The sequence below is a fragment of the Elephas maximus genome, chromosome 20 (genome assembly GCF_024166365.1).
Source record: "Elephas maximus indicus isolate mEleMax1 chromosome 20, mEleMax1 primary haplotype, whole genome shotgun sequence".
Classification (NCBI taxonomy): domain Eukaryota; kingdom Metazoa; phylum Chordata; class Mammalia; order Proboscidea; family Elephantidae; genus Elephas; species Elephas maximus.
In genome coordinates, this window is record NC_064838.1 from 14,713,287 (window position 1) to 15,837,741 (window position 1,124,455).

The window sequence follows — 1,124,455 nt, forward strand, 5'->3', positions numbered from 1 at the left end:
TTTACAATCTCTGTATCTCTACTAAGTTTTTTTTTTTTAATTTTTATTGTGCTTTAAGTGAAAGTTTAAAAATCAAGTCAGTCTCTCCTACAAAAAATCATATACGCCTTGCTATATATACTCCTAATTGCTCTCCCCCTAATGGGACAGCCTGCTCCTTCCCTCCACTCTCTCTTTTCGTGTTCATTCCTCCAGCTTCTAACACCCTCTGGCCTCTCATCTCCCCTCCAGATAGGCGATGCCAACATAGTCTCAAGTGTCTACTTGATCCAGGAAGCTCATTCTTCACCAGTATCTTTTTCTATCCCATTGCCCAGTACAATCCCTGTCTGAAGAGTTGGCTTTGGGAATGGTTCCTGTCCTGGGCTAACAGAAGGTCTGGGGGCCATGATCATTGGGGTCCTTCTAGTCTCAGTCAGTCCATCAAGCCTGGCCTTTTTACGAGAATTTGGGGTCTGCATCCCACTGCTCTTCTGCTCTCTCAGGGGTTCTCTGTTGTGTTCTCTGTCAGGGCAGTCATCGGTTATAGCTGGGCACCATCTAGTTCTTCTGGTCTCAGGCTGAGGTAGCCTCTGGTTTATGTGGCCCTTTCTGTCTCTTGAGCTCATAATTACCTTGTGTCCTTGGTGTTCTTCATTCTCCTTTGATCCAGGTGGGTTGAGACCAATTGAGGCATCTTAGATGGCCGCTTGCTAGCGTTTAAGACCCCAGACACCACTCTCCAAAATGGGATGCAGAATGTTTTCTTAATAGATTTTATTATGCCAGTTGACTTAGATGTCCCCTGAAACCATGGTCCCCAAACCTCTGCCCCTGCTGCACTGGCCTTCAAAGTGTTCAGTTTATTCAGGAAACTTCTTTGCTTTTGGTTTAGTCCAGTTGTGCTGACCTCTCCTGTATTGTGTGTTGTCTTTCCCCTTCACCTAAAGTAGTTCTTGTCTACTATCTAATTAGTGAAAACCCATCTCACTCCCTGTCTCTCTCTCTGCTCTTGTAACCATCAAAGAATGTTCTCTTCTCTGTTTAAATGGTTTCTAGAGCTCTTATAATAGTGGTCTTATACAATATTTGTCCTTTTGCAACTAATTTCACTCAGCATAGTGCCTTCCAGATTCCTCCATGTTATGAAATGTTTCACAGATTCATCACTTTTCTTTATTGGTGCATAGTAGTCCATTGTGTGAATATACCATAATTTATCCATTCATCTGTTGATGGGCACCTTGGTTGCTTTCAACTTTTTGCTATTGTAAACAGTGCTGCAGTGAACATGGGTGTGCATGTATCTGTTCACGTAAAGGCTCTTATCTCTCTAGGATATATTCCAAGGAGTGGGATTGCTGGATCGTATGGTAGTTCTATTTCTAAGTCTTTTTTTTTTTTTTAATTGCTCTTTAAGTGAAAGTTTACTGTTCTAGTCAGTTCCTCATACAAAAATGTGTATACACATTGTTCTGTGACCCTAGTTATTCTCCCTATAATGTGACAGCACACTCCTTCTCTCCACCTGGTATTTCCCGTGTCCATTCAACCAGTCCCCGTCCCCCTCTGCCTTGTCTACTGAGTCTTTTGACAGCTTGTGAAAAAAGGTGCATTAGTGTCCCATTCTAATGGTGCACTTGCTCATTTTTCTTCTTGTAGTTGTCATTTTTTACTTAATATATTTTAAAGTTATGTTACTACCCGGACCCAAAAGGTCATTTTTTACTTTATATATTTTAAAGTTATGTTATTAGGTTCATGCAAATTTAAAATTTTATACCATCTTAGTGAATTAAACAATTATGTTTAGTATTAAATGCTACCATATTTGTAATTTAAAAAATTTAAAAGTCTATTTTGTCTGATATTAATACTGCCATTACCATTTTATTTTAGTGTTTACCTGATATATACTTAATCTTTTAATCTTTCTGAGTCCTTAAATTTAGGTAATGCTCTTGTACACAGTATATAGCTGCTGGGTTTTTAAAAACGAATCTGGCAATCTTGTACAGCTTGACTACTGAACACTTTAATCCATTTACATTCCTATAATTTCTAACATATTTGCATTTATTGCTGTCATCTTATTTGTGTGCTATATATCCTGCTTCTTTTTTTTCCCTGCTATCTTCCCTTATTTTGAGTTAGTAAACGATTTTCCTTTTCCTTTCATCTTCCCCTTTATTTGCTTTGATGTTATATGCTGTATGTCTATTATTTTAGTAATTACCCAAGCTATGGTACCATGCCTGCCTATCTCGATGAAGTCTGAAACTAATCAATACTACCATATTGCAGAATAATACAGGCCCCTACAGCGGTTTTACTATGATCATCTCCCTCCCAATGTAAATATTACAATTATTACAATGAAACCTGTGAAAGCCGGAACTCAACAGGTCTGCCTTGTTTTTCTGGGTCTCACAAGTTTTCTGGCTTTGACAGGGTGCAGCCTTACCACTTTTCTGTCGTTTGTTTTAATGGAAAATATTTGAGTTTCTCTGCTCTGACAGGTTTCCACCTTCCACAGGCTACAGCTTTCCCAGCTTTACTATTATCCAGGGCTTTAGTTTCAGTCTCCCCAAATTAAACAATATTATTATATTTTATACTGTTAATGATTTTTTTTTTTTACTTACCCTTATATTTTGTAATATCTTTTCTCACATTTCTTCTTGCAACTCAGACTTTCCGTGTAATACAATTTTTTTTCTGCTTGGCCTAGATCCTTTAGAGTTTTTTTAGTGAGGGTCAGACTCTTCAATAAAACATTTGTTTACATTTTAGTTGTATAACACTTACTGTTATGATAGAATTCATGAGCTAATGTTTCTTTTTGTTAGGGATTAAATTTGAAACAAATTTCACGGAATTTCTACTTTAAGTTTCTGGATATTATAAATTAAAGGGAAGCACCATTGTTACTGTCAGAAAACTGTGTAATGGCACCAACACAGAGATAAGGCGATCCCAGGATTGATAATAAGTCTTAAACTTATATTAAACATTTTAATTAAATAAAACTGCCTTCTGGTTGATGGACTTGTAATCAGAAAATAAGAATTTGAACATAAAATTAACTCTCACAAATAAAATATCATTTTAGTTTTTTTTACATATTGGGGCACTACAAAATATTTTATTAGAGAAGATTTCTCTAACTAAACCAAACCAAAGAGTGATGGATTTTGTCCTTAGATATGTGATTCTGTATGTGTTTTTTTATTATTTGATGTAGACCCTTATGATATACCGTAGTTGTGGGTTTTTAAATCGATTATATATATTCTCTGCTTTACCTAAGCTAATAGGTACAAAGCATTTGAAAAAAAAGACAAAAACTTTTATAAGAATTTAGTTCATCCAGAATTTTATCTCATGAATCTATGGCTGGTTTTTCTCTCACTACAAGTGAGGGTTAACTACAATTTACTTTAGCTGCATGTTTTTCCTAAAATTCTTTAAATAATTTTAATATATCTCTAACATATAATCTTGCTTTCTGGTAAGATAGCCTGCCCTAGAAAAAATGAATTGTTATCAGTCTAAGTAATGACAGCATCATTAACCTGTTTTTTCCTAAACTTTCTTATTTCCTGGTAAACTAGTTCAAGAAAACATAGTATTTCTGTAGTATAACTGTCTCATTTACACAAAATGTTGGCATGATGATTTATTTTGCTAATATAGTTAGAATTTCTTTTCTCTTCGTCTATAATTTGCTTCCATTCTCTCCTTCATCTCTTGATGTATTTTTATAATTAAATATCTAATTTTGGTTAATAAATGAGATAAGGGTCAACTACTAAGCAAATATAATAATTGTGTCCCTTTATTTTTCCAGCTGGAAACCCTGGTGGTGTAGTGGTTAAGAGCTACGGCTGCTAACCAAAAAGGTCAGCAGTTCGAATCCACCAGGTGCTCCCTGGAAATTCTATGGGGCAATTCTACTCCGTCCTATAGGGTCACTATGAGTTAGAATCGACTCGATGGCTCTGGGCTTGGTGTTTTTTTTTTCAGCTGCTGTCAAGTCCATTCTGACTCTGCGATCCCATGTGTGTCAGAGTGGAGCTGTGCCCCTTAGGGTTTTCAGTGGCTGATTTTTTGGAGGTAGATCACTGGGCCTATATTCCGAGGTGCTTCTGGGTGTATTTGAAATGCTCTTCTTTTGGTGAGGTGCTTAACTGTTTGTGCCACGTGGAGATTCCACTGACATTTCTACATCTTAATAATTTTATGTTTTGATGGTTTAAGTAAAACCCTAATTTTTAAGAAGTATTTTCCTCTGAAAGGATTAATTTCATATAGATTTTAGCTTAAAAAGAGCAACAATGATATCACCATCATCGTCAATACAATATCACATAAACAGCAATCATAGCTACCATTCCTTACTTTGTACTCTTCTCTACAGGTTAACTTAAATTATCTCATTTAGTCTTCAGAACAACACTGGGAGGTAGATAGAACAGGTACTCTCTTTCCCAATTTAGAGAGGAGAAAAATAAGCTATCTGGATTTTAAGTGACTTACCCAAGCCAGGCTTGATTCCAGAGCTTCTGTCTCTGCCCAGTGTTCTTTCTGCTTGTGACACCCAAATGCTTCACCTCCAAGAAACAGTGATTTCTGTGTAGACCAGGGATTTCACCTTAAAACAATTCTTGAACTCAAAATAGAGTAGGCACATGATTTTATTAACCTCTTGTTGTTCTTTGGACATTAGTCATAGTTTGTTTGACCTGCACCTGTGTTGTCCCATATGGTAGCCATTAGTTTTATGTGGCTGTTGAGCACTTGAAACGTAGCTAGTCTGCATCGAAGTGTTCTGTAAGTATAAAATGTATGCTGCATTTTGAAGACTTAATATGAAAAAGGAAGATGTAAAATATCTCAATAATTTTTAATATTGATTACATGTTAAAAATATTTTGTAATGTGTTAAGCCTTTTATTAAAATGAATTTTTCTTGCTTTTAAAATTCCTTTAATGTGGTTACTAGAAAATTTAAAATAATATCCAGGCTTATATTATGTTTTTATTGTACAGAGCTGCTCTAGGATTTTCTTTTTTTTTGGCGTAGTTCTCTGTTGTTACTCGTAGTTACCATGTTTTCCCTTTTTAAAATGACTAAAACTTTAATGCCAGTACTTAAACCTCATTTTAACATAGTCGTCTGTTTAGTTGCTTCTTTAACCTGGGCCACTGTTACACTAGTTAAAAATTTATTAAATCTTCCTAAAAAAAAAAAAATACTTGAAATGACATTAAAATCAGAATTTCAGATGTGTTTTAAAATTCTGATGTCTTCTAAAAGAACAGAATAGAGAGTATGTTAGATCACAAATTAATTTTACCCTTTAAGGGAAGAACTTAATGGTAAAGTACAATTTATTTATTGGCAAAGTTCTGCTTGAGTTTCCTTATCTGTCAAATGAGACTAATAGTAATATTTATTTAATCGTGTCTATCAAAGATTGAATGAGTTAGTACACACAAAACACTTAGAATAGTGCCTGCTGTAGAATAAACCAAAAACCAAACCTGTTGTTGAGTTGATTCCGACTCATAGTGACCCTATAGGACAGAGTAGAACTGCCCTGTAGGGTTTCCAAGGAGCACCTGATGGATTCGAACTGTTGACCTTTTTGATTAATAGCCAAACTCTTAACCACTGTGCCATCAGCACTCCTGCCATAGAGTAAACAATATATACCCATTGCCATCAAGTCAATTCCGACTCATAGAGACCCTATAGGACAGAATAGAACTGTCCCATAGGGTTTCCAAAGAAGTTGGTGTATTTGAACTGCCGACCTTTGGTTAGCAACCACGCTCTCAACCACTGTGCCACCAGGGTTCCAAACAATATATATTAGCTTTTATTTTACAATAAATTTTGATTGAAAAAACCTCGTAGATCAGTATATTCCCAAATGATCTATGTCACCTAGGAATTCATAGCTAATATGGAAATGATTATTAATAAAAGAAAGTTGTAGAAAAATATCTAAATATCCCTTCATTTTTGCAGCTGTGTCCTTTATAGTTCTATTGTTCTTGGAATTACAGAATTGAGTGCTTAAAGGTAAATTATAGGTTATCATCCAGTCGAACTCTCTTACTTAGTCACCCAAAGAAATTAAGGAACATGTCCTATACTCAAATAGTTATTTAAGAGATAGGTAAGTAATAGTGGCATTTTATTGAGCAGTTACCTTAGGTCAGGGCTGTGTAAAAGCTTTGACAACAGCATCTCATTTAATCCTCACAACAACTGACTGAAGTACATACCGTTGCTGCTCTCATTGCATGGGTGAGAAAATGAAATGTGGGGGAAATTGAGTTAGCTTTCCAAGGTCACACATCAGGTAGACTGAGAGCCAGTGTGCAAGCTCAAGTTTGATACTGTTGCTAATAGCCTTGACGCTCTGCTGTGCTCCTTTCTTGATTAGTTTTTCTTTTCTTTTTCTTTTATAAAGCAAAGTGATAAAATAGGGGATTAAATAATCTCTATATCTCTTTTTGGTCAGTCTTGGATAAAGGTGAATGAAAGGTGTTTTGTCAGATCTAGACTCACGGTGGTAAATGCTGTATTGTTTCCTGGAGGCTTGCTGTTGTTGTCAGCTGCCATCGAGTAGATTTTTCGACTCATTGTTTAATCGTTGCACTACCAGGGCTCCTCTTCCTGGAGTCTAGGAGTCTGAATTCAGGGTGTCAGCGGGGTCATGTTCCCTCTGAAGGCTCTTAGGGATCCTTCCTTGCCTCTTCCAGCTTTTGGTAGCCCCAAGCATTCCTTGTCTTGTGGCAGTGTAACTCCAGTCTCTGCCTCCATCATCATATGGTGTTCTTCACCCCGTGTCTCTTCTCTTTTTGTTATAAGGACATCAGTCAGGTTTGATTTGGGCCCACTCTACGCCTGTATGACCTCATGTTAACTCAGCTAATACCATCTTCAAAGACTGTATTCCCAAACCAGGTGACATTCACAGGTACCTGGGGCTAAGATGTCAAAATATCTTTTGGGGGACACAATTCAGTTTATAACAAATGCCAAATTTCATCACTAGGAGCACTGGGCAGAGACCCCAGGGAGGTGCTTGATATGTTCAGTTTCAGTGAAAATAAACATACAGGATGTGGAATTAACTGGGTTAGGATGGACAACAACTACAGACACACTTCCTTGAGGGACAAGTAGATTGTTTTAAGGAACAAACATAGGACGTGAAAAGACTGTGAAAACGACCTTGTCTTTTTCCATCTAGAGACAACAGAGCTTAACTTTAATTTCCAGCAGAATCATCAAATTATCCAAGAAATTTCAGGTTCTTTAGTTTGACAGACCCAGTTGATGTTGTTAGGTTGTTTTTAGGTGCTGTCAAGTCAGTTCCAATTCATAGTGACCCTATGTACTACAGAATGAAACACCGTTGGGTTCTGCGCCATACTCACAATCATTGTTATGCTCCAGCCCGTTGTTGCAGCCACTGTGTCAATCCATCTCATGGAGGGTCTTCCTCAATCATACCCAGCATGATGTCCATCTCCAGGGACAGATCCTTCCTGATAACATGTCTGAAGTATGTAAGACATAGTCTTGCCATCCTTGCTTCTAAGGACCACTCCGGCTGTACTTCTTCTAATAGAGATTTGTTCATTCTTTTGGCAGTCCACGGTATATTCAATATTCTTTGTGAACACCACAATTCAAAGGTGTCAATTTTTCTTCAGTCTTCCTTTTTTATTCATTGTCCAGCTTTTGCATGCATATGATGCAACTGAGAATACCATGGCTTGGGTCAGGCGCACCTTAGTCTTCAAGGTGACATCTTTGCTTTTCAGTACTTGAAAGACGTCTTTTGCAGCAGATTAGCCCAACGCAATACGTCTTTTGATTTCTTGACTGCTGCTTCCATGGTGTAGATTGTGGATCCAAGTAAAAAGAAATCCTTGACAACTTCAGTCTTTTATTATGATGTTGCTTATCGGTCCAGTTGTGAGGATTTTTGTTTTCTTTATGTTGAGGTGTAATCCATACTGAAGGCTGTGGTCTTTGATCTTTATTGGTAAGCGCTTAAAGTCCTCTTCACTTTCAGCAACCAAGGTTGTGTCATCTGCATAACGCAGGTTGTTAATCAGCCTTCCTCCAATCCTGATGCCCCGTTCTTCTTCATGTAGTTCAGCTTATTAGATTATTTGCTCAGCATACAGGTTGAATAAGTATGGTGAAAGGACACAACCCTAATGCACACCTTTCCTGACTTTAAACCACGCAGAATTCCCTTGTTCTGTTCGAACTGCTTCTTGATCTATGTATAGGTTCCTCATGAGCACAATTAAGTGTTTGGGAATTCCCATTCTTTGCACTGTTACTCATAATTTGTTATGATCCACAGGGTTGAATGCCTTTGCATAGTCAATAAAACACAGATAAACATCTTTCTGGTATTCTCTGCTTCCAGCCAGGATCCATCTGACATCAGCAGTGATATCCCTGCTTCCACATCTTCTGAATCTGGCCTGAATTTCTGTCAGTTCCCTGTCGATATACTGCTGCAGCCACTTTTGAATAGCCTTCAGCAAAATTTTTCTTAATGATATTGTTTGATAATTTCCGCATTCAGTTGGATCACCATTCTCGGGAATAGGCATAAATATGGATCTCTTCCAGTCAGTTGGCCAGGTAGCTGTCTTCCGAATTTCTTGGCATAGACAAGCAAGCACTTACACTGTTACATCTGCTTGTTGAAACATCTCAACTGATATTCCATCAATTCCTGGAGCCTTGTTTTTTGCCAGTGCCTTCAATGCAGCTTGGACTCCTTCCATCAGTACCATCAATTCCTGATCATATGCTACCTCTTGAAATGGTTGAATGTCTACCAATTCTTTTTGGTATACTTACTCTGTGTATTCCTTCCATCTTCTTTTGATGCTTCCTGCATTATTTAATATTTTCCTCATGGAATCCTTCGCTATTGTAATTTGAGGCTTGAATTTTTTCTTCAGTTCTTTCAGGTTGAGAAATGCCAAGTGTGTTCTTCTCTTTTGGTTTTCTACCTCTAGCTCTTTGCATATGTCATTATAATACTTTACTTTGTCTTCTCGAGTTGCCATTTAAAATCTTCAGTTCGTTTACTTCATCATTTCTTTCTTTTCCTTTAGCTAGTCAGCATTCAAGGGCAAGTTTCAGAGTCTCTTCTGACATCCATTTTGGTCTTTTCTTTCTTTCCTGTCTTTCTGATGACCTCTTGCTCTCTTCATGAATGATGTCATTGATGTCATTCCACAACTCATCTGGTCTTTGGTTATCAGTGTTCAATGCATCGAATCTATTCTTGAGATGATCTCAAATTCAGTTAGAATATACTCGAAGTCATACTTTGGCTCTAGTTGACTTGTTCTAATTTTCTTCAGTTTCAGCTTGAACTTGCGAATGAGTAATTGATGGTCTATTCTGTGGTTGGCTCCTGGCCTTGTTCTGACTGATGATATTGAGCTTTTCCATCGTTTCTGTCTACAGATGTAGTCGATTTGATACCTGTGTATTCCATCTGGTGAGGTGCACGTGTATAGTCACTGTTTATGTTGGTAAAAAAAGGTATTTGCAATGAAGAAGTCATTGGTCTTGCAAAATTGTATCATGTGACCTCCAGCATTGTTTCTGTCACCAAGGCCTTAGATTCCAACTACCGATCCTTCTTCATTGTTTCCAGATTTCACTTTCCAATCACGAATAATCATCAATGCATCCTGATTGCGTGTTCGATCAATATCAGACTGCAGAAGCTGGTAAAAACTTCAATTTCTTCATTTGTGGCCGTAGTGGTTGGTGTGTAAATTTGAATAATAGTCGTATTAACTGGTCTTCCTTGTAGGTGTATAGATATTATTCTATCTCTGACAGGATTGTACTTCAGGATACATCTTGAAATGTTCTTTTTGATGATGAATGCAACACCATTCCTGTTCAAGTTGTCATTCCCGGCATAGTAGGCCATATGACTATCCCATTCAAAAATGGCCAATACCAGTCCATTTCAGCTTACTAATACCTAGGATATTGATGTTTATGCATTCCATTTCATTTTTGATGATTTCCAATTTTCCTAGATTCATACTTACTGCATTCCACATTCCAATTATTAATGGATGTTTGCAGCTGTTTCTTCTCATTTTGAGTCATGCCACATCAGCAAATGAAGGTCCCAAAAGCTTGACTCTATCAATGTCATTAAGGTTGACTCTACTTTGAGGGGACAGCTCTTCCCCAGTAGTCTTTTGAGTACCTTCCAACCTGGGGGGCTCATTTTCTAGCACTATATCAGACAGTGTTCTGCTGCTATTCCTAAGGTTTTCACTGGCTAATTCTTTTCAGAAGTAGACTGCCAGGTCCTTCTTCCTAGTCTCTTAGTATGGGAGCTCAGTTGAAACATGCCCGCCATGGGTGACCCTGTTGGTATGTGAATACCGGTGCCATAGCTTCGAGCATCACAGCAACACACAAGCCCCCACAGCATGACAAACTGACAGACATGGGGTGGGAGGGACAGACCCAGTAATAATGAATTAAAATAACTTTAAGATTGGCAAAAGAAAGTGAAATGAATTACTAATTAAATGAAAAAAAAAAGCAAACAAAATTCTCCCATTATTATTAAACTGTTTCAAATTTATCTAAAGTAATATGAGATCTGTTGGGCTTAATGATTTGAATAGACAAATTTGATTTGTAGATGACATGATGGATACCTTGCACCTTCTAGCTGGGGGAGAAAAGCACAAATGTATAAATCACTCAACCCTAAATTGAGGGAGCAGGAGATAGAGTGGAAGATGAGCAAAATTTATTTAGATAAAAATATTATTTCTATTTTACTGGATCTATTTTTTTTAATGAGTATATATTAGATATAAATTAGACAGTTCTAGAAAATTCACATGAAGAGAGGCTACTCCTCATAAAAGTGGGTGTATGTTTCCTATTGCTGCTGTAACAAATTACCACAAGTGTTGTGGCTTAAACAACACCGGTTTATTGCCTTACAGTCTGTAGATCAGAAATCTCAGGGTGTCAATAGGGCTGTGTTGTCTCTTCCACTTCTAGAGCCACCTTGCTTTCATTGGCTTGTGGCCTCATCCCTCTGTCTTCAAAGTCAGCAGCACAGCATCTTCAAACCCATCTCTCTGGCTTTCACATCCTCTCTGTCTCTCTTCTCCTCCATTTTCCACTTATAAGAACCCCAGTGTTATGAGTCTTCATCACAGAAACACAATCTGTTGTCTCTGTCTTCCCTGTGTTCAACTTTTCCCATCTCTCTCTTTCCACCTTCTCTGTCAGCAAGTCTTGGTAGCCACAGGTCCCACTTTAGATTAGTGCTATTCTCGTTTAAATAACTGACCTTTTTACTGTACTCCATTATCACCCAAGAGGCTGTATCCACCAGGAATCAGATCTATCAGAGACGAAGTTTGTGTGGTCATGTGTTCTCTTGGGACTTTTGAACAATCCATAATCTTGCAAGGATGCAGTCAGACTCTTTTTCTTCATGACAGTTGTGTGTCACCGCTAGTGTTGGTCATTCCGTCCTCTCTGTACAATTCCTACTTTTCATAGGGCTATCTGGTTTAACCTTCATTCTCCATTTTGCCATGTGAACAGATGCACACAATCCTGAGTGTATACAGATGCTCACAATACCTAGGTGTGTACAGTTGTGCATACCATCCGAATGTGTGTGCAGACACACGTATACAATTATATGTAATGTATGCGCTTATCTATTTGGTAAGAGCACACCCTCTTAAGAGAAGAATAGTATCCAGTTCTTGTACTACACATTCTGAAAGCTTTGAAGATGAATTATATGGAACAAATGGTGGAATTATGTAGATGGTTTCCTTAAAAGACATCCGTACACAGAGAACTGTTCTCTTTGCATGAGTGCTAAGTGTTGTTCTCTGAACCCAGACAGTTCTCACTGACAGGAGGTAAAACTTCTCACAGGAACGTAGGAGCGTTTGAACACCGGTGAGTCAGCTCCTGAAGGCACTGCAGTCTTATATAGAAGAGATCACTACTGTTGAATTGATGGTTGCTACTAGACGTTATTTACCACATATTTTGTCACTTAATATAAACCATTTTGTGAAATAAATAAGCCTATCAGCGTTGTATTCAGATGCAATAAATAGCATTTTTTCCTGTTGAAGCTTGGTAAATAATTTAATAAATCTCCTACCTGAATCCCACGGATTTCCAAATAAATCAGTAGATTTTTCAAGTTAGCTGTTTAGTGCTCATAATGAATCCCTAATGTCTAACAGCATCTACTGTTTACATTGGCCGGGGGTCTCTAAAACATTACGAGATGAAATGATTTTTCTGTTCCTTGGTGCATGACTGTTGTAGAATTAAAGTGTTTCATGAATTTCATATTTGAGCAAATGACTTCCATTCTTTAGTCTCTTGTGGGAAAGGAGAACTAGGTGGAGCTGCAGTTAACGGTATGCTGTCTTGTCTAGATTGAATTTGTTACGAATTGCATGGTTCTCAGTTGTACTCTCATGTGTCCTTAAAATAAACCACGAATTCTCTGGGACACATATTTTGTTCTTTGCTGAACACTGAGAGTGTATAAATGATGATTTAAGGGCCATGAAACTGAAATTGGTAGATGGCTACAAACAGTATGTTAATTTTCTTTAGAAACATAAAAGAAAGCTTGTTTTGAATGTCCTTAAAAGTTTAATAAGAGTTCCTTTAAGTCACTATAAAAAAGGAACTCCACATAAAAAATAAATATGTATCCATTAGCCTTTGCTAAAATGTACCCAGATTTCCAATTATAAAATTCTTGTAAAGCCAATGATTTGCTTCTTTTAGAATGACTTAAAACAAGTGGTAAGAATTATGTTGTTATTTAAATAGGGAACATTCCTGTATATAGAATGGATTTCTGTCTAAACTTGGGAGAATGCAGAGTGGAACATGATTCTGTTTGAACATGTTGGAGAATTCATGACAAGGAATGAAAACGGCATAGGAGAAGGAGTTACTGGCCGGGGTTGGGGACCAATTTCTCACTAACCTCTTTTATGAACTTAGAGAACTAAGCCTATTCAGCAGATCTCTATTGAGATCCTGCCAGGGCTGCACTTTATTCTATGCACTGGGAATGCAGCACAACATGTTAGACGATGTCCCTGCCTCAGTAGCCCTTACGTTCTAGTGGGAGAGACAGACAAAACTCCTAAACAAATTGATACTACCAGGTGGTTAATTATAGTGCTAGGAGGAAAAATAAAGCAAGGTCAGGGCAGACGATGATGAGCTTTACTTTTCCTCATGAGGAGTTTTACAAGGCACAGAGTAATCACAAATACTTGAAAAAACAGCAAATATTTGAAGGCGTTGGGCATAAGGTTAGAAATACTATTACATTTGGGGGTTAAATTAGCTCATAGCAGTACAGACTGTATAGCCTAGTACAGTTGTTAGACGTGAGGAACAGGTGTGACAGTAATCCTCCTATTGGCCAAAACGAAGAGGAATATTCAAGTGTTTCTTGAGACTGGCTATGTCCAAAACATGAATACCAACCAGGTGTTCATGAAAAGGATGTTTTGCGGAAATAGAGACCCCCCCCCCCGCCAAAAAAAATGCCTCCATTGAGTAGATACTGCGCAATACAGTGGAGGAACTTTTCGTTAACCTTCCTGAAGGTAAGCCAGCAGGTCACGATTGAAGACCAACCAGAGAAATTAAAGAGCAAATCATCTCTGCATGCCTGTTCATTTTTAATTGGTCTTACTTTTTTGTGTGTGTTGGGGGAAGGTGTCCCATGTCTCCTTGAGAATTTGATGAAAGCCATGGACTCCATCCCAGAAAAAAAGTGCATATACATCCACCCATCATTTGGCACACAATATCAGGGGTATCAAGGGAGTTCTGAAGACCAACCAAAAATCCCAAGAGGTTCATTTTACCCTTATTATAGTATCATAAAATATGGAGAAGTGTCATGTTTTCACATTATCTTCCATAAATATTCATGCAACTATCTTTTTTATTGGGCAGCAAAGAGTTCATGGCTGTAGGCTTTGATTTAAAAACAACAACACTCGTATGCAAATATTATTTGGTCAGTTCTAACAGAACCATATGCATTTAAAAATTAAGATCATCTAAGAAAAATGAAAGAACCAACCAAGACACTGGCATCTCTGACAGCATGTTGATAGGTCAGACAATCCAACTTTCACATCATATCTAAATCCATTGCCATTTAGGCTTACAATTTCTAGATGTCTATTTTTTCTTTCTTTTCCATTTTTGTAACTTTAAGCAATATAGAAAGGATTTTTGTTTAGAAAGGATTTCTGTGACAGTGTATACCTGCTTCTCAGTATGATTTCATGTTCTAGAAAATTGAATTAACCAGCTAACTAATACAATAGAATCGAATGCAGCTTAACAAAATCTTTCTAGGAAAGCCATAATTGAAACTCAAATCACTGGGCGATCTATCAAGAACAGCAAAGAAAATAATACCAATACAGGTGAATAAAAAGTGCTAATTGCCAGGCATCAGTTTTTAGCAGTTTAATTTGGCACCATTAAGAGGATTTCAAATTATTTCACCTAGGGAGACTCATTCTACCAAGCCCACAACATTTACCCGTCCAACCTGCCTAAAGAAAATTAAATGAATGGGAACAAAAGAACTAATTGTGATATGATATAACTTTACTCATTATTTTTTAGCAGCTCCTTTTCCATTCTCTACTTGCTTTTCTCTTCCCCGCCCCCGCCCCATGTTGGTATTCAAAACCTTTATTGGAAGCCCAGAAATCAGAGGTTGGGGTGGGGAGAGGGGGTCATTAGTTGCCCTGAGGGAGAAGTAAGGTCTCTGTGTGAGGCTTACAAGTCTTTGGTACTTGAGTGTTGGTTCTGAGGTCATGAATTGTATACACCTGCTTTTATTATAGAGCCACACAGTGGTGGTATCCGGCAGGAGAGAAAAATACTCTTTTAGACAATAATTTCCTTTAGTGTGAATTTCTCTTCAGGAACACTTGCATAAACACTTGTTTTATATGAGAGGGTCTTGTGATGTACAGTAGGTGTGTTTCTTGAAAGTTCAACACCCATGAGACATTTCTAACTTGAGTCTTATTTTCCCCAGAGAATTTGATTAAGTTGTCAGAAAACTCTTTATTTGTGACTTGCTGATACGCTAATAATTGCTTAAGAGAATAATAAACCATAATTAAATGGTATGTCCTTTGGCTACTGCTTCAGGAATATTCTCTAGGATTGCCCATGTGTGAAGCAGTTTACAAGGGACCAATGCCCAAGATTCAAGATACCTTTCCTTATGGCTTTTGACTGGGGCATATATTTGAAACATTGTTAGTGTTCCTTTCCTTTGGTATATAAATATACTGTGACTCAATCTTCCCAATCATTAGTTTTCTTACTGTAAAATGGGGATGAAAATAGTGCCTATGGCATAAACAGAAACACTGGTGCCATACTGGTTAAGACCTATGGCTGCTAATCAAAAGGTTGGCAGTTCGAATCTACCAGGTGCTCCTTGGAAACTCTATGGGGTAGCTCTGCTCTGTCCTGTAGGGTTGCTATGAGTCAGAGGTGACTCGATGGCAACAGGTTTTTTGTTTTTTTTTTAATGGCATAAACTTGTTGTAAGGATTAAATGAATTGATTCCTGTAGAACATGTGGGAAAGTGCTGCACATAGGCAGCTCTCAAAAGTGCTGGCAATCAGGATATGATTGCTGTGATAGCGGATCTTTCTTGACTGGCAAATTCATAGGTCCGTAGTTCTCTCTTTGTATCTCAGCTGCTCTGAAGGATGGTATCCTATCTCTTTGATGGACCCCAATTTTGCACACATAACTTATTTTAACTTAGTAGGTTTTTTTTTTTTTTTTTTTAATGGTTCATCTGTGATTACAGTTGCAGATTTGATGGATTGGTTCCTATAATGCAGATGGGCATCCTGCCTTAAATGCCCCCAGCATCTCTTTATTATTCTGCCTCAACACTTCTTCCAAAGCCATGGGCAGCTCTTATATGCAGGGAAGGTAGCACCCATGGCTGCTCTCAACGATTGGAGGATGAGAGTCTACGGATAAATGGCCCAGCTTCTCTGGAACTTGAAGGGCCCATTCTGCTAAAACACATTCTACATGGTTCTCAGGTATTCCCAGTGGGAATGAGCCTGGTTACTTATAACCATCACCAGTTCAACAATGCATCCTTGATTGGATTTTTCTCCTTCCTTCCTTTCTGCTTCCTAGAATCATATTTCAAATAAATTGCCTGCTCCCAAGTCTTCGTTTTAAACCCTGTTTTTGAGAAATCCAACTTGAATTGCAGAACATAGCCTATACTTTCATTTAGACCATCCGAACCATACTTTCCAACTTTGGTAAAAATTCATCCATATATTTTTTATATGATACACAGATAAGGAGACAAACTGATAGAAATCTAATTTTATTTATATAAAGCATCTGTGATTGTCCATAAACCAAATGTCTTTGCTGAAAATTTTTTTATGGACCTCTATATATCAAATGGAAACCCTGGTGGCATAGTGGTTAAGTGCTACGGCTACTTACAAAAGGGTCGACAGTTTGAATCCACCAGGCACTCCTTGGAAACTCTATGGGACAGTTCTCTTTTGATATATCAAATAAATTATCAATAAATAAACACTTCAGTATTCTAAAGGTGCTTACTATTTAATCTTTCCATCAATGAAAAAAAAGGCCTGGACAGGTCAAATCACAGTTGGCTAAGGTTCCTCTGGTAAGCCAGTTTGTGTTGTCCCGTTAGCATTCTACAGTACCACATGTCTGTCTGTCTGTCTTGGGCTGCTGTGAGTGCTTTACTCAACCTTTTCTTGTAGGGGCATGCATGAGATTAATGGTTTTTTCCAGAGAGAAAATTAATTAAGATAAGAACTCATGCAGCCTGATTCTGTCATTATGGAAGCTTGGCATGCAACAGTAATCCCTGAAGGGAGAAATCTTAACCAATATGGCTTTTTATCATGCAAACTAATAGTTTGTATATTGGGTTCAGCTGGAAGACATGTTGGCTTGTTCCACACAGTGATGATGATGATGTTTTTAATTTGAATTACCTGCCACTTAAAGGGTGTTTTGAACAAAAATTTGTGTTTCAAGCTTCTGAAACACTGGAAACTCTAACAGCCCTGGGTCTCTATTCCTACACTGCATGCATGGACTGGGGCTTAGTAACACCTGTCTGTTAGTCAGGCATGTTCTTTCTAGGTTGCCACAGTCCCCTCACTGGTGTCACTTCCTGGTCCTTGTTTTTGTTTTCCTTGTCCTCTGTCTGCTTCACTCATTTATACTACCAGTCTAGTTTCTGCAGGGATTTGAATTTTGATATCATAGAGGATGCAAATTAGCATAACTTCCCTCTTATGAGATCCCTTTTAAGCCCAAAATAAATCTAGGGTACAATGGTACAATTTTAAGTCAGCTAATTCTAGAACTTACTGGGGCCTTCAAGATCTGGTCCAAAGTCCCTAAATTTACTGATACGGATACTAAGGAACAGAAAGATTAATTTTGCATTAGTTCACATAGCTAATGATACAGCTGTATCAGCACTTAAATGGTCTAAATGAGACCTTGAAGATGCTTCACTTTTTTCCTTGGAGTAGAAAGACCATAGCCTATATGTCTTTCTCTGAGATTTTGGTTATTTAAACAAAATATCCTTTGTAAGCCAAAGTATATTGTAAAATGCAAATTTATAAAATTCAGATGTCTTTTAAATAGTCAAAAAATAAAACCAGTATGCTTTTGGAGCAGTGTGGGAAGAAGTTATGAGTCCATGGACAAGATGATAGAGCAACACAAGGTGAGAACACACACAGAGTAAAAAGAGAATATGGCAGCAAAAGTCGAAGGCTGAAAAAAGGTTCAATCAATGTATTATTCCTTTCTAAATATGGCTTCTTTGAGCATTACTAACCCTAGTCCTATGTTTTAGTCTTCACGTTTGGAAGTTCCTTCCACTGGAAGGTCTAGGCTTTATATAAAAAGATAATATATATTTTAATCTGTTTTAGGACCTTGTTGAAGGTCACCTTGAGAATGATCTTCGAACTTTACCAGGACCTGTTCATTATGTACAGAGTCCTCATTAGTCCTCAAACAAAAATTCTTAAAATTCATAGGATTCTGAGTTGGTGTTTGGATGGAGTGAAGGGATTCTTTTCTCCCTCAAAAGCAATTCATTAAATAAATTCCAAGGGATGGCCTACAGGGCCATTAAAAATTTCAGGATGTGACATGTGCTTGTTTGCTGAATTGGCAAGGCAGGAGGTGAGTGGAGAGGAAGCTGGTGCCACTCACAAGCAATAAAACTATATTAACTAAGTGCTGTTCTCTAAGAATGCCAAGTTTGCAGGACACCAGGTAAATCAGATCTCTTCTTTATATATTTCTTTTCTGTGGACTAATACAACTGCTCTTCTACCCTCCAAAGTAAACCCTAGGTCATGTGCAATACATATTAGTTCACATCTACTTTTAAATAGATGCTTCTCACTATGCATTTTTGTTAATAGTCTCACAACTGGTCTCTCTGCTTCCACCCTTGCCCCTTACAGTCTGTACTCAACCCAGCAGGCACCGTGTCCTGCTAAATCAGAAGTCATGTTATGTTGCTCCTCTGTTGTAACCCTCCAGTAGCTTTCAGCCCACTCATAGCAAAGGCCTAAGTCATTGCAATGCTCTACAACAGCGGCTCTCAAAGTGTGGCCCCTGGACCAGCAGTATCATCATCACTTGAGGCTTGTTAGAACTGCATATCCTTGGGTCCCATCCCAGACCTGCTATATTAGAAACTCTGGGGGTGGGGCCCAGCAATCTATGCTTTAACAAGTTCAGGTAATTCTGATGCCAAGCTAAAGTTTAAGCACCGTAGTGCTACAAGACCCATGGTGTCTGGAACCCTTTCTCTTTTTACTTCATCTACTACTACCCCTCTCCTCCCTCTACCCAAGCCACTCTGACCTCCTTGCTGCTGCACGAATGTGCTAAGTACGTTCTTTCTTCAGGACCTTTGCACTTGCTGTTCCCTCTCTTCCCAGATATCCATATATGTGGCTCCCTCACCAACTTCAGGTCTTTTCTCAGATGTCATCTTCAAAGTTGTGGCTTCCTTGCCCACTGTCTTAGTTATCTAGTGCTGGTATAACACGAGTGGATGGCTTTAACCAACAAATTTATTCTCTCACAGTCTAGGAGGTTAGAAGTCTGAATTCAGGGTGCCAGCTCCAGGGGAAGGTTTTCTCTCTGTCATCTCTGAAGTAAGGTCCTTGTCACCAATCTTCCCCTGGTCTAGGAGCTTCTTAGCACAAGGTCCCTGGGTCCATAGGATGCACTCCACTCCTGGCTCTTCTTGCTTGGTGGTAATGAGGTCCCTTCCCTCTTTGCTCCATTCTCTCTTTTATATCTCAAAAGAGATTGATTCAAGATACAACCTAATCCTGTAGATTGAATCCTGGCTCATGTACATAACTACCTCTGACCCTGCCTCATTAACATCATCCAATTACCCATTGCCCATTGAGTCAATTCTGACTTATAGTGATCCTATAGGACAGAGTAGAACTGCCCCATGGGGTTTCCAAGGAGTGGCTGGTGGATTTGAACTGCCAACCTTTTGGTTAGCAGCCATAGCTCTTAATCACTGTACCACCAGGGTTCCATCATTAACATCATAGAGGTTAGGATTTACAATACATAGGATAATCACACCAGATTACAAAATGGAGGACAACCGCGCAGTGTTGGGAATCATGGCCTAGCCAAGTTGACACACATTTTTGGCGGACACAATTCAATCAATAACACCCAGTCTATTTTAAATTACACTGTCTCTTGCCACTCTCTGTTCCACTTCTGTGCTTTGTTTCTCTCCTTGCCACTGATCACCTCCTAACACAGCCTTCCTGTGTTTTGCTTGTCTATTTGGTTTACTGCCTGGCTCCCTCCACTCACTGGAATTTAAGTTCCAAAAGGGCAATGAATCTTGTCTGTTGTGTTTCTGTCCCCACAGTATCCACAACTCACTCTGTCTTTTTCATCCCCTGGAGGCTAGATATGAAGACAGTAGCAAGAAAGTGCCACCTGAGATAAGTTAAATTCATTGTGAAACTAATGGTAAGCATTTGGGGGGACAGGACTTCCCATTAAGGGGAGAGACCCGAGGGAAACTGGAGCTGGGGATCTTGTTGGGTTAATAACTGAACAGGCAACCAGGAACCAGGTGTGAGAAGCATAGTTGGTGAAAGCAAGACACAGAGTGAAGGGCTCACATATTGAAGTCTTTTGTCCCTGGGTCATGAAATTTCTGTTCATTAATTCATCCAACACATATTTGAATGGCTAAGTGTCAAGCTCTGGGCTACAAGTTTAAGATACAAGACTAGACCTCTGAACTTAGGGAACTTGCACTGTAGTGAGGGGTCAACTATAAGTGATTGAATAGTTGCATCACAGCCACCCTTTTCATGAGTCAAGGCTTGCTTGGACTGTCCTCGTCTCCACCCCAGAGAAAATCAATTTTCTTTCTCCAGTTGCAAGCACAAAATAACATAGGCGTTCAGTGGCCACGTGGGCTTTCACTACAATCCCACCTAGACTGGCATTTCAAAGGTAAGGCTGCTATTGATCAGGCCTTATTACTAAAGCCAGTGTTTAATCATCACCCTGAGTAATGGAATTAAATAAAAGAGCTGTTTAGTGAAGTAGTTTAGAATGCGAGGCTTTAACCTCACACCCAGGTACGCATTTGAGTCAGCCATTTATGAGCTATGTAACCTTGGAAGAAGTGCCTAGCCTGTTCGAGGCTCTGTTTTCTCATCTATAAAATGGCTCTAATGATAATGTCTTTGAGTATTGTGAGAGTAACACAGATAGAGAATATAAGCATTTAGCACAGTGGTTAGTACATAGTAAGCATTCAATAAGCTTATTACAGGAAAACACAAATCCAGCTGTGGCATATTCAAGAGTTTGGTAGGTCTTTGCTCCTCTTTAGTGGCATCATGGGATAAAAGAGATGGAGCCATGAAATCCACGTGAGCCAGAGATCTGAAAATATGAAACAGCTACACAAATCAAAAGGCAGACGACTGTGTCAGGAACGGCACGGCAAATTAAAAGTTCTCTTGTATTTATTTTTTAGGAAGTTGTCTAAATGTTATCAGTCGTGAGTCTAGGCTGGTAAATTTAAGGCAAGTTTCGTAAGGCACTACAGGGAAGTGAACCACTATATCCAAGCACGAGGCTTCATCCTGGTATTGTTAAAATTAGGCAGAATGGCTTCGGAGGCCTTTCTGTTTAGCAGCTCGCATAACCATGTAGCTTATAAAAGACAGCAGTGAATTGAAACTGAACAGCAGACTGCACTCTCACCATCTGTCTGAAAAGAAGTATGATATAGGGGTGGCTGTCATTCAAGCTGTTGGAGAAGGAAAGCCATTTATAAACTTTTCCGACCTTAAAGTGGGCACTGTACAGAGTTGGAACCAAACAATTATTTATGGATCCTAAGGCGAATCCACCAGGCGCTCCTTGGAAACTCTATCGGGCAGTTGTACTCTGTCCTATAGGATTGCTATGAGTCAGAATCGACTCGACGGCAGTGGGTTTGGGTTTTTTGGTAAGGTTATCTCCAAGCCTTGCATTTCAATCAGAAATTTTCGCTATCAAGTTTAACCCACTCACTGGTAATTCAAATTACTTGATGAGACTGGATTAATTAAAATACTGGATGATAAGAAATATCCTCCCATCCTCCCCTGTCCCATTTATCCTTTGGATTTCCCCCAATGGATCATCAGAATTGGGGTTGCATGTTGGGGGCTACTCAGATGGTCACTAAATAAGAGCTATGATGTTTGCTTTGCTCACGTGGTGGCCTTTTTAAAACTGTATGTAGCCACCATCAGATTTCAAAGCCGCAAGTATAATTGCACATGTTAAAAATATCTGAGCCCAGACAGACAGACAGGGTATCCTTTTTTAGAATAAGTACGTCATTTGTGTTTTAGACACTGAGGCAGGAAACGAAGCGTCCATGTACCCTCCATCCCTCTTTGCTAGATTCTCAGGCATGCTGTCAAGACTTCAGTTTGCTGGCCCACTTCTGACTAAACAGAAAGATCTTTTCTCACAGGTAAAGTATTTGATATACATTCTTCTATTCTGATACTGTGAGCGATGGCCTTTTTAGGTCAGATATATAGGTCTGCATTATGGATGGGACACAGAGCCTGCTTTTTATAATCTGCTGATGTGTCCTTGCTTACCCTAGAGCAGAAAAGACGTTCAGCCCAAACAGGCAACTCTGCTAAATGACCTTTGCACAGGATAACTCTCGTTATAACTTCACAACGTGACTACAACATGGGACTATAGGGTAGTTCCTTGAGCAGTGGGGTTTTTTTTTTTTTAATAAAGCAATATGGAAGAACTCTTCTGCTTTGTTGCCAGGACTAGGGAGACTGTCTTAGGAAGAGACATGATTTGACTTAGAATATTTCCACATTCATGTAACAGGGTGCTGTATTTTAATAGAGTTTCCATATATTATGCAAACGAAATGTTTTATAGACTTGTCACAGATGGTGATTGAAAGTAAGTATTGGACTATTGCTCCATAGCACCCTCTTCTTAAAAATGAGGAGCTTGATTTGCCTACTCCGATCCCTAAGTTGAGGAGCGTATGCCATAGATTTAACAAAAAAAACTTTCAAAGAGTTACACAAGCTTAGAAAACAGTGTTCTTAAAAGAGTGAGTAGGAGAAAATATCTTGCTATGGTGAGCCATTATTGGTTCCTGAAAGAAAGAATTTCAAACTTCTGATTACTTTTTTTTTTTTTTTTTTACTATGTATTAGGCCTGGTGCTAGGAGGAAATGGAAGGAGGGAAGAACTTTCGGGGCTGTTTATTTCCTGTACAGTTGAGTACTCATCATCAGCAAAAGTGTAGGCCAGATTTTTCCCTCTCAGTCTCCTCTTCTAGGTCCTCTCAGACCAGTTTGGAACACTACCACCCTGCAGGCTGCATGCTTCCTGGAATCCACTTTCTGTTCCAGATGCCAGTCATATCTCCCTTTGCCCACAGCTCATGGCCATTTGACCTTTATTTCCAGAAAGCAGAACCCTTTGCCTATTTTTATTTATTCTGTTCCTAAATCTAGTCACCATTAGCATCTCCACATTAGCTTATTTATCGAATGAGACATACCTTTGTTTTAGTGAGTGCAATTTGGCTGAAAAAAATCCAGTTAAGCTAGTTGAAGTAGAAGTAGGGGTTGCTGATAGGACACAGAAATCTCATGGAAGTTAGGAACAGAAATGCTGTAAAGCCAAAGCCTCATGGGAGATGAAACTGCACACTGGGTCTGGATTTAAACAGCTCTGGTTTTTGGTGGCTCCATTATAAATAAATAATTATATGTGCCCTTAATTTTTGACCCAGCCACCAACCCATCTAGTCTTTCACAACCCAAATCCAAATTCCTTGGAAGCAAATCTGTTGTTCTGACTCACCTTTTTCTGTTATTCATGGCCAGACTATGGGTGATCCTCCTTGGGGTCAGGTGTCACTTCTGGTCCAATCAGATGCAGGTGTACTGGGAGTCTGGGGGGAAGAGTATGGAGGAGGAGTCACACACAGTTGGAGGGTCAGAGGTGTTGGGCAAGGTCATTTGAGAAAGGGTATGGGCATATTCTCTAAGACCAGGTAGTCACATGTTTACTTAGGGGCTTTTATGGAATAGGCATAACAAAGGTAGAGTTTTCAGAAGGGGCTAAAAGAGTGGGCAGGTGATTTTCACTGATATTCAGATCAAACTGGATAAGCATCTTCTATATTGCCTTGGGTCTATTCCTGACTGGAGTTGGAAATTAGAAAAACCATTACACATGTTCAGTGTGTGTGTGTGCCTGTGTGTGTGCGTGTGTGCACACATGCTGTGCGGTGGGAACAGGAGTGGAAGCAGCATAAACTGTTAGCACTAGAAGAGACCTTAGAGATCCTGTGGCCCAACCCACACATTTCACAGATAAAGAAATCCAGACTTATAAAGCTTACGTGGCTACTTAAGGGCACACAGCTGTTAAGTGGTGGGACAGAGACTCAGATCTCTTGAGTCCTAATACAGTGCACTTTATATCCCAGCTGTATTATATTTTTGTCTCCAGAAAGTCTTGATTAATTGAAATAAACCCAAATATATATCATACTTTGTTTTTGAGTGGCTGTCTTGTCACCCTTCAAGTCCCAGCTCAAAGGTCATCGTTGCAAAGGGCCTCCCTGGCCACTGCCTTGTCCCTCAGGTTTCCTATTACTTCATTATATCCATAGCTTCATATCACTTATCCCAGTTGTTAATCACCTTGTTTATTTGTGTACTCGTTTTTCTCCTCCACAAACATAAAAGATTCCATGAAGGGCAAGATTATTTCTCCTTTTCATGTCTGCATTTCTACCTTATATAATCATGTCCTGCACATAGTAGGCACAGAAGTAATTATTCATGTCGGTGTGCATGGAATAAATAAATTTATAGACATGAACATACAAATATATAAATAAATAAAATTTAATAAATACTAAACTAATAACTGTTTTGGGAAAGCACATAGACTCTTCTTGGGCCACCCACTCATTAAAAAAAAACACTCATTACTTCCTAATAATTGAGGTTATGCCAAGTTTAAAATCCCCAAGGTATTACATTTCTCCAAAGACCCCTACATGTTTTTGTATACCATGTTGCAATTTCAGGCTAAAACAAAACCTGGAATTCCTAGCCAAGGGAACCGGCAACATCTGATTCAGATGTGACTTTACCTGTGTGGGTGTATTCGACATAAACTGTGAGTGTGTTCATGACGGAGACTAACTTGGCTTCGAGATGCTGCACCCCAAATATCCTCTTGGAGAATGTTCCTGTGACTCTGATGGCAAGAACTGTTCATTCTTATTTCTGGCTCTTGGCAGCCTACAGATGCTTCCTGTTAGTGCTCCTGGCAGGTTACTGATGGAGCCTATTGTTTATTGCCCTATCTATCAAGTCCTATTTATTTTTAAAATAAACTTTAAGTATACTGTAAACTCCCTTCACAAACAGATTTTTCCTCCTCTTTTGCACTTGACAAGCCTCTAAAAGGAATAGTAACTCTGTCTCATAAATATTTGAACCTGAACCTCTTAGGAAAGAATTATACTTAAGGTACTCAAAAACAGGAATGGTCTCTGTCTAAAACCTCCTTTCCAACTACTCATCTGTCTCTCTGTTTCTCTTTCTCTCAATTCCATTCTCTATCCCTTCTTTTTTTATTGCGTTATCTCATTTCTACTTCTGTACTATCCCCACAGCCCACCCCAGGTACTATTCTCCAACCAAAACTTCCATCTATATCTTTCTTAAATACCGCTCATATAATGTTAATGTCTTTATCAAAAGATTAAAGGGCCTACTATTTCCCAGCTCATCAAAACTAAGCATTTTATAGCTTTCTTGATCCACCATTTGTAAACCTACTATTCCATTCGACAGTAAGATCTACTAAGTATTTAAGGACATTGGCGTGGCTCAACACAAAAGACCTTGGAATTTAGAGTCATACTGATTTGAGTTCAATCCAAACACTACTATGTATTTATTAATTTACAGCCTTAAGGAAGTCTCCTAACTTCTCTCAGTTTTTCCTCATTGAAAAAGTGAAGATTAATAATACCTATTTTGGTAGACATTCGTGGTAGTCTCTAAATATTTCCAGTTCTCCTCCTTCTGAGCACGTGGTAGTATTACATTCCACCAGTGCTTTTCAGTTTAGTCATGGTTATGAGACCTATCCTCACCAAAAAATGTGAATGGCAGTGATGTGTTTCACTTGTGGACAGAAGCTTTTAGAGCAGTGTGTGATTCTTAGGTTTCTGATTTAAGCATTTGGGTGAATAGAGGTACCATTTATTTTGATGGTTAAGATTCATTTACCAAGCTGATGAGGTACAGTGGCAACATGGGTACATCCAATTGGCTTATAAGTGGTTTTGCAGTGATTTGGGAAAATGCCCTTCCCCATATGAGGCAAGTTTGGAAGGATGTGTTGAGAAGGAGCCTTCATCATCCTGAGACGTTGGTTGTCTACAATAAACAGAGCTCCCTACCAATCCACCTTGGACACGTAGCATGAGATATTCATGTTTTTTGTTTCTGAAGCAAAACTTAGCCTATCCTAACTAATACATCTAATTTGCAAAGTTGCGTGAAGGATGAGTAACAATATACATAAAGTCCCAAATAGAATGGAGCCAACAAATGGAAGCTATCATCAGGATCATTATTACCATCATTGTCATCATCATCATTGTTTTGTTAGATTTATGTGTTCCTTCTTCACATTTTGTTCATGCTTCTATTATCCTACTGTACTTCAAATATGTATGTCCATTTCCGGCCCTTCACAAAATTATAAGATCTTCGAGAAAGAATTCTTAATTAGATATGGTCTCTGCTGCAACTACTTAGGAGACCTGGTGGCACAGTGGTTAAGCATTCAGCTGCTAACCAAAAGGTCTGCAGTCGGAATCCACCAGCTGCTCCTTGGAAACCCCATCAGGCAGTTCTACAGGGTCTCTCTGAGTCAGAACCAACTTGATGGCAGCGGGTTTGGTTTTTGTTTTTTTCGCAACTACTCAACTCTGTCATTGCAGCATAGAAGCAGTCATAGACACTTCATAAACAAATGGGCATAGCTGTGCACTGGTAAAATTTAGCACAGACAGGAGGCAGACCATAGTTTGTCAACCCCTGATTTAGACTCTCTTTTCCCCTCTTTCCTCCCTCATTCCATCTCTCAACCCTGGTTTGTCTCTTGCTTTTGTGAGTGTGGCAGCATTTTCTGTTGCTGCAGGCAGATTTTTTCCTTATGGCGGGTATAAATGACCACTAGTAGCCCTAAGTCTATGTTACAAAGGAAGTGAGCCCCTTCCTTTCTAGTGTTCTTCCTTGGGTCATCTGCCTGCACTTGAACCAGCCTGTGGTGACAGCATAGGAATACCTGACTGGTCAGGCCTGAGGCTTTTGTCTACTCCTGTGACCAGCCCTGAGGCACTATGATTGATGAGTTCTTCAGAACTACCAGGGGTGGGAGGGGAGTTATTGCTCAGCAGAAACAGTGGTGCTCAGTAGGTACAAGAGAATGCTCATTACAAGCCCCCTTTCTCCTGCATATAGAGAAGTAGGGAAGAACCTAGTTCAGAGGACCATCCCTAACAAATCTTCATTGAGTAGTAGACTTGATACTTTATAGCCAATCTCCCATGGGAATTCCTTAAGGAGCTCCTGTGGGGTCTGAAAACCAAACATTGGCTGGACTTTTTGATGGCTTGGATACGAGGAGCAGGAAAGAGAGCAACCAAGGACGGCTCTTAGGTTTCTAGTTTAAGCACTTGGGTGAGTAGAAAACCGAAACCAAACCCACCGACATCATGTCGATCCCAACTCATGGGGACTCCATGTGTTATAGAGTAGACCTGCCGCATAGGGTTTTCTTGGCTGTAGTCTTGATGGAAGCAGATAGCTAGGCCTTTCTTGTATGGCACCGCTGGGTGGGTTCAAACCACCAACCTTTAGGTTAGTAGTCAAGTGCAAACTGTTTGTGCCACCTAGGTACCATTTATTTCATGGTTAAAATTCATTTTCCAAACTGATGAGGGGAAGCAGCAATGTGGATAATCCCCAATTGGCTTCTTTGTATTTTTCCAGTGATCTGGGAAAATGCACAAAACTTTATAAAAGGCAATCAACAAAGCAATAAGATGGTATATGAGTCAGGATTCTCTGGAAACTGTCCCAATTCCTCTCTGCAATATGGGGAACACCTGCAAATTCCTAATAAGAACTACTATAACAAGTAGGCAAAGAAACCTTACTCCTAGCCACATAAATTCTGCCTAAAGGGCATTACTGACTGTCATGGTTATGTGCTGGGCACTCAGAATCTGAGTCAGTTTATAGATCAGTACTTCCTCCCTCTATTTTTACTTAGCTCAGAAAATTTGATGAAATTATACAAATCCTTGAAATCTAATATTTTTATGTGATAAGATTGTGTAAGAGAAGGGGGTGGAAGAGAAGTTTGAAAAATGCGGGGACAGATGGCAAGTGGGCTCAGGCACATAGCGTTCCTATATATAGGGGAGGGGACAATCTGGTTAATCAAGGGGAGGGGGAGCATCTTTAAATTTAGATTCAAGTATTTTATATATTCAGCAACATCATTTTCTGAGGCAGCCTAGCTGGGTAGAATTCTTAAATATATTTATATATATATATTTTTTTTGTTTGGTGTTGGGTTGTGTGATATATATTTTCAACAGTTTTACATATTTTTTCATGGTGTCTACATTTAAAAAACACACGGCATCTATAGGCTTTGGGTATGTCTTTTGAGAGAGGGCTGGGAATGTCTATTTCTAGAGACAGTTCCTTCCAAAGAAATTTAATGACATTTCACCAACTAGGGTCATCCCAGCTAATTTAGCAGCATTGGGAAATTAAAGTGAAAATTCACAATGAAGATGATTTTCTAGCTCAGTAGGAGGAGCACTGGGGCTGGAAATGAGGACACATGAGATCAAGGCCCTACTCTAGGTAACAGAGGGCCGGGAGACTGCGTTACCTTGCACGAGTTACTTCAGCTTTTGGGTCTTAGTCTTCTTATTTCTGAAATGAGAATTTGGATTAAATTATCTCTAGGATATTTTTTAATTTATGTTTTCGTTATTGTAGGTGTTCTGTAAATGTTCTACTAATTAGGCTTTTGGTTGCAAGTAACCATCTCAAACTGCTTTAAACTACGGAGGAGTAGGTCTAGTGTTGGGTGGACTTTAGGGTTGGTTTGATTCAGCAAAGGACATTTTTTTCCCCCTGCTTGTTCATTCTGGTTTCTATGGTATCAGCTTTATCCTAAATTTGGTACCTCTTCATGGTCTCCAAACGCCAGTTACTGACTCCAAGTCAGTAACATGCTTCAAGTCTGGATGAAAAGAGAAAATCACCTCTAGAAGTTGTCTTACAGGAGTGAGGACGTGTCTTTGCAAGAGACTCCTGCAAACCTGTCCTCACCTATCAATGGCTCAAGTTGCCCTTTGTGCTGATCTCTGATCAAGGCCGGGGAATGGGGCTACCTTGACCCACTGGAACGATTTCTAGAACCAACAATCAGCTTAGCAGGAGAATTATGATCACATGAGTGAAAATCAAGAGAGAATGGGAGGCACCCATAATGTCCATGAGACATTGCTTGGAACTCCTAAGGCTTATGTAATCTATGCAGTTAAATAAGAACTACAGAAGGAAATTGAAAAGAGGTTTCATATGGTAGCTATTATCATGCCAAGCACATAGTAAGCATTCAATAAATGTGCCTGAATTGGGCTAACCTTAAATCCGTTAAAATACAGAGAACAAACTTCTTATTTGGCAACTAATTAGCAAGAATTCTCAGGTATTTCTAGGGTTGCCATAGTGACCAGAGGCCTACTGCTGGAAAATTTTTGTTTTAGTGCAATGGTTTGCAAACTCGGCTGCAAATTGGAACCACCTAGCGAGCTTTGAAAAATACTGTAGCCTGAAGTATACCTCCAGAGATTTTGATTTGATTGATTTGGGGTGTGGCCTGGGCGTTTAGAGTTTTAAAAGCTCCCCAGGTTATTGTAGTTCACAGCCAAGATGGATGAGCTCTGGTTTAGGGAATCTCGAGTGTGGGCATGTTCATTTGTGTCCTCCTGCTCCTTTGATACTGTCCAGGGTTTCCCTGAACTCCCTTTATAATTCCCTTTCCCCACTCTAAACTAGTAACTGCTACATTTTCCTCCCTAAGCTGGGACTCCCAGAGATGCCACATGGTCTCCATAACCGTCTGAAAAAAAAAGTGGGCTGTGAAGGTGGAAACCAGTAGTGGGGAAGGCCTACTATCAATATGGTGTGTTAGGAGAAGGGGACAAAAGGGTGGATGAGTGAAAACAAGAAGCGATGCAAAAAGCCTTTCCCTCTGGCACAGGAACACAGTTGAAGATGCACATTTAGGCATTCTTATGTTCAGATTCCCACACAAACACCCATACACATGCAGACACATCATCTGAAATTGGTCCCAGCCTCCTCCCTGCCAGCCCACTGCCAACCGCTTAGAATCTTGCTGCGAATTCATAAAACACCTAAAACATGAATAAGTGAGAAGTGGCTATGTTTATTCATTCACTCACACATTCACGTATCTATCCTCTCTATAAATATTGATTGAGCACCTACTATGTGCCCGGTACATTGGCAGATGGTGAGTGAACAGCAATGAATAACCCAGGCATCCATCCTGCCCCCGTGGTACTTATAGCTAGTACAAAGGTCCTAGATCTGGAAAGTATTTGGAGGATATGAGGCAGGACAAGGATTATCTTGTTCACCAGTTCTTGAGTTCTGCGTCCTGTATTTTGTTTATAGACTAGATCCTGGCGGAATGAATGAATACGTGAACGAATTAACGAGAGAAGACCAGAGTGACTAGAGCATGGTAGGGTAGGGAGGAGTGACATGACATCAGGTTGGAGAATGTGGTTCATGATGGGCTTATGGTATGTGGTTTTAAAAAAATTCAGACAGTCTGCTCTGTGCACTGGGAAACCATTGTAGGTTTTCAAGCAGGGGATAATATGGTCTTTCTAAGAATAGATGGATTAAGAAAGAGCTAGTTGGACAAAGAATAGGATAGAAGAAAGTTCCAGATAGAGGGAACGGAACGTGCAAAAGCTTTGAGTCAAAAAGGCATAATGTGCTTGAAAAAGTTAAAGGCACTATGTTTTGCCTGAGAATGTGGAGATTAAAGACAGCCTGGTGGTGGTGGTGGTTCTTAGCTACCATTGAGTTGGCCCTTGACTCATGATGACCCCATGCACAATGGAATGAAACAGTGTCCGATCCTGCACCATACCCATGATCAGCTGTGAACTGGACCATTGTGATCCGCAGGATTTTCACTGAATGACTTTCAGAAGTAGATCACCAAGCCTTTCTCTCTAGTTTGTATTAGCCTGGAACCTCTGCTGAAACCTGTTCAGCATCACAGCAACACACATGCGTCTACTGACAGACGGGTGGTGGCTGCACATGAGGTGCAGTGATCGGGAATCGAACCCAGGTCACCTATGTGGAAGGCAAGAATTCTACTACTAACCACCATTTCCCCTATATAGTCTAGTGGTGGTGGTTGTTGTTAGGTGTCGTTGAGTCAGTTCTGGCTCATAGCAACCCTACGTACAATAGAATGAAACACTGCCTGGGCCTGTGCCATCCTCACAATTGTTGCTTTGTTTGGGCCTGTTGTTGCAGCCACTGTGTCAATCTACCTCATTGAGTGTCTTCCTCTTTTTCTACCTTACCAAGGATAAAGTCCTTCTCCAGGGACTGGTCCTTCCTGATAACATGTCCAAAGTACATGAGACAAAGTCTCGCCATCTTCGCTTCTAAGGAGCTTCTGGCTGTACTTCCAAGACAGACTCGTTTGTTCTTCTGGCAGTCCATGTTATAGTCAATGTTCTTCACCAACGCCATAACTCAAATGCATCAATTCTCCTTCAGTCTTCCTTATTCATTGTCCAGCTTTCACATGTGTACGAGGTGATTAAAAATACCATGGCTTGGGTCAGGTGCACCTTAGTCCTCAAAGTGACATCTTTGGTTTTGAACATTTTCAAGAGGTCTTTTGCAGCATATTGGGCCAATGCAATATGTCATTTGGTTTCTTGACTGCTACTTCCATGGGCATTGATTGTGGCTCCAAGTAGACTGAAATTCTTGACATCAATCTTTTTTGTCCATTTATCACGATGTTGCTTATTGGTCCAGTTGTGAGAATTTTTGTTTTCTTATGTTGAGGTGTAACCATACTGAAGACTGTAGTCTTTGATCTTCATCAGGAAGTACTTCAAGTCCTCTTCATTTTCAGCAAGCAAGGTTATGTCATCTGCATATGGCAGGCTGTTAATGAGTCTTCCACCAATCCTGATGCCACGTTCTTCTTTATATAGTCCAGCTTCTTAGATTATTTGTTCAGCATACAGATTTTGGTGAAGGGATACAACTCTGATGTACACCTTTCCTGATTTTAAACCACACAGTATCCCCTTGTTCTGTCTGAATGACTGACTACCTCTTAGTCTATGTACAGGTTCTGTATAAGCACAATTATGTTCTAGAATTCCCATTCTTTGCAATGTTATCCATAATTTGTTATGATCCACAGGGTTGGATGCCTTTGCATAGTCAATAAAACACAGGTTAACATCTTTCTGGTATTCTCTGCTTTCGGCCAAGATCCAGGTGACATCAGCAATGATATCCCTCGTTCCATGTCCTCTTCTGAATCTGGCTTGAATTTTTGGCAATTCCCTGCCAATATGCTACTGCAACCACTTTTGAATGATCTTCAGCAAAATTTTACTTGCGTGTGATGTTAACGATATTGTTTGATAATTCCTGCATTCTACTGGATCCACTCTTCTCTGGAATGGGCACAAATATGGATCTCTTCCAATCTGTAGGCCAAGTAGCTGAGTTCCAAATTTCTTGGTGTAGATGAGTGAGCACCTCCAGTGCAGCATCTATTCGTTGAAACATTTCAATTGGTACTCTGCCAATTCCTGGAGCCTTGTTTTTCACCAAGGCCTTCAGTGCAGCTTGAACTTCTTCCTTCAATACTGTTGGTTCTTGTTCACGTGCTGCCTCCGGAAATGGTTGAATATCTAGCAATTCTTTTTGATACATTGACTCTGTGTATTCCTTTCATCTTTTTTTGATGCTTCCTGGGTCGTTCAATATAGTCTAGTGGAGAGACTAGTAAATAGACAAATATGGCACAACACAGAAGATGCTATAGCAAATAGGGTTGGCGCTGAATCATATGGTAATACAGAAGTGTCTAACCCAGACTTGGGAGGCCAAGAAAAATGGCATGGAGAATGACACTCAAGAGTCAAATGTAGAGGTGAGTTGACTTAGGGGAAGGAGAGTGAAGAGTGGAAGTGGAAGGGGAAGCAGAGTTGTTTCAAGTAGAAACAGTTGAATCTACAAAAGCATAGGCGGGTGAGAAAGCATCTTTAGAGTGAAATCTTAATTACAGTTTAGAAAAAAAAAAGTTTAGAAAGCAAATTTAATTTAAAAAGTTCATTGATATATTCTTATGTCCGGAGCAGCTTGATCTTCTCCCACATGGAAGGCAAGAATAATTCTTTGAATTAGGTATCCGTGAGGAAACATAGGATCTACCAGTAAGTGGTGGAGCTGAAATTAGGACCCAGGCAGTTGGACCCAGAGTCATTCTCTTAACTCTTTTATTATTCTGCTTTGCTGATCAAAGAGATATGGTTTTAAAATATGTATAGTCCTATTTTTCTGTATTTTTCCACTATTTCTGGAAACTGTTTCTTTCACAAAATTAAAATTCAAACTAGATAAAAGAGAATAGATAACCAGTCATGTTAGTAGTAAGACAGAGCTATAAAAGAAATTTACCTGAAGACAGATTGGATACAAACCTAGACAGCCAAGAAAAGCTAATAGGATTTAAGCCCACAGCAGGCATTGAGGGTTTGTTTTTCTATTGTAGTTAATTACTGGTATCATGTAGGGTCCTATAAAAAATAAAAATATGCGTTTTGTTAATTCTCTTTCGTATCAAAAAATTTAGTGCCACGAAGTAGGGCTAACTACAATTTTACAACCAACAATCTGAACTGGAATATTTAGGTAAATGGAAGTACTGTATATTTGTTAAGGAGAGTAAGGGCACTATTATAGGAGTAGTTACTGACATGGGTGAACATAATATTTTGAGAAAAGAAAATAAATAAAGCATATTGAAGTACAATTTTATAAAAAACAATAGAACTAGGTAACTTTAGTGGGATAGATTATATATGACTTAAATTTTTCTATTTATTAGTGTTTTATGTTATAAAAATGTGAATATATTACACTGTAATTTGGAAAAACTATAAAAATACGGAAGTACTTTAATTCTAAGAATACTTGTGAGAACATTACTAGTTTTAGTCAGGACTGTGGTTATGTCCTCAAAATTCACTCTCCATTTCTCATTACTGTCCTAATTTTCCTTTACATGCTATACCTCTCTCAGCCCATGGATCTCTTTTAGGGAAAGCCTATTTCTCTCTCAATTTAGGGATGGCATATGTGGAGCTGCTGTAAGACTAACAATGTAATCTTTTCCCCAGTCAAGGCAACTGACTCAAGGAGGGGGAAGTGACCCAAGTCAAGCTAATGAGACATGAGAAGTGGTTTACTGGGGGATCTAGGGACTTTCTTGCTCATCTGAGAGAGCTTCTCAAAGTTACCCTTTCTGTTTTCATTACACAAGTGAAGAAGAACATACTTCAGGCAACTTTAGGCAGCCATGTTTTACCCATGATGGGTGTTATGGATTGAACTGTGTCCCCTAAAAATGTGTGTCAACTTGGTTAGGCCATGATTCGCAGTATTGTGTAGTTGTCTGCCATTTTGAGATCTCATGTGATTATCATATGTGTTGTAATCCTAACTTCTATGATGTTAATGAGGCAGGATTAGAGGTAGTTATGTTAATGAGACAGGACTCAATCTACAGAGTTAGGTTGTATCCTGACTCAATCTCTTTTGAGGTATAAAAGAGAGAAACAAGCAAAGGAGAGGGACCTCATACCACCAAGACTGAAGAGCCAGAAGCAGAGTGAGTCCTTTGGACCTGGGGTCCCTGCGCTGAGAAACTCCCAGACCAGGGGAAAATTCTTGACAAGGACCTTCTCCCAGAGCTGACAGAGAGAGAAAGCCTTCCCCTAGATCTGGTGCCCTGAATTTGGACTTTTAGTCTCCTAGACTGTGAGAGAATAAATTTCTGTTTGTTAAAGCCATTTACTTGTGGTATTTCTGTTATAGCAGCAGTAGATAACTAGGACAGAATTTGGTACCAGGAGAGTGAGGTGCTGCTGTAACAGATACCTAAATTGTGGAAGTGGTTTTGAAACTGTGAGTGAGTAGAGGCTGGAAGAGTTTCAAGTGACTGATTGTAAAAGCCTAGATTGCCTTGAAGAGACTGTTAGTGGAATTGTGGACATCAAAGACAATTCTGGTAAAGACTCAGAAGGAAGTGAGGAGAGGTGTAACACTGGAGATAGTGCAGATGGCAAATAGCAGCAGAAGAGCAAGGGCAGCAGCAGAACCAGGAGACTGGCATGAGATGGCATGGGAGCCAAACCATGAAGCAAGAGAGCTGAGTGCCTTTTGGCCATGGTTTACTGACTGAGTTGGGTGCTTTGCAGCACTCATTGGTAGAAATAAAGAGCTTTGGAACACTTGCCAGAGCAGGGAAGATGCTGGGCCAGCCCAAGAAGTGCAAGGGGATGAGAGGCCAAGGAACTAGGAAGCAGAAGCTGAAGAGACAAGGAACACAGGAAGCAGAGCTGCCTCAAGGCCACAGTCTCTGGGGCTTAAAGGGTGGAGCCATGGGCTCTGGAGTTTCAAAGGGCAGGGTCACAGTCTCCTAAGTGTCAAAGATACACATCTTCACCAACTTGATTCCAGAGTATGGGGCTGTCTTTCACAAGTGCCAGCAAGTTGGGGCTAGATCTGCTGCCCAAAGCTAAGGGGGTGGGGCTATCCAAGGGACAGAAGAATGAGGCCTTCTAGGGCCGACAGGGTAGGGTCACCACTCAGACGGACTAGGAGAATGGGGCTGCCCAAATGCGAGGGAGCAAAGTTGGCATTTCAGTGGGCCTGGAAGGCGGAGCTGAAGCCCAGGGCTAGAGGCCTTCACCCAGAATCATAAAAGTATGGCAAAACCCAGAGTCTGGAGGGCAGGGCCATTGCCTAAGTGGCCTCAGATAGCAGAGGATTATTTCCAAGCCTTGAGAATGGGGAGTCCAAATTAGAATGAATTGATGCCTTGGAAGGGGGAGAGAGAGAGAGTTGGAACTGAGCCAGGTCCTTGAGGGCTTGGTGGAGTTGCTGAATCAAACTTACTTGTGGATGGTCAAGCTGTAAGAATCCATAAAAAAACAAAACAAAACCCAAAACCCAAACCCATTGCCGCCAAGTCGATTCTGACTCATAGCGACCCTATGGACAGAGTAGAATTGCCCCACAGAGTTCTAAAGAGTACCTGGTGGATTCAAACTGCCAGCTTTTTGATTAGCAGCTGTAGCACGTAACCACTATGTAACCAGGGTTTCCATAAGAACCCATACATCTCCTTTGTTATTTACTCCAATTTGAAGTTTTTGTTTTGTTTTGTTTCCGTATTATAGGTAACTAAACACATCCTACTTCCTTTTTCTGTTATCCTTGTCTTGGAGAGTTAATATTAGGTAATTTAAGATCTCTTTTCTAGCTTGCTGAAAGCTATTTGATATTATAGGTTTAGTTTTTCTTGGCTTTCCTTGGTATATTTTAGAGCTATGCTGCCCAATACAGTAGTCACTAGCCACATGTAGCTATCTAAATTTAAATTAGTTAAAATTAAATGAAGTTAAAAATTCAGTTCCTCAGTTGCCCTAAACCCAAAAACCCAGTGCTGTTGAGTCGATTCCGACTCATAGCAACCCTATAAGACAGAGTAGAACTGCCCCATAGAGTTTCCAGGGAGCACCTGGCAGATTTGAACTGCCGACCCTTTGGTTAGCAGCTGTAGCACTTAACCACTAGGCCACCAGGGTTTCCTCATTGCCCTAGCATGTTATAAATGCTTAATAGCCACATATACTACATAGTGGCTACCATATTTGACAGGGCAGATATAGAACATTTCCAGCAACACAGAAAGTTCCACTAGGTAGTGCTCAGAAAGAGAGAGACAGAGACAGAGAGAGAGGAGAAAGAGCGCATTAGATGGGAAAAATCTGTATTCTAATGTCATCCATGCCAGTTATCACTATGTCTTTCTTGGGTCTACTTTCCTTTAAAGTAGGAAGGCTGAGATAGGAGGTCTTAGGGGCCTACTGTAGGTTCAGGATAATGAAATTTGAGGTGCTTTCTTTTATTTTTAACATTTGTAGACTTTTTTAATGTCTACCATCAGATCACATTTGGATATCAAATGCTGAGAAGTAGGGCTGAAAATTTAGGACAGTTTCTTTTTTTTCTTCTAGTAAAAAAATCCAACACAAATTTAGTGGCAGGTAGGCATGGGTTTAAAGGTGGCATAGTGGTTAAGTGCTGTGGCTGCTAACCAAAGGGTCGGCAGTTCGAATCCGCCAGGCGCTCCTTGGAAACTCTGTGGGGCAGTTCTACTCTGTCCTGTAGGGTTGCTATGAGTTGGAATCAACTCGACAGCACTGGGTTTGGTTTGGTTGGTTTTATGGGCCACTTTACTTTTACTTAGTGTCATAGCCATAGAGTAACAAAGGACAGGGCAGTCACTCTGAGTATGCGTTATCACTTTATGCATGCTACTGGTTACACAAAAAAAATAGTGAAGACTGTGGGGCAGAGGGAGCACAAATCCACTTATTTCTAGAAAAAACAGTTCATTTTGCATACCATCTTCATGGGGAATTAGTATTTTATTTTTTGATTCACTCATTAATAATGTCTTCATTCAAATTTTGAGTATCCGCTATATGGCAGGTAGTATGTTACATTCTGAAGATAGAGCAGTGAACAAGATGCTTGTTGCTTCATGCTATCGTGATGATTCTAGTAAGCAGATAAAGCAGACATCAAACAATTTCAGAAATAGTTATGTGCCATGGCAATTAATCCTGTAAAGGTGATATCCCGAGAACTAGAAGAACATAGACCACAATGGTCTGATCTGGCCAGAGCATTAGAGAAGGCTTCTGAGGGAAATTTTCCTGTCCCATTCAAGGACCGAAGAGAAGAGGAAGGAACTAAGAGGTAGGAAGCAAGAGTGAGAGAAAGGCTTGTAAGAGACACGGCTAGAGAAGTAGACAGGAGCCAGGTCATGCAGAGCCTTGTCAGCCATGGTCATTAACTTGGACTTTAAGCTCAATGGGAAACCAATGAAAGGTTTTGAATGACATGAGCAACATTATATCTCAAAGACATTCCTGTTGCTTCTTAGTGAGGAATAGATGGATGGGTTCTAACTGCTGACTTTGTCAGCAGGCCGGTGTTTAACCGTTAAGTGACCAGGGCTCCTTCTGTAAAGATTACAGTTAAGAAAATCCTATGGAACAGTTCTATTTTGTAACACATGGGGTCACCATGAATCAGAGTCAACTCAATGGCAATGGCTTTGGTTTTGTTTTTCAGTAACTGATTGGAGGTGGGAGTTCATGGAGAGGGAGATAGTTTTCTTTTTTTGACTCAAACCATTCAGTGCGTGAAGGGCCATTTCTTAGACCAGAGTGGGTGTGGTGGATGGTGATTATGCATTCAGCTTGGATCTGAGAGTCTTCAAAAACCAAAGAAATCATGCTACTCTTTTTATTATTACCAGTCATTTTCATGAATTTTATGGGCTTATAATATATGTTCATATTCTTGAAATAAAGAAACCACTTAGTACATTTGTTTCTTTGATTAGAGAGAAGGATGTGAAGCTGTTGTGATTTCAACGTTCTCTTCCTCCTAAAAGAAGAATAAAGAAATGAGAAGTGGGAGAACAAAAGAAATAACTTTGTTCTTTCTTTTTCTTCTGTCTGGAAGACAGACAAGCAGTGAGGAATTATAGTTGCTAGAGTAATTGTAGATATAGCCTGCTGGATGTGAAAAATGAGACTTCTTTGTGAAGGTTATCTTTTCTTCTAGCCTATGAAAAATATTGTCTTTCCCTTCTCTGAACATTCTACTGAGAACATTGTTTTCGGTATACAGATCAAAATTATAGTATTATCACCAGTTTCATTGACTACGACTTCGCCTCTCCCAATTCTGCCCATTCCCTGCTTACCACCAGCGGTTTTTATTCTTTCTTGAGCAGTTGTTTTTTTTTTTGTTGTTGTTACCTTGTATATGCTGCAAATTTTAAGGAAGTAATTGTTCCTTTCTTCACATCTACTGCTAGGAAGCTTAGAGTCAAATCATGCATTCTGTGTCTCACTTGAGAGTGTGTATTTCTGTATTAACCTCATGTCTGGGTCATTTGACTTTACTAAGCCCTTTGTTTCATCTTTATCACTTAAAATTTATTGTTTATTGCTAATTTTACTAGCCTAGAATTTGGTTGCTTACAGTTTAGGTCCTGGAATCAAAGATGAATCTGAATCGTAATTCTTCAGCCTTACTTAAAGGAGTGACATTAGTTTAATCACTAATTTCTCTGAACTTTGCTCTTTTTACTCATAAAACAGAGATAAGTATAATATGGTCCTACCAGCTTTTTTTTTTTTTTTGTATAAAATGAAACACTGCATGTAAACGTACTGTCCAGTGCTTGACATATAATAAATCGATTAAAAAAGGTATTAATATAATATCATTACCATCATTATCCATTCCTGTTCTCTTGTTGTTGTTATAGTTGTACTTCATTTGTTTTCTCTTAATCATCTTTTCTGTCTCTTTTAGCTTAAATATCTTTTGAAACAAGACAGAGTACAAAATAGAAAAGTAAATAAGTCAATTATACACACTTTATTTAGGTCCCAAAGGTAAGAGCAACTAATGAGAAAGCTTAGAAATGTTGTTATGTGTCTGGTGGGGAACACTGTACTAGGGCTCCATAATCGATGGGGAAATTTCAGATGAGTTCTAGAAAAAAAATGATATAATACAAATTATTTATGCATTTTGGCTATAGGAGAAAGATAGTGTGACATTACCACTTAGTAAAGAGAAAAGGTCTTTTGTCTTCACATTATCAGATATTTAAAATAAGACATTGCCAGCCAACTGTTGAGTGGCCCCAGTAACTACAGAAAAGAGAAATCAAGCCTAAATACTGTAGAAGGCATATGGGTTGGAGTGCAGATGACAATGATCTGTTCATATATGCCTCCATTTTCATTAGCCAATTGAAATGGAACAAGAAAAATATCAGGGTTGTGAAATCATAATCAAAACGTGTTATTTTGAGAAATACTTAGAACTGATTGAAATGATTTACATCTAAGCCACTTTAATTTGCATTGGACTGAAACTTGGCATGTTTCTCAGTCCAGATGTAATTTATTTAAATTCCTTCAGTTGTTTTCCAATTTAGAAATTAGTATAGACATAAAATCATGCATGTCTCAATTTTTTTTTTTCACACATTTGTGAATTAAAATTATCCAAATTATTAAGTGGCTTGTTATTAAAGTAAGGACAGACTTCATTTATCATACCAAGAAATGAAAAGTGTGGTAATCAGGGGAATGAAGACTTTTCTGTCCTCAAGTAAGTACAAGGTGTAGGGTCGCTATGCATCCAGATTGACTCAATGGCAGTGGATCTTTTGGTTATAATTTTGGCCAAGACGCAGGGATCAGCTGCTTCAATGATTTCCTAAGTAACTTCATTACACTAAGTGTATGTGAGGTTATTTATTTATTTATTTTATAGACTTTTATAACCATTTGGAGAGACAGAGGGAGGAATCCTATACTACCATGGAATGCAGTTTTCCACTAAGAAATCCCCATCAGACATTTCTGTTCTCCTCAGTCTTCCCTTCCTGTATCTCTAACGGGTTTCTATCTCTGCCTCTGCCATCACTATTCTTCTCCTCTCTAGAATTAGGTTTCCATCTTACTAAGTTACATCCTCTATTCCCTACCCTGCCTCTTTTATTATGCAGCACAGCTTGTTAAATATTCTTGGTTATTTAAGCATTCTGAGTGCCTTACCTCACCCCAGTTATCTTCATAAAGCCTTTCTTCTGAATTAACATCGGTTTCTCCATGGGAGGAATTCTCCTGATGAGTAGAATTTTTTTTTTTTTACATACACAATATGCATATACATGTATACCGTGTCTGTGATGTATATCTTTAGTAGTTTGGCTCAGATCATGGTTTGAATACCCAAATGCTTAGGGTATCTTGAATTCTTGGAACTGGATGAGCTAAATTAATGGTGTGATAGTCTGTCGCCTTTAAAACACTATTCAGGCATAACCAAATGGCTGAACAGAGTTGACCAGGGGTCATATAAACAATCAGCTTGTGACTCATGGCTTACATGACCCCTAAGGGGTTCCAACTCCAAAAATCAATGCTTTGGACTCATCACTACCCTGGTCGAAAATCTCCAATGGATTTCTATTTCAGGGGACTCTGAGTAGGCAGGAACTTTGTCTGATGAGTTCTAGAAACAGAGAAAGATCTGAAGGGTGTCACACTGACAATTAAATGTTCCAGCCTCCAATGGTGCCATCAGTCCTACTGACACCTCATTGGCTATAACTTTATGGCCCATCCAGCCATAAAAGGGTCAAAAAGTGTAATTCTACCACGCCCAGAAGAAGGAAAGATGGGGCATCTTCGAAAGATGTTGATATTAGTTTTGCATTGAGTTGGGGAAAAGGACAAAATGTCCATTAAAAACCAATATCTGTTGATATTTATACTGTTAGGACAAATAATCATTAGCTGAAATGCAATGGACTACAAGGTGTCTGGGAGAAAAATAAATGAAGCTATGCTGATACTCTTGTCGTGATATGTACATGTATAGAAAGGAACTGAACCCTGACAGACCAAGTGTTTTCTTTTGGTCTATACTCTTCTATTTTTTTTTTTTTTAATTCCCAGCAATACTGAGTACTTTGAACATAATACACTGGTAGGTACTTGTAGTTTACGAAATTGAAGTGAAGCACAGTTAAATAACTGTGTTGACCTTAATTTAATCCCTAGGGGGAAAAAAAAAAGGTAATAGTTACAGTTTTTCAAAATGGTGGCCTTTATTAGCAAATCTGAATTTCCTTTTAATTTTTATTGATCAGCATAGTAAAAACAAGAATGAAAGCAGTCACTGGCAAGATTATCTTATTCACTTATAAATTTCAAATGCCTGGCATATGCTTCATATGTGTCTGTTGAATGAATAATAATTTTTTGAGTCTTCCTTAATGTTAAAGACAAAAGAAAATTTAGTGGTTAACTCTTTTGTTGGTTTTTCCATTAAGCATTTTATCCAAGTGTTTTAGAGATGGACTCTTGAGCCAGACTGTTCGGTTTGAAACCTGCTTAGTTTCAAATACATTTGAAATACACTTAATAGCTGTATTACCTTGAGCAGGTTCCTTAACCTCCTTGTACCCTCTTAGTTTCCCATCTGTGAAATGAGAATAATAATACCTACCTTATGAAGTGGAAACCCTGCTGGCGTAGTGGTTAAGAGCTACAGCTGCTAACCAAAAGGTCGGCAGTTCGAATCCACCAGGTGCTCCTTGGAAAGTCTATGGGGCAGTTCTACTCTGTCCTCTAGGGTTGCTATGAGTCGTAATCAACTCAACAGCAGGTGGGTTTCGGTCTCTGGGTTACCTTATGAAGTGAGTAAAAAGGATCAAGTTATATTTTACTAGCAGCATAGTTAGAAAAGTGCTGGTATGTGGGTGAAGTTTCAATAGATATTAGCTGCTGTTGCTGCTCTTGTTAAAGGCCCTAGGTGGCGCAAACTACTAACCTAAACGTTGGCATTTCAAATCCACCATTGGTACTGCGGATGAAAAGGCCTGGCGATCTGCCTAGACCCTGAGGAGATGGTGGTATACACATCAGACAAAGTTCCTGCCTACACAGAGTATATTACACTACACAAATTACACTCAAGAAAAGCCTATGGAGCAGTTGTACTCTGTAACACATAGGGTCACCATGAGTCGGAATTGACTTGATGGCAACCAACAACAACAACTATTCTTATTACTTTTGTCTCGACACTGCAATAGTCAATGTAAACTTTCTGTGTATACTCACTGACAACAATAGTAAACCACAGAAGTGAAGCATGAAATATTAACTAGAACTTTGACATTCTTTACTTATTTTTAACTGTGAGATTAGCATTGCTATTATCTTGAAATTTGTTTAGTGGTAAGGTTTCATGAACAGTTGTTAATGTTACAAAGATGTATTCTGTGTGTATTCTGCAATGTGCAAGACCAGGGGCAAACATCGGTGAGTCTGAAGGGCCCTTCACTCTCTTCCTGTGCATAACATGAGAAAACAGAATGGCTTCCAACAATGCTTGCAGAGTTGAACCTTCTTTATAATTCCTGCAAAAGGCAAGAGAGTATTCTGAGGAAATTCAAAACATGTTCGAGGAAGGAAAATTATGAGAAACACCTTGATGTTGAAAATTGAGAGTCACAGCATAAAAGAGTAGATAGAATGATCTGTGGGCATGGAGATCACACTGATCTTGTTCTTTGCTTTGCCCCCAGCACATAAAACATAGTGGGTGCTTTATGATTTGTGGAATAACAATGTGTATATCAGAGAATTATTGCTAGTGCAATCTATAAATGAAAACTAGATCACCTTACATGCATCACTGATACTTAGGGAAAATCACAGTGTATTTCTAAAGCAAAAGGTTCAAACCATAGTACTAGAAACTAGACATTGGATAACTGAGTGTCTCTCACCATCTCCAGCAGGTTATTTGAGGGAAAGGAAATTAGGTGGAAAAAAAAAAAAAAAGTGCCTTGAATATATTTCTTCATCAAAACCAGTCTTCGGTGTTGAAAATTAGATACTTCTCTTTATTAAACACGTTAAAAAAAAAAAAAAAACTCAGAAGGTTTTTATTGGGTTTATGCATATAAACATTTACATTGCATTTCAAATATATCGTATTACCAGACATAACTGCCAAAACAACTAAAAGCCTTAAATTTGTATAAATCTAACGCCATTATTGGTTAACTTACTGGTTAAAAGGAGATTAAGAGGTAAGAAATGCTCATATTTCACTTTTCCGTTTCCTGTTAGAAGTCTAATACCCATTAACACTGTTGATAATTTGCAGAATGCTTTTTTCTTTTGTTTCTCCTTCCCTCGTTCCTCTTTTGGCAAATGAATGGTATCAGTAAAAGCTCTAAGGTAGCATGTCAGACAATATAGTGTTAAAGCGCCACTTGAGTTGTGGAAGAGTTAGTGGCCAGGTCTTACAATGCACTGTAGCTATAATAGAGGGTAATGTCACTTTAAGACATGTGATACTTTCCAGAGGAGGGATGTATTGAAACAGACTACTGCTACTTACAGCACCGTATAGCAGCCTTGCTTCTACATTTGGCTGCCTTCCTTTGCCCCGAATGCACTGGAGTGGGGACAGGTCCGTCACTGACTATAAACTGAATCTCGTCAGGAAACTACACATCATCTCACCATCACTTCAAAGGTCTCGCCAGGCAGAGGTGACGCCAGGAGATGATTTAAAGGTGAAAATGACAAGGTTTCCACCTCTCAAAGCTTGGCTTCTTTTCTGACAATACAGTCTGAATGAACCCTGATGCCTTCTTTACTGTGGAAATAGGACTGGAAGAGAGAAAAAAAAAAAATTTTTTTTTAAGCCCTGATAAAGAAGATTATTGGGAAGCTGTTTTTCAAAAATCTCGTATTGTGGTACAGATGGATTTTAAAAAGTGTTAGATCTTTCCAATGAACACTAATAGAGTTCTCTGCTCTTGGCTGGATTCTTCAGGTAAGAAACCTCTTTGGGATTTAAGATTCAGAAAGCAGATTTGAAACCTATTCAGTCATACCTAAAGAACTATGTAAGGCTGGCTGCTTTATTTGGGGGAAACACCTATTAACACAGAGACAGCCTCTTGGTAAGGAGAGTAAGCAGTGAGAGAGACATTCAGGGACCTTGGAAGTAATGCTGAGAATTAAAAAAAGTTAAATGAAAAAAAGGAAGGGAAGGAAGATATTGCAAACGTAAAGTCACAGTAATCATTTGGAGTGCTAAGATCTATGTGGGTGAAGAAATAAGCAAGAGAAAGCAGTCATTGAAAAACTGTGAAGTTTTGATTGTGCTAGGATTTTTTTCAAGTTTCCTTTTTAGTGCATGTTAACTGAAATTCAGGAGCAGTCAATGCATGCCACAGTCACCTTTGTTTTTTGTCTTCCTATAATTTGCAGGGTATTCTAAAAAATGGCCCCAAAATGCACTTCATTGTAGGATTCACAGGAGGGGTGTTGCTGTTATCTCCACTGAAGAGAACACATGCAAGTTATACTGATAGTTCTCAAAACAGTGGGCAGAGTATGTGGTATACAGAAGTAAACAGTGGGCAGAGTATGTGGTATACAGAAGTAAGCAGCGGGCAGTGAAACTAAGTACAAAGTGAATGGCCCGTCTGAATCACAGACTGGGGCATGAATGGCACCATGGTGTTGAAAATAATGTTTTCCTACTTTGCCCATAATTATAGCTGTCACCATTTGTCTATTAAAGTCCTAAAAACCCTTCTCAAAGACTGCATCTCTCTCCTAAAACCCATAAATTATCCTGTTATGTGCACAAATATATATATAAAAGATATATATATATATAATGCATATTCTTGCTTTCAGAACATCATGTCAGTGAAAGAGCAACAATTTCCATGAATAAAGGAGCCATACTGGGAGGTCACTAACAGATTTGAAATGTACAGTTGAAATTCTTGAAGGGTCGGAATCAACAGTGGAAAAGAAGAGACAGAAACAATCTTGGTTCCAAAGCCCTCTTTCCCTAAGAAAAAAGCCTATAGTTAACTGGGTTCTTGCATAGAAAACGCTTCCGTATCACCGGATGAATAAGGAAGCTGCCTCCAGTTTGATTCATCTGGCCATCTGAGATGCAGCCTAAGGTGCTGTTGGAGAAATCGGACAATACGTAGCGCAGTTGAGCCTTGTAGCTCCTAAAGCCCTTGTAGGTGTAGATAAGACTGTCAAAGTTTCGGTGCCTGAGAAAAGGTATCTGCTTATCCAAAAATCCATGTACCACCCTGTATATGCATATTCATCAACAGTCTACAACAAATGGCACAATGGAATCTTAGGAAGAAAAGCAATCTTGTCAATTATGGCTTGCTCTGTAGTAGAAGCACAGATCTTGCCACTCAAACTGATTCTGGCTGAAGACAATTCCTTCTGATCTTAAGTCCGGCCAGAAAGACTGGCTCTATCAGGGGATTACACCATGCCTCTGAGAAATGATTACTTAGTTTAGAAGACAGCATTGTGATTAAAAATTCATGACTGTCGAATTTAAAAAAGAAAGAACCCACTCTTTCCTCCCAGGCTTATGTCAGACTTGCAATGAAGTTAGAATAAGAACAGGAGAAGGCAGCTTTTCAATGCCTGGGATCCCTATAGTTCAAAGATCACTGTGTAAAGAGGGATTTTTAGTCAGCATTTGAGACTATCAGGTAATATTTCAAACTACCTGATAGTCAAAAACTTTATTTTTGTATTTTGGCAATCCTTAGAGTTTTGTTTTGCAGAATTTCTAAAATTAATTTATGATCTTCTAGAGAGTGTGCCCCTCAATCCCACTTCACGGCATGACCTCTGCTGGACTATTAATTCTAGCCAGCAAAGTAGCAAAGGAACATGATGTCTGAGACCTCCCTTCCTTCTTCAGCAGGACTGGCTGAGCTGGGGGCTAGAAGCCGGGCCTGATCCTTCCTGTCTAATGTTCTCTTTAGAGAATGGCAATGGTCTCTGCGATGTCCTGGGTCCTGTATTTGTGGATAAGTGCTTGTGCAATGCTGCTCTGCCAGGGATCCCTGCAACACACTTTCCAGCAGCACCACCTGCACAGACCAGGTAAGTCAGGAGCTGGCTCTACTGCAGCCTCCTCCAGTCTCACCTTTGTCTCTAACAGATGGTTGAATGCAGGTGATAAAAAGAGCTTATAATGTGGGCAGCTTGCCTTTGAATTCCAAGACATATTGTTGGCTGGATGCTTTGGGGGCAGTGGGGATGCCAGAATGCTTCGGATGTATCTCTATTAACTTCTAGGAAGAGGTGGTTTTTCACTAAGAGTCTCCCCAGCTCCCAGAAACACACCTTGAGAAGTAGAACTCATTTGTTTTTGGATGCTTTGGCCAGTAGCAAAATATTCTGCAAAGATGGGTTAACTTTCAAGACTCCAGAATATTTGGGGGGTGAGGTGGGGGAGGACAGAATATGATCTTTGCAGTTGACAAAAAAAGTTTGTGTATATCCCCGGGGTGCCTCTGTGCCTAGTATAGATGCTGCAGACCTGTTTGGATGTGGTCATGGATTCTGTGGGGGTGAGAGGCGCAAAACTTTGGAAAAAAGTTGTCAATGGAAAAAAATTAAAAAGTAACTTACTATTTCTTGTCTGGTTTAATTTGCTTCATTTCCTTCCTCACTTCACGTTTTGTTCTTCCAGTATGCTTGGTGGCGTTTATTTATTTATTTCTCTTGACAGTTTCGGTGACAAGTTCGCTTTAGCTTGATTTTCTCCCCTTTTTTTTTTTTTTTGTATTAAATTTTGAGTCCCGCACGCATCTTGCTTTCTTGACCTTGCCGTCAAAGCGTATGGCCTCACTCTTCAGTCTGGATTTTTCTCTCCTCGCCAGCTTGTTCATTACTGTCCCCCAGCACGATGGTCCCTACCTTCCCTTCTCGGAAAGATTTCCTTCCATTTTCTGGTTAGCTTCCGCCTTTGCATCTTTTTTACTCCACCCCCATCTTCGTCCGTTCCTGCCGTCCCCAACACACACGCCCCCACCCCCCGACCCCCGGCCACCAAGTCAGGACTCTTGGGGACCGGTTGCGCCCACGCTCCAGATCCTACTTCTCAGGTACTCCTAGCCCTCCATGTCCCTCTCCAAAGCCCCTCCTGGCTGCCTCCCAGCCGCGGGCCTTCCTGCGCTGCGCAGTCCAGCGTCTGCGCCTTGGCCTTTCCCGGCTCGGCAGCCAGCCGGGGCACCCGCCGCTGCGAGCTCTTCCGCACAGCCCTCCAGAAACCCCTCCCGGGCTCTGCTTCCAGGCTGGGGGCCGGGCCGGAAGAGCGCGGGCGCAGCCGGGGTCCTCCGCGCCGCGCCGCGCCCGCTGCAGGGAGCGCGCCCGCCTGCTGGTCGCTGACTCGGCCGTCCCGGCTGGGGGCTGGGGGGCTGGGGGGCGGCCTGAGCTGGGGCTGCGGCTGGCGACTGCCTCCCGGCCCTGTCGCCCTCCTTGCCCACGCCTTGGATCGGGGAGGGCTGGCGAGGGGGCGCTGGTGCCCCTGCAGGTGGGCACGGGAACCGTTCAGCTGCTGCTGCTGAGCGCTTGTGTGTGTGCACCGAGCGTCCTCTGCCTGGAGTGAGAACCGCCAGATTCGGCGGCTTCAGTGCCCAGGGGGAGGAAAAACAAACGTTAATCTTGAGATTCCAACGTTACCTCCAATCAGTTAATCACCTCTCGGTTCTGGTAAAAACGTCTTTGGCTTGTTACATAAAAAAATAGCCATAAGAATAACGCAGGAAATTTGCATTCATCGTGATACTCAACAATAAGAATTCGTAATAAAAACTACTCTTAATTTTGAGTGTTTCAGACACTGCTTTCAGGGTTCATTCACGTTGTCTGACTTAATCCTTGTAACAGGTGGGTGTGATTTCCCCCTTTTTGCCCAGAAAACTGAAGCTCGGAGGGGTTGGATGACTAGTCTGAGACCACGCCGGCCCCGTCTGATTTCATAGCCAGAACTCATGCCCACAGGAGGCTGTAATGCACAGAATAATCATGCCAGCTAGCCTGTGTGAGGAGGTGTGAGCCCTACACAAAGATTGTGAAAATCTTTCAAGTTATGTCAATATATGGGCGGATTGGAACGGCAAATCCATTTTGAGAGGTGGACGGGGCAGACAGGTGAATGGTGGTGTGCAGTGAAGGAGGAACCAAAGAGGCCGGGACTGGGGTCAGAAGACCTGAGTCTGGCCACCCTCTGTGTCACCTAACGTTAGTGACATGACCTTGAGCAAGTCACTTCACTTCTCTTAATCCTATTCCCCATCTGGGGATATTGCGGTCCTGCAAATAAAATAACATTGATGGAAGTGCCTTGTAAACTGTAAATTTCTTCATAAATATCAGCAGTTACCGACATCCCCACCTAATAGACCACACACTTGTGTATTGTGGAGGTTGAGTGCGTAAATTTTTGCTGTTCACAGAGCTAATAAGCCGCATACCCAGCATAAAAACTGTTTTATGTTGCTGTTGTTTTTGTAAACTATGTTGTACATGACTAGAATATACCATCAAATGGTATATGTGTCTTATTTTACCCCCTCCGCATATAAGCAAGAAATAGAGCGCCACTTGCAATGAGGTTTAACATCTATGGTCTCTATTAACCTGTTGCTGTTGAGTCCATTCCGAATTATGGTGATCCTTTATAGTTAGTTAATATATGCTTTTTGGTGAGGGGTTCTGGCTACATTACATGTAATGAGTAAAATCGTGCCTATATATCAAGATAAGACTTATTATTAAAACATAACTTTCAACTGAGAAATAGGTCAATAGAGTGTGACTGAAATTAAACTCAATGTTTGTTTTCTCCATTGCCTACCTTTAGAAATTGCTTATTATCACCATAGCGTGGTCCATCTGTACCTCAAGGAACTGCAGCACAGAAACCAGTTTTAACCCCAAGTGCTTATACATTTGAGACCCATTTCTGCTTCATTGATGACATGAAGAAGCTATACATACCCCTGTCTAGATGCAGAAAGATTAAAATGATATTAAACTGAATGTCCAATGGTTCTTTGTAATGCATGTATTCAACTTTCTGGCTTTTTCAACTACAGTGGCAGAGATTAAAGTGATAGATCTTGGTCACAGCAATAATCTAGATTGCTGCAGTCAGACTCCTTAACACAATCTTCTGTTTTGATTTTAAGGTTAAATATATGCCTTTTGGGATGAGAGTTTGGATGTTTTCCTTTGTGGGTCTTAAATCTTCAGGGACACTAATGAAATGTGTATGAAAAAGAGAGAAATCAGGGCCAGTTATCTGTGACAATCCACCCCTAAATGAGCAAATAAATAAATAAATAGCTGGATAAATGAGCAAAAAGGAAAAAAACCCATAATCTCATTTTCTCAAATTGGTTAAAACAAGTGACATGATGAGAAAAAATGAGACACAGGCAGACCCTGGGTTTTGCCATATTTGCCTAAGCTTGAAAAATCGCCTCTTTCAGAAAGCAGGAGCAGGCGAACACCGCGTGCATACCAAGTATCCGGGAAATGTGAAAAATGACAAATCTTTCACTCAGAGCCCTGAATGGCGGGAGAGTGAAGGCTTTACAGCTGCCTCCTCCCCTGCTTAGGAACGCTTGCCCACCCCCTTGCCGGCCCCTGCATGAGGAAGATTGATGGGGCTTGGGTCCTGAGCAGCCAATTTCAGTCTCTCAAGAAATAATCCACTCCACTGACAGATGAGTAGAATTTGACGCAATGTTCCCCTCGTTCAGGCTGTGCCGCACCTGGATGGCACCGCCAGCCAGAGGCCTTCAGGGGAAATGGTTAGAGATTTGGGCCAATTTCCACTGTCAGAACACGAAACCAGGAGCAGGTTTTTGTGGGGCTGTGAATTTGTGATCTGTCTTCTCAATACAGTGGGTGTGTACACAAACAGAATGAGAATATGCTAACAAGAAAACGGACTGATTTTAATGTATTCGCCTGCAGTCCCTAAGTACTTCCTATTTTTCATATTTATAGTATTAGGAACGCGCCATTTATTTTCAGTTACCCACTAGTTAAGGGAGATTAAAGCAGTCAATCAAAAGAAAGTGGGTTTTAAAATCACAAAACTAAAATCTGCTATAGATTAACAGATTTGTAATTTCAGTAATTTAATATTTGGCTAAGTCACATTTTTATTTGGGGAATGGTGTAGAAATTATCCTAACAACTTGAGGAATACTTGTGCCTCCTTTTTTTTTTTTGATAGTAAAGCTAGGGCAAAGGCACGTAATTTAAAAGAGACAAGAAAATGAAAAAGCCAAGATGATGTTCCATTGTTTCAGATAATTAAAATAGACAGGTTCAATATTTTATAGTCGCCAGTTTTTGTGTAACAGGTAAGAAAGGATGAATGGTTTGGTAAATGTAACTTTCTAATTTAGGATTAGTCTCAAGCCCCCTCCCCCATCATGGATATATGAATTATGATAGCAATTCCAATGCTTGCTTAATTTTGAGTGTCTGTGGGGGGAGGTGGTGGTGTCCTTGAAAACTTAATAAAATATGAATCATTGCAAAATACTTTAGAGAGTGAAGATCCTTGGAATTCTTTAGTGATTTAAAATTATGTAGATAAATGACATGAGACAAGAAGTTATAAGTACCTAATGAATCATTTATTTTTGAGTCACTGCTGTTTTATTGACAGGAGTATATGGAAATGATATATAAAAAGATTACTCTGAAGAGAGTTGTCTATGTAATTTATACTTGGCCTGATTTAAAGCTCTATTAAGCAAACTATGCATGTTAGCAGTATTCATTTATGACTTACTTATATTACACACAGAATGTCACCATTCATTTTAAAGGATGATATTTTTTGTTAAAATATTAAAAAGCTTTCTTGTGTGCCTTACACTTATTTTTATTTTACTGTTCAGTAGTACTTTATTGAAAGGTTCTTGAGGAATATACATTAGAACACCGTGGTACATTCCAATAAAGAGCTCTTTATGTAATATAAAAGGAATAGTGAGAAAAATAGTGATTGCATACTGGCTTTTTAAGAATGCACACCAGTGCTAGGCTACTAAGTGTAGTGAATTGGGCTCAGGATTAGAGCAGACAGGTTGTTATTTGCGTGTAAACTGGTGCTAGTGATAATCCATTGATCGTCTGATTGATGATATTGACCTAGTTTCCGAGCCAGAATGCAGCTATGGGCATTTGCTAAGACTCTAAAATTTCAAAGCCAAGTAGAGATGCAACCAAATATTTCCTGTTGATCTCATGAGCCTGTAAGAGAATTACTATAATGCTATATAGGCTGTTACTAATGTTAGCTCAAGCATATCGCTTAAATTAATAGTTAAGAACTGGAAAATAGATGTTATACCTCACTGCTAATGAAAATATTTAGAAGTAGCACAAATGAACATTAGCCTTCCATTGCTGCTTTCTTAAATCTCATTAACAATGACAATTTAAGCTCTTTCTTTTTTTAAACTCTTTCAATTTTGAACTCTAAAAAATCTCCAAGTGGGAGTATATAAATCGGAACACCATTTTTTGAAAGCAATGTCTCCCAAAATGTAAAATGTTCAAATCTTTGATACAATAATTCCATTTCTGGATGTTTATCCAAGGGAATGGTCAAGTGCAAAAAGATGTATACTAAAGTACAGTCATTGTAACACTGTTTAAATGGCAAAAAATTAGAGAGGATGTACATTTCCATCAAGAGGGGATTGGTAAAATAAATCATTGTATACCCTCACAGTGGGATTCTATGTACAAGCAATCCTGGGGTTACAAAAAAGATTGGTTCCTAACTGTGTCTTTAAGTCTTTCAGTTGAATTTGTAGGTAAGTCGGAACAGGAACTGACAAGAATTTGTAGGTAAGTCAGAACAGGAACTGACAAGTTCCCAGAAGTTATGCATAAGAATCACCTGAGGAGCTTGTTAAAATGTAAACTCTGATTCAGTATATCTGGGGTGGAAATGCAAATTCTCAGCAGGGAACTTGTTAGATGTGCAAATTCTCAGCAAGGTTGAAACCCCAGGACGAACCAGTTTGAAGTCCTGCTTTTCAATGACTTAAAAACTGCACGTGCCCTGAGTGTAGGTGATTTTGACAAAGAATTTGTGGCAAGTAGGGGTTGGTTCAGTTGTTTCAAAGTGAAGGCAAATTTTCATAACATTAAAGGGCAAGTACAAATTGTCCGTAACCCAGGGAACTGCCTGTATCTGTTGCAAAGAGTAAGATATGCTTGTATGTACTGGTGTGGAAAAACACCCATGGTAAATTGCTGAGCGAAGAAAATAAGTAATGGAATACTCTGCTTCAAAATAATTTTAGAGAAAAAAAAATGTGATTTTCACATGCATGAAAAATGCCAGAAAGAATATAATCACCTTCTTTACAGTGGTAGTTACATCTGGTGAGAGGATTGGGATGACTTTTGTATTTTACTTCCTATAATTCTGTATTTGGATCTATGTTTAGTATGAGCATATATTGCTTTTTAATAAAAAGGTTAAAACCTTAGCCATAGTTTTAACAGTAAAATTAGAACGATATCCAATTATGTTTCCAGTTTAAGGAGAAGGAGAGGAGTATAGGTGATATCATGGGGCCCATTTTCTTCCAAGGGCCTTAATCCAGTAACTGTCTAGTTCAGCATTTCCCAAATCCCAGTTAACAAAACACTGGCCCCTAAGATGCTCCTTGGAGAACAGTGTTGGGGAAGCTCTGCCATGCATGTAAGTGCACGAGAGGTCTGGAAAAGCCTGCAGGCAAGAAATCTGATTTTGTTTAACTGAAATTTTCCAAATGTTTTTTATTTGGGCAACATTTACAGTACCTATAAAAAATAAAATAATAAAATTTTTTTTTTAATTAATATCACTCAAGTTGAGAAGTGTGAGCCAAGTGGGATCGTGTGCTGTTCATTTTTTACCTCTAGTATGGTACTTGACACATAGTAGGTGCTGGCCAGTGGTTAACCACGTGGCTGCTAACCCAGAGGTCAGCAGTTCAAACCCACTAGACGCTCCAAGGGAGAAAGCATTCTGCGCCTGTAAAGATTGCAACTTTGGAAATCCTATGGGGCAGTTCTACTCTGTCCCATAGGGTCACTGTGAGTCAGAATTGACTCACTGACAATGGGTTTATTTATTTTAAGTTTTATTGTGCTTTAGGTGAAAGTTTATAGTGCAAATTAATTTTTCATTCAATAATTTATACACAAATTGTTTTGCGATATCAGTTGCAATCCTCGCAATGTGACAGCACTCTCCCCCTTTCCGTCCTGGGTTCCCCATGCCCATTCATCCTGTTTCCTGTCCTTTACTGCCTTCTTCTCTTGCTTTTGGGCAGGAGTTGTCCATTTGGTCTCGTATATTTGAACTAAGAAGCACATTCCTTACATAGTGTTATTCTTTGTTTTATAGGCCTGTCTAATCTCTGTATGGAGCCCTGATGGCATAGTGGTTAAGAGAAAGGTGTGCTATGGTTGCTAACCAAAAGGTCAGCAGTTCGAATCCACCAGCTGCTCCTTGGAAACCCTATGAAGCAGTTCTACTCTGTCCTATAGGGTTGCTATGAGTTGTTATGGACTCTACAACAATTTTTTTTTTTTTTTTCCTTAATCTTTGTATGAAAAGTTGGGCTTCAGGCGTGGCTTCAGTTTTGAGTTAGCAGGGTGTCCAGGGGCTGTAGTCTTGGGGGGTCGCTCCAGCCTCTGTCAAACCAATAAGTCTGCCCTTTTTTTTAAGATTTCAATTTTGTTCTACATTTTTCTTCCGCTCTGTCTGGGACTCTCTGTTGTGATCCCTGTCCGAGCTGTCAGTGGTGATAGCAGGACACCATCCAGTTCTTTTGGGCTCAGGGTGGTAGAGGCTGTGGTTCATGTGGTCCTTTAGTCCTCTGGGCTGGTATTTTCCTTGTGACTTTGGTTTTCTAGGAATGTGTTTAGGTGCCCAAAAAATACTTGTTAAATTACTAAGGAAAGAAGGAATGAATGTTTTGGTGGAATCTTCAAGCCGCCCTTATTTGGTATTATTTGTGTCTGAATGCTGTGTGTGCATATATGGATGTGTGTGTGTGTGTGCATAATCTGGGGATATCTAAAATGAAGAGGGATATAGACATTCAGTTGTCAGTATGACATATATATGTGTGTATCTGTGTAATATTTTTGCTTAGATATTTGACTCTATTCTGACAGCTATTCTGTTAATCAAAATAATCCAGAGGATGTAGTTACAAATGTAGGCGAAGATTAAATCCCTGAGGTTTTCAGTCACAGTATGAACTTTTTCTTATAGGCCTAGAAAATATTACAGGCCCAGTCTTGAGAGGCTGAAAGAAAAGGAAAGCTTCACTTTAGCAAAGAGGGGAAGGCCTTTCACTTTCCACATTTTAAAGAGAAAAATTCTACTTCATCTTTCTAGTAGAGAGAAAATAACACCAGTCAAGACTTTTTTTTTTTTTTTCCTTTCATTGGAGGAAAGAGATGAATTATTTTGCTAACAATTTGTATAAACTAACTTAATTCTGCAAAGATAATGTCCTCAAAGCACTTAGGGAACCCTATTGGCCCACTTATTTCTTCCTCCTTCCCTGACTTTATGTAATAAAGGTTCAGAGAAAGAAAAGAGAAATGATATTATCATAGTGATTGTCTCTCAGAAGATGGATAGAAATGCTGAGCAGCCTGCTAACTCATTAAGGAGAACTTTTCTCCATCCGAGGAAGGAGTCTAGTCAAACCTCACCCTGACTCTGGGAGGTAGGAAGATCTCCTGCCTCAGAACCCCAAATTCTCAGCCGTGGCCATTGTCCTAACTGATAGAGTTACCTCCATCTACCTTTACTGCTTCTTTACTAGATCTTCTCTTCTAGGCATGCTTCTATTTGACCCAACAATAAATCCAAGCTGACTGAGTCTGTATACCTGCAAAGAATTTACTTGATTTCCCAGTCACGTGCATGGAGAATGGACTGATCGGGTCATATGCTTTGAAGTAAATATAGGATGTTCCCAGGTTTCCATGAACTATCACACAATCTGGGGGTGGGGAGGGTGGGCTGGGTAGGCACTTCAGAGCTCTTGAAATTAATAGCATATTCTGGATTAAAGTCAGCAGGCCAGCAGGTCATACTTCCTACTCAATAATCAAAAGGTTGGCGGTTCAAACCCACTCAGCGGCTTTAAGGGAGAAAGACCTGGTGATCTGCTCCCATAAGGATTACAGCCTAGAAAACCCTATGGGGAAGTTCTGCTCTGTCACAGGGAGTCACTATGAGTCAAAATCAACTTGATAGCACCTAACGACAACAATAAAATTCCATATATATATGGTGGTACAAGTGGTATGTGCTGGACTGCTAACCTAAAGGTTAGTGGTTTGAACCTATCTAGCAGCACTGCAGAAGAAAGGCCTGGTGATTGCTTTCATAAAGACTACAGCCAAGAAAGCCCTATGGAACAGTTCTACTTTGTAACAAATGAAGTTGCCATGAGTCAGAATCAACTCAACGGCAACGGGTTTTTTTTTAATTCAATATATGTATTTGTTGATCAACTGGACTTCAGTCAAGAAAGAACTTTATACCCTTTAAAAAATGCAAATACCAGTGGAAAAGCACTACTTTAAACCTTTTTTAGTAGAAATAAAGAAAGAGCACCTGGGCAGGAGTCAGAAGGGCTCACGTAAGTTCTCAAATTACAAGGCTTCAGATGAGAGGATTGGAAGGAATCAAGAAATTTTATATTGAGCATAGTAGCCCCAAGGAGGTGATCCATGTGTTCCGTGAACAGTAAAGTTATTTTCTACCAAATAATGAGGATTTAAAGCTCCCAAGGAGCTTATTCATCAGTTTTATCCATTTGATAGAGCAAGATTCAATGTATAAAATTACCTTTACATATTTAAAAACTCTTCCACTAAAACTTTGAAGATCTGTAGATTATGTCTTAGGTGGACAGAGCAAATGCCTTCACGGACCAGGCAGGTAGCAAAAATGGTTGCGCCAACCTGGGGCTGGACATTAGGGGATGCTGAAGATGGCGGCAAAGAGCGTACGCATTGTCTAGAGGGCGCGGTATATCCTGGGCTCAGTGTGGCCAGATCATGTGATACTCCGAGGCAGCCTAGAAAGCTAGAATTTTATGTGTCATTTTGTTGTGTTTTAAATGTCAGGTGGATCAAACAAAACTTGACTAAGGACTGTATCCTGCCTCTAGGCTGTCAACGGGTAACCTCAGACAAGATTATCTTCTAGCCCCAAAAGTACACGATTCCTTATGTATTTATCAAATTCCTTTATGAGGGCAGTGGGAACAGAAGGGGAAGCTCTGTGCACATCTGTTCTGGCCTGCTTTAAAATTATGCCCACAGTTAGTCCTATCCTGAATTACACCCAGCTTGCTAGAATGCTGGGTCTCTGAGCCTCCTTTATGCACTAAGGGCATCACTGGGGCTCTGGTAAGCTGGGAGCTTTTATAAAACGCAGTCAATGGCCTCATCAGAGGTCTTGTTTGAATCTTAGCTAAAAATCAATTATTTTTCCTTTAGATTAAGGTTTGGGAGAAATGGTAATCTCTAAATGTAATAAAACGGAGGGGAACATCAGGCTGCATAGTGATGCCTATTTAAAACCTTAATTTAATACTTTATTAAAATTCTCAAAATGTAGTCTGCAGCCCACTAAAAATTGGTCTCGAAACTCAAGAAATTATTGTTGTTGTTTTTCTTTTGGGTGAATGATTTAAGATGTGCATTCATTTTGTATATGAATAAAAGTTACTTATCAATAAACCAACTGAGTTATCATTCTACTGAAAACAGCATGTAACTAGGGTTAACTGAGCTTCCTTAATTGCAGTATTCAACTAAGAAATCTGGCTGCCAGCTCTTCAAAACGTTATAAAGTGCCTGCGTGCAAATAATTAGAATTTGCGCAATTTGGGGAAGGATAATTTGTTATTGTGTATCACGAGTGTTGTCTTGAGTTGTTAGTGATTTTCGATTGCTGTGGTCCTTGCTTTTTAATTATAAATTAGTGTTGGTTTAGTCTCTTCATTATCAATTAAATTTGCTGTGGGCTTTTTGGTTTAACCCTGTAGTGTGTAATGATGCGTATTGGCTTATTTTGAATTAGCTGAAGACTAATGATATTCCTGTATTGTGATTCAGAAATAATTCATCTATGTCCTTCTTGCTAAAAAACATATAAATTTCTTAAAATTTGCTTACATGCTAATACTTATATAGTGACATTGCGAACCTGTGCAACATATTCACAAGGTAAGTAATATTTTTGGTTTATTTTGATGTCTATAATTTTTTTTTTATAAGGTATCTTCTCATAAGAACATGTTAATAGGCTAATCTTATTTTATCAAAATAATTAGTGATTCATAAATGTTTCTTTCCAAGTATTTATTTCCTAAGTATTTTTCCACTGGGAAGTGGAAACAGGTAGGATTTGAGTATTTCATCTCCTCAGTGTGCTATGGACAAGAAAGTTTGCATGGCATTGTTTTAGGAAGAGATTATAACTAGAGACCAGCCCTTAACAGAGCTCAGAATTCAAAAGTATGTGACATAGCAAAATAAATAAATAACCTTTCTTCTCTGAAGTCAAATTACAAGATATAAGACATGGGAACATAATATTTGGAAGCTTCTCAGGTGAAGCCTTATTCAGTTGAATTGTCTTTGTAGCTTCTTACATCTCTTTATCTGATAAAAATGCAAGAAGCCATGTGCTGGACATGTACTTGAGAAACTAGGTCACTGGGTGAACATTTATAGGGCATTATTTTTGACAGCTGCTCCCAGGATTGTTTAGAAGAAAGAGCGAATTTGTGGCTTGCATGCTGTCAACCTCCAACCCGCTATCTAGCTATCTATTATCACAGGCCTAGCTAATCAGTCGCAGTGATTGTTCCCATGGAGCCTAGATGTGATTTCAGAGTCTTTCTTCACCAGGCACTGCCTATCCACTGATAGACACACTAACTAACGTGCAAATTGAGAGTCTTTGTCCATCCCTGATGTGGCTTAATTGGCTGACCATTCTCCTGAGTTTCTCTCCTATCCAAAAAAATGCATGCCACAAAACTCTTTCCACTAAAAAAGAAGAAAAGGAATCAAATTTTAATTTACTGAAATTTAACTTAGCTACATGTGTCTAGTGGCTTCCATTTTAGGCAGCACAGCTTTGGACAATTCTGTCTACTTCTGAGAGTTGCAAAACTTTATTAGTGTTGTTGTTGTTGCTGTTAGGTGCCATTGAGTCAGTTCCAACTCATAGCGACCCTATGCACGACAGAACGAAACACTGCCTGGTTCTGTGCCGTCCTTACAATTGTTGCTTTGCTTGAGCCCATTGTTGCAGCCACTGTGTCAATCCATCTAGTTGAGAATCTTCCTCTTTTTCGCTGACCCTCTATTTTACCAAGGCATGATGTCCTTCTCCGGGGACTGATCCCTCCTGATAACATGTCCAAAGTACATGAGACATAGTTTTGCCATCCTTGGATCTAAGAAGCATTCTGGCTGCATTTCTTCCAAGACAGACTTGTTTGTTCTTTTGGGAGTTAATGGTATATTCAGTATTCTTCACCAACACTACAATTCAAGGGCGTCAATTCTTCTTTGATCTTCCTTATTCTTTGTCCAGCTTTCGCATGCATATGAGACAATTGAAAATACCGTGGCTTGGGTCAGGCACATCTCAGTCCTCAAGGTGACATCTTTGCTTTTCAACACTTTAAAGAGGTATTTTGCAGCCGATTTGCCCAGTGTAATGCGTCTTCTGATTTCTTGACTGCTGCTTCCATGGGTGTTGATTGTGGATCCAAGTAGAATGAAATCCTTGACCCTCAATCTTTTCTCTGTTTATCATGGTGTTGCTTATTGGTCCAGTTGGGAGGATTTTTGTTTTCTTTATGTAGAGATGTAATCCATACTGAAGGCTGTGGTCTTTGATCTTTCTTAGTGTTACCTCTAAAAATTTTTTTATCTCCCTCCTCATCCCTCTCTAACTCCAAGATTTAAGGCAGCTTGTAATGCATGCTCAAACAGAACATGGTACTATGTGATCATAAAACCAGTTGCCATCAGTGTTGATTCCATTGCATGGTGACCCTGTGTATGTCACAGTAGAGCTGTGCTCCATAGGGTTTTAATGGCTGAATTTTTGGAAGTAGATTGCTAGACCTCTCTCCCAAGGTACCTCTGGGTAGACTCGAACCTCCAGCCTTTCATTAGCAGCCGAACTACTTGACTGTTTGCACCTCCCAGGGACATGTGATTTTAAAGCATGAAGCAATTCATTCACCAGAGAAGATTTGTGAAGGCCTCATGAAGGGGGTGACGTTGGTGTTGGGCTTTGAAGATTGAGTAGGAAGTCAGCTAGTAGGGAAGGCTGAAGGTTGGCCTATTCAACCGAAGGGAACACAACAAGTAAAGACTTAGTGGTAGGTAAAATTTTTACAGGAGAGGAAAGGAGACCTGGTGGCACAGTGGCTAAGCACTCTGCTGCTAACTAAAAGGTAGGTGATTTGAACTCACCACCTGCTCCATGGGAGAAAGATGTGGCAGTCTGCTTTCTTAAAGATTACAGCCTTGGAAACCCTATGGGGGCAGTTCTACTCTGTCCCGTAGGGTCACAATGAGTCGGGATCGACTTGACAGTGGTGAGTTCTTTTTTAAGGGAGACAGGAGGGTGGGGGGTGTGGGCCTGGATGCTGGAGACCCTGAGCTGGTTAGGGAAATTATTGTATTCATTCCAATTAAAGCAAAAGCATGCTATTTTTATTCTTTATTACTGTTTTATAATCAAAAGCCTACCTTAAAATGTATACTGATGATCATAGATGGAGAGATAGGTAAGATGGAAGGAAAGGGCCTCAGTATCCACAATTACAGTCTCTGTAAAAGCATGTCTCTTAATTAACAAAGATGCAGTAAGCACGCTCAGGTCAGACTCTGAGCCCCGTGAGGCCTTTCACACCTTTTTGAATTATTGTTATCTTTGTGCAATAAGTGACAAATATGCCACTACTGCTGATTAAAAATCTGATCGCTATGTTAAAGGAAACTGCATATCTCTAAATCAAAACCTGAGGATAATAATTTTTATTTTTAACATTCAATAGATTTAATACTTAATACTCAATGAAGTTTACTGGCAATTTACTAGGTACAGAGACAGCAGTGACACTTTATTATAATCACTTTTTTTTCACTGTTTTCCCCACCAGATTGTAAACTCTATGAGGTTAGGGAACGTAGCGATCTAGAAATGCCTGGCATGTGTCTGGTACAAGGTAAAGGCCAAATAAATAACTGCTGAGTGAATGAATGAATGACCCTAGATATTTGCTGTTTCATTTAATCATCACGATTAAATGAAGTAGAACATCTTTGTGAGGTAAAACACCTTTCCACTTAATCCATGAAGGAAACGTTGAAGAATTGTTTGGTTTGTTCATGGTCATTTGTTCAAGGTCATAACGAGGGAGGGCAAGTTAAGATCTCTGCTGGCTGCTGAAGCGGCTCCATTTACCGAGTACCTGCTATGTGCCACTCCGAATATGGAATCTTTCTCATGAGACGTCATTTGATTTGTACCACAACCCTATGTAGTTGGTACTGTTATCTTCATTGTATAAAACACTACAAAATGGGGATGATAATTATGAAGCTGAGAGGAAAGCTTAGGTTGTGTACCGACTCTCAATCAGGTGTTCTTTCCATCACAACCTAGTACTCCTTTTAGAAATATCAACAAGCTAGCCTTGGTGAAATTAAAGTGCAAAAACAAACCTATGTTTAGGGGCACTGGTCTGCATTAGGAAGTAACTGTGTTTTTGTCATTTAGCTTGGTTAAGAGCTCCACTGCTAACCAAGAGGTCAACAGTTTGAATCTACCAGCCACTTCTTAGAAACCCTGTGGGGCAGTTCCGCTCTGACCTATAAGTTCACTGTGAGTTGGAATCAACCCGATGGCAACGGGTTTGGTTTTTTGTTTAGTTATGTCATGCAATAGGCATCTTTGGATAGTGCAATCATTAAGAGCTTGACTACTAACTGAAAAGTTGGTGGTTCAAATCACCCAGAGTCATCTCAGAATAAAGACCTGGTGATCTACTTCCAAAAGGTTACAGCCTTCAGAGCCCTATGGAGCAGTTCTACCCTGCACGCATGTTGTTACCATGAGTTCGAATTGACTCGACATTGCAAGAGGACAAATATTGAATGAGACCACTATTATAAGAACTCAAGAAATAGTTTAAACACAGAAGAAAATATTCTTTGATGGTTATGAGGGTGGGGAGGGAAGGAGAGGGGTATTCACTAATTAGACAGTAGACAAGAATTATTTCAGGTGAAGGGAAGGACAACACACAATACAGGGGAAGTCAGCACAACTGGACTAAACCAAAAGCTAAGAAGTTTCCTGAATATAGCGAAGCACTTCGAGGGATAGAGTAGCAGGGAGGGGGGACCTAGGGACTGTGGTTTCAGGGGACATCTAGGTCAATTGGCATAACAAAGCATATTAAAATGTTCTGCATCCCACTTTGATGAGTGGCATCTGGGGTCTTAAAAGCTAGCAAGCAGCCATCTAAGTTGCATCAATTGGTCTCAACCCACCTGGAGCAAAGGAGAATGAAGAACACCAAAGACACAAGGAAAATATGAGCCCAAGAGACAGAAAGGGCCACATAAGCCAGAGACTCCATCAGCCTGAGACTGGAATAACTAGATGGTCCCCAGCTATCACCAATGACTGCCCAGACAGGGAATACAACAGAGAATCCCTGATGGAGCAGGGGTAAAGTGGGATGCAGACCTCAGATTCTAGTAAAAGGACCAGACTTAATGGTCTCACTGAAACTGGAGGGACCCCAGAGGTCATGGCCTCTGGACTCTCTGTTAGCCCAAAACTAAAACCCTTCCCAAAACCAACTCTTCAGACAAAGATTAGACTGGACTATAGGACATAAAATGATACCAGGGAGGAGTGTGCTTTGCTCAGGTAGACACATGAGACTATGTGGGCAGCTCCTGTCTGGAGGTGAGATGAGAGGGCAGAGGGGGACAGGGCCTGTTTGAATGGACACGGGAAATACAGGGTGGAGAGAGGGAGTGTGCTGTCACATTGTAGGGAGAGCAACTAGGGTCATATTACAATGTGTGTATAAGTTTTTTATGAGAAACTGACTTAAACTGTAAACATTCACTTAAAGCACACACACACAAAAAACAGACAGCAACTGGGAAAAAAAAAAAAAAAAAACCTTATGCAGTGAAGTCCCTGGGTGGTGGAAGCGGCTAATACCCTCAGCTGCTAACCTAGAAGTTGGTGGTTCAAGCCCACTCAGAGCTGGTGCAGAAGAAAAGGCTGGCGATCTGCTGCAGAGAAGTCAGCTGTTGAAACCCTCACGGAGCGCAGATCTACCGTGGCGCGTGGGGTTGCCGTGAATCGGAGCCCACTCAGCAGCAGCTAATTCTGTGCACAATTTTGAGTATTCCGGCTGAGTAATGCTTCATTTTTCATTTTGCTATGCAAAGAGACCTGGCTGAGAACATGCTTTCTTTCCCGATTGAATTAACAGTGTCTGGTTTTCGAGTGTTTTTTATAAGGCTGTGGTCTTCTGATAAGTTTTTTTCTAGGCTTTGGAGACCCTTTTTGTGCCCCAGGTCTGGAAGCAGCAGCATAGGGTAAATCTACATGTATTAGATTCTGTCTTAGAGAAGATTTTCTGTTTTATTTAAAGCGAAGTTATAAATCATTCATACTGGAAAAGAATTCTCTCCACCTGCAATTTAACTGTTTGATATGATTTTTTGGCATTTATCATGTTGAGACTTTATAAATTATCTAAGATATTGTAAAGTGGGCTGGCCTTTCTGTAAGTGGGTTGTTCATTTGCCTCAATGTCCTTTTGTTAAAATATGAAACTTGCTGTCTTTCAAATAAAACTTTCTAGTCCCATACCCTAAGAATATGTTAGGTAGAAATTGCTTATATAATCAGACCTGAAATCTCCCTTTCAAATTCCTCCTATCGTTAAAATAAATCCCTTCCCCATTCCAAAAATAGCCCCATGGGCAGCGATGGCAAATTTCTGACACACAGTCCATACTTCCTATGGTCATACCGTTACAGACATTGCTAATCAATTATATATATAAAAAAAATCAATTATAGCACTCCATATTTTAACCCAGATTCACCCTCTGAATCGTTTTAAGCACAGCACCTCCATCGTTCAGTTATTGGATAAGACTGATTTAACAAAAGCAACCACAATGACGGCCAGAATAGTCATCATCTAGGATCGCTATGAGCCGGAATCTACTCGACAGCAATGGGTTTGAGTTTTTTTTTGGTTTAGCACCCATGACGTGCTACATACTGTGCCGCGTGCTGTACTGGGACTTCCTGTTTAGTTCTGAGATAAAATATACTGGCCCTTCCTGGTCCAGGCTGTTCTTTTATGGAATTCAACTCCCCATTCAAGGTAGGTCATATTATTCATTTAAAAATGATGATTAAACAAATTATTCCTTACAAAGTACTTAGAATGATCCCTGGAACAGGGCATGTACCCTTTAAGTGTAATATCTACATACATTTTTGGGAATTGGGGGAGATTTGATTTGCTTGCAGGTCTTGTACCTGACCTCTGTCTTTACCACTGGTGGCCTGTGGCCTGAGGAGCCCGTAGGGATAGTGGCAGCTCTGTGTACTAGACAAACCAATTCATATCTCAGCTCTATCAGTTATTAAACATATTAGCTGTAAGTGTGGGCAAGTCAGTGTATCTACAAAGTCTCCACCTTGCAGGCTTGAGTAAGGAATAGAGATAATGCCTGCTCTATGTGTGCCATGGTATAGAGCATGTGGTTATCTTGTTATATTGTTATGTAGATATTTGAATGTCAGAGCAAAGATGGGATAGATGGACTGCTAACACGCACACCCATAGTATTTTATTGTATAAAATTATGCACATAGAAATTTTACAACTCAGACTTATTTGCTCACTTTATGATCACATCCAAGTCTTTCAATAATAAAATTCATGTACTTGGTATTGGCAAAAGATAGGAATTTTATGGTTAATCTCTACTCTGGAATATGTAATGGTTAGCCCTGAATTCTAAGTCAATATGAATAGGTCAATATTTATAGTATCTGTCCTTCCAACAGCATGTTGTATATGTAATTACTGATGAAGATGCCCTAATCAAGAAGTTTAGTGGTATCTGTATGACTCCAGAATAATAGGGAAGTTTGATTAATTAATTTAAATGTCTGGCCAATCACTCATTAAGGAGAAATAGTCCAAAAGTCAGCATTGGTGCTTTGTGACTCTGAGACTGGATTATAATGCTATTAAAAGAGACATGAAAACCATTTGCTGTTGAGTTCTGATTCATGGCCACCTTGTGTGTGTCAGAGTAGAGCTGTGCTCCAGTAGGGTTTTCAATGGCTCATTTTTCAGGAGATCTCCAGACCTTTCTCCCGAGATGCCTCTGGGTGGACTTGAACCTCCAATCTATTGAGCATATTAACTGCACCACCCAGGGACCCCAAAAGAGACATTACTCAACTGAAATCCTAGACCATTTATCCATACTGTCTCAGGTTTTTTGTTTGTTTTTTTATTAATTGAATTGTTTTATAGTAACCATCACCTGTTTATCACAGGACCCAAACACTAAAGAAAAAAACCCAGGTACAGACTGATTTAGAAAAAAAAAAAAAAGCACAATGGTATTTCCCAGAGGACCATTGTATATTTCAGCTACCTGTACCACATATTTTCTACTCTGAATACAAAATACTATCTTTGTATATTAATTATTGCCTAAGTAGCCTGGTGTCTAATATTTTAAGCCTTAGGAAAAAAATGGAAAAAGGAGGCACCAATGGTCAGTTTTTTATGTTTTGAGATTCTAGGGAATTTGAGCTTAGCATTAAAGAATAGCCTATGTAGTTAGAACCATGGATTAAAGATATTGTAAGAGGATGATAAAATTGCAATTAGTGTTTCAGAGTCTCCTAAGAACTGTACCCAACAGGCAGTAGCTCTCTACTGAAGAGGTCAAAAGCCTTATAGCCTTGATGAGTTCTTTCATAAAACTTTATTACCTCCTTTTTTTCTCCAACTGTCCTCATTTACATACTTTAAAAATGCTGTTAAGTATTTCTGGCAAGCAGAGCATTGAACTAACTTTACAGTAGCGTAAAGGATTTATTAATTATAATCTTTTCATAAGTCTATTTATATTCAATGGTGACATTAATAGGCTGCCAAAACAAACTAGAGTTAATTGTATTTAATTAAATCATTGAAAACAAGTAAGAGTAGTTTATTATTATTGTAAAAAGAAAGCGCTATTGATGTACTTGTTTGTGTGAATAAGATCTGGTGTAAGGTTCTTTCCACTGAGTGTGGTATTATTCATCATCAGAAAGCAATATAAAAATGCTAATTCAGGAAAGTTGTCATCATAAGAGAACATTTGGAGCTGGAAACTTCACACAGTATTTGTAATCTTATATCCAGCGTTCGGTAAATATAGCCGGGTTCCTGCCAAGGCAGACATCTTTGTCTTTCTCTCTATGCACCCTGAGGAACCTTGAGACCATCCATCCATCCCTCCTTCATCCTTGGAGGGGCTGTTTGATGGGGGAAAGAGTTTAAGATCTGGGTCAAGTAAGGCTTCCCTGAAAAAATAACGTTTCAAATAAGACCTCAAGACGTAGAAATGGACTATGCCAAGAGTTAGGGATGGAGCTGGGCTGCAAGAATTGTAGGCAGAGAGAACAGCATTGTGAAGGTCAGAAGGCAGAAAGAAATACACATTGGAAACCTCTGAAGAAGATCAGGGAAAGGACCCTTTTTTGTCATGGGCTGATGCATGTAAATGCTTTGAAGACAGCTGGAGGCAAAGACATAAGAATGGAAACTGACTTCGCAAGAAAAAAAATGAATTTAGCCCTTTAATCCCCACCTCAGGATTGTGTCGATGATTTATACATGCATTAAATTAGTACTTTTATTAAATACTCACTAAGTACCTGGAGCCCTGTTGGAGCAGTGGTTAAGAGCTATGGCTGCTAACCAAAAGGTCGGCAGTTCGAATCCACCAGCCACTCCTGTGGGGCAGTTCTACTCTCCTACAGGATCACTATGAGTCAAAATTGACTTGATAGCAATGGGTTTGGTTTGGTTTTGGTTTTATGTACCTGTAACTGCCCTAGGATTCTATATTATTTCATTAATCCTTACACTTACCACACAGTGAGGCACGTATTTTATTTTTTTTCTACCAATGAGGAAAATAAGACATAGAGAGGTTAAATAACTTGCCCAAGGTGCATATTTAGTGAGTGATAAAGGCAGGATTGGAACTGGAGTAATCTGGCTCCAGGTTCCTGGGCAACGTAAATGATTTATGCTTGACTGCTACTCCAAAGGTTGGCGGTTTGAGCCTACCCAGATGCACCTTGGAAGAAAGGCCTGGAGATCTACTATCTTAAAGATTATAGCCAAGAAAACCCTATGGAGCAGTTGTACTCTGTAGCACATGGGGTCACCATGAATCAGAATTAACTCGACAGCACTGGGTTTAGTTTTTAATCTGGTTCCAGGCCCATGCTCTTAATGGCTACAATAGGGAAACTCCCTGCCTCCACCAGTACCATTAGTTTAGTTGTGGTGGGCAATACAGTTCAGGTACAGGTATTCCTCACTTTTTGAAAGTTCACTTCATGCCACTTCACTTTCACGAAAGTACCTGTTTTCATTAACCGAAAGAGATCCAAAGAGAATTTTCACTTTTATGAGAAAAGGTGAAAAGTGGAAATAGCGTTCAGGGTTTGTTTTGCAGCCAGCTGTTAAAGACGCAGTTCGCACCCTGAGCAGCGAGAGTGGTGTCGCCAAGCTCCTTCCCCGGTGACTACACCCAGTATCTCAGCATCAGGCTGCCACGGCTTTGATCTGTGTCTGTGAGCATCAGTGCTTTATCTCGATTTATTTTGCACATCCGTTAATAAGATGTGCCCAAAGGTATCAGAAAAGCCTAAGAGAGCTTGTAAGGGTTTTATGTGTTATTTGGTATGATTTGGTAGGTTATTTTTTGGGCCTAGGAAGACTCAAACAATTTTCCTGTGTAAATTAATGGTAATTGCTTCTTTGCTTTACGTCATTTCAGGCTTAGGAGAGGTTTCATAGGAATGTTCTACTTTTGGATTGTGGGGGAGCCTTATTAAGGTAGATATAAATGTGTGTTAGGATAGGCTACCCGATGCTGCGGTAACAACTCACTCCCCAAATCTCAGTGGTTTAAGACAATGAAGGTTTATCTCATGAACGTGCTGCTGCTCCCCGAGGTTGCCTGGGGCCTCTTCTCTATGCTGTCTTCGACCCAGAACCCAGAGCACATCCAGAAACAGCACTGTGTATCATGGCAGGGAAGAGAGCGTTTTGGAGGTTCTCACATCAGCAAATAGATACTTTTGCTTCAAAGTGACACAAGGTCACTTCTGCTCACAACTCATTGGTCATACTTGGTCCTGTGGCTTAACCCAATGGCAAAGGCCATGATATGCAGGCCTCCTATGTGACCAGAAAGCAGATAGCAGGAAATATTTAGTGAACAGTGTGAATACCTGCCATTAAATGCCTCGTTGTTGTTGCCAGGTGTCGTTGAGTTGATTCGACTCATAGAGACCCCATGTGACAGATTAGAACTGCCCTATAGAGTTTTCTTGGCTGCAATCTTTATGAAAACAGATCCTTATCAGGTCTTTCTCCTGTAGAACCAGTGAGTGAGTTCAAACCTCCAACCTTTCAGTGAGCAACCGAACACTTAACTGTGCCACTATGCCTCCACGGCTAGGAAAGGATATTCCCTTTGTTATGGTACTCTTCCATTCTTAGGCATCCAAGTTGAAATGTTTTAGCTTGTTTCGGCATTTGGACAATACCCCAGGAGCTTCAGTTAGTCTGTAAAGAAGGTGGGTGGGGGGGGGGGGAGTAATCTAGTTAATAAATTAAAAACAAACAATGTGACACCAACATCTGGTTTGATTTTTTTTTTTTAACCCAGCTGTTGTTTGAATAATGGATATCACATGGTCCAACCCCTCATTTGGTTGAATGTGAAGGAAACCTTCGAGCCTATGGGAGTTCCTGTCCCTTTCTCCACTGAGCCTTTTTCAGCTAGCAAAGACCTAATGCTCTAGCTTGCTCACTCTCTTCCCTCCCTTCACCTCTCATTTGAGTAAATCTAATCTGTGAACTGATTCACAGTTTTAAGAAGAATTGCCACCTGTGAGTAAAAGGTCAAAGCATCCAATACTACACCATCTAGGATGCTGCTGTTTGCTTTAGATGAAACTTTTATAGGGCATGTTCAATCAGTTGGTGATATTTTTATATTATCTTAGGTATTTTTCTATTCTTATTTTCATTTCCAGAACTGTATCTTTTTCTGGTTGGCAGGCAGAGAAATCAGTTATGGATCCAATGTACCCATTTGTCAGGGATTAATGCATGTAAATGCTTTGATGACAGCAGGAGACAAAGGCTTATAAGAGTGGATGTTGACTTTGGAAGGAAAAAAATTAATGAAGCTAGGAAAACAGTGATAGCAGAGAACATTGCAATTTTAGGTGCTAAATGACTTTATTTTCAAACCCTAGGTGTAGGGTAATATTATTCTTCTCCCCCTTCCTTTAATTAAGCTCTTTCAATGCGTAGTGACCTCAGCTGAAGAAAAGTTGTCTTAGGGAGAGTTAGATTTCCTGTGAGCTGTTACTTAATGAATAGGGTTTTTCCTTATTAGATTAAAAAAAAAATCTGTGTTGATGGGCAGAGCAGAAAAGCTGTAATTCACTATTGTGAGGCTAAAGGAAGAGACGGAAAAAATAGAGACAAGCTTGTATATGTCACGACACTTCTATCTAGCTTCTATCTGACACTTTTATCTGTCACGAATGTCATTAGCAAGTACTGCTTTCTCATGGATGGTTCAGGAAGACAGTGCTCATGTATCTGGTTTTTTTTGGCGGGGGGAAGTTGGCATTAATTTCTGACCTCCCACCACTTAGGAGTGGAATAAGACTGAGGCAATTATTTTGTCAAGACTTTAAAGGACTCTCTGGAGCCCTGGTGGCACAGTAGGTAACATCTCAACTGCTAACCAAAACGTTGGCAGTTAGAATCTACCAGCTGCTCCTTGGAAACCCTGTGGGGCAGTTCTACTCTGTCCTATAGGGTCACGATGAGTTGGAATCGTCTCGACAGCAATGGGTTTGGTTTCGTTTGGTTTAAAGGACTCTCTAGATTGGGATTAAAATTTTCTCCCATTGTGTCATTCTCCCTCCCCATCTCCTTGCTACACACACGCACACACACACGCATGTGTATACATACGCACATATACACTCTCTCTACTGAAATCTTCTAAATCATTTAAGTAAGGGATTGGAAATTACCTTAGCAATTATCTAGGCCAAGCTTTCATTACACACGTCCTTTGCCTCAAAATATCCCCTGTCGGAGGGATTAATGATTAACTATTTGAATTCTTTGGCTGTGTTGTTTTGGGGCATGATAAAATTGGGGAGGATTCCTTTCTCTGGATAAGACAAAAGTCTTTTAATTGTAAAATTGACTGTCTGATCTGCTTCTTGCCCAAAACCTCTTCTACCCATAGTTTTCTTCATCTCAGTCAATGGTAACTCCATCCTACCCATTCCTTGCATCAAAAACCTTTGGATCACTACTAACCAGTCTGACTGGGATCATAGTAGAGGGTCCTGGACAAAGCAGGAGAAAAATGTAGAACAAAATTCAGATTCATAAAAAAGACTGGACTTATTGATCTGATAGAGACTGGTGGAACCCCAGAGACTATGACCCTTAGACACCCTTCAAACTTGAAGCTGAAACCACTTCCAGAGATCATCTTCAAGCCAAACAGTGGACAGGCCCACAAAGTGAACGACAACATCCGTGAGGAATGTGCTCCCCAGAACAATCAACCACAGAAGACCAAAAGGGCAGTATTGGCCCAAAAGCAGGGTTCAAAAGGCAGGAAAGGGCAGGAAAGCTGGGCAAACGGAAAGAGGGATCCCAGGGAGGAAGTGGGGAGAGTGTTGACACATTGAGGGGATTGCAAACAATGTCACGAAACAAGCTATGTATAAATAGTTGAATGGGAAAATAATTTGCTCTGTAAACTATCACCTAAACCACAATAAAATGTTCAAAAAAATAAAATAACACCTTGGAATTGCCCTTAACTCTCCCTTTTCTCTCAGAATCCACATTCAGTCTGTCAGCAAAGCTATTTCTCCTTGACTTCAGAATATATACAGGCTCCAACCATTTATCACTACAACCACTGCTGCTAACCTGGGCCGTGCTACTCATTTACTCTGAAGTGGGTTATTGAGGAAGCCCATGGTCCGGCTTTCGCCTTTGCTGCCTATAGTTTCTCTCCACATAGCAGGCAGCGGTAGGTTAAAAGTGAGTCAGATCTTGTCATTCATCTGCTGAAAATCCTCAGTAGCTTCATGTTTCTCTCAGGGTATGAGTCAAAGTCCTTATACTGAGCCCCATGCGATGTGTCCCTCAACTGTTGCCCCATTATCTCTGTGACAGTCCCTACTGCTCTCAGCCTCTCACTCGCCTCTGTCTACACTGGCCTCCTTGCTGTCCATTCAAAGACAGACCTCTGTTTATTTGCTCTTTCTCTGGCTGGAACGCTCTTGCCCAGATATCTACATGATACTCATCTTCTTCCCCTTCAAGCCTCTACTGAAGTATCATCTCTTCTGTGGTGTCTCTCCGACCACGTTATTTATTCACTTTTAATTTCCCCCTGCCCAGCACTCCAGATCTTCCTTACTCAGCTGTACTTTTTACCGTAGCATTTGTTGTCCTTTAATGTACTATATCATTTACTTATTTATTATATTTAAGGATCCCTGGTGGTGCAGTGGTAAAAGCACTTGGCTGCTAACCGAAAAGTTAGTGGTTCAAACCGAACATCCACTCTGGGGAGAAAGATGTGGCGGTCTGCTTCCATAAAGATTACAGCCTTGGGAACCCTACTGGGCAGTTCTATTCTGCCGTGTAGGGTCACTGTGAGTCGGAATACACTTGACAGCATTTTTTTTTAAATGTACTATATCATTTACATATTATTGTCTGCCTCTCCCCATTAGAATGTATGTTCCACAAGGGCAGACATTTTCATCAGTTTTGGTCTCTGATGTATCACAGGGCATAGAGTAAGGTCTCAATAAGTATCTGTTGACTAAATGAATGAATAAGAGAAATATTAGGTCTCCATGAGATAGAGACCATTTCCTCATCTGCCTATCAAAAATAATAAAATAAGTATTCATATATTGACCCCCTGGCATTCAGCTCTCTGCTAAAAATGGAATTCCTTCCTAGCTTCAGTTGTCCTGGCCCCCTGAACTGGCATGACTTTGTTGGCCATTGGAGTGAACACAGCAGCCCACAGCCAAACCCTCGTGAGCATGACATAACTGGCCTAGTAAGTGTGGGAGGGAGAGGGATTCTGGGCCCATGGTGACATCAAGTCACATTTCCAACCTGAGGGCCCATCTTTTCCCAATTCTCCAAATGGAAAAATCCAATGGCAAATTAGGGTCATTTTTAATGACAGAGGGATTTTATTAAAATTTGTTTTTTAAATATTACGCCTTTTTAAGAACTATTTTATAATGAAAATTCCTATGGTATTGACAATTCTTCAAAAACATCATTTTTTAAATTGTGTTTTAGGGGAAAGTTTATAGCACAAATTAGTTTCTCATTCAAAAATTTACACACAAATTGTTTTGTGACATTAGTTGCAATCCCCACACTGTATCAGCACTCACCCCCTTTCCCTTTATATCCCAGGTTCCCCGTGTCCATTTGTCTAGTTTTCCTGTCCCTCCCTGCCTTATCGTCTTTGCTTTTGGGTAGGTGTTGCCCATTTGGTATCGTATACGTGATTGAACCAAGAAGCACATTCCTCACATGTGTTATTGTTTGTTTTATAGGCCTGTCTGATCTTTGGCTGAAAGGTGGACTTTGAGACTGGTTTCAGTTCTGAGTAAGCAGGGGGTCCGGGGGCCATAGTCTGGGGGGTTCCTCCAGTCTGTCAGACCAGTAAGTCTGATTTGTTTTTGTGAATTTGAATTTTATTCCATATTTTTCTCCTCTGTCCAGGACCCTCTACTGTGATCCCTGTCAGAGCAGTAGGTGGTGGTAGCTGGCACCATCTAGTTCTTCTGGGATCAGGCTGTGCTGCATTCAGTCCCTTAGTTCTTTGGGTCAATGTTTTCCTTGTGTCTTTGTTTTTTTTCATTTTCATTTGCTCCTGATGGAATGGGACCAATAGACGTATCTTAGATGGCTGCTTGCAAGTTTTTAAGACCCCAGACACTACTGGCCAAAGTAGAACGTAGAGAATTTTCTTTATGAACTGTTATGCCAGCTGACCTAGATGTCCCCCCAAAGCATGGTCCCCAGCCTTCCTTTCCAATTTGAATGCCCTTTAATTCTCGTGTTATTGCTCTAGCTAGGACTTCCAGCACATTGTTAAATAGAAGTAGCGATAAAGGATATCCTTGTCTTGTTCCTGTTCTCAGTGGGAATGCTTTCAGCCTCTTTCCATTGAGAATGATATTGGCTCTTGGTTTTGAATAAAAAAAAAAAATTTCTCTTCTTTCCTATTCCTTGAGAATTTTTTTTTTTTATCAGGAATGGGTCTTGGACTTTATCAAATGCCTTCTCTGCACTGATTAAGATGATTCTGTGATTCTTTTGTTCTGTTTATGTGGTAGATTACTTTGACTGATTTTCTATGCTGAACCATTGTTTCATACCTGGTATGAATCCACATGGTCGTACTGTATTATTTTTTTGATATGATACTGAATATTATTTGCTAGAGCTTTGTTGAGAATTCTTACATCTATATTCATGAGAGATATTGGTCTGTGATTTTCTTTTTTTTGTGATGTCTTTGCCGGGTTTTGGTATCAGAGTTATGCTGGCTTCACAGAATTAATTCAGAAGTATTTCTTCCTTTTCTATGCTCTGAAATAGTTTGAATAGTACTGTGTAAGCTCTTCTCCAAGTGTTTGGTAGAATTCTCCAGTGAAGCCATCTGGGCCAGGACTTTTTTTGCTGGAAATTTTTTTTTTTTTTTTTTATTACCTTTTCAGTCTCTTCTCTTGTTATGGAACTGTTCAGATTTTCTACCTCAGGGGGAGGTAGAAAGAAAAAGAAAAAAGGGGAAAAAGATGGTGCCACAGGAGCCAACGGGTAGGGGTAGGGCATACGGGGGGCAGCATCAGACTAGTGGTTCTCTATCCTAGCAGCACAGTGTGACCTGTTGGGAAGGAGTATAGGTAGTGTCCAGGGCAGAAGGGCGAGGGATGGGAAAGCGTGTTTCTCTATTTACTGGGTGGTCTGTCTCCTACTGGGAGACGAGTGAAACTGCCTTCTCATATTCCCTGTTTGGTGTCCTTGCTCAGTGTGTTCCAAGACGATGACGCAGTTCTTTGTTAGTAGGCAAGGGACCTCCACTCCGTATCTCTCCTCACTCTCTGTTTTCCTTTAGTTTCTTCTGCCATTTGGTGCTTGATTATTTCTCTACCCCTTCATTTGATGCCTAGGTCTCCGGGATCGATATCTGAATCCGTTTCACTTAGTTTTTCGGGTCTTTGCTGCAGAAGGTCAGGATGATGGGTCTGTCTCGGGTGCCTTGTTGGCTGTGCCTCGCAGAGGGATTTCAGAGAATTAAATGTCCTTTTCTTGTGATGTAATACTAATAGTTAAAACTTATATAGCCCTTTTATGTACTGGGTTCTACTGCAAACAATGTATATACTCATTTAATCCTGACAATAACCTGATAAAATGAAGCAGGAACTTTTAATATCCCCATTTTTCAGATGAGGAAATGAAATCTCAGAGAGATTAAGAAATTTGCCCAAGGCCACACAGCTGGTAAATTACAGACCTAGGATTCAGCCTTGGGCAGTATGATTCTATAGTCTATGCTCTTAATCACTATCCTATCCTCTCACTTGTGTGTACCTTGTTTCTGGGAAGGGATACACAACAATTTTGGGGTGTCGGTGTCATGTAAGATAAACGATATTCTTAGACTCCATGGAGGGCATTTTCCTGAGTGTTTTCTATATGACATGGGGGAATTTATTACTTACTGAAGTTGCCCGTTTTAATACTGGGCAGTTGAAATTATTATAATTTTCCCACCGATACTGAGCAGAGTCCTGAGGAAATTTGGGCTAGGGAAGAACATCTGGATTATCCATTGTTGGGGGGGGTAGTTACAGAGCAATTTCAATGTGTCTTCTATAGAAGAGCTATTGAGATATATAAAGACGGAATGTTTTTCCTAGGTCAACCCTTTTACAGGCTAGTTATCCTTTGGAATGGTTTGACTGTGGACTAGGATAGGACTGTGGACCACCAATTTTTATTTAAACAGCCCAAGATCATAATACCTTTTTTGGCAGCTGTATCACCCTGACAACTCAAATTGAGTTTATTGTCAATGAAAACCCCCAGGTCTCTTTCACACATGCCATAGTGAAGTCACGAATCTCATGTCTCTATTTTCACAGCTGGCTATTTGGACCCAAGTGTGGACTTTGAATTCATCCCTGTTACTTTTTATCTCATTCAATTTCAACCTTTATTTCACCCTACTGGAAACTTTAAGATTCCAATTCTCTCACCTACTATATTATTTTTTTTTAATTTTTGTTTATTTTGTTGTTATTGAGAATATACATGCAAAACATACACCTATTCAGTAGTTTCTACATGTACCATTTAGTGACATTGATTACATTCTTCAAGTTGTGCAACCATTCTCACCTTCCTTTTCCTGAGCTTTCCTCCCCCATTAACGTAAATTCACTGCCTCCTAGGTTCCTGTCTAATCTTTCAAGCTGCTGTTGTCAGCTTGATCCTCAAGGCAGACATTTTTTACTAGTTAAGGTAAACTACTGTTTGGTTTTAAGAAGACTTTAGGGGATATTTTTGGTTTAAGGTTTAAAGATTTTCTCAGGGCAATAGTTTCTGGGGTTCATGCAACTTTCATGGTTCCAGGAAGTCTGAAGTCCCTGAAAATTTGAAAATCAGGTCTGCATTTTTCCCCTTTTGATCAGGATTCTTATAGAGTATCTTTGATCAAAATGTTCAGTAATGGTACCCAGGCACCATCTGGTTCTGCTGGTCTCATGGCAAAAGAGGCAGTTGTTCACGGAGTCAATTACCAACACATTCCATATCCTCCTTCCATTTGTGGTGCTCCATTATCCCTGTTGTTCTAGGTGAGTAAAGCCAAATTGTGTCTTGGATGGCCCCTTGCAAGCTTCTAAGATCCCAGGCACTATGCAATGAACTAGAAGGTAGAAAAGAAGCACTAAACATGTTATTAGGCCATTTAATTGGGATGTCCCATGAAACCATGACCCTAAATCTCCAAACTAAAAAACCAAATCACGTGAGGTTTTTGGTTATACATAAGCAGCCTCAGAAACTACTCTTTTTTTTTTTTGTCTTTGTTGTAAATACATCTATCACACAGCTTTGGCCAATTCAACTTTTTACAGGTGAACAGCTTATTAACAGCAATTACAGTAATTGGCTGTGCAACTTACCTTTAATCAATGCGATATTTCCATCACTGTTAAACACTCCCCCCTTTTCCTTCCTCCCACAACTGGTAACCACTAATAAACTTTGTTCTCTATACATTTTCCTTTTCTTGTCTTTTTATACAAGTGAGGTCATACAATATTTGTCCTTTTGTGATCAACTTATTTCACTCAGCATAGTGTCCTCCAGCTCCATCCATATTGTAGCATGGATCAAGACTTCATTTCTCATACTGGCTGAGGAGTATTCCATTGTATTATGTACTGCATTTTGTTTATCCATTCATCCATGGGTCGTTTGGTTGTTTCCATCTGTTGTCTGTTGTGAATAGTGCTACAGTGAACATTGGTGTACAAGTCTCTGAGTCTCTGCTTTTAAGTCTTTTGGGTATATACCTAGTCATAGATTTGCTGGGTCATATGATAGTTTTGTTTTAGTTTTTTGAGGCATCACCACACTGTTTTCCACAGTGGCTGTACCATTTTCCATTCCTACCAGCAATGGGTAAGGGTTCCAGTTTCCCCACATCCTCACCAATATTTGTTATTTCCAGTTTTTGGTTTTTTTATCTTAGCTTTTGGTTTTTTTATTCTAGTGGGAATGAAATGATACCTCATTGTGGTTTTGATTTGCATGCCTCTGGATGGGATGGGATGGCTAATGACCCTGAGCACCTTTTCATGTGTTTGATGGCCATTCCAATATGTTCATTTTCTGATTGTCTTTTTGTTGTTGTCAAAGTTTTATACATATTTTAGTTATTAGATTCTTATTGGTTATACGATTTCCAAAGATAGCCTCCCAGTCGGTAGACTGTCTTTTTACTTTTTTGGTAAAGCCTTTTGATGAACAAATGTTTTTATTTTTTATGAGGTCCCATTTTGTCTTTTGCCATTTTGTGCTTTTGTTATTATGTTAGATAATTCGTTGTTAAAAGCTAGGCCTGACAGCAGTGCTCCTGCTTTTTCTTCTTAGGATTTTATGGTTTTAGTTTGCATATTTAGGTCCTTAATTCATTTTGAATTTGTCTTTGTGTGTAGTGTGAGGCATGAATCCGCTCTCATTTTTCTGCATGTGGGAATCCTATTTTTCCAGCACCATTGAAGACAGTCTTCTTTATTGTCAAAAATTAGTTTACCATATATGTGTGGGTTTATTTCCAGACTCTCAATTCTATTCCATTGGTCTACGTGTCTATTGTTATACCAACACCAGGCTATTTTGATTACTGTAGCTGTGTAGTATGTTGTTAAATCAGAAAGTGTGAGACCTCCTACTTTGTTCTTCTCTGTTAACATTGCTTTAGCTATCTGGGATCTCTTTCCATTCCATATAATATTGAGGATTGGTTTTTCTCTTTCTGTAAAGAAGGCTGTTGGAATTTTGATCGAGATTGCATTGAATCTATAGATCACGTTGAGTAATACTGACATCTTAACAATATTAAGTCTTCCAACCCCTGAACATGAAATATCTTTTGATTTATTTAAGTCTTCTTTCATCTCTTTCTGAAGTGTTTTATAGTTTTCATTGTATAAGTCCTTCGTGTCCCTGGTTAGATTTATTCCTAGTATTTTATTCTCTTAGATGCTATTGTAAATGGAATTGTTTTGCTAATTTCTCTTTCAGATTTCCTGTTGCTGGTGTATAGAAACACAACTGATTTTGTCGATGTTGACTTTGTATCGTGCAACTTTGCTAAATTCTTCTATTAATTCTGCTAGTTTTCTTGTAGACTGTTTGGAATTTTCTCTATATAGGATCATATCATCCACAAACAGAGATCATTTTACTTCTTATTTTCTGATCTGGATAGATTTTATTTTATTTTTTCTTATCTTATTGCCCTGGCCCAGGCTTCTGATACAGTATTGAATAGAAGTGGTAAGAATGGGCACCCTTTGTCTTGTTCCCAATTTCAGTGGGAAAGCTCTCAGTCTTCTCCATTAAGTATAATGTTGGCTGTTTGCTTTTCATATATGCCCTGAATCATACTGAGAAATTTTCCTTCTATTCCAATCTTCTTTAAGGTTTTCATCAAGAAAGGGTGTTGGATTTTATCAAATGCCTTTTTGCATTTTTGCATGTGGTTATGCTCCGTTGTTCTATTGAAGTGGTATATGACCTCAATTGATTTTCTAATGTTGAACCATCCCTGCATTCCTGGAATAAGTCCCACGTGGTCATGGCGTATTACTCTTTTAATATGCTGTTGAATTCTCTTCTTTCTTATTTTGTTGAGGATTTTGCATCTGTATTCATAAGAGATATAGGCCTGTAGTTTTCTTTTCTTGTGGTGTCTTTGTCTGGTTTGGGTATCAGGGTTATGTTTGTTCATGGAATGAATTAGGAGTATTCCCTCCTTCTTCATCTTTTGGAAGAGTTTAAATAGTATTGGTGTCAATTCTTCTCTAAATATTTGATAGAATTCTCCAGTGAAGCTGTCTGATCCAAGACTTTTTTGTTGGGAGATTTTTGATCACTGAGTCGGTCCCTTCACTTGTTATGGGTCTGTTGAGGCTTTCTATTTCCTCTTCAGTCAGTTTGGGTAGGTTGTGTGCTTCTAAGATTTTGTCCATGTCATCTAGGTTATCCAGTTTATTGCTGTATAGTTGTTCATGATATTATGTCATAATTCTATTCATTTCTATCAGGTTAGTTGTAATGTTCCCTCTTTCATTTTTTATTTTGGTTATTTGAATCTTTATCATCTAGCTAAAAAGGTTTGTCAATTTTATTGATCTTTTCAAAGAACCACTTCTGGTTTTATTGATTCTCTCTATAGTTTTTCTGTTTTCAGTTTTATGTATTTACAGTCCGCTCTTTGTTCTTTCCTTTCTTCTGGTAGGTTTAGGCTTAGTTTGCCCTTCTCTTTCTAGTTCCTGGAGCTGTCAAAGTAGGCTGTTGATTTGAGGAATTTCTTCTTCCTGGAGGCATTAATTGGTATAAGTTTCCCTCTGAGTACTGCCTTTGCTGCACCCCATAAGTTTTCATATGTTGTACTTTCATTTTCATTTGACTCTAGGGAATTTGTGATTTCTTTCTTCACCCATTGGTAGTTTAATAGTGTGTTGTTTAATTTCTATGTATTTGTGTATTTTTCCAGTTTTTGTCTGTTATCGATTTCAAGCTTCACTACATTGTGATCAGAGAAAATACGTATGATTTCAATCTTTTTAAATTTATCCGGACTTACTTTGTGACCTAACATGTGGTCTATCCTGGAGAATGATCTGTGTACACTGGAGTAGAATGTATATTGTGCTGTTGTTGGGTGGAGTGTTCTATATATGTCTGTTAAGTCTAGTTGGTTAACAGAGTCATTCAAGTCCTCTATTTCCATGTTGATCTTCTTTCTAGATGTTCTGTCCAATATTGAAAGTGGTGTATTGAAGTCTCCAACTATGATTGTAGTGCTATGTGTTCCTTCCTTCAATTCTATCAGTGTTTGCTTTATATATTTAGGTGCCCTGATGTTGGATGCATATATATTTACGATTGTTAAATCTTCTTGATTAATTGACCCTTTCATCACTGTATAATGTCTATCTTTTCTCTTCCAACAGATTTTGTCTTAAAGTTTATTTTATCTGACATTAAGATTGCCACCCCAACTCTCTTTTGGTTATTATTTGCATGGAATTTTTTTCTATCCTTCACTTTCAATTTATTTGTGTACTTGGATTTTCAAGTGTATCTCTTGTAAACTGCATATGACTGGGTCATGTTTTTTTAATCCACTCTGCCACGCTCTGCCTTTTGATCAGAGCATTTAGTCCATTTACATTCACTGTCATTGCTGATAAGAAGTGACTTACTTCTGCATTTTTGTTATTTTATGTGTGTGTGTCTTAAGCCTTTTTTGTGTTTGTCCTTTATTGTTGCTTGCTTTTGTGTTTTGTTGGTTTATTGTTGTTAGCCTTTTTTATTCCCTTCTCCTTTCCTTTTGTGTATTTTTTTATATTTTTTCTTAGTAGTTACCATGAGTATTACAATTAAGAGCTTATATTTATAACATTCTAGGGTAAGTTGGTACCAATTAACTTCAGTAACATTCAAGAAATTCTATATCTATACCATTCCTCTTCCCCCTTTTGTTTTTATCACTAATTTCATCTTTACATCTCATGTGCACTGTAGCATAATTTTATCTTTGCTTTTTATATATTTATTTATTTGTTATTTAAAAACATGAAGGACAAAACATTTAGATTATCAAGCATGAATACTTTATTACTAGCCCTTATAATTGTCCATGCATATCCCTTTATTAGGGATCATTCTTTTTTTTTTTTAATTGTGCTTTAGATGAAGGTTTACAGAGCAAATTACTTCCTCATTAAACAGTTAATACATGTTTTGTGACATTGGTGGGATCATTCTTTTTATGTATAGCTTTGAATTATGTTGAATTACCTTCTAGTGTCTTTTCCCTTCCACCTACAGAACTCCCATTTGTATTTGTTTTTTGGAGGTTCAGTCTGGTGAATATGTACCCTCTCAACTTTCATTTCTCTGGGAATGTTTTAATTTCACTCTCACTCTTGAAGGATAGTTTCACTGGGGATGGTATTCTCGGTAGACAGTTTTTTCTTTCAGCACCATAAACATATCATTCCATTGCCTTCTGGCCTCCAGTGTTTCTGAGGAGAAATTGGCACTTAATCTTATTGAAGATCCTTTGTATATGACTACTTCTCTCTCACTTTACTTTCGAGAGCCTAACTATGATGCATGTTGATGTAGATCTCTTTGGGTTTATCCTGCTTGGAGTTAGTTATTTGAGCTATTTGGATTTTGTAGATTCATGTCCTTCATTAGATTGGGGAAACTTTCTGTCAGTATTTCTTCAAATATCTTTCTGTCTTTTTCTCTTTCTCATCTCCTTCTGGAATTTCTATGTTGTGTATATTAGGTCTCTTGTTGTTGTCCCATAATTCCATTAAACCGTGCTTAACCTTCTTGAGCCTTTGTTCTTATTGCTGTTCAGGGTCTGTAACTTTAACTGTCTTATTCTCTAATTCTCTGGTTCTTTCTTCTGCCTGGTTACATCTGTTGATAAGTCCTTCCATTTCAGTTTTTGTCCCTTTCCATTGCAGTATCTCATATTTTAGATCCTCATTTTATTATTGCATTGTTTTCCTTATTTCTTTTAGCTCTTTGCCTGTGTTCCTTAGTTATGTTTAATATTGTATTATATTCTTCCAGTGTTTTCATTATTTGGTCATCCCGAGATGCTTTCACTCCCCATGTGACATGTTAATTTGGATGGGCCTTTGTTTCTCTGGTCTTTGTGTGTCTTGTGATTTTTTGGGGTCGTTGGAATTTTCGGGGAGTAAAACTTTACTTTTATTTTCCCCAGTATTTTATGTTTTTGCCCACACTACTTTCTGCAAAAAACTCTTAGACAGGCAGAGACTTCAGCCTTGCATACCATTTCCACTCCTTCTCTGTGATAGCTCCTTCTCCTTCTCGGGTTTAATAGGATTAGAAAGTTCCAGGTCAGTTTTCAACTTTCAGTCTCTCCCAAACACACCAGAGAACACACTGTGGTCATTCTCTCCACCAGTGGGCACTGCCACTCAGGTGAGATATCATTTACTAATCAATTTGTGCACCATAGAATATAACCCTCTCTCTCTGGTTATTATACTCTTCCTTTCTCTGGTTCAGCAACCACATTTTTAGTTGGAAAACCTGCACCCAGAAATCCCCCTTCAGAGTCGGGTGTTGGCCTTTCATTTTGCCCAAGGCTTCCTTTCCTGCTGTGTGAGTGCTGCATATATCTGAGCTGACATTCAGGGGAACCACAAGCAGACTTTTCTCCATTTTAGGAGGAGGAGAGGCTGGCACTCCCCAGAAGGACTTCCAAGAGATATGTCTTGTTGGTTTCAGAGCCCCAGTGGTCCTGTGGTGGTTGGGGGAGCAGTCTCCACTTAGTTGACCCACCTCCTGACTATGCTTTAGGGAACCTTCTGTAGGAGTTCTTCTCAGTCCAGCAGTCCACTGTTACTGGTTGGAAAAGGGGTTGTCACACTCTCCCAAGCAGGGAGGTCTGCCTTGTTGCTGTCAGAGTCCCCTCTGTAATATGTTGGCTGTGGGTGTAAGCCTCCACTCAAGATGGAACACAGCAGCCTCAGTCAGCAGTCCTCAGTGCTGACTGGAAGGGGGAGCAGACGGGTATAAACTGATGTCCAGGGAGGTCTGTCCTGTTGGATTCAGAGGCCTGAAGTATGGAGTGTACAGGGAGGCAGGTAGACTGCTGTCTATGGGAACAGACTCCATTATGGGGCCTTTCTGTAGCTGTTTGTGACAGACTGGCAACCAACAAGTACCAGCTGGAGGGGGTGTTACGTTCTGGTCAGATAACCATGGAGGCCTGCCTTGTTGCTATCCCTCGGGTAGGTAGTTGACTGTGAGTGCAGCCTCCACTCAAGGCCCTTGCTTCCTAGCACACAGCAGCCTCAGACAGCAGTCCTCAGCTCCAACCAGAAGTAGGGACAGGGTAACCCCAATTGACCCTGCCTAGGTTTGTTCTAGTGGTTTCAGAGGCCATACCTGTGGGATGTGTGGGGAGGAAGGTAGAGTACTGACTATGGGAGCAGACTCCACTGCATGGGCCTTCTGTAGCAATTCACAGCAGACCTGCAGCTGGCAGTGTCTGGGTTGGAGAGGTGCTGGCACACTCCAAATGGACCCCAAGGGAGGTCTGTCTTGTTGATTTTAGAGCATAAGCTGGGGGTCTTGTCTCTCTGTACAGACAGGGGCTGTGGTGGTTAGGAAACCAGACTCCGTTTCTGGGGCTGCTTCCCTGTTCACAGCAGCTGGCTGCCTGTGTGGCTGTGGGGAGGGGCAGGAACAATGAGAGTAGTGATTTTCCTAATGTATGTGACTTGTTGATTCCTTGATTCTTGCCTCTCTATAGCTCCCTGCTTCTTTCCTCTGTGTCCCGATTCAGACTCGCTCAAAGCCCAAAGCCGAGCACTGTTCTGTTGTTGTATTTCTTGTTGTATTTGTGGGGAAGGGCCAGAAGAATGGTCTGTTTATGCCACCATAGAATTCTCTCATCTATCTACTGTACTGATTAGTTTCCAGCTTAATGTTTTTGAAAGAATAAAGAAATCTACAAATTAAAGATTAATAACTTAATTCCATGTCATGGACTGAGTACTACTATCCTTCAGTGATGGTGATAGCATGCTAACATTTCATTATTTTGTGAATTTAAGGACATTTTAAAGCTTCTCCTTACATATGTGACCCAGGAGATGAAAATCCCAGGAGAAAGATTATATGGAAAATAGACAACCTCTGGTAGTTTATTCTAGAGCAGTATAGTCCAATAGGAATATAATGTGAGCCACATATGTAATTTGAAATGTTCTATTAGCCACATTTTAAAAAGCTAAAGAGTCAAATTAATTTTACCAATATTTTTTAACTCAATATTTCTAAAATATTATTGTGTAAGTTTCCTGTGGCTGTTGTAACACATTATCACAAACTGCTTAGCTTAATGCAACAGAAATGTATTCTCTCACAGTTCTGGATGGTAGACGTTGGAGATCAAAGCTGTACTCCCTCTGGAAGCTCTCAGGGAAAATCCTTTCTTTACCTCTTCCAGCTACTGGTGGTTGCTGGCATTCCTTGACTTGTGGTCGTATCATTCTAGTCTCTGCCTTCCTTTTTACATTGCCGCCTCTTCTGTCTGTCTGATCTCCCTCTGCCTCTTTTTGATAAGGACACTTGTCATTGGATTTAGGGACCATCTGTATAATTTAGGATAAGCTCCTTCTCTCAAAATTCTTAATCATATTTTTTACCATATAAGATGATATTTACATCTTTTGGGATAAAGAAATGGATGTACCTTTTTGGGGGCCACATTCAGCCCACTGCAATTACCATGTCGACATGTAATCAATATAAAGAAATATTAATGACATAATTTGCGTTCCTTTCTTTTCTGTACTAAGTCTTTGAAATCTGGTGTATGTTTTATACTTATAAAAAAAAAAAGCACATCTCAATTGGGACGCTGAATTTTTGTCAGAAATGCTTGATCTGTACTTAGATTTTATAAAATTTACAATGAAAAAATAGATTGACATACTCATGTGGTTGCAAACATATTTAAAATTTTCCAATAATGAAATCAAACATTAGGTTTAAAATTTAAATTAACTAAAATTAAATAAAGTTAACAATTCAGTTCCTTGGTCTGAGTAACCTTATTTCAAGTGCTCAATAGTCATGTGCCATTCTAAAAAACCAAACCAATCCCGTTGCCATCAAGTCAATTCTGACCTATAGCGACCCTGTAGGACAGAGTAGAACTGACCCACAGGGTTTCCAAGGAGAGCTGGTGGATTCGAACTGCCGACCTTTTGGTTAGCAGCCGAGCTCTTAACCGCTGTGCCACCAGGGCTCCCCATGTGTGCTTAGTGACTACCATATTGTACCACACATCCTAGATTATTCAATTATAAAATATTAATTATAATATATAATAGCGGGTGTACGCTGTTATGTAATGATGAATCAACTTTAAGTAGCTTTAAATTTGGTTAACTCAACAAATCTACTCAACAAATAGCAGTAGTCAAGAAATCAAATGGTATATTACATTGGGCAAGTCTGCTACAAAAGACCTCTTTAAAGTGTTAAAAAGCAAAGATGTCACTTTGATGACTAAGATGAATCTGACCCAAACTGGGACTTTTTCAATTGCCTCATAGGCATGGAAATGTTGAATAATGAAAAAGGAAGACAAAAGAATAATTGATGCATTTGAACTATGGTGTTAGCAAAAAATATATTGAATATACTGTGGACTGCCAAAAGAAGAAACAAATCAGTATTAGACCACAACCAGAATGTTCCTTAGAAGTGAGAATGGTGAGATTTCAACTTGCTTACTTTGGACACATCATCAGAAAAGACTAAATTGCTAGAAAAGGACATTATATTTGGTAGAGGGTCAGTGAAAAAGAGAGAAACCTTCAATGAGGTGGATTGACACTGTACCTGAAACAATGGATTCAAATGTAACAATGATGATGAAGATGACATAGGACCGGGCAACATTTCATTGTGTTATACATAAGTCACCATGAGTCAGAGATAATTCAACAGCAACTAACAACAACAGCTAACAACAACAACCTGTGTGCCACGTCCTGCAAACATGGTAATGAACAGATAAATAAGGTTCCTCCCTCATGGAGCTTTCTGTCTGAGCTCACTTGGGTTTTCGTACTTTACCGATGCTTCAGTTTTTAGATGTTGGTATGGCACAGTAGATGAGGAAACCAATGGGCACATGAATCTGAAAATATTTGGCTAACAAGTGAGTTTGTCCTAAAGAGACCCTGTGCCCAGAACCTCAGTTGAACCTCGATTTCAGCTTTCTGTCAAGCATGATGTGAATGCCCTTCTAAGTTCTTCCAGTTAATGTCTGTTCAGAATGTTAACTTTGTTTTGTGAGATAAAGAAATAAGAGAATGTACTTAAAATATCAAGAAAATGAATATAACCGGGAATAAAATGGATAGCATTATTAATAATGGCAAACGGTAATGTCATATCAATAAAACAAGTTATAAAGATAAAACAAGTTCATGCTTTAAAAAAAAAAAATTTGATCAGCACACATTTAATGGAGTTTTAAGCCATCTATCTTTTATATAGTGCATTTTGCCTGAGAGGTTTCCCAAATAAGATGCTAATTGTTTGCTCCTAACAGCAATCCTAGGCTGAAATGTACCCTTCTTAAGATGAGAAAGGATGTCTCCATTTTAGTGGTTTTCAAAAGACTGGAAGTCAGCTCATACATTATATTACAAGAGCTTAGATTCAATTCCAGAAAGAATTGTACTACCAACAAAATAAATACTGTGGCTTTTGAGATGGCCAATCTTCTAAAATCTGTGGTAATGATCTTGCTGAGAAGTATTAATTCTGAACTGTGGAATTGTTTCCTATCTCAACTCAGAAGTTTCTCCCCAGAATCAGTTCCCAGAAAAATGCTCCCCTCCCCAAAAATCTTCATGTATGAGTAGAAGCCTGCAAGTCTCAATTGGGAATATTTTAATGCAATCATTATTGGAAAATGATAAATATTCAGTATGGATTAGAGCCTGGAATTATCTATATTGAGAGACTGATATTGAAGTAATTGTCTTGTGGGGTATTTGGTGACCAATTTTATGTCTCACCTGGATTCTTATTTCACTCCACAAACATGTATGTGGAGATGTGCTAAACATTGGTTAAGTGCCAAAAGAGAAGATAAATAAAAATAGACTTTATTGCCGAAATGGAGTCCCTGGTTGGTGCAGTTAATGAGTTTGGGTGCTAATAGAAATGTTGGAGGTTAGAGTCCACCCAGAGGTGCTTCAGAAGAAAAGCCTGGCTATCTCCTTCTGAAAAATCAGCCACTGAAAACCCTATGGAGTGCAGTCTACTCTGACACACAGGGGGTTGCCATGAGTCAGTGTTGACTCAGTGGCGGCTGGTTTATGACCAAAGCCCTTAGAACACGGTGGGTGATGCTTAAGGGATGAACAGTAATATCAGGCAAGGAGATGTGAGTGCTAAATGTAGATGTGAGGAAAAAGAAAGAGCAATGGTTCTAGCCTAGAAGAAGTGGGGAAAATTTCATTTGTCAAGGAAGTGGCAGAGGTGTGGGCCTCCCAAAAGATGAAAATCTTGGTTTTTATTTGTTGAGCTATTCCTATGTGCCAGGCTTGCCCTAAGTCTCAAAGCCTAGTGTACAGTGGGCAATAATTAAAAAGGATAGTGAATGAATGAAACAAGCCATTTTAAAATAAGTTCTCTTTTTAAAAAACTTTAGGCTTCAGAGAGTGAACATCCCTTCCAAATAATGCAGAACTATATTATTTTTGTCAGAAGGTTAGTTTCAATGACTTGGATCATCTATTATAATTTTTATGTCCTATATTTTCAGTTGTAATCTAAATACTGCTTGAATCGTATCCCAGGGTGATAAACCAAGCCAGAACCGAAGGGACAGGGTTTTCATCCTTAATCTCTAAATTGTTTCTATTCGAATCTTCTTATAGACACGACTTCTTTAAACGGCATGATTTTTTATTTATTTACTTATTGAACATTCTTAAAAATGGAGTCCTTACGTTTTTCTTTTCTCTGAGATTTCATTGTGGATTTCATCTTAAGCCTCGTGCAGGTACTTCCCTGTCTTTCAGACGTGTTTTTGGATTTGGACAGCCTCATCTTTGCAGAACAAAGAAGAGTTTATCTGGTAACTTTAAATCTCCATGTTAGGATGAGGTTCGTTAGTTGAAGGTTTCAGAATACTTTCTTACTTTTCCATGCTCTGGAGGTAGACAGACATTCTCTCAAGATGAGCAAGTATACTAAAATACAGAGAGAAGATGTGAAAAAGGTGTGCTAAAATTATTAATGACTATTGAATTTACTCTTGTTTTGCTCTCTTACTCTTTATGTCTTCCCTCCCTTATGTCTCACCCCATATGAGTTTTGGGCCTCTAGCTCCCACATAAAAGCCCATCATATCCCACTAACATCCCCCCCCAAAAAATCTCATGGCAAAACATTTTAGACGGTGTCTTAGTCATCTAGCGCTGCTGTAACAGGAATACCACAAGTGGATGGCTTTAACAAACAGAAGTTTGTTCTCTCACAGTTTAGTAGGCTAGAAGCCCAATTTCAGGGCGTCAGCTCCAGGGGAAGGCTTTCTCTGTCAGCTATGGAGGAAGGTCCTTATCGTCAGTCTTCCCCTTGACTAGGAGCTTCTCTGCACAGGAACCCTGGGTCCAAAGAACACACCCTGCTCCTGGAACTGCTTTGTTGGAAGTATGAGGCTCCCTACTCTCTGCTTGCTTACCTTTCCTTTTGTCTCTTGTAGGATAAAAGACAGTGCAGACCACACCCCAGGGAAACCCCCTTCACACTGGATCAGGGATGTGACCTGAACAAGGGTATTATATCCCATCCTAATCCTCTTTACCCACAGGTAGAAATTATGATTTATAACACATAGGAAAATCACAAAATGGAGGCCAACCACAAAATACAGGGAATCATGGCCTAACCAAGTTGACACATATTTTGGGGGTACACAGTTCAATCCATGAGAGAAGGTAACATAGGCCTTTGCTGGCAGCCACTTGTAGAGGTAGCACAAAGGGAATTTCACCTTACAACACAGAGCAGATTTTACTAGAATCCTGCTTTCCATAACTCTGCCCCAGTTCTCGTAGCAGCTGCCTGTATCATCCTCCATATTCTTCCAAATCCCAAACCACTCCTTTCCTAGTCCCATGACTGGGGGTTCCTCCCCATGTCCCCCTCCTCTCTCTGGTTATACTTGTCCTCTTCCGCACTCCTTGGTCTGTTTCCTTCAGGGACACCCCAAGCCATTTCTTAGGTATGGAAACATTTCCTATTGAGGCTAATGTTCATTACCATCCTGCTCAGTAAAGCAAAAGGATTTTCCTAAGACCCACATACCCAAGAAGTTGGGAGAATGTGAATACTTGTAAATTAATAATTTGCTCTTGTTGCCCTTTCTTCTCCTCCTCCTCTTCAGCCTTGGGAAACCCTGGTGGTGTACTGGTTAAGTGCAACGCCTGCTAACCAAAAGGTGGGCAGTTCAAATCCACCAGGTGTTCCTTGGAAACTCTGTGGGGCAGTTCTACTTTGTCCTGTAGGGTCGCTATGAGGAGTTGGAGTCAACTTGATGGCAATGGGATTTTTTTTTTGATTCTTCACCTTTGGTCCTTTGCCTCCTCCTCCAGTTTTTCATACCTTTCCTTTCCCTGCCTGTGTGTAATATCCTTCTAGTTCTCCCAAAACCAAGTCAGAGGAAAGGATATATATATATATAAAAGCAATGAAAAATATATATACTTAACTGTCATTTAGGAAGGTAATGTCTAGTTGTGTAACACTTTTACAATAATGAAAAAGTGGTTAAATTGACTTCAATTTTCAACAAAAACAGATAACATCTCTTGTAATTTTCCACATTTTTCCATTGACCTAGTTGCTGTTGCTTTGTATGAAAGCATGACCCCATACATTTTTCTGCATCTGAGCTTTCGTACTTACTTCCTCTTCTGCCAACTTGCTCAGCTGTTGCAATCTTCACCTTCCCTCTGTTCTCACAGTTGGGGACTATGCTTGTACTTTCAACACCTGGCATATCTGCAACAATCTATCACAAAGTCATTTATCTTTCTTTTAGGAGCATTGGATTGCTATGGTTTTATTCTTTACTTTTTTGCATGTGTTTTTATAAGGGCATTCACAGAGCAAGCATTTAGCATCTAACATTAATATTTGTTTTGTATTCTATGCTAGGCATTTCTCTTTTAAACAAGAACATTCTCCGTTCAATTCCAATACCTCCTCTGATTGCGTAGTAGTTTTATATGCATATAAGCCAATGTGATAGGACAAATATTAGTTATTACTTGCTGAATTAAATCTATGATGCATACTTCCTTACTAAGGTAATGGATAGAAGGGTCCCCCACAGCAGGAGGTCTTTCAGAGGCAAGCTGTGCAGGGAGCTACCAGAAGGGGAAGAAGGCATGAGAAACCCCAGGGAAGAGGAGGGGGAGGGGGCGTACATGTGTCTTTATGAGGTCCTCTTGCAGCAAAGTGGGGAGTCTGTGGGTGAGATAACTCTGAAGAATAGCAGCATTCTGGGATCCTTATAACTCTAGGATTTTATCTTATCTGTAGGGTCCCTATGAGTCAGAATTGACTCGACAGTAACAGCTTTGGTTTGGGTAGGGGCAGTAGACCTTGAGTGTGGTTTCGTGGGATATATATGACAGGCAGACTCTGAGTGACTAAAAATTTGCTTATATGGACTATTTTTAAAACAATTGGATAAGTACAAATTTATATTTGGCATCGGTGGGCTTTTATGGACTAAGGACCCAGCTTGCTATGAAGTAACAACTTGGGGCCAATACACAGAGACCATTTCTGGCTCATTTATATAAAAGGCTAGTGGTGGAGTTATTTTTTAACTCTTTTCTCCTACTTGTCTATCTTCTCTGCCCCAAATCCTGGCCCCATTCTCCTTAGTAATGGTAAAGCATAAAGGCTCTTCTGTGGGTCTCTGAACGGATATTGACTTCTAGGGCAATTCTGCTCATTGTTTTGTTAATATGGTTCCCAGGAGCCCAGAAAACTATTAATTAAATCATTTCATCATATAAGGATAACCTAGCCCTGCCTGTGGCCATTCAGAGATTAGTGGGCTTTTGAATGCTTTTCTGTCACACTGACATTCATTTATTTATTCTTGCTTCCATTTGCACATGATTCATTTTAACATCGCTAAGTGCCAAGTCCAAGGCCAGGACAATGATATAGAACTAAGGGACATTCCTGCCCTCTGAAGTCTGCCGTCCAGTGAAGGAGACAGACGTGTGATAGTTGGTGGCGGCATAATGATTGCAACAATTGCATAGAACTGTGAGGAGGCAGCCATTAATTTTTCCCTGTAAGAGGTCAGGGAAGAATTAACAAAAATGATGGTAGCCGTGCTAGGTCTTCAAGGATGGGTACTTTTTATCCAGGCAGGGAAGGGTGGGAGAAGGGCACTCCAGACAGAGGGACGAACAGGTGGAAGGCACTGAGGCATGAAGGAGCACAGAACCTGAGGAGTGTAGAATTGCTGGTGGTGATGTGTAGAGGGGCTCGTGTCCAGAGGTGGCGCCAGAGGGTAGGGCCTGGATTGGCAGGGCCTTGGATATCATGCTCTTTAATCTAGTAAGCTTGCGATGGGTAACCCACAAGCCCTGAGTCCCATATCACTCTCCCTGAGCCCACAGTCTAGTTTTAGGTTGAAACATTAGAAACCTATTCTGTCATTGCTGTTTTTCAGAAATGTGTACGTATTAACATTTTATATCTAAAATGCAGTTTCAATTTTCCCAATGACATTCAATAAACTCGGTAATCCATTTTGGAAGAATATAGGATTGATGCATGGGATTTGGTAAAACTATTTTCAGTTTTATTGGGAAAAAAAAAATTGAACCTGTGAATATTTTCATCTTTTCCTGCAGTATGTGCAAGGGGTCCCTTATATGGTTTTTGTCAGTTAAGAGTCACAGTGAGATGTGTGTTTGAGAAAGATCACTCCAGAGGCAATGTGGAAAAGAAAGGTCTCTGGCAAGATATACTTTACTGCTCTGGAGGTTCAATTTAAGCAAATCCTTTTTAAGCATCTTACGGCCGGACAGGATAGCAGAGGAGGAAAACGTATTCTCACTGTGTGCCATTCCATGCGAGTGGGTATGCGACCAGGACAAGATTGTGCTCTCTCCGTTTTTTCTGAGACAGAGAAATGAGGAAGAGAAAGACAAAGAAAACCACAAAGCACCTTTCCGTATAATTGCCTAAAAGCCTGATGTTATTTAAATTATATTATACATGACTCTCAATTGCTCGTACCATTAAGAGACCACAGAAGAAGCCTTAGGAAATTCCAGAGCAGTGCTGGATTTTGTCTCCAGTATCTTTTTTTTTTTTTTATCTTTAGCTTATTGTCCTCTGGTTTTGCCTTTTAGGATACTTTATCATGATTTTAATGACCGTCTTACTGAAGAACAATAGGTCACTGAGTCTGAGACATCTTCCTTAGGCTTTTTTTAATGAGTCACTTTGGGAAGGTGATGGGAGAAAAGGGAGTTAGAAAATTGAGACAAATCAGCAAAAGCTTTTGGAATTCAAAGTTTTGTGTCAGAGGGATCTTTAGTCGATGTTGTTGGGAAGGTCTAATTTCCGTGTAGCCAACTCATAATTCTCTATTGCGGTTAATGTTTTGCTTTGTCTGTCTTCTTTTCTGGACTGTAGATAGACTGTCAGGCTAGGAATGACACCTCTCTTTGCTCACAGCTGAATCCACAGCACGTGGCACGGGGCAGGGACCCTCCAGGGGCTCAGTAGATATCAATTCAGGAGTGAATGTTGTTGGGATAGTTGCATTATTGACCTAACCATTGAGTGGTCTAGAACAGTGATAGGCTGTGGGAAGACAAGATAGAATCGGGGCGGGGAGGGGGCAAGGCGAGAGGTGGAGGTCGGTCAACTTTTCTGAGCTACAAGTAGTTTAAACTAGAGGTCATCTTTTAAAAAAAATTTTAAAAATGACACAAATCAATGTTTTAAGAGAAAAATTACATTAAAAGTAGAAAAGCAACCAAAACAACACAAACCCTGGTTCCTTAGAGACATTTGACCAAGATGCTTTGGATAAAGCTCACTTTCTGGTAGGAATAACTCAAATATGGAGAAGTTCAGAAAATGAACCAGGGTTGAAAAGGTTTCGAACTTAATGCTTCACTTACTATACCGTTCAGTCATGGAAAAACATTAGTCGAGTGTTTACTATGTTAGACATTGTGCTAGGTGCTGGGTCTACAAGGTGAAACAGATGCAGAGCTAACAGTCCAAAATGGGCAAAAATCATGTTTCCCAGTATTCTTCCCGCTGCTGTCCAGTGGTTTTCCAACTTCTTACAAGAGTAGAACTCTTTGATTCAAAACGAACCTTACCTAGAAGCTCAGTGTACAAAAGATAAATTTTGGGTTAATCTGGTAAATGGTGGCATGGAATCCCAAGAGGGTATGGCTTGCTGAGACACACAGGATTGCTTGCCTCCTAACCTAACCTAGGTCTTGATTTTTCAGGTAGTACAGTTTGAAAGTCATTGACCCAGTCTGGAGGTTGCTAACATGTCTTACAGAAAGTTTTTGCTGGATACCATCTGTGTTGTGCTGGTATTGTTCAGAAATTTTGAATTGTTTGCCCATATTTGAAAAAAAGAAGCCAAAGTTACAACCTATCTGTGAAAAAATGGCAAATCTGGTCATTTTTTATTTTCCCACAATAGGCCTCAATTCACCATTGACCCCACTACTACTAGTTTTATGACATCTCTTCTCCTACCCTCATATACATCACCTGTCTCGTGCCTGTAGGGTATTGCCTTAACTTGGTATCTGGGAAGCTAAACCACATGCAATATCCCAACTATTTGAAATCATAATAACCTTTACGTTTTTCTGGTGTTTACATCTCTGTGAGTTACGTGTAAGAGATATTGTCTTCAATTTTGATCAATGAGAGCATTGGATTTTATTTATTTCTGTTTAAATAAATAAACTTATGATGGCTGTGGGTAGCCTAGGTATGTGCATATACGTATTTAATCCCCATAACAGCTCTCTTAGGAAGGCACTGTTTTTGCTGTTGTTTCCTAGATGAGAGACGCAGAAACTGGTAATTCTGGTTTATTTCCCAAAGCTTCAAGCGTACATTTATTTGCATTTCAATCACCGTTTATTTTTGGGCTGTTTCTATGTAAGCAAGGATGGAGAGATTACATCTCACATACTTTGTACATGTGATCAGGAGGCACCAGTCCCTGGAGAAGGACATTTTGCTTGGAAAAGTAGAGGGTTAGTGAAAAAGAGGAAGACCCTCAATGAGACGGATTGACACAGCGGCTGGAACGATGGGCTCAAGCACAGCAACGATTGGGAGGATGGCGCAGGACTGGTCGGAGTTTTGTTCTGTTCTACACAGGGTCGCTATGAGTCAGAACCAACGCGATGGCACCTAACAGCAACAACATATGTAAACAGGAGGATAGTATGGTGTTTTTTGTGTGTGAAAAGCTAGCAGGTTCTGCCTTTTGCCTCACCTTTGCTACATGACTCTGGCACTACTTGCTTGAAAGGGAAGCTGGTCATGGTAAAGAGAGCGAAGGAACTGTTCAAATTATCTTCTCACTAATTTCTCATTCTTTTCTGTTTCAAATCCGGCTAGGTCCCCTGAGCCACTTTGGGGAGGGAGGAGAATTATTTTTAAGGATTGATCAAAAGATTAATTTGCTAAAAGAATTTCCTTCAGACGTAAAGAACTATCCAAACAGAGTAAGCAATACTGTTCAGTTTCCAAGAAATTATCACAACTTTTTATTTTTGGTAAAATATTTGCATACTTATTTTAATATGTTTTTTAAAGAAAGATGATGAAAAGATTATCCAGGCTGAAATACATAAGCATTCGATGTGTTTTAAAAACCAAACTCATTCCCTTAATATGTATGGGAATTCTTCTGTTGATTTTGCCTTTGCTTCTGAAGAAAAAGCTGAACCTACAACATGAAAAATAAAAATGTAGGTTCATTATTCATAGAATTTTCTATGAGTCCTTTTTCTCTGGCATCTAAAAGTGAAGCTGGAGTTTTGACTTTTTTTTTCTCCCCCCTCTTAGAATCCTAAAAGAGGTTGGGCAGGCTTTCAGGATGTAAATGTCTTTTTCTCTCTTAGATTTCTTTCTTCCTGGGTTTCTCTACAGGCTCTTGGATGCTGCTTGCCAGAGTCAAAAATGGCTTCCATTGTTGCCAGTGGCATTGATTTTGAAGTAGGCTGTTTATGAGGGATACCTATGGGGATTCTTAAAGAAAAACTCACCCCAGTTTTCCAGCCTAGAACCGCACCCCCAACCCCTATACCAACCACTCTTCCCGCAGAAACTTAACCAGTTGCCGTCCAGTCGACTCTGACTCATGGCACCCATGTAAGTCAGAGTGGAACCACACTCCATCAAGGTTTCAATCCTGATTTTTTAGATGTAGGCCGCTAGGCCTTTCTTCTAAGGTGTCTCTGGGTAGGCTTGCACCTCCAACCTTTCTGTCAGCAGCCGAGCACTTTAACCGTTTGTACCACCCAGGGACTCCTCTTTAAGCCTTATTAAAAAGAAAAAGAAAAAAAAAAGGTTGGAAAATCCATAGCTCTCAGTTTTAGGATTCTGCTCTTTGAAGACCCAAATTTGGTACCAAATATGACAAGCATGTCATGCCCTTCAGTTTGAAAGGGAATTCCTTTGTATCTGCTTGTTCGTTCCATTCATTCATTCAAATTATTTCTTTAGCTTGAAAAATTATGTACTTCTTTCTTATAGCACTTATTGCAGTTATAATTTTACCTTTATTTATTTTTACATTCACTCTTGCTTCAATTACTATCTCCCTCTCACCCCCTGGACTACAAATTCAATGGTGGCATGGACTTTCGCCCTGTTTTTGCTCATCATTGAAACCTGAGTATCTTGCAAGGTGCTTGTTAAAAATCTGTTGAATGAATACATGAATGCACACCTTCTGTGTCCCCCATTTTGTGGGCCTCCATTTTTTTAAGAATAAAATCTGAACTTCCTACTATGGCCCAGGAGGTCCTGGATAATCCAGCCTCTTGTCACCTCCTTAACCTCATCTCCCACCACTCTTTCCTTGCACACTTCACTCTAGCCTTGACCTGGTTTCTCTTGTGTTTTAAAGAGACATATGCATTCTCTTTAGGGAAATTTCATTGTTTCACATTGATACATTGGGTCCTATAGTCAAAGAGGAGGTAAATGGGGAGAGCCAGTAGAAGTGGGTAAAAAACAAATGTGGTATTGAAGGAAGAACCTGGATTTTTGGACTTGCACCAGGGTTCAAATTATGGACAAGTCCTTTACTAGGTGTTTGACCTGGGCAAGTTATTGAGACATTATAGGTCTCACTTCTCCAATCTGCAAAATTATAATAATGATAATACTGTTGTTGTATGAATGTTGTAAGGATTATACATAAAGTGACAAAATGACTGGCATATAGGAGCTACTTGGGATAGTAATTATCATCATCATATTTATCATAATTGCATCAATCAGCTATATCGCTGTGTAACAAATATCCACACAATCTCAAGGTGTGAAAAATTAGCATATTTTAAGCCCTCTGTGTGTTGACTGGGGCAACTGATTCCAGCTGGCTGACAAGTGCAGCTGTGAATCGGCTGATGACTGGGAGGCTCGCTGTGAGTATGCTCCATGGGTATCGTTATATGGCCCATGTTGAAGAGCAGCAGCTGCCTGGAGGAAGTTTTTCCCATAGAAGAAACCAACCCACTGCCATCAAGTTGATTCCGACTCATAGCGACCCTATAGGACAGAGTAGAACAACCCCAAAGAGTTTCCAAGGAGCGCCTGGTGGATTCGAACTGCTGACCTCTTGGTTAGCAACTGTAGCACTTAACCACTACACCACCAGCGTTTCCTCTCATAGAAGAAGAGAGGAGCAAAAGGGCAAAACGTAATACAAGAGACCTTCCAAGTCCTAGGCTTAGAACTGCCTCAATGTCTTTTATGCCCACAGTCCATTAACTCAAGAAAGTTATATGTATGAGCAAGAGGTGGAAAATTACACTCTGCCTGTTGTGGGAAAAACTGCAGTTATGTGGCAAAGGGTAAAAACACAGGAGGGGCAAAGAATTGGGGCTGATAATTTAATTTACCACAGTAATTATTCTAGAAAGTTATGTACATAGCCAGAGAGTCTTCATCCTTCTCCAGCATCTAACACAAATTACATTGTTGTTGTTTTTAACTACTGTGCAGTTAGCCCCTGACTCATGGCGACGCCATGCACAACAGAATGGACATATTGCCTGGTCCTGTGTCATCCCCAGAATAGGTTGGGGACCAGGCTATTGATCCATAGAGTTTTCACCTCCAGGCTTTTCGTCCTAGTCCGTCTTACCCTGGAAGTACTGCTAGAACCTGTTCAGCATCTTAGCAACATGTAAGCTTCCACTGACTGAGGGGTCGTGGCTGCTTATGAGGCTCACTGGCCAGGGATTAAATGGACTTGGGAAAATCCTTCTCCCTCTCCATGCTTCAGTTTTTAGATCAGTAAAATGATGAGGTTCTACTACTAGTCAGACAGCTAATGGGATTGGTTGTGAGGCTTGAGTGCCAGCACAGATGAACTGGCAGTAGTTACCTTGCACATTTTAAGGACGAAGACAACTAGCTCAACCAAGACTTTGAAAAACAGCATGCTATGCTTGATTAGTTATGTCTAGCGTGGGCACTGGGGAGGGGAGTGGTGACGGAGATGATGAGTATTCATTATTCTGCTGTAGATGATCTCTTAAGGCTCTTCCATCCCTCTAATCATTCAATTCATTATTTTCCCAAGTTTTATTAAATTTTGAAAATGAAGTGCCAAAATTAACAAAGGGGAACATTCTTAGGTTGAGAACACCTTGTGTCTAAAGAAGATTTCATTTGTAAATGACCATGAGCTGTAAATAACCTGAAGTAACATTCTAGTGATATTGTCATAAATTAATTACTAAAGTTTTGGGAATTAGCACAGTGACATGTTTTAATTAACTTGACCCATTGGCAGCATCTTTCCCCTAATAGGTTTAAAGCTCCTTTTAGATTTACAGTAATTCCATCATTTTTCTCTTATCTCCATTATTTATGTAAGCCATATTCCCATTGAGGATACTCACTTTTGCAACCGCAGGGTTGGATGGAGTACAGTTTCCTTGGCAGTGGTTTTCAGGATTTGAAACAAGTCCATATCTTTATTTAGTTTCTATACTAGATGAAAAATTGGAAGACAGATACAGATAAAAATCTTCATTGGTGATATTGTGGTCTATAATGATAAGCTTATATTTAGGTGACTGTGATTGCTGGAGTATAAAATATTCCATCCTCAAAACAAAGACCTAACTGACTAGACTCTTGAGATTATTGTTGCTTCGTGAATCCCAGAATTTACTTAAACTCAGCTTTATTTTTAAAATGCTTCTATTATTAAAATAATCTCCCATAACTGTGTTCCTGGGTCTGTGATGATATACTTTCAGCTTTGTTAGTAATTGTTTGTAAACATTCATTCTAGAATTAATTGGCAAAATCATCCAAGATAGGGTCTGTTGTCTTACTAATGAGATCGATGATGAATATGTTGGTCTTTAATGATAATAAGTATTGAGTGCTTCCTATCATTGAGAATCATGATAAGTCTATTCCATGGATTATCTCATTTAATACACGCAACACTCTGTGTGGTAGGCACACACGTTGTTGTGAGCTGCCGTTGAACTCGCCCTTAACTCATAGCAACTCCATACACGATGGAATAAAATGCTGCCCAATCCCGCACCATTCCCATGATAGGTTGTGGATCAGGTTGTTGTGATCCACAGGATTTTCACTGGCTGGTTTTTGGAAGTAGAGCACAAGGCCTTTCTTCCTAGCCTGTCTTAGTCCGGAAGCTCAGATGAAACCTGTTCAGCATCATAGCAACACGCAAGCCTCTACTGACAGATGGTTGGTGGCTACTCATCAGGTACACTGGCCGAGAATCAAGCCCAAGTCTCCCACATGGAAGGCAAGAATTCTACCAGTGAACCACCACTGCCTCCACTGGCACATGTAGACATAGACACTTCATTCACAGGTGACTTACCTGGTTAGACAGCCCACAGGTGGCAGGCTGGGACTTGAATGCAGCTGGTCTGATTGCAGACTCTGCAGAGCTGTACTACACATGATGCTGTACTACATCTACAATAAGGTAAAACGTGATGATATTAATTTTTCCTTGCTAAGTAGTACTAAACCCATTTCCCATTGCCATCGAGTCGAGTCTTACATACCACATATTCACTTTTCTAAATAAAAATACAGTTAAACAGGCACCACCTGTGTGCAGAAGTTCTTGTAAATGCTACGTAAGGCCTGTATTTCATAAAGATTTGGAAAATGCTTTTGCGTAATTAGTCATTCTAGTACTGTATGTACAAAAAAACTATTTTCGTATTCAAAAGAGTTGACGTTTGTCTCCTCAATTTTCCCCATCCTCATGAAGGTAGGAAACCCTGGTGGCGTAGTGGTTAAGAACTACAGCTGCTAACCGAAAGGTCAGAAGTTCAAATCCACCAGGTGCTCCTTGGAAACTCTATAGGGCAATTCTACTCTGTCCTTTAGGGTTGTTATGAGTCAAAATCAACTCGCCGGCAATGTGTTTATGAAGGTAACCAAGCTATGGGGTCTGCGCCCATTAGCTTTATAAAGGATTTTCTTAGTTGTCTAGTGCTGTCATAACAACATAAACAACAACAAAAAAACCCACAAATGGGTAGGTGGCTTTAGAGATATAGAATTTATTTCCTTACTATTTGGGAGTTTAGGAGTCTGAATTCAAGGCCTCATCAGGGCTAGTCTCTCTCTTTGTCTCTGTGGGCTCCAGAGGAAGGTCCTTTTCTCTTGCTCCTTTGGTAGTCCTGGGCATTTCTTGGCATTCCTTGGCTGCTTATAGATGTGTCTTCACGTGGCGTGTGTCTTCTCCTGTGTCTGTTCTGCTCTTTTTATAGGATATTAGTCAGAAAGGATTAGGTTTAGGACCCACCCTACTCTGGAAAGAGGTACTTAAGTGGCACAAATGGTTTGTGCTTGGCTGATAACCTAAAGGTTGGCAGTTTGAACCCACTCAGAATTACTGTGGAAAAAAAGGCCTGGCTATGTGCTTCCCTCAAGATTACAACTAAGAAAGCCCTATGGAGCAGTTCTACTTTATAACACATGTTGTTGCCGTGAGTCGGAATTAACTCCACTGCAACTAACAACGACAGTTACTCTGGTAGAACTTCATTAGCATAATAAAAGGAAACCCTTATTTCCATACAGGGTTATATTCACAGGTACAGGGTTAGGACTTCAACATAACTTTTTGGTGGACACAATTCAAACTGTAACAAGGTCTTAAACTGAAAGTTTTTCTCTCCTTCAGACAAATCTAGGATGTGATATGGGGCACTATGACATCTTTCAGAATAGGAAGCTCTTGTCCAGATTGAAAATGGCTCTCTTCAGAGGGTGACATAGACCAGTACCTGTGGACCCAGGTATGAACCAATCTTCCAGTTGGAAGACAAAACAAAAAAAATGCCAAAGTATGAGAAAAACATATAAATTCAAGAGGATGCTCATCACATAGGGACTGAAGAGTAGCCTACTGAATTTTCATGGAAGGCCACAGAGGAAAAGTGTATTTTATATTGGTAGTAGCTACTTTTAATTAGGACTGAAAGGCCACATCTCTAGACTGCAGAGCCAGACTAATGGATTCTATTCTTGCCTTTGGAGTGTCATGTATTTTCACTGGACTCAAATGTAATAGGAAAAATACCCTTTTCTAATAGCAAAGAAGTGGGTTGCTTAAGCAATTTGGTTATAAGGAACAGAGAGTCACTGAAGTTATTTTAGGTGACAGAGGGTGCAGAAGTGTAGGAAAGAGTTACCTATATGCAACCAAGAAACAAGGCAACCAGACTTTAGGAAGACACCAACTATAAGGTGAATCTAGATATGTGGCAGCCCTAGAGACCTCACAGACCTAAGCGTCTGACTCCATCACTCTGTCACAAGCGAGGAGAGCTCACTCATTTCAAGGACCTTCCAAACTAGGTGAAGGGGTGAAGCTGGCCAGATGTCTATGAGGAACGATGCTCAGAACTGTGGTCGCCATCTTCCGACCAGGAGGAGGATGCCAAGACAATGGCAGAGAAACCCACCCAGAACCCAAATATAATGGAATCACCAAGTTAACAAATCCTAGAGTTAGCCTGCTTCCTTTCTTCTTATTTTACGAAATAAAAGCGCTATTATATGAGTACTCTTACTGGCAGATGGAAGCATTCTGATATTCTCTCTGAAAATCATTACTACTCAATTATATGATACCAAAAAGCAAACCCACTGCTGTCAAGTTGATTCCGACTTAGGGCAACCCCATGTGTTACAGAGTAGAACTGTGCTCCAGAGAGTTTTCTTGGTTGTAATTTTAACAAAAGCAGATCACCAGGCCTTTTTTCCACAGTGCCACTGGGTGGGTTCAAACTACCAACCTTTTGGTTAGTAGCCAAACAAAACCGTTTGTGCCACCCAGGGACCTAAATAATATGATAGCTATTGTTATAAGGATATATTAGGCAAGACAAATACACGTGGGATTCGGAGACCCCAAAGGGTTTAACCCAAAAGGGTTTAAGGGAAAGCTGCCATGTATAGTTGGGCAGACTTTTCACTGCATATTTCTAGTGGGGACCACTCACATAGTCTATAATGTATAAGCGTATACAATGGCCCTGGCTTATTTCCTCAGTTTCTTTTTATAAGACCATTAGTGTTCTTAGGAATGTATGTTCTACATTTGAAATTCTGTTTTTGCAGCCTATAGACTATTCAAAGAAAATAACCCCCCACTGTTTGCATATTGGAAACCCTGGTGGTGGAGTGGTTAAGAGCTATGGCTGCTAACCAGAGGTCAGCAGTTCGAATCCACGAGGCACTCCTTGGAAACTCTACGGGGGCGATTCTGCTCTGTCCCGTAGGGTTGCTATGAGTTGGAATCGACTCGATGGCACCAGGTTTGACTTTCGGTTTTGGTGTTTGCACCTGGGGTGGGGCGAGTTAGGGGCATCCGTTGAAGGACTTTTCGCCTTGGAGAGAGGCTCTTGCTCAGCCATCAGCAAGATGTATATACATGGCAGACAGGATGATTTCAATAACTCTCATTCTATGAGGACTGTGGGCTGTGCATGAGGAATTACAGTGGTGCCATATCAATCAAATGTGTGTTTTTTTGAATTCCTAAAAGAGGATAAGAGCCTGTTTGTTGTCCTACACGGAAAAAATATGGAAATGTGATTTGTGTTGGTGAGCACACGTGGATTCTGCATCTTGGTAATGGAATCTGAACAGAGATTTCGTATCTATTACAATGCCTGGAAAATGACAGCCTTGTTTACTTGGAACAAAGGGAATATTCTGGGTTGGGGCTGGCAGTGGCGCATAAGCAAAGGGATTGTAAAGATGTTACTTGCTAAGACTACAGAGAAAGAGAAGTTTCCCCTGTCCTCTCATGGCTCGTGGCACAGAGATAGACTGTTGTCATGACAGAAGATCTGTCCCTCCTGTGTCTGCAGGTGAAGGAGAGGGAGAGGGAAAGGGCTTTCTTTTGTCCCTGTGTAAGCTCCTCGAGGTAGCATTCCTGATCATCTATTTTCCTGCTCAGTAGAGAAGAGGGAAGAGGAACATTCATATGCCCTTCATAGATAGTTATTGCCTGGGAGTGGTTTGGCTAAGAGCATGGATTCTGGAGCCAGACTTCCTGGTTCAAATCCTGGCACCAGCAATTACCAGCTGTGTGACTTTAGGCCAGTCACATAACCTCTTCAGGCCTTAGTTTTCCTGCCTGTAAAAATGAAATGTCTTGGTTTTGGTTTTCTTAGAAATAGACTCTGAGACAAGAATTCAACTGAGGTACTTTATTTGGAAGGTGATCCTAGGAAACATAGGTTGAAAAGTAGAGAAATGAAACAGGGAAGGGGAGAAAGGTTATCAAACCAGTTACCACTGTGGGCAGTGGGAAATCTAGGAGAAGAGTATAGAATGGCCCTCAAATTTGTCCCAGTCAAGGGATAAAGACTCTGAGGAATTTATCACTAGCCTCTTGCAAACTGCTATGAGCCAGAGTATGCTTCCACGGCCCTCAGTGTGTACAAGTGAATGCTGAGTGGAATCAGACTGGGTACCAAGAGCAACTGCTATAGCAGATAGCAATACCTCATTTGGTTATTGGGAAGCTTATACATACAAATGCAGCCCTGGTAGTGCTGTGGTTAAGAGCTCAGCTGCTAACCAAAAGGTCAGCAGTTCGAATCCACCAGCCCCTCCTTGGAAACTCAACGGGGCAGGTCTACTTTGTCCTCCAGGGTCGCTATGAGTCAGAATCGACTCCATGGCAAAGGGTTTAGTTTGGTATATATACAAATGCTTAGAAGAGTGCTTGCTGGCTGCTATTACAGGTATCCCCCGCTTCCTGAAAGTTCACTATATGCCACTTCGCTTTTATAAAAGACGTATATTAAGAAGAAAAAAGGCAAAAAGCGGAAATAGCAATTAGTGTCTATTTTACAGCCAGCCGTTAAAGAAGCAGCACACACCCCCAGCAGCGAGAGTGGCATCGCCAAACTCTTTCCCTGGGAACCACGCTCAGCATCTCAGCTTTTACTGTATGATAGTGTTATTTTAGGTTTTAGGTGTCATTTGGTGTATGATTTGGTAGGTTATTTTTTGGGTCTGGGAACGCTCGAAAATATTTTCTCATATAAATTAATGGTAATTGCTTCTTCCCTCCGTCCCATTTCAGCTTACGAAAGGCTTCCTAGGAACGCTCTACTTTCAGATAGCTGGGGAAACCTGTACTGTTTTTGTCGTCAGCAGAGCCCGTGGTCAAGGGCCTGAGTTCTGCAACTGGGCTGGATTCAGTTTCTGGCTGTGACACTCCCTGCCGAAGTGGCCTCGGGCAAGCTTCCTGGCCTCTTAAGCAGGGGTCAACAGTGACAACTTTCTCTGTAAAAGGCCACACAGTAAATTTTTTCATCTTTGCAGGCCATACAGTCTCTGTCAACTTGTCACATTGTAGAGTGAAAGCAGCCAATATGCAAGTGATGGGCATGGCTGTTTCCAGTAAAACTTTGTTTCCTAAAACAAGTGTTAGGCTGGACTTGGCCCTGAGCAATGGGTTGGCCCCCTGAGTCAGAGTGTCTGTTTCCTCAGCTGTATAATACGGGGTAAAGACAGTGTGTACTTCACAGGAGAAGTAAAGCACACACATTGTAAGTGGCATCTGGGTCAGCCTACCTGGTTTTCTAATCTCAGCTTACACGCTTTCTACTTGGTTAGCTTCATGGAAAAACATTTGATTTTTGTTAACAGTCAGTTTTCTCATCTGTAAAACGGGAATAATTAGAATACCTGTCTCATAGGGCTGTTGTGGAAATTGGGTGAGTTCATACTTAACGGAGTGTTTGGCACATATTAGTGCTCTGTAGAAGTTTTCCATTATCGTCTTTTTTGATTTCTAGTACTACTTCTACTAGTTCATTGAAAGAATACACTGGAATTCACTTGGAAAAACAATGGGATAGTTCTTGAGATCCTTGCTAAAATTCAGATTTGGCACAGATGTTTGCAAGTTTAAATCTGAAAAACTTGCTACAACTGCATGGTTTTAGATTTGTGGTTCTTAACCAGAGGCAGTTTTGCCCCCATGCCCACCCTGGGGACATCTGGCAGTGTCTGGGGACATTTTTGACAGTGGCAACTGGTGGTGGGGGTGAGATGCCACTAGCATCTAGTCGGTAGTGGCCAGAGATGCTGGAAAACATCCTACGGTGCCCAGGACAGGCTTCATAACACAGAATTATCTGGCCCAAAATGCCACCAGTGCTGAGCTTGAAAATCCCTGATTTAGATTGTCTATGTCACTTCTGAACTCTTACCCTCTAACATTTGGCACTGTGTGTGTCACAATACTTTTGATAATTCCTAAGTTGTCACCATGATTTCTGTGCTTCACAGGCTTTGAAAAGATGCGTGGAAACATTTTGTCAAGATAAGTAGATTTAGGTGTGGCGTGTTATTTTACTGAATGACACTATCATTTAAAAAAAAAAAAAGTACACTGGGTGCCTAGTTGACAAAGCCACATAATTTATTTTCTTTTGAAACAATTTTAAATGTTGAAGAATCTTTTTAACAATACGAGTGATGTTATTTACAGTCCATATCTTTCACTCAGCCCAGGACAATTTGAGATGCTAGAGGACAGCCTTTAAAATCTATCATCTTTTGTTGTGATTTAAGGAAGCCTTTTCTCCATAAATTACCAAGGTGTCTAGCCATGAGAAGTATGCAGGGCTATCATTTATACCTGTGTAACTCTCAATATTAGGACAGCACGGTTTTTGAAATGGAACATCCCAATTCAAAATGCTTTCTATACTAAATTTCACCACGCTGGAGTGATTGTTAATAGCTCTTCACTGTCGAGAAATTACCACAACCTCCTCTTTCTCTTATTTTTAAATATTGAGATTGTCTCTCAATTTGACAGATGAATTTGCTCGAGGGTTTTTATAAAGAATGGCTCTAAGCAAGCATCTCCATCAACACACCCCTTCTCAATGGCAGCCTCATTTCTTTTGGTGTTTACCTTTCACCTGGATATCCCCAGATTTGCATGGCTGCTCTGAACATCCAATGGCATTACAGTATTCGTACACCATCTCCTAGTCCACAGTGAACCTTTGGATTAATTAGAATAGGGCACCATTTCCTCTGAGAAGATACATCCCCATAGACCAGAACACAGAGTCTTGACTTGGACTCCTGGAGAGTGCACAACTTACACAACTACCAAGGCATTCCTGAAAGTTTACCCTAGCTAGACTTGTCCCCTGGCTTTCTTATGAGAGCCTTGACTGTAACATAGAAGGCTTTCCGCAGCTGTAGCTTCAACATTCTCTGCAGTTCTTTTTCTCATATCAGGACCTGGCCCTGATTTTCATCCTGGTCTGCCCTTTGCCTGCAGAAGATGAGAGTTTCTTAAAATGCTGTCAGAGTGGCTTCTGGTTTTCTCATTGTGCCCTGAGTTGGTGTTCAGTAGTTTGAGCCTGTCATTTTCTTTCAGCTCATTGATGGTACTTCACATCCTATCCAATTCCACAGCCCTTCAAGTGGCCCTTGCCGCTGTACCTCTCAAGTGCCAGGGAGGTTTTGTAAGCTACTGTGTCCTTATCCAGCTGTGCCCCATCTCAATTCAGTCTCAGGTGAGGGATTTAATTTTTTTTTCCCTGGTTTGTTTTATTAAAATAATTTTTGTGTGTGTGTGTTTTATATGGAAGTCCACAGCACAAACTACTTTTTCACTCAAAAAATTTAAATGTATATTGTTTTGTGACATTAGTTCCAATCCCTGCAATGTGTCGTCACTCCTTCCTTTTCCCTTTCTACCCTGGGCTCCCCGTGTCCATTAATCCAGTTTTCCTGTCCCTTGCTGCTTTCTAGCCTTTGCTTTTGGGCAGGAGTTGTCCATTTGGTCTCGTATACTTGATTGAACTAAGAAGCACATTCCTCACATATGTTATTTGTTTTATAGGCCTGTCTAATCTTTGGCTGAAAGATGGACTTCAGGAGTGGCTTCAGTTCTGAGTTAGCAGGGTGTCTGGGGGCCATAGTCTTGGGAGTTCCTCCAGTCACCGTCAGACCAGTAAGTCTGGTTGTTTTTTTGTGAATGTGAATTTTGTTCTATGTTTTCCTCTGGCTCTGTTTGGGACTCTGTATTGTGACTCCTGTCAGAGAAGTCAGTGGTGGTAGCTGGGCACCATCTAGCTCTTCTGGGCTCAGGGTGGTAGAGGCTGTGGTTCATGTGGTCTGTTAGTCCTTTGGACTAATATTTTCCTTGTGTCTTTGATCTTCTTCATTCTCCTTTGCTCCTCAGGTGAGGGATTTAGCAATCATGATTCATAGCATATTATTGCCAGCAATGGTGTTTTTGTTGCCCTAATGGCCCTGCCATATGTGGCTGTGTTGTCTACATGCAAAAAGGACTTTGAAGATTTGATTAAGTTAAGGATTTTGAGATGGGGATATTAGAGATTATGCTGGATTATCTGGGGGGGCCCAGTGTAACCATGAGGATCTTTTTAAGTGAAAGAAGGCTGGAGAGTCAGAGTCAGAAAAGGAGACGTGATGACTGGTGAAACTGGAGGTTGGAGTGATACAGTTGTTGGCTTTGAAGATGGAAGGGGGCCATGAGCCATGGAACGCAGCCTCTAGAAGCTGAAAGAGTTAAGGAATGGATTTTCCTCTGGAGCCTCCAGAAGGAATGCAGTTCAGCAGACATCTTGATCTTAGCCCCATAAAAAAAAAAAGGCCCATTTAAGGAGCCTTGGCGGTGCAGTAGTTAAGTGCTCAGCTGCTAACTGAAAGGTCAGTAGTGCGAACCTACTAGCTGCTCCTGGAAAGAAAGACGTGGGAGTGTATTTCCGTAAAGACCACAGCCTTGGGAACCCTGGTGACACTTCTGCTCCATCCTGTAGGGTCACTTGTGAGTCTGAATCCACTTGATGGCATTTTTTTTTCTGAGACCTCTTTGGGACTTCTGACCTCCAGAACGATGAGATAATATATTTTGTTGTTTTAACCCACTAAGATTGTGATAATTTCTTACAGCAGCGATGGGAAACTAATGCAAAGTGTGTAAGAAATTTATAATCGTTTTGGGGGCTAAAGTTGAGGCAGTGATGTCTCTATTGCTGTTAAAATACAGTATAGCTATTAAACACCTAGTTAGAGAGTTTAAACCCTACAGTTCTATCGCTCATTCACTATGCGACCTTTGGAAAGTTACATAACAACTTTAAGCCTTGGTCTCCTCATATGTAAAATGGGAGTAATAATAGTATGTATTATCTTATATTGTTGCTGTGAACATTGAACAAGGTAACCTCTGTAATGAATTTGAAAGAGTTCCTGGAACATAATAAGAGCTCAAAAATATCAACTGTTATTGTTATGGCATAACAATAATATCTTTTGCTTGTATTAGTTCTCACAATTTGCAGAGTATTCTCACATATATTAGTTTAAACTTAATTAGATCCTGTGAGATTGTTTTCCCCTCTCCTCCTCTATTCACTGTTTTCTAGACAGACACATAGAAACTTAAAGAGGATGATGGATGTTCACAAGGTCTCTGAGCTATTAATAGTAACAGCTGAGATTGACCTCCTAATCCCTTGTTCTTTTTCCCTCCTAAATTAATCTTAGAAATGAAAAATAAGTGCTAAATTCCAAGGTAAAGAACATAATGTTCCTAAACAATCGTACATGTAAAATCATACACACTTAATAAGGCCACCCGATACAACTGGTTGCTGTTAGTTGAACAGGTTTGTCATGATATCTAAGTTTTCACGCTTTTAGAAAGTATGTGTTTGATTATTTTAAGTGAATAGAAAAAGCTCGTTTAATATTCTCTACGACTGCTCTATCTTTGGGTTCTGTTTTTAGCTATTTAGAGAAATGAGTTCCAGTGCCTAGAATGTTGTAAATTGAGAAATTTCAGGTTCAGAAGCCACCCAGTGATTGCTGAAGATGGGACCAAATTGTGGAGATGTTTGCTTGTATAAAATCCCACATGCTAAATAAGTAATAAGTAATTATTTCTACCACTTTCACAATGTGAATGATGCCAGAGTATCTCCTTCCCTACAACCTTCAGTTTCCTATAGAAGCTGAGAAAAAGTACTGGAGAAAATTCATGTCCATGGCCTGAAAGAAGATTACCATGTGATAAGAGGAATGAATGTTGAACTAAACCAAACCAAAACCAAACCTGTTGCCGTCGAATCGATTCCGACTCATAATGACCCTACAGGACAGAGAAGAACTGCCTCATAGAGTTTCCAAGGAGTGGCTGGTGGATTCAAACTGCCAACCTTTTGGTTAGCAGCTGAGCTCTTAAACACTGGGCCGCCAGACCATTTATAATGATAACAGTGACAATACCCAAACCAAACCCAGTGCCATCAAGTCGATTCCAACTCATAGTGACCCTATAGGACAGAGTAGAACTGCCCCACAGAGTTTCCAAGGAGCATCTGGTGGATTTGAACTGCCGACCCGTTGGTTAACAGCTGTAGCACTTAACCACTACACCACCAGAGTTTCCATACTGACAATAGCTAATGTTTATTGAGTGCTTAGAAAGGGCCAAGCATTGCTCAAATTGATTTATATCCATATGATTACTTTTATATCCCACAACAACCCTGTAAAGTGGGCACTACTGTTTGTCTGATTTTACAGAAGAGAAACCTGAGGCTAAATGACTTGCTTAAGGTCACACAGAGTTAGTAGGTGGCAGAAGTGGGATTTGAAGTCAGGCAGCTTGGCCCTAGAGCCTACATTCCTAAAACCCACTAATAAGTTACCTTGGAAGCTGGAGAGGAAGGAAATCTCTGAAAGTGCGGAACACAGGATGAGTTTTGAGAGGGAGAAGAGGGAATGGTATGTAGAGAGTGCAGACTCAGGTAAGGTGCCACAGCAGGGTCCCTGACTCATGCAGTAAGCAAGGGAGCACTCGATATATGTCTGTGTAATGGAAGAGGGGGTCTGGGATGTAGGGAACCAAATTAAGAGAAGAGGCCCTGTGGATAATCTTTATCTATTCCACAATTTAGCCAAGGGGCTACCGGGTCTAAATGGATTAAGGATTCAGAGGATATAAGGTCTTTGTAAAAGCGTGCTTGTTTGATTTACTGACTCAGTTGGGAATTATTAGCCTGATTGCTATGGTAGAGGGATCATAATTGTTTTCACTTAGAAGAGCACCTGAACCTAAATTGCTGGTGCAAATAAGTCTGTTTCCAGGAGGCAGTGGGGGCTCCAAAGGCTTGTTCCTGGTTTTCTCACTTGGATGGTATACATCAGGTAGCAGAATTTGAGATGTGAATTTATTAAGCCTCAGACCGGGGCTAGATGAACCAGCTATGCACATCTCATTCATGAGGCCACAGGGAGAGGACTTGCTTCTGAATGCAAAGGGTAGCTTGTGCCTCGAATAATCGGGGCTTGCCTGGGCAAAACTAGGAAGGAGCTGAGCTGTCCCTTGACCTACGTAGCCCACTGCCTGAAAGTCCACCATTGCAACTTTATATTTTTTAGATCACTCTTCCGGAATCTCCTCCTTTCTGAGGTGTCAGCTTCCCCAAATTGCCATTGCCATAGTAGCTACTTCTACTTATGCTTTCCTTGGTCTTCCTCTGCAGCACCCCACACGTACAGCAGCCAAAATTACCTCGTTCTCCTTTCATCGTGGCTGTTAGAGCAGCTGGTACCAAGTGGGCAAACCCTGAGTGTACAAATGATTAACCTTGAAGTTGTTACCCCTATGATGGGTATTTTCATTTTAGAAGACGTCATCTGGGGTCCATGCATCTTACCTTGAAGGAATGAAGTGAGAATGGTGGCATTTCTGTCAGAACAGCAGGCAGGTGGGTGGAATATTCTGGATGAGCACATGTGATTGTAGGCCCTCACTGGAAATCTGTGCATTGTGTTTTTATAGTGAACCTTTTTTTGCTCATGAATAGCATTGCTGCTGCCCCTGCAAATGTGGAGAAACTGGCTTGGACATGCGTACTTGGTCAGTTCTCACAGCCGCAGGTCTTTGTCTTGGATGTCAGGTGCATAAGCCTTAGAGGAAAGATAAAAAGAGTTGGAGGGGCGGGTTTGAGAGAGGCTGTATAATTTTATGGAGCAATATTTCTTCTTTAAATGGGCTCATGGATAATTCAATTAGCTGGCTTTTGATTGCTCTTAGTGGGTAGGCTCTATATAATGAAAATGTAGATTCTTCAAGTGCCACTGTCACAAGGCAGCTTGTCAGAATGGATGATTCAACTGGACTCTGTAGTACAGTGTGACATAAGTTGTACTGAGTATGTATTCCTTTTTAGCATTCTCTCTCTTTCTCTTCTTCTCTCACTTGCTCCCTCTTGGCTCTATTTGGAGACGAACCTAACAGTGGTAGAAAATAAATATCTGCTTAAACCCTGTGGACGGCAGCAAGTGAGACACGGTGAAGCTCTTCCCAGTGGAAAGCTCGGCGATATGGCATGCGTGACCTGTGTCTGCCTCTTCAGTGCTGTGTCTGGATTCAGGTAGCAGAATTTGAGATGTAAATTTACTAAGTCTCAGACTGAGCACCAGGTTTTGCATCTTGATTATGAAAATGACGTAAATATAATTTTTTTCTTAAAAAAAATGGTGGTTGATAAATTCCCTGTTCATATGAACCTCCCGTAGCAAGAAGTCTACATTTAATTCAGACTGTGTGCCTCAAGGAGAATGGGAAAAGCAGAAGCCCTGAGAAAGAAGACTGAATAGGTTGAAAGTGATGAGATGGTTTCTCCATGAGAACAGGCCGAAAGGCAGAGTGGGTATCACTGTAAGAATGCAGGATCTGAGTAGGAGTGGTATATTCATCCGTAAAACCAGAAAGGGTCTGGGCATGATGAATCTTGATTACATCCCTGGCAACTGGGTTTTGCTTGAAGCTTGAAAGAGGTGATTTAACACAAGAATAATGGATGCATTTTGCACAGGTCATAAGCACTATTGATCAAGTGCAGTGGCTTGAAAGAGAAGGAGATTCTGAAGAAGGGCAGATAAATAAGTGAAGAGTGAAAGTGTAGTTGACGATTAAAGGGGCATTAAGAACATTCAGGAAATATTTCTGTTTTTGAAGATGAGGTCATCTTTCTCCACAAAACACCCTTCAGGGAAGGAAGGGACGTTGAACTTCTGGTACAGCAGAGTTTCACTCTTTTTCTCTTTCCTGGGTATATTACATTTATCTCTCATCAAACAGGGATTTTCCTCTCTACTGGCAAATGTAGAAGTGATACCTCAAGTGATATAGTCTCTGTTTCCAAAGTCATCATAGGGGTCCCAGTGCATCAAGCAAATATCTCCCAGGCATAAGTGACATTTTATTTTAGAAGCTGTCCATTCATCTTTTGCTACTACAGTTGTGGAAACCCTGTTGGCAGAGTGGTTAAGAGCTATGGCTGCTAACCAAGAGATCAGAAGTTCAAATCCACTAGGCGCTCCTTGGAAACCCTACGGGGCAGTTCTACTCTGTCCTATAGGATCACTATGAGTCAGAATCGACTCGACAGCAATGAGTTTTCAGCTACAGTTGTAACATTCAAAACCTCTTAATTGACTACCACTTATTTTTTTTTTCTTTAGTAACCTTGTATAGACTAAACAAACAAACAAACAAAAAAAACTTGTGTAGACTAGGTGGTCTCAAATCAAGGTACTTGAAGGGGACCAGGAAGCTAGTATGGTCCATTGAGGTGATAAAGAGTGTGCAATAGGGAATGGTAAGGACTGTAACAAACTGGAGCTCACATACCTCTGTAAATGGAGGCTGCTGCTCTCAGTTTCAGCCAGTAGTTGCCATGCGGGGCTGCAGCCTCAAGTTGTAATTCTGCACAGTTGTTTCCGAGAGATGCCAGAAATCTGGTCAAAACAAAATCTTCTGATGTTTAAAATAATATACAGCCTCTGAAAGAGCAGTTTGTGACTGATGGAGAATAATCTGTTCTGGGGGAGGTTAATACCAAACAAGTAAAGAGGAAAACAAAGCATCAACAAAACAGAAAACAAGTTCTTGACTAAATCAATCCAACTACAATCAACAGGGAATTAATAACTTTATATATTGTGGACCCTAGGGTTTGTCCACCAGAAAATCAAAAGTATAAGGTGAGGTTTTCTACCATTTGCTCGCTGCACGTTGTGAAAATTCGTTGCCATCGAGTCAATTACGATTCGTAGTGATCCTGTAGTACAGAGTAGAATTGCCCAATAGGGTTTCCAAGGAGCAGCTGGTGGATTTGAACTGCTGACCTTTTGGTTAGCAGCTGAGCTCTTAACCACTACACCACCAGGGCTTATAGAGCCCAATATTTCAGTTTGGAGTAGTTAGGATAGGATACACAGAAAAGAAAACGTTTGAACTGTGATTTGAAATATGGATGTGACCTGGCTATGAGCAAATAGGTAATGAAGAAGCAATCCTAATGGGCTGAATGGAGGGAAGAAAAGCCCTGTGGTAGAAAAAGGTACCGGTTCTTTTTCTGGACTGATGGTGACACCACCTTGATTGGAATTAAAAAACAAAACAAATAAAAACATAGGCACCTTCAAGTGGCTTTTGACTCATGGCTACCCCATGTGTGTCGGAGTACAGCTGTGCTTCACAGAGTTTCTATGACTGATTTTTTGGAAGTAGATCACCAGGCCTTTCTTCCAAGGCTTTTCTTACAGGGTGCATCTGGGGGGACTCTACCCTCCAGCCTTTTGGTTAGCAGCCGAGGTTATCAGCCATTTGCACTGCTCAGGGACTCCTGATTCACATTAGGACTTTATGAAAGCAGTTAGTTGAAGGCACTTTGTCATGGATTGAATTGTGTCCCCCAAAAATATGTGTATCAATTTGGCTAAACCAGGATTCCCAGTACTGGGTGATTGTCCACCATTTTGTCATCTGATGTGATTTTCCTATGTGTGGTAAAGTCGGAATCGACTTGACGGCAATGGGTTTGGTTTTTGGTTGGTTTGGTAAATCCTATCTCTATGTTAATGAGGTGGGATATGTGGCAGTTATGTTAATGAGGCAGGACTCAATCTACAGGATTCGGTTGTGTTTTAAGTCAAACTCTTTTGAGATACAAAAGACAGAAGTGAGCACAGAGACATGGGGACCTCATACCACCAACATAGAAGCACTGTAGCGTAGTGCATCCTTTGGACCCAGTGTCCCTGCTCTGAGAGGCTCTTCAGCTAGGGGAAGATTGATGACAAGGACCTTCCTTCAGAGACGACAGACAGAAAGAAGGCCCTCCCCGGGAACTGGCACCCTGAATTCGGACTTCTAGCTTATTGTGCTGTGAGAGACTAAACCCCTGTTTGTTAAAGCCATCTACTTGTGGTATTTCTGTTATAGCAGCACTAGATAACTAAGAAACTAGTTGCTGAGAGTCTTAAACAGCTAAGAAGTATAAGCCTTCTCATCTAACAGGTGGTTGCCAACTCAGATGTCCACAGGGGCCAGACAAGTAACCTAAAAAAGAAGCGTGATTTTAGATAGAGAGCCTCCATAGCCAGATAAAAAGCAGGTTCTGCTCCAGTGGATAGTTGTCATGTAAAATGCAGTGCCTATGAGAAGCTTGAAATTTGCATTTTTATTTGAAAGCTATGGTTTTTTAAATCTTGGCAGCAAATTCACATTTAAAAAACAAAAAAGTGTGAATCAAAGCTTCTTTGGAAGCCCATATGTAAAATAAACTCAGAGCTGCTCTGGTTGAACTAGGATGGGGGGAGAGGAGGTAAGGGGAGTCAGGTCCTAGTCATTCAGTTTACATTCTTCCCTTCTTGTGCTGATATAGGGTCTCTCATCTTGGAGCATATTTTAAATATTATTGTTCTTGGTAACAGGAAACCACTGAACATACAATAAATTTGTCATGCCCTGTACTTACAAATATGTAAAAAAAAAACTGCATGCAGGTGGATAAGAATTATAAAATGAAAAGAGTTTTTGAGGGTAAAAAGGTGTTTTTTTTCAAATGTTGCCTTTCATGGTTATGCTATTATAATATTTTAAATTCAGTAAATGTTAATTAAAAAATCTATAGTAGAGTTTAGACCTTTTTTTTCCTTCAAGTTAGGGGATTTCAACCTGAGAGAATTCAGGGAGCATATGAACTTGAATGAAAACATATTTACATCTTTATTTTCATTGCCCTCCATCTTAAATGTAGCATTTCTTCCTATAACGAAATTATGATCAAACCACCAAAGTATTAGCAGTACCCATGGCTTTGTCACCAGAAGAAATCACAGATGTATTCGTATTGTTGAAATGCAGAGATCTTGAAATATCAGTTAGACTTATTACTACTGTTAGCCCGTTGCTGTCAAGTCAATTCCAAGTCATGGCGACCCTCTAGGACAGAGTAGAACTGCCCCATAGAGTTTCCAAGGAGCACCTGGTGGATTCGAACTGCTGACCTTTTGGTTAGCAGCTGTAGCACTTAACCACCATGCCACCAGGGTTTCCGCTTATTACTACAGGTACTTTGAAACCACAGTAGTTTAGTGGACCCACGGGTGAATCATGCTGTTTAATGCATTAAAAAAGAAGCACATATACCATTATGTCACACATTGAAAAAAAAAAAATTAAAAGCAGCATTTCACTATAATTAGTTTCTTTTTAACCCTACATTTTACTGTTAAGATATAAAGCAGCACTATGAGAAGGAGTCCACTGGCTCCACCAGACTTCCAAAGGGTTTTCTGGCATGCGGAAATTTAAGACGCCCTCCTCTGAACAAGTGTAGCAATCAGTAAAAAGGTTACCTATTCCAGGTTCTTTTCCTGGAATGATGGTGATACCACCTTGATTGGAATTAAAAAAAAACAACAACAAAAAAAAAAACACAGTCACCTTCAAGTGGATTTTGACTCGTCGCGACCTCATGTGTGTCAGGGTCCAACTGTGCTGGAGATACTGGAATTGCTTTCCTTTCTGCAAGCTTCCCTGTCTGTGGTAAGAACTTACTGCCTTTCTGATCTGAGTTTCCTATTGCTTATGTGAACCCAGGAGGAGCCGGGATCATTTATTGCTCTGAAACAAAACAAAGATGCATTTTAAAAATTGAGAATTAAAAAAAAATAAATTAAATTTCCGTACGTGAAAACAGAATAGGCAAGAACTGGGAGAATGTTGCAGAGTGGTTGAGTCTCTAGCAAGCCTGGGTGGTACAGATAGTTAACATGCTTGCTGCTAAATGAAAGGTTGAAGGTTCACGTTCACCCAGAGCTGCCTTGGAAGAAAGGCCTGGTGATCTTCCAAAAACCAGACACTGAAAACCCTGTGGAGCACAGTTCTACTGTGACACACACGGGGTCGCCATGAGTCGGAATCAAACTGACAGCAACTAGTTGAGTTTTTGGTTCTGTAAAGATGGTCCAGTTGGATTATGTAAAAACCATTTGAGAGCATATCTTCTCCCAAAGTAGTAGGGCCTGAATATTCTAGATAGATACTGGTGGAAAAAAAAGAAAAAACTCTCTTAGCTTTTTTAGAAAAAATATGTTCTGATTCATTTTTTTACCTGAGGGGTGACTAAAGGACAAAGTTTCCATCTCCCAGGAAAATGTACCGACTGTGACCAAATTAGCTCTGAATTTGCTATTATTTAAATGCAGTTTCTCGTATTTATTAAAATGAAGTGACTGTCATATTAGAATTGAAAACGAGCAGTTACACATGCAAATTATTTCTAAAGTTCAACTGCTGCTAAATGAGACGTGGTGCTCCTAAACTTAGAAATGCTTACCATAAATTATGACCTCATTAACATTTGCATGGTAATCCAGACTTCCTACAGCTTATTCTGCTAATTAACACATGACAAATGAGCCCAAATTAATATTTTATTGTAACATAACTTGTCCAAGAAGGCTTCTTAACTCCTAGGAAAACGTTTTCTGTTTTTCTGCTGTTTTCCGCTTGAGAAATATCCTGTTGTAGTTTATGCCATTATATAATTTTAATGATAAAATTGTTTCATGTTGTAAATTTAATAAGATAGACAAAGGTGCAACCTCAGGCAGTCTCTCTTTTCTTCATTTAAACTATTTTTTTTTTCCTGGCTCTTTCTGGGAAATATCTGCATTTTTGAGGAAAAACAAAGTAATTGTCCCGATATATACATATGACCTAATTATTGCTTGTCACGGTGGGTGTACAGTGTACACCAACATTTTTGTCTCCCATAGCTTTGGTTCATGAGGAGATCAAGACCCATTGAGGAAAGCAAAAATGTGGAAGACGATGGATTTTGTACGTTGCAAATGTTTTCCTCTTGATCATATGTTTGCTTAATTTGTGTTATCTTTTACTCAAATTATAATCGTCCTCAAATTAATCAGGGAGACCAAAATGCTCTCTCTCTACTAGGGATAGAAGCTCTTTGGATTTTGGAATTGCAGATAAAGGTTGTGGGGACTTCCATGATTAGCCCCGCTTTGAGAAAAATGAATGTTAGAATTACTTGCCTAGGGCCACACCTACTAAGAGATGTGGCTGGGATTAAAATCCATGCAGTCAGATTACAAAGCACATACTCTTAATTTTTATCCGGTACAGTCTCACCAAGGAGCTGTAATGGCACAATGGTTAAAGCACTTAGCAGCTAACCAAAAGGTTGGAGTTTGAACCCACCAGCGGCTCCACAGGAGAAAAGACCTGGCGATCTGCTTCTGTAAAGATTATAGCTTATGAAACTCTATGGGGCGATTCTCCTGTGTCCTGTAGGCTTGCTATGAGTCAGAATTGACTCAACAGCACACAACAACAATGACATGTTCTCACTTCTTTGTATGTCATTAATTGCTTCCCTTATTCATCATATGTTATTGGGCATTTTAATCTGTGTCATGCAATGCTAGACAATCTAGGCACCGTTCCTTCTTTCATAGAGTTTGTAGTCCAGCCTCATGGGGGATACAAACTAGTTACAAGAGAGCACAATGTATTGGGCATTTTGGAGACACATTACAAGGGTACGTAATGAGAGATTGGGAAAGCACTTGCCCTCTGTGTTGCAAGAAACCATGGAAGTTACTGAGCAAACTTTGGTGCCTGGTACTTGAATTGTATTTATGGTCTACCAAATCTATTACTGGCAGCCCCCTTCTACTTAGAACTCATAAGGCAGCCTGATAAAGTGCTGGAGAGTGGGAATTGTGAGCGGAGAAATATATGGGTGTTTCATTTAAATTATTAAGACTAGATAAATACATATAGAGATGTACATATAGATATGCATATCTCATAAAAAACGCATTGCCATTGAGTCAATTCCGACTCATAGCAACCCTACAGGTGAGAGTAGAACTGCCCTCAAGGTTTTCAAAGAGTGGCTGGTGAATTTGAACTGCTGACCTTTTGGTTACCAGTTGTAGCTCTTCACCACTGTGCCAACAGGACTCCAAATATGAGTATAGATATATGCATATAGATATGCATATCATATAGGAAAGAATGTTTTGCTGCTATTCATAAGGTTTTCACTGGCCAATTTTTTCAGACGTAGACTATCAGGTCCTTCTTCCTAGTCTGTCTTAGTCTGGAAGCTTTACTGACCACCAAGGGTGACCCTGCTAGTATTTGAAATTCCTATGGCAGAGCTTCCAGTATCACAGCAACATGCAAGCCACTGCAGTACAACAAACTGACAGACACGTGGTGGTATGAAAAAACAAAACCAACTCCTGTCGAGACAACTGTGGCTTACGACAACCTCTGTGTGTCAGGGAAGAACTCTGTTACACAGGGTTTTCAATGGCTGTGATCTTTAAGAGGTAGATTGTCAAGCATTTCTCCGAAGGCACCTTTGGATGTATTTGAACTGCCAGCCATTCAGTTAATAGCCAAGCGCTTTACCATTTGTCCCACCCAACTGGTTGCTCCACAGTCAATTCCAGCTCATGATGACCCAATGTATTGCAGAGTAGAACTGCACTCCATAGGGTTTTTGAGGCTGTGACCTTTTGAAAACAGATTGCCAGGTTTTTCTTCCAAGGTACCTCTGCGTGGGCTTGAACTACCAATCTTTTGGTTAGTAGTTGAGCACTTAACTATTTGTGCCACTCAGGGATCCCCATATTATGTATATTATTGTTGTTAAGTGCTGTACGGATGATTCCAACTCATAGAGACCCTATACGACAGAGTGGAACTGCCTATTAGGGTTTCCAAGGCTATAAATCTTTACAGAAGCAACTGTCACATCTTTCTCCCAAAGAGTGGCTGCTGAGTTCAAATTGCCGACCTTTTGATTAGAAGCTAAGTGCTTAACCACTGCACCACCAAGGCTCCTTGTGCCAATATAGGTGTACATATGTCTGTATATGTCTATGTCTGTATTTCTATCTATGCTTCTATTTCTGTCTGCCCATCCATCCTTCTGCCCATCCATTCATTTTTCTATCCTTCTAATCTTTATTTGTAATAGTCCAAAGCTGAAAACAACTCAAATGTCTACCACAGGTGAATAGATAAATAAACTGATATATCTACCTATACAATATGAAACTAACAACAACAAAAAAAACCCACTGCTGTCGAGTTGAATCCAACTCCTAGGGAACCTGTAGGACAGAGTAGAATTGCCCCATAGGGTTTCCAAGGCTATAAATCTTTACAGACTGCCACATCTTTCTCCCATGGAGTGCCTGGTGGATTAGAACTGCTGACCTTTAGGTTAGCAGCCGAGCATTTAACCACTGTGCCACCAGGGAATAAACTATGGGTACATGCAACAACATGAATGAATCTGAAAATAATTATGCCAAACAAAAGTGAGTACATACTGTGCGATTCCATTTATATAAGATTACAGAAAATAGAAGCTAATCTACTGTAGTGATTGAAAGCACAGCCATGATAACCTGATGGGGAACATGGAGGGTGAGACTACAAAGGAGCATGAGGAAACCATATTGATTGTGGTGATGGTTCATAGGTGTATGTGTTAAAAATTTATTAAATAGTCCATTTTAAATATGTACAGTTTATTATACATCAGTAAAACTGCACGTTTGTGCATGTGTCTGTGTTAGTGTGTGTGTAAGTATGTGTGTGTGTGTGTACTTCCTTTTCCGCCAACAAAGAGCCTTAGCTCCATGAGATTAGGGACTTTTTTCTTTGGTCCACTGCTGTATTCCCAGATCCTAGAATATAGTAGGTGCTCATTAAATATTTAAGAACTGAATAGACACAGTATGGGTATAGAGTTCTTTGTAGATATAAAGTAATTATTCTGTTACTTCTTTTGAATGTATGTCTGTCTAAAAATTATCACCATCTTTTTCTGTCAGCACAGTAGGAATAGTGTATGAGCCAGATGGTTCTGGAAAATGTCAGAAATAAAGCCAAGTTGCAGACAGCTGAGCAGCACCCCTGGTCACGAAGAATAACCACTAGAAGGAGGGTCCAACTGTAGCTTGAAAGACAATAAATTAGCCAAATGTTTCATGATGGGAGATTAATCCTGATTTTAAGGAGATAAGACCTCCAGGTGATTCTAGGAATTATGGTAAGATTATGAGAAGGCATCTAGAAGTAATAGTAAACAGATACAGGATAACCTGTGACCAAGGTTTGATGGATTTAGGGCAGAGAGGAGGAGAAGCAAAATAAAAGAGAAGGAACTGAAGGAGGGGAAATCTGAGGTTTTTATTGGGATACTTCCCATGGCTCTGAATCTTAGGCTGGAATAGTGATGGGACCCCTCGAGGTACAGAGGTTGAAGGGGAAATAAATGAAAATAGTCACTGCTTCAGAATCTTCAACATGGTATCAGGCAAGATGGCTGACTCCACATGGAATAACTGGGAAATAATACTTCCTAGCTGGATTTGATTTGAGGCCAATTGCATGAAGCTTTATAGTAGAACCTAAATGTCTCCAGAATACTGGCCAGGATTCAAATTTGAGGTTCAACAGTGAGATAGATTATTTTTCCTCAAATTAATCCCAAATCTGCTTCCCTGTGACATCCACATTTTGTACCTTGTTTTGTACTTTGTAGCCATTCTAAACATGGGTAGCATAAGGGTTTGCCTGTTGAATCACCCAAGTCCATTTTTCTGATCTTTCTAATTTTCTCCAGGTTAAAAATCCCCATCCCTGCAAGCATTCTTTGTAACATATGTTGGTATTATCTCACCAGCTGTCTTGTTACTCACTCCCTCATCATCCTGAACTTCCTCCTTTGTCATAATGAATTAACTTTCATTTAAAGTTCCATGTCTTTCCCCCTTTAAGATCTCCATGAAGGTAAGGGGTATAGTTATTGTGTTCATATTTATTGACAGCATTTAGCAAATGTCTTGTATTTGGTAAGATGCTCAGTAAATACTCACCAAAAGAATGAATTAACAAGTTGGGCACTGTCTTCTGGACTCAAAATTGGACCCAGTTCTTCAGATATGAACTCTCTTTTGCAGAACACTGGTATTCTTCCTTTGGAAAGCTGTACTTCTGTCAGTGCTCCCTCAGTGTTTGCTAACTTTTTAGATCGCAATCTTGATTTTATCCCCAACTTACCATTTACCGTTTATGGCCAAATTACATCTTGGATTTATGACCAACTTAAGTTTTTAAACAGTTTTTAAGTGGATTGCTCCCATTTTTCTCACCTCATCCTTGTACTGCTGACTTGGGATACTAGAGTACCTGGCTTTAGAGCTATTGCTGTTGTTGGGTGCTGTCTAGTTGATTTTGACTCATAGCAACCCCATGCGACAGCAGAGGACTGCCCCGTAGGGTTTTCTAGGCTGTAATCTTTATGGGAGCAGATGGCCAGTTCTTTCCCCCACAGAACTGCTGGGTTTATTTGAACCACAAACCTTACAGTTAGCAGCCGAGTACTTAACTGGTGTTCCACCTGGGCTCATTTATAGCTTATTAGAAGCATTTAATTTTAGAAATTAGCATAGTGCCTGGCACATGGTAGGAATTTGTGAGGGAATGGTTTTTCAAAATTTTTTTTTATGGTGTTGTTACTGTGAGCTTAGGATTTCCATCAATGTCAATTATAAATTACTGATCATTAAAGCCACCTATTGGAGCTCTGGTGGCACAGTGGTTAAGAGCTTGGCTGCTAACCAAAAGGCCAGCTGTTCAAATCCACCAGCTGCTCCTTGGAAACCCTATGGGACAGCTCTACTCTGTTCCATAGGGTCGCTATGTGTAGGAATCGTCTTGATGGCAACAGGGTAGGGGGGAAAGTTTAGGGCCGCCTGTTAACTTATCAACTTGTCTCTCTTCCTTTTTTCTTTCCTTCCTCCCTCCCTCCTTCTTTCCCTTTTTTTCCTTCCTTTCTTTTTCTCTTCAATAAGCATTTATTGATTGCCTTCTTTCTACTAGATAAAGTGACACAAAGGTGAGTGATACCCTGTACCTGCTGTCGAGGGTCTGGCAGAAAGTGAGATGCATAAGTGATTATAATATGAGTGGGAACAATAATTCTTCCAACAAAGAGATTAGGAAATACTTAAACACAACCGTGAAGACAGACATGGTTACTCCTTTATGACCTTCATCATACTTCTTATTGCTTCCTTTGATGTTTGCCACCCTTGGAATTCCCCAGGTGACAACCACGTCTTCAATAACTGGAGAAGACAAGTCATTGCAGATCACCTGACCCTGGGCACTGATGACTAGAGATGAGGGACCAATCCCCACTAGTCAAAAACTTTTGACTTAAAACAGTTCCAAGTAAACTGTGAAGTAACTGAACCAAACCAAATCCATTACCTTCGAGTCGATTCCAACTCCTGGTGACCAGATGAATTAAATAACTAGATGCAATAAGTGCTGCACATTGAGTAAGAAATATTACAAGGTGCAAGATTTCGAAGTTGTGGAAAATGTTATCAAGATACCATTTGGTCCATCAAGGACTTTCATGCACTCCTCATGGGTTTACTGTTATTATAGACCATTTCTTCCAGAAGCAGACACCTATTTCTAGCTCCGCCAGATTCCTTTTGTTTATATTAGCTGGCTATTTCTGTTCTTCTGAGGCTCGAGACATCATAGCATGACAATGCTGATGGTTCTAAGCTTTTAAATCTTTAATCACTCTAATTCCTGTACTTGGGGTCATGTTACCTAAGTAGGCGCCACTCTTCTCAGGAATAAAGCTGCTAAAATAAAAATGTATCTGTGTCTTTTCTTCCCTTGTGGTTTACATAAAACAAACCCCTAATAACATGGAACTGGAAACCACAAACTTCTTATTTCCTCCAAAATTGTACTTTATCTGGTCAAAAAAGACCTCACATGTTATAGTTTTAGTAGTATGGCTTGCTATCTCTCTTTTTCCACCTTTTTTTCTTAGCAAATAGAAAAGTTCTTAGCTCTTCTTGTTTGGTCTATTCTTTTTGTATCAAACAATGATAAAGACAACCATAATAATAATAGGAGCTAACATGTTGGAACATTTGCCATGAGAGAGGCCCTGGGCTAAGTAACTTACTACATACATTATCTGATTTAATTTCCCACATTGTTGCACGTACGAGTCTACTACAGAGGTTGTGAGTTGTGCGTGTTCCTGCCTCTACCCTTGGAGATTCTAAGTCAGTGGGTCTAGGGTGAGAAGAAGGACTCTACGTTTTTTAGATGGTTTTAAGAAAGAGAGTAACTTGAACTGTGCAGTTTTTAGCACACATGCTGGATCCTTCTGATGCAGGTGGTGCTAGGACTGCATTTGGGGAACATTGGTATGTGCATATCATTGTGGACAAATCACCGGAATGGAGAAGAAGGGGCCTACCTCTTCCTGTAACTATGTCTCACCAGAGGGAGGAGAAGGTGATAGGGGACAACCAGGAAAGTTTATTGAAGAAGATATGGTGTAGTTACCATCCTAGCTCTGCCACTTGCTAGTTGTGTGACCTCGAGAAACTCACTTAGCCCCTCTGTGCCTCAGTTTCCTCATCTACAAAATGGGGATAGCAATACTGTTTAGATCATGTATCTGCTGGAAAAATTCAATGACTTGATACCTGCACATTGCTTAGAATACTGCCTGGCACATTGTTAAGCACTATTTACTTGCCCTCACTATATTTTTGTTTTTGTAGGGTATAATCCTTGAGGCTGAAAGGCTGAGGATGAGTTAGCCAGGTGAACTACCAGATGTGATAATTGCAGGTAGCATTCCCAGCAGAGCAGACATCATGAGCAAAACCCAGCGATGAGAAATAGCCTCATGTTGCTTGAGTATAAAGTATGAAATGTGAGGCTAGAGAGGTAGGCACGGGTCAGGTCGTAAAGGTCCTTGGGTTTATATTGTGAAGTATAAAGTGATGGAGAACCCTTCATGCGAGTGTCAGAGGGCGTGCTTTAGACGTCACTGTGGACGTGTGTGGAGCATGGATTTGAAGGAAATAAGACCAGAGGCAGGGTGACTAGTTAAGAGAACCTGTGGGGATCCAGGTGACAGATGGTGAGGAGATGGAACCAAGGACACTAGTGAAAGTAGGGTGAGAAGGATAATTTAAGAAATGTTTAGGAGATAAATAGACAGGTTTTGATTTTATGGGGAGAGGTTAGGAAGGAGAGGGGGACAAAGAGCCAGGTTTCTGTTTTGGGGACTGGGTGAATGGTGATGCTGCTAACCAAGAAAAAGCATCAGGGAGTGGTTACAGATTTCGTGAGCTCAGTTGTGGACACGTGGAGCCTTTGTGCTGCCCACGGGATGTCCATATAGAAATGCGTTCAGGCATCTACAGACAGTGTTGGTCTAAAGTGTGAGTGATAGGTTTGGCCTATTGTTTGGAACACATGCCCTTGTGTGTATGAAAGCTATGGTAAACTGAAAAGAGCTCTAGGAATACAAAGCATTCAGAGCAGTTTTTCTCACAGTTTTAGCATTAATTAGTTTATGTTAGACTACAAAGAACTCCAATGAAATTCTTGAACAAAGGAAGAATATACTCTTCCCTCAGCTCATTAGAAGGATTTCTGAAGAGAAAATACTGAGTGCAATGACATGCATTTAAATTCTCAGCTTCCAAATGAAATTTTCAGACAGGCTCTCGTGTTCTTGGGTTAATTAGAAAATAAGTAGATAAACCAGCAGAAGAGACTTCCTTTGGGCAGACTTTTCCATTTGTTGTAGGATTCTTGGAGGATTACATAGCCCTATGACTATATTATAAGAAGGCAACGTTTTTATAGATTTACAGAATATTAGAGTTAAAAGCAACCTGATATGATAATTTTATTGTATGTGAGAAAAAAAAAGGTCCCCTGAGGCTTAGTGATTTTCTCCATATATCATAGCAGATGCTTGGTAGACCAGGCGCTAGAAGCAAGGTCCACTGGATTGATACAATATATTTCTCCTGTGCGCTGCATGGCCTCTCATTTTTCAATATTAAAATATATCTTCCCACCTCTTAATTATTTTCTTTCTTTTTACTGCCTACTGTACAGCTAAAGATACCATAAAATCTGGATAAATCTAGCCAGGTGGAGGTGTTGGTTTAGAAAGTGCTCCTCAGCAAAAATCACATACGAGTTTCAAACTGTCCGCGTAAGATTTGGTTAGAATTTTCTTTTTATTTATTTATTTATTTATATTTATTTATTTGTACTTCAGATGAAGGTTTACAGAACAAACTAGTTTCTCATCACATAGTTAGTACACACATAGTTTTGTGCCTTTGGTTAACAACCCGACGACATGTCAGCACTCTCCCTTCTCAACCCTGGGTTCCCCATTACCAGCTTTCCTGTTCCCTCCTGCCTTCCAGTCCCTGCCCCATGGCTGGTGCACCCCTTTAGTTGTATTTTGTTCCATGGACCTGTTCAGTCTTTGGCTGAAGGGTGAGCCTCAGGAGTGATGTCATCACTGAGCTGAAAGGGTGTCCGGGGGCCATACTCTCAGGGTTTCTGTGTCAGGACAGCAAGTTGATCTTTCTTTTTGAATCAGAATTTTGTTCTACATTTTTCTCCAGCTCTACTGTGATCCCTGTCAGAACAGTCAGTGGTGGTAGCCGGGCACTATCTAGTTTTACCGGACTCAGTCTGGTGGAGGCCGTGGTAGATGTGGTCCATTAGTCCTTTGGACAAATCTTTCCCTTGTAACTTTAGTTTTCTTCATTCTTCCTTGCTCCCGAAGCGGTGAGACCAGGGGAGTACCCTAGATGTCTGCTTACAGGCTTTTAAGACTCCAAACACTACTCACCAAAGCAGAATGTAGAACATATTCTTTATAAACTATGTTAGGCCAATTGAGCCAGATATTCCCTGAAATCATGGTCCCCATAGCCCTCAGCCCAGCAATTCGGCCCCTCAGGGAGTTTCGGTGTGTCTTTGGAGCTATCATGACTTTTCCTTGTACAGGTTGTCCTGGCTTCCCCAGTATTGTGTACTGTCTTACCCTTCACCAAATTTTCCATGTATCTCTTGTCTATTAAGTGTTTTTCCATCCCTGCCCCTCCCCTCCCTCATAACCGTCAAAGATTGTTTCTTTTTGTGTGTAAGATTTGGTTAGAAAGAAACCAAAGTAAGATTTGGTTAGAATTTTCTGCTGGATTAAAATATTTCCATGTTTAAAAAACAAATGTCCACATCCACATGCACAATAATTTTTTTCTCCCAATTGTATGTTAGCTTTAGTATTGGTCATAGTAGCGGCAGTAGTAGTACCTGTGGCATTGGTGATAATAGCTGTAGTAGAATGGTGATGGTAGAAGTGATGATGATGATGATTATGCACATTTATTAAGTGCTTTTTATGTGTCAAACACTATATACAATAGAGAGACTGCATAGAAGCAATTGAAAACTTTGATGCTCAAGTTTATCTTCCTGAGATTACGTCCCAGTGCAACACTCTCTTACTAGCTACATGATTTGGGGGAAAATATTTAAATTTTTGCATTATCAATTTCCTCATTAGTAAAATTAAGGAAAATAAAAGTGCCTACAGTAAAAGGTCATGGCGAGACTAAAATGAGATATAAATCTAGGTTGTTCTGACTCCTGAGCTTGTCTCATAACCCCAAGTACATTGTCCTCGGGTACATTGCTTCAATTTTGAATGTAATGTAAACATCTCATTCAGACATCTTCTTATTTGCCATCCCAGGACAGTTTTCAACACATAGAATGTTCCTTTTGTGAACATTTTGAATTTTTACAGCGAGATAGGTCTGTTTTAAACATGAGTGTCTTAGATCATGGATGATTGGTCTTTCCCAGGGAAATGACAGCTGACAAATAATGCACACTTGGTGTGAAACACTGAGGACTTGAGAAAACAATCACAGAAGGTAGATCCAGGGTCAATAAATACTAGTATTGAAATGTTATTTAAAACTGTTTCTCTGCTTTGTTTTGTATACAGTGTTATACTGAGACAGGCCACAGCTGGATCCTGCTTTATATGGGTTGCATAGTTATTACCTTTCCTTCTGTATGGACATAGGTAATTGGCACCAAGAGTGAAATTAGGTGCTTTTCGATTTTCCTTTGAAGTCTGGGACCTCTGTGACTTTAACAATTGCTCATAGTCTAGTAGTTTGTGATAAGAATAGTGAAAGCCTAACTTGGCCATTACATTCAGCTCCACAAAGAAGAGACTGCTTCAGTAGAATTATAATGAATTGCTTTCATTTTATACCATTTTAAGTCCCAAAGACTTTAGCAAGGGGGTTGTTAAAAGTAAATGGTGTTTTGTTACCCATTGTCAGGAAGAAGCAATTAAGATGTCATCTGAGTAAGTTAACCTTCTAACCCTTAGACATCTTCCAAGCCTATCAAGTGGATAGAACAGTAGAACCAATGGAACACTACTGCTGATGGACAAAGAACCGTTATCTTGCATAGAAAAGAATCCCTTCCAATCATCTAAGAAAAATCTCCGTCAGCAGAATTAAGTGAGCATCACAGGAATGTTGCAATTTTTGTTGTCATTCTACTGCTATTTAAGCATTCTTAGTGAAAGATAATCAAAAAGGTGCTTTGACTCCTAGTCTAGTCTTTAGGGATAAGAGTTTGATTAAAAAAAAAAAAAAAAAGGAACAAGGCTCTAGAGTTGCCCACAGAAAAGCCTATAGGCCATAAGTGGTCTTTCCGTTATTCCTACTTCCTAATTAATTAATTCTTCATTTTTGTTCTGGAACCAACTTGTCTAAGTCTTAAATATAGGGGGCACATCAACACAGTGATTATAAACTTGAACTTTGCTTCCTTGAACTTGAACTAGACCTGGGCTCAAGTCCTGAGTGTGACATTGTCTAGCTTTGTGACATCAAATAAACGATTCATCTCTCGAAGTCTTGTTTCCACATCTGTAAACTGGAACCATTGATGGCACCTTAACTATTTTGGTTGTTGTGAGGACGGAAAGATAGAATTCAAGTTAAGAAAATAAGACAGTATTAAAGCATACTCTATGATGCTCATTATTTCATTTGTATATTGTGTTACAATAAGTTATGCCTGCCTATTCTGCTAAAGTCAGTGCCTTGAAGGTAGGAACTAAGTGTATTCAGGATGTGTCCTCAGTGACTGGTACAGTTTCAGCTCTCTTGGAGGCATCTGATGAATGTAGGATTGAATTGAATGGGACCCTGTAAGCTACCAAGGCCTGGGTTATCATTCCTGATTATGTTGGTGTTTGACATTGAGGAAGTCACTGCCCCTCTTGTTTTATCCATTTTTCCACATATAAGGAGGAGGGATTACTTCTGGTCCTTCCTGCCCTTCAGGGATACATAAGAATGCATTTAACATTTAATGGAAAATTGTACCTTAATTTGTGAAGGATTAATATTTAATATTAATGAAGTTCCTAGCCTTCCATTTCACTCTTTTTTTTTGTAGTTGTCAAAGTGCTCACCAGCATAAAGGAACCCAAATGAAAGAGTATGAAGGCCATCTGTTATGCCACACACATACCAAATGAGAGAGTGCCTCTTCAGCCAGAAATGAAGATTCAAAACATTGTGGGCAGTATGAAAACTAACGGAGGCACTCAGCTGCACCAAGCCCCCAACCCTAACCTGCTTATTTCTAAGGGGTTAAATCTTTTAGATGGTAATCACTTTTTCCTTACCTGAATTTTATTTGCTGCTTTTAAATAGATTTTATGTGAAAATCATTTAAAATAAAACTATATATCGAAAACTGGAGAAGACTCTCCCCAAATGATCATTACGTGTGAGAAGTAAGATTAAAGATAATGTCTTGTCCTTTCTTATTCTAAACTTCATTTAATTTATGCTCTTTTGGAGGCATGGAGCAGTTTCACTCAGATATATACAAGGACATGGGTGTTTATGGCCAAAGAGGCAAATGAGGCTCTCATGAGTATCTGTGAACAGAAATCTCTATACCTCTCAGGCTCGTGGAACACATTGATAAATGGAAAGAATCTCTGTGGGCCTCAGCAGTGAAAGTGCACTTTGTGCTCTGCAATTACAGGCTTCAACTTTTTTCTTGGTGTTGGATTCTGTTTGGGTGGGTTCTTGCTTCTGGTCCATTATCAACTAGACTTTACTCTGCCTTTGTTCAGTGTTTTACTCTCCTCAGCTTCCATCCCCTCACGGCCTCTGCTTCTTCGTAATCTCAGCTCGCTCACTGTTATATCTTCTTCATGTTCCTCTCAGCCTCAGAGATACTTTATGAGCCTCTCTTTCCATACAAAGTTTCAGATTTAGCACCCGCTGTAAAGTATCTCCTCTCCATATTTATGTAAATTTCAGAGTGTGAGAGCCTTAGTGGCCCAGCTCCTCTCTGTTTAGGTAGCACGTTCATGCCAACCCACCATACTAGCTACTGGCTAACCACCCAGGCCTGGTGGTGGACAAACACGTGGCTTGGTGAGTGGAATCACGTGATACACTATATGGATGCCTTGGGTTACCCCTTAGCAGGAACTATGAGTGGAGAAGTTTCACTAATTGGAGTCTGCAGGTATGGAAGGCACATGTCTAGTAGAGTTTATTATATTATTTACTGTTTTTTTCTTTTTATTGTGGTGAAAATATATATAACAAAACATATATCAATTCAACATAGTTGTATTATTTTAATATATTTTATATATATATTTAGAATCATAAATAGATTATTAGAAGGATTTTTTTCCACCTCCCAGTGTAGAGAGGAAAACACCTCTGTTTTTTAACTTTGCTGCATCAATAAACCTTTTCTGCCACCGTAACATACTACCATACCTTGGCTTATACTGTGTCTTCTGCTTGGACCACCTGTCTGTAAAAACTTCTCTGCCAAGGTCGCTTCATACTTCAAGTTCCACTTCTAATCCTTAGTCCGTTCCCTTCAAAAAATCATTCCCTATGCTTTAGTGGGAACTGGCTGCCTCCTCCCCTATCCCCTTACAGTTCTTTGTCCTTTACACGGTGTTCTCCGCCATAGTGTGTTAGAGTGGCTGCTGTATGTACGCGCCTCCCCACCATTCTGCAACGTGTATTAAAATTAAACACTTTGACTTAGAGGACACTGAGCCTCTGTTAAGGGTGATGGGAAAATTTGGAAAGGTTAGCAGTGATGGTTGAACAATGTGGATATAATTAACGTCACTGAATTATACATGCAAAGATGTTGAAAAGGCAAATGTTTGCAATATATATATATAGCAGTATATATATATACTGCAATAAAAAAAAATGAAGCATGTTGGGGCGACACAAGGGAATAATGAAATGGAGCTTACGTTAGGAACATCAGGATTTTACCCCTACTGTGTATCAGGAGCTTTCTCATGTAATCCTTTTTATACCTCCTCTGAGATAGGCATTGTTATCTTTATCTTACAGATGGAGTATAATAAGTAAAAACTTAATAACATGTGAAGAGATTTAGTGGTGAAAGGAATCTAGAAATCCTCAATTACAGACACTTAACTGCTTTCTCTTCTACAGGACTTATCAGGGCCTTAATTATGAAATGTTCATTAGTAACCTCCAAGAAGGACTCCTAATATACAGCATTTTCTAATTTATTTGATGATGGTTGCTTTTTTTTTTTGAGGAGTAATTTGTGAGTGTAATACACAGAGGATCACATTTTGAACAATGCCAGTATAAATGACAGTGCCTAAAATAAATTGGGAATTTTAGCAGTTCTCCTTGAGATTAAGTATTATTGTGATATTAAAGGTAACAGAGTTTGTCCATAAATTGTCAAATACAGCTCTTGATGGTTATCATGACTCCTATCCCTCATAAGAGTCTGAGGATCGAGATATTACTTTCTCCAGGGCTTAAAAGTAAATTTAATTTTTTAATTTTTGTCAACTCCATAGAATGTATCTACACATTCCAGGAATTTAGATTTCTGTTAAATATTTACCGAGCCACTCGGAGACTAGGGAAAGGGTTTATTACAACTTTGAGTATTCTGTAGTTGAGTTGGTTTTCAATAAACTCCCCAAAAGTGAGAACTTTGATATTCTTCTGAAGCGTTCTTATGGAGGCTATACCAAAAAACAAAAAAAAAACCAAACCCATCGCCATCAAGTCGATTGCAACTCATAACGACCCTATAGGACAGAATAGAACTGCCCCATAGAGCTTCCAAGGAACACCTGGTGGATTTGAACTGCTGACCTTTTGGCTGGCAGCCGTAGCTCTTAACCACTACACCACCAGGGTTTCCATGGAGACTATGCTTTCCCCCAAATCTCTTTCCACACTCAGTGCAGCGTAACTGCAGTATAATACCCAGCCATCCCTGGATAGGTGTGTCCAACATAGAACACTTTAGCCACAGGTTTTGAGCTTTACTGGAGAAGCTGAGCAATAATTCTGGGCTTTGATAAAACCAGCACCTGCTACTTGATGAAAAACACAACTCACCCTCCTGCCCTCGAGGAATTGTTTCTGTTCACAGGAGGGACAGCCCATTTGTAAATACTAAAATGGCCAGCCATTAACCAAGACATCTGGAAGTGTGGAATAACTTGACATTCTCATTTGATTAGTGGTCCAGAGTGAAAGCTTCTGAAGTCCCAAAATGTTCTAGGGTCGTAGACACTTCCAGAATGTACTGCAGGTTATTAAGGGCATTGACTATTGACTTTCTCCAGGAGAGGGGCCTGCCCAGTGTTGGGTGTCAGTAACTGTCAAGGCTCTGGGGTATATTTGGAACTTCTTGAAGATGCAAGTTATTTTCTGGGTGGTCTGTCCCAACTTGCGGAGTTTCCCATCTTTCTCTCTTTGCCCCCTCATTTCAGCTATGTGGACTGTTTTATATATTTCTCTGTTCCCTGATCATTGGAAGCATCTTTGACAAAGGCCAGCACTTTTGTTTTTCATTTTCACTTAAGATGTCATGAGATCAGTTACGTGAATAAAAAAGCATTCTGACCATAACTTCCCCTTCTGGCTTCCAAAATACACCATTGAATTGTTTTATTTTTAAGATATTTTCTGTAATGAGGGGAAGGAAAGATGACATACCATCTTATTTATTCTTACTGTTGCCTCAAGAGTGGTGGCAGCTTGTTTCAAATAAGAATGATTTTGAAGTTGTCAAACTTAGGGCTGCATAGCCTATTGTGATATAAATCTATTTTCCCAGAGAGTGCCTGGTAGAGAGGAATTCTTTGATGCTATCAGATAACAAAAAGCTTTAGGTAATGTTCTCTTAAATGATTTACAAAAGGAATCCTTCCCCTTGATCAGAACCATTGAGGTTAACGTGGAATGTTAGAGTGCTGTTCTCGTTCCAAGAGCATCCTTTTATCAAAATGAAAAGGGTCTTCAACAAGACACCCCACAAATCCCATGACAATAATTACATTCTTGGAACTAGAAATCTTGCATGTTTGCAGACATTTTAGAGTTTGGCATTTGTGGCTTTTCGCAGACTATGAAATATTTATGCATTGTTCAAATAACCCTGCTTAGTTACCATTGGATACCTACTGTTGTACAGGAATTGCATTTAGAAAGGAGTTGAATCTGATTTGCAAAATCCATAAAGCTCTCATGCCCAGAGACTTCAGTAAATCCTTTTGAGACGGTAGTTGAAAATGCTGGGAAATAATGGTTATTTGGCTTCAAGGGTTTTTTTGTTTTGTTTTGTTTTTACTGTTGGTAGCGTTCGTGCTGAAAGAAAAGAATTATTCTCAATATTTTGTATCTCATTTAGAAGGTATGAAATTACCAGTAAAATATGACTACTTATGTTAAACATTTTTAAAAAGAATAATTAACGTTAATACAAATAATCTATTTTATTAACAGAAAAAAAAAATAGATTGTTTATAGCTGTATCACCTGGAGAAAACATTTAGAAAATATCCTTTCAGACTTTTCTCCTCATTTACTTATCTCCCTCCTTTCCTTCCTCTTTCTCTTCCTTCCTTCTGTCCATTCATCTATCCATTTATCCACCCATCCATCCATCCATCAATTTAAAATGTAGAGTTATAGTAAACAAGATTTTTATAACTTGCTTTTGTAATAAAGCATCATACTTTGGATAGCTTCCATGCTGGTAAATATACAGCTACTTCATGGGCATTTTATTCCATTGTATAAATAGCCCATCAGTTGTATAACTGATCCCTTACTATTAGACACTCATATTGTTTCTCTTTTTTCTCTCTTTGAAACGTTTATGTAGTAAGCAGCTTTCAATCATTCATTCAATACATATTTATTGAGCTGATATTATGTCTCAGGCTCTGTGGCTACCACAATGGTAGGTATAGCTGCTGTTCCTGTCTTCATGTGTTTATGTGATAAATGTAAATAAAACAAGAACATTTAAATTTAGTTTGGAGTAACAACACTTATTTTAGCAGAGAAAACTTTTATCATCATTTAGAAGGTTAATATTTCTGGTTCTTATTTCCCAAGGCTGTTAAAAGATTTTGTATAAACAACACAGTAACGCAGACTTAGAAATAATGACATGTACTTAAACAGAGCAGAGCCCTGATGGTGCAGTGGTTAAAGCACTCGGCTACTAACTAAAGGGTTGGTGGTTCGAAACCACCAGTGGCTCCATGGGAAAAAGATGTGGCAGTTTGCTTCTGTAAAGATTTGTAGCCTTGGGAACCCAAGGGGGCAGTTCTGCTCTGTCCTGTAGAGTTGCTGTGAATCAGAATGGACTCAATGGCAGGGGGTTTGGGTTTTGGTTACTCACAAATCATCCACAGCTTATATTAATTCAGCTGAAAAGTAATATAGCAGTTGTATTATCTGCCTCTGCAGCCAGAGTGAACTGGTAATACAGATAAATACACAGAATTCACCTTTCCGTATATTTTGGTTTTATTGATCATTAGTGGTTTTGACACGTATGGAGACTTCCTCTCATAACAACCAGGTAGGTGAAGACAGTGTGATATCATGTACAAAACACTGGCTCAGAGCCAGGACTCCTCAAAATAAACTGAGTTCCGTTACTTATTAGCTATTTGACCTTTGAAGGTCATCAAGTTTTCCCGGGCTTCAGTTTCCTGCACTGTAAAATAAGAATATACTACTAAATAATTTCTCTATTTCTGTCAGTCTAGCAACCCTGAGCTCATGAGGTTTTTATTGTTTCTACTGGTGCTCTACTGTGAATGTTGATTCCCATTGATAGGGGCCACAAAACAATACATGCAGTGAGGGCTTTGAGCAGGTGAGTGATTTGATAAAATTTCAAAAGATCATTCTATGTGTGTTTGAATAGACTATAGAAGGTCAAAAGTGCAAGTGTAAAGGCCAAGCTTTTACAGTTGACGAGATGAGAGATTACGGTAGTATCATTGCAGGTGATGATTAATTGTCACATTCTGGCTCCATTTTGAAGGTAGAGCTGATCAGACATGCTGGGGACTTGGCTGTAGAGTGAGAGGGAAAGAGACATTTAGGATAACTCTTAAATTTTTTTGAGGGGAGTAGGGCGACTGAATAGTTGGTGATTTCTATTCACTGAGAAAATACTGAGGGAACAAAGATCTTCATGGTTGGGGTAGGGGTGGTAGTCAACATTTTAGTTTTGAACATACCTATTTGACACACGGAACACTGGTGGCACAGTGGCTAAGAACTTGGCTGCTAACCAAAAACTCAGTAATTGGAATCTACCAGCTGCTTCTTAGAAACCCTATGGGGCAGTTCTACTCTGTCGTATAGGGTGGCTGTAAGTCAGAACTGACTCGATGATAATGAGTGTTTTTGTTGTTGTTATTAGATATGCAGCTGGAAATATTTGAGCATACAGCTGGAAATATCAGCCAGAAACTCAAGAGAGAGGTCTGGGCTGGCAGTTTTAATTTGAGAATTACCAGCATCGGCTAAGTGATCTTGATCAAGGTGATTAATCTTGCTATGATTCAATGTACTCATCTGTAAGATGGAGATAATGGTTTTTTGTGAGGATTAAGTGAGATAAATATGGATTTTATAAAATTCTTAGCATTCTGCCTGGTGCATAATAAACATTGCCTTTATCTCCTAATTATGATGATGGATGGATGGGTAGATGGGTGGAAGGATGGATGCATGGATGCATGGATGGGTGGATTGGTGATGAAGGAATTAACCCACACGAGTACTTTAAAAAGCCAATTCAGAGGCTTGGCCTGTCTTCAAAAAGATGGAGGAAAAAAATGTGTGCATCTGGCTTTGGTGTAGGGCATGAGGAAAAAAGACAGATCCTAAATTTTATTTATATTAGAGGTTGGATAAATGTGGATTCTTAATTACAGTTCCCAGGCGAACCAAGTCATGGATGTAAGAGTCCATATTATCATGGTTGACTGTGCCAACTCCAATCTCTGTGGTTGAAATGTGGTCTTGACTCTCCTTGCTTAGATGGAAATGTTAACTAGCAATGGCTTGTGTAGTCCTTGAGGTGCTCAGAAAGAACCCTGTTAATAATTCAGCCAACTGTATTTACATGGTCTCTTGATGTCTGGGTTAGGTCTTGTTAGAAATAAAGGATAAAGAGAGAAATAGAAACAATCCTGGCTTGAATTACAATTTCTAGTTAAGAAACGTGTTCATGACTCATAGAAGCTGTTATATGTGTGATCACTGAAAATGAAATTGCCTGCTGACCCCCTAAGGGCCCTTTTTATACACTAAGTGAATATTTCACTCTAATGACTGAGACTTTGAGTTGAAGTTAGCCTTCTGAGCTCCTTCTGTTCTATAGTAATTCCCTCATTCATTCAATCAACAAAGCTATGAAGAGCAACTGATATGAGCCAGACATCCTAGTAGCTGAGGATTTCAGTATTTTTGGAGTTGTGATGCCTGAGTTTTGATTGGTTGATAACCCAAGAATATTGACACCAATACATTAAACAAATCCCTGCATGACATATATATATATATATATTTTAATTCAGCTTCTTCTTTTGAGATACTTATAGATTCATATGCATTTGTAAGAAATAATAGATCCTGTGTACGCTTCACCCAGTTTTACCCAATGGAAGTATTTGAGAAACAACTATAGTATCATATCACAACCAGGATATTGACATTTCATTTTTACTTTGAGATTTGGTATCTTGGGAATTACAAATGTAAGATTTGAAACCACAACTCTAAAGATGTCTTTAAAAAAAAAAACCTGTTGCCATCAAGTCAATTCTGACTCGTAGTGATCCTGTAGGACAGAGTAGAACTGCCCCAAAAGGTTTCCAAGGAGTGGCTGGTGGTTTCAAACTGCTGACATTTTGGTTAGCATCCGTAGCTCTTAACCACTGCACCACAAGGACTCCAAAGACGTTTAAGCCAATGCTATTTTTTTTTTTTCTATTTTGAACTCCATGTTGTTCCCCTCCAGCTGTGACCCTCTGGGTTTGTGTAGGTCATCCGCATGTAGTTTAGTAGTGCTGTGTACTTCTCCTTTGTAACAGTCAGCTCGCTAGTAATTCCTTGTTCATTCTCGGCTCCCCTTTGTGACGATAATCTCTAGAATAGTACTTGCACTGCCCCAATATGCCCAAATAAGGTCAGCTGACTCCTTGTGCATACAGGATAAGACAGGATAAATCATAGTGGCGAGTCAGAAGCTCTTTTATCCAGGGATCAAAATTTACACACATAACTTAGATGGCTTTATTGTTTCCAGGTGAAAAAGGCTGACTGGAAAAAGCTTAATTTTAGATATTTCTTTCCCTGCTAGTTTTAAACAGCCTCTTCAGATTAGCTCACTCTTTTGAATAAAAACTCAGTCCAATTAATGGTTGAAACTCACTTCCATGTAAGTTTATTTCCTGTAAGTTTATTAAATTATTCATGTAAATTTGCCCAACCCCTTCTCAAAATTCAAGATGGCCTTGGGTGTAGAAAAAAAGCTTTTGTGCACTCATGGTGATGGAGGAGGGAAGGTGGAGTGAGTGTGGGTCTCAGGATTGTCACCTCAGTTCTTGTTGGCTTCCACTGAGATAATACCTGTTCAGTTTCGTCACTGAATATCTTTCTGTATATGTCCCTCAAGTTCAGAGATGGTAAACTTGTGCACACAATGGGGCCTTAGTGGCTCTCCTTTCTACTTCTCCTTTCTCACCCCATAACTTGGTCTTGTTTGGTTGCTGCTGGCTCAACAGACCCTCTCGCTTCTCAACTATGATAATATTGAGCTGATGTCCATCACCCTTGTTTCAGCTATAATGGAGACATTGAAAATTACCCTAGCAGATCCATGGCAGGTGTCATGCTTGGCAGAGGATCAAAGAAAAAGAGGAAGATCTTTGAGAAGATGCATTGACACAGCGGCTGTAACAGTGGACTCAAACATAGCAATGATTGTGTGAATGGTGCAGAACTGGGCACTGTTTTGTTCTCTTGTACATAGGGTCACTGTGAGTCAGAAGTGACTCAGTGGCAGCTAACAACAATTTGTGATTCTTTAGGGCTACCAGGAACTTCTGGATCTTTCATGTATAATGAGAGGTCCATGAAGAACCATGGTAGGGGCTTGAGTAAGTGGATCGGCTTGATGGAGTCACTTTCTGCCTAACTATACCATGTGGTCGTTTATATTCTGCTGCAGCTGTCAGAAGGGTACACGCTGCTAGTAGCATTCACCCAGAGTTATGGGTAAAAAGCTTTTTATGGTGTCCTATCTCAGCATATCTTGTGTTTTTATTACTCGTTTTAAGGTTTAGTCCCAAAGAAGGATAGGGGTTGATGAGAAATAAGAACTCCAGTTTCTGACCTCACTGGAAGCATTCTGCATTCCTCCTTTAAAAGGGAACTTAGATTATGTTCTATCCTGAGTTTTCTCTACCCCTGGCCTATAGAAAGGCTCCATGAACACAGTCAACAGGCATGTCTGTTGCCATGAAAAGGGAGCTTGGGGAATTCATAATTGTTTTTCTCTTTTGACAAAACCTTCCTGTCAGAACTATTATCTTGTTATGGACTCAAAATAAATCTAATTTGACAGGCAACATGGAGCAATGATTGTGTTATTCTAGATGATGTCTGTCCTTTCTCTGAGCCACTGAGACCCATTAGAGCAGGGGTATTGTGATTTAAGATAAATGAAAAAATATATCAGTTTAGTATTTTAAAAAATATTATACCTATCAAAACTCAATTCCATCCAGTAATGATTTCCATCTCTGATGGGTTTGTGGGTGTTTAAGTCATTCATCTCCTCTGAGCCAATACATCTTTCTCTGGCATCTGAAGTAATTTACTGATTTATTGAGATTATTATTTTTCTTACGCCCTCCATTAGAATATAAGGTCCACAAGGGCAAGGATCTTACTCTGTTTTGTTCAGTAATATATCTTTACTGCCTGGAACATAGTAAGGACTTTATGAATGAATGAGTGGTTAAATGAATAAATAATGAATGAATGAACGAAAGAAACAGACACACCCTTACCTATTTCCCAACAAATATTAAGAAAACAGGCAGGTCTTATGTACAGGTAGAGAAAGTGGTTGTCTTACTAATATTTGTTGAAGAATGCTTAGAAAATCCCAGGTACTGAGGTTAAGGATCAGACATTTGCCAGTTCTCATAGGAGAAAGATTAAACCTTCTAACCCTGGTTCTGCCAGTTACAAATTGTGCAATATTGGACAAGTTGTTTTATTCCTGTGAGCCTTGACATTCTCATCTGTAAAATGGGGATATGGTGACCTATTTTGCAGGGTTCTTGAATGCCTGGTCCATCACAGGTACTCAGTGAATGTTAGTTTCTTTCTCTCTTTCACTTCTCCAGGCAATAACCTATAGAGTGATGTGAAAAATCGGAGTAGAAGAAAAGAGATAAATTAAGTAACTGAACCATAGTTGAAAGTTGCATTAGCTCCCGCTAGTGATATTTCTCGGGTTAACGTGGAGTAGTCTTGTAGAATAACTGTTGGTAGTCCCAGAGAGTTACTCCTACAGCAGACTGTACAAGGGGCCCTGGTGACACAGTGGTTAAGAGCTATGGCTGCTAACCAAATGTTGGCAGTTCAAATCCACCACCTTCTCCTTGGAAACTCTATAGGGCAGTTCTGCTTTGTCCTATAGGGTTACTAGGAGTCTAATTGACTTGACAGCAATGGGGTTTTTTTGGTAGAGTGTTCAGGGCCACCCATCACAAGAAATGGGCTGTGACACTTTCAGAGCCCCTTCAGTGGCTTGGCCTCAGGCAAGCAGCATTCTGGTTCCTCAGCATCAAGGTGGAGAGATCTGATTGGCTGTTTTCCTGAGTTTGTTCATAGCTCCCTGGACACTCCTGTTCTACCCCCCGCCCCCCATTTGATAGACTTTTCAGGTTCTAAACTCTGCTGCTTATGAATTCTGTTAGTTCTGACATCCCATGAGAGGGAATTTCTCAGTCTTGATCAGTTTAAATGGACATATGCCTGAGTTTTTTAGTGATTTGGCCTTAAAAAAAAATATTTTTATGAATTCAAAGAATACCAGCAGAGATTTTTTTTTTTTTTGCTGTGAGATACCTTTGTCTGGTACTGTTCAAGCCTATGGGCACTCAGACTTGAAAAGCCTTGTATATTAACCAGAATTCATTGGTTTCTCATATTGTGGGTTTAATGTCTTATTAATATTGGGGCCATTATTCCCTAGAGGCATGTCTTTAATCTGTAGCTATTTCAGGCAAAAACTCCTATGATAGCTACCCAGGAGTATTAATGACTATTTAACAACCCAAGATTTGGGTAATCAGCTGATGATGATGATGGTGAGGATAATAGTAACAGCAGCAATAGTAACAGGTAACAGTAATGAGTACTTACTATGCCTTGGAAGCTATGTTAAGCACTTCCATGTATTAATTCATTGAACCCTGGCCCAGATGGCTATGAGTTAGGTACTGTTAGTGTCCCCATTCTACAGATGAGGAAACTGGGCTCAGAAAAGCTAAATGACTTGCCAAAGTAGTAGAAACGACTACAGAGAATTTCCTGCCTCTCACTGAACTAAAATGCTTTGGCTACATTATTTTATTTTGTTCTTCCAAAAACTTTGTAAAATAGGAGCATGAGCTTTCTCGCTGAGAAGATTAAGGCTCAGAGAGGTTAGGTGACTTCCTAAAATCACACAGCTCGTAAAAGGCAGAGCTGGGATTTGGAACAGCAAAGCCTGTAGTGTTAAATGCTAAACTAAGGTTAAACTAAGTCTTATTATAAATGGCTTGATCTCTAATTAAAAAGACCTTGTCATTAACATTGAGTGTCAGCGTTCTCTCTCTTTCACATGCTCACGGGCACACACGCACATGTACACACGGTATGCCTTCAGAAGAGTGGAACTGCAAAGCACTTTTTATAGAAGTGAGAGTTTGAGAAAGTTATTCTCAGAGATAATGGTGGAGAGAAATCAGATGTTTGGAATGTTTTTTAAAACATCTAATTACCATCCAGCAGGTGTATACCCCCAGGCATACTCAGCAGGTAAAATGGTGTCTGGGGAACTGACTGAATACTTCTCTCACTAATTGTTCCTTTCTGTCTATACAGTGCTTCTTTGAGCTGAGGGATTTCATAACAGATGCTCTGGGATCACTCTTATTAAAGCCAAAGAGTTGTGTCTTTTGTCGCCATAGATGCATTTTCTGTCCTTGTGTTCACCATGAGCACATTGTAAGAGAACCCATCACCTGACACACGAACAGTATAGATCGCAGTGGGAAGTGCAACCTGGGGTGGCGAGTCTCGTGTTTATAATTATAAAATCTCAGCTTCATTAACGCAGGTTTTTAAACGTGATGCGTCTTTCCCATAATAAACCTTATTTGAAATGAACACCTTTCAGCCTCAAGGCTGAAACAATTATGTTCAGGTTGAAAAGCAATTAGTGTCTACTTCTGTTTGAGTAAACAAAATACATTACTGGCTTTCCATCCCCATCTGTGTTTGGTTCTGTGTTCAGTGCGTGGCACACCAGTGCTAAGCATTTCTCATTTGTACTAAAATCAGAGTCGGATGAGATGTCACTTTATATAGTTTGGAGTTGTGTTCTGTTGTCTCAAAGCAGTTATTGAGATCCATCTTTTTGTGGCCCCTGGTGGATAGAATCTCATTCGTTCAGTAATGCACCAAGGACTGAGAAGGCAAGCATGGCGCCTGCCTGTATGTAGCTAACAGCCCAGCAGGGGGACAGGAACAGGACAGAATATTTTATAGGCCTATTTTTTTTTTTTTTTTTTTATTCACCGCAGAGCTCAGGGCCTAGAACTGTGTCTAGCACTTATTTAGTTCCAAAGAAATATTTGTTGAATGAACATTTACAGTAAAATATAGTAAAGGCTGTGATAGAGGGTTGCCACAGGGCTGTGGAAAATACAGACACAGGCCCTCCCTATGGGAGTTTGGATCAGTTCCTCTCATAGAAGGGAATGGAAAGCTGAAGCTCTCTCTGCCATTCTCAACAGCTTCAGCAAAAGAAAATCCCACAGCATAGCGGACCAGAGCATGACCTTCATTGTCAGATAAATATGGGTCCAATCCTGCTTCCCTACTTGCAAGCTATGAAGGAGTGGGCAGGTTATCCTTCTTCCCAAGCCTCAGGTTTCTCATACGTAAATTGGAAGATTGCTTTTGTGATGCTCTCACCGACCGGCACATGGTAGGCCGTCAATACTTGTAAGTGCCGTTTACTGCGAAGGACTGATGGGGTGCTCACCGCACAGAATTATGTTATTCCTTTCAAATGATACGTTACAGTGGATCCAATGCATTAACAGAATCATGATAGACGTCAATAACTGAATTCATCAAATATAAGAAAGGAAAACCTCAACCTCTCAACGCAGATATTCTAAAGTGTACCTTAAATTTTAAAGTAACTTTAAACAAGGAGCCCTGGTGGTGCCGTGGTTAAGCACTCAGCTGCTAATTGAAAGGTCGGCGGTTCGAACCAACCGGCTGCTCTGGAGTAGAAATGTGGCAGCCTGCTTCCCTAAAGATTTGCAGCCTTGGAAGCTCTATGGGGCAGTCCTACTGTGCCCTATAGGGTGGCTATGAGTCGGGATTGACTGAATGGCTACAGGCTGTGTTTGAAACATTTCTGTTATGTGGATCTAAATGCCTAGTGCGCTCTGCGAAGAGCAGACTCCTCTGTTATGCTGTCCAGCTTTCTCACTTCTGATTTGGGGGAAGCCAGTGGACCTCCCTGAGCATCAGCTTCCACAGCTATAAAGTGGAAATAATTAAATAAATAGGAGCACTAACTTCTGTATCTCTGAGAGTTTTTAAAGGTCTGTGTCAGACTAGGGCTACCTTCATTGGTTCATCAGTTCACCAAATATTGGCTAGCCTCTGTTACATGCAATGCGCTGTGCTGGTCATATGATGAGGTATTTGCCTGTAAGGAGCCCATGGTGGGGTGGTGGGGGAGACAGATATGTGTGCAGATCATGACAAGGGAGAGTGGTCTGTGCTAGAGGAGAGGAGGTTGCAACAGAGGAGACAAACAGTTCAAGAGAATCCTTCCCTGATTCCAGCATTGCTACACCAGATAGGTCCAGAGAATCGTCAGTTACTGCAGCAAAGTAGCCACACCAGGAGCGTTTTCCTCAGATATTAGGTGAACCAGTTCACACGCTGGTCGTCAAGGAGGAGTGGGATGGAGGTAGCTGGGGAGGAATTGCAGAAGCAGGAGTGGGATGGAGGTAGCTGCGGAGGAATTGCAGAAGCTGGACGTGGTCATATGAATTACTTTCAATTATATATATGTGTATATATATATATATATATATATATATATATATATATATATATAATGGCTCAGAAAAAAAGAAGGATTAAAGTCAAGAGGATCTCCTGTGATACGAGCATACTGCATTTTGCTTATGAGAAGGATAAGAATTTGGCTGCTAATTTTCCTCTACAGCAAAACTTGGATGAAGATTGAAAGGAATTTTTTTTTTTTTCTTCACGCCAGTGTATTACACTAACTTTGTCCACTGGATTTTCTGGGTTGATTTGGGCTCATATCCACGATACTTGGTATAAGGTGGTACGTTGTTGGGGATGGGGAGGGAGGGATATAGGAGATAAACCCATTGAAAACCCATTCCCATTGAGTTGATTTCAACTCATAGCAACCCTACAGGATAGAGTAGAACTGCCCCATAGAGTTTCCAGGGAGCACCTGGTGGATTTGAACTGCCAACCTTTTGGTTAGCAGCTGTAGCACTTAACCACTACGCCACCAGGGTTTCCAGTAGGAGATAGGGCAGGGTTAAATACAGTGCATGCCTGCTTAATTGGAGTTCTGGTGATGCAGTGGTTAAGAGCTCGGCTGCTAACCAAACGGTTGGCAGTTAGAATCCCCCAGCCGCTCCTTGGAAACCCTATGGGGCAGTTCTACTCTGACCTATAGGGTCGCTGTGAGTCGGAATCAACTTGACAGCAATGAGTTTGGTTTTGGTTTTGTCTGCTTAAATTAGCAGATGCCACAAATCCACAGTGTGTAAAATATCATACAGCCAAAAATCGGCTTTTGCAAGTATTTATTTCTTCTATAAAACAGTAGGTGACTTTTCCTAGATTTCAGTTTTTAGTGTAATAGATCCAGAAATTTGGTATAATGCCCTGCTTTGTATTTCTTTGACTTAACGTTGGTTTCAAAAAGAACCTTTGCTGCCTAGAATCTACAATCTCTATTTCATGGCAACACTGGTAATGGCCTTGTGAAATTGAGAAAAAATTGGAGCAACTGTACACAGAAATGTCACATTACTGATGGTTATTGCTGCTGCTTCAAATAAGTATAAAATTAATGTGTAAGGAAGCCCATTCTTTCATGTTAAATACTCGGGGCGGGGGGGGAGGTGGGGAAGGGAAGGAGAGGAATCTTTTCTGAAATGAAAGTAATTACTGCTACTTCAAATTTCTTGATCATTGAGTGTAATTCCCTTCTAACATAATTTGGAAGCTGCACAAGTGTAAATAGGCAGGATTATTTCCTTTTACATTTTTTGTTTGAGGAAAAAATTGGTAGACATCCAATTGCTGTTTACTTCATTGTTATATTGCAGTAAAAATTTTAAAACAACCAAAAAAAAAAAAAGGCGGGGGGGCCCTGGCTTAGCATGGGGAGCATCCAGTCCACAGGTGGATTCTTTGCTCCCTTAATCCCAGTCCCAGGTTTAGCATTTGATACTGCTTGTCCATAGTCTGTTGTCTGTGTTTAGACTGCACTCAGCTCAGTTCAATTCAAAGCACTCCTTCATCATTCGTCATCCATTAATCCAGCTATCCATCCACCCAACAGCCAAGCCATTAATCAGTAAAGGACATTTCCTGATATCCCTTTCAATCAATCCGTAAAGGGATATCCCTTTCAATCAGTCAACAAATGGCTGTTTGCTGAGCATGTATTGTGTTTCAGGTACTCTGCCCTGAAGTCAGGAATGAATGAGATTCTATCCCTGTCTTCTATCCTTCTCCTTAAGAAGGTCTAGGAAAGGAAGAATACAGACCACTGTAATCCAAGTCAGAATATGATAAAACCATAAGCAGAAACAAAAGGCTGGGAAACCACGTACGCACGTGTTTCTACATCCAGCCAGCACCGTGCCTGGAGTTACCTGCCCAACTACTGTACGTATAGGAGGTTCACATCCCTGTTTCTGTGTATGGGAAAGAGGAGAGGGCAAGCCTTAGAAGTCAGTCAGATCTCGAAGGGCCGTGCATGCCAAGTCGAATAGGTATTCAATATGAAAGCCTTCCAAAGTTTTGAAGCAGAGGGAGAAGGGGACCACAGTCAGAACTAGAAGGCAGTCTGCCCAGGTGTTGTGAGAAGACTGAGGCCGAGAAATGTAACTGAGAAGTGGCAGATCTGCAAAGTTCTTAGTGGATGGTTTCTCTCTGGGAGATTTGAGGTGTTTCAAGTGGAACCACAACAGACAAGTCAGAGAACCACCTCTAAAGACTCTGGCAAATTTTCCCTATGTCTAAGCAGAACTTTCTGTAACTTTGGACAGCTTCTGAACCTTAGATGGCCCGTGACTCCCTAAACACCTTTCTGGAGACCCAAATTAACGTGGATCTCAAAGTGGATGACTTTGAGGGAGAAAAACTTGCATGAAGAGTGCAAGCAAGTGAGCCTAGGTTCCTTAGAACATGGTGGAGGTTAGAGTGCGAGGGGGCAGGAAGAGGGCTCAGACAAATTTTAAAAAAGGTATCTTGTCAAAGACAAATAATGTATCACATTTTTTCCCCCATTTTACAAGAATAAAGATACAGGTATTATAGCAGCTAGTAGTTTTTTGGAAGCCCTGGTTACGCAGTGGTTAAGAGGTCAGGCTGAGCTCATAGTGCTAGACCCTATAGGACAGAGTAGAACTGCCCTGTAGGGTTCCCAAGGCTATACATCTTTATGGAAGCAGACTGCTACTCTTTCTCCTGCAGAGCGGCTGGTGGGTTCAAACTGCTGACCTTTTGGTTAGCAGCCAAGTACTCTAACCACTGCACCACCAAAGGCTATAAACTCTCCCATAATGAAAATTCTAGAACCATTTTGTAATTCCCTAAATAACTGTGAGCTTAGGATTTAAAAGGCTGCTGTTTTACTACCATTTAATTATCTGCCTCTTAAGTAACTGGAATATTACAATTGTGCAACATCCAGTAGCTCTCAGTCCAACTGTTCAATTACATGTATAGCAGGATTTTACACTACTCTAATTAATTGGGGAACTGAGTAGAGGCATTGATGTCAGTGCACAGAAAACTGGCTCTCATCATTTTTCCCCATACTGAATTGCCTCATATATGCATAAAACTCGGGGCTGAGTCTTGGACCCATGCTCATCTAAAAGATAAGTCAACTCACTGTTATGTAGTATGACCATCTGTCATGGATTGGATTATGTCTCCCCAAAAATGTGTGTATCAATTTGGCTGGGCCATGATTCCCAGTATTGTATGGTTTTCCTCCATTTTGTGATTGTAACTTTATGTTAAAGAGGATTAGGGTGGGATTTTAATACCCTTACTAAGGTCACATCCCTAATCCAAAGTATCCCTGGAGTATGGCCTGCACCACCTTTTATCTTATAAGAGATAACAGGAAAGGGAAGCAAGCAACAAGTCGGGGACCTCACACCACCAAGAAAGCAGCACCGGGAACAGAGCATATACTTTGGACCTGAGGTTCCTGTGCTGAGATGCTCCCAGACCAAGGGGAGACTGACTTGAGAAGGACCTTCCTCCAGAGTCGACAGGGAGAGAAAGCCTTCCTCTGGGGCTGTGTCCATAAAGAACATACACCTTCCATCATACCATATTCTGGTACTGTGGAGCCAGGGGTGAGGAAAGCGGGCCCTGGGCTGGGGGCCTCCATGGGTTGCTTTTACTTCAGGCCCTGCCAGTGTGAGGGGTAGGCCTGTTTATCACTGTTAGCACTCACCCTTTAGGTGGAGGTGCATGGGAATAAGCTGCAGGAAGGGCTGGCTTACATTGTTGGAGGAGTAGGTGTTGTGGGGTAAGTTAAAGATTTCCTTATTCTCAAATAAGCTGTTAACTACATGCCATATAGCGATTCCAGCATTCATGATTCATTCCTTGAATTTAGACATTGAATTTTTGTTGAGATGTGAACAATTCTTGGGGATGGCTAATACAGCTGTATTTTTCACCAGCAGCAATTAACATCTTTCTGTGTATATATATATATTTTATGTATTTTTCCCAGTAGCCAGTCACCTAGCAAGGCTCAGAGGAAAATCACTCAGGATTAGTAAAATTAATTGGTAAATTACTAAGTATCTGGAAGAGTATAGGAATTCCCTGAATCAGCTAAGCTGTGAATTTCAGCACTCAAATAATGATAATGACACCAATAGCTAGCATTCATTGAGTTTTTGCTACATGCCAGGCTCTGTTCTAAGCACCTTACATGGGTGATATTATTCAGTCATCATAGAACCTGTGAGTATGTCTTTATATTAACCCTGTTTTACTGATGGGAAAACTGAAGAGAGTATAAGTGATTTTCCCAAAGCTCTAGAGTTAATAAATGGCAAGGTGAAGATTGGAACCCAGACCTTCTGATTGTTATTCCCATTGATTTGGGGTTTTCTCTTTCTAAATTATGCACACCTTTTGTCAGCTTAATCTGATAATTTATCATTTGTGTGTCTCTAGTGCCCTATAGGAATTTGGAAGCTAACATTTAAACCATGCTGGGTGTGATAATTAATCTTTATTACCCATGTTATTATAATGGTCATTTTCTGAACTCAGTAACCACTATTCCACCAGTCTCTTATTCTTGTCATTAAGGGCTTGGGGGATTGCCAACATTCAGTCTAATACAAGTCTACTGTGTGTTATTTACCTGATCACTAAAGTGATAAACTTGAACCTAACAATTCCAATAAAAACTCTAAAAATTCTCATATGATTTAATAAATCATTATTATTTTTAAAAATGCATGATAAAATACAGAATTTTGAATGAGAAAAAGGATAGGTAAAAATTGTAAGGTACATTACCAAAAAAAATCATTATGGTTATATTTTGCATATGAAAAATACCAGTTTCCTGGAATATAAACAATTACTTTGCAATTAAACTAATGACCTCTGAATTTTATGTATTTTTTAAAATTGCATTTAAATGGATTTTCTTTTCTTTCAGAGGTGAAAGTTAAGAACTATAATTCTAAACCAGAAGTTAGCAAACTATGGCCCACAGGCCAAATCTGACCTGCAGGCTGTTTCTGTGAATAAAGTTTTATTGGAACACAGCCACACTCATTCATTTACATATTGTCTCTGGCTGCTTTTGAGCTACAGCAGCGGAGTAAGTAGTTGTGATAGATGCCATAAAAAAAAAAAAATTTTTTTTTAGAGCACTCAAAACCTCAAATATTCAGTATCTATTCCTTTATAGAAAAAATTTATTTACCCCTGCTCTAAATAATTTGTCTAAGCTGAAATGTTGGCCGAAACATATTCCAATAATACTCCGGAGTCCCCTAATTTTTATTCCAAAAGAATAAAAACACACTTGTGGCAAAATAATTTTTGAACTCCAAAATGTCCGCCTAGTTTCAGAAACATGTTTTATTTTATTGCTACCCAGATTTATTTGAAAAAAAGGCAAGGTTACCTCAATACTATGGTTGCTTTTTAAGTAAAAATATGTTTACCAAAATTTATTTAATAAAGAGAAAGAAATGGAAGGCTACCAAAAACATGGAAGGTTTTGTGATAAAATCCAGACTTAAATATTTACTTTTTGCTCTGAAACAAAATTCGAATAAGAAATGATAAATTTCAAAGTTCAGGTGAGGAGTATATTTTTCTATAAGTAAACTTAACATTAAAAAAACAAACGAAAGAACCTTGCTTGCACGTTTTATCCACTGACAAAGGTCCCTTTACAGAGGCTCATCTCTATACATAAAAGGGTGAAGTGATGTTTTCCTGCCTTGATTGTATCATTCAGTAGCTTCTTTGCAGGAGGCAGACTCTCCTGAGCGTTTCAGCCTTCTGTGTAAACCAGGCTTAATCTACCTGATGCTGTCGGATTAATCCTCTTAGGCCTAGTGGACAGGATGCCAGAAACAGGTATGGCATGGGAGACAAAGTGTATTAGGGAATGCGGTTGTCACAGTAAATTTACTGGGCTTAACTCACGTGCAGATTCTGTATCTGCTATTTTATCCCCAGGTATAACTTATTTTTAAGGAAGAAAAGAAAAAAGCCAAAAGGGAAGCTTTTGTGTCTAACTTTCACACATAAAAATTGATGTTGTTGTTGTTGTTGCTAGTTGCCATCAAGTCACCTCCGACCCATGGCGGCCTTTAATATAACAGAATGAAATGTTATCTGGTCCTGCGGCATCTTCACAATCTTTGATATGTTTGCACTCGTTGTTGCACTGTTATGTCAACCAATCTCATTGGGGGTTTCCCTTGTTTTTATTAGCCTTCTGCTTTACCAAACAGGAGTTCTTTTCTAGCAATTAGTCTTTCCTGATGACATGTCCAAAGTAAGCCAGCCAAAATCTCACCATCCTCACTTCTAAGGAGCACTCTGGTTCTAGCTCTTTTAAGACTGATTTTTTTGTTCTTTTGGCAGTCCGCGGTATATTCAATATTCTTTGCCAGCACCACAGTTCAAACTCATCAATTCTTCTTCTATCTTCCTTTTCTCTATCCAACATAAACAATTACATGGTGATAAAAACAAAAGCAGATTTCAACAAATGTTGTTGGGACAATTGGACATTCATATACAAAACCAAACAAACTAAAAAAAAGAAAAGAAAAGAAAAAACCTCTACCTATGCCTCATACCATTTACGAAATAACTTGAAATATATAGGAGACTAAACCTAAAACTTCTAGAAAAGAGCTGTCTAAATGGAACATTGAGCAATAATGAAAATGTTCTATAGCTGCTCTGTCCAGTATGGTAGCCACTAGTGGCTGAACACTTGAAATGGGGTTAGTGTGGCTAAGGAACTGAGGTTTTAAATTTATTTAATTTTAATTAATTCAGATTTAAGTAGTTACATGTAGCTGGTAGCTACTGTATTGGATAGCTCGACTCTAGAAGAAATTATAGGAGAAAATATTCATGAATTTGGAATAGGCAAAGATTTCTTGATTGAGTTAAAGGCATCAACAATAAGAGAGAGAGAAAAAAAAAAAGGCAGACTTCATCCAAACTATGAACTGTTTTTTGAAAGACACTGGTAAAAAAATGAAAAGAAATCACTGACTGGGAGAAAATATTTATAAAACACATGCATAATAAAGGGCACGTATCCAGAATATATAAAACCACTCAAACAATAGTAAGAAACCCAAATAGACAAAGGATTTGAACAGATGCTTTAGGAAAAAAAACGATACAAATGGTAAATAAGCACAAAAGATTTTAAACAACATTAGTCATTAGGGAAAAGCAAATTAAAACCACAATGATTTAACATTACATACCTAAAAAGGTGGCTAAAAGAAAAAAATACCTGAATAATACCAAATGCTGGCTTGGGTGTGGAGCAGCTGGAGCTCTTATTTCCTGCTGGTGGGAATGCAAAATGGTGCAGTCTTTTTGGAAAACAGTTTGACAGTTTTGTATAAACTGTATTTACCATATGACCGAGGTTATATTGGAGCCAGAAACCCTGGTGGCGTAGTGGTTAAGTGCTACGGCTGCTAACCAAGAGGTCAGCAGTTCGAATCTGCCAGGCGCTCCTCGGAAACTCTATGGGGCAGTTCTACTCTGTCCTATAGGGTCGCTATGAGTCGGAATCGACTTGACGGCACTGGTATGTTGGAGCCAATTGTGTGCATCTATTCCCAGCTCCACATTCAGTAGTCCACTCTGGAAGCTTTGAAACAGCTAGGGTGGAAGTACTTACACCACAAAACTGGCAAATTAGAGCTTTTTTTTTTTTGAGGGGAGGAGGAGAGAGAGGAAGAGAGCCAACCGGTAACTATTTACAAGTACAGCACTGAATATAGCCCAGCAATCTTCATCTCAGAGAAATGAAAATGCATGTCCAACCGAAGACCTGTACATTAGTGGTTATAGTAACGTTGTTCATACTTGGCCCGATGTGGAAACAAACAAAATGCCCATCAACTGGTGAATGGGTAAACAAATTGTGGTACATCCATAAGTGGAATATTTTTTGTTGTTGTTATGTGCCATCGAGTCGATTCTGACTCATAACGACCCTGTAGGACAGAGTAGAACTGCCCCATAGAGTTTACAAGGCTGTAATCTTTACAGAAGCAAATCGGCACATCTTTCTCCTGAGAAGCAGCTGGTGGGTTCGAACTGCCAGCCTTTCAGATAGGGGCTGAGCATTTAACCACTGCACAACCAGGGCTCCTCAAGTGGAGTACTACTCAGCAATAAAAAGGAGAGAACTAGTGATATATACAATGGGCATGGATGCATATCAAATCCATTATGCTAAGGAAAGAAGGCAGGCACAAAAAGTGACATACTGTATGATGCCATTTATATAACAGTCTGGAAAAGGCCACATTACAGAGACACAAATAAAATCCATGGTTGGAGAGGCTGGGGTGGGAGCAAGGGATTGACTACCAAAGGATACAAGGGAAATTTTGGGGATAATAGGAAGTACTATATATACCTTGGTCAAAATTTATAGATGTACAACTAAAACAAGTGAATTTAACTATATCTAAATTATACCTCACTAAATTTTTTTAAACCTAATTTTAAGGAGCCCTGGTGGCCTGATGGTTAAGCACTTGGCTGCTAACCGTAAAGGTCAGTGGTGTGTACCCACCAGTTGCTCTGCAGAAGAAAAGACCTGGAGATCTGCTCCTGTAAAGATTACAGCCTAGAAAACCCTGTGGGGCAGTTCTACTCTGTCACATGGGGTCACTGGGATTCGGAATCGACTTGCAAGCACACAGCAGCAACAACACCACCTAACTTTAAAAAAAAGAATACAGAGTTGTACTTTTTTGACTTATTTGCAGAAAAGCAGTTTGCAAAAAATAAAAATCGAAAATTTGATGAGGGAAGTCAATCTCCTCTCCCGCTTCCCTCTTCCCAAATATGACTTAAGCTAAATATTTCCGTTGGGAGCTGGGTCAACAATATTTTCTCCCAGTAGACTCCATGTTACCACAATCTTTTGAGCATAAAAGTTATCCCTGGATTTCTAGGCAGGCTATTAACCTATCAAATAGGTTTCCAGAGATAGACTCTATCTTACCTACGACTAAAGAGCTCAGAATTCTTCCTGTTGGTTAAGTTCCTAGGAGTGGCTGGATTTTTGTGAGTTATGATACCCTGGCAATAGCACTGATTAACAAAGTCTAGGTTTAAATTCAAATTCGAAGAGCAAAAGACTTTCAGCACCTAATTTGTGTCCGTTCCAATTTGCTACTTGTTTTTACTGATTTTAGAGGGGCTTTTTTTTTTTTTTTTTTAATGGTTCTGCCCTAGTTTTCAGGGTACTAATTCTGTTAAATACTTATTAAGAACAAATTTACCTATTCATGCTGAACTCCATTGATCCGAGGCTAAAGTATACAGATGAGGATATGCAGAGATTGGCAGGCTGGTTGGGTATGTTTCTAATCATATTATTTTCCAGTATATCTGGCCAAAGTTTTCAAGGATTTGCATTAGTAAAACTAAAATCACCTTTAGTAAATAAATGCTGTATAACTTTATGGGTGAGTGCATTATAATTTCTGTCCCCTTTTAAAGTGTTTATTTTATGTCATAAAATGTACCAACTTGTTCAGACAAGGCTGTGGGGGTTCCTTTTGAATGCAGTAAACCAGTTGAAAAGAGTTGTATTGGGTAAAGTTTTCTAATACATCTGTAGGTAACAACACCAAAAAGAAAAACAGGAAAAAATGTTCAAATTAAGCAACTTTTCTTTCTAGAATGTGCAATGTAATAAAGCCAAGAGAAGGTATGGGAAAGAAGTCTTACTGGAAGCTTTTGGTAAGGTAAGGAGTTAAGCATTATGATACGCTCTAGGCACTGGCTGCCATACCTAATGTACTGGGATTGGGATACCACAGCATCAGTCGGTGAGGTAGCTGGGATTAAGGGTCCTAGAAATGCTTGCCAAACTAGACAGGGAGTGAGAAGAAGAAATTAATCTAGACAGCATAAAATTTCACAAGCACTTCAGTCATTTTTGACACCTTGAGAGTAGTGTCATTGCTGATTAGACAAAGATAGAAAAATGCTCCTAAATGAAATGACAAAAATTAAATAGGATATGAACTTTTAAAATTTTTTGAGTAGCTTTATTGGTCTTTTATTATTATAAAATCAAACATAAGTATTATAAAACATATTATAAAAGTGTATATCATTATTATATACTAATGTGTAAAAAGAGAAAATAACAGTCTTTGAGCAGTCCCAATTTTATGCTGTAGAGGTACCATATGTATATGTGCATTTAAAGTAAGACATATTTTTTTAATAATTTTTATTGTATTTTAAGTGAAAGTTTACAAATCAAGTCAGTTTTTCACTTTTAAACTTATATATACTCCCAATTACTCTTCCCCTAATGAGACAGCCCTCTCCCTCCTCCCAGTCTCTCTTTTTGTGACCATTTTGCCAGCTTCTAACCCCCTCTACCCTCCCATCTCCCCTCCAGACAGGAGATGCCAACATAGTCTCAAGTGTCCACCTAATGCAAGTAGCCCATTCCTCATCAGCATCTCTCTCCAACCCATTGTCCAGTCCAATCCATGTCTGACCAGTTGGCTTTGGGAATGGTTCCTGTCCTGGGCCTACAGAAGGTTTGGGGACCATGACCGCCGGGGTCCTTCTAGTCTCAGTCAGACCATTAAGTCTGGTCTTTTTATGAGAATTTGGGGTCTGCATCCCACTGTTCTCCTGGTCTCTCAGGGGTTCTCTGTTGTGTTCTCTGTCAGGGCAGTCATTGGTTGTGGCTGGGCACCATCTAGTTCTTCTGGGAAAGTGAGACATATTTTAAAAATAAAAGCTGTATCATATTATACATCCACTTCTACAACTTTTTTCAATTGATAATTTATCATTAACTTCTTACATGAAAATACCTATAGATCATCCTTAAGGCTGCATATAATTAGACTATGAAGATGTAATGCACTTTGCTGAGTACCTGTTAATGAATGTTTAGGTTTTTTCCCTATTATATTACTTATCTTTGTACCAAAATATTTGATTGCTTATGTGGCTGTCTATTTGGATACATTACTAGAAGTATATTTTTTGGTTACAAAAATAAGAATGCTATTTTGGGAAGGAAATTGGGTGATATCAAATGAGAGTTTGGAAAGAAGAATAAAAGGGAAGAAAATCAGATTGCATGCCAAGGATGAATTAATAAGACTACAGCTGGATTAATGATTTGTACATGATATTCAGAGCTTTGCGTTTTCAGCTTCAGCAAATACATTCGCTGTGTGCCATTTAAATGGCCAGATATAAATCTTCTGTGTGCCGTCACTGTGCCATGCCACATGCTTTTATGTGTTATCTCTGGTTGACTTGATTTAAATTTTATCTGGTTGATTTAACTTATTTTTATCTAGTTTAACTGTATCTAGTTGACTTGATTTTGTAATCGCTTATGTCATTTTCAAAGAGACCTGGTAGCACAGTAGTTAAGCACTTTGGGGCTAACTGAAAGGTCAGCAGTTTGAACCCACCAGCTGCTCTGCGAGAGAAGAAGATGGCAGTCTGCTTCTGTAAAAATTTACAGCCTTAGGAGCCCTGTAGGGCAGTTCTCTCCTGTCCCGTAGGGTCTCTATGAGTCAGAATCGACTTGACAGCAATAGGTTTGGGTTTTGGGTATGCCATTTTCAGGTACTTTTTTCCATATGAACAAAAAGAAGTCTTTTCAGGTTATCTTTGATGTTACTGTCAAGTCAGTTTGACTCATAGCGACCCTACGGGACAGAGTAAAACTGCCCCACAGGGTTTCCAAGGAGCGACTGGTGGATTTGCACTGCCAACCTTTTAGTTAGCAGCTGTTGCTCTTAACCACTGCACCATCAGGAGCTCTGTCCTATAGGGTCACTAGGAGTCAGAATGGACTCGAAGGCAACGGGTATAGTTTTTTTGGTTGACTGGTGTTTGTTGCTTGGAATAAAAAGAATAATTTCAGAGAGTGATAAATGCTATGAACAAAGTTAAATGGACAAATGCAATAGAGAATTACTGAAGAGGGAGGATGGCTGGGATGGTGAGTGAGTGCTTCATGGGAGAGGTAACATTCAAGGAAAAACTGAACCATCAAGAAGAGCCAGCCACAAGATATACCGAGGAAATTGTTTTTCACCAAAGGAAACTCATATTACAAAGAACTAAGGCAGGGTTATTAAAAAAACAAAAATTATTCTGGTATATATGGAGCGTAGTGAGCAAAAGGGAAGGGTAGCAGAGAAGAGGGCTGAGAAGAATATAGGGGCCAGATCATGGAGTGCCTTGAAAGTCAGGGTAAGAAGTTTGAATATTAGAAAAACAAAGCACTCCAAGTTCAGCAGGAATCCATTGGGGATTTTTGAACTGGGAGCATCCTAATCTGATATGTGGCTGTGTGGCTGATTAAAAACATCTGTTTGTAAATGGACCATGGGGGGCAAGGGTGAAAGGAGGGAAACAGAGTGGGAAGATGTTGAGGTCATGCAGGTGAGAGGTAATACTGGAGATGGGGAGAAGTGATGGACTAGAGATATATTCTAGACATAGAACCAACAGGACTTGCTGATGAATTGAATGCGGGGTATGATATGAAGAGGATTGTGGGCATCTTCCAGTTAAAAGAGGAGATCGTCATGCAGAGAAGTATTTTTACCGCTCACAGTGCTGGGAAGATGGCAGAAGTTGTCATCAGAATCTACCAGGGGCAGGGTCCCTTACAAACCATCTCTGCTTTGGCTGGGATTGTGAAGGTCTGCACCCTGGGAGTAAGTGGAACCCAAAAGTAAACTAGCCATTATAGGGACTGTTTCACAGTATGAGTTATTCGAGTGACCTTCAGAATCTCAGTCCCTAACACTGGAGTTGATGGGATCTTGGCATGATTGTGGCCCAGATGCCTGGCAAAAGCAAAATGCTTATTTTAAGATATTTACTTGTATTAAAGATTATTGAAGATATAAGAAGTTATTTCCAGTGCTGAAATTATTTTTATAAACAACATTTTAGATAAAGTAGCCAGAACACAATCAAAGATAACCAGACACATAAAAAGACATGATAATACTGCTGCTTTCTGGACCCTATTTCGGATAGGAAAACTCTATTATCAGACTTCTCAACAGAAGTAATAGAAGCCAGAAAAACAATTAAATAATATTTTCAGTGGGCCAAAAGAAACACAGCAGCCAATCAAGAATTCTTCTAAAAGGAAGAAAAAATAAATATATTTATAGGCAAGTCAGTGATTTTGTCACTAACATACTCAAACTAAAACACTAAATGAAGTTCTACAGGACAAAAATGTTCCCAGAGAGAAGGTTAGAAAATTAAGAAGGAATAAAGAAAAAGTAAAATGGCTAACAGATTACAAATATAAACTGTATATACAGAATTAAAATGCATGATAATAGTGTATAGGTCATGGGGGAGTCAATCGTGTTAAGGTGTTCTAAGATTCTTGAATTGTTGGGGGAAAAAACCCTGTGCCATTGTTGGGGAATTGTTGGGGAAGAGGATAAAGATAAAAATTCTAATTAACATTAGTTTATGACAGGTTAAGAAAACATGTTTTAATCTCAAAGGTAACCACTAGAAGAGCTGTAAAAAACGTATTTTTAAAAAAAGAATAGCAAAAGTAAACAATCTAAGAGAGAGAGAAGGAAGGAAAACAGGACAGAGCAAATTTAGACCACATAATAAGATCGTAGATCATTTAAACACAAATATGTCAGGAATTGCATTAAATGCTTCAATTACAAGCCAATTATTTTTCAGATGCTTATTTCAATAACAGAATAAGGAAAGATATTCCATAAAAACACCAAATAAAACTAGCATAGCCGTTTTAATATCAGGAAAAAATATATACAACAATAACAAAAAGTATTAACAGAAATAAAAGGGGAAATACCATAATAATGAAACAATACATCAGAGAGATATAAAATTTTTTTTTTTTTTTAGGAACATGACCTCAAAATACATAAAGAAAACTGGTACAATTACCCGAAGAAATAATCGAATCGATGATCATGATAAATAGAAACTAAACCTGCTGCCATTGAATTGATTCTGACTCATAGCAACCCTGTGGGAAAGAGCAGAACTGCCCCATTGGGCTTCCAAGGCTCTGATCTTTAAGAAAGCAGGCTGTCACATAGTTTGTCTGTGCAGCAACTGGTGGGTTAGAACCACCAGTCTTTCAATTAGCAGCTGAGCGCTTAGCCACTGCCCCCTATAATAGATGACTAAAAACTTGTCCTAAGTATCTTTTACTCTTTATTGATCCCTATCCTTTCGTTTGACTTTCATGCTGTTGTTCTGGTGGATAAACAGTATCCTTCATCCTGTGGAGTGCCCACATTCTGTATTTGGCTAATTGCTTCCTTATACTCTTGTTTCTCGACGGCAACGGGTTTTTTTACTCTTGTTTCCAGAGTTTAATAACCTGGAAATGAATAATAGAAAGATAACCTGAAATTCCCAAATGTTTGGAAATTAAGCAATACATTTCTAAGTAACCTATGGATCATAGAAAAAGGTTACAATGGAAATTAGAAAAAATTTGACTTGGATGATAATGAAACTAACCTCAGAGTTGTAGATGCAGGAATAGTCATGCTTAGAGGAAAACAGTAGCATTGAATACATACGTAAGAAGAGAAGACTGGTTGAAAATTAATCTCAAAAAGTTAAAAAAAAAAAAGACCAGAATTAAATCCAGAGAAAGTAGAAGGAAAGAAATAAAGGAAAGAGCAGGCATAAGTGAAATAGAAAACAAATACATCAATAAAAATATGAGTGCAGCCAAAAGTTAGTTCTTTGAAAAGAGTAATAAAATTGATAAACCTCTGGTGAGGTTAATTTTAAAAGTAGACCAAGTAATTAATATCAGATATGAAAAAGGGCACTTCATTATAGACTCTACAGATATAGAAAAAATTATAAGACTACAATATGAACTTTACCAATAAACTTGACAATGTAGGTAAAATGGAAAATTTTACTACAGTTGCTTAAAACTGATAGAAAATGTTCATACAAATATGAATGATCCTATAGCCATTAAGGAAACCCTGATGGCATAGTGGTTAAAAGCTATGACTGCTAACCAAACAGTTGGCAGTTCGAATCCACCAGGTGCACCTTGGAAACTCTATGGGGCAGTTCTACTCTGTCCTATAGAGTCGCTCTGAGTCGAAATCGACTCGATGGCAACTTTTTTTTTTCTTTTAATGGCCATTAAAGAAATTGAATCTGCAATAAAAGTAAACCTTTGCAAAAGGAAACTTAAAGCCTGGATTATTCCATCAAATAATTCAACCAAACATATGGGGCAGAAATAACAACATTATATAAATTCTTTCACAAAATTTAAAAGGTTGGAATAGTGCCCTGCTCATTTTGTGAGGTCTGCATAACCTAGTTAAGGTCAGTATAAAACTCAACTAAATTTCTATATACCAGAAACAAACAGGTAGAAAATGAATTTTTAAAATACTATTTCTAATAGCATCAAAATAATAAAATACTAAGACTAAATCTACAAAACATAAGCAACATTCCTGTGAATAAAATACTAAGACATTCAGAGAAATTGAGAGATCTAAATAGAAAGATATATTCATAGATTGAAAGATTCAATATCATAAAAACATTAATTATCCTCAAATTAATTTTTTATTCAATGTAGGTGACCAAATCCCAACAGATTATTATTATTATTTTGGAAATTGACAAGCCAATTCTAAAGTACATATGAAAATGCAAAAGGACTACTAATAGTCAAGACATTCTTGAAGATCAACAATATGGAGATATTTTTTTCTACCAGAAAAAAATAAAATTAAAAATATCCAAGATGTATTTTAAAACTGCAGTAATTAAGTATGATACTGGCACAAGGATGGGCAAACAGACCTATAGGACAGAATGGAGTCCAGCAACAGACATAAAAGGCAGCATTGCAGAGCAATAGCCAAATGGTGGTCTTTTTATAAATGGTGCTGGAAAGATTGGAGGTCCGTATGGAAGAATGGAACTTTACACCTATTTCACACCGTACACAAAAATCAAATCCAGGCGAATTACACACCTAAATGCAAAAGACAATACAGTAAATATTTTGAATAAAATATAGGAGAATATCTTCATAAGCTTGGGTAAATCAAAACCAAACCAAACCCACTACCATCGAGTTTAATTCCAACTCATGGTGACCCTGTGGGACAGAGTAGAGCTGCCCCATAGTGTTTCCAAGGCTGTAATCTTTACAGAAGCCAACTGCCACGTTTCCCCCAAGGAGCAGCTGGTGGGTTTGAACTGCTGACTTTTTGGTTAGCAGTTGAGCACTTTAACCGCTGCACCACCAAAGCTCCTTAGAAGCTTAGGTAGAGGATGTTTTTTTTAACATTACTCAACACTATCCACAAATGTATAGATTGACAAATTTGGGTACATTAAAGTAAGAACTTCTGTTCGTTAAAAGACATCATAAGGAGAATCAAAAGGTTCCCAAAATGTGGGAGAAGGTTATGAAACACAGATAATCAACAAAGCACTTGTATAAAGAGCCTATAAAAATGCCTACAAAAAAATAAGAAGAAAGAAAATCAATAGACAAATGATTTGTAGATCCATCGCATTAATAACCCCAATAGTTCGTGTCCCTCTTTTTTCTATACCTTTGGTGGCTTTGCATCATGCCATCAAAACGTAGAGTCTAGTTCTCCAACCCTTAGATCGCTGGTGCTCTTGTGTCTTGTTTTGGACTGCAGAATGCAGAAGTGACAGTGTGCCAGTTTGGAATGTAGCCCTTTAGTATCCTTGTATACTTCTAGGTCTCTTGAACCTTGGTCAGATAGCCTATTGAAGAATGAGAGATATGTGACCTAGTCACTCTCACGGACATGAGTGAGATCCTAGACCGTCCATTCCTGAACAACCTGCATGCTGACCACAGACACATGAGCAAGCCAAGATACAATCAGCTGAGTCTAACCCAGAGCAGGAAAACTATCCAGCAAACTCAAAGACCTGTGAGCTACATAAAAGCTTAATGTTTTAAGTCACTAAGTTGTGGGGTAGTTTGTCACTGTGAAATGGAAAACTAAAACAAATAGGTAAGAGGCTTAGACAGGTACTGCACAAAAGAGCATATGTGAATGGCTAATAAGCCTGTAAGAAGATGCTCAGCCTCATTAATACAAATACAAAACCATAGTGAGTCCCCCAACAGAATAAAAAAAAAAAAAATTAGTATTAAAGACTGATGGTGCTAAGTGTTGATAAGCATATGGAAAAAGTAAGATTTTCATACAGTGCTTGTGGAAGTGTATATTGATACAAAACACTTGAAAAATAAGCAGAAAGTACAAATACCATAAAAAGACAAAACCAGTTTCCTTCAAGTCGATTCTGATACTAGGCGATCCTATCTGTGTTAGAGTAGAGCCATGCTCCATAGAATTTTAAATGGCTGGTTTTTTGGAAGTAGATTGCCAGGCCTTTCTTTCGAGGTGCCTCTGGGTGAACTCAAACAGCCAGCCTTTCAGTGAGCACCCAAGTGCATTAACTGTTTGCATTACCCAGGGACTTCACAAATACCTTATAGTTTACTAATTTCATTTTTAAGTATATAACTAAAAGAAATGTGTGTATATGTGTACTAGGAAAATATACAAGGATGTTTATAACAGTATTATATATAATAGCCCTAAACTGAAAACAACCCAAATGGATAAATAAGTAGTGATGTAGTCATACAATGGAATACTATACAGTAATGAAAAAGGGGAAACTGACAGTTTAAAGTAATAGCATGGTGAACCCCACATGCTGAATACAGAGCAAAAGAAACCAGACATAAGGAATATATACTGTATGATTCTAATTACATAACGCTCAGAAGCAGGTAAAAACTAAACTATAATGTAATTCATAGTCTATAGAAGATAAAAGTAAAAGAAAAGCAAAGCCGTTATAACTATAAAAGCCAGAACGATGGTTACTTACATTTAGCAGAAAGGAGGGGCTTGTAATGGAAATGGGCAGCCAGGAGCCCCTGAAATGCTGACCAAGTTTTATTCCTTGACCTGAGTGGTAGTTACATAGTACATAATGTTTTATTAATTAGTACAGTTACATTTTGTGCGCTTGGAACGTGTGTTATATTTCATAATAAAAGTGCTAAAGGAAAGAGACAGAGAGGCACCAAAGGGAGTTCAAAAGTGGTGGTTATGTATTGCTGAAAACCCACCCAGCCTCTTACTGCCCCCCGCCCCAGTGTTACCACTGTCACTTCATCTGTGAAACAAAAATAGTTGACCAGATGTCTCTGAGTCTTCCATTAACGTTCTGGGACATTGAGTGTCAAAGTAGGATGCTAGACAGCAGTTTTGACACAAAGACCAAATAATGAGACTGAGAATTACTGGAAAAAGACATCTGATTGACCCGGTTGAGGTTTTGTGTGATTTGAGTAGCAACCCACATTACCCGAGGTTCCCCATAGAGTGCGGCACTTGATGCCCCCCGGGCGGCTTCAGTCATGCTGAAGGTGTGTGTCCCTGTCTGTCAGCTTCACGGACTTGTCAGCAGAAAACACGGCAGGATGCAGGTCAGGAGGTGCCTATACCTTATCAGTTTATTCCCGTGTGCTGCTCCCATATCTCATATTTTTGTGACAAGAAGATTGTTTATTTATCTATTTATTCGAAGCCTACTCGGTATATCTAGAGATGATTTAGAACTGCTTGTAAAACTTCTCCTACTGTCTCCATAAAACCTGTTTGGTAAAAACAAAATTTTGTAATGAACCACGCTCCAGTAAAGATACGTACAGCTACCCTCTAATAAAAAGATGTCAGCCTGAGGAATCCTTAAAGTCTAGCATGGAATTTATAGCACACACATGTATCTAGCTTGCTTTCTTTTTTTTTTTATTGTTACTTTAGATGAAGGTTTACGGAACAAACTGGCTTCTCATTAAACAGTACGTATACTAGTTTTTTTTTTTTTTATATTGTTTTATGACATTGGTTCACAACCCCACAACATGTCAACACCTTCCCTTCTCAACCTTGGGTTCCCTATTACCAGCTTTCTTGACCTCTCCTGACTTCTAGTCCTTGCCCCTAGGCTGGTGTGCCCCTTTAGTCTCATTTTGTTTTATGGGCCTGTGTAGTCTTTGCCTGAAGGGTGAACCTCAGGAGTGACTTCATTACTGAGCTAAAAGGGTGTCCGGGGACCGTATTCTCGAGGTTTCTCCGGTCTCTGCCAGACCAGTAAGTCTGGTCTTTTTTTTTTTTTTTTTGGTGAGTTAGAATTTTGCTTTACATTTTTCTCCAGCTCTGTCCAGGACCCTTTTTTTGAGATCCACGTCAGAGCAGCCAGTCCAGTGGTGGTAGCCGGGCACCATCTAGTTGTACTGGACCCAGTCTGGTGGAAGCTGTGGTAGTTGTGGTCCATTAGTCTTTTGGACTAATCTTTCCATTGTGTCTTTAGTTTTCTTCATTCTTTCTTGCTCCCAAAGGGGTGAGACCAGTGGAGTATCCTAGATGGCTGCTCACAGGCTTTTAAGACCCCAGATGTTACTCACCAAAGTAGACTGTAGAACATTTTCTTTATAAACTATGTTATGCCAATTGAGCTAGATGTTCCCTGAGACCACGGTCCCCATAGCCCTCAGCCCAGCAATTCGGTCTCTCAGGGTGTTTGGATGTGTCTTTGGAGCTTCCACGACGTTGCCTTGTACAAGTTGTGCTGGCTTCCCCAGTATTGTGTACTGTCTTACCCTTCACCAAGTTTTTAGCTTTCTTATACACGTGAAGCATAAGTACCCCAATCGGCCACGCTACTTCTAATGCGTATGTATTGATCTTTGAATGTTGAGAGAGCTAGTTCGTTAGTAGCTCATTGATTGAAATTTGCTACTTCTCTGTTTTTCTATTGAAGACATTAACATTAATAATCTAATTATTCTCAACCATAGTTATAAAAATGAAGGTTGTCTGCCCAGTGGCATTGCCTGTAGAACTTTTTAAAAAGTAATTTTTCTCCAAGCCCTACTTTAATGAAATCAAAATTTTTCCCAGATGAGGCCCTGGAATCTGAAATTTTGACAAGTCCCTCTGCCGTCTTGTTTAATTGCTGGGTTTGAAAACATGGCAACGTTTTCAAAGTGACAGATTCATGTCACTTAATATCATCTGAAATTACTTTGTTGATTTATTTATTTTTGTCTGCTTTCCCATCAACTCCCCTGAGAATGTAAGTGCCACAAAAGCAAGGACCTTCGGGCCTAATTCATGACTGTGTCCCCAACATCTAGAACAGAGGTCAGCAACTATGGGCCAAATCCAGCCTATTGAGCTTTATAAATAAAGTTTTATTGAAACACAGGATTGTTCATTCATTTATGTATTGTCTATGGCTGCTTTGGTGTCACAACGGCAGAGTTGAGTAGTTGTGATAGAGACTGTGTGGCCTACTAAGTCTAAAATTTTACAGTCTGTCTGTTTACAGAAATAGTTTGTGGATTCCTGACCTAGAAGAATGGCTGGCAGGTAGTGGGTGCTTGGTAGTTGAATATGGAATGAACGAAATAACCATTTATTAGTGCCTTTTTTAGGCAACTCTCCTTTGGGCAAATAAGTTTCTTTTTGCTTATGTTACCCTTAATTAATTGTTTTATTACATTGTGGTCTCTCCTTGGAAATCTGCTCTCCTCGTTGGGTTATTAAGTGCCCTTCATTTTCCCTTGGAGCCAATCTGGGGTTTTGGTCATGCTCAAGTACAATGAGATATGGAAATAAATGTATCAATTTACACACAGCTTCTCAGGAGCACATTAATTACACACTGTGAGATTTGTTTGAGCTCTCTTTCATTTTCAGAAGAGTGGCAATAATATATCAGATTACAAGTTAAATGGAAAGTCAAGTTAATAAGGATGGAATTTGGTATATTAGTAGTGGGTAGGATTTGTAATAATCCCCAGCTGGATTCATTGATAGGTAATCAGCTCCCAGGGATGAAGTACCCTATGTTTTAATAGATAGTAGAAGGCACAGTGGACTGGGTTAGTCTGTAGTCCCATTACAGATCCCATTAACTATGGTCCTTTTTCATGTGACTGCTCTCCGTTTCTTCCTTGGAAGTAGGAAAAGCTAGCTTAGTTGATATTTATAGTCTTTTATAATTCTATCGTTTTATAAATAGGAAACTTGATAACAAATAGTCAGCAAACATAGTAAAATCATGGCTTAATGTGAAGACTAGATTTTTGAAGTGACCTCGTAATTTCAGAGTCAAAATTACCTTTTTTTTTTCCTCCTGAAACGGCTCATATAGTTTTATATGCATAGTTTCTTACAATCCTATATGGTACATTTTAGGTGAAATTTAGTCTAAAGTTTGATAGTCATTGGCCTAAGTTAAAAGAAGGGGAAAAAGGGGAAGGTTCTTACACAGATCTCTGCTAGGAGTTCTCAGTGCCTTCTTCCTTTAAGAGAATTATGAAACCCTTAACAGTGGGTGGTGGAGAATGCCCAAGTAGCTGTGCTGGCCTGCAAGGTTTCTCCAGCCAGTGGTCATGTTAAGCCTCCACAGCCTTAAACTTTGTCGAGATCTGGGTACCTTTGTGGGGATCACAGAGATACAGCTTCGTTTGACACAATGAGACACCTGTTTGTCTTCATGTCTCTGCACAGCAGATGTTTATTGTGTGTCTGCTCTTTTATGAAAACTCATGAAGGAGACTTGTTTTTCTCTGAGTCTTTGGGGATCATTACTCTAGAACCCATGCGTAGGGATTTTCTCAGGGGACTTAGTTCTGCTAAGAGAGTAAAGAACACTATCTGAAGTAGTGAAAGGCTGAATACACTTTCCCCAGGTACCTACCACCTTCAGGAATGTGACAAAGCCTGCCTCCAGTTTTTATGGACAAATACCCGACAGGTTAATTAAAGACCATTTAAGGACTTTAGGTCCAGTTGTATTTTGGGCCAAATCGCAAATTCAAATCCTGCAAGGATCAATAGTTTCTTCCAGTAGCTTTTCACTTTGCGTCAGCTGATGCCCATTACTGAGTCAGCATTCTGGGGATGAAAAAGCCAGGATGGAAGTTTCTCTAAATATTAGCAAAGGAAAAATATATTTTAGTTCTCTTGCTAATGATGTTTCATTGCAGGCTGAAAATGCTTTTTATAATGTGTTTCATCCTAGTTATTCTGAGGACACAATTTGATTTAGAATTTTTAAATGTTTTATGTCTATAAATGTTAAACCTCCCCAGTGCTGGGGCCTGATTCTGAGTGAGTCCCAGACATTATGGCTTCATAATTATTAAACGATAGAGAGTTAATAAGATGATTCCCCCCTAGTTTTGAAAACCCTGGCAGAAGTCATTATTCTGTTGGCAGATTTCTCACATATGCAGGCTTATTTTCGGCGTTCCAAGAAACCGGAAGTTCACTGACAAGGTTTTTGAAGAACGCTCTCGAACTGAATGTGCGGCTGTAATTGAATCAGAACAGTATGTGTTGGGAGTGCGAATGAACCAGCTGGGATACTAAGCTCTCCACGGTGACCCTAATTCAGTAATCATGACTTTTGCTACTCTTCCAAAATGAAGCCGTGCTCATGGTTGAATACAAGAATACTAACACAAATGGGCATAGTTCACTATTTTGTTCCGTATTATACCTTTAATACTGCATACACTGTAATTTCTAACAAATGACGATGAATTGAAAAGTTTGAGTGTGATGATTAGCTATGAGTCCTATACCTTTGCAGGGAGACATCTTTGGAATCACAGAGGGAAGGTTAATTGCAGGACCTTAGTACTTTATAACTAGGGCCTTAGTACTGTTAATAACACCAACAAATAGTTACAGAGCACTTAATATTTGCCAAGCACTCTGCTAAGCCCTCAGATATACTGTCCCTTAATCAAACCCATTGCCATCGAGTCGAATCAAGCTCATAGCAACCCTACAGGACAAGGTAGAACTGTCTCATAGGGTTGCCAAGGCTGTAAATCTTTACTGAAGCAGACTGCCACATCTTTCTCCCTTGGAGGGGTGGGTAGGTTCCAACTGCTGACCTTTCGGTTAGCAGCCAACTGCTTAACCACTGCACTACCAGGGCTCCTTTCCCATTTGGTAGGTACTCTTTTTGTCTCCATTTTACAGAAAAGGAAACTGAGGTCAGCTAATAAGCCATGGATCTGGGATTCAAATCTTATCCTGTCTCACTCCAGAGTCAAGTTTTAATGATACTACTACTCTGCCTAGCTCGCTGAGAACAGGTGTTGACATTATTAGTTCTGACTCTTTCTACATAATCGAACTTTCCTGATGATTTTGAAGATTTCCCATTCAAGTGTATAGCCAGTCCTCCCATCTCCCCCATGGCAGTGACACCAATGCTGGGAGGAGTGATCCCTGTAATATATAGATTTCATAATGTTTATAAGCACACTGAGCTGGAGGGGGGCCTGTCTTCTGTGTAATGCAAGTTATTAAACATTAAATAATCACGTATGTCCTAGGAGAAGTGCAGATTGGAAAAGAATCATAAATGAGATGAAGATAATAGAATGAAGAGATTATATAGAGCTAACCATAATGTGCAGTTTCAGGAATCCACAAGATAGGAACACGTACTGCTGTACGAGGAGAGAAAATGAGTTCAACGTGAATTTAGGACCATGCTCGAATGAAAACCAATGTCAGGATAAACCTAGTCATTTGCCACTGGCATGGTTTATGCATTTTTCGTAAAAATGCCAAGCCTGGAAAAAAGCAAGCTGCTATAATTCCATGAGCAGCGCTTGAAATAAATGGGAAATGTATTTACTTTTATGGTAAGACTTCCATTGCTCTTACCATTCTTGCTTCATGATGATACGTACATATAGACCACATTTTTATGACTCATTAGGAGTGGGGGCTGACCCACTTGAAATAGTAATAAAAAAAAAGGTGTAAGATTCAGAACTTTCTCTTTCAAAAATATTTCTGTAGATTCCTTCTTTCCTCTCTCCCTTTCTTCCTTCCTTTCTTCCTTCCTTCTGTTTTATCAGAGATGTGGTAAAAACAGGTGAAATTGCCCACTACAGGTTAGTAAGTAAGCACAAGCAAGCCGGTACATACCTTGCTTATTGGGTAATCCATCCCTAATTGGACTATGTCAGGTGTGACTGACTGGAGCTCATTTAATACTGAAATTCTTGCAGTCTTTGCTGATTTGCTCACCTCTGTTAACCTTCACGTGTAAAGACTTTAGTTTTATTTTTTTTTAAGTAAGTTAGTGTTGCCATCAGCTTAATGAATTCAAGTTGTAATTGTGCTGGCTGAAAGCCTAACCGTTGTACTGAAAATAAGCTGCTTCCTTTTTTTTTTTCTTTTTCTTTCTGTACTCACTGCTTTTAAGAGAAGATGCAGCCTCTGGCCACCCTATACATTGCGAAGAACTTCCTCTGTAAGATTTGCTCTAGAATGTCTAATGTGGGGGATGTCTTCACAGGGTCTCCTTAGAGATAACCCTATGTAGTTTGTTGAAATGCTTAGTAGATTGTCATATCTCTGTATATGTACATTTTTGAGGGAAGCTTGCTCATAGCATCATTAATTCTGCAAATGGAACCCAAACCCAAAACCAAACCCATTGCCGTCAAGTCAATTTGCCTATGACCCCCTAAATAAAAGCATAGGTTTCTTCCACAAAGGAGTACATAGCAGTGGGGGGGAAATAATGACACTAGGTAATGTTTTCCACATTTAAGACACCATGCTATGGAATTTGCAAATATTATTTAATACACTAGTCACTACTGTAATGGACATGGAGCCCTTGGGTGATGCAAATGGCTAACACATTTGGCTGCTGTCTTAGTCATCTAGTGCTCCTGTAACAGAAATATCACAAGTGGATGGCTTTAACAAACAGCAGTTTATTCTCTCAGTTTAGGAGGCTAGAAGCTTGAATTCAGGGTGCCAGCTCCAGGGGAAGACTTTCTCTCACTGTCAGTTCTGAGTGAAGATCCTTGTCATCAATCTTCCCTGGCCTAGGAGCTTCTCAGAGCAGGGACCCCTCCGTCCCTGGCATTTCTTTCTTGGCGGTATGAGGTCCCACTCCTCTTTGCTCAATTCTCTCTTTTATATCTTAAAAGAAATTGACTCAAGATACAACCTAATCCTGTAGATTAAATCCTGCCTCATTAACATAACTCTCTAATCCTGCCTCATTAACATCATAGAGGTTAGGATTTACAACACAAAGGATAATCACATCAGATCACAAAATGGTGTACAATCACACAATACTGGGAATCATGGCCTAGCCAAGTTGACACATATTTTGGGGGGACACAATTCAACCCATAACAGCTGCTAACCAAAAGGTTGGAGGTTTGAGTCCACACAGAGGCACTTCAAAGACAAGAAAAAAAGGTCTGGTGATCTACTTCTGCAATATCAGCCCTTGAAAAACCATTATGAAACACAGTTCTTCTCCAAGACACATGGGGTTGCCATGAGGCAGAATCAACTCGGTAGCAATTGGTTTCATATAATGCGTTACAGAGAAGAACACCAGCACTCGGAGAACTTTTGTGAGTGATGCAGCAAGGATTTGAACCCTGGACTGAGTCCAGAACATAGACTTCCAGCCCTTTAACTGAACAGAGGTTTGCTCTGTCACTACCCAGCTATGACATGTTCTTCAGCAGAACTTTAGGCATCTCTGATCATCTGTAAATATGGGTAAGGGGATAAGGCTAAGGGGTGAATGTCAGAGTTGGGGGTCTCCTTAGATGAGATCTATTTTTTCTTTTAGAGCTAGAGTAGAAATGAACCAAGTCTTCCATTACAGGCACTGACTAAATCTCTTGTGATTATGAACATGCTCGAATGATGCATATGTTTGGAGTAGGGTGAAAGTAAGGGGGAAGTGGGTTTCCCATTAGGCTTAGAGAAGTAGGATGGTGTAGTGAGCACAGAATCTGGAATATGTTTGGATTTGAACCTGACACTGCCTCTCACAAGCTATTTTATCTTGGGGCAAATCTCACAACTTCTCTGTCTTAGTTGCCTCATCTATACATTTGGGCTGATAACAATGGTACCTGTGTCACTGGGGTATTGTGAGAATTAGAAGAGCTAATATATGTAAAGGACTTAGGGCAGAGCTGGATACAAAACAAGAGCCACACGTGCTGTTACTGTTATTTTTGCTATTATGATTACTGTTTGTTGTTGTTTAGAAAATTAGCATCTAAAATTTCTTTAAAAATAGATCTCATCACCCAACCTGTTTATTTGGTTTGTGGCTGCACACTAAAGGGTATTCTAAATGTACTTGAAAGAAATGATCCCTGCCTGAAGACGTGTAAGATCTGAGATGTGGAAGCTCTTTGTCTTTTTACAGCTCATGTGCAGAATCCTAACTCAGGGCCAGTCACCAACACAGGCCCTCATTAAATCCTTGTGAAAAGAATGACTGTGGCTCATGAGCCAAGGTAGATGTCTCTGGTGTTCTGAGTCACACCCTGCAGCTTCTGATTTTAGTCACAGTTGTGATGGGCAGTGCCTTTGGGGCTCAGACTCACCTCACACTGGCAGCACCCACCTCAAGTGTACACAGTGGCCTTTCTACTTTCTCCTTCAGGACCTTGGCCATACCCAGGGGGTCCACTCAGCCTGAGTGTAAGTGTAGCCCCAGAACAAGCCTAAGCTGTGAGGGCAGGGGCTGGTAGATAAACACACTGCAGCTTCCCAGCCTCCAGGTGGAAGATTCTGGGAGGTGCTTGATGTGCCTCTCAGGCACCCCTGTGGATTTGCAATAACTCTTGCTGCCTACATCAGAGACCCTTCTTCTGCGTATCACTTTCCCTGCTCCCTCTTGCCTGCTTCCTAGAATTACCTCCTGAATAAACTTGTTGTTAATTGCCTTTGAGTGGATCCTGACCCCTAGTGATCCCATGTGTGCAGAATAGAACCACGTCATAGGGTTTTCAAGGCTCTGACCTTATAGAAGCAGATTGCCAGGCCTTACTTCTGAGGGACTTCTGAGCAGGTTTGAACTGCCAACTTTTTAGTTAGTAGTCCAGCACTTAACCATCTGCAACGCCCAGGACCTAGAAAAAGTCTTTATCTCAGACCTTGATTTCTAGGCACACAAACTAAGGTATACACTGCTCTAGAACCCTAATGACTAAACCCGTGTCTGTGCAAACATGCTATCAACTCCATTTGTCCTAGTCACCGCTGACTCCTCAGTGCCTGGTACAGCACCTGACAATGCTGTAAGCACTCAGTAAGTTTAGTTGAATGATTGAATCAATGAATAAATAGACAAATATGCTCCTTAGAACTTGGCAATGAGCACATCAGTTGAGAACTGTTGTTGTATACCGTCAAGTCAATTCCGACTCATAGCGACCCTATAGAACAGTGTAGAATTGCCCCATAGGGTTTCCAAAGAACACCTGGTGGATTTGAACTGCCCACTTTTTGGTTAACAGCCAAGCTCTTAACCACTTTGCCACCAGGGCTCCAGTTGAGAACTACTCAATTTTATTTACTAAGTGCTGCGTCAGAAACATGGTAATAGGGTGTCAAATATCATCCTTCAAGGGCTCTTTCATCTTGCCTGGTAACTTCATTCTTTAGTCCAGGTAAGTATTCAATTTTCTCCTGCAATCCTAAAGAACAAAAAGAAAGAAAAAGCTTGGTGAAACTGATGATTCTCAGTCTTTTCAATTAGTATCTCCAAGGATATTAATGTTTTACATGTCAGCAAGTCTCTATGGGCCCTACCCCAGGCTGGGATAATGGAGAAGGATATACTGTTTGGTGCACACCTTTGAAAAGGGAGCTTGTAGACCAGATTGCCAGGCAGGAATACATCCTGGGCAATATTTGGGCACTACAAGGAAAGCTATCATCGGAGGCGACTGTATTGTCATGATATGCGTGGGCTCATTTGACCACACACCACGCTTGCTAACATAATAAAATGACAGGCCTCCCCACCTGACTTCAGAGTGTGGAATGCTCTTTCTATGTGGGGATATGTTCCTGCTTCATCACACAGGAGCAGTTGGCACGAACCCTTGAATGCACTAGGTTCACAGTTCCAACCTTTCTAATGGGAGACCTTTTGCATTTTAGAGCATTGAACCTGCTGAATCTAATGAACTCTGTGTTGTCAGATACTGATTTAGAATAATTGATATTACTACATAGCCTGGAAATGTAAAATGGGTTCAACAGGACGCCACACTAAGAGCAATTAATACCAACTGCAAACTCATGAACAAGCTTTATTAACTGACTTTGACTCAATCAGACCCCAAACGAAAGTCACCCATCAAAATTCTAGAGTCCCTGAGTAAAGTCTGTGACTGACTTGATATATAAAGAGGCGGGAGAGGTCCTTAGAAATAAATTTTATAAGGGGAATGAGCCTTACTTAAAAAAAATAATAATAAAATATTAAGGCCATTGACAAAGTCAGAGAAACAGAAATGGATGAAGGGCAGAGCTTTTGAATTAAGCTATCTAAAAGGAAATGGAATGGGAGTTAAAGACCTAAGCTTGCTGCCACAATGGCTTTTGCCTAACGCCTTGCTAGCTTTAAAGCTGCCTTTGGTTGTGATGTGTCAAAACACGAGCATTCAGAGAAAAGAAAAATGTCTGGACTGAAGAAGCGATGGAAACATTAAGTATCTTGAAGAATGGGTTGGGATTGATTAGGCTAATGGGTTTGGGTGGAACATAGCCTTTCTGATGCTGCCTCTGCTGCTGCTAACAGTGCTGGAGGTGGTGATGATGGTGGTGGTGGGGGTGACGCTGCTGGTCGTGATGATGGTGGTGGTGGGGGTGACGCTGCTGGTCGTGATGATGGTGGTGGTGGGGGTGACGCTGCTGGTCGTGATGACGGTGGTGGTGGGGGTGACGCTGGTGGTCGTGATGACGGTGGTGGTGGGGGTGACGCTGCTGGTCGTGATGATGGTGGTGGTGGGGGTGACGCTGCTGGTCGTGATGACGGTGGTGGTGGGGGTGACGCTGCTGGTCGTGATGACGGTGGTGGTGGGGGTGACGCTGCTGGTCGTGATGACGGTGGTGGTGGGGGTGACGCTGCTGGTCGTGATGACGGTGGTGGTGGGGGTGACGCTGGTGGTCGTGATGACGGTGGTGGTGGGGGTGACGCTGCTGGTCGTGATGACGGTGGTGGTGGGGGTGACGCTGGTGGTCGTGATGATGGTGGTGGTGGGGGTGACGCTGGTGGTCGTGATGATGGTGGTGGGGGTGACGCTGCTGGTCGTGATGGTGGTGGTGGTGGGGTTGACGCTGCTGGTCGTGATGGTGGTGGTGGTGGGGGTGACGCTGCTGGTCGTGATGACGGTGGTGGTGGGGGTGACGCTGGTGGTCGTGATGACGGTGGTGGTGGGGGTGACGCTGCTGGTCGTGATGACGGTGGTGGTGGGGGTGACGCTGGTGGTCGTGATGACGGTGGTGGTGGGGGTGACGCTGCTGGTCGTGATAATGGTGGTGGTGGAGGTACTGATTGTCATCGTGGCACTGCTACTGATAATGGTAGTGATGGTGGTAATAATAGTGGCCAGTGACTGTTATGTAGGCCCTCTGCTTCATTAATCCTCAAAACTACCCACTGATGTAGGTATCATTCTTATTATAATTTTCATTCAGGTTTTAAACCTGAAGAGACCAGCTTGAAGAGGTCACACAGTTAGTAATCAGTGGAGCCAACCTTCCGACTCAGGCAGGCCGACTCCAGAGGCTACACGCTTGATTCCACACAGCCTTTATAGTAACTTAACATCGTAGGTTACAATTTAAGCTCATCAGGATGAAGGACCATCCGAATTCAGTTCTAAGCAAGAGCCTACATCCCACTGCTAAGGGCTTAAGAGTGTAATGAATGGGAATTGTGCACGGATCCTGAGGTAAATGGTTAAGAGGCAGGACTCCAACCGCAACTTTATTAGCAAGGCAGCAATTTCATTAAGTAGACGAGCAGCTCGCAGAGGGACACTGAATGAGATGATGTTGTGTTTCAAAGGTCAAAAACTGGCTTCCCGTAGATCTAACTAAGAGCAGAGTAATTTGAATTAGTGGCTCTATTTGTAGTCAGAATAGCACTTCTGCCCCCCCCCCACATAAATGTCACCCCTGATTGTCCACCAGAGTCTCCTGACTCCTTCTCCCTGCTCATCTCCCCTCCTGTTGCCTTGTGGAAAGGCTCTGTGGAGAGGAAATCATTGGCACTTAGAGCAGTGCCTTGGGATCCATCGAGCCAGCAGCGGTGAAGGCCTTCTCTCTCACTAGGGTTCCAGTTTTCCCCACATTACTCAGGCTCAGTGAGTTAACTTCAAACTGAGTGCTTCCAGAAAAAAAGAAAGCCTTGTACTCAAGGTGGAGTTTTAGAAAAAGGTAGGCCGCCTCGATTAAGTGATAATGTGCAGCTTCTGTCCTTTGTCATTTAAACCTGCACTTTGAGATTAGAATAAATCATGCTCATCAAAACACTGAAAGGGGTAAACCTTTTCCTCATCTTTTAGTACCCAGCGTCCTCTCAGGAGGCCACCCTCGTAAAAAACCATCCCAACTTCTACAAAATTACTGCCCAAAATAGTAAGCCAGGCTAACATTTAGTAGGGATTAGCAATGTGCCAGGGAGGGACTGAGCCCTTCCCTTGTATTGTCCCATTTAATCCTCACTACAAATTTAAGGGTAGGTGGGGACATTGTTATCATTTGTCCAGTGTGGATGAGTTAGCCAGGGCTCAGAGAGGTTAAGCAACTTGCCTGAAATCCCACAGCTGGTAAGTGGTGAAGCGAGAATTTGAACCTGAGCAGTTTAACTCTAGAGTCCGGGCCCTTGCCTGCCTTGCTCAGTTGTCTGCTCCAACTTGTGGTTAGAATTAAAACAAAAGCTGCTACATCTAATCCTGGCATTTAAGAGGAGCCATATGGTAAGATAAGGAGTCCTAGTGGCACAGTAGTTAAGCACTAGCTGCTAACTGAAAGGTTGGTGCTTTGAACCCACCAGCTGCTGTGCAGGAGAAAAATGTGGCAATCTGCTTCTGTAAAGAACACAGCAAGCCACAAGAATTGGACTCTTTTTGCCTGGAACAACAGAGCAAGGAGAGTCAGGAATAGGAGGAGGATATAGACATGTGGCTGATTGTCTCTATGAACCACTCCCTCCTTTGCAATGAGACCAGAAGAACTGGATGGTGCCCAGCTGCCATTACTGAACATTTTGATCAAAGAGTCCATAAAAGAATCCTGATCAAAAGAGGGAAAATGCAGAAGAGAATTTCAAATTCTCATGGAGCCATGAAGGCTAGAGGAACCCCTGAAACTATTACTCTGAGATAATCTTTAAACCTTAAACCAAAAATATCCCCTTGAAGTCTTCTTAAAACCAAACAATAGTTTGGTTCAATTGGTAAAAAAATGTCTGTCTCGAACATTATATTCCTTTAAGAGCTAACTGTATAGGATCAAGCTGACAACAGCAACTCAAAAGATTAGATAGGACCTTAGGGGGCAGTGAGTTTATGTTAATGCAGGAGGAACAACTCAGAAAAGGAGCGTGAGAATGTTTACATAACTCGAATAAGTACTCACTGTCACTAAATGGTACATGTAGAAACTGTTGAATTGGTATATGTTTTCTTGTGTATATTATCAACAACAAAAGTAAATAAACAAAATTATATATTTTTTAAAAAGATAACAGCCTTAGATACCCTATGGGGCAGCTCTACTGTGTCCTGTAGGATCACCATGAGTAGGAATTGACTTGATGGCAATTGGTGGGTGTCTTAGTTATCTAATGCTGCTATAACAGAAATACTGCCAGTGGATGGCTATAACAAAGAGAAATTTATTATTAAATTTAGAGTCTAGGGGTCTAGAAGTCTAAATTCAGGGTGCCAGCTTCAGGTGAAGGTTTTCTCTCTCCATCAGCTCTGGAGGAAGGTCCTTGTTATCAATCTTCCTCTGGACTAGGGGCTTCTCTGCGCAGGGGCCCCAGGTCCAAGGGACGTGCTATTCTCCTGGTTCTTGTTTCTTGCTGGTATGAGGTATCCATGTCTCTCTGCTTGCTCTTCTCTTTTACATCTCAAAAAAGACCAACTTAGAATACAATCTAATCTTGTAGACCGAGTCCTGCCTTATTGACATAACTGCCTCTAACCCTGCCTCATTAACATCATAGAGGTAGGATTTAGAACACAGGAAAATCATATCAGATGTCAAAATGGTGGACAGTCATACATACTGGCAATCATGGACTAGCCAAGTTGACATACATTTTGCGAGGGGACACAATTCATCCCATTACGGTGGGTTTATATGGTTTGATGGAGTCCCCGAATGATGCCAATGGTTAAGGTGCTCAGCTGTTAACCAAGAAGTTGGAGGTTCAGATCCACCCAGACACCTTGGAAGAAAGGCCTGGTGATCTACTTCTGTAAAAACCAGCCATGGAAAACCTTACGGAGCATAGTTCTAGTCTGACACACGTGGAGAATTGACTCAATGGCAACTGGTGTGTGGTATAATGGTCAGAAGCATATGCGTTGGTCACACATCAGTTGGATGAACTTAGGTAAGGTACCTGACCTCTCCAAACCCTATTTTCCTCATCTGTTAAATGGGGATCATGATGTCTGCCTCACAGGTTTCTTGTGTGGATTAAGAGTGATAGCTTTTCTCAGATATCTTTCCTAGATGTCCCTTTTCATTTTATTTTGTGACCGATGCCTTAGGTCTTCGGTACTTAGGCAAGAGGCTGGCTCCTTAACCTGTTGATTAAATCTTCTCCAAAGCACTGGTAATTATAAATGTGTAATATATTTTCTCTCTTGGAAGATTTTGAATTTTAAAAGGACTCCTGGTGTCGAAATAATAGTCTTTTTACACATGTGTAATACAGTGCTTGCCAAACTGGGCTCCACAGGGAATTGTTAGTTACCATGTGGTATGAAAGTAAGAAGTTTCTTCTTGAAATAAGTTTGGGAAATACAGCATACTGTTGGAAACACCTATACAAAATAATTCATTAATGGCTCTCATAATTCCTACAATAAAAGAAGTCTGTAAATGTATATGACTATGGAACGATTGTTTTATTTGAGTAACATTTTATAAAACATGTTTCAGTCTGGGAAATACTGGGCACGGAGCCTTAAAGACTCTTCCTTCCCTCCTTCCTTCCTTCCCTCCTTCCTTCCTTCCCTCCTTTCCTCTCTTCCCTCCTTTCCTCATTCCCTCCTTCCCTCCCTCCATCCATCCATCCCTCCTTCCCTCCGTCCCTCCCTCCCTCCATTGCTTTCTTTTCCACAACAGTTGTGCCAGGTAGCCAGGGTAGTCAGTGCCCTAGGATGTCAAGCCCACTGTTGTTAGGTGCTGCCAAGTCAGTTCTGACTCATAGCAACCCCTTGTACAACAGCACAAAACACTGCTTGGTCCTGTGCCATCCTCACAATCATTGTTTCATTTGAATCCATTGTTGCAGGGCCACTGAGCCTCAGTGAAGTTAAAGAATTGGCCTAGAGCAATGCAGCTATTCATTTAGGAAACTGAAACAGAAAACAAAACTACCCAAATCTTTACACTGAATCTTATTTCTTAATATAACCTGCTAACCTTTTAAATTATTTGATTCCAGGAATTTCTGACATTTGGGGGCAGTGGAGCCTTTGGGTAGTCCTTTTGTACAAGTGGCCCTTTCTCCAAGGCAGAGCTCAAACCCTTTTGTTTATTTCTGTTGCTACCACACTCACCCAAGCCCCCTAGACCGCCATGGCAGCCTGCTAACTGGTCTCCCTTTTTCTCTTCTTGTTCCATTGAATACCTTTTCTCCACCCAGCAGCCAAAGCCCTTTCCACAGCAGAGCATGGTCCTCTCTTTCTGACAACCCTCTAAAAGTTTCTTTTATCTTAGAATAAATCCCAAAGTTTGTCTCAGCCTACAAGATCCTTCTTATATGCTCCTGTCCACTCATCCAACCTATTCTCACCCTTGCTTCCCTGTCCTGCTACAGTCTAGCCACAGTCATCCCATTTCCTTTTCTCAGGCACATCAAACTCTTTTCTACCTCAAGGGCTTTGCATCCTTTGATCCCTTACCAGTTCACTGCAGGCATGGCTTCTTCCCATCCTTGATGTCTCAGCTCCAATATTACCTCCATAACAAAGGCTCTTTCTCCTCTCCAGCTAAAGCCACCTCCCCAGGCCCTTTCTAGCCTATTGCACTCTTTCTTTCATAACATGGTTGGTTAGTTTATTATTTAGTCATCATTTGGCTTTCTTGTTTCCTGCCTTCCCCAAATAAAAGGATAACTTCATGAAGGCAGGGACCTTTCGTGACTTGTTTACTATTTTGTCCTTGGTACCCACATAAAGCACAACGTGGGGTGGGCCCTTAATAGATATTTTAGGAATATTTAGAGGTAAATACATACCGGAATGAATGAATTGGTGAATGGTGGTCTCTCAGAGTGATCCCTTACACCGTGAGTGGTCACTCACAGACCTGTCTTTGACACCGTCACTAAGCAGTGGTTCTTCTTCTTGCTCATGAGTGACGCCATTTTAGCTGCTCTGGGGAGATCACATGTTCCTCACCCTCTGGGTGATGTGTAATGCTGGCTATCCATAATCACCCCTGGACTCGTACCCTCCCTCCAAAACAAGGAGAGACTGGTCCGAGGTCGCTGTTGGAGCTGTTTAAGCCAGGCAATTAGTTGATTTCTGTTCTCCCCGGAGGAAGAGAGCAGGTTAATTACCTTCAAGTCTCACCCGACCTGCATCCCTGTTTTTTTTGACTTCCCACTGCCATGCTGCTGCCCTTCTTCAATCCACTGTTGTCCTTATTAGTGCTGCTGTGAGGTAGACTAAGCAAAGGTTTTAGCTGTCGCTGTGATTTATTAAGTCCACAAAGAGCAAGCGGAGGCCTGGGTACTGAACAGTACCGAGCAGGCCGAGCTGGATGGTTTGTGAGCCCTGCTGCACGGCGCTGGGCTGCATAAAGACCGTCAGCATTCGCAGTGCAAGCCTTGGAATCACTGTAGCTTTGTGGTCAGAGTCCAGTTTTTAGAGCCAATTTTGGATTGAATTGTGTTCAAAAAAGAAATGTTGAAGTCCTTAACCCCCAGTACCTGTGAACATGACTTTGTTGGAAGTAGAGTTTTTGAAGATGTCCTCAGTTAACATGATGCCCAAAAAAGAAAACTAGAGCCCCAAAAGAACCAAACACATTGCTGTTGAGTTGATTCCAACTCATAGCAACCCTATAGGACAGAGTAGAAATGCCGCATGGGGTTTCCAAGGAGCGACTGGTGGATTCGAATTCCTGACCTTTTGGTTAGCAGTGGAGCTCTTAACTACTGTGCCACTAGGGCTCCCACACTAGCATGGGGAGGTTCTAATCCAATCTGAGCAGCTTTCTTACAAAGGAAGAGAAGAGGCACAGCCACATGCATACAGAGGAAAGATGGCTACATGAAAAAGAAAGCAGAGATTGGAGTGATGGACCTATGTGCCAGGGAACATCCAGGATTTCCAGGAATCACCAGAACCTGAAAGAGACAAGGAAGAATCGTTCTCTAGAGCCTTCAGAGAGAGCATAGTCCCACCAACACCTAGATATCGGAAGTCTAGCCTGCAGAACTGTGAGAGAATACACTTCCATTGTTTTTAGCCACCCAGTCTGTGGTACTATGTTAAGGAAGCCTTGGGAAACTAATACAGAGCCCAGATGTGGCTCACATACAGATGTGAATCCTAGATCTGCCATTTACCAGACATGTAACTGGGGCATCTTACTTGGTTTTGTGCCACAGTTTTTTTAGCTGTAAAATAAGAATTATTATAGAACCTCTCCATTCGTTGGAAACCCTGGTGGCATACTGATTAAGAGCTACAGCTGCTAACCAAAAGGTTGGAATCCAGCAGGAGCTCCTTGGAAATCCTATGGGGCAGTTCTACTCTGTCCTATAGGGTCACTATGAGCCAGAATCAACTCGATGGCAACATGTTTGCTTTTTGGTTTTTTTCTCCATTCATTGAGAAGCAACATACGTGAAACTTTAAACCCAATATCTGACATCTACAAACCACTCAAAATATGACGTGGGAAATGGTAAACACCAGCATATCTTTGAATTATATCTGTTTCAGCTACCTATTCACAGAAGCCACTTTGTCCCCAGTATCAACGAAAGCAAGATTTCGAAGTAAGCAACAAATTTCCCCTCATTTAACAAAAGATTACTGGGAATTAGGCACCATACCAACGAGCAGAGGTCAAAGAAGTAGAGGACACAGTCCTTGTCCTCAGAGAGCTTAGAATCTAGCTGAGAGAGATGACATTCATGTGAGAAAAAGACAGTTCTAAGTAAAAATACAGTGAATTATAGGGGAGAGAAAGTATCAAAAGATGGAGACATTTCTGTGGTCATAGTGGTCAGGATAGGCCTCCTAGAGCTTTTAGTGGTTGAACTGGAGCTTGGAACAGGGTGAGATTTAGTTTAAATGACAAGTGTGATGACAGTAGATAGAAGGGCCACCCCTGATTGATGGATTGAATGAGTAGAGTGAAAACCAAAAAGAAAACTCAATGTCATCAAGTCGATTTCAACTCATGGTGACCCCTTGTGTTGCAAAGTAGAGCTGCTCCATAGGGTTTTCTTGGTGATAATCTCTACAGGAACAGATCACCAGGCCTTTCTTCCACAGTGTCACCGACCTTTAGGTTAATACTTGAGCACAAACTGTTTGCACCACCCAGTGACCTGAGTGGAGTAAAGAGAGCTAAAATGGTTGACCCAGTAAAACTGATGTTCGACTTGAGTCATACAACCAAGGCCTCCAATATTTACTTACTGAATGCATCTCACGTAGCAGCAACCCCATGAACATTTTCATCCATGATCTCAGCTAATCTTCATAGCAACCTAAAGAGGCTGGTACTCTTGGTGCTCCCATTTACCAGTGGGAATAGTGAGACTTTAGAGATTATATTCCTATAAAGAAAAGCCTTCTGGAATGGCATGTGTCCAAGGGAAGAGTGAGCATACAAAGTGGGCACTGGGGGCAAAAGGCAGTTCAGAAATTTCAACAGCAAATGGATCCAGTGGTCTAAAGGGAACAAGGGTACAGTGAGTTCATAAAGGAAAAAAACCAAGCCAGTTGCCATTGAGTTAATTCTAACTGATGGCAACCCCTCGTGTGTCAGAGTAGAACTGTACTCCATAGGGTTTTTAATGGCTGATTTTTTGGATGTAGATCACCAAGTCTTTCTTCCGAGGTGCCCCTGGATGGACTCGAACCTCCAATGTTTCAGCGAGCAGCCAAGCACATTAACCCTTTATTCTACCTAGGGACTCCCTATAAAGGAAGGAGAGGATTAAATCAGCAGACCAACACTCCAGTTGCACTGAGATTCCTAGTGGTATGAATTGCTGAAAGGACCACTCATGCATTTGAAGACGTTGTTTCTTTGTTAACTGTAATTTAAAGATCTGCACCGCTCCTTTGTTAGCCACTGTCACTTAGACATACAGGATTTTAATTTTGTTTGTTGTTTTCATGAGGTTGAGGAACAGCTGGTTCTTGCTGTCAGTCAGTGTCAGTGGCCTACTAGAATCTTACGAGAATACATTTCCTTATAGTTAGAGTATTTAAATCGGGTTTAGCTTGGGGAAAAAGAAAAAAAAAATGACACCCAGAAAGTTAGACCTTCCTCAGTGCTTCTAAAATATCTGCTAGTTGAAGTAAAAAAGTAACTACAGGGTCAATGCTGTGTATCTGGAAAATTTTTAGGTGTCAGGGAAGATATAAAAGAAGATATAAGAGGTAAGGTTTCAAACCTTCTAGGAGCTTACCATCTTGTTGGGAGGATAAAGGCATGAATCTTGACTCTTCTTCCTCTGATATTCAAACAATATATAAGTTTCAGTTGGGATCAGTTTTGGCTTCATATAATAGAATCCCCAAATAATAGGGTCCTAAATTTTTAAATAAGATTTTTTTTTTTTTTAAATAGGATAGATGTTTATGTTTCTTTTAGGTAACATGAAGCTTGGTGGTCATCAGTTCAAGGACCCATCAGAGCTCCTTCTAGATTTCTGCTTCACTATCCTTAGCCCATGGTATCCATTTTCTGAGTTGCTTCACTCTTCAAAATTCTCCTTGACCTTTAAGCCATTTTGTCGGTTTTCTAGACAGGAAGAACAAGTCAAGGGATAAAGCAAAAAGAGCACATTTCAGCCAAGTAACACCATTTGAAAACTTTGCTGAAGACCTTACCAAATGTTTCAGATTACATCTCACCGGCCAAGTGTATCTGTGAGGGAGCCGGGCAAAGCAGCGTTTTGGCCGGGCATATTGCCACCTGTTCGTGACGAGGAGAGGGCCAACGGGAAGTGGGTAGTGACTGAGAATGTCTGCCATAACACATCTCCAAGGTAAAGGGCTCTGGTCCGAGGAACCCTATAACTTCTTCTCTGACTTTGTCCCAATACTCAGTGATGTGCATGGCTGAGGTCCTGCGTTTGAATTCTAGCAATTCCTGCTGATTTCCAGGCAGCCTGGAGGAAAAAGCATAGGCTCTAGAGTCTACCAGACCCGGATTGAGATTTTCAGCCTGGCTACTTATGGTCGTATTAACTTACGGAAGTTGCTTAGCCACTTTAAGCCTTTGTTTTCTTATTTGTAAACCACTATCTTTTAGAGTAGCTTTGAGGATCAAATAAAGGGATATAAAGAACGTACCATCATGCTTGGAACATAGTAGATACTTAAGAAATGTCAGTCATATTAGTTGTATGCTCAGAGTTGGAAGCTGCCTCCTTAAGGACCAGACGAAATGGGTTTGCTGAAGAGCAGTGTATTTAAACGGGTCTTAGCAAATCACACTAGCTATTGCCTCATCCCTTTCAATCTATCAAGGGAGTTGCTCCCTTTTGCATTTTATCAACCCTAGGTATGATGATAAATGTATGCTTCGTGTATATTTGGGATGTGTGTTTATCTCATGTGCACATAAATATATTTGCTTTCATTAAAACCTGGGAAGTTTTGCTGAAGTCAATAATGAACCTAAATTTACTCACATATTCTTTAAGTAATTTTCATCCAGCAGAGAAAAAGACTGGACTGTAAAAAGATGCACTTGGACATATTCCTTTGATTTTTGGCTCATGTGTCTTTTCAAGAATGAGAGAATATATAGCTGATGCGGCACATGAGAGAGCTTTATTTCCTGCTCACTCACACTGGGAGAGGGCAAGAGTCAGAGTTCCCTGAGGTTATCCTGCAGTAAATAAACCCAGTACAGGAAACCCTACTTAGGAGGGGAAAAGGTTCTAAACAAAGGATTCCCACTAGGGGTCTATTAAATATTGGCACCCTGTGCACGCATTTGCAATGTGCTCTGATATAACTCCAAATAGTCAGGAAGCAGCTCTCCTGCAAAGCAAGGCACACCCCCAAAAGGACAGAGCCTTTTCTGGAGACCAGCAGAATTCTGTTTTCTTTAAATTCGTGGGGGCAGAAATGATGATCGCTGTGGGACTGCGTGGCATTACTGCTGACAGGTTGCGTGCCACTTTTCTGTAGTGACTATTCTTTACCTGGAACGGCTTCTTCTTGGCAACCCCTTCACAGAGCACAGTCATCACTTCTCTCTTTTTAAAATGAACCAAGTGGGAAGGAAGTAGAATATATATGTTTCAAGTCCTACATGGAGAAAGGGAGAGAGCAGCAGACACCAGGGTAGAAGCTGAGGAGTCTCTCTCTCTCTCTCTTAATTTACCCCTTTCTTGGATGGATTCGGGCCAAAAAGAAACTATTAAAAATTACCTTGTACATAAGATTTTCTCTTTCATCAGTGAACATCCTGATGAGAGATGGTTTGAATCAATTAATTTGTATCTCAGTTGATACTTGCTAAGTCTTGGCCCAGTGGTTTGCTGAAATTTCAAAAGATACTTCAGTTTCCTTTTTATCTGTCATTGAGGACCACCATCAGCCACTCAGGCCCAGAGTACTTGGCTGAGGAGGGAAGAAATCTCAGAACAGTGTGTTTTCAAGGATGGAAGTTTTCAAAAGAGAAGCATGAGAGTACTAGAATGATTTTCCATAATGTCAGAGGACTATTGTTCTCTAGACTTTTTTCTTAGGGTCTAGTACTTTGTAGGAAAACCTTTCAATTCACACGGGATAAGTTAAGAGACGTGTCTAAACAGAAAAATGGAACAAAACAAACAAAAAACCTCAAGCATTTGGTTACTTCAAATTATTTTATATGAATGTTCTGGTTTTTTTCTTCCCAAATCTTCTATTTTTCATTGTTGTTTCAATTTTATGTTTAAATGAAGGGCAGGCCTTGACAAATTGTTTAAGACAAGAAATTATTGACCTTCCGTAAATACTCTGGTTTTCTTAAATAATTTGTCCCATAAGATTATATTCAGCCAAAGAGAGTTTGATTTTAAGGCGAGAAAGAGTTTTACACATTGCAGTGTGCCTGCAAGTAGTGTAATACTGTATGAAAGAAATATCTAGAACGTTGATGTGTTCCTAGAGGATTAAAAAAAAAAAAGAAAAGAGAAACCAAGACCAGTAAGTGTATGAATGCAGAAATTTTCCTACTTTAACATCTGGCCTCTAGGTTTAGGTGAAGTAGACAAGGATAAAGGAAAAGGATGTCTACCACACAAGTTATTACTCCTGATACAAGTGCCCTGGGAGCTGTAGTTGGGCTGGTCAGCTGTGGTCAGAAAATGTGGGCATAAACAGCGAATCATGGGAGGAATGTAAAGAAAGTCCCAAAAAGGTCATCTTCACATCTGGCTGACCCTTAAAACTTGGTATTTTCACATAAAGACTGTTGAGAGAAAATAGGAGCTGTGCAATTTTGTAAGAAATGACAATGTTGTCGTGCCAGTAACGGGGTACTAAAGACGTGCAAACCCATTTCATGCCATCCACAGCTACCTTATTGAAGGTATCTTTGTAGTCAAATATCCTAACTGCTAACACACATGAATAGTCTTACCTCCCAATGTAGAGTTTAAAAAAAAGAAAAAGTGGATTTAATGAGCAGGTATTCACCTCCCAAAAATTGGGACAAAGAACTTGAAAATGCCTAATGGAATATGCTTGCAAGTGTGCAGCGTAAAAATTAACCCAATAGCTCGCCTCCTATCTAGGAATCATGAAAAGAGTAGAGACATTTGCTGTCCACCAAGTATCCATGTGTTCCCGCATATTTTCCAGGCTCCTTGCAGCTGAGCAGAACAATATGACTAGTAGCAGTCAGTGGACTAAGAGCCAAATTAAAATGTTATTTGCGGGATGAGGCATTTAAGAGCCAGTACAAAAATCCCCAGGTTTTACTTACCCTGCCATGGGCATCATTGAAGCCACAAGTGGAGTCAGAAGGTAGAAAAAGCAAGGAGCACTGTGTAGAATACAGTGTCCAGGAGAGTTGCCCCTTTTGCGTCAGATTTTGTAGCTTGTGTTAAGTCAGAGACTCTAGGAGTAGTTTGTTATCACAGTCCAACTTCTTCTATGCTGATTAGTAAACATGGAATGTTTGTTCCCAAGTTTGATTTTCCTCAGCCATTTAGTTTAGCAAAAAGGGAGAGGTAGAGGATTCCCTGAGTGGTGCAAATGGTTAACGTGTTTGGCTGCTAACCAAAAGGTCGGAGGTCCTAGTCTACCCAGAGGTGCCTCAGAAAACAGTCCTGGTGATCTCCTTCTGAAAAATCAGCTGTTAAAAACGCTGTGGAGCACAGCTCTACTCGGACACACATAGAGTTGCCGTAAGTTGGAATCAGCTCAACCATAACTGGCACTGGTAGAGCGATTAAGCTTGTAGGCTTTGTAGTTCAACAGCTAGATTAGAATCTTGGCTGCCCCACCCTTGAGCTGTGCGGCCATGGGAAAATTACCTACTATCTCTGTGCCTTGGTTTTTTCATGTATAAGATAGAAGTTCCTTACACTTTGCAGTTTATATGAAATAACTAACGTAAAGCAGATAAAGTACTGAGCACATAGTGTATATCCGGTGATGTTGGTAGTTGCCCTGATTCTTACTTATTTTTACTGATAGTTGGTTTCCATAATAGTGTGGTTGTGTTTAGCAGGGAACTGAATCACTGCAAGTCTCTTCAAAGTACGGTTAGGGAATATCTGACATTTCTGAAAGTTGCTGGGACTGGTAGAACAGAGGCTCTAAGTGCTGTTGTTAAAGCAAAAACGTGAATGAACCAGGAAGTGACGGTTCCTCTACTTAGTGAATGACTTGAGTGTGACCATGTAGAAACAGCCAAATTGTTTTTGTCCTACATTTTATATTTGCTCTGATGTACCGTTAGGATTTGTCCTATATTTTATATATATCGTATATTTTATATATTTATATACTTAGAATTTGTCCCATATTCTACATTTGCTCTTATGTACCTTTAGAATTCTGGGAACTACCAGCATATTTTAATTGTTAAGAGGTTTACAATCTATTGGGAAATGAATTTCTACTGCATTGTTCCATCCATCATTGTATATAACATTTATTTATGCTAACACATGCAAACATTGACATACCGAATACCAGGTCAATTAACCGTAGAAATTAACTGTGTATTTAAATAGCAGTAAGAGCAGAAATACGCTCCGTTGGGAGTTAGAATTGGGAATAGGTTCTGTAAAGTGAACACTGTTTCCATAATATGTAGGAATGAATAATTCTTGTGAAACGTCAAAGTAATAATGTATTGTAAACATTGCTTTCCTTTGTAAAATTTGCCAGGAATTCAGTGGGAGACAAGTAACATTATGGGGAAATATTGATTCACTCTGGGTACAGTGAGTCTTGTTACAATAAAGACAGAATCTGTGGCCATTTCTCTTCTCATTTTCTTTTTTTTAAACTAAGTATATGGAATTGCTTATTGTAATTGGGACATTTAGATTATTTCCTATTACAGGACCAAGTAGAAGGTTTCTTAGGCCTCAACAGTTCTCATGATCTGGACACCCTAAGGTCATGAAAAGGTTGAGCTCGTATAATAAACATATCGTCCCAATGTGTACCCTAAAACAACGGCAGAAAGCCTCCAGTTTTTGTGTGATGATTAAGCCTGTGGTCTGGGAGAGTATAGAGATCCCATCCAATCAATAGCAAGCCTCACCTTACTTATCTGAACTCATTTCCTGCTCTGTCTCACCTCGTGTCAACATGAGGTGAAGAGTACAGGCCCTTCCTCATTTGCTGGCTCCATTGCTTGCTAACTGTATGTGACTTTGGATCAAGCACCTCAATGAGCCTCAGTTTTCTTATCCGGAAATGGAGATAGTAATAGTACTTAACTGATGGAGTTGTCAGGATTAAATGGAATAAAAAAAAAAAAAAAATTTTTTTTTTTTTTTTTTGGTATGTAAAATGCTAGATAAGACCTCAAGAGATATTGTCACTCAAGTCAGTTTTCTTGTGGTTTTCTGGGCTCAGTTTCACTCTTGCATCTCAAACTGCAGTGATAGTACATGAACAAAAGCAGTCTCATGTTCTAGCCTGTCATACTTCCTATCTATTCACAGGTTATGTGGGAGGGCAATTTAGTGACATTGACCCCATTGATTAAGGAACCTGATGCAATTGTTAAGCACTTGGCTGCTAACAGAGAGGTTGGCAATTCCAACCCACTCAGTTGCTCCATAGGAGAAAAGACCTGGCAATCTGCTCTCATAAAGATTACAGCCTAGGAAGCCCTATGGGGCAGTTCTACTCTGTCATCTGCAGTCATTGTGAGTTGGGATTGACTCAACACCACCTAACAAACAACAACAGCATCACACTGATTAATTCGAGCATTTGACGTTGATCACCAGAGTTGACCGAGAAGATGTAACTAGTGCCCTTCTTCACTCGGTACATGTAAAGGTGATCTCCTCCTGAAGCTCTGAAGGAAGACTGGCCTTTTTCAGAGATAGCCGAGCATGACTCTCTCTTAGTAGAACATCAAAACAAACCTCCTCTTGCAGAAAGCCCTTCCACATTAAACTGAGGCATTTTCCAGTTGAGACTTAGACCCTCTCCTCCTCAGTTATCTTGAATATATTCACTACTTTTGTATTTTACATTCCTTCAGACAGGGGGGCGTAGTATATCACCAATATCTCACTCTCCTCGTGAGCATTTTTTGAGTGCCTGATATATGCCAGGTTCTGTGTTGAATACTTGCCTAACACTTACTAGAGGTGCTACCTTGGTCAAGTTCCTGAACCTTTTGTACCATCATCTGGAAAATGGAGATAATGGTATCTACCTCATGGAGTCAGCTATGGGTTTCAATACATTAAAACACATAAATACTTAGAATAATGTGGAACACATTTCCAGTGCTCAGTGGGTGGTAGCCAATATTACCGTTACCTCTACTTTATGGAAGAGGATATGATCTCAGAATAGTTAAGCATTTTGGCTAGAGTTTTGGAGCTCACTCTTGTCCACCTTCAAAATATCAGCGGTTAGCCCCCTTATTGCCCTGCTACCTAACATCCACCATGTACAGCTATGAATCCAGTGCCGTGTGGTCCTTAATAACCACTTCCTGTCTGTTGAAGTGACCCCGCTGAATTTACAAAGAAACATACCAAACCTCTTTTGGAGATAGTCGTGGCACAAATTTTCTAGAGTAAGTTCAAATCTCTGCCTGGATGTGGGTTATGAGACCGCGGATTTAAGCTTATCATCACGTACTCATGGTTGTCCTCCCTCCCTGCTCTGATAGACTTAGCTCCTTGGCGTCCTGGGATAACTACAAATGGAGCCACAGTTCACAGCTGGCAGGAACTTGTCAGAGTCTACTTTTGTCCTGCAGCCAAATAGTTACATGAACAATAGGCAACATGGCACATAGTACCTGTTTCCAAGATGGACATTTTTGAATGAGACTTAAATAGTTCACAAGACACTTCTTCTAACCCAGTTGTACATAACCTACTTCCATTTTAAGCCTTTGCTCAACCCAATTCTGTAACCACCCACGGGAGGGACGGAGGTAGGTGAGTCCTTTATGAAGAAAGAGAACTCAGGTGATCAGCAGCGGACGGGTTTCTTCTGTTTTTGTGTGACTGGCGTCTATTCCTTTTTCTCCTGGTTACTCCTCTGCCCTCTCAATCTACCTGGTTCAGGGGTGGGGCCAACTACAGTGATAGGTACATGATCCAAACCTGACCCAAACAGACTAAATGCTGAGATTTGAACCACAGCTATTGGGAAAAACAAGCTCTTGGTCTTGTGGACTTGACAGTGAAAAGATATATGCTTTAGCTACTAGGAGCCACCACTTAAGAAGGCCTCTCTGAGAGTGAAGCCAACACAACAGAGAACAAAGCCAAGATAGGGAAACAGACAGGGTCCTGATGCCGTTTGACCAGCTGGATACCACCTGGCCTGAAGCTTTCCACTCGGCCATTCATAAATGTCTTTTTGTTTATTGCTGAAGGCAGTTTTAGTCAACTTTCAATTACCTGCCACTACCAGGGACTTCTTTGGCAAATTTTATCTCCATTCTGAGATATTTGCCCTCACATATTACTTTTACCTTCTTGGGAGTACTTGGCATTGTGTGAGGCCTCATCGCTGGTCTTTGAAAAACCTGGGGTTACTGAGCTCCTTGACTCTTGGTTTCTGCCTCTCCACTCCTAAGTCAGCGGAATTACCTGGAACCCGCATGTCAAGTTGAGAAAAGGTAACAAGCCTTCCAAGACCAGGAGAATAGAGATCATGCCCAGGGTAATTCTGTTTCATAAGTGAGGTTGCTATTAGCTGCTGTTCAGTCTGCTCTGACTCGTGGTGACTCCATGTACAATAGAGTGAAATGTTGCCCGGTCCTGCGCCATCTTCACGATGGTTAGTATACCAGTATGCGCGAGTTCGTTCTTGTAGCCACTGTACATTTTGAGTGCCTTCCAACCTAGGGGGCTCATCTAGAACTGTACCAGATGCTATTCTGTTGTGATCCATATGGTTTTTCATTGGCTAACTTTTGCAAGTATATTTCCAGGCCTTTCTTCCTACTCTGTCTTAGTCTGGAAGCTCTGTTGAAGCCTGTCCACCATGGGTGACATTGCTGGTGGTATTCGTAGTAGCACTAAGGCCAGTATTACAAACTGATAGACAAGTGGTGGCCCTATGTGAGCGAATACTAATAATTAATAGAAATTTCTTTATATCGCATTCAAGCCTCTGAAAATCTCAGTACAGAGATACTAATATGGATCTGTATGGGGAAAAGTAAGACTTGGAGAAGTTAAAGAACTTGCCTGATATCACACAGTAGTTAGCATATCTTGGATTCAGAAGCATGGAGAATTATTTGCAGGTGATGGGAAAGCAAACTGAGAACCTGTTACCTTCTTCTTGCAGGATCACTTCTAACCCAGACACCTTATCCTTGAGTTCTCGTTCAATCCTGTTTCCATGGTGTTCTCTGCATTTACATTCCTTACTAACCAAACTCCAACGATCTTGCATTGCTGGGAGTGGGAAGTCTTTCTCCAGACCTCAGCTGCAGCTGCTACCCACCCAGCCATCTGTGGCAACAGATTTGTGTGTTATCAATTAAAGTCTAAAGGAAGTTGGCGAAACCTCCTCCTCCAACAGGATGGGCTAAAGAAGTTTCTGTTGAAACAGAAAGGGGTTGTGTCTGTGATGGTGGGCCAGTTAATAACATCTAAAAAAAAACATCTAAGAGTACTTTAATTGCCCCCCATGCCATGAATTGCATATCACTGATTTTCTTTAAGACTTCCCTCTCCAAGGGGACTGGCTCCCATGAAGCAGACCACTGTGTAGTTAAATAGAGTTGACCTTTTGGAGAGAAAAACAATATCCATAATTTGGAGAATCTGCCCCAGTAACTTTTACTTTGGGGCTCACTTTGGAAACCACTATATTTTTTTTAATCTAAATCTTTGTATATAGTGCCTTGTTTGCAGTCACAAAGACTCCCTGGTTTGAACTACCCTGAAAAACTGTCCTTTTCTCTGAGATGCCACACTCAGGGACCCACATTTATCAAATACACCAAATAGTCTGTAACTTGAAGGTAGACCATCTCAAGCATGTGCCCCTACTTTGAGAAAGTCCGTTTTGCTGTTTTTACAAAACTAGATGATGTGTGTATGTATTGAGTGTTTACTGTATGCCATTCCCTGAGGAAGGCCATAGGGACATAAAGAATAAGCGTGTGTGGCGTCTGCTGTCATGGAGCTTTTTGTCTAATAGCTAAAGCTCGGTAGTTAGTAGAGAGTTAGGCCAGTCTGCCTACACAAATTAGGCTCTGCATTGGCTTATGGAGAAATGTGTTCCCGAAGCATAAGAAATTAAGTCTCATTATAGGTACGCCTCTGCATTCACAAAACATTGCGTTATCTACGCATCAGCCAACGCTCTATTTGATAACAATATACAAAGAATGACTACCTCTCCCTCTCTCTTCTCCAAGGCTTATCAATCTTAGCATTATTAACTTTTGGACCAGATATTTCTATGTTGTAGGGGCTGTCCTTTGCATAAGTTATTTGGCAGAATCTCTGTTTTCTACCTACTAGATACCATTAGCAACCTCCCCTTTCCCTAAATTCTGACAACCAAGCAAATCTTCAGACATTGTCAAATGTCCCCTGGGGACAAAAATCACCTACATTTGAGATCCATTGTGGAGCCCTCGAGGCGCAGTGGTTAAGCATTTGGCTGCTAACCAAAAGGTCGGTAGTTCCAATCTACCAACCATCTTTGGAAACCCTATGGGACAGTTCTACTCTGTCATATTAGGGTGGCTATGAGTTGGAATCAACTTGACTGCAACAGGTTTTTGGTGCTAACCAAGACGAAGAGTAGGTATCTAACAGGGAAATTAGGGAGGAATTGCCTGATGTAGATTCACTTAAAAAAAAAAAAAAAAAAACTGCTTCCTAGTATTCTCCAGAACAGAATACATTTTATTCTCTGATGGCCCAAATTAATGGAGAAAGACAAGTCACTCCTGAGACATAGGAATGGACTGAATGACCTCTTGAGATCTCTGCTCACCCTAGAGTTTCAGGACACTTTCACCCACAACCCGGCCTAATTCTGCTCTGTCCCTGTACCTGCGGGCCTGTGCTAATGACTGTGCTGGCAGGCAGCCTCATCATCCAGCGTGCCCTTTATGTCTGTAGGAAGCCTGGAGGAGTCTTCTTTTTTTGGGGGGGAAGAATCTTGGCAGAAACATTCTTTTTGAAAGAAGGAAAAAAAAAAAATCAAATTTAGGGACTGTGGAAAAACAACTTTCTGTACTCTTAGGTACCAAATTCAACCATTTGTTAGAACCAAAACATCTGCTAAAGTGTGAAAATTTCTTGGAAGGCATTTTCTAAATTTTGTTATTGTTGTTTAATCAATTAATTTCCATGAGTCTACTCATTTCCTGTCTGTCCAGGCCAGGCTGGCCCACTTAGGTGGGAACTATGTTTTATTCTTAAAGTCACAGCATGTTTCTCATGTTGGGGAAGGCAGCTATGATGCAATGGAAGGAACTCAGGAGCTGAAAGTTTTAAGGTCTGCTTTTGAATCTTATAACTGTTACTTCCTGACTTTGAAATCTCAGGAAAAATCCTTAAATACCCAAACTTATCTGGCCCCTAAAAATGTGGATGAGAAAAATCTCCAGTAGACTGCTTTGAGGATAAAATAAGATGGTAGATTTCAAAATTACTATACAAATTATTTGTTGATATGATTGGACATTGTGATCATGTAGCAAGTGTTTATTTCATTGGTATCTACCTATCTAGGGTTCTTTATTTCAAATTAAGCAAAACCAACAAAGAGTCCCCTATGAACACATTTTGGCCACACTTTTTGTGTTAATCTCCCTCTTCATGTGTTGTTGTTGTTGTTGTTAGGTGCCATCGAGTCCACTCCAACTCATAGCGACCCTATGCATCATACAACGAAAGACTGCCAGTCCTGCACCACCCTCACGGTCATTGCTGTGTTTGAGCTCGTTGTTGTAACCACTGTGTCACTGTCCCTTCACGTATGATCCCTAAATTGTCCTCTAATTTTTCTTCTCAATAAAGATTTCATCCTAAAGATTTCTTACCCCAGTTTCTCTGTAGTGAGCTCATGGTCTCTGGAGTTGGGTTTAGGGTCAAATCCCTGCTCCTCCACGTTCACACTCTTTGCCCTTGAGGACATTTTTATACAGCTATTGTTGATGATAGCTGCTGTGGAGTTAGCCCTGACTCAAGGTGACCCAAAGCACGATGGAACGAAATGCCATCTGGTCCTTTTCCATCCCCATGATCAATTGCCTGTTGGACTGTTGTGCTCCATAGGGTGTTTTCATGGGCTGGTTTTCAGAAGTAGATCACCGGCCCCACTAGTCCATCTTAATCTGGAAGCTCCACTGAAACCTGTTCAGCATCATGGCAACACGCAAGCCTCCACTGACAGACAGGTGGTTATTGTACACAAGGTGCATTGGCTGCACGTAGAACCTGGGTCTGCTGCATGGAAGGTGAGAATTTTACCCCTGAACCACCATTGGCCTCCATAAAGCCATAGGAACCTCCATTTTCTCATTAGAAAAATGGGGATACTAATAAATCATAGAGGGTCGACATGAGGACAATATAAAATAATGGTGTTAAGTGAAATTGAGATGCCTAGACCCTATACTGTGCTCAAAAAGTGTTAAATATTACTGATAAACTTGAATTAATTAAAAACCTTTGAGAAAACTGATATAAAAAGGCTGCATCTTCCACATATTATAATGTCAGTTTTGGAAATACCTGTTTGGTTTACACAACTCCGGGGGGCATCACGTACTTTATGTCCTGTGTGCTGGAGCCTCTGCGAGTTCACATTCACAGCCCTGGCTTTTACTGCCTTGCAGTGGGATGTTGAAGATTTGCTGCTGGTAGACCTACTGTTGACACACTGGTAGAGGTTTACTCAAAGCTAGAATAATGATAGCTGAGAAAAGCATAAAATAAAATAAAAAGGTGAATTCGAGCAGTGCTTCCTAAACTTTAATGTGCACATGAATCCCCTGGAGATCTTGTCAAAATGCAGATTCTAGTTCAGTAGGTGTGGGATGGAACTTGAGATTCTGTATTTCTATCAAGTTCCCAGTGAAGCTGATGCTGCTAGTGGACCATGCTTTGTGTAGCCAGGCTCTAGTCTAGGAAGGTTGCCTTCATCACATCCTTATTTTGATGCAGTTCTTCTCCTCAGAAGCTTTATGGCCCCACCAGTTAACCCTTTCAAGGTCCAATTATTTTCTTTGAATTTTTTTTTTTTTTCTTTTTGGTACCATGTATTTTCATTAATGGAAGCATGCTGAGTCATGAAATGTGTTAAATTTTTGGCTGGTAATATGGATTTTGAGAAATATTGTCTGGTACTACATGGTTATGACAGAACTTTTAAGGTTCTTGAACTCGTGATTAGAGATTGCTCATTTGTACCACTGGACCTTGCTTGCTGATGTTTTTCGTGGCACCTTCCATTAGGTGATGTGGGGAACCTCTGGTTGTCCAAATATGACACCAAAAATGAAACGAAAGCCACCAGGCCACCCTAAGTATCACACAGGAAACCATAAATATGCTTCCAAGGCTTATCTAGGGGTACAAAAACCAAAAGAGACAAAATTTTTACCCAATCACGCTTCCTGGTTGTACTACCTTACTTGCAGTCCTCATACCCCAGCTATTTTGCTTCAACTAATGTTTCTTTCCCTGTTATGCAAGTCCCTGCTGGAGAGAAGCAAATACTTTCAGTGGTAAAAGTATACTATCAAAGAACCTGAGAGCTGGAAAAAGTGGGTGTCACACTGTATATACTGCGGACTATGACAGTCGCTGTCAAATTGATTCTGACTTACAGCACCCCCACATGTGTCACGGTAAGAACTCTGTTCCATTGGGTTTTCAATGGCTGTTTTTATTTCATAGGCCTTTCTCCTGAGGTGCCTCTGGGTGGACTTGAACCTCCAGACTTTCAGTTAGCAGCCAAGTGCACTAATCACTGTACAGTCAGGGACTCCTCCTACTACAGCTCATACCAAAACATCACTTCCAGTCTCTCAGAATTCACGAGGTTGCATGGAACATGAGTCCTAGGAGATGCTCAACACCCAAAGGACTCTGAAGTAAAAGAAATTTATCAAGCACTACAAGCTATAGGTTTCCATCTTGGAACCCTACATGATGCATAAATATATTAAAAGCTCTGAGAAGCCTTTCACCTTTCATGTGGTTTAAACTAGAATTTCCCTCACATATTTTTTTTATTTGACAAGTCTCTTTAGAATTGATTGGTCCCTCAGAATCTCAGTGAGCAGGGAACCTAGGCTTCTGTGACTTTTTTTTTAATTCTCCCACGTGATTCCCATAGTAGCCAAAGTTGAGGACCACTGGGGTAGGGGTAGGAAATTCTGTTACAGAATGCACTTGGGGGTCACCCTGTAGTTGGAATAGCTCATCTGATAGCATAGTCTTGGTAAGATACTGAAGGTGAGAATTCCCGAAGTCTTTAGGCCTACATCTTATACAGTAGATGTCTTGTTTCAACGGTCATAAATGACTTGAAACAAGGTGGGAATTTGGGGATACTGAGGCTGACAGCTCAAGTGGAGAAAGAGTGTAAGGATGTTTAAACATCCCTGAGAACACTCCATGCTAATGAACCAGTGACTCTATCCGTGTCTAGTATAGGCTCTGACCAGAGGCAATCTCCTTGTGATGCTTAAAATATTTGAAAGGAAAACAATTTTCATAGCTATACTGGGCACAGGCTCCACTCCTGTCTTTTTCAACCACTTAAAGCTAGACTTTGAGCAAAGACATTTAACCTTGCTAAGTGTCACGTCCCTTGTTTAGAAAAAGGGGACTCACATCTGCCCTGCCTACTTCTCAGACCTGTTGTGAAGATTAAATGCTACCCTGTGTAGAGGAAACACTTAGTAAACTAATGTGCTTAACGTGTGTGAATTATCATTTTTTTTTTTTTTATTGTTATTGTGGAGCCCTCATGGCACAGTGGTTAAGCATTCAGTTGCTAACCAAAAAGTTGGCAGTTCAAATCTACCAGGCACTCCTTGGAAACCCTATGGGGCAGTTCTACCCTGTTCTATAGGGTTGCTATGAGTCTGAATCAACTTGACAGCAACAGGCTTGGTGTTTTTTGGTTTATTCTTACTATTGTGAAAGAAAAATGTTGTCTCTCCATCTGAGAATTAAGCCAAACTATTTGGTATCTTTGATTACATGCTGCAGAAATTTGTTGCCAAAAAGCAGGACTCTGTAATCCTTGGGTGGTTAATTCGCTCGGCTACTAAGTGAAAGGTTGGAGGGCTGGAGGTTCCAGTCTACCTAGAGGCACCTCAGAAGAAAGGCCTGGCAATATACTTCTGAAAATTCTGCTCTTGAAAATCCTGTGGAGTACAGTTCTACCCTAACCCACGTGGAGTCACCATGAGTCAGGGTAAACTCAACAGCAATTGGTAATGCTCACCTGGTGCTTCTGCCATGTTTACGTGTTTGACCTTTGCCCACCGCCTGGGTACTAACTGGCTCTGTGTAGGAGAGGTAGAAGAAACTGTTTCCTCGTGTGTTTAATTAATACCATAGATCATTTTGCTTATCATTTGCTTTTCTGATAGATTTCTTGTTTCTGATTAAAGAGTCACATCTGAAAATGGCTCCATATCGTGCCACAAATTTACGCTACCACTGATGAAAAGATGACCGTTTTATGACCATTTAAAGGACCAGAGAAGGGTATACCTTGCTAGAAGCCTTCTGTATTTTACACTCCTCTCCCATATCATTTCCTTTGGGCAGATTCTACCTCCTGGGTCCCTGATGAGTGAGTAATAAACTTGGACGTGTGCTCAGATCAGTTTGTCTCAGAAATGTTCCTTTTACATTCCTATTCGTCTGCATTGCCCTGTCTTCCTAAATTTCAGTAATAGGAACAGAATTACTTCCCATCCAGGCAGACCCTGGATTTCTTACCTGTGAAATGATGGGTGCTTGAGAAAGTCAGTTCTGGGAATGTCACAAAGATGTCAGAAAAGCATTTGGCCTGTGTCCCTGTAGTTTCTTTGCTCTGTCTCCGCCACAGCCCCTGCTGCGTTCAGGTTTCTTCCCAACCTCCCAACCCTGACAGCTCTCTATGGCAGCCTCCTGACTCATCTTCTTCAAGTTGCTGGGTGTTCTCTAAGCAGCTCCCCATCAACCCTCTCTGGGGAGTTAGCACTAGAGGCCTTCCCTCTGAAGCACAGGGCATCCCTTTATACAAGGGGCCTTTATGGAGATTAAACTCATTCAAGTCCAAGATTTTGTGTAAAAAGTTCAGTCCCCAACAAAATCTGTGTCACTCTGAATTGGAGTACAGAATATCCCCAAATGAAAAATATTCTTCAAAATAAATTATGAGCCCATTACTTGGGATTTGTACACCAAAGAGGACTTTTAAAAATTAATAATATTAATTATTTTGTCTATTTGAGGTACAGCTGCTGCTGATTGTAGGTCTACGAGAGAAAAAATAGCCAGCTGCCCTCCAGTCGATTCTGACTCATGGTGACCCCGTATGTGTCAGAACAGAACAGTGCTCCATAGGGTTTTCAAGGCCTTATTTTTTGGAAATAGATCTCCAGTCATTTCTTCTGAGGCACCTCTGGGTAGACTTGAACCACCAACCTTTTGGTTAGTATCCAAGCTTGTTAACTGTTTGTACTACCCAGGGATCCCCTATGTCCACTACTAATAGAACATCCAGTTGGTGTAAGCCTGGAAGCAAGGTAAGCACTTTACATGCATTATTTCATTTCATCCACTTTGCAGACATTTGTGGTAGATGTTTTTAACCCTTTTCTGGTTAAAGAAACTGAGGATTGGAAATTTCATAGTCGACATTCAGAGTGCTCAGTTAGCGCCAGCTATCACTTCAAGCACGTTACGTGCATTAACTTAATGAATACTCTTGACATCCCTGCGAGAGGCACTATTTTTATTCTATTGAGTAGATGAAGACATTAAGGCATGGGGTTTTAAGAAACATACCTCAAATTTCTTGATTTAGGTAGCAAAGTCAAAATTGGACCCAGCTTGGTTATTTTTAGAGGCCCTAGGTGATAACAGTTAATGTGCTCAGCTGCTAACCAAAAGGTTGGAAGTTCAAATCTACCCAGAGGTGCTTTGGAAGAAACAGCTGGTGACCTACTTTCGAAAAATCATCCACTGAAAACCCTGTGAAGCACAGTTCTACCCTGATACACATGGGGTCACCACGAGGCAGAGTCAAGTCGATGGGGACTAGTTTTGTGTATTTTTTAAGCTGTGCGTAATCCCACTTCTCCACTGAGAGCAAACAAGAAGGTGGAGACATGGTGGGTTGGAGCTGGGGACTAGGTGGTTTGGAAGACTTTTCATCCTTTACCCAGAGATCCAACTCCACCTGCAAAACTGTGATTCGTTTCATTTGAGATGCTGCATGGAAATGAAGCCAAGTCTCTAGTGCTGAGAGGCAAATACTGTAATCATCGGCATGACTTGATTCTTTATTCCAGTAATATGAAAATTGTCAATTATGGATGAATTATGGATGCTACAGATACCTGTAATTTGCTGCTGCAGGTTTGTAAACACACGCAGCTGCCTTTAATTTTATTTCACCAGTCATGTAATTCATTAACACGACACACCTGCAGTTCCCTAAGATACAGACACTAATGAAGCTGGTTTTCGTTCCCCGCTATTAATGTTTCTTATGCCTTTCTGTTTAATTGCCACACTCAGAGGCTGAGAAATTGATTCAAAATAGATGCACCCCAAGAAGGAAGGAGCCCAGTGATTACCCTTTAAGAACATATGAAAATTCCCACTTCTGCCATTGACTTCAATCACTGCTTTATCAGTCAAAGCCCAGGGCAGTTTGGAAAAGGAGCAAATTGTAGAATTGATTTTTTGCAACTGTTATGGCAGCAAGGGCAAATCATTAAAAAATGGATTCTGGAGGTAGCCGGTGGAGACCCCTTCTGTCAGAGCCTTGGCTGGTGCTGGCGGTTCTTGCTGTTCTACCATGTGCCTGGGCAAAGGCTGGCCAAGCCCTCCCCGGGAAACGAGGTAGTGCAGCGCTAGACGGGGAAGTACTTGTTTCAGTGCTCCTTTTTCTTCTTCCTTTACCACCTGTTGACACGGATGGGTTGGGTTGCTGTTGAGTGTCTCCTCTTCTTATCATCATGTCTGCAGAAATATAAAGTGATGTGGATGCTTTGGGTTTTTTTTTTTTTTTTGCAAAAAAATGTATGATCTTCTTGCTGGTATTTTTAATAGGATCTTCACTAAAACAAGAATAATAATACATAGAAATAATGTTTACTTTTTTGAGCATTGATCAGTTGTCAACCAGTCTATTAAACATTTTACATTAATCACTTCATTGAGTCTGCAGCACAACCCAAGATTAGTTTCATTCTCCTCAATTTATGCAGTGGAAAATTGAAGCTAAGAAGCTAAGGTCTTGGATCGTTTAGTAAAATGGGCCTCTGTGATTTAATCTATGACAGCCTTCCTTCGAAGCCTGTCTTCTATATCACTATGCCACCCACATTTATACCTTGTATAGGTGATTTTTTTTTTGTAGGTGTCCTTTTTATCCCCTCTGCAGCTCTCCCCTTAACACCCTCCCTTGCATAGTTATGCCCGTTACAGAAGCTGCAGAATGTTATGAAGCTTTGCCGATTCCTTTCCTTACCCACTTCTGTATTTAGGCCATTGTTATTTAATGTAGAAAGATTTTCAGTGTGGGAACTGAAACTATATTGACAAACTTAATGTCCCTAAGTGGTTTTAGGCAAGATAATAAGGTAAGGCGGAAACCCTGGTGGCATAGTGGTTAAGTGCTACAGCTGCTAACCAAAGGGTAGGCAGTTTGAATCCTCCAGACGCTCCTTGGAAACTCTATGGGGCAGTTCTACTCTATCCTATAGGGTCGCTATGAGTCAGAATCGACTCGACAGCACTGGGTTTTTTTTTTGTTTGTTTGTTTTTTTAAATAAGCTAAGGTAAGCAGTTTCTTTCTTTTTTTGTTTGTCATTTGTACACCAGAACATTTATCAAGCTCAGAGGTAGAACCTGTTTCCCTTTTCCAGATCAAAACTTATATATCCTGTTTTATTGCTACAAGGGTTTATATGCTGCTGGATTCTAACTAGTAATTGTTTATCTGAGAAGCTAATCCATGTAAGTGAATTACCAATAGTTACCCTTTATTGGAGCCTTACTGTAAGATAGGCTCTGTGCTAAATGCTTTACAAATACTATCTTGTAAAGCTCTCTATGATTGTATTATTATCTTCATTTATAAAATAGGGAGCTGAGACCCAGAAAGATTAAGTAATTTGCCCAAGGTACAGATTATAGGCAGTAGAAGCAGGGTTTGAAATCCATTTCTGCATGATTCCAGACCCTGAGTTCCCATGTGCTTGAACTGTGATTATCTATACCGGGATAACCTAGGGTGCCTGTTGAGAATGCTGATTTATGGAATAGGGTTCAGGAATATGCATTTTTTAAACAGTTTTTCCAACCTTCCCAGGCATCCATGCAGTTTTTGCTTAAATTAAAAAGCTCATGACTTTTCGGGAAGTCCCTCAAGAATAAGTGCAATGGTTGTGGTTTGTTGCTGTCAAGTCAGCTGTAGCTCATGGTGACCCCATGTGTGCAGAATAGAACTGCTTCATAGGATTTTCAAGGCTGTGACATTCCAGAAACATATCACCAGTTTTTCTTCCAAGGTGCCTCTAGGTGAGCTTCAAGCTCTTAACCATTTGCAGTACCCAGGGACCAACTACAGTGGTGGTGTGTTTAAACTCTTGTGCAAGTCAGTGAGGGAGACAGCTGTAGAACGCCCAGAGTAAATGATGGCTGAATACACTACCTCTATGAATATCTGACCCTGATCCCATCAGTTCAATTCAGTCCTGTGATATCAGACTTGACACTTTAAGTTCTAAGTGAGAAAACCGGTTCAAATTGGCTGAAGCATAAAAGATATTTATTCGCTTTTGTCAAATACAGCTGGATCCAGATGACCAAACACAATTATGAACACCACTTTCTTCCTTTTCTGGCTCACTTCTTGTCTTAGGCTGGGTTCTCTAGAGAAACAAAAACAGTGAAGGGTGTATATGTATGTATACATAGAGAGACAGAGAGAGAGATTTGTATCAGAGAAATGGCTCATGCAGCTGTAGAGCCTGCCCCTAGTGTGTGGGTCAGACATCAGGCTGGAGGCTTCTCTTGACTCAAGTAGCTGCAGGGGCCAACAAATTCAAGATTGGCAGGTCGCGCAGCAGGCTGCTGGTTCACGAGGTGTGGAGGCTGACAAATCCAAGATCAGCAGGTAAGGTGGAAGGCTGCTGGCTCAACTCCAAGAACCTGAATTCAGATTATGACAAGCTGAATGATGCAGAATCCAGAGCAGAGCAAAAGCCAATGAGCTTTGCCAGAAAGTCCACATATATTGGATGTAGGCTATATTCCCAAGGAAACTCCATTTCAACTGATTGGCTGCTCATAGCAGATCTCATCACGGAGGAGATTACATTATATCAGATCTCATCATGGAAGTGATTACATCATTATATAACTGCAAAACTACACCATAACTGCCAAAGCACTGAGAATCATAGCCCAACCAAGTTGACACACAACCTTAACCATCACACCTCTCTTCTTCATTGGCTTTATTTTCAAGTGGCCACTTCCAAAGTGGTGGTAAAATGGCCCCAGCAGCGCTAGGCTATATTCTTCCAGATTAGAATGTCCAATGGAAAGAGTAGATCTTTCAACATAATTCCTTGAAAAGTCCTAAGGAGTTGGATTCCAGGTATTAGCATCATTCATATTTGCAGAGAGGAGTTTACGGGAAGGTTAAAATTCAGGTGCCAGTCTAATGAATCTGTGATGTTCTCATGGTGAGATGGCTAGGAGACAGCCACCCCAACCCTGACATTGTTCCTGAGGGAGGGAAGCCTGTTTCGACTTCCCTGAGTTAGTCATCAGAACCACCTATGATGCAAACACTCGTCTTTTGTAATTGCCACTACTCACATGTTGCATAAAATGCTGCATGGAAACTACATTCAATTTTTGTAATAATGGTGTTTGCACAAACTCAGGTACATGTGTCGTATTATCCCCTTAAATTACTTTAATTCTTTTTTATAGCTCCTGCCCTTTGGAGTTTATGAAAATTCCCTGCCAGGCATTTTATTAATTAGAGTAATTAATGCTATTTTTATTCTAATAGAAACCATGGTGGTGTAGTGGTTAAAAGCTACGGCTGCTAACCAAAAAGGCAGCAGTTGGAATCTACCAGGTGATTCTTGGAAACTCTATGGGGCGGTTCTACTCTGTCCTATAGGATTGCTATGAGTCGGAATCAACTCAATGCAAACAGGTTTATTCTAATAAAGGCCTCTAATTTTTAGCGGTTTAATATAATATAAATTTATTTCTCAGTCATATCATGTTCTGATTATGTATTTTGCAGGTGACTTTCAATGTGATGATTCAGGGATCCTGGATTCTTCCATGCTTTTGTGCCACCATTTTCTAAGACCTCAGAGTCTCCTATTACATCCTCTGCATTCACCCAGCTAGTGAGCAAAGAGAAAGAGGTTGGCACCTCACCTGAGGGGGGTTAGAGGAAGTTGTTTACATCACTTATGCCACATTCCATCAGCTAGACCTAGTTGCAAGGCCCTAATTTAAAACTCCAAGGAATGCTGACCATACTGGACCCATTGCTGTCGAGTCAATTCTGACTCATAGTGACCCTATAGGACAGAGTAGAACTGTCCCTAGGGTTTCCAGGGAGTGCCTGGTAGATTCCAACTGCCGACCTTTTGCTTAGCAGCTGTAGCACTTAACCACTATGCCACCAGGGTTTCCATTAAGAAATGCTAGTAAAGGAAATTTCCATGTGCCCAGAAAGAAGAAATGGGGTTAATGTATACTTAGCCACTTCCTGCTGTAATCATTACTGGGGCTTCCTTTTGCTTCCAGATATATTGAATCTAGGGAACTTAGGTGCAAACTGAGTATTCTTTAGCCTATTATGGTTGTAGCTAGTAATCCTCTTGTCCAAACTGATGCTGTTTCCTTGGGGTTCGTAGTTCTCTTCTCTCATTGCCATTTGGGCATCCTTGCTGAAGCTGTAAACCATGATGCCCTGGGTCTGCCCTTCTCAAGGGAGCCCTGTAGCCTTCTACCCAGAGTTCTTGCTCTACTCTAGGCGTTGCCAGGGAGCAAGTATGGATTGCCCAGTCTGGGCATGACAAGCAGGAGCAGATTACCAATAAGCGAGGTAAGCACAAGCTTATTTGTGCTTACCTACTAACCTGTATGAACATTTTTTCACCACATCAAAGATTCTGCTTCTGGGTCTAGCTGGCATCTATCTCTTTTCCAACGCCACAGCACCTTCCTACAGAATCTCCTTTTTCTTCTCTCTCCTGGGGGTATTTCCCTCTCTCTCTCCTTGAAATTTTGTTATTCTCACACAGCCACCCCCACCCCAGCCAACACATACCCTTCCAGTATTATCTCTCCAATTCACTTGTGATAGCTACTTCGACTTCTACTTTCTGTTCCACCAGAAGCCCTGATGCAACAAAGTATAGACAGGCTTGGCTATGTTTGTAGAAGATACAGGGAAATACCAGGAGAAAAATATCAACTATCATTTCAATTATGCCATAAATATAAGTTGAAGTGTTTTGATTACTTATATTGCATTTAATCATCAAAACAACCCTGTGAAGTAGGTAATATTTTCCCCCATTTCTTGAAGAAGTTACATTACTGGTCCCTGGACACACACCTCACTAAGCACAGTCCATGACAAGCAGCAGCGGATTACCCATAAGCAAGGTAAGCACAAGCTTATTTGTGCTTACCTATTAATCTGTAGTGAACATTTTTTCACCACATCAAAGATTCTGCTTCTAGGTCTCGCTGGCATCTACCTCTTTGCCAACCCCACAGCACCTTCCTACCCATCAAAGCCTTTTTTCAAATTTACAGTCCCTGACACAGGCAAAGGAAACCCTGGTGGTGTAGTGGTTAAGTGCTATGGCTGCTAACCAAAGGGTTGACGGTTCAAATCCACCAGGCGCTCCTTGGAAACTCTATGGGGCAGTTCTACTCTGTCCTATAGGGTCGCTATGAGTCGGAATCGACTTGACAGCACTGGGTTTGGTTTTGGGTTTTGACACAGGCAAATGACTCAGTAAGCAAGGTAAGCGTGGGTTTACTTGTGCTTGCTTACTAATCGGTAGTGACCAATTTCGTACGGATTTCCCTTTGATGTGGCGTGGTGAAACCCATGGGAAATTGTTTACTACAGATTAGTGAATAAGCACAAGTAAGCCTGTGCTTACCTCGCTTATTGGATAATCAGCCCCTGATCGATGTATCAAACCACCAAACCAGACCTATTGCTGTGGAGCCAATTCTGACTCATAACAACCCTACAGGACAGACTAGAACTGCACTGTGGGGTTTCCAAGGAGCGGCTGGTGGATTTGAACTGCCAGCCTTTTGGTTAGTAGCCGAGCTCTTAATCACTGTGCCACCAGGGCTCCAATCTATGTACAACAGACTCTAAACCCCATTTTATTAAGCACTGGCACTGTTAAGTCCCTGTGTGGTGAGGAAGTTATAACTACAATGAGACCTCAGTAGAAGACTTGCAAATCCCCTGAACTATGCAAGGGTTAGCAGACAGTGATAGCAATTTTCTCAGATATTGTATAAGCAATTTGTACCCTCTGTCTTGCTTATTTTTCTCCAGCGTTAATATTATTCCTATTTTACAAATGAGAGTGGAGGCTGAGTAAGTTTATCGCTTGCTCAGTTATTTAAGGGCAGAGCCAAGATTCAAGCTCTAATCCTTGTGACCCCACAGTCCATGTTCTATTCTACTTTCAGTGAACATCACTGAAGGCCTATCACAGTGTGGGCCAGGGGTTATTTATCCTTCCACATAGTCGATGGGAGGAATAGCCACGCCTTTTTCAGTCTTGGGCCACAAGTTAGAAATTAACAAATCATTTCATTAATAATGGGTAAATGGGAAGGACTGGGTATGCACATGGCACATGAGGACTGCGTACGATCTAAACCTGAAAGAAACGCTTACGGGAAACCTTATTCATAGCTCTCTTCCTTTATTTGCTGAACTCTATCTTATCCTATTTCCGTGAAGTAATTTTGGGGTATTAAATGTGAACAGCTTAAAGTCATATAATTAATTGCATTCAACCTTAGTTACAACTACCAATTGATCCAAGCCTGACAGCTTAGTACCTGGCAGCAGACAGGAACGCAACAGTAATGGCAGGCAGGTGGTTGGCATGATGAGGTTATTACTTTTTTTTTCCCCCTTTCAAGTACCAGGTGGTCCAAACCCCAGGGTCAGTCAGGCTGTACTTGGCCCAAGGACACCACTCCTGGTGCTGGAGTTCTTTTGAAGAAATGAAGCACTGAGACAGAATAAAAATAGGCTTGTAAATAGCAGGCAAATCAAAAGCTCTGAACTCGATTTATGAATCAAGGAAGATCTGGGGTACCGGGACTTAACTCCAGTCTGGGGGACACAGAACCTGTTACACCAGCGCTCGTTGTTTCTCTGAGCTTTTGATTTCCGGAATCACCCCTACCAAGCATGTGTCTCTGGGAAGCATAGAGAGACAAAGATCTGAAGGTAGGAACGAAACCTGAAGTTACAGGCAATGTTGCTTAATGGTTATAAACATCAGATTTGGAATCAGGTAGTTTGGTTGGTTGGCTGGTTGCTCGCTTGCTTTTTGCCTGGATTTGCTTCTTAATACTGAGACTTTAGGAGAATTGCATGAGTTTTCTAGGCTTCAGTTTCTTCATCTGCCAAATGGAGATGGATGAGAGGACTGTTATGCCAGCTGAGTGAGAAAATGCATAAACATTACTTAGCACAATGTCCTTTGTGCCATACATTGATCCATTAATGTCAGTTTTTACCTGTATTATACCCAAAAGAGGAAACAGTTCAGTGGCCTACACTCTGAGCCGGGATGATTGACAGTGAATTGTAACTTTGAAATGACGAGCATTACGGCCATCTTCATTTTTATAATAATAAATAATAGCCACAATTCATTGAGTATGTAACATGTGCCAGGGCAGATGCCAAGTACTTACCAGCTTTATGTCATCCTTACCCCTTAGGTAGATATTAATTTTCCCATTGTATAGATGAAAAACTGAGGCAGGTTACCTTAAGGTTTATTTAAACCTATTTTTAGCTAGTAAATGCAGAAGGTGAGTTAGGGCTCAGATAATTCTGATTCCAACATCATTAATCACTGTGCTTTCCTGCCTTTGTAAACCCTGGGAAAAATGTTCTCAGATTATTTTTGTTAATATTAGAAATCTTTGCTGTGGGAGAGCCAGGTCATCCTAGTCTAGCCTTTGTATTTTCATTCAGATTGACCTCAGAAGCAATCATACGATGTGGAAAACATGCATCTGGAGCATATTCACAAAGGACCTGGAATAGTTGTTATTAATTATATATTTTTGGAAACCCTGGTGGCATAGTGGTTAAGTGCTACGGCTGCTAACTAAAGGGTCAGCAGTTTGAATCCGCCAGGCGCTCTTTGGAAACTCTGTGGGACAGTTCTACTCTGTCTTATAGGGTCGCTATGAGTTGGAATTGACTCAACAGCACTGGGTTGGGTGGGATATATATATATATATATATATATATATATATTTGCTACATTGTTTGCTGTCTTTGTGTTTTAAAACATGCTCCTGAGCATTCTTTAGAAATCCATACTGAGGCAGTGGTAGGAAACTTCATAGGTACGTGATCTCAAATCAGAAGGTAGAACGTTGCCAAGAGATATTACAAATAACGTCGATGAAGATGGTCTCATCTCTGTAAGACCATCTGAAATAAGCTTTTTTCTTTACTAGAAACTAATGTCTCCCAACTGCTCTAGAGAGGAGTGGGAAAAACCGTGTTTGGAAAGCCCACAAACAAGCAAGAAGAAATACAGTTTGTTTGTTTTTAAAATAGTTCCGCGTCGTTTTGAAGCTGTCCTCTGATCAATAGGAATGACTAAGAAACCCTCTGGTCTCATCTCCCAGGTTTTATGTTTCCCGTTTATTTAACCAAGATAATAAAAAGCCGTATGTGGTCTCTCTAGTCGTTCTGAGATAGGGCTGGCATCTTTAGTTTATCCCCAAATAGCTCTGACTGCAAATTTCATTTTGGAGCTGTCTTTACTGTCATCAACGGCTAGGTGGCTGGCCAGACATCACCTGTGGCTTCTTTATTAACGAAAATCAGGCTCCTTGGTTTGAAGGTCTTGGGTTATGATCAGGGAAAACTGTATCTTGTTTGTTGGTCCACAGGGAGCCACCGTGAGGCCTAAGCAGCTTTCACGTTTTGAGCCTCTTTGCTGTCGATCCCATCCTCTCCACCGTGAATGTAACAGGTTTCAGAGATCAAGACTTTCTGTTATAGAATCAGCTGAAATTAAAATCTGTCGCAAGGCTTTACCCAGCCCTTGTAAAATCCGCCCCGAAGAGCGGCTGAATCTGAGGCCTGTTGATATTGAGGGCCCTGTCCAATGGCTTTGCTGTATCACCTTCTCTTTGGTCCTGAGGGACTGATGCGGGGAAACGAGTTGCCACTGAGTCAGCCATGGCGCCCCCATGTGTGTCAGAGTAGAACTGTGCTCCATAGGGCTTTCAGTGGCTCATTTTTCAGAAGCAGATGGCCAGACCTTTCTTCTGAGGTGCCTCTGGATGGATTTGAACAGCCAACCTTTTGGTTAGCATTGTCTGCCCCACCCAGGTGCAGTAGGAGCAGGCCTCAGATTTCAGCAAATCTTTTGCACTGGCATTCGTACTGCTGAGGTTTCTTGGAGATATTGCCGATTCAGAAGTGCCTGTTCACGGCCAGCTGCTCACCGTCTGTGGAGGTCTCCACATCTCAGTCATGACTCTGTAGTCATTGAACCTGTGAAGCAGACAGTAGAGTGGAATGGCTTCTTACATACGGGTTGAGTGCAAATTCAACTTGTAATGTGTAAATTGTACAAACTGTTCACAAAGGTGAGGTAAATTTCTCTGTTGCATCTTGGTGGCATGGGCATTAGGTACACTGTGGCCATATTTATATGGTTGAAGATGGGTATGAGGTCTCAGCGATCAAAAAGTTCTATCTAGCCGAGTTTTCAGGGTTGGAGCATTTTGCACTTTCTTCAGTTGAACAGAAGGTGAAGTCATTGACTTGTATAAAGTGGCCATGCTGTGTGAAAATACCCTGTTAAACCTTCGCATCACAGTCTGAGATGAGATGGCCTCAGTTTGAGAGAACTCCAAGAATTTGCAACCAGTATACGTTATTCTTTGTTTTTCCTTCTTAATTCACACATTCTTTCTTCCTCTCTTTTACAAAGTAAATTTTTTTTATTTCAGGTAATTTAAATAAATGTATGCTGTATCTCATATTTGTGATTCGTATTATATATTGCATATATAAAGGTAAGGAGAGAATCCTGTGGTTTGAGTGGGGAAAATCTGCTTTGTACTTCCAAGTGCTAGGTGAGATACTGGCCTAAGGAAGAAGTCCCAAACACCGGGGAGAGGCATGGCTCTAGTTCAGTCCTCTATTCATGCGACATACAATCACTGAGTGCCTCTCAGGCTCTAAGCACTGTGCAGTTTGCAGGGAGCAGAGATGAGAAGGGTATGAACTCTGGTGTCAAAGAGCTTGCTTGTCTGGTGTGCAGGAGGAAAGTGTTGGTCAACAACAGGAATGTCCTGTAGCTGGAAGGAACCTGGGAGTGGACTGGATGGAGGATGAAAGTAGGCAGCCTGGGGGTGGAGGTAGGAGCCCCATCCTGGGACCAAGGGAGCGGATTCAAGTTTCCTCAGCCTCTAAATACCAATGAGATCCAAATCAAAGTGCCTCGCTTTGCTCATCTTGAAAACGAGACACCTGGGCCATGAACTTCTAGCATTTCCCAAATAGTGTTCTTAGTTCTTCCTGGTGTTAATAGGAGACCTTCAAAGGCAAAACAACCTAAAAGTTCTGTGGTCAAATGATAAAAGGGAATATTAGCTATGCATTCCCTTTTTGAGTAGGCACAGTGCATATGTGCATGTTAGAAATGAAAAGCTCTGCCAATCCTGCAAGGTTGCTGGTGTGATTCTTATTTTACAGGTTGGGAAACTGGGACTTTATCTGCCTTAGTTACTTTTAGTCAGTCCTTTTGGTTTGAAGACATGATCATTTTTCCTTGGATTGACCAGCATGCCCTAGTGTCTTCTGGTTTCTTTCTTGAGATCCATGGTTTTTAATAATCTAGATCAGGGGTCAGCAAACTGTGGCATAATAGGCCAAATCTGGCCTGCCACCTGTTATTGTAAGTAAAGTTTTTTGAACATAGCCACACTCATATTATTTTGAAGAATTGTCTGTGAGCAGCTGCTTTGGCACCACAAGAGCAGAGATGAGTAGTTGCAAAAGAGGTTGTATGGCCCACAGAGCAGACAGTATTTGCTATTTGTTCCTTTACAGAAAATGTTTGCCAGCTGCTAGTCTAGAGGCATCAGACTTCTCATGTCATTTTTGATGTGAGGACCATTAACTTCAGTTTCCTGACTTTGGCTTCAGCTCTTCTCTGTGCGTTTGTCAGTGGGTTAGACCGCTGTATTCATTAAATTTAGGACTCTGTTATTTCCCACTTGAACCAGTAGAAATCAAGTTTATTCTCTCCTTCCCCAATGGCTCAATAGTGTGGACTCTATCAGTATTCTGACTATTAAATTACCTCAATTAAGTATTTCTAGTTGTTCTCTGAAAGTCCCATTAACTCTGTGACTACCACTCTGACATAATGAAATGATGGATAAACTCTAAGTGGGATATTTTGAGCCCAGGCAAGAATCAAAAAAGGAAATATAATAATACTCTTGCCTCTGTGATTATGTTATCTGAAAAACCTAAAGTGCTTTATAGTGAGCTCTGTGTCCAGAATCAGAATGAGGAACGACAAAATTTTTGGATAAATTGGTTTGTGAAATATTTATGTGCACTTTAGTGGTACAGACGGGAGGTAATCTGTTTTGTATTGAATCAGCTTGGGACAGAAGAAAAAAAGCACAATGTTAATGAGATTTTTTAAAGGCACTTTTAAATTCATGTTGGCAAAAGACAAATAGTCAAGACTTAATTTCTATACACTTAATGGCTGGAGAACAAATAAAGCTTTATTAACTTAAATAAAAGTAGCATTTCTTTCAAGGGCATAGCAATTTATTTTTCTTTCTGCGCCGTCTTCTGAAGGACTGCTTTTGTCTATGTATTGATCAGCCTTTTTCAGTGTGTTTAGTTAAAATTTAACTACATAACTGTTGATTTTGAGGGGGAAAAAAAAAACACAAGATGACTGCAGATTGATAGGCTGACAAGCCTTTTCATACCAGTTATGCTGTGGTCTTGCCACAACTTACCCATGTTGGGACCATGCTAAAGTGAAAACGTTGAACAAAATCAGTTGGATTGGAAATAATATAAACAATTGTCCCACTACCTCTGGTTACATCACCATGGCGGACATCACTAGCTGATCACTGCACCTTCTTTTTCCACTGAGCCAACCTCAGTCCTTCCTAATTCAGTGTTCAGTGTACATAAACTAGTGAATGTTAGCTAATAGCTGCTATCAAGTCTCTTCCTACTAACGGTGACCTTACGTGTAACAGAACTAAATGTCCAATTCTGTATCATCCTCACATTCATCAGCATGTTTAAGTTCATCATTTTGGCTCCATCTCACCTAGGGTCTCCCACACGCTCACTAGCCCTGACATGGATTGAATTATGTCCCCCCAAAAATGTGCATATCAATTTCCCTGTGCCTGAGAAGCTCCTCGACCATGGGAAGATTGAGGACAAGGACCTTCTTCCAGAGCCTACAGAGAAAGATAGCCTTCCACTGGAGCCGATGCCCTGAATTTGGACTTCTAACCTACTTTACTGTGAGGAAATAAACTTCTCTTTGTTAAAGCCACCCACTTGTGGTATGTCTGCTATAGCAGCACTAGATGACTAAGACAGGCCCTCTATTGCACCAAACGTGATGTTCTCTTCCAGTGTTTGATCTCTCCTGATGACGTGTCCAAAGCAACCACATCAGACAATGTTCTGTTGTGATCAGTAATGTTTTCACTGGCTGATTTTCAGAAGTAGATCACCAGGCCTTTCGTCCTAGTCTGCCTGTCTTGAGGCTCTGCTGAAACCTGTCCACCACGAGGGACTCTGCTAATATTGGAAATACTGCTGGCATAGCTCACAACATCATTGCAGCATGCAAGCTATCACATCACAACAAAATGACAGGAGGCGGAATACCAATTAATAAACACCGCCGTCGAGTCGATTGTGGCTCATAAGGACCCTGCGTAGGAGCTGCTATATGAAATGATACTATTTGTTAATAAACCACCAGAAGATTCCTGGCTTCTGTAATGGTGTGTAGTATCATAATACTGTTTTCCTAGGTATATGCTGTGCTTTCATCTTCTGCCAAAAAACCTACCTTTTAAAGACTGCACATATTAGGGTATGGATAGAGCCAAGAAGAATGAAGAATTACCCTTTTGTAATTTGGGGAACAAAAAAATTGCAATGAAAAATTTAACCTTGCCTTGCCCTTAAAAAAAAAAAAAAAAAAAAAAACCCTTGCTAATATGGCAAATAGAGCAATTTTAGATTGTTATAATGAATTTTCCATTGATCATTGTTGAAGCATGATCCTACATCTAGCTCTGATTAAATGCCATATGCTCTGCTTGAAACATAAACAAAATAGCTCTTTTTGACACCTCATGTATTATATATTGAATCGAGAGCCATGTCTAAGGTTCAAAAGATTGTGCGAATGAAGAAATTGGCCCTAAGTATATCTTAGTTTAATTGTTTTTCTTTTTATATAAATCATACCTTGAAATAATAAATACTTATGTACTTCTTGAAAAAAAATTTTTTAACCTGGAATCTTTATAGATCTTTCTTTCCTTTGTTCCCAGTTTTCAGTATTTGGGGAAGAAAATCCCTTAATACCATGTAACCGAAGATCGCAAGCAGTTGTTGACATATCTGAAGGTGCCCCTAAAGCTTCCAGAATTCACTAACTGATATGACCCAGAGGTGAAAGGCATAGCCTCCATGTTTAAGGAATCAATGAAGTTTGTCATTTCAGTGCAAAGCTTGGACTGAGCTGTAACAGCGGCATTGAGAATACTACGTGCTTTTCTTCACTTTTGCGTGCTTTTCTTTACCCATGACCTAAATTGGGGAGCACATTTGTGAGCTGAAGAGAAGGCTGTCTTCATTTGAAATGGGCCTCACCCTTGGCTATTTTGGGGCATGCTTGTGAATTTTTTTGATCCCCACCTTGATCAGCCTGGGAGAATTCTGTGAACAATGAATGTAAAATACTGGCAATAATAAGTGCTCAATAAATAATAGCTGTTGCTCTTGTTATTTCCATCTTTTTGTATCTTTTAAATATATTTTCTGCAACAAATATTAAACTAATATTTTAATTCAGCTCAGTTAAGTTTTAATGGCTTCCTTTGACCACCGGATCTACTACTTGCAGGCTCTAAGAACCTTAAGAAAGCTACTTAACTCAGTTTCTTCATCTGTAAGATGGGGGTGAGAGTACTGTCTCCTCTTAGGTTTGTTGGGAGAATTAATTGAAACAGTCCAGGTAAAGCCCTCAACATTAAGTAAGTGCTCAGTAAATATTGATTGTATTTACTGTTATCGTCACATTTTTGGCACAAGAAAATGAAGGCTGTTAGTAGTATTCCAGCGGCCTGTAAATTTCCATTCTAACCACACCCTTTCTCAGGGCCAGCCCTCATTCTCTCCCTCCTAGTTCCTGCTTTCATCCTTGTCTCCTTACGATGGCTTCCCAGATTACTCCACTGCAAAATGACCATCCCAAACAAACTCTTTTATAAATTAATTCATTTTTCCCTACCCTTTTAATTTTTCCCCCTAATTGTTCCATAAATCTTCTACTAGCTTTGTCTATTCCAAGACACCAAAAACTCCTTTAAAATAGGGAAAAGACTAATACTTTGGTTCCGTTTTCTCCTACAGTGCCTAGAATAGGCATACCCTCCAAGAAAATGTATTTTGTTTAATTAATAACCTCTGGGTTCTTTCTATTAACATATTGCTGTGAAATCAAAACCACGGCATCAGAGGAACAGAGCAATGGTTCTCGATATCTATATGCTTAAGAATCTCCTGTTGTGCTAGACAAACATGCATATTCTCATCATTGTTTTGATTAACTGAGCCTTATGGCAGCTGGCGAGAGATCCGGCGTGTTCATGTTTAAAAATCACCCAGAACTGTGCTGGCTAATATGGTAGCCACTAGCCATGCCTGGCTAGTTAAATTAATACTAAAGTTAATTTACATGAAATAAAATTAAAACTTCAGTTCCTCAGTCACACTAGTCACTTTTTAAGTGCTCAGAAGCCATAGACACTCCAACAGAGCAAAGGGACACTGCGTGGTTTAAAGTCAGGAGAAGCATACGTCAGGGTTGTATCTTTTCACTGTACTTAGTCTGTGTTCTGAGCAAAAACCGGAGAGCCTGGACTATATGAAGAAGAATGTGGCATCAGGATTGGAGGAAGACTCATTAACAACCTGTGATGTGCAGATGACACAACCTTGCTTGCTGAAAGTGAAGAGGACTTGAAGCACTTACTGATGAAGATTAAAGACCACAGCCTTCAGTATGGATTACACCTCCAACATAAAGAAAACAAAAATCCTCACAAGTGGACCAGTAAGCAACATCATGATAAATGGAGAAAAGATTGAAGTTGTCAAGGATTTCATTTTACTTGGATCCACAATCAACACTCCTGGAAGCAGCAGCCAAAAAATCAAAAGATGCATTGTATTGGGCAAATCTGCTGCAAAAAAATTCTTTAAAGTGTTGAAAAGCAAAGATGTCTCCTTGAAGACTAAGGTGTGGCTGACCTAAGCCATAGTGTTTTCAATCACCTGTGTGTGCAAAAGCTGGACGATGAATGAAGACCGAAGAAGAATTGACACCTTTGAATTGAGGTGTTGGAGAAGCATATTGAATATACCACGGACTGCCAAAAGAACACACACATCTGTCTTGGAAGAAGTACAGCCAGAATGCTTCTTAGAAGCAAGGATGGCGAGACTACGTCTCACATACTTTGGACCTGTTTTCAGGAGAGATCAGTCCCTGAAGAAGGACATCATGCTTGCTAAAGTAGAGGGTTAGTGACAAAGAAGACGACCCTCAAGGAGATGGATTGACACAGTGGAAGCCACAATGTGTGTAAGCAAAGCAGCGATTGTGAGGATGGCAGAGGACTCGGCAGTGTTTCCTCCTGTTGTAGATAGGGTCGTTATGAGTCGGAATCATCTGTACCGCACCTAACAACAGCAGCAGCTACATGTGGCTAGTGGCTATCATATAAACATGTCCATCGTGGCAGGAAGTTTGTTAGAGAGCACTTCCCTATGTGGATTTTGGGGACCAGGGTCCTTCAGCCACACATTAAGAAACTTAGGAATAGAGGCAGAGCTATGCCAACTCTTGCACTTCGCAATTCCAACTTGAAGAACTATGATTACTTATGTCTTAATAATACTGGTAAAGAGCCCTGATGGTGCACCAGTTAAGCACTCACCTGCTAATGGAAAGATTGGCTGTTCAAATCCACCCCGTGGCTCCACAGGAGAAAGACTTGGCATTCTGCTCCCATAAAGATTACAGCCTAGAAAACCCTATGGGGCAGTTCTATTCTGTTATTAGGGGTTGCTGTGAGTTGAAAATGGACTCATCAGCACCTAACAACGACAATAATACTGGTAAGCCCAGCAACTACAACAGCAGAAGGAGTGACTGCAGCTACCATTGGGCACATTCTTAGTGCCCTGTATTATCATATTCACCACACACATTATTTCCTTTAAATCTCACACTGTTTTTATAAGTTATTATCATTATTCCCACTTCACAGAGACCCGAAGGCTAAGTAACTTGTTGGAATTCATTCAACTAGTAAGTGGTGAGCCAGCTTGCAGCCCTGGTCTGATTCCAAGGCCAGTGCTTTTTCTCTCCCCTTCTTCAAGCTGACTCTGCCTATGTAGAGGCACTAAACTTGTTTTAATATCTGACAAAGTTGATGCTGTGCTTTAAAATATGAATCATTCTAGAGAAGTGTGCTAAAGTCTGAGTCAGCCCTATGGTTCTCATTTATTTCATTGTCTTCCCCAAACCTGGTTCAATTATCCCTTCTCCGTGTTCCCATGGTCTTCTCTACTTACTTATCTCTATCATTGCATAGTTCACTCTGGACTGAAATTACCTGCTGACTTGGCTGTATCCTCAGATAAAAGATACCCTTCCCGAGGGTAAGAGCTGGGTCTTGATCCTCAGGGTATTATTCCAAGTACCTGGTGTATATCGTGTGTGCTGAATACATTTCTACGGGTGAATGAATTAAAGAGACTGCATTTCAGCTAATGAACTGGAAGATCTACCGGAGGATGGAGATGACCATGTAAGTGGTGTCACAATCCATCAGGGAGTTTGCTAAAGACACTTTCCTGGAACAAGTCAGGCAAAAAGAGACTGAATCCCGTCTAGACCGCCGCAGCTCAAATTCTTAGGTCTGGAAGCTGTGTAATCCCTTTCTAACTATCTTACTGTATCTCCCAATCTTCCCATTTATGCCAAAAATTCCCTTTCTGCCAACCATTGGCAAAATGCTTTAGCTAGGATTGCTGGGTGTTTTTATTTTTTAACAGATATGTTGATCTCAGGAATGATGCATTTCAGCTTTAGCATCATTAAATAGTATCCCATTGCCATTCTGCAACTCACTGCTGAGTCAGCACCTCCATTACAGTCTCTGTTCTCTGGGGTTTCTAATTTGATCGTAAAAATTCATCCTGGGTAGAAACTTGTCACAGAAGGTCTTGCTTCAGAATGGTGTTTTTTCAGACAGAATCTCAGTGTAACATTGTTTAATGTATGTGAACTATTGTGGACTTCGCAAACATTCCTGGGGAATTCTGAGAAGGGCCTTTAAGGTATCGTAACTTACTTATTACCTGGAAATGTTGACACTTCATCTCAGAGGTGTCATCAGGCAAGTTTTGAATAGATCCTTTCCCCACCTTGGGTAATTGCCCTGGGTATATCACGCAGAATATTCCTAGGTTTTGTGAACTCAACAAGTTCGCACTTTTGCAGAATCTCTTTTTCGTTACATTCTCCATCCCCTTTTCACCTGCATTTGCTCTTACCCAGCTTTCTTCTCTCGTTCTCATAGAGCATCTTCATTCTCTTCGGAACACACCTGTGTGCCTGGGTGTGTGTGTAAGAGATGGCTACATGGGAAACAATACATTTGTCTAGTAATTATGGTCAGCTTTCAATTTTTTACATTATTACCCACTTTGTGGATTGTTCATGATATATCTTTTCCAATTATACCTTTCTCATCTACCTGAAATATAACCAAATTGAGTCCTTTTCCTCACACTTATCTACATTATAAACCCAGTGCCGTCGAGTCAATTTCGACTCATAGCAACCCTGTAGAACAGAGTAGAGCTGCCTCATAGAGTTTCCAAGGAGTGCCTGGTGTATTCAAACTGCCGACCCCTTGGTTAGCATCTGTAGCACTTAACCACTGCACCAGCAGGGTTTCCATCTACATTATAAACATTATAGATGCTCTTATATGCTCCTTTTCCCCACTCTTACATACTCCTTTGTATATTCCCTCTTGTATATCATTTCAGAAATGTATCTTTTCCCCCAAAGCCCCATAAAGTATGTTTAGAGCCAATTATTTAAATGCTGCTTTGTGTATGCTACTACTTTGTAGTTTCTGGGTCTCCTTTCCTTCACATTGTGAATAAACAAAGATTGTTCATACATGAACTCTTTGCACAGTTGTTCATAATGTATAGTGAGGAGAAAAAAAATCAGGCTAAGGTGCAACAGCCCAAAAGAGAATTGGAAAATAGATGAGAGCCTAGTAGGCTATGCCATTTTGTGTATGGAGAATTATTGACGGTTGGAGTTTTGAATCTCACCTTCTACCTGATGAATGACTACCTGTGCCAACACTCCTGACAATGAAAACTATCAGAAAATTTACAGCTGTCTCTATGGCATGAAGTGGAGACCCCAGAGCCCTTTCTGGCTTAATCAGCAGGAACGAGACTCCTCCACACACAGGTTCTCTTTCTTCCCAAGTCTGTCTGAAGCCCTACATTTAGAACAGCACTTATTAGGGTAATGCTGGGATCATCACCTGTCTCAGAAGGAATAATTGTCTAACCGGGCCATCCACCTTATAAATAGTAAGTGCCTGGATGTAGCTAAAGCAATAAGCTTCAATGGTTTTATTCATTCAAGAGCATCTGCTTAGTGCCAGGTACCTTGCTGTGTTCTGTGGATAGAAAACGTGAAGATATGGCCTCTTTTTATAAATCACACCCAGTCTGTTGTGCAAAACACATTACTGACCAGCTTCCTATAGTAAAATTCAGTACTGGAGTAAAGGCTTATTTATTCAGCCAATATTCATTAAGTGCTTTCTATGTGCGAAGCACTGTTCTAGGCTGTGAGGGGACACCAGTGAACAAGGCTCAGTTGTTTGTCTCCTAGGAAAGTAGTTAAGCTTGATAGGCAAGGAGCTTTATTTTCTTCACTGCTGTATCCCCAGCTAAGTCCCTGGGTGGTACAAATGGTTGCACACTGGACCACTAGCCGAAAGATTGGCAGTTCAAACCCACTAAGAGGTACCTCGGAAGACAAGCCTGGCAATCTGCTTGGGAAAGGTCACAGCTTTGAAAACCCTATGAATCAGTTTTGCACAGCACATGTGGGGTCACCATGAATCAGATTCAAATCAACAGTGACAAACAACAACATATCCCCAACATCTAGTACAGTGCCTGGGACATAATAGGTACTCAGTAAATATTTGGAAATTTGAATTAAAATAATTATGAATGGAACAAGTGCTATAAAAGGGGGTAAAAAAAAATTTTTTTTCTTTGAAGTGCTTAGGAGGACCAAGGAGGGGGCAGTCATTCCATCTGCAGGGGAAGATGTTCAACCTGACCTTGATGCTTATAGAAGATGGAAAAGTAGTAGGGAAGGAAGCAGCAATGTCAGATGAAGGGAAAAAGTATTTACAAAGGTATGCAGGGATGGCAAAGCATAGCACATCCTGGACACTGAACTGCAGAGTGGCCAGAGCTCAGAGACTGATTGGGAAGGTCCTATTTGCCCGGGGCAAGGTTCTGCTAGCCTAGGAATATAAACAAAAACAAAAACCCATTGCTTTTGATTCTGACTCATAGCAACTCTACAGGACAGAGTAGAACTGCTCCATAGGGTTTGCTGGTAGATTTGAACTGCCGACCTTTTGATTCATAGTCTTAGCTCACCATAGCTCTTAATCACCAAGCCACTAGGGCTCCCCTGTGGACACTGGGGACACCTAAGGATTTGTGAGCAGAGCAGGTTTTGAGCCCCACTGCATTTCAGAACACCTCCTTGCTGAGCTACTTTCCCCATAATAGTTGGTGGTGTTTTTTAATTCCATTTAGTATTTTCAACTTCCCCTTCCCTGCCATGGCAGCCAAGCAGACCTGTCATCCTTTTGAGGCTTTTCTGACTGATCTCTTACAGTGAGTAGTCTAAAGTCCTGTGTTCCCTTTATTTAGACAGGAACTAAACAACCTGCCATCTTGAGACCCCTGGCAAGGTGAGCCACCTTTCTGGAGAAGCCAAGGGGGTGTATCACATAGCAGATGAGAGGCCAGCAGCACACTGAGAACCATAAAGAAAGCCGGCAGAGCAGACTTCCCACATTAAAAATTAACAGTGTGCAATATGCGGCAAAGCCTGCTACCACGCTCCTCCCCTACAAAGGGAGAGACGCCCCTCCTCGGATGATGGGAAGGGAACAGCTTTGCACAGAGGTGCCAACGTAATCATCAGAGGGAAGTTCTGAGAATCAAAGGGAGAGCAGAACTCTCAGGAAGAGGCTGAAGGTTTAATTGCCCATTTGTACGGACTGACATCCCCTTATAGGCTTGTCTAAGGGCCAGGGGAAGTACATCCGCCACGGAGCCTTACGCAGAGTAGACATGCAGTAAATATCTTCTGAATGATAAATAAGATCAAGGATGTAAACTGGCCAACTCTGGCAGATGCCTCAGCGGTAAGGATGTTCTTAATATCGCTTGCAGAGGCTTTATAGGGTAAAAAGGCTTTCACAAACAGCATCTTTTGGTCTTCAGCGCTACCCGGCACAAGACAGGAATTTCCACCATTTTTCAGAGGAGCCCTTGGGAAGTTAAGTGACCTGCCCAAGGTCACATAACAATTAGTGCTGTGCTTGAGATGCAAATCTAGATTTTCTTTACACCCTGAAAGCATAACTCTCATTCAGTAATACTCCATTTCTCAAAGTGTATTATTAAGTGACTGCTTAAAAAATCACCTAATGGGAGTTAAAAATGCAGACATGGGCACCTCATGCAGTCAACCTCTCTGGAAATAGGGTTTTGGGACTCCTCATTTGAATTAAGAGCACTAGGGAATTCTAACATTCAGAAATTCAATGTTCATTGCAGTGTTCACAATAGCCAAAATATGGAAAGAACCAAAATATACATCAACTGATAAACATATAAACAAAATGTGGTATATATGTACAATGGAGTAGTACTCGGCCGTGAAGAGAAATGAGGTTCTGACGCATGCCGTAACATGCATGAACCTTGAAAACATCATGCTGAGTGAAATAAGTCAGTAGAAAAAGAACAAATACTGTATGATCTCACTTTTGTGAAGTGAGATCCGGTAACCACTCAGTGAGGGGGGTGGGGCAGATTGGGGAAGTTTTTGCTTAGTGGCCGCTGAGTTTACGTGGTGGCGGAAATATTTGGAAAATGACAGTGATAATGGTTGCCCAACGTGAAGAATGCAATCAGTGTCACTGAATTATACCTGTAGAAATTGTTGGTAAAAGTTTGTTGTATATATTTTCACCACAAAAAAAAAAAAAAAGTTTGAGAACCAACCACTGCACTGACAGGAAGCCGCCAGAAATTCAGAAGAGAACGTGGAATACGCAATGACACTACTGGTGTCCAGTGGATCCTGGCTGAAAGCAGAGAATACCAGGAAGATGTTTACCTGTATTTTATTGACTATGCAAAAGCATTTAACTTTGTGGGTCATAACAAGTTATGGATAACATTGCAAAGAAAGGGAGTTCCAGAACACTTAATTGTGCTCATATGCAACCTGTACGTAGACCAAGAGGTGGTCCTTCAAACAGAACGAGGGGATACTGCCGTGGTTAAAAATCTGAAACAGTGTGTGCCAGGGTTGTAGTCTTTCACCATACTTAGAACATGGCATCAGGATTGGAGGAAGACTCATCAACAACCTGTGATATGCAGATCACACAACCTTGCCTGCTGAAAACAAAGAGGTCTTGAAGCACTTACTGATGAAGATCAAAGACTACAGCCTTCAGTATGGATTACACCTCAACATAAAAAAAACAAAAATCTTTACAACTTGACCAATAAACAACATTATGATTAATGGAGAAAAGATTGAAGTTGTCAAGAATTTCATTTTACTTGGATTCACAATCAACGCCTGTGGAAGCAGTCAAGTAATCAAAGACCTATTGCACTGGGCAAAGCTGCCATCTCTAAAAGCAAATAGTTTAAAACTATACAACTTTACATTTCTGGAAAGAGTCATTATTTAGATGTTGATTGATTGCAAGCAATATCTGAGTAATCTCTCTTCCAGTCTAGGAAAGTTAAAATTCAGAAGATACTGGCTTTTCTTCAGAAAATCCAGGACATAGATTATAATTGAGGTCAATAAATTCTGGTATCATTGGTTTAGCAAAACATTATTCCAGAAGATTTCTGAAGCTCTCCTCCTGCCATGATTTTTCAAATATTTTTACAAACCCTCAGTTCAAGAAGTCAAAATTTGTTTTTGACCTGAGCAATTCAAATATGTATATTTTCCTTTCTGTCTAAAAAGGAACTTATTGCGTCTAATAAATAGACAATTGTTTTTTGATTTCTCATTCATAGCCAAGAGTTCCTCTCAGACCAAACCCCCTGTTCTGGAAGCGGGATACAATCTCTACCTTGTCTGAATTTGCAGAGCAAGCCATCTTTCTTTCATTTATGACACATCACTTATCTGTAGTGTTATTGGAATGCATTTCTTTTCCTCTGTAAATAGATTTGCACTTCTTTAAAAGATGAGTATATGTTGTTGTTAAGTGCCATTGAGTCAGTTCCAATTCGTAGTGACCCTGTGTACAACAGAATGAAAACCTGCCCAGTCCTGCACCATCCTCATAATCATTATCCATGAGCCCATTGTTGCAGCCACCGTATCAATCCACCTCATTGAGAGCCTTCCTCTTTCTCACTGACCCTCTGCATTACCAAGCATGATGTCCTCATCCAGGGCTGGGCTCTCCTGATAACATGTCCAAAGTATGTGAGACGAAGTCTCACTATCCTTGCTTCTAGGGAGCATTCTGGCTGTACTTCATCAAAGACAGATTCGTTAGTTCTTCTGGCAGTCCATGATATATTCAATATTTTTTCCCAACACCATAATTTAAAGGCATCAGTTTTTCTATAGCCCTCCTTGTTCATCATCCATCTTTCTCATGCATGAGACAATTGAAAACATCATGCCTTGGGTCAGGCGCAAATTAGTCCTCAAAGTGTCATCTTTGCTTTTCAACACTTAAAAGATGTCTTTTGCAGCAGATTTGCCCAATGCAATATGTCGTTTGATTTCTTGACTGTTGCTTCCATGGACATTGATTGTGGATTCAAGCATATTTATAGAATTTTATATTCAGCACGGAGTCTTAGCAAAATAAATGTATGCGATTAACCTCGAAGACAACCTCCAAGTTACCCATGTTTCCACGTATGTGTGCACTTTCCACAATGAATCAGGGATGGCCTTGTGTGACTAATACAATATTTCAAATGTGACGATGTGTGACTTCCAACACTAGGTTACAAAAGACACTGGAGCTTCTTCCCTATTCTCTTGGATCATTCACGCTAAGGGAAGCAGCTGTCATGTCTGAGGATACTCAGACAACCCTGTGAGGAGGCCCACGTGGAAAGGAGCAGAGGCTCTGAATAACAGCCACCACCAATCCACCAACCTTGTGATAGAGTTCCCTTAGAAGTGGATACGCTAGGCCCAGTCAACATCTATCTGCAACCCGAGAGAACCCAACCTGGAGTTTTCCAGTCAAGCTGCTGTAATTTTCTTTCCCACAGAAAACGTGCAATAATAGCTGCTTGATATCTGGTCCTGAGCATTTGCTTAATAGACAGGATTTTATGGTGAATAAATGATAATTGTTGTTTTAAGCCAAAAAGTTTTGAGGTAATTTGTTACTCAGCAGTAATAGCAGAAACAGAATTTTGTGGTCAAAGGCAAAAGTATGAAAAATGAAATGTTCAAATTATTTGATGCATGTCAGAGTCCATGATTAACATGAGCCTATTTTTTTTTTTTTTATTGTTACTCTGCTGGTCGTATGAAGATTTTTAAGAAAAGTTAGCTTTTAACTTGGTTTTAGAAGAGTAGATTGTGGTGGTAAAATAGAGAAAAGTAACATATTTGTGGCAAATATACAAAAGGTTGAAGTCTGGCTGCTTTCAGGGTTGGCTAGCAGGAATGGTGTTCTGGAAATGACAAAGTTGTTAGTTATAGAAAGGTAGAGAGACTTAGAAGTTAAGAAAGACATTTCAGGGAGCAATCCCAGAATGCTAGAATAAAAAAAATAAGGACTTCCAAAAATCTGCATCTCCATAATACCAACACTGGGACGAAGACTTGAAGGGCCATTAATGACTTTTTTTTTTTAATGTTTTAGGTGAAAGTTTACAGTGCAAATTAGTTTCTCATTCAAAAATTTATACACAAATTGTTTTGTGACATTGGTTGCAATGCCCACAATGTATCAGCACTCTCCACCTTTCCCTTTACACCCCGAGTTTCCCTGTCTGTTCTTCCAGGATCCCTGTCCCCTCCTTCCCTCTCGTCTTTGCTTTTGGGCCAGTGTTGCCCATTCAGTCTCTTACAGTTGATTGAACTAAGAAGCACATTCCTCAGGTGTGTTTTGTAATCCTTGGCAGAGAGGTGGACTTAAGGAGTGGCTTCAGTTCTGCGTTAGAAGGATGTCCGGGGGCCGTAATCCCAAGCATTCCTCTAGTCTCTGTCAGACTGGTAAGTCTGGTCTTTGTTTTTTTGAATTTAATTTTGTTGTACATTTTTCTCCCACTCTGTCTAGAACCCTCTATTCTGATCCCTGTCAGAGGAACCAGTAGCTGGGCACCATTTAATCCTGGGTACAGGTTGGTGGAGGTTGTAGTTTATGTCGTCAGTTAGTCCTTTGGACTAATATTTTCCTGTGTCTTTGGTTTTCTTCATCCTTCTTTGCTCAGAACATGATGGGACTGTATAGGTGCATTTTGGAGGGCCACTTGCAAGCTTTTAAGACCCTAGACAACACTCACCAAAATAGGATGTAGTACATTTTGTTTATGAACTGTGTTATGCCAGTTGACCTAGGTGTCCCCGGAGACCATGGTCACTAACCATGGTCAGTAACTCAGTAACTCGGTCCGTCAGGGTATATGGATGTGTCTAGAAAGCTTTTTGACTTTGCCTTGATCAGGTTGTGCTGACTTCCCCTATATTGTGTGTTGTCTTTCCCTTCACCAAATTTAACACTTGTCAACTATCTAGTTAGCGATTTCTACAACCAAACCCTCCCCTCCCTTGTAACCATCGTAGATTGTTTTTTTTCCGTGTGCAAACCTTTTCTTGGGTTTTTATAGTAGTGGTCTCATACAATATGTGTCCTTTTGTGATTGACTTATTTCACTCAGCATAATACCCTCCAGATTCATCCATATTGTGAGATGTTTCACAGATTCATCATTGTTCTTACCATTGCATAGTATTTCATTGTGTATATGGAACCATAATTTGCTTATCCATTCATCTGTTGAGGGGCACTTAGGTTGTTTCCATCTTTTTGCTATTATAAATAATGCTGCAATGAATGTGGGTGTACATATGTCTATTCATGTGACCGCTATTATTTCTCTAGAATATATTCCTAGGAATGGGATTGCTGGATCGTATATTATTGCTATTTCTAGCTTTTTAAGGAGGCACCATATCATTTTCCATAATGATTGTACCATTTTACATTTCTACCAGCAGTGCATAAGAGCTCCAAGTTCCAATCTCCCTGCAACCCCTCCAACATTTCTTCTTCTTTTTTTTTAATTAGTTCTAGTGATGTCAGGGTGAGATGGTATCTCATTGTAGTATCAATTTGCATCTCTCTAATGGCTAATGATTGTGAGCATTTCCTCATGTGTCTGTTAGCTTCCCAAATGTCTTCTTAGGTGAAGTGTCTGTTCATATCCTTTGCCCATTTTTTAAGTGAATTACTTGCCTTTTTGTTGTTGAGGTGTTGAAGTAGTCTATAGATTTTAGAGATTAGACCCTTGTTGGATATGTTGTAGCCAAAAAATTTTTCCCTGTCTGTAGGTTCTCTTTTTATTCATTTGGTGAAGTCTTTTGATGAGCATAAGTGTTTAATTTTTAGGAGCTCCCAGTTACCTAGTTTATCTTCTGGTGTTTGTGCACTGTTAGTTTTGGTTTGTATTCTATTTATGCCATTAATAGAGCTCCTAATGTTGTCCCCAGTTTTTCTTCCATGATTTTTATCATTTTAGTTTTTATATTTAAGTTTGATTCATTTTGAGTTAGTTTTTTGTATGGTGTGAAGTATGGCTCCTATTTCACTTTTTAACAGATGGACACCCAGTTTTGCCAGCATCATTAGTGAAAAAGACTGCCTTTTTTCCATTTAATAAACTTCTGTATTTTCTCAAAGGTCAGGGGAGCATAGGTACATAGATTTACATTTTGGTTCTTGATTCTTTTCCATTGGTCTATGTGACTGCTGTGGTACCAGTACAAGGCTGTTTTGACTACTACCGTGGCTGTATGTTAGGTTCTGAGATTAGGCAGTGTGAGGCCTCCTACTTTGTTCTGTTTTTCGATAATGCTTTGCTTATCTGGGGCCTCTTTTCTTTCTGCATAAAGTTGGTGATCAGTTTTTCCATCTCATTAAAGAAGGCTGTTGGCATTTGAATTGTGATTGCATTATATCTGTAGATCACCTTGGGCAGGATTGATATTTTCACAATATTGAGTCTTCCTATCCATGCGCATGGTATATTTTTCCATTTATGAAAGTCTTTTTTTGGTTTCTTGCAGTAGTGTTTTGTAGTTTTCTTTGTAAAGGCTTTTACATCCCTGGTTAGACTTATTCCTAAGTATTTTATCTTTTTAGCAGGTATTACAAATGGTGTTATTTTCCTGTTTTTTTTTCAAAGTTCTCTTTGTTGGTGTATAGGAATCCAACTGATTTTTGTATGTTGATCTTGTATCCTACTATTCTACTGAATCTTTCTATTAGTTCCAGTAGTTTCCTTGGAGAACCTTTGGGGTTTTCTATGTATAGGATCATATCATCTGCAAATATGGATAGTTTTACCTCTTCTTTTCTAATTTGGAAGCTCTTTATGCCTTTCACTTGCCTTATTGTTCTGGCTAGTACTTCCAGCACAAATATGTTAAATAGGAGTAGCAGTAAAGGGCATCCTTGTCTTGTTCTTGTTCTCAGGAGGAATGTTTTCAGCCTATCTGCTTTAAGAGTGATGTTGGCTGTTGGTTTTTTATTTAAAAAAAAAAAAAAAAAACCCATTGTCATGGAGTCAATTCCAACTCATAGTGGCCCTATAGGAGGGAGTAGAGCTGCCGGTATGGTTTCCAAGGAGTGGCCGGTGGATTCAAACTGCCTACCTTTAGGTTAGTGGCTGAACTCTTAACCACTGCACCACCAGGGCTCTGTTGGTTTGTATAGGTGCCCTTAATAATGTCGAGGAACTTCCCTTCTATTCCTAATTTACTGAGCATTTTTATTAGGAATATGTGGTGGACTTTTTTATCAAATGCCTTTTCTACATCTATTGAAATGATCATGTGATTCCTTCCATTCGTTCTATTTATGTAGTGGGTTACATTGATTGATTTTCTAATGATGAAACAGGTATGGTATGACTCCCACTTGGTTGTGCTGTATTTTTTTTTTTTTTGGATAGGATACTGAATTCTTTTGGCTAGAATTTTGTTAAGAATTTTTGTATCTATGTTCATGCGAGATATTGGCCTGTAATTTTCTTTTTTTATGGTGTCTTTGCCTGGCTTTGGTATCAGAGAGTTACGCTAGCTTCATAAAATGAATTCCTTTTCTATATTCTGAAGTAATTTGAGTAGTACTAGTGTAAGGTCTTTGAATGTCTGATAGAATTCTCCAGTGAAGCCCTCTGGGCCAGGGCTTTTTTTGTTGGGAGTTTTTGTAGTATCTTTTCAGTCTCTTCTCTTGTTATGGGTCCATTCAGATTTCCTCAGTTTGTGTTAGTCTAGGTAGGTAAAATGTGTTTTTAGGAAGTTGTCCATTTCTTCTAGGTTCTAGAATTTGTTGGAGTACAGTTTTTCATAGTATTACGATCCTTATTATTTCAGTTGGAAATGTTGTAATGTCCCCCATCTCATTTCTTATTTGGGTTATTTGCTTCCTCTTCTGTTTTTCTTTTTTCCGTTTGGCCATTGGTTTATTGATTTTGTTGATGTTTTCCAAGAACCAACTTTTGGTCTTGTTAATTCTTTTACTGTTTTTCTGTACTCTATTTCATTTATTTTTGCTTAGTCTTTATTATTACCTTTCTTGTGGTGGCTGTGTCCTTCTTTTGCTGATCTCTCTTTTTGTTCGAATGGTAGGGCTAAAGTTTTGATTTTGGCCGATTTTTCTTTTTTGATGTGTATGTTCCTGCTATAAATTGACCTCTGAGCACTGCCTATGCTGTGTCACAAAGGTTTTGGTATGATGTGTTTTCATTCTCATTTGATTCTAGGAATTTTTTTACTCCCTCTTTGATTTATTCTATTACCCAATTGTTTGTAAGAAAAGTGTTATTTGGAGTCCGTGTATATGATTTTTTCTTTCCTTGCTCTTTGATTTCTATTTTTATGGCATTTTGATCAGAGAGACTGCTTTGTATTATTTTGGTGTTTCAGACTTTATTGAGGGTTGCTTTGTGGCCTCAAATGTGGTTTATTCTGGAGAATGTCCTATATGCATTGGAAAAGATGTCTACTTTGCTGCTTTTGGGTGGAGTGTTCTATGTATATCTATGAAATCAAGTTGATTGGTTTGGCCCTTAGTTCTTTTGTATCTCTGTTGAGTTTCTTTCTAGATGCGCTGTCCATTACCAAGAGCGGTGTGTTGAAGTTTCCTTCTATTATTGTGGAGATGTCAGTTCCTCTTTTCAGAGCTGTTAGAGTTCGTTTTATGTAATTTTGGAGCCCTGTCATTGGGTGCTTAGATATTTATTAAGATTATGTCTTCTTGGTGGATTGTCTCTTTAAGCATTAAATAATGTCCTTGTCTTTTATGATTGGTTTTGTCTTAAAGTCTGCTTTATCTGAGATTGGTATTGCTACTCCTGACCTTTTTTTGTTATTGTTTGCTTGATATTTTTCTTTTTTCCTTTCTTTGATTTTTAATGTATTTATGTCTTTGTGTCTAAAGTGTGTCTCTTGTAGACAGCATATTAATGGGTCGTGTTTTCTTATCCATTCTGCCGCTCTTTATTTATAGGTGCATTTAAGCCATTTACTTTCAGTGTGATTATTAATAGGTATGAGTTTATTGCTGTCATATTGTTCTGCCCTTTCTTTTTCTTTTTGTGGTGCCGCCTTTTTCTTTGTTCCTGCACTGAGTTCCTTTTGTTGGTGGTTTTTCTCTTCTTTTTTTCACTATTATAAATTGTGTGGTACCTGAGTCTATGTTTTTCTTTTTCTTTATTCTGATGAGTGAGTTTGTTAACTTTCTTTGTGGTTACACTGAAATTTACTCTTATCTTCCTGAGTTTGAACCAGTGTTTTATTACATGATATCGCATTTACCTCCTCTCCTTTTGAAACTTCTATGTCTATACCATTTATTCCTCCTTTTATTGTTTTGGCATTGTCATCATTTACAGATAGACATCTGTTTCCCTGTTTTAAGTCTTTTAGCTTTGTCTTATTACCGAGAGTACTTTACCTAGGTTGGTATCTGCCCAGTGCTGTCCTGTGTCCTAGACTTCAGTTGTTGTCTGATGTTGCTGTTTTGTCTAACTAAAGGACTCCGTTTAATATTACTTGTAAGTTTGGTTTGGTTTTTACAAATTTCTGCTTATCTGGGAATGTCCTAATTTCACCTTAATATTTGAGAGTTTTGAAGGATATGTTATTCTTGGTTGGCAATTTTTTTTTTCCTTCAAGGTTTTATATATGTCATCACATTACCTTCTTGCCTGCATAGTTTCTACTGAGCAATCAGAGCTTAATCTTACTGTTTCCCTCTTGTGACTTTTCATTTTCCTCAGGATGCTCTCAGAATCCTTTCTTTATCTTTGGTTTTGGCAAGTGTGGTTATGTCTTGGTGACTTTCTTTTGGGTCTGTCCTATATGGGGTTCAATGTACTTCTTGGATGGTCTTGTTTTTCATCTTTCAGGTTATTTTGGAAGTTTTGTTTCTGAAAATCTTCAACAATCTTCTCTGTTTTCCATTTCCTCTCCCTGCTTTGGAACTCCAATGACATGCAAATTTTTATTCTTTATTGTGTCCAACATAATTCTTGGGTTTTCTTCATTTTTCTTTACTCTTTTCTGATTTTTTCCTTGAACAAAGTGGTGTCAATGGATCTGTCTTCTGTCTTGCTGATTCTGTCTTCCGTTGTTTTACATTTGTTCCTAAGACCTTCTATCTAGTAGTCCTCTTCTGAAATTTCGTTGTTTATATTTCAGATTTCTTGTTGCCGTTCTGTGTGATTTGTAATTGTTTATTTATTTTGACATTTTCTTGTATTTTTCTGAATCCTTCTGTTGTTTTGTCTTTTTTTTTTTTTTTCGCTCAGTTTTCACTGATTTTGTCTGGGTTTTTCATGATTTGGGCTATTTTTTACTTGGTTTTATCTGTGTTTTCCTTGATCTCTTTCCTAATCTCTTGGAGAGCCCTAAATATTAGTCTTTTGAATTCCATATCAGGTAGTTTCACTGTCTTTTCTTCTACCAGAAGGTTATCTGATTCTTTATTTTGATCACTTTCTGGAGCCATCTTGTCCTGCTTTTTAAAAATCTTTTGATATTATCAGCTGTCTCCGAGATACTAAGGTGTTATTTTCTTTATTTACCTGTTTGTCTATTCAATTGTTTCATCCTGCTTTTTTGTTAAGTTTTGATATGTCAGGGTGGTTGGGGCAAGCGTGCTTTGTCTGCGGGCATGGTAGCTATCAACACCTTATCTGGGCTGGCAGAGCACCAGCAGGAAGGGCAAGCCTGCATGCTGTATGGTGGTTTGGCGAGATATCTGAGGGCAAACTGGGTGGGTGCTGTCTGCCTCCTGGTGTTGGTCCAGCAGTCCAGTGATGTAGGAATGTTCCTATCTCCTCACCAGGTTGGCGGGGTGTTGGGTGGGGAGTGGTATGGGCTCTCTACCCACTGTTCAGCTGGTTGAGTGGCGGGATGGCACGGGCAGCGTGGCCCCAGTGCTATGGCAGGCCTGAGTGCTGGGAACACTCTATAGCCACAGAGGCATGGTGGGGCAAGCAGGAAGGGATGTGGCATATAGGATAAGTGAAGGGGCAGAAGAAAAGGGAAGAGAAAGAATAGAAAAAGAAGAAAAAAGCAGTGTGGTGGAGGCCAGGCAGTGGTGGTGGGGCAGACCTGGGTGCTGGTGAGAAGGGAGGGGAGGTGACGTACTTGGCTAGCTGTGAGGGAGGAAAAGAAGTTAGAAAAAGAAAAGAAAATTAAAATAAACAAAAGAAACTGGTAATGCCATGGGGCTGACAAGTGGGGGCAGGGCTGACCTGAGCTGAAAGGGAGGGGAGATGACATACTGGGCTTTGTGGGAGGGAGAAGGAAAAGAAAGAAGAGACAGAAAAAAAAAGTAAAAACATTGGCAGTGCAGTGGGAACTGGCAGGTGGGGGCAGGTCAGTGGCTCTCTAGCCGCAGTGATGTGGCATGACCTGGTAGCAAGTGGCGGAGGTGACATACAGGGCTAGGTGGGAAGGAGAAAGAAAAGGACAAAAAGGGGAAAAAATGGCACCGAAGAAAGAAAAGGATGAAAAGGGAAAAAATGGTACAACAGAACCTGGCAAATGGACGTTCAGCAGACTCAGGGCAAGGGCAGGAGGGTGGCACTCTAGCCGAGGCAGGAATGGGTAGAAGTGGCGTACAGGGCTAGTAGGGAGGGAGAAAGAACAGGAAGAAAGGAGAAAAATAGAAAAAAAAAATAAAATATAAAAATGGCATAGCAGGAGCCAGTGGGTGGGGGTGGGGAAGGCCTGGGACTGTGGTGGGCTGGTGGTTCTCTATCCATGTGAGGAATGGCCCAGCAGGAAGGGGTTGAGGTGGCGTATGGGTCTAGGTGAGAGGGATAAAAAAAAAAGGAAAGGGGAAAAAAAGAAAAAAAATATAAAATAAAAAATGGCGTGGCAGGATCCAATGCGTGGGGATGGGGTGGACCTGGGAAAGCAGTGGTCCAGTGGCTCTCTAGCCATGGCACTGTGGCATGGTCTGGCAGGAAGAGGAGGGGGTGGCTTATGAGGATAGTTGAAAGGGAGAAAGAAAATGAAGAAAGGGGAAAAAATAGTGTGGTAGGAGGCAGTGAGGGCAGAGCAGTCCTAGGGTGGCAGTGGGCCAGTGGCCTTTACCTGAGTGATGTGGCATGGCCTGTCAGGAATAGGCAGAGGGGGCACATGGGTCTAGGTTGAGGGGGAGAAAAAAGAAAGAAAGGGAAAAAAATGGCACCGTGGGAGCTGGCGGGGTGGCAGAGTAGATCTGGGGTGGCAGCAAGCCAATGGCTCTCTAGCCAAGTGGAGTACCATGGCCTATCAGAAAGGGTTGGAGGTGGTGTATGGGGACAGAAAGGTTGGGGTGGAAACTGTGTTTGTTTGGTTACTGGGTGCTCTCTGTCCTGTTGGGAGCTCTGTGAAGTTGCCTTCCCATGCTCCGTGTGTGTTGCTGGCTGTGCTCCAAGATGTCAATACTGTGTTGTGTTAGTTGGCAGGGGACCTCCACTCTGTGTCTCTCCTCATTCTCTGTTTTCCTTCAGTTTCTTCTACCATTTGGTAGAAGATGCTTATGTAGTACATTCGTTTGATGCTTAGGGTTCCAGGATTGACGTCTGTATCTGTTTCACTTAGTTTTTTGGGTCTGGGCTGTAGATGGTCACCGTGGTGCTTATATCTGTGGTACCATGTTGGCTTTTCACCCCTTCTCCCTCTTTAATGACTTTGAATATAGAATAAACTGTCTATGAACCAAGAATGTGGGCAGCCTCTGTAAGCTGGAGAAATCTATTAAGTAAAAATGGGCAAAAGACTTCAATAGACATTTCTCCACAGAAGATATACAAACGGCCAATATACACGTGAAAACACGTGCAACATCATTAGTCATTAGGAGTATACACATCAAAACCATAAGATACAATGTCACACCTTCTAAGATGTCTAAAATTAAAAAATAGACAAATGTTGGCCAGAACGTAGAGAAACTGGAAACCTCACACACTCATACACTGCTGGTTAGATTTTAAATTGTGCAGACATTTTGCGAAGCTGTCAGGAAACCCCAGAGAACTGAAAACATATATCCACACAAAATCTTGTACGTGAATATTCATAGCAGCATTATTGATAAGAGCCAAAAAGTGGAAATAACCCAGATGTTCATCAGCTGATGAATGGACAAATAAAATGTGCTATATGCACGCAAGGGAATTATTATTCAGCAACAAAAAGAAATAATGTACTGATACATGCTACCACATAGATAAACCTTGGAAACATGTGAAGTGAAAGGAGCCAGTCAAAAAGGCCACATATTATATGACTCCATTTACTGGTATCCCTGACTTATGATGTATTTAAGTTAGGACGAGTCACACAACCATCTTTTTTTTTTTAATCTTATGGTTAGTAATGTGTGTACTACATACAGTGTTGGAGCACATAATTTGCTGATGGTATCATTTTCATGCCTACCCCCCGGCCCCAAAGATAAATAAAGATCAGATTTATAAAGATACTGATAATAAAAGGCAATAATAATGAAAACTAAAAAAAAAAAAGGCATTTCTTTTTGGATAATGAAATGTTCTGAAATTACATAGTAGCTTAGTTGCACAACTCTGTGAAACCACCGAAAACCACTGAATTGTATAATTTAAAGGGTGATTTTTTAGTGTTTTAATTTTATGTCAATAAAGCTGTTACAAAGCAAAAAGAAAGACCTTTCAAACTCTTAAGTAATATGTCATTAAAAACCACCATAGTAAAGTATGGACTGGGGTGGGACATATCAACAAGTAGCAGTCTGAATTGAGGAACCAGAACCAAGCTAAGAAACCATTGCCCTGATGTGTACTTTGAGAAAGATGGCTTTAGTTAAAAAGCTCAGCAGTGATATCTAATTAGCCTATCCATGGAGCAACACAGCATCATGGTAGAGCACTGATGTGAGCCAAGAATAAGGCAAACCCAGATAGAATTCTAGCTCAAGCTCTGACAGCAAGGGTATTTGGCTGTTTGACAAATTGTTTCATAGCTCTGGAGTAAAATGTGGAGGTTGACCTGGACCGGTAGTGGAAAAAGTCTGCTTCAGGCTATCATCTGCAGGGGTTGTAGGATATGGGACATGGAGGCGAAGTATGAGAGGCTGAGGGAGCAGAAGGAGCCCAGCCACAGCAAATTTGATTTTATCTGTTTTACATATGGTACAATGTTTTGCTTAGCTAAAAAGAAAGTTTCAATTGCCTGGACTTGATGATTTCTAAAGTGTCTTTCAGCAGTGTCACACTGAAGACTCAATATAACTCATTGCCATCAAGTTGATTCTGGCTCATGGAGACCCTATGAGTGTCAGAGTAGAACTTCCCTCTATAGGGTTTTCAATGGCTGTAATATTATGGAAGTAGATTGCCCGTCCTTTCTTCCATGGTGCTGCAGGGTAGATTTGAATCTGTATCCTTTCAGGTGGCAGCCGAGCACAAACCATTTGTGTCACCTAAGGACCCAAAGTCTATATATAGAATCCTTCTACTTAAATTCAGTCCTCTTATGTCTTTATATATTTTCTTTGAAATCCCTGCATTCCTGTCTCTCCAACAATAGTTGTCTTGTCCGTACAAGGTAAAATGTAAATGATCTGAATTACTACAAATTTGACTGTCTAGGATTCCAATTAGTGTACATGTTGCCATATCGCTAACATTTCACTTGATTTAATGTCAGTGTTGTGAATCACATAAGTCATTCAAAAGCCAGTTTGGAAATACTTTGAGTGACAGCTCACTCCCAGAAATATATGTGTTTTTTGACAAGTTGGAGCTGTAGTTCATTCGATAAAAATGATGAAACATATATTCATTCCTACGGGGCACTTCGGTGACCTCTTAACATTTCTGTGGCAGTTGATTTTTTTAACCTCCGTGTACAATTGAATAAGGGTTTGTATCTTAAGCACATTCACCAAGATTAATAACAATGTTCTGTATTTTATTTATCTTGAAGAGTAGAAATTGGCACCTGTAGTTATAGAATGTGGCCTAATCTCTCTTAGGTAATACTTTTGCATGCTGAGCTCAGGGACCATAGCTCTTGAGTAAACCCAACTCACAGCGACGCTACAGAACAGAGTAGAACTACCCCATACGGTTTCCAAAGAGCAGCCGGTGGATTCGAACTGCTGACATTTTGGTTAGCAGCCATAGCCCTTAACCACTGCGCCATCAGGGCTCCAGCTCTTGAGTAAAACCCCATTTTCCCTTAACAACCCTTAAGTATTTCCTTAAAACTAATGAAATACACTCTTGCAAAAGAATGTAGTTGTCTTACATCATCAAACCAAAGTAATTAAAGAGAGCCAGGAAAATATTATATTGTGAGGTGTTTTCTTTTTTCTTTAGCTGAGTTTTAAATATATGAAGGTCCACATATTTATGCAAAGAATATGTTCTTGAAGACCTCAAACAATAAGGAACCTGTAGGATTCAAGACACATTTTTCTATAAGAGCACATTTAAAGAAGGGGGAAAGTAAATCTACAAATGTTTGTCATAATGTTTTTTGTTTTCTTGATATTAACTGACATTTTTTGAGATCCTTCTCCTAAATTAGCAGTGTATTGGGTCATAGCGATTGATTGTTTTTCTCCATCATGTTTTAGCACTGTTCTCTTAATTTCCAAAGTCACTGATTTTATAGGAAGCTTTTCTTAAACAGCATTGGAGCCATCACTTAAAAAATGTTTAGATAACAAGGTATAGGATATTTAATTTTTTTTAAATCATAACTTCAGCTTGTGAGAAAATACATGTTTTTGGGTATAAATCTATCACTCAAAATATTTGAAAAGTGGTTTATGAATGTTGTAAAAACAGTACAGTGGCCACCAAAATCCCTTGCAGAAATTCCATCCAAAGAGAACAAAAATATAGACCAGCAGCTTATGAGAAACGTACAATCCAGGGCCCCACTCCAGGCTTGCAGAATCAAAATCAGCATCCTAACAGGCATGTGATTTGTGAGCACATTCCATCTTGAGAAGCACTGGTTTGCATGGAACTGAAAATGTTGGCTTGTATTTTGGTTTTTAAGTCTAATGGTTGCCCGTGGCAAGAGAGTAGACAATCCAAACATGAATGCAGGCTACAGATCATTTGGTCCCCCTTTCAATTCTTGGCAAATATTTTAAATTGGAGGGTTTATATTATTTCAAGCACTATCCATGATAGGAACGTTATTACCATTTTGATATCATGTTCATTAGCATTTACATAAAGTACACTTGCATTTAAAGCTACACACACACACACACACACACACACTCACCAATAATCCATTCCAAAAATATACCACTAAACCCTGAGCAATGTGTTTGTACATTTAAACAACACTCCTTCTGGGACACCCAGGCCACATAAAATAGCAAAGAGTTCATTACAACAATGTCACCAGCCTAGCTATAATTAAGGCTGCATCAGCAATTTTAGGGGTTTATAACCCTGCTGTGAAGTTGTCCTCTAGGGTGAAACTCAGCACAAAAGCTCAACCTGGGAGTAGATTGTTTGCCAGATCTGAAAGGAGTGTGGGGGGAAATTGATTTGGTTGTTTGTGATTCATGAGTCTGCTCGTCAGATTCTCGGTGGCATTTGAATTCAGATGTTTTATGGACTGGCGATCATCAAAAACTGGTATTTTCGCTGATGTCTTCATACATCTTACTCCAACTGTACACATTACACTAACTCAGACAGTTCCTCATGTATAGTATATGGAGGGGACAGATAATGCATAGGGATGCAATTAAAAGGGAAAAAGAGTAATTCTAATTAGCCAGAAAGGGTGACATATTTCATAGAAGTAGGATACAGCAAAGTCCTTCGTTGCCTGTGTATTTCTGCCAACTAGACACTGAGGAACTCATCTGTGAACTGCCCTGGGATATTTAATTGGTAAATCAACGCTAATGCTTGGAAAAAAAGTTTAGATCCAGCTCCTTCAGAACGCTGCTATTCACATCTGACTTCCCTTAGATGTGGCTACAGCGCAAGTGGCTCATGGGAAAACCTCACTAACTAAAGAAATCCTGGGATTCTGTCCTCTTCCAGCTCCTTTGCTCTCAATTTGCTCTTTTGAAGAGAGAAACTTGCCATCCTGAGACTCCTAGACGTAGTAATCAAGAATGTAATAGGAGCGAACTCCTCTTAGAGCCAGTTTGTGATTAGATACATTGTCATCTTGGGTACAGGTTTAAATGTGGCTTTAGGCAGTTAACTAGAATGTTGGTCCCAATCCAAATAATTAGAAAATGCTGATTTTCAACAAGAGATTTAACATCAGTGATGTGTGTAACAGTTATAAGCTGGCATCCTTGAGTAAGACAAGATTGGGTTCAAATGCTGTTCCCACTTCTTTTACTGTCTTTCTGGGCATTGGGCAAATGGCTTAACACCTTTGGGCTTCAGTTTCTCATTCTATAATATGGCGGTGATAATAGTACTTACTTCAGGGGATTGTTATAAAATTTTAAAAGATACCTCTGCAAAGCACAGTGTCTGGTACGTGATAGCTATTATTGTGTTACGTTGTGCAATGACCTAACCATAACGGCTTTTCAATCTGTCATTCATTCATTCATACAACACATATGTATCAGTTGCTTCTTCTGTGCTTGATACTCTGCTTACATGATGGGCATAATGGTGGACAAGGTAGGCCTAGTCCTTTTCTCTTTTAGCTAATATTCCAGTGGAAGGAGCAGACAAGAAGTCATCAGACAAATAATACAGGAATTATAATAGGTGGTAGGAAGGAAAGCAAGCAAGAGGTTTAGATGGAAATTAATAAGGCGGGGGGCACGAGGATTACTTCAAAGACAGTGTTCAGGGGTGGCTTCCAGGAGGAAGTATCTATAAAAGCTGATACCTAAGGCACAAGGAGCGGCTGGAACACCAGTTAAGGAAAAGCATTCCAGGCAAAAGGATCAGCAGGTACCTGTATCTTGAGGTAGAAAGAGCTTGGTATGCACAAGAAGGCCAATTGGCTAGACTCTAGGGAAGGTAACCTGGAGTAATGAGATTATCATGGAGAAGAGGGTAGCATAGCACAGGACTTCGTTATCCACGTTAAGGACTTTAGATCCCATTTAGAGTGTAGTGAAAGGCCCTAGAAGAGATGATGTGATAAGATTTACAGTTTAAGAAGGTGCTTCAGGTTGCTGTATGGACAATGGATTGAAAAGCGTGAACAGCACCCCCTTAAGCTTCCCTACCTGAAGGATGAAAGCCCCAGATTTCCATGTCTGGGCTATTTTGTAGCAGATGCACTCTGCCAATGAACTCTGAGGGCTTAAGCATTATCCTTAGCAGCATATCGGGAGTTAGTTGAGGGAGGAGAGAGGGGGTTCATCAGAGGCACTTATTTGGTGGGTAAGTGCAACTTTTTATAGCTGAACCACTCAAGATCGCACTTACTGATGTTTTGAAACTCACCTCATCATTTGTAATTTCATTAAGTCATAACTTACTGGCTTCCTGAAAACTATATTTTATAACTCCCTACCTTCCCTGCACAAACACACCATTTTTGGTATTTTCAGAATTTCAGGTTCAAGGTCAGGCTCCAGATCAGCATAGATCTCTGATTTTCTCCTCTCTACAGAGAAAATGTCTTTAGTCCTGTTACAGCGCATTGTTACTAACTGATCTTCCGAGCTGAGTTTGGAGTGCATGAGTATCACAGAGGGGAAGTGGAAATCTCATAGATTTTTCGGTTTGCACCACATTGTTCTTGCTTTTTTTTTTTTTTTTTGATCATCTTCCCTTTTCGCTCAGTTCACTTTGGCCTGTATTTTTAGAGAAACTGAACAGTAAAAACTGAACTGAGGGTTTTCTTTCTTTTGCACTCTGTGAATTGCTGAATTATTAAATAATAATGTAATAACAAGCACTTATCTAGTGCTTTATTCAAGAACTTCTTATTTCAACCTGCCCCTGGAGAACACTGAAAATGTTTTCTCTGTAAAGTTTCCAAAGTACCGTCAGTGAGTCTGCCTCTTGATGTTCCCTCACAGTGCTAGAATGTTCCATTTATTGGTTATCAAATGAGTTGAATGATACTCATCCATGAAGTTGGAACTAGCGTCTCTTGAATTGGGTTTGAAGTCATGTAAAGTGACTTTACTTGAATGTATTCTCTTGAAGTTTGGGAGGACCATCTCCCCACCTGTCTTTCATCTCCTTGACTCAGTTTATTCATTGGTGTGTTTGTGTGAATGCACATAAATCATTGCATGGTTAAACACTCTAAGTAAGCCAACCAGCATGCACCAGACTTTTACATTTGCATATGACATGCACCTGCCTATAACTGACGATATGTGTATAATAGTTTAATTATAACTGGGTGTATTGCAAGCTGAAATGGCAGAGAAGCTGGTATGACTTGTAGCGAATAGGAGACAAAGCGTGCTGAACAAGGACAGAGTCACACTTGTAGGCATGTCTATTTGGCTAGCTCATATTGTTCCAACATTTTAAATTTAGATGACCTAGCACACAAACCGGGATTTTCAGTTTATCTCAAAAAATCAGTAGGTTGACAAAAATAAGCCCTGATTTCTTTATAGCAGAAATCAGCAGGAGCCGAGTATGGCTACCATTACAAGAGGAGACACACACTCTCTAGGTCACCACAGTCCCTGCCACTACTTACATTACTTGCCTGGTCCTTGTACTGCAGCCTTTTTGGTAGGCAGCCCTCTAGAATGGCTCCTAACGATTCCTACCTCCTGGTTTTCATCCTTGTGTAATCCCCTCCTCTTTCGTGTGTGCTGAGCCCAGTCATTTTTCTTCTTAAAAAAATAGAATGCTTCCAAAGTGATGGCATGTCACTTCAGAGTTAGATTATAAAACTTCCATCTTCCTGGCATTCTCTGTCTTCCCTTCTAACTAAAGGGTGACGAATGAGGTGTTAAGAAGCCATGGTGGCACAACAGTTAAGCACATGGCTGCTAACCAAAAGGTTGGCGGTTCGAACCCATCCATCAGCTTCATGGGAGAGAGACCTGGTGATCTTCTCTCACCTTATAACACCTAACAGCAGCAACAACAATGATGTGTTAACTGTTGTGAGAGGCTGTTATACAGAAATGTTGCTTATATGGAAATTACTACTTTTTTAGTATTGTTTGAGTTTTTCTTAAGTCCTTTCAGATGTGCTTCTTTGGAAATATTCTGGTTAACAAAATATGTATCATATGTAAAAAGGTTGTAAACTATTGACCAAGATAATTCCCAGAGTACCAGACTCCTAAAGGAGACTACTGGGAATGCTGGAGACCTTTGGGACATATCTAAGATGGGTCTTCTCTTAGTAGGAGAAAAGTGGAGGTAGTAACTCTTTCATCTGTAAAAATAGGGAGGAATCTTCTATGGAAGAAGTAGAGCAGGCTGACTCATGGCCTTCAAAGATCAAGATGTGATTCTTTACTGATAAGCTGTCTAACCCTTAGCAACTACTCAATATCGCTTTCTCAGTTGGAAAATAGTGTACTATTCATTTCTTTATTCAGCAGGCTTTGTAAAAGTACCCGTATTGTACCAGTTACTGTGCCTAGTGAGGAGATACAAATGAATAAGATATAGAGTGTTACACATGGCGTCTTTACCTTCTTAGATTAAGTTTTAAAACTGCTACATATAATACTGTCTTTGTTATCTAGCACTACCATAACAGAAATACTGCTAGCTAGCGGGTAGCTGTAACAAACAGACATTTATTTTCTCACAGTTTAGGACGCTAGAAGTCTGAATTCGAGGGGCCAGCTCTAGGGGAAGGCTCTCTGTCTCTGCATTCTGGGGGAAGGTTCTTGTCTCTTTTGAACTTCCATTTCTTGGCTCCTTGGTGATCTTCCTGTGACATGGCATCTGTCTTCCCCCATCTCTGCTTGCTTTTCTGTGCCTAATTTACTCTTTTTATATCTCAAAGGTGATTGGCTTAAAACACACTCTACACTGACATGGTCTCTTAACATAACAAAGGAAACCCATTCCCAAATGGGATTATAACCGCAGGTATAGGGGTTAGGATTTACAACACACATTTTGGGGAGATGTAATTCAATCTGTAACAAATACAAAAAAAAAAAAAGCCCAAACAAAACTTGTTACCATTGAGTCAATTCTGACTCGTGGCAGCCCCATGTGTTACAGAGTAAAATTGCTCCATAGGGTTTTCTTGGCTGCAGCCTTTATGGAAGAAGATTGCCAGACCTTTCTTCTCCAGCACCACTGAGTGGGTTCAGACTACCAGCCTTTAGGTTAGTGGCTGAGCACAAACTGTTTGCACCACCTAGGAACCTACACATACAATACAGTAGTATTTTTTTTTTCAAAGCTACTTTGACGAGTTAGTGTATTCAAATATCAGAAATGGGAATTCAGAATTATTAGTGCCAGATTCTTGCTTCTACTTATACTTTTGTTGCAAATTAATTTCTCAATATCTTGAATTTTTCAGACTAACTTAACATCCAGCGTCCCTTTAAAGTGCTTGGTATTATTCACATACCAAACCAAACCCACCGCCGTCGAGTCAATTCCAACTCATAGAAACCCTATAGGACAGAGTAGAACTGCCCCGTAGAGTTTCCAAGGAGCGCCTGGCAGATTTGAACTGCCGACCACTTGGTTAGTAGTCGTAGCACTTAACCACGATGCCACCGGGGTTTCCTATTCACATACACGTATTTTAAAATGAAAGCTTTAATGTTATGTCTTGTAGCTCCCAAACCATTTATTTATATAAACTTTGCATTCCTATAAACTTACTGGAAAACATATTGTTGCTTTGTACACTGTAAACATTCATTAGTGATTTTGGCCTTTTCAGCATCTTATTTAGTAATATGTAATGTCATGTTTAAGGAGCCCTGGTGACACAGTGGTTAAGCACTCAGCTGCTAACCAAAAGGTTGGTGGTTTGAACAAACAGCTGCTCCACGGAAGAATGATATGGCAGTCTGCTTCCTTAAAGACTTCAGCCTTGGAAACTCCACGGGGCAGTTCTACTCTGTCCTATAGCATCACTATGAGTCGGAGTCAACTCGGCAGCAGTGGGTTTGGGTTTGGTTAATGTCATGTTTTATGGATGTTGTTCAAATTTTGTGCATCTGGTGATGATAAATATGGGTTGGTTTTAATTGAAAATAAAAAGAAATATAATTTGTGTCTAGGTTCAGGAGGCTCATAGGTAAAATGTTGCAGTAGTAAATCATCAGAATCATGGTTCTCTGTTATCAGTTGGTTCAGCATCCCTCCCCAATAATTATCACATCGTAAAATCCTTGCAGTGTTCAATATATTTGACCTGAGAGTGTGTGTGTAGTTTTTTCATCAATTGCTACCATCACCTGTACCATTGCTTCAGGGGGAAAGGTGGTTTGGGAGGGCTTTAACTCTTCAAAAACATCCCATTGACTACTACACTTGCCCAAGCTCACCTTTTAAAGTTTTCCCAGGACCACTTCTTGTCCATCCAGTACGTGAAGTAGCTCAAAGGTTAGTGATTCTTAATTGGACTTCATTAAGTGATAATATAAGATCTCGAGCTCCTCATTATGCCCCAGGATTGGACGACAATGTCATAACACCAGGAAATAATGAACAAGAAGGCATGTATTATCATGCATTGGAACACTCCATCCACTTATTATGTTTCAGAGGTTTTGTCTCTAGTGAGGTATAAAGTGAGGTGCATATTAATAGCTTCGTCAAGTTTCCATTTTGAGAATGTACCACATTTTTGAGATAATGAAGATTTTTTTATTTGAACTATTATGATTTGGAGGACTCTATAGGATCCTGTTTATCCCTTATTAGTATTCATTAGCAGCCCTCAACCACCAGAGACGAGGTCATTTGATCATTCTACGGCTTGTGCAATCCACTTGAAGTACAGCTTTTTGGCCATGCATCACTTTGAACTTAGGGGCCGTCCATTCTTTCATTTCCTGGGTGGTGATTTTTAACCCACTTTGGTAATAATAAGGAATTAAGATAGCGTAGTTGCTGCTAAGCACATTCTATGTAGATTGGAGTCAGTTCTGTAATTCCCATTTTGCTCCGAGAATGGGAATCCATGCGTGCAAAACACTAGTGTCTGTAGTTAACATGTCAGGGAAAACGAATGCCCAAATGTGTGGTGTAATGCCATGTGCTTCAGAGATAACCACACTGAGGGGTAATGAGCTAACCTTGGTCTTCTGTAATGCAAAGCAAATATACTAAAAAAGACATTACCTTTCATCCCAACTTAATGTAATTGCCCCTAATCTGTAACCCTGAACAATAAACTCGAACATCTTATCCAAACAGTACCATTAAGCTGCTTTCCTCCAGGATGTCAACAGGACGTTTACATTCCACTGCCTCAGGGAGGAGCTGGACAGCAACAAAGTGCCCTGTACACTGTGTTCTCCCTAAACTTTCTCTGAATTTCTGTGAATAAGAATCAAATGACTGGGTTGACACTAGCAGTTATAACAACTCAGATGATTGACAGAGGAGTGATATGACAGGATGAAATAGATTACCTCCGCAAGTTACATGACAGCAAATCGCATATCATCCTAAGTCCTACACAAAGGCAAATCTCTGGTTTGATGGGCGAGAGGATTTAAAAATTATTAGAGTCTGTATTTTGGAAACTCTGGAATGTATACCAACATGTTGTTCACATTTGACATAAGCTCAGTGTGTGTGTGGTGTGTGAGTGTGTGTGTGTGTGTGTGTGTGTGAAGAGAATCAGAATGAAAGTTGATTTAATCCTTCGTAAGGATAAAAATTAATTTTCTTTTTCCTCAAGAAAATAACCAAAATGCTATGTACGTATTTATTAGGATGTCTTTTCTTCTATAACTGAGACAGACCTATTGATTAGTTCCAAAATAGAGTGGGAACATGGAAGCTCTCATTTGTTAACAAAGCAGGTGTTGAATAAATACTAGGTTTGAGTAAATGAGTAAAGATGGACTACTCACGAAGGTTTAATTGCTCTAGAAAAAGAAAGATAAAAGGCCTGGAGCGTGTTGATTGTTGTGTGTATGCCAGTACCACTTGCCGTCGAGTCAATTCCAACCCATGGGTATCAGAGTGGAACTATGCTCCATAGATTTTTCAATGGCTGGTTTTTCAGAAGTAGATCATTAGGGCTTTCTTTCTAGGCTCCTCTGTGTGTATTTGAAACTCCAACCTTGCAGTTAACAACCAAGGAGTTTAACCCTTTGTACCACTCAGATTCCTATTATATGTACAGGCTTCATATTTCTCAAAGTGTGGCCTGTGGGCAGCCACCTGTTAACATTGTTGTCTCCTGAATCCAATCAAGTATGATGAAGCAGATTATCAGAGGCATAGGCCTGGAAAGTGTGTTCTACACAAACACCTCAGGAGATCATTCTGCGTCCTGAACTTGGAAAACCATCGGTATAGATTCTACTTCCCATTTGAAGTGCTGTTTCCCCCCCATGCAATTCAAATCAATAAGCCTTTAACCCTGCTATGTGACAGGGGCTCTGCTCAGACAGCTGTCTCCTGGTCCCTTTTCTCATAAAGCTCCCAAGCTGGCAGGGAAGGCAGACATCTGAACAGGCAACCAAAGTGGAGGTGTGTAGCTAGACGAACTCTCCAGTGTGGGGAACAACAAGAAAGGCATCTCTGAAGAAGTGACATTTGAAGGGACTCTTAAAGAATAAATAGGAGCCAGCTAAGGGAAGGCGAAGGAGGGAAAGAGAAAGAGGAATATTTCCAATAGAGAAAATCACATTTGTGGAGCCAGAGTCAATGAAGTAGGACAGATTTGAAAAGAAAGCCTCAAAGCCTTGAAAAAAGAATAAAGGGGAGCGTGTGGTGTGGAAGGGCCCAGAGAGGGTGGAAACTAGAGGATGTCATAAACCTGTGTATGTTGTATGCATAGACTTCCTGTTTCTCAAAGTGTGGCCTGTGGATGGCCATTTTACTTGTTAAGAATGTTGTTGACTCCTGAACCCTCTAGTATTTTTCTATCGCTTATATCATTTTCATGGTTTTGCCCCACCTTTCTTTTTTAAGTACCCCTTACACTTTTACTTCCCTAATAAAAAAAAAAAAAAAATTAGGTTGCTTTAAATCTACTCCTTTCTTAAATGAGTTTATTTTAAAAGAAATCTTCACATCACTACAGTAAATGCAATACAGGGTCATCTGACATAAATAGAAAAAAAGTCACTTAAAATAAGAAGTAAACTGAAACAATTGGGCCCGCTCTTTGTCAGAAAGGAAGGTTAGCAAGGAGGTTTGTGAGGAGGTAAAGCTATATGCTAGCACCAGTGTGAGACTTTCTCTTTGGAAAGAAAGCTGGAAACATACAACTTTCTTTCCTGCAACTCATGTTATTTATTGCTTTAGCCAGATACCAACCCTTTCATGTACTGTCTAATATCAGCTGAAGGGTCTCCTGTAATACGTCTCCCACTCTTTGGAAATAATTATTGTAAATTATAAAGATTCTGAATTTTGTCCCAAGGACACTTGGAAACCATTGGTGAATCTCTGAAGACCTCATCCTGTGCTTGCCTAACTCTTCCAGAAGTAGCCAGCCACAAAGGCCTGAAGCCAAAACAGCAAGTTGAAATGCCTTTGAGTTTTTGCTCTGTTGTAAACCTTCAGGTGTGACTTTGTGCTCTACAGAGTAACACAGATGCTGTGTTAAATCATTTATAACAATAATAAGCCACTGAGTAGAATCTATGTTTTTCAAAGATGTGAGAGCAGGAACTAGGCTTTCTTTGTCTTTTTTCACTGTTGTACCTCTCTTGTCTAGCACACCCAAACCATACCTATTGCCAACTCACAGTGACCCTACAGCATACAGTCATATGTATAGTAGATGTACAATTAAAAAAAAAAAAAATACAGTTGCCGTCAAGTCTACTCCAACTCATGGTGGCCGCACGCGTGCCAGAGAACTGTGTTCCATAGAGGCTTTAATGGCTGATTTTTTTTTTTTCAGAACTAGATTGCCAGTCCTTTCTTCCAAGATGCATCTGGGTAGACTTGAACCTCCAGTATTACCATTAGTAGCCAAGTGCGTTGACCATTGGCACCAACCAGGGACTCCAAGTATATATTAAATATGTGTTAATGACTGGACAACTTTGTTGTATTTATACTGTGACGTTTAGTGGCCTCTAATACACAGAGCCCTGGTGGCACAGTGGTTAAGTGCTGCAGCTGTTAACCCAAAGATTAGCAGTCCAAATCTACCAGATGCTCCTTAGAAACCCTATGGGGCAGTTCTACCGTCCTGTGGAATTGCTATGAGCCAATGGCAATGAGTCTGGTTTTTTGGGTTTGATTTAACACATACGTAAGGATCCCTGGTGGCCCAAGGGTTAAGCACGCAGTTGCTAAATGAGAATCTAGCTGTTCAAACCCACCCAGTGGCTCTGAGAGAAAAAGACCTGGCAATCTACTTCAGTAAAGATAACAGCCTAGAAAACCCTATGGGATAGTTCTACTCTGTCTAATAGAGTCACTAGGAGTACGAGTTGACTCAGCGGCACCTAACAACAACAGTAACAACACATGCATTTTCAAGTTTGAAGGGCATGGATTTAAACTCGTTTAATTCTATCTCATAACTAAAGGAAAATATGCTTTTGAATTGTCAATAGATTGACCTTTCAATATTTAAAATATGCTCCTAAGAAGTCTCCAGAGGCATCAGTTACTAAGGAATCAGGGCTCTGGCTTCTCATAACTCAGTTTAACCAAAGCAACTCGGCTTTTCTGTTTTACATTTCAGACTCTGAATCAGACTTTCATCACTGAGGGGAATTCTTGTTCCATCTCCGCCTGACCTGGAGACCATTGTTGACTCTTCTGTGTGCTTCTCTACCTCTCTGCTTATCTTTCTTCTTCATCCAGGCACCTAACATGCCCAGGCTACTGGGATTTATTTCCTTCCTTGGTCCCTTCCTTCCTCCCTCCCTCCATCCATGTATTCATTCATTTGTTCATTCATTCACCTATTCATCAAATATGAGTTGAATTGCAGTGTAGGCCGGACCGTTTACTAAGAACTCAGGATATGTTGAATCGCTTCAGGCTGCTAAGGAAGCTCAGACTTTTGGGAATGGCGTGTTAATTTCTCACCTTGCTAGAAGCTGGCTTCTTCAACACATACCGTGCACTTGGCCCACAGAATATGCTCCCAAAAATCGTCTGCCCTTCTTCCCTCTGTGGGTAATTAGCAGATTCCTGAAAACGTGTGAAGCATGTGAAGAAGATGAGTCAGGCCAATTTCCTATTCCTAGATATACATCCTGTCTTTAAGTCTGTATTTTCTCTATTTCAGGACAAACTTTCTTGGAACTTAGGAGGCCTGTCTTTGCAATGATAATACCTTGAGTCCCAGTCTAAGTTCATTTTGCCTGTTAGTATATGGTATGGATAACAAAACATGAGCATTGCCTCTTGAATAACTTCACATGTAGTTTGACATAATTTTCTGTGTATAAGCAACCTCTTAAGGTAACTTTTTAATAATTTATTTATTGACATATACCACACACAAGAAAAAACACAAATTGTAAATGTATAGATTAATGAATTATCACAAAGTGAACACAAACAGGTCAAGACATAAAATATCACTAGAGACTTGAAAGGTTTCTCATACCTTTTCTAAATGCTGCACTCCTGCCCAGAGGTATTATCCTGACGTTTGGTCCTATACATTGTTTTTCTTTATTTTTGAACCTTACATGATGAACTCATACACCGTGGCTTCTTTTGTTCAACACTTATGTTTATGAAATCAATTATGTTGGGTGACATTGCAGTTTATCATTCCATGGTATGAATGCACATAGTTTTCAAAAATCATCTCTATTATTGGTTTTTAGTTTGGGGCTATCACAGGTAATGCTGCCATAGACTTTCTTGTACGAGTTTTGTGTCCATGGGCATGAATACCTAGGAGTGGAATTTTGGGGAGCCCTGGTGGTGCAGTGGTTAAGTGCCTGGCTGCTAATCGAAAAGTTCATTGGTTCGAACCCACCCGCGAGTTGATGGGAGAAAAATGTGGCAGTCTACTTCCATGAAGATTACAGCCTTAGAAACTCAATGAGGCAGTTCTCCTCTGTCCTGTAGGGTCAGTATGAGTGGGAATCAGCTCCGTGGCAATGGGTTTTTATATGCAATGAGCTTGTCTAGCTTTAATAGCAAATGTTGTGCAGTTTACTGCCATGGCTATGGAAGTGTGTAATAATTCTTTTAGCTCCGCATTCTTGCCAGCACTTGGTTCTGTCATTCTTAATTTTAGCCATTTAAGTGGGTATTATGATGGCATTGTGGCTTTAATTTGCATTTTGTTAATTACTAATTAATTTGAACACTTGCTTACATAGTTTTTGATCATTGGGATATTCTGTTTTGTGAGGCTTCTATTTAAATTTCCTGCCAATTTTCCACCGGAGTATCCAGCTTTGTCTTATTGATTTGTTGGGGTTCTTAAATATTCTGGTATAAAACTTTTCTGTTATTTTTGTTGCATATTATATTCTGTGGGCTGCCTTTTCATTATTTTAAAGGGTATTCATTTGCTTTTAAAATGGGCAGAAGTTCTTAACTTTAATGTAGTCAAATTTCTTGGTACTTTTTGTGTCCTCTTTAGGAAATCCTGCCTGCTCCAAGTTCAGGACTATATTCCCCTATATTGTCTTCTAGAAGCTTTCTTGTTTTACTTTTTACATTTAGGTTATGTAGTCATCGTATGTTATGGAATAAGTTAATGGTGTTTTGACCATTCTTGGTTCTTATGCCTTTTAAGATAAACCATTTACTACTTCCTTAGTGTGCCATGTTTGTAAATATGTAAAGGCTTATTTTTTTCCTATGCTTGACTTATGCTTTGTTAAATATTAAGAAGCCTTAAAAAAAAAAAATTTTTTTTTTTTTTTTTTTAGAGGATGGTGGTGAGGATTTTCCAACACTGACTTCCATTCTGCCTAGCTTCCTTGGACATTGGTGTGAATAAGTTAACAGGGCTGACTTCCCACATCACTTGCTAGGTTAATTATTTTAAATGGTTATCTGGCTTTAATAAAGAATTTTCAGGCGGATTGCTTTCTTTTTAGACCTATTCTGTCTCTTTTAAAAGTTCTTCCCTGTTTTTAAGCAATCTCTCTCAACGTCTTTTCTCACACGAGCCATTCGAACTTGTATCTCATGTCTGTGTTATGTTTGCAGAAGCAACCCTGGCTCTTGCAATGCAGCCCTTGTGGTTCCATTAGGTAGGTAAGAGAAGGGATGGTAGATTTCTTTTTTTTTTTTTTTAATCTGAATTCCATGCTCTTTTGCACTGAGGACAGGGTCATGATGGGTAGAGAAAGATGACTTTTTGACGCTGATCAACATTTTATGTAATGCTACTTTGGGCTAATTTTTATTACTCAGGGTGAATTTTGGTAAGGTATGCTGTTTGTTGTCTGCTATTTCCTAGGTCCTTAATGGATGTGGTGTGCCATGGGATGGGAGTGGGAGTTGTGACCACGCTCAAGTCTTTCTGGGTCCAGGCCTCTGGACATCAGTTTTAGAAGGTCAGACACTCAAATTGAATGCCCTCTAGTGATTATGTTCTCAGGGACTGATTTATACAAAATACAATTCTGGGAAAGTAGTTTAAACTGTCTGCTTTTAGAAGTTCTATAAAGGTAGGGGCTATGTGTTGTTCATCATTGTATCACAATGCTTAGGCACATGGGAAGCGCTCGGTAAATGTTGGCTCAATGACTGAAAGAATGATTGATATCTCTCCCATTCTCAGCCCTTTTCACACAGCATGTCCACCCCCATACCACTGCTGCGTAGCACACAAAGTCTAGCCCCAGAGAGCAACTTTTGTTTTAAATGTTGTTCCAAATTGATCATTAATAACATTCAACCCTGCCCTTATATTATTCTGTCTCACAAATTCTTGACTCTGTACTCCCAGTTTAAATGGCAGCTCTGGGTTTGGCAACCCACTTTGGCTACCCTTTTTTTACATATCAAACGCCCGCTCAAGGCTTAGCAAGAACTTCCCACTACCAGCACTGGCCCTTTGGAAGTTCACAGTCTGGGCCAACAACTGGTTCTCTTTTAAGGAAAGGGAAGCAAGTATAAAAGAAGTCATTATGAGGCAAGCTCTAGATTCTAATAAAAATTACCTGAATCAAGGCTCCTCTACTTAATGGCTAGGTGACCTTTGCTCAATTTATTTAATCTCTCTGTGCCTTGGTCTCTTCACCTCTAAACTGCTGTGAATATACAAGGAGATAATGCAGGATAAGAGCCTAGCACTGTGCCTGGCACAAAGGGAGCTACCCTTAATGTTGCTGTTGTCACTGCTGTAATTCTAGCATCACCGTCGGCACTAATATTAGTCATCTGCGTGGGGGAGTTTCTCCTGGTGTGTCAGTGAGCTCTGAAGACCTAGTTACAGAGGAAAAGGTTACTTGGCGGGAATGAATTAGCAAAGGAGGCTGGCGAACTTCATAGATATTTATATCAGCCTAGAATGGCTGAATGGATTGTGTTTCCCCACTTAAGGGAGTTTCTATCAGAAGTACCTGTTAGTCATGTGGAATCAGCCAGCTCTCTCCCTGGACTGATGTCAGAAAAGACATACTAACAATTCTAACATTTTGTCATCCTCCTGCACGCCCCACCTTCAGTACTCATTGTCAGTCACAAAAAACTTCCTTTACGGCTCTATTACCCCGTAGTGAAAGGAGTGCATAATTAGATCACAGTTTATCTTGCGTTCATCCTGGCAGCCTTTCCAATACTAGGAAGATTGGCAGAACTTCTGGATAAGCTCTAGAAGATACCAGCCTGTCACTGGGAAAACATTTGCAAATCTTTCCTGAAGATGGTTACACTCATCCATTTGAACTTGATTTCCATGAATGTTGTTTTCTCAAGACAAAATCTTGAGGTGGTGTTATAGATTGAATTGTGTCCCTCAAAAAGATGTGCTAAAGTCCTACCCCTGGCACTTGTGAATGTGATCTTGTTTGGAATTAGGGTCTTTGAGGATGCTATCAGTTAAACTAACATAAACTCATACAAGAGTAGGGTGGATCCTAATCCCCTCATAATCAGTTGCCTTGCAGTGGGTTCTGACTCATGGTAACCGCATGTGTGTCAGAGTAGAACTGTGTACCATAGGGTTTTCAGTGGCAGATTTTTCGGAAGTAGATCACCAGGCCTTCTTTTCTGAGATGCCTCTGGGTAGACTGAAATTTCCAACTTTTTGGTTAGCAGCCAAGCACATTAACTGTTTGTATCATCCAACAACTCCATCATAGTGGTGTCCTTAGAAAAGAAGAAATGAGACAGACATAGAGGGAAGGTAGCCATGTGAGATGGGGTTATGGTGCAGCTACAAGCCAAGGAATCCCCGGGGCTACCAGAAGCCAAGAAAGACAAGAAAGGATTTTCCCTTAGATCCCTTCGAAAGATCGTGGCTCTGCCAACACCCTGAATGCAGACTACTAGTCTCTAGAACTGTGAGACAATAAATTTGTTGCTTAAAGCCACATACTTTGTGGTACCTTGTTACTATAGCCCTACTGCACCTAATACAGTTGAGATAAGCACCCTCTTAGGATCTGCCCTGTGAACAAGGTCTGCAGGAAATCCCCTTGTGAATGGTCCTCAAATCACACCTAGAGAAGGGAAAAACAAAAGCTGTTTCATGATGAGGTCTTGTTTTTCTTCTGTTTTCCCATGTTTAAGTTCATTGACAAACACATTATAGTATTTTTTATCTGTATGGCGTACCTTCTTTCTTAATACACCTCCTATGGAATCCTCAACATCAAGGCAAAGAACTGAGGGCATAATCTAAGCATGTATCATTAATTTAGTATTTAAAGAATTTCCCACAGGCCATGTAGGCCTATCATCATGGAAGCATTTGTTAAGCCTGTTGAAGCAGTGGAAAACCATGACTGCACTCAGAATAAAGTTAATCAGTAATTGAAGCTGAAACTTTGTTTATTAAAAAAGTTAAGCTAAAAGTTGTATCTGGATCCTGGCTGAAAACAGAGAATAGGAGAAGGGTGTTTACCTGTGTTTTATTGACTATGAGAAGGCATTCGACTGTGTGGATCATAACAAATTATGGATAACACTGGGAAGAATGGGAATTCCATTCTTAATTGTGCTCATAAGGAACCTTTACATAGATTAAGAGGCAGCTGTTTGGACAGAACAAGGGGATATTGATTGCTTTAAAGTCAGGAAACGTGTGCGTCAGGGTTCTGTTCTTTCACCATACCTATTCAATCTGTATGCTGAGCAAATAATACAAGAGGCTGGACTATATGAAGAAGAACAGGGCATCAGGATTGGAGGAAGACTCATTAACAAACTGTGTTATGCAGATGACACAACCTTGCTTGCTGAACGTGAAGAGGACTTGAAGCACTTACTAATGAAGATCAAAGACCACAGCCTTCAGTATGGTTTGCACCTCAACGTAAAGAAAACAAAAACCCTCACAACTGGACCAATGAGCAGCATCATGATAAACGGAGAAAAGATTGAAGTTGTCAAGGATTTCATTTTACTTGGATCCACAATGAACAGCCATGGAAGCAGCAGTCAAGAAATCAAAAGACACATTGCATTGGGTAAATCTGCTGCAAAGGACCTCTTTAAAGTGTTGAAGAGCAAAGATGTCACCTTGAAGGCTAAGATGCACCTGACCCAAGCCATGGTATTTTCAAGCGCATCATATACATGTGAAAGCTGGACAATGAATAAGGAAGACCAAAGAAGAATTCACGCCTTTGAATTGTGGTGTTGGCGAAGAATATTGAATATACCATGGACTGCCAAAGGAATGAACAAATCTATCTTAGAAGTGCAGCCAGAATGCTCCTTAGAGGCAAGGATGGCGAGACTGTGTCTTACATACGTTGGACATGTTGTCAGGAGGAATCAGTCCCTGGAGAAGGACATCATGCTTGGCAGAGTATAGGGTCAGCAGAAAAGAGGAAGGCTGTCAACAAGGTGGATTGACACAGTGGCTGCAACAATGAGCTAAGCATAACCATTGTAAGGATGGCTCAGGACCAGGCAGTGTTTCATTCTGTTGTGCACAGGGCCGCTATGAGGCAGAACCGACTCGACAGCACCTAACAACAACAACAAAAGCTGTATCTAATTATTTTGGCTTTTTTTTTTTTTTCTCTCTTTGTTGGTTTGATTTAGTATGATAATCTATAGAACTGATGGAGTGAAATATTTTTTAAAAAATACTTATGGGTAACAGGCACCAGAAGAAAACAAATAATAAAAATTAGAGCTGAACTAAATGAAATAGAAAACAGAAAAACAATTGAAAGAATTGACAAGACCAAAAGCTGGTTTTTTTGAAAAAAATCAACAAAATTGATAAACCACTAGCCAAACTGACAAAAGAAAAACAGGAAAGGAAGCAAATAACCTGAATAAGAAATGAGATGGTTGATATTACAATAGACCTAACTGAAATTAAAAGAATCATATCAGATTACTATGAAAAACTATACTCAAACAAATTTGAAATCCTAGAAGAAATGGATGAATTCCTAGGAACACACTACCTACCTAAACTAACACAAACAGAGGTAGAACAACTAGACCCATAACAAGAGAAGAGATTGAAAAGGTAATCAAAAAACTCCCAATAAAAAAAAAAAAAAAAAAAGCCCTGGACAGCTTCACTGCAGAGTTCTACCAAACTTTCAGAGAAGAGTTAACACCACTACTACTAAAGGTATTTCAGAGCATAGAAAAGGACGGAATACTACCAAACTCATTCTATGAAGCCACCATATCCCTGATACCAAAACCAGGTAAAGGCACCACAAGAAAAGAAAATTATAGACCTATATCCCTCATGAATGTAGATGCAAAAATCCTCAACAAAATTCTAGCTAATAGAATTCAAAAACATATCAAAAAATAATTCACCATGACCAAGTGGGATTCATATCAGGTATGCAGGGATGGTTCAACATTAGAAAAACAATTAATGTAGTCCACCACATAAATAAAACAAAAGACAAGAACCACATGATTTTATCAATTGATGCAGAAAAGGCATTTGACGAAATTCAACACTCATTCATGATAAAAACTCTCAGCCAAATAGGAATAGAAGGAAAATTTCTCAGCATAATAAAGGGCATTTATACAAAGCCAACAGCCAACATCACCCTAAATGGAGAGAGCCTAAAAGCATTCTCATTGAGATCGGGAACCAGACAAGGATGCCCTTTATCACCACTCTTATTCAACATTGTGCTGGAAGTCCTAGCCAGAGCAATTAGGCTAGATAAAGAAATAAAGGGCATCCAGATTGGCAAGGAAAAAGTCAAAGTATCTCTATTTGCAGATGACATGATCTTATACACAGAAAACCCTAAGGAATCCTCCAGAAAACTACTGAAACTAGTAGAAGAGTTCAGCAGAGTATTGGGATACAAGACAAACATACAAAAATCAGTTGGATTCCTCTACACCAACAAAAAGAACATTGAAGAGGAAATCACCAAATCAATACCATTTACAATAGCCTCCAAGAAGATAAAATACTTGGGAATAAATCTTACCAGAGATATAAAAGACTTATACAAAGAAAACTACAAAACACTTCTGCAAGAAACCAAAAGAGACCTACATAAGTGGAAAAACATACCTTGCTCATGGATAGGAAGACTTAACATTATAAGGATGTCTATTCTACCAAAAGCAATCTAAATTTAATGGAATTCCAATCCAAATCCCAACGACATTCTTTAACGAGATGGAGAGACAAATCGCCAACTTCATATGGAAGTGAAAGGGGCCCTGGATAAGTAAAGCATTACTGAAAAAGAAGAACAAAGAGGGAGGGCTTACTCCACCTGATTTTAGAACCTATTATACCACCACAGTAGTCAAAACAGCATGGTACTGGTACAATAACAGATACATGGACCAATGAAACAGAATTGAGAATCCAGACATAAATCCATCCACATATGAGCAGTTGATATTTGACAAGGGCCACAAAACAGTGAAATGGGGAAAAGACAGTCTTTTTAACAAATGGTGCTGGCATAACTGGATATCCATCTCAAAAAAAATGAAACAAGACCCATACCTCACTCCATGCACAAAAACGAGCTCAAAATGGATCAAAGACCTAAATATAAAATCTAAAATGATAAAGATCATGGAAGAAAAAATAGGGATAACGTTGGGAGCCCTAATAATGGCATAAACTGTATAAAAAACATTATAAAGAATGTAGGAAAAAAACTAGATAACTGGGAGATCCTAAAAATCAAACACCTATGCTCATCCAAAGACTTCACCAAAAGAGTAAAAAGACTACCTACAGACTGGGAAAAAGTTTTTAGGTATGACATTTCTGATCAACACCTGATCTCTAAAATCTATATGATACTGCAAAAACTCAACTGCGAAAAGACAAATAACCCAATTAAAAAATGGGCAAAAGATATGAATAGACATTTCACTAAAGAAGACATTCAGGTAGCTAACAGATATATGAGGAAATGCTCATGATCATTAGCCATTAGAGAAATACAGATCAAAACTACCATGAGATTTCATCTCACTCCAACAAGGCTGGCATTAATCCAAAAAACACAAAACAATAAATGTTGGAGAGGCTGTAGAGAGATTGGAACACTTACACACTGCTGGTGGGAATGTCAAATGGTACAACCACTTTGGAAATTGATTTGGCGCTTCCTTAAAAAGCTAGAGATAGAACTACTATACGATCCAGCAATCCCCACTCCTTGGAACATATCCTAGAGAAATAAGAGCCTTTACACGAACAGGTATGTGCACACCCATGTTTATTGCAGCACCATTTACAATAGCAAAAAGATGGAAGGAACCAAGGTGCCCATCAATGGATGAATGGATAAATAAATTATGGTATTCCATTCACACAATGGAATACTACACATCAATAAAGAACAGTGAGGAATCGGTGAAACATTTCATAACATGGAGGAACCTGGAAGGCATTATGCTGAGTGAAATTAATCAGTTGCAAAAGGACAAATATTGTATAAGACCACTATTATAAGAACTTGAGAAATAGTTTAAACTGAGAAGAAAACATTCTTTTGTGGTTATGAGATGGGGGAGGGAGGGAGGGAGAGGCTTATCCACTAATTAGATAGTAGATAAGAACTACTTTAGGTGAAGGGAAAGACAGCACACAATACAGGGGAGGTCAGCACAATTGGACGAAACCAAAGGCAAAGAAGTTTCCTGAATAAACTGAATGCTTCGAAGGCCAGCGTAGTAGGGGCAGGGGTCTGGGGACCATGGTTTTAGGGGACATCTAAGTCAATTGGCATAATAAAATCTATTAACATTCTGCATCCCACTTTGAAGGGTGGCATCTGGTGTCTGAAACGCTAGCACGCAGCCATCTAAGATGCATCAGTTGGTCTCAACCCACCTGGATCAAAGGAGAATGAAGAGCACCAAGGACACAAGGTGATTACCAGCCGAAGAGACAGAAAGGGCCAGATGAACCAGCGACTACATCATCCTGAGACCAGAAGAACTAGATGGTGCCTGGGTACAACCAATGACTGCCCTGACAGGGAAGACAACAGAGAACCCCTAAGGGAGCAGGAGAGCAGTGGGATGCAGACCCCAAATTCTCATAAGACCAGACTTAATGGTCTGAGACTGGAAGGACCCTGGTGGTCATGGCCCCCAGACCTTCTGTTGGCCCAGGATAGGAACCATTCCCGAAGCCAACTCTTCAGACATGGATTGGACTGGACAGTGGATTGGAGAGGGATGCTGGTGAGGAGTGAGCTTCTTGGATCAGGTGGACACTTGAGACTATGTTGGCATCTCCTGCCTGGAGGGGAGATGAGAGGGTGGAGGGAGATAGAAGCTGGTGAAATGGACATGAAAAGAGAGAGTGGAGGGAGAGAGCGGGCTATCTCATTAAAAAAAAAAAAAAAATAGGGGGAGAGTAATTGGGAGTGTGTAGCAAGGTGTATATGGGTTTTTGTGTGAGAGACTGACGATTTGTAAACTTTCATTTAAAGCACAATAAAAACTATATAAAAAAAAAATTCTTATGGGTAGGTCAAGTTCCATTCTAGAAAGTTAGAGTTTGCTCACCCACTCACCTTCATTCTGCAGTGGCCACAGAACTTTTTACTACAGCAAAGACAGTGTCACCAAGGAAGGAGAGAGAGAACTTTTTGCAGTAGAGCTACTAGTTGGCTTACGGTTACAATGCTTTTGTTAGTTGCCATCAAGTCGATTCTGACTCATGATGACACCAGGTGTCCAGAGTAGATCCGCTTCATAGAATTTTCAAAGCTGTGACCTTTGCAGAAGCAGATCACCCAGCCTGTCTTCTGAGGTGCTTCTGGGTGGGTTTTGAACCACCAACTTTCTGCTAGTAGTTGAGCGCTTAACCCTTTGCAGCACTCAGGGACTCCTCAGGGTCACAATGTGACAGGAAAACTTTATTTCATGTAGGTTTGTTGCAAATACTCCGGAGTCCTCTTATGGATTGAGTTGTGTCCCCCCAAAAATATGTGTTGGAATCCTAACCCCTGCACCTGTGATATAATCCTATTTTCAAATAGAGCTTTCTTTGTTGTCTTAATGAGGCCCTATCAGTGTAGAGTGTGTCTTAAACCTAATCATTTCTAAGTTATAAAAGAGCAGATTAGACATAGAAGTAAGCACACATGAAGGAAGATAGATGCCATGTGAATATCACCAAGGAACCCAGGAATGCTGGAAGAGAAGACTGTCTTCCCCCAGAGCCGACAGAGAGCCTTCCCCTAGAGCTGATGCCCTGAATTCAGACTTCTAGCCTTCTAAACTGTGAGAAAATAAATCTGTTCTTTGAAGTCACTTGCTTGTAATATTTCTGCTACAGCAGCACTAGCAAACTAAGACAAGTCCATAAGCCACATGATAACGGGCATCTGATTTTCACTGTGGACAGTTTAGGAGGCCCAGTTGATGTAGTCATTAACCAGGGCATGATTTATCAGGGTTTTAGTAACCTCCCAGTATCACAATTACTTCTGTGTGGATAAATTTCTCACTTCCCTCCTTTCAAACTCTTCCTTGGTGAATTCCCATTGTAGTATCTTCTCTCCTAACCTTGGTTCCTCTGCTTTTGCTTCAGGTCCTCTTTTCATTTCCAAGATGCTGTCTAAAATGTATTATTAGCTTCGTTAGGTGCCATCGAGTCAGTTCCTAAGTATTAAGCTTTAGTTCCTAAGAATTTCTTGTCTTCTGAGCAATGAGAGTTCTGTTCACGGTAGCCTAGCAGCTATTTATTGAGTGGCTAGTGTGTATGATAGTCACAGGGGCGTACACGGGAATACGCAACACAATTTCTGCTGTCATGATGTTCACCACAATTAAAAGTAAACAAAAGTGGTTAAATTATGAATGCTTCAGTAGGGAAGTAAAAGAGGCTCTGAGAGCCTATAGCAAGGGGATTTCTGTAGTCTAATGAAGCACGAGACGTAGTCCTGGAGGACTTAATGGGTAATCTGAGACCTGAAGCTTGAGTAGAAGTTAACTTGGGGTGGGGAGATATGCGGTGTAATTCAGCAGAGGGAACAGAGTACGGAAATGTGCCCAAAAGGGTCTAGGATTTCTGAAAAGCATAGTACAAAATGAAGAGCGTCTTGGGTGAATTCCGGTGAATGGCCAGGGGCAGATCATGGAGGGCTTCTAAAGATGCTGAGCTTTATCCTAAGGGGGATGAGAAGCAACTGGAGTGTTTTTAAACATGTGGAATTAGTTACGGTACGTGCCTCTCTTCCTCCTAAATAAAAACTGAACTCTAGTCTTTGTCAGGATAACAGAAGATTTGGAAAAGTCTTAACTCTACACACCCTACCATTAACTGTGGTGTTTGGGAGATAAGATCTGGCAGGAAAGAAAGATTTTATTTTTATTTTATGTACTTTATATCATTCAAGCACACATTACTTCTGTAATGAAAAGGTTTTTTTTTTTTTTAATGTCAAGTTAAAGAGGTAATAATACAGCATTGTGCACTAGCTTCAAGATTGTTACCAAAAACTTTAAGAATAGGGCCAATAGTTAAATAGAACTCACAGAAAGAAAACTTGTCCAAAACAGTTACAGTTGAAAACAAGAAAACAAAAACCCAGGCTATGTCTTCCGATGAGATGTCTTCCCTTTTCATGTGTTGATATTCAATTGTTTTTTATGTGGTCAAGGACAAGGATTTCAGCAGAGTTTTATTTGTTGAGTCTGCTGTATCCTAGAGAGTATGGCTTTCATTATCATTTTGAAGACAACATATTTCCCCAGGCAAAAACACCTCTGAAATGATTATATGAGTCAATAGGAAAATATGATTTTATTTACAGAAATTCTGATTTTCTCAAGTTTCTCAATACGTAGGCCTTAAAGCTGGGTTGCAAAAATTCAGCAGGTCTACTCCCTATCTATCATATATGATGGCTGTGTTGGTCAGTTTTCTGCTGCTCTAATCCCACAGAACAAGCAACCTCTGAATCTCAGTTTCTTGCAACTACAAGCATTTATTTTTAGGCTCATGGGTTTGCAGTTCAGCTGAGGTTCTGCAAATCTTCAGTTTGGCTTGTATTTCAGACTTCATGTCAAGTTTACATCTATTTCATGTGTCTTCATTTTGAGTCTCAGGCTGAAAAAGTAATGGCTATTTTAGGTCTGCTCTTCCCATGGTGAAGAATAGAAGTTCAAGAGAGCTGATGGAATCTCTTCGTGCCTCTTAAAACCACGGCTTGGACATGAGCAGCAAAAGACTAAATAGATAACTGGGACCTCATAAAAACTGAATACTTTTGTTCATCAAAGGACTGTATCAAAAAAGTGGAAAGACAATTTACAGATTGGGAGAAAATTTTTGTCATTGAGTCAATTCCAACTTATAACCGAACCCACCGAGTACCGTCGAGTCGATTCCAACTCATAGCGACCCTATAGGACAGAGAAGAACTGCCCCATAGAGTTTCCAAGGAGCGCCTGGTGGATTCGAACTGCCGACCCTTTGGTTAGCAGGCATAGCACTTAACCACTATGCCACCAGGGTTTCCTCCGACTCAATATATCTGTTAAGGGTATATATAAAACTTCTACAGCTTAACAACAAAAAGACAAAGCAACCCAATTAAAAAATGGGCAAAGGGCTTGAACAGACATTTCACCAAAGAGGACATTCAGATGGCCAACAAACACATGACAAAATGCTCAATGTCATTGACCACTCCGTAAAACCAAAACCCATTGCCATCAAATCAATTCCAACTCATAGCAACCCTTTAGGACAGAGTAGAACTGCTTCATAGAGTTTCCAAAGAGCAGCTGGTGGATTTGAACTGCCACCCTTTTGGTTAGCAGCCCAGCTCTTTAACCACTGTGCCACCAGGGCTCCTAGAACTACTATAACTAACCAAATGACCTAGCAATTCCACTTCTGTGTATATATGTATATATGCATACATGTGTATATGCATATATGCATATATGTATATATGTATATATGTTTTTTTTATATATGTATAAATGCAAAAGACTTGAAAAGTAGCAACGCACACAGAAATCTGTACATCAGTGTTTATTGCAGTACTATTCACAACAGGCAAAAGGTGGAAACAACCTAAATGTCTATCAGAGGATGAAAGGATAAACACATTATGGCACATATATACTCCGTAAAGAGAAATGAAGTCCTAATACATGGTACAACATGGATGAGCCATGGAAACATTGTGCTGAGTGAAATAAGTCAATCACAAAAGGACAAATATTATGCGATCTCACTTATATGAAAAAAACAAGAATAGGCAAATATATAGAGATCAAAGTTTATTAGCCATTACCAGCAGCAGTAGGGCAGGGAGGGGGAGAAGGGAGTCATTGTTTAGGAAACAGTGAGTTTTTGTTTACGGCCATGGAAAATTTGGCAACGGTGGTGGGTGATGGTTACAAAACATGATTAATTGACACCACTAAATTGTACACCTGAAAAATGGTGGTTGGCAAGTGTTGCATTACATGTATTTTCTTTTTTTTATTGTGTTTTAAGTGAAAGTTTATAAATCGTCAGTCTCTTACACAAAAACTTATCTACACCTTGCTACATACTCCCAGTTGCTCTCCCCCTAATGAGACAGCCCACTCCCTCCCTCCAGTCTCTCTTTTCGTGTCCATTTCACCAGCTTCTAACCCCCTCCACCCTCTCATCTCCCCTCCAGGCAGGAGATGCCAACATAGTCTCAAGCGTCCACCTGATCCAAGAAGCTCACTCCTCACCAGCATCCCTCTCCAACCCGCTGTCCAGTCCAATCCATGTCTGAAGAGTTGGCTTCGGGAATGGTTCCTATCCTGGGCCAACAGGAGGTCTGGGGGCCATGACCACCAGGGTCCTCCCAGTCTCAGTCAGACCATTAAGTCTGGTCTTATGAGAATTTGGGGTCTGCATCCCACTGCTCTCCTGCTCCCTCAGGGGTTCTCTGTTGTCTTCCCTGTCAGGGCAGTCGTCGGTTGTACCCAGGCACCATCTAGCTCTTCTGGTCTCAGGCTGATGTAATCTCTGGTTTATGTGGCCCTATCTGTCTCTTGGGCTCATAATTACCTTGTGTCCTTGGTGTTCTTCATTCTCCTTTGATCCAGGTGGGTTGAGACCAATTGATGCATCTTAGATGGCTGCTTGCTAGCCTTTAAGACCCCAGACACCACTCTCCAAATTGGGATGCAGAATGTTTTAGTAGATTATGCCAATTGACTTAGATGTCCCCTGAAACCATGGTCCCCAAACCCCCACCCCTGCTACACTAGACTTCAAAGCATTCAGTTTATTCAGGAAACTTCTTTGCTTTTGGTTTCGTCCAGTTGTGCTGACCTCACCTGTATTGTGTGTTTTCTTTGCCTTCACCTAAAGTAGTTCTTATCTACCATCTAATTAGTGAATACCCCTCTCCCATCCCCCTCCCTCCCCGCTCTGGTAACCATCAAAGAATATTTTCTTCTCTATTTAAACTATTTCTTGAGTTCTTATAATAGTGGTTTTATACTATATTTGACCTTTTACAACTGACTAATTTCACTCAGTATAATGCCTTCCAGATTCCTCCATGTTATGAAATGTTTCACAGATTCATCACTATTCTTTATCAATGCGTAGTATTCTACTGTGTGAATACACCATAATTTATTTATCCATTCATCCGTTGATGGGCACCTTGGTTGCTTCCAAATTTTTGCTATTGTAAACAGTGCTGCAGTGAACATGGGTGTGCGTATATCTGTTCGTGCAAAGGCTCCTATTTCTCTAGGATATATTCCAAGGAGTGGGATTGCTGGATTGTATGGGAGTTCTATTTCTAGCTTTTTAAGGAAGTGCCAAATCGATTTCCAAAGTGGTTCTACCATTTACATTCCCACCAGCAGTGTATAAGTGTTCCAATCTCTCCACAGCCTCTCCAACATTTATTGTTTTGTGTTTTTTGGATTAATGCCAGCCTTGTTGGAGTGAGATGAAATCTCATGGTAGTTTTGATCTGCATTTCTCTAATGGCTAATGATCATGAGCATTTCCTCATATATCTGTTAGCTACCTGAATGTCTTCTTTAGTGAAATGTCTATTCATATCTTTTGCCCATTTTTTAATTGGGTTATTTGTCTTTTTGTAGTTGAATTTTTGCAGTATCATGTAGATTTTAGAATAGATATTTTTATAATGTTAAGTCTTCCTATCCATGAGCAAGGTATGTTTTTCCACTTATGTAATCTCTTCTGGTTTCTTGAGGAAGTATTTCGTAGTTTTCTTTGTATAAGTCTTTTACATCTCTGGTAAGATTTATTCCTAAGTATTTTATCTTCTTGGGGGCTATTGTAAATGGTGTTATGTGGTGATTTCCTCTTTGATGTTCTTTTTGAGGGTGTAGAGGAATCCAACTGATTTTTGTATGTTTATCTTGTATCCTGATACTCTGCTGAACTCTTCTATTAGTTTCAGTAGTTTTCTTGAATGGATGTTGAACTTTGTCAAATGCCTTTTCTGCATCATTTGATAAAATCACGTGGTTCTTGTCTTTTGTTTTATTTATGTGGTGGATTACATTAATTGTTTTTCTAATGTTGAACCATCTCTGCATACCTGGTATGAATCCCTGGTATGAATTATTTTTTGGATATGTCGTTGAATTCTATTGGCTAGAATTTTGTTGAGGATTTTTGCATCTACATTCACGAGGGATATAGGTCTATAATTTTCTTTTTTTTGTGGTGTCTTTACTTGGTTTTGGTATCAGGGATATGGTGGCTTCATAGAATGAGTTTGGTAGTATTCCGTCCTTTTCTATGCTCTGAAATACCTTTAGTAGTAGTGGTGTTAACTCTTCTCTGAAAGTTTGGTAGAACTCTGCAGTGAAGACGTCCGGACCAGGGCTTTTTTTTGTTGAGAGTCTTTTGATTACCTTTTCAATCTCTTCTTTTGTTATGGGTCTATTTAGTTGTTCTACCTCTGTTTGTGTTAGTTTAGGTAGATAGTGTGTTTCTAGGAATTAATCCTTTTCTTCTAGGTTTTCAAATTTTTTAGAGTGCAATTTTTCATAGTAATCTAATTCTTTTAATTTCAGTTGGGTCTGTTGTAATATCGCCCATCTCATTTCTTATTCAGGTTATTTGCTTACTCTCCTGTTTTTCTTTTGTCAGTTTGGCCAATGGTTTATCAATTTTGTTAATTTTTTCAAAGAACCAGATCTGGTCTTGTTAATTCTTTCAATTGTTTTTCTGTTTTCTATTTCATTTAGTTCAGCTCTAATTTTTATTATATGTTTTCTTCTGGTGCCTGTGGGTTTCTTTTGTTGCTCTCTATTTGTTCAAGTTGTAGGGATAGTTCTTTTATTTTGGGCGTTCTTTTTGTATGTGTGCTCAGAGGTCAATTTATTGATAATTTATTGATATAAATTGACCTCTGAGCACTTCTTTTGCTGTGTCCCAAAGGTTCTGATAGGAAGTGTTTTCATTCTTCTTGGATTCTATGAATGTCTTTATTCCATCCTCAATGTCTTCTATAATCCAGTCTTTTTTGAGCAGGGTATTGTTCAGGTTCCAAGTGTTTGATTTCTTTCCCTGCTTTTCCTGTTATTGATTTCCACTTTTATGGCCTTATGGTCAAACAAGATGCTTTGTAATATTTCAGTGTTTTTGATTCTGCTAAGGCTTGCTTTCTGACCTTGTATGTAGTCTATTCTAGAGAATGTTCCATGTGCACTAGAAAAAAAAGTATACTTGGTTGCTGTTGGGTGGAGTGTTCTGTATATGTCTATAAGGTCAACTTGGTTGATTATGGCATTTAGATCTTCCGTGTCTTTATTGAGCTTCTTTCTGGATGTCCTGTCCTTCACCAAAAGTGATGTGTTGAAGTCTCCTACTATTATTGTGGAGCTGCCTATCTCACTTTTCAATGCTGATAGTTTTTTTTTTTTTTTGGTATCTTGCTTCCCTGTCATTGGGTGCATAAATACTTAATATGGTTATATCTTCTTGGTATATTGTCCCTTTAATCACTATATAGTGTCCTTCTTTACCCTTTACGATGGATTTAACTTTAAAGTCTATTTTGTCAGAAATTAATTTTGCCACTCCTGCTCTTTTTTGATTGTTGTTTGCTTGATATAGTTTTTTCCATCCTTCGAGTTTTAGTTTGTTTGCGTCTCTACGTCTAAGGTGTATCTCTTGTAGGAAGCATATAGATGGATTGTGTTTTTTTAATCCATTCTGCCACTCTCTCTCTGTCTCTATGTTGGTGCATTTAGTCCATTTTATATTCAGCGTAATTATGGATAGGTATGAATTTAGTGCTATCATTTTGATGTCTTTTTTTGTTTGTTGTTGACAGTTTCTTTTTCCCATTTAATTTTATGTGCTGAGTTCGTTTTTATATATTGTTCTTTCCTCATATCCGTTGTTGTTGATTTTGTTTCTGCTGAGCCTCTATTTTTTTCTCGTGTTTTATTTTGATGTGGAGGATAGTTTATCTCCTTTGTGGTTACCTTATTTTTCACGGCTTTTTTTCTAAATCTAAACCTAACTTTTATTTCTTTGTATCACTGTATCTTCCTCTCCATATGGAAGATCTATGACTACATTTCTTATTCCCTCTTTATTGTTTTAATGTTGTCTTCTTTTATATAATAACATCGCTGTTACCCTGTTTTGGGCTTTTTTTTTTTTCTTGCTTTGTTTTTTTGGATTTCCCTGTCTGGGTTGACTTCTGGTTGCTCTGCCCAGTGTTCTAGTCTTGGGTTGATACCTGATATTATGGATTTTCTAAACAAAGAACTCCCTTTAGTATTTCTTGTAACTTTGATTTGGTTTTTACGAATCCCTAAACTTCTGTTTATCTGGAAATGTCCTAACTTCACCTTCATATTTAAGAGACAGTTTTGATGGATATATGATCCTTGGCAGGCAATTTTTTTCCTTCAATTTTTTAAATAAGTCATCCGATTGCCTTCCTGCCTGCATGGTTTCTGCCGAGTAGTCTGAGCTTACTCTTATTGGCTCTCCTTTGTAGGTGACTTTTTGTTTATCCCTAGCTGCTCCTAAAATTCTCTCTTTATCTTTGGTTTTGGCAAGCTTGATTATAATATGTCTTGGTGACTTTCTTTTAACATCTACCTTATGTGGAGTTCAATGAGCATCTTGGATAGATATCCTCTCATCTTTCACTATATAAGGGAAGTTTTCTGCCAACAAATCTTCAACAATTCTCTCTGTATTTCCTGTGTTCCCTCCCTGTTCTGGTACTCCAATCACTTGTAGATTATTTCTCTTGATAGAGTCCCACATGATTCTTAAGGTTTCTTTATTTTTTAAAATTCTTTTATCTGATTTTTCTTCAAATATATTAGTGCCAAGTGATTTACCTTCAAGTTCAGAAATTCTGCCTTCCACTTGCTCAGTTGTGCTCCTCTGACTTTCTATTGAGTTGTCTACTTCTATAATTTTATTGTTAATTTTCTGAATTTCTGATTGCTGTCTATCTATGGATTTTTCCAGCTTATTAAATTTTTCATTATGTTCTGGAATAATCTTTTTAATTTCTTCAATTGCTTTATCTGTGTGTTCCTTGGCTTGTTCTGCTTATTGCCTCATTTCTTTCCTGATGTCTTGAAGGGTTCTGTATATGAATCTTTTGTATTCTGCCTCTGGTAATTCCAGGAATGCACTTTCTTCTAGAAGATCCCTTGATTCTTTTTTTTTTTGAGAGCTTGTTGAGGTGATCATGGTCTGTTTTTTTATGTGACTTGATAATGACTGTTGTCTCTGAGCCATCTATAAGTTATTGTATTAGTTTATTTTATGTCTGCTTACTGTGTCATAGCTTCTTGCTTTGTTATGCCCAGATGGGTTGCTTGAGTGAGCTAGCTTGATTATTTTCACCTTTGGAGCTCTGACGTCCTGTCCCCAGATTGCTAGAGCTGTTAGCAGGTATATCAGTCTAGGAGTCCATTCATTTTCTTGTATGAATTCAGCTCAGGTGTCCAGGTAGCTGATCATCAAGTCTGTGGTACAGGCTCTGTCCTACAGTCTTAGAGGGGCAGGAGTGATTGGTGTAGGTACCGGTATCTGGTTGCAGCAGAGGGTCATGCTCTGAAGAAGGCAGGGGGCTGAGAATTGTCCCCCACATGTCTCTGAGGAAAGCGTGTCCCTGATCCCTAGAGCATAAATGTGGGGTGGGTTCTGCAGATGGACCATGGGCACCCAATGTTTTTGTTTGTAAGGACCGGGAGGTACCAGTTATCCTTGGACCCCTGTCGTGGGTGGCTGGGTGACCTGAGTGGAGCTACCAGTCCTTAGGCCCCTGATGTGGGTAGGTGAGGACCCTGCTTAATAGGCAAAGCAATGTCAAACATCAAAGACCTACCTCTCTGCTGCACAGCTGAAATGGTTGGAGTCTGCCAACAAGGGCCTATTCTGAAATAGGCCCACACAGGTCCATGTAGAGGGGAAAAGTACTCAAAGTCCACATACCGTTTATGTCTGTACAGGAGCCACTTCTGTCATGAGCTCGCCTGGTTAGTGGAGCTGGCAAATTATCTTTTCCCCCAACTGCAAATTTTTTCCTTCTCCAAAGCTGGGAGGATGGCTCTAGGCACTCAGCAGGGCTTATCTCAGGCCCAGAGAAGTCAGCCACTGAAGCTGGATTGTGGGCAGGGGGACGCAGTAAAATATACACAAGTAATTAGCTTTTGCCAAGAGTGCCGTTCTTCTCTGGTTCTGCGGGTTTGAGTAGGCTGCGTGCCTGGCTGCTTCTCCCTGTGGAAACTGCGGCCAAACGCTAGTATCAGCCAGCCACCGCCGCTCTGGGAATGGTGTCTGAGGGCTTCCCATGATTCAGGTCTGGTAACTCTTCTCTGCTTCTGAACTGTCTCTTCCTCCCCCTGCCCCTCAGTTCATTTTCTAAGCTTGCCTTTCATGCTCAGGGCTCCTACCTTGTCATAAATATACTCGTTTCACCTGTTTTTTTGGGTCTTTGTTGTAAAGAGGGTTGCTGCAATCCTCTGTCTATTCTGCCATCTTGACTCTGCTTCCCATTATATATATTTTTACAATTAAGAAAAGGAAACAAACAAACAAAAAAGCATGGCTTTGAACTAGAACACAGTCACTTCTGCCTTTATTCCATTAGTCAAAGGAAGTAAGATAGCCAAGCTCAAAGTCAGTGGGGCAGAGATGCATTCTCTGCTTCCACTAAGATAAGGTACTGCCAAGTTACACAGCAAAGGACGTACAGAATCATATCACAGGGAGAAAATGAGGCATTGGGAACACAAGTCCAGCCTACTTCGGTGGCTACAGTATCACTAAATGGAAATTGCTTTCTCCACTTAGATTTTCTCAATGTGCAAGACTGGAACTCTATAGCCCCCATGAGAAAATTAAAAGGATTTGACTAATCAGAGGATTCTCTTTAAAAATTTACAGATATGGTAATGATAAACCTGGTGATAGTTGATTAAACAGCAAAGGTTATGCTACATTTACCAAGGATATATTGCACTCAAAGAATTTAACAAAGTCAAATGATCAAGCAATATGATATTTTTGCCATATAATAACCGCTTAAGAAGGAATGGACTTTCTAAGATAAAGAGTATTCCTATGTAGTAAATTGATTAGAAACGTGAAATGAGAAAGTGATATTACACCAGGAGCCTGTTTCAAGTAATAAACTTGTCATTTTTAGTTAATATGGGCCTTTTTCACCCAGACTGAGGTCGAATTAGGATCTAGATAGAGTAATAAATAAATTCACAAGTATTATTTTTGAATGGGCAAATGTGGTTACATGGTAGTAATACTCAATTTTACTCTCCAAGTTCTCTTTAAGAGGATAATAAAGACCAAAAAACCATTCCTGTTGCCGTTGAGTCTATTACAACTCATAGTGACCCTACAGGACAGAGTAGAACTGTCCCATAGAGTTTCCAAGGAGCACCTGGTGGCTTTGAACTGCCAAGCTTTTGGTTAACAGCCATAGCTTTTAACCACTACACCACCACAGTCTCTAAAAGGATAATACTGCTTTTAAAAATGGTAATGGAGTGGTCAGAATTAAGAGTCATCTATGGGTTAACTTTGCTAAAAGAAGAAAAAAAGAAATTATGTTTTACTGGGTGCCTGCCGTGTGCCCTGTGTACTTAGGCACTCTTTTTATTGTATTTTGAAGATGTATTCTTACCTGCAGTAACACAGAGATATGTCAGAGAAATTTCAACTGTAATTTAGAATTCAGTGTGAAAATTGGAAACAGGATGGCAAAGTGGGTAAGTGCCAGAACTGGGAAAGTGTAGTCAAGTTTCATGAAGTTCTGTGCCTCAGTTATTTCACATGCAAAGTAGGGTCGATGGTAGTACCTGTGTTTTGGGATTGTTAGGGGGATTAACAGTGACTTGCACATAGTATTTCTTCATAAATAAGTACTTGTTAAATAACAGGGCTTCCAGGTAGAGGATGCAGATTGGTGCCGAGTGGAAGGCCCAGTACTGCCATTTACTAATTATAGTGGAGGAAATTGAGTCCCCCCAAAAGATACGTTGAAGTCCTAACCTCTGATACCTGTGAATCTGACCTTATTTGGAAATAGTGTGGGTCCTAAATCCAGCGATTTGTGTCCTCATAAGGAGAGGGAGATTTGGAGACACACAGACACACACAGAGGGAGGAAGGCCATGTGAAGATGGAGGCAGAGATTGGAGTGATGGAGCCACAAGCCAAGGAATGCCAGAGATTGTTGCTAGCATCCACTGTAAGCTAGGAAGAGGCAGGGAAAGTTCTTTCCCTAAAGCCTTCAGAGAGAGCATGACCCTGTTGACACCTTGACTTCGGATGTTTAGCCTCCAGAACTGTGAGACACCCAGTCTATGGTAGTTCATTACAGTAGCTGTCTTAGCTGGTGCTGCTTTAACATACATACAAGTAGGTGTGTAAAGAATAGAAATTTATTGTCTTACAGTTCTGGAGGCTAAAAGTCCAAATCAGGGTCTCAGCTGTGTTGGTTCCTTCTTTGTAGGTAGTCCCAAGCATTCCCTGGTTCTTTGGCCCTCCTCACATGGCAACTGCCTTTTCCCCTATATGTGTGTCTCTATGTCTGTGCTGCTCTTTGTATGACTCAGAAGTGTTTAAGTTTAGGACCCACTCTACACTTGGATGATCAATTGATTCTTTTATTACATTGGATTGCTGTGTACAAGGTGATTATATCACATTAGTTTCCATTATGGAAAGTGATTATGTTACATTAGATGTAACATCATTACATTGCATTATATTACATCCACAAGTATGGGGTCAGGATTCTAAAATACGTTTTGAGGGAACCAAATTTAATCCATAACTACAGTCCTAGGAAACCAACAAACTAGCTGTGCAACTTGGGGCAAAGCACTTCAATGTACGAAGCCGTAGTTTCTTCACTTTCAAAATGGAAATGATACCAGTCATTGTCTCATAGGTTGGTGTGAGGTTTCAGACTGCTCCTATATGTAGCATGCATAGCACAGAGACTTGCATATAGGAAGTTTTCATTCCAGGTGAGGCTTTATCATCATCGTTATCAGGATGAACTAATAGTAATTGTGTTCTCCCAGATGTCTATATAATAATTTTTAAACACAGGCATTTAATTTCTTATGATCCTGTTTAAAGTGTCTATGTCCCCCATATGCTAATCTGTGCCTGGATCCTCATGTGCTTCTCCAGATTTTTCTTGGGTGGCAAGGGAGGGTGAACGTGTGCTTGAAAGTGATGAGGCTGCAGCCTGAAATAGCCCACAGCAATTGGAAATGTTCTTTCAAGCCTCATACTAATTTTGTGTTTACCCTGTAATACATTTGCATTTGCTTAAACATAAGAACTGGTGCTCTAAATTACTATCTAAATTGCTTAATTTTCTTCTAAGTCCTCAAGGGATATGCATGCTGTAGGAAGACACACTACAAGACTTCTTGTTCCTTTATGCTACCCCTACCCTCAATGCACTGCTACAAACTCCCTGGGCCATCAGCATCCTACTTTCATTAATTAGAGTTCGAGGACTTCTTACACAGTGATGCTTATGACCACGTGTTAGCTGGAATTCCAGACTGTGGCTTTTGCATTTCTAAGCATCAGTGGTTCTCAACTAGAGGACGACTTGCCCACAGAGGACATTTGGCAATGTCCAGAGGTATTTCTGGTTGTCACAACTTGTATGTTTTTGTGTGGGGTCCCATTGACATCTAGTGGGTAGAAGCCTGGAATGCTGCTCAACATCCTACAATGCACAGGACAGAATCCTTGACAAAAATTATCTGACCCAAAATGTCAATAGTGCCAAGTTTGAGAAGCCCTGCTCTAAGCCATGCCCCTAAAAAAACCAAACCCACTGTCATTGAGTCAGTTCTGACTCATGGCAACCCCATAGGCTTTCCAAGGCTGTAAACCTCTAGGGAGGCAGACTGCCACGTCTTCCTCTTGCAGAACCACTGGTGGTTTTGAACCACTGACCTTCTGGTTAGCAGTCAATTGCTTTAACCACTGTGCCACCAGGGCTCCCAAAAGCCCCAGGATGATCAAAGTGTGTACCAGATCCTAGGAATTTCTGCTTTTCATTTGGGCTATTACCATACAATGTCTGATATTACTTTCTCTGTCTCTCCGTGCAGATCTATATCCCTTTAACTCCTGGCATAAGTCCTAGAAAATAGAAGGTGCTCAATAAATGCATGAATGGAATCTACTGCTGTGAAAATGTTCTGGACTCATGTCCTGCTGTCACTCAAAGCCTTAAAAATGTTTCTTTTGGCTCAAATAGCATCGGAAAGGCATAGGATTTCAAAGACATCCGGGCCCTTAGGAGGTGGATCACAAATCAGGTTGCTGAGGTTTAGGGGAAGGAGACCCCTGCCCAAGATCAGGTATGTAATAAGTGGAAGCTGGTAAAGGAGCAGGGGCTGCCTGGTTCTGCATTCCATGTTCCTTCCTGTATAAAAATAGACACTACAGCATGGTTCTGCCCTTCCCACCTGTGTGTGAACAGATCCCACCAGGCCCTGGCATCCTTCTTTTCCATGTAACTTGTAACTTTCCCCTAAGCCCTCAAGCATGGTGAGATGGTAATAATATTCTCATTCTGATGGGCAACTCGTGTTTAGTTCACTCCTCTGTGCCACACCTCTCTTGACCTATTCCCTAATGATCTCAGACTCCAAGGATGCTCTTGTCAGACCCTGACTCCTCGAAGGGATCTGGCACACTGCAATTAAAGCTCTGATCATGGTATATCATCATAGCTTTTTGGCATGTCTCCCCTTTGCTCTGTACGTTGAATTCCTTAAGGGATTGTGTCTTATTCATCTGTATTTTTCCAAGTGCCTGGAACATGGTGATGCTCAATGCCTGTCTGAATGGATGAAGAAATCTACGGTCATTCACCCTCTACATCAGTCCATTTGGATGATACCGGTACAGGGTCTGTATGTGTTCCTACGTGCCTGCTTTCCAGTGTACAGTCAGCATTCTTTTTAGCTGAGAAAAGAGAAATTAGTTTTAAGAAAATGCACCCATTGCCGTTGAGTCAATTCTGACTCATAGCAACCCTATAGGACAGAATAGAACTGCCCCATAGGGTCTCCAAGGCAGGAAATCTTTACAGGAGCAAACTGCCACATCATTCTCCCATGGAGCAGCTAGTGGGTTCGAACCACAGACCTTTCAGTTATCAGCCAAGCGCTTTAACCACTGTACCACCAGGGATCCTTTAAAAAAATTAATAAATAAAGGGATGTTTATTGCCTCAAATACCTTCAAAGTCCCAGAATGCAATTGCATATGGGGAGCAAAAATGGTATGGTCATAGCGCTTCCTCTCATTCTGTCTCCTTCTCCTGCTTTTTTGTGTTGTATGTATGATTGGGACCAAGTGCTCAAACTACTCCTGACAAGGGTTCGTGTCTCTGTCTATCCCTCAGACTGACGGTCAACATGGCAGTCAAGATGGCCACCATCAGCCCCTGCTGAGTAACTGTTCCCTATAGCTTCTTCAGAACAGTCTTGGAAGAACTTAAATTGGTCCAGTTTGGGTCACTTGCCAACAACTGAATCAATATGGCCAAAAAGATGGGATCATTTGGTCAGAGCCAGTCACAGGACTGTCCTCTGGCTGGGGGTAGGGGAGGTAACCCCAGCCAAGTATATGGAATGAATTTTAGAGAGAAAAGAGGTATTTTGTTACTTAAAGAAGGTGTGGGAAGAACTGCTAAACCAAAAAGCATAGTGTGTATGTCCAATATATCAGAGGTCCTATTGCAACTTCAGCATGTCATGTCCCCTTCCCTCTGCAAGGCTAGAATAGTGCTTTATACCCAAACAGTAATTGGTGAATACATACAGTCACCAACTGCAGAAAACATGCAGTGATTTATTGTGTTAGGTATTGCCAGCAGAATGGTTTACGTAGAATAATTTGCCAGCACAGTGCATGAAAAATTTCCCAGCCCGTAAACAGAACATTTGTGTTCTGCTAAAATACGTTTTGCCAAGGCATAATGTATTGCTTCTCTTATTGAAGTGGTGAGATATAAAAGAAGTAAGGGGGTCTGGAATAGAGTACATGCCTTCATCAGGTCAGATGTATCTTTTGGAATTACCTGATTTTTACCTGGTAGGTAGGGTTTATGACAGCTCAGTCAGTAAGACAAGTTCCTCTGGGGTTTGGGAAACACAATGAGCGTTCCACCAGGTGATGATCAAAGCTCAGAGCCACCGTGTCTTCATTCTCCAGATTAGTGGCAGCATCTAATTATAAAGAAGGAAATGTCAATTTTTTGTTTAAATGCCGGCAGGACAGGTGCATTAAATCTACCTTTAGTCAACAGGGACTTATAGGGTCACTACGAGTTGGAATAAACTCAACAGCAATGGGTATTGTTTTGGTTTTTTGGTATTCAAAATTATCTGCTACGGAAATGCACAATCAAATAGAGCACGAATCTATCTTCATCAAAACAGCGAGCCGGATCCCTTGTTAAGAAACTTAACAAATTTTATACCTTGAGACTCTGGAGGTAAACTTGGTTCCCACTTTGGGAAAAAAAATAATAGCTTTGGAAAGCTCAGATCTGTAAGTTATATAGTGTTACTTTTCATTCCGGAATTAATTGTTCCTGAATGTAGATGGATTGAATGTTTCTGAGACTTGAATTTTATGGAATTAAATGGAATGGAATGTACGACTGGAAGCTTTATGGGTACAGGGACTTTTATTTGTTTTGTTCACTGCAGCATCTTCAGGATGTAAAATTTGCTACATAAAAAAAAAATACATAAGTACTTATTAAATGAATAAATAAGCTGTTATATTAGTTTTTAAAAATGAAAATCTTCACATTTCCCAGTCATTCATATTTGCATTATTTGTGGATTCCATATTAGCAAACTCGCCTACACCCTGAAGTTTCTATGTAACCTTAAAATCAATAGTTGCAACTTTTTCAGGGTCGTCTGTGGACATGAGCGGAAGGACAAAGTGTTTGAGTCGCCTGATGATCGTGTTCCCAGCTGAGGCTGAAAAAGGCAACACTCTGCCTCTTTGCCTCAGCTCTCCTTCTGTAAACAAGGGTCTTCTCATGCTCTATTTAGGGGCACGTTTTTCACATTTGTGCCTTTTGTTAGTGATTTCACTGTTTAAAATGGTTCCTGAGTGCAGTGCTGAAGCTCTGTCTGGCGTTCCTAAGTGCAAGCAGGTTGCGATGTGCCTTATGGAGAAAATACATCTGCTGGGCAAGCTCTGTGTAGGAATGCGTTATCATGCTGTTGGCCGTGAGCTCGATGTTAGCCAATGAACGATAAATATTAAATAAGGTGTCTTTAAACAGAAACACACACGAAATGAGGCTGTGTATTGATTGGTTGTCAAAAATGGTGTGACTAGAGGCTTACAGTAGCCTAACCCCGTAATTTCGCTAGGAGCAATGGCTCAGGCTTTGCTAATTCAGTATTCACAGCAACTTTGTAGGACATTAGTATCACAAATAGTAAGAATCCACCATAAAATATACTTACTAAAATTATAGAACCACTAGTTGCACATGTTCATTTATTCCCTTGATCCATGCATATTTAACAAGCAACTACTTCACTGGAGCCTGATACTCAGTTCTAGAGACTACGTAACACAGACAACATAATTTCTGGCTGAATTAATCACAACCCCACTAGTAGCAACTGATCAAAACCCAATTCAAATGATCTTCAGCAAAGAAAGGGAGCATAGTGGTTATGTTTCGAAAAGTCCAAGGGGCAGATACGATGTCAAATGTAGCTGTATCTAGAGGTCCAAATGATATGTACTGGATTCTGCCCCTCTCTTCCATTTTTCATCTCTGTTTTCCTCTTGGTTGGCTTGATTCTACACAGGATGTCTTCATCTGCTGGCAAAGATCAGAAGCTCCAGGCTTACATTAGCTTTACAGCTAGTAATCCCAGAAAAATAAGCTCAACTCTCTTTCTCCAATGTCCATATGAATTTCCTAAAAGGACTCTGATGGCCCACTTGGGGGATGTCAAGGAGTAGGTAGGGAAGGAATACCCTGATCAGCCTGAATCATCTGCCCATTACTGGAGCAGGCAAGGCATACCTAATATTGGCAGCCCGTGGGACTCTCATGGAGTGGAAAAGAGGCAGATCACCAAAGGAAGGACAGAACAACAACCAGTGATGTCCAGATGTGCTCTACATTCCTTCTAACAAGCTTTCTATACAGAGTGCTAATCAATTTCAGTGGTGAGCTTTTTCCAACTCCCTTATGAGCCCACTGAAATTCTCAAGGATGAAGTGGTTTGCTCAAGGTCATCCAGTGAGTTAATGACTAATCTATGCGATAACCAGGATGTACAGTTTCCTAGTTCGGAGCCTGTTCCAACTGTACCATTTGGCCTCCCAGATGCCCTATAAACCCACTCCCTTTTTTTCTTTTCACTTCAAGCATAACTATTCTCATTTAGTAAATCATATCCTGTTACAGATTTATAAAGTAGATTGGTTGGCCAATTGCAGTTCCACATACAGTATAAAACTGACCTTGTATGTTATGTGTTAGATTTCCATAACCTGGGTAAGCCCAAGAAAATGAACCATGACTTAATAACACAGCAGAGCAAGGATTATGTGAAGGAGGATTTCCTTTAACTTACTCTGTAAGGTACGGGTGATTTTTAGAGATAACACTCTTCCTGAGATGATTTAAATTGGTTCAGTAACAGAAGTTTCTGCTTTATGAACTGAAACTCTTAGTCGATAAACCCAATGGAAATCATTGCAAGGAACGAGGTTCCGGCTGTGTTCATTTCACAGTCCCTCTTAATGGTCTCTCTTGTCCAACTAGTACACACTGGCAATATTCTAGACCTTGCTTTTAGAGCTTTAATGAAGAGGTAAATGATTGTGAGGGGTCATGGGGAATGAAGAAGAACATAGGGCAAGGAGTCCCTCAGGACTCTATGACCCCAGCAAGGTACACCGCTTCTGAGTCTCACTTTGCACGTCTGTAAAATGTGGATACCGAGAACCCGGATGTTGGGCACGTTCCACCAGTGTTTGGTAGCTATGTTACTGCAGTGAGCGAGGCTGGACTTAGCCTGGTCACACACTAGTACCAGTACCAGTTGCTGTTGAATGGACTCCGACTCATGTAACCCCATGGGTGTCAGAGTAGAACTGTGCTGCATACGGTTTTCAATGGCTGATTTTTCGGAAGTAGGTTGCCAGGTCTTTTTTCCAAGGCACCTCTGGATAGACTTGAACCTCCAACCTTTTGATTAGCAGCTGAGTGTGTTAACCATTTATACCACCCAGGGACTCCTATAGATTTATAAAAAAAAAAAAAAAAAACCTGAAACCAAATCTGTTGACATCAAGTTGATTCCAACTCATAGCAACCCTATAGGACAAGAGTAGAACTGCCCTATAGTGTTTCCAAGAAGCACCTGGTGGATTCAAATTGCTGACCTTTTTGGTTAGCAGTCATAGCTGTCAACCACTAGGCCACCATACGGTCACTGTGAGTCGGAGTGGACTCAATGGCAACGGGTTTTTTGGAAACCCCGGTGGTGTAGTGGTTAAGAGCTATGGCTGCTAAACAAAACGTCTTCAGTTTGAATCCACCAGGCGCTCCTTGGAAACTCTATAGGGCAGTTCTACTCTGTCCTATAGGGAGGGTGGCTATGAGTCAGAACTGACTTGACAACAATGGGTAATAGATTTATAGAGACTGGAAGATGGCCCTTTGTTCAAACTACTGCACTTTGAGATCTCAGGTTTATTTGTAAATGATGTGTTTCCACAGGAACCCATTATAAGTGAAGTATAAATGACTCCAAGCTGTGTCCCTAGAAGACCAAAATTACCCTTCACCTAAAAATGCATGACGGAAAAAGAGCAATTAGTCACACAATTGGTCCTTCACACACCAAAAGAAAATAGATAGTAAAATATTAACATGAAAAAAGGAAAGAATTAATTGCACAGATTTTCTTCTCAGTTAAACTGAGCCTTCAGGAGACGTGCAGAAACATTCTGGGGTTACAGCACATTGGATCCGTTGCAGTAAAAGGAGAATGTAGTCACCGTGACGAGTGAAATGATTCAGGACATGGCCTAACATTGCTGCATCATCTCACACGGCACGAGGAGACTGGGGTGATTTTAAGTCTTTTCTTTCTTTTTGTGTGTGTGTGTGCTTTATTCTAAATCCAGAGATTTACACATAAGCAGCCATCAGTCTTTGGCAAGTATAAAGAAATTTGGGGTAGGTTTTAAACTACGTCTAGCAATATGATAGTATGAAAGAAACACACTATTATGGGGGTTAGATAATGAGTGATTTGAATTTCCTTCTATGTCAGTTTCACTTTTCTACAAAGAGCATATGAAGCTTTGTCAGAAAAAAAAAAAAAAAACAACAATGTGTAGAATAGCAGCAACATACAGGTAATAACAGACAACATGTTGACAGCCTCAAAAAGAGAGGTTGTTTTTCCTCTTTCACATGTCTCTAATTTGTCATGAAATACTATAAAGATATTATCAACTATGCATTGATATTGAGTTACTAATGTTTTGTAAAAAATATAAAAATTTCCAAATGATGTAATTCAGGGCCCTTTCAGTTGCAAATGATATAAAACTGGCTTAAGCAAAAAGAGGACTTGTACATATAAAAAAAAAAAAAGGAACACACACACCTCAAAGGTATGATGGCTTCAGCATAGTTGGACCCAAGTGTTCAATGTCATCATGAATACACTCCATCTGTGAGCTTTGCTGTCCTCTGGGTTGGTCTTTCTACATAGAGACAAAGAGCTACCCTCAGCTTCTGTTTTTATTTTATCATCTTAATTACCTTCAGCCCCAAGACAACATTTTTTCAAGTGGTTCCGACTGAAGTCCTGGTATTATATCTTATTGGATCAACTTGGGCCATGTGACTCTACCTCAACCAGCTACTGTAGCTAGGAGAATGGAGTATGCTGATTGGCCAGGTCTAGGGCACATGATCTCTACAGAAGCCGGGTGGGTCCGTCATACTTATTCTACACTGACAGAGAGTACGGATGAGTAGACTCCCCAAAATAATAGAGGTGCTTTTACAAGATGGTGGGGTAGTTCAATATCAAGAAAACCAGAAATTAGCTATGAAGAAAACCAAAGGTTTGAGGTTAGGCTTAAAACCAAGTTGCCTGGCAAGGAATATCCTGAGTGTTAACAAAATATGATTGATGGTTTTTAGACAAAAGGTATTTTTCAGCCCAAAATTAGTAAAAAAAAGATGATACTGCCCTCTATTGACTCATCTTGAATGAACTCTGTGAACAAGACCCATACACTCATTGCTGTCTGAAATTTTCCTATTTTTTTGTGTTCCCTCCATTAATGCTTGTTATATGTTTTCCAAGTTAAATGATGTTGAAACGTCACCGTTAATTAAAATCAGTAGTTTCTGTAGGCCATCAGAAAAACTCATCAAAGTGAAAAATACCATGTTTTGAGGGGTTTTGGGTGCAGTAGAAGGCCATATAACCACTTGGATTGACTTTTTTTAATTCCCTTAGTGAAGTGAAGGACTTACCAGAATAGACTGTAATCGTGAGCACGCCACGTCATGTCTCCAGACCTGTTTCCTCATCTTTAAAATTAGACAGGATAGTCTCTAAGTTCATCCATGCTCTAAATTCTAGTATTTTGTGAATTACTTGACCAATTATTTAACACAGTCGTTCTCAAACAGCGATCCCTGAAACAACAGCATCAGCATTACCTGGGAAATTTGTCTGAAATGCAAATTCTGTGACTCTACCCCAGATCTAAACCAGAAACTTTAGGGCTGGATCTGAGCAATCTGTGTTTAATCAAGCTCTCCAGGTTATTCCAAAGTGTATTAAGGTTTAAGAACTGCCAAGTGAGTTCCAACAAGCATTTTGTCAACAATTTTATAGCAATAAAAACTCCAGTAATAATTGTATTCCGATAGTAGTAGTAATTGTTTTTTCCATTTGCCGTTGAGTTGATGCTGGTTCACGGCAGCCCCATGTGCGCAGAGTAGAACTGCTCCAAAAGGTTTTTATGGTTGTGACCTTTTGGAAGCAAATTACCAGGCCTTTCTTCCAAGGTGCCTCTGGGTGGATTTGAACTGCCAACCTTCCAGTTAGTAGAGTGCTTCACTGTTTGCACCATATATGCCAGGTGCTATGCTTTGCATATCTCATTTAATGATCACAAGTCTGGATCACAGTGACCTAACTCTAGTTAGATACTCTTGTTATTGCCTTTGACGGAAGAGGAGATTGAGGACAAAAGTGAAGTGCTCCGAAACCAACTCTTGAGACAAAGATTAGACTGGACTATAAAACATTAAATAATACTCGTGAAGAGTGTGCTTCTTAGTTCAAGTAGATACTCGAGACTAAATGGGCGGCTCCTGTCTGGAGGCAGGATGAGAAGGCAGAAAGGGACAGGAACTGGTTGGATGGACACAGGACACCTGGGGTGGAAAGGGGGAGTGAGCTGTCACATTACAGGGATTACAACGTAACAATATGTGTATAAATTTTTACATGAGAAATTAATGTGAGCTGTAAACTTTCACCTAAAACACACACACACACACACAAAAAGTGAAGTGCTCATTCACGGTCACATAGCTGGCAAATCACAACATTCCCTCTTATTGCCTGCCCCATTCTGTAACTTCAGCACTTGGAAAGGCATCCCTCCCAAGTAGCAATGGAGTAACAATAGACACAGAGACTTCTAGGACTAAGAAGGGCCTTCACTGTTTTACTTTCTATCCACTTGAGGCATATGCTGTCCATTTTTATTTTAGTTGTATGGAAAAAGAAGACAGGGTATGCAATATGCCAGTCACTGTTGCGTAGAGCATGTAGAGGCTTGGGAGCTAGCCCTCCTGTCGGCGGCCCATGCACCAGTAAACGTCTGGTCATTTTATTTGACTCACGCGCAGCAACAGCACAGTGTATCATGCATTTTTAACACTAGAGCTCAGCATGTTGACTGCCTCGATGAGTTAGCCAGGTTCCCATTCCTTCCAGCGTGGTGGTTATAGCAAGCCAAACCGGGGCAGTTTATCATAGCATAGCTTTCCTCATGGCCCTGACAAACGCTAGGGGTGCACAGTACCAGAGAATCCTTTCTGTTTAGGAAGGAGGGCCCTGATTGGTTTGAAGAAAGACTCAGTTCCTTTCTACACCACTGTCTTTTGTGGTCAGCCTTATGTCACCAACTGTTGAGAAGCTTCTCAAACAACCTGGATTCTTCCATAAAGGGAATGGCAAGGCTTCATTCTCATTCTGAGGAGAAATTAACAGAAGTTGCCACTGAACTATATTTTAATCCCTGTCTTTTCAGTGTCCAGGAAGCTCTGTTTGGTTGCATGCTCACACCTGTAGCCCATGCTACCCTTCTGCCCAGAATTTCCTCCAAATCGTAAGCCTGTGTTGTAGGCATAGTTCTAAGATGGCCCCCCAAGATTCCTGCTTCCTGATGTGCCTGCCCTGACTAATCCCCTCCCCTTGAGTGTAGGTGGGCCTTACCTAATTAGGTGAGCCCTTTTAAAAGAGAATCTAATAGTCAGAGACAGAAGAAGTTTAAGAAATTCAAAGCTGCAGAGACCCTCTCTAGCTGGCCTTGAGGAACAGCGGTGATTTTGAGGGAAGGACCATGTGGGAACACCCTGAGAGCAGCCTCTCAGGACCTGAGAGGAGATGCCCCAATAGAATACGAGCAAGAAACCGGGAACCTCAGTCACGCAGCTGCAAAGGAACTGAGTTCTGCCAGAACCTGCGGGAGCTCGGAAGCAGATCTTCCTTAGTTGAACCTCCAGATGAGGATGCAGTCGCTGACACCTTGCTTTCAGCCTTGTGAGACCCTGAGCAGAAGACCCAGCTGAAATGCACCAGAGTTCTAACACACAGAAACCTTGAGACAATAAATTCATGTTGTTATAAGCCTCTAAATGTGTGGTCATTTGTTACAGAGCCATGGAAAACTAATATAGCCTGAAACGTGCCTAACCCTCCACCCGGAATACTGCATTACCTAGAGGTAATTTCCAAGACTGTTGTACAAAAATGAAATAATCTGGCTTCGTAACAAATGGAAAGCAGCACAGAAATGTCGCGATTCTCATAGGCAATTAAGTTAGGAGTGTGGCATATCATATTATCATTGTCCCTTCTTGCTTCTTAACCAGTTAATTTGCCACGGCCCACACGCCGTATTTGTTATACGCCTGTTCTCTGGAGTTTGTCTGTGTTTTTTTTCTGGTTGCCAACGTGTTTAGATGGTGTTTCAAAATTGCAGGAGTATGTTTTGGTTTTTCAAGTTGTTGAAACACTGTCATTCTATCATCAAGTACTACATCGTCTCTAAGGTATTTTTTTCTTTTTACCATTCATGTTTGCTGTTTTAGGGAACTTAATTTTGTTTTGTTTTTTGTTTTACAATACCAAACCCATTGCTGTCGAGTTGATTCCGACTCATTGTGACCCTATAAGGCAGAATAGAAGTACCCACAGGGTTCCCAAGGATGTAATCTTTACAGAAGCAGACTGCCACATTTCTCTCCTGCGGAGCTGCTGGTGGGTTCAAACTGCTGACTTTTCGGTTAGCAGCCAAGTGCTTAACCACCGCCATACAGACCCAGCTATAATTAGAGGTATAAAAGCCAATACAATTTATGTATAATTTATTTTCTCAGAGATTGCAATTCAAAAATACATAGTCCAGTCAACAGACACGAGACCTATGAAATTTGATCCTGTTAAACTCATCAAAGTCACTTAAAAATTTTTTTTTCTTAAGCATAGTTAAACATGATTTGAAAACATTAAAGTCCACTACAAATCTCTTTTTTGTTTTTGCTGCCCTGAATTTGTAATGATTTTATGTTTGAGAGAAAAAGAACAGGAGAGAATAATTGAAACTGTCTCCTATTACCACCAAGTCCTATGTGTTGAAGCTTTTATGTTATTAACACCTTCCATCTGTTTTACCTCAGAACTGCAATTCAGTTATCAGAACCCGACGAAATTGAAATCTCGCTTAGAAGGTTCCATCACACATATCTCGGCCCAAGTCAAGAAAACCACGCTGTCACAAGGCCTGCTTCTTAGAGTCTTTTCTCTAAAATGAAAATTGGCCAGTTAGATGCCTTTGGGGACCATCTGGAGGAACGAGGTATTACCAGTGTGATCAATGGCATGAATACGTATTAATCTCACACTGCTGTGATCTGGTGCTTTGCTAGCTGCTTATCCACTAGGTGAAGTCTGGCTGGTGTAAGCTTGAAACTTCAACCAGGGGATCATGCCCTCTGGGATCACCCAACTAAAAGAGGTTCAATCATCTTGAAGTTCCACCGTGTCACCTTTATTTACCTTTTGGCCTGTCGTAATGAAGGCAGTCAGTTTGTTTGTTAATTTACTGAAATTGTGATAAATGCACATATAACATAACATTTTCCATTTCAGCATCTTTCATATGTGCAATCCAATGACATCATGTTCATCACGTTGTGCAACCATCACCATTACCCATTTCCCTATTTTTCCATCACCCTTAACAGAAAGTCAGTGTCCCCTAAGCAATGAGTTCCCCCTTTTCCTTCTCTCCCATCTGCCCTTATTAACCACTGATCAACTTTGGTCTGTATACACTCGACCATTCTAGATATTTCATACAACTGGGATCATACAACATTTGTTGTTTTGTGGCTGACTTACTTCACTCAGCATGATGTTCTCAAGATTTGTCCGTGTTGTAGCATGTATCAGTACTTCATCCCCTCTTATGGCTGAATAATATTCCCTTGTATGTATGTACCACATTTTGTTTGTCCAATGCGCACTCTCCCAACTTCTCAAGGCTGAGCAGCACTGTAAATACCCAGCAATCCTTATCCTTGTTCGTGTACCCATTCTTTCCCAGTTCCATTCAAGTAGACACCCTGCTGTAGCAAGTTGCCATGGTTGTAACATTTACTCTGTTCCAGGCACTATAAGGTAGTATGTTCATTACCTATTACTGCATAACAAATTACAGTAAAATTTAACAGCTTTAAACAACAGCCAGTGTGTATTATCTCACACAGTTTCTGTCAGTCAGAAATTTGGAAGTGGCTTAGCTGGGTGCTCCAGCTCACTGTCTCTTGTGAGAGTATCTTTTTACATTTTTAGTTGATCAGTCTTGCTACTAAGTAGCAAATGGATGGTCAGTGTTTGTTACTGTTACCTTCTATTCCTCTGTCATGGTCTTATTGGTTTATACATCTTTTACTCTTCTTTTTCTCATACCAAACCAGAGAACCAAACTGTTGCCATTGAGTTGATTCCACTCATAGCAACCCTACAGGGTAGAGTAGAACTGCCTCATAGAGTTTCCAAGGAGTGCCTAGTGGATTTGAACTGCCAGCCTTTTTGTGAGCAGCCGTAGTTCTCAACTACTATGCCATCGGGGTTTCCTCATACAGTACTACATTATTAAAACCACAAATGGCTCACAGACTCACAAAATACAAATATTTATCCATTTACCAAGGTCTTGCATTTTCTCAGCCTTTACCCCTTTTCAGAATTGTGCTTTACCTGGCAGTCCTTTTCTCGGTCATTCATATGGCGATATGCCAGTCACCTTTTTTAAAAGCTATGTTAAAATGAGGCCAGCCAAGGTAAGAAGTCGAGGTAGTGGTGAGGGAAAAGGACATCAGAGAAAGGGAATTCTATGAAGTTATTCATCTTTACCCAATTAAGTATTTTTGCTTTGTTCTACGTAACACACTCAGCCCTGTGGATGAGAGGTGGGATTGCAACACCCTACCAGCCACAGGAGCCGCTGTCATCTTTAGAAGCTCTCAGGATATTCCACATTCTCCCTCATTAACCCTTCCCAGTGCTCAGCAATCTTAACTTGCAAATGGAGGTATTTTTAAAAACTATTCTAGAGAGAGCTAGAATATAACACAAACCTAGTGAGTTTATCAGTTCCCCTGCACTTAAATAAAGATCAGTATCTGATTCTGTTGGGTGATATGATCAGTTATGGTACTTTGGTTGCCAGTAAAAAAGAAATCAACTCCAGCTAATATAAGGAGAAAATGATTTTATTGGATGACTACCAGGAGACTTGGGGAACATGAATGGAATGTTGGACAAACAACTTTCAGGAAAAAAAACAGAAGTCAGCATCAGTCCATGATTTCAGACGTGATGTCTAGTTCCGTCTCTTCAGGGCATCACTTCTGGAATGAATAGGCTCTACTATGTTTTTGTTATTATTTTTTGTCCTTTTTGCATCATTCTTCTTAATATTAAAAATCTCAAGGGAGAGCTCACTGATCTAGGTTGTCACTATGTAGTGAAGAGAATATTCCAGAAAGAGATCAGGGTTGTTGTTGTTGTTAGGTGCCATCGAGTCAGTTCCGACTCATAGTGACCCTATGCACAACAGAACGAAACACTGCCCGGTCCTGCGCCATCCTTACAATCGTTGTTACGCTTTAGCTCATTGTTGCAGCCACTGTGTCAGTCCACGTCGTTGAGGGTCTTCCTCTTTTCCACTGACCCTGTACTCTGACAAGCATGATGTCCTTCTCCAGGGACTGATCCCTCCTGGCAACATGTCCAAAGTATGTAAGACGAAGTCTCGCCATCCTTGCTTCTGAGGAGCATTCTGGTTGTACTTCTTCTATGACAGATTTGTTTGTTCTTTTGGCAGTCCATGGTATATTCAATATTCTTTGCCAACACCACAATTCAAAGGCATCAACTCTTCTTCGGTCTTCCTTATTCATTGTTCAGCTTTCACATGCATATGATGTGATTGAAAATACCATGGCTTGGGACAGGTGCACCTTAGTCTTCAGGGTGACATCTTTGCTCTTCAACACTTTGAAGAGTTCCTTTGCAGCAGATTTGCCCAGTGCAATACGCCTTTTGATTTCTTGACTGCTGCTTCCATGGCTGTTGATTGTGGATCCAAGTAAAATGAAATCCTTGACAACTTCAATCTTTTCTCCATTTATCATGATGTTGCTCATTGGTCCAGTTGTGAGGATTTTTGTTTTCTTTACATTGAGGTGTAATCCAAACACTGAAGGCTGTGGTCTTTGATCTTCATTAGTAAGTGCTTCAAGTCCTCTTCACTTTCAGCAAGCAAGGTTGTGATATCTGCATAATGCAGGTTGTTAATGAGTCTTCCTCCAGTCTTGATGCCCTGTTCTTCATATAGTCCAGCCTCTGGCATTATTTGTTCAGCATACAGATTAAACAGGTATGGTGAAAGAATGCAACTCTGATGCACACCCTTCCTGAATTTAAATCAATCAGTATCGTCTTGTTCTGTCAGAACAACTGCTTCTTGATCTATGTAAATGTTCCTCATGAGCACAATTAAGTGTTCTGGAATTCCCATTCTTTGCAGTGTTATCCGTAGTTTGTTATGATCCACACAGTTAAATGCCTTTGCATAATGAATAAAACACAGGTAAACATCCTTCTGGTATTCTCTGCTTTCAGCCAGGATCCATCTGACATCAGCATTGATATCCCTGGCTCTACGTCCTCTTCTGAAACCAGCCTGAATTTCTGGCAGTTCCCTGTCGATATACTGCTGCAGCTGTTTTTGAATGAGCTTCAGCAAAATTTTCCTTGAGTGTGATATTAATGATACTGTTCTATAATTTCCACATTTGGTTGGATCACCTTTCTTGGGAATAGGCATAAATATGGATCTTTTCCAGTCAGTTGGCCAGGAAGCTGTCTTCCATATTTCTTGGCATAGACGAGTGAGCACCTCCAGTGCTGCATCTGTTTGTTGAAACATCTCAATTGATATTCCATCAGTTCCTGGAGCCTTATTTTTCACCAATGCCTTCAGAGCAGCTTGGACTTCTTCCTTCAGTACCATTGGTTCCTGATCATATGCCACCTCTTGAAATGGTTGAACATTGCCTAATTCTTTTTCGTATAATGACTCTGTGTATTCCTTCCATCTTCTTTTGATGCTTCCTGCGTCATTTAATATTTTCCCCATGGAATCCTTCACTATTGCAACTCGAAGCTTGAATTTTTTCTTCAGTTCTTTCAGCTTGAGAATGTGGAGCGTGTTCTTCCCTTTTGGTTTTCCGTCTGCAGCTCTTTGCACATGTCATTATAATACTTTATTTTGTCTTCTCTAGAGGCCCTTTGAAATTTTCCGTTCAGTTCTTTTACTTCATGAATTCTTCCTTTGGCTTTAGCTGCTCGACGCTCAAGAGCAAGTTTCAGAGCCTCCTCTGACATCCACCTTGGTCTTTTCTTTCTTTCCTGTCTTTTCAGTGACCTCTTGCTTTCTTCATGGATGATGTCCTTGATGTCATTTCACAACTCGTCTGGTCTTTGCTCACTAGTGTTCAATGCGTCAAATCTATTCTTGAGATGGTCTCTAAATTCAGGTGGGATATACTCAAGGTCATATTTTGGCTCTTGTGGACTTGCTCTGATTTTCTTCAGTTTCAGCTTGAACTTACATATGAGCAATTGATGGTCTGTTCCACAGTCGGCCCCTGGCCTTGTTCTGACTGATGATATTGAGCTTTTCCATCGTCTTTTTCCACAGATGTAGTCAATTTGATTTCTGTGTGTTTCATATGGCAAGGTCCATGTGTATAGTCGCCATTTATGTTGGTGAAAGAAGGTGTTTGCAATAAAGAAGTCATTGGTCTTGCAAAATTCTATCATTCGATCTCTGGCATTGTTTCTATCACCAAGGCCATATTTTCCAACTACTGATCCTTCTTCTTTATTTCCAACTTTCTCATTCCAATCACCAGTAATTATCAAAGCATCTTGATTGCATGTTTGATCAATTTCAGACTGCAGCAGCTGATAAAAATCTTCTATTTCTTCATCTTTGGCACTAGTGGTTGGTGCGTAAATTTGAAAAATAGTCGTATTAACTGGTCTTCCTTGCAGGTATATGGATATTATCCTATCACTGACAGCAATACTGTACTTCAGGATAGATCTTGAAATGTTCATTTTGACAATGAATGCAACACCATTCCTCTTCAAGTTGTCATTCCCAGCAGAGTACAGTATATGATTGTCCAATTCAAAATGGCCAATACCAGTCCATTTCAGCTCACTAATGCCTAAGATATCAATGTTTATGCATTCCATTTCATTTTTGATGATTTCCAATTTCCCTAGATTCATACTTTGTACATTCCAGGTTCTGATTATTAACGGATGTTTGCAGCTGTTTCTTCTCATTTTGATTCGTGCCACATCAGCAAATGAAGGTCCCGAAAGCTTTACTCCATCCATGTCATTAAGGTCAACTCTACTCTGAGGAGACAGCTCTTCCCCAGTCATATTTTGAGTGCCTTCCAACCTGTGGGGCTCACCTTCCAGCACTTTATCAGACAGTGTTCCGCTGCAATTCATAAGATTTTCACTGGCTAATTCTTTTCAGAAGTAGACTGCCGGGTCCTTCTTCCTAGTCTGTCTTAGTCTGGAAGCTCAGCTGAAACCTGTCCTCCATGGGTGACCCTGCTGGTACTGAATACCGGTGGCATAGCTTCCAGCATCACAGTAACACACAAGCCCCCACAGTACGACAAACTGACAGACATGTAGCGGGGAGATCAGGGTGCTTTTACTAAAACAGACATCTTCCCTTTTTTCCGCTACTTTTACTTCCATGCTCCCTACAGGGCAGGAGTGAGGGAATTGGGTGTATGAAAGATATTAAATCCTAGAGTAATATCATCAAGCCTGTAGAGTCTATCAATCCCAAACACAGCCAGGAAGATACCTAATTTACATGTTCAGGGTACTTTGATCAGTAAATTACAAGAAGCCACATGTCACATCTTTCTGCATAATCACCTCCAATTTAGGAATTACATCCCCAGTGAATGTTTGAGATCACAGGATGTACCCAACTCAATTTTTTTTTTTTTTTTTTTTTACAACTGAAGGCAGCCAGGAACATTCTGCTTGAATTCAGTAGAGCCTTGAGCAAATTCTTCCAGTATTGAATCACTTCAGCCTTGACATTAATAAAAAAATTATTTGATTTTTTTCCTGTCTTAAGCTCAGATAGGTATTGTTACACACACACAAAAAGACTATACAAAGAAGAGTTAACTTCAAAGTAGGTAACATTGTTCTCAGTATCAGCTGTGTCTATATGCCACTTGGGTTCCATTGAAGCTGTTTCTCAATTGATTTTGACTATCCCAGTCAAACACATTATCACTGGTTTTTGAATAGCATGTCAGACAGAATAGATCAGCCAGGCTATTGGTCTTTTCCTTGGCAAAAACTGACAACTCGGTGCTTAAGAGTATCTGAACATTTTTGTCTGTCCTTCTTATTCTTTCCAGGTATTCGTAGAACATTTTCTTAAATGCCAATCGTTACTGGAATGATATAGCTTTCTTATTAAACTAATCAGGATTTGAGTTTTGCATATAGAAGCTGACATGCTTGGTCACTTTCCTGGCCACGTGACATAAATAGCTTTTTGCATGGTCTTCCAAAATTCTCCCATCTAATTTCTTAGATCCTGGTGTGACAAACGAGAATCTGACCTTCTAACCAGATGACTTCCACTGGGTAGAGGAGCATATAGTGGTTCAGAGCACAGACTCTGGGTTCAGAGAGACCAGAGTTCAAATACTTATGCCATTCATTTTTAGCTGTGTGGCCTTGGACAAGTTACTTAATTTTTCTGGGTCTCTGTTTCCTGGCCTTCAAATAAATAATAATAACAACAGGTTTAAGTAATATTTCTGGTTGCTATGGAATTGATTCCTACTTACGGCAGCCCCATGTGTATCAAAGTAGAACTGAGCTGCATAGGGTTTTCAATGGCTGATTTTTCAGAGGTGGATAACCAGGCTTTTCTTCCAAGGTGCCTGTGGGTGGGCTTGAACCTCCAACCTTTTAACCTTTTGGTTACGGTCCCAGTGTGTTAACCATTTGCACCACCCAGGAACTTCTTAAATAATACAATATGTGTTAAGTCCTTGGTACTACGTCTTGGTATAGCAAGAGCTCAAAAACTGTTACGTTATTAGCAATAGGAGCTGCAGTTCACCCTTACGACAGGCTTCACAGGATGTCTCCCACTTCCTTTCACATAAACTGTCTTTGGTTATTTACTGCCTTCATAGAGAATGCCTTGCCTCCGTCTTTTAAATAATAGAAGCCAAATGTTTTCCTTTGAAGAAGGGAAGAAAAGAGAAACCCCATGGAGCAAGAGGGAGCCTTCTCTACAGCCTTAGTCCAAGTGTCTTAATAAAGAAGAAAGTTAACAGTTTTACTTAGAGGCTGTATATGTTGTTGCCAATCTGTGAAATTAAGGGCATTCGGATTTCTGCATTATTTGATCATATCAGTATAAAGCTCTATAAATCTAGTTTAAATTCGGCAAAAGCATCATTAGCCCAGTATGCCCAAGAGGTTTCATGGTGAATTATTGTGGTTATAACTACAGTCAAAACCTGAGGTAAGGCATAGGCCAAAGGGAATAACAACAACAACAACAAAAGCAATAATAATAAATAGAGTGTATTTGATATGTCCCTAGTACTTTCGATGCATTATCTCATTTAGTCTTTGCACTAAGCAACATGGTTCCCGAGAAGCACAAAATTCTGACAAGAGTACACAGGTTTCTGGTCAGATATACTAGATGGGATCCTAAAAAACAGGAAATGTTCTGGAAAAAGGACGTTAGGCAAAAACTAAGGAAAGAGTGGACTTTAGTTAATAATAATGTCTCAGTATTGGCTCACTAATTGTAACAAATGTGCCACACCAATGTAAGACGTTAATAATAGAGGAAAGTTGGTGTGGAGCACCCACAGAGTTTCTGTACTATCGTCACAATTTTCTGTAAATCTATTACTGTTCCAAAAATAAAATTTATTTTTAAAAAATGGACAGTTGACTGAAGCAAGGGAGAAAGAAGAAAACCAAAGACACAAGGGAAAGATTAGTCCTAAGGACTAATGGACCACAAGTTCCACAGCCTCCACCAGACTGAGTCCAGCACAACTAGATGGTGCCCGGCTACCGCCACTGACTGCTCTATCAGGGATCACAATAGAGGGTCTCAGACTTAGCCGGGGAAAAATGTAAAACAAAATTCTAACTCCCTCCAAAAAATAAAAGACCAGACTTACTGATCTGACAGAGACTGGAGAAACCCCAAGAGTATGACCACCAGATACCCTTTTAACTCTACCAAAGTCACTTCTGAAGTTTACCCTTCAGCCAAAGATTAGACAGACCCATAAAACAAAATGAGACTAAATGGGCACACCAACCTAGGGCCAAGGACGAGAAGGCAGGAGGGGACAGGAAAGCTGGTAATGGGGAACCCAAGGTCGAAAAAGGGAAAGTGTTGACATGTCGTGGGGTTGGCAACCCATGGCACAAAACAATATGTGTATTAATTGTTGAAGGAGAAACTAATTTGCTCTGTAAACCTTCACCTAAACTACAATTAAAAAAAACTAAAGCCAATCTCCAAAAAAAAAAAAAGAGTTGATTTGATAATTAAGATAATGCATATTTCAAACACTTTACATGTATCGATTTATTTAATTCTTACAACTATCTGAGATAAGTGCATTTATTATCCTATTTAGCCTTCATAATAGCTCTTTGCATTGCCTAATACATGTTAGCATTGCCTAATACATGTTAGCATTTATCATTATTATTCTTGTTTTTCTTAAGGATATTTAGATTTGAAGAAAATGAATGACCTTAGGGAGTAGGTGAGTACCTAGAATTATATGCTAAATGATACATATTTGGGTGCCTTTCTGGAAAGAGTGTCCCAGGCATTCATTGTATCTTCAGATCTTTACAGGAGTTGGATCTTTACACAATATGTTCTCTAGAGGTTTAATTGACATCTCATATGATTTAATGTTTCAATTGTCCAGCATTAATTCAACGTAAAAATTCCAGCCTTTCCGGTCAGAATTGTAGAAACTCATTGAAGGGTCACAAGGTTTCCATTTCTGTGTATTTAAATAGGCATCGATTTCAGATTATCTTCTCAATACTGAATGATACCTTAAACAAAGAAGTGTAAGATATAAAGGATGTTCTAAGATCACTGCTTATATCATGATTGTATGTAATGACGTGCTTTGTAGAATCAGACCTAACTTCTTTTTTTTTTTTTGCTTTATTTATTTGTTGTTCTTGAGGACATACACCAATTCAACAACTTCTGTCTGTACAATTCAGTGATATTGATTGCATTCTTCAGGTTGTGAGACATTCTCATCCTCCTTTCCCAGTTGTTCCCTCCTCCCCCCCCCCGTTAACATAAACTCACTGCTCCCTAGGTTTCCTGTCTAACCGTTTCAGTTGCTGTTGTCAGTTTGATCCCGTATAGATACTTTTTAAAAAGAGCACGATGCGCAAGGCAGAAATTCTTTACGGGTTAAGCTTAAACTATTGTTTACATTAAAGAAGATTTTAGGGAATAGTTTTGGTTTAAAGATTATTTCAGGGCAATAGTTTTGGGGCTAACCCAGCCTCATTGACAAATGTAACTTCTTAATAAATATATAGGTTAATTAATTACAGGTTTTAAAAGGGAACATTATATTACTCTTGATAATCCAGACTTCGAACTTTTTGTGAATTAATCCCACACGTGAGTAGGGAATGATATCACCTGACCCTTGGGGTGAGATGTTGGTCCTACAGTTTGCCACGGTTCTCATCACTCCTGCTGTCTTATATCTATATATCTTGTATCTTCATGTCTTTATGTTTCATGCCTATACCTATATATATCAAGTTCATAATAGTAACAGCTACTTTCAAGTATTAGAAGGTCATGTAGATACAAGAGGAATAGAACATTCTCTAGATTGTCAGAGAGCAAAATGTATAGGAAAGTTGGACATTTACACGGAGTTAGATTTCTGCTTCATTAACCTAAGGAACAAATTGACTTGTAAGGTGACAGCTCACCTTCTATAGCTGATACAGAGCAGTGTTGGGACTTTGGTTACACTGAATAAAAACAGATACAAGAAACCAAACCCATTGCCAGCGAGTTGATTCCGACAGATAGCTACCCTGTAAGACAGAGTAGAGCTGCCCCATAGGGTTTCCAAGGCTGTAATCTTTACGGAAGCAGACTGCCACATCTTCTTCCCGCGGCGCAGCTGGTGGGTTTATACTGCTGACCTTTCAGTTAGCAGCCGAGCACTTAAGTACCGTGCCACCAGGGCTCTTTGCCTTCAGTAAATGGTGCCCAAATTTCCCTCATGCTCTGAGAGTCTACAGTTTTGTATCTCTGTTAACTTTAGCTTCTTACTGCCCATGACCATTGCAAATATTTCAGCTTCTCAGCTCTGAATATGAAATCCTTTTGAGTGTCCTTGATATTGCTGGAGGAGACCTAAATAGTACCACTGAATTTGTAAGCGTTCTTTTTTTATTTTTGAAATTATTTTAAACCAAGATGTTCTCTAAAAGGATTTAGAACTTACCATTAGAAATCCTCTTCATTGCTTTTTTAGCCCTTCAGGATTTTGTAGGGCTTACTAAGGAGGTTTCTTTTTATCACTAGGGAAATATGGCTGCAGCTATTATAACTTAAAAAAATAAACCTTAGGCACAGCCTGACAGTGAGAAATGCACTTATCCTCCTCTGCAGAACAGGTTTCCTTACAACCAAAAGAGAGATTTTTTAAGTATTTTAATTAGACAAAAACATTGTAAAATAAAACCCAGAAGAGTTAAATCCACCTGTGTGTGTAGGTCGGTAACACGGCATCATTAGGTATCGAAATAGAGTTTAGGAAGCGCGCTGTGTAAGACGTAGTGATGCTGCAGCACTCTGTTGTCGTTCGTTGCCATGGAGTCAGCTCTGACTCACACTGACGCCAGGTACAGCAGAACAAAACGCTGCCTCGTCCTTTGTTGTCTTCTTAATCGTTGATATGCTCAGGTCCCTTATCCTGGCCAATGCGTATTTTGAGTGCCTTCCAACCTGCAGTGCCCATCATCCAGCACTGTATCGGGCAGTAGTCTGTCATAATCCACATGTTCTCACTGGCTGATTTTCGGAAGTAGGTCACCAGGCCTTTCTTCCTAGTCTGTCTGCGTCTGGAAGCTTTGCCAAAACCATGGGTGACTCTGCTCGTATTTAAAATACTGGTGGCATAGCTTCCAGCATCATAGCAACACGGAAGCCACCACAGTATGACGAGCTGATAGATAGGTGGTGGTGTAGCCCTCTACCACCTTACTTTTCAGCATTGCTAACAGCAATAGTGTATAAACACAGATGTCTTTATAACCTTATACACTCGGCTGCTAACTGGAAATTCAGCAATATGAACCTGGCAGCCACTCTATGGGAGAAAGATATGGCAATCAGCTTCTGTGAAGATTGTGGCCTAGGAAGCCCTATGGGACAGTTCTCTGTCCTATAGGGTCACTACGAGTCAAAATCGACTTGATGGCATACAACAGTGATTCTAGCCCTTCCTCTATATCCAGGTTCATTTGACCAGTTTCCTTGTTGGCTTTCAGCCAGAGGTCACTCTCACCTACTAGAGGCAGCCCTCAGTTCTTCGCCACGTGGCTCCCTCTTCTCGCAGCATGGCTGTTTACTTTCTTCCAGAGAGCATGTCTCTGCTGCTTCACCTTTTAAATGGTGTACCTGATTAGGTCAGGCCTACCCAGGTTAACCCTCCATTGGATTAACTCAAAGTCAGCTGATTAGTAACCTAATCATGGAAATGATATTCTGTCACATTTCCTGATCCACACTCAGGGGAGGGAGATTTTACAAGGCTTATACTCCAGAGTGCAGGAAGCTTAGGGACTGTCTTAGAATTCTACCTATCACAGGTGGGCACTGTGATTGGCACAGCATTGGCTGAGTGTAAGGAGATTATAGTCTGGTAACAGAAAAAAAAGAACTTGTATATACTGGGGGAAGAAAAAAAGTATAGCAGTCATCAATGCATAGGAAGGTTTTGTCCTCTTTGATCATTTGAAGATTTAATATGTTAAATCAGTTAATAAGGTTTACATGCCCCCACTTAATTGTACCAGTCACAATACAAACTGTAGCAGAACATGAATTAGACCTTTGAAATAAAAATTCTTAATTTAAACGCCATTTAGCTTATAAAGAATGTCATTTAGCTTTTAAATTCCATTAGTTCATTAACTCATAAATAAGACACAAATATTATATGATCACTAGTGTGGGTGCCCTCGAAGAGCTTATTATTTCTTGACAATGATAGATATATAAATATTGTCTGTAATATAAGCCTAAATGAAGTCAGTGCTAAAGCAACCTAAGACCTTGTGGATCTCAGATGAGGAAACAATTAATTTAGACTGAGTTAACCCTCCCAGAGCAGGGGGCATTTGTGCTGAGGCTAGGAGTAGAGCAGGGTATCAAATTTAATGCTCACTACAGTTTGAATATGTGGAGAAAATATAAGTTCTTTAATTCATCTATAATCTTCTTTCCAAGCCTTTTACCCACTCATTAGTAGAGGGTCAAAATAACTACTGGCAAATATCCAATCAGGTTTACACTTGTATCTAATCTGTTAGTTCCGGACCTCTTTCAGGAGAGTAGTCTCCTACACAAAAACGATGAGAATCTTTAGAAAATAAAGCGTTAAGCCTCTCAGATTTCTACCACCACCTCTGAGATACTCTTCAAGATGGTGTATGTGTGAAGCAGTGTGGCTCTCCCTGCCTCTTCCTGGGAAGACGGGTTGTGGCCCTGGGATGATGGTGCTCTCTGGCTCCCTGTTCACTGAGCAATGTCCCTCCTTCACCTCCTGCTTGCTTGCACTGCTGCCTTTGGGGGCCTGTGACTGATAGTATTCTTGGCTAGGTCTCTCCGGCTTCACTCGTGTTGCTCCCTGGCTGACTCAGTCTTACGGCATCTCCACTGACACCACAGACCTCAGAGAACTGTCTGTGGCTTCCATCAAGGCTCAGCTTACATGGTGTACTTCATAGCCCTAGTGACAGAGCTGCCTTACCCCTGCTACACCACTCCTGCTGGAACCTCCACAGTCAGATTCTTAGCAGCTTCTAGTCCTGTCTGCATCACACAAGAACCAAGTGTGGCTCAGGAATGCTAAACCTCTGGACTTCCCTCCACCTGGCCTTGTACTGCACTATAGCCACAAACAATGTTCTGCTGCTATTCATAAAGTTTTCACTGGCTAATGCTTTTCAGAAGTAGACTGCCAAGTCCTTCTTCCTGGCCTGTCTTAGTCTGGAAACTCAGCTGAAACCTGTCCACCATGGGTGACCCTGCTGGTATCTGAATACCAGTGGCATGGCTTCTAGCATCACAACAAGCAAGCCCCCACAGTATGACAAACTGACAGACACGTGGGGGTGCTCATGAGGAATCTGTACGTAGATGAAGAGGCAGTTGTTCGGACAGAATAAAGGGATACTGCATGGTTTCAGGAAAGCTATGTTTCAGGGTTGTATCCTTTCACCATACCTATTCAATCTGTTTGCTGAGCAGGTCTATATGAAGAAGAACAGGGCAGCAGGATAGAAGGAAGACTCATTAACAACTTGTGTTATGCAGGTGACACAACCCTGCTTGCTGAAACTAAAGAGAACTTGAAGCACTTACTGATGAAAATCAAACACCGCAGCCTTCAGTATGGATTGCACCTCGACATAAAACAAAAATCTTCGCAACTGGACCAATAAACAACATCATGATAAATGGAGAAAAGATTGAAGTTGTGAAAGATCTCATTTTACTTGGATCCACAATCACCACCCACGGAAGCAGCAGTCAAGAAATCAAAAAGACACATTGATTGCATTGGGCAAATCTACTGCAAAAGACCTCTTTAAAGTGTTGAAAAGCAAAGATGTCACCTTGAAGGCTAAGGTGTGCCTGACTCAAGCCGTGGTATTTTCAGTTGCATCAAATTCATGCAAAAAATGGGCAATGAATAAGGAAGACCGAAGAAGAACTAATGCCTTTGAATCATGGTGTTGGCAAGGAATATTAAATGTACCATTTTTATGGACTGCCAAAAGAACGAATAAATCTGTCTTGGAAGAGGTACAACCAGCACGCTCCTTAGAAGCAAGGATGGCGAGACTGCATCTTACATACTTTGGACATGTTGTCAGGAGAGATCAGTCTCTGGAGAAGGATGTCATGCTTGGTAAAGTACAGAGTCAGCAGAAAAGAGGAAGACCCTTAACCGGATGGATTGATACAGTGGCTGCAACAGTGGGCTCAAGCATAACATTGATTGTGAGCAAAACACAGAACCCAGCAGTGTTTAGTTCCATGCATTGTACGTAGGGTCACTATGAGTCGGAACCGACTTGACAGCACCTAACAACAACAGCATGGCCACAAACTAGGCTGGTGGGAAATGGCCCCAAAGACCATCTTGTTCCAGTAACATCAGGGACATGAGGGTGTTGGGGGCGGGGGGCACTTGGCCCAGGTGTAAGTCCGAAGGGGCACCAGACAAGGCAGGGTCTGACATTCTGAGGAGCCACAAATATGAAAGGAGCCTGACTGAGGCAGCTGGACAAGAGGGGGAAGGCATCTCTGCCGATGCATCGTAGCTATCAATGCCTGTTTATCTGGAAATTGTCGGGGACAGGGGACCCAACTTAGAGATTGCCCCATCTTCACTTTGTCTCTGAGTAGCAAGTGCCCTTTTGTCAGCAGTATTACCCTTATTTATCTAACGAAACTCCCACTCATTGGGCTTTGGCCTAGAGTGAAGAAAATGGGGACCCAAATTTTGCTTCCCGTCCCTTCTCTCTTCTTGCCAGCATCCCCCAGGGCTTAAAAACAAAAAAGTGAATTTGCTCCTATTTCTCTTTGTCTGGCTTTATATAACAAAGAGACTAGATTGCCTTTTGATATGTTAAATGAGAAATAATTTGGAGAGTATTTTCTCAAGAAAATAGCCTGGCTTATAACAATAAAACAATAACAATAAAAAACATTGTTCCCCTTTCAGAAGCTAAAAATTACCTTTCTCCCTGTATTGCTCCTATTCCTACATTTCAAATCCCCCTCCGTTTCTACCCCCAAAACAGAGGGAAGCAGTAGAAAAACTAGGGTAGAAAGTCAAAAAGTGTCAAAGAGGATAAACACATTAATGTTTTTGAAAATTATTTCCAAGAGCATTAAGTAGCATTTCAACTAGCAGGTTATAGACATCTAGGTGGAGAGGATGTCATTGTTGTCATCTGCCATCGTGTCAATTCCAGCTCCTGGTGACCCTACAGGACAGAGTAGAACTGCCGGCATAGGGTTTCCTAGGCTGTAATCTGTACAGGAGCTGATCTCCAAGTCTTTTCTCCAGCAGAGCTGCTTGTGGGTTTGAATCACTGACCTTTGAGTTAGCAGCAGAGTAATTAACCATTGAGCCACCAGGGCCCCTTGTAGAGAGGGGATGGAATGAGCAAATGTATTGTGAGGAGAACCTCAATATATATGATAGACATAAATATGATTTACCCCTTTGGATGTTCCATAAAAAAATCACAATATCTTGCAATATAATTTGAGCATCAAGACGTCGATACTTATTTGTGTAGTAGAATGAAAATCCGCGGTGTAGTATCTGTTGAACAATGAAAGATGATAGGGAATGACACCTGGAAGGTGCTTGGGGCCAAATGTGGGGGTTCGTTCCCTCGAGATGAATAACTGCTGGTTTTAAGCAGGCCAAAAGTCCTCCAACTTTTTCATTTAACTCTCATGATTCCGTTGACAGTGAATAGAATGGAAAGGAAAGCCTGGCTTGTTTAAGTTTGTGGTTCTTATTTGTGAGTTAAAAGTTAACACCTGCAGTGCCATGTGTTTTTAGAAGAACTGCAGGGTGCTTACAAATAAAGACTGATGTAGTTTATCTTCCCTTTTAGAGCAAACTTTATCTGATGTCATTGAGAAAAAGTCAGCCTTTAGATAATTGTTCTTTTCACAAGATAAATTTCATGCCACAAAGGAAAGCTCTGTATCGTCCTTACCGTTGCCTCTTCTGATGTGTCTTTATTTGCAGAGTTTAAAGTAAGGCAATTAGAGTCAGTCTCTTACCTGATGGTCTCTTTCCTGGACATCTCCTTAGTTCTGTGAAGGCTGGGGCCATTTTTCTATTTCCATCCCTTCCTACCTCCACAGTTCCTACCCTAGCTTTTTTGCACCTGGAGGGTATTCAATATCGATCTGATCAACTGATTTGGCTGAACTAACTGCCCAGAGTTGCTGTATGTGGGACCTTTGTTCCCTCTAAGTGTGGCTGATTAAGCTGTCATTCTAATGGAGGGGTCCTGGTTCTGAAGCACACCTTAATCATTTTATATGGGGGTCTGCATTTTTTTTTTAAAAAATGGATGTCCGTTGAACATCCTTATTATAGTATTTTATAAATTGTTTGAGGCTTGATTTCCCTTTGGGAAGAAACCAAGGTTTTCAGAACCATGTTTGGTGACTGAGAGAAGTCCTCAGAATGGGTGATGCTATTTCATGTCAAAACAATCAGTATGATTTCCTTGAGGGCCTATTAAGTGGTTGGTTTGACGTTTGGCAAGGCTTACGGGTGATATAGCTTACTGAGGCTCTCAACATTTCCACATACACCCAAAAGGAAACCTCACCCAAAAAGCAGGCTGAAGTAGTTGCCATAATCATTATTATTGTTATTTACATCTCTTAACTCATTTACCCCCATGTGTCTGTCAGTTTGTCGTACTGTGGGGTCTTGTGTGCTGCTGTGATGCTGGAAGCTATGCCACCAGTATTCAGATATCAGCAGGGTCACCCAGGGAGGACAGGTTTCAGCTGAGCTTCCAGACTAAGACAGATTAGGAAGAAGGACCGGCAGTCTACTTCTGAAAAGCATTAGCCAGTGAAAACCTCATGAATAGCAGCAGAACATTGTCTGAAGAATGGGAATTCCAGGAACACTTAATTGTGCTCATGAGGAACCTTTACATAGATCAAGAGGCAGTTGTTCTGACAGAACAAGGAGATACTGATTGGTTTAAACTCAGGAAAGGTTTGCGTCAGGGTTGTATTCTTTCACCATACCTATTTAATCTGTATGCTGAACAAACAATATGAGACCCTGGACTATATGAAGAAGAACGGGGCATCAGGATTGGAGGAAGGCTCATTAACAACATGCATTATGCAGATGACACAACCTTGCTTGCTGAAAGTGAAGAGGACTTGAAGCACTTACTAACGAAGATCAAAGACCACAACAGCCTTTACTACGGATTACACCTCAATATAAAGAAAACAAAAATCCTCACAACTGGACCAATGAGCAACATCATGATAAACGGAGAAAAGACTGAAGTTGTCAAGGATTTCATTTTACTTGGATCCACAATCAACAGCAGCAGTCGAGAAATCAAAAGACACATTACATTAGGCAAATCTGCTGCAAAGGACCTCTTCAAAGTGTTGAACAGCAAAGATGTCACCCTGAAGACTAAGATGCGCCTGACCCAAGCCATGGTATTTCCAATCGCATCATATGCATGTGAAAGCTGAACAATGAATAGGGAAGACCAAAGAAGAGTTGACACCTTTGAATTGTGGTGTTGGCGAAGAATATTGAATATGCCATGGACTGCCAAAAGAACGAACAAATCTGTCTTAGAAGAAGTACAACCAGAACGCTCCTTGGAAGCAAGGATGGCGAAACTGCGTCTTACATACTTTGGACATGTTGTCAGGAGGGATCAGTCCCTGGAGAAGGACATCATGCTTGTCAGAGTACAGGGTCTGCGGAAAAGAGGAAGACCCTCAACGAGGTGGATTGACACACTGGCTGCAAAAATGAGCTCAAGCATAACAACGATTGTAAGGATGGCGCAGGACCGGGCAGTGTTTCGTTCTGTTGTGTATAGGGTTGCTATGAATTGGAACCGACTCGACAGCTCCTAACAACAACAACAACTCATTTAAAGAAAATGCATTTATGTGTTTGATTGTATTCAATAATTTTTCTCTGCTTAATCAGTCTTTTCAAAATATATCATAATACATGTTTTTAATTTAAAAAAACATTCTTTCAGTAAATGAGAATTTACTATGTCCCAGACACTATGCTAAGTACTTAATATATATTATTTTATTCAATATGTCATCATTCAATATTTATAACCAAGGTAGCTGAGATATAGAAAGAAAGCAAACTTCATGGGGTTGGGAGGAAACAAACAAAGCACCTTAAAACATCTCTAATTTTTTTAAGGAGTGTAGGTTCATGTATGTATGTATGTACGTATGTCTGTAGGTTGCTGTTGTTCGGTGCTTCCAAGTTGGTTTTGACTTATAGCAACCGTATAGGACAGAGCAGGACTGCCTCATAGGGTTCCCGAGGAACAGCTGGTAGATTTGAACTGCCAGCCTTTGGTTAGCAGCCAAGTGCTTAACCGCTGTGCTACCAGGGCTTCAAATAGCTCAGCATCGGAAGTGGGATACCTTTCATGTGCGTCTCCTATCATCATCATGCCCTTGTAATCAGAAACTAAGCCTGCACAGAGTTTTACCTAGAGAACAATGATGCCATGCGATTTGAGGGGAGACCCTCCAGGTTTCCTAAGCGCTCTCCCAAACATGTAGCCATCCATGGGGTTTTCCCCCATGCCTATTGATGGAATGAAGATGTTAGGATGACTATTACTGTCTTATTATCAAGAATGGTTATTTATCAGGGGTTATGACCAAAGCTGATCAAAGCAAAGATAATTCATGACACAGCAGAGGTTTTTAGCAGTCTTGAGCCAGAAATCTGTGACTGATCAAAGCTCCCTGGACTTCACCCTGTTTTAAAATTGAATGCAAGGCCATACAGCCACGCTTATGGTAATACCTCGACATAAACTATGTTAATTTGACTAAACCTTAATCCATTGTTTTCTTTGTCTGGAGTGCAGGTAATGAGAATAAAATCTGTTAGCACTGATTTTATAGTCATTAGCCATGTAAGCCTTGGCAAACCGCTAGTATTTTAGAATATTTTATGTCTCTCTTCCTGACCAAAGTGTTCTGGGTTGTTGCTCACATTCGACATAAAATCTAAACTATTTTAGAAAGGTGCAAACGCATGTCCAAATTACATTCAGTAAGTAAAGGCGGATGTAGGTAAATTGAAAACTTGCTTCTTGGAAAGAACTAAGACTAAGGCCAGCACTGACACGTTGTTCAGGTGGTTGTCTTCTGTCCTGATACTCAGACCCCCAGCTGCTTTCGCTCTATGTCCAAATATAACAGATTACACAGATCTATCCAGCCTGTAGCACCCAAGCTCTGACAGAGAAAATCACATAAAACTAAATAAACGTTGTTGTTGTTGGCTGCTGTTGAGTGGATTCTGACTCGTGGTGACCGCGTGTGTGCAGAGTAGAACTGTGCTCTGTAGGGTTCTTAAGGCTGTGACCTTTCTGATGTAGATCCCCAGGCCTGTCTTCCGAGGCACTGCTGGGTGGGTTCAAACCATCAACCTTTTGGTTGAGTGCTTAATCATTTGTAGCACCCGGGGATGCTTAAATAAATATTAACCCTTTTTTTAAAAAAAAATTTTTAATCTAAACTGAAGGGCAGCAAATTTAATTTTAGTTTCTGAGGCAAAGCTTTTGGCATTCTAGAAATTTAGGTATTAGAGGAATATTAAATTTAGATGTGTGTTTGTTTCCTGTGATTTTTCTGGCATTTGGCTTCCAGTACCAGGAATAGTACATAGGGCAGTAAACAGCTTTGAATGGACAGATTGGAGACTAGAGTTATTCTCCTGGCCGAAGCTCACAGCTCTCATTCTCAGTGACTCCCTTCATCACTCTGGGCTTTAGTTTCTTCATCTTTGAAATGAAGAATTTAGCCCAAATGATTGCTGAAAGACTGTTAACTCTTATAATAAAAGAGTCAGTGCCATGGATTGAATTGTGTCCCCCAAAAATATGTGTCATCTTGACTAGGCCATGATTTTGTAGTTGTCCTCAATTTTGCGATCTGATGTAATCATCTTCCATTTTGTGATGTGTTGTAAATCCTAATCTCTATATGTGAATGAGGCAGGTTCAGTATGGGGTGTATCTTGAGTTACAGCCTTACAAGAGGGTGTGACTCAAACCACACTCTTATTTAAGTCACACCCCCACTCAAGTCACATTTTTGCATGAGTCACACCTTTTATCTTACAAGAGATAAAAGGAGAGAGAAATGAGCAGAGAGGAGAGGGACTTCACTACCACCAAGAAAGAAGAGCCAGGAGTGCCACTCATCCTTTAGACCCAGGATCCCTGCACTGGAACCTCCTAGACCTGGGGAAGGATTGGTGCCAAGACACATGAGCTCTCCAAGGAACACTGGGCCCACAGATGTTGAAAGGAGACAAGGACATTCCGCCAGAGCTGACAGAGAGAGAAAGCCTTCCCCTAGAGCTGGCACCCTGAATTCGGACTTCTAGCCTCCTAAACTGTGAGAAAATAAATTTCTATTTGTTAAAGACCTCTATTTGTGGCATTTCTGTTATAGCAGCACTAGATAACTAAGATGGTCAATACAGAACCCAGGGATTCTAGGCTGTGGCAGGGAAGATGATAGAAGTTAGTGAGTGCTAAGTGGGCAGCTGACTGTGCTGCTTGGGACTTCATAGTTCAGAGACCTTTTGGTTGTGGCAGTTCATTAGTCCTTTGGGTAGAAATTTGTTTGCATGGGTTTAAACCTAGCGTGACCTCATGTGCTAGAGGAGACCTGATTGGGAAGTTTTCAACAACTATAATGCCAAATCAGGATCCTGTGTCCGTATATTCACAGCAACTTATACATGTTCAATTATTTAAAATAAACAAAAGGAATCCATTGAAAACGACAATCAAAATGATTACCCTGTAGTTCCTGCCTGTGGAGGCAATATGGTGCCACAGAAGGAGAGCCAGCTGGTGACCTTGGAGAGGTCACAGTTGCATCTCCTCTGGCAAAGTCTGCACTCTTTACCTCAGAGTACAGATACTGATAGGAAATACATATTTCCTCACCATTTACTAGGCGTCACATCCTGTACTAGACATCTCATATGCAGGGTAGGTAGCATAGTGGTAAGAGAATGAGAAGTTCCTGGGTAGTGCAAACGGTTAACATGCTCAGCTGCTCACCAAAGGTTGGAGATTCGAGTCCACCCAGAGTTTTGGCGATTTACTGAAAAATCAGCCTTCGAGAACTCTATGGAGCAGTTTTACTGTGACACAGATGGGGTCGCCATGAGTTGGAATTGGCTCAGTGGCAACTGGTTGGTTTCTTTTTTTAAGAGAGTAGGACTTGGGGTGAGACTCCCTGAGTTCAAGTCCTCCCTTTCCTACTTACTAACTCTGAGGCCTCAGGCAATTCATTTAATTTCTCGAAGTCTGACTTTCCACATCTTAAGTTCCTCTTTGCCTTTCGTTCTTCCTTGGTAGCTTGTGGAATCTTGAGAACGTTTCCCAATGTCCCTGAGCCTTGGATGGCCCATCTGTGAGTAGGAAGCAATCATAGCTACATCTCAGGTTTGCTGTGAGCAAAAAGAAAGTGACATTGATACGGAAATCCTTTGAAAATCATGCACCAATGTGGACAGGTAAAATACTGTTGCTTATAAATTTATGGCCTGTAGTAGGGACATCCCTGAAAAAGTCAAGTTTTCACAAAGGAGTTTATAGAAAAATGTTCATTCAGCATGCAGTCATTATCAGAATTGAAATTCAGGTCCCATTTTCAGAGTTCAATTTACTTATGTTCACAGAGAGACAGATAGGTGGCAAAATATGATTTTTCTCAGTCTCAGGAGAATCCACCTTTTCCCACTGTCCCTTAGAGCTTTTGATCTGACGATTAAAAACAAGGGTCAGGTTATAGCTCAGAATGAAATGATTTTGTGCCATGTACAAATGCCCTTAGCTTAGAGGCAGGCTGATTTGCTGAGAAGTGTCTGACACGCTTTGCTGCCCATCAAACAAAGGGAGAGGGGCAACCACATCACCATGACCACAGGCTTTTTTTTTTTGTCTCTCTGCTTCATGTTCAAATGAATGACTCATGCTTTCTAGGAACATCATTGTATATGCTCATAGGAATTATAGTTTCAGAATGTTTGTTTACCTGCCCTTCTCCACCTCCCCCTCCACACTATTTACTCCTATTCTATCAGGCCTTTCTGTGAAGCTGTAATACAGGAGACACAAAGGCTTCACAGATACAGAGCTCAAAACATAGTATCCTTGACCTCAAGGAGCTTATCACCAAAGTGGAGAGAGGAAGCCTAATTATTTCTTCCCCTGTCCCTTGCCCTCTTCTTCTTTATATTAACTTCCATTTGTGTAGCACATTTTACGAGGTACTTTCACGTGTATTAAGTAACTTAAGACTCTCTACTTCCTTGAGATGTAGGCAGAACATGAATTACTCTCTTTCTTTTGATGTCTGAGAAACAAAAGCTCAGGAGTGATTTGGCTAAAGAAACAGAACCGATCATTCTTTGAGCTTGGTCAACTCCCATCCCAGTGCCCCTCCTGATACTGGCACTTCCACTCTGCATGCCCCCTGCCCACACACATACCTGGGAAAACAGTTCTTAGAAAAAGCAGAGACCTGCCCAATGAGTGCCACCAGGAAGCAGAATAGAAGTTCAGAGGAGAAAAGGGTGTCCAGTCTTGTTGTAGCTGTGGCAGAGCACATAAAGAGACTGTTTGGGGGCTGCCATCACCTGGGTGGTACAAACAGGTGATGTGCTTGGCTGCTAACCTAAAGGTTGATGGTTCCGATTCACCCAGAGTTGCCTTGGAAGAAAGACTTGGTGATCTGCTTCTGAGACATCGGCCATTGAAGATCCCGTGGAGCACAGTTCTACACTCACAGACATGAGTCAGAGTCAGCTCGATGGCAGCTGCTTTCGGAGTCCATGAGTGGTGCAAACAGTTCACTTTCTCAGCTGCTAGCCGAAAGATTGGAGGTTCAAATCTACCCGAAGCACCTCAGAAGAAAGACCTGGAAATCTAAAGTCCAAAAAATCAGCCATTAAAAACCGTATGCAGCACAGTTCTGCTCTGACACACACGGAGTCATCATGAGTCAGAATTGACGCCATGGCAACTTTTTTTTTTTTCCTGGTTGTTTAGAGAACATGGACTACACTGGGGGAGCCGAGTACCCCCATATGGAACAGCTGCCCACGTGGAGCTGCTAGAAGTCTGAGAGGAGTCCAGCGGTCATTGTTACTGGTGCAATTAGCCTTTGAGTACTTCAAGGTGCTTCTGAATGAGAGGCAAACATTTCCATTAGATCTAACTCATATGTAAATATTTACATATAAAAATATACGTATATTTTAATTTATTTGAGCTTGTTTAGGTTTAATCTACCAGGAGTTGAACTAAAAATAAATCATAGATCATTAGATAATCTCACAGTACGTCCATTAATTTTCCGGCCTGCTAAAATGCAATGAAATTGCGGTGTGAGCTGTGTTAAGAACATTACATGAAAAATGAGAAGAGGGAATAAAGACAGATTAGAACATAATTACAAGGGCTGGCATTCAGCCAGGCCCTTTTAAGCCTCACCAAGTTGGAGACAGCCTATCTCCAGGTAAGCCTGGAGGATGAGTACTTGAAACTCAAAATGCCACCTCCTATACAGCAAGAGCCACGTGGAAATATTGGTGAAATATTGAATCATAAAAGACCACCAAATGCAAGGAGAAAGAGTAAGCAGAAGGCTGAAATGGAAGGTGGGAATATATAATGCTGATGACTTCTGTGTAACAGAAAAGAGTAGCTTTTTTCCTTCTTTTTTTCCAACTTTGGTCAAAGAGATTAACTTTCTTTCTGCAGGTCTGGCTGAAATCCTTGGTGAATTCCCAAACAGGGTGTGAATTTATCACTCAATATTGGGAGCATCTGGGGTTTCTCATTTTATTAAAATGATTTTTTTTTTTTCTTTCCACCACAGATGCTCCACGGAGCAAGGTCTGTATATTATAAGTGAAAAGCGATTCCCCAGAAGGAACTCTTTTATCACTGACTGTAACTTGGAGTTGAGCACGTACTTTATTTTGGAGGCTGCCTGGTGGAGAAAACAGCAAAGGGTTGAACTTGGAGACAGGTTGACAAGTGTATAACCATCCAGCTCGCAGCTGGCCTCCAGGATGGAAAGATAGAACGTGGCCAAGTTTAGCAGATGCACTTGAGTTTTGCTCACCTGCAAAAATGGGGATTAAAAAAAAGTAGTTACTTCATGGGGTTATTGTGGAGATACAGTGAAATAGTGTGTCCAAAGCCTTGTCAAATCACCTGATATACACTAAGCACTTCATAAATATTAACTAGAATTGTGTCAGACCTGATAATCAGACTCAAAAATATTTCTGTAGAAAAGAAACACATGGTTAGTGTATGTTTTCTGTTCCATATAGCAGCACTATGTGGCGCTATACTTTGTTTCATTTGCCTTTTGCTCAGCTGCTTAGTAATTAATTTACCTGTCCATCTCACCTACGATACCATGGATGTCCCAAGGACTAGGTTTATTCCCGTGTGTCTCCGTAGTCCTAGTGCCTAGCCCAGAGTAAACTAGCATTTACTAGTTCTCAGTATACACAATTTCAATGGACTTGAAAGCAGCCATCGGTAGCTTCTTAATAAAATCTGCTTTGGGGCATACACCAAAACTGGAATAACACCTTCTGATCTGAAGTTGAACTTGCAAATGGGATAGACTAGGATGAAACCCTTCCTCCACCCACAGAAAGAAGTCTTAAGGTTATGTGAAGGTTGAAGAAAGGATAAGAACTGGGAGAGAGAGGAAGAAAAAGGGACTCAGTAGGGATTAAGGTGAAAAGATTGCCCCAGAAGAATTCACTTTGCCCAAGATGGTTTCCCCAGTTTTTTCTCCTCCTTGAACCCCCATTGCTGCCCACCAGCTGCCCCCTCCAAATATAGCACCTGCCTCAATTTTTGAAAAACAGGTGGCTTGATATTCATCCAACTCAAGAAATCTTGGTTACTGACTTTAGATTTTCAAACCAAATAAGCACAATAGTCATAGCGACATTTCATGTTAGAGTTGATTTGGAAGTGATACGGAACATTTCCTCACTGGTTTTCTTCTCTGGCAGCCATGCAGATAACTAAGGCTTTTTATTCTTTTTTCTTGTTTTTTTCAATGTTCAAAAACATCAGATTTACCTCTGTGAAATAAACATATCTAAACAATCCTTATATGCTAGCTGGAAAAAAGGCAATCCTTGCTAGGATATTTTACCCCAAAAGAAAAAAAAAAACTTGCTCTACAGTTTAAAATATTATCCCTTAACCTTGGGAGATATTTAAGGGATATTTTCAAGATGGAAGAAATACACAGTCACTATACCGAAAACATTTGGCCGATACTCAGCCATATCAGGAGATAGCATATGATCGAGAACCAATGGTACTGAAGGAAGGGGTCCAAGCTGCACTGAAGGCATTGGCAAAAAACAAGGCTCCAGGAATTGACAGAATACCAATTAAGTTGTTTCAACAAATGGATGCAGCACTGGAGGTGCTCAGTTGTCTATGCCAAGAAATTTGGAGGATAGGTACTTGGCCAACCAACTGGAAGAGATCCATATTTATGCCCTTTCCAAAGAAAGGTGATCCGACAGAATGCGGAAATTATCAGACAATATCATTAATATCACACACATTGCTGATAGTCATTCAAAAACAATTGTAGCAGTACATCAGTAGGGAACTGCCAGAAATTCAAGATAGATTCATAAGAAGACATGGAATTCGAGAATATCATTGCCGATGTCCGATGGATCTTGGCTGAAGGCAGAGAATTCCAAAAAGATGTTCACCTGTGTTTTATTGACTATGCAAAGGCATTCTACTGTGTAGACCATAACAAATTATGGATAACATTGCAAAGAATGGAAATTCCAGAACACTTAATTGTGCTCATGAGGAATCCATACATAGACCAAGAGGCAGTCATTTAAACAGAACAAGGGGATACTGCATGGTTCAAAATCATAAAAACCATTCATCAAGGTTGAATCCTTTTACCATACTTATTCAGTGTGTATGCTGAGAAAATAATCTGAAAAACTAGACAACACAAAGAAGAATGTGGCATCAGGATTGGAGGAAGACTCATTAACAACCTGTAAAATACAGATGACATGACCTTGCTTGCTGAAAGTAAAAAGAACTTGAAGCATTTCCTGATGAAGAATAAAGACTGCAGCCTTCAGTATGGATGACACTCGACATAAACAAAACAAAAATCCTTACAACTGGACCAATAAGCAACATAATGATAAATGGAGAAAAGATTGACGTTGTCAAGGATTTTATTTTACCTGGATCCACAGTCAACGCCCATGGAAGCAGCAGTCAAGAAATCAATTGACATATGCTGTTGTTGCTGTTAGGTGCTGTTGAGTCCGTTCCGACTTATAGCAGCCGTATGTACCACAGAACGAAAAACTGCCCTGTCCTGCGCCGTGCTCATATCATTGTTATACTGGAGACCATTGTTGTAGCCACTGTGTCTATTCATCTCATTGAGGGTATTCCTCTTTTCCGCTGACCCTGTACTTTACCATGCATGATGTCCTTCTCCAGGGACTGATCCCTTCTGACACCATGTCCAAAGTATGTAAGGTGCAGTTTCACCATCCTTGCTCCTAAGGAGCATTCTGGTTGTACTTCTTCCAAGACAGATTTGTTCTTTGTTTTGGGAGTCCATGGTATATTCAATATTCTTCACCAACACCACAATTCGAAGGCATCAGTTCTTCTTCGGTCTTCCTTATTCATTGTCCAGCTTTCGCGTGCATGTGATGCCATTGAAAATACCATGGTTTGGGTCAGGTGCACCTTAGTCTTCAAGTGACATCTTTGCTTTTCAACACTTTAAAGAGGTCCTTTGCAGCAGATTTGCCCAGTGCAATGCATCTTTTGATTTCTTGACTGCTACTGCCACGCGTGCTGATTGTGGATCCAAGTAAAATGAAATCCTTGACAACTTCAGTCTTTTCTCCGTTTATCATGATGTTGCTTATTAGTCCAGTTGTGAAGATTTTTGTTTTCTTTATGCTGAGGTGTAATCCATACTGAAGGCTGTGGTCTTTGATCTTCATCAGTAAGTGCTTCAAGCCTTCTTCAGTTTCAGCAAGCAAGGTTGTGTCATCTGCATAATGCAAGTTGCTAATGAGTCTTCCTCCATTCCTGATGCCCCGTTTTTCTTCATCTAGTCCAGGTTCTTGGATTATTTGCTCAGCATACAGATTGAATAGGTATGGTGAAAGGATACAACCCTGATGCACACCTTTCCTGACTTTAAACCATGCAGCATCCCCTTGTTCTGTCTGAATGACTGCCTCTTGATGTGTGTACAGGTTCCTCATGAGCACAACTAAGTGTTCTGGAATTCCCATTCTTCACAATGTTTTCTATAATTTGTTATGATCCATACAGTTGAATGCCTTTGCATAGTCAATAAAACACAGGTAAACATCCTTCTAGTATTCTCAGCTTTCAGCCAGGACCCTCTGACCTCAGCAATGATACCCCTGGTTTCATGTTCTCTTCTGAATCCATCCTGAATTTCTGGCAGTTTCTTGTCGATACACTGCCGTAGCCGCTTTTGAATGATCTTCAGCAAAATTTTGCTTGCATGTGATATTAATGATATTGTTTGATAATTCCCTCATTTGGGTGGATCACCTTTCTTGGAAATAGGCATGAATATGGATCCCTTCTAGTCAGTTGGCCAGGTAGCTGTCTTCCAAATTTCTTGGCATAGACTAGTGAGCTCTTTCAGAACTGCATCCATTTGTTGAAACATCTCAATTGATATTCTGTCAATTTCTGGAGCCCTGTTTTTTGCCAATGCCTTCAGTGCAGCTTGGACTTCTTCCTTTAGCACCATTGGTTCTTGATCATATGCTACCTCTTGAAATGGTTGAACATCGACCATTTCTTTTCGGTATAATGACTCTGTATTCCTTCCATCTTCTTTTGATTCTTCCTGCATCCAGTGTGTTGCATTGGGCAAATCTGCTGCAAAAGACCTCTTTGAAGGGTTGAAAAGCAAAGATGTCACTTAGAGGATTAAGGTGCACCTGACCCAAGCCATGATATTTTCAGTCACCTCTTATGCATGCAAAAGCTGACAATGAATAAGGAAGACCAAAGAAGAATTGATGCCTTTGAGTTACTGTGTTGGTAAAGAACATTGAATATACCGGGGACTGACAGAAGAATGAACGAATCTGTTTTGGAAGATGTACAGCCACAGTGGTCCTTGGAAGTGAGAATGGCGAGCCTTCATTTCACGTACTTTGGACATGTTATCAGGAGACCCAGTACTTGGAGAAGGACATCGTATTTGGTAAGGTAGAGGGTCAGTGAAAAAGAGGAAGACCCTTAACGAGATGGATTGACACTGTGGCTGCAACGGTGTACTCAAACATAGCAACGACTGTGATGATAACGTAGGACTGACTTGACGGCACCTAACAACAACAACAACAACCATTCTCATTGCTTTGTGGATAAGATGGGATAAAACATCCTACATTAGTTAGAGAACTAGCACCAAAGACCTTTGTAGCATTTTTTTTGCAAATGATGCAGAATACTTTTCTAATGTAGAAACATAGCCTGGGACTACAGCATAGTCATACTAGTCGGTTGAGTTTTGTTCACATTGTTTATCATTTCTTTTTCGGTGGATGGGGAGCAAAGGAATTTGATTCATAAAGCTGCAGTCTCTGTGCCGTGAGCAGCTTCTGACGCGTGTTCACTAGAGCACAGCATAGTGGCTAATTCTTTGAAATCAGACAGTTTCAGATTCTGACTGTTCCACTTACATGTGCGTGATTCAACCCCCGTAAGCCTCAGCTGTTCCTCTGTGAAGGAGAGATACTGACAATGCCTATCACAAATAGCTGTTTTTGACAACTAAATATGATAATGTATGTAAAGCCCTTGAAACAGCAGATGATACATGGTGAGGGCTTAATAAATAACTTTAAGTATTATTCATTCACTATTTTTTTATTTACTGAGTGCCATCTATAACCATAAAAATCCTACCATATTTAGTCTGCTTTTCTCAGAGGCAGTCTGTTTTATTTGTTTACATTTTTGATTACTAAAAAATATATGTGTATCATGTATTTATACAGAAGCAGACAACATGAAAAGTGCCATCCTTTCCCCCAAGTCACTTAGACATACCAATTTTCTTGATCATCTAGTGCTGTTGGAACAGAAATACCACAAGTGGGTGGCTTTGACAAAGAGAAATTTTTTTCTCTGCAGTATAGTTGGCTGAAAGTCCAAATTCAGGGTGTCAGATCCAGGGCAAGCCTAACTCTCTGTCGGCCTTCTTATCTGTGTTCCCCCTGACTAGGAGCTTCTTCGCACAGAGACCTTGAGTCCAAAGGACTCTTTCTGCTCCTGGCACTGCTTTCTTGGTATTATGAGGCCCCCTGTCTCTCTGCTTGCTTCTTTCATATCTCAAGAGATTGCCTCAAGACACAATCCAATCTTGTAGACTGAGTCCTGCCTCACTAACACAACTGCCGCCCATCCTCCCTCATTAACATAGAAGCAGGATTTACAACATAGAGGAAAATCACACAGTACTGGGAATCATGGCCCAGCCAAAATGATACACACATTTTTGGGGGGACGTAATTCAATTCAAGACACCAATATATATTTTTGTGTGTAACATCTATTACACATATATTTTTTCTGATATTATGGACATTTTCAAATATTCAGAAAAGTTGAAAGAAATTTCCCAGTGAATACCTATTGCCAATGCATAGCCTGTACAATTAACATTTTGTTATATTTTCTTTATTATATATCAGTCTACCCAGCTATCAATCCATCTTATTTTTCTCAACAGCTTTATCAAGGTAGTATAATTTATATACCATAAAAGGCACCTGTTTTAAATGTACAATTAATGATTTTCAGTAAATTTATAGGGTGTGTAACTGTCACCAGACTCCAATTTTAGAGCAGTTTCATCATCCCAAAAAGATCCCTCCTGCCTGTTTTCAGTAACCCCCGATTCCCACTCCCAGCTCGAGGCAACCACTAATCTACTTTCTGTCTCTATAACATACATTTTAACCAGCATAATAAGATTCATGGGCTTTGCTTGTACTAGGACTTCTGGGATTACAAAGATCTTGAAGAAAGTGCCCCAGATCAGAAGGACCTTACACTTTTTCCTGGAGCAGAGGCTATATAGTACAGAAAGATCTCCCCATAATTAATTTTATCTTCAAAAGTAAAAGTGATTCCAAGGAATCGCTCTTAACTCCTTATGTGTAGAGTAACAAGTCATTCCCATTTTACTGATGAGAAAAATTAAGGTAAGGAGGAGGAGATAGAAGAGACTGAAAGTGGCTGAAAGCAATGATAGTGGTGAAATTCAAGGCCGTTCATCTCTTTGCTTGCTGCGCCAAGGCTGGCTTTGCTGACTATCACTCTACGTCACTGGAACATCACTGAATGGGGGAATAGACACAGCTTATCCTGCAACTGATATTTCTGTGGGTGGTCGGCCTGGGTGGCAATGGCCTGAGCAGATTCCCCACTATGGCACTGTAGAGCGAATCAAAGAAGTCGCAAGTGTTTGGAAGCTGCCTTTGGAACTGGCCTCCTACAGAAAGTAGCCAGATACTGACTTTGTGGGAGATGAGGGAAGTCGACGACGTTCACGGGGGGAAGTTGTTTCCATGGCAGGTTTCCAAGCAAACAAGACTTAGGTTTCATTCACATTAAATCCCTGAAGATACTTGAGGAATAAGTATATGTGGGAGAAACAGAACAGTAATGCCACCTTCACCTGTCAAACATCTTTTGGAGATAAAATTGTGAGCGCTAACCCAAAGGAGAGCATTTAGGTCTCACCAACATTGGGTGCAATTCAAATATAAAAAAATCACCAGTCCTGCCAACACCCTGTGCAACCACAGTTCCCATCTTTCTGTTTCCGAAAAGATTGGCTCCTAACTCATTCACGAGCGGCACCACTCTACCTTCCCTTTTTTAGGAGTTTCACCAAACACTGATTGGCCTCCCAAGGTGGAGTCAACTCAGCCCGTTTTCCATCAACTGGTTCGTTTCTCGCACATTTTGTTACCAGCTTTGGGAAGCAAAATAAAGCGGTGTAATTGGTGTCAGCAGTAAATACCCTTAGATTTCCTCTGACTACTCAGTCCCTGAAAATCACACTGTTAAAGTGGCAAAGCAGGTCACTTTTAATTCAAGCAGTGGCGTTTGAGTGCCTATTTAAGTCAAAAAAAAAAAAAAAAAGTCAGGCTGCTGTAAATCCTTGGCAGAGTCCATGGTCTGTAAACACCCTTTGAATAAAGGAATGAGGACCACAGGGGAACACTGTTGTCTTGAATAAACTTTTCAATCATTCCTGCCTCCCTGCCCACCTCGTGTATGCACACATGCACACACACATATTTACACACTTGCTCTAGAGTTTTGAAGGTGGTGTTTCAGAGGCCAATATGCATTTTCGTATCAGTTCAAGGTAAAGGGATTTCTTTCTCTTCTGTAACTTATTTTATGGCCTGAAATATACTCCTTAGAAGCGAGGATAGCAAGACTTCGTCTCATGTATTTTGGACACGTTATTAGGAGGGACCAGTCCCTGGAGAAGCACATCATGCTTGGTAAAGTAGAGAGTCAGTGAAAAAGAGGAAGACTCTCAGTGGGATGGATTGACACAGTGGCTGCAACAGTGGGCTCAAGCCATAGCAGCGATTGAGAGGCTGGTGCAGGACCAGGCAGCATTTCGTTCTGTTGCATATAAGGACGCTGTGAGTCGGAACTGACTCAGTGGTACCTAACAACAACAAATACGGCAACTTTGCAGAGAGACCATGCGTTTAACTAGTTAGTTAGTAAACTTACTTTATCCAAATCTAGTGAATTATTTTGAGTTAGTCACCTCCACCTCCTACATCCCAGCACATTACTCATGGATATCATCTTATAGAGGACATGCCCTTATTAACCGGGATTCTTTGGGAATAATAACTGTGTCTCTATTATATTGATAGCAGTATCGTTATCAGTAATATATTGATATTGGTGACAGCTCTAACAGTTGCCAGTTATGAACTCCTGGGTATGTTGTTTAATATTTTTTAAGGGAATACAGTATTCATGGGTGATATTGTTAATTTTATAAGCCAATCTATTACTTGGCTGAGGGGTGATTTGTAGAAATAGCTTCAGTCCCAAGTTCAATGAGTATCTTAGGGCTATAGTTCTAGGGGTTCCTCTAGTCTCTATCAGTCAAGTAGGCCTGGCCTTTTAGGAATTAGAGTTTTGTTCTGTGGTTTTCTCTCATTCTGTCTGGGACCTATTGTGTCCCTGGTCAGAACACTCAGTTGTGGTAGAGGGGCACCATCTAGTTCTTCTGGTTTCAGGTTTGAAGAAGTTGTGGCTCATGCGGTATATTAGTCCTGTGGACTAGTTCGAGCCTTTGATTTCCCTCGTTCTCCTTTGCTCCATACTAGTAGGGACCAATAGTTGTATCTTAGATGGCCATTCACAAGCTTTTAAGACTCTAGATGCTACTCGCCAAACTAGCATGTAGAACACTGTCTTTGTGAACTATGTCACACCAATGGACTAAGTTGTCCCCTGAGGCTATGGTCCCAAGCCTTTTGACCTAGTAAACCAATCCCACGAGTTGTTTGGGTATGTCTAGGAAGCCTCCGTAACTGCGCCACTATGTGGTTTGTTATCTATGTGGGTGTATATGTATTTTTTTATATAGCACGCAGATGTGTGTGTGTGTGTGTGTATATGCTCACAGATGCACTTACACATGCGTGTCCATTTACTTGCATATGCAACTGCCCGACCTGTGCCATCCTCACAAGCACTCTTACGTTTGAGCCCATTGTCGTAGCCACTGTGTCAGTCCATCTCGTTGAAGGTCTTCCTCTTTTTTGTTGACCGTCCACTCTACCCAGCATGATGTCCTTCTCCAGGGACTAGTCCCTCCTGGTAACAAGCCCAAAGTACGTGAGATGAAGTCTCACCATCCTCACTTGCAAGGAGCGTTCCGGCTGTATTTCTTCCGAGACAGACTTGTTCATTCCTCTGGCCGCCCAGGGTGTATTCGGTATTCACTGCCAACACCCAGATCAAAGGCACCAATGCTTCTTTTATCTTCCTTATTCATCGTCCAGTTTCACATGCATATGAGTCAACTGAAAATATCAAGGCTGTCGTCAGGCACACTGCAGTACTCGAAGTGACATTTTTGCTTTTTTAACGCAGATTTGCCCAAGCAATGTTGCTTTTGCATATATTCCCTTAATTATGTTGAGGTATTTCCCTTCTATTCCTATTTTCCTGAGAGTTTTTTTCAGATTTTTTTTTTCAGAAGGGTGTTGGATTTTATCTAATGCCTTTTCTTTGTTGATTAAGATGATCATGTGATTCTTTTCCTTTGTTTTATTTATGTGGTGAATTACTTTGATTTCTACTGTCGAATCATCCTTGCATCCCTAGTATAAATCCCACCTGGTCATGATGTATCATTTTTTTTTTAACATGTTGAATTCTGTTGGCTACAATTTTTTTGAGAATTTTCATGCCTATATTCAATGAGGAATATTGGTCTGTAGTTTCCTTTTTTAGTGATGTCTTTGCCGGCCTTTGGTATCAGGGTTATGCTGACTTCATAAGATGAATTAGGGAGTATGTTCTGATATAGTTTGAGGAGAATTGCCATCAATTCTTCTCTGAATGTTTGGTAGAATTCTCCAGTAAAACCATCTGGGCCAGGGCTTTTTGTTTTGCTATTGTTGGGAGTTTCTTCATGACATCTTCAATATCTCCTTTTATTATAAGTCTTCAAATTTTCTGCCTCTGTTTCTGTTAGTTTAGGTAGGTAATGTGTTTCTAGATATTTGTCCATTTCTTCTAGGTTTTCAAATTTGTTGGTGTATATTTTTTCATAGTATTCTATTATGATCCTTTTTATCTCACTTGGTTCTGTTGTAATGTCACCCATCTCATTTCTTATTTTGGTTTTTTCCATCTCATTTTTTTCCTTTGTCAATTTGACTACTTGATTGTCAATTTCATTAATCCTTTCAAAGAACCAACTTCTAGTCTTGTTGATTCTTCCTGTTGTTTTTCTGTGTTCTATTTCATTTATTTCTTCTCTGATTTTTATTATTTCCTGTCTATGGTGACTGTGGACTTCTTTTGCTGCTCCTTTTCTATTTGTTTGAGTTTTAGGGTTAAGCTGTTGATTTTGGACCTTTCTTGTTTTTTGATGTATGCATTTATTGCTATTAATTCTTCTCTAAGCGCTGCTTTTGCTGTATCCCAAGGGTTTTGGTATGTTATTTTTTCACTCTCGTTTGATGCTAAGATTTTTTGTTGTTGTTGTTGTTCTCAGCATTTTGACTGGGAGGGACAGGGCTTTTTTTTTTTTTTTTTTAATTGTGCTTTAAGTGAAAGTTTACAAATCAAGTCAGTCTCTTATACAAAAATTTATATACACCTTGCTATATACTCCTAGTTGCTCTCCCCCTAATGAGACAGCACTCTCCTTCTCTCCACCCTGTATTTCTGTGTCCGTTCAGCCAGCTTCTGTCCCCTTCTGCCTTCTCATCTCCCCTTCAGACAGGAGCTGCCCACATAGTCGTATGTGTCTACTTGATCCAAGAAGCTCACTCTTCACCAGTATCATTTTCTATCTTATATTCCAGTCCAATCCCTGTCTGAAGAGTTGGTTTTGGGAATGGTTCTTGTTTTGGGCTAACAGAAGGTCTGGGGACCATGACCCCCAGAGTCCTTCTAGTCTCAGTCAGACCATTAAGTCTGGTCTTTTTACCAGAATTTGAGGTCTGTTTCCCACTGCTCTCCTGTTCCTTCAGGGATTCTCTGTTGTGTTCCCTGTCAGAGCAGTCATCAGTTGTAGCCAGACACCATCTAGTTCTTCTGCTCTCAGGCTGATGTAGTCTTTGGTTTATGTGGCCTTTTCTGTCTCTTAGACTCATAATTGCTTTGTGTCTTTGGAGTTTGAGTCTAAGAATTTTTAATGTCTTTAACTTTTGTTTATTACTTTTTTATTGTACTTTAGATTAAACTAGTTTACAGAACTAGTTTTTCATTAAAGTTAGTACATGTCTTGTTTTATAACAATCCCATGACATGTCAACACTCTCCTTTCTTGACCTTGGGTTCCCTATTACCAACTTTCCTGTCTCCTACTGCCTTCTAGTTCTTACCCATGGGATGTTGTACCTCTTTAGCCTCATTTTGTTATATGGGCTGTCTAATCTTTGGCTGAAGGGTGAACCTCAGGAGTGACTTCATTACTGAGCTAAAAGAGTATCCAGGGTCCATACTTTCGGGGTTTCTCTAGTCTCTGTCAGGCCAGTAAGTCTGGTGTTTTTTTTGTGTGTGTGTGAGTTAGAATTTTATTCTATATTTTTTCCAGCTCTGTCTGGGACCCTCTATTGTGATCCCTGTCAGAATAGTTAATGGTGGTAGTTGGGCACCCTCTAGTTGTACTGGACTAAGTCTGGTGAATGCCGTGGTAAATGTGGTGAGTTAGTCCATTCAACTAATCTTTCCCTTGTATCCTTAGTATTCTTCATTATTCTTTGCTCTCGAAGGAGTGAGACGAGTGGGGTATTCAAGATGGCCCCTTACAGGCTTTTAAGACCCCAGAGTGCTACTCACCAAAGCAGAATGTAGAAGATTGTCTTTATGAACTATTTTCTGCCAGTTGAGCTAGATGGTCTGAGAACATGGTCTCCCCAGCCCTCAGACCAGCAATTTGGTCCCTCAGGGAGTTTGGATGTGTCTGTGGAGCTTTCACGACCTTGCATTGTAGAGCTGTGCATGCTTCCTCAGTATTGTATACTGTCTTACCCTTCACCGAAGTTACCACTTATCGATTGGTCTGTTTAGTGTTTTTCTCTTCCCATCCCTCGTGTCCCTCGTAACCATGAAATACTGTTTCTTTCTGTGTGTAAACATATTTTCATGAGATTTTACAGTAGTGGTCTCACACAAGATTAGTCCTTTTGTGACTGACTTATTTCACGCAGCATAATGCCCTCCAGATTCATCAATGTTACGAGATGCTTCCCAGATTCATACTCGTTCTTTATCATTGAGTAATACTCCATTGTGTATATGTACCATGGTTTGTTTATCCATTCATCTGTTGATGGACATCTAGGTTGTTTCCATCTTTTCGCTATTGTGAACAATGCTGCAGTGAATATGGGTGTACATATGTCTGTTTGTGTGACAACTCTTATTTCTCTAGGATATATTCCTAGGAGCGGGATTGCTGGATCATATGGTATTTCTATTTCTAGCTGTTTAAGGAAGCACCATATTATTTTCCAAAATGGTTTTATCAGTTTGCATTCCTACCAGCCGTACATAAGAGTTCCTATCTCCCCACAGTTCTCCAACGTTTGTTATTTCCTGTTTTTTTTGTTCTTACCAGTAATGCCAGGGTGAGACAGTATCTCATTGTGGTTTCGATTAGCATTTCTCTACTGGCTAGTGATGGCAAGCATTTCCTCATGTGTCTGTTGGCTGCTTGAATGTCTTCTTTGCTGAAGTGTCTGTTCATTTCCTTTACCCATTTTTTAATTGGATTATTTGTCTTTTTATTGTAGAGGTGTTGGATTTTCTTGTAGATTTTAGAGAGTAGACCTTTGTCTGATTTGAAATAGCCAAAATTTTTTTCCCAGTCTGTAGGTTGCCATTTTATTCTTTTGGTGAAGTCTTTAGATGAGCATAACTGTTTAATTTTTGGAAGATCCCAGTTACGTAGCTTACCTTCTGGCATTTGTGTATTTTTAGTTGTGGTTCATATACTGTTAATGCCTTGTGGTAGGGCGTCTATCATTGATCCTATTTTTTCTTTTGTGAGTTTTTTAATATTTGGCTTTATATTTAGGTCTTTGATCCATTTTGAATTAGTTTTTGCGTACGGTGTGAGGTATGAGTCCTCTTTCATTTTTTTGCAGGTGGACATCCAGTTTTGCCAGCACCAGATGTTAAAAAGACTCTCTTTTCCCCATTTGATGGTCTTTGGGCCCTTGTCAAATGTCAGGTGATTGCAGGGGGATGGATTTACATCTGGGTTCTCAATTCTGTTCCACTGTTCAATGTGTCTGTCTTTGTACCAGTACCAGGCTCTTTTGACTACCATAGCTGTATAGTAGGTGCTGAGGTCAGGTAGTGTGAATCCTCCTACTTTATACTTCTTCAATGTGCTTTACTTAGGTGAAACTTCTTACCTTTCCATATAAAGTTAGTGATTAGTTTTTCCATTTCTTTAAAGAATGTTGTTGGTATTTGGATTAGGATTGCATTGTATTTGTAAATACTTTGGGTAGAATTGTCATTTTCACAATGTTCTGTCTACCCATCCATGAGCATGGTATGTTTTTCCATTTATGTTGATCTCTTTTGGTTTCTTGCAATAGCATTTTGTAGTTTCCTTTGTATATGTCTTTTATATCCCTGGTTAGATTTATTCCTAAGTATTTAATTTTTTTAGGGGCTATCATAAATGGTATTGTTTTCTTGATTTCTTTTTCATTGTTCTCTTTATTGGTGTTTCAGAATTCAACTGAGTTTTGTATGTTTATATTGTATTCTGCTACTCTGCTGAATCTATTTGTTTCAGTAGTTGTCTCGTGGAGTCTTTTGGGTTTTCTGTGTATAGTATCGTATCCTCCTCAAATGGGGCAATTTAACTTCTTCATTACCAATTTGATTTCCCTTTATTTCTTTTTTCTTGCTCTATTGCTTTAGCTAGTACTTCCAGCACAATGTTACATAAGAGCAATGATAAAGGGTATCTTTATCTTGTTCCCATTCTCAAGGAGAATGTTTTCAGCCTCTCTCCATCAAGAATGATGATGGCCCTTCGTTTTGCATAGATACCCTTTATTATGTTGAGAAATTTCCCTTTTATACCTATTTTGTTGAGAGTTTTTATCATGAATGTGTGTCGGACTTTGTCAAATGCCTTTACTGCATTGATTGAGATGATCCTGTGATTCTTTTCTTTCCTTTTATTTATGTGGTGGATTATGTTGATTGTCTTTCTAATGTTGAACCATCCTTGCATACCTGGTATGAATCCTACTTGGTCGTGATGTGTTATTTTTTTTGATATGATGCTGAATTCTGTTGGCTAGAATTCTGTTGAGAATTTGTGCGTCTATATTCATGTGTGTGATTTCTTTGCTTGGTTTTGGTATCAGGGTTATGGTGGCTTCATAGAATGAAATAGGAAGTATTGCTTTCTTTTCTATGTTCTGAAATAGTTTGAGTAGTACTAGTATAAGCTCTTCTCTGAATGTTTGGAAGAATTCTCCAATGAAGCTATCTGGGCCAGGGCTTTTTTTTTTTTTTACCTTTTCAATCTCTTACTATGGGTCTGTTCACATTTTCAACATCATTTTGTGTTAGTTTGGGTAGGTAGTGTGTTTCTACAAATTTGTCAATTTCCTTTAGGTTTTCAAATTTGTTAGAGTATAGTTTTTCATAATACTGTTATATTCCTTTTTATTCTCAATTGGATCTGTTGTAATGTCCTCCATTTCATTTCTTATTTAGGTTATTTGCATCCTCTCCTGTTTTTCTTTTGTCGTTTTGGCCAGTGGTTTGTCAATTTTGTTGATCCTTTCAAAGAACCAACTTTTGGTTTTGTTGATTCTTTCTATTGTTTTTCTATTCTCTATTTCATTTATTTCTGCTCTGATCTTTATTATTTCCTTTCTTCTGGTGGCTGTGGGCTTCTTTTGCTGTTCTCTTTCTGTTTGTTCGAGTTGTGTAGCTACTGTTTTGATTTTGTCCATTTTTCCTTTTTTGATGTGTGCATCTCTTGCTGTAAATTGACCTCTGAGGACTGCCTTTGCTGTGTCCCAAAGGTTTTGGTATGATGTGTTTTCATTCTTGTCTGATTCTAGAAGTTATTTGATTCCATCTTTAATTTCTTCTATTACCCAGTGGTTTTTAAGCAGGTTGTTACTCAGTTTCCATGTAATTGATTTTTTTTCCTTCTTGTTGTTAATTTCTACCTTGATGGCATTGTGGTCAGAGAAGATACTTTGTATTATCTCAATGTTTTGGATTTTGTTGATGCTCTGTGGCCTAAAATGTAGTCTATTCTGGAGTAGGTTCCATGTGCTTTGGAAAAGAATGTACACTTTGCAACTGTTGGGTGGAGTGTTCTATATATGTCTATGAGGTCAAGTTGCCTGAGTGTGCCCCTTAGCTCTTCTGTATCTTTGTTGAGTTTCTTTCTGGATGTTCCGTCCTTTACTGAGATTGGTGTGTTGAAGTCACCTACCGGTACTGTGGAACTATCAATTTCTCTCTTCAGTCCTATTAGGGTCTGTTTTATGTATTTTAGAGTCCTGTCATTGGGTGCATAGATGTATATTATGGTTATATCTTCATGATGGATCAGCCCTTTAATTATTATATAGTGCCCTTCTTTGTCTTTTATGGTAAATTTTGTTTTAAAGCCTATTTTAAGACACTTATCTGAGATTAGCATTCCCACTCTCGCTCTTTTTTGGTAGCTGTTTGCCTGATATATTTTTTTCTATGCTTTAATTTTTAATAAATTTACATCTTTGTTTCTAAGGTGTGTCTCTTGTGGACAGCATATTGATGGGTTCTGTTTTTTTAATCCATTCTGTCACCCTCTGTCTCTGTATGGGTGCATTTAGGCCATTTTCATTCAGTTTAATTATTGATAAGTGGGAGTTTATTGCTGTCATTTTGTAGTGCTTTTTTTGTGGTACTGATGTTTTCTTTGTTACTTTTACGCTCCTATGCTGAATTCCTTTTGTCTGTAGATTTCTTTTTTATTTATTTTGTTTTTGTGGATTTTGTTTTTACTGAGACTTTATGTTTTTCTTCTTTATTTTGATGAGTGGGTTTGTTAACTTTCTTTGTGTTTACCTTGAAATTTACCCTTATCTTCCTAGGTTTGAACCAGTCTATTATTACTTGGTATCACCTCTCCATTAGAAAGTTCTATATGTACACCGTTTATTCCCTCTTTTATTGTCCTGATGTTGTTGTCATTTACAGATTAACCCTTCTGGTTCCCTGTTGCAATTCTTTTGGTTTTGGATAGTCCTTGAGCATTCATTTCATAGGTTGGTATCTTGCTGGTACGATCTTGCATCCTAGATTCAGGCTGTGGTGTGATGTTCATTCTCAAACTGAAGGACTCCCTTTAATAATTCTTGTACATTTGCTTTGTTTTTTACATATTCCCTTAATTTCTTTTTATCTGGAAATGTCCTAATTTTACCATCATATTCGAACAAGAGTTTCACAGGATATATTATTCTTGGTTGGGGATTTTTTTTCTTTCAGGGTTTTATATATGCCATCCCATTGTCTTCTTGCCTGCATGGTTTCTGCCAAATAATCAGAGCTTAGTCTTATTGTTTCCCTTCTGTATGTGACTTTTCGTGTTTCTCGAGCTGTTCTCAGAATTCTTTGTTGGCGGTTTTAATGAGTGTGATTATGATATGGCTTGGTGATTTTCTTTTGGGGCCTGTCATTCATGGGCTTTGTTGAGCTTCTTGGATGGTCAGCTTTTCATCTTTCATGACATTAGGGAAGTTTTCTGTCAGCAGTTCTTCAGTAATCCTCTCTGTGTTTTCCATTTTCTTCCCCTGTTCTGGAGCTTCGACCACTTTCAAGTTTTTGGTTTTGATTGTATTGCACATAATTCTCAGGGTTTCTTCATTTTCATTCTTTTTTTTAAATTATTTTTCCTCAAACAGAGTTGTATCCAAGTGTTTTTCTTCAATGTCACTGATCCTGTCTTCCATTGTATCAAACCTCCTCTTCAGCCCTTTTATGACACTTTTTCTGAAATCTTGTTTATCTTTTGGATTTCTAATTGTTTTTGTGTGATTTTTGGTTGCGAGCTTATTTCGGCATTTTGTTCCTGTATTATTTTCCTGGATTCTTCCTTTTTTTTTGTCTGTATATTCCATCAGTTTGCCTTATCCATGAATTTGTCTATTTTTTCCTCATTTTTGTCTGCTTTTTGCGTCAACTCTTGGATTGCTCTGAATATTAGAGATTTGGATTCCCTATCAGGTGGTTCTAGTGCCTTTTCTTCTACTGGAAAGTCATTTGGTGTTTTATTTTGGACACCTACCGGAACCTTCCTGTCCTGTATTTTTTTTTTATGTGTTTCGATATTGCGTACTGTCTTGGGGACATCCACTGGTTATTTTCTTCATTTCCTCACTGTAGATTTGTTTGTTTCATCCTGCTTTTTTGTATTATTTGGTAATGTATGAGCAGGAGGGCTGTGCATTCTTTGTCGCTCGCTCATCTGTAGGCATGATACTTTTCCCCTCCTTTTCCAATGGGCAAGGCCAGTCACTCAGCTATGGTGCACCAGGGAAGGCCCAGCTGAAGGGGAATAGCTGGGATGGGTTGTTGGTGGCACATACTAGGGCTGACAGAGTAAGCTAGGAATCAGTACAGGCAGGTTCTGGTAGGCTACGTGGGGTGTGATATTCAGCACATGGTGCAGGTAGGCAGGAAAGAGGGGAGAGGTTGTGATATGTGGAGCTAAGATGGGTATGGGAAAGAGGAGAGAGAAATAGGAGCCAAAAACAAACAAAGTGCTAAGGGAGCTTGCCATTGGAGTGGAGAGATGAGAAACTGAGAAATGAAGAGAAACAAAAAGGAAAAAAAAAAAAGAAAAAGGGAAAAAGAAATATATATAAATAAATAAAATATAGAAAGAAAAAAAAGGCCCCAGGTTTCCCATGGGTGCAGCTGCGAAGACCAGGGAAGTTGCTCCCAGGCTGCTCAGTACAGCCTGGCTAGAAGTGTAGAGATTTTCACACAGCACCAGGTATTCATGAGACAGGAAAAGAAGGTAAGTATAGAGAGACAAACTGAGAAATGAAGAAAGACAAAAAGGGAATAAGAAAAAAATGCCTCCAGGGGTCCCACTGGCACTGCTGTAAGGACCAGGGAAGTGGTTCCCAAATGTCACAGTACAGCTTGGGTAGAAGGGGCTCCTAAGCCATGAAAAGAAAAATAAACAAACAAAAAAGCTTTGGGGATCCCACCAGTGTGGTGGTATGGGCCAGGGAAGCAGTTCCCTAGTCAAGTAGATCTTCACAGCCTTTCAAGAAGCACAGATGGCACATGGAGCCAAGTGTTCAAGAGAAAGGAGGGGGAGGTGGTGAGAGGCAAGGAAGAAACCAAAAGAAGTGGAAAAAAGCAACACCAGCACCAAATAAATGGCACACAGGGAGCGGGCCAGTTTGGGCGGGGCGAATTCAAGCAGCATGGGGCCAAAGCTGGTGCCTCCCAGCCAAGAGACTGCAGCTGGTGGGATGCAGATGAGGCCGACCAGGGTGGAGGGAGAAGGGTGGGGGGTAGGAATGCATGTATTGCTGATTACCTGGTGCTCTGTGTCCTGCTGGGAGCTCCACGGAGCTCCTTTCCTGTACTCCCTGTCCGCCAGTCTCCAGTAAAAGTGGAGCAAATCCAAAGAGCACAGACCCTGCACTTCCTGGCCAGCTGAGCTACTGCAGCTAGCTAGGAAGCTGCGGAAGTAGAGCAGGGCACAGAAGAATGGGAGGGTGGGAAAGCGTGTATCGCTGGTTACCAGGTGTTCTGTCTCCTGCTGGAAGATCCGTGAAGCTGCTTTCCTGTACTCCCTGTCCATTGATCTCCGACAGGAGTCCATGGTGGTGGTTTGGTGCTGCATTAGATGATAGGGGACCTCAGTACGTATCTCTCATCACTCTCTGTTCCCTTTCAGTTTCTTATTCCATTTGGTGCTTGGCTGAGTTTTTTATCTCTTCATTTGATATTTAGGGTTCCAGGATTGACGTTTTTCTCTGTTTTACTTAGTTTTTTGGGTCCTTGCTATGGAGAGATGGTTTGGTGCTTTCGCCTTTCGTGCCATATTGGCTCCCTAATTTCTTTTATTAGCCCATAGTTTTTAAGTAAGGTCTTATTCAGTTTCCACGTATTTAATTTTTTTCTTTGTTCTTACTGTTATTTCTAGCTTTATAGAGCTATGATCAGAGAAGATCCTTTTTTATTATTTTGGTGTTTTTTAATCTGTTGAGGCTTGCTTTGTGTCCTAAAATATAGTCTGTTCTGGAAAATGTGCTGCTATTGGGTGGTGTGTTCCATATATGTCTATGAGGTTGAGTTGGTTGATTATTTAGATCTTCTAGAAACCCTGGTGTCTTAGTGGTTAAGTGCTACAGCTGCTAACCAAAGGGTCGGCAGTTCGATCTGCCAGGTGCTTCTTGGAAATTATATGGGGCAGTTCTACTTTGTCCTAAAGGGTCACTATGAGTCGGAATCGACTCGACGGCACTGGGTTGGGTATATCTTTGTTAAGTTTCAGTTTGTTCTGTCCATCATCAAAAGTGGTATGTTTAAACCTTCTATTATTATTGTAGAATTGTCTATTTTTCTTATCAGTTTTGCTAGGGTTTGTTTTATGTATTTTTGTGCTCTGTCATTGAGTGTGTAAATATTTATTATGGTTATGTCCTTGTAATGGATTGACCCTTTAATCATTACATAATGCCCTTCTTTGTCTCTTATAATGGATTTTTACTTAAAATGTATTTTATCAGAAATAATTATTGCCACTTATGTGCTCTTTTGGTTACTGTTTGCTTGATATATTTTTTTTCTATACTTTGATTTTTATCCTACTTATGTTGTCATGGTTTGAATTGTGTCCCCAAAAATATGTGTATCAATTTGGCTTGGTTATGATTCCCAGTATTGTATGATTGTCCACCATTTTGTCATCTGATGTGATTTCCTTATGTGTTGTAAATCCTGTGTCTATGATGTTAATGAGATGGAATTAGCGGCAGTTATATTGATGAGATCTGCAAGATTAGATTGTGTTTGAAGCCAGTCTGTTTTGAGATATAGAAGAGAGAAGTGAGCAGAAAAACATGGGGACCTCATACCACCAAGAAGCAAAAGTCAGGAGAATAGCACCTCCTTTGGACCTGGAGTCCTTGCACTGAGAAGCTCCTAGTCCAGGGGGAGGTTGATGATAGGGATCTTCCCCCAGAGCTGACACAGAGAGAAAGGCTTCCTCCAGAGCTGACGCCCTGAATTTGGACTTGTAGCCTGCTACACTGTGGGAGAATAAATTTCTCTTTGTTAAAGCCATCTACTTCTGGTATTTCTTTTGTAGCAGCACTAGATAACTAAGACATATGTCTTTGTGTCTAAGGTGTGTCTCTTGCTGCCAACATATAGAAGGGTCTTTTTTTTTTTTTTAATCCATTCTGCCACTCCCTGTCTCTTGACTGGTGCATTTAAACCAAGTGTATTCAGTGTGATTATCAACAGGTATGAATTTACTGCTGCCATTTTGTTATGCTTTTCTGTGTGGTGTTAACTGTTCCTTTGTTCTGCTTAATTTTCTGTGTTGAGTTCTTTTTGTTTATGGATTTTCTTTTCATGTCTTTCATTGTTATTGATTTTGTGTTTACTAAGTCTTTTATGGGAACCCTGGTGGTGTAGTGGTTAAGTGCTACGGCTGCTAACCAAGAGGTCGGCAGTTCGAATCCACCAGGCGCTCCTTGGAAACTCTATGGTGCAGTTCTGCTCTGTCCTGTAGGGTCACTATGAGTTGGAATCGACTTGACAGCAGTGGAAGTCTTTTATTTTGATGAATAGATTTATTAATACTCTTTGTTGTTACTCTGAAATTTGATTTTATCTTCTTAAGTTTAAAACAGTATGTTTTATTTTGATACAGCCTTGACTTCTCCAGATGGAAGTTCAATAGCTACACCATTTTTCCCCCTTTTTGTTTTGAAGTTGTGGTTGTTTACAGATTGACATCTCTGGTTCCCTCTTTTAAATTTTGCAGCTTTATTTTAGTTTTGAGAGTTCTTTATCTGAGTTGGTATCTGGGTGATGGTATTATGTGTCTTAATCTCATGTTGTCTGATGTTGGTTCTCTGTCTGAAGGGCTCCCTTTAATATTTCTTGTAATGATGGTCTGGTTTTTACAAATTCCCTTAATTTCTCTTTATCTGGGAATGTCCTAGCTTTGCCATCATGTCTGAAGGACAATTTTGCTGGATGTATGATTCTTGGTTGGCAACTCTTTTCTTTCAGGGTTTTATGTGTGTCATACCGCTGCCTTCTTGCCTGCATGGTTTCTGCTGAGAAACCAGCATTTAGTCTTATCAGTGCCCCTTTCTAGATGATACCTCCTTTTTCATGACCTACTCTCAGAATTCTTTCTTTGTCTTTGGTTTTGGAAAGTTTGATTATATGTCTTGGTGACTTTCTTTTGGGGTCTATCCTATATGGGATTTATTCACATTCTTGAATGGAAACCTTGTCTTTCATGATATTAGGAAAGTTTTCTGCCAATATATCTTCAAAAATTATCTCTGTACTTTTTTTTTCCTCCTCCTGTTTTGGAATTCCTATTTTGCATAAATTATGCTTCTTGAGAGTGTCCCACATAAATCTTAGGCTTTCTTCATTTTTTGTCATTCTTTTTTCTGATTGTTCCTTAAACAAATTACTATCTTAAGGGATTCGTCCTCTATTTTGCTGATTCTTTTCTTCCATTGATGCAGTTCTACTTTTATGTCCTTCTATTGAGTTATCTATTTCTGATATTTTATTGTTAATCTTCAGGATTTCTAATTGGTGTTTTTATATGGTTTCTAATTTTCTGTTTTGTCATTTTGTTCCTTTATGGTTTACCTGAATTCTTCTAGAGTTTTGTCTGTATTTTCCTTAAGCTCTTTGAGGATCCTATGTATTTTTTTTTTTTTCTTTTGAATTCCTTATCAGGTAGTTCTATTACCATTTCTTCCTCAAGAAGGTTTTCTGCCCCTTTATTTTGGTCTCTTGTTTCATCCATCATATCCTGTTTCTTCATGATTTGTTATTGTCTGCTCTCTCTGGGGCATTAATGTGTTAATTTATTTATATACTTCTTTGTTGATCATAGGTATGTTTTGTGCTGATTTTTTATTTGTTGTATTGTATCTGGAGCTTTGTTTGTTCTCTTTCTCTTTAGAATGTCATTCTTTCTTTGCATGATTTTAATTGTTGTTTCATGGTGCTGGTCTATATGTGACTTTGGTGATATTGGTTGACTGGATGTGACTTCCTCTCATTAGCAGGTATGGTAGGTCACACCAACATGCAAGTCCTCCGTGGTAGGCTCATATGTCTTCCGTTATAGGAGTAAGTGACAATGGGAGAGTGGATTCTTTCCTTGATGTTGAGTGACAATTGTGTGGTGGTCAGGGTTCCTCCATAGCTCTTGCAGGACCATGTTGTCCTTCCAGGTTGATGCTAGCAGTTAGTGCATTCTCTGGAGGTCAGGGCAGGATGTCTTCATATTCATGGTAAAGGAGTGCTACCCAAATGGATGGGGTAGGCCCCCTGTGTGTGCATGAATTGATGTCTCAGTAGGTAATGGTGGATCAAGGGGTTTCGGTGCATGTGAAGTTGGCCTGCAGGAACTGTTGGGGTATGGGATGTATGACTGTCTAAGTTATCTAATGCTGCTATAACAGAAACACCACAAGTGAATAGCTTTAACAAAGAAATTTATTTCTTCACAGTTAAGTAGGCTAAAAGTCCAAATTCAGGGCATCAGCTCCAGGGGAAGGCTTTCTGTGTCAGCTCTGGGGGAAAATTCCTGTCATCAGCCTTCCCCTGGACTAGGAGCTTCTCTGCGCAGAAACCCCGGGTCTAAAGGATGTGCTCTGCTCCTGTGCTTCCTTCTTGGTGGTATGAGGTCCCCAACTCTGCTTGCTTCCCTTTCCTTTTATCTCTTATAAGATAAAAGGTGGTGCAGGCCATACTCCAGGGAAACTCCCTTTACAGTGGATCAGTGATGCAACCTTAGTAAAGGTGTTACAACCCCACCCTAATCCTCTTTAACATAAAATTACAATCACAAGATAGAGGACAACTACACAATATTGTGAACCATGGTCCAGCCAAAATGATACACACATTTTTGGGGGGACATAATTTAGTCCACGACAGTGACATTGCAACTGGGCGGACATTGGATGACGGCACTAAGATCTCCTGCTCGTTGTTTGGCAGAGGTGCAAGTAGCACCTGTCAGGATATGACTGGTGTTGCTGATGAAGTGATGTGTCTGTACGACCTGTCACTAGGGTGTTGGTGCAGGGAGGATTCTCACTGGCCGCTGGGTTGGGCCTTGTGTGTGCCCATTGCCAGTGGCCAGGTGGTTGGGGTGAGAGTGCACGGGTCTCTGGGTGGGTGACACGAAAACTCACACCACTAGTCACCGGGAAGGCAGGATGGCGGAGGTGGGGGAGAGGGATTTCACACTTTTGGCCTCCAGTCTGGTGGCAGGAGCATACATTGGTGATTGCTGGGAGGGCAGGGTGGTTTGGGGGTGGGCAGAGAGGGCACAGGGCTCCTGCACCTCAGGGAGGTGTGATGGGCATTATTGGGCTTATGCACATGAACGTGGACCTCCTATGTCTCAGGGAGGTGCAGTGGACATGACCAGGCTTTTGCATGTATGTGCAGGGCTTCTGCACTTCAGGGAGGGGTCTTGGGCATGGCCAGCCTTGTGCATGTGTGCACAGGGCTCCTGACCCTCAGGCAGTGAATGGTGGGCTTAGCCAGGCTTGCATGCATCTGCTAGGACCTCCTGCATCTCAGGGAGGGGGTGGTGGGTTGTTGGGCTTGCTTGCTTTGTCTCCATCCACCTGTGCCTCAGGGCACTTGCTAATGTAAATAGCAGGCAGGGTGGTTGCACTGGGCCTGCTCTGGGGGATGGCGGGCTCAGTTGTCAATTCTGTGAGTTAACTTTTTGCTGGGTAGTTCCTTTATAAATGGCTGGGTGCCTCCACCAACACAAGCATTCCCTGCCTTCATTCCTAGCTTTGTCCCTTATTGCACTCACCAGAGGGGCTGGAGCTCTCACTTGCCCCTACAAACGTGCACTCCCTGTGTACACTTTCTCTAAGGATCCGATGGCTCGGTCTGTCTCATTTGCTCTAGAGACACTTCCCCATGGTGCCCTGGTTTCGAAGCTATACCATTCCTGTGCTCCCCACCCCCCGCCCCGCCCCGCCAAGGGTGCCACGTCTTGCCCAATTTGTTGTTTCTTTCCAGGATTCTTTGTACAGAATCTCTGCCACTAGCTGTGCTTTCTTTGCAGTTGCTTTCCTGGGTTCCTCACTCCGGGTTGTTGTTCAATGCCATCCTGAAATGGCCATGCTGCTCTGTGCCAGCAGGCAGGGCACAGTTGATCCAAGAATCTCTGCTTTCCCACTGGCCTCATTCTGCCTCTTTTTCCAGTAGGGGCTCAATCTGTTTCTTGAGCTCTCAGATGGATGTTCTGGGATCTGAGGTCATTTTTTGTGTCTCTTTTACTTAGTTTCTTGAGTTTTTGTTGTCAGGGGGTCATTATGGTATATGTATTTAAGGCGCCATATTGACAAGAGCTCATTAATATTTTTGAGTACCAATTTCCTCATCTGTAAATCAAAGGTAATTATTCTAACAAATAGGAGATATTGAGAGAATTAAATATTGCAGTATAGATTAATACTTAGCTAAAATAAATCACAACCAAGAAGAGTAGAGAGTTTTTGCTTATGCCTACCTAATAAATACCTATTTCCCTTTTTCTTAAAAAAACTCTGTGCCGTCAAGTCGATTCCGACTCATAGTGACCCTATACGACAAAGTAGAACTGCCCCATAGAGTTTCCAAGGAGCACCTGGCGGATTCGAACTGCTGACCCTTTGGTTAGCAGCCATAGCACGTAACCACTACGCCACCAGGGTTTCCCCTTTTTCTTAGGGGAGTCACTGTAATCTAACTGAGGCTGATCCTGCCCCATGCTCTCTGAATCAAGCATAGTTGGCCAACCAAAGCTTTCTGTGACCCATGGCAGCCCAGTGAGACTCATACATGGGACCTTGCTACAAATATCGGCAAAGAGAAACTGTCTTTCAGCTGGACTTGAAATTAAACCTATCGCTGTCAAGTCAATTCCAACTCATCCCAGCCCGCTAGAAGGGTATAAATCTGGAGTTCCCAAGAACCACTACATACATGGAACCTTCTCGAGAGTGAAGATAAAGCAGAAAAAAGTAGAACTGAGAAGTTGGAGAGGGAAAGATGGAGCCTTTGTCATGTGGATTGAGTATCTCATAGCCATCTCTGGAATGAGAACCATTCCAGGGCGGTGCTGTTAATCCTTCTGATTTGTTTGGTCTGGTTTGAGTTGGATTTCTGGTGTCTGCAACTGGTAGCCTTGAATAATGTCCTGCTGTGATTATTAATAGTAAAACCACCACAATGTCACCCTCTTCTGCCAGTCTACAGGGTTGATACTCAATAAAAGCCTGAACTCTTAAAGTTGGCTATTTAAGCAGAGTAGAACCAAGGGAAAAGGTGGATTCTGGAGGCACTTAGATTTTCACACCTCCAATTCTTCAGGGCATACTGGGTAACATTCTAAGATTTGTGTAAAAAGAGACAAAGATTCTTTTGTTTGTATGTAGCCTGATTTCAATTATTCATGCTTTTAAAAATGAATTTTCATTAAATCATCCCATTCAAAATGAAATTGTAAATTCTTATCATTAATTAGGAAATGAAATTCTTATATAGACCAAAATACTGGGCTAAGTCCAGTTAAACTCACTCCCTTTCATTATTTGATAATGTATTGAGTGATAGAGTTACACTAACAAGATATGCTACAAGGAGGTATTAGTGGACCCAACCTACTCAGGAGACTGATGCTAGCTAACCAAATACCCAATACACGATGGTAAAAATGATAGGGTGGGATTTTTGAAAGCATCTCTGTTGCACGAAATGTTTCAATTAAATTCATTTATTCAGAGAGTGAGTTAATGCTATACATGAAATAAAGCACATCTTAACATGGATTTTAATTGTCCCCTAAACTAAGTGTCCATTAGACTGTGCTTGTCTGGTCACTTAAGCATGGCTTCACAGAAGGACCTCCTCACCAATGCTAGTGCCTTGGACCTCCCAGCTGCTATGTTGGAAAAAGGACCTTTCTCATTAGACCGTGGTCAAGGAATCTTTTATGAATGATTACTGACAGCACATCAATAGGAGTTCATAGAACACATGCTGGAATTAATGTGGGCTCAATAGGGGTCTCAGAGATGAGTTAGCTGCTCTAATCAACATATGATTCCTGTGTTCACTAAACGATAAACCACTGAATAATATCTCAAATATCTCCTAACATTACAAGACATGATATATAACATAGACTATTGTTGAATCCTCAAATAGGTAATATGCTTCCAATTGGTTTGTGGTAAATGCTGCCCACGCATCAGAGTGCAATTAGATTATTAGGTTCGTATGTATAAATTCAAGTTTCCTGAGTGGTGTAAACAGTTAGGCGCTCGACTACTAGTCAAAATGGTTGGCAGTTCGAACCTACCCAGAGGATCCTTGGGAAACAGGCCTGGCAATCTGCTTCTGAAAGGTCACAACCTTGAAAACCCTATAGAGCAGTTCTACTCTGCACACATGGGGTCACCATGAGTCAAAACCGACTTGATGGCAACTAACGGCACCGACAACAACAAATGCAAAAATTTGTGTTCATGAATATAACCATGATACTCAGGAATATGACATATCTTAAAGGCAGATTATCTCCTAATAACTATATAATTGGGTTTTATATTTTTCTCACCCACAGACTTTTTACTTTAAAATTTTCCTTTGTTTTGTTAAATTATAATTATACTCCTTATTCATTGTTAAAAATAAAAATATATCCAAGGATGTTGTATTAGTTAGGGTTCAATTAGTAAAGAGAAACCACCCAGTAACTGGAACAGGGAAAGAATAACAAAGAATTATGAGCAGAAGACTGGAATATCAAGGAATGGACTATTAGGAATCAAAGAGACCCCTAAGTAATATAGGAAAAGTGGATATAAGGAGCAACCACCACTGCTCGGGCTGAGATAGTGTACCCAAGGAAAAAACTTTTTTCTCATTGGATCTCACATTGTTGTTGCTGTTAGTTGGCATGTGAATGCCTGTTCCTGTAGAATGAACACTTAGAATTGCTGGTTAACAGAGGCTTACAGTTAATTGAAGGCGAGGAGCTTTCTGCTTTTGATGAATACATGTTGTTATTGTTAGTTACTGTCAACTTGATTCCGACTCATGGCTACCCCACGTGTGCAGATTAGAACTGTCCCATAGGTTTTCCAAGACTGTGGCTTTTTGGAAGCAGATCACCAAGCCTGTCTTCCAAGGTCCCTCTGGGTGGGTTTGACCAGTTAATCTTTCAGGTCAAGCTCGTAACTGTTTGTGCCACCCAATGACCTTTGTTGAATCTTATGGACTTTCTTAATTTTAAAAGCTAATTTTTCTTATTGGCTACATGCACCAGATAGAAAAAAAAAATCAGCGTTTTCTCTGAAGAGGGATTGGCAATGTGATGCCTCATGTCAGGTCAGGCAGCAGGAGTCTACCTCCAGTTAGCACATTTTCTTCAGATGAATTGTGCAGGAATGGGGCTTTAATTTTGCATGCATAATAAATTATGTGATCTGTTAATTCAGCTAATTTATGAAAAATTCATTTTCTGACTATGACAACTTGGTAGGGGGTTAAATGAGACTGTTTAATCAGAATCTGGCAGAAAGTGACTAAATACCAAAGGGAGGGGTGAAATTGTTTGTTAATCCTTTCTGTTGCCAAATTGATGGCTGATGATTAAATATTTTGTAATATCTGAACAGAAACATGGGCATTTTAGGCAATTGTAACATTACACCCATTTTCATTTTTGTCTAACTCTTTTCTCTCCATGGGCCCGCTGAATGCATGACTAATTTTATAAAACAAAAAAAATATGCTGAAGGAAATGGTAATTTATGAGTGAATACTCAAATCCATAGTTTTAGGGTAAATCCCTTAGATATTTAACTTTGACACATGGCAATTAATGACCTGTGGGTTCTTTTGGGGTGAAGGCTTTAAAATGTGTTCCACCTTTTTTTAATGGAATTTTTTAGTCTAATTTACAGGAAAATTTTCCCATGTGCAAATGTTTTTGCCAAATACTGCCTTTTGCATATTAAATTTTTATTAGAGAGTGATTTTGTGAGGCACAGATTTGAATCATGGTAAGGATGTGAATTTATACTTATCTGGACCCAAATTAATTTTTATGGCTACTTTAATCAAATAGGAAGTAAGGGATTTTCTTATTTTTCCATTACTTCCTTTTTTCTCACTTGCCACTTGTTTAGAATTTAGTATTAATCAAGATGTAAGGAAGGAAGTAAGGACCAAAAATTAGCACAGCACTGATTTGGGTTGGTATTAGCAAGTTTCTCAGTAAGTTGTTAGAACGCAGGGGTCCTGAACCTAAATTCAGACACATAATCACAATTAAGGGATTGGAATTTCTATTTCTTATTAGTTGTGCTGAATTTTCAATTTATGATAAAACAGCATTCTTTCTTCCCTAATGCTTGATAGGAAAAAAAAAAAAAAACATTGCTGGTGAGTCTATTCCGACTCATGGCAACCCTATGTGTTACAGAGTAGACCTGCTCTGTAGCATTTTCTTGGTGTAATCCTTACAGAAGCAGGTTGCCAGGCCTTTCTTCCATGGCACTGCTAGGTGGGTACAAACCACCAATCTTTTGGTTAGTAGTCAAGTGCAAACTGTTTGCTCCAACCAGCAACCTAAACCTCTTGCCATCAAGTTAATCTAACTCACGGTGACACCATGTGTTACAGAGTAGAACTGTGCTCTATAAGGTTTTCTTGGCTGTAATCTTTAATACTTGGTAAGAGGATTTTTTTTTCCAGTTTTCCACCCATTACCAATGAGAATGTTTTTGTTGTTGTATGCCATTGAGTCAAATCAGATTCAGAGCAAAACTTTAGGACAGAGTAGAACTGCTCTGTAGGGTTTTCAAGGCTGTGATGTTTATGCAAGCAGACTACCACTTCTTTCTCCCATGGGACAGCTGGTGGATTCAAACTGCCAGCCTTTTTGTTAACAGCCAGGTGCTTAACCACTGTACCACCATGGCTCTTTTACCAGTGTTAGCTATTCCCCAGCCCTAAGCAGGAACAGTCACCAATATGATGATACTACGAACATTTGAAGATGGGTCCATGCCTCTTGGACAGCTCTCAAATCACACACAGAAGAGTTCAAGAAGTGCTTAGTGTAACTTCTAATCTCTCCAAGGCTTAGTTGCCAAAACAATTAGCAGGTGTAGTCAGGGGGAAGGAAGCAGTCCATCTGCTTCTTTTGTGCCATTTAGAGCTAACAGCCAACTGATCGACTGAATCCCTCAGACAATTAGTCAGAACCATTTGCAGCCCCCATGTCCCCATGACAATCTCATCAACACATTTAGAGATGAGGAGACAGATGGTTTCTTTGCAAATGAACTTGTCGTTTAAATATATAATAGCACCTTATGAATAAATAGTGCTTTACCATCAAAAGGCTTTCTTATGCATTCTGAAATCTGATGGTCACAGCAGCTCTGTTGTAAAATGGGTGGTTGTACAATGAGGCAGCAGAGTATTACAGGGGTGACGTGATTGCCCAAGTCTGTATACGAGCCAGGATTAGAACCTAAGATCTCTTGATTGCCAGTCCAGTGCTCTCTCTACTATGGTTTTAGAGGGAATAGGACGCTCTTGGATAATTTATGCCAAAGAATCCAGGAATGCTTATATCTTCTCCCCAGCTACCCCACCTCATTTTATAATGTCTCCTTAGGAGATGAATGTACAGGGAAGTTGCTTAAGAAACCCAATAGCACTTTATGTGCAGCATGAGCAAAACAGCAAGTCGGGACTCTTATAAATTAAGGGCAAAGGGGATTGTCTGGCCAAGGTCAGCTACAATAGCGCACAGGGCAGGAAAGAGAAGAGAATGCCAGAACATACTTGATTCAGAAGATAGCAGACCCCTTCCTTTGAATCACCCCAGCTCCACAGAGAGACGAAGCACCCCACTCACGTTTCTGTCACGTTTATATAACCTTTTACTACACAGCAATTCTGTCCACTAGTAAATGGGGACCATGTCATGACATAGGCATAGTAGTCTTGGAATATTAGCCAAAAAGTATATCTCACTTTTCTTTGGAAAAGAACATGGTAGACAAAAAAAGTAAGGAGTGTGAAATTTTTGTTATGTTATCTGAAGTAAGGAAGAAGTTGGGGTTGCAAAATAATACAAGTTTTCATAAATTTCGCAAGTAAATAATTATTTCATATAAAAAGTTTTGCTACTTGATCCTATTGGAAATAGTTCAAAATGTGAAACCTGTGTTTATTGTAGATTTAAAGAGAATAAAAATAATGCAATAGTTTGCTTGGTGATCTCCTGTGTTATTTTTTGGATACCCTGAGATTATACTTTCTGGGCATGTTTTTGGACTAACAATACTATTTCCATGGAAATTCTTTTTTTTTTTTTTTTTTAATTGTACTTTAGATGAAGGTTTGCAGAACAAACTAGCTTCTCATTAAACAGTTAGTATACATATTATTTTACAACATTGGTTAACAACCCCAGGACATGTCAACACTCTCCCTTGCCAACCTTGGGTTCCCTATTACCAGCTTTCCTGTCCCCTCCTGCCTTCTGATCCTTGTTTTGTTTTATGGGCCTGTTTAATCTTTGGCTGAAGGGTGAACCTCAGGAGTGACTTCATCATTGAGCTAAAAGGGCATCCGGGGCCATGCTCTTGGGGTTTCTCCAGTCTCTGTCAGGCCAGTAAGCCTGGTCTCTTTTGTGTGTATGTATATGAGTTAAAATTTTGTCCTCAGCTCTGTCCGGGACCCTCTGTTGTGATCCCTGTCGAGAGCAGTCAGTGGAATTTCATTTTTTTAAAGCTCTGTGGATTGATTAGGTAATGGGAGAACTGATGTTGAGAAGTGCAACTTTTCACACCCTTCAAGGAATTTTTTTTTAGCTTATTCATGAGTTATCACAAAATAAATAGCACTGTAGAGTGAAACACAGAGCAAAAAACCTAAACCCCGAATAACCTTGCTTTTCTAAGGAGAATGTGTTGAGTCCCTCCCCATGGTCCCTTGGGTGGGATGTTGTCGCATCTTAATTTCCTCTGAGCTGATGATTATACTTCCTTGCGACTCCTTTTAGGGGAACGATCCAACTTTTCGTCTTTTGGGAGAAGCAAACAGACCCGTGAATGTGTGAGCGGGCAGGTGAAAGGGTATGGCAGACACATTGGCGTCACATTTAATTTGATGCTTGATTCACAGGTTTTATTTTTCATCCCCAGCAGAACCAAAGACTTAAAAAGTTCATTTAATGTTGGAAGGAAAGCCAAAAGCAGGGCCAACAGGAAGCATGGATGTGAGAAAGACAAGAAGAAATCTATAATTGGAAGATCCTGCGGCTTTGCAAATTATTTGAATAGTGCCATGTAGAAATTAGGATTCAGAGATTTTCTCTTTTGTCATATTTACGTTGTTGGTCTTTTATCCTACTAGCCCTGGCCTTTACTCTGCACACATGGGGTCACCATGAGCTGGAATCAACTTGATGGCAACTAACAACAGCAGCAGCACGATTTGATGAATAGATAAGAGAGCTTTCTAATAAACCCCTCCATTCTTGCATTAGAACTTCTAAAGTACGTTGAATGCTTTACAAAGTTTACCATTTATTCTTTTTCATCTCTTCTTTTTTTGGATGATTACTTTAAATAGTAAGTCCTTCTTTTTTTAAACTTTAAAAAAGTAATAGGAAAAGCAACCATCTTAAATGCCTACAAGTTCTAAATTAACAAGGTTTTATTCTACATTTAGTAGAGTCCATCTACTAAATGAATTTTTGCTCTTCGTAATTAGGTGATATTTAATTATAGTTAGAATTGCTGATATCACTTTGTTTAATTACACACTAGAAAGTGTTTTGAGAGTTGAAGCAATTTGCCTAACATCACAAATTCTGTTATGGAACCAAAAATGGAACCGAAGATGTCGTTTTATTTTTTCATACCTAAGTGTTATTGGTGAGAATTAAGTGCAGGCGTGTATATCATTACACCAACTGTAATTTCCGTGTAGACTACAGTAAATCTCTCTTGCTGTTACGTGTTTTAGATAACACTTAGCATATGGCAACTCTGAAGTAACCATGTGAGATGCCTGTGCGTGTACGTGCGAAGAAGTGTGATGAAATAAAATACGTTTTCTGTCTCCTAGGAAGCACTTGGAGCCCTGGTGGCAAACTGGTTAAGAATTCAGCTGCTAGCCAAAAGGTTGGCAGTTCAAACCCACCGGATGCTCCTTAGAAACCGTATGGGGCGGTTCTACTCTGTCCTATAGGGTCATTATGAGTCAGAATCAATGTGACAGCAGCCGGTCTTTGGTTTTAGAGTTAATATTCATTCTCTGACACAGTGAGGGGGAGAAAGGTCAGCTTACCCCTGCTGGATTGTGTGATTTTGTGATCGTTTCCATTGCCCATTGCTCTCAGGTCGATTCCGACTTATAGCAACCCTATAGACAGAGTAGAACTGCCCCGGAGGGTTTCCAAGGAGTGGTTGGTGGATTGAAACTGCCGACCTTTTGGATAGCAGCTGAATTCTTAACCCCACTTTGCCATTAAATTTTGTCTGAAAAGTAGCTATGGGGGTGGTGATTGGTGCTCAATCGGAGCACAGGCATCAGTGAGCTTCAAGTTTTACATTGAAAATTTACATAAAATAGAAGGCTTTGAAAGTGCTTACCTAAAAGACTAACATCAGCATGATTTTTTTTTTAACTTTCAATTTTTAAACCATTATAGATCCACAGGAAGTTACAAAGACATGTACAGGGAGATTCTATATACCCTTCTCTCAGCTTCCTCCAATGTTAACATCGTGCATAACTGTAATGCTGCTGTTATTGTTGTTAACTGCTGTCAAGTAGGCCCCCAACTCATGGTGACCCCGTACACAATGGAATGAAACACTGTCTGGTCCTTTGCCATTCCTATGATTGGCTGTTAATTGGATCATTGTGATCCATAGGGTTTTTTCATTGACTGATTTTTGGAAATAGATTGCCAGACCTTTCTTCCTAGTCCATCTTAGTCTGGAAGCTCCACTGAAAACTGTTCAGCATCATAGCAACACGCAGTCCACCACTGACAAAAGGGGGGGGGGTGGCTGCGCATGAGGCACATTGGCCAGGAATCGAACTTTGGTTTCCTGCATGGAAGGCGTGAACTCTACCTCGGAACCACCGATGCCACATGCAACTATAGTACAACGTGAAAACCAGGAAATTGGCACTGGGAAAACCCAAGGTTTCTTTAGATTTCGGTAGTAATATGTGTACTCATTTGTGTGTGTATGCAGACATGCAATCTTATCACATGTGTAACTTCATGTAAGCCCCCACCACAATGAAGGTACTAACTGTAGGTTCACTGCACGGCTCCCTTATGCTACCCTTTTATACTCATACCCACCTCTCCCCCATCCCTAACCCTGATGACCATTAATCTGTTCTCCAGCTATGTAATTATATTATTTCATGAACGTTACATAAGTGAAATCCTATAGTATATAACCCTTTGAGGCTAACGTTTTAAATTCCTTGAGGCTCGTCCAGGTTGTTGCAGGTATCAATAGTTCATTTCTGTTTATTGCTGAGTAATATTCCACAGCTTGGTTAACCATTCACCTTTTGAGGGACAGTGGATAATTGCCAGTTACTGGCTATTTTTAATAAAGATGCTGTGAACGTCCTGAGGAAAACGTTTTTTATTTCTCTGGGAAAAATACCCAAGTGTGCAATTTCTGGATTAGATGGTATGTCCACTTTTAGTTTTAAAAGGAACTGCCAAACTATTTTGCAGAGTGGCAGCACCGTTTTATATTCCCATCTGCAATGCTTGAGTCATCCAGTTTCTTCACAGCGTTCAGTGCTATTAAAAAAAAAACCCAGTGCCATCGAGTCGATTCCAACTCATAGTGACCCTATAGGACAGAGTAGAACTGCACCATATTACTGACTTCTATTTTAGCCATTCCACTAGGTATGGAGTGATATCTCATTGAGGTTTTAATTTTCATTTCCCGATGGCTAATGATGGGGAACATCTTTTCATGTGCTTATTTGCCATCGGTATGTTTTCTTAGGTGAAATGTCTGTTTATGTCTTCTGCCAATTTTCCCATTGGGCTATTCATATTTTACTGTTGAGTGTTGAAAGATCTTTACATATTGTAGGTACAAGTCCACTGTTGCATGTGACTTGTAAACATTTTCTCCCAGTCCGTAGCTTGCCTTTTTATCCTCTTTGCGGGGTCTTCAGCAGAGCAGAGTCTTTTAATTTTGATGAGGTCCAATTTATCAATTTTTCTTGTCATGGATTATTCTTTTGGAGTAAAGTCTAAGAATTCTTTGCTTGGTCCTAGATCCAGAAGATTTTCTCCTCCCCCCACCCCCGGAAGTTTTATGTTTTACGTTTAAATCAATGATTTGTCTGGAGTACTATGTGTTTAAAGTATGAGGTTCAAGTTGAGGCTCGTTTCCTTTGCCAGCAGATGTGCAGTTGCTCCAGTGCTGTTTGTTGAAAAGGTTATCCTCCCTTCACTGAAATACAGCACGATTTTTTAAAGAGATACAGCCCGTGATTAGATTATGTGTCCGATGTACTAATAATTAGAAATGCTGAAGCACCGACTGTGTGCCAGGCATTTTTCTCAGCACTTTACCTGCATTACTAACCATTCCTTTTTCACAGAAAAGAACACACAGGGGCAGTATCATTATTCTTGTTTTACAGACATTGAACCTAAGGTTTCTAGAAACTAAGTGACTTACTCAAGATCACAAAGATAGAGTTAGAATCCCTGTCTGTCTGACTTGAAAGGCCATGCTGTGCTTAATTCCAAACATGTTTTCTCACCAAAAGAAGCTGAGAATCAGATCTGTTCACCTCTCAAGTCATTATTGTTTGTACAGTCAGGAATGATGACCTCTTTAGCAGACCCTTAAAAATACATTTCTCTGTCTGAAGAATTCAGCTGGCAGTTTGGAGAGTGGTCTTGAAATTCAGCCTGGCATTTGCCACATTGTCCCTGACCACTTCAGGAAGTGGAATGGTCGCCTTCAAGCAGAATCATTTTTTAGCAATTGTCTTGCCATGCCCATAGAGCCAGAGCCACACACCCATTCTTGTTTTTATTCAGTGTTCAGTATTTAAAAGCACTCCTTGCAGAGCCATGATGATTTTTAACAGAGGTTGTGTAGGTAAGGATGACTTTCCTTGTTTATCGAGTCTCTAATTCCTTTTAAAAACCTTGATAGGCTATTTTCCTGGACATTAACCTGTAGTAATGATGTCTTTGTGATTTACATGTTAAACCCTCAATTTGCATATATTTCTAATGCTGCTTCTCATTTCACAGAGGCTCACTTAGGTGTTGGATATGAAAGCCGAGCGAACAAGAGGGTCATCTCATACCATATGTTGCTTGGAGGGAGAGTGGTGGTGGCAGGAGCGGTTTAGCACAGCTCTACTTTCCTTCATAAACATTTGATACTTGGTCACCTTTTGCAAATGGAAAAATCTCGTGCATAGAGCAAAAACCTGAAGATGAATTGCTTTGTTTCCTCTACTGATTGCTTGCTGAATGACCTTGAGCAGCCTGCAATTCTACACGTGCCCATCTCCAGAGAACAGATCACAATGGAAATAAAGGCTTTGTTCTCAAGGGTTAGCTTGTATCATTGTCTTGTTTTGTGAAATGTATGAGCCAATCTTTTGGAAGCAAGAGTAAGTATGGCGGTCTTTTACAAGAGCCATAAGAAAGAGCCTACCTCAGGCAGCAGGCAAGAAATGAGCCTGGGTGTAACTTAACGTGATGCAGAATGTTCTCCAGTGAGGAAAGCTCCACAGAATAGTCCCCAGAAATGGAAGCTCCTGTTTCGGTTCCTGCTTTGTCTCCAGAGTCAATAACCATGTCTGGCATATAGTCAAGGCTCCATAAATACCCATGGAAGGAAGAGTGAAAGTGAGGAAGGAGAGAGCGGGGCAGGAGGTAGGCTCGGTGGTCAGCAGCATTAGTAATGGTAATGTAATAGCTCGCGTGTATTGGTGCTTATTATGTGCTGGGCACTCTGCTGTTCATTGTAAGTAATTTTATTTCATTCTTACATCCATGAGGTAAGACGTATTATAATGTGGCACTTAATTGTCAGAGTAACTTAGGCACTAAGAAACTCGGTAAATCGTCAGAGTCAGTGTTTGAACCTAAGCAGCCAAATTCCGTATTCTGATCTCATAGTTACAATTCGATTCCCAATTTACATATGGCTTACCCATTTTCAAAATATTTTAATCCTGGCATCACAGCCACATTTTGAGCCAGTCTGAGCACACACGGAGGCATGGTACCCGCCTCAATGTTAAGCCACAGTAATAATACTCCTGATACAAGAAATAGTGGTTTATCATTTGGAAAGCATTTTCGCTGTAACATCTCATTCACTGTAACATGTAATATTTGTAACAGGCCAGAGAGGTCTGAAGTTCTTTCCACATTTTATAGAGAGGACATTAAGACCCAGAGAGGTAAAGCAGATTGACCAAAGTTACTGAAGACTCTTTATTCTTGGTTTGATTCTGTTTCCCTGGGGTGGTCAGGGCCACTTGGGAGCTTGGTTTGGGCACAGTGAAGGCCACAGGTGCCAGGTGTACGGGCACTGCATGAGAATGGAGTATGAGGAACCAAGGCATGCTTGGCTGATTTCACAGCTTACAAGCTTAAGTCAAACCAAAAAACCAAACCCGTTGCCATCGAGTCGATTCCAACTCATAACGACCCTATAGGTCAGAGTAGTACTGCCGCGTAGAGATTCCAAGGAGCGCCTGGCAGACTTGAACTACTGACCTTTTGGTTAGCAGCCATAGCACTTAACCACTACGCCACCAGGGTTTCCGCAAGCTCATGCAGAGGTGTGGAAATGAGCCATAATGGAAGAGTAGAGAGATGTGGGTGGGAGAATGTAAAAAATAACTTGCCTTTGAGTGAGTTCCAACTCACTGTGACCCTATATGTGTCAGAGAACTGTGCTCCATAGTTTGCAATGGTTGAATTTTTGGAAGTAGATGCCCAGGCCTTTCTTCCAAGGTACCCCTGGATGAATTCAAACCACTAACCTTCTGGTTAGCGGCCATATACTTAACCGTTTGCACCACGCATAAAACTGGGATGTTTTCTTTTTTTGGTTGACTTTCCCCAGTCAACACTTAGAAATTGAATTTCAGATTTCTAGTTAAGATTAGGAAAATAATATTTACTGTTTTTACTCACTTCCCTGCTACTCCAATAGTTATTTCTTAGAGTGTTGTAACTTGCACAAAGTTGGGTAAAGGATTCCTTGTTGCCTGTAAGTCTTTTTATTTTTTGTAGGCCAGAGTTTTGTGACTGGGAATGAATGATTTGTTATTGATGTTGTTGTTGTTAAACTTTGCCTTGAAGAAAAAGTGTTATTTTCTGTCCAATATAAATTAATTGTTGAGCACTTAATAGGTTTCAGAGTCCCTGGGTGACACAAACAGTTTGTGGTTGGGGGTTCAAACCCACCCGGGAGTGCTATGGGTGAAAGGCTTGGTGAACCGCTCCCCTAAAGATTACAGACACAAAAAAAAAACCAACAGAGCAGTTCTACTCGGTAACACATGGTGTCTCCATGAGTCAGAATCAATGGCAAACAAGTTTGTTTGTTTTTGTCCTACTATATTTCAGGCACATGGGCTTTAAGTATAGGTAAATGTATACTTCCACATTGAAGATTATACTGTGCACAGTGGTTTTCAAACTGCATTTTGGGGAACCTTGGGGTTCCATGGAGATTACTGTAACTGGGATGGGGGATAGTATAATGCCTCTGCCCCAATGTAAACTTCCCATTCAACGTAGCTGCTTTGCTTATCTGTTTTATATTTTGAGTGAGATTCCATTTGGAAAATAACTTTCATTACACTCCCACAAACAAATTATGACTACTTGTATAAGAAACAAACTCTAGTGACATGAGAATAAACGGTGTATTAGTACATAAACCCAGTTCTTGGGGATCACCAAGACGAGATGGATTTCTTTAACTGGAAGAATCCAAGAGTGCTTTGCACCGGAAGAGGCAGTTGACCTAGATTTTGAAAGATGAGTATGATTAGAAAGACCAAAAACTGTGTTGAGTATTATCCTGAAGAAAGTCCACCTGTCGCCTGGAACATTCCCTTAGATATTAACTCTCCTTCTTTAATATGCATCCTTTGGAGGAAATTTTATTCATTCATTCATTCATTTATTCATTGCTAGGAATATTTTTAATTCTTTTTCCTTAAAAAAAAGATATTTACGGGTATTATTTTTTCTTGTCCCCCAGTGTCACCAGAGCTAACAACTGTCCTACTTCCAGCCCTGGTGAGATCCAGCAGACCTCCTCCAAAGGGACAACATTAGCAACCTTGTAGGTTTCACAGCGATTTTTGTCTGAAGCCCCTCATGCTGCGGGTAGAAGGAGGGACCTGAGGGTGGCAGGCCATTGGGAATCCATGTGTACAGGAGTCCTGTGTTCTCTTGTACAGGCGACCATGTTTCTCTGCCCTCCCCCAGTCATTTTGTTTGCACTGTCTGGATTCTTCCCATTCCTGCGAGTTCCTTCTAGTCACTATCTGAATGCAGTCTGTATTAGAAAAGGGAATATCATGTATACGATTTTTGTTCAGATGGTGACATCATTTGTGTCTCTACCACAGAGTGTAAAAGGGAGAGGGAGAGGCTCAGATGGTGAAGTCAAGCTCTGGTGGGCATATCAGGCTCTGAGTTCTCCCTCGGTCTTCTGCGCTGAGTCTGGATCAGCTAAGCCTGATCACCCCTTCTCTTTATTTGTGTGAAAATGGACTAAAAATTCTGTTCTTGTTAATAATTCAGTATAACTCTGTAAAGGAGAAGTAAAATCCCAGGCAATTGTTTATATTCCTTATAAACAGGAGATCATTTGACTATAAACCACTATTGGCTAAATGGCAGAATTAGAATGACCCCATCTGGGGTGTTTTGTTGCAAAACTATGGGGAAAATTTTTTTTTTTTTTACGCTTTAAGATACTCTAAGGCCTGGGCTTTGAGAATAGGGTGAATGTGAGTGCTTATAATATAACTGACTTTTAATGCATGCTCACTAAAAAGAAAAGCTAAATAATTGTTAATCTCTGAAATAGTCATCGTATTAATCCCTAATAACCATTATGCAGTGGCAGTATTGCATAAAAATTGATTTGTAAAGTCCTGAGAGTGGGGCTACTTATTTTATAAATCTAGGAAATTCCCAGTTTGGTTAATAGAAAACCTTCCCAAGAGCCTCTAGTGGAAATACTTGATAAAGCTACGTAACTGCAGATCATTAGGGGAGAGAAGGCTATAGTTTGCCTTAGGCTTGACGTTTCTAGAAATAAAATTAAGCTATTGAGAAAAGATTAAGGATGAGATAAATCATTCGGAAAGAAAAAAGTTCATAAAATGACTGAAAACAGACGTCAAAGTAAATGTCTTCTTAGAGTCGGCATGCCTCGTCAAAAGATAACCCCCACGCCAGCCACCTGCATTCAGAAAACTGTCTGCCTTGTCAGCCCTGTGTTCTTGACCTAGGAGGAACTCAGGTCATAGAATTTTCTATTGATTATCAGTGCTCGTTGGGACATTATCTTAACAACTTTGTAATGTAAAAAAGGTAATAAATAATATAAAATATATCAATATAATTATATGGCTGTGTAAAAATATAAAAAATCTTAGAGGCTACCTTAAAAACCTCTTGGTAGAATTTTATTTACCTGGGAACAATAGTGTTTGGGTATCATTTGTAAGAGCAGATTTAGGAAACATTATTTTTATTTGGTTAAAATACAAGAAGTCTGCATCCCACTTTCTCTAACCTACAAAGACCTGCATTCAAAAGACTGAACAAAGAACTCAAAGGGAAATGGACATTTCTGTAGCCTGCGATGGGTTACAAAGTACTTTTGTATGTGGTACATCAATTCATGGAGACAACAACCCTGAGCGGTACAAATTTTTATTATCCCATTTCATTTCTATAGCATGTTAGTGACTTCAAAGTATTTTTATATGCAGTGCATCAGTTAATCTTGGCAACAACTCTAGGGAATAGAAATTGTCATCATTGTTATCCCTTTTACTAGGGAGGAAAACCAGTACACAGGGTAAAACTGACATAGCATAGCATAATATAATATAATATAACTTAACATATGACTATATTATCTGTCCAATATCCCACAGCCAGTAAAGAACACATCCGGGACTCACACCCAGGTCTTCCCACTCTCAATTCTGTGCATTTTCCACTTCACTATACAGCCTTTCCTCCAGAATTATTTAAAGTGTGAGTTTAAAAGAATGGGATTATCATCTCAAAACCCATTGTTAGGAAACTGGACTCTCCTGTATTATTCTAGACTCTTTTGTTTGCAAGTGACAGAAACCCAATTCAAATTCAAATTGGCTTCAGCACTAAAGGAAATGTATTGGCTCAAGTGACAGAATAATCCAGGGAGTAAAAGGAGATCCAAAATCTTGGATGATGTCATCAAAACTTGATCTCTCCTAGTCTCTTGCCTGCGGCTTCCATGGGTGTTGATTGTGAATCCAAGTAAAATGAGATCCTTGACAATGTCAATCTTTTCTCTGTTTATCACGATGTTGCTGATTGGTCCAGTTGTGAGGATTTTTGTTTTCTTTATGTTGAGGTATAATCCATACTGAAGGCTGGTGTCTTTGATCTTCATCAGTAAGTGCTTCAAGTTCTCTTCACTTTCGGCAAGCAGCAGTCAAGAAATCAAAAGATGCATTGCATTCGGCAAATTGGCTGCATGAGATCTCTTTAAAGTATTAAAAAGCAATGATGTCACCTTGAGGACTAAGGTGTGCCTGACCAAGCCACGGCGATTTCAGTTGCCTCATATGCATTCAAAAGCTGGATGGTAAATAAGGAAGACTGAAGAATAGATGCCTTTGAATTGTGGTGTTGGCGAAGAATATTGAATATACCTGGACTGCCAATAGAACAAACAAATCTGTCCTGCATGAAGTACAGCTAGAATGCTCCTTTGAAGCAAGGATGGTGAGACTACATCTCACATCTCACATCCTTTGGACATGTTATCAGGGGGGTTCAGTCCCTGGAGAGGGACATCATGCTGGGTAAAGTAGAAGGTCAGTGAAAAAGAGAAAGACCCTTAATGAGCTGGGTTGACACAGTGGCTGCAACAATGGGCTCAAGCATAGCAACAATTGTGAGGATGGCACAGGACTGGGCAACGTTTAGTTCTCTTGTGCATAGGGGTCGCTGTGAGTCGGAACCAGCTCAATGGTACATAACAAAAACAGCCTCTTGACTGCCTTCATTTCGTGCGTTTCACTACTGGACAGAAACTTCCTATCAAGTCAAGAGAGCTTTGAAAAGTCCCAGGATTAGATGCCACTTGCTCAGCAACTCAACTAGGGAGACAGTACCTTTTCCAGGTGTTTCAGTAACAGCCCTGAAAATGAATTTCACTTTCCTGGCTTGGGTCATGTGACCATCCCAGTTGTCAGGATTTGAAATATGCTGTTTGTCTGTTGTACCAAATGGGCTGAGTATAGAAGAAGGGTGTCTCCCAAGAGGAAATCGGGGTTCTGTTGCTAGAAGAGGAGGGATGGGTGCTCCAAAGACAAAACAACAGGGCTGCCTTCCACCACCCATCTGCCAAGTCTGCATTTGAAAGGCAGAGGGTAGGAGAAATGCAGGGCTATGAGCAAGTAGGGCCTGGACAAAAAAAGAAAACTGAAAAGGGAAAATGAGAATGCCTCACTGAGGTCAGTTTCACCCCTCAGACATAAAGGTGCAGAATTGAATAAGGCTGCCAAAGGCGGAGCACACACACCGTTGCCCTAACCTGAAGCCTCCATGTGTTGGATATTTTGTGAGTAGCCTCCAGAGCCCCCATACAGATGGTCTACTTTTCACTGTGGACCACTTTAGTGTGATGCATGTGTTTCAATCACATATCCTCCAAAGGCCACAAAATACCTAGAATAACACCAACCAAAGAAAAATGGCGCTCTAAACATTTGTTGTTCTTTTTGCTTTCTCCATCTCCCAAATGTATATCGAGATTATTTTATTGATGTTAAAACTTACAGTGAATCCATTCTGAGAGAAAAATATTTCCAATAGACTAACCCATACCCTCTCAGCACTTAAAACCATATCCCTGGCTCATTGTCCATGGCAATGACTCTAAACCAAACTTCTCCACCAACTCAGTTTGCTTATCTGTCCAATGGGCATAATAATACTACCCCCTACACATGTTTGTTATCACAGTGCCTGACAGAGGGTAAGCATCTGTTGGATATAATTGCTATTTGGGCATTTTGGCTTTATTTGGAAATGTTCTCAGACCAAATCAGGTATTCTTGGCTTATAGTATTCCATGAAGGTATACTACCAATCTCAATATTAGGGGATTAGGAGGTAAACACTACTTCTAGCTCAGTCTGGGGAGTTCCTGGGGATGCAAATGGTTAACATGCTTGGTGGCTAATAGAAAGGTTGGAGGTTCAATTCCACTCAGAGGCACCTCATGATGAAAGACCTGATGATCTACTTCCAAAAAATCACCCATTAAAAACTTGATGGAGAATAGTTCTCTGACATACATGAGGTTGCCATGGGTCAGAATTGACTTGATGGTAACTGGTAGCTCGACCTGGCCTCTTGTACCTCCTCTTCTCCATATTTTGTCCCCCACCTTGTCATTCCAGGCTTGATAGGAAAAATTTCACTATACTTCCTATTCTCAAGAGACTAGCTCTTTCCTCCAAAATATTGATGTGCTTAATTACAAGTTATCTTACATATTTTATAATTTCCACTTTTTTTCAGGCGACCAGCCCCTAAGGCAAAATAAAAATTGCTTGAGTGACGATACAGACAGGGATTCAGAGGAAAAATTAAAAAAAAAAGAAATTTTCTAGCCAAATTGGGCAAGCCTAAGTGATCATTAATCATTTTTTCTAGCAATTTCCTTCTCTGGAGTCTGACCCTGCAGGACAAGGATCTATTTTCAAGCCATTTACTATTCATAAAGGGCATAATTACATAAAAATCAGAAAAGGAACCCTATTTCTCTTATTATGGTAATATAATGGTAATTTTTGAAAGAACTACAATATGTATGATAGAAATGGCATTTGCTTTCTTTCAACTTCTCATTGCTTTTAGTTTAATACCATACCATTCCCAAGTCTCCGATTTATCAGCAAAGCAGTGATAAGTGGCAGCTTGTAGATTTTCATTAAGCAAAAAAAGAAATCAGTAGTTTTTAACATACCACTGTGGCTAATCAACTTCTCATTAATAACATTCATAACTCTCATGAAAAATTCAGTTGGTAGACCCTCCGGAGTTTGAGTGGTGGCACTGGATAAACACTGAGCTACCCAGAAGCCTGTTTGCAACCTCACAGTCTCCAAGCTCCAGTGCTCACGCCAGTCCTTGTCCCCATCTTGACATTCCCTATTTTTAGCATTTTTTTTTTTTTTGAATGCTTGCTCTGGGGAGAAAAACTATACCCATTGCATTTTCATTTCACTCATGCATACTCTCAGTGAATATTCCCTGAATATCCTAGGCTGGGTAACATCCTAGGTGCTAGAAGAATTCTCCCCTTCCACGCAGGGATCCCAGAATCTATTCTGGCCAGTGGAGCTCCTACAAAGCCAACACCTATCTGTCAGTGATGGATCGCATGTTCCTATGATGCTGAACAGGTTTCAGTAGAGCTTCCAGACAAGAAAGAACTAGGAAGAAAGGCCTGGTGATCTACATTAGAGAGTCAGCCAGTAAAAACCCTCTGCATCACAATGGTCCGATCTGCAGCTGATCATGGGAATGGTGCAGGACTGGGCAGTGTTCCGTTCTGTTTAGTGGGGTCACCATGAGACAGGGGCGTACTTGATGGCAGCTAACAACAACAATCACATTGATGTAACAATAAAGTAAACAAAAGCTTTCATTCTAGTAGGGAGAGAGACAGTTAACGGAAAATGAAAAACAGTCTCTTCGAGGCAATCTAGCTTTTTACTATTAGAACTTTAAAGCTCTTCCAGCCTCTCTACTCGTTACCCAATTCCAAAATTACTTGCACATTTCAGGTATTTGTTAGAGCAGCATCCCATTCCTGGTACCATATTCTGTCTTAGTCATCTAGTGCTGCTATAACAGAAATACCATAAGGCTTTAACCAATGGAAATTTATTTTCTCGCAGTTTAGGAGGCTAGAAGTCCAAATTCAGGCTGTTGATTCTAGGGGAAGGCTTTCTTTCTCTGTTGGCTCTGGGAGAAAGTCTCTCTCTCTTTTTAGCTTTCATTCCTCAGTTCCTTGGTGATCTCCATGTGGCTTGGTATCTATCTCCCCCCATCTCTGCTTCCTTGCTTTTTTCTACTCTTTTATATCTCAAAAGAGATAGACTTAAGCCAGACCCTACACTAATACCATCTTATTAACATTACAAAGAAAACTCATTCTCAAATTATGAACAGGTATAAACTCCTTGCTGTCAAGTTGAATATGACTCATAGCGACCCTATAGGACAGAATAGAACTGTCCCATAAGATTTCCAAGGAGCGGCTGGTGGATTCAAATTGCTGACCTTTTGATTACCAGCCAGGCTTAACCCCTGCACCACCAGGGCTTCAAGTACAGGTATAGGGGTTAGGATTTACAACATGTATTTTTAGGGGACACAATTCAATCCATAACACTAACCTTATGATGTTAAAATCTCTATAGCTGTCCTATAAAATGGAGGTAATAAGGACACTTATCTCATGGTTCTGGCATGATGATTAAATGAATTAATACATGCAAGAAATCTAGACCCATGGCCAGACGTAAAGGTTCACCTGTGAAGCTGTTATGTACCAGGTTGGTGTACTCGTCACATGGAACAGGTCTTTTACAGTTCTGTCTCCGTGCCCTTGTGTACATTAATCCACCTTCCCAAATGGCTATCCAGTTTTCATGATTACTTCTATCCACCTATAAAGGCCTAGGTCAAATCTCACCCCTAGTGAGACCATCACTGACTGCTCTGGGTGGGCATTGTTTCTCACTCCTCTCTACTTTAGCCCTGATTTTGTGCACTACCTGTTTTACACTCATCTACTGCTTTGTTTTGATGCATAACCATTCCCTGCTGATGTTTTACCACCCCAACCAGATTAGAGAATCATAATTCTCCTATGGAAACGCATGGCAGGAGATGATTTTGCCATGTCCCATTCCGACCTCCTGGCAGATATTTGGCACGAATGATATATAGTGCATTGCTGATTTTATGAACTCTCTCGGGGTGAATTTTATCATGCCACTTTTCTTGGCCAACTATATACTAATTAGAAAATCAAGTTTCTGTCTAATTAGTGGAACATTGTAATAGGTAGCTGGTTATACATTAACAAGGTTTTTTCATCCATTCCTAGTACAGGTTGATATGGATTAAATGTTACTACTATGTGACACTAGTTACAAATTGAAGGTCATTACCATGTGGCAACCATGTAATGATTTAATTCTTTATTACTTTATGGAAGCTGCAAAACTAATTGGCAATCTGTAAAAATAGCTAGGGATTCAGTTTCTCTGGGTTTTGAAAGTTATACCAGAAACTGTATATATATGTAGATAGATGGATAGATACATATATACATGAGAAAGGAGTATGGTTTATACTGGGCCTTGGTCTTCAACACAGATAAAAGACAAAATATGCTAATTCAAAGTATATTAAGTTATATGGTGGAGAAGATGAAAATAATTACTGGGAAGGTGTGAAAATCACATTATATCAAGACTTAACCATCTACAATGATTGTTAGTGGAAGCAGAATGTTCAAAGTATTCTCTAAGGAAAATGCCCACCTAAAATTCAGTCAAATCTCTGAATATTTTTAAACCTGAAAGAAAGACACTTGTGCCATCATTTGCATAAGTCTCTGAATTAAAACACTTTTCATATGCCATCATGCTGGGGAGTGGGGCTGTAATGGCTGAGACTACTTTCTAAATAACACTGCTGGAATCTATCCATATGTGAACCGGAGAAATCTGTGATAGTTACTACCTTTGTGTCGGAAAGCTAATGATATATAGGAATATTACAGATAACCCTAGGTTTTAGCAGGAGGTCTACCATAATTAAGACCCAGTTTTCTGAAAGTGACCTTCTAGTATGTTTATGTCTGACTTGTGCTACCTAGGGCCATGGAGTCATGCAGGCAGGATGAAGTAATGAGATCGTCTGATTGATCAAAGAATGCCAAATTAGTCCTGTTGGCAGCATGCCAAACCCACAAAGCCAGCCTAAACAGTGCAATAAATAAAAAAGGTAATTTGATACTCTGGCTGAAGCTAGCACCAGTAAGTGGCAGCCACATGACCCTTTTGAAAAGGCAGGGAGGAAATGAATGTTGTAACGAATTACTTGCCACTCAACAGAAATTTGGTTTTACAACAGGAAATAGGAACCTTCCGAAGAATGGCCATTTTGTCAAAAAGGCAACAATATATCAAATAAGTGCTAGTGGAACAGCTGAGGGGTATTCATTCACCTTTAGGCCACCTACAGCCCAACTATTGGATTAAAGTGGGATGATCCAATCTAGGAAATGCACCTGGGAAGGGAGGGATAAAGGGGACTCTTTCAGTTCTCAAAATGACCTTCTGTTAAATATTATCCTTTTTCTTGTATTAGGTTTGGCTGACAAATCTATACTTTGTAAATCCAGTTTGTGTCCAATTTAGAAAAACGTAATCCATTTACATTTATTGGTTTGTTTCTGTTCAAAAGTCATCATTAAATCTGGGTAATGAAAAACATTCACAACTCTTCAGTGTGCGAATGAAGTATTGTGAACTGGAGACCTTACTTAAGGTCTTGACATACAATCAACAATTACCACTGTTCTTCCTAAAGTGTGATACTTACAGGAAGGGACCCATGTATTCCATCTAATTTCTACTTTTTGGGCTGACTATCATCCGTATGTTCACTCAGAGGATGTAAGGGTCACTGGCCGCAGCAGAGGGAATCACTAATAATAAACAAAGCTCGTGTTATAGAACCTTCTAGCTTTTTGTGTTTGTTTGTTTGCTTATTTTGTGAGGAATAATGGTTTATTTGCTAAAGGGACTCTGAGCTTCTTGGGATTTACTTTTTACTGAAAATATTGACTCAAGTGTCGGCAGAAGGGATAGCTGGAGATAGGCTGATAAAAGAAGTGAAAAACTAGTCCATTCTCCCTGACAGGCACTTAAATCTGTTTTCAGTTTTAGCAAACATACACTTTCGACTGACAGCAGAGCTCAGTTAATTGACAGGAACTAGTTAAGTGATTAACTTACTAATGAATTATTTTATTAATAATTGCTCCCTTTCAGAATGTTAGAGAGCCCTGGTGACACAGTGGTTAAGCACTCAGCTGCTAACCAAAAGGTCGATGGCTCAAACACCCGAGCTGTTCCACAGGAGAAAGATGTGGCAGTCTGCTTCTGTAAAGATTACAGCCTTGGAAACCCATGGGGCAGTTCGACTTTGTCCTATAGTGTTGCTGTAAGCCGAAATCAACTCGATGGCAACTGGTTTTTCCAGAATGTTAGCTCTAACTGCATAATACATACTGTTGATCAAAGCCAGGACATTGTATTAAAACATTTTTTAAATATTAGATTTGAACATCAGGCTATGTACGTAATAGAATAAAGTATTTCTAGTCTCACCCTCATCTTGGGTGATGTCTGGCAGGAGAGCAGAAAAAATTCCCTTAATACATAGTTGCTGAAGAGTTCCCACATTTTCTAAATATACTTCCTTACCTCAAAAAGTCTTTAGCCATGGGGGAAATTCTGTTTCCTCAATGCCAAGAATTCTCTCAACCAAAACTCCCTTAGTGCTGAGATAAATCATAATGGTTCAGAACAAATATACTAGCTGTGAGACCAAGACTGCCAAGACTGTGATTAAGCTACCTAAGATCTTTCTGGCTCAGTTACCACATCTGTAAAATGGGGATAACAATAATACCTATCTGGTTCCATTACATTTTAAAGTCAGTATTTTGAACAGTGCCTGACTTGCAGTATTATTTGTGTGTGCTGCTTTGTGCTCTCTTTGAGAGAAGAATTTCTCTGTAAAAGTTTAAGAAGCCCTAGGTGGTAAACATGTCATTGAAGGGTCCCAGTTTGTAAAAATGCTTTAAAATTTTTCATGTATATAGTTATGGCCTTGGCATTGTGGAGAACGTTATTGGGAGACTGAGGGACAGAAGGACAGCAGATTTGACCCTAGGGTTATAAGACTGGCAGGTTAGTTATACAGTAAAATCCGTGAAAGTTGGAACTTGTCTAAGGCAGGGACCTGTCAGAGAAGGAAAACTCAAACATTTTCTACTAAAACGAGTGATAGGAGAGTGGCGAGACTGAATCCTGCCAAAGGGAGAACATTTCTGAGACCTGGAAAAACAGGGAAGCCCCATCAAATTCCAGCTCCCACTGGGTTCACTGTAATATAATGAAGCTAGGTAATCTGGGAGCAGAGGCAGATCAGAGAAGATTCGCTATGTGTTTATAAGTTTCCCGAGAGACTCCATCCACTTCTGCCCATCTCTGCTGCCGCCACCATCTCTCCCCCAAACCTTTGTATTATCTGCAGTAGCCACATCTCCTACATCCATTTGTGCCCCATCCAATCTGTTCCCCACACTGCCGACAACATGATTTCTTGTTGTTGTGTACCACCTTATGGCACCCTCCTGCTTAGCCTCACTCAGTGGTTGGACTTGGGATAAAGAGGAAATACTGAGCTCCTGCCCTTCTCTCTAGCTTCATCTCACATCCCCTCTCACTCGTAGCACTGTGACCGGGCCGTCCTTTTCATGCTTCTGGAGTACATGAAGTTCTTTCCAGTCTCAGGGCACCTGCACCTGTTTCTTCTTTACCTGAGACACCTTTCCTTCGGACTTCCTGTCTCCTGTTCTTGCTTATCCTTCAGATCTTACCTAAACATTGCTCTCTTAGACAGCACTTATTTGAAGCTCGACCACCTCACCCCAGAATTTAAGTTAGTCTCTCCCCATCACTAATCTGATTTCTGACATTGTGCCAATTTTCTGACATAACGGCACTGTTTTTTTTTTTTTTTTATCTCATTTCTGACCTTTCCTTCCTATAAGTTACTACAGTTTGTCATGTTATGTTTTTCTGTGTGTTTAATGTCTCTCTGCCCAACAGACAGTTATATATACAAGGGCAGGGACCGTGTCTTTTTTTTTGTTTTTAACACTAGCCCAATTCTTAGCATAATGCCTAAGTCATGGTTGGTGTTCAGTGGATAAATGATTCTAAATACATGAACAAATGAGCATTTACTATTTTTTTTTTTAAACACCAGGCTAAGTTTGTAACACACAGGATTTTATTTAATGTTCACAATGACCCCTTGAGTTAATTACCATAAGAATCACCATTTTACAAATGACAACCTGTCATCATAACTGTGGCTAAACTTCCACTAGAGTATAAGATGGACTTAGCGACTTGCTTCCAAAAACTCGAGTATGGCAAGGAAAAAAAAAAAAATGTAACTCTACAGTGAGGAAACGAAGAAGATACCACCTTAACCAAGTGAACAAGCTTTATATAACCAGTGATAAGCCGTGTTGATATAATAGGACGCAATAGGAAAGGCTGTGCTATTTGTTCCCCAAACTCATAACGCCAGTCTAATCACGAGAAACATCAGACAAACCCAATTTGAGGGACATTCTACAAAATACCTGGCTAGGACTCCTCACTGGCTAATGCTTTTCAGAAGTAGACTGCCGGGTCCTTCTTCCTAGTCTGTCTTAGTGCAGAAGGTCAGCTGAAACCTGTCCTCCATGTGTGACCCTGCTGGTATCTGAATACCGGTGGCATAGCTTCCAGCATCATAGCAACACACAAGCCCCCACAGTACAACAAACTGACACACATGAGGTGGATTGACACAGTGGCTGCAGCAATGAGCTCAAGCATAACAACGATTGTAAGGATGGTGCAGTGTTTCGTTCTGTTGTGCATAGGGTCGCTATGAGTCGGAACCGACTCGACGGCACTTAACAACAATGTCAACAGGAGTCCTCAAAACTGTCAAGATCATGAAAAACAAGGAAAGGCTGGAACTGTCAAAGATTGGAGGAGACTAAAGGGCCATAGCATTAAATGCAACATGGGATCCAGGAACAGAAAAGAACAGATCCCATCCAAATAAAGTCTCTAGTTAATAAAAAACCAACCAGTTACCTTCAAGTTACCTCAGACTCATGGTGACATCGTGTGTATCAGAGTAGAACTATGCCGTTTAGGGTTTTCAGTGGCTGATTTTTCAGAAGTAAATTGCCAGGCCTTTCTTCCAAGGTGCCCCTGGGTGAACTCGGCCCCCCAACCTTTCAGTTAGCAGCTGTGCCCATTAACCATTTGCACCACCCAGGGACTAGTTTAGTTAATAGGAAGTGCAGCCAGAATGACCTTTAGAAGCGAGGAAGGTGAGAGACTTCATCTCCCTTACTTTGGACAAGTTTATTAGGAAGGACCAGTCCCTGGAGAAGAACATCATGTTTGGTAGAGAGTCAGCGAAAAAGATGAAGAGTCTCAGCGAGATGGAATGACCCAGTTGATGCAACTGTGGGCTCAAACCTCCCGACTACTGTGAGGACAACATAGGACTAGGCAATGTTTCATTCCGTCATACCGGGGGTGCTGTGAGTTGGCACCAAATCCCCTGGGAAAAAAACGAACAAACCAAACCGGCTGCTGTCAAGTGGACTCCAACTCATAGCGACCCTATAAATCACCTGGGGGCCTTGATAAGATGCCTGCTCCTGCGGAGTCCTACTCACTGGGTGTGGGATGGGGCTTGAGATGCTATAGTTCTCCCAGGTGCTGCTGACACTGCGGGTTTCTGGATTGCATTTTCAGCAGGAAGGTGCTGGGATATCACTGATGATTAATAACTAAAGCCAAAGTATACCATTGAAGGTTTAACTGCACATTCCAGAGTTCCATTTTTCTTTTCCTTTATCTCTGTAATTCAAAAACTTGAAGATTTGTGGAACTTCCCGCATTAGAATACAAAATGAAGAAGAAGAAGAATTGAGTTTCTTTTCAGATGTCTCTTCAAAATGCGTTGAAAGAGTAAATTCTGTTATCCACCTGACAAGATCTGACTTCTATAGGGGGGTTTATTACTTTACGTAGAATAATTTGTGACCTGGGTTGACCGAATCTGAGAAACACTCTCTCTGCTTAATCTCCAAAGGAATGAGGACTTTGTTGACTTGATGAAAGAAAAAAAAAAAACCCGAAGTTTAGGGGCTATCTCTCCATTTGTCAGTTAATTCTCTCATGACTTGTATTCTGGCTTTTTCCTGCCATACTGACCTCCTAAGAAGGGCTTGGGTAAAGTAGAGGGTCAGCAAAAAGAGGAAGACCCTCAATGAGATGGATTGGCACAAACAGAGCAATTGTGAAGATGGCACAGAACCAGGCAGTGTTTCATTCTGTTGTACAGAACTATGAGCTGAACCTGACTTGACAGCACCTGACGACAACAATAAAAACAAGGGGGTACCTAAACCCCAGGTCCTGGGTGCCAGGTTTTTCTACTACACCAAAGGAATTTAGCCACCACAGTTGGGAGTATGATCAGGCCAGATGTTCTCGCTTAAAGGAAGATGTTAGGTGTCATGTGTTGTATACATTTTAAATCTTCAAACCCTGAGAAGTTTGCATAACTTCTACAGACTTACTGAAAATTTTATGTTGCTTATTTAAATAACAGCTTGTTTTGTTCAGGAAGACATCACCTGCTAGAGCACAGAAGGTCCTGGTAGAGATGGCAACAATAACATGTTCTTAGAGTGTTGCTTTGGGGGAAAGAATGTTGATTTAGTCCAGGGATTCTAATATCCTTTACAGAGAGTTTTGATCCCTGAAAATTGGGGAAAGTATATTTAAATAGTTTACCAGCTCTTTCAACATAAGCCTGATCATATACTGAGAAATTTCATTGTGATTTGCTAATATTTTATCATGCAAAGTGGTGTTTAATCTCTTGGATGCTACCATCCTTACACTCTGTCATATTTTTTCACAGAACATATATAAAAATTATCTTATTCAAAGTTGAGTATAATCCTGCTTGGTGAGTAGAACAGATGCTTTTTTTTTTTTTTGGAAAAAAAAATCATTTTATATGGGAGCCTTGATGCTCAGAGGATTGGATTATAGTCACAAGGTTGCTGGAGTTTGTTATGGCAGGGACCTAGGAGATCAGTAGTTGCATGACCTCGCTTTAAAAGATGAAAGGACTGTGAGGCTGAGAGAGGCTGAGGTGCTTGCTTGAAGTGTTACAGCCAGTTTGCAGTGGAGCCAGGACCCAAAGGCAACTGTCCTGCCTCTCGGCCAGTGCTCTGTGACCTGTGCTCTTTCTCAGGCCAGGCACAGCTCTGAACACCCAACCTCTACCACCCTCGATTCAGGGTTTTTGATTGTACTGTAGCCGTGGGTTTCACAGAGTGAGGTGCACAAGATGATTTTAGGAAAATCATCAGAGGACAGACATTATTTTTTAAATTATGCATTTATTTTAATGTGTATGAATACCAGTGTATCTTTTACTTCTGTCAAGTGAGAATGATTTTCCAAATAACAGAGCTATATAAGATTTTTCTTTTAGAAATACAATTATTTGGGCCCCCAAAAAAAGTTGATTTAAAAAAAATGAAGACAACAATAGCCCAGGTCATATGTGGACATGGCAAAACTTGTGAAGATGGTGCACAGATTTATTGCTGTTTGGAAATAGCCAAGGTACATCCCTGACATCTTTTACCCTTGCGTTGCCCGGGTTTGTGTCTCCAAGATTCATCTGGCTGTGGTTTTCATAGGTCACTCCAGCCAAAGATAGCGAAGCCATGATGTGAAAGCTACACCAGCTAACTTAATAAAAGTCAATATAAAAAAATAACAGATAGGTATTTTTATTGACTATTGGGATATAATACGTTTTGAAGAGCTTACTAGTATAATGCTTTGTCCTTTTGAAATAAATTTTAGAATTCCTATTATGGTGGCGGTGAATTGACATTACCTATTTTTTTTATTTTATTTTTTTAGCTTAACGCAATTCATGAAAGTGTTTATAGAAATGGCGTGTCACAAAGAAAGACTTCTGTAAAAATCTGCTTAAATTGTTTAAAACCTGTATTTAGTGATAAACAATCAAGTATATGTTGTTATTTCAAGATCTTTATCATGTGACCAGTTTAGTGTCAAATCTGAGAGGACAGAGATGGCTATATTCCTAGTGAAATATGTACACAAATAAGACATGGTAAGATATATTGATAATCACCGTGATCTGCTGGGTAACATATGTCTACCCATATGTTGTTGTTGTTGTTGTTAGATTCCATCAAGTTGGTTCCGGCTCATAATGACCGTTTGTGCAACAGAAGAAAACACGGCCTGGTCCTGCACCGTCCTCACAGTTGTTACTTTTCAGCCCATTGTTGCAGCCATTGTGTCAATCTGTCTTGTTGAGGGTGTTTCTTTTTTTTTGCTCACGAAAACGGTGAAGCTGCCCCTCTTCAATTTGTCATTCCCAGCCTAGCAGACCTTATAACTGTCCAATTCAAAATAGCCAATACCAATCCATCTTAGCTTCTAATGCCTAGGATATAAATCTTCAAGCATTCTGTTTCATTTTTGACAATTTCCAATTTTTCTAGATCTTTTTTTTTTATACTTCTTAACATGCCACATTCCAAACATTAATATATGTTTGAAGCTGTTTCTTCTAATTTCGAGTCGAGCCACATCAGCAAATTAAGGTCCCAAAAGCTTTACTCCATCCACATTGTTAAGGCCAGCTCTACTTTGAAGAGGCAGCACTCCCCTGGTTGTATTTTGAATGCATACCAACCCGAGGATTTCATCTTCCCACACCGTATCAGACAATGTTCTGCTGCTAAGTATAAGGTACTGGCCAATTTTTTCAGAAGTAGACTACCAGGTCTTTTTCCTAGCCTGGAAGCTCTGCTGAAACCTGTCCACCATGGGTGACCCCGCTGGCATTAGAAATACAGGTGGCATAGCTTCCAGCATCACGGTGACACGAAAGCCACCACAGTGGACGTACTGACAGAGGAGTGGTGGTGTCTACTCATATCAAATTGGTAAATCTATATGAAAATGTACACAAAAAAAGGGGCCATTTAAGATGATAATTCAAGTTAGAAGTTCATACACTACTCAGCTGGCAATGTGAGATACGTGTTCAATTTAGTATAATTTCCTTAATCCCAATTTTTTTTCACCCCATCATGATTCTATTTAACTTGGAAGTTCTTTTTAAAAGGGTTTCGTCAGAAACCCTTTTCTGAGGCTCTGGGCACTTAGATCTCAATTTTCAGTTAATTTCCCTCAGATATTATTAGCATGTTTTGATTTCATTTTCTTTGTCTTGATCATTTCTTGCTAGAAAGTCTAACCACAGCATCTTGCTGTGTATTCTGAAGGGGCCTTGGGCCTGCTGCTTTCAACATCAACCTAATTTGAGAAGTCCTTTCATGTTAAAATGATTCCCCATCATCGAGGGCAACTCATTCGTTAATTAAAAATGATTTATCACGTTGGCTCAGCATCCTACAAAGACCGGCCTTTTGACTCCAGCAAGATTTGGCAGATTTTGGTCACACTCGATACTCCCAGAGGGATTTTCAATGAATGGTGAAGCCTCACAAATACGTTTTGATCTGTCCAGCTCAAGAGAGGAAATTATGGGGGGCACAGATACGATGTGGAAACTGAGCTGACTAGCCTCATCTCCAGCCTTGAGAATGTTCACAAGAGCCAGAAATACAGGGCTTTATAGTGGGATAAAGTCCCCTAGTGGTACAAGTGGTTTGCTATTGGCTGCTAACCTAAAGGTTGGTGGTCTGAACCCACCCTCTGGCTCCATGGAATAAAGAGCTGGTGGGCTGCTTCTCTATAAATTACGGCCAAGAAGACTCTACGGGGAGGTTCTACTCTGTAACACGGGAGTCTCCATGAATCAGAATCAACTCTACGGAACTGGTTTTTTGGTTTGTCTTTTGCAGTGGGTTGGAGGGAGCTGGTGTCTGTGAGGCTTGTCACAGAACTAGCCCCAGACGCTCATGTTCCTTCATCCACATGGTCTGTGAACGCCGCTGAGTCAGCGTCCATCTACATGGGCTGTGAACACTTCAAAGGCCAGCCTGTGGGGCTCTGACAGTGCTAATTAAAGTGCAGGCCTGAGTAATGTCAGGCTGTTTCTCTGGGAGACTTCACAGCTCTAGCGTGCCGTGCTAAAGGGTTTATATCTGAAAGCAAAAGTTCTGAATATTAAGAAGAAAAAAAATTATACAGTCAGTGTAATGCTAACGTCTTGAGTTTCTAAATTGAACAGCGCAGTTAGATTGGGCTCTACAGACACAGTCAGCAAGTTCTCGTTCTTCCTGCGCGGGCTTGGCTGCAGCACCTCAGGACAGGAAACGCTTCCCTCTGAGGGAAAAGAGAGCACAGAGGTAACGTTAAAGGAAAGGAGTTAATATGGGGCTAAATTGAGACAGAAGTGGCATGTCATCTTTTTCACATAGTACAATTTAATTTACAGCCAGGGTGGTCATTTAAACTTCTACACACAGTAATAAAAGGTGTCCCTGCTGTTGGTGGATAGTGCAGTTTGATCTTCGGCTTAAAAGAATGAGATGGAGCTATAAAAATCTTTAATTGAAGAGTTCTTGAAACCACAGACGTTATCTCTGTACCAGATGTGTTGTGAAGACGAAGGTTTTATAAGAAATGTACCGTCTTTACCCAAAATCATAGGCATGAACAGGCTGACCCCAGTCCCTCTCTGATACTCCTTCAGTATCATCACTGATGATACGGACACTTGGTTCTGTTTTTGTGGTTTACAAAGAGCTTACACAAACACAAACTTGATGAATCTTTCTACCTCTCTGGGGGCACACACAGTATTGTTATTCTTTCTTTACAGAGACTTGTTTCAGATTTGAAATTCTGAATTTCTAGGACACAGGGCTGCAGATTACGTGATGTGAATTGGGAACCTGGGGCCTTCCTGCTCTCCTCGCAACTGGGGTCAGTGGGGACGGCAGAGGAAGGCCCCGTCCCGGATGCTGGGGGACATGGCAGAGTAGCCAAAGGGATGCCAAGGACTCTGCCACTCTCGACCAGGAGTTTGTCTGTCTTCTGTATCCCTCCTCTCTAGGGGACGCTGTTCAGCTCCTGGGGATAATTGTGTGGTTTTAATTGGCTTGTTACCATAACGTGAAGCTGTGTGTCCTGACTGACTAGTCCTTAATGAGGCACATCCGCTCTTGGGCTCAGTCAAGCAAAAGAGGTTCCTGTGGATGAAAATACTCCGGTTTCCCCTGTGAACATTGCCAAAGGTGCACAGAGCTCTGGGTGCCAGTAAAGCCCAATGTCCCTGTGATAGACCTCCCGCATGAACACGATCTTCCTCACAGGGGAAACATTAGCAAGAGAAAGCTGAGTTTCTCATCACAATAATTCAGGTTTGTTCCCACCCACGTGTATGAACTGGTCCATCGGAACATAGAGATAATAAGACCTGCTGAACTCTACATGCATTATTTCGTTCAAACAAAACAGTTCCATGTTGGGGCTATGGTGGGTGTAATATCGTCATTTCAGATGAGCAAACCGAGCCCCTAAAGGTCGAGTAACTGAAAAGAGTTACATAGAAATCAGGCATGAAGCCAGAATTTGAAGTTCAGCTGTGGGTTGCTAATACCTGGGTATGTAGTGGTCACAAGAATTATCTCATCTTAAAGGGAGGAAATAAGGCGGTTGTGGTTCGGTGGTAGAATCCTCCCACCAGTTCATTTCCCAGCCAGTGCAGCTCAAGCGCAGCCACTGCCCATCTGTCATCGGAGGCTTGTGTGTTGCCATGATGCGGAATAGTTTTCAGTGAAGCTTCCAGACTAAGACTAGGAACAAGGGCCTGGTGATCTACATCTGAAAATCAACCAATGAAAACCCTATGGATCCCAATGGTCTGGTCTGTTACCGATCGTGGGGATGGCACAGGAACAGGTAGTGTTTCATTCTGTTGTGCATAGGGCCACCCTGAGTTGGGGTGACTCAATGGCAGCTAAGAACAACAACAAAAGAAGGGAAGACTTTGCAGCTTTGTCTTAAATGAATTTGTGGGAACTTTCCTCCATAAAAGACTGATTGGTTAGGTTAAGATTTCTCTGTTGACTCCTGGAAATTCTGCCCTTCCCTGTACTGACTGAAAGATTTAATTTTTAATATTTAAGGTGCGGGGCGGGGAGCAGGGGAAGATCGATGCCTAGTATTGCTCTTTATGTATTGTAACTGTTCGTTCTACCTTTTCCCCTTAGTACATTTTCTGTGATTCATCTTATTTCTTCAAATAAGTGGTCTGCAATGGAAAGACTACCAGCACGTGAGACATCACTGCTAGACAGTTGTCAGATAATATTAAGACTGCTCAATGCCACTATAAACATGAACTGGCAAAGATAACTTAGTTTTGGAGTTTTTCATAGTTATGAACTCATCATGAGAGCTGTATTCCCTTGCCATTGGCAGTCCGGTGAATGCATTTTACTTGTTCTTTGTGCTGAAAATTTCTTACTCTGTTTAAGAGGTGTTAAGAGGTGAAGCATATTTTCAGACTCAGTCCGTTGTGCTCTTTTACAAACCAGCTCCAAAAATAAAGTTCTAAGGTGTGTGACTGCCGTTATGAGCTCTCTTCATTCTGAGAAGATGCCCAAGTTTTGGCCTCTAAAGATGATATTCTGAAAAAGAAATGACAGGTCAGGATGTAAGAAAAAAGAGCGGAGAGGCCACCATTTCAGTTTAAACGAAGAGGGACATATTTGGAGGTGTTGCCTAAATTTGGCATTTTGAGGTTTAATGGATCCAAACTGGAAGCCAAAATACCTGGGCCTAGGAGTCAATCACTACGGGGTTGAAAAGTGGAGGGGTGGGTGGGCGGTTCAATTGTCAGCTAAATATTACAGTCCTTGAGATATTTTCTTTCCGTGCCGTCTGACCTCAGACACTCTCTTTGATGGGTATTATCGTCATTTTTTTCCCCTACTGGGAGAAAATATGGTAAAGGAAATAAAAGGTGAAAGGGATAGAGAGGAAAAGAATGCCTGAATAGTGGGTAGAGACCAGACGCCCTGATACCTGGAGAGGAGGGTCAGACAGGGCCCTTTGGTTTTCTTCCAGAAACCTAAAAATATCCATGTCTTGGCTGATTGACATTTCTGCTTGGCTTTTCTTATGCACGTGCTGTAAGGGCTGCCAACGGTGCTGAACTCACACGCTTCCCGTACTTTCTTGCTGTTACAAAGAAACCAGTCAGCTGGGTAATCACGATAATTAAAAAAGATGTAAATCTTCAGAGTGGCTGACACTAACTCATTACACTGAGCTGTCTTGCCTGACTGAACTACCATTAATTCCAATACCTCATTACATCTGGCATGGAAGAATTTTTAGCTAATGTGGAGATTTCTTTCTTCCTCTGTATTTTTTCTTTCCTTAAGCTTTGCTTCCCTTCTTTCATTGCTTTCTTCCTCCCCTCCCTTTCCTCCTCCACCTCTTCCTTCCTTCCTCCCTCCTTCCCTCCCTCCCTCCCTCCCTCTGCATCTCCAGCAGGCTTTAGTTGATGCTGATGTTGCCTTTCCATGGACCACCCTTTGATAGCACTCTCCAGGCCAGTCTGTCCCAGATTTTAATGTGTATGTGAATCACCTGGGGAATCTTGGTAAAAAAAATGCAGGTTCTGAGTCAATAGTTCTAGGTCGGGGCTAGGTCGGGGGATTCTGCATTTCCATAAAGATTCCAGGTGATGCTGATGCTGCTTGTCCTGGGACCACACTTTGAGAAGGTTGGAGACAATGATCCAGGCAGTCATATTTAACACCCTTAGAGAAAATTAGTTGGAACACAGCCAAAGGCCATCTTGTAACCTGTTGCTTGGATTTGCCTTTAGTGAAATCATTCCCATGAAAATCCTGGGAAGTTTGTACTCCTTTCCCCACTGCTGAAAGACAGACTTCAGGAACCCAAATCTAAATGTATATTCCTTTTCATTGAGCAGCAGAGTTGGGGTGGCTAAGACTTCTAGAGTCTGGCAGATAGAGACCAATAGCTATTAGTGGTTGGCTGGAGTGCAGGGGGAGGGAGAAAGGAAATTATTTTGGGGGAAGTAATGAATTTATGTTTATGGTGATGGAAAAATTGGCACTGATAGAGGGCAATGATTGCATAACTTGATGAGTATGACTGCTGTCACTAAACATCAGAAAAAGGGCAAAAAGGACTTATTGCCTGTGTGTTAAATGTTGGTATCAAGCTAAAATAAGTTGTTGTAAGTGTAAGTTGCTGTCTTAGTCATCTAGTGCAGCTATAACAGAAATACCACAAGTGGATGGCTTTAACAAAAAGAAATTTATTTTCTCATAGTCTAGTAGGCTGGAAGTCCAAATTCAGGGCATCAACTCCAGGGGAAGGCTTTCTGTCTCTGTCGGCTCTGGACGAAGGTCCTTCTCGTCAATCTTCCCCTGGACTAGCAGCTTCTCTGTGCAGGAGCCCCGGGTCCAAAGGATGCGCTCTGCTCTTGGTGTTTCTTTTTTGGTGGCATGAGGTCCCCAACTCTCTGCTTGCTTCCCTTTCCTTTTATCTCTTGTAAGATACAGGGTGGGAAAGGCCACACCCCAGGGAAATTCCCTTTACATTGGATCAGGGATGTGACCTGAGCCAAGGGTATTACAATCCCACCCTAATCCTCTTTAACCACAGGCAGAGATTATAATTTATAATACATAGGAAGATCATAAAATGGAGGACAGCCATACAATACTGGGAATCATGGTCTAACCAAGCTGACACATATTTTTGGGGGCTACAATCCAATCCATGACAGTTGTTAAATGTAATATTTGTGGTAACTACTAAGAAAACATTTTTTAAATGTACACAGAGGGGTAGAGTCAGGCAGAAGTGGATTCGAATCTCTCCTCCATAATTTTCTTAGGCAAGTTGCCGCACCTCTTTCAACCCCTGTTTAAAATGAGAATGAAAGAAGTAATTACCTAGTAGGGCTATAGAGGGCCTCAGGGATGGGCTGAGCGAGTGTCAGAACATGGTGAGAGGTTTAGAATTGTTAGCTGTTGCTAATATTTTTGAGTAATTCTAGTCACATTTGGCATGTTTGTGTTCAATAAGAAGTTGGCCCTTCCCTTGGGCAAAGGATGGAGAAGCAGGTTGTGTTTGAGAGATACATGATGCATTCAGCTTGGAACAAGTTACAGTTGATGTGGCTGTAATACATCCATAAAGTATTGCTTAGTTTCCCACTTTCCTATATGGAGCTGGAAGGTTGGGATACAAATACAACTAGAGATAAGGATTTGGGCGTTGCGGATGTGAATGACATCAACAAAAGGGAGAGCACATGGTAAAAGAAAAGTAGAGAATGGGGGTCAGATCCTAGGAGACAAACATTTACGGACAAGTGAGGAGTAAGAAAGCCCAAGAAACTGAACTCAAAAGATTATTGGGAAATGACAGACCCATGTCCCTAAAACCAAGACAGAGACCTTTGCAGAAAAAGCATTCTCCTTCCATCCCTCTTGAACTAGGTCATCCCCAAGACACGGCTGCTAGAAAGGAAGCTATCAACTCTTAAACCAACACAACCAGGGCAGCAGTCGTTACTCAGTGAAGAGCTGATAGTGAGTCTTGAAGAGAATGTGGTGGGTGGCAGCCTGAGCCTTTCATTTTGCATTGTCACCGGGGGAGTATTCTTTCCATGACTAAGAGAAAGGTTTCTTTTCATTTGAGAAGAAACATATTTTGCCTTGACTCTGCAGGGATAGTACAAACCATGAGGAAGGGATTCATCGTTTTCAACTGTTACCATCTCACATTCCTGACAAACGTTATTCTACACCCAGACATTCAAACCAACTTCAGAGCCGTTGAGCGGATACACGTTCTTAGGTTGTGGCTAATTGGCATGGTCGTCTTGATTTTTCCTAAGAGAAATAAAATTAAGATCTGCTGGGAAAAGAAAGAAAATGAAAGCAACCAAATAAAGAGTCTGGTGGACGTGAGATGTGAATTTTCGAAAACCCCTTTTCCTCCGTTAATTCTTTTTGTTTGTTTGTTTCTTTGTCCATTAGGTGGGATTAGTTCTTTGTAATTTGGATTTGTACTGATGAATTAAATTCTTGGCAACCAAAAAAAAGAGAAGAAGAGGAAGATAAAAGAGAAAGTGTTCCAAAACATCTCACAGTCTCGCATTCTCTATACTTGGAGTTAGATTAGAAAACACTTACTGTTATCTTATGGAACCAAAAGCCAGACAATTCTCAATGCATTCACAAGTCTCTCTGTGTCTTTATGCATTATCGATTTACCTGTCAGTGCAATCATTTGCAATTTGCTTACTGTGAGTGTAAAGAATTTATAAAGAAGACCAAGTTATCTGTGGGCCAAGTAGCAAAATATAACCTGGGGGAAGCCAAAAGGTTGTCCCATCCAAAAGTATCCCTTCCTTTGGCCTGATTTTCCATCATTATTGCTGGAGAGAAGGCCAAAGGCAACTTTACTTCCTGGGGTGGTGGCAGAGTAACCTACAACCAGCTATGGGATTATTATGGATTAAACAGTAGAGGAAAGTCAACCTTCAAATGAATACTTATTAGGAAAGCAGGTAGGGACCATTTGGCATATGTGACCTCTTTAGAAAGTTAGCTAAAAGTGATAAAAAAAAAAGATAACAATTTACTGTTTCTATTGAAGACTTTTTAAAAGCGTTGATTTTCAATCTGTATTAATTGAGAGTCTTTTTTGGAAATGATAGAAACCCGAATAATGCGATGGTTTCAATAACTGAGATTGGTAAGGGTGTAGCTGCTTTGGGGAATAGCAGGATACGGGGAATCAAACTGTCATTCCCTCTCTCTCTCTCTCTCCCCACGTCCCTTCATCCCTTGATACTACTTTCTTCCATATTGGTTTCAATTTCAGGAAAGATTTCTCCATTAGGGGGCAAGAATGGCCACTAGCCACTTAGCTACTCCAGCTCTGTTTTCTACCAGACCATAAAATTCTAATGCAACATAGTACTCCTGCTTCTAAAGTGTCCCTACACCAGTTTGGATAGAGATTCACAGACCTAGCTTTGTCACACTGTTATCCGTGAGCCAATCACGTGGCTAAGGCAATGGAATGGTCTGCCTCTAATTGGCCTGGCCTATACCTCGTCAACCTCACCCAAACCACGTAACACAATATGACAAATTCAATTTCCCATGTACAATTGCGGTATTGTTCCCAGAAGAAGAAAGAACAAATACTGAGTAGGAAAAAACAATTGATTTCCATGATACGAAAGGGAAAACAATTGCTTTCCAAAATATAAAAGGGAATAAAGGTGGTCGAATCCTTCAAGGAGCGCAGGTAAAAGAGAGCCCAAGGATTTGTAACTAAGTCCTGGTGAGCAGTATTCCCCAACATCTGTCAGAAACAAGGTGGTGTTGGCAGATGCTTTCGTTTCCAAAGAGTTAATAGTTCAGAATATTGGGGGTGGGGGAAGAGGGAGCCACTTGGGTAACAGCTACCTGTATTTTCTCTGTCACTTTCCATATTAGATTTTACTCTCACGTTCACTAAATATGTGTGTGTGTGTGTATTTTTAATGTATACAGTAAGTTTATTCACCTCAGAAATGGGAGGGCTTACTAAAATGACTGAAATGTGGTTAAGTGATTCTCAAGTATACAGCAATTTACACTGTGTAACTGTAAATAGATTCTCAGGGGAAGCCCTCTTTCCCCAAGCCTATTGATTTATGGAGATGTACGTGGAGATCCGTGCTCTGAGCAGAGTGAAATATGACTTTGTGTTGCGGTTGCTTCTGTGAAAGATAAAAATCACTTTACATAAAAAGAGCCTTATTCTCATCAGGTAAAAAGCTGCTCTTTTGTAATAAAACACAATGCTCTGGAAAGTCATGTTAGTTCCTGTCTGCTGCTGGAGTGCCACTTAGGGAGGCTGGCTGGCAGGGGGCTTAAAAACATCACTTGGCAACGGTCTGCCCTCGGGTTGTTCTGCTCTGCCATTTCTTACCTGGGAGTCCTGATTAGCTTGCTAACCCTCAGTGTCTTTATCACTTCAATAACTATGATTTTGTTGTTGTTGTTGGGTGCTATTGAGTTAGTTTCAACTCACAGTAACCCCATGTGACGAAGTGCAACGGCCCCATAGAGTTGTCTTTGCTGTAATCTTTACGGAAGCAGATCGCCGGGTCTTTCTCCCGCGGAGTTGCCAGGTGGGTTTGAATTGCCAACCATTTGGTTAGCAACTGAGTGCCTAACATTTGTGCCACCAGAGCTCCTTGAGTTATGTATGAGGACAAAATAAGATAAAATCCATCAGATACGTAACATGGTGCCTGGTATAATATCAAGGCAGAAAAAAATTGGGGATGTGTGCGTATGTGGCTATCCGGTACCTTGGAATGCAGTAAACAGAATGCAATAATTTAATTTAAAATGCAGGTTAGGCAGAATAGTGTTTTTATCCTATTTTTAAGAATGGGCTGACTAAAAACAAACAAATATTAGGTGTTAGATTAAGAGAGAAACCCTGGTGGCGTAGTGGATAAGTGCTATGGCTGCTAATCAAAGGGTCAGCAGTTCAAATCCGCCAGGCGCTTCTTGGAAACTCTATGGGGCAGCTCTACTGTGTCCTGTAGGGTTGCTATGAGTCGGAACTGACTCAACAGCACTGGGTTGGTTGGTTGGTTCAGATAACAAGCAGTTCTTGTGACTCTCTGGCAGTTCATCTCTCTGGGCTCCGGTTACTCATCTTGAAATAAGAGATTCCAGTAAGATCTTTAGCATCCTCTTAGACTTTAAAACTCTAGGATTCTCAGTAAAACATTTCAGTAGCTTCAGTTTTCATATACTCTAAGAATGTGCTGTGTTTTCTAGCCAGAGCTAACCTTTAAATCAGGCCAAGCAATGGTTTGATAGTGGCTGAAACTGGTAAAATATTAAAATTGCATTTCTTTTAATACCTTTGTCATCTTAATAGTTGGACATGTATTGGACTGAGAGCTAGGAGCTTTGGATTGAAGTCTCATTCATCCTCTTACTCCATAAGGATAAACTGAAGTCCCGGGCCCCATGCTAGGCACCAAAAAACCTGTTGCTATCGAGTTGATCCCAATTGGTGGAGACCCCATGTGTTGCACACCAGAACTGCCCCATAGGGTTTTCTGGGCTGTAATGTTTACGGAGGCAGATGGTCAGGCTTTCTTCCAAGACAACCCTGGGTGAGTTCAAACTGCCAACCTTTAGTTTAGCAGCCAATCGCAAATCACTTGTACCACCCAGACTTCTTCCTCCTAGGCACGGAGGGGGGGTATTTAATTGGGGAAGTCAGGGGAAGAAAAAAATAACAATATGTAGCAAACAAATAAATAATTACAAATTGTGCTTTATGCTATAAACGAAAGAAAAAAAGCAAAGGAAACAAATATTTCTGATGGAGGCAGCCTCATTTACATATAAGAGGCTTCTTAAGGAGGTGATGCTTAAGCTAAGATAGAGAGTAAAAAGCATTCAATCATGCAAAGAAGAGAAAGAAAAGCATTTCCAACAAAGAGGAAAGGCCTGGGGTGAGTAAGATCTGGGTATAGTTGAGGAACTGAGAGACCTGAGAGACATGCATGGTTGGACCCTCGTGAGTGAATGTGATACAAGATGTAGTTGGAGAATGGAAGGGACCAGAATATATAAAAATATATATGACCTTCTAACCTTCTAAAGTGTTGTGTTTAATCCTGGTGGTGCCGTGGTTAAAGCGATCGACTATTAACCAAAAGGTCGGCAGTTTGAAACCACCAGCGGCTCCATGGGAGAAAGATGTGGCAGTCTGCTTCCGTGGAGACTTACAGCCTTGGAAACCCAATGGGGTTGCTGTGAGTCAGGCAGGATCGACTCCACAGCAGTGGGTTTAGTTTTAAAGTGTTGTCAAGAGCTTGTATTATATTCTTGTGCATCAAGACACAATTGCAAGGGACTAGAGTGAAACAATTATCATTTAAACCCGCTCTTGCTATTATATAGAGAACAGATAGGAGGGTGCAAGAATGGAAGCAGTGAGACCAGTTAGAATACTGTTAGAGAAATCCAGCAAAGAGGCAATGGTGGGCAAACTGGGTGGTAACGGTATCATGTGCGGGAAGAAGTATTTCAGCCTTACCGCTGGCTTTGCAACTCGGTTAAAATCCCTTCCCTCTCCAGGACTCAGCTTTATTATTTGTAACATAAGCAGGTAGAACATGGTCTCTAAGGGCTCTCTTATGTCAGAATTTCATTCTATTTGATAAATATCCCTAAGCCAGAATAACCCTTCCAGCAGAATCGTATGGCTTTGGTAGGATGCAGTGGTTTGCTCTGACCAGCTTCTCAGCTAGTCCTCTCAGGTAGAGTCTATGTGGAAAGTGTAGGAAGCCAAAGAAATAACAAATTAGCACAAGTCTTAGGAGAACAGTGGGACCTGACTGGCCTTGAAATGGTGTTATCTTCTCCATTTCACACTCGGAGAGGCTTGAAAACAATCCATTCAGTTAAGCACATAAGTGAATTTCTGATTCCAAATTCGGACTACAAATCCCTAAAGTCTCAATTTTGCACGTTAAGTTTCACTCTCGTGGTGTTTAGGGTTACGGTTTCCATGAAGAAGTGCAGAAGAGTAGAAGTGCTATGTTGAAAGTTTTATTAAATGAGGGACTAGACAGAGAGAAGTCTCCAAACCTCCTCTAACATCTTTCTTTCTCGTGTTCAGATAAAAATGGTAAATTAACAGAAGAGCTAAACAGTGTGGGATGCCAGTACGTTCAACAAAAAGCCCAAATTCACTTCTGCCTGCGGATGGATGCAAGCTTCACAACGTGGTTTGCAAAAATCATTCTGCAGCTAATATTCTCAAGGACGAGACTCAGTCTGGTTTGGCTACTTCAGGAGTCTGGTTGGATCGCTGTGGGAAGCAGTATTTTCTACTGGGAGGAATTCAGGGCCTATGTCATTACAGAGTCCATAAATCATATCAAAACTAGTGTGGTGTTGGTGTTTGCATTCTTTCACATGAGAATGTGTGTGTTTGTCGGAGGAGGGGAGGAGAATGGAATTTATGTGTACAGGTCACTAGCCTTAGTCACAGGTTCAGCTATGTGCGTCGGCTTGAATTTAATGAGATTGGGACCGCTTGTGCATTCTCTTGCTTCTCTCTCTTTCTCTCATTAGGTTGTTTCCTCTGGAAATAAGTCTGTTAACAAAGGGCCTTGTTTGTGTTATTTTTTTGTTGCAAAACTCGTCGTCCACCTGCAATTTGTAGAACCACAGTGGGGGAGGGGGTGGGTTTATAAAGTTAGTGTTTCTTGAGAAAAACAGACTAGATAAGACTGTTGTTGAATGTTTTACTAGATTTTATTTTAAAAAATCAATTTCAGGTCTTCAGGATGGAGTTAATTAGGTAATATGTAGTTACTGAGCCTGTATCATATGGAAGGAATTGTGGCCAGCACCGGGTTGATAGTGGTGAACAGGAAGAAAAGAGCCCTGCCTTCACAGGGCTTACAACCAGAAGAGAAGGTAGGCACAAGAAGCGAAGAATTAAAACGTGTTAAGTAATGTTAGGGAGAAATATGGAGAGCAATTCTGGTGGTTAGTGCAAGAAGTCAGATTTGAAGTCAACTGCTTGTCTTAGTTACCTAGTTCTGCTGTAACAGAAATATCACGGTGGGTGGCTGTAAAAAATAGAAATTTATTTTCTCATGGTTCTGAAGGCTGAAAGTCCAAATCAGGGTCTTGATCATGTTGATTCCTTCCTTGTGGGCAGCGTTAGGTGTCCTTGTTTTCCTTGGCTTGTAGATGATCCTCACATGCTATATATCTTCCTGTGTGTGTGTGTGTGTGTGTGTGTGTGCGCGTGCCTTGATGTCTAATCTACTCTTCTTATAACTCAAAAGTGATTAGATTTGGAGCCCATCCTACTTAGGTATGATCTAATTAACATAACAAGAAGAACCTGTTTCCAAACAGGATTATATCCACAGGTATATTTTGTTGTTAGGTGCCGTTGAATCCTTTCTGACTCATAGTGACCCTGTGTGTGTACAACAGAACAAAACACTGCCTGGTTCTGGGCCATCCACACAATTGCTGTTACGCTTGAGCGCATCGTTGTAGTCACTGTGTCAGTCCATCTCGTTGAGGGTTTTCCTCTCTTTCGCTGACCCTCGACTGAATATGATGCCCTTCTCCGGGGTCTGATCCCTCTAGATAACATATCCAAAGTACATGAGCTGAAGTCTTGCCATTCTTGCTTCTAAGGAGCTTTCTGGCTATACTTCTTTCAAGACACAGATATAAGAGTTAGCATTCCAACACTTATTCGGGGGTGGGGGGGGTGGAGACACAACTGAATCCATAACACTGCTGAAGGATGAATAGTTGCTATCCAGGACGTAGGGGGAAAGAGAGCATTCTAGGCAGAGAGACTTCCCAAAGGCTCAGGAATAGAGACAAAACCAGTGTGGCTGGAAAGGAGGAAGGGTGGAGAGCTTCAAGCAACATTAGAAGCTTCCTTAGGGTTCAGATCATCCAAAGACTTGTAAAGTTACAAGTCTTCTTCCCCAAAATAACAAAAAAAAAAACACTGCTGGGAAGACAAACACTAAACAAGTAAGCAAGAGAATTTCAGATATAGAATATGGAACTGGGCAATGGAATAGAGAAAGCTTAGAGGAGACAACTGCTAGGATAGACAGGAACGTCGTCTATGAGGAGATGACATCTGAGCCGAGATTGGCTGCTAACCCAAAGGTTAGAAGTTGGAGTCCACCGAGAGCCACCTCAGAAGAAAGGCCTGGCAATCTACTTCCAAAAAATCAGCCATGAAAACCCTATGGAGCACAGTTCTACTCACACACACAGAGTCACCATGAGTCAGAATCGACTCAATGACAACTGGTAATTAGTAATCTAATTAAAAAAAAAAAAAACACACAATGAAAAACCCAAAAGTCAATAGATACAGCTAAAATAAAAAGACGGGGGAAATAGCGTAAAGCGGGGTTTCTCAGTATTGACACTGTTGGCATTTGGGGCTGGAGACTTCTTTGTTGCAGGGGGCTGTGCTGTGCATTGTAGAAGGCACTAGAGGCAAGTAACACACACTCCTCGGTTGTGACAATCTAAGATCTCTCCAGACATGGCCAAATGGCCCAAGGGGGACAAAAGCACACCTAGTTAAGACGAGTGGTATAAAGGTGTTAATGCCATTTCACTTTCTGAAATGTTGCAGAAGTTGGTGTACCACCCAGAGGGTTTTCAGTGGATTGGTGTGTGAAGTTTTCCTGAGACGTAGGATAAATGTGTCCTCTGAATTGAAATCCTGTATATCATACATGCATTCTTAGTAGCAGAAAACAAAGATGCTTAATTTTTTTATCATTTCTTTTTTATGGTAGTGTTCAGACATCCATCAATGTAAAGGAAACCACTTTCCAAGTTTTCCTTTATAAATATGTAATATAATTGTAGAGTAAACCTCCTTCATCATCCTGATGGGGGATCAGAGTAATACTCATTTTGTATATTGAGTTTTATCAGAGTTTTACTCTATTTTTTAAATAGTTTGTGGAGGGAGGGAGGGAGGAGGAAAAAGGTTTGAACTGTCGATATGTTGAAATGTGTGAAATAACACACTTCCACTTTATCATTAAGCCTAGCCACAAAGCTTTGCTATACAGTTCTAATAATTTTTTTAAATGGCTTTGTTGTTTTTTTCCGATTTTAAATATTACAGAAAATATAGGAAAGTATACAAAAGGAAATTAAAATCATCCATAATTCCACAACCTAGAGATAACTGTGCATATTACGGTTTTATAGACCCATTTATTCCTTTGTCAAATTTTATGTCAGACGCTGTGTTAAGTCTGTGAATACTTGACGAACAAGATACATATGGTCCTTCTTTTGTTGGGGAATCCCTGAGTGGGGAAAACAGGTATCGTTTTTTGGCTGCCAACCAAAAGGTTGCAGATTCCAGTCCACCCAGAGGGCCGTGGAAGCAAAACCTGGTGACCTACTTGTAAAAAATCAGCCCGCGAGAACCCTACTCTGGCACGCATGGGGTCGCCATGAGTTGGAATCAACTCCACGGCAACGGTTGGTTGTTTTTTCTTTTGGTAAGGCCTACTTGTGTGTATTTATTATGTATATCTTACCTCTACTCATACCAGATGTACCTGGACACTCGGGTGGTTAAGTAAGGCTTTGATCAAGAATTATTTCACTATGAGTAACAAACTTTAAAAGCATTAGTTTAAACACAGTAAGCGTTTTGTTTTGTTTGTGTGATAAGATACTTGGAAGAGGACAGTCAGGGCTGACATGGTGAATTCACACTTCCCTCAAGAGCCCAGGCTCTTTCTCACTTTCCATTGTGCCATTTTTAAGCATGGAATCTTTGACCCAGTGCTTGCAAAGTAGCCACTCTTTCTTCAGGTATTCATCTAGACTCCAGACTGGAAGACGGTGAAGGACAAAGAGCAAAAGGCAGGTGCCACCTGAAGCTGATGCTTAAAAGAACTTTCCCAGTGACCTTCACTTACATCTCATCAGCTGGAACTGTGTCACATGGACCCAAACATGAAAAAGGTGAAGAGAATAGTACAAAATGGCGTAAAGTTAAAAGTCATAGACATCTTCCCAAGGTAGATACACCACTTCCCCTGTTCTGTCAAGGTAACCAATACTAACTGCTTAGTATTGGGTTTTCAGGCTCTTGTCTATGTACTTACAAAGACAGACAACACACAAAAGCATTTAGGTTGTTTTTTTCTTCCCTTTAAAAGGGGATGTAGATATTTTCCTCCAATTTTTTTTTTCTTCTTAACAATCTGTCATTGACACCCTTCCATACCATGAGCAAACTACCATGAGTTGAAATCAACTTGAAGGCAACAAACAACAACAGCATGAGCACTTCACAGTTATTAAACTGTCCCCTCAATAGATACATAGACTCTCTCCAAATAGTTGTTATTATAAAAAAGCCCCAGTGTACATCTATATAATGTATCCTTGCACAAATGGGTGACTTTTCTATAGGTAAGCTTTCTAGAAATAGAACTGCTGGGTCAATGTATAAAACAATTTTAAATGTTTTAATAAACCAAAAAACCAAACCCATTGTTGTAGAGTTGATTCCCACTCATAGCGACCCTATAGGACAGAGTAGAACTACCCCGTAGGGTTTCTGAGGAGTGGTTGGTGGATTCAAACTGCTGCACTTTTGGTTAGCAGCCGTAGCTCTTAACCATTATGCCACCAGGGCCCCAGATGTTTTAGTAGGGTACTGTCAAATTGCCTTCCAATAGGTCACCATCGTTTATACTTCCACCAACAGCCCCTTTTCCCTACCCTCTCACCAACAATGGAGAGTATCAACTTTTAATGTTTCCTAATGTCAGGCCATAAAACATATCTCTGGGTGGATTTATTTTTAAATGTTTCATTATAAGGAATTTCACATATACTGAAAATTATAAGGAATAGTATAATGAATTCTCATTACCTATCACTCTGGTTCAACTATTACCAATATATTGTCACACTTGTTTTATATGCATGGGGTTTTAATCCTTTTTGTATCTTTGCTGCCCTTCCATTTTTATTATTGTTCAATTTTTTACTTCTCATTCTAGTTCGAATTTTGATTTCTTCAAAAGTGCTACATATTTGGACTTTATTATATACATGAATCAAGTTTTCCAGCTAGAGCAGACAGACATGATAAATATAAAGCCGTGGCACCGTTTCACAGACTAGAACTAGACTGGCTGCAAAATACTGAACCGAAAAACTTTTCTTAACATTTAGATTCCACAGGGCCCCTTGCTGAGAAATCCTGATTCACTGGGTTTGTTGTTGTTAGTTGTCATTGAGTCAGCCCTCAACTCATGGCAACCCCGTGCACAGCTACATCGGACCATTGTGATCCATAGGGTTTTCACTGGCTGGTTTTTCAGAAGTAGATCTCCAGGCCTTCCTTCCTAATACATCTTAGTCTAAAACCTCCACTGAAACATGTTTAGCTTCACAGCAACACACAAGCCTCCACTGGCACATGGGCAATGACTACACTGAGATGCGCTGGCCGGAGAATTGAACCTGGATCTCCCACACGGAAGCGATAATTCTACCACTAAACCACTGCTGCTCCTCGTTGGGTTTAGGCACCTCTTTTGTCAATTCTGAATCACAGTGAAGTCAGTGAGCCACTACTTTATAGGCCATGGAACTTGCATAGATGCTCTTTCTTGGATTAACCTGGTGCCCCCCAAACCATCTAAATCCTCCATCTTATTAAGAGACGTACATTTGCACTAACTTTTTACATGACTATGGTCTATGCTGTAGGCTATATGGAGATGAATCAGGCATGGATCCTACTTTTCTAAGAAAAAAAAAAAAAACCCCATTGGTGTTGAGTCGACTTATAGCATAGAGTAGAACTACCCCATAGAGTTTCCAAAGAGCTCCTGGTGGATTTGAGCCCATAGCTCTTAACCACTATACCACCAGGGTTCCCCCTCCTTCTCTAAAAAAAAAACTAGACCTTATAATTTGAAGAAAGTAATAGAATCATACATAATCATCATCTATAGGAAGTCAGAGAAGAAGAAAATGTTCCTTCTCCTCGGTATTCTCCTTCCTGGAAGTTACATTCAAAACATTTACTCAGAAGAAATTTCGCTATCAAATAGCAATCTCATAAAAGCATGGAAATACCGAGCTGATGGTTTTCTATTTAACATTAAGGCATAATATGGGCACTTTGCACATGGGTTCTATTCCGGGTTATTAGCTAGGCTTGTAAGGATAACAGAACATGTTGTTCATTACACAGTATATAGAATAGCAGGGAAATGAATGCCACCTAGAGAACTATCACTTTTCTTGTTCCTTGACTTTGGGGGAATTTCAATTTGTAGCCTTAATGGTGTACAACTGTAGATTTTTGCATTTTTAAGTAATGTGCCAATTTCAGTCTTGCACAGCACTCTTGCTTTCCCAAATTCTTCATTCCATATAGCTTTCTACACAGGATATAAAAAATCGTGATAATTACCGTTTATTAAATATGTCATTTAAGTCTCCAAACAACTCTGGAAGGTAGACACTGCTGTTAAACCGTTAACTGTCAGGGAGATTGGGAGGCAGAGGAGTTAAGCTAATTTCCAAAAGATTAAAAGATCATAAGAGCCAGGACCTTATCATGCTGGATAGTGCTGTTGGTTGTCATTAAGATTCTAAAAGAACCACTTGAGAAAACAGAATAATGGAGAGGAAAAAGAACTATAATCAAGCATAAAAGGACTTTTGAGAGGGGGAACTGAGATGTCTTTCAGCAGTGACCTCCATAACACTGGTGTTGGTCTGGAACAGTAATTGTCCTTTACCCTTTGCAGTGCTCAGTACTCCACTCACCACAACTCATTCCTTCAATATCATTGATCCTTTTAGCAACCCTGGCTGGCAGTCACTCTTTGTAAGTTACAAAGTTAGTGGCATTCCTCCTGCCCTGCTTTGTGGTTCATTGTTAGGCAGCCTTAAGGCTCTATGTCTTGATAAATGCAGACCGATTAGGGAATCCCTTAGTGGTAAGGAGCTATCTGTAGGCAGGAGATCATAATGGTTGAATGGAAACTTGAGTATAAACTAGCAGCAGCACGCCATTACACAGTAACTGTACCTCCACTTTTAAGGAAATTGGGTCAATGCCTTGACCATGGATTAATTGGGCCCTTGATTTGGGTTTTTTTCCCCTGCTATACAGCAGGCTGGTTAGAAAGATTTTGATGGGAAAGTGAACCCAAGTTAATCACACTTATGCATCTAAAATCCAGCTCATGCAACCCAAAGGATTAGAGAGAATTACAGAGATGGAGATGCATTTTGCTTAAGTCATGTCAGAAATCGGAATGAAATGACAATGATATAAATTTATTCACTCTTTGGATGGTGTTCAGTTTCTTCAAGAAGAATCCTGGCCCTTATCAGCTTTGTGTCTTTGGGAATTTAGCTTAACTCGTCTGTCACCCAATCTCCCTAATAGTGAATGGTTATAACAGTGTCTACCTTCCAAAGTTGTTTGAAGATATAAATGACATAATATTTAATAGGAGACCCTGGTGATGTAGTCATTAAGACCTATGGCTGCTAACCAAAAGGTTGGCAGTTTGAATCCACCAGGCACTCTTTAGAAACCCTGTGGGGCTGTTCTACTCTGTCTTATAGGGCAGCTATCAGTCGGAGTCAACTCGATGGCAATGGGTTTGGGTTTTTTTTTTTTTTTTTGGTTAATATTTAATAAATGGTAATTGTCATAATGATGTCGGTCTATATGATGATGGTATGCAAGTTACTGGATAGGAAATCCATAATCTCTAATAAATTACCTTATAAGGAATTATATTTTAAAGTTTATATACATTGTCCCCTTTTATTCTTTAAAATAGTCCTATAATATCCCAAAAACCCAATGCCGTCGAGTCGATTCTGACTCACAGTGACCCTATAGTACAGAGTAGAACTGCCCCCATAGAGTTTCCAAGGAGCGCTTGGCAGATTTGAACTGCCGACCCTTTGGTTAGCAGCCGTAGCACTTAACCACTGCACCACCAGGGTTTCCAGTCCTATATGATAGGCATGGTAAATATTTTTAGTTGGGGTTTTACAGAGGAGTACATCGAAGCTCACAGAAGTTAAAGGGGAGAATGGATATAAACTGGCCACCTTGTACATTATAGGGGCCCTGGTGGTGCAGTGGTTAAGCATTCAGCTGCTAACCAAAAGGTCAGCAGTTTGAATCCACCAGCCACTCCTTGGAAACCCTATGTGGCAGTTCTAGTCTATCTTATAGGGTTGTTGTGAGTAGGAATTGACTCAATGGCAATGGGTTTGGGTTTTATATGTTATAAAACAACTTAAATTGCACAACTAAAAAGATTTTTCGAGGCTGTTTTTATTGTTGTGTGCTATCAAGTAGATTCTGACTCATAGCAACCCTATAGAACAGAGCAGAACAGCCCCTAGGGTTTCCCAGGCTATAATCTTTACAGGAGCAGATCTCCAGTTCTTTTTGCCTTGGAGTGGCTGGTGGGTTCGAACCGTGGACCTTTTGGTTGGCAGCTGAGCACTTAGCCGTTTGTGTCACCAGGGCTCCTTGTTTTGAGACTAGAACCTTCATTTTCTGATTGTGTGTGTTTGTTTTTCCCAGTACACCCTGTTGCCCTTCAGATTATCTTTATATGATATTAATTCTTTTTTTTTTTATTTTTAGTGTCTTTTGAAATCAAGAATGCTAAAACATGCAATGATATGAAGCTCTACCCACCCAGTGCCGTCAAGCTCTAGAATCAGTTATCTAAGATATTTTGATTTTGCTTGACACCAATGTCCGCATTAACTGTTCTAATGAAGCATATAGCTACCTTTGTGAAAGGAAGATCGGGGGAATACCATTAGGATATTTAATCCTATTTATGTGTAGCACAGTAGTCATTTAAGTGAATTGTGGCCAATGTAGAGTTCACAATCAGATTATTCAGTGACTCAGTGATGTGGTCCATTGTGGCAAGAAGTCATTCTCGAACACTTGCTTTCATACAGAAGCTGTCATCTGTTTTAAATTTTCAGTAAGGGCACAGGGACCTTTTATTTGATGTGACAGCTCTGTTGGAGTAGATAAGTTTGTATCATTTCTTCCACGGAAAGAAACACCTTATTGTTTGGGTATTATTTGTGCTACTTGAAAGAGTAAGTGCATTCGTGGTGGCACTATTCTACTACTTTGATTTCTGTTAGAATAAATTATCGATATTATTTCCGAGTCACGGAAGTCAGTGCTTCATTCTCTTTTCATTTTCATCCCTGATGATGATAATTACTGGACAGTAGGTATTGAATACTTGGTTACCGTGGATCAGAAACTGTCCTGAGTGCTTTGAGTATATTTTTACATAACCCTTCTAACTACCTTGTGGGATAACTATAGTTATTATCCCCATTTTACAGATGAGGAAACTGAGACTCATGGTTGGTTCAGTGACTTGTTGAATGTTCCACAGCAGGGACTGCACTCTAGCTCTCCAGCCCAGCACCCCTTCTCTTAGAGACTGGGTTATGCTGCCTCTCCCAACCTGATATAAAGCAAAGGAGTGGGAGTCTCCTTGTACAGAAATCCCTAGGACCCTGGTGTCCTGTGTGGCCTTGTGACCACACGTCTAATATCATTCGGTGTCCTTGTTATCAAAGCACTCAACCACTGCTTTGTGCACCACGATAATGAAAGCTGTTTCCAGGGCCTTTTCACTGTGGGAAGAGAGGCACTGTTTTAATCCTGAACATAGCTTTATGACAGAATGGCAGGTGATATTCACCTTTCCTCCTTAGCTTCCCTGATTGCTTTTGCCCACCCTCCATCTTCTTGCCACTTTTGGACGCTTACTATTTGCTAGTTAGGAGCTCTGGTGGTGCAGCAGTTAAAGCACTCGGCTGCTAACCAGAAGATCTTTGGTTGGATCCCACCGGCCGCTCCGCGGGAGGAAGATGTGGCAGTCTGCTTCTGGAAAGATTTACAGCCTTGGAAACCCTAGGGGGCAGTTCTGCTCTGTCCTATATGGTCTGAGTCAGAATCGGCTCCATGGCCAGGGGCGGGAGTGGTGGTTTGGGTATGTGCTAGGTGCTTTGTAAGCATGTTATGTATATTATTCTGTTCAGTCTTCACCTATGAATTAGGAATGACAGTCATTCCATTTTACAAATAAGAAAACTGAGGCTTAGAAAGTTTATAAGTGGTCCAAAGTCTAACAGATTATCAGAAACATAGCTGAGATTTCAACCTAGAGAGTCTTGACTCTTATTCTTTCTTGAGTTTACCCTCAAGGGATTCACATTTGCCCATTTAAAGTCTACATGCGGGTGTCATTGTCACAGGGATGGGCACTATATTTTATAAAGCTAGAGGTTCTCCTGTGTCCTGATAAATTATGGGGACGGGTTACCCAATAGCAAGGTATGCACAGGCGTACTTGTGCTTACTTGCTAATCTGTAGTGCACAGTTTCACATGGGTTTCACCACATGTGAAATTGTTTAAGAGCTCAGCTGCTGACCAAAAGGAAACCCTATGGGGCAGTTCTAATCTCTCTTATAGGGTCACTATGATTCGGAATCAACTCAACAGCAATGGGTTTGGTTCACATCCCCCACCCCTAGTATTTTTTGTTTTTTTTTTGACTGAGAGGTCTGAAGTATATTAATTCCATTTCGTTGATTCTAGGTCCACTGTGGTTGAACTGTTGGTCAGCTGATTCGTGGAAAGGTCCTTCAACTTGAGCTTCCACTTAGATGAACTGGGTTTACTTTCTGGCCCCGGCACTTACTGGGACTTTGGAAATATTTCTTAAATCCCTGTGAACCTCAGTTTAATTCATAATACCTCAGGAATACAAAGGAATTGTATGTACATTAATTTGGGGTTCAATTTAGAAGAGAACTACCTTTCTTGAAGCTGTGATTTCACTATATTGTAGAGTTCTCAGAAAAATGAATGAGTGTAATGCGTTTTATGATTGTAGAGGACGAATACTTAATCCAGATGTGTAAACGCCGCACACAAGGAGGAAAGCTTGAGAAGGCTCTGCTGTCCCTGGTCACCACTGGACATTTGATAAGTGCCTTACAATGCAATGAGCAGAGAGCCCAGACATCTGCCTATGATTTTCTTGTTCTTTACTTTAGTCTAACACACTGATTCTCAAGCTTTAATGTGCATAATAATTACTGTTTGGGGTATTGTACATCAAGCCAGGTATGCCCTACTTTGTGGGCAAGTCAAAGGATTTCCCAGGGTAATGTATGCATAATGTTCACATTATCTGTAAATTTATGTATCTCTTTGTAAGATAAAAGCCCACGGGCTTTACTATGCCCCATGTGTGCATCTTGGCCTGGGAACTTGCTGTTAAAACTCCTAAATGCCTCTGAGCCTCAGTTTCCTTCTCAGTAAAATAGAGTGGTAAACTCTAACTATTTTAGTGAAGACCTAATTAGATTCAAGACTATATGTACATAAATGCTTCTAGCAGGGGCAGATTATCCAGTAGGCAAAGTAAGCGTGGTGCTTACCTTGCTTACCATATCATCGATAGTGAACAGTTTCACATGGGGTTCACCGCATCTTTGTATATGTATGTTTACATCTTTGATGTGGTGAACCCCATGTGAAATTGTTCTCTACAGATTAGCAAGTTATCACAAGTAACCCCCTGCTTACCTTGCTTACTGGGTCATAGCCCCTGTCAAGGATTCTAAATTTGAAAAGAGGCTTTGATTCTGTAGAAAGGTGCTGTGCGGTTGGGAGAGAGACCGATGCCAGCCATACCTAGAACCAGAATCTTTGGTGTGACGAGAAAATGTGAAATTGTTCACTACAGATGATCTGGTAAGCAAGGTAAGCAACAAATTAAATAAATTGCCTATTTGATAATTCTAGCATAATGCCTGGCACACTGTCAGCACTTAGCAAATGTTACTCCCTTCTGCATTGCTTCCCTCTCCACAGCCCATCCCATCCATAACGCAGGAATGGGTAATCATTCATGGGGTTAAGAGCGTTCAGGTATTTTCTCTCTCCTCAGCTTCCTTTCATGAACTGCGTTGCTATTTAAGTTGAAAAATACTCATTGATTGAATCCTCCTGGATAAATGGATGTGCAGTTTTGCCCATCTGGACAAGTTAGGTATCCAAGTAAAAGGAAACATCGACTTTAACCAGAAGCCAAGACCTAAGATTTTCTTCCAGGGAGAATGCCTGCTACTCTGTGTGATATTACCCCAACTGACCAGGCTGGCATTAAGACTTCTTACATCGAATCTGTATATATGCCCCCACTTCGGCCAAGAACTTTGGGAAGAGGGGAGAATTAGATGAGGTCTGAGTCTTTCTCTTCCTGGATTTTTCACCCCCACCATACTTAATTGTTAGTAGGTTACTACTAAAACCTCAACACTTCTGAAGGTTGTTGGGTTATTTTTAATTATTTTCAGGGCTTTGAGAATTAAAAATAAATGGTCTACCACTACACAGTCCTCAGAATGGCTAAAGTTAAAAAGACTGATAATATTAAGTGTTGATAAGAACGTGGAACAACTGAAACACCAATACTTTGCTGATGAGAATGTCAAATGGTACAACCACTTTGGGCAACTGGCAATTTCTGACTAACTTAAATATACGCCTAACCCTATAACCCAGGGTTAAAGTGATCGACTGCTAACTGGAAGGCCAGCAGTTTGAACCCTACCAGCTGCCCCTTGGAAACCCAGTGGGGCAGTTCTACTCTGTCCTACAGGGTAGCTGTGAGTCAGAATTGACTCGACGGCAGTCGGTTTGGTTTTTTGGTTTCCTATGACCCAGAAATCATACTACTAGGTATATACCCACAAGAAACAAATGCATGTATCTTCAAAAAGACTGTGCAAGGATGTTTTTAGCAGCTTTATTCGTAATAGTCCAAACTGGAAACTAGCCAAATTGCCATCAACAGAAGAATGAATAAATTGTGATATGTTTATTCAACAGAAAACTACATAGCAAGAAAGCAAATTACAAATACAGTCGCCACTGTGGATGAATCAGAAAAATATTATGTTTAATGAAAAAAAAAACAAGGCACAAAAGAATACATGCTGTGTAATTCCATTTATGTGAAGAACACAAACAGGCAAAACCAATCTATGGTGGTTGAAGTCAGAATAGCATTTACTTCTGGAAGTAGTGTACGACTGGGAAGGAGCGTAAAGGAATATTCTAAGGGACGAAAATGTTCTGAATATTGATCTGGTTGTTGTTTACATGGTGTTAGCAAGTTGTACCCCTATAAAAAGTTGAACTGGCAAAAGTTGCGTGATAGGCATATTTACAACACCAACAACAAAAAAGTAGCTGCTGAGGCTTTTTATGTATAACCACACATCTCATGGGATGCTCCTGGTGCGTCTTTCTGAATGGCGCGAGGTCCCCTCTTCTCCACTCACCTCTCTCTTATATCACAAAAGAGATTGACTCAAGATACAACCTAATCCTGTAGATTGAGACCTGCCTCATTAACATAACTGCCACTAATCCCACCTACTTAACATCATAGAGGTAGGATTTACAATGTATAGGATAATCACATCAGATCACATAATGGTAGACAACACACAGTACTGGGAATCATGTCCTAGCCAAGTTGACGCACATTTTGGGGGGATACAATTCAATCCATAACAGGTGGTATTAAGGGTTTACTGTTAATTTTGTTAGGTGTGATAATAATACCGTGACTTAGGGTGAAATGGTAGGGTGTCTGGAATTTGCATTAAAAATTTCAGCCAACAAAGGGAGAAAGAGATGAAACAAGAATACCTGAATGTTGAATCTTCAGAATGCAGCACATGTTTATACATTTAGTGATTGTGATAAGTATCACAAAACTGATAGACCAGCATCAGGATACGTGAGGAGAGCATTAATGAGTACAGTTCTGGAAACAGAGCTTGAGGAGAGGGCAGGCGGAGTGAACCAGTCGCTCATCACTGGGTTCTGGACTGGGAGAAGGATGTGAGAATTTCCAGTCACTGAAGTTGCTTCTCTGAGTTTGAAAGAAATCAGATAAGCAGGACATTTGAAGTCAACAGGAGGACTAGCAGAAGTTGCAGACCATCACCACTCAAAGAGGAAAAAAAAAAATCCAGGTGCCATCAAGTTGACTCTGACTCTGGGCGACCCCCGGTGTGTCAGGGTACAACTATGCTCCACAGGATTTTCATTAGCTGATTTTCCAGAAGTAGATCTCCAGGCCTTTCTTGCTAGGTGCCTCTGGGTGGACTCAAACCTTCAACCTTTTGGTTAACAGCCAAGTGTTAATACAAAGAGGAAATGGAGATCCTAGAGTATGCTAGGAAGGATTAATGAGGGAAAACTAGGAGAAAATAGTAGAAAGCCCAAGGATGATTAAAAAAAAAAAAAAATTGCTGTCGAGTAAATTCTGACTCGTATTGACTCTGCAGGACAGAATAGAACTGCCCCATAGGGTTGAACTGCCAACCTTTTAGTTAGCAGCTGAGCTCTTAACCACTACGCCACCAGGGTTTCCCCAAGGATGACAAAAAAAAAAAAAAAAAAATGCAAAAAGCAATTTTTGAATTTTTCAGCAAATATTTTCTGAACACCTACTGCTTAGGCACTGGAACTGGGCTGTTGAGAAGTCACTGCTGTTAGCTTCCTGGGGCTGTCCTGTTGGGTTATTAGGGACGAGCACAAGGTTGCAATAATTTGGTACAATCAAGAGCTTGAGTATTAACCCCTATTAAAGGCAAGAGAGAAAGAAGAGCTGGGGAGGAGAATTTGAGAGCAAAGCTCTCTACTCCTTGTGCCAGGATAACAAGATGAGACCCCCTCAGTGGGAGACCCAGGCCCCGGCATCAGGCTTCTGAAGGGCCGTTCTCTGCACTCTACAATTCAGATAGGCTCATGGCATTTCATGAGGGGAACCACAGCAGTGAAGGGCCCTGCCATTGACAAGAGTGCAAAGGGAAAATGCCAGAGAAGAGCCATTTCTTGGACCTAGAATTAAAAGCGACCTGATTTCATATTTCCTTGGGCTCTGCATGCCCACGCAGAGACCCTATTTGCCAAGCCTTGACCCACAGTTAATTTACTTTTTTTTTTTTTCCTACTTCTGATTGAATTATCACCTTCCAGAAAAGCTGAGTGTGTAATGGAAAAGCTGGCATAAGACACAGTGGAGTGGGGCCGCCCAAATGAGGCCCCTATTATCGCCCTATTACGCGAGGAGCAGGCTTCTCTGCGGCCTTCATTCATCACCTGCTCACTACAGCGCTTTGTTCTCCCGCGGCAGCTGTTCACCCCTGACCTCCTGACCTTTGCTGCCCCCACCCTGCTCCGTGAGCAAACAGATGAGTTCCATTTGGAGTTTCCTGTGTGTGAAAATCACAGTCCGGGCAAGGAGATTTTTCCCTTCCCCTTCATGACACAGGGAACGTTAAGCACTACTTGCTCTCTGTCCCTCCAAGTCCAGAACAGGTGACCCAGCTGACTGGGCACCCTGTGGGAGTCGTCTCTCCACACTCCTCAGACCCAAGGAGCCCAACTTGGCCTCATCCTTCCCACTGATAGCTTCAAAATTACCTCCTGGTGTTTTCCGTATACATTTTTAAAGTTTTGAAAATACATCCCAGCAAATTATTTTCACAGTGGATATTTCTCCACCCACATTGCACACAATGTAAACTTTCAATTAAAACCCTCCGCCGTGCCCTGAAGCAAGGCCCATTTGTGAAATCTAATTATATCTGGTTATTTGACTGGAATGAAGGATATTTTTAGATGTTTTGCCACGCATGTTTCTTGGGTCCATCTAGAGGTATTTTGTTGGGGGTGAGGATTGTTTTAAAAATTTTTTCTTTTAATGTATTTATTTTTCTGAGGCCTTTTGTTTTTTATTTTAAAGGCCGATTCTCACGGTTCGCTGGCCATGATTCAATGCAAATCCCCTTTGTTGTTGTGTGTTGTTGCATTGATTCCAATTCATAGCAACCCTGTAGGACAGAGTTGAACTGCCACATAGGATTTCCAAGGCCGTAATCTTTACAGAAGCGGATCGCCAAATCTTTTCTCCCACAGAGCTGCTGGATGGGTTGAAACCACCAAACTTTCAGTTATCAGCCAAATACTTAACCATTGTTTCAGCCAAAAAACCCATTGCTGTCATGTTGGTTCCACCTCATAGGACCCTATTGGACAGAGTAGAACTGCCCCATAGGGTTTGCAAGGAAACAGACTACCATGTCTTTCTCCCTTGGAGTGGCTGGTGGGTTGGAACCACCCTCCTTTTGGTTAGCATCCAAGCACTTAACCAGTTCGACACCAGGACTCCTCATTTCCCTTTAGTGAAGCCCTTTTCTTGGGTTCTGAAGGCTTCTTTGCTTTCTGTTTGCATGACTTTGCTCTCTAGTCAAGGCTGATCGCCTCTCTCGTTGCACAACTGAGACTTTATGGCTGTTTCTAATCTAGAATTAGCAGAGATGGAAAAACATGCTCTTGGAGGTAATAAATGTCCTATTTGCCGCTGCTTAGTCGTCACAGTGCAAAACAGAGCGTGGTTCTAGGTCCGGGTGCGATCCCTGCCACTGTACAGGCACAAAAAGAACAGTCATGTTTTTAAGCAGCTTTGCTACAATAGAGCTAGCCTTGGGCTGGCATTTGTGTCAAATCCAAAGGAGCCAGTAGAAGCAGAAAAGAGGCAAATAAAATGCAAATTGACTCCAGGAAACATACATTTGGTTGGCCCAGCTTGCCGGAGAATTCCATGGAAGATTGCACACCGTTTATGCTGCCCGAGTGTAGCTGTTTGTCAAGCGAGACGAGAATTCTTTTTATTTGTATTCTTACCTAGCCCATGTTTTTAATGATGTCTGGTCTCCTTTTCTCATCCAGACTTTTTTTTTTTTTTCCTATCTGCTTTCAATGCTAACATCTTCCCATCCTGTTTTCAAATTAAATATTGTACTTAAAATATTAATACCCCTTGCTCTTTGATTCTTTGTTTATTCATCTTATGCAAAACACAGCAGTGAGGCTCCATCTGTATTAAATGCTACTGTACGGCTAGATTCAATGACTTATTAATGACTGTTGCATGATATGGGAGAGCTAGGGCTTAATATAATCGTGCAATTCTTATTCTGTCATGCTCTGCTAGTACTACCCAAACCCAGTAGGGGAGAAAAATGAAATGTATCTATCTTTTCAAAGAAAAAAATGACTCGCCTTGTGAAGGCTATGGTAGAAAGAACTGAATATTGAAATGAGGCCAGTTTACTTCAGCTTTTAAGGAAGTTGGTTCATGTCTTGAAGTATTTTGAGTGCATAATATTTTGGTACTGTTCAACGAAGTATAAACCACATACCATACAGTGCAGCGCAGTGAATTACCACAAAGTATGTAACCGCCCCCATAGTCAAGAAACTGGGTATTTCTAAGGTGACTGCTGCCCATATTCTATTGGGTTGTTTCTGCTTTTATATTGATTTGCAGGAATTGTTTATATACATTGTTTATACATCCTGGACGTGAATCTTTTGCCCATTAGATGTGTGACATAAAGCCTATTACATAGGCTGCATTTTCACTGGGGTCTTTTGATGAGTGGAAGTTCTTGATTTTAACCTAGTTCAATTTATCAATTTTTTCCTTTATGATTAGTATTTTTTGTGTCCTATTTAAAAAGCATCTCTCAATCCCAAGGTCATGAAGATCGTCTCCATCATTACCTCCTAGAAGCTTTACTGCTTGTCTTTCACAATTAGACCTACATTCACCCAGAAATTGTTTTTTGTGTTCACCTGTGATAGGAGTCACTTCTTGTTTTTCTGTATGGATAGCAAATAGATCTTGCACTTGGTGAAGAGAGCATATTTTTGGTGTACATATTTTTAAAAAAAACTTTAAAGTTAGAATTAATTTAAGAAGTCCGTTTAAATAAAGGAAGGATTAGCTCTTTGAATTAACTCATTTCCTAGTTGCACAAGACTAATACCAGGCAGATTCACTCTTCACCCTGACACCCATGTCTTTTGTCATTGACTACTTAGTGAGCACCCTCTCCATGTCAAGTATTTTTTTGGTGCTAGCAAACAGCAAAAATATGTACTAGTAATGTCAGATACTGATAAATGTGATAAAGAAAAATAAAGCAGAATAAGGAGATGGGAGTAATGGAGGTGAAACCTTCTGGCTCTATTTACAGCTTCGAAGTACTTTTATTGGTTAAAAATATAATTTGTTGTTAATCACAAAATCCTCCAGAGTTCGGTTATGAGTCCCACGTTACAGACGTGGAAAGTGACTTTTCAAGACCATCCTTGAGTATTACAAGATTAGGCCATCAAGGTGGTTGTACCTTATGATGAGAGCATCAGGAAGCCAGTCTTCTTTGTTATTACCTGACATTACGTATGTCCTCCTTTTTACAACCACCTCATGTTGATATTCATCTTTGCTCTGAGAATTTGTATGACAGCGCTTATATCTTCTCACTGTTAAAATCCCAAATTCTTATAGCATGCCTGGAATATAACTGTTCCCTCAAAGTAAATTGGATTTATTTACTCATTCAAAAATGTCTATTGAATGCTGACTCTGTGTCAGGTGCTATCCTAGGCAATAACGGTAAAGGAGTGACCTGGTACGTGCAGTCTTTGCCATTAAGGAATCTTGATGCTAGTGGAGAAAATGGAAAAAAAACAAGTAGATATAAAAACAATGGAGATTACAGTAGTTTAGCTTAAATAGTAAAGAATGCCTGCCTTGAGCATTGTGCTCTTTTAAGAACTGTGTATAGGATTAAATTGAAAACAGCAACTCAAAAGGTAACATGGGAAACTGTGGGGCGGTGAGCTTATGTTAATGGAGGAAACAGTTCAAAAGAGGAGGCTGAGAATGGTTGCACAACTTGAAGAATGTAATCAGTGTCGCTAAATTGTACATGTAGAAATTGTTGGATCGGTGTATATTCTGTTGTGTATATTCTCATTAAGCACAACAAAAAAACAACAATAAAAAAGATTATGTTAATGAGGGGTGTTTGAAGAAAGTATAAGAAGGCAACTTACAGAGAATAAACTTAGCAGGTTAGGACGTTATTTGAGATAAAGTTTTCAGGCAGACCAGTGTGTGGAGGTGGCATCTGAAAGGAGACTTAATGTAGATAGCTTTTGATAGTGAGATATGGAAGCTGTGCCAAGGTTGGAGGGAAGAACATTTCAGTGATATTGAAAAGCCTGAATTCAGAAAAGCTTGTTAAGTTGGGGGGAGGTAAAAAGGACCCGTTGCCTGGAGAATAAGAGAAAGGATGGTATAAGGTAAGTCATGGTAAGATGTTGGCTTTTTATTCTGAGAGCAACAGGAAACCGCTGGAATGTTTTTATGAGGAGACTAGTCTGGTATGGGCTAGTTTATATTTTATAAAGACCTCTCTGGATGCTGTGCAGAAGAGTTGAAGCAGGGAGACCATTTAGAAGGCTACTACAATAGGTTACAGATGATTATGGCTAGGATTTGGGTGGTAGCAATGAAAATAGCCATCAGTGGCTAGATTTAACAGGGCCCCTGGTGGTGCCATGGTTAAAGTGCTCAGCTGCTAACTAAAAGGTTGTCAGTTCAAACCCACCAGCCGTTCCACAGGATAAAGATGTGACAGTCTGCTTCCGTAAAGATTTACAGCCTTGGAAACCCTATGGGGCTGTTCTGCTCTGTCTATGGGGTCGCTATGAGTTAGAATCAACTCAGAGGCAGTGGGTTTGGTTTTTCTTGTTTGCTTGGCTGGATGTAAGATATGTTTCAGAAATTGAACCTTCAAATTTTACAGATGAATTAGATGACTAGAATGTGGAGGATAAGGGAAAAAGAAATTACACATGTCTCCTCGATTCTTGACTTGAGGACTTGGTGGGTGATCGTACCATTAATGAAGACTGAACAGATTTGTAGCACAAACTAATGCATCCTGTGTTGCCCAGGAGGAATGAGGGATATCATAGTTGATGTCAGGTGGACCCTGGCTGAAAGCAGAGAATACCAGAAAGATGTTTACCTACCTGTGTTTTATTGGCTATGCAAAGGAATTCAGCTGTGTGGATCATAACAAATTATGTATAACATTGAGAACAGGAATTCCAGAACACTTACATTGTGCTCATGAGGAACTTGTACATAGATCAAGAGGCAGTCATTTGAACAGAACGACGAGATACTGCATGGTTTAAAGTCAGGAAAGGTGTACATCAGGGATGTATCCTTTCACCGTACTTATTCAATCTGTATACTGAGCTAATAATCCAAGAACCTGGACTAGGTGAAGAACAAAGCATCAGGATTGGAAGGAGACTCATTAACAACCATCATTATGCAGATGACACAAACTTGCTTGCTGAAACTGAAGACTTGAAGCACTTACTGAAAAAGATCAAAGACCACAGCCTTCAGTATAGATCACACCTCAACATCAAGAAAACAAAAATCCTCACAACTGGACCAATAAGCAAAACAAAACCCAGTGCCATTAAGCAACATCATGATAAATGGAGAAATGATTGACGTCAAGGATTTCATTCTACTTGGATACATAATCAACACCCATGGAAGAAGTAGTCAAGAAATAAAAAGACACATTGCATTGGGCAAATCTGCTGCAAAAAACCTCTTTAAAGTGTTAAAAAGCAAAGATGTCACCTTGAAGACTAAGGTGAGCCTGAGTCAATCCATGGTGTTTTCAGACATCTCATACATGTGAAAGCTGGACAGTGAATAAGATGAAAGAAGAATTGATGCCTCTGAATCATGGTGTTGGCAAAGAATATTGTATATACCATGGACTACCAAAAGAAGGAACAAATCTGTCTTGGAAGAAATACAGCCAGAATGCTCCTTAGAAGCAAGGATGGTGAGACTTTGTCTCATGTACTTTGGACGTATTATCAGGAGGTATCAGTCCCTGGAGAAAGACATCATGCTTGGTTAAGCAGAAGGTCAGCAAAAAAGAGGAAGACCCTTGACAAGAAGGATTGACACAGTGTTTGCAATGATGGGCTCAAGCATAACAATGATTGTGAGTATGGCACAGGGCCGGGCAGTGTTTTGTTCTGTTGTACATAGGGTCAATATGAGTCAGAACCAACTCAACGATACCTAACAACAGCAACAACAGGTCGAGTTTGAGATGATTATTGATTATCTAAGTGAAATGAATAAATGAGTGGACTGATAGACTTGTTCATGATAAATAAGCAAATAGGTAGTAGGATAAGGACACCAAGGTATTTTGACTCTACATTTAGGATTTTTATTTATTATACCGATATAATCCAATATTCTCTTGAATTCCAGTTTCACAGTACAATGGAAAAACAAAGTAAAGATCCTATGGTCAAATAAACTTTGGCATATTTTATATACTGAATCCCTTAATGATTTTTTTAATATATATTAAGTATCTCTGAGAAAGCCTGTAAGGAGGGGGGAAAAAAAGCTACTTCTTTAGCTTTGTTTAATCCAACTTTTCTCAAAATTATTTTTCCATAAAGTTGTTCTTAGAAGGAGACCTGCTAACATCCCAAAACACTAGTATTAGTATTCTGTGGAAAAAAATCCTTGCGAAAAGACATTTTTTCAACTGGCTGCCTTATTAACACGCAAAAGAAAAATGCATTGTACAATGGAGTCTCTATCCATTGCCTTTCCACAACCCTCAACAAACATGCAACCTTGGAAACATTATTCTTGTTCAAACTGGTCTATTTCTACAATCTTATCCAAGTGGTAAAATGTCTTTTACCTGCCCTTTCTCAAGGCCGGTTCCCCAGTGCCATGATAATTAAAAATTAAGAAGTTACAGAGTCGTAATTAAATTGTCCCCTTTGAACCTTTGTTGACTGAAGCTGCCTATTAACCACGTTTCACTCAGACCAGGAGAAGCCAGAAATATTCTGAACACCAACTGCTGCAAGATACTATAACGAGCTTTGACAGCTTCCTAATTACCTGACTACCCAGTAGTTAAAAACTCTTTAATACTGTACCAATTCTCTTCTTTGAACATAAGTCAAAAGATATATCTAATTTGCTATTTAATTGATATCCATATTGCTGCTTTAAAAAGAATGCACACTCCCCCGATATGTTTAACTATTCATTTGTAACCTTTGATCTCCTTGTGAAAAATAATTTAAAAAAGAAATTACACAATAAATCTGAAAACTGCAACTCGAAACTAGTTTTTTTTTTTAGACAAACTGTTTTCTCCTCAAGATCTAACTTACTTTCCATTTAATAGCTATGTCTGATTGCATGTTTTATTTCACCCACTCTAAGCTTTATTTTTCACATCTGTAGAATGGGGGAATAACCGTCCTTATATCTTAGGGTCATGGAAAATATTAAATTACAAAATGTCTAGAAAAGGATTAGAACAAGATCTGGTCTATAGAAATGTTAACCTTTATCTACCTCAATTGTGAAATTTTCGGGGTTGACAGCAGTATGGGCTTTGTTGAATAGCTCACATTGAGGTTTCCCTTATTATATCAGTAGAATAAGAGATATTTAGAACGAGCGTTATAGACCATAAGATGTTGTCTAGCCTTAGACACAACTGGCCTTGTAAATATGGGCAGTTAGTGGTTCTGGAAGAGGCTTTTAGGAATACTGTTATAGCTGTTACTTATAGAATAATTTTTACGTGTCTGGTGTTTTGCTAAACTCTTTGCATGCATGATCTCAGTTAATCTTTACAACTGCCCTATTAGCTGAGGAGTATTGTCAATCCCATTTTACAACAAGAAATTATTAGGCCCAGAGAGTCCAAGCAGCTTGCCCAAGATCAAAGAGCTGGGAAGTGGTGAAGGCAGAGTCTGAGCTAAGTGGGCCTGCCTCCAGAACCCATGCTCATAGCACTCCCACCAAGACTCTTGTGCAAATGAGTCTTTGTGTACAGGAGTGAGCAGAAGCAGAGAGGGACCTACACACTGAGCTAGTGCAACCTTGACATAACATGTCTATTTCCCCACAAAAAGGAGAATCTGCATCATGTGTGAATCATGTTTAAAGTATTATAGACCAAAATGATGAAGTCCCTAAAACCACAATTCTCACTAGGTTGAACACTTCCTTCCAAATAGACATGTTTATTTGTGTTTGGGTCAGCTGCCACATAAGGAATAATGAAAATATATCACCCTGTCTTGAAAAAGCTGATTGTTTAGTGGGGAGAAAATACACTGCCAGGCATATAATATTTTCTCCATAAATATTTGCTAGGTGGCTACAAGAATGAAATAATTATAGGTCAACACAGAAAAGAATATAATCACGGGGTCATATATGAAGTAGCAAAAATCCTTCTTGAGAGAGGTGAAGAAGGAAGAATTCAGACATCTGTGGAAACTGCTTTAGCAGGGATTAGAATAGGTCAGTTAATTGGACCGTTTTGCTAAATTTATAAACAAGAGAAGGAATGTGGCATGTCTGAGGGAACTCGGGGTTGTCAGCCTGCCAGGAGTGAGATTCACCGAGAAATGAGAGAAAAAAGTGAGCTTCCCAGGAGGGGGAGTTTATACTTGATGGAAAAGAAGCCCTAGATATTCATAAACCAGTGAGTTGTATGATACACTTGTCTTGTAAATTTGTAAGGATTCTAACAATGACTTAAAAATTTCAGGGAAGTTTACCCTCAAAATCACCAGACTCTTATTTCTGTGGTCTTGCAAATGTGATTTCAATTTTCATCCATGTCAGTAGTCCCTCAGCACCATTTTCTCTCCCAGCCAAAATCAACTTAAAGCTCGGTTGTGGCTTTTTTTTTTCCCCCACACGACAATTGTATCTATTGTTTGTATACTGAAAATATTTGATTAAGCATATTTAGATCACATTTGGTTGACCTGTGTGTACATACTTAGTAATTACAGGCAGTTCCTCAGTCTTGCCTCCCTACAAATTTTAGGATGAGCCAGACTTCTGTCCACGTATCCACAGCATCTTCTCTGTGGTTTTCCTTCTTGGTCTCTTTTTGCTCCTTTACCGTGTTTAGAACTCCTGATGTTCTAATGTACATGTTGTTTAGGTTATATGTGTTTTCATAATCTCTTGCCTCTCTTCTTTCCCAATCTTGTGAGAATTACTAGGAAAAAAATTATCGCTTATTTTCACCCACATGTTAGATTAGAAGACATTTCATGGATACTTCCCTTCCACTGTCTCATGAATTCCACAAGCTACATATTCAATCCTATACCCCCTTCAAATTGTTAGTATAAAAGAATGACTTTTTTGTTTTTAAATACCTTAGGTTTGTACTATCAGTTGCAACCTGATAGTTGAAAAAAAGTTTATTGTGCAATTAACTTCTCTGTAGACAACCAAATCCTGTTGTCTCATGGTGACCTCATGTGTGTCAGAGTAGAACTGTGCTCCATAGGGTTTTCAATGGCTGAATTTTTGTAAGAAGATCCCTGAGCCTTTCTTCCAAAGTGCCTCTGAGTGGACTCAAACCTTCAACCTTTTGGTTGGCAGCTGAGCGTATCAACCATTTGCACCACCCAGGGACACCTGTCTGTAGACCAATGGGTGCTTAGCACTTTGTAGTTGATGAGGTGCTTTAATTATGTAATGAAAGTTATAAATTCTTTCACTGGGAAAAAAATAATCCTATGCTGACAAAATGTATCAACAATACCTGGGTCTTCATGTATCTTCTGAGATGCATATAAGGAGCCCAGATCAAGAACCCCTGTTGTAAACCAACCCCCTGAGTTGACTTGCACACTAAGTGGAATAATAATGGTTAAATAAGAGTGCGTACTCAGGATCATATAAACAAGGTCTCAAGTCCCATCCTTACCGCCTTCTAACTGTGTGATAATAGGCAAATTATCTACGCACTCTTAGTTCTGTCGTTATATTTGCTCTACATCTTTGGGCATCCATATGGTTTAACTGAGCTGTTGCATTTAACAGGACTGGCATACATGCTTGATAAATGTTAGCTATTATTCTCTTCATAGCATTTGTGTTTATTTAGTATCTCAGGCTTTTCAGTGGAAGTAGGGCAAAGAAGCTGGTCTTCGGAGACATTTGGGGGAATCTGAAGGGCAATTTCCAGGTCGAGAGCTGTGGTGGGAAAAGCCCTTTCCATTTCATTCTGAGATCCACTGAGGGACTGCTTCCTGCAGACTCTTATGAACGAGGTCAGGGAGAAAAGGGAACCTTGTCAAAAAAACACTAAGAAGCAGAACTTGATCAAAGCCCAGAAAATCTCTCTGCAAAGCTATCGATTAAGAGTTAGGATTTTTTGTTCATCTGCAGTGAGATGCACTCAGAGGAACATTACCAAAACACTCTCTCAGCAGTTAAGAAAGCTGTCTCTGATTTGATTCTTTCTTGGGCCTTCCCTTGTAAGTAACTTTCTTTCCTAGTTTAGAATACCCCTAGTTGTCAAATTATGCAACAAAAACAAAAACTTAAATTTTAATATTCCATGCACAGTTCTCCAAATGGTCAAGGATTTAATAGACAGTATAATTGAGAGCAACATTGTATAAAGGAAAGGAAACACAGGCAATCTACAAAATTTTAAAAATTTCTTATAGCCACTTTTAAAAAGAGTAAAAAGAAACAAGTGAAATTAATTTAATGATTTATTTAAACCGTTAATCCAAAATATCATTTCAACATGTAATCAATATAAAAATTATTAATGAGATCTTTGTGTTCTTATACACCACGTCTTTGAAATCTAGTATGTATGTTACACTTAAAATACATTAATATTCAGATGCTAAATTTTTAATGGTGAAAGTGAAATGCAGTTCTTTCAAAACAATAAAGTTGTGTTTAACCTAAACCTAACCCACTGCCATCAAGGAGATTCTGACTCACAGCAACCCTGTAGGACAGAGTAGAACTGCCCCATAGAATTTCTAAGGAGCACCTGATGGATTCGAACCGCCAACCTTTTGGTTAGCTGCCATAGCACTTAGCCACTATGCCACTAGTGTTTCCAAAACTGTGTTTACAGGAAAAAATATTTTATACGGCTTCCATTTTTAAATTTACATGTACATTGTGTAAAATTAAAATTTTCGTTCCAGAGTTACACAAGCCACATTTCAAGCACACACTAGCCCATGTGGCTGGTGGCTACTGTATTAGTGCAGGTTCAAAGGAATGAAATCTAGAGTCAGAAGCTGTATGTTTGAATCTTGCCTCTCCCATTTACTCACTGTGTGTCTTTGGGCAATGCCCTAGTCAGCTCAGCCTAGTTTTGTCATCCTCATCCAGTCCCCAAGCCCATGAATTTGCTAGGAGGGCTGAATGAGACAAAGTAAGTGGAAGTGTTCTCGATGAATGAACTGTAAACACAATGTAATCCTTTTAATAATATGGAGAAAGTTAGTTATTTAGGGGTTTTAAACCAGATTCCACGACATTTGTGGAGACAGAAGGAAATCATGTCCTCTAACATCACCAGTGATGATCATAAATTCTAAAGTTAAGATTCAATGGGTTGGTAGCTTTTTTAAGCCAACTCTTTTTCATATTTCCTGTTAGGAAAATCAATGCTTTCATTTTGATCCATAAGCTCTCAAGGTGTATTTTCTAACTAAAAAAAAAAAAAGAAATTTTTGTTTTGAATAGTTTTAATTGGCAACATGGTCACAGCAGGTTGTGTGTTTTGAAAAAAAATTCATATCAAATTGTTAAGACTGTTTACCCCCATATACAAGAATGGAAAGAAGAGACTTTCCTGTTTTATTTCATAGATTTCTCTAGTGCTTCAAGTTTCAACAAAGAACATGTATTATTTTTTGTAACAAAAATCAGTACAGATAGAAAGAAATCTTCTTATACTAGGTAAAGCGCTCTGACTACAAGTCTAGATAGGAGATCAACTTAATTCCCTTTGGAGAATCAGCGCCATGGTTGCTCATGAGAGCTGTGAATATGGATAAATCCATAGACCATTGCTTTTCCTCATCATGGGCCCCATCTCTGTAGAGTTGCCTGTGTGAGCGTCGTCTCCACCACAAACCAGTATCTACAACCTGGATCACCTGCACTTGGGACTGTTTCTTTGGGTTCCTATTTGACGTACTTGTTCATTGTTCCTGTCCACAATACTTTAAAACATATGACATGTCTTTCCTCATGGATATCTTCTTGAATCCAGTTTTAACCTCTAAATAACTACTGTCTGAATTGCTCCACAGAATGAATTTCTTTCACACGTGCCTTGAAAGCTCCATTGAGATCACATAATCTCAAGTATACCCTCGGAATTTGGTGAAATCCATCGAGGTGTTTTCATGCTAAGCAGCCAGAGAAAGATAGAATCAATTGTATGCATTTAGATTATCTCTGAAAAGAGTACTAAATATCAAGTGATATGAAGAGTTCAAAAAGAGCATCCACTCAAAATATCTCCTCTGCTGGCTTTCAGCCAGCTGGCTTGTAGGACTCTCTTGAGCTGATGTGCTTAGGGGGATACACTTCCTGTTTCAATACACAAATTGTCTACCCATTGTCTATAGATTGTAAATTGTGCCCTTGTATAAATATGCCTATTAATTACTGAATGCTTACCATGTGCAGACACTGTGCTGAGGATACAATGGTGAACAAGTGCACACCTGATCACTACCCTGAGGGAGCTTGTTATGGTCGGAGAGACCTGTTCATTAAAATAATCATGTAACCAAATAGAAAAATCTAAACATGGCAGTACATAAAGGGGAGAAAAATAGCTTTGGAGGGCTGAAGCAGGAAATGACCTAATTGTGGAGATCAGGGAAGGTTTCTGTGATCGAACGGAGATCCAAAGCATGAAAAAGCGTTAGGTTAGCTAGATCACGGGAGAGATATAGAGGATGGAGCTTCCAGTAAGAAGCTCTGAGGTAGAAGGTGGCATAGCACATTTAAGGAAATCAAAGAAAGCCCATGTACCTGGAGCTCAGAGAATAGGCAGGAACATCATGTGGGAGAGGTAGGCAGGCGCAGACCCTACATGACCTGGTAGTCATACAGTGGCCTTTAAGTAAAACCAAAATGAATACACATCCAAAAGGGGCCTCTTTATTAACTAAGGTTGTTGGGATTATTTAGACCATTTAGACCATGTCTTCAATCATATAAGCAAGCCAAGAATTAACATGGAAGACCTTAGGTCTTCAGAACAAAAAACGCCAACTTTGGATTTTTATGCTGAGCCCCTGGGAATATTTACAGTAAGTCAGATCTTAGGACCTTCCTGCTCACCCTCCATTCCTAGAGTTTCTGATTCCATACGTCTATGGCGAGGCATGGCCATCTTTATATTTTAAACATACTACTTGTGATTCTGAGGGGCATTAAAGTTTGGGAATCATTGCACTAGGAATTCAATTTTTGGTATTTCTCTTTTATTTATGGATGTTATCAACCTCAATGAGGCACTCTGGTGGCACAGTGGGTAAGTACTCAAGTACTAACTGAAAGTACGAGCTCACCAGCCACTCTGTGGGAGAAAGATGTAGTAATCTGCTTCTGTTAAGATGTACAGCCTTGGAAACCCAATGGGGCAGTTCTTCTCTGTCCTATAGGTTCGCTATGAGTTAGAATTGGCTCAAAGGCAATGGGTTGAGTTTGGGTTGGTATCAACCTCAATAGAAGATATAATATCACTAGTCACTTTTGGAAATTATCTAATGGGGAGTAAAGTTTATAGCAAAGACTTCCTCTCTTGATATCACTGGGCTCTGCGATATTCTATGTTTTGAAGTTTATGGAATCTTCTCTATTGAGAAAACATTCATATGTCATATTCCTTCTTTTACTTTCCTCTTTGGAAAATTTTGATTCTGTATAAGTTGCCAATTTTATTTATTCTGAAGCTATATTAAATCAATCATTACAATAAACTCAGTATGTCTAGCATTTTGAGCTAGTGCAATTTTTTTCATCTTGTTTCTCATCCAATAAGAACTTAGTACTATTCAAATACCTCCTTACAATCAATAGTATTTGTACTTTCTAAACATTTCAAAATTAGACACAAGCATTTTCTCATAAATTAAAATTAGTTCATTGGACCTGGAGATTTTTTTCCCCTGCTCTTATCCATTAGTCTTTTTCCATCTGTTAGGCTCACTGAAGTATCTGCTCTTCCTGGGAGTTCCCCTGCAGAGCATGTGGCCACAGTCCCTGGTGAACAGAGAGTGATCTGCCTACCACCACCATCTTGGCAGCAGCCACAAGTAGACACTAAATCCAGCTAAGCCACTTGAATTCTTTCTTGTAGGAATTTAAAATGGGGATCCAACATATCTGATTAGTTGGTGTGGGAGGTCATGTAGGATTGGGGCTGAAGGGGCAGCAATTCCCCATGGGCAAGGGGAGGTGTATGCTGAAAGTCAAGGGAATGGGAGGACATGGGCAGGCAGGGAAGGGAAGGCACAGAAGGGAATTGTAGTCGTGGTGGGAAACCTTGTAGGTGAGGAAGTGGAGTGGATAGGAAGAGGGACAGAAAAAGAGAGAAATAGAAAAGGGGGAGACTGAATAGAAAAGGTGGAGACTGAGATGAAATGGGGCAAAAGAGACAGTGGGGCAGAGAGAGAAGACAAGGTGAGAGAAACAGTGGTAGAAAGAAAGGAGGATGAAGAGATAGGGAGACACACAGAAAGTTGGAGATAGTGAGCAGTTGCTTTGACTCAGGAGAGTTTTAGCCCCTCGTGAAGCCCACCCAACTTTCCTTCCTGCCCCGGATTCTCTGTTGAACTCATAGTTTCTGTCTTAGTTATCTAGGTGCTGCTTTAACAGAAATACCACCAGTGGATGGCTTTAACAAAGACAAATTTATTCTCTCATAGTCTAGGAGGCTAAAAGTCTAAATTTAGGGTGCTAGCTCCAAGGGAAGGCTTTCTCTCTCTGTTGGTTCTGGGGGAAGGTCTTTGTGTCATCAATCTTCCCCTGGTCTAGGAGCTTCTCAGCACAAAGACCCTTTAGTGCAAAGGACATGGTCCACTCCTGGCTCTTTTTGCTTGGTGGTAATGCGGTCCCTCTCTTCTCTGCTTGATTCTCTTTTTTATATCTCAGAAGAGATTGATTCAAGATACAACCTAATCCTGTAGATTGTGTCCTGCCTTTTTAGCATAATGGCCTCTAATCCTGCCTCATTAATATCATAGAAAACCAAAAACAGAAGTTAGGATTTACAGCACATAGGAAAATTACATCAGATCACAAAATGGCGGACAACCACACAATACTGGGAATCATGGCCTAGCCAAGTTGACACACGTTTTGGGAGGACACAAGTGAATTCACAACAGTTTCCTTCCAAATATTATTTATCTAGTTTTTTCAATAATGCTGGTTCCTTAAAATCCTGAGCTAAATCTGTAGCATCTTTTTTCAACTTTTTATTATGAAATTATTTTAGACATACATAACAGTTGAAAAATAGTAGACAGTTACTATGTGCTTTTCCCCCACCTTCCTCCAATGATAGCATCTTATATAACCATAATATGGTGACCAAAGCAAGGACATTAACGATGGTACAATACCATTAAGTAAACTACAGATCTTACCATATTTTTACTCAGACAACGCATGCCTTCTGCGTTTGTTTCCCTCCTCCCATGAGATATTTTCATAAGCATTCTATAGGAATTTTTTACAGCAGCTTGTGGAAGAGGATTGGCATGGTGGAGCTTGTGAGGGTGTCATACGTGGGGAGGGCACGCTGGTAAACAAACGTAGAGGGTGCACATTATTTGGTGAAAGTACAGTACTCTGGTTTCACCAGTTTTTACATGTACACATTTTGTATGTTTGTGCTTGTTGTTGTTGTTGTTAGATGCCGTCAAGTCGATTCCAACTCATAGCGACCCTATAGGACAGAGTAGAACTGCCCCATAGGGTTTCCAAGGAGCGCCTGGTAGATTCAAACTACTGACCTTTTGGTTAGCAGCCGAGCTCTTAACCACTGTGCCACCAGAGCTCTGTTTGTGCTCTGTAGTGTGTAGATTTACCACTAAAGCTGTTGTGTTTTTTTAGAGGTAATACATTCACATGGTTAAAAAATCAAAACAATATTAAAAGATATTCAATGAAACATTTAAATCCTACTCCCACCCCCATCCATCCTATTCCCTGCCACATAAATAGTGACCTTTACTATTTTCTCTTGTTTCTTTACGTTAATTCTTCTTGAAAACACAAGCAAAACTAACGTGCACTTTTATTTTCTTCCTTTCTTATGTTAAAATTGGCGCTCACTATATCAACTATTCTGCACCTTGCCATTTTCACTGGGTGGCACAAGCAGGTTGCTAAAGGTTGGCAGTTCAAATCTACCCAATGGCTTTGCAGAGGAAAGGTCTGGCAAACTGCTTCCATGAAGATTATACCCCCCCCCAAAAAAAACCCTATGGAGCAGTTGTATTCTATAACATGCGGGGTTACCATGAGGTGGGAGCCAGCTCAATGATGTCAGCTGACAACAACACACATTGGAGATCGTTTCATCCTTACACAAGGCCTTCCTCCTTTTTATAGGTGCACAGCATTCTATTATATAAACCCTGCACTTTAATGTACTTGAGCCATCTTTGAGTGACTTTCTGTGTCAAACAACCAAGATACAATATATCTTACAAAACAAGAGTTTCCACAAAGCTCCAAAGGAGAGACCCAAATGTGAACAGCAAACTTGGGGAAGTCTACCAGATGGTCAGGAGCAAAGTGGCCACCTGGCTGGAATCAGGAAGAGGAAAGCAGCATTAAAGGCAGAGAGTTCACCTCTCTTCTGAAAAGATGGATTTTCTTTTTGATCAAAGAGAGTATCCCCTAAACTATTTAAGACAATGGGGTCATAACTGAGTTAAAAACTGTCACTGGGGACTCGGCCAATACTCCGAAAGCTGTCAGAAGTCTGTCAGATGACTGACAGTTGGTGCTTATATGGGAAAGCAAGAAAGAAAGTGAAAATCATTTCCCTGTCTAGGCCAAGTTGAAAGGGGGATTATGTTTCAGAAGACAACATTAATTAAATCCACATGTTTTAGAGACAGACCTTTTTTGGTAACTTTATTCAGCTTTATATTCTTAGTTCATTTGTATTTTTAGATCATCGGTAAATTTATTCAGCTTTGTATTAGCTCATTTTATCCTAGTTCGTTTTTGGTTAATCACTCATTTTTATTTTATGTTATTTTATCTTTCGAGATAATCAGGAAGTATTCAGTTTATTTGCTATTTCTCTTTGAGCATGTATATGTTGTTGTTAGTTGCTATCCAGTCAGTTTCGATTCATGGCAACCACATGTGTGTCAGAGTAGAGCCGTGCTTTATAAGGTTTTTACTGGCTGACTTTTTGAGAAGTAGATCACCAACCTTTCTTCAAGCCTCCAACCTTTCGATGAGCAGCTGAGCACATTACCTGTTTGTAGCATCTAGGGACTCCTACAGGGATAGAGAGATACAGTGAGCCCACTGTATCTGCGGTTCTGCATCTTTGGATTCAACCAACTGCAGATAGAAAATATTCAGGGGAAAAAAAGGCAGAACTTGAATTTGCCGTGGCGCTCCGTGCACTACCCTGAATCCTCCCAAATGAAGTGATGTGTAGGCATCCCCTGCTGTAGCCTCCCTCCGTTTCACAGCTCCTCAATCTCTCTCCAGCACTGGTTGTTGGAGCATCATTTTCCTCGCTTCATTTCTTTGCTACTTGTGTTGTGTGCACCCTTTGTTTCTGTGAAAAAATGACTCCTAAAAAACAATTGAGTGGTCAAAGCAGTCCCTCAAAGGCTAAATGTGAGGGGGCTGAGGAGAGCAAGAAGAAGGAGTTTCAGGCTGGTAAGGGACAGCTGACTAGCTCTGGCAAGAGCAGCCTCAAGGGCTTCAAGATCTCAGACAAATGCCATCAGCTGACGCCTGGCAGCATCAGCGTTCCCAGAAGAGCTCAAGAAACTCAGAGAAGAGAAAGGCTGCTTTTCAGAGCAAGTCTTCAATTGTGATGATGCAGCTATTTACATATCATTTACATTGCCTTAAGTATTAGAAGTAATCTAGAGATGATTTCGAGTATACGGGAGGATACACGTAGGCTATATGCAAACATTATGCCGTTGGATGTGGGGGATTTGAGCCTCTGCATATTTTGGTGCCTGCCAGGGGTCCTGGAACCAATCCCCTTTGGATACTAAGCCATGACTGTAGTTTTTTCTAGGCTAACCCAATGTTATCTTACTATTTTAGAGACCCCAAGAATTGGCTAGAAAGGCAGTTCCATTCAGTGAATACTTATTGAGCATCTATATGTGTCAGGAGCCATGTTTAAGACAATACTTCCTACTCAAAGAATCCCCTGGACTCTGTCATAAAACTTACCTTGCTCCATTCATATAAGGCTTCTCCAAGTACCCATAAAAAAAACCCATTGCCGTTCGAGTCAATTCTGACTCATAGCGACCCTATAACAGGAGAAAAATAGAGTTCATATGCTGGTGGGTGACAATGGCAAGTAGCTTTCTCAGCCACTTATATATCACCATTTTTTCTTTTCCTCTTAGCTTTTATTTAACTGTGTTTTCTTATTCATTTGTTTACCTATCCTTTACTCTCACACACAAAAACGAAAACTCCAAGAGATCAGAGTCCTTGTCTGCCTTGTCCTCAGCATCTAGGACAATGTCTGGTGCATAGTGGGTGCTCAGTAAGTACTTTTGAATGAATGGGGCAGAGGAGAGACAGTTTAGCCTACAGATAATACCACCCAACCGGAAGTCAGGGAGACCTGAGTTCTCATCCCCACTTTGCTTAGTTCATGAACCAGCAGGGAAAATTGCCTTCTCTTAGCCTTGGTTTCTGCATTTGTAAAATGGGGTGAATGATTCAGGCCCAAACACATGGGTTCTGGGGTGAGAGTACCTAAGTTCTAGCCCAGCTCTCCACCAACATCTGTCAGTTTGTCATGCTCTGCTGGCTTGTGTGTTGGTATGAGGAAGCTAAGCCACTGGTATTTCAAATAGCAGCGAGCCTGCCCGTGGTAGACAGGCTTCAGCAGCACTTCCAGACTAAGACAGACTAGGAAGGAAGGCCTAGAGAACTACTTCCAAAAATTAGCCAGTGAAAACCCTATGGCTCACAACAGATTATTGTCCAATATGGTGCTGGAAGATGAGCCTCCTAGGTGGAAAGGTACTACACAACAGCTGCACAAGTAGACCCAAACATACGGATGATTATGACGATGGCGCAGGACATTCCGTTGCGCATAAGGTCACCAGGCATTGAAGCCGACCCGATGGCAACTAACGGCATCTCATCTCTACGACTTAGCAGCTACGTGTGACCTTGGGTAAGCTACTTCAGCCTCTGTATTTCAGTTTTCTTGTTTTTAAAATGAGGGAAATACTGGTAGTCTACCTCACAGGATTGTTGTGGGGACTTCATATTCTTTTCAAAGTACATAACATGGTCCTTGTACATAGTAAATGCACGATAAGTATTAGCCACTTCTGTCCCCATCCTTAAGGAGCCCTGGTGGCACAATGGTTAAGCACTCGGCTCTCAGCCGGAAGGTTGGTAGTTTGTACCCACCAGGCACTCTGCAGGAGAAAGATGTGGTAAGCTGCATGCATAAAGATTCAATCTCTGAAAACCCTATGGGACATTTCTACTCTGTCTTACAGGATTGCTATGAGTCAAAATGGACTCGATGGCAATGGGTTTTTTGGTATTACCATCATTTCTGTGAGACTCAAATGAAACATAGTTGATATATATTTTATTCTACACAGTAGTTTGCTACATAAAAAGTTGCACAGATACATATTTTCATATCGTTGTGTTTCCCCTCTCAAGGACACGCATTTATCTTCTAGCCGGAGCCTTCAAGAACGACAGTGCTTTTAACCAGATTCATAGATATCATTAAGAACCTCCCAGATGCTCGCATACTCACAGAGAGAGAATTTGGAGAAGTGAGCTTTGGATTGACTCTAATACAATGCTTTAAAATTAGCCATTCACTCTGTCTAAACAGGATACCAAGAAAATGCCTTTTGGCTCAACTCATTTTCTTATGGGAATTCTTCAGAAGGATTGAAAATATAGCACCATGAGGTAGTTCTTATAGCAAGCCACTTTTTGCTGATATGTGTTTGGAAAGCCGCTAGGAAACCACAGTCCTTTCTCCTTATCAAGATAAATTAAAGAAAAAGAAATAAAAGATTTTCATGTTCTTGTGTTATGCTGGAAAAACACTCGCTAGAATTTCAAATATTGGGGCTGTACCTACAATATAGTGCTTGCTTAACAAAGACAGATGATACATTAGTAGAAAATGGAAGTGTAGGGTAATAGTTTTACCCACAAACAGTAAGGCAGAGCTATTTCAAAATGACAGAACTCTGAAATTGGATATTTAAATATGGCAAAAGGAAGGTGTCTAAAAGCATGTGGGAGCATTCGAACCGTATTTTCATTCTGTCACATAATAAAGGAGAAGATGTTCAATAGCTGTGTGATTTAAGTGATATATGACTGTTGTGAGCACATGCAGAGGAGAAAGTTGCTTTTGGAATAAACTATCCAAAATTCAAAAACTGCAGGCTTTGATTCGTAAAAGCCCAAGTCAATATACGCAAATATCTAACCACAGTGAGAAACCTTTTTAAGTTTTCTTTATATTTGAACTAAACAGAAAGTTCTTTCTGGTTATCATTTTATCTTTCTGTTAGGGCTAATTCTTTGAGCATGAAGCTCTTTTCTTAATCACATGAATGAGGGGTGGAATTTGGACCTACAGCGTGTCCTGCGTTCTCTGCAGACACTGGGGAGTCCGGAAAGTTTGAGGATAATTGCTTGTAGTCCCAGAATTTGTACTAATAACAGAGTGATAGACATTCCTGCAGTGCCCAAGAAGTGAAGGAAATTGTTTTACATTGCTTCAGATTATTCTTTTCAAACAGCCACTGAAATATAATATATTCTTAACTACTTAAAGAAGTTCAAGGAAGACTTGCCAAGGTCAGAGTTTTAAAATGAAGGAGCAAGTACTTAAAATTCCTGTTGATGCTAACGAATTGTTTGATTAGTTGGTAAGAAGTAAAACGGAAGTTGCTCAAAAAATGTTTGCCAAGGAAGATTTATTTAGTTGCTTGATAGGGTGCCTTCATCTGTTTTGGCTGGCCAGACAAAAACACCTGCATAGACCACCGGGTATCTAATTCCTGTCAGGGTTGCTTCATTTAATGTCTCCTTGTACAAGCTGAGGTTCAAATAAAATACAGAAGATGTAGGGAGAAGAGAAGTTCCTTGAAGGAATAATTTTCTAGAAGAAAGCTGTAGGCACTTTATGTCCCTGAGAATTGTAGGAACATACTGATAAATTTTGTAGATAGGATAAATAATTGCAATGGTTCTCAGTGGGGAGGGAGGTATGAAAGAATGTATCTTAGACCTCTAGAGTGTTTATGAGCACCATCAGGAGAAAAACGTGTGCAATGTTAGGGATACGTATACAGGCAGCAGCGGACTAGTTAAGAACATAGACTCAGGAGCCCAAAAGGCTGATTCACATCCCGGTTCCACCACTTATTACCTGTGTGAATTGGGACACGTTAGGTAATGTCTCCATACTTGTTTCCCCAAGCAAAGTGGGAATAATTATGGTACAAGGCACTTACGTGTATTAAAGAAATATACACAGCAACTAGAATTGTACGTTGTGTGGTGAAACATAGATTTGAAATGTTTGAGAACAATGAATTAGGGTAAGGTATTAATTAAAGACCTTTGATGACTGGATTAGGGAGGGGAGAGGAGAGGATAATGTGTCATTTCATGTAAGGGCTGGATGCCTGAAATAGTTCTTGCAGAAAAAAATACGATCTAGAGAATTCAGATTCCAAAAGAGGAGCTAACTGCTGAAGAAGACTAGAGTTAGTTAAATGGTACCTGATAATTGTGTAGTGAGAGACTTTTATGACTTGTACCTAGGTGGTTGTATTTCTTTAAAGTTGTACTCACATTGTACCTCCTTTATATATATATATATACCATAAAAAAAAAATTGTTGAGTCAATTCCGACTCATAGCGACCCTATAGGACAGAGTAGAACTGCCCCACAGAGTTTCCAAGGAGTGCCTGGTGGTTTTGAACAGCCAACCTTTTGCTTAGCAGCCGTAGCACTTAATCACTGCGACACCAGGGTTTCCTATATATGTATATAATATGTATATACACGCACACACACACAATACATAAGTACAAATATACACATACATGTATTTGTATATACACACATATATACACAGATACATATATGTATGTATATACACACGTATGCATTTATGTATTATATATATGTTTGTATATGTACATATTTTTTTCTTTTTTAGTGTGTTTTTTTTTTTTTTTTAAGTGGGCTTAGTGCCTGAAGGGAAATAACCAGACTTTCTTTGGGCTTGACCTTGCAAAACTCTTAATTTTGAAACATCCCAGGCCTGCAAACAACCTCGGTGAGTATGCCCGAGTTTAGTTTTTAAAGATGCAGAAAGACTCTTCTCGAACTGAAACATCCGGGGTGTGTGTGTGTGTGTGTGTGTGCGTGTGTGTGAAGTTTGTATACTGTCAAAAATGCTGAACAGTTTAAATCTGGCATCATATAAACTCATCGAGTCCCCACCCTGGATGGATGCAGACCCCAGAGGAGCTACAGTTGGTTACTCTGGAGCCATGTTATGTGAGAACTTGTCCCAACAAGTTCACGTGACAAGAGTCCTTTGTCTCCAGGGTCTTCAGAGGCGCTGCAGTCTCCTGCGGACTAGGCTGCCCGAGGCAACAGCTACACCACATGGGCTGCACGCGTTGGTGCTGAGTCTTCACCACAAGGGGGCAGAGTTCTCTCACTGGTGTCCGTATTCCAGCACCAGCCCGGTCCCATGCTACCCCTCGGAGGCCACCTCCCTACGTTTCTTGTATATTTAACCACTTTCTGCTAAATATCTGCGAGGCTTTTTCTTTAAACTTCTGGTGATGTTTTCCATGGCATCATTATGTAGTGGTTAAGAACGCGATTTTTGGAGTCAGCAAGGAACAAAGTACCAGCTTTGCTATATGACTTTGGGAAAGTCGTTTAATCTCTATGATCTTACGTTTCTTCAGCTGTAAAATGCTAATAATAGTTGTGTACAAAGGAAAGCCAATCACTCAGAATATTTATTTGCACCTCATTATTCGAAGTTGGGAGTTACTTGGGGTAGGATGAATAAGAAACAACACAGCCTTGGAATTCACAACGAGAAAGAAGATGGGCCCTTTGGACATCCTCCCTAGTCTCCCACTGCCCGTCTAGGGTGGTCTTGCTGAGAAGGCAACCTCCACGTGTGCAGAGACAGGCTAGTCCCAAGTTCTACAACTCCAGCAATGTGATATTGGGGTCAGCAGCATCTACTACGTTCAGTCCCAAGTTCTACAACTCCAGCAATGTGATATTGGGGTCAGCAGCATCTACTACGTTCAGCAGTAACATTCAACTACACGTGTGAATAATAATATGGCATATTTTTACTTTCTCAGGTAGAACTGTGCTCAGAAGGGTTTTCAATAGCTGATTTTTTTTGGAAGTAAATCACCACCCCTTTCTTCTGAGCCGAATCTGGGTGGACTCAAACCTCCAACCTTTCAGTTACCAGTCAAGCGTGTAACTATCTGCAGCATTCTGGGACTCGTCAAATTTCCTGGATGCGTAGCTTTGTCCGGTTTCCATTTGTGGCGTTTATTGGCAATTCGCCGCACCACTTCTCCTTGTAAAAGTTTGCATATTTTATCTTTATTATGTGACTGTTACTTGTCTTTAGCTGAGGAGAACAAAGCAGTTGAAAGAACTGGAGATTTAAATTATATCCCAGACTCCTTTCTGATATGGCATATAGGTTTCATCTGGGTAGCTTTAGCATTCAAAAGAAAGTGGCTTCCCAGGACTTGAAAGACATTAACGAGAGGGTGACCTCCGTGAGAGAAGGTGAGCCTGAGGTCAGGGTTGACAGTATGTAAAGATGCATAAGAAATGGCTAATAATTACACAGGGGACTCATAATTGCCCTTGTCACTTCATTGGTTTCTGATATGACTACCTTGGCCTTATTAAATGGTCCCCAAATAATTATCTATTTTAAAGGAAAAGTGCTCATTTTTACTATTTTACTATTGCCATATTGAATTAAAATGTTTAATCATTTCCCACAGTACCAAGAATAGCAATACATTTGGCCATCTGAGTAGAAATTTCACATCCAAATTTCAAGATGACCTTCAAAATAATGGAATGTTTAGATATTAAAAACCTAGAATTTACAAACCAATAACATTGCATGAATTCAGGGGCCCCAGGAAGACTTCATACCTAAGGTCATCATTTCCTATACACACTTGATGCCCAAAATTACCCTTTATCTGATGCACACTGCCTTTATTAACATAATGCTATCCACGGGTGGTCATGCTCTAAGTTACTGTTCTGTTTGATTAAAAAAAAAAAAGAAAAATAGGTGCTGATATTCGTTTTGTAACAAAGTAGAAATACTTTCCCTCTTAAGTCGTTTCCCTTTTACCACCACCGCCCCCCCACCAGTGCCCCACCTTTCCCAGTGAATTTGCTATCTCCTGCACAGGACTATTACCCAGAATGCATATTGTAGTAAATGATGCCTTTATAAGAATCTTAAAAAAAGAGATTCTCAGTTTGTTCACATAAAATCCCATGATACACTGTGTATTCAACAATGATGGGGTTATTTCCCCCAGCCCCCCATTGGCATGGAAACTTGTCATTCCCACCAAATGATTCCATCGGAGGACAGTACTGATTTATTTGAGCTTATGCTTGTCAATAACAGAGGGAAAAAAGTACTGTTAGAAAAAGTACTAAGTATCCTACTCTATCTCTGTCTTACATATGCACATACCTAGTGAATGGTTAGAAAGCACTGATTTGCACTAAAGTAAAATACAAATTCTTTTACCCCAGCCTCCGTGGCTTCAGTGACCTTCCTCCTGCCTATTGCTCCATTCTTTACCACCTCGCTTCCTCAGTGTGTTACTGCTGTAGCTATCCCTACCTGGCCTAAAAATGCCAAGCCTGTTCCTGCCTCAGAACCTTTAACCTTGACTTTATCTCTTCCTGGAATGCTCTCAGCATGGACCTTTACATGACTGATTTGAGCCCATTTCTATCGTATAACAAAATCATGTTGTTAACCATTTGGCACAAATGGGGAAAGAAAATCAGAATATTTACAATGGGAGCCCCAAGGACAAATTTACCAGAATACCAGAAAAATTTCTAGGCACAAGAAATGGCCATTGCGAACTGAATATATTTCCTCCTGAGATTCATGTTGTTCAGATTTATTTTGTTAACAGTAGTAGAAATCACCACCTAAACCTGCTTGAGCAAAAACACAAAATAAATAATTGTTGTTGGGTGCGGTCAAGTTGATTCCGACTGGCCTAGAAAATTGAACCAGTCAGAAGGATGACTTTAAAGGAGGTTTGGTCTAATGCTCAAATCACGTCACCAGGGCCCATTTTTTCCCTTGATTTCCGCACTCCACTTCCTTGGTGTTAACATGGCAGCTTGGTGTAGGACCGGCGGCTCCAGGCATTAGGCATTCTCTTTCATGTGAGCGGAAGGAGGAAGATTGCTTCCTCAGTATTCAAGGCTGCTGCCAGCCCATATGGCACTTTTGTAAAAATTAGAAAAGGTACTCCTTTCTCCAGGAAACTTTCAAAATTAGTGTATGATTTATTTAAGAATAGTCATTGAGACACACATAAAAACACTCTGAAAAATTACATAAATCATACAAAACAATATAGTACCCTAATAATCACAATAATTAAGAATTCAAAGACACAATCACGTTAATTGTTGTGAAACAATTACATGTCTTGCTTTCAGGGAAACAAAATAATTTTTGAGAGATTGAAAGCTTTTTACCTATGCCAAAAATCAAACTACAGACTTGATCATCTTTCTAGTGTCAAAGAGTAAGAATGTGTACTCTATTAAAAGAGATTTATTGAAGATTCGAGACAGTTCAAACTAGGGAGATGCTAAGTCCACCGCTTTGAAACCAAATGCTCCCTGGTGGTGGAGTTAGAGAGGCACATTTTTCTGGTAAAATCAGGAATTTAAGGTATAATTTTCTGATTGGAAGTAACAGAATTAGGGTAGTAGGAGGTGGGACAACTTGAAGGGGGCTCGTGCTATGATTGGTCTAAAGTGTATCTGTGGGCTACCTGGGTTGGATAGTCTTCTGAATTACAGAAGTATGTGACTATGTGGGTAAAGGGTGGTTACAGGGTGGTCACAAGGAAATCATAAGACAGTCTTTCTGAGACTATTCTGTTAAGATAGTATCTTTAGCAAACATTCCTTGAGAATTGCTTGAACAGGAGAGTGCTGACGAGGGGCTCATGTCAAGATCCTCCCTCAGGGAAATTGTTCTCATTTCCATAGTGACAGGATTAAGTCTGCACAAAGGTTAAATGGTTCCTGGGAAAGCAAGCAGAGGCATAAGGTGGAGTCGGGGCTCAGACCCAGGCCAGTCACTTTGATAGAGTCCAGCTCCTCAATTTTGGGGCTCTCATTAAAAAAAAAAAAACACACTAGTCACATTGGGGACCTCAAATACTTTTCATTTTCATTTTGAAAAGCCAAGTTCTTGCCTAGTGGACAGTATCAAAGAAGTGAAATATATTCTAGAAGTTTTAAAATAAAAGTACGTGGAATTTTATCTGGCGAATTATTACCACAAATATTTCAGTACTTCAACAAGAGATATTCTAAACGTTGGAATACAATGTTGAAGTCCTAGTTCCTCATACGTTGGTGTCCCTTCATACCACATTTCCTATTATGTTCATCAGTCAATTTCCAGTTCATATTTTGCATTGTAGCAGTAGTTCCTATTCATTGCTATTTTGCAAATTATATTGAATCTAAACAGTATCATAAATTATTATAAACCTGTATTTTAAAGGTGATGTATATTAATGTAAAATATAGTGAAAGAAAAAGTGTATTTTAAAATTTAGTCCTGGATCATAGAAAGTGTGATCATTCATATTTGAGATGAGTCTCTAATATTTCCTGTTAATGTTAAGAGATTTTGAAATATACATAGCTTTAATAGTGTATTGTTTAAACATCGTCACTTCATTTATTCAAAAAATGTTTTATTCCTTTAGTGTTTTTTAAGTGTTAGTGTGTGCTGAATTTTGGCTGCACCATCATGTTGCTTTGGAAAGCCTGGTGGTGTAGTGGTTGAGAGCTACAGCTGCTAACCAAAAGGTCAGCAGTTCGAATCCATCAGGTGCTCCTTGGAAACTCTATGGGGCAGTTCTACTCTGTCCTAAGGGGTTGCTATGAGTCGCAATCGACTCAACAGCAGTGGGTTTGTTTATTTTGGTATCATGTTGTTTATAGCATTAATTTTGCTAAAACATCATACCAAATAGCTAAACCAATACATTTGAAAATGGACAGTTTTGAAGGCATCCCATTATCTTTCATTTCAGAGTGTATCTACATTTTAAGCTCCTCACTGAGAATCACAGGGAGCTTTTTGGTGATGCTAGATTGGCGCAGTCTCTTGACTGTCAAACTCGTCTGTCCTTCCTAAGTCATGATGATCTACGTATACTCTGTTAGAGCAACAGTCTTTACTTTTCTCTGTTAGAATGTTCTCCTAATATGCTGATTTTCTTAGAACAAGACATCTTAGCAGAAGACAGCACCATCTGCCCAGAAATTGTTCAAATAAATATATAGATTATCTGTGCTGGAGTTAATAAAGTTATGATAAAAATAAAACTTGTCTAAATAGTGATGTAGCGATATGAATGATACGTCTTCAGATATAATGCTCTGAGACCATGCACAACTTCTACCACTGTATACAGCTTCCCTGCAAAGAGCGTAAGCCCTCATCTCACTCTCTCTGGCCCTGATTAGCTGGACTTAGGTCATTTGCCTAAATCAGTAACTGCGATGGGGGCAGGCACTGTTCTAATGGAGCTTGCCTTTACTCTTAGAGTTAAAGTAATTTTCATAGGAGCCCATGGAGTAGGGCTGAAGGGATGGTTCACCCCCACAGGAAAAGGGTGTGAATATTAGCCTGCAGAAATAACAAATGTGCCTTAGGTGTGTGATAACAGAGAAGTAGAACTGTAGGGAGGAATCCATTTTTCAACATTAAGCAAAACCACCATTTCTACTCCATTTATTCTGCCTGAAGGTAAAGATCTGAGTACCATCGTATAGGATTAAAATAACTGCAGCCCTTCTTGTTTATTTGCCTAGGCTTTGAGGTTTTGTTTAGTTTGGTTTTTGCTTGTTGTTTTTCCTAAAGTAGCCTATGAAGGATCTTTAGGAAGAAACGATCCTGTATATTGAACACCTGGTTCAATTAGATAGGAGTAGTTGTCATGAGTAGGCAAGGGCACAGTTCTTTGTCAAATTCAAATAGGAACACCTGTTCTGCCCATCGACAAGACAATCATGTGTTCACAGCTGAGCTTTGTTTGGATATTTATTTATAAAAGGAATTAATATCTGCCCTTTAACAGTGTAGTTACAGTAAAATCCTGTTACCGATGCATAATTATAACGTCGCCAGGTGGAAAACCCAGGCTCTGCTTGGTGTGACTTGTTACAGCCAGTAAACAAGAGGCCAAGGTGGGAGATCAAAAAGATGCCTTTATTTCGTTGTGCAAGGACAGGAGCAATGGAGGCTCTTGCCTCCAAGTCTGCTCGCCAGCTGCTTGGGGAGGTGGACTTTTACAAAGAGCAGACAAAGAAATGTAAATTTATCACGAATATTCGGATCGGCCTTCACGCAGGTGCTCAGGGCTTGGGGATGACTATGCATTTTCTCTAGACAAGTGTTCAGTGCTCTGGGATGGCGGAAGAGGTCCATTTTCCTTCATTAGCATGTTAAGTCTCCACCCAGAGGAGGGTGTTTATATGCATTTTTCACTAAAGGAGCTGATAGGTCCCTTGAAGTGTTAAGATGGCATAGAAAATGTGCTAAAACCAGTTAAGGCCTGTACTGTGGTCCCTTCTGTGATTGCCTTGTCAAGGACAACTTCAGAAGATTGTGCGGCCTATTCTGCTCAGTGTAGGAAGATAAGCTAGAGCAGGGGTCTCTAGAAGGGTTGGGCTCTGAGGCCTCCTGCCTCACTTCCTGGTCCCTAACCCTTCAAATCCCTTGCTATTGATGTCTCACAAATTGTTGTCTACAGGTAATGCTTCCTACTGCAATACCTCCCACCACAAATAATCCTCCTACAAAATCACGCCGTACTGGGTACAGTAAAAATGGTTAGCAAGTGTTTTTTTGGAGGGTATTGCATTACTCCTGACTACACCTGTATGCCTGCTCCCCAACACACAGACACAATCACACACAGAGAGACACTGTCACGCACACACAAACAGTCCCACAGGCACAGTCACACAGACACAGTCACACACTAACAGCCATGTATGAGCACACACAGTCATACACAGATATCATCACACATGCAGACACATATTCACTCACACGGACATAATCACACAGACCCACATGGTCACACACAATCACATATACAGTCACACACACAGTGTCACACAGACACATAGTGTCACACACATGCCCAATCATACACACACATTCACACACACACAGTCACCCTCCCTGATGGCTACTAGTCAGAGAATGAGTCGCCTTTTCACTGATATTAGTACTTCATCCATGAGTGCCTTCAGCAAGTGCTTTTACGTTTGAAGTCTGAAAATTTCTTTTTACGTATGTGACTTACGATGAGAGATCAGTCAGCCCTCATCTTAATGAACACAGAGAACAGGAGAAGCTTCAGCAAAGACCACAAATAGTATGTAAAGGTATACTCAGGTCCATAATTTGAAAGAGGTGGCTAAGACTTGGCTTCCTCTGGTTGTTCTTGGGTCTCAGGATATTTACACAGGTATATATATATCTATCTATCCATGTTGTTGTTAGCCGTTGTCCGGACATTTCCTACTCACGTTGACCCCACATGTGCAGAGTGGAACTCCTCCATAGGGTTTTCAAGGCTGTGAGCTTTCAGAAGCAGATCACTAGGCCTGCCTTCCAAGGCTCCTCTGGATGGGTTCAATGACCAGTCTTTCATCTAGTAGTCAGCTGCTTGTTTGTGCTAACTGGGGATCCTATCTGCCTTTAGATATAGATATAGTGTTAGATATCAGCATTGAATAAGAGAAAAAAAAAATACAGTGGATTAAGAATGTCATCAGTTAGGCCTTTTAGAAATTTTCTCTTTTGTTAAAGAGGACTTCAATAAATAAGAAACCACGAAATATTCTTCCCCACAAATCATAGGGGGAGAAAAAAAGAATTTACAACCATTTTTATAAGAAAGGTTAGTTCCACTCTTCTGGAGAAGAGAATGCCAGCCCACCCTTTCTCAGCTTCACCGAGCAACTGGAATTTCTGATTTCTGATTGGAAAGTGATGGGGTAGGAGAGCTGTCGAATCAGAAAATTGACTTAGCTCCACGGAGAACTGTCAGAGGCAGGTTTCAATGGCCACCATGTTGGTGAATGCATGTTTGATTCGGTCATTGTGTCCTCACAGGTCGGGCTGAGAGGGGCAGAGGTAAGCTGTTCTAGTCCCATTGAACTGTGCATGGAAATGCCGTGGGCTTTGCTCAGATGGGGGACTTGGCTGTCCCTGGTAGCCCTTAGCACCTGGGTTAAACATGAATTCCCATACCTTCAAACCCTGGTGATTACTCCTGAAGACACATTACTCAGTACACAGGTGGGCACAGCTCTAAAAATCAAAACCTGCACGAAACTGCCTTAAACAGTCCTGCGTACAAACTTCCAGCCCTCCTAGAATCCGACAAATCAGCTCATTTTAATGAACCACAGCAAACAGCTCATGTTGAAACAGCTGTGAGCACAACATGCAAATCGTGTTTACTGGTAGCTTATGCTCCAGAGAAAAAATCTTTAGACGACTGCTTTATTATTTACAGTAGTTTTGAAATTTAATTTTTGTCAACACTGACAGATGCCATCCACGTTAATACTTGGACGCTGATATACAGAAAAGGCTAAACATATGCCGAGATCTCGTGTGCTTGTGAGTTGATAACGTGGTTGACAAACGGGTTTAAGGATACCAGCCATTTCTGAGCAGTTGATGAAACTCACCTGAGGTCTGTGGTACCAGTGAGTAGGAAGGTGAGAGGAATATGAATAATGGAAGAAGAAAGCAAGGGCTCTGAAGTTCAGTGCATATAATGAAAGCATGACAGAGGATGATTAATTATATTTCAGAGCCAGATAATTCCCAGTGAATATGTGTGCATGATAAAAAGTTTCTAACCTTTCCAGTTGTAATTAAATGAGAGATTCACTCATCTAAGCTGAGTAAAGACTATTTTGCCCCATAACGGTAGTAATACAGGGATTGAGATGGTTTTTTTTTTTTTTAAATACACATTTTACTGCATGGCTGTAAAGTAGGCAAAACTAAACAATACAGGGGGTGAGGGGCTAGAGCATTACCGCACTCCAGAGCTTCCTCCCTAAGAAATGATCAAAATGGTTAAATAAAATTACGATGGCTTGGAAATTCCACCCGCCCTAAACTATCTCAGGATCTACCCTCCAGTGAAAAGGAAACAGAACTAATTCTTTGGCAACAGTGTTTCATGTTGCTTTAGATTTAAATCTTCCACTGAATAAAGTGTGTTTTATAATGTGGTTTGATATCTAGCAGTAGGGGTTTTTCATAACTTCCTGCCTTGTAGATTGCTAGCTTGCCATGGTCTAGACTTTTTCTCTCTCCTTTTTCTTGGCATTTCCTTTCAGACAAGGAAAATCACTGGATCTGAAAAACGTATTAAAAACTTTATCATTTTTATGAGGTGGTTTGAGTGCGTACTAAATTCACTAAACTCTCAAGTTTTTCAATAAATGTTTATGGACCACTTTGTACATGCCTGATGCTATACTAGCTGCTGGGGGGACTCAGTCATAAAACCGTGCCTGACACGCAGTAGTTCTCAATAATACAATGAATGAACGATGAGTGAAGTAGACCTACCTGTAAGTCTTTGAATTCAGTGGCTTCGGTCAACCGTTGGTCTGCTTTTCTAAAATGTGGAGAAAAACTAGACAGCATAGTTAATGAATGAATATTTCCAAAGTGTTTTGACTGATGTAAAAGTAGTCTTATAACTCCTTTGTTTCCTCCTATTTTTTTTTTCTATTGCAATATGGCAGTGTCATGAAAGTCATCAGAGCCAAATTAGAATTTGAAATAGAAGGTTCCAGGTAAGTCAAAAAATACACATTAATTGAAAAAGCAATAATTTGCTGATGAGTTGTGGAAGGGGAGAAGATTGATATAATGAAGATTGATAGAAGGTTGGCTATTAGGGAAGGTGATTCCCATTCTCCATTAAAATATTATTGTTAATCTGTAGCAGCTGTTATATGTGGGTAGGTCCCATCCCTCTTGCTAAATCTCCAGGGGTCTTATAGAGGAACCTTTCCTGGGGTGAAATGCCGTAAATTGGTGAGTTAGTGAGGTCATGCTGCATCAACAAACAACCCGTGTATCTCAGTCACTCACCACAACCAAGGTTTCTTTCTCTCTTAGGCTACATGTCAGCTCTAGCTTTGCTTTATGTTGCCCTCCCTCCCAGGACCCAGGCTAATAGAGCAACCTCTGTCCAGAGCTCTGTGCTGGCAATAAAGCTCCTGTCCAGAAGTGGGGCATGACACTTCTGCCCACATTTCATTGGTCAAAGCAAGCCACGTGGCTCCTCAGTTCCCCAGGGAGAAGGTGTGTTTTTCCCTTCCACTGGAATGGACGCTACTAATTCAAGGTACCACAGTTGCTTGTTTCTCACCAACATTTAGGGAATGTCTTTATGAGGGGTTGGGAGAGGCAGGGTAGTAGTGACTAAGTCATTTGGAAACCCCATGAGGACTGGAGTGGGCTTTGTTTCAGTATCAGGTACCCTGTAGCTAGCATAGAACCTGGACCATGGCAGGTGCTCAGTAAATATTTGCTGATTACAGAGTCAGCTACACACTTTGCAGGACCAGGTGCAAAATCAAAACGCAGGGCCTCTGTTTCAGAAAATATGACAGAGGTACAGTTAGAGACACTAGAACCTAAAAAATGTTCCTTTCTTCCATGGCCTCTCTCTCGATTTGTCATGCTGTTTTTTATTTGCTGTTTGATGTTACACTCACTCAGACATGGGGATACTCACACAGGCCCCTGGGAACCCACCCCCAACTGTGTGCACATGCACATGGCCCTAAGTTGGTGGGTTCTCCCTCCTAACCATGAACCTGGCTCCCCAACCCACAGCAGGTGGGTGACCCCCAAGTGGTCGCAGTGTACTGGTACCTAAATCTGGAATAGACAAGAAATTTTCCCCTGCCAAGTTGCCTGCCAAGCACACCATGGCACTGCCAGCCCAGAACAGGGATGGCCATGACTGTGCCCCACCCCAAGACACACATCTGATCCTGACCACTGCAGACTCCAGGGGACAGCAGTGATCACTAGGTGAGGTCCAGGAGGAAGAGACCGGGTGGTTTCAGAGGGTAGAAGATGGCTACTGTCACTGGGCAGGCAGAAATGGGGACACCAGTAGGGCCCAGGGAGCCGTAGATCAGGGAGCAAGCTGGTGGCTGAGAGCCTGTTTGTTGCATGAGGCAACAGGCAGGAGATGGAATCACATATGAGCTGAGGCTCTGAGTCCCAGCACAGGCTCTATTATCCCGTCAAACTTCACTTGCAAAACACAAATTCAGAGGTAAAGCGATTACCAATGTTAAGATGTTGACTACAGAGCATTAAACCCTGAGCCTGGGGCCCTGTGAGACTGCCAGTGGTCACCGGTGGCTGCCCGCGTTGAGTGTAAAGATGAATGAAATTTGTTCTGTTAGTTTTTATGTTAAATGTTGCCAAATTGTTATCCAGATAGAAATTAACACAAAACACACACACAGATTTAGCACCTTCTGTGAAGAGACCCCCAATACTGAGGCAGATGACACCCCTATAGTGGCGGTGCGCCTCTGCTTGAGGAATGGGGTGTCCCATGCTGCTCTCTCCCAGTCTGTCAAGTAAAGCCCCTGTTCTGTGGAGAGGATTGGAACATCCACCGTAGGTAGAAATCGGAAGGCTCAGGGTTTAAAGGAGGGTAATGTGTTGTGTTGTAGGGACCTTTGTTCATAGACTCACAGACCACTTGAGGTGTAAGGGATCTTCAAAGTCACCTAATTCAAGTCTCCTGTTAATGCTGAGGAACTAGCGCCCATAAAAATAGGATTCTTGCCTTCCGGGCAGGAGACCCGGGCTCAACTCTTGACCCGTGCACCACATGTGCGGCCACCACCTGTCTATCGGTGGAGGCTTGCATGTTGCTATGATGCTGGACAGGCTCCAGTGGAGCTTCCAGACTAACATGGACTAGGAAGAAAGGCCTGGCTACCTACTTCCAAAAATCAGCCAGTGAAAACCCTGTGGATCACAATGGTGCAATCTGCAGCTGCCCATGAGGATGGCGCAGGTCAGGCGGCATTTTCCCTTGACCATTGGGTCTCCATGAGTTGGGGGCTGACTCACGGGCAGCTAACAACACTTCTGAAACAAGTGACCTGACTGAGGTCACACTATGTGTATGGGTGTAGACTCAACTAGGATCCAGCTACCTCACCATCCACTTGTTGCTACATGTTACAATTTTTTCCTTCTTGTGTGCGTAATTTGCTTTGTTTCCCCCCGTTTGAAGTTATAGGAGAGGATCAATATCTTTCTTAAACCATTTGAGAAATTTAGTGTGTGTATAGTTTTTTCACATCTGAAGAATGTATCTTTTCTTGTGGTTGCTTAAAATATTTTAACGTAATCAAGTCTAAGTAGGCTTGTTTACCCTGAGAATTCATTGAACTTGAATTGTTTGACTATGTCCTCTTCAGTATAGGTGTACCTTGTAATGTACCTGCTAATAGAAGGAATGGATCCCAGTATTTAAATTCACAGCTAGAAACAGAATTCCTAACACCAACAAATACTCATGTCTCAAAGGAATCACTGTAATACAGATATCCCAGAAAAATTAGCATTTTATTCAGAGACTTTTCTTTCTCTCCCTTTTCCCTTACCCCTTAAACATTCTCAGCAAATATGTCCTTTTCACAGTGTACTTGAGCTATCTTGGGTCCGTTTTGGCATATTGAAACTAAAATTTGATCTGCTTTAAGGACACGTAAGAGCTAGTTATGAAAAGATTTAATCCCACAAAGAGATTTAATCCTTTAGCATTAGCTCTACACTAGTAGAATCCACTTCAGTGTGTCTGGTTTTTTGAAGCTAAAAGTTGAACTCATTCATTGCTGGTGAAGAATCGCAAGCCCCAGTAACATCAGTGAGATAACTATAAAACTCTAGAGCGATGATTCTCCCCGAGGGCTATTTTGCCCGTTCCCCACACCCCACATACACACAGGGTACATTTGGCAATGTCTGGAAACATTTTTGGTTGTCACGACTGGGAGGGGTACTATTGGCATGTAGGGAGTTGAGGTCAGGGATGCTGCCCAATATCCTACATCACACAAGACAGTTCCCTCAACAAATAATTATCTGGACCAAAATGTTAATACTGCTGAGGTTGAGAAACTCTGTCCTAGAGGCTCCATCGAAGGCGTTAAGTAGATGGAGTGGCTTATAAAAAAAGTGCTCAAGGTTTGTTCCATGTTGTCACGTAGACATGAGTGGCTGGTGTCTGCTATTGTTAGCACCAAGGACTACGTTAAATTCATTCTGGGCTTTGTCCCTCAAGTAAAATCACTTTTTTGTATCCACATTAATTAATTCATCATCCTGGAAATACTATAAGAAATGCTTTCTTTTTTTTTGTAGTTCAAAGGAGATGTTTCCATGTTAGAAGGATTAAATCCTTCATTTTAGTTTAGTATTCCAAAGATGGAAGGAACTAAGCCAGAGTTTAGATCTAATTTATCCTGCTGAGCTATTTAAAGTCTTCATTATCATAAAAATAATTGGTTATTTTCACAGTAACATTAGAATGGTTGTTATCTTTGATAAAGCAAGTGATGAGAATACTACTAAAACAGTGTGTCTTCTAAAATGACAGTTTTACTTGAATACTTATATCCAGGTCGAATGTATGTGTGTGTAAAAGAGAAAAATTTTTCAATGCTTATAATGCCAGCATAAGTTTTGCCATTAGGAGGTAAAGAGTAATCCTCAACTAAGCCCCTTCTCTTGCCCCGATAGATTCCAAGTCAGTTGAGAGATAACATGTCATACAATTGAAGATTAAAATATATTTTAGCTTTCTTACTCGTAAAGCCAATTTGAGAATAAGACTTAGGTATGTAGCCAGGACCTGGTTTCTTTATATCTTTCTAAATTGAATGTGGCCACTGTGCAGGTCCTGGAGCTTTCCATTCATCTCCCTTCTCTTGTTCTGTTCTGGGAGCAGGGGATGTCCACTGGAGATTGCATTTCCCAGGCCCTCAGTCAGATAGGTTCTCAGTGGATCTCAGCCAAAGAGATGCACTGGTAGGAAGATCAAGGGTATTGGGGAGGGAAAGCCCAGACCAAAAAGCCAGAGTATTTATCCCTCTCTGCCCTTGCGATATCTCCTTCATGGTTCCAGATCCTGCCAGAGAGGCCTACCATGTTCCACCTTCCACTGAAGACTCCCAGCTTGGGCCCCAATAAAGCCACCTCTTCCCTCCTTTAAAGTGGCAGCTCCCTGATATGGCTAATTCTTATCTCCATTTTGGCTTCGCAGCTCTCCTTTCAACTCTGTAACCTGTTTTCTGATGAGAGCTCCATTCTAAAGACTGTTTTATATTTACTAGAGCTGGAGGCCACTCCACAGCGGGAGGGACTTGAAGCAAAGGTGTGCCTCCTGAGGACAGGCTTCTTCTCTGGGAAGGTCAGATGGACCTGAGCTGCTCCTGCTCGTTTCCTTCCCCCAGGTTCTCCGCTCAGATGAGGCACCCTCTGCCCATAGGACAAAGAGAGAAGGACCTAGGGAGGAGCTGAAGAAAGGCTACCCCTTCTTCTACACTGGGAGCAATAGAGACTGTGTTTATGAGAATGGGCTTCAGAGCCAGAATGTCTGAGTTCATATCTCTGATCTACCTATTGCTAGCTATGTTATGTGGGCAAATCAGCTAACCCCTCTTTACTTAAGCCTCCGTATTAAGTTTGATTCAAAGGGGTGTGTGCGTGTCTTGAATGGTCTGTCAGGTGCAGCAGGAGGAAGTGAGGCTCACGCAGGAAGGCCAGAGAACAAATAGAATCTAGTACTCACAGGCCCCAGAGAGGAACTACGGCACGCCTGACGCAGGGCACACAGAGGACAGCACCAGCCACTCCATGGGAGGAAAATGTGGCGATCTGCTTCCGTAAAGATTACAGCCTTGGAAACCCTGTGGGGTAGTTCTGCTGTGTCCTGTACGGTCACTATGAGTTGGAATCCACTTGACAGCAGTGGGTTTTTTTCGGGGTGAGAGACAGCACGGAAACCCTGGTGGCGTAGTGGTTAAGTGCTACAGCTGCTAACCAAAAGCTTAGCAGTTCGACTCCCCCAGGCGCTCCTTGGAAAATCTATGGGGAAGTTCTACCCTGTCCTATAGGGTTGCTATGAATCGGAGTCCAGTCGACAGCAGTGGTTTTGGCTTTTGGTAGAGACAGCACAACTTGTGGAATCGTAGGGAATCACAGCAAGAGAGTGTGAGGAAGGTTAAGAGGTTAAGAGGCACATGATTTGGGTTTGCATGGGGTTATGTGGCCTTTGCACTGATTATTCAACCTCTTTCTCATTTGGAAACTGAGGATAATAATAGTATCTACTTCTTAGGGCTGTTTTGATGGTTTAATTAAACAGCGTATGTAAAGATTTTAGAGAAGTGCCTAGCATCCAGTAAGATCTCAGTGTATATTTGTGTCTACTATTATGATGGTGATTATGATGGTGACCGTCATTATTAATCATGCACCTATTATGTTCCAAATACTAGGCTGGGCCACCGATGGAATTCCCATCTAGAAGCTGCAGTGGCAGTGAGCTTTGAGATGGACCAGTCAAGGTTTTGAGATCCAGACTGGTGTTAGTCCTAACAGCATACATTGAGTTCTTCATCACTTTATTCTGCTCTCATAACTCTGTGAGGATCCCAGAGGCTCGTCTGACCCCCTTTTTTTTTGAGTGAGGAAGATGAGACCAGAGAGAAGTTAAATAGCCTACCCAAGGGCACAGATGTAAGCACCTTTTTTTGGTCTTATCTTAGCAGTTTAAGGAAGTTATTTGAAACAGAATAAGTTAGAATGTCTAAGAGCCCAAGTAAATGACAAGTAAAAATAAATATGAATAAAGGGATTAGTGAACTTCACAGTGTTCCCAAATGTTGTTTTCTTGAAGCTACTTATTTTGTTATTTTCATGTTACAAACAAGGAATTGAAATTTCTAGGCTTACGGAGCCCTGGTGGCATAATGGTTAAGGGCTCAGCTCCTAACCAAAAGTTGACACTTCGAATCCACCAGCTGCTTTTTAGAAACCCTATGGGCAGTTCCACTCCGTCCTATAGGGTCACTATGAGTCAGAATGGATTCCATGGCAACAGGTTTTGGATTTTTTTAAATGAATGCTGGGTTTCCTTTTTGCTGAATAAAGGTGGTGCCTGGGTCATCTAGTGCTGCTATAATTGAGCAGCCACAGTTGGATGGTTTCGGCAAACAGAAGTTTATTCTCTCATAATACGGGAGACTAGAAGCCTGAAACCAGGGTGTTAGGTCCAGCGCAAGGCTTTTGGCCTCTTTCGGCCCTGGGAGAAGGTCCTTGTCATCAATCTTCCCCTCGTCTAGGAGCTTCTCAGTGCAGAGACCTCAAATCCAAAGGTCACGCTCTGCTCCAGGTGCTTCTTTTTTTAGTGTTAATGAGGTCCCTCACTTCTCTGTTGATTCTCTTTTATATCTCAAAAGACATTGACTCAAGATACAATCTAATCTTGCAGATTGTGCCTTGCCTCATTGACATAACTGCCTCTAATATTGCCTCGTTAACATCATAGAGGTTAGGATTTACAACACAGAGGAAAATCACATAGGATCACAAAATGGAGGACAGCCACACAATACTGGGAATCAGGGCCTTGCCAAGTTGACACACATTTTTGGGGGGAAACAATTCAACCCATAACAGTGGCATAAATCGTTAAGTGCTCGACTACTAGCCCAAAAGCTGGCGGTTCAAACCCACCCAGAGATGCCTCTGAAGACAAACTGCCAATCTGCTTCTGAAAGGTCACAGCTTGAAAACCCTATGGAGCGGTTCTATTCTGCACGCATGGGGTCTCCATGAGTCAGAGTCGACTCGACGGTAACTAACAACGTTATTGAGCAAAACCAGCTTGTGAAGTATCCCTTGTATCACATGTTTGAAACTTGAAAGTATCTGCAGTTGTTTTAAGTGAGCTTTGGTTCTTGCAGCCCTTGGCTTGGGGGTTATATGGGATTTGCATAAATCAGCAGGCTTTATCTGTGGAAATTAAACCTGGGAAGGGAGGAATTGTAACAAAATGAACAGGATAATAACCACTGGCAAATCGTTGGGTTCACTAACAATATCTATGCCACATAGACATCTCCCACTCAAGCTATCTGCATATTCACATCAGTCTTGGGCATGTTCACTTGAAACGTGGCATTCAACACAGCCTCTCTGCAATGCTGCAATCCTTGCCCAGTCCACACTGCCCTTTACCTCAGTGCCCCTTCTACATGGCCAGTGCACTATCAAAATGTGCTGTTGGAAAAGAACATAAACTTTTAGAAGTATAAAATAGTGATAATGACAGAAGAAAATGAAACAAGAATTTAAAGAGCTTTTATTATTGGATGTTGTTGTTAGGTGCCGTCAAGTGAGTTCTGACTCATAGCGACCCTGTGTACAACAGAACAAGACCCTGCCCGGTCCTACACCATCCTCACAAGAACTGTTATGCTTGAGCCCATTGTTGCAGCCACTGTATCAATCCATCTCGTTGAGGGTCTTCCTTTTTCTCACTGACCCTCTACTGTACCAAGCATGATGTCCTTCTCCAGGGACTGGTCCCTCCTGATAATGTGCCCAAAGTATGTGAGACGAAATCTTGCCATCCTTGCTTCTAAGGAGCATTCTGGCTGTACTTCTTCTAAGACAGATCTGTTTGTTTTTCAGTATTCTTTACCAATACCATAATTCAAAGACATTAGTTTTTCTTCGATCTTCCTTATTCATTTCCAGGTTTCACATGTGTATGAGGCGATTGAAAATACCATGGCTTGGGTCAGGTGCAACTTAGTCCTTAAAGTGACAGCTTTGCTTTTTAACACTTTAAAGAGGTCCTTTGCAGCAGATATGCCCAATGCAATGCATTGTTTGATATCTTGACTGCTGCTTCCTTAGGTGTTGATTGTGGATCCACGTAAAATGAAATCCTTGACAGCTTCAATCATTTCTCCACTTATCATAATGTTGCTTATTGGTCCAGTTGTGAGGATTTTTGCTTTCTTTATGTTGAGGTGTAATCCAGACCGAATACTGTGGTCTTTGATATCCCTCAGTAAGTGGTTCAAGTCCTCTTCACTTTCAGCAGGCAAGGTTGTGTCATCTGCATATCGCAGGCTATTAATAAGACTTCCTCCAATCCTGATGCCCATTCTTCTTCATATAATCCTTTTCTCGTATTATTTGTTCAGCATACAGATTGAATAAGTATAGTGAAAGGATACAACCCTGTTGCACACCTTTCTTGACTTTAAACCATGCAGTATTCCCATGTTCTGTTTGAATGACTGACCCTTGGTCTTTGTACAGGTTCCTCATGAGCACAATTAAGTATTCTGGAATTCCCATTCCTTGTAATGTTATCCATAATTTGTTATGATCCACGCAGTTGAATTCCTTTGTATTATCAATAAAACACAGGTAAACACCTTTCTGGTCTTCTCTGCTTTCAGCCAGAATCCAACTGACATCAGCAATGATACCCCTTGTCCTGCATCCTCTTCTGAATCCGGCTTGACCTTCTGGCAGTTCCCTGTCAATGTATTGCTGCAACCTTTTTTGAATGATCTTCAGCAAAATTTTACTTGCATGTGATATTAATGATTTGGTTAGCAGCCGTAGCTCTTAACCACTATGCAACCAGGGTTTCTGATATTAATAATATTGTTTGATGATTCCCATATCCTACTGGATCACCTTTCTTTTGAATGATGTCTTAGTCATCTAGTGCTGCTATAACAGAAATACCACAAGTGGATGGCTTTAACAAAGAGAAATTTATTTCCTCACAGTGAAGTAGGCTAAAAGTCCAAATTCAAGGCATCATCTCCAGGGGAATGCTTTTTCTCTCTGTTGGCTATGGAAGAAGGTCCTTGTCCTCAATATTCCTCTGGACTAGGAGCTTCTGTACACAGGAACCCTGGGTCCAAAGGATGTGTTTTGCTCTGGGGCTGCTTTCTTGGTGGTATGAGGCCCCCTCTCTCTGCTTGCTTCTCTCTTTTATATCCCCCCAAAAATTGGCTGAAGACACAATCCAATCTTGTAGACTGAGTCCTGCCTCATTAGCATAATTACTGCCTATCCCCCCTCATTCACATCATAGAAGCAGGATTTACAACACACAGGAAAATCACATCAGATGACAACATAGTGGACAGTCACACGATACTGGCATTCATGGCCTAGCCAAACTGATGCACATATTTTGGGGGGACACAATTCAATCCACGACAAATGGGTATAAATATGGAACTCTTCCAGTCAGTTGGCCAGGTAGCTGTCTTCCACATTTCTTGGCATAGACGACTGAGTACTTCCATCGCTGCATCCAGTTGTTGAAACATCTCAATTGGTATTTCGTCAATTTCTGGAGCGCTGTTTTTTTGCCAGTGCCTTCAGTTCAGCTTAGACCTCTTCCTTAAGTACCATCAGTTCTTGATTGCATGCTACCTCCGAAAGGGTTGCACATCAACCAATTCTTTTGGGTGTAGTGACTGTGTATTCTTTCCATCTTCTTTTGATGCTTTCTGCGTCATTTATTATTTTCCCTATAGAATCCTTCAATATTGCAGCTCAAGGCTTGAAGTTTTTCTTCCGTTCTTTCAGATTGACTGGATAAGCATGGTATATCAGACATTTTATGAACTCTCAGAAATAGGTATTATCATCTCCATTGTACAGTTGAAGAAACAGGGGCTGAGTGATGTTATGTGATGAAGAGAAAACTCCAGCAGAGCTTGGGCATCTTACTTCAAACAAAGGGCCCCGAGTTCTAGAGTGTAGACTATGTTAACAAAATTGCTACCTCTCCTGGGGGCATTTGGATACTAACAGGGAGACTATTTCAGGAATTTTAGGCCATCAGCCTACCAGCTGGAGTACTAGCAAGAAATAAATTTTCAAAAGACTGAAACTAAAGTGGACTTATAGTAGAGGAGAGGCAGTACAAGTTGTATACACACTTTGGTGTTAGATAAACCTGGATTCGTGTTCTGGCTTCAGGCAGCATGAAACTGAGCAAAATATATGAAACTATGAGCAAACTCTTTAAGCTTTAGTTCAGTTCTCCTAACTCTAAAACAGAGTTAAGTAATACTAACTCCATATGGTTTGTTGAGAAGATTAGGTGAGTGAATTCATATAAATGCTTGGCACAGTGCCTGGCAAAAAATAAGTACTCAACAAAGGATATTATCTGGAGTATTATCACTGCCTTGTGCACAGGCCAATATCATTCATTATTAACTGCAATGCATGAAAACCTCCAGCCTCTCATAACTATAGGACTTTTCAGTTGAAATCTTTTCAATTAGATCATATCATTTAAACCAAGACACAGAGCTGCCTTCCTCCTTGTCAGTCTCCATCAGGAGAAATAAACGGACTCAGATCATCCACAAATTAGACACCCTCCAAATCCTTGAGAGTTAGTACCTTATAACATGGAAACCCTGGTGGCGTATAACATGAGCAAAATCTTAAATGGAGGCGTCTGGGTGTTGAGGCAGGTACTTGATTACAGGGGTGTTTACTTTTTTAATATGGTACCTTCGAGGGCATATCCACTGCTGATCTTGGTTAATGCTGGCCTATGAATCTGCTGGAGTCCCTGGATGGCACAAGCGGTTAAACGTTTGACTGCTAACCAAAAAGTTGGCAGTTGAAGTCCACCCAGAACTGATTTACTTTTTGAAAAATCAGCCATCGAAAATCCTATGGAGCACAGTTCTGTTCTCACACACAAGGGGTCACCATGTGTTAGACTCGAGGGCAACTGGTTTTTTTTTTTTTGTTTTTAAATACACCTGTTGGTATCAAAAGATGTTAGTTTTTGGCACTGTATAGGATTTCATTTCCCCCATGTAGCTCAAGTGGAAATCTAGCTCTACCTTGTATGTTTTCTACATGACTGGTTTTCAGGAATCTGCTGGGATTTTGTGCTGCTCTCAAAACTACATTCCCCAGTGCCAGGCCTGGGCTGCGTGGAGTGCTGAAATTACCAATTTTATAAAATTGCTTTAGATGTTGGGTAAGATGCTGTTTTTATTGAACACGGCAATTGTTGCCCCAGTTTCAGGAAGACAGCCTCTTCCTCTTGATGATCCTATTTAGTTTCAGATTTGTGTTTGGGGAAAGTAGTTATTACACAGTTTTGAAGCCCCTTGAGCTGGAATTGCTGGGGAAAGTGTCTGCTGGGCTCAGGAACCAGTCTAAGCATTTCCACCATTGTCTGAGAGGCACGAACAAACCTGTGCGGGTGTCCCGGGCACATTTTAACCTCAGTGGATTATAATAAATTGTTCACGGCATTTACCAGGGACGTGCCTAAGCCAGCAGGCTAACGTGAAGGGTAGATATATCACCTTGTCTTTATTGTACAGTTGATTTTGGGATTCACTCTGTCTGAGCATCAACTTAGAGATAACAGTGGTTTCTATATCTTGATTTCTTCATTCATTTCAGAGAATAAGCTCTTTATGTATAATAAATGTCTACATAGCCTTGCAGCTCTAAAAAGCAGAAACAAATGAAATTAAACCGAAAATTAAAGCTTAATGGTAGGAAGCAATGACAGGAAAGCTAAGAAGAGAGTTTAGTGGTAAATCAAGAGAGGCGATAGAATATGATGAAATAAAAGTAAAGTTGTTATTTTTGTTAATTGCCAGCAAGTCGATGACTCATAGTGACCCATGTACAACAGAACAAAATGTTGCCCAGTCCTGCTCCAGCTTTACAGTCATTAATATGCTCAAGTCTGTTGTGGTGGCCACTGTGTGTTTTGGAGTGCATTCTACATAGGGGGCTCAGCTTTCAGCACTATATCAGCAGTATTCTGCTGGGAGCCATACTCTTTTCATTGGCTCATTTTCAGAAGTAGATCACCTGGCCTTTTTTCCTACTCTGCCTTAGTCTGGAAGTTCACTGAAACCTGTCCACCATGGGTGCCCCTGCCAGAATTTGAAATACCAGTAACATAACTTCCAGCATCATAGCAACACACAAGCCAACCACAGTACAACAAACCGACAGAAGGATTGTGGAAATCTACAAAATAAATAGACAAAGTAGGAAGGAAAAACCAAAATGGCAGGTTGATTTGAAGCCACGTATAAAATGGAATAAAAATATAACCTAGTGATGTTCCTAAGCCGTGTGCTTCTATCCGTGCTCTTGGTCATGTCTCTCAAGCTTCCTTGGAAGACTAGAACTTTGTCTTGCTGTGACCACTCTTAATGGCTCATGTGTCATTTTTGATGCCCCAGCTTCAATATCTACCTCATGGATAGTCTGTGTCAGCATAGCTATTCAAGACATGTTATGCTGCAGATAAATCTGCACTAGGCAGAGATGCTTAATGACTCCTTGGAGACTGGCAGTAAAGATCAGAGGCCCCAGATCCTGACTACCAGAGCCTTGTTTCTTTACTCAAACAAATCTCCCGTGTATTTGCCATTTTGTTTTAATATGCTCCATCTCACATGTAGACTACTGGCTTTGTACAAGGTCCAGGCACACGTCTCCAATACTAGCTGCTAGTGAACCCTACGCTTTGGAAGACTTTTGCATGTGTAAAGTAGAAATGAGAAAACCACAGACAGTCTGTGGCTGTGTGTGAGTAACCACTGAACTATGACGTTTATGGTGAGATTCTGTGCAGAGAGATGGAGAAATGGCAAGTTTCTCACACTTCATTCACTTAGAATTACTGTACATACGACTTAATCTGCCTGGTTCTGTGTTGAATTTTGTGTTAGCCTTGGCTTTTGAAGTTAAAAGTGACAGAACCCCAATTCAAGATGATTTAAGCAAAATAAAACAAAGAAAGAATATATTTAAGTAACCGAAATATCCACGAGCATCTGACTACAGGTATAGCTGGGTGCAAGGGCTCAAAGGGTGTCAACATGTTCATTCACTCCATCTCTCAGAGCTGCTCACAGCTGAGAGCTGGTGTAATTCTTCATCCCTGCAGAATGGGCAAATGAGAAAGGCAGCTCAGGTTACATCCTCCTTAGAGTTGTCTGCCAATGTCCCGGTAACACATCTCAGTTTAGACTTGGGTTTAGTTTGGGTCACATGCCAGTCCCTGAAGCAATCACTCTGGCTGGTGATAGAGTCCTCTGAGTGGCCAGGCTGGTTCAGGTGCCCATTCCTGGCACTGGAGAGTGGAGCCAGCCTCACCAAACCACGTAAAATTCATCCCCTTACTGGGTTTCAGTAATAGGAAGCAAGGAAGGGGCTCTGGAGGGATAAATACATCACGTCCACTCTAATTTTTGTTTTTCTTTACCTTAACTAAATCCCACTTTGCTTTTAAATGAAGATAATCATAATGGCCATGTATTGAGTTTTTACAGTGTTTTGTGTGTATTATCACATTTAATCGTCAAAATAACCCTATTAATCAAGATGTGTTATTATGATTCCCAATATATAAAGGAAGAAATTAAGGCTTGGAGGAATGAAGATTTTCAGGGCTGTACAGGCCATTCCAGATGCTAGAACTGGGCTTGGAATCAGGTATAGATAGCTCCATTGACACAGTGGCTGCACCAATGGGCTCAAACATACCCACTATTGTGAAGATGGTCCAGGATCAGGCAATATTTCGTTCTGGTATTCACGGGGTTGCTAGGAGTGGGATCCGACTCAACAGGACCTAAGGTCAGCAACAAGCCTCCTAACCATGCTTTGTTTGTTTTGCATAACTTTGGAAATTTTTAGCTCTAAGATATTTAACTGAAAGACTTCCTTAGTGGGCCTAGTGTAAGTGGCCCTGATATTCTCTACTTTCAATAGTACAATCTTTTTATTGTCCTCACTAGATTTATATCCCTTAAAGGCAGGGCATTTCATGTATGTTTTTCTCACACCTTAAAAATAGTTCCAAACACATAGTACCAAAAAACCAACCAAACCCAGTGCCGTCAAGTCAATTCCTACTCATAGCGACCCTACAGGACAGAGTAGAACTGCCCCACAGAGTTTTCAAGGAGCGCCTGGCAGATTCGAACTGCCGACCCTTTGGTTAGCAGCCGTAGCGCTTAACCACTACACCACCAGGGTTTCCATACATGTAGTAGGTAATCAAAAAGTACTTGTTGAATAAATGAAGAATGAATGAAATAAGGCTAGTGAGATAATAGACTTTTTTTTTTTTTTTGAATGCGGTAAGTTGGTCACCAGGAATCTACTCAACTCCATTACGGAGAAACATGTTCATTGCAATAAACTGAAATCAAACTCACTTATCTTATATGAGACCATTAATGTTATGATGTTATGATTGATGTAATTGGTTTCATTGAATTGTATGTGAAAAGTGTCAAATTGGCAAATGTTGTGTTCTCTATATTTTTAGAAAGATAAAAAAAATTGTACGAGTAGGGCCATTTGTACTTAACCACTATGCCACCAGGGTTTCCAAAGTCACTTCAGCATTGTAGAAATCTGAATATGCTGCCGGTGCTCCTCCAGCTTCAGCCTGCATGGCATGTGAATCACCTGGAGCTTGTTAAAATGTAGATTCTAACACAGCAGTTCTGGGGTGGGGCCTGAGACTCTGCATTTCTGTCAACCTCCAGGTGATGCCGATGCTAATGGATCATGCGCCAGACTTTGAGTAGCAAAGAACTACTTTTTGTTGTGGTAGGAAACAGCCCTGAAATCCCAGTGTTTGAACACTCATGCTGTGTGTCTCATTCACGCTATATATCCAGTACCAGTCAATGAGGAACTCAGCTCTGCAGAGTCACTCAGGGACCCATATTGATGGAGGATCAACCATCTGGTTAGTATTCCATCTGAGGGTTGGAAAATTACCGTATTTTTTTGCAATTAACTTGCCCACACGTATAATGAATATAACACTCCTAGGAAATTAAAGCGCCAGGGGGTTGCATGGTCAGCAAAAAACATATATCACACACGCTATTTGTGTAAAAATACAGTGAGCCCCAGCAATTAAATAGTTTGATGACAAAGTACCACATGCCACTTTGATGACATTTCCTTGTCCAGAACCAGTCACATGAGCATGCCTAATTTCATTGGGGGCAGAGGGCTATATCCTCTGTGTATTCGGAAGTCGACAGAGCCATATATTAGTGAACCTGGGTAACTCACCATATGGAGGGACCATGCATGGGGTTTGCTCATTGGAACACATGGGTTATTCAGGAGTTTCACAAGAAACACATTTGCATTAAGGCTTTAGTTCCATGCCCTGCTACGAGAGTTTGGAGTGATTTTTCTTTTTCCTCACAGAATAAGCTAATACTTCTTAACAGATTTATAGAGTTTCAAAGTTGAATTGTTGAAGTTATTTCTAATCCTTTCACTTAACAAGTGAGGAGTCAGAAGCATAAAAGGCTAATAGGATTGCTTTTCAGGAATGGGAATATCAAGTCTAGAATTCAGTTATTTTGGCTTGTACTCTGGCAATTTTTTCCTAGCACCACCACTCAGTTGCTCATTTCCAGCTCTGTCGGATAAATGGCCATCAGGTGGTCCATACAGAGACCAAATTTTCTATTCTGATGGTTAGTACATATGCTCTAATGAAGAATTTTGTGCCTCTTTTAGTTTTAAAACAGTTGAGTTAAAATGGAATTTAGATGCTGAATAACTGAAATTTCCAGACATTTTATTTATTTATGGATACAGTGAGAATTTTTTTTTTAATTGGAGGATATCCTATGAAATTTAGGGCACATGGTTTCACACACACCCGTAAAATGGCATCACAGATAATCATATTCCATACCTGCCAGGTTATTGAGTCCACCGGCTGCAAGAATTTTTCCATTGATTCTAAAAATTACAACAAATAATAGATGGTAGCAATAGCTGTAATGAACACCAAGTTGTTTTTGAATTATTTTCCTCAAACAGAAATGCCCTTAGAAAGGAAGAAAGTCACATGATATTGCCCGTCAAAGTTTACTTATGGGAAGCATTTCTTAGTTGCTGTGTCAAGTTGTGTTGTGTGTAAGCCACCTTACTTGCAATTCCGGAACCTTAGCCCACTGCTTTCAACATGGGTTCTCCACTTCTCTTGCTTCTTAATATACTGAGCTGCAAAAGCAGTAGATCCTTAAGGTATGGGGATCTTGGAGCCAGGCAGACCTGGGCTTGAATTCCAGCCCCACCCCTTGCCAGCTGTGTGGCCTTAGGTAGAATACTTAATGTCTTTGATCACCAGCATTCTATTCTTAGAATGAATAAGTGTCTACTCTGCAGGGTTGTCGTGAGGATTCGAAGCGATATATGTAAAGCACCTAGCAGAGGGCCCAAGTCATTGCCCACGTTCCTTAAATTCTGACTATGACTATTATAATGCCATGTGAACTCTGTATCAAGCAAGTCTTCACTCTGATATCTTGCCCTACAAGGACAGTGCCTTTGGTCTCTCATTTTCTTCATTTCAGAACCCTCCCAACTAACCTGCCTGTCACTATTCAGCTTTCAGGCTAATTCTGCCATGCAGAAACATGACTTAGGAGTTGTTATATTGTCTTATTTTTAAAGAAAATTCAGAAATCTGAATATTTATGTGATATTTCCTACTTTTTGACAGCCACCAGATATAACAAATCTGTGAGCAAAACAAAACAGATTTTTTGGTTCATGGACCACTAATCTGTGACCTCCTATTAAGCTTAGTTCAATATTCCTCGAAGTATGGGTCTCAAACCATCTGCTTGACAATCACCTGAAATGTAGGGGGTGGGGAGGGGGAGAGGAAAGGAAAGTTCTAGCATTATTCCAGTGTGCCAAATCAGAATACACGGGGCTGAGCAGGATATACGTCTTGAACAAGCTTTCCAGGTAAATTGATGTCCCTTAAACTTTGATATCTCATAGCAGCCCAATCAGGCCTTCAGACCAGTTTGTTGGGGTTTAAACCTCTGCTGAGAAGTTGCATTTCCACCTCAGATGTACTGAATCAGAGTCTACGGTTTAACAGGATCCCCAGGTGATTCTTATGTATAATAAATGTTGAGAACCACTGCTCTGCTAGTGATTCTCAGAATCACCTGAGAACTTGTTAGAAATGCAAATTCTCAGCAGGAGTTCCAACCAGAAGGAACTGGTTCAAAACGCTGAACCCAGTGTGACAGAACAGAATATTGGGTCGCTATTTTTTTTTTTTTTTAATGAGTTGGAATCGATTTGACAACACACAACAACAAAATTTGACAAAGGAGACTTGGTGGTGCAACAGTTAAGTGCTGTGCTGCTAACTGAAAGGTTGGTGGTTCGAACACCACCCAGCAGCTCTGCAGGAGAAAGATGTGGGGATCTGCTTCCATAAAGATCGCAGCCAAGAAAATCCCATGGGACAGTTTTACTCTGGCCACATGGCGTTGCTAAGAGTCGAAGAACTCAACAGTACCCAACAAGGACTCAGTTTGACAAGGGGTCCGTTGGTAGCACAGACAGTTAAGCACTCGACTATCAGCTGTAGGCTGGCAGTTCAAACTCACACAAAAGTGCCTCGGGAGACATTCTTGGGGATCTTTTGAAAGGTCACAGCCTCGAAAATCCTGTGGAACATTCTCCTCTGACGCATGGGGATGCCATGAGTCGGGATCAACTTGACAGCAACTAACAACAACAACAAAGTTTGAGACGAGTGCCTAGGTGGTGCACACAATTAATGCACTCGACTGCTAACCCAGGGGTGCCTCAGAAGAAGGATCTGACAATCTACTTCTGAAAAAACAGCCACCGAAAACCCAGCTGTGTGCTGACACACACGGGGTTGCCATGAGTCAGAATCTACTTCACACAAGTGGTTTAAAGTTGGACAGTTTAGACCAGTTGAAAGTAATCATGCCTTTTTGAGAGTAAACACAAAATAGCATTTGGAAGACACAGGGTCAGGCACATTGAGGCTTTCCAAAGGGAATCGTCACTATGTGGAGTGAGGTACACATCCTCCTGAACTCTACATTCTTTTCTGTTTGCCTGTCTTCTCTCTTCCTTCTGAAAAAGAACAGTCTGGCATGTCTGAGACACTGAGTCCCCAGCCAGTTTCATTAATTCACTGAAGACCACATGGTTGAGTTTTCTAATCACTTAGTGGGCTTCTGTCAAATTAGATTAGCTGGTGTTCAGGTGCTAAGCTTAAGGTTCTTTAGCTTGGAGTTCATTTAATGATGTATTTGTTTTTGCTGTATAAGCTTATGTGGAAAACTCTTCTCCCTGGTGACCTCTGGGCTGCCTGTTATGGATCTTTAGTGCCTGTCGTTAACAACACTTGGATAAGGCCATGCTTTAATTTTTAGTTATATAATGGAACTCATCCATCAAACTTTACAGAGACTTTTTTGACGTGGTCAGTGCTTATCAGTGTTCAAAAAATAAATTCCTGTTCCAAACCTGTGTTTAATTCCAGAGCAACTGCCTGTGGCTGTGTTCTGTAGACAATATTGAATATGTTGCATTGCCTTGCAGGTGGTTTGTTTTATTAGTGATTTCTGGCTCTAAACCAAATACCTGTTCTGTCAGATTGTTTCTCTTCTAGATTTCAGTTAGCATTAATAGTTTTGTTAAAAGTAAATTTTCAATAAATGCTATCTAATAAAAACACTATGTATAGCTACCAACTTTTGAGTATTTATTATGTACAGGATTCTATGGCCAGCTCTCTATAATGATTATTTTATCATGAGGCTTCTCAGCTCATCCTCCCCAGAAACCTGTGAAATAATCATCGTCTTTTTATAGATGGCAAAGTAAGGCTAGAAGGGTTGTAAATAATTGAGCAAGGATTCAAAACTTAGCTTTCTGATTCAAAAACCTATGGTCTTAGCCAATCCACAAGGCTGTTTATACAAACTACCGTGAATAAAGGTTCAAATAGTTTCCAATTCTGCCTAATGTCTGTTAACTGTATTAGACAGCTACTGCTACCATATTGTCCCATAACAAATTACCCCAAAGCCCACTGGCTTAAAACAATCATTTATTGTTTACTCATGGGTTGGTGATTTGTCTAGGGTTTGGCTGACCTCAGCTAAGCTTCTCTGGGCTTGGCCCCAGGTTGTCGGTTGGATACAAGATGGCGCAATGTGTCACATTCTGAGGCTCAGGCAGAAAGGCTGTAGCTCCCTAGGCACGTACATCTCATGGTGAACAGCAAGAACACAAGAGAAACAGCTCCTCTTGAATTGGCCTAGAACGGGGATACTGTCAGCTCCACCCACATTCCACTGGCCAAAGTAAACCACAAAGCCAAGACCAACATCTATAGAGAAACCCTTTTTTTGTCACTGTTACAGAAATGTGATTGAATTCTGATAAGCACAGTATTGAAAAGTTCTGTCTTGTTCTACAAACAATACAGGATTTGGTTTTATGACTTTTATTTAAATTGCTCTACCATTATTTTATAGCATAAAACAGAATACTTGGTCATAAAGATCTAGAGAACTGAGTTATTAGTGAAAGGGCTCAATATACACCATGGTTACCATTTGAAGACGATAGTAACAATATGGAGGGGAATGGCCAACCAAATTTGATAGAAACGTGAATTTCAGGTTCACTTACTCTTTGAAGCCATTGTGTATACTACGAGAGAAACAGAGAAAATTTGTGTATTGAAAGGCATTTTCTAAAAAATTGTTTGGATGCTTCATTTGGTAGAGCTATGACTTTACCCAAATAGAACATTTTTCACAACATGCACAACTTTGCTTAAATGTTGCCAGTGTCTTAGAATATGGAGTCACTGCTCCTGTTCTTAATGTAGATATTTGAAGGGGGAAAAAAAATACTTCAAAAAGAATATTGCAGTCTTTTTTTTTTTTCTCTGTAAACTTTTGACTGTGCTTCTCTGTAATTGGCAGCGTTTGGTACACCAGCACTCCAAAAAAAATTTTTTTTCAAATTAAAAAACAGGCTGGTTTCTATTCTATAAATACTCCCACCATGGCTGATTTCAGTTTACCAATGGCTTAACAACTGGCTTGCAAAATTCAGCTGTGAGCTAGCTTCTACAACCCTCTCCTAACATAAATAATAACTATTTGTTCCACTGAGGAGTTCTGTATTGCTTTTATTTTCTTCTCATTTGTTTCTCATATGCCCTAAGTTTGTTCTCATATAACATCAAAAGAGTGAATCAAGCTTAAGTGATTTCAGATATTTTGAACACCAATAAGAAAATATGGTGCTTGAAGCCTTGAAATCAAGCCGCTGTGTTGATGTGCGTGTAAATTGCATATTCTACAATAGACCTTAACATAGAATTGTAAGATATCATGACTTATCATCTTTAGTATTTTCCTCTTGGTTATAGGGAAAAGAACTAAAATCTTCTTTGAACTTTATAGCCAAGGTATCAGTGGACCCAATGTGGGACATCTTTTCTACCTGCCCATACTGTCTGAGATGAGCTATGTGGAATCTCGATAACTAGCCCTGCTAATCAATAATGGGAATGTGGTCAACATGGAAATGTGGTCAATATGATGTATGTCGACCTGTGCCTTCTTGCTTTTTTCATGTGAATGGAACTGGTTTTGAATGGAGAGTTTAAAGGGAGATTGTAGTCTCATCTTTGCCAGGTATTAAAGAATGAGAGTAGGTAGTTTACCCTTAAACAGCCTCTCTGTACTGCTCTCATTCCAACCCCCAAACCCAGAATTGAGCATCCTGTGTGTCTCCTCTCTTGTTTTCCTTCCATGAACATCTCCTTGCACAGAAAGAGGAAAGCTTAGTCATTTATAACTTAGACACACTGGAGTCTCAGGCACTTCTAATGGTAACTGTATATCAATTATTTGTTATGGCTTTCGTTTCTCTTGTCTGATCCTATTTAGAACTGATGAGAGCTCCCACAGAGGTCTTTAATCAGCGCCCAAAAGCTGTAAACTTGTTTATTGCTATGTCACTACAGCAAGATGGAGCTAGTTAAATTTAGCTGAAACATTAAATACCATTCACATATTTCTAATTCATTAATTTATTCTCATTCATTAATTTAGTTAACACTCATTGAGAGTGTGCTATATGCCCTGTCTTAGATGTTGTGAACCATGCAAAAGTAAATTAGATCTTTTTTAAAAGTTACGATCCAATGGAAAAGACATGAATCACGCCTATACCCACATTTTCATTATATCAGGAAGTGATGGGCACATTGAGATCAATGCAATGGAACCAGATCAAAGGAAATAGAACCTTTTTCAGTGAGGGAGGGGCAACTGAGAATCAGAGAGAACTTCTGGAAGAGCTAGCATTGAATAATGGGTAAGATGTTGATATAATGGGTAAGATGTTGCTATATATAGAAGTTGGGAAAGAATGAGATAGGCTTCTAGAGCAGAAGTCACAGGAGTGAAGGTCCAGAGACACGGACCAGAGCGTTTACACCAAGAAATCCTGGTTCTTCAGCTTGGCTGGAGCTCCCAGGTAAAGAGGAACCATTGAAGGAAAGGGAAGCCTCAATGAAAGGGCCTTGAGTACCAATACAGTTTGGAATGAACAGCAGTTGAGTGAGGACACATTTAGCAAGGGATCTTACTAAAGAAATTACATTCCAGGTGGTTCCCGCCTTTCCCTAGGACCGGTCTCACTTGTCGACCAGCTAAGGATGATTGGGGTGTTTCCACCCTTCTGACCAATTCTTCTGAAAGACAGATGGCCTCCATAAGAAATGACCACTGACACTGGCAAAAATAACATAAAAAAGATAAACCCACAAAATAAGTCCAGCCCCTGCCTTCCTTCCAAGGCCTTCATGATGAGTTAGCAGAATTTGAGATCCAAGCCTGTTTGGAAGTGAACATAAGAAGGTGCTAGAATATTCCAGGTTTACCACCTTGGGGCAGAACTACAAAGTGGTTGCTCTGTTGGTTTTTGTTTCCTTTCTCTTGCCCAATCCTGCTTAGAAATTTGACGTATCTTGAATCAGCGCCAAAAGGCTGTGAACTTCTTTACAGTCAGTCCTCCCTGTTCTCAGATTCCATCAACCTCAGATAGAAAACATCTGGAAAAAAAGAAAGTTCCAAAAGCCAAGCTTGAATTTGCTGCACTCCACTGAATCCACCAAATGACCGATGTGTGGGCGTCCCGTGCGTAGCTCCCGCATCGCACAGCTCCTCAGGCTCTCTCCAGCACTCCTTGTTTGAGCATTGTTCACCTCCCGTCTCATTCTCTAAACAATAAAGTCCTGGGTAACAACTACTTACATAGCATTTACATTGTATTAGGCATTATACATCATCTAGAGATGATTTAAAGTACGTGGGAGGATGTGTGTAGGTTGTATGCAAATACTACGCCACTTGACCGTCCGCAGACTTGAGCATCTGTGGATTTTGGTATCTACATAGGGCCCTGGAACCAATCCCTTGCAGAGACCAAGGGACTACTGTATTCCCATGTCACTGCAGCAAGATCGAGCTGGTTAAATTTAGCTAAAACATTAAGTGCCATTCAAATATTTTTTTCTCTTTTCTTAACTATACAAATCTCATAGAAAAGACGATTTTCATGTCTTAATTGTGATACTGAAAGTCTTTTTCCCAGCATGCTTGAGATAGCAAAGTAATTTTCAAACCGAACGTGATTGTCTCAGTCAAGATTCAAATATTTAATCTAAAGTGAAAATTCCCAGAGTGCTTCTCTCATCATTTCTCAGTTCTGTAGAGAATAAAAGCTTCAACTTTATATGATCTGGTATTATTTCCATTATTGGTATTACGCTGTAGGCAAATATCCTTCAAGAGGCAAAGCCTGCTTCCCTCGTGCTTAGCAGGCTAGGTATCACAGAGGTCCAGTCTGGCCTTTATGATGTGAGCTGCCGCTGCCTTGTAATCTGCGGAGAATTTAATAACAATAATTTCACTTTATACTCTGCAGCCTCTAAGATTTAATAGTAGATTCTTCACACACTCAAAATATCTTCTTTCCTTTCATAGCTTTTTTTCTTTTTCTTATTCAAGGATCAAATTTCCTAGCAGTTAGCTGTTTTAACAAAGTGCCTTCAGGTGACCTGTGTAGGTGTGAGTGAGAACCTATAGATTGATTTCCTAGGGAACAGGATGAAAGACTCTTACTCAGCAAGCAACTGGAGTCATTTGGAGTTCTCTCATTACCCATTAAGAAGAACATCTCACAGGGCAACTGTCTAAATGGATGGCATTTTAATGTATCCCAAATAAATAAATGTTTTATCTCAAGGAGATTTTTCAGAGTATAGTCTTCAGACGACCTACATGTAAACGTCCTGGTGAGATTAAAAATGCAGATTCCATGGGGCATTCCCCAACTACTCAGTCAGAATTTGGGGGTACAGAGAAGCAGTAATTTACATTAAAAAAAAATGTGATTATTAGGCACACCAAAGGTTGAGACCCACTGGTCTGAGAAAGAAAGTAATTTAGTAAGCACCCATCATGTGCCAGAAACTGTACTTGGCAGTTTTGCTATTTTATTTTATTCTCATAAATTCTATATACAATAGTTCTTCTTTGTTGTTGTTGTTGTGGGCTGTCGAGTCGATTCTGACTCTTAGCACCCCTATAGAACAGAGTAAAACTGCTCCATAAGGTTTCTTAGGCTGAAATATTTAGGAGCAGATCGACAGGTCTTTTCGCCCTTGGAGGCACTTGTGGGTTTAAATTGCCAACCTTTTGGTTAGCAGCCGAGTGCTTAACCACTGCACCACCAGGGCTCCTTTATGTAATAATAGCCTCCCAGTATTTGTAGATAAGGATAACGAGGCCGAAACTGACTTGAGTTCATGGTTCTCAAGCTGTGTGTTGAGGTACCCTTGAGCACTACAGCAAACTCACAAGATCCCAAACGACATTTCAGATTTTCTGAGGTGACCCAGTGATACTCCATATCTGCTGAACACTGAGCCAACTACTAGCTCAAGATAGTTCAATTTCAACTGCTGACCTTTTGATTAGCAGCCGTAGTTCTTAACCACTATGCCACCAGGGCTTCCAAATTTCAACTTAGAAAGTGCTAAATATCCCTGGATCACATCGTATCTTCGTGAAGCTGGGTTTTGGTGGTGGTTGTGAAAAAAACAAATACCACATGAAAATCAGTGTGGAACTCAAGGGTGTTGGTACCAATTGGATTCCAACATTTAAGAAATTATGCAGTGCCCAATAGGCACACATACCTGAGTAATAGCAGTTATTTAAGAATATATTAATTATTAAATACTATAAATATGAATTTATCTTTCAAATTATGCGTATTATATTTTCAAGTGGCTACTACTAAGTTGTCAGGGCATAAGTGTTTATTAGGATATAAGGACTTAATAAATAGAAATGTTAGGTATACTTTGGGCTAAACAGGTACCATAAAAATTTCAGGGCACCTTGCAAACTGACAGAGTTAGGAAACCTCTACCTGATTCTACCTGATTCTAAATGCTGTGCTTATCCAGCAGTGCTTCCTAGATCATAATCTCAAGGAATTCCTGAGTGCAGATGTGTGTATAGATGTGACAAAGTTTTCAGGGTTGAGTCACCATTATAAGAGCTAATTAGCCCCATCCTACCTGTCATGGATTGAATTGTTTCCCCCCAAAATATTTGTCAACTTGGCTAGATCATGATTCCTGCTATTGTATGATTGTCTACCATTTTGTCATCTGATGTGATTTCCCTATGTGTTGTAAATCCTATCACTATGATGTAATGAAATGGATTAGTGACAGTTATATTGCTGAGATCTACAAGATTAGATAGTGTCTTAAGCCAATCTCTGTTGAGATATAAAAGAAAGCAGCAAGCAGGGAGACATGGGGACCTCGTACCACCAAGAAAGGAGCACCAGGAGCAGAGAGTGTCCTTTGGACCTGAGGCTCCTGCATGGAGAAGTTCCTAGTTCAGGGGAAGATTGACGAGAAGGACCTTCCTCAAGAGTCCACAGAGACAGAAAGCCTTCCCCTGGAGCTAATGTCTGAATTTGGACTTCAAGCCTACTAGACTGTGAGAAAATTAATTCCTCTTTGTTAAAGCCATCCACTTGTGGTATTTCTGTTATAGCAACACTGGGTAACTAAGACACTACCACAAATGATCAGATTGAAATATGTATCAAGTAACCTTCTAGCCATGACTTTGCTCCTCACTAGCTATCTGACTTGGACTAGGTCACTTTGTGTGTGTGTGTGTGTTTCTGGGTTTTAATTGAGCCTAGCCTAGCTAAGAGTGGAGATAAGGAAAAGGGGTTGGTAATAAATATTTATAGAGCCTTTAGCTGTAAGACACTGTGCTAAGTGCTTTGTGTCATTATTTTCTTTAATCCTTAAATATCCCTGAGGTAGGTTCTTTTATTATTCCTATTTCATAGTGTATGAACTGAGACACAGAGAGATGAAGGTAACACAGGCTGTCCAGCACCAGAGTTTATGCTCGTAATCACACTTTACGAGAGTGATAAATAAATCTAAGTTTCTTTGTAACCCTTAAAATAAAAGCTAAAATTGAACGCCAGGTTCATATTTAGGTCTCAGGAGATTGGTATCATATGGGGTCTATTAAAATGTCAGCCTTCGGGAACAGTTTCACCCAGGGCCTGAAAGAGAACATCATTTTGGACCAGGCCAACTGTGGACCTCTCTGCCAGGTCTTTCTCCCGCAGAGTCGCTGGGTAGGTTCTAACTGCCAATCTTTTGGTTAGCAGCCAAGCACTTGACCGTTACACCACCAGGGCTCCTGGTTCCTGCTAAATCCCCACAGATGTGTGTATCAAAGCAAGAGGCTGCAATGGAATGGAACAAGGTGTGGCAGCCAAGGCCAGATAGAATCTCCATCTAGTCCAGGCAAAGATGTCTAGAGGAAGAATCCCAAATCAAGGATCTGTATTTCCCGTGTGCCTGTAACTCTCATCATTGCAGCCCTTCCTGATACCCTGGGACAGAGTTTCCAAAGAAAACCTATAGATTTCAAAATAGAACTGCTCTTTTGGACAGGAAAATCCTCTGACTCGAAAATAGAAAAGGGATTAACAGCACTCAGAGTGTAAGAATTCAGAGAAGAATGTGAGAAATCAGCAATACATTGATATGAACAGTAGAGTGACATTTCAGCTTGACAAGGAGACCCAGGAGATCACGTTCAAGCATTTTTTAAGACAGAGATGCCATTTCATTCAAGTCTTTGCGATTGCCTGAAAAGTAATCTTATAGCTAGAAATTCAAACCAAACCGTAACAAAAATTGTTGTTGTGCTTACAAGATGATAACGTTGGAATGAATTCTGAAAGAAGAGTCTAGAAAACCAGAGGTATCCCACTGGAAAAACTCATCCCACTTTTTTGGAGGAGGGTAGGAAAGGGTGGGTCAAAAGATGTACTGAGAATACTTGGTAGTAAAATATACATTCTCTTTCTTAGGGACAAAGATGGGCAATGTTGCCCAGAGAGAAGGAGCTTGTTAAGTTACTTGCCTGGTTCTACCAAACCAAACCAAAACAAAACAAGCCCGTTGCCTTCAAGTCATTTCTGACTCATAGCAACCCTGTACGACAGAGTAGAGCTGCCCCGTACGGTTTCCAATGAGTGCCTGGTGGACTCGAACTGCCAGCCTTTTGGTTACAGCCATACCTCAGCCAACCAAAGATCTGCTTAGAATTCTCCTAGAAGGAATGGCTGCCTGTTTAGCTGCTATATTTCACACAGAATTTCCTTGGAATCTCACTAACTACGTATAGATCAGACTTGTCTAATTGAGAAGTTAAAATACTTAGAAGTACTAGAGAAATGGGTAGCCCACCCAGATGGAATTCAGCTTTGTTGTGTCAGTGATCAGCAAAGGATGCTTTTTACCTGGTGGTTTCTTCTCTGGGTCCCAGAATCTTGACTGCCATAGTCATAAAAGAACCTCGACGGTACTTGGAGAGCTTCTTTAACTCATGATTTTATGAAGACAGCAGAAGAGTTTGAGAATAATGACTAACATCTATTGAGCCCCTATTGTCTGTCCATTGCTGTACACAGCACTTTATATATGCTATCTCATTTTAACCTCAAAGCCTTCAGCAGCTTCGAGGGGCAAAGTAACTTGTACAAGTTTACAGATTAGTAAGGGATAGAGACAGTATTTAAATTGTCTCACTAGAATGTTTCGTAGTCTTAAATACGTAGATATACCAGTGATTCCCTATGTCTTCCTCTGACATGAGACACAGGAAAAAAATATATATAGCATATTGAGATAAACATGTAACCGGTAAAGGCTGGAGGGCTGATGGAGTCAGTAATACAGCATAGTATCTGAGTCAGGCAAATTCCTAAATTATGAGTTCGGGTTTCCTGCCTCCCCCAGAAAAAAAAAAAAAGAACTGGAAACATTTTATTTTATTTACCCATGTATAAAAATACTAAAACTATAGAAAACATGTAACAAATTCTAGTAAAAATCTCCAAAGCTTCTTCAAGAGAAAACTGGTCCTGTCCCTTAACTAAGGAAGTCTCTTTGCAGTGATTGAGTCTGTGTTCTCCAGCAGGTTTGGGGGTTGTGCTCTTGTCCCATGTCACCTGCGTTGTAACACCCAATTCTTAAGTCACAACCTTTTATGATATATCACGTTCGTCTGGAATATTTTATCCTTTTGCGGAAAGTACAGACCTTCGTTGTCAAGTTGTAATGAATGACTTTGCTTCTTTTTAAAATACTCTCCAAATACTAGATCTCAGCTCTGTGTGAGTCCTCTCTCCTGCTCTCTCACTTTTCAACCTGCCGAGTCTGAGTGCTCTCCAGACCTTGAGGCTAGGATAAGAATTTGGATTCTGTTCTTGTTTGCAGGAAACTTCACTTCCTGCTTCAAGTCCAGGCTGGAAGTGGTTCCCCCAGGATCCAGCACTATAGCATTTCGTGTGTGAAACAACTCTTCTAGGGAAAGCATTGGCAATTTTATTTTTTAATGGGTTAGATAGTAACTGTTTTAGGTTTTGCAGGCTTTACGGTCTCTGTTGCCACTACTCTGTCATTGTAGTGTGAAAAAGGACACAGGCAATATGTAAATATATGACTGTGATGGTGTTCTAATAAAACTTTATTTACAATGACAGATGTTAGGCCACGTTTGGCCCCTGGGGATAGATTTGGCCCACAGGGCTGCATTCTCTGATCTCTGCACTAAAATCAGTAGCTTTGGCATTGCTTTTCTTTGGAAAGGTGGGGGTGAGAGCCTTCCTTTTTATATCACACGTTTTAGCAACATTCAGTCAGGTTCTGCCTTTCAAAAGGGTACATTCTGTAGTCTTGACTTTCATGCAACTTGTTCACGGACAAAGTTTCTAAAGAGCTATTCTCCTGTAGGGATTCTTTATCTCTCTTTATTTTGAATGGCTGGCTGGCTGCCAGCTTTTCAGGTCGGGGGGCATGATGTGGCATTATGGAAAGGGCACCAAAGTCAGGTTCTAGTCTTGGTGCTGCCACTTACTAACTCCATGATCTTGTTCCCTCAGAGAGTTCATCTCCCGAGGTTACTGGGAAGGTAGAAGTACTAAGAGCAGGTGTTTTTGACTCCAGCCTCTACTTATTGCTAGCTGAGTCCTCCAGAGCAAGTTAGTTAACATCTTTACACTTCAGTGTCATGACCATAAAAGGGAATTATACCTTGTGATAATTAAATGAGATCATGTATGTAGGGTGCCCACTGCAGAGCTTTGTTCGTAGTCTTTACTAACTAGTATTATTTTTATTTATCATTTGCAATGATGACAGAGTGTTTCTTCGTTCCAAGACAAAGTACAGATTTGGACACAACGTAGTATCTGAATTTCTCCTTGTCTAAGGTTTTTTCTTGCTAGTGTACTTGCTTTTCTTGTCTTCTGTCATCAAATATACTTGACTAGTTGAATAACACAGCTTCATTCAGCTTACATGTGTTCTTTCTTGAGCTAGAAATTTGGGGGATGAAGCAGCATTTGCAAGCTTACTGAGACCTATCTTCCTAATTTTATTCCTGTGAGCACATCTGAGAGGTTAGAAGGAGGGATATTTAGGCTGTAAGACTCACGTCAGGTTTTTTTTGTCCTGAGCTGTTACCTATTTTTACACAAACAACGTGTGTCTTCTACATTTGTTGCCAAACAGGCCCTTCTCCTGCAAGATACTTTCATAAGCACCACTATGCCATTTTTTTTTTACTTGTTGCTGTAAATATATATACATATACACACACACACATATATATGTGTGTGTGTGTGTATATATATATATATTAGCAAGGTGCTGATAGCATTGGCTCCTGAAACACCAATGAATTGTAGAGGACTTGCATCTTAGCACGGTTCTGAAATGTTTCAACCCAAGCTTCCTTATGACCCTTGTTCTCTTTCCTTTCTCTTCTCCCTTAAAAACCTCTGAAAGCAATTTTTAAAACTCAACATGAAATGTAAGAATGAATTACTGCAATCCCTCAACAGTCACAGGGATCACGTTCCATCATGAAAACTAGCGTGGTTAGAAAAACTGCAGTAGAGAAAAGATCAAGGACTCATATAAAATAGAGGGTTGGGGAAAAAGCAATAGAAATGGCTTTTAATAATTTTAAAACAGGATTAATAAAAGTCCTAGAGGGCTTTTGCTTCTAAACCAAACTGGCTTTTTCATGTAAACCCTTCTTAGGTGGTAATACCGATCTGCTGCTTTTCTTTGGGGGCTGATTCTTTTTTTTTTTCCTTTCTGGAAGCTTCTCCAGAATCACTTTCTATGCATTCAGGAAATTTTGCTAGTTTTCCAAGGACGTTATAAAATCTGAGGTAAATTCTCCCACGGGCTTTCTCTATAATCCTCAGAGCTTTTAAATCAGCCTTTACTCTCTTAAAATTTAAAGACTTTTGTGTCTGCTGTTTTGTTTCCACAAGCAAAATGCTGTATAAGTGCCTAAACTTTTCCCCAAATACTGGAGTAGTTACATGCTCATTTTTTCTGGACATAATACTCTCTTATGAAAAGGTGTTACAGAAATCAGTAGCCTGTCTCTGCTCTGCCTCTGGAGCCGTAGTCCACACCTGTGGACAAGAGGAAGTGTGAAGAGGGACAGTTGTTTGGTCTTGCAGCCTGTGGGCTTTATTTGGACACACAGTGTCTTTAAAACATAAGCTGGCGTTTTAAAAAAATAAAAAATTTCACACAAGAGTCTAGATCTGAGTTGGGAAACTATGAATGTTCAGATAGTAAATATCTTTGGCTTTCAGAGCCTTAGGTGTCTGTGAAAACTACTTAATTCTGTTGTAAGGCAAAAAAAAAAAAAAAAAGCCATAGGCAATAAATATGTAAATACATGGGTGTGACTGTGTATCAATAAAATTTTATTTGCAAAAGTAGGTGGTGAATTAGATTTGGCCCTTAGGTCTTAGTTTGCAGAGCCCTGATCTAAATTATTGCCTTTCTTAGGGAGATTAAAAAAAGAGAGAGAGAGCAGAAGATTGGCACCTCTGGGTCCATATTTCCCAATTAGAATAATAGCCCTGTCCCAAATAACGACTGTTCTTTTAGACACAGCATGGGACCCACCAGCCACTCTGTGGGTGAAAAAACCTAGCAATCTGCTCCATAAAGCTTTATGGCCTACAAAACCCTGTGGGATAGTTCTGCTCTGCCCTGTAGGGTTGCTATTAGTTGGAATCAACTAGATGACAATGGCAGCAGCAGCGTTAGCGGTATAGTTCGCCACAGTCTTCACCACTCTTCGTGAAGCTTCCAACTCAGTCAGCTTGATTCACTAGTGATACTTACCTAGCCTCTGTAGGCATTAGAGCCTATGACTCTGTTTTACAGAATGTGAACTGAACCATCATTTGAAAAATATGAGTGTACAATTAGCCAAGATAATATCTTAAAACTCAAGTGAGCCAAAGTATGCAGGTCTAGTCTGCAGTTGAAATGGAGTTTATATGTATTCAGTCAGTGATTAAAATGGCTTTGTTGGGTCAAACATTATTACTTTAGAAGCTGTGGCTATAATCCTGGGCCTGGAAGAACTGTGAGTTTAATGTTCTACCCAAATTTAAAAAACAAAATGTTGAGTATTGTATTACATACAATGAGATATAATGAGAGCTAGATGCTGATCTCAGTTTCTTAGTGCTACTATAACAGAAATACCACAAGTGGGTGACTTTGTTATTGTTAGGTGCTATCGAGTCAGCTCTGAATCATAGCGACCGTGCGTATAACAGAAAGAAACATTCCTTGGTCCTGTGCCATCCTCACAATAGTAGGTATGTTTGAGCCCATTGTTGCAACCACTGTGTCAATCCATCTCATTGAGGACCTCTTCTTTTTTGCTGACCCTGTACTTTACCAAGCATGATATCCTTCTCCAGGAATTGGTCCCTCCTGGTAACATGCCCTTGGAGCTCTGCAGGTGCAGTGGTTAAGAGCTCAGCTGCTAACCAAAAGGTTGGCAGTTCAAATCCACCAACTACCCCTTGGAAACCTTATGGGGCAGTTGTACTCTGTCCTGTAGGGTCACTATAAGTTGGAATTGACTGGAAGTTTTTCTGGTTTTGATAGCATGTCCAAAGTAAGCGAGACAAAGTCTCACCATCCTTGCTTCTAAGGTGCCTGTAATGAACAGAAATTTATTTTCTCACAGTTCAGAAGGCTAGCAATCCGAATTGAGGGCATTGCTCTAGGAAGAGACTCTCTCTGTGTCCACTCTGGGGGAATATTCTTGTGTCAGCTTCACTAGCTGGCCATCTTTGGAGCTCCTGGGCTTGTAGATTGATCTGCCTCCATCTTCAGGTAGTGAAGGTCTTCCCTGAGTCTCCCTCCTTCTGTGCCCAATCTGCCCCTTTATACCTCAGAAACCCTGCATCGATATAACCTTAATAACATAACATAAAAACCCTATTCCCAAATCGAATTGCATCTACAGGTGTAGGGGTTAGGATTTACAACACATATTTTGGGGGAACACAATCCAATCCATAATGATGCTGTCCTCAATTAAATAGTTTACACCCATGTTAGGGATCAAATGGCAGGGCAGTTTCTCAAATTCTGGTCCTTGGGCTCTTTGTATCATAATTGTGGAATGGGGGAAGTATTTCCTTAAGAAAACCGTAGCTTCTTAGGTCCACCGCGGGTTTCCTGAATCAGACTCCCAGGAGTACATTTTTAAAAGGTCCCAAGGTGTTTCCTGTGCACACTAGAATTGGCTAACTGCTCCTGTAAAATAAGTGCAAGTATTTTACTTTTTTATTTCCTGTTTGTTTATCGGGTGTAATTTAAATTCCTCTTTAACAGAAAAGCAGCGAGAAGCATCTTCAGGATGGACTCAGTTACACGTAAGGACGTTTATTCCAGAGGTAATTAAGCATTGATGAAAAGGTTGTTTATCTATGGCAGAAAGGGCTCTGTGCTGGGTCTTCTAATAATTAACCATGACCTTAGACCAGCCACTTAACAACTCTGCTCTCACTATTCTAGCCTAGAAATGAAAAAAAAAGGCATTGGTAAATGACCACGGAGGCCCCTTGTAGCTGCAACACTGGCTTTAAAATTCCATGAAAGAACTCCCATGCTAGAACATATGGTACCTGTCATATTTTGCTAGTGAGTTGGAAGGAAATTGTGTGCTTTTAATAGGTGACTCACCTTTATTCCAATAGAGCAGAGGTTCTCACCCTTGGCTGCACGTTGACATCATACAGGGAGATTTTTTAAAATCCTGATGTCTAGGCCACACTCCAGACCAACTAAATCAGGGACCTGGCATCAGTATTTATTGATACAGCTCTCTGGTATAGGTGAATAAATAGGAACAGGCAAGGGAACATGGCTGCTGTAGTGAGGAGGCAAAAGAGAACAGGTGGGGAAGTCTACGACAGGTGTCTATTTGGTGGTGGCCTGGGGTGTTTTTGTCAGCAGGGTTGGAAGCTAGGAAGAAGGGTTGGAAGCATAGTGGGGGAAAGCAAGAACAAGCGGACCCCATTGGTACCTCTGTGTCTGTCTTTTGCCACCTCTAACCAAGTGACCCACAGAGGATACATAAGGGGCTGCTTCCCAGCTGCCTTCAGAATCTCGCACAAGCTTCTCTTATAGCCGACTCTAACTCAGACTCAAAAGGGGAAGGAGATTCTGGAAAACATAGTTCCAGGTTAAGCAAATTGACCCAGGAGTAGACCACCACACTTGGAAAATGCTTCTTTGTCCTCCTGAAATGGTGGCTTTTCACAAATGAGGTTACTCCCTTGTCCATCCTTGACTTGTGCCCAGTGGAGAAATAAGCACACTCCTCCACTGGAACGAAGTCATTTTATCCCAGGCTTTGATTTTTCCCTCACTTGTCTCCTACCTACTTCTGGCATGCAACTCATCAAAACCTTGACAGACTTTGTTCGTCTTCGGGCTGTAGCTCTTCTTTCTTAAGTCGTCTATGTTCGCTGGGAGTGACATGGTGAAGAAGGACTTGCTTGTGATGTCTCTTTGTTTCTTAAGTAAAGACAGATATATCCTGTTAGCCATGTACAGGTAATCCTCACCTTAAATTTTATGCTCCGTTACACGAGCATCTAATGTGACTGTTGCAACGTGAGCACTCTAGTAATCGTTCTTATTTGGTGGCTTGAAAAGTTGGTGATGCTTTAACGGAACTGGTGCTTCAGCTCTAGGTTTAGGGATAAGTACCTCGTTCTGTATTCATAGCCGCTATTTACTGCGTAATCTGGCTTTTCATGCAACAATGGCTTCAGGGAAGTGGAGAGCAATAGGAGGAAAACTCTAAATATTCAGGAAAGGAGGGGCAAGAGAAAAATCAAGGCTGAGACAGGGAGCAGGGAAGGAAGACGAGTGGGGAAGGAAGAAGATGAAGCACCTTCATCAACACAGCAAGGTCGCACATTTCAGGCACAGAATACTCTACCACGTATGATAAACTTCACAAGTGAAATTCATAAGGCTTGCTTTATTCCAAATATGGACAAAAAATGAAAGCCCTATTACAACCCACCAAAAACCAAACCCACTGCAGTCGAGTCGATTCCGACTCATAGTGACCCTATAGGACAGAGTAGAACTGCCCCATAGAGTGTCCAAGCAGCGCCTGGCGGATTCGAACTGCCCACCTCTTGGTTAGCAGCCATAGCACTTAACCACTACGCCACCAGGGTTTCTGCCCTAGTACAAATCTAGCGTTAATAAGCCCTGGCCTAAGCACTGTGAAATGGAGTTTCTGGACAAAAAAGCTGCAACTAATTCACGTGACTTTGTGCAAAATGTTTCTGGTCCCTGGGCCTCAGCTTCATCACCATTAAATGTGGTACTTGGGCTGTCTCAGAGTTGGCACATTAGTACCTTGTGGGCAGCTGGACCTCAGGTTTTGGCCACAGGGTTTTTCTTTTTTTTTTTTTTTTTAACTAAACTGAAGGCTTTATTTGGGTCTCATTGCTTTTTCCACTACGTCCTTTTTCTGTTCCAAGATCAAAACTAAGATACCATATTGCACTTAGCACAGGGTGATTATTTTAATTGAATTAATGGCCCGTATTTTTAAAATTGAAGCACAGTGAATTCTCTTTAGTCGAGGCATTTTTCGTTCTACAAAGTCACAGTGGTTACTAATTAGTGAATATTTGTGAAGGAAATGCAGGGTTAGGTTCCTGGGAACCTCTGGTAACAACGTTTTCATGTACCAATCAGTACATAACCTGTTTGATGTGTGCTTCTGTTGGTCGTTGTTGCTTACCATAGTCAACTCTGACCTGTGGTGACATCATATGTAACAGAATTAAATGTTCCCTGGTCGTGCTGTCTTCACGATTGTTGGTATGTTTGAGCCCATCGTTGTTGCTATTATCTTAACCTGTGTCATTGAGGGTTTCCCTCGTTTTTGCTGACCTTCTGCTTTTCCAAAAGTGATGTCCTGCTCTAGAGATTGGTTTTTCCTGATGATGTATCCAAAGTAAGCGAACCAAAGTCTTGAGGCCTGTACTTCTATGGAGCATTCTGATTGTATTTCTTCTAAGACTAATTTGAATATTCTTCTGGCAGTCTGTGGTAAGGTCAATATTCTGCACCAGCACCACAATTTGAATACATCCATTTTTCTCTCTTCTTTTTTCATTGCCCGGCTTTTGCATGCATATGAGGTGTGATAGTTAATGTTATGTGTTAACTTGGCTAGGCTGTGGTTCTCAGGGGTTTTGCAGACATTGGACTGATTGCTCTTCCATAATGTAATGTAATATAATCATCTCTCCATGATGAGTTCTTATATAATGTAGTCACCTCAATGATGAGAACTACTATGAGCAGCAAATCAGTTGAGAAGTGAGTTTTCTGGGCAGTATGGCCCACCTTCAGTATATAAATGGATTTTCCAGCAAGGTTTGCTCTTGCTTGCTCTGGATCCTTCATCTGACTCATCATCTGACGTCTGGTTCTTGGGACGTGAGCCAGCAGCCTGCCACCTGACCTGCCAATTTTGGCTTCATCATCCCACAACCATGTGAATCAGAAGACTGTAGCCTGATGCCTGACCCACAGATTTTGGGACTTGCTAGCCTCCATAGCTGTGTGAGCCATTTCCTTGAATTACATCTCTCTATATATATTTTTTTTTTTTTTATATATATTTATACAGCCCTGGTGGTGCAGTGGTTAAGAGATTGGCTGGTAACCAAGTGGTGGACAGTTCGAATCCACTATCCGCTCCTTGTAAAACCTATGGGGCAGCTCTACTCTGTCCTGTAGGGTTGCTATGAGTCAGAATTGACTTCACAGCAACAGGTTTGTTTATATGCATACATAAGATATCTGGCACCGAGAGTGGTTCTAGAGATACAAAATCGTAAAGATCAGTTTTCTGAATTGATTCTCAAGTCTGGCCAGCCTTAAAGGCACAGATGACTCTGCTTCCAGTAGTAAAGAGGGCACTGTTAATCCATGGTATGAGGTAGCAATAGAATTACAGAAAATATCACCACCAATGGATCAAATGTTTGTGAGAGACAAGGCTCTGGCTGATTCCATATTTAATACTTCTCTACAATTTTGTCAGAATGAGAAGTATAAGGAAGCTGGTTGATTGTGGTGAAAGAAAGAGATGAACTCAGGGCTTCAGAGTCACATCTCAAGCACGGCATAAAAAACCTGAAAGTTGCCACTCGTGCCCTAAAAGAAAGCCTTATTTCTTGTAGTAACACAGCTGACACTGTTGAAAACCAAACTCAGAGTCTTATCGTAAGAGTGGCTGAATTACACCACCAGCTGAACTCTCAACTAAATATGGTGTCGGAAGTTAAAAAGAGAGTGTTTATTGGGAAGAAATGGGATCCTGAAACTTGAGATAGAGATGTGGGTAGGTAATCAGAAAGCTGGGGACACTGAGCCCTTAAATTCAATTGAATCACTCCTGCCAACAGAACCAGCCCACTTACTCCCATCTAAAATGATTACCCCATCTTTGTCTGCTTAACCACTCTCCCCAGTAAAACCATTCTTCCTTCCAACTCCATCTGATGAGATTAACCAAGCTGTGCCTGAAGAGTCTCTGTCTGGGATATCACCAAGTGCTTTGCTTGGGGCATCACCTGAGGCACATGCCTTACAAGACATTGCCAAATTATTCAGGACCCTCCACCACCTATTTTTGCTTCTAGACCTATAACCAGACTTAAGTCCCAGTGAGCCCTAAAATGTGAAGTACAAAGTGTGGCTCATGAGGAGGTACACTACACTCCAAAAGAACTGCTTGATTTTTCTGATATACACAAACAGAAACCTATGGAATATGTATGGGGATGACTATTAAGGGTGTGAGATAATAGTGAAAGGAGCATAAAGTTAGATCAGTCTGAGTTTATTGATATGGGCCCCCTAAGCACAGATTCATCATTCAGTGTTTCAGCTCAAGAGATTGGAAAAAGGCCTAATAGTTTACTTGGTTGGTTTGCTAAAGCATGGATTATGCAGTGGCTCACACTAAATAAAGTTGAAGTACCAGACTTGCCTTGGTATAGTGTAGAAGAAAGTAACCAAAAGCTTAGGGAAATTGGCATGTTAGAGTGGATTTATCAGGTTGGAACCACAGACCCACCCATGGAGTACCCAGAGGACATACCTTTCGCCACAATGGTAAGGAAGAAATTTTGTGAAAGGAGCCCCGGCATCCTTGAAGACTGCTGTGATTGCTATTTTATGTCAGTCAGATTTGACAGTGGGAAGTGCCCTGACAAAATTAAGACACTAACTGCAATGGGGCTGATTGGACCCCAAGGGGATAGGGGCCAAGTGGTGGCACTTAACTGACAAAGACAAAATGAGTGTGGTTACCATAATGGACAGCAAAGTCAAAGCAGTAATCAGAATAGTCTGACTCCTGTGGACTTATGGCATCGGCTACTTAGTCATGGTGTCCCTAGGCCTGAAATAGATGGGAAATCTGCTAAATATTTACTCGATCTGTAGAAGCATAAGAATTCTAGGTCAAGTGAACAGCAGTCTAACTTGAATCATCAGAGTAGAGAGTCAAGGCCCCTCAATCCATTCCCAGATTTAAGCCAGTTGCAGACCTACAACCCCTTGAATGAAGGGGCGGCTGAGTCTCCTTGAGGAAGGAACCTACTGCACTGCCAAATATTCATATTCTTAACCTTTCTCCCAGCCTTTCCCAAAGGAATCTATGGCCTTTTCCGAGAGTGACTGTTCCCTGGGGTAAAGGAAATAATCAAACTTTTCAGGGACTACCGGACACTGGCTCTGAACTGACAGTAATTCCAGGATACCCTAAACGCCACTGTGACCCACCAATCATAAAAAAAAACCCGTTGCCGTCAAGTCCATTCTGACTCATACTGACCCTATATGACAGAATAAAACTGCCCCATAAAGTTTCCAAGAAGTGCCTGGTGGATTTGAACTGCCAACCTTTTGGTTAGCAGCTGTAGCACTTAACCACTACACCACCAGAGTTTCCACCAATCATAGTAGGGTTGTATAAAGTCAAGTTGTTAATGGAGTCTTAGCTCGGGTCTGTCTTGCAATGGGTCCAATGGGTCCTGAACCCATCCTGTAGTGATTTCCCCAGTACCAGAATGTGTAATTGAAATAGATATACTCAGCAACTGGTTGAGCCCCACACTGGATTCTTGACAAATGTAGTAAGGGCTATTATGATAGGAGAAGCCAAGTGGGAGCCATTAGAACTGCCACTACCTAGGAAAACAGTAAACCAAAAGCAATACTGATTTCCTGGACGGATTGCAGAGATTACTACCACCAACAAGGACTTGAAAGATGCAGGGGTGGTGATATCTAGTGCATCTCCATTCAGCTTGCCTATTTGGCCTGTGAATCTTGGAGAATAACAGTGGATTATCATAAAACTAACCAGGTGGTAACTACAATTGTACCTGCTGTGCCAGATGTGGCTTCATTGCTTGAGGAAATTAATACATCTCCCGGTACCTGGCATGCAGCTATTGATCTGGGCAATGTCTTTATCTTGATTCAGGTTTTGAAGGACCATTGGAAGCAGTTTGCCTTCAACTGGCAAGGCCAGCAATATACCTTCACTGTCCTACCTCTGAAGTGTATCAACTCTCTAGCCCTATGTCATAATTTATTTCTCAGTGACCTTGATCATCTTTCCCTTCCACAGGACATTATACTTGTCAATTACATTCATGGCATTATGCTGACAGGACCTAGTAAGGAAGAAGTATAAATGACCCTAGACTTATTGGTAATACATTTGCATGATAGAGGGTGGGAAATCAATGTGACAAAAATATAGGTGCCTTCCACCTCAGTGGAATTTCTAGGGATCCAGTGGTATAGGACATGTTGAGATATTCCTTCTAAAGTGAAAGAGAAGTTATTCCATCTGACCCTTCCTACAACTGAAAAGGAAGCACGATGCCTAGTGAGCCTCTTTGGATTTTGGAGGCAAGACATCCCTCATTGCGTATGCTACGGCAGCCTTTTTATCAAGTGACTTGAAAAGCTGCTAGTTTTGGGTGGGTCCCAGAACAAGCGAAGGCTCTGCAACAGGTTCAGGCTGCCGTACAAGCCACTCCTCCACTTGGGGCAAATGATCTGGCTCATCCTGTGCTTCTAGAAGTATCAGTGGCAGATAGAGATGCTGCTTGGACTCTGGCCCCCATTAGTAAATTACAGTGCAGACCCTTAGAATTTTGGAGCAAAGCCCTGCCATGCTCTGCAGATAACTACTCTCCTTTCATGAAATGCCTTTTGGCTTGTTCCTGGGCCTTAGTAGAGACTGAACACTTAACCATAGGCCATCAAGTCACTATGCAGCCTGAGCTGCTCCTCATGAACTGGATGTTGTCTGACTAACCGAGTGATAAACTCAGATGTGCACAGCAGTACTCCATCATTAAATGAAAGTGGTAGATACAAGATTGGGCTCGCGCAGGACCTGAAGGCACAAGTAAGTTAAATGAGGAAGTGGCCCAAATGTCCATGGTCTCCACTCCTGTCACGTTACCTTCCCTCTCCCAGTCTCCACCTATAGTCTCATGGGAAGTTGCTTATGATCAGCTAGCTGACTGAGGAAGAGAAAACTCGTACCTAGTTTACAGATGGTTCTGTGTGATATGCAGGCCCCACTCAAAAGTGGACAGTGACAGCAATATAGCCACTTTCTGTATTGTGTATGTGTGTGCGTGTGTATTTGTGTATGTGTATACACCATATACCATTGTATATGTGTGTGTGTATACACCCTTGCCATTGAGTCAATTCTGACTCATAGCGACCCTATAGGACAGAGAAGAACTGCCCCACAGGGTTTCCAAGGAGCAGCTGGTAGATTTGAACTGCCAGCCTTTTGGTTAGCAGCCAAGCTCTTAACCACTGCACCACCAGAGATCCATGTATGTGTGTGTGTGTATATATATGTGTATATATATATATATTTATGTATGTGTATATGTATATGGAAACCCTGGTGGTGTAGTGGTTAAGTGCTACGGCTGCTAACCAAGAGGTTGGCAGTTCGAATCCGCCAGGCGCTCCTTGGAAACTCTATGGGGCAGTTCTACTCTGTCTTATGAGGTCGCTATGAGTCGGAATTGACTCGATGGCAGTGGGTTTGGTTTTTTGTTGTTGTTGTTGTGTATATATATATACACATCTGTATATATATGTATATACCAAATATTTTTGTTTTCTTCCCTCTCTGGCACTGGGCTGGGCTGGGCTTATCCCATTACTTATAAAATATAAGATGTAAATGGGGCTAGTGTGTTTTTTGTTGTATGCTTGTTAGTTGTATCATGTTAGATGCACATGTGACTTTATGATTGTCTTTAGAGATTATGTATGGTTTAGTGAGATGGGTACAGGTGCCAACTTGACAAAGCGTGGACTGTGATGGTTAATGTTATGTATCAACTTGGCTAGGCTGTGATTCTCAGTGGTTTGGCAGATGGTGGACTGATTGCTCTTTCATAATGTAATATAATGTAATCACTTCCAAGATATAAGATCTGATATAGTCACCTCCGTGATGAGACATTGACTCCCTATTGATTCCCAGACAATGAGGTCAAGTGGCAAGTGCCATTACCATCACTTGGTAATTCCTCTTATGGTAGAGTCAAGGGGCTATGGAACATTTCTTATATTCATATCTCCGTGAAAAGGAGAAGTCAGAAGATAGTCAAAAGAACAAATGTTTAAGAAAATATTTTTTAAAATTTTAAAGATGCATGTTTAAATACTAACCCACTTCATTTATTTACATGATCTTCTTGCTCTTATGGGTATTCTGGTTTGAAATCTCTGGGCAAGAGCGTCTTTCCCAGCTTTGACACTGACAATTCCACCATTCTCTTCATTGGCATTTGGGAAATGTTATTTGGCAGCCAATCAAGGTTCTGGGAGAAATGTAAAGTTCATGCAGACTAAGCCTATGTTGCTTTCTTTATAAACCCTCTCCAACTGAGCTTGGAAGTTGTGAGCCATAGGACCTCAGTCAACATAGTTCTATTTTCATGTTTCTTTTTCTTTTTTTTTTAGTTTCCTTGGAGTCCTGGTTGCACAGTGGCTAAGAGCTACAGCTGCTAACCAAAAGGTCAGCAGTTCAAATGCACCAACCACTCCTTGGAAACCTTATGGGGAAGTTCTATTCTTATAGGGCCACTGTGCATTGAATCAACTCTATGGAAACAGGTACAGGTTCAGTTTCCTTAGATCAGGTCTTAGAAAGGCAGATTGCAGTGTGGTGAAGAATATGGGCTCTGGATTCCAACTGCCTGGTTTAAAATTCCGGCCCCACCACTTGTGAGGGATATGACTTTTATCAAGTCACTTGAGCTTCTTTTGTGTCAGTTTCCTTTTCATAAAATTGGACTAGTAGGACGCAGTCCATAGAATGGACGTGATAGATACACGAGCTCATATGTAGAGGGCATAGGAAAATACCTGCCATGCAGTGAGTGCTTAGTGCATTGTTGCTGTTGTTAGGTGCCATCGAGTCAGTTCCAACTCATAGCAACACTATGCACAACAGAGCGAAACACTGCCAGTCCTGTGCTACCTTAAAATCGTTGTTATGGTTGAGCCCATTGTTGTAGCCACTGGGTCAGTCCACCTCATTGAGGATCTTCCTCTTTTCCACCGACCCTGTACTCTGCCAAGCATGATGTCCTTCTCCAGAGACTGATCCCCGCGACAACATGTCCAAAGTATGTAAGACACAGTCTTGCCATCCTTGCTTCTAAGGAGCATTCTGGTTGTACTTCTTCCAAGACAGATTTGTTTGTTCTTCTGGCAGTCCATGGTATATTCAGTATTCTTCACCAACACCACAATTCAAAAGTGTCAGTTCTTCTTCACTCTTCCTTAAATGAATAAGGAATACTGCATAGTAATGATTTTTATGACCACCACCACCATCATCTCAGGATGATAAATCCCTATAGTAACCTCATAAAACCCCTGATCCCAGAACATTTCATACTTGTAAAAATTGGCACACGGTAAAGGGTATTACCACGCACCCATTGCCATTGAGTCGAATCCGACTCATGGCAACCCTATAGGACAGAGTAGAACTGCCCCATAGGATTTCCCAGGTTGTAATCCTTGTGGAAGCAGACTGCTACACCTTTCTCTCACAGGGCAGCTGGTGGGTTCGAACTGCCAGCCTTTCAGTTAGCAGCCGAGTGCTTAACCACTGAGCCACTCGGGCTCCTAGAAGAGTTAGGGGAGAGTATTTTGTGAAAGTGAGCGGTTCGAATCCACCAGCTGCTCCTTGGAAACCCTGTGGTGCTACTGTGATGTATAGTGTTACTATGAGTCAGAATTGACTCAACAGCAATGGGCTTTTTGGTTTTATATAACCCCAGGGGAAAATTAAGTCCAAGTAAGAAAAAAATTACAGGGAAACAAATGCTGGTGCACATAATGAAGTCTTTCTCATGTTCAGAGCTAGAAAGCAACAGAACAGGCTGCTCATGAGGTGATGAGCAGGTTGCCACTCGAGGAATTCAGGAAGAGGCTACATGATTGCCCACCAGGGATATCGTAGGGCTGTGCTGTCCAAATTGGTGGCCTTAAGCCACATGTGGCTATTTATTTAAAATTAAATTAAATATTCAGGACTTCAGTCACAGTAGCCACATTTCAAGTGCTCAGAAGCCACACGTGGCTAGTGACTACTGTCTTGTATGCTGCAGATACAGAAAATTCCCATCATCATAGATAGCTCTGTTGAAGAGCACTGATGTAGAGGGATGTCCTCCACTGGATTTCTGAATCTGCTTACTTGGAAAGGGCATATCCGGGTAGCATGGAGCCAGAATGAAAAAGGAACTGAGATACTGCATGGCATATGGCTTGGCCACTGACTCTTGGATTTCAGACTCATGCGTGGCCCCAGGCAAATCACTGCTTCTGCCTTAGTTTCTCCATCTGCATAATTAAAACTTGTTCCAAGGGGAGATTAGCAGTGTAAATGCAGAAGGCTCAGGTTTAGCACCTGGCACCCAAAGAGACCTACAGATGCTTAGGCCCTTCCTTCTAGCTGAAGGGAAGGGAGCAGAAACAGAGCCTGCATTCCCGAGTGAGGCAAAGCAGCCGCTTTGTGTCAACCTCCCACGGAGCAGGGTCTTTCCAAAGTCCACAGCTGCCATCAGTGACCACTTCACCGTGTGTCAGGCACCAAGCTAATCTCCGTGCGAACATGATCTCATTTAATTCCCACCATCTCTTGTGAGGCGGGTACTCATATTGGCCTCATAACGAGGAAATGAAAGTTTCAAGAGATTATGTAATTTCCCAAGGTTGTAAAGGGGTGCAAACAGAATTCACACCCAGATTCTTTTGACTCAAGATGATTTCTATTTTGTTTTTTTGGGGTGCTATTGAGTCAATTTCAACTCATAGCAACTCCCTGTGACAGAGTAAAACTGCCCCATAGGGTTTTCTTGGCTGCGATCCTTACAGAAGCAGGTTGCCAGGCCTTTGTCCCACAGAGCGGCAGGTTGGGTTTGAACTGCCAAACTTCAGTTCTCAGCAGAGCACTTAACCACTGCACCACCACGGCTCCTTATTTCTGTTTATAGCAGTTACTTTACATGAAATGCTTATTTATGGAAGATCTGCATAAACACATAAATGCACCATCTCATTTAATCATAGCTTTTATACATGAAAATTTAAATACCTAATAATGTACACTTAGGAACTAGCACAGCTGGTATCTGGACCTAAGTGTCTGTAGCACCCAGGTGCTTTGTTACTATGTTCCCAGCCTAGCGTCTTTGTTTACGAGCCAGGTGGGCAGGATTTTTGTGAGCCAGGTGAGCAGAATATTTAAGGGAGATTTTGCTGTGGACTTTGTCATACAGAGGTAAAGATGCCAGGTGTATGTCTTCTCTTCCCAATATCTCCCCTGCTCTTGGTGGACAAGAATTATATCTATAATATATATATTTTTTTCTGTATCTTCCAGAACTGAACAGGGCACACAAGGATTCAATAAGTATTTGCCTAACTGAATGAAGGCAAGTCTTCTAAAAGGACAGGTTGGTCAAAAAATGTTTCCTATTCAGCAGCTTGCTTCAGTGGGACCTTGTCTGTCTTCCTGAAGCAAAGCCGGTGCTCATTAAATATAGATAGGTAGATAATTGTTATCACTTCAATTATTGATAAATGCCTATTGCAGAGGCGAAAGGTCTGTCTGTAAAGGTAAGTGGGCTGTATGGAAGGTGAAAAGCACTTGGCTAATGTAGAACCTGTTAGCAATATTTTTTTAATTTTATTCAATTCCTAAAGAAGCTAAGACAACCTTTGTTTACTTTTAGGAAATTGCCATTCCTTCTATTGTGAGGAGAAGTCTCCCTCTAATAGGCAATGTGCTGACTGTCTGCTAAGCCAGCCTTGTAGAAAACTCCAACCAGCTAAACAACCAATTGGTTTTAAAAAATGTTACTGAGACTAACTAAACACAGGGGGAGAAAATGGCGGAGGAGAAAATGGCTCTTGGCAACTGTACTCTTTCTAGTCCTTCTGATTCTCGTTTTGTTCGGTGTGCAAAAGTCAGCCTGGGGGTGGAACGACCTGGCGTTTTTATGTCCCTTTTTTTTTTTTTTGGAGAGTTGTAAATGTGCCTTGAGCGTGTGGATTCACAATTTTCTTTTTTTTTTTGGGTTCCCAAGGAATTATGAGGAAAATGCTGCACTTTGTTTTAGATTTTGGATCGTGAAAGGAGAGGATAGAAATTTTTTTTTGAAGGTTGATAAAATGATATCAGATTATGGAACGTTTCAAATTCACACAAAAGTGCTTAGATATAATTTCCATGTTGGCTTATGTGCTTTGTTGCTCTTTTTACAAAGGTATATTTGTTAAGCAGATTATCTTGTCAACAGGTTGTTCCGGTGATATTTTCAGGGAGCCTGCATACCACAAAGCTGTTTAATCTTAGCGTGGTAATAAAGCTAAAAGTCAAAGATATTTGTATCCAACTACTTCTAGAGTTACCATTAGCAATGCATATATTTTCAGACTTTTTTTTTTGGTTTTATATGAACTCTCTGTATACAGTATTTTGAGTTATTTTTATCCAAAGTAAAATGAAATTGTTGTAGTTGCAGGACTTAATTTTCTTTACTTGCAGAGCCCAGACATCTTTCCATGTCCTCTTCCTGAGCTACTAATACTGTTCATAATCATGATACCAATTCAGCCCCTGGCATATGAGGGTGCACCGTATGCCAGGCTCCGTACTGAGTGGTTGACATCAGTTATCTCACTAACATTTCAAAATAAATCTCCAGCATTATCCCAGTTTTAACATCATTTCCATTTTATAGGCAGGGATACTGAAGTTCAGAGAGGTCAAACAGTTGGCCCAAGGTTGCACAGCTAGTAATTAGTGAACTCTTTTCAAACACTATAGTATGACTTTACTTTGTAAGATGGTTGAATATTATTCCATTATGTGGCTGTCTCATCATCCCCCCATATCTAACTTGGACTGATCCAACCCCACTGACCCTGTCCTCACCATCCCACTCCCCAAATCTCTAGTTTACACTCCCTCCCCATCACTACAGCAGCCACCCTCAGCTGGAGTTATTTCTGGTGAATGAATGCCGCTTGTCTTTTAATTCAGCGTTTAGAATTACAGACTCTGTAATTTTCTATGTCTGTTCTTATGTACAGACATAGAAAACCCACGGCTATGTCATGAAGAAAACAACAATTCTGTTGCAATTGTTATTTTAAACTGTGAGCACCCATTGAATGGTCTGAACTATCTTTTGCTTCTGGACCTCAGTCTACCTTAATCCTACCTAAGGCAGAAGTTGCTTCAATATATGGAATTAATAGGGTATCCTTCTCTGTCCAGGCTGCGGTTTATTCGCCATTAAAATATAACTGGGACTCTCCACTTTAACAAAAAGTCTTTTTCACCCACAAATCTGGTTAATATCATAAACTTTGTGTCAAATGCTCCACTGTCTACTCGGATCACATACTGTATTAATTTTGGGACCTTCTCCACAAAGATACTTCCTTTTGTACGCTCCCACGTGTTGAAAGTATGTGAAATTCTTCCCATATATTCTGTAGCAGAAGGAAAATATTCTTAAAAATTAATTTTGTCAGAAATTATAGAACAAATTCCAGTACCTCATGGGTTGCCACTGTGGTAGGCAAAATAACAGCCCCCCAAAGATGTCAATATCCTATTCCCTGGAACCTGTGAATATATCACCTTACAAGTCAAAGGGCAATTAAGGTTGCAGATAGAGTTACGGTTGGGATCAGCTGACCTTAAAATGGGGAGATTATCCTGGATTATTTTGTGTGGGCCCAATGTAATCACAAGCATTCTTAGAAGTGGAAAAGGGAGTCAGAAGAGAAGGTCAGAGTGACACAATGTGAGAAAGACTTAGTCTGCTGTTGCTGCCTTTGGAGACGGAGGAAGGAAGCCAGGAGTCAAGGAATATGGGCTGTCTCTTGAAGCTGGGAAAGGCAAGGATACGGATTGCCCTCCATTGCCTCAGGGAAGGAATATAGCCCTGCTGATGCCTTAATTTTGGCCATGTGAGACCCATGTCAGACTGCTGAACTCTGCAACTGTAGATAATGAATTCGTGTTGCTTTAAGCCACCAAGTTTGAATTCATTTTTTACAGCAGCAATAGGAAACCAATACAGCTACCTAAAACCCCTGCATACATTACCAAATCATGGCCGGGGCTAAACTTCAGTTCAGTGTCAAAGCAGAGGGCTTTTCCCATCAAAGGAAGCATCTTTCTATAAAATACATTAGGAGTACCTTGATATGCAGACATACGAACAAAATATGGATAAATTGAACAAGAAAATTCAAGTCTTTGCCCATTATAAGATTTTAAGTCGGGCCCATGTGTTCACCATTTGGGATGGTAGTTGGGTATGTTTTTTAGATCCCACTTTATATTTATCAGGATTCCATCCATGTCGCCCTGTTATGTGCAGATAAGATTGTAATATTGGTACAGATTTTCCCTCTTGAACCGTAAGAGTAAATAGACAGCCAACTTTAACCGCTCTTCTATTCTATGCCTCCTAATGCTAAATGTCATGGTAATTTGGCAGAAAGTGTTTGACAAATCCCCCTAGAGGCCCGTAACATCCTGAGAATCCTTTAAGTAACAGCAGCCCTTTTGAGAAACCACTTGAACAAGGTCAAGCCTTTTATGGTTAACAACATAGATGGGAGGACACAGGTGTTCATCTTCTCTACGAGCATGTCTGTCTCATTACAGCCATAATATGTGACATGATGTACATCATGGTGTCCATGCACTATTGTTGGCAGAATTAACTCAAGTGTTCCTGCTAGAGAAAAATGATAATTCCACTTGTCACCAACCAACATTGACTGACAAAGGTGCTGTGAATGAAGGGAAAGGGGCAGAATTTACCTTCTTAACTTACTCAATGGGGGATGTCATTTAGTGCAGATTTTTAAATTCACAAATGCTCAATCAGCAAGTTGAGAGTCTCAAATTGGTATCACTAATACTGTTGTAGTTAGTCATTTGAAATACTATCTGTATATATGAGTATGACATATGCTGCTATTTAAATTCATAGTTTGGCCTCCTATGAAGACACAACAAAGCTAAAATCACTGATTCATGTGGAAATGCTCACACATTTTATGCTGAAATAGAAATCACTGTGCTATATATTAACACGTCAACAACATCTTGCAACCACAAAAAAAGCTCTATGATACGCTCATGAAAACTGAAATTTATTAACGTCGGCTATTATTCATTGAGTATTAGAAAGGGCTGGTAAGAGGCTTTTAAATCTATAAGTTTAATGTTTGTAAGAAATAATTTTGTGTTTCTAGCCTTTTCTATTACGCTAATGGATAAAAATGTGATACAGTTTTTCCCTGAAGAAGTAATAAGACAAAATGGAGTTTTGCTGAAAATTCATATTAATAATTGCAATCATCTGAGGATGACCTCAAAATAGTCATCAAGTATTTAAATGATTACTAGATAGGCAGGCCCTCAGCGCCCATTGCCTGCCTCTACTAAGGGCTGAGCAGGAAGAAACAGGGTTAAGCTCTAGCAAGACAGACTTGAGTAAGGTATAAAGAAAGCAAAAGAGGGAACCAACATTTCATAAGCATTTGCATGTAATCTATTATGTTAGGTGATTTTATACATTATTTCATTTATTTGTGGCACAAAAATCTGTGAGCTATGTCTTCTTATTCCCATATTGCAGTAAAACTGAGTTTCAGAAAGGGTAAGAAATTTAATCAAGTTCACAGAGCTAGTGAGTTGCAGAGTTGTCTAACTCCAAAGTCTGTGACCTTTTTATGATACTGTCACGCATCTACTAACCAGTCCATCCAGTCCCCAACTTAGCACTGAATGGTTATAAATATCAGAAAGGCTATCTAGTGAGGGGACAAGATATCTTTTTCATCAGTCTTAAAACAGAGAATCAAGCTGTAACGTTGAATTGGGTTTTGTTGGACAAGGAGATTGTGGATTTAATACAATGCAGCACATATACCTTGGGCACCTTCTCAGTGTGCTAGGCTCTGAGGAGGCCACCTAGATGATGGGAATGTGGTTTCTAGGGTTCACAGGCCTCCACTAACTCCAAGGTGGATTGGATGCAAGCCATAATGGGAATCTACAACAAATGCCGTGAGCTAGAAGAGCAATAGCCATCATCAATTCTGCTGCTAGACACCCGGAAAGTGTTAACCAAGAAGATGGCATTTTCCCTGGGCTGTAAGCAATGAGAATTCTCACAGATAAGAGAGGGAGAAATAGCATCTTAGGCTCAGGGAGTGTTGTTAGTGGTCATCAGGTTGGACCTCAACTCACAGCAACCCCATGCCCTGAAGAATGAAAGGTTGCTTGGCCCTGCACCACCCCATGACCAGTTGCAGTGTGGGCCGTTGTGCTCTGTATGGTTTTCATTGGCTGATTTTTGGAAGAAGACCATCAGGCTTTTTTTCCTAGCCTGTCTTAGTCTGGAAGCTCTGGACTAGCATAAACAAAAACCACAAAGAGCTTGATTTGCTTACAAAATAGAGCAGTAGGCCAGGGTGGCAGGAGCTTAGTTTAGTTACAGAAAGGGCTAGAAGTGCAGCTCCATCATTTCTGTAGAAAATGTAAAGCCATGAAAGATTTCTAAGGAGGGGCGACATGTAATAGGGTTTCAGCAAACTTAAGGCTGAGGATTTTGATACAAGAAGACAGGGCCAAAAATCTGAGTGGTGGGTGATCCAGGAAAGAGATCATACAAGTCGGAAATAGAATCTAAAAACACAAGTAATTCTGAGCATATTTTACTTTTAAATCAGATGTAGGGTTTGTGTCTTAGTAAGCAGTGAGGAATAGAAAGAGAATGTAATCAGTTTTACAGAAACTTAATCCCAAATTTGTTTTTTTTCTCCATGTTAATAATGTAAGCTGGCCCTACAGCACTGTGTTTGTTCTGCGGTTCAGTGGTTCAAGCTTTAAAAGAGGAAGAACAAAGCTTTTCATTATTTTGAACAGTCTTGCTAATTCCCTGATGGAGAATTCCTCACGGTACTTGTTTCCACTCTTTGATGATTTCCACTCCATCCCTGGCTCACATTTTCACAAAACCTGACAATTAGAGTACAGGCCAGGCACATACCAGGACCAGTTGCTGTCAAGTCAGTGCCGATTTATGGTGACCCCATGTGTGTTAGGGTCAAACTGTGCTCCATAGGGTTTTTGATGGCTGATTTCCAAAAGTAGACTGCTAGACCTTCATTCTGACGTACTTCTGGGTGAACTCAGACTTCCAGCCTTTTGATTAGCAGCTGAATGCATTAATCATTTACACTACCCCAGGACTCTGGGGGAAACATAGTAGGTGCTTAACATTTGTTAATTGGGGAACAGTGAGAAGGAAGGAAGAGTTGAGCTGCGCCTTGGTAAATGAGTAAGATTTGCACACAGGTAATGAGTAAGATTTGCACACGTGGGAATGATAAGGGAATGACTTCAAGGTTGGGAACATGAGCTGTAAAGGGCCCCAGGCTGGGAACTTGTGTAACAGCAGAGGCGGCAGCTGCTAGCTCCTCAGTATGTCCTCTGTGCTCAGTGCTTTACGTGAGGGGTTTCATTTAGTGTCGGGAGAAAGTCTTAGGTGGAAAGTATCCTTGTCTGCATTTTATAGATGAGAAAACCAATCCTCGGAGCACCTGACTGACATGTCTAAAGTCTCGGAGCGGGTAGATAGAAAAATGGGAATTCAGACTCATGTCTTCTGGAGGCCAAAGCCCATGTTCTTTTTTTTAGCTGATTTGAATTTATTTGTTGTATTGAGCTTTAGGTGAAAGTTTACAGTGCAAGTTAGTTTCTCGTTCAAAAATTTATACACAAATTATTTTGTGACATTGGTTGTAATCCCTGCAATGTGTCAGCACTCTCCCCTTTTTCCTTTCCGCTCTGCGTTCCCCATGCCTATTCGTCTAGTTTTTCTGTCCCTTTCTGCCTTTTCGTCTTCGCTTTTGGGCAGGTGTTGCTTGTTTGATCTTGTATACTCAGTTGAATCAAGGTGCGTGTTTCTAACATGTGTTATTGTTTTATAGGTCCGTCTAATCTTTGGCTGAAAGGCGGGCTTTGGGAGTGGCTTCAGTTCTAAGTTAGCAGGGTATTTGGGGGCCATAGTCTCAAAGGTTCCTCTAATCTCTATCAGACCAGTAAGTCTGGCCTTTTTAGTCTGTGAATTTGAATTTTATTCTACATTTTTCTCCCGCTCTGCCCGGGACTCTCTACTGTATTCCCTGTAAGAGTGATCCATGGTGGTAGCCAGGCACCATCTAGTTCTGGGCTCAGGCCAATAGAAGCTGTGGTTCATGTAGTCCAGTAGTCCTTGCAACTGATATTTTCCTTGTGTCTTTGGTTTTCTTCATTCTCCTTTGCTTCGAACACGACAGGATCAATAGATGTATTTTGGATAGCTTTTAAGATCCCAGATGCTACTCACCAAAGTAGGATATAGAATATTTTCTTTATGAACTATGTTATGAGTTGACCTAGCTGTCCTTGGAGACCATGGACCCCAGCCCTCAGCCCCAGTAACTCACTCCCTCGAGGTATTTAGATGTGTCTAGGAATCTTCTACGTCTTTTCCTTAGTCAAGTAATGCTGACTTCCACTATGTTGTGTGTTGTCTTTCCTTTCACCAAGTTTACACTTGTCTACTAGTTAGTGATTTCCCTTCCCCATCAAACATCATTTTTTTCTTGAGTTTTTATAATAGTACTCTCATGGAATATTTGTCCTTTTGTGACTGACTTATTTTACTCAGCATACTGCCCTGCAGGTTCATCCATGTTCTGAGATGTTTCATGGGTTCATCATCGCTCTTCATCATTGCGTAGTATTCCCTTGCGTGTATATAATTTGTTTTTCTCTTCATCTGTTGATGGGCACTTAGTTTTTTTCCATCTTTTTGCTGTTACGAATAATGCTGTAGTGAACACAGGTGCGCATATATCTTTTCAAGAGACAGCTCTTATTTCTCTAGGATATATTCCTAGGAGTGGGATTGCTGGATTATATGGTATTTCTATTTCTAGCTTTTTAAGGAGATGCCATATTGTTTTTCCATAATGGTTGTACCATTTTACATTCCCTTCAGGAGTGCATAAGAGTTCCAATGTCCCTGCAACCTCTCCAACATTTCTTATTTTCTGTTTTTTTAATTAGTGCCAGTAATGTTGGGGTGAGATGGTATCTCGTTGTAGTTTTGATTTGCATTTCTCAAGATTGTGGCCATTTCCTCATGTGTCTGTTAGCTGCCTGTATGTCTTCTTTGTTGAAGAAGTATCTGTTCATATCCTTTGCTCATTTTTTAACTGGATTGTTTGTTGTTGTTGTTGAGGTATTGAAGTATTCTATTTATTTTAGAAATTAGACCCTTGTCAGAAATGTTATAGTCAAAAAAATTTCCCAGTCTGGAGGTTCTCTTTTTACTCTTTGGTGAAGTCTTTTGATAAGCATAAGCTTAATTTTTAGGAACTCCCAGTTATCTAGTTTATCTTCTGATGTTTGTGCATTGTTAGTTATGGTTTGTATTTAATTTTATCCATTAGTTAGGGCCCCTGGCATTGTCCCTATATTTTTTTTTAATGATTTTTGTCATTTTAGGTTTTGTATTCAAATCTGTGATCCATTTTGAGTTAGTTTTGTGTATGGTGTGAAGAATGGGTCCCGTTTCTTTACAGCTGGACATCTAGCTTTGCCGGAACTGCTTTTTCAAAAGATTATATTTTCCCTCTTTAATGGACTTGGGACCTTTGTCACAGATCGGCTGACCACGGGTGAATGGATTTACATCTGGGCTCTCCGTTCTCTTACATTGGCTTATGTGTCTGTCATTGTTCCAGTACCAGACTGTTTTGACTACTGTGGCCGTATAGTAGGTTCTGAGATCAGGTGGTGTGAAGCCTCTCACTTTGTTCTTTTTCCTCAGTAATGCTTTGGTATGAGGGTTATGCTGGCGTCATAAAATGAATCCCTGAGTATTCCTTCCTTTTCTTTGCTCTGAGATAATTTGAGTAGTACTGATGGGAGCTCCTCTCTGAATGCTTTGTAGAATTCTCTAGTGAAAATGTCTGGGCCAATGCTTTTTTGTTGTTGTTGTTAATCATGTCTTCAATCTCTTCTCTTGCTTTGGGTCTGTTCAGATTTTCTATTTCAGTGTGTGTTAGTTTAGGCAGGTAGTGTGTTTCTATAAAGTTGTCCATTTCCTCTAGGTTCTCAAATTTTTTGAAGTATAATTTTTCATATTGTTCTGTTATGGTCCTTTTTATTTCAGTTGATTCTGTTGTAATGTCCGCATCTCATTTCTTATTTTGGGTTATTTGTGTTCCCTCCTGTTTGTCTTTTGCCAATTTGGCCAGTGTTTTGTCAATTTTGTCGATTTTTGCAAAGAGCCAACTTTTGGGTTTGTTTCTAGTTTTCTGTTTCATTTTTTTCTGCTGTAATCTTTTTTATTTCCTTCTGGTGGCTGTGGGCTTCTTTTGCTGACTTTTTTCTTTTTTTGTGTTCTTAGGCTAATGCTTTCATCGTTGCACATTCTTCTTTTTTGATGTTTGCATTTATTGCTATAAATTGACTTCTGAACGCTGCCTTTGTTGGGTCCCAAAGGCTTAGGTAGGATGTATTTTCATTCTCCTTTGATTTTAGGAATTTTTTGATTCCCTCTTTGATTTCTACTATTACCTAGTTGTTTTTAAGCAAGGTGTTATTTAGTTTATATGTATATATATGTTTTTTCCTTGCTTTTCCTGTTATTGATTTCTACTTTTATAGAGTTGTGATCAGAGATAATGCTTTGTATTATTCCAATGTTTTGGATTTTATTGAGGGTTGCTTTGTGGCCTAAACTGTGGCTTATCATGAAGAATGCTCCATGTGCATTGAAAAAGATGTATCCTTTGCTGCTGTTTGGCGGAGTGTTCTGTGTATGTCTGTGAGGTCAAATTGGTTGATTTAGGCTTTAGATCGTCTGTATCTTTGTTGAGTTTCATTCTAGTTGTTCTATCCGTTACTGAGAGTAGTGTGTTAAAGTTTCCTGCTATTATTGTGGAACTGTCTATTTCTCTTGTCAGTGCTGTAGAGGTTTTTTGTTTTGTTTTGTTTTTAAATATGTTTTGGAGCCCTGTCTTTGGATGCATAGGTATTTATTAAGGTTACATCTTCTTGGTGGATTGTCCCTTTAATTATCCTTGTCTTTTTTGGTTGATTTTTGCCTTAAAGTCTATTTTAGCTGAGATCAGTTTTGCCACTCCTGCCCTTTTTTTTTGGTTACCTTTTGCTTGATATATTTTTTTTCCATCCTTTGGTTTTTAGCATATGTATGTGTTTGTGTCTAAAGTGTCTCTTTAGATAGTATATTGATGGGTCATGTATTTTCATCCATTCAGCCTCTGTCTGTCTCTTTACATGCGTGCTTACGCCATTTACATTCAGTGTGATTACCAGTAGGTATGAGTTTATTGGTGTCATATTGTTCTTTTGATTTTTTTGTTTATTTGTTTTTGGTGCTGACTTTTTCTTTTTCCTTTTACTTTCCCGTGTTGAGTTCCTTTTGTTTTTGGATTTTGTTTTCTTTTGTTATTTATTATAGACTTTGTGTTTACTGAGACTTTGTTTTCTTTTTTAACATTCTGATGAGTAGGTTTGTTAGCTTTCTTTGTAGTTACCTTGAAATTTACCCTTATCTTCATAGTTTTGAACTAGTCTCTTATTATTTGATATTGCCTTGACTTCCTCTCCACTTGAAAGTTCTATACGTATACTGTTTATTCTCCTTTTATTATTTAGACCTTTTTGTCGTTTATAGATTGACATCCCTGTTTCCTTGTTTTAAGTTTTTTAGCTTTGTTTTATTATTGAGAGTTCCTTACCTAGATTGGTATCTGGCTGATGCTCTTCTGTGTCCTGACTCCAGCTGTTGTCTGATGTTGTTGGTTCTCTAACCAAAGGACAACACCCTTTAATATCTCTTGTAGGTTTGGTTTGGTTTTTAAAAATTCCTTTAATTTCTATTTATCTGGAAATTTCCTACTTTCACCATCATATTTGAGAGAGAGTTTTGCAGGATATGTTATTCTTGGTTGAAAGATTTTTTTTTTCTTTCTAGGTTTTGTGTGTTATCCCATTGCCTTCTTGCCTGCGTAATTTCTCCCAAATAATCAGAGCTTAGCCTTATTATTTCCCCTTTGTAAATGACTTTTCATTTTCCTCGAGCTGCTCTTGGGATTCTTTCTTTGTCTTTGGTTTTGGCAAGTGTGATTATGATGTGTCTTTGTGACATTCTTTTGGGGTCTGTCCTATATACGGTATGTTGAGCTTCTTGTATGGTCAGTTTTTTGTCTCTCATTATATTTGGGAAGCTTTCTGCCTGCAAATCTTCTGTTTTATCTCCCTGTTCTGGAACTCCGATCTCACGTAGATTTTTGCTCTTGATTGTATCCCACATAATCCTTAGGTTTTCTTCATTCTTTTCTCTGATTTTTCCTCAGTCAAAATGGTGTCCATGAATTTGTCTTCTGTCTTGCTAATTCTGTCTTCTGCTGGTTTCACATTAGCTCTTAAAACCTTTTGTTTTCGTTGTTCATTTCTGAAATCTTGTTTATCTTTAGATTTCTAGTTGCTCTTTTTGTATTATTTCTAATTATTTATTTTTATATTTTGTTCTTTTGTTATTTTCCTCAATTATTCTATTGCTTTTTCTGTGTTTTTCTTGATTTTGGCTGTGTTTTCATTGATTTTGTCTGTGTTTTCCATGATTTTATTATTTTTTTCCTTGATATCTTTTCTAATCTCTTGGAGACCCCCAAATATTAGTATTTTGATTTCCATATCAGGTAATTCCACTGCCTTTTCTTCTACTGGCATCTAATTCTTTATTTTGGTCACTTCCTGGAGCCATTTTGTCCTGCTTTTTTTTATATGTTTTGATATTGTCTACTGTCTTTGAGACATTAAGTATTCTGTATTTATTGATTGTGTGTTCATTTGTTTTATCCTGTTTTGTTTTGTTTTGATATGTACTGGTGGGCAGGCTAGGTGTACTTTGCTGCTTGCTTATCTGTGGGTATGATAGCTATCAACACCTTCTCCAGGTGGGCAGGGTACCATCAGGCATAGCAAGCTCACTTCACTGTACAGTGGTTTAATGAGGTGGCTGAGGGCAGGCTGAGCGGACATTGCCTGCCTCCTGATGTTGGTCTAGTGGTGTGGGAAAATGTACAGCAGATGCCAGATAGGCAGGGGTGTTGGACAGGGAGTTGAATGGGCTCAATTCCCTCTGTTTAGCAGTTGGTCAAGTGGCAGGGAGGGAGGGGCAGTGTCCAGTGCAGTGGCAGGCCTGAGCTGGGGACACCCTAGTTGTGGTGGCATAGCAATGTTCAGTGGGAAGAGGGGTGGCATGCAGGGCTAGGTGCAGGGGGACAAACAAAAGAGATAGAGAAAGGAGAAAAAAAGGGTAGCTGGTGGGTAGGGGTGAAGTAGTCTTGTGGGCCAATAGAAAGAGGGAAGAGGTGATATATGTGGCTAGGTGGGAGGGAGAAAGCAAAGAAAGAAAGGGAGAAAAAAATGGCGTGGCCGGAGCTGGTGGTTGGGGGCAGGGCAGAGCCAGGGTTGTGGCAGGCCAGTAGCTCTCTAGCCACAGCAGTGTGTCCTGGCCTGGCAGGAAAGGGTACAGGTTGTATATGGGGCTATGTGGGAGGGAGAAAGAAAAGGAAGAAAGGAAAAAATAATGTGCTGTGGGAACTGGTAGTAAGGGGGGAGTGAACCCAAGGTGGGGTGGGCCAATGGCTCTCTACCACAGTGGTGTGATATGTCCTGGCAGGAAGGGGTAGAGGTAGGATACAGAGCTAGGTGGGAGGGACAAAAGAAAGGGGAAAAAATGTGGTGTAGAAGGACCAAGTAGGTGGGGGCAGGGCAGATGCAGTTACAGTGGGAAAGTGTCTTTCTAGCCTAGGGGCACAGTGTGGCCTGTCAAGAGGGGGTGGGGGTGGCATATGGTACAGAAATGTGAAGGGTGGGAAAGTGCGTTTCTCTGGTTACTGAGTGTTCTGTCTCTTGTTGGGAGCTCTGTGAATTTGACTTCCATATTCCCTGTCTAGGGTCATTGTGGCTGTGCTCCAAGATGGCAACACTGTGCCGTGTTAGTTTGTAGGGAAACTCCATCCCATGTGTCTTGTCATTCTGTTTTTCTTCAGTTTCTTCGTCCATTCAGTGTTTGATCTAGTTTTTTGTCCCTTCATTTGTGCTTAGGTTTCCAGAATTGACGTTTGTATCTGTTTTACTTAATTTTTTGGGTCTTCACTGCAGAGGGATGGCTTGATGCATCTGTGTAGCGTGCTATATTGGCTCCGACTCCCAAAACCCATGTTCTTGACTACTAGACTATAATATCTTACCCACAGCAAATGCAAAAAAATACTTAACTTTTCTAACCATTTTGTGAGAAAACGCTATATGAAGGAAACATAAACAAGAACTGAAGCTATTTTTTAAATGCCGTCTGCCAGGTTTTCTTTAGAGACTCCACCCTGGTTCTTTTAAGGAACTAAATCCTTGTTCATTGATGCATTTTCTTGCCAGGAATTACCAATGAAATCCGTAACACATCTGAATGGAAAGGCAAGGTATAGCTTTTCTCTTTATGGGTACCAGAACTAAGATACAAGCACCTCACTGGATTTCTCAAGGTTACAAAGATGCCAACATAAGATTTTTCCCCATTTCCCTACTCTCTGCAGAGTCTCGGGGGTCACATTGCCTCTGTCTTGTTCAACATGCCATGAAAACTGTTTCCAGCTGATGGATTTGGGAGACTAGAAAGCATGAACTACTAGAGGTTAGAAATCTCGGAAATGAAGACTGTACCCTGTGTTTGAGAGTAATTGCTCACAGGAAAAAGCTGAGGAGTTTACCCTCTGGGGTTGGAAGGAGTGACGACAGGAAGTGAAATCAGAATGAAGTGTAATGGGAGGATTAGTCGCTATCCACTCCCACCTCAGCTTTAAGTCAGCAATAAGGACAGAGGGATCCAGGTGTATCAATATCCCGTGACGCTTGTTTGAAAAACAGATTCCTGGGCTCCAGTCCAGACTTGACTTGCTGACTTAGGATTTACAAGGTAGGGGCCAGGTGACCTGGATATTTAATAAGCACTTTTGGTAATTTCTAGCAGGGAACTTTAGGAAACACCAATCCGTGGCAATTAATATACATTTTATAACCATAGGTGCTGAGTTTGATTCAGGAGACATGTCTATAAAATTACAGAAAAGAAGTTACAAAATAACAAGAAGAGAGCCTTACAGAGGGATTTGGAGCAGAAACTTATTTAAGGAGATGAAGGGTAATAAAGAAAAGGACACGTTTCAAAGGGAACATATATTTTCAGGGAAGTATATATGTCTTATAGACATAGAAGTTCATTACTAGAAATATATAAGTTTCCAGGGAGACTATGATAGACTATATAGTCTTCGATTTTATTTTGCTGTCATGATCTTGAAGAGACGTTAACTGAAATGATAACAAAAATAGCTAATACTGACATACTGCCTAATATGTGCCAGACACTGTTCTAAGGATTTCACATCCATTAACTCCATATTAAATTTTGAATTTTCATAACAGCTCTGTGGTGTAGTTATTACTTTTATCCTTATTTTGTAGATGAGAAAACGGGCACAGAGAAGTTAAGTAACTTATGAAAGATCACACAGGACAGGAATTTGAACCCATGCATCTGGCTGTGGAGTCTCTGCTCTCTATAACCTTTATTTTGGATGACAATCAGCTTATCTATAAAGGACCTTATATCCTTAACCTCGATTATAAAGCTAGTCTCCTTAATTTGTGGGGGGATAATAAAAATTTCAGTTGTAGTTGTCATAGCAGCTAACATAGACTAAGCAGGCACTGTGCTTAGCACATTATATGCCTTATCTTATGCATTTCCCAGTGAAGTAAGTAGGCTTAGGTATGTTTTGCAGATGGAGAAACTGAGTCTGTTTCCTAAAATCCTTAGTGATTTTCTTGACATCATACAGGTAGTAAATGGTAGATCCAAGTTTTGATTGTAGGTCTGACTACAAAGACGATTTTCTGGCTTTTCCACATTGCCATTTCTTATAAAATCAATATTGGAACTCAGAGGAGTTGGGACCTAAGGGCTTCTAATGCAAGGACCATGGCTACTGAGAGTAAACTACCACGTCTATATCTGAAGATATTTGTGGAACTTCCAAATTACAGGGAAAAGTCAAAAATGTGGTGGAGTGGCAAGGGACGAGGGGAGAGAGAAGGAACACTGACCCAGACAATCAAGGATATGTGTTACTGGGCAGGACATCTCAAATAAAGATGGCTAAGTGTCCTTTCTCATGCAGTGGCAGCTGAGCCTCACAGAGAGTTGTCACGGAGGCGAGTGTGAAGTAGAATGGATTGAATTCTGACTGCCAGAAAGGGCAGAAGGCACTATGATACTTGTGTAAACGGGACAATTCATGGTCCCCCTTTAACATCCTTACGCCAAGTCCCTGTTTTCAGACAATTACAAATGTAACGTTGGCATTTCTTAAGCAGAAATGTCTGAAATAGAGACAGGGTCTTCATTGGGTAGAAATGGAAAGTAGTGTAATATAGTTGATACAAACGCAGTCACTCTCTTCTCTTACAGAAAGGCAGTCTGTGGCAGAGTTTTGGAATACAGGATTCAAGGCCAGACAGTTCAAACCCAGCTTTGTGACTTTGGGCAAGTTATGTAACTTCTTTCAGCCTACATTTTCTCTTCTGTATGTTGAGAATAATAGTAGTAGGTACCTAGGGTTTGTGGGGATTAAATGAAACTGTGAGGTGTTTAATACAGTGCCCAGTGAAGATATGCGCTTAATAAATAGAACTCATTGTTATTATTAGAAGCAAGATTTAGAGTAAAAAACCAGGAGGCGCATTGTTGTTGTTGTTGTGTGCCATTGAGTTGACTCTAACTCATAGCAGATAGACAGACAGAGCTTCCCTATAGGGTTTCCTAGGCTGAAATTTTTATGGGAGCAGATCGCCAGGTCTTTTCTGCCGTGGAGCACTTGGTGGGTTCAAACCTCAGACCTTTCAGTTACCAACCAAGCACTTAACCGTTGTACTACCAGGGCTCCTTAGGAGATGTATATGGCTCTCTAAAGCCAGATCATACTAAAAAATATTTCTGTTTGTACCTCACTGTCCATTATTACACCCTGGGCATTGACCATGCCTCAGTTAAAGCTTCCAGAACTTACTGTTCTCTTCTCCACTTGAACCTTACTCTCCTTATCTCTTAACAGGGACAACAATAGTATCTACCTCATAGGGTAGGTATTAGGGTTGTGGAAAAGATCTGATGAATTACCACATGAAAGCATTTCAGACAGTGCTAACCCGTAAACCGACACATTGTTATTTTTAAAAATAAATACTATGTGAAATTTTAGTGGCACAGAAGTCTCTGGGAGTCTAATCTCCTCTCCGTCACCCATTGAAAATCAGAATTCTTGTCAATTACCAGGCCTATTCTTAAATCATCTCAACCCATTTAACAGCTCCTTGCTTAACTGGGTACGGTTGTCTTAAGTGTACAAGTTTTCTTTAGACTTTTGTAATGTTGCAGGGATGAGGTGCAAATGAGGCAAAAGAAAGAAACATTAGATAAAATGAATTGCAGCCCTTGGCTCTACTGATAGTTTTCAGTGTCCATGAAAGACCATATGCTGCCATTTTTCTCCACCAGTAGGCAAGTGATAAATAAGAAACCCATCAAGGGCCACTCAAGTCATCTCTAAGTGAGGAGACAGAGATGGAAGAGCTGTGTTCATCAAGGTGATGGCTGGTAAAACCTGACAGAACTCATGATTCAGTGGCTCGCCACCTTGACCATGCACTCGAGTCACTTGAGAAACTTTTGAATTTTTTTTAGTGGTCTGACCAGACCTCAGACAAAATCAAAGACTGTGAGTTAGGACTCATGCTTTGTTAGCTAGCTAGCTAACTAGTTAGTTGGTTAGTTTTTTAGCTCCGCAGGTGATTCCAGTGTGAAGTCAAGGGTAAGAAATGGGAAAGAAAAATCTTAATAAAGCAGATTCTGGGATGGAAACAGGAAAACAAAGGACAACTGTTTGGTGGCAGGAGTGGTTCTGTTGTCTGTAAAACTTAACGTTCAACTTTAATGGCTCACTTAGCTACTGCCTGTATCTGCTGGTGGAGAAAATTAACTCAAATGTAAACAGCTTATTTATATATATACATTCTTATACATTTATTTGTATCCCAAGTGATGCCCTAAAAGCTAATTACAATGAAAAACAAGCCATCCTTTGTGTAAATACACTTGCAATTCAATTCTGCCAGTTAATTGCCCGGAATTCCCAAGTGAAAAAAAACGAGCTATTTTCCCTAAAGAAACAACCTGGGTAGCCTTTGAAAATGTGCCCAACCCCACCATTGTCTCTGATAATCCCTTAATCAAACTAAATTTATGAGATGAAACAAACTTAATAGGTTAATATTACACGAATACAGGTTTTCTCTGGTCACCCACCATTTTGTCTTAGATTTTGTAAATAAGGGAGGCCTTGAGCATTATAGGAGAACCTGGTGGCGTAGTGGTTAAGCACTACAGCTGCTAACCAAAGGGTCTGCAGAAACTCTATGGGGCAGTTCTACTCTGTCCTATAGGGTCGCTAGGAGTCGGAATCGACTCAACGGCACTGGGTTTGGTTTTGGTGGTTTTGAGCATTACAGCATTTAGTCTAGTAAAGAGAATAGGTGTTCCTCAGTTCCCAGAGAGGGAATCTTTGAGGTGATAAGTGCCAGTGACCTCATTATTAGACTATGAAAGTATTTCTGATGGGCCTTAAAGACTTTCCATCTCTGTGGACCATAGAGATGACATAGTCAAAGGAAAGAAAACCCCATTATAGAGAACGTTAACAAAAGCATTTCAGTACAGGGGGATGTCAGGCTGACAAGCAAACAGAAGGCATCTTGAGATTTTGTGATTTGGGGTTTTTTTTTTGTATTGAAACAAACAAAAAACAAAAGAGATTCTAGAATGCTTTCCCTATACCTTCCCCCGTTCTATAGCATGATTTTTATATTTACTTATTTGCACATGTAAAAACTGGAAGTGGGACATAATAAATAATATCTCCACCAACTCACCCCCACCCAGACCCAAGGGAAATTGGGGGCAAATAAATCAGTGAAGTTAGTTACTATTTAAAAGCAAGACATTATCTCTCACGAATGTATTCTTAATTTGTTGCTTACACCTGTTCCTTTCTCCTGCTATTTCCTCTGTGAATAACTTCATATTAAAGCCGGGAGAAGTATGCGTTGGGGGTTATGAATTCACTTAAGAAAAGCATCTGATGAAAATAAGATTTATTATGTAGGATGATACACTTACACATATAACTGTCCATATATATAAAACCTTTATTACTTGATATGAGCTTCAGATTTCGTTTGAATATGTAGTCTGTCTTTTGTTTTGGTGGAGACTTGACTTCTTTAAAGTGGATTTTGTAACTCCAGTCTCTCATGCTTAGTCAGGAGAAAGTGCTAGAACAGCAGCCTTGAATACCCTGCCCCCAACAAATACAGAACCAAAGAGCCTCATATACGTTGCTTTGTGATGGAATGACTCACAAAGACCAGTAGCCCTTATAGAGTTGAGAGGAGGTTTTGTGACAAATCCTTGGATCAGAATCTCTTTTACAATGAATGGGAAGGAAAAGCTGATGCATTGGCTTGTATTACATGTCAATACATTTTTGCAGAAGTTCAACAAATTTGTCAAATATAAAGCAAATTTTTTTATCCCTACCAAAAAATCCTGCCTTAGAAGGGACTTAATATATATTTAAACAAACGATTAAAATTGATGACAAAATGTTTATAAGACCCAAATTTGAAAATTGGTATGATCAGCTACTTCTCACCATTGATTATTAGCCAACAGTAGTCACAGTTCAAAGCCAGTATTGTCCTGTCTGGTATCTGAATGATCTTTCTCCCGTAGCTGATCCTACTTTTACAGCTCCTGCTCCATTTAAATCCTCAATTTCTTAGGGATTTGCCTTCACTCACTCTCACGTTGTTTTCAATCTTGCTCTAAATTGACGCTGCCTCTTGCATTGCTCCTCCAAATACTCTCCTTGTTAAACACCGAGCTGCAGTTGCTAGAAATGCGTGCACATTTTGCACATCCTTGTTACGAACAAACCCGGGTTTTTTCTCAAAATATCTGCAAGGACCACACCTTCAAATGGCAAGAGAAAGCCTCCCTTAAGACAGCAGCAAAGAAAATAAGATCACCCATATGCTTTTAAAAACACCCGGAAGACGTAATGAGTGAATAAGTATTTGTCTTAGAGAACGGAGTATTCGTAAAACGTTTTTGATTTGCAGCCTGAATTTAACCAAAGTGAGAGAAATGTCTAAACTTTTATGTCAAGGACCAAAGCGAACAGTTGACGACTTAAGGAAATGGATATGACGATGAGACGGCAGAGTTATTTTAAGTGAGTGGAAGGAGAAAAGTGATGTCACAAACCTTATAAGAATTAGAATTTAACTTTATGAAACCAGATTTAAGAGTCAGAAAAGTCGTCTTAGGAAGTTCGGAGAGTGGCCATTCTCTTTGCTAAACCTCCTCCCATTTGTTTTGTTTTTTTTTGGTTTTAGCTTGGTTTGGTTTTGTTCTATTGTCTGGAATCCATAATCACTGAATGGGTTTGCAGGGTGCCAAGGAGCAGCCCGGGAGTGCTCATGACTGATGCTCATCCCAAGCTCTCAATTTTCCTCGCAGAGTGCTAAGACTCCTGCCAGTCAGTTCCAATTTCTAGCCAATGAGGGAACACACCTCAGCCTAGCTCAGTGGTGAGAGAGAAAAAAAAAAAAAATCTATAAACTTAAAATGACTGTCCTTGTGTGGTAGAATCGCTGATTTGGAGAAGCTAGCTTTGAGTCTAATCTTCCATAACATTGCTTTTCTTCTTTTCCCCCTTGGCTATTTTGTTGTTGTTTTTCTAACTATACCACTAAACTAGTAATCTAGATATCAGTGAAGGGAAAACATTAACCAGCCAAGTAAGCCAGAAATCCGTTATTTTTCTTATTGATTCTTCTATTAAGAGAACATTATGGCTTCTTTTCCTCTTGCCATTGAAACAATACGAATAAGCTTGACTTACTGTAATGTAAAACACAGAAACTCTCTAAGCCTCCCTGGTAAACTGCAGATAATAATACTTATTTCTCAGGGTTGTCGTGAAGCTGAAAGGCTAGAACGACCTAATTCAGATTTGCAACCTCCAGTGCACACAGGATTCAGGAAATGAAACGATAATCCAAGTGGTCAAGCTGGAGACGGCAGAGTGGTGGAGACTGTGGCGAAGTGAAGAACCTGAGCTATTTCCAATTGGAGGAGAGCCTCCTGGCCAGCAGCACCACCAGCTAATTACTCCCATGAAGACAGGTAGCTCCAGCACTGCAAAGCCTTCTGAATTTTTTTTTTTTTCAGAGAAACTAAAAATCTAGATTTTTATGTGAAATTAGACTGTGACTAATTCAAACTTTTGAAAACCTTGAGACAGGCCAATATCTAGTGAGCTAACACTTTGCAGGCAATTTGAGATCTGTGGTCTAACACATAAAAAAAATGAGTTGTTGTTGAATTGGTTGCAACTCATGCTGACCCCCTTGTGTGTCTGAGTAGAACTGTGCTCCATAGGGTTTTCAATGGCTGATTTTCGGATGTAGATCACCAGGCCTTTCTTCTGAGGTATTTCTGGGTGGACTCACACACACAAGGTATTTAGTAAAAGTGCCACCTTATTTCTCCCACTTTCATCAAATTATAAGATAAATATTTAAGTCATTTAAGATGCTGCCGCAGGTTTAAAATATATGAGTAGGCGATCAAAGAATCACAAAAGCTAGCACACATTTACTCATTTTTGAAAAACCAGCAAGGGCAGTAATGGCCTGGCCAACCCCCAGGAGCCTCTGAAGAGTAGAACCTCACACAGTTTGGGGCTCCTGTAGACTCTGGTGGCGGCGTGATGGTACAGTGACAGCTGAAATTGTACCCGCAAGTAAAGGGCAAGACCATCATGGACACTGATCTAGACTGTAATGGAGACCAGTCAGTCGCAGAGACTGGCATTATGGAAGCCCAAACTCCGAGCACCTTGCTGAAGAGAGCCAGGGGGGTTTAAAGGCAGACTAGCAACCTTTGGTGCTCCTCCGGGCATGTGCTCAAAATGTCATTTTCACTAATAGCTAATCACATGACAAATAGCCCAGTATGGAGCTGGCAGGTGATACAAAATTGGGAGGTGAAGAAATTTCAGGGCATAATGCAGCATAGCTTTATTGTTAGGTAGAGGCAAATGAAAGCTGAACTGGAAAAATACAATTGGGAGAATAAACTGCAAAGCCCTGCATACAGCAGAGGTTGAATTAATATAGTGAAATAGCACAACCAATCAGATGGAAAAAAAAATAAATTCGGCACTAATGAAATCAGTGATTAGAGAGAAAAAAAAAAGTGAAAGACACACACACACAAATAGCCTCAACAAGAAGCTAAACCCAGGAACCTGCTGGAAAATACAGAACTTATTTGAAAAACTGTCAAGGTTTATAAAGGTAGCCAGTGTGTAAGGCCTCCAATCTGTCCTCGGGCAAATCTCCCACTGGAGTTGGAAATGGTTCTGTTCGGCTTACAATCTCAGTGGAAAAATATTGGTCTCTCAATGTGTAAAGTTCACAGTTACTGTGTCTTTCCCACTTTAAATGGCATGCTTCCATGACCATTTATTGAGTACCAGGACACTATCTAGAAAGAAGGTACAGATTGTAGCCTTGCAAAATGTGGCCAGTAGAAAATCGCCCAAATGGCTAAACCCTCATGCAGATAGTCGAAATGTGAGCATGAGAAAAAAAGTATGTTTATCATGCTAGGCTGCTAAACAAAAGTTTGGAGGTTCTAGTCTACCCAGAGGCACCTCGGAAGAAAAGCCTGGCCATGTACTTCAAAAAAACCAGTCATTGAAACCCTGTGATGCACAGTTCTACTCTGATACACACAGAGTCACTGTGAGTCAGAGCCCACTCAAGGGCTCCTGGCTGTTATACACACTGCATTTAAAGCGATGGTAAACAGGAAGACCAGTGGCTGCTCAGACAGGACCCTTGTGGGGTGACTCCACTTTGATGGGGTCTGCAAAGACCAGGAAGTTTGATCCTCCATTATGTTTGTTTAATGTCTCTTAAAAAAAAAAAAAACGTTGCCGTCAAGTCGATTCTAACTCATGATGACCCTATGTGTTATAGAGTAGAACTGCTGCATGGGGTTTCCTTGGCTGTAATCTTTATAGAAGCAGATCATCAGCTTTTCTTCTATAAACAAACAAACAAAGCCACTGCTGCCAAGTCAATGCTGATTCATAGCCACCCGATAGGACCGAGCAGAACTGCCCCCTAGGGTTTCCAGGGAGCGCCTGGTGGATTTGAACCACCAACCTTTTGGTTAGCAGCCATAGCTCTTAAACACTATGCCACCAGGGTTTCCTTCTCGGGTAGTAGTTGAGCGTCAATCATTTATACCACCCAGGGGCCTCTTAATGTCTCTAATGCCCACTAACATTGCAAAAAAAAAGAAAAAAAAATTTTTTTTTTTTTTTTTTACATTGCAAACATCATGATAAATGGAGGAAATATTGAAGTTGTCAAGGATTTCATTTTATCTGGATCCACAATCAATGCCCGTGGAAGCACTAGTCAAGAAATCAAAAGATGGACTGCACTGGGCAAATCTACTGAAAAAGACCCCTTCAAAGTATTAAAAAGCAAAGATGTCACTTTAAGGACTAAGGTGTGCCTAACCTGAGCCATGGTGTTTTCAGTTGCCTCATATGAATGCAAAAGCTGGACAGTGAGTGAAGAAGATCAAAGAAGGATTGATGTCGTTCAATTATGATGTTGGCAAAGAATATTAAATATACCATGAACTTCTAGAAGAGTAAACAAATTTGTCTTGGAAGAAGTACAGCCAGAATGCTCCTCAGAAGCAAGGATGGCAAAACTATGTCTCATATATTTTGGACATGTTATCAGGAGGGATCAGTCCCTGGAGAAGGACACCATGCTTGGTAAAGCAGAGGGTCAGTGAAAAAGAGGAAGACTCTCAACAAGATGCGATGAAGCATAACAACAATTGTGAGAATGACGCAGGACCAGACAGTGTTTCATTCTGTTGTACATAGACTTCATGGCACCTAACAACAACAACAACATGAAGGAATGGCTGTCTCTTTTGTTGACTGATGCCATCCTAGTCCCTAACACAGTGCTTGGCACATAGTAAGCACAGAAAACATATTTGTGGAATGAATGAATAAGTAAATTAGTTGAGTCCAATGGCTTGATTTGGCCTGACACTGGTAGCTTTTGCGTAATGAATGCCTAACAGGTGCCCACTCTTATGATACCCATTATAATTCTATAAGGGAAGAACTATGATTTTCGTTTCACAGATGCAGAAACTGACGCTCAGAAAGTGTGAGATAACTAAGTCACATGACCAACAATTGGCAGCAATGAGATTCAAACTCGTGGCTAGTTAACTTCAAATCCTAGTCCTTTCTCTATACCATTCTGTTTAGCTTCAACCAAATAAGCTCAGGAATACTTACCCAGGCTATTCAAAGAAGCAGAATACTTACGTTCAGGTCATTGACTCTCAGCCTCCTTCGGCCCTTTCTATCATTCCACAGTCCCCATATCTGCTCTGTTTTCCTCCTCGAAGCCCTGGCGGAGAATATTTTTCAGGCCTGTTTTACGCAGCAGCCACTAGCACACCTTGGCTGTGTAATAAACGTTGATGTCAGACCCATCCTAAGATACAGAAGTCATTTCAGTTTACATCAAGACACGAGTCACCATCTGGTAGACCAGATATGCCAATCTTAATTTGAGATCAGATTTTCAAATCTAACTCTGATATGAGGGAAATGCTTATCAGTATTCAAACTGAAACCTTGGGTCGCTCTGCCTAGCAAACCTCATTTTGTTAGGACTCTCATGAATAAAAGTGAATGGATCCCGCAGACGGCTGAAGCCCATCTCTGCGTTAGTTCAGATGCCTGTGTGACAGTTATAGAAACCCACTTGAGCAAAACTAAAACACAACAAGGAAATTTATTGTGAGGATATAGGGCTGTCTCATGGAACCCGCGGGCAGGGATGCAGCTGAGACTCAGGAAGAGACAGAAGATGAGGTCGCTCGTTCATCCTGCAACCTGGCCTTTTCTGCTGTTCAACCACATGGTAAAACAGAGCCTCCCACATGCCTGTGATTAAATCCACTTATTCAAGAGACCAGCCAGATGGCGCAGAAACTCCGAGTTCCCATTGGTCCGGCTGTGTCAACTGCTGCATCCCGGCCAGTCAGCTGAGGCTGGGGAGAAAGGGGCCGTATTTTATGAGCTTGGTGCCTAAGTACAACCATTTGGATAAAGCAGTGAAGGGCTTGTTTCCGTAAAGTAGGGAGTGTCGGGGAAGCGGGTTCGGAACAGACTGGAGGAGTCTTGGTTGCCTTTTGTGCTGTTATCTCCAGCCACAGAGCTGACTCTGACTCACGGTGACTCCGTGTGTGTCAGAATAAAACTGTGCCCCACGCAGTTTTCAATGGCTGACTTTTCCGTAGATCACCAGGCCTTTCTTCTGAGGTGCCTCTGTGTGGTCTCAAACCTAGATCCTTTCAGTTAACAGCCAAGCCCATTCTTCTCATACCACCCAGAGACTGCGCTGTTATCTGTAGTACACGTACACAGCAACGACAAAGCCCAAACCTGTTGCTATCCAGCTGATTCCAACTCATGTCAAGTCCTTGTGTTACAGAGCAGAACTGAGCTCCACGGCGTTTTCTTGGCGGTGATCTTTATTGGAGCAGATCACCAGGCCTTTCTTCCACAGCACTGCTGGGTGGGATTGAACCCCCAGGCAAACACAAACCATTTGTACTGCTCATATAAAAAGAACATAATACCTACTGTGTACAATCAAAGATGGAGTTTGGAGTAAGAGTTTATTGACTGTAAATACTTTTTAGCAGATTAATATTTATGACACTAAATTGACTTCTTGAGCACTCTAGAAATCAGTATGCCTTGATGCATAGACTGACTACTAAAACCCCCACAACCATTCCATATTTTATAACCCCACTCCATGTGTTTCTAAAAATCTCCAAATATGCCAGCACCATGTTAAGCATTCATCGTATGATTTTTGTATTGATGGAAGTCACTTAGTTCCAGGTCTCCTAGTTATTAAGTTACTTATTAGGCTTTCTTGTAAAATAAATGTCCCCGTTCCTGCCAGGAGCTCCAGCTCAGCCTTTTCCTATTATCTCGGTGATCTCAGGCACTCCATCTCTAACACCTCTTATCTCCCTGCCTGCAAAATCCTTCTCCAGTGTCAAAGGAGAAGAGTGTTACCTACAACCACATTTCTCCTTTTGTGATGGCATCATCAACTCTCCATAAGCTCATCACATTTCCGAATAATTGTACCGGGGCTACATTTATCTGGTGCTAATCTTATCAGAACAGAATCTTTGCATAAGAAGACCCTCTTTTGACATGACTCTACCAGATTTTTTTTTTTTTTTTTTTTTGCAGTGCTCCCACTTGAACGCTAATCCTTCCAGACATAAACAGTCTTCTTGCCTTCTGTTTTTCATGCAGCTTGGTGCTCAGCCCTTGTCATTGAAGGCAGGAGCTTGCTTTTGTTCCCAACAGGACTGGTTTTTGTTGTGTATCCTGCCCCAGACAGTGATATTATCATATGACGATGTCTATCAGGACTTTCTATCACCTTGCAACTAATTTCTAAACCTACTTTGTTTAAAATATAGTTAATTAAAATCGCAGGTTCTGGCTTACCTGCATAAAGCACATTTGGAGTCCTTCAACAAGTATACACTGTGAGGTTACTCCAGACAATTCATTGAACTAAAAAGGATGGAGGTGCATCAGATGTCCCTGACCTTATGGAAGTCACATTTGTACCTTCTGTGTATAAATAAGCCCCATCAGCTCTCACAGCTGGGAAAGTCAATATAAGATTAACTTATAGACAATTTCCAAGGACCACTATGAATCATTTCTTCTTGTTTAACTCAGCTTTATCATTCTTGATATTCTTAATGTATTTTTGCATGTTCTCTGTGTATTACATACACAGGGGGTTCAAATGTGTAGCCAAATTTGAGACCACTGCTGTGGCCCAATAGGGAGTCCCTCGGTGACACAAACAGGTGCTAGACTACTAGCCAAAAAGTTAGTGGCTCAAACCCACCCAGTGGTACCTTGGAAGACAGTCCTGGTGATCTGCTTCTGAAAGGTCATAGCCTTGAAAACCCTATGGAGCAGTTATACTCTGCACACACGGGGTCGCCATGACTCAGAATCGACTGGACGACAACTAACAACAACAATGACAACAACAAACATGTATATGTGTGTGTATAGTGATGTAGTGGTTAAGAGCTACAGCTGCTAACCAAAAGGTTGCAGTTTGAATCCACCAGGCAGTCCTTGGAAACGATATGGGGCAGTTCTACTCTGTCCTATAGGGTCACTATGAGTCGGAATCGACCCCATGGCAACAGATATATATATATATATATATTTAAAGGAAACTCTAGCGTGCAGCTGAGGGTGAAACCTCTGCTTTAACTGTTACAAAAGTCTCTTGGGACCAGTGCCCAGGCTCTACCCCAGTCCAAAATGAATGAGAATTTCTGGAGAAGTGACCCAGGCATCTGTGTATTTTTGAAGCCTCCCGGAAACACTGCTCAGTGAATATTTGAGGACCAGGATCTTGATTACTCGATCCTTTTCCTTGAGCTTTCATGCCATCTTACACTTCATTTTTTGCTTGTCACCTGGTCTTTGTGCTAGTGTCAGCTTCGCCCTGCAGGTCTACAAAACTAAGCCGGATGTGGGCCTTTGAGCCCCTAGTTTACAAACTCCATTCATCCTATTACCTTCATGAGCTGGGAAGGGGCACATCAGTGCAGATTTTCAGTGCCCCAATATTTAAACCTTGAAATCTAATATCTTGGGATTCTGTCTTAGCTCTACAATTCATTATGTTAACTTTTGGGCAAGGCAGTTAATCTTTCTGAACCTCACATTTCTTACCTGTTAAATGGAGATGCTAATAAGGGATACCTTACAGGACCGCCTTCCCCCAGGATTAACTGAGATAATGCATGCATCTAGGCAGTTCTGAAGAACAAGAGAACGGCCCTCTACTTAGTTTCCCATACATCTTTTTGTTTGTTATTTTGAAAACTTTGCAATGACTATATAAACACCGTCTTGTTTCCTAGGATAAATCCTGGTAAATTGAGTTATTATGTATTTTTAAATGAATTCTTAACTATCATCTTTTTTTTTAAGTAGGCCTACTCCAGAAGAAATCATTTATATTACCTAGATAGTTGAAATCAGCCCTACTTACCTTTGTCAATAATATCATGAGTAAAATTTCACAACATCAAGAGAATTTATGTGATGACTTAGAGATAGAATACACTCCTAGGAAAACTACACAATTATGGTAGAAATCAAAGAAAAAACTAACTGCGTTTCCTCTTGATTGACCACCTGCCTGATCTTAATGAGAACCATAATTATGGATGATATATATTCGCAAAGCTGAAATACAGTAGTATTTGGTTGGAACTTCAATTACTAGCTGGTTTCACCTAGCATTTAGTCACCTAAAATAGGAAACCCTGGTGGCGTAGTGGTTAAGTGCTATGGCTGCTAACCTAAAGGTCGGCAGTTCAAATCCACCAGGCACTTCTTGGAAACTCTGTGGGGCAGCAGTTCTACTCTGTCCTCTAGGGTCACTATGAGTTGGAATTGACTCGATGACAGTGGGTTTTGTTTTGTTTTAATACAGGAGTTAGCAGATAATCGTCAGTGGCATAGTGAATGGCCAAGAGGAAAGACTGCAAAGCCTGATTTAAAATCCTGGCTTTACAGCTTATTAGCTGTGTAACTTTGAGTAGGTTGCTTAACATCTCTGGACGTATCTTATCTTGGTAAAACGGAGATAATAATGGTTTCTACCTCAAAAGTTGTTATGAAAACTGAGTGAGTGAATCCAGGTGAAATGCTTAGCACAGTACATGGCACGTTGTAAGCAACTTTAAATGTTTAACATTGTTAGATTTATGCATGTATCATCTCTATAAGCCAGGCATCATCTCTATAAGCCAGGATTAGTCCATGGGTCTAATCTAGCTTCTTTTTGTAAATAAAATTTCCCGGGAAACTTATGATGGTTTATGATGGTTATCTGTGGCTATGTTTGACCTACAACAGCAGAGTTGAGTAGCTGCCAAAGACTCCACGTGCACAGCCCACAGAGTCTAACACATTTACTAACTGACCCTTTACAGAAAAAGCTTGCTGACCCCTATTACAAGCAAGGCAAACTAGCCTAAATGTTGTCAGTTCAGACACACCAGCTGGTGCCATGGCAGAAAGGCCTTATGGCCTGCTTCTGTAAAGGTTACAGCCGAGAAAACCCTGTGGAGCACAGATCTACTCTACAACACATGGGGTTACTGTAAGTTGGAATCAATTTGGCAGCAATGGGGTTTTTTTTGGTTTGTGCTAAAATTAAATCCCAAACCATGAAGGATTTTTCTGTCAGTAACACTTCTGTGTAGGTACTATTATCCTTCTTCTGCATATGAAAAAGCAAAGACTTGAAAGTTATTATGGAAAATGCCCAAAGTCACACAACCGAAATAAGTGACAAAACTGGGACGTGAACAGCTTTTGCCTGACTGTGGAAATCCACATTCGTGACCATATTTTCCAGGTTAGATTAGATCTTTGATAATGGTGGGGACTGTGATCATTACTAGTGAAATGCTTTATGTCGTATCTAATCTCCTAAGGAAAAGTCCACATTCAGGCCATTCCCTTGCATTTCAGCTGTGTTGAGGACTCATGAAGGGTGCTATGTACGTGATCTAACCTGGGACTGGCCTGGCTGCAGATGTGTTTTGCTACCACTCTCCTTCCCTTGGAGCCCTGGTGGAGCAGTGGTTTAAGAGCTCAGCTGCTCTGACACCACCAGTCACTCCTTGGAAACCCTATGAGGCAGTTCTACTGTGTCCTATAGAATCTCTACGAGTCAGAATCCACTCCATGGCAATGGGTGTGGTTTTGGTTTTATCCTTCCCTTGGAGTCCCTGAGTGGCACCAGTGGTTAAGCACTTTATTACTAACCAAAAGATTGGTTTGAACTTACCCAGAGGTGCCTTGGAAGAAAGGTCTGGCGAACTGATTCTGAAAGGTCTCAGCCTTGGAAGACCTAGGGAGCAGTTCTGCTCTGCACGTATGGAGTTGCAGCAGGTCGGAATCGACTTGACAGCAACAGGTTTATTGTGTGTGTGTGTGTGTGTTATTCTTTCATTCCCTGGAGGGAACTATTTATTTGCCTTCTCAAACAGTGTTGCCTTTAGAATGCTAGCTAAGTAGCTGCTGAGTTAGTTTTGTAGACCGTGGCTTTCTTCTCTGTTGACCTCTTGGACGTCTGCTCTGTTGCCGACAGGTGTGAAGCCAGTTGAAACAGTGTGTCTGAAGCTTTGCCTGCTGGGAGCGTATTTTGTTTGAGACGGCACCACGTCCCTTTGATTCATTTTTGAAATATATGCATGTGAAATAGGTCCTAGGAAAAATTTCTCCTGAGATCAATTTGCAAGGCTCTTTGGTTTAGAAAGAAAGACCATTCTCTAGTGTGTACGTTGGTTTGATATGGAAATGCATATACTTGCCCTACATCTAGGTGGCTAGTGTGCTCAGAATTTCCTTTGTAAAGTCAGAAATCCAATCCACAGACTCTGTGCCTTGACGTTCCTTATGTGGTGTCTGTGTAGAGATGCTTTCATAAGGATGAAGCCTTTAAGTGCAAGAAGAGTGCGCTGGAATGAATCTTAAATCTTCAGCTTCAAAAAGCTCTTTGTTGTTGGCTGAAAGCAGGACTAAAAACTCTGGTGGCTATAAATCCAGACATTGTCCTTGCAGTGATAATGAGGTTTCTTATGGATTTGACATTCTCTATGCCAGAGTCAAAATGCCAGTCGTTCTGTTTGCAACAAGGGACCATTTCAAGACATTAAGGGAGATACTAGTGGCTGGACTGTGGCACGATCTTTGAGACTCTCCACTTACACAAAAGCGTCTTCAAGCGTCTTCTTAATAAAAAAAATATCAGTTATTAAATCTAATGTTTATGGAGCCTGGTGTGTATTTAAGGAACCCTGGTGGCACAATGGTTAAGCGCTTGGCTGCTAACAGAAATGTTGATGGTTAGAACCTACCAGCCACTTTGAGGGAGAAAAGACCTGGTGACCAGCTCCCGTAAAGATTACAGCCTCTGACACGTGGGGTCGCTATGAGTTAGAATCGACTCGATGGCACAGCAACAACAAGTTTGTATTTGTTTATGCTTTTTAGCTTGAGTTAAATAGTGCCATTCAGGCAGCTTTTGTGCATGGCCATTTGTACCAGTATGCCATGGAAATTCTCCGTCTCAAAGGAGAGCCTTGGTATGGTTTTACTTTCTGTTCAATTTCAACAAACATTGACTGAGAAATAACTGCGTGCCAGGCATAGGATGGGCGCTGGAGAAATAAAAGCAGGGTGTACTAGGTTGATCTCCTTTCCTAGATTTTGCTTCTCCACCTGGGAGTCTTCTTTCTCCTCTCAGTGAGAACTTCATTTGAGGAACAGTTCCTTGCTTTGGTTAAAGCAAGGGTCTTCAGTCACGCACTCTCTGACTTATGGCAACCCCACGCGTACAGAGTAGAACTGCACTCTCTAGGGTTTTCAAGGTTGTAACTATTCAGAAGCAGATTGCCAAGCCTTTCTTCCAGGGCACTTCTGGGTGGGTTTGAACTGCCAATCTTTCAGTTAGTAGTTGAGTGCTTAACTGTTTATACCCCTCAGGGAGTCCATCGGCCTTTGACAATGACACACACACATACACATACACGTTGCATTTGTACACAAATAGCACGTGCCTTGTGCATTTGTTTGCCAGCCACATCCTCCCCCTGCAAGCTATTTTCGTAAGCACGCTAAGCTAATTTTTCCTTTTTTACAGCAGCACTTGGAAGAGGATTGGCATGGCGACGCTTGCAAGGTTGCCTCAAGGCGGGGAGGGCATAGCCAGCAAACAGAGGCAGAAGGCATGCATTATTCACGTAAAAGTGCTTTATTTATTTTGTGTGTGTTGGGGGAGTGTCAAGAAGCTCATAGTTGTTCTCTGAGACCACAGCCTAGGAAGATTATTTCTGTTATGCAGTCCATTCAGCTCTAAAGTTTCCATGTAAAACCGTTATGACCGTATCCATTAAAGTATCTAGTGTCTAAACCCTCCCTGCCTATACGGTTAGAATTCCTCAGCTTCAAGTTAACATTTCCCCATTCCGCTGAGGAATTTGTGTTACTTCGTGAATGAATATCGTATCATGAATCACATAAGCATATACTATATAATCTTAAAAGGCATATTCAGTATTTCAATATGATTTTTAGACTGAAAAGTAAAATTCTTGTTGTCTTTACTCACACTACAAAAACTTAGGATCTGAAAGAGGTCAGCAAACAAATAATGATTCTTAACAGGGCTTTTGGGGGACATGCCACTGAACGAACACATATTAGAACTACTAGATTTAAACTTTATGTTTATAAAGAGGTAGTGTGGATTTTAAGAACACAAATGATTAGAATCATTAAACTTTGTTTGCTCTAGGTAAAATTAGCTACTCAACTTTTATTAATGGAGCCCAAAAACACATTAGCAATTTTAGTAACCGTATCACATTGTGACCTCGTTCTGAATTTATTGTCAATTTAAACCTCTCAGTTTTTGAGAGCCCTGGTGGCACAGTGGTTAGGAGCTCGGCTGCCATCCAAAAGGTCAGCAGCTTGAATTTGGCAGCTGCTCCTTGGAAACTCTATGGAGCAGTTCTACTTTGTCTTATAGGGTCACAGTGAGTTGGAATCCACTCACTGGCAACTTTTTTTTTTTTTTTTTTGGTTTTAATTTTTGTTCGACCGTTGCTGCTGTTAAGCCTTGTTTTCATCTATACTTATACATTTTTTTTTTTTCTAACGTGTCGTATCCAACATTTATTTCTGTTAATTTCTTCTTGGTATAAACAGCTCATTATCTTGCCTATGAATTTCTTTTCAGATCTTAACACCAGCTTCCTATTTATTTGCTATGCCTTAGAAATCCATCATCTGTAGATTTGAAGAGCATGTGAACTTCATTGTGCCAAGTCCCTTCAGACCCTGCATTACTTATCTAGTACTGCCTTAACAGAAATTCCACTAGTGGGTGGCTTAACAAACAGAAATTTATATTCTCACAGTTTAGGAGGCTAGAAGTCTGAATTCAGGGTGACAACTATAGGGAAAGGTTTTCTTTCTCTGTTGACTCTGGGGGAAGGTCCTTGTCTCATCTTCTGTTCCTTGGCTCCTTGTTGATCTCACATGGCATGGCATCTATCTTCCCCCATCTCTGCTTGCTTGTCTGGTTGTTTGCTCAATCTACTCTTGTATAGCTCAAAAGAGATTAACTTAAAATACACCCTATACTAATACTGGAAACCGTGGTGGCTTAGTGGCTAAGAGCTACAGCCGCTAACCAAAAGGTCAGCAGTTCAAATCCACCAAGTGCTCCTTGGAAACCGTATGGGGCAGTTCTACTCTGTCCTATAGGGTCACTATGAGTTGGAATCAACTTGATGGCAATGGGTTTAGTGTTTTGTTTTGTTTTGTTTTTTTTGGTTTATACTAATACTGCCTCATTAACACAACAAGAAAACCCATTTCCAAATGGTATTATAACCATAGGTAAAGGAGTTAGAATTTATAACACATGTTTTTGGGGGACACAACCCATAACAGACCTTTTTGGACTTATATTCCAACACTACGAAACTAACAAATAACTCTTCTGGACCAAACCATTCTTAAATATATGCTTCTTTTTAAAGAGTTTATGGTTGTCTGATGTCTTTTGTGCATAAGATTTGGGGTTGAAATAGGCCTTTTGTATGTGCTTTCTAAGCCAACAGCTCTCTCCCCATGGAGTGTAGGTCTTCATCTGATTAGCCATCAATACTTCATAAATCTGTTTTGTAGAAAATGAGGTTGTAATTTTTAGATAAACATTAAGTGATGTTTATCTGGAGAACTGATCCAAGAGAATCATTTTATATTGGTGTTTTAGAAAAGGGTTGTCTAATGTAAAATTTAACGAACAGGATACAGATCACTTAATTCATAGTTCTTGCAAGAAAAAAGGAAAACTACCCTTGACCATGGGCTAAAGGTACAAATACTTTTTAAAAAATTTTTACCGTGGTAAAATATATATAAGAAAAATTTACCATTCTTAGTACACAATTCAGTGATAGTAATTACATTCATCACATTATGCAACACTCAACACTATCTATTTTCAAATGTTTTTCATCATCCCAAACAGAAACTTAGTACCCATTAAGCAATAACTCCCCATTTCTTCCTTCCCCAGCCCCTGGTAACCACTAGTAAAACTTTTGTCTCTATGCATTTTCCTATTCTAGATGCTTCATATAAGTTTAATCATATACTATTTGCCCTTTTCGTCTGACTTATTTGACTCAGCGTAATGTGTTCAGGGTTCATCCATGTCGTACCACGTATCAGAACTTCATTTCTCTTTATGGTTGAATGATAGTCCATTGTGTGTATGTGTGTGTGTGTGTGTATATACCACGTTTCTTTTATGCTTTTTTCCATTGATGGATAATTGGGTTGTTTCTGCCTTTTGGCTATTGTGAATAGTGCTGCAGTGAACAATGGTGTGCAAGTATCTGTTTGCATCCCTGATTTCATGTCCCTTAGGTATGTACCGGGAACCCTGATGATGTAACGGTTAAGCATGTGGCTACTTACCAAAAGGTTGGGGTTTCAAATCCACCCAGTGGCTCTTCAGGAGAAAGACCTGATGATCTGTTCCCATAAAGACTAGAAAATTCTGTGGGGCAGTTCTCTTCTGTCACGTGGGGTCACTATGAGTTGAAACTGACTCAAAGGCACCTGACCACGCAGCAGGCATATACCTAGGAGTGGAATTGTGGGTCATATGGTAATTATATGTTTAATTTTTGAAGAACTGCCAAACCATGTTCCACAGAGGCTGCACCCTTTTACGATCCCACCAGCAACGCACAAGAGTTCCAGTTTTTCCACATTCTGATCGACACTTGTTGTTTCCTGTTTTTCTGATAAAAGCTGCCTTAGTAGGTGTGAAGTGGTATTTCATTGTGGTTTTCAGAATCTTTTCATGTGCTTATTGGCCATTTGTTTATCTTCTTTTGAGAAATGTCTATTCAAGTTTTGCCCATTTTTTAATTGGGAAATTAAATTGGATTGTTTGTCTTTTGGTTGTTGAGTTTCAGGAAGTCTGTGTGTATTCAGGACACAAGTCCATCCTATATTAAATTTAAGTAGTATGTTCTTTCACCATTCGTTTCATGGCTTTTCTAGATTATGAAATGTCTCTTGACTTATTAAAACCAAAAAACTAAATCAAACCCATTGCCGTCAAGTCGATTCCGACTCATAGCGACCTTATAAGACTATAAGACTGAGTAGAACTGCCCTATGGGTTTCCAAGGAGCAGCTGGCCGATTAGAAATGCCAATATTTTGGTTAGCAGCTGAGCGCTTAACCACTGCACTACAGGGCTCTCTTGACTTAGTAGAGGAGAATAACTAAAGCAACAGTGATTTTATCACTTTCCGGATAACTTGATGACATTACATCACCTTAACCCCATTATTCCTTCCTGTTCTTTGTGCTTTTGTTGCCCCATATTTTTTTCTAATATATTTTAAAGTCTTCAAGTCATTGTAATTATTGTTGTTGATTTTTCCCATCAAGATTCATTTAAATTAACTACATGTTGATCTTTACATTGTCCATCATTCCTTCATTTCCATGCTTCCACCTATGATCATCATTTTCCTTCTGCCTGAGAACCTCTGTGTTGAATTTCTTTTCATGTGAGTCAGCTGATGTTAGTTTGCCATTTTTTGTTTCTTTCTAGAAATACTTATTTTACACCTTCATTTTTGAATAATATTTTCTAGATAATAGAGTTCTAGGTCTTTTGAAAATAATATTCCATTATCTTCTAGCTTGTATTGCTCTGGAGCCCTGGTAGCGCAATAGTTCAGAGCTTAGCCACTAACCAAAAGGTCAGCAGTTCAAATCCACCAGCCACTCCTTGGAAACCTTATGGGGCAGTTCTATTCTGTCCTACAGGGTTGCTATGAGTTAGAATTGACTCCACTGCACTGGGTTTAGTTTGGCTTTTTGGTATTGTTCTCTTGTAAAGTTAGCTATCTGGCCTATTGTCACTTATTTGAAGGCATTGTGTCTATTTTCTCTGATTCTTTGAAGATTTTCTCATGTATGTGTTGGGGGAGGGGAACAGTAGCATGTGCGACACACATTTTACCAATCGGTTTTACTATACTATGCCCAGGTTTGATTTCCGTGAGCTTAATCTGCTTGTGGTTTATAAATCTACTTGAATCTCTGGGTTGATGTCTCAAAAAATTCTCAACTATTATATTTCAGATTTTACCTCCATTTCTTTTATTCTTCTATTGTATTTCCAAATACACGTTTGACTTTTTTGCCAAATTATCTGTCTTTTGGACTCATTTCTGTATTTTTTATCCTATTTTAATTTCCTCCTCATGCTTTACACTGGCCATTTCATACAGACCTGTTTTTCTACTTTATTAATCCTTTCTTCAGCTATGTCTTATTTACTGTTTAGTTTGTCTATGCAAATCATAATTTCAAATATTGTAATTTCCATTAAAATAGTCATTTGATTCTTTTTTTTTTTTACAAATTTCATTTCTCTCTTCTGAATTTCTCCATTTGTGTTCTCTATTTTCTTGGACATTATTAGTCACAGCTTATAAAAATTTCATATCTGATTATTCCAAGTGGGAGATTGGAAGGTAGAAAATGGCTGAGTTGGAAGGGGGACATTCTAGGCTGAGAAAAAGATGAAAGCAAAACTAGGGGGCCAAAAAAGGAGAAAGGTGTTCTTTCTATATTACCCTTTTCAAGAAGGCCTCATATTTTCACAAACATGAGGCCTTCTTGAAAAGGGTAATATAGAAAGAACACCTTTCAAATAGCCTCCTTCCAAATGACTTTCATGCATTATTGACTCCGGTAGAAGTTCGGCATGGGCAGACTGGGCCTCCTCAATAGCTTCATTTCCCTTAGTGACCCCATTAACCTGAATATAATTTGCTGTAAAGAAGAAAACTTTAGCCTTAGGTTGAAATTTATATACTCTTTGACCAGCTTTGCCCTATGTTGTTTTATTATGATCATTAATTTACATGAATGTTTCTTCAGGGAACTCAAAACTTCAGTAATCATATTCTGCTCTTCAGGTTATCACTCATAGAATGTTTTTTGACAAACTGACATCTAATCAAAGAAGAAAGGACAATTTCTTACCAGCTTCTCACTGGAGGGCCACTCATCCTATATTTCTGACTTATTTAAAGGTATAATTTTAATATCTTAAAGACTGCATTCTTGTAGATTAGGTGGGAAAATTTCTCTTTCATGTAGTCTAATTAACTCAAAGTATAAATTACCGTATTTCTACACATTGGCTCTATATTGCTCAAATGACAGTCAATTTATTTATTTTGGCCACAAAAACATTAAGATATAATTTACACCACTTTAGAGTTGAATTAGTTTATTCTTTGTCAGTCAAAATAATTAAAACATCAACAGTGATAATAATTACGAACTTTTACAGTCTGAGCCAGGCTGTGCTGAGCAGTTCGTATTTATTACTCCATTTAGTCTTTGCAATTATCTTATGAAGAAGGTACTCTTATAATCCCATTTTACAAAGTTCAAAGATATTGAGAAATGTATCCATTTTACATGGCTTATAAGCAGTAGAATCGGAACTTGGACTCATGTTTTATTGACTACTGAACCCAGAGGATTCACTGTAGTATTTTGCCAACCATTTCATGGCTCTGCTATTTGGGATTTCTTAACAACCACAGAGGCTCAACCATCAAGCTGTCTATGAGTCAGTTCAACTGGTTTGCTGTCACTTGCTAGAAATCAGTATGGTGAGTTATTTGGACTTCATCTGTGGAGTCTTAAAAATTCGTGTCTGATTTTATCTATCTCTTAATTTGTCTAAGTAAATTTAGAGATATTTAAAAATTATATAATTTTATCTCTCCAATTCTTGGAGGCTCATAAATCCATACAAGTATTAGAATAATAGTCATTTCATAAGAAGGGGTATATTAATAGTAATAGTAGTATCAATAATAGTAATAAAAATGACTACCCAGTTTGAGTGTTTGCTGTTTCAGGCACTGTACGAAGTGCTTTATGTGCACTTTCTTATTCAGCCCCCACAACAACTCTAAGGCACCATACTAGGGCATTAAAACATAATTTCAAATGGCTTAATCAAATAAAATCAAAGGAGGAGAATAAATTGGCACACTTAAGAAGTTCAGAGGTAAAGCCTATAGTATTGAATTTAGCAGCTCAAATGTGTCACAAAGGTCGAGTCCCTATGCATCATGTCTCTCCACTTTTCTCTGGGTCAGCTTCAGTCTCACATAGGACCTCTCCAAGTGTCAACTCAAATCTCCAACTCCAGCAGAAAGATTCTTTTTTCCAGTATTTTCACACAGCCCTCAGGTTTACTCTTAGTGAGCCAACTTGGATCACAAACCCTTCCTCAACTGAATCATTGTGGCTTGGGAAAGATTATGCTGTTTAGTGAGCTGTAGGTCACAGTTCCACCCTGGAGCCCTTGTTCAGCTGCATTCCTTGAACTGAAAATGGGGCAAGAGTGGTGGCTCTCCCAAGGAAACCAGAGGGGCTGGTATCAGAAGAAGAGGGAATGAAACCAAGTAAGCAAAAAGCAGTGGATTTCAACTGTAGGGAGTCATCCTTATTCCCACTTTATGGACAACCAAATTAAGGTTTAGGCAGCTTTAAGTGAGTTGTCTAAATTTGCCAGTTGTTTTTGCTCTTAGGTGCCGTTGAGTTGGATTCCGCTCATATCTACCCTATGTACAACAGAACGAGACACTGCCCGGTCCTGTGTCATCCTTACAATCATTGCTATGCATAAGCGTATTGCCGTAGTCACTGTGTCAATTCATCTTGTTGACGGTTTTCCTCTTTTTCACTGACCCTTTCACAGTGCTTTCAGTGCAGTATCCATCTGTTGAAACATCTCTGTCGGTCTTCTGTCATTTCCTGGAGCCTTGTTTCTCACCAATGCCTTCAGTGCAGCTTGGACTTCTTCCTTCAGGACCATTGGTTCTTGATCATATGCTATGTCCTGAAATGGTTGAATGTCAACCAATTCTTTTTGGTATAGTTACTGTGTATTCCTTTCACCTTCTTTTGATGCTTCCTGAGTTGTTCAATATTTTGCACATGGAATCTTTCAATATTACTACTTGAGGCTTGAATTTTTTCTTCAGATCTTTCAGCTCGAGAAATGCTGAGTGTGCTCTCCCTTTTGGTTTTCCAATTCCAGGTCTTTGCACATTTCATTATAATACTTTGTCTTCTTGACCCTTTTACATTAGCTACCCTAGGTTCAAGAGCAAGTTTCAAAGTTTCTCCTGACATCTGTTTTGGTCTTTTCTTTCTTTCCTGTCTTTTTAATGACTTCTTGCTTTCTTCCTATAGGATGTCTTTGATGTCATCTCACAACTTGTCTGGTCTTCAGTCATTAGTGTTCAGCATGCCAAATCTATTCTTGAGATGGTCTCTAAATTCAGCTGGGATATACTCAAAGTTGTTTTTTGGCTCTCGTGGGCTTGTTTTAATTTTCTTCAGCTTCAACTTGAGCTTGTGTGTGAGTCATTGATGGTCTGTTCTACAGTCAGCCCCTGGCCTTGTTCTGGCTGTTGGTATTGGGCTTCTCCATCGTCTCTTTCCACAGATGTAGTCAATTTGATTCCTTTGTATTCCATCCAGCAAAGTCCACATGTACAGTCACCATTCGTGTTGTTAAAAAAAGGTGTTTGCAATTATAGGTCATTGGTCTTAAAAAATTCTGTTAAGAGCTTTGTTTCTATCACCATGGCCATATTTTCCAATTGCTAAACCTTCTTCTTTGTTTCTAACTTTCACTTTTCAATCCCCAGTAATTATCAGTGCATGTTGATTGCATGTTTGATCAATTTCAGACTGCAGAAGTTGGTGAAAGTCTTCAGTTTGATCATCTTTGGCATTAGTGGTTGATGCATAAATATGAAAAATAGTGGCATTAACTGGTCTTCCTTGTAGGCATATGGATATTATCCTATCGCTGACAGTGTTGTACTTTAGGATAAATCTTGAAATATTCTTTTTGACAATGAATAAGATGCCACTCCTCTTTGATTTCTCATTCATGGCATAGTAGACCATATGATTGCCTGATTCAAAATGGCCAGTACCAGTCCATTTCAGCTCACTAATGCCTAGGATGTTGATTTTCAAACATTCTATTTCATTTTCGACAACTTTCAATTTTCCTAAATCTTTTACGTCATACATTTCATAGATCAAGAGGCAGTTGTGCAGACAGAATAAGGGGATACTGATTGGTTTAAAGTCAGGAAAGGTGTTGTATTTTTTCACCATACCTATTCAATCTATATGCTTAGCAAATAATCCAAGAAGCTGGACTATATGAAGAAGAACAGGGCATCAGGATTGGAGGAAGACTCATTAACAACCTGCGTTATGCAGATGTCACAACCTTGCTTGCTGAAAGCGAAGAGGACTTGAAGCACTTGCTAATGAAGATCAAAGACCACAGCCTTTACTACGGATTGCACCTCAACATAAAGAAAACAGAAATCTTCACAACTGGACCAATGAGCGATATCATGATAAACTGAGAAAAGATTGAAGTTGTCATGAATTTCATTTTACTTGGATCTACAGTCAACAGCCATGGAAGCAGCAGTCAAGAAATCAAAAGACGCATTGCATTGCGTAAATCTGCTGCAAAAGACCTCTTTAAAGTGTTGAAAAGCAAAGCTGTCACGTTGAAGACTAAGGTGTGCCTGACCCAAGCCATGGTATTTTCAATCGCATCATATGCATGTGAAAGCTGGACAATGAATAACGAAGACTGAAGAAGAATTGATGCCTTTGAATTGCGGTGTTGGTGAAGAAGATTGAATATACCATGGACTGCCAGAAGAACGAATAAATCTGTCTTGGAAAAAGTACAACCAGAATGCTCCTTAGAAGCAAGGGTGGAGAGACTGCATCTTACATACTTTGGACATGTTGTCAGGAGGGATCAGTCTCTGGAGAAGGACATCATGCTTGGCAAAGTACAGGGTCGGTGGAAAAGAAGAAGACCCTCAATGAGGTGGGTTGACACAGTGGCTGCAACAATGGGCTCAAGCATAACGATTGTAAGGATGGCTCAGGATCGGGCAGTGTTTTGTTCTGTTGTGCATAGGGTCACTATGAGTCGGAACCAACTCGACAGCACCTAACAACAACAACAACAACAGTTTGCAGCTATTTCCTCTCATTTTGAGTTATGTCAGGTCAGTAAAGGAAGGTTCTGAAAGTTTGACTCCATTCACGTCATTAAGGGTGACTGTACTTTGAGGAGCGAGCTCTTCCCCAGTTGAATTCTGAGTGCCATCAAACTTGAGGGTCTTACCTTCCAGCACTATATCAGACAGTGTTCCACTGCTATTCGTAAGATTTGAACTGTTCAGTTTTTTCAGAAGTAGATTGCCAGGTCCTTCTTCCCAGCCTTTCTTAGTCTGGAAGCACTGCCGAAACCTTTCCACCATGGGTGACTCTGCTGTCATTTGAAATACCAGTGGCATTGCTTCTAGCATCACAGCAACACACAAGCCAGCCACCATGACAAACTGACAAAGGAGTGGTGCGTTTGCCAGTTCCTAAGACATAAAGCCATAAAGTAAAGATCAAGAAGAGATTACTATGGTTTTATAATTAGTCTGAGAGTCTTTGGCTGGAATATTGGCTTTATACCAGTTAGTAAGACATGAAACCAATATTCCAGCCAAGAATTCTGAGGCTAATTACAAAGCCATAGTAATCTCATCTTGATCGTTGCTTTAATTACATCTGCAAAGACCCTGTTTTCAAATTAGGTCACATTCTAAAGTTCTGCGTAAACATGAATTTTTGGTAGATACTCTTCAACCCGCTACATGGGCCATGCAAGCCCCTAGGGGTTCATCACAGACCCCATCCTTGGGTATTTGCTCAGCTTGTACCTTCTGCTCAAAATGCCCGTCCTCCATCACCACATGAACAAGTCATCCTTAAAGGACCTTCAGAGGACCAGAATCAAACACCTCTACTCTAACAAGTCTTACTTGATCCCAATACACTGTCATGACGTTTATTGCTTTCTACTTTAAAAAAAAAAAAAATTTTTTCTCCCTGTGTCTTAACTGATCATGTTGTCTTTGAAGGCAAGGACTCTTCCTTCCTTTTATTAGTTCATATATTTTACAAGTATTTATTAAAATCCTAGTGCGTGCCAGTGTATCAGGATTGTATTTATAATAGCAACTTCAGTGGAATGATGGGTTAAACAAATTGGCAGTTAATTTTTTATCTCATGCAATAGAAGGTCAGGAGGGTAGAGAGTTGATGAAATTGTCTGGTGGCCCAACAGTGTCATGGCTAAAGTCTCTGTGATTCTTTTGGCCTTTTTCTCTGACCTTCCTTTCTCTCGTTAGCAAAAAATGGCTACTCTAGCTCCGGCCATCAAGCCTGCATTTCAGGAAGGAAGAAACAAAAAGTGGTAAATAGGAAGTGGCAGTAACTATGTCAGGAAGGCAGAGTCTTCCTAGATAGCTTCGGCAGATTTTCATCTGTATCCCATTAACAAGAAATGTGTCATGTTCCATCCACAATTATAAGCAGGACAGAGAAATGTTTTTTAATGTGTAAGCGTATGGCCACTGTGATCCAAATTACCGTTCTAGCTCTATGGAGAGAGGAGAGAAAAAGTATTGAGTTGATCACAGTGATTTTCAGAGTCAGGCATTATGCTTGCCTCTCAGGATAACATGATCAGTGAACACAGTAATGGCCCCTACCTCATGGAGCTTATTACTTTTTGAAGAAGCTGACACAATAAAACTATTTGGCCAACATACATAAAATTGAAGTTGTGAATATGTTGATGTTGAGAAGATCAGATGGTGCGAGTCCAGATGGTGGGAGTGACTGTGAGTGACCTAATTAGAAATGTTAACTAAGACTTCCCTCAGGAAGTGCCATGTGAGACACGGCCATGTCTGATTTAACTTTGGAACCTAGTATAAAAATATAACAAATATTTATAGAAAATAAGGAAAGAGAAGTGCAGAGAATCTTCATTTGGTATAACCTGTACTTCATAACTCTTTATATTGTAAGGAGCAGAAAATCTAATTCAGTGTCAATCAGGACAAAAAGGTATGTATTGACTAAAGATCAGTGGCCAGCTTCAGGCACAGCTGCATCAAGTAGTACTAACAGTGTTGTTAGGCAGTGCTCCACCTTTCCTCTGGACTTCCTTCTGTGTTGACTCCATTCACTTGTAGGCTTTTCCATCATGATGCTGGAATATAGTGGCCAGCACCAGACTTACATCCTTTCATCAACAACAGTTAAATAACTACATTTCCCCAGTAGTAAATGTTTTGCCATCGGATCTCATGGTATATGGCTCAGGTCAGGTAGCAGTCCTTGTAGCAATCACTTGGTCCGTAGAGATGGCACGCTCCAAATAGTAAGTCTTGATTTTTATGACTTTCCCTGGAGCAGAGGTAAAACCAGTATCATCCAAACTCCATGAACGGGGAATAAGGAAAAGACACCACTGGTTCCCCAAGGAAAACCAAGGCACAACCACCAGTGGGATTGTTTGCTGGGCAGGCAGAAAGAACAGGGGTCTACCGCAAAGTAGGAATGACTAATGGTATTAATGACTGCCACAGCTAACAGTACAAGCAATCACTTACATAGACCTTATATTGCCCCATACAAAACCTCATTCTACATTCCTGGCGTGTTGAGAATTTATACAGGCTGCTTTGGAATAGCTACCCCACCCAGAAGCCAAAACTAGCTCTGCAGTTTGAAATGAGTGCTTATGAGGTTCCCAGAGAGCAGGGTTTCTTGTGTGTCTAACACCCTTCCCTTAGCCCCCAGAGTCCTCACTGAATGCCCCAGTGCTCAATTATTCATGCACACATGCCTCCATTCATGGAGAAGGTCCATTAAGTGAAGCTCATTTCAAGCACAGATGGTCCCAGATAGCTTCATGTCCACCTGGTGGCCAAAGGAAGTGAATTTGGACAGCCTTAGACTTCTGAACACATCCGTGCACCCAGGGAGAAATGAAGCCTTGTTTATCATCTTGATAAACAGTCCCTTTCAGTGCCTCCGAACACTAGGTGTAACTTGGTGGAGTCAAATACCATTAAATTGTCGTCACTGTCAGAAAGAGAAGTTATAAGCTTTTCTACCTGAGTCATAGTTAATGGCTACCATGTGTAACACAAATCACGCTGTTTGCCTTCTCTTCCCCTAAATGTGTGTTTTCTGAACTCTGGCTATGGATGGGACATACACTCTCGCAATATAAATCGATACTTCTATTATTATCTCTCAGCTAAACCAATAAAATACCAAGATGACTACCACCAGACTTTTGGGTTGGATAAGGTAGATAAGCAGAGTTAGAAGCTGAGAAGTACTTCATTCTAGTTCTTCATGGAAGGAATGTATTTGGAAGACTGACTATATGTCACATTGTGAAAGCTGTGGAGGTGCTCCGCCCAAAAGTTACCATTAAAACTATTTACAGAAGTTACTTAAACACTCTTAAAGGAGTAATGTACCGCTTTTATCTTTATCATCTTAAAGAATAATATATTAGTCAGATTAGGCTAATATATTATTATATGCTGTTAAGATGCAACAGGAAACAACCTCTCATTTTCATTGGCTTAAAACAATGAAAGGTTCATTTCTTGATTAAACAACATCCCCATTGTGGTCCAACCATGGGGCTCTGGCTGTAACAGTTATTCAGGGACTAGGGCCATGGAAAAACCACCATCTAAAATAAGGGTCAGCAAACTATGGCCCGTAGGTCAATTTGGGCTCTCCATCTGTTTTTTGTATAGCCCATGAGTTAAGAATGGTTTTTATATTTTTAAATGGCTGAAAAAAGGAGAATTATTATTATTTGTGGCACATAAGAGTTTGAAGTTTCAGTTTCCATAAATTAAATTTTATTGTAACACAGCCACATTCATTGACTTGGATATTGACTATGGCTGCTTTCATGGTACAACACAGAGACCAAATGGCCCACAAAGCTGAAAATACTTACTGTTGGAACATTTACAGAAAAACCTTGTTGACTCCTGATGTAAAACTTTGCTGGTTGCCACACTAGTGGGATGAGAGCCCTGGAGGGTCTTGCACAGGCAATTAAAAGCTAGACAAGGAAGTGAAAACCACTTTCATTCATACCCAGTTGATGAGAAATAGTAACTCGGCTCCACCTCTTACAAGGAGGCCAGGAGCTACCATTAACCTGGGGACAGAAAGCTGGAGAAGGTCACTTAGCAGCTCTTAATGGCTGCCATGAAGGAGCCCTTGTGGCGCAAACGGTTAAATGCTGGGCTGCTGACTAAAAGTTGGCAGTTTGAACCCACCCAGCCATTCCGCAGAAGAAAGACCTGGAGATGTGCTTCTGAAAAGCTTACAGCCATGAAAGCCATGTGGGGCAGCTCTGCCCTGTCACATCGGGTTGCTTTGGGTTGAAAGCAACTCAGTGGCATACGTCAATGACCATGGCTGTCACAGCTAACAATGATAATAATATCAGTGCTAATAACAATCTCTTACATTGTTCTTATACTTCAGGCCCTGTTCTCAGTGCTTTGCCTGTGTTCACTCATTCGTTCTCAAAACAAATTTATAAGGAGGGTACTATTGTTTTCCCCATTTTACAGATGAGAACGCTGAGAATAGAGAGCTTAAAGGATTTTCCTGGGGTCGATACAGGTAATAAAGAATAGAGAAAGGATTATAAACCTAGTCAGTGTGGCTCTAAAATCCAACCTGAAACACTATGCTATTAACCATTTTCCCACTCATGGGCCTTTTGGGATTTAAAAATATCCCAGCTATTGATACTTTTATTGATACTGTAGAGACCACTTCCTTATAAAACTCTTGCACAGCACTTCGACAACTCAGTAGATACTATCAGAATACCAATTTGCATGTTTGTGTAACAAATTTCCATACTGTTTAATAATTCCCTTAGCAGGTCTCTAGTAATTAGCCCACAGATGGAAGCAAAATCTAATATCTGTGACTTTTGGGGTGGTTCCCCTATAGAGATCAAGGTAAGGACTTGCAATTTAAGATCAGCCTATGACTCAGCAAGAGGAACCCCTGGTGGGCCTTTGACCCTCAGGTGAGAACGCCACCCCTGAGGGGACAGTATTTCACAGCCACGTCTTCCCTGAGTATCTCCAATTTTATCTTAATCTTCGAGTCCTTGCTTCTAAGCCAGTGGAGCAACATTGTTCCGCAGGCATGGTTTTTGTTGCACTGGAGGGAAAAGGTCGTAAAATAGTTAACGGTTTTTAGAGGTGATGGACTCCAAGTCAGCACGTTGCCTGCTTGGTTTTGTTAGTGGGGTTTTATGTTGTGTCATAAAGGAGTTTGTGTGTAATCACCACCCGTGTTCCTTTTAACATCCATTATACTCAGCAGTGAAGGCTAATAGAAGAATCTCATTTTAAGAGAATAAAAATGTTGATAATTATTGTTGGGCTGACTTCTTAGAGTGCATTCCTGCTTGTGTGTCATTAAGTCAATGTCAAGAAGAAAGATGGGAACAAAAATGAAGAAAGAGATGAGAGAAGGCAAGGATGCAGTATAAGAGCACATTAGACCACCCGCCATGGGATTCAGAGTTTGGGCCTTTGGAGCTCTGGACAGGAGGGCTCTGAGATCTGATAGGTGAATGCCCCTATTTTCCAACCTTTCCGAATTCCATCTTTATAACAGCACTTATGTCAAAATATAACCTCCTTCAGGGTTGTCTTTGAAACTGGGTTTCTTTTTTTTATTTATTTACAGTGGCTTAAGTGAAAGTTTACCAATCAAATCTGTCTCTCATACAAAAAGTTATACACACCTTGCTATGTACTCCTAGTGGCTCTCGCCCTAATGAGACAGTACATTCCTCCTTTCCACCCTGTATTCCCCATGTCCATTCAACCAGCTCTTGTCCCCCTCTTCCCTCTCATCTCACTTCCAGACAGGAGTTGTCCACATAGTCTCATGTCTCTACTTGAGCCAAGAAGCTCACTCCTTGCCAGCATCATTTTCTCTCTTATAGTCCAGTCTAATCACCGACTGAGAAGTTGGCTTTGGGAATGCTTCCAGTCTTGATCTAACAAAGAGTCCAGACACCATGACTTCCAGGGTCCCTCCAGTCTCAGTTAGACCATGAAGTCTGGCCTTTTTACAGGAATTTGAAGTCTGCATCCCACTGTTCCCCTGCTCCATCAGGGATTCTCTGTTGTGTTCCCTGTCAGGGTAGTCATTGGTGGTATCCAGGAAACAACTAGTTCTTTTCGTCTCAGGCTGATGGAGTCTCTGGTTTATGTGGCCCTTTTTGTCTCTTGAGCTCATCTTTACCATATGTCTTCGGTGTTCTTCATTCTCCTTTTCTCCAGGTGGGTTGAGACCAATTGATGCATCTTAGATGGCCACTTGCTAGCGTTTAAGACCCCAGATGCCTCTCACCAAAGTGGGGTGCAGGACATTTTCTTAATACATTTTGTTATGCCAGTTAACCTAGATGTCCCCTGAAACCATGGTCCTCAAACCCCTGTCCCTGCTACTCTGCCCTTTGAAGCATTCAGTTGTATCCAGGGAACTTCTTTGCTTTTGGTTTAGTCCAGTTGTGCTGACCTCTCCTGTATTGCATCTTATCTTTCCCTTCACCTAAAATAGTTCTTGTCTGTCTAATTAGTGAATACCCCTCTCCCTCCCTCCCCACCCTCGTAACCATCAAAGAATATCTCTTCTGTGTTTAAACTTTTTCTAGAGTTCTTATAATAGTGGTCTCATAAAATATTTGTCCTTTAGCAACCAATTTCACTCAGCATAATGCCTTCTAGATTCCTCCATGGTATGAGATGTTTCACAGATTCATAGTTGTTCTTAATAGTATTCCATTATTTGAATGTGCTATAATTTATTTATCCATTCATCCATTGATGGGCACCTTGGTTGTTTCCAACTTTTTGCTATTGTAAACAGTGCTGCAATGAACATGGGTGTCTTTTTTTATGTTAAAAATATTGAGAAGAATGGCAGCTCTTATTTATAGTGACCTCTGTGTACTAGTCAGCAATTAATAACTTTTCATATACTATCTCTAACACTCACAGTATCTTTTAAGCTTGGGTACCATTATCCCCATTTCACTTATGTGGGAGCAAGACTTCAAAAGTCAACAGCTTTCCCAAGTCACCCAACTAGTAACGCAAAACCAGGAAACAAAACCCGTTGTCATAGAGTCAATTCCAACCCATAGTGACACGATAGGACAGAGTAGAACTGCCACACAGGGTTTCCTAGGCTGTAATCTTTATGGAGGCAGACTGCCACGTCTTTCTCCCGCAGAGTGGCTGGTGGATTTGAGCTGTCAACTTTAGGTTAACAGACTAGTGCTTAGCCACTGTGCTATTATGGCTCCCTAACAAGGAACCAAAATGACATTATTTGAAATATCATTTAAATATTAATTCAACCTTTTGTTTCAGTGTTTCTTATAATTTTAGAAAAATTAATATGACCAGAGAAGTTGTTCATATAAAATAGACTTGCCTGTCTCTTTCCTAGAAACTGTTTCTATATAGTCCCCAGACTTGAAGGTCAGCACTAGAGAAGGAAAGCCTGATAAACTATCTCCCAGCTGAACTAGTGGTCCTGGTTTAAGCACAGGGCTGGGGGAGACCAAAGGGGCGTTCAAATTGAGAATGTTGACCCTAGAGGGAAACAGTAGACACAGCCATTTTTTTAACCTTATTTCAACTCTAACCCTAATCACACTAATTAAGAAAAAAAAAGAGTTGCCATCGAGTCAATTCTGACTCATGTGTTTGAGAGTAGAACTGGGCTCCATAGGGTTTTCAACAGTTGTGATCTTTCCAAAGTAGATAGCCAGGTCTTTCTTCCAAAGTGCCTCTGGGTGCATTTGAACTGTCAGCCTTTTGGTTAGTAGGCCAGGACTTGGCCACTTGTGCCCCCCAGGGACTAAAATATGACTTATTTAAGTCATAGCCCAGTTGCCAGACACTTGCACTGACATCCTGGTGAATGTCCCACTTTGAGGTCTGAGCCCCCTCTTCAATTCATTCAGTAGCCACTCAGCCTTTGAGTGATTTCCCCTACTGGGTAATGAATCATTTCTAAGAATGTATTAATTTGCAATGTATTTAAGGTGAGTCCAGATGACCCAAGCAAATTTAGGGCAGGTAATAGAAACATGGAGATGTTATGTTCTCAGTCTGATTTTAAACAAAAATTCCCAGGCAATTCTGAGAATAGCACATAGCATTCTGATGTTGAGGCCATTACATGGGTCCCTGCCGGGAAAAGAGTAAAAGTTCTGTGTAGTATTTAAAGAGCAGTGAAGAATCGGGGATGTTCTTATAGCCTTACTGATGCATCTTTGCATAAAATTTATTTCCATGTGGTTAGAGGAGTTATTAAGGAATCCTGGTGGTACAATGTTTAATTGCTCGGCTGCTAACCGAAAGGTCAGCAGTTTGAACCCACCAGCTGCTCCTCAGGAGAAAAGGCCTGGCAATTTGCTGCTGTAAACATTACAACCTAGGAAACCCAGTGAGGCAGTTCTACTCTGTCCTATAGGGTCAGAATGAGTCAGAATTGACTCAACGGTATGCAACAACAACAAAGCAAGTATTAATAATGATTTCTGCTGTAGAGTTTCAACATATCTAATGCATAAGCCATTTTTTTGTACAAATAAAAAGGAGAAATCTAGGGGTGTGGGTTTTTACTTTATCGTGGTATTACCTTAGGACAGTGAGGTCTAAATATAGCTTTCTAGTCATTGAGAGTAGGGAGCTGGGTGTGTGGAATGGTCCATGTTAGTGAGAAGTGGGAAAAACTAAGAAGAGTCATATTTTTCCCACCAAAAGACTTGTCTCATCAAAGAAGATGATTATAATAGTAACATTAGAATACTTTTTAGTGCCTACTCTGAACCAAGTATTGTAATCACTCTTCACATACGTATTTGATTCTCATAGCCATTGATTTCGCAAAACAACCCTGTGAAGTTGATGCTAGTATTATCCACATTTTACAGATGAGAACACTGAGGTATAGAATGGAAAATAATAGTAAACAGCACATCCAGGATTTGATTATTGGTGGTCTGGCTCTATTTCCTGTGATCTTACACACTATGCTATGCTATAGTGCTTCAAACCTGGCTGTCCTGGCCAGAATTTGTTCCTTTTTTTCTCCATGTGTTTATCCTTTATATACCCCAGAGCCCTGGGAGGAAGGGGGATGGTAATTTGTTTAATCTTGGACATAAACACGTCAAGCAGCCATTTTGCCCTCCTTGGCCAAAACATGCTTAAAGATTCATTAGCGTCTGTCTTGTCAGTGACTTACAAAGATGTTTGCAGCCTCTTTCCAGTCCATTGGGTCAATAAAGCATTTTTAACACAGTCTTAAATATGCATTTCTGACATCCACTACAACAGATTCCAGGAGAGCTATTTATAATGCCTTGATCAAAAAGTCCTATAAAAGTGAACGTCAAAAAAAAAAAAAAAAAAAAACCCTGTGATTTCTCTTGCATATTACAACTTTTAAATAAAGGGACCACATCAGTCTTAAGATTCTTTTGTCACTTTTTATTCATTTTCTCCAAAAGTTGCCCTCTACTGTAAACAAATAGTATCCTGACCTGGCTATTAATGAAGACTGCAGTGGCCTCATGGTTACTCTTAATTGCTATTTCATTTTAAGTCATTCCACTTAGAATACAAAGCTGTTCCTTTGTACGTTTTGGCTCTACCCCAAATCAAAGTTTCCAAGTTGATTTTTCTAGAAGGTGTATTGGAAGATCACCTCTTTGCAAGAGCTACATTGATCATTCAGGTTCATCCTCTAAAAAGACTACATAATAGATATTTGGATAGTCAGGATAAGTTCCCAAAGGAGAACTAGTTTATCTTCAGCCTTCCTTCTATTTCTTTTTCACACTCTCACCTCGCTCCTTCTGTTCCTTCCTTCTCTCTGTTTCTTCCCTTTTCTCCTTCCTTCCGTCATTCAGTCATCTAATTATTCAGTCATCTAGAAAATGTGTGAGGGCCTAGCATTATACAAGGCATAGGGATAAAGACCCATTGCTGTTGAATCAATTCCAAATCAACTTATAGAGAAGAGGCCCTGGTGGCACAGTAGTTAAGCGCTTGACTGCTAACCAAAAAAATCAGCAGTTCGAACCCACCCCCCGGTCCTTGGGGGAAAGCTATGATGGTCTGCTTTCGTAAAGATTTACAACCTTGGAAACCCTGTGAGGCAGTTCTACTCTGTCCTAAAGTGTCGATATAAGTCAGGATCAACTCCCTGAGTTTGTTTTTTTTGGTTTTAGGGATAAAGAGGAATCCCTGGGTATTGCAAACAGTTAACACACTTGGGTGTTAACCAAAATGTTGGAGGTTCAAGTCCACCCAGAGGCACCTCAAAAGAAAGGCCGGGTGACATACTTCCAAAAAATCAGCCACTGAAAACCCTATGAGCACTGTTCTACTCTGACGTACATGGGGTCACTATGAGCCTGATTCAATACAATGACAACATTTTTTTAGCACTAGAGAAGCAAACAAGATATGGTCCCTGCTATCATGTAGTGTCCCCTAATAGGATAGACAGGCAGTGAATCAATAATTATAATTAGGATACATGTCTAGTACTAGGGAGAGAGTGCTGAGACAGATAAATTGCTGCCCTTATACTCTATGGGAAAAGTGAGACATTGCAAAGATAATCAAATTAATGCATTCTGAACATCGTTGTGGGAGAATGGTGTGCAGCTGCAGGATCAGCTAGCAGGAAAATCGAACTGGAGGTATGGTTCAGGAAGGTCCCCTAAAGAAGGCCTGAATGATGACTACAGGGACCAAGTGGAAAAAATGTGCAGGGTTTGAACTTTTGTTTCTTTCTATTTTTAAGGCAACTTTCTTCTACTCCAACTTACACTCTCCTGTAGCATCTTTCCCAGAAAAGCTGGTGGTGTGACAGTTTTGATCTGCTTGGCCATCCTTGGTTTTGGATTTAAAGCCATTGTCTTAGTTATCTAGTGCTGCTATAATAGAAATACCACAAGTGGATGGCTTTAATGAACAGAAATTTATTCTCTCACAGTTTAGGAGGCTAGAAGTTCAAATTCAGGGTGCCAGCTCCAGGGGAAAGATTTCTGTCTCCATTGGCTCTGAAGGAAGATCCTTGTCATCAGTCTTCACCTGGTCTGGGAGCTTCTCTGTACAGCTTCCCGACTCTTCTTTCTTGGTGGTAGTAGCTCCCTCTCACTTCTTCCTTTCATCTCTTGTAAAATAAAAGGTGATGCAGGTCACACCCCAGGGAAATGCCCCTTATATTGGATCAGAATCAGGGCTGTGACATGTTTAAGGGTGTTGCGTTCCACCCTAATCCTCTTTAACGTAACATAATCTTGCCTCTTTAACCACAGGCAGAGATTAGGATTTATAACACATAGAACAATTACATCAGATCACAAAATGGAGGACAACCACACAACACTGAAAATCATGGCCTAGCCAAGTTGATGCATATTTTGGGGAGACACAATTCAATCCGTGATAGCCATCAACAGCAAAATACATTACTGAATATCAAATTCCCTGGCAGACGAAAAGGATTAGGCTTTAGCAATTTCCTGCAAGTGCCCATCCTTAAATGGCTGACCAAGTTCTGAGTTCAGAATGATCCAGTTGATTGGTGCAGTGGTTAAGGTTACGTGTCAACTTGGCCAGGCTATGATTCTCAGTGGCTTGACATATATTGTGTAATCATCCTCCATTTTGTGATCTGATGTGAACAGCCAATTACTTGGAAGGGGAGTTTCTTGGGTATGTGGCTAGCATCTGATATATATGTAGATGTTCTGGCAAAGCTCACCCTCTCTGGATCCTGCATCTGACTCGTCATCCTCTGACCTTCGTTTCTTGGGCACATGAGCCAGCAGCCTGTAGATTTTGGGATTTGCTAGCTCCCACAGCCTGTGAGACAGCAGTCTGCTGTCTGACTTGCCTATTTTGGGTTCATCAGCCCTTGCAACCATGTGAGTCAGAAGAAGCCTCCAGCCTGATGCCTGACCCACAGATTTGGGAACTTGCCAGCCTCTACAACTGTGTGAGCCATTTCTTTGAAATAAATCTGTCTCTCTATATATATTTATGTATATACACCTCACTGGTTTTGCCCCTCTAGAGAATTCAGCCTAAGACATTTGGAACCAACAGTGAGGTGTTGCTCTAACAAATATCTACAGTGTGGAAGTGGTTTTGGAATTGAGCAATGGGTAGAGGCTAGAAGAGTTTTAAGGGGCCTAATAGTAAAAGCTTAGATTGCCTTGAAGAGACGGTTGGTAGAATTGTGGATGTCAAAGGCAGTTCTGGTGAGGGTTTAGAAGAAAGTGAGGCGACTTATAGAGAAAGTCTCTATCATCTTAGAGAACACATATGACACCAGCAACCAAATACTGCTGGGAATGTGGACATTAAACATGCTCCTGGTGAGGCTTTAAAAGAAAATGATGAACATGCGATTGGACAACGGAGGAAGGGTAATACTTTTTATGCAGTGGCAAAGCACTTGTCTGAATGATGTTCACATATTTGGTGGAAGGTAGAACCTGTAAGTGATGAACTTGGATATCTGGCTGATGAAATTTCTAAGCAAGATCTTAAAGGTGCCATGTGTCTTCTCCTTGCTGCTTATAGTGAAATGCAAGAGGAAAGAGATGGACTTAAAAATGATCTGTCCAAAATGAAAACAAAACTTAAAGATTTGGAAAATTCTGTTGTACAAACCAGGGACATGGGTCCTAGAACGTTCACCAAGGATATGGCTATGCAGTCTTTTGTGTGGCTACATAGTTTGATGGATCTAACCAACTACCACACACACACACAAAACTGAAGGGAATGGAGAAAGAACAAAAGGAAGGGACACTGTATGCCTCTTGGAATTCTACAGGCAGGAAACAGGCCAAAGGAGCTATACCTTTTGTCCTCCAAGAAAAGAAAAGGATCATCCCTGAAGCAGCTTGGAGAGCAGCAGAACTGTTGGAAGAAGCATGGGAAGCAAGGCCTTCTCAGTTTCAAAGGTGGGGCCAAGGTCTCCTGGACCTCAAAAGGTGGGGCCAGAGCCTCCTAGGTTTCAAAGTGTCGGATCCTCGCCAACTTGGCTCCAGAGTGTGAGGCTGCCATTAATGTGTGCCGGAGGATGGGACTGCTACCCAGAGCTGAAGGGCGGTGCTGCCATGCCCAAGGGGCAGAAGAACATGGTCTGCAGGGGCCAAGGGGGTAGGGTTGCCACTCAGGTGGCCTAGGAGAATAGGGTCACCTAAAGCCAAGGGAGCAGAGTTGCCATTCCAGAGGGCCTGGAAGTCAGAGCTGAAGCCAGGGCCAAGGGGCCTCCACCCAGAATCCATAGGGCGTGATCAACACCCAGAGTCTGGAGGATGGGGCCATTGCCCTGGTGGTCCCAAAGAACAGAGGATAATTTTCAAGCCTTGAGAGCTACTGTAAATTTTTCTACTGGGTTTGAACTTGCTTGGTGCCCATTAGCCCTTCTTTCCCTCTGATTTTTCCCATTTTTAATGGAAATGTCCACCTTGTGCCTGTTCTTCCATTGTACTTTGGACACAGACAGCTTGCAATCTAGATTTCATATTCACCGATGAAGAGGAATTTTTCTCCAGGATGCAGTAAGCCTAAGGTCTCACTCATATTTGATTTAGATGATTCAGAAGGTAAGATTTTGGACTTGGAGTTGATTTAAGACCTTTGAGATGATGTGATAGGGTGAATGTATTTTGCATGTTGCCAAGGACATGAATTTTGGGGGACCAGAGAGTGAAATGTTATGGATTGAATTGTGTCCCCTAAAAACATGTGTTGTAAATCCAAGCCTCTGTGCCTGTGATTATAATCCCATTTGGAAACGGGTTGTCTTTGTTGTGTACGTAAGGCAAGATTAGTGTAGGGTGTATCTTGAGTCAATCTCTTTTGAGCTATAAAAGAGATTACACAATCCTGAGACCAGAAGAACTAGATGGTCCGCAGCTACAATTGATGACTACCCTGACAGGAAACACAACAGAGAACCCCTGAGGGAGCAGGAGAGCAGTGGGATGCAGACCCCAAATTCTCATAAAAAGACCAGATTTAATGGTCTGACCAAGACTGGAAGGACCCTGGTGGTCATGGCCCCCAGGCCTTCTGTTGGCCCAGGACAGGAACCATTCCCAAAGCCAACTCTTCAGACATGGATTGGACTGGACGATGGGTTGGAGAGGGATGCTGGTGAGGAGTGAGCTTCTTGGATCAGGTGGACTCTTGAGACTATGTTGGCATCTCCTGCCTGGAGGGGAGATGAGAGGGTGGATGGGGTTAGAAGCTGGTGAAATGAACATGAAAAGAGAGAGTGGAGGGAGAGAGCGGGCTGTCTCATTAGGGGGAGAGTAATTAGGAGTGTGTAGCAAGGTGTATATGGGTTTTTGTGTGAGAGACTGACTTGATTTGTAAACTTTCACTTAAAGCACAATAAAAATCATATATATATATATAAAGGTTACACAAGCAAACAAGAGAAGCAGACATGGTGAAAGAGAGATGCCAAGCAACATGAAGATTGCCCAGGAGCAGAACCTCAAAAGAAACAAGGACTTTCCTCCAGAGCCGACAGAGAGAGGAAGACTTCCCCTAGAGCCAGAGCTCTGAATTCAGACTTACAGCCTCCTAAACTGTGAGAAAATAAGTTTGTTTGTTAAAGGCACCCACTTGTGGTATTTCTGTTATAGCAGCACTAGATGACTAAGACATTCGGTATGAGCTATTTCTATTAGTAGTCTGTTCTGGGGAGCAAACCCTGGTTTATGATGCCAACCTTCAAGCTTTTAGCCATCTGCCGGCCATTCCTACTCCCCTCTTCCCTTTCCATCATGACATATAATTGTCATCAATGGAGACTATTTTTAAAAGAAACGTTATCCTTAGCAATTCATCTCCTTTGTGTTTCCTCACCTGTACAGGGCCAGACAGTGATGCGTTGAGCTGGGAAGGAGGGATCACTGCTGGGAGTGCATTAGACTTGACATTTTTTTTTAACTCTCCAGCTCAGAGAGAGGCTGGTGCCAGAAATAATCTTAAAATGCTGTCTTGGTTTCTTTTTTGGATATTAGAAACAACTTCTCTTTCCATTAAAAACGAGTTTCGATAATGTACTCAGATTTCTGACAAACTCAAGAGAAAGAGCAGAAAGGCAACTGGGGAGCTGTCACCAGAAGCTTCCCAGCAGGGGACTTTCCCACCTGGGAAACATGGGCAAAGGAAGTGAGAAGCAAGGGCACACGTTTGAAGATTTGTAATGGGGGGAGAATTGCGAAGTTGATGTGCTTCTAACCCTTCTAACTTTCAGCTTGGCTTGAGTTAGCCAGATAATTACTACATTTACCTGCTAATCTGAAAGAACAACGTGACCCCATTTAAGGCTGGATTTAGGGCATGAGGCTAATGTCTAGTAGATATTTTACCTTAGGTGTGTTTTCAACAGATAAAGGGATGACAGGAACAGTAATCTGGAAAACCTGGATAGTACAGACAACCTTCACATTGGCTTGTTTTTTTAGGCCGTTTTCTGCCATTAGTTAATAGGTTACTTCACCTATCTTATTTGTTGGATCTACAGATGCTGGGTGAAATCCAGAAAAGAGGCCATTTCCCAGATATTCTGTAAGCAAAAATGGGAAGCTCGATTTCCTGAGTAGTTAAATGCCTTTGCTTTGAAAGGCCATATATCATCTTGAAATCATCTTGGATTGAGATAAAATTGAGGATTGGATTGGCATTGGCACCAGAGAAAAGTCTGAGAGGCATTTACATGGCCACATATCCTCATGATTTTGAAGTAGCACTGGCCATTAGGTTTGAAAAGGCAGGTCATTACATGATTCTTAAAATTGAAAAAATAAATAAATAAAAGGCATAACTATTTAGTTCCCAGAAAGGATGATGACTAACCCAAGTTTTCACATTCAGTGGAGGCCATCTAGAAAACATTTTAATTTTCAGTCTTCCGTTTCCAAGAAGCAAGCTGATGAGGACAATAGGTAAATAAAACTTTATAGTCAGTTCCAGGGATCCTTGAAAAATTCTATTCCTGTGGTTATAATGGACATCTGGCATTTTAATCCTTTTCACAGAATTTGATCAGGTTCTCATGGTCTTTGGTGTGCCAAAGTAGATGTGGTTTCCTGATGTAGTCAATAAATCAAAAACACATAGAATTTGGGAAGAGACGCTTTATGGGTGGTGATTTTATAAGCTTACTATATACTACTATACCAAAAACTTCCAACCTTCTCAAGAAACATTAAGTTCCATATTATTCGATAGTGCAAAAGTCCATGACAGGTTTGTTACTCATTTTTCATTTTGTTCAGTCATCCATCCAGCCATCCAGCCATCCAGCCATCCAGCCATCCAGCCATCCAGCCATCCAGCCATCCAGCCATCCAGCCATCCAGCCATCCAGCCATCCAGCCATCCAGCCATCCAGCCATCCAATACTTGCCGTTTAATATTAGCTTTAGAGAGCTGATCATCAGCTAAGTATAGTAGTTTTCACATTTTTCCTTAGCAGAGGAATTCCTTCGAAAAATAGGTTTTTATACTGAATGTTAAAAATACAATAACTAGAATTACTTTCCCCTTTCCTCCAGTGGAGGTAACTGAGTCCCCTTGGAAAATGCCAAGAGCTCCACAAACCATAATTTGAAAACCTCTGAGCAAAGAACTCTAGACCTAAGTGAGCTTTTTCCTGCCAAACATTTGAATATTTTTTATTTTGTCATTAGAAGCTGGCAAACCAGGGTTATGCAGGCAGGATGAGACTGAAAGATTAAATTGCTCTGATTGACTGTGGCTAGGTCAGTCACAAATGTCAACCTTGGGGATCAGGAGATTTGGGTTAGACGGGGCCAGTCAGACCTTCTAAATGTTGGGGTCCTGCGGGCCTCCATCATGTCCACTGAGACCTGGTTATGGGCTCCGCATCTGCAAACCTGAGCTGTAGGTATAATTGAAGCCATAGTTCAACTTGTCAAGACCAGATGAGCCCGTTATCTAAAGCAACATCTCCCTGGATCCCAGCAGCAAATCCATCATCCATGAGCCCGAGGTAGATATAGCCTGGGGTCATAGACTTTATATACAAGGGCTTAATGAAAACAGAGCTCATGTTGATTCTCAGTCACTGAGGCTTCCTTCCCTTTTCAGGGAAGTGCCAGCCTGTGTGCCTGGGTGGGACTGGGAACAGGCACTGTAGATGGAGCTAGAGGTTGTGGGCTAGTCCAGATACTACCAGGTACTTGTTAGGCAAAATATGAGCAACTTTTTAAGCCACTCTTGATCTTGGTTGCCTCATCTGTAAGGAGTAATCATAACCTCATTGGGTTTTTGTTAGTATAAAATAAGCTGCAGGTTTACAATGTATCTACCTATGGGGCAATTCTCCTCTGTCCTATAGGGTCTCAATGAATTGGAATGGACTCGACAGCAACGGGTTTTGGGTACCATGATGTCAGGCATGTTGTAAATATTCAATAAATGGTTAACCGCTCTAATATTATTATCATCATTAGTTGTGTGGCTATGTCATTTGACCATTCTAAGTCTGCATCCTTATATGTGAAATGAGGATAATAATGCCAGTCTTATCTCCATCACTGAACTGTTTTGAAGATTAAATGAAATGTGTATTAAAAGTACTTTGAAACCGTAGTAAGAATATGCCAGTCATTGTTCAATAAGTTAAACAGATTGCAATCCTTGTCCACGAGGAGATTATATTCTAGTGGGGAGCACTCAGACAATATGTATAATAAATAAGCCAATTATATAATATATCTGAAAACTACAGGTGCTCTGGGGCCAGGAGAGCAGGGAATAGAGCAGAGTAAGAGAGATCTTGAGTGCCATGTAAGGGAATTCAGATTTTAAATAGAGTGATCAAGTGTGCTTCTGATCAAGTGACATTTGAGCAAAGATGTGAAGAGGGTGAGGCAGTGAGCCAGGGACCTGCTGGAAGAGCATTTCAGGAGGTACAAAGGCACTCTGAAGGAGTCATGCTTGCCATGCTCAGCAAGGAGGCCAGTGTTCTGGAGCAGAGGGAAGGGGTGTGGGTAGCAAATGAGGTTAGATATATGATGGGAGGGAGGTGTGTGCATACTTAACCTTGATAACTGTCCTAAGGAAGGTGTCAGACTTCCTTTGGGAAATTTTTCATCAACAAGGAATGCCTGCTTGTGACAAGATACAAAAAACATGAGTTTTGGAGTCCCACAGACCTGTTCAGACTTATGTGATTCCGGGCAAGTTATTCAACCTTTCTAAGCCTCAGCTTTTGATCTGTAAAGTGGGGTCAATACTTTGTAAAGTTACTGTGAGGTTTATCACTAATGCAGTGCCAAGTACAGTGACCAAATAAGAGCTCAATAAATGGCAGCGAGCTATAAGACTAACACATAATTGTGTCTTTGGTTCACGAGCAACAATGCTGTGAGGAACAGCTTTAAGCCTCAGGTGGCCACCTTGTTGTCCATATTATTTAACTGAGTGTAGTAACTCAGGTGATCTGGCATGGCTGTTATTGTGTCTCCTGACTTGACTGTACATCAGATGAGATTCCAAGTACATCCTGGGAGCTCTCATATGTCTTGTGCTATTCTCCATCATAAATTTTGCTCTAGTCTTGTATGAAAGCCAAGAGATATCTTTAAAATTGGTGATATTTCCATGAAGTATAGAGCCAGCTATTCCTGACTTGACTGAGGGCACTTGTCACTGATAATTATAAGCTAAAGTGACCTGAGTGCGTGTGCCTGGGTTAAAGAGTGTAAAGTGTGATTAACCCTGTTGTTCCATTGACTCTAATCCCAGTGACGGACATGTGGTGAGAGCAAGATACTTTGCCTATGGTCCAAGTTCAAGCCTCCTTACTTCCCACTCAGAATTTTCCAGTGGCCAGTTGTTTCCTCTGTTTTGCCACCTTCCACTTCTCCAACCCCTCCTTCACAGAGCTCTCAGGGTGATCAGCCCCAGAGCACCAAAAGGGTGATGCCAGTACTCAGCTCTAAAGTTCCCCTTCCTGCCTTATTGCACACAGAATCGAACTCAGGCTTCACCCTGGGGTGAGAGGCCCTCTTCCAATTTAATCCTATCTCAGGTGCACAAGAAACTAGTTTTAGCTACTCCAATGTGGTTTTTAAAATGCCCTGACCAGCTCCTTGGAGAATGGCTGAATTTAGGACAGGGGCAGGAAATATACAACATGAGCAAGGAGCAGTCTATAGTACCAGAAGGTAAGAAAGTGATTTTAAAAAAAAAAAAAAAAAACCTATAGAACAGTGGTGGGGGTGTGTCAAAGGGACAGAGGAACCAACTGAAAGAGCTCCCACCCACTGGCCAAAGCTGGAATCATTTGAGCAACAAAATAAATAACGTAGTCTTGGATTACAATCCAAAGTGTAAAATAAATATCCGTGAGTCCATACTGATGTAAACGATTGAATAAATAAATAGATGAAGGAAAGTAGACTAATGTCCCTTGTAGAAGAATTCTAAATAATGTATGTAGATACACTGCCATAAGGAGGTGGGGTATTCCTTAAGTGTGGGCTACATAGTGACTTCCTTTCGAAGGGTACAGTATGGAAGGGTGGAAATAACTTTACAGTAGGGAAACCTGAAAAATACTACCTCAGCCAGGTGATCAAGGTCGACATTAACAGCCATAAGTGGCATTGGTAATATGTACCATAAACCCAGTCTAATCATGAGAAAAATCTCAGACAAATACCAGTTGAGGGACATTCTACAAAATAACAAACCAGGACCCTCAAAACTGTCAAAGTCATCAAAAACAGAAAAGTATGAGAAATTGTCACAGCCAAGAGGAGCCTAAGGAGACATGACAACTAAATGTAATATGGTAGCTTGAATGGAATTCTGGAACAGAAAAAAGACATTAGGTAAAAATGAAGGATGTAATATAGGACAATACAAGTTAGGTTTTTACTTAGAAAAATAGGGGTAAATATTAAGGTAACCACAAAGAGGTACAACAACTCCATAACTCAAAATAAAAACCAAGAAAAACGTAACGACTCAGCAAACATAAAGTCAAATACTATGAAAATGAGGAACACACAATTTACAAAGAAAAATGTCTCAGCACAAAAAAGTAAGTGGAAAATTGAAATTGTCAAAGACACACATAAAAAGGCATCAAAATGACAACACGAAACACATGCTTATCTATAATTACGCTGAATGTAAATGGACTAAATGCACCAATTAAGAGACAGAGAGTCTCAGACTGGATAAAGAAACACGATCCGTCTATATGCTGCCTACAAGAGACACACCTTAGCCTTAGAGACACAAACAAACTAAAACTCAAAGGATGGAAAAAAATATATCAAGCAAACAATAAGCAAAAAAGGAGTAGCAATATTAATTTCTGACAAAATAGACTTTAGACTTAAATCTACCACAAAGGATAAAGAAGGACACTACATAATGATAAAAGGGACAATTGACCAGGAAGATACAACCGTATTAAATATTTATGCACCCAATGATAGGGCTGCAAGATACATAAATCAAATTTTAACAGAACTGAAAACTGAGATAGACACCTCCACAATTATAGTAGGAGACTTCAACACACCACTTTCGGAGAAGGACAGGACATACAGTAGGAAGCTCAATAGAGACATGGAAGACCTACTTACAACAATCAACCAACTTGACCTCATTGACTTATACAGAACTCTCCACCCAACTGCTGCAAAGTATACTTTGTTTTCTAGCGCACATGGAACATTCTCTAGAATAGACCACATATTAGGTCATAAAACAAACCTTTGCAGAATCTAAAACATCGAAATATTACAAAGCATCTTCTCAGACCACAAGGCCATAAAAGTGGAAATCAATAACAGAAAAATTAGGGAAAAGAAATCAAATACTTGGAAAAAACAATACGCTCCTGAAAAAAGACTGGTTTATAGAAGACATTAAGGAGGGAATAAGGAAATTCATAGAATGCAATGAGAATGAAAATACTTCCTATCAAAACCTCTGGGACACAGCAAAAGCAGTGCTCAGAGGCCAATTTATATCAATAAATGCACACATACAGAAAGAAGAAAGAGCCAAAATCAGAGAACTGTCCCTACAACTTGAACAAATAGAAAGTGAGCAACAAAAGAACCCATCAGGCACCAGAAGAAAACAAATAGTAAAAATTAGAGCTGAACTAAATGAATTAGAGAACAGAAAAACAATTGAAAGAATTAACAAAGCCAAAAGCTGGTTCTTCGAAAAAATTAACGAAATTGATAAACCATTGGCCAGACTGACTAAAGAAATACTGGAAAGGAAACAAATAACCCGAATAAGAAACGAGATGGGCCACATCACAGCAGACCCAAATGAAATTAAAAGAATCATATCAGATTATTACAAAAAATTGTACTCTAACAAATTTGCAAACCTAGAAGAAATGGATGAACTCCTGGAAAAACACTACCTACCTAAACTAACACAATCAGAAGTAGAACAACTAAATAGACCCATAACAAAAAAAGAGATTGAAACGGTAATCAAAAAACTCCCAACAAAAAAAAGCCCTGGCCCGGATGGCTTTACTGCAGAGTTCTACCAAACTTTCAGAGAAGAGTTAACACCACTACTACTAAAGGTATTTCAAAGCATAGAAAATGACGGAATACTACCTAACTCATTCTATGAAGCCACCATTTCCCTGATACCAAAACCAGGTAAAGACATCACAAAAAAAGAAAATTACAGACCTATATCCCTCATGAACATAGATGCAAAAATCCTCAACAAAATTCTAGCCAATAGAATTCAACAACATATCAAAAAATTAATCCACCATGACCAAGTGGGATTTATACCAGGTGTGCAAGGCTGGTTTAATATTAGAAAAACCATTAATGTAATCCACCATATAAATAAAACAAAAGACAAAAACCACATGATCTTATCAATTGATGCAGAAAAGGCATTTGACAAAGTCCAACACCCATTTATGATAAAAACTCTCACCAAAATAGGAATTGAAGGAAAATTCCTCAACATAATAAAGGGCATCTATACAAAGCCAACAGTCAACATCACTCTAAATGGGGAGAGCCTGAAAGCATTTCCCTTGAGAACGGGAACCAGACAAGGATGCCCTTTATCACTGCTCTTATTCAACATTGTGTTGGAGGTCCTAGCCAGAGCAATTAGGCTAGACAAAGAAATAAAGGGCATCCTGATTGGCAAGGAGGAAGTAAAATTATCTCTATTTGCAGATGACATGATCTTATACACAGAAAACCCTAAGGAATCCTCCAGAAAACTACTGAAACTAATAGAAGAGTTTGGCAGAGTCTCAGGTTATAAGATAAACATACAAAAATCACTTGGATTCCTCTACATCAACAAAAAGAACATCGAAGAGGAAATCACCAAATCAATACCATTCACAGTAGCCCCCAAGAAGATAAAATACTTAGGAATAAATCTTACCAAGGATGTAAAAGACCTGTACAAAGAAAACCACAAAGTACTACTACAAGAAACTAAAAAGGACCTACTTAAGTGGAAAAACATACCTTGCTCATGGATAGGAAGACTTAACATAGTAAAAATGTCTATTCTACCAAAAGCCATCTATACATACAGTGCACTTCCGATCCAAATTCCAGTGTAATTTTTTAATGTGATGGAGAAACAAATCACCAACTTCATATGGAAGGGAAAGAAGCCTCGGATAAGTAAAGCATTACTGAAAAAGAAGAAGAAAGTGGGAGGCCTCACTCCACCTGATTTCAGAACCTATTATACAGCCACAGTAGTCAAAACAGCCTGGTACTGGTACAACAACAGACACATAGACCAATGGAACAGAATTGAGAACCCAGATATAAATCCATCCACATATGAGCAGCTGATATTTGACAAAGGCCCAGTGTCAGTTAATTGGGGAAAAGATAGTCTTTTAAAAAAATGGTGCTGGCATAACTGGATATCCATTTGCAAAAAAATGAAACAGGACCCATACCTCACACCATGCACAAAAACTAACTCCAAGTGGATCAAAGACCTAAACATAAAGACTAAAACGATAAAGATCATGGAAGAAAAAATAGGGACAACCTTAGAAGCCCTAATACAAGGCATAAACAGAATACAAAACATTACCAAAAATGGCAAAGAGAAACCAGGTAACTGGGAGCTCCTAAAAATCAAACACCTATGCCCATCTAAAGACTTCACCAAAAGAGTAAAAAGACCACCTACAGACTGGGAAAGAATTTTCAGCTCTGACCTCTCCGACCAGCGCCTGATCTCTAAAATCTATATGATTCTGTCAAAACTCAACCACAAAAAGACAAACAACCCAATCAAGAAGTGGGCAAAGGATATGAACACGCACTTCACTAAAGAAGATATTCAGGCAGCTAACAGATACATGAGAAAATGCTCTCGATCATTAGCCATTAGAGAAATGCAAATTAAAACTACGATGAGATTCCATCTCACTCCAACAAGGCTGGCATTAATCCAAAAAACACAAAATAATAAATGTTGAAGAGGCTGCAGAGAGATTGGAACTCTTATACACTGCTGGTGGGAATATAAAATGGTACAACCACTTTGGAAATCTATCTGGCGTTATCTTAAACAGTTAGAAATAGAACTACCATACACCCCAGAAATCCCACTCCTTGGAATATACCCTAGAGAAATAAGAGCCTTCACACAAACAGATATATGCACACCCATGTTTATTGCAGCTCTGTTTACAATAGCAAAAAGCTGGAAGCAACCAAGGTGTCCATCAACGGATGAATGGTTAAATAAATTGTGGTATATTCACACAATGGAATACTACGCATCGTTAAAGAACAGTGACGAATCTGTGAAACATTTCATAACATGGAGGAACCTGGAAGGCATTATGCTGAGCGAAATGAGTCAGAGGCAAAAGGACAAATATTGTATAAGACCACTATTATAAGATCTTGAGAAATAGTATAAACTGAGAAGAACACATACTTTTGTGGTTACGAGGAGGGGAGGGAGGGAGGGTGGGAGAGGGTTTTTTACTGATTAGTTAGTAGATAAGCACTGCTTTAGGTGAAGGGAAGGTCAATACTCAATACATGGAAGGTCAGCTCAACTGGACTGGACCAAAAGCAAAGAAGTTTCCAGGATAAAGTGAATGCTTCAAAGGGCAGCGGAGCAAGGGCGGGGGTTTGGGGACCATGGTTTAAGGGGACTTCTAAGTCAATTGGCAAAATAATTCTATTATGAAAACATTCTGCATCCCACTTTGAAATGTGGCGTCTGGGGTCTTAAGTGCTAACAAGCGGCCATCTAAGATGCATCCATTGTTCTCAACCCACCTGGATGCAAGGAGAATGAAGAACACCAAGGTCACATGATAACTAAGAGCCCAAAAGACAGAAAGGGCCACATGAACCAGAGACCTACATCATCCTGAGACCAGAAGAACTAGTTGGTGCCCGGCCATAACCGATGACTGCTCTGACAGGAAGCACAACAGAGAACCCCAGAGGGAGCAGGAGATCAGTGGGATGCAGACCCCAAATTCTCACAAAAAGACCATACTTACTGGTCTGACTGAGACTAGAGGAATCCCCGCGGTCATGGTCCCCAAACCTTCTGTTGGCCCAGGACAGGAACCATTCCCGAAGACAACTCATCAGACATGAAAGGGACTGGACAGTGGGTAGGAGAGAGATGCTGATGAAGAGTGAGCTATTTGTGTCAGGTGGACACTTGAGAGTGTGTTGGCATCTCCTGTCTGGAGGGGGGATGGGAGGATAGAGAGAGTTGGAAGCTGGCAAAATTGTCAAGAAAGGAGAGACTGGAAGGGCTGACTCATTAGGGGGAGAGCAAGTGGGAGTACGGAGTAAGGTGTATATAAACTTATATGTGACAGTTTGACTTGATTTGTAAACGTTCACTTGAAGCTCAATAAAAGTTAATAAAAAAAATGAAGGATGTCTGGATAAAGTATGGATTTCAGTTAATGATAATATACCAGTGTTGATTCATTAATTGTAATGAGTGTACCATACCAATGTACCAAAAAAACAAATCAAACCCATTGCCGTCGAGTCAATTCCAACTCGTAGCAACCCTATAGGACAGAGTAGAACTGCCCCGTATGGCTTCCAAGGAGCGCCTGGTGGATTCGAATAAGCTGTTAAAAATAAGGAAAACTGGTGTGGTATATACAGGAACTCTCAGTATAATCATCACTATTTTTCCATAAATCTCAAACTATTCTAAAATTCGAAAAAAAGCTTATATAAAAAATAATGCCCTGGTTTCTCAGAGGGTTGAAATACTTTCTCTTCATCGCCACCTGCTGAAGCCCTACTCTTCAACTCAGAACTTAAGAATCCTTCCTAATTGTCCAGCAAGGAATGAGCCCCCCCTTCCACCTGTGTCCATATACTTGTTCCTTTATTGTGGTATTTATTTTAGTTTATTCACATATTCATCCATCCATTCAACCAACAGGCATGGCACACCTATACCAGGTGTGGAGTGAGGATAGGGCTGACCTCAAGGAACTTAGATTTTGGCTGGAGTCAATTCCTAACTACATAAACAACTAACTAATTACAATTGTAGGAAGAGATGTATAGGGTGAAAAGAGAGTGAAAAACAGGGAAGTGAAGAGTTGTTCTCTAAAGAACTGGCCTTTGTGTTAAGCTCTGAGGAGGAGTTAACTGAGTAAATATATTTGTTCTGGAACGTTTGGGAGGGATGGGAGGTAGGAGAAAGTATTCCAGGAGAACATTCCTGACACATCACCAAGGGAATAAAACGTCAGTGTGGCTATTGTCATACATAGCATGTATTGACAGTGCTAATTTTTTTAACCCCTCTGCAAGTGTTAATTTACTCACACAGCCCTATTATATAGGCGTTGTTGTTATTCCCAGTTTACAGGGGAACAAACTGAGAGACCCAGGTAGCGAGTGACAGAGCTGAGATTTAAACTGAAAAGGGCAGGTCTGAAAGCCCACTCTTTCTTTCGCATTGTGGGAGGCATTGTTCCTCTGCCTTGAGTCAGAGATTCTTGTGAATGTTGCTTTCCTAGCAGGCTAAGTAAGGGTTTCTCAGCCTCTGCGCTACTGATATTTTGGACTACCCACTAGGCAGTTCTTGACTGTTGGGGCTGTCCTGTGCGTGGTGGGATGTTTAGCAGCATTCCTGCCCTCTACCCAGTAGGTGCCAGTAGCACCTCTCTGCCCACCCCACCCCCACCCCCAGCCAGTTTCAACAATCAAACATCTCTCTAGAAATTGCCAAGTATCTTGAGGGAGGGTAGAAAATCACCCTCCCACTGTCCCCCACCCTCACCCTTTCCCACTGAGAACTACTGCATTGTACTGTGCCTTCCCAGGGGACATGGTGGGGCCGTCTTAAGTCTTCTCTTCTTCCTACTTCCCTCCCTCCTCTTTCTATTTTTTGTTTTCTTCTACCCAATGTTTTTTAAGTGCCCAGTGTATATAGGATATGCACATAATACTCAGGTTCAAATTATTTTTTCCATTTAATTTTTTTTGATACTGTGTGTTTTCAGTAATGGAGGGCATGCTGAATCATTGAGTGTGGTTGAATTTTTGGCAGGTAATATGGTTTTTGTTTTATGCCTCATCCCACAAATCATACACTTGGAATTCAGAGATATGTATTTGTACCCCTTGACACCCCAAATTCTGCCTTGAGTCCAGAGATACCTATGTGTACCAAATCAAAATTTTTGAAAATTCGTGTTTTTCTACCAAAAATTCAATGATTCATCACCACCTTGTGCAAAACCCTATAAAAACAGTGGTTTGTATCACATGCCCATTTTCTCCATTTCAAACTCTTATGCAGGGCCCTGCCTGCTGGAAGCATGTACTGTCAGTGGTACAATAGCTCCCCGATAAACCCCAGAGGTAGAAAAAAAAGTCATAGCTATATGTACCAAGGGGCATAGAAAGGTTAAAGTTTACAACACAGTCATCTATATGTAGCTTAACAAATGCTCACTGAGTTTCTGCCAGCTGAATCCTGAATGCCGAATATTATGGGTTTCTATCTGTCAAAAAGATACATTCTTCCTGAATTCAAACCTTGATGTTGGGAGAGTTAATTCCAGTTTTCTGGTCACTTGGGGATGTCTTTTATGTCCCTCAAGAACTGATTTAGCTGATGTCCTGCAAGCCCCAAAGACCCACCTCAAAGGTCTCCAACAGTGCCTTAGACAGCCCAGTGGCTCACCTGTTGAGACCCTAACAGAGCATGACATACCTTAGGTTGCCAATAAACATTGATGAATGTAGGTGTGAGCTGTAACAATTAAATGAAGCCACATGCCTAGGTCTGCAATTTGAGACACCATTTAAAGTCCATACCCGTTTTCCCTGGTGATTCTTTCGTTTTGTGGCTGAGATCTGGATTTGGGGAAAGCAGCTCTGGGAAATGATTCCCGGATTAGATTTTCCATTCGGCCCCCAGGAGAGTGGGCAGGCAGTGGAAAGGATTGCCTGTTTCTGGGCAGTTTTTCTGCCACTGGAAATTCTGTATCACCAGTGTACCTCAGTAGCTTGTCATTAATGGGAGCTCAGAGAAGCTTAAATGCAAAGATAACACAGGAGAGAGCTCCCAAAATATAATGCATTTAAATCAGGCAGCTTCTTTATTCTGTGTGTTAGCTCCAGGCATTCACTGCGTCACTGCCTCTTACACATACAGCCTTGAATTGTCACCTCTTGGGGGCTGTTTGTTGATGCTCTTTGTTGCATTTGAAGTGTAGCACTGTAATGCTTGTCTTTTCTAAGATTATTCATCGGGTGGGAGGGAACCCCTTGGTAATTTTCTTCCATGGAAACTAATTCTGTCATTTCTATCCCTTCCTCTAACCCCTCAACTCCCACAGGCCTGCTCAGACGTTTTGAATGCCTACCAAGTTATTTCTCATCGGTGGCCCTTTTTCTCTCTCTCTCTCCAGAAGGAGGGACATGTGAAGTGATCGCAGCACACAGATGTTGTAATAAGAATCGCATTGAGGAACGGTCACAAACAGTCAAGTGCTCCTGTCTACCTGGGAAAGTGGCTGGAACAACCAGAAACCGACCTTCCTGTGTCGATGGTAAGGGGCTGGTTTTGCATCTCTCTCCAGGTGCTCATCCAGGCGTTTACCACACACGATGTATTTTCTTGTTTTATCTAAATGTGGTTCAGGATAATGGAACGTTACACAATTGCCAGCCCTCAGTTATGAGTTTCAACTCTTGTTTCTCTGGGTTTTGGATTCCCACGTCAGTTCTATTTAGTGTTTTTTTTTTCAGAGGAGATGAAGGTAAAGACATTTTTTTGACTCAAGAAATTTGAGGCCCCAGTTCCTTTAGGTTATTTGTGTGTGTGCATGTGTGTGTGTGTGTTCTTTTCTTTTTGTATGTGTGCTTTAAGTGAAGTTTACAAATCAAGTCAGTCTCTCATACAAAAATTTATATGCATCTTGATATATACTCCTAATTGCTTTCCCCCTGATAAGACAACATACTGCTTCTCTCCACCCTCTATTTTCCTGCCCATTCAGCCAGCTTTTGACCCCTTCTGGCTTCTCGCCTCCCCTTCAGACAGGAGCTGCCCACATAGTCTCATGTGCTACTTGATCCAAGAAGCTCACTCTTCACCAGTATCATTTTTTATCCTATAGTCCAGTCCAATCCCTGTCTGAAGAGTTGGCTTTGGGAATGGTTCCAGTCTTCGGCTAACAGAAGGTCTGGGGACCATGACCTCCAGGGTCTCCAGTCTCAGTCAGACCACCAGTTCTGGCCTTTTTAAGAGAAGTTGGGGTCTGTATCCCACTGTTCTGCTCCATCAGGGATTCACTGTTATGCTCCCTGTCAGGGCAGTCATTGGTTGTAGCCAGGCACCATCTAGTTCTTCTGGTCTCAGGCTGATGTAGTCTCTGGTTTATGCGGCCCTTTCTGTCTTTTGGGCTCATATTTACCTTTTGTCTTCAGTATTCTTCATTCTCCTTTGCTCCAGGTGGGTTGAGACCAATTGATGCATCTCAGATGGCCAATTGCTAGCGTTTAAGACTCCAGATGCCTCTCACCAAAGTGAGGCACAGAATGTTTTCTTAATAAGTTTTGTTATGCCAGTTGACCTAGATGTCCCCTGAAACCATGATGGGAGGTTATTTTAGGTTGGGGGCTATATGTAATGATGATAATGATAGTAAAGGAAATAATAGCTTCCATTCATCCAACAACTATTGAATAAGTGCTTAATATATGCCAGCTCCTGCTCTAGATGCTTGAGATACATTCATGAATAGATAGAACTGCCTTGAGTATTTACCATATGCCAAGGACTACCTAAACACTTCTTGTGAAATATTCCATTTAATCCTCCCAACGACCCTATAAGGCACTGTATTAGTTATCTACTGCTATGTAACAATTGTTTTATTTATTTATTTATTTTTATGTAACAATTACCTCAAAACTTAGCTGCTTAAAGCCATAAGCATTATTTGTAGTGTCTGTGTGTCAGAAATTCAGCTTAGCTGAGTGGTTCTGGCTCAGGATCTCTCATATGGTTGTGGTCAAGATCTGAAGGCTTAAGTCTTGTTATTTGCTGTCAGCACTGACACATGGAGATCTTACGTATAACAGAACAAAACGTTGCCTGGTCCTGCTCCATCTTCACTATTGTTGGTATGCTCAAGTCCATTTCTGTGGCCACTGTGTATTTTGAGTGACTTCCAACCTAGGGGCTCATTTTCTAGCATTATATCATGTAATTATATATTATACCATATAATCATATTACATCATATAATCATATTATAACAGACATATTTTGTTGTGATCCATAAGGTTTTCATTGGCTAATATTTGGAAGTAGATTGCCAGACCTTTTTTCCTAGCCTGTTTTAGGAACCTCCTCTGAAACCTGCCCACCATGGGTGATACTACTGGTTTTTGAAATATCAGTATCACAGCAACACACAAGCCACCACAGTAAAACAAATTCATAGTTGGGTGGTGGGAAGGTTTAATTAGTCCTGCTTAACTGGTGCTGGAGGACTGTTTTAAGACATCTTGCTCACATGACTGTTGGCTGGTGACCTCAGCTCCTAGCCATGTAGACCTCTCCGTAGGAGCTTGGCATCCTCATAGCATGGCAGCTGGCTCCTCCCATTGATCCAAGAGAATAATGTAGAAGCCACAGTGTCTTTTCTGACCTATCCTTGCGGTTGCACTTTAACATTTCCACAACTTCCTATTGATTATACAAGTTGGCCCTAGTCAGTGTGCCAGGGGACTACAAGGGCTTGAATACAAGGAGACAGGGACCATTAAGGTTCATCCCCATAGGCAGATGCACTCTCCCCCTCACCCCTATTTTAAAATAAAGAAACGGAAACTTGGAAGGATTAGGTAATTTTCCAGTGTTCCCAAGGCTAATAAATAATGGTTTGGCTATTAAACCCAGTTTGTCTCTGGAAACAAGTCTTGATTACCACCTTTTAAAACAATTTTATATGCTACTGTCAAATAGTGAGTCCAAGTTCAAAGAGACTACAGATATCTCTCTTCATCTTTCATCTTTGCTAATTTTAGATCTGGGTGTGATTTGATCCTCGAAGTTTTCAGTAAGAAATTGGGAGAGAAATGGGAACTAGAACCTCTCTGGATAGAGATGGAGAAGGACATCTTCTAGATTGGCTTCTTGTCTTAGTTTCCTAGTGCTGCTGTAACATGAATACAACAAGTCGATGACTTTAAAGGGCACCCATTCGTTTTCTCACAGTTCTGGAGGCTCGAAGTCCAAATCAGGGTGTCAGCCATGCCCATTCCTTCTTTGTAGGTCGTCCCAGGGGTTCCTTGATTCCTTGGCTTGGAGACAGTCCTCACATGGCATCCGTCTTCCCCCATGCGTGTGTTTTTGCATCTGATCTCTTTTTATAACTCAGAAGAGATTGCTTGGGTACGATCTGATTAACATAGCTAAGAAAACCCTGTTTGTAAACAGAATGACAGGTATAGGGGTTAGGATTCCAACACATATTATGGGGAACACAATTTAATCTATAACACTTGTTACGTGTTTTCTTCATGAATCATTAGGCTGTTAATAAGAGAAGTCCACTCAAGCTAGGTCAAGACGAGAGAAAGTTGTTTTAAGGATAACAGGGAATCCCAGAGAACCCAACTGCAGAAAATTCAGCCAAAACCTCATGAGGTCCATGAATTCCTCAGGCAATTGCCATCTCATTTTCTTTGTTCATGGGCTATACCCTTTTTGATATCTGTTTTCCTTGTTCTTCTTTATGTGGACTGGCTCCCTCTTCAATGATTTGAGTTCTTGCTCCCTCATAACTTAGGTACTAATAAGCCAAAAAACCAAACCCATTGCCACCAAGTCAATTCCAACTCATAGCAACCCTGTATGACAGGGTAGAACTGCCCCATAGGGTTTCCAAGGAGCAACTGGTGGATTTTAACTGCTGATGTTTTAGTTAGCAGCCAAGTTCTTAACCACTGTACCACCAGGACACCCCACTGTGCTACTGTGTGAGGTTTTTTATTTCCATGGTGCCGGTTCCAGTCTCACTTGGCATGACGGTATAGCTGCAAGCCCCCAAAATTAACTCAGTTCCAGTGTCTTGAATGCATTTTCCCAGCAGACAGAATGTGATTGGCCCACTTCGAGCCAATATGATTTACTCAGTCAGTCGCAGCCAGTGGGGCAAGAATGTGTGGTGTGTAACAGCTCTCCATTGTATATTATGGGAAGGTCACACTTTTTAAAAAAGATGTGAAAAAGAAGCCAAGTATGGGAATACCCTATGATCAGTGTTTCTCAACTGGGACCTCTCCCCAGGGATTATTTGGCAGTGTCTGGAGACATTTTTGGTTGTCACACTAGGGAATGCTACTGGCATCTAGTAGGTAGAGGCCAAGGATGCTGCTAAACACCCTACCTTGCACACAACAGATCCCCATGACAAAATGGGCTCAAAACGTCAGTGGTATTGACATTGAGAAACCCTACACTCTGATTACTTACTTTTCTATGTCACTGTCTATGCCCTCAATGCAGGAAAAACAGCCCGCGAGACCAGCAAAGCCATTTTGCTCTCCTTACAGAAGGAAACTCTTGGCTTTAGAAGCTAATAAGCATTATAAAACCATGATGGTTTCTCAAGTTCTTTGCCAAAGAAAACTTTGAGGTTATTAACTCTGTATCTCCATTTTGTTTCCAGTTCATTTTTACTTCCAATGATCGAGAAGTAGAACTGCCTTCTGGATTTGGATGCAGTATACAAAGGCAGTGCCTTGTCTATGCTGGCAGAGGGGAAAATGAGTCCTGACCCCAAGTGTTTAAACCACATAATGGTAGTATTCTGTCACTCAGAACAGTTTGTATGACTTTGGGAAATCTGGACACTTAAGGGTGTTCAGACAAGAGAGCTACAAATCTTCCATGCAGAAGTCAACAGACTGCAGAGTATTTCTTAGTCTCAAGCTGATAGTTTATATTTTTCATAGCATTTCACTCTTCCAAACTCCTGAATTCATTGGCATGTATGTGCAATTCTATGCATTGCTATGATCAGAATTGTTTTGTGACCTAGATCTCTACATACAAATTAAACATGGAGCATACATGTAAATTAACAATTCCAATGTAGTTATTAAGGTTGTGTACTATGAAATCAGACAGATATCAGTCTAATCTGAGCTGTACCAGTTACCAATAGCAAGGTCTTGGGCACATTTGATTTCTGAGCCTATATCCTCATCTGTAAAATGGGAATAATAATTGTTTCTACTTTATAAAATTGTGGTGAGAATTAAGGAACTCACATGTATAGTGTGTTTTGCACAATGTCTAGGCTCCATCAAGTACTTACTAAATGACACTATTTGTGTCTTACTAAAAAAGTGCAGATAATACTTAGAGGGAGACATTGTCCTAAAAAGTTTTGTTTTGCATTAATTCTATGCAGTGGCATCTTAGCCACCACGTTTTCTTGGAACTGCTTCCACCTAATGATCTCAGGTATACTAATGCTGGTAAGTCATCTTCAGTGATACATGTTCATTTGGGGAAAGTCGAAAGCTTCAGAAATACATCCATACATTACACTGATCTGTGATGTCACCACCCAAAGATTACCGTTCCTTTGTACAACAACCCCTTTGTATATGCCCTTCAGTCTTATTCCATAGTAATGAGAAAACTTACAGCAAAGGTATTTTCTTGAAGATAAATGCTGTAATACTGTCTTATTGGTGGCTTGTTTCATTTACTAGATGACAAACATTTCCCAAGTTAATACATATTCTTCAAATACGTTATCGTTGATGGTTACATGTGTTTTGAGGGGTATATATACTACCATTTACTTAACTGATTTCTCCACTTTGGGACATTTACAATGTCTCTTGCATTCCTTTCTCAGTTCCCCAAGAGCGGATAGAAGCCAGCTTTTCTTGGTGAGAGCAGTTGACAATCCATATACCACATTTGTCCTGAACAAACTCTGCTGTATATAATGTATTTCCCATGGCAAGAGTTCAGATTGCTGTCATTTGCCATCTTCTGAAATTGCAGGTCAGTTGCCTTCTCCAGTGTTTTCAAAAACAGAGGAGCAGCTATGATTTTAAAAGAAGCATATATTGAACTGTTTACGGTTCAAAATCTGAGGCCAAATCATTTAAAATGGGACAGAAATTTTGGAGTAAAATCTTAGCAACTTCTTCAGAAGTATAACATATAATCTTTGATGAAATTTTCAAGCAGTGGGATTTTATCTTACCAAATGATATTATGTTGCCTGATAACTAAAAATACCAAAATGTACACTGAACAATTTAAATTATGGGATAGTCATTTATAAGTGTTTATAAAAACATGCCTTGGACCCTGTGCCTGGCACTATTCTTTAGTGAATGGAAGTTGTTCAGTTCCCATCCTGTTGTGTTTTATTGCTTACTTGTTCCATTACCTAAAATGGGAGGGTAGCCTCCTCAATGTCTTTGGTTGAGGCTAACTAAAACTATGATGGTGCAGACTTTCAGTAATTTTAAATTACTTCTCAGGAACTAAAAGTTAAAATCAAATAAAGATTCATAAACAAGATGATGATGATGCAAAACATATTTATTTAAGGGAAGAATTATTGTAAGCCAGTGGTATGAGACAAGCAAAATTAAATCTCTAGGTGGCTTCTGAAGTTATGGCCTCAGATTCTAATTGATCTGTAAAGGCACTAAAAAGTTGTATCAATCTCGATGGTTTAAAAATAATGGAATATAATTAATAACAGAAATAATAATGATAAATATAATGGCTAATATTTTTGAAGGTTTATCATGTGCCAGACACTCTTCTAAGTATTTTGTGTCTATGCATTCATTTAATCCTTACCCCAACCCTATAAAGTATGTCCCCCTATTATTTCCATTTTACTGATCAGGAAACCGAGGCACAGAGAAATTGAATGACGTGCTGAAGATCATATAGCCAGTAAGTGGCAGGCTAGGAAGTCAGCTTAGGGTCTCTGGCTCCCCATTCACCAAACATATGCAACCCGGTATCTGACACAGACACACATCGTATTCCAAAGGGTTTTCTGCAGGATGCCAAAACATCTGGGTCAGAAGGGGAAGAAAGCCCAACTGTGTGGATACGGACAGAACCATCCAGTACTTCTGGCAATGCCTGCCCCCTCCCTTTCCTCCAGAGGCTTCTAAGTCATACAGATAATTGATTGCCCTTTCTGAAGTCATCGTCAGAGAACAGCTAGAAGCATTTGGGCAAATACTGCTTTCAGTTTCATAGAACGAAGCATCATTGTTTACGGCATGAGGGGGTGAAATGTCTCTCTCCCAGGGAAATTTCCATGTGGTTTGCTCTATTTGTATTTCTATTCTCATATAATTTATATCTATTTCTAACTTGGACAACTATGTAGAGGAAAAAATCATTTAAACTACTGGCTAGTAGGGGAGGTGCTTAAATGCATTAGGGATTTTAGCATCACTCTTGTTAAGAAAAATCTCCATGATGAGTTCATAGGCCTTTTCTTTGCACTCAGTATAAATTAAGGCCATTCCAATGACTTGGATTACTAGCAACTTTTACTCAGTACTCTCATCTTCTTGCACTGGGCCACCAGCCGCAGGGAGCAGGGAGGAGAGACCAGTTGATTCCGACTCGTAGCGACCATATAGGACAGAGTAGTGCTGCCCCATAGGGTTTCCAAGGTGTAAATCTTTACAGAATTAGACTGTCACATCTTTCTCCCATGGAGTGACTGGTAGGATCAAACCGCCGACCGTTCGGTTAGCAGCCAAGTGCTTTAACCACTGTGTCACAAAGGCTCCTTAGATTACATCAGAGACCTTTCTGGCTTTCATAGCTATGAAAACGCCATTATTCTTAAACTGTTGGTATACAATTAACTTAATGAAAAAGTCATCACACTCCTGGCTGTTTCGGTGAAGAAAAAAAATTCACAATACATCAGTTCACTTTGCTCCTGGCTCATCATACTTAGTCTCCAAGATGAGAGTAAAAGAGAAAGAGAGATACTGAGAGATACACAAAGACTTAGACACAGGGAGACAGACATACTGACAGGGAAATGATACACACAGAGGGACATGGGAAGGAGAGAATCAGAGAGAAGGGGTAGAAAGAAACAGAGACACGTTAACAGACACCTAGAAGAAACATTAAAACATTGACACATAAAATGGTTTGATTCACTCTTCCAGATAACTGCTTGTATTCAGACTTGCGGTTTATAATTCATTTTTTTACAAAATAAAATTTACTTGATAGAATTAGACTCTAAAAAATTCTTTTCCAATTGCATTATATGAAATTCTAGAATCAGAATCTCTGCAAAAAATGCTTCTGGAGATTGCTCCATTGGAAAGCACATAATAAAAAAAAAACTTTTGACCACATATTCTTGTATTCCCTAGAGAAAGCATAGTGCTAATAGCACTACTACTTGTATTCCCTAGCGAAAGCATAGGTATTGAAAATGTCTGAAAATTGAAGGAAATTTTAAATCTCCAGCAGTTTGCATAGAAAAAAAGTGAAATATGAGAAATACTGCATACAACTGACCCTTCTCAGCCTTCCAAAACATAACGTAATAAAGGCTCTGAGAAGTCTTGCACATAAAACACGTGAACTTTAGCCTGGGCTTCCTGAAACTTTTTGACCATAGAATCTTTTTTTCATGTATTCGCATTCTACAGACCCACTGTTTCATGGAATAGACTTTGAATCTTGGGGCTATAGACTATATGGATTTTACCCCCCAGGAATGGCTTTGAATTCTTCCTAGCCCAAATGACAATTCCTATGCCAATAGTTTACCAAACACTACACAACTGGTCTGGTAATAATGTGATTTATAATATCTCAGTGACAGGTCAGGTTCAGCTGTAGTGTGGGAATCATCTCGAGACCTTCTGGAGCAAACCTAGTATGAGAAAGCTAAAGCCCTTATTTTTATCAACAAATATTAAACGTTCTAGGGGACAGAGAAGATGACCTATTTTGGTCCCACCATTTGTTATTTGTCATCTGCACACAATGAAATACGAAGATAATGAATTGCTGTGGTGGAGCGGGGATGAACGCACAGCTGTGGTCGCTGGTCTCTTCGTTAGCAGCTCTGTTTGAAATATGCCCTGTTCTTTCAAGGTGGATTTCAGCTTGTGTAACAGACAGAATGCTGGTCTCAGCTGGCTTCATTGGGAGTATTTCTGAAAGAAGATACCATTGTTCTAATTAGAAAAGGGTCTTCTATAGAGTCATTGTAAAAGTGTGACATTTTCAGGCCTAATTTCTGAATCGTATGGAGATTTTCTTTTGAGACAGTATTCGTTCCCCTACTTGGCACCTGCACCTGCCCACACAGGTGAGGGATCCAAGTCTTGCACTTGTAAGAGGAATGAGAGGAAAGAGGTGCAAGAACTGATAGGCACCATGAGCAAGCTTTTTATTCTAATAGAGAGACTGTCCCTGTGGTTTGTTTTTTCTTTTGTTTTGTTTTTCTTCTTCTCATAATGAAGAGAATAAGATTCAGGTATTCCTATGCCTGTAACAGTAGATGTCACTTTTTTTTTTTAATTTAGAGCAGCAGTTGCCAACTGACTGGACAGCCCACTAGCAGAAACCTCCCTCAGACCTGCTCTGCAGGTTGGCAGAGTGTTGGACAAATTAACTTCAAGTGCCTTTAAGTGGGTCAGCTGCTCGTCAGTTCCCACAGGCCTCACTAAACCAGTTGCCACCGAGCCAATTCTGACTCACGGTGACCCCATGTGTTTCAGAGTAGAATGTGCTCCATAGGATATTCAAGGGCTGAGTTTTTAGAAATTAGACCACCAGGCTTTTCTTCTGAGGCCCCTCTGATGGACTTGAACTTCCAACCTTTCTGTTAGCAGCCAAACATGTTAACCATTGGCACCTAGGGACTCCTCAATATTTCCTACTAATTACACCTGGGTGTGGCACATTGCTGTTACCTGCCTGATCCCAAGACAGGTGAATGTGTAACACCTAGCTTACGTAGTCATTTTCTTACAATGCTCAAGTTAATAAGCAGATTATTTTTTTTGAAAACTTAGCTTTGTTGTAAAATGAATATACACAATCTGAGGAGCCCTGGTGGTACAGTGGTTAAAGTGATTGGCTGCTAACCGAAAGGTCGGCAGTGTAAGACCGCCAGTCGCTCTGCAGGAGAAAGACGTGGCAGTCTGCTTCTGGAGAGATTTACAGCCTTGAAAACCCTATGGGGTCACTATGAGTCAGAACTGACTCCATGGCAGGGGGTTTGGTTTGTTGATTTTGGTGAAAAAAAGAAATGTATAGCCACTCAAACAATATCAAAAAAGATAAAAAATAAAGCTAATTCTCCCTCTCCTCCCCTTTCCCTCAATCCTCTGCATCCTAATTGCCAGAAGGAAGCCTGTTATCTGATTCCTGTGCCTCCTTACAGAAAATATCTACACACTCTCAGGCCTGTACACACACACACATACAGCGTTATGAATCAAAATAGTATTGTATTACACAGAACAGCCTGAACCTATATTTTTTAATATAAGGAAATATCTTAAGTATTTCATTGAAAGAGAAATAAAAATGGCTCTTAACCATGAACAAAAAATGCTCGACATTACTCGATTGAAGAAATGTCAATTAAATACCACAGTGCAGTGCTCTGTCCATCAAACGGGCAGAGATGGAAAGTTTGGTAGTTCTCAGTATTAAGGAGGGAAAAAAAAATTACCCTTAAATCAAACTCAGTGATAAACAGTTTACACACCCAATTAGTCAGCCACTTTCTCTATTTAGTTCACCAAAAGGGACAGAAGATAAATAGTAAATTTTGTAATGATACTGGTTATTTGGAGATGTGATACAAATTATATGCCATTCTAACTACATGTAGTGACTTTATTTAGCCACTGTTCTTAGACATCTATTTCCCAGAGAGTTTGAGGTTCATGAATCTGGATATCATCTAAGAAATGTTCCAAGAATTTCTGAGTCATTTCAATGAGAAAAGTATGAAAGTATATTTAGTTCATATCCATTGATCTGAATAAAGTACGTCCCATTGTAATATCGGTCATTGTGTGTTTTTTTTGTGTTTGTGTGTTTCATCATGGTATGCACACCACAAATCTTTGTCAGTTATCTAGCTGGAATGAACTTGATGGCACATAATCCCAAATTCATCAGCAAGGAAATTTCTCTAAAGTAGCCCCAAAGTCATTGTTTTCCGTTTATCTCCAGAAGCTCATGTGTTTTCAAAGACCTGTCCTTGTCTGATATGAGAGCACTTTTAATCAATACTTATTTTTTTCTGAAAAGGGGAAATGTTATTCTAAATCTAAGGAGTCAGTTTCTCATCCCTCTAGCTGGGCTCCAGCCTAGATAAGACAAGATTTCAGGGTCCTGTGTTATTAATACGCTGTCCATACGATTAACTAGCAAGACTTGGGAATTATTTCATACTTCTAGGGAAGTCTATAGCCTTGTCCTTCTGCAACAGTATTTGAAGCTCCTGAAGATATTGGTACATTTCCACGTGGAAGCTTCTGATAACTTCATCTAAGGAATTGGTAAAACCTGTGTCCTTCCCCTTCTGGATCCTGTGTAGAAGTTTATGCAGATGAATATTTTGAAAAATTAATATGTTCCTCCATCTTCCCAAGCTTTCTTTTTAAATTTCCAAGAGGTTATCCCCAGTCCAAGCATCAAGGCATCAGTTAATAACCAAAGAACAGAAACCCAAATTCTTGTTAAGCTCCAAAGTCATTCAGAGACTCAGATGCAAAATTGAAGAGGTTTTCCTGCCCCCGATACATAGATGCTGTGAGCTGGGGGCTGTGAGGGAAAGGGAGAAAGGAAGTACCACATGGGTAGGAGGAATGTGGTCTATTGGAGCAAGAGCTGTCTATCTGCCACTAGTCCTGGAGAGATTTGTCACCACCTGCTCACCTGTCTTTCCAGTCTCCATCCAAGAGAACACTGTATATACATCACTGCACGACACACTGTCTGTGTCCTTTTGTCTGCCTTCCAATAAAAACCATCCATTAATAGGAGCTAGTATACTGCACATTGACTGTTCATGATTGTTCAACAGGAGTCATAAGCACAAACTTCCTAAGGTCTCCTTGGCCTTCCACGATGCAAAGATGACCCGCCATAGTACTTAAAAACTCCAGCAAGCGAGAGAAGGGTCCTGGGTTCCTAAATGCATGAAGTGATTATAGAAAGGAAATTTCATGTACCTTAAGATCTCCACCTGAGCTAGGACATTGGTAGAACACTCTCGCTTACCCAGCCCACCTATTTCATTTATGAAATGAAGAGTTAATTTCAAAAGTCCCTGATTTTCATTCTTTTCATTATTCAGTATTTTCATTATTGCCTCATTTAAAAATTTAAGAATAAAATTTTATGAACTGTCAACTGATATTGCTTAGGCTAGTGAAATGATTGGGTGGTTTAACCAGACACTTGTTCAAGGAAAGGTCATATTTCTTCAAATTTAGAATGGCCTTCCTGTGCCAACTTAGAAAGTGTCATTCATGATCTCCTTTGGTGTCTACACACTGACATTGTTTTATGCTGGGTAGCTTTTCTCATTGTAGCCCTTTAGGGTACAAGAAACCTAAACCCTCCCAATAGTAGATCAAGTGAAAAGAGAAGCTATTCTGAGGATATATGGAATCAGAATACAAGAGCAGAGATTGCTCTACAGCTGGCCGCATGGCAGCTAAACCTGAAACACGGTCAGGAGCCAGGACATCTATACTCACCATAGCTCTGTCTCAACTTATGTCTTGATCTCTCTCTCTGGTATCCGCCTCATTTTCTCTTCTCTATAAACCGGGGAGGTTGAGTCTTCCATTTCAGCTGGCGATGGTCTTTTGAACTATATGGTGAGTCTTCCATTTCAGCTGGCGATGGTCTTTTGAACTATATGGAACACTAGTTGTAGTACTAGTTTAAAACTAGTAATGGTAGTGGCATATGATTATTGAGCCATTACTCTGTATCAGACCCTGTGTATTACATGTATTATTTTATGTGATTTTCATGGGCAGTCTTATAAGTGCTATTATTATCCCCATTTTACAAAAGAGAATGCCTTATAGAAATTAAATCATTTGTTCCTGGACATAGTAGAAGTGTATCTGTGCCCCTGAACGGGGGAACTTCTGGAAATATGGGCAAGAGATGTCATCAAAAGCATGGATAGGAAATTTTGGAGTGCCTTCTCTCCCTCCAACTCCCTAGAGAATGAAAAGACCATTCAGTCATTCAGACTTTCACTTAAGTATTCTCTCCAACACACGCACACCCCGTTATCATTCACGTTCCATGTATCTCAAATTCATCAATTTCTCTCCATTCCCTAATTTAAGATTGCCATAATTTAGCCATTTCTCTTGACACTAACTAATCTCTCTGATGAAATGTGCCTCAGCACCCTTCCCCCACCCCATCTGACTCTTACTTCGTTACCCAATTTGTGTCACCTCTTCCAGGAGTCCTCCCACAAACCACCATGCCCAAAGCTAATGGATGCCCTCCTCTCTATCCCTGGAGCATCCTGTATAACATCTGTCATAACTTACCATAATGTGCTATAACCTTCTGTTCACGTGTCACCGCCTCTAATAGAGAGACTCATCCATTCATTCATGCATCAAAATTAGTTTTTGATCATTGACGATGTGCCACGCATTATGTCAAATACTTGGGAATATAATGATAAGCAAAGATATCGCCTTTCTCCCATGGAGCCTTCAGTCCAGCAGGGGAGACAGATCATAACCTAACCTACAAATCTGTAAGTTGAAATTTGCATGCTCAGAAAGATAAGAATTCAGTCCTATGAGAGGAGGTAATAACAAAGGATCTGAAGGAGGCTGAGAAGGCTTCTGGGAAGAAGGGAGCGATCTGAGAGGAGAGGTATGACTCAAGCTGGCTGGGTAAAGAGCTTTCTAGACAAAGAAAATAGCATGGGAAAAGCCCTAGGTTTTGATCAAGAACTTGAGGGAAAGCTGAAACCCAAGGAACAATGAGATCATACCTGAGAGGACGCTGAAAAAATAGATGGGGGCAAACAATAAAGAGTGCTTTAATTGAGCTGTGTATCTCCAGTTCTTAATATGGTTCTTAAAATTGAGATATGCTAATCAAATATTTAGAGATGGTAGCAATGGAGGAATCAGCTGTGGGAAACTGGGTAGGAAGTCAGCTTAAAATTTACATAAAGTGTGGTGAGGAGACAGCATGAGAGCCCTCTACTGAGACAAAGTCTCCCTGTGTAGTACCTGACAACAGATTTAAAAACCTCTATCCTAACACTTCAAACAATATCAAAGCAAAACAAGCCAAATTGCCTTTTTGATATTGCCAGCTTCCACACACGCTGTTCTCCACATACTGCTGTCACCTGAAAATCTCACACTCTCTCTACTTCCGACCACTCACCCTGCTGCAAAGAATCCTCACCAACACCCCCAAAATCAAACAAAACCTTGTGATGGAAATTTTAAATTACTTCTTTCCAATTCTACTTTCTGCCTTGAGATAAGATTTTGATTAGTGGGTCCATTGTACGCAGGGGTGCAGCAGGGTAGATGGATCCTAACTCTGGGTATATTTAAACATCGTGGAGAATTGCAAAGTGGTGTCAGTTCATTTTCTTCCTGATTAGTATTTATCTTTTACGTTGACTCCAATTCATTTCTTTATGAAGTGAAAATGTCATGTTTATGTAGCACAGAAAAGTTTTATAAAAAGTATATTAAAAGGCCCCCATAACACTTGTACCAAAGACACCTAACGAACTCATTCCTGAAATCTGGGGAAGTGTGTAAATTCAAATTCAGATGGGTATGAAGGCATTATATGACTCTATTTTGTGGAGACAGAGGTGATGGAGAAATGGTTTCTCACATTGCCAAGTCCTGATCCCTTCAAAATCTTCAAGCGCATGGGTTTGCGGAAGGATACAATAAAGCCACATACTGTTGTTGTTAGTTGCTGTTGCATCAACTCTGATCTTAGTATAACAGGACAAAACCTCATCATCATGACTGTTGCTAAGTTCCAGTCCATTGTTTTGGCCACTGCATCAGTTCTTCACCATATACACTATAGAAATTCTCTACTGTACTTGATAGCCCTTATGAAAAAGTTATATGAATTTTAATAAATTATTAATAATTTAATAAATTATAATAATAACTACAGGAACTGAGACTTTGTTGTTCAGTGACTCTCTGTCAGACACTCACATGTTACCAGCAGTATTGTGTCTAATCTTGACAACAATATGTGAGAAGGCTACTGTTGTTATTATCCCCATTTAACTGATGAAGAAACTGAGGCTTAAAATAAGAAGAGGCTTGTCCAAGGTTACACAGCTACCCATTTGTAGAACCAGGATTCAACCTCACCAGTCTGATAGCAGTGCCCATGTTTTTATTCAGATAAGATACTAAGATCACATTGGTTCCCAAGGAGACAAATGGAAAATTTACATGGAGATATAGAATCACTGCATCTTGGGACATAGACAGGACTGGATTTCAACCCTAATTCTGCCACCAGCTTGTCACGTGTCCTTCAGCATGTTATTCTCTTGGGACTGCAGTTTGCTCATCTGTGAAAAGCAAATGAAAAGAGCTGAGAGAGATAATCCATAAAAAGTACTTAAATTTATAATCCAATCTCTGGCATATAGTGAATGTTGAATTACATTAGCAATGATAAACTCTTGTGATTATCTCCAGACAAAAATATTAAATTTATGCTTTCATTACTAAGTGCGTTTCTAGATTTTGAGGTAAGAAACCATGAGTCAGAACTGCCATTTTGATTGTAATACTTGTATTTGGGTACCTCTTCCTCGTTTAAGTACCATCAAACGTAAAATGAAGCTGTCAAGCTTCCAGAACTGTGTACAGGGAAACAAAAAGGCCAGACCATGATATAGAAGCCCGTCTCCAGTAAGGCATGAAGAGCGAACACAAGCTGAATGTAATGCGCTTGTTTTTCATTCAGAAGTGAAGATATTAAAGTCTTTATTTTCTAATCCCAGTTCAAGTAGAAGACACTCATTGTCCAAGCGCACGCTCTGGCCCACAAGCATCTTTGATATTGAAAGATCTTATATGTATGATGGATTTTGGAAAGGAACAAGGACTGCGCGTTCACCAAATACAATGCTCATGACATGCAGACTGATACATTAACTGCCGCCTGGCTTTGGTCTTCTATTAGCCCTCACACAAGGGCAACTTCTCTCTTCTCATTATAGACAACCTCCCTAGGTGACCTAATTCATTCTCATGGCTTCAGAGACCCAAATAGCTCCAAGTTTATGCATTCAGCCTAATCCATTCTTCCAAACTCCAGACCCTTTCTTTCAGGCAATTATGAGACATTCCATTTGGATTTCTCAAAGACACCCTAAACTCAATATATTCAAAGTGAAGCCCACATTCTTTCCACCATCCTGGTTCCCACAACAGTAAATAGTTCCCACCAAAACCAAAACCAAAACCAAACCTGTTGCCATCAAGTCGATTCTGACTCATGACAACGCCATGTGACAGAGTAGAACTACCCCATAGGGTTTTCTAGGTTATAACGTTTACAAAAGCAAATCTCCAAACTTTTTTTCCATGATGCTGTTGGGTAGGTTCAAACCACCAACCTTTAGATTAGTAGTCCAGCGCAAATCATTTGAGGCAACTAGTGACCTTATAGCACCCACAGCTACTAGTTATTCATGCTGGTCTTTTGGGAAACATCTGTGTTTTTTCACCCCCTCGTGGTACACATCCAGTTGGTCATCAGACCTCCTTGACTCTACTGACTAAGCATCTCCCCACTTCCAACAGCCAAGCTCAGACCATTGTCATCCATTGTTTACTGAAAGATCTTCCTTCTTATTGCATGAGGTCTTTATCTCATGGGACCTTCGGAAAGTAATCTAATCTTCCTGATGCATAGTACAAGAGCATTTTGTTCTTCCCTTTTGTAACATAATTCCCACTTTAAATTGTTGTTGTTGTCGTATGCCGTTGAGTTGATTCTGACTCATAGCAACGCTATAGGACAGAGTAGAACTGCCCACAGTTTCCTAGGTCGTCAACTTTACAGGAGCAGATTGCCAGGTCTTTTTTCCTGTGGAGTGGCTGGTGGGTTCTAACTGCTCGTCTCTAGGCTAGCAGCAGAGCTCTTAACCGTTGTGCCACCAGGGCTCCTTAGCTTCTCTTATACAACAGTGATGGTGGTCTTGTTCATTGCTGAACTCTAGTGCCCAGAACAATGCCTGGCACAAATACTGAAATAATTCTTGCCTTTTTACCCATGTAGTGGAATCAGATAAACCGATGTATAAACCCTGGCTCACCTATGATCCTAAGCCTCAGTTTCCATATCTGTAAACAGGAATTATAAGACAACTTCACAGTAGAATCATGAGGATTATTTGAGGAAATTCATATAGAGCACTTAGCATAAAACTACCTGTTAAACCCACTGCCGTTGAGTCAATTCCAACTCATAGTGGCCCTGTAAGACAGGGTAGAAGTGCCCCATAGGGTTTCCAATGAGCAGCTGGTAGATTTGAACTGCCAGCTCTTTGGTTAGCAGTTGAGCTCTAACTGCACCACCAGGGATCCTAGTATAGAACTAGTTCTCAATAAATATTAGTTCTAGCAGTTAAGAGGATTGCTATAGAATAGAGATTTGGTGGGCCATCTCTGGGGCTCTTCACTGTTAATTGGAAGAAATGATGACAACTCAGGAACGATTCCGTCTTGGACCTGAGTATGTGTTGTTTCTGTATAATGGGGCATTCTTTTGTACTGAGTATTCTACAAACTCAACTTACTGGTCTCCAGGGAGAAAGCAGAAGAAAGGTGAAGTCTCTACACTGGGTAGGGCCAATCAAAAACCAAGTGTTTTTAAGTTTATAAAGGGTATAACAATCTCTATCAACAAGATGAAGTTGGCAATTTGTAAGCATTTAATATTACCTATAATAAGGAAACTTAAGTTTTTATGTCATGTTACTTTTGAGTTGCTGGTATTGTGTGCTGTGGTTATTTGGAACTAGGGTAGACTAAGTTAGTTTTTGTGACAATTAAAGGAATATGATGTGAAAGGTTTGTCTGTCCCTTTCCTCTGTACTTCTACCTAAGTACAACCTCATCTAGCTATAAGATTGTTATAAGCAATACTATCAGAAAAAAAAAAAAAACATAATCAGAAAAGATAGCATAAATATACCCTTGGCTGCCACTTATAAGAAACTGAATATAAACAAATTCAACCCAAGAATCTCATCAGACCCTGCACTGAAAATAGTTGTTTTAGGGTATGTTGAAGAGCTAGGTGGTGCAAATAATTAAGCACTCAGTTACTGACCATAAGGCTGGTGGTTCAGATCTACCCAGAGTCACCTCAGAGGACAGACCTGAAAATCTAGTCCTGAAAGGCCACAGTCATCGAAAGCCCTATAAGCAGTTCTGCTGTGAAGCATATGGGGTTGCTAGGGGTCAGAACTGACTCACAGCAGCTGTCGTTTTGTTTTTGTTTTTCTCTGCCTTACTTACCCTTTTCCTTGGGTTGATTTGCTGAGAATTTTCTATTCCATTTTGATGCAATCAAAATAGAAGACCTCAGGCGGAAGCATGTTCTGCTCTCAACTGTTCCTGATGTTCCCGGGTGGGGACAAAACAGGTACCAGGATGAAATTAACATGGACCTTTTTTGATTAAAAGGTAGAATTATTCAGTATATATGTCTTACCAACATAATCAACCGTTAGCCAGATGTGAAATCTCTACAAATGTAGCCTGCTGACTGACAGCATTCTAGTATATATGTCAGACCATTACACCATTTTTCTAAAGCCTGTCATTTTTGAGGGTTTCTTCTTGCAGGCTCTGTGGAATTCAAGATAAGAGTATCTAATACCACCTCCTGTCTGAACAAAAAATGATATATAAAATGGCCCAAGAAAGTGCCCAAATCAGAAAATTCATTCACTCCATAAATACTTATTCATGCTCTTCAATGCCAAGCATCAGAGGTAGAGTGACCAACAGGATATGGTCCCTGCTCCAATGATTGTGAGGTCTGTCATGGTTAAGGTAGTGTTGTCAACTTGGCTAGGCCATGATTCTCAGAAGTTTGGCAGATAATATGGAATCATCCTTCATTTTGTGATCTGATGCTAGCAGCCAATCAGTTGAAAGGGGAGTTTTCTTGGGGGTGTGGCCTGCATCCAATATATATGGATGTCCCGGCAAAGCGTGCCTTTTCTCAATCATGCATTCAATCCTGCATTTGCCTTGTCATTCTCTGACCTCTGGTTCTTGGGACGTGAGCCAGCAGCCTACTGCCTGAACTGCGGATTTTGAGTTCATTAGCCCCTGCTACCACGTGAGTCAGGAGAAGCCTCCAGCTTGCTATTGACCCATGGATTTGGGACTTGCCGGCCTCCACAGTTGTATGAACCATTTCTCTGGAATAAATCTCTCTCTATAGATTGGCCAGCATGTAATTGGGATCTTTCTGTCCTTTGTAGATCAAGGTGTTCTTTATATCATGCCTTTAAGGACTGGATTTTTGGCCATTTCCTAATGGAAAATGTAAACAAGTGGTAATTATAAAAAAAAAAAACAACTCTCTCTATATTTTTATATATGCTTTACTGGTTTTGCTCCCCTATAGAACCCAGCCTAAGACAAGGCCCAGGGACACAACGAACAAAGAAAGGAGTGATTTCAAAGTTGTGTGATTTGTGCTGTGACGGTGATATGGTCAGGATACTCTGAGAGCAGAGATGAGGGTCTTTAACCGTGGAAGCAGGGGTTCTCAATGGCTCCAGCAGAATTAGCATCCAAACTGAGACCTCCAGTAACCAGGTAAGAAGATGGGAGAGAATGTCCTCAGCAGAAAAAGCAGCATATGCCAAGCTCCAAAGGCAAGAAGGAGCATAATGAGTCCAACTGATGGAAAGAAGTTCAATAAGCCTGTTTGTAGAGGAGGATGGATGGGACCGGACAGAGGGGAGACCAGAGCAGTCAGCAGGACAAGCTCGTGCAGTGCCTGGCAGCCATGGTAAGGTGGGGTACTCCGTCTCAAGAAAAATGAGGGTAGCCAGCAAGGGTTTTGTGCAGATAAATGGCACAGTTAGATTTGTGTTTGAGTGTATCACTAGACAGCAAAAAAATTAAAGAAACTGCCTCGAATATAACTGCTATCCATAGTACTTGGGCCCATATTTCTGACCAATGAAGAGAATAAGCCCGAGAAATGCCAGAAAAGATGCAGGTCAATTCTGATAGTAGGGAAATGCTCAGTCAGCAAATTCCACCACAGTGTGGCCAGCAATCTCCAAAACTCCAGGGTGAAGGTTATGCAAGAAGAAATGTCTCTCTGGGGAAATCCTAGCATCTTACTGGCCACGTGACTAGGAAGCCCTACACTGTGCCAGTTCCGAAGGCCTAGGGCAAGACTCCAAAGTTCTTCATGATACCCTTTTGGTGTTGAATCAGGAACCACTGTGGTACAGGGAAAGTTGACTCCACTTAGGGAGAGATGCAAAGGGCTGGGATTAAGAGGAGACACTTCCTTGAATAGTATAGTGAATCTCAATCATAGCTGCACATTGAAATTACCACAGAGGATTTTTTTTTAAGTATCAATGTTTTAACCATACCCATAGATTTTTTTTCATTTAATTGGCATGGGTGGGACCAGGGTATGTGTATATATAATATTTTTTTTAAGCTCCATAATAAAAAAAAAAAAGGACACTAAAAAACCCAAAACCATACCTATTGCTTTCAAGTCAATTACAACTCAGAGCAACCCTATAGGACAGGGTAGAACTGCCCCATAGGGTTTCTGAGGAGTGGCTGGTGGATTCGAACTGCAGACCTTTTGGTTAGCAGCTGAGCACTTAACCACTATGTCACCAAGACATACTAAGTTGTAGCCAAAATTGAGGCCCAAGGTGTAGTAGCTAAGAACGTGGGCGGGGGCAGCGTGGGTTGGAATTCCAGTTCAGCCACTTAACCCTCTACTCTCAGTTTCTTCATCTGCAAAAGGGAGATGATAATGACAGTATCTACTTCATCGTCTCACTATTAGGACTAAATAAGTTAAAAAGTAAAGTGATTATCAAAATACCTGGCATATAAGTATTCAATGGATGTAAGCTATTATTCTTAACTCTGGTGAAGTTAATAGCAGGAACAAGGGATGGAAATCACAGGGCATGTTCTGAAGACACCAATTAGTTTGGTTTGGCTGATGCCTGGGAGAGAGTAACAGGGAAAAATACTTAGAAAGGCAGGTCAGGGCCAAATTGCCTTCTTGAGTTCCAGGCTGATGTTTAAATTTGAGCAAGTGTTCGTTAATTGATCATCTAATGACGAAGTTCCCAAGTGTGAGGCAAGCAGGTGTATATTGCACAAAATAAAACAAATTAAAGGATCGTTCAGAGTCCATTGCAAACACTGGACTCTGATTTGAATTTAATGCAAACGTGGAACCACCAGATGCCTCTATGAAAAGTGGAGATTAAATCAGCCCAGGACTTCAACAATGAACACCGAGTCACTGGGTATTAATAACCCCTGGTGCTCAATGAGGCAGATGCTCACTTTGGTGACCCCTTGGCTCTCATTAGCAAACAGAGCCAACTCCACTTCTGTTGTCCAGATTCTGCACACTTTATAAGGAAATTCTAAATCGGGCTGAGAATTGTTTCTGTTCTTTTAATTTTCAATTTATAAGCATTCCAAAAAGCAGTAAAGGTGACTTATGTGGACACATCAACAGAGAAAGGCAAAGATAAAATGTAATATACACCTGAAAGAAAGTCAGGCTACAGGAAAATGAGGGCAGGAGACTGAAGAGAGAAGGTAGCACACCCAGAGCAAGCCGTAGGGCCTACAGATAAGCCAGACTGGGCTACAAGTTTGACTTTGAGCTTTCTCACAGGCACTTCAAAAACGGAAACAAGATTGATTACCTGATGTAGAATGTTTCCAGTTAAATCCAGGCAGGTTCTTAAGAGAGAAGCAGCTATTCTTATCTCAGTGCCAGAAAGAAATATCTTCAGGTTTAAATAAACACATGTATTGGGGTTCTCCAGAGAAACACAACCAACAGTATATATATGTATATATGTATGTGTATCTGTGTAGAGATATGTCTGTGTGCATACATACATACATAAATGTATGTATATACATAGAGATAGAGAGAGAGGCTGATATTAAGGAATTGGCTCACACGATCATGGGGGCTGGCAAGTCCAGATCTGTAGGTCAAACGACAGGCTGCTAACCCCTGCAGTCTCGAGTCTGAAATCTGTAAGTCAGGCAGGCTGGAAATTCCATCAGGATATCTGTGTTACAGTCTTGAGGAAGAATCCTTCACCCTTTGGGAAACCTCAATTTTTTTCTCTGAAGACCTTCAGCTGACTGGATAAGGCCCACTCACATTATGGAGGGTAATCCAGTTTACTTAAAATCAACTGATCATAAATGTTTATCACATCTACAAAATACCTTCACAGCAACATCTAGACTAGTGTTTGACCAAACAACTGGGCACCATAGCCTAGCCAAGTTGACACATAAAATTAGTCATCGCAGTAGGATACTGTGTAAAATAGTAAGATCTTCCTGCATCCCAATACGTCAATAGAATGCGTGACACATAGTGGTTGTTAGTAGATACTGAGTGAGAGAAGGGAAGGAGGAAGGAGGAACCTGGAATGTAAATTCACAAAACTCACAGGATGCTTTGCCAGCATTCCTCAGTGTGGGCTAATGGCCTCCCACGATTCAATAAAAGCAGTTGAACAGATTGTATACACAAAATGGCACAGTGTAGGCACCAGCTTCAGCTAGTCTGACTGAAACAGAAATAGAGTTCAGTGCTTAGAAAAAGGAATAGATTAAGTGTCCCACGGGCCATCTTCCTACATACTGTTTCTCTTTACCAGACATCTGGTAAGTATTGGAATGCAGTAATTTGATGTTATACTCAATATAACTCTAACTGCTCCATTCAGTGACTTAACACAATAGAAATTTACTTCTATAACCCACACAAAAAGGCCATTCAGGTGTACCTAAGACATGGCTCTCCTTCATGTGGTGATTCAGGAAGCCTCAGTCCTTCCATATTGTGGCTCTGTCATATACGGCTTCTAAGGGCATCTACATCAAGTGGCAGACAGTAGAGAAGGTCCAGCTACTTTATTCTGTGGGCCCAGAAATGGTCCCCCCTCATTGCGAGGGCATTAGGGAAAAGAGTTTCTGGTGGGGAAACCCCCTCCCAGCAGCATCTTCCCTCTATAACCACCTGTCACAGACCGCTATAACCACCTGTCTCTCTTTTCTGCATTACTCATCTCTGGCCACAAATACCTATGCCCACGCTTCTGCCCATACACAGGACACACCCCTCCCATCACCAAAAGAGGCAGTGCAGAGTCCTACCCTTAATGCATCCAGTTCCAAGTGCAGATTCTCCAAGTAACTTATAGTCTTCACCGCGGGTCTAGATGAGACTGCTCCCCATAGACTGGCCTACTAGGTGTGGCCATCTCCCACAGTGCTGCACGCACCAAACATATAGGCATTGGAGCAGGGGCAGAATAACTACAATAAAACCTCCCTTTCGGGGCAGGGGAGAAAGCCACCATTTCCAGAGAATCCTGAATCCTGCCAGGCAGGCATTGTAAGGATCCCTGCCTTAATGAGTGGTAGGGGAAGGGGAACTTACTGGCCCTGTTTCCCCATGGCTCTGGCTCTGCCCATGGGCTTTCCTTGTTGTTAAGGATTGAATTATTTCCCCCTAAAATATGTGTTGTAAATCCTAACCTCTATACCTGTGGTTATAATCCTATTTGGGAATGGGTTGTCTTACGTTAATGAGGCAGGATTAGTGTAAGGTGCATTTTGAGTCAATCTCTTCTGAGATTAAACAAGCAAGCAAGCATGCAGACACTGGGGAAGAGAGATGCCAAGCCACATGAAGATCACCCAGGAGCAAATGCTCAGAAGGGTCAAGGACCTTCCTCCAGAGCCAACACAGAGAGAAAGCTGTCCCCTCCAGGTGGTACCCTGAATTCGGACTTCTAGCCTTCTAAACTGTGAGAAAATTAATTTCTGTTTGTTAGCCTTTCGCTCGTGATATTTCTGTTATAGCAGCACTGAATAACCAAGGCACATGTCCGTCATCCTCCATGGCCTTATCTGTAGAAATGTCAGGTAGTGTGCCCTGCTTGGGGCTCTATAGCTGTCAAAGCCTACTTCTTGATCATACAAATCTGCAGTATTTTGAGCTCTAGTGGTCAGTTTTTTCTTTTTTTTTAATCTAAGCTGATCATTGTTTGGGTAACAAAATTCAGAAGGCTCCTGACATATTTTCCCCCATCATTTCCGCCCACCGATAGTGACCAAACCAGAAAAACCAAAGTTGATTCTAACTCATGGCAACTCCATGTGTTACAGAGTAAAACTGCTCCATAGGGTTTTCCAACTTGTGAGCTTTACAAAAGCATACCTCAGGTGAGTGGATTCGTATCACTAATCTTTTGATTAGTAGCCAAGAACAAACCATTTGTACCATCCAGTGATGACATCCAATGTTATTTCCTAGGAAAAGTTCTCAAGTTAGCTTTGTTTTTTGCTCCCTACCCTCCTGTGACACACGTGATTTCCATTCACATGCCATTGGCCAGAGGTAGTCACAGGACCACATCTACATGAAGGGAACCTGGGAAACAAAGTCCTGGACTGGGCTTTAAGTAACTCATATACTCCATGGAAGGGAGCACAAGCCTTTGCTGAGGAGCTGGCCATGGTGATACAATTCCCAAAGAATATTTACAGGAATTTGGATAGCCTACTATGTACAAGTAATATTAAATGCCACTGCTGTTAGCAGATGGATCTGGGTTCAAATCCCACCTTCACCACTTAAAAAACAGTTGTTGTCATGTCAACTCTGACTCATGGTGACCCCGTATGTGTCACAGTAGAGCTGCACTCCATAGGATTTTCAATGGCCTTTATTCCAAGTTGTTTCTGGGTGGACTTGAACCTCCAGTCTTTCAGTTATCGGCCAATGACATTTACTGTCTGCACCAGCCAGGGACTCCCCTCTCCCACTTACACGTCTATAATCTCAGACATTTCTCTACCCCTTCTGAATATCACATTTTTTCATCTCTAAAATATTGATCATTAACCTATGATATGCACATGATACAACCTTGCTCGCTGAAAGTGAAGAGGACTTGAAGCACTTACTGATGAAGATCAAAGACCATAGCCTTCAGTATGGAGTACACCTCAACAGAAAGAAGACAAAAATTCTCACAACTGGACCAATTTTTCTTGATAGTTATAGTCTATATCTGTGTTCAGCCATTGTCATAAACCAATGGCAATTGGACAAAACTCGGAATCCTGATATTTACATCTCTTGGGCTTTTCATACCTTATAAACTGTGCATGTTGAGCACTTTTTTCGTTTATTACAAAACTAGTGAGGCGGGACCAAGATGGCTGACTAGGCAGAAGCTTCTGCTGAACCTTCTTGCAACAAAGTCTCAAAAAAACAAGTGAATCGATTACATACATGACAATCTACGAACCCTGACCATCAAACACAGAACTAAGGAATTGACCTGAGTGACAGGGGAGCAAGAAACCATGCGCTGAAGTAGCAACCAGTTTTGGAGACCAGCATGCCATGCCCCAGCCCTGAGCCCCCAGTGCTGAAGTAGCAAGCAGTCTTAGACCGGTGTGCCACGCCCCACCCCTGAGCCCTCAGGGGAGCGAGAAGCTGTGCACTGAAGCAGCAACCAGTCCCAGTGACTGGTGTGCTGCACCCCAGCCCTGAGCCCTTGGGGGCGCAGGAGTCCACGCACTGAGGCACCAACCAGTTCCGGAGAACTTACTATATTGGAATTTATTATACTGCCACAGTAGTCAAAACAGTCTGGTCCTGGTACAACAACAGACACATTGACCAATGGAAAAAAATTGTGAATCCAGACATAAATCCATCCACATATGAGCCGCTGATATTTGACAAAGGCCCAGTGTCAGTTAATTGGGGAAAAAATAATCTTTTTAACAAATGGTGCTGGCATAACTGGATATCCATCTGCAAAAAAAATGAAACAAGACCCATACCTCACACCATGCACAAAAACTAACACCAAGTGGATCAAAGACCTAAACGTAAAGTCTAAAACGATAAAGATTATGGAAGAAAAAATAGGGACATTAGGAGCCCGAATACATGGCATAAACAGAGTACAAAACGTTACTAAAAATGCTGAAGAGAAACCAGATAACTGGGAACTCCTAAAAATCAAACACCTATGCTCATCCAAAGACTTTAACAAAAGAGTAAAAAGATTACCTACAGACTGGGAAAAAGTTTTCAGCTATGACGTCTCCAACCAGAGCCTGATCTCTAAAATCTACATGATTTTGCTAAAACAACCACAAAAAGACAAATAACGCAATTAAAAAATGGGCAAAGGATATGAACAGGAACTTCGCTAAAGAAGACGTTCAGGTGGCTTACAGATACATGAGGAATGCTCTCGATCGTTAGCCATTAGAGAAATGAAAAACAAAACTACAGTGAGATTCTATCTCACTCCAACAAGGCTGGCATTAATCCAAAAAACACAAAACAATAAATGTAGGAGAGGCTGTGGAGAGATTGGAACATTTATATACTGCTGATGGGAATGTAAATGGTAGAACCACTTTGGAAATCGATTTGGCACTTCCTTAAAAAGCTAGAAATAGAACTACCATAAGATCCAGCAATCCCACTCCTTGGAATATATCCTAGAGAAATAGGAACCTTTGCACAAACAGATATATGCACACCCATGTTTACTGCAGCACTGTTTACAATAGCAAAAATTTGTAAACAACCAAGGTGCCCATCAACAGATGAATGGATAAATAAACTATGGTATATTCACACAATGGAATACTACGCATCGATAAAGAACAGCGTTGAATCCATGAAACATTTCATAACATGGAGAAATCTGGAAGGCATTATGCTGGGTGAAATCAGCCAATTGCAAAAGGACAAATACTGTATAAGACCACTATTTTAAGAACTGGAGAAACAGTTTAAGCAGAGAAGAAAATACTCTTTGATGGTTACGAGGCGGGAGGGCGGGAGGGAGGAAGAGGGGTATTCACTAACTACATAGTAGATAAGTTTCATTTTAGGTGAAGGGAAAGACGATACACAATAAAAGAGAGGTCAACACAAATGTACTAAACTAAAAACAAAGAAGTTTTCTTAAAAAACTGAACACTTCAAAGGCCAGCATAGCAGGGGTGGGGGTTTGAGGACCATGGTTTCAGGGGACATCTAAGTCAATTGGCATAATAAAATCTATTAAGAAAACATTCTGCATCCCACTCTGGAGAGTGGTGTCTGCAGTCTTAAACCCTAACAAGCAGCCATCTAAGTTACATCAATGGGTCTCAATCCACCTGGAACAAGGAAGAATGAAGAACACCAAAGGCACAAAATAATTATGAGCCTAAGAGACAAAAAGGACCACATAAACCAGAGACTACATCAGCCTGAGACCAGAAGAACCTGGCCACAACCAATGACTGCCCTGACAGGGAACTCAACAGAGAAACCCTGAGGGAGCAGGAGAGCAGTGGGATGCAGACCCCACATTCTTGTAAAAAGACCAGACTTAATGGTCAGACTGGGACTGGAAGAACCCTGGAGGCCATGGACCCCAGACCTTCTGTTACCCCAGGGCAGGAACCATTCCCAAAGCCATCTCTTCAGACAGGGATTGGACTGGAATAGGGGAGGGAAAATGAGACTGGTGAAGAACAAGCTTCTTGGATTAAGTCGACACGTGAGACTATGTTACATCTCCTGTCGGGAGGGGAGATGAAAGGGCAGAGGTGTCCAGAAGCTACCCAAATGTACACAAGGAGAGAGAGGGGAGGGAAGTACTGTGCTGTCTCATCAGAGGGAGAGCAATTAGGAGTGTATAGCAAGGTGTATGTAAATTTTTGTATGAGAGACTGACCTGATTTGTAAACTTTCACTTAAAGCACAATATTAAAAAAAAAAAAAAAAAAAAAAAAAAAAAAAAACTAGCTGCTTACCTAATTAGATGTAGTATGTTGTCTATTTCTGCCATTTTTGTTTTCGCATTTTGAGAAAGTGAAAATTTAAGGCTCGTTGATGCCAAGTGCTCCAATTCAATTGGGAGAAAGTCTTCCAACTGTGCACTGTTTGATCTGAATTTGTGCGGTTGTAGGTCATGCACCTTTGTAGAATTTACCACTAAAAGATTATCAGCTTTACTAGATTATAGTTTCAATCAGCCTACAAATAAACAAATGATCTATGCAACAAAGTAGGGGCAAACACATTTTCTCTGAGGAATTCTCTATGGATAATTTGTATTGAACAAGTATATAAATATGATGCCGTTTCAGAAATTGAAATTAATATGCAGCATGGAAAGTTTTTGAAATGAGTTGTAGCTGTAAACTGGGTAGGAGAGAATCCTCCTATTTGGGTCAGATGTACATCCACTTGGCCTAAAGCAATGGTGTGATGGTTAAGATTGTGTGTCACCTTGACTGGGCCATGATTCTCAGTGTTTTGGCAGTTCTTTAATGTTGTGATCACCCCCATGATGAAATCTGCTGAGTGATACCGGCGGGGGTGGGGACTGTGATGGCTCACCGTCCCCTCAGCCTTGATTTCTCCGCCTTCCACCACCTACTTCCTTCCTGCTCACCTTGCAAAGTTGTTGGCTTGTTCTGGATCCAGCAGCTGTCTCTTGTCTGACCTCTGGTTCTTGGGATTTGAGCTAGCATCTTACCTGTCCATCTTGGGATTTGTTGATCTTCACAGTCTGTGAGCAAGAGTCCTGCTCCCCGACCTGCCTAACTTGGGTTTGCCAGCCCCTGCAGCTACATGAATCAAGAGAAATCTTGCAGTCTTGCCTGCTGACCTTGGGGATTCCTCAACCTTCACAGCGTGTGAGCAGGAGCCCCGCTCTCCAACCTTCTCATCTTGGGTTCACCAGCTTGTGCAGCTCTATGAATTGGGAAAGGCCTCTATCCTGATCTAAGGACTTGGGACGTTCCAACCCCTACAATCACATGAGCTGTTCCCTTGATAGAAATTTCGCTCTGTATATTTGTACGTTTTACTGGTTTCGCTTCTCCAGAGAACCCAGCTTAAGACAAGTGGATCTCAAACATTAGCATGCCTCAGAATAACCTAGTGGGTGTCTTAAAACACAGATTGCTGGGCCTCGTCTCCAAGGTTTCTGATTCAGTAGGTCTATAGCAGGGCCCAAAAATATGCATTTCTAAAAAATGTCCCAGTACGGCTGATGCTGCTGCCCTTGGGCCCACATTCTAAGAACCACTAACCTAAACCAGAGATCAACAAACTACATCTTGCAAACCTAGTTCAGCCCACCACCTATTTTGTAAATAAAGTTGTATTGAAATGCAGCTATGCCTGTTTGTTTCTGTCTTGTCATCGGCTGCTTTCATGCTGTAACAGCAGAGACGAGCAGCTACGACAGAGACTGGGTAACCTGCAACGCCTAAAATGTTTAATAGCTGTTCCTTTACATAAAAAAGTTCATTGACTCCTGGCTAAAGAAATGGAAGATGAGTGTGGAAGGGGACGGTAAGGGAGAGGCTGGTCCCCCTCCCTTCTGTCTGCACCTCACACAGGTTCCCTTTCCTGCCCTGAGTTAGGGAATAGCTCCCAGCTCACCAGCAGTACAGTCAATTATAAGGACAAATCATTTATATATGCCTGTCATTAAAGAATGAAAATGAAAGGGAATTGAATTACACACTCCAGTACCCAATTTCTACTACAAGGATTGAAGACTTACGTCTGAAAAGAATCACAAAGTCAGCTTTCTTCTCAAACCTCTCACTCCTGGAAAGGAAATAGCTGTGTTCTTTCCTTTTTGAGGCAACAAGAGGCTCCATCTATGTGATGAATGGTTCACTCTGTGTCCAGTTAATTAGACATACACACACATCTGAATCTGAAGCACAAGAAGTAAAACACCACATGTATTGCACAGAACCAAATAATCTGAATAGAGTTGCCACAATACAGTAAATGTGTATGCATGCTCGTTATTAATGCAGTAAATAACAAGATCTATCAATGAGTCCAATAACAATCATAATTTTGAAGTAATGAAGGGTATAAACAATGTTTCAATGAGTCTGCAACAGTCTTACTGAGAGGAGAGGTGTCATTCTGCTGACTCCTTGTCTTTTCTTTCCCCACTGCCATTGAGACAATTCCAACTCATAGCCACCCTAGAGAACAGAGTAGAACTGCCCCATAGGTCTTCCAAGGCTGTAATCTTTATGGAGCAGATTGCCACATTTCTCTTCCACAGGGCGACTGGTGGATTTGAACTGCCGGCCTTTTGGTTAGCAGCTGAGCTCTTAATGACTGCCACCAGGGCTTCTTGGACTTTACTTTAGGGGCATCAATTATCTATCTGTTGCATCTCTGAGTTTGTCTGACAGTGGAGGTTGAAGAATCAGTTTCCTTTTGGTGGTGTTGGGCCATTTGCTGTCACCATTTGGGTAAGAAACTTTCAAAGAATTTCTATAGTTTTGGAATGTTACCCCATGCTAAAAAAGTTAGGTAAAGAAAAGGGAACTAACATTTGTTGAGTATCCGTAAATGTGCCATGTACCACTGTGTTTTTATGTTTACTAGTTCTAATATACATTATGGCAGCCTCATGAGATTAGTCATAGTGCTGTTTTATTCGAGAGAGAGGGAAACCAAGATTTAGAGAGCAAAAAGCATATGGTCAACTTCGACCCACTAGAGAATGCATAGCCAGGATTGAACTGTAGCCTGTCTAACGAGTGCACCGTTGTTTACTGCACTCCACTCAATGCAAATCCACTCACCTTAATTTTCTTGTTGTTGTTGTTGTTAGCTGCCGTCAAGTCAGCCCCCGACTCATGGCGACCCCATATGTTAAGAGCAGAACTGCTCCACAGGGTTTTCCTGGCTGTAATCTTTATGGACATAGTTCACCAGGTCTTTTTTCCATGAAGTCATTGGGTAGGTTCAAACCATTAACCTTTAGGTTACCAGTTGATTACAAACTGCTTGCACCACCAAGGTTCCTCAGTTTAATTTTCTAGGGGGTGATAATTAGATTCCTCCACTATGCATCACGTACTCTTGCCCTGGTTCCACTCAGTCCCCTACTGAGCCTCTCGACTATGCTATCAAAAATACCCTTGCTCTGGGCACCTGTGACCCTTGCTCCTAAACCGTCTAGTTTCTGATCTGATCATTAACAAGCAGAAACTTCATTCAAGAGATAGAGACAATAGGTAGCGAACGCAGCTAGTTGTTAAAACTAGAGAAGTATATGAGCTTTTATAGAGTGATATAACTGGAAAACAAAGAGAAGCACACCCAGCCCCATAAGCTGACTAATACCAAGGTTGGCTTGTAATTCCCGCATCTTGTTGAGAATGATTCTGAGGCCATGTTCTGGCTTAGCAGGAAAGACTGCTATAAACAACAATCAGCAGAATTAACACATACAGCACAACTTGCCAAGTATGGATCTAAACACTTTAAATATCTTAATTCAGCTAAGCATGCAACGATCCTATAAGTACAAATGAGGAAGCTAAAGCACCAGGGTTAAATGACTTGCCCAAATCCACATCTTCACTATTATTAACCAGCAGAGCAGGGATGAGGGCCTGGGAAGAGAGAGCAGGGGAGTGTATGACAGACACTGACTTCCCTGGAGTAGTCCCCTAGTGGAGTAGTAAATAAAGAGGGAGCTTCCAGGTTTCTTAGATTTGTGTCATGGATCCCTGAACAGTCTTGTGAGGCCTATGTACCCCCTCTCAGGATGATGTTTTAAATGCCTGAAATGAAACACATAGGGTAACTAAGTAAATCAATTGTATTGAAATACAGTTTTCAAAGTATTTTTTAAAAGTAAATTTGTATGCGCGGTCCCTTATTGATGCAGTAAATAACAAGAGTCTAATAGCAATCATAATTTTGAAGTAATAAAGGGTATAAACAATATTTCAATAAACCTGCAACAACAGTACTATATAAGAAAATCTCTGTGATTTCTGTTTGGTGACAGTGTCACAGGTACTGCTGATTTTAGTGCAGTTTGATACCTTCTTTCATAATGGAAACAAAACAAATAAAAAAACCAAACCTACTGCCATTGAGTTGATTCTGGCTCATAGTAACCAGATAGGATAGGATAGAATTGCCCATAGGATTTCCAAGGCTATAACCTTTATGGAAACAGACTGCTGCTTATCTGTCCCTGTGGTGGGTTCAAACTGCCAACGTTTTGATTAGCAGCTGAGCGCTTAACTGCTGTGCGAGCAAAAACCAAACCCATTGCCGTCCAGTCAATTCTGACTCACAGTGACTCTACAGGACAGAGCAGAACTGCCCCATAGGGTGTCTAGGGCTGGAATCTTTACGGAAGCCGACTGCTGCATCTTTCTCCCATGGAGCAGCTGTAAGTTCGAGCTGCTGACCTTTCAGTTAGCAGCAAAGCACTTAACCACTGCACCACCAGGGCTCCTTTCATAATGGAATGAGATGCCAAATTTCACGTAGAGGTTAATGAAAGTAAAGATGTAATTCCCCCCCCCCGCCCCATTTAAGGTTACCAGCCCTCTGAATTCTGTCCACTGAAACTTAGAACTTCATTAAGAGTAGCTCTGGTGCTGTAAAAGGAAAACTGGAAGTGAAAGGCAGAAGTGGAACCTAATAACTTCTTTGTAATTGTATAACCTGAATAATTCACCTAGCCTCTCTGAGTTTTCATTTTCTCACTGTAAAATGGGAATAAACTTCTCTTGTAGTACTGTTAGAAGTAAAAAAAAAAAAAAAACTAAGGTAGTTGGAATACTCTGTAAGCTGTAAAGCCCTTGTCTAATTCTAAAGGATCTTAACTATTACTACAGAAGCAGCCACAAGGTAGTATAAGAATTTTAGTTGCCTAATTTTTTTTTTTTTTTAATACTCAGCTTTATTCACATTGTTTAAAAATAGTAAGGAAAAAAAAAAAAAGCTCTTATAGACGTTCTCCTATGTGCCCATGTTGGGATGGGTCCCATGCTAAGGCTCTTAATGAGATAGGTCCCTGCCTTCCAGGAAGTTGTGCTCTACTGTGGGAGAGAGAACTAGTGCAGTGAAAGAGAGATGCACAGAGAAGAAGCTGGGAAGGCTGCCTAAAGGAGGTGATGTACCAAGCCTTAGGGTTGGATAGGAGATAATCAGGCAAAGAAAGAGGTATTGGAGTTATGATTAGAGGGAAAAGCATAATAAATAGCAAAGAAGTAAGAGATCGATTATATATGCAGGAACTGAGACTCATTTCATTCTTGCCAGAGCACGAAGTGCTAAAGGAGAGAGATTTTTGAGAGATGAGAGGGGAGAGATAAGAGGCCAAAGCATGGAAGGGCTTACCTGCTGTTTTAATGTCCTTGGAGAGTATTCTAAAGGGGAGGGAAGACACTTGTGTGTTCTCAGTAGCAGGTGATTTACATGGTCAAATTTATGTTTTACATAGAGACTGCAAATTGGTGACACTCTGGAGATACCTAACTTATGTATATATTTGGCCAGTATATGGATTAAAAAAAAACCCTTCCCATGCTTAAAAATTAGGAGACTGCCTTCTCCTCCCCCACGGCCCCGCCCCCAGACACAAAATAATAAATTGAAAGATCTGACATTTCTTATTCTACATTCTACATGGCATCTACTGCCCAGAGCTGAGTAGTGACTCCCTGTTTAGACTGGACATGAAGTCTTCAGATTGCCAGGAATTCGCCACTTCTTGTTTCCTTGCCAACCCTGAGCTAAGTAAGTGAATATGGCCATTTATCATCAGGCTTACAGTCTCATTTGTCTTGTAGTATAGAAATACGTCCCTATATTTATGCCTATGTCAAAAATGGGAAAGTAGAAGCTACACCAAGAGGACCATATGTTTCAAGAATAATGGAAGAGAGAAACGTTCCTTCCTTATTCTATGCTGCTTCACTAACTCACAATGCATGTCTAAGACTTGACGTTTAGTTTATAGCGCCTCTTGCCATGGACCATGTGCCCGTGTGCCTGACCCAAGCCGTGGTATTTTCAATTGCATCATATGCATGTGAAAGCTGGACGATGAATAAGGAAGACCGAAGAAGAGCTGACACCTTTGAATTGTGGTGTTGGCAAAGAATATTGAATATACCATGGACTGCCAAAAGAACGAACAAATCTGTCTTGGAAGAAGTACAACCAGAATGCTCCTTAGAAGCAAGGATGGCGAGGCTGCGTATTACATACTTTGGACATGTTGTTAGGAGGGATCAGTCCCTGGAGAAGGACATCATGCTTGGCAGAGTACAGGGTCAGCAGAAAAGAGGAAGACCCTCAACGAGGTGGATTGACACAGTGGCTGCAACAATGAGCTGAAGCATAACAACGATTGTTAAGGATGGCGCAGGACTGGGCAGTGTTTCGTTCTGTTGTGCATAGGGTCTCTATGAGTCGGAACCAACTTGACGGCACCTAACAACAACAACAACAACAACTTGCCGTGTTAGATCAGTGGCTCTGATGAAATCATGGAAGATGTATTTGACAGAGCAAAACCAGAGGCAAGAAGGCCCATTGGGTGTTTGCCATGATCCAGTCAAGGAATGGTAAGAGTGAGAGCTAAAATGGTAGTCCTCAGAGAGCTCGGGAGGGGTGGGTTCAGACAGTCCACACAGGGGACATCGTCACAGGCTTTATGATTCACTGGTTTTGAGGGTAAGAGAGAAGAAGGATGATTTCCCTGTTTCTGTTTGGTACTTGGAGGCTGGTAATTCAATCAACTAAGGGAATAAGGGGAGAAGCGGGTACATTTAGGGTGAAGATGGGATCAGTTTTGGATTTGCTGAGCTGGAGGTAAAGTTGAGACATGCTGTAACAATGTTGAACCGGAAGTTGGATATGTGAGCGTGAAATCAGCAGAAAGGTCTAGATGAGATGTTTGATCTTAACTAATGAGCAGCACGTGGTTGGTAGGTGAAGCCAGGAGAGTGAATTCCTTCACTCAGGGAACACCTAAGTCCCAGAATGGCTAATGGGCAGATCCCAGGGGAATAAAGCATTAGGAGTAGACCCCACAAAAGAAGCCCAGAAAAAAATAGCCACACATGGATGCAGATGGGGATGATATGAAGGTCAAGGAAGGACGTTTTTAAGAAGTATCGAATGCAATAAGAGCTGACGAGAAGAAGATCCATTAGTTTGGAAATTTAGAGCTCCTCATTGGCCTTAATAAAAGCAATTTCAGTAGAGTTAAAAGGAGCAAAGTCAGATAATAAGAATAAGAATAATTATATCCCAGTATATAGCACTTCCTTTATTATATTCCAGGCAGAATCTTAAGTGCTTTACATATTAACTGATCTAAAATAACAATCCTACAAGATAGGTACCTCATTCTACCTTGAGGGAACAGAGGGTTTGCATAACTTCCCCAAGGAAACAGGGCAAGTAAGTGATGGAGGCAAAGTTTCAAACTCATGTAGTCTAGTTCCAGAGTCCAGGTTCTTAACTTCACTACTATTAGACTATCTTTCCAGATTGCAGGAGGTAATGAATAAGGTGACCCAGTTGATGCCAGCTGTCCCATCATCCTGAGCAGGAAGCACTCCCTTTCTGGAGTTATATGATAAATTCTATCTGGTCACCCCAATCATGCAATGAATGGGTGGGAAAGGAATATATATTGTGAGCCTAGAAAGTTCCTTGTACCACAATGTCTCACACTTCATAAGCTCTCAATAAATATTTGTTAAGTGAATGCATGAGAAATGTTGATGATAAGTGGAGAAGAGAAACTGGTAGCTAGAAGATAAAAATGAGCATGTTAATAAGACTGAAGGGTACTTGTCTGTGGAGGAGGAACTTGAAGCAATACCAAAAACCAAAACCAAATCCACTGCTATTGAGTCGATTCCGACTCATAGTGACCCTATAGGACACAGTAGAATTGCCCCATAGAGTTTCCAAGGAGCACCTGGTGGATTTGAAATACCCACCTCTTGGTTAGCAGCTGTAGCACTTAACCACTGCACCACCAGGGTTTCCATTGAAGGAATACAGGAGACACTAAATGACTGATTCAGTGATGTCTCAAAACAGGGAGAAAGGGCTGGTGTTAAAGACACCTGTAGAGGTCCGCTGAAACAGAGGCAAGGATGTATACACACTAAATACTCACAAAGACACTGGGTGGAAAGCTGAGGAAGACCAACTGATAAGCTATACTCTCCATGAGGGAGGGATCAGAGCCATCTGCTAGTTAAGCAGACTTGAGGAGAGAGAAGGAGGTTTAGAGTAGATATAACCATTCAAAATGAGACAGGGAATTGATTGATAACAAATAACAGGAGTCAAGGGCAATTCTGTTGGTCTGCACGAGGTTGAAGATCATACATTTTATAATGAAAAGCCATAGCACTATTTCTGCATTAAAGCTTTTCTGGATGGGTGTGCTATAGGATAGAATGTATGAGGGAGAGGTTTAGATGATCACCTACTGATGGCTCAAAATAGAATGAGAGGCCAGGAGAGGGGATGATGGGCTGGGTTAAAATCAAGGGACCAAGTGCCAGAATGTGTCTATGACGGTAAGTAGTGGGGATAGTGAGAGTGAGGGCCTAAGCAAGCTCAAAGGACGGGACTGGAGAATAAGAATTAGAGAGAGCCTGGAGAGTGGAATTTAAAGAGCTGTGTTGCCTTGTCTCAGACTCTTGCCCCACTTTACCCAGCCAGGGAAAGCACATTCTACACTGATCCTTCTTTCCGCCCCCAACGCGTACATCTTACCCTCCGGATAACACCCCACCTTGGGTATTGACCTGAAAAACCAAACCTGTCGCTGTTGAGTCGATTCCAACTCATAGCGACCCAGACTGTGATTTTGAATCCTGTAGGGAAAGAAGACTTGGGAGGGTTATGCTCTAGTCAGAGGGGATGTTTTTCGTCTTCCATCAGAGAGACATCTCTGGGCATGTGTGACATTGATTGTAAATCACTCATGTTGTTTTCTAGATATTGAACATGCCCATTTAACATATTTAATGTGTTCCTGACATTTACAAAGTGTCCAGCAAGCTCTGGACAATCATTATTTAAAGCATTTTACTGAAAGTGCCCCTGAGTAGTTTCTAAACAGTGCATTCTTTTTTAATCGATTCCAAATCTCTCTGATGAGGGAATTGTAAATGTTGAATACCATAGTTGTCAATCAGGTGCTCAGCGATGCGCCTCTTTGAATGACGGTATAAATTCATTTGAAACTCTGCATGTAGCTAGATACCGGCTCTTTTATCACTAATATGGCATTGCTTTACGTCACTAAGATTGAAAACCCAGATTAATCTCTGGAGGCGTAAGTACTTGCTAACCTTGAGAGTTGCCTGACTCCAGGTTTTTGAATTCTTTTTAAGAATGAGGGGGGTTTGAGTGGGTCAGAAGCACTGTCCAAACCCCTTGTCTTGACAAGACATCCATTGCAGGGTCCTCTCACCCTGGTGTAATTTGTGCTGGGGAGTGACAGGTTCTGTATTAGGATGTGAAAATGTCTCCAATCAGAAAATACAGCATGCTTCAAAAATGACAGAAATGGTGCACCTTGTAAGTGTAAACCTTCTTCCAGCCACTTTTCGCTCCCGTGCTGATCAAAATGCAAGCGGCAGCCTTACTCCCAGCAACTCTGGGAGATTCTAGATGCCCGAAGTGAGAAGCATGGGGTGGAAGCGGGCTTGGGCCAGCAGGTGAGTGGAGGTGCGGAACAGCAACAGGCATAGGTGTAGAATGCAAATACGAATCTCTTTGTCCCTAATTATATTTGATACATTCTCTGCACGGAATATCAATGCCGTCTAATGGGAAAATGCGCAGCTAGGCCATTTGGCAACGGGCAACAGATTTTGTGTAAGCATCTGGCGTAAGAATAACGTGACAAACAGCAATGTGCCACAATTGTGTTAGGTAAGTTTTAAAGAACTATTTGTCGGGCTGAATACACATTATTCCTGGGATGTTATTCATCAGCCCCGTGATTTAAATGACAATCAGCTACAGGCTTTGCATTGCAGCTGAGGCGTTCACAACCCCCACGATCCTCTGCGCACTTAGTCTTCATTGGTGAAGGTGCACTTACTGCTGCAGCTACTCTCCTTGACGCTGTGCTGGAAATTTGAACTTCACTCTCGGGCGCATCTGAGTGAGTAAAGGTTTAAGGAGAAGGACTGAGATGAGAAATTAATTCTTTGCACATCGCATGGAAGTCGAGGCAGGTTATAGATGTTCTGTGCCAATGGGTCACCTGTGGCGACTTGTAAACTTATAGCAGCGACTGCAGTAGTGTTGTTAAATGAGAATTCTGCAGCCTCTGAATTGAGCCTTACGCAGTAGACCTGTGAATGGCAAAAGAATGGTGACAGCTTTTCCCAGCTCCTGAGTAGTTTCTGTTTTCTCTCTGGAAGAAAAGAATAGGGCCACCGTATGCCTTTAGTCTCTTAAATGTTCTTTCCTGCCTTTAAACTTTTCCTTTCACCATATCTATTCTGTTGCTTCTGAACTTGATTTTGCCACCACCGTGTACCCCCTTGACTCCTCCCTGTTCTCCATCTATCAGATCCCAACTGGCCCCACCGTCCTTCCCCCCAGTCTCAGATCTCAGGGTCGATTTGTTTCAAACAGATTTGCACCAGAACTGCGAACTTGGTAGCCTGTATCTGGATTCCCTTGCTGTATCCTATTTGATACAATTCCCACGCCTGGACTAATAAACCAGTTGCCGTCAAGTCTGTTCCAACTCATGGAGACCCCATGTGAGTCAGAGTAGAACTGTGCTCCACAGGGTTTTCCATGACTGACTTTTCAGAAGTAGATCACCAAGCCTTTCTTCCAGGGTTTCTCTGGGTAGATTCAGACCTCTGACCTTTGGGCTAGTGGCTGAGTGCCCTAATTGTACTACCTGTGGGCTAATAGAGGTGTCCATTACAACCAAGCCCATTCCTTAGCTTCTAAGACTTGCTGGATATCTTGGGATGTTTGGACACATTCTAGAACCATTTTATCCATCCTGAGCTGAATGTTCAGTGATGTTTGGCGATTTTGGTTACTGATGCTGCTGGTCCACAGTAGATGCCGTTTCAGATTTTCTCTTCTCTCAATTAAACCCCACACCCATCTGTGTTCTGCAGCCCGTCAGTACAGGTTGCAGAAGAATTACCAAGTGTATTTATTCAAAATGCTGTGTCCCTAACCCCAACTCCCCAAGATTCTGATTCAGTAGGCTGGGTGTGGGATCCAAGAATCTGTATTTTGAACAAATATCCTGGGTGATTCTGATGAGGTTGTTCTGTGTACCACACTTAGAAATACTTAACCCTGTCACTGTGAGGAAGAACTTGAATCCATGAACCATTTTTGTTATCTGGTCTTGTTCTAGAAAGCAATATATTTCTTGAATTAGTGGATGGACACTTGATAAACCAGAGTTACAGCTTTGTTTTCCATGAGGACCACTTACCTGCTCGCTGTGTGATAATATCTAAGAGCTCAGGGAGGTTAGGTGATCCATCCAAAGTAATCAATTCAGAATCCAATGCTAGGACACAGGTTTCGGATTCTGAATTTATCATTCACTCCACCCCTTCCCAAGAGGCTCTGTAGTTTCCCAGCAGAGAATAAATAACGTGGTGAAAGCTACTGTTGTGACAATTTCAGATGTCTGTTGTACAAACACCCCACATATGGGTCACTTTGAGTTGCTTGAATGGGAATCTTATATGGTTGGAGTAGAAACATTTTTGAACAGTGTTTTCTGCTCTTTTTTAACCATATCACTATTCCTCCAGGAGAGGGTAAACCTGAGGGTAAATCAGGTCATATTTAATAATGTGTTAGGCAAGCTCCTTGGGAAATAGACTGTAAGGCAGAGATTTGCTGGTGGGAGATTTATTGAGTAATGTCCTCAGGATCAACACCTGTGGGAAAGGTAGGGCAAGGAAGCAGGGACGGGCCGAGGGAGGAGTTGGGCTATAATGTGGCTGCAATACAGTCACAGTGAAGTTTCAGACGATCCCATGGGGAGCCCAGGAGCTGGGATAGAATTTAGAATTTTCTCCCTTAGTCAAAGAACCAGGCCTTTCTTTTCCCATATTTACCAGCTATTGGATGCAGGGTGCCCTCTGGGATGGGGATATGATTTGTGGTAAGGCAGCTCTCCTCAGCTCAAGGTGATTTCCAGGGAACCATGAGCCATCCAGAGAAAACACTGAAGTTGTCAAGAATTTCATTTTACTTGGGTCCACAATCAACACCCATGGAAGCAGAAGTCAAAAAAATCAAATGACATATTGCACTGGGCAAATCTGCTGCAAAAGGCCTCCTTAAAAATGTTCAAAAGCAAACGTGTCAGTTTGAGGACTAAGGTGCACCTGACCCAAGCCATGACATTTTCAATCACCTCATATGCATGTGAAAGCTGGACAATGAATAAGGAAGACCAAAGAAGAATTGACACATTTGAATTGTAGTGTTGGCAAAGAATATTGAATATACCCTAGACTTCCAGAAGAACAAATAAGTCTGTCTTGGAAGAAGTACAGCCAGAGTGTTCCTTGAAAGCAAGGATGGTGAGACATTGTCTCACATACTTCGGTCATTTTATCAGGAGGGACCAGTCCCTGGAGAAGGACGTGCTTGGTAAGGTAGAGGGTCAGTAAAAAGGAGGAGGACCCTCAAAGAGATGGATTGACACAGTGGCTGCAACAATGGGCTTAAACATAGCAATAGTTGTGCAGATGGTACAAGACCAGGGAGTGTTTCGTTCTGTTATACATAGAGTCGCTATGCGTTGTAAGTGACTCAGCGGCCTCTAACATCAACAACATCAGCCATCCCAGAAGCTGGACAATAAAAGTCTTGGTCCTGATGAGGGACAAAGAGGATCTAGATGGCACACTACAGCATCCACTACAAGAAATAACTTCCTAGCCTATGTAGATATAGAGAGAGAGAAAAGTAGGTAGGTAAGTAGATAAATAGATGGATGCCATCCAGTTGGTTCCAACTCTTGACAACCTTGTGTACATCAGAACCACAGATTGCCCGGTCCTGCATCATCCACATGATTGCTGGCATGTTCAAATCCATCGCTGCAGCTATTGCCCATATCACCAAAGTTGGCCTCACCCTGACTGGCCCTCTACTTCACCAAACACGAGGTCCTTCTTCAGCTGTTCATCCCTCTTGGGGAAGTGTCTAAAGCGAGTGAGTCAGGCTGTGTTTTGTTGTGTCCCATAGGTTTTCCTTGGCTAATTTTCGGAGATTGCCAACACTTTCCTCAAAAAAGAAAAACAGTAAGAAGTGAAATAGTAAACATATTTTAGAATATTAAGAGTCTCCGAAATTACTGAAAAAATTCTTATATTGTTATACTTTGATCTTGAGTTCAGAATCTATATATTGGAGAGAAGGAAAGAAAAACTTTAATTTCAAAGACATGATTCTTTTGTTCTCTATCTTTTAATGCACTAGAAGTGAGCAATGATTCAGGCTTGAAAGTTCATTTTGCAAAATACAAGTTCTGAGAATTGAATAAATATAACTAAATCCTGGCTCTGAGGACAAAATAAATGGAACTAATACTAGTTTTCTGGGAGCTGAATGAAAGTGTTTGCACTTGATAGAGAGTATTATCTCATTTTTGAAATGAGTGATAAGATCAATACAAAAAAATCTCATTCTCGCATTTTCCCTAACTCTCGATTTGCCCGTATAAAACTATCATTTTAAGATGCCCAGTCCAATGCTTGTGAAGAAATAGCTTCCCCAGTGAAATAAAAGAAACTGATAAACAGAGGTAAGCTTCTCCTGTGTAACCGGAGAGACTTGAAGCTCTGGAGAACATAATGAAGACGTTCTGCTAATTTTCCTTAAACTTGGCCTGCGCCTTCAGTAGTTGCATGTTTTTTCAGCTGCACACAATAATTAACCATCACTTTGTGATTTAAATAGGCCAAAGGGCTTGAGAGATGGACAGTTGCCTAACTGCCTCTGAAGGAATCGTTTCAGGGTTGTTCCCACAATCTCACAGTGGCTTTAAGAAACAGCTTTTTTAGATCTCAGAAGAATGGAGGGAAGGAAGCTTTTTTCTGTGTCTCCTCTCCCTACAGCAGAAATGCAGCTGAAAATTGGTTAGAGGTGGCGTAAGTGAAGCTAAGAAAGGGGTGGGACATGGAATTCCAAATTTGCAAGGAACCTGCAGAGTGTCCTGTTCCATCCCAGCCACCCTGGTGGTAGAACTCAATGTCAGGATGGCAGGATGTCTTTTTGTTCCCCTCACCACCTACTTCCTGGGGTCTGGTCTGGTTCCTCCATTGGTAAAGGACTTTTTTTTTTTTTTTTAATACATTTACTCAGGTCCAGGGAAGAGAGTTGGGTTGGTTGGTTTGGGTGTTGGTTGTTTGTTTGGCGGTTATTTTTTGTTTGTTTGTTTAACGTAATAAAAGTAAAGCGTAGAGAGGCCGCAGAGAGCATAACCTTCAAGCAGAAGAAGTGGGATTTTTTTTTTTTTAAGCTATTGCCTTCAGAGGCAGATCTCTGTGAGAAGTCTCCCTGCTCTTCCCCATGCCCCAGTCTTCCTCCTCCTCTTCTCCAAGTTCCATATTCAAAGCCTTTTTTCCCCTCCCCAAAGAGTGGAGCTCAGAGAAACAGAGAATGTATGTTCTCTCACACAGATGCCAGGCAGGAGGGAGCAGGCCCTTCAGTGGCTTGTTAACCCACCCCAGCAAAGTGTCTGGGCCCCACCCCCAAGGTTTCTGATTCTGGTAGGCTGGGGCAGGGACCTGAGAATTTGCATTTCCAACAAGTTCCAGGTGATGCTGGATATTCTCACCTGGGGACCACACATTGATAACCACTATACTTGCAATTCAAAAAAAAAAAAAATTAAAACATACTAAAAAAGAGGAATATATTTTAAAATAAAACGTTTCTCCAAAACCTAAGATATAAACCAGATTAAAAAAACTGCTCTCAGGATCCATAATAGGAAAGAGAAAAAGTATGAATAACCTGTCCAGGATGCCCAGAAGGGGCCCAGACCAAGTATAGTGCACATATGTAATAATCCCATATAAAGATTTTTAGCGAATTGGACCTTGTTATGTGACTTTTTTTTTTTTTTTTTTTTGGTGCCAGAGTCCCATCTGTTCTCACCTTTCCTGGCTGCTCCCACAAAATCTTTGAATCTTGGTAGGGGATGACAGCTTGAAGAGGGATTGGAGCCTTGATTAGTACACTTCCTTTGCCTTATATCCATATCCCTTCCAGGAGAATGGCTTCTATGGTTTTTGTGGGAACTCTAGTTCTACGCAGAACACAACCCTCTCACAACATATCATCATAATGTCAGGAAGAATGAAAGCCTCTCTCAGTGATAGTGTTCATCTGTCCTCAAGCAGACGACAGTTGCCCTTGTGGTTCTGTCTTGCCTTTCTTCATGGTGGATGATTCCAGCTGCGTTGTCCTGTGACTCAGATCGGGACGGTAACCTGCACTGGTTTTCTGGTTTTCCTCCATGAGACACAGGGTCTGGGGCACATCTGACTGTTAATGCTCAAGGGCTAGTATATTTAGAGAGAAGGAAGAGTCACTGTTAGAACCTCTCTCTGGACTGCAACAAGGATGTTCGTGGTAGGAAGATTGGGAAAGACCAAGCTATGTAGCAGTAGAGCAGTTAGTTTTTCTTTATATTTTTCTGTATTTTTGGAGTTCACTGCATGAATATATATATGTATATTTAATTTTTAATAAAAATAATTTAAAGGAAACAGAGAGAAGTTGGGTCAACTTAATACGTAAGAGACCCCAGATGCATTCTTTGGAAAGTAAGATATCCAAGTTGTTTCTAATCATGTCTAATTAGTTCTCTTTTCGTTTTCAATTGTATTATGAGGAAATCTCATTGTCAGGGAGTAAAGCGATTGTTGGGCTTTGCTTAGTCTGCTAATATCTTATGTTAAATGGAAAACCTCCTTTAAGAATGACCACATATTTTCCAGATTATATCATCATATTTATCCAGAACTTCTTTTCATTGCCTGACAGGCAAAACAAAATTCCATGGTACATGAAGATATTTTAGCTGTCATTACCAGCTACCGTTGAGTCAATTCTAACTCACAGCAACCCTATAGAACAGAGTAGAATTGCCCCATAGGGTTTCCAAGGAGCACCTGGTGGATTTGAACTGCCAACCTTTATGGTTAGCAGCCATAGCTCTTAACCACTACGCCACCAGGGTTTCCTAGCTTTCATTAGTAGGGAATTTTACCTGTTGTAATGAAAGTGGTTTATGTACCATTTAGTGAATTCCAAAACTGGCAAGCAGTTGGGTAAACAACACAACTCAAAAAGTTTGCTATTTTCAATGTTAAGAGGCAGCTTTAAAAATATGGATTAAATTATTGTAGGCAACTGTAGTCACTCTCTCACCTCTTTGTATGGTGCCTGCTTCTTAGTTCTTTGGTTGCTTGTGATTATTGTAATTTTAGTTGAAAGGGCGTTATAAAGTTTTCTATCACATTGGGGGCCATAGATTTCTCCCCAGGGTGACGCATTGATCGAGTCAGCCGGTAAATTAACAGCAGCAGAACACCATTAAATTTTAAACCTAATTGCCTTCTCCTCTTAATTTCTGTGGATATAATCAATAGATGCCAGAGAAAAGTTAAAGGAGTTATTTAGCAAGCATCTATTTCCTGAAGCATAATGGAAAACCACTGTTTTATCTCAGAGTTGATGCGAACAACTTGTAACTCAAATGCAGTCACTTACAAGGTTTGATTTTAGTAGATGTTTTGATTAACCCTTGTTTCTTGAGAAGCAAAAGGGAGATTTTGTTGTATAATCAGTTTGGGTCTCTCTCTGCATCCCACCCCTCTTCCCGGCAGCTATCCTTGCCTGATGAATCATGTTGCTTATCTTCTCTACCTTTGTCACTTGTAAACTCACTTTATCTCCATACTGAAAATTTTTTGTCCTGTATCCCAGGTTTACATTGACAAGACGAGCTCAATATAAAATACTGAGCATGTCCACATACCCAAGAACAAGCTCTGCCAGTTGATGTTGGGTATCATATTGGGTGAAGTCAAACTCTGACGATAGTTTTCTTTGAGCGACAGGAGAGCCTTCAGTTTTACTTTCCTAGGGCCTTTTCTAGAAAATGGCTTACCTGGCCATTCCATAGCCTCTTGAGCAGGCATCATTAAAATAAGGTAGATAGTGGTACAAAATAAGAATAACCAAAAAAACCCAGAATATTGAGACAAATTTCGTAGACCCAATTGCTACGTGTATTCAAAGCAGCGTTACTTATTAAATCAATGGATAGTCTTGTGCTTTCAACTTTATTTCAAAAATAAAAACTCTGGGGAAGTGAAAGATTTGTACCCCAAAAATGGTAAACATTGCTGACAAATTAAAGAAGTTTTTTTTTTTTTAAAAAAATAAATGAAGGCGGAGCCAAGATGGCGGACTAGGCAGACGCTACCTCGGATCCCTCTTACAACAAAGACACGGAAAAACAAGTGAATCGATCACATACATAACAATCTACGAACCCTGAACAACAAACACAGATTTAGAGACGGAGAACGAACTAATACGGGGAAGCAGCGATTGTTTCCAGAGCCTGGAGCCAGCATACCAGTCAGATTTTCTGGAAAAACTAGTTTCCCAGTGATGGCTCGGAGACAACAATCCATATCAAACCACTTAAAGAAGCAGACCGTGACAGCTTCTCCAACTCCCCAAACAAAAGAATCAAAATCTTTCCCAAATGAAGATACAATTTTGGAATTATCAGATACAGAATATAAAAAACTAATTTACAGAATGCTTAATGATATCACAAATGAAATTAGGATATCTGCAGAAAAAGCCAAGGAACACACTGATAAAACTGTTGAAGAACTCAAAAAGATTATTCAAGAACATACTGGAAAAATTAATAAGTTGCAAGAATCCATAGAGAGACAACATGTAGAAATCCAAAAGATTAACAATAAAATAACAGAATTAGACAACACACTAGGAAGTCAGAGGAGCAGACTCGAGCAATTAGAATGCAGACTGGGACATCTGGAGGACCAGGGAATCAACACCAACATAGCTGAAAAAAAATCAGATAAAAGAATTAAAAAAAATGAAGAAACCCTAAGAATTATGTGGGACTCTATCAAGAAGGATAACCTGCGGGTGATTGGAGTCCCAGAACAGGGAGGGGGGACAGAAAACACAGAGAAAATAGTTGAAGAACTTCTGACAGAAAACTTCCCTGACATCATGAAAGACGAAAGGATATCTATCCAAGATGCTCATCGAACCCCATTTAAGATTGATCCAAAAAGAAAAACACCAAGACATATTATCATCAAACTCACCAAAACCAAAGATAAACAGAAAATTTTAAAAGCAGCCAGGGAGAAAAGAAAGGTTTCCTTCAAGGGAGAATCAATAAGAATATGTTCTGACTACTCAGCAGAAACCATGCAGGCAAGAAGGGAATGGGACGACATATACAGAACACTGAAGGAGAAGAACTGCCAACCAAGGATCATATATCCAGCAAAACTCTCTCTGAAATATGAAGGCGAAATTAAGATATTTACAGACAAACACAAGTTTAGAGAATTTGCAAAAACCAAACCAAAGCTACAAGAAATACTAAAGGATATTGTTTGGTCAGAGAACCAATAATATCAGATATCAGCACAACACAAGGTCACAAAACAGAACGTCCTGATATCAACTCAAATAGGGAAATCACAAAAACAAACAAATTAAGATTAATTAAAAAAAAAATACACATAACAGGGAATCATGGAAGTCAATAGGTAAAAGATCACAATAATCAAAAAGAGGGACTAAATACAGGAGGCATTGAACTGCCATATGGAGAGTGATACAAGGCGATATAGAACAATACAAGTTAGGTTTTTACTTAGAAAAATAGGGGTATATAATGAGGTAACCACAAAAAGGTATAACAACTCTATAACTCAAGACAAAAACCAAGAAAAACGTAACGACTCAACTAACATAAAGTCAAACACTATGAAAGTGAGGATCTCACAATTTACTAAGAAAAACGCCTCAGCACAAAAAAGTATGTGGAAAAATGAAATTGTCAACAACACACATAAAAAGGCATCAAAATGACAGCACTAAAAACTTATTTATCTATAATTACCCTGAATGTAAATGGACTAAATGCACCAATAAAGAGACAGAGAGTCACAGACTGGATAAAGAAACACGATCCATCTATATGCTGCCTACAAGAGACACACCTTAGACTTAGAGACACAAACAAACTAAAACTCAAAGGATGGAAAAAAGTATATCAAGCAAACAATAAGCAAAAAAGAAGAGGAGTAGCAATATTAATTTCTGACAAAATAGACTTTAGACTTAAATCCACCACAAAGGATAAAGAAGGACACTATATAATGATAAAAGGGACAATTGATCAGGAAGACATAACCATATTAAATATTTACGCACCCAATGACAGGGCTGCAAGATATATAAATCAAATTTTAACAGAACTGAAAAGCGAGATAGATACCTCCACAATTATAGTAGGAGACTTCAACACACCCCTTTCGGAGAAGGACAGGACATCCAGTAAGAAGCTCAACAGAGACACGGAAGATCTAATTACAACAATCAACCAACTTGACCTCATTGACTTATACAGAACTCTCCACCCAACTGCTGCAAAATATACTTTTTTTTCTAGCGCACATGGAACATTCTCTAGAATAGACCACATATTAGGTCATAAAACAAACCTTTGCAGAGTCCAAAACATCGAAATATTACAAAGCATCTTCTCAGACCACAAGGCAATAAAACTAGAGATCAATAACAGAAGAACGAGGGAAAAGAAATCAAATACTTGGAAAATGAACAATACCCTCCTGAAAAAAGACTGGGTTATAGAAGACATCAAGGAGGGAATAAGGAAATTCATAGAAAGCAACGAGAATGAAAATACTTCCTATCAAAACCTCTGGGACACAGCAAAAGCAGTGCTCAGAGGTCAATTTATATCAATAAATGCACACATACAAAAAGAAGAAAGAGCCAAAATCAGAGAACTGTCCCTACAACTTGAACAAATAGAAAGTGAGCAACAAAAGAATCCATCAGGCACCAGAAGAAAACAAATAATAAAAATTAGAGCTGAACTAAATGAATTAGAGAACAGAAAAACAATGGAAAGAATTAACAAAGCCAAAAGCTGGTTCTTTGAAAAAATTAACAAAATTGATAAACCATTGGCTAGACTGACTAAAGAAATACAGGAAAGGAAACAAATAACCCGAATAAGAAATGAGAAGGACCACATCACAACAGAACCAAATGAAATTAAAAGAATCATTTCAGATTATTATGAAAAATTGTACTCTAACAAATTTGAAAACCTAGAAGAAATGGATGAATTCCTTGAAAAACACTACCTACCTAAACTAACACATTCAGAAGCAGAACAACTAAATAGACCCATAACAAAAAAAGAGATTGAAACGGTAATCAAAAAACTCCCAACAAAAAAAAGTCCTGGCCCGGACGGCTTCACTGCAGAGTTCTACCAAATTTTCAGAGAAGAGTTAACACCACTACTACTAAAGGTATTCCAAAGCATAGAAAATGACGGAATACTACCCAACTCATTCTATGAAGCCACCATCTCCCTGATACCAAAACCAGGTAAAGACATTACAAAAAAAGAAAATTATAGACCTATATCCCTCATGAACATTGATGCAAAAATCCTCAACAAAATTCTAGCCAATAGAATCCAACAACACATCAAAAAAATAATTCACCCTGATCAAGTGGGATTTATACCAGGTATGCAAGGCTGGTTTAATATCAGAAAAACCATTAATGTAATCCATCACATAAATAAAACAAAAGACAAAAACCACATGATCTTATCAATTGATGCAGAAAAGGCATTTGACAAAGTCCAACACCCATTTATGATAAAAACTCTTACCAAAATAGGAATTGAAGGAAAATTCCTCAACATAATAAAGGGCATCTATGCAAAGCCAACAGCCAATATCACTCTAAATGGAGAGAACCTGAAAGCATTTCCCTTGAGAACGGGAACCAGACAAGGATGCCCTTTATCACCGCTCTTATTCAACATCGTGTTGGAAGTCTTAGCCAGGGCAATCAGGCTAGACAAAGAAATAAAAGGTATCCGGATTGGCAAGGAAGAAGTAAAGTTATCACTATTTGCAGATGACATGATTATATACACAGAAAACCCTAAGGAATCCTCCAGAAAACTACTGAAACTAATAGAAGAGTTTGGCAGAGTCTCAGGTTATAAAATAAACATACAAAAATCACTTGGATTCCTCTACATCAACAAAAAGAACACCGAAGAGGAAATAACCAAATCAATACCATTCACGGTAGCCCCCAAGAAGATAAGATACTTAGGAATAAATCTTACCAAGGATGTAAAAGACCTATACAAAGAAAACTACAAAGCTCTACTACAAGAAATTCAAAAGGACATACTTAAGTGGAAAAACATACCTTGCTCATGGATAGGAAGACTTAACATAGTAAAAATGTCTATTCTACCAAAAGCCATCTATACATTTAACGCACTTCCGATCCAAATTCCAATGTCATATTTTAAGGGGATAGAGAAACAAATCACCAATTTCATATGGAAGGGAAAGAAGCCCCGGATAAGCAAAGCACTACTGAAAAAGAAGAAGAAAGTGGGAGGCCTCACCTTACCTGACTTCAGAACCTATTATACAGCCACAGTAGTCAAAACAGCCTGGTATTGGTACAACAACAGACACATAGACCAATGGAACAGAATTGAGAACCCAGACATAGATCCATCCACGTATGAGCAGCTGATATTTGACAAAGGACCAGTGTCAATTAACTGGGGAAAAGACAGCCTTTTTAACAAATGGTGCTGGCATAACTGGATATCCATTTACAAAAAAATGAAACAGGACCCATACCTCACACCATGCACAAAAATTAACTCCAAGTGGATCAAAGACCTAAACATAAAGACTAAAACGATAAAGATCATGGAAGAAAAAATTGGGACAACCCTAGGAGCCCTAATACAAGGTATAAACAGAATACAAAACATTACCAAAAATGATGAAGAGAAACCCGATAACTGGGAGCTCCTAAAAATCAAACACCTATGCTCATCTAAAGACTTCACCAAAAGAGTAAAAAGACCACCTACAGATTGGGAAAGAATTTTCAGCTATGACATCTCCGACCAGCGCCTGATCTCTAAAATCTACATGATTCTGTCAAAACTCAACCACAAAAAGACAAACAACCCAATCAAGAAGTGGGCAAAGGATATGAACACACATTTCTCTAAAGAAGATATTCAGGCAGCCAACAGATACATGAGAAAATGCTCTCGATCATTAGCCATTAGAGAAATGCAAATTAAAACTACGATGAGATTCCATCTCACACCAGCAAGGCTGGCATTAATCCAAAAAACACAAAATAATAAATGTTGGAGAGGCTGCGGAGAGATTGGAACTCTCATACACTGCTGGTGGGAATGTAAAATGGTACAACCACTTTGGAAATCTATCTGGCGTTATCTTAAACAGTTAGAAATAGAACTACCATACAACCCAGAAATCCCACTCCTAGGAATATACCCTAGAGATACAAGAGCCTTCATACAAACAGATATATGCACACCCATGTTTATTGCAGCTCTGTTTACAATAGCAAAAAGTTGGAAGCAACCAAGGTGTCCATCAACGGATGAATGGGTAAATAAATTGTGGTATATTCACACAATGGAATACTACGCATCGATAAAGAACAGTGACGAATCTCTGAAACATTTCATAACATGGAGGAACCTGGAAGGCATTATGCTGAGCGAAATGAGTCAGAGGCAAAAGGACAAATACTGTATAAGACCACTATTATAAGATCTTGAGAAATAGTAAACCTGAGAAGAACACATACTTTTGTGGTTACGAGGGGGGGAGGGAGGGAGGGTGGGAGAGGGTTTTTTATTGATTAATCAGTAGATAAGAACTGCTTTAGGTGAAGGGAAAGACAACACTCAATACATGGAAGGTCAGCTCAATTGGACTGGACCAAAAGCAAAGAAGTTTCCGGGATAAAATGAATGCTTCAAAGGTCAGCGGAGCAAGCGCGGGGGTCTGGGGAACATGGTTTGCGGGGACTTCTAAGTCAATTGGCAAAATAATTCTATTATGAAATCATTCTGCATCCCACTTTGAAATGTGGCGTCTGGGGTCTTAAATGCTAACAAGCAGCCATCTAAGATGCAGCAATTGGTCTCAACCCACCTGGAGCAAAGGAAAATGAAGAACACCAAGCCCACATGACAACTAAGAGCCCAAGAGACAGAAAGGGCCACATGAACAAGAGACCTACATCATCCTGAGACCAGAAGAACTAGTTGGTGCCCGGCCACAATCGATGACTGCCCTGACAGGGAGCTCAGCAGAGGACCCCTGAGGGAGCAGGAGAGCAGTGGGATGCAGACCCCAAATTCTCATAAGAAGACCAAACTTAATGGTCTGACTGAGACTGGAGGAATCCCGGCGGCCATGCTCTCCAGACCTTCTGTTGACACAGGACAGGAACCATCCCTGAAGACAACTCATCAGACATGAAAGGGACTGGTCAGCGGGTGGGAGAGAGACGCTGATGAAGAGTGAGCTAATTATATCAGGTGTACACTTGAGATTGTGTTGGCAACTCTTGTCTGGAGGGGGGATGGGAGGATAGAGAGAGAGGGAAGCCGGCAAAATTGTCAAGAAAGGAGAGACTGAAAGGGCTGACTCAAGACGGGGAGAGTAAGTGGGAGTAGGGAGTGAGATGTATGTAAACTTATATGTGACAGACTGATTGGATTTGTAAACGTTCACTTGAAGCTTAATAAAAGTTATTATAAAAAAAAAAAAAAAAAAAAAAAAAAAAAAAATAAATGAAAGGAGCCCAGGTGGTACAGTGGTTAAGTCCTTGACTTCTAACTGAAAGTTCAGCTGTTCAAACCCACCAACCACTCTGCAGGAGAAAGATGTGACAGTCTGCTTCTATAAGGTTTATAGCCTTGGAAACTCGATGGGGCAGTTCTACTCTGTACTATAGGGTCACTATGAGTCAGAATCAACTTAACAGAACTGGGTTTTGTTTGGATTGGTTTAAATAAATGGAAATACATGCTGTACTCATGGACTGGAAATTTAATATTGTTAAGATGTCTACACTGTCCAAAACAATCTATAGAGTCAATGCAAGTCCTATCAAAATTTCAACAGCCTTTTTTTACAGAAATGGAGAAGCCGAACTTCAAATTCATATGGAAATGTATGGAACCCCAAGTAGCCAAAACAATCTTGAAAAATAAGAACAAAGTAGGAGGACTCATACTTCCTAATTTCAAAGCATACTATAAAGAGATAGTAATCAAAACAGTGTGGTATTTGTATAATTATAGACATATAGAGCAATGGAATAGAATGAGAAGATGTATTGGAATGGGGTGAGGGAGCAAAGAACAGAGATAAACTTCTGTGAAGAATATTGCTTCCCGATTAATAAAAAAAAAAAAGCGAGAGAGAGGTAAAAAGGAGGCCTCCCTCCTCTTAATTTCTTGAATACTATTAGTGATAACTAGTGTTGCAGCAGTCTCCTGTAACCATTCTGTGACCAAACCCAATGTGCTGAGGATCAGAAATTAGAAAGACCGAAAGAGCCTGGGTCTACTGAGCCACTACATCAAACCCGTGGAACCATCCATCTTTAGACACATTTAGGTATCTTTATCGCTTAAGCCACTGTGGTTTAGGTATTCTGTCACTGGCAGCCAAATGCATTCTAGTTGATATTCCTGTGTCTAAACTTGCTAAGCCCTGTTCAGCTCTTAATATTGATAATAGAAATAGCAGTGAAATCCTAAATAGCAGTGATTTAAACAATACAGTAAATTATTTCTCAAGTTGAAGTCTAGATGTAGGTATTCCATGACTAAGATGGTGAGTCTTTTCCACAGAGCCTATTTTCTTATTCTTTGACCTTTGGTCACCTCTATTCCGAAATTATGTCCTGGGACAAGGTGGCTGCTCCAACTCTTAAGTTCAGATTCCAACCAGCGGAAAAGACAGAAGACAGAGAAGAATACTTTCTTTTTTTAAGGACAACCACACTTCCTGTACATTCCATTTGCCTTAACTTAGTTGCATGAACATCCCTGCTTGCAGAGGGGTTTAAACATGTATGAAGAATATTTCTTTCAGGTCTGCATTGTGTCTCTGTGACAATGTGTACAAAACTTGATTTGGAGAAACTGTCAAAAGTCTAAATTGAGGTTCTGCGTGTTTGTGAGGCATAAGCTCCTCAATGACAGGCCCTGCTTCCTGCATTTTGCATTTCCTCAGGCTGAGCACCTTCACTTCTGGATTGTGCAACGACAGGAGAAAAGAGATAAACTCAAATCCGTCACGTTGACTACTTGTTATCCATTCCTGTCAAGACTTTGGCCCAAGAGGGCACTGAAACTATTGGATAAAATGAAGTTTTTAGATTATCAGTGGATTTCAATTACAGTATTTGTGCTCTCCTAGACCCCTATTACCATCAATAGCTGGGAGTCGTCAATATTGTTGAGATTTATGATGCTTTTTCACTGGTTAGCTACATTCAACTTGGGGCCCACATTATCAGCACTTTTCTATTATCTTCAGATCTAGCTTCTAAGAAAGACATATGTTTGCTGCCTGCGTGCCTTTAAAAACTGCCGACTCATCAATAGCGACATCATTTTTAGTAAGAAATGAATTTCGCGAGGTGTCAAATTATTCTTTGCCAGAGTGGTCGGTTCGTTGGAAAGTCACAGAAGGAAAAAAAAAAAATGAGATGAAGAAGAAATGAGTTATACCCACAGTGACTTAAAATGAAGCCCCTTTTCTATGCAGTTGCTAAGACCAGAGCTGGCAAAGGTTTAAGAGGTCAGAGAGAAGAATGAATTTAAGGTATTTTTACTACTTGTTTTGTTTTAGCATTGTAGGATATTGAAAGAAGGAATTTGATGAGGAACAGTCAGGAGACTTAATTGGTATCCAGTAGAAAGGAGGCATATCCACCATGGAATTTTCAATAAGACATTGGGAGCTTCCGTAGTTGTCTACAGTAGGAGTTCGTCTCTCCTAGTAGACCAAACCACTGGCCATGATGTTAAATAAATTAGACTTAAATTTTGGTTCTGATACTTATTAGCTGTATAAGTATAGCTTGGACCAGTGACTCACATTAAGTATCAGTTTTCTGTCTGGAAAGTGGGAATAATAATAGCACCTATAGGAACACTCTAAGGATTGAACTTTGTAGAATATAAGGCACGTAAAGTGCTTGTGGTGATAAAAGTGTTAAACATCTTGACTGTGGTGGTGGATACACAACCCTAGGGTATGTGATAAAATTGTATAGAAAGAAACACACACACATATGAGTACAGGGAAAACTAGGGAAATCTGAATGAGATCAGTGGATTGTATTCATGTCAATATCCCAGGGGTGATAATTGTACTGCAGTTTCACAAAAATGTTTCTACTGGGGGAACTGGGGGAAGCTGGGTAAAAGGTACCTGGGATCTCTCTATGTTATTTCTTATAACCGCATATAAGTCTATAATTATCGAAATAAAAATTATCATAAAATGTGTATAAAGCACTTAGCTCAATTCCTGGAACATCGTGTCCCCAGTAAATGATAGCTACTTTTAAGATAAATGCCTAGTGTCTTCTACTAAGTTGCTTTTGCTAATAAATTTGCTTGTTATATGGGACATAACAGCATATATTTACATGTCAGTCAGGCTTTAAACAGAAAAATGGAAGCCCCTCTAGATGTTTTGATCAGCTAAACATTTAATACAAGAATTCCAGTCTTGCACAACTGATAGAGGGCTAAGGAGCAGGGGGCAATGGTTAGGGGACCACTTCCAAGAAATCTTTCAGTAAGTAATTACAAACAAGTTGAAGCTGATGATCCCCACTGCCTTCAAGACCAAAATGATTGATTTTCAGAAGAACCCACAGATATTACAGCAGACCACTGCCTCTGATCTCAGTCATTTGGAAATCCTCAGTAGCTGTTGCTTTCCATTGCTTGCTTGAAACTTCCACCAGAGAACTTTGGTCCCTACTTCTCTTCCACCACCACCAAACCTCACTTGAATGCTCCTCATTGACTGTATCTAACGAGAAAATATAGAGTGAATGAGATTCTGAGAAATGTAATTCCAAGCTTCTCCCCAGTGATGAAGAGAAATGTCGGAAGGGATGATGGTGATTGATGATGATGGCAATAATGTTGGTGATGTGAGTTGATGACAAACAACCCAGCACAAATAGAAAATGAAGAATTTTGTCTCCAGTCATTTCAATTGCTAAATCAATTTTTTTTAACTTTCCTATTTGTTTCTAAGTTTAGCATTTATCACCATACGCTAAAGATCTCATGGTCTTGTTAGTGGGTGTCATTGTTTCCATAATGAAATTTGATACCAGAAAGCAATAGCCTTGCCTATTTGGGTTCCTCCTTCCCAATTAGAGTTGGCCAAAGGTAGAGTGATTGCCGCAGATGAGACACCTTGATTTAGCCTCAGGTCTCTCTCTGCCAAGGTAGCCCAGGCAAGCAAGTAGACTCATGCAAAGAGAAGTTTATTCCAAGTTTTGGTATCTGGTTTTCTCAGTTTGCTATATGCTCCAAAAACACTCTAGAGAGGTCTTCCCTCCCCCAAAATACTTAAGTAAGCATACCCATCTCCCACCTCCCGTTAGTCTGATAGTTTTCTTTCTTTGTTACCTTGAGCTCATCACAATCTGTAATCATCTTACTTATTTGTGTACTTTTATTTTTCATCTCCTCCTCCCAAGGATACAAGTCCGGTGAGGTATATAACCTTTTCTAACTTATTCTACACTCTATCTCCAGTGCCTGGAACATGGAATGTGCTGGATAAATATTGTTGGACAAAGAAAGGCTTCATGGAGAAGATAACCAGGGACAGCATAGATTAGCTCAGAACCTAGTATTAAATGATGCATGTGTGAGAAAGTAGGTCATCCTAGAGAAACAAAATGCAAAATTATTATGATATTACTATTCTTGACAATAATTTAGGAAGTGATGAAACATTTCCTAGGCACTTACATAAGTGTTTTCTAATAAAGTAGAACTTGCAAAAGCCAGAACCTGTATAAGGTGGAGAAGGTTCTTTGCAGATGTTATTTTCCTGTCAGAGAAGGAAAACAAATATTTTCCACTAAAATGAGTGATAGAAAAGTGGTAAGTCTGCACCCTGTCAAAGTTACAAAACTTTTGAGATCTGGCAAAACAAGGCTGTCCCATCCAGTTCCCGCTCTCACAGGTTTCACTCTACCATAGTGGTACTATGCAGTTATTACCGATATCATTCTAGACAAAAACCCAAAAGCTAAGGAGACTAAGTGACTCTGCCAAGGTTACTAGAATTACTCAGGATATAAACCTAAGTCTGAATATTTCCAGAGCCTGTGTACTTACCACTGAAACAGGCTGCTCGACTTCACCCAAGGAGCTAGGAACATGGGTAAAGTACTTGTCCGCTCATCCATCTGAGAATCTGAGGCTTTGCCCATGGGGTTGATTTTCATGGCTGTACCCCATCAGTGGAAATGATGATGAGTTTGCTAAAACATCTCTAGGAGCAAGCCAGAGTCATCCAGCTGTCTACAAAGCATATACCTCCAGAAACTCTAGAAGTTGTGGCATAGAAACTACCAGAGTCAAGCTCACTAAAGCATTGACTCAGAGTACAGACTTGGTCTCTCGTGATCTGAAATAGTTAAATGCAGCTTCTACATAGCAGTGGTTGTCAAAGGAAACAAGTTTACGTGGGCATGTTGCAGACTTCATCTCTTGGTTTCTGTTTCACCATTAACCCTTGAAAATTATCTCCTTAACTCTGTTCTTCCCAAGTATTTTTATTACTTCTCCATGGAAAGGTAATTTCATCAGGGGTCAGACATAGAAAGCCACACAAGACAAAGTGAGCCAAATCAGTCATTGCTAAAGATACCGTCTCTGCTAGAGGGGAAAAATTGCACAAGAGAGAGAAGCAATGAAAGTGGCAAAGATAACTTGACTCCCAGGACAAAGTTCTTGTTTATCGCGTTAGTATGACTTTGTTTTTTTCAGTTCTGGCTGTGTCTTTCCTGTTGAATATTAGAAGTTTGGGGAGTGCCTCAAAGCTGAGATGAGATCTGCTGAACTGATTAGCTAAGGTCCTACTTTCTTATCAAAGAGGCTCTGTGCCTTCGAGTTTGCCAGTGATGTTGGAATTGAAAATCCCGCTTGTTCAGGGTCAGATGTGAAAAGATTCCGGTCCCACCCTCTAAAGCAACTTTTTAAATGCCGTCCTCTCACTTTAAAAAGCCTGAACTTAAGCCATTAAGTCTGAGATAGCCAAGGTCTTCAGAAACCAGCAACCATTCAACACTGTCAGAGATGTACATGGAGCCTGTCCTATTGGGCACAAAGGTTATGAAAGAGAAGCATGGAACTCAACCAGTCTTTGATAATACAGAGTCCAAGTGCTGGAGAATTTGAACCGATATGTGAAGATGTGAAGGATCCAAGTTTAACCACTTTAAATTATTCATCTGTTCTCTACTTTCTGGATATTTGAGAGTATGAAGCAATAATGAATAGCTTCACACGACTAAGGAAGACCATTATTGTATTTTGTGCAAATAATGTGCACACTATGCCAGAACTGTCTTACATAATTTTATCATTTCGGCGTGTCATATGTGTTATTTGTGTGGGCACGTTATTTGTGTAAAATATGTTAAGTATCATTTTTCTGAATTGGCTCAGGATGCTGTATTAGTTTCCTAGGGCTTCTGTAACAAAGTGCCACAAACTAGGTGGCTTAAAACAACAGAAATTTATTCCCTCACAGTTCTGGAGGCCAGAAGTCCAAAGTCAAGGTGCTGGCAAGGCTGTGCTCTCTCAGAAGGCTCTAGGGGAAGGATCCTTCCTTCCTCTTCTAGTTTCTGATGACTCCAGGCATTTCTTGATTCTTAGCAGCAGAACGTTAATCTCTGCCTCTGCCTTTACATGGCTGTCTTCCCGCTGCATCTCTGTGTCATTCTGTCTCTTCTCTTTTTATAAGAACACCAAAAAAAAAAAAAAACCCATTGCCGTTGAGTTGATTCCGACTCATAGTGACCCTATAGGATGGAGTAGAACTGCTCCTTAGAGTTTCCAAGGAGCAGATGGTAGATTTGAACTGCCATCCTTTGGTTAGCAGCCGAGTTCTTAACAACTGTGCCATCAGGGCTCCATAAGAACACCAGTCATATTGAATTAGGGCCCACCCTACTTGAGTTTGACCTCATATTAACTAATAACACCTGCAAAGAGCCCATTTTCAAACAAAGTCGCATTCACAGGTACGGGACTTAGGATTTCAATATATCTTTTGGGGGAGACACAATTTAACCCAAAATAGATATAGCTTGTTCAACAGTTGAGGCTACAATATATAGTATGACCTGGGGCCTTGCCAAAATTATCCCTGGGTGGATTCTTTCCTAATACTCATTCTTTCAACAGATTTGTTGACAGCATCAAATTTTAAAAGACCATGTAAAACACATTTGTAACCTGAAAAATGGTGTGCCATTGCTAGTCATAATTATTAGCATTTTCAGCATTGGAAATAAGATAAAATAAGTAAATATGTTACAATAGCTGTTATTTTTTGGTAATTTTTATCAAAGATAACATATATACTAAAAACCTGCTGTAATTTACACAAAGTGAACAGACCCAGGTATCTAGCACCAAGATGAAGAAACAATATTATCAGCCTCCCAGAAGCCCCCTTGTGCCCCTCTTACAACTTCTGCCTTCCCCCAGGATATCTACTATCCTGAACTTCTAACACTATATATTAGTTTTTGAACTTTATGTAAATGAAATCATAGTACATATATTCTGTTATGTCTTTTTTTTTTACTTTCTGCAATTCATCCATATTGTTGCATATAATAATTCTTTCTTCATTTTTGTTGCTGTATAGTATTCCACAGAATGAATATACCACATATTATGGATCTATTCAACTTTGTGTTTTTTTGGAAACCGTGGTGGCGCAGTGGCTAAGTATACGGCTGCTAACCAAAGGGTCGGCAGTTCAAATCCACCAGGTGCTCCTTGGAAACTCTATGGGGCAGTTCTACTCTGTCCTATAGGGTCTCTATGAGTCAGAATTGACTTGATGGCAATGGATTTGGTTGGTTTTTATTCTACTTTTTATGGATGCTTGAGTAGCTTCCAGTTTGGAGCTCTTACAAACAGTAATATTCTATAAACACTTTTGTATACATCTTTTGGCAAGCATATGTAAGTATTTCTGTTAAGCATAAACCTAAAAGTGTAAGTCCTTGGTCAAAAAATATACATATGTTCAGCTTTAGAAGATATTGCCAAACAATTTTCCAAAGAAGTTCTACCAATTTACACTTCTACCGGACGTGAGCAAGAGTTGGAGTTGCTCCACATACTTGCCAATACAAGGTATTGTCAGGTTTGATTCTCTGTTTTTCAATCATTATTATTGGGTCTGTAGTAGAACCTCATTGTCATTTTAACTTGAGTTTCAGAATTTAAGTTTAGAATGAAGGGTATGGACCGTAGTGACACAGAAACAGTTCTACTAATGACTTGAAGATCACTCATCTATTTATGAGAGATTTGGGTTTTATGCTTTATTCACTAGAAGAGGGGATTTAAATCATAAAATCGTGAAATTTTGAAGCTAGAACTCTCAGAGATCAAGACTGAAGGTGGTCCTTGGAGGTGTTCCATTCTCTATGAGCAGACACACTCCCTGTGTTTCTTTAGTCCTCTTAGATGACAGCAGCAGAATTTGCTATCTCCTTAAGTACTCCCAACTTTATCACTGTCTTTGTTTAAGAAATCAGAACATGGTGTGTCAAGCTGACATAAGAATGGAAGAGAATTCTCAGTGATGCTTATAATGTGTTCAGGACATCTGTGCATATCTGTTTGGTCTGCTCATTCTCCTCAGCAAGAAAGTCAGCAGGCCCTTCCTAAATGAGAGATCTATAAGAATTTTCAGCAGTCTGACTGAGATGAGACATCTAGCAACTTCTATGACATGAAAGAGAAGAAAAAGATAAGTAAGAATTACAGTCAGTAAGGCTTAGAGTCTGCAAAACACGCAACTCCTTATAAATGAATATTTACCTTTTATAAGATCCTAAAACCTAAAATAATCACTCTTCCCTCAAATTATGGAACCATCTCTGTTCCATGGTCATTTATAAGCTATGAGATATGATGAGTAAATATAAGTTTATATAGATTGAACCTATCAATTCTAAGGCATTATAACAAGTGGTCCTCAGCTTCCGTTCCACTTAGAAGCAGCCAGCCCTTTTATCCGTTAATATGACAGCCCGAACTACAACATTTAAGTGTATAAGTAATCAAAATATTTTTGAATGGGTTTTTTAAAAAATGCATACAAGTGTCAAACATGCAAATATTTAACTCTACATCTATATTATAAGATTCTAAGGTAATAAAATTAGTTTTGAAAATATTTAATATACTTCACCTCTTAGTGATCATGCATGCACTTATATGTCATGTGTGTATATGTGAATACATGTATGTCTATACCCTACTAATGGTGCCTTCATATACATATTTAGACTTACAGTGTATTGTGTGAATACATATATGTCTATACCCTATAATTGGTAGCTCCGTACACACTTGCAGAAAGCATTGAGGACTCGAAGCACTTACTGATGAAGACCAAAGGCTACAGCTTTCAGTATGGATTACACCTCAACTTAAAGACGGCAGAAATCCTCACAACTGGACCAGTAAACAACATCACGAAAAGTGGAGAAAATATTGAAGTTGTCAAGGATTTCATTTTATTTGTATCCATGATCAACACCCATGGAACCAGCAATCAAGAAATCAAACCACGCATTGCATTGGGAAAATCTGCTGCAAAAGACCTCTTTAAAGTATTGAAAAGCAAAGATGTCATTTTGAGGACTAAGGCCTGCCTAACCTAAGTCATGGAGTTTTCACTTGCCTCCTATGCATATGAAAGCTGGGCAATGAATAAGGAAAACTAGAGAAGAATTAGTGCCTTTGAATTATGGTGTTGGAGAAGAATATTGACTATACCATGGACTGCCAGAAGAAAGAACAAATCTGTCTGGGAGAACGTAGAGCCAGAATGCTCCTTAGAAGCAAGAATGACAAGACTTCGTGTCGTGCACTTTAGACGTGTTGTCAGGAGGTACCAGTTACTGGAGTAGGACATCATGCTTGGTAAAGTTGAGGGTCAGCAGAAGAGAGGAAAACCCTCAATGAGATGGATTGACACAATGGCTGCAATGATGAACTCAAGCGTAACAATGATTGTGAGGACCGGACAATGTTTCATTCTCTTGTACGTGCGTCACTGAGTCAGAACCAACTCGATGGCATCTATCAGCATAACAACAATAATACACACACTGTTTTATATCTTGCTTGTTCTCACTTCTTGTATCTTGGAGCTCTTTCACGGTAGTGCCCTAAATGAAAGTTTGCAAGACTTTCAGGAATGAGTGTCAGTACATCCCTTTTATTTTTTAAAGTGGTTGCGTAGACTTCCATTCCATGAGCCTACCTTGATTCATTTGAACAGCCTCTTCTTGATGACCCTTTGGGTTCTTTGCTGTGTTTTTCTGTTAAAACAATGCTGGAATGAATAATCATGCATGGTATCTTTACATAAAATGAGACTGTATTTGTAGACTAGATTCTAGAAAATGGACTTCCTCCGTCAGAGGGGTTGTATATTTTTAATTTTGAAGATGTTTCTGGGCTTTTTTCACAACCCTGTCTTAGCAGATGGGTGTATGGTCAATTCCATTCAAACCCTAGGGATTAAGAGGAGGAGACGCATTGTTCTGACCAGAAGAAGGAGTAATGGATGCTTCATAGGCCAAAAAACACACACATACGCATTTCCACATCAGGGGGGCCCACAAATTACCCTTTGCCTCGTTTCCAGTTATGACATTACTTAACATGGTTTGGGACAAATCTTTCACTTCTGTGGACTTTGATTTTCTTATTTGCAAAATGAGACAGTTGGCCTAAATCAGTGGCTCTCGAGTGTGATCCCTGTGCCAGTAACAGCAGTATCACCTGAGAACTTATTAGGAACACAGATTCTCAGGCCCCCCTCAGTATCTACGGAATCAGAAATTCTAAAGATGGGGCATTGCGTTTCAAAAAAAACTTCTCCAGGTGATTGTGAAGCACACCAAAGTTTGAGACCCACTGGCCCAAATGAGCTATAATGTCCCTCCCAGGCCTTATGTTCTATGAACCTCTCAAATCCTCAAAACTCTGGGTATCTTTCTCCTTCCTTCTGGACTGTAAGCTTTTTGAGAGCAAGAGGTGAGCCAGAAATCCAATTAATGGTCAGTAGCTATTGCTTCATGTAGTAGATGAGGAGGACGTAAGTATTACAAGAATTCGTTTTATAACGTTGCCCACGTTATGAACTATGATATTTTTGAAGCCCCCATTATCTCTTGGATTGCTGGTTCTAAGACTTGACCCTGGGCCCGCAGAGCCATGAGCTGTTCCGCTGTAGACCACTACCTGAATTCTAACTTCACACGGGAGTTCTCCATCGGGAAAATCTCCTGAGAACTTACTACAGCAATACTTTTGGAAATCTATAAACAGTGAGTGTTTTAATCTACTAATACTCTGAAGAGTATTAGCAAACAAGTGGTGACTTGCTCAAATTGCCAAAACTGATATGGACCCTCGATGCCATTCACCCATGCTGGGACCTATCAGAGCAGAGCTGTAGAACTGGGAGGCACAGGAGCAGAGCTGTAGACCTGGCTGCCATTGCACACCTCTTCCGGCCTTACCGACAGTGCAACCTTTGGAGGCCGACTTTCATTCAGATCTAGATTTCTGCCCTAACTCGCTGCATAACCTTGGATGGCTTGCTTAATGTGGCTGAAACTCTGTCCTTACCTCTAAAATTAGAATATTGCCTACCTTGAGGGATAATGAGAGACTATTAATTTATATAAAGCAATTAACACAGTGTCTAGTTAACACATAGGCAAGTAGCAATAAGCAGTAGTGTTTATTAGTTGGTTCTAGCTTTTGACCAAGGAGCCCAGGTAGTTAAAGTGCTTGGCTGCTACAATGCTTTAGAAATTTGATTCTGGGTCAGTCATACAGAGAGAACATTGTAGGACATCAAGTTCCTTCATCTCTTTATTCATCGCTGTGGCCCAGCCCCTCCTCTGGTTCTGCTTCATTTTATCCCAGTACACAGGAATGGCCTTCTAGCTGTGATCTTTACAAATTTACCCTGTAAGTGAATACCAGAGAGATCTTCCTGAAAAATGACTCTTTGTACAGTTATCCCTTACTCAAGAAGGGAGTGACACCAGCACAGACTCATAAACATTTTTCAGCATTTACTGGGCTCCTCCTGTACACCAGGCACTGTGTTTGGAAACTGTCGATACAAAGAGGAAAGACACCGCTTCTTTTTTAAGAAGCTCAAAGCCTCTGGAGGAGAGAGGCAAGTTAGCCAATTATTACCACATAGTGTGGGCAATGCTGACCTAGGGTGAAGCCCCAGGGCCACGGGAGACCAGAATGGGTACAAAACTGAGCTGGAGCAGCGATCGAAGGGATCAATGAAGACTTCCAAAAGAAGATAGCATTCCCATCAAGTCTTAAAAGGTAGCAGACATCCACCGCTTTTCCATGTAGCCTTTTATTTCCTGTTTTGCCTGGCAACAAAGTCCTGATTTTCCTCAGGAAGATGACCTTCCACACTGTCAACCTTCTGGTGGAATTGGAGGCAGTCCTCACCCCTAAGGCTGACACTTGACCTAGTTCGCACTCAGTTAACACAGCATACTCCTTCCTCTGCCCATGGTAAGCGGTTTGGGGTGGGCATATGGCCCAGTTGGAACGAGTGAAGGAGCAGTTTCCCCGGGACTTCAAGAATCTCATAGCTTTGGGAGATCTTGGAAGCCTTCTTATAACCATAGGTAGAAAATGTGCCTGAGATTTCAGCCAACACAGAGGAAATAGAACAGAAAAATGGAGAGACAGAAACCAGACTGTGTCGACATAGCTTGAGCCCCTGGAGCCTGCTGTGCCTGAAGCTATCCCCAACACTAGTTAATGGAATCACTGCATTTACCTTCTTTCTTAAGCCAAGACCGATTTCCCTTGAACTAATTCTGACTCGTGGCAAACCCATATGTGTCAAAGTAAAACTGTGATACGTAGGGTTTTCAGGGGCTGATTTTTTGCGAGCAGATCACCAGGCCTTTCTTCTGAGGTACCTCTGGGTAAACTCAAACCCTCAACCTCTCGGTTAGCAGCTGAGCACGTTCACCATTTGCACCACCCAGCTACTGCCTCTTGCAAGCCACATAACCTGAAATAATAAAGATGCGCAGGAGTTTGCCAGATGGAGGGAAGAAAGACATTCCCAGCAAGGCAACAACAGGTCAGAAGATGTGCACCTGAGAGCAAATGGTACATCCGGGCATCAGCGAGTGGTCTGGTTGGGCTGCAGTATAGCACGGGAGTGAGGATGTGACTGAGCTGAGGCCGGAAAGGCAAGGCCCAGCTCATAGAGGATCTTGTATAACTTTTTAACAATTGGCAAACTTCTGTAAAAGGACAGATACTTTCAGCTTTGTGGGCCAGGAGGCCGTATGTGGTCTCTTTTACAACTACTTGACTCTGTTGTCCTTGCAGCAGGAAAGCCATAGACAATACACAAACAAATGGGCATGGCTATGGGGGATGGATTTGACCCACGGGGCATAGTTTGCCAACCCCTGATCTATCTGATGCTTCACTGGGCACAGAGCACATTCATATTGTCCATGAATCCCTTCAACGAATATTTGCTGGACACTTAGTATGTGTCAGGCTCTATTGTAGCTGCTGGGTGTGAAGCTACATTTAGCACGCACTGGAAAAGGTTGGCAGTTCGAATCTACCATCTGCTCTATGGAAACCCTATAGGGCAGTTCTACTCTGTCCTGTAGGGTTTCTATGAGTTGGGATTGACTCGAGGCAATGTGTTTGGTTTTGGTTTGGCCTGTTCTGGTGAGGCTTTTGTTCCATTTGGGGAGCAAGGGGTAGGGGGAAGATGACAGAAAACACAGGAAGAAGCAAGATAATTTTAGCTGATTGTTATGAGGGGGTAAACAGATGGATGCGATCAGAGGAGTCCAGGCTTTGTGTTCTCGGGAATGGTTTGGAAAATCCCTCTCTAAAACAAATCCACTGGGGCTGAGACATGTAACCAGCCAGGAGAGAATCCTTTCAGGCAGAGGGAGCAGTAAGAGCAAATACTTTAAGAGGAAAATGAATTGTGCATGTTTTAAAAGCAAGTAAAGGCCAGCATGGCTGAAGCCTAGAGTTTATAGAGGGGCACAAGAGGAGGTCAGGGGTCAGGTCACTTGGGGCTTTATAGGCTGTGGAATGAAGCTTGGATTTTATGTTGTCGAAAGCCAATAAAGGATTTTAAGCAGGAAAGGACCATGATCTGATGATGCATGTATTTTATAATAGTGCTGTCCAATAGAAATCTAACATGTCACACCTAGGATTTTAAATTTTCTAGTGGCCACATCAAAAAGTAAAAAGAAACAGGTAAAATTCATTTCAATAAATATATTTTCTTTTGCCCAGTATATCCAAAATATTATCAATTCAACATGTAATCAGTGTAAAAACTATTAATGAGATATTGTACTTTCCCTTTTCTTTGTGCTAAGTCTTTGAAATCCAGTGCGTATCTTATGCTTATAGCACACCTCATTTCTAATCATCTGTATTTCCATGGCTCAATAGCTACATGTGCCTAGCGGCTACCATACTGGACAGCAGACTTCTAGGAAGATCACTATGTCTACTGTTGAGGGAATTGTTGCTCAAGAGTGAAAGCAAGGAGACCAGTTAGGAGGCTATTGCAGAGGCCTGGTGGCACAGTAGTTAAGAACTCAGCTGCTCACCCAAAGGTCAGCAGTTCGAATCCACCAGGCGCTCCTTGAAAACCCTGTGGGGCACTTCTACTCTGTCCTATAGGGTCACTATGAGTTAGAATCAACTCGACAACAAAGGGTTTTAGATAAAAGGGAATGGTTCTGGGTAAGAGTTACAGAGGGGAATTCATGTAGAATATGTTGTGGAAATGATACAACACATCCCTGGGTGCTGCAAATGGCTAATGAACTCAACTGCTAACTGAAAGGTTGGAGGTTCGAGTCCACCCAGAGGCACCTTGGAAGAAAGATCTGGAGATCTACTTCTGAAAAATCAGCCATTGAAAACTCTGTGGAGCACAGTTCTATTCTGACACACATAGGGTTGCCAAGAGTTGAAACTGACCTAACCGCAACTGGTTTACAGGTTTTGTGGAAGTCAGGTCTGATGAATAGGATCTGGGGGATGAGAAAAGGAGAAGAACAAAAGATGATCACCAGGGCTCAGCATAAACGACTAGGTTGTTGCTTGTTCCATTTTTTGCATGAGCAAAGCTAAGAGAGGAAGAAGGTGGATAGAAGCAGAATGAGGAGTTTGGGTTTAGATATATTAAGCTTGAGATGCCTGTTAGGCATCCAGGGAAGCATTAAACAGAATGGTTCTGTCTCAAGGATCTATCATTAACCTTTTAGGCAGAGGTAGTTTCTCATATTTCAAAGTTTTTTTAAAGGCAAAGTTTAATCTACATGCACTTGGCCCGCATTCTCGCCTTTTCCCTTCTCCTCCCCCTATTTCTAAAGAGATTGATTTCACTTTGCATGGAATGCTACACTATTTTTGACTTAAATAGAAACCTCAAATAAATTCAATTTAAAATCTTCTCGGGGAAAAGGGAAAGAGTTTGCTTTCTGGGGTTTAATTTCAAGGTGAGAATCATCACCAGGGGTATCTTAACCCATCTCTTGATAACCTGCCTTAGCAACGTGTGCTCTGGCAAAGGAGGGGGATTAGTAGAGTTTCCAGGAAGAAGATGGAACTGTGTTCCCACATAAGGAGAAGCCATGAGAAGGTCCATTGGTTCCAGTCCCCAGGCTCCAATGCTTCTAATCCACCCAGAGCAAATAAATGTTTTCTTAAAGATGTCCACAGCCACAGGCTACAAAATCTCACTTGGTAGTCAAGTTCAATATCTTATCACACACAAGCCAGCTGGGGGAGAAGGGTAAGGGTAACTCACCAGCTGGTTTATCAGGTATTTAATTCTAGCTAATTGTTTTGAAGGAAACCCTGGTGACATTGTGGTTAAGTGCTACGGCTGCTAACCAAGAGGTCGGCAGTTCGAATCCACCAGGCGCTCCTTGGAAACTCTATCAGGTAGTTCTACTCTGTCCTATAGGGTCGCTATGAGTCGAAATCGACTCAACAGCAGTGGGTGGTTGGGTGGGTAGTTATCTTAAAAGCAACCACTTATTTGACTGAAGTTGCTCTATGCTAAATTACAATACGCATGTAACAATGGCCTAAGTAAATCTGAATTTTTTTTCCTACTTTGCAATTGGCCTCCTTAGAGAATTAGAACAGTCAGATGATCCATTTCCTCCCCCTTTCGACAAAGTCAGGACTTAGATTTTCAGACTGATCTCCTTGGTGGAAATGCACTGAACCACTCTTGGGGCAATATCCAAACTCCGTCTACACGTATACTCAACAGGGAGCAGCTAAGATATTTTCATTCTTCTCTTTCTCTTGGCACTGTAATAAACGGAAGGAAATTATAGTTATCGTGAAGGGCTTTGTGTCTGTGTGGTGAAGAATTCTACGTCAAGTCAATTAAATTTGAATGCCCAGTTATTTGTTCAATAGATGATTCAGGCTCCTTTCCTGGCCACTTGCCTGAGGTGAGTTCACCAGTCATTAGCAACTGGAACTAGTAAATTATAGCAAATGTTAAATACTGAAATGCACATTTGGCCACAGTCAAAAACTAGTGTAAGAATTTAAGAGACGAGTTTAGAAGCACTGGCTCCATTCCAGTTACTACTTCAAAAAGTTTAGCCTATTTTCCATTCAAATTCAATAAAATGAAGACCCTTCCTTCATTGCTAAGTTCTTATTAAAATATATTGCAGCTGTCAAAACAATTAGTTGGGAAATGAAAAAAGGAGCTCACATTTACAGAATCGCTTTGGTTTGTCCACCTTAGCACAGCAAACTGAAGAATTGGGAAGACCAGGTGGTTCTGTTTTGTTTGCCCTATTGTTGCTGTTGTTAGTTGCCCTCCAGTCTTGCCAACTCATGGTGACCCCGTAGGTGTCAGAGTAGAACTGTGTTCCATAGGGTTTTAAATGGCTGATTTTTCTGAAGTAGATCACCAGGTCTTTCTTCCAAGGCACCTCTAAGTGGGTTTGAACCACCAACCCTTCAGCTAGTAGTCAAGGGCGTAACTGTTTGCATCACACAGGGACCTAGTTGTTTGTCTACATACTGCTTTTTAGAAATTTGGATTTGAAAGCTGTCAGACAGGGCAAACCATCCCCAGCTCTTTAGAGTCCTGGACACTCTCTGTTGTCTGAAACATGATCATGTTCACGAGTTCAAGTCATCTTCCTGGCCTCTGGGAGCATTTCAGTGTGCAACCACTGGTCTGCACCATGCCGTCAGCATAAGCAATATGGTGTGATGGATAAAAGCTTGTGGAGTCAAACTGACATGGGTTCAGATCTTAACTTTACCATTTACTGGTGCTGTGATTTGGGGCAAGTTTCTTAACCCTTCTAAGCCTCAGGTTTCTCATCTAGAAAATGAGGGTAATAACTCACCCATATCACAGATGATTGGAATCTCTGGGGGTTGTAAAATGGTTAAGGTGTTCAACTGCTAACTGAAAGATTGGAGCTTCTAGTCCACCCAAAGGCACCTCAGGAGAAAGGCCTGGCAATCTACTTCCAAAAATCAGCCATTAAACTCCTATGAAGCACAATTCTACTCTGACACACATGAGGTTGCCATGAGTTGGAATCGACTTGACAGCGACTGGTAAAGGTAGTTGTGAGGGTTAGTGCATTGTACTTGTTCCAGTACTTGGCACTTGGCAAAGTGGTTACCAATGGTGACCTCTCAAAATCTGGGACATAAACCCTTGTTTGACATTGTCAACACAGCAGTAATCCTTATAAAAAAAGGTTAAGTATGAAGTTAATAGAAACCCTGGTGGCGTAGTGGTTAAGTGCTTTGGCTGCTAACCAAAGGGTCAGCAGTTCAAATCCACCAGGCGCTCCTTGGAAACTCTATGGGGCAGCTCTGCTCTGTCCTGTAGGGTCGCTATGAGTTGGAATCGACTCGACGGCACTGGGTTTTTTGTGTGTGTGTGTGTTATGAAGTTAATTACTCAGATGTCATCGACATCTGGGCATTTGGACACCTGAGTTGCCTACTTCTCATCGAATGCTTGGCATTTTGCCATCAGAACCGCAGCTTTAAGCAGCATTTCAGAGGTGGTTTGGTGTCACCCTAAGTGTTGTAGGTATGGGCAGTTTTGAGACCATTAGAAATCAAGTATGAGTTTATTGTGATGTTTTATTTCCACTAAAATTTTGACAATAAACCAATGACAAAATGAAACAAAATACCAGAAATTACAGATGGTTAGGGATCCAATTAACCCAAGCAAGGTCACTATTGGAACTTATAAAAAGATGGAAACGATATGACGGGTCATAGAGTGTTTGAAAACTTCAGAATTTAATTGCAAATAAGAGAGAATGTCAATTGCCCAGAAATGTGACCTTACTCCTGGTATATTACAATATCAGGAAAGGTTTGGGGAAACTTGGTCTACGACAACGAAGTTCAAGTGGTTCTAATTACCGCCAGAAACCAGCAAGAGGTTTTTTTTGGTACTGCAAATTTCTTTCATTATTTGAAACCTCTAGATTTGACAAAGGGGGGGGGGGGGGAACTACATTCGTGGTCTTTTAATTTTTCACAATCAGTTAATTATGCTTCATTATATGACTCACAAATCGTGGCATATTTGTGAAGGTGGAAGTGTATGTTTAATTCTATAAACGTTGAAACTTCTGTCAGCGTCAAACTGTTCTCTCTACCAAAAAGGTGATGTGATAAACTATACATTAACTTTATTGAAACATTTAGAGTGTTGCGGGATATGTCTGTTTGTTCTTTTCATTGGCATTTATTGGAGAATTTCCACAGAAAGGAGCACTGGGGTGATTTGGCACCCAGAGGCCTGCAGAAAGTGACACAGATTTCCTCCTCATAGATGTCCCCACCCATCCCCTAATCAAGTGGATGGCGGAGATGGATGTTAGCACACTTCAGTATGTACCAGTAATGTGTATGGCAGGTAGAATTCGGGGCTGGTAAAAACAAAAACTTTGGAGCCCTATCTGGGTTCAAATCACAGCTCTACTGTTGATCTTGAGCAAATTCCTTCAATTCCCTGGGCCTCGTTTTCTCCACCGGTAAAATGGCAATAAAATACCTCCATCACAGAGTTGTGGTAAATACTAAGTGAGATGATGAACGTAAGATAATTAGTATGATATCTGCAACGTGACAAGTGTTCAGTAAGTGGCATTTGTTGTTGTTTAGTTGTTATTAGTGGTAATGTTACAACTGCTGCTGCTTGTTGACTGTGTGATCTTGGGAATGTTGTGGAACCTCTTCATGCCTCATTTCCGTATGTGTAAAGTGGGTGTCACATACTTCATAGGGTTGATGTGAATGAGGACTAAATGAATACATGGCTCCGTTATAATTGGTATCGCCAACAGAACTAACAGTTACTAAGGACTTATTGATTTGCCAGGCTTGGAGCGAAATTTTTTGTTTTCATAATCTAATCCTCACAACTTTCATATTATTATATCCATTTGGAAGATAAAACGACTGAGACTAAGAAAGATTGAGCTAACTTCACAAATCCATAGCTTTTTGTAGTAGAGATGGAATTTTAATTCATGCATATCAAACTTCAAAGTCTTTACTTTTGCCCAATTTACCTTAATATCAGGATTCGCAGACTCATATGGCTTAGGACCTAGGAAGGTAAATGTAAAGTAATGAAATAAACTGGGTGGGAACTATGGCAAATAGAGAAGAGCCTGCCTCGTGTAAATGGGTAGCCAATACTCATTGTTACCATACGGGAATAAAGATCCGATGCTATCAGGTCTTATGATCTCTCAAGAAATGTCTGGAACCCAGATTTAATGTGCAATCTCCTGTTTATGATATATATACGGCTAATTCAATTTATTTTTTGTGATGGCCAAAGAAAATATATTTGCTAGCCAAATTCAGCCACAGTTGCAATGTCTACTCTATATTGATCTCTAGAGCAGTGTTTCTCAAAGTGTGGTCCGTAGACCCATGGGAGTTCCCTGAGACTCTTTCAAAGAGTCTGCACGTTCAGAACTATTTTCATAATAAGACATTGTTTCGTCTATTGTGTTGACATCTGCACTAATGGTACAAAAGCAATGATAGGTAGAACTATGGTTTCTTTAGCATGAACCAAGGCTATTATTGCTGTTGTGTGCCATTGACCAGATTCCGACTCACAGCAACCCTACAGGACGGAGTAGAACTGCCCCGTAGGATTTCCTAGGCTATAATATTTACAGGAGCAGACTGCCAGGTTTTTTCTCTCGTGGTGCCACTGGGTGGGTTCAAACCTCCAACCTTTTGGTTAGCAGCAAAGCACTTAACCGTCATGCCACCAGGAATCCTTGTAAATCAAGGTAATGGCCCCAAAATGAACTAGTAGCCATTGTTTTAATCACTGAAAAAAAATTTTTTTTTAACTCACTCAAGTAAAATAAAGCAATGCCAGTTTTACATATGAATGTCATTGATGAAGCAGTGGAAATAATTTTATTTAATCTAGGCTCTTGAGGACATGTCATTTTAATATTCGTTGTGATAAAACGAAGAGCCCTGATGGCTCAGTGGTTAAGAGCTCAGGCTGCTAACCAAAAGGTCAGCAGTTCAAATCTACTAGCTGCTCCTTGAAAACCCTATAGAGCAGTTCTACTCTGTCCTGCAGAGTCTCTATGAGTCGAAATCAACTCAACAGCAATGGGTTTGGTTTGGTTTGGTGATAAAATGAGAAGAATATATGAAGTCCTTTACTCTAGGGAAAGAACTTACATAATTAACTCAGGGGACTAGCTACCTTTTTATGGAACACCATTTTTACTTGAAAGAACAATTGACAGGGAAAACATGGCTATTCAGATTTGAGTATTTGGCAGACATTTTCTAAAAAAAACAGGAAGAGGAAGTGAAAGAAGTGAGCCTGTCGTTTCCAAGGTAAACAACTGAGAGTATTTTTTGCCAATAATAGAACTCAGGATTTCAACTGAAAAATTAAAAGTTTGGAAAACTTGAGCTTCACAGAGTTCCAAATATTTAAGTACTTTTCTGATGTGATTAGTGGTGACATTAACAAATGCAATTTTTTTTATTGTTTAATGAAATGTGTCAACATTTAGAAAATCTGCTTGATTTGATGAAATAATATTTTCCAGTGAACAATACATGTATTACAAAATTTTGCATGGATATAAGATTATTCAAAGTGCCAGGCAGATGAATGGGTTTTCATGTAACTGAGTATATCAGTTAGGGTTCTCCAAAGAAACAGAACCAATAGAATATGTATTTACACACACATACATATACATACACATATACATATATAATATACACACATATACATTCATATGTATATTATATATACACAAATACACACATATACATTTATATATATAATATATACACAGACACACATATGTTTTCATATAATATGCACACAAGTATAACCAAAAAAACCAAACCCACTGCCGTGGAGTCGTTTTCGACTCATAGCGACCCCATAGGACAGAGTAGAACTGCCTGATAGCGTTTCCAAGGAGAGCCTGGCAGATTCAAACTGCTGACCTCTTGGTTACAGCCGTACCAATTAACCACTATGCCACCAGGTTTTCCGCACACGAGTATACACATATATATTCATGTATGTATATTATACATACATATGTACCCAAATACACACATATGTACATGCATATACATTCATATACACACATGTGTATATGTGTGTATATAATATATATGATACACACATGCACATATAGATTTATTTATTTGTTTATTTAAAGGAATGACTCACACTATTGTGGGAATTAGCAAGTTCAAACTCTGTAGGGCGGTCCAGCAGGCTAGAAACTCAGACAGGACTTCTACTTCACTGTCTTGAGGCAGAATTCCCTCTTCTCTTAGAAACCTCAATTTTTGCTCATAAGGCCTTCAACTGATTGAATGAGGCCCACTCACATTATTGAGGGTAATCTTGTTTACTTAAAGTCAACTGATCATAAATGTTTATCACCTCTACAAAATACCTTCACAGCAACATCTAGACGAGTGTTTGACCAAACAACTGGGCACCATAATCTAGCCAAGTCGACACTAAAATTAGCCGTCACAATGAGTATAAAAACCTCATAGATACGGTTTCAGAGCCACATTGCAACTTTTATAAAACCACTACTTTTATTATCAAAAAAGAATATCCATAATTATCTGAAAAGGCTATTATACTGCTATACTATTATAAAATATAACAGTCCTCAGTTTTCCTGCTACATAACTGTGTGAGGCCAGATTTTCTTTGTATATTCAGTTGAAACAATCTATTGCAGAAGATCATATGTGGAAGCAGAAAAGAAATTCTAGCTTAATAGCCAGAAATTAAAGACAAAGTATAAAACAATGCTACCCTTCTTGCTAATTTTTCTTGTTTTTAAAATATATAATTTGTGTTAACATGTGGGGTTTACTATTATTATATTTAAGCAAATTAATAATTTTTATAATTTCTCAGTTTGAATTTCTGAATCAGTAAATGTAATCCACATGAACAAAGGTTTTTGAGACTCAATTTTTAAGAGTGTAAATGGATCCTAAGACTAAAAAAAAATATGATAAGCACTGCTCTAGACTACTGCTACTCAAAGTGTTGTTTATGGATGGACAGTGTCCACACCATCTGGGAAACTGTTAAAAATACAGTTTCTTGGACCTCACTCCAGACATACTAAATCAGAAACTCAGGATGTAGGGGCCAGAAATCTGTTCTCATAAGCCCTCCAGGTGATTCTGGTGCCCCACTGCTCTAGAGCAAACTGTTGGTCACAGTATTGGTTTCCTGGGGTTGCTGTTGGAGCCCTGGTGGTGCAGTGGTTAAGAGCTACGGACAGCTACAGCTGCTGACCAAAAGTTGGCAGTTGAAGTACACCAGCTACTCCTTGGAAACCCTATGAGGCAGTTCTACTCTCTTCTGTAGGGTCTCTATGAGTTGGAATCGACTCAACAGCAATGGGTTTGGTTTGGTTTTAGGGCTGCTGAAACAAAATACCACAAACTAAGTGGTTTATGAGAACAGAAATTTATTCTCTCACGATTTTGGAGGTTAGAAGTCCAAATTAGTGTGTCAGCCAGACCATGACCCCTCAGAAGTCTCCAGGGAATGATCCTTTCTTGTTTCTTTAATTTCTGGTCGCCCCAGATGTTCCTGGGCTTGTAGCTGCATCTTCGCATCGTCATCTCCCCCTTCTGTCTCTCCTCCTCTTTTATAAGGACACAACTGCAGCTGGATTAGGACTCACCCTGCCCAGCATGACCTCATGTTAACTGATAACATCTTCAAACACCCTGTTTCAAAATAAGGTCATGTTCACAGTACTGGGGTTTATGACTTCAATATTATCTCTGCGGGGGATACAATTCAATCCATAGAAATCGCCTGCCTCATCAGCAAAGAACATTTGAGAACGCACCCTCGATTTGTATACTTATTTATTTAGTTTATATAAAGCACTTCTTTACTGTTAATATTACAAGTACCACATGGAAAATTAAAACATGCCTTCAAAAAACAAAAATTAAAAGATGAGGTGGTTGCTGTTCTATACTTTGTGCCCCTATCTAGAGAATGGTCCATGTGGATCCCCCAGTTATAATTGCATTGCTCCATAAAAAGCCTAAAAGAGTTTTGTTTTTTTTTAAACCACCCTTCCCTCTGTGATTGGGCCTTGATAAATTAAGAGGCATTGCTCCTTTTGGCTCTGTTCTCTTTCAACAAGTGGCTTTTTTATTGTTGTTTTTTTTTTTTACAACAAGTCTTTTCCACAACACTCAATGGAAGCTTCCATGTCACTGAGAGTTTCTTTTAAAAGTCAAGGCAGCAAAGCACAGGAAAGCCAGACTACAGAGAGAATTTGTGAGTGAGGTGCCTCTCTGATACCCTGCTTCCCTTATTTCTCCCTGAATTCATCTGATCTCTCCACGAATGAAAGCAGCAGCCAATGAAGGAACCAGAGAGGAGCATTTGCTCGAATTCTCTGTTGTTTTGTTGTAGTCTTTTATTTTTACGTTATTCATGGATGAGTTTTTAAGTTTCAACATAAGTGAATTCGGAGTTCAAATGAGAGTTTGCTTCTGATGTTTCCATTTTTATTTTGTGAAGAAAACAGGAGAAGATCAAGGATAAGAAAGTTTTGTTATTTTTTTCTTTTCTGTAGAAGGAAAGCCTCCCCCACCCCCGACTATTGTGGGAAGACATTTTCACCTTCGAGCTCTCTGTAAACTCTGCGTTAATGGAGAAAGAATTTGTATTCTTAACAAACACCCTAGGTGATTTTGACAATCAGGCAAATTTTGGACACTGAGTTATTGGAAAGTTTGAACACAGATTTACGAATAATGAGGCATTACTTTTCCGAATGTGTGATATTTCCCTGCACTGAGCAGTATTCCTTGGAGGTTTCATGCACAGAGGGGTGAGAAGGCGTTGGGAAATTTGTGTTGACTCCTCCCAGGAGCAGATGGGGTCACTTTGGTGCACTGGTTCCAAGCTCCCACTTTGGAATCTGATCAACGAGAATTCAGTTTCAGTCTCTGATCTCATTTGCTGTGTAATTGTGGGCTTAACCTCTCTAAACCTGAGTTTCCAGAAAATTAGGGGTGATAATATCAGCCTTACAGAGTTGGTTGTAAGGGTTAAATCAAACTAACACCACACCTGGTATAAATTTCAGACCTGTCCCTTACTACCTTGGGGATCAGATCTTAACCTTGGTAAGCCTCAGTTCCTCTTTCTATAAGATGGAGGTAATAACAAGACCTATCTGGGGCCTAGCCTGTTAGTTGATATCCAAGATCCAGTCTCGTCTTCCTCCTTTGTAGGAGAACCCAGCTGAATATATGTAGCCCGGCCGCCCTCACAAACAGGTGTGGCCTTTGCAGTGCAAATTCCAGATCTTGGATAAGTTTCCCAGGAAAACCTTCCTCCCTTCCATCAATTGCTGCCAGACACAAATGTGAAGATTCACATAGTTATCTTGGATCATGTAATAATCTTCAAAAGAGGAATTACCTGCTATGAAGAGATCCGTAATGATACCGCCCAAACCGCGGGCTGAATACCTTTCAATTGTTTTCCTTACAAGAAAATTCTTTGTACGTGCCTGCGATTACCGCACCAGTAACTCAACGCGGTTCCTAACTGATCAACTGATCACAACAAAATTAGATACAGCATATAAAGCACTTATAACAGGGCCTGGCACATACCAAACAAACAAAAAAAACCCTTGCCATCAAGTTGATTCCAACTCAGAACATGCTTAATAAATGATCATTTTTGTTTAAACTGGGCTTGGATTCCGTAGGACTGGATTCTCTTCTGGGCTGTGGATATTGTGATTTTCAATGAGTTCAAGTGACAGCCTGAGGGAATAACAAGGGAACATCACAGAAGCTCACTTCACTGATCTCCTGTGGTGCAGTGGTTAAGTGCTCAGGTGCTGACCTAAAGGTGGGTGGTTTGAACCCTTCAGCCTCTTCATGGGAGAAAAGACATGGTGATCTCCTTCTGTAAAGATTCCAGCCTTGGAAACCCTATGGGACAGATTTACTCTGTCCTGTAGGGCCGCTGTTGCTATGGGTCAGAGTCGTCCCGACAGCAGCAGGTCAGCCACACACCAGGTTAACTGAAGCTTTCCATTCCCTCTGTGACAATCCCTACGCAGAACACCAACCCAGTGAAGACTTCTGGGTAATAGGCTACTTTCTTCTTCGTCTGAATTCTTCCGTTTCCACCAGTTGAGCTGTGTACTTAACAATACCCAGAGTTTCCAAACCTATTTATGCCTGTTGCATGTGCTATTGAAACACATAATGTAATTAAATATTACATAAGCTGATGAACTAGGAGTTGGAAAAGAAAAAGAGTTGAATTCTCTGGGAAGATTAGCTAAAAGGTAAACATTACCCTTTTGCATGTAGGCGAAATTATTTTTTAAAAATTTGAAAGTATTCTGTGCTCTTATGTTCTCATTTTACTTAAAAAACAAATCAAGCATCAAAGATGATACATAATAAATGTAGCTTATGCAAGAATTGCTACTCAGTCTCTGGATTCTTAATTCAAGAAATCTCTGGCCTTCCACTAAAAAATTGGCATATAGATTTAGGTTTAAAAAAAAAAAACCATTGCCGTTCAGCTGATTCCAACTCATAGCAACCACATGGGACACAGTAGAACTGCCACATAGAGTTTCCAAGGAGCGACTGGTGGATTCGAACTGCCAGTTTTTTGGTTAGCGGCCATTGCTCTTAACCACTGCACCACCAGGTCTCCAAATTCAGGTTTACTTGTTTTAATTGCAAGGAATTGTATATGGAGTGTATGTATCAACTTGTGATCTCTTGCTTTAACTGACTTTTTCAACTAACTTACCAACTACCATTCTCAATCATTTTGGGCTTCTACGGCACACATTCTAAATCCCATCCAGAGTCCACACTGCCGTAGGCATAGCCCAAGGACAGATACCTAAAGCAACTCAGTTTTGATTGTGAGAGCAGGAAGACATATGCTCCCCTGGCTCACACGTGGATTAAGGAAGTAAGGAAGCCAAGGAAAGAGTTTACATCAAAGCAAGTTAGGCAATACCAAACAAAGTTCCTTTCTAGGCTTAAAGGGAAAAGTTGATCTCTGTAGACAGTGATTTAAGGAGGCATCCTTTGAAGCACTCCTGGTTATTCTGCAGGATTTTCCCACTGGCCTCTTGTAATAGAATGCTAGTGAATCTTCTTTCCCTCAAGCAGAAAAAAAAAAAGAAAGACAAACAATATACCTTCTCGAATCAAGTATCACTGTGCCTATAGTTTGTCTAAAGGATACACGAGGTTGTTCCCCTGTGAGACATCAAAGAGGCTAAGAAGGCGACCTTCTTACCCAGAGTGATCAGTTGTTACGCAGAATCGGTCCCAAGTGTTATAAACAAGGGAAAAAGATCAGATGTTGTGGGAGATAGTCTCCAAGACTGCCACCATCAATTCAGTCTGGGCTATCTTCAGTATTTGCTTGACCAATAAAATGTGAGAGAAGCTACATTCTGAGATTTCTAAGATTAAGTCATATAAAACCTTACAGCTTCCTCTGGTAACTTGGAGTGTTCTGATTGTTCTTAACGCTCTTATTGGGCTTCTGCCTGCCAAAATCCAGCCTTAATGTTGCGAGAAGCCCAAGCCGCATGGGGAGATCGTGTGTAGGCATTCTAGTTGATGACCTTAAGGAGCTGCCAACCAACAGCAGCATCAACTGCCAGCCATGCAAATAAGCCATCTTGCATGTCAAGCCCAGTCAAACCTTTAGATGAGTAAAGGCCCTGTCTTAGGCTGGGTTCTCTAGAGAAACAAAACCAGTAAAGCATATAAATACATAGAGAGAGAGAGATTTATATCCAGGAAATGGCTCATGCGGATGTAGAGGCTGTAACGTCCCAAGTCCATGGGTCAGGATAGAGACTTCTCCTGATTCACGTAGCCACAAGTGGGCTAGCAAACCCAAGATCAGTAGGTTGAAGAGCAGGGCTGTTGCCCACAGGCTGTAAAGATCAATGAATCCCAAGATCGGCAGGCAAGACTGCAGGTAAGTTGCTAGTTCAAGTCCCAAGAAACAGAGGTCAGATGAACAGGAGAGAGCTGCAGGATCCAGAATGAGCAAAAGCCCCTGAGCCCTGCCAGAAAGTCTGCCCACACTCAATGCAGGCCACATACCCAAGGAAACTCTTCTTCAGCAAATTGGCTACTCATAGCAGATCCCATCATGGGCGTGATCACACATCAAATCTCAACAGCATATTGACCACAACATCACACGACTGCCAAAACACTGAGAATCATGGCCCAGTCAAGTTTACACACAATCTTAACCATCACAGGCAGTAATTGTCCTCTGTCTGACTGCAATCTCACAAGAGACTCCAAACAAAAACCACACAGCTAAGCCCAGCCAGCCCTCAAAAAACTAGAGATATCACACCACACTGTTGGTTTGAGCCACTCAACGTTGAGGTGGTTTGTTATACAGCAATAAATAAATGGAAGAGATACTATAGAGCATGATGGTTAAAGTGTGGCCTCTGAGTGTCAAAACCGAATCCATGTGAATTCTGGCTCTTCTGTTGTTATCCATATGAATTTAGACAGGAATTTAGTCTTTTTGTAACTGAGTTTCTTATCTCTAAAATATGGATAATAATACTATCTATCTCACAGGGTGTTTTTTTATGTAGCACGTAAAGAAAAAGTAGCATATAGTAACACTACATCACCTCCACACCACCATTATCAGAATTACCATTACTGTTACCATCACCAACACTGCTGCTGCTGTTGTTATTTCTTGCCAGCTGTTAAGATGAAAGAGGAAGAGGTCTCCACCTTGGTCTTCATGAAAAAGTCAGTGGGAAAGCAAAAACAAAAATGGCTACTCGCACAGAGCTTGGAACCATGCCTTGCACATAGTAAATGCTTAATAAATATTAGCTATTATTATAATATTACTCTTTTCCTGGCTTGTCAGTGTCCTTGGGTGAACCATTCCAGTGCTTTACCAACTAATCAAACTCTCAAGATATGTTTTAGATCCTTTGTCATCTCTAAGAAGGAGCCCTGGTGGCACAACAGTTAAGCACTTGGCTACAAACCAAAAGGTTGGTGGTTCGAACCCACCCAGTGTCTCTGATGGAGGAAGACCTGGTAATCTACTCCCACAGAGATTACAGTATGGAACAGTTCTACTCTGTCACATGGGACCACTATGAGTCAAAAATCTACTTGATAGCACCTAACAACAATCATCTCTAAGGTAGTGATTCCTAGGAGCAATACAATTTGAATTCTTTAAGATGTGTCCATTCATTCATTCAACAAGTAATCATTGAGTATCTGCAATATGGCAGACCTTGTGATAGATGCTGGGGATATGGCAAGGAAGGCAGACAGATATTGAATAACTAATTGTAGGGATAATGAGAGTTTCAAAGGGAGAAGAACAAGGCAAGGTTATGGCTACATAAATTAGAGAAATCTAACATGGTCTGAGATTGGAAGAAGAAATGAGCAAAAATGTGCTAGGAGGTCAAAGTGATATGGTTGGGTAGATGGCAGTGTGCCCAGCAGAAGAATCAGCCTGAGCAAATGTTCTGTGAGATAGGAAAGAGCATGCTTCTTTCAGGAAATTAAAATGTGGCTTAACATAGGGAAAGAAGCAGAGGAGACTGAAAAGGTATGCAGGGCGCTCACAGAGGACAATTCACACTTGTGAGGATTTTGGCTTTATCCTATAGATATTTGGTATACATGGAAGCTTTTTCATGGGCTTTTTGTTGTTGTTGTTATTGTTAATGGCTCTGACTGCTGTGTATAGAAAGGATTTCTGTACTAGAATAACTTGCATGCCCCAGGAGGGAGATAATAATATCTTGGGCTAGGGAATGGGGCCTTTGAATTATGTTGTTGGCAAAGAATACTGAATATACCATAGAGTGCCAGAAGAACCAACAAACCTGTCCTGGAAAAAATACAGTCACAATGCTCCTTGGAAGGGGGATGGTGAGGCTTTCTCATATACTTTGGACATCTTATCAGGGGGAACCAGTTCTTGGAGAAGGACATCATGTTTGGTAAAGTAGAGGGTCAGCGAAAAAGAGGAAGACCCTCAACAAGATGGATTGACACAGGGGCTGCAACAATGGGCTCAAGCATAAAAATGATTGTGAGGATGGTACAGGACCGGGCAGTGTTTATTCTGTTGTGCACAGGGTCACTAGGAGTTGGAATCAACTCAACACCACCCAACTACGATAAGAGAGTGGCAGCAAGGATGGAGGGAAGTGCTCAGGAATCACCTGCTTTTGGATGATTACTCAGGATTGGTATTCAACTCATTCAGCTCTCCCAAAAGTTCCACTGGGATTTGATGCTACTCTGGGGAGAGTAAAAACCCAAAATTCGTTGCCACAGAGTCAATTCCAACTCCTAGCAACCCTATATATATGATAGAGGAGAACTGTTCCATGGGGTTTCCAAGGCTGTAAATCTTTACAGAAGCAGACTGCCACATCTTTCTTCTGTGGAGTGGCTTGTGGGTTTGAACGGCTGGCCTTTTGATTAGCAACTGAGCACTTAACCACTCTGCCACCAGGGCTTCATCTAAGGAGAGCAGGTGACTCCAATTACCTATCCATTTCTTAGTAGTAACAGTAGCATGAGGTCAGTCCTTGTTTTCGTGAAATAGTTAAGAGGTCCTAGGTCAGTGTTTGAATCGTAACTCAGGAATTACTAGTTGTTACATGACCTTGAAAAAAATAACTTCTCTGTGCCTTTGTTTCCTCGTCTGTAAAATAGGCATAAGGATAGTTTGTACCTCATGGTGTTGGAGTGAGGATTACAAGTGAGTAAATAATTTGGAATAGCAACTGGAATGCTGGAAATGCTCAATAAATATTAGGTGTTGTTATTTTGTAATCACTCACTGCATGCATACAAATGTATTAACTGAGACAAACACTGGGGATTCAAGACGAATTAGTTAAGATCTTCACTCTCAATGACACTTGTCATCCACAAGTGTCAGATTATGAATCCCAGGGATAAATGGGTGCTGGGGACCGAGAACAGTGCTGCAGCTGTGTAAAATCTGAATACAGAATTAGAAAAGCGTATTATGGCTAAATGGTCCAAGTAGCTATATCTCTCTAAAGCAGAGAAGCTTATTATTTTAAGAAAAAGAAGGCCAAGTCCACCCCTGGCTAAAAATGTGGTTGTTGCAGAGCTGAAGATGTCATTCAGTGGACATGCAAGACAGCTTGAGGCTACGAAGGTAGTTTTCCTTCTAAAGCTGATTCAAGTGGAGGATTAGAAAAAGGCTATTTGGGATCATAAAATGCCTCCAAAAGTTTTTTTTTTTTTTTTTTCATTTTTTGAGAAAAAACTATTTTACAGTGCACCATATAGAAGGAAACATTTGAAGTTGTGCTGGTGTATGGAGGCTCTGCTGCCAGGGTGATTGACTTTGAGATGGTCTTCAGGGACTTTCATGAGTACAGTAGAAATTTTTTAACACTTCCTGGCAAACGGGGCCTTGAAAGCCTGTCTCCAGAAAACTGGATTTTTGACATGTACTGGCTGGAGCCCAGAAGTAAATTTTTTCACTCCTACTTTCGCAACAATCTTTTTACCTTTTTCCTCGAAGAGGCCAAAGTAGTCTACTTCATGTCATTAAAAGGAACTGAGGAATCATCGAAGAGTTACATTTTCTCCCCGCTCTCATAATGCAGGCTAGGTATTAAAATATCTTTTTGAGATCTGTGTGGAATTGTCATTTATTCTAAACATCTCATTTATCAGGGCCCAACTGACATGAATAACAAATATTGGGCATTTTTTGTAGAAACTCTTTAAATGTTAAAGTCTCTTTTGAAAACTACTGTTGATTTAAAGCATTCAAATCATTCTTAATATATTTTGCAATAACCTGAGTTAACTGAATCTTGAATTCCTGGGAGGAAGGGTATTTTTGCTTTTTTCTCTTATTTTTTTTATTTTTATTTCTTTCCTTTTTTAGAATATAAACTACCTGCTAAAATTCCTGAATTCTCATGTTAAGTTTAGAGCATAAATACCTTAAATTCAATGATAATAAACCAAACGTTAACAAAATTTTTTAAAGTTCTAGTAGATCTAAGGTATTATTTGGTAAAACCTCCTTATTTCTAGAGTTAAGGAAATAAAGATATAAAGGGAACCGATTTTCCCAGTATCTCACCGGTAATTAATGAAAGCATAAAAAAAAAAACAAAAAACTAATGAAAGCATAAGGCAGGAATGAAAGCATAAGGCAGGAAAATTTATATTATATATAAATTAATATTATACTAATTATTATCTTATTATGATAACATTTAAAAATACTTAACTCTATTTTCAGAATTAGAAACCAAAGCTACTGGAGGATAATATTTATTTAACATATATTTAATAATTGTATACTGTGAATATCTGAACACTCTACTAGATACTGGAACTACAGGAGTGAACAAGATGGACATGACGTCTCAAGAGATTTGGAAGGACAGACAAAAATGTAGTCAGCAGTAAATTAGATAAAACAACTGTGGGTTATAATTAGTGCTTTGACTATATTAACAAGGAGTCAAGGCAAAAATTAACAATGGAAGATCTCCATTAGCGAAAAGGTATCTCTGGCATTGAAGCAAAGTTCTACAAGAAGAGGAGCAACTAGCCAGAGAATTGTAGACTACGAGTATTCTAAGCACTGGGAATAATATGTGCAAAGGCCCTGAGGCAGGGAATCTTGACCTACCCTAGAAAAGAGAACCAGTGTGGTTGGAGTAGAGTGAGCAAGAAAGAGAGTAGTTCACAAACATTTGAGACATTAAAGACCAAACCATTCAGGTAGAATGTTAGTGTGTACAGATTCTTTACTAATTCAGTAAAATGGAAAGACATTGAAGGGTTTTAAGTAAGTGGATAACATGGTTTGATTTACTTTTAAAAATATCACTTTAGCTGCTATGTATTGAGTAATACGTATAATGATAATGGCTGACTCATACTAACAGTAATGTTCTAAGCAATTGAACGTATTAAGTTAGTTTAATCCTCACAAAAACCCTATTATTAACTCCATTTTAGAGATAAGGGTTATAACTACTCTTTTTATTGTCTCCCCAGAAAAGCAGAGTTGAGTCTTGTGCTTCAGAACACACAGGAAGAAATAAAAACTATCATCGAACACAAAATAGTTATTAATACTTGCTACAGTGCCCACATATCTTTATTTGCCATGGCTAGTCCTAGTCATTTCAGACAAATGATGTGTTGCTAAATATTGATATCTGGATTGAAAGTGAACATATTCCTGGAAGCACAGATGTATGGGCTCAGTCATAATGACCATAGTGTCTCGAACCCTGCCGATAAAGTAGACTTACTTCAGACAGGACCCAGGCTCCTTTTCCTGGGCACTTCTCCCTCCCTGGTACTCTCCTACCCCCTCAGATTTATTCGTCTGCCACACTCACCTCCATCTTCCCAAACTGAACAACTTCTTGATGCTTTTAGAAATATAACATAAAAAAAAAAAATGCCATGGTGTCATCAAACTGATCTTGGTCAAGTCTAAAGTTCCCCCAAACAAAAGACTCAAGGTCAAGCCTTAAAAATCATTTTTAGACCTAAAGGAGTTTAAAACAGATTTCAGATAAAAACTTATACACACATGTTCACAGCAGCACTGTTCAAAATAGCCAAAAGGTGAAAACAACACAGATGCCCCTCAATTGATGAATGCGTAAACAAAATGTAGCAGATACACAGAGTGGAACGTTGTTTAGCCATAAGAAGGAACGAAGTACTGAAACACGGTACAACATGGATGAACCTTGAAACCCTTACGTTAAGGGAAAGAACCCAGACATAAAACGGGCACATATTACAGGAGTCCATTTACATGAGATAGCCAGCATGGGCGAATCCATGGACACAGAAAGCATCATTGTGGCTGCCAGGGGCTGGGATGCAGAAAACAGGAAGTGACTGCTTAGTGAGTATGGGGTTTCCTTTTGGGATGACGAAAATGTTCTTAAACGAGATAGTGGCTATGAGTGCACTACATTGTCACCTAGTTGTAGACTTTAAAATGGTGACTTTTACTTTAAGTGAATTTTGACTCAAAAAAAAATCCAAGAACCATTCTTGGTAGGGTGACCATTCTGGCAAAAAGCAAATATGTTTCCATTTCTCCAGGAAGACGTGTCATTTTCTGAGAATAACTGTTTCAGAAAGGGAGCCAGTGAAATAGCACTGAGAGGTTTGTTTTCGTGCTTGACCGAAATGCTCAGCGCTGGGCGAATGATTAAGTAAAAGGTGATGACAGGGATGCAAATGGCCATCATCACTGTTGTTGGTACCATCACCATCATCATCATCACCATATAATTTGGATGAACTTGATAACCATAGAAAAAATTAATCCAGTGTACAGCAGACTGCATTTGGGCTTATGCTTAGCTGGCTACTTTTGAGGGTTATGTATTTTAAAGCATGAATGTGTTCTGAAGGGGCAAGGAAAAGATTCATAACCACCTTTTAGGCTCATTGAAGCACTACCAAAGAGCAAGCAAAGTGTAAATGGGGTGATCCCTCCAGCCATGGAGTTCGTGTATCCCCTTAGTCTGTCACAGGCATTTTTTCATACGGATCTTTCCTGTAAAGCCAAGTTTTCCTTGCCGGCTCACCAGGTTGAGCCAGAGAGAAACCGAATGCTCGGCCTTTGTTTTGAAAGCCAGCAGGGCTCCTTAGCTGCCATCCCAGCCTGAATTGCCCCAAGCACAGATTGTCCTGGAGCGGGCAGCAGCCTTTGCTTGCCATGGCACTGTGAGGGGCCTCCCTAGGCTCTAGCTTGCCTTCCCGGAGCATTGTAAGAAGGGTTGTAAACAGGTCCAAGCATGACAGCCACCTTGTTCCTGCGGTGTCTGCTACTGGGACTTTCAGGGACTTGATCAGTTTCTCCTGCCCCACGCAAGAACACAATCAGAAGAGACCTGCAGTTGCCCCTGTCATGTCACCATAGATCAAGCGTCTTCACATCTGACTAAAACCATCTCTGTCAAGCCGATCCCAACTCACAGTGACCCTATAGGACAGAGTAGAACGGCCCTATAGAGTTTCCAAGGAGTGCCTGGTGGATTCGAACTGCTGACCTTTTTGGTTAGCGGGTAAAACTGCTCCATGGGGTTTCCAAGACTGTAATCTTTATGAAAGGAGCCCTGGTGGCACAGTGGTTAAGCACTTGGCTGCTAACTGAAAGGTTGCCTGTTCAAACCCACCAACTGCTTCACAGGAAAAAGATGTGGCAGTCTGCTTCTGTAAAGATTACAGCCTTGAAAACCCTACAGGGCAGTTCTACCCTGTCCTATAGGGTTGCTATGAGTTGGAATCAACTTAGTGGCTGTCTTAGTTCTCTAGTGCTACTATAACAGAAATACCACAAGTGAACGGCTTTAACAAAGAAAAATTTATACTCTCACAGTCTAGGAGGCTAGAAGTCCAAATTCAGGGTGCCAGCTCCAGGGGAAGGATTTCTCTCTCTGTCGACTCTGGAGGAAGGTCCTTGTCATAAATTTTCCCCAGTCAAGGAGCTTCTTAGTGCAGAGGGACCTTGGGTCCAAAGAACATGCTATTCTCCTAGCTCTGATTTCTTGGTGGTATGAGGTCACCCTGTCTCTCTGCTCGCTTCTCTCTTTTATACCTCAAAAGAGATTGACTTAAGACAACCTAATCTTGTAGATTGATTCCTGTCTCATTAACATAACTGCCATTAATCCTACCTCATTAACATTATAGATATAGGATTTACAACACGTAGGAAAATCACATCAGATGACAAAATGGTGGACAGTCACACAAGACTAGGAATCAGAGCTGAGACAAGTTAACACACCTTTTGGGGGGACACAATTCAATCTAAAACAATAGCAATGGGTTTAGGAATCTCTACAGAAGCAGACTGCCACATCTTTGTCCAGTAGAGCAGCTGGTAAATTCGAACTGCCAACCTTTCAGTTAGTAGCTGAGTACTGTAACCACTCTACCACCAGAGCTCCTATATCTGATTGGTCTTTTAAAATGGAAAAGGAAATTCTCTACCAAATGTAAATTGTGATTATTAATCCTTTTTTTATCCTTTCTCTATAAATTTACCACCCAAACTCTTAACAGTTAAGCTAATGAGCTTTAGAATTTCTCCTATCTGCATGGACAGAAATATCAATGGCTAATAAAAAGAGGGAAGGTAGTCTCTCCAAGGATAGCAAAGCTCAGGAGTAGTAGGGATAGTGATTTGAACCTTGTGCCATGCCACAGAGGTGTACCGTGATCCCTTCAAAGGGATCAAATTATGATCAGTGAATAAAAATGGAAACTGAAGATGCCTACGCAAAGACAAAGGCTACTGGAAAAGGTCATCACACTGGTAAATTGATGGGTCATGTGACATAGTAAGAACAGAGTACATCTTGCTGCAAGTAAGAGTTAAGAAATGTGGAATACTGTTAAGCAGATACCGAAGGCCAAAATATGTTTACTGAAACATGGGAGAGCTACCCCTGAGTATGTAAAAGGGCACAGTAGGGGCAGCAATAAGGTCTACTCAAACAGCGACAAGGTTTTGGAGGATGCCCAAGATAACTACAGAAATAGCTCAATCCTTTTAAGTGTTTGACCAAAACTTCTAGTGTTTATAAGTGTTCAAAAACAAAAACAAACCAAACCCGCTGCCGTTGAGTCGATTCTGAATCATAGCGACCCTATAGGACAGAGTAGAATTGCCCCACAGGGTTTCTAAGGAGCAGCTGGTGGATTTGAACTGCCAACCTTTTGGTCAGCAGCTGAACACTTAACCACTGGGCCACCAGGGTTCAGCAAACAAAAATCAAGAACCACTTCCCTGGGAGTAGTGATATATGATGCAAGCTGTGTTCTGCCAAAGTCTCCTGCTTTTGTCTCTTGACGGGTTCTCTCACACTCATTGACATTTCAAGGGTGGATATAACCTTATAACTGCATTATTACTTATAGTTCAAGGGTCACACTTTAAATTCTTTCTAATAGAAACTTATATTAGTTTCCTATAGCTGTGTAATAAATTACACACATCTAGTGGCAACAACGCAGCAACCATGTATTATCTCACAGTTTCTGTGTGTCAGGAGTTTGGGCACAGCTTAGCTGGGTCCTGTGTCATTGTCTTACCAGGCTGCAATCAAGGTGCCGGCTGGGTCGTACTCTTGTCTTGATACTCTACTAGAAAAGAATCCATTTCCAAGTTCATTCAGTTCGTTGGTGGAATTTATTTCCTTGCAGCTGAAGGTTCCAGCTTCTTATTGGCTATTGGATGGAAGGTGCTCTTAGGTCCTAGAGGCAGCCCACAGTTTCCTGCTACATGGCCCCCTCCATAAGCGGTTTACAGCATGGATGCTTGCTTCTTCAAGACCAGGAGGAGATTCTTCCCCCAGTTTGCTGAGAAATAGTCTTAAATAATGAAACATAATCATAGAGTGACATGCCCATCATCTTTCCCATATTATATTGGTTAGAACCAAATCACAGGTCCTGCCCACCCTCAAGCATAGGGGATTACACAAAGGAGTGGATCACTGGGGATCACCTTAGGATGTGACCATCACAAACTTGTACAGGTGGCCCCGACTTAACGATGTATTCAAGTTATGACAAACCGCACTTTCAACCATCCTTTTTTTTTTTGTACATTTCATCATTCATAATATGAACTATATACAGTGTTGTAGCGTATAATTTGCTGATGTTATTTTTCTCATGCCAACCCTCAAAGACAAAGATTAGATTTATAAAGACACTGACAATAAACCAAAAACCAAACCCATTGCCATCAAGTGGATTCACTGATAATAAAAGGCACTAATAATGAAAAAAAAGAGGTACTCAATTTACATCAGAACGGACTTACAATGGAGCTGGCAGAACAGAGCCCCTTGGTAAGTCAGAAACCACCTGTAATGTACTTCATCAATTTATACTCCGGGGTAGTTACCAGCATATTAGAGCTAGTGTAAACACTGTACACATAATCAAGGCAATGCTGAGTTCTGTTGGGCAGTATTTGTTTGTTGCCTGATTGGTTCAAACTCCAGTCATTGATACCCAATAATTTAGGGTAAAATAACTGCTTTTACACTAAGAAAATGTATGCATTTTAATATGTTTCATAAAAGTTAACTTTTATGGTTGCTCTGATTTAATACTTAACAATGACCATTTCAAAGAATTTTCCAGATATGTTGTAAAAAAAAAAAAAAAGCCCTTCCTTTTGAAAAGACTGAATCATACACATTCATTTAACTTGAATTACTTCCCAAAGCAGCCGTATTGCAAATGATTTAGAAACACGTATTCCTATGGTAATAAAGTGTTCTATATTACATTGCTGGGCTTGAATGGTGTTTATTATAACCTCATGCAAGACCTATGATCCAGGAAGTTTCTTGGACATTTGAGTTAGAAGTCCACACACAGCAAATGCACAGCTTTTATGCTGCCATTCTGTCTTATCCATGGTAAACCTTGGTAATCAACGACAAAACACTTTCCGAGTCTATACCCATTGTACCCTAGGCAGTCTAAACATTATACCCCAGGCAGCCACTAGCAATGACTGGAATTAGAACCTGAGTGAAAGCCTTTTTGCCATCCTTTGTCTGAAGAGCCACCTAACTTGCCTTCCTATAACTTGGGTAAAAAAAATGAGATGATCTCAAAATCAAATAGTAAACATAGGCTTATGGATAGCAATGTAGAGATGGGGTGGGGGGAGACACCCTGCCACAGATGCTACTGAGACAAAGTAGAAAAATGTTCTTTTGAAATACTATTTATAAGGAAAAATGTGATATATCAGGATGCTTTTTAAATTATATTCCATGATAACCAGGCAATTGGATTAGGTCAAACAAGCTTGACAAAAATTAGTAGCTAGAATTTTTTAGCCATTCTCATTGGCATAACCTTTAACTATATTTACCATTCAGCTAAGCTGTATCTGTAATGAGAAACAGGTATTGTCATAGTAAATGATTACGGGGCTCGTAAGACTTTTAAACTCCAAATGGGTTACATTTTCAGTAAGAGTAAAATTGGCCTTGAGAAGCTTTGTGGTACGGTAAAGACACCTTTGGACCAGACACCCAGATTGATATCACAGGTCAGTGTGTGGCCTATTGAACCCCTTAACCACCTTGAACCCATTTCTCCATCTGCAAAATGGCAACGAGGATAACACCATCCATGACCCCATGTAGTACATGAGGAGATAAAGAAGGTATATAAACTAACTTTTAAGAAAGGGCTTTGACTGCTCAAGAACATGATTTCATATTATTCCAAAGAAATATTTATTTAAAAGTAAGCTCTCTTTTGCAATATACACCAAAAAATATAAGTATGTAGAAAAATAACCATATAGAGAGACATATTAGGTTTGCCTTTATATTTTTTATAACATTTATGGAGCTTTTGCTGTGTGATAAGCCCTTCATTCCCACATTTAATGCTCATAGCAACCCTGTATGGTAGATGATGTTGTTCTTTCTACTTTCTAGATACTTAGAAAGGTCAAGCATCTAGCCCAATGATCACACAATGAGTGAAAGAACCATTCATTTGTTCAACAAATATTTTTAAGCTCCTCCCTCCTCTGTGTCAGGCACAATCCTAGACATGTGATACATCTGTGAATAAAACAGAAAAAGATCTCAGACTCTGAAAAGCTTGCATTCTAATGGGGTCAGGGGAGGCAGACAAAAACATTATAATTATTAGAGCGTAAATTAGGAAATTGTAAGTACATGGAAGAATGGAGTAGGTTAAGGAAGATCTGGAGTGCAGAGGGCAAAGAGGAGGAAATTTACAACATTAAATTAACAGGTATAGATCAGGGCTTCCAACCGGTTCGTTGCGATCCAAACCTCTGCTGATAATTTGCATTTCTAACAGGTTACCAGGATGCGTAAGAATCACCGGACGGATCTTGTTAAAATGTAGATTCGGATTCAGTACATCTGGGATGGGAATGCAAATGCCCAGCAGGGGTTTGAACCGGAACTACTGATTCAAAACCCTGGTACAGATTGAGCTCATGGAGCAAGTGAGATGTGAGCAAACAGTAGAAGATGAGACAGTTGGCCAAGTAAATGCATGGAGGTAGAGAATTGAGGCAGCAGAAACAACAAGAGCAGAGAGGCCTGAAGACAAGAGCATGGCAGGTGTGTTTGAGGATCAGGAGTGGGACCAGGAATCACATTCTGGTCTAACACAACTCTAACCTGGAAACCACTGTCACATGGGCCTCTAGGTGTCGATGCATCATTGTAAATCTCTATGTGTAAGGTAAGAGAACTAATATTTATTGAGCACCAGCTATGTGTCAGGTATAGTGTTAGGTGCTTTATATATGCTATCGTGGTTAATTCTCACAAACAAAATATCAAAGGATCAACAGGAAAAGAGCTAACTCCTTAATCAGTGAGATGTCATCAGTTTATGTGGCTTTGCTAGAGTTCACTTCATGCCTGATTCTATCCTTCAGAAAGGCAGAAGGAAAGGCAGGTGTGGGTTTAATTGAAGGACGATAGCCAGCGTTCCCTCATGGTCCTATCCAGGTGCATTTACCTTGAAGGCTTGCATCCTGAAATTCCACATTCCACTTGTTCCTAATTTAATATGAATAAAAAAGATTCAAGGTATTATCTGGATTAAAATTTAAATTATGTAAATATACGTATTCTATGGGCAAGGACTGGTAGAGACCATGAAAAAAAAGATAGACATAAAAACGGTTAGAATCTGGGAGACATTTTTTAAAATCACTATTATGATTCCAATCATTTTTTAAATCCAAAAGCCCCTTGAAATGGTAACACATATAGTGATTATCAGCCATTACCTTCTAAAGGTGACTTATTGGTTCAATCTTTTTAGAGAGCGACAGAGATGCACACAATGAAAAGGAAAGGAAGGACCCCAGGATGTGGACATTGTCAGGGAGGTAGAAGATGGGTAGAGCACCAGAGGGAAATAGCGGGGGTGAAATGGGCCCGAAGGAAAGTGGGCCCATTTTGCCGAGGCAGCTGTCTCAAAAAGACCTACATTACTCTGTCACTTTCTCAATTTGAGTCATCATTGTCTCAGGATATTCCAATGCCATCATATGCCTTCGAAGATTCTTAATGATCCATCCCCTTCTCCTGGCTCCATGCTTGCTCTCATGTTGCTGACCTCTTCACATCACAACCACCTAACAAACCTTCTTGATCACTCCCAAAGCACAGTCAGGAGCCCCTCTCCTGTGTTGCCCTCCCATCCGTTGCTCCCTCTGCACTAAGACTGATTTCACCAAATCATAATTGCCTGTTGAGTTGACTGTCTCCCCGAAAGACTCAGAGCAACTTGAGAGGAGAGAAAGGTGGTGCTTTGGCCATTCTTGTATCCCCAATGTCTAGCACTTTGCTTATACTAGTAGGCTTTCAAGTGATCAAATGACTGAATACACACACATGCTCACCTACCCACACCCACACCCACCCCCACACACACACACACACACACAACACAAAAACACAGACATGCACCGACACATACATACATACGTAGACCTCTTTGGTATTTTTCTTTCCATTCAGGAAGTGAAGAATTCAGAAGTGAGAATCAGGCTCAGTCATACCACCTTGAGTGTCTCTTGAAAGGAAGCTTACAGGCTTGCCAAACCAATGAGCCACCTATGGTTGACTGGGTGTCAACCAGTTCCGTGTCTCGGTCCAAAACCTCAGCCATTTATGTTGGGTCTCCAAACTCTTCACAAGATATTACTAAATTTTATATTGCATCTAAAATGTGAAGTTTACATGCTTTTCAGTTTACGCGTTTTTCAGTTTACACACTTTTCAGGATGCAGAAACTAAGACTCACAAAAGGTTGAGTCAGTCAAATGAGGTAATGCAGTTAATAAACAACAGAGAACAGCCTTGCACTGGGGAATTTTGACTCCAAGTGCAATGTTCTTTCCACTGTATCATTTTGCATAGAAAAGGAGAAAAAATGAATAAAACAAAAATAAAAATGCGAAAAGGTGACAGATTTATTGGGTTCTACAAAAGTGTAAAGGAAAGAAATAGGCAAGTCATTCTTCTTTGGCTATCAGTACAAGTTAGAAATTTTCCCCTTGATGTAAACCAACTCATTACAATCCTCAAGATTTTATACCTTTTGATTTCAGTCTGCTCTTGCTTATTCAGAAGAACAAGCAGAAGGTCAGATATATATTGTACTGATTTCCCAGTGCATATATTAAGAGGACCCAAATACAAATGCATCTCTCCGCTATAGCTATTTTCTTGCCCCTGAAGAGAGGAAAAACCTCATTAGATCTGTTGCAATCATATTTCATTTCCTTTGCGCATTCAGATTACACCCATTGCAATTTTTTTAAATAAACATATAGTAAAAATATCTGGGCAGCAATAAATATGGAAATAAGGCTCAGCCTCTTGCTGTGATGAATTTGAACATGAAGTAATAGGTGTGAAAACAAATGTGAAAATAACACTATTAGCAAATGCAGTTGCCATAAATGTTATGAGCTTAATTATTTCCATAGCTTTGGTGGGTCTCTAATCATGTATTTCTACTGGCAGTCAAGTTGAAATGACATATTCCTTCTAGACTTCGGTGAGAAACACACTGGAAAAGGTAGTCATTCTTCTTATATTGGTACAATAGAAACCTGAATTTAATTGAATACGGGCAGTGGGTGTAATGTGGGTAAAAATGACTTTTCCAGGTTGTACAATGATTCAAAAGACTGGCTTACTTACACTAAGTGAGGGAGTATTAAAAGTGATTTGGTAATAAATGAATAGTGTCCAAAATTTTTTTAAATATTTTTTTTTTTAAATACAGATTAACATTCCCTGGGTTGATAAGCTGATGATCTTTTCAAGTTTTCCTGATAGTCTTAGTTAGCACAGGTAAACTCTATTTACTCTCTAACTCTCAACATCATTTACTTTTTCAAATTAAAGCCAAATCTATCATTTTAGGTTTGTAGTTGTTGTTGTTGTGTGCCATCGTGTCAGTTCCAACTCATAGTGACCCTATATGACAGAGCAGGACTACCCCATAGGGTTTCCTAGGCTGTAATCTTTATGGGTGCCAACTGCCAGGTCTTTTCTCCCTCGGAGGCACTGGGTGGGTTCCAACTGCTGACCTTTCAATTAGCAGCCAAATGCTTAACCATTGCACCATCAGGGCACCTTAGAATTATCAAACCAAAAAAACCAAGCCCATTGCCGTTGAGCTGATTCCGATTCATAACAGACCTAGAGTAGATGGTAATAAAACAAATGATGTTCGATATTTAATTGAGCACTTGCTAGATATCAGGAATTATTCTAGATTGTATAAATAATGACGGTGGCCATCATTACCAGCAACATGATACATAACACTTCTATCTGACAGGCCCTCTTCTAAATGCCTTCTCCGTTAACTCACTTACTGTATAATGATCTCAGCAGCCCTATGAGGCAAGAACACGGTTGTCCCTATTTGCTGAAAGAAGACACTGAGGTTTGGGGAAGTTGAATGACTTGGCCAAGGTTGTATAACCCTAGGTACACTGCCTTCACAGATGAAGTCCTTAACCACTTCACAGGGTGCTGCAGACGAGTACACCAATAGCTAGGCTGATGGATACATACACCAAACTCTCTTCTGATTCTTTCATCATTTAGGGGACTTTGTTTATTTCTCAAAGTGCAGAAGTGAAGCTCTTCCAAGAAACTTAGTCTTTAAAAAAGCGTTATTTAGTAACTTTTAAAAGTAGTGACTATTTTATCAAAATAAAGAATAAGGATCAGCCAGCTTAAGAAAATGTATTTTAAAAAATAGATAGATGCTGGTATGTTATCAGCTCTCTGCCGTTTTCTGTACTCATCATCAAAAGTGCAACTCTTACAACCATCTGGCACTTGTATCAGGCCTGTAGAAGGTCTAGGATCAGAGGGCTGTTTGGTATTTTTTAATCTATTCTATGTGCCAAAGAACTATACCAGGAAAATGTTATCTAATTTATTTTGTACAATATTGTTACTAGATGGGTCTGCTTTCCTTCCCTTTATGAATAAGGGCGGGAGGGTAAAACAGTTTAAACACTTGCCCTCTTCTTCTTAGTTGCCATTGAGTCAATTCCCATTCATGGCCACCCTGTGTAGTTAGGGTAGAACTGCTTCGTAGGATTTTTGAGGCTGAAGCCTTTGAGAAGCAGATTGCCAGGCCTGTCTTCTGAAGTGCCTCTAGGAGGGTTTGAACCACCAACCTTTAGGCTAATAAGTAGTCCGGCACGTACTAGCCTAGCCTTAACCATTTGTGTTGCCACCCAGGGGGCCATCCCTCATAGCAACCCCCTAGGGTTTCTGAGGCTGTAAATCTCTACTGAAGCAGACTGCCACATCTTTGTCCTGAGGAGCTGCTGGTGGTTTTGATCCACTGACCTTTCGGTTAGCAGTCAATCATTTTAACCACTGCACCACCGAGGCTCCTCAACACTTGCCCAGGATCATACAGTTAGTAAGTGACTTAACTAAGATTTGAAACAAACAAAAAACCATTTCATCTGATGTCCGAGCTCATGATCTTGATCATTATACTATGTTGCTACATCAATATATAATTAAATCCGGAGACATTCTCTTAAAAATAATTTAACTTAGTGAGATCTTTGTCAATCTTAACAATGAATAAATTTTTCAAAGCACCAACATTCTTTCAGGCATTTTCAACACTCACTGTGAAAGGTGGGCGGTGTACCCACTTCACAGATGAGGATCTGAGGCTCAGTAACATGAGCTGTTGGGCTGGAGTTGTCACGAGCATCAATGGCAGACATAGCATCAGAACCTAGATCTTATGATTCCTTTGCACTTTTCATCACTCCACAGATGCCTCCAGAGTGGTGAAGATAAAACATACAAGAGATGTAGAAATCAGATGTGCTTCCTCCCTTAGGGATGGTATGGGTGGTTCTGGTGAAGGGGTAGATGGGCTTCTGCCGGGTGTCGGCTAATAGGTGCGGGGCAGACAAATGTCGGGTGCAATAGACCAGCACTGTCCAATAGAACTCTCTGTGACGACGGACATGTTCTATTTCACACTTTCCAATAAGGTAGTGGAAACTCTGGTGGCGTAGTGGCTAAGAGCTGCAGCTGCTAACCAAGAGGTCGGCAGTTCAAATCTGCCAGGTGCTTCTTGCAAACTCTATGGGGCAGTTCTACTCTGTCCTATAGAGTCGCTATGTCGACAGCAGTGGGTTGGGGTTTTTTGGTAATAAGGCATCCCCAGAAACCCTGGTGGCATAGTGGTTAAGTGCAACAGCTGCTAACCAAGAGGTCAGCAGTTTGAATCCAACAGGCGCTCCTTGGAAACTCTATGAGGCAGTTCTCTGTCTTATGGTGTCACTAGGAGTCAGAATCGACTCAACGCCAGTGGGTTTGGCTAGTCACCTATGGCTGCTGAGCACTTGAAGTGTGGTTAGTGAGGCTGAAGAACTGACTTTTAATTGCATTTAATTTTAATTATTTTAAATGAGAATAATCATGTGGCTAGTGGCTACTTTTGTTGTTGTTAGGTGCTCTTGAGTTGCACTGACTCATGGCAGTTATTATGGATTGAACCCCTATACCTGTGGTTATAATCCCATTTGGTAATGGGTTTTCTTTGTTGCATAAGTGGAACAGTACTAGTGTAGGGTGTTTCTTAAGTCAATCTATTTGAGATAAAAAATGGATTGAACAAGCAAGTGAGCAAGCAGAGATGGGGGAAGATAGATGTCAAGCCAAATAAAGATCACCCGGGAGCAGAAGCTCAAATGAGACGAGGACCTTCCTCCAGAGCCAGCAGAGACAGAAAGCCTTCCCCTAGAGCTGGCACCCTGAATTCAGACTTCTAGCCTCCTAAACTGTAAGAAATAAATTTCTGTTTGTTGAAGACACCCATTTGTGGTATTTCTGTTATAGCAGCACTAGAAAACCTGGAAAGCAACCTTATGCGTAACAAAACAAAATGTTTCGTGGTCCTGCACCATCTTCATGATCACCGGGACGTTCGCATTCATTATTGTGGTTATTGTGCTAATCCATCTCACCGAGGGTTTTCCTTGTTTTCACTGACGCTCTACTTTACCAGCCATAATGTCCTTTTCTAGCAATTGATCTTTAACGATGACATGTTCAAAGTAAGCAAGCCAAACTCTCAGCATCCTGGCTTCTAAGGAGAATTCTGATTGTGTTTCTCCTAGAATTGATTTGTTCATTCTTCTGGCAGTCAATGGTATATTCCGTATTTTTCACCAACACCATAGTTCAAATGCATCAATTCTCTTGTGTTTCTTTTTCTTTTTCTAGCTTTCACATCATATGAGGCACTTGAAAAGACCATGGCTAGAGTCAGGTGCATCTTAGTCATCAAGGTGACATCTTTGCTTTTTAAAACCTTAAAGAAGTCTTTTGCAGCAGATTTTCTTATTGCTTATTTTCTTAGTGGCTATTAAACAGCTTAATATTAGACTGTTTTTTTAGGAGTCACATTCATCTCTCCCACTGTCCCAGATCACCCACTGCCTATTTTATAAAGACTGGCATGGCCAAGAGGCTCTGGTGGCACAGTGGTTAAGAGCTTGGCTGCAAACCCAAAGGTCAGCAGCTCAAATCCACCAGCTGCTCCTTGGAAACCTTATGGGGCAGTCCTACTCTGTCCTGTGTGGTCACTATGAGTCAGAATCTACTGGACGGCAAAGGGTTTGGTTTTAGGTTTTTGGTAAGGCCAAGTAAGTCCCCCAAAACTAATCTAAAACTTGACTTTAATTGCCTCTTTCCAATTGCCTCCAGAAACAGCAACTCATTTGATGCTTATAAAAACCCTACGAAGGAGATAGAACAGGTATTAATCTCATTTTACAGATAAAGAAAGTGAGACTCAGGTCATCAAGGTTATCAACTTGCTCACAGAGACACAGATGAATGGCTTTGACCACTTTACTATGCAGCTTGTTTTAATTGTTTCCCATCACTTTAGATCAAACTATCTATCAGTACTTCTTTTCTGTTCAGCAGTACAATTGGAAAGATCAAAATGGCACTTTGAATTCAGAGTCATTCTATGTAGTTCTGGCAAAACACTTATGAAAGTGTTCTTAAGCTTTCCTTTAAAAAAAAAATTACTCCAACTTAGCAGTGCTTTTGATTTTAATTTTAAATATACACATGTGTACAAATATACATATATAGAGATCTTTCATTCCTTTGTTTGAAATATATTTCCTTCTAGTTTCTTCTTTCTCACACTAGTATAGCTTTTCCTCTGTCATTTTCTTGGTTGGAATTCCTCCAATGGCAAGAAATATAATTCAATTTATTTAAAAAAGTAGTTTATTTGACCATAAAATAAAAGGCCAAGGCTACGGCTGTCTTCAGACATCACGTCTCTCCCTATCTCGGCTCTGTTTTCTTCTGTATGGCTACAGTCTCAAACAAGCTGTGCCCAAGTGGTAACAAAGATGCTACCATCCACCAATGAAAAGAGAGCGCCTTTTTCCCAATACCACTAGCAAAAATTCTGGGATTGAATCTTATTGGCTGGCTCAGGCCACAAGCCTGTCTTTGGACCAACCGTTGTGGCCAAAGAGATTTTCCCAGCTTTCGTTTTCTGTATACCAACCCCAAAGCTTAAAACAATAACCATTTTATTACATCTTATGAATTTTTTAGTTAGTGTAATTTGGATAAGGTTGGTTGGGTGATTACTCTGTTCCACATGGGGTTTGCAGAGGTCACTGCATGGCATTCAGCTGGTGACTCAGCTAATCCTGAAAAGTCCAAGATGACTTCATTTACCTTGGCTTCAGGAGGATGGCTTGAAGGCTGGGATTATCGATTGTGGCATCAACACGTCCCTTCTTCACCACAGCAGTGTCAGTGGTTAGGCTTTTTATAAGGTGGCTCAAGGCTCCCAAAAGAGGGTTCCAAGAGGTAGGGAAGGTTTCAAGGCTTTGTATGACCTAGTTTCTGAAATCCCAGAATGTCACTTCTGCTGCATTCTATTGGTCAAGCAAGTCACTGGGGCCAACCCAGATTCAACAAGAGGGGAATTTTACTTCACCTCTCCATTAAAAAAAAAAAAAAAAAATTTTTTTTTTTTTTTTTCTCCATAGGCAGGAGAGCAAAGAGTTTGCAGCCATCTTTAATCTACCAAGGACAGGGAGTGATGTGACTGAACAAGACTGGTCGAGTGACAGCCCTGCATCCAGGGGTTGGAATCAGCCCTATCTGGAGCATCTTATAGGAGGAGTAGTTCCCCAAAGGAAAATTAAGTTGTTACCAAAAGATGAGGGAACAGATGTTAACTATGTAGAAACAAAAACTACTGGTTCCAAATTGATGTTGACATCGCCAAACCTTGTGGTTCCACCAGGCATCATGGAATAAAAAGACATCCCAATTTGGGATTCATAAAAGCATAAGTTTTTATCTTAATGCTGCTATTCACTAGACTGGGCAAATTACTTTAAATCTGAACCTTAGCTTCCTTATCTATAAAATATGAATAATAATAACCTTCCTAGAGTTGCTGCAAGGATTAAATGAAGCATTGTCTATAAAGCAGTTAGAATTTGCTCGACTAACAGTGTCCCCTTCTCTTTCTTTCCTGATGCAACCTCTTAAATTGTAGGCTTCAGCTACTTTTGAAACTGTACCCCGTCTGAGATGTCATGGCATGTAGAAGCCTGAGGTGTTTGCAGCCTGCCTTGTTTGCAGGCATTGTTTGCAGGCCGCACTGGCCACCACTCAGTTCCCAAATGCAATTCACATTGTTCACTTTGACTAGTTAAAGGCAATACAGTTTGATCCCTGGTCACATTAAAGGCTAAGACTACCTCTACACATCTTTGCAGTGACATGATATTTTCTATTTTATCTTCCAAATTCATCTCCCTGAGAATCTGAAAGCATTTAAGGCCCTTGGTCTTTTAGGAAATATTGGAGGTCACTCAACCCATGTTAATGATGAAATTTGGGGTTGAATTTAGTTTTTCTCTTTTATTGGTCATCACTGATAAAACTTTCATTGCTTAATATTTTTTTCCTGGATGTCCAGGTACTGGAAGCTGTCTTCACAATTCAGTGATGAAATGTGTCTTAAAATACCAGACTGATAGCTTCTCAGTCTAGTGCTTTTCATCATGGACACACACGTGAAACTGAGCTGTCCTACGGGAAATGTTAGCCTTGGCTGATACATTTTGTAATGCAGTGCCAGCCGAAGCAATTAAGCTATTTATGTTGCACTGCTTTCCTATTTTATGATTTTATTTGTATATGTAATGAATATATGTGTGTGTGTATATATATATATATAAAATCAACCTACCCATTGCCATCGAGTCAATTCCAACTTATAGTGACCCTATAGGACAGAGTAGAACTGTCCCATGGAGTTTTCAAGGAGCACCTGGTGGATTCTATCTGCAGACCTTTTGGTCAGCTCTTAACCACTGTGCCATCTTGAATTTGACCTAAATGAAAGTGGCCTTAGATTTAAAGCAGTCAGAACATTGTGTGGCATCTAAGGAGAGTACTAGTTCTTTCCCCTCCTACTTGTAGAAGAGGTGAGAAAAAAGAGCTAGAGAGAGAGAGATTGCTTCACTGTGTTCAGCCTATGGGTCATTCAATTGGTGGTAAATGAGCAAGGCCATAGCAGACATGGTGCTAAATGGCAATGAATTATAGAGTAAATAAATTTCTCCATTTTAAATTTTCCCTCATTTCTTCTGATATCTTCCAGGAGAAAATCTGAGTCTGGTCCTATCATGTCTTTGAGTTGTCTCTAAAATTTGCTCATCCCTATTTTTTAAGGGGGCATTAGTGGTTCTTGCCTTCCATGCAGGAGACCCAGGTTCGATTCCTGGCCAACGCACCTCCTGCGCAGCCACCACCCGTCTGTCAGTGGAGGCTTGTATATTGCTATGATGCTGAACAGGTGTCCGTGGCACTTCCAGACTAGGAAGAAAGACCTGGCAATCTATTTGTGAAAGTCAGCCATCGAAAACCCTATGACTCACAATAGCCTAATTCGCAGGTGATCATGGGGATGGTGCAGGACCAGACAGCATCTTGTTTTATTATGCAAGGGGTCGCCATGAGTCAGAGGCCATTTCCACAGCAGCTGACAGCAACAATTTTCAAAAACAAACTGAGTCTTTTCATCTTAGGAGGACAAGAGTAGCTAACTAGAATCAGTAACCTGGCTTTTTATTCTATTTGTTTGTATGTGGACCTTATACTTAGTACAGATGATACCAATTTTCCACTTATAACAAGAAATAAAGTTTCCTTTTTTAATAAATTCATTTAAGTAAAAGAAGCCAATCCTAAAAGTGGCACTCTGTGTTTTAAGACAAGAGGAGCTCTTTGCCTGAGTCATGGTCTTACTCAGTTTCTCTTCCCCGGCTCCTCGTTTATAAACCAATAGGCCCAGTCTGTTTGTGGCTGGGATGGAGAAGAAGCTGCCAGAGCTTACAGCCAAGTGGCGCCATAATAGGAGGAGGAGACGAGGCTGAACAAGCATCATCCAGTCTTCTTCTGATGGAGATCTGATCCGAAGGAAATATTTTTCAGGGAGGACAGACCGCTTTCCCTGTCAAATGAATTCCTTCATCCTCAGTGCCATCTGCTAAATTGCACTTGTCAAATGCAGAACCATGGCCCAGGAGGGGAAATTCATCTGCCAGAGGAACGGTATTGCCTGAGCTGAGAGAGAGCTTGCTCAGCTCATCAGCTCATGCCGTCATCCTCATGGCATCTTTGATTTGCCACAGCAATTTCATTTGTGTAAATCCTCCCTAATTAAGAAGTCTGATCAATTCCCTAAGGCCTAAAATATATCCAGCCTCAACTGTCCCACTCACACACAAACACACAACTTGCTCCAGAAATGCTAAACTTCCAATTAGTACTGGAAACAACATTTTGTCTTACGCCTGTGGATTGGGCACGGGATTTACCCCACAGAGACTACCCATCTCTGCTTATCTTACTTAGCGTATTCCTATACATCAGTCCTTCAGCCCTTACCTCAGACATCATTCCTCCAGCCTTTAGTCAGCTCCGGAGACCTTTTGCTTCTCTGATTTCTGGTTCTGCACCTTGCTATCTGTGTGACTATGGCAAGTTATGTAGTCTTCTTTTGCCTTAGTTTCTACCTCTTTAAAATGGGATAACAGTAATGCCCACATCATAGGATTATCATGAGGGTTAAATGATATAATCAATGCAATTCACTTAGCACAGTGCCTGGGCTGGCCACAGTATTGTTGTTAGTTGCTATCAAGTTGGCTCCCACTCATGGTGACTTTACATATAACAGGATGAAATGTTGCCTGGTCCTGTGCCATCTTCACCATCATTGGTATATTTGAGTTCATTATTGCAGCTTTGAAATGTGGTGTTGCTGAAGAATATTGACTATACCATGGACTGCCAAAAGAACGAACAAATCTGTCTTGGAAGAAGTACAACCAGAATGTCCCTTAGAAGCAAGGTTGGTGAGACTACGTCTTACATATTTTGGACACGTTGTCAGAAGGGATCAGTCCCTGGAGAAGGATATCATGCTTGGTAAAGTACAGGGTCAACGGAAAAGTGGAAGATCCTCAATGAGATGGATTGACACAGTGGCTGCAACAACGGGCTCAAGGATAGCAACAATTGAAAGGATGGCGCAGGACTGGGCAGTGTTTTATCCTGTGGTACAAAGGGCCTCTATGAGTCAGAACCAACTTGATGGCACCTAACAACAACAACAACAATATTGCAGCTATTGTGTCAGTCTATCTCACTGAGGGTCTCCCTCATTTTCACTGACCCCCTGCTTTACCAAACATGATGTCCTTTACTAGTATTTGGTCTTTCCCAATGACATGTCTAAGGTAAGCAAGCCAAAGTCTCACCATACTTGCTTCTAAGGAACATTCTAGTTGTATTGCTTCTAAGGAACATTCTAGTTGTATTTCTTCTAAGGCTGATCTGTTTATTCTTTAAGCAGGCCATAATAAGTACTCCATATGTGTTATGATTTCAATTATTATTTATTTTGTCATTTCACTGGCCACTGTGATGATAATTAAGTTGTAAAGTCTTCAATTAAACTGAGAGCTCCTTGAAAGCATGGACTGAAATTCACTCAACCTGACCTCAGGCATAATCCCAGGAATGCAATCCATTTATGCTGACTTGAACTGCTCTGATATTTGCATCTGAGTTAGATCGGCTGATGATTACTTGTACAATAGTAATAACAATAGATAAGTTTATTAAGTACTTAATATCAGGGATTGGTCTGGGTGTTTATGAGCCTCAGTCTCTTCAATACTGAACCCTTTAGGCAGGTCCTGTTATTACCCACATATTGTTGTTGTTAGGTTCTTGAGCCAATTTCGACTCATAGCGACCCCATGTGACAGAGTAGAACTGCCCCATCAGGTTTTCTAGGCTGTAATCTTTACGGGAGCAGATCGCCAGATCTTTCTCCCACAGAGCCATTGGATGGGTTCAAACCACCAACCTTTCGGTTAGTAGCCAAACACTTAACTATTGTGCCACAAGGGCTCCTTATCCCCATCTTAAAGATAGGAAAACCGAGGCAGAAAGAAGCTTGATCCTTTGCCAGAAACCATACAGCTGAGACAGGATTTGAAGCCAGGCTTTCTGACTCTAGAAATTTCACTCTTAGCAGCTACGCCTAATGATGTGCTACTCAAGAAAGTCACATAATAGATACATGTTTGTGTGGGTGTATACAATAGGCTTGTTGTCAATATATTTCAGGTGATAAGCTTTTTTTAAAAAGCTCATACTGGTACCACTACTTTCATCAAAACCATGTGCTAATTATATTAATCTGTACACTTTGGAGCCCTGGGGGTGCAGTGCTTAAGAGCTTGGCTGCTAAACCAAAAGGTTGGCAGTTTCAATCCATCACCCACTCCTTGGAAACACTAGGGGCAGTTCTACCATCCTCTAGGGTTGCCATGGGTTGGAATCAGCTTGGTAGCTACCGGTTTGGTACTCTTTCCATTGTAGATTACAGAGACACCAGTCAAACTGATGTAGCAAAACAGGAAATTTTGGTGTCCTCAGATGAAAAGTCCAAACATCAGTTTAGCTTCAGGTACACCTGGAATCAGGTGCTCAAGCAGAACTCAAGGCTTATTCTCTCAGCCACCATCTCTTTGCTGTGCTTTCCTGTGTTGTTTTTATTCTTAAGTAGGACCATTCCATGTGGAGGCCCTGGATGCTTCAGGTTTATGATGTATCATCTAAGAAACCTCACAGGAGAGCTGCTTTTTCCCAGAAGACCAAACCAAAGTCCCTCATTGGAGAGTTTTGTTGACATGCTCATCCCTAAACTAATCGCAGAGTCAAAGGGGAAGGAGTATGCAAAGAGGCCAGGACTGGGTCACATGACCACATGGAGTGAAAGGCTGAGACAAAATTGTTTCCCTAAAGATGATGTATCCTCAAGTGCCACTATCAGGGGAAAAAAGTGGAGTTATTGCTGGGGAGGCTAAAGTGACAGATGAGTACAACACTGATTACTGATTAATTTTATTTGTCCATGAAGTCTGTCTCTAGGATCCTTACATGGCAAAAACTTTGGTAGTTAATATAAATAATACATGTCATAAGAATAGATTACTTTTTAAAATATTCTTCCACTCCCAAATAATATGAGTTAACATACATGTCTATAAGTTCCAAGATGTGATCTTCTTGGCCTGAAATACAATATGTTATTGTTATTAGCTGCCACTGAGTTAGCCTAACTCATGACAACCCCATACACAACAGAACAAAACACTACCTGATCCTGCACCATTCCTATGATCAGTTGCGGCTCAGATCATTGTGATCCATAGGGTTTCCATTGGCTAATTTTTGGAAGTAGATTGGCAGGCCTTTCTTCTTAGTCTATCTTAACCTGGAAGTTCCGCTAAAACCTGTTCAGTGGTATAAAAATTCTGTTTTTTTATACCACTGAACAGGTTTTAGCGTTATAGCAACATGCAAATTTCCACTGACAGATGTGTGATGGCTATGTATATTCATTTGCTAGGAAATGAACCCAGGTCTCTGGCATGGAAGGCAAGAATTCTATCATTGACCAAGCAGAATTCTTACCAGGTATGCAGGGATGATTCAACATTGGAAAATCAATCAAAGTATTTTCAGTCAACCACCACAAATCAATCATCCAACACATAGATACAACAAAAGAAAAGAATCACATGATCATCTCAATTGACACAGAAAAGGCATTTGATAAAGTCCAACACCCACTCCTGATAAAAACTGTCAATAAAATGGGAATAGAAGGAAAATTTCTCAACATAATAAAGGGCATCTATACAAAACCAACAGCTGACATCATTCTCAACAGAGAAAGGCTGAAAACACTCCCCTTGAGAACTACAACGAGACAAGGATGAGTATTATCACCACTCCTCTTTAACACTGTGGTGGAAGTCCTAGCTAGAGCAATAAGGCAAGAAAAAGGAATAAAGGCATCCAAACAGGAAAGGAAGAAGTAAAACTATCCCTATTCCCAGATAATATAGTCCTATACATGAGGAACCCCAAAGATTCTGCAAGAAAACTACTGGAATTAATAGAAAGATTCAGCAGAGTAGCAGGATACAACAAGATCAACATACAATAATCAGCTGGATTCCTCTACACCAACAAAGAGAGCTTCAAATAGGGAATCAGGAAAACAATACCATTTATAATAGCCCCTAAAAGGATAAAATACTTAGGAATAAATCTGACCAGGGATGTAAAAGACCTATACAAAGAGAACTACAAAATGCTATTGCAAGAAACCAAGAGAGATCTACATAAATGGAAAAAATATACCATGCTTATGGATAGGAAGATTCAACATGTGAATATGTCAATTCAACCCAAAGCGATTTATAGATGTAATGCAATCCCGATCCATATACCGACAATATTCTTTAACAAGATGGAAAATCTAATCACCAAATTCATATGGAAAGTAAAGAAGCCCTGGATAAGCAAAGCATTATTGAAGAAAAAGAACAAAGTAGGAGGCCTCACACTATCTGTTCTCAGAGCCACGGTAGTCAAAACATTTTCATACTGGTACAATGACAGACACATAGACCAATGAAACAGAATGGAAAATCCCGAAGTAAATCCGTCCACCTATAGTTAACTGATAATTTGACAAAGGATCAAAGACCATTAAATGGAGAAAAAACATTCTTTTTAGCAAATGGTGCTGGCACAACTGGATGTCCATCTGTAAAAAAAAAAAAAAAGAAAAGAAAAGAAACAGGACACATACCTCACACCATACACAAAAAATAACTCAAAATGGATCAAAGACCTAAATATAAAACCTAAAATGATAAAGATCATGGAAGAAGAAATAGGGACAATGCTAGGGACCCTAACACATGGCATAAATGCTATACAAACCATACCTAACAGTGCACAAACACCAGAAGATAAAGTAGATAACTGAGAACTCCTAAAAATTAAACTCTTATGCTCATCAAAAAACTTCACCAAAAGAGTAAAAAGAAAACCTACAGACTGGGGAAAAAATTTTGGCTACAACATATCCGACAAGGGTCTAATCTCTAAAATCTGTAGGATACTTTGACACCTCAACAACAAAAAGAAAAATAATCCAATTAAAAAATTGGCAAAGGATGTGAACAGACACCAAAGAAGACATTCAGACAGCTAACAGACACGTGAGGAAATGCTCATGATCATCAGCCTTTTGAGAAATGCAAATCAAATCTACAAGAGATACCATCTCATCTCAACATTACTGGAACTAATTAAAAATAAATAGAAAGTAACAAATGTTGGAGAGGTTGCAGGGAGATTGGAACTGTTATGCATACTGGTGGGAATGTAAAATCATATAACCACTTTAGAAAATAATATGATGCTTCCTTTAAAAGCTAGAATAATACCACTCCTAGGAATATATCCTAGAGAAAGAAGAGCTGTCACATGAATAGACATATCCACATCCACGTTCATTGCAGCATTATTCACAATAGCAAAAAATGGAAACAACCTAAGTGCCCGTCGGCAGATGAATAAACCCAAAAAAACGTTGCGTTGAGTCAATGCCAGCTTGTAGTGACCCTACAGGACAGAGTAAAATTTCCCCACAGGGTTTCCAAGGAGTGGCTGGTGGATTTGAACTGCCAACGTTTTGGTAAGCAGCCCAAGGCAATAGATGAATGGATAAACAAATTATGGTACATACAATACACACAGTGGAATACTATGAAAGGATAAAGGACGATGATGAATCAGGGAAACATCTCACAACATGGATGAATCTGGAGAGCATTATGCTGAGTGAAATAACTCAGTCACAAAAGGACAAATATTGTATGAGACCATTATTATAGAAACCCAACAAAAGGTTTATATACAGAAAGAAAAAAAAAATCTTTGATGGTTATGAGGGAGGGGAGGGCTGGGGACAGAAAGTCACTAACTAGATAGCAGACAACTGTTAACTTTGGTGAAGGGAAAGACAACACACCATATAGGGGAGGGTAGCACGGCTTGACCAAGGCAAAGTCATAGACATTTCCTAGACACATCTAAACACCTTGACGGACCAGGTTACTGGAGCTGAGGGCTGAGGACCATGACCTCTGGGGACATCTAGGTCAACTTAGTTCATAAAGAAAATGTTCTACATCCTATTTTGGTGAGTAGCATCTACGGTCCTTAAAGCCTTTGAGTGGCCATCCACGATACATCTATTGGTCCCATCCCGTTTGGAGCAAAAGAGAAGAAAACCAAGACACAAGGAAAATAAGAGTCCAAAGCACTAATGGACCACATGAACCAAGCCTCTACAAGCCTGAGTCCAGAAAAGCTAGATGGTGCCCAGCTACCACCAACAACTGCTCTGACAGGGGTCACAATAGAGGGTCCCGTGGTGGAAAAATGTAGAACAAAATTCAAATTCACAAAAAAAGACTAAACTTACTGGTCTGACAGAGACTGGAAGAACCCCCGAGACTATGGCTCATGCACACCCTGCTAACTCAGAACTGGAGCCACTGCTGAAGTCCACCTTTCAGCCAAAGATTAAACAGGTCTGTAAAACAAACAGTAACACACACGAGGAATGTGCTGCTTAGTTCAATCAAGCATATGAGACCAAATGGGCAACACCTGCCCAAAAGCAAAGACAAGAAGGCAGGAAGGGACAGGAAAACTGGACGAGTGGAAACACAGAACCCTTGGCGGAAAGGGAAGGGGAGAGAGCGCTGACGCATCATGGGGACTGCAACCAATGTCACAAAACCTCTTGTGTATACATTTTTTGAATGAAAACTAATCTGCACTGTAAACTTTCACCTACAACACAATAAAATTTTTTTTTTTAAAAAAGGATTCTATCATTGAAGCATCAATGCCCCCCCAAAATACAATGTAGGAAGGGGCTGGTTATAGAAAGATTGCTGATGAGTGCCTCATAGTTTTCTATCATCTATAATGCTAGCAAGATACACTTCAGAGAGGAAATGAAATCAGGACGTGTGTGTAATGTGGGTTTACATCTTTTATGTGATTTAGCTTTTTGAATTGAGGGGACATCATTTGAGAAGGATTGTGTAAGATTTATAATTGAAAGGAAGTAATTTTGGTATATCTCCTTTTGTAGTAAAGGAGTGTTAAAAGGACCAAACAAAATCCTATAATATAAAGCTGTTTGCCCTCACTCAGAGTTTCACGTTAAGCTGTGTTGCACTGGTGATTTTTTTTTTTTCTTTGAGAAAAGTTGTCATCTCAAGAAGTGAAATGAAAATGGTTTTTGAGTTTAGCAGTTCGCCTAATGCCAACTTGAAAACTCAGAGGATAAGGAAAAAAAAAAAAAAGTTTATACCTTCCTTCTTCCCAAATCATATCAATTCAGAAAGATTTTCAGACTCTCCCTGTGCCTTAGAACCAGGTAGAAATAGATTTCAGCCTGTTACAGGTTCAGAAGAAAATGATTTTAAGTAGAAAATAAGTATCAGAAGCTTTTCCTTTCATTGTTCTTTTTCCATTTTCCTTTCGACGGCTGGTTTTCAGTCCTTGTCCAATGTCTTTCTTGTGCTACGGCAAGCCTCAGGGAGCGCTTCTCTACACTCACCTCCTCTTCTTCCCCAAATCATACCAGAGACATACAAATGAATCTTAGCAGTTTAGCAAAATTGAATTTCGCTTCTCTGGACCATAACAGTTAGTATTACTCCAGTGTGAGCATATCTGGATTGTAATTAAAAAACCCAGCATTACTGCTGACACTGAAGAGCTCCGGGGAGATGCCTAGTTTACGTACAGTTATGCCAGTTTTCTCTCCTCTGCGTCCGGCGTGTCGTGAAGGGCTGTGTGACTGTGCATGCATAGTGGAGAGACACGTAATGAGGACCGAAAGCCAATCTCAGGATTGTCTATAGGTCAAGTGGATTTCTGAATTTGAATGCAAAAATAATAATAATAATTTTCCAGTTATTGTGAAGATTCAATACTGAGTGGATAGAAAATGGTAGCTATCTGGCCTTGCAGCAGTCAAACAACTAGATTTACTCATTCAGTTACTCTGTAAATGTTTATTGAGTACCTTCAGTCTTACTCACGATTGTGTCAGGCAGCAAGTAACTGAACGGCCACCTACGACAGCTTGACCAATTATTAAAAAAAAAAAAAAAACCAAACCCATTGCCTTCAATTCAATTCCAACTCATAGCGACCCTATAGGACAGCGTAGAGCTCCCCCATAGGATTTCCAAGGAGTGGCTGGTGGATTTGAAGCACCGACCTTTTGATTAGCAGCTGAACTCTTAACTACTGTGCCACCAGAGCTCGAACAATAGGAATTAATTTTTCTCATATAACACAAAGGTCAGACGTATTGGTTGTTAACATTGGTTCAATGATATAAGCACCAACAGCGCTGCAGTTTTCTTGAACCATCCTTCATGGTGGCTTCTGCAGTTGCAGATGTCATATAAGTGTTCAAGACTGAAAGCAGGAGGACCGAGAGCCAGGCCAGCAGTGACTTTATCAGGAAATCAGATGGTTTTTCAGAACACACTCCTCAGCAGACTTCTGCTTACGTTTCATAGACCAAAACTGGACCATATGCCCAACCCCAGCTACAAGGAAAGATAAGTAAAGCAATTACTTGCATTTCTAGCCTCTAGAGTTGGAAGCTTCAAGGGAGAAGGAGTTTGGAAGTGGCTTTTCTGTAGCCAACCTACAGTGCCAGCCACAATGCGGTATGTCAGGTACTCTGCTTGGTGCTTCAAATACATAACTGGAATATACAATCCCTGTCCTTAAGAAGTGTACAGCTTAGAAAGGAGACAGACACGCACTCAAAATATATGAAGAAATAGGTGCGTAATACAGTAGGAGCCCGAAGGAGGGAAGACTTCAGTTTGGTGGAGGGTAGGAGTGATGAAGAAAAACTTCACACAGTGCCAAGGAATCACTCGGAGACATTTAGTTATTTGACATGCTTTTAGGAGGCCTAGTGGCATACTGGTCAAGAGCTTAGGCTGCTAACCAAAAGGTCAGCAGCTTGAATCTACCAGCTGCACCTTGGAAACCCTATGGGGCAGTTCTACTCTGTCCTATAGGGTTGCTATGAGGCAACGGGTTTGGTGTTTCCTGGTTTAGTTGTTTGATGCAGATTGTTTTCTTGTATAAGAATGTGTCAGTGGTAGACTGGGTCAAGGAACAAAGACAAATAAGAATCATAAGGGAGGGCAGAAAAAACCCGCGCACAGTTTGGGAATAGTGAAATTTGTTTGCTCATTTTGAGGAGTAATTAGTTTCCAGGAAGTTCCTGGACGGTGCAAATGGCTAATGTGCTCCATTGCTAAGTGAAAGGTTGGAAGTTAGTCTACCCAGAGGCACCTGAGAAGAAAGGCCTGGCAATCTACTTCCAAAAAATCAAAACTGTATGAAGCACGGTTCTACTCTGACACAGACAGGGAGTTGCCACAAGTCAGGGTCAACTCGATGGTGACTGGTTTGGTTATTAGTTTCCTAAGGCTGCCTAACTAATTACCACAAACTTGGATAGCTTAGGATTACTGACATACATTCTCTCAGCGTTCTAGAGGCTCCCGAAAAACCCATCTAGAGGCTAGAAGTCTGAAATTATGGACATAAAGCCCAATGTTGCTGTTCTGTTTTTTCAGGATAAGCCTGAAATCTGAATTTTAATGTAAAATCTCCTAATTTTTAAATATTGGTAATTAATTCCAGTTATTAAAGATCAATATGTAGGCCAAACCATGCTGTTTCCAAAGCCTCAGGGGAGGAGGCTCTTCCTTGCCTCTCCCAGCCCCAGGCATTCCTTGGTTTGTGGCAACATCACTCCAATCTCTGCCTCAGTGTTCACGTGGCCATTTTCCCTCTGTGCCTGTGTCTTTTCTCCTTTTCTTATACAGACACCAGTCATACAGTATTTAGGACCTACTGTACTCCAGTATGACCAAACTTCCAGACAAGGTCACATTCACAGGTACCATGGATTAGGACTTCAGAATACCTTTTTGGGGGACACATTCAACCTTGAATCCACAACAGGGAGCCAACAGAGAAGTGAGTTTCAGCATTCTATCTTTGAAGAAGTCAACTAGAAGTATCAAAGATTTTCCAGCTATCTATGTATTTTCCAGAAAACTTGGAGAATTTAGCTGTGGAGTGTACGTGATAGGTGGACTTCGTGTAATGTTGGCAGATATCCTTCCACCTAACTTGGTTAGGTGAATCATTTCCCTCCCTACAGATTCCCGCTGGGAACAAGCACTTGGGTTGAGACTTTCAAAAGGCCGAGAGCCTATACTAGACAGACCAGTGGAAGGAAGGCAGCCCGAACAGAATAAGCAACGTGCGTAAAAGTGCAGAGGAATGATAAAGGTTTCGGGAACCAGATGCCATTCAGATTTGTTGGAGCAGGAAATGGAAGGCTGCCGGGTCTTTTTCTAGTCAATTGGAATGGTATTTCAGAGGCAACACTTAAGCCAGGATTTGGGCACGTAAAATGCACTTATAAAAAGTGGGTATGTGTTTATCGGATGGGTGAATTCCAGGGACAGTAGAGAGAAGCAGGAACTATGGCAAACTAGGATGTGAGCTCCATTCAGAGAAGCAAACACTGCTCAGTTGTTTCAGACATGAGGGCCCGATGTTACTGTTTTCTTCAATTTTTCTTTAAAATCTGAATTTTAATAGAACATCTCCTGGCTTTTAGATATTGGCAATTAACTCTAATTATTAGAGATCAATTTTTGACTGTTGGAATAAATGAAGGCGAGAATTTTATAATTTCTAAGCATCACTGTGGAAACCCTGGTGGCAGTATCCAGCGATCAGGATACCATGAAACAACGCCCTTCCATCAGTTGCTTAATTCTTGTATCAGTGCTTTTAGAAGCAAAACTTTGTAAATATAATTTCTGAACTTGATTTAAATAAAATATATAGATATTAAAATAACATTATAAGCAATGATCCAGCATACCAAATTACTCTCATCATCCCAGTTTTTTGCTGTTGAGTCCATTGTGGCTATAAATGTTTGCTTTTTGTTTTATCTTCCTTTTCAAATGCCTGGATTGTCTTTGTACAGGCTCCTGACTCTGACGTGATTCAGGCTCCCTGTAAGGAAAGGAAGCACACAGACGTAGCTCACAGTCCATTATTTTGAATTTGGTTGAAGAATAGCCAACCTCTTTATGTCAGTGTTTTCCAAACTTCTGTCATTTTCAGACTATTTTCACCTTTTTTTTGTCATATCCATGCACTATCTTTTTCATTATGTGCTTGATGTTTTTCTTTAAATTTACATGGAGCCCTGATTGTGCGGTGGTTAAGAGCTCAGGTTGCTAACCAAAAGTTCAGTGGTTCAAATCCACCAGCTGCTTCTTGGAAACCCTATGGAGCAGTTCTACTCTGTCCTTTATGGTTGCTATGAGTCAGAATCAACTTGATGACAATGTTTTGTTTTGTTTTTTGGTTATCTTTATCATTTTGCACTTGATATTTTTCTTTAAATTTATTTAAAGATAATCATTTTAAAGATTTCCTCACTACTTGAATCAGTTATCTATTGCTGTGTTACAGATCTTCTACAATGACTTAAAACAGCAAAACTATATCCTTTCTCATGATCCTGTCGATCAGCTGGTAGCTCCTCCAGTCTGGGCTAGATCAGGTGAAGCGGGAGTGTGGGATGGCTTCACTCACGTGTCTGCTGGTTGGCAGGCTAATTATTCCAGGACGGTTTCAGCTGGAATAGCTACTTTCTGCTCTGCATGGCCTTTCATTGTGGTAGGTCCAGGGTTCCAAAGAACAGCAAGAGAAGGCAAGGCCCAGCACGAACATCTCTCAAGCCTCTTCTTGTGTCATGTTGGTTAATGTTCCATTGGCCCAACAAGCCACACGGTCAAACCCAGATAAAAAGGGTGGGGAAATACACCACTTCTTGGTATGAGGAGGAACAAAATCACACGACAAAGGGTGTGCATACAAGGAAGGGAAGAATTCGTGGCCATTTCTACAGTCAGAAATGAAAAATTAGTATTATAAGGAAAAGGTAGCTACAAGAAATAAAATGAAAATTAATCAGAATTATTAAATCACTGGTTTTGGTTAGTTGCCATTGAGTCCGTTTCAACTCATGTTAATCCCACGTGTAACAGAACAAAACGTTCCCTGGTTCTGCATCATCTTCGGGATCGTTGGTATATGAGTCCATTGTCGTGGCTGTTACGTCAGTCTATCTCCCTGAGGGTTTCTTTCGCCTTCACTGGTCCTTTTCTTTACCAGACTTGATGTTGTCGTCTAGCACGTGGTCCTTCCTGATGACACATCCAAAGTAAGTGAGTCAAGGTCTTGGGCGATATTGTGTGATCCCTAGGGTTTCATTGCCTGGTTTTTTGACGCAGATCACTAGGCCTTTCTTCCTAGTCTGCTTTGTCTGAAAACTTCACTGAAACCTGTTCACCACGGCTGACCCTGCTGGTATTTGAAATACCAGTGGCAAAGCTTCCGGCATCATAGCAAAATACAAACCACCACAGTATGACAAACCGATAGATGGACGGTGGATGACGCCTCTATAGCTATCAAAATAAACTTTTTTCGAAACTCTCGTGACCACCACAACCCTCCCGGCCTCCTTCACGTATCTCCAGTACTTGCACTGGGGAGCACTAGTCTACATTTTGATTTAGCTGTTGAATTTTGGAAATACATCCTGTTTCCAATTTAGCTAAGATTATAACCATGAAATCAGCCAGAAAAGTAGGGGTGTGTGGCTCAAGGCAGTAGAACTATGATTTTGAACTTTTTGCAAATAGATGCGTCTGAAAAACACGATTTTATTTATATTCCTGGTCTCCTTTCAATTTCCCAGCTTTTCTGACGCCATCACTGACATGAACAAAGTAAGATGCCAAGTGCCAAGATTATGAGTTTTCTTTCCCCACATACGTTGGCACTTTTGGAAGACACATTCTGGTAGTATAAAGATAAAGTGTTTGGTGTCATTGGAATTAAGTATTTAAAAATGAAGACTTTATATCATCTCTGATTTCTTCATCTAGTTTAAGATGCATAGGCGAAAACTCTGGCATGTTTTCATGTAGCTTAGGCTGCCTATAATAAGTAATGCTAAGCAGAGCACAGATAGTCTATAAATATTTTCTGGTATGTTATGCTAAACTCTTCTAAATCATCCAGTCAGTTCCATAAAAATAATCATGTTAACTGTGTGGCATTAAGTAGGGAAAAAAGAGAGAGAGAGAGAGAAAGCAGTTGATCGATATTTTCCACTTCTCAAGGGGTTGGTAGATGAAGGCATATGACAAAGAGATGTTGGATATTTCTTGCCAAATTATAAAAAATTAGCAATTTTCAAAATGGTTTGCCATTTCATACACACACACACACACACACACACACACACATCAAATTAGATCCAAGAGTGCTCTGTGATCAAGGTTTACACAGTTCACATGAAACTCAGGATATGTTTCCTGAAGTTGAATTAATTACAGTAAACACGATGGCGTCAAAGCTTTCCCTGGAAACTGCATCAGCAAAATAGTGTTGTAGCATGCTGTTCTCTCAGTCCATCAAACCCCTGCTTAACGCATACGCAAACGTCTGTGATAAATGAGTGTAAAGCCCTGAGGAAAAAAAACAGTTGCTATCAAGTCAATACATCTCATGGTGGCCCCATGTATCTCAGAGTAGAACTATGCTTTATAGGCTTTCCGATCACAATTTTTTCTGCAGTAGATTGCCAGGCCTTTCTTCTAAGGAGCCTCTGAATGGACTCGAAACACCAACCTTTCTATAGCACTGAGCATATTAACCATAGCCACAGTCTTTTTATTCTGGCCTCACTCCCACAAGGGTTCCATGTTCTCAGTTGTAATTCACTCAGCCACCCATGACATCCTAATAAAATAAGAGAAGCAATGTGTCTCATTCAATTCCACCGGACCTGGTTTCTAAGACAATAGGTGGGTTCAGGGTTAGAGATTCTTCTCTCCTAATTGGTATCAATTTTTATAGATCTGAAGCAGTCTAAGAGGTTTTGTGTGCCCTGGCCTCTCTGCCTTCTTTAAATTCTCCATCAGTGCCAAGAGCATCTCACTGGGAGCTTGAACTTTCCTTTAATCTAATCCATTTAGCAAATGACTCACAATTTATTGAATAAAGTAGAGAAAATTGATACCTTTTCATTAGGCTGACAAAGTCTTTTTCACTGCTGGCATCTGAAAAGTGTTTTCTATTTAAATTTTATTTATATCAATCTTCTCTAGTGGGAGTGAGATTGAAACGAAAGAGCTTACGATCAGTCTACAAGTTTCCCATTACTGCCAAGATTGTGAACACTAGTTTTACAAACAATTCGTTGCCAAGAATTTTCTGGGCATCATTTAATATTTGGGATCAGTTGCAAAGTGGAATCAACTAAAAGTCATGTTGTAATATATCGGTAAAGATAAAAGTGACTATTTTACATACGAAAGGAAGAAAGAGTGCTTAACTGATATTATTTGATTATGGTAAATTTGTAGCAATTCTAGCAAAACCTATATTATAGAATCTAATAATACCCTCATAAAGTACTTCTTAAAATTGGGGAAATATTTGTATACAAATATATTCCTCCGAGGAGCCATTTCTAAAGTTATAAGAACACAGAGAGCTGGCATTCAAAAAATATGTAGATGTACTTAAAAGCTGCTTATAAATATCATTTTAATATGATTTTCCCTTTGATTTAAAATTTAGAGCCATTTTGGAGTTCTTCTCTGTATGCATATCTAGGACAATCCACCCCTCCATTGCCATGACTGTAAATGGATCAAATAGAAGTGGTCTTCCTTATAGGCATATGGATATTATCCTATCACTGACACCGTTGTACTTCAGGATAGATCTTGAAACGTTCTTTTTGACGATGAATGCAACACCATTCTTCTTCGAGTTGTCATTCCCAGCATAGTAGGCTATATGATTGTCCGATTCAAAATGGCCAATACCAGTCCATTTCAGCTCACTAAAGCCTAGGATATCGATGTTTACTGATATGCTTTGAACCCTAGTGACTGAAGACCAGACAAGTTGTGGAATGACATCAAGGACATCATCCATGAAGAAAGCAAGAGGTCACTGAAAAGACAGGAAAGAAAGAAAAGACCAAGATGGATGTCAGAGGAGACTCTGAAACTTGCTCTTGAGCGTCGAGCAGCTAAAGCCAAATGAAGAATTGATGAAGTAAAAGAACTGAACAGAAGATTTCAAAGGGCCTCTTGAGAAGACAAAGTAAAGTGTTCTGATTTTTACTGACTCCATTTATAACTAATGAACCTGGGACTTGAACTAAGCAACTTACTCCAGCCACACAACTAGTAAGTCATAAAGACCCAAGCGCAAGTTCCTCTGGCATGTACTCAAAAGGTCGGAATATGAGCTAAGACATAAATAGATAGAGATAGAGATGGAGAGAGATGGGCTCGAGCTCCTGGTGACTTTATGGACAACAGAACGACAACTTGCCAGGTCCTGCATCATCCTCACAATTGCCAGCATGTTTGAATCCATCGTTATGCCTGTTGTGTTGGTCCATCTCACCAAAGGTCTCCATCACCCTTGCCTGCCCTCTGCGTCGCCAAACACAATGTCCTTCTCCAGCAACTGACCCCTTCAGATAACACGTCCAAAGCCTTCAGGTTTTCTTCGCTCATTTTCAGAAGTAGATCACCAGGCCTTTCTTCCTAGTTCTTAGTCTGGAAGCTCCACTAAAACGTCTTCACCATGGGTAACCCTCCTGGTATTTGAAATACCGGTGGCATAGCTTTCAGTGTCACAGCAACATGCAAGCCACCACAGTAGGACAAACTGACAGACGGATAGTGGAGACATTATATGATCCCTCAGAATTAAATCCTACCCTTAAATGCGTGCTCATAGGAAATGGAAAGCTTGGGATGACTATAGGAAAGGGTATTCAATGCCTTTAATTTCTGTTTGCTTTGATAACAATAACACACAGGGACTCACAGCAGGTCTTTTGAAGAGGAGCATAGAACAGCTGTTTTAACAACCTGTGCACAAAGGGAGATTGGAGAGCCGTCCCATCCCTTTATGAAATCCCAGCCATTGCTTTAAATTGTTTTACAGGCTGCACAAAAAGACTTGCATTTGTATTGAATGATGTGCTTATAACCTACTTCTGGGCACATGAATGCAATCCTATGTTCTACCACTTAATTGATGCTCAAACTCTCATGACTCATAGCAGCAAGCAGAGAATTTGGCAGAACATCGAAGAACAATGGTTTACTCCCTAATTTGTGAAGAATTGCTTCTTCTGTTTTGGAATCAATTTATTTTTTAGAGTAATAAGAATTATAATGAAGATGACGATGATGATGATTGACAATATTTCGTGAACATGTAACTGAGTGCCAGACACTCTGCTAAGTGCTTTGAATGCATTTTTTCATGTGATCCTCACAAGCCTTTGAGATAGGCACTATTTTCTCTTTCTCACTTGGTTTCATTTTTTTATTCATTTAGTCATTCATAAATTGCAAGCCTTTCTTGAGCTACTCCATCCCATTCCAAGATGAATACAAATATGATCCTACCCTCAAGGAGCTCTCTGGCTAGTGGGCTGGCAGACACATGAGCTAATAAATAGAGTCCACTTTTGTGAGGATCACAGTTAACATGGTGGAGTTACTGCGTGCAGTGTTTCCTCAGTCCTTCCTAACATCGCTTTCACCTCAGCTCTTCCTCACCATTCGTTCTACTGTAGACGTTCAAAAATCAAGACCTTATCCCGTCTCTGGTTTAATGAGGCGGCGCTTAAGTGGAATGTCTGCAGCTTTCCTCTTCCTTCTGCAATTCATTTTGCACACTGCTATCACATTAACCTCGTCCAACCATCCCTTTATCATGTCTTCCCTTTGCTCATAGATTCTAGAATCTTTGGTGATTTCCCATTTCCACCTCAGGAGAAAGCCCAATCTCCTTGCTTTCAAGGCCTTCCCCAGCCTTATGAAGGTTTTCTGTTTCTAGTCCCCACTGTGAACCTGCTTTTCTAACACAATAACGTATTCACTGGTGGAAGAGCTCATTGCTCATTTTTAACTACTTAACTACAATTCATGCCATCTCCCGTGGCACACAAAACTTTAAAACAAAACTTTACCCTGCTCAAAATGCCAGGAATACCCTCACTGAGAAAACCTGAGCTAATCTGTAAGCTCCTTGAAGGCAGGGACTGTTTCATGTTCACTGTTTCATCACTCTTGGTAAACCAGGTAGTGCTTTAGCGTAGTAATTGCTCAACAAACAATTACTGTAGCTCATTGACCACTCTTCTTACAAGTCTTAAGATTTTAGGTAGCTTACGTTTTGGGAAAGGGAGAGATGATTTTAAAATCTTTACTCTTGTGAATTTTTTCAAAGATGTTATGGGAAATATTACTTTATAGCTGTATTGCTTGATAGAGATATTACTTTATAAGCCTGTAACTAGTGTTTATGAGAAAAATCAGGATTGAAAATTGTAGCTAAAATTAGGATATGAAGTGATACGTATTATGATATAAAGCATGATGAGAAACTCAAGCGTTGTCTCCTGAAATTATGAAAAAGATTGCAATTCTTAGACAGGATAGTGTCTTTTGCTGTATTTATTAAGCCTGTTGCTTATTAGTATCCTGCTTTATTTCCATGGGAAAATGTCTCAGAACTGAGCAACAATAAAAAAAAAAAAAAAGGAATTCCACTCTATTTGGGATTTACCACTGAAAGACGAGTTGATTCTCCTTTGCTCTACAGCAGTATATCCTGGCATAGGGAAAAATCAAACCTCATGATTAAAGTGGCTTTTGTGATTGTATTCCAACTCATATAGGATCACTAGGAGTCAGAACTGACTCGATGCCAACGGGTTTGGTTCGATTTTGGTTTAGTGATATTAAGAGTCTCTCAACGAAAAATGAGAATTCTTGAAAGAGTTGAAGGCCAGATATTTTCCGGAACACAGCTCATTTGTAGAGCAGAAGCCCAAAAGCTTAGAGTTAAAAGGGACTTTAAAGATCCTCTTTCATAACCACCACAGGTAAGAGAAAGCTGGCTTTTACAGGTGGTATTTCATGAACGCAGTTCTTCACTGGGATAAAACGTCCTCCTAGCAGTGATACATCTACCTCCCAAGTTTCTGGTGGCTTCAAAAATTGTCCCCTTGTGGGAATTTCTATTAAAATGCTATAAACAGGGAACATTAAGCAGTGTATTGCTCTGACCGGGAAGAAATATGTGTAATCAACTGAATCTTTCCTAAATTATTTTGCAAGGTAACTTAGTCTCACAGGAGAGGAGCCCTGGTGGTGCAGTGGTTAAGCACTCACCTGCTAATCGAAAGCTCCCTGATTCAAACCCTCCAGCCACTCCGAGGGAGAAAAATGTGGCAGTCTGGTTCCGTAAAGATTACAACCTTGGAAACCGTATGGGGCGGTTCGACTCTGTCCTGTAGGGTCACTTTGAGTTGGAGTTGACTCACTGACAACAGGAATTTCATGAGAAACTAAATGTTTTTGTTTTCCACAAGTATTTGTGTTTCACATGAAATTTATTTTAAATAAAAAAAAAATAATAGTATAACAAAATTTATTCATTCCCTCAGCAGTCAATAAATATTTTAAGAGTCCTGTGAATACCGAGGAGCCCTGGCGGCACAGTGGTTAAGAGCTTAGCTGCTAACCAAAGATCAGCAGTTTGAATCCACCAGCCTCTCCTTGAAAACCCTATGGGGCAGTCCTACTCTGTCCTGTAGGGACTCTGTGAGTTGGAATTGCCTGAGCAGAAATGGGTATGGTTTTTGGTTTGGTGAATGCTGAACAAAGCTAGAGTGAGCTACCACTGTAACGATGAAAACCATGAATTTTGTGGTTGAGGAGGCCTGGATTCCCTCACACCCTACCTGTGTGAGCTTGGAAAAGTGAATTAACCTCTCTGGACTTGTTTCCTCATAGGGTTGCTGAGAAGATTGAAATAGCTCACCTACAGCAACCTAATGCAGGAACACATAAATATTCAACAAACATTAGTTATTTTTATTATTGTACTGGTTATTACAATTCAAGATATTTAAGAATTGTTTACATTTTTTTGAATTATAACTATTGCTGTACAGAAACGTTATAGAAACAATCAATGACAATATTGGCTCATTTTACTAAATCTAATCAATCGTTCCTCTTCCAATAAACAGTCTCAAGGTTTTAGGTAGCTTCCCTCCTGGAAAAAGAAGAGGCGATTTTAAAATCTTCCCTTGTGAATTTTTTAAAAGATATTATGGGAAATATTACTTTATAACTACATTGCTTTATAGAAATATTACTTTATAAGCTTAAGCCTATAGCTAGAGTTTATGAGAAAAATCAGGATTGGAGATTGTAGCTTGAACTAGGATATGAAGTGATATATATTATGATGACCACGTAATGCATGAATGGGAAACAGACTCAGTCTAATAGGATCTTTAGAAAAGCAACGTTGGAAGAATGAACTAGATTCAAATAAGCCAGAGGGTAGTCCCACGTTATCAAATTCCATTTAGGAGAGGCAACTGTAGTATGAAGTTTTAGAGATTATAGGTAGTTCCGAGAGCATTTTTTATTCTTAGAGAGCCTTTTCTTTCCCCACACGAGCCAATGGATCTTCACAACCTTGAATTAAAGGCAATCTGTGGGTTCTAAGACATATCCTTTTCCCTACTGTCTACAGTTTCATTTAGGAGCTATTAATGCTTAGAGAGAGAGTCTGCTTTGTTAGCCTCAGCAAAGTAGGTCAGCTCCAAGAGGGCAGAAAGCAGGTGGAAGAAGAAGAGAGAACAAGGCCTTTTAGAAGGAGGCAAAGATACTAAACGCTGGCCCAGGTTGCCTTGCTCATTATTGGCATGACTCTGGGAAAAACCAGCAACAAGATGCTAAATTGAAGAATCCTTGGGAAGGGCAATTCCCCCTCGGAGCTAAGATCAGAGGGTTTCTATTCCTGACGGTTTCGATTCAGGGCAGCTGTGTCGAAATATTAGCTGAGCTTTGCGGAATGGTGGTAAATGAGACTGGCCTATTTCTGATTAAGTACTAGGCACAAGGGCGTTTCTGATTGTAGGTTTTCAATAAACACTGCCAACCCCGGATTTTTATCTTATGTTACTGGGAGTTTTGCAATTTTTTGTTGTTGTCCTCTTTCAACACTCCGTTTGTTTTTCCTTTTGCCCATACATGTGTACTCACTTGTGGTATTGTCAGCATCTATGCATACAAATTCATGATGTAAATCCATTCCTGTAAATAAGTCATGTTTTACCCCCAAGGGAGACCCTGGCTGAGACGGGTTGGCACAATAGCTGCAATGACGGATGCAAACATGCCGGCAATTCTGAGGACCATGCAGGACCAAGGAACATTTAGTTCTTTGTACATAGGTCATCGTGAGTCGAAGTCGACTTCATGGCAGCTGACAACAGCAGGATCTTCCTCAACTCCATGCCCCAGCTCCATACTATTAAAAAGAAAAAGAAAAAAAATAGAAGCTCTCGTAATAATCTTCCGCTCTGTAGAGGATTTATATCTTCTGTCAATACTCTGTGTTTTACCCAAATACCATGTTGTCTTGCATGTGGCGTAGAGCTAGATATGAGGCTCCACTTCCTACTCTTGCTTGTCGTGTGCAATGGAGTTGCAGTTTCTGTGGCTCAGTCTGGTCCACATAGAAAGCAAAAATCAAATGTAGAAAAAAAACACCCTTGAAAAAAATTCCTTTAATTGACAATAGAATAGAGTACACATGATTTTGCATATATAATCCTACACAGTGATTTTTACTCATAGTAAAGTTTAGGGAGCCCTAAACCCTCAAGGAAGGAAAGATTGAAGAAATGAAAGAGTAGAAGAAGGGAAGACTAAATGCGGATATCTGGATATTTAGACCATTCTGCTTTTAAGTGAGCAATCTAATGCCTCTAGAGTACTCCAGATGGATAGAGAATTTTAATGGACTTCTGCTTCACTGCAAGGGTTTATGCCATGTCATTTTAGTAGTAATCATCGGTGACGTTAACAGATGTCATTTGGCTTCTTTGTCATCGTGAGAAATAAACACCAGGGCGGGGACACATTTGGGGGGTGTGGGGAACAGGTGAATAAAGAACTACTATCCTGGTCCAGTGTAAAAACAGTCAATTGAAAAAGTCTCATGAAAGAAACACTGGCAGACATCTTGAGAATTTTGAATGGAGAAGAGTAGGTGGACTTGTGAGGCACCATCGCCTCGGGGAGCGACAGAAATTATGATGCTTTTGCAGAATTCACTTTTACACAGGACGTTAAGGAAGGTGTAGGGCTCCTTGATTTGTACTGAGTGAGTCTACTCACTGGTTGTAGAAAATCTCATTATGAAAAAAGTGTACTATCAACACTAAATTCACTGCCAGCCTCCAATTGTGGTCATTCTTGATATCACCCCCAGAAATAAGGCTGTTTTATCAGAGACTCAACTTTGGAGAGTTCCACCCCCATCACACCAAAAGGAGTTCCAACCACAGTCCGTATCAAATATACTTTTCACAGTAAACAAATACTTTCATTTATTGTTATTCTTGGGTTTTATTTTATAGCTTTTCTTTTGTACTTTCCTTCAATTCATTTTTTTCTTAGGTCTTAGGGCTTTTGGTAGATCTTTGAAGTGCTCCAAAGCCCTAGGTTCTAGGCCATTAATGTTATGTGGATAAACTGGTTTTTCTGAAAAGAATGGTATAGTCATCTCTGAAAGCATTTAGCTCTTTTAGCTCCTTCACTGACAAGAAATAGTACAAGGTCCATGATCTACGCAAACTAACAGATTCCTTGAGATCCAAAAAGTAAATCATCCTAATTCATATGGCTTCATCGTACAAGGTACTTTTGGACAAGATGCTGCTTAAGGAAACCAGATAACATAATTGCATTTGCATTGTGAGACTTATTAATTAAAAATCTTATTTTTCCAAGAGTTTTCTTAGCCAGTCATGGCAGGTTAAACAGGTCCTCATGGGCTTGAAAAAGCGTTCGCATTTGCAGAGGGACAAAGCCCAGCAGCCAGATTGTTTGGATGAATTGCAAACACCATTGTTTCCTGTTTTTGCACAGCCTCCATAGTGATTGGGAAATGGTGGTGTGAAATGGAGCCTTGCCTAGAGGGAGAAGAATGTAAGACACTACCTGACAATTCCGGATGGATGTGTGCTACAGGCAATAAAATTAAGACCACAAGAGTAAGTTCATTTATTTCAAATGTCTAGTGCATGTTACAGATGGTACTATTTGCTTTCGTTTGGTACAAACAGCACCCAGAGAAGCTTTGAGCAGGAAGCCATTTTCCTGACAGCAGACACTCTTAACTATGCAGATTATGTCCATCCATCAACAAGAAGCTAGAGCTTGAACTTGACTTTTCCATACTGAGCAGTTTAGCATTTCTGTTTCTGACTCACAAAGAAAGCTGGGTCACCATAGCCGAGGTGAAGAGGGACAGTGAGGTTATTATTCAGATAATTCAGCCAACTTCTACCGTGCTCAGAATAGATAAGAAAATAAGGGACTTGCCTAATTCACCCAGATGGTTTGCTGAAAAGATATGTGTTTAAGTATAGCCATTTTCAAAAGGTTCTTTAGAGGACTTCTTTGATGATCTTTTAGGGGAATGAAAAGATTTTTGTAAAGTGAAAAATCATTCCTTGATTTCTGATTATATTTGAATGATCTTCAGATCTTTGAGTTTGCCGTAACTATTTACTCACTCAAAAAGTTTAATGTAGAATTACCATATGATCCAGCAATAAGTAGGGATGCCAACAGACACACATACACACCCGCGTTCATTGCAGCACTATTCACAATAGCCAAAAGGTAGAAATAGCCTAAATGTCCCTCGACAGATGAGTGGATACACACAGTAGAATATTACATAAAGAGAGATGAACTTCTTATATATGCTACAACATGCATGAGCCTTGAAAACGTTATGTTGAGTAAAATAAGTAAGTCACAAAAGGACAAGTATTGCATGATCCTACTTATATGAAATATCTAGAATAGGCAAGTGTATTGTTGTCGCTGAGTGTCATCGAGTCGACTTTCAACTCATACCTACTCCATGTGACAGAGTAGAACTCCCCCAAGGGTTTCGTAGACTGTAATCCTTATTGGAGCAGGTCACTACATCTTTCTCCCATGGAGCCGTTGAGTGGGTTTGAACCACCAACCTTTCGGTTCACAGCCAAGTGCTTAATCATTGTGCCACCAGGGCTCCTTAGGCAAATGTATACAGACCAAAATTTATTAGTTACTAGAGATGGGTAAGAGGGAAGGAGAAAGGAGGACATAATGCTTAGGACACAGTCAACTTCTGTTAAGGGTGATAGAAAAATGTGGGAACGGATAAGGGTGATGGTTACATACATGATGAACAAAGCTGATGTCACTGAACTGTACACGTGAAGATTGTTGAAATGGCAAATGTTGGGTTACGTATGTGTTTACCACTATTTCAGAAAAGTGAGATAAGTGGGAAAAATATACATACGCATACGTAAGTATATACATACATACATACACACACACACACACACACATATAAAACAACTTCTATGGTGAAGCTACCCAACCAAGCAGAGCTGGTGTCAGGATGCTGGGGCAGGGTGGAGAGACCTAGATAGGCCACCATTAACCCTATAGATGCTAGATCACAGGAAGGTCTAGAAATCCTCAAAGGAGGGGAGTCGTCCTGGGTTGCTTAAGACAGTAACTATTTACCCATTAATACAAAAAGTATATCAAAATCTTTACAACAGCTGTGGTCATATATCATGTGAATATCAGCCCTGATATGTGTTTTTTAAGATATTGGGTATTTTTTTAAACCATCTCCTCCAGTAACAAATCCTAATCTGTGAAACTTTTAGTCTGCCAAAAGGGTAGCTCAAATATAAAAAAGCACCTCGGATTTCAATGCTATGTTAGGAGCCTGGAAACCCTGGGGGTGTAGTGGTTAAGTGCTACTGCTGCCAACCAAAGGGTCGGCAGTTCGAATCCGCCAGGCGCTCCTTGGAAAATCTATGGGGCAGTTCTACTCTGTCCTGTGGGGTCACTATGAGTCGGAATCGACTCGACGGCAGTGGGTGTTATTAGGAGCCTTTGCTTGATCCTTTTTCTCAGCATTATCTTTTCAGTGAATTAAATCGGTTCTTACAGCTTTGTGTTGCAACAAACAAAAGTAATGTTCATAATACGACATAAAACACTTATTTCTTCTATATTTAAAAGAAGTGGAGAGGCTTTGTGTGTCAGCTCTGGTTGCCTGCATTGACCACACCAACCAGGAAATGACTGTACCTTTCAATGGCAGCCAGGAGGCTTTCTGAACCAGCCCGGCTCATTCACCTGCATCTGCATGTTCCCAAGAAGCTCAGCGTGGATCATGGTGTTTCATCTCAGTGAAATGCATACAGAAGAGAGTGTTTAGAAATGAGCCCTGTTTTTGCCTCTCACCCACAGGAAGCATTGTAGTTAGCTGGTGGAGTGTGGAAGTCAGTTTTCCCTTTGGTTATATTTTGCTTGAAAACAATTTTACCAAATAATTTGAAGATGCCCTCACAAGCTAGTTCGTTTGAGCTACTCTGAATTATGGTTGGTGCAGTTGCAGTCCAACCACCTTTGTTCTAAACACGTTGCTTATATATTTTCTGCCGAAGCTCCATTGCCCATCCCAAATGCTAGCTGATCTCCCTCTATGCAAGGTGAGCCTTGCTACTTGGTGTCCCCAGACCTGAATCTCAGTAAAGAAAAATAACACAAGTCAAATTATTTCACAACTTAAATATGTATAATTCCAACAATACCAACTAGGAGACTCTTTCAAAGATGGAACATAAACTCAAAAAAGTAAAAAGGAAATTGTCGATGTTACTTTTTTGTGGACTATGTGCCTTTCTTTTATTCGGCCTCCAAAGAGCATATTTGAAAACCATCAGGCATGTTTTTAAGTGCCCTGTAGATGTTTTCTGGCATCACAGAAGTACTGTGCAGCAAAAAATGATCATGGTAATACGGGCTGGTGCACACTGTGTTGGCTACCGCCTTGGGTGGGCTGAGCTCAACCCAGACAGCTGATTGTACTAGGGAGATAAATAGCCATTGCAGTGGGTTTGGAAACCAGAGGATGTACCCCTTCTGACTTACACATTCATTTCAAGCAAGAAAATAAGAGACTACTCTGCAGCCGTGTGAGCTGTACATAAGTCAACTAAGAATTCGCAAGTCTATCTTTGGAGAAGGAAAAAGCCACTGTAGAAGACTGTACTTTTTAAGCCTTGAGAGGACTGAGACACCACTAATGGCATACTTCATCTCTCCTACCTGCCTCCCAAGAAATCCACAATGAAATAAGCACTGGAAACACCACAGGCACCAATTAAACCCAGATGATATATGCGGGGCCATCCTTCCTACATAGGTGTCTTGCCAACACCATTTCTTATATCATATGCACCAAAAATAGGCTTTGTAATAATTTTCCTTGGATGCCCTATGCATTTTCCCCATCGAAGAACCGATATGCCTATACACCTCAGATATTGACTCTAGCAATTTTAAAACACTGGTTTTACGTCACAGAGGTAGTTTAATTACGAGTTGTATGATTTCGCTGTTCTGTTCTCATCTAAGAGCTAAACTTTAGGATAAAGGTTTTCGATTTATTATTAATGAAGTGAAAAGAAAAATAAAGAAAGCTGCCTCTCTGATGAATAAGACTGGTTTAAAGAGAGCGCTCACAGATAAAAATGAAACAAAACAAAATATGACAGAACTGAAGAAACACACCCTGGTTGTTAGGGAAAAAGTAACTCTAATATAAAGATATTTGCAAGAAAGAATCCTGGGACTTCATTCTTTTTTCTCTGTGTAATAAGATTTTTCAAAACCTTCCTACAGGGTCAGTTACTTCCCAAAATACAAACCAGAAGCCCTAATTCTCAGAAGTCTTTGAAATGTAGATAGACAAAGATGCTTCAAAGTGTGATCTAATTTAAATGTCATGGTATTCATTTTTAAAGGAAGATACAGAGTAGGAATTCAGTGTTTCTTCTAAAAGACCAGATATCCCAGAATGTGGGATATCCTGGTTAACAGGCCTTAGTCAAAAGGAAAACCTTGGGGAAATCCGATCTGGGTGACAATACACATAACCCACAGGAGGGAGGAGGAAAAAATAAGTGCAACTAGGCAAAAGGTTTCCATTCAGGAAATTTGGAAGAATGAGTTCTAAAAACAGAGGAAGATTCCTGGGTGTCACTCTAAAGAGAGGAAGTAGTTACCCTTGAAAGGTTTTTTAAGGTCAAGTCTTAGAGTAGAATAAAGCTGGTGACACACACCCTATTAGGGAGAAGTTTGGTACATTTGGGTGATGTTTCAAGGCCAAATGTTAACCCCGTCCCTGTTTCATCATTGCTGGAATTGCTTAATTGAATTGCTTTAATTGTAGCTAGTAGCAACGCTAACCAACCTAAAGATTGACTAGAGAGCTTTTCTTATGCTTTAAGATAGCTCTTGATTTGTTTCATTTCTTTCCACACATTTATCAAAAACATCAGATGGTAAGTTGAGGCAATTCTTATGTGTTCAGGAACAAATCTCTACCTGTGTATTCTGGAACAATGGCTTAATTTAGAAAGACAGCTCTCAAAGGGAATGAATCAGTGACAATGCTGTACTAATTCATAGCTAAAAGCTGAGCATAGATTGTTTGGGGAAGAGGAGAGGATGCGGATGAAACAGGGAAAAATCAAAGCCACTTGAAAAATTAGCAGATTAAAATAGCAGACGATAATCTGGTACAGCACCTTGGGAAGAATTAAATAACTTAGGAATTCCTTCAGACCAAATATGTAAATATCTATCAGACTAGTAGGAAAATCAACAATTGTCACAATGTTAAGAAAATCAAGTATCATTCTGTAAAAGGACGAGAGTTAGTGGACCTCAAATTGCATACCCAATGGCCATTTTATAGAATGGAAGCTTTAGGTGACTGGTCCAGCAGAAATCCTCCACAGTCATTTGTCCATTTTCTTCTTGGCTCATCTGCCTGATAGCCACTCTGGTCTTCCAGATAGCCACCCATTGTAATCACCCTGATGTTTTTGGTTATTACTGAAGTGGCAAAGTACCAAATTTGACATGTTCTAGGTGCTTCTTCATCCAAAGTTCCACCAAGTCTGAAATGTGCTGAGAGCCCATGATTTTAAAATTTTGACTTCCGGTCCTGCTGTTTTAAAAAAGGGAGAATTTGGAGATTAAAGGAAGGAAGAATAAACCAATTTATACTATCGTGATTGCCCCTTGGTCCAAGCAGACTTATTCGTTTTATAATCCAATAAGTGTATGTAAGCCTGGATTATAAGAAGGTAGTGTATTAAGATCTTGGGACCCTAATGGTAGATATGACACAGGCCTGTCTTCCCTGGAACATGGGGCCTGGGTGGAAGGGCGGAGGTAAGAGAAAGGCAATCAGTTTCTTTTTTGTAAATCTCACATTCTCCCACCTTTTGGTAAAAAACAAGACAGTGAAAACAAAATGTGATAAAGGCCACTGGAATATAGAAAACCAAGGTTTGGAAGGATCAGTTATTTACAAGAAGAGGATACAAAAATACATGCGTGGAGATTTCTCATACCTTCTGCCCCTAAAACCAAACCAAAAACCCAATGCCATCAAGTGGATTCTGACTCATAGCGACCCTATAGGACAGAGTAGAACTGCCCCCACAGAGTTTCCAAGGAGCGCCTGGTGGATTCAAACTGCCGACCCTTTGGTTAGCAACCGTAGCACTTAACCACTATGCCACCAGGGTCTGCCCCTAGATCCACCAAATTTGAATGCAAATTTCTATCACTGCCCTGCATCACCCTGAAGCTTTAATGTACTCCCAACCCCTGGGCTCAAAACACTCAATTTCTAAGACTGTAAAGAAGAATTAAGAGATGGTGAAGAAAAACCCTTATCTCCTAGAACTCTAGAGTAGAGCCCACAACTCTATTAGAATCGTGGTTTATGCTCTAAATGAGTACCGCCTTTTGATTACTAGAGTTTGACAGCCATGTTCAAATGGATAAAATTACATCTATAATTTTATATAGCACTATGCTCTTCATCACCCTTGAATACTGTATCCTTTGAGTAGACCCCTTTCTTGCCTGCAAAGGTTACCCCTTGTTCCTAAAGCAATGTGGTCTAACCTTGGCTGTACGTCATCTGATGCTACCCCTTTACCTCTTACAACAAATTTTACCCCGCTTTTTTTGGAATGACCTACTAGGTTCAAAATCTCATCAGATAGACGCAGGACTGGCTACATAATTTGCAGGGACCAGTGCCAAATGAAAATGCAAGGCCCCTTATCCCGAAACTGTTAAGAATATCAAGAGGGTGACAGCAGTCATTAATCCAAGTATGGTGCCCTTCCAAATGCAGGGCCCTGTGCAGCTGAACAGGTCCCAGGCCCATGCAGCCAGCCCTGGACAGACATTGCTCCAAGAATCCACCTCTTCAGTTGTGGCAAAAATTAATTTAATGCATTGATTAAAACATGGTGGCCTGTTCAGTATTCTTTCCTCCACATTTGAGAACCACAGCTCTAAAGTCTAAGGCTTTTGACTTCAGGTCATCTGAAAGAAGCAACACCGTAAAAATTCAAGGTGTCCTCATTTTCTGCCTAGTCACATTTGTGTACACTTGCCTTTGTTTTGGACTTTGCTCCCTGAAATTTCTTTCTCTCTTTGGTTTCAGATTCACCCAAGAACCTAATGGAAGCATTTGTTGTCGTAGTGAAGGAAAATCAACCCGGCAGAAAATACATTTTAAGAATTCAAGACACCTGATACATTGACAAGCCAAATGGATTTCTTATTTGCACTTTGACTGGTTCCCAGATAATCACAGAGCTTTTACTGTGTATAACAAAATATCCTGTAGTGAGAAGACTTGGAGTTTTGGGCAACAGCGTGGAAAGGGGGTTTTCAAAAAAAGGGTTTTCTCAGTGGAATTTTTTAAGATCGTGAAGAATGATCAACTGTCTCCTAATTTGGATCTATAGTTCCTTTGTACCATTTTAAATATGTGTATATATATAATATTTTGAAATATTATATATTCTCTTCAAGAAATGAACAGTACCACAGTTTGAGCGGCTAGTGTACCTCTTTGAGTTTTGGGTTTTATGTTTTTTGTCATTTCTTTTTCTGTCAGCAAGGAAGATATGTGCCCTTTTGAGAATTCAACATGGCACTTACCCTGGAAGGCCAGCTACAGGTGGACTCCTGGAATTCGAGGTGTCATAACAATCCTGAGTCAAGTGCTTCCTTCCGTTTCTACTGGATGGCCCAAGGAAGCACATCACCCTGTTTTATTGCTTTCTGCCTTGTGCAATATTAGCATGCAAGCTTGGCTTACATAATCATACTTTATATTCAATTGATACATAATAACCATTCTAATATTTTCCAGGAAAATAATTTTAGAACTACTAGCTTTTCCACAGAAAACAAAGCAAGGATTCTTGAGGGAGCTGGTGGGCCATGCAATTAAGACTCTGCACAGTTTTGGCAGCCTATTAATAATAAACTGTATTAATAATAAACTCTGTAAATACAATGTCTTAAGGCTTTGTATAGCTGTCCTACACTGCAGAAACGTCCTCTGATTCTCTCCAAAGTCTGGCATCGTTAACTGCACAGTGCTGTAGCAACAAGTCCTACCATGACACCCCTTCCTATGTTTGATTTACTTTTCCCAAGAGTATGCTGATCTCTTCTGGTGAGACAGGAACACTAGGAAAGCAATTAGGTTTCAGAATAATCTGTGTGACCAAACGTTGGACAGCCCTATTAAAGTGGTAAATAACTTCTTTCTAAATCTGCTTGTCGTCTTTATTCGCCATGTATTTCTGCTGACTCGGCTTTAACCAAATCCAGAGTACACCGTGCTTCAAGTGTAACTTTTCCTACAATGTTACAAGTATTTCTATTTTTCCTCCAAAGCCTTTTCTCTGGAATGCGAGTCACTAGAACCTCTTATTGTATCAGCAACACAGCAGGCCCTCTTGTCTGGATTCCTTAATGTCAAATTTCAGGTGAAATCTAGAGGCTTCTTTATGTATACCAATGTAGTCTCATCTCTGGTTGAATGCATTAGCACTCCCATCAGCTGGATTGATTCTACATCTTGAAGGCCTGCAAAAGCATGCAGAGATGGAAACAGAATCCTTATGGCAAAATCCTGATCCAGGTTTCCTGAACACATTCACGAATATTTGCCAGAAGGTAGTAAGAAATTTTTAACAGCAAATGACAATCTCTTGAATTCATAGTCCAGTTCCGTGTACCAAGTAATGTATTAGGAATTGGCTTTCATCTGTAAACTTTGGAGTGAAACCAAAATCATAAACCCAAAGAACGATCTAGAACATGACATCTCAAAATGCAGAATATTAGGTGTTATGGAGGGAAAAAAGAATTGTATGGTCAAATATATTCGGTAAAAAAAAAAAAAAATAAGTCTTTCCTGGAGGAAATTTTTCGGAATCTCTAATGCACCAAAAGGCACTGTGCATCTTCAAGGAGAAGGGCTAGAACGTATTCAGTACCCAGAGCTTCTACGTCAAGGAAAGAGTAGTCTTGGTGCCCTCAGCCAGTGCATGGGACAGCTTCCCTTGGAAAGACCTGGAGAAAGTAACCAGAAAAAAAAATCCCATCAGAATCAGGCAAAGACCCAATAAGGCAGTGCAAATGTTTGTAGATGTTGCTAAAATAAACTCAGTTTGGATTTATCCAATTGTGTGAACCATTTAAATTTAGCATGTGCCAGTATGGGGAATTCAGTAGCTACCATCTGCCTATCGATTCTGAACATTTATGTTACAACAACTATATCACGTATTTCTGGTAATAAAGAGCCCAATGTGGTACGACTAATATTGATTTTGAGCTTGTACATCAAGTACGATGAATCATGTTATACCATTTTTAGAGCAAACACAAAATATTTCATCCAGAGCCCTTCACTGGGTAAAGGGGGATGTGGCTTATTTCCTAAGAGAAAATTTTTCAGGGTGACAGAGAGAGTTCATTTGTTGATGTTTTTGTATAATTTGATTTATCTATTAATAGACTCAGGAAACACATTGAAAAGTTGACTACTTGACTGTTTTCCATTATAGAATGATGAAGAATGTTTTCAACAACACACATTTCGACATCTTTTTTGATCAAATCGAGTGTAACTTTCACAAAGCAACACAGTGATTTTATAGTCCTGTATATTGTGCCACCTTGCCATTGTCACTGATAAAACAAGTTATGGGGGGTACATACATTGTGTCTGTGAGGAGAACTACCACATTCCTCCTCCACGTGGGATACACATTCCTCCCGCAAGGTTAAATGTCATGTCCTAATAAGAGTTTCCCGTATTTCAAAAAGCTATTAGAGTTTTCTTGATGAAGAAGTAGGACATGTCTCTTTTCATGAATTGTCACCTTCTAAATAAAAGCTTTCCTGTTTGGTGAATTCTAGGGCTCAAGCCACCTCCAGCTAGTTTATAAATATAAGAAAACAAGAAAAAAGGAGCCCTGTTGGTACAATTAGTTACACGTTCGGCTACTAACCAAAGGTTGGCGATTCAAATCCACCTGGCCACTCAGTGAGAGAAAGACCTAGCAGTCCGCTTCTGTAAAAATTACAGCCAAGAAAACTGTGTGGGGCAGGTCTTCTCTGCCACATGCAGTCACTATGAGTCAGAAACAACTGCACCGAGCAACAAAACAAGGAGTGTGGTAACTCGGGACTGGTGCTCCTAATGATAGAATCCGATTTCCTAGTACATGTGGGCATAACCCCTCTGGGGCAGTTCTACTCTGTCCTCTAGGGTCCCTATGAGTCAGAATCGACTCAACAGTGATGGGTTTGGTTTGGTTTTGGTGATAGGCATAATACAGAAGTGGTAAGACAGAATCATGTTCACACTTCCGTGTAAACTAAAGAGGAGGCTATTGAAGGCACAGCCTTCTCCTCACCCACCACCCCCAAATCTCCTGCTATTAAAGATTTAGGGATTTTAGGTTGAATAGGCCAGAATTTCTCTCCTTGTAAAGGACCTGAGGGGCATATTATTGGACATCACAACATGCTCCCATCATTGGTCCCTGAGTGTTTCTGATTTAATTTTCTATTTAGGTAGTTCACTTCATTTTTTTAAAAAAAATAAGCTCTCATTTATTTATTTCAATAGCTAATTAGCATTATGAAAAAATAATAACAGATCACCAGACAGAAGCCAGGACCTCAGCCATAACTGACTCTATTTGACCAGGCTATATTTTTCCAGCCCTGATTCCCACCTGCCTAGGCTGGCTATTAGTCAAGAGCAGACTCACGTGCATGTCATGGGGAAAAGCTGAGGCCAGACTCTCTGTTAGACAGCCGTTCTCAATCATTATTAGGCCATAGCACGTGGGCTGTGTGGCCGTACATTGAGGGGTGGATTGAAAGTGGTTTCTTGCTATTACTAATGTCTGCACATGAGTTTTTTAAAAATTTCTAATCGGTTCAAGAGTAGTTCTCAAATGACATAAAGGACATATATGCCTACAGGGACTAGTCAGGTTATACAAGTTGGTAAATGGCCTCCGGTTAGTGCCTAAGTGCACAGTGGTGAGGGTAGAGACCCTGGTACCCTAACTGTTAACCATTGCCGTTCAGTCAATTCCAACTCACAGCGACACTGCAGTACAGAGTAGAACTGCCACATATGGTTTCCAAGAAGCGCCTGGTGGATTTGAACTGCCAACCTTTTGATTAGCAGCCATAGCTCTTAACCACTACGCCATTTGGCTCCAGCCCTGCTGCTAACCAAAGGGTCAGCAGTTGGAATCTACCAGGTGCTCCTTGGAAACTCTATGGGGCAGTTCTACTCTGTCCTATAGGGTAGCTATGAGTCTGAATTGACTCCTTGGCAATGGATAACAGGCAGGATACCAGGGTTTGGTATGGGTTTGGTATGGGTTTGGTATAGCTGCCATGGAGCAATACGGAGCCAAAGTAGCAAGACCATCTAATTTTCAAAGAGAATCCAGAAATACAAAAGTTTATTTGAAATCTACAATAATCATGTGCTTGCAACCCATTAAAATTTTTTAAAAGTTATGGCTGAAAACTCTCTTCTGCCTGTGTGGCACCAGTTTGCCAGCCTGGCCAAAAATTACATTATTCTCACATATTTGCATTGTTACGTGCTTCCTCCGGTGGCAGAAAATGTGACAGAGGTACAGCTAGCTTGCAGGCAATTGCACATTAAACCCACTGCCGTCGAGTCAATTCTGACTCATAGCGACCCTGTAGGACAGAGTAGAACTGCCCCATAGAGTTTCCAGGTAGCTGCTGGTGGATTCAAACTGCTCATCTTTTGGTTAGCAGCTGAGCTCTTAACCACTATGCCACCAGGGCTCCTAGAATAGAATAAATGGATTAAATTTCTGAAGGTCCCCACTTTGGGGTAACCATGCTAGTATGAGAGCAAAACTTGGGGCCTGAAGGAAGCAATATAAGGTTGGTAGTTCCTGCCAGCTGGTGCTAAAAGCCTGGAGAGGCTTGTGCATTTAATCACGAGAATACTAAGTGCTGGCTGAACAAGTGTCCTTACACTCTGCAGCTGTGTTCCAGACACACCTTCCACACACGTGGTATTGTTTTGTGACCCTCCCTCTAACAAATGGAAGCCTTTTATATCCTTAATTCATGTAAATCAATTCAAATTCTTTTACACCGTGTAGAATTCTTGATTTATTTGTTCGCTATGAGTCGGAATCGACTCCACGGCAGTGGGTTTGGTTTGGTTGGGTTGGGTTGGGTTTGGTTTGGTTTTGAGCTGGATCCTCCTCATGGTGGCCACTTTGAGAAACTCTCAAGGTTTCTCACCCTTCTCACCCTTCTCACTCCTGCCTCCCACCTCAGTTACCACCACAGCATTTCCTCTTCTCTTTCCCTTTTACATCTCAGGCCTAAAGGCACCCTATGTATTGAAAAGAGCCCCAGAAGGCCAAGGCCTTGCTCTGCAACCTAGGAGAAGCTTGTAACTTCTCTTTTTAGATTGTATGTCTGTGAAATAGAGGTTATTATATAAAATTTAAAGGTTTTCAGAGAACTAGGAAAATAGGGAAAGTAGAAATGGTTTACAAAAGTAAACCAGTTTTTTTTTTTTTTGGTAACCTTTTATTATTATTTTCTCAGGTGACTGTTATTGTGTTTCACCTTGTTAGTTATCATTGACTCAGCTCTGATTCATAGTAACTCTACTATGTACAACAAAATGAAACCTTGACGCTCCCTATGTCAGTGTCAGCTCCCCTGAAGGCATACATAATAAACAAACTTGCAAAATAAAACAGCCAAACTATGACTTTGCACTCTCTTTATAGAAAGCTAGAAGACTAGACAAACCTTTGCTTAACTTTGGGGAATTCCCCCAACCACTAGCCCCACAGTCAGTATTGTTTCTAAACCACTGGAAAATGACAACATAATCCACATTTGAGGAATGCCCTTGACACAAGCGAATAACTGCATATGAGAGAAGGCACCCTGCTGATGTCCAGAATGTTTATCCAGAACTTGAATTGCTAATGGCCTGAGCCATCTGGTGTGCGAGACAATTATCAGGAACTATGCTCAACATCATAAGCCAGCCCACTGCTCACATTTCACCCTCTAGTCATTCAGGCTAACAGCTCAAGCAAATTCACGCATAACCTCTGTTTCTGCAGATGTGTGGTTTTTCATGCCCTCTCTTACATCCACCTCACCAACAAAGACAGATCACAACTCCAGGGTAGAAGAAGTATGTTATTCATTCTCTTATTCATTCAGTAAACAAATATCTGTGGAGTCCTTACTATCAGTCAGGCAGTGTTCTAGTCATTGGAGATGACTTCAGACCTTACTTTATTCTAGGGGAAACAGATAAAAAACAGAAGTAAACTAATAGTTACAAATCATGATAAATGTCCTAAAAGAAACTAAAAAGGGGCCAAGGCAGTAAATAATGGGAGGGAAATATTGACTTTAGATAGGACGGTCAGGGAAGACCCTTCAGAAGAGGTGTCATTTAGGCTGAGAACTAGGGGATGGGAAGGAAACATCTAGGCAGACGGCCAGGACCGAGTGGAAGTGAGGGGGCGACAAGGGTGTTACAGGTAGGCAGATGAGCATGTACCAGGGCCGCAGCCAAGGAAGACCATGATATGTTTGCAAAAACTGGGAGAGAGTCCTTTTCAGTTTGATGCCAAAGCAAAGAAATTGGGAACAAAGTAGCATGAGATTGGGGAAGTAGCCCTGGAATCTAATCATGGGGCCTTGTAGAGCTTGATAGTTAGGGTTTTATCTGAATTATAGTTGGAAGCCATCAGAAAAGTTTCTCAAGTAAGGAGTGACAATCTGATTTATGCTTACAGCAGACTCTGTTGTCACTCATCCATACCCTCTTATTGTTCCCACATGTGTGCAGGGCAGACCAGGTGAGCCAGCAAACTAGGAGAGCAACCAACAACCACTGACAGAGAGGACTTCGTATATTAATTCCCCATCTTCCTTGCTCTCAGGTTGGACAAATCTGAGGCATGTCTTATACCAGCACTTTCTAGCAGAACTTTCTGCAACGTGAAAACGTTCTATATCTGAGCTATCCAATATGGTGACCACTAGTCACTGTGACAATTGAGCACTTGAAAATTGGTAACTGCAATTTAGGAACCAATTTTTACTTTTATTTAATTTTAATTATTTAAGATTAAATTTAGACAGCCATATGTGGCTCATGGCTACCATATTGGACAGTGCAATTCTATTCAGTCTTCCAGAGGTCCCAGGTGAGATTGAGCCCCAGTTGCCCACTGATGTAGCTTTTATTGGCTTCCTTCCTTTTTTCTGTCTCACTTCCCCATTTCCTTACAAGTGCTTACTGGGTTAACCTCTCAAATAAACTAGTTATACTGAAATCCTTGTCTTAGGGTCTTCCTATGGAGATACCCAACCTAAGGTATTATTTCAGGATGACCACTCTGTTTCCAAGATGAAGAAGGAATTGGAAGGGCACACGAGTGGAACTGAGGGGACCACTAAGGAGGTTTTTATACTGAAGTACTTAGTAAACACATACTTACCTTGTCAGAGCCTGAGAACAGAGCACTGCATGGAAGAGCTCACAGCTCAGATTCAGCCACATCAGTTGATTGATATTCAGTGAAGGCCCCAATCCTCCAATGCCATCTTGATGAAATAAGCATATGGCTGTACTGCCTCTTTTAGAGGTGAGCCATAGCCAGAAAGCTCCAGTTCCTTCTAATTCAGCCTACTCATAGAGCCTCATTGTCTGTGATCAAAGTTCTAAGTTAGGAACCGGAAGGTTTCAAATTCATCTCTTAATCCTAATATTTTACCAAATATTAAAGCAATCATGGCATAATAGAAAATGTGTTGGATTAAAAGAATCTTGATTTCTAGTCCTAACTTAGACAGTTACTTAAATTTCTTCCGGTGGTTCTCAGAAATGTCACTCGGTGCAACTAACAGCAAATGATGACAATGGCAGACAGTGGTGAGCTAGCTAATGAACCAGCTTGGAATTTTAAAAGACAGACAAAAGATTTAGCAAAGGCAAATAGTCAGGAAGGACTGTATATAAGAGTGTTAGAGATCTCAAAGAATAAAGTTAAAAAAAAAATAAAGTTAAAAGAATAAAGTTAGAAAGGGTAAATTCCCCCAGTGACTTAATGGCTTTCCAGAAATGCTAAGGGCAACCTAAAAGGTTTTTAGTAGCTATGTTCAAAGCAAGAAGAATAAGGAAAGGACAAACATACTGCTTGGAGCCAATAATGTATAGGTGATAGAGAATTCAGGTTTTTCTCAAGCAATTATATTATTTCTGTTTTCTATGTCAATAAAAATTATCTTTGGACAAAATGGCAGGAAGGAATACTGGAAGAGAACAGTAAAGCCAAAGATGGGGAAAGAGATTTGTAAAAGAGCTCTTCTCAAGTATTCAAGTACCCTGAATGCACTGATAGGTCACATGGTGGGAATGGCGGGCACCCTGATTTGTTGCACTTGCTGATATCCCAATTCCAAGCTACCAACATGAGTTAAGAAGAGATACACAAAGTCAGCTCTCACAATCTAGTGGGAGCTAATCCAGCGCATCATACCTGGGTGAGAGGAATTACATTCCTAGTACAGAAAAGAAATGTATCAAAAAATTTCCACACTAATGCAAAGGAATTTTGAAAGATCTTGGAGAGGCTAGACATTCGAAACTGGTTAATTATAGTTACAATTTTTAAAAAGAGGATGTGGATTCTGAAAACTATAGACCAGTGAACCTAAGGTAGATGCAGGATAAGATTCTAGAGTCATTCATTAAGGGAGTTTTTGTGAATAATTAGGAAAACAGTAATCACCAGGAGCCAACTTGGGTTCACTGAGAAAAAGTCACACTGGGCTCCTTTGTCATCTCACTGTTTTCTTTAACTAGTTTGGAAAATTTTTTTAAAACGATGGACATAATATGTCTAGAGTTTAGCGAGATATAAGTTAAGACCTGGTGTTGTCAAGCTATGGACCTTATGTCAAATATAGCCTGCAGCCTCTTTTTGTACATAAAATTTTATTGGAACACAGTCACTTGTTTACATTATTGGTTGTGGCTGCCTTTGTACAACAACAGTAGTTGAATAGTTGCAGCAGAGACCTTACGGCTTAGGAAGCCTAAAATATTTATTCTCTGGCCCTTTCAAAGAAAGTTTTCCAAGCCCTGGTCTATTACGGAGAAGGTGGATGATAATTGTGTGGTCTCATAACCAGGTTGAATAAACATATTCAAATGTTTCTAATTCATGGAGGAGTAGTATCCTGGAGAAAGATTTTTAGCAGCAGAATCCTGCATTCTGTCTTGACCATATTCTGTACAATGTTTTATTATCACACACATGAAAGAGGGCACTGACTTACATGCAGACCAGTTTTGCAGAGGATTTAAAGTCCAAGCAATCATTGACTACCTTGCACGGTTGAATCAAGTTCAAGCACATCGACCGGAGGGGAAAGAAGACATGATGGTTAGAAACAGTTGAAGGACACAAAGTCATTGAGCTAGGTGGGGAAAAAATAAGTGGGGTCAAGAATGAAAGCTGCATTTAAATATTTGAAGATATGTTATTTAGAAGACAGATAAAATCAGTTTCTAAAGTGTGCATGGAATTTATAGTTATATGATATTTCAATTTACTATACAAGCTAATTACCCCACAGTCTTTCTTCAGGAGGTAGTGAGTTTCCTATTGTTAATAGGTTCAAACATAGACCAGAAGAACTCTTAGAATGGGTATTAGAGAAGGATTCATGACTAAGGAATCTTGTACTTTTTACAATTTGTGATTTTCTGATCTGGTTTCCTCATCAATACAGTGAAAGCACAATGAGAGATACTCTCTAATGCCAGATTCTATGAATTCCTAAATTCTAAAGAGTACCTCAAACTGTGTACATCCAGGTTGCTTGGTTCAGATGCACAGATGCCCCTTAACTGCTCCAAAAGCATTGCTCCCAGCAGAAGCATGGGTTCTTCTTCCCAATTCCAATGACACCTTTTCTTCAGGTAAATCTGCCATGTTTGGAGAAAGTCAGCCCCATCTCTAATCAGCCAGTAAGGGCAATAATGAAATGACGATGAAAATGACTTGAAGTCATACTAAGTGTACTCTAAACCAAAATTCTGTTGTTATGGAGGCTGACAACAAAGATTCCAATGAGATATAACTAGAACTTCAAGGATGAGTCAGCAGAAAGTTTGGTAACAGAGAAACAGATCAAAAGCAAATAGCTCTAAAATAAATGACAATGGTCACTTTTGCCAAAACGGCAAATTGGTTGAAAGAACACATCAGTTAAAATGTAAAATTAAGCAAATAGTTACTTAGGGATCACTCTACTACTTTGACAAACAATGGTTTACCAGGCTATTCAAACTCAGACCAAACTCACTGCTGTCAAGTTGATTCTGACTCATAGCACCCTCTAAGACAGAGTAGAACTACCCCATAGGGTTTCCAAGGAGCAGTTGGACTGCTGACCTTTTGGTTAGCATCTGAGCTCTTAACCACTTCGCCACCAGGGTTCCTATCAGGCTATAGACATCATTTAATTATATACTAGAGTAAAAAGGCAATACATACATGAGTAGTGGGATGTTGAATTTGTGAAAATTTATCTAGACAAAAGTCTCTCAACTCTATTTCACATTCAAGTTTTAATATATTACTTACAATCTTAACACTAGCAACGTCTAAATAAAAGACTGTCAGACATTCCTTTGTCCCCTTACCCCTTCTGTTGTCCTTATGTTGGAGAAAATATTTAAATAGGAACAGTCAGTACCAACTCAGTGGTGCAATGTCCATTGTTATGAATTCACCATCATGGCAGATTTACCCGGACCCCAACACAAAACACAGATCACTGATCCCAAGGATATGAATACTACCTGTGTGCATGCGAATGCTACCAAAGAAATATGTGGCCTGGATGAGAGGGGCATCTCTCCACAAGATAATCTCACTACAGTCTTGCATTAATACCATGATTGTCAACCTTAACATGACGCTGTATTCCCTTTTGGTAACAAAAATTTTCTGGCTTCATTTTATTGTCCTGAAAAGAAATTCATGGATAATATAATACTCTTATACATGTAATTCAAAAATATTAATATAATGCACAAACATAACATTAAAAGAAATAAAAAAATCAATATATAATAAAATATTTATTTTAATTTGTAAATACTCCGAAACATAATAGCAGAAGATGTAATGATGTAGTTAAAGATTTGTACATACTTGCAATGAATAAGTTTAGCATTAAAAGAAGTAAAATTTACCCAGATATTGTTGACACATTATACTTTATATTTTAAAATACAGACTGAGTAAAAACGTGTGTGCATGTGTCTATGTGTGTGCGTATAAGATTGAGAAAACAACATCTATAAATACAAACTGAAATAAGGTTTACTGATGACTCAGATACCACAAACCAAGTTGTTCTTGACAATATGTGTGTTCTAAAATGTTGACTAACTCTTGGTACAATTCAGAATAAAACAGGACAATTATTACCCCATTTACAAGGTAGTTGTACTCTTGGGTAATTTTAGTGTATATCAAAATCATGTATATCAAAATAATAGAGTATTATTCAGCCATATAAAAGAATAAAATACGGATACATGCTACCACATGGTTGAACCTTGAAAAATTATGTTAGGGGAAATAAACCAGATACAAAAGGCCACATATTGTATGATTCCATTTATATGAAATGTCCGTAGAGACAAGTACATGTTGAGGGGCTGGGAAAGGGAGCGAATAGGGCATGACTGTTAGAGGCATGGGGATTCTTTTTCGGGTAGTGAAAATATTCTGGAATTACATAGCAGTGATGGTTGCACAGCCTTGTGAGTATACTAAAAACCACCAGAAAAGGATGAATTTTATGGTACACGAATTATATCTCAATTTTACGCAAACACAAAATATTTTTTCTTAAACCAAGTCTATTTCTGGGCTCGGACAATTATTAACAGGTTTTTCACTAACATTAATGCTCAGTGGAACGTTGATAACTGAGTGGGACAATCACTCTTCCTTGAATTGTGTCATAATGACTTTGGGGCTCAGCTATCAGATACTAGATGCCGGGGTCCACTTTATGTAGAAGAAGACACAGAGCCTAGTTCTTGACAGGAGAGCTATGAGAAGACATCAAGTCTTCTGCTTTCCAGGCTCATTACCCTGTATCTTAGTAAAGCTAAACCGTATTCTTCTTTTTATTATTCCTACCACAGACTTGAGAATAATCCTAGGCACTTTGTAGGTACTTGAAAAAAAATCTGGAATGTACGTCAGAGTAGAGCTTTGCTCCATAGCATTCTCAATGGCTGATTTTTCGGAGGCCGACCACCAGGCCTTTCTTCCGAGGCACCATTGGGTGGTCTCAAACCTCCACCCTTTCAGGTAGCAGGCGAGCACTTTAACCATTTTCACCACCCGGGGACTTGATGGCGTATTATGGCACATTATGTCCTCTCTTGGTTAGAACCACAGTACATGAAGTTCATCCTTATTCCCCAGGATGGAGGAAAATTGAGACAGTATTGCCGAGTCGGCACTTTATAGAGAGAAAACCTTAACGAACCACCTTAGCAAGCCCAATTTGGTTAAGCTGGGGTAAGCAGAGGTAGAAATAAAAGAGGAGACTTTTTAATATTTTTTTCAGGGCAGACTAGTTTTCCTAGGAGGAGATAAAGCCCTGTGATAGGTATCTCACCACTGTCAAACATCTGCAACATAGTGTTTGCTCTAACCCAATAAACTGGATCTTGTTCCTGCTGGCTGGAAACAGAAAATGAGCATAATACTTTAAGCGTGTTTCAAGTAGATTAGCCGCAATAGTAGTGTTTAAAATGATCCAATGCTCTTCAACTGCTAGCTGTTTTCCTCCATCCCAGCTCCTATTACATGAAGTGGTTCAGTGAGGTTGGGAGTAAGTGGGAATTTGCTGAAAAGCCAAGCGATGAATTTGTTCTTCTGAGCTAGGTAGCAACATTTACATAAGACAAAATAAAATGTTGTTCTTAATGACTCTTTAAAAAAACGATTGGAAAAAAAAAATGCCTATGACCCAAATTAACATGAAGGCAAAGGTATTTCAGCGAAAGAATAACAGGTACCATAACATCTCTCTGTATTTTTTCATCCGTACAGAAGCTGCATTCTCTTAATAAATAGGCAGGGAACCTCTGGGTTGTTAATGGGCCCCCCGGAAGTAGGTGGACACCGAAACAATATGAAACCTCTGAATGAACAGCTAAAAATGAAATCAGCCAAGGTTTAATGGATGTCTCATTGTACATATTTCTTACACCAAACCATCTAGATCAGGGGCCAGCAAACTTTTTTCTGTAAAAGGCCAGACAGTAAATATTTTAGGATTCACAGGCGACTACGCAACTCTGCCATCATAGCATGACAGCAGCCATAGACAATATATGAATAAGTGGGCAGGGCTGTATTCCGATACAGTCGTATTTATGAAAACAAGCAGCAGGCAAAATTTGGCCTGTGGGCCACAATTTACAGACCTCTGATATAGATGATGACAGAATATCATGCTTGCATCTAGGAATTTGGCATTTACTTGCAGATGTGAGAAGAAGCACTATAGAATGTTCTTCTAAAAGGGTAGCTCAAATACAGGCCACAGCTCAAATTTCTAAAGGTGAGAACTTGCAGTTACATAAGAAAAGGAGGTTTGTTTAAGGTGTTTGGAAATGGTGGGGACTGTAGCTAACTCAATGGCAGTGGGTTCGGTGGGTAGCTAAGCAGAAAAGACATGCCCTCCCTGTATAAGGGACCTGTTACTCAGTTGTAGTTGATTGTCACCGTGTAGTCTCCTAGCGCTGCTGTAACAGAAATACAAGTGGGGGTTTTAAAGAACAGAAATTTATTTTCTCACAGTTCTGGAGGCTAACAATCCAGATTAGGGTCTGGGCCGTGTGCATCCTTTCCTTGTCTGCTGCCCCAGGCATTCCTTGGTTCTTGGTGATCCTCCCATGGCATCGTTCTTCCTCAGGATGTACTCGTTTCTGCTGTTTTTATAACTCAGAAGTGTTTAGGTTTGGGATCCACCCTATGCTGGTATGACTTCATTAACATAACATAGCAAAAGAAAAACCTATTTCCAAACAAGATTACATCGACGGGGATAGGGGTTAAGATTCCAACATGTATTTTGGAGGGACAGAGTTCAGTCCATAGCAGCATCTCTCTGATTGTTCTGTGAAGACCCTCTATTTTTAAATGTTGAAAAGTAATCGAAAGATTTAAGACAATGTAAAGGCAAAGGCAAAGCCAAACAAATTGCAGGGCAACCAGGAAAGTACCTATAGGCACATAGACTCCTAATCTAGAGGTTGGCAGTTTGAACCCACCCAGCAGTACCATGGAAGATTACATCCAAGAAAACATATGGAGCAGTTCTATTCTGTAGCACTTGGGGTCGCCATAAGTCATAGTTGACGGTAATGAGTTTGGGTTTTTTGTTGTTGTCATTACGCACATAGTAACCCAAAAAACCAAATCTCTTGCCGTCAAGTCGATTCCAACTCATAGTGACCCTATAGGACAGAGTAGAACTGCCCCATAGAGTCCCCAGGGAGTGCCTGGTGGATTCAAACTGCTGACCTTTTGGTTAGCATCTGTAGCTCTTAACCACTACGCCACCAGGGTTTCCAGGTACTTATTAGGTTTTCAATAAATACAAGTTTGAAGGGAAAAGGAAAGGAGAGGAGGAGGGAAGAAGAAAAAAGAAAATGCAAAAAAAGGAAAGGAGACACAAGGCAAAACATTCCTGGTTGTTGTCAGGTGCCTTGAAGTCAATTTGGACTCACAGTGGCTCCATGTGACAGAGTAGAACTACACCATAGGGTTTTCTAGGCTGTAATCTTTATGGGAGCAGATCACCACGTCTTTCCCCCACAGAGCTGCTGGGTGGATTTGAATGGCTAACCTTTCAGTTAGCAGCCAAGCACTTAACCATTGCACAGCCAGGGCTCCTTAAACCATTCCTGAAAACATGAGTTTTCAAACTCTGGGCAAGAGACTATATCCCAGTCACACTCTGGCACGAGCACTGGCCTGATATTTTATAGAAGACATGCTTTATATTTATTTAACTGAAATGATATTGCTATTTTCAAACAAATAGAAATTAAATGAAGTCAAGACCAAGGCGCTGAAGGAGAAATCTCAATTTTCCTTCATGTCCCGCCCTTGCCTCCCCCACACCCCCACCACGGGACACGTGACAGCAGCCTTCCACCATCAGCGTGTTTGGGAGCTTTATAAAAATGCTCAGCCCCCAACCGCATAGTTGTCACCCAGTGTGAGGCCCAGGCTTTGTTCTTTTTTTGTAATGTACTCCAGGATATTCCAAAGTGCAGACAGTGTGGAGAACCTCTAATTTAAATGTAAATAGACATTTGGTATCAAGATAATATTTGTATTTAGGAAGAGTAGATAATCCAGAACTGCTTCAGATTGCCATTCAGCGACGCCTCCAGTAAGGTACGTGCAGTTCAATTGAATTTCATCCATGAAGCCCAATAGTCAATACAATTGTTGTTTTTATTGCTCTTGTTGTTGTTGTTAGGTGCCATTGAGTTGGCCCCTGGCTCATGGAAATTGGACCATTGTGATCTAAAGAGTTTTCATTGGCTGATTTTCAGAAGAAGATTACCAGGCCTTTCTTCTTAGTCTGTCTTAGTCTTGAAACTCCACTAAAACCCGGTCAGCTTCACAGCAACACACAAGCTTCCACTGACACATGGGTGGTGGCTGCACACGAGGTGCACTGGCGGGGAATTGAACCTGGGTTGCCAGCATGGAAGATGAGAATTCTACCACTGAACCACCACTGTTCCCTTTCAAAACAATAACACTCCCTATTTCTTCCCAAAAGTACCTCTTGACCCACCATGTCTTAGATCAAGAGTCAACAAACTATGGCTCACTGCCTGATTTTGTACAACCCATGAACTAAGGATGGTTTTTACATTTTATATGGTTGAAATAATGTTTTAAAAGAATATTTATGACAATGAAAATTATATGAAATTCATATTTCAGTGTCTACAAATAAAGTTTTATTGGAACTTACCTATGCCCACTCATCTACATATTGTCTGTGGCTGATTTCAAGCTACAATGGCAGAGTTAAGTAGATGCAACAGGGACTGCGTGGCCTGCAAAGCCCAACATATTACCATCTGGCCCTTTAAAGAAAAATTTTGCCAACCCACGTCTTAGAGGGCGTATTCTTTTTTATTTGAAATAGCTAGAAAACAAGACAAAAAACTTCCAAATCCCAGAAGCTCAACCCCTCAAAAGTTTTTTTCTTCCTCATCTTATGGTGATGTAGGCCCCTTCCACCTGGTACCGAAGTTCTTAACTTTGTTGTCCCTTGGTCCCTTTGAATAGTGTGCTAAAGTCTGTCAACACTTTTTCAGGATAATAGTTTTAAAACACATAAAATAAAATATGTAGGATTTGAAGGAAATTATATTAAAATTTGTAATCAAATTATTAAAACAAATGGAGATACAGTAGTATATGTGCTTCTTTATTAAAGCATTAAATAATAAGATCTAGCTGCAGATTTAATAACTATCATAATTTTAGAACAGTGTAGGGTGTAAAAATACTTTTGAATATCTGCAACCACTGTAAAATGATACGAAATATCTATGATTTCTCTAGGTAACAAAGCTACAGTAGTGCTAATATCACTGTGGTTGTTTGCCTACATTCGTAACAGAACAAAATGCTAAATTTAAGTACAACTTTTATGAAAATAGAGATGTAATTTCTTTTCTAACCAAGCCCATGGGTCCCTTGAATTTTATCCATAGACCAAGGGGTCTGTGGACTCCAGAGTAAGAAAGCCTAAGAAGCGCTGCCATTTCTGGGCCCATAAACTCCTCCGTTTGAACCTCTTCCCTTAGCCAGCAGGCAGGAAGGAGAGAGCAATCATGGAGGACCATTCTGGAGGTGTTAGGGACAGGCCTGGAAGTGGTATAAAACATAATTGCCCACATTCTGTTAAGTAGAAATTTGGCTTACGGTCCCCATAACTGGAAGAGCCACTACCCATCTATCAGTTTGTCAGACTGTGGTGGCTTGCATGCTGCTATGATGCTAGAAGCTATACTACGGGTATTTGAAATACCAGCAAGGTCACCCATGATAGACAGGCTTCAATGGAGCTTCCAGATTAAGACAGACTAAAAGAAAGCCCTGTCAACTGCTTCCAAAAATTTGTTGTTGTTGTTGTTGTTAGGTACCGTCAAGTTGGTTCCAACTCATAGCCACCCTGTGTACAACAGAACAAAACACTGCCCGGTCCTGTGTCATCTTCACAATAGTTGTTATGTTTGACCCCATGGTTGCAACCACTGTGTCAATCCACCTTGTTGATTGTCTTCCTCTTTTTTTGCTGACCCTCTACTTTACCGAGCATGATGTCCTTCTCCAGGGACTGATCCCTCCTTATAACATGTCTGAAGTATATGAAAGGCAGTCTCACCTCCATGCTTCTAAGAAGCATTCTGGCTGTACTTCTTTTCTGAAAATTAGCTGATGAAAACCCTATGGATCACAACAGAATATTGGCTGATAGAGTGCTGGCAGATGAGTTCCTAGGTTGGAAGGCACTCAGAATACACCGTAGCTTCCACAATGGACTCAAATATACCAATGATAGTGAAGATGGAGCAGGATCGTGCGATGTTTCATTCTGTTGTACATGCGGTCTCTCCATGAGTTGGAGCCAAGTCCACAGCAACAAACAACTGCAAGGGAGGCTGGGAACTTCAGTCCAGCTGTGTCCCCAAGAAAGAGAAGAGACACACTTGGTGAACACCCAGCCAGTCTCCACCACACTTCCCCTCTAGGGCAGCATACAGAAGGCCATTGACACCCATGCCCGTTTCTCCTTTAAGACTTAGAGAAGGGAGGATGTTTTGTTCAGTCTTCTTGGTTGCTTGATTCCAATATGGTAAACAGCTCCACATTTTTCCATTTTCATGTTTTATCCCAAAGCAACAGAGCATTACATTAATTGACTTGTCTTATTAATTCAATAAGCTGCTTCCGGGATGAAGTTCTTTAGCTATGCTTGCTTATTTTGGGCCCTTTTTGGTTATTGGGAAAAGGCTTCAAGGCTCAAACTCTGATGTTTTTCACAGTCACTGAAAAATTTTATGCACATTTGGAATTACTACAAACTGCTAGTTTCTTGTTATATTATAATTTAATTCACACTTTTTTAATATGATAAGAAAATATTGAATAGTTTACGTACGATAGTAGGATATTTGCTCAGAGATAGTTAATGTTGTATGTTAGTATTTATTTTAAATGACATTCAAACAATTAAAGGTAAAGGAAACCACCATGTGACAATGGTAACTCTAGCCTAAGTCAATAAAATGTGGACTTCAGTCAAACTCTTTTTTGAAAATCAGATTGGGAAATTCACTGAGTAGAAAGTGGAAACTTTCTACAAACATTGAAAAAATCTAGACATTAAGAGATTAAATGTTACAGGAAAGCAAATTTCAGTAATGACTTTTAAAGGACTTCCCAGACTTATATCATGGGTTTTCTTTTTCCCAAAATCCTTTGGTCCAGCCTTGGAACAAAATTTACAGATGGGTGCCTAAAGTCTGTTTTTAATGAGATTTACATTGATGATGATAAATGTGCCATTTTGTGAAACCACATGGGCTAGGAACTAAAGCATGGCAGGGGGATATTTTAAACCATTTATTAGCAATTTAGATGCTAATCTACAGGACAATTTGAAATTTATGTTATTACTATATAAATAGCATGTTAAAACCAAAGTGAAGATGGTCTTATTTCTCCACAAGGACACAGATGTGCTGTGTTTTGTTTTGTTTCTTTGCAAAGAGGTCATTGAGCAATTGGTTTTTGCAAAATCCCAAAAGGCTTAAAATGATTATTCCACGAAATGTTTGACGTTTCGAGTCTGCAAAATAGCACGTAGCTAGACAAGCTGGTTTAATATGAATAAATATCCACGGTCCAATGCCACTTAAGCCTGGAATCAAATACAGAATCAACCAAATCTTATTTTAAGCTTTCCTCGGGTGTATTGTCCCAAAAGCCGATGCAAACCAAAGATCAGTGCATTATTTAAAACGATTTTTTAAATAGGTTTTCCAGTACCAATATTACAAGAATTGATACTAATAAATAATATAAAGTCACACCTTGGACTGAGAATCTTATAAGGACCTTCCTTAGGACACGCACTGTTAGACCTAGAACTTCATAAAAACTACTTCCTTAGCTCTGCACAAAATGTAGCAGGACCAAAATCACATGACTCCTCACCTTTATTCATTCCTTCGCTGGGTCATTCCTTTGTTTAAGATCCAATCATTCATTCAACAAATATTTATTGAATACCTACCAACTGCGCCAGTTTTTTGCCATTCACTGATTTTGTCACTTTTTTTACCCGTGTATTTCAGAAATACATTCTCTGAAAAAAATCATCTGAACAGTATAGAGCATCTAAAGTAAAAAGTGAAAGCTTCTCTGCACTCCTCCCCATGCCCCCCCGGGGCCACTGCCACCATGCAGTAAACACCGCCTGAACCAGGCGTCAGCAAGCTGGCATGAAAGCTGGATTCTGTTTGTGTATGGCCCGTGAGTGAAGAAGGTTTTTCTTTGTTGTTTTTTTTTTTTTTACATTTTGAAAGAATTGATTAAAAAGAAGGAGGTGGAGGAGAGGAGGAAGAGAAGGAGGAGGATGAAGGGCAGAGGAGGAGAAGGAGAAGGAGGAGAGAAGGTAGAAGAGAAGAAGAGGGAGAAGAAAGGAGGGGAGGAGGAAGAGGAGGAGAAGAAAAAGAAGTAGTAGTAGTGGGAAAGGAGGTCGAGAGAGGAAGGAGGAAGAAGAAGAGGATGAAGAAGAAGGAGAAGAAAAAGAAGTAGAGGAAGTAGCAGCAGCAGCAGCAACAGAGACTGTATGTGGCCTGTGCAGCCTAAAATATTGACTCTCTGACCCTTTACAGGAGAAGTTTTCTGACCGCTGGCATAGACCTCCAGAAGTATACGGTTTTAATTTTTGATTTATTTACGTACATAAGATCAGATTTATGTATTACTCAGCAAGTTCTTTTATTATTAATAGTATATTTTGGAGGTTGTTCCATACCAGTATATTTCTAGCAACCTCTTTTTTTTTTTTTTTTAACTCCTAAGTAGCATTTCATACATATTTCATTTTCCCTGCCTCTATAAAACAATTACCTTTTCCCCAATTTGGAGCACAACCTTCTCTGAGAAACTTTTTACGCACATCGTCAGCCCAGCTCTGCATCATATGTCTGTGTCTTCTATTTTAAACTTCCACCTATTCATTTATTCATTCAACAAATATTTAATGATGTGTCAGGTACTGTTCTAGCCCCTGAGGAGTCAATAGTGAAAAAGAAAAAACAGACCAAATTCCTACCCTCAGACAGCATACAGTCCAGTAAGAGAAGCAGATGATAAACAAAATCAACAAGTAAAATATGAAGCAGGGAAGAGTGATATGAAATGTCAGATGGTAAAGGTTGAAATCTTAAACTGGGTGGTGATGGATGGCCTCAGTGAGAAAGTGAATCTTGAGAAAAGACCCTTAGGAAATGAAAGTGCAAGCCATGAGGCCATTCTGGGCAGAGGGAACAGCAAGTGCACTGGCCCTCAGGTGGTTACATGCCTGGTGAGCCTGAGGAAGATCAAAGATGGCAGGAAGATCAATATGGCAAGAACAGAGTGAATGAGGAAAAGGGTAATGGGACACAAGTTTAGAAAGATAATGGAAGATAATGGAGACTTGTGTCATGTGGGACCTGTGGGTTTTAACATGGCTTCTACTTTACTTACCATGGCTTTTACTCCAAGTGGAATGGGGAGCCATGGGAAGGTGTTAAGTAGAAGAGTGACGTGATCTGATTTCCTTTAAACAACATCACTGTGGCTGCTTTGTTGAAAATAGACTGCAAGGGTGGGGTAGAAGGGTAGAAGCCGTTAGACCTGTTAGGAGGCTGTGACCACAATCCAGACAAAGCATGATAGCAGCCTGGAAGAGTGGGGTAGCAGTGGGGATGGTAAGAAATGGATGCTATAAAAAGTCCAGAGGAGGAGAAAACCACTTTTGGGACTTGGCACAGTGATCAAAAGGTGTCTTTCCCTATAACCTCTCATCCCCCCAAAAAATGAAAATGTTTTATAGGTAGAATCTTCAGATACCATGCAAAGGCCAAGGTCAGCCTAGAAGATGAATCTTAAAGCCTGAGATGACATCTTATGTGGGGTAATCACCATAAGGCAAGGGTTTATTAGGTACTTTAAGATCAAGGCCATGTTTTCATGATGTGTCATCTTAGAAGGTGAGTTGTAGGCCCAGGTGTAAAACCAGTCAAGATGAGGGAAGGAATAATGTTTCACTTTACAAGTGCTCCAAGAAAGAGTCCAATCATATGTGCATTTTTTTTTTTTTTACAGACAAATAAAAAGTCTGAGTGCAGGACAAAAAAAAAACAAGGAAATTCCCACAGAGCAGGGCTTTTTGGCAGCAGGCACAAAGGGGCTGAGAGAAGAGCCTAAGACAACAGCGTGGGATGGTCTTGCTAGCCTCTTGTCCAGCCTCCTGAAAGGTCAGTTTTGAGCAGGCTGGGGTAGCTCTGCTGCTCACCAAGGAGCCTTCTTTCCTTGGGGGCTTGACTTCAAGTTCTCAGTTGAGGCCATATACCAGCCTTTCTTATAGTTTTCTAATTATGTGACGTTAGGTATGATTACAGGTTCTTCGGATTGCAAGACACAGACAAACACACTCAGACAGATGAAAGGCAGAACTTTTTGTTACTTACAGCTCCAAATGAGAGAAGGCCATACTGGGTTCACCCAGAGACAGGGTGACGGCACCCTGGAACTATAAGAAGCAACTTAAGTATGACAAGTGAGGTGGGGTTAGCTAGATTTTGTGGGCTCCCTGTGGACTGGCTAATTCGAATAATTTCATGGGGTCTTAAACAGCAAGGCCATCCCTAGTTGCTTGGTATGGGGCCCAGGGTGACTAGGGTGGGTGCACAGTGGCCCCAGAGTGTGAGAGCCCCATACAGGAAGGGGTTGGGGCATGGACTTAATCAGTTACTCAAGAAGGGGAACTGATGAATCTCAAGTCAGAGTCTCAAAACTGGGTCAAGACAGTGTTTCCAAAAAAAAAAAAAAAACGGTATTACAGCCCCTTCTCAAATAGAAAGGTGTTCTTTTTCTCTCTTTTCCTACATATCCCAGACAATTGAGTTGGGTTTTACTGAGTTAAAATGCCTTCTCAAAGGAGTAATCCCAGGGACAAATTGTAAGTTAAGAGTCTCAGGAATGCTCTTGGGGGCTGGGGAGGGAGATGAAACCTAGAAAGTTCTAGGACCTTGTTAGGGGTTTATCTATTTTAAAGAATTTCAAACTTTTTATCCAAGTGTTAAAAAAAAATGCACAGTCCACAAATGTACAGCTTAGTGAATAATGTGGTAGCATTACATTTCTTCTCATAAGGTTGAGAAGTGCTTCCTATGGCCAATAACTGCTATGCAGCTAAATCTAACGAGGTGGTTGTTCAGTAGAAAATGTGTTGAGTGAAACTCGAGGAAGGTGAAGTCAACAGAGGGTCAAAGTGGGGGCTAAATATCCCCAGCTTATGGCCTGTCAATTATTAAAGGCAAGAGGGCCCCATGACTTACCTGGTTTTCCACAAGCTAGATCTGGCTTTGGGTCTAGCTCATGCATAAGAGTAAGATCTTGATCACTAAGTATTTATGGAGAGGAAACATTGGCTTAATAAAAGAGGATTGCGACTGCTACCTAATTCTCTACAGGTATGGGGAAGATGCTACCAAGAAGCTAGTCCCTATACTGGTGTAACCAGCTTACACCTAGGATTCACAGGTCATCAGACGGCTTCATCAACTACAGCTATTGACTGGGAACTCTTCCGAGGTATTGTTGTTGTTAGATGCCGTCAAGTCAGTTTGCACTCATAGCAACCCTATATACAACAAACGGAAACACAGCCTGGTCCTGTGCCATCCTCACAATTGTTGCTATGTTTGTGCCTATTGTTAAAGCTACTGTGTCAACTCATCTCATTAAGGGTCTTCCTCTTTTTCGCTGATCCTCTGCCAAGTATGAAGTCCTTCTCCAGGGATTGGTCCCTTCTGATAACACGTCCAAAGTAAATAAGAAGAAGTCTCACCATCCTCACTTCTAAGGAGGATTCTGATTGTACTTCTTCCAAGACAGGGTAATTTGTTATTTTGACAGTCCATGGTATACTCAGTATTCTTCGCCAACACCACAATTTAAAGGCATCAATTCTTCTTCAGTCTTCCTTATTCATTGCACAGGAGGCAACTGAAAACACCATGGCTTGGTTCGGGCGCACCTTAGTCCTCAAAGTGACATCTTTGCTTTTTAACACCTAAAAGAGGTTTTTTGCAGCAGATTTGCCCAACGCAATATGTTGTTTGACTTCTTGACTGCTGCTTCCATTTGGGTTGATTGTGGATCCAAGTAAAATGAAATCTTTGACAACTTAAATATTTTCTCTGTTTTCCATGATGTTGGTTTTTGGTCCAGTTGTGAGGGTTTTTTCTAAGTATTACCTTAGAGATTAAATCCCCATCTCAGTGCTGTGGGTAGCTCTCTTTTGATCTGTAACAACTCTGTATCTACTCTGTACCTACACTCCACCCCGCCTCTGCCCCAAGGCTCACCTGTATGAATGGCATCAGCAGGTTCCCTTGTTCCCTGGAGGCCGGTCGTATTTAACCAGTGGAGAGCACAGGTAGGATATTGGAAGGAAGAGGAAAATAGAGGTCAGAGTGTTTATTCCTCCAGATGTCACCCTTCAGTGCTGCTATGGGCTAGGATTGGGGTATAATGGACCTAATGCCATATATTTGCTAACCCTGACCTAGATGAGCTAAAACATATCAACTCTTATAGTTTATCATTCCATATTTCTTCTTTTTATTCCTATTTCTTGCTTTTTCTACTCCTCCTACCTATTTTAGTTTTAGGAACCACCGTGTTCTTCCTTGACTTTGAAGCCACTCTTCAATTTCTCTTGGCCTTGAGCTTGCAATCTCAGATTACAAATTGTGTTTTGTTGTTCTGATTACCTGGAGTTTGGATAAGTTTCATGTTTAAGGGTATATGACTGAAGATGGGCAAGTTCTCCTTAATAATCTAATAAAGGACATCTCCTACAACAATTCCCAGGCAACCTCAGAGTCTTCCCTCAATCTTCTATCTAAATTGCAGATTTTATATAAGGGAAGATCCCAAAGTCACTATCACAACATGCTCTGTACCCACCAAAGCAGATATTATCTCTGATGTGTTTTTAGAAAGCAAAAGCTGATCATATTTATATCCTATAGTAAGACAAACAACAGTCTCTGATACTGGCAACAGTTATGACAGGGTTCGTTTCTACCCAATGATTTTAATTGGCTATATTTCCAGAGCGCCAACATCAGCAGTGCTTCATGGTTTATCAATGGCTGTTATTTCATCTGCCGAGTGTAGAGGAGGGCATAAATCCATAGCAATAAAGACCTTCAATGGTTAAATACTCTCTAGCATATATGACCGCTAGATTGAAGAATGAGTTTATGGAGAAATAATTATACTGGAAACTTGTTCTTGTATAGTTCCAGAAAGAATGGAATTAAGTAGACGGAGTGAGGGCCCTTGGTAAAGCCCTAATTATTTTTTAAAGTACCCAAGGACTTCATCGAAAGATAGTTCCACTTATGAGATTGCTCCACAGAGAGAAATGAAAAATTACAGACTAGGTAAAATAATAACCCTTGGCACCAGAAAGGCCTGGACTTTCTGACAGAACATGAGAAAAATGTGGAATGGAACCTAAGTTCCTAAAAACAAACAAAAAAACCAGACTTACTGGACCAGTCAAGACTGGGGGACTCTCCAAGTTAAGATACTCTTTAACCCTTGAACTGAAACTAGCCCCTAGGTCACCTTTTAGCTAAATAACAGATTGGCTCACAAAATAAAGAATATCACCCATGAGTACAGTACTCCTTTAAAAAATCATCTATATGAGACCGAAGGCCAAAAATTACTGTAAAACAAAGATGAGAATGTAAGGGGCAAGGAAACTAGATTAATGGAAATGGAACAACCCCAATAGAAATATTAAGAATGTCCATGCATTGTGAAGAATGTAACCAATGTCACTGACAATTTGTGTAGAAATTGTTGAAGCAGAACCTAAACTACTGTGTAAACCTTCACCAAAAACACAATAAAATATTATTAAAAGAAAACAAGAAAGGCCTGTACTTGAATCCTCTCTCTACCACTTGTTAGTTGGGTAGCCTTTAGCACATCACTTAACCTTTCTAAGTACAAACGTTCCCTTTTGTATATTGAAATTAATAATCTACTGTATCAAGTTACAAGGTTGTTGGGATCATTAAATTAGATAACTTTTGGAAAGCAATCAGCTCAGTGCCTGGCATTAAAGTAAGCACTCAGGAAATTCTTGTCATTTGATGATGATGATGATAACAATGATGTTGATTTTGTAAAACTGCATGGTGTTTTACATTTTTATTTTCTTCTAACAAATGTCCACTCATGTACTCTTTACTTACAAAAAAGCCATCTCTCTAAATTCCCAAACTCATGGTGCCCCTCATTCTCTCTCGTAAAGATTGGTGCTGTCTCCCTAATCAACAAGGTTATGTTGAAGCTCCTTAAGATGCCATACAAGGCATTCACAATCTGTTCCCCTCCATCCCTTTCAACCTCTACCTCCTATCTCCCCTCTTCCCAGCCTGTCCCTCTTCCTGCAGCCATAGTAAACCTTTCACTGTTCTTCATACATGCTCCACCTGCACATGACACATATACTTTTCCCTTTGCCTAGAATGGTCCTCTGGGGCCCTCAAGATTTCAGTCAAGGGTCACCTTATTAGCCCATGTTGGTTAAATGCATGTTGTGGCCCCAGCACTGTGATCAACAGCGCTGTGCTGTGGTACTGCTGTTAGGCATACGAAGGAATCTCAGGCTCAAAAAGTGAACCTTGGTGAAGTGATACGAGGATACACATCTAGGAGGGGCAGAGCCAGGATTCAGACCAGGGTGTGCAGACTCCAAAGCAGCTCTATGAGTTTCCTATTGCTGCTGTAAAAAATTGCCAGAAATTCAGTGGCTTAAAACACCATAAATCTTATTATCTTAGAGTTCTGGAGGTTAGAAGTCCAAAATGGATTTTATTGGGTTAAAACTGTAGTTTCATGTTGGCAGGGATGTGTTACTTCTGGAGGCTGTAAGGAACAATCTGTTTCCTTGAATTTTCCAGCTTCTAAAGGTTGCCCACACTCCTTGGCTCTTGGCCACTTCCTCCATCTTCAAAGCTAACAGTACAGCATCTCCAAATCTCTCTCTCTTTTAATATTTACTCTGTTTCCATCATCACATCTCCTTCTCTGACTCTGACCACCCTACCTCCCTTTTATAAGGATCTGTATTATTACATTGGGTTTACCTGGATAATGCAGGATAATCTTCACATCTCAAAATCCTTAATGTAATCACACCTCCAAAGCCCCTTTTGCCAGATGAGGTACCATATTCACAGATTCTGGGGATTAAGATGTGGACATCTTTGGGAAACCATTATTCTGCCTACCACAGCAGCACGCTTAACTTCTTTATTATTATGTCAACTTTCTCTGGTGTCTTAGGCTAGATTCTCTAGAGAGTCAAAACCAGTAAAGCAAATAAATGCATATATATAGAGAGAGAGATTTATATCAAGGAAACAGCTCAAGCAATTGTAGAGGCTAAAACATCCCAAGTCCATGGATCAGGATAGAGGCTTCTCCTGACTCACATACCTGTAGGGACTGGTGAACCCAAGATTGGCAGGTCAGAGAGCAGGACTCTTGCTCGCAGGCTATGAAGATTGATGAATCCCATGATCTGCAGGTAAGCTGCAAGCTCAAGTCCCAAGAACCGGAGGCCAGATGGACAAGAGGCAGCTGCAGGATCGAGAGCAGGCAAAAGCCAGAATGTCCACTTATATTCGGACACAGGCCACATGCCCAAGGAAACTCTTTTTCAGCTGATTCACAGCAGACCCCAACATGGGGTGATCACATATAAACACTGAGAATCATGGCCCAGCCAAGTTGACACAGTCTTAGCCATCACATCTAGTGACTCCTTTTGAGGGGTTCCCACAACCCTCTGTTCATACTTCTCGTTCTGTATTTGTCATATTGCAACGACATTCCGAAAGAAAACCAAACCCATTGCCATAAAGCAGAATCCGGCTCACAGCAATGCTATAGGACAGGGAGTAACTGCCTCACAGGGTTTCCAAGGCTATAATCTTTAGTAAGCAGACTGCCACATCATTCTCCCACTGAACAGCTAGTGGGTTCCAGCCTCCAATCTTTTATTTAGTAGCTGAGTGCTTAGCCACCAGGGCTCCTTGCCTTGAAGTTATCTCTATTATCTCTATATATTTCTAGCTCCCACATTCAAATAAGATCTTCTCAGGGGCAAAATTTATGTTTTACCTATAGCTGGATCCCCAGCACGTAGTCTAGAATCATATATATATTGCAGGCATTCGCTGAAAGTTGGGAGGATGGATGGAAGAATGAAATGTTTGAAAGCCATAGCCATTACTATTCTACAATGAAATCATTCATGGCCATTTTAAACAAGTACATTAATATGGCTAAAAGGATGTTTTCTAGTTAAGCTAAACTACCGTTTGGTTTTAAGAAGAGTTCAGGTGATACTTTTGCTTGAAGGTTTAAAGATTATCTCAGTGCAATAGTTTCAGGGGTTCATCCAGCCTTCATGGCTCCAGATAGTATGGAGTTCTAAAAAATGTCTGCCTTGAGAGTTGTGCTCTTTTAAAAACTATGTATATGGGATCAAACTGGCAACAGAAACTCAAAAGATTACATAGGGACCTTAGGGGGTAGTGAGTTTATGTTAATGTGGGGGAATAACTTGGAAAACGAGGCTGAGAATGGTTGCACACTTTAAGAATGTAATCGCCACTGAATTGTACATGTAGAAGCTATTGAATTGGTATGTGTTTTGCTGTGTATATTCTCAACAACAAAATAAATAAATTTTTTTTTAAAAAAGGATATTTTCAAAGTTTGTACATCTCTTGTACTGATCTGCAAGAGCTGAAGCGTCCGCAGTTCATAGAGCCTTGTCTTGTTGATGCTTGATTTCTTCAGTCATGCACCACTGGGGTGCTATCCATCTATCAAATGCCTGGCTCCAGGGGCATAAAGATTAATTATGTTTTTGCCGTTGAGGAGCTGACAGTTTTAAGGGCAGACAGATATGAGCCCAATAATTGATCAGTGGTGGTAGATGGCTATTCTCACATGTGGGAAAGTCCATTTTGCCCAGTCTTTCTGGAAGCCTCAAAGGCTCTCTGCAAAGCCACACTTTTTTTGCAGAAGAGAAATAGATGGGTTGGTAGTGTCTCTGAGGAGGCAGTGCTGTGTGGTTGTTAAGTCATTAAAAAGCTAGACACTTAAGATTAAGCCTTGTATCTGCCACATATAGACCATGTGGTCTTATTTAAATGATCCAACTCAATCTCTTCCCCCCTAAAAATGTGGGTCATGAGGACACCTATCCCATAGAGATTTTGTGAGAATTAGAGGAGATAATGTTTATGAAGTGCTTAGCCCTGGTGGTGCAGTCGTTAACAGCTCAGCTGCTAACCAAAAGGTCGGCAGTTCGAATCTACCAGCTGCTCCTTGGAAACCCTATGGAGCAGTTCTACTCTGTCCCATAGGTTGTTATGAGTCAAAATTGACTCAATGGCAACAGGTTTTTGGTAGCATAAGTTCTAAGGATCCCTGCTGGTACAATGGTTAAGCACTCAGCTGTTAACCGAAAGGTTGGCTGATCAAAACTCACTAGCTGTTTTGCAGGAGATAAGATCTGGCAATCTGCTCCCATAAAGATTACAGCCTAGGAAACCCTATGGGGCAGTTGAACCGTGTCATATTGGGTCGCTATGAGTCAGAATTGACTTAATGGTACACGACAACAACAACTGCATGAGGTCTAGCATATTCTTTGTACCCAAGAAATGCTAACTACAGTCATTTAGGACAGTTCTTTGCTGAAGGCAATTTGACAGAATAACATTTCAAAGCATTAACTGAAATGCTGTTTACTACCCTCCTGATACAGGTGCTGACCATCAATCTTTGGCAGCCATTACAAAAGAGGCCATCCACTGCTGAGAATAGAGGTGACCTCCTTAGCTTCCAAGTGGAGGAGTGAATAGGAAAACATGTTTTCTTCCTACCCCCATATTCTATTAAAGATCTTTCTAGCTGCAGATAGAGAGAAGAATTTGGCTCAGGAAAGAGAAGAGGGAGTGTGCAGGTCCCGTACCCTGTCTCCTCTCCCTGAAATAAATCGTGGTGATGGGGAGGGAAGCCCCCTCACAATGAATTGTAATTTGGGGATCTGAGCATAGAGAGGCTTGGCACCCTGCCTGTTCTCTCTCAAACTCTGTTCATTAGCAGCCTCGCAGATGGAAGATGTTGGGGAAAAAGTATTCCTGCATCTCCTGTGGGCCTCCAAAAGATCTGAGACAACAGCCAAACCTATAGGAAAGGTCTGGAAGGGCTGAGTTTGGACTGACAAATCTAACTGAGCCCAGAGACAAGAACATGGAGGACAGAGAATGACCTGGGGAACCTTAGAATCAGGCCTAGGGAAAAATCTTGAACATCTCAGGAGACCCAGCAACTAGAAGCTGCTGACCACAAACCAGGAAGGCGAAGTGCCAGCACAGACAAAGTAGCACACCCGAGACTCAGGCAAGACAAGTTGCACATAAAAAAAAAAAAAAAAAACAGCAAAGAATGAAGACAGAATGAGACCAAGGTACGGCGTTGGCTCTCCAGAGGCATCTTACAGCAACTGTGTTAGCCCCTCAACATTTAAAATCAGGGCTGAATTAGGGGGAAGCAGAGAACCTCAAGATGGTTTTGTGGAATCTTATGAATGATACCAAATTTTAACTCAGAAGTAACTTAAATAAAAAACCTCTGCACTGAACTGAGAAAACCCTGAAAATGACTGGATTAACTTCTTTCTCTGGGGGACTCTTGAGTCAGAAAATCAAAGAGTTTCATAGAAATAAAGTTAACTTTTGCACGCTTGAGATTGTTAACTGAAGCGTGCATAAACCACCAACCACGGATTCATAAACCACCGTTTGCCTTTCCTAACTCGTTCTCTCAGGCTGAATATGGAACAATTTCACGAATTAATCAAACTTGTGACAACTGTTTAGAACAGCTCGTGTTGCATTTTGTGTTAAGTGTATCCCACTAGCAGTAGCATAGGTACTGATCTGCTGAAAAGATTCGCTGGAGGGTTGTGTGATTTCATCCATGATTCTTGCTTTAAAAAAGTGACTATTTGAGTCTGCTAAATTAACCGCCATTTGCTCAGGTGCCACTCCTCAGATGGAAATGGCTGTGAAGAAACAGAAGAAAAGAGTGAAGAACCGAGAATGTCAACTCTTCATGGGCTGCCTTGGAATCTAGGAGACAGTTTCTGAAAATCAAAATGGTTACTGTCTCGGGGATTGGCAAACTTTTTCAGTAAAGGCCCGGATACCAAATATTTTAGGCTTTATGAGCCATACAGTCTCTGTTGCAACTACTCCAATGTTGTCGTGTGAAAACAGACACAGGCAACACTTAAGGAGTGTGACTAGATTCCAGTAAAACTTTACTTACAAAAGCACTCAGCAGCTAAATTTGGCCATGGGCCATAGTTTGCTGACCCCTGGTCTAGCTCATCTGCCCTGAAGAAGGGTGATGCAGCCATTAGACCTAACACCTGGGGTCCAAATTATGGGCATGCAAATATACTTGGCTGATTAGAGATATGGCACATTTAGGTAACAGTGAGTTTGTTTTCTTTGCTACTTGGGATCTATTCCCCTTGATGCCCTTTAGGTACCACCATCACCCCCACCCTCAATCCACATGTTTTTGCTTGGGATGGACTGTTGGCCTCAAGGGTAGAGACTGTAATCCAACTCTAGCCAAACAGCACACCAGCCCCCAGAGTGACAGTGTTCAGTGCACAGATGGGGAAGTGGTCCCAACTTGTTCGGTCAGGACTAGGATTCCATCAAGTTCAACCAGGAAGAATCTTAATTTGGAAACCCTAGTGGCGCAGTAGTTAAGAGCTACGGCTGCTAACCAAAAGATCGGCAATTTGAATCCGACAGGCGCTCCTTGGAACTCTCAGTGCTATACTCTCTACTCTGTCCTATAGGGTCACCATGAGTCAGAATTGACTCGATGGCAATGGATTAGAAGCAGACAGGAGGCAAATATTTCAGTGTAAAGGACTTATTTGAGAAGCATCCGAGGAAATGCTGACAGGTAAGGGGACCTACTTATCATCAAGCAAGTTACAAGAGAGTAACTGGAGCTTAATAGGGCTAGGGACTCTAGGAGCCCAGGTAGAACGGAAACTCAAAGTTATTCCAACAGAAGGACACACACCAATTCCCTTCCATCATTGGTAGAGGGCTCTTCCAAGGAGTATTAACTTTCTGGTACTTCTGGTCTGCTCTGAGCATTACTGAGTGGATGTTTCAGCTAAAGAAGGATGCCTTAAGGCAAAGAGTTACAGAAGCTAGGACCTGGAAGTCAGGTCTCCCTGCACTGAAATAAGGCTCAAGGAGGACAGGGTGGGGCACCTGGAGCATTTGCTGCATAGGGTTCTGAAGAAACTGGGTGCTTATTAGACCACTAACCCAAGGAAGTGAGGGAATGAGTTTTCCAGATAACGTAAGGAAGTAAGCACATCCCAGACAGAGGGAAGGGTGAGTGCAGAGGCCCTGTGATGGAAGGGTATTGAGCGTTTCCTGGAACTGCAAGGGGGCCAATGTGAGTCTAGAACAAGTCAATAAACTTCTTCTGTAAAAAAACAGATGGTAAAAGTTTTTCAGCTATGAGGACCATACAGTCTCTATCACAACCACTCAACTCTGCCATTGTGGGGACAGAGCAATAATAGACAATATGTAAATGAGTGGATAAGCCATGTTCCAATAAAACTTTATTTACAAAAATATGCTGTATTTGGCTTGCAAGCCATAGTTTGCTGACCTTTGGTATGAAGGGATGAGCAGGGAGTGATGAAGCCTGAATTGGTGGCGCAGTGGTTAAACGCTAGGCTGCTAACCGAAAAGTCAGTGGTTCCAACCCACCAGCTACTCCAAGGGAGAAAGATGAGGCAGTTTGTTCCGGTAAACATTACAGCCTTGGAAACCCTGTGAGGCAGTTCTACTCTGTTGTATAGGGTCAGTATGAGTCAGAATCTACTCGACGGCAATGGGTTTGGTTTTTTTGTTATATATCAATGGGAGTCCCTGGGTGGTACAAATGGATAATACACTTGGCTGCTAACCAAAAGATTGGTGGTTGGAGTCCACCCAAAGGCACCTTGGTAGAATGGCCTGGTGATCTACACCTAAAAAAATCAGTCATTGAAAACCCTATGAAGCACAGTTCTGTTTTGACACATATGAGGTCACCACGAGTCAGAGTTGACTTGGTGGCACCTGAGGTTTTTTTTTTATACATCAGTGTAAGAACACTGGATATTACTTTGCATGGGATGGAGAGTTATTGGAGGGTTTTGAGTATGCGGTGACAAAATCTGATTTGTATGTTAACCATATCACTCTAGCTTCTGTGTTGAGAGCAAATAAAGAGAGCCAGGGTAGAAACAGGGAGACCAGCCAGCATGCTATTTCAATATTGTAGGCAAGACACAGAGGTGACATGGGTCAGGGATAGCAGTGGAGGTGGTGATAAACGATCAGATTCTGCTTGGTTTTTGAAGGTGGCACTGACAACATTTACTGGTTAAGTGGATATGAGTGTGGGAGAAGGATTGTGGTTAATGTGGACTCTAAAAAATTGGTCTGAGATAGGAAAAATGGTGGGAAAAGCAGGTTTTGGGGAAAGATTAGAAATTTAGTTTTCCTTATTGGACATCCAAGTGGCAAAGGAAAGCAGGGTGTAGGATATACTTGTTTGAAGTTCAGAGGAAATGGTCTGTCTTTTACCTAAATTCATAAGCCGATTCAGGAATTCTGTTCAAAACTTTCAACCTTTACTGTGATCCCTTTCCTCTTCTCTCCACATACCTAAAACTCATTGGAGCGCTCATGTACTTACAGCCTAACCCTCTCCACCCTCTGTAAGCCCAGGCTGCCATCTTCCTCGTGGCATTATTACATGGGTTGACTGAACCTCTCACAGTCCTTCTCCTCCACTTGTGTCCCTCTGAGTCTGCACTTCTCTGCTGTTTATCAGATCTGCAACCCCACATCTAGGAGCCATTCTAAAGAGATAAGCACTCCCTGGAGGGCAGACAGTGAATTAATTACAAAGAAGGGAACAAAAAGAGAGGATTTAGGCTAGAAATTGTGTATTCTTTTGGGGGGCTATGAACATGGGTGAAATCTATGGACAGCCCCATGGTAAATAACAGTACTAGTAATAATATACGTATGTGTACATATATGTATGTGTACATGTATGTATATGTATATTCATATACATATCAATCATAAGTGGCTAATGTTCATTATTTCAATGCAGGTTTAATCGAAACATAGAATTTTCGAACTTTAAAGATTGTCTAGTCCCACCTTATTGTTTATAAGTGAAGAACCCAAGATTCACAGCAGTGAGCTAACTTGTCTGAGAGTCACTTTTTCTCAGAAATGCCTTCCTCTATTAACTACCACGCCAGTACAGTGGTATATGTATGCATGTCTAATCAGTATAACTAATGGAGCATCTACAACATGTAATACAACAACACACAACATGAAAAGTGCTTGATACTCACCATTTTATTGAATCCTCACAACATTACGAGGTAGCTGAAATCAGCCTAGTTTTGTGAACGAGTATCCAGGGACTCATAGATGTTAAGTGCCAGGCCCTGGGTCACACAGCTAAGCAATGAACGAGCCAAGACTAGATTGTATCTAATTCTAATGCCTCTCCCTTCACGTAGCTTCCTCTCAATCATTGTGTGTTCTTGGGATAGGAGAAGAAGGATGATCCACGTTAGATTAATAACTCATTCTCTCTGTACCTGTTTGGGTCTGCTAAGGACACACTTGGAGGGTCCCAGAGACTGAACTGGTGTACTTTGTAAACCCTGAGTTTTTCTCCGTGACTGACTTTTGTCTTCATTCATAGATTCATTCTTTCATTTTCTTGTTTTCAAGAATGCATGTTCTACATTCCCAAGTGGGTGTAGCTGTGGAGGGAAGATGGATAAAGCACCCATCCTATTCCATAAAGAGAGAGAAAGAGTGCATACAAGAGAGAGCATGCAATCTCTATTAACTGAAAGTATTAAAACATGAAAATCAATTACAAACATAAATTTGACATGAAGAAGTGACAGGAACTTGTGACAACCAGACATAAGGCAGTAATTGTTGCCCAGTCTCAACGAACTGTATTTAATCAAGAGAAGGCACAAATAAGCCACAGATCTGCTCCTCTTATCTTGTTGTATTTCCCAGCCATATACTTTCTCCAGAGTGAATTCTAAAATATCTTTCTACAGAGTAACATTGGAAAGGAGTCTGACTTTGCTTACCAAAAAGAATTTTCTAGAAGGGATAGAGGGAAAGATAATGAGGCTGCCCAGGGACATAAACTTTTATTGTTAATTTATCAGAGGCTAAACTCATGTTCTCATTCATTGCTCCTTCTGCTTTAGGTGTTCCACTTTTAAAACCATTCCTCTTGTTAAATATACTTTCTTTTTCAAGACAAGCAGAAAAAAAAAAAAAGCAGAAAGGCAAGGAAAATTCTTGCAGATTAAAAAGAATATCTTTGAATCAGCCAGCCTGATATTTTCGTGTTGGTTGGAATATTTTCTTGGTCCTATGCATTGTACCTCCACCATTCCTACATTTTCACTCAGAAATTTAGATAAAGAATAGGCAGTCATTGTCAGTATGACATATTTTAACTTCCAACTGAGACTTGAGCAGGGTTTCTCAGCCTTGGCACTGTTGACATTTCAGATTGGATAATTCTTTATTGTGGGAGCTGTCCTGTGCACTGGAGGACATTTAGTAAAATCTCTCCTCTGTACCCGCTAGATGCCATTAACACCTCCCTGAACCAAGAATCAAAAATGTCTCCAGAGAAATGGTTGGTTCTAGGTCTGGGAAGGGAACATACAAGATGAGCCTGGAACAGACTGTAGTGCTAGAAAGAATGGAAGCTATCAAACACACGTATGTACTCACATAGAAACTCGATGATGGGGGAAAGTCAAAGGGATACAGGAGCCCACTGACAAACCTTTCAATGCCCAAAGCTGGAACAATTTGAACACCAAAATGAATAAAGTAGTATTGGATTAAAACCCAAAGTATATAATTAATACCCATGAGTCTATACTGATATAAATAAGTAAATAAATAAATAATTGAGAACAGACAAATTTCCCATGCAGAAGAATTTCAAATAATTTATGTAGCTACTCTGCCCTCAAGGAGGTGAAACATAACTCCTCACTCCTTAAGTGTGGACTGCACATAGAGACTTCCTTTCAAAGAGCACAGTGGGTAAATGGGTAGGGAGAGTAACTTTTAGAGAAACCTGACAAACGCTACTTCGGGTCAGTACCGACAGGGTTAAATGGCATTGATAGTCTGGGCCCTTGATGAGATGTGATGAAAATGCACTTTACCTTTGTGTTCTTCTACCCAAAATACATAAAACAAAACAAAAAAACTAATCACCGTCAAGTCAATTCCTACTCATAGCAACCTTATAAGACAAAATAGAACTGCCCCATAGGGTTTCCAAAGATCAAATGGCAGATTCAAACTGCCAGCTTTTTGGTTAGCAGCTAAAGCTCTTAACCGCTGCACCACCAGGGCTCCAAACTTGAGAAAAATATCAGACAAGTCTCAACCACAGGACACTTCTACAAAATATCTGACCCATACTTCTTAAAAAGTGAAGGGCATCAACGCAAGGAAAGTGTGAGAAACCATCACAGCCAAGAGGAACCTAAGGAGACAGATGACTAACTGTAATGTGATATTCTGTATGGGATTCTGGAACAGAAAAAGAACATTAGATAAAAACAAATGAAATCTGAGTAAAGCATGTTGTTGATGTGTGCCAATGAGTTGATTCCAGCTCATAGTGGCCCTATAGGACAGAGTAGAACTGCCTCATAGTGTTTCCTCGGCTTTACAGGATTTTTTTTTTTTTGTACAGGAGTAGGTTACCAGGTCTTTTCCTCCACAGAGCCACTGGTGGGTTTGAATCACCGACCTTTTCATTGGCAGCCAAGCACTTAACCATTGCACCACCAGAGCTCCTTGAGTAAAGAATAAAATGAGTCAATTCCAACTCATAGCAACCCTATGAGTAAAGAATAGACTTTAATTAATAATAATATATCAATATTGGTTCATGAGTTGTTACAAATGTGCCCTACTAAAATATTTTTTTTTCACTGGGTTAGGGGGTCCGTGGGTCCGTGGGTGCCACAAACAGTTAAGCACTTGACTACTACCCAAAAGGTTAATGGTTCGAGTCCACCCAGAGGCTCCTTAGAAGAAAGGCCTGATAATCTACTTCCAAAAGCTCACAGGCTTGAAAACCCTATGGAGCACAGTTCTGCTCTTCAGTACAGGGGGTTGCCATGAGTATTCCATGAGTAGGAATCAATGACGACTGCTTTGGTTTATTTGGGTTTCTGTTGTTTAATATGTCAATAAGAGGGGAAGCTGTATGTGGGATATATGGGAACACTCTGTATTATCTTAAAAACTTTTCTGTAAATCTAAAACTCTTCTAAAATTAAAAAAAAAACTAGTTAATAAAATGTCTCAAGGTATTACTAAATGTCCATAGTGGACAAAATCACTCCCAACTGAGAACAACTGTTGTAGAGTATTTGGGTTCAAGTCCCACCTTTACCATTCTCTAGTTATGTAACCTTCCCATCCCTGAGCCTCTGGAAAATGAGGATGATAATAAGAGAATTCAATGAGGTAATATAACGTGCAGGTGGTGCCTAGTAAGCACTTGATAAAATTAGCACTGTTAGCGTTGACCACCATTATTATTATCAATTCACCTCGCATGAATGAAGCTCTGCTGACACATTCCTATTTGTTCCTAACTCACCAAGTTCCACAAAAATAAATAAATAAATAAACATATATATATATATATATGTATTTCAAGGGCAATCTGGGTTTAGACAAGTCTCTCTTCTTGCCTTGAGGAACACAATGTGCCTTTGAAAAATGACAGCTCTCCTCTGAACCTGGAACCTTTTTCAGAACAAGCCTGAACAATGATCGAGAGTAACATTTCCTGCATTGGTGCTGAGACAGCCCAGCCCACCTGCACCCCATTTATTTGGTTAGACTCAGTTACTGAACCCCAAGGTGAGAAAGGCAGGGAGGTGGCAAGATGGAAGAGGGAGCCATCCATCTGGGTGGGAAAGTGAGAACAGGGGCCTACATTCCCTGAGCGGCCCACCCCTGGTGCTGCATCTAGTTGGGGTGAATCATGCTTGAAGAAGGTTTCCAAACTACAGTCAATGATAGTGAATTAACTTCCAAATTATAGCCAATAGTATTGGATATCAACTATTCCATGTTGGAGCTTTTTAGATATCTTAACACCCCCCTTCTGCCTTCATAGCATCTTGCCCTCACAGCTGGTTAAATATAAAGATCTCTGCCATTAGGAAGCTTAAGACTAAGGGAAAACACAGGAAGCCATAATGTTATATTTTAAAAAGGACACAGCCTATTAGAAGTACTGAAGGCTATCACTCTAGCCCCTGTTGGAACTGAGGCTGAAACACAAAGATCAGCCTCTGACAGCTGTGTGGTTTTTCATTTGCTTTTCAATGTAGAAAAACATATCTTTGAAGTCAGGTCAACCCGGATTCAAATTCCTTCAGTGTCACTTTTCAACTGTGTAACTGGCTCTCCAAGCCTCCATTTTTTTCATCTCTAAAATGGCAGTGATTGTAAGAACTAAATGACATAAGGGACATTGGTGGTTCAGTGGTAGAAAGCTTGCCTTCCATACAGGAGACCAGGTTCAATTCTCAGCCAGTGTGGCTCAAGAGCAGCCACCACCCATCTGTCAGTGGAAGTTTGTATGTTGCTATGACGCAGGACAGGTTTCAGGGAGCTTCCAACCTGAAAAGGACTAGGAAGAAAGGCCTAGTAGTCTACTTCCGAAATCAGGCAATAGAAACCCTACGGATCACGGCAGTCCAGTCCACCTGGTGCAGGGCCAGGCAGCGTTTCTTTCAGTTGTGCATGGAATTGGCATGAGTTGGGGGCTGACCTGACGGCAGTAACAGTAATAAGAATATGCAGTAAAAGAAAAAACAAAAGGACCCAAAATAGTAACGATGGTCAGAAAGAAGATAATGACCCTGGATGGATTATTCCTGGAGAATGATACCTTCCTGAAGTTCAAGAACACAAAAAGAACCTACTACATATTTCCATTCAGTTAGTATATCTGTACCTCCTGCTAGGTTCTTCATTCTCTCCAGCTAGGGACCATAAAGATGCTTTATACCCCTAGGAACTGAGGTAAGGATGCTGATTTCTTAGAGTAGATTCTAGCCTATCAGATCCCTGTGTTCAGTTACTAAAAATAATTTGAAGGGCCACATGAGGAAATAATTCAGTCCAAGCAGTCTCTGTGGAAGAGGGGTGCTAGAGAGTGGGGTGATTCCAAGACAGGGTTTAGAATGGGGTATGGGCTCCCCAAATGCAGGACAGACAGGTATGTAGGGTTTCAGGGAATCAGCTATGTGTTATTGCATGAATTTTAAATCTTGACCCTTTTTGTTTGTCCATTTGTTTTATCGTGCTTTAAGTGAAAGTTTAAAAATCAAGTCAGTCTCTCACACAAAAACTTACGTACACCTTTCTATGTACTCCTAGTTGCTCTCCCCCTAATGAGACAGTGCACTCCTCGCTACCCTATATTCCCCGAATCCATTCAGCCAGCTTCTGTCCCTGTCTGCCTTCTCATCTCTCCTCCAAACAGGAGCTGCCTACATAGTCTCATGTGTCTACTTGAGCCAAGAAGCTCACTCCTCACCAGTATCATTTTCTGTCTTATAGTCCAGTCCAATCCGTGTCTGAAGAGTTGGCTTTGGGAATGATTCCAGTCTTAGGCTAACAGAAGGTCTGGGGACTGTTATCTCCGGGGTCCTTCTAGTTTCAGTGAGGCCATTAAGTCTGGTCTTTTTATGAGAATTTGCGGTCTGTATCCCACTGTTCTCCTGCTCCATCAGGTATTCTCTATTGTGTTCTTGACCATTTTTTTTTATCTTCGCCTCTGAAATTCCTACTTGAGCCCATTTTCCTTGGCTCCATTCATTCATCCATTGAAGAAATACTTATTAAGTACCTACTGTATACTTAGGCACTGTATACTTAGGCACTGGTGGTACAGTGGTGAAAACAAGGAGGAAGCCAGCTGGCATTTTAATGATGGGAAACAAACAATGACCAAGGAAACAAATAAGATCTCCCCAATGATGCATGCTATAAGGAAAAAAAATCAAAGTCGGAGGTGTGCCTTACCCAGATCCAATAGTCTAACTTCTTCCTACTTAGGAAAGTAATTCAGACTCTCCCTGTGTAGGTCATTTATTTATTCATTTCCTCATGCAGTCAATTATTTATTGAGCTCCTACTACTTTCCAGGCACTGGAAAGAGAATAGTGATCAAAACAGACATGAGTCCTATCCTCATGGACCAGACTGTATACAGAGAAGATCCACAAAGCCTTCCAGGTAGATCCCCAAAACTGCCAAATGTTAGTACCTCAGAAGAACGCATCAGAGCCCCTGCCTCGGACATGGCTGGGAGATGGGAGATTCAGATGGAGATTGGGAAGACAGCTAAGACGTTAGAGTCAAAAACACTTCACTTCAAATCCCAATGTTTCCACTGACCAGCTGTGGAAACTTGGCAAAGTCATTCAACCTCCCTGAGCCTCAGTCTCCTTATCTCTAAAATGCCTTGATTTTATGAGACTCAGCTGTGATACTGAATGCAGGGCCCAGCACATAGTAGTAGGCTCTTCATCAATGAGGAAGGTGACATTTTGCCCCATTTTTGCTGTTATTTGAGTAAGTGAACCATACTTATTTCCCTGAGACAGTAAAGCTATGTAGACAACATCAGGGAGAAATTGGTGGTTTTTGAATGAATCTAGTTTAATCTGATTTGTACACAGAGAATATTATACCCCCTTAAAATCCAAAGGGGGTATTTTGCTCAAAGTTACTCATTCCCCTTTCTAGATGAACGCTTACATTCTCAAAAGAGTTTAAGTCAATTGCCCCTTTTCAGAGGCCTAGATTCTCCAGTTGCCTATGCAATAATATGGATTAAATAATTATCTAATATTTACTCGGGCAGGGTATAGAAAAAGGTTATTCTTTCCACACCTAGAAGGGGACTGCACTGGGTGGCTGAAATAGAATCCATGCAAACATCCTGAAAAAAGAAATGTCATTTCTTACCATTTGACAGTAACCAGCCCATCTAGGAAAATAGAATTGATCAGGCTTGAATTGTACCTTACTCACTGTGCTCTCCCAAGTTTGGAAACCTGGAACTACTGCATAATGTTATCCTGCAGCATTCAAACTACTTCTCAAAGCTGTTTAGCTGTAATTATGAAAGGACATAGATGTTGTCAGTTCCCATCGCTCACACATCCTACACCTGCCAAGGCCCTTCATGGGCTCGTGGGGCAAGACCCTTGGGAGAGAGTTAGCTGTTGGGTTTCTCAATCACCTCTTGAAATTAGGATCAGGAGTAGAAATAGAGAAATGTTGTATGAAGGTCAGTTTCTAGCTATGTCAGGCACCAGCCCTTAACTGGCACCGGGGAGCAACATCGCTGATTTGTACCAAGGCCCCAGGAGTTACTCAGCTGTATTAAACTATTAGGAGGAAGAATGAAAAAGGAAATAGATCACATCCATCTGAGGTGGTCTGCTGGAAATGTGTTCACTGGGAGTGTTAAATTCAATACAGATGACAAGGTCAGCTGAGATCCACTGCCTTATTCCAAGCAGATTAACGTTCAGGTTCTCACCACGGGATATTGCTGCACACTTCATTAGATTATACTTCTAACCTGAAACAATAACTGTTAAATTCCAAACTACATCTGGGTCTTGGAGACTGTTCCTCAGAGATGCCTTAACCTTGGGAGGGGCAGCTGAATGGAAATGGACGTGTCATCTTCTGAAACTTGCTAGAGCTAAGAGTTCACAAATTGACACGCAGACGTAGTCTGAATTCTGCCACAGTTCAAGCTTAGCTAGAGACTTGTGGGGTTCTGTGTCTGGCCAAAATTGCTCCACTCCTTTAAAATATCACCTTGGGATTACACTCACAAATAGGACACTGACCTCAAAGTTGCTGTGCAAGGTTGTTCACATTAAAATTATGTCTGCTTGTGGCCTTTGGCCAAATTTGTCAGCTGCTAACTTTGTCCAAAATTCATTTTCATCTACACCATTTTGAGGTCAGGAAGTTCAACCTGACCAGTGAGAATAACCACAAATTTTCAGCCCTTTCAATTCTGTGTTTAAACTTCATCTTTTTGCTGCCTTGTTCTCACAGGCCGGAGGGAGGGGAGGTAATGTTCCATGATCAGTCTTGTGCTTTCATAAAGTGACAACACTTTGCCCTGACATTGTTTTTTACCTTCCTTACCCTCCAGGTTATCATTTTTCTTCCAGAAAAAATAAATGTTTTCATGAGGACAAGAAGCCCTCATTCTTTGCTTCAAAGAATGAAGAATTTTTTTGTTCATTGAATAAATATTAATTGAGCACGTATTCTCTGCCAGGCATTGCTTTAGGTACTGGGGCTACAGTGATAATACTGAGGGAATCTTTAGAACTTACATACTACTGAGGGTGAAAGACAATAAACAAGTCAACAGACAATACCTAATTTCAGATAGCAAATGAGACAAAAAAGGTAAATAAAGTAAGGCAATGTTAACTGCCTTCATGAACAACTGCTTCCTTTGCCTAGCTACCATTACTGAACATTTTGATCAAAGATTCTATGGAAGAATCCTGATCAGAAGGGGAAAAAAATAGAACAGAATTTCAGATTCTCATGGAATCCAGCCTTTGTGGAGCCACAGAGGCTGGATTAACCACAGAAACTATTGCTCTGAGATCATCTTTAAACCTTAAACCAAAATACCCCACGAGGTCTTCTTAAAATCAAACAATATATAGCTTGACTAGTAAAGAATGTCTGCCTCGAGCATTGTGCTATTTTATGAACTATCTATATGGGATCAAACTGACAACCGCAACTTGGAAAATTAGATAGGAAACTTAGAGAGCAGTGAGTTTATGTTAATGGGGAGCAATAATTTGGAAAAGGAAGGCGAGAATGGTTGCACAACTCAAAGAATGTAATCTATGTCGCTGAATTGTATATACAGTAAGTGTTGAACTGATAACAACAAAAAATAAAATAAATTCAAAAATAAATAAATAAAGTAAGGTAGTAAATCATACTATAGCAGACAGAGTGCTCATGAAATCCCTTTCTGAGAAGTGGCATTTGTGCTGGGCCCTAAAAAGATACTTGGGAAAGAATATTCCAAACAGATGAAATGGCAAATGCAAGCTTCTGAGGCAGGAACAAGCTTGTTTGCTTGGAAAAACGGACTGAATCCAATGAGAAAAAGATGAAGACCCAGAGGTGGGTAAGGGCCAGATCACGTGGGGCCTTCTCAGGCCTAGCCAGGAGTTTGGATTTTGTTCTCTGAGTGATGGAAAAGCATCACAGGGCTTTAGTAGGGGAAGAAGGTGACTTGCTTTAACCCTTTAAAAGGTTAAACTTTGATGTGTAATGAATATACCTATAACTTTTTATTTATTTATATACTTTATTGTGGTATATATACATATATGGAGCCCTGGTGTTACAGTGGTTACGAGTTTGGCTTCTAGCAAAAAGGTCGACAGTCTGAATCTACCAGCCACTCCTTGGAAGCCCTATGGGGCAATTCTACTCTGTCCTATAGAGTTGCTAGGAGTCAGATAGCATTTTAACTATTTTTAAGTATGCCATCCAGTGACACTAATTACTTTCGCCATGTTGTATAACTATCACCACTGTCTATTTCCAAAAGTTTTCATTATCCCAAACAGAAACTCATACCCTTAAGCAATAACTTACCATTTCACCTCCTGCCTGCCCCTGGTAGCCACTAATAAACTTTGGTCTCTATATATTTGCCTATTCTAAATATTTCATGTAAGTGGGATCATACAACACTTGTCCTTTTGTATCTGACTCGTTTCACTCAGCATAATGTTTTCACAGTTCTTCCAGGTTGTGGCATGTATCAGGACTTCATTTCTCTTTTTGGCTGAATAATATTCCATTACATGTATGTTCTTTTTGGTATTCTTTTTGTCATAGTGACTGTGTATTCCTTTGATCTTCCTGACCCAAGCCATGTGTTTTCAATTACCTCATATGCATACGAAAGCTGGACAATGAATAAGGAAGACTGAAGAAGAATTGACGCCTCTGAATTGCAGTGTTGATGAAGAATATTGAATATACCATGGACTACGAGAAGAATAAACAAATCTGTCTTGGAAGAAGTCTAACCAGACTGCTCCTTAGAAGCAAGGATGGCGAGACTTCATCTCACGTACTTCAAACACATTACCAGGAGAGATCAGTCCCTGGAGAAGGACATCTTGCTTGGTAAAGCAGAGCGTCAGTGAAAAAGACGAAGACCCTCAACCAGATGGATTAACACAGTGGCTGCAACAATGCACTCAAGCATAACAACGATTGTGAGAACAGCACAGGAATGGGCAGTCTTTCGTTCTGTTGTACATAGGGTGGCTATGAGTGAGAACCGACTCAACAGCACCTAACAACAACAACGTATGTATATACCCCATTCTGTTTACCTACTCATCTGTTGATGGACACTTGGGTTGTTTCTACCTTTTGGCTATTGTAAATAGTACCACAGTGAACATTGATATACAAGCATCTATTTGAGTCCCTATTTTCAATTCTTTTAGGTATAAACCTAGGAGTGAAATTGCTAGGTCATATGGTGATTCTATGTTTAGCTTTTTGAGGAACTGCCAAACTGTTTTCCACAGTGACTGCACCATTTTACATGTCCACCAGCAATGTTTGAGGGTTCTAATTTCTCTATGTCCTCAGCAACACTTGTTAATTTCCATTTGTTCTGATAATAGCCATTCTAGTGGGTGTGAGTGCTATCTCATTGTAGTTTTCATTTGTAGTTCCCTGATAATTAATGACTTTAACTATCTTCTCATGTGCTTATTAGCCATTTGTATATCTTCTTTGGAGAAATGTGTTTTCCAAGTCCTTTGCCCATTTTTAAACAGATTTTTTTTTAATTGAGTTGTGGATGTTTAACCCTTATCAGATATATGGTTCAAAAACATTTTCTCCCGTTCTACAGGTTGTTTTTTCACAAATTTTTTTTGTCTTGATGAAACCCAGTTTATCTACTTTATCTTTTGTTTCTCTTGCTTTTGGTATCATATCTAAGAATCCATTGTCAAAAATGAGGTCTTGAAGCTTTGCTCCTATGTTATCTTCTAAGAGTTTTATGGTTTTAGTTCTTATGTCTAGGTCATTTGAGTTAATTATCATATGGGGTGTGAGGTATGGGTCCAGCTTCATTTTCTGCATGTGAAGATCCAATTACCCCAGCATCATTTGCTGAAGAGACTATTACACATTGAATAGACTTGGCCCCCTTATTGAAAATAAATTGGTGGCTGATACAGGGATTTATTTCTTGACTATCAAATCTATTCCATTGTTCTATATGTCTATCCTTATACCAGTACCACACCATTTTGATTACTGTAGATTTATAGTACATTTTGAAATCTGAAAGCAATTTCTACTTTGTTTCCCTTTTTAGACCTAAACTTTTTGTCTAATTCATCATCGCTTGAGAGTATGGGCTTTGGGGATTAGATAGTTCTGAGTTCAAATCCCAGATCTACCATTTACTTGCTACCTTGGGCAAGTTATTTAACTTCTAGACTTAAAACCCTTAACTTTAAAATGGGCATAATGATACCTGCCTCCTTATATGAGATCATAAACATATATGACATGTAATAAATCCATTATATGTGGTACAGGTCATTCATTCATTGACTGACTCGTTCATTTGTTTGTCTATTTAACAAATATTTATTCAATCACTAGGGCCACTGCCCCTTAAAATCTTGCATGCAGCAATTTTTTGGGGTACATGTAATTTTTTTATTTTCAGAGCATTTGAGTTCCTGTCATCATTTCCCCAACTTTTAATATGCAGACGTTCCAAACTTACCATTTTTCAGATATTTTTGTGTTTACCCAAATCCCAAAACCCTCTTAAAGACCTAGAATGAAGACACGAATGTTAGATACCCATTTGTTAGGTAAGTACAAATGTTCCCTCCCTATAGCCTTTGAAGACTAAGGTTTTGTGGTACTACATTAGTGATTCTCAACCTTTAGGATACCAGAAATTTTGGCCACACATTAAAGCAATTAAGAAATTGAAAGCAACAATAAACAAGTCTGTAATAATTACTATATAATTCTCTTACAATACTACCATGCTTCACAGTGCCTACAGAAGTAACCACAGTTTTTATATTTTTGGTTAATTGTCCTTCAATCCAATGCAAAATGTTTAGAAGAACAGTTTACTTCCCTGACTAAGCTCTCCACTATACCCACAAGGCAAAGTTCTTCAGCATTCCAAGAAACCTAAGCTTTTTCCCTGATGCCGACTTGGTATCATGATTAGCCTCTTCCTACCATCAGCAGGTTCTCTTTACTCTACAGGATATCATAAGTTTCACTCAACACAACCTTATATCTGACGGAAACCATTATAATAATACGTACCCTCAGGTGTAACAAGAATTAAACATACATATTGATCAAAATTTGAGGGCAAACATGTGGAGGATTCATGGCTCATCAGTAATGTTGTGACAGCCCTTTTGAGATCCTCTATAATTAGGAGTGTCACTGGACTCCTGATTTTTATTTCAAATTGCAATAATTATTCTTGGGATAATATCACATAGACCATGACTTCGTCAGTGCATAAACTTCCAGCCTAGAGTTTGATCAGAATTTTGCAAGGGCAAAGAAAGCTCTGGTATTTCCTGAGAGCTATTTGTGTCCTAAGTCACTGTGTCCAGACAGGTTGATGACTTACTAAAAGATTTCCTGGAATGATGCATCTTACAAATTCAGACTAATGAACACATCACAAAGTTCTAATGGCAGCTCAGAGCACGCCAAAATAAATTATCAAGTTGAGAGCTCCTGGGCACAGTGCTTCCAGCTGCTGCTTTGTTCTTTCAGTGAAAACATGTTGAGCAAAAGTTCCCAGAAATGACCATGAGACCAACATGTGCAAAAGAAATGCAATGCACACATGGGGAGCTGCTAAGTTTTACAACCACACTGAACTGAGTGAGTCCTTGTATTTTGACACCCATTTGTACTCCATTGTCAGGCAATAGCACCTAAAAGTACCATTTAAATATTTCCTCTCCTTAATTTTCTTGAGAAGACCTTGGTGTGACATGTCCCAAGGCATTCTACTTTGTCCAAATTCAGGAGCTACTAAGAGTTTTTTCTAATAATAATAGCAAGAAAAAGCATTTATTGAGAAATTATTGTAATAAGTACTGCACTTGCATTATCTTATTATTTCCTCTCAGTAAGTCACCTTTTTTTTTTTTTTTTAAGTCTATGAAGTAGGTATTATCATTAGACTCATTTTATCAATGAAGAAACCAAGGAATAGAAAGGTTAAATAACTTATCTCAGGTTGCCCGTGCTGTATTTTGGAGATAGGAATTAAATCACATAAATTAAAAAGGGTTGGGTTTTCCAGTTTGAGTGGGGAACCGTTTTTCTATATTCACCCATGTGCTATATGTTGGCTCTGGGGAAATCAACCCTGACCGTAGGAGCCTGGATCAGTCAATATAAGTAAAAGTTAATAGAAAAAAAATTGTCATTACCTTGAAAAAGGTGTTGACTTAGCAGCCTGGAGGAGAGCTTAACTCATCAAGCAGGGTTTCATTCTTCTATCTTCTAAAACCCTTCCTCCATGGTGCATCTGGAATTTCTCGCCTGGGGCAGAATAAAATATTGGTCCTCACTCTTTACCCCCCTGTAGTAGAATTGTATATCATGCCTCTATTATGGCCTCATGGTAGTTCAAATGTGTTTTCCCAGCCCTTGACTGTGTGCTTGGCCATGTGACCTGTTTTGAACAACAGGAAGTTAGTAAATATTATACAAGCATAAATTTAAATTGTGCTTTCATGATTGGGGTTGCCCCTGTGGCATGAAAAGAGCACGTTTCAGGTAGCTGCTACCCCTTCAACCTGGGCCACAGAACAAATGGACCTCAACCCAAAGCCTAGAACACAGTCACTGTACCAGAAAGAATTGGTCAATGTTCAACCATTTCAGGAGGTAGCATATGATCAAGAATTGATGGTACTGAAGGAAGAAGTCTAAGCTACACTGAAGCCACTAGTGAAAAACAAGGCTTCAGGAATTGACGGAATACCAATTGAGAAGTTTCAAAAAACAAATGCAGCGCTGGAAGCATTCACTCATCTTTGCCAAGAATTTTAGAAGACAGCTACCTAGCAAACTGACTGGAAGAGATCCATATTTGTACCCATTCCAAAGAAAGGTGATCCAACAGAATGCAGAAATTGCTGAACAATATCATTTATATCACACCCAAGTAAAATTTTGCTGAAGATCATTCAAAAGTGGTTGCAGCAGTACATCGACAAGGAACTACCAGAAATTCAAGCCAGAATCAGAAAAGGACGTGGAACCGGGGATATCATTGCTGATGTCAGATGGATCCTGGGTGAAAGCAGAGAATACCAGAAAGATACCAATAAAACTGTGTTTTATTGACTATGCAAATGCATTTGACTGTGTGGGCCATAACAAATGATGGGTAACATTGAGAAGAATGGGAATTCCAGAGCTCTTAATTGTGCTCACGCAGAACCTGCACATAGACTAAGAGGCAGTCATTCAAATAGAAGAATGGGATACTGTGTGGTTTAAAGTCAGGAAAGGTGTGCGTCAGGGTTCTGTCATTTCACCATACTTATCAATCAATATTCTGTCAATATTCTGAGCAAATAATTTGAGAAGCTGGACTATATATGAAGAAGAATGCAGCATCAGGATTTGAGGAGGACTCATTAACAACCTTTGTTATGCAGATGACACAACCTCGCTTGCTGAAAGTAGAGAGAACTTGAAGGACTTAGTGATGAAGATCAAAGACCATAGCCTTCATTACTGCTTATACCTCAACATAAAGAAAACAAAAATCCTCACAACTGGACCAATAAGTAACATCAGGATAAATGGTGAAAATATTGACATTGTAAAACATTTCATTTTACTTGGATCCGCAATCAAGACTCATGGAAAAAGCAGTCAAGAAATCAAACGATGTATTGCAGTGGGCAAGTCTGCTGCAAAAGACATGTAGAAAGTGTTAAAAAAAAAAAAAAGTAAAGATGTCACTTTAAGGACTAAGGTGTGCCTGACTCGGACTCTGATGTTTTCAATCACCTCTTATGTATGTGAAAGCTGGACTACGAATAAGGAAGACCAAAGAAGAATTGATGCCTTTGAATTATGGCGTTGGCGAAGAGTATTGAATGTACTATGGACTCGCAGAAGAATGAACAAATCTGTCTTGGAAGAAGTACAGCCAGAATGCTCATTAGAAGCAAGGATGGTGAGCCTTTGTCTCACATACTTTGGACATGTTATCAGGAGGGACTAATCCCTGGAGAAAGACATCATGCTTGGTAAAGGGTCAGCAAAAAAGAGGAAGACCCTCAGCGAGATGTATTGACACAGTGGCTGCAACGATGTGCTCAAGCACAGCAACAATTGTGAGGACGGCGCAAGACCGGGCAGTGTTTTATTCTGTTGTACATAGGGTCGCTATGAATAGGAATCGACTCAATGGCACCTAACAGCAATAACAACATAAAATCTCTAGGAGTCAGAGATACGTGAGTAAACTCTAAATGTCCCTGCTTGCTCACAGTGTTTATGCCATTTTGCTGTTGAGACTCCCTAATATTAACCTATTTGAAGAGATGATTGAATAGAATCTGGCAGTCAGAGTGAGGAACTGGGAAAATGTTAGCTCTAAATTCAGCTTGTAGATCCAATGAATGCATGCTCCAATTCCACCATCATTCTTTTTTTACCTGCTAAACCCAGAAAAACGTCAAACAACATATAAAATAATTTTCCTTCGTATTCCCTATCCCCCTACATTGAATTCAGTGCCTTCACCTCAGATAATGTCTAGGGGCTAGGGGTGTAGATACATAAAAAAGATACTTTGAAAGTTCTAAGCTTTGCCTCCATCGGCGGAATACCAACACCTAGCAACCCTGTCTTCATGCCTATGGGAGGTTACTGAAATAAATGAATGAGTAGAATAACTTGTCCCTAGCAAACAAGTAGGAAGTTAGAAATTCATCTCCATATGACTTGGTGACATCATAAGATGACTCTCTCACCTTCTGTGGTAGACAGACAATGCACTGAATTTCTCGTAAAGCCACATTTATTCAACTTAAAGGACTGAATTTTTTTTTTTAATGTTTTATCCTTCCTACGTTTTTGGTGTTCAGGTGTCTTTCTTTTATGGAAGACTGCTGAGGGAAGATGGTAACATGTTTGTGTTTGGGTATGTGTGTCTATGTGTACAATGTGAAGATTTTTTATGACCTACTTCGACATGCAGAAAGTTAAGAATGCCATGTTGATGTCCAAAGGTTACCTTGATAATTCACTGGTTTGGGAAACTCCAAACAATTTGGAAGCTTTGATTCAGATGGTAAAATAAGGGAAGTTGAAGAAACATTCTAGTGGAAGTCTCTATCCTCAGAAATGGCTTGAATGGACTGGGGAATAAGTTTTCCAAAGGAATTAGAATTCTTAACATTACAACTCTTTCATCTTCTTTATCTTGTTTGAAACCTTCCACAACTTGAGAGAAAGGTAGGTTATTACAGGTTTTTTTTTTTTTTTAACAGTTGAATAAATTAAGTCTCAGAGGGTTAAGATCCACCTCAGTGCCAGAATTAGAACTTGAAACCAGGCCTTCGGCTCCAAGTTCAGCGTTCTTTCTAGTAGACTGAAGTGGCGTCCACTGGCAAACAGCTGGAGCCAAACTTTTTAGTTGGCTCAGGAGATATTTGCCTTAATGGTGTGACTTTCTCCTCAAAATCACTCTCTGATTTGGATGCAGCTAACTAGAACTCTACTATAAGAATTCTTAGAATACACCCATCTTTTGTTGTTGTTGTTTGTTTTGTTCTTAAAAATCCATATTTATATACAAGTATATAATAACTATCAAGCTATTATGGATTTTGAAATATCTTTTATTAAATGGTCATACAGTTAGCTCAATGTGCCATATTTTTTATGGTTACACACAGTTTTTCTCATATATAAAATAATTTTTGTTCTCATCGATCGGAAAAACATGAGAACTACTAGTAAATACTCCATGTTTATTGATCCATAAACTCATATTCTTTTATTCTGATATGCTAATACGTTTATGTTTAGAAGAGACACAAGTGAGGACATAGAAACTAAGGATAGAAACTTCGGTCTAAATTCTGCATGAGCAAGTATTATAACTAACCTCTTAAAATTTTAAAAGAATGATTGGAAATTATGAATTGGCCTTATGTATTACAATTACTATTCTCCTGTTAAACATTTAAAAAGTATTTTGAGACAAGAGAGGATGATTAATTTCTTAAACACTTTATAAAGCTATTGTTTCTTATATGGAATTATTAGTAGAAAGATTGCAAATCCAACTTTATTCTCTATAGACACTCTCCAGGATTATGTCCCATAGTATATGAATAAGTGGCTTTAGTATTTTTTAATTAGAAAATTTTGATCTTAAGAAATATTGTTGATGTTATTGATAACAATAAAAGGGCATAAATGCCTCAAACCTTAAATATTGTTAGTTGCAGTCAAATTGATTCCAACGCATGACAACCCCAAGTGTTATAGCATAGAACTGTTCCATGGGGTTTTCTTGGCTGTCTTTTTTTTTTTTTTTAATTTTATTGCTTTTTAAGTGAATGTTTACAGCACCAATTAGTTTTTCCTTCAAAAATTTTATACACAAATTCTCGTGTGACGTTAGTTGCAATCCCCGCAATGTGTCAGCACACTCCCCCTTTTCCTTTCCACCTTGGGTTCTCAGTGTCAATTCATCCAGTTTTCCTATCCCTTCCTGCATTCTCGTCTTTGCTTTTGGGCAGGTGTTGCCCATTTGATCTTGTGAACTTGATTGAACTAAGAAGCACATTCCTCACGTGTGTTATTGTTTATTTTATAGGTCTGTCTAATCTTTGGCTGAAAGGTGGGCTTCGGGAGTGGCTTCAGTTCTGAGTTAGCAGGGTTTCTGGGGTGGGGGGAGGGCATAGTCTCTGGGGTACCTCCAGTCACCATCAGAGCAGTAAGCCTGGTTATTTTTTGTGACTTTGAATTTTGTTCTGCATTTTTCTCCCACTCTGCCTAGAACCCTCTATTGTGATCCCTGTCAGAGTGGTCAGTGGCGGTAGCCGGGTACAATCTAGCTCTTCTGGGTTCAGTCTGGTGGAGACTGTGTGGTTCATGTGATCCATTAGAGATCTTTGCCTGCCAGAATTCTGCGTAGCTTTTAAAGCACAGCTCCAAAGCCACCTCTTCCATGAAGCCTTGTCAGAGTCCATCTCTTCCATCCAACCAAATACGATTTATCTTTGCTCTTCCACCCAACCAAATACGATTTATATTTGCTTTGGCTGCCCCATTGAACCTTGTGTTTCCTCTTTGGGGATATACGTAATTGATAGACTAATTTTTAACCCTGCTACTAGATTGCAGAGTTATCATCTCTAAACTTTAGTACTACTGCTTTTTTCCCATTGCCAACACATCACCATTTATATTAGTTTGGGCTTTCAAGGAGGGGGAAAGAATAGCTCTTTCACTCTCTCAGCAAAAAGGGGTCTCTGTATCAGCCCTGAGCCAACCTCATTTTCTCTCATACGAGCCCTGGAAATCAGTAAAGACAGAAAGATAAGGCCACCGTGCAGAAGTCCTTGAGATCCCTCTTGATACCCCACAGCATGACGAAACGGAAACACCCTGGGCTGTAAATTGAGATGGACCTGGGTTTGAATCCCAGTTTGCCTCATTCTAGCTAAGTATTCTTAGGCAAATCACTTAAGCCCTCTTTACCTCCATTTCCTCATTGTTTAAAACTTCAAAAGGTATTTGTAAGGAATAAATGAGTCAGGGTATATCATTCGGCTTGCATAGCAGCTGACACATGTTTGTCGTTGTTAGTTGACTCTGACTCACTGAGACCTTATGTGTAACAGAATGAAACAGTGCCCAGCTCTGGGCAATTCCCGTGATCGTTGGTGTGTTTGAGTCCATTGTTTTGGCTATCATGTCAATCCATTTCACTGAGAATTTTCCTCATTTTCACTGATCCTCTACCAAACAGGATGTCCGTTTCTAGTGACTGGTCATTTCTGATGACATGTCCAAACTAAGTGAGCCAAAGTGTTGTCATCCTCCCTTCTAAGGAACCTTCTGGTTGTATTTCTTGTAAGATTGATTTGTTCACTCTTCTGGCAGTCCACAGTATATTCGGTATTTGCTAATACCATAATCTGCATGTATGAATTCTTCCTCTGTCTTTCTTTTTCATTGTTCAGCTTTTGCATACATATGAGGTGATTGAAAAGACCATAACTTGGGTCAGGCACACCTTAGTCATCAAAGTGACATCTTTGGTTTTTAAAACTTTAAAGAGGTATTTTCAGCAGATTTGCCAAATGCAATATGTTGTTTCATTTCTTGACTGTAGACATTCAATTTAATGGTAGTCGCTTTGTTGTTATTGGTGTTGTTGCTATTTTTACAGCCGTTCTTGCTAATAAAGTATCTGGTCCACACTAACCCCTGAAGAAACATTAACTGTTATCTACTATGCCCTTTTTACTCATAGCTATTTTTTTTTTCTCTCCTTTCCAGCCCACTCCATGGGGTAACCAGCAGGTTTCTTGGCACGATAGAGAAATAGCAAATATTGGAACCAGAGTGTTGGTTTGGCCTAGCCTTTGTTCCAGCCTTCCCACTGGCCTGCCTTCTAGATGGATGAACTGGAGCAGAAATAAGGAAGCAATGTTCTTTCTTTCTATCACACACCTCAGGGTTTTTTTTTTTTTTTTAGTCTTCTGAAACCATTGAACTCTATCGGAAGCTCAAAGTAACTCTCAATGAGAGAAATCATTCATGGGAAACATGGAAAGCCTACTAACATCAAAGCCAGACTGAATCACAGCTCGTTCCCCCTGCAATTCTCTCAAGAATGGGAAAGCAGTAGTTAAAAAACTAGAATGGTGGGGTGGGGGTGAGGGCAAAAAACCACTGTGGCGTTGGCAGGTTGAAACCAAACCATCATTTCAAGGAAATTCTAATCTAAGGCTCTGCGGCGGGAGCAGCTTTTTGTACTTTAAGCTACCTATCATTTTCATAAGAAGCCTGCAAGTCCATATTAAGAGTGTTGCCTGGAAATTGGAGTGTTAAAAATGATGGATAAATTTTACCTTACAGGGATGCCTCTGAACCAAAGCTGGCTATTCCCCACCCTCCCCTTCTACCCCCATCCGGTTTAGTTTATCTTGTGGGTGTATTAAGAATGGACTGCTGGCTCTTAAATGTAGCTTATTATTTGGCTGGTTATGCAGCAGTTGCTATTTTGTGCTCCCTCTGAGTTCCTGGCTTTCTGATGGGAACTTTAACAGCTCATTAAATGGTGTACCAACTCAACTTTTTTCCTGTCTCACTTTCTGCTGTTTTAATGTACGGTAAGAAATTTGGAGATGAACTCTCATTTGAACAAATAATTCTGGATAAGGAACAATGCTCAGCCCACGACATAGGAAAGGTTTTTTTTGTTTGTTTGTTTTTGTTCTTTTTAATAAAGTAAATTAGCTTCGTAATAAGTATATTATTATTGAAACCATGCTGTAATGCATGTTTCCAAATTTCTTTCACTTGCCTAATTTCATTTAATCTTCACAAGGTAGAAAGGTATTCATTCATTTTAAAAAACGTGCTTTAGTTCCTACTAAGTGTCAGGTGCTGTGCTAAATGCTGGATCTCCATTCTAGATAGTATCAGTTCTCTTCTTATTTTCAGATAAAGAATCTAGTTTCAAGAACATCCAATGACTGCCAAGATCACAAGCTAGTAAGCGGAAGTACCAGGTCCTCTGATTCAAAATCTCATATTCATTTACAGAAAAAGAAACATAGCCGAGTAAGACCTTGGAAATTATACAATTCAATACCTTTATGCATGAGAAATATTAGCGATCTACCCAAGGTTACAATTTACAGATGGCTGACTGGGACAAGAACTCAAGTCTCCCAACACCCAATACAGTTGTCTTACCCCAAGGGATTCCTTAAGATCTATCGCATGTTTTTAGGCTATCACTAAAGCTCGCTTTCTTCTGTGAACCACATGCTCTAAAATTCTTTCTCCAACTCACCTGCCCTCAGAGCCCCTGATCTTAAAGCATACAGAGAAAAACCGGGATTGCTGATTAGTAGTAATAGTGAGAAACTTTTATACCCATTGCCGTCAAGTCAATTCCGACTCATAGTGACTGTATAAGACACAGTAGAACGACCCCATAGGGTTTCCAAGGAGTAGATGGTGGCTTCGCACTGCTGACATTTTGGCTAGTAGCCAAGCTCTTAACCACTACGTCACCAGGGCTCCATGAGCATTTGTAGAAGGTATCATCTCATTGCATGCCTATGTGGATGTTAATGACAAATGGATTTGATCCATCCAAGAGTATTTTTATATACAGGACATATGCAAGGAAGGAGCCCTGGTGGCACAGTGGTTAAGTGCTCGGCTGCTATACAAAAGGTGGGTGGTTGGAACCCACGAGCTGCTCTGCAGGAGAAAGATGTGGCAGTCTGCTTCCATAAAGATTACAGCCTTGGAAACCCTATGGAACTGTGCTACCCTGTCGTATAGGGTTGCTATGAGTCAGAATCGACTCGCTGGCACACAACAACCACAACTATTTCTAGTGGAGTCCCTGCGGAGTACAAGAGGTTGCTAACCAAAAGGTTAGAGGTTTAAATCTACCCAGAGGTGCCTTGGTAAAAAAAAAGCCTGGCAATTTGTTTCTATAAAGATTACAGCCTAGGAAACCCTATGGGACATTTCTACTCTATTCCGTAGGGTCCTTATGAGTCAGATCAGCTCTATAAAGCAATGGGCTTTTTATGCAAGAAAGTATCCACAAGCTCTGAGCAGAGTGCGTGGCACACAGAAGCTACCTAATGGACATGAAAGGAAGGAAGGAAAGGAAGAATCAGAGAATCTAAGTTCAAGCTATTGTTCTACCATTTGCTAGAGTATATTTCGTGGGTCAGTGACTAACCCTGCCTGTTTCTGCAGCTGGAAAATGCAGACTGTGATCTATTCCTTGAATGTGTCTAAAAGAACAATGTGAGTGCAGGCTTCTGGCCCTCCTCCAATGCTCCTGGGCAACAGGAAGGAGAGGGAGACCAGCAAAGCAGCAGGCTGCCTGGAGCATTCCCACCAGAATGGCGTGGGGCACCTTCCCTGGTCCCTGGGTTCTTCTGCAGCAAATGCACTGTCAAAAAAAAATTTTTTTTTAGGAGAACTGGGTCACAGTGTGGTTCAAACCAGGTGTGATCTCTTACCTAAAGCAACCTCACCACCATCATCCCAGAAAGCTGCAGGTCGGCATTACCCTGAAGCACTCCTGTGACAAAGGGTCCAAGTAAACACTACCGGTTTCATTCTTTGTGAGCATGAACCACACAGACGCCTCCCCAGACCTTCCCCTAAGATGGGGGAGATAGACCATTAAATTTCCTTTCCTTTGCAAGTGGTTTTTCTCATCATAATGTCATTATCATAAAGTCAAGGATGGTGATTCTCATCATCAGGGCTGCTAGGAGAATAAGGTGTATAGAGCAGCCTTGACTGAGGCCTGCACTCCACCTGAGTAGATTCCTACTGTGTTCTTAGTTCCATTAACTTTTGTGATCACAAGAAAACAAGCTGTATTACAGTTTTCATGTGTTTTATCTCTGCCTGTATGTCTCTATTTTTAAAAATCTTTCACTATAAAATTGATCTGACCTGTACATTTTCTCCTGTATTTTCTGACTTACCTCCTTTGTTTTCAACAGGTAGCCTTGTTGCCTGCCATCCTTCTGTACAATAAATACAGCCCTACCCATCAATACCATTCAGTCAGCATAAATACTAACTGCATTCATGTACACAAAAGCATTTTGCAGGCAAAATAAGAGATTACTGGATGATAATGCCAAGATTCAATGTATTTAACTAGCTAGCCAGGTTCTTACAGAATGGACAATAGAACTGAGAAGACTTGATGAGGAAGGTAGCAGGTAGAAGCTAAAGTTTCAGAGAACATGGTACCCAGAGGACCAGGCCCAAAGAAGAGCAAGTGCAGAGAGGGATCAGAAACATGAGCTCCCTTGTTGGTGGAGACAAGAGGAGGGATTCCAGAAGGTCTCATTCACGAGAAAGTTTTACCTCAGCAAGCCTAAGGACGATATCTCATCCCATCTCATTTCTTTTCTTTCATCTTATCATCTCATTGCATTCATTCCACACATGCACACAAAAAGCATCTACTATTGTGCTAAATTTTTGGAAACCCTGGTGGCGTAGTGGTTAAGAACTACGGCTGCTAACCAAAAGGTCGACAGTTAAAATCCACCAGGCACTCCTTGGAAACCCTATGAGGCAGTTCTACTCTGTCCTATAGGGTCACTATGAGTCAGAATTGACTTAACTGCAATGGGTTTGGTTTTTGGTTTTTAACCTACCACTAACTTGAAATAGACCTGGAAAATGGGTTAGGGACCACTTAAGAGGCAGAATAAAGGAGAATGAATGCAAGCACTTTTGTAAAAATATGTCTTTTTTAAATGTACCTATTTCCTAGTCATAAAAATCAGTCCTCTGTATTTCTAGTTAATATTTAAAAGCTAGCTAGAGATTTGTTTTCCTTTCCTAGTTATGAATAACAATCCATTTAATGGACACTTATCATGGGCTGGGCACAGCGCCAAGCACTTTTACCTACATGATTTTATGTAATTCTTAGAAAACCGTGATGATAATACAGGCAGTCCCTGGGTTCAAACAAGATCCGTTCCTAACTGTGTCTTTAAGTCCAATTTGTAGATAAGTCAGAACAGGTGCATACGGTTCTTCTTTAGCCTCACTTTAGTGCAAGAAAAGGCTTGAAATCTTTTCAACGATTTAAAAGTTCCATGTGCAGCAAGTGAAAGGTGATTGTGATGAAGAATTGTTGTAATAGGGGTTGGTTCAATGGTTTCAAAGTGAGAGCTAGTTTACATATTAAAGGACAAGTGTGCGTCCTCTGTAAGTCAGACGTTCATAACCTGGGGACTGCCTGTATTATCATCGTTGGTGTTGTTGTTAGTTGCTGTCAAGTCAATTTCAACTCATGGGAACGTCATGTGTGCAGAGTAGAACTGCTCCGTTGGGTTTCAAGGTGTGACCTTTTGGAAGCAGATCACCAGGCCTGTCTTCCGAAGGACTTCTGGGTGAGTTTGAACCGCCTAACTTTCAGCTAGTAGTCGAACACCTACATTTTGCTTTGACTGCTAGCCGTTTACACCACCCAGACATCCTTAAGTATTATTATCATTCCCATATTATAGTTAAAAAACCTGAAGCCCAGAAAAGTTAAATAATTTGTCCCAGGTCACACAAGGCAGCAAATGGTACCATCAGATGCAAACCCAAGTTTGCTTGACCAAGTTCAAACCCTAACCCATGGCTTTTTTAACATCTTATCCCTTTCTTTTTCATTTTACTTATATATTAAAAAAAAATCTTAAATTAATTTCTTCAGCCCTTTGTCCAATATTAAGTCTAGCTGTAATATAGCTGAAGTTCTTCCCACAACCCAAAACTAACCTGCCAGCTTTTTAGTGCCTTCTCTTTTTCATTTCAAGTGGAGATGAATTGGGGACAGATGTTGTCATCACTATTGTCATTGATCAGTGCTCCCATAAAGCCACATGTGATGTCTACTTTTATTGCATTCATTTTTCCAAAGGAAGCAAATTTGAGCTTCTTGTATAAGTCAAATTCCGCGTTCAGGGATTTGATATTTTGTTCCACTACAACTTTTTCCATGAGTACTTTCCTTCTTAAAAAAAAAAAAGTTTTCTTCTTTTCAACATATTTATATAACTTTTCTCTAACCTTACCTCTGCTATATAAAACTGAAAAGGTTATTTCCAATTTGAGTCTTACAAAAAATTAGAATAATTTTTAAGCACTTTGTTTTTCTCCATCACATATATCACCACCATCTGACATACACTGTATGTATTTTATTTATTTATTGTCTGTCTCTCTTTCACATCTAAAGAGAACATAAGGTCTCTGAGGGTAGGGATTTTGTCTACTGTATTCACTTCTGTATCCCCAGTGTTGACAATTCTTTGACAATAAATAATTGCCAAATGAATGAATGAATGAAAGGTTCTGACCAAATGTGTCTCCAAGTTGACTTCAGGTAACTTAGGGTTGAAGCTTCTTGGTGAACATGATAGAAAAATGTCCCTGCTGACAGCTCCAACTGGCCCCTCAACTAACATTTATGCCTTGTTCACATTTGCAGTCGTTGTTGTCTTCTCAAAATGCAGATTGGATCACATGGCTTTCCACTGCATATAGAAGAAAATTCAACTCAATAACAGGGCCTACAAGGTGCTGTTAAGTGAACTTTCTCTCTCCACTTGTCCAGCCTTATTTTATCTCACTCTCCCTCTTCCTCACAACCATCTGACCACACCGGCTTGCTTTTAGTTCTGGGCTATACCAAGTTCTTTTCTGCCTCAAGGCCTCAGTGTATCCTCTTCTGTCTTCCTAGACCAGTCCAATCTTTCCATCTCTTCACCTAGTAAACTCCTACACATCCTTCAGAGTCTCAAGAAAAATGCTCGTTCCTCACAGAAGCTTTCTCTTATTCCCAATCTCAACCAGATCCCTCTTTTCCCTTTCTTCTAGCCCATCTACCACTCATGGCATTTGTATCAATTTGCCGTCACATATTTATTTGTGTGATTGGTTATTTAATAAACTCCATGGAGGGAGGAACTATGTCTGTTAATTTCACCACAATGCCTGGCATATGGTGGTAACTTAAGCATTTATTGGTTGCAGACATTAATGTCCTACTTAACCTTTAAAATCTCCTCTTATTAATGTGCTAGTTAGTTCTGGGCTGAGTTTAGATCTCTGGAAAGCAGGCACTTGTCTTATTTATCTTTATTACTCCACAGAACCTCACATGGTCCCTGACACAAAGCAAATGTTCACTACTGTTTCTACAAGAACCATTCCATAAAGAAATACAATTCAGTATTATTACTGCTACTAAGGAACAGGTATTCGACAGGGGCTGCTAACGTCCTCAATCCAACTAGAATAATTTTCTATCTCCCTGCCTACCTGCCTCGTTAAACAGGCTAATGTGCCTCTGCAGCTTTGCTGAGTTTCCATTTGTGTTTAAGGCTGTGTTGGTGAATGTTATTTTAATTCAGGTGTCATTAGTTTACAAAGGCTCTCACTAGCAACTACACAGGAAGCTCCAAAAATATCAGCAACATAACTGATGATGACTTCCATGGAGACCGAGGGTCTTAAGACACTTAAATTACACATAAATCAAGAATAAAAGTGACAGTGACACCCTTCTAGCCATCGGTCACCACCCTCCGGAGGGTAAGTACCTCACTACTGCAGTTTTAAATCTGAATTTTAAGTGTGACTATTGGTAGGAACAGTGGAGACATCCTGAAGGGATCAGCATGGTATTTGGGCCAAGAGACCCTACCTGCCTTCCTGGTCATTCCTCACAAGAAGAGCTTGAGGGAGTGGTACATGCTAGAGACAGAAGCTGAAGAAAGCAAAATACCGATTTACTGTCAGGTGGATTTGTGCCTGCTTCCTTTCTGGGACAGCACTCCCTGGCAAGCTGAAGCTGAAGCACTGTGGCTTCCAAAAAAAAACCAAACCCAGTGCTGTCTAGTGGATTCCAACTCATAGCGACCCTATAGAACAGAGTAGAACTGCCTCGTAGAGTTTCCAAGGAGCACCTGGTGGATTTGAACTGCTGACCCTTTGGTTAGCAGCCGTAGCACTTAACTACTACACCACCAGGGTTTCCCACTGTGGCTTAGGGCCACCTTGTGTGTAGTCCACAGATCAGAAGCCATCTGTATCTGCATCACCTGAGAGCTTGCCAGAAATGCCCCACCCTGGACCTACTGATTCCCAAAGTGCATATTCACAACATGCACATTAAAGTTTGAGAAGCATGGACTTAGGCAGAGAGATAAGAGTTCCTAACAGAACAGAAGAGATACCTGGACCTTCCCCTTGGAAGCAAGAGAAATAAGGAAGGAGAGCTGAGGGAGGGCTACACCCAACTGTTAGGTCTAAGGAAATGCATACACAACACATGCCACATGTACCACACGTGCCACAGGTACCACACGTCCCACAGGTACCACACGTGCCACTGGTACCACACGTGCCACACGCACCACATGTGCCACATGTACCACACGTGCCACACGTACCGCACATGCCACATATGCCACACATGCCACACATGGCACATGTACCACACATGCCACATGTACCACACATGCCACATATGCCACCCCTCTCTGCTGTAGTCAATGCCTGGGCAGAGCTTCGGGGGATACTACCTTCTGCTATGGTATACCCTATATCATGACAGTCAGGCAAAGGCCCAGGCCCAGGCTGCCTCAGAGAAAAAGGCTTTCATAGGGGTTTATAAACTCAAACTGCTAATAAGTCAGCACCTCCTTCCCGCTGGTTCCAGAGCCTGTAAATGCCCAAGTCTCCGTGACAGAATGGGGGTGGGTGGGAAGGGGGTCTCAGAGGCTCATCATTTAATATTCCGAAGATGTAAGAATTAACTTTTTGGAACCCAATATCGAACTTTAAAAATACAAGTTTCTAGATTGGGAACTTTATTTTCATTTACCTTTCACACCTATACTCTTGCTCAGAGTGGATTGTAACTGGGTCTCTGAGTTGAAGTTATGAATAAAGGAGATAATCAAATTCAGCCATCTGTCAGGGAAAGGAAATGTATGACGCCATTGACTGATCTAATGTTGTAGACCTGAGACAGGCATCAGGGAAGAATTCTAGATTTGGAGTGGGTTTTAGTTCATTCCCAAGTCGATTTTAACATTGGACCTCCTTAGGAGTTTTGATACCATAACTCAACACCGTATGTATAACTTTGTAATTTCTAGCGACCCCATCCAATAGCAAATTTGCCTTAAGGTATCCTAGAATCTGACCAATCAAATTAGTATTCCCTTTTCTTGGGAAGAGGAGTCCTGGTGGTGCAGTGGTTAAGCACTAGCTGCTAAGCACAATGTTGATGGTTTGAACCCACCAGCCACTCTGAGGGAGATAGATGTGGCAGTCTGCTTCTGTAAAGGTTACAGCCTTGGGAGCCCCATGGGGCAGTTCTACTCTGTCATATGGAGTCACTGTGAGTCGGAATCGGCCCTACGGCAGTGGGTTTGGGTATCTTGGGAGGAGCCACACAAACGGTGCTGGAGAGGGTTGATCAGCTCTGTGTGTCATGCGGGACCAGCCTCATGCAGACACGGTTAAAGGGGAAAAGGAGTCCAGAAGGTCACTGTGGAGTGGGGGTTGTGGTAGGCATGGATTACTCAGGACACCGAGGGTGAGGGGAGCATCCTCTGACTTCAGACCCCTAAGAAATCCTTCCAATTCCTCAGAACAGCTTTAAATCTGCTTCCCAGGCAGAGGAAAAATTGTTGTTGTTGTGTACCATTGAGTTTATTCCAATTCTTAGTGACCCTATAGGGCAGGGTAGAGCTTCGCCATAGATTTCCTAGGCTGTAATCTCTACAGGAGCAGATTGCCAGATCTTTTCTCCCTCAGAACTGCTGGTGGGTTCGAACCATCGACCTTTCGGTAAGCAGCCAAGCACTTAACGGCTATGACACCAGGGCTCCCTAGAGGGGGGAAAAAACGTCATTGAGTTGATTCCGACAGATAGCCACCCTATAGGACAGTAGAACTGCCCGATAGGGTTTCCAAGGAGCTGCTGGTGGATTCGAACTGTCGACCTTTTGGTTAGCAGCCAAACAAACACTTCACCACTGTGCCACCAGGGATCCAGAGGGAAAAATAGGGCCTTCTAAATATATTTTCATACAGAGTAAACTTTTATTGCTTCTCCATTGTGTGTTTTCCACGTCTACCAGAGTGAGAAGCTGGCCCAGAAAATATCCCTGCCCCCAAGGATTTTCCCACTCAGGTACATAAATTCCTATTAGCCTAATTAGCATCCTCTATCTTCTATGAAGATTTCTGAGACATGGTCTTAAATGCTGACTGGGAGCCCTGAGGAGCATAACCACTTTGAACGTGGAAATATTTTTCCTCTCAATTCACCTGTGAGATATTTAAACCCTAAAAAAAAAAAAAGAAAAAAAGGAGAGAAACTTTTGTGAATTTTAATCATAATATTGCTAGTATACTGGAAATTTCAGGGATAAAATAATGACTTATTCAAAAGGAACCTTAATTGTGATAGATTTAAATATCCTCTGACCCCGCAGTTCCAGCTGTCTGATCGGCTAGGGATCATGAGATCAGGATGGCCTTGGTTACTTAACAGAACTAAGAGAAACTATGGTTATACAGTTACCAGACATATCTCTTTTTACATGATCGTCAAAATGGCCCTCTGAAGCAGAGAGAAAAACAGCACTGATCTTGTTTACAGGTGAAGAAGCCTCAGCTTAGGGAAGGGAAGTGACTTATCCAGGGTAGCATGCCTAGGACTGTAGCCTAGCTCTCCTAACCCCTGTGCCTCGTGTTATTTCCCTTCTGTTAAATCGCCTCTTGCGTTTCTAGGACAAGTGTGGTTCTCTGAATTCTAGATCACACGTCAATGTGGACCATGACAGCCAAAATATCCCTCAATACATGTGATGCTTTGCAATGGGTAACGAATTCCAGCTTCATACGTTGTCTTCTATATTTTACTCACGCCCTGTTAATAATTAGTGAGTTTTTAAAATATTATTGAAAATAATTCTTTAATGTAGGTCTAAAATTCATACTGTACTTTGGACTAGAAAATTCATAGAGCATTCAAATTTTTGGTTTTTTAACATTTTCAAAAATATCTTTTTTTTTTTCCTTTTTTGTTGTTCTTTAGGTGAAAGTTTACAGTTCAATTTCTCATACAAAAATTTATATGCATATTGTTATGTGACACTAGTTGCAACCCCTATAACATGACAGCACACTCCCTGTTTCCACCCTGAGTTTCCCACATCCATCCAACCAGCTTCTGTCCCTTTCTGACTTCTCATCCTGCCTCCAGACAGGAGCCACTCATTTGGTCTCGCGCATCTGCTTGAGCTTAGAAGCACACTCTTCACGAGTATTATTTTATGTTTTATAGTCCAGTCTAAGCTTCGTCTGAAGAGTGGGCTTCGGGAATGGTTTTAGTTCTGGGTTAACAGAGCATCTGGGGCCCATGGCTTCGAGGGCTCCTCCAGTCTCAGTCAGGCCATTAAGTCTGGTCTTTTTATGTGAGTTTGTGTTCTGCACCCCACTTTTCTCCTGCTCTGTCAGGAACTCTGTTGTGTTTCCTGTCAGGGCAGTCGTTGGTGGTAGCTGGCATCATCTGGTCTTCTGGTCTCAGGCTGATGGAGTCTCTGGTTTATGTGGCCCTTTTTGTCTCATGAGCTAATATTTTCCTTGTGTCTTTGGTATTCTTCATTGTCCTTTGCTCCAACTGGGTTGGGATTAATTGATGCATCTTAGATGGCCGCTCGTAAGCTTTTGAGGCCCCAAACACCACTCACCAAAGTAGGATGCAGAATATTTTCTTAATAAAGTTTGTTATGCCAGGTGATCTAGATGTCCACTGAAACCTTGGTCCCCAGACCCCCACCCATGCTATTCTGTCCCTCAAAGTGTTTGGTTGCGTTCAGAAAACTTCTCAGCTTTTGGTTTAGTCCAGTTGTGCTGACTTCTCCTATGTTGTGCGTTGTCCTTTCCTTCACCTAAGAGAATTTTTGTCTACTATCAGTTAGTAAATTCCCCTCTCCCTCCCCCACCTCCCTCATAACCATCGAAGAATGTTTTCTTCTGTGTTTAAACCTTTTCTTGAGGTCTTATAATAGTGATTTCATACAATATTTGTCCTTTTGCAGCTGACTGATTTCCCTCAGCATAATGCCTTCCAGATTCCTCCATGTTGTAAGATGTTTTGCAAATTCATCATTGTTCTTTATTGTTGTGTAGTATTCCAGTGTGTGTATGTACCATAATTTATCCATTCGTCTGTTGATAGGCACCTAGGTTGTTTCCACTTTTTGCTATTGTGAACAATGCTGCGATGAACATGGGTGTGCATATATCTATTCATGTGATGGCTCTTATTTCTCTAGGATATATTTCAAGGAGTGGGATTGCTGGATCGTGTGGTACTTCTATTTCTAGCTTTTTAAGGATGTGCCAAATCGATTTCCAAAGTGGTTGTTCGTTTTACATTCCTACCAGCAGTGCGTAAGTGTTCCAGTCTCTCCAAAACCTCTCCAACATTTATAGTGAGAGAGTTTTTAGAAGAGCATGCACAGATGTTGTCGGAATGGATGAGGTCATGGCCAGCTTCCTCGTAGGCATGGCTACTCTCCAAGTTGCTGATCTGTGATGCTTAGCGATGTCCTCAAAAACAGTCCTGGCTCCCCTTGGTGTGGCAGCATAGTGCTGTAATCAATTTCATATACTCCGAATGTCTCCTATGCACTGGAACATATTGATAAATCAGAAATAAATTTTACTCCCTATGTGGTATATAAAGTGACAAACCTACATTCCTAAGTACATATTGAATGGCTTCAAAGGAAGGAGGCATTAGATCTGGGTTTTGGAAGATATGTGACATTTGGCTCCAAGAGTGGAAGCTTGGAGAGCATCCCATGTGAGAGAAGGACAGCGTCTGTGCAAAGGCATGACGATGAGAAACCACATGAGGAACGGTATTCAGCTGGAGAGTCAAATAAAATATGATACATAATCACAGATGTGGACAAGGGTTGGATTTATCCAGAATCACAGATGTGGATAAGGGTTGGATTTATCCAGCACGCTTCTTGAAACCTTTGAGGTTTTCAGTGATGGCATTTTTGATGAAAGAATTTTGCATTGTGCTATTTTCTATAATATTGTATATCTTTGAGGGGTTATCAACTCAAAACTCTTATGCTGCCAGGGAGGTACTGGAGTCTAGTAAGAAAATATGGGGACAGAAATACCCAGGTTCAAATCATGCCTCTGCCACTGTTCAAATTTGTACAATTTACCTAACTTCTCTGAAACTGTTCACGATTAGTTAAAAAATAAGATTATAAAACCTTAGTCAAGTTATATGAACTCTCTGATGCTTATCAGTAAATCAGGGATGATATGAGATTATGATAAAAATTACATTAGATAATGTACCTCAACCACACATTGGTAATAACAAATAGAAGCTTTGTCACGTCCTGTGCTTCAGAACCACCCCCATCTATGCTCCAAAATTTGATTAGTTGGGATTTTCTCTTTATATACTGCAACCCTAATCATTTTATACACCCTCACTTGGATTATTTCAAAATTACTTTGGGTTGCAATGATTTGAGTTCTCTTTAGCCGGCCCATTTGGTTTTCAAGATTTAAGCATCCCTTTAGCCCCAGTAGTGAAGAATGTCTATTCAAGGGATATTTCAATAACAGGGAAAAGATAAAAATGAAACCTATATTTCAGCCCCCTTCTCTCTTGTCCCATCCCTGACCCCAAGACAGAACATATTCGAGATAGGCTAGGGTCCAGGTTCCTTTCCCTTAGGACTGATTTGACTTATGGAGCATGCTATGATAAAGGCACTTACTGAACCATTGACTTGGGTGTCCATCTCATCCATCCTGGGGAGAGCCAGAGGGGTGACATTGGTTCTTGGGTCCCTACCCTAATGATGCTTTACAGTCATGGCTTCCAACCAGTTCATTCCAGTTTGAACCACTGCTGAGAATTTGCATTTCCATCCCAGATATACTGAATCTAAATCTATGTTTTCACAAGACCCCCAAGTGATTCTTATATAAAGTTCTCATGTATAAGTCCTGGGAACTTGGTAGAAATGCAAATTCTCAGCAGGGGTTTGAACCGGAACGAACCATTTGGGAGCCCTGTTTATAATGGCAAAGAGGCAGTTGCAATCTGTTCCTGAGCTCAGAACTATTAGTGTCTCTCCCTACTTCTTTATATAAGAGAAGAGCTAGCTTTTCACAATCCCTCCCCCCAGGGAAACTGGGGAGCTTACCTCTCAATGAATTGTTTTCCTCCTAAGACTCAGGCAGCAGAGAGGGAAAAACTAACGAGTCAACTATTTCATCTGAATTAGGGAGACACGTTTGATAAATCACAACATTCATCTGGCTATTTCCTATTCATCAGCTCAGAGTTATAGACTGATTTGTACTATTGAGCTGGAACACACCCGCGCCCAGTACCTCTGCACTCTCCTTTAGCACCGCGTTGGTTTGTCCTTCCAGCTGCCAAGGTTAGATAATCGCAAACAACTTGAAGGATTGTCTCCTGCACACATTCCACCTGTCTCAAGCCTGGCATCCCTTTACTGTGAGTTTTGCAGAAACAGACCTGGTCCCAAGCTGGGGCAATAGGGTTCATTGTCAAGGTGCTTTTCTTTATTCGGTGGATCACCCAATGCGTGGCACAAACAGCCATTCTTTCATTCATTTAACAAATCTTTATGGTGTGACTACTCCCTACCAGATGCTGTTTCAGAATAGAGCAGGAAATAGAAAAGATAAAAATCCCTTCCTGAGGGGGAGCTTACAGGCTAGCTAGGAAGAGAGACAAATACATCAAAGTCCACAATTAGATCACAGTAAAAGCAAAGAATGGAGCCCTGGTGGTGCAGTAGTTAAGCACTCGGTTGCTAACCAAATGGTCAGCAGTTCAAACCCGCCCAGTGGCTCCACAGAAGGAAGACTTGGCCGTCTGATCCCATAAAGATTTCTCTGTCACACAGGGTCACTGTGAGTTGAAAATCAACTTGACAGCACCTAACAACAAGAGAAAAGAACAAAACAAACAAAAAAATCAGTGAGTGGAGGCAGGAAGCATTGGGAAGTCAGTGTGGGATTCGCAATTTAACACATGGTAGTCGTGGAGGGCCGAGTACAGACCTGAAGGAAGTGGGGAAGAGAACCATGCAGATATACAGAGGAAGCGAATAGAGGCAGAGGAGTTGGGAAGTGCAAGGGTCCTGAGGCAGGAACATGAGAAATGGGGAGGACTGTGAGGCTCGGCAGAGTGCATGAGTCGTATATTAAGGGTAGATGAGGTGGAAGTATTAGGGCTTTGAAAGTCATCAAAAGGACTTTGAATTTGTCTCTAAGTGAGACAGAAAACACTGGAAGATTTTGAGCAAAGCAGCAACATGATCTGTCTTACATTTTGGGAGGATCGCTCTAGGTCCTATGCAACCATCTTACAAGCACTTACTGAGCATATACACACAATCAGACTCCACGCCAGCTATTGGGTCACAAAGTTGACTGAAATTTCCTCCCTTTTTTCAACTCGCAGACTCTGCAGCAGCTATTTATTCAGGCTGCTGGGAAAATGAGCAAACGTCTTATTTAATTCAGTCCATAGGCAAGGACTCTGGGTTGTGAATGAGCAGGGCTGTAATTTTATTCCACTGCTGAGTGCCTCCGCCATTCCTATATATTGCCTTCTGTTTGCTTGGTGGCAAACCCATTTTTCACAGTCTCATCCATTACCTTCCCTAATCTGCTAATAACTCCTTTCTTATTGCTGAACCCGGGCTGGTGATATATTCAGCTAAAAAGTGTTGTGTAGCAAGATACATTTCATCAGGTTTTTTAAAGCCAGCTCCTCTCTGTAAAGAAAAATTCAAATTATCCAAAGAGTTCTTACCACCACTTGCAATTGTTGGTTATTGTATTGAGAAGCGAGCAAGTAAGGAGGGTTAAAATCACCTCTTTCCCTACCTGGAATTGGCAGTTATATGGTTGTGTGTGGGTCCCAATGTAGAATGAGTGTTCTCAGGCCAATTTTGGGATAAAGTATCTGGCACAAGAGACCGAAATCAGCATCCCTAATGGCTTCCATGGGACACAATCATCTCTTACTGTGGCTGTGTCTTTGACATATTTTAAATTTCTCCTTTTGCTAGGAAGGGAGTAAGTAGGTATGTTCTTCACACTTGATGTATTAGTCAGTTTTGCTGCATAACAAACAGCCGCGAAGTCTCAGTGGCACACAGTAATCAGCAATTATCTCTTGTTCAAGTGTTGGAAGATCAGCTGATGTGCTGGCTTCAGGCTGTGGGTTGAGTTCACGTCCTCCGAGGCCCAGACTGGAGATCTGGCAACTACTGGGGTCATGTTCTTCTTTTGGTGGAAATCAGAAGCTCCCAGAGAGATGAGTACAAACAGGCAAAGATTCTTAAGGCCTGAGCTTGGAATTATCACACTGTCACTTCCACTCACTTTCCTTTAGCCAAAGCAAGTTACCTGGCAAAGTTCAATGTTAATGGAACTAGAAAATACATTGCTCTTATGGGGTCCAAGAGGAATGAAAGCTAGTGATTATTTGCTGAATAATAATCTAACATACTACAATGTCTTAGTTCTCAAGACTTCCAGAACAAAAAGCCACAAAGTGGGTGGCTTTAAAGAACAGAAGTTTATTATCTCAGACTTCTGGAGGCTAGAAGTCCAAATTCAGGGTGTTGGCCATGTTGATTTCTTCTAAGGGCACTGAGAGAGGAATCATTCCATGCCTCTCTCCCAGCTTCTGGTGATGGCCTGATCCTTGGTGTTCTATGACTGACTCATAGATGCATCTTCACATGGTGTCTTCCCTCTGTGTGACTCTGTCTCAGTATCTGTTCTCCTCTTTTGCACAGCACCACTCAGAGGGTTTAAGACCCAGCCTAGTCCAGTATGACCTTATTTATTAACTGATAACATCTTCAAAGAATGAACCAATTTCCAGACAAGGTCACATTCACAGGTACAGGGGTTAGGATTTGATTGTATTTTGGGGAGGACACAATTCAGTCCATAACACACACTTTGTTTTGTTTCTTTGGTAGCATTTGCACACTAGGTCTTAGTACCGAATCCAGAATTATCGGAGACAACTCAGGATTTACCCGTAGATTCCTGGAGAGAGCAAAAGATTTTTCAGGATAGAAAGGACTTGAAGGAATTGTATAAAATGCAGTGTATAAGATCTGGGTCTCCAATGTGGAGATGATAAGGATCTCCAAGTCTCAACCAGCATTCTATCATTGCCCAGGTCTCCAACACATTGGCTACAGAAGACAATCCATGCAAATGCTTTTTCTTTGTTGCTACCTACAGAGCTGACCCTAAATCCTTACATTTTCTGAACGTGGTGAGCTGGGCAGAGATACGCTGAGAGATCTGCTTTTTAACCCCTTTCCTTTCCACCAATCTTTTTTTAGAATGGGCTAATACCACCTGTATCAGAATTCTTTCAAGTACTTGTTACAAATGCAGATTCTTGGGTCTGGGTCTCACCTCTCATCTAATGAATCAGGATCTCTAGGCATTTTAACACACATCACAGAGAATTCTGATGCACAGTAAAATGTAAGCATTGCTGTTGCTTTTCAGATGGCGTCCATCACTGTCCATTAGCAGATGTGAACAATCTTCTATCCTCTAGGACTATGAGAGCATCACCCTAAGCTTTCATGGTAGGGGATTTCTTTGAACTCTGGTATTGTTTTCTCTTTAAAGTTCATGAGCACTTAGCATTCTATTCCATAACATATTTGCTCCAAAGAAGAAAAGTATTTTCCCCTAGTGTTTAAGTTAAATTGATGATCATCTGCAACGTGGAGCCAGCAGCTTGTGTATCTCCAACCACATCATTCTTTATAATCCCCCTGTTTCTTCACCTCAATCTTGGACCTCTCTGGGGGTGAGGAGGAGATGGGAGGGGAGAGGAGTTTGTCCACCTCTCTTTTCCAGAAAAATCTAGATATGATCATGCCAAAGGTACCTGTCATTTAATTTCAGGGGGCTTGCAAATCCCCTGTGAAGCCTTTTGCAGTCTCCCAGAGGATGAAGGACTATTCTAAGGCTTATCCCAGAGTAGATAAAACCAAAACCCATTGCCTTTGAGTCAATTCCGACTCATAGCGACCCTAAAGGACAGAGTAGAACTACCCCCATAGGGTTTCCAAGGAGATAGATAATTCAGTTCCATAATGGAAACAACAATAAAAGCGACAACTACTGTCCTTGCCACATGCCAGGCAGTAGGCTAAGCTTCTTACCAGCCTCATCTCATTTCACCCCAGGATTAGGTAATATTTTTATCCCCATTTTGAAGCTGAGAAACATAGGCCTTTCAGAGGTTTTGTAGCTAGCCCCGGTTCCCTAACGTTAGGCCTCATTCTCCCAGTCCACACGCTGATTGTGGTCAGATCTCCCAGAATTCCCATTTCTGAGGAATAAAGTAAAATCACCTGACCTATTGTTAAACCACACAGACCATCTGGATTCAACTCATGACTGGAGAGCAGGAGACCCTGGAGAAGTAGTGAGTAGCTCTGGATATCCCTTGACTTATTTTACCTGTACAGGGTTTACCTGTTCACTTATTTGTACATTATTTGCCTATTTATTATTTTGATACAAACTTGAGTTACTCTTGTCCTTTGAAGGAGACCAACAAGTAAATGGCCGTGGTGATAAGGACAATGAGAAAAATTAGGTATATTGAGGAAAATAAGAGTGATGGGGTCGGAGTTCTATTTTAGATAAGGTCATCAGGGAAGGGCCCTCTGATAAAGGGGCATTTGAGCAGAGATCTGAAGGAAGTAGGGAGGGAACCATGAGGCTCTCTAGGGGACAAGGTTTTCAGCCAAAAAGAAGAGCAAGTATAAAGCAAGAGCAAAGAGATCAGTGTGGATGTCTCAGGTGGAGCGGTTAGTGAGTCCAGGAGAGGCATAGTGGATGGAACCTGAAAAGATGGTGAAGATGGGGACGGGTCACATAGGGCCCTGCATAGACCGTGGCAATGACTCTAGATTTCGTCCAGGGAGTGATGGGAAGCCATTGGAAGATATGAGCCGTGGAGAGACATGGCATAGGTAAGCTTTGACAAGAATCACCGGGATCGTTGCTTGGAGAATAGACTACAGAGAGTGCAGGTGAAAGCGGTAAGAACCAGTTAGGAGGAAGGTTTAAACTGTTTTGTGCCATTTTGGCCTCTGACCCCTCCTCAGAAAAAAGTTTTCTAGTACATATAAAATACATAGTTTTACAAAGGAAACAGTTATGTAAAATGCAGTTAGCAAATATTAAAAGAAAATTTCCATTCAGGAATAATTTTGTCTCTTTATGAGACATTAAATAGCAGAATCGAGTGGTGGGTCTATCTTGTTTTCAAAGACATGGTGAGCACGAACAATATTTCAAGATATTTTCAGCAACCGTAATGTATGGAAATCTCTATAATTTCTGTTGGTGGCAAGTCACAGGTTCCACCTGTGGTGCTATGATTTGCCACATATAGGCATAACTGAAGGACATGCTGAATTTCAGTAGGAGGTTAATACAAATAAGAATGCATTTTTTTCCCCATCCAGATTCAAGGACCACCTGAATCTATGTGTGGACTCAAGAACCTCTGAGTTAGGAGATTATCGTGATATTCCTGGGGAGAAATGCTGGTGATCTGGATTATGGTGGGCTTGGTGGGATTTGGGGAGCAATGAAGAAACCCCAACTCATTCTAATGCACAGTGGCCACTTTTTTCCAAACTTGCATGGCTTGGCCCATCTTGTCCAATCTTAATCATTGCTATTGTTTATTGAGCTTCTGTAGTTTCAAGGTCCTGAGCTAGGCACTTGAATTACTGTATAAACAGTAGAAATTTATTTAAAAAACATGCAGTGAAACCTGTGAGGGCTGGAACTCAACAAGACTGTCGTGTTTTTCTGGGTCTCACAAGTTTTCCACCTTTGACAGGGTGCCATCTTATCACTTCTCTATGGCTCATTTTAGTGGAAAATATTTGAGTTTTCCTTCTCTGACAGGTTTCCTCCTTACACAGGTTCTGGCTTTCTCAGGTTTTACTGTATTTGATGGTGGTCTAGTGAGCTAATTGAGGCCTAGGGTAATATCTTGTTCTTCCCTCACTATCCCCACAGTGTCTAGAACAGTGGTTAACTGGTTGGAAGCAGGATTTAGACCCTGCTTCCAGTTCTAGCTATGTACCTTGTAATAACGTGTTTACCCTTTCTGTAAAATGGGGGTACTGAAATGCGTCTTCAGCAATACCAGTGCGTAGACAAGTACTAAAAGCTACATGTTTTAGGCCAAGCCAGGTTCACCCATAAAGAGCACTGTAATAGTGCTGCAATTGATTAGAGATATCTGTCTGGCCATGCTTCCCACGTGTGTCCCATCCTTATGCTGGGCAGTTCAAGGTGTTCAGAAAAGGATGCTGGGAAACGACTGGAGAGGAGTTGGGGGTAAGTCTGGCTCTGACTGGGGCAACGTTCGTGTATATGTGGGAAGGGTGATGTGGGGTGTGCTGATGAAATCATTAGCTTGTCCAGAACTTTAATTGTATATTCAACACACCTTAAATCTTATGTAAAACCATCCTGTGTCATTTTCCTTGGTAACAAACCACGCTGGTTTTATTTTAAGAAAATGTATGCTTCTTCCAACCCCTTTCCGTCCAAACCTCGTGCGTCTAGGGATTTAAATGTGGCTGAGGAGAGGGCAATTTTCTCTGCTGTCTACTGAGCCATTGGTGATTTTTGTTATAAAATGTCATTCTCTCCACCAAGTTCCCACTTGTTACAATTTAAAATCAGCAAATGATCCATGCTCAGGAGGAAAAAAAAGGCCAGGATGTATTGAAAAGGCTGACAGACCCTTAACAATAGCGTTGCTACCAGACGTTAGTACCGTAGCTTATAAATAATTCATTGATCACATGGCTTTGAATGGTTCTGTTAAACTCCACTAGAAGAGGTAGCAAATTGTTCTCCAGTTGAATCATTTGTTTTCATCCATGAAAAATAGTGTGCATTCGTACTATGGCAAATAAGATTGGAAATTCCAACCGGGTATTCTGTAGAAGAGTTTTGTAGATTAAAATCTGTGGCATACTTTGTGAAGTTGCCTTTCTTGGGCCACCACAGCATAAAGTCCTTGTCCCTGTTAATTGTGTTAATCTGTAGGTTTGGCTGTCAACCTCAGAAGTGGCTCTGAAATTTATTTCATCGGGCACAATAAAATGTTTTGGCAAGGGCCTAAGAAAAACATAGTTGTACCAGCAAGTATAGAAAGTTAACTGTTAGCTCCCTGAGACAAGCAGTTCCTTTATCATGCTTGGTTTGTGTAGGTGTATGTCTTCATACCTGGCCATTACAGAAATAAAAATATGATTATATATAAATATAGATAGGCAGATATCTATAGGTAGATAATGGATGAAGGGAGAGATGGGGGAGAGAAAGAGAGAGAGACAAAGTGGACGAGCTGGAGAAGCTCAGAGGGAGAATATGCTGTATATATCCTTGAAAAACTAGTATTAAGATGCAGTATGCAAAATATTCAGAAACATCTTGCTTTCCAAGAAAGTGTGATGAGTGAGGTTAAGCAAAGTCCTAAAAGTTGAGGTGAGCAAAAAAGATTTCCTCCTGGAGTCTTACCCATATATCCACACATTTAGACACCAAGTCAATGGGGGTACTTTGTATTGGCATCACGGAAAGTTGCCAGTTTAGCAAGATGAGAATGAACTAAAAGAAGCTGGAAAAGAACCCGAAGAAAACATTCACTACTCTCTCTGCTAAGTGTCACCTGTGCATAACTCTACTACACTTTCAAGTCAGTTTCCTTTGAGTCAAAAGCCAATGTGAGACCCGGGGGCCAAGATGGCAACCTAGGTGGACGCTACCGCGGATCCCTCTTGCAACAAAGACTCGGAAAAACAAGTGAATCGATCACATACATAACAATCTACGAACTCTGAACAACAAACACAGACTTAGAGACGGAGAATGAACAAATACGGGGAGACAGCGATTGTTTTCAGAGCCAGGAGCCAGCGTACCAGTCAGGTGACCTTCGGAGCCCAATTTGGGGCAGAGCCCAGGGGGGCAGACGGCACAGACAAGGGGCCCAGTCCTAGCCCCCGAACTCATCTCGGGAGGGAGCCCAGCCTGTTGGCGCAGGTGGCGTGGCAGCGCAGCCGGTGGGAGAAGTCCCCGGGAGGCAGTGACTGGTCTTGGAGCGGGGAGAGCAGCGTCCCAGCCGGGGAGCCGTCCCGTGGGGATTTTGGGGGGGAGTGGGCGTGGCACGAGCGCGGGGACCAGCTACCTTCCCCTGAATTGACCCCAGGGGGGCCATCGATTCACGCGGGTGGCACCCACCCAGTTCACGCAAGCGGCGTGGCGCGCCGGAGGGAGAAGTCCCCGGGAGGCAGTGACTGGTCTTGGAGCTGGGAGAGCAGTGTCCCAGCCGGGGAGCTGTCCCGCCGGGATTTTGGCGGGCGCGGGTGGGGCGTGAACGCGGGGTGCAGCTCTATCCCCCTGAATTGACCCCGGGGTGGTCCCAACCGGTTTGCGTGGGCCCAACCGGTTGGCGCGGGCAGCGTGGCGGCGCAGCCGGTGGAAGAAGTCCCCGGGAGGCAGTGGCTGGTCTTGGAGAGGGGAGAGCGGCGTCCCAGCCGGGACGCGCAGTCGCGGCTCAGGCGCGGCGAGCTGCTCCACTCTACTGAGCTGACCCGGGCCCACCCAGTTCGCGGGAGCGGAGCGCGACACGGCTGGAGGGACGGGGAGTCCCCGGGAGGCAGCGACTGATTTTGGAGTCGGAAGTGTACCGTCCCAGTAGGGGAGCCTTAACCCTGGGGGTGGGGCTGACAGCGGAGGATCTGACCATGACGTCAGCGGGCCAGACCCCCCGGGGGGCAATCTCCACACAGCCAGTACATATAGGCTACGCGCCCCGCGGAAATCTCAGATATAAGAGTCATTCCAAGTAAGACAAACAACTCTGGCTATATTCTGAGGTGCTACACTCCTAGCTCTCTGATCCCTCCCCCACCCTCCCCAGGCAGCTCCATTAACATCCGAATACCCTGAGCCAGAGGGAGAACTCTGATAGGGATCTGACTGCATTTTTTTTTAGTGGATTTTCTGGAAAAACTAGTTTCCCAGTGATGGCTCGGAGACAGCAGTCCATATCAAACCACATAAAGAAGCAGACCATGACAGCTTCTCCAACCCCCCTTCAAAATCTTTCCCAAATGAAGATACAATCCTGGAATTATCAGATACAGAATATAAAAAACTAATTTACAGAATGCTTAAAGACATCACAAATGAAATTAGGCAAACTGCAGAAGAAGCCAAGGAACACACTGATAAAACTGTTGAAGAACTCAAAAAGATTATTCAAGAACATAGTGGAAAAATTAATAAGTTGTAAGAATCCATAGAGAGACACCATGTAGAAATCCAAAAGATTAACAATAAAATTACAGAACTAGACAATGCAATAGGAAGTCAGAGGAGCAGACTCGAGCAATTAGAATATAGACTGGGACATCTGGAGGACCAGGGAATCAACACCAACATAGCTGAAAAAAAATCAGATAAAAGAATTTAAAAAAATGAAGAAACCCTAAGAATTATGTGGGACTCTATCAAGAAGGATAACTTGCGAGTGATTGGAGTCCCAGAACAGGGAGGGGAGACAGAAAACACAGAGAAAATAGTTGAAGAACTCCTGACACAAAACTTCCCTGCCATCATGAAAGACAAAAGGATATATATCCAAGATGCTCATCGAACCCCATTTAAGATTGATCCAAAAAGAAAATCACCAAGACATATTATCATCAAACTTGCCAAAACCAAAGATAAACAGAAAATTTTAAAAGCAGCCAGGGAGAAAAGAAAGGTTTCCTTCAAGGGAGAATCAATAAGTTCAGACTACTCAGCAGAAACCGTGCAGGCAAGAAGGGAATGGGACGACGTACACAGAGCACTGAAGGAGAAAAACTGCCAACCAAGGATCATATATCCAGCAAAACTCTCTCTGAAATATGAAGGAGAAATTAAGATGTTTACAGATAAACACAAGTTTAGAGAATTTGCAAAAACCAAACCAAGGCTACAAGAAATGCTAAAGGAGATTGTTTGGTCAGATGACCAATAATATCAGATACCAGCACAATACAAGGTCACAAAACAGAACGTCCTGATATCAACTCAAATAGGGAAAGCACAAAAACAAACAAATTAAGATTAATTCTAAAAAATAAATAAAATAATACACATAACAGGGAATCCCGGAAGTCAATAGGTAAAAGATCACAATAATCAAAAAGAGGGACTAAATATAGGAGGCATTGAACTGCCAGATGGAGAGTGATACAAGGCGATATAGAACAATACAAGTTAGGTTTTTACTTAGAAAAATAGGGGTAAATAATAAGGTAACCACAAAAAGGAATATCAACTCCATAACTCAAGAAAAAAGCCAAGAAAAACGTAATGACTCAGCTAACATAAAGTTAAACATTATGAAAATGAGGATCTCACAATCTACTAAGAAAAATGTCTCAGCACAAAAAAGTATGTGGAAAAATGAAATGGCCAACAACACACATGAAAAAGCATCAAAATGACAACACTAAAAACTTATTTATCTATAATTACGCTGAATGTAAATGGACTAAATGCACCAATAAAGAGACAGAGAGTCTCGGACTGGATAAAGAAACACGATGCGTCTATATGCTGCCTACAAGAGACACACCTTAGACTTAGAGACACAAACAAACTAAAACTCAAAGGATGGAAAAAAATATATCAAGCAAACAATAAGCAAAAAAGAAGAGGAGTAGCAATATTAATTTCTGACAAAATAGACTTTAGACTTAAATCCACCACAAAGGATAAAGAAGGACACTATATAATGACAAAAGGGACAATTGATCAGGAAGACATAACCATATTAAATATTTATGCACCCAGTGACAGGGCTGCAAGATACATAAATCAAATTTTAACAGAATTGAAAAGTGAGATAGACACCTCCACATTTATAGTAGGAGACTTCAACACACCACTTTCGGAGAAGGACAGGACATCCAGTAAGAAGCTCAATAGAGACACGGAAGACCTACTTACAACAATCAACCAACTTGACCTCATTGACTTATACAGAACTCTCCACCCAACTGCTGCAAAATATACTTTTTTTTCTAGTGCACATGGAACATTCTCTAGAATAGACCACATATTAGGTCATAAAACAAATCTTTGCAGAGTCCAAAACATCAAAATATTACAAAGCATCTTCTCAGACCACAAGGCAATGAAACTAGAAATCAATAACAGAAAAACTAGGGAAAAGAAATCAAATACTTGGAAAATGAACAATACCCTCCTGAAAAAAGACTGGGTTATAGAAGACATCAAGGAGGGAATAAGGAAATTCATAGAATGCAACGAGAATGAAAATACTTCCTATCAAAACCTCTGGGATACAGCAAAAGCAGTGCTCAGAGGCCAATTTATATCGATAAATGCACACATAAAAAAAGAACAAAGAGCCAAAATCAGAGAACTGTCCCGACAACCTGAACAAATAGAAAGTGAGCAACAAAAGAACCCATCAGGCACCAGAAGAAAACAAATAATAAAAATTAGAGCTGAACTAAATGAATTAGAGAACAGAAAAACAATTGAAAGAATTAACAAAGCTAAAAGCTGGTTCTTCGAAAAAATTAACAAAATTGATAAACCATTGGCCAGACTGACTAAAATACTGGAAAGGAAACAAATAACCCGAATAAGAAACGAGAAGGACCACATCACAACAGAGCCAAATGAAATTAAAAGAATCATTTCAGATTACTACAAAAAATTGTACTCTAACAAATTTGAAAACCTAGAAGAAATGGACAAATTCTTGGAAAAACACTACCTACCTAAACTAACACATTCAGAAGTAGAACAACTAAATAGACCCATAACAAAAAAAGAGATTGAAACGGTAATCAAAAAACTTCCAACAAAAAAAAAGCCCTGGCCCGGACGGCTTCACTGCAGAGTTCTACCAAACCTTCAGAGAAGACTTAACACCACTACTACTGAAGGTATTTCAAAGCATAGAAAAAGACGGAATACTACCCAACTCATTCTATGAAGCTACCAAAACCAGGTAAAGACATTACAAAAAAAGAAAATTACAGACCTATATCCCTCATGAACATAGATGCAAAAATCCTCAACAAAATTCTAGCCAATAGAATCCAACAACACATCAAAAAAATAATTCACCCTGATCAAGTGGGATTTATACCAGGTATGCAAGCCTGGTTTAATATCAGAAAAACCATTAATGTAATCCATCACATAAATAAAACAAAAGATAAAAACCACATGATCTTATCAATAGATGCAGAAAAGGCATTTGACAAAGTTCAACACCCATTTATAATAAAAACTCTTACCAAAATAGGAATTGAAGGAAAATTCCTCAACATAATAAAGGGCATCTATGCAAAGCCAACAGTCAATATCACTCTAAATGGAGAGAACCTGAAAGCATTTCCCTTGAGAACGGGAACCAGACAAGGATGCCCTTTATCACCGCTCTTATTCAACATCGTACTTGAAGTCCTAGCCAGGGCAATTAGGCTAGACAAAGAAATAAAGGGTATCCAGATTGGCAAGGAGGAAGTAAAGCTATCACTATTCGCAGATGACCTGATCTTATACACAGAAAACCCTAAGGAATCCTCCAGAAAACTACTGAAACTAATAGAAGAGTTTGGCAGAGTCTCAGGTTATAAAATAAACATACAAAAATCACTTGGATTCCTCTACATCAACAAAAAGAACACCGAAGAGGAAATAATCAAACCAATACCATTCACAGTAGCCCCCAAGAAGATAAAATACTTAGGAATAAATCTTACCAAGGATGTAAAAGACCTATACAAATAAAACTACAAAGCTTTACTACAAGAAATTAAAAAGGACATACTTAAGTTGAAAAACATACCCTGCTCATGGATAGGAAGACTTAACATAGTAAAAATGTCTATTCTACCAAAAGCCATCTATACATATAACGCACTTCCGATCCAAATTCCAATGTCATATTTTAAGGGGATAGAGAAACAAATCACTAATTTCATATGGAAGGGAAAGAACCCCCGGATAAGCAAAGCATTACTGAAAAAGAAGAAGAAAGTGGGAGGCCTCACTCTACCTGATTTCAGAACCTATTATACAGCTACAGTAGTCAAAACAGCCTGGTACTGGTACAATAACAGGCACATAGACCAATGGAACAGAATTGAGAACCCAGATATAAATCCATCCATGTATGAGCAGCTGATATTTGACAAAGGACCAGTGTCAGTCAATTGGGGAAATGATAGTCTTTTTAACAAATGGTGCTGGCATAACTGGATATCCATTTGCAAAAGAATGAAACAGGACCCATACCTCACACCATGCACAAAAACTAACTCCAAGTGGATCAAAGACCTAAACATAAAGACTAAAACGTTAAAGATCATGGAAGAAAAAATAGGGACAACCCTAGGAGCCCTAATACAGGGCATAAACAGAATACAAAACATTACCAAAAATGATGAAGAGAAACCAGATAACTGGGAGCTCCTAAAAATCAAACACCTATGCTCATCTAAAGACTTCATCAAAAGAGTAAAAAGACCACCTACAGACTGGGAAAGAATTTTCAGCTATGACGTCTCCGACCAGCGCCTGATCTCTAAAATCTACATGATTCTGTCAAAACTCAACCACAAAAAGACAAACAACCCAATCAAGAAGTGGGCAAAGGATATGAACACACATTTCACTAAAGAAGATATTCAGGCAGCTAACAGATACATGAGAAAATGCTCCCGATCATTAGCCATTAGAGAAATGCAAATTAAAACTACGATGAGATTCCATCTCACACCAACTAGACTGGCATTAATCCAAAAACACAAAATAATAAATGTTGGAGAGGCTGTGGAGAGATTGGAACTCTTATACACTGCTGGTGGGAATGTAAAATGGTACAACCACTTTGGAAATCCATCTGACGTTTTCTTAAACAGTTAGAAATAGAACTACCATACAACCCAGAAATCCCACTCCTCGGAATATACCCTAGAGATACAAGAGCCTTCACACAAACAGATATATGCACACCCATGTTTATTGCAGCTCTGTTTACAATAGCAAAAAGCTGGAAGCAACCAAGGTGTCCGTCAACAGATGAATGGGTAAATAAATTGTGGTATATTCACACAATGGAATACTACGCATCGATAAAGAACAGTGACGAATCTCTGAAACATTTCATAACATGGAGGAATCTGGAAGGCATTATGCTGAGCGAAATTAGTCAGAGGCAAAAGGACAAATATTGTATAAGACCACTATTATAAGATCTTGAGAAATAGAAAAAACGGAGAACACATACTTTTGTGGTTACGAAGGGGGGAGGGAGGGAGGGAGGGAGAGGGTTTTTTATTGATCAATCAGTAGATAAGAACTGCTTTGGGTGAAGGGAAAGACAACACTCAATACAAGGAAGGTCAGCCCAATTGGACTGGACTAAAAGCAAGGAGGTTTCCGGGATAAAATGCATGCTTCAAAGGTCAGCGGAGCAGGGGCGGGGGTCTGGGGAACATGGTTTGAGGGGACTTCTAAGTCAATTGGCAAAATAATTCTATTATGAAAACATTCTGCATCCCACTTTGAAAGGTGGCGTCTGGGGTCCTAAATGCTAACAAGCAGCCATCTAAGATGCATCAATTGGTCTCAACCCACCTGGAGCAAAGGAAAATGAAGAACACCAAGGTCACACGACAACTAAGAACCCAAGAGACAGAAAGGGCCACATGAACCAGAGACCTACATCATCCTGAGAACAGAAGAACTAGTTGGTGCCCGGCCACAATCAATGACTGCCCTGTCAGGGAGCACAACAGAGAACTTCTGAGGGAGCAGGAGATCAGTGGGGTGCAGACCCCAAATTCTCATAAAAAGACCATACTTAATGGTCTGACTGCGACTAGAGGAATCCCGGTGGCAATGCTCCCCAGACCTTCTGTTGGCACAGGACAGGAACCATCCCCGAAGACAACTCATCAGGCATGAAAGGGACTGGTCAGCGGGGGGGAGAGAGATACTGATGAAGAGTGAGCTAATTAAATCAGGTGGACACTGGAGAGTGTGTTGGCAACTCCTGACTGGAGGGGGGATGGGAAGATAGAGAGGGAAGATGGCAAAATTGGCACGAAACGGGAGACTGAAAGGGCTGACTCAATAGGGGGAGAGCAAGTGGGAGAAGGGAGTAAGATGTATGTAAACTTACATGTGACAGACTGATTGGATTTGTAAATGTTCACTTGAAGCTTAATAAAAGTTAATTAAAAAAAAAAAAAACACCAATGTGAGTGATGAGTTCCTTATTTCCTAGGATCCTAATCATGTTACAAGCAACATCACATTGTACTTGGAACATCAGACTGAAATGAGAAGGACTCAGGTTATGATCCTGGGTCAGCTATTGCATAACCTCAGATGGGTCACCCTACGTCTCTTGGCACCCATTTTGTTATCCTGAAAATGAGGCACCTGGAATAGAGAATCTACTGGGTGCATTTCATGTCTGAGCACAGGCATCATGCAAAGAGGTTATGAGCATGGATTTTGAGAGATAGGCCAAGACTTCCCCTTAAATAGCTTTGTCTGTGGGGAAGTTCCTTAACTTCTTTCAGCCTGTTTCCTTACCTGGAAAGTAGAGCTGGCAACTCTGTTCACCTCACAAGGAGATAATTAAGGTAAAGCTCTTAAATCTACCCATGATAATGACCAATAAGAAACCAAGAAATGTTATGGGAGACAATTTTGTGGAGGAGACAAACCATGTGGAAAGGAGGCTATGCATGATGACCCCCAATCACGCCATAGGTGGTAGTCAAAGTGAACCTCAGGCCAACCTGGTAGATCATGGAATAAAAAGGTAAGCCCTGTTACCTATTCAATTTTGTGATGCTATTTTTTAAGCTTTTAGCAAGGACAAGCAGAATGGAGTTGGGGAAACAACATGGAGGACAGTATTGTTTCTTCAGGCATAAAACTTTAAAATTTAGAGAATGGCTTAAAAGTTTTTAATTTGTTGAACTTAGACCATGTCTACATGTTCATTTCTGAAATCTGCAGTCATCCATTTCTGAGGTCTTGACAAAGTGTGAGGTGACAGAAATATCCATAAATTCCATTGGAACACGAATATACTATGTACGGGCCTCAGAGACCTTGTGCTAAAGGCAGCGTGTCCCCAGGCGCTCTCACTATTATTTTTTGATTTGAGAATACCACCTGAATGTCCTCAACGAGGAAACCACCCCCAGAAGAGAGCGGGACAAGCTGAGTTTTCTAAAAGTAGGTTATAAAATATGAAATTGGTTTCTTGGGCCCATATGTTGTGGAATACTAAAATCTGTGACTTGAATTAAGGGCCTGTCACTTGTTACACGAGGTGCTTGTGTTTTCAAGAGGATCATGACGTGGAAAATGAAACAGAGGTGAGACAGGGAACGCAGGATTTTCTCAAGACGTGGTGGTTTAAAGACAAGTAGTTTCTTTGTTTGGGCCTATGAGGAATTGACTGCGGTGTACAAAGTACTGCTTATCTCCACCACCGTGACAGATACATCTATCCTGGTTTTCATGCCTTGATATAAGGCATTTTCCGCCAGACTTGCCACACAGGAAATAGGGAATCACTTTACATACACGTCCTTATAAAGTTTCTCGTTTACTTTATTTTGAACCAAGTATAAGTTGGGGAAAATCTAGTCTGAAAGACCCTGAGTCAATTCTAGTTTAGGGTACTTGTAGCAGCCCCCTTATAGAACTGGTTTCTTACGATTACTTTTTTATGTAAGGAGCCCTGGTGGCACAATGGTTAAGCTCTCGGCTGCTAACCAAAATTTCGGCAGTTCGCACTCACCATTGGCTACATGGGAGAAAGATGTGGCAATCTGTTTCCATAAAGATTATAGCCCTGGAAACCCTGTGGAGCATTTCTACTCTGTTTTATGGGGTCGCTATGAGTCAGAATCGACTCAATGGCAATCAGTTTGGTTTGGGTGGGTTTTTTTTTTATAGAGATTGAGTGTTTAGTTCTGGAGGTATGACTTATGATTGCAAAGGTTCAGTGTCTTAAACGGGCCTTTAAGAATCTCTTTAAAACGAAAAAAAAGTAGGCAGTGGCAATGGGAAGATCACAGACACACTCATGACAGAATGAGCAAGGAAAACAGTGTCCTAGTATGATATGAGGATAATTGTAGCTTGGGATAAAAATACCCAAACATAGCAAAATTCATGGATTCACAAAGGGCTGCATGTTGAACAGCTACGATACAAAGGGGCATGCTAGGCAATTATTAGGTCACCCAAGGTGGTTCTAGTGATTACAAAGACACTGAGGCAGAGTTTTGCCTCCAACTATTACCTCCTTCATGGCTTGCCTCAGCTGCAGAGGGCTGCCTCACCCAAGAGTACACCCTTCCCAGGCAGCCCACATTCAGTGCTTGGGAGTATAAAGGTCTGCCATTTTTGCCCAACACTGGACAACCCTAAAGGGTCTTGTGTGTTCCAGAGCTCTCCATAGGGTGGGTCAAGACTTTCTTGGACCTGCTTCATGATGAAACTTCTTCCCCTCCTGTACCTCCAATCCACAGGTATTGATCCCTAATGAGTAGCTTGAACACAAAAATCCATCTCAACATCTACTTACAGAGAACTCAACCTACAGGAATAGGTTTGTGGGCAAGGAGGGAGGAGAATTAAGAGTCTTAGATGGGATATGTGCAAGATATCTATCTTAGTTTCCTAGCACTGCTGTAAAACAAATACCACAAATCATGGCTTTAAAGAACAGAATTTTATTTTCTCACAGTTCGGGAGGTTAAAAGTCCAAATCAAGGTCTCGGCCATGCCACTTCCTTCCTTGTAAACAGCCTGAGGTGTTCCTTGGTTCCTTGGCTTACAGATGATCCCCACATGGCATTTGTCTTCCCTCCTGTGTGCCTATCTCTGTGTCTAATCTGCTCTTGTTATAACTTAGACGTGATTAGATTTAGGACCCACACTACTTGGGCACTGTCACTATGAGTTGGAAGTGAATCTACAGTACCTAATAACAACAACTAACCACTTGGGTATGATCTAATTAACACAACAAAGAAAACCCTATTTCCAATCAGGATTACATCCACAGGTATAGGGGTTAGAATTCCAATGCATATTTTGGGGGAGAGAGGAGAGAGGACACAATTTAACCCATAACAGTATCTGTTAGACAACCAAAGGAAGATATCAAGAAAGAATTCTATATATGAGTTTAGAGTTCAGGGGAAAGATCGGGGCTTGAGATCCAAATCAGAAAGCAACGATTATAAATGGTATTAAAACCCCAAGACTAGACAAGATTTCAAAGAGAACAAGTATAGAGAAGAGTCCCAAGGATTGACTGCTAACATTTAGAGGTCAGAAAGAAGAGAAACCAGCAAAGGGAAATTGAAAATAAGCAGCCAATTAAGTAGAAGAAAAACAGGTGAGTCTGGTGTCTGGAAGCCCAGTGGAAAAAAAAAAAAAAAGAATTGCAAAGAAGAAGTGATTACTCATGTCATTGCTGCTGAGAGGCCAAATGCAATGAGGACAGAGAAGTAATCATTAGATTTGGCAAGATGGAGCCGTGGTCAACTCGACAAGAATGATTTGGTGGAATGGGCTGGATAAAAGCCTGATTGGAGTGTTTTCAAGATAGATGGGAAGTAAAGAAGTGGAGGAAGACAGTGTGAAGAATTCTTCAATGTTTTGCTATAAAGGGGAAGGGAAAAATGGGGCTATGGCTGGAGGAAGAGATAGGGTCCAGGGAAGGCATTTCAAGGAGGAAAGTAACCTCAGCATGGTTGTAAATTGATTGGTATGATCCTGTGGAGAGGGAAAAATTAGTGACACAAGATTGCAAAAGGGAAGTCCTGTAGTAAGTGAGAAAGAACGACATCCAATGCATAAGTGGAAGGGGCAGATATGAGAAGGGACAGTTTATCCAATGTATCAGAAGGAAAAGGAAAGAAATTACAGATAAAGGTGGGTGGTAGAAAAATATGGTGGGAATAGGAGGAATTTTTTTTTCTGATTCTTCTTATATTCTCAAATAAGAAGCACGGTGATCATCTGAGAGTGGGAAAACAGCACTTGGTCTTCTACCACCAAAGACATCATCTTGTGATTCTACTCCACTGCAGCCATCCACCCTATCTAAGCTTGTGGATTTTGAAATGCTTGCAGTTGGCCACTTCTCACTTTCCTTTTCTAACAATTTGATCCTCTGGTTTCTTGTCAGTGTCTCCCTGATTCCTTTGGTGGTTTTCATTTTTTAAAAAGAGCTCACACTTCTTAACAGTGGTGGCATGACTCACCACCATGCCATTTCTTCACACCTGAGTCAGTTTCCCTTCCGTTCTCACGGTCCATTGATTTAGTTCCCACTTGCACTGGTGGCTTTTTTTTTTTTTTTTTATCCTTTTGTCAGGCCGTATTTGTCACTAACCAATGTGTGCCTCCCTGTTCAAATCTTGAGTGCTGCAAGAAAAAAGTTGGTTCCAAGTGGGAATATTTCATTACAAAAATAATTTGTTCAGTTCTTTGGATGGTTTGATAACAACTGGAAGCCACTGATAATCACTTCTGGTAGATTTCCCAGGGATCCTAAACTGCATAAATGCTGAAATGCTCTAAGCAGTATAGCGTTTGTCCAGTGACGAGTCAGTAGTCATTGCCCTCTGAAAGCTCACTCCATGAACCCTCTGCATCAAAAAGATTCTGCCGTCACATAGGGGCCCTTTGGAGGTCCCCAGTGCTCCTTGCATGCCAGGATAGCATAGTGATTGTTGGGGGAGCGGTCTGCCTCTATGCTTCCCAGCCAAGCTGCCTAAGTAAATGCCTTGGGCCCAGAACATTCTCTGATAAGAAAGCTGGGAATTGAGTGCCTTCTCTCTCCCAGTTCCTTCTCCTTATCAGAGAAGCCACCCGCCTGTTCTAGGCACACAGTAACTTTCTCGGTCTCTTGCTCATGTGTAGGTACCATACAGGACCTGGTCAACCCCACTTGTATGTCTGCTCCCAGTGGGGAGGGAACAGGGTCTCTAGTATGGTGGGACAAGAGGAGGGACATGCCAGATTTTAACAGCTGGACTTGAGGGGTGGACAGAAAGTGAAACAGGCTTTGGGAAGCTGAACATGAGCGCCCTCATGTGGTCCGCTAGCCTAGTACAGTTTGTGAAGTCATCCCTATGTAAGACCCTGGCATGTAGCCACTACTGTCTGCCACCCCTGTGAAACCTCTGCCCTCCCACTGCAAGCTGCAGAGATCTGCTCTGGTCCTGCTGCCACGCAGGACTTGGCCTTATATGTAAGTCTCCCTAATAAACTCCTTCGCTGCCACACTGGAGTTGCCCGCCTCTTTCTTTTGTCTCTGCACCCTCCATTTTTAGAGACAAGTTTCACATTACTGGTCCATGTCTGGACAGTGATGAAGAAGAGCCCAGGCTCTGAACTCCTGCTGCCTGACTTCAAATCTTGGCTCTACCACTCTGCACAAGTTCCTCAAGTCATTTAACCATTCTATACCTCAGTTTCATTGTCCCTAGAACAGAGAGAGTACTATTCTCCTACTTCATAGTGTTGTTGTGACAACCAAATGAGTTAATTTGCCTAAGTCTTCAACACATCTTCTAGGCAGAGAGTATTTAGTCAATAGTAGCTGCTAATCTGGAGTCCCACAGTTAATGTTCTCAGCTTCTAACCAAAAGTTTGGAGGTTCAAGTCCATCCAGAGCTACCTCTGAAGAAAAGCCTGGTATCTACATCCAAAAAAATCAGCCATTGAAAACCCTGTGGATTACAGATCTACTCTGACACACATGAGATCACCATGAGTTGGAAGGGACTTGATGGCAACTGGTTTTACTGATAATCTTATATCGAAATCTCTAAAAGATGTTTCAGAGATAAAAATATTTCATCTTGCTGGTGAAGAATGAGCTTCTTGGCTCAAGTAAACACTTGAAACTATGTTGGCATCTCCTATCTGGAGAGCAGATGAGAGGGCAGTGGGGGTCAAAAGCTGGCAGAATGGACACGAAAAGAGAGAGTGGAGGGAAGGAGTGGGCTGTCTCAACAGGAGGAGAGCGATTAGGAGTATATAGCAAGGTGTATATAAATTTTTGTGTGAGAGACTGACTTGATTTGTAAACTTTCGCTTAGAGCACATAAAAATTTTTTTAAAAATCTTACATCTTGTTTAGCTTTATTTTTGTTAAACTTATTTCACCATGGAAACATTTTCTTTTTACCTAATACCTACTAACCCATAAAAATCTCCCACAGTATATGCTGCTGGTGTATAGGACACAAAAGCATCCAGCCATCCTTTATTTGGCCCAAATCACAGTCCACCCCATTAACTATGATCTAGCCCAATATTACTCGAAGACGACTGACACTTTTTATGAACTGTCTGAACAAGTATAGAGACAGATAAGCTGTTACAAACTTCTATAGCAATTTGACATTGCTATGACATCCAAGGGTGTATTCAGTGAACTTGTTTAAAATGGAATAGAATGTGTTGGATATTGTCTAACTCATGTGGCAAGCCACATGTGGGATGAACTATATTCAGGTCACACCATGGATTGGAAAATTTCTTAAAAAATTGTCTAACACAGATCATTTGAGACGTAGTCATCTAGCTGACCTGCCACGAATGGTCACAAACAAAGAAAAAGTTTGCCATTTTTACTTTTCCCTATTTATTGACATAGACTTTTTCACCACTCCAATCCTTATATCCTAAGCAAAGAATTGTTATTATTTTGGCTAACTGTTGTAGCTGATTCAAAAGTTTTCCTTTTCCTTTTGAAAAACACGTTCTGAGAAAAACTTCCAGTAAAACTTTTCGGGAAAGATTTGTTCATTGTTTGCAAACAGCTCTGTGACTCTGTAACATGGCTGCTTTGTTGAGAGACACAAACCATATCAATTAAATGCCTTTGGCGACATAAAAGAAAGTTATTCTTCTCGATGTGAAATAGGAGTTCATTATGTTTCTTTGTTATTTCTGCCTACTGAACACATTTGCTATTGATGACACTAGGTATTTTCCAGACTTTGCTACTTCAACTTCCGGTTATTTGCACATTACAGCAAAGATGTGAACTCTTAAGGCAACTATTACATTGGAAAACTGCTTTTTCATAGGGGGAAAAAAAACCATACCGCTTAACTCATAGTTGAAGTACTAGTCTGAGAACCAAAACAGCAGTGTCAAATTCTAATGCTAGCTTGATTTTTTAGGAATGGTTGTATGTCGGACTCAGGTTTCAGAAAGCAGTTGTTTTTGTTGTTTAGGTCCTAGTTTTTGGTCTTGCTGGGCATTTTAACAAAAATAATGTACATGTTCTTTGGCTAAAAATAAATATGTGCATCAAACCAAACAACAGTTTAGCCTAATTAATAACGAACGTCTGCCGTGAGCATTGTGCCCTCTCAAAGGCTTAACTATGTGGGATCAAACTGACAACAATATTCCGAAAGATTAGATGAGAAGCTTGGGGGACAGTGACTTTACCTTAATGGTGCAATAATTTGAAAAAGGACAGAGAGAGCAGTTACACAACTTGAAGAATATAAACAATGTCACTGAATGGTCATATAAAATTTGTTGAAACAGTATGTCCTCTGCTGTATATAGTTTCACAAAAATTAAATTAAAAAATAACTGCATCGAATTGTACAAACTGGTACATCATAAAGGATATTACCCTTCTACCCCGTACTCTTCGCCCCTCCAGCTCCCACTCCCAAGACTCTCTGTTGTCAGTTTCTTAACTGTCCTTTCAGAGCATCTAGGCACATACATGTGTATGTGTGTGCATGTGTGCATGCTTACCCATGAAACCAATTGTGAGCACACTGTGCTTGCCATTCCCTACCTTGGTAAGACTATCTTGGAGATAGTTTCATATCATGTTATAGTAAGCTTCTAAAAATACCCTCAGTGATCCCCTCCTGCTCATATCCGTGTCCCTGTCTAGGCCCCTCCCATGCTGAATCACACTGGCCCATGTGACTAATAGGATATTGCAAAAATGGTGGGATGTGATTTCCAAAATTAGGTCATAAAGGCATTGTAAATCCTCTTTTTGCTTTTTCTGATCGCTTACCCTTCAGTGAAGGCACTCAAGTAGCCCTACAAAGAGACAAGGAACCGAGGCCTCCTATCAATAACTATGTGAGTGAGCCATTTTGGAATTGGAACTTCCAAGCCCAGTAAAGCTTTCAGAGAGCTATAGCTCCAACCAACATCCACAACCCTATGAGAGACCCTGAGCCAGAACCACCCAGTTAAGCTGCTCCCAAAGTCCTGGTCAATGGAAACTGTGAGGTAACATATGTTTGTTGTTTTAAGTCACAAAGTTTTGGGGTCATTTTAGATAACTAATATCTTCCATCGTAATATCATTTATATTAGTTATGGCAAGTGCTACACTGATGTAACAAAGAAATAAAATTCTAAAATATAATGGCTTGAATAAGAATAACATTTCTCTCTCATAAAATAGTTTAAAGATGTGAGGTCCAGGCTGGTAGGCAAGCTCAGCTCCAGTCTTTCAGGAGCCCAGGTTCCTCCCATCTTGTTGCTCTGCCATCCCCCAAGGTATTACCATCTATAAGATCAAAGCTGAGTTGCTGTCCGTCTGCATTCTAGTTCACAGAAAGGAGAAAAAGAAGAAGCCAAAGGCAAGCAATTTTCCTGTAAAGAAAGTAAATTAAAAGTTGTATCCATAGAGTTTAGGTAGAGTTCAATCCAATAGCCACCCCTACCTGCAAGGAAAGCTAGGAAATTATTTCCCTGAATGGTCAGCCAGATACCACCCCCAAAAGAAAAGTAGAAAATAGATTTTAGAAGAGTCACCCTTCTTTCCCATAGATATGCAGTATTATTTTGTTTAGCTATGCATACTTTCATTTAACCAATCACTGAACCATGGTCACCAGATATAGGGCTCCTTAGGACGGTAGTAAATTACTCTGAGAATAAAAAATCAATGAAGGAAAAGCCAACCTCCACCCACAGCTGTGGAAAACCTCTACAACGTGCTCAGCTAACGCACACTTTGAATGCTTGTGGTCTTGGAAGTGAGAGAGAAAGTGACTTATACTTGGTTACAAAAATTGGATCCTGTGACAGGAGTGTAAAGTGTTAGTCATAGTGATATGTGACACAATTTCTCAATGAATATTCTTTGTACTGGATATTTGTCAAGTGTGTAAATTCCAGAGCCTGTCTATCTAAGGCAAAAATCAGTTGCTGTAGACTTGATTCCGACTCACGGTGGTCCCATGTTTGTCAGAATGCAACTGTGCTCTGTAGGATTTCACTAGCTGATTTTTCAGAAGTAGATCTCCAGGCCTTTCTTCCAAGGGGCCTCTGGGTGGACTCGAACCTCCAATCTTTTGGTTAGTAGTTGAGGTTGTTAACTGTTTGCACTACCTAGGGACTTCCTATCTGAGGCAGTGATTCCCAAAAGTGTGGCCCTTAGACCAATACCATCAGCATCTCCTGGGAACTTAGGAACGCAAATTATCTGACCCCATCTCAGACCTGTACAATCTGAGACTCTAGGGGATGTGACCCAGCCAGCAGTGCTTCAAGCTGTCCAGGGAATTCTGCTGCTTGCTGAACCATCAGTCTAAAGGCTGAAAACAGCCCCTGCTTAGCTATGTAACCTTGGGAAAGTAATGTAACCTCTTTGCCTTAGTTTCCCCATCTGGCAAATACAGATAATAGTAGTACTTATCAATGCTATGATGAGCACTGAAAGAGCTACTATATATAAACTGCCCGGCATATAGTAAGCAAGAAAAAAGCTAAATGTTGTTATTGTTATCCTTATTCTCTTGACGAGTAGTTTCACCGCATGCAGTCCAAAATGAGGTCATGACTTAATGTGCAAATGGATGACTGAGACACCATGCTTCCCACTGTGAGAAGTCTTCCCTCCTGTGAGGCGCTTCTGCCGAAATCACTCCAAGGTCCCAGGAATGCTGTCTAGGCTTACTGGCCTGACAGGGACTGGAGAAACCCCGAGAGTATGGCTCCAGGGCACGCTTTTAGTGCAGTCATGAAATCCCTCCTGAGATTCAGCCTTCAGCCAAAGATTAGACAGGCCCCTAAAACAAAACAAGACTAAAAGTGCACACAAGGGCTAGAAGGCAGGAGAGAACAGCAAAGCTGGTAATAGGGACCCCCAGGTCGAGTAGGGAAAGTGTTGACATGTTGTGGGGTTTTTAACCAATGTCATAAAAATATATGTGTACTAACTGTTTAATGAGAAGCTAGTTTGCTCTGTAAACCTTCATCTAAAGTACAATGGGGAAAAAAAAAAAGAATGCTGTCTACGGCCTGGAAGCCAGTGACCCCCAGCAACAGCCAGACTGATGAAACACTTTATGTACCAAAATAAACGAATACCAAAAAGCCTACAAAAGTATTAATCAGGTACCCAAGTCCAACCAGAATGGCCAAGCATTCCAAATTGTTTTTCATTTAGGGCTCTCACTTGCATCAAGCAACACGTTAGGTGCCAGGGAATCAGGGACCATGCCAAGAATTCCAGCACCAGCCAGGCTCTTAGACATCGAAAAAATTAAGTAAGTTGAAGGCAGAAGTGCTCTGACCCTGGTGGAGAGAGAGGGCTCCAGGCCTGGTGGACAAAGCTTCAAAGGCCAGAGAAGCCATGTATATACACTCTCACCTTACCTCCTTCATTGCTCCCACTTCACCTACACACATAGTGTTGAAGTCTCGCTCTTTGTTCCCTCACCATGAGACCTCTCTTAGTAAAAGTGTCTTCACCCGCTTAACTAGGGCACCTGCTAACTGGAGCAACAACCAGCCACTGTGAGCTTGAACTGTTCCCACCAGGGCTGAGAGACTGACCTCAGGTGCAATGAATATGGAAGCCAGCCTGCAATGCTTGCCTTTACCCAATGCACCCTGTCTAGAGCAAAGCATTTTCCTCCTTGCTTTTACAAAAGTGGATTACAGGTTTTTGGACCCTCCTCAGCTGCAGGTGATAAGGATTCCCATTGCCTAAACAATTACCTGGAATTAAACATTGGGCTCTCTTTACACCCAGTCATCATTACAGTTGTGGCTACTCCTTTAAGTCTTTGAGACTTGCAGTCTTAAAGAGGGGTCACCCTGCTATTTTTTAAGGCTTCTTTCTTTCTTAGTGCTGTGGAACCTTGTAACCAAGAAGAGAGAAAACTGATCTTGAGCACATAAGATCCACTTGATAAGTGAGAAAAAGAGAACAGAACCTCACTTCAGCACAGCTAGTATTCTGAGAGGAGGCTGACACCAGCCCCGTTTTATGAAGGAGTCCTGTCATGTTAGAAAATTGTAGGAATATGTTGGTTATCTAAAGTGTCTAGCCCTACCTGATCCCACCAACAGGTCCCTGATTTTACTTTGAGGAATTCATCCCTCAGCCTTCTCAGCCATGTAGTTCAGGTGGGGATAACTTCACACCCTTATTCCAGTGAGAAGGTGGAGGACAGGGAGCTCTGACTGGCTTAAGCCAGTGCTCAAAGGCATGAGCACCTGACCACAGCAGAGCTGGTGAGATACAGGAAACTTTTTGGAGGCGGGAGGGGAGTGTTTTTAGGAAAGAGCAACCTTTGCTTCCTCGTTCCCTAAAAAGTGAGGGGTGAGGAAGTGGAATCTAGTGCAGATACCGTGAGAGAGAGCATGGAGTCGCTGAGTGCACAATGTGGAGGCCGAAGTTGAAGAAAACCCCGCAGATGGCAGAACAGGGAGAAGGTGAGCAATCTGGGCCTTGGTGGCATTGTCTGTGCCTTTCAATCACGCCTCACCTAATCCATGGTGTAGTCTCTAGACCAGCAGTTTCCAAAGTGCGGTCTGTGGACTAACAGGGTTGGTATTACCTGGGAACTTGTTAGAAATTCAAATTTTCAGATCCCCAACCCAGACTTCCAGAATAACTGGGGGGCAATCTGGGTTTTAACAAGCCCTCTGGTGATTCTGATGCACACTCAAGTTTGAGAACCACTGCTCTTGACTGAGAGCCCTGGTGGATAAGAACTCAGCTGCTGGCGAAAAGATCAGCAGTTTGAATCCACTAGCTGCTCCTTGGAAACCCTATGGGGCATTCTACTCTGTGGACTCAGTGGCAGTGGGTTTTTAATGGACTCTTGACTGATACAGTAAATTGATAGAAAACCAGCTGAAATTTAATTTAATTTAATCCAGTTTTTATATTCCTTACAGCAGGTTCAATTCTTTTTTGTCCTAATAGTTGATGGAAAATCAGATGATTTGCCTTTAACTGTAATCCTTCCCCACATTTCCTAACCATGCTATGGTACCTCTTTCTCATGCTCTCTCAATGAAGACTGAGCTAGGATGTTTTGCCTACAGGCTCCTCATTGGAGAGGTGAGAAAACCTAATTGGCTTTCCTTAGATCTCCTGGCAGCTAAAATATTCCCAGTCTGGTTCTTTTATCCATGTTTGGTTGAGTGACAACAACAAGCCTGGATTTGAATTCTGGCTCTGCTACATTCTAGCCGTAAGACATGGGGCATGTCATTCAAGATTTGGTGCCTCAGTTTCCTCATTTGTAAAATGGTGAAAACCAGTACTACCTCCTTCAAATGGCTGGCGTGAGGATTCAGTGAGGATTAGTACGGAAAGGGCCAGGCACTTGGTAAACGCTCAATAAATGGCAACCATTAAGAATAATATCGTCAACGCTGCCTGCGGTGGCTAGATGCATGGCAACTTACACTGAGCTAAGGAGAGTTATCTAGAAGAAGCAGCTTCTTGGGTTGCATTAAGTACTGCAGCCTGCTTATTTTCACAAATGCTCTGAGTCACTGGGCCTGTCGCCCTGACTAGATTGGCTCCAGTCAGCATTATAATGTAATCTTGCACTTCAACTTCATATCAGAAGCTGAGTTCCTAATTCACCTCTTCTCCTGTGATGGATTGAGGCCCCTGCTGATTACAAGTTGTTAAGTTGCCATCAGAACAATTACAAGGTTTAGTCATTCTTACTGTTGCTGAGAGCTCCTAGTTCTGCTTGGCTCGACTCCATCAGATCCAAAAGACAGAGACCGAATTGGGGAGAATGAAAGGCAATTTTATTGGTTGGCCAAGCAAAGAGACAGTCGGGGTTAAGTGCCTTCCAAGCCTGCCTTAGCAGGCAGCTTGTTGTGGCAAAATCAGTTTCAAAATACAAAATGGTGTGCATGCAGGCTTGGAGCATTTTAGAATGAGTAAGCATTTTCTAAGGCCTGGGTTCTATCCCCCATGCAGGAGGAAGTTAACCATTTTTGTTCATTAGCATGTTAGCTCTCCACCCAGGGATAGAGAATTTACCATCCATGAGGCAGTTAATGAGCTAAAGGTTGTCTAGAGGGCCATGATGGGAGGCAGGACCAGTTTTAGTGGGTTTTGGCCAGCCCGTGGCTGTTTTTCTTCAATGAGGTTCTGAGGAGGACAAAAAAGGAACTCCAGAAATTGGGCTGGGTAAGGGGCTGTCTTGAGGCTAAGAAAAAATGGCTCTATGGCTACTGAAGGACAGGTCTGCTAGAATCAGTTGGTGTCTCAGACATTTCCATGGCTGCTTAACTGATGGCTGATGCACAATTCCAAAAAAAACCAAACCTGTTGCAATTGAGTCAATTCCGACTCAGTGACCCTACAGAACAGAGTAGAACTGCCCAGTTAGGGGCCAGTTTATTAAGGATTTTTACTTCCTTCCTTCTTGGGGCATCCAGATTGTGTGCTGCCTTGAAAGAGGAGAGGCCATATGACGCCCACTCACGTTTCATAATCTCATTTGTCTTGCTTGGACCTAGATCATCTAACTGGTCTTCAGCCTAGCCATGATTTGAGTGACATTGGGGGCATTTTCATGATGGATATGAGGTGGAGAGGACTCTTACAGCCAAATGAATAAAATGGCTCTCTGTTTAATTAATGACTAATTGGGTTCGAATCCCAACATTGCCACTTACCAGTATGACTGTGAACAAGATACTCAGCCTTTTGGTGCCTCATTCTATCAAACTTTAAAATGGGGATCGTAATACCTGCACATAGGGTTATTACAATGATTAAATGAGTTAATGTTTATAAAACCTTTAGATAATTAAATATGAATAATAATATTTACTATTTGCTGTGTCAAAGAGAAAAATTTAATAACAGACATCTTACTTTGATTTTAGGGCTTTTCTTACCCACAAAATCAAATATTAACCATAAAAATTCCTGACCAAATCCTGCCTGTGGCTTTTCCCACCCCAAATTACTAATCTTTTCTTTCCTGTTCTAAACCAGGCTTACTTGATTTAAATTTCAGAAGATAGCATGACTGCAGGTGGAAGGCCCAAGACCACCACCTGGTAACCCGGTTATCAGCTGATTTTGGTAAAAGGCACAGGGCAGGGTTCAGTCGATCGTGTTAATATTAGCCAATGGCTGATCTCTTACTCTTTTTTTTATAAGCTTCATTGTAGCTAGCCTATTTGGAGCCAATTGCTTTTTTTTTTTTTTTGGGAACCGGAATTGTCTCCCTATAGGCATATAGAATAACTGCTCTGAATAAACATTATGTTTCAATTTCTTTGATTTTTGATTATTTTTAACAGCTGTAAACTTTGTGCTGGGTTTTATGCTAGGCAGTTTACACTTAACAGATAAATTTATCACAACTCTGAATCAATGAAGTACAGTTATGTGGTAGCCATAATAAGTGGTAATGGTAATAATAATCATGCATACATTAAGCACTATACCATGATAGGTCAAATCTCACAATAACCTTATTAGGGAGCTTCTATTACACAATTTTTCACAAACGGGTAGATCGCAACACAGCAGAAGCCAAAAAAACCTTGTTGCCGTGGAGTCGATTCTGACTCATAGGGACCCTATAGGACAGAGTAGAACTTCCCCAGAGTGTTTCCAAGGCTGTAATCTTTACAGGTGTAGGCTGCCACATCTTTCTCCTGCAGAGTAAGCTGGTGGGTTCAAATCGCCGACCTTTCGGTTAGCGGCCGAGCACTTAACCACTGCACCACCAGGGCGCCTCAATAAGTATCAGAGCTGGGATTCAAATTCAGACTTCCCTGCCTCCAGATCCCAAGCTATCAATGGCCAACCAACCACAAAAACACTGCATCATAAAATGAAGATATCAGTATTCAAATTTTCTAGAAGCATGGGTTGGATCAAAAAAGCTGATACCATTTTTTTCTACAGGCAAAATGATCTCAAATGGAAGATCTGAGAATGCAGTAGAGAGTTGTGAAAGCCCCTGGTTGGCTGTGTGGCCAGCCAAGGCTGTTTTCAAAGTGAAAAACGACTCCATTAGTAATAGATTTTAAAAACTGTAGCGTCAGCAGCTTCCAGATGATACTCTCAGTTGGGTAATAAAAAAAATTTAGAAAGTGTAGACTTACACAGGCTCCAATTATATGACAAGTAAGTTAATTTAAAAGTATTGAAATAATGTTTCCAAGTGTGAACTGAGGAGTGTGAGCAACTGTACGTGTCCCACACAGGAAGTTCTTGCCAAGCCCACGGGGGAGGTGAGAAGTCATCCGGATAGGTGTGCAGCCTGACTTAAGCTTTGTATGTCCGTGTGGAAGCAGCATGTCTGGTAATCAGGGTGGAGGGGAGGGGGGTGATGAGTATAGCCATCACTCATCAGCCACCTCCTTTGTGCTGCCCCTGTGTAAAACCCTACCTGCCATTTTTTCTGGTCCTTATCATGTGCTTTAGTTGGAACTCTTATTAACCCTATTTTATAAAGGAGGAAACCGAGCCAAGGGGAGAGTAAGGGAGTCCTCAAAGTTCCTCCCACCTGGTGGGGGCTAAACTAGGATTCATACCCAGATCTGTGAACTTGAGAGACTTTGCACTTTTACCGTTTCTTTTCTGGAAAGAGACCCAATGAAAAATACTGAGATTTAAAGGCTTAATTATAGAAGAAATGATTTTTATTTTCCTCACACACTGTCAAGTGAAGGTGGAGATGTAATTTTTTTTTTTTTTAATAGGTGGGGATAAATTGAAACTGCCATAACAAAGCACCACAAGCTGGGTGGCTTATGTTGTTAGTGGACATCAAGTCAACTCCGACTCATGGAGACCTTACGTATAATAGAACAAAGCATTACCAGGTCCTGCGCCATCTTCATGATTGTTGGTGTGCTCAGGTCCGTTGTTGCAGCCGCTATGCGTTTTGAGTGTCTTTCAACCTAGGGGGCTCATCTTCCAGCACTATATTGGATAATGTTCTGTTGCTCTCTGTAGAGTTTTCATGGCTAGTTTTTGGAAATAGATTGCCAGGCCTTTCTTCCTAATCTGTCTTAGTCTGGGAGTTCTGCTGAAACCTGTCTACCATGTGTGACCCTGCTGGTATTTGAAATATGGGTGTCATTGTTTCCAGCATTATAGCCACACACAAGCCACCACAGCACGACAAAATGACAGATAGGTGATGAGGTGGCTTATAAGAACGGAAATGTATTGGTTCACTGTTCTGGGGGCTAAGGGTGCAAAATCAGGGTGCCGGCTGGATTGATTCCTTCTGAGGGCCCTGAGGGAGAATCTGTTTCTCTCCCAAATTGTGGTGACGGTCGGTAATTCTCGGTCCTCCTTGGCTTGTAGATCACTCCAATCTCTGCCTCCGTCATCAAATGGCCATCTTCCCACTGTCTCTCTTCTCTTTTATAAGGACACCGCTTATATTGGATTAGGACCTACCCTTCTGCAGGATGACTTCATGTTAACTGAAAACATCTTCAAAAACTCTATTTCCAAACAAGGTCACGTTCACACGTACCAGGGGTTAGGAGTTCAACATATCTCTTTGGGGGAACACAATTCAATCTACAAAACCTATGAAAAGACCTAGTGGAAAGATTATGGCTAATCCCTTCTGGGTGCTAAGCCTGATAGAAGCTTTCAAGTATAGGCAGGCCCCGGGTTTGAACGAGATCCATTCCTAAGTCTGTCTTTAAGCCAAATTCGTAGGTAAATCGGATCAGGGACACATAGTTCTTATTTAGTGTCAGTTAGTCAAATGTTTGTCTTAATATATACTATGTATTTTACCTTTCTATGCACATAAAACACTTAAGAAACACTTCCAAACACACGATGTTTTCACAAGCATCACAAAGTAGTACATACATTCATTACTATGAACCATCATATCTATTTAACTCAAATTTTTAATATAATAGGAATTATGGCAGTCCATTCTTAAGTACAAGTTGTCCGACATTCGTATTTATCTTTGTATCCTAGTACTCTCTGCCAAGCCAGTGTAGAATACATGCTCCATGGAGGTTCATTCAACGGGCTTAGAGTCTGTTCCTTACATCTCTTAGGTGGAGCCAAGTACATTTTAAGTTCCTTGAGCTCTGGGAAAGTGTCTGATATTTCTTCATACCCACTTTTGCCCTCCAAAACACAATGGTCGCACACAGGCACTTAAATGTTGTTGTCAGGTGCCGTCGAGTCGATTCCGACTCATAGCGACCCTGTGCACAACAGAACGAAACACCGCCTGGTCCTGTGCCATCCTTACAATCATTGTTATGCTTGAGCTCATTGTTGTAGCCACTGTGTCAATCCATCTCGTTGAGGGTCTTCCTCTTTTCCGCTGACCCTGTAGTCTGTCAAGCATGATGTACTTCTCCAGGGACTGATCCCCCCTGACAACACGTCCAAAGTACGTAAGAGGCAGTCTCGCCATCCTTCTAAGCAGCACTGTGGTTGTACTTCTTCCAAGACAGATTTGTTCATTATTTTGGCAGTCCATGGCATATTCAATATTCTTCGCCAACACCACAATTCAAAGGCGTCAATTCTTCTTCGGTCTTCCTTATTCATTGTCCAGCTTTCACACGTGTATGATGCAATTGAAAATACCATGGCTTGGGTCAGGCGCACCTTAGTCTTTAAGGTGACATCCCTGCTTTTCAACACTTTATAAAGGTCTTTTGCAGCAGATTTACCCAATTCTATGTGTCATTTGATTTCTTGACTGCTGCTTCCATGGCTGTTGATTGTGGATCCAAGTAAAATGAAACCCGTGACAACTTCAGTCTTTTCTCCATTTATCACGATGTTGCTCATTGGTCCGGTTGTGAGGATTTTTGTTTTCTTTATGTTGAGGTGCAAGCCATACTGAGGGCTATGGCTTTTGATCTTCATTAGTAAGAGGCACTCAAATAGCTCAGTAAATTTAGACTCTGCAGGAAATTCTATTACAGTGAGCTTCAAGTTCGTCTGCATTTTGGGGGGCCATGAAAAACTGAATTGGACATTGATTCTGACCCTAGAAGATAATGAAAATTGTATTCATAGAAATTTTAATTAAGCAGCTTTGGTGGAATAAAGAGTTAGACATTCAAATTTTCAAAATAAGACTCTATTTACTGTAATATACACAGAAAGAAGGAATGGTAGAAGCCCACAGGAAAGGTACAACTCTTAGTTTTCTTGGAATACTGAAATTATAACCACTGTTTTATTCACCCGTAGATGGAATTAGTTTACTAGCTTGAGCAAGTGGCCAGGAACCGCTTCAAGAGAACAGTCTTCCTTTGTGGTTAAGGGTTCTTTTTTTTTTTTTTTTTTTCCAGAACTGCTTTTTATTTTTCTGCAGTCATAGGATTTTCATGGTCCAGGAGAGTTTGGGAAGGGTGTCTTGGGACTCAGGGGGAGGATATGGATTCTTTTAGCAGAGGAAGTGGGGCACTAAGTTCCTCATCAACAGCCTCTGCCAAAGAGAGGAGCATTTCCCACTGGGAGCCTAAGAAAACATTCTACCCGATTGGAAGTCAACTTGCGCAGGTATCATCTTTGGCCAAATTATGATCTTGCTTAGAGTTTCTCAACCTCAGCACATTGTGGGACCAAATAATCCTTTGTTGTCGAGGTTTTTTGCATATTGCCAAACATTTAGCAGCATCCCTGGCCTCTACTCATTATATGACAGTAGCAACCCATCAGTTGTGACAACCAATGTCTCCAGACACTGCCAAATATCCCCTAGGGGGCAAAATCACCCCTGGTTGAGAACCACTACTCTACCACGATCATATACGTGCTTCGATTATAGGATTTCTGAAGACAGTGAGCAAGCCGTCTTCTTCCCGTGATCCTACTTCATAAATTAGGCAAACCCTGAGGCACAGCATCAGCTTTAGTCAGGGTCATTTTGTTGCTCAATTACAAGGCAAAAAATCCTCACCTCTGCATTAGATGGAATAATCTCATGCCTTATACCAAGAGATCAGACAGGATTTATTTCTAGGTGAAACTCAACTGATAACCCAAGGCAAGCTATTAATCTGCTCAGCACAGCCAGCTAACACCTTTAAGCCTTTACTCTCAGTTGATGCCAAGGGGAAAAAAAAAAGGTATTTTATCAGATTGGCTGGGATGGCTCTGCGCCCTCTCCTCCCTTCTTATTTGCGGAAGTTAATTTGGGGATCTTACTCAGAACTACTGCTGGTTCAAAGATGGTGTCAAGATGTATTGGGATTAAGATAGCTGAAGCTTGAGTAAAGGGGACAGATGAGCTCTGTGGCTCCACTGCCTCCAAGATACGGGTGTTATTGGGCATGAAAGCAAAGGCAGCCTCCATAAACCCAATTCTCCCTTCCCGGAGTTAAGATGCCTGCCAAAGGATACCGAATTCCAGATGGGGCAGCCACATACAGAAAAAGAGAGCAAGAGAGATATTTCTAGCTCATTTTCCAAAAGAAATCCTGTTGTAGCATGGGTAAACTTGGCAAAGAGATAAGGCCAACAGGCAGAACTGGGGAAAGGACAAGAGAAAAAAAATGTCCATGAGCTCAGACTAGCTAGCTCTCTGCTAATTAAAAGGTCAGCAGTTCAAATCTACCAGCCGCTCCTTGGAAACCCTATGGGGCAGTTCTACTCTGTCATATACAGTCACTATGAGTCAGAATCGACTCAACGGCAATGGGTTTGGTTTGGTTTTAGTACAGAAGAAAGGAGCCCTGGTGGCACAGTTGCCTTGTTGCCTAGGGGTCCCATAACAAATTATCACACACTATGTGGCTTATAATAACAGAAATTTATTCTCTCAGAGTTCTGGAGGATGGATGTCCAAAACCAATGTGTTTGTAGGGCCATACTCCCTCCAAAGCTTCTAGAGGAGGATCCTTCCTTCTTGCTCCCAGCTTCTGGCAGCCCCAGTCATTCCTTGACATACGGTAGCATCACTCTATTCCCTGCCTCCATTTTCACATGGCTGTCTTCCATGTGCCTGTCTGTCTCTTCTGTTTTCTCTTCTTGTGGGGACACCAGTTATAAAGAGATTAGGGCCTGCGTTATTCCAGTATGTTCTCATGTTAACGAATTATATCCACAAAGACCGTATTTCCCAAGAAGTTCACATTATGAGGTTACAAGGGTCAGAATGTGAACATATCCTTTTTTCGATGATACAACTCATTCCATAAGAAGGACAAACTAGCATTTTTAGTAAAATGGTATTTGAGAAGCTTTTCTAATCAGGAAGGTAGAAGGGACAGGTAACTATAAGTAAAAAAAAGCAAGGGGACCTGAAGTTAAGTGTAGGATCAGAATGATCCGCTGCTGTGACTTGTGATAAATATGGTAACATAGCATTTAGAAAGAAGAGGCCCTGGTCAGAGGTTTCATTTTGTTCATGAATTTTTCCTGCTGTGAAGAATGTAAATTTCCCTTGCTCTTGTTCTTGTTAGGTGTTGTTGGATTGGTTCCAAGTCATAGTGACCCTATGTACCACATAATGAAACACTGCCCAGTTCTGCACCATCCTCACAATCATTGCTGTGTTTGAGCCCATTGTTGCAGCCACCATGTCAATCCATCTCATTGAGGGTCTTCCTCTTTTTCACCAACCATTTACCTTACCAAGTGGGATATCCTTCTCCAGGGACTGGTCCCTCCAGATAACATGTCCATCTCTCCTAATAACATGTCTCTTGCTACTTAACTGAAAAACAGATTTTGAAAAATGTGTCCATATAAATAAGGAATCACTTGGAATACTGACCCAGCCCAGAACATGCAATAGGGGTAGATATTTGGGAATCAGGACTATCAGGGTACATGATTGACATACAAGTTGGCTTTTTTCTATTCAGAGTCAATGTCTACTTTTCTGTGAGCAGATGTAATTTTCTACAGATTATAGGAGGGGAACCCTACTTGCCTATTTTGGTAATAGTTCTTACTTGTGTATAAACCTGTCGTCTTCGAGTCAATTCCAACTCATAGCAACCCTATAGGACAAAGTAGAACAAACCCAAAGGGTTTCCAAGAAGCAGCTGGCGGATTCAAACTGCTAACCTGTTGGTTAGCCGCCGTGGCTGCTAACCACTGTGCCATCGGGGCTCCTTACTTGTGTATATCTTATGTTACTTTCTCTACATTTCAGTTCAAAAACTATTTCCTGAGAGAGTGACTATTATTTGGAAAGGTCTGCACCAAGGCAGACTAGGAAGAAAAGCCTCATGATCTACTTCAGAAAGTCATCTAATGAAAATCATGTGGATCGCAACAGTTTGGTCCACAACTGATCATGGGAATGGCACAGGACTGGGTAGCATTTCATTGCATTGTGTGTGGGGTGTCCAGGAGTCAGGGACTGACTTGGCAATACCTAACAACAGGCTGGAAGAAGGAAAGAATTTAAAGGTAGATAAGACCAAGATGCCTCTGCTTAAATAATTCCAGCAATATTATTATTCATTATCAACTAACAACATTCTAACTTTTAGACCAGTGGGAACTCAGAGTTTGGGGTGTTAGTTTTTGATGTGAAAATTCAAAGTGGTTTGGGTAATTAGATATACTCTTTTCACATAACACTGACTAGTCTTGAAACCACTAACCTCTTAAGGAATCTGACATCTATCTGGAAACCATTGCCTGCAATTTCTAAGTGCACTGACTGGGTCTCTCTTTAAATTCATTTCTGCTTTTCCCAGGATTTCCTCCAAAGGCTTCAGAGAAACCTCAGTTCCTTCTTCTGAACTAAGTGGCAAAGTAAAACTAGGTCTTCCATCAGCCTTTGTCTCTCTCTCTCTCTCTCTCTTACGTTTGCTTAGACATATTTTTTATTGTAGTAAAATACACATCACAAAACATTTGCAATTTCATTTTTTACATGTATAATTCAGTGCTCCCCCATGAGTCTGTCATCTTGTCGTACTGTGGGCGCTTGCGTGTTGCTGTGATGCTGGAAGCTATGCCGCCGGTATTGAGATACCAGCAGGGTCACCCATGGAGGATAAGTTTCAGCTGAGCTTCCAGACTAAGACAGATTAGGAAGAAGGACCTGGCAGTCTACTTCTGAAAAGTATTAGCCAGTGAAAACCTTACGAACACCAGCAGAACATTGTCTGATATAATGCTGGAAGATGAGCCTCCCAGGTTGGAAGGCACTCAGAAGATGACTGGGGAAGAGCTGCCTCCTCAAAGTAGAGTAGACCTTAATGAAGCAGATGGAGTAAAGCTTTTGGGACCTTCATTTGCTGATGTGGGCACGGCTCAAAATGAGAAGAAACAGCTACAGACATCCATTAATAATCGGAACCTGGAATGTACAAAGTATGAAACTAGGAAAATTGGAAATCGTCAAAAATGAAATGGGACGCATAAACATCGATATCCTAGGCGTTAGTGAGCTGAAATGGACTGATGTTGGCCATTTTGGATCAGACAATCATATAGTCTACTATGCTGGGAATGACAACTCGAAGAGGAATGGTGTTGCATTCATCATCAAAAAGAACATTTCAAGATCTATCCTGAAGTACAATGCTGTCAGTGATAGGATAATATCCATACGCCTACAAGGAGGACCAGTTAATACGACTATTATTCAAATATACACACCAACCACTAGGGCCAAAGATGAAGAAATAGAAGATTTTTATCAGCTGCTGCAGTCTGAAATTGATCGAACATGCAATCAAGATGCATCGATAATTACTGGCGATTGGAATGCCAAAGTTGGAAACGAAGAAGGACCAGTAGTTGGAAAATACGGCCTTGGTGATAGAAACAATGCTGGAGATTGAATGAGAGAATTTTGCAAGACCATTGACTTCTTCATTGCAAATACCTTCTTTCACCAACATAAATGGCAACTATACACATGGACCTCGCCAGATGGAACACACAGAAATCAAATTGACTATATCTGTGGAAAGAGACAATGGAAAAGCTCAATATCATCAATCAGAACAAGGCCAGGGTCCAACTGTGGAACAAACCATAAATTGCTCATATGCAAGTTCAAGCTGAAACTGAAGAAAATCAGAGGAAGTCCACGAGAGCCAAAATATGACCTTGAGTACATCCCACCTGAATTTAGAGACCATCTCAAGAATAGATTTGACGCATTGAACACCGGTGACCAAAGACCAGACGAGTTGTGGAATGACATCAAGGACATCATCCATGAAAAAAGCAAGAGGTCATTGAAAAGACAGGAAAGAAAGAAAAGACCAAGATGGATGTCAGAGGAGACTCTGAAACTTGCTCTTGAGGGTCGAGCAGCTAAAGCAAAAGGAAGAATTGATGAAGTAAAAGAACTGAACAGAAGATTTCAAAGGGCCTCTCAAGAAGACAGAGTGAAGTGTTATAATGACATGTGCAAAGAGCTGGAGATGGAAAACCAAAAGGGAAGAACACGCTTGGGGTTTCTCAAGATGAAAGAACTGAAGAAAAAATTCAAGCCTCGAGTTGCAATAGTGAAGGATTCCATGGGGAAAATATTAAACGATGCAGGAAGCCTCAAAAGAAGATGGAAGGAATACATGGAATCATTATACCAAAAAGAATTAGTCGATGTTCAACCATTTCAAGAGATGGCATATGATCAAGAACCAATGGTACTGAAGGAAGAAGTCCAAATTGCACTAAAGGCACTGGCAAAAAACAAGGCTCCAGGAATTGATTCAATATCAATTGAGATGTTTCAACAAACAGATGCAGTGCTGGAGGTGCTCACCCGTCTATGCCAAGAAATATGGAAAAGAGCTTCCTGGCCAAATGACTGGAGGAGATCCATATTTATGGCTATTCCTAAGAAAGGTGATCCAACCAAATGTGGAAATTATGGAACAATAGTTTTTGGTTTTTTTTTTATCATTAATATCACACGCAAGCAAAATTTTGCTGAAAATCATTCAAAAAGGGCTGCAGCAGTATATCGACAGGGAACTGCCAGAAATTCAGGTGAGTTTCAGAAGAGGATGTGGAACCAGGGATATCAATGCTGATGTCAGATGGATCCTGGCTGAAAGCAGAGAATACCAGAACGATGTTTACCTGTGTTTTATTGACTATGCAAAGGCATTCCACTGTGTGGATCATAACAAATTATGGGTAACACTGCGAAGAATGGGAATTCCAGAACACTTAATTGTGCTCATGAGGAACCTTTACATAGATCAAGAGGCAGTTGTTCAGACAGAACAAGGAGATACTGATTGTTTTAAAGTCAGGAAAGGTATGCATCAGGGTTGTATTCTTTCACCATACCTATTTAATCTGTATGCTGAGCAAATAATACTAGAAGCTGGACTATATGAAGCAGAACAGGGCATCAGGATTGGAGGAAGACTCATTAACAACCTATGTTATGCAGATGACACAACCTTGCTTGCTAAAAGTGAGGAGGACGTGAAGCACTTACTAATGAAGATCAAAGACCACAGCCTTCAGTATGGATTGCACCTCAACATAAAGAAAACAAAAATCCTCACAACTGGACCAATGAACAACATCATGATAAACAGAGAAAAGATTGAAGTTGTCAAGGATTTCATTTTACTTGGACCCACAATCAACAGCCATGGAAGCAGCAATCAAGAAATCAAAAGACGCATTGCATTGGATAAATCTGCTGCAAAGGACCTCTTTAAAGTGTTCAAGAGCAAAGATGTCACCTTGAAGACTAAGGTGCACCTGACCCAAGCCATGGTATTTTCAATTGCATCATATGCATGTGAAAGCTGGACAATGAATAAGGAAGACCGAAGAATTGATGCCTTTGAATTGTGGTGGTGGCGAAGAATACTGAATATGCCATGGACTGCCAAAAGAATGAAAAAATCTGTCTTGGAAGAAGTACAGCCAGGATGCTCCTTGGAAGCAAGGATGGTGAGACCGTGTCTTCCACACTTAGGTCATGTCATCAGGAGGGATCAGTCTCTAGAGAAGGACATCATGCTTGGCAAAGTACAGGGTCAGCGGAAAAGAGGAAGACCCTCAACGAGGTAGATTGACACAGTGGTTGCAACAATGGGCTCGAGCATAACAAAGATTGAAAGGATGGCGCAGGACCAGGCAGTGTTTCATTCTGTTGTGCATAGGGTCGCTATGAGTCGGAACCGACTTGACGGCACTTAACAACAAAAGCAGCAATTCAGTGATATTCACCATGTTCTGTAACCATCACCATTATCCATTTCTAGAAGTTTTTCATTGCTCCAAACAAGCTCAGTGATCCCTAAGCAATGACTTTCCATTTTCCCCTCCAAGTCACCCCTGGTAACCACTAATAAGCTTTGGTCTCTACGTATTTGCCTAGTCTAGATATTTCGTGTAAGTAGGATCATGCAATATTTGTCTTTTTATGGCTGATTTATTTCACTCAGCATAATGCTTTCAGGTTCATTCAGTTGTTGCATGTATCAGAACTTCATTTCTCTTTATAGCTGAAGCCTATGTTTCTCAAAATGTGAATGTTCCAAGTTCAAGTAAAAACAACCCAACAACCACCACAAACTGACTAGAATGCTGCCTTGTCCCATTTCAAATTGCACAGGTAACTACTGGCCAAAGTTCAGTCAGGCGTCCACCTCTGTTCCACTCTGCTCAGCCAGCGGGGTGACACCATGAATTACAAACACTGTTATTAATAACCAGCTAGGGAGCAGATGGGGAAACAGGTAGATTCCTCTCTAGTACCAGGTGCCTTCGAGTCAACTCCAACTCATGGCGACTTCATGTGCGTCAGAGTAGAGCTGTGTTCCATAGGGATTTCAATGGCTCAAGTTTTGGAAATAGATCACCAAATCTTTCTTCCAAGCCACATCTGGGTGAACTCAAAATCCAACCTTTCAGTTAGCAGCAGAGTCCATTAACCATTTGTACCACTCGGACTCCAGGCATCCCTCAGAGAAGGGGAAATGAAACATGGGCTGGACAAACACCTTGTTGCACACAAACACTTATAGAATGGCTGTCTTATGACTACTTTCATACTGAGGTAGTGTTGCATAGGAAGCTCTTCACATCAGAGCAGAGAGTAGGGAATAAGAACATTTTAGGTGGCCGGTAAGGGGCGGGGTCACTTTGGCAGTAATATAGTCACAAATGCTAGATTTCAGAAAACTGTTTTGGAAATTCCAAATTCAAACCAGAGCCCCCCTCTTTTCTCTGCTAGCCTCCATTGTCATCATGAGCTAATTGCAGCTGAGGCGCCCCACCCTCTCAGTCCTTGCCTAGGGAAAGCCGGTTTCCCTTTAAATGGAACTCAGCCAACAGTTGCATTTTCCAATCCAAATTTCACACAAACAGGCCCTGAAACTTAAAAGGGATCTTTCAACCCCATTAAACAACACAATTCCTTAGCAGGAATTTCTCTTGGGAAGGGATTTCAGCTATTCAAATGCCATGTTATGACAAGCATGACAGACTTGATGGGGATCTGCTGTGACTCATGACATCACTTAAATTAGGTTAGGTGGAGTATGTGTAGGCATTCTAAGAAAAACTCGGCGGGACTCCAGCTCTATTTTTTTTGTTAACAGCTCTGAATTATAACTGTCTTCTCCTAGGAGCCATGTAAACACTGTTTCCATTCTGGGTACGTCATGGAATATATGTACTACGTGATGCCTTGCCATCAAAGCTGGGTGTATTAAGAACTAGTTTACAGATATATTGCTCCTCCTCCCTCTTGTGTTCCACTAGACCAGGTTGACTTGCCTAACCACCAAAACTCAGCATATGTAAACCCCACACACAACGGAACGTAATGCTACCTAATCCTGCACCATTACCGTGATCATTCATGGACTGAACCATTGTGATCCATGCTTTACCCAGTACCCAGTGCAAGATCCATGCTTTAGATTCTCACAAATGTTAAAAGGGCCCCTCCAGCTTCAAATCCAACCTTCACCAAAGGGAAGCGTCCTGGGTTGTCTTCTGATTCCCACTATATTCCTCAAACTTGATTCACAAGCCACATTTCATTGGGAGCAAAAACTCAACATGCATCCGATTATTATTATTATTGGTTTATTCATTTAAAAAATATATTTTTTAATTAGAATAAGCCATGAGATATCTTAAAAAGTCAAGTACTCTTAAGAATTTAATAAATGCCACTAGTACCCTGCCGAATTTCTTCCTACCTCTCAGTCCTACTCTCTAGAAGCCAACTCCCTCAACTGTTTTGGCTATTTTCCCTGGCACTGACCTTTATTTTTCTAAGCAAAATGGATATTCTGCTATAATTTTTTTTATTATATTGGAATTTTAGGTTTAAGTTTACAGTGCAAATTACCTTTTCATTCAAAAATTTGGACACGTATTATTTTGGGACATTGGTTGTAATCGCCACGAAGTGTCAGGAATCTGCCCCTTCCCTTCCCACCTTGGGTTCTGTGTGTCCATTCATCCAGTTTTCCTGTCCCTTCCTGCCTTGTCGTCTTTGCTTTTCGCAGGTGTTGCCCATTTGAGCTCAGATACTTGAGTGACCTAAGAAGCACAGTTCTTCATGTGTGCTTTAGTTTGTTTTGTAGGCTTGTTTAATCTTTGGCTAAAATGTGGAGTTTGGGAGTGGCTTCAGTTCTGAGTTACCAGGGTGTCCGGGGGACATAGTCTCTGTCAGACCAGTAAGCCTGGTCTTTTTGTGTGTGTGTGAATTTCAATTTTGTTCTACACTTTACTCCCACTTTGTCCAGGGCCACCTATTGTGATCCCTGTCAGAGCAGTTGGTGGTGGTAGCCTGGCACCATCTAGTTCTTCTGGGCTCAGGCTGGTGAAGGCTGTGGCTCGTGTGGTCCGTTAGTCCTTTGGACTAATATTTCTTTGTGTCTTTGGTTTTATTCAATCTCCTTTGCTCTGGATGCCTAGGAACAATAGATATTTCTTAGATGGCCGGCTGCCAGCTTTTAAGATCCCAGATGCTACTCACCAAAGTAGGATGTAGAACATTTTTTTATGAATTACGTTATGCCAATTGAACTAGATGTCCCCCAAGACCATGGTTCTCAGCTGTCAGCCCCAGTAACTCAGTCCCTCAAGGTGTTTGGATGTGTTCTGGAAGCTTCTATGGCCTTGCCTTGGTAAGGTTGTACTTCCTTCCCCTATATTGTGTGTTGTCTTTCCCTTCACCAAATTTAACTTGTTTACTATTACTTAGTGCTTTCCCATTCCCATGCCTCCCCTCTCTCATAATCATCAAAAAACCCATTGCCGTTGAGTCAGTTCCTACTCATAGTGACCCTATAGGACAGAGTGGAACTGCCCCATAGGGTTTCTAAGGAACAGCTGGTGGATTTAAACTGCCAACCTTTTATTTAGCAGCCAAGCTCTTAAACCCTGTGCCACTAGGGCTTCTGTAACCATCAAAGATTTTTCTTTTCTGTGTGTAAATCTTTTCTTGTTTTTTTTATAATATTGGTCCCATACAATATTTGTCCTTTTGTGATTGACTTATTTCACTCAGCGTAATGCCTTCCAGATTTATTCATGTTGTGAGTTGTTTCATGAATTCTATTGTTGTGTAGTATTCCATTGTGTGTATGTACTATAGTTTGTTTATCCGCCCTTCAGTTGATTGGCATCCAGGTTGTTTCCATCTTTTTGCTATTGTGAATAATGCTGCAATGAACATGGGTATGCATATGTCATTCACATGACAGATCTTATTTCTCTAGGATGTATTCCTAGGAGTGGGATTGCTGAATAATATGGTTTAGCTTTTTAAGGAGGCACACATCATTTTCCATAGTGATTATACCATTTTACTTTCTTAGTAACAATGCATAAGAGTTCCAATCTCCCTGCAACCTCTCCAACATTTGTTACTTTCTGACTTATTTGTGTCCATAATGCCAGGGTGACGTGGTATCTCGTTGTAGCTTTGATCTGCATTTCTCTAATGGCTAATGACCACTAGCATTTCTTCATGTGTCTGTTAGCCACTTGAATATCTTCTTTGGTGGCATATCTGTTTATATCTTTGCCCATTTTTTAATTGGATTGTCTTTTTGTTGTTGAGATGTTGAAGTATTCTACTTGTTTTGGAGAGTAGACCTTTGTCAGATATGTTGTAGCCAAAAATTTTTTCCAATCTGCAGGTTCTTTTTTTGCTTTTTTGGTGAAGTCTTTTGATGAGCATAATTGTTTAATTTTTAGGAGCTCCCAGTTCTTTAGTTTATCTTCTGGTGTTATGCATTGTTAGTTACGGTTTCTATTGTATTTATGCCATGTATTAGGGCTCCTAGCATAGTTACTATTCTTTCTTTCATGATCTTTATCATTGTAGGTGTTATATTTAGGGCTTTGATCCATTTTGAATTAGTTTCTGTGTATGGTGTGAGGTACATGTTCTGTTTCATTTTTTTACAGATAGATATCCAGTTTCGCCAGCACCATTTGTTAAAAAAGACTGTCTTTTCCCCATATGATGGACATTGGTACTTTGTCAAAGATCAGCTGACCATGGTTTATGTCTGGGTTCTCAATTCTGTTCTGTTGGTCTATGCGTCTATTAGTCCTTGTACCAGTACCAGGTTGTTTTGACTACCGTAGCTATATAGTAGGTTCTGAGATCAGATAGTGTGAGGCTTCCTGCTTTGTTCTTTTCCTTCAATAATGCTTTGCTTATCTGGGGCCTCTTTCCTTTCCATATAAAACTGGTGATTAGTTTTTCCATCTCATTGAAGAATGCTATTAGTATTTTTATCAGGATTGCATTATATCTGTAGATGGCTTTGGGTAGGATTGATATTTTCACAATGTTGAGTCTTCCTATCCATGAGCATGGAATGTTTTTCCATTTACATAGGTCTCTTTTGGTTTCTTGCAATAGTGTTTTATAGTTTTCTTTATATAGGTCCCAAGTATTTTATCTTTTTTAGGGGCTATTATAAATGGTATTGTTTTCCTTATTTCCTTTCCTAATTTCTCTTTGTTGGTGTACAGGAATCCAACAGACTTTTGTATGTCGATCTTGTATCCTGCTACTGTGCTGAATTTTTCTATTAGTTCCAGTAGTTTTCTTGTGGAATCTTTGGAATTCTCTATGTATGGAATCATATCTTCTGTGACTAGGGATTGTTTTACTTCTTGCTTTCCAATTTGGATGCTCTTAATTTTTTTTTCCTTGTTGCTGTAGCGAGGACTTCCAGCACAGTGAAAATAGGAGTGGTGGTGAAGCGCATCCTTGTCTCGTTCCTGTTTTCAGGGGACGTCCTTCAGCCTTTCTCCGTTAAGAATGATGTGGCTGTTCTTTTGTATAGGTGCCCTTTAAATTTTCCTTTTATTCCTATTTTATTGAGAGTTTTTATCAGGAATGGGTGTTGGACTTTATCAAATGCCTTTTGTGCACCGATTGAGATGATCATGTGATTCTTTTCTTTTTTTCTGTTTATGTGGTGGATTATGTTGATTAATTTTCTAACACTGAACCACCCTTGCATATGTGGTATGCATCCTACTTGATCATGGTGTATCTTTTTTTTTTTTTCTGAATTCCATTGGCTAGAACGCGTTAATTTTTGGATCTATATTTGTGAGAGATATTGGTCTGTGATTATCTTTTTTTGTGGTTTCTTTGCCTGGCTTTGGTAGCTGGCTTCATAGAATAAATTCAGGAGTATTCCTTCCTTTTGTATACCCTGAGATAGTTTGGTACTGGCGTGAGCTCTTCTCTGAATGTTTGGTGGAATTCTTCAGTGAAGCTGTCCTGGCCAGGTCTTTTTGTTGTTGTTGTTGGGAGTTTTGTTTTTGTTTTTGTTTTTACGTCTTCAGTCTCTTCTCTTCTGATGCATCTGTTCAGATTTTCTGTCTCAGCTTATGTTAGTTTAGGTAGGTGTATGTTTCTAAAATATTTGTCCATCCTCTAGGTTCTCAAATTTGCTGGAGTACAGTTTTTGTAGTATTCTGTTATGAGTCTTTTTATTTCAGTTGTGTCTGTTTTAATGTCCCCATCTCATTTCTTATTTGGGTTATTCGCTTCCTCTTCTGTTTCTCTCCTGTCAGTTTGGCCAATGGTTTGTCAGTTTTGTTGATCTATTCAGAAAACCAATTTTTGGTCTTGTTGATTCTTTCTATTGTCTTTCTATTCTCTATTTCCTTTATTTCTGTTCCAATCTTTATTATTTCCTTTCTTCTGGTGGCTGTAAGCTTCTTTTCCTGTTCTCTTTCTATTTGCTCAAGTTGTAGAGCTAATGTTTTGGTTTGGGCATTTTTTTTCTATTTTAATGTTTGTGTTTATTGCTATAAATTGACCTCCAAGTACTGCCTTTCCTGTGTCCCAAAGGTTTTGGTATGATGTATTTTCATTCTCACTTAATTCTAGGAATTTTTTGATTCTCTCTTTCTCTTATTACCCAGTTGTTTTTAAGCAGGATGTTATTCAGTATGCTGTATTTATTTATTTATTTTTTTCCTTGATCTTCCTGTTACTGACTTCTGCTTTTATAGCTTTGTGATCAGAGAGAATTCTTTGTATTCTTTCAAAGTTTTGAATTTTATTGAGGATTGGTCTGTGTCATAAAGTGTAGTTTACTCTGGAGAACGTTCCATGTGTGTTGGAAAAGAATATATACTTTGCTGCTGTTGAATGGAGTGCTGTATATGTATATATCTATGAGGTCAAGTTGCTTGGTTGTGGCCCTTATATATTCTGTATCTTTGTTGAGTCTCTTTCTAGATGTTCTGTCTTTTACCCAACATGGTGTGATGTAGTCTCCTGCTATCATTGTGAAACTCTCTATTTCTCTTTTCAGTGCTGTTAAAGTTTGTTTTATGTATTTTGGAGCCCTGTCATTGGGTGCATAGATATTTATTAAGGTTATGTCTTCTTGGTGGGGCCCTCCTAATACATAGCAATAGGATTTATAACACATAGGAAAATCAAGTCGAATGACAAAATGGTAGACAGTCACACAATACTAGGAATCATGGCCTAGCCAAGTTGACAGATTGGGTGGAGTTGTGGGGGGGGGGGCACAATTCAATCCTTGCAGGAAGGAAGGGAGAAAACATGGCACAGCAGGAGCCAGCAGTTAGGGAAGGGGTGGGCCTGGGGTGGTGGAAGGCCAGTGGGTCTCTAGCCATGGCCCAGCAAGAAGGGGTAGAGGTGGTGTACCAGGCTAGGTAGGAGGGAGCAATAAAAGGAAGAAAGAGAAAAAAAGGAAAAAATGGCATGGTGGGAGCCAGCAGGTAAGGGCAGGGTTGGACCTGGGCTGGCAGTAGGCCAGTGGCTCTCTACCCATGGCGGTGCAGTGCGGCCTTTTAGAAAGGGGTAGAGGTGGCGCATGGGGCTAGATGAGGAGAAGAAAGTGGAGGGAGCTAGTAGGTGGGAGCTGGGGCAGTGATATAGCTGTCTCTCCGCACCAGTATGGTGAGTCCTGGAGCAAAGGGGTAGAGGTCGCCTATGAGCCTAGGTGGGAGGGAGAAAGAAAATGAAGACGGGGGAAAAGAAGAAAAAAATGGTACAGCAGGAGCTGGCAGATGGGGGTGGGGTGGATCCGAGGTGGAAGTTTGGCTCTCTAGACAAGGCAGCACAGCATGGCCTGGCAGGAAAGGAGTGGAGGTGGTGTACAGGGCTGGTTGGGAGGGAGAAAGGAAAGGAAGAATGGGGGGAAAAAATGGGGCTGCAGGAGACAGTAATTGGAGACAGGGTGATGGCAGGCCGGTAAGTCTCTAGCTGAGCAGCACAGTGTGACCCGTCAGGAAGGGATGTGAGTGGCATACAGGGCAAAAAGATAATGGGGGAGGAAAGCATGTTTCTCTGGTTACTGGGTGCTCTGTCTCCTGTTGAGTGATCCATCCATGAAGTTGTCTTCCCATACTCCCTGTCTTGAGGTTGTTGCTGGCTGTGCTCCGAGACAGCAATCCTTGCCATGTTAGTTGGCAGGGGACCTCTACTCCGTATCTCTCCTAGTTTTCTGTCTGTCTAGGGTGCCAGATTGGCTCCACTTCTCATGCATTTATTATTATTTGTAATCAGAGTTGTAAGAACTTGGCTCATCAAGACAGCCAGTGCTTATAAAAAATTCTTAGCTGTAAGGCAATTCTGCCTCCTTATCAAGAAAATTTGAGGCAGGACTTAGTTGGTTGCAAGTTTAAAACACACACACACACACAACACAAACTGACTTAAGCAAATAAGGGGAATTTGTTCACTCCTGTAAATGAAAAATTTGAGCTCCTCCCTCCTTCCCATCTCCATCATGAAAAGCTAGATCTAGGGGTTTAAACAATATCATTAGGACTTGGTTTCTCTCATCTCTTGGTTCTGCTTTCCTCAGTGTTGGCTTCACTCTGAGGCACCCTTGTGAAGATGCCTGGCAGCTACAGGATTACATTCTCCTAGTTGCAATTCAGTAGAAGGCAGGGTCCTCTTCTCCAATAGTGTTGTTGTATGTGGTAGAGTCAGTTCCAACTCAGAGCAACCCATATGATAGAGTAGAACTGTACTATAGGGTTTCCTAGTGTCTTGGGCTGGGTTCTCTAGAGGAGTAAAACTAGGAACCTGTATACATATAGAGAGAGAGATTTATATCAAGGAAATGGCTCACGCGGTTGTAGAGGCTGGAATGTCCCAAGTCCATGACTCAGGATAGAGGTTTCCCCTGATTCACGTAGTCACAGGGGCTGGTGAATCCAAGATTGGCAGGTCAGAGAGCTGGGCTCTTGCTCATTGGCTGCAAAGATCAATGAATCCCAAGATCAGCAAGCAAGATGGCAGGGTAGCTACTAACTCAAGTCCAAGAACCAGAGGTCAGATGAATAGGAGCCAGTTGCAGTATCCAGAGCAAGTAAAAGCTCACAAGTCTTGCCAGAAAGTCTACTTATATATTCAATTGAGGCCACACCCCCAAGAAAATGCCCTTTCAACTGATTGGCTACTCACAGCAGATCCCACCATGGAGGTGATCACATTACATCAAATCTCATCATGGAGGGAATCACATCATCATACGACTGCTGACTACATCATGACTGCCAAACCGCTGAGAAACATGGCCCAGCCAAGTTGACACATAACACATATCATACCTAGGCTATAATCTTTATGTGCAGATTGCCCGGTCTTTTCTCCTGCAGAATGGCTGGTGGTTTGAACTACTGACCTTTACATTAGCAGCTGAGTAATTAACCATTGTACCACCATCTCTCCTTTCTTCTCCAATAGATCCAACAAAACCCCAGAATTTCTATTGGCTTATTTTAAGTCACTATGGCCAAAAGAATAGATGCTCTGATTTGTCAGTCCTAGGCCATGTCTACCCTTAGAAGCAGGGAGTGAGGTCAACTCTGCCTGACCTACCAAGAATGATGTAAGATTTGAGGTGTTCCTCCAAAGGAAAATCAAGATTCTGTTATGAGAAGAAAGGGGAGTGGATGTTGGGCAGTATAAGCACCAGAGTCCAAACAGAATGGATGTTGTTGCTGTTAGGTGTTGACAAGTCTGTTCCAACTCTTTTTTTATACAACAGAACAAAATGCTGCCCAGTCCTGCAGCATCCTCACAATAATTGCTGTGTTTGAGCCCATTGTTGCAGCCATGTGCCAGTCCATCTCACTGAGGGTCTTCCTCTTTTTTACTGACCCTCTACTTTATCAAATATGATGTCTTTCTTAAGAGACTGGTCCCTCCTGATGACGTGTCCAAAGTATGTAAAAAGTCTCACCATTCTCATTTCTAAGGAGAATTCTGGCTGTATTTCTTCCAAGACAGACTTGTTTATTCTTCTGGCAGTCTATATATAGTATATTCAATATTCTTCGCCAGCTCCATAATTCAAATGCATCAATTCTTGTTCATTCTTCCTTATTCATTGTCCAGCTTTTACATGCACATGAGGCGATTGAAAACACCATGTCTTGGGCCAGGTGCATCTTAATCTTCACAGTGACATCTTTGCTTTTTCACACTTTAAAGAGGCCTTTTGTACCAGTTATGACAACCAAAAATATCTCTCAAACCAAAAACCAAAGCAGGTTTTCAATAACTGTATTGTGTATAATAGCTTACGGAAGTAGTTTGCCAGTCCTTTCTTCCATAGTGCCTCTAGGTGGATTCATATTGCCAACCTTTTCTTTTGTAACTGAACATAAACCATTTGTGCTACTCAGGGACCTAAACTGTCTTCAAACATAGCCAAACGTCCCCTGGGGGGCAAGATTGCCCTAATTTAGAACCATTGCGCCAGGTAAGCCATTCAAGTGGTTTACCTCTCTCTGGTTTACTACAAAATAAACCCACTGCCCGCTGCCTTCAAGTCAATTCTGACTCATAGCAGCCCTATAGGACAGAGAAGAACTGTCTCATAGAATTTCCAAGGAGCAGCTGGTGGATTCGAACTGCTGACCTTTTGACTAGCAGCTGAGCTCTTAACCACTGTGCTACCAGGGCTCCTTCTACAAAATAGCCGCTCAAAATTCTGTGACTCTGACTCTTCAACCCACTTAGAAGCATTAGTATAAGAAATCATTGTGCATAAGAATGAACTAGATAATCGGGGCCTACCTCCATAGACTATATATAAGTAGTCATGTGTGGCATCAAAGAATCTGCACTTTTATCAGCACCTTGAGACCAAGTACCACAGTTTATTGTTGGTCATTTTGCCACTGGCTCCTTCATTCAACATGTGTTTACTGAGCAGGTGCTACGTGCCAGCTGAAATACAAATCAGACAAAACATGCTTTCTAGGAGTTTTCATTCTAGTGCAGAGATAGGCAATAAACATAATGAGTAAATTGTATAGTACAATAAAAAGTGGTGAGTGACATGAAATAGCTGGAATGGGGAAATACGTAGAGAACAAAGCTTGGTAGTGGCTACCGGGGCACCGGGGTCGGGGGGAGGGGGGAAGGAGTTGTTGTTTAGAAAGCACTGAGTTTTTGTTTATGGTGATGGAAAATTTGGCAACAGATATTGGTGACGGTTGCAAAACATGATTAATATAATCGGTGTCACTAGATCGTTCACATGGAAAACACTGAACTGGCAAATGTTGTGTTACATATATTTTTACAACAATAAAAAATTCAGAAAAAAAAAGTGATAATTGATGTGGAAAAAATGAAATGTAATGTGGGGGTGGAGAGTGACAGGAGTGGAGATAAAGTCCATTTTTAGAGTGGGTCAACCTCAAGGGGAGTCACATTTGAACAGAGACCTGGAGGATGTGAGTAGGTGTGCTGTGCGTACAACCGAGAGGAGAGCAATGCAGAGAAAGAGAACAACCCATGCAAAGGCCCTGAGGTGAGTGTGTGCCTGACATGTTCAAAGAATAGCAAGGAGACCATATGGCTGAGGTACAGCAAGCAAGGAGGGAACGAGGGCCCAGGTAATGTGGGGTGGACGTATTACATAAGGCCTTATAAAAAATTATAAGGCCTTCATATAATGAGGAACTGTGAAAGCTGGTTTATTTATGTCTAGTTGCTGAGTTTAGAATGCACTGTGGGAGGCAAGGATGGGAAAAGAGAGACTAGTTAGGAAGTTATTATATTTGGCAATAAGGAATTCATCCGTGACATGCCAAGAGTGCTTTCAGTGGAGTGGGCTGGATGAAAGTCTGTAAAAAACTGTTTAAATAAAGTTCAGTAGAAAAGTGGAGACAATTAGCATAGACAATTCTTCGAGGAGGTTTGCTAAAGGAGAGCAGAAAAATTTAGCTTCAGCTGGAGGGAGAAATGGAACAAGGGGAGACTGTTTTAAGGTGGGAGAGAGATAGCTAGGAGTGATCTAGTGGAGAGGGAAGGATCGGTGATATAGGAGAAAGAGGGTTGACTGGTTTTGAGCAGGAGAGGGGTGGGCTCTTGGGCACAGGAAGGGGCTGCATTCGAATAGGACAGTGATGACAAGGAAGGCAGAGTACATGGGTACTCTGATGCTGACAGGTGGGTCGTGGTGAAGGTGAGAGTTAGGGGAATTTCTCTTGTTATTGCTTTAGTTTTCTTGGAGAAGGAAATAACAAGGCCATTGGAGTGATGAACAGAAGGAGATGTTAGCAGTTTGAGAAGGGAGGAGGTGTCAGGAGGCATCTGGGAGGGTGGAAGAACGAACCCATGAAGGAAATGGGCTAACAATGCCAGGGAGCACGGCTTAACATCAGAAGATGGGTCAGGGAATAAGAAAACAATCAAATCACTTTCTTCTGGGGTGTGTGTGTGTGTGTGTGTGTGTGTGGTGGGGTAGACAAGATAACATTTACAGCACTGGACAATGTATTGAAGAATGTGTTCAGGACAGATCAAGGGAGGCTGCTAACTCATTCTGAGTCTTGGCAGCCTAGGAGAATGATGGAGAGAAGAAATCCAGGCAGGAAGAACTGAGAGGCACCTGAGAAAAAGGTCTTGCTTTACTGTTTGGCCTAAGTGTGATATAGACCTTGAATTAGTTCTTAATCTTCTGATAAGTAGGTTTTTCCTTCTCACCCTTAACACCGCCAGGATTTTCTGGAGGGCAGCTGTGAGAAGGAATCTGAAAGCCATCGAACCTCTTTGGAGAACAGCTACAGTAAACCATCAAGTGGTGTTTTAGCATGAATAATAGCAAAGTTGGGGAAACCTGTCTTTTAGAGTGGGGATGCTTGTAACGTAATGGTCAATATGTGTTGAATAATAGATGAGTGACTACTCCTTCAGCAAATAAAATCAGATGGAAATGCACTTTTCCAAAATTACAATTTTCAGAAGAGGGCTGAGCCAGCAGCCCCTCACCATCCTTGCATAAATGAAGGCCCAACAGGATCAATTAAGCTCATTTGTCAACTCATGCTAGGAGAAGATGAGTCCAGCACAGAATTCCCTGTGCTCAAAGAGAAAAACCAATGGATACAAATACATCAGCAAACCAAATTGAGTCTGAGAGGAAAGACTGGAGGCTGGAAGGACTTCATTTGAAGATTATGTAAAACTTAATCCTAAAAAGGAGCTGAGTCCATCTTTCTGTGTGTTCACATATGTGCCAAAAAGAGAAAAACACCCGATGCTTTTCATATTTCACGCCTTATTACGTAGATGGAAACCCTGGTGGTGTAGTGGTTAAGTTCTACGGCTGCTAACCAAAAGGTCGGCAGTTCGAATCCACCAGGAGCTCCTTGGAAACTCTATGGGACAGTTCTACTCTGTCCTATAGGGTCGCTATGAGTCGGAATCGACTCAACGGCAGTGGGTTTTTGGTTACATAGATGTCCATATAAGCATTGTTTCCTTCAATGCTGTGGTTGTCTTTGAAGCTCAGCACTAATTCTAGCGGTGTTCACGGGACAGCTGCTGTCAGCGCCCTGGTGGCACAGTGGTTAAGAGCTATGGCTGTTAACCAAAAGGTCAGCAGTTCGAATCCACCAGCTGCTCCTTGGAAACCCTGTGGGGTAGTTCTGCTCTATCCTAAAGGGTCACTTTGAGTTGGAATCCGCTTGAAGGCAATGGATTTGCACCTCCCAGTATTAATGCGACCCCTTCTGGGAGGATTTGACTTTAAAGAGCAGCTACCAGTTGTTCAGAATCATATAAATTCAATCTGCAGGCCATTTGCAAAGTTGAGATGAGATATAAAATCATTTCAAAGAAGGGCCACGTCATTGCAATGTACTTGTAGTTACAGCCTTCGACATCTAGATTTTTTCATGAATATAAATAGCTTTGTATTATTTTTTCTGCTTGTTGTTTAAACTGTGTACAAAGAAAAATAAAAATCAAGTTTAACCCCCTGCCAGGAGGTACTTATGATTTATATTTTTGTGTAGATCTGTTTTGACTTTTTCTTGGGCCTACACAGCTTCAAATGTTGAGGAATTTTTTGACCGTGGGATTGCGCTATATAACAATTTACTGCAAAATGAGTATGTTTCTCCATCAAATGTGGACTTACACTGTCATTTGTAAAGGCTGCACAGTATCGTGTTGTAGGAAGGCTTCATAGTTCACTCAACCAGCCCCCTCCTGAGCGTGTAAGTGGCATCCATTTTTTTTTTTTTTTGCTATTAAAAACAGCATTGCTATTAATGTTGTTTTCTAACTACAATCCTCTTATTTACAAACAGGCCTGAGTTCGCTCTTCCTGCTTCCTAATCCCCTCTCAGGCTTTTTCTTGAGGGAACAGGTTTTTGAAGGATGTTGTCTTTGTTACCTAGTGTCTTTGTGACAAGTGGGCAGCCTTCAAGTACAGGAATGTGTTGTCACACCGTTTTGGAGTCTAAATTCAAGGCTATGCTCTCTCCCCTCCAAGAGAATATTATTCCTGTCTCTCTTGTATTCCTGAGCTCATAGAAGTATACTCACATGGCATCTTCCCTGTGTGTGTTTGTGAGTGTATGTGTGTGTGTGCGTGTCTCCTTGTCTGTTTTCCCTCTTTATAAAATATCATCCAGAAAGGATTGGGTTTAAGACCTAATCTTTCTTTGATATGACCTAATTAACATAATAAAAGAAAACTCCACTCCCAGACAGGGTCACATTCACAGGTACAGGGGTTAGGACTTTATATCTTTTTGAGGGATACAATTTAACCCATAACAGATGTCTAACTGCGAAGTTTCCATAGTCCTCATTTTTTGAACCTCATAGAAAGAAAAAGTTCAAAATAAAGCAGTCTACTTCATGGCCAGACTTGGTGTGGCTGCTGAGAAGCCATCTCACCATTGTCCTATTCAGGAGAGGACAAATTCAATTAATACCTGTTGGTTTGAGTCACTGTTCTAGCCAGCTGTCCCCATGGGAACCCAGAGGACATATGTGAACATTCAGTTCTGTCTCACTGTGTGATACCATGTTGCTCAGGACTCACAGAAACCAGTGACGCAGTTAGGCTGAAAGAGCATAGAGGGGACCTACTTATATACCATTCTATTCATCCTCTACAGTCTATAAACAAGACGACCAAGTTCCAGGTAGATGAAGTCACCTGCCCAAGTTCCCAAGTTCCCATGCCTATGTAGCAGGCAGTGAATAGCAGTGCGTCATTGAACTAGAGATCCAGAGTCCTGGGCACCCTTACTAACCGCCTTCAGTAACCACATTTGCCAAACAATAAGCCTTAGTTTTGTGAAATGGAGGTTATAATATCTACCTCCTAGATTGCTATGATGTTGTTAGGTGCCATTGAGTAGGTTCCTCCATACTGGAAGCTGTAGTCCTTGATCCTCATCAGCAAGGCTTCAAGTCCCCCTCACTTCCAGCAAACAAGGTTGTGTCATCTGCATAACGCAGGTTGCTAGTGAGTGTTCCTCTAATCCTGATGCCCCGCTCTTCCTCGGACAGTCCAGCCTCTCAGATTATTTTCTCAGCATACAGATTGAATAAGTATGGTGAAAGGATACAACCTGACACACACCCTTCCTGACTACAAACCACACAGCATCCCCTTGTTCCGTTCAATCAGCTGCCTCTTGATCCATATACAGGTTCCTCATGAGTGTGATTAAGTGTTCTGGAATTCCCATTCTTCACAATGCCATCCACAATTTGTTATGACCCACATGGTCCAATGCCTTTGCACAGTCAATAAAACACAGGGACACGTCTTTCTGGTATTCCCTGCTCTCAGCCAGGATCCACCTGACATCAGCAATGATATCCCTCGTTCCATGTTCTCCCCCAAATCCAGCCTGAACTTCTGGCAGTTCCCTGTCAATGTACTGCCGAAGCCGCCTTTGAATGATCTTCAGCAAAACTTTACTTGCATTGGACACTAATGCTACTGTTTGATAATTCCCACATTCAGTTGGATCACCTGTCCTTGGAATAGGCACAAACATGGGTATCTTCCAGTCAGCTGGCTAGGCATCTGTCCTCCAAACTTCCTGGCATAGATGAGTGAACACCTCCAGCGCTGCATCAGTCTGTTGAAAAATCTCAATTGGTATTCCGTCAATTCCTGGAGCCTTGTTTTTCACCAATGCCTTAGTGCAACTTCGACCTCTTTCCTCAGTACCATGGGATCCCGATCACATGCCACCTCCCGAAATGGTCAAACGCCGACCAATTCCCCTCGGTATATTGGCTCTGGGTATTCCTTCCATGTTTTGATGTTTCCTGCATCATTTAATATTTACTCCACAGAATCCTTCAATATTGCAACTCGAAGCTGGAATTTTTTTTCATCAGTTCTTTCAGCTTGAGAAATGCCGAGTGTGTTCTTCTCTTCTGATTTTCTAACTCCAGGTCTTTGCACATGTCATTATAATACTTTGTTTTCTCAAGCTGCCCTTTGAAATCTTCTCTTCAGCTCTTTGACATTATCATTTCTTCCATTTGCTTTAGCTACTCAATATTCAAGAGCAAGTTTCAGAGTCTCTTCTGATATCCATTTTGGTCTTTTCTTTCTCTCCTGTCTTTTTTAATGACCTCTTGCTTTCTTCATGTATGATGTCCTTGATGTCATCCACAACTCATCTGGTCTTTGGTCATTAGTGTTCAAAGCATCAAATCCATTCTTGAAATGGCCTCTAAATTTAGGTGGGATATATTCAAGGTCATACTTTGGCTCTTGTGAACATGTCCTAATTTTCTTCAGCTTCAACTTGAACTTACATATGAGCAATTGATGGTCTGTTCCTGGCCTTGTTCTGACTGATGATATTGAGATTTTCTATCACCTCTTTCCACAGATGTAGTCGATTTGATTCCTGTGTATCCCGTCTGGCAAGGTCCATGTGTACAGTCAAGGTTCATGTTGGTTAAAAAAGGTATTTGCAATGAAAAAGTCTGTTGGTCTTGCAAAATTCTGTCATGCAATCTCCAGAGTCATTTCTGTCTTCTGGCACTGTATCAGACAACGTTCTGCTGCTACATAAGGTTTTCACTGGCTAATTATGTTCAGAAGTAGACCACTAGGTCCTTCTTCCTAGTCTGTCTTAGCCTGGAAGCTCAGCTGAAACCTGTCTGCCATGAGTGGCCCTGCTAGCATCTGAATACTGGTGGGACAGTTTCCAGCATCACAGCAACAGGAGAGCCCCCACAGTATGACAAACTGACAGACACGTGGGAGAGACTGCTGTGAGGTTCATGGAATATAGTAAGTTTTCAAAAAAGTTATTTGGCAGAAATAGTGCAAGAATAGTGAGTAGTGAGAATAGTAGACTTGTGGTTCTTGTGGCTGTTACTACCGTGATTGTATAGCAGTAATAGTATTTATTGTGACTGGGTAGTAACAGTGGCCACAGAGTAGAAGTTCGTAGTGATAGTAGAGGTGCTGTTTTGCGTTATTCTAGCTGTTGTTGATGTCATAGTTGTTGTTGATAATATTATTATTGTTTTAGCAGTAGTTGTTGTTGTGGTAGTGGTGGTAGAATTTGGGCAGAGTTGAGGCTAGGTCACCCATCAAGTATTTCTTTCATTTTACCCATCTAAATAAAGTGCTAAATCATTATTTTTGAATCCCAGGTAGAAAATAGATTCTATCTGAAAGGACACGTATCCACGTGTGCTTCTGTCAGAACGCTATTCATGTTTTTTCCTTTGAAGCTTGGAGACCACAAAGTCACCTCCTTCTAGTTCAAATCACAGTCTCCTCAGGTACCCGTTGTTGTTGTTACTGGATGCTGTCAAGTCAATTCTGACCCATAGAGACTCCATGTGATAGAGTAGAACTGCCCCGTAGGCTTTTCTTGGCTGTAATCTTTATGGAAGCAGAGCTGCAGAAAGGCTTAGTGGATTCTAACCACCAACCTTTTGGTTAGCAGCCAAAAGCTTAACCATGTGCCATCAGGGCTCTTTCAGGTACCCCTAACCCCGTGGAAACTCAGTGGTTGGTTTGAAGTATAGGAGTGGCCACATGTTTAAAGAGGGTGTTGAAAAAGAGGTTTATAGCACTAACTTTTTGTTCCTTCTCTTTGCTATCTTGACTGAGTTCCTTTTTCAAAGGGTATGCGACTTTAAATGTTTCAAGGGGAGGGAGGGGAGAGAATGTGTTCACATACAGGCAATCAATTATAATTCTCATAAATATAACAAGTGGGTCCAATCCGAGGTTACATTTTCAAAGTCTTGTGTACGGATTTATCCATTGACTCCCCACGGACTTAATGGGAATCACACTGATAAATTACAACACATAACTTTTTTTTTTTAATTAAGAGCCAGACTAGGGATGCTCAAAATCAAATTAATTTTTTCCTTATGATCATACTCACATAACCATTCTGAAGGAGAAAATAAGTACCTAAGCTTATAAGAAGGCCTGCCGTACCCCGTACACCCCTTTTAGTGGGAAGGCTCAAGCCTGGGTTTCCTCCAATTTATCTGAAGGTAATTTTTAAAACTCAAGTTCCAAAACGGTTTTAAGCAATGGCAATGCTTCAGGCAATAGTGCAAGTGTTTGTCTGGTGTCCACCATGTGCCACATACTGTGCTGAGGGCTTCCCTAAGGTCGTTGCATTAATCTAATCTCAACTGGGGATGATTTTGCTCCCCCCGCCCCATGTGACGCTTCACAATGTCTAGAGACATTTTTGGTTGTTGCAAGTGGTGGACATGCTACTGGCATCTAGTGGGTGGAGATCAGCAATGTTGCTAAACATCCTGCAATGCTCAGGACAGCTTCCACCAAAACGAGCTATCTGGCCCAAAATGTCAGTGGTACTGAGGCTGAGAAACCTTGATATAGGATGAGCCTTCTTTTTTATTCAATTATTCATTTCTTCATTCATTCATCACGTGGTTATTGAGCACCCACTGTGTATCATGGGGGTGTTGGTAGTTCAGAGGTACCATTCTCGCCTTCCCTGTAGGAGACCAGGGTTTAATTCCTGGCCCACATACCTCCTGTGCCTCCACCACCCACCTGTAACTGGAGGCTTGCAGTTGCTATGATGGTAAACAGGTTTCAGTGGAGCTTCCAGACTAAGACAGACAAGAAAGAAAGACCTGGCAATCTCTTTCTGAAAATCAACCAAGGAAGACCCTGTGGATCACAATGATCTGATGCCATGGTACATGGAGTCGCCATGAGTCGGGGGCCGACTTGAGGGCAGCCAACGATGAATAACCATTCAATGTGCGCTGTACTAGCTGCTGAGGGCATCTAGAAGAACGAAGTATTGTCTTTCCACGAGAAACTTGTAGCATATGCAGTATTTTCAAAAGAACGGCAGCTCAGGCACCATCTGGCTTATAACCATCAAGAGTGCTTCCAAAACGCAGATTCCAGGGCCCCACCCCAGAGCTCCTGAGCCAGAATCTCTCATAGTAAGGCCCAACAAACTGTATACATTATTTATGTCCCTTTTGAAATAAAGCTTTTTTAACCTATAAAATGTAAAACATGTGTCACACTTCATATAAAATACTTTAAAATAATGTAATGAAGTATCAACAAAGATATGAAATATTACATTTTTTTTAATAAATTAAAGGCTCAAAATAAATCAAATTGGCTTTCATTGTACCTGGCTTCGTATAGTTTAGGTTACTGAACACGCACAACAGCCTTTCCAAGTAACATCACTTGTGTGAATATCGATTTCTGATAAGTTGTACTGAGATCCAATTAGCTAAAGAACTGACACCCAGAGAAGCTGGAGAACTAGTGGGGGTCACAGGGCTGGATGTGTCAGAGTCAGGACTCAAAGCCCACAGAGCCAGTGGTACCCGCCCTTTCCAACAAAATGTTGCCCCACAGTTCCCCTGGTCTCTTCCCGTTTCTCTGACCCAGCTATCCACAGTCATTCCATCTCCTCACGTTCTCTACAGCGACCTATTCCAGAACTCACGCCCCTGCCGCCAGCACCCTCTACTAGCTGCCCAAGATGACTGAGCCTAATCTGGGATCTTTATGTGAATCATAGTTAAATTCCCAGTACCTTTGTTATACATGACGATAAATTTAATATTCTAAATGTTTTGTAATAGAAAAAATCATGACTACTTGTAATTCCTTAGGCAGCGGCTGTCCAGTTGACTTAAACTCAGGCTAAGCCCATGTGCGTTAGAGTAGGACTGTGATCCACAGGGTTTTCAGTGGCTGATTTTTTGGAAGTAGATTGCCAGGCCTTTCTTCCTAGGTGCCTCTGGGTGGACTTGTACCGCCAACCTTTCAGTTAGCAGCCAAGTGCTTAACCTTTTGCACCACCCTTACCATCTTCTAAAGAGCGTGTAACCCACGGAAAGGCTCAGACCTAATTTCTGAATGCAAGAGGGACATCAGTGGCTGGGAGAGCGCCCAAACCTTTGCTTCTGATACATTCCCCAGGTGATTCTAAGGCTCACAGGGTTTGAGGCTCACTTTTCCAGCAGTGAGAGAAACGTGTAATGAGGTAAATTACAGTGCAACCAGCCAAATGTTAAAAGAGATGGATAAAATGCCTCTCTAAATTCGGTTTCGCTTTTAAAACTCAATTCCTTCGACCCTATGAAGTATTTTTGGCTGCCCCAGGATGCAATGATCTCCTAAAATATTCATAAAACATAATTGTTCTCTAATTGTTCTGAGTATAAGGTTTTTCCTTTTCCATCTAGTTGTAATCCTTTGAGGATTAGGGTTTTGTATTTCCCAGGGTGACTAGACAAGGCCACCAAGGGCTCAGTCAACCAGTAATTGTGTTCTGATTGATTATTCAATGGACTAAATCTTCTGTCTTCATCAAGATCTGGGGCAAGGGAGAAGAGCAATACAGACTGTAGTGGAAACTTTTTTTTTTTTTTTTAACTTTCTAAACACTGAGATAAATAGCAGTTTCGTATCTATCCAAATTACAAGTCTCCTAGTCTGATCCTAGTATTTGACAAGTCCTACTGGGTTTAATTTTTTTTCCCTCCTTTTGAGGATCTGCCAAAGAAAAAAATAGCAGAACCAACCACCTATTTCTTCAATGCTAAAAAACCCACTGTCATTGAGCCAGTTCCGACTCATGGCAGCCCCATGTTTTACAGAGTAGAACTGCTCCATGGGGTTTTCTTGGCTGTAATTTTTATGAAAGCAGATACCCAGGACTTTCTTTCATGGCAGAGCTGGATAGGTTCGAACCACCAATCTTTTGGTTAGTAGTTGAATGCAAATCACTTGCACCACCCAGGGACCTTCCTGAATAGTAGTAGATTCATGAATAGTATGAAATCAGTCCTGTTCCCACCTGCCGTGGTGAAGATCCCAGCTGCTCAGAGCTCCCCCTGTCTGTCCAGCAGCACACCTTCCTGGGCTACCCCTGAGAAGCAGGGGACACCTGCTTTCCAGGTGACACATGATAGAGTGCCTGTCCTAGGTTTTGGAAAATTGGCTCGGGTGGTCAAAATGGCTCCTAAGCCCCCCAGGGCCACCTTCCCTGGACCCTTTAAAACGGGTTAGCTTCAGGGCAGGCAAGGTAGTCATGTCTTCATTGACATTAATGTGAAGGGGACGGTGGTGGAGTTAACTGCAAGGAGAGCTTTAGAGGTTGGCAGAGACTGAGGTTGGCTGCAGTCTTTTCAGACTTTGCTGACATGATGTTCAATGTAGAAACTAAGGAAGTGCTAGCAGTTTGAGATCAAGAAATAGAAGCACATGGGGAGTACATGCTTATCCTGAGACACCCCACTTCATAATCACCTGATGTACCAGAGACGTTTGACTGGTTGCAGGCCCGCTTACTAGTGTGCAAGATGGAATGAACACACCATCGTGGGCATCCAGGAGAGCTAATACCAAAGCTTGGGATGCGCCATATTGTGTTTATTATTTTAAATAGGCCTTTCGGACTGCTGTTCTGACGCATCGGAGATGGTGTAGCTATCAAGATGACTGTCTGCCATCCTACAGAAATGTCTTTACCGAGTAAACGAAACATCTGTGTTAACAGAGGATTGTGCAGGTCTTTATGGCCCCTTCCTGTTTGGCTCGAGATCTGACACAGGAGAAAAAAAACTGAGTTCTTTGGAATTGCCGCCATAATTTGTATACATAAATTTTGCTGTGATTTGATCAAAAAAATTTTTCCATAAAATGCTTCAAATAGCAGATTAGGCAATGATTTAGTTATCTGATACATACCAAAAAACCCACTGCCATAGTTGATTCTGACTCATTGCAACCCTTTAGGACAGAGGAGAACTGACCCATGGGTTTCCAAGGCTATATAACCTTTACTGAAGCAGACTGCCACATCCTTTTCCCAAGGAGCAGCTGGTGGGTTTGAACCTCTGACCTTGGGTTAGCAGTCAAGCCCTTAACTACTGGACCACCAGGGCTTCTATCCGATACATTAAAAAAAAAAAAACTGAAACCCGTTGCCGTTGAGTCAATTCTGACTCATATCAACCCTATAGGACAGAGTAGAACTGCCCCCATGGAGTTTCCAAGGAGCACCTGGTAGATATGAAATACCGGCCCCTTGGTTAGCAGCTGTAGGACTTAACCACTATGCCACCAGAGCTCCTATCTGATACATATGGGGAACTAATTCACTCAGTGCACCCTAGAATGAATTTTGGAAGGTAGGCTATAAATACCACTGACACTGGATGAAGACACATAAGGTAACATTTTAACATAATTCAATGTCTTACAATGTTTTATTTTGCACTTATTCCACAACCCAAACCCAGTGCCATCAAGTCAATTCCGACTCATAGCGACCCCATAGGACACAGTAGAACTGCCCCAGAGAGTTTCCAAGGAGCACCTGGTGGATTCAAACTGCCAACCCTTTGGTTAGCAGCTATACCACATAACCTCTACGCCACCAGGGTTTCCTTATTGCACGAGTAGACCCAAATCAGCTCTTAGACCATGTTTGAAATAACTCCTTCTATCACAACTAACCCCCTTCCAATATACCTTGATTTGGGCACAAAATGTGCAAATTAAACAACAGTAGGCATGGCATGCATGCAAATAAGGATCCAACCAGTTATCCATCTCCATTTTGTGAACAGCCTACAGCTATGATTCTCAGAACTGAAGAGATGGCCAGACACTAATACGCTTTTTGTCATAGTAATGAGGTAACAAAAATGGGAAGCCATACAAAAGGTATCCTTTTATTACTAATTTCTTTCTGGCAGTTTGAACAAGCTTAGAAACATTTTATTAAAAGATATGCAGCTGGAGTCCCTGATTTGGAAAAGTGGGGATAATTTTCCAAAGCAAATACAGGCTAATGTTTCCCTTAGTTGCCTACTGCAGTGTCCAAATACCAACAATTTGTATGTGGTGGATAAATTCAATGAGGAAAACCGTTAAAGTGATTCCATTCAGCCATGTGTTACTGGTGAGGGCATTGGGGGTCCACTGGTAGAATTTCCTCCTTACACGTGGGACACCCAGGTTTGATTGCTGACCAGTGGGCCTCCTGCCCAGCCACCACTGTCTGTCAGTGGAGGCTTGCGTGTTGCTATGATGCTGACAAGGTTCCTGTAGAACTTCCAGGCGTAGATTAGGAAGAAAATCCTGATGATCTACTTGGGAAAATCAGCCAGTGAAATCCTCACGGATCACAACAGTCTGATCTGCAGCTAATAACAGGGATGGCGCAGAACTGGGCAAGATTTTGTTCCGTTGTATATGTGGGCTGACCAGAGGGCAGTTCACAACAACAACAACAACAACAGCGTTTGCTACTGATTCCATTCAGTATTTTGTTGTTGATATTGATCCGGAGACCCAAATACAGGATCAGTGTGAGGAGTAATTCCTTAGCTGACTAAAATGAATTCTAACACAGGGTAAACACATTAGTGTAGGATGTGTGCACACCAGCTACAGCTGCGTGAGGGCTATGGACCTGGCACTGACAGACAGCTCCTAGACGTGGTCTCAGGATACAGGCTTCGTCAGACATGAGATACTACTAAAATATGCAGTATTTCAAGGCAAGCTTTGGGCTTTCTTGACAAATGTTAACTACAGTTTTACCACCGGGTAAAACTGTAGACAAATGTGAACTTAGCACTACCCAGATGTCTGTGTTGCACCAGTGGGTAAAACCTGGCAGACATATGTGTCTTCTTGAGGTACCTTCGAGGTTAGTGAGAGCCGGGCTGACGTAACCCAGCCACGGGAGAAGAATTGAGGATTGGCAGTTGGCCTTTCAGTGTAGCAAGCAGAATTAGGCTAATTCCTGCTCTCAGGCTTATCAAGAAAAATTCCCTCTCATCATCTCTGACCTCCTGATACTTCTGAGTTTTACCATATTTCCTTATTTGCTATTTATGCTCGTGAGCTTCTAAGCAATCACTGAATAACTGTCAAATGAGAGACAAGGAAACCTTAAATATAAGAATGGTATTTCTGAGCAAAATGTGTGAGACTTGCATACAGATGGAGTATTACCTTTTCATGAATCAAGACGTCAAGCCAATCAGTATCGAGTGAAAGGAAATGTCTTTGAAATAACAGTATTTGTGATTTATTCTTATCACCTATATTTCAAACTAATTAAGATGTTTGAGGTGAAAAACTAGAAAGACTTAATCTGTTTTTGAAGTTTAATCCCCATCAAATTAGGCAGTATATCTATGTAGCTCCTTGCTAATGGAACCAGGATCCAGCAATTATTTTTAAAAATTAAAAGCAATTGCCTTTGTAACATTTTAGTTTTTGACCGATTCCTTTTACTTCACCATTTACTGATTCTTTCCAGGCTGATAATTACTTTAATTCCCTAAGGAACCAACTTTACATGCTGCCAAACTAGTCACCTCAATTTCTCATCAGGAAAGGAAAATTGAGGCTTTATCTTCATGGTGTCATTTTTAGGTAAAATATGTAATCTATGCAGAACATCTTACATAAAAATACATAGGTAATTATTGACGGTTTCTGCCTCTCAGGGACTCCACACATTACATATTGCTGTGGATTGAATTGTGTCCCCCAAAAATCTGTGTTGTAAATCCTAACCTCCTTGCCTGTGATTGTAATCCCATCTGGGAATGGGTTGTCTTTGTCATGCTAATGAGGCAGAATCAGTGTAGGATTCATTTCGAATCAATCTCTTAAACAAAATATAAAAGGAGCAGATTAAACAAGCCAAAATGGGGGAAGATGCCAAGCCACGTGAAAATCTCCAAGGAACCAGAAACTGAAGAGACAAGGACCATGCCCTAGAGCCAACAGAGAAAGTAGGCCTTCCCCCAGAGCTGGCACCCTGAATTCCTAGGACTTCTAGCCTCCTAAACTGTGAGAAAATAAATTTCTGTTTGTTAGAGCCATCCATTTATGGTACAGGTATGCATTGCTTTATCCAGGATACATTCCCTGAAATGGGACATTACGTGATTTAGACATTGTGTGAACGCCTGGGTCCATGGGGCGCGGGTGGGGGGATCTGCTGCAGATGCCTCAGGTGAGCGCTCGGCAGGTCCCACCCTACTTGTGGCTCCGCAGCCCAGTGAAGGTCACGGCAGGGAGGCTCCAAAAGCAGGCCTGGCAGCAGGGGAGTGGTCTCCGCGACCAGGCACCCTCGTTCAGCCAGGCCTCAGCGATGCCTGCCACCTTGGACATTGGACACTTGGGAGCAGGATTGGCGGCCCAACCTCCCAGTATCAGAGGTGCCTATTCCCAGGGTGGGGAGCAGCGGGGCAGCCTCACTGTGAATGGGCCTGTGGACTCACAGCGACCTTGTGGGACAGAGTAGAACTGCCCCATAGGGTTTCCAAGGAGCGACTGGTGGTTTCGAACTGCTGGCCTTTAGGGTTAGCAGCTGTAGTTCACAGTAGCTAAAAATGTAAGTAGTGTGTTTAAGCTGTCAGCCAGTCAAGTATCACCTTAAAGCAAAAACAAAGCCAGGGGAAAAGGGAGAAATCAAAAAGCACTCCAGGCCAGGGTGGCCTCATGCATACCAGTGGTTTTTGTCATTTGTGGCTGGGCAAGATTTATGACTCGGTACCCCGCGCTGTAAACAGAGCACAGAACAGCAAACACTTGCTCCTGGTGGCATATTGCGCTGGTGCAACGTGAAAAGGAGAGTAGGCCGAATGGGATGCGATAAAAAAAAAAAGAAAGAAAGAAAGAAAGATGCGATAGCCATCTGCAAAAATCCCCTCGCCAGCATTTCTCTTAAATCAACCTGGCCGGATGTGGCATTTGAAGAAATAAAACAAGGGTCGGTAATCAACCCCGGCTTTCTCTTCCAAACTGCTGACGAAACTGTGGCAGCCTTCTCTGCCAAGCCAGCTGCAAGGATCCCAGGGAGGGAACGGTGTGGGCCCCCAAGCCACGGCCGGGGTGTGTGGGGCTCACACTTTTCCACTAGTGCCCTAGGAACCCTGCCGGGCAAAACACCAGGCCTAGACCTGCTGAGTCATGAGAGCCAAGGGGCACCTGGGTTGGGAGTAAAGGCCTGGGCCTCCATCACCATAGACTAGGTGGCTTCCTGCCCATGCACAACAGACAGGCAGAAGTGGGGCTTTGACCTCAGGAGGAGGGTCTGGCTTCCTGACAATCAGACACTCGGGTGTCCAGCCCATGGAAGTGTTTGCAGGTTGTCTTGCCAGAACAGACATTAAGCAACCCGTAGCTACATTTCTGTTATAGCAGCACTAGGTAACTGAGACAGTGGTAGTGTTAAACGCTGAGCTCTGGAACTAGCCATGAGCTACAACACAACCTCTGCGTTACTGTTTACTATTCTGCCGAGTTTCTCATCCCTTCCAACCTCAGTTTCCTGATGAGTAAAGTAAGAATAATAAAACCTGTCACCTGGAGTTATTGTAAGGAATAAATAAGTGCCTGGCATACAAATAAGCAAGCCTTTTTTTTTTTTTTTTCATATTATTCTTTAATTTTAAGAATTTTTTTTCTTCTTCTGATAAAGAGGGTCAAAAAACCAGTTGCCATCAAGTAGGCTCCTACTCATGTAACCGACCCCTTGTGTGTCAGAGTATGACTGTTCTCTATAGGGTTTTCAGTAGCTGATTTGGGGGAAGTAAATTGCCAGGCCTTTCTTCTGAGGTACCTCTGGTTAGACTCGAACCTCCAACTTTTTGGTTAGCAGCTGAACACATTAATCATTTGCACCACTCAGGGACTCCAACAAAGAGGGTAAGAAAGATTAAATTCCTGAGCGCCTAAGAATCAGACTATGCAATGTGTAGTGTATACCCATCTACTCACGGAATCGACTCGATGGCACTGGGTGCTGGGGTTACCTATCTACTTATTCCATGCATACCGATAACATAGGTGTTATGACCCTCTTTGCAGAGAAGAACATTGAAAGCAGAGATTATATGACTGCCCAAAGTCTCGCAGCTACTCTGTGGCCGGAGCAGGATTTGAACTAAAGTTGTTTGGACACCAAACCCCAGGGCTCTCATCCGGTACTGGGCACTGATACGTGCTCAGTGACCGTTTCTGGGGTGTCTGAAAAGTAGACAGAGACAGGAACGGAGGTAACCAGGGCTTGGAGAAGCTACATAACTTTCACACTGAGACTGAGCCCAAGCTGTCTGATTCCTGGTTATTGGGCCTTCTGTGTCTCCTAGGCTGAGTCTTAGAGTTTGCAATTCTCATGATGCAAGTGTTTTCAGGTCCAGATGCCTCTAAATACATGCCTTTTCTCGTTTCCTTAAGCCTACTCATGCATTTAATTGCCACTCATACAATTATGACTTATTTTTACTCTTTAACATATAAGCCATGTTTTAAGTAATGCTGTCTTTTATATGTGCTCAACAGAGTGGCTCTTGACACATTTTTTAAAAGACTTAGAAATTTGAGTCTAGGGAGAGGATAAGTGATTGGACCTGCTTACTTTCCAGGGGCTGTCTCTGCAAAGCACTAGAATTTAAGGTGGCTGTCTGAAAATACGTCCCTGGGTCTTTCACCTACTGCCATCAGGAAACACCTGCTCTTTTCATGGGTCTGAAAAAGCAAGCCCCATCCAGGCAGCCTCTCTGCTTACTGTTTTTAAAGACGTTTGAATGTCTAATTCTCCCTGTCAGTCTATCGTACAGGTATTCACCCTCCTGTACCGTCTATATGGGGTGACCTTGGAAGAGAAATCCTTATCAGCTAACCAAAGCTCCCAACCCCACTCTCTGTTGTCGGTGTTAGGTACTGAGGAGTTGGTTCTGACTCACAGCAACCCTGTGTACAACAGAAAGAAACAGTTCTGAGTCCTGTGCCATCCTCGCAATTGTTGCTATGTTTGAGCCCATTGTTGCAGCCGCTGTGTCAATCCGCCGTTTTGAGGGTCTTCCTCTTTTTCGCTGGCCCTCTACCAAGCATGATGTCTGTCTCCTGATAACATGTCCAAAGTACATTAGAGGTGTCTCACCATACTCACTTCTAAGGGCCTGCCAAAGAAAATAAAAAATAATTTAACCCCACCTTCTAGTTCTTTTTTTTTTCCCATTTTACCTTTTCACTGATAATGAGCTGCGATGGACTGTTAGTGATCATTTCAGTCATTTGTGATTGGTTTTCCCCAAATTCTCAACTCAACTGGAAAACAGTGTAAGAGAATATACAGTTCGTAGACTACATACCAATGAGAGGAAAATTAAAAATACTCATTCATTTGGTTGTATTAAATTTGTCGTACAGTCATGGGTGTTGTAAAAAGCTTCCAGAAAATGACTGAAATTTTCTTTAACTAAAAGCATGATGTGAATTCCCCATTCTCTACCATGTTCCCCTGACTTAGAGTTACTTTTAACATAAAGAAAAAAAGGACATGTTGTTGTGAGGTTTTCAATATTGAAAATGAAAAATTATCTATGATAATCTAGGTAGATGACACATTAAGCCTACTTTTATATTTTCTCCCTGCCCACTGCCCAGTTTTAATGAAATATTTTAGACTTTAAACCAGTTGATTTTTAAAACATTACAAATCTTCTCTTTCAGGATTTCTTTTTAATTTTACATTATTTTAAAAAACATGCCAACAATAGTTACGTCGAATTTACTGTTTTGTTCTAGTACTAACTGCTCTGATACCATGACTAAGGCATTCTTGAGGTTTTACTTGTATGTAGTTTTCAGAAGCACACACACATATATATGTATATGTATACATTCATACACATATACATATAATCGTTTTCAGTAAGGGTATACGTATGGTATACTTTCTCAGCCTTTGAATGTCCATGATCATCTCACTATTGTCTTCAGAGGTGGAAAATTCTTTAGCTAAACGTAGGTTTCTTGAATGTTGTCTTAAACATGTTGAATGGGGTTATGTTTTTTGTAAACGTTATACATGATTCATTGCAGTTTTTTAGCTTCCTAGTACTGTAGACAAAGAGTCTGTGTACAGGTAGAGTTTTGTACTTTTGTAGAAGGTGCTTCTCCTGGTTATTTACAAGATGCTTTGTTAAAGACATAAAAATCAAAATTTGTCACAAGAGCACAACAGAGAACCCCTGCGGGAGCAGGAGAACCTTGGGTTGCAGACCGCAAATTCTCATAAAAAGACCAGACTTAATGGTCTGACTGAGACTAGAAGGACCCTGGAGGTCATGGTCCCCAGACCTTCTGTTAGCACAAGACAGGAACAATTCCCGAAGCCAACTCTTCAGATGGGAATTAAACTGGACTTTTTTTTTACGGGATAGAAAATGATACTAGTGAAGAGTCAACTTCTTGGATCAAGTATATACTTTGGATCAAGGTGTATGTAAATTTTTGTATGAAAGACTAACTTGATTTGTAAACTTTCACTTAAACCACAATAAAAATTAAAAAAAAAAATAGATGTCACAAGAAGTCTAGACATTTAAGCCTTTTTATAATCTTCAGGCCTATCTTAAAGACAGAAGACTTGTCGTCATGTTGTTTTCTCTGTTATCATTCTGCTCCAGCAGTTCTGTTCTTTTTCAAGGATTCCTAGTATGCATTTTTTCATGTAACCATTATATTACCCATTAATATTACCTCTTATTTTGTTTCAATTTGGGGTTTAATTTAGAATATTTGTTCATGTGCTTTTCTTACTGATAAACACATTTATATATAAAATATTTTTTATAAATGCTACACATTCCTTTAAAGAATGAGAAAATACGAGAAAGAATAAGGAAACCCTCTTACCACAATGTACCTAGAGATATTTCTCTTTCCTGACTCCAAATATTTCTTAAATTTGAGGAACCTCTCCTTCTAGATTTATATACCTATGTAATCATGTTTAACATTCATGTTGTTTCATAAGCGTGCTCATAGGTCATACACACTGTTTGATAACCTACTTTGTTTCACTTAACAGAGAGAGGAAGACTTTCCCTGATAATGCATATAGAATTAGTTTATATTTTAATAACTTTATATTAAGTTATATGAGTGTTTCATAGTTTAATTATTCAATATCCAATTGTATTGCAGTAGGGACTTTTCCAGTTTTTTATTATTATTCACAGTGATACAATCTATAGCATTTTATATACATCTATGGAGTTAATACACTTGATTCTTAAGGTAAATTTATAGAGGTGAAATTTCTACATCAACTACATATTTAGAATCTTGAGATTCTTGCCATCATAATCTCAAGAAAGGATGTCAGTTTAAACACTCATTAGCACTTTTTAAGACTGCCCATTTCCTCTGCTTTCTCCATCTCTGAGCACGCTTGCCAGTCTTTGCCCATCTAACAGGGGAGGAAAAAAACTCATTACTTAACTTACATTGCTTTCATTATTAGTGAGCTTACACGTTTTTCACAGGTGGCTATTTGTATTTCTTCTTTTATAACTTTCTACCTCCTACATTTGTCCATTTTGTTACTGGGAGGTTGTTCTTTATTTTGATTCTTTCTAGTTTTTTATGCTTATAACGATTCTAACACCTTGTCAGATACGTTGCAGAAAATTTCTCCAGGCTCCTTTTTCTGTTTTGACTTTGTGATTATTATTCCTGTCTAAGAGTAAGGATGCTCACTCTGTTAAAGTAAAAATAAAGAGATTTATTGAGGGTGATACAATTCACAGATTGGGAAAACACAGGGCAGAGAGCAATCTACCAATTGCTACCACCTTCACAGGGAGAGGTGAGCCTTTCCTATGTTAAGATGGGGAGGGTAAATCCATGATAGCACATGACTAGCAGTAAAATGTCAAGAGACCATCAATACCGTAACCTCGTTTAACATCAACAAACCAGGGAGGGTCGGCGAGAGGCCACTAACATCATCATCTCTGTTGTCATCAGCAAACCCTTCCTGGAACAACCACATTCTCACCCCCAGCCATGTTTGCTAAGAGTGGTTAAGGTTTAGGGAAGTTATGGACTCTATTCTCAGGAATGCAGGGCAGAGGCTTTGGTCAAGCTAAAGTCTAATTCAAAATGGAGTCTAGTTAACAATATGGAGTTTGATTCAAGCCAGCCAGGGTTAACAATCCTGCTCTAGCCAGGTGCCTCAATTTGGAGGGGCATTCCTACATATTCCATTTGTTATGATAGAAATCAAGATGTCATCAGGATTGCATTCCTTTCTGGAAGCTGTAGGCAAGAAGCCATTTCCTGGCATGCTGAAGTTGTTGACAGAATTCAGTTCCTGCAGTCCTAGGACTGAGGTCCGTTTTCTTGCTGTCTGACAGCTCGGTCATTTTGTGCTCCTAGAGGCCACCTGCGGGCCTCAGTTTATGGCCCCCTTCCTCTGTCTTCAAAGCCAGCTATAGCCAGTCAAGCCCATCTCACTCTTAATCTTTTGTCTCTTGTTCCATGGTATGATTGAACTAGATTTTCTTTTTTTCTCAAATAGACAAGAATTCTGAATTTGACACATCAAACACTCAGTTATCAGATATACAGTCATGCACTGCATAACGTCCATTTGGGCAATGTCTGACTGTATATACGCCTGTCGTCTGATGCACACCCTCCCGTGGATGCCCCACAAACCGATTTTGCAGTGAGTACAACGCTGCCACCCCATACCCAGGGTAACAGGCGACCCTGCTGCTAGGAGTGGTGGGCGTCCAATCCTGCTCCCAAGCACCCAAGGTTTGCAGGCATCACAGGGCAGGGCAGGGCAGGGTGGGAACACGGAGACCGCTCCTCAGCCACCCTGATTTGTGCCTGGAGCTTTCCTGCTGTGACCTTCATGGGACTCCAGGGGCTTCAGGCCGGGCAGGGCCTGAGTGCTGGCCGGAGGCACCTGCAGAAGAAGCTGCTCAGGCTTCCTGCTGCACGGAAGCCCCTGTGCATTCCCCGTGAGCTCTGCCACCACGACCCAGGTGTTCACACAACGTCCAAATCACATAATGTCCTGTTTCACAGAACTTATCCCAGCCATTAAGTGATGCATGGCTGTTTATTTATTTATTCTAAATTATTTATTCTGTTTCATTAAGGCTGTTTTACTTGCTTGCTACATAGAGGCTCGATTATTACATTTGAATAAATTAATTCCAATAATACTAACATTTTTCTATTGTATGATTAGCATTTTACTGTAGACTTATAGGATGATGGGAGATTGGCATGAGCTGCCTCCTGTTGCCACTTGGACATTTTTCTTTCCTCCCTCTCACTTGCCCATTCCAGCCCTTGTTCTTTCCTGTGTTTCTTATTCTAATTCTTATTCATGCCCTCGAGCCTTGGCACTGGCTGATCCTTCTACCTGATGTCCTTTCCCATCCATCTTCATGGCCCTTCCCTAACCTCCTCCAGGTTTTGCTCAACTGTCGCCTCCTCAGCAAGGACTCTGCTAACCCTCGACTCCATATCGCAACCCACCATTCCCCATGCTGCTCCTCAACTCTTGACCTCCCTTCCTTTGCTTTATTCATCATCTTCTAAAATAATGTTATTTCATAGACTTCCTGTTTCTGCCTGTCTTGCCTAACTAAAACATAATCTCCACAAGGGCAGGGACTTTGGCCGTTTTATTCTTTAGTGTACCCAAGCACCTAGAAAAGTTGCTGGATTAATCATTTATTAGATGAATAAATGACTTTTTCTAGTTCAAAATCATGCTGCTGTGATTTTATTGGAGAAGTAAACCTTCTTAAAACAACCAACACTTCCATCCAGAGAAATGAGAGTTCCTTTCCCTTGTGGTTTCTTTACATTCTTCAGTGCAATTCAACAGTTGCTTCCTTCTTGACACCACCCGAAGTAGGCAGCTAACTGTCACCCCTAACAGTGGCTCACGACAGCCTTGTTTTTATCAGTGGGCTCGCTCACAATTGGGGCAGGTCATTGTTTGGGAGACTGATATTACTTCAGAATCTTTTTATTTCATTTCTCATAAAGAAGAAAACAATCAATTTTTATATATTTATCTTTTATCTAACCACACAATTTAAAACCTTGTTTGTTCTAATAATTTTTCAGTTGATTTTCTTGCCTTTTAGGACAGAAAAATGTTATTACACAAAAGGTATCTACTAGAGCATTTATATCTACTATTTTTTTTATATGTTATTGCATTGACTAAAACTTCCAGCACAACATTGAATAAGATCAGTAATACGAGGCAACAGTAACTTTTTTCCTGTCTTTAATGGCTCTACTTCTCATGTTTCTCTATAAGAATGACTGGTTTCTGGTATTCTTTTTTTGTTTATAAGATTGATTTTATTCATTAATTTACTGAGATTACTACTCACATTACTGAATCTTAAATTTTATCAAATTCCTCTTTAGCATGTAGCTATATGAAATGTTTTCTTTTTTTTTTTTTTTTCTCCCTTGGCCCAGAGGCTGGTAAACTATGACCCATGCATCAAATCCAGCCTACATCCTGCTTTTTTAAATAAAATTTTGTTGGGCCACAGCTATGCCCAATCATTTACATATTATCTATGGCTCCTTTTGCACTACAATGACAGAGCTGAGTACTTGCACCAGAGACCCTTTTTCCCACACAACCTAAAATATTTACCGGCCCTTTACAGGAAAAGTTTGCTTTCTCCTCTTTTAGCCTATTCACATACATATTAGATTAATAAAGTTACCAGTGTTCAGCCATTCATACTTTTCTTTAGTAAACACTATGATGTCATATTGTTAATTCTTTGAATATTTTGCCAAATTCATTTGGTAATGTTTTATTTAGGATTTTTTTAAACCTATAGTCATGAAGTTTAGTCTATAGGTTTTTGGTTCTGTATCTGACAGGTTTTAGAATAAGTATTATATAACTTTGTTTAAAAAAAAAATCATATTGGAAGGATTTTCATTTTTGTCCATGTTTTACAGAAAAAAATTATTTTTATAGATTCATCAGCAAAATCTTTTCTCCTGCCTCCTTTATAGGACAGAGACCTTTTGCACCCTTTTCAACTTTCTTTGTGGGTATGCTGATTTTTTAACGAGTTTTTTAAATGATACTTCTGTAGGTAATGATCCACTTAGCCTAGATTTTTTAAATAAGCATAGGCTCTATGCAGAATTCTTTCATAATTTCAAAAATCTCTTTGAGATTGGAATAGGCTGCTCGGCCATGACATGAACAGAACTTAGACCATTTTTCTGTCTTCTAAACTTAATTTTTTAAAAAAAAACTTATTCTTGACTGCTCAGTTCCTCTTTCCTTGTTAAATTTTTACTAATGTCTAACGTCCTTATCAGACTGTAAAAAACAAATGATATGCTCTAAGAAAGTATTATGACCACTGAAACCAACCTAGGAGACCAGTCACCCCCTGGGCAGATAATACCTTGGGACCATGACCATCTATCTAAACCACCACAGGAGAGAATGACATTCCACAAGTTCCTGAAAGCCATGATTTTGCCTTATAAAACTTTCAGCCAGTCTCTAGTTGGGGGAGCTGGGCTTTGGAGTAGATCATTCCCTTCTGTCTCCTGTGTATTGATACACATTAAAGCTCTTGGTACTCACCTAACCCCTGTCTTAAGAATTGGCTGTTTGCAGCAGGCGGCTCTAACCTGCAAAATTGTGGTAACATAGTGTAGAGATTAGTTCTTTCTTATTCCAAAATTGTCTTTTTTTTTTTAATTCAAATTAATGAGAATCTGATAGATTTTATTGGTCTTTTTACATATGTAGCTCTTGTTTTCTTTCAGGTCTCCATTTTTACTTTCTAGTTCATCAATTTCTGATTTAATCTTAATTTTTTCAAACATATTCTCAGTTATTTAATTCCATATTATTGAACTGATTGTTTATTTGGTGGCGTTTTTTTTCTTCTCAGTGGAACCATTTAAGATCAGGATGTTTTCCCCTGCATCTTATACATTTTAATAAGCACAAGCTTTATTGGCAACACTCTCCAAATGTCTGTAATTTCACTGTTGATTTCATCTAGAAGGTTTGAAATAAAAATCATATGGAAGGTTTAGTTTCCAAGTGGTTAGACTTTCACTGTAATTGCATTTAGACACTATGGCCTGTATTGCTTTTACTTCAGGGACTTTATTGAGATTTTTCTCTTGTCGTTTTTATTTTATTACCCCACTTTCTCTGGGAAGACTTAAGGGACAGGTTTATACAGGCCACCAGGACAATGAGTTTGCCTTTGCCTTATTCCCCAGTCTGAGTCCCTCTTTGCAGTAATGGCTATTAGTAAAATTGTGAGAGAATGGCTTTATAGCTACTTAACTTTTTTTTTTGTCTCTGGTTATGACTGAACCAGTAGGAAAAACAACAGTTACATGAGATACTCAGGAACATTTTTATACCACTTATGGAAACCCTGGTGGCATAATGGTTAAGAGCCACAGCCACTAACCAAAAGGTCTATAGCTCAAATCCACCACCCGCTCCTTGGAAACCATATGGGGCAGTTCTACTCTGTCCTATAGGGTCACTATGAATTGGAATCAACTCGACAGCAATGGGTATGGGGCATACCCCTTACATAAAACGTCTAGAATAGTCAACTATATAGAGACAAAAGCTTATTAGTTGTTACCAGTGGCAGGAGGGAGAGGGTAAAAGGGAGTCATTGTTTAGGAGACACTGAGCTTCTGTTAAGGGTGAGGGGAAAAATCTGGAAATATACAATGGTGATGGATGTACAACGTAATTAGTGTTACTGAATTATACATGTAAAAAATGTTGAAATGTCAAATCTTTTCTTATATATATGTCTTAGTCATCTAGTGCTGCTGTAACAAATACCACAAGTGGGTGGCTTTAACAAAGAGAAATTTATTTTCCCACAGTCTAGTAGGCTAGAAGTCCAAATTCAGGGTGTCAGCTCCAGGGGAAGGCTATCTCTCTGTCGACTCTGGAAGAAGGTGCTTGTGATACATCAGTCCTCCCTTGGTCTGGGAGCATCTCAACTCAGGAACCTCAGGTCCCAAGGATGCACTCTGCTCCTGGCACTGCTTTTTTGGTGGTATGAGGTTCCCAGCTCTCTGCTTGCTTCTCTTTGCTTTTATCTCTTGAGAGATAAAAGGTGGTACAGGCCACACCCCAGGGAAACTCCCTTTACATTGGATCAGGAAGGTGACCTGAGTAAGGGTGATGTTACAATCCCACCCTAATCTTCTTAGCATAAAATTACAATCACAAAATGGAGGACAACCACACAATACTGAGAATCATGGCCTAACCAAGTTAATATACATATTTTGGGGGGGACATAATTTAATCCATGACATATATAATTTATGTATATTTAGACAAGTTCAAGTTCCTAATTCAATTCATGCCAGAGACAAGTTCTTTTACTATTGTATCTCTGTTAGGGAGCCCAAAGATCTCCCCCAAGGTATGGCCCCAAATGGGTTACTCCACCTCTGTTGTTGTTGTTCTTGTTCTTGTTCTTGTTCTCGTTCTTGTCATTCTTGTTGTCGTCTTGTGTCATCCAGTCAATTCCAACTCCATCTTTAATTACTGGCAATAATAATTATGGGCAATAAGAACCTGATTTCGGCTGATTTTGATTTCTATTTCACTTTTATGACTTTTCTTATTATGATATCATTATCATAAAATGCAGGCCCTTGTAAGGACAACCAAGAGTAGAATATGAGAAGTTTGGTCTTCAGTGAATCTCTCTCTTGTCAGACTTCACCTGTGCTCCTGGCTTACTGTATTTTTATGCAAATCACACATGCCTTCTACATTTGTTTGTCAGCCACACCCTCCCCCCCCACCACCCCCGTGAGGTATTTTTGTAAGCAGCCTATATTAATTGTTTTGTTTTGTTTTGTTACAGCAACTTGTAAAAACAATTGGCATAGCAGCAGTTATAAAAATACCTCACGAAGGAGGGCATGGTTGGCAAAAAACATAGAAGACATGCGTTACTTGTGTAAAAATGTGGTATCTATCTTTCCCTTCATTAAAAGTATTCAGCAGTTCTCTTGGCATTCTCTTCCTATATTTTCTTTCTCCATAAAGTCTCATCTTTTCTGAAATTTGTCATTTGTTTTAAATTAAACTTTTTACTTTGAGATAATTGTAGAACCACGTGTAGTTGTACTAAATATTAGAGAGAGATCCTGTGCTCTCTTTACCCAGTTTCCCCCAGTGTTAACATCTTGCAAATTCATTTTTTTCTAAGTTAAGATTGTTATTCTTCCAAAGGGGCCATAAATTACACTTTTGGTCAGTATTTTCCAGATGATATTCCTTATCTTTTATATATTTCTCAAGTTTTATACAGCTGTTTTTTAAGTCTGTATTTTTTATATTATCAATTATTATTAGCTATTGTTTTTCCCTCAAACTTAATAAAAATGATATATATTTCAATTAAAATTCTTATTGACATAATTATAGGTTTACATGCAGTATTAGATCTCTAGGATCTATACCTAGAAGTGAAATGGCCAGATCATAAGGTAGCTCTATTTCTAGTTTTTGGAGGAAGCACCACACCATGTTCCATAGTAATTATACCATTTTACAGTCCCACCAGCAGTGGATAAGGGTTCTAATCTCCCCACAGCCTCACTAGCATTTGGTGTTTTCTGTATTTTTGTTGTTGTTGTTTTTGATCAGTGCCATTTTAGCATGAATGAGATAGAATTTCATTGTAGTTTTGATTTGCAAATGCATGTGAGAAAGATGTGGCAGTCTGCTGTCCTAAAAATTACAGCCTTGGAAACCCTATGGGGCAGTTCTACTCTGCTCCGTAGTGTTGCTATGAGTCAAAATTGACTCAACAGCGGTGGTTTGGTTGGGTAGTGGCTAATGATCATGAGAATCTTTTCATGTGTTTGTCAAGCACTTGAGTGTCCTCTTTGGTGAAGTGTCTGCTCGTGTCCCTCACCTATTTTTTAATTGGGTTGTTTGTCTTTTTGTTGTTGAGTTGTTGAAGTTTTCTATATATTTTAGAAATTAAACCCTTATCAGATATGTCATTCCCAAAGATATTTTTTCAGTCTGTTCATTGTCTTTTTTCTCTTTTGATGAAGTCTTTTGATGCACATAAGTAATTTTTATGAGGTCTCAGTTATCTAATTTGACTTCTGCTGTTTGCACATTAATAGTTGTACTTGATAATTTATTATCTTTTAGCTGGCTAGGTTCCATAGTTTTGCTCCTATGTTCTCTTACAAGAACTTTTTTTTTTTTAAGTTTTGATAGGATTTTTTTTTATTGTACTTTAGATGAAGGTTTACAGAACAAACTAACTTCTCATTAAACAGTACACACATTGTTTTGTGACATTCATTGCCAACCCCACAACATGACAACACTCTCCCTTCTCAACCTTGGGTTCCCAATCACTGGCTTTCCTGTCCCCTCCTGTCTTCTAGTCCTTGCCCTGGGTTGGTGTGCTCCTTTAGTCTCATTTTATTTTATGGGCCTTTCCAATCTTTGGCTGAAGGGTGAACCTCGTGAGTGACTTCATGACTGAGATCAAAGGGTTTCTGGCTGCCATACTCTCAGGTTTCTCCAGTCTCTGTCAGGCTAGTAAGTCTGGTCTTTTTTTGTGAGTTAAACTTTTGTTCCTTTCATTTTTCTCCAGCTTTCTCTGGGACCCTGTATTGTGAGCCCTGTCAGAGCAGTCAGTGGTGGTAGCTGGGCACAATCTAGTTGTACTGGATTCAGTCTGGTGGAGGCCATGGTAGTTGTGGTCCATTAGTCCTTTGGACTAATCTTTCCCTCGTGTCTATAGTTTTCTTCATTCTTCCTTGCTCCCGAAGGGGTGAGACCGGTGAAGTATCTTAGATGGCAGCTCACAAGCTTTCAAGACCCCAGATGCTACTCTCCAAAGTAGAATATAGAACATTTTCTTTATAAATTACGTTATGCTAATTGAGCTAGATATTCCTCAAGATGACGGTCCCCAGGGCCCCAGCCCAGTAATTCAATTCCTCAGGGAATTTGGATGTGTGTATGGAGCTTCCGTGACCTTGCCTTATACAAGTTGTGCTGGCTTCCCCAACTAAGAACTTTATAGTTTTATTTTTAACATTTAGGCTTTTGATCCATTTTGAGTTAGTTTTTGTTTATGGTGTGAGGTCAGGGTCCTGTTTCATTTTTCTGCATATGGACAAAACGCAGCTTTTTTTGTATGTTGAGCTTCTATCCTGTGGTCTTGCTGAACTCACGTATTAACTATAACAGCTTCTTTTTGTAGATACCTTCTATCTTAGTGATCTAGTGTGCTATAACAGAAAAACTACAAGCAGATGCCTTTGACAAATAGAAATTTATTTTTCTCACCATTTAGGGGGCTAGAAGTCCAAATTCAGGGCAGTGGCTCTAGGGGAAGGCTTTTTCTGTCAGCTCTGGGGGAGGGTTCTTGTCTCTTCAGTTTCTGATTCCTGTTTCCTTGAAGATCTCTATGTGGCTTGGCATCAATCTTCCCCAATCTTTCCTTCCTAGGTTGCTTGTTTAATCTCCTTTATATCTCAAAAGAGATTAACTCAAGACACACCCTATACTAATCCTGGCTTCACATAACAAAGACAACCCATTCTCAAATGAGATTATGACCACAGGCGTAGAGGTTGGGATTTACAACACATATTTTGGGGGGATACAATTCAATCAGTAACACCCTGGGATTTTCTAAATAGACGATCATGTCATCTGCAAATAGGGAGAGTTGTACTTACTCCTTTCCATTTTGTATACTTTTCATTTCTTTTTTCTTGCCTATTGCAGTGGCTAGAAATTCCAGTACTGTGTTGAATAATGGTGTAGTGGACATTCTTGCTTTGTCCTGGTATTAGGAAGATAAGGGGGACACTATTAAGTATTATGTTTATTTTAGGTTTTTATAATAGATGTACTTTATCAACTAGCTGAGAATCTTTAACATGAATAGGTGTTGTATTTTGTCAAATGCTTTTTCTGAATAAAGTGGTATGATCATATGATTTTTCTTCTTTATTTTATTTTGATGGATTGCATTGATTAATTTTCTAAGGCTGAACCAGTCTTGGATACCTAGAATAAATCCCATGTGATTGTGGTGTACAATTCTTTTTATAAGGTGCTTGTCTTAGTCATCTAGTGCTGCCATAACAGAAATACCACAAGTGGATGGCTTTAACAAAGAGAAATTTATTCTCTCACAGTCTAGTAGGTTACAAGCTCAAATTCACGGTGTCAGCTACAAGGGAAGGCTTTCTCTCTTTGTCTGCTCTAGAGGAAAATTTTTGTCCTCAATCTTCCCCTGGTTGAGGAGTTTCTCAGATGCGGGGACCATGTGTCCAAAGGACATGCTCTGCTCCTGGTGCTGCTTTCTGGGTGGCATGAGGTCCCCAACTCTCTACTTGCTTCCTTTTCCTTTTACCTCTTGAGAGAGAAAAGGTGGTGCAGGCCACAGTCCAGGGAAACTCCCTTTACCTTGGATCAGGGTGGTAACCTGAGTAAGGGCGATGTTACAATCCCACCCTAATCCTCTCAACATAAAATTATAATCACAAATGAAGGAAAACCACACATGGCCCAACCAAATTGAGACATACATTTTTGGGGGGACATAATTCAATCCATGACATTCCACCCTTTGGCCCCCCAAAAATCACATTCTCGCAACATGGGATACATATTCATCCTATCATATCATAGTAAAATTCTTAACCCAAGTCCAAAATCCAAAAATTCCTCTTCTTTCTGTGAAATCTAGAATACAAGTTATTTGCTTCCAATGGTACAATGGTAGAACAGGCACAAGCTAGAAATTTTCATTACAAATGGGAGAAGCTGAAGGGAAAGAAGACATAACAGGAACCAAGCAAGTCACCAGAACACATTCCATTAGCCCTCAAAGCTTTGAAAATAATCCTCTGTTCTCTAAGACAATTTACACAATAACTGCTCTTCAGCCTCTAAGTATTGGCCGCACTCTCCAAATACTGAGTGAAGGCCCCTCGGCCCTGGGGCTCAGCTCCGCCTTCCAGGCCCATTGGGACAGCAACTCTACTTCCTTGGCTTTAGGTGCACAGTTCTCCTAGTCCATCTGTGTGGCAGCCCAACCCTTAGAAACACCAGAGGCCATGGCTCCACCCTTTGAAACCCCTGATGTCATGGCCATACCTTTTGAGACTTAGGCAGCTCAGCTTCTTGTGTTCCTCGTCTCCTCAGCTTCTGTTTCCTGGCCTCTCAACTCCTTGGGCCTCACACCTGCATCTGCTCTGCTGGGGCGAGTGTTCCAAAGTTCTGTGGATCCACCGATAAGTGCCCAGAGGCACCCCACTCCACCAGGAAGGCTCCTGCACACAGGCACTCAGGTCTCTCGCTCCGTGGGTCAGCTCCAGCGCCATCTCGCCCTGGTCTCCAGCTGCTGTTGGTTCTCTGCTGCTGCCACTTCTCTGCTGTGCTGGTCCTCTGCCACTATCCCAACACAGTTTCAAAACCACTTTCACATTTTTTAGAGCAGCACCCCACTCTCTCGGTACCAAATCCTGTCTTAGTCATCTAGTGCTGCCATAACAGAAACTCTACAAGTGGATGGCTTTAACAAAGAGAAATTTATTTTTTCATAGTCCAGTATGTTATAAGTCCAAATTCAGGGCATCAGATCCAGGGGAAGGCTCTCTCTCTGCCAGCTCTGGAAGAAGGTCCTTGTCCTCAATCTTCCCCTAGTCAAGGAGATTCTCAGGCACAGGGCCTCGGGTCCAAAGAACACACTTTCCTCCTGGTGCTGCTTTCTTGGTGGTATGAGGACCCCAAGTCTCTGCTCGCTTCCCTTTCCTTTTATCTCTTGAGAGATAAAAGTGGTACAGGCTCCACCCCAGGGAAACTCCCTTTACCTTGAATCAGGGTGGTGACCTGAGTAAGGGTGGTGTTACAATCCCACCCTAATCCTCTCAACATAAAATTACCATCACAAAATGGAGGACAACCACACAATGCTAGGAATCATGGCCTAACCAAGCTGATACACAGATTTTTGGGGGGACACAATTCAATCCATGACAGTGCTGGATTCAGTTTCTTCTTATTTTGGGGGGGCGGATATTTTTGCATCTAAGTTCTTGACAGATATTGGTGTGCAGTTTTCTATTCTGGAACTGTCTTTTTTGGGTTTTGGTATCGAGATAATACAGACCTTATAAAAATGAGCTGGGAAGTATTCCTTTTTCTTGTATTTTCTGGAAGAGGTATAAAATTGATGTTAATTCTTTAAATCTCTGGAAAAAATTCACCAAAGAAATAATCTAGGCCTGAAAATTTAGTTTTGGGAAGCTTTTAAATCACAAATTCTTTTTTTTTTTTTAATGGTTATGTGGATATTCAGAGTAGTTTTTATCTTGACTGAGTTTTGAGAGTCTATGGATTTTGAGGAATTGTTCCATTTCTTCTAAGTTGGCAACTTCATGAGCATAAAGTTGTTCATAATATTCCTTTATTGTCTTTTTAATGGCTGTAGGGTCACTATGAGTCTGAATCGACAGTGGTGGGTTTGGTTTTTGGCTTTGGTGCAATCTGTAGTTACACCTTCTATTTAGTTTCTATTATTCATAACTTATATCTTCTTTCCATTTATTTGTGTGGTCTTACTAGAAGTTTATTAATTTTATTATTTTTTTAAAGAACCAATCTTTTCGTTGATTTTCTCTATTATTTTCCTGTTTTCAGGTTTATTGATTTCTGCTCTTATATTTCCTTCTGTTTCATTGAGTTTATTCTACTCTCCTTTTTCTAGACTTCTGGGGTAGGAAGTTAGATTATTGATTTGGAATCTCTCCTTGTATTTTATGTAAGAATTTGGGGCTATGAATTTCCCTCTAAACACTGCTTTATCTGTATTGCACATACCTTGATAATTTTTTTAGTATTAATTCAGTTCTATGTATTTTTTAATTTCCTTTGAAACTTTCTTTTTGACCCATAGATTATTTCAAAATCAGTTGATTACTTTCCACATATTTAGAGGTTTTACTTTTGTCTTTCTATTGTTGATTCAAGCCTGATCTCATTATGGTTAAATCATGTACTCTGTATGATTTCAATTCTTTCAAGTTTGTAGAGGTTTATTTTGTGGCTCAGGACATGGTCTATCTTTGTGAATGCTCAATGGGTACTTAAAAGAATATACATTCCACTGTTGTTGAGTGGAGTGTCCTATTTATGTCATTAGGGACTGGCAATTAATTGTTGGCAGGGTTCCCAATAGACCCCCCTTGCTGTCGGTGTCAGGCTCACCTGATATTGTCAGAAGGACTCCCTTTTGATCCAGGAGACAAATGAGCCTTCCTGGGCTGCCTTCTGTTGCTAAGTTGGGGGTCAAGAAAGGCCAGCTCTGAGTCACCTTCTTCTGTCGGATGGGGAGATACAAGAAGTTTTGCTGCTGTGCTGTTCTCCAGTCTTAGAGGCCCAAACCAGTTGACCTTCTTAATACTTTTCAGAGTTCTCCTACAGTTGCATCTTGCATGGTTCCCAGGTCTCACAGTTGTGCTTAGGGAGAGGAGCAGGAAAAAATGGGTGTACACCGTCTTGTCCAGATTGAAAGTCAATACATATTTTTTAAAGTATACTCTAAATGTGTTTCTTTTACTTTATTACCATTTTTACTAATATTTGTTGACCAGAATGTCAATGTGTGACTCAAAAATATGAGTTTTCCTGAGAGAAATTATGCTGGATTGTCCAGTAGTGAGAGGGGATGGAAGAAAGTGCTAGGAATAAAGTGATATAGACCTCAAAGGTGAAGAAGATTTGGAAGCCTTCCCCCAGAACAAAAGAGGCAAGAGTTTTGCAGGTTTGGCAGTAGCAGATACCAGGGGTCTTCTACCCCACAGTAGAGGACCTCGGAGGAGACCAAGTGCTGTGCAATAACACCCAGGAAGCTGGAACTAAGTTCTGAGGTTCCCAAATAAGCAGAGATGTTCATCCTTAAGGAAAAAGCTAAAGTATTGCCCCTTTTCAACGGACCCTGTAAGTTTGGAAATGGTTATGTTAGTGAGGACTAGAAGGACTGAAAAATAGGCTGCCTTCATCTATAACCACAAGGACATGTGGACAGGGTGTTCATTGCATCATTCCCTGTGAGAGTACAAAAATGGAAACAACCTCCATGTCTACTGAGACAGGCATGAATAAATTATATATACATGCAGCAGTTAAACATGAATGAACTCATTTACTCTCTATTAATGAGTTAAAAAAAAAAGGCAAGTTGTAGAAAAACATAAACTCTATGACCCCCTTCACATAAATTTTAAAAACAAGTGAGATTAAACCAGAGGTTGTTTATATAGTAAATATATAAAAACATAAGTAGGTTGGCCTCATTCCAACTCGATGATAGTGGTCTCCTCTAAGGAGAGAAGAAAAATAGCACAAGGAGGGATTGGGCTTCAACTGCAAGATTTTAATTGTTACAGAAAAATGACACAAAGCAAATACAGCAATATTTAATATTTTTAACATTATTCAGTGTGGGTGTTGGCTACAAGTGTGCTTATAATTACTTTCCATAATTTTCTGGCTATTTAAAATATTTCTCAGCCAAAAACTTTTTTTTTAAGAAAAAGCAAATTGTACAGTAATATGGTTAGTGTCCCATTTATATAAAAATAAATAAAGGTAATAAAGAGTGGTTCCTATGAATATAACAGACTGAGTAAGAACTTTGATTCATTCCCATGATCTCAGGGTTGATGAATAGTGAGGAGCCCTGATGATGACAGATTGAATTGTCAACCAGCATGGAAGGATAGAGAATCTGAAGCATATTAAATTTAGGGACGTGTTTGCCACGCTAGTTTTGAGGAATAAAATTCATACTCATTACATGGTTTTTGTTTATCATTTTTATGGGGCATTTCAATCAGTGGGAGGGAGGATGAGTTAGCTACTTGGACAAATTGCCTTGCTACCTGTAGTCCTGGATTTAGGGGTTTTAGTTTCAAGCAAGAAAAATGAAGTCGGAGTGATTCATGCAGAAAAGAAATTTAATAAAGGATTTGGGGTAGTTCATAGAATCATAAGGGGGCCTGAAAAAAAACAGGTTTGAAGCTAAAAAGCCATGAGCAATGCTTAAATCAAACTGTAGAACTAGTCCCAATGAGAAGTCCAGTGTTTCCAGTGCCAACACAGACACCACAGTTTGTACCATTGAACAGTTAAGCGCCAGACCCTGGAGGCTGCTGAGACTGTGTCCCCTGCTGCCACCACCTCTGACACAAATGTTTCTGTGCTGTTTTGGCATTATCATGATTAATTTGTAATTCAAAATGGGAGGGGGTAGATAGGGAGTTAGTATGCTTGGCCAAACCTAGGTAATATGCCCACTTCCTAGCTGCAAGCAAGAATCTTCTGTGTAGGAAGAAAGCTTTATTTCATCAGGTGAAGGAATTTCCCAAACTCAGTCATTAGTGGACAATTATCTATCACAATAATGCCTTACTCTGGAATATGGAATTTGGGAACATACCACGTACTTTACCGCTATTCACTGCACCCACTGAATTTAACTTGTTAGAAGAGGCAATGTGTCTTTTTTCTCTAGCTTCTTCCATGAATTTCTCCTTTTCTTTGGTTTTCCGCAGTTTCTCTATAACTTGTCCATTGTCTTGTTTGAGATTGGGCTTCTTCAATCTACAAATGGAAATCATTCATCGGTTGTGTAAAATCTCTTAAAATTTTTGCTTCTACCCTTGCTATCTTTTCTCCACTTACTGGACACCCATTAGAAATATGTAACACTTTCTCACTCTGTATTACGCCTCTTACTGTCTCTTCTGTAGTTTCCCTCTTCTTGAGTCTCCATGCTGCATGCTGGGTAATTTTTTCTGACCTGTATTCGATTTGATAATTCTCTCTCCAGCTGTATAATCTGCTAGTAAAAAAAAAAAATCTTTTTTTTTTTGAGTTATCCTTAAGCAATTTTGTTGAAGTAAATTTACACACAATCCAACGCACCCATTTTAAGTGTATGTTTTGACGAGATTTGACAAATGCATACACCGATTGTTACTAATATCAAAATCAAGAAATAGACTTTTTCATCACCTCAAATTTTTCCCTCATGTCCCTTCTCAGTCAACCCCCACCACTCCAAGAGAACATTTACCTGTTTTATGTCACTATTAAATTTGCCTTCTCCAAAATTTTCGTACATACAAAGTGTTGGCAAAAATATTAAAAATACATATATACAACAACTAAAATTCTGCAGTATTTCTGATGAAAAAGCAATGTGGCAAATCCACTTTGGAAAACAGTTTGGTAGTGTCTTATGAAGATAAACGTACACACGCTGTATAATCCAGCAATTCCATTCCTAGATCTTTTTCCCAAGAGAGATGAAAACATATGGTCACACAAAGACTTGATATATGAATATTCATAGCTTTATTTATAATTCTTCCCCAAATCTGAAATAACCCAATTGTCCAATAACAGGAGAACGACAAATTGTGATATATATATTCAATGGAATATTGCTTATCAAGAGAAAGTTTGTTGTTGTTGGGTGCCATCAAGTTGGTTCCCACTCATAGCAACGCTGTGCACAACAGAATGAAATATTGCCTGGTCCTGCGCCATCCTCACAATTGTTGTTATGCTTCAGCCCATTGTTGTAGCAACTGTGTCCATTCACCTTGTTGAGGGTCTTCCTCCTTTTCCCTGACCATCTACTTTACAGAGCATGATATCCTTCTCCAGGGATTGATCCCTCCTGATAACATGTCTAAAGTATGTGAAAGGTAGTCTTGCTATCCTTGCTTTCAAGGAGCATCTGGCTGCTTCTTGCAAGACAGATTTGTTCGTTCTTCTGGCAGTCCATGGTATATTCAATATTCTTCACTAACACCATAATTCAAAGGGGCCAACTCTTCTTCGGTCTTACTCATTTCCCAGCTTTCACATGCGTCTGAGGCAGTTGAAAACACCATGGCTTGAGTAAGGCGCACTTAGTCCTTAGAATGACATCTTTGTTTTTTAACACTTTAAAGAGATCTTTTGCAGACAATTTGCCCACTGCAATGCATCTTTTGATTTCTTGACTGCTGCTTCTATGGGTGTTGATTTTGGATTCAAGTAACATGAAATTCTTGACAACCTCAGTCTTTTCTCTATTGATCATGATGTTGCTTATCGGTCCAGTTGTGAGGATTTTTCTTTTCTTTATGTTGAGGTGTAATCCATACTGCAGACTGTAGTCTTTGATCTTCATCAGTAGGTGCTTCAAGTCCTCTTCATTTTCAACAAGCAAGGTTACATCATCTGCATAACGCGGGTTGTTAATCAGACTTCCTCCAGTCCTGATGATCCGTTCTTCTTCATATAGTCCAGTTTCTCGATTATTTGATCTGATTATATGATAAGCATATAGATTGAATAAGTATGGGGAAAGGATTCAGCCCTGACGCACACCTTTCTTGACTTTAAACCACACAGTATCCCCAATACATAGCTACATCAATGAATCTCAAAAAAAACATTGCACTGAATGAAAGAAGCCAGACCCAAAAAAATACATTTTGATTAGGACTGCATTGAATCTATGGATCTATTTGGTGAGAACTGGCGTCAAAGTACTGAGTCTTCTACTCCATAAACATAGTCTATCTTTCTGATTTTTAGCTTTTCTGTGATTTATCCTAGGAATATTTTGTTGTTTTCATTGTATAGATCTTGCACAAATTTTAAAAACACACTCGTATGTATCTCATGGTTTTTGATGCTACAGTCAATGATACCTTATTTCGTTTTCAATTACTTCTAGCAACCATATTGTAGTACAATTGATTTTTGTACATTAACCTTCGGTTTTGTGACTTTGCTAAATTTACTTATTAGTTTTTTTTTAACTTAGTAGCTATTATTTAGATTCCTAAAAATTTAGGATTTTCTACATATTTAATCATGTAATCTGTGAATAGACAGTTGTGCTTGTTCATTTTTAAGCTGTATGGCTTTTGTCTTATTTTCTAGCCTTACTGCCCTGGCTAGGACCTCCAGTATAATGTTTAATAGAAGCAGTGATGGGAGACATCCTTGCTTTTTCCCAGGAGGGGGAGAGCATTTAGTCTTTCACCAATAAGTATGATATTTGTGCTAGGTTGTTTCATGATACCCTTTATCAGGTTGAAGGGATTCTCTTCAATAGCTAATTTGCTGAGAGTTTTGATAGTGAATGTTGTTGTCATTGTTGTTATGTGTCATTGAGTTGATTCCACCTTGAATAAGCATTGAATTTTGTCCAGAATATTTTGGCTTATATGGAAAGTACAGTCATCCCTCAGTATCCACAGGGGATTAGTTCTAGGAACCCCTGGGAATACCAAAACTCTCAGACATTCAGTACCTCATATAAAATGGCATAGTATTTGCATATAATCTATGCTCATCCTCCTATATACTTTAAATCATCTCTAGGTTACTTATAATACCTAAAACAATATATTTTCTTTTTTTCACTTAACATTGTAGCACCAGCATTTTTGCATGGCATAAAGAATTCTTCAAGATTACCTTTTTTAACACCTATCGGAAACCCTGGTGGCGTAGTGGTTAAGTTCTACAGCTGCTAACCAAAAGGTTGGTAGTTCGAATCCACCAGGCACTCCTTGGAAACTCTATGGGACAGTTCTACTCTGTCTATAGGGTCACTATGAGTCAGAATTGACTCGACAGCAGTAGGGTATTCAATATTCTATTATTGAAAGATACTGTATTTTAATTGGAGCCGTGGTGGCACAGTGGTTAAGAGCTATGTCTACTAACCAAAAGGTCAGCAGTTTGAATCCACCAGCTGCTCCTTGGAAACAGTATGAGGCAGTTCTACTCTGTCCTGTAGGGTCACTATGAGTTGGAATCAACTCGACAGCACCTAACAACAATAACATATTTTAATCACACTATATACTTTTATAACAGCGTATGGACACTTTTTTTTTTTACATTTTTCTGATACTTGATGTGTCTTGGTGTGGCAATTAGATTCTATTTTTCAGTTACTCAGCAAATATTTAATGACTATCTGCTCCTTGTTCCTTTCTTGTTTCTTAATTTTTTTTTCCTTCTTTGCTTCTTTTATTCATCTACCAGATATTGTCGAGTACTGTGATAGGCAATATAATATAAAGATTAAGAGTAATGGTCTCTGGGGCCAGACTGCATGGGTTCAAAATCTAGCTCTGCCACTTACTAGCTGAGTTACGTTAAACAAGCTACTTAACCTCTCAGGTATAAGATTTCTCAGTTATGAGATATAGATTATAGTTGTACTTACTTCCTATGTTGTTGTGAGCATTAAATAGGATACAATTAACTTTATCAACACACTTTCAACAGTGCCTAGCACATTTTAAGTATAGGCATACCTTAGAGATATTGTGGGTTTAGTTCCAGACCACTGAAATAAAGTGAGTCACACAAATTTTTTGGTTTCCCATACATATAAAAGTTATGTTTATACTCAACTGCAGTCTATTAAGTGTACAATAGCATTATGTCTAAAAAAACAATGTACATACTTTAATTAAAAAAAACTTTATTGCTAAAAAGTGCTAACTATCATCTGAGCCTTCAGCGAGTCTTAATCTTTTTGCTAGTGGAGAGTCTTGGCCTCCATGTTGATGGCTGCTGACTGGTCAGGGCGGTGGTGGCTGAAGGCTGGGGTGGCTGTGGCAATTTCTTGAAATAAGACAACGGTGAAGAGTCATCAATTGACTCTCCCTTTCACAAAAGATTTCTCTGTATCGTGATGCTGTTTGATAGCCTTTAACCCACAAAAAAAAAAAAATTTTTTTTTTTTTTTAAACCCACAGTAGAATTTCTTTCAAATTGGAGTCAATCCTATCAAACCCTGCTGCTGCTTTATCAACTAACTTTATGTACTATTCTAAATCCTTTGTTGTCATTTCAACAATGTCCACAGCATCTTCACCAGGAGTAGATTCCATCTCAAGGAACCACTTTCTCTGCTCATCCGTAGGAAGCAGCTGCTTGTCCATTAAAGTTTTATCACGAGATTGCAGCAATTCAGTCACCTCTTCAGGCTCCACTTCTAGTTCAGGTTCCCTTGCTGTTTCCACCAGATCTGCAGTTACTTCCTCTGCTGAAGTCTTGGATCCCTAAAAGTTATCCATGAGGATTGGAATCAACTTCTTCCAAACTCCTGTTAATGTTGATATTTAGACCTCCTCCCATGAATCACACACGCTCTTAATGGCATCTAGGACGATAAAACCCTTTCTAGAAGGTTTTCAATTCACTTTGCCCAGATCCGTCAGAGGAATCACTACCTATGACTGCTATAGCCTTACAAAATGTATTTCTTAAATAATAAGACTTGAAAGTCAAAATGACTCCTTGATCCATAGACTGCAGAAAGGATGTTGTGTTAGCAGGTTATGAAAACAACATTAATCTCCTAGTACATCTCCATCAGAGCTCCTGGGTGACCAGGTACATTATCCATGAACAGTAATATTTTGAAAGGAATCTTTTTTTCTGAGCAGTAGGTCTCAACAGTGGCTTTAAAATATTCAGGAAACCATGTTGTAAACAGGCGTGCTGTCATCCAGGTTTGTTATTCCTTTTGTAGAGCACAGGCAGAGTAGACTTAGCATAATTCTTCAGGGCCTATGATTTTGGGGGGATGGTAAATGAACATTGACTTCAACTCAAAGTCACCAGCTGCATTAGCCCCTAACAAGAGAGTCAGCCTGTCCTTTGAAGCTTTGAAACCAGGCACTGACTTCTACTCTGTAGCTATGAAAGTCCTAGGCGGCATTGAAAGTCTGTTGTTTGGTGTAGCCACCTTCATCCATTACCTTTGCTAGATTTTATGGATACCTTTCTGCAGCTTCTATGTCAGCACTTCCTGCTTCTCCTTGCACTTTTATGTTATGGAGATGGCTTCTTTCCTTAAGTCTCCTGAACCAACCTCTGCTAGTTTCAAACTTTTCTTCGGCAGCCTCATCACCTCTCTCAACCTTCATAGAATTGAAGAGAGTTACTGCCTTGCTCTGGATTAGGCTTTGGCTTAAGGGAATGTTGTGGCTGATTTGGTCTTCAATCCAGATCACTAAAACTTTTTCCATATAAGCAATAAGGCTGTTTTGCTTTCTTATCGTTTGTGTGTTCACTGGAGTAGCACTTTTAATTTCCTTCAAGAAGTTTTCCTTTGTGTTCACAACTTGGCTAACTGGCACAAGAGGCGTAGCTTTCTGCCTTTCTTGGTTTTCCATGCGCTTTCCTCACTAAGCTGAATTGTTTCTAGCTTTCGATTTTTTTTTTTTTTTTAAAGCTAGAGATGAAGGGTGGCTCCTCCTTTCACTTCAACACTTAGAGGTCATTGTAGGGTTATTAACTGGCCTAATTTCAATACTGCCGTGTGTCAGAGAATAGGGAGACCTGAGGAGAGGGAGAGAGATGGAGGAGCAGCCGGTCAGTGGAGCAGTCAGAACAAATACAACATTTATCGATTAAGTTCACTGCCTTATATGGGCACCACTTGTGGCACCTCAAACAATTACAATAATAACATCAAAGATCACTCACAGATCACTGTAACAGATATAACAATAATGAAAAAGTCTGAAATATTGTGGAAATTACCAAAATATGACACATACACACAAAGTGAGCATTTGCTGTTGGATAGCGCTGATAGACTTGCTCGATGCAAGGTTGCCATAAACCTTCAATTTGTAAAACACAGAGCATCTACAAAGTGCAATAAAATGAGGTATGCCTGTGTCATGTCAGTGTATATGCGTGTGTAGAGTCATGCAAGACAGTAACGTCAGATAGCAAAATAAAATGCCTTACGTTTCCACAAGCATGTTAGCAGTTGATTTGGAAGAGTTGGCTGCATTTTGGATAGAGAGCATACCTGGTCAATATTTCCATATGCTGATACTTGGTATGGAGGCATAGGAGAGACTTCAGCAAAGGAAGGCTTGTCTTTCACAGTAGAACTGAACTGCTGATAGAATGCCAGTTCGTTTCAGGGATTATTCTTATTATTCTCTTCTACTGCAGATGCCTGATTACCAAGCAAAATACCAAATTAAAACAAACAAACAAACACTGCCATCAGGTTGATGCAACTTATGGGGACCAATACCAAATACATTAGGAATAAAACAAGCCACAGTTTTGTCAAGTGAAGTACGAAGCCTTTCCCTGCCAATGAAAAAGAACTGAAGACTTAAATTGTGAATAGAAGAGAGCTGTCAGGAGTTTGAGAATAAATTTAAGTTGGAGAGAAGATATCTTTTAGAATGAGAAATAGCAGTGTAATGATTGAATTACAACTTACTCAGTTAGATCATCTAAGTACAATGTTGAGGCAACAGTGTATGTTTTTAACTTTTTTTCTAATGATAAGAACTATACTTAAAAAAAAATTTTTTTTTTTATACTTAAGACAACCTTTATTCAAGCTTTGGAACTGCTAAACTAATAGTCAATTTACCTAGCAGAAACAATTTGACTAAATGTTTGTCTTTGTACTGAAGAAAATGTATCAGTGGATTGGAAAGCTTCCTTGAAGTTATTTGCCCATCTTTGTTCTCTCTGCATATGATGTCCCTCTCAGAAGTTAATTGGTAGTAGCCTACTCTTAAATAAATGCCTGGTAATGAGAGGTGTAAAGATTTTGATACTAAGCTCGTGATATGCTGTCTCTTTAACATTACTTTGTCATTCGATTAGCGCTGATGGTGATTTCATTTATTTTTCTTCACCTTTTCATTGGAAAGTCAAGAAGTCTGTAAATCCAGATTAACGATGACAGCAGTAAACTATACCTATTCATAAACCCATTTGTTTGAGTATATTCTGACAGGTAGAATGTATTATACATCTAACTCTTACTGTATGTATTTCTCTTTTTTCCCAACTTATAACAATCATAAAATAGGATGCATTAAGGGACACACTTGTTGAACAATGTTTTTGTGGTTTTGTTTATTTTGTAGACTCATTTCCAATTTAGTTATACTGCCAGCTTTGCCGTGATTTGTGGGATAATTTGTTTTGGTCAGAATATATGTTTCTGCCTGCAATAAGCAACATTATGATTAAATGGGGAAAATATTGATGTTGTCAAGGATTTCATTTTACTTGAATCCACAGCCAATGCCCATGGAAGCAAAAGCCAAGAAATCAAACAATGTATTGCACTGGGCAAATCTGCCGCAAAAGGCCTCTTTAAAGAGCTGAAAAGGAAATATGTCACTTTGAGGACTAAGGTGCACCTGACCCAAGCCATGGTATTTTCAGTTGCCTCATAATGCACGTGAAAGTTGGACAATGTATAACGAAGACCAAAGAAGAATTGATGCCTTTGGATTATGGTGTTGGTGAAGAATATTAAATATACCATGGATTGCTAGAATAATGAACATGTCTGTCTTGAAAGCAGTACAGCCAGAGTGTTCCTTGGAAGCAAAGATGGCAAGACTTCATCTCACATACTTTGGACCTGTTATCAGGAGGACTAAGTCCCTGGAGAAGGACATTATGTTTGGTAAGGTAGAGGGTCAGCAAAAAAGAGGAAGACCCTTGATGAGATGGATTGGCACAGTGGCTGCAACAATGGGCTCAAACATAGCAGTGATTGTGAGCATAGTGCAGGACCAGGCAGTGTTTTATTCTGGTGTGCACAGGGTCGCCGTGAGTTGGAACTGAATCGATGGCACCTAACAACAGCAACTACAATCTGCATAAAAACGCACTGATTAACGTGGGCTGATACATTTCAAAATTAAAATCCTGTGTTCTTTGTGAGTATTTAATACACTAAAGTAAATTTTAACAGAATCGCTGCTTGGGACAGACTTGTGAGACTTATAAGTAGATAAATTTCTTTGAAGGCAGCGCTTAGTCAAGGTAAATGCGTGTCAATTTTGAAGCTTTGTCAGAAAAGGATTCTGTGTCAATTTGATGTCTCGCTTAACCTCAGGCAGCAAAAAGAAAAAGGTTTGCCCAGTGGTTTTTAGCCAGGGCAATTTTGTCCCCAGGGGACATTTGACAGTGACTAGAGATATTTTTAATTGTCACAACTAGTGGGTGGGTGCTACTGGCCTCTAGTGTGTAGAGACCAGGGATGCTGCTTAACATTCTACAATGCACGGGACAGCCCCACAAAATGTCAGTAGGACCAAGGTTGGGAAACCCTGGTCTAGCCTGACGAATTCCCTTCAGATTCCTTTTAAGTGTGGACATCTATATCCCTCCAGATATTAGCCTTTGTCAGAGCTGCCAAAGTAGCTTCTCAGCTACTTAATTAATGAGTGGATACCTCTCTGGCTTGATCTAAATTAGTAAGAGTCCTGAGAAATTAGGTGGCTGAGTTGACCTCACCTGCATCTTCACAAGTAAGCACACGCACACACACAGGCAGGCACACATGCAGGGACACATACACACACTGCCTACCTCAACATAGAGCCTGTCTCTCTCACGTACATCTGGCAGCCCTAAAGTTGCGATAATTATTCTGACTTACTGGCAGCACTCCCTGCCATGTTGGTCCATTGTGACTTTTAACGAGCCCAGTGAGAGGAGCCAAGGGAACAGGGAAAGTTAAATGGCACCACTGCGAGTGGTCACTTGCTTTCCAAGTTAGTTGTGATTTTTGCCAAGCCTAAGCTCTTGTGTGCCCTGGCTTTGAACACCATTTTCAATGTGGTTCCTGCGGAGATGAGTGGGTGTGTGTTTCTTTTCAAGAGGTCTGCTTTTCCCGGATTGCCATTCCCAATGGCTTGTAGGACAGAGAAAATGCTACTGAGCTATAGCGGTTCAGTTGTTCTTCCTGACACGATTCTACAGGCTGTGGAGACACAACTTCTCTGATATGAGTAGGGTGTGTGTGAATATCTTCCTTTGAAAGGCACCGAGGGAATAGGTGAGGCTTCACATTCTGGATGTTCAAGAGCGACATTTTGAGAGGAAAGGAAGAGATATCACATGGCTGGCCTCTACTCACTTCAACACCTTAATTTCTGTTCCTGGATGTCAATCACTCAACCTATAATTACCCAGTATTTACAGCATGCTAAGCATTCGTGTGGAACTGTTAACAGAGGGGGAAAACTATTATTCTCTGAAATCTTCAAAAGGTTTGTGGGATAGACGAAGTGAACTTATATGAGAGCAAACTCAAGGCAGGATGGGATTCGTAGCAAAGTAAAATAACAATGTAAATAAATGGTAAGAGGATCCCCAGTGGTACAATGGTAAAGCACTTGGCTGTTAACCAGAACGTTGGCAGTTTGAACGCACCCAGCTGCTCTGTAGGAGGAAAGACCTGGCAATCTGCTTTCATAAAGATTACAGCCTAGAAAACCTTATGGGGCAGTTCTGCTCTGCCACATGGGGTCACTAGGAGTTGGAGTTGACTTCATGATGCCCAGTAAAAACAACATAGATGGTAAAGGTCACAAAAGAGACAGCAATACACGTACACTCACCTTCCCTCCCCTCTCCCATGCTCGAAGTAGGCGTAACATCAGTCATGCACTCTTCCCTGCCGAGCCCCAACAGGGTCTCAGAAATCTTGTCATTGCAGCATTGCAGGCAACCATAGCAATCAATGGGCAATGGTACCCGAAATGAACTTTCTGTACCATCTTTAGACCAAGGACCCTGAGAAGAAGTCACAGTGGTTTGGAGAAAACAGACAAAAGGATGGACAGGATTTTGATAATGAGGAGGATATTTCAGGTCTGGCAGTGACATAGTGAAAATCACAGTGATAGGAAAGTATAGGACTATTTGGAGAAGGCTTCAAAAATACATGAGCAGGAATCTGAGGTTGTATTAAAATAAGCAGGACAGTCAGAGAAGCTGCTGGGTTTGGGGAGAAAGGAAAGAAAGTAGTTTTAAAATTATGTACCTCCATCTCCTTTCTTATTCCCTGCATTCTAGAATTTTCACTCCATTTCATCTTCTCACTTTTTCGCCTTATTATGGATTGAATCGTGTCCCTCAAAAATAGGTATTGCAGTCCTGGACCCTGTTTGGAAACAGGGGTTTTCTTTTCACATGTTAATGAGATCACACCAGAGTAGGGTGGCTCTTAAACATAACCATTTCTGAGTTATAAAAAGAGCAGAATAGACACAGAGACCCAAATACAGGATTGAAGATAGTCTCTGTTTGAGGATCTGTCTACAAGTAAAGGAATGTCAAGAATTACTGGCAGTCACCAAAAACTAGGAGATAGGCCCACAGAAGAAATCAACATGGCTGAGACCCTGATGTGGACTTCTACCCTACAGAACTGAGAGAAAGTACATCTGTTCTTTAAAGCCATTCCTTGTGGTATTTCTGTTACACAGCACTAGGCAGCTAAGACACACCTCTCTCACCTTTCCTTTTCTCCGTTTCTCTGACCTTCTCTTTTTGACATTGCCCATGGCTATTGGAAACAGGAGTATAAGAATAAAGACAGAGTTCTCCCCTTGTGTTCCTCAAGGAATTTGATCCCCTCGTGTTTTGTAATTTATTACCAACTTCAGCATTCTGCAAATAAATTTTTTTATTCGCTTTGTTGTCATTGTTGTTAGGTGCTGCTGAGTCAGTTCTGACTCATAGCAACCCTATGCACCACAGAAAGAAACACTGCCCAGTCCTGCGCCATGTTCACAATCGTTGTTATGCTTGAGCCCATTGTTGCAGCCACTGTGTCAGTCCATCTCATTGAGGGTCTTCCTCTTTTTTTATTTGCATGGGTGATTTCAAATCTCAGGTTATTGGTAATACTTATAACGATGATAAATATTCATAGCTAACATTTAGTGGGTGCACTTGAAACGCTGGACATATGTGAATAACTTCATTTCATCTTGAGAACTACTCTTTGAGAATAGATGCTATTATCATCCCCTTGTGCAAAAGAGACTTAGGCTCCTACTTCCAATAGTCTGAGAGATGGGCAATGTCAGAAAGAGGGGGACAGAAAAATAGGAGGAAAGGAAAGGTGAAGCATGTGAAGAAGCGAGAAGATGAAGTGGAGTGGAAATTCCAGGATATACTGAATATGAAAGAAGAGCTGCAGGTACATAATTCTAAAACTACCTTCTTAGATACATAACTTCCCCAAGATTGTCCCAGCTCTGAAGCCCATACTCTTAACAATGATGCTATTCTTCGTGATAGAGAAAAGTAGTAAGAATAAATGATTCATTGGGATGAGAAATACCGATGTGTTTAAAGAGCAGTGAGGGATTAAAGTGTGCATGTGAGAGAGAGAAGAGAAGGAGAAAGTGAAAGAACGAGTCTGTGTATGTGAGCGTGTGTGTTTTCTTGTTCACATTCTCCTCAGAGTTCTGAGGGAAACCAAGCGCTAAGTCTGCTGGAAGGAAACACGTAGGTGTCCCAGTGTGGATCAGTGCGGAGAAGACTTAATTGACAGGAGATGAGCCAACATCTAGGCTTGTTTAGCTGCAGAGCCTACTATTTGTCTGGGTACATCATTGATTCTGAGTAAGTCTTTTTTCCAGACGTGATCCACTTGGCATGAGTACCTGGTCATCCATCCTTTCTCTTCCAGAGGCTTTGAATAATGTTACTTGTCTGCTCCTGCACCGTAGTTGTGGCTCATTAAATACCTCCTGCAAGAGACACACACAAGCCTTTGTTTCCCTCTGTGCAAGAATGAACATGCAGAAAAAAGTAAAGTTGTTAGGCACCTTCCCCAGCGATTGTGGAGTGGTGAATAGATCTCGGTCATATAGCTTTGCTTTAGTCGCCACTAAAGCACACACTGCCACGGTGTGAGTCGGTCTGTGAGCCCTTCTGTTGTTGGCATGTCAGCCACTCATTCTGTTCAGAGGGTCTGCTCTGTAAATAGGACAGGAACATTACCAAGGCTAATGACACATAAGAAAGAAAATGTCCACATATCAAGCTGGAATTAGAAGTCAAGGTATAAGAGGAGAGAGGCGTCTAATTAAATAATGCCGGTTACTTTTTGCCATCAAGCTCAGAGTTTAATTCAAGTGCCTTTGTTGCGACAATACTGGGTCAAGAGCCTTTTCTTACTGGAGTCCGAGGGAATACATTCCTTCCTGCCCAGCTCCAGCCGGATTTCATTTGGAAGCCACGCCCATTGCTTTAATTAGGGGGAAAAATTGCATGTTGTAAATTCATAGCGTGTCACTCTTCATTTTGGTGCAATCCATCACACTCTGAGCACATGTGTGGTAGCTCTTTTTAATAAAGGATTTTGCAGAGCACCTGCTGCGGCTAAAACACTTTATCATCTTTGCTAGCTCCAGGAGTTCTAGCATTATGTCATATTTGACTCCAAAAAATATTATCATAAGCCCTGGAATTAGAAACTCAACAATGGAGCTTTCTGATTTCAATTGCCCATGAAGCTATCATATTTTGAGGAATAAAACTTGGTAAGCTTTTATTTTAATCAAAAGCTATAAGAGGACCAGGTTTGCTTGTCTGAAACGAATAATTTCCACATTTCTGGATGCTATCAGATAACGGCTCTCTCATCCATGATTTAATTATAAAACTAGAAATACTCGAAGAATATCAAATGATATCCCAACACTTCCTTTTAATGATAACTTTATGTTTCATCAACTTGGAGCTTAAAGAATGGAAATGAAGAGGATTCAAGAGCCAATTTTAAAAACATTTCATAAGCTGTATGTAGCCCCTGGGAAGATCAAGGGCTTACTCTGTCCCAAGCACCATCCTCATATAACCAGCTCATTGAACAGTCTTAAGCTATCGTGATATAAATAAGAAAAAAAAAATTTTCCTAATAATAATCCTCAAAGAAGATATGCCAAACCTTCTCTCCTCCTTCCTGGCTGAGCAGTGGTCCCCTTAATTTCTCAGTCCCATTCCATAAGCTTCAGGTGCCTCTATTTATTCCAGTGGTCTCTTTTGGATCCATAATGAGATTCAATTCTGTTTGCTTTTAAATGTCAGCCTTATCTTTTTTCCCCTTTGCCCCATTGGTGTTCAGTCCTGAATCTCACCAACATTAAGAGAGTGACTCTCCTGTCCCCAACCTGGGAGGCACGTGGGGGAGTAGTTCTGTCACTCACAAGCTTTAGAAGTGACTCTCCTAGAGCACTGTCTCTGGGCCTCAGGGAGAGAGAGTATCTCTCAGTACACCGCCCCCCTCCAACCCCAGGGAGAAATAGTGACAATAGCTCTGCCTGCTCTCCTTCTCTCATTAACACAGTGGCAAGGCCAAAGGTGGGAGGTGGGCTAGTTCTTCTGCAATGGCACCTTTCAGTAAGCCTTGCAAGGAGATGGCTGTCCCCTTCATCCTGACTTTATTATGTAGTTCCTGAGTGGTACAAACTGTTAACATGCTCAGCTGCTAACCAAAACGTTGGAGGTTCGAATTCACCTGGAGGCTCCTCAGAAGAAAGGCCTGATGATCTACTTTTGAAAAATCGGCCATCGAAAACCCTATGGAGCACAGTTCTACTCCGACACACATGGGGTCTCCATGAGTCACAGTTGACTTGACGTTATTGGGTAGTTCCAGATTCTGTCCTCAGCTGTGAGCCTTGGCCACAATACTAGGACAACAAGGATGGCCTTCTGGGTACTGAGCATCACCTAGTTCTTTATGTATGCTCTTCTCACCAAATTTATAATAACTCTGTGAAGTAAGTTTGTTATCCCATTTTTATAGATGTAGTAGTTGAGACCATTCATCGTAAAAAAAAAAAAAAAACATTTTGAGATCTGTCCTGAACTACAACATCAAGAGTGATAGGATAATATCCATATGCCTACTAGGAAGGCCAGTTAATACTACTATTATTCAAATTTTCACACCAACCACTAAGGCCAAAGATGAAGAGACTGAAAATTTTTTACCAACTTCTGCAGTCTGAAATTGATCCAACACGCAATCAGGATGATTGGAATGCAAAAGTTGGAAACCAAGAAGAAGAATCAGTAGCTGGAAAATATGGCCTTGGTGATAGAAACAATGCTGGAGATCGCGTGATTGAATTTTGTAAAACCAATGACTTCTTCATTGCAAATACCTTTTTTCACCAACATAAATGGTGCCTGAACACATGGGCCTCACCAGGTGGAATACACAGGAATCAAATCGACTACACCTGTGGAAAGAAACAATGGAAAAGTTCAATATCAGAACAAGGCCAGGGGCCGAATGCAGATCAGACCATCAGTTACTCACAGGCAAGTTCAAGTTGAAACTGAAGAAAATTAGAACAAGTTGACAAGAGCCAAAGTACGACATTGAGTATATGCCACCTGAATTTAGAGACCATCTGAAGAATAGATTTGACGTGTTGAACACTAATGACCGAAGACCAGAAGAGTTGTAGAATGACATCAAGGACATCATCCATGAAGAAAGCAAAAGGTCATTGAAAAGACAGGAGAGAAAAAAAAAAAAAGACCTAAATGGATGTCAAAAGAGACTCTGAAACTAGCTCTCGAACATCAAGTAGCTAAAACAAAAGGAAAAAATGATGAAGTAAAAGAGCTACACAGAGGATTTCAAAGGGTGGCTCGAGAAGATAAAGTATTATGATGACATATGCAAAGACCTGGAGATAGAAGACCAAAAGGGAAGAACATGCTCAGTGTTTCTCAAGCTGAAAGAACTAAAGAAAAAATTCAACCCTAGAGTTGCAATACTGAAGGATTCTATGGGGAAATATTAAATGATACAGGAAGCATCAGAAGACCATGGAAGGAATACATAGAGTCACTCTGCCAAAAAGGATTGGTTGACATTCAACCATTTCAGAGGTAACATATGACCAGGAACTGATGGTACTGAAGGAGGAAGTCCAAGCTGCACTGAAGGCATTGGTGAAAAAGAAGGCTCCAGGAACTGAGGAACTAACAATTGAGATGTTTCAACAAACAGATGCAGTACTGGAAGTGCTCACTCATCTATGCCAAGAAATTTAGAAGACAGCTACCTGGCCAACTGACTGGAGGAGATCCATATTCATGCCTATTCCCAAGAAAGGTGAGCCAACAGAATGTGGAAATTATGGAACAATATCATTAATATCACATGCCAGCAAAGTTTTGCTGAAGATCATTCAAAGGCGGCTGCAGCAGTATATGGAAAGGGAACTGACAGAAGTTCAATCCTGATTTAGAAGAGGACGTGGAACCAGGGATATCATTGCTGATGTCAGATGGATCCTGGCTGAAAGCAGAGAATACCAGAAGAATGTTTACCTGTGTTTTATTGACTACGCTAAGGCATCCAACTGTGTGGATCATAACAAATTATGGAAAACATTGCAAAGAATGGGAATTCCAGAACCCTTTATTGTGCTCGTGAGGAATCTGTGCATGGAACAACAGGCAGTTGTCTGGACAGAACAAGGGGATACTGCGTGGTTTAAAGTCAGGGAAGGTGTGCCTGAGAGTTGTATTCTTTAACCATACCTATTTAATCTGTATGCTGAGCAAATAATACTAGAAGCTGGACTATATGAAGAAGAACGGGGCATCAGGATTGGAGGAGGACTCATTAACAACCTGCGTTATGCAGAGATGACACAACCTTGCTTGCTGAAAGTGAAGAGGACTTGAAGCACTTACTAATGAAGATCAAAGACCGCAGCCTTTACTACGGATTGCACCTCAACATGAAGAAAACAAAAATCTTCACAACTGGACCAATGAACAACATCATGATAAACAGAGAAAAGACTGAAGTTGTCAAGGGTTTCATTTTACTTGGATCCACAATCAACAGCCATGGAAGCAGCAGTCAAGAAATCAAAAGACGCATTGCATTGGGTGAATCTGCTGCAAAGGACCTCTTTAAAGTGTTGAAGAGCAAAGATGTCACCTTGAAGACTAAGGTGCACCTGTCCCAAGCCATGGTATTTTCAATCACATAATACACATGTGAAAGCTGGACAACGAATAAGGAAGACCAAAGAAGAATTGATGCCGTTGAATTGCGGTGTTGGTGAAGACTATGGAATATACCATGGACTGCCAAAAGAACGAACAAATCTGTCTCAGAAGAAGTCCAACCAGCATGCTCCTTAAAATCAAGGATGGCAAGACTATATCTCACATACTTTGGGTATGTTATCAGGAGGGCTCAGTCTCTGGTGACGGTCAGCGAAAAAGAGGAAGACCTTCAGTAATTTTGAAAGATCACTCTGGCTGCTCCTTGGACAATGTTTTGAAAGGGACAAGAGAGGGAAGAAGTGAGAAAGTCCTTCCTCCAGGAATTTATTGATCAATTTAGCTTTTTTTTATTACTGATCAAAAATTATGAAATTTTTAACAAATAAAAAATGTATTTATTTGTTACTGTGTAACAATTACCACATGCTTAGTGACTTAAAACAACATCCATTTATGATCTCACAGTTGCCCTGGGCAGGGGTGGATTAACCAGTAAGCAAGGTATGCAGGGGATTACTTGTGTTTACTTACAGTTGTGCACCACAGAGTAGTAAATAAACACAAGTAAACCTGTGTGTGCCTTGCTTATTGGGTAATCCATCCCTGTATGAGGGTCAGGAATCCACCATAACTTAGCTGGGTCAACTGCTCAGGGTTTCACAAAGCTTCAATCAATGTGTCGGCCAAGCTGCATTATTTTCTGGAGGTCAGGGTCGGCATCCCAGCTCACGTGGTTGTTGGCAGAGTTCAGTTCCTTGCATTTATAGGACTGAGATCCCTCTTTACTGAATAGGTGTCACTCACTGTCCACACTTCCTTGCTCTGTGACCCTCTCACAACATAGCGGTTTGCTTCTTCAAAGCCAGCAGGAGAATCAGTCTGTTCAAGAAGGGAGACAGTCCCTCTTTTTATTTATTTATTTATTGTGCTTTAAGTGAAAGTTTACAAATCAGGTCAGTCTCTCATACAAAAACTTATACACATTTTGCTTTGCACCCCCAGCTGCTCACCTCTTAATGAGACAGCACATTCCTCCGCTCCAGCCTGTATTCCCTGTGTCCATTCAACCAGCTCCTGTCCTCCTCTTCCTTCTCATCTCACCACACCTGCCCACATAGCCTCATGTGTCTACTTGAACCAAGAAGCTCACTTCTCACCAGTTTCATTTTCTATTTTACAGACCAGTCCAATCCCTGTCTGTAGAGTTGGCTTCGAGAATGCTTCCAATCTTGGGCTAACAAAGGGTCCGGGGGCCATGACCATAAGGGTCCCTCCAGTCTCCAGTCCATTCCATTAAGCCTTGCCTTTTTACAAGAATTTGAGATCTGCATCCCATGGTTCTCCCATTTCATCGGGGATTCTCTGTTGTGTTCCCTGTCAGGACAGTGATCAGTGGTAGCCAGGCACCATCTAGTCCTTCCGGTTTCAGGCTGATGGAATCTCTGGTTTATGTGGCCCTTTCTGTCTCTTGGGCTCATCTTTGGTGTTCTTCATTTTCCTTTGCTCCTGGTAGATTGAGACCAATTGATGCATCTTAGATGTCCCCTTGCTAGGGTTTAAGACCCCAGACGCCTCTCCGCAAAGTGGGATGCAGGTCATTTTCTTAATACATTTTGTTATGCCAGTTGACCTAGATGTCCCTTGAAATGATGGTCCCCAGACCCCTGTCCCTGCTACTCTGGCCTTCGAAGTGTTTGGCTGAATTCAGGAAACTTCTTAGCTTTAGGTTTAGTCCAGTTGTACTGAACTCCCCTGTGTGGTGTGTTGCCCTTCCCTTCACCTAAAATAATTTTTTGTCTACATATATCTAGTTAATGAATACCCCTCTCACACCCTTATAACCATCAAAGAATATTTTCTTTTGTGTTTAAACTGTACAGTTCTTATAATAGTGGTCTCATACTATATTAGTCCTTTTGCAACTAACTAATTTCACTCAGCATAATGTCCAGATTCCTCCACGTTATGAGATGTTTTACAGATTCATCATTCTTAATCATTGTATAGTATTCGACTGTGTGAATATACCATCATTTATCCATTCTTCCATTGTTGAGCACCTTGGTTCCTTCCATCTTTTTGCTTTTGTAAACAGTGCTGCAATGAACATGTGTGTGCATATATCTGTTTGTGAGAAGGCTTATATTTCTTTAGGGTGTATTCCAAAGAGTAGAATTGCTGGGTCATATGGTACTCCTTGGAAACTTTTTAAGAAAGCCCCAAACCGATTTTCAAAGTGGTTGTACCATTTGACATTCCCACCAGCAGCGAATAAGTGTTACAGTCTCTCCAAAACCTCTCCAACATTTATTATTTTGTGTTTTTTGGATTAAAGCCAGCATTGTTGGAATGAGATGTACTCTCATTGTAATTTTGATTTGCTTTTCTCTAATGGCTAATAATTGTGAGCATTTCCTATGTATCTGTTAGCAGCCTGAATGTCTTCTTTGGTAAAGTGTCTGTTCATATCCTTTGCCCATTTTTTAATTGGGTTATTTGTCTTTTTGTTGTTCAGTTTTTGCAGTATCATATAGATTTTAGAGATCAGACACTGATCGGAAATGTCATAGCTAAAAACTTTTTCCCAGTCTGTAGGTAATCTTTTTACTCTGTTGGTGAAGTCTTTGGATGAGCATAGGTGTTTGACTTTTAAGAGCTCACAGTTATCTAATTTCTCTTCTGGTGTTTGTACAATGTTAGTAATGCTTTGTATACTGTTTATGCCATGTATTAGGGCTCCTAGCATTGTCCCTATTTTTTTATTCCATGATCTTTATCTTTTAGATTTTATATCTAGGTCTTTGATCCATTTGGAGTTGGTTTTTGTGCGTAGTGTGAGGTATGGGTCTTGTTTCATTTTTTTGCAGAAGGATATCCAGTTATGCCAGCACCATTTGCTAAAGAGACTGTCTTTTCCCCCATTTAACAGACTTTGGGCCTTTGTCAAATATCAGCTGCTCATATGTGGATGGATTTATGTCTGGATTCTCAATTCTGTTCCGTCGGTCTATGTATCTGTTGTTGTACCAGTACCAGGCTGTTTTCACTACTGTGGCGGAATAATATGTTCTAAAATCAGGTTGTGTGAGGCCTCCCACTTTGTTCTTCTTTTTCAATAATGCTTTACTTATCTGGGAACTCTTTCCATTCCATATGAAGTTGATGATTTGTTTCTCCAACTCATTAAAAAGTGCCATTGGTGTTTGGATTGGGACTGCATTGTATCTATAGATTGCTTTGGGTAGAATAGACATTTTTACAATGTTGAGTCTTCCTATACATAAGCAAGGTATGTATTTCCACTTACGTAGATCTCTTTTGGTTTCTTGCAGTAGTTTTCTTTTTATAGGTCGTTTACCTCTCTGATTAGATTCATTACTAAGTATTTTCTCTCCTTGGAGGCTATTGTAAATGGCATTGATTTGGTGATTTCCTCTTCAACATTCTCTTTGCTGGTGTAGGGGAATCCAACTGACTTATCTGTGTTCCTCTTGAATCCTGATACTCTACTAAACTCTTCTATTAGTTTCAGTAGTTTTCTTGAGGATTCTTCAGGTTTTCCTGCGTATAAGATCATGTCATCTGCAAACGGACATACCTTTACTTCTTCTTTGCCAATTTGGTTGCCTTTTATTTCTTTATCTAGCCTAATATCTCTGGCTAGGACCTCCAGCACAATGTTGAATAACAGTGGTGATAAAGGGCATCCTTGTCTGGTTTCCATTATCAAGGGGAATGCTTTTAGTCTCTCTCCATTTTGGATGATGTTGGCTGTTGGCTTTGTATAAATGCCCTTTATTATGTTGAGGAATTTTCCTTTCTATTCCTATTTTGCTGAGTTTTTATCATGAATGGGTGTTGGACTTTGCCAAATGTCTTTTCTGCATCAACTGATAAGAGCATGTGTTTCTTGTCTTTTGTTTTATTTATGTGATGGATTACATTGATTGTTTTTCTAATGTTGAACTGTCTGTGCATACCTGGTGTGAATCTCACTTGGTTGTGGTGAATTTTCTTTTTTTGATATGTTGTTGAATTCTACTGGCTAGAATTTTCTTGAGGATATTTGCATCTATGTTCATGAGGGATATCGGTTTGTAATTTTTTTTTTTTTTTTTTTTTTTTGTGGTGTCTTTACCTGGTTTTGGTATCAGGATTATGCTGGCTTCATGGAATGAGCTTGGGAGTATTCCATCCTTTTCTATGCTCTGAAATACCTTTAGTAGTAGAGGTGTTAACTCTTCTCTGAAAGTATGGTAGAATTCTTCAGTGAAGCCATCAGGCTCAGGGCTTTTTGTTGTTGTTGTTGGGAGTTTTTTAATTACCTTTCTAATCTCTTCTTTTGTTATGGGTCTATTTAGTTGTTCTACCTCTGTTTGTGGTAGTTTAGGTAGGTAGTGTGTTTCTAGAAATTTTTTCATTTCCTCTAGGTTTTCAAATTTGTTAGAGTACAATTTTTCATAGTAATCTGATATGATTCTTCTAATTTCAGTTGGGTCTGTTGTGATATCACCCATCTCATTTCTTATTCGGGTTATTTGTTTCCTTTCCCGTTTTTTTTTTTTTTTTTTCTGTTAGTCTGGCCAATGGTTTATCAATTTTGTTAACCTTTTCAAAGAATCAGATTTTGGTCTTGTTAATACTTTCAATTGTTTTTCTGTTCTCTGTTGTGTTGTTGTTGTTAGGTGCCGTCGAGTCGGTTCCAACTCATAGTGACCCTGTGCACAACAGAATGAAACACTGCCTGGTCCTGAGCCATTCTTACAATTGTCATTATGCTTGAGCTCATTGTTGCAGCCACTGTGTTAATCCACCTCGTTGAGGGTCTTCCTCTTTTCTGCTGACCCTGTACTCTGCCAAGCATGAGGTCCTTCTCCAGGGACTGATCCCTCCTGACAACACGTCCAAAATTTGTAAGACACAGTCTCGCCATCCTTGCTTCTAAGGAGCATTCTGGCTGTACTTCTTCTAAGACAGATTTGTTCATTCTTTTGGCAGTCCATGGTATGTTCAGTATTTTTCACCAACACCGCAATTCAAAGGCGTCAATTCTTCTTCGGTCTTCCTTATTCATTGTCTACTTTCACATGCATATGATGTGATTGAAAATACTATGGCTTGGGTCAGGTACACCTTAGTCTTCAAGGGGACATCTTTGCTTTTCAACACTTTAAAGAGGTCCTTTGCAGCAGATTCACCCAATGCAATGCGTCTTTTGATTTCTTGACTGCTGCTTCCATGGCTGTTGATTGTGGATCCAAGTAAAATGAAACCCTTGACAACTTCAATCTTTTCTCCATTTACCATGATGTTGTTTATTGGTCCAGCTGTGAGGATTTTTGTTTTCTTTATGTTGAGGTGTAATCCCTATTGAAGGCTGTGGTCTTTGATCTTCATTAGTAAGTGCTTCAAGTCCTCTTCACTTTCAGCAAGCAAGGTTGTGTCATCTGCATGACGCAGGTTGTTAGTGAGTCTTCCTCCAATCCTGATGCCCCATTCTTCTTCATATAGTCCAGCTTCTCTATTATTTGCTCAGTATACAGATTAAATAGGTATGGTGAAAGAATACAACCCTGACGCATGCCTTTCCTGAATTTAAACCAATCAGTATCCCCTTTTTCTGTCTGGACAACTGCCTCTTGATCTATGGAAAGTTTCCTCATGAGCGCAATTAAGTGTTCTAGAATTCCCATTCTTTGCAATGTTATCCATAATTTGTTATGATCCACACAGTCGAATACCTTTGCATAGTCAATAAAACACAGGTAAACATCCTTCTGGTATTCTCTGCTTTCAGCCAGGATCCATCTGACATCAGCAATGATATCCCTGGTTCCACATCCTCTTCTGAAACCAGCCTGAATTTCTGGCAGTTCCCTGTCGATATACTGCTGCAGCCGCTTTTGAATGATCTTCAGCAAAATTTTGTTTGCATGTGATATTAATGATATTGTTCTATAATTTCCACATTCAGTTGGCTCACCTTTCTTGGGAATAGGCATAAATGTGGATCTCTTCCAGTCAGTTGGCCAGGAAGCTGTCTTCCATATTTTATTTAATTCTGCTCTAATTTTTATTATTTTTTTTCTTCTGGTGCCTGAGGGTTTCTTATGTTGCTTTCTTTCTATTTGTTCAAGTTGTAGGGATAATTCTTGTGATTTTGGTCCTTTCTTCTTTTTGGATATGTGCATTTATTGGCATAAATTGACCTCTGAGCACTGCTTTAGCTGTGTCCCAAGGGTTCTGATAGAGAATGTTTCCATTGTCATTGGATTCTATGAATATCTTTATTCTGTCCTTAATTTCTTCTATAATCCATTCGTTTTTGATCAAAGTGTTGTTCAGTTTCCATGTGTTTTATTTCTTTTCCCTGTTTTTTCTGTTATTGATTTCTAGTTTTATGGCTTTATGGTCAGAGAAGATGCTTTGTAATATTTTGATGGTTTGGATTCTGTTAAGGCTTGCTTTATGGCCTAATATGTGGTCTATTCTACAGAATGTTCTCTGTGCACTGGAAAAGAAAGTATGCTTGGCTGCTGTTGGACGGAGTGTTCTGTATATGTCTATGAGGTCAAGTTGGTTGATTGTGGCATATAGCTCTTCTGTGCCTTTACTGAAGTTCTTTCTGGATGTTCTGTCCTTTACTGAAAGTGGTGCGTTGAAGTCTTCTAGTATTATTGTGGGGTTGTCTATCTCGCTTTTCAATGCTGTTAGAGTTTGTGTTATGTATCTTGAAGCCTTGTTACTGGGTGCATAAATATTTAATGTAGTAATTTCCTCCTGGCATATTGTCCCTTTAATCTTTATATAGTGTCCTTCCTCATCCTTTGTGGTAGATTTACGTTTCAAGTCTGTTTTGTCAGAAGCCTGTATTGCTCCTCTTGCTCTTTTTTGATTGTTGTTTGCTTGATATATTTTTTTCCGTCCTTTGAGTTTTAGTTTGTCTGTGTCTTTAAGTCTACGGTGTGTCTCTTGTAGGCAGCATATAGACAGATCATTTATTTTTAATCCATTCTGCCACTCTCTGTCTCTTTATTGGTGCATTTAGTCCATTTACATTCAGTGTGATTATGGATAGGTATGAGTTTAGTGCTGTCATTTTGATGTCTTTTTGTGTCTGTTGTTGACAGTTTCTTTTTTCCCCTTAATTTTTTGTGATGAGTAGTTTTTCTTTGTAAATTGTATGTTCCTCTGTTTCATTGTTGATTTTGTTTTTGCTGAGTCTTTGTTTTTCTTCTTTTTTATTTTGATGCGTAGGATTTTTGGTCTCCTTTGTGGTTTATTATTTACCCCTATTTTTCTAAGTTTAAACCTAACTTTTATGGCCTTATATCACCTTCATTTGCTCTCCATATGAAAGATCTATGACTGTTTAGTTCCTCTTTATTGATTTAAAGTTGCCATTTTACATAATGACATCGCTGTTTCCCTGTTTTGAGTGTTTTTTATCTTGATTTATTTATGTGACTTCCCTATCTGGGTTGATATGTGGTTGCTCTGTCCTGTGTTCTAGTGTTCGGTTGATATCTGGTATAATTGATTTTCCAACCAGAGAATTCCCTTTAGTATTTCTTGTCATTTTGGTTTAGTTGCAAATTCCCTAAACTTCCATTTATCTGGAAATGTCCTAATTTCCCTTTCATATTTGAGAGACAGTTTTGTTGGATATATGATTGTTGGCTGGCAGTGTTCTGCCTTCAGTCTTTATATATGTCATCCCAGTGCCTTCTTGCCTGTCTGGTTTCTGCCAAGAAGTCCAAGCTTATTCTTATTGACTCTCCTTTTCAGGTGACTTTTCATTTATCCCTGGCCACTCTTAAAATTTTCTCTTTATCTTTGGTTTTGGCAAGTTTGATTATAATATGTTTTGGTGACTTTCTTTTGGGATCTACCTTGTATGGGGTTCAATGAGCATTTTGGATAGATGTCTTCTCATCTTTCATTATGTCAGAGAAGTTTTCTGCCAACAAATCTTCAACAATTCTCTATGTATATTTTCTGTTTTTTCCTTCCCTGTTCTGCTACTCCAGTCACTCATAGGTTATTTCTCTTGATAGAGTCCCACATGATTCTTTATTTTTTTTAATTCTTTTATCTGACTATATTGTTGTCAAGTGTTTTATCTTCAATCTTGTTAATTCTGACTTCCAGTTCCTCAATTCTGCTCTGCTGACTTTCTACAGAGTTGTCTAATTCTCTAATTTTATTGTTAATATTCCAGATTTCTGATTGCTGTCTCTCTATGGATTCTTGCAGCCTATTAAATTTTTCAAAATGTTCTTGAATAGCCTTCTTAATTTCCTCAACTGCTTTATCTGTGTGCTCCTTGGCTTGTTCTGCATTTTGCCTGATCTCCTTCCTGATGTCTTGAAGAGTTCTGTGTATTAATCTTTTGTATTCTACCTCTGGTAATTCCAGGAATACAGCTTCATCCAGAAGATTCCTTGAATCTTTTCTGGGGAGTTTGTTACAGCAATCATGGTCTGCCTCTATGTGATTTGATATCGACTGTTGCCTCCGAGCTGTCTATAAGTTATCGTATTCATTTATTTTATGTTTGCTCACTGTGTCCTAGCTTCTTGCTTTGTTTTGTTTTGATATACCCAAATAGGCTACTAGAGTGCACTAACACTGCACAACTGAAACAGTTATAGTCAGACCTCAAGGACATTCACCCTTGCAAAAAAATAGCCAGATCCTATCTGCTATACTGGGGTCACCTGTGTCTATGCAGGGGTGAAAGGCATTCAGAGTCTGTGGACCACCTGTGCCCCTACAGAAGCTGCTTCTGCTCTAAGTTTCCAGATTAGGGGAGCTGGCAGATTGTTTTTCCCCGTTTGTTAATTTGTTTCTTCTCCAATGGCAGGAGAATGGCCTGAGAAGCACACCAGGACCTATCTCAGGCCCAGAGAAATCAACTGTCCCTGAAGCCAGCTGGGGCAGAGGGAGGAGGGATCAGATAGACGGGAGAGTTCTTTCAAAAGGAGGAATTTTTAGATTCATGCTGTAAATTAGACAAAATCACTTATCTTGTGCAGAAAGCACTGTTTTATCTCAGATTCCAGAGGTATGCGCAGATTCTGTGAACTAGCTCGGCCCCGCCACAGTCACGCCAGAGGATTGGGGCTGTGCTGCCTCACTCGCCTTCTTTCACTGAAGCAGCCATGTCCCAAATGCCACCACCAGCCCTGCCATGGTTGCACGTGGGGCTAGAGCTGAGGCTGTCCCACAGAGTCAGGTCCAGCAACTCCTCACTGCTTCTGCACCATCTCCTCCCACCTCCGTCACTCAGTCCAATTTCTAAACTTTCACTTTGATGTCCATGGCTCATCGTATATATAATTGATTCACCTTTTGGGTGGGTCTTTGTTGTAAAATGGACCACTGGAAGCGTCTGACTACTCCACCATCTTGGCCCCACCTCTGACAGCCCCCCTCCTAAGGGCTTTCACCTGATTAAGTCAGACCCACCCAAGATAATCTCCATTTTGATTAGCTCAAAATCAACTGAATGGGGACCCTTGATTACACCTATAAAGTCCCATCGTTGCCATGTAACATACCCTAACCACAGTAGTGCTATCCCATGACATTCATAGATCCTGCCTACATTCGAGGGGAGAGGGTTATACAGGACCTGTACACCAAGGGGCAGGGGTCTTGGCAGCCATCTTAGAATTCTGTCTACCACAATTTCTTGGGCTTTCCCAGCTCACAGAGCCTCCCAGGGTTCCCTTGACACTTACTATCCATACTCCAAGGAAAAGGGGGATAAGAAATAGGAAGTTGTTGCCACCAAGAACCAGTTTCATCATGTGGGTCATAAGCAGCCACAGTCTATCATTTTTTGGCATCTCTGCAGCTCTGAGGGCCTAATTTAGGCTACCCAGATTCACAAGAGATTGGTCAGTTAGCCAGAATGGCATCATTATTGTTTGGCCCAAAATACAGCAGCTAGGCAGACCAGAACAGTCATGTTTGCTGAGGGAAGTGCAGAAAGTGTGTAAAGAGAGTTAGGGGTCAGAGAAAGGAGGGTCAATAGGCTTAAGTCCCTTAACTGCTCCTAGCCTCAGTTTTCTCATCTTCAAAATGGCGATCTTTTTAATCACCCTCATGGCATTATTTGTTAAATGTAAATGAGACAATAAATATGTCAAATCTTGGCACCTGATAAGCTTGCAACAACTGGTAGCTGCTATTCTCCTCCTTATCCTCCTCACCAGGCATGGTTGAAGCCAGATAAACATTTGTTGCTGTAACACAGTTGAAGGTAGGCAGCTTGGGAAGCTGTCCAGATTTTGTCCCAGGTGGGGCTCCAGACCTAAAGCAAACAAGCTCACCAGTGTGTCACTAAGCCACTCTGGGACATCATTTTCCAAGTCTGTTAAGCTGAGATAACCTGTTCCTCCACCTTCCCTCCCTGAGGAAGTTCGTGGCAGCAATTCAAGCCTCTTAGAAGAAATGTGCCACAGGATAATAATATAGTGATAAATACCTGCATCCATGTCTCTTTTCTTCCCAGAGCACAAAGGTATTCTTGCAGCTCCGGGTAACATGTCTTGGTAACAGAACCTTCCTGCACCATCTATCATCCCATTACTTCATAGCTGGGATTTGATAATTCACTCACTTGGACTCTGCTACAAACCGCCTCATACCGCTGAGCCGCAAGTAATCAATTATTGCTCCATCTTCCTGCTGTCACACCTGGATGTTGGAATGAGCACAGTTTCCCTGCCCTGCACCTCTGAAATCTCAGGAGTATTCTTGGAATCTTGAAGGCTCAATATTTGCCAAATATTTTCTAACACATAGTTTCACACATTTTCAACCAAATAGGATACATCTTTGGATGTTCTTTTATAATTGATTTGTAGGGATTTACTCTAAACACAGATGCAACTCATTTGAAACCACACTTCATGAGTTGGGGACTTCATACCACCAAGAAAGCAGTTTGGGGTGAGAATACTATGTTGTCTCAGATTCATTCTATGTCACTTGTCAATATTCAGGTTTGCAGTAATGTTGACATGGCCGGTGAAGAAAAAGGGGAATATATTTTCATTTATGTGTTTCAGAACTGAAGACATTAAAGAAGGATGAATTGTTTCTTGCAAATAAACTCATTACTAATTGGTAGATTAGAATCTCTGTAATATGAAGTTCATAAAATCAAATTACTCGCTAGAATTATGCAGAAGAGATAGCCCAAAAGAGCGCAGAGAATAATATTGACAAGAGAGCCCTGTTACTAAATCACACAGCCAAAGGATATTTACCCAGGCCAGAGGCTGGCAAAATACGCTTCAGCCCATTGCCTGTTTTTGTAAAAAAGTTTCACTACAACATAGTCATACTCATTTGAGAGCTTCCAAAGCCTAAAACATTTACTATTTAGCCCTTTAGCAAACAAGGTTTCTGGCCATTTGTCATGGATTGAATTGTGTCCCCCCAAAATCTGTGTCAACTTGGTTAGGCCTTGATTCCCAGTATTGTGTGGTTGTCCTCCATTTTGTGATTGTAATTTTATGTTGCGAGGTTTAGGATGGGATTGTAACACCCTTACTAAGGTCACGTCTCTGATCCAATGTAAAGGGAGTTTCCTTGGGGTATGGCCTACACTACCTTTCTCTTTTTTAATTATTTATTTTTATTGTACTTTAGATGAGGGTTTACAGAACAAACTAGTTTCTCAACAGTTAGTACACACATTGTTCTGTGGCATTGGTTAACAACCCCGTGACAAGTCAACCCTCCATCCTCAACCCTGGGTTCCCTATTACCAGCTTTCCTGTTCCCTCCTGCTTTCCAGTCCCTGCCCCAGGGCTGGTGTGCCCCTTTAGTCTTATTTTGTTCCATGGATATGCTCAACCTTTGGCTGAAGAGTAAACCTCAGGAGTGACCTATTACTGAGCTGAAGGGGTGTCCAGGGGCTATACTGTCAGGGTTTCTCCAGTCTCTATCTATCCGGCCAGCAAGCCTGCTCTTTCTTTTTGAGTTATAGCTTTGTCTACATTTTTCTCCAGCTCTGTTTAGGACCTGCTATTGTGATCCTTATCAGAGCAGTCAGTGGTGGTAGCCGGGCACCATCTAGCTGTACTGGACTCAGTATCACAGTGGAGGCTATGACAGATGTTGTCCATTAGTCCCTTGGACTAATCTCTCCCTTGTATCTTTAGTTTTGTTCATTCTTCCTTGCTCCTGACAGGGTGAGACCAGTGGAGTATCCTAGATGGCCACTCACAGGCTTTTAAGACCCCAGACGCTACTCACCATAGTAGAATGTAGAACATAGTCTTTATAAACTATGTTATGCCACTTGAGCTAGATGTTCCCCAAGACTATGGTCCCCACAGCCCTCAGCCCAGCAGTTCAGTCCCTCAGGGAGTTTGGATGTGTATATGGAGGTACCATGACCTTGCCTTGTACAGGTTGTGCTGGTTTCCCCAGTATTGTGTACTGTCTTACCCTTCACCGAAGTTTCCACTTATCTATTGTATGTTAAGACTGCACTACCTTTTACCTTACAAGATATGAAAGGAAAGGGAAGCAAGCAGAGAGTTGGGGACTTCATACCACCAAGAAAGCAGTGCTGGGAGCAGAGAACATCCTTTGGACCCAGGGTCCCTGTGTGTGGAGAAGCTCCTAGCCCAGGGGAAGATGGATGAGAAGGACCTTCCTCCATAGCTAAAAGAGAGAGAAAGCCTTCACCTGGAACTGATGCCCTGAATTTGAACTTTTAGCCTACTTTACTGTGAAGAAACAAAATTTCTCTTTGTTAAAGCCATCCACTTGCGGTATTTCTGTTATAGCAGCACTAGATAACTAAGACACCACTGATCTAGAATATTAGTTATTAAACTACCTTTTAAAGACAATTACATATAAAATTATAAAATTGGGTGGCATAGTAGTTAAGAGCTACAGCTGCTAACCAAAAGGTCAGCAGTTCTGTCTACTAGCTACAACTTGGAAACCCTATGGGTCAGTTCTACTCCGCTCTATAGGGTCACTATGAGTCAAAATCAACTCAACAGCATCTGTTTTTTGTTTGTTTTGTATCTATTGTAAGTCACAACAGAATAAATTAAGATAGAAAGTGTACCAAAGGGGGACAGGTGCATCTAACAACCAAAAACCCAAAACCAAACCCACTGCCGCCAAGTTGACTCCAACTCATAGCAACCCCGTAGGACGTAGTAGAACTGCCCTGGAGGGTTTCCAAAGCTGTAAATCTTCATGGAAGCGCGCTGCACCATCTTTCTCCTGGAGCACCTGGTGGCTCGAAACCATCAGCCTTTCGGTTAGCAGCTGAGTGGTTAAACACTGAGCCACCAAGTTTCCTTCATCAAACAACAGAGCCCTAAAATACATGAAGCAAAATCTGACAAAACTGAAGGGCGAAATAGACAATCCAACAAGAACAGTTGTAGACTTCAGTGCCCTACTTTCAATAATGGATAGAACAACTAGAAAGAGGACACACAAGAAAACAGAAGACACGAACAACACTATGAACCAACTAACCTAACTGACATCTATAGAACACTCCACCCAACAGCAGCATAGTACGCGTCCCCCAAGGTTGGTTCAACATATGAAAATCAATCAATGCACTACACACCCTGTTAATAGAATGAAGAACAAAAATACCATAATCATCTCAGTAGACATAGAAAAAGCATTTGACAAACTCCCAATGTCTGTTTATAACAAAAACACTCAACAAACTAGAAGGGAACTTTCTCAAGCTGATAAAACAAAACAAAACAAAATCATAGCTTTCGATTTGATTCCATCTCATAGCGACCCTATACAACACAGTAGAATTGCCAGAGAGAGTTTCCAAGGAGCACCTGGTGGATTCAAACAGCCAACATTTTGGTTAGCAGCCGTAACACTTAACCACTAGGCCACCAGGGTTTCCAAGCTGATAAAAGGCAGTTACGAAAAAAAAAAAAAAACCCACAGATGATAGACTAAACGATGAAAGATCAAAAGCTTTCCCCCTATGATCAGGAGTAAGACAAGGATGTCTAATTTAGCCGCTTGTATTCAACATTGTAGGGGAGGTCCTAGCCAGGGAAATTATGCAAAAAAATTTACAAAGGCATCCAGATTGGAAAAGATGAAGCAAAACAGCCTGTATTTGCAGGTAACATGATCTTGAATACAGAAAAGCCTAAGGGATCCATAAAAGAAACTATTAGAGCCGACAAGTTCAGCATGGTTGCAGGATATAAGATCAGCATTCAGAAAAAAACTGTTTTTCTGTATATAAGCAATGAGCAACCTGAAAATGAAATTAAGAAAACAATTCCATTTACAATAGTATCAAAAAGAATAAAATACTTAGGAATAAATTTAACAGAAGAAGAGCAAAACTTGTATATTGAAAACTACAAAACATCATAGAAAAAAAATTAAAGAAGTCTTAAATACATACCCTGTGTTCATGGATTAGACAACTTTATTTCGCTAAGATGGCAATGCTCCCCAAATTGATTTACTGAATGCAATCCCTATCAAAATTCCAGTAGCCTTTTTTTTTTTTGGTGGAAATTTATGAACTTATCCTAAAATTCATGTGGAATTTCAAAGGGCCTCAAATAGCCAAAACAATCTTGAAAAGGAAGGACAAAGTAGGAGGACTTACAATTTCTGATTTTAAAATTTACTACAAAGCTACAGTAATCAAAGTGTAGTACCTACAGAAGGAGGAACACATAGACCAATGGGACTGAATTGAAAGACCAGAAAAAAAAAAAAAAACTTATACATTTATGATAAATTGATTTTCACCAAAGGTGCCAAGACAACCCAATGGAGGAAAGAGAAGCCTTTTCAAAAAATAGTGCTGAGTCAACAGGATATCCACAATCGAAAAGAATGGAGTTGAACCCCAAATATGACCCCAAAGACATCAGGTCCTATTCTCTGGATGTTAATTTATTTGGAAAAGAGGTGTTTTGCTGATGTGATTAAATTAGGATGTAGACAACTCCCAAAATGGAAGAAAATATTTGTGAGTCATATAACAGATAAGGGTCTAAGATCCAAAATATGTAAAGAACTGTTAAATCTCAACTCTCCAATTAAAAAATGGGCAAAGAATTTGAATAGAGTTTTTTCCAAAGAAGATATACAGATGGCCAATACACGCATGAAAAGAGGCTCAGCATCATTAGTCATTAGATAATTGTGAATAAAGCCATGAGGAGATACAACTTCATATCCACTAGGGTGGCTATAATGATAATAAAAACAAAACAAAAAAGAGAAAACAATGAGAATGTCATACATAAGTTGGAATCATCAAAATTAAAAGTTTTTGTGCTATAAAAAAATTATGTTTAAAGGAATAAAAAACTACAGAGTGGGAGAAATACTTGCTAACCACATATCTGATAAAGGGCTCATATCTAGACTGTATAAAGAACTCTCAAAATTTAACATTAAAAAAAAGGCGATATAATTAGAAAATGGGCAAATGACATGCACAGACATTTCACCAGAGAGTATATAGGGATGACAAATAAGCACAAGAAAACATAATCAATATCACTAGCTGTTAAAAAAAAAAAAAAAATCAAACCCATTGCCAAGGATTAGGGATGATGGGCAGGGTAGGGGATAGGTGTGACTATAAAATGGGTGTCTTTGTTACCTAGTGCTGTCATAACAAAAATAGCACAAATGGGTGACTTTGAAGAAGATAAATGTATTGTCTCACAGTTTGGGAGGCTACATCAGGACATCGACTTAAGAGGAAGGTTGTTCCTTGTCGGCATTCCTTGGCTTGTGGACAGTTTCTCACATGTTCTCTTCCCCTTGTGTGTGTTTCTATCTTGCTCTTTTTATAAGACACCACTGAGAAGAGATAGTTTAGGACCCACCCTATGGTATGCCCTCATTAACATAACAAAAGAAACCCCCTTTTTTCAACAGGTTCAGGAATTAGGACATCAACATAACTTTTGGGGAGACAATCCTTAATGATAGATACAGGAAGTGATCCTAGTGGTTATGAAATAGTCCTATATCTTGATTGCTGTGGTGGTTACATGTGATTAAATGACATGACATGGAACTGAACACACACTTTGAACCAATGTCAAATTCCTGGTTTTGATATTGTACTATAATTATGTAAATTGTAACCAGTGAGCCCTCTGGGTAAAATATACAAGGGGTCTCTCCGTACTATCTTTGAAACTTCCTGTGAAACTGTAATTATTTCCAAATAAAAAGTTTTTTAAAAATCCCAGGGGAAACCACTCATTTTATTAACAACTCTCACAATTATTCAAAGAATCAGGCTGTCTGAGAGTCATTGCCTACCCTTCAAAACATCTCAGCTTCTAATGGACAAATCAACTACCTATCTCCTTCAGTATCTCGGGGCTGTCTGGCCAAACAATTTCCTGATATGATTGGAAGATGAAGACTGCAGGACAGTTTACGTTGATGTGCTGTAGTATCTTAAACTCCCATTAGATGAGCACAGGATTGTTCTGAATGACTGAATCAATGTACATGTTGAATATATTTGATTTATAAAGCCATCTCTAGCAATTGATCTGTATGACACCACAGACAATCCAAAGATCAGAAGAAGAAAACAAAAAGGTAGAGGAAAAAGGGAACTTTTTTTGTTTCCTGGCCTTTCTTAATTTTAACTGTGAACCAATGGGTAGATGTTCCTTTACACGTTCATTGAAAGACTGAAAACAAGGCTCAAACATTGCCTATGATCAACTGTTTAACTCTGTCATTAGACACTTTTACCAACAAAGACTTTACTTTGATTCAATAAATCAACATGAATTAGGATACTCCATGGGATGCCATAAAACAGAGCTTGGTTTTATACTTTTCCCTTTTTCGGTCTACCTTTTATTCCAAACACAGTTGTTAGGACTGATATTGCTCATGATAACACAATACTATCTTTCTGACAGGGAGACTCTTTCAGGTGGCAACTTAGAAGCAAAATTCTTTTTTTTTTTAGAGACAGTTTCTCACATCGTCTCTTCCCCTGTGTGTGTGAAATGAGAATAGTTTTTAGAAATGCATGTGGATTCCAGTCTCCACTGGAGATCAAATGGAAGATAGACCTAGATCTTGTCATTGTTTCTCTGGACCATTGCATGGAGCAGTGGCCCAGCTCCCAGGGATACCTTTGTCTGACCCAAAAAAACCTTGGACCAACCAAGGAAATCCAGGGTCTGGCAGTCAGATCAGAAGGCAGGCAATCATCTCTCGCATAGCCACAAAGCAGGAAGCAATTATTCCCCAGGCCCTCCTGAACCCTCCTTCCTAGGCATGAAAAACAACCTCCCTTTATCGGATAGCATCTTATTGACTCCTGTTTTCTGCTGAGACTGCATCTTGGCAATCGGGACCATGTCCCATTAAACTCCAAGGCACATGCATCCTCATTTTAGCAGTCTTGCTGACTGTACTTCACATAATGTGTCATTGCTAAAATCAATTAGTGTCTTGTCAAATTTTTACTTAAGTAATTCTCATTTAAATCTACCTACTTTCTAAGAACTTGAATTCCCAATTCTGGACAGTCTTATATAATTACAGAATTTATTACAGCATTAGGCCCCAAATCTTTTGACTCCCTCTATCACCACCCTAAAAGGAGCCCAGGTGATGCAGTGGTTAAGTGCTCAGCTGCTAACTGGAAGGTGGGCAGTCTGAACCCACCACTGCTCCTCAGGAGAAAGATGTGGCAGTCTGCTTCTGTAAAGATTACAGCCTTGGAAGCCCTACAAGTCAGTTCTACTCTGTCCTATAGGGTTGCTGTGAGTTGAAATCAACTTGAGGGCAATGGGTTTGCTTTTTTGTTGTTCTTAATCGCCACCCTGATGTGACTTCATTTTTACAGAGCTATCTCTGGGGTTTTTTGCTCAAGCTTTAAGACCTTAAGAATGACTTGCGGTTCCTAACGTTGTTGTTTCCTAACACATACTCTCAAATTGCAAACCTCTGAGAGACAAGATAGGAACATGATAAGAGGTTTGAATTCCAGCTCCATTTTCTTCTGGAAAATGAAACTTTCTTAAAGTTGTAAAGATTAGGTGAAATACTAAGTCGTGCCTCACACATAACGGGTACTCAGCAAATGTTAGTTTCCTTTCTGTCTCTAATTCTGCATAGTGAAGCCAAAGGTGTCTCTGGTTCACATTAAAACCTCAAAGATGTTTTGTTTTGTTTTTCCAGAGAGGAAAGTAAGAGATGAATTCTGTTGTCTACACAAATCTCTTTCCAAATGTTGTGACACACGAACTCTCTGGGTTGGCGAGACTTGCGTTTGAGAGATCAAGTTGAAAGAGGGAAGATCTTGGAGAGTTTGGACAGTCAAAGTGTCATTTCTAGCTATCTGGGTGGTTCTCCCTCTTCTAGGATAATACCTCCGTTTAAGTTAAAATGACCAGATAAGCCAAAGGAGTACACAAAGGGAGCAAAGTTGGAGAGTAAATATACTAGCGAACCTGTCTCAAACTCAAAATTGAGTCAGGTATAATGAAGATAGTTAAAACCACGTATACTCGTCTCTACAGCTAACATATTATACAGGAAATCTCCCACTTTTTCCTATCCATATTCTTTAACAAAATGGGATTGTAGTAGATAGTTTCAATAATAATACCATTGTTAATGGCTGTATAATAATCTACCATTCGGAAATAACGTACTTAGCCACCACCACCCTTTTGAATAACTTTTATTTTGAAATAGTTGACTCACAAGAAGTTGTAAAAATAGTACAGAGAGTTCAAAAGTATCTTTTACCCAGATTTCCCCAATGATTATATCTTACATGACCATAGTACATTGTCAAGGTCAGAACACTCATCTTGGTTCAGTGACGGTGAGGATTCAGGGCGCCTGGATCTCTCATACGTTGTTGGTGGAATATAGAATGGCAGCTCTGGGAAAGTTTGGAAACTTTTCTCACAAATTTAAATATATGTTGTATGTATTTATCATGCAAACCAGTAATAATACTCCTGGATATTTATCCCAGAGAAATGAAAACTTATTTTCACACATGTACTCTTTTAAGTTTGTTTTTCACCAAATTTGGAAAGGTTTTAGTCATTTTTTCAAATATTTTTTAAACTTCATATTCTTATTTCTCTCTTCGGGGGAATCCAACGACATAATGTGAGTTTGTTATGGTCTCTGATGCTTAGTTCAGTTCACTGCAAGGTGATCCAACTGAATGCGGAAATTATTTAATAGTATCATTAATATCAGATGCAAGCAAATTTTCTGAAGATCATTCAAAAGCAGCTGCAGCAGTGTATCGACAGGGATCTGCCAGAAATTCCGGCTGGATTCAGGAGGGGACTTGGAACTAGGGATATTGTTGCTGATGTCAGATGGATCCTGGCTGAAACCAGAGAATGCCAGAAGGATGTTTACCTGTGTTTTATTGACTACGCGGAGGCATTCAACTGTGCGGATCGTAACAAATTATGGATAACGTTGCAAAGAATGGGAATTCCAGAACACTTAACTGAGCTTGCGAGGAACCTATACATGGATCAAGAGATGGTTGTTTGGACAGAACGAAGGGATGCTGCGTGGTTTAAAGTCAGGAAAGGTGTTCATCATGGTTGTATCCTTTCACCATACCTATGCAGTCTGTATGCTGAACAAATAACCCGAGAAGCTGGACTATATGAAAAAGAACAGGGCATCAGGATTGGAGAAGACTCATTAACAACCTACATTATGCAGATGACACAACCTTGCTCGCTGAAAGGGAAGAGGGCCTAAAGCACTTACTGATAAAGATCAAAGACCAAAGCCTTCAGTATGGATTCCACCTCAACATAAAGAAAACAAAAATCCTCACAACTGGACCAATAAGCAACATCATGATAAACAGAAAAAAGATTGAAGTTGTCAAGGATTTCATTTTACTTGGACCCACAATCAACAGCCGTGGAATCAGCAGTCAAGAAATCAAAAGACGCATTGCATTGGGCAAATCTGCTGCAAGAGAGCTCTTTGAAGTGTTGAAAAGTAAAGATGTCACCTTGAAGACTAAGTTGCACCTGACCCAAGCCATGGTAGTTTCAGTTGTATCATACAAATGTGAAAGCTGAACAATGAAAAAGGAAGACCGAAGAAGAATTGACACCTTTGAATTATGGTGTTGGCGATGAATATTGAATATACCATGGACTGCCAAAAGAAAGAACAAATATATCTTGGGAGAAGTACAGCCAGAATGCTCCTTAGAAGCAAGGATGGCGAGACTATGTCTTACGTACTGTGGACATGTTGTCAGGAGGGATCAGTCCCTGGAGAAGGACATCATGCTTGGTAGAGTACAGGGTCATCAGAGAAGAGGAAGACTCTCAATGAGATGGATTGACACAGTGACTGCAACGACGAACTCAAGCATAACAATGATTGTGAGCATGGTGCAGGACTGAGCATTGTTTCATTCTGTAGTACTTAGGGTGGCTATGAGTCAGGACCCACTTGATGGCACCTAACAACAACATTTTTTCTGTATTGTTCAGATTGGATAATTTCTATTAATCTATCTTCAAGTTCACTGATTCTTTCCTATCTCATCTCAATTTTGATATTAAAATGATCCAGTGAGGTGTTTGTAACTTTTTTTATTTCAGCTTTTGTATTCTTCCGTTCTGAAATTCCAATTTAGTTCTTCCTTATATAGCCTATTTCTTTGCCAAGATACTCTGTTTTTTATGTTTCAAAACTGTTTTTATGACAGCTGCTTTAAAATCCTTGTCCAAGAATTCCAACATGTGTGTCGTCTCAGTGTTAGCATCTGTTAATTGTCTTTTTTTCATGTGAGTTGAAATTTTCCTGTTTGTTAGTATGATGTGTAATTTTGGATTGTATTCTGGGAGATTTTGATTATTATGTTACCAGAGTCTGATTCCTATTGAAAATTTTCTATTTTAGCAGCTTGTCAATGTGTTTAGGTTCAAAATGCACATCGTGGGTTGTGGTTCAAATGTCAATTTCATTTATAAGCCTCTGCAGTGTTATTCTGGTCTCCCCCACTTGTGTGTTACCTTGATGACAGGACTCCACCCACAGTCTCCTCAGAGATGGTTGGGGAGGGACAGAGGCATGCCTCATGGATAGAGTGGGGGCAGAAGACAGGATTTTACCCACTGACTCAGCTGGGTGGGGGGTGTCACCTTGTCACTGCAAAGAGGATGGAGTCGCATTCTGCCCAAAGCCTTCCTCCCTACTGGGGTAGTAGTGGTGGGGTTGGAAATCAGAATTCTACACAGAAGCTCTCTAGGGGAGGGGCATGACTCTACTGCAGGAGATGTCGGAAGTCAGAGTTCTGACCACGTTCTGTGAAGGGGAGGTTATGGTTGGGCGCCCTCAAGTTATTCCAACTCACAGCAACCCCATGTGACAGCATAGAATTGCCTCACAGTGTTTTCTTGGCTGTAATCTTTACAGAATCACATCGCCAGGTCTTTCTCCCATGGTGCCCCTATGTAGAATTGAACTGCCAACTTTTCAGTTAGAAGCCAAGCACTTAACCATTGTGTCTCCAGGGTTCCTTGTATGAAAGGGTGCTCCCTAATTACTGTACAGAGTATGGATGACAGGGCTCTGCCCATGGGATACACTGAGGAGAGGCACACCTCCTCCTTATTATGGGAGGATGGTAGAAGTTGGCATTTCTGCCCACAGGCTCCACAGGGGAGGGACACAGCCTTGGTATTCTGGGGGAGGGAGATGGAAGACAAGAATCGGCCCAAGATTCTGCTGCTGCAGTGGCATTAGAGTGGGGGATGGGGGTAGATTTTTTCCATGATGTTCATCTCAAGACTAGACAGGTATTGTTAAAGGTTTCTGTACTATTTCGTTGCCATTTCCCTTGTCCTTCAGGCTAGGGAAAGCATTTTTTTCTTGGACTGTTTTTTTTTTTTTTTTGGCAGGGGGCGGTTTGCCTGTACCTGGTGACACAGTGGTTAAGTTCTGGGCTGTTAACTGAAAGGTTGAGAGGTTGGTGGTTTGAACCCATCCAGCAGTTCTGCAGGAGAAAGTTTTGGCAATCTGCTCCCATAAAGATTACAGCCTCGGAAACCCTATGGGGCAGTTCTCCTCTGTCACTTGGGGTCACTATGAGTCAAAATTGACTAGGTGACACCTAACAACAGCAACAATAACGTCCACATTTCTAAGTTATAGGTTTTTCTAGCTCATAGGCTAGGCTACATAAGAGACAACAACAAAGAGCTAGGACCTCACCGTTGGGTTGTTCTTGAGTCTCAAGGTCCTTAGCTGGTCTGCCTTTTCTCCACTGTTAGAGTTCTCTGCTAGGTGAATCATGTGTTTTTTCCAAGTTGTGTGTGTGTGTGTGTGTGTGTGTGTGCGTGTGATAAGTAGAATGCATAAAATAGACAGCATCTTGCCCAGGACCAGAAGTCTAGGCAATCCTCTTTTGATGGTTATTTAGTATTTCTGATACTATGATTCTTAATTACTTAAGATAAATTCCTACAAGTAGAAATCTTGAGTCAGGAGGTATTATACTGCTAAGGCTCTTGGTATGCGATATGTACAGCATAACATGCCACTCTTGCAACCCTTTAATATTATCTCTCTTTTGAATATTGGCCGAACTGATTAATGAAAGAATGTTCAACCTCACTACTCATCGAAAACTGTGAATTTTTTTGTATTTCTTCTTTTGTAAATTATTAATATCCTTTTTGCTTTTCTTTGAAGGTGTTCATTTTTTTTAATTCTTATGGTGGTAAAATAAATATAACAAAACACTTGTCAATTTTCATCATTTTTAAGTGTACGGTTCAGTGACATTAATTACATTCACTGTGTTGTACAGCCATCATTAATATCGATTTCCAAATGTTTTCATCTCTTTAAACAGAAACTCAGTACCCCTTAAGCAATAACTTTCCAATTTCTCACCAGCCCCTGGTAACCACTAATAAACTTGTGTCTTTATGCATGTGCCTGATATTTCATATAAGTGAGATCACATAATAATTGTGCTTTTGTGTCTGACTGGCACAGTGGTTAAGAGCTCGGCTGCTAACCACAAAAGGTCAGCAGTTCGAATCCACCAGCCACTCCCTGGAAACCCCATAGGGAAGTTCTACTCTGTCCTATAGGGTCACTATGAGTCGGAATCGACTCAACAGTGACTGGTTTGGCTATTGTGAATAGTGCTGCAGTGAACGTTGGTGTACAAGTATCTGTTTGAGTATCTGCCTTCAAGTCTTTTGGGTACATAACTAGGAGGGGAATTGCTGAGTCATATGTTAAATCTGTGTTTAAGTTTTTGAGGAACCGTCAAACTGTTTTCTACAGTGGCTGCACCATTTTACAGTCCCACCAGCAATGGATGTTGTTGTTGTTGCTGTTGTTGGGTGCCGTTGAGTCGGTTCCGACACAGTGACCCTGTGTACCACAGAACAAAACATTCCCAGTCCTGCACCGTGCTCACAACTGTCGTTAAGCTTGAGCCCATTGTTGCAGCCACTGTGTCAGTCCAACTCGTTGAGGGTCTTCCTCTTTTTCATTGACCCTGTACTTTACCGAGCATGATGTCTTTCTCCAGGGACTCATCTTCCTGACATGTCCAAAGTGTGTAAGACATAGTCTCACCATCCTTGCTTCTAAGGACTGTTCTGGTTGTACTTCTTCCAAGACAGATTTGTTTCATTCTTTTGGCAGTCCACGGTGTATTCAATACTCTTCACCTGCCAGTTTGTCTTACTGTGGGGGCTTGTGTGTTGCTGTGATGCTGGAAGTTACGCCAACAGAATTAAGATACCAGCAGGACCGCCTGTGGCGGATGGTTTTCAGCTGAGCTTGCAGAATAAGACAGGCTAGGAAGAAAGACCTGGCAATCTACTTCTGAAGAGATTAGCCAGTGAAAACCTTAGGAATAGCAGCAGAACACTGTCTGCCAGAAAATGAGCCCCCCAGGTTGGAAGGCACTCAAAAGACGACTGGAGAAGAGCTGCTTCCTCAAAGTAGAGTCAATCTTAATGACATGGAGGGAGTCAAGCTTTCAGGACCTTCATTTGCTGATGTGGCACGACTCAAAATGAGAAGAAACAGCTGCAAACATCCATTAATAATTGGAACATGGAATGTAAGAAGTATGAATCTAGGAAAATTGGGAAGCATCAAAAATGAAATGGGACACATAAACATCCATATCCTAGGCATTAGTGTGCTCAAATGGACTGGTACCGGCCATTTCGAATTGGACAATCATATGGTCTACTATGCCAGAAATGACACCTTGAAGAGGAATGGCATTGCATTCATCATCCAAAAGAACATTTCAAGATCTATTCTGAAGTACGACACTGTCAGTGATAGGATGATACCCATACACCTGCAAGGAAGACCAGTTAATATGACTATTGCTTAAATTTACACACCAACCACTAATGCCAAAGATGAAGAAATTGAAGATTTTTACCAACTTCAGCAGTCCGAAAATTGATCAGCAACAGATGAGGATTCCAATTTCTCCACATCCTCGACAGCAACTGATGATTTTTATTTTTTTAATCATATAGTGGGTGTGAAATGATATCTCATTGTGGTTTCGGTTTGCATTTCTCTAGTGACTGAAGGTGGCCCCTGGGTAACTCAAAGGGTTTGGTCTAGGCTACTAACCTAAAGGTTGGTGGTTCGAACCCACCCAGCATTACTGCAGAAGAAAGTACTGGAAATCTGCTTCTGTAAAGATTACAGCCAAGAAAATCCTATGGAGCAGTTCTACTCTATAACACATAGGGTTGCCATGAGTTGGAATCAATTTGATAGTAGCAAGTTTGATTTCGTTTAACGACTAATGACATTGAGCATCATATGCTAATGTCACGTGCTTGCTGGCCATTTGTATTTCTTTGGTGAAATGTCTATTCAAGTCCTTTGCTCAATATTTGATTGGGTTGTTTGTCTTTGTTAATTGTAGGAGTTCTTTATATATATATATATATATATATATATATATATTAAATATTAAACCCTTACCAGGTACATGGTTCCCAAGGTTTTTCTCCCCACTTTTTGCATTTGATATTTCAGGAAGGAACAGACACAGCTCTCTTTAAACCCAGGAAGATGAGTGGAGTAAGAAAGAGGGAAGGCCTTCTAGAATAGTCTTTTGTCTAATCAAAAATGAAACAAGAGCCCTCCAAAAGCACCACTCCAATCCCTTTCTACTTCACTCTCTCTGGCCTCAGCCCAAATGCCTACGTCACCCAATCAGAGCTCTCTGCACTGATTGTCCGCAGGCAAAGTTCCTTTCCCGTGGGAATATCAGACGCAGTATCTTTAAATATACCCTCCTCCATTCCCACTCTCAGTTCACGCTCTAGTGGTGAATCAGGAAAGACAGTGACTCAAATAGCACATGGCACCATCAGATACCAATTTTTCTGTCTCTGACAGCTCCAAGAGTTGTCACTAACTTTTGCTCAAGCTGAGACCTAGCAGTTTTACTCCAGTTTCTTTACGATGGCATTAAGAATCAGTTTCAGTCCTCTATCAGATATATAGCACTTATAAATATTTAAATATTCCAAGTATTGTCCTGATTCTTCTTTCAACCCGTGCCCCACTGAGCTGACTTTAGCATTCCACTCTATTGGTTTGTGTGTGTGAGCGTGAGCGAGTGAGAAACTATGGGTTCTTTTTTATGTTTTCTTTTCAGTTACTGCAATGGTACAATAGCAAGGACATGATTTTATTTTCTATGATGTCTGCGAATGGTCCATAAAACACCGAATGTCACAATTGAAACACGTAACAAAGCAATGGTGAAGATGAAATTCAAAAAGAGGGCAGGGAAGTTCAGAGACTAAAACTGAGCTACCGAGGGTAGGATTTCAGATTGGGAAGTAGGGGCTCAAAGTTCATTTGCTCGCTTCCATTCCTCGATCATTAATTACAGTGATTCAATTAATAATTCAGTGTCCTGAACTATTTTGATAACTCCTCATTAAGAGAATCAAGGCTGCTAGTTAAGGGGTGGGTGAGAGGCCTTCTCCACAGAGAGCAAAGGGCCAAATGAACAATGAGAAAGATGCTTCATTGTATGTTCCTAGCATACAAGTGGCCTCTGAATATTGAGAGCACCAAATAGTACTGGGAGAGGCTGGCATGTGGGCTTAGAGACCCTGGCTCTGTTTTGTGCCAAAAATCAATACTACCAAGATCTGCCCAACGTGCTTCAGTAACTTTTCATCAATTATTCACTGGGCTCTTTTGTTCAAAGTTTCTGTTTACAAGATTACTTTATAACTTGAAATGATTGTTTCCTCTCAGGTGGCTGTGGGATGGGGGTGGATTTTTGTACAAGATGCACTTGAAGAACCGTGTCTGTGTGTGTGTGTCGTATCTATCATCTCAGGGTTTCAGATTCAAATCAGGATACCTGTGTACTACTAGATCTTTCTTTCTGGAGGTGCTCAGACTCTGACCAGATAGGTATTGTTAGGCCCAAGGCATTTAAGTGTACATGAAGAAGGCACAAGTGTTTTCAACATTCTGCCCAACTGAAAGACCAGGTCTGTGGGAAGCCATGCTTTCTTGAGTTGTTTTCTGTGCTGGTCCTGCTTTACTTTCTCAAAGTTCTAAGTAACTTGGAAACAAGGAGAAAATGTTCGAAGGTCTTTTCTTATCTGTTCCCAAATTTCTGTCACTGCATCCACTTAAATTTAAGCCACAGTTTGGAGGTGGAGGGCTGTTTAGTTCTTTCTGTCTAAGGTGACCTCCTGGATTATAAATTACTCCTGTACAAGAGAGACACCAATTTATCAAAAGCTTATTATTTGCTAATGACCATGCTGTGTTTTATGACAGAAAATTATTGTAAAAACCCTTATGAGGTGTGTAGCCCCATTTTCCCCATTTTATAGATTAAAAAACTCAAAATTTATAGAGGTTAAAAGCTTTGGAAAGCAAGTAGCAGGTCTAAGATTCAAAGTCAGGTTTGTTTGCTTCCAGCCCCTGCCAATATCTTACAGTGCGCTAATAAACTGACGAGAAGTATCATGTTTTTCCCGTTGTGTAGAATGGGTCATCAAACATTTTCTGTAAAGGGCAAAAGAGTACACCTATTTATCACTTATTGGCTGACTCGTTAACTGACATTTTGCATTTATGACAATAGTAAAAAAAATCTACTACCCGACTATTTTGTGCATTAACAAGATGGTGGATATGGCGGCAACAGCTGTAGAGTGTTACCTCCCTTGAGAAGGGTCTCTGGCAGTCTCTGAGAAGCTGGACCACGCTGCTCTTCACCCTCCGCTCCCTCCTGCTGGCAGGGACGCCATGGCCAACTACGGCACAGGCCAGCATCCTCCAGGGGCATGTCCTATTGTTGCAGGGCAAGGCGTCCCAGCTTGGACCAAGTCCTGCCTAGGTTCTTGCCTTCTACTGACCAAGAATCACCAGGAGAGGCTCAGAGGTTCCACATGAACAAAGGTTTGTGAGATGGAGAGGGGCTTCTGCCTACGCTAGCCTCCAGTCTCTTGCCGGAGGTTTTCCTGGAGTTTATAAGGGGTTTTAGGTGAGAAAGATCTTATGTTTTATTCATCGCTTTTGGGGGGAAAAGGTGGAGCATTCTGGGAAATGGCGGGGTTAAAGAAATTAGGTATGTGCACATCTGGAATTCAAGGTGGAGTCAGTTTGGACAATTTCACATCACCACTGCGCAGTCTCAGTGGCCAGTTGACAGGACTGTAAGGTTGAACTTGTTTTCACTGCATGTTCCCCGGGGATCAGCTAATTCTGTTCACCTTTGGGAAACAGCTTGTAAGGAAGATATGTAGAACTCCACAGGTCAGGGTCCAGGATGTGGGTTATCTTTTGATACCACTCCCTATGGTGGAGGCCTGAAAAACAACATACAAGAGAGATACGCAAAACTTTGAGCCTCCCGGGCTGCATGTGTGGGTTATCTTGTGACATCACCCCTGGGATAGAGTCCCAGGTCAACTGGCCAGTTATTCCGGCCTTGAGGCTGTCCAGCCTTCTGTCCCTGCCTCGCTCTAGAAGACTCACAGGCGGCACTGAGCAAATTGACTCCTGTTCTGTGTTCCCAACAACTTCTTGGCCTGAGGCCCTGCAGCTCAAATTGCTGTGGACTGGGGAAGGAGGAAAGAAAGAGGTATCGGAGAGGGTGTTTGGAAGAAATCCATGTGAGTTTAATGACATCCCAAAGTGGGCTGAACTGGGCCTGGAGCCTCCGACTTGGTGGGGCCAGATGCTCGGGCTAAGCTCCCAGCACCATTGCAGGAAGCCCTGAGCCTCAGTGGCTTGTTAGGCCTGGAGGGCAGTACAGGCTCTGAGATCATGAACACAGGGCTTGCAGGGGTGGGAGTGGAGCCCTGGAGGCAGCTCTGTGAGGGAAGCTCTGACCCAGCTCAGGAGGAAGGTAAAGTGGTTAAGCCATGGGCCCTCCAGTCATGCAGCTGGCCTTATCCAGCCTTTTCTTTGCTAAGCCTCCTTCTCTGCAGAGAGAATTCGTAAATGGACTTGTCACAGTGATGAGTACATCAGTAAATCTTAGCTGTTTGTATTCTGTAAATTAAAAAATTGGCCAAATGGATGGTCTGAAAACAAAAAAATCCTCCATTTTCACAGAACGCCAATTTTTGCATAACAACCTGGTATTTGGAACCTAACCCTGTCAGTAAGTGAGGAGTGGGTGTAAATATTTTTGGCTTTATGCACCGTGCAGTCTCGGTCACAACTACTCAACTTTGCTGTCTTCATCCAAAAGTAGCCACAGATGATAAATAAACCCATGAGCGTTCTCTATTCCAATAAAGTTTTAATTGTAAAAACAGGCAGGCTGGATTCGAGGTTTGGCTGCGATTTTCCAATCACTAATGTAGAAGAATCCGTATATTTTAGGTACAACTCTTACTAATGTTTTAAGTAGTTCGGAAAGGCTGTATGGTTAAGTTGGTCATCAGATTCATCCTTGGTTACTGGGTCCCTAAAAGCCCTTCACAAAGAATTCGTACAGAGCATCTGCCAATCTTGGAAAATCTCTATATGAAATAGGTATCTTGATGAGATTATTCTCGTTGTTGCTTTCAAGAGTCCATTTATAACCTTGTACACCAACAAGTCCTTTCAAAATAATTCTATATTATGGGCAAATATTGAAAAGAAGTTGGCCAAACAGTGATGGTGGTAAATAGGGAGTACATACGCTTATCTAGGGGCTGCTATCTGCTTTCCTTACAGTAGCGTTGATGTGGAAGAATATGGGCTCAGTGTTGCCGATCTTATTCCAGAAACCTTGGAATCCAGATATAACACGTGACAGGTGCATCTGCCCTTGTTCGGCCTCTGACCAAAGATTACATGGAGAAGGGTTGATGTACACAGTGGTGTATGTAACCTCACTGGCTGCTTATCATCTGATCCAGCAACTGAGCAGTTGGTCCTATTTCCAGCAGAGGAAGTGGTGAGAGAAAAGGATGAGCTCAAAGCTTCAGAGTCATAGCTCAAGCACTGCATACAAGATCCAAAAGTTGCCGGCAGTGTCCTAAAAGAAAGCCTTATTTCATGCAGTAACAGCTGATATTGCTGAAAACCAAACCCAGAGTCTTATCATGAGAATGACTGAATTACGCCAATTGAATTCCCAACCTCGAATTATCAACAGATGGATCTTGGAGAATGACAGTGGATTATCATAAACTTAATTGCAGCTGCTGTTCCAGATGTGGTTTCAATGCTTGAACAAATTAACACATCCTCTGGTACTTGGTGTACAGTTATTGATCTGGCCAGTGCCTTTTTCTCAATTCTAGTTTTAAAAGAACACAAAAAGCACTTTGCCTTCAGCTGACAAGGCCAGCAATACACCTTCATTGTCCTACCTCAGAGGTATATCAATTTTCCAGCCCTGAGTCCGAATCTACTCGACAGCAGAGCGTTTTTTTTTTTTTTGGGGGGGGGGTCATAATTTAATCTGCAGGGACTTTGATCACCTTTCCCTTACAGAAGACATCACACTGGTCTATTACATTCATGATATTATGCTGATTGGACCTAGTAAGGAAGAAGTATCAATGACTTTAGACTTGTTGATAAGACACTTGTGTGCTAGGGAGCAGGAAATTAATGCAAGAAAATTCAGGCACCCTCTACCTCAGGGAAATTTCTAGAGGTCCAGTGCGGTGGGGAATGTTGAGATATTCCTTCTAAAGTGAAGGATAAATTGTTACATGCCCCTCTTACAACAGAAAAGGAGGCACAACACCGAATAGGCCTTTTTGGATTTTGGAGCAATATATCCCTCATTTGGGTATGCTATTCTGGCCTGTTCATCAAGTGACTCAAAAAGCTACTAGTTTTGAATGTGGTCCAGTGCAAGAGAGGGCTCTGCAACAGCTTCAGGCTGCAGTGCAAGCTTTTGGCTTGGTATTGGGTTCAGTCTCTACTAAGGCCCAGCACCAAGCCAAAAGCTGTTTCTCAAAAGGAGAGTACTTATCTGCAGAGGATGGCAGGGCTTTGCTCCAAAATCCTGAGTCTACACTGTGGTTTACCAATAGGGGTCTGCCAAGTCTCCAAACAGTGTCTCTACCTGCCACTGACATTTTAAAAACCATTGGGTCAGCTGGATCATGAGCCCAAAGCAGCAGAGCAGGTTGCACCACTTTATCTAGCGAAAGTAGGACCAACCAACCAACTTCCCTATGCTTCTCGTTCTGATAAAATTGTAGAAAAGTATCAAATATAAAAGCACTCAGGGCCTTGTGCCTCGCAAATATTTGATCCACTGGTGGTGATGTTTTGTGTATTTCTATTGCCACCTCACGCCGTGGATTAGCAGTGCCCTCTTTACTGCTGGAGGCAGAGTCATCAGGTAGCATGGTGACTTAGTAGCCCACGGTTAAGCTGAGGTGCCCACCATGAACTGGGTGTCATCTGACCCACAAAGTCATGAAGTCAGACATACACAGCAGCTGCCCATTATTAAATGGAAGTGGTGTATACAAGGTCAGGCTTAAGTACAACCTGAAGGCACAAGTTAGTTACATGAGGAAGTGGCCCAAATGCCCATGGCCCCTACTCCTGTTACATTACCATCCTTCTCCCAGTCTACACCTATGCCCTCGTGGGGAGTTCCTTAATGATCAGTTGACTGAGGAAGAGAAAACTCATGCCAGGCTTACAGATGGTTTTGTTCAATATGCAGGCACCACTTGAAGTGGGCAACAGCTGCACTGTAGCCTCTTTCTGGTACCTCCCTGAAGCACAGCGGTGAAGGGAAATCAATCCAATGGTCCAGCCTCTACCACTACATGAGCCATTTCCTTGATATAAATCTCTCTCAATATATATACTTATATGGTTTACTGGTTTTGCTTCTCTAGAGAACTCAGCCTAACACAGGGAGGAATGCTTCCACCTGGAGACACAATACTGATGCCACTGAACTGGAAGTTCAGAATGCCACCCAGCCACTTTGGGCTCCTTATGCCTCTGGATCAATAGGCAAAGAAGGGAATTACTGTATTGGCTGGTGTGGCTGATCCTGGTTACCATGGAGAAATCAGATTGATATTATGTAACAGGTAGAGAAGCGTATGTCTGGAACACAGGAGATTCCTTAGGATGGCTCTTAGTACTATCATGCCCTGCGATTAGTCAATGGAAAACTACAGCAACCCAATTCTGACATGACTACTAATAGCTCAAACCCTTCAGGAATGAAGGTTTGGGTCACCCTGCCAGGCAAAGAACCCTGACCAGCTGTTTGCTGAGGAGAAAGAGAATAGAGAAGGAGTGGTGGAAAAAGGTGATTCTAAATACCAGCTACAACTACATGACCAATTGCAGAAATGAGGACTGTAATTGTTTTTACTATTTTTTCCTTGTTTTGTTATATGTTTACATGTGTGTGTATACATACATATATAGCAAATAACTTTATTTTCTTCCCCTCCTTATTCCATTACTTATTATAAAATACAAAATGTAAACAGGGCTGATGCATTTCCGGTTGTATGCATGTTAAGTTATATCCTGTTAGGTGCAAGTATGACTTTATAATTGTCTTTATTTAGAGATTGTGTATGGTTTAAGGAGATGTATATAGGTTCCAAGTTGACAAGGGGTGAACTGTGATGGTTAATGTTATGTGTCAACTTGACTAGGCCATGATTCTCAGTGGTTTGGCAGATATTATGTAATTATCCTCCATTTTGTGATCTGTTGTGAGCAGCCAGTCAGTTGAAAGATGAGTTTCTTTGGGGGTGTGGCCTGCACCCAGTATATATGGATGTTTTGGCAAAGCTCACCCTCTCAAGGTCCTGCATCCAACTCATCATCCTCTGCCCTCTAGTTCTTGGGATGTGAGCCAGCAGACTGTCGTCTGACTTGCCAATTTTGTGTCCCTCAGCCCCTGCAACCATGTGAGTCAGGAGAGGCCTCCATCCTGATGCTTGACCCACAGGTTTGAGACTTGCCAGCTGCCACAACTGTGTGAAATAAATCTCTCTCTCTCTAAATATACATATATGTACACATCACTGGTTTTGCTCCTCTAGGGAACCCAGCCTAATGGTATTTTTCATTCATTCACTAGCACATTATAAGTTAGTGGCAAGAAGTACAGGTGATGGACGGAAAGAAATATATTCCTGATAACCCAGTAGGTCAAATACTAGCCAGATTCAAGGCTAGCTCAGCTCCCTAATACCTAGAATACAGAATAAAAAAAAAAAAAATTTTTTTTTTAATAGTGCATGTTATTTTAAAAGCACTGAAAGTCAAATCATCAACCTACAATTTCCTGTTTTATCATGACCCCTCATGGTATAATTTACAATGATAACCAGCTATGTGAGTTTGAGCAAGTTTAATTTTACTAAGTCCTAAATTCCTATCTATACAATGGGGACATCAATAAAGACCTCCCAGGTTGAGTAGAAAAACGGATTTATGTGTATAATGATAGAGAATTTCCACCAGCAACACACGAATGTCTTGGTGGTTTGTTAAGTGTCTGTTCAATTTAACATATAAACAGACGCTTACTTTTCCAAGGGCAGGGGGTGAAAAGGTGTTTATGCCTTGGAGCAGCATCCTATAGCAACCCTATAAGACAGAAGAACTACCAACAGGGTTTCCAAAACTGTAGTCTTTACAGGAGCCCAGTGTCAGGTCTTTTCTCCTGAGAAGCAGCTGGTGGGTTTGCACTGCTGACCTTATGGTTAGCAGCCAAGTGCTTAACCACTGTGTCACCAGGGCTCCTTTCTGGACCTGTGGAGGAGTATAAACATCTATGAGGTTGCTGGTTCCTTTAGAGAGACCTAGGCTGAGTCCACAGTCCCGGGTGGGCAGCTATATGTTTTTAGATATAAGAATGGAAGGTTTTGAAGTGTTGAGACCACATGTGCCACAGTCAGCAGACCTAACGCTGACAAGAGCTATATGCTCACGGCTCCCTTGGTGTCTTTGTTTCAAATTCTGTAAAATTACAGGAAAGTGTCCTACCTACTTCCCTACAGGAAAAGAATAGGAATGATAACATTAAAACGCTTCTGAAAGACGGCCCCATTTCAGGGCTAACTTTTGAACTAGGTAAAAAAGTACACTTTGATGCAATAATGGATGAAATGGCAGCTTAGAGGCCTGCCATTTTCCCAAATGGACCATTTATTCCCTGGAAGTAGTTTACTTCCTGGAATTGTACCTCAAGGTGAAGTGTGACATTTTTACTCGATCTTATTTGGAAGAACAAGATCAGATGTATAGACTAAAAAGCTAAGACATTGTTTCATGTACCATAAAATCTGTTTTTTAACACTCTCTTCTTAAAATGTAATGTCTGATACAAAAGGCAGTTCGAATCCACCATCTGCTTCTTGGAAACCATATGGGGCAGTTTTACTCTGTCCCACAGGGTCACTATGAGTCAGGCTCGAGAGCAACAGATTTGGTTTGTTGTTGTTTTGGCATGTTTCAATTTCTCCTTAATGGGTATGAGTTTCGGAGAACAAACAAAGCAGCTGAGTAAATACAGGGGCCAGCTTTGCCATAGAGTTCACAATCTCAAAGTTCAATGTGGGTCACAAAATGAGTGAATTTTCATATACATTTAAAATTTGCAATTCTGGGATGTTGACACAAAGTCTTAAGGTATAAAATAATCACAAAACTTAGACGCCATCAGCAGAAAGATTGTTTTACTTATTAGTAAGACAGTAACAATACTGGTAAGCAGCTAATCCATCAAATTCAAACACAAAATTTAGCAAAGAGATGGGCTCCTCCTGCAAGACCAAACTCAAACAGATGTAACCGTTACTGTTGTGAACAACATTGTCGCATGATTGGCGTTCCCCATAATTGCGACAGGACAGGGACAATTGAGTGCAGAGAGTATGTTTTGGGCATTTCTTTTATACATAAAATCCACCCCAGACTATTACCGTAGTGTATGTTCTAAAAGCATTATGCATTTCAGTCTGGGCCAGTAGCTTTTCATCTGTAATACGTTTCTGCAGACAGCACCTAGGCTATGTGGAGACACGGCTGGGCCAATATCATTACACCAAGAAAAAAAAGGGACTCAGATTTTATTTACCTTAAAGAAGTGAGATGACTAGCAAATAAGTAAGGAAAGAGCTTAGTTAAGAAGAAATCATTTATGTCCTGAAAACTCCAGCATTTAAAGTCTCCATCTAAAATATTTTATAATTATCAGTGGCATAAACTGGGTCTAAGAAAACACCCTTGATCTAAACATAGACTGTTTTATATTTTAAATAATTGACCTATATGACTATTCATAAACCATAAAAATCCCAAGAGGTTTTATTCCCTCTGAAATATGTCAGGATAGGGCTTTGGTTATAAAATATCGGAACTGATATGCTTCCTTCATTCTCAGTAAAATAGTCCTGCTGAAGTTAAAATGTTCCCATTGTATTTCTGCTACCCTAACAATGAAATGTAAAATAAAGTTTAAATTATCAAAATCAATATTACAATTGCACACACAGTAACCCAATAAGTCCTTCTATGCTTTGAGATTTATAACATCTTCACCGGTTAATTGGAGTTCATTAATCCATAACTACAAACATATTTTGCTAACATCTTTCCTCATTTAGACCCCCTCAAACTACTTGAATACCGTGGCTAAAGGAAAAGTTCAGACGAGGAACAGAATGAGAGGACCTGTCAAACATATGTCCACCACATTCCTTTGAAATGGCAGCAAGAAATTAAAGACCAAACATCTTGATGGTAATTCATTTTTTAAGTCTCCAGTTTGTTCCTCCCCCTTTTCTTAGAGGGGCATGATGCTTTGGAATCCACGTAAGACGTCAGTTGGGTGGCAGCCTGTGGTTATAATTCAGCGTCAGGAAACTGCGACGCAGAACGTGCTGGAACAGTTACGAATGCCACTTCTCACAGCACGCACTTGCAAATGCGACGTTGCTGAAACCCAAGACAATTTCTTGAGACGTGGCCAGGAGGATAATCCAAGCAAGAAAGCCCTGCATCCCAGCTGCCCTCCAGAGATGAAATGCTCCTTGCTCTTTGCTACCGTGTTACCTAAAACAAATTGAATAAGTGAGCATTCATTACTTCACACCAGCAAGGGTAACATTTCCTCCTAGTAAACAAAAAAAACCCAACAGTGCCATTGAGTCAATTCTGACTCATGGAGACCCTCTGTGAGAGTAGAACTGTGCTCGTAAGGTTTACAACGGCTGGGTTTTGGGAAGTAGAGTCGCTGGGTGGTATAAGCAGATATAGCACTCAGCTAACTGAAAAGTTGTTGGTTGGAGTTCACTGAGAGGCACCTCAGAAGAGAGGCCTGCAAATCACCTGGTTTTCTTGCTACTATAGGGTCCCTGTGAGTCAGAAGCAAGTCGACCGCAACAGGTTTGGTTTAGGGCCCATACATCCCTGAGTCATTTGTGTATAGTACAGGTTTGGTTTAGGGCCCATACATCCCTGAGTCATTTGTGTATAGTGATAGTTTGCACGTTACCTGTAACCAACCTCACCAAACCAAGTATTCAGATCAAATTCATCTTTACATTTCTTCATCTTTATATTTCTTGCTTTTAGGTTGCAAAAAAGACAAGCACAAAGGCTTCTATATCATGGTGTTCTATGCCCTAGCTTTGTATTTTGTGGGTTATAAAAATCCCATCAGATTAGATATACTCATCAGCCATCTAGTTAATTCATGCAAACTGACTGAGCATGCTCTGTTAATGTCATTACAAATTTTTCCCATAAATGCTGATTAAAATCTGGGTAAGTTGCCTTTGCTACTTTTTCAGTGTGGTTAACTTTCCTTTTAATATAGGTTATTTTATAAAACTGCTGTATTTTCTGGTAACACACAACCCTCATGAAGCTTTTTTGCTTTTTAACATCCAAGTCCGCTATTTTTTGCCTAAGAAAATAGAACAGCTTCTTCTATATTTTGATTTTTGCACGTTAGTTCACCAGCTCAGTTAGAAAAAAACATTAAAATGTCTATACCATGAAAATATTTCAAAATATATTATTTGATAGCATAATACTTGAGATTATGGCTCATGTTTAGACCCAGTCCTATGTTTATTCAAACCTGAGCTTTGCTATTAACTGACATATGACTTTTATGTATGGATTCAACAACATAATTGCTATTCTGCTTTTACTGGGTATATGACAGTTAGCAAAACAAAGAACCTGTCTTCATGGAGCTACATTCTAGAGCAAGGTGTGGCAAACTTGTTCTGTAGAGGGACAGATAATAAACTTTTTTTAGCTTTGCGGGCCATACGGTCTCTGTTGGAACTATTCAACTCCACCGTTTCAGTATGAAAGCAGCCACAGACCATGTGTAACCAAACTGGTATGGCCGTGTTCCGATAAAACTTTATTTCGGGACACTGAAATTTGAATTTCATATAGTTTTCATGTATCAAGGAAAATTATTCTCGTTTTTTTTCCACCCATTTAAAAATCTAAAACCCATTCTTGGCTCACAGGTCATACAAAAACAGGCCACAGGTAGGATGTGGCCCTCATGCCTTAGTTTGCTGACCTCTGTTCTAGAGGAAATAGCTGGACAAACAAACACTATGTCAGAAGGTGATACGTGCTGTGAGAAAAGTGAAGCAGTGTAATGAAGAACAAAAATAACTGGAATAAACAAAGAAAAATCCACTTCCATTGAGTTGATTCTGACTTATATCAACCCTAGAGAACAGAGTAGAACTTGCCCGTGGGTTTCCAAGGCTGTAAGTCTCTATGGAAACAGACTGCCACATCTTTTCTTCTGCAGAGGAGCTGATGGAGTCAAACTGCAGGCCTTTTGGTTGGCAGTCGAGTGCTTTAGCCACTGCTCCATCAGGGTTCCTCAATACTGGAGTAGGGAGGTTGTTATATTGTTGTTACTTGCCCTCAAGTTGGTTTCAACTCATGGCAACCTTATGTCCTTCTCCATCTTCGTTATTTGAGGAGAGAACTGAAGGAAGTGAGGGAGCCCTGACTCGGGGAAGAACTTTGCAGGCAGAAGGAAAGGTGGAATGCAAGGAGTCTGGCCTTTCTCTGAGTAAGGGGCAGAGATGAGGAAGGCCTGGCCAGACTTCAAGTTAGAGGGATCACTTTGGATACAGTGATGAAAGGTAAAGCCAGCAGGGCCTGCTGACAAAGAGGATGAAGGATGTGAGAGAACTCCTTGGTCTTTGGCTTGAACAACTGAACCAATGATGGAGCTGGCTGTTTTCTGAGATGGGGACGGTTTTCTCTCTTTGCTTTACCTTCATCATCTGCAAAACAGAAGCTAATAGTACCTGCACCTTCATCTGTAGTGAAGAGTGAGTGAAATATATGAATTGAAGTGCATGACCCGGCACCTCTCATGTGGTATGCACTCAGGAAACATTGGTTATTCTCACGTTGGCCCTTTCTGGATTGTGCATCTATATAACACCCTAGAAGTACAGTAAAACCTACAAAAAGCTGGAACCTGTGCAAGGTGGAAACCTGTCAGAGAAGAGAAACTCAAATATTTTCCACTAAAATGAGCAATAGAAAAGTGGTTAGACTGCACCCTGTTAGAGGCAGAAAATTGCAAGACCCGTAAAAACAACGCAGTCCTGTTGAGTTCTGGCTCTCACAGGTTTCACTGCATAAAGTATTTACAGCTAAGTATCAATCTTTTTTTTTTTTTTGGTATCAATCTACATTGTACGATGTAATTTCCAAAACCACTTTATTTGGAGTGGCTCATTTTGGAGTGTCTCTATACTGAATGCTGGACATTAAGATATTTTCAGATCTGTTTTCCTTTAGAATTGTTATACTTGTTGTATATGAAAGGTTCATTGCTATTTTGATTTTTTAAGAATACAAAGTTGCTAACATACCAATAATAGCTCTACTCCCATGCAACAAGATACCCTGAATATTTCAAGCTCTGGTTACCAGGTAAGAGAAGACAAAACTTCAGGGTGGAGGGGCCATCTCAGCTATACCCTGAAAGATGGCTGTGATTTTATAAGGGGAAGTAGAGGAATAAGGCAATGGGGTGTGGAAGCACATGACTTATTTGGCGATTGCACTGAAGGCCCATCCCATGATGTCTGTGCTCTTTATTTTACATCACTTACTAAAGGACCAGGATGCTATATATTCGGTTTTAATTTACCCACAGACTTTCATGGTGCTTTGGGACATGGAAGAAGTAAGGTGGTCTGGGGTAACAGAGAGGGAGGGGACAGCAACCTCAAGAGCAGAGGATGATGCCCTGGGGCAGGTGACAGTGGGGATAAAGGCTGCAGCCCCCACTGACTGGGAGAAGGAATATCTCTCTGGAAATCTGTTGAACTTTTGTGGGAGATTTGTTAAAGTGCTACGATGTTGTTGATTGTTGCCATGGAGTCAGCTCTGACTCACGGTGACCCCGTGTACAACAAAACAAAATGCTGCCTGGTCCTCCACCATCCTCCAGCATGATCATTGGCATGCTTGAGTCCATTGTTACCTTCTAACCTAAGGGGCTCATCTCCCAGCACTGTATCAGACAATATTCTGTTGTAATTTATAGGGTTTTCATTGGATAATTTTCAGAAGTAGATCACCAGGTCATTCTTCCTAATCTAAGTCTGGAAACTTCACTGAAATCTGCCTACCACGAGTGACCCTGCTGGTATTTGAAATACTGGTGGCACAGCTTCCAACATCATAGCAATAAGCAAGGCACCACAGTATGACTGACAGATGGGTAGTGCTAACTACTGATGACACTGTGAGCAAAAAAGGATGGAGATGATCTCTAGCCGTTGCCTAAGAGCCAAAGAGAAAGGTATCAATTAGAGAGCCATTTGAGAAACACAGTCACCAGAACTTGGTCATCTTAGAGGGTGAGAGAGAGGAAGAGAAAGCCTGTTGTTCAAAGTCTTAACTCCTTCCTGTAGTTTTCTCTGATATGAAATACTGCAAATGTTTAGACATTTAATAGAACCTTGACGTAAAGAAACATCATAAAGTAAGAGAATCCAGTAGGAAGCTTGCAAAGAGATACTGAGAAAGAAATATTTTTCTCTAAAAGAGTTTCTTGATCTCAGCACAACTGACATGTGGGGCTGTCCTGTGCATCGCAGGATGTTTAGAAGCACTCCTGGCCTCTACCCACTAAAAAAACACTAGTTGGCAATAATACCCTCTCAGATGTGATGGCCGAACTTATCTCCAGACACTGTCCCCTGGGAGAAAAATTGCCTCTGGTTGAGACCACTGCTCTAAAACTAGAGCTCTTCACCCTGGGTAGAGGCTTAAAAAATAATAAGAACATTAAAAAAATCTAAAACTAAACTGGTTAAGATTTAATGGGATTTACCTTTATATTACTCTCAAAGCTCCGACAAATGCTTGGCTTTGGTGCTAAAATGACATTGTGCACTTGTTAGGAGTCCTCATACTAATGACTCCAAGTAGCAAAGAACTATTTAGCACAGAGAATGCAGCAAAACTCAGAATTAAGGCAACTTGAGGCAGGACAAGAGTTATATTTTCCTATCTTCATCTAAGGCTATTAATATCTCAAGCTGACTGCTAACTCTTTTCATATTTGCATTTAAATGGAAAATAAAATTCAGACATCGGCAGCTTACTGCGGACAACCTTCCTTTTTTAGCCTTTCTGTGTTTTGCTGTGCGTGAACTAGGAAACCCTGGTGGCGTAGTGGTTAAGTGCTATGGCTGCTAACCAAAGGGTCGGCAGTTCGAATCTGCCAGGCACCCCTTGGAAACTCTATGGGGCAACTCTACTCCGTCCTATAGGGTCGCTATGAGTTGGAATCGACTTGAAGGCACTGGGTTGGGTGCATGAACTGTTTAAGGAAAAATGAAACTGCTTTGTTAGATAGTTAACACCCCCTCGAGTGAGGCAACTGGGTTCTCCATATAGGACCACTGCCTCACCTGTGGTGGCAGGTCAGTGCTGATTTTAAGGAAAAAATAGAGCGCCCATGGACACCAAGCTCTTCATGGAAGCTACTCACAGCTCCACAAGTGAATTGCTCTATGTGCCAAAGATCCATAAAAAGACATAAAATGGATTATGCAGTTCGAGTCACAATGACTTGGGTTAATAAAGGAAACAAAGTTTTATGACTTTGAGATTATTCTCAAGTGGCATATCACTAAAAAACAAACAAAAAAGCAGCCCAAGTATCATCATGGCTTAGGAACTGTATTGTTTCTACAACTTCTTGAAGTGCTAAATGAAATGTCACTACTGTCGAGGATTTGGCTAGAGCACACTTATATTCCCAGCACACAGAGCCAAAATACCCCTCAAGGTTTGCTTCCTGCAGATGCCCCAACCGCACATAAACAGAGAGCTGTTGTACCAAGAGAGCCACTTAGACACACTGTTCTCCAGAACACAGTTGGCTTGTTGCTCATGAGCTTGTTTCGTGTTTATATGTAAAAATCAATATAAATATGATAAAAAAAATCAATAAATATAATCTTCCAAAATGTTCTTTTTTAGTCTACAAGAAATATGGTGGAAGAAAAAAAAATTTTTTTAATCACTGATACATGTAAGACCCTAGCTCACTGGCAGCTCTATGATTTTTATTTACTATGATTTTTATTTACTATGATTTTTATTTAAGAAGGACTTAAGGAAAAATAGGTGAAAGAGGCTTAGGGAGGGATGGAGTGAGATCATAAAAGTATTTTTAGGCAGAGTTAGCTTAGCAAGTACACGGGGTTTACTGAGACTTGAAGTTTATTGGGAATGGCTTACCAAGGGAGCTGGCAGAAATGATGGAAATGCTAACCTCGCTTTTCACCACCAAGCCATTCCATGAAATTCTACTGCCCTGGATATAAAAGCATATACCAAGTCATTTATCCTACTCATCTCAATTATATCACTAGGACAAGTTAGTTGGTAATCAAAATTAAGTTTGAAAATGAGTCTTGATTTTGAGATTGTGATTTTAGCTAGCTAATTAAGGAACTGATCAAGTAACTAATTACTGATCAAGTAACTAATAACATAGTATTGACAATTTCGGGTATGATAATGTTAATTTTCACTTAATTTTATTTTAAATTATAAAATCTTGTTATAATAGCTCATGCATATGCTTAGGAAGAGAACTAGCCTGCTTTTGAAGATGAATGAGATTGCTAAGTGTTTAGTAATCCAAGATTTTTATAAAGGAGAAAATGTAGGCAAGAAGCTATTCACTCTGTATTGTATTTCCTAAGGATCCAAAGCACAGAGAGCAACCAAAGAGTCAATCCGTTTCAGTGTGTCCAATTCTAATAATCCCAGAATGACTTCTGTCATACTAATTTTTATTCAAGAAATAGTTACAGAGGCATTCGGGTGCCACTGGGACTGCCAGGTAAGAAAAAAATAGGCACAAACCCTGACCTCATAGCTCTCCTACTGGACAGAAAGCTCTAGTGTTAAGCAAATAGGTATACCAACCCGTGTAAAACGGAACTACAGTAATTGCTCAGAGGTGCAGGACTCATGACGCCAGTCAGGGGACAATTCCCTGCAGAAATGATGATTAACTAGAAAAGAAGGGAGGGACGCACTTTCCATGCAGTGTGAACAGCAAAGACACTGTGGCAAGAAGAACAAGAGAAGGCTGTGGTGGTTGGTGCAGAGAGAGTGGAGAGGAGGTGGCTAGCCAGGTGACACAGGCCAGACTGTGGAGGGGCTAGTGGACCAAGAGTGGGAAGCCATTGAAAGATTTCTGGGAGAACTAGCTCGGAAAGTTTGCATTTCACAAGGGTTATTGTACCCATAGTGTGGAGAACAGACTAGAAACTAGAAGGGAGCAGGAGCCCAGGGGAGACATGATAGCACATGATAGCCGGCTGGACAAGGTTTTATGTATGGTGACACAGAGTCGTCTAAAGACTTGGGACGCAGATCCCAAGGATGAAGTAATAGTTGGACATGAGGAGATGAGGAAGAAGCTAGGTTTCTTAGCTTGAAAGAGTAGACAGAACTGGAAGAAGGATCATTTGAGGAGGAGACTGTTGGCTTAAAAGATTTGAATTAGAGTCTTCCACCATTCGCCATTAAATTTCCTTTAAGGCAGTAGATATTTCTACTTTAGTATATCATCTGTATGTGGATTCTTGCCTTGGTGGTGTTTTGCTACACTGCCTGTCAGCCCTTAAACCTGAACTCTAAATCGGGCTCATGAAGGAACTGAAATGAATTTAGTGGTCCTGCTGAAAATAACGAGTTCACCCACCAAATCACTAATCTATAAAATCTGACACAAAGGGTGACTCTGGGAAATGAGCTTTGCGAAAAGGGTGGCACTACTCCTGTCAAAAGCCTCGAGAAAGCCAGGTTTATCAATGTGAAATAATGTTGTTTTCTCAGTGGCAGGGTTAAATCAAGGCGGGAAACCCCACAGTTAACACTGTGCTGAAGTTATAAATGACAGCTGTGTTTTTGTCTATACTTGCCTTTGTTGTTTTGACTTTATTGCCACTGCTACAGGACCAACCTGAGTAATCAGGCAGCACTTTACAGTCCTCTCCTTCCAAACAGGGATCCATGTGACACCACCATTTCTGGATCACGATGGAAGCTGGAAAAGGAAGGCCAGATGATATGTATGACACTTTTCTTCCTCCAAATGCAGACAAAATAAAGCTCGAAATGGACTGTTGTTAGGTGCCATTGAGTCAATTTTGACTACAGTGACCCATGTGACAGAGTACTACTGCCCCATAGAGTTTTCTTGGCTGTAATCTTTATGGAAGCAGATCGCCAGGTCTTTCTCCAGCAGAGCTTCAGGGTGAGTTCAAACCGCCAGCCTTTTGGTTAGCAGCCAAGCGCTTACCTGTCGCGCCACCAGAGCTCCTTCGACATGGGTTAGTACGCTGAATTCAAAGATTACTAATCACGTTTGTTTGACCCTAAGTACACAGGGTTGCTATGAGTCGGAGCTGACTCGAGGGCACCTAACAATAACAAGTAAATGTAAATAACCCACTGAGCATTATACTGTACAAAATAAAACATCTGTTCTTTGCAGTTGGCTATCCTAGTTTAACATAGATAGTGAGAGATCTGAAGCTTGGGTGTAGGGCTTCCTGCGTCTGAATCTAGCTGTGCTACTTTGATTTCTAACTGATGTTGGACTAGTTATTTAACTTCTCAAACCTCAGTTTCTTCATCTGTAAAATGGGAACAAAAACAGAACCTTTTTCCTGAAATGTCTTAGAGATAAAGCTAATCCTTTGTGGGAAACTCTTCTTACGTAGGCCTGTCACTGTGTTCTCAGAAAATATTATTATGGTCGTCACCTTTGGGCACAGGCTACAATGGTGGGCATTAATACTGCAGATTTGTGAAGTCTAATGCTGTTTGCCACCAAAAGCAAAGACTGAAAGCAATAAAAATGGCCTTCACGCATGAAGCTTGGAAACCCCTGGGTGGGACAAATGTTAATGCGCTGGGCATTTTGATGCACTGCAACAAAAAGGCTGGAGGTTCGAGCCCACCCAGAGATGCCTCAGAAGAAAGGCCTGGCAATCTACTTCTGAAAAATCAGTCATTGAAAACCCTATGGAGCAACTGATTACATGGAGCTCATCTCTTCACGCCCTTCCGGTAAGTGCTGAGTGACCAAATAAAGTTAATCTCTAGAAGCCAACTGACAGTGAGTGGGGCTGGCAGTCCCTCACATTCCTACATTCCAGACTGATTAGCTCACCTGTGGAATTCACCTTCTCCTTACCTCACTGTTTCCACAACAGTCTGCCAGCAAAATGATTTCTGTTTTAAGCCCACGAAGCACAAGCTAGTACCCTGGGTTCAGACCCAGGCTGAGAAGTAGAGGGAAACTCCATCAGCTTTGGTTGGCTATTCACACAGAGTCAGAGGGCAAAAAGGCTGTGATTGACTTTAAGGGTGAGCCCAGCCAACGGGCTGGTACAGGACACAGTTTAGGGTGAAGGGGCATGAACCCTGTTTTTCTAATTGAAGCAGCAACTCAGCTTCAAGCAAAGCTGTAGAAATTCTAATACCCACTGCCAAAGTCAATTCCGACTTACAGCGACTGAAGTCGAACTGTCCCATAGGGTTGCCAAGGCTATAATCTTTACGGAAGATGACAAGCACCTTTTTGAGGGCTAGATATCCTGCTAATTGCCTTCACTGGTTTTTTTTTTTTTAATTGAAATTTTACTATAACAGCAAAAACGGTTATTTCCCTGCATTTTATAGAGATGAGATCTTGAGGTATTAAGCGACTTGTCCAAGGCCATGGAGTCTGAAAGCAGTCATGTCAGCGTTTGGATGGAGGCAGTCAAACACTAGAGCTCACCAAACCCGTTGCTGTGAGTAGATTCCAACTCATAGTTGACTCATAGCGACCCTATAGGACAGAGCAGAACTGCCCCATAGGGTTTCCAAGGAGCACCTGGTGGATTCGAACTGCCGAACTTTTGGTTAGCAGCCGTAGCTCTTAATCGCTACACTACCAGGGTTTCCGGCTAGAGCCCACAGCTTACCTTAAATACACCCCGGCCCTCACACCATGGATCTCTAGCAGAAACAACTCCTTATACAGAGGCTGCAACAAAAGTAAGTAACTTAACACTAAGGCACTGCATTTAAAGCCAGGGACGGATTATCCAGTAATCAAGGTATGCACGGGCTTAACTGTGTTTCCTTACTCGACTATATAAGGTAGCTTGCTTACTCTAAGTCAGTGCGTACCAGGCTTACTGGTTAACTTGCCCCTGTTCAAACTCTTCCCAGTTGAGCAAACGCTATGTGGCAGGATGAGGACACAGGCTGATTTTATTATTGGCTGAAGTGACCAGACACGGTGTCCTCCATACACATGGCCACCGCTCCCAATTCTGGGGTAATCTATGCAATAATTCCGCCAAAACCAATAGCACCTAAGTAAGGTAGATTCATGATCTGGGAGAACCATTTGCTGTTTAAATCAGGAGGTGCCAGCCCTGAGGAAGAAATATAGCGAAATGGGTTATCTGTCGGAGTCTGTCACTAAAGTTGACTGGATGGACGCACTGGGTCAAAGCCTGAGAATGTTATATTCTTTTCTGCACCAAACATCTTAACAATCTCACCTTAAAACTTTATGAAGCTTTGTTACTTTCTCACTTTCCAAAGCACTTTTACCTACCGTTCTTCTTTAGACTGTCCCAACAACTTTGAAAAGCAAAAGGAGTAGGCAGATGGTTCCAGAAATAAAAACAAGAGCTACCTACAACATTAAGCAGCATGAGGAGGAGGTATTAGAATCGAGATTTTCTTCCTCCCTGTTACGCAGTCTTTGTACTATATCACATTTTAAAATAACATTTTAGATTAATAAGTGCTACCGAGAGTCTCACCACAGTATTAGTAATCAAGTCAGAATTTCTGAATATTTGGGGTTGGTCCCGAGCGGGCATAAAGATAAATAAGAGATGATTTGGTTCCAAACCCTCAATTTAAAGTCCCATCTGCAGGACTTGAAAAGTTATATAAATGTTGACAGAGTTTAGTTATATTTACAGAGTTACACTGAAATTAAAATTTTTTTATCTCAAACTGTCCCTTAAACAAACTTACTCAGCACTGGGAAATGAAGACCTCGCAATATTTGAAAAATGGAAGACGCAAAAGAAGTCTTGAGAGGTAGCTGTCCAAGCGCAGGCAGGAGTGGCACTGGGTGATGAATGACCTGGCTGAAGTGAGAGGTCAGGGAAGCCGGGACGCTCAGCTGAGGAGAGATCTGGGAAGCAAGCCCTAGGGACCAATGCAAGATTAGACTTGATTGTCTAAGCAGAAGGGAGCCATGGAAGGTTTCTGAGGAAAGCAGTACAGTGAGGCAGAGAAACCTGAGTGCTGGCACAGTAGTTTGGCAGGGAAAGATGCAAGAATTTGGGCCAGAGAAGAGGCTAAAAGAGAAGGCTGGTTGATGTGTGAGTGAGATGAGAAACTAGAAGTAAATTCACTGCTGAGGAAATGGAATGAATCAGATTGCCTCAACTCTACAGCAGAGAAATGTCAGCACTTCTTACTAGACGCATAGGCAAGGAAGATGAGGCCAACAACTGGATAGGAAGCTCGAGGAAGGGAAAAAATTTTAAGAAATTATTTGCCTAGGATTTTGTTTAAAGATTTAAATACACAGAAAAGCAGCAGCACCAAAGAACAAAAACAAAAAACCAAACCAGTTGCCACTGAGTCAACTCCAACTCACGGCGACACCCACGTGTGTCAGAGTAGAACTGGACTCCACAGGGTTTTCAATAGCTGATTTTTCAGAGGTAGACTGTCAGGCCTTTCTTCCAAGGTGCATCTGGGGGACTGGAATCTCCAACGTTTCAGTTGGCAGCCAAGCACATTAGCTGTCTGCACCACCCAGGGACTCCTATATAAGAGCAGACTCTCATTAAATTATTTCTTTACCAGTTTTCCTTCACTTAAGCAGAAAATATGGTGTGATTCCTTGAAAGACAGATTTGAAAATGCTCCCTTAAAATAGCAAGCTGCCCCAGGATTTAAAATATTTCTATTTGCAAAATAAAATCACATCCATATCTTTCAGAATAATGCGCTGGGTTAGGTGCCCCTATAAGTAGATCCCCATGCATCTGTCAGTTTGTCATACTGTGGTGGTTTGTGTGTTGTGTGATACTGGAAGCTATGCTAACGGTATTTCAAATATCAGTAGGGTCACCCATGGTGAACAGGTTTCAGTGGAGCTTCCAGACTAAGACAGACTTGGAAGAAAGACCTGGCAGTCTACTCCTGAAAATTTAGGCCAGTGAAAACCTTAGGAACAACAGCAGAACATTGTTTGGTATAGTGCTGGAAGATGAGCCCCTCAATCGGAAGGCACACAAAATAGGACTTGGAAAGAGCTGCCTCCTCAAAGTTGCTGAAGCTGTTTGCCGTCCAGTCAATTCCAACTCTTAGCAACTCTACAGGACAGAGTAAAACTGCCCCACAGGGTTTCCAAAGAGTGGCTAGTGGATTCAAACTGCTGACCTTTGGTAAGCAGCCGAGCTCTTAACCACTGCTACCAGGGCTCCCCTCCAAGTAGAGTCAACCTTAACGACGTGGATGGAGCAAAGCTTTCAGGGTCTTCATTTGCTGAGGTGGCACGGCTCAAAGTGAGAAGAGCTGCAAACATCTATATTAATAATCAGAATGTGGAGAGTATGAATCTAGGAAAATTGGAGTGGCCAAAAATGAAATGGACCCCATAAAGATTGATAGCCTAGGCATTAGTGAGCTGAAATGGACAGGTATTGGCCATTTCCAGTTGGACAATTATATGGTCTGCTGTGCCTGTAATGACAAATTGAAGAGGAATGGTGTCGCGTTCATCATCGAAAAGAATATTTCAAGATCTATCCTCATCTATCCAGAAGTACAATGCTATCTGTGATAGGATAATATCCATACGCCTACAAGGACAACCAGTTAATATGACTATTATTCAAATTTACCCACCTACCACTATTGCCAAAGATGAAGAAATTGAAGACTCTTGCCAACTTCCACAGTCTGAAATTTATCAAACATGCAATCAAGACGCACTGATAATTCCTGGTGGTTGGAATGCAAAAGCTGGAAATAAAGAAGGATCGGTAGTTGGAGAATATGGCCTTCATGATAGAAATGACGTTGGAGATTGTATGATTGAATTTTGCAAGACCAACAATTTCTTCATTGCAAATAACTTTTTCCAACAACATAAATGGTGACTATACAAGTGAACCTCACCAGATGGAATACACAGGAATCAAATTGACTCCATCTGTGGAAAGAGACAATGGAAAGGCTCAGTTATCATCAGTCAGAACAAGACCAGAGGCCAACAGAGGAACAGACCGTCAACTGCTCATATGCAAGTTCAGGCTGAAGCTGAAGAAAAGAAGAGCAAGTTCAGGAGAACCAAAATACAACCTTAAGTATATCCCACCTGAATTTAGAAGCCATCTCAAGAACAGATTTGACACATTAATAACCGAAGACAAAACGAGCTGTGAAATGACAGCAAGGGCATTAGACATGAAGAAAGCAAAAGATCACCAAAAGGACAGGAAAGAAAGAAAAGACCAAAAGGGATGTCAGAAGAGACTCGGAAACTTGCTCTTGAACGTAGAGCAGATAAAACAAAGGGAAGAAATAATGAACAGAAGATTTCAAAGGGCATCTCAAGGAGACAAAGTATTATAATGACCTGTGCAAAGAGCTGGAGACAGAAAACCAAAAGGGAAGAACACGCTCGGCATTTCTCAAGCTGAAAGAACTGAAGAAAAAATTCAAGCCTCGAGTTGCAATAGCGAAGGCTTCTACAGGGAAAATGTTAAATGATACAGGAAGCATCAAAAGAAGATGGGAGGAATACACAAAGTCATTATACCAAAAAGAATTAGTTAATATTCAACCATTTCAAGACGAAGCATATGATCAAGAGCCAAAGGTACTGAAGGAGGGAGTCCAAGCTGCTCTGAAGGCACCGGCAAAAAACAAGGTTCCAGGAATTCACAAAATACCAACTGAGATGTTTCAACAAGCAGATATAGTGCTGTAAGTGCTCATTCAACTATGTCAAGAAATATGGAAGATGGCTTCCTGGTTAACCAACTGGAAGAGATCTATATTTGTGCCCATTCCAAAGAAAGGTGATACAACAGGATGTGGAAATTATCAAACAATATCGTTAATATCACACCCAAGTAAAACTTTGCTGAAGATCATTCAAAAGCGGTTGTAGCAGTACATGGGCAGGCAACTGCCAGAAGTTCAAGCTGGATTCAGAAGAGGATGTGGTTTAAAACCAGGAAGGGTGTGCCTCAGGGTTGGATCCTCTCACCATACTTATTCAATCTGTATGCCAAGCATATAATCCGAAAAGCTGGACTATATAAAGAAGAATGTGACACAAGTTTGCTTGCAGAAAGTGAAGAGAACATGAAGCACTTACTGATGAAAATCAAAGACTAACAGCCTTCAATATGGATTGACTGCATTTCAACATAAAGAAAACGAAAATCCTCACAACCAGACCAATAAGCAGCTTCATGACAAACAGAGAAAAGGTTGAAGTTGTCAAGGATTTCATTTTAATTGGCTCCACAATCAACACCCATGGAAGCAGCAGTCAAGAAAGGACACATTGCATTCAGCAAACCTGCTGCCAAAGACCTCTTTCAAGTGCTAAAAAGCAAAGACGTCACTTTGAGGACTAAGGTGTGCTGACCCAAGCCATATTTTCAATCACCTCATAAGCATGCAAAAGCTGGAGAATGAAAAGGAAGACCAAAGAAGAATTAACATCTTTGAATTAAGGTGTTAGCAAGAATATTGAAGATACCCTGGACTGCCAGAAAAACGAACAAATCTCTCTTGGAAGAAGTCCAGCCACAATGCTCCTTCAAAGCAAGGATGGCAAAACTTCATCTCATATACTTCAGACATGTGTTCAAGAGGGATCAGTCCCTGGAGAAGGACATGGTGCTTGGTAAAAATAGCGGGTCAGGGAAAAAGAGGAAGACCCTCAAAGAGGTGGATTGACACAGTGGCTACAACAATGGGCTCAAATATAACAACTACTGTGAGGATGGCACAGGACTGGGCAGTGTTTCCTTCTGTTGTACCTGGGGTCGCTATGAATCAGAACTGAATTGGTGGTTCCTAACAACAATATAAGTAGATACTTCATCCATGATAGAGTTCCTTTGTGAAAGATTTAATAGCAAATGTTCTTGCAGAAAATGAGCTGAGACAAAGGACCCAGAAGTAGGATTCTATTAAAGTAACTTGAGAAAATCTGCCCACTTAACTGAAACTTGTCTCCACAGGAAAATAAGTTTGTAGGAGGCATATATTTTTTTCTTGTTACAAAATAGCATAATACACTTTAAATGAGAAAGTGTCTTGTCACTTCTATTTTTAAGATAAAATTCTTATTCTTTAAAAAGCTCCAAGCCTTTCTGGCTTATGAAAACACATAATATCCCTATTTTCAAGCTGCCAACCTGAAAGGAATAAAAAAAAAAAAGACACTGAAGCCCTGGTTTTATGGGAGCAACTAAGTACATTCTACAATGTTGTCTTCTAGGTGAGATTTTAACATGACTAATTGGCTATTCTGCTTCTGGCTCACGTTCCTTTTTCTCAATTGTATAACATCGATTAGGTTTTATTTTTTTTTATGTCTTTCTCAAATAAGTACTGCTAGGTTAAATAAAACATGGTACGTATTTATATAGCTATTTAGATAAGTCCACCTTAAAATGAGACTATCAAAAAACTGGTTCACTTCTCCAGAGTTGGTCTCCCATATGTTGACTTAGTTTATTTAGTTGTACTTACAGAGTTAAGGTTTTTCTAAAAAGTGTATTTTTACACTGAAAGTATGGACAGGAAGATTAAGGAAGCTGTTCTGTGGTCTAGGTCTGTCTTCTCAGCTCAGCGTGGTCTTGCACAAGCACGTCCACATAGAGTGGGTGCATCTATGGAAGGGTTTCTCAACTTTGACATTACTGACATTTGGAGACTTGCTCAAATGCCAAATAATTAAGTCTTTATCACAGATCCTAAGAAACCCTGGTGGTGCAACAGTTAAGCGCTCGGGTGCTAACTGAAAGGTTGACAGTTCAAACCCACGCAGAAGCTTCATGGGAGAAGACCTAGCAACCTCCTCCCGTAAAGATTACAGCCTAGAAAACCCTATGGGGTGGTTCTACTGTGTCACATGAGGCTGCTATGAGTCAAAAATTGACTGATGGCACCTAACAACCACTAATCCTATCATAAAAAATCATAAGAGGGAAGTAATTCAGTCAGTCACTGAGAATGTTTTCTTTGTCATAAATACAACCTAGTCTTTGTTGTGGGGAAGTGTCCTGAACATTATAGGATGTTTACCAATATCCCTGGCCTTGACCTACTAGGTACTAGAAGCATCTCCCCCCTCAGTGTGACAACCAAAAATATCTCCAGACATGGCCAAGTGTCCTCCAAATTGCCCTTGGTTGAGAAATATTAGCCTATGGTTATAGAAATTTACTCAGCTCAGAATGAGAGAATTAAGTTCCTACTCCCCAGAAAGGAAGTTTGAAACCTTTTTAAACCTTTTTAATAACAGAAAGTTAGGTGGACTGACTAGTGGGATAAGTCCACATGGATCCTAAGAGACCCAAGGGGAGATAAAGAAAGGAAATGCCTATTCTAAAGGCACACAAAAGAGTGAGGGATTTTCTTCAACAAGGAGCTCCAGTAAAACTCAACTTTGTCACTGGTGTGTCATAGCTACAAGGGAGAGGAGGGAAGGATAGGATAATAATTAGACTGAGGTAGACAAACTCTGATAAATGAAGGCCTCCACAGGAGAAGAGATGGGGTCAAGAATTGCGCCCGTGAGAAGCCAGGGGCATGCGTTTACCAGGTTAGAGAAGGTGAGGAAGGGCAAACTTGAGGACTGGAAGTAGTCAGGTCTAGCTCGGAAATGGTGGAAGACGAGAGAGGATGAAGTCAACAGAACCCTTAATGCTAGAGGCCTTAGATTCAGTTAAATTTTAGGACTTAATTCCTGCCTTCTGGGAATTTACATTCTAAGTAAGTGGGTGAAACAGAATATGCTAATAAAAAAAAAGGATATGCAGTATTATGATAAAAGTTCATCTAAAGCATCCTAGGAATTTTAGGATCTCTGAATTCAACAGGTCACCTTATCAGCACAGATTTCCGTGGCGTGTGTGTGCGCACATGCGTGCACGAACGAGCGCGCTCATGCGTGGAACTGCCCAGGCAGAAAGCAGGAAGGAACACATGGAATAGAGGTGGCATGGTGGTTTACCATGGATTAGGATTATTTTCACAAACCAAAACTTTGTTCCGGTGTGATGAACTACCACAGCCTCTCATTAGAGTAGGAACTTTAAGACTTAATTCTGGTCTCCTTCCCTCCCACTAGGATGGTTCTCTCTCCCTTTTGCCTTGCAGTTCTGTGCTGCTGAAGTGATTGCAACTCCTAGTGACCTAATGTGACAGAGCAGAGCTGCCCCATAGTGTTTTCTTGGCTGTAATCTTCACAGAAGCAGATCACCCGGTCTTTCTCCTGCCGAGCTGCTGGGTGGGCTCAAACCACCAGCCTTTCAGTTAGCAGCCAAAAGCTTAACTGTTGTGCCACCAAGGCTCCTCCCCATAATGCTTTCTGAGTAAAAGTCATCCTTGCCTGTTTTAACATTGTCCAATGCAATTTTTCTTCCACACCAGACACAAAGGTGCTAAATTAAAATGTGATGGATGAACTAACATATTGTCCTCCCATCTTCCGAAGAGCTTTTGTAAAGTAATCCTTGCTGTCACTTACCTGACTGCCACGGAGAAAAACTACTTCTTTTTTTAAGTGGCATGGATATTTAAAGAAAGGCCCTGTGCTCCTCACATAGTCCATAAAGCCATGAAAGTTGTTGGCATTACAAACAGTAACTCTCATCCTTAACTAAGCAAATTCTGACATCTCAGAAAAGTAGAAGAAATTCAGGCATTGTCCAAAAAAAAAGCTTTAAGAAGTAACTGCCACCTATTCCTAAACTTCTGTGTTATTAATCTTTTTTACACCCAATGTTTAGAAAGCATTCACTTTGACAAAATAAATTAAGCTTCATTGTACTACACATTTATCTCATTTTATCATAAATCCACTGCCTGCTATCTGTTGAGCTGTATTTTGATAAATGCATAGAATAGAGTTCCCATCACAAAAACAGCCCCGTATACACCACCAGACAACTTAAAGAAAAAGAACGAGAACACCTAACAGCTAAGCAGTTATCTGTTTTAGGACCCAAGTAACCATACCAAACCAACCAATCAAAAAAACCAAACCCACTGCTGTTGAGTGAACTCCAACTCATGGCGATGCCACACGGTTTCCAAGGCTGTAAATACCAACTAAAATAGGCTGCCACGGGGACACTGGTGGCTTCCACTGCCAACCTTTCAGTTAGCAGTCAATTGCTTTAACCACTGTGCCACCAGGGCTCCTTCAAGTAACCATAGGCTCACTGAAATAATTCTCTATTCCTACTCCCAAGCTCTAAAAGAATACCAAAGATATATTTCAATAATTCAGGGGGTTTTCATGAGTTAACTATAACAAAAGTTTTGTTGGGAGAAGAAAAAGAAAAACAGGGAATTTTTCTCTTTGTTTGACTAATAAAAGCCATGGTTTTATGGAAAAGCAATAAAAACACTAGATAAGTATCTGTGGTGTGGATTAACCAAATGCATAAGGATATTCCAATGTCTATGTCAACATTAATTAGTGCTCCGCTCCAACATCTTTTACCTTTGTTTTAATTTAAATGTAAATTTCAAGTGAATTTTACATGTTAGATCCTCTCTATTCTTATTGACAAATAAGATAAGAAGAACGTATCAGGAGAGGCTAGATCTTCCCACATGCCAATTAACAGCATGATACCACATAATTATTACAGGATAAAGACTAAGCAAGTAAACCTAATAATCCCTAATGGAAACATATTCGGGTGAGGTACAGACGTTCAGGAGAATATGAAAACAGACTCTCATCCCATCTAAAGCCTAAACTACAACTTGCTATACCTCCTCAGTGACTTTGACTTAATAGACACTTTTTTTTAATTTAGTACCGACTGTTTGCCAGGCAATGCTAATTGGAGAGGACAAAAAGATGAAGCCATAATCACAATCTCATCTTTGGATGGGTGGTTTTCTCTGGTCACAACTGATACAAAAAAAATCAAATATTTATATAAAACTTACCCTGCACTGTCTAATATTGAAGCTTCTACCCAAATGTGCCCATTTAAATGTTAATTGCAAAAAATTAAAAATTCACTTCCTCAGTCTCATCAGACACTTTTCAAGGACTCAATAAAATAGTTACACCTGGTTATTGGATAGTTTTATGGATTGAATTGTGTCCTCCAAAAATGTGTGTTGTAAATCCTAACCTCTATATAACTGCAGAAAATTAAAACAAGTTCATGAGAGCCAAAGTACAACCTTGAGTATATCCCACCTGAATTTAGAGATCATCTCAAGAATAGATTTGATGCACTGAACACTAACCACTGAAGGCCAGACCAGTTGTGGGATGATATCAAGAAGGACATCATACATAAAGAAAGCAAAAGGTCATTAAAAAGACAGGAGAGAAAGAAAAGACCAAAATGGATGTCAGAAGAGACTCTGAAACTGAAAGAACTGAAGAAAAAATTCAAGCCTCGAGTTGCAATAGTGAAGGGTTCTATAGGGAAAATATTAAACGATACAGGAAGCTTCAAAAGAAGATGGAAGGAATACACAGAGTCATTATACCAAAAAGAATTAGTCGATATTCAACCATTTCAAGAGGTGGTATATGATCAGGAACTGATGGTACTGAAGGAAGAAGTCTAAGCTGTTCTGAAGGCATTGGTGAAAAACAAGGCTCCAGGAATTGACAGAATATCAATTGAGATGTTTCAACAAACAGATGCAGTGACGGAGGCGCTCACTCGTCTGTGCCAAGAAATACGGATGGAAGAGATCCATAGTTATGCCTAGTCCCAAGAAAGGTGATCCAACTGAATGCGGAAGTTATAGAACAATATCATTAATATCACACGCAAGTGAAATTTTGCTGAAGGTCATTCAAAAATGGCTGCAGCGCATCAGAAAGTAAGGACGAATGGGGAAAGACAGATGCCACATGGAGATCTCCAAAGAACACCTAGAACTGTAGAGAAGCTGAGATAAGGATTGTCCCCCCAGAACTAGCAGTCTAGAAAGCCTCCCCCTAGAGTGAGTGGCTTGAATTTGAACCTTGAGCCTCCTGAACAGTGAGAAAATAAACTTCTGTTCTTTCAGGCCTCTCGCCTGTGGCATTTGTTACGGCAGCATTGGCAAACCAAGCCAGCTACAATACTAAGCAGTGCAGCACATAGAGACTACGTCCATCATCACAGAACGTTCTATTGCATAGTGCTGCATAGACTCTGTTCAGATGCCAAAGTGTTGGTCCCTCACTTACTGATCCTATGGCATTAGGGAAGCAGGTGAGTCTGTTTTATTTGCCATAAACACAAATTAAATGTCCATCAAAAGAAGACTAAACAAATCATGATATATTCATGCAACAGAATACCACGAAACAGTTAAAACACTGAGTTACATCTGTGTGTACTGGCACGCAAAGATCTCCACAACCTGACATTGATAGGAATAAAACAAGATGGATGAAGAAATGTCCGGCATGTTACCATTTATGTAAAATACATATTCATATGTGAATTCTATCATGTATTTTCTGAAGACACATCTCTAAATATACAAACATAGAGCAAAATGTATAAACAGATAAATGTAGTGACCCCCTAGGGTGGTGGCCAAAAGGTATTTTGTCATTTATGAAATTTAAAACAAGCCAGTTTAGCATAAGATATTACTATTTTCTTAACAAAGACAAAGATGCTGATAGCAATCACTATCCCATCAGTACCTTCCAGATACCAATAAAAGTGCTTTGAGTATTCAAAAACATTATTTAAATATAAGACTTTTTATATCCAAGGACTCTAGACTTGATAGAGTATAAAAATAGTATGTTATGATTCATAAATTCCTTTAGAAAAAATTTCAAACCTACAGAGGCAAACATACACAGTTGTTACCTTTTGAGACCAAACTCCAATTAGTGATGAGTCGGCTCTCCACTGTACTAAAATTCACTTACGTACCTTTGTCCCCCAGTCATGTACTTAGCCTTGGCTATAGCAGTCTAATTCTGAATAATCAGCCACTGAAAATTCTACAGAGCACAGTTCTGCTCTGATACACATAGGGTTGCCATGAGTCAGAATCAATTCAAAGGCAAATGGTTTCCTTTTGGCTTTTTTTATGGACCAGGCAATTGGGAGGGAGATGTGAACAGGAGAGACCTAGTCCCTGCCCTCAACATGCTGATAGTCTACAGAGAAAGGAACACATTCTACAAGTTTATACAACAAAATGGGATAAATGTCATTCACTGGAAGTTTGGGGAGATACAGATTTGAAAAAAGAGTGGGAAGTAGACAAATTGTGCGCTGAGAGGAGGTAGACAATGATTCTGGCAAAGAAATAGAAATGTAAAGCCCGGAGATGAAAGAGAATGGGAAGCCTCCAGTTTGACTGGCTACAGTAACAGAAAAGGGGAGAAATGAGATGGCGCAGGATCATGTAGGGCTGTGTCAGCCATGGTACGGAATTTGGATTTTATCTTAAAGGAAGCCACAGAGGTGTGGTTTTATGTATGGGAGTGCCATGATCAGTTCTGTTTTTATAAAGGACTCATTCTGGCTACAGGGTGGAGACTGGAAGAACAGGAGTGATAAATGTGGCAAGATGTTGGCCCCCAGACTGTGGAAGTAGCAGCTGGGATAGAGAAAAGTGGACTGATTTGAGAGAGGGGAAAGAAAGAATGGGCATGATTTGATCTTCTTTCAACTGACGGAGAAGGTAAATATACTAAACGGTCTTATCTGGGTTAAGGGTTAGGAACTTAGCAAATTTCTCTTAAATCCCTTTTTTTTATGCTAAAGATCTTCATCTCTTTTTATAGGTCCACAATTTTATCTACAATTCCCAAATTCAAAAAACACTCAAAAATGGAAAGGTTGATGGCAGCAACCCCAACTTGAGTTAACATGAGGTTCTTCATTTTGCCTTATCTCATTCTACATGAATATTCATATATTCCACTGCAGAAATATTAATATCTGTGATTATGGATGCTGCCAGCGAACGCACTAGGTTTCTTACATAATAGACCATGTAATGCACTATATTACCCTTCTAAAACAGCTTAAGTTGGCTACACATTTGGCCCCTCTGGTTTCGGATAAGAAATCGTGACCTGGAAATTTCCACTTTGGTTTTCCTGCTTTCAAAGGCAGCTGAGATCTTGCTGATACATACCGCTGTTGACCACACAGTGTGCACGTGTGCGTGGTAAGGGAGATGGGGTGTAGGACAGTCAGCTATTACTGTTGACTGTGCATAAGATCTGGAGTTCAGAATGTCTGCGTTTTAACTGCTGACCTTTGCATGCATTAGACACATGGAAATGTTCATTTTCAGAAAGGTTTTGCCGAGGTAGAGAAACCGCTAAAGGGCTAACCCTGTGCATCTGTCCCTCTGGGGACTGATACTTAATTCTAACAAGAATCTGCTGGAAGAAGCCAGGGGCAGCAAAAGGAATCAATCCCATGCCTTCACCTACAACCACCTGCCTTCATTCATTTAAACCACTGGCCCAGTGCTCTGCTAGGGGCTTTGGAGATTACCAGTGAATGACATAGAATCCCAAACCATTCTCAGGGAAGCTGTTCTACAGAGGAAGCTTTATAAGCATTTGGTAAAACAATAAACTAAAAAAAAAAAAAATACATGAATGTTACATTAATGAATCTGTATATTTGGATGTTAACATATAAAATGTAAAATATAAGTGTTAACAAAAAATGTTAATTACATACCATTAAGAAATGAGAAAACTGGGCTGCTTTTTTTTTTTTTTTTTTGAGTACAGGGTTTGAGAGAGGGGAAATGAGAGCACCTGGGGAAGCCACTCCTTTGGTAGGTGTATTGGAAGAGACAGGTGGATGAAGAATTTAATCACATCTTCCAATTGTCCTGTACTGTATCTTCTCACTGGCATCTCTCATTAAAGACTGACCATATTTATCAAGAAATTTTTGGAATTGAATTTATATCCATTTTTGGACTGACACTGACCTGGAAGTTAACCTTAGAGTCTTTGGGTTGCAAAAACAATAAAGTAGGGAGGTTCTTGGTAGTTTTAGGTCCTTTTGAATGCTGAAGAAAGTGGCCAGAAAGGTCTTACCTTCAACACAAGAAGGCTGTGCCCGAGTTGTGCCAGCAACCTGCCCCGGGAAGCAGGAACACTTGACCGTTTGGGACCGCTCTTCAATGCGGTTTTTGTTGCAGCACCTGTGCACGGCCACCACCTCACAGGTCCCTTGCTTGATCTGGTGGTGGCCTAGAAGGTAACGAGAAGGGAAAACAGACCCAACGCTTTTAGGAGGATATGACACCACCAAGAACATGGGCAATGCTATCATTACATTTTCCAACTTCCTGAGCTGTGCGTATCATCTTGTAACTTTTTACTTTGATATACTTTCAAATGTTTATAAAGGTCGCATTCAGAATAGTGCAAAAAACTCCTGTAAACCTGTGGTGGGCGAAATATCGGTTCCATCAACTTCACCCTCCTGGTATCACATCCATGATCATGTTGTATCACATGGTACTGACCTGCACTAACCTAGCGAGAATTTTTTTGAAGATTATTAGCAATTTGCAGAAGCAAGAGTGAGCTTATCTAGCAATAGGTGGAATGATTCCCATGGCTGGACCTGAGTGAGTAATCCCACCTTCTGAATCTGTCATTCTACTCAAATGTCAGTTCTAGGAAGGGAGCATATCTGACTGGTTACACATTGTTACAGATCGAATTGTGGCCCCCCAGAAGATACACTGAAGTCCTAACCCCTGTCTGTACCTGTAAATCTGACCCTGTTTGGAAATATGGGTTTTCTTTTGCTATGTTAATGAGATGTCATATGACAATTGGGGTGGGTTCTAAATCTAACCCCTTTGGAATGGCGTCTTATAAGAGAACACAACAGACACGCAGAGAAATACACACAGAGAGAAGACATATGACAATTTGTCAACAAACCAGGGCTACTGACAAGGAAGGACTCTCCCCTAGAGCTGATGCCCTGATTTGGACTTCCAGCCTCCAACACTGTGAGACAATAAATTTCTGTTCTTTAAAGCCACCCACTTTGTGGTGTGTTTGTTACAGTAGCGCTACGTAACTAAGACACATGACAACTATGGTAGCCAGCCTCTAAGACAGTCCCCTCCTACATTATACCAAGGTTACTCTGCATGTCCAACAGCATATGGCAGAAGTGAGGGTGTGTCACTTCTGAGATTTTTTTTATCTTGGGTGCTGCTCTCACTCCCTCGCAAATCACTGACTTTGGGGAAATCTTGCATGAGTAGCCCTGTGGTGAAGAAGGGAAGTCTCCTCCAACAGCCATATAAGTGACCTTGTAAGCAGACTCCTTATGCAGTCCCCTCCCATAGTGAGCCAGTGTTAGTCTGTGTGACAGTAGCAATATGGAGGCAGAAGGGATAGTACGTCACTTCCAAGATTACATCATAAAAGACAGTGATGCCTGTTCTCTTCCTCTCTCTCTGTTATCACTCACTGTGGGGAAAACCGTGTCAAGAGGAGCCCTGTGCAGAGGCCCGCAGGGTAAGGAACTAAAATAAAGTCTCCTGCTATCAGTCACATGAGTTGAATATGGAAACAGGTCCTCCAGCCCCAGTGAAATCTTCACAGACTACAGGCCCAGCCAAAAGCTTAACAGCAATCACTTGAGAGACCCTGAAACAGAACTACCCAGCTAAGCCACTTCCAGGTTCTTGACTCTCAGAACTTTATGAGAGAACATATGTTTATTGTTTTAAGTATCCAAGTTTTGGGATAATTTATTATGCAATTATAATATATAACTAATACACCAACTCTGGCTATTCCAGGCTGGAGAGATTACCTTGGCTCTGATAGAAATAATGTAAATAAGATTGTAGAGGCAATGTTTAGACATTATTAATGAAAGACAACATTTTTTGAATGCCCTCAAGCACCCTTGTGATTTTCAGATACGCCATTTACATATAAATCGTTATGTGAATTGTAAGCAATCTCATCTACTCGTTAAAACAGGTTTCTCCAAAGATTCCTACTGGTTAAGGCTTTGCCTGGTTTCTGTCACATGTGCTTCAAAGTAACAAAAGTAGCTTAAAAATATTCCGCAATTCAGACTTCTTATCAACGCAGACAGGCCTTCCTCAAAATCTCTATTATTCTGAATTTTTCTCTTGCCCTTTCCCGTCATACTATCTTAAGTGCTGGAGGAAGCAAAATTCAATTACTGGAGGGAACAAACACTACGGCAAAGCTTTATTTGTAAAACACATAAAGGCAGACCCTGTGCCCAGAGAATCAAACTATCAGCGAGAGCATCTTCAATCTACTCTGAAGAAAGCATAAATATGAAAGAAGTGATTAAAATCAAAAACCTAATTAAATCTTCACAACCAGTGTTGATTTCCCATAGAAGTTGTATACAATTGTAAAAAAATAAAATAAAAAATAAAAAGTAATTACAATGTCAGTAAAGTAGCATGAGACTTCGGCACAGAGTCAGCAGAAAAGTGAGGCTTGGGAAATGTTAACGGTGATTCTTGCTCTAGGTTTCTAATCACAAACAAGCACCTTCAGGTCAAATATTTCCCAACAGCTAATGACTAGCCATGTAGAGGGCCAGGATGAATTCGTACACAGTCATCAATCAGTGACTGCCCTTCCTGTTGGCCATCAGGCCTTAATGAGATTATCAAATGACCCTGGAAAGTCCCTAACGGAGGCAGCTCTAAACCTGATTTTTTTAAAAATGAGAGAAACATGCTTTAGTAACTTCTTGGAATGCTCAAGAAGTGATTCGGACGTTCGATAATTTCACAGTTTGCTTAGAACAGTGTTGCTAATTATATAATTTAGATAATCATGTGTCATGGATTGAATAATGCCTCCCAAAAATTTATGTCCACTCGGAACCTCAGGAGGTGACCTCATTTGGAAATAGGGTCTTTGCAGATGTAATTAGTTTAGGATCTCAAGATGAAATCATCCTGGAATTATGGTGGGTCTTATATCCAATGACTGGTATCCTTATAAGAAGAGGAGACACACACAGAGAGGGAGAGCTGCAGAGGAAAGAAGGCTATGTGAAGACAGAGACAGATGGGAGTGATGCACCTACAAGCCAAGGAAAGCCTGCACCACCAGAAGCTAGGAGAGAGGCATGGGATGGAATCTCCCACAAAAACTCCAGAAGGAACCAGCCCTGCCAATACCTTGATTTCAGACTTCTGGCCTCCAGAACTTTGAGAGAATGAATGTCTGTTGTTTTAAGTCACCAAGTTTGTAGCAGTTTGTTAGGGCAGTGCTAGGAAATGAATACACAACCCACAAACACAAGTAGCTTTCCCCCCCCCCACACTATTCCAGCAAGGACCTAGTTCATATTGCCTCTGAATATTCAATTTTCCTGGTCCAGGATTTTCTTTATTAATTTACCTACTACTGTGCTTCACGATTTTAAGATACATAGTTTTTCATCTTTTAAACAAATCAGGAGTTCTCCCAACTGGTAGCATTTACAATCATAAACAGCATTGCTTTACTAAACCAAAAACCAAACCAAACCCACTGCTGTCAAGTCGATTCCAACTCATAGTGACCTTTTACAATAGCGTGCAACTGCCCCCATTGGATTTCCAAGGAGTGGCTTGGTGGATCTGAACTGGCAACAAAAGAGTTGTATCGCTCACAATTCCACAGTGGATTTAATGCCAGGCTGCAGGCACTGTCCTGATTCCTTGCAAATATTAACCGTGTATAATCTTATAAAAATGCTATGGGATAAGTACTACTTTTATTTTACATGTGACAACACGTACAAAGATACCTAACCTGCCCAAAGCTGCACCACTAGAAATTGGAAAAGGTGGGATTCAAACCTAGGCAGTATAGATGCTTGCATAGGATATAGGGGAAGGTTCCCTTCTTGCTTTACTAGCTAAATATTTACCAGACAAAATGGTGTCTCTACCACAGCAAGCCACCGGACACAGCTCAGTTTCCCACCGCAAACATCTCTTCTACCCGATGACACTGTCTGTAGAATTCCCATAGAGGCTGTCTTTCAGGAAATGTGTACCCTGGTGACACTGGATCTTTGAATAAGGGTATGCCTCATTTCTTTGTCATCTACAGCTCTGTGCACTGAGTACCAGAAAGTCACTGACTATGCTTGCCTGAGCAGCCCATGTTGTAACAACATACAACAAGGTATGATGTATGATATTGCTGGATGGAAAAAAACAAAAGCTGATTACAAATAAGAAGCTAGTGGCTTTCATGGTAAACTTCCTTGTTCATTATGCCTGGTATCAAAGAGTGGCCACTTCAAATGACTTCACTTAAAACAGATGAATTTTCCCTCTTAAACAGCAGGAGAGTATTTTGGTTGGGTTCCATCTTGAAAAATGAAGCGAAACATATGTATGTAACATGAGGCCCATGCAATGAGTGAGAGGTTGTAGCTGCAATTTCTAATCCAAACCACTTGAGAGTTTAGATTCCATGGTATGAACTGGAGTACATGAAACTGAGGAAAGTAGAAGCAGGGCTGCTCTCTGGTAGGAAACTGGCCAAAGAGAAAATAAGCCACTATCCTCTTTGTGCTATTAATCCTTGTCAGTTGCTGGGTCATTTCCATTCCAGTTGTGCCTGGGTTGGTAGGTGGGTGGGTATTTATTTCTATTTATTTAACCAACACTTGGGTATACCATACTATTTACCAGACACTGTTCCCTGTGTTTTACACCTGGGGAAACTTAAAACTGTTACTTGATTCCTTCCCATGCTTCTGAAATTGTGATCGAGTTGGATATTTTCTTTTTTTAAAAGGAAGACTTAAAAATATTGGAATATAAGGTCCCTGGGCGATGCAAACAGTTTGCACTCAGCTGGTAACCAAAAGGTTGGCAGTTCAAATCCACCCAGAAGCACCATGGAAGAAACAGGCATGGCAATCTGCTTCCGTAAGGGTTACAGCCAAGCAACTCTATGGGACAGGTAGACTGTAACACGTGGGGTTTCCCAAGTCACTAAAACTACCACCACCACCAAGTACATCAAAAATATTGGCACAGCCGTAAGATGCAGGGTGCCTAGTTTCTCACCCACCAGAAAAGATAATGTAGACACCATTATGCATTATGGTAATCCTTACTACAAAACCGACTGCTTTGGGGTTGCTTTAGAGGATGGTCTAACTGTGTCTAGACAGTAAACTGGATGGTCTAACTGTGTCTAGACAGTAAACTGCTTAAATGCAGATCATTCTTTCCTTATTCAATACACTTTTGAGAAAATTTGCAAATAATGGGAAAAAGACCCATTTGTCCCAGTGGAGGCCGAGTCTTTCCACCATAAAAGGGATAACATATAAAACTCCATCTGCAATTGGAAGTTATACAGTTAAAACTACTTCAAAGCTGATAGAGAGAAGGTATCTGATTAGGGTGACTTTCTTCATGCTATTATTTCCCTTGGATCCTTTTCCTTTTGTTCAAATCCTTTCTCCCTTTCCTCCTCCTACCCAGCACTAGAAAACACACCCTCAAAGGGATGCCTCACATCTCAGTGATCTTCTTAGAAGGCATTTATTTGATTCTAGTGTGGTTTTCTCTATGGCATTCTCTGTCTCTCTCTCTCTGTGGGAGCAGAGCAGAAGAAAGTGAAGGCTGGAGTCACGATTTTATGATATGAAAGCAGGAAGAGGCCATGGCTGGTCACTGCCTTTGGCAAACATGCCCAGTATGTCCTGTGGTTTCCTTAGAATTCTCAAGTTTCCTCCCTTAAACGAAGCCTGGTTTGACTTTTAGTCAAAAAGGGAGATGTCACAGGATAGAAGTTAAGACTTGTAACCATGAGATCGTCAGTTGGACAAACGTGGTGATTTCATCGTGGAAGACAAGTATTTACTGAGGCCCTTATACGTGCCAGGCTCTCTGCTGGGTGTTGAGGACACAGCAATAAAGAGACACTTTTTCTCCAGTCTCAGAAAGTAGAGAAACCAAGTGGAAATATTCGCCATTTCTCCTAAGATGTAATATAGAAAAAGCACTGGACTTGCCATTAAAACTGTTAAGCTGGGATGCCAGCTTCCAGACTTGGGTAGTTCAATTAAGCCTCTCAGTCTCATTGTTCTTGAATATAAGTACTGAATTAGCTACTTCACATGATGGTTATGAGGTTTATATTCAAGTGCCTAATGAACATGGTGAGCTACTTGAAACACAGTGGGTGCTGAATAAATAACTTATTTGTTGGCATATTTATTCAATAAATATGTATGGGACATCTACCCTGTGCCAGGCATTGAACAGGCCAAAAAAAAAAAAAAAATCATTTTCCTTGTAGATCTTGTTTCAAGAATAAAAGAAAGAAAGAAAAGAAAAGGACAGAAGATATAATTTCAAATAGGGAAGCTCTAAGAAAGTAGGATTTGAGTTAAAAATTGAGGTAGGTGAGGAAACAAGTCACACAGAAATCTGAGGGAAGGAAGTGAGTGTGAGTGGAGCTGTGAGAGAAAAGGAAGATGAGGAGGAGGCCATACCAGAGATAAGGGAGGGCAAATCAGCAGGTAACGCAGGGCTTCAGAGGTCACTGTGAGAACTTGGGCTTGTATTCAAACTGGGCTGAGAAGCCACAGGAATTTTGATCCTAGAATGACCCAAACTGACATTAATTTTAAAAGGATGTGCTGTAATCAGAATAGAATAAAGAGGGGCAAGAATGGAACCAGGACACCGAGTCTGTCCCAATAACCCAGGGAGAGACAATAGTGGCCTGGAGCATGTGGTGGCAGTGAAGCAGGGAGAAGAGGTTAAATTTTGGATATAGCGATTAGGTAGATGTGATAGTATTTGTTGATAGATTGAACGTGAGAAGTGAGAAGAGAGGAGTCAAAAATTTGTTTGGAACAACCAGAAAAAAGAAATCCCTTTACACAAATCCAGGATAGCCAGGAGTTTGGTTATCTAAGTGATTTATGCAGCAGGTGTTCAGGAGAAAGGTTTGGTTTGAAGATGGACACTGCTCATCACTGGCATGTGCCATGGTATTTAAAGCTACAGGACTGGATAAAATCCCCAAGGGAATAACTATAGCTACAGGATTTAAAAAAAAAAAAAGAAAGATCACTTCAATGTTAAGGGGTTGGAGAGCTAAGAAGGAATGGTCAGTGGCTTAAAAAAAACAGGAGTGAAGGTGTGATGTTCCAAGCAAACAAAGGTATCAAGTAGAAGGGAGTAATCAAGTTTAAATGTTGCTACAAAGTCAAGTAAGATGAGTACCTTCAGATATTGCAAGAAGGTCATTTGTGGCCTCAATAAGAAAAGTATCTGTAGAGCAATGGAGGTTAATCTTGACTGGAATGGGTATGAGATAGTGTGGAAAGTGAGAAATTAGAGACAATAATTACAGCAACTTTTCAAAAAAATTTTGTTGTGAAGATAAGGAATGAAGTGGAAATGTAACTGGAAGCATATACCGTCATTAGCAATTTATTTTTAAGATGTGAAATGTTACAGCACGTTTGTATGCTAATAGGAAAAAATTGTAGAGTGGAAGCAATTGCTACAGATGTCTTTGAGTAGGTGGGAGAAAATGGGAATCTGAGCACAAGTGGAGAGGCAGGCTTTTGATAGGGGCACAGACAATTTATTTATAATTCTCCCAATTTTCTGCATATTATCCTTGCAGAGAATGATCAATATGGGGGCAATGAGGTTCTTACTATGTGAGAAGTCACAAAATCATCAAAATAAAAAAAATGTCTTGTCACACACAAAGCCAGTCCCCACACAATATTAGGAACTGTCCTGTCAATCAGTCTTTCAGTTATTGTCCAGAACATTCTACAGTCCAGATAACTCAGAAGATGCAGAATTTCATTAAGTCAATGAAAGTGACGTTGGAAAGATGCTTGAATACCACTCAAAGACACTGACTGTGCAGACGGCAGAGTGGAGTCAACAGCTGAAGAGGAGAAAGTTAACGGGATCGGCAAACAGCTAAAGAGGGGCCCTTGGGAAAATTGTTGAAGCTCTTGGAATATTTCTGTGCATATTTGTGATCATGTGGTAAAAGGCAGTTACAAAATGAAGGACAGTATATTATGCCATTGTCTAATTTTTCCCTGAAAACTTATGTGGCAAAATCCAGTCTAAAAATTATAACCCAGATATATCTTCCTTTTCCCCATAAAAGCTGGGTTAATTAATAATATAAAATTTTAAATATTAACTTGAGACACCATGTACCTTTTAGTGGACCAACTCTTCCTGTATTTCATAAGAATTTCCTCAAACTGTCACTTATTTACTTCATGGACTGAAAAGGTAGAATGCTTTTCATTAAGGAGTATCACTCCAGAAACATGACTGTGCAAAACATATCTTTTGGGGTTACTCGTGTTTCTTAAACAGTCTATATGCATGGAAGAGACCCATATTTATGCCTATTCCCAAGAAAGGCGATCCAACCGAATGTGGAAATTATAGAACATCACACACAAGCAAAATTTTGCTAAAGATCATTCAAAAATGGCTGCAGCAGTATATTGACAGGGAACTGTCAGAAATTCAGGCCAGTTTCAGAAGAGGACGTGGAACCAGGGATATCACTGCTGATGTCAGATGGATCCTGTCTGAAAGCAGAGAATACCAGAAGGATGTTTACCTGTGTTTTATTGACTATGCAAAGGCATTCGACTGTGTGGATCATAACAAATTATGGGTAACATTGCAAAGAATGGGAATTTCAGAACACTTAATTGTGCTCATGAGGAACCTTTACATAGATCAAGAGGCAGTTGTTCAGACAGAACAAGGAGATACTGATTGGTTTAAAGTCAGGAAAGCTGGATTATATGAAGAAGAATGGGGCATCAGGATTGGAGGAAGACTCATTGACAACCTGTGTTATGCAGATGACACAACCTTGCTTGCTGAAAGTGAAGAGGTCTTGAAGCACTTACTAATGAAGATCAAAGACCACAGCCTTCAGTATGGATTACACCTCAACATAAAGAAAACAAAAATCCTCACAACTGGACCAAAAAGCAACATCATAATAAATGGAGAAAAGATCGAGCTTGTCAAGGATTTCATTTTAGTTGGATCCACAATCAACAGACATGGAAGCAGCAGTCAAGAAATCAAAAGACACATTGCACTGGGTAAATCTGCTGCAAAGATGTCACCTTGAAGACTAAGGTGCGCCTGACCCAAGCCATGGTATTTTCAATCGCATCATATGCACGTGAAAGCTGGACAATGAATAAGGAAGACCGAAGAAGAATTGACGCCTTTGAATTGTGGTGTTGGCGAAGAATATTGAATATACCATGGACTGCCAAAAGAACGAACAAATCTATCTTAGAAGAAGTACAGCCAGAATGCTCCTTAGAAACAAGGATGGAGAGACTGCGTCTTACATACTTTGGACATGTTGTCGGGGGGATCAGTCCCTGGAGAAGGACATCATGCTTGACAGACTACAGGGTCAGCGGAAAAGAGGAAGACCCTCAACGAGGTAGATTGACACAGTGGCTGCAACAATGGGCTCAAGCACAACAATTGTAAGGATGGCTCAGGACCGGGCAGTGTTTTGTTTTGTCATGCATAGGGTCGCTATGAGTCGGAACTGACTCGACGGCACCTAACAACGACATGCATGTGCATATAATACTTTGGCTTAAGTCCAACTCTTTGTAGAAAATTAAAAACAAAAAACCAAACCCACTGCTGTCTTACTGATTCCAACTAAGAGTGACCCTGTAGGACTGAGTAGAACTGCCCCACAGGGTTTCCATGGCTGTAACCTTTACAGAAGCAGACTGCCACATCTTTCTCCTGCAGAGTGGCTAGTGAGTTCCAACTGCTGACCTATCAATTAGCAGCTCAGTGCTTAAACACTGTGCCACCCAGGCTCCTTTTATAAAGCATTGGGAAACACAAATTATAAGACATGATCTTTGTCCTCAACTGCTGGTAGTTGGGAACCGGTCTTCCTTAGTTTATATCAACATAGATTATTTTATTACCGAATTGTATTGAAGAATGTTCCTGTCCTTAGGAAACATATTTTGTGATTTGCCATTTACTTTTCAAACAATTCAGAAAAAACAAAATCTAGATAGGCAGATATATATTTAGATTGATGTCTCCAATATGGTACAAGGTTAACAGGTGGTTAGCCTAATGCAGGGTATACAGAAATATATTATACATTTCTTCCAACCTTTCTTTAGATTTGAAAAGTTCCCAAATAAAAAGTTGGGAAGTGGGGTAGTTAACATTATAAGAAAGAACTAGAAGACATTACAGGCTCCTCTGGTCAAATAGCTACTGTTATGTATATACTGCTGTCACATCTTTGCCTCAGTTTCCATTAACTACAAAATAATAAACCTTCAGAGGTCTGATTTAAGCATTCAATGGTAATACAGTAAAATGCTGAGAATGGTTCCTGTCACATAGTAAGTGCTCAAATATTACTGGAAGTAACAACTAGTAGTAAAAATATGATCATAGCTATTAATACCCCCCATTACTATCATTACAATCTGCCTTTTTAAACAACTACTCAACTGGGAAGATCTGTAAATAAATGCAATGAGAACTTGACACACTTAGGTTTTGTTGTTGTTGTTTGTTGTTAATTATCTTCAGAATAAAGAAAAAGCCAATAACTTCTAGGAATAATAATTTTTATTGCAACGGCCCCTTGCCCAACTGATAATTCATTGAATTTGAAACTTGAGACAGTCAAAAAACCTTAATTTTTTCTTACTTGGTGTATGAATACCAACTCTTCCTCAGCAAGTATTCATCTAATTCCTCCTTAAACCCTAAGTTTTCCAATTAGAAGCCAGCCTGTCCCAAATCCTGGGCATCTCTAATGGTGTGAAGCATGACGCCATCCCTGGCGCATTTGACTGCACTGGGTTCTCCAGTTCCTGTTTTTCTGACACCAGGTTTCACTATTTCCTAATATTTACAAAGGTTTCAAACAACAGGGCCACTGGGGGACAGGAAATCAAACGAAGTGCCTCCCTATGCTGAGGCCAGAAGGCTTCCCTCCTCAGTCAGACTGAGTACCTTTCTTCTGTACTCAGAACATAATTGCAGAGGCATAGAAGAGATGGCATAAATCTCTCTACTGGGAGGCAACTGACGAGGCAGGAAATTGACATCACACTTCACTGGTCCCGCCCCCCCAGTCCCAGTCACCCCACCCCTTTTCCCACACTCCTGTAGATGCAGGGGACACCTAAGTGTAAGATTCGTCAAAAGAAAAACAAACAAAAAAATAGAATTGCCTGTGTTCAATTTCAAAGAACCTGTTACAAAGACGATAGACATTAAACCTAGAGTAAAAAGAGAAAAATAAACAAAAGGACTTGTTTTACTTGTTCCAAGTCCCTTTCAGTTTCTGTATTTGTGATTTCAACACTTCCCGCATAGCTGGATAAATTTTGTATTTGTTCTTCTACAAAATTTATATGCAGAATAATCTCAATAGAAAAAAATAAATCTATGTACCTTTTTTTTTATAATGTGGAAATTGGTGATAAGTTTCTATTTGTACATGTAAAATATAAAAATATATATACATACTTAACATTTTAAAATATATTCTAGGCAATTTTGTTCTATTTTACTTCTAAGTAAAATAATTTCCAGCAGTAAACTGTGTATTTTTTAATCATAGTCAGTAATATTTTATGTGATATTTAAAATTAGTCAAACATATTTTTACTGGCATGTTAAAAAAGCATGTTATACATGTCATTATCTATGCCCACAGTTAAAATATCAGAATGCTACCTGGACATGGCAACAGGGACCTCTCCTTAACAGTACTTAGCAGAGCCAGCCCTCAAGGGATTAAAAAAAAAATGTATTTCAGTTAAAGACAATGGAATAAACACCTATGTTTATCTCTTCTTCTTCCTAAGATCCCACTCAAACTACAGTAAAGGAATACAAAAGGTCCAAACTCACAAGAGCAAAGAACATAAATGGAGGCATCAGCATTCGAGAGGCATTTAATGGATTTCTGGAGGATGGAAGGCAGGTGGATTAGGAGTGACTGGTCCAGACAGGCAAAAGTGCGCACCGAGGGGAAAAGATTGGTTCACTTCCAAGGACCTCAGCTAGGCTGGAGACTTTGAGGCATGGGCTTGAAAGCAGGAGGATTGGTTGACCATCAGTACACTCTAAAAATAAAGCCCACAAGTCACCAAGTCTTGTCCAGGGTCAGAGATTCCAATCTTCCAATGAGGTACAACTTTTGGGGAAAGTCTCCAACATGAAAGAGACCAAAACAAACAACCAGAAAAAGTAAAACTAGAGGAAAGAGAACTAACGAAAGGAACAGAAGAAGGCCTAAGAGTAGTAATAGTAGTAAGAATACTACAAAGGAGAAGATTAAGCACTTATTATACAGCTAGTATTCTAAGTGATGATACATAGATAATACATCTATGTATACCTAATTACTTATATATGTATAATATATACATAATATTTATATGCACACACATATTTGTAGGCATTGCTAATTTCTCATAATTTTTTTCCATAATGCTAAGGTTTTTATTAGTAAAACAAATTTTATTTCTTTCATGTGTTGCATTTTTTTCAGATTTACTTAAACAGCCACAAACCCACATGCACACACAACTCCTTACAAGAACATTGGTGAATAATGCTTGCTAAAAGCTCCAAGACAAGTATAAAAATCCCACTGAGTGTTATTCAAATAATAACTAACAATCTTTTGTCCAATTCTTTCCTGAGCACCATTTCTTAAGTTATAAGATCCATGAGAGCAAAGACTAACTCTCTGATTCAGGGCTGGATCCTCGTAGTTCTTTTAGAACTAATAACTCTTTCTCTAAACGACTTTTTCAGTTAACCAGACAACTACTGCTCCCAATCAGGTATCTAAGAAGAGAGTGTCTACTAAATCAAAAAGCCTTTGTTAACGTCAGCTCAGTCATTCTCACAAAGGGTACACAGTACCTCTTATACAGGGAAGAATCCCCCATAAGAACAAATAAACAAAGATTGTGGAATGGAAAAAGCTTAATTAAAAAAATTTTTTTTATTGTGCTTTACGTGAAAGTTTACAGCTCAAGTTAATTTGTCATACAAAAATTTATACACATATTGTTATGTGACATCAGTTACAATTCCTATGATGTGACAGCACACTCCCCCTTTCCACCCCAAGTTTCTTGTGTTCATTTAATCAGTTCCTGTCCCTTTCTGCCTTCTCATTCCACCTCCAGAGAGGAGTCACCCATTCGGTCTAGTGTATCTGCTTGGTGGAAGATTAAATGTTAAAGATGAAGGAGTGTATTGTAAGGCCTAAAACTTCATTTGCTGCTTTGACATGTTTGAGCCTCACAGAGTCTCAAAGGATTACCTGAGTTCCCTTGCTCTGGCCAGATATGCCCCCATCCAGGGTGAAAGACTGCCTACCCAGCTAGCTCCTTTATCAGACACACAGTTGGACTTCATCTGGTTCTAAACCTAATGGGTTTCATTTCCCTGATATCCTGAAGAATTACTCAAACAAGCCAATCACATTCTCCTATGGCGCTGGGACACACCGACCTCTTGTTACTACTACAAAGCTTGCCTCCCAACCACTAGGGAGTGGTTTACTATATTCCTAAGTGAAACCCCAGTGTGGTTCTGCATGGTATGCGGTATCCTCCTCCACCAGACTGTGGGTATATGTGACTAATAAACTGCTGTCAACCTCAAATATATATATTTGTGTGTATACATATATATTTATACAGTATGGGAAACCCTGTTGGCGTAGTGGTTAAGTGCTATGGCTGCTAACCAAAGGGTTGGCAGTTTGAACCCACCAGGCGCTCCTTGGAAACTCTATGGGACAGTTCTACTCTGTCCTACAGCGTCGCTATGAGTTGGAATCGACTCGACAGCACTGGGTTTGGCTTTGGTTTTTATATGCACTATGAGTTTTTTTTTTTTTTTTTGGTAAGGAAACCCTTTCTAATCAAAACATATAACTAACAGGCATTAGGAAGGACAATTACATATTTGACTATGTGAAAAGGAATTTTCTATGTGGCAAATAAAAATAAGAAAAATCTAAACACAGGAAGGGGTTCCACTTACATTTAGGATGTAGAAAGCTGCAAGAGAAAGTCACTCCGCCCTAACAAGAAAAAGATAATCTACAAAACTATAGCTTTTTTTGAGCCCTTAAGAGAGTCAAAGAAGCATTCAGGTGAACTAAATTCCAAATGATTACAAGCCCCTCTGAAGACTGTAAGAAGCCCAAAGCGTTTGACCTTTGTCAGAACAAAGGAATAGGTAAAGGTGGCTGCCATAAAAGTGAGTAACGAGAAAGCAACTGAAACTTTAGCCATTTCTTAAAGGCTAAATGTGATCTGGGAGTCCCAGACACAATGAGAATCCTACTTACTCTTTTCCAACATCCTCCATTGAGTGCTCATGAGAAAGATTGGAGGCAGGGCAGAAGAACAGAGAGACTCCCTTGGTGGGGCAGGCATGCAGTTGGTGATCAGCTGCCATTAGGGAACAGGCACAGAATGCACATTCTGGAAGTTTCTTGCATGCTATGCAAAAGTCATCTGCACCCCCAGGCAAAGGTCAGTGACTACTATCAGAGGGTAGAAAACCTGACTCTCCCTGCCCATACTGACACCAGGCAAAAACCACCTGGCACTAAAAACAAAAGAACCTACTCATCCCCAGGATCCTGCAATGTTAACAAGCAGAGGTCTGCTGCCATTGGGGGAGGGGGTGAGGGGTGTAGTCATATTCCCCACCCCCACCCATCCACAGACACAAGGGACAATCCAGTTGTCACAGAGGGTGAAGTAGGAGAATCAGAAGCACTGATAAAGTCCCACCCCTGAAGCTCCAGTGTATAGAGGCAGCCTAAGGCTGATGCTGGAGTCAAAGAACCAAGAAATACCCTTTCCCCGAACTCAAGCCTTGCAATGAGTAATAAGCAACTCCAGTCTACCACTGGAAAGAGTACTAGAGCAAAGAGGGGACCACCTCCAGGACACAGGTATACAGGGTCTGCTCAAAGCTGAGGGTGAAGTAGGAACATTGAAAAAAAATGCTCTGGTCATCCAAGTCCCACACTAAAAACAAAATAGGAACAGTCCACTGCTGAAGGAATGCAAAACCTGTATAGGGCACTGAGGGTAATGATGGCAACAACAACATCAACAAAAATCTAGCTCATCTAAACTGACTCAACTAGAAGAGATGGGCCTATTTCTGGTTATAAATACAATTTACCTCAGTCTCTGTCCTACATACACTGGGTGGCATTCAATAAAAAAATTACAAGACACACACAAGAAAACAAGAAAAAATCACCCAGAAGACAATGGAGCAATATCTTTAAATACTGAAAGAAAAAGTCCTGTCAGCTCAGAATTTTATATTTCAAAAATGAAAGTGAAATATCACCAGAAAACTAAAGCAGAATTCAAAAAATTATTCAAAGAAAGTAGGAAAGGAAAAACAGAGGGACAAAAGAGAGAAAGAAGCTGTAAGTAAAAGGCAAAATGCACAAAAAATTATTCAAGTGGCCATATTAATAGTAGATTAAGTATCTTTCAAAACAAAATGCATTCCCATAGACAAAGATGGCCACTTCATAATAATGAAAGGGGTGATTTAACAGAAAGACATAGCATTCATAAAGTGTATACAATACGGCTTAAAAGTACATGAAGCAAAAGTGATGGGATTAAAGGGAGAAGAGGCAATTCTACATAGTTCACGTCTTCTCAGCAACTGATAAAATAACGACAAAATCAGCGAAGACACAGATCAGAATAAATTATCAACTAACTTGACATAATTAATATTTATAGAATACTATACCCAACAAGAGCAGAATATACATTTAGAGGCATATAGGGAAAGTTTACCAGAATAAACCATATTGTGGACCACATAAGAAGTCTCAATAAATTTAAAATGATTGAAATATAAAGAGAATCTATCTGAATACAAGGAAATTAAACTAGAAACCAATAATAATAAGAAAACCAAAAAACACCAAATATTTGGAATTAGCATTTAAATAATCATCAGGTCAAAGAAGAAATCACAGAAATTAGGATGTATTTTGAACTAAATGATAATGAAAATGAAGATAAAATAAAAACTTTTTCAGATAAAAAAAAAAGGGAAATTACTGCCAGCAGATCAGCATAACAAGGGATATTAAAGGAATTTTTTCAGATGGAAGGAAAATGACACTAGCTAGGAATTTGATCTACACAAGGAAGTGAAGAGTACTGGAAACAGGTGAAACGTTGGAACATATGACAAAATTTTTTCTTATTTTTAATCTCAAAGTTATAATTGTCTAAAGAAAAAATGACAGCTTTTTAAGGGTTCAAAACAACACAGAAGATAAGAGGAATGAAATGGAAGCACGCTGTTATAAGGCCCTTACATTACATGTAAAGTGGTATATTTGAAGGCAGACTGTGATAGGTTAAATATGGTAGAGTCGGAAACCCTGGAGGCGTAGCGGTTAAGAGTTCAGCTGCTGACCAAAAGGTTAGCAGTTCGAATTCACCAGTCGCTCCTTGGAAACTCTATGGGGCAGTTCTACTCTGTCCTATAGGGTCGCTATGAGTTGGAATCCACTCAATGGCAACGGGTTTGGTTTTGGTTTTTATGGTAAAGTCTAGAGCAGCACCATCCAAGAGAACCATCTGTAATGTGAAAATGTATATCTACACTGTCCAATATGGTAACCACTACCCACATATGGATACTGAGCACTTGAAATGTGGATTGTGCACCTAAGGATATGAATTTTTAATTGAATTGAACTGAATTAATTAAAAACTTAAATAACCACATATGGCTAGTCTTCACCATATTGGATAGTCTGATCCAAGAACAACTGCTAAAAACAAATGTAAATTTTTTAAATGAAGTAAAACAAAGAGCTATAGATAAAAGTAATAATGGAGAAAAACATGGAATCATACAAAATACTCAATTAGTTCAAAAGAAGACTGGAAAAGATAAAAAATAGAAATAACATATGAAGGAAGAAAACAAATAACAGTTTGATAGATTTCAACTCAACCATATTGACAATTATATTAAACCAGAAACCAGTAATAATAAGAAAAACCAGGAAAAAAACACCAAATCTTTGGAAATTAACATACTTTTAAGCAATCATCAGGTCAAAGAAGAAATCACAGAGAACATATTTTACCTATAAATCATCTAATATACCAATTCAAAGACAGATTGTCAGAATGGATAAAAAACAAAACCCAACTATATGCTGTATACAAGAAACACACTATAAATATGAAGATATAGATTGGTTAAAAGTAAAAGAACTATATATATACACACACACACACACATATGGCATCCAAACACAAATCAAGTGAAAACTGAAGTGGCTATATTAATATCAGATACAGTAAACCAGAAAAAAGTATTATCAAAGGCAAAAAGGGAGCTTCATAACCATAAAGAGGTCAATACAGACCAAGATGACATAAAAATCCTAAATGTGTACACATCTTAACACCAGAATTTCAAAACACACAAAACAAAAACTCATTGAACTGAAGTAGAAAGACAAATACACGATTACATGTGGAGACTTAAAACTACTCAGTAATTAACCAAACAAGTAAACAAATAATCAGCAACTGATTGATATTTTTGGAACAACTCTACCCAACAACATCAGAATACGCTTTTTTTTTTCTTTTTCTTTTTTTAGTACAAAAGGAACTTTCACTAAGATAGATCACAGTCTGTTGTTGGTGGGTGCTGTTGAGTCGATCCCAACTCACAGTGGCCCCATATGACAGAGTAGAACTTCCCCATGAGTTTGCTTTTATCTTTATGAAAACAGAACCATATCTTTCTCCTGCAGAGGCAACTGAATGGGTTTGAATTGCCAAACTTTCGGTTAGCGGCTGAGTGCTTAACTGCTGTACCATCAAGGCTCACTAGATCATATTCTAGGGCATAGAAAAACCTAAAAGGACTGAAATCATACAAAGCATCTTCTCTGACCACAAAAGAATTAAACTAAAAAGAAGTAACAGAAATATTTGGAAAACATCCACCATTAGAAATAAAGCAACACGATTAAAAAAAAAAAAAAAAAAAGCCTGTGAATCAAGGAAGAAATCACAAGATAATCAGAAAATAGTTTGAATAAAATGAAAATGAAACATGACATAATAAAGTCTGTAGGACACTGGGAGGGGGAAATTTATATCATTAAATGCTTGTTTTCAGAAAGAAGAAAAGGTGTCACATCAAAAGGTTAAGCTTTCACATAAAGAAACTATAAGAAGAGGAAATTAAACCAGAAGCAAGCAAAAGGAATAAAACATCAATGGAAGAGAAATAAATTTTAAAAATAGAGAATAACTGAAACAAAAATAAGCTCTTTGAAAAGACCAACAAAATAGATAAATCTCACCAGACGAATCAAGAACAAAAGAGAAGAAGCAGAGCCAACATGGTGCCCTAGACAGACACATCATGCTGTCTCCCTGCAGCAAAGACTCGAAAAACTAAGTAAAACAGATACAAACTCCAATCTTGGAACCCTAAGCATCAAATGAAGGAATAAATATATCAAATACTGAATGGAAGAAGAAACTGAAGGAAAACAGAAAACAAAGAGAGGTATGGAGTAGAGGTCCCCTGCCAACTAACAAGGCACAGCATCGTCATCTTGGAGCACAGCCATCAATGACCCCGGACAGGGAGTATGGGAAGGCAAGGAGCTCCCAACAGGTGACAGAGCACCTGGTAACCAGGGAAAAATGCTTTCCCATCCCTCATAATTCTGCCCCATACACCACCTCCTCCTTTGTTTTCCCTTTCCTCTTTTTCTCCCTCCCACCTAGCCTGTACCTCACTTCTACCCCTTCCCGCTGGGCCATGCCAAACCACACTGCCTAAAGAAGTACCAGCCTAGGTTCGCCCCACACTACCTGCTGGCTCCAGCCATGCCTTTTTTTCTTTTTTTCCAATCTCCTCTTTTTTTTCTCCCTTCCATCTAGCCCATATCTCACCTCTACCCCTTTCTTCCGGGGTAGCCATGCCTCCTTGGCTAGAAAGACACTAGCCTACCGCCAGCCCGGGTCCACTCCGCTCCCCCTCCCCTCAACTGGTCAGTGCCTGCTGCGGCATTTTCTTTTCTTTCTTTCTTCCTTTACTTTCTCTCTTCCACCTGGCTCTGAAACTCACCTCCACCCATTCCCACTGAGCTATACTGTGCCACCTTGGCTAGAGATACATAAGCCCACCACCAGCCCAGGTCTGGGCTGCTCCTGCCATGACTTTTTTTTTTCTTTTTTTCCTTTCTTCCTTTTTTTTCTTCTTCCAACCTAGCCTCGTATACTACCTCTATCCCTTCCCTCCAGGCCTGCCATAAGTAGAGAACTACCAGCCCACGCAAGCCTGTATCACCCCACACCCCCACCTGCAAGCTCCCACCATACCACTTTTACTTTATTTATTTTTCCCTTTCCTGGTTTTCTTTATCCCTCCCCCCCTCCACCTAGCCCTGTACCCCATACCCCATTACTACTCATTGCCACCAGCCCATGGTGTGCGACCTTGACTAGAGAGAGATGGGCCCAGTACCACAATGGGTGCACCATACCTTTCTTCTTTTTTCCCCCTTTCTACCTTTTCTTTAGCCTCCCACCTAGCACTGTACACCACCTCCACAGCTTCCTGTCGAGCCTCACTGTATCACCATGGGTAGAGAGCTACCAGCTCGCTGCCACCCCTGGTACCACTTACCCATCCCTACTGCGCCATTTTTTATTTTATTTATTTACTTATTTTTCTTTCCCTCACACCTAGCCCCATAAGCCACCTCCCTACCTCCCCCCCAAGCCACACTGCACCATCACAACTAGACAGCCACTGGCCTACTGCTTTCTACTATCCACCTACCCTGTACATCATGTCTCCCCAATTCCAACCAGCTGCTTGGTCTGCCCTTCCCCCTTATATTTTTTTCTATCTCTTTTACTTTCTTTCTTCCCCCACCTAGCCCTGTACCCCACCACCCTTTCCACCAGCCCTCGCTGTTCCGCCATGGCTAAAACATTTCTGGCTCAGGCAAGCCACCACATCAAGCCCGTACTGCCCCTCCACACCCGCCACTCAGTCAGCTGCTGAACAGAGACAAGCTTGTATCACCCCATCTGATACCCCTGCCTATCTGGTGAGAGGCTGTGAACACTCCCATACCCAATGCACCAACGTCAGGAGGCCAAGAGCACTTGCTTGATCTGCCCTCAGCCACCTCGCCAAAATAGCGTACCCCAAAGCAGACTCACCCTGTCTGCTGCTGCCCTGCCCACCTGGGCAAGGTGGTGAGAACTATCATGACCACAGACAAGAAAGCAGCAAAGCACACATGGCCTGCCCACCCTGACATATAAAAACAAAACAAAAAAACAGGAGAAAACAAGCATACAATCAATAAAGGAAGAAAATAATACCTTAATGTCTTAGAGACAGCCAAACCAAACAAATCAAACCCACTGCCACTGAGTCAGTTTTGACTCATAGCAACCCTGCAGAACAGAGCAGAACTGCCCCATAGGGTTTCCAAGGAGTGGACGGTAGATTCAAACTGCCGACCTTTTGGATAGCAGCCAAACTTTTAACCACTGTGACACCAGGGCTCCTTGGAGACGGAAGACAATATCAAAACATATTTTTAAAAAAGCAGCACGAGATGGCTTCAGCAAGTGACCAAAATAATCAGGTGGCTGTCCAGTAGAAAAAAAGGCAGCGTAACTACATGACACGGAATTCAACTTTAAGACTAATATTTAGGGCTCTCCAAGAGATTAGGAAAGAGATCAAGGAAAACACAGACAAAACCAAGGAAAAAATAAACAAAATCATGGAAGACACACACACACAAAAACAACCAAAACATAGCCAAAATCAATGAAAACCCAGACAAAGCAAGAAAATAATACAAGAACAAAATGACAAAATAAATAATTAGAAATCATATAAAAACAGAAACTAGAAATTCAAATAATAAACAACAAAATTTCAGAAATGGACAACTCAATAGAATGTTTTAACAGAGAATTTGAAACAATGGAAGACAGAATCAGCCATACTGAAGACAAATCCATGGATGCCACTTTGAGGAAAAATCAGAGAAAGGAATGAAGAAAACCTAAAAATTATGTTGAACACAATCAAGAGTAAAAATTTATGTATGATCATAGCTCCGTAACGGGGAGCAAATGGAAAACAGACAATATAGTTGAAGATTTGCTGGCAGAATACTTTTGAAGTATCGTGAAAGACAAAAAGCTGACCATCTGCGAAGCTCGATGAATCCAATGTAGGATAGACCCCAAAAGAAAAGTTATCAATACATATTATAATCATATTTGCCAACACCAAAGACAAAGAATACTGAGAGGTGCTCAAGAAAAGCAAAAACTCACTTACAAACAGGAAACAATAAGACTAAACTCTGATTACTCAGCAGAAACTACGCAGGCAAAAAGGCAATGGGATGAAACACATAAAACCTTAAAAGAAAAAAATGCTAGCCAAAGAAAACATATCCTGCAAAACTCTCTCTCAAATATGACAGCAAAATTAGCACATTTCTAGATTAACGGAAATCACAGGAATTTGTAAAAACCAAATCAAACTTACAAGAAATATTAAAAGGATTCCTTCGGTTAGGAACCAACAACATCAGACAACAACTGGAGTCTAGGACACGGGACAGCATTAACCAGATACCAATGTAGGTAAAGAGCTCTCAATAATGAAACAAAGCTAAAAGACTTAAAACAGGGAAACAGAGATGTCAATCTATAAATAACAACAACATCAAAACAATAAAAGAAGGAATAAATGATGTAGGTATAGAACTTTCAAATGGAGAAGAAATCAAGATGACATCAAGTAATAAAAGACTAGTTCAAACTTAGTAAGATAAGTTTGCTGCTTCTTCCAAAGTCAAACATACAGTTATCATACAATCCAGCAATCCAATCTCTAGGTATTTACCCAAGAGAAACAGAAACACAATTCCACATAAAAACCCATAAAGAATGTTCTTAGCAACATATTTCCTAATAGTCAAAAACTGGAAACATCCCAAATGCCCATCACCTGGTGAATAAATTAGCAAACTGCAGTATAGCCATACAATGAAATACCACTCAGCAATAAAAATGAGTGAATTACTAATCTTCAGAACAGGGATAAGGAGCCCTTGTGGCTCAATGGTTAAACGCTCAGCTGCTAACCGAAAGGTTGGCAGTTCGAATCCACCAGCAGCTCCGTGGGAGAAAAGATCTGGCAATTTGTTCCCATAAAGATTACAGCCTCGGAAACCCTATAGGGCAGTCCTACTCTATCATACAGGGTTGCTTTGAGTTAGAATGGACTCAACAGCACACAACAACAGCAACACAACAGGGCTGAGTCTTAACTTCATTATGTTAAGTGAAGGAAGCCAGACAAAAGACTATAGGTATACTGTATGATTCCATTTACATGACAATCTAGGAACAGTAAAATTATAGGGAGAGAAATCAGATCAGTGGTTGCTGGAAGCTAGGTTTTTGGGCACAGGGAGGATTGCAAAGGTAACTGAGAAAGCATCTGGGGTGAAGAAAATTTTCTGTATCTTGATTATGATGATGGTGCTACATACATTCACCAAAATTCATCAAATTTTACACTTAAGAGGAGTGATTTTATTGTATGTAAATTATGGCTCAGTACACCTGAGTTTTTAAAAGATGCAGGCTGAGAGGAAAGTCTGTAACTGATCCTCAAACCCCAGTAACTATTTCCCCCAAAACAAAGGCAGACAGTCTGAGACTCAGACAAGCACAGATGAAGGGGCGTCATCCAGCTTGGGAGCCTCAACATTATGACCAACCAAATGGGGAGAAAGGAGAGGTCTTTCTACAGCCTCCCAAGAGTGAAACTAGAGATAAAAGAAAAAGATACCTGTAAACACTGAGGATTTTTCTTCTCAAAGAAAATGGAAAGGAGAAAGTGACACAAACAAGTGGATGACTCTGTTTCGGAGCTCCCCACCATAGTTTTTTGTGATGCTCCGGGTGACTCCAGTTCTTTTAAGAGGGTGTCAAACTTTAAAAAAAGGGTTCAGGAGAAAGAAACCAAAGACTTAAAGAAGAAACTATAGGACAAGCAGTCTATATGAATAATGGCTTCATCTACTCTGAGACCAGAAGAACTAGATGGTGCCTGGCTACCACTATCAACTGTTTTATTCAGTCACAATAGAGGGACTCTGATAGGAGAAAAGTGTGGGACGGAATCTCAAATTCTCAAAAAATAAAACAAAAAACAGGCCTACTGGACTAGTTGAGACATGAGGACTCCCTGAGACTACTGTCCTGAGACACTCTTCGAAACTTCAACTGAACGAAACCCGAGGTCACCTTGTAGCTAAATAACAAACTAGCTCAAAAAAATATCACCCATAAGTAAAGTGCTCCTTTAAGAAAATCACTTATATGAGACCAAACAGTCAACGGTTATCTTAAAACAAAGATAAGAATGTAAGGGGTCAGGAAACTAGAATAATGGAAATGGAACAACTAGAACAGAAATAATGAGAATGTTCATGTACTGGGAAAAATGCAACCAATGTCGCCGAACAACTTGTGTACAAATTGTTGAATGCAAACCTAAACTGCTGTGTAAACCTTCACTGAAAACACAATAAAAGATTAAAAATTTTTTAAAAAAAGAGTTCACAATATAAAATGAAATTTTAAAAATAAGTATCACACACACACAAAGAGATGACAAAAAAATATAATGAAATAATAAAAATTATTATCACCAAATAACAGAATTATGGAGGCTTAATTTTCTTCTTTTGATTTTATAGATTTACCTGATTTTTTATATGACCCTGTTTACGCCTGCAATAAAAATTTTGTTTTTTAAATGAAAAAAGTCAAAACACGGGTGACAAACTCAGAAAAAAACTGCAACACAACAGATAGAGCTATGATCTTTAATATGTAAAGAGTTCTAAAAATCAATGAGAAAAAAATCAATTGAATATGCGAAGTCATGAATACAGAGCTGAATATGAAATATAGATGGCTTTTTTTTTTTTTTTATAACTTACAGTGAAAAGATGCTCAACCTCACTGATAATAAACGCAAATTAAAACAACTCACTCTGGCAATAAAATAGCTTCATGACTCCAAGTATTAGGTTGCAGGGGGAAGCACAACCTTTGTGTAAATTGTGGAATAATTATAATGACGTGTAGGATGCTTTTAGAAATATGCATCAAAATTTTAAATGTGCAAATCTCACTCAGTAATTCCACTTCTAGGAATTTATACTACAGACATATTTGTAACATGTACACAAAGATCATGTACAAGGCTGTTCAAAGCAGTACTCTTTCACAATACAAAAAAAAAAAAAAAAGGAAATAACCTAAATGTCTATCAATAGAGGACTGGTTAAGTCAACTATGGTAAATCCACACAATGCAGGAGGGAGCCCTGGTGGTACCGTGGTTAAGGACTTAGCTGACAACTCAAAGGTCAGCAATTAAACCCACCAACCACTCTGCAGGAGAAAGATGTGACAGTCAGCTTCTGTAAAGATTACAGCCTTGAAACATCCATGGGGTAGTTCTACTCTGTCCTATAGGGTCACTATGAGTTGGAATCAGCTCAATGGCAGTGGGTTCAGTTTTTCTGTTTAACCATTTGACTTCGACTAATAATGATCTGTGCCTTGGTTTTGCTACTATGTAAAATGGTAATAATACTTGTCTGGCTCATCTCAGAAGGTAACTGTGAGAAAATACGGATGCCTGTGAGTGATCTATAAACTTTACGTGGACATGCATAAAGTGCATACAAGTTAGGTATTGATGCTAATCGTGATTTTTTTTTTTTTAAATACAGTTCAAAATTTTGTGACTCAGGACCTACAATCAGTAGGTCTGAGGAAATTTTAATTTAGAAGGAAAAGGTAGAGAAATAAAGGCTAAGAAAATTGCTATAAAATGTGTTAGTGGAAGAAACCCTTCATCTCGTATTGCCTCTAAAGGTCAAAGTAGAAAAATAAAAAGGGTCAAGAAAAATATACAAAAGCTCGTGCAGAAAGTTAGTTCTGTTCTAAATAACAATTTAGTCCTGTGTAACATTTTTGAGGTCCTCAGAAACCAAGCTATAAAGCCTTGCGTGAAGTTCCACAGAAAGCTCATAATTAAAGAAGAGTCAGTTGGGGCCAAGGTAATCGAAAGAGAAATATGTCCCCTCCATGCTGAGTGAATTTTAAGCAGGTGTTTGCAGATATCAATAAAGCTAATGTTAAGGGAAATAGAAAAACAACGAGACCTCAGAGTATTCACCAGAGACTGAAATTGCAACAAACCAACCCCCTACACTCACTATTAAAAGCTCATTAACTCCCAGCTGTTCACCCATTAGGCAGAGAAGAAGAAAACCCGATGCCCTCACTGTCACATATTTATAGCAGAGGTTTTCATCTCATAAAAGGGAGAGAGGGGAAAGATAAGGAGAAGATAACAATCATGATTATATCACCAGGCTGTGGAGAAAGCTGTACTAAATATAATAAACCTCTCAGGCAATAAAGTCAGATGAATGTCCGAAGTCCGCCGTGTAGGGAGCTGAGGAGAGAAGGGAGGAGGGTGACTCATCCTCCAGCCACTGACAAACGGGAGCCCAATGACTCACCTCACCAGGTCACAACTTGTCTACACTAGAAGCAGCAACACTTGCAAATACTGTACAATAATATTCACCAAACAAATCGCTGGTGGACAGTCAATGACTACACCATTAAGAAAAAAGAGAGAGGACACAAATCAGATTTAAAGCTATCTGTACAAAAAAATAATAATAATAATTTTTTTTTTTTTTTTGTACAAACTACTGTCTTCCCTAAAGGGTGGCAATGAAATAGAGCTGCTTGTTGTGTGATAAACCTTCTAGATCAGCGCTTAAAAATTGGCAACTCGGAGACTTGATTTCAGCCCACAGATGCTTCATTTGGATCAGGGCTCCTAGGAAATTTTTACCAATTATCAATATTTAAAAATCAAGAGATGGAACTCAATGTTCTATCTCTAGCTCATCTGGCAAAATGGGAAGACTGAAGTGCTAAGCCCACATTTGCATGTTCCAGTAAGAGACAAGACTGGTCCCCTGTAAGTATCTGGTTTCTGACCGTTGTTACAGCCCCACAAGGGGTAACATTCAAAAATAAAACAAAATACAGCTTTCCCTACACAAATCGGCAAGTGTGGTTTGTAAGAGATGCCTACTCTTTCCCATCTCTTTTTCACAGCACCATCTCTAAGGCCCCACCCTTACCTTCTGGCCAAATTCCTTAACACCCTTCTCCCTCACCACCCCAGCCACACCAGCCTCCTTGCTGCTCCTCAACCGTGCCAGGCACCTTTTGCCTCAGGACGTCTGCACTCAGTATCACAAGCGCTGGCTTTTTACCTTCCTCAATTCTTTGCTCAAACATTCCCTTCTCAGGGAGGCCATGCTTGATCACCTATTGAAATACGGATCTCTGACCCCTGCTTTATTTTTCTGCATACAGCTTGTAACCCCTGATACACTATGTTTTATTTGCTGATTTATTCCCCCTCCCCACCCCCCACACACAATGTTAGCTTCAAGAGGGCAAAGACTTTTCTATTTTGTTCACTGCTGTCTCAGTTGCCTAGAATGGTGCCTGGTACATAGGGGGCATCAAAGAAATACCCATTGGATAAATTAACTTTGTTTCTCATCAGGAAACAAAAGAAAAGAATACAACACGCACATATTAGGGAAACCATCGTGACCTCACACCTCTAAAATGAAAATACAATTCAGCAGCAGCAGACCTACCTATAAGAAATACTAAAAGATATTCTTCAGACTGAAGGGAAATGATAGAAGAGGCAAACTTGGAATTTTCTTAATGAAGGAAGCGAAACAGAAACTGTAAATATTGGGTAAATATATTTTCCTCCTCTTAAGTTCTTTAAAATATGTATGATTGTTGAAAGCAAAGGGACCTATATGGTTGTAAGCATTCTACATTTAACTTCCAATGTCAAAACATTAACTCTAAAGTAGACTATGGAAGATTTGGTATGTATATGTTAAGCCTGAGAACAAACACTAAAAAATAAATACAAAGATATAGTAGTCAAAAAGCCAACAGATACAACCGACTATTAAAAACTATTCAAATACCTCCAAAGAAGGCAGGCAAGGGAAACAAAGGAAGAAAAAACAGAAAGAATGAAGACAAAGCAAATTATAAAATGGTAAGACTTAAATGCAAATAGATCAGTAATTACATTAAGTGTAAACAGTCTAAACACAATAATTAAAAGACAGAGATTATTAGATTAGATAAAATGAGAATACTTATAACTTAACCAAATAAGTATACAGGGAAAGTAGCATGCTGAGTACAGTTAAGTGAATTGTGTTGTACAGTAAATTCTCAGGTGGAAGGCCAATCTCACATCTATCTGGAGACGGGAATCTCCCAAATTAACAGGGCAAGTAACCTCAAATCAGACATGAATGCAGAGGCATCAGAGCCAGAGAACAGTGTTACAATGGCAAAATGGCTGCGACCACCGGAGCAGCAAACATGGGTGTCTTAGTCATCTAGTGCTGCTATAACAGAAATATCACAAATGGATGGCCTTAACAAAGGGAAATTTATTTTCTCACAGTCTGACAGGCTACAAGTCCAAATTCAGGGCATCAGCTCCAGAAGAAGGTTTTGTCTCTCTGTTGGCTCTGGGAGAAGATCCTTGTCATCAGTCTTCCTCTGGTCAAAGAACTTCTCCACGCAGGGACCCCGGGTCCAAGGGATGGCTGTTCTCTTGGCACTAATGGTATGAGGCCTGCCATGTCTCTCTGCTTGCTTCTGTCCTTTGAGACTGAGGCAGTTCGGCTTTCTGTGTTCCTTTTCTCTTCAGCTTCTGCTTCCTGGTTCCTTGGCCTCTCAGGCCCCTGGGCTTCTCTGCCAGTGTCTGCCTTGCTGGGGGCAAGTGTTCCAAAGCTCTGTAGCTCCACTGATAAGTGCCTGGTGACACCCCACTCCACCAGTAAACTTTGGCTGGAAGGCACTCAGCTCTCTTGCTCCATGGGTCAGCAAGCCTAGCTCCACCAGTAAGTGCCCTGAGGCACCCCACTCCACCAGGAAGCCTCCTGCACAAAGGCACTCAGCTCTCCCGCTCCGTGGGTCAGTTTCAGTGCTGTCTCGTGCTGGTCTTCTGATTCTGCCACTGCTGATTCTCTGCTGCTGCTTCTCGTTGTCTGCACTGTCTCCCGTGTAACAGCTTTTCTTGTTTCCTTCTGAGTCCTCTATCCAGTCATAGTTTCAAAACTGCTTCCACATTTTAAGTATCTGTTACAGCAGCCCCCCACTCCCAGTGCCAAACGTCTTAGGCTGGGTTTTCTAAAGAAGCAAAACCAGTAAAGCGTATAAATACATAGAGAGAGAGAGAGATTTATATCAAGGAAATGCCTCACATGGTTATAGAGGCTGGAACGTCCCAAGTCCGTGGGAATTAACCACTATGCAACCAGACTCTTCAGTGGAGGAAAAGATATCTGTTTTCTGGTTGAGAACATTAGCTATGTTTACATATATGAACTCACCCCACTGATAGTCATTTTCTCCCTCAGAGTCAAGGATAGTTTTGGAAAGAAACAGCATAAAATTTCAAACTTGGCTATACATATGCTGATTTCATGGTCTGGAATACTGCCTGAGTACCAGAATTTTTCAAAGTTTCCCTAACATGAAGCAAAGTTTGCAGACCTCTGCAGTAGACAACAGAATGAAGGACTTTTTCTACTACTGGAATAACATTCTCTATCTCACATTCAAAATATCATGCACTCCTACCCCAAAGATAATCCCCCCAAAGCTTTTAGAGTTTCAGAACTGATTGATTTATGCTGTCTCTTGCCGTGATTTTGGTTGATGAAAATCTTCTGGGTTCCTAAATTGGTCTAAAGTTGCCCACGTCATTTTGTAATTATTGTTCATCATGCAGCAATAATTTTCATCTGAGATGTTTTCAAATTAACTAGATTAAAAGAATGCCACTTACTACATAGTGTGTTCTGAAGACAGAAACGACTTTGTCTCCATTTCTAATGAAACTCAGGCCTTTCATCTTAAATTCAAGCAGGGTCTCAAGCACTAAAATGAAATGAGTTTGATACTTTCAAATTTCTATTAAATTGATGGCCATTGACACACAGGTAGCAAGCCTCCTCATTCTCTTCCTTATTCTTCTACAGCTGCACTACTGCTTCCATGAGATCAAGGGGTGATATTGTCTCTTAATGCTGGGATTACATTTTCCCTATATTTCTGCTGTTATTATTCTTGACTTCGCAAAGCATCTCAACTTTGGCAGGCAAATACAGGCAATAATTGCTCTCTGGTTTCAGAGAAGCAGAATCCGACTTACCGAAATCCCACACAGGGAGACAGATCTTTGAATGAGATCATCAGATTTAATTCAGGAAAAGAACATGGTCCACCGGCATGACCCCAACATTTATTAAACAGAAAAGGAGGATGGAATATGGTGTTTAAATTCCACCAAGCAGACTGCACAATTAAGGGACTATACTGCCAATAACTCCACTCAGATGTCCATTGCTATACTGAAAACGCCCTCTTTTAATTGCTTGCTTGTAATTCGTTTCAGGGTTTGGTTTTGCAGCAAAATGTTTCAGGTAAGCAACCCTATTTGGTGGTTCGCAGCTTGGCAGCCCCATTCAGAATCCAATTGTCACTCATGCAATAATTAATCATAAATGGCAAAAATGGTTTTTAATTTTGAGCTTATATTTGAGCAAGAACCAAAAAATCAAATCCACTGCCATCGAGTCAATTCCGACTCATAGCGACCCTACAGGACAGAGTAGAGCTGCCCCATAGAGTTTCCAAGGAGCGCCTGGCGGATTCAAACTGCAAACCTCTTGGTTAACAGCCATAGCACTTAACCACTACGCCACCAGGGTTTCCATTTGAGCAAGAGAGCACTAAAAATGTTTAGCCTAAACCAACACTCCATCCTGTAACAAATGAACTTCATGGAAGGTAACAATTATGATGTTTTGTGAAAGAAATGAGTGGGATTTTCAGCCCGGTTTTTTAAAAAAGGAGCTGCCATTTCTTTTTGCTGTGCTTGAGCTATGGGTTTTAAAAATTGCATCACGCATAGGAGTTTAATTCACTCCATAACAATGAATCAAATGCAGGCACATGAAGAGGTATTCCAAATCCGATAAAGTGAAATTCAGAAAATGCCATTGCTTTACCTGCCAGTCTCCATAATAACTCAGGATGTAGGCTTACTGTGTTTAATGATGTAATCAAAAATGTGTCAAGACACTGGAATTGTGAAGCTGCTCCACTTATCCCCCGGTCCCTGATAACTCATTTCAAAGTGGGCAGGTGGTTAGAATCAATGGGACATAAACACCTTTTACTCCCCAAGGAGTTGCTAGGATCCTGACCTGGGCAACCCCTTATTTTTCCAAATTTCTCTCTTTGGAATATAAGGTGTTCTTGAAAATTCAAGTATCTTTTACCAGGCTCCGGTAAAAGATTTATTTTTATGAGGATTCATTTTGCCATTGATGAGCACGTGGAATACATGTATAAGGAGGCACTGTCCATGAACACTAGCTAAGGAAAGATAACACCAGTTTTATTTGTGTCATTGCTTTTCACTCGATCTACACCTCCCAGAGAACTAATAACACAGGGAAGTTTGCTTTCTATCCCGGCTGTTTTCTTCTCTCTACATGTAATTTTTCAAGTACTATCACCCATCTGTCAGTTTGTCGTACTACGGTGACTTGCGTGTTGCTATTATGCTGGAAGTTATGCCACTGGCATTTCAAATACCAGCCTGATAACCCACAGTGGTCAGGTTTTAGTAGAGCTTCCAGGGACAGACTAGGAAGAAAGGCCTGGCAATCAAATGCAGGCACATTAGACAATGAAAACCCTATGGATCCCAACAGAATATTATCTGATACAGTGCTGGAAGATAAGGTCCCTAGGCTGGAAGGCATTCAAAATACCATGGCCACAACAATGGACTTGAGCAGACCAACCACTGTGAGGATGGCACAGGAGTGGGGTGGACCCAATGTAATCACAAGGGTTCTTGTAAGAGGGAAGCAAAAGGATCAGTCACGGAGAATGTGATGTGACAACAGATGCAGAGGGAGAAAAGATGACGTGCTGTGAGGCCATGAGCCATGGAATGCAGGTAGACTCTAGCAACTGAAACAGTCAAGGAAATGGATTCTTCTCCAGTGTCTCCTGAAGAAGCCAGCCCTGCCTATACCTTGATTTTGGGATTTCTCACCTCCAGAACTATATGATAAAAATTCATGTTTTTTTGAATCACTAAGTTTGTGGCAAGTTGTTAGAGCAGCAATAGGAAACTATGATGGTTAAGGTTGTGTGTCAACTTGGCTGGGCCATGATTCTCAGTGGTTTGGCAGTTACGTAGTGATGTAGTTTGGCAGTTATGTAATGATGCAGTCATCCTCCATGTGGTGATGGGATCAGCCAATCAGCTGTAAGGGGAGGTTCCTCAGGGATGTGCCCTGCATCCAGTACATGTATGGACGTTCTGGCAACGCTTGCTTGCTTGCTCTGGATCTGCGTCAGGCCTGTCATCATCTGGGCTCCAGTTCTTGAGACCTGAGCCAGCAGCATGCCATCTTACCTGCTGATCTTGAATTCGTCAGCCTGTGAGCCTGCCAATCTTGGGTTCATCTGCCCCTGTAGCTCTTAGAGTCAGGACAAGCCGCCAGCTTGATGCCTGACCCACAGATTTGGGACTTGCCAGCCTCTACAACCATGGAAGCCATTTCCTTGAGATAAATCTCTCCATACATACGCTTCACTTGTTTTACTTCTCTAGAGAACCCAGCCTAAGATAGAAACTAATGCAGATAGCAATGCTTTCTAAACACCTGTGAGTAAAATGACACTGATTATACAGCCCATTTTCTTATTGGCACCCTAGCCTTGTGTCACTTGCAGATTCACACTTTGCACACCAGATGGGAACATGGAGCGGATCTTTAGCAGCCCCTCAACTTTACTTATGAAAAAACTGAGACACCATGTAGAGGGGTAACCTGCCCAAACTCACAAGGTGTGAGTTCTCTGCCTCCCAGTTCCCACTCACCTTTCCAACAGGTTTGCTCATTTGCTTCTCAGCTCTCCAGGGCCTGGCACCAGAATGGGGAGGCTGCTTTTGAAGAGTTTCATTAAGGCTCGTCTGAAAGCTTGTCAAAAACTTAAAGGGAGAAAGAAGAGCAAGTTCTTCTGCCAGGTGCATATTCCACATATTTAATGAGAATCTAAAAATGTGAAGTAACGAGTTGGAATCGTCATTAAGGAGACACAGACTCGAAAATGAGGCTAAGGGCAAAGCTATGAGCTCAAAATGATGGGACATCAGCCGTGTCACCAAAGCTGTGGGTGTAAGGCAAGCATCCAGGGGGAAGAGAGTAGGCACCACCCCTCTGACAGTGACAAAGCAGATCAGGCTTTTAAGTGTTGCATAGCCAGCAGCTGCCTGGTAAGAAAGAGCCCGCCATTAACTGGTACGACCTACTCCTTCAAGATCCCAGCGTTTCACAGCAGACTTTTTCTGGATTTAAGTTCCAGGAACAGTCACCCACCACACTAGGGTCATTTAAAAACAAAACAAACAAAAACAGTTGTCGTCGAGTCAATTCCCACTCCAGGTGACCCCACGCCATAAGTCACAGTACAACTGCACTCCACAGGGTCTCCAACAGCTGTGACGTTCCAGAAGCAGATGACCAGGACTTTCTTCTGAGGCGCATCTCTGGGTGGATTTGAAACACCAACCTTTTGGTTAGTGGCCTGCATGACCCAGGGACTCATTAGTTTTATTTTTACAGAGCTAGGAGCTTTAATAAATGTTGTCTTTCTGTGCTGTCACTGTCATACAGATTGCCAACTGAAACTCACACCCATGTCCTCATTGTCTGAAATTTTCAGAGGAATTACTGTCTTGCTGATGGATCCTTATCTTACCCTGCCTTTGCCTAACTGACCATCATCTTGCAGGTATAAAGTGGGTCTGGAATTCCTGTAAATAGTGCCGCAGGCTTAGCAGGGAACACCCAGATCCAGCCTGGGAGCCACACAAAGCCCTTTTCTGAGGATGGCTATTCAGTGGCTTATGTGAAAAGCTGGAATTAAGATGCTTCTTAGCTCTTGAATCCTCCTCAATCACAACAAATTGTGGCGCTGCTTTTCTCCCTGCAAATATCTGCTGACCACACATGAATGTGGCCCAGAAAGTCACTTTTTTACCTACCACGTATCTATCAAGTCAACGCAACTGGGCAAAGTCTTATTGCCATAACCTAGATCAAAGGTTGGCCACTTTTTTCTTAAAGACCGAATTATTTTAGGCTTTGTGGGCCAAATAACAAAATCAAGGCTATTGTGTAGGTGCCTAAATAACCATTTAAAATGCAACCATTCTAAAACATAAAGACCATTTTTTGCTCATGGACCATACCAAAAACAAGCAGTGGGCCAGATATGGCATGAGGACTGTAATTTGCCAAACCCTGACCTAAATAATGAAGTGTCTATTTGCAGATGGGAGCCCTGGCGGCGCAGTGGTTAAGGGCTTGGCTGCTAACCGAAAGATGGGCAGTTTTAATCCACCAGCTGCTCCTTAGAAACCCTGTGAGGCAGCTCTACTCTGGCCTGTAGGGTCACTATGAGACAGAACTGACTCAACAGCAACGGGTTTGGTTATTTTGGGGGGGGGGTAGTTATGCACAGACGGCAAGAGAAATCCATAATGTGATATTTGAACGAGTAGTCCCCTCATCATTCAAATCCCTTCCACAAAATTCCACGTCGTTCCCCACTCCCACCCCCCACCCCAGAATCTAGAACTCTATAGTGCAGTATAAGATATAAAAAGCTCACTGGTATCCTCAGTTTGTTTTTTACAGGTAAATGAAATTTAAGGAATATTGATACATGTCTATGTTCACCAGGTTTTTTCAAAAAAACAGCATGGAGATTCCATTATATTTTTACTCTAGTGCAAAATGATAATGGTGGTATTAAGCGAGAGAGAGAACGATTGTAATTGCTATCACGAGTTCCCTAACTTTCATATGCAGGTTTGCCTTCTCTAATTGACATTTTATAAATGGTATCTGCTGCAAAGTGTTCCATTTTCATTCATACCAATCTGTTGGCATTACACATGAACTGGAAGAAAATATGGAGCCTTCTGCTTCAAGTATCCTAATTTACATACTAAATCAGAAACTCCAAATGAATCTTTGTCATGTTTAGGGCCCTGTACGTTGGCCCAGAAATAAAAGGCAGTATGTTGATTTTGTGTGTGTGTGTGTATATATGTGTGTGTGTGTATCAAAAAGGCTAATTCTAAAAGAAGATATCAGCTAATAATTCCACGTGAGTTTAGAACCACACAAAATCGAGTGTGGTGGGAAGTGCTCGGTGTGATAAGCGCTGCTTTGTTTAAGTTGAAAATTGTTCTTCATTTTCTTCATTCTCTGATAGCAGTCAAGCAGCAGATGGCCTGAAGTTATCATAAATATGTAAGCGCTGGAAGTTCTCTGCATTGACGAGCAGCCCAAACACAACAGTGTTGAACAACAGAGCACAGAGAGAACCGTCTGACACATCAAGAAGGTGGATTCTGCTCCCGTCCAGCAAGACTGCTGAGCACACAGGAATATGGGAGACATTGCCTAACTTTCCCACGCAGCATTAACGCATATACGGCAACCCATTTTTTTAAAGATGACAAGGCACGAAAGATGGTTTTTTCTTTCAATTCAGTGAACACATGTTCACCATATACAATTTGAATCGGAACTTCCAGTGCTCTTCTCCTCTGCAAAGTTGCTGTCAAAATCTAAGCTCGTGATCAGGATGAAGAGCAGCGCCATGCAAGGGAGAACTCTAACGGGGTTATTTGCTTTAGCTGAAGTATAACTCCCATCCTTCTCTAGGTGCTGTGAGGTTTTTCCTTGCACCCCTCTAACTAACTGAGTCCCTGAAATGCCATCCAAAAAGGTCTTTATTGAAAATTCCCTTCATCTCTGAATTGCAAAAGGGAGCTCATTTTATGTCTACTGCAGCCACAGTCATAGTATTTTGCAGTTTATCAGGCTTCAGTAAACAAATACATGTGAGATCCATCATCGATTTGCTAATGCCTACTATGTTCTATGCTAAATAACTAGAAAACCAGCGATGAATGATTTAGAGAGAACAGTCCTCTCCCTGTGGTTCTGCAGAACTGGTTTAAAACTGCTGCCTGCTTGCACTCACTCCTCCAAATGAGAGAAGGAGGAATTGATTAGATTGGCAAAATGATAGAGGCTGACATCCACTGCTCCGTATTTCTGTCCTGGGCATGGCTGATTTATTCACAATCACTCTGTTGATGGGGCCGTCCTGCATTCTACGGGTATAATGAAGGCCATAATTCGCCATGATGGTTCTTGTAGATGGCTGGGTGACTGTTCTCCATGTGCAAGCCCCAAGGAGTAGACTCAGAGTTGGGATGGAAGTATCAATAAGTCCGGACTGCAGGTCTGAGTCTCATTCTCAAATCCAGTTTTACTGGAGGCAAAGCTGATGTTTAGATTCCTCTCTGACTCCTGTGTTTGTTTCTTAGTAACTGGGAAGAAAGATGTATGATTCATCACCTCCCTTTATTCCCCCAAATTGAGATTCCTGCCTTCAAAAACCCAGAGCCTTCAAGGATCTTTATTTCTCATTTTTTTTTCCAAAAGTTATTTATATTAACCATGGATAGAAAATAAGGTCTAGCCCACTGCTCCAAGAAGTACCACTAATTTGATACAGCCCTTTAAGGAAGTCACCAATCTAAATTTTAAAAGCATTGAAGAACATGCTCTCTAGGAAAATTATTACAGAATAGGCTATTACTTGCATATAATATGCTACATAACTAAGAAAATAACTCAAAACCAAACAAAAATTACGTACATGGTATCTTCAGTTTGGAAGATTTGAAGACGCCTGACAACATTTTGAACACTGAAGCAATATGCCAATGATCTGGGCAGCATTTTATTTTATAGTCTATGTCCTGCTGCTTTTACTGAAGTCTATGACTGGGTTATGACATGGTATTTTCTCTCTAAGTAAGAAGAAAAATAGTTTTCTTCAAATTCACCAGTGGGTACAAGACACTTCTCTACTAGACTCCACATATTGTTTTAAAAATGGTTGAAATCAATGAACAAGAAACATGTTTTAATTCAAATGACATTTCCAAGAAAGTACAAATAAGCCCTAACCACTTAGCTTTTAAACCACATATTATTATATACTCTGTTGTTAGGCTTTTCATAACAAAAAGTAAGTTTTTACCATAACTATTTCACAGCCAAGACCTGGCCAAAAGTACACAAGACGCCAACGATGTCACCAATATTCATTCAACAGATATTTGCGGAGTGTCAGCATGTACCAGAGACTATTCTACCAAAACCAGTCGCGATCGAGGCGATTCCGACTCGTGGTGACCCCATGGGTTTCCAAGTAGAACTGGGCTCCGCAGGGCTTTCAATGGCTGATCTTTCCGAAGCAGATTCCCAAGCCTTTCTTCTGAGGTACCTGAGTGGATTGGAATGCCAACCTTTTGGTTGGCAGCTGAGGGCATTAACCGTTTGTACCGCACCCTTGGACTCCGGAAGCTCTTCTAGGATTTGGGAACAGGAGCGTGGACAAACCTGAGTCTCTGCACTCACAAAATGCTGGCGTACTCACTCTCCAGTTGTTCAATTCTGCAGAATTTTGTCCCTCATTTGCTACAGCTGAGCTGATCCACAGGCTGGCCTACGAACCAAGACCTTTAGCCCTGCGTTTACCAGAAAAAAAAAGTAAGTTGGATTTATCTTATTCTAGGCCTTTCCTTATGCTAGATTGGAACTGGTGCCTACCAGGAGACAAAGGCTTTTAGCAATGAACTATTTAGTAATAGCTCATGATGTCTGTCTCTCTCTGGGAGAAGAGTGAGGCCTTGATAAGGCAGATGCAAGCTGATACTATGACATAGCAGAAACAGTGAACAAGCAGAAGCAATGATGGAGAGCAGTAATTCCCAACTCTGGGCCAGAATGCCCTCAGGTAGGCATTTTGGAAGCATATGGGGCATTTCAGGTTGTCATAGAATTGGGCAGGACAGCGACGCTCAGTACCTTGCAATGCTCCTGAAGTCCTGCACAGAGAAGAACTGTCCTGAGTCTGCCTCATTTTTTAATGCCCTGCAGGACACTCATGTAAGTGAAAACTCATTTGTAATTATCAGCGCTTAAAGCCTAACTCCAGTTTGCGTACAAAGTATGTTTATGTGGTTTTAAAGCACCAGTACCTATTAGAGGTTGGAGTGCAATTACCACGTACATCAAGGGAGGACTGTTTTGCTTTGTTCAGAGCTTCACCCAGAGATGCTCGCCATTGCATGAAAACAGGTCACCTACACGATATAGCTCAGTAGTGAGTGCACCGATCCAACAATCTCTGCCAATCTGCATGTGAAGCTCAAGCATCAGCAGAAATTCTACATGTAGTTGAAAGTATCCCATAACATCACTATGTCCTCTAGTGAGCACTTACACATTTAAATACTGATTATTTCATTAGTACTTCTGTTTGTTTCTCCTTAATAATAGAGTAGGACATTAATTGGAGTTTGGTTTTTTTTTTTTTTAAGTTATGTGTATTAAAAAAAAAAAAAAACCAAACCCGTGGCTATTGAGTCGATTCTGACTCATAGCAGCCCTACAGGACAGAGTAGAACTGTCCCACAGAGTTCCCAAGGAGCACCTGGTGGATTCGAACTGCCAACCTTTTGGTTAGCACCCATAGTGCTTAAACACTACACCACCAGAGTTTGCACAATTATGTATATAAGTAGGTTAAATTAACTGTGAATTTTCACTTAGGATAGTAAAGAAATCACCATAGAATATTTATTAGGAAAAGGGGGTTGGGTCTGATGGGGTTGAAAATCGCTGAGACAGAAAAGAACAGATGTCGGAAACCAGTCAGAATAGAGGAGAAACATCCGGGAGAAGCAGAGTTATCACGAGAGAACTGTTCACATACACAAACAGGCCCCTAAAAATGGTCTTACTAGCTTCCACTGAATCACCCTAGTCCAGAGTCCTCAGCACCCCCACAGGGGCCAGGCAGTTGGACACCCACCTCTAGCCCTTCGTCTCCTCCTCCCTCTATCTATCTTAAAATGCAGCATTACTAAGATCTTCGTGTAATTCAAGCCAGGACCAGTTGTCGTCGAGTTGATTCCGACTCATGGCAACCCCATGTGTGTCAGAGTGGAACTCTGCCCCATAGGGTTTTTAATGGCCAATTTTTCAGAAGTAGATCACCAAGCCTCTCTTCTGAGGTGGACTCAAACCTACAACCTTTCAGTTAGCAGCACGTTAACCATTTGCACCAGACAGGGTCTCCTATGCAATTCAAAAGCTTTCCAAAATCCCAAGTTGCCTTCAAGATTAAGTTCAAACACTCTTATCTCTTCACAATCTAAAGCCCACCTGCCTTCCCCAAATAACTTACTGCCTACCCAAACCCTCTGAATGAGCCATAGTCTCATTCATATAGGGTATACCCAAAAAAACCCAATGCTGTCGAGTCGATTCCAACTCATAGCAACCCTATATAAGCAGTCCCAAATCAAATCTCCGCCCCTAGACCTACCTGATTTCCTTATAACAAGGCCCAATCTCAACTCTAACCTTTACATTTTCCCTTATTGTTCCATTCAAATCCCATATAAACAAGCCTTAAGTGATCATTTCTTCCTCTTAAAACCTCAAAGGAACAGTCATGCCTGGTGCAATAGTCAGAATAATTTAAGTTATGCTTCTCACTTATGTCAAATGACCACTGCAGATCAACATGGTTCTACTCCATGTCATATTCACTCCAGGACATAAGCTGAGGGAATGCTTTTTACTTGGAACGGTGTTGTTCAACATGACAGAGAGAGAAGACATGAGGAAATCCCCACCAACTCTTAAACTTTTGCTCAAGAGGGACACGTCAGATTTCCACTCAGACTTCATTGACCAATGCAAGCCACGTGACCAAGCCTAATGTAAATGAGGCAGGGTGGGGTGGGACAAATTTTTAATAATTACAAAATCTATAACAATTGCAAGGAGCCCTGGTGGCACAGTGGTTAAGTGCTCAGCTGTTAACTGAAAGATTGGTGGTTCGAACCCACCAGCTGCTCCATGGAAGAAAGGTGTGGCAGTCTGCTTCTGTAAAGATTGCAGTCTTGGAAACCCTATGGGAAAGATCTACTCTGTCCTGAAGGGTTGCTATGAGTCAGAATATTGACTCAATGGGACACAACAACAATATAACAAATGGACCAATTTGCAGAGTTAGTGATCCCTTCCCAGGAATACCCTCACACCTAAAGCTACTGCAAATTTCATGATGGAAGAGACCAGAGACCAAGTTCTATACTTGTCTACATGGTTAGCAACAAGACATGATAGCACTGGTTGTGCAATGGTTAAGTACTCCACTTCTAACCAAAAGGTCAGCAGTTCAAATCTAGCAGTTGCTCCATGGGAGAAACGACATGACGATCTTGAAAGCCTTGATCTTACAGCCTTGAAAACCCTATGGAGCAGTTCTACTCAGTCCTATAGGGTCACTATGAGTTGGACTAGACTCGACTGCACACAACAACACTCTGATATGACAATAGCAATGGATTTAAAATTTTTAAACTGCAAGTCCAAACACTGAAAGCAGACTTGATCAGTATGGATCAGAAAAAATAATGTCTCTTTTGAACTGCCATTTTTAAAATTTAGTTTCCTAACGCAATGATGAGCTCCCTAGGCTGGAAGGCACTCGAAACACACAGTGGCCACCACCACAATGGATTCCCGGATACCAAGGACTGTGAAGATGGTGCAGGACCAGGCAATGTTTTATTCTGTTGTACACAGGGTCACAATGAGTCAGAGCCAACTCAATGGTAACTACCAACAGCAATGCAAAGAAATTCCAGTAGAATAAAATAATTTGGACAAGAGTTTGAAGTTCATTGTAAAAAAAAAAAAAGGGAGTTTGAAATTTTCTGCCTAGCAGTATAATTTGTGACCATTATGAGGATGCATTTCTGCAGTTTTGAATTTGCGAATCTGAAATTGGGAGATACAAAATATTATCGAAGCCTCGGTTATAGACAGAATTGTGTCCCTTCCCCCAAACTATGTATTGGAATGCTAACCCCATACCTGTGGAAGGGGATAGGGCTTTCTTTGTTATGTTAATGGGGCTATATTAGGGTAGGACATGCCCTGAATCTAATCACATCTTTTTTTTTTAAGATAAATTGCATTTAATACAATTTTATTTAGGTACAATTAGAAGTAGAGGAACATTTTACTTTTTTTTTTTTTTCCAAAAAGTTTGCTCTAAAAATAGGTTTCATATGTAATGATGCAAACATCAGACAAGGACAACTTAACTGGTTGAAGCTGAATCTGAGTTGCTATCTGCTCCAAGATAAACGAAATTCTGCCATGCTTCAGCTGGAAATAGTCAAATGTTGAATTCTATATGAAAGGGAAATTTTAATTTTCATTCCTGTGGGACAACATACGGTATTTCTTTACTACACGTATTTAAAAGAAAAAAAAAAAAACCATTGCCGTTGAGTCAATTCCCACTCATAGCGACCGTATGAGACAGAGTAGAACTGCCCCACAGAGTTTCCAAGGAGCGCCTGGGGATTTGAACTGAAGACCTTTTGTTTAGCAGCCAAGCTCCTAACCACTATTACAGAATACTGCCCTCTTAGATTTATTTTTTTAGATTTATTACGTTAGAATTTAAAATCAGACTGGATATCTAAGAAGCATCTCAAGTGTGTACAAACTGCGCTTTTCATCTGCCCCCAAAACGTGCTTTACCAGCAGCCTCCCTCCTGCCTGTCTTATGATTGCCAACATCCGGGTCAAAAACATGGGAGGCTTCCTTGACACCCTGCTTTACCTCACATCGCACATCAGCAAATCCCGTTGGCCTTTTCTTCAAACTAGATCTAGAATCTAACCACTTCCACTACTAACACCCTGGTTCAAGTCACCATCGTCTCGTGCCTGGATTGCTGCAAAAGCTTCTTAACTTTCTGCCTTGCCTCCCTTCAGTCAGTTCTCCACACTATTGGTCAGAGGGATCCTTTTAAAAATTTAAGTCAGATTGTATCCCTTCTCTGTCCAGACCTTTTAGTGGCTCCTGCCTCACGCAGAGTCAAAGCCAAAGTGCTTCAAGGACCTACAAGGCTGTCTATGAACTGCCCCATCTCTGACCTCACTTCCTTCTCCTCTCTTCTTAGCTCCCTCTGCTGGAGCAGGAGGCCTTCTTACTGTCCCTTGAAGATACCTGTTCTGCTCTGGGGCTCCCTCTGCCTGGAGTGCTCTCCCCCACATATCCCTCTAGCTCACTCCTTTACCTCCTTCAGGTTTTTGCTCAGATGTCACCTGTCTTAGTTATCTAGTGCTGCTTTAAGAGAAATATCACAGGTGGATGGATTTAACAAAGACAAATTTACCCTCTCTCAGTCTAGTAGGCTACAAGTCCAAATTCACGGTGTCAGCTCCAGGGGAAGGCTTTGCCTCTCTGTTGGCTCTGGGAGAAGATGCTGGAGCTTCTCGGTGCAGGTACCCTGGGTCCTGTTCCAAGCACTGCTTTCTTGCTGGTCTGAGGTCCTCCTGTCTCTCTGCTCACTTTTCTATTTTATATCTCAAAAGAGATTGGCTAACCTAATCTTGTAGACTGAATTTCATCAACATAACTGCCTCTAATCCCATGTTGTTAGCATCACAGAGATAGGATTTACAACACACAGGAAAATCACTGCCAGATGGCAAAATGGTGGACAATCACATAACACTGGGAATCATGGTCTAGCCAATCTGACAGATATTTTGGGGGACACAATTCAATCCATAATACCACCTCAGTGAAGCCTTCCCTACTATAATGAAAACTGACACACTTACAAAAAAATACTTTCACGTGTTTCTTAGGTGCTCACTGTGTAGATCACCACCGGTCTGTCAGTTTGCCACACTGTGGTAGCTTGTGTGTTGCCATGATGCTGGAAGCTATGCCACTGGTATTTCAGGGTCACCCATAATGGACAGGTTTCAGGAGAACTTCCATACTAACACAGACTAGGACCTAATCTATTCTGAGTTATAAAAAAAACAGATGAGACACAGAAGTGAGCATAAACAGGAAAGGATGGATGCCATGTGAAGATAGCCAAGGAATCCCAAAATGCTGGAAGAGATAAAGATCTCTCCCCAGAGGTGACAGAGAGAGAGAGAGAGAGAACCTTCCCGTAGAGCTGGTGCCTTGAATTTGGACATATAGCCACTTGAACTGTGACAAAATAAATTTCTCTTCATTTAAGCCACCCATCGGTGTTTTTGTTACAGCAGCACTACCAAACTAAGACAGCCTCACTTTCTGTACACAACTAGAAACACTGAAAACCCTCTACAATTATAAAATATGTGAAGAAATGCGTTTCAAAGTTGGTGAGCCAAGATGTTTCAGCTGTACCACGTGATGGCTCCAATTTGGCTGGTGTACAAATAGCCATGGACTTAGTTAATATTGTGGAAGCCTGTTCTGTAAATAATTTTACTCACTATTGTGCTGCTGTTTTAACAGTCAATACTTACAAGTGAAAATCATTTTAAAATTTGGTAATAACGCCATCCATCCATTCACTGATGCTGAAAAACATGGCTGAAAATCAATGCCTTTAGAACCACTGCTAAAATGTACCACGCTGCTAATTTAGGTGCAAACTCGGAGCTATGAGAGATCACGCTGAGGAAATAACCACACCATCAAAGCAACTATACAATATGAGGAGTGTGGATTTACGAACCATGAAGATAATCCCCTGCCTTTTTTTTTTTTCCCCCAGGAAAAAACAACTTCTGAATGATATGTGCTGTGAATGAGGTGAGTTCTCCAGGAACTTTCCCGTGCAATCAACGCCACTGCCACCGTGGGTTTTAAACCTCACTACAGAGCCCTGGTGCTGCAGTGGTTAAGCGTTTTGCTGCTAACAAAAGCTCGGCAGTTCGAATCCACCAGCTGCTCCTTGGAAACCCTATGGAGCAGTTCTACTCTGTTCTATAGGGTTGCTATGAGTCGGAATCAACTCGATAGCAACAGGTTTGGCTTTATTTTTTTTTGGGAGAGAGAGTGAAGCCATGAAGGGTACATTCCCAATAATTACACTGTATTCAGATGTTTCATCCATACGTAGCTTTTTATTCAAAAGAAAAATGGGAAAATATTGACATGTTTAAGCCACGGTAAGTATCTAACAGCTGTCTGTCTTCTGTTTAAAGACACTGCTGTCAAATCTATCACTTAAAAAGGTATTTGCGAGCTTCTCCAGTAACTCTGGGCCGGAAACTGCCTGTAGGAAACCTCTGCTGGCATTAATTCTGCAGTCTGCTGAGCCTCATGTTAACAAGATAAGAATGCATTATACTCACTTCTACATGGCAGGTGTGGACAGCTCGGAGAGGCTGCATCGATGTCTCTGTAAATTATCCAGTGAAAACAAATACTGACTTGTTTTACTGTGATCCAAACACAAAATAGGGGAAAAATATTACTGAGTGGAGAAAATTCAGCAAACATTTCCATGCCTACCATGGGCAAAGAAATCTGCCAGATTTAAGCCGAAAACTCTCACCAAATAAGCTACCGGATAATCTATCAAATAAACTGCTCTGTTGTGAACTCTGATTTAAGCAGTGATTAAGCGCTCAGCTGTTAACCAAAAGGTCGGTGGTTCGAACCCACCAGCTGCTCCATGGGACAATGATGTGGCAGTCTGCTGCATTAAAGATTTACAGTCTAGGAAACCTTATGGGGCAGTTCTACTCTGTCCTATAGGGTCATTTTGAGTTCCAATTGACTTGACGGCAGTGGGGTTGGATTTTTTTTGTTTCATGTGTCCTGCAGGTAACAATGTGAGCACAATTTACTGGGCATTCATGGTCAAGAAAATCTTCCTAACTACTGTCATTTACCCAAACTTACCTGTTCACGGGGAATTTAGCTGGAATTCTTATAATATTATTCATTCCTTTGTGTTTTAATGCTTTGCTAATATGGAATTGGAGCCCTGGTAGAACAGTGATTCACAGTTCGGCTGCTAACCAAAAGGTTGGCAGTTCGAATCCACCAGCCGCTCCTTAGAAACCCTATGGGGCAGTTGTACTCTGTCCTGTAGGGTCACTATGAGTCGGAATTGACTTGACGGCAACAGGTTTTTTGTTTTTCGTTGTTATTGTTTAGTCTACAGGGAAGGAGTTGTCCAGTGGCAGAATTCTTGCATTCTATTAGGAGACCCGGGTTTCATTCCTGCTCAATGCACCTCAACGCAGCTTCCACCCATTTGACAGTGGAGGTTTCTGAGTTTTTTTTTATGATGCTGAACAGGTTTCAGATCTTCCCAACTAAGACAGACTAGGAAGAAAGACCTGGCAACTGACTTCTGAAAATCAGCCAATAGGAACCCATGGATCGCAACAGTCCAGTCCACAACCAATCACGGGGATGGTACTGGACCAGGCAGTGTTCATTCCACTGTGCCTGGGGTCACCATGAATCAGGGGCCAACTCAACAGCGGCTAACAACAACAGCAACCCTACTCTACGATCATTTGTTTTGCTAGATCCTCTAGCAAGGAAAGTCACCTTACAAACAATGTTCCAAATAAACTCGGCTGGGTTTACAAGCTTGGCTTTGGCCTTTCCCAAACGAACTGGAGCATGCATTTCCTCATCGCAACACCCCAGGATTTATAAAACATGTATGTCGACTCTTCATAGGAGTATTAAGATTTTGAGGTTTCATCATATTTTACCGTGGTCTTTTCACAATGCCTCCCTCTCCGAGGCATTCATACCCCCAGGTCCTTGGGCCCTGAGGCTCCGTGTACAGGATCTGAGAAGGGCATGAACATGCATGGGGAAATTACATATTTGTTCCACTAACCTCTAACCAAAATTTAGCATTTCCTTCAGTTATAAAAAACCAAAATTTAGCATTTCCTTCAGTTATAAATATAGGCAATGAAATACAATATGTTAGCAGTACCTGTAACTTAGTCACCAAAAGAAATCAAAGATATTTCCATCTCACATTCCAATAGCCGCACATCTGTTGAAACATCACTTATGCTCACCACTACTTCAAGGTTATGGTAGTTACTTGACCTGCCTGTGGGTCCTACTATAGGGTCGCTATGAGTTGGAATCTACTCGACAACAACAGGTTTGGTTTGGTTGGTTTATAGATCCTACTTAATGTGTTAATAAAGAAGTGCAAACATTACTCTATGGCACACTTATTTTTTTACATATGACAGGTGCATTTCAGTATAATTGGTTTCCTTTGTTATACTACTGATTTTATTTTATGAATTAAAAACATTATTATGAGAAGGGTCCATTGGCTTTATCATCCTGCCAAAGGGGTCTATGGCTTAAAAAAGAACCCCTGGAGTGTGGTGCAGTGATCATGCCCAAGAAGGCTATGTGATTTCTCTAAGTCATTCCAATAACGATAACGGCAACAGCAATACAGATCAATTCTGAACATTGACAATATTGTCCCTGTTGTTGCAGTAACAAATCACCACAAACTTAGTGGATAAAAACAGCATAAATTAATTTTCATATTTAGAGGTCAGAAGTCCAAAATGGGTCTTGCTGGGCTAAAACCAAGGTGTCAGCAGGGCTGTGGTCCTCTCTGGAAATGCTAGAAGAGAATCCATTTCTTGCCATTTCTAGCTTCTCAGGGCTGCCCGCATTCCTTGGTCCACGGCCCCTGTTATGGACTGAACTGTGTCCCCAAAAATATATGCTGTAAATCCTGGCCCCTGGACCTGTGAATTTACAACCTAACGGGGGTAAGAAGGAATCAGAAGAAATACACTGATAAGTATATGACTACCAGACAGGGAGGAACCCTGAAGGTGACCCAAGCTGGAGGGCAACATCTGGAGAGGCTGTTCATAAGGGAAGAAATCAATTTAAGTGGAATCTTAGAAGGGTCAAAGAGCCCTGACCACAGCCCGGGAGGAAGAAGAGAGCTTTGAAGGTGCTGGAGAACTGTTAGGCATAAAGCACACTGGCTGGACCTCACGGCACAGTCCAGGGACGACTTTCATCTGGGCCGAAGAGAGGAAGCATGTTAAGCAGGAAAGAATGCTGGACTTGGAATCAAAAGCCCTAATTTGCAGGCCAGCTCTGCCAGGACCTGTGTAACTGTGGACACTTGATTTTGAAAATAAAAAAGTTTCCTAAAATTAAGTCCAATAGGAATGAACAGCTGATAGTCTTTTCTGCTTATTTAAATAACACGTAATTAACTTGGCTGGAAGAACTATCTTCCTTAATTCTTGGGTGACCCTGAATAAGATTTTCCTTTAATTGATGTATATGCTTAGCATCCTAGCAATGATAAACAAATGCTCTCATGCCTAGAGTTAAAAAAAATGAAATATTTCATGTCTACAGTTAAAAAAATAAAACGATCACCATTTCTCCATCCACTGCTTTATAAAACATAAAAGAAAAACATGAGACCAGCATTAAATGCACTCCCGACCACTTCAACCTATATGACTTCAGGTAAATGGACATCGTTAAGCTTCAGTCACTTTGTCGTAAAACGGTGATAAAGATGTGAAACTAATTAAAGTATCTAACACTCAGTTAGATAGGTGGGGACACGTATCCTAGACTCCTCATGCTCCATTACCCAGAGTTAACACTCACCCTGGCTTCTGTCCCCACCCCTCAAGAGCCCCCCCCCTCTCTAGGGCAGGAGGGATGACTTGTGGGATTGGGTGATATGATTTTTTTTTTTTATGTTTTTTATTGCACATTAGGTGAAAGTATACAGAGTAAATTAGTCTGCCATTCGATAGTTTGTACATTAAGTGTTCCATGACATTGATTTCATTCCCCACAATGTGCCAGCACTTGCCTCATTTTCATCCCAAGTTCTCCATTTTCTTTGGCCCTGAATTGCTACCCTTCCTGACTTCTCATCTTTGCTTTTGGGCAAATGCTGCCCTTTTGATATAGTATAACTGATTGTTCTAAGGAGGACATTCCTCTTGGGTGTTACTATTTATGGGCCTGAATATGGTTTAGCTAAAGGGTGGTCTCTGGCAATGGCTTCAGTTCTAGTTCTGAAGGGTATCTTAGGGCCATAGTCTCAAGGGTTCTTCCAGTCTATGTCAGACCAGTAAGTCTGGTCTTCTTTGTGAATTTGACTTTTTGTTCTGCAGTTTTTCTCCCACTCTGTCCAGGACCCTCTGTTGTGATCCCAGTCAGAGCAATCGGTAGTGGTAGCTGGGCACCATCTAGTTCTTCTGGTCTTGGGGTCCTGTAAGCTGTGGTTGGTGCGGTCCATTAGTCCTTTAGACTAACTGCTCCTTTGAGCCTTTGGATTACCTAATTCTCTTTTGTTCCAGATGATAAGAGAACAATAGTTGTATCTTAGACGGCCACTCGCAAGCTTTGAAGACCCCAGACGCTACTCACCGAAGTAGGACATAGAACTTTGCTTTTTATGAACTATGTTGTACCAATTCACACAGATGTCCCCCAAGTCTATGGTCCTCCGCCTCTGAGCCTAGGAACCTCATGCCGTGAGTGTTTGGTTATATCTAAGAAGTTGCCCTGACTGTGGCCCTTGTGTGGTCTACTGTCTTTATTAATATATAAGCAGCTCTTACAGCTCAGTATGTAGAAATATCCACCACCAAACCTATATCTGCAGGTGGGTGTGCCCCCTTATACCATCCAACACCTCTTGGCGTATCTATCTACCTATGTATCCATTTGCAAATTATTGTTTGTTAATACAGATTAGTGATTTTAAGGGAGAAAGGACTGGACATTCTCAGGCTGCCCACAGCAGTGACAGGTCCCTGACCACATGCAACGGAGCAGATCAGAATGTTAACCTCTGCTCAGGCAGGCCCACTGTTGCAGCCACTGTGTCAATCCATCTTGTTAAGTGTCTTCCTCTTTTTCCCTAACCCTCTACTTTACCAAGCATGATGTCCTTCTCCAGGGACTGGTCCCTCCTGATAACATGCCCAAAGTATGTAAGATGAAGTCTCATCATCCTTGCTTCTAATGAGCATTCTGGCTGTCCTTCTCTCAAGACAGATGTGTTCGTTCTTCTGGAAGTCCATGGTATGTATATTCAATATTCTTAACCAACACCATAATTAAAGGCATCAATTCCTCAGTCTTCCTTATTCATTGTCCAGCTTTCACACGCATGTGAAGGGATTGAAAACACCATCGCTTGTGTCAGGCACGTATTAGTCCTTAAAGTGACATCTTTGCTTTTTAATACTTTGAAGAGACCTTTTGCAGTAGATTTGCCTAATGCAATGCATCGTTTGATTTACTGACTGTTGCTTCTATGGGCATTGATTGTGAATCCAAGTAAAATGAAATCCTTGATATCATCAATTTTTTCTCCATTTATCGTGATGTTGCTTATTGGTCCAGTAAGGAGGATTTTTGTTTTCTTCATATTGAAGCATAATCCATACTGAAGGCTGTATCTTTGATCGTCATCAGTAAATGTTTCAAGTCCTCTTCACTTTTAGCAAGCAAGGTTGTGTCACCTGCATATTGCAGGTTGCTTGTAAATGATTCTTCCTCCAATTCTGATGCCATGTTCTTCTTTATATAGTCCAGCAACTCAGATTATTTGCTTCCTTATATAGTCCAGCATCTCAGATAATTTACAGATTGAATAGGTATGGTGAAAGGATACAGCCCTGACGCACACCTTTCTTAACTTTAAACCATGCAGTATGCCCTTGTTCTGCTCAAATGACTGCTTCTTAGTCTAAGTACAGGTTCCTCATCAGCATAACGAAGTATTCTGGAATTCCTATTCTTCACAATGTTATCCATAATTTGTTATGATCCACACAGTCGAATGCCTTTGCATACTCAATGAAACACAGGTAAACATCTTTCTGGCATTCTCTGCTTTCAGCCACGATCCATCTGACATCAGCAATGATATCCCTTGTTCCATGTCCTCTTCTGAATCTGGCTTGAATTTCTGGCAGTTGTCTATCGATGTAGTGCTGCAACCACTTCTGAGCGATCTTCAGCAAAATTGTACTTCTGTGTGACATTAATGATATTGTTCGATAATTTTCACATTTTGCTGAACCACCTTTCTTTGGAATGGGCACAAATACGGATCTCTTCCAGTCAGTTGGCCAGGTACCTGTCTTCCAAATTGCTTGGCAGAGACGAATGAGAACCTCCAGCACTGCATTCGTTTGTCAAGACATCTCAGTTGGTGTTATGACGTTATGCTGAGCCAAATTTGCCAACCACAAAAGGACAAATATGGTATGACCTCACTTTTACAAAGACAGGAAAAGAAAAATGAACACAGACCAAAGTTTATTATGGTTACCAGTGGCGGGAGGGAGGGGGAAGAGGGGGGTTAATGGTGATAGAAAAATTACATAGATTAAGGATAGGGTTGCACAGCCGATTATTGTAACTGTTGTCAATAAATTGCACACCTGTAAAAATATGAACTGGCAAAAGTTTTCTGATATATATATTTACAATAAAGATTAAAAAAAAAAAAAAAAGAATAGCTGCTGAGGCTGCCTACGTACAACCAAACACCTCATGGGATTTTGTCCCATGGTTTGGAGGTTTAGGGTCATAGGTTTCATCAGACATTCCCGTTAACCAGCCTGATAATGTGTTCAGTGCTTCTGTTCCACCTCCTAGTTCATTGTGTAGTGCCTGGGGCCTTAAAAGCTTGCAAGCAGCCACCCAAGGCCCAGCAACTGGTCTCTACCTGGAGCAACAGAGGATGGAGAGTCAAGAACAGGAGAAGGATATGGAATGTGTGGCTAACTGCCTCCAGGAACAACTGCCTCCTTTGCCAGGACACCAGAAGAACTGGATGGTGCCCAGCTACCATTGCTGAACATTTTGATCAAAGATTCTACAGAAGAATCCTGATCAAAAGAGGGAAAATGTAGATGAGAATTTCAAATTCTCACAGACTCGAGACTTTCTGGAGCTGTGGAAGGTGGATGAACCCCTAAAACTACTGCCCTGAGATAATCTTTAAACCTTAAACCAAAAATATCCCCTGAAGTCTTCTTAGAACAAAACAACAGTTTAGCTTAAAAAATGTCTACCTTAAGCATTATGCTCTTTCATCAACTGTATATGTGGGATCAAAGTGGTAACAGCAACTCAAAAATTAGACAGGAACCTTAGCAGACAGTGAATTTATGTTAATGTGGGAGGAACAAGTCAAAAAAGGAGGGTGAGAATAGTTGCACAACTCAAAGAATGGAATCAATGTCACTAAATAGTGCACATAGAAACTGTTGAATTGGTGTATATTTTGCTATGTATATTCTATTTTGCTATGTATATTCTCAATGACAACAAAATAATTAAAAAAAAAGTATGAGCAAGTCCACTTTGTCAGAGACCCAAAACTACATTTTCTAATCTTGTTAGTATCAACAGTAAAGCTCAAATTTCAATTCTCTATTTGTATGTCTCTCATGTTAATTTATCAGTTGGTTCTAAATTCAGACTTGAAAAGGAATAGTTTTTTGTGTCCGGACAACCCAAATAATAGGTACAGAATGCTAATTGCTATCACTATCATCATCATCGTCATCTTGCTCATCCTTCTACCTGATCCACCATATATTCGAATACCTTCTTAACACCCACATCTTCAGTATCTAATCAGTTCTTAGGTCCTAGCTTGGCACAAAGAGTTTGCACTCAGCTACTAAACTAAAGGTTGGCAGTTTGAACTTACCAAGTGGCACCATGGAAGAAAGGCCTGGCAATCTACTTCCATAAAGATTACAACCAAGAAAGCCCTACGGGACAGTTCAGCTCTGTAACGCACGGGCTTGACATAAGTTGGAAACAACTTGATGGCAATGGGTTTGGCTTCTGGTTTTTTGGCTTTTGTTTTTGGTAATCAGTTCTTACCACCTCCACTGTTACTAACCTCTTCCAAGCCACCATCATTTCTTGCCAGGATCATTCCAGTAGCCTCCTAGCTGGCCTCCCTGCCTCTGCTCTTCCCTCCTACGTATCAATACAACAACCAGTCTGATTTTTTAAAAATATAAATCAGATAACATCATCCCCCTGCTCATTGTTGTTCAGTGCTATTGGTTCTGACTTATAATGACCCCATGTTACAGAGGAGAACTGCCCCATAGGGTTTCCTAGTCTGTAATCTTTACAGGAGCAGACTGCTAAGTTTTTCCTCCCATGGAGACACTGGGTGGGTTTGAACTGCCAACCTTTTGGTTACCAGCCAAGTACTTACCCATTGCACCGCTAGGACTCCTCTTCAAGGCCCTTTGATATCTGGCATTTCACGCAGGGTAAAGGTTTAAGTCTTCATAATGGCCTATGAAGCCCAATACTATCTACCCTATCACCTGGGGTGGGGAGTGAGGTAGTCAGTCCCTCCACCACCATCTCTCTAGATTCCTTTTCCGTCCTCCTTCATGGCCTTTGCACCTGCTGTGCCCCCCACCTGGAACACTTTGACCCCGATTATCCTCAGGTCTTTATCCAAATAATCAATGCTGTCAAGTCAATTCTGACTCACAGGACAGAGTAGAACTGCCCCATACGGTTTCCAAGGAGCAGCTGCACCTCCCTTAGTAAGTAAGGCCTTCCTTGTGACCCTGTTTAAAATACCTACCCCCACACCAACCTGCTCCCCAATCCCCTTGACGCCCGTTATTGTTCTCCTTAGAACTCATCATCATTGTATGTTTATGAGTTTTTCATTTGTTCATTGTCTGTCTCTACTCATTAGCATGAAAGCTCCTTGAGGACAATAATTTTGTTTGCCTGGAACGAAAACAGCATCTGACACACAGTCAGCATCCAAATATTTGTTGGAAGAATGTATGAATGAATGAGGTAGAAGCACATAAGAGAAACAAACACATTTCACTCTTCCCAGCTGGCTTCTAGAAGGAATGATAAATAGGAAATATTGTGAATAAGTAAACTCCAAAAATTTCTTTTTTAAAATTTTTATTGCGCTTTAAGTGAAAGTTTACAAATCAAGTCAGTCTCTCACACAAAAACCCATATACACCTTGCTACACACTCCCAATTACTCTCCCCCTAATGAGACAGCCCGCTCTCTCCCTCCACTTTCTCTTTTCGTGTCCATTTTGCCAGCTTCTAACCCCCTCCACCCTCTCATCTCCCCTCCAGGCAGGAGATGCCAACATAGTCTCAAGTGTCCACCTGGTCCAAGAAGCTCACTCCTCACTAGCATCCCTCTCCAACCCACTGTCCAGTCCAATCCATGTCTAAAGAGTTGGCTCCAGGAATGGTTCCCGTCCTGGGCCAACAGAAGGTCTGGAGGCCATTAAACTCCAAATTTTTTAATTTGCAATTTCTCCATCTGAGGTACACTAGACAGGTTAGCTGCTCAAGTGGAACAGATAAAGAAAATTCACTTCGTGAGAAATTTCACTACAAAGACCAGATGCTGTGAGCCTGGCTTGCAGAGATACAAGGTTGCAAGGCTTGCAGGTGACATAATTAGGTCACTGGGGGCAAGAACACTTAGAAATGATGAAGATATCTATACGACACCTCGAGCGCGTCTCCTTGTGGTTCAGGAGCTGCGCCTTCCCTCTTGCCTTCTAAAGATCAAAGCCGGACTCTCAGCCATTCGGCTGTGTCTTCACTTTAGCACATTACCTTGTATGGCAGCCATTTTATTTGTCTTCTCCATGTGTCTCTCTTTAGAACTGTGATTCTTTAAACATACCTATAAAATCGCTCTTTATTTTGCATGAGAAGAGCTGCAGGCAAATTAGTGCATTTTCTAATAATATGTGATGTTATTACCAAGAAACTCGCTCCAGCAAGGTCTGTGGGCTTCATTTTTCAAATCTCATTACAAAAAAGAAAGAAGAAAGTGTCCTAGCCCCTTCTCTCCCCATCAGGCCCCTTATTTCATCTGGCGGGTGGCACGAGAACTGAACTATCGATTTGTTTTGGAGGAGCGTCCCATCACAGGACGACCAAGGTTTCATCTGTGGTCTCTTACCCCAGGATTAATCCTTGATTCCTCCAAACACGAGGATTTGCCAAATGCAGCTTTATTTCCAGTGTGACCCCATGTGAGAGGAGACTGAAGGCATAAAATTAAGAGGGAGCAAGACCTGTTTCCTCCACTGTCTGTTTGTCATACTGTAGTGGCTTGTGTTTTGCTAGGATGCTGGAAGCTTTTTCAGGGGTATTTCAAATACCAGCAGAGTCACCCATGGTGAACAGGTTTCAACAGAGCTTCCAGACTAAGACAGACTAGGAAGATAGGCCTGGTGATATACTTCTTGAAATTAGCCAATGAAAACCCCCCGGATCACGAGAGAACATCGTCCAATATAATACTGTAAGATGAGCCCCCTGGTTGGAAGTCACTCAAAATACACAATGGCTGCAACAGTGGACTTGAGCATACCAATTTTTGTGAAGATGGTGCTGGACCAGCAACTTTTAGTTCTATAGTGCATGGGGTCTCCATGAGTCCGACGAACTTGGTGACAACTTACAAGAATATCTGTTTGACCATGAAGTAATTATTTTTTTTTTCTAGTGGTCCCTGTAAATGATATTTATCAAACAGTTTTATGCGCTGCTAAGTACGAAGGATCCTGCCTGTAGAAAAATTTGACTTTTAGGACTTATTGACTCTAACGTTCATTAATTGTATGCTTGGTCACGTTACTTTACGTCTGAAATTTATGCTTATAAAAGCATTACCACTGTAAGTTGGAAACTATGAAACAGCCATTCATTTAATAAATATTTATTGTGCCTTAGTGCCTCTAGGCATTGAGGATACAGATAGAACTAAATATAAAAATTCCTGTCCTCACGGAGCTTACATTCTAGTAGTCCTTCAAAAGAGAAGTTATTTCCAAAGCAAGAATTATTACTAACATTGAACAACTCTGTGTAGTAGAAAGGACACTCAGATTAAAGTCCGAGAGCAGGGTTCAAGTCTTGACTCTACCAACTGATAGCTGTGCATCCTTGAGAAAGTTCCTTAACTTCCCAGATCTTTAGTTCTCATATTCATACCTACACACACACACACACACAATGTACAAAGCTGTCATGTGTATTTTGCTGTCATGTGTATTATGGATGCCATCGAGTTGATTCTGATTCATAATGACGCCATTTGACAGAGAAGAACTGCTCCCATAGGGTTTTCTAGGCTATAATCTTTATGGAAGCAGATTGCCAGGTCTTTCTCCCATGGAACCAATGGGTGGGTTCAATCCACCAACCTTTCTATTAGCATCCAAGCACTTAACCGTTGAGCCACCAGGGGTCCTTCTGTGTGCATTATACTCAAACCCAAAACCATTATACTAAAACAAAAGGATGCAGTAAATCAAAGGAAGTATCTAGCAAACTGTCATATAGAAAGTGTTCAATAATTCTTAAACACAGTGATATGACTGGTATGATTCTCTGACGCAGGGGCTGGTATTATGGCTGCAGGCCAAATCCAACTGTCCATCTGTTTTGGTAAATAAAGAGTTACTGGATCACAACCATGCCCACTTGTTACATGCTGTCAATGGCTGCTTTTGTGCTACACTGACTTAGCTGAGTAGTTGTGACAGAGTCCATATGGAATGCAAAGCTTAATATTTTTACTATCTGACCCTTTAAAGAAAAAGTTTGCCAGCTCCTGTTCTGATCTCTTGCTATTTTAAATGAGGTCAAAGAACAGTATCATCAGCTTCACCTGGCAGCCCATCAGAAATGCACAATCTGAAGTTCCACTCCTGAATCAGAACACACATTTATTTATCGTGATAAGTATCTATACAGCCATGTTGCCATTTCAACATTTTTAACACATACAATTCAGTAACATTAATTACATTCATCACACGCAACCATCACCACTATCCATTTCCAAATTTTTCATCACCCTTAACAGAAGCTTAGTGCTCCCTAAGCACTGAGTCCCTTTTTTCCCCTCCCTTCCATCCCCAGTAGCCACTAATAAACTTCGGTCTCTCCACACTTGCCTATTCTAGATATTTCATATAATATTTGTCCTTTTGCGACTGACTTATTTTACTCAGCATAACGTTTCCAAAGTTCATCTATGTCGTAGCATGTATCAGGACTTTCTCTTCAAGGTTGAATAACATTCCACTGTATGCATGTGCCACATTTTGTTTATCCATTCGCCTGTTGACGGACATTTAGGTTGTTTCTACCTTTTGGTTATTGTGAACACTGCTGCAGTGAACACTGGTATACATGTATCTGTGTTCCTGCTTTCAATTCTTTTAGGTAAATACCTAGGAGTGGAATTGCTGATTATATGGTGATTCTGTTTTTAATTTTTTGAGGAACTTCCATTTAACAATATCCCCAGGTGTGATTCGTATAACACAGAAGTCTAAGAAGCACCACCATAGAGTATACCTACAATGACGTAAGCTTTACTCTGATAAGGTAAATTCTAGCTTTCACTACCCTACCACTCCAGCCAAGAGCTGAATTCAGAATGAGGATTTTCAAACTTAGTGAACATCAGAATCACACACAGAGCTTATTAAAATATAAACTCTTCAAATGTACCTCCAGTGATTTCAATTCAACAATTTTGGGTTAAGGTCAAAAAACCTTTTGTAAACAAGTACCCCTGAAGAGCCTCCATGCATCTATCAGTTTGTTGTACTGTGGTGACTTGCATGCTGCTGTGATACTAGAAGCACTGCCATCAGTTATGTCAAATATCCACATGGTCGCCCTTAGTAGATAGGTTTCAGCGGAGGTTCCAGATTAAGACAGACTAGGAAGAACTGGGCAGTCTACTTCTTTAAAAATAATGGACCAATGAAAAAAACACTATGAATAGCAGTGGAACACTGTCTGATACAGTACCAGAAGATGAGCTCCTTAGGGTGGAAGGTGCTCAAAATATGACTGGGGAAGAACTGCCTCTTCAAATAGAGTCAACCTTAATGACATAGATGGAGTCAAGCTTTTGGGATCTTCATTTGCTGATGTGCCATGACTCAAAATGAGAAGAAACAGCTGCAAACATTCATTAATAATCAGAATATGGAATGTACAAAGTATAAATCTAGGAACATTGAAAGTTGTCAAAAATGAAATGGAACACAGAAGATCAATATCCGAGGCATTAGTGTGCTGAAATGGACTGGTATTGGCCATTTTGAATCAGACAATCACATGGTCTACTATGCAAGGAATGACAACTTGAAAAGGAATGGCGACACATTCACCATCAAAAAGAACACGTCAAGATCTATCCTGTACCACAACAGTGTCAGTGATAGGATAATATCTATACACCTATAAGAAAGACCAGTTAATACAGACATTATTCAAATTTACACACCAACCACTAATGCCAAAGAGGATGAAATTGAAGATTTTCACCAACTTCTGCAGTCTGAAATTGATCAAACATGCAATCAAGATGCATTGACAATTACTGGTGATTGGAATGTGAATGCTGGAAACAAGAAGCGTTGGTAGTTGGAAAATATGGCCTTCAGAAATGACAGTGGGGATCATATGATAAAACTTGGCAAGACTTCTTCACTGCAAGTACCTTTTTCAACAACATAAACTGTGACTATAGGGTCTCTATGAGTTGGAATCGAATCGATGGCAATGGGTTTGTTTTGGTTTATACACCTGGACCTCACCAGATGGAAAACACAGGAATCAAATCACTACATCTGTGGAAAGCGGCAATTTAAAAGCTCAATATCATCAGTCAGAAGAAGGCCAGGGGCCACTGTGGAGCAGACCATGAATTGCTCGTATGCCAGTTCAAGTTCAGGCAGAAAATTAGAACAAGTCCACAAGAGCCAAAATATAACTTTGAGTACATCCCACCTCAATTTAGAGGCCATCTCAAGCACAGATTTGACACATTGAACACTAATGACCGAAGACCAGAAGAGTTGTGGGAAGACATCAAGGACATCATATGTGACAAAAGCAAATGGTCATTAAAAAGACAGAAACGAAAGAAAAGATCAAAATGGATGTCAGAAGAGACTCTGAAACTTGCTCTTGAACGTAGAGTAGCTAAAGCAAACGGAAGAAATTATGAAGTAAAAGAGCTGAACAGAAGATTTCAAAGGGCAGCTCGAGAAGACAAAGAAAATATTCTAACAAAATCTGCAAAGACCTGGAGTTAGAAAATCAAAAAGGAAGAACACCCTCGGCATTTCTCAAACTGAAAGAACTGAAGAAAAAAATTCAAGCCTCAAGTTGTGATACTGAAGGATTCTATGGGCAAAATATTGAATGATGTAGAAAGCATCAAAAGTCGATGGAAGAAATACTGACAGTCACTGTACCAAAAAGAATTGGTCAACGTTCAACCATTTCAGGAGGTAGCATATGATCAAGAACCGATGGTACTGAAGGAAGAAGTCTAAGCTGCACCAAAGGCATTGGCAAAAACAAGACTCCAGGAATTAACAGAATACCAACTGAGAAGTTTCAACAAATGGATGCAGCCCTGGAAATGCTCACACATCTATGCCAAGAAATTTGGAAGACAGCTACCTGGCCAACAGACTGGAAGAGATCCATATTTGTGCTCATTTCAAAGAAAGGTGATCCAGTGGAATGCACAAATTATGGAACAATATCATTAATATTACCCACAAGTAAAATTTTGTTGAAGATTATTCAAAAGCCAGTGCAGCAGTACATTGACAGGGAACTGCCAGAAATTCAAGCTGGATTCAGAAGAGAACATGGAATGAGGGATATCACTGCTGATATCAGGTGGATCTTGGGTGAAGGCAGAAAATACCAGAAAGATGTTTACCTGTGTTTCATTGAGTATGCAAAGGCATTCGACTGTGTGAATCATAACAAATTAAGGATAACACTGTGAAGAATGGGAATTCCTGAGCACTTAATTGTCCTCATGCAGGATCTGTATATAGACCAAGAGGCAGTAGTTGGAACAGAGCAAGGGGATACTTCATGGTTTAAAATCAAGAAAGGTGTGCCTCATGGTTGTATCCTTTCACCATACTTACTCAATCTGCATGCTGAGCAAATAATCTGAGAAGCTGGACTATATAAAGAAGAATGTAGAATCAGGACTCACTAACAACCAATAATATGCAGATGACAGCCTTGCTTGCTGAAAGTGAAGAGGACTTGAAGCACTTACTGATGAAGATCAAAGACTACAGTCTTCCATATGGATTATACCTCAACATGAAACAAAAATCCTCACAACTGGACCAGTATGCAACCTTATGATAAATGGAGAAAAGACTGACGTTAAGGATTTCATTTTACTTGGATCCAAAATCAGCACCCATGGAAGCAGAAGTCAGGAAACCGAATGACACACTACATTGGGCAAATCTGCTGCAAAAGACCTCTTTCAAGTGTTAAAAAGCAAAGATGTCACTGTGAGGACTAATGTGCACCTGACCTAAGCCATGATGTTTTCAATCGCCTCAAATGCATGCAAAAGCTGGACAATGAATAAGGAAGATCAGAGAAGAAGTGATGCCTTTGAATCACAGTGTTGGTGAAGAATATTGAATATACCATGGACTATCAGAAGAACAAATCCATCTGTCTCGGAAGAAGCACAGCCAGAAAGCTCATTAGAAGCAAAGATGGTGAGACTTCGTCTCACATACTTTGCACATGTTATCAGGAGGAACAAGTCTCTGGAGAAGGACATCATGCTTGGTAAGGTAGAGGGACAGCAAATTAGAGGAAGACCCTCGGCAAAACAGATTGACACAGTGGCTGCAACAATGGGCTCAAACATAACAAAGATTGTGAGGATGGCGCAGGACCAGGCAGTGTTTCAGTCTGTTGCACTTGGGGTCGCTACGAGTCAGAACCGACTCGATGGTACCTAACGAAAACAACCTCAGAAGAGATTCAGACACAAGTGACCTCTGGGTATCACTTTAGAAACATTATTGTAAAAGAATATTTTTTTACATCCTGCAGAACTGGGGCAAAAGTCAAGAAGCATTATTCATGTTTATCATTATTAATTTTTTTCTTTTGGATACTTAAAATACCACCAGCAGATCTGTCCACAATAGTTTATTGTAATCAGTGCTTTCATGGTTATATATGAGTGAAAAATGCTGTAACTCAGAGCGATAAAACATGTCTTACCACAATTATCGTTTTCAGCGACAAGAAAGCATTTTTTGTTTTCATGGCCTTATTCAAGAAACTTTTACTGAACCCTAAATGTTTGTGAGGCATCATTCAAGGTAGAGCAAGGATCGAAAAAAAATTTTTTTTTAAATCCTTGTCGAGTACAAAATTGAGTGATCTAAACAAAATTCGCTCTTTCTATACACATTTGTTGAGGACCTGCTATTTGCCAAACATTGTTCTAGGTCAGAGGTCACAGCCATTTCCTATAAAAGGCCAGTGAATAGTTTTTTTGAGCCACATATAGTCCCTGTTGCATATTCTTGCTTGTTCTTTCTTTTTTTTTTTTCTTTTTGACTCTTTGAAAATGTAAAAAAAAAAAAAAACAACTTAGTCCTTGAGTATACAAAATCAGGCCTTGGGCTGGATTTGGCCCATGAGTCACAGTTGGTCAATCCCAGGTCTAAGCGATGGGAACACAGCAATGAGTAGAACAGTCAAAAGTCCCTGCCCTCGGGGAGATTACATTCCAGCAGACAGACCCATATAAATAAACAAATAAATAAATACACTAAAATGTAGATAGCAACTATGGAAAAAAATAATACAAGGATAAGGAATGACAGGAGAGAAGTGCTTCTTTATTGAGGGGAGCCAAGGTAGGTGCCATTTAAGCAGCTACCATAACGAAGTGGGAAAATGAGCACTCCAGTATGGCAAGACATGCTCAAGTTTAACTGTCATCGTGGGCAATAACATTAACACCATTTGAGAACTTTGGAAACAATGTCCAGAAAGAAAGAAAAAGAGACAGAGAGAGAGGGAGGGAGGAAGAAAGAAAGAAAGCAAGAAAAACAGAAATCCATAATGAAATGGCTGCAGGCCACCAAATATGAATCATTAAAGCAGGTGGTGAAAGTTTTACTATACGACGTAAATGTAAATGCCTCAAACAGTTCCCAGAAATATCAGCACCAACTCAAGCTTCATTTGTACCCAGATGCAATTCACAGCGTTTTCATGTTGAGAAATGTTCCCTTGTCTCTTAAAAAATTGTTCTAATTCCTCCTTTCCCTGACCTTTGGTCCCCAGCTCTGCTTTCCAACCTCTCCATAGACCAATAGAGGAGTCAGCTTTGAGATCAGTTGATCCTTACTACAGATATTTGTTTCAAAGGAGGTGCTGGGTCTTTGCAGGTGCCAGGAGAGGGGGACATCTAAAAAGAGCAACTTCAAAAGCTGGCGAAAACTTTCAGAGGTTGGACAGGCTACTAAGTACAGTAGTTGCACACGGGCACTGGGCTGGGTTGGGGAACGGAAGAGACCTTTGTTGGACCCACCATGAAAACGAACCAGGGGCCACAGATAAGCCATTGCTGTCAAGTGGATTCCAACTCATAGTGACTCTACAGGACAGAGTACAGCTGTCCCAAAGGGTTTCCAAGGCTGTAATCTTTACAGGAGCAGACTGTCACATCTTTCTCCTGCAGAGCAGCTGGTGGGTTCAAACTGCTGACCTTTCGATTAGCAGTCAAGTGCTTAACCATTGTGTGGCCACAAACTTAGAATACACGCAGAAAGCTTTACGGAGAAGCACAGTTTTCTTAGACTCTCTTGTAACCTCCCTGGTTTTTGGGATGGTGGGGGCAGACGGACTGTGATAGGATACTGTCTTTGTTCCAGTAAGCCTCTTTTGGCTCTTATTTGGAGACTAAAGACTCAGGAAAAGGTGAAGATGGCAAAACAGAAGGACCTACCCTGGTGATTGCATCAGTAAACTTTCCCTGGCTAGAAATACAAGTCTTGCCACGTACTGGCTTTAGAAAAGCCATTTTTAAGGTTAGGTCAATAGTCTCTTGAGGCAATACTCAAGAGGTACAACACATATTCTTTTAAAAAACAAATGAATAAAAACTCCTAAAATCTGTCTCCTCCAACACATAGAGCCAGAAGCTGAGAAGCTGGCTGATGGCCTTAGGAGGCGTTAACACAGGCCCTATATGACAATGGAGAAGGGAAATAGAGGCCTATTCCTTCCCCATCTGGAAAGATCACAGGGCCATGGATGGTAGGCCCTTTCATGATTCGTCCCTGGGTGCCACCAGGCCTGCCTAGCAGGCCACTGGGCTTATTGCCCTGACTGTGGCCAGACTGATCCACAATGGCCACTCTTGCTTCTGCAGCCCTTATGTCCTAAAAAGCTCAACTCAGTGGCCTTCCTTCCTAACCCAAGACTTGTCTTGCCTCATATTTCCCCACCTCTGCTATCAAGACAGTCACACTGTCATCAGGGCAAAAATCCAGTTCCACTCAAAGGCTTCCCTCCTTCCTTTAAAAGTCTAACTAGAAGGTGATCTTAGAGAAGAAAACAAACACATGTGCACAAAAAATCTTTTAATTTGCATTAAGCCTCTGTCACTCCACAATTGTCTGGCATCGGTTCTTGCCTTTCTTTCCTGACAGCACAAGGCCACCAGCCCCAAAGCTAAATCACAAGGCGTGACTATCACCCTACACAATTCATGCACTGTCACCTCCAATTGATTTATGAGGGTTTTGAGAGAGACAGAGCTTCTCAAAGGCCACCAGTTCCAAATTACTGGCACTGAGCACAGTAACGTATGAAATCACTTAGTCATTAAACCCACATCATTTTCCCAGGTGTACACCATGTTCTAGAAACATTCACCACTGTTGTGGGCAGTGCCTGCTTTGAACTTGTCCTCCAAAGGTTAAGTAAATTACATGCAGAATTCATTCATCAAACATTTTTAAGTCTTTACTTTGTGTTAAAAACTAACGCTAGAAATGGCTCTAGAAAAGACAAAAAATACCATTACTACTAACAGCAACCACTTTTATAGCACTTATTATGTCTGCTTTATATACAGTAACAGATTTAATACTCTTAGCTATACTAAAAGATGGATGATATTATTACCTTCATGTTATAGTTGAGGAAACTGAGTCACAGAGAGACTAAGTAACCTTAGTTTTCACAGATATTAAGTGGCAGAGCCAGGATTTGAACACAGGATCTAGAGGATACCACCAAGCTCTACCACCTGTGGAAATCTAGGGTCTCCTCTACATTTAAGTGGAACACACAAAATTCACCTGTTCAGGATTTTCTGGGACCCTACCCTACGTATGGTCCTAATGCCACATATCACAGTCTCTGCTCTCCGCTCTGACTCATGCATCGCCAAATAAAAAAAGGTCTCTGCTCTTATTTTTTCCATCCTTTAGCTATAAGATTTAACTGAAGTTTCCTGTGACCTTCCTGTACCTTCTCCCCTAGGAAGCTGGTATTTTAATCAGTAAGGTTGAAGCTTTCAGCAACCTTTTCATTCTAATTCAGCCTTTCCATCGACCATGGTTGGTCAACCTACCACGGCAGCAGTGGTACCATGAACTTGGATTCATGGTAAAAATGGACAGACATATTTAATTGCATTACTTGCCCCATCACTCTCCTTCAACTTTCCATGTGCCCTTTTAATCTTTCGCACATCCAGTGCTAGTGGCTCTGGCAATAATTTCTATGGCCATCCCCAAGGGAAACAAAGCTTGCACTGAAGCACTCCCCACCTGAAGACCAAAGCTCTTTGTCTCTCTGACGCTTTCTCAGGCATGACTATCTTGGGGTGGGAACACACAAAGCTCATATATATATACATATGGAGGAAAATAAAAACACTCTTCTCAAAATCCTACCTTAAATAAATGTATTTCCTATCCTATCCAGGGAAACAGCAATAAAAACTCCTGTTGAGAGCAATGATAGATAGTTTCACCATTATATATCTTTCTTCAGCTCTTCTGGTCGGAGCATTTCTAGCTTAAAAATCTGTATTAACTTCTCAGACCTCCTAATTCTTTTTGACCAATGTGCTGATAGCTGCCATCAAGGTGGCCACGACCTCCATGGCGGCCCCACGCACAACAAAACAAAAAGCTGCCTGGTCCCCATGATTGGTTGTTGACTGGATCATTGTGATCCACAGGGTTTTCACTGGCTGATGTTTCGAAGTAGATGATCAGGCCTTTTTTCCTAGTCTGTCTTGGTCTGAAGCCTGTTCCGCACCGCAGTAACATGCAAGCCTCCACTGGCAGAGCTGTGGTAGCGTGCAAGAGGTGTACTGACTGGGAATTAAATATGGAAGGCGAGATTCTACCACTGAACCAATAGATTGATCTAAAAGGTGGTAACTACTTGAGGCAGATTAAACATGGCACAAATTCTTTGACACTCCTCTGATGGAGAGGTAGGGTCTGTGTCCCCTCCCTCTGAATGTGAACAGGCTCTATGACTGCTTTGATTAAGAGTATGGCAGAAGTGACAATATGTCTGTTTCCAGGCCTGGGCCTCAAACAACAGGCAGCTTCCACTCCTTTGCTCTTTGCCATCTTTATATCTTCTTTCGTGAGGTGCCTATTTAGCTCTTTAGCCAATTTTTTTTTTTAATTTGGTTGTTTATTTTCTTCTTGTTGAGTTTTAAGAGTTCTTTGTCTATTTCTGATAAGAATCCTTTTTCAGATACGTAATTTCAAATATTTTCTCCCAGTCTGTGGCTTGTCTTTTCACTCTAACACAGTCCTTCACTGAGCAGAAATTTTTAACTTTAATGAAGTCCAACTTACCAATTTTTGTTTTTCCTTTCATGAATCATGCTTTTGGTGCTTAATCTAAAAACTCATGTCAAATGCAAGGTCACCTAGATTTTCTCCTATGTTATCTTCTAGAACATTTATAGCTTTGTGTATCATATTTAAGGCTATAAATCCATTTTAAGTTAATTTTTGTAAAAGGCATGAGGTCTGTGTCTAGATTCATTTTTGTGCATGTGGGTGTCTAGTTGTTCTAGCACCATTTGTTGAAAAGATTATCCCTTTCTTGAATTGCCTTTTCTTCTCTGTCAAACTCCTTATCTCTTGGAACAATGCTTGTTCTTGAGCTCTGAGCTGCCATGTAAGATATTCAATCACCCTGCTGGAGGGATCATGTGGAGAGGCCCTGAGACAACACGGACAGGCAAAGGGACACTGCAAAGCCCAGACTTCCAGCCACCCCTGCCAAAGTGCCAGAAACTACTGTGAAGCCACCACGGACCCTTCGGACTAGCCCAGATGCCCACTGAATACCACCAGACAACCCCAGTCTATGTAGAGAACCATCACCAAGGCAAGTGTGCCTGAACTCCATACCTACAATCATGTGCTATAAAATAATGTTGGTTTAAGCCACTAAGTTTTAAAGTATTTTTCTTGGTTAGCAATAAAGAACCAGAAGACTAGTCCTTCCACAAATTCCCACTTTCATTCATGTTGTATCGCTTGCCTCCATCACTCCCAAAAGATCCGCTATTGATCAGTTCACTCAAGGACAACAGCCCTCAACAGTTGCATCCAATTCCAAGCCCTGCTCATTCCTCAGTCTTACAAAGGGTTTTTGTTTTACTGGCTGTCATTTACCACTGGGTTTCAAAAATGCCTCTCTCACCATGCAACAACCATAACCAATACTCTCCCCTTCAAAGTCCATCGGAGCTGCCAAGGGCTCTTAACCTGTCGAATGCATGCAATTAATTTATACTAAATCCCTAAGAATTGACTTTGTACAACAGGGACAGTGTACAAAATAAGAAATTGGGGGAATCTAGGTATGATATTCTTTGTCACTCATTCACCTTTTTCATTCATTCCACAATGACTATTGAACATCCAAGCTACATCAATCGCTGTTCTTGGACCCCGTTACGCAGTGGTGAATAAAGCATAGCCCCTGCCTTCATGGAATATACGTTTTAGTGAGGCAATAAGTAAGCAAATTAAAAATTAACATGATACACTTAAGTTATGTTAAGTACTATGAGGGATAGAGCAAGTTGACCAGATAGAAAGTGGGCAGGAAACGACTTATTTCAGCTAGGAAAAACCTCCCAAAGAAAATGAACATTATATATATGTACACACACACACATACATATATGTATACATGTGAGTATATGTGTTTATACACATATGTATGATATTTGTAGACACATACCGTCTACGTGCTGTTGTTGTTGTTGTTAGGTGCCATCAAGTCAATCTCAACACACAGCGACCCCATGTGACAGAGCAGAACTGCCCCATTGGGTTTTCTAGGCTGTAATCTTTATGGGTGCGGATCACCAGGTCCTTCTCCTGAGGAGCTGCTGGGTGGGTCTGAACTACCAACCTTTCAGTTAGCAGCCGAGCACTTAAGTGTTGCACCACCAAGGGTACTTACTTTTATATAATATATATATATAAAATCAGTTGCTGTCGAGTCAATTTCAACTCATGGACCATCATTTCCCATGTGTTTCACAGTAGAACTGTGATCCATAGGGTTTTCAAGGGTGTGAGCTTTCAAAAGCAGATCACCAGGCCTTTTGTCTAAGGTGACTTTGGGTGAGTTCGAACAGCCAACCTTTCCATTAGTACTCAGATGCTTAATCATTTGCACCACCCAAGGACTCCATGGTGTGGATAGGTAGGTAGGTAGGTAGGCACATAGGTAGGTAGGTAGGTCGGTGAGTAGAAGAGTAGATGGGTGGGTAGGTAGGTAGGTAGACAGGTAGGTAGACAGACATACACATGGACAGATAGACACACACACAGACACACAGATGGACAGACAGACAGGGGCTAGATCATGCAGGCCTTGCTTATCATACAGAGGAATTTAGACATTTTTTCTTAAGTGCATCAAGAAGCCACCGAATGATAGTAAGCAGGAGAGTGACATGCTCTGATGTGCATTTTTAAAAGACCATCCAGCCCGCTGTGTAAAGTACTGTAGGTGCAAAGGAGCGCAAGCGGAGAGACCACTCACGTGCTGACAGGAGCGAGAACAGAAGCACACGCCCACCACACAACACATGCACTGTCCTGCGGCTTTCTGAACTGTTACCTGGTGGCAGCAGCTCTTTGTGCAAGTATCATCCTTTCAAGTTTACAGCTGTGTAAACTCTCCCAGCCACGGTTTGCATGAGGTGATGACATCTGGTAGCCATCAGGATTGGAAATCAGGCTAGATGATTTCAAAGCTCACTGAGATGGTAATGGTAGGTGGGAAAGGTGGAAAGATGGCAGGTCTCAGGAGCTAAACAACCCAGAGGGGAGAGAAACCAGGCTGGGATGGTGGCAACAAAAATAGAGGGAAACATTCAAGAGAGAAAAGTGAGGTCAAATCCATGGGACAGGGGTGAGCACCAGGACAGCTTCTTTAAAACACCATTTCCTGGGCTCCCACCTAGACACTCTGCTTCACTATGTCTAGGTCAGAGCCAGGAGTGTACAATTTAAGGCCCTGCAAGCAAATCTGATGCCAGCAGCCACTGACCACTCTTTGAGAAGATCTGGTTGAGGCCTTAGCACCTGATAGATGGGAAGGTGAAAAGAAATGAGGAGTCGGTGCTGACTTAAGAGCCTCAAGGCTGAGTGAGGCCGATGCAGAAGTCGGGTGATCAGGAGGAGCTGGTTCGGATGGAGGTGCTGCTTCACCAGTGGCGTATCTAGGGTATTGGACTGGCCATGGGTACGTGGCATCACTGAGCTGTTTCTGTTAACCTGATACTGCCCAATGTCCTTCCTCAAGCACAGTAATGCATTAATTAAAAGACTAGCGAGCTTGACTTGTATTTCTGAGCTGACACTATGGTAAAGTTATCTAAAAGAGGGGTGTCAGATGTTTGGACAGGGGCGCAACTTCAGTACTTGTCATAGGCGCCATCTTTCGTAGATACGCCACTGGCTGTATCAGGTTAATAGAAACTGCTCAATGGTGGCACATACCCAGGGCCGGTGCAATACCTGCCACACCTGCCATACCCTGGTTAAGCCTGTAAGTTTCATGCTAGGTAATGCATCTGAAGAGGAATGACTAATGAGATTACTGAGGTAAAGCTGATGTACTCATCCCCACGACTCCCTGGCTCTCCGTGGATTCGGACCTAGCATGTAGTTGTCGTAATTGGCTATCACTGAGTTGGCCCTCAACCCATGGTGATCTCATGCAGGAGAAAACGAAATGCTGCCTGGTCCTGCAGCATCTCCATGACTGGCTGCAGACAGAAACACTGTGATCCATCAGCTTCTCACTGGCTGATGTTTGGAAGTAGACTACCAGGCCTTTCTTTCTACTGTTTACTCTGGAAGCTCCGCTGAAACCTGTTCAGCATTATAACGACATGCAAGCCTCCACGTGGAAGGCAAAAACTCTTCCACTGAGCCACCACTGCCCTCGTCAGACCTAAGATTCGAGCCAAGCCAGTTGCCATCCTGGTGACCCCATGTGTGTCAGTGTAGAACTATGTTCCATAGGGTTTTCAGTTACTGATTTTTGGAAGTAGGTTACCAGGCCTTTCTTCCAAGGTGCCTCTGGGTGGGTTTGAAACATCAACCCTTTGGTTGATAGCCAAGCGATTAACAATTTGCGCCACCTAGAGACTTTCAGACCCAGGATGGGGGTGTAATCTGCCAGGCCTCCCAAAACTCCAAATCAGATTTGAGTTGAACTGGCCAAGCTTCAGTCAATACACACTGGTGCTCAATTTCTTTTCAGATTTACTAACAATGAATTCTTATTCACTGAAATTCACTGACAAAGTTCCCAAACACCACCCTCACCTTTGCATTGTTACCTACTGAAAAGCAAGCAAACCAGGGAGATTGAGACCCTGGGCTCTTGTAAACCCTGCCAGGGGAAAAAGAAACCTCTCTCATCTCATATTCGAGACCTGACTAGATAATTCTTTTAGATCTAAAAACCCTGTGTGTTTCCCGATAGTGTTCTGAAATAATTCCTCCTTAATAAACTCTTCTCCCTTCTCAGAAAAACCGAGGGTTCTTAAATGAGACATGAAGGTTCAACTGTGACTCACTTGAATCTTTTGCAAGAACATGGTAATAATGTAGCAAGCAATGTGATTTCTGAATAAGTAAATTATACTTTAATTTACTATGTCAAATAGACAAAGTTGGAATGTCACAATGTTTATATATCTATTAGGCTTAATTATTATTATTATCTCCTACAGAGTTCTTTTTTCTAAAAGAAAAGACCAAAATAGATGTCACAAGAAACTCTGAAACTTGCTCTTGAATGTAGAGTAGCTAAAGTGAACAGAAGAATTGATGAAATAAAAGCAGAATAGAAGATTTCAAAGGGCAGCTCGAGAAGACAAAGTAAAATATAATGAAATGTACAAAGATCTGGAGTTAGAAAACAAAAAGGGAAGAACAAGCTCAGTATTTGCCAAGGTGGAAGAACTGAAAAGTCAAGCCTCGTGTTACAATGCTAAAGGAATCTATGGGCAAGATATTGAACAACATGGGAAACATCAAAAGAAGATGGGAGAGGCGGGGCCAAGATGGCAGACTAGGTAGACGCTACCTCGGATGCCTCTTGCAACAAAGACTCGGAAAAACAAGTGAATCGATCACGTACATAACAATCTACGAACCCTGAACAACAAACACAGATTTAGAGACAGAAAACGAACAAATACGGGAAAGCAGCGATTGTGTTCGGAGCCTGGAGCCAGCGTCCCAGTCAGGTAACCTTTGGCGCCCGATTTAGGGCAGAGCCCAGGGGAGCTGACGGCGCAAACAAGGGGCCCACCCCTACCCCCCTGAACTCACCCCGGGAGGGGGTGCAGCCGGTTCTCGGAGGTAGCACGGCGGCGCAGCTGGCAGGACGAGAAGTCCCCGGGAGGCAGCAACTGATTTTGGAGCCGGGAGTAAAGCGTCATAGCAGGGGAACCTTGACGCTAGGATTTGGACTGGCAGCAGAGGATCTGACCGTGGCTTCAGCGGGCCAGACCCCTGGGGGCAATCTCCACACAGCCAGGACACATAGGCAACACGCCCCAAGGGAATCTCAGATATAATAGTCATTCCAAGCAAGACAAGCAACTCTGGCTATATTCTGAGCTGCTACTCTCCTATCTCTCTGATCCCTCCCCCACCCTCCCCAGGCGGCTTCATTAACATTGGAATTGCCTGAGCCAGAGGGAGAATGGCTCCGGCTCCGTGGCGGCTTTGCTCCCCCCCCCCCCCGCTTTTTTTTTCTTTTGGTCTTTTCCTAACCCACTCTTTCGGCCTGAGAGAAGGAACAACAACAAAAAAAACCCAGGGACCAAAAATCCACCCCTAATTGGACTAAAAACACAGAACCAGCTACAGCCAAGCATATATGATCCAAATCTCAGACTTTGATCCTTACAGGGAACAAGGTGGCGGTTATAATCCAAAGGCAATTCTGAAAGGGATCTGATTGCATTTTTTTTTAGCAGATTTTCTGGAAAAACTAGTTTCCCAGTGATGGCTCGGAGACAGCAGTCCATATCAAACCACATAAAGAAGCAGACCATGACAGCTTCTACAACCCCCCAAACAAAAGAATCAAAATCTTTCCCAAATGAAGACACAATCCTGGAATTATCAGATACAGAATATAAAAAACTAATTTACAGAATGCTTCAAGACATCAGAAACGAAATAAGGCAAACTGCACAAAAAGCCAAGGAACACACTGATAAAACTGTTGAAGAACTCAAAAAGATTATTCAAGAACACAGCAGAAAAATTAATAAGTTGCAAGAATCCATAGAGAGACAGCATGTAGAAATCCAAAAGATTAACAATAAAATTACAGAATTAGACAACGCAATAGGAAGTCAGAGGAGCAGACTCGAGCAATTAGAATGTAGACTGGGAAATCTGGAGGACCAGGGAATCAACACCAACATAGCTGAAAAAAAATCAGATAAAAGAATTTAAAAAAATGAAGAAACCCTAAGAATCATGTGGGACTCTATCAAGAAGGATAACTTGCGTGTGATTGGAGTCCCAGAACAGGGAGGAAGGCCAGAAAACACAGAGAAAATAGTTGAAGAACTCCTGACACAAAACTTCCCTGACATCATGAAAGACGAAAGGATATCTATCCAAGATGCTCATCGAACCCCATTTAAGATTGATCCAAAAAGAAAAACACCAAGACATATTATCATCAAACTCGCCAAAACCAAAGATAAAGAGAAAATTTTAAAAGCAGCCAGGCAGAAAAGAAAGGTTTCCTTCAAGGGAGAATCAATAAGAATAAGTTCAGACTACTCAGCAGAAACCATGCAGGCAAGAAGGGAATGGGACGACATATACAGAGCACTGAAGGAGAAAAACTGTCAGCCAAGGATCATATATCCAGCAAAACTCTCTCTGAAATATGAAGGAGAAATTAAGATATTTACAGATAAACACAAGTTTAGAGAATTTGCAAAAACCAAACCAAAGCTACAAGAAATACTAAAGGAAATTTTTTGGTCAGAAAACCAATAATATCAGATACCAGCACAACACAAGGTCACAAAACAGAACATCTTGATATCAACTCAAATAGGGAAATCACAAAAACAAATAAAGATTAATTAAAAATATATATATAACAGGGAATCACGGAAGTCAATATGTAAAAGATCACAATAATCAAAAAGAGGGACTAAATACAGGAGGCATTGAACTGCCAGATGGAGAGTGATACAAGGCGAAATAGAACAATACAAGTTAGGTTTTTACTTAGAAAAACAGGGGTAAACAATAAGGTAACCACAAAAAGGTATAACAACTCCGTAACTCAAGATAAATCCAAGAAAAACGTAACGACTCAACAAACAAAAAGTCAAACGCTACGAAAATGAGGATCTCACAATTTACTAAGAAAAACGTCTCAGCACAAAAAAGTATGTGGAAAAATGAAATTGTCAACAACACACATAAAAAGGCATCAAAATGACAACACTAAACACTTATTTATCTATAATTACGCTGAAGGTAAATGGACTAAATGCACCAATAAAGAGACAGAGAGTCTTGGACTGGGTAAAGAAACACGATCCGTCTATATGCTGCCTACCAGAGACACACCTTAGACTTAGAGACACAAACAAACTAAAACTCAAAGGATGGGAAAAAAATATATCAAGCAAACAATAAGCAAAAAAGAAGAGGAGTAGCAATATTAATTTCTGACAAAATAGACTTTAGACTTAAATCCACCACAAAGGATAAAGAAGGACACCACATAATGATAAAAGGGACAATTGATCAGGAAGACATAACCATATTAAATATTTACGCACCCAATGACAGGGCTGCAAGATACATAAATCAAATTTTAACAGAATTGAAAAGTGAGGTAGACACCTCCACAATTATAGTAGGAGACTTCAACACACCACTTTCGGAGAAGGACAGGACATCCAGTAAGAAGCTCAATAGAGACACGGAAGACCTAATTACAACAGTCAACCAACCTGACCTCATTGACTTATACAGAACTCTCCACCCAACTGCTGCAAAGTATACTTTGTTTTCTAGCGCACATGGAACATTCTCTAGAATAGACCACATATTAGGTCATAAAACAAACCTTTGCAGAGTCCAAAACATCGAAATATTACAAAGCATCTTCTCAGACCACAAGGCAATAAAACTAGAAATCAATAACAGAAAAGCTAGGGAAAAGAAATCAAATACTTGAAAAATGAACAATACCCTCCTGAAAAAAGACTGGGCTATAGAAGACATTAAGGAGGGAATAAGGAAATTCATAGAATGCAACGAGAATGAAAATACTTCCTATCAAAACCTCTGGGACACAGCAAAAGCAGTGCTCAGAGGCCAATTTATATCGATAAATACACACATACAAAAAGAAGAAAGAGCCAAAAGCAGAGAACTGTCCCTACAACTTGAACAAATAGAAAGTGAGCAACAAAAGAATCCATCAGGCACCAGAAGAAAACAAATCATAAAAATTAGAGCTGAACTAAATGAATTAGAGAACAGAAAAACAATTGAAAGAATTAACAAAGCCAAAACCTGGTTCTTTGAAAAAATTAACAAAATTGATAAACCATTGGCTAGACTGACTAAAGAAATATAGAAAAGGAAACAAATAACCCGAATAAGAAACGAGAAGGACCACATCACAACAGAACCAAATGAAATTAAAAGAATCATATCAGATTATTACGAAAAATTGTACTCTAACAAATTTGAAAACCTAGAAGAAATGGATGAATTCCTACAAAAACACTACGTACCTAAACTAACACATTCAGAAGTAGAACAACTAAATAGACCCATAACAAAAAAAGAGATTGAAACGGTAATCAAAAAACTCCCAACAAAAAAAAGCCCTGGCCCGGACGGCTTCACTGCAGAGTTCTACCAAACTTTCAGAGAAGAGTTAACACCACTACTACTGAAGGTATTTCAAAGCATAGAAAATGACGGAATACTACCCAACTCATTCTACGAAGCCACCATCTCCCTGATACCAAAACCAGGTAAAGACATTACAAAAAAAGAAAATTACAGACCTATATCCCTCATGAACATAGATGCAAAAATCCTCAACAAAATTCTAGCCAATAGAATTCAACAACATATCAAAAAAATAATTCACCACCATCAAGTGGGATTTATACCAGGTATGTAAGGCTGGTTTAATATCAGAAAAACCATTAATGTAATCCATCACATAAATAAAACAAAAGACAAAAACCACATGATCTTATCAATTGATGCGGAAAAGGCATTTGACAAAGTCCAACACCCATTTATGAACTCTCACCAAAATAGGAATTGAAGAAAAATTCCTCAACATAATAAAGGGCAACTAAAAAAAAAAAAAAAAAAAATTTTTTTTTTTTTTTTATGCAAAGCCAACAGCCATTATCAATCTAAATGGAGAGAACCTGAAAGCATTTCCCTTGAGAACGGGAACCAGACAAGGATGCCCTTTATCACCGCTCTTATTCAACATCGTGCTAGAAGTCCTAGCCAGGGCAATTAGGCTAGACAAAGAAATAAAAGGCATCCGGATTGGCAAGGAGGAAGTAAAATTATCTCTATTTGCAGATGACATGATCTTATACACAGAAAACCCAAAGGAATCCTCCCGAAAACTACTGAAACTAATAGAAGAGTTTGGCAGAGTCTCAGGTTATAAAATAAACATACAAAAATCACTTGGATTCCTCTACATCAACAAAAAGAACATCGAAGAGGAAATAACCAAATCAATACCATTCACAGTAGCCCCCAAGAAGATAAAATACTTAGGAATAAATCTTACCAAGGATGTAAAAGACCTATACAAAGAAAACTACAAAGCTCTACTACAAGAAATTCAAAAGGACATACTTAAGTGGAAAAACATACCTTGCTCATGGATAGGAAGACTTAACATAGTAAAAATGTCTATTCTACCAAAAGCCATCTATACATATAACGCACTTCCGATCCAAATTCCAATGTCATTTTTTAAGGTGATAGAGAAACAAATCACCAATTTCAATATGGAAGGGAAAGAAGCCTCGGATAAGCAAAGCATTACTGAAAAAGAAGAAAGTGGGAGGCCTCACTCTACCTGATTTCAGAAGCTATTATACAGCCACAATAGTCAAAACAGCCTGGTACTGGTACAACAACAGGCACATAGACCAATGGAACAGAATTGAGAACCCAGATATAAATCCATCCACATATGATGAGCAGCTGATATTTGACAAAGGACCACTGTCAGTTAATTGGGGAAAAGATAGTCTTTTTAACAAATGGTGCTAGCATAACTGGATATCCATTTGCAAAAAAATGAAACAGGACCCATACCTCACACCATGCACAAAAACTAACTCCAAGTGGATCAAAGACCTAAACATAAAGACTAAAACGATAACGATCATGGAAGAAAAAATAGGGACAACCTTAGAAGCCCTAATACAAGGCATAAACAGAATTACAAAACATTACCAAAAATGACGAAAAGAAACGCGATAACTGGGAGCTCCTAAAAATCAAACACCTATGCTCATCTAAAGACTTCACCAAAAGAGTAAAAAGACCACCTACAGACTGGGAAAGAATTTTCAGCTATGACATCTCTGACCAGCGCCTGATCTCTAAAATCTACATGATTCTGTCAAAACTCAACCAGAAAAAGACAAACAACCCAATCAAGAAGTGGGCAAAGAATATGAACACACACTTCACTAAAGAAGATAATCAGGCAGCTAACAGATACATGAGAAAATGCTCTCGATCATTAGCCATTAGAGAAATGCAAATTAAAACTACGATGAGATTCCATCTCCAACAAGGCTGGCATTAATCCAAAAAACACAAAATAATAAATGTTGGAGAGGCTGCAGAGAGACTGGAACTCTTATACACTGCTGGTGGGAATGTAAAATGGTACAACCACTTCGGAAATCTATCTGGCGTTATCTTAAACAGTTAGAAATAGAACTACCATACAACCCAGAAATCCCACTCCTCGGAAAATACCGTAGAGAAACAAGAGCCTTCACACAAACAGATATATGCACACCCATGTTTATTGCAGCTCTGTTTACAATAGCAAAAAGCTGGAAGCAATCAAGGTGTCCATCAACGGATGAATAGGTAAATAAATTGTGGTATATTCACACAATGGAATACTACGCATCGATAAACAACAGTGACGAATCTGTGAAACATTTCATAACATGGAGGAACCTGGAAGGCATTATGCTGAGCGAAATGAGTCAGAGGCAAAAGGACAAATATTGTATAAGACCACTATTATAAGATCTTGAGATATAGTATAAACTGAGAAGAACACATACTTTTGTGGTTACGAGGGAGGGAGGGAGGGAGGGAGGGAGGGAGGGAGGGAGGGAGGGAGGGAGGGAGGGAGGGAGGGAGGGAGAGGGCTTTTTATTGATTAATTAGTAGATAAGAACTGCTTTAGGTGAAGGGAAGGACAACACTCAATACATGGAAGGTCAGCTCAATTGGACTAGACCAAAAGCAAAGAAGTTTCCAGGATAAAATGAATGGTTCAAAGGTCAGCGGAGCAAGGGCGGGGGTTTGGGGACCATGGTTTAAGGGGACTTCTAAGTCAATTGGCAAAATAATTCTATTATGAAAACATTCTGCATCCCACTTTGAAATGTGGCGTCTGGGGTCTTAAATGTTAACAAGCGGCCATCTAAGATGCATCAATTGGTCTCAACCCACCTGGGGCAAAGGAGAATGAAGAACACCAAGGTCACACGACAACTAAGAGCCCAAGAGACAGAAAGGGCCACACGAACCAGAGACCTACATCATCCTGAGACCAGAAGAACTAGTTGGTGCCCGGCCACAATCGATCATTGCCCTGACAGGGAATACAACAGAGAACCCCTGAGGGAGCAGGAGATCAGTGGGATGCAGACCCCAAATTCTCATAAAAAGACCAGACTTAATGGTCTGACTGAGACTAGAGGAATCCCGGCGGCCATGGTCCCCAGACCTTCTGTCGGCACAGGACAGGAACCATCCCCGAAGACAACTCATCAGACATGAAAGGGACTGGACAGTGGGTGGGAGAGGGATGCTGATGAAGAGTGAGCTAATTATATCAGGTGAACACTTGAGATTGTGTTGGCATCTCCAGTCTGGAGGGGGGATGGGAGGATAGAGACAGTGGGAAGCTGGCAAAATTGTCACGAAAGGAGAGACTGGAAGGGCTGACTCATTAGGGAGAGAGCAAGTGGGAGTACGGAGTAAGATGTATGTAAACTTATATGTGACAGACTGACTTGATTTGTAAACGTTCACTTGAAGCTCAATAAAAGTTAATAAAAAAAAAAAAGAAGAAGATGGAAGGAATACACAGTCACTGTATCAAAAAGAACTGGTTGACATTCAACCGTTTCAGGAGATAGCAAGTGATCAAGAACCAACGGTACTGAAGGAAGAAGTCCAAGCTGCAGTGAAGGCACTGGTGAGAAACAAGGCTGCAGGAATTGATGGAATACCAATTGAGATGTTTCAACAAATGGATGCAGCACTGGAAGCACTCACTTGTCTATGCCAAGAAATTGGGAAGACAGCTACCTAGACAACTGACTGGAAGAGATCCATGCCACCCACATGCAAGAGATCCATATTTGTGCCCATTCCAAAGAAAGGTCATTCAACAAAATGCAGAAATTATCAAACAATATCATTAATATCACACACAAGTCAGTTTTTGCCGAAGATCATTCAAAAGAGGTCGCAGCAGTACATTGACACAGAACTGCCAGAAATTCAGGCTAGATTTGGAAGAGAATGTGGAACAAGGGACATCATTGCTGATGTCTGATGGCTTGTGACTGAAAAGCAGAGAATACCAGAAATATGTTTACCTGTGTTTTACTATGTGAAGGCATTCCACTGTGTGGATCATAACAAATTATGGATAACACTGCAAAGAATGGGAATTCCAGAACACTTAATTGTCCTCGTGCGGAATCTGTACATAGACCAAGAGGCAGTCATTCGAACAGAACAAGGGGATTGTGCATGGTTTAAATTCAGGGAAGGTGTGCCTCAGAGTTGTATCCCTTCACCAGACTTATTCAATCTGTATGCTGAGCAAATAATACAAGAAGGTGGACTATACGGCATCAGGATTTGAGGAAGACCCATTAACAACCTTCAATATGCAGGTGACACAATCTTGCTTGCTAAAAACGAAGAGGACTTGAAGCGCTTTCTGATGAAGATCAAAAAGTACAGCTTTCCGTATGGATTTCATCTCCACATAAAGAAAACAAAAATCCTCCTAACTGGACCAATAAGCAACATCACAATAAACAGAGAAAAGATTGAAGTTGTCAAGGATTTCATTTTACTTGGATCCACCATCAGCACACATGGAAGCAGCAGTCAAGAAATCAAACAACGTATTGCATTGGGCAAATGTGCTGCAAAAGACCTCTTTCAAATGTCAAAAAGCAAAGATGTCACCCTGAGAACTAACTAAGGTGCACCTGACTGAAGCCATGGTGTTTTCAGTCACCTGCTATGCATGTGAAAACTGGGCAATGAATAAGGAAAACCGAAGAAGAACTGATGCCTTTGAATTATGGTGTTGGCAAAGAATGTTGAATATACCATGGACTGGTAAAAAAATGAACAAATTTGTCTTGAAAGCAGTACAGCCAGAATGCTCCTTAGAAGGGAAGATGGTGAAATGTCATCTCATGTACTTTGGACATGTTATCAGGAGGGGGCCAGGCCCTGGAGAAGGACATCACGCTTGGTAGAGTAGAGGGTCAGCAAAAAAGAGGAAGATCCTCAATGAGGTGGATTGGCACAGTGGCTGCAACAATGGGCTCAAACACAGCAACAATACTGAGGATAGCACAGAACTGGGCAGCGTTTAGTTCTTTTGTACATAGGGTCACTGTGAGTCATAACCGACTAGACAGCACCTAACAATAGCAACAACCACAGAGTCAAGGAAAAAAAGAACTTTTCCCCATTGGCATTCTAGATATAAATCTTCAAGTGTTAACAGATATGAGTCAGTGGTGGAAAAGTGTGACTACGTAATATCAATCTTCTTTTCATTACTTTCAAGTTTATTTTAAGTAATACTTTAAATGCAAAGTTTATTATCTATTATTAATTTTCCCTGATATGCCCACCTTTTCTCCACTCTGCCTACTGCAATAGATTTGTTCTTATACCCCAGGTAAGCCCCATCTCTCCTTGGGGAGGAGGGAGAAGGCAGGGAGGGGGCAGAACATGCCCTCTGCCTTCTTCAGATCACTGCCTTTGCTAATTCCTATCATACTTCTAATTTATACGGCACAATTAGCACCCCTCTACATTTTATGCCAGTCTCTTACCATCTGTTTTCTATGACATGGCCTTTTATTAATTATTCATTTCAATGCAATAAATATTTATTGAATGTCTACCATAAGCAAAGACGGTGGCTAAGGACATGGAAAAATGCCCAGGTCTGAGGCATTCTTGATCCCCAGCATACTACCTGCATGACTTTGCACTAGCTGCTCAACCATTGTGTCTCAGTTTCCAAATAGAGATAATAGTAGGACCTACCTCAAAGGCTTTTTACATAAATTAATACTTACTAAGCACCCTGAACAGTACCTGGATATAGCAATTCTCTACAGACATTAGCTGTTACTATTATTATTACTACTTAGTTTATTTCTGGGCTTGGTGAATACAGAAACAAAAGGGACATGGTTGTTGTTGTTAGTTGCTGTCGAGTCAATCCTAACTCGTGGCAACCCCATGCGTGCAGAGAAGAACTGTTCCCAGGGTTTTCTAGGCTTTAACCTTTCTGAAGCAGGTCACCAGGTCTTACTTCCAAGGCGCCGCTGGGTGGGTCTGAACCACCAACCTTTTAGTACAGTGTTTAACCATTTGCCACCAGAGAGTCCATGGGACATGCTACCTTTCTCAAATTTTAGAAGTCATTTGTTGATTTAACATAGATTTATTGAGCACGTTATGTGTTGGGCACCATTTAGAGGATACAACTGTGAAAACAATGAAGTGCTTTTAATGAGAGAATAATAAACGACTTAAAAATTAAAATATATTATGAAGTTAGATAACTACAAGTTGCATGAAACATTATAAAGCAGGATAAGTAGAAAGAGAGTGATGTGGCCAGGACAAAGGACAGCTGCAGAGATGACGTTTAAGTGAAGTCCTCCATGAAAGGCATAGTGAACATGAAAGAGGGCTCTAGGTAAAGAGAACAACAAGCCTGATGTAAGAATGTTCTTTGAAGAACGGCAAGGAGGCCAGTGTGGCCGAAAAAACGGTAGCAAGGAGAGTGACAGGAGATGAAGTCAGGGATGTGAGCTAGGTTCCAGGTCAGACAGGGCTTGGAGCCATAGAAAAGACTATGGGCATTATTCAAAGGGTTATGGGACTTCATTAGAGGGTGAGGAGCAGGGGAGTGACATGATCTGCTATGTTAAGGATACACAAGTAAAGATGTCACTTTGATGACTAAGGTATGCCTGACCCAAGTCATGGTCTTTTCAATTGCCTCATGTGCTTCTGATATCTGGACAATGAAAAAGGAAAAGAGAAGAACAATTGATACATTTGAAGTGTGGTGTCGGTGAAGACGATTGAATATTCTGTGGATGGCCAGAAGAATGAACAAATCAACGTTAGAAGAAGTACAACCAGAATGCTCCTTAGAAGCGACGATGTGATACTTCATCTTGCTAACTTTGGACACGTCAGCAGAAAAGACCAATCACTAGAAAAGAACATCCTTTTTGGTAAAGTAGAAGGTCACAAAAACAAGGGAAACCCCCAGTAAGATGGATTGACACAATGGCCACAATGGACCCAAACAGACCAACAATCAAGATGGCACAGGACCAGGCAATGTTTTATTTCACTATATATAACGTCATCATCAGTCAGAGCCAGCGTGACAGCAACTAACAACACTTCTCAGAAGTATTCTTAAGAAATAGAACTACCATACGATCCAGCAATCCCACTCCTTAGAATATATCCTAGAGACATAAGAGCCTTTACACGAACAGATATATGCACACCCGTGTTTACTGCAGCACTATTCACAACAGCAAAAACATGGAAGCAACCAAGGTGCCCATCAACGGACGAATGGATGAACTATGGTATATTCACACAATGGAATACTACGCATCGATAAAGAACAGCGAGGAATCCGTGAAACATTTCATAACATGGAGGAACCTGGAAGGCATTATGCTGAGTGAAATTAGTCAGTTCCAAAAGGACAAATATTGTATAAGGCCACTATTATAAGAACTTGAGAAATAGTTTAAACTGAGAAGAAAACATTCTTTTGTGGTTACAAGAAGGGGGAGGGAGGGAGGGAGGGTGGGGGTATTCACTAATTAGATAGTAGATAAGAACTACTTTAGGTGAAAGGAAAGACAACACGCAGTACAGGGGAGGTCAGCACAATTGGACTAAACCAAAAGCAAAGAAGTTTCCTGAATAAACTGAATGCTTCGAAGGCCAGTATAGCAGGGGCAGGGGTCTGGGGCGATGGTTTCAGGGGACATCTAAGTCAATTGGCATAATAAAATCTATTAACAAAACATTCTGCATCCCACTTTGAAGAGTGGCATCTGGGGTCTTAAACGCTAGCAAGCAGCCATATAAGATGCATCAATTGGTCTCAACCCACCTGGATCAAAGGAGGACGAAGAACACCAAGGACACAAGGCGATTATGAGCCCAAGAGACAGAAAGGGCCACATGAACCAGTGACTACATCATCCTGAGACCAGAAGAACTAGATGGTGCCTGGCTACAACCGACGACTGCCCTGACAGGGAATACAACAGAGAACCCCTGAGGGAGCAGGAGAGCAGTGGGATGCAGACCCCAAATTCTCATAAGACCAGACTTAATGGTCTGACTGAGACTGGAAGAATCCCAGTGGTCATGGCCCCCAGGCCTTCTGTTGCCCCAGGACAGGAACCGTTCCCGAAGCCAGTTCTTCAGACATGGATTGGACTGGACAATGGGTTGGAGAGGGATGCTGGTGAGGAGTGAGCTTCTTGGATCAGGTGGACACTTGAGACTATACTGGCATCTACTGCCTGGAGGGGAGATGAGAGGGCAGAGGGGGTTAGAAGCTGGCAAAAAGGACATGAAAAGAGAGAGTGGAGGGAGACAGCAGGCTGCCTCATTAGGGGAAGAGTAATTGGGAGTGTGTAGCAAGGTGTATATGGGTTTTTGTGTGAGAGGCTGACTTGATTTGTAAACTTCCACTTAAGCACAATAAAAATCATTAAAAAAAAAAAAAGTATTCTTTTGAATTTTGTAAGCTCCTTGTGGGCAAGTATCAAGTCTTATGATCTCTGAAACCCCAGAGGATTAGCATGAGTAACGTGCCAAATAAATGATCAGAGTCTTACTGAATGACTGAACAATCTCCACCTCGCATTTAACTCAGTTAACAAATTTTACCAAGTATCTTCTAATATGTTCTTCTCTCTGTTTTTGTGGGTTTTTTCTTTCTTTTTCTTATCAACTGTCAAACAAACTTGAACCACAAATCCACCGTCACAGAAGTCTACTTTCCAACAACCTCAAGCTTTTGAAACACAGCCTTGAAAAATCAGGACAAGAAAGAGCCTACTGCAGTCTCCAAGAATCAAATATAACTTCCCAACACAAAGCCTCTATATTTTACTAGTAACTATCTGGATACACACCAGTTGACTTATAGACAACACACAATTCTGACACCCTTGGTCCTAAACCCACACCAAAATAAAAATCGTAATAGGGGCTAGTGGAGTTCTTAAGGGCCAGAACATTGACAACAATAACAACAGATCACTGTATGAAAGCTAACAATAAGAAACGGAAAACCTAAGACACAACAGAACCATGGTGGGTGCTTCAGCAATACCCCAAAACAGACTGTGATGCCGTCAACAGTATAAGACACTCTAGACTGATTTCTGCACAAAATGGTTGAATCAGTAAAAAGCTGGCATATGATAGAAAGAGTTTGATTTACTCTTATACTTTGTACATAATGGGAAGAAAATTTATTTATAGAATACAGCCTAATAAATTGCTAACATGGAACACATCATACCCCTGAAAGTTAGATTTTCATTTGATTGCACAATTGTCACAAGTACGTACATTCATGCCCATGTGTCTGTCAGTTTGTTGTACTGTGGGGGCCTGGATGTTGCTGTGATGCTGGAAGCTATGCCACCAGTATTCAGATACCAGCAGGGTCACCCATGGAGGACAGGTTTCAGCTGAGCTTCCGGACTAAGACAGGCTAGGAAGAAGGACCCAGCAGTCCATTTCTGAAAAGCATTAGCCAGTGAAAACCTTATGAATAGCTGTGGAACATTGTCTGATATAGTGCTGGAAGATGAGCCCTCCACGTTGGAAGGCACTCAAAAGATGACTGGGGAAGAGCTGCCTCCTCAAACTAGAGTCAACCTTAATGACGTGGATGGAGTAAAGTTTTCGGGGCCTTCATTTGCTGATGTGGCATGACTCAAAATGAAAAGAAACAGCTGCAAACATCCATTAATAATCAGAACCTGGAATGTAAGAAGTATGAATCTAGGACAATTGGAAATCGTCAAAAATGAAATGGAACACAAAGACATCGATATCCTAGGCATTAGTGAGCTGAAATGGACTGGTATTGGCCATTTTGAATTGGACAGTCACATAGTCTACTATGCCGGGAATAACAACTCGAAGAGGAATGGTGTTGAATTCATCATCAAAAACAACGTTTCAAGATCTATCCTGAAGTACAACGCTGTCAGTGATAGGATAATATCCAGAGACCTACAAGGAAGACCAGTTAATACGACTATTATTCACATTTATGCACCAACCACTAGGGCCAAAGATGAAGAAATAGAAGACTTTTATCAGCTGCTGCAGTCTGAAACTGATCGAACATGCAATCAAGATGGATTGATAATTACTGGCAATTGGAATGCAAAAGTTGCAAACAAAGAAGAAGGATCAGTAGTTGGAAAATACAGCCTTGGCCATAGAAACAATACCGGAGATCGAATGATAGAATTTTGCAAAGCCAAGAACTTCGTTGCAAATACCTTCTTTCACCAACATAAACAGCGACTATACACATGGACCTCACCAGATGGAACACACGGAAAACAAATTGACTACATCTGTGGAAAGAGATGATGGAAAAACTCAATATCATCAGTCAGAACAAGGCCAGTGGCCGACTGTGGAACCGATCAATTGCTCATATGCAAGTTCAAGCTGAAATTGAAGAAAATCAGAGGAAGTCCACGAGAACCAAAATATGACTTTGAGTATATCCCCCTGAAATTTAGAGATCATCTGAAGAATAGGTTTGATGCATTGAACACTAGTGACAAAAGACCAGACGAGTTATCAAGGACATCATCCATGAAGAAAGCAAGAGGTCACTGAAAAGACAGGAAAGAAAGAAAAGACCAAGATGGATGTCAGAGAAGACTCTGAAACTTCCTCTTGAATGTCGAGCAGGTAAAGCAAAAAGAAGAATTAATGAAGTAAAAGAATTAACAGAAGATTTCAAAAGACGTCTCAAGAAGACAAAGTAAAGTATTATAATGACATGTGCAAAGAGCTGGAGATGGAAAACCAAAAGGGAAGAACACGCTCGGTGTTTCTCAAGCTGAAAGAACTGAAAAAAAAATTCAAGCCTCGAGCTGCAATAGCGAAGGATTCCATGGGGAAAATATTAAACGACGCAGAAAGCATCCAAAGAAGATGGAAGGAATACACAGAGTCATACCAAAAAGAATTAGTCGATATTCAACCATTTCAAGAGGTGGCATATGATCAGGAACCGATGGTACTGAAGGAAGCAGTCCAAGCTGCTCTGAAGGCATCCGTGAAAAATAAGGCTCCAGGAATTGATGGAATATCAACTGAGATGTCTCAACAAACGGATGCAGCGCCGAAGGTGCTCACTCGTCTATGCCAAGAAATATGGAAGACAGCTTCCTGGCCAACTGACTGGAAAAGATCCACATTTATGCCTATTCCCAAGAAAGGTGATCCAACCGAATGTGGAAATTATAGAACAGTATCATTAACATCACACACAAGCAAAATTTTGCTGAAGATCATTCAAAAACAGCTGTAGCAGTAAATCAACAGGGAACTGCCAGAAATTCAGGCCAGTTTCAGAAGAGGATGGGGAACCAGGAATATCATTGCTGATGTCAGATGGATCCTGGCTGAAAGCAGAGAATACCAGAAGGATGTTTACCTGTGTTTTATTGACTACACAAAGGCATTCGACTGTGTGGATCATAACAAATTACGGATAACACTGCGAAGAATGGGAATTCCAGAACACTAAATTGTGCTCATGAGGAACCTTTACAAAGATCAAGAGGCAGTTGTTCGGACAGAACAAGGGGATACTGATTGGTTTCAAGTCAGGAAAGGTGTGCATCAGGGTTGTATTCTTTCACCATACCTATTCAATCTGTATGCTGAGCAAATAATAGAGAAGCTGGACTATATGAAGAAGAACGGGGCATCAGGATTGAAGGAAGACTCATTAGCAACCTGCATTATGCAGATGACACAACCTGGCTTGCTGAAAGTGAAGAGGACTTGACGCACTTACTAATGAAGATCAAAGACCACAGCCTTCAGTATGGATTGCACCTCAACATAAAGAAAACAAAAATCCTCACAACTGGACCAATGAGCAATATCATGATAAACAGAGAAAAGACTGAAGTTGTTAAGGATTTCATTTTACTTAGATCCACAATCAACAGCCATGGAAGCAGCAGTCAAGAAATCAAAAGACGCGTTGCATTGGGTAAATCTGCTGCAAAGGACCTCTTTAAAGTGTTGAAGAGCAAAGATGTCACCTTGAAGACTAAGGTGTGCCTGACCCAAGCCATGGTATCTTCAATCGTATCATATGCATGTGAAAGCTGAACGATGAATAAGGAAGACTGAAGAAGTGACACCTTTGAGTTGTGGTGTTGGCGAAGAATATTTAACATACCATGGACTGCCAAAAGAATGAACAAATCTGTCCCGGAAGAAGTACAACCAGAATGCTCCTTAGAGGCAAGGATGGTGAGACTGTGCCTTACATACTTTGGACATGTTGTCAAGAGGGATCAGTCCCTGGAGAAGGACATCAAGCTTGGCAGAGTACAGGGTCAGCGGAAAAGAGAAAGACCCTCAACAAGGTGGACTGACACAGTGGCTGCAATGATGAGCTCAAGCATAACAACAATTGTAAGGATGGCTCAGGACCGGGCAGTGTTTCATTCTGTTGTGCATAAGGTCGCTATGAGTCGGAACGGACTCGACAGCACCTAACAACAACAACAACGTGTACATTCAAACCTCCTGTGTAACAGGGAAAGTTGAAGACCACTTAAATGTTCCTCAAGAGAAAAGAAGTTAACTCACTACAGCACATACATACTATGGAGTAATAAACAGCAGCTGAAAAAGGCTGAAATCAATAAACACAGACTGACATAGAATGATTCCCAATATAAACTGATAAAAAAAAATAGGGAAAAATAAGTTACAGAATAATATCTAGAATAGATGTCATTTATGTTGAGAGAGAAAGAAAAATTTCTACATGTACATTTAAAAAAAAAAAAACCCAAACCAGGTGCTGTTGAATCGATTCCAACTGGTGGCGACCCCATGCGTGTCAAAGAACTGTGCTCATAGGGTTCTCAATGGCTATGACCTTCGGGAAGCAGATCACCAGGCCTTTCTTCCCAGGAGATTGTGGGTGAATTCAAGCTCCCAAGCTTTTGATTAGTAGCTGAGCGCTGAACTGTTTATGCCACCCAAAGACTCCTTATATATACATATAAAAAAATATACATGTATGTAAATTAATCAAAAAAGGCTGAATGGACAGACACTGACTGATACATGCCTACCCAACATCCCTTTGCCCTATCTACCTTACTATTCAAACATGATCTTTTTCCAAAGCGGCCCTGTAACCCTGTCCTGACCAACGAATATAAGCAGATTTCACTGGGCGTGGCTTCCAGAAGAGCCATTACTCTCCTGATAAAAACGGCCCGCCTCGGCTGCCAGGCACCTGTTTTCTTTTGCCCTTTCCTGTTTTTTCTACCTAGAATATGGACATAATGTCTAGAAACGGAGCAGTCACCTTGCTACCTGGAGAACAAAAGTCACCAGCTAAAAATGGTGAGGCAGAAAGTGAGAAGAAGTCTGAATCCTTGAACAGTTATACCAGCCCTGGACTACCCACCCCCAGGCTCCTTGTTATGAGAAAAAGATACACTCGGGTTTGCTTAAGCCACTTAGTCAATTACATGTGGACGAAGGCATGCCTAACTGATCACACAGGAGAAAACTGAGCAGGGGTAGGGGTGGGAGAGCAGGGTTGGGAGGTCTAAGGTAGCTTTATCTGGTTGTTCGTTTTTTTTTTAATGTTTTACTATATGAGTGTTGAATTATTTGTCTCATATTTTAATGAAAAACTAGAGGGTCATTCTGAGAGTCCATGTCTACAACAGCACAAAAGAATAAAATAGCACCATACTTGTCTTACAAAACATCACTTCCCATAGAATAAGATGTTCGCAATCACCTCTAACTTGTCTATTCCCTCTTAGTAAAGACTCCCAGAGTCTTACAGAAACTCCACTTGACCTCTATTTTCAACCCATTAGGCAGCCTCACAGGGTAACAGACTTTACAACTTCAGTAGGCACCATGTGAGCAGTAATGTTTACGTGATCTTTAACTCCATAAGCCTGGTGCTGAGACAGGAACCTTGAGTTGGAAAACAGAGATTATAGGTTCCATTTTCACTCCAGCACTCATCATTACTGGGTAAGCCACTCAACCCAAGTCCTAATTTCTGCATTTATATGGACTGAGTTGTTGTGGAAGCACTATATGGAGGGAAAGGATATGAGCTTGGGAGAGAAACAGGCACAATTCTAACCTTAGCTCCATCACTTGCTGTGTGACCTTGGGTGAGTCACTGGACAGGTCTGAGCCTCAGTGCAATGTGAGAGGACACTGCACAGACCTCCAGGATGGGTGAGGATGTCATATTGGCGAATGCATGGGGAAGAGGCTGGGGCCCGGTACCTGGTAATGATACCATAGTAATACAGTATGGTACAACAGTACTATAATAACACTATGATAAAATCATCATATAAGTCACATTGTTCTTGAATCAAATTCCCTTAAGCCTTCTTGCTATCATTATGTTTTCAATATGTGACAATCAGACTCCCTTTCACAATGGCAATCAGTGAGTTCTTCCAACTCATGCCAACTGTCAAAATGTTGCCACATAGTCGTTTCTGAAAGTACAAAGGTATACTTATTGCACAAACGTTAAATAAGCCTACATGTACAAAGGACAAAGTCCCTCTTAATAAAGGAAGGTTACGGCCAGTTGATCTGCCAAGCACACTAAGTGTGCACAGGGCATTGCAAACGTGGAAAAACAACGGCGGTACCCTAAGGTATGGAGCTAATTTGAAAAGAGGGTAAACAGGAAATAACGTTAGACGTCAGCTAATGAGGACCCAGGGATGGCAACTTTTCATCACCCAGAATGCTCTTTGTGGTCATCAACATGATTTCAAATCACTGAAATTAAAATTGACTTTTATAAACTATGATCACTTTACTAATTTATCCATTGCCTAAAATAAATTATATAGAAAAACATCCTGAAAGGTAAATATATATTCATGTATGTGTGAGCGTACGTGTGTAGCTAAATGTTATTAATTATCCTTGATTTCTGCAGCTCCTGAGATGAAGACCACTCAAACACAGCACTTAGTTTTAGCACTAAATAGCTTTGAAAGGCAGCATCATTAAAAAAAAAATGGAGGGGGTGGTAAGAAACAGTATTAGCTGAAGAAATACAATATATTTAAGCTGATTCTAGTCAAGAGAAGATGTAATCACTAGGGTAAGCCAATTTATCTCCATCTCATTCCATCATCCAGTAATTTAAACCTGATTTCTGATTCTTCATCTGCTTATCAAACACCAAACACCAGCACAAGACGCTGTCTCCAACCAGAGTCATCCCATTTTTCTTCCCTTCAGTGGACTGTCAGACCCCACTCACTTTGTCAGTTGGGATGACATTATCTCCGTCTCCCCAGGCAGGCTGCTCGTCATCACTTTAAGTCACCGATCTATGCATAAGAAACAAGACTCGCTCATGTGCACGAAATGCTTCTTGGAAATGCTTGGCATCCTGTATAGACACATGGTCCCCTCAAGTCTCACTGTTTTAAAGGATATTAAGGTAGGATGGTGTTTATCAGCTTTCATCACTGCCTTTATGCAATTATTAATGTTAGAATGAAGATTAATAACTCTATCAACCCAGCATACCTGCCATTTTAACCAAAACCTAGGTTTCATGTTGCTGTGATTCTGTACGGGTTTCAATGGAGCTTCCAGACTAAGACAGACTAGAAAGAAAGGCCCGGCAATCTACTTCTCTAAATCAAAAATTGTGAAAAACCCATGGATCACAACAGTCCAATTCCGTTGTGCATGGGTTTGCCAGGAGTCAGAAGGTGACTTCACAGCAGCTCTCAACAACATCAATGTTATTCCCTGGTAGTAACTACTTTGGAAGATAAATTATCCTTTTATTTATTAATTGAATTTTCCTTTTCATCCAAATTGCATATAAAAACATTTCACTGACTACCATAAACTAGACACCATTCTAAGTGGTGTGTGTGTGATAGTGTGAGTGTGGTTGTGTTTGAACATATACACATCCACACACATGAAAATGGAATCCTCACAGCAACCACACAGGTATGTACAACTGCTGTCCCCACTGAACTGAGGAAACTGGTGTTCAGAGAGGCTGAGTAACCTGTCTGAGGTCACACAGCTAGTCTGGGCAGAACCAGGTCTTGATCTCAGAGTCCAGACCCCAAACTCTTAACCACTATGCTGTAAAGTAGCAAAAACACTTGAAATTTGAAATAAAATCTTCTACTTATTTTTGTCTTCATTCTGGAACATATGAGTCAAAGCTCCCAAACTCAACTGCTTATACTACAGGGTCAAAGGAGTTGACATAAACGAGGGAAGCAGGCCTGTCACACAGAGACTGAAGAGTACGCCATCTGCGGAGAGCAGACAGCAGTCAGCTGCAGAAATAAAATCTCTGTGTTGCCTGAAATCTAGATTTTTATGTTCAATCCTGTGATTTTCAAACAAAGCAACCAGCTTAAAGAACAACTTCTTAAACATAAACGGAGCCTAACAAAACATGTCTATGGACCTAAATTACTTGTGGCCCATCACTTCGAGCCCTTTGCTTCAAACGATACCTTCATCAAGATTTTGGTAGGAAAAAGGGTATTAAATCACTGACAATAAATAATTGGTAATATTCACATTTCACTGCAAATATCTATTGGTAAAAAAAAGTATATATAAATATGTATGGATATAGGTGTATATGTGGGTATTAAAAAAAAAAAAAACATTGCCGTAGAGTCAATTCCAACTCACAGTGGCCGTATAGGACAGAGGAGAACTGCCCTATAGGGTTTTCAAGGCTGTAATCTTTCCAGCAGGAAACGCTGGTTGCCTAGTGGTTAGGTGCTACGGCTGCTAATCAAAAGGTCGGCAGTTCAAGTACACCAGGCGCTCCTTGGAAACTCTATGAGGCAGTTCTACTCTGTCGTATAGGGTTGCTATGAGTCGGAATCGACTCAACGGCAGTGGGTTTTTTGGGTAATCTTTCCAGCAGCAGATTGCCACATTTTTCTCCCATGGAGTGGCTTGTGTTTTCAAACCACTGACCTTTCGGTTAGCAGCTGAGCACTTAACCACTGTGCCATCAGGGTTCGTGTGTGTGTGTGTGTGTGTGTGTGTGAGAGAGAGAGAGAGAGAGAAATTATATTTAAAAAAACTCCAACCCCGTCCCTCCTCCCAAGACACTGATCTCAACCTGTTTCTTAATTCATGCCTTTACACTGCAAAGTCTTCCTCTGGTCAGGTAGAAAATGACCTTGTGAATTCTATTTATTATTTAACAGAACTCGGTCTCAAAATCCCTGTCATAATCCATAATAAAATATAGAGAACAAAGTTTAATCGGCCGTAAATGTACAGTAGTTAGCATTCACCACAAAACACTAATAATATAGCCAGAATGCCGTTTCTCTTCCTGGCCTTCTGACCAAGTTGGTTAATGGACTGCGACTCGGGAAATAACAGAGATAATTTAGGCAGAGCACTTCCCAGCCATGTGGCAACCTTGAACGGAATTGCCCCGGGGCAGTTAAAGCGGCAGCAAGGCCGAAGCCCCTCAAGCACGTTTGGCCAGGAGGGCTCACCCATCGCGTGGACCTTCATATGGCCGGCAAGGGGACAGCCTAGTTTTCAATTGTCAGTGGTAATATTCACCATGTATGCATTCCTAGCGTCAGGTTCCTTAGGAGAATACTACAAAACAAAAACTGCCTGCCTGGTATGTATGTAGGACACTTGAATCCTGTGGTTTTGAAGAATTCTCTAAAAAACAGTTCAATTCTACAAGAACGTATTTAACACTTAGGTCCCTAACCCAGCGAATAATACATCACAGATGCTAATGACTGAATTGTGGCTCTTAAAACCAATCAAGTGAAGCATAAAGATTATTTTCCAAAATATTTGCCTTTAAATTCCTTGTTCTCAGAGAGGAGATCTGAGCCACAAATTCTAGGGCTGTAAAGTGGAACATACATGTGGTTATTAGCCAACTGTTACTGTTTTGTGACATTAAGTGTGCACCTGTGACCTAGCAATCCCTCCTGTGGGTATAAAAAAAAACAAAAGAAACAAACCAAGTCTGCTGCCTTTGAACTGATTCCAACCTATAGCAACCCCATAGAGCAGAGTAGAATTGCCCCATAGGGTTTCCAAGGCTGTAATCTTTACGGGAACAGGCTGCCACATCTTTCTCCCTTGGTGTGCTGTTGGGTTCGAACCACCAACCTTCCAGATGGCAGCTGAGTGCTTTAACCACTGCACCACCAGGGCTCCCTGCTGTGGGCGTATCCTAGGGAAATTTCTGAACAGGTCCATAAAGGACGTTCATCACAGCATTCTTCTTGTTTTTTGTTTTTGTTTTGCCTCGGGGAGCAGGAGGAACCTAAGCACCCACTACTGAGGAAACACAGAGGCTACCTGTGGTGGATGTTCACCAAGGAATACTCCAGAACAACTGGAACCGTGGTGCATTCTTCACTGACAAAGAACTAATTTGGGAGAATGTTTCTCACTTTTATCCTGAAAGGCTGAGATGACAGGGCCTAGGAAAATTCACTATAGAAGAAAAAACATCCTATTACATTCAACAGTCACTTATTCATTAAGTGAAAAAAAAATCTTATTAAGCCAGACATCTTGTGAAACAAAAATAAGACACCTAAACTGAGGCACTTCAGAAAATCTCGCTTTGGAAGGGAAACCAAAATCAACCAAACACACTGCTGTCAAGTCAGTTCCGGCTCATGGTGGCCCCGTGTGCATCAGAGTAGAACTGCACTCTGTACCCTTGTAAAGGCTGGGTTTTTGAAAAGAGATTGCCAGGCCTTTCTTTCAAGACACCTCTGGGTGGATTCAAACTAACAAACTTTTGGTAGCAGCCCAGCACTTAACCATCTGCACCACCCAGACAGACACAAATCACTCTCCTGCTCAATGATAAAGGCCATAAATATGTACAATCCAGGGCAACAAAGGCACAGGCATTACCTTTCACACTTGCTACGAGGGAGAGTGAGCCAACCTCCCCTCAGTCCATTTCTACCCCGTCAGCAGAGAACCACACCCACTTGTTCCTCTCTCTAAAAATGGGGAGGGAAGGGCATTAAGATCCAGGAGAAAATCAACCCACCTGTGACTTATCATCTGATTCCCACTTCTGGAAATACAGATCAATAAGTAATGGATACTCAATCTACTGGACAACTTGCAGGGGCAGGTGGGGGGCACAGGGCTGCAACAAACATTTCCCTAACGTAACCCAAATTGGGCACACTCCACCTCCAAGTCTCAGTGGTACTACAAAGTTATGCCACCAGTTCCACATCTGCTGGCTGCTGACCAACTCTTCCTCTTCTCCATTTTCCCAGCTGCCCCACAGCTAAGCTTAGCTTCGTTGACACCTGAGTTCCTGGCAGAGCAGCTTCCTACCCCACCATCACATGATCTCCCTGAGGGGATGCCACACGATGTCTCTGCCACCAGCCAACTCTTACCAAGTCAGAGTACTTGCTTAGCAATGAGGCTAAGACGTAGCTGCAAACACTCACAGCAATTCTTAGCCTTTTTTATGCCGTGGACCCCTTTGGTAGACTGGTAAAGCCTATGAATGCCTTCTTAGATTGATATTGTAAATGCATAGGAATATGACACAAAACAATTGTGCTGAAATACTCTAAGTTAAGAACTCTACCAATTGTAAATGCCATTCATGGATGGTGTGCGGGGCGGGGGGGGGCGTTGTTGTGAGCTGCTATTGAGTCAGCCCCTAACTCATGGCGTCCCCATGCACAGTGAAATTTGACAGCTACAATCCATATAGGGTATTCAGTGGCTGACTTTTGGAAGCAGATCTCCAGACCTTTCTACCAAGTCTTAGTCTGGAAACTCTGCTGAAACCTGCTCAACATCATGGCGACATGCGAGCTTCTACTGACAGACAGGTGGTGGCTGTGCGTGAGGTGTGCTGGCCTGGAATCAAACCCATGTCTCCTGTGTGAAAGGTGAGAATTCCACCACTGAACCACCACCGCCCCCATAGACATGTTGTCGTTAGGAAAAAAAATAGGCATTTAGCAGCATGTGGATCCAGGGATGGATTAGTCAATAAACAAGGTGCACACAGGCTTATTTGTGCTTGCTTACTAATCTGTAGTACACAATTTCATGTGAAACTGTAGTGCAATCTCACGCGAAACTGTGTACTACAGGTTGGTAAGGAAACACAAGTAAACCCACATGTACCTGGTTTACCGTAATCCTGTGAGTACCTGGTTTACCGTAATCCTGTGAGTACCTGGTTTACCGTAACCCTGTGAGTACCTGACTTACCGTCAACCTCTGAGTACCTGGATTACTGTAAATCCACACTTACCTGGTTTACTGGTTAATCAGGCCATGTGGGTCATGTGTCAGTCCTCACAGGATGTTTCTTTTTAGTCTCATTAACCTGCTTATTAACACAGTTCTGAGGGTTTCCAGGCTAGCACATATTATAGGATATTCATAGAGGGAAATTCTGACCCTACACCTTAAGGACACAATGACATAATGACACAATGGTTAAGTGCTCAGCTAACTGAAGGTTGCCAGTTCAAACCCACCCAGCAACTCCACAGGAGAAAGACCTGACGATCTGCTCCCATAAAGTTTACAACCTACAAAACTCTATGGGGCGGTTGTATACTGTCACAGAGGGTCACTATGAGTCAAAATCAACTCGACAGCATGCAACACCACCACCACCTTAAGGGGGGCCTGAGCCACAAATACATTTCTAATGGCAATGGACCCCACGCCATCCACCGTCCAAGCCACATCCCGAGCCGTCAGCAGCACAGACTGAGCCAGGTAAGGATATTGTCAGTGGCCTGGGGACCACCCTGGACTTGAACTATCCGAGCAAAGTGACATCTCCCTGCTACTAAAACTGTCACTAATCACAACTGCTGATCAGTTTGTTACACTGTGGCCTCATGAAACTCCAAAGCTTGGAAGAACCTTAGCAAAAGATCATTTAGCTAGAGATTCCCCAGCTAAAATAAGAATTCATTTTACCAGTAAGAATTAAATTCACAGTATATGCCCAGTCACAGAATGATTGCATTTTTGTACCCTTTGATTACGAAAATACATAACAACAAATATTAGTAAGAAGCCAAATGCCCTTTTAAGTAAATTTGTATTCTCTCCACAACATCCCAACAACACATGGTTGGAAATGAGATATATACAGGCGAGGACCATTTTTTTTTTTAAATAATTTTTATTGATCTTTAAGTGAACGTTTACAAATCAAGTCAGTCTGTCACGTATAAGCTTATATACACCTTACTCCATACTCCCACTTACTCTCCCCCTAATGAGTCAGCCCTTCCGGTCTCTCCTTTCGTAACAATTTTGCCAGTTTCTAACCCTCTCTACCCTCCCATCTCCCCTGCAGACAGGAGATGCCAACACAGTCTCAAGTGTCCACCTGATACAAGTAGCTCACTCTTCATCAACATTTCTCTCCAACCCATTGTCCAGTCCCTTCCATACCTGATGAGTTGTCTTCGTGAATGGTTTCTGTCCTGGGCCAACAGAAGGTTTGGGGACCATGACTGCCGGGATTCCTATAGTCTCAGTCAGACCATTAAGTCTGGTCTTTTTATGAGAATTTGGGGTCTGCATCCCACTGATCTCCTGCTCCCTCAGGGGTTCTCTGTTGTGTTCCCTGTCAGGGCAGTCATCGGTTGTGGCCGGACACCATCTAGTTCTTCTGGTCTCAGGATGATGTAAGTCTCTGGTTCGTGTGGCCCTTTCTGTCTCTTGGGCTCATAGTTGTCGTGTGACCTTGGTGTTCTTCATTCTCCTTTGATCCAGGTGGGTTGAGACCAATTGATGCATCTTAGATGGCCGCTTGTTAGCATTTAAGACCCCAGACACTACATTTCGAAGTAGGATGTAGAATGTTTTCTTAATAGTATTATTTTGCCAATTGGCAAGGACCATTTTATCTGATCTAGTCAATGCTTCGTACAAAGATGAAGCTGAGAATCCCTGAGTCTTCCCCATCCCTAGTGGTCCAAGATCTACACATTGTGAATCTAAAAATTCATCTCACTTCTGTGTTTTACACCTGTACAAACTGAGCCTGAGAGATCACGTAATCTGTTATGGTAATTTGTCACGGTCTATGCAACTAGTTATTACCCAAGTCTAGAGGAAAAGCTGGTCTCCTGTTTCCAGGTTAGCGTTCTTTTCGTTGTTCAGGCTGCAAAGATGTGGTCTGTTTTAAAATATTCTTCTCTGAAAAGCTATATCATTTAAACTACTGCATACCTTTATTTTAACTCACTAATTCAGGCTAATGAGTGCAGGAGTACCAGTCTGACTTGATAAAATGCCTAAGTAATTTTAAAATAAATCTTTGATTTTACAATTTTCAAGTACCCGCCGAGGCTTCAGCTAGGTAACAGGCAGAGAATTTATAATCAGCAATGTTTATTACCGACTAAAACTGCATTAAGTGTACGATATACAAAAACCAACTCCAAATGCCTAAAACTACAACACATTTAGAAGACAAACTGTGATCTTGGGTTAGGGGCAAAGATTTCTTAGATAAGACACCAAAAGCACAACACTAAAAAGAATAATTTGATAAACTATACTTCATCAAAAAAAAAAAAAAAAGCCCAATCTTTGAAAGACCCTGTTAAGAGAATAAAAATACAAACTGGGACAAAATACTGGCAAATCATATATCTAATAAAGAGCTTGTATCCAGAATATATACAGAACACTGAAAACTAGATTTTTAAAAAATGAGCAGATATGAACAGGCATCTCACCAAGAAGATATACAAATGGCAAATAAGCAAATGAAAAGATGCTCAACGTCATTAATCATGAAGGAAACGTAAAGTCAAATCACAAACACCACTATGTGCCTATTGCCAGAAAAGAAATTGCCGTCGAATCTGTTCGGACTCATGACGACTCCATGTGTTTGAGAGCAGAACTGTTCCACAGAGTTTTCAAGACCGTGACCTTTTGAAAACAGATCACCAGGCCTTGTTTCTAAGGTGCCTCTGGGTAGCTTCAAACCGCCAACCTTTTGGTTAGTAGCCAAGCACTTAGCCATGTGCGCCACGTAGGGACCCATACTAAAATGAAAAAGGCTGGCCAGACAGAGTGATGTTGAGAATATAGAGGACGTGAGTGCTTCTGCACTGCTGATGGCATGTCAGTTGATAGAACCCTTTGGAAGACAGTTTTTTAACCAGCCATTCCATTCCTGGGTAGGCATCCAAGAGAAATGAGAGCATATAAACAGTAGCAGGAAATGTTCATAGCAGCTTTATTTGTAGTAACCCACTGCTGTCAAGTCAATTCCAACTCACAGTGACCCCACTGGGTTTCCAACGCTGTAATCTCTGAAGAAGCAGACTGCCACATCTTTCTCCCGCAAAGTGGCTGGTGGTTTCAAACCACCAACCTTTCAGTTAGCAGCCGATTGTTTTAACCACTACACTACCAGGGCTCCTTCTATTTGTACCAGCCAAAAAAAACCAAACCCACTGCCATTGAGTCAATTCCAACTCACATGACCCTACTGGACAGAGTAGAGCTGCCCCATGGGGTTTCCAAGGCTGTAAATCTTTATGGAAGCAGGCTGCCACATCTTTCTTCTGCAGGGCAGCTGGTGAGTTCAAACCACTGACGTTTCTGTTAGCAGCCGAACGCTTAACCACTGCACCACCAGGGCTCCTTGTGATAGTCCAACGTTGGGAAAAAAAATCCAAATGTCCATCAACAGGTGACTATATAAACAAATTGTGGCATATCGATACAATAGGTAACTATTCACCAATAGAAAGAAATGAACTATCGGTACAAACAACCACACTGATGAATCATAAAATAATTAGGCCGAATGAAAGAAACCAAACTAAAAAGAGCACATATTGTATGAGCTCATTTAGTTAAAATTGTAGAAAATGCAAACACAGTGATCAGTGGTTGCTTGGGAATGGTGGGGCGGGGCAAGAAGAATGGGTTACAAAGGGGCACAAGCAAATTTGGGGGGGCAATGAATATGTTCCTTATTTCATTGTAGGAATGGTTTCACAGGTACTCGCATATGTCAAATACCAAACTGTACAGTTTATCTCTGTGCACTGTTACATGTCAATTACACCTCAATACAGTGATTAAAAAACAACAAAAATAAATGCATTAAGTGCCAGACACGATACCAACTCCTTTAGTGAGCTGTCTCATTTAAACCTCACAAAAACACCTTGAGACAGGGGATTTTGTTATAACCGAGGCTAAGGGAGGTCAGGTTACATAGCTAGGACTTCATGGAGCAAAGGTGCCAGCATTTTTATTTCATGTTAAATAGATGTTTCCAAAGCACCTGCCGATGTTTGAGGATAACTTAGATAGCTTCAAATACATCCACACTGTCTGCTCAGCAAATCTCTTTTCATAGACAGCATATAGGCAAATGCCAGCCCCATCATTTCAGGATCATCACAAATTCTAACATGCATAGGGTTCAAATGAAGGTAACACAGAGAAGGAACCCCGTTCTGATGTGCTTACATACCCGAGAGCTGAAAGTCAGGCTCATCAGAGAATAAATTCAAGATCAGCAACACACAGGGTAAAAGAAAACACTTTCCTGTTCCCACTTGGAGAGATCAAGCAATGTGTTTTTTCAAGAGAATATACAACATACACATATGGCAACAAAAATGTTGATCCAGTCATCCTGTAGACTTTTTAAAATTTCTAGGTGTCCTAAAAGCACACTTCCTGGTAAAGTAATAAATGTTGGTTGTTGCTCTCTCTCTTTACACGAGAGCATTACTTCCCATCAGATATACAGGATCACTAGGCGTTAGCATCAACTTGATAGCAATGGGTTTTATGATTGGCCCAGGCAACACATTTACTACCACCAGTTAGAATTCACTGCCCTCCACTGAGCGACCCGTCCTTCGAAGCCGGTAAGATGACTGCAGAGCACTTAACAGGGTGGGAGGGAAAGAAGACAGTGACATGCTCACCCTTCCAACTCAGATCCAACCAGGCTTTAAAAGTGCCTCTTGAAAGAAATGCCTTCTGCCCTCTTGAAAATGCTTTCCAAATAACGAAGTCAGTAAACTGTATTTGAGTTGGGGGATGAAGACCCACACACTGAGTTTGTACTTCTTCCTCATTACCAAGTTCAAGTTGTTCTAGTCCCGCTCATCCCTGGGTTGCTGCTAATTGCTTCCAGCCCTTTAGGAGACAGCTACCCCAAAACAGTGAGAAGCCAGAGAAGAGTCACCTGCTGCTCACGACACTGTGGACATTCGTTTACCGTGCAAAAATTGTTTCATGCCCGTCTTTTTTATTTGTTTCCTTGAAACAAGATATCTTATTATTTTTTTTTTCTGGCTCCTGAATTGCATTATCTTCTACACAACAGGGAAGAAACAGAAAAACAGAGCACAGTGGGAGATGCCCACCACCTACAGGTCCCAATAGATGGATGGATAGATGGGTAGGCGGATGGGTGGATGGATGGGTGGTGGGTGGGTAGATGGGTGGGTGACTAGCTAACCGCCATTGAGTGGACTCCAACTCATGGTGACTTTATGTACAACAGAACAAAACATTGCCCTGTCCTGCATCATCCTCACGATTGCCAGCATGTTCAAGTCCATCATCGTGGCTTCTGTGCTAATCCATCTCACCAAAGGTCTCCCTTGCCCTTGATGGCCTCCTGCTTCACCAAACATGATGTCTTTCTGCAGCAACTGATCCCTCCTGATGACGTGCCCAAAGCAAGTGAGTCGGACAATGTTCTGTCGTGACCCATGAGATTTTTGTTGACTAATTTTTGGAACTAGATTGCCAGGCCTTTCTTCCTAGTCTATGTTACTGTGGAAACTCCATCAAAACCTGTCCACCATGGATGACCACACTGATATCTGAAATAGCAGCGGCATAGCTTCCAGCATCAGGGCAACACACATGCCACGACAATATGACAAACTGACAGGCGGGTGGTGATCAAGCCCTCCTGGCCCTGTTTAAATTGGCTATAGTTCTTATTTCAGACATTCCTCAAAACATAAGCATTGGAGGCACGTGGCATTAGGGTTAAAATGTGTTTAACTATTGATTGCGAGAAGACTACGTGCAATATGCAATCAATCTTTTTTAATGGGTTTTAAAACATCCCTTCTGTAATATTATTTCCAGCATGCTATTCTGAGACCACCATATGGACTCAAACATTTACAGCATCCCAGCAACCCCTAGGAAAATGCAAAGCCTCTCATTGTTCTTCCTGCCCCATCTCCACCCCTCCTGCTTCTTTTTACCAGTGACTTTACTGTCCTTCTATGGAAATAAAGACTCTGATTTCCTTGTTTAGCGCTGACGTCCAGATGAAATATTGACCCGGAGCTTTTTAAACCCCAAATTGTAGTCTTTGTTTAGATGAGTTTAAGTACGTGGCTTGAAAGAAGAAAGAGGAACTTTCTCTCAAGGGTAAGGAGAATCTTTCTGTTAACTACCCAGAGAACTCTTCAAAGGGCGTTGCCTGCTCTGCCTCAATGACTCAAAAGGGGAGGGAAGAAAGGCCTGCTCTGCAACGTGGGATTGCTCACAAGCTCACCTTACCCCCGTCAGTGAAACAGCCCTTCCTTCCCACGAAAACCGACGTGAAGCACAATCATTTGTCAGGTATTTCACAAAGCTGACCTTGCCGGCGGCACTGGGACTTGAACTTGTAGCCGAGGAGATGAGAATGTGCTGAATGTTAACACCTCATATAATCGGTTCCATTCCCTTCTTATTACATGCCGAAATTATGATGAGCCCATCAAGATGGCACCAGAGGAAAATAATGTAGGGTACAAGCGAGGTCAATGGAATCCCGCACGCAAGAGGTTTTTAGCATCAGGGAACGGCCTTGCCGGTGCAAAATGAGTAAGTATTCTCGCAGTGCTTTGGGAGAGGTAGAGATGGAGGTCACCCTGATAGGGGGAAATATACCTCTTCTCATCTTGACCGCGGCACAGTGAAGACTGAAATGGACATTCATCACTCTTGGGTTCAAACCGAAGCTTCACAAGAGCGAGAGTCAAACTGCAGTTTTATTTTTCGGTTTTCTTCTTCTGAATCAGTGGTGCCCAACTTTGGCTGCAGGTGTGAATAATTGCCCATCTGGATGCTAAATCACACACCTTGCCAGAGTCCAATGCGACATCCCTATGGGGGAGGAGAAGGGGGCTCTGTGTTTTTATGTAAAAGCTCCCCAGAGAGAGAATCAAGAAAGCTTCATAATACGGAGGCCTTTTGCAATCACTACCAAAACACAGGCTTCTAAGGCTACTCCACCATCCTTTCTTTTTCTCGCTCATGAAGCACAGCATCTTCCTGGGGAGCGGCCTACACATGGATCGATCTGCACAATTAGCGAAGTGACTGTTCACTGGGGTGGGTGGGGCAGGAGGGACAAAGACAGGGAAATCGTGGAAGGAACCATACTAAACTGTTATCATCAGATTTCACTCCAGGGTAAATGCCCACTGTTGCTGTTAGCCGTTGTCCACTCAGCCCCTGACTCACGGTGACCTTGTGTTACACAGAGCAGAACTGTGTTTCGTTGGGTTTTCTTGGCTATAATCTTTATGGAAGCAGATTGCCAGGCCTTTCTCCCACAGAACCGCTGGTGAGTTTAGGCCACCAAACTTTTGGTTCAAACTTTCACCCAGGCTCTTCAATGCCCATTACTGGCCAAGTAAACTTTGAAACCCTGGTGGCCCAGTGGTTAAGTGCTACTGCTGCTAACCAAAAGGTTAGCAGTTCAAATCCACCAGGCACGCCTTGGAAACTCTATGCGGCAGTTCTACCCTGGACAGACTAGAACTGCCCCATAGGGTTTCCAAGGAGCGGCTGGTGGATTCGAACTGCTGACCTTCTGGTTAGCAGCCATAGCTCTTAACCACTGCGCCATCAGGGCTCCAAATAAAACATAAAAGGAACTAAATAGAATAAAGGGAGATAGAACATTGTACCCTATGGCTGACGCGTGAAGTTACTAATAACTCATAATGGCAATCTTTAGGAAAGCAACATAAGACCTGATACATTAGCTCCTGCTGTTTAATTTAATACAGCAGCCTCCAGCCATGTGTGGCTACTGAGAACCTGAAACGTGTCTAGGGCCGCATGTTAAAATGATAATATTTTGGATTTACTGGATCAAGTTAAATATATTATTAAAATAAATTTCACCCATTTCTTTTGTTTTTCCTAATGTGGCTACTAACCAAAAAAAAAAAAAAAAAATGTGGCTACTACAACATTTAAAATTACCTGCAGTTCACGTTGTATTTCTACTGAATTAAACTGAAGAGCCTGGTTCTTGCTCTCTAGGTCTTCTAAGCCTTGCATGCCCTCTAGTGTCAGAAATTAAGAACTACAGGAAAACCATTTTCCTCTTTCTTTTTTTTTTTTTTTGGGAACAAAGTTGGCCCCAGTCAACCAGCAAAGATATTTGTCTAAAAAGTTTACATGCTGATCTGAACTGAAGCATCTTATGAAAGTTATGCCCTTTACCATCTGTGTGTAGAGTCCAGAAAAGCAGATCATTCATCTAAAATATCCACCTGCTAAGTAAAACTCAATTGAGTCTGCAAAACAGAGACAGCAGCAGACACGTGCAGCCTCATCGCTGAGAGTTTCCACAAATCCCACACAAACTCCTGTGGCAGAAGTTATGTTCCCCATGCAACTCTCATCTTTGAAAGAAACAAAAGGTTTCTTACGAAAAATGAGGGCTAAAAAGGGTCATTCAAGTCAAAGTACCTGCAGGGTTCCTACAAAATTCCAACCATTATAGGTTCCTACAAAATTCCAGCCATTATAGGGGACAGAAACACGGGCACAATTTACGATGCAGCAGCTACCCCTCAAAGAATTAACCAAAAGTTAAAAACAACAAAAGGCATCAACACACACAATCACAACACACATACTTTACATTATTATTTACAGTGGAGAAAACTGAAAACCTAAAATTCCATAAATTTAAGCAGTACCAAATCTCTATAAAATGGAATACATGCAAAAGGAGAAGGCAAGTCACCATAAAGACTACCGTCTATTGAGCATTCACAAAGCAAACAGTTCTCGTAGTTACCAGACATTAACTAACTCCTTGTTACAACCCTATAAGGACTGCTTTCACTGTCTTTCATTGCACCCCTTTTACAGAAGAAGAGATTGAGAATCAAAAAGGTTTCATAATTTGCCCAAATTACATGGCCAAAAAAGTGGCAGAACTTGGATCTGAACCCAAGCCACCTGACTCCAAGGTCCATTTTCTCAGCTGCTTCGCCGCACCACCTTGCCCATGGATGGCCATGAAGTGAGCAAAGCTGATTCCTAGATGCTGTGCATAGTGCAACCCCATTCACCCATTCAATCCCGAGTGTACTGATGTCTGCCATTGATTCTGAAATGCACTGAAAAAATAAGACGTATCGATAAACGGATGGACAGATAGACATATGATAAGGAAACATACAAAAATAATGAGTACAGACAATGTATATAAATTCTTTCTCACTATAAAATTGTTTCACCTTTTCATTTTGAAATTTTTCATAGTAAAACTTTGGCAAAAAACATATTTTTATTTAAGAAAAAAAAGTCTAAAAAGATACTCAAAATTAACAACGGTATACCAACTGTCCAAGAGTGAACAAAGCATCTTTTTCTATCCATCATCCTATAACATCAGAAAAAAAAAAAAAAACAAAACACTCAAGCCCATTGCCTCTGAGTCAGTTCTGACTCATAACAACCCTACACAACAGAGTAGAACTGCCCCAAAGGGTTTTCAAGGAGTGGCTGGTGGATTCAAACTGCCGACCTTTTGGTTAGCAGACAAGCTCTTAGCTGCTGTGCCACCAGGGCTCCAGAAAAACAAAAGGTATATAAAATATTTTCTATTAATTGAACCTGTTTAAAAAAAAAAAAAAAAGGCTAGAGAAGTCATGAAGATGATTACAATACATACTATGTAACAAAAAAGAAAAAAAAATTCTGTCCTAAGGAAGCAAGAATTCAAAAAAGAAGTAAAACTTAAGTATACCGAAGGATGAAGAATACAGGCAGAGTTTATGGGGGAAATTAGAGATGACTGCCCCATTGATAGCAGAAACTTACACTCCAGGGATTTGTTTAAAGGCAGAGATAGTGCAAACAGATTCTGTGTTTATTTAACACAGCACTTGACTGTGATACCCTAAATAATCATTAGAAAGGTCCTTTCAGATGCATCAGTTTAATCAGACTCAGGAAAATTCCACCAACGGACACGAGCCAGTACAGCTCTGACAGCCAGAATTAGGTCACAATTAAACAATCACCAAATTAATGTGTACCTTTTCTGAAGTGAACAAAGAGTAACTGAGGAAACTGAATTAGAAGGATTTTTTTTTTCAGTTCCAATTAAGTGTTAAGTTTTCTGTAGCCTCAACTTTTCCACCTCATTTTACCTTCCTTGTAACGCTATTGAGATCCTAGGTTAAAAAATTATAACTACATCAAAAAAAAAAAAAACAAACTCATTGCCATCGAGTCCATTCCAACTCCTAGTGACCCTACAGGGCAGTGTACGACTGCCCCATACGGTTTCCAAGGAGCGGCTGGTAGATTCAAACAGTCAACCTTTTGGTTAGCAGCTGAAGCTCTTAACCACTGTGCCACCAGGGCTCCAAAAACCACATAGATATATACAAAAGTAAAGAATGCCTGTCTAGAAAGCTTAATTAGAACCAACATTAAGGCAGTCGTTATTAAATTTTGAGGACATCAGAATTATATCTAACAGTAGAATATATTATTGTTTAAATATGTGTTGCATGAGTGTATATATTGTGTTGTTGTGTGTCATCGAGTCAATTTTTGACTCATAGTGACCCCATGTGCCAGAGTAGAACTGCCCCACATGGTTTTGTAGTTATAATATTTACAGGAACAGATCACCAGGTCTTTCTCCCACAGAGCTGCTGGGTGGGTTCAAACCGCCAGCCTTTCAGTTAGCAGCTAAGCACTTAACTGCTGTGCCACCAGGGCTTCTTGTACGTATATTACACTTGAATGAAAAGTTCATATACTCACACACGTGCATGCACACACACACACACACACACACACACACACACACACACACACACTTCCATGTCTACCAGTTCAGTCCCTGCAGGTACATTTACCTCCTTCACCTCTGCAGTCAGGTTTGGCCAGGTGACTTGTTCTGGACAAAGAAATAAGAAGTAGAACTGACATGACTGTTTTGAGCAGATTGAGGACTTAATGTGTTTTGAGCACAATGAGGACACCATTGCTCTTTTCTCTCTGCCACATGACCAGGGTGTCCTAGACATGTTGGTTACCGTGGGTCCTAAAATAATGAGGACATGCAGCAGAGCCACTGGGACCACTGTGAAAATGAGTGTCAACAAGAACCTTTATATTTTTGTCGTTAGCTGTCACCGAGTCAGTCCCCTACTCATGGCAGCCCCATGCACAGTTAAACAAAACACTGCCTGATTCTGCACCGTCCCCACGATCGGTTACAGATCTGATTGCTGTGATCCACAGGGTTTTCACTGGCTGATTTTTGGAAGTAGATTTCCAGGCCTTTCTTCCTAGTCCATCTGAAGTATGGAGGCTCTGCCGAAACTCGTTTAGCATCATAGCAACAAGAAAACCTCCACCAGCCAATGGGCAGTGGCTGCTCACGAGGTGTCTTGGCCAGGAAGAGAACCCAAGTCTCCCACATGGAAGGTACAAATTCTCCTACGGAACCACCACTGACCGCTCTGTAGTTCTAAATCATTCATATTTTTGAATCATTTGTTACTGCAGCATAACTTAGTAAAAACTAACTGATACAGGATAACTGCTGAAAGTACAGGTACGTGGGCTCTACACACCTGAGATTCTGATTCAACATCTTTATTATGGGGTCTGAATACCAGTCTATTTTAATGTGATCTGATGCATACTACTACATGAGGGGGTACCTAATGTTAGAAGACAATTCTCCCTGGGTCTTTTGTGCTGCTGCACATCTTGTGAGCAGAGGCACCAACTGGTATTTTGTTTCAGACTATCTTTTTAAGGATGTATGTAAGAGAACAAGCTTGGAAGATAGAGTGTTTCCCTTCACAGTAGAAAGGAGGTTTTGCTTGCAGCTCATCATAAAACATTCAGGTTCTCCAAGCTTGCAATTCCTCAGCTGTGACACCAGCCCACTGCATCCATCTGGACCATTCCATGTCACCCCAGTGGGACTTAAGGAGAGAAGAAGAACCAAAGCAAACGTTAAACTCATGCTGTATAATGTGCGTGAGTATTAACATCCATTGTCTCTGGCCCAGGAGTCTTATGTCTTCTGCCAGCATCTATAAAACTGTGATAGGTTAACCTGTTAGCTTACAAACAGAGTAAAATCTCAGACCCTTCACAGTTCTTAATAGCTACCTGACTCTCAGTCAGTGAGATGGCCCCTGTATACCAGACCCAGCTTAAGGCGTCAGCAACACCCCACTCATGACCTTTGTTAGAAATGCCTTCTTTCCTTCTTTCTTAAGGTTGAGCTGAAACCTTCATCTTCATAAAGCAAGTGATGCTCCTGGTTGAAATCAGCTTTTTAAAATGATGAAAAACAAGCCTTTTCCTCTTGTAAATAATAAACCTTCAGACCTTTCAGGTACAAATCACGTCTCTCTACACACGCCCATCACTCTCAATCATTCCTTGAATGTCAAAGTTTCCAGACTCCTTATCATGTAGATACCTTTAAATATGAAAATAGCTACAATTTATTATTTACTAGGTGTAATCCCTTTACCTACTTTTTCTTATCTAGTTACCCCATTAATTCCGGAAGATAGGCACGTGTATCATTTCATTTGTACAGGTAATGAAGTGGGTTCAGAGAGGTCACATGACCTGGACAAGGTCACACAGCCAGGACACGGCAAAACCAGGATTATATTTGACTCCACACCCTCAAAGCTCGATACCCCCTGCTCTCTCATTTGCAGGCATACTCCAGTTTTTCAGGGCCCTCATGAAGATGTCACTATACCTGGACAGAATACATTAAAGAGTACCCAACCGCCACAGCCTTTGGTGGAGTTGAAACACCACCAAACAGGGTCCCTTTTAAAGCTCTCTAGTGAGAGGGAACAACTAAAATATATTTGTAAATTAGTAGTGCCCAGGTTCCCAACTGTCTCAGCTCCATAAGAAATGCAGCTATGATTCTCTCTTTAAAGGCTCATATTTAAGCTTTTTGAAGGGTCCAAATATTCCTGGGGTAAATCCCAAAGATGTAGGGTGCTGTATGTCCAAACCTCATGTCTACACTGGTGAAACTTTCACAAAGATTCCTGCATGATTAATTCCACCTGACTCCGGGTTCTTAAATTGCCATCGAGCCAGCTTCTTCACACTGCTATATGTCTGCTGCCCTCTTGTGGGAGAAACAATGCAGCTTCCAGACAAAAGGGGAAAAAAAGGATCAAAAGAACAAATTGCTAGTTGACAAAATAATAGAGTTAAACTCTGGCTTCCTGTTAGAAGGTTCTAATCTACCAATTGGCCTCTTCCCTTGTTCTACAGCTTGAGGCTTCAAAAGTCCTCTATGTGGTCTCTGCTGTATCATTATATCAAGTAGAATCTAACGAACAACAAAGGTAGTGTTTGTGTCTTATATTTCTTTTAAATACCGTATATTTTACGCAAATATTGTGCACCTTCTAAGTCTGTTTGTCCACCACGCCCTCTCCCTCTCCCTGCAAGGTATTTTCCTAAGTGCACTATGCTAATTTTTTTTTTTTCCAGAAACATGAAAAAAAAAAATTGGAATAGCAGCACTTCTGGAAATACCTCATGGTGGGAGGGATCGATTAGCAAACAATTATAAAAGGCACGTGTTATTTGTGTAAAAATATGGTAATACCTCTCAACTCTGATTCTTGTGGAAGTTTCTCAATGCCATTTACCTTAAAGAAAGATTTCCACAACCCATCCTGTGATCAGTATTGTTGTTAGCTGCCACCAAGTCAGCTTCAACTCACGGAGGCCTTATGTGTAACAGAACGAAATGTTACCCAGTCCTGTGCCAACTTCACAATTATTGGTATATCTGAGTTCATTGTTGTGACTATTGGGTAGTGCCTTCCAACTTAGGGGGCTCGTCTTCTAGCACTACCTCAGACAATATTCTCTTCTGATCCATAAGGCTTTCATTGGCCAATTTTTGGAAACAGATCACCAAGCCTTTCTTCCTAGCGTGTCTTAGTCTGAAAACCCTGCTGAAACCTGGCCACCATTGGTGACCTCGCTCATATTTAAAATACCGCTGGTATGGATTCCCGCATCACAGCAGCATGCAAGCCACCACGCTACAACAAACTGACAGACCAGAGGAGGCCTGTGATTGTTATGTGTTTTTATTTTGTTTTGTTTTACAACAACAGAACTAAAATCAAATCTTCAATCCATACCTACCACCCCATCTCCCACTGTCTTCCCTTCAAGCTCTATCTTAGCGGGGTTGGTGAAGACAGGGTTGTGAGATCTCTCCTTGTTTATACACAACAATCAACAAGCCACAGACTTCTCACAGGTTTCCTCTATCTAGGGGTTCCTAGCACCACAGTTCTTTCAGTTCACCAGCACTAACCACAAAGCCCTTGGGACAGTGTCAGAAGCCTGCCTGGACACTAACACACAGGCTCCTGCAGTTAATTCTGCAACTTACGCCCCCTGTCGGCAGTGGTACACTATTCAAGTGTTTTCACTTGCATCTCTTTCTGCACAAAGAATGCTCATGAAAACATGACTAGGGTGTCTCAGCATCTCACTGCACAGCCCCCAACTTGTCTGACCCCTGACTTTTCCATCAGCTGAGAGCTACATGGGGAAGAAAGCTCACATGGTCACTGCAAGGCTCATGGAATTTCCTGTCCTCCCGGTCATTAGAGGAGATTTTCGGCCCATGCCCAACCCCACCACACACACGCACACACACGCACACAGCCTGCTGGAATACGCCACTTCACTGAAACGGCAGCGAGTGGGAGGAGGAGGAGAAGGAAGGACAAGGGAAAGGATGGTAAAAATGGCTGCTGTTGGTTCTGGGCGAGGTGCTGATCTGACCCTGAAGTCTTAGGCCCGGTTCCACCTAGGTTTCCCGGGACGTCAGTGGCCTCTGAACTGGACTGGCTGTCAGGCGAGACGGAAGTGAATCAAGAGACTATCCAGCAGCTGACTGGCTGCATTGCGGAGTATCAGAACAAGGGCCAGGCAAATGAGCACGTCCAATACCAGCCTGTGTTACACAGAAGCCCCATCTGTTTGGCTACCACTGCAGGTGCCAGCCCAAGCAGCACTCCAGGATCAATGGAATAATCTTCCAGTCGGTTACCGTCAGGAGTAATTGAATGTGACCCACCTCCTACGACCACAGACAGGATGATTGCCAACTGGGCTGCTTAAAACATGAATGAAACCTCTGTGCCTCCTTTAAAAATGGGAAGAAAGCTACTAAGTCAATGTTGTTTTCCATGTACATATTTAATAACTTAGCAGACCCGTAAGTGTTGACCCAGGGTGTCCTCTTTCCTGAATTGGGAATATGTCTGGGTAGCAAACACATCGTGGACACCTTCAAGCCAACCATTTTAGTTTGAACCTAAAAAGCAAACTGTGTATGTAGGTGCTGGGAAGTTCGCAGGAACTGAGGAGACTCACTCTCAACTGGGGCCTTGTCAAATGGACACGCAACTGTGTGCCCCCTCCTACCGGTTTGCAGTCGTGGAGCCTCGGACTGCCGTGCTCAGGCTGCTATGAGAAAGAAGCATACCTTTCCGTGAAAAAAAAGAAAACTGTGTCCAGAGTCCTTCACTGACACAGAGCTTTCACAAATCGATGAGCAAATGATCAATGAAACCAAGAGAAAATAGTTCAAAGAAAAACAAATACCAGTAGTCCATCAACATATTAACATAGTCTTTACGCAAAAAGAGGCGCAAGCCAAAACAACTGGACAGCAGCTTCCACTGGCAAACTTTTTTTTAAATGTGCTTTAAGTAAAAGTTTACAAATCAAGTCTGTCTCTCACACAAAAACTTACACATGCCTAGCTATGTACTCCTAGCTGCTCTCCCCCTAATGAGACGGCACACTCCTCCTCTCCACCTTGTATTCCCATGTCTGTTCAGCCAGCTTCTGTCCCCCTCGGACTTCTCATCTCTCCTCCAGGCAGGAGCTGCCCACATCGTCTCACGTGTCTACTTGAGCCAAGATGCTCACTCCTCACCACTATCATTTTCTGTCTTATAGTCCAGTCCAATTCCTGTCTTAGGAGTTGGCTTCAGGAATGGTTCCAGTCTTGGGCTAACAGAGGGTCTGGGGACCATGAGCTCCGGGGTCCCTCTAGTCTCAGTCGGACCGTTAAGTCTAGTCTTTGTACGAGAATTTCAGGTCTGCATCCCACTGTTCTCCTGCTCCCCCAGGGACTCTCTGTTGTGTTCCCAGCTAGGCCGTCAGCAAACATTTTTAAACTTGATTAGAAAAATCAGCTGCTGTTGAGTAAGCTCCAACTCGTGACGACCCCATGTGTGTCAGGGTAGAACTATGCCCCACAGGGTCTCCAATGACTGATTCTTTAGAAATAGATGGCCAGGCCTTTCTTCTGAGGTGCCTCTGGGCAGGCACAACCCTCCAATCTTTCAGTTAGCAACCCAACACGTTAACTATTTGTACCACACAGGGACTTCCTTAAAATTGACAGTACCCAAAATTGACAAATGGATGAAAAATGGGCATTTTCACACTATTACTATTGGTAGAAGGAGCCCCTGGTGGTACAGTAGTTAAAGCACTTGGCTGCTAACTGAAAGGTGGGCAGTTCGAACCCATCGAATCCACAGGAAAAATACGTGGCAGTCTGCTTCCATAAAGATCACAGCCTTGGAAACCCTATAGGGCAGTTGTATTCTGTCCTATAGGGTCACAATGAGTCTGAATCGGCTCAGTGGAGACAGGTTGAGGAGCCTAGGTGGCACAAGTGGTTCGCAATCAGCTGCTAATCTAAAGATTTGTGGTTCAAACCTACTCAGAGGCTCTGCAGAAAAAGGCCTGGCAAACTGCTTCCATAAAGGTTATAGCCTAGAAAATCCTATAGCGTAGTTCCTACTCTGTTTAACACACAGGGTCGCCATGAGTCAGAGGTCAACTCAACAGCAGCTAACAACAACAATATTTCAGCGGGGTCCCTGAGTGGCACAAACAGTTAAGCACTGAACTACTAGCCAAAAGTTTCGCAGTTCAAACTCACCCAGGGGCATCTCAGAGGACAGGCCTGGCAACCTACTTCTGAAAGGTCACGCACAGCCTTGAGAAATTTATGGAGCACAGTTCTACTCACATGGGGTCGCCCTGAGTCAGAAATGATTCAAGGCAACTAACAGCAGCAATGTATTTCAGGCATCAGGGAACACAGCTTAGGAGGCCTACAGGGGAAAAACATCTCACAGTAGGATTCCAAGGCCCTCACTTCAAACACTCTACCGCAGAAGGCCAAAAAGGTCGATCGTGGAGGTCCTTGCTGTCAGGCAAGAGCACTTTTGTGATAAAGAGCCCTTATGGCGCAGTGGGTAAAGCACTCGGCTGCTAACCAAAAGGTCGGTGGTTCGAACCCACCAGCGACTCCATGGGAGAAAAGACCTGGCAACCTGTTCCCATAAAGGTTACAGCCTAGGAAACCCTATGCGACAGTTCTACTCTGTCCTATACGATTGCTACAAGTCAGAATTGACTAGACAGCATACAACAAGATTTGTGAATATCGTTCTCCAGGTGGCATGCAGCCTGCATTAGAGAACAGGGCCCCCTATAGGCAGGAAACAGTACTGAGATGTTTGGTGGCTATTAAAATACGGACAAGGACTAAAATCCAAAAAAAAAGGAAAGCACGCAGCCAAAGAGAAACCAGAAACCAGAGGGCTTGCGCAAAGAATCCAAATAAAGTCATCTAGAAATTCTAATAATTTAATCACATTAAGATGATTTGCCCTGACCTCTCACCATCCATGTAGCTGTCGAGTCTCTGCTTTATGGAAGATATGGTCCTCATTTCTTATGTATGAAATTCTAGTCTTAAATTACATTTATCTCTCCAGTTGTATATTTTCCAGACTCAAAGGGTTAAGCTATGAAATGAGGAGTGCCACACAGGTAAAAACGGAAGGTCTGGTCACATCGTAGGTTTCCTTCAAGTTTTAATCACTTTTCAACACAGTCCCTCCAGCCTAGTTCTTTGGGGTCTAGAAATCTGCTGTTGATAGCCCATTGCTCTGAAACTCTTTGCCTGTTTACTAGCCTGAATCTTAACCTCCACCCAAGGAAAGAGATGTGTATTAAACAGCTAAGACTAATGACTTCAGACTCTCTCTTGGCGGACGAACTCACCAGGAGATACACAGCACAATAACCAACTAGCTGTGAGCACTTCGCAGCAGCCAAAGGATATTGATTTTATGCTGATTTGTTAAATGTCAATCATTATTTTTCTCGTCTTCATCAAAATGTCGCTTGGGGAGGGAAAATTGAGTTGTGAGAGATTTAAAATGTTATCTTGAGCCTAAAATTATGCCTAACCTTAAAATATCAAAGTAATGGAGTAGAAAACACCACATACTATATATCTGAGGTTAAGGAGCCTCTTTGGAGAGAAAATTTATAATTTTGACATGTACATGGCTCGGGGTTCAAGTCCACTCTTTCACCGAGGAGTCAAAGCATTTCTGGCACCACCACACCTCAGATTACAGCAGCAGAGATGGTAAATTAATTGCTTGGCAGGGAGTCCAGTGACAAATATGAATTAGTCAGGAAAACACAATTCACTGGGGAGTCTTCAAGCTTGTGTCACTTTAAATGTAGATGTAACAAGGAAAGGAGGCGTGAAACACACACACAGACCGTGAGCTAACAATGGTTATCTTTCTTTAGAAAAAAGCAACTTATCGGATCTGCCTCTAAAGCTTTAGGCATACTCCATTTTAGGGCCCACGCAAAAGTTACCACTGCTTTTTCTTAGTTCTTTCCTTCCTTCTTCCCATACTGTCTTCTTTGCTTTCATTCTCTAGTTCTCTCTTCCTTTCTTTTAAATCGTTCAGCATCTTTTCTCCACACATTTCAAAAGGGTCTTAAATAACCTGGAAGTTCCCTTCACCATAGCCCTGTAAGTATTAAGCTTACCAATAAATATGTCCTACCTCCAAAGGAAGATACAAGAGTATATATACAAATAAAGTGTTGCTGGCTTTCCAGGATTCTTTGAGAAAAAGCATCACAAAAATAGGAGTGTACCCAGGAAAAGGCAAAAACAAAAAGCCTGGAGATCTTCAAAAGGTGTTCAGAGCAACCTTCTTTAAGCACCAATCCCTTAAACTGTCTCACTCTGCTGTTTTTCATCATGGCCTCTGGTTATTTACACACCGTCAAAAGCTCTTGTCAATTACCTGTGTCTAAAACGTGGACTCTGATCATTGAAAGGGTTGTATTAATAGATCTCAGCACCACTGAATGAGCTGAAGGGCTTACCTGCGTGTCCCCGGAGGTGCTGGCTCGAGGCGGACAGCAGCTTGCAGCACACCATCAACACGTAGGCCAGGAAGAGCCCATGTGACAGCCACACTGACTTAGCACAGACTCTCATCCTGGGGAGAAAGCAGGAAAGGTCAGTGAGGGCGCAGGGAGACCAGGCTCCTGCAGATGTGGCCCTGGGAAGGGGCAGAAAGCAGGGGAGAGGCTCGCCAGGGACTGCTTCTCCCCCAACAAAACTGAGGGCCAATCAAACCTTATTTGCACTGTGCATTAACTCAATTTTCAATAAACACCTTTTATAATTAAGAGTTTTCCAAGTTAGCACCATGCCTCTGTGAGAAGTCTATTTATGAATCCCCAAGGTGTGTTCAAGTTGCCCTCATAGGCCTGAGGCTTGTATTCTATTTTATATAATGATATTAAAAAGCTACACACTTCGAGCTGGAGTTAAATAAAATATGTATGGCTGCTGCATCTGAAAGGAGCTATGGAAATGTTATAACGCAGGCCCCAGAGCTTCCTCCTGGTTTCTTGGACTATATATAAAGACCTTCCGGTCTGGAAAACTGGGCTCAGATTTTATGAAACAAATCTCAAAGTTCAGTGAGGCATTACGGGGAAGTACAGGTGAATATGGAGTCCGCAAGTAGTGCAAACAGATAATGCATTCGGCTGTTAACCAAGAAGTTGGAGATTCGAGTCAACGCAGCAGTGCCTTGGAAGAAAGGCCTGGAGATCGCCATTGAAAGCCCTATGGAGCACAGCTCCACTCTGACACACATGGAGTCGCCGTGAGTCAGAGCTGACGTGACGACTGGTTTGGATGCTGTTTTTGTTACAGGTGAGTATAAAATAAATGTAACTTCACAGGGACGAACGGCACTAAAGCACTGCGCCAAGGAGAAACTCCATTTACAAACTTGGTTTTGTGGCCTATTTAAAACCAAAACCAGAAAACCTGCATCTTCTCCCTAATTTTCCGTATTTTTTGGCATTATAGGTAAATTCTATAACACTTGATTAACTTTTTTTTGTTTGCTCTTTTATTTTTAATTAACTTTTTCAACCAAAAACCAGGGCACTTGGGATCTCACTTATACGAAATAAGTGAATATATACAACCAAAGCTTATTAGTGATGACCAGGGGTGAGAGGGAGGGGGGAAAAAGGGAATTTCTGCTTAGGGGGTATTAAGTTCACGTTCACGGCAGTGGAATGATCTGGAGAAGGGTAAGACTGCTGGCACAACGTGAAGAACGTAATCAGTGTCACTGAACTGTGTATGCAGAAATTACTGCGGTGGAGTACGCCTTCTTACATATATTCTCAATAAAAAAAAAAAATTAAACTCAGAGCACTTGGCATTTGAAACTCCCGTGATATTTAAGTTCTGCCTGGCACAGGCCTCATGGTATCAATGGCCACACTGGTTCAAAAGAGACCTCTTTTATATGTATATAAAATGTATAAACCCTCCTGGGAAGGCCACAAAGACACAGTATAAGGGGTTGGATTCTTGTTTGGGTAGCAATGGAGGTTTTGATCCTGAGGAAGTCTTCTAAGGAAACACCTCTAGCAGCCCATGGCTGCCAGCAGACCCCGCACCACCTCTATTAGAAAACCAATTACTCGCTTATGGAAAGCACATTGCACCCCCGGGGGACCCAGGCACCCACATCACACCCCAGGTGCACACCCTGTCACCAGCCCTCTTTCTCGGCCTCTCACAATTTAGTCCAACAGATTTTGTTGAAAAGGTGTCATACTGTTCATTGATTTGAGACACATTCTGCCTTTCAGCAGAAGCCCTGGTGGTACAGTGGGTAAAGCGCTTGACTACTAACCGAATGGTTGGCGGTTCGAACCCACTAGCCACTCCACGGGAGGAAGATGTGGCAGTCCACTTCTGTAAAGATTACAGCCTTGGAAACCCTATGAGGCAGTACTACTCTGTCCTATAAGGTCGCTATAGTCAGAATCGACTCGATGGCACACAGCAACAACTGCCTTTGCAGCAGCCAGGCCAAGACAAGGTTTTACCATCATCTTTAAAGGACTCGCTGTTCAAAGTAACACAAAGTGTTGATTTCTTTCGGCTGTTCACCTCAGGAGTTCTCAGCCTTCTAAACTGAGCCAGAAACTGCAGGTCTCTCTGCTTTGGAAGGAACTGTATGTATTTTAATTTCTCAGACTAAGCTTTCTATCTCCCCCACCTCAGCACACTCACATCCAGGAAATAGGAACCCTAAAAGCAGTCCAAACAATGACAAAGAAAATAGTACGTGGGCCTTACGTGAGTTTGAGGTGCTACTGTTTAATTTTATAATCAATTTTTCCCCTCTAATTTTTAGGAAAAGCACCAAACCAAACACCAGTTGCCGTCAAGTCAATTCTTACTCCTGGAGACCTCATCTATGTCAGATTAGAGCTGTGCTCCCTAGGGTTTTCAAAGGCTGAGTTTTCAGAAGTAGACTGCCAGGTCTTTCTTCCAAGGTGTCTCTAGGTGGACTCGAATCTCCAACCTTTCAGTTAGTAGCTGAGCTTATTAATGGTGTGCACCACAAAATCCTGTTTTCTAAAAAAAAAAAAATGTTTTAAAATTTCAGTTACTAACCTTACTCTCAGTTATCAATCTGATTGCTACAAAGGCTTACCATGCCTCTTACCCAAGAGTCAAAATCTCCAATGCCTACCAAGTGATTGAGTAGCCTGGCTACACTAAAGCACTGGCAAGTGGTGGAGACCATGGCGACCTGTCCAGGGGCAGCTGCGACCACTCAGCCAAATACTGTCCTGCAGAAATGAGAGCCAGGGATGCCAAGAATGATGGTTTTTCTAAAGGAGCTGAATTCTGATAAGCAGTCCGTACATTTTATATGTTGGCAACTAATTCAATTTGCTTTAAAAACACAGTACAGACCAAACAAAACACATCCGCAAACTGGATTAGGTGCTCTGGCTTCTAGTTTGTAGCAATTAGTGCCCCTGAAAGGGAAAATTTCAATGCTGTTTCAATTTCTATTGCTGCATAACCAATTGCCACAAATTTAGCAGCTTAAAACCACACATACATAATCTCACAGTTTCTGTAAGTCAGGGGTCTGGCACATTCTAGCTGGGTCCTCTGCTCCGGGAGTCACAAGGCTGAGACCTCATCTGCAAGTTGAGCTTGGGAAAGACCTGCTCCCACGTTCCCTCAGGTCGCTGGCAATGTTCAGTTCCTTACTGCTGTAAGAGGGAGGTCCCTGCTTTCTTGCTAACTCTTGACCAGCTCCTACAGGCTGCTACCAGGTCTCTGCCATGTGGTCTCTCTACAGGCCCTCTCATGGTTCAGATCTCTTCCTCCAGGAAGGGCTCATCCCTTCTAAGGGTTCAACTATTTATATCAGGTCCACCAAGGACAGTCTCCCTTTTGATTAACTCAAATTCAACTGATTTGGGGCCTTAATTATATCTGCAAAATCTCTTCGTATCTATCACATAATCATAACCTAATCATGAGGTGAACACCATCTTATTCACAATTCTGCCCACACTCAAAAGGAAGGAATTATACAGGGCTTTAAAAAAAAAAAAAACATTTTTTTTTTTTTTATAACAGGGAGTGGAAATCTTGGGAGCCATTTTAGAATTCTGCCTACCACAAATGGGCAAATGATCCATTCACAAAAGTTTATTCACATATTTGGTTCACAAAGGTCCAACTGGATACTCAATCCGCATATTTATGTTTATAAAAACCAATCTCCATCGAGTTGACGCCAATTCATGGAGACCCCCTGTGTGTCAGAGTCTAACTGTACCCCACAGGGTTTTCAGTGGCTCATTATTCAGAAGTAGATTGCCGTGCCTGTCTTCTGAGGTGCTTCTGAGTAGGCTCGAACCTCCACACTTTCAGTTAGCAGCTGAATGCCTTAACCCTTTGTAACACCGAGACTTCAGGAATTTATGTCGTCACTGTTGTTAGGTACCCTCGAGTCAATTCCAACTCAGAGTGGCCCTACAGGACAGAGAAGAACTGCCCCATAGGGTTTCCTAGGCTGAAATCTTTAGGGAGTCAATTACCAGGTCTTTTCTCCCACAGAGCGGCTGGTGGATTCAAACCACTGACCTTTTGGTTAGCAGCCAAGTGCTTAACCATTGTGCAACCAGGGCTTCTCCAACTGTTCACAGATGCTGGTTAATCTCGAGATTTACATCAGCACACTCTCCCTTGTTGCACTATTTCTTCAGCTCTTGTTGCTCAAGTTTTCAGAGAGACCTGAGCGCCAAGATCTCCCTGTTCAATCCATGTGTCCACAGTCTGCTCTTTCAGATGTAAACAACAGTTCTGAGAACCTCCAGTATAGGTTGCTCCCTTTCCTTATTGAAACCAACTGACTCAACCAGGTTCTAAAATCCATCTTCTTGCTTTTAATTAAATTTCAAGATGCCCAGGTCTTCTACTGGCTTAACTCTTCTACTCTACTGAATACCCTTAACGAACACTGTCTAATGCTTGGTGGATTGACTCCCCTCCAACCACAATGGCCCACACAATTTTCAGTCTCCTAAATCAGAACCTGCCCTTCAGGTGAGCTACAATCCTTCCACCTAACCTACGAATGAAATTCAGTTTCTGTTTACCAGTTCCCTGTATCACCCAAACTTGTTAGATGGGTGGAAACCCTGGTGGTGTAGTGGTTAAGTGCTACAGCTGCTAACCAAGAGGTTGGCAGTTCAAATCCGCCAGGCGCTCCTTGGAAACTCTATGGGGCAGTTTTACTCTGTCCTATAGGGTTGCTATGAGTTGGAATCAACTCGACGGCAGTGGGTTTGGGTTAGATGGGTATCACCAAATTTGGAGAGCATGTTGGGGATGGTCTGTGTCACAACGATTGGGTTCCCTAAGAAGCAGACTCTGCCATCGAGATTGGCAAGCAAGAGGTTTATTAGGGAGTGTTCTTGGGATCATCAACTGTGGGAGGGGAGGGCAAGGAGGAAAAGGAAAGGGAGGTAGAAGAGGCAATGGGGTGAGTGAGGGAAAGGAAAACGGCAAGGCAGAGGGAAGAGTAGAGCTAGAAAACAGTCTCATAAAAGGCATCAGACAATACTATGGAGGGTTCCAAAGCTGGATGACCCTTCTGAGTGGTCCCAAGTTGGGATGAGCGGCCAGGCCTTTATACTTCCATGCTTATCAGTCATTGGATGTGAGCTGCCCCTAGAAAGAGCAGTTATCTTGGGCAAGTTGGCTCTCTGAATTGCGGGCACTCCTGACAGCTGAAGGAATAAAACTTTCATCCCTGAATGAGAATACTGGGAGCGCATCACAGCATCCACTACTGTCCACCTTAAACTAGAGACTCCATGCCATGTTTATAATTTATTCTCTGGGGCTGTGAGAGGGAAGGGAAGACCCATCCTCTGAGGTATAAGAAGACCATGCCATGTTTGTTAAAATGTCCTAGGAAGAGGTTTCAAATATGAACCCTATGCCAGTCTGGACCTGATTTGCCCTCAGATTCTTGTTCCCCATTCCCCCGCTCTGTTCTGTGTCACAAGGGGCAGGAGGTGACCCCTGCAGGCTGCATTTCCTAGGCTCCTGTGGTCAGCTGCCCCCTAGCTAGGTTTGGCCAATGGGAGGGACTGGCTAAAGACTAGCAGAGTGGGAAGGAGGGACAGGCCAAGGTACTTCTCCCCAGCCTTCTCTGTCTTGGGCAGGATCTATGGAGTGGCCATTTCTCCTCCATGACTCCAGTTCCTGCCAGGAGTGGCTGCTGTGGTTCCAGTCCCACCTGGTCCCTAGGCTATGGCAAACTACACTTCCTTTCTCTCACCATCCCAGATGGTGGTGGCTGCCTGCTGTTCCTCAGCCCTAGGTGGCCTCTGTACCTTCTGCTGGCTTCTCAGACTCTCCTATCACATATGTAACCAGCCCCCTGAATTCAGTTCCCTCTGTTTCAAACTGTCAGAATGGTTTCTGTTTTCCTGGATGGAACACAACAAACCTTAAATCGAAGTCTCAGGGGCGATAATCCCTGAGCCACCTTCTTACAAGGACAATCCTACATATCAGGTTCCTGGGTGAGGGGCAACAAGTTCGCAGACCCTGGAGCAAGGATTTACTTAACAGCTATGATTCCCTAGAGAAACGCCTGGGGGTGGGGGCACGTAGGGAGGCAGGGCAGTTATTCAGCAATAACGCTTTATTTCCTTCAATAATCCAGACCCCCAGTAATAGGATTTCTTACCTACTACATCTTCTATAAGGAGCTTTGGTGGCACAAATGGCTAAGCGCTCAGCTGCTAACTGAAAGGTTGGCGGTTTGAACCCACCCAGTGGTTCTGCAGGAAAAAGACCTGGCAATCTGCTTCCATAGATGTTGTTGTTAGGTGCCGTCGAATAGGTTCCAACTCATAGCAACCCTATGTACCCTAGGGTCCTCCATAAAGAGGGCCTGTTTGCCATGGGTGACCCTGCTGGCATCTGAATACCGCTGGCATAGCTTCCAGCACCACAGCAACACGCAATCCCCCACAGTACAACAAACAGACAGACGTGTTGGGGGTCCATAAAGATCACAGCCAAGAAAACCCTACGGGGCAGTTCTAGTTTGTTACATGGGGTCACTATGATTCAGAATTGACTCAACGGCACCCGACAACAACATCTTCTGTGATACTTCAACTTCGATTTCTTCTATACTGAACATTTTTGTACAAAAGTTAAACAAAATTGATTCAACTTAAAAACCTTGCCTTTAGGCCGTGGAAAGCTCCACTGACACATCCAAACTCCCTGAGGGACCGAATTGCTGGGCTGAGGGCTGTGGGGATCACGGTCCCAGGGAATACCTAGCTCAATTGGCATAACATAGTTTATAAAGAAAATGTTCTACATTCTACTTTGGTGAGTAGCGTCTGGGGTTTTAAAAGCCTGTGAGTAGAAGATGGCGGACTAGGCAGACGCTACCTCGGATCCCTCTTACAACAAAGACACGGAAAAACAAGTGAATCGATCACATACATAACAATCTACGAACCCTGAACAACAAACACAGATTTAGAGACGGAGAACGAACTAATACGGGGAAGCAGCGATTGTTTCCAGAGCCTGGAGCCAGCATACCAGTCAGGTACGGCACAAGCACAGAGACCTGCTCCACCCCCCTGAACTAACCCCGGGAGGGGGACTAGCCGGTTCCACGGGCGGCGTGGGACGCAGCCGTTAGGAGAAGTCCCCGGGAGGCAGTGACTGATCTTGGAGCAGAAAGAGCAGCACCCGAGCCGGGGAACCGTCCCACAGGGATTTGGACTGCACGCAGCGGATTTTCTGGAAAAACTAGTTTCCCAGTGATGGCTCGGAGACAACAATCCATATCAAACCACTTAAAGAAGCAGACCGTGACAGCTTCTCCAACTCCCCAAACAAAAGAATCAAAATCTTTCCCAAATGAAGATACAATTTTGGAATTATCAGATACAGAATATAAAAAACTAATTTACAGAATGCTTAATGATATCACAAATGAAATTAGGATATCTGCAGAAAAAGCCAAGGAACACACTGATAAAACTGTTGAAGAACTCAAAAAGATTATTCAAGAACATACTGGAAAAATTAATAAGTTGCAAGAATCCATAGAGAGACAACATGTAGAAATCCAAAAGATTAACAATAAAATAACAGAATTAGACAACACACTAGGAAGTCAGAGGAGCAGACTCGAGCAATTAGAATGCAGACTGGGACATCTGGAGGACCAGGGAATCAACACCAACATAGCTGAAAAAAAATCAGATAAAAGAATTAAAAAAAATGAAGAAACCCTAAGAATTATGTGGGACTCTATCAAGAAGGATAACCTGCGGGTGATTGGAGTCCCAGAACAGGGAGGGGGGACAGAAAACACAGAGAAAATAGTTGAAGAACTTCTGACAGAAAACTTCCCTGACATCATGAAAAACGAAAGGATATCTATCCAAGATGCTCATCGAACCCCATTTAAGATTGATCCAAAAAGAAAAACACCAAGACATATTATCATCAAACTCACCAAAACCAAAGATAAACAGAAAATTTTAAAAGCAGCCAGGGAGAAAAGAAAGGTTTCCTTCAAGGGAGAATCAATAAGAATATGTTCTGACTACTCAGCAGAAACCATGCAGGCAAGAAGGGAATGGGACGACATATACAGAACACTGAAGGAGAAGAACTGCCAACCAAGGATCATATATCCAGCAAAACTCTCTCTGAAATATGAAGGCGAAATTAAGATATTTACAGACAAACACAAGTTTAGAGAATTTGCAAAAACCAAACCAAAGCTACAAGAAATACTAAAGGATATTGTTTGGTCAGAGAACCAATAATATCAGATATCAGCACAACACAAGGTCACAAAACAGAACGTCCTGATATCAACTCAAATAGGGAAATCACAAAAACAAACAAATTAAGATTAATTAAAAAAAAATACACATAACAGGGAATCATGGAAGTCAATAGGTAAAAGATCACAATAATCAAAAAGAGGGACTAAATACAGGAGGCATTGAACTGCCATATGGAGAGTGATACAAGGCGATATAGAACAATACAAGTTAGGTTTTTACTTAGAAAAATAGGGGTATATAATGAGGTAACCACAAAAAGGTATAACAACTCTATAACTCAAGACAAAAACCAAGAAAAACGTAACGACTCAACTAACATAAAGTCAAACACTATGAAAGTGAGGATCTCACAATTTACTAAGAAAAACGCCTCAGCACAAAAAAGTATGTGGAAAAATGAAATTGTCAACAACACACATAAAAAGGCATCAAAATGACAGCACTAAAAACTTATTTATCTATAATTACCCTGAAGGTAAATGGACTAAATGCACCAATAAAGAGACAGAGAGTCACAGACTGGATAAAGAAACACGATCCATCTATATGCTGCCTACAAGAGACACACCTTAGACTTAGAGACACAAACAAACTAAAACTCAAAGGATGGAAAAAAGTATATCAAGCAAACAATAAGCAAAAAAGAAGAGGAGTAGCAATATTAATTTCTGACAAAATAGACTTTAGACTTAAATCCACCACAAAGGATAAAGAAGGACACTATATAATGATAAAAGGGACAATTGATCAGGAAGACATAACCATATTAAATATTTACGCACCCAATGACAGGGCTGCAAGATATATAAATCAAATTTTAACAGAACTGAAAAGCGAGATAGATACCTCCACAATTATAGTAGGAGACTTCAACACACCCCTTTCGGAGAAGGACAGGACATCCAGTAAGAAGCTCAACAGAGACACGGAAGATCTAATTACAACAATCAACCAACTTGACCTCATTGACTTATACAGAACTCTCCACCCAACTGCTGCAAAATATACTTTTTTTTCTAGCGCACATGGAACATTCTCTAGAATAGACCACATATTAGGTCATAAAACAAACCTTTGCAGAGTCCAAAACATCAAAATATTACAAAGCATCTTCTCAGACCACAAGGCAATAAAACTAGAGATCAATAACAGAAGAACGAGGGAAAAGAAATCAAATACTTGGAAAATGAACAATACCCTCCTGAAAAAAGACTGGGTTATAGAAGACATCAAGGAGGGAATAAGGAAATTCATAGACAGCAACGAGAATGAAAATACTTCCTATCAAAACCTCTGGGACACAGCAAAAGCAGTGCTCAGAGGTCAATTTATATCAATAAATGCACACATACAAAAAGAAGAAAGAGCCAAAATCAGAGAACTGTCCCTACAACTTGAACAAATAGAAAGTGAGCAACAAAAGAATCCATCAGGCACCAGAAGAAAACAAATAATAAAAATTAGAGCTGAACTAAATGAATTAGAGAACAGAAAAACAATTGAAAGAATTAACAAAGCCAAAAGCTGGTTCTTTGAAAAAATTAACAAAATTGATAAACCATTGGCTAGACTGACTAAAGAAATACAGGAAAGGAAACAAATAACCCGAATAAGAAATGAGAAGGACCACATCACAACAGAACCAAATGAAATTAAAAGAATCATTTCAGATTATTATGAAAAATTGTACTCTAACAAATTTGAAAACCTAGAAGAAATGGATGAATTCCTTGAAAAACACTACCTACCTAAACTAACACATTCAGAAGCAGAACAACTAAATAGACCCATAACAAAAAAAGAGATTGAAACGGTAATCAAAAAACTCCCAACAAAAAAAAGTCCTGGCCCGGACGGCTTCACTGCAGAGTTCTACCAAATTTTCAGAGAAGAGTTAACACCACTACTACTAAAGGTATTCCAAAGCATAGAAAATGACGGAATACTACCCAACTCATTCTATAAAGCCACCATCTCCCTGATACCAAAACCAGGTAAAGACATTACAAAAAAAGAAAATTATAGACCTATATCCCTCATGAACATTGATGCAAAAATCCTCAACAAAATTCTAGCCAATAGAATCCAACAACACATCAAAAAAATAATTCACCCTGATCAAGTGGGATTTATACCAGGTATGCAAGGCTGGTTTAATATCAGAAAAACCATTAATGTAATCCATCACATAAATAAAACAAAAGACAAAAACCACATGATCTTATCAATTGATGCAGAAAAGGCATTTGACAAAGTCCAACACCCATTTATGATAAAAACTCTTACCAAAATAGGAATTGAAGGAAAATTCCTCAACATAATAAAGGGCATCTATGCAAAGCCAACAGCCAATATCACTCTAAATGGAGAGAACCTGAAAGCATTTCCCTTGAGAACGGGAACCAGACAAGGATGCCCTTTATCACCGCTCTTATTCAACATCGTGTTGGAAGTCTTAGCCAGGGCAATCAGGCTAGACAAAGAAATAAAAGGTATCCGGATTGGCAAGGAAGAAGTAAAGTTATCACTATTTGCAGATGACATGATTATATACACAGAAAACCCTAAGGAATCCTCCAGAAAACTACTGAAACTAATAGAAGAGTTTGGCAGAGTCTCAGGTTATAAAATAAACATACAAAAATCACTTGGATTCCTCTACATCAACAAAAAGAACACCGAAGAGGAAATAACCAAATCAATACCATTCACGGTAGCCCCCAAGAAGATAAGATACTTAGGAATAAATCTTACCAAGGATGTAAAAGACCTATACAAAGAAAACTACAAAGCTCTACTACAAGAAATTCAAAAGGACATACTTAAGTGGAAAAACATACCTTGCTCATGGATAGGAAGACTTAACATAGTAAAAATGTCTATTCTACCAAAAGCCATCTATACATTTAACGCACTTCCGATCCAAATTCCAATGTCATATTTTAAGGGGATAGAGAAACAAATCACCAATTTCATATGGAAGGGAAAAAAGCCCCGGATAAGCAAAGCACTACTGAAAAAGAAGAAGAAAGTGGGAGGCCTCACCTTACCTGACTTCAGAACCTATTATACAGCCACAGTAGTCAAAACAGCCTGGTATTGGTACAACAACAGACACATAGACCAATGGAACAGAATTGAGAACCCAGACATAGATCCATCCACGTATGAGCAGCTGATATTTGACAAAGGACCAGTGTCAATTAACTGGGGAAAAGACAGCCTTTTTAACAAATGGTGCTGGCATAACTGGATATCCATTTGCAAAAAAATGAAACAGGACCCATACCTCACACCATGCACAAAAACTAACTCCAAGTGGATCAAAGACCTAAACATAAAGACTAAAACGATAAAGATCATGGAAGAAAAAATTGGGACAACCCTAGGAGCCCTAATACAAGGTATAAACAGAATACAAAACATTACCAAAAATGATGAAGAGAAACCCGATAATTGGGAGCTCCTAAAAATCAAACACCTATGCTCATCTAAAGACTTCACCAAAAGAGTAAAAAGACCACCTACAGATTGGGAAAGAATTTTCAGCTATGACATCTCCGACCAGCGCCTGATCTCTAAAATCTACATGATTCTGTCAAAACTCAACCACAAAAAGACAAACAACCCAATCAAGAAGTGGGCAAAGGATATGAACACACATTTCTCTAAAGAAGATATTCAGGCAGCCAACAGATACATGAGAAAATGCTCTCGATCATTAGCCATTAGAGAAATGCAAATTAAAACTACGATGAGATTCCATCTCACACCAGCAAGGCTGGCATTAATCCAAAAAACACAAAATAATAAATGTTGGAGAGGCTGCGGAGAGATTGGAACTCTCATACACTGCTGGTGGGAATGTAAAATGGTACAACCACTTTGGAAATCTATCTGGCGTTATCTTAAACAGTTAGAAATAGAACTACCATACAACCCAGAAATCCCACTCCTCGGAATATACCCTAGAGATACAAGAGCCTTCATACAAACAGATATATGCACACCCATGTTTATTGCAGCTCTGTTTACAATAGCAAAAAGTTGGAAGCAACCAAGGTGTCCATCAACGGATGAATGGGTAAATAAATTGTGGTATATTCACACAATGGAATACTACGCATCGATAAAGAACAGTGACGAATCTCTGAAACATTTCATAACATGGAGGAACCTGGAAGGCATTATGCTGAGCGAAATGAGTCAGAGGCAAAAGGACAAATACTGTATAAGACCACTATTATAAGATCTTGAGAAATAGTAAACCTGAGAAGAACACATACTTTTGTGGTTACGAGGGGGGGAGGGAGGGAGGGTGGGAGAGGGTTTTTTTATTGATTAATCAGTAGATAAGAACTGCTTTAGGTGAAGGGAAAGACAACACTCAATACATGGAAGGTCAGCTCAATTGGACTGGACCAAAAGCAAAGAAGTTTCCGGGATAAAATGAATGCTTCAAAGCTCAGCGGAGCAAGCGCGGGGGTCTGGGGAACATGGTTTGCGGGGACTTCTAAGTCAATTGGCAAAATAATTCTATTATGAAATCATTCTGCATCCCACTTTGAAATGTGGCGTCTGGGGTCTTAAATGCTAACAAGCAGCCATCTAAGATGCAGCAATTGGTCTCAACCCACCTGGAGCAAAGGAAAATGAAGAACACCAAGCCCACATGACAACTAAGAGCCCAAGAGACAGAAAGGGCCACATGAACCAGAGACCTACATCATCCTGAGACCAGAAGAACTAGTTGGTGCCCGGCCACAATCGATGACTGCCCTGACAGGGAGCTCAGCAGAGGACCCCTGAGGGAGCAGGAGAGCAGTGGGATGCAGACCCCAAATTCTCATAAGAAGACCAAACTTAATGGTCTGACTGAGACTGGAGGAATCCCGGCGGTCATGCTCTCCAGACCTTCTGTTGACACAGGACAGGAACCATCCCTGAAGACAACTCATCAGACATGAAAGGGACTGGTCAGCGGGTGGGAGAGAGACGCTGATGAAGAGTGAGCTAATTATATCAGGTGTACACTTGAGATTGTGTTGGCAACTCTTGTCTGGAGGGGGGATGGGAGGATAGAGAGAGAGGGAAGCCGGCAAAATTGTCAAGAAAGGAGAGACTGAAAGGGCTGACTCAAGACGGGGAGAGTAAGTGGGAGTAGGGAGTGAGATGTATGTAAACTTATATGTGACAGACTGATTGGATTTGTAAACGTTCACTTGAAGCTTAATAAAAGTTATTATAAAAAAATAAAAAATAAAAAAAAAAAAATAAAGAGGCAGGAAGAAAAAAAAAAAAAAAAAAAGCCTGTGAGTAGCCATCTAGGATACTCCATTGGTCTCACCCCCTCAGGAGCAAGGGAGAATGAAGAAAACTAAAGATACAAGGGAAAGATTAGTCCAAAGGACTAAAAGACCACATCTACCACAGCCTCCACCAGACTGAGTCCAATACAACTAGATGGTGCCTGGCTACCACCGACTGCTCTGACAGGGATCACAATAGAGGGTCCCAGACAGAGCTGGAGAAAAATGTAGAACAAAATTCTAACCCACCAAAAAACACCAGACTTACTGGTCTGATAGAGACTGGAAAAACCCTGAGTATGGCCCCTGGATATCCTTTTGGCTCAATGAAGTCACTACCGAGGTTCACCCTTCAGCCAAAAATTAGACAGACCCATAAAACAAAACAAGACTAAAGTGGCCCACGAGCCGGGGGCAGGGACTGGAGGGCAGGAGACAAGACGAAAGATGGTAAAAGGGAACCCAAGGTCAAGAAGGGAGAGTGTTGTCATGCCATGGGGTTGTTAACCAATGTCATAGAACAGTGTGTGTACTGTTTAATGAGAAACTAATTTGTTCTGAAGACCTTCATCTAAAGTACAATAAAAAAAAATTTTTTTAAATCTTGCCTTCTCCCTCACGTTTTCGACTAGTGAGCAGCCAAAGCACTACTTTGCAAACAAATAATTTCAAAGATAGAAGCTAAAATTAAAAAACTTATGATCCCCAAATTCCAAAAAAAAAAAAAAAAATCTATTTAAAAGAAGGTTTTTATAAAGGATCATCAACTCTAGAATATTCAGTTTAGCAAAATTATTTGTATTTTGTAAAGATATCGTATCTCTAAGTGTGCGTTAAAATCATCTTACCTTGGGGACTTCAGCAGATTTGGTTCCAGTCAAACACAATTATTCCAGGATATATTTCTGACTTACTCCAAACTCCCATTTGTAACCAGGACCGAACATTTCTGTGCTTCCAAAAAATTAGTTTGGAAGACCTATTTTAAAAGCAAAGAAAGAGAGGCAGCAGTTAGCATTTTTAATGTTGAAATGAAACAGATCTGCAGTAGCAAAATAATGGTTTTACAACAACACCTGCCGTTTCAGGCAAGCGGTAGATAGCCAAACACATTCACATTAAACACGTCCTGAGAAAAAATGATACAGAATTCTGCACTCATTAACCCTCCCCATATTAGTTAACAAGGTGTAGCTGTGCAGTGGCAGAAGTTCTCTCAGCAGCAAGGACATTCAAAATTTTGATTCCGACTCATAGCGACCCCATGTGTTGCACTGTAGAACTGCACTCCATAAGGCTTTCATAGCTGTGATCTTTCAGACGCAGATCACCAGGCCTTTCTTCCAAGGCATCTCTGGGTGGGTTCAAACCACCAACCCTTCAGTTAATCAGCCAAGTACTTAACCATGTGCACAACCCAGGCACTCCTCAAAAATTGATCCAAACCAAACCAAACCCAGTACTGTCGAGTCAATTCTGACTCATAGCGACCCTATAGGACAGAGTAGAAGTGCCCCATAGAGTTTCCAAGGAGCGGCTGGTGGATTTGAACTGCCAACCCTTTGGTTAGCAGCCGTAGCACTTAACCACTACACCACCAGCGTTTTCCAAAAATTGGTAGAGGGCCCCAAACCATTGAACGTGCATAATTTCACTCTCCCACTTATAATCAGGAATGAAAAAAAGGAAATTGGAGATGATTCATTCCCAGGAAGTTAAGCGACTTGTCCAAGCTCACAGAGCAGCGGCAGAGCCAAGCTCACAGAGCAGCGGCAGAGCCAGTGTGAATCCCTGAAATCCTAGCCTTGAGTGGTATAAACCTGAAGATGATGGTACACAACCTGCAAGGTTGCTCTGTGGAAAATGTTAATGGCAAGCAGAACAGAAAAGTCTTTCCAACACAATACACCAAAATACCAAACCAGTCGCTGTAAAGTCAGTTCCAACTCATGCTGACCCCATGTGCGTCAGAGCAGAACTGTGCTTCACAGGGTTTTCAATGGCTGATTTTTCGGAAGTAGATTGCCAGGTCTTTCTTTCGAGGCATCTCTGGGTGGACTCGAATCTCCCTCCTTTCAGTTAGCAGCTGAGCACTGAACCATTTCTGCCCCTCAGGGACTTCTAATATAACACACGGTGCCAAAATATTAAAAAAAAAAAAAAAAAACACTTGTTAATACTGTAGTTGGCATTGAATACTGTCCGTCAATGCACAGACCTCAAAGGACTTTTCTACTCAGGAGATCCATCAACGAGACAGATTGATAGAGTGGCTGCAACAATGGGCTCAAGCATAACAATGACTGTGAGGACGGCACAGGACCAGGCAGTGTTTCGTTCTGTTGTACAAAGTGTCGCTATGGGTCGGAACCGACTCGATGGCACCTAACAATGACGACACTTAGTGAAAACATTTTTAAAAGAAGGACTCAAGTACTCCCAAACCAAAGAAATCTTAAGAAAACTAGAAAGCAAAACTACATTATCTTAAATGTTGCTAAGTTAAATAAATGCTGTACTTTAAAAAAATACTGTACTTCCCTCCCGTGGTGGCAACCAGAAAGAAAAAATGACCTGCATTTAAAAACTTCAGGTTCCAAATATGATGCAAAAACAACCCTGGAAAGGCAGCCTAATTACTTTAGAATCCTCTTAAAGCCATTACAAATCCACCACCAAGCACTACGCAGATTTTTCTCTTTTTTTGGATGCCCCTGAAGGTCATCACAGAAGTTTGCCCAGAGAACGCGTGGGGTGACGGACTGGATGACCTACCCCTTTGGGGATTCAGGAAAGAACATTCAGGAGTGACTGGCACCACAAGAGGGAAATGGTTTTGAATAACTTTGTAAATATAAGTGGCTTGAAAAAAATGACTTGAAAATGTTCATCTCCCAGATCCTCCAACTTTATTAAGTATGTTTGTCCTGACGTCCACCCAAGGGCACAACATGACCTTCTGCTACTGGAAAGAAATCCACAGTATAATTTATCAGAACCTATCATAATGAACACCCTGCATATCGGAAACCAGAATGACCTTTCCTGGCTAATATTTATCTTGTTTTCTTCACACAAAAGGAACCACCAGGGATTCTTTTCTCAATTCATTAAAAAAAAAATGGATCCATCAGTAGAAAGAAATGCAATCTAATAGTCTGTGTGCGAGACAAGGAAAGCAGGAGTTTAATTTGAGGCTGAGTAGTAACTCATTCAGTCACATTCTCCCAGAGTGCACCTTAGGCGCTGGCTTATAAAAGGATTAACTCTTTCTTGTCACTTCTAAACTCCAGCCTGCTCATGGCTATAAATAATTTGTGCATAGCATCAAAAATGTTTCCTGGCAGTCATTTCATTTCTCTCTGTTGTTTCCCAACTATAAAAACAGTCCTCCTTTCTATGAGTCTGTTTCATGTTATTTGTTTCTAAAGAGTCTCGATGTTTTCAATGATGAAGACACATTGCCTGCATCTAAACTAAAAAATCCTTTTTAAAAAATGGATTTAAAGAATTAAGTAAAACATCTTAGCATTTGGATGCAGGGCTATATTTCTTTTTTTGTCTTTCTCCTGATGTGTTGGTACTACAGGAGACAGTTATTCTTTTACCACAAAAGAGCAGAATGCCTGATTACATTTCCTGCTACGAAGAAACTCTGAGGCTCCCAGGCAGAGGAGACCATTCTTCAGATGTTTAATTTATACCCATGTTACACAAGAAAGAATGCTGCCTACCCCTGATTTCTCATCGAGAGAGAGCAGTGATGCTCTTTTCTTTGCTCTTGATCTGCCTGCCTTCCTGACTAGTGGGGTGAATTCCCTAAGAGAATCAAGTCTTTCAGAATGTAGGTTTTTTTTAAGTATTAATATTTTATTGTGTTTTGGGGGAAATTTACAGTGCAAATTAGTTTCTCATTCGAAAATGTATACACAAGTTGTTTTGTGACATTGGTTGCAATCCAGAAAATAGTTATTTACTTGGTGTAGATAAGCCCCCCCCCCAATTTTGCCCCATTTACCATCTTTGTCCTTCCAGAAAATCTGAAATGTTGGATATTACCATTCCTTTTAAAATCAGAAGACATCATGATTTTAAACCTAGACCTACGGTAATCGTGTGGGAAAAAAAAAATCAAACGGCCCCAACTTTGAGGGGCATTCTGCAATGCAATGGCTCTGCACTCTTAAAAAGAGTCAAGGTCACCATGACAAAGGGAATCTGAGGAATTGTTCCAAATGAAGGAGAGAGACATGGCAACTAAACGCAACTGTGAGCCTGGATCAGAAAAACGACACAAACAGACACACAGTCGTTCTCAAAATGAACTGAACACACACACACACACACACACGTAGCTATCAAGGACTTTACTAGAACGATTTACAAAATCTGAATCTAGACTCCATAGTATAGTGTATTATAGTGTTGAATCAATGGGAAATTTCTTCAGTTCCATAATCATACTTAAGTTTTGAAGAGAATGACTCTGTTATTAAAAAATACAGCCTGAAATATTTAGGAGTGAAAAGGCAAATGTCTCCAACTTACTTTCATATGGTTGAAGGAAAAAAAAAATAGAAGACAGAAAGAGAGAGAGGAGGTAAATGATGAGTCAATGAGTAGATAAATGAATGAAAGAAACACAAATGGGGTAAAATGTAAGCAGTGGGTGAATCAGGGTAAAGGGTATACTGGAGTCCTTTGTACTCTCCTTTCAACTTTTCAGAAAGTTGGAAATTGTGTCATAATAAAATATTGAAGATTCACTTACAGGGCTTAAATACTAAAGTGATTTAGAATTTAAGTGACTTGCCAAAGACCACTGAACTAGTAAGTAGCCAAGGCCAAGATTCAAACCCAGGCTCTCTGGGCACCAAGGTACTTACTGCTTCAATCCTTGTAAAAAATATTTCTAAAGGAGCCCTCATTACACAATGGTTAGCAATCAGCTGCTAACCAAGAGGTCACCAGTTCAAACCCGCCAGCCACTCCCTCAGAGAAAAGACGTGACGGTCTGCTTCAGAGAAAAGATTACGGCCTAGAAAACCTGATGGGGCAATTCTGCTGTCACACGGAGTTACTATGAGTCGGGACAGACTCAACTGCAACGGGTAAAAGAGTATTTGTTTCTTTTCATGTTTTAGTAAATAGGCTGACGATAAATCCATCTTTCTTCAGGGATTCAAGACATTGGGCATGGTTATGGATTGAATTGTGTCCCCCAAAAAGATAAGCTGAAGTTCTAACTCCTGGTCTGTGAATGGGACATCATTTGGAAACAGTCTTCACAGATGTGACAAGTTAGTTACCATGAGATCATACTGGAGTCGGGTGGGTCGTAATCAAATCTTACCAAAGAGAAAGAGACACAGAGGCAAGATGGCCATGTGACGATGAAGGCAGAGATTGGAGTGACAAAGAACACCACCAAGGAAAGCCAGGAGTCACCACAAGCTGGGAGAGACACGTGTTAACAGATTCTCCCTCAGAGCCCTGAGAAGAAATCAGCCCAGCAGCTTCCTGATCTTGGACTCAACCTCCAGCACTTGTAAGACAATAAATTTTTGTTCTTATAAGACATCTCGTTTATGGTACTTGTTATGGCAGCTCTACTATAGTCATCAACGTGAAGATAAAAATTCACTCTCTGCCTGAATCTGTGTAGACAAGTGGACTGGATTTGTTAGTAGACCCTGGGATCGAGCCACGAGTGTTTTCTATTAATCCTTAAATAAACTCGGCTTCATCTCTGAAAAGTTGGTGGGAAACAGTGACTGGTTTGCTGTAGGTTTATTAAAGGCTAACGTCATCTTCCAAATTAGGGCCAAACATGCAAGAATTATAAAGACCTTGAGAGCTTAAGCTTCCATTTTTCAAAACAGAAGGAAAACAATCGCACTTTACATCAGAACTCTTCTAAAACGTTTCAGCGAAAATGTTACCAGGGCCAGGACATAACACATGAAATTAAATTACTTTCGCTGATCTCCATGAAGGAATTCAGAATCAAACCAAAACACACAAAAATGGATTTTTGTCTCTGCATCCACTTGGACTCATTTCCTGACAAACTCAGAAGCATTTTTGCCACAATACAACAAGGCGGATTCTGGCCAAACACCAAACAGTGAGCACCACTCACTAAGACCGCTTCCCTTTCCCGCCTGCCCACTCCTGGGTGGTTTCCAGGCGCCATCTTGCATCACCTCAGAGTGCGGCCATTTGGATAATGAGCTATTTCCAGACTCACCATCAGCTCATCTCTGACCTCCCTGGGCTGGGATCTACTGGGATGGCCAGGTGGCTTCTGTGATCAGTCCCCTGGGTACCAAGGCACAAGAAGTCATTCTTTCAGCTAATGATGTAAGAGCTTAAACACTGATGAAGAGTTTAAACACTGTGGCCCATCATTTATCCACACTAATTTCCACTCAAGACGAATAAGGGAAGCAGGAAATGTTTCATACATTAGCAACCCAGGTTTAAGGAGGAAAAGTGGGTTTTATGAGGGAGAGGGGATGAGAAGACAGTCTCACTCCGTGGGTCTTGTCTGATAACCAATGGAAATTTTGAAACAGAACTTGGCTACATAAAATAACTCATCATTCCTCCAGACAGAAATGAGGAAAGATGTCTCCATTTCCAATTGGTTTATAAAACGCAAGCACATTGAATGGTCTTCTAGAAATTTTTAAGCAGTTTTCCACAAAAGTGTACAAAACCATGTAAACCTCTCTCCTGACAAATTTACTCTGAAACAAGATAGGTATTAATAAGCTTCTTATATTTTAAGAGTGTGTTAATTAAAGCCAATGCAATGAGCCGATGAAAGTAAACGTATTTAATAGGCTGCTGATGCTGACGTGAGTTTATTTCATGCACCGATGTACAGCTGATACCTCCACTGAACTGTCATTCATAATTATCATGCGACGCGTAGAACTACTTAGTAATTTAGAACACGTACACAGTCGTGTGTTGAAGCAGGCAGGTTTTTCCGCCAACGAGTGGTATACACACATCATAAATGGCTTTTTTATTGCTTACTTAAAAACATCTATGATGAATTTACTGCTGAACCATTTTACCACATGCTAAAGCATGTTGCAAATGAGCCATTAAAGATGATAACTGTCTCTATTAAATATTAAAGAATTTTATAAATGGCATTTTAATTTCAAGTGTTACCAATACCACCTCATCTAAATGAGCTGGTAGAGTTCTTTAAAAAGACTCTTTCTTTGAGTTGGAGATTTAAACAACTTAAATGGACATGCTATGTTTTCATAAGGTCTGCTCTCTGTCATTTTCAGAACTGAGAAATTCCTTGAAACCACAGAGCATCCTTATTGAAGTGCAGGGACACATTCCTTTTCAAGGGACAGATGAGCAAACAGTACATTTTGTTAATGAACAAAAACTCTAGCCTTCAAGTGACCATGAAAAGTACGAAAGCAATCATCACTACATGGTCATGGTTAATTGAGAGCTGCTAAACGTAAAACTGAGAAAAAGACCCAGCGAGCAGCATAATACGAAACGCACTCACCAGACTCAATGGACTCCCTGCACGGCTCTACAGCTTGTTGTCCAAGAGAAAATGCCCAGGTCTGGGGCTGAACAAATGGGAACGGGAATGGCAATTTAGCCATAAATCTCTGAAGGCCCAATTATCCTGACTGCCAAGGGTTACGTTTTTGTTTTTTTTTTTAATTGGAAATTTTCCTCTCGTTTCTCATTTTTCAAATAATCAAAACAGGGTGTCCAAGGGTTTTATTAAAAATGACTTCAACATTAATACTCTGGAGGCTGCCTACACATTGCCAAAAACTTGAACTTTTACCTCAAAAGTTTTTACTTGATTATGATTGAATTTCTACACATTGTTGTTAAGTGCCATCTAGTCAATCTGGACTCATAGTGACCCCATGTGACAGAGTAGAACCGCCCCATAGGATTTCCCAGGCTGTAATCTTCATGGAAGCAGAGGGCCAGGACGTTCTCCTGCTGAGCAGCTGGTGGATTCGAACCATCAACCTCTTGGTTAGCAGCTGAGCAGTTAACCACTGCACTATCTTAACTTCTGTATAAAGACTACCCATAGAAGGTGAGGGAAGTTGTACTTTAATTATCATTGTGAGTGGGGATCTTACAAGGGAAGTGTGGACCTCTTCTACCCCAACCTCCCGCATAGTATCCTGCACATCACGGGCACGCAATATGTTTTGCTAAATAAATGAAGAAATTGAAGCCTCTACTTTCACTCGCAAAGGCACAGTCATTTAGCCTCTACGGACCCCAAATCCCTCACCTGTAAACTAACAGAGTTCAACTAGCCGATCTCGAAGGTGCCATCCAGTGATAACAACGACAGGACATCTCAGGAAAAATAGCATGATTCAGCTACTGATGACACGGACATGTACATGCAGGAAATTCAGCCACAGCAGGATTACAGCGCAGGACAACGCCCGTCCCAGGCAGGACTGGGCTTTTTAAAAGATTCATCTAAACCTTTACTAGATTTTCAACCTTAAAACCGCCTTTCGTTTGACAACAGTGCCCTCTTTTGGACAAAAAAGGAAGTTTTTTGACAGTAGGACAATTTTAACTGATTTATAACACATGTTGTGGAGCCCTGGTGGCGCAGTGAGTAAAGAGCTATGGTGCTAGCCAAAAAAAAAAGGGTCAGCAATTTGAATCTACCAGCCACTCCTTGGAAAACCTGTGGGGCAGTTCTACTCTGTCTTATAGGGCCGCTGTGAGTCAGAATTCACTCGATGGCAATGGGTTTTTGTTATTATACATGTTTTCTCGTGAAACTTTCTCTCACATACTTGGGACATGTTATGAGGAGGGACCAGTCCTGGAGAAGGACATCCTGCTTGATAAAGTAAAGGGTCCGAAAAAAAGAGGAAGACCCTCAAAGAGACAGATTGACACAGTGGCTGCAACAATGGACTCAAACACAGCAAGGACTGTGAGGCTGGCACAGGACCGGGCAGTATTTCGTTGTGTTGTACAAAGGGTTGCTATGAGTCAGAGGCGACTCAACAGCACCTAACAACAACATTTATAATAATTATACACCCTAATTTTTAATAAAGCCGTATTTGTAAACATAATGCCAACTCTTCTTAAATAAGCTTAAGACACTACATAGATTAAATAACAATATCACACTAAATGGTATTACCCAAAAAAAAAGTTAAATAAAGAGACACAGCTTCTAAGTAAAATGGCAATTATTTACGTGGAATATTGCATATAATAAATGCAAACTTAATGGCGATTCAGTATTTGTTGGCTCTCCTCGCTATTCTCTAACTGAAGTCCACGCTACAATCTATCAACACTCACAAGGTTATTACTGAAAGATACTCAAAACAATCGGCCTGTGTGTGCTAAAATCATTCTCAAAGTATTGTCACTATACCATGGCCTGCTGGGGGACAGCAAGAATAAAACCAATCTCTGACTATTCAGAATTAAAAATCTAGTTGGAAAAGTAAGACGAACACACATGGAGCAACCAAGCAAGCAGGTCATTAAATGATAATTTTCTGTGTCCTTTTGAATAGAGAAAATAAAAACTTTAACAGTGTGGAGAAGAGTAAGAGCAATGAAGACTGCTGTAGTCCAGGAAAACCTCCTGGAGGAGGCAACAGTACAGAGCAGTCAAGGAAAGATTTAAAGATGGCAAAAGCAGCAGCAAAGGTGTTTTTTCGTTGTTGCTCTGCTTTGGTTTTTGTTTTTTTCAGGGGTTGTTTGTTTGTTTTGAGGGAAAGGTATATAGAGTTAGAAATGAAGATATGTGTGAGTTGGGTTGTTCTGTTTTGATTTGATTTGGTGGGGGAGGTAGTTGTTGTTGGGTGCCATCAAGCTGATCCTGATACACAGCAACCCCACGTAACAGAGTAGGAGTGCCCCATAGGGTTTTCCTGGCTATAATCTTTAGGTAAGCAGATCACCAGGTCTTTATCCTGTGGAGCCGCTGGGTGGGTTCAAACTGCCAACCTTTCGGTTAGCAACTGAGCACTTACATTGTGCCACCAGGGCTCATTTTGGGACACACAGACAAGCCACTGAAAGAAACCACAGAGCCATGTGGAGAAAGTGGGAAGGGAGGTAAGGTGGGTAAGGGTGGCAGGCTACAAGGGAACTTGGAAGTCATACAGAGGAGCTGAACAGTCTTCCATGTCCTGTCTCGGGACCCAGTGGGTCACCTGCATGACTCATTCAACAAGGATTTCTGTATCAGTTCTTCTGTACCAGGCCCTGTGCTGGGGGCTGGGCACTGGGATGGACAAGGTCTTGGCTGCCCTGGTGCTTGTATTCCAACGTGGGGAGACATACAGACAGGAAACCAAGCATGAATACGATCATTGTGGGACAGAGATAAGTGCTGCAGAGAAAAGAAGACACAGCAGTGTGCTGGGAAGTCCTGTGCATTTGAGATGATACTGAATGATGTAAGGATCCAACCATGGGAACTTCCAGGGAAGTGTATCCCAAGCAGAGAAACAGCCCACCACAGCGCCTGATGCAAAATTCAGCTCGATATGTTCGGGAGCAGAAAGGCAGCTGGGGCTGAAGAGGAGTGAGCAAAGCAAAGAGAAGTAGAAAGGGCTGTCAGAGAGTCCTAGGGGCAGATCACTGTATGCGACAGGGATTTTATTCCAAATGTGAAGAGAGAATTTTAAGCAGGAGAGAAACAGGATATAGTCCTGGGTGGCACAAACATTTATGTGCTCAACTACTAGTCAAAAGGTTGGCGATTCAAACTGACCCAGAGGCATCTTAGAAGAACGGCCTGGTGATCTGTTTCTGAAAGGTCACAGCCTTGAAAACCCTATGGAGCCATTCTACTCTGCACACATGGGGTCACCAGGAGTCAGAATGGAGTCAACAGCCACTAACCACCAGCTGCTTGGTGGAGGGTATACTCAAGGGACAGCAGTGGGAACTGAGAGACTACCACAGAGGTCCAGGCAAGAGATGGTGACAGCTCGGGGCAGGATGGTGGTATCAAAGATGAAGAAAGATTGGTGTTCTTAGCACACAACAGGTTCTGTGAATGAGTGAGTGCGCGTTTGGATAAGTGAGTGTGTGAGCAAATGCTCATCACCCCTTTTGCAATCTCCCACAATTCCTTTTATTCATTCTGTCTAGAGCTGGTATCTGTCTTACAGGTAACCACACCCACACCCACTGCCATCAAGTCAATTTGAACTCATAGCACCCCCAGAGGGTTTCCAAGGCTGTAAATCTCTACGGAAGCAGACTGCCATATCTTTCTCTTGCAGGGCTGCTAGTGGTTTTGAACCGCTGACCTTTTGGTTAGCAGTTCGGCACTTTAACCACTGCACCAGCAGGGCTCCTTATCTTGCAGGTAAGTACAACAAAAACACTAACTGTGGTAGGTTAAATATGTTCCCCCAAAGTTCCAGTCCACGTGGAACCTCAGAAGGTGACCTGATTCTGAAATAGGGTCTTTGGACATTTAATTAGTTAAGGATCTTAAGATGAAATCCTCCTGGCTTTAGTGTGGCCCCTAAGTCTAACGACTGATGTCCTTTTAAGAATGAGAAAGGACACAGAGAGACACGCAGAGAAGACGGCCACAAGAAGATGGAGCCAGACGTTGCAGGGATGCCGCCACAGCCAAGGAGCCACAGGAAGCAGGAGGAGGCAAGGAAGGATCCTCTTCTAGAGCCTTTGGAGAGAACATGGCCCTGACGACACCCTGAAGTCAGATTTCTGGTCTCCAGAACTATGAGAGAAGAAATTCTTGTTGTTTTAAGTCTCTGAGTCTGTGGTAGTTAATGTTATGGTAGCCCTTGAAATACACTGACCTATCCATGTCCTCGCGAGAAGAAAAACCAGCAAAATTCTTCAGTAACTGCTTGTTCGGCACAGGTCAAGGTCTTACTATCAAAGCACAAGAGAAAGGAACACAGTCAGCTGTCGGGAGAGTAAAGCACCAATGACCAGGGGTCTCCTGGAGCTCTCGGAAGCCTCTTTAAGATGGTGTCTGCTCAAATACCCTGCTGGGTGCCTCAGACACTCCATGTCGGGGAAAACTAAGGACCTAACCACAAGGTTTAAGTCTCGGTCTTGTGCTGGGAATACCAGTTTCTATTTCATAGACATTCTGCATCATGTAACTGATTGTTTTTTCTCTTCGCCTTGGTTGCTAGGGAGCTCAGAGGCAAATTTACAGTCTACCTTTTTCAGTAAGTGAACAGGCCCTTTCAACACACATTTTATATACTAACCTTACCGTCAGCATTATATTCTTCTTCCTATCCTTATTTCCCCTTTATCTCTCATGTCACTCAAGATTTGTGAAAGCTTTATCTGACTTGAACAGGCCAGATATAAACAGAGGAATGCACAAAACACCCAAAGCTTGGATAGTTTCCAAGGCTCAGCTGGTCCTAACTGGCTCTTCGTCGACTCTCCTTTCCTCTCCCCATTCCACTTGCCTTCCCCAAAACCCAAAATTTCTTCAATTTTTTGACACAGTTACCACAGGGGAAAATACTATCTGCAAATACATAACACGATGAAACATACCGACTAGACTACACAACCTAGTAGGTAACAGGCAAGCAACCACGTCAGGATTCACTGATCAACTTCCTGGTAGGCAGCAAGGCTGTGAGGGATGGGACGAAGGACTGGTAGGGTTGGATTTAAGGTAAATAAGAATGTGAGGAACACGAAATAGGGTGGTCAGCAGTCATGGGATCTGGAGGAAGACAAGGTGAAAAGCAGACAGGTCGGAAAAAGCCCTGAGGACGCAGGCTTTACAGCCTCAACAAAGATCAGGTCTGTGATTCACTGCCAATGGCTTCATCTCAAAGTAAGATCATTATGGCAGGTATGTGACGCGGGCACGCAGAAAAATGTCCATGTGCCCTAGAAAACACTGAAAAGCCATGTCTGCTTGTTTTGCATCTTGTTGAAGTCGAGAGGGAGACTCAAAGAATCTGTTATCACTATAATAATATGGAGTCCCTCGGTGGTGGAGGCAGTTAAGCGCCTGACTACTAAGCAAAAGGTGGTGATAATTTGTTGTTGTGTGCCCTGAATTTGATGCCTACTCATAGCGACCCTACAGGACAGAGTAGAACTACCCCATAGGGCTTCCTAGTCTGTGATCTTTATGGGAATAGATCACCAAGGTCTTTTCTCCCGAGGAGCACCTGGTGGGTTCAAACCACCAACCTTTCGGTTAGCCACTGAATGCTTAAATGCTGCACCACCGGGGCTCCTTTTCTTGGAAGACTGGGCAGTGTAGAACTGGACAAAGCCTGGGAAACCCTGACAGACAGCTGGAGGCAGTGAGTGGTCTGCCAAAATTGCTGGAAGACTGAAGTTTGGGCAATACATAAAGTCCAGCTCAGAACATCTCACGGTTCAAGGATGGAGTTGTTAAACAGATCAAGTCCTTCTGACAACCAGCCATAATGAAGGCAGGAACACATCACAGCAATGTCAACCACCTGTCTACCCTTTCTAATGTAAACTTTATGAAATACACGTCAAGCATTTCCAATGAAAATGTGGCATCTGAATTGACGTGTACTCTGAGTGTCAATTACACAAGGGATTTTGAAGACTTAGAACAACAAAACAACAAACTACCACGTTCATATTTTTTATATCAATTACATGTTGAAAAGATAATATTTTGGAGAGAGTGGGTGAAACAAAGTAGATTATGAAAATCAAAAACAAAACTGCAGTCACCTGGCTATAACCCAAAATTGTTATTTTTGGAAAAAGCTCTCGGCATTCGTAGCAGTTGTCTTAAGGCCCTCGTACGTGTTGACGTCATTAACTCAGATAAAGGCCTATGAGGCCATCCCTCTCGCTTGGAAACAAAAAATGAAATAGCTCACATTTACAATGCATTACAACCAGAACCTGAGTTCTAAGAAACTTCTATGTCGAATTCGCATTTTCACACACAAATTCACTAGTCACAGCTTCATTCAGGCATCAGAGAAACATTCTGGTAGCAAGCATGCCTCGGTAAGAGAATTTTAGGTCATGATCCCATATTTCCAACACATAGGAAGCGACACTACACACTTGAAGAGACTTCCTCTAAAGCAGAGAAAGCCACAAGGCTGGAGAAAAATGACCTTTCTTTCTAGTCATGAGTTTATTCTTTCAAGGTAATAAATGCACTTTTTTTTTTTTTTAAAAAAAAAAAAAAAAGTGACTAATCACCCCCAAAGGGAAGAAATTGTGTGGAAAAACTAAGATCACCATAATCTGTTGTATAACATAAAAATTAACACTTGAAATGCACATTATCTTTGCAATTTATAGGGCATTTAACCTTTAAAATAAGTCACCTGAAAACCTATCAATTACAGGCATTGCTATCTTGGTTTAACTGGGGCCAGAGGAATTACAGCTAATGAGATTCCAATTTTTTTTTTCTTTCTTCTAGTTCTTTATAGCCTTCCTGCCACAGGACCTTTGCACGTGCTATTCCTTCTGTCCAGCCACATTCTTCCCTCCTTTTCCACTTAGTTGATTCTTACTTATCCTTCTTAGTTTAATCGTCACCTCCTTAGGGAAGCCCTCTCTAAGTAAAATCTCTGAATTTTAGTCTTTTTTTCCTTGGTACTCTTCATAATTACATTTTTATACTCACATGAGTCTTCCCTACAAGACTTTAAACTCTATAAGGGCAACAATCAGATTTCTTTGCTCACTGTTACATCTCCAGTCATTAATACTTAGCACAATGACTGGTATATAGCAAGCATTCAACAAATATCTGTTGAATCAATGAACTTAACCAGAATATCCAATCTCCTCTCCCTAACGAATTTAGTTTTGTAAATCACAGTTTACACCTAGTGCAAAATTTCTAACCGTAGGTACTTTTTGAGGTGCTGCCCAAACTCGTAACTACGGCTTTTGCTGAGAACATCCCAGCCCCCACCAGACCCCATAGGTGGGAGCATGGCTGTAGGGGTTTGCTGCGTAGCTCAGCCAGCCACCCACAGCTAATTCACGCCAAGCCTAGCGAGATTTCCTCTTCCTGGAATTTAGAATTGAGACTGAGGGCTAGTCATTCTGGAATAAGCTGTTGAGAATCTGGGAGCTGCGGAGGGCCATCTTCCTCCCATCACACACAGAGGGAATAAAGAAGGTCCGTCTGCAGAAACAAAAGACGGAAACAGATGCACAAAGAGCAGAAACAAGACACAAGAGCATGACCAGGCCCTGAAGGGTCTTCTGTTTTGGTTCTAGCCCTTCCCTGGCTTGGCTGCATTCCTTCCCTTGTATTCCACAAGGACGCCTATAATTTTTGAGAAAAAAAAAAAAACAATCCTCATTTTTGCTTGGCCTAACTTCACTGAGTTTTTAATTGAATCCAAATAGAATGATCTCATTTTACAGGTAGAGAAAAGGAGCCCTCAAAAATGACTTTCCCAAAGTTACAAAGCTAATTTCCTGGTAGAGCTGGGTCTCATATCCAAGCCATCTGACACACAAGCAGCTGTATGCACTGTCCAATATGGTAGCTGCTGGCCACATGCCTCTCTTTAGATTTAAATTAATGAATACTATGTAAAATTTAAAACAGAGCTCATCAGTTGCGCTAGCCACATTTCAAGTGCTCAATAGCTCCAGGTGGGTAGTGGCCGTCATATTGGACAATGCGGTTATAGAACCATTCTACCACTGCAGAAAGTTCTATTGGACAGTGATGGACCCTTCACAGATTAGTCCTCTTCAGCTGTCAAATCTGAAACTGACTGCAAAAGCTGACAGCAGCCTGCATGCCAACCACAGTTGGCTTGGATTGGAAAGTAGCTGGTCTTGCCATCTGACGCTTGAGTTCTCGTCCTCACTGCTTTGCATCCTTTCAGTGGGCAAAGCATTGGGCCCCTCTGAGCCTCAAGTTCTTCATCTGTAAAATGGATTTTAAAGTAACTAGTTGGAACCATCACCGCTGTGCGTTTCCAAATTTTTCCATCACCCTTAACAGAAGCTCAGTGATGGTTACACATGATGAAAGTAATTAATGTCACTGAATTGTACATGTAACAAAATGTCAAAATGGCAAATTTGGTTATATATGCACACACCACAATAAAAATATATACATATTTTTCTAAAAGAGAGAAACATTTCCAATAATATTAAAAAAAACAAAAACTAGCTGGTATTTTTACCACAATTAATATAGATAAACAAAAAACTACCTGGGTCACCGTAAAGTTGAAATGAGGCAAGGTACTGAGAAAGGCTAAAAGGTACTGCAAAAGCTGGAAAATGAGTAAGAAGAATGAAAAAGAATTGATTCATTTGAATTATGGTGTTGGCGAAGAATACCGAATATACCGTGGTCTACCCAGAAGTCTATCTTGGAAGAAGTACTGCCAGAGTGCTCCTTGGAAGTGAGGATGGTGAGACTTTGTCTCAGGTACTTTGAACATGCTATCTGGAAGGACGAGCCCCTGAAGAACAAGCCCCTGGACATCATGCTTGGTAAAGTAGAAGGTCAGCGAGAAAAAGGAAGACCTTTGATGAGATGAACTGACCCAGTGGTTGCAACAATGGTCCGAAACATAGCAACGATGGTGAGGATGACGCAGGACAGGACAGCTCTTCATTCTGTTGTACACAGGGTCGCTATGAGTCGGAACCGACTTGACGGCACCTAACAACAACCTAACAACTGAGTGAGGCTCTGTATTCTGCAGCTGTACGGATATGAGTTGTATCATCAACAGCAACAGCAGCTAAGGACCACTCTGGAGCCTCAAAAATGCCAGGCTCCACTGAGGGCTCTCCACACGTTAGCTCAGATAACCCTCACCACATTGCTTTGAGGAGGGTGCTATCATTATCCCCACTTCACAGAGGAAGAAATTTGGACACAGTGGGTGATGTGACCTGCCCAAGGCGAGCAACCAAATACATGCATGTGTGTATATATATATATGCACATTTACTTATCTGAACTCAGGTTCCAGCATCTGTCTTCTGAGCCATGGGACTATATACACTGCCTTCCTCCTGGCCTCAAAGTGGGTGCTCCAGGGTCAATGCATTCACACCCTCTCTCTTTGACCCCGACCACCACTTTTTTCAGCCAACGCCTGGATCGTTCCTTTTTCTATGCACACTCTAGTTATAATCTTGTCTTTGGGCTTTCTGTTCTAATATGTTCCTGTGTGTGTACACATGTATGTGTGTGTACATGTGTGTTTTTTTCCTCGTGTGTCTGTGTATATGTGTGGAGTCCCTGGGTAGTGCGAACAGTTAAGCACTCTACTACTAGCTGAAAGGTTGGCAGTGCAAACTCACCCAGAGGAGCCTTGGAAGACAGGCCTGGCCATCTGCTTCCGAAAGGTCACAGCCCAGGAAACCCTACGGAGCAATCTACTCTGCACACATGGGGCAACCATGAGTCAGAAATGACTCAAGGGCAACTAACAATGACACATATGTAGACTCACACACACGCACAAGTATATATGTGCATGTGTGTATATATATACGCATATTTACTTATTGCATGTGGATATGAGAACCAACAGGAACCTTACTGGCCATGAAAACACTTGAATTTGATGTGAAAACAAAAAGCAAGCTTGTTCATTCTACAACAATACTCTACTGTGCAAAGTAGGCATCAGCAAGCAGATCCTGCTTGAGAAAACCTGACACACCAAGTTAGCAAAATCACTTTCCAAGGTATTTTCAATCTAATAAGTAATTTCAGACATCATTGGTTCTCCCAATCAATGTCCATTTCTATAACAGATGAAAGGAACAACAACAAAAAAAAAAGGCAGAAACGGGCATCCTGAGCAATAATGTCCCACTCTTGTCGTTAACATGTATTTCACCTGGACGGACGGCAGGCACAGGGCTAGGTGAAGCTCTGACTCACATTTCCTGGGCACCTCCTGGGAGTCAGAGCTGGGGCCAAGGTCACCCACCCCGCCAACAAACAAGAGCTTCAGCACGGGCTCTACAAGCAACCGTCCATTCTCAGAACGGGATTCTGAATCTGAGGCCTTTGGACAGAATTCAGGGGTCCGTGATCTTGGGCAAGAAAAAAAAATTCCATCTTTATTCTCACCAACCTCTGTGTGAAATCCATCATGTCCTTCCATCATAAATGTAGGCAACAAACCACAATGGTTTGTGGTTTGGTCATAAATAGATATTGTGGGTACTTCCAAATCACATTACAGTTGTCGCAGACACCTCAAAGTATGTGTCCATCACAACCCGATAATTAGGTAGCTAATGGGCCTGCCTCTAGATCATGTTATTTATTTAATGCATTAAATTAATGTCTTAACTTTACTAATGCATTAAATTAATGAATGTTATGCCATTCACTAATAAAGAAGCATACCAGCGTTTTCATGTTTTGATCATGACATTCCAGTACGTTTGGTTTATTCCTCTGAAATCCTACGGATGGTGTTTTATGTGTTTTAAAAGATTATTCTGATCCCTGATGGCCATTCCAAGATAAACTAGTTTAAAACACAACCCAGTAGTTTAAAACACACGGCTAATGTGGAATGTCAGCTCTTTTCTTCTATAGTAGGTTTCCCTGCATTGAATTGATAACTAAATAAAACAACTTACTGTACTTGATTGTTAGCTATAAATAATTTTAAAATAAAAATAGAAGGTTTTTCTGTGACAGGACTCGCTGGCTTTACCAAACCACCCAAGAGATCCATGGCACAAAAAAGGTTAAAAAGTCCCCACTCTAAGAGTTGGCAAAACCACATTGTCTTAGTCACCTAGTGATGCTATAACAGAAACACCACAAGTAGATGGCTTTAACAAAGAGAAATTTATTCTTTCACAGTCAAGTAGGCTACAAGCCCAAATTCAGGGCGTCTCTCTGTGGGCTCTGGAGGAAGGTCTTGTGATGCATCAGTCTTTCCGTGGTCAGGGAGCATCTCAGAGCAGGAACCTCTGCTCCACTGGACACGCTCTGCTCCCAGCACTGCTTTCTTGGTGGTATGAGGTCCCCAACTCTCTACTTGCTTCCCTTTCCTTTTATCTCTTGAGAGATAAAAGGCAGTGCAGGCCACGCCCCAGGGAAACTCCCTTTACACTGGATCAGGGAGGTGACCTGAGTAAGGGTGGTGTTACATTCCCACCCTAATCCTCTTAACATGAAATTACAATCACAAAATGGAGGACAGCCCCAGATGGCCTGACCAAGTTGATACACACATTTTGAGGGGGGACATAATTCAATCCACGACATGCATCTTAGACGTGCAACATCACATCGCCTTCTCCCTCGTTGCCCCTCCCTCCCCACGCACGCTGAACCTATCACCCCTCGATTCTGCCAGGACTGACACAGGACATTTGAAAGCAAACTGAGAGATGACGCAATGGCTTCTCTGTAAGACATAAACCAGTCACAAAAGCACCAGAGAACAGTTGCAGACTAATTTTTGGAAGATTAAAAAAAAAAAAAAGCCAATTTGCCCTGTATAGAAAGTATCATCATTTCAAGTGGTTCTCACAACCTGTAATGTATTCCAACTTGCAAGTGAAGAAATGGCCTCATTATCCCCATAAAGGTCCTTCAGAAAGTCCATTTCAGAGCAAGCACCTCTGAAAGTTAGCCCGCAACCTAAAAACCAGGGCTATAAATACGCATGGCGTGGGAAAGCAGTATGAAGCTGGATTCGATGATTGTGGCTTCGAGAAGGAAACCAGGAGAGCTGGAGGCCAGCTGATTGCTCGGTGAACATCTCTAAGGAAAGGGGGATAAAGTTCCTAAGATCTTTAGGATAACAGGCGTCAGAAATACAAGGACAAAGGGACCCTAGGTCAACCTGAAAGAGACGAAAGACATAAGCAGGCAAACACGAGTAAAACCAAACAAGTAAGATTCAGTCAGTTTTAACTCACGGTGGCCTCATGTGTTCCGGAATAGAACTGCTCTGTAGGGTTTTCTTGGCTGTAATCTTTACAGGCACAGGTTGCCAGGCCTTTCTTAGATTCAACCCACCAATCTCTTGATTAGTAGCTGAGCACAAACCATTTGTGCCACCCAGGGACTTTAAACATTAATAAAGGGGTTCATAAAAGGTTTTCCTGATTTATATCGCAAGTGTCCGTGCAGGCTATGATAAAAGCTGGGCTTTGGATTGGTTCATTCTAGTTTGAACCTCTGCTGAGAATCTGCACTTCCAAGTTCCCAGGAAGTTATACATAAGAATCACCTAGGGATCTTGTTAAAATGTAGATTCTGATTCAGTATACCTGAGGAGGAAATGCAAATTCTCAGCCCTGCAGAAAAAACAAGCAACAATCAAGAGAAACTGTTAATATGGATGTGGTCTTAGGGTAGGTTCTCCCCAAAGCAGAGCCAGAAACAAGGACTGAGGACAGGGTACATGATCAAGGTTGGCAGTGACAGTTGGATTCCAGCACGGCCTCTCCCAAGAAGCACAGAGACCAGCTCCTACAATCTTCCACTGAAGGACAGGAAGTAAGTGCATTTATCCATCAGCTCCTCACCCCCACTGGCTGAACCTGCCGTCAGGGACATTCACTACCCCAGTGCTCCCAGACTGCCTTTCCTTGTACATCATATGTCAGAGAAAGCCCTGGGAGGAAGGGGGAAAGATGCTTGGTGAATGCTGGGGACAGACTTGAGAGACATGAGATGCACCGGAACCTGCTCAGAGGTGTCCTTGGCAGCTCTGGCTGAATTCCTTGTGGGGGGGGAGGTGCTGAAGGGACGCACTGGCAGAGTACCAAAGGGGTCGCCACCCATGGCTAATGTGGAATGTCAGCTCTTTTCTTCTACAGTAGGTTTCCCCACATTGAATTTTGAAATCCATTCATTCAGCAAATATTTTATGTGCTAAGGCACCCTGGTGGCACAGTAGTTAAGCACTCAGCTGCTAACTGAAAGTTCAAACCTACTGGCTGCTCTGTAGGAGATGTGGCAGTCTGCTTCCATAAAGATTTACAGCCTTGGAAACCCTATACCAAAAATCCATTGCCATCGAGTTGACTCTGACTCATGGCGACCCTATAGGACAGAGCAGAACTGCCCCATAGAGTTTCCAAGAGGCGCCTGGTAGACTCCAGCTGCTGACCTTTTGGCTAGCAGCCTTAGCCACCAAGGTTTCCTGGAAACCCTATGGGGCAGTTCAACTCTCCTATAGGGTCACTATGAGTTAGAATCAACTCGACGGCAATGGATACCTATGCACTAGGCACTGTCCCCAGGTACGGGGGTTACAGTAATGAACAGGACAGGTAAGGTCCCTGCCCTCATACACCTTATATCCTAATAGCAGTGGACAAACATGAAAAGTTAGTATTTCAGGTAATAAAAGAACTAAGTGACAAGGAGATCAGAGAGGGGAGAGGCCAATTTAGTGAGAGTTGTCCGTTTGTGTCACTGGGGTGGCTTGCGTGTTGCCATGATTCTGGAAGCTATGCCACTGTTATTTCAAATACCAGCAGGGTCACCCACTGGGGACAGGCTTCAGCAGTTTTCAGACTGACAGACTAGAAAGAAAGGTCTGGTAATCTACTTCAGAAAATCAGCCAGTGAAACCCCTATGGGTCATAACAGAATACTGTCTGGTGCAGTACTGGGAGACGAGCCCCCTAGGTTGGAAGGCGCTCAAAGTATACAGTGGCCGCAACAATGGACTCAAGCATAACGGCAATCGTCGGGAGGATAACGCAGCACCAGGCAACAATTCGTTCTCTTGTACATGGGGTCGCCATGAGGAAGAGCTGACAACTAACGACAGTCAGAGACTGTGGTTCTGAAAAGGTGTCTTTTGATTTGAAGCCTGAATGAAGACAATGAACCAGCTCTGGGGCTCATTGAGGAAGAGCAATGAAGCAGAAGGAACACCATGTCCAACATCCCAGAGGTATGAAGATGGTGGATCACAAGTCAGAGCAACCTCCCATGGGGCTAGGGGCAGGGGACACCTCACAGGTCAGGCAGTGAACATACTGTGGACATTTGCTTTCAGATGGTAGTGAGCTCTGTACAAGACACAGAATCCTCTTTTCAGGCAGGCTTCCAATGAAGCCTAGGTATTCTGTTTTCTTTTTTTCTTTCCTTGCCACTTGTCATCCACTGATCACTGCACTTGGAGTTTCACAGTGCTAACAGGGCCCAATACAAAGTGCAAATCCCAAACCACCTGCCACCCCAGGGCATTTGGGGGAGGGGAAAAACAAAGATGAACAACAGAGTAATTTCACACTTAAGAAGGAAGAGACAGTAAGCAGTAAGTGGGAATACGTTCCATGTACACGGCAGGAGAGATGGGAACACAGCCATGAGGAGTGAAATAATGTTCTGTGTACACAGCAGGACAGGTGGGAACACCCACAAATGAAATGGAATAACATTCCGTGTACACAGCAGGGCAGATGCGAAAGCAGGGTACAGACTAGATACTAAGGGGAAGAAGTGTTTTTCCTCAAAATGGCAAAGCTGGCTCTTCATCTCTGTTCTTTCTCCCATCCTAGGTGATGATACATTGATCAGAGCAATAGAAAGAGAAAGTCAGGTATTGATTTCACATGTCCCTCCCTGGGCATTAGAACTGAAGGTCTTGCCAGCTGACTGCTCTTTAATTTCAATTATCTGGGGCCTTTTAACCTTGAGGGACTCAGTATGCAAATCATAATAGCTGCTATTAGAAGGCTTTTATTTAGCATTGACCATGTGCCAAATAATATGTGGAAAACTTGTTATATACATTAACTCATTCCAGTCTTACAACAACCTTCAGGGGTAGACACCTTTTAGGGGAAATTCAGACACAGGGAGGTTAATAATTTGCCCGGGGTCACAGAGCTGGTAAATGGGGAAGCTGGGATTCAAAGCTGTGAGGGTCAGACCCCAGAAACCTACTCTTACCCACCAGCTTTAAGTCAGGGTTAACTACAGAGCTGACTTTCCACAGCGGTGGTGCTTTGAACTGGGTTACACCCATCATGAAACGGTCTCAATAAAGTGATTTTAGCCAAGAGGGACGGGGAAACAAAGGTAAGGGAGAGAAGATTTAGAGAAACTGATCTTCCACTAACACCCAAAGAGGCCAAAGACATGAATGCTCGTTGTCTGAATAGAAGGTGAAGGGAGAGATATGCACCAACTTTCATTCTCAGTACAATAGCTTTCTACCCAGCTGGTCCTTTAAAGTCATCTTCTGTGGAGAATACTTCCATCCTCCAATGAAAAATCTTCCAAATTCTGATACAAGTTGTCAGGAAGGCAAAACGCTGGAATAAGCTGAGCCCTGCAGAAAACGTGAAAACTACAAAAGGGCTATTTTTGTTATGCTTGGGGCAAGGAGAACGACAATACAACACAGGTCTTTGGCTTGGAGAGGATAGTGTGATGCTAATGGGTGACAGAAAGTGGAATTACTCAACTTCTAGTCTGTGCCTGTGTTCCTTCAAGAAGGATGAGACACTTTCCTTAAAGGTAGAGGGGACACCAGTTACAGGGAATTGAAGTCCAAAATAGGCACGGCAATTGTCAGAGTGCCTGCCCACTTTAAATGAGTCCAAGGCTCCTGGCCCCGATGAATTAAACCCCAGGCTACTGATGGGAGGAGGGTGAGGTAGCCAGACCATTGTTGGCAAACTCTGAAGAATCTCAGGGAATAGGAGATAATCCAGGAAATGACAATGAAAGTTCTTCCAATTTTAAATCAGTAAGCAACCTGCCAATTCGCATTATTAACATGGGAGGGTGAGAACTCAAAGCAACAATGATCACTTGGAACCATATGGATTTACTAAGAATATTTCATACTAGCCAATGCTCATTTCCCTTCTTAATATTTACCAAAGCTAGTGATCAAGAGGCAGCTATGTTCACAAAATCTGTAATTCATCAAGACATTTTGGCTGTTTTTCATAAAACTCCAATGTAAAAAAAACAAAGAAATATACACTAGACATAATGCAAATAAGTAGACTAAATAACTCACAAAATTTCCCTCTCAAAGTGTTGATTAACCACGTCTATGTCAATTTAAAGTGTGGTCTCTAGTGGTAAGCCACTGGGCTCTATCCTGAGCCTTGCCCCGTGCATCATCTTATCAATAACTTGGATGCTGATACTGCCATCATTCCGTTCAAATTTGGGGATGACCTGAAGCTAGGAAGGAAAACAATCATTCTGAAATATCAGAAGCGAAAATGAAAGAAATTCCAATGAGGCAACCCCTCTATTGGAAGTTAACAAAATGAAATTCTCTAGTGGTAAATGCAAAATATTAAGCCTGGGTCTAGAAACATAAGTGGACAAGTATAGGTGGAAGAAAGACGCACACATTACATTCCATAGTACATGAAGAAAGGCTGGTCATAATGTCTTTACTGAGTTCAAAATGAGTAAGAAAACATGGCTGCCAAGAATGCTACTCTGATCTTACGCTTCATTAGCAGAAGTACACTACCTAAAACTAGGAAAGGGATTGTTTGGCTGTACTCTAAATCAATTGGACCAGAATGGAAGTATGCTTCCAGTTCAATTTAAGAAAGACACCAACAAACAGAGGTTCATTCAGCATTTGTTGTCAGGATGGCAAAAGAACTCTAAACTGGTGGTGTCCAACAGCACTTTCTGCAATGATGAAATGTCCTTCATCTGCTCTCTCCAAGGCACTATCTACAAGCCACGTCCGGCTATTGAGCCCTTGAAATGTGGCTAGTGCAGCTGAGAACTAAATTTTTCATTCACTTAATTCTAATTATTTTAAATTTATATAGCCACTGTGGTTCACGGCTACCATATTGGAACGTGAAGCTCTAGAGAAAGCCGTATGTCCAGCTGTGGAAGGACCTAGGAGGACAGCAAACCTGAAAAAGAGATGCAGGAGGACAAAATTACAATTGTCTTTATTTACTATCTGAAGTGTTTTCTTGTGGAAGAGGGATTCAAAATACCAGAGCCTACTGGGCAGAACTAGGATTTAGAGAGAAATTAGAATAAGATAAATTTCACAGCCATGCAGGAATAACTGTTTAACAAATACTACAATGTCAGTTCTGTGAGGGAAGGGAGTGCTTGTAGTCACACTCACCACCCACACCTAGCACGGTGCCTGGAACAGAGTAAAAAAAAAAAAAACCCATTGCCATCAAGTTGATTCCGACTCATAGCAACCCCGTAGGACAGAGTAGAACTGCCCCACAGGGTTTCCAAGGAGCAGCTGGTAGATTCAAACTGCCGACCTTTTGGTTCACAGCCAAGCTCTTTAACTATTGCTCCACCAGGGCCCCAGAACAGATCAGGGCCTCAGTAAATACGACTAGATGAATGAATGCAAGAACGGAAGGAAGGAAGGTGTCTTAGTCATCTAGTGCTGCTGCAGCAGAAATACCACAAGTGGATGGCTTTAACAAAGAGCAATTTATTCTCTCACAGTCTAGCAGGCTACAAGTCCAAATTCAGGGCTTCAGCTCCAGGGGAAGTCTCTCTCTGTCGGCTCTGGAGGAAGATCCATGTCATTAATCTTCCCTTGGTCTCGGAGCTTCTCTGCACAGGAACCTCGGGTCCAAAGGACGCACTTAGCTCCCACTGCTGCTTCCTTGGTGGTGTGAGGTCCCCATGTTTCTCTGCTCGCTTCTCTCAAAAGAGGCTGGCTTAAGACACTCTGTAATCTTGTAGACCTCATCAATACAACTGTGGCTAATCCATCTCATTACATCATAGTGACAGGCTTTACAACACATAGGGAAATCACACCAGATGATAAAATGGTAGACAGTCATACAATACTGGGAATCATGACCCAGCCAAGTTGACAGATACTTGGGGGGAAACAATTCAGTCCATGACAGAAGGAAACAAGGAAGGGGAGAGGGGGGAAGGAGAGGGGGAGCTATCTAAATGGAATACAAATGTCTCAAAAAATAATGAATTCCCCTAATCTGAAAAAATTCCACAAGAACTAGTTGATCACTCACTAAGAATACCGTGGGAAAATGAGGCATCCACCAAAAGACAGATGGACCAGATAACCTTTAAGGTCCTTCCTGAGCTAAAAGCCTGGCCTCTAAAATCATATGGGGCTGGGTTCAAATTCTGAAACTACTTGTGTGGTTGTATTAATTATTTCTTGCTGTGTAAGCACCACAACAGATTATTACAAACTTAGTGACTTCAAGCAACACACGTTTATGATCTCACAGTTTCTGTGGGTCAGAAGTCCAGGCATGGCTTTTAAGTGCATCCTCTGCTCGGGGTCTCACAAAGCTGCAATCGAGGTACCTGCTGGGGGCTGGGTTTTCATCTGGAGGCTCACCTGGGGAAAGGCCTGCTTCCCAACTCACATGGTTATTGGCAACCTTCAGCCCTTCATCTTTGTCAGCTGTAGTAGTACCAAGAGCTTCAGGAATTTTTGCTGGCTGGAAGCCAGAGGCTCCCCTCAGCTCCTAGAGGCCTCCTGCAGTCGGCTCCCAAAATGCCCACTTGCTCCATCAAGCCATCATGCAGCTTGTCAACACTGTATCTTCTCACAAGGCAGAGTCTTACGTAACGTATCATAATCACAAAAGTGATATCGCATCACTTCTGTCATGGTCAGAAGCAAGTCACAGGTTCTACCTCCACTCAAAGGGAGGGGGTTATACAAGGGCGTGAACACCAGGAGGTGGGGGGCACGGGGGCCACTGGAATGTCTATCTGCAACAGTGACATTTGGGAAGTCACTTAGCACACTTCAGCTTCTCACCCATAATAATGGGCACAGCGGAACCGTTACAGGCACATTTAACAAGCAAACTCTCTTTAGAAAGTAACCAGAGTCAGGTTTGTCCACAACAGCATTTAAGCCTCACAAGGACAAACCTAGTCAGGTACATTTTAGGTTAAAGAAGTTTAAGATGAAAAGAGAAAGGAGTCAACCCTTTAAGCCAGAGAAATATTTAAGAATACTCTACCCATCACCCGCTCTGTAGAACATGGATGGTTATAAACAGAATTCATTCAACATTCATTTATTCAACAAACGTGAATGCCCAGGCTTCTACATGTAGATACTCTTCCATTCTTTCCTATGAACTAGCTCAGGGAATCTGACTTTAGGGGTTAAGAATTCTTACACAGGATTGTACACACACACACAAAAAGAAATTTATAGGATTTTTCAGAGGGCAATTCTAACTATACATGATTTTTCTTTTACCTACTTAATGCAGAACCAAATCCCTGAGTGGGATCAGACTCTACTGTCCCCACCTTGTAGCTCTGTCCTAAGAAAACACTTTGAAAAGCTGAGACAAGGCTTGCCTCTTAAGTGTTTAATTAAACATCACCTCTTAAAACCTCCTATTAAATTACTTATATACTTACTAAGCACATAAAAAAGGATTTTGATGAGAGATTTGGCTTGAAATATTTGCCCACTTTAATTCTGGAGTTCCCAAAAGGGGGTCAAACACCTCATCTTTCACTTCCTTCACTTTCACTATTTACATTCCAATAACTACAGCCCCCAACAGTGAAGGGTGATGTTCACATTCTGAGCAGCTCGCTGGGAAAAGCAGACACTGCTGACGCTGGAGAGGAGAGCAATTATGCCAGCCAATCGATAAAATGAACTGGAAAATTAATCCCCCATAATCCATTTTTTTTCCCTATAGAAGACTGCATTTGGAGATTTCTTAACTGCTTTCCCCCATGTCTCTATCATCTTCTCATGAGACAAAGCCAAACACCAGACACTAAGAAAGTGCTGTACAATGACAGCGAAATGCTCATTTCCAAAAGACTGACATTCCCTATGCATCTTGATTGAGACAGTAAAGGGAAAGAGGTCATTAACAAAGACGCTAGGTGTCAGGCACTGCGCTCATAAAGGTGCTCCTGCTAGCTCATCTAAACCTCATATCCCCCTAATCAGAAACCAGCTGCCATCATGTCAACTCCAACTCATGACAACCCCATGTGTGTCACAGTAGAAATGTGCTCAATAGGGTTTTCAGTGGTTGATTTTTTTTTGAAGGATAGGCAAGCCTGGTTTCTGAGGTGCCTCTGGGTAGACCTGAGCTCCAACCTTTTGGTTAGTAGCTAAGCGCATTAACTAATTGCACTACCCAGGGTATTATCAACTCTGTGTTACAGATGGAGGCTCAAAAGCTGTGAGAGGTTACATGGTTTACTCAAAGCCACATACCAACACACACTCACACTCCAAACCAAAGAAGAGCTGAAAGCTAGATCCTCAGAGGGGAATCTACTAATACAGAGCATGTCTCAGGCATAGCAAAATCTTCAAAACCAGTCCTTGTTGGACAAATATTTAAAAGCCTTCTATGTGCTGGAAACCCTGGTGGTGCAGTGGTTAAGAGCTCAGTGGCTAACCAAAAGGTTGGCAGTTCGAATCCACCAAACGGTCCTTGGAAATTCTATGGGGCGGTTTTACTTTAGTACAGGGTCACTATGAGTCTTAGCCAACTCGACAGCAATGGGTTTGTTTTTTAGGGTTCTACGTGCTGGCAGGGCTTCCAACCAGTTTGTTCCAGTTCAAACCCCTGCTGAAAATTTGCGTTTCTAACAAGTTCCCTACAAAAATTGGCATTTCTAGTAAGCTCTCAGGAAGTTATACCTAAGAATCACCTGGAGGTATTTTTAAAATGTAGATTCTGATTCAGTATATCCGGGGTGGAAGGCAAATTCTCAGCAGGATTTGAACTGGGGAAAGAATCTGGTTCGAAGGCCTCTGTGCTGGCTACCACCAGCCACTGCAAGGCTTATAAACCAACTAGAGAACCGATAAATGAGAAGAAGCAAAGATACAAGTCCACCTGTAATCAGGGAACACGATGGGAAGGCTGTTTAATTTATCTCGGTCACCAGAAACAGCCAGGTCCTCTTTGGCTTTCCAAGTAAAAACGCAGCACAGAAAAAACATCACAAACCCCTCTAGACATTGGGATGTGAACCTTGGCAGGTGGGGCTGCCTGGGCCCAAAGCACTTAGTGAGAGTAATGCATTTCTCGCCCAGGCAGAGGGTAGGTGCTGGATCAGCACAAGCGCTGTGAAATCTTCTCAATTCTCCACCCCCGCCCCCCAGGGCATCAGTCCCCTCTGTGAGCCCTCTCAGATCAATGTTCACCCACCATGTCCAAGCGAATCACTGATCCTTCCACTTCATTTGCCGGGGCCAGGCTCCCTGAGCCTTTATCCATTTTTCACTGACACCATTCCCCATTCGCTGGGAGAAATCGGTGTACAACGCTCCCTTCCCAGGAGAGTAAACGGGTTAGTAGCCAGTTTTCCTGCCTGCTGGGGCCTTTCCATCATTAGACATCGGGAGAGACCTGAGCCAAAACCTCCCGGCCACTTTCACCAGTCCCATCAAACCTGGGGCTCTTCATCTGCTTGTAGAATACTACATCAAAAGAAAGCAGGGAGGAAACCGCCATGATTAAAAGACCAATGCAACTCAAGGACACACCAAAATGTTAGATGCTTGACTTTGCTATCAGCCACTAATTAAATTCAAAACAGTAGATTAATGTAAAATGGGATGAGTGACGCTATATTGGGGCTTTTGTTTTGTTTCCTGTAAAATGAATACCTCTGGTCCCCATTCCACCATGTTTTTGAAGTTTTTTCAGACCAAATGAGCAGGCAGGCCCAATCCAAACCAAGCCCACTGCCATCAAGTGGATCCTGACTCAGAGAAACCCTACAGGACAGAGAAGAGCTGCCCATAGGGTTTCCAAGGCTGTAAATCTTCAGGGCAGCAGACTGTCACATCCTTCTCCCCAGCAGGCAGGCAGCAGGCCGTTAATCAACCTTCTTCAGCTTTGTGTGCCGCTGCGTCCAAAGAGAATTAATAACGAGTTTAACGGGACACCTGGCGGACCGAGCTGCTGCTGGCTCCGGGACACACGCTCCCAGGTTCCTGGCTGTTCTTTTAAACCCCAGAAGAGCAAGCTCACTTTTCCTTCTGTTGTGGCCTGAGAATCGAAAAGATCTTAAGAATACTCTTTCTGGGGCTTCAGAAACACCCGAGAGTCACAAATCAAAGGAAGAGACTCTGAGTTTGGTGATTGTCTTCCGCGTGGGTCTTAAACCACTTGTGGACTTCTCTCCTTGGAGGTCTGAGGTGTTTGCCCAGATTCCTGAATTCCCGAATGCAGGGTGGCTGCTGGGAGAGGTGTGATTAAAGGCCCAGGAGAGGATTCTTGCCCCCAAATATTTCTCCAGCCACGTTACATTATTAGATCATATTATTTTATTAGATCTGCTTCTTGGAGGTTATTAAGGAACTGTCCCTCTTATAGGAATTAACAATGGGCTCAAGTATGCCAACAACTGTGAGGATGATGCAGGATCGGGCAGTACTATGTTCCATTATACACAAAGTCACCACAAATCGGAGCCAAATCAAGGGCAACTGGTAACAACCACACAGGAATTAATGTGTGAAAACTTTCAGCTGCTCATTCATGTATTCACATAACTAGCCCTAATAATATTCACTTTGAAGCGACAACACCAAAATAAATAATAAAATCAATGGCTGCTTGTATGTAGCGAGAACCTCCTGTGTGCCAAGCACTGTGCTATGTGCTTTACAAGCATTTCCCATCTAATTCTCACCTGATAATTTCTCCCTTCTACAGATGAGGACACCAAAAGGGTCTCTGTTACTCACTCAAGGTTTCCCAAATAGTTGGAATTTGAATTCAGGCGACTGATTCTAGACTTCGATATATTAAAGGTCACCCAGTTCTGCCTCCCATTCAGACCTGGTGGCCAGGTCATTACAAAGTCAGGCTGGCCATCAGGGAAGCTGAAACAGAAAGGAAGGAAGGCAGGCAGCACCATCATGGAAAGACTGGCCACACTGGGCTTGAAGGGGCACGAGAAGAGTGGAAGAGAGGTGCCGGAGGGGTAGGGTAAGGCTGACAAAAAAAAAAAAAGCTTGTTTTATTTAGCATAATGTTTGGCTTCAAATTGCACCTCAAACTATGAACTGCTGGCATTGAATTTAGGATTTGTCTATGGAGAAATTGTTACCAATCTGATAAACATTTGAAAGACATACATTCTCAATTAGAGAAAGACAGTGGCAGACAAAGAAATTCAAGCTTTGAAACTTAGTAGCTGTGTAATCCTAGCAAGACACTTCATCACTCAGTTCTTCAATTTCCTCGTCTGTTGTTGTCATTGTCAGCTGCCATCCAGTCGATTCCAACTCACGGCGACCCCAAGTGTGCAGAGTAGAACTCCTCCATAGAGATTTCAAAGCTGTAACCTTTCAGAAGCAGATTGCCAGCCCTGACTCCCAACGTGCTTCTGGGTAGAGGAACTGCCAACCTTTTGGCTAGCAGTCTAGTGCTTAAACATTTGCACCACCCAGGGACTCCTTTCCTTATCTGTAAAACGGGAATAACAATCGTACTCACCCCACCTAAAGGGTTAATGTATCTAAAGTACTCAGACTGGTGCTTGTCACAGCCCTGATGATGCAGTGGTTAAGAGCTCGGCTGCTAACCAAAAGGTCAGCAGTTCGAATCCACCAGCCACTCCTTGGAAACCCCGTGGGGCAGTTCTACTCTGTCCTGTAGGGTCACTATGAGTCAGAATTGACTCAACGGCATCGGGTATTAAAAAAACCAAGCCACTGCCATTGAGTCAATTCTAACTCATAGCGACCCCATATGGTTTCCAAGGCTGTAAATCTCTATGGAAGCAGACGGCCACATCTTTCTCCCAGGGAGCCACTGACAGTTTCAAACCACCAGCCTTTCAGTTAGTAGTTGAGCGCTTGAACCACTGCATCACAAGGGCTCCATATGTAAGTGATAACTATGTTTTATTTTATCATTATTTAACAATGCTAGCAATAACTAGCCTTGGATCAAACACTCAGTCTTAAAAAACACAAAGATATGCAACAGAAACAAGTGATAACATCTGCCAAAAGCATGTATGAGAATGTTTGTAGCTTTATGCACAGTAGCCAAAATATAGAAACAACCCAAATGTTCATCAACACTGGAACGGATAAGGTATGGTCTAGTCATACAGTGGAATACTACACAGCAAGGAAAAAGAACTACCGCCACACACGCAACGTCAGGCATAATGTTGCTCGAGGACATAATGTTAAGCAAAAACCCAGACATAAAAGAATCCACACTGCACGTTTCCATTTATATGAAGCTGTAGAAGAGGAAAAACTAAACTCTGCTGGTGGCGGTAGACTACTAGTTACCTGAGAGGGATGAGTACTGACTAGAGAAGAAGGTACGGGAAACCCTTCTGGGTACCGGAAATTCTGCATCCAATCTGAGTAGTGGTTTCATGAATAAGTTAAAACAAAAAAAACAGCTGCCATCAAGTCGATCCCAACTCATGGAGATTCACTGTGTCAGAGTAGAACTGTGCACCATAGGTTTTCAACGGCTGGTTTTCCAGAAGCAGATCACCAGGCCTTTCTTCCAAGCTGCCTCTGGGTAACTTGAACCTCCAACCTTTTCGATAGCAGCCAACCACGCGGTTTGCATCACCCAGGGTCTCCCTTATGTGAAAATTCACTGAATTCCAATGGTTACGTTTTGGGCACTTTAAGTTGAACCTCAATTTTCAAAAATTAACAGAAGGTACTCAGCATAATACATGATACAATTTTACATGCAAAGTTAAATCTTTTTCCGTTTTAATAATTAATAGTTTTAAAAGCTATTTAAGAAGTGACATATTTAACCTACATTTAATAACATCAGACTCATTATTTCAGATATTATTGTCTAAGATGAGACCAAACATGAGTTTACTTAAATAAGTGTTCAGTAAGTAATGTGATAAAACCAGGAGGGCCACGTACAAACGGTTCGAGTTTGGAAATCACTAGGCTATGGGCGCGCACAACCCTTAGCTACGGCAGGTGCGCAAACAGGCCTTTACAACATTATGTTGTGTTAGGTGTCATCACCTGGATTTTCAACTCACAGCGACCCCATGTGACAGAGTAGAACTATCGCATAGGGTTTTTTCTAGGCTATAATCTTTATGGGAGCAGATCACCAGGTCTTTCTCCCGTGGAGTCGTTGGGTAGGTCTGATCCGACGACCTTTCTGGTTTGCAGACGAGCGCTTAACCATTGCACCACCAGGGCTTCCTACTACAGTACCGGGGTAGACAAACTACACCAGGGGCCCAAATCCAGCCTGCTGCCTGTTTTCATACAGCCTATAAGCTAAGAAAGGTTTGTTTTTTTTTTTATAAACTTAGAAAGGTTTTGTTTTTTTTTTACATTTTTAAATGGTTAGAGAGTCAAAAGGACTATTTTTTGACATAGGAAAATTATATGAAATTCAAATTTCAGTGTTCATAAATAAAGCTTTATTGGAACACGGCGATGCTCATTCATTTATGTGTTGTCTCTGGCTGCTTTCCCGCTACAATAGCAGAGTTGAGTAGTTGTGACAGAGACAGTGTGGCCCACAAAGCATAAATATTTACTGTCTGGCCATTTACAGAAAGAAGCTTGCCAACCCCTGCTGTAATAGATAACTTGTGTCTGTGTCACTGATGCTGTACCCTCTGGTCCTCTCGCAGTTCTAGTCCTTTCTCACTGAGACTGTTCTCAAATGTCCACCGTGATTAACTCCGTGGAGACCGAGGCTCCAAGTTCTTACTTACAAAGCCCATGATATGTGACTGAGCTCTGAGTTCTCCACATGTTATGAATTGAACTGTGTCCTCCAAAAACAGGTATGTTGACGTTCTAGCCCTTATACCTATGAAAGTGATGCTGTTTGGAAATAAGGTCTTTGAAGATGTTCTCAGCTAAGTTAGCATGAGGTCACATGAGGGTCAGCTGTGCCCTAATCCTATGTGGGAGCCCAGTGGTGCAGCGGTTAAAAGCTCAGCTGCTAACCAAAAGGCCAGCAGTTGGAATCTACCAGTTACTCCTTGGAAACCCTAGGGGGCAGTTCTACTCTGTCCTATCGGGTCGCTGTGAGTCGGAAGCAACTCAACGGCAATGGGTTTGGTTTTTTCATCCTGTATGACTGGCGTTCTTACAGACGAGGAGATACACAGTGGCAGGGAGACAGAGGAAGGACACCCTCTGATGCTGCAACTACACGCCAAGAAACACCTGCAGCTACCAGATCTAGGTAAGGGCCATGAACCAGTTTCTCTCTCAGAGCAGTTTGAAGGAATCCACACAGCCAGCACCCTGAGCTCAGGCTCCAGATCTGCGAGAATACATTTCTGTTGTTACAGCCACCCAGTTTGTGGTATGTTGTTATGGCAGCCATGGTAAACTGGGACAAGCAGCACGGTCTGACCCGATGATGACCAAAGAACTGTCCCAAGACCCTTGCTACAAAAGACAATACAATCACAAACTATGCCAAACAAACATTACGAGTTAATTTCTTGTATTATGATGTAAAATCACAATTATTTTTCTGGAATTCTTACTGTGTCCTCAGATTGTGGTTGTTCTTGTTAGCTGCCGTTGAGTTGGCCCCTGACTCCTGGTGATCCCATATACAATGGGATCAAACTTGTGATCCACTGAGTTTTCACTGGCAAATTTTTGGAAGTAGGTCACCAGGCCTTTTTTTCACCTAGTCTGTCCTAGTCTGGAAGCTCTGCTGAAGCCTGTTCAGCATCACAGCCACACACAAGCTCCCACTGAAAGATGAGTGGTAGCTATGAACCTGGTCTCCTGCATGAAGGTAAGAACTTCTCCACAGAACCACCAATGCCTCCTGCCCTGAAATTAGTTCTTGCTTAAAAACCAACCAACTATAAAGTTCCCTTCCATATTTTCAACAATTAATGTATCTTTTTTTTTATTAACTTTTATTAAGCTTCAAGTGACCGTTTACAAATCCAATCAGTCTGTCACATATAAGTTTACATACATCTCACTCCCTACTCCCACTTGCTTTCCCCCTCTTGAGTCAGCCCTTTCAGTCTGTCCTTTCGTGACAATTTTGCCGGCTTCTCTCTCTCTCTATCCTCCCATCCCCCCTCCAGACAAGAGTTGTCAACACAATCTCAAGTGTCCACCTGATATAATTAGCTCACTCTTCATCAGCGTCTCTCTCCCACCCGCTGACCAGTCCCTTTCATGCCTGATGAGTTGTCTTCGGGGATGGTTCCTGTCCTGTGCCAACAGAAGGTCTGGGCACCATGGCCGCCGGGATTCCTCTAGTCTCAGTCAGACCATTAAGTTTGGTCTTTTTATGAGAATCTGGGGTCTGTATCCCACTGATCTCCTGCTCCCTCAGGGGTCCTCTGTTATGCTCCCTGTCAAGGCAGTCATCGATTGTGGCCGGGCACCAACTAGTTCTTCTGGTCTCAGGATGATGTAGGTCTCTGGTTCATGTGGCCCTTTCTGTCTCTTGGGCTCTTAGTTGTCGTGTGGCCTTGGTGTTCTTCATTTTCCTTTGCTCCAGGTGGGTTGAGACCAATTGATGCATCTTAGATGGCCGCTTGTTAACATTTAAGACCCCAGACGCCACATTTCAAAGTGGGATGCAGAATGATTTCATAATAGAATTATTTTGCCAATTGACTTAGAAGTCCCCGCAAACCATGTTCCCCAGACCCCCGCCCTTGCTCCGCTGACCTTTGAAGCCTTCATTTTATCCCGGAACCTTCTTTGCTTTTGGTCCAGTCCAGTTGAGCTGACCTTCCATGTATTGAGTGTTGTCTTTCCCTTCACCTAAAGCAGTTCTTATCTACTGATTAATCAATAAAAAACCCTCTCCCACCCTCCCTCCCTCCCCCTCTTGTAACCACAAAAGTATGTGTTCTTCTCAGGTTTACTATTACTCAAGATCTTATAACAGTGGTCTTATACAATATTTGTCCTTTTGCCTCTGACTCATTTCGCTCAGCATAATGCCTTCCAGGTTCCTCCATGTTATGAAATGTTTCAGAGATTCGTCACTGTTCTTTATTGATGCGTAGTATTCCATTGTGTGAATATACCACAATTTATTTACCCATTCATCCGTTGATGGACACCTTGGTTGCTTCCAACTTTTTGCTATTGCAAACAGAGCTGCAATAAACATGGGTGTGCATACATCTGTTTGTATGAAGGCTCTTGTATCTCTAGGGTATATTCCCAGGAGTGGGATTTCTGGGTTGTATGGTAGTTCTATTTCTAACTGTTTAAGATAACGCCAGATAGATTTCCAAAGTGGTTGTACCATTTTACATTCCCAACAGCAGTGTATGAGAGTTCCAATCTCTCCGCAGCCTCTCCAACATTTATTATTTTGTGTTTTTTGGATTAATGCCAGCCTTGTTGGTGTGAGATGGAATCTCATCGTAGTTTTAATTTGCATTTCTCCAATGGCTAATGATCGAGAGTATTTTCTCATGTATCTGTTGGCTGCCTGAATATCTTCTTTAGTGAAATGTGTGTTCATATCCTTTGCCCACTTTTTGATTGGGTTGTTTGTCTCTTTGTGGTTGAGTTTTGACAGAATCATGTAGATTTTAGAGATCAGGCGCTGGTCGGAGATGTCATAGCTGAAAATTCTTTCCCAGTCTGTAGGTGGTCTTTTTACTCTTTTGGTGAAGTCTTTAGATGAGCATAGGTGTTTGATTTTTAGGAGTTCCCAGTTATCGGGCTTCTCTTCATCATTTTTGGTAATGTTTTGTATTCTGTTTATGCCTTGTATTAGGGCTCCTAGGGTTGTCCCGATTTTTTCTTCCATGATCTTTATCGTTTTAGTCTTTATGTTTAGGTCTTTGATCCACTTGGAGTTAGTTTTTGTGCATGGTGTGAGGTATGGGTCTTGTTTCATTTTTTTGCAAATGGATATCCAGTTATGCCAGCACCATTTGTTAAAAAGGCTTTCTTTTCCCCAATTAATTGACATTGGTCCTTTGTCAAATATCAGCTGTTCATACGTGGATGGATCTATGTCTGGGTTCTCAATTCTGTTCCATTGGTCTATGTGCCTGTTGTTGTACCAGTACCAGGCTGTTTTGACTACTGTGGCTGTATAATAGGTTCTGAAATCAGGTAAAGTCAGGCCTCCCACTTTCTTCTTCTTTTTCAGTAATGCTTCGCTTATCCGGGGCTTCTTTCCCTTCCATATGAAATTGGTGACTTGTTTCTCTATCCCCTTAAAATATGACATTGGAATTTGGATCGGAAGTGCGTTAAATGTATAGATGGCTTTTGGTAGAACAGACATTTTTACTATGTTAAGTCTTCCTATCCATGAGCAAGGTATGTTTTTCCACTTAAGTATATCCTTTTGAATTTCTTGTAGTAGAGTTTTGTAGTTTTCTTTGTATAGGTCTTTTACATCCTTGGTAAGATTTATTCCTAAGTATCTTAGCTTCTTGGGGGCTACTGTGAATGGTATTGATTTGGTTATTTCCTCTTCGGTGTTCTTTTTGTTGATGTAGAGGAATCCAAGTGATTTTTGTATGTTTATTTTATAACCTGAGACTCTGCCAAACTCTTCTATTAGTTTCAGTAGTTTTCTGGAGGATTCCTTAGGGTTTTCTGTGTATAAGAACAGGTCATCTGCGAATAGTGATAGCTTTACTTCCTCCTTGCCAATCCGGATACGCTTTATTTCTTTGTCTAGCCTAATTGCCCTGGCTAGGACTTCTAGCGGGATGTTGAATAAGAGCGGTGATAAAGGGCATCCTTGTCTGGTTCCCGTTCTCAAGGGAAATGCTTTCAGGTTCTCTCCATTTAGAGTGATACTGGCTGTTGGCTTTGCATAGATGCCCTTTATTATGTTGAGGAATTTACCTTCAATTCCTATTTTGGTAAGAGTTTTTATCATAAATGGGTGTTGGACTTTGTCAAATGCCTTTTCTGCATCAATTGATAAGATCATGTGGTTTTTGTCTTTTGTTTTATTTATGTGATGGATTACATTAATGGTTTTTCTGATATTAAACCAGCCTTGCATACCTGGTATAAATCCCACTTGATCATGGTGAATTATTTTTTTGATGTGTTGTTGGATTCTATTGGCTAGAATTTTGTTGAGGATTTTTGCATCTATGTTCATGAGGGATACAGGTCTATAATTTTCTTTTTTTGTAATGTCTTTACCTGGTTTTGGTATCAGGGAGATGGTGGCTTCATAGAATGAGTTGGGTAGTATTCCGTCATTTTCTATGCTTTGGAATACCTTCAGAAGTAGTGGTGTTAACTCTTCTCTGCAAGTTTGGTAGAACTCTGCAGTGAAGCAGTCCGCGCCAGGGCTTTTTATTGTTGGGAGTTTTTTGATTACCGTTTCAATCTTTTTTTGTTATGGGTCTATTTAGTTGTTCTACTTCTGAATGTGTTAGTTTAGGTAGGTAGTGTTTTTCCAGGAATTCATCCATTTCTTCTAGGTTTGCAAATTTGTTAGAGTACAATTTTTCATAATAATCTGAAATGATTCTTTTAATTTCATTTGGTTCTGTTGTGACGTGGTCCTTCTCGTTTCTTATTCGGGTTATTTGTTTCCTTTCCTGTATTTCTTTGGTCAGTCTAGCCAATGGTTTATCAATTTTGTTAATTTTTTCAAAGAACCAGCTTTTGGCTTTGTTAATTCTTTCAATTGTTTTTCTGTTCTCTAATTTATTTAGTTCAGCTCTAATTTTTATTATTTGTTTTCTTCTGGTGCCTGATGGATTCTTTTGTTGCTCACTTTCTATTTGTTCAAGTTGTAGGGACAGTTCTCTGATTTTGGCTCTTTCTTCTTTTTGTATGTGTGCATTTATTGATATAAACTGGCCTCTGAGCACTGCTTTTGCTGTGTCCCAGAGGTTTTGATAGGAAGTATTTTCATTCTCGTTGCTTTCTAAGAATTTCTTTATTCCCTCCTTAATGTCTTCTATAACCCAGTCTTTTTTCAGGAGGGTATTGTTCATTTTCCAAGTATTTGATTTCTTTTCCCTAGTTTTCCTGTTATTGATCTCTAGTTTTATTGCCTTGTGGTCTGAGAAGATGCTTTGTAATATTTCGATGTTTTGGACTCTGCAAAGGTTTGTTTTATGACCTAATATGTGGTCTATTCTAGAGAATGTTCCATGTGCGCTAGAAAAAAAAGTATACTTTGCAGCAGTTGGGTGGAGAGTTCTGTATAAGTCAATGAGGTCAAGTTGGTTGATTGTTGTAAGTAGGTCTTCCGTGTCTCTATTGAGCTTCTTACTGGATGTCCTGTCCTTCTCCGAAAGTGGTGTGTTGAAGTCTCCTGCTATAATTGTGGAGGTGTCTATCTCACTTTTCAATTCTGTTAAAATTTGATTTATGTATCTTGCAGCCCTGTCATTGGGTGCGTAAATATTTAATATGGTTATGTCTTCCTGATCAATTGTTCCTTTTATCATTATATAGTGTCCTTCTTTATCCTTTGTGGTGGATTTAAGTCTAAAGTCTATTTTGTCAGAAATTAATATTGCTACTCCTCTTCTTTTTTGCTTATTGTTTGCTTGATATATTTTTTTCCATCCTTTGAGTTTTAGTTTGTTTGTGTCTCTAAGTCTAAGGTGTGTCTCTTGTAGGCAGCATATAGACGGATCATGTTTCTTTATCCAGTCTGTGACTCTCTGTCTCTTTATTGGTGCATTTAGTCCATTTACATTCAGGGTAATTATAGATAAATAAGTTTTTAGTGCTGTCATTTTGATGTCTTTTTATGTGTGTTGTTGACAATTTCATTTTTCCACATACTTTTTTGTGCTGAGGCATTTTTCTTAGTAAATTGTGAGATCCTCATTTTCATAGTGTTTGACTTTATGTTAGTTGAGTCGTTACGTTTTTCTTGGCTTTTATCTTGAGTTATTGAGTTGTTATGCCTTTTTGTGGTTACCTTAATATTTACCCCTATTTTTCTAAGTAAAAACCTAACTTGTATTGTTCTATTTCGCCTTGTATCACTCTCCATATGGCAGTTCAATGCCTCCTGTATTTAGTCCCTCTTTTGATTATTGTGATCTTTTACCTATTGACTTCCACGATTCCCTGTTATGTGTATTTTTTTTAATTAATCTTAATTTGTTTGTTTTTGTGATTTCCCTATTTGAGTTGATATCAGGACGTTCTGTTTTGTGACCTTGTGTTGTGCTGATATCTGATATTATTGGTTCTCTGACCAAACAATATCCTTTAGTATTTCTTGTAGCTTTGGTTTGGTTTTTGCAAATTCTCTAAACTTGTGTTTGTCTGTAAATATCTTAATTTCGCCTTCATATTTCAGAGAGAGTTTTGCTGGATATATGATCCTTGGCTGGCAGTTTTTCTCCTGCAGTGTTCTGTATATGTCGTCCCATTCCCTTCTTGCCTGCATGGTTTCTGCTGAGTAGTCTGAACTTATTCTTATTGATTCTCCCTTGAAGGAAACCTTTCTTTTCTCCCTGGCTGCTTTTAAAATTTTCTGTTTATCTTTGGTTTTGGCGAGTTTGATGATAGTATGTCTTGGTGTTTTTCTTTTTGGATCAATCTTAAATGGGGTTCGATGAGCATCTTGGATAGATATCCTTTCGTCTTTCATGATGTCAGGGAAGTTTTGTGTCAGGAGTTCTTCAACTATTTTCTCTGTGTTTTCTGTCTCCCCTCCCTGTTCTGGGACTCCAATCACCCGCAGGTTATCCTTCTTGATAGAGTCCCACATGATTCTTAGGGTTTCTTCATTTTTTTTAATTCTTTTATCTGATTTTTTTTCAGCTATGTTGGTGTTGATTCCCTGGTCCTCCAGATGTCCCAGTCTGCATTCTAATTGCTCGAGTCTGCTCCTCTGACTTCCTATTGCATTGTCTAATTCTGTAATTTTATTGTTAATCTTTTGGATTTCTACATGCTGTTTCTCTATGGATTCTTGCAACTTATTAATTTTTCCACTATGCTCTTGAATAATCTTTTTGAGTTCTTCAACAGTTTTATCAGTGTGTTCCTTGGCTTTTTCTGCAGTTTGCCTTATTTCATTTGTGATGTCCTGAAGCATTCTGTAAATTAGTTTTTTATATTCTGTATCTGATAATTCCAGAATTGTATCTTCATTTGGGAAAGATTTTGATTCTTTTGTTTGGGGGGTTGGAGAAGCTGTCATGGTCTGCTTCTTTAAGTGGTTTGATATGGATTGTTGTCTCCAAGCCATCACTGGGAAACTAGTTTTTCCAGAAAATCCGCTAAAAAAAAAAATGCAGTCAGATCCCTATCAGAGTTCTTCCTCTGGCTCAGGCTATTCGGATGTTAATGAAGCCGCCTGGGGAGGGTGGGGGAGGGAACAGAGAAGATAGGAGAGTAGCACCTCAGAATATAGCCAGAGTTGCTTGTCTTGCTTGGAATGACTATTATATCTGAGATTCCTGCGGGGCGAGTCGCCTATGTGTGCTGACTGTGTGGAGATTGCCCCCGGGGGGTCTGGCCCGCTGGAGTCAAGGTCAGATCCTCCGCTTGCAGCCCCACGCCCAGCGTCAAGGCTCCCCTACTGGGACGGTGCACTCTCGACTCCAAAATCAGTCGCTGCCTCCCGGGGACTTCTCGTCCCTCCAGCCGCGTTGCCGTGCCGCCCGCGCGAACCAGTTGGGCCGCCTCCCGGGGTTAGTTCAGGTGGGTGGAGCAGCTCCCTGTGCTTGTGCCGTGACCGAGTGTCCCGGCTGGGATGTTGTTCTCCCCGCTGCAATACCAGTCTCTGCCTCCCGGGGACTTCTCCTAACAGCTGCGTTACACGCCGCCCGCGCGACCCTAGTGGGCCCCCTCCCGGGGTTAGTTCAGGGGGGTGGAGCAGCTCTCCGTGTTTATGCCGTACCTGCGTCCAGTCCAAATCCCGGCGGGATGGTTCCCTGGCTGGGACGCTGCTCTCCCCGTTCCAAGACCAGTCACTGCCTCCCGGGGACTTCTCCTACCGCCGCCCTCGGAACCGGCTGGTCCCCCTCCTGGGGTTAGTTCAGGGGGGTGGAACAGCTCTCTGTGCTTGTGCCGTACCTGACTGGTACACTGGCTCCAGTCTCTGGAAACAATCGCTGCTTTTCCGTATTAGTTCGTTCTCCGTCTCTAAATCTGTGTTTGTTGTTCAGGGTTCGTAGATTGTTATGTATGTGATCGATTCATTGTTTTTCCGTGTCTTTGTTGTAAGAGGGATCCGAGGTAGCGTCTGCCTAGTCCGCCATCTTGGCTCCGCCTCCTAATGTATCTTTAAAGAACAAACACTTTGGGCAGTTGCTGGAAATGTACACATGGAGTATAACTGGAATGCTAACTGGCTGGTAAGAAAGCTAAACTAACAAAATGGTGATGGAAGAATTTTCCCACCTCTGAATTTCTGGTAACAAATCATGTAGGGTTCCTCCACAGGAGAAAATCTCTTTCCTCCTACATCCATTGTAGCTAAAAATCCCTTACTAGGCTTAAAATGCACTGAATATGAAATCCATACGAGAATTCAGAATCATACCCAGCCCACTGCCTTGTGTGAAACAGGAACTCAAGAAAGACATGGAGGAAGAAATTTATAAAAGAAATTACTATCTCTATCCCATAAATATTAAACTGACCAAGATAGGCTGAATTTACCTGCTCATCTCCTTAGATTTTCAATGACTATCTGCAGAAACAATAACTGTTTTTGACAGACAAGTTCAAAACCCACCAGGGTGAATGTGTACTTTTGAAAATAGGGTAAATACCTTGCAATTCTGAGAAATTCTTTCTTGTGGAATGTTGTTTAAGAAAAGGTGTGAGGTTCCTACTGGCTCCATCCAATGTTAATCATTTATGAAATACTGTGGTTCAGAGCTCAGCAACTGAAGTCATTTCAGGCAGTAAATATACATTTCCTGTCAAAACACATCAAACGGAGAAGACTTCAATTTGTTTGAGAATGAGATGTAACTAACTTCAATATAAGCAATTTGGAAAAGCCTCTGGTAGCTTTTAACAGCCTTGACAGTTTTCTTTACTTCTTGCGCCCAAACCACTGAGTATTTCCATTTGACTTTCTCTAGAAATGACTTTCAGGGTCTATACGGTATCCAGGCCTCCAACTCCAAGTCTGTTGAGTAGTTTGCCTTCTCATCATTCAGGTCTTAGAGAACTCAAACCAAACCCAGTGCCGTCAAGTCGATCCCGACTCACAGTGACCCTGTAGGACAGAGTAGAACTGCCCTGTATAGAGAACTAAAGCTATGCCTAAATGTAACTTGAAAAAAGCATTCTGGATTTACAGATTATAAACCCCTCCATTGCAATGAGGATCCTAACCTCACTGTCACTGCATTCCGCCCGTGCCGTCTCATCCCACTGCACATAACAAAGACCTAGAAAATAAAGCCTTCAGCACTAAATGCTTTGTGCTCTCACAAAACGTTAAGTCCAGAGGGAGGCAGGCCAAGGATGGTCCTTTGGCTCCACCAAGTCATCAGGGCCCCAGGTTGCTTCCATCTCTCTGCTCTACCTTTCACCCTCAAGGTCACTTCATAGTTCAAAATGGCTGTTGGAGATGTATTATATATCACACTTCAAGCTTTGGGAAGGAGAAAGATCAAGAAGGGGCTCCACTCTTAATTTTAAGTTAGCTCCCCAGAGATAATCACTTGACACTTCTACATACATTTCACATGAGAAGCCCAGGTACCAGAGAGGCTGTAACACAGGCCTGATGCAGTACAGCACGTGCCTGGCTAGAAATCAGGGTTCCATTACTAGCAAAGAAGGAAGGATGGATATTATACAGGTAATTAGCATCTCTTCCACAAGCCTATATGTATATATATATATATGCTATAGTATTTTTTTTTATAGATGGATCATGAATGATTATTAAATAAATGAAGAAATGTTGATTCTCCAACATACTCCCTTTCATCACCTCAAGGAACCACCTCTCAGAAGATTCCACTCCACATCCTGGAAGGCAACATTCAGAGGTGTGTTTCTTCTCAGACTGGACACGGGGATGTCAGTGTTTCATTCAGTCTTCCACGTTAACACCATAGATTTCAGATGTAAACAGTACCTCGACTACACTTATTGTCTAACTTTGGTGTTCTGTGGTTTGAGTTTTCAGGGTTTTGCTTTCCATGAAATTTAATTATAAAGCCATGGGTATTTCAATCTCATCCAAGCCCAAGGGTAGAATCAGAACCCACCACCCCAGTGTGTCAATGCAGAAAAGGCTGGAAGCAGAGAAAAAAATGTCATTTACATAGGCTCCAACGAGAACAGAGGAGCTCTGAGTTCACCGCTTCCGAGTTTTTATTCCGAGGCCCAGCCTTGAGAAAAATGACTACAAGTTGGCAGAAGGCAATGTGGTTTCTGACAGACCTTCAAGAATTAAAATAATGTACATTTATACACGGAGCTGTGGTTTTCACAGTGTTTTCATATAGTCATCTCAACCGGAACCAAACAAATCCGTCGCCACCTAGCAGACCTCAACTCATGGTGACTATGTGTGTGTCCGAACACAACTGTGCTCCGTAGTGCTTTCAGGGGTTGATTTTTCTGGGGCAGATCATCAGGCCTTTCTTCTGAGGTGCCTCTGGATGGACTCAAACCTCCGACTGAGAACATTAATTCTTTATACCACCCAGGCACTCCAACTGGAAACTTCCATCAAAATGTTATAGGGTACAGCCAAGAAAACCCAATGGGGCAGTTCTACGCTGGGACACATGGGGTCACATGAGTCAGAAGCAACTCGATGGCAACAGGTCTGTTTTTTTTTGGTACGTATGTATATATATATATATGTATATATTCCATATTCATGATACCTATCACACTGTATATATCATTTTGTTACCTGTCTTTTTTTACTTAAAAGCATATGAAAATTTTTCCATGCCATTAAAAAGCCTTCAACATTATTTTTAATCGCATCAGAATAGTCCAACCATTACTTTTAGAAACAATCCCTTATCATTGGACACTTAGGTTGTTTCCATTTTTTCTGTGTTGTAACAATGCTTTCTTCTGACGAACATTCTTCAAATTTAAAAAATAGTAGTTATTTTATTCTACTTCCAGAAGTAATACGTGCTCATTGTATAAAAGTCAATCACCGCAGAAATTCAGAATCAGAAAAAGAAAGGTCTTGGTAATCTTACAACTCAAAGATAACAACTATTACAATTAGATTTTTTCCTGCATATAATTGTTGATATATTCTTATTTTTACCAAAACAGGATTATTCTAACAAACTGGCACACAAAACAAAGGATATTGCCCGTGAGTACAGCACTCCATTAAAAAGCCATGCATATGGGACCAAAAGGTCAACAATTACTCTAAAGCGAAGATGAGAAGATAAGGGGGCAGGAAAACTAGAGTCATGAAAATGGAACCAGAAAGCAATTAAAGAGCATGTTGGCACACTGTGAAAAATGTAACTAATGTCACTGAACAATCTGTGTAGAAAATGTCAAATGGAAACCTAATTTGCTATGTAAACTTTCACTGAAAAAAATAAAATTACTTAAAATGAAAAAAATAATAAAACATATGAAGCATCTCAAAAAAACCTTTATGTGACACCAGATGACTGTTGCTCTGAGTAGGTAAGGGACTTAATGTACTCCAGGGATCGTGGCTTGAAGGAGACAAAGGCATTGAATGTAGATTTCCCTTCTTGTTAGTTGCCATCAAGTTGGCTCCGACTCATGGTGATCCCGAGTACAACAGAACAATACGATGCCTGTTCCTATGCCACCTTCATGATCACTGGATTGCTCGCGGTCATTGTTGCAGCCACTGTGCATTCTGAATGCCTTCCCTGGTGGCGCAGTGGTTAAGAGCTCGGCTGCCAACCAAAAGGTTGGCAGTTCAAATCCACCAGCTGTTCCTTGGAAAACCTATGGGGCAGTTATATTCTATCCTACAGGGTCGCTATGAGTCGCAATCAACTTGAAGACAACAGGATGGTTTTGGTTTCCATCCTAGATGGCTCATTTTCCAAGCACTATATTGGACAACATTCTGCTGTGATCTGTAGTTTTCACTGACTAATTTTCAGAAGTACATCGCCAAGCTTTCTTCCTAGTCTGTCTTAGTCTGCAAGCTGAGCTGAAACCTGGTCACCACAGGTCACCCTGCTGGTATTTGCAATACTGGTGGCATAGATTCCACCATCAAAGCAACAGGCAAGCCACCACAGTACAACAAACTGAAAAGACAGGTGGTGTGCTCTTCTCTTAAAAGGTAACAATTGAGACTTAAAGAATAAGAAGGAGCCATCCAAGTAAAGAAAAGTGGGGAAAAAAAAAGAGGAAGCACATTCCTAGAAAAGGGAGTATCAAGTACAAAGCCACTGAAGAAGGGATGAGCTTGATGAATTCTGGGAAACCAGAGATGGCCAGTACGGTTGTAGTAGAGTAAGCAAGGGGGGAGGAAATAAATGACATTGGTGACAAAATCAGGGCATTGGCAACTGTCAGCTCTCAAGCCTACCTGTAATACAACTTCTATTTTTCCTACACCCAGATTTTCAACATAGAAATCTTCTGTCTCTACCATCCCCAATCAATCTACCTCTAAAACTGTCTTTAAGGGGAAAAAAGCTATTCTTTTAACTGCAAGATATGCTTAATTTTAAAATAGATAAAAATTCCAGAATTTTAAAACTCCATTTGCTTTAAAACCAGGTTTTCCACAAGCTTTCTTTAACCAGTGTTTTCAAATTAGAACTCAATTTGTACATTTTTTAAAAGATGTACATATAAATATGTTGTTGTTGTGTGTCTATTTCAACTTATTGCAACCCTATATGACAGAGTAGAAATGTTCCATAGGGTTTGCCAGGCTGTAATCTTTACGGACCAGGCACTGTTTCATCCGGTTGTGCCTGGGCTCAGGTCACCAAAAGTTGGAACCGACTCAATGGTACCTAACAACAACAAACAACAATCTACAGGAGCAGATTGCCACGGAGCTGCTGGGTGGATCCACACCGCCAACCTTCTGGTTAGCAGAGGAGCACTAAATCACTGCACCACCAGGGATCCTTACATATAAATATACAGGGCCCTGGTGGCGTGGTAGTTAAGTGTTCAGCTGCTAACCAAAAGGTCAGCAGTTAGAATCCACCAGCCATTCCCTGGAAACCCTATGGGGCAGTTCTACTCTGTTACAGGGTCATATGAGTGAGAATCGACTCCACGGCAACAGATTTGGGCTTATTATTATTACTATCTCTCACACACCAAGAATGAACCTTCAAAATATCCCTTTGCCAGAATGGAATTCCAAAGCTGTACCATAATATTTGAAGTCCCTTGGGTTTGGGGTGGTGTACATGTTAACATGCTTGGCTGCTAACCAAAAAGTTAAAGGTCTGAGTCTAACAGAGGTGCCTCAGAAGAAAGGCCTGATCTACTTCCAAAGAAATCGGCCGCTGAAATCCCTATGAAGCACAGTTCTACTCTGACACACGGGGAATCACCATGAGTTGAAGGTGACTCAAGGACAACTCATCACCACCGTCTTGACACGCAGCAGGACCTTAGTTTCCCTGGTTCCTTTGGCCTTTAACTTCAGTGGTGCACTGTTTCAACCAGTTCAGAGGGAAAAAATTTTTTTAATATCATGGCATCCATCAAACAGCATTTTCAAGGGCGAGAAAACTGCAGCGCCCAAGGGGCTGTCTGAGGTGCTTAAGGTTAATGGCCGTATTTACATAGCCATCAATTCGCTCCACAAAGAACTACCTCAGTAGGACTGCAGCTCCCACCAGGCAGCCCCAGCCTCCAAGAGCAGAGCAAAGGAGAAAAGAGGCTCCAAAGGAGGGAGGGAAAATGCCTGAAACATCTTAATGATGCTGTCTTGTTTTCATTAGTATAGTCATCTATTTTTAGTTCAAGAGTCCTGGGCATCTTATGTACAAAACAGACTACACCCCCATCTCTTCATGAGTCACTTTCTACAACATTTTGGGGCTGTCATAAAATAACAGTCTGCTTCACCTATAATTATAATTAGACCTGAGTAAGGAAGACCGAAAAGGAATTGACGCCTTTGAAGTATGGTGTTGGCGAAGAATATCGAATACACCTTGGGCTGCCAGAAGAATGAACAAATCTGTCTTGGAAGAAGTACAACCGGAATGCCCCTTAGAAGCAAGGATGGCGAGACTACTTCTTATATACTTTGGACATGTTGTTAGGAGGGACCAGGCCATGGAGAAAGACATCATGCTTGGTAAAGTAGAGGGTCAGTGAAAGAGAAGAATACTCTCAACAAGATGGACTGACATCGCGGCTGCAACAATGGGCTCAAACTTAGCAATGATTGTGAGGATGGCGCAGGACCCAGCAGTGTTTCAATTACATACGGTCGCTAGGAGTCAGAACCAACTGGAGAGCCCCTAACAACAACAACAGACCTACACTGTCTATATAGTAACCACTACACACACACATTGGAGTCCCTGGGTACTGCAAACAGTTAAGTGCTTGGCTACTAACAGGAAGATTGGTCATCAAACTCTTCCACAGGAAGAAAGTCTTGGCAATCTACTTCCAAAAGGTCACAGGCTTGAAAATCCTATGGAGCCCAGTTCTACTCTGAAACACGTGGGGCTGCCATGAGTGGAAATCATCTGAACGCCATAAAAAAAAAAAAAAAAAAAATTTTTTTTTGAGCATCATACACATGGCTATTTAAATTGTAAGATAATTTAATTAAAATTTATATTTTTAAATCAGTTCCTTAGTTACCAACCCCGTTGCCATCAAGTCAATTCCAACTCACAGTGACCCTATACGACAGAGTAGAACTGCTCCGTAGGGGTTCAGGGAGTGGCTGGTGGATTCGAACTGCCAACCTTTTGGTTAGCAGCCAAGCTCTTAGCCCCTGAGCCACCAGTGTTCCTCCTTAGTCACAGCAGCCACATTTCAAGGGCTCAGTAGTCACACTGGCTTAGTGGCTGCCAGAGTGGACAGCACTGGCTATAGAACACCATCATCACAAAAGATTCTACCAGACACTGCTGTCTTACAAGATTGTTTACCTGTAATTCCCAGGGCCTGGCCTGTTCAGGAGCTTATTTACCTTAATTCCAAGGGAATAGATGATTAAAAAGACTTTCTACACATTCTTGACATTCTCAAGGAATCAGATCATCTAAAATACATTGTCCAACCTTGCAAATTCCCCTCCTACCCCAGAAAAATACTGACACGTGGGAACAAAGACACGCGCAATTATGAGAGGGCTTTAAACAGTAAGCACTGCATTTCCATGTCGGCTACGACTTTGTACAGGAATGATCCCATAAGACTGTCTGGAAAAAAAGGGAAGCAATCTGAGTGCCAACTGCAGAGGAACAGTTAGTAAAACGTACATTCAAAGCAGAATACTATATGTCTGCTAAAGAATTAGAACTATGTACGTATCAAGATGGATAGATCTTGAAGACGATGTGAAATGAAAAATACAAGCCGCAGAAACAGATGTGCAGGATGATAACTAAGCAAGAGAACTCACACACGATGCTGCATATTTGTTAAATCTACACATGTGTATATTAAATATTTTAAGTACATGCAAAAGGATATCAGCTAAACGTTTAATAGTATCTGGGGAGAGAGGGATAGAAAGGGGTTAGAATGATAGCTCGAAGTGATTTTCACTTTTTACCTTACTCTGATTTTACTTTTCCTTTTTCTTTTTACAACTTGCTTCACACAGTTACTTGATCCTGTATTATGACTGGCAGCATCACTGTCCATATGACACAGGGCCAGCTGCTGTAATTAACACTGACCAGCCATTCCCAATCCGCTAAGAACACCATCACACCTACCATGGTCTACAGTAAATCAAACGGCACAGTCTTTTAAAGTGGGTAGTTTTTCTTAAGAAGAAAGAAAGAAAAAAAATTAGGTCAGTTGTGTTATTTGGGTGCATCTGCTGTTTAGCCTTCCACATAAACTAGTGCGGTCCCCTAGTCTGCTTCTAACTTGGAAGTCTCATCTTCTAACTGTCAGGCATTGAGTACTGAGGGGGACAAAGGGCAAAATGGCAGGCAGCAAGGGAGGAGAACTGTAGCATCTTGACAGTTGGGTAGAAAAGACCAAAGTAAAAGCCTGCTGAAGGGACAACAATGACAGATGGGTCCCAAGAAAATGTTGGTGCAAACCGAGTCATACGCGACACACACCAGCCTGCAAGAGAGGACCACGGTTCCGCAAACTGGCTATGTAATGAAAACACAGCTCTGGGGACACAGAGGTGAAATGACTCTGACCTGGCCCATCAATTCTTCTTGGTAGTTGCCAATTCTAACCTTCCTACCAATACCCATACTTCTCCATTACTCAGACTATCTCTCAAAAATCTTAAAAGCTCCATTTTTTTTTAAATATATAAGAATTTAAAAAAAAAAAACCAAGCTCTTGACATCTGTTCCTTTTCTTGTTCAGAAGGGAGGCTTCAGTTTGCAAACTTGTAATTTTTCTTAATAGAGCAAGACAAAATGAAACCCACTGAAAGCTTTTCATGTAAGAAAACATAGAAGATAATTTATTCCTCCAAGTGGCCAGAGAAAGCAACAAGCCAGGCATCTGCGCAAGAACCTCCCATACTCCCTCAAGCCCTATAACTCTATCTACAACTCCATCTTCTGGTCCTGACTGAGTCTTCAATTATTCCCAGAACGGATGAAATCTTAAAGCCACATCAGCCTTTAACATCTGCTCAGTTTTAACTCTACAAGAACAAAAACGAAGTGTCTGTATGTCACCTGCCAATAGGATTACAGTTTAAGTCGTAGACAAAAGAATATGGAAACGGAAGCCACTTTTTTCCCAGGTCAATGTCGACATAAACCAGATGACAGAAGTGGGCAATATGCTGGTTGCGTGCTACATAAAGCAAAACTGCCTTGTTATTTATACAACTAGATCATTCTTATTTTAAAAGTCCTCGACGTCAGAAAACACATCTTATACTCTAAAAGAAACTTGTTCTTGCTGTTTTGTTAGCTGCAACCCCATGCACAACAGAATGAAACACTGCCCAGTCCTGCATCATTTCCAGGACTAGGGGAGGATCGAACCATTACGATCCACAGAGTATTCACTGGCTGATTTTCAGAAGTAGGTCACCAGGCCTTTCTTCCTAGTTTGTCTCAGTCTGGACGCTCTGCTGAAACTTGTTCAGCATCATATCCACAGACAAGCCTCCACTGATAGGCAGGCAATGGCTGCAGACGAGGTACACTGATTGGGAATCGAACCCAAGTCTCCAGCATGAGAGGTGAGAATTCTACCACTGAACCACCACCATCTCCCAAAAGAAACTTCGGGACATTATAAAAATCTCTTTCTCACACATAAAACTGATCCAACTAACAGCTGATTTGTACTTTTGGTTGACTAATTTAAATCAATCTTCAGAATTACAGTATTTACACATGCTTATCCATGTATTATAAAATGAAAAACTCCCAACCTAATCAAAACGCTCTCGTTTTACGAAGATCTCCATGGTAAAATTTTAAATCTCTGAAAAGCGAATTGTCCAAAAGAGTGCTGTGCAAGCTGTGGTCCAAGGCTCTATCCCAGACTTACTAAATGAGAAACTCTGCGGGTAAGGTCTCAGAAGCTGTGTTTTAACAAGCCTGCTAGGTGGTTTTTATGCACTGGTTTAAACAAAAAATATTAAGAATGACAATAATAGTGGGATTTAGGGGCAAGGATACCAAACAAGATTGATAACATGAAACAGAAGGGAAAAAAATTCTAACAAAATTTTAAATTTGCAGGGGACCAGAAACAACAAAAAACTTCAATCAACATAAACCCTATATTCATCTCTCCTCCTTACCTACATCTAAATAAATAAGGGCAATGATATTCAGACAGAGATGCAGTCAAATGTTTGAAAGTTCATGTCTGTTGATGCTCTGGTTCAGAAATATTTGCACATTAAACCGGAATCTGAGTTTACACTTGAGATGCCAAGTCTTTTATAAATGTGAAAAGAGTAAATTCTGCATCAAAATGTCTTGAAGAAACAGTTTTCTAGGAATCTTGCCAGTCCTCTTCTTCAGGGTGACCTTATCTTTCAGGCTAGAGGACTATTTCCTTTTTCTGATGAATACTTCCACAGGATGGTTAGTGTATTTTGTTCGTGTGTTTATCAGGACAAGCTGGCTTGTGACTTTTCCCCTGTCAGCAAGAATGCTAGAGCTTGCTGCCATCGTTGTAAAAAGGCTAACCGATATACTAGAGACCAGTATCAATGGCAGAGCTGATGTTTTGGTCTCTGTTCCCCTTCTCATCCATGAAGGTGGAATTCACATGCACTAGACATTGCCATTTTCCTTTTAAATAACAAAGAAACCTTGCAAATGAACCACACCAATTTGACTCAGGTTACCAGGAGGACCTCGTCAGCTACAGGCTTATCTCTGGGCCTTCAAAATCCAATTAGAACACCCCGTCAAACTCCCATTTGTGCAAACGTTAATTTGCAGAGTATTTTAACATCTTCGCATCTTGCTTCTGCTCATCACGTCCAGCAGAGCTGCTTCCGCTGTGTAATCACAATAATGAATAAACATGGGTGCTTATAAAGGACTCGGGCGCCACCAAACTGATCAATTGTTAATTCTATAAAGCGGCTGAACGTGCCTTCCTTTGCGATAACTCCATCAAGCTGTGTTTTGGGTGGGAGGGATGCCCGCGTCCCCTGCCCACTGCTCCTGTAAAGAAGAAAATGCAATCATCGCTCACATCCCGCCTAGGGCTTATCTTGATCTTGATTATTTCCTTGCACAAGCCCAACACCTCCCCCCGTCACACGTATACCCCCCACCGAGAAGCAAAAATTATCCTGGCATTTAAAAAACCATGAGCTGCACGATCATTAACTGCCAGCGAATCTGAGGCAGAACTAACGTGAACAGCCAAAACAGCCACAGCCGCTTATTATTTTTGATAAAATACCAATTTCACGACGAGCGTTTGACCCACAGGGACACCAAATCTCAATCCAATTCTTTCATGAGGCAGAATGAAGGCTTTCAGAGCTCCTCCTTGTGAAAAAAAACTCGTTTGTTACTTATCTCCTGTTCCCGACCGTGCCTGGGCCACAGGCATGAGGAGCTTGGTCAACTTTTCTTGAACTGAAAGCATGAATGATTTAGGAAGAGCTCTGGCTTCAGACCACACTGCCTGGGTTCCAATCGCGGCTCTGCCACAAGCCACCTGCGTGGCTTATTCCTTGGGTGTCTCACTTTCCTCAAGCACAAAAGGGAGATAACTGTGTCTATCTTGTAGGACATGGGGGGAGGATTAGATGAAACAGTGCGAATAAATGCTTAGGACACTACCCAGAGACATTTTCACTCCACAAATGACAGCTACATGCTCGGCTACCATACCGGTGCCTCCTCAGAAGAAAGGCCTGATGATTGACTTCTCCAAGATCACAGCCATGGAAAACCCTGTGGAGCACAGCTTCACTCTGATACACACGGGGTCACCATGGGTTGGAAGGGACTCAACAGCAACTGGCTGGTTTTTTGTTGTTACTACCACAATTGTTTGAAAACTCAATGGGGCAAATATTTAGCAAACATCTCCTAATTTAAAAATGACATGTACTCAGAGCAAACTCTCACGTAAGGCACTATTATCTAAGGTCCGAATCCACTTATATGTGTCTTTACTCCCTAACCCACCTTCTTGTTGGTACTACTCAGCCACATGGGGATGTTTCAACGTTAACCAGTGAGTTTCCCGACTCTCCTCAGCTGTGCACCAGTCCCTAGGCTAGGAGGTGGATGGAAACGCAGGACACAAGGAGGATGAGATTGGTACCAAGGGACAGACTCACACGCATCCTCCAGCTTGCTTAATGGAGCTCCGTGCTCCTGAGCAGACCCGAAGGTCTGCAAGGAGCAGGACAGAGTGTGAAGACGACGTGAGTTGTATTCTGGGAGGACCGGGCCCATGGTAACCAATTTTATGGCTCTTTTGATTTGCGCCTGTGGATGTGGATGCGTGTGTGTTGAGAAGGAATTAATCCAAAAATATAGATGAAGAAAGCTGTGTGTCTCCAATGTGAAGCCAGGTTGCATGATCAGTTCTGAAAGCACAGGAAAGGTAACAGATGTTTACATTACAATCTGGCTGCTTCTGGAAGAACTGCCAAATGATTTAAATAGTAAGGAAGATTACAGCCCTGGTTTGTTGCCCTCACCTATACATGCAGAGGGGAATTCACCCCGATAATTTTTCCTTTGGGTGGCTTTAATTAAACACTCAATAGCGCAAAGTATTTATGGCTTACAAGATACTTAAAACAGTCTTACAAATTGGACATAATAAAAAGGTAGAACATAATACTGACATTATGAAACCTACTGTTCTAGGTAAACAAGAATGCCTTAAGAAAAAAACCCAAATCCCTTTTCACTTTGCATGTTTTATGTCTAATATTAGAATTAATTTTTAAATGGAATAACAAAGAAGCCAAACCCATCACCATCCAATGGATTCCAACTCACAGTGACCCTACAGTACAGGGTAGAACTGCCCCAAAGGGTTTCCGAGGCTGTAATCTTTAGGAAGAAGACTGCCACATCCTTCTCCCAAAGAGCAGCTAGTGGGTTCCAAGCGCCGACCTTTCAGTTATCAGCCAAGCCCTCAGCCGCTTCGCCACCAGCTCACTGCGTGGATATCAATGAACCACGTGGCTATAAACTGACCAGTGTGTGTCAGCCTCCTCCCCTAGCCCTGAGCTCACCAAAGGCCCTCCACACTCCATCGCCGGCGAAACAAAGCAAGACACAGGTTAGATGATGCACGATCCCATTCATCTAAAATGATTAGGTATAAATGTCTACAAAGCAGCCCTGGTGGCACAATGGTTATGCGTTTGGCTGCTAACCCAAAGTTTGGTGGTTTGAACCTACCCAGTGGCTCTGCAGGAAAAAGACCTGGCGATCTGCTCCCATAAAGGTTACAGCTTAGGAAACTCTGTGGGGCAGATCTACTCTGTCACATGGGGTCACCGTGAGTTAAAAATGGACTCAATGGCACCGAAAAACAACAAATGTCTGTATGTGAATAAAACAGGAGGAGGCAATTGGAAATATGGTTACCAAGCTATGAAAAGGATTTGTTTCTATGTGGTGGAACTGGACAGGGATTTCACTTTCCTTCTTCTATTATTCCACTGCATTTGCATTTTCCATCCCAAGCATACATTGCAGCCCTAGTGGCGCAGTGGTTGAGAGCTTGGCTGCTAACCAAAGGGTCAGTAGTTTGAATCCACCAGCCGCTCCTTGGAAACCCTATACGGGCAGTTCTACTCTGTCCTATAAGGTGGCTATGAGTTAGAATCGACTCGACAGCAATGGGTTTGTTGTTTTTGTTTTTTCAAAAGCATATATATATATATATATACACACACATATAATCTTCATAACACCCATGGAAGCAGCAGTCAAGAAATCATTGCATTGGGCAAATCTGCTGCAAAAGAGCTCTTTAAAATGTTTAAAAAAAAGATGTCACTTTGAGGACTAAACTGCACCTGACCCAAGCCATGGTATTTTCAATCCCCTCATATGCATGTGAAAGCTGGACAATAAATAAGGAAGACCGAAGAGGAACTGATGCCCTTGAATTATGGTGTTGGCAAAGAATACTGAATATACCATGGACTTCCAGAAGAACCAACAGATCTGTCCTGGAAGAAAACCAAACTAAATCCCTTGCCATCGAGTCAACTCTGACTCATGCAACCCTATAGAAGAGAGGAGAACTGCCCCACAGGATTTCCAAGGAGAGTCTAGTGGATTCAAACTGCCAACCTTTTGGTTAGCAGCAGTAGTTCTTAACTACTGTGCCACCAGGGTTTCCATCTTGGAAGACGTACAGCCAAAATGTTCATTAGAAGCCAGGATGGTATTGAAAAACCATTGGCCAGACTGACTAAAGAAATACAGGGAAGGAAACAAATAACCCCAATAAGAAATAAGATGGGCCATATCACAACAGACCCAACTGAAATTAAAAGAATCATATCAGATTATCACGAAAAATTGTACTCTAACAAATTTGCAAACCTAGAAGAAATGGATGAAATCCTACAAAAACACTACCTACCTAAACTAACACAATCAAGTAGAACAACTAAACAGACTCATAACAAAAAAAGAGATTGAAAAGGTATTGAAAAAACTCCCAACAAAAAAAAAAAGCCCTGGACCAGACGGCTTCACCGCAGAGTTCTACCAAACTTTCAAAGAAGAGTTAACAGCACTACTACTAAAGGTATTTCAAAGCATAGAAAATGATGGAATACCACCTAACTCATTCTATGAAGCCAGGATGGCAAGACTTCGTCTCACATACTTTGGACATGTTATCAGGAGGGATCATTCCCTGGAGAAGGACATCATGCTTGCTAAAAAGTAGAGGGTCAGTGAAAAAGAGAAAGACCCTTAATGAGATGGACTGACACAGTGGCTGCAACAATGGCCTCAAACTTAACAACGATTGTGAGGATGGCATAGGACCAGGCAGTGTTTCATTCTGTTGTACGCAGGGTCGATGTGAGTCACAACCGACTCAACGGCACCTAACAACAACAATTGTTATAAATTAAAAAAAAAAAAAAAAAGCTTCGAAACAGCAGCCTAGGGTGATGAAAAGAATCTTGGCATATGTGGTAGGAGACCTAGCTTCTCTGCCAGAAATAAACAGCTGGGCGAACATTAGTTAATGAAGTCACTTCACTACTCTGGCCCTAAAAGGTAGCACTATTATTGATGGAAGCTACCGTCGATTCCAACTCCTGGCGACCTCATGTATTACAGGGCAGAACTGCTCTGTAGGGTTTTCTTGGCTGTAATCTCAATGGAAGTAGATTGCCAGGCCTTTTATCCTTGGCACTGCTGGCTGGGTTGAGCTGCCAACCTTTCGGTTAGGAGTTGGGCACAAACCACTTGTGCCACCCAGGGACCATAAAAAGTAGCACTGGCCCAGGATTTCTCAGCCTTGACACAACTGGCATTCTGGGTGATAACTCTTTGTTGTGGGGCTGTCCTGTGCACTGTCAGACGTTTAGCAGCATCCCTGGCCTCCACCCACTAGATGCCAGTAGCACCCCCTAGTTGTAACAACCAAAGTGTCTCCCAACACTGCTAAAAGTCCCATGTTGGTATGTGTGTGGCTGCGCAGAGGGGGGGGTCCCCTGTTTGAGAACCACTGCACTAGATGGTCTCTAAGATTCTTCCCGGCTGGAAACATTCTTTGATTATTTTTAGAATTCTTATCTAAAATCTGAGGTTTCAGGCCCAGATATCCACAAAGAGGTAACTGTGGTTTACCAAGGATCCGTCAAGATTCTCGTGATTCATTAGGCAAAGGATGATATGAAATGAATGAAATAAAGCCATGAACTGTCAGAGAAAACGCTAGGACACATGTAGAGCTGTGAAACTCAGACTCCAAGCAGACAGAGTGGTCATTAAAAAAAACATATAACAACTCTGGCTTTTGACAGTCTCACCTTTAGTTAAGACAACTGAAATGCTGTATCAAAGTCCAACTGCTTTCTAATGTGGAATGAACTTACAGTACTAACAAAGCCAACATATGGCGTTTTGTGTGCATCGTCGCTTTTATTTGAAAAAAAAAAAAAAAAAAGCCTAGCGTTTTCTTCTTTCCTTCATAAATACACAGATATCTTCCTATTTTTCTAAAAAGGACATCTTACTCTTCTGTACGAACAATACTATAAACAATCACATAAAAGGCAACAAATTATCCTCGACTTTATTACTGTTCGATATACAGCACCTTCTTTGCTATTTTATCAACAAGAACTTCTTAATATCTGACAGCACCATGCTCCTGACTTGAAATTATTTATGCTCATGCTAATGACCAGCTATTATAAGATTCTGACATCTTCTCAATCAAAAAAGGGCGACTAAAAAAGATTCGATGTGGTTTTAGATTCATGAAATCAGTTAATTTATTCAAAATGTTTCATTAACATCCACACCCTATGCCTGGCATATAGTAAGTGGTCAATAAACGTAGGATATCACTATTCATGACTATGTCAGAAAACAAGCTTTTACTCCAAATTATCCATATGGTTTTTATAGCAACTAAATAGCAAAGAGTAGTCCGAGTTCTCTTTCACAAGGAAATCTTACACCATCATCTAATTGCCTAACCATCATTTAAACATTCATGTCTTTTCATGTTTTCTGATGGGTCCAGATTGAGTCTCCCTATCCAATCCTTTTCCACCACCAGCTTCCCTTTAAAGTTCTTCTTTATAATTAAGGGTATTTCAGCAGCTACTAGGAAGTTACCCAAGCTAGCTGGTATATACAGTTGTCAAACTCGAGCTGGGTTCAACTAGCATAAGGTTCTAACAGGCTGAGCTTTGGTAGTGAAAGAAGTCAACATGGTCCTCCTGGCAGAGAGCTTGAGATGAGGGTTCCTCCACCACCACCATCACCGTATCACCGCAGCCATTCCTTGTGTACCTTTATTGGAAAGGGCACTGGGCTAGGAGTTAGGACCCCAGGAATCCAATCCCAGTCCTCCCTCTTGTGCCATAATGGACCCCGGCAAAATGACAGCTCCTACCTTTAATCTTCTAGAAATATGAACTCTAAGATACTTTCCAGATTTAAAATTCTACAGCCTTTGAGACTTGCCTTTGACTAGTGTTATGGATTGAACTGTGTCCCCAAAAAGGCTGTGTAATGATTTGGCTAGGCCATGATTCCCAGTACTGTGTGATTATCCACCATTTTGTCATCTGATGTGATTTTCCTGTGTTGTAAATCTGGTTTGGCTTTTTTTTTTTTTTTTTGGTGTATGATGTTAATGAGATGGGATTAGTAGCAGTTATGTTAATGAGGCAGGACTCAATCTATAAGATTAGATTGTGTCTTAAGCCCACCTCTTTTGAAACATAAAAGAGAGAAGCAAGCAGAGAGACATGGGGAGCTCATATCACCAAGAAACAAGAGCCAGGAGTACAGCGCGTCCTTTGGACCCAGGGTCCCTGCAGTGAGAATCTCCTCAACCAGGGAAGATTGATGCAAGAACATTTCCCCAGAACTGGCATAGAGAGAAAGCCTACCCCTGGAGCTGGCACCCTGAATTTGGACTTGTAGCCTACTGAACTGTAAGAGAATAAATTTATCTTTGTTAAAGCCATCCACTTGTGGTATTTCTGTTATAGCAGCACTGGATAACCTACTGACCGCCAGATTCTGCAATTCCATTTGTTATTGTCATTAGGTGCCGTCGAGTCCGTTCTGACTTACAGCAACCATATAGGAAGGAGTAGAACCGCCTCATAGGGTTTCCAAGGAGTGGCTGGTGGATTCGAACTGGCCACTCAGCAGCCAAGCTCTTAGCCACTGCACCACCTGGGCTACAGTAATTACATTTATGTTAAAAAAAAAAAAAAAAAAAAAAAGAGCCCTTTAACTGGCTTTATAGAGGAAATGGATTTAACTTGAATGAGGATTGTAAAACAGGAAGAAATGCTTTTTTTTCAACAAATACCAATAGACGGAAAGCCATAGTAAATTTTATCTTCTAAGAAATGAGTTGCCGAAGAACTGAGTGGGCTATTACAACTCCATACCATGGCTGAAGACTGTGCAGGTCTCTGACCTGGGCATTTCTAACATTTTCAAAACAAATGATCAAGAGGTGATTACTGTAGCCAAGGGTACTTCACCAATCGCTTTGTCACCTTTGCCCTATTGCCTGTCCCCCACCCTCAATCGTGAATCTTCTTAACAGATGAGGGTAAATTACAATAGATGGCCTGCCAGTCATCTATGATTGGCTTCAGGCCTCAAAGTCATCTTGCTAATCTCGAAAGGTCTACAGTCCATATCTAAGAAAATACACACACAGGCACACTCAAACAAATTGGTGCATCACCTAGATGTTCCATCTATCACAGGGATCAAAAAAATGAAAGACTAGTCCATTTACCATGAAGTCTCTACATATTCATAAAGAAATAGAGCCAGAGTGCACAGTGCAAAGCTCCCAAAAGAAGAAAGCAAAAAGGGGAAAATGTACTTATGCAAATTCTAAAGAGATCTAGAAAACTGCAATCTGGGAATTTTATTATTAAGCTAAGCTGCTTAGTAGAGAAAGCCCCAAAACTCCCCACCCAGGCAGCTAATGGAGAGCTAGGAAGAACCAAGAAGACTTCCCCTGTTTTCTCATTCATCACAGGTAATATAGAATCCCTTCCCTGGTATGACAATGTGACTTTTGTCAATGCATGTCCAGATCAGATTGAGGCTTGGTGCTGATGATGTCATACCCATGGGTTAATCCCTAGTGAATGCAGTTTTAATAACATAAGCATCAATACATCATTTAGATATCAAAGTATTATAGCAAGTGTTACAAGAAATGAGCATGCAGATAAAAGCAGCTATTAGGGAAAGGTTATGTGCCACTGAAAAGGAGGTGGGGGAACCAAGCAAAGAATCTTTTTTTTTTTTTCTTTTTTTTTACTAAATGGAACTAGGTCATCAAACAATACACATGTCTAAAAGAGCAGAAAATGAACACTGAAATCCAAGTGATCTAGTGCATTCTATACTAGAAATGTGAGAAAGGTCGCCCCCAAAGAAAATTACTCAATAATCAAGAAAAAGTGTTCCTAGCTAGGTTTCCTTTTGCATGTGAGAAAGGGCTAAAGGCATTCACAAATAAGCAAATTGGCAGCGGCTGCTTTTCTGAGTAAGGCAACTTTAACAGGGAAGATTTCCGGAGTCCGATGGGACTTAAAACCTTATAACAAATGTTAACGTGTCAAAGGGTAGTTAAGATGGCACTGGAGGAAGACAGCAGAGTCACGCAAAGCTGAACAATGAGACAGAAGAACTTAAGAAGCCTCGAAATACTGCTTCCAGCTATGAGAATATTGATTAAGAAATCTCCACACATATGAAGAAAGTTTTTTGCAGAAAAGAGCGATGCCAACGCACACCATCAGTCTGGGAGAACTTAAGTCATCATTAGTCATAATGATTCTGAAAACTGCTCTCACACCGCCTTATTAAAACCTGTAGTTCCAATCCAAAGGACGTGCTGGGCTTGCACAATGATTGATGACTACAAACTTAGCAGAAAGGCTTGTCACTGTAAATCCCACAGCGGGCTGTTGAAGAATTCTTCAAGTCATGCATCTGTTCTCAAATGACTGAGTCGAAAACACTAATTCTAGTGCAAAGTGGATGTTCCTAAATTACTGCAGCCTTCTTTTTTAATCCAGGCCTTGCCTGAATTGGGTTTAGACATACAAATTTTCCCCAATTTGTCCCCTCTCAGCAAATCATCTAAAAAAAAAAAAAAATTCCCCAACTTGTCCCCTCTCAGCAAATCATCTGGAGGGGGCCAAACTGGGATTCTGTAATCAGAAAGCTAAGCCATCAGTGTGAGCAAGTTTGGGCGTCCGACTCTGCAGGTGGGGGTTTTGGGTGGTTGTGGACAACCCCTGAGCCCACGGTATTTGAGAAATAAGCAGACTAAGGCTCTCCACCAGCTCATCCGCACAGACCTGCTGGCCTGTCACATCGTATCAATCTTGCTCATTTTAGAGAGAGGACCACTGAAAAGTTAAAGGGGAAAAAAGCGCAGGAATACGGACGCTTCAAAAGGGTGGGGGAAGGGCATTAATAGGTTTCAGCGCGTCTATGAGCCTTCGCACACATGTGTACATCAACTCCAGAGTTTCAAATATATATTTATATTCCGAGGGAGTTGATTCATAGCCTAGCTAAGGTTCTCTGCTGGGTCCATGGGCCCTCAAACGTTAAATGATAATTGATCCAGGAGGCAAAGCACATTAGCTGCACCGTCTAGCACGTAACTGCCTCCCTAGGTGCGGAATATCAGGCTATCCACTCCCATCCTTTCTCCCCAAGGATGAGCTCCTTGTTTAGGGTTAAAGATGCCCTCCCATCCAGGAGCAGCTTGGCAAGGCAAATGAGGCAAGAAATGGGAAAAACAGGGACGAGATGTAGCGACGCCAGCCTGGAGAACAAATCCAGGATGCCTAACGCGGGGAGATGCAACTGTCAGACCCGCTCGAGTTCTCCCGTCGCGCGAGAAGCTTGAGCTCCCAGCTGGGAGACGCATGCCGGGAGCAAGCGGCGCCCTTTCAGGAAGAGCTCCGCAACCGAGACTACAGGGTCTCTGGCTCCAGGGGTAAGGGAAGGCGGAGGCTGGCCTACGCCTATACGGATCTGGGCTCAGAACCAAGCAATGAAGCCCCATTCCCGGAGCTCATGGTGAGTTCGGCCCCCAATTCCACTCTGAATCAATTCATCAAGCGGCACCTCCTGGACCTACGGAGCACCCCCGGGGTCTCTGAAAGGCAGGCACGAACCCCGAAGCTGGCAACAGCTGCTGCACCTCCTTAGCCACACATCACTTCTGGGTGCATACCGACCACGAAATTGGCGGTCACCCCCGCACCCCGGAGATCTAGGATGAGGGAACTGCCCCGAGCTAGATGTTTAGCAGCTGCTACCCAGGAGACAGTGTCCGAGAATTGGCTCCGAAGCAGCCACAAGTCTTCCCTCCTCTTTCTCTTCCCTTCCCCTACTTACTGGACTGCAGCTAGTAGCCAAGTCCGACCGCCGCGCTGGAGTCCGAGGACGCTCACTGCGCCGCCTCTCCGCGGGCGCCTCGGGAACGGCCCATCGTCTTGGCAGGGTCGCCAAAAGAAAGTTCCTCCGAAGACGAGTCCGAAGCTGCCGCGGGAGAAGCCGAGGCTGCGGAGGCGCCGGTTGTGGCCGGGGGTCTCCGAGTGCTCCGACCGCCGTAGCACCCCCCGGGCCCGTGCCCCCCCGCCCCGCGTCCGTGCGCCCCCCGGGCCCCTGCGCCCCCCGGGCCCCTGCGCCCCCCGGGCCCCTGCCCCCCCCCGCGTCCGTGCGCCCCCCCCCCCGCGTCCGTGCGCCCCCCGGGCCCCTGCGCCCGCCGGGCCCCTGCGCCCCCCGCGTCCGTGCGCCCCCCGCGTCCGTGCGCCCCCCGCGTCCGTGCGCCCCCCGCGTCCGTGCGCCCCCCGCGTCCGTGCGCCCCCCGCGTCCGTGCGCCCCGTCCAGCGCCGCGCGCAGCGAGGAGTGGGGAGCAGACCCGGGCCGAGCGCGCCGGCAGGAGGGGCCGGGCCACCGCGGGGCGCTGCGATTGGCCGGCCCGCCGCTGCCCCTGCCCCCGCCCGGCCGGCGGTCCACGTGGGCCAGGCCTCCCCGCACCGCGCACCCCTGTGCCGCCGGCGCGCTCCCATCCCTCGGCTCCTGACGCCTCTCCCGAGCGCCTCGCTGTGGCCACCTCTCCGCAGGTGCTGGGAAAAGGTATTTCTTCTAAATACCTGAGAACCGCGTTGAGAGGAAATTAGGGTTCCTCTCCCAATCAAAAACAATCCCTAGGCATTGTGTCTGCATCCGAGGACCCAAAACAGTTTGCAAACAGGCTTCTTTAGCGCCTGGCGTGTAGCAATGCATAACTAATCGGGCTTCTTGTGTAACTTGCTTGCATGGCAGAGAAAGAAAATCCGAACGCTTGTCAATACCTAAATACATTTCTTGTTTGTGAAATCATAAAAATACAGTTAAGGCTAAACCCACCTCCGACTCCACCCCCTCACCAAATTCTCTTCCGTTCTCCTCTCCAAGTGAAGTTACACTAATAATCAGTGACATTTAAATAGTGGGTTCATTTTACATGGATTACTTCATTTTACATCCATTTTACAGTTGAAGAAACTGAGGCACTGAGGTTAAATATCTTAACTGAAGATTACACAGTCAGTGGTAAAGCTTATATTTGAACCCAGGAAGTCTGGTTGTAGAATCCATGCGCTTTGGTATTCAAAGCATGGTCCAGCAGAGGCATCCCCTGAAAAATGCAGACTCTCAGGCCCCACCCTGGAATCAGAATCTTCATTTTAACAAGATCTTCAGGTGGCTGGTATGTGCATAAAGCTTGAGAAGCATCGCTCTGTACCAGGTATGCTGTTCACTGCCATCGGTTTGGCTTATAATCTTCTGGTCCTTTTACTCTGCCCATAAAAGTATGCATCTTTCTGCTCCAGTTGCGCTAGAAGTGTGTTTTGCCCATCTCCAGGCCTACTGCTTGAACTAATGTATGGCAAACCTACCCCTGACATCTGGCCTCTGTTCTGCACACACACGCACACACACGCACACCATGCCATAATATATATATGTATATAATCCTTTAACATTTCAATTCTTTGTTCTTTTATTATCAAAATTGGGACACTGGAGGCAAAGACCGTAGTGTTGTCAACCTGTCACCAGTCTAAGAAGAAATTATGAGGTTCCCTGAAAGACAAGGAAAACCTGAAATGAGAGGTCGGGGGGGATCCCAGAGCTCCCTTTTGACACCATTCATTCATTTACTCCATGAAGTTGAGGACTACCTCTGTGCCAGATATTGTGACAGGTGCTGGTGTACACAGGTGTAAACAACACAGTGAAAACCCCTGCTTCAGCCACACTCTTTATTATGTAATACCCTGCCTCCGCTACCTCTAGTGAGCGGAGGCAGGGTATTACATAATAAAGAGTGTGGTAGAAGGTGGAAAGTGTTACAAACAAATAAAATGAAGAAAGGGAGACGGGGGCTTGGGAGGTTGTGATTTTAAATATAAGTGGTCAGGGTAGTTCTGATGGAGAAGGTAACATTTGAACAAAGACTTGGAAGAAGGGAGGGAGCAAGTCATTTAGGAGAATTTCACATTCATTCATTTACCAAATATGTACTGATTCTATACTATGTGCCAAGCATGGTTGTGGCATGGGTCTGTGTGCTTACCCAAACCCTGCTTTTTTTCATATTCCTGGACTGGATATGACAAGGTTTTCCTGGACTGGAGTTTTCTTGTCCTGGTGTAAAACAAAACAAACAAAAATAAATAAGTAGATCAGCCGCCTATGTTGTCTAAGGTAAAAATATTAGTTGAAGCCTGTGAAATTGCCATTTAGTAGGTCAAAAATGATCAAATGTAAGCAATTTCACGTGGTTCATTCTAATACTATATTCTCCCATCCTGAATGTTCACATTTCTAAAGTAAGGTGGTAGAGTTAAATGACTCCAACTGCAAATTTCCATTGACCTGATATCTTTTGTGCAGTAGCAGAAAGCCAAAATGATCTCTTGAATTGAAATTTACTAACCAAATCAGCACCAAAAAAGGCAAGTTATTCCATGAACAACTGCCTCCTTTGCCATGAGACCAGAAGAACTGGATGGTGCCCAGCTACCCTTATAGACCATTCTGATCAAAGATTCTATAGCAGAATCCTGATCAAAAGGGGGAAATATGGAACAGAATTTCAAATTCTGATAGAATCCAGACTTTCTGGAGCCATTGAGGCTAGATAACCCCTCCCCAAACTATTACCCTGAGGTAATTTTTAAACCTTAAACAGAAACTATCCCCTGAAGTCATCTTTAAACCATAGTTTAGCTTGATTAGTAAAGAATGTCTGCCTTGAGCACTGTGCTCTCTTAAAGAATTATCTATATGGGATCAAAATGACAACAGCAACTTGAAACGTTAGGTGAGAAACTTAGGGGGCAGTGAGTTTATGTTAATGGTGGTGGAATAATTTGGAAAAGGATAGCAAGAATAGTTGCACAGCTTGAAGAATATAATCAATGCAACTGAATTGTACATGTAGAAATTGAATTGGTGTATGCTTGCCTGCGTATATTTTCACCAAAAAATTTTTTTCTATTAAAAAAACACCAGTTATGTTAAAAAAAAAAATTCATGTGAGTCGGGATCATTCAATTATTTCTTCATTCAACTATTTATCAAATGCCTTCTGTGTGCCAGGCTGTGGATATAGTGGTGAACAAAGCTCTTATGTGATTATCATGTATTCTTATGGGGAGAGTTAGACAATAAACAAATCAACAAATATATGAGCAAGATAATTTCAGAGTGGATAAGTGCTTTAAAGAAAATTTTAAAAGTCTAGAGGATTAAAAAAAAAAATAGAGATGGGTTTACTTTAGATTGGCTGCCGAGAGAAGGTCCCTATGAGGTGGTGAGATTTGAGCCGGAACCTAAATGACAAAAAGCCGTCCAAGCCAAAAAAATACACCACACAGGGCTAACAATTCCTTTTGTTAAAAAAAAAAAAAAAAAAAATTCTGCCATCCATTCCACAACACCCTCCGTTTCCCTTTTTGCCACCAATTTTACATCCGTTGAGGTTGTATGAAATCAATCAATTTCTGTTTCATAAAAATGGGGCCAAGTCATTTATTTCCTTACGTAAGAACCTATGAAGGTCATGCCAAGAGGGCTTTGTACACACACGCACACACACACACTCTCTCTCTCTCTCACAAAACGCCCCTGGACGTGGCTTCGTATTCGCAGATATTGACCCCGCATGATTGTGTTTCTTTTCCTCATTTGTAGAATGTCTAGAACACTACTGGGCATGTCCTGGAACTTAATCAATACACTGATGGCTGACCATGCCTGCGAGGAACATTCCAGCTTCCTAGGTCTACTTACAAAATCCTTTTATTATCAAGTGAAGCTTCACTTCTAAAATTTTCTCATATACTTTGTAATTTTTACTTAGGAGGCTAAGAAGAATAATGTCGTTGTTGTTGTTGTTACTGTTATCTGCCCTCAAGTCGGCTTCAGACTCATGGCAACCCCATGCACAATGGAATAAAATACTGCCCAGTCCTGCATCATCCCCATGATTGGCTGCAGATTTGAACCTTTGTGATTCATAGGGTTTTCACTGGCTTATTTTTGAAACCAGATCACCAGTCCTTTCTTCCTTGTCTGTCTTAATCTGAGAGTTTCACTGAAAACTGTTCAGCATCGTAGCAACACACAAGCCTCCATTGACAGACGGCTGGTAGCTGTGCATGAGGTACATTGACCAGGAATCGAACCCAGGTCTTCTTCATGGAAGGCAAGAATTCTACCACTGAGCCACTACTGCCCCCACAAGAATAATAACACTAATTGGGGGCTTGTGTGTGGCTCACTATGCTAACTAAGTGCTTCACGTGGATTATCATCCACAAAAACCTACAACGTAAATTCCCTTATTATATCCTCCATTGTACACACGAGAAAACTGAGGTTCCGAAGAGGTTCAGTAACATGCCCACGATCACAACCACTATTAAATGGTAGACCTACACCTTGGGCCATCTTTTTGCCTATGAAGCCTGTGCTAGCTTGGGCAAGTGGAAACAAAGGAAGAACCACCGAGAGAGAGCAAAAAGCATTTGTCTAGTTCTTTGCATTTGTCTTTGATATTTTCAAAGCACTGTTTTCTAACTTTTTATTTACCCCAACCTTCTAGCTTTCAAGTTCACTTTTCTTGCCAAATATTTGCTTTGCTTTCTCTTACCACAAACTGGGAACTGTGAGGCTTTGATAAATGAGAAAACTGATGTATATTTTTTTGTTTTCAGCCTGTCTGTTCTTCAGTGTCCTCTGAGGAAATGTGAGTCGAGCTTCCTAGAGCTCAGCCTACTTTGACATATATCCGTATCTCATACATTGACAGCTCCCAAACACAAAGCAGTCCCTTCCCCTCTCTCAAATAGTAGAGAACATCACACCCCCTGCCTGACCAAACACTGTGCAGTCCCAGCTCTCGCCCTCTTTACAGATACTAATAGATCCTCCGGCCAGAGAGGGAACATCTAAAAATGGCTTCAGCTGGTCTTTGTGAATCACTTTCTATTTTCGGGGCTTCCCCACAGTCCTGGTCAGGGAGAAAGCCTAGGGAACTTGCAATGGTGAAAAGATGGAAGACCTCTCTCTCACTGGATCCCAGGTTCCCCAGCTTTGCCCAGGAAGTGGGCAGCCATTTTAGTGGTTAAATGACTTCCTGCCTGGAACGGCTTGGTCAGGCTTGTTTTAGACTTCTGGAACTCAGACAAGGTATCTGGCCATTCACTTTGGAAAGCTCAGGTAGGTTTTGCTATCTGACTCTTTGCTGACCACAGCTGCTTCAATAATTTACACCCTGGAAAGGAACAGCACTTCAAGGCAAATTAGCATGAGATGGATTTATGAAACCACAGTGGTAGGGCATTTTAGAAATCACACAAGAGCTGTTGCGTGGAGCAATCCAAGCTAGGTTCCAAGCAGGACCAGTCTGAAGTAGAAGCAACAAAGAAATAATGCTCCTTTGAGTGCCCTCACCTCTTTTTCCCACCACCCCCAACATCTCCCAAGGTTGTCACACAGCCCTCAGATACACCCAAGACTGTGGTTGTCATGCATTCATTAATTTATTCTTGGATTGATTCTTCTATTAATCCGTTTAACAAATTTGTGTGTGGTAGACTTTGTCCTGGTGGCGAGTGGTTAAGACCTCAGCTACTAACCAAAAGATCTGCAGTTCAAATCTACCAGCTACTCTTGGAAACCCTATGGGGCAGTTCTGCTCTGTCCTATACAGCCACTATGAGTCAGAATCAACTTGAAGGCAATGAGTTTGACTTTTGACCCAAAACCAAACCCATTGCCTTCAAGTTGATTCTGACTCATAACCAACCTATAGGACAGAGTGGAACTGAACCATGGGCTTTCCAAGGCTATCTCTTTACAAAAGCAGACTGCCACATCTTTCTCCCACGGAGCTGCTGGTGAGTTCAAACAACCAACCTTTCATTTAGCTGGTGAGCACTTTAACCATTGCACCACCAAGGCTCACAGACTTTGTACTAGACACTTGATATGCAATTGTGAAAAAGACATTTGTATTTCCTGACCTGCAAGATCTTACAAAATTCTACCACTATAACCTGGATGACATCCTATATTCAGTTCATAACTTCTTCCTCCAACAAACTGAATGCCTGCTATGCACCAGGTTCTCTGCTAGGGCCCATTGGAGAACAAGATGAACACAGGCCCAGCCCTCATAGGGCTGCCAGTCTAGCAGGGGAGAGAGATAGCAAATGAGCAATTACTGTTTTTCTAACCCCTCTGCTCATCAACATTGACTTGATCTCTGTACCTTTGCACAGACTCTAGCAGATTGCCTGATCACATCTGCTAATGATACCCAGGTGTAAAAATACTAGCGTGAGCCCTAGTCTGTGATAACTCAAGATACTAATAGTACCTCAAACCTGTGAGTTTATGCATATTGTTATATATTATGCATATATATTGCTTAAGTTAAAAGACTATTCCAATTTTTTAAAACAATAAGTAAATAACCATTTAGACTCTTGGGGCTACTCATTAAAGTCACGGAGGGAATAAGACTACCAAGTGAAGGAACACAACTAGAAAATAACTGTTATAGTTCCTGTCTTAGTCACTCAGTGCTGCTGTAATAGAAATACCACAAGTGGATAGCTTTAACAAACAGAAATTTATTTTCTCACTGTTTAGGAGGCTAGAAGTTCAAATCCAGGGGGCCGGCTCTAGGGGAAGGCTTTCTCTTTCTGTCAGCTCTGGGGGAAGGTCCTTGCGTCTTCAGAGCTTCTGCTCCTAGTGACCTTCAAGTGACTTGGCAGCTCTCTTCCCCATCTCTCCTTCTTTCGCTTGCTTATTTAATCTCCTTTATATGTCAAAAGAGATTGACTCAAGAGGCACCCTACACTAATCCGGACTCATTAACATAACAAAGACAACCCATCCCCAAGTGGGATTATAACCATAAGCATAGAGATTAGGGTTTCCGACACATATTTCAGAGGGGACATAACTCAATCCATAACGGTCCCCATCAATTGGGTACACACTGTGTACAAGTTTCTGCATTTTACAGGCTCTATTTTTTTTTTTTTTTTATCAGCGACATAGAGATTGAGGCAGGATTTGTGGAGATAACAGCAATCACGCTTCAAGCTGCCATAAACTGGGAGGGACGTTGAATATTTTGAGTTGGCAATTTTCCTACTGCTGTGGATCAAATTGTGTCCCCTGCCACCAAATATGTGTTAAATTCCTAACCGTGCTTGGAAACAGGGGTTTTCTTTGTTATGTCAGTAAGGTCATACCAGAGTAGGGTGTGTCCTAAACATAATCACTCCTAAGTGGTCTTCTATTAAAAAAGAAGAGCAGACCCAGAGACACATAGAAGGTTAAGGCAGATGATATGTAAGGACCCGTCTACCAGCAAAGAACAGCAAGGATTGCCAGCAGTCACCAAAAACTAGGAGAGACTCACAGAAGGAATTGACAAGGCCATACCGGATTTGGACTTTTAGCCCCCAGACCTGTGAGAAAGTAAATTTCCATACTTTAAAGCCACCTACTTGTGGTATTTTTGGTTACGGCAGCCCTAGAAGACTAAGACACCTGCCATGCTCGGGCTGTGTCACCATCAAGGTTGCCCAATCTGAAATATTCAAGGGAATCTCCCTTTCACGTTTGAATCTCTGAACAAACCATCCAAATTAGCACAAGCCAATAGGTCCAGGCCAACAAGAGAGATGGGGCTTGGAGACTATCAGGGAATGGGTGTCAGGTTGAACATGGCAGCACTTCCTCCCCAGTCTTGATGAATAAGATTCTAGATTGAGTTGATTTTGCCCCTGGTGATTTCAGCATATTCTAACATTCCGGAAAGATTTTTAACAACAATAAAAAAAAAAAAAAAAAAGATATAATTCATCGTGTCAGCACTTTATTTCATAAGGTATTAGTACACACTGACAAAAATTTTAAAGAACAAATACATGTGCTGAGGTGATTTTTTTTTTAGTTCTCACTTGTACTTCCTTTTACTCCATGACCCTTCTTTCCATCCCTGCCCCCAACAAATTTGAGCAGCTCACAGCCCTAGGGGAAAATATACCAAAGCAAAACTCGGAGAACAAAGAGACAAAGCCTTGGCTTATGAGTTTCAAAATAGGCTGCTGAAACCCATGCCAGAGATAATAGTTTTGAAAGGGTTTTTGAGCCGCAGAAGCCAGGTTTTTGAATATGAAAAAGCCAGAGCCTACCCTGAACAATAGATTAGGAAAAATAACCTCCTCTCTAGCTTTCAGAGGGTCCATGGACTAGGGGGAAGAGAGGACAGTTGAAAAAGAAAAAAGTAAGATGGGGTGAGCGTTACCTAGAGAGATCACCGTAAACAGCTTCCCCCCTACCCTTCTGGGGTCAGCACAGTCCCTGTTTGTGAGAAGACAACAAAGGTTTGATCTAGGATGCAGACGCACGGGGTTTCTCAACCTTGGAGCTATTAACATTTTGGACCAGATAATTCTTTGTTGTGGGGAGCTATCCTGTGCATTGTAGGCTGTTTAGCAGTATCCCTGGCCTCTATCCACTAGATGCCAGTTAATAACTCCCTCCCAGTTGTGACAACAAAAACTGTCTCCAGACATTGCCAGATGTCCACTGGGGAGGCGATGTAATATCACACACATACATATACATCTTTCCTTTAAAAGGTTATGTGTTCTTTGTACAGAGAACTTCAGAATACAAAAAAATCAACCCTCAAATGAAAAATCACCCATATTCCACCCACTCAGGAACAATTATTGTTAATGTATTAGGATATCTACTCCCAATATTTCTTATGTGTATGTATTTTATTTCCATAAAACCAAAAATTGGGGCCATATGGTTAGTACCGTCTTATAACCTGTAATTTTAACCTGCGATTCATGTCATGAATCTTGATTAAGATAGAGTATTCGTTAATATAGCCATAACATAATTTAATTAGTCAATCCCTGATTGTTGAACATTTAGGTTACCGCTAATATTTTACCATCATTGGTAATGCTATGATGAACATCTTCAAATATTCCTTTAATTATTCTCTTAGGATAAACTCTTAAGGAATATCCTTAACAGAAAAACTAACTGATGTTTTGGGGTTCCTATTTTTTTATATATATTTGCTATCACAGGAGTCCAAGTCATAGGTTGCTGACATAACATACGTCTGCTATTTCTCTAGTGCTTTCTACTTTTACAGTCCTTTCCACTTTGCCAAGCATGCATAGTAGCTAGCGATTGTCCCATTTTACTGATGACGAAACTGGTATTCATGGAAGTTAAGTGGCTTGCATATGTCAACATAATTATTTAGCAACAGAGGATTAAAACCCATCTCACCTGAGTCCTGGACCTTCTGCCATCAGTGCTCACCTTGGTAGCATGCATACTGCCAAAACTGAGAAGATGCAGAGAAGATTAGCATGGTCCCTGCGCACCAATGACATGGAAAGGTGCCATCATTGGGAGGCTGGATAATCCTTGGCTCTGAGTTCTAGTCTCTGAGCATAAGCTTGTTTTAGATTCCAGAGGTCTCAAAACATAATCAAGGCTATGGGACCTCAAATGGGTGAATCTACTGCTTCCCAAGCAAAATTTCACAACGAATATCTAGTCTCCAAATGCTGACTTGGAGGGTTAATATTTAAAATACTAATTCCAACATCTGCTTCTTTCTCTTCCCTGAAGTCAGATTTAAGTTGGTACAGTCTATTTTCTCTCCCAGTTACAGTCTAACACAGATTTATTACCAATTAATTTCTTATTGAGGAAACACAAGCTCATCTTAAGTATTTTCCATAATGACATCTAAGTGTTTTATATTGCTTTAAGTCCGAACCATTCGAACAGAGGGCGCATCCAGTGTTCATTACCCTTAATGTTTGCATTCTTTTTCATGTTTTGATTCACATTAAAAAATAAAATAAAATGCTACCCGCTGCTTAGCCTTTTTTTTTTTTTTTTTTTTTTAGTTTAATGAGATTAAATAAATTCTGGGGGGAAAAAAGAGTACAGCTTAATAATGTTTTAAGTGGTTTGCAGAAACATGCCTCCTACCATGGGCACGATTTCAAACCAAAGCCAAATTCTGCAGAGCTATTGAGGGCTAATGAATGCCTTAATAATACGTGGAGGAAAAATGCGATGAGTTGATTAGATGCAGAAATACCCTAGCCTCCTGAAATACAGTTAGGAACACAGCTCCATTGTGCTTAGAGACAGAACTCATAAGGAAGCATTATCCTAACATCCCGGTGATCCATTTCGCTGTCTGTCAGTAAGAAGTGATCTTCTCTGCAGCCTGTGTTGTGGTAACTGACACTCACTGATTTGAGAGTCAGACTTCCAAGCTCCAAATAAACCTTGAACCAATTTCTTTCCATTCTAATAATACCTAGAAGAGGAGGGCATTTTAGAACATCATATAACTTTTTCTATTCCCTAGAACCCAGTGGGTCAGTGGATGGCAATCCTTTCTCCAGTTAATGAAAATTCTTCTAAGGGAATGCCCCTTTTTTTTTTCAATGAACTACTCACAGATTCATCTAGAAATTTTTCTTTTTCTTTCCCTGATTGCCTAACTAATTTTCGGAATAAGTCTCTCTCACTCTTTCTCTCTGTCTCTCTCTCTCTCTTTCTGTGTGTGCATGTCAAAATTGCTACCTACCAAGCAGACTTCCTTTCTAGCAGCTGGACAGCCCATTGTGTAAATGTACATTACGTAAACCTCCACAGTGTTTCTTAGGTCTGGCAAATTGTAAGACAGTTGTTACTTGATCCTCAGAGTCCTGGGCAATGCAATATGTTAGATATGACACTGCTTGGGTGAAGAAGGCATATATCAAATAACAAGGGCCCCCTGAACACATATAAAATACTATTAGGGAGCTCTCCAAGAATGTGGAGAAGAAATAGGTGGGAAAAAATAAGCAGAGGAGCATTATGAAGGAATAAAATGCTAACATGTGAAAACATGGACGAAACCTTGAAAACATTATGCTAAAAGAAATGAACCAGCCATGAAAGACTATCCGTTGTATAATTCTATTTATAGGCAGTGTCCAGGCTTGGTAAGCCTTTAGAGACAGAAAGTAGATTAGGAAGATTAGAAGAGGGAATGAGTGGTGACTGCTTATGTGACAAGACTTTCTTTCGAGGATGATGAAAATGTTCTAAAATTAAGTTGTGGTGATGGCTGCCCAACTCTGGTGAGTATACGAAAAACCATGGACCCGCGTGCTTTAAATGCATGAATTATATGGCATGTGAATTATATTTCAATAAAGCTATTTTTTAAAAAATAGACAAACAGAGATAGAAAGAAGGAATCAGAAGAAAAGAGCCAGAGACCAAGAAGAGCAGGGGCTTCGGTCACTAAGAGAAGGTTTCATCCTCATTGGTCTAAACTGCCTGCTGAGGTTTCCAGGGACTTTGGTGCGACTAAGTAGAAGTAAAAACACAGCAACCAACCAGCAGCTCAACTCAGCCAGCTAGATTCACCAAACACTGCCCAAGTACCTACTATGGGCCAGCCACCTAAAAAAATAAAAGGATCACTGCCCTTTTGGAGTCACAAGCTTTTAACTAGAAAATATTTTTTAAAAGAAAAGAAGGGAGTACAAATGTGAAGAGTGAGCCTCTTTGAATGGTGGAACTAGGAGTAATTATTTTTCTCTTTTCTAATCGGAATCGACTGGAGACAGCAGAGGGTAGTGGTCTAGAATGTAGCGACTTTTATAGCATAAACAGAGACATAATTTTTTTAAAGGAAGAAGTATTAGAGTAAGCCATAATAAGGGCTCTCCTGAAGCTATGGAAGCACAGCAGAGGGGAAGGAGTTTGGCCTGAGGCTATCCTTTGATATGAGCCCCAAGGGAAGGGAATCTTGGGCTTGGAACGGTCTGAGGACATTCCTCTCCATTCTTCATTGCTGATTTGAAGGACATGACAAGGGCTGAACAGTCCAGAGCTTGGAGCCTGCTAGAGTAGGCTTCAAGACTCATCCTCTCCCATCCCTACCCTGAGCCTAGCTCAGGAGAACCTAGAGGCTATTATGCTTCGGACCTGGGAAAGAAGAGCTGCACTCAGGAAATGCCATCTGCCCCTGAGCTTTCTTTATGGCCTCCACCCAACGTTAAAAAAAAAAAAAAAAAACGAACCCGTTGCCAACGAGTTGATTCCAACTCAAAGTGACCCCATAGGACAGAGTAGAACACCACCCACCATTAGGACCTGCCTTTTGTTTGAAGAGGGGTAGGAAGGCTGTTAAACAAATGACAGTCTTTAGGAAGGAATTAGTTTCTGGATTTGAGCCAGTTGGTGCCATTTCAGACTCCTCTATTGTTGCCAAGAAGCATGGTCTGTTGAGACAGTTGCTGTCTTTTTCCACTGAAGTAAACATGAAGAGCTTTGCTATTAATGCACGCACAGTGTGTAGCAACAGGTAGATAAGAGCCTCTGTCTGCTCGGCTTTCTGCAGGAGAGATGTTTGCCTTTTAAAAGCTGATGCATAAAAATGCATAGAGTTCATTTATTGGTCCCAGTTCTGTTCATTGCCACAATTACGAGTCCTTTACCCTTTGCCATTCTTGCAGTTATTCTAGCCTTCTCTGGGGGAATGAAAGAAGATGGCAAAAGCCACGCTGGCTCACACCCCTGTTCCATCCATCCTTGAGCTCCCCTGTGTACAACAGGGGAAAGGATGCCAACTATGATCAGAGAATTTGGGCTTTGGAGTCAGATATCTGGGTTTGAATCCTGGCTCAATTGCTTCAGCAGCTAATTGGCCTTGGGAAAGCTTCCAGGTCTCTTTTTCCTCCTCGATAGTATTAGTACTGCCCTCATAAGGCAATTATGAGGACTGTTTGCAATAAGATACACACAAGTACATGGCACCATAGGTATTGAACAAATTGGAGGTCGCTCTCACTGCTTCTTTTAATGGGAGTCCCTCTATAGCAGCATCCTCTAGGCTAGAAGCTGAAAGATATTAACTATGAGTTCTATTATTTTTCTTCTTTGATTTATTTCACTAACAAGCATATATATATCCTACATGTGTTATATATAAATATGTATATATAGTGTACTTTATTAGAACCGTCTTGGTTGCAAGTGACAGAAATTCAGTTTGACTCGATTGGCATCCCCCCACCCCCCAAAAATTAGGGAATATTTATTGATCCACATATATGAAAAATAATGAATAGTTTAATTTCAGCATAGTTATCTCCTGATTACCTAAATAATACCATCAGGAATTTGTCTCTCTTCATGTTTTAATCTTTGCTTTTCTCTGTGCGGTTAAATGAATGAACATACATAAAGCACTCAGAACAGTGTCCAGCTCATAATAAAAACCCCAAAACTCATTCCTGTCAAGTCTATTCTCATAGCAACCCTATAGGACAGAGTAGAACTGCCCCATAGGGTTTCCAAGGAGCAGCTGGTAGATTAGAAACCTTTTGGTTACCAGCCGAGCTCTTAACCACTGTGCCACCAGTGCTCCAACTTATAATAGGCACCACGTAAATATTTGCCTCTGTTATTTCATTTAATTCTTCCCACCCTTTATGAAGTATGTACTATTATTATCCTAGTTTTACAGATAAAAAGACTAAGGGACAGGGAAGTCAGATAGCTTCGTGATGGCAATGCTGGCCCAGGCAGTCTGATTCAAAGGTCTTTTCTTGACCACTTCTCCAAACTGCCTCCTCATTGTGCTAGAAAGGGAGGTTGGGTCCTAGCTGCAGAGGGACACAAAATGTAAACCTTGAAGGACAATGTTGTTGTTGTTGTTGTTGTTAGGTGCTGTCGAGTCGGTTCCGACTTACAACGACCCTATGCACAACAGAACGAAGCACTGCCCGGTCCTGAGCCATCCTTACAATTGTTGTTATGCTTGAGCTCATCATTGCAGCCACTGTGTCAATCCACATCGTTGAGGGTCTTCCTCTTTTCCGCTGACCCTGTACTCTGCCAAGCATGATGTCCTTCTCCAGGGACTCATCCCTCCTGACAACATGTCCAAAGTATGTAAGAGGCAGTCTCGCCATCCTTGCTTCTAAGGAGCATTCTGGTTGTACTTCTTCCAAGACAGATTTGTTCATTCTTTTGGCAGTCCATGGTATATTCAAAATTCTTCGCCAATACCATAATTCAAAGGTGTCAATTCTTCTTCGGTCTTCCTTATTCATTGTTCAGCTTTCACGTGCATATGATGCAATTGGAAATACCATGGCTTGGGTCAGGCACACCTTAGTCTTCAAGGTGACATCTTTGCTCTTCAACACTTTAAAGAGGTCCTTTGCAGCAGATTTACCCAATGCAATACATCTTTTAATTTCTTGACTGCTGCTTCCATGGCTGTTGATTGTGGGACAATAGCTTCCAAAAAAAGCAAATGAGCAAGAAAGGTGGGGCCACTTGCCACCTGAAGGGGTACCATCCTCTAAAATCTGTTTTTTGTTTTGTTTTTGAAATAAGTTCTTCTTTCTATGATTTATGCATACTACCCATTTACCCTACACAAAGGCCAGAGTTTTGCCCATTTAAAAATTCCAGAGAGAGTAAGCACTTGAAACATGAGTCCTTGTATTTGTTATTCTTTGTTGACAGTCTCATCTCCACCCCCATCTATTCTCTGCTCTTCTCTGTCTGCTCTTTGCCCTGTGAGGCTGACCTATATGGACTGAACCTCCAGGCTTTCTTCCTCTCTGGCTTCTGGTTGGTTTGGCCAATGGCCTGTTGATTCAAGCCCAGAGGTGGTGATGGCTTCCCATGATTGCTAGTCTCCCAGCATCCCTAGTTGGTTCTCTTAACCCAAAGCAACATTCGCAAAGAGCCCTTTACTTCATTCTGTTCAAACTCTTTTAGTCGGCCATCTGCCTCCAGGTGTACATTATGTGGGCCCTAGGCACTGTCACCTTCGTGAGCCCCTTCCTCTGTAAAAAGCCAGTAAAACTTGTATTTTATGACTGCATTGGTATGTTGTTGTTGTTAGCTGCTATCAAGCTGGCCCCCAGCTCACAGTGACCCCATGCATGACAGAAGACAATGCTGCCCAGACCGTGTGATCCACAGGCTTTCGTTGGCTGACTCTTGGAAGTAGATCACCGTATCTTTCTCCCTGCACTGATATAAAGATGAATATAATCCAGGCTAAATTATATTCAATTTTTTCATCTGATTTAAAAACAAATTAAAATATTTTCATGAGCTCCTAAAGGTATCACGGGCCATAGGTACTGCGCCTACCGTGCCTCATGGAGAAGCCGGCCCTGGTTGTTTTCCGCAGAGACACTGACATCTCTTTCTGCAGTCTCTTTGCCCATCTCCCCGATGGACAGAAAATGGACAGAAGTTTCCCACACGGTGGGCTACTATTGAGTTAAAATCATGATCCTTGGGTCAGATTTCCCAAACAGCCTCTTTCCATTACAGTGAACTCAGTAGCCTGTCCCTAAGCAGATCCTATTTCCAAGTCACAGCTACGATGACAAGATAATAACTGAAAAAAAAAAAAGGAGTATCTCGTGTTGAATTAATGCCTAATTCATTTACTACTCACCTCATTCCAGTGACTGAAGGCACACGCGTGCATTTCATTAATAATTCTCAACTCTTTCAATTTAAATACATCCTTCTATAGCTGTAAACGAGAGCATTCTCTTTACGTTGGCTTCTCGAAAAGATCACATTGGAGTCTGTGGTGTTTTGTTGTTAAACGAGAACTGATATTACATATATATTTTTTTTTTCTTTTTTTTTTTTTGGATGGCTAATACTGTCTTTAACTGGCAATTGGTTAACTCTCAATGGTATTGAAGGTTATGTTTAGGATTGTTTGTTCAGTTGGCTCTCAGTCTGTGTCCAACTCATAGACCCAGCAGAGAGAAAAGCAAACTCTGAAATTTTGCTGGGAAGCTGACAAAGGTAGACAGCAGAAGTGTTTTGAAGTCTAAAGCAAGCAGTTATTGATTTTCTGCTGGAGGTAAAGATCTACTGCTCTACCCACCTGTGGCACCAATGCCACTTCAGACTCTTTCTTTGCCTCTCTGTTAAGCTTTAATTCTAATTTCGAGTGAATGACAAATTTAAATCTTGAAGTTTCTGAAGCTTTCTGCCCCCTCTTTCCAGTCAGTTCTCTGATGGACGGGAAGAGTGAGAAAGTTCTGTAAAGGACACAGGAAGCTGAGAATTTGCCCCTCAGCACCCTAAATACCAACCATAAAACTAATCAACTGTGGCAAGTGAATTGTCTAAGTTCATTCCAAATTATGTCTTGATAAAGTTCATCTGTGTTTTCAATTATCCTGGAATCACAAATGTCGAACCTGGAGAACAGCTTCTCAGCTCCCTGAATCTTGTTCGTACCCTTCTCATACTAAGCCTTGCATCACCGTAGACGCGCAAGGCCCCAGTTAAATTGATGCCTTAGGCCAATGGACAGAAGGCTTCTCCTAAAAGAACGCCCCCCCGCCCCTTTTCTGTAATTTTAAAGAATTAAACCTGAAAGAGTCTGAAAAAAAAATTGCCCTGATTCAATGAACTTGAATTTCTGACTTGTTGCCAAGGATAGTGTTTTTAAGTATCTCCTCCTTAAGTATTCATAACCCAGTTATAAATTCATATTTATTTTATATCCTTTTTTTTCTCCATCCTCTTATGACTACATAACTTTTACTCTGGCAAGTTTGTAAAGAATATTGAGGTTGATACTTGCTAGTCTTAGTAGAAATTAATCAAAACCCATCTGTTCCCTTCTCAGCTTGGACAATTTCATTACAACTAACCCAGGGATTAGAGAATCCTTACATCTTTTTTTTTCCTACACAGTTCAGTTGATTTAGAAACAATGATTAAAGCTTCTTAGTTTAAGGAAGATTGTTTCCAATCTTCCTTTCTTGCAAGGCAGAGCAAGATGAAAGCATCTTGATCCTGAAATATTTATATCTAAGTCTGGAAACCTGTATCAGAGGCATGATGAACGATTGCAACCAAAGACTTTTTATTTCAAAGACATGTTTCTTATCTCTACACTTGCACTTTCCTCACAAGCCCTAGAAAATAAGTGCTCAATATAGTCTTGCCCCCACCCTGCCCTAGGTAAATTTTGCACCGTTATTTCATTGTAAATCCAGCGTGGTGTAATAGAGAGACTTGAAGATGAAGATTACCTTTCTGACGCTGACTGTTTATAGGGATAAATATCAGTTATACTTACGTGACCTCAGAATGACTGCTTTCAAATGAATGCAGAACACAAATTAGGGGGAATGAATTTAAGCCTCTCACAAGGGGATACCTTGATCTGGGATTCAAGATGTCTAAAGAATTAGAAGCGATTAAAGAGTAATTCTGGGTTTACCCAGCTTTGGACAGGTGCTGTCATTAAATATTCTTACTCTTTTTTCTTTTTTTAATAACTGCTTTCCATACTTTTTCCCCCTTACATTCTTTTAATTGACATAGACTGCTCAGATCTTAGGTGTACAGTTGGATGCACTTTGACAAATGGGTAAACCCATGGATCCATCACCCCCATCAGTGTCTGGGACATTCCATGCTCTTTTAATTTCTTTTGGCAGTTTTCAAAAATGAGAATTATTACAGCCCTCTGCTACTAGGAACAAAACTCCCCTTTAAATTCCAAAAGGAATGAAATAAAAATGAAAGCCTGTGTGTTGGTCCCCCCACGGTGCCAAATGCTGTTTGAAACCAGTCCATGTGGAGGGCCTTTTAACAACATAACAAAAAGAGGAACTGATCTTGACCAGCAGGCGGAGGAGATGGCGTCATGGCCCAAACAGCAGATTAGAGACACAATGATTCCCTGGGACTGTACACTAAATCCTGGCAGCCGACGCGGCCTTTCATCTCCTGAAATGGAGAAATTGAAGGAAGCAAGGCCAGTTCTGGATAGGGCTGTTAGATGAGTTTTTTTTCTTTTTTAAGTTTCTAACTGTTCTACATAGACATGAAAACTCCAGTTACAGCAGACCCAGAAATTGTCCTTCCGTCCTTGGCATTTCCTCCTCCTTCACTACTTCTCATGTAGCTGGAAACCAGTTATCTACACACAGTTTCCAGCCCTCAAGACTGCACTTCAGGGATGCTTACTTATAGGGCTAGAATCCGCTGGATGAAAGGAGAATTATAAACACTCATCCTTAGAAGTTCTGAAGGGAATTTACCATATAGACAGTCTAAGGAGTGTAAAATGCTCTTCATTTCATTCAATAATTGCTGTTTGGGGACCCTAAGTAAAGAAATAAAAGATGAACTGACCCCACTACCACTACTGAATGTTCTGACCAGGGACAATAAATGGTCCTGGATAGAAAGGGGGAAAACGTAGAACAAAACTCAAATTCCAAAAAAAAAAAAGGCCAGACTTACTGGACCGTAAGAGGCTACAGAAATCCCCAAGGCTATGGCCCTGAGATACCCTTTTAAATTGAAACTCAAACCACTCCTAGAGGTCACCTATCAGCCAAAAGACAGTATGGCTCATAAAATAAATAATATCACCCGTGAGCACTGTGCTCATCTAAATGAGACCTAACTGCCAACATTTACTCTAGATCAAAGACGAGAAGGTAAGGGGGGACAAGGAAGCTAGATTAATGGAAACAGAACAATCAGAACGGAAATAATGAGAACGCTGACACATTGTCCAAGTGTAACCAATGTCACTGAATAATATGTATAGACATTGTTGAATGAGAACCTCATCTGCTATGTAAATGTTCTCCAAAACCATAGTAAAATATTTAAAAAAAAAAAAAAAAAAAGATGAACTGACTATAAAGTATAATCAAAGGAGTTGAGTTATGGGAAGTTGTTTTAACTGGTTTGTTTTTAAAACTAGAAGCTCTGTCCTGGAAAGTTTTATTGTCACCCTACTGTGGTACCATAGTGGCATTAAGGGACTCTGAAGTCAGACTATCTGGGATCAAACCCTGGTTCTATCACCTATTTGCTGTATGACTTTGTTAACGGCTTAACCTCTCTGTGTTTCTACTTCGATTTCTGTAAAATGAGCTGGTTTCTAGCTCAGGGCTTGGGAAACTCTCCAGGAAAGGGCCAGGCAGTAAATATTTTAGGCTTTGCAGGCCGTATGGCCTCTGTTGCAGCTGCTCGGTTCTGCCATTGTAGCAAAAAAGCAACTGTAGACAACCGGCCAATGAGTGGGAGTAGCTGTCTTCCAATAAAACTTTATTTATGGATGCTGAAATTTGAATTTCGTATTACTTTCACATGACATGAAACATTCTTCTTCCTTTGATTTCTTTTTTGACTGTTTAAAAATATAAACACCATTCTTAGCTCACGGGCTGTATGAAAACAGGCAGCAGCTGTATTCGGCCTGTGAGCCACAGCTTGCCAACCCCTGACCTAGCTCATGGAGTATGAACACAGGTAAAGCTCTTAGACTAGTGCCTGGCACACAATGAGCACTACCTCTGCATTACTGTTCATTGACTATTATTTTCTAGTGAACATGATGAATGCTATACTCTCCAGGGATCTGGTATCAGTCCTATTTCCCAGAAAATCAACCTTAGGGGCTTCTAGTCTTGAGAAAAAGAGATGTGGAAGTTCTAAGGGAGAAAATGATCTTAGTGTCTTCCTCCAATATTTAAAAAAGATATAGCGAGCGCTCACTCTAGATATGGATCCAACATGCAGAGCGCACCGTCATATAGATCTCATCATTTGGGGAGTGATTTTTTAAAGCCACTGCTGTCCATTTTTGCACATTAAATCCCACAAAGAGATTTATTTACCACATTAAATCATTTCTTTGCTGCCTGGCTACATTTTTAACTATTAAAATATTCATCACACACGCTAAGAGCCTAATGCCAAGTGCTTTATGACCTTTTAAAGGATGGCTTCTTTAAAAAATCACCTTCGAATGTGGATGTCAGTTTCCAAGCAGGCTAAGGAAGAGTGGTCCTTTGTCAGATATCAAGGGATAAACAAGGGATTGTTGCCCCGGAAAACCCCGCCAGAGTTGAGCTGATTAAGCAGAATTATATATGTACAATATAAAGCCATGAGCTGGGGAGGTGGGATGCGAAGGAGTTTGGGGCGAAAATTTTTAGCTTCTCAGTAAGAGAAACATGCTCTTTGTCTACAGCAGTGGTCCTCAACAGGGGCAATTTTGGCCCCAAGGAGACATTTGGTAATATCTGTAGACGTTTTTGGAGTCCCTGGGTGGTACAAAAAGTTAACATGCTTGGCTGCTAATTGAAAAGTTAGCAGTTCCAGTCCACCCAGAGGAGCCTCGGAAGAAAGGGCTGGAGATCTACTTCTGGAAAACCGGTTGCTGAAAGCCCCATAGAGCACAGATCTACTATGACGCATGTGGGGTCCTTGTGAGTCAGAGTCTATAGCAACTGGTTTTGGTACTGGTAGATTTTTCTCTTGTCACCACTGGGTGGGGGGTTGCTATTGGCACTCACTTGCAGAAGCAGGGATGCTGCTCAACGCCCTACAAGGCACACCGCAGCCACTCACAACAAAGAATTACCTGGCTCAAAACGGCTCACCCCTACAGCAACTACCTCAGCCAACTCCACCTCAGATCTGAGTTTATTTTGCTTTTCCTTTGAACTGGTTATTACAGGCATGTGGCAAACAAATAAAAATAAACACTAGAAAGCATCCCCGTGTTTCTATTAAGGACTACAATTCAATTTGTGCTCTCCATTCACCCAAGTCTTCAAAGACATCACGATGGAAAAATTGCAAGATTGGTGGTCATTTGAATTACACAAATTAATTCAATTACCTTGAAGAAAACTGGTACCAGATCACCAGACTGCTGAGCAACTGATGCTCATTTTGCAATTCAATTTACTAAAGAGGTAATGTGACAAAAGCTTAAAAGCCAGCCAGTCAGCTGCAGCTAGCACCAGGCCGTCCAAAGGAGTCTGTGCCTACTGTGTATCACTTTGGACCCAACTCTACCCCTTGCTCTTGACCAAAATAAATCTGCTCAATTTCCTTAAGTAAATAAGGACCTTTTAAACCAATGCGGGGTGAAAGAAGAGGTAAAAATGAACTTCCATCCTTTTGCAGAGAATCAAAATACTAAATAAGCAAAGGAGAACTGATAAAAAGCTTCCAAATCAACTCACGGAGTGCCAAAGTAATTCTGATTCATCTTGACATAACTTAAAATTATAAGTACATTAATTAACATGGTATATTTAACACAGTTTTAAGAATTTGTGATGTCTGTTTTGAAACTTTCGTTTTACAATAAAATTTTACTTAAATTAATCTGCATTTGTAGAGCGCTTTACAATTCTATTTTAAAATCATCTGTATTTCTAGAGGGCTTTATAATTTAAAAGTACATTCACATATATTATCTCACTGGAGCCCTTAAATAATTCTAAGAAGGGAAGGAAGGTAACATCATCCTCAATTTACGGATGAAAACATAGGTTTTAGTCCAACATGGAGGGCCCTTTGGCTTAACGGAAGACCCAACTGATGATATAAGTGTTTACAAAGTCATATTAGGAGGGAGTGTGGCATAGGTGACTATTTCAATTCTCCATTACTGTATAAACTACCCTAAAACTCAGTGGCTTAAAACAACAAACATTTTCTCCTATTTCACAATTCGGTAGGGCGGAAGTTAAGGTGGAGTTCACCTGAGCACTTCTTCTATCCCGTTTAGGATCAACTGGAGTCATAGAAGTCTTCTGTGGTATTCAGGCGGCAGCTGTTTTGGAGGGTCCAAGACAGCTTCCCTCACATGTCTGAAACCTTGGTGAGGCAGCTGGAAGATGGGGCTCAGCTGTCTTCATGTCAGCTCTTGGCCCTTCCGTTTGGTCTCTCCAAGAGGATAATCAAACTTCTTACATGGTGACTCAGGCTCCAAGAGTGAGTGTTCCAAGATACATGAAGTGGAAGTTACCAGTCTTTCAAGATCTGGGCCCAAACACTGGGGCAAGGGCACTTCTGCCATATTTGATTGGTCAAAGCAAAGAGCCCACACAGATTTAAGGGGCTTGGGGAAGGAATAGACCCCACCTCTTGATGGGAGGAATGTCAAAGAATGTGTGGTCATCTTCAATCTGCCGCAATGATCTTGAAAATCTCTTCCAACTTCAATGCTGAACAATGGCTAGAGGACTCTAACTCTGTGGCATTCAGAGACATTCTCCTCAAAGAAACTATATCAAGGAGGAAATCTACAAACCTGATAGGGCTGATGTAAGAAGAGCTCAACAGCACCTGTGTATTCACCTGTATTAGCTGTTGATTTACTGCTGTCTTTGAGTGATCTGGAGTTCCTGGGTGGTGCAAATGGTTAACCTGCTCGGCTACTAACCAAAAGATTGGAGGTTCTGGTCTACCCAGAAGAATGTCAGAAGACAGGCTTGGCAATCTACTTCCAAGAAACCAGCCACTGAAAACCCTATGGAGCACAGTTCTACTGAGACACCACATACAGGATTACCATGAGTTGTAGCCAACTCTGCAGCAACTGGCCTATTTGTTTTGTGTTGCTTGGGTTTGGTTTGGTTTGGTTTGGTTTGAGTGATCCCATTGATTCCCTTGGCTTCATCTACCATTTTTATACTAGTAGTATCTTTTCTCCCAAGTTCCAGGCACCTCCATTAGGATACCTCACAGGCAGCTCAAACTCATCATATCCAAAATGGAGCTATCCATCTCTCCTCCAAAACCTGCGTCTTCCCCAGGCTTCTTTATCTCAGCAAGCAATATAATCATCTACCCTGTTTTTGAAATCTGCATCCTAAATATCATCCTTGACCTCACCTTCACCCTCATTCTCCACATGAAATTGATAATCAAGGTCTGTGGATTCTACCTCCTAAATAAAATCCACCTAATTCACTCCATCCTCACTGTCATTACTCTAGTTTATGGATTTCTACATTCCTCTTCTAACCCATGGTGGACAGGTTTCAGGCTAGGAAGAAAGGCCTGATGACCTACTTCCAAAAATTAGCCAATAAAAACCTTGTGAAACACAACAGAACACTGTCCAACTTGCTTGCTCTAGCTACATCTTCAGAAGGGATCAGTCTCTAGAGGAGGACATCATATCTGGTGAAGTAAAGGGCCAGGAAGGGCAAAGGAGACCCTCAGTGAGATAGATTGGCACAATAGTTGCAACAATATACTCAAACATGCCAGTGATCATGAGAATGATGAGGACCAGGCATGTTTCATTCTGATGTTCATAAGGTTGACATGAGTTGAAGTCAACTCAATGACAGCTATCTCTCCCTCTCTCTACCTTCTTATTATTTCCTTTACCTCCTGTCTTGCTTCCCTACAATCCAGAGTAACCTTTCTAAAATCCAAATATGATTATGTCACTTCCCATTTTAGTTGGAAGGTGCACTATTGAAGATAAAACCCAAAGTTCTTAATATGATTTATAAATTTTATTCCTATGTGATTTGCTTTGAGGACACCAAATGCCCTTCTGCCCCAGCATATGCCCTCACCAACATTGCCTAAAAAAAAAAAAATTTTTTTTTTTTTTTTATACCAACATTGCCTAGCTAAGTAAAATGCCCATGTCATCCATTCCTTCCAGTTAAGGCACCCAACATCCCTGTTAATTATAGATGGCATCTAAGAAGAGTAGCCCCAATTAAAATCTTATAAGCCATTAACAACTCCATCATTCAGCAAAGCATCTCTGTGGCTATTAGAACTTTTGGGAATGGGACAAATAACTTCTCTCACAAGCAATCAATATTTTACAAAGAGATTCTGATAGTGTTGAATTAGTTTTGATGAAAAAAACATAAAGTTGCCTGAGTTACAGCCTGGAGTCATTTTTGATGCACAATTAAGACAATTTACTGATATATGTAAATTATTCAATCATCTATAGAGATTCTATATTGTAATAATGTTCTGTATGCCTTTTTTTTTTTTGCATGAAGAAGTGACTGATATCAGCCAAAAAGCAAAGGAGGTGTCCGGTGAATGGACAGTGTTGTTAGCCAATTAAGATGCAAAATTTTCAAATCATCTGGGGAATTGTCTAACCTTCTTTCATTTGATAAAATTAGCATAGCAAAAGAATCAAATTCTCAAAAGAAAAAAAAAAAAAAAAGGAATCCAAGAGAACTCTTAAGTGCATCGGTCACATGAAGTTTGCAGTATCAACCTGGAAATGAGGGACCCATCAGGGAAGACTTAAGAATTGTTTCCATATACAGCTCTACTTCTCCATTGTATTGGTATTTATTACTATGTGAGGATTTGACTTTTAATAGAATTTTACCGTTTTTGACACTCAAATTCTCTGTCTCCTCCTTGTCAATCTTCCACTGATGCTTCACTCCCCAAAACCCCAACCTTGATGCTTAGAAATAGAGCATTAACATGGGGCCAAAGCAAAGAGACCAAACCAGTTGTTGACTCCAATTCATGGTGACACCATGTGTGTTAGAGTAGACCTATGCTTCATTGGATTTTCAACGGCTGCTTTTTCAGAAGTAGATTGTCAAGCCTTTCTTCCAACACACCTCTTGGTGGACTTGAACCTCCAACCTTTCAATTAACAGCAGAGTGCATTAATGATTTGCATGGACTCCTAGCACAGGGCCACCACCATCCGAACATTCATGCCCTGACCCTCCCGTATGCCTGAGCTATTGGTTCTTTCTTTCTGCTGATGCTCCTTCCTGTATCTTCTACCCTACGCATTTTTTCCTTATATGTCTGCCACATTTTCCACGTCTTTTTTCCTAGCAGCCACTTAAACCTCTACATATTATCACTCAGCTTTTCAATATTCCCAAATTTCATTTACCTGCAAAAATCTGAATTCCCATAGTGATAATGGTTATTTAATATTTATTCATTATTTATACTTTCCCAGGCTTGTGTTGTCTTGAGATATCTCCTGCCATCCTCTCCACACCCCTATGATGTCTCAGCTGTATTCCTACCTGTTTTACAGAACAGGAAACAGAGGCTCAGAGAAGTCAAGTAACTTCTCACACAGCTAATCAAAGAGATTCTGAGAATGCTCAATCGGAAAATTAAATTTCCTGGGTCCAGTCAGTCAGAATCGCCTTTTTACTCACTAGAATGTTTATGAATGTAATAATATGATATCTAGAATTTGTTTTAAAATAATCCAGGAGAGGTGGGGGAGGGAGGAGATGGCACATGAGTCCTCCTGAATTGATGACTGTCGTAAGTGGGTGACAGGTTCGTGGGGGCTCATTGTACTTTTGGGTGTATTTGAAATGTACCATTATTTTTGTCTATATTTGCCGTGTACCATTCACTCTACCTTTGTGTATATTTGAAATGTATCATTATAAGATTGTTATTTAAATAAATTAAAACTCGGCTTTTCCGTACAATTACAAACAGCTCAGATCTCCTGCTGATCAGAATAGCCACTCAATGTTTAGAGATAATTTTGAAACTGTGCCTTTGAAACTGTATAGGCTTATAAATACCTAAATATGGGACAAGCACTCCAGCTTTAAATACAAATGTCTCGTCATTGTCACACAAGTTTTTTTTTTTTTTTTCTAGACCTCTGTAATATGCATTGCATACTTAAGTTAGTGGGAGAAACAATTACGCAGGCACTGTGTCCAACCGCCCGGTGTTATCTTTTAATTAACCTGTGTAGCCTTTTTTACTTAACCTAGTTTGAGAAGTGACAGCCACTTGGGCTGTGGAGATAATGTATGCCACCGCTCTTTTATTGGGTCTATTCAATCAAAAACAATATTTCCTGGCTCCAGGTCCAGCTCTCCAGAGCTGGTTATCCTTTCTATTTAATCACGGTCATTGTCATGAACATCAGTGTTGCAACTTGCCTCGCTAACCAGAGTAGTTAGAATTGTTTCAATGTATGAAACACAGACTGAACCGTTGTGTCGCCTTCTCTCAATGTTTCCGTGAAAAAGCTAGCTGCAATTCTGCGTTAAAACTCTTTCCTCAACTTATTACGTCCACTGTTATAAATATGTGGGGAAATCGGGTCCTTCCATATCCACTGAAGGGTTTGGAAAAATGTGCCATGTTTCTGGATGGAAATTTATTGACATGTAATCAAAGCTCTGGAGCCCTGGTGATGCAGTTGTTAAGCGTTTGGCTGCTAACCAAAAGGTTGGCAGTTCGAATCCACCAGCCACTCCTTGGAAACCTTATGGGGCAGTTCTACTCTGTCCTGTAGGGTCACTATGAGTCAGAATCGACTCAATGACAACACGTAATCAAAGCTCTAAAACATACCGGCTCTGGGATCCTGCATTGCAACATCTAGGAATTTACCCTAAGGAAGTGACTGGACTAATGTGCAGCGTGTATTCCAAGGATATTCAAGGTCATTTTTTTTTAATAATTTTTATTGTGCTTTAAGTGAAAGTTTACAAATCAAGTCTCTCACACAAAAACCCATACACAACTTGCTACATACAAGGTCATTGTTTTTTATAATATTAAGTAGTTAGAAAGAGCCTAACCGTCCAATAGAAAATTGGCTCAAAAAAATAAATCTGCAGACCCTAAAAAGAGGTGGGTGTAAATATTTTATGACCATATTGATGGTCATATAGAAGTAATCATTAAATTCCCCTAAGTGAAAGAGCAGATTATCCAGAAATATGCATACTATTGTTGTTAGTTGCTGTCAAGTCAATTCTGACTCATAATGACCCCATGTGTGCAGAGCAGAACTGCTCCATTGGGTTTCCAACAGCTGTGATCTTTAGAAAGCAGATTGCCAGGGCTGTCTTCCAAGGTGCTTCTGGGTGGGTTCAAAATGCCAACCTTTTGGCTAGTAGCTGAGCACAGAAATATGCATAAAAACCATAACCCGTTGCCACGAGTCAATTCTGACTCATAGTGACCCTATAAGACATAGAACTGCGCCATATAGTTTCCAAGGGGCCCCTGGTGGATTCAAACTACTGACCTTTTGGTTAGCAGCCATACCTCTTAACCACTATGCCACCAGGGTTTCCCAGAATATGCATCGTGTGGAAAAAAAATACATATGTGTATATATTTAATGCCTACCATGAAAAAAGTGACATCTATATACGTATGTGTATGGTGTGTGTATGTAAAATTTGGGAGTATGTGTGGATGGGGGGAGTATGTGTAGGGGTCAACAGTATATGTCTGAATTGATAAATACTTCAATGATTTCTTTCAGGTAATTTATATTTCCAATCTGTGTTTTCATGTTTTCCTACAATAAATGTGTGGTACCTATGTAAGAAAAAAAAGAAACAAAATAACGGACATAAAACCTTTCTGTTTAAATGTGTTTCAAGTGTTCAGATAAAAGGAAAGTGAAACAATCTATCTCGGTAACCTTTTGGGAGCATTGCTTCAATAAAGAAAAGCCTTTCAGTATTAATTATTGAGTACAAATGATGGAAAAGGTAATGGAGAAAGCAGCAGATAGAAGAGGCAAGAGTCACCCTACAACTGGTAGTAATAACCCAACGTGAGGCTGGGAATTATGTGTGAGGTATGGTGGCGCAATGGTTAAGCACTCGGCTGCAAACCAAAAGGTCGGCAGTTTGAACCCACTCAGGGGCCCCCCAGGAGAAAAGACCTGGCGATCTACTTCCATGAAGATTCCAGCCTAGGAAAACCTATGGGGCAGCTCTATCCTGTCATATAGGGTTGCTATGAGATGGCACACAACAGCAACAACATGGCCCCCTAAACCAGTAGAATATTGTAGAATGTTTTTTCTTCCTTTTTTGCAGGGCACAGAACTTTCTGGAGCTCCTATGATATACCAGGTATTCCTTGCTGATCCTTACAACAACACACCAAGGAAGATCTTCTTGAACTGGCCCAGGGAAGCTCAATGTCTTGCCCAAGGTCATATTACATGACCTCTAAGCTGAGGTGGTGAATCCAGGTTTGCCCTTGACCACTGTGTTTCAGGGGCTCTCAATTACCAAGAGAAGAGGCTCATGGAAGCTCCAAGACGGACACTGTCTGTCACGTTAGTGTCTGAGGCAGGTCTTTGGTCACATCTGGGAAGAGTCCTCTGAAGAATGAGGTCAGGCTGAGTTATGCAGCCAAATGAGGGGACTTTTTGAAGAACCAGAAGTGAGCCTTTTGACTCTAAATTATTCAGCCTAGATATTTACAATGAGCAGTTTAGCTTCAGGCCGACATTAACTTCCGTTCCTATTACTATCAGATTAATTGCATTTTGTTGCTTTTTCTAAATACACTTCAGATGGGTTAGTCATTAAAGTAGACGTGGATCTGCAGCTGTACTGTTATCTGATACTCATCTACAAAATAAAGGAAAAGCCCAGGTTGTTTTTGTTTTGTTTGTATTATAAACAAATTATCAATAATAAGTAACTAGGATATTGCTTCTAAGTCGAAAAATGTCAAATGGAAAAATTCTTCAGATGACAAAAGAAATCCAGGCAAATGGACTAAAGATGATTGAATGAACATGGATAAATTTACATTTTAAATAATGGATCTACAGAATATATAGGAGGGATCCTAGTGATATAACGGTTAAGCACTTAGCTGCTAACTCAGAGGCTGGCAGTTCAAACCCACCCAGCTGCTTCGCAGAAGAAAGACCTGCTCCTGTAAAGACTACAGCCTAGAAAACAGTATTGGGAAGGTCTACTCTGTCACATGGGGTAGCTATGACCTGGAATCGATTCAACGGCAACTAAAAACGAGAATACATAGGAAATATGGTTGCAAATGCTGTCATTTCAAGATTATACAAACCATTAAATACACAAATACTGTGTGTGAGAGAGTGTGTGTGTGCAAAGGTAAGTTGGACTTACAGGAGAGTTAGTATTATCTGGGAAAAATCAAATACTAAAATATAAAAGAGCCATATTTCCTACGTACTTCAGAGACTATGCACAGGCGTTCCTGACTTACACGGGGTGACTTTCTGATGACTCCATCATAAGTCGGTTCTCACATACAACCAATACCTCTTTTTTTTTTTTTTTTGGTTTTTCATTATTATTGCCTTTTATTATCAGTATTTCATAAATCCAATCTTTATTTGTCTTTGGGGGTTGACATGAGGATAATAACATCAGCGAATTACACGTTGCAACATTACATGTGGTACAGATTACTAATGATAAGATTAAAAAATGGTCTTAAGTACAGTTTGTCATAGCTTGATTACTTTGTAAGTTGGGGATTATATATATACATACATTTATATATACACATATAGAGTCACTATGAGTCAGAAATGACTCAATGGCAATGGTATATATATATATACACACACACGTAACATGTAAACACATACACATATATGTTCTTCATTTTTCTTATTCCCCATGATCTCCAGCCTTTGAATGCAGCTAATATCAAATACTGCTTCACAGCTGATCAATAAAACACAGTTTACATCAAACGACCAGAGCGTTGCCGATTTTTAAAAATCTCAGCCTCTCTTGTGGATCGCTGACTTCAAAGACAGGCATTAAGATTATGAAGCCAGTAATGATTGATTTATTACATAACATTAAGAAATGTTTTCTTTGAAGCGCAAATTAAAAGGTCACAGATGCCCGGATTTTTCTCCAGGTTGAGAGTTTAAAATGCAGAATAGATAATATTGCTAGCAGTGAAGGACATGTGAAAGGGATTCGAAGTAAGTCTCCTTTCTGGGTAATATTTTAATGAAATGCTTAATATTCTGCAGTGGATTAATGAGGCAGTTCTCTATTTTCAAACAATGGGTGAACAATTAAGGCTCAATCCTGGGAACAAATTGATGTCGCTGTTATTTTGTGATGGTATTTAAAACGACCATTGCTGTAGCAATGAGGCACTATCTAACAGGATGGAAAATAACCATTTACACCAACCAATTTAGCAAAGATATTTGCGGGGGGGAACTGTGGCAGCTGCTGTTCCTAGAAATAAAGATGATATTGTAGGATGAAAGCAATTTGAGCAGCTGAAACCTAAACATGCTTTCTGCCATGTTCAGAAGGCACCCAAAATACCCGCCAACTTGCTAAACACGTCCTATAAAGCCAGCAGGTTGTGCAGTCTCTCAACCTGGCTTCAAAGCACTCAGGAGAAAAGAGATGGGTACAGATCTTTAAAGAGGTCAGACCTGAGAATGAACGGAGTTAATCAGCCACATGAGTGCAAGAAAAACCATACATCAAGGGTGGGAAATTTTGTACACATATGAAGATGCACTGGGAGAAATTGATCTTTCAACCAAAGTCCAATCAGAGACTGCTCTAAACACCTGTGCATCCTAAATAATCAGGACCATAGTGTTCAGCTAACTTGTATAACAACGTAAAAAGGATAATAACTTTTCTCATACTTTTCCAATGTACCATCATGGAAAATGAGGGTGAAGTTTTGGTGTCATTCCACAGGTAGTCAGAGGGAAAGAGAAGACTATATTTTTCACGCCCCAAAGTCTTACAGAATTAGGGAATTTTTCTCAAACTTTTGTGAATTGTGTTTACTTCGGTATATTTTCTGAGGAAGAGTCTTTCTAATTCTAATTCTACTTCTCATGGCTCTAGCCTTTTTTTGCCTGGTTGCAAAGTTATTTGGCTTGCTATTTGAGAGACCTTCTATAATTTAGTCCCCTTCCCACAAAAAAGAAGTCTAAATGGCCAAATTGATGGAATGAAATGATAAGTTTAAAGAATAATTCATTATACTATCAAGATCTTGGCATGCCAATTGCTGCAAAGACTATTTTGAGCTGTCAGTCCTAAGGCACATATTTTTTCATTGACTGACATGCCAAGTGCTTGATGGAATAATGGATTGTTCCCATTGACATCACCATCCCACACAACCCCTCGCCTTTGAGCGGCATATTTCAGGGTGATGAATAACGTCACTGCTCTTTGCATGGTTTGTAAAGTTAAGAGGCTGAGGCCATGCTCAGGGGCTTGCTGAAGAACGGGATGGGGACTTTTTATAGGAGTCTAGGGAAGAATGGGGTGAGGATCAGGGATAAAGTCTGGGTCAGACATGACTGTGGTGCAACTTCACAGTTAAAAATATACATATGATTCCACATTTCGACCTGATGGCTACAAAACAGCATCATCCAAGTAGTCTGTTTTCTTCTTAGGGGAAAGTTTTTTTTTTTTTTTTAAACTTAGAAGTTATTTGCTGCTAGGCCCTTGGGTGGCACCAATGGTTTGCAGGGGGAGACTACCAAAAGGTTGGCAGTTTTTTTTTTTTCTTTTTTTATGCCAATTGACTTAGATGTCCCCTGAAACCATGGTCCCCAGACCCCTGCCCCTGCTACGCTGGCCTTTGAAGCATTCAGTTTATTCAGGAAACTTCTTTGCTTTTGGTTTAGTCCAGTTGTACTGACCTCACCTGCATTGTATGTTGTCTTTCCCATAACCATCAAAGAATATTTTCTTCTCTGTTTAAAGTATTTTTCAAGTTCTTATAATTTATTATTTATTTATTTATTTTATAATAGTGGTCTCATACAGTATTTGTCTTTTTGCAACTGACTAATTTCACTCAGCATAATGCCTTCCAGATTCCTCCATGTTATGAAATGTTTCACAGATTCGTCACTGTTCTTTATTGATGCGTAGTTTTCCACTGTGTGAATATACCATAATTTATTTATCCATTCATCCATTAATGGGCACCTTGGTTGTTTCCATTGTTTTGCTATTGTAAACAGTGCTGCAGTGAACATGGGTGCACATGTTTGATTTTTAGGAGCTCCCATTTGTCTAGTTTCTCTTCTGAATTGTTGGTAATGTTTCATATATTGTTTATGCCATGTATTAGGGCTCCTAACGTTGTCCCTATTTTTTCTTCCATGATCTTTATCATTTTAGATTTTATATTTAGGTCTTTGATACATTTTGAGTTCGTTTTTGTGTATGTTGTGAGCTACGGGTCTTGTTTCATTTTTTTTTGCAGATGGATATCCAGTTATGCCAGCACCATTTGCTAAAGAGACTGTCTTTTCCCCCACTTAACTGACTTTGGGCCTTTGTCAAATATTAGCTGCTTGTATATGGATGGATTTATGTCTGGATTCTCAATTCTATTCCACTGGTCTATGTATCTGTTGTTCTACCAGTACCAGGCTGTTTGGACTACTGTGGCAGGATAATAGGTTCTAAAATCAGGTAGAGTGAGGCCTCCCACTTTGTTCTTCTTTTTCAGTAATGCTTTACTTATCTGGGGCCTCTTTCCCTCCCATAGGAAGCTGGTAACTTGTTTCTCCATCTCATTAAAAAATGTCATTGGAATTTGGATTGGTATTGCGTGGGATCTATAGATCACTCTTGGTAGAATAAACATTTTTATAATGTTGTCTTCCTATCCATGCGCAAGGTATGTGTTTCAACTTACATTGGTTTCTTTTAGTAGTGTCTTGTGGTTTTCTTTGTATAGGTCTTTTACATCTCTGGTAAGATTTATTCCTAAGTATTTTATCTTCTTGGGGGCCCCTGTAAGTTGTATTGATTTGGTGATTTCCTCTTCGATGTTCTTTTTGTTGGTGTAGAGGACTCCAACTGATTTTTGTATGTTTATCTTGTATTCTGAGACTCTGCCGAACTCTTCTATTAGTTTCAGTAGTTTTCTTAAGGATTCTTTAGGGTTTTCTGTGTATATGATCGTGTCATCTGCAAATAGAGATACTTTTAATTCTTCCTTACCAATCTGGATGCCCTTTATTTCTTTATCTAGCCTAACTGTTCTGGCTAGGACTCCCAGCACAATGTTGAATAAGAGTGGTGATAAAAGGCATCTTTGTCTGGTTCCCGATCTCAAGGGGAATGATTTCAGACTCTGTCCATTTAGGATGATGTTGGCTATTGGCTTTGCATAAATGCCCTTCTTTATGTTGAGGAATTTTCCTTCTATTTCTATTTTGCTGAGAGTTTTTATCATGAATATGTGTTGGACTTTGTCAAATGCCTTTTCTGCATCAATTGATAAGATCATGTGGTTCTCAACTTTTATTTATATGATGGATTATATTAATTGTTTTTCTAATGTTGAACCATCCCTGCATACCTGGTATAAATCCCACTTGGTCATGGTGAATTATTTTTTTGATATGTTGTTGAATTCTATCGGCTAGAATTTTGTTGAGGATTTTTGCATCTAAGTTCATAAGGGATATATAAGGGATATAGGTCTGTAATTTTCTTTTTTTGTGATGTCTTTACCTGGTTTTGGTATCAGGGATATGGTGGCTTCATAGAATGAGTTTGGGAGTATTCTGTCCTTTTCTATGCTCTGAAATACCTGTAGTAGTAGTGGTGTTAACTCTTCTCTGAAAGTTTGGTAGAACTCTGCAGTGAAGCCATCTGGGCCAGGGTTTTTTTGGGGGGGAGTTTTTTAATTACCTTTTCAATCTCTTCTTTTGTTATGGATTTATTTAGTTGTTCTACCTCTGTCTGTGTTAGTTTAGGTAGGTAGTGCTGTTTCTAGGAATTCATCCATTTCTTCTAGGTTTTCAAATTTGTTACAGTACAATTTTTCATAGTAATCTGATATGATTCTTTTAATTTTGGTTGGGTCTGTTGTAATATCGGCCATCTCATTTCTTATTTGGGTTATTTGTTTCCTCTCCTATTCAAAAGGTTGGCAGTTTGAACCCACTCAGCGGTGCCACAGAAGAAGCTTGGCAATCTGCTTCCGTAAAGGTTACGACCAAGAAAACTCTATGGAACTCAGCTCTAGTTTGTAACACAGGGGTCGCCATAAGTCAGAATCTGCTTGATGGCAATAGGCTTGGTTTTTACATTTGCTGCTATTATATTTAACTAAAAAAATCCAAGCCCACTAACTCAGGGACAAAAAAGGGGGAAAAAAAAAAAGGCATTCAACTCAAAGCCATGAGAGTATGGTCCTTAGAACTGGTCATGTTATATTTTCAAGTTACTGTATACTTTGCTCATAAGGAATCATCACACATCCCTGTATCTCTACAGTAGGCCTAATCCAAACCAGTCTAGCTAGGGGAATCCCTCTGGGGGCTTTAAGACTCACCGGGGCGAAGGGAAAGACAACACATAATATAGGGGAAGTTAGCACAACTTGACCAAGGCAAAGTCACAGAAGCTTCCTAGACACATCCAAACATCTTGAAGAACCGAGTTACTGGGGCTGAGGGCTGGGGCCATGGTCTTGGGGAACATCTAGGTCAATTAGTATAATATAGTTCATAAAGAAAATGTTCTACATTCTACTTTGGTGAGTAGCATCTGGGGTCTTAAAAGCTTGTGAGTGGCCATCTAAGATGCATCTATTGGTACCATCCTGTCCTGGCAAAGGAGAATGAAGAAAACCAAAGACACAAGGAAAATATTAGTCCAAATGACTAATGGACCACATGAACCACAGCCTCCATCAGCCTGAGGCCAGAGGTAGATGGTGCCTGGGTACCAGCATTGACCGCTCTGGCAGGAATCACAATAGAGTGTCCCAGACAGAACTGGAGAAAAATGTAGAACAAAATTCAAATTCACAAAAAAGGCCAGACTTGCTGGTCTGACAAAGACTGGAGGAGCCTCTGAGACTGTGGCCCCCAGACAGCTTGCAACTTTGAAGTGAAACCACTCCTGAAGTCTGTCTTTCAGTCAAAGATTAGGCAGGCCTATAAAAACAAACAATAACCCATGTAAGGAATGTGATTCTCAATTCAATCAAGTATACAAGACCAAATGGACAACACCTTCCCAAAAGTAAAGACGAGAAGGCAAGAAGGGACAGGAAAACTTGATGAATGGGTACAGGGAACGCAGGGTGTAAAGCGAAAGGGAGAGAATGCTGACACACTGCGGGGATTGCAAGCAATGCCACAAAGCAATTTGTGCATAAATTTTTTTAATGAGAAACTAGTTTGTGCTATAAAATTTCACCTAAAGCACAATAAAATTTAAAAAAGAAAAAAGACCCACTGAGCAAAGTTTTCAGCAGCCTTTAGTAACACTAAGAAGCCCTGATGGTGCAGTGGTTAAGTGCTCTGTTGCTAATCGAAAATCAGCAGTTCAAATCTACCAGCTGCTCCATGGAAGAAAGATGTGGCAGTCTGCTTCCATAAAGATTACCAAACCAAATCCAAACCCCTTGTCCTTTAAGTCAATGCTGACTCATAGTGACCCTATAGCCTTGGAAATCCCATGGGGCAACTCTACCCTGTCCTACAGGGTAATTATGAGTCAGGCTCAATGACAATTTTTTTTTTTTAATACTATGCTTAATACTAACGAAAGTCCCTGTTCACAGAGATGAGCACCAATGCATTGAACATTTACTATGGTGCAAAGGACATTCCTTTTTCTGAATTTAAAAGGCAGATTTGAACCTTCATTGACATGTATCTCTAGTTTCTGGTCAGCGGCTTTCTCTTCCCAGTTCTCCCAGTAATAATCTCCATAGTAATGCCTCCTGCTTCAAGATTTCTCCTTCCCCCTCCCCAGACAGCAGGTAATTTCATTTCTTTTTTCCAAAAAAGAAAAAAGCTTTGGTTTATCTCTTCCCTTCCCCCTCCCCCCAACCCCCAGACAGTTACATCTTTATAGTGGAAATGTACTGGGTTATACCAGAATATCTTTGTGTCTCAGCCCATCTCTAAATACATTTAGCAAAAAATGAATTTTCGCCCCAAGGATTAAGAACCCACGCGTTTTGCATGAAGACTTTAGGAGGAGACCCAGACGAATCGCTCTTCCAATCAGAGTCACAGTGGGACTGAGCTGTGGATTTCCCTATCTGAATAGTTTTCCGTATAGTCACATAGAGTTTGCCGCTTAATCATAGACTCAAGGAGAAGTATAGCTTAGATATTGGATCCAAACTCCTCACTTAATGGATGAGAATACTGAGGCCAGGAGGAGGGGCCTTTTTAGTTAGTGAGGTTCTCAGATGATGTTGAGAAAACCACTCAACAGGAGTCAAAAGCTCATGTCTCCCAAGCCTATGGCATCTGCTAGTTTTTCCCAGGAGTGGGGAGGGAGGGCCTAGTTTTGCCATCTGGTCTCCTGATGGTCTTGCTGAGGTTTTCTACCTCTTGGGGGGTCAGTGCATCACTGGACTGAGAGTCTGAGGTTGTAGACCCCAGTGGCCAGGGTCATGGTGCCATTTCAGGTTAAAGTCATGGCCTAACAAAGCTCTCTCTGATGCACGCCAGCACAGGATGTGTCAGCATCTTCTTCCTCCTCCACCTCCTCTCCCTCCTCCTCTCCTTGTCTATTGTTAAGTGTGTCATCTTACACTTCCCCAGGTAACCTTCCCGGCTACTCTCCCCAGCCTAGAGCATTTCCCTTGGTTATAAGCACATTCCTTCCCTTCAGGGCACTTATCTCACTTTATCATTTTATAACCCTCACTTGTGTGATTAAGGAGCCCTGGTGGCAGAAATGGGTAAGCACTCAGCTGATAACAGAAAATTGTTGGTTCCAACCCACCCAGAGGCTCCTGGGAGAAAGACCTGGCCGTCTACTTTCATAAAGATTATAGCCAAGAAAACCCTCTGGGGCAGTTCTACTCTGTCAGATGGAGTCACTGTGAGTCAAAAATCCACTCAGACGGCCTCCAACAACAACTTGTGTGATTATCTGACTAAGGTCAGTCTCCCCTGTTCACTCAAACCATTGTGTTTCCAGGAAAGTGCCTCACACATAGCTGACCAAACAAACCTCACCACAGCCTTATGAGCTTGGCACCATGGCTGCCGTCAAGTTGACCCCCAACTCGTGTCAGAGCACAGCTGTGGTCCACAGGATTTTCAATGGCTGATTTTTTGGAAGTAGATCTTCAGGGCTTTCTTCTGAAGTGCCTCTGGGTAGACTCGAACCTCCAACGTTTTGGTTAGCAGCCGAGCATGTTAATTGTTTGCATCACCCAGGGACCCCTGATACCATGGTTGTCAGGCCAGGTGCAGTTGAGTTGATTCCAACTCATAGCGACCCTATGTACAACAGAATAAAACACTGCCCGGTCCTGTGCCATCCTCATAATCGTTGCTGTGTTTGAGCCCATTGTTGCAGCCACTGTGTCAGTCCATCTCATTGAGGGTCTTCCTCTTTTTCACTGACCCTCTACTCTACCAAGCACGATGTCCTTCCTTCTCCAGGGACTGATCCTTTCTGATAACATGTCTGAAGTATGTGAGACAAAATCTCACCACCTTTGCTTCTAAGGGCCATTCTGGCTGTACTTATTCCAAGACAGATTTGTTTGTTCTTTTGGCAGTCCATGGTATATTCAATAGTCTTTGCCAGCACCATAATTCAAAGACGTCAATTCTTCGATCTTCCTTATTCATTATCCAGCTTTTGTGTGCATATGAGGCGACTGAAAACATCACGGCTTGTCAGGCGCACCTTAGTCTTCAAGGTGACATCTTTGCTTTTTAACATTATAAAGAGTCTTAAAGTGTTGGTACCACTAACATCCCACTTTTACGACAGCAGTGGGTTTTACGGATGAGAAAACTGAGGCTCCGTGACCTTAAGTGGTGTGGCTAGGTTGTTCAGGTAGCAAGTGGCAGCGTGGGGCCTGTTTGACACCAGACCCTGTACTTTCTCTGTTATACCATGCTGCCTCTCACCAGAACTCTGCAAAACCCCTCTTCATGTACTTGCACTGACAAAACGTTATTAACCTACAGGAGACCTTCCAGGAGTTTCAAGAAGTCTCAGTGAAGGAGCTAGACAGGCTAGTTTGGGTTCAGAGTCCTTGGGCAGTGCAAACAATTAATGTACTCAGCTGCTAACCAAAAGATTAGTGGTTCAAGTCCACAAAGAGGTACCTCAGAAGAAAGGTCTGGCAATCTACTTCCAAAAAATCAGCCATTGAGAACCCTATGGGGCACAACTCTACTCTGACACACATGGGGTCACCATGAGTCAGAATCTATCCAGTGGCAACAGGTTTTGTTTTGGGTTCCTTTCCAAAAGACAGCCCCAGATCCCAACAGAGTAAGTCCAAACTCTGCTGCATTCTCTTACCACCGGGGCTGATCTCTTGGGCAGGACGCTGTTAACTAAGAACGAACCAGTCCAGACCTTTCTTCATGATTTCTGGCTGATGGTTGCTATTCAGTTCCACAAAGAAAGCAGAATTTTATACCACAGAATTTTGAATGTTAACATTGGAATTAAAAAAAAAGGCGGGGGGGGGAGAAGAAGCAAAAGAACAAAAACAAAAAACAGAATATAACATCTTTCCCAGCTGTTGGCCCTTTTCTCTAGTTTAAAAGTACAGCCATAAAGAACGGGTGCCTTTTTCTACGTGTTACTTGTGCTCCCTTGTCTTCCAGATCGATGGCTCCCACCAAGTGGCCGCCGCCATCAAACTCCTTTTCCGATACACTGTTACTTGAATTGCAAAAGCAAGGCTATCCAATAACACATTATCTAGTAAAAAAGTAAATGATAGTATCACAAAGTGATTTCGGAGAAGCAGTTTATTTGCATAGAGACACCTGACAGGCTGGATCAAAATTCCATTTCAGCTCAATGTTTTGGTTTGGGGAGGGAACTCCAAGAGGCCCCAATATCACAACTTACGTTTAATTTTATAGAAAAGCTGACGGAGTGACGCCCTCGCAAACGGCAGGAGGAAAACTCAGGGCTCCCTTTTCAAAGCTGAACTGCAAACACTTCGAAAAGGATCTTGTGCAAATTCTCTCCCTGAAAGTGGTTGAATTATCGCCAGCATGTTTGAAAAATGAGATGTGGAGAAAGGTATTTTTCCAGAGGATTTACATTTTTCTAGCAATATGGAATTGCCCTTACTGTGAATTGGGCTTGCTTCCTTTTCCCCTGTGTTCTACCATGGCGTAAGGGTTTAAAGCAACCCTGCAGTATGGTGTTGTTTCCTTAGTTTTCACGTCCTCTCACTCTGTCTTCTTTTTAGCTGGCTTTCAAATATTAATCCTGGCCTTTCCCTGAGGTGCCTTAGGTCTGCTCAATATGTCCCTGATACTTTCCTCATTTTCCTCTTGTCACCTGCTTTATTTACATGTCTATACCACTTTAACTGAGGTTTTCTTCTGGGACTTGCAATGGTCACCTTTAACTTCATCTCCTACTTGCTGATTCTCCATCCAATTGCTTCATAGCAAACTGGCCCAATTTCATTGGCACCTTTGTTTAACACCACGCCCAGCTTAGATTACCACACCCGACAGCAGGTATGTCAACAGAATCGTGTCCTTGCAACTTATTTCCCCAGGTTTCTCTGGAAACTGCAATGACTTTTTACCTGCAATTGGCCTGTGGATTGATGACCTCAACTTGAAAGGCAGCCTTGTGTTAGTGCTGCTGGATAGCACTGAGCTTGGAGTAAGTGGACTCAGGCTGAAGGCCCACTCTCTATGCAAGTTGTCCACATTCCCTGTGAGCTTCCATCTCTGTGGTGTAATGTGGGGATTATCATGCCTGGAGTGTTGGCATTGCTGTATTAGTTCCTTTCAGACTGTAAGGAAGAAAGAACCCAATTCATAGCCTAATGTACAAGAGACCTTGTGAATGACTAAATGCAACGTGCTTGATATCAAAGCAGCATCCGTAGCTTGGATCTGGTGTCGGGGACTTCAGCAGTGTCTTTGCATAAGATGACGGCCAAGAAAACCCTCCGGAGCACAGTTCTGCTCTGAAGCACATAAGGTCAGCATGAGTAGGAATCGACTCGCCAGCAACAGGCTTCGTTTTTTGGTTTTTGCATCTCACGTTCAGATGTCCCCAGCAGAATGGATATTTTTCTAGTTGCTGTCAAGTGGATGAAGATCAAAGACTACGGCCTTCAATATGGATTATACCTTGACATAAAGAAAACAAAAATCTTCACAACTGGACCAACGAGCAACATCATGATAAATGGAAAAAACATTGAAGTTGTTAAAGATCTCCTTTTACATGGAACCACAATCAACGCCCATGGAGGCACCAGTCAAGAAATCAAACAATGTGTTGCACTGGGCAAATCTGCTGTAAAAGGCCTCTTTAAAATGGTAGAAAACAAAGACGTCCCTTTGAGGACTAAGGTGCACCTGACCCAAGGCATGGTGTTTTCAGTCTCCTCATATGCATGGGGAAGCTGGACAATGAATAAGGAAAACTGAAGAATTGATGCCTTTGAATTATGGTGTTAGTGAAGAATATCAAATATACCACGGACTGCCAAAAGAGTGAACACATCTGTCCTGGGAGAAGTACAGCCAGAACACTCCTTAGAAGCAAGGATGGTGAAACTTCATCTCACTTACTTTGGACATGTTATCAGGAGGGACCAGTCCCCGGAGAAGGACATCATGCCTGGTAAAGTACAGGGTCAAAGACAAAGAGAAAGACCCTCAACAAGATGGACTGACACAGTGGCTGCCAACAACGGGCTTCAACGTAGCAGTGACTGTGAGGGTGGTGCAGGACTGGGCAGGGCTTTGTTCTGTGGTACACAGGGCTGCTATGAGTCGGAAACAACTCCTAACAACAACAGTGGAGCACAGTTCTACTTGGACACACATGGGGTCACCATGAGTCGGTATTGACTCTGCGGCAACAGGTCCTTTATGTCCAACAGTGCTCCTAAATTAACATGTTGCAATTTGGGGGCTTTTGGCCTTCAGTGAACTACTCTCAGTTTGGTTCTGCTTAAACCAAATAATAAGAGCCAATTGTGTCCATGACAACCCATAAGGCCAGTATAAAATAGAAATTTGTTCCTAAGAAGAATCGACAAGCTAATGTACTAGCTATAGACCCTGAAATAGAGCTAGTGCCCCCACCGAATTCTCCTGCCAGTCGTTGAGAACACATCCACTGAGCAGCGTCTGTTGCTGGAAACCATCTTCCCAGGCCAAGGGCTTTTTGCAGGTGGTGACCAAGAGATATTACACAGGATTCAGGTACTGGCTACAGCTAAGAAATTCCACACTCAAATCTGAAAGTCGTCCATGGTAATTCTTCCACTTTCCCTTAAATCAGGAATGAAAAAAATCCATCACTCACGGAAGTGCTCAGGTCCCTGGAATCTACAAGGAGCTTCTTCCACTGGGCAGCAGACTTCAAGGAGCCATTGGAAGAGTTTGACTGTCACCTAGTGGTCATAATGTGCATTACCCTCCAGAACAAGGTAACAGTAAGAAAACTTGAAAACTAGAATGGTTATAAAATTCTTAGACATGCCCCAATAAACTAAAAGAGAAGAAAGCTATTTAAGTGTTCTGGCAATATCACTTAGTTTGGAGTAGGCTATTTTAAACAATTGGTTTCTCCAGGGCAATCATACCTGAGCTGAGTACTCCCAGTTTAGAAATTGCAAGTATTTTCCAAATTCTCTCTCCACTATGTTTCAAACTGCAAGAAAGGACCTAACTCCAGGACTATGTTCTCAATTTCTTATTCCCCCTTCAACTACCAATTTCTCTCTCTCTCCTCTTTAATATTACATATGAAATTACTTGCTTAGAAATCCCTGAATGGGGAAAAAAGTTAATGCTCTTGGCTACTAGCCAAAAATTTAAATGCTTGAGTCCACTCAGAGGCACTCAGAAGAAAGGCCTGGCTATCTACTTCTGAAAAACCAATAATTGAAAACCCTATGGAGTACAGTTCTACTCTGACACACACAGGGTTGCCATGAGTCAGAATCCACCCGACAGCCACTGGTTTCCCTGTTTCACTCTGAACTTCTTCGCAAAGAAAGCCCTGTATCCAACCCATCTACTACTTACTAGCTGCATCGCTTTGGACAAGTTCCTTAGCTTCTCTGCTCGCTCCTTAACCCTCAGAAAGGGTTTTACATTTTTAAAGCGTGGTTGGGAGTGAAGGGAAAACCATGAAATAACAATAAATGAAAGATTGTATATGGCCCACAAAGCCCATTGCAAACCTCTTGCCATCAAGTTGATTTTGGCTTATAGCGACCCTATAGGACAGAATAGAACTGCCCTATAGGGTTTCCAAGGAGCAGTTGGTGGATTTGAACTACTGACCTTCTGGTTAGCAGCCAAGCTCTTAACCACTGCTCTACCAGTGCTCCATATGGCCCACAAAGCCTAATATATATTTAGTCTGGTCCTTTACAGAAAAAGTTCAAAGACCTCTGCACTAACTGCCAACTGGGGTGGGAGTTAGGCCGTTTCCCAGCTACGTGGGGTGGACGAGGGAAAGGAGGGGGCTGCCTGTTTCTTACAAACACTTCCCACCATCCTATTTTAAGCTCCACTGTCACCCAGGGCTGGATTAGCCAATAAGCAAGGTACACGTGGGCTGAATTGTGCCTTCCCACCAATCTGCAGTGCACAATTTCACCTGTCCCCACCATAGCAAAGATGTGGTGAAACCCATGTGAAATTGCTCACCACAGAAAAAAAAAAAAAAAAATTTTTTTTTTCACCACAGAGCAGCAAGTAAATACAATTAAACCCGTGCGCACGTTGCTCAATGCAAGCTGGTGTATCCCTTGCTTACTGGTTAATCTGCCATTCTCTTTACCTCAGCTTCTAGAAGTGCCTTGACCTAGTGGTTCCGATTCCTCTCGGAGGATTCTGTGGTATGAATCGGGTTATTTCTTGACCAGGTTGGGACTCAATTTTCTCAGTTCTACTAAGACATTTGTTGTTGTCATTTGTTGTTGTCATTAGGTGCCATGGAGTGGGCTCCTACTCACAGCGACTCTATGTACAGCAGAGTGAAATGCTGCCTGGTCCTGTGCCATCCTCACAGTGGTTGCTATGTTTCAGCCCACTGCTGCAACCACTGTGTCAGTCTATCTGCTGAGGGTCTTCCTCTTTTTCACTGACCCTCTACTTTACCAAGCATGTTGTTCTTCTTCAGAGACTGGTCCTTCCTGATAACATGTCCAAAGTACGTGAGACGAAGTCTCGCCATCCTTGCTTCTAAGGGGCATTCTGGTTGTACTTCTTTCAAGATAGATTTGTTCATTCTTTCGGCAGTCCATGGTATATTCAATATTCTTCATCAACACAATTCAAAGGCGTCAATTCTTCTGTCTTCCTTATTCATTGTTCAGCTTTCACATGCATATGATGTGATTGAAAATACCATGGCTTGGGTCAGGCGCACCTTAGTCTTCAAGGTGACATCTTTGCTTTTCAACACTTTAAAGAGGTCTTTCCCAGCAGATTTGCCCAATGTAGTGCACCTTTTGATTTCTTGGCTGCTGCTTCTGTGAGTGTTGACTATAGATCCAAGTAAAATGAAATCCAGTCCATGGTATAGACAATATTCTTCGCCAACACCATAATTCAAAGGTATCAATTCTTCTTTGGTCTTCCTATTTCACTGTCCAGCTTTCACATGCATATATTAAGACACTTAACCCTTGTTTATCTGTTCTCCAGTTTGTCCGTTAGCAATTCTCCTGTTCTCTTTGTTCTCGTGTTTTTGTGCCTTAAAAAAAAAAAACAGAGCCAAAATTCCCACCATAGGAAAAAAAGAGATACAAGTATAAAATCAAAGAACTTAAGCATAACACTATGCTTTGAGCATTTGAATTGGAGATATTTAGACTAATGTGTACTGGTGGTTTCCCCCCATCTTATGAAAAATGTGTATTTCCTAGTGTTAGTCATAGAAAAGTTCGGGACAATTACTACCCCCAGTACTAGTTATAAGACTGTGGTCTTTAAATACCATTTTCTCTAGAACGTACCAGGAATCCTTGAAGAAATGGTAGGTTCAATGTCTGGGCTAGGAGATTTACAAGATGAGTCTGGAATATCTCGTGCTAGACAGCACCCAAAGACTTGTTGTCACCAAGTCGATTCCAACTCATGGCAACCCCAAGCCACACAGTAAAACCAGTCTGTAGTGTTTTTGTGACTGTAATCTTTACAGAAATGGATCACCAGGCCCTTCATCTGCAGTACCACTGGGTGGGTTTGAACCGCCAACCTTTAAGTTAGTCGAGTGTAAGCTGTTTGTGCCACCCAGGGAGCAGACAGCAATGAGGCTATTAAAGGACAAAAGGACTCAGGGGCCAACTTGAAAGGGTTTCTACTGGCAAAATATGGAACAATCTGAGTATCAAAAAGAATAATTTCTGACATTTATAAAAATGTTGCATATATAAAAGGCTATGCTTTCACAATGATACCCAAAAAAGAAAAGGGGTGGGGGGAGGGGGAGGGGGAGGGTAGCTACTGAGGCTGCTTATGTACAACCAAAAAAACCTCATGGGATTTGGTTCCTTGCTTTGGAGGTTAAGGGTCATGGTTTCATGGGCTATCCCAGTTAATTGGCCCAATAATGTGTTCAGTGCTTCTGTTCTACCTCCTAGTTTGTTGCATAGTGCCTGGAGCCTTAAAAGCTTGCAAGCAGCCATTCAAGGCATGACGATTGGTCTCTATTTGCCTGGAGTAACAGAGAAAGCTGGAGAGTCAGGTATGGGAGGAGGAAATAGAACATGTGTCTAATTGTCTCTGTGAACAACTGCCTTCTTTGCCATGACACCAGAAGAACTGGATGGTACCCGGCTACCATTACCGAACATTTTGATCAGAGAGTCTATAGAAGAATCCTGATCAAAAGGGGAAAAACGCAGAACAGAATTTCAAATTCTCATAGATTCCAGACTTTCTGGAGCCATGGGGGATATATGAACCCCTGAAACTACTGCTCTGAGACAATCTTTAAACCTTAAACCAAAAATATCCCTTGAAATCTTCTTAAAACCAAATAATAACTTAGCCAAACTAGTAGAAAATATCTGCCTTGAGCACTGTCTTAAGCTGGGTTCTCTAGAGCAGCAAAACCAGTGAAGCCTATATATATGCATATTTTATCATAAGCATTATGCTCTTCTTATAACTATATGGGATCAAAGTGACAACAGCAACTCCAAAGATTAGGTAGGAACCTTAGGGGGCAGTGAGTTTATGTCAATGAGGGAGGAACAACTCAGAAAAGGAGGGTGAGAATGGTTGCAGAACTGGGTGAATGTCAACAATAACAGTAAATTGTACATGTAGAAACTGTTGAATTGGTGTATGTTTTGCTGTGTATATTCTCAATGATGACAAAAATAAATAAATTCAAAAAAAGAGGGAGAGGGGAAAGAAAAAAGGAAGAAAAGAAATAAAACTCATTGGACACTACCGGAGTTTGCTAAGGCACCAAACACATTACTCTGAAAATTCCTAACTAAAGGGAAAGAATTAGATATTTCTCCTGCTTCAGATATGAACTATATTTCGGTGTAACCAAAGAGCCTAAGGGATAAGGGAAGATTTTTCTATGCAGAAATGCAGAAGGAATGATGGAATTGGAAAGACACGGAGGATAATAAAACCACCGTGTGGAAGGTCAACAGGAAACTTTCCAGTGAGGACATCAGGATTATCCCCTGAACCCACTGATCAATCTTCCCGCCACTAAGATGGGTGCCATATGAATTACATACTAAGTACTCTTCCACAAAAAACAAAACGAAAAAGCCCCTTAAATCTGTATCTAGTGAAGCCTCCAGTTGCAGGAAATAGCAGCTAGTGGAACGGCTAACGGGCACCACCTGCAGTGCCATGGATGCTGTAGTGTGCCATCCATGTTCCCTTCAGACCGAGGCACCCAGTCCCCATCGATGGGAATTTTGGCCACCGATGGATCACCTCTGAGTTCCTCTCCAGATATTGCCTTCAGCTGAAGGGAGCTGCCTTGTCTGAGGTTACAGCCCTCTCCTGGGATGGCCTGTGTCTTAGTTATCTAATGCTGCATTAACAGAAACGCCACAAGTGGATGGCTTTAACAAACAGAAATCTATTAACAGTTTAGGAGGCTAGAAGTCCAAATTCAGGGTGCCAGCTCCAGGGTAAGTCTGTCTTTCTCTGCTGACTCTGGGGGAAGGTCTCTGTCATCCATCAATCTTCCCCTGGTCTAGGAGCTTCTCAGCACAGGGACCCTGGATTCAAAGGATGTACTCCGCTCCCAGTGCTTCTTTCTTGGTGATAGGAGGTCCCGCTCTTCTCTGCTTGCTTCTCTTTTACATCTCAAAAGAGATTGACTCCATAAACCTAATCCTGTAGATTGTGTCCTACCTCATTAACATAACTGTCTCATTAACATAACTGCCTCATTAATATCATAGAGATTAGGATTTACAACACATAGGATAATTACATCAGATTATAAAATGGAGGACAACCACAGAATACTGTGAATCACAGCCTAGCCAAGTTGACACACATATTCTGGGGGGACACAATTCAATCCATGACAGCTCATATCTGATGACCAGTTGATACAGGGATCTCTTGCCTCATTTGGGGACTTGTCCATAGGAGGAGCCCAGCTCCAGAGCTCCCTGGCTGAAGCCTCACTGGCTGGTACCTTGCAGTTCAATTTCTCCCTCTGCCCAATCCTGTTCCCCTTCCTTCCTCACAGGTTTTGATCGTGAGAACCTTCCCCACTAAACTACCTGCACACGACTCTCCATCCCTGAGTCTGTTTCCCAGGAAACGTGACCTAAGACATTCTTCCACAATCTTTCTTAATAGCTACAGTTATCCTGTTCAAAAGTCAGTCAGGTCACGCTACTCCTTTGTTCATATCCCTTCAACAGCTCCCAGCTCATCAGAATCAAAGGACACCACACCCTCCTCTCATTGCCTCTTTGATTTCATCTACTGCTCTGCTCCCCCTTGCTCTGCTCCCGCTACACTGGCCTCTTTGCTATCCCTTAAACACACCAGGTGTGCTCTTGCCTCAAGGCCTTTGTATGTGCTCTTCTGTCTTCCTGGAATGCTCTTTGCCCAGTTGTCTGCGTTGCTTCCTCCCTCACCACCTTCAAGTCTCAACTCAAATGCTACCTTCTCAGTGAGGCTTTCTTGATCCCTACTTGTATGTAGGCCTCCACCTCAGCCCAGAATTTCACAGCCTCTTTCCTGTTTAATTTTCTCTATCTGGCTATAAATACAGTATATTTTACTTACTTGTTTATTGCCTGTCTCTTCCGCTGGAATGTCAACTCCATGACGGCAAGGATTTTTGTCTCTTCATTTCACTCCTGTATCCCCAGAAGCTAGAATAGTACCTGGCACATAATAGTTGTTCCCTCAATATTTAGTGAACAAACAGGTGTATAAATGAATGGAAGATTAGGATTGTGGAATAG

At 40.8% G+C, this 1,124,455-nt stretch overlaps 2 protein-coding genes and 1 long non-coding RNA gene across 4 annotated transcripts; 1 reads left to right on the forward strand and 2 right to left on the reverse strand.

Moving 5' to 3' along the window:
- Window positions 1-38,619: 38,619 nt before the first annotated feature.
- On the reverse strand, window positions 38,620-40,960 carry LOC126063583 (uncharacterized). Its single transcript, XR_007514392.1, has 3 exons — window positions 40,924-40,960; window positions 39,580-39,673; window positions 38,620-38,725 (listed from the first exon to the last, which is right to left on the reverse strand). It is a non-coding gene; the product is annotated as an uncharacterized LOC126063583 (long non-coding RNA).
- Window positions 40,961-46,727: 5,767 nt separating this feature from the next.
- Window positions 46,728-661,970, forward strand: TAFA1 (TAFA chemokine like family member 1). 2 transcript variants are annotated; one of them, XM_049861945.1, is made up of 4 exons: window positions 46,728-46,845; window positions 530,075-530,215; window positions 654,018-654,142; window positions 660,715-661,970. In XM_049861945.1, exons 1-4 carry the CDS (start codon window positions 46,728-46,730, stop codon window positions 660,730-660,732), a joined length of 402 nt encoding a protein of 133 aa, XP_049717902.1. In that variant the 3' UTR covers window positions 660,733-661,970. The 2 variants fall into 2 exon arrangements, with proteins under 2 accessions (XP_049717902.1, XP_049717903.1); XM_049861946.1 differs by lacking the exons at window positions 46,728-46,845; window positions 654,018-654,142; window positions 660,715-661,970 and adding exons at window positions 47,543-47,852; window positions 152,294-152,359 and having other exon boundaries at window positions 530,075-530,151.
- A 210,928-nt stretch (window positions 661,971-872,898) lies between these two features.
- On the reverse strand, window positions 872,899-1,003,578 carry TAFA4 (TAFA chemokine like family member 4). Its single transcript, XM_049863386.1, has 5 exons — window positions 1,003,498-1,003,578; window positions 1,003,045-1,003,076; window positions 1,000,829-1,000,944; window positions 888,417-888,572; window positions 872,899-873,101 (listed from the first exon to the last, which is right to left on the reverse strand). Exons 1-5 carry the CDS (start codon window positions 1,003,576-1,003,578, stop codon window positions 872,899-872,901), a joined length of 588 nt encoding a protein of 195 aa, XP_049719343.1.
- Between the last annotated feature and the right edge of the window lie 120,877 nt (window positions 1,003,579-1,124,455).

What these genes read in the sequence shown, in the direction of transcription:
- TAFA1 (XM_049861945.1), top strand. Translation starts at nt 46,728, where the DNA reads ATGGCAATGGTCTCTGCGATGTCCTGGGTCCTGTATTTGTGGATAAGT. An exon ending in GCACCACCTGCACAGACCAG is followed by an intron (nt 46,846 to 530,074) that starts GTAAGTCAGGAG and finishes CTCTCTCTCCAG; the next exon opens with AAGGAGGGACATGTGAAGTG. An exon ending in CCGACCTTCCTGTGTCGATG is followed by an intron (nt 530,216 to 654,017) that starts GTAAGGGGCTGG and finishes GTTTTTGCACAG; the next exon opens with CCTCCATAGTGATTGGGAAA.
- TAFA4 (XM_049863386.1), bottom strand. Translation starts at nt 1,003,578, where the DNA reads ATGGTCTCCACCACTTGCCAGTGCTTTAGTGTAGCCAGGCTACTCAAT. An exon ending in CTGGATGTGAGTGTGCTGAG is followed by an intron (nt 1,000,945 to 1,003,044) that starts GTGGGGGAGATA and finishes CTTTCTCCCCAG; the next exon opens with GATGAGAGTCTGTGCTAAGT. An exon ending in ACAGCCTTCTTGTGTTGAAG is followed by an intron (nt 873,102 to 888,416) that starts GTAAGACCTTTC and finishes TTCCTTTTCCAG; the next exon opens with CTTCCATCGTGATCCAGAAA.